We start from the raw sequence: 1076826 nt of genomic DNA, 5'->3' as shown, positions 1-1076826 counted from the left end.
TGTCACTTTGCCTCCACGTCCCCCCGATTGCGCGCGAGCTTCTCCTCCTGTCCATACGGTAATTCTCTACTGTGAGACAGAGAGTCGCGTGGTTATGACGCAATCGTTAGCCTATTTTTACAAAAATTGCTTCTACGGGGCCATAATGTAAGCTACAAGGTAATGGAGCCTTTTATACATTTTCGTGTTTCTTTAGAAATAAATAATGGACAAATGGAGTCTTTAAACACCTCAGTTGTTAAGTTATTCACTGTCAAAGTGACGCCAAAATGAATGGGAGTCAATGGGATGCTAACAGCAGGAAGGGGTCCGCTAGCCAATGGCGGCGCCCGGGGCTACTTCAAAATAATATAAAACCCTGCCCCCCTGATCGGGACACTGGCGGCTTCAGTTCTCATCAATGGAAGAGAGCGAAGGGGCTTCGTCCATCTTTTTTTACAGTTTATGCTTCGGATGCCACGATGCCATCAAGCGGTATCTCTGGTCGTAATCAGTCCTTCACTGACCAATCAGCGTTCACCAGCGTGTTATTGGCAACAACAACTCAACCTGTAAGAAATCGAAAGGACATAAGTACTCGTTCATTCAACTTTCGACCTATAACCCATGTTGAACTTGCAAAACCTTCAATCAAATCTGAGATTTCTCAACGGCAATCTGGTGAAAGAGACAAATTTAGCCGTCTAGCCCATAGACTCCCATTCATTTTGCACTCATGGGCGATCGTCCTACCTACAAATGTTTTAATTTTCTGGTCTCTGGAACTTGTTCTGAACGGTTGTGGACCATAGAGGGCAGTATTAGCCTTCTTCCGTTCCTTGTCTGCCCAGCTTCTTACACACACACACACACACACACACACACACACACACACACACACACACACACACACACACACACACACACACACACACACACACACACACACACACACACACACACACACACACTATAAGGTTGAAGCGAGGGTAAAAACACCTCAAATTTTATTTAAAGACCCAAACTGGGTCCAAACAACCCAAAAATATGCAATTGTTGCTGATATTTTTAAGGCCAAAAAGTTGCAATTCTGATGGTTGGCAATGTAAATCAATGAGCCAGAACACTAACATAAAATGCAAATAAATATCACCTTATTCTGATAATAGGCTATGTAAGATGATATTCAAATGCATAGTTTTATGATCAGAGCTCTGTAGTTTTTATTTTGGGGGACAAAACAGATACTGTACAAATAAACCTTCCTCAAAAAGCTCAAAGTGATATGTTATGTTTGGTAGGCCTACTTGACTTGACTAAAAAATAATGCATGGTATGGCTCAACTAAATCTACATAGGTTCAGTCCAGTCCAGCCCAGTAAGTGTTCATCTTGAAAACAAAAGCTATATTATAAAATGTACCACAACCTGAAGGCGTACTAAAAGGCTTTGTACCTGTTAAAAATGATAAACTGTCAATCCGACGTCAGAAGCTAACAACTTTTTCAGAAATGTTTTGATCATGTTGATCATTTAGAGACCTTAATTTGTGTATCAAATAAGACAGTAGGCTTTATAGGATCAAAACCTTATGAGCTAGGTGTTTGAAACCAATTTCAAAACCAAAGCTCAAGAAAACATTTGTGTAATGAGATTTTTGACCCAAAGCCTAATCATTAGTCATTTAAATAAATTGTACATATCTGCAGCAGCAAATATCAGAATCAAATGACTATAATGTACTGGTATGAAATGAAAGATCTAATGAACTGGTTTTTAAATTGTTGGTTCAATTTATCCTACACCACAGCTTTATCCTACACAGATGGCCTCCAATGAGTTGAACACATCCTCTATCTGTGCTAGAAAGAATCACCACAGTTCTCAGTCTTCAAACAGCCAGTTAATTGAAAAGAAAGCTGAAAAAAAAGGCGGTTGAATGCTATAATCGGGTTTATAGCATGTGTGGCTTGTATCACTTCCATCTGTGGTCTCGGTGGGTGGCAGACTGCACAGGAGTACTGAAGGGGCTCCACAGACACACACACAGAGTGTGTTTTAGATCCCTGTGGCCCTGAGAGAGCAAACAGCACTGCAGACATCAGTGCTGGCAGGGTGCCTGGAGAGCCCGCACTTCTGATGTGGATCAACCATTTGTTACTTTGTCATTGTGTTGCATTATGCCAGCATTTTTCACACTGGTAATACTGGTAATGGTAAAATACTGGTGGATTTTGAGAGTAGCCTTTCGAAAAATGGACATTTATGTACATTATTTTATGTTTTCATCCTGAAATAACAGGAACTTTTACAAACCTTTTCCGACAGACAACATCTTAAGGCCCAAGTAATGTTGTAGCAGACCTCCGGTATAATATCTTATGGTGACCCATTTGCAAATGATTGGATAAGTCAATGGATTTCTAAGATCTGTATTGAAGAACAAGATCCTTGAGATTTCTCTGCAATCTTAATCCTATGGATTTTCGTTACCTTACTCTTTGACCCCCTAATCCCTGCCTAAGAACATACTGACAGAAATGACAACATGCAAAAAAGCCTCTATCTATCTATCTATCTATCTATCTATCTATCTATCTATCTATCTATCTATCTATCTATCTATCTATCTATCTATCTATCTATCTATCTATCTATCTATCTATCTATCTATCTATCTATCTATCTATCTATCTACCAACCAGAGAGCAAGGGCTGTACTTTTAAAAGAAACTTTCCCCACACTTGTGTTACTCCCTAAAAAGGTAACTATTTGTGTTGCTTAGTTACTTTTTATGGAAAGTAATACATTATGTTACTTTTGCATCACTCTTTCTCAACTGGGCTGGGCTTGCTTGTTTATTTTTACAGTAATAACAAAAAAGTAATATTTTTGGCAAATGTAAGTGCAAATGCGAAAGGAAATGCAAATTCACGCTTGTACAGTAGCTAAAGCAAACCTTCTGGATTGCCGAGGAATGGGATGCAGAAAAAGAAAGTTCAACAGTCTTAATAAAAAAATGAAAAAAAATGAAACAAATGTTTATCTAAAGTTATATCTGCTTATTGGTACTGTTACAGTAAATTGGATCAGCAGCAAAGAATTGGTTAATAAAGTGAGATTAAATACATAAAGTATATTTGTGTAATTTAACATATTTAATTATTGCAGGGTTGTGTAATACTCTGAGTTTGCATTTCATGTTTTTATTCATTTTGAGGAATACTTCATCTGTTTTTGTGTGAGATGAGTAAATGTATGCTCACATTTAGTCTATAGAACTACAATAACCATCACAGTGCACAACGCCTCTGCATTATTCACGATTTCTCAACAGGAGGACAGGAGAGCTGTCAGTCAATAAACTGGAAAACAAAGTAACTTGAGGTACTTTTTTGAAAAAGTAACTCAGAATTGTTTTTGCCATTACTTTATTAGTTACTTTACTAAGTAATCTGATTACGTAACTTACTTTACTTGTAATGTGTTACCCCAAACACTGGATGTGACGACACGGTTGATTATTTACATATGCTGCATATGTATTTATGTTGTCAAATTACAATTCTACATTGTGTTTGCCACTCCAATTTAAATCCAGTTCAAATTCGGTAATTCTCATTTCAACTCTGAATGGCACACAACCCCGCTCATCACTCAAATAACAACTTGGATCTTCTAACTGAAAACAGATTTCAAGGGGGGGAAAGCAGATAGCCCCGGGGAGATGAGTTTCCATTTGCTGGATGTGTCTAGTTAAAAGCAAATGGAAAAATAGAGTAATCAAAAACATGAGCCCTGAGTCTCTAACTGATCTATTGTTGATGGTTCTTCAGATAAATGGATGACAGGTATTTGTTTGGTAGTGCCAAAAAGTTCTCCACAGTGTTAGTGCTTAGCATAAGTTAGTCCAGATGTGAAGATTCATTCATAATCCAAACCTAAATGAACATCGACGCATGCATTTTATTCAAAGAAACAAGCAAGAGTTTTTTCAAACTCATCTTTGTATTTTTTTAATAGAATTTGCAACTTGCAAGTACACATGATAATGAACAGCGAACATCGACTTGTTTTAATTGTCTTTAAAGAGGTGTTTGAGAACATGATTTCCCTTTTTAGGTCAGTTTGTCTTGAAGGATTCTGGCTAGTGTACCACCTGAATGAATGATCAGTTCAAAGCATCAGCAAATGTGCGATAAAAATACAATAAATACTGTACAACACATGCCAACACAGAAATAGGCTACTATTCTTGCCATTAATGTAACAATGACCAGGAAGCAATCTCTTCACAACAGCAACACCAGAAACATGTATAACATCACGCAAATATACATTTCAATAAATGTTAAATAAAGTGCCAGCCGTAGCATGTGCATATTCAGTCTGCATACTCTTAATAATAATATTTCAGGAAGTATTAAGTAGTTCCCCTGCAATAGTTTCCAAAAACAACAGCAACACGTTACATAAGCATCATATTAAAAGTATCACATTATAATATTCTCTTTACATTTGCCGGCTCATTCCCTTTTCTGAAATTCTGACACTATTAAAGAACTAAATGAACACTGATTGTTATGGAAAGATTTCCCCTGAGTTGGCAGTGAAATTGTGCCCATTCACCCATAAGTCTAGAGCAGAGGTTCTTAACTCATTTTGCTTCAGGACCCAGATTTTACATTGGATGGCACTTTTATCGACGTAAAAACAGTGGGGTCCAAAGGTCTGAGGCCACACTGAATATATGGGATTCAAAATCTATTAGGATTATATGTTCATGTTAAAACAAATAATAATTTTACATATGAATTAGGATGAATAATTGGATTCTATACTATTTCTAGGGTAACCAAATAACCAAATGACATTGACCACATGAGCAACTCTTTTGTACAAAGGGTCAGACTGAAGCACATAAGATGCTCTTTGGAACGTTCTCAAATCATGCCGGATCACATGATCATCAGGTTTTGCACAAATGTGGATCTCATGTCAGCTTAAGTTCTGCTGTCGTTCAAACAAAAGGGACACACCAAAATACTAATAAATTCTGAAATTCATGGAATTGTTCTGATAATATAATTCGTAATAAAGCTGTATTAAATTATAAAAAAATACCACAAAAAAAAATCTTTTTCACTAGCATTGTCAGACGTTTGTACCCCACTGTATGTGATTGCAGCAGCAACAACAACTGTTGTACAACAAAAAATGCTGTATTAATCATTCCATTCATTTTCAACAATATTCCAAACATAAGAAAAGCTAGAGGCTTTGCGAACACAGTTACGGCAATTCGTTCCACAACACAAGACTGGCTCTATACTGCACACTTATGCGGCTAGCCGGGGTTTTTATTAATTAATTTATTTTAATAGGGTTAAGCACCACAGCAGGACGGTGAGTCAGAGGACAGATAGTAATTTGGTGATTTAATATTCTCTGGCCTCCTCCAATTCATTCATGAAAATGTCCTGTTGGGGGTTCTCCGTGCAATGCAGGCCATTATTGGGTGGGCGGACTGCATGAAACCTGCTCCAGTCTCCTTTGCACAGTATCCAAGGCATTACATCCACCTTGAAATACAGCTCTGGAGAGAACTCTGTGCTTATTAGGTTGGGGGTTCCTGCCCCCTTGCCCCTTGTAATTAGATGCTTGTTATCATCATAGCAACAATGCTGGGCAGCCAGAGTGGTGCCATCTTTAGATAGGCTGGAACGCAGGCAGGACTGTGCCGAGGGCTTGTAGATGTCCAATCGTTCTTGTGGGCCGCTAGCATCCCTCCATTGGAAGGTTCGGTCGTGCTCTGCATCCAGCAGACTGACTATATTGTTGGAGGCTTCTGAAGGATAGGTGCACGGGCAGCTGGGTAATTCAGTCAATACCTGCTGCAGGTAACGCTGAAGAAACTCACTCTTGCAATTTAACCACTTCTCACAGCTGTCAACATCTGCAAAACAGCCAAACCCAAAAAGATTACACATTAGTCAAATCATCTATAGCATAGTGCCATTTGTCTAACAGTATTTCATGCCCTTTCCAGCTATGGGCATGAATGATGAAGTATTATTTAATGTGATGCAATAGTTTTTTTTAGTTTTTTATTCTCGGTTATATAATGTAACATTTTTGATGTTATATAATGTACAACTTTTGATGTAACTTTTGTATATGATGATGTGGAGTTAATGATGTATTCAGTCATTGAGTGTGATTGGTAATTAAGGGATCTTCGCAGTGATTGGTCATGATTATATAATTTTAAATGTGATTGAGCTTGAACAGTATGTTGTATATGCCTGATGAAGGTATAAATTTAAAGCATTTACCAGTGCCAAAGGGTTCTGTACCATTCTCCATCTCGAATGGAAAGACATGAGCCACACTGTTCCAATCATCTGAAAAACAAATCAGCATTAACATTAAATTACATAAAAATGGGTTTAAATTAAAAAAATTAAAACAGACACATTTTTGATTGCTGAAGTAACCTGGGCATGGGACAAGGTCACAGCTCCGGGACTCAGAGGATGTGCAGAAATCTCCACATGAGCGTGACCGGGTCTGATTGCCATGGCCACAAGTGACACTACAGGGACTCCATGCGCTCCACTCTTCCTCTGCTTCTTCTAAGAGGAAAAGACTAATGAGTTTAAACATTTATGTGTGGTTACTAAGACAAGCATCCCTATTGCTTATAAAGGTTCTGAACAAACCCCTAACCTTAAGTACTGTTCAGTGATCAATTCATAACAATTACCATTACAATTTCCACCTGGCATTAACATGCATTTCCGATGCAATGCCTGTGAGCACTTGTGTTGTCAAGACAACCCTGCTTATTTAGTTTCTGACTACCTCCATATGGGGCTTCAGTGATCCGATCAACAAAAAACTGATGCTAATGCAATGTTTAAATGTAGTCAAATAGATCACTTAGCAGTTAGAAGTGGCCTAGCAATCACTCCAGCAATGTCTTATCAATAATCCCAGCAAATGCATAGCAACACACTGATTAAATTCAGCACTGTATAGTGCTTTTTACAATACATATAATTTCAAAGCAGCTTTACAGAAAATGTATGTGTCTACATTACAATTTAGAGTAAATTAATATCAGACGTGACTGTGTCCAAGTAAGTCTATATGTCAGAAATGTCCAGTTCTACGATAATACAAAACAACCACTCAAAGAACCACCTTTGAGCTTAAAGATACCACCCCAAGAACACCTTAGCACAGGAGCACCCTGGTAAACACCAACAACAAAACTCGAACACCATGATGCCAACTTTTCCATGGACAAACACCGGTAAGCGGAGTAAGTAAGCCTAATATAGCCTCCAAAAAAAAAAGGAAAACAGGCCTAAAATAGTTGATTCGCTTTTAGCTTTGGGGGAGATCTCAAAACTCTCTTTACCAAAAGCAGACTGCAGATAATGAATTAAACAAGGACAACAGATGTATTCTTCCTTCTTCTGTAATAAAGAGTATAGATTAGAGACTAGCTTGTTTAAATATTTAACTTGAATTTGGGTGGGGTGCCAATGATATTGCACACACAGTGATGGCACCCTGATTACAGACAGACTAGGGAATGATGAAAAGGAGGCGTAGGCTCAGTGACTATTCTAGCTGGCTTTGTAGAAGTGCCAAACTGCGAAACCCACAACAGCTACAGGGTTAGTCTTATATCAGAGGTTAATCAAAGCAGAAACAGCCACTACATCCAGAGGGTCAAGATTAGGATGGTTAGCATTAGCAGTTACCCCTGCTGGAGCGAAGAACATTTTGAACAGGCTATTATATCTGTATATCTCAGTCTGTTTAGGACCCCAAAGTGATTCCTTTGGCAGAAATCATTTTTAAAGGGTCCACTATTCAGTTCTTGAGTAGACAAATATATTTTGTCCATGTTCTTCTAGCTCAGTTGTAGCAGCTAAGCAACTTCTAACAGATAGCTTTCTCCTGTTATATTAGACTAGAAATGTTCCTTCTTATCCGTGAATATCATTTCTGCCTCATCACACTGATCTGAATGTTTTATGAGAATCTGGTCTAGATTGAGGCCATCCTTAATCTCAATCATAATGTCTTTCCTTGACCCCTCAAATTAAATCCCTGTCCCATTTCATCCTTGTCTCCAATGAAACAAGACTGCACAGCTACAGCGCAAAGTGCACAATTCCCACCACGAAACAGACATGTCCTAGAGAGAAAAACAAAAAAGCAACAGAGGCGTGATGTTATGCATGGCCTTGAAAAGCCTAGGATTCTTGAACAGGCTTAAAAGACCCAGCCGCTCTGGACTGGACGGGGGTGGAGGGGGTGGAGGGGGTGCAGGGTCTGGGGCCCAACCCGCGGGACATAAAAAGTAAACAGATGACCCCTCTCACTCTGTGTTCCCGATCTGCGCTCTAATTGAACAAAAGCATGGAGTTATTTGTCCAAGAGAACGTACTCACGCTGCCATTAGTGAGCGGATCGGGCTCGTCTTCAAACAGCGGTCTTCTCCACAGTGTGGGACCAGTGTCTACTTCAAAGGTCCGACACTCACAAATACCCCGTCACTGGCTGAAAGTTTAGTCCGAATTAATGCTGTGAAACACTCCTTACCAGCTTGCTCTACCCTCCCTCCCCAATCTCTACATCTCTACCTCTCTCTTTCCCTTCAACTACTCTTCAAATCACCTTTATCTGACTGCTGGCAATCCAGCTTTCTTAAATTCTTCTGTTCCTCCATCTTTATCAGCTTAAAGTTCTGATTGTGCAAAATCTGGTCTTGCTTAAAAACAGCTGTTTTTTTTTTTCATTCCAGTTTTATACTCTTTTATACTCCAGAAAAACTCTTTTCACAAGTTTGTTTGTCCATATAATTTTTAAGCTTTAATAAACATATTTGGCTTGCTGTCCGCAGTAGAGGGGCTCGAGGAAGCAGCTTCAACTCAAGCTTAAGCCACATCCACACGAAGCCAGAGTTTTCCCTATCCGATTTTTTTTTCCCCGTAAAAAAAAAAAAATTCCGTAAACACGGCGTCGTCTCAAGAAATATCTGCGTACACACGAAACCACTGAAACCGACTCAAAACGATGTAGTATACATGCCAGACCAGTATGTGGCACTGTAATTCTGCCACAGACATACACTAAAAACGGAGAAGAAGACTTAAAGCATGCGCATAAACCTTGCGCGCTGTATACTATGGCTGTATACAACAATAATATTAGGCACAGTAGCTTCTTTTTTTCTTTTCTTTTTTCTTTTTTAATCAAGAACTTTGTTGAACAATATGAAAAACCATAAATGTAGTTGCTGTGACTTAACGGTGTCTGACTAGTTGACCCTTGGTGTGATGACATCATCGTTTCACAAAATGTACGGATTGGCCGTACACACGAAAACGCAAGGGTGGCGTTTTCAGATTTATCCACCTTGGGACCCGGTTTAAAAAAATAGCGGTTTCAGTCTCCGAAAACGCCGGATCCGTGTGGACGAAACGCCAATACGATAAAAAATTTATACGTATACAGGGAAACGCGTCTCCGTGTGGACGGGCCCTTAGATATACCCCCCAGTGGGACTACTAATGCTTGGAAGATGAGTCTGGTTGCAAGATGTCTAAATTATCTTGGTGGAGTTTGGGGAGGTGGAGGGATGCCAAAACAGCTGATGCCAGAGCAAGGTGAGCGCCTGCTTATATGTTCCGGCAGTTAATTGAAAGATTAGATGGGTTCACTCCTCCCGAAATTACATTTAGGAACTTCACTTAGTTCAAACGGTCTTACTTCTAAAGGCTCAAGAACTGTGTGTAGAAACAGCTAATATACAAGAGAGCACTCACCATAATGGCTTTGAGTCCATGGGCTTTCCCAATTGCCATCTGTCTTGCCCAGACCACTAGGGAGGGGTTCCCCGCTGTCATACTCCAGAGCATAGTCGTCCTCTTCCTCCACTGCTTGGCCAGTACCATCGTCCCCTGAATCTGCATCCGTGTAGCCCCAAAATAAAGGCCAGAAAAGCTTCTTTCCACCAAGCCATTCTACAGTAGAGGAGGGAGAAGATGTGGGCCAGTCATTGCTCCATTCTTTAACCAGATCCCTCTCCACTTCCATAGGGGGGTCATCCAACACCTCGATGGTCACCTACAACCAAAGATGCAAAGTATGCAGGGATTCAAAGCACTGAATCAAAATTTTTATGAAAATTGGCTGTTATTTTAAGAACTTAAACACACAGCTACTAAAGGCAACAAAGACAAATCATTCTGCATGAGGAATGCCTTGCTTCTAGTCTGGAGAACAGTCAGTGGCAGTTAGTTTCAGCAGTGACTCACCGATCGAGTCTCTTGATTTGAGCTCAGGCTCAATATCAAATCAAGCAGAATTACTTCCTCCTCATCTCAAGATGAGATTTTATTTTAGATTTTATTACACTTAATTACATCCTATGAGGAGGGATGACTCACAATGGATGCTGATGAATCCACTTTGGATTAGACAGGATTAGACATTAGCCTCAGAGAGGAGAAACCCTGTAATGGATTATTATATCCGGCCCTGCATTTTTGACTTGCCCTTCTCAGTCACCAAAAGTTTTGGAAGAGGGACTCACTAACATAAAGCATTTCACAGAGATGACTACTAACTTGAGATGTGTTCTCTTGCATGCTCTCACCTGAATGTTGGGGTTTTGGGAGCCAATGTCAGCATTTGCCAGGTCTGGAAAGTTTTTGAGGTCTAGAACAAAGCGTTTTGATTCTTCCTCAGGCTCAGGCTGTGGCAGGACACCTGTAGAGCGATGCTGGAGCCACCTGTGTTGGTGGGGATGTGAGTCTGCCAAATCACTCTGGACCTGGTTCTGCTGGTGCAGGAGATTATGGTCGTTGCTAATGTCTCTCAAAGATGTCTGTGGATGTGTCTGATGAAAAACAAACATAACATGCAACAATAAGTGTTAACTGCAGCTGCATTTCAGCATTTCGGAACATCTTAAGTGACCTTCACTTGAAAAATACATTTTAGTCACTATTAAGATATTTCCTCAGAGAAGTCTTGCATATGGTGAATTGACAATGACTTTGCATTAGACTTTGCAACTTTCCATTAGAGGTATAACTCTCAAGCAAAACGGATCACATTCCCTAATAAAAAGCTATAATGCTATGAGTCAACTTGTACCCAATTATCACTGTGATGGTGCTGATGCTCTTGGCCGGTTCTCGTTGGGGGAACTGTAAACCTTTCTCAGAACCAGTGTCTACTGATTAGAGAGCCTAACAATGAAGTAACTGCTGATATATACCTTTCACTTCCTTTTACTTTATTACAAGAACCAGGTGTCCCTTAACTGTCTGTTATGAAGTGCCATCAAGCTCATGCTCTGCTCACGGATGGGAGTTAGAGAGGTGCTGATTTGGTTTTAAAGGTTCATTATCAGTGAGCAATGTTCTAATATATTGGGGTTTTTGGACGCCTGTAGGAAGCTGTTACGATCACTGTGTGATTGCGTCTTTGCCCTTTGTGGTGAATCTCACGCTATTTGAAATAATTTAATTTACAATTACATTTAGGCCTATTCCATGCTATGCTAAATGCTGCCATGTTTTTTAAGTGGTTGAGCGTTTTAACCAACTGGTAACATATCGGTTCTGAGCATGAATGTAATACAGTTTTTCTCAGTCGCTTTGGTGCATTTCTCACATCACTATTTACATTTGCACAACAGTTAGTTCAACCTCCACAACATTTAGTCATTTGTGCACATCATAGTAGCAGTTTCTCATTCCTTTCAACAAATTGCAAATGCTTTTGGACATGCATCAATTGCTTTCATACAACTCTCTGCTGTTTTATAACATTATCATTTGCTTATGTCATGTCAGTCAAAATTAACTATACTTGTGAATGCTGAATAGTCATTCCATATAAAACTAATAGTCCTCATTTCATTGCTTGAGTCATTACATACAAAAATGTTGAACTAGTTGTCAAAATCTGTCAAGCAAAAAAAAAAAAAAAAAAAAATTGTATCTTTTTATTTTTTTATGTCTCCTAAATTGAAAAATTTCTCTCAGGTGAATTTCAGCTTTCAGACAGAGAGGAACGTCTGGATGTGCATGAATGATTACAGTACTATGTATGTTGTGTGTTCAGTTCCAATATGTACTGCAATATTGTTTCCAGTTGTGCACAGCTCTACCCAAAGGGAGTTTATGTTTGTTGTAAATAAGGGTGTATTTTTTCTTTTGCACAATGCTGTGAACAAATTAGAATTGCAAAGAGCATATGCAGTAAAAATGTGAAACATACATATTCAGTGTCTTGTTCTCAGTTACCTCACTAAATACAGTAATGTGTAACTTTACTGTATTTTTCAAATGGCTGTGCAAATAGTATATAGTGCTGTCTTGAGCATTTTCAGGTAGTGTCACCAAGATCTGACTTTTTTGCATTGGAAAACATTTACAGAGTAAACTGTCATAATGAAAACATGACAAAGCCATTTGACTATCTTGTTCATAAACAATGGTGTCAGGACTTTTCATCTTGATGACACTGACACTTTCATTGACATGAAGACTTGCTTTTGAGGAATGAGATATCCATTTTGAGCAAGTGACATGCTTTTGCAGGTTATCAACTATGTTTTGCAGTTTGTACTAATTGTTTTGAGAACTGCATTAACTGTTGTGCAAATGTAAATAGTGATGTGAGAAATGCACCAAAGTGACTGAGAAAAACTGTAGTGAATCAGAGGTGTCTAAAGTCAAATTTTTGGATACTCAGTGGTATTTGATCTTCTATGCAAGACTTATTCTCAATGTTATCTGGTCTTTTCTTCCTGGAAGTCTCAACAAGAGGGGCCAGGTGAAAGAGTAGTCGCTGTTACTCAGCGTTTAATTTCCTAAGTGTTCAGAATGGAAACCAAATCTCTCCTTACATCCTTAGTCTGCCTGGGGCCATCTCTTGTCTTTCTCTGTATTGTTAATTCATTGTAAAGTCGACGGTGGAATGTGGCCTGTGCTGCCAGTGGGCTTTCTCACCATCACGAACATATGGCATGAATTCCAGACCCCGAAACAAAGCCTTATGCGCTAGCAAAAGACCATGCAATACACACACAGCCTCTATTGAGTTCTATGGTGAGACACATGGACACGATCAGCTCACACACTTTATGTTGGGGCATTGGGAAAGCAGTCGACAGTGCAGCATAGATTTATGTGACCTCCAATATCAAAGTCCCAGGACCACGCCATTTCCAAACCAGTGAAGAAAAACAATAAACTAAGACCCCCCATTCCCTTTCCCTTTGACGACCCCTGCCCCACATGTAAAAACAAAAGAGACATTTAGTAATACAAAACTGAGTAGCAGGACCTTTCTTGGAGAGGTTAGACATGGCCCCCGTGTGCACACACACAAGATCAAGGAGACCAGAATGCAGGAAATTCCACATTAACACAGAAGAGGGGCTAAAAAAAAAACAATTTAGGAGCTGAACTATGACCCTGTGTGAGAGTGAAACTTGTTTTTTAAACAGTATTATGTAAGGCCTCACTATTGTACTGCTCTATGGGACCTCTTTCTATTCTGGCCCCCTTTGCATGGTGACATAATAAATAAAAAAGGGTGGTGTTGAATATATTGGTCTATAAGCAGAAAAAAAACAAAAACATGTTGCACTGCTCTTGATGAGTAAGAAACTAATTTTGTTTTTGCCAGACCTCTAGATATAGTCACTTAAGATTTTGTATTAGTGGGACAAGATGCAACTCTCACCTGTGGGGTGGTTAAGAGTCAAGACAATTCCTCCAACCAAGATATTCAAGATATCTGCCACATTTACACAATGACCCATGGCAAATGATCACTCAGTAATATAAACAGATTATTAAAAAGGGCACATGGTGATCATTTTAAATGGACAACCATTTTACCATGTTGTGGTAGAGTAAAAAAAATGTGTACTGAAAACTGGGTTCATGTAGAGATATCAGCATGAAAATCTTTTTTTTTTTGTTCCACTATCACTACTATTAGCAGTATTAACTGTAATACTGTTGTACTTTTTCTGAAGATGAACACAGTGCATTAGTATACATTATTAATGCTTGAAGTAGGCATGTAACGGAAGTTGCCGTAGTCTTTTCTTCCCTCATGTGAAATATATATATCTGAGTGAAACAGCTTCTCGAACTGGAAAATATGTAGTGCGGGACTTGATTTTGTCCACTGGGAAATTATTGGATAGTTGGATCGTCGTTTGCTGTTGGTACATCTTATATGAGAGACATGTCCCATCATCAGAGATGAGATGCAATTGCAAGAGGGAGGGGAAGTTATTTTGATTAAAGATTATTATGAGGGCACAGGAATTTTAATAAACAATGATTTATTACATTTATATAATAAATATCGCAATATTCAATTAAACAAAAAACTGAATTGACCATTTGGTGACTTGAAATTAATATAACTTGCACTCATTTGGGTTTAAAAATGACTTTATGTTTCATGGTGCATAACAGTTTCTTCAACTATAGGCGTTTTGTCTCAGTGTAACTCTCTTAAAACACACTTTTCACAATCATTAGATCATTTATCTGCTAACAATGTCCAACTGTGGATGTACATGGATCATAGGACAATTCTTTATTTGTTTTTTGTTTTTGTTTTTTCTGAATCAATAAATGTTCGTAAATGAGAAGTTTGTAAATGAGTAGTTGGAATAAAATGGCTAGACTTATTTGTCATGCTATGGTTAATTTGGTAACACTTTACAATAAGGTTTCATTCGTTAACATGAACTAAGAATTAACAATACTTCTACAGCATTTATTAATCTTGGTTAATGTTAGTTACAATTTTTACCAATACATTATTAAAATCAAATGTTGTATTTGTGAACATTATTTAATGCACTGTGAACTATCATGAACAGCTGGCATTAACAAGCATTAACAAAGATTAATAAATACTGCAACAAATATATTGCTCATTGTTAGTTCATGTTAGGTAATATACGTTAACTAATGTTAACAAATGAGAAATTTTTGCAATAGCTATATTCTTATCAAATACAAACACACAAAAATAAAATTTTCACACATTCTGAAAGTAGCCTACAGCTTGTTTGGAAATGATGCACAAAAACAATATTCTATTAACAAGTGATAGATATTTCTTTTTCGTCACACATCACGTCTAATTTTTCATTTCCTATGCTCTTTACTAAAATTATTGTCTCTCTGATAACCAAGGGCACGTTTCAGTCTTTGTTTAGTTTATTTTAAACAGATTTTCTAATGGATTTAATCTGGAGATTTTGTAAGACTGAAATCGAAGTCTTACACACGGTAAAACAATAAAATGTACAAATACATTTTAAAACGGCAAAGATAAAAGATAAAGGCTCGATTTTTGTTGTTGTTGTTGTTGTTGTTAAAATCAACCCCTGTGACATTGAAGAAGAATCCTAAAACGAGATTAGTGCTTTTAGCTCCACTTGTACTCACCTCTCCGGAGCCGCCGTGTCTGGATCTCTGGTGTCTCACAGGGAAGCTGCTCGCTCCTTCTATCCAGACAGCCAGAAGCACACTTAAAAGCACCCAGAAACTTTTACGCACTCTTAGCATTTTGCACAGTTGCGTATCTGTCCACTAAATACCGTTAAAATAAAGTCTTAAACGTGCAGTCGTTGCTTAGGAAGCTCTGCGCGTTTCCCTCCTGGCAAAGATCTTCTTCAATGCGCTGTTCGTCATCTTCATCCAAACTTCATTAAAACGCGCACAGGTATGCACATTTTATATACTCAGACAGATAACCCTCGCCTGTTCATTCCTTCAAAAATACATTAATGTGACTCGAAACGTCTTGTTGCACTGTTGTCTGCCCATATAGACTGATCGTCTCTCAGTTTAAGTAGCGACTGCAGGTCTCCCTCTCTTCAGTCCGCACCACCAGTGCATCCTTATTCAACTATTACACAACTTTGTCTTCTCTTATTCTACAAGATGTCAGAGTCATTGCTGACACATTACTACGTTAAATGGTATCAAGTGCCAAAAGAGAAGGGTATTGAGTTGAGCTGTAAAGCTGAGTGCGCACGCAGCAGTGGCACAGTCGCAGGACGGTCCGATGATCTCCAGAGGGGTCAGCAATCTCAGCATGGGAGGAGAATCGTTTCCTCGCATGTGACAGAACCAGTGATGCTCATGTATCTGCAAGGTGTGTGCGAGTATGAAGATTGATTTCCCTTCAGGATAGTTCACCCAAAAATTCAGCTATGAATTTCTTTCTTCTGCTGAACACAAAATATATTTTGAAGAATGTTCAAACAGTTGATGGGCCCTCCAAAAATACCATGGAAGTCAATAATTCGTTACATTTATATAGCTCTTTTTCTGAGACCTCAAAGCGCTTTACATAGAAGGGGGGAATGGGGTCCATCAACTGTTTGGTTACCCATATTCTTAAAGAAATATCTTATTTTGTGTTCAGCTGCAGCCGAACAAAGAAACTCATATAGGTTTGGAACGACTTGAGGGTGAGTAAATGATGACAGAATTTTCATTTTCGGGTGAACTAAACCTTTAAGAATGCCTTTTAAATTCCTATTAATTTCCTAAGTTTGAACTCAATTTAAATCGAGGCGGCAAACAGGATGTAGAATGCATAGCTCGTAGCCATTGGCTTTTAATCTAAGAAAGTAGAATTTGAATGAAATTAAATTTAAAGAAATGTAAAAAAAAAGAAAAAAAAAGTTTCACTTTAAGAAGAATAAAAACCTTTGATGACTAAAACAGTAAATAATAATAATAAATAACAAGTAGAATACCAATAAACAGTAGTGCAGCCACACCGCATAGTGTTTTAAAGTGAGGTAGTGCAAGAGTACTTTAAAACAAAATCAGTTTGACATGTATGTTCGTAATTTTTTAACAATGTTCAGAGTAAAACAGTATAAACAGTATATTATGACGGTAAACAGTATAAACATTGATGCAGCAGCAGTATATTTTTATAAAGTGATATAGTGCAAAGGCAGTACCTTAGCAATACAGTATTGCACATACGTATGTTCATAAATTGTAAATAATGTTCACTGTCATGTGCCATAATCTGTATGTAAACATTAGCAGAAAATGCGGGTGATTAGTTACATTGTATGTTCTTCTCAGATTGATTTAGAGAAATATGCCTACTTGTGCAGTGGCATTTGTGGTCCAGGTAAGGTCCTCTGTAATGTAAACACCCAGGAAACGGATGCTAATTCCCGTCCTGGGATCTCCGAAAGTCAGTAATGAGCTCCTTGGTCTTTCCAATGTTCGGAGATTGTTCTTCAAACACCAATCTGCCAAATTCTGTGCCTCCTCTCTAAGCTGTTTAGTCATTATCCGTGATCAGCCCCACTACAGTTGTATACCGCAAAGTTCACTATGGTATTGGTGTCGAGGGAGTACAGGATGGAACTCAGCACGTACCCCTGTGGTGTGCCAGTGCTAGTGGAGGATTAATAGTGCCCCAGTCTCACTACCTGTCTGCGCTCTGTCAGGAAATCTTGAATCTTAATGCAGGACAGGGCTCAGGACTAGCGGGTGGAGTTTTATGGTCAGTTTGCAGGGATTGACAGTATTAAACGCCGAGCTATAGCCTGCGAACAGCATCCTTACATACGTGTTGTGTCTCTCTGAATGATTCAGAGCCGAGAGCCTGGGATATAGCGTCCTCTGTGGACCTGTTCGCTTTAAATGCAAACTGATCTGAGTCAAGTGTGGCAGGTATGTGTCTCTGATGTGCGAGAGTACAAGTCTCTCAAAACACTTCATCACTACTGGAGTGAGAGCCACTGGTCGATAGTCGTTCAGAGAGGCGATTGTCTTGTGGAGGAGAGCAGGTGCACTCTTGTAATCTGCAAGAGCTCTTATTCTTTGCCACACAGAACTATTGAAGTGGGCCTCGACACGTTGTCTATAGCTGGCTTTTGCTTTTTAATGCCCTTTTATAGGGTCACCCAATTTAAACACGTCATTGCGTACTCATAGAGGGTTTTTTTTTACCTCTGTTCATCCACTGTTTCTGATAAGCATACCTCTTTATCGTCTTCTCCACTGTTACATTTCCTACACAGCTGTTAATGTGGCTGTGTGTTCCTCCAGGCTGGCTCTGTTCCTTGGGTTGCTGCTTCTCCAAACAGCTCACAGTTTGTGCGATCAAAACAGTCCTGTCGTTGTGCCGTGGCATCTTCTGGCCAGGTCTTAACATTTTCATGGTGGATCTCGTGTGATGTGATCAGACTGTCGGAGAGGGTCTATTAGGGAAAGCTCTGTGTGAGTCTTTAATGTTGATGTATGGTCTAAAATATTGGAGTCTCTGGTGGGACACTGCACAGGCTGATCTAAGGAAAGTGCTCCACAAATTCTATCAGTATGATTAAAATCTCCTGCTATTATGAAGGCTCTGTTCGGGTGATCCTCCTGACGCTTACTAATGACTGAATATAGCGCTGCTAGCGCCTGCTTAGCATAGGCTTGTGGTGGAATGTAAACAGCTACAATGACGACAACAGAGAACTCCAGCGGTAGATAAAACGCTCTGCATTTCAACATGAGATACTCCAGATCTGGTGAGCAGTAGCTCTCGAGTGCAGTGCGGTTGATACACCAGTAATTTAGACCGTCAACTAACTATAAGTAACTTTGTCTTTGCAACTACACGTTATTGTCAACTAACTGTCTTTAGAGTATTAGTAGACTGTCTGCTGAATATCTGCTAACTCTTTATTTTTATGCTCCACCAACAGACGTTCTACTGACTATAAGTAACTTTCCAGGAATATGTCAACTTATTCTACTCTGAGTTAGCTGACATATAGTTGCAAAGATACTTACAGTTAGTATTGTCTAAAGTGGACCATCAAAATAAAGTGTAACTGCCATAAATATGAAAAATGTGTATTACGTTACATATTTATGGTTGATTCATTGTTCCACCAGACAGTTGGCAGTAACCATTGACTTCCATAGTAGAACCCCCCCCCCCCCCCCCCATCCCCCCATACAATAGAAGTTAATGGTCACTGTTAATTAACTGCTAATTCTGAGATCTGATAATTACTCTGGATAAAAAAAAAAAAAAAAAACACTATATACATACACTATATATATATATGTTTTTTTTTTTATTATCTTCAGAAACAAATAGACAGTCACTTTCAACAAATGCCAGTTTTTTTTACACGGACGAGTCTGACAATGATAGCATGTATATTTGATAAATATTGGAAAAATTCCAACTCAGAATGGATAAGAAACAAACAAACAAACAGGGAAAAAACTGTGGAATGCCCTTTGATTTCACAGTCGAATGCAATTCAGTGGCATTACTTTCATTTATAGAGGCTGCTTATAGCGCATGCCAACGTCATATCTGCATCTCTTAACAGTCATCAGTAGCTCTGAGGTCATAGAGTCCCACTTACATACATCTGCAGTCAGACATATTTAGAGCTGCCTTTCCGATTAAGAACAAAACTTCAGAACACAAAAAGGGAATAGGAAAAAAAACAATGTGTGTAAAAAAAAAAGAAAGAAAAAAAAGTACATCCGACAGGCGTTCATAAGCCAAATCATCATACATACATTACAGACTTTACAGTGCTCTTCATATATCAGTGACCCGTATTTAGAACTTTTGTTAGAACACAAGACAGGTTTAAATAATAGATTATATAAAATAGATTATCTTAACTCTTAATGTTAAAATAGCAACATGAACATCTTTTCACTGCTGTCTGTTAACAGCAGACATAATGAAATGTTGAATGAACAATGTCAGCCTAATTCTGTTGACTCAAAGAAGATTTCTTTTTTGAAATGCCCTGGCTAAGATATCAAAGCGGTAATCGCAAGAAATGCAAACCGTAACAGATCTTCAAGACAGACATAAAGGCACTTTCCACAAATAGAGTACAAATAGTGGCCTGAAACTCTAAAAACAATATATAAAAATGTGCAAAGGAAAAAAACTTTTTACAGATGGCGAGTGAAAGGCAGTTTGCAGTTGTTAAGCCTATTACCAAAATGTGGAACATGTCTAAATACAGTTTAATATCCCAATTTGTGTGATTGCTATTTTCTAGCTATATACACACACATTTACGAATTAACAATTCGTTACTAATACGTCAGCACATTTTCATTCCCAGTAAATCATGCACACAATAGATTTACTCATTGTCTGGATTTACTAAATCGTGTGCACAATATAATAATTTGTTCCCTCGTTTCACAAAATCGTGTCCATGTTGTAATATTTTGTTCCCCTATTTTGGTTAAATCAAAACTAGCGAGCAAATAAGGAGGAGGATATAGATGAGGGACACCAAACTGTACCTTATTTGTAGAAAGTACCACAATTCAAATTAAGATAAAACATCATAGTTTTCCATAATAGAAAGCTTTGATTAAACTAAACAGAGAATGTTAGTATTCCTCTATATAAGTTCATTAAGACATCGCTAACTCAATGCAATGAAATGTGCATTTTGAAAAAGATTAAGATTTGGAGACCTAAAAGACCAAAGCTAGTATGTTAAATGCAGATACACTGCAATGTATTAATAAATGTGTTAATATATTTATGGATATATTTATATGGATATGAAAAGTCATATTCTTATTTACTTAAGCTATAAATTTAGCTATAATAAATTATCTCCTTCAGAAGTGTATATATCAAGCTTATTTCTCATTAAAAGATTTATGTGGGAGTGTGTGGGTCATTGTTTTTCTGTACACTGGAAAAATCATTTTCATAATCAGGATTTCTGTCTTGTTTTCTTGCTAAATCAAAATCTCATAATAGTTAAATTTCCCTTTCCTTAAAGACCAATTTAAAGTAACATTTATCAAATTGTTCCCCATTGGCATATTGTTTTTTTCTTGTTTAAAGCACAATTTTGTTTATTTTCTTAATAAATATTAAGTAAAAGATTTATTTGCAAATGGAGTAAAAAAAAAAAAAAAGCATTATTTGCAAATGGAGTAAAAAAAAAAAAAAATCTAACTCTGAGTAAATTCATCTTGTTTTAGATATTTTAAATGGAAAACAAGACAAAAACTATAAAATAAAATATAAATAAACTATTAAATATCAGAAAATGATTTTGTGTACTCATGTGTGTTTTTATACAATGTAGAAGGTTGAACAACATGCTAATGCACATTCCCTTTTATCCTGGGTCATTTCTTATGCTGAACACAGAGACGTGAAGTCTCTATTAAGTTGATATTGCACGTTGAAATGAATATTGGTTACTGAACCCAGGTAAGACTTGAAATTTGGTCAAGTAGTGGGCTTCAATGAGTATCCACTGAAATTAATCAACATGAAAATGCCAAATAAGTTAAGACACGAAACAGACAAACAGGAAAAACATGTGGCTCTGGGGTGGAAGAAAGACCATTGTGAGAAAGTGCTAGTCCTGGTGGCTCTCCAGATACGAAAAACAGTCAGATCCTTCACTTCCGGGCCTGTTTTTTCTTGAGTATTTCAGCTGGAGAAGATCCCCAACTTCACTGATGGCATTTAAAGCCTGAAAGAGTAAAGAAGAGACACTGGAGTTATTAACACTTGAATAAATGTTTGGTAGGGTGGGTTTGCTAAATGGTGACAATGTTTATTTCTGGGGTGAATTATTCCTTTAATGTTTATGTACTCTGGTGGACTGTGAGGTGAGTCAGAGTTTCATAGATGAATGATTTGCGGTCTCTGCCGCTTCGTGTGCTTTGAAAACATTAGCAGTGGGGTTGAGTAAGGACAGATCTAACATAAAAGGTGTTGATTTCGTTGACGGATGATTTCCATCATAGTTTTCGTCAACGTAATTTTTTCCCTGACGATTTTTCCCGAGACGATAACTAAATAAAAACCAGTTTTTGATGACAAAAATAAATAAAAATCTATTGAGTTTTTCGTCAATGAATAGGAACAAAACGGAATTTGGGAAGAGATTCAATCACAATGAATCTCTTTGTGTGGTAGGGAGGTTAGATGCGCACATTTGAATGGTGACTGATCTACCCGTCGGGGTAAACATACCTGCATGTCTTAGAAAATGTTTAAAAATGTCAACATCTGTGAGAAAGAGAAACAGACATATGGATACATTTTCACATTTGATTTCAAGGAAAACAAGACCATTTGTAAACCGTGAGGAGCGGAAATCTCTGGGAAAAGTTACAAAACAATACAGGGCTCGACAATAAAGAACTGTAGGATGGCCCAGGACATTTGAAGGAATTGATAAAAAGTTTACTTGCTTTTTAAAAAAAGTAAGATAAAAAGCATGCATTTTGCCAATTTAAAAATGAAAGCAATTGTAAACTACTCAAGCGCAAGAAGACGTGAAAGAACTCAATTCGAGATGGTTTTCAGTGCGTGCCTTGAACTTGACGCACAACGTTCTGACGAATGCGGTTGCCCAGCCCTGTTTGTTTGAACCGCGAGAGGCGTCAATTGCCATCATTACGTTGTGAGTCAAGGTCAAGGGTTACTCTTTTGGCGTAAATCGCTAGTTATTTTAGTTGATAAAGTTTTAAATATGGTTATTTTTCTTACACGAACGCATCGCTTCACTTCAGATGACCTTTATTAACCCCCCAGAGCTGCGTGGATTACTTTAATCATGGATAGATGTGCTTTGACTTCCAAAGACATACAGCCTTTCACTGCCATTATGAAACTTGGAAGAGCCAGGACATTTTTTTTATATAACTCTGATTGTATTCATCTGAAAGAAGAATGTCAAATACACCTAGGATGACTTCAGGGTGAGCAACTCATAGGCTGATTTTCATTTTTGGGTGAACTATCCCTTTAAAGTGACAGTAGCCTAATAAACCTGTTGCTGTATGAGCCCTTAATGTTATGACAAACAAAAAAAGAAAAAAAAAGAAGAGAAAATCACTCACTGATCTTGACTGAGTAACTTTAGTAGCTTTAATAAGGATGATAAATACAATGAAGAATATGCTCTGTTATTTTACATTTGATCACTTCATTTAATTTCCATAGGTGTTATTTCTTACCTGAATACTGCTGACAGACTTTCTTGACAAACTTAAAGCACTGTTTATTTCATTTGTATCTTTGTTCTATTGTATTTAATTGTTCTTATTTTTGTTTCTCTTTTACTGACTTAGATTTTAGTCGACAAAATCTTTAGATTTTTTGTCTTTTTGACTAAAACCAAAACAATTCAGATGACTGAAATATGACAAACTAAATGGCATTTTAGTCAAACTAAAACTGAATCAAAATTTGCTATCAAAATTAACAGTTTATGAGAGCCAATAGGTAAAGTTAAGAACTAGTTTGTAAGTTAAAAAGAAAGCCAACAAGACTAGGTATTTTTATTCATCATTTGCATGTTTTCTTCTCTCCATATGCCTAATACATAAACAGATTGATGCATGAATCTAATAAAACCTATCAAGAACATCTCGGGACACCATTTTATCCTGAAATCAAAATGGAAAAACAAAAATACTTTTTTTGTCATTACTTTTGCAATTATTATTTCATTAGTGTTCATGTGATACTCACTGTGTCAAGCATTTCTCTCGTGTGGGCGGCAGAAACACAGAAACGTGCACGGGATTCAATGATGGGTGTGGCGGGAAACCCAACCACCACTGTCCCAATGTTCCTCTTCAGCATCTCACGCCCAAATGCTCTAAACAGCAAACACACAAAATGTATTCATTAACCCTCTGATGGTCTATATTTATGTCTACACTCGTGTTTTTTGGGGTCTCCAGAGACCCCAGACAATAACATTTAATTTTGTAACAAGATAATAGTTTTTTTTTTTTACAAATGTAATTTTATTCTGTTTGTTAATGTTTTTACTCAACATTTGTGCAGTTTTTGGAGAATTTATGATATCTTTTAAATTTCTATAAATAAATAAATAAATATTTATTTAAATAAGCTTTTTACAAAAAAACAGCATTTGATGTAAAATTCACTTTATAAAAGACCCAGATTTCTAACTTTCATTCATGGGGATAACATGGATCATTTTAAATGGTTTAATGTAACATTTATGCCCATTTTTTGGAAAATGCAGTTTTAAAATAAAAAAAATATCACTTTAACCACTAGATGGCCATAGAGCTCCACTATATGCTATTTGCTATTTGACTACCTGAAAGATATCTTTTCACAAGTTGGATTCAGTTGGATTCATATCTAAATATTATAAAATCACAATTATAACAAAAATAAAATATTTTTGTCAAAGTTTAGCATTTTTTTGTACTGAACCCCCCCCCTCAAAAAGACCCCGTAAACCATCAGAGGGCTAACCCTAAACCTACCCATCACAAAAACTTTCTGCATTTGTACATAAAAAAAAATTCCCACAAGGTCAAAAATAACTGGTATTACTATTCTTTTGGAGACATTTGGTCCTTAAAACGTAGGGAATACCAGGTACACACACACACACACACACACACACATCCACACAAAACATACAATTGCTTCCTGCAAAGATGGAATCAAGCAGAAATTATTCTTTAAAAATCATTAAAAATAATCTGTTTAATCCTCTAGCTAGCATCTTATCAAATACAATAGCCATGATTCAGTTGAACAAAAAGTGACACTGACCCGATTTTAGCTGGCATGTAAAGCATCAAGGGTACAACAGGGGAGTCATTGTTCCCATAGATGATAAAACCCATCTCATGTAATCTCCTGCGAAAGTAGGTTGTGTTTTCTGACAGCTGACAGAGTCTTTCCTGACCTGCATAAAAGAGAAAATAAAATTCATTATCATCACTGAAAACCAGCTTCTGACCCTTTCCAAGACATTGTGTTCTTGCTTTTTATTGTAATTAATGGTGCTTGCTTGGTTTAGTACTATTGCTCATAATTCATATCATAAGTATTAAATTGCAGCGTGTAAACTCATCCCACACTTTTTGTAGCATGAACATGAATTAAAGCTCAAATTGTACGGGTTGTTAAGGGAGAGAGAGGGGTGTGTGGTTACATTTGTAAGTGCTCAGACTGACAACTTTCACGTGGTGAAAAAAAAATGTATCAAAGCAGGGTTTTTGTAATTTGTATTGCGTCGTTCATACATTATTCATATCCAACAACAGGAATGAAGAAAAGCTAAATTGCAAACATGCTACCTCCCCCCCCCCACCCCCCAAGTTCCATACCAGCACATGGCAAATGAAAATGGGGAGGCCGTTTTATCTGAAGCCAAAGGAATTCAAATCCACTTTGAGCACTGCAGAATGATCCTCTGGGGAGAGGTAGAGATATACTCTCCTGTATTAGTTTTCACTTGTTTGACATTCCATTCATAGTGAGGGGCTCCTGAGAAAGGAAAGCTCTCTCACAATATTCAGGATTGAGAATATTGGTAGAGGCTTGAAGAGAAAATTGAAAAACTCAACCCACAGCAACTACGAGGAAATGACTGAACGTGATGATTTCACCAAGTGCAACATGTTTCTGGATCAACATCTTTGTTGATCTGTCTTACAACCAGGGTTAGGTGCTTCTACATCAGTGTTGTTCACCTATCATTTCACTCTGATTTTAGGGATAAGTTATGGGTAGAGTTAGGTTTAGGGTTAGCGATAAGGTTAGAACTTCAGACAGGAATGTTGTTCCAGGATCAACAAAATATGCTGATCCAGGGTTTTACTGTTGCTCGTAAAGTTTAGAAATAAATACTTATTCTTGCTCTAAAACCGCAATGGAACAACTGTTGTATTCAACAGGTATTTTATTAGTAAATTAATTAAGTGCCATTCTTCCAGTAGAAGATCAAAAAGTACAGACTTCGGTTCCAAGTCAATACTGAAATTTAAAAATGTGACAATACCAGCAATGGCCAATCATAGACATATATGTTGAGCACGTGAACACAATGGCCAATCAGAGGTGTTTAAAAATCCGTTCAACAATGCTCAAAATGCTAGATGGAAATGCTGGTAACATTTCCTTTTTTTATGGAATATTGCAGTATTTATTATATATAAAATGACACTATTATTACAAAAAACAAACAAAACATGTCGTTGTAATCTTTAATCAAAAAGTTAATATGCTCCGCAACAACATCTCTTCTCGGCACGAGTGCTGGGTAATAGAGAGCGGCAAGAATAATGTCAGAACCCGGAAGACTAAAGGCCTATTTATACTTCTGCGTCGAACTGCCGCCGTAGCTACGTCGTAGGCTGTGTGTAGCGCGCGTAACCTTCGGCGTACCCTGACGTGCACCTCTACAAAAATGTAACAACGCGTCAATTCTACGCGGACGCAAGCGCTGTGATTGGTCTGCCAGAACCGCTTCCTCGGGGTTTCACATGCTCCCTAGGTGCGCGTCAACGCTGACAACAACTAATAGTATAAATTAAAACCAACACGTTGCCTACGGCGTATAGGCTCCGGCGTAGGTCCGACGAAGAAGTATAATGAGGCCTTAATTCACCACTGGTTCCTTCGAGATTTTCCTATGGGGATTTTATTATGGGGGTTTTCGATTCATGTGTAACATAAAGCCTGTGGTAAACATAACTTGACGATATTTTTGATGTTTTGCTCTACAATGTAAATTACACACACCCACAGCGAAACACAAATTTTTAAACAGTTGTTCATTTTTGAAAACGTATGTTTTTAATAAGTAACTAGACAAGACAGGTTGAGGTGTGAGTGTGTGCAGTGTACATTGTAGAACAAAACGCCAAAGTATCGTCAAGTTATGTTTACCACAGGCTTTATTTTACTCATAAATAGAAAAACCCCATTATAAAATCCCATAGGAAAACCTTGAAGGAATAAGATGCGATTTAGACTTGCGGTCTCTGATGTCATCCCTGCACCACTCAACACTACGGTTGTCCAATAACCAGAGCAGTTTACACTTACAGTTTCAATCCAAACAGCAACCTGTCACTCATATGAAACGATCACAGCAAATAGAAAGTGACAACTGAATCAATTTCTAATAGAAAAAATTAAGTCCTACATTAAGTCCTAAGCCCTCCATTTCATCTCGTTCGAGAAGGTTTTACTCTGACATACTGTACATGCAGACTTTAAAAGATGTCCTCTATGGGTGCGGGGTGATATGATGAACAGGTTTGCCATGTCTGATGGTTATACATTTTGTATTTTAGCATAACAGGAACTAGGACTGCACAATTAATCGGAAAAATTCCCAATCTCAAATCTCGATTACCTAAGCATGAAAAGTGTTGATCACAGCATAATATTAATTTTTACCCCGGTGCATCAAAGGACATAACTTACAATGCGTTTTTGAAGTGTTGAAAATTGTAGTCAATCACAGACATGCCTGTTGAGCGCATGAACGCAATGGTCAACCAGAAGTGCTTAAATGAGTCACTGCGCAGAAGAAATCCGCTTAAAACGGCATAGATTTGTTCAGCGCGAGTTCTACACTTTCTCTCGACACCGCTCAGTATAACCAACAAAGTGTAGAAATGTTGTAAATAAGAAATTAATTATGCAGTTTCATAAGCTTCATTAATAACAGGAGTTTTCACATGAGTGCACACGCTGAACTGAAATGATTGACAGCTTCAGTGATATAAAGTTAGCGTTCTTTGCTCACTTTCTATGAGCGATCAATGTATTAGGCAGTCGTAGCCTAATGGTTCGAGAATCAGACTGGTAACTCAAAGGTTGTGGGTTCGATTCTCAATACCGGCAGGAAATGACTGAAGCAGGAAATTGAACGAGGCACCAAACCCCCAATCGCTCCCTGGGCGCCACAGCGAAATGGCTGCCCACTGCTCTGGGTGTGTGTGTGTGTCCACAGTTTGTAGTGTGTGTGAGTTCAATACTCACTACTCCTAATGTGTGTCAAACTGTACATTTTATCAGTATGTGTAATATAACCCATGACTTTGGTGTTCCTAGTGCTGTGCTCTACAAGTTGAGCAACAGAAATCAGCTGGAGATGAGGTTTCTTCAAGGTTCTTTGCTGAGAACCTCAGAAATCCTTCTCTTCACATACATATACCATAAGTCCTCTCCAACACATTCAAGAACTATACTGCCCTAGCGCTGAAGGAACTCACTAAGTCTTCAAGGTCCATCAGCATCCATTATCCCACGAAGAGGAAAGCTCGCCCCTCTTTCTCTCACGTTAAAGCCTCAAAAGGGCTTGAGTTTCCAGACAAATTGTGAGTGTGTGGGGGTGTGTTTGGGGTATAGATGTGGTTTTCCAAACGAACGCCCTGCTGAATCAATCAGGGGTGAAACTGAGTTTGCTGCCTCAAACTATCAGCAGAGATGAAGTTAGCATGTGTAACCAATCGCTGAGTCATCGAGTTTACTTTTCCTAAACAAACTCAAAAAGATTGAGTGACTGCAGATAATTAGCACTTTTCAACACTGGAAATTTTCATGAAGTTCTAGGAATTCAAGTAAATTGACGCAAATAATTCCTGCTAATAGCTATACAAGCTTGATTTCAGATGCCACTGACTCTATTTTTAATTTTGAATATCATATACGATTGTTCAATCTTGTTTTTATTAGTTAAAGGTGCTCTAAGTGATGTGACGCGTTTTTTAGGCCAAAACATTTTTTTGTCACATACAGCAAACATCTCCTCACTATCCGCTAGCTGCCTGTCCCCTGAACACACTGTAAAAAAACGCGGTCTCTGTAGACACCACAGGCTCTACAAACGGCAACAAAAACAAACTGGGCTCACCCGCACCACGAAACACAACAAACAGTGCTCCAGCCAATCACCGACAAGAACTATTTGAGGGGTGTGGTTTGGGGGTTAGTGTGCGTGGACATGAAGGGGGTGTGGAGGAGAGACGAGAGAGAAGCATGCTGGAAGTTTGAATTATGGCCGACACACGACTAAAGAGACGACGTTCCGATGAACAAATTGTAAAGAAGAGGGACAAGGATAAGGGACGCGCGAAGTCCCGAATTTACATCGGAAAAACCTTTTGAAGGTGGCGAGAACTCCGCCGGCAGAAGGGTTTCCAATCCGACATTCAGTTGCTCTGTTTTTGCAGAACAGGTAAATCCATTTTTCTTTCTAAATTGACGTTCATGTTCGCCAAACCAACACAAGGATGTAATTAGCTAGAACTATGCAATGCAGTCAGCGTTAGCTTTGGTGAATACAACATATATGTTTCTAGCAGCTAGCGATCAATCTCTATTGTAAATGATCAAGCAAATTCACAGTAGGGCGACAATTTGTGTGAATGATTGTTTTCACCCACTGTTTGTTATGGATTTGAATGTTCATTTATAGGCTATTGACAACTTTGACTAAATTTGTTTACGCCGCCGCCGTTGTTTATGCTCACTGGGAAACGCGAAGCTAACGTTATCTTGCTATTATTGCATCCTTGTATGGGAGCTAACGTTATAGTTATAACCTCAGGTGGCGAAACAATTTTAAGATAATGTTTCTCTTTTTCTGCATTCTGTTCTGCAATTTATAAAAGCATTTATCTAACTTGGTGACATTACACATTGAATGAAGTATCAGAAAACTTAACTTTGTTTTTAGTGATTACTTTGACTTTCCTTTATGCCGGAAGGGAGGGGAGGAGGGAGGAGACGGGATGAGGAGGAGGGAGGGTCTAGCTAGCCTCCGTTTTGTTTGACAATTCGAATGTCAACACTCCCAGCATCACTTAGAGCACCTTTAAGAAATATTTCCAAGTTGAGACAGATTTAAAAATTTAAAGACACAGAAATGCTTAGTCATGCTTTTATTTAATCTCGCCTGGATTATTGTAATGCCCTGTTTTCTTCTTTAAATCAAAGTATTTTATCACGGCTTCAAATGGGACAAAATGCTGCTGCCAGATTACTGACTCGAACTAGATCTTTAAATCATATCAGTCCAGTTTTAGCTTCACTACATTGGCTGCTAATTCATTTTAGGATCGTTTTAAAAGATAATATTATTGACATATAAAGCGCTTCATGGTTTGGCACCTAAGTATTTAGCAGAACTTTTTAGACCTCATGAAACAGTCAGGTGTCTCAGATCTTCACATATGGATTGTTGGCTATTCCAAGACCTAGATATAAAACAAAAGGTGATAGAGCTTTTGCGGTGAAGGCACCAATGTTATAGCCTGGAAATCCAGACCTAAATCTGAAAGATTATTGGTCTTGCATCGACTAATGAAAATCGGCCAGCTCGAGGGGCGGCACCAAGCATGCATTTGAAAATCGTGCACGCTATTGGATAACACTACGACCAATCACAACAAGCCCCATACGCTTAGCTACCAGCGGAGATAACTGGTAGATTAGACTCTTGCCGTATCCGGTCGGCAAAACAGCAAAAACGCCCTTCTTGCAAAGGAACGATTCGTGCGACGTCTTCTGTTTCTCTTTTAGATAAAAAGCCAAGTCTAACTCGTTCATTTTAGCGGCCAAAGCAGTTTCAAACAACTGGTGTTCATCCATAGCCATCTTGCAATGTTTACTAATGACTTCGACGTCACAGCGCTGTCGACATCTGTTTAGCTCGCCTCTGGCCCGCCTATGTCAGATAACCCGATGTGACTGGTGCAGTTCGGACACAAGGGCATATTTAATGAGCATCATTACTCGACGCCAGAGTAAACTCGCTGAGCAAATTCAACTTGTGCTCTCGCGAGAACTCTGGATTTCCAGGGTACCAATGTTATGGAATAGCTTGCCAATGGAGATTCGATCTACTGGGTCTTTATCTTTTTTTAAGTCTCTTTTAAAAATGTATTTGTATAAATGTGCTTTTACTACTTTGTGAAGTATTTAGATTCTTGTGGGTTTTTTATTTTATTTTTATGTATTATGTTCTTGGTTTTATATTTTGTTATGCTCTTCCTGTCTTTTTGCCTTTTGTGAAACGCTTAAAAGTACTATATAAATAAAGGTATTATTATTATAACAAACATCGTTGCATGATGTACTTTGGCTCAAATGCTGTTCACCTCTGTACTTTCTTGTGTGTTTTTGTGTATATTACAAAACAAACCATCTTCTGTGATCCTAAACAATGGACAATAAAGATAGTAGGTATATCTTTGTTTTTAATTGTGGGTCACATGAGGGGCTAAAGGGACATGGTAATGGGAGAAAAAAATATGAGATGAGAGGAAAAATTCATTTTAAAGCTTTTGCACTCTCTCAAGAAATGTTGCATTCACTCTCAATACGTTTGTTCTTTGCCAATGAGTGCAAAGTTTCTTGGAAGAATGCAAAACTTTTTGCCAAAAAATGCAAAAGCATTCAAATATATATTTTTCCCCATCACCATGTCCCTTTAGTGCCTCTGTAGGGGTCTGACTGTTCATAGAAATTTGAAAAGGAGGGAGATGTTTGTTGGTTTCTGTTGTTTTCTTTCTCTTCAAATAAAACACTTATAGTTCTTTACATAGCTAGCAGCCTACATTGTGTAATGTAACCATATTTAGAGCACGGGTAAATCCAGATTTGGTAATCTGAAAAAGTGGTGATCTAGTCCTATTTTGCTTTGAAAAAACAGTACAAAAGTAAGATGGATTTGATTGCAAAACATGGGATTTCCACATCTAGATTATTCTGATCCAAATTAAACTTTTTGAACTGGGCCTTGGTTACATAATTGGATTGAATTTTTCAACAGTATTCTGAGTTAATGCTGCCATCTACTGGCTCTTTTTGACATTACAGACTTTAAATGTACAATTACACTATTACTACTATATTAGGTATTACCTTACAAATAATATTTAGAATAAAACCCACACAAAGATTATTCCACCCAGGTAATATTTATTAGAACGGATCTTAAATAAAATTCTAAACTCACCTAATGTGGTGCCATCCTCTCCCATAATGCACTTCATAGAAGTGATAATCTGCTGGGTGACTGGTGGGGACATTGAGGTAGCATAAACTGCACTGTGAGAGTGTAACCGGAGGTAATCGATCAGCTCCTATAAACAAACAAATAAAAAGAGAGAATTATTCACTACGCCATTTATAAACTCTGGAATTTGGACTGACAGCTAAACTGTCGACAAACCTTCTTTCCTCCGATGTATCCTCCAGCAGCACCAAAGCTCTTGGTGAAAGTGCCCATCATGATGTCAACGTCAGATGGATCCAGGCCAAAGTAGTCCACCACACCTCTGCCTCTTGGTCCTAGTGCCCCGATACTGTGCGCCTCATCCAGGTACAGGTAAGCTTTGTACTTTTTCTTTAGGGCAATGACCTCAGGAAGTCGTACTATTGAGCCCTCCATGCTAAAAAAAAAGAGGAACGCAGGTGTAACATTAATGCATGGCCATAGAGGACTAGATATTGCAATTTGTGAAAATAGAGTCTTTATGATGTTGTGCTTTTGAACTGTTTGATAGCCAGGAAGTAAACAATATTTTTCAACAACAAGATTATATAAAACAGTAACTTAAATTTACATTTCAGCTTTATTTTAACATTGTTCCATCCTATCCTCCTCTGGCATTACAATGAATGTACATGTGGTAAATATGATATCATTATTATTATTGCTTGCCTCTAGCAATTCCTAGACAAAAATTATGAAATGGCCTTCCTCTAAACCAGAAAAAGTATGCAAACCAGCCTTCCTTTGCATATGTTTTTGCACAAATCACATCAGGTTACTGCTCAAGTCTGAAAAGACGGGTGGAAAAGATGTCTACTGTACCTGTAAATTCCCTCAACGAGGATGAGGATCTTCTTCCAGGGCCGGTGGGTTCGAGGTTGGCCGTGCACGATAGCATCCCGAAGCAACTTCTCCAGACTTTGCATATCTGAAAATAATGGTTACATTTTTTTATTTATGACCAGGCTTCTCAACTTTCAGATGCTGTTCTTAGCGAGCAGCTTACAAAACAAAGCAAGGCATAATTTTATTGCATTATTTTCATTTACACTGGCAAAATGCCTATTCACCTGTACATTTATCACCTATGATTAATTTATTCCGAAAACAAAAGTGTTCAGTAATGAGGGAGTAGCACAGCCGACTGTGAACTCACATTGGTCCACAATCCTGTATAACATCAAATATAATCCAATTTGGCTCTGATTGTTTTGCTTTTACTTTCAGTGTGGGCAAAAAATTTGCATGAACTTACTGTTGTGTTTGAATACACGGATGGTAGAGCCAGAGAGTCGGGCACCCAGAACCAGAGACGTATGATTGAGCTCATCACTTAAGACCAGACAGCCCTAACACACACACACATTAATTTGAATGAAAAGCAAGAATGCACATTAAATTACACTAAAATGGTTGGCTGAAGTCCCCAGTGCTGAGTTGAGGAGATAAATAAAAATGTTTCACCCTTTTTTTACTCAAATGATCAGTGAACTGGGATTCTTCAGAAAGGTTATGCAGAGTTGCAGGTGCTACACATAACCAGTAACAGCACAAGGTTTGACAACTTAAAAGGTGCACTATGCAACTTTTTTTGTTCAAAATTTAAATAACGAATCAATAATCATCAATCCTTCTTCCAAAATGTGTTTTTAAATTACCCTGATTCACTATGGTATGCCTATTAAAAGTGTTTATATTTTAGACTGGGAGGGATGGATTTCTTGGGAAATTGCGTACATGCGTCACTCGCCCGTGAACGTTATTACTCAACAGGTGAGCAAGGTATTTTATTGAACAGATCAATTTTCATATGTTACTCTCTAACAGAGTTCACAGTTAAGCAATATCTAGCGTGAAGGGTCATTTCATTATTGTTGTTGTAAAGCTGTGCTGGAATTTATTTTGAAGGAAGTAATATGTCTATAAATGGGTATAGCTGCAGTAAAGTCAGCTTGAGATATTTTTCATCAAACTGGTTATACCTCTTAACCCTAGTAGTGAATGTTTTATGAGCAGTAGGATAATCTCTCTCTTTTTTAATTATGAGAAAGAACCATATTCATCTGCAGAGTCATGCAGAGCCGAAGCACAACCAAAACAATGTTCTTACGCAAAATGCATGCAGTTTTGTTTTTTAACAGCTAAAGGGCCAAAAGTTGTACCTTTAATTGTATTCTGGTGTTTAGGAATAATGGTACCTGTGCTTCCTCATTACTTTACAATGACAAAATGAGTCAAGTTTCTGAACACAGATTAAACGTCATTGACATGGAAAGTCATGTGTCAATGTACTCAGGTTTATAACAAGAAATTGCAAACTTTCAGAAAGAATTTTGCAACTCAGTTACAATAAATGTCCCTTATGGAAGTTTTGAGTTCTGAAAATAACAACGTTTTCAAGTTCATCAAGCTCTTGTTTATATTGCCTTACATTTAGTCCAAATGGGAATTTATTTAACATCATAATGATTTTGTTTTTTTCTTTATACTACATTTTGTATCCTACATTCAAAATCAATGAGTACTTTTGAAGCCCACTGAAGTAGTTCTTTTCCTGATTTAACAGGATTTCCAGGTGGGGGAAAAATGTTGTTTAATTTTGTATTTGGCAGGACAAGTTGGAATGTTATCAAATCTTTTGTGAATGAAACCAGGAATGTGTGTATACATTCTAAAGCATAAAGGCTTTCAAGAACATGTTACGTGACAAAATACCAGTGTGAGCCAAAGAAATCTGTCAAGGAACAGATATGGCCTTTGGGAGTATTTAAATAAAAGAACAAAAACAGAACGGCCAAACCCCAATGATCCTTCCCACCCTGCTTTGTTTTGAAGTGAAAAGGAAATTCGTAGCATTCCATTTGATTTAATGTTTGAGCTTATAGTAATACCCTTACTTTTCCCGTCAGCGCAGGAATATTCATGGAGTTTGTAGCAAAGCCCATTCCAAACACCATGGATGACTCCACCCCTAAAAACCTGGCCACCAGCTTCTCCAGCTCCTCGTGCTTGTCAAGATTTCCTACAAGATATAACAAATATCTCAATGATGCAACACAAATAAACTACTATAGATCCATTGTGCAGGCATCATACTCCAATATTTACAACTCAAAACTCCCCAGTTCACAGGCCATATATATGATACATGTAAAACTTTTCATAAATGTTTCATAAACTTGTTCATGAATTAGCACAGTTTTGACTACGAATGAGCATTTCGAGTAATTGTGTAGTTAAAGAGATTGTTCACCCAAAAATGAACCAAACAGTTTATGGGCTCCATGGACTTCAATAGTATGGGAAAAATACACTATGGAAGTCAATGGCTACAGTCAACTGTTAGTTTACCATCATTCTTCAAAATATATTGTTTTGTGTTCAGCAGAAGAAAGAAACTCATACAAGTTTGGAACAACTTGAGGGTGAGTATATAATCGTAAATGAACAGAATTTTCATTTTTGGGTGAACTATCCCTTTAAGTATTTGTTAAATGTTTTTTTAAGTCTCCACTGAGCAACACGTTTAAAAAAAGGAATGAAAATCAGCTTCTTAGCACTCTACCTCCAAACATGTTGCAAGGACACAATGATAAAGGTCTGATAAGAAATAGGAGTCTTTCATAGTGCTGCACATTTCTTATCCACCATTTCACCATAAAAGCAAATCCTCATTCCGTGGGATAAATGTGTCTAACAGAAACTGAATATATGAATAAGTATTCTAAGGGTCAGTGAGAGGGTAGAAAATTATCAAGACAACATAAAATTTAGAACAAAGTCTTGATTAATATTATAAGAGGACCAAGTATATGGTAATTTAAAACCTACCCCAAAAGTGTCAGACCATTATTTGTCCCCTATTAAACCAGAGAAGTAACGGCTGTAAAGATAGAGAGAGATTTATTACCCATCTCCTGCCTGGTGCTGCTCACCCCCGCGCCATATTTCACAGTGCACTCAGAGGCAGCGTCAGCGCATGTGCCGGAGTTCTCAGCAAAGCCCAGGTAGTTATACGAGCCCATATTAATAACATCCTTCAGAACCTTCCCTGTGTGTCTGCAGGAAAGAACATGGAATAATCTGAGCATCTGAAAAATACTAATTAATACTAATAATAATGACAGACGCAAGCAAGCGATTTCTGAGAAACACTGTTGATATTTGAAACCAACCCAATCAAACACACCCCTCCCTTCATTGCTCCGCCCCCAAATGTGGATGTCTAATAATCATAGCTGAAGCGAAGCAAAATAATGCTTTGTGAAAAATAAAGCGAAGATGACAAACATATCCATTCCTGCTGTTTTGTCTTTTAAGCTTTATTACTGTCCACATATATATACTCATTTGAATCATTTTATATAATTTTCTATTACTGTTCCAGTAATCTTATGTTGTGCTCTGAGGTTCCTTCAAAAGTAATAAGCGAAAGGTCTCCATCTCAAGTATCCCAAATATTTACTTGCTCTGCCAAAATTGGCCCCATCACAAAAAAAAGTAATACATAATTAAATTAAATAAAGTAGGCCTAGTTATTGTTTTAGTTGTTTTTGATCCATGTAATCTTAATAAATAAGGTTATGACACCAAAAACTACTAGCTTAAATATACATTTTAAATATTGTTAAAGACAGTCAGTAATAAAATAAGAACATTATGAGCAATAGCACAAATAAATATAACAGAACAAACATAATACAAATGAGATAAACAGTTCTTTTCAGGTTTTTAATGTAGGTCTAAACTAGATTTTCAGGTACAGAAATAGTAATCAACTATAAAATATCACTGCATAAATATAGATAAACCCTTATCACAGTTATTCAGTCAAGAGCAGTGAGTGCTTTTTTTCTGTCTTTTGTTTGATTAACATATAATAACAGTCAGCAGCAGGAATATTAGGCTGCTGTCACTTTAAGAGCTGCATGGATACAATATGTTGATACACATGCATCTTATCTCATATGTTTAAGTTCACCTAAGACATAATCGACTATGTTTACGATGATACTCGACAAGACGGCAATTTTACAATTTTGTGTGTATATGTCCGTGCAAGCTCAGAAAGATGTGAAAGAGTATTTGCACGCTCTGGATGCGTGTTGCTGTGTACACAAAACTTATGACAAGCCCACGAGAACTAAACTGAGAGACGCGGGTACTTTCGGTTCTACGTTCGCTTGAATATTTAAATGCGCAAAGCTTAAAAATTAGCAAATAATCAACTTCTGTGAAGATCCAGCACTAGCCCGATCGGGCAAGTTCCGTCAACTGGCCCGTGTGTCTTTCACGCTGGCCCCGGGCCATCGGGCAGTCCTTATTGTCGAGCCCTGTCAAGGTTTTAACGTCACAGCATGATGTTGTGAAGCAGTCATTTTCCATTGTCTTTGGTTTGCTAAAATAACCCTTGTCACATTTATAGTGGTCGCAACTAAGATCCTTCAATAAATTCTGCTTATATTTACCATCACTTCGTGCTGACAAGTTTGGAAATCACAAACTTGTGTTTAACTGGTTTAGCATATCAGACAAAACCCTGTTGATAAGTTTTAGATTTCAACCAAACAGATGTCTTCTGACGGGATCTGGTAGACTGGATCACTTCCTGGCGTAAGCACAATTTAACACTCACTCAAAGGTCCAGTTGTAGTCAGGTGTGACCTGCTCCACCAGGTCCATCTTGGCTCCAGGGACGCTGCATATGGGCCTGTTCCAGTTATCTCTGATCCTCATGTACAGATTCCTGGTGTAGAAGTTCTCAAAGTCCTGGTACAGTGGAACAAAATCCTGGGAACACAACATCAAAAGAAAAATATAACAAGAGCCAGGGTTGTAAACATTTGAACATGGTAATTGAGGTAAATGTTCTTATTTTGACCACAAGTTCTTATTTTTTGTTTAGCAGTGCTCTTCATAAGCTACATAAGATAGCTGCATGTTTCCCAAAAGATAAATGCCTTCTTGAACATCAATATTTACAGCTTTTGTAATAGAGTCCCTCAATTGTCCTCAGTAGGGCTGCACGATATTGGAAAAAAAATTACATTGCGATATTCTTTTCCCGACGATATATATTGCGATATTGCGAGCCATCAATCCAGGCTAAAGTCAATAATTACCATTCCATGATATTAATAATTTCACTAATAAGCAAGCTTCATTACAAGTGACAAAAAGGTCACTTAATATTTTATTCCAAAATTAGAACATATTTCTGTCAGAATTCGGTGAACGTTCTACGCAATCCAACGTGGCGGCGCTCTTAACAGATGTTTGTTGGTTCATTAGGCTATAATTCCACAAAATAAGTAAAAAAAATCGTATTTCTCTAATCTTAAAATCTCTCTCTCTCTCTCTATGTTTTCGGTGCTGATGCAGTGACGCGTTCATGTAAACGGCACCTAAAAGCTGTCACAAAGAACCAGCAAAAGTAATGATTATGAATAAGTAAAATATTGCAATGAGAGACATTTTAATTGTTTATTAATAAACAAGTGTTTTCTGTGTCGGCTGCAAAGATGAAGTTGAAGATACTGAGTGACTCCCGATCTTCGCAGTCGTGAACGCGCCGGAGAGAAATGCATATTTCATACAGATTACATCGTTTTATTTTGTTTTGAATGGTTCTGTTTAAAAGTAGAGATTTCTGTAGATAATAGATATGTCTTTTTTTTTTTTTTTTTTGTGTGTGAGGCGAGTAGGCTACCTTATACGCTGAGTTTCGGTTCATGGATGATAGCTTAAGCTCCAGTTCAGGCGCTGGCGCCTCCGTGTCGTGATTATCTATTGTCTGCTATATTTACTTTTTATTTATTAAATCCAGGAAATTGGATAATGAAACACTGATTAAAATTAAGATACAATTAATGCAAAACGAAATTCGCTTTAAAGAAAGGCTTTGTGCTTTCTGTTTGAGGTCTCTGTGAAAGTCTTTTAGTGCCGCTTTCAGAGCGGTCGCGTCCGTAATGGAGAACTGTCATGTAACATTGTTTTTTCCTCATAAATGCGAACATGAAAAATAAAAGACAAAAGACTTTTTAAAAAAGACAACCATCCACAACTTTATAACACTCCAGGCAAAGTGTCTATTTTTGGTCAACAACATCCTCCTTTTTGTAGCCGAAATACCTACTACCCTTCACATCGCATGTTCCGGCGATGTGACTATCGCTCATGCGCACATCGCGATGTCGATGTTAAAACAGAATATCGTTCAGCCCTAGTCCTCAGTGTGAAAAGACTGATCTCATAATAATTCAATCACTGCTGGAAATTGGTGCTGAAAAACAGACAAATGTGCAGGACCTGGAGGATTTTTCTGAAGAACAGTGGACAGTTTAACTGATCTGGACAAACAAGGGACTCATGAACAGCTATCACAAAACATAAAAACAGTCGTTGAACATCCAGGTGACAGAAATCATGTAAACTTTTGAACAGGGAATTTTGTGTAATTTCAGTTGTTATTTTGTCTTGACTTAATTTAACATCTGTTATGTGAAATGGCTAATTAAGCGCAAAACTAAATACATTTTTGGTAATAAGGAAAGCACCACAAACAAATCATGATCTTTTAACTCTACCTTCTGCTGTTCTCTCTCTCTGGCCAGATGACACTTCTCAAACTTCCAGTCCCTCAGGAAATCTCGCAGATAGCCAAAAATGGTAAGGATGCCGTAGCCCACGTAAGTGAGGACGGCCACCAGTAGTGGCGTCTCCTCAAACGACTCTGCAAACGGCTTGTTGTAAAGCGGTGAAGCATGATGGTTCTGTTGGGAGAAAAAAAAAAGGATATCTAAACATACAACAACTAATTACAAAGTGTTCCACATAATTAAAACCAAAGCACACAATCAACAGCATAAAAAAATTAATGTACAGCTAATCTGATCAAAAAAGAAGATTATTTTGTCCGCTGTAATCTTGTCCGCAGTAGCGCTGTGTGCAAATTCATTTAAAAATGTGAACTCAACAGGTATGAAATATGATCAGTAAGAGAAAAACACTGTTAATGAGAAGACGAGCACTGGACTGCTGCAGGTTAGTGGGGAAATATATTTATTTATTATTCAGAATGCACAGTTGGAAGAAAAATATATATTTATAGGAACATTTCAGAAGGATCAAGTCAAGATAATTCATGTTAACGCAGTGAACATGATTAATTGTTTTAATAAATTGACAGTCATAAATAAACGCAGTAATCTGTGTTCTCATATATGTAGGTGTGCTGAACACTGTTACCGGAAACTCTGAGATGTAACAAGTAGAACGCAGAAGTAGTTGCATAACTAAATAACAGTTGAATCACTCACTCACATTCTCTATGGAAAATGTGAAATCCAGTTTGGACTGAAACTGCTCACAGCATGTGATCAAGTCACGGCCACCCTACTCTAAAACCTGTCCTTCCGGTAAAGAATGGCTTGATCCCAATGTTCCAGATCCTGAATCAGCCTTCTTGCGTAAAGCTGAAGCACGTCACAGGGTCAACACAGTTTGTGGAAGCGCTGAGCGTGAAAGTCTTTGTGGGGAAAACCTACATTGCTAAATATGGGGAAGTCTTATATTTACCCAGCCAGTCAGTCAGTTATCAAAACTGTTCCTCCCTGAAACAAGGCAGACAAAGCCATTCTTTAAATATGGGTAAGTAATGTTACCTCAAACTACTGAAACTACTTATAGTAGGGCTGGACGATATATTTTATGATATTTATTACATTTATCCGTATATTTATGGATTTTTTATTTATTTTTTAACAACTGTTTATATAGTTTTCTTTTTTAAAGTCAAGAAACACAAAAATACAGAGCAAAAAGCAACTATACAAATCTGGAACCCATCCCACCCCTGGTAGACTTCAAGAATATACAAATAAAATGTAAAACACAATGTAGACAAAAACAAAACAAAAAGCAAAAAATATATTTTAAAAAATTAGAGATGTTAAAAAAAGTTTACACAATATAAAAAGCAGCATGCCATAAATTCACAGTCTTGACATTGGATCCATGCATACAAGAGTTCCATCGATATAATGTCCAACAGAGACACTATGCATATTCGTCTGTCCATTGTGTGAGGAGGATTCTAGCGGTTAGCTAAAATGTTTTTGTTAATGTGATGTTGGGCAACGCTGTGGTCGCGCCAGCACGACTGCTAATAAAAAAATGGTCGCACCGTCAGGAAAAATGGTCCAACGAATCATTCTACTTCTTAATTTGTTTTTAGACTTGCCAGTGTGTTTATAGTTTGTAGTTTTGTTTTTGGATTTGTGTATTGTGTTTTCATGATTGTGATTTGTTTTGCACCTCTCGGCCACCGTATCGTTCGGTTCGTAATGCGTACCGAACCGAAAGCCTCGTACCTAACGGTTCAATACGAATACGTGTATCAGTACACCCCTAATATATATGTAGACCTGTGATGCAAAAGCCTCTAAAAGCCACCTCTGTCAAAAATGAGAGTGAATGCTCTCTGCACATAGTATACGTTCATCAAATACTTTCACTTCAAACTCACTAAATCCCAGCCTCAGCCCATTCAGAAATGCCGGTACTTGGGTAGAAACCTTTTGCATCTGAAGTCTAAAAGGCTTTTGCATCTGAAGTCTTCATATTTATATATATGTGTGTGTGTGTAAAGAGTATATCAGTCTGGCGAGTAAACAAAAAAATTGACTAGCCAATGGCAATTCTATTGCCAAGGTGTGCGTAGAGGGTTGTATATAGATCACTGGTGTGTGCGCTTTTGGTGTGAGTGCGAAACCTGTGGGAATGACTAAAATAATGTGCAATACAAGCACTATTCAACTGGAGCGAATGAGACGAGTGAGTGAGAGGAGGCGGGTGTGTGTCAATGTGCTGTCGGAGAGAAGAGGGAGTGAGAAAATGCAGCTGGTATCAGTGCATCAGTACTGCAGAAAAGGAGTATTGGAACCGTTTAAGATATTTCAGTATCAATACATATCGAAATATCCATATTTTGACAACATAAAACAGACAGATTGACAGACAGATAGGATGTCCTGAGTAGTTGTTAAATTTCCGTTTAAACGCTAATGAAGTTCGAATAAAATTAATTAAAATCGAATTAAAAATGATCAATAATAAAGGCATGTTTACAACACTATTTTTACTAAATGGAACACAAAGATTATTATTTAGCTAACAATTTTTATTTCTGTACACCAATACAACAATATATGATAATTAAAAGCAATATTTACCTATATACTGTATATTATGTTTTACTAAAACATTTTAATACATGGAAAAAATGCCACATAGAGACTGTCATGACATTTTTGAACAATGAAACAAATTGTTCAGAATCGCTTTTTAATCAGTTCACTGTAACGGACAGTTTGGCCTAGAGCCGGTTGCATAAACTGCTAAGACTGGTCTTATAAGTTAGTCATCACATTCTTTTTCTTTAAGACTGTTCAAAATTGTTTTAATGGGATAGTTCACCCACAAATTTAAATTCTGTCATTAATTACTCACCCTCATGTCGTTCCAAACCCATAAGACTTTCGTTCATCTTCATAACACAAATTAAAATCTTTTTGATGAAATCTGAGAGATTTCTGTCCCTCCAATAGACAGCTAAGCAAATACCACTTTGACGCTTCAAAAAGTTCATAAAGAGATTGTAAAACTAATCCATATGAATCGAGTGGTTTAGTCCAACATTTCTGAAGACACTCGATCGCTTTATATCATAAACAGATTGAATTTAGGCTTTTATTCACATAAATCATTCATCAACGCACACATCAATTGAGGTAAACAGAAGCTCAAGCATGTTCGCTTGACGTGTGAGAACCAATGAGGTTAATTCTCGTGTTACACAGCACATTTGAGCTTCTGCGAGAACCAATGAGGTCCATTCTCGTGTTACGCAGCACATTTGAGCTTCAGCAAGAACCAATGAGGTTCATTCTTGTGTTACGCAGCACGCTTGAGCTTCAGCAAGAACCAATGAGGTTCATTCTCATGTTACGCAGCACGTTTGACCTTCAGCAAGAGGTTTGTTCTCGCGCGTCAAGGAGGTTCGGTTGAGCTTCTGTTTATGTTCACTGATCAATGTGTAAATAAAAGCCTAAATTCAATCTGTTCATCATATAAAGTGACTGAGTCTCTTCAGAAAATTTGGACTAAACCACTCAATTCATATGGATTAGTAAAAGATGTCAATAGAGTGACAGAAATCTCTCAGATTTGATCAAAAAGATCTTCATTTGTGTTCATAAGATGAATAAAATTCTTAGGCTACAGGTTTGGAACGACATGAGGGTGAGTAATAAACTACAGTATTTTCATTTTTGGGTGAACTGTCCCTAAGTCAGTTACATAAAAACTTAGATTGGTAAGCTACAATTTGATACTAAAAAGTAAGTCTGACTGCTAGTTGGTCATACTAGTACTTAAGACACAGTCTGAACATAATGGCTATGTTTATACAACTGATTCACAGAAAGGAATCTAACATTAACATAATTTTTGGAACTGAAATTTTTCAATTCAATTTATTAAATATTATATATATATATATATTAATAATCAATATACTGACCAGACCTACTTGTGCGTGTGCATTTGCGTTTAGCTTTAAAAAAACAAAACAATGCTTCACAGCACACCTGACCCAAAGGTCCATTTCAATGACCCAACAAGAGAAAAACTAGCTTGACAACACGCTCATTTTCATGGAAAAATTGTTGCTCCCATGTACTCTGGGCAAACATCCTCAGGTTGCAAAGAACAAAGCGCTGCTCGCTCCAGTTACATGACAAAACACTACACTGTTATTTTCCAAGCTTGTGTCAATGCAAAACAGAGACAAGCAAACGCTAGAGAACACTAACCCCAAACAACTCAATCTATCCATCTCTTAACCACTCAACACAATTTAATGGGCTGCTTTAATGGGCTTTAAAATAACATTAATGGGCTTTTCATGCTGAGCATTAAAAGTAGGCAGTATATAATAACTTCATAATAACCAAGTCATTAACAAACCTTATATAATATTTAGTTCATGTAGCCTATATTTAAATGTGAAATACTTGAAGATATATTAAAGCCAAGTTTCAGTACACGTTCAACTACTTTAATGCACATTAACTAACAATTTATTTGATAAAACGGGCAGTTCTGGATGCTGACTGGTTAATATGGAGCTCAGACTGCGTTAAAATTCACAATAAAGTAGCAGCTATGACAAGAAACAGCAGTTTAACATATTATGTGCTCAAGACCAATAGAGAACAACCACTAATCTCAGTTTACAGGTCAGGGAAAGGACAGTTTATTCTAGCAGAAGAATGGCACTTAAACATTTTGCTTACAAATATTAATATTTTTTATGATTTAGTATCCTAGCTGTTAAGAAAAAGCAATAAGGCACTTTAGGTTATATAAGAAATTTGCTATACTGAGTAAATTTCAAAAGGATGCACGATCGGTATTGGCCGATAAAAACAATTATTTTCACTCATTGGCTGATTGGCTGACAGCCAATGATCAGAGCTGATTATATCCTGTCAATTAAAAGGAGGTGGAAAACGTGTCAGACTGAAAATGTTGAATTTAGGGCTGTCTATGTGACAATAACACATTAACAGTTAATAAATAACAATGTTAAAGCAGGCTCTATTTGACCCTATGATTCACTTGTGGTTCAAGCCAGGGTTGCCAGATCTGTGGTTTTCCCTACACCAAACATTATTTGTAGTGCGCTGCGCCTCCCATCCAATAAACACAAGGAGCTTTGTGCTTTGTTACTTGTGATAAGAAACGTCTCAGCTTTCAAATTCTGTCCATTTTATCACAAAAGTCAAACAATAAAGGGTGTTTTGATGCTCTTAATGTGACGTAACATCGATTCCACTTTAATACAAGTTGTTATGGCATGAATGAACATCAGAAGGTATGTTAAAAGATACAGTACAACATACTGAAATGTGTCATGTCTCATATAATCGCACAATCAGTGTTTCAACTGCGGAAAGACATCAATAAAACAGCTGTATGTTTGAATAAATTTGTCATGAAGTCAAGCGTTTAGGAAAACTACCTTATGTACAACTGAGTTGTGTGCAAACAGTAAAAAAAAAATTTTTTTGTGTAATTATTATATCAGAAAATGAATAGCAGAATGTAACAGTTTGGCCACTGTTGTTAATTTTAACCTCTAATATTATAGTTGTACCACATGAGAAGGATCCCTGTATAGTTTATAGCATTAATTGGGGGATTTGTGGGGGAAATTTGTATCGGTGCATCTCTAAAATGTAGTAACTTTTCAAACATTAAATTTTTTTAATGAGACCTGGGCATGTTGTCACAAATTCAGGGTATGTTATAATAACTATAATTCTTGAGTCAAAATTGATTGCAAACAAGACATAGCTATCTTAAATTATGATATTTTTGTGAATAATGATCTCTGAACTGAAATTGCAATGTCATCATATTCATATTTTTATTATCATATTTTGGTAACACTTTATAACAAGGTTCATTAGTTAACATTAGTTAATGTATTATTAACTAACATGAACTAACAATGAGCAATACATTTGTTACAGTATTTTTTAACCTTTGTTAGTGGTAGTTAATAAAAATACAGCTGTTCATGTTAGTTCACAGTGCAATAACTAATGTTAACAAATACAAACTTTGATTTTAATAATGTATTAGTAAATGTTGAAATTAATATTAACTAAGATTAATGAATGCCGAATAAGTATTGTTCATTCTTAGTTCATGTAAACTAAGGTTAACTAATGGACCTTATTGTAAAGTGTTACCCATATTTCAATAGCTGTTGATTAAAAAAACAAACAAAAAATCTGATGCCATTAAATAACATTTAAAACGCATATATTGTGGAAGATGTGTGTATATATAAATATATTCATATACACACATGAAATCTGTATTTTAAACGTATTAAATGTTATTATTACTTTCAGTTAATTATAAGCATTATAATTAAAATTATAATTTCCGACCAGGTATTTATTAAAAATAAAATGTACTAACTTAATAGCTACTAAAATATGATAAAATATATGAATAAAATTATGATTTTGGAATTTTAGTTTGTATATTTACACACACACACACACATACATATATATATATATATATATATATATATATATACATAAATGATATGTGTGTGTGTGTGTGTGTGTGTATAAATATAAATATTTTATATATATTATATATAGGCGTCTAAAGAAGATTCTAGTTATTTCCATTTCGGCTGGTTAACTGTTTGAACTGAAGAAAACTCCTGAAACAATGATAGACTTTAATGAGATCACACACCCAAACACCCACACCCGCACCCGCACCCAAACGAAAATAAACACGATCAACGTTCCATTCCTATAACAAACCCGTAACTCACTATAATTTCTATATGAAACAGAATATATTTATTTACTGTAACCATAGTAAACAGCAGTAGCAGCTGCTATGTGTGTACACTGGAGCGTGTTTCCGGGTGTGTGTAACGTTATGGCAGGAGGCGGCCTCACCTTCTCCGCCGGGCGGCGGTATCTCTTCTGCTGCTGCTGGAACACGCAATGGCTCTTCACGAACCCATTTCCGCTCGCTTTCTTGTCTTGTTTCGTCCGGTGAACAGTATCTCCATTTAGAAGCTTACTAGCGGAGTTTTGCGTCATGGCAGGCCGGGGATGTGTGCGTGGTCTCCTGCTTCACTTGTTTAATCTCTCACTGGAGTTCCCGTATCCTCCAAACCGTCGAATGACAAAGACACGCCCACTTCTAGATTACTGGAAAGACCTCGCCCTCCACACACACTCACAGCCAACGGGGTTGAGGGACATTTTGTGGGCGTGGTGGTTTGTTAATGAATATTTATTATCCGACAGTCATTGGGGGCGTGAAACAACCAACCTTCTGTCTTACGTCACACATTACGCGTTTTTTATTGGATACGAGATAAGCTCTAGAGAGTAATGGAAACTCTGACATAATTGGCTTAACGTTACGTTAAATATCTAACTGGGTGTAAGCATTATTGAGATCTGTTTTGTGAAAAAGACCATGAAACTTACAATTTATTGTATATGATTAAAATAAGCTCATGTCTTAAAAAAAAAAAATTGCATGAAAGATGCACTGTAAACCGTAATGCTCAAAATAATTAATTGATATGAGTAGGGTAAACTTAAATTAAACAAATTAGTTCAATCAGATGAACTTTTATGAGTATACAGAAATTTATTTTTCGTTTGAGTTCACAAAACACATTTTAAGTAATCAGAATTGTTTTATTGTTTTGAGTTTTATGATACTTAAAATTAAGTAAAACTGGTCTGGTATTTTTATTTCCCAGCATAACACTCCAAAGGGAGAGAACATTTTAAAATGTCACTTTTTTTTTCCAAGAAATGGGCAGTTAAGTAGTGTTTAATGTTTAGCTAATAGAAGAGTTTCTGTTCTGTTGGGTTTTTGGGGGGTATCACCATGGTGACAAGAGCATGAGCTTGGTTTGAGAACAGGTAAGCTATATGTTAACTCATTCAGAAATGTCTATGGTATGCTAATGATATCAAAGCATTGTGGTATCATTTAGCAAGTTAGCATTTACTGAATTATATAGTTAAAGCTAACTTGTTTCACTATTTAAAATATTTAAGTTTTGTGAATGAACTGTGTGAGTTAGCTTAGTTTACTCTAATATTTCAAGTTAAGAGAAATTAAAGTGTATGAGTACAAAATAAAAACCTAACAGTTCTGCTTACTTAAACTTTCTTACCTTAGAAATTTTGATGAAACTGATTGCCTTAATAATTTTTTTGAGTTTTGCCAATTTATCAGGGTTTACAGTAAAAAAAAAAAAAAGATAACGTCTATTTTCTTTTTCAAAATGAGTGCTTTTATTTACCCTTAGCACAATTTGAGGCATTCTGATTGTCTTTGCTATATATTCAACAAACCTTAACAAAACAGATAATAAAATAATAATTATATGAAATAAAATAAAATAAAAAAACATTAATCAAATTTAAAATCAATCAATCTCAGGTCAAAGGCTTGCAGATTCAAGAGTGCACTCATTTCCATCATTATGTACTTAATATAATATACAATTAGATGATATTTGACATTTTATTTGACATGCAGTGGGTTTTCCTCATGGGGGCTGCAATGTAAAGATCACATGTCCAGCTGAATATTACTCTCTTTATTTTGGTATCCCATTATTACTTTCGCTCAGAGAATGTATTAATTATGGCTCACTGCAAATTTGCCATTTCTACAATGGCATGCAGAAGAGAAAACTATTGCATGATTCTGCATCCACACAAGGTATCAGTATAAATCCAAGATGACTGCCAATAATAGCCAGCACAACATAAACAAGAATGTATATAAAAAAATGCCATGCTGTAACTCAGTAGCTCTTGGTTTGCATTGCCCTTTTAGCCCCTACTGGTGGAGGCCATAACTACACTCTCTGTGTTTTTTTTATTTTTATTTATTTTTTATTTCAAGCAAAGTAATAGAGCTCATAGTTGAAGGTGAAGGACTTGAGACTTTGCACATTCTCATGATTCCATCAACCAATCATCATTGCTATGACACAATTTCCCGTGGCTCTAGACTGATGAGTCATAATCACATTTACACCTCAGATAAGAACATGGCTTATAAACATCTCTGTCTTTAGTGCCGGATTTCAAATCACATACTTACGCCACACACTGCCATTGAAGATGAATGGCAAAGCTAACAGCTTTCTCCATGTATTATAGATCTCCTCGAATTAGCTTTTGGCACCAAATGTTGGTTTAGATAGCCAGTTTCACAGACAAGGCTTAAGCCTATAGTCCCAGACTAAAATGCAATAAAGATTATGAACTATAAAATCACATCTTAGTAAGATATATAATTCAACATTTGAACCACTTTAACGTAATAAGTTCTAATTTAAAAGCTAGGTAATAAAGAGAAGGAAATGCTCTGAGGAACATCATGCTAGTATTTACTTGAGCCGAGGAAAACAAGTATCCTCTGCGTTGGTTCTCTTACGAGAGGTCTCTCGTACTGCGTAAGTATCTTACGCTAGGGGAAAATCCCTTTTCCACGAGATATTGAAGCCAAGAAATTATCCTTAATTTTGTATTAATGTAAATCGCGAAACGGGCGTGGCTTAGGCCTATAAATAAAGCTCGGGGGCAGCTAGTATCTGATTTTTCATCTCTTCAGCGAAGCTCTCGCATCGCTGGATCCGGAGAGAGAAGCCACGCCGTCTGAAAAAGCCTTCCAGCGGGACGAGCCACTGCATCTGAAGTCGCTGGCCGCGCCGCCTTCAGTCGCCGCTCCTGCTGTGCTATCCGGCACCTATATCCTTTACTCTCTTATCTGTGTGTGTGTTCGCCACCGCGACACACACTCTCTCTAAAAGAGCCAGGCGTCTTTATCAAGATGCCTTCTTTCTGTGGCTCGTGCAGAGCCCCACTCAGCAACGGGGACCGCCATGTGATTTGCGTTTCCTGCCTGGGTGAGGATCACGCAGCTCTCGCGCTCGCTGACGGCGGCTGCCCTCACTGCGAGCTACTGCCGATGGTGACTCTGAGGACTCGCCTGGCATCCTTCTCCGAGACTGCACATCCGCCCGCTGCGGTACCGCGCCGTAAAAAGCGCCGTGCTGCAGCGTGCTAACCCCCCCCCAACCCGCCAAAGCTCGCCGGTTCGCCCGCCTGCTTCACCTGCTTCGCTAGCGTCACTTCCTGACGGACAGCGGCCGCCGTCTGCCGCCGCTTCCGTCGAGGACGCTGATGAGGAAGCCGCGTCTGGGGAGGATGATGCCTGCTCTTTCCTGGCGTCGGGCAGTGAGGATTGGGCGAGCTCTGTGGATCTCGCGCCCGCTGTTCGTGAGCCGTCGGGCAAAAGAGCCAGCATCGAGGCAGAGCTGATGCGTGTACTCGCACAGGCCGCGGCGAGCCTCGGCCTCGAGTGGTCAACGCCTGAGCAGCCTGCTCACAACCGGCTGGATGGATTCTTCCTTCCGGGGGATCGCGCTTCGCCTGCGTCCAGACCTACGTCCAGACCTGCGCCTTTTCTTCCTGAGTTACACGAAGAAGTCGCCAAGTCATGGAACGCCCCCCTCTCTGCTAGAATGCGCTCGTCTGTCTCGCTGGCATTCTCCGCTGTTGACGGTGCCCAGGACAGAGGATCCCATTCGCTCCCGCCGGTCGAAGAAGCGATACCGGCTCATCTTTTCCCGCCCTCCGCTGGACGGCGCGCTAAGTTGACGCTACCTTCCAAAGCTTGCCGCACGACGTCAACCATGCTCGGCCGCGCTTACACCGCCGCTGGGCAGGCTGCGTCAGCGCTACATACAATGGCCACCCTGCAAATTTTCCAGGCCGATCTCCTCCGAAAGCTGGACGAGAAAGGACCGGAAGCGATTTGCGTGCCAGACTTGAGAAGTGCCACGGACCTCGCTCTCCGCGCTACTAAGGCCACTTAGTTGCGTGGCCGCGCTACTGCTGCTCAGGCCATAGGACGGAGCATGGCCTCTCTCACCGTAGCTGAGAGACATCTATGGTTGACGCTCTCGGAGATGTCTGAGTCAGAGCGCTCTGCGTTCCTCGACGCCCCGCTTTCTTCTGCCGGCCTCTTCGGATCTTCTGTCAAAGATTTCAGAAAGCGTCACAGGCCATGAAGCACTTCTTACCGAAGCGCTCCAGTTCCGCAGCAGGCCGTGCGAAACCGTCTGCTCGGAGCTCACAGCCACAACCTCCGCCCACCGGCGCCACTTCGCAGCGCCGACAGGCCCAAAGCTCGAGACCGCGCTCTCGCTCTACCGGCCGTCGCCCCCCTCCGCGTGGGCCACGGCCTAGGATTGCAGTAAAGCCCGAGGTCCCGAAGTCGTCCTAGTACGCCTAGGGAAACGACGGTGTTCAGGTCTCGCTGCGGCCAGACTTCCACCAAAACTCATCGCTCGTTCAGTTCCAGGAAATGTGACTGTTCCAGTGTATTCTGCAGTAAACAAGCCGGAACCACTGCCCGCTTGCCTGCACACAAATGCCGTTTTCACGGCTACCCAGATAAATCCCATAAAGAGTGTATTTTCTGGTATTCTGGCCATGGCCGATGGTGTTATGAGTGTAGAATAAATGCCCACAACCCAGTGTTCATTCCTACACACAAGCAAAGCCCGTCACACAGGGCTCGCGCACATGAAATCGACTCACATCGATTGCGCATTAAACGTAGTAAATGTGCCCACGACCCAGTGCCCACAAACACTACGCTCTGCATGTCTCACGGTTTCTGTAAAAACGAAACCAACACGCATTCAGTCTGTTCAGGCAGACAATGCACTCAGTATAGTAAATGTGCCTGCTGTTCTGCGCCCACATTCACTCACAGACATGACAAGTCCTACGGGACTCGCCCAGCCCTCCCCCTCCCGGTTGACCGCCGCAGAGGAGTTGAATGCGGGCAGTCTGCCCGCTGTGATCAGCGCGCCCCCTGCCTCAAATGTCGTAAGCACGGCGTTTATGTTACAGCACACCGCAGCTCTTCTGTCGCCAAGCGACCAGAGTGCGCTTCGCATTCAACCCCTAGCCATTCATGCAGATGCATGGGCAGTGCTTCCCGGGGTTTCGAAGTGGGTGCTAAACATTATAAAGAGAGGCTATTCGCTACAGTTCTGTCGACGCCCCCGCCGTGGTGCGGCGCGCATCGAAACTACGGTGAAAACAGAAGTAGCACACCTACTTCGAGCCGAAATTTCAAAACTGTTGAGCAAAGGGGCCATAGAGCCTTTAACTCAAGCTCAGAGCGAAGGGGGGCTGTACAGCAGATACTTCCTGGTACCGAAGAAAGACGGGGGTCTCAGACCCATACTAGATCTAAGACAGCTGAACAGAGTGCTTGCGAAACGCCAGTTCAGAATGCTCACAACCAGAAAAATCCTCGCGTATTTTCAAATACAGATAGCGTCACGTCACAGGCGATATTTGAGATTCGCCTTCGAGGGCCAGGCATGTCAGTACACAGTCCTGCCGTTCGGCTTGTCCCTAGCACCCCGTACGTTTAAGATGTGCATGGACGCAGCGCTCGCACCCCTCAGACTCTGGGGCATGCGAGTATTGAACTACTTGGACGATTGGCTGATTCTAGCTCAATCACGCTCGGAGCTCATAGAGCACAGGACCATTTTACTCGAACACCTCGAGAATTTGGGTCTCAGAGTCAACTGGGCGAAGAGTTCTCTGTCTCCCAGTCAGATAATATCTTTTCTGGGCACAGAACTGGACTCGCTGTCTATGACAGCGCTACTGTCCCGCTCAGAAAATTTCAGAAGATGCTGGGTCTCATGGCCTCAGCATCATCAGTACTTCAGCTGGGTCTGCTTCGCATGCGCCCGCTACAGTTCTGGCTGAAAGCGCGAGTACCGCGCCGAGCATGGACCTCCGGTCTGCTTCGCCTCAAGGTCAATCAGAAATGCATCACAGCTCTGAAACCTTGGAAAGCATCCGACTGGTACCGATCAGGTGTAAGCCTGGGGACTTCCTCGAGTGTGAAGGTGGTGTCTATGGACGCATCCACCTCGGGATGGGGAGCGCTGCTCGAGAGCAGACCGTTCTTCGGCCAGTGGTCAGAACGGGAGAAGCTTCTGCATATAAACTGCCTGGAAATGCTGGCGGTGGACAAAACGTTAACGCGCTTTTGTCCCCGGATAAGAGGGCATCACGTCTTGGTCCGTTCGGACAACATGTCAGTGGTGTCCTACATAAATCGCCAGGGGGGTGTCCGGTCCCGAAACCTTTACAGGCTAATGGAACACCTCCTGGTATGGGCTCAGCACAACCTGCGCTTGCTGAGAGCGGCGCACGTGCCAGGGCTTCTAAATATGGGACCAGACAGGCTGTCCAGGAACAACGTTCCGACAGGCGAATGGTCTCTACACCCACAGACAGTCCAACTGCTGTGGAAAAAGTTTGGCAGAGCGAAGGTAGACCTATTTGCGTCTCAGGAAAACGCTCACTGTCCGGAGTTTTTCTCCAAGAGCAGGAACTCGCTGGCTCACGTTTGGCCCCGCTGCCCGCTCTACGCCTTTCCCCCTGTCTCTCTCCTGCCTCAGGTGTTAGAACGGATCAGGGAAAAGGGATGCTCAGTGCTGCTCGTAGCTCCGCTCTGGAAAAACCAGGCCTGATTCCCAGTTCTGATGCAGCTAACAAGCACCGCCCCATGGCCAGTACCGGTGAGGAAGGACCTCCTCTCTCAGGCCAAGGGCTAGATTTGGCATCCTTGCCCAGAGCTGTGGTCCCTTCATGTATGGGCTATCAACGGGTACCCGCTGACCTCCCAGAAGGAGTGTTAAACACGATCACGCAGGCTAGGGCCCTGTCTACTAGACGGCTCTATTCCTCGAAATGGCCATAGCAGCGTTTACTAAACCAATGCTTGGTCAGTCAATAGGAAGGAACGATTTAGTCACCCGCTTCCTTAGGGGAGCTAAGAGGCTGAATCCTCCCAGGCCTCCCTCAGTCCCTGTGTGGGACCTTTCTATGGTGTTGGAAGCCATGAAAGGTGCCCCATTCGAGCCTATCCAAACAATTGATGGGAAACACTTGTCTTTCAAGACAGTGTTTCTTCTGGCTCTCGCTTCAGTAAAGCGCATAGGGGATTTACAAGCGCTCTCAGTGAGCGCGACGTGTATGGAGTTTGGGCCAAATGACTCGAGAGTTATACTCAAACCTAAGCACGGTTACGTTCCGAAATCCCTCAACACACCATTCAGGGCGCAGGTCATTTCCCTGTCAGCCCTGCCGGTCTCTAAAGAGGAGAGGGACGCAAGCTTCCTTTGCCCAGTCAGGGCACTAAGGGCTTATGTGTCTCGCTCGTCTGCTTTCAGACAGACGGAGCAGCTCTTTGTTTCATTCAGCGGGCGTTCTAAGGGACTAGCCGTATCGAAACAGAGCCTATCCAGATGGATAGTTGATGCTATAGCGCTGGCTTACACTTCCAAGGGCCTGCAGTGCCCGTTGGGTGTCAGAGCGCACTCCACGAGAGGCATGGCCTCGTCGTGGGCCTGGTCCAGTGGGATTGCCTTGCAAGATATATGTATGGCGGCAGGCTGGGCCTCCCCGTCTACATTTATAAGGTTTTATAACCTAGAGATTCCCGCCTTACAGGCTAGGCTGTTGTCGGTCTGATGAATCAGTACTGTCTGTTCTGATGCTATCGGTTCAGAATAATGAAACCACTGAGCGCTGCTCGCTGATCGACCATGAATTACTTATGGGCAATATGTAGTAAGACCCACAATTTTTTCATCAGTTCAGGCCGAGTTTTTTCGCCCTGTCTGTATGGAATATTATTAAGTAATTTGCGCCTGTGGGACGCTACTGTATGGGAAAAAGTGCTGTTCTGCCCCTCTTTTCCCGGACTCTCTGTGAGTTCCCTTGGGGATTATGCACCATATGAGCCCCGGGCACCTGCCCGGGACTTTGGTGTTGGATCCCAGCACGCACGGCGTTTTACATTGGGTCCCCTAGCGTAAGATACTTACGCAGTATGAGAGACCTCTCGTAAGAGAACGTACTCGCTTACTAACGTAACCTCGGTTCTCTCTAGAAGAGAGAACGAATACTGCGTATCTTGCCGTGCATGCAACACGCTCTGGTTCGCTTCGGCGATGAAAAACCAGATACTAGCTGCCCCCGAGCTTTATTTATAGGCCTAAGCCACGCCCGTTTCGGTGGGACGTGACGCAGTGGGCGCGAAGCACCCTCATTGGGTCTGACGTCACGAATGGCCTCGCTCGATAGGCTGCTGCAGTTGCCGCAGGTCAGCCAATAGGCACTTGAGCTGTCTTGCCTATGTCTGCATGCTGCCACAACGCGTTTTACATTAATACAAAATTAAGGATAATTTCTTGGCTTCAATATCTCGTGGAAAAGGGATTTTCCCCTAGCGTAAGATACTTACGCAGTACTCGTTCCCTCTTCTAGAGAGAACCGAGGCTACGTTAGTAACCGAGTACGTTTTCATCACGAAGAATTTGACGTTGATGTCTCATTACGTAGGCCTATAATTATTTCATTTTTGTACTATATACAATAGTTAATCCTTATAATAAACCTCAACTTTTGACTCTTGCATGCAACTTGAGCATGCTCTGTCTGTTCTTCTGAGTTATTCAGCATTTACAGTATTTTTATTATTATGTAATGTAATCATTGTTGTTTACACATTTAACAGAAATTGACCTAAATGACTGACTTATGATCATTGTTACTGCAGATTAAGCTAGGATGGGGAAGTATTTCACATAAAAAAATTTTATGGTTCACTTTAATAGTCTTTATTAGTACATCAGAGTTTTTCACAGGCATAATAAGTCAACATTAAGGATGTAATTATCTAATTTTGTCTAAAACTTTTGTGTGATGGTGTTCAATTTCTTTAAATAATTCCAATTAAACCTCCTGTGTAGCCTGGCTAATAATCCAAACTCAAAAATTGATAGAGACATAAAAAATTTTTTTTTTTTAAATGCCCTTCCCTGCCTTCTGACGAACACATCTTTTTAAACTAATTTTCTTCTAACTGTGATGAGATGTGATTTCTCCACTTTCACTCTCAATATAAAATTCAGTTAGCTTCATCCTATTATCTAGATCTTCCTCTTTTTATGTTTGCTATACCCGCCCATTTGCTGAATTAAAAATATATGAAATCATCTTAGTCAACCAGACTGCACATCCACCCCCTTTGTATGTCTGTTATTTAATATCCCTCTTGATTAACAGATATATTTGCCTTCAGCACTGCTCTGACAACTACTACTTCACCCCAATCATCAAAAAACCCTATCCATATACTGTATACAAATCTACATCCTATACTCTAATATATAGCATTGCCCCTTAGCTACAGTTATATGTACTTTCAAGTACAGATTAGCCTTAAAGGTACAATATGTAAGAATTTTGCATTAAAATATCCCCAAATCTCAAGGCCAGTGTTATATATTTTGTTAAGTTGATTACTTACAATATCCCAAATGTTTCCAACTATTTTTAAATCGTGAGAAAATTGCGATTTTAACCAAGGAAACGGGGCGTTAGAACAGGGGTGAGCTGGGAGTCGCCAGTCAATTGCGTCATATCCGCGTTACCCTCGGTTTCCGCTCGTACTGCGTGGAGTCCTGGACAAATGCGGAAGTTGTAGTTGTAGCGTCTATCAAGCTACAAACTTTAGCTTGTTTCTTGCAGTCGTTATTGTACACAATTATTCTTTACCGATTGCAGCTGGTTCTGTCGACAAAGCATGCTTAATTTGATATTTTCCAAATGTAGCATTCGGTAATAGTTATGTTTATGTAAGGAAAGTATTACTGCTTTAGATTTGTGTTTAGTTTATTGACATTGTTTATCACGTCTGGTGTTTATGGCCATGTAAATAAACATAGCATGTGTTATACATAAAGATTAATCAGTATTTTGCCAAATGATGTGGGTATGTTCGAATGTACTTTTACAACAATTGTTTAGAACACGTAAAACTGCGCTGCGTTATCACAACAATGAATTCAACAAATACAGTAACATCTATGATAACCAATGTAGTATTAAACCTTACTTTTCTTGCTGTTAATTCATTTTAATGAAATAAAAGTGTGATGAGGTTCAAGAGTCAGGAAGGAAGAAGACAGGGATCGGCGTGACTGGGACTCGTACTTTATTAAAATAAAGCAAAACAAACAAAAGCCGTTTTTCTTTCTCTGCGTCCAATTTTCTCTCCAGTCTCTCTCTCGTTCCAGCGCGGCTTATAAGCGGTCTCTCCACGCCAATAATACTGCAATAAGACACAGGTGTTCGTCATTTGCACTTGACCTACTTGCGTCCCGCTCGTCTCTTCTCTCTCCCATCACAGACCGCGCTGAGCCACGCCCCCCTCGCCACAAAAAGCATGTCATTAAACGCAACATTTATAAAAATAGAACTAAGCCTCATCCATGAACATGATTTTTCGATTCCCGTCTGACTGATTTACATCCATGGTGGAGTTTAAAACGACAGTTCCCATCATTCCACGCTCCTTCACATCGTCATCAAGTTACGCCGTTGTTGTTGTTTGGAATGTAGCGCCCTCTAGCGGCAAAAAAATTCTTGCATATTGTACCTTTAAGTCTGCATTTAGTCCTTTGTATAGTTTGTACTTGTATAGCATTTCCTTTTTTTAAAGATTCATGGGCCCGTAATGTCTTCTCATCAACTCTCATTCGATCTGAATGACAGACGGATAAAGGGTTTGTTTATTTTCAAAGGCACAAATCCTCAAATCGACCTCTAAATTGGGGTGTTCCCCAGGGATCAATTTTAAGCCCGCTACTGTTTTTAATCTACACAATTCCCCATGTACATTTTTAAAAATGTGTATGTGACAATTTAATTTTATGGAGTGATAAATTAATATAATATTTATCTTCTATCCATATCATCAATTTCCAGAAAAATTTTGACAAATAGTAGACTAAATATTGTGTGTTGAATTAGGAGTAAGGGTGCTCCGATCAGGATTTATGGGGCTGATTACGATCACTGGAAGCAGTTTTGGCCGATACGATCACCAAAATAAATAATACTATTCTAAACAACAATGTATTAAACAAATTAAGCAATGAGAAAGTATCATCAATTGACAACTCTTCATTTATTGACAAGCAACATATGCCATTTCCTCTCTTAGAGATAACAGCTTAGATTTTAACAGATATAGCATTCCTGTGAAATAATTATAATACAGAACAAAAAGACAGAATTCTTTATCAACAGAAAGTAATCAAATGTAAAACAACACTGCATAGTCTTCATTGTATACTATAGAGTAATGAGTGGTTTTCTCTTTGTCTTTTCTTGTTTGATTAACATTAATGGCAGACGGAATATTAGGGTGCTGTCACTTTAAGACAGATTGCATGGATCCAATATATTGATACACATGCAACTATTTCCCAAATGTTTATGCTCACTTGAGAAAAGACGTTGCAAATTTATTGTCCTTTTCGGACACCTGGTAGAACTGCCAGATTTGTGAATGTAATGAAGCAATTTTAGCTGTGCATAGAAAAATTGTCTCGCAAGTTTTGCGTCATCTGATCGGCTCTTCTGATCGGCATTTATAGAGACCACTGATCAAACTATTCAAAGCTATTATCGGCCGATAACGATCGGTGCCCGATTAATTGGAGCACCCTTAGTTAGGAGGTTTTAAATAAGTTGCATATGTAATTGTTTCCTTGTTTTTGCAAGAGCTCCTAATGAGAATATTTGGGCAACCCACATCCTACTTTCGAGGAAAGAGCTCTGTGTACATCAATTTCTGTGAAAGCATGTTTTCATACAGCATTACATTCATCATGGCTGAAACCCCCACACACAGATAGACAACAGCATGAAAAATGATGCAATAAGCGAACAATAAAAGCAGGTCTGCCACCTGATCTTGTTCATATCAGTCCATTTGCAGACTGGATTTCCTTCTTTATCAATGCAAAGATTAATGGTTCCATCTTTCCCAGTGTTTTTGCAAGACAAAACGAGAACAGGCTCTGATTTACAGCTAAGATTGAAATAAAATATACTGCAATAATTCTTTGTGGTACATTAATTTCTACAAGTGTCCATGTTTTGTTTTGTTTTTATCTGAGAGAGAGGGATATGGTACTGAATAAAACCACTTAAACAATATTGTGACAAATGTTACACTGTCCTTCATTCTGAATTTGCTACAATATTGCTGGTAGCCATCAATATGTCATTTTTGCAGATTTATGCTGTTTATTCTATATAATGTCACAAACAATGCTCGCATACAAGGGTGTCACATCTACTTTGAGCACTTTTATGTTCCAATCAGGTGATTCAACAGATTTTGTTTTCTTTATATAATGGTCATTAAAACTTTCACCTTGCCTTAATCATTTATTTTTGCTATTTTTCAGATGTCTTTTTATGTATTTGTTTGACCTTTCTGCTAAAACCATAAAATAATTGTTATAACATGATTATTATTACATTATAATAACCTAAACAAAGAGTGAATTTTTTTTCTTATTTAATATTTATTATGAAAATTATATCAATCTTTACATCAAAGTCCCTGAGTTGTGACGTAATTTCCACCACAGCCCCCAGAATATTTTTATTGTCATTTCAAATCAAGCTGTAATTTTGTCAAATTATGCAAAAAGTGTGTGATTATAATTAACTGTATAAAATACTACGTTTCAAATTAGCCATTGTAAGATTTTGCCTCAAATGATATTTACACAGCAGGTATTTCCACAAAATGATTGGGGATTTAAGGGCTCAAGCGCTATTCAGGATGGACGTTGTTTCAAAGTAGCTTTACAGTAAAATTATTTCTCAAATTTTGAAAGGTCATCTTTTAACGGTCCAATTATCGGATGGATTTGAATGTTTTTCCAGGGCCAAAAGTGCACATAGAATCACCAATAAACAGTCAGTAAAGTCTTATTAATAAACATATAGTACATGGCTATTTACTGGTTAATATAAAAGAGGCATCTGTTTGACTGACACAACCATTAGTTTCTTTTCTGAAGCGCTCTGGAGCTTCAGACGAGCAGCTGAACGCTATTTAAAAGTTGTTTTTGTCTCTGCTCCAAAAGAACAAAAAGCTTTTTCCCCAATCGACTGAAACAACCAGCCTGGAATATTGCTGGTTGTTCCTCCGTGGACAGCAGATAAGAACCTATCAATCTTAGCTTTTGTTCGCTTGCCAAAGTTTCCATTATGACACAAAACAATGTGCTGGTTGTTTGTTCTTCAAACCATACAAAAGCTCGCAAAAGAACCAATTTCCTTAGGCTGTCATCAATGAGAAACTCATTTTTCTTGCTCCATGCATTTAGAAATGCAAACAACAGAAAAGAGAGGACTCATTATTTGCCTGTCCTGAAGAATTAAATACACCTGAACACTTGGACAATACTGGAATCGAAATGAGAAACAAAATGAGAAAGGATATTAAAAAAGACGTATAGATACTACACTGATGCATAAAGAATGCATCTGTTTTTCACTGGATCCTAATGAGCAATAAAAAGAATTACAGCAGAAATAAAACACACAAGGAAAATTAAGCAAAGTAAAATATTTCATGCTAAATTGGGTTAAACTGCTCTCAATAACTGATAATGCTTTATACATCACATGCTTAAGTGTTCTTACATGTTTAGGCCTGATCATTCCATCCACCCCAACTTCCATAGACATTCAAAATTATATGCAATAAAACTGTAAATTAGCTAAACTGTGGATCTGGTGGCTGCTAAGTTTCCAGTGATACATTAATAGTAATCAAAGATGATAAATGGGACTAACATTGCTTTAAGTAGGCCTAACACATAAATCCCTAAACCGGTTTTTTTTGGAGCAGAGATTTTGTTGTTATTTATTGGCCCTTTAAATTATTGAGGACATTTAATCATTATGTAAATTGGGTGCATTTTTCAAGAAATAAAATGTAGGAACAAAATACATCATACAACTCCAAATTACTCAAGCGTAGAATGTTTCAATTTGGAAACCTAAATCACTTTACAAACTATTGGACAGCAATATGGCCAGAGAAATTATGATTTTTTTTAGAAAGACATATTTGAGTTAGCTTGGCTATATCAGTTCTTCAACCCTGGCATTTTATCACCTTTATGGCAGATAATTACAGCCTATAAGGAAATCATGCGGTATCATAAATCTAAATAATGCAGTTTCAGATGTAATAGGGGCTCTTTTTACTAATTCAAATTCTTGTTAAAACACTTATCACATGCATAGGTGGAGTCTGAGCTATGAATTAAAAAAATATTTTATATTTTCTAATTTTATTTGTCTTATCTTGTCATTTTAGTATAGAATAAACAAAGCTGTGAAATTTTGCAGTTTTGAATTGAAAATATGTGATCATGATTCATGTAATTCATAAATGAATGTGACGAGACAAGAAACATTTGCGTTTTTTCAACATATCAGACATACGAATGAATAAGAGTGAATGTGTGCACATTTTTAAATTAAATATTACAAACAAATAGTTTGAATTGATTACTTCATAACTACAATTATACCTAGAACCTCTTTTACCACTCTTATTCCCTTTTAATCCTTAAATTTACTTCCTTTATTATTTATAAATGAATACGTCTTAGAATAAAATAAAAAAAAACTTCAATCATCATGTTGGTTTTGATATAAAATGCAATGAAATTTCGAAATATTTGGAGAAAAGATAAGTATTTCTAACTATAAGAGTCGATTAACCTCACTATCACATGAAGCTACTCTATGATTATCTGCTCTACTCTATGATTACTCCATGAGCCATCTGCTCTTTTTTTCCTAAATGTTATGCGCGATGGTAAGTAACAGAATGGAACAATGAATATTTGCTTTAAAATGCTACTGATACTGACATTATTTTTAAATATTAAGTCCAAGTCTGAAACATTTACTCTTTCCTTAAAATCAGGAAAAGCATTATATCCTTTAAAACATTAAGCATTTTCTCCATTTAAAACAATCCTAGGGAAAATGCCATTATTTAAAGAATTATTCAACCCATTATTAATAGAGGATCAACTTACAGATTACTTTTGCATAAAATGTAAGCTATGCATTCTTTATAAAGCTCTCGAACTAACTAAACAATACTAATCTTCCCCCTTAAACTCAAGGAGAGCTCATGTTTGTTTCAGCAGATACACTGGATCTATAAGAGTAATGGAGAGAGTCATTTAAAATTCATTTCATCTGGCATCCAAGTAGTTGGAGCACTGTTCAGAGATTACTTTAGACAAATTTCACAAAAAAAAAATCTTTCACATTCAATGAAATCCTCTACAAGACATTTATTAGAATGGCTTTGCAGTACAACAGTTTTAAAGTTCACACTTTTGAGCTCAAGAAACATGACTGGAGAAAACATATAGATGCTAAAAAAATAAAATAAAAAATAAAAGATGAAACACCATATTACTAATAGTTCATCATTCACTTTACAGCTGTAAAAATAGGGAGGGGAGGATTTGACCCTGCATCTGTGGACAGAGGAAGCGTCTCACTCCTTCCTGCGTTTCTTCTCGTGGTCGTAGTCCTTTGAGCGGCCACTAGTGGACGCCCTCTTGGAGCCTCCGTGCTGCTTGGCTTCCTCCAAGAACTTATCCAGACCGAAAGGATCCTCCTCAAACTGCACCGGCCCGTCGCGGCGGGGGCCGTGGTCCGCACCTGAGAACTCCCGATCAGGAACAAACCTGGAGAGAGAAGGGGAATCATTCAAGTGCATGAGCCAGGAGGCTATAATACAATAAACAAACATGTCAAAAAGACCAATGCGCATCTGTTGTGATTCTAACCATATTCAGCAGGGCCTAAAGAAAGTTGATTATAAAGTTGTAATGATCACCTTTGTATTTTAATTTAGTTTATAAAAAAAACAAATCAGATGTGTTTGAGTTTCCAGGGTCTCCATACCTGCTGCTCTGCATGAGTGTGTCCAGGTCGTCTCCATACACGTCCTTATCCGCATTCTTACCGGGCCTGTAGATATTCTGTGCCATGTCTCTGCCACTTCTGAAGGGCTGATCATACACATTATACATCTCATCTTCTCCACCGGCAAAACCACTGTCCATCCCCTGAAAAACACAAGCAAACAGTGAGTCATAATATATTAAACTAACAAAAAGAATTATGCACAAGAGATTGCCAGTAATTTCCCACGTTCTGGAAAAATCACGATTTGATTACCAATGACCACGATTTGAATTCCCCTTTTTGACCATTGAGAGCATTCGTTTGCATGAAGCTGTATTTCTGTGCGAAACCAAAAAATAATACTTGGTGTGGAATGATGTAGAGACAATATTAGATTGGATGATGTAAAACAGGCTTTGATATTACATTTAGATTTAATTATTTAGCAGACACTTATCCAAAACGACTTACAAATGATAATAATAAAAAAAAGAATAATAGAAGCAATCAAACCAACAATAAGCAAGTGCTGTGACCAGTCGCCCAGTTAGTCTAGCACAGTACATGTAGAAAGGATTTCTTTTTTAAAGAGATATATAGAATACTAAGTGTTAGTATTAATGGGTCAAGTGTTGACAAAAACGATGAGTCTTCAGTCGTTTCTTATTAACATGTATAATATTTACATATTAACATGTTCCCTGCCAAACAAGGTCTACGATTCATCAACAGAAAATCACAGAGGCAGAAAAAGGAGCTCAAGGATTATGGATTGTCTGTCTTAAACGCTTGATTTCATGTGTTTAATTGCGCACCTTACCATCACACTGATGAACTAAAATCAGCACGGTGACCAATTTGAGATCAGCAAAGCCTGAGGGTTGATTACCTTGCTCTGATTGAAGAGTCTCTGGTCATACTGAGCCTCACTGGAGGTACGGGGGTTCGGTTGTCCCAGGGCAATGAGCTCACTGATGTCCCTGTCCTGATCTCTTTGTAGCTTCGACCTGGACAGACCAAAATTACACTGACATCAGCTAAACCCACATTCACACCTCATACAAAGAGCCATCAGGGTCATCACGCTAGATTACACGCGTCTCAAACTGGGAGTTCAGGGAATTCTCACACGAACATCTTTTGAGGAAAAAGCATGAATAATTCAAGCTATTACAACTACAGATTAAATCCATTTTAACAAGTACAACAAAATCAGTCTGAATATGGGATGAGTCAAGTTTGTTTCACTAAAAGGTGTCTGATGTAAAAACAAACACCGGTGGGACTTGTGTGAGATCAGAGGACAGAAAATAACGCAAAACCACGTACATTACAATGGGATGTGTGCATCAGTTCTACCGGCCCATGAATGATTCAGGGCAAGTGTGTAAAAAAAATGCATGTACCTCTTATCAGGGGCGGCTCTGGAGATGTTCCTGTCGTGCTGCCTTTCTTTCCTCCTCTCGTGACGGATCTCTTCACGCTCCCTGACTTCTGTGTCTTCACCACCTGAGAGAAAACCAAAGACATAGATGGTGATCTCACCAATAGCGACAGCACTCTGATGACCGAAACCAGGGCCGAGACCAAATCGGTTTTCTGTTAGAACGGTGTCGTGTTAGCGGCCCCTAAGTTAAAAACTAATGATCTTTGCAACGGAAGTGAATCAATCAAAACTAACTTTAGCTGGACAATAACTTTATTCTAGAGCTGCTGTAAAGCCAAAACCATCTCCGTTTCTTTAATTTCCTAGTTTCACTGAAAAGCTGCTTTGAAACAATCCATATTGTTAAAAACACTATATTAATGATGGTGTGTGTCCGTCTCTTTGTACCTTTGTCACCGTGGGCTTTGATTCCAGCTCTCCTGTCTCTGGCCATCTTAGCCAACTCTCTCAGCTTCTCTTCTTTCTTTTCTTTTTCTTTCTGGGCCATCTTCTTTTCCACTTGAGCTCTCATCTCCACAGCCTCTCTGGCCTGTACACATCACACAATCAACAACATCAGCATAAAAAGAAGTCAAAATATTTACCAGCCCTAGAAAGAACTTCATTTTATAGGGATTTGTTTGCATTGTAAAAAGCGAGCATTCCCAACCAAAATAAAGCTAGATCTATACATGCTCTCCAAATTGATCAGAGCAGCCAAGGTTTTTTTTCCCTTCAGATGTCATTATCAGATAGTTACTCCCAGATAGTGCTTCACACATCATGTTGGTCTGAGAAACTGCCTTGTAATGTTGATATAGTGCTGAAGGTTTCTTTACTTCTTAAAAGTCAGAAAACTTAGCAATGTGGGATTCAGAGTGTTAAGGGATGCAGGAATAAGCAGTCTACCTTTCTGTCTGCAATGTACAAAGCCTCAGCCAGCTTGGCAAAGTTCTCATTGATGTGGACGGTCTGCAGGCCTCGTCCGTCAGCAGCCAAACGCTTGTCCAGAGGAATGGTGTAACCCTGGGAAGCAACACGGTTGTATCCAGTCAATATTTTAAAACAATAAACAGCTGAATAATTGATAGAGGCTCTACATTACCTTTGCGTTCTTCCAGTTGGAAATACAGGGTGGAATCTTCCACTCCTGCTGTTCTTTCACAGTCATCTACAAAAAAAGAGGAAAAAACAGAGATGCTTTGAGTTTAGTTGAGATGTTCTCAGAAATGTTTCCTCCAGACAGGTTTCTGTGGATTCTGAGTGTAAACAAAGCCGATGACTAACAATGTTGGGCTCGATTGTTGGCGGAAACCAGACTCCTACCTTTCTGCTTGGAGAGTGCATGACTGGAGCAGGAGGGGATGGAGGTCCACGAGGAATTTTCTTATTGATTCTGTAAGAAAACACAAAGATTGAGATTCTTGTGCTTTTCCCACACACCACACTCAATTTCACTTAAATCTCAGATTAAGGTCACACACTTGAATCGCGGTGGTTCCATTGGATCTTTCTGCATTTCCACCATACGGATGACCCTCTGTTTCGCTCCAGAGTTAAACGCGAGTCCTTGCTGGGAGGGTGTGTACCTTTAAGAAATATATGAACAATTTATGGAACTTTTCTGAACTCAAACTCAATTACAGAATGCTGTCAAGCTTGCAGTGCAAACACAATCGCACAGAAACTCTCAGACTGACGTTAAAGGATTTTTTCAGGTTCAATCCAAACTCTGTCGAGAGTATCTGTGGCATAACGTCAATTACAAAAGAAGTGTTTTTAAAGCAAAAATCGTTCCAGTAATGCAGTTAAAATAGAAGCACAAAGAGGCAACTACTCACACCTCATAACGGATGATTTAGTTTTAGATTTAGATTTAGCTTTAATGCTTAAACAATATAGGTTTTTACTGAATAATTCATGCTTGTGCTAGAACAAAAATTCAAGCTGCACATTACACCTTTCAACACTGGCTTGCTTTACTTGATTTTAATCAAGGCACAAGTTTAAATAATTTTCTGGTCATCTTCAACATCCTACTGTCGATATAGCTCAACTTGTAGCGAACCCAGAACATTTATTTAAACTCTAGGTTTAAGAGCATTTGTCAGTGGAACTTGTCTTACCGAATATACTGTGCTGGGGCCTGTTTGTCTGCAGCACGTACAGGCATGGCCGCTGCAATTTTCTGCGAGACCTGTTTATCCAGAGCTGCTCGGGTCTTTTCTGTAATCTACAGGAGGAGGAAACTGGAAAGTTAATTCATGCTGGCTTGGCTTCATAATTATTCAAAGTCATGAGGATTATTGTTTGATTAAAAACAACAACAGTACCAACATTGTTCATGTCATTTTAACACCAGTCAACAAAAACCCACTCAAAGTTAGTGATTATGGACCAGCATCTATGCATTACACATTGCTGTGTAAATTAAGCTTAATAAACCTGCTTCTGTCGTCCTTTTACTTAAAAAAAACCTTACCTTATTTAAAAAATACATGTAGAACTTAATTAGTATTAATATGATGTTGATAATTTAAACAAAGGAATGCATACAGCAAGCATCAGAATTCCTTTTTTCGCTGGGATAGTGAAACTGATATTAACGATTATAAAATTCAGCTGGTATTGGTATTAACTACTGAAACGCTGTTATTGTCAAAACCCCATTTTGAATATTCGTCGAAATAAAAAAAATCCACATTGGTCATTCAAAAATTGTCATTCTAAACAATGCAGAAATAGAACAGCTCAATTCAAAGAATTGCTGCTCATCAAAACCGCAACCAAGAACACATTTTCTGCACTGCTTTTCCATTGAGCGCTAGACAGACATCTTTGACAACTGCACTCGTGTCTTGCACTTCAACTTTTAAAAACCTTTTTTTTCCCCGTTCCACTGAATCTCATGATTTAAAAGCAAAAGTACTTCGGATCTTTCTATTTCAACTATGCATAAATGCTGCTTTGTTCATAATTTCTTATGCAGTTTGGGAAATTCTATTTGATTTTTCAGACAGTCATGCTATTTGATTGCTTTGAAAAATAAAATTTGGTGCATTACAATTTTTCTCATTAAGTCCTCGTGGCCACAGGAAACAAGCCGAAAGCTTTTCCCTCTAATTGAAAAAATGCCTTTAAAAATTCAAATATAATTCGATAATATATTTAAGTAAAAGATTCAAATGTAGTTTATCAGCCATTTTGACAGCCCTATTTCAGCCTGTAGTAAATATCTACATTTAAACCTGTTCTCAGTCAAACGAGGCTGTTATATCTCACCTCTTTCACAGCCTCTTCATCGGGTTTCTGCAGCTCAGGATGATCTTCGTTTAGTACTTCCTTGGGAAGCATGTCTGTGTATTTGCTGAACACGACCTGAAACAAGCAAATCAAATTATGAAAACGTCCTCTCCAGGTGTGATTCACCGAATATACATGAACAATTCAACAACACAAGAAGATGAGGCACCTTGTCTTTGTTTTGACCTTGCCTAGCAATGGCATCATATTTGATCTTGCCCTCTGCATCCACCTGCACTGCCAGAGCATTGGACGTCCTTTTCTTCCTACCCATTTCCAGAGGATACTGGGCCACGTGGACCTCTGGAAAAGCTCCTCCATCTCCAAAATCCTGTAATATAATATCATAAGATTACCAAAGCAATTTACAGTATGATTTAATCAGTGTAGGAAACTAACACCCAAAGCAAAGACAGTTATTTTGGCTCATTAGATCTAGCATAATCTAGTGAGGTTAGAGTGAATAACATGCAACGTGCAGCATCTCTCTGGTAATAGCAAAGCAGCAAATTTAAATACTTAAAATGTATTATATAATTATAGGGCCTATGCCAATACCCACACTCACGGTCTTGCTAACTTGAGTGTCTAGGTGACAGGAAGTGCGTTGCATAGGGACCACTGAACAGACATTTAGAAGTCGATTTTAAAGTACAAAGTATTGGAAATCAAAATGTGTAAATAAAACTGTAAAAACTAGGGATGCACCGATATGAAAATTACCACTTAATTTAGAACCCCCACCCATATACATTTTATATATATATATATATATATATATATATATATATATATATACATATAAAATCATAAATAATATTTTATTGCAGTACCTCTAGTACTCGGGGCACCCATGATTTCCTGCATCCGTAGGGAGGAGGTTCTCTGCGAGTGGAGACCAAAGCAGTGGATTGTGACCTCTGAACACGAGACCTCTCCTCCGCCTCCAACTGGTCCTGGGACAGTTGGGTGGGTGCAGGGAGAAAACTACAGGATGGAGAAAAAAAATGTCAAGTGAGGTTGACAGACTATTAAATCACCAGGTGATCCCTATTAATAGGATGTCAATTACAGCTGTATATGGATGCAAGTTTACATCTTATTAACAGGAATCACCTGGTGATGTAATAGTATGTGGGTGTATGATGTAGAAACTGTGAACACTAAGTCAAACAGAGATACATTGGATTTAAAAGGCGACAACATATGTTTCCTTAACATAGACAAATTGTATGTCAAATTAAACTACAAATTAAAGTTCAACAGCACAAAGTACAAGAGGTAATTATAACTTAAAAAATGGAGATGTGACGAATGCATTTATTTAGAGCCTTATATATATATATATATATATATATATATATATATATATATATATATATATATATATATATCAAAAAAAAAACAACATAGCCTATTAATCGCGAATTTTATATTTATTTATGTTAGAAATGTTTTTTTTTTGTGTGCTTTTGCTGTGGTCGTAGCATTAGCTTTTTAGCACTCACTGTGATACAAAGAGTACAACACCGCAGGCCTCAGCGCGTCAAATAACACAATTCAGTTAATAAAGAACGCAAATTATGAACAAACATCACACGTGGGCACATAAAAAAACACGTAGACCTCTTTAACTCGAGTTTTCATGTAAAAGTGGAAACAAAAACCCTTAAAAACAGCTCCAGTGCTACTTACCTTGCCAGCGACATCTTGTCCGCTTCTGTGCTCACGTTCTGACGTCACGCCACTGAGATAACGTCTCGCGATGTTTGGAGACGAAAGAGAAGGGTAGGCTGCTACTTCATTGAAAAACTGTATTTAAAGAGTAGCATCCTTAACGTCATTGTAACATATTTAGATATATGTTAACATATGTATTAGGAGGCCATCTTAAGAGGGCAAGAAGCCCCCCTGGTAAACATTTACAGAATTATAAATGACTGTTATAATAGATAGACCTATAATTCTTCTTAATATTTATATATATTTAAAGTATCATTATTAGGCTATAAAATACTAAATAATAGTTTATAAGTTAATAATTGAATAACGATGACAGTCAAGGCGAATTTCCAGTAAAAGAGATTCATCTGAAAGATATTTACTCATATAAAAGTGAAATGTGAATATATAATATTATTTAATTGCCCATATTTTAATTGAAGATACATTGTAATAGCAACACGATAAATTCAAATGGAATTATTTCATTAAATTAGCTTTTTAAATAAATAGCAAAGATGTTGAACTCATAGAATTATTGAATATTAATAACACGATTTACAATAAATATTAGATAAATTAACCTCAAAACGGTTTAATCTGACTAAATCTCACAAATATGATATCAGAATCAGAAAGAGCTTTATTACCAGGTATGTTTGCTCACACAAGGAATTTTTGGTGACAGAAGCTTCCAGTACAGAGACAACAACAGTACACATGTAGTCAAATAAAAAAATAAAGATAAATGTTTATAAGACACACATAGGCCTATGTGTATATATAAATAAAAAATAGACAAATTTGTATGTACATGTGTGCTATATATAAATAGAATTGAATAGAATTAACAGGGAATGGAATAGGAAGAGGTATGGTATTGTTAAATAAATATAAGTTATATTGCACATAGTTATCCTTGCACAGTGGAGAACATTTAACTGTTCAAGAGGGAGATTGCCTGGGGGAATAAACTTTTCTGGTGCTCTGTGATCTGTAGCGCCAGCCAGACAGCAAAAGTTCAAAGAGAAGTGGGCTTGGATGTGAGGGTGATTTTTATTCTTCTCTGTATGGATACAGTTCCTGGAGGTTGGGCAGGAAAGCAGTGATCCTCTCAGCAGTCCAAACCGTCCTCTGTATTCTTCTGATGTTCGATTTTGTAGCTGAGTCAAACCAGACAGTTGTTGAAGTGCAGAGGACAGCCGGCCACGGTTCGCCTGTAAGGCCCCATAACAAAATAATAATAAAAAAATTAAATAGAGACTTCAAGTCTTTTAAATAAATGATTCTCTCTTCTTTTGGTATATTGTGTATATATAAATAAAAAATAGACAAATTTGTATGTACATGTGTGCTATATATAAATAGAATTGAATAGAATTAACAGGGAATGGAATAGGAAGAGGTATGGTATTGTTAAATAAATATAAGTTATATTGCACATAGTTATCCTTGCACAGTGGAGAACATTTAACTGTTCAAGAGGGAGATTGCCTGGGGGAATAAACTTTTCTGGTGCTCTGTGATCTGTAGCGCCAGCCAGACAGCAAAAGTTCAAAGAGAAGTGGGCTTGGATGTGAGGGTGATTTTTATTCTTCTCTGTATGGATACAGTTCCTGGAGGTTGGGCAGGAAAGCAGTGATCCTCTCAGCAGTCCAAACCGTCCTCTGTATTCTTCTGATGTTCGATTTTGTAGCTGAGTCAAACCAGACAGTTGTTGAAGTGCAGAGGACAGCCGGCCACGGTTCGCCTGTAAGGCCCCATAACAAAATAATAATAAAAAAATTAAATAAAAAGAATAATAATATAGACTATATTAACTGAATCAATAATAAATTGTAAATGTGTTTAGCATTCTGCAAATAATATTTTTCGTATTTTCTAGACTACTTTAAGTCGTAAAGTGAGCAGGGTATTTAAAAATTTAAAGCATGGCTTCGGGAGGCATGTTACTCCCCAGTTCTACCGTGCCCCACGGTTTTACTCACAGTTTTACCTCACGTAAACCTCGCTCCAGACCAAGACGATATCAGTCCGCTTCAGTTTTGTGCATGTCTGCATCAGGTCAGTAACTAGTTGGCATGTTTTTTCTCTGGAGTAGCATATCAAATTAATGAAAGTATAAATCCTTTAGTTTAAATGACTGTGCTAATGTGAATAGCCTTATAGCCTAGTTCTCTTGTGTTTGTTTTATGTTTATTCTGAGAATAGAAATGAGTTTCTTTTCCTCACCGGAATTTATCAACAACTTTCTAACATTCTAAAACAACATTCAGAGGCAATAAATACTACATTAAAGTCCCCATGAAATCAAAATGGAAGTTTTTTGGCTTTTAGTATGAATATGTTAGCCTTACTGTTATCTATTCATTCGATTCACATGACGTCACTGTAGCTTTGCGCCGCCATCTTTGCGACCGCCGGTCTCAGTAATGCCTGCAATATGTTGTGCAGTTCGCTGCAACAACAGCCGAAAGAGGAACCCTGAACTGGTATTTTATTCTATACCAAAAGAAGAGAGAATCATTTATTTAAAAGACTTGAAGTCTCATGTTGGTTTGTGGTTAATTTTATTTCAGTGGCCAGCATTATACAGACAGATATCGACAGATAATGTTTTGTCTTCATTTTATTGTTGGATCTGTTTAAATGCACTTTATCATGGTAAGTTAGTAAGATTTGGGGTTGTTTTGAATATAACTGTTTGTCTGTCTGTTAGTTAATACCTACCTAAATCTAATAAATAGTTTTCTGAAGTTCATAAAGATATTGTCTTCATCACATGCGCTTTAGATGTTATTTTGTGTAAGTAGCGTTAACATTATCTCTGCAGACGATGCATAATCTCAGCCTTGAAATGCATATTAAAGGACTAGTTCTTCCAAAAATGATAATTCTGCCGTCATTTACTCACCTTCATGTGCAAATCCTTAAGTTTACTTTCTGTGGAAGACAAAGGGACATTTTTGAATATGTAGCCTAATGGAGACTCTTCTTGTCGATGTAATGAAAGTGAATGAGTAACATTAGCCTACTGGGGGCTGTCACGCAAAAAAATAATAATAATAAAAGACAAAAAAACATCACAAAAGTATCATAAAAGTGATCTAATACGACTCGTCCGTTATATTAATATCGTTATTTATTCATATGATAGCTTTATGTGACGAACAAACTGCAATTTAAGTCGTTATATTATTATCACTGATGAGCTTACCTCTTGATATAGCTTTTAATCGCAGCCGAATCGTGAGGGAATCATTCAAAAAGATTCGACTCGAAAGATTCTTTCATTTCGATATTTGTGTGTATTTAACCTTATCTCTGTAATTAGGGATGTCCCGATACCACTTTTTGCAGAACGAGTCCGATACCGATACTGTAATTTTTGGTACTCGCCGATACCGATACCGTAACCGATACCTGAATTTTCACTGCATTTGTCATTTTTAAATGTATTAGTAGATAAACCAAAAGATTATAAATCATATTAGTTGGCTTAATTTGTTCATCAAATATATATATTTCTTTCAGTTATTTTCATGCTTAATTAAGCCTGCTAAAATGCATTGTATGAGCTTCTGTAAGCCTACTGTCACTGTTCATTCTATTGCTCTATCATATTTTATCTTTCATTTAATAGCACAGCACATATTTAGAGCTGCTTCAGCAGGGCTCAGTGCTGAGGACTGGGTCAGCGGTTCAAATGTTTGTCAAAACCAGTGAAATATCAATTATTTAATCCAATTTTGATACTACAACAAAAACTAGCAGCCTAATTAATGTGAATTTAAAACAAGTAAGCAGTCAGTAACAAAATAAAAACAAACAATCGAATTACAAATAGGACAAATATATACAATATAGAACAAAGAAAGGCTACAAATGAAATAAACAGTGTTTTTAGAGTTTTTCGGGTATCTAACAGTACAGAAATTTGAATAAAGTAATCAAATGTGAAAAAAGCATATTCATTACTGTATGAATTATATAGATGGATATTTTCTAAAGTTGAAAAGGGTAGCCTATTTAGTCAAGAGCAGTGAGTATTTATTTCTCCTTTGTTTGATTAGCATTAAAACACAGAAGCAGGTTTATCAAACTGCTGCCCCTTTAAGACCGAACGCACAGACCGCACTTGAACATGCTACGTTCATTTGAGATATAACCGACTTTGTTTACTATAGGATACTCACCAAGACGGGCGTTATTACATTGTGTGTGAATTCGTCCGTACAAGCGCAAGACGTGAAAGACAATTTAATTCAGTATTCGCGCTGAGACGCTGGTTTGTGGGGCGCGCGCTTCGGATGTTTGCGTTCATGAAACTTCTTAACCTGCACACGTCCTGTAATAACGTAGGGAACCACTCGTTATACTTCAGTCAGGTAACAGTTCATGTTTTACTTTACTTAGGCTACATATACGATTTAGTTTTCATCCAAATAACATGTGCTGAGTGAACGATCAGCAATCAAGAGCATTCAACAGAAGTGCGCTCGCTCTCTCGCTCTCTCTCTGTCTCTCTCTCTCTCGTCAGTAAACGTTAATAATAAGCTAAAGCTACATGCCTCGTTTAATTTCGTTGCCATTGACATCCGACTGAACAAACTTTCCACTGATGTCTCGTCTGTTTAAACTAAGGCATGTGCTCGACCAGCTCGCGCGTCTATGCCTCAGTTCACCTCGACAAAGCACTCGCGGCGGCCAGTTTCGTTTCGCAAAATGGACGTGGTATCGGTGCGTGGTATCGGCGAATTTTTATGAGTACGAGTATTTGAGGACAGTATCGGCCCGATCCCCGATGCCAGTATCGGTATCGGGCCATCCCTATCTGTAATTGAACATCTGTTCTTTCGGACAGATATGGCAGTCTTTTATGATATTCGGCTGATGTCTCTGGCTGTGCTGATGGACGGATTAGATAGATTCATTCATGCCAGCTGAACAGCTGCAGATTCATAGATTCATTCATGACATCGCCTCGACTCTCATGAACGCGCGCCATGAAGCTCTATGACTTAAGTATTTCTATATCATGAAAGGCCAATTGGGGCAAGTCTGGGGCAGATAATAATGTACTAAAGAAAACGTACTTGGTTACCTAACGTAACCTCTGTTCTCTCTAGAGAGGGAACGAGTATTGCGTAAGTTTAGCTTACGCTACGGGTAAAGTCATCTTTTCTCGAGATATGAAGCAAAAAATTATCCTTAATTTTTATATCTTGTCAACGCAGTGCGGCAGCAAGCAGACCTAGAGCAGGCAATCTAGCGTGCTCATAGGCTGCTCTGCGGCAACTGCAGCAGCCTATCACTGAGCCCTTGGCGTGACGTCACGCCAAATGAGCGCGAGCAGCGCGCCTACGCGTCACGGCCCGAGGCGGGGCGTGGCAGAGGGTATAAATATGGGCTGAGAGGCTGCTTTCACTGGTTTTTGTCGCAGAAGCGAGTGAGCTCGTGGCGCGAGCACGGCGGGTTACGCAATACTCGTTCCCTCTCTAGAGAGAACAGAGGTTACGTTAGGTAACCGAGTACGTTCTCTTACGAGAGGTTCTCTCGTATTGCGTAAGTTTAGCTTACGCTACGGGAACTCCCTTGTCAACGTCGTGCGCGCCCGGCATCCACTGAATGAGTCCCAGGGAAGCCCGGGGAACACGAGAGTGTGAGCCAGGCGGCCAATGATATGGCTAGCGCAAGTACATAAGCACATAGTAGGGGGAACAGAACGGCGCGGCCGGTCTGACTAACCAACCCTTATATTGTACAGCTCAACCAGGAGGGCTAAATCAAACAGCAGTAGCCCGCGCACAGAAGTGGGCCGGCCTACGCGAGATTTAGACTGATAAAAGTTTAGCCTGCAGGGCGGGAACTTCTAGATTGTAAAATCTAACAAATGTAGACGGGGAGGCCCAGCCCGCCGCCGTACAAATGTCATGAATAGAAATTCCGCTAGTCCAAGCCCATGACGAGGCCATGCCTCTAGTAGAGTGGGCTCTGATGCCCAAAGGGCATTGCAGGTCTTTAGACGCATAAGCAGCTGCAATAGCGTCCACTATCCATCTGGACAGAGTGTGTTTCGAGGCGGCGAGACCCTTGGTGCGCCCACCAAACGAAACGAAAAGCTGCTCCGAGCGCCTCATGGCGGCGGAGCGCGTAATGTAATTTCTCAGCGCTCTGACAGGGCAAAGGAGATTACTGTCAACTTCGCTGCCGGTAGCCGGCAAAGCTGAGAGAGAAATGACCTGTGCTCTGAAGGGTGTGCCCAACACTTTGGGGACATAACCGTGTCTCGGTTTGAGAATGACTTTAGAGTCATTAGGTCCGAACTCGAGACATGCCGCGTTAACTGATAACGCATGCAAGTCACCCACACGTTTGACTGAAGATAGGGCTATCAGAAAAACGGTTTTGAGCGTGAGGTATTTCATATCCACAGTTTCCATGGGTTCAAAGGGATGCGCTTTCATGGCCTCTAAGACCAGGGAAAGATCCCAATTAGGAACCGAGGGGGGTCGCGGGGGGTTCATCCTCCTAGCTCCTCTAAGGAAGCGGATAATGAACTCATTCCTCCCTAATGCGCGGCCCAGCGCCGAGTCGGAAAAAGCTGATATGGCCGCAACATATACTTTGAGCGTGGAGGGGGACCTGCCCATGTCCAACAGCTCTTGGAGGAAACAAAGCACACGCGACACCTCACATGTTTGTGGATCCAGCCCTTGGGCGGTGCACCATTTATTAAACACAGACCATTTAGATGTGTAGAGCCGTCTCGTAGAGGGAGCTCTAGACTGTGTGATCGTGTTCACAACCCCTGTTGGCAAGTCAACGGGTATCCGTTGACTATCCATACATGCAGAGACAACGCTCTGGATGAGGATGCCAGATCGAGCCGCGGGCTTGAGAGAGAAGGTCTCTTCTCACCGGTATCGGCCAGGGGGGTGTGTCCGCCAGCCGTATTAGATCTGGGAACCACGTTTGATTCTCCCAATACGGGGCTATGAGGAGCACCGTGTGGCGCGCTTCCCTGATTCTCCCGATGACTTGTGGCAGCAGAGAGACGGGGAAAAGCGTAAAGCGGGCCGCTGGTCCAGGTTTGGGCCAGCGCGTCCTCGCTCTTGGAAAAGAACCGTGGGCAGTGCGCGTTGTCTTTTGACGCAAAGAGGTCGACTTCCGCTCTGCCGAAACGGCGCCACAGTGACTGGACTGTTTGGGGATGCAAGACCACTCCCCCAGGGGAACATTGTCCCTGGACAGTCTGTCTGGACCCTCGTTCAGGAGACCCGGCACATGCGCGGCTCTCAGCGAGCGCAGTGAGTGCTGAGCCCACACAAGGAGGCGTTCCGCCAGGGCGCAGAGTGTTTTGGATCTGACACCGCCCTGACGGTTCACATAGGCTACCACTGACATGTTGTCCGTGCGGACTAGTACATGGTGGCCCTGTAGGTATGGGAGGAAGTGCTTGAGCGCTTTCTCGACCGCCAGCATCTCTAGACAGTTTATATGAAGGTGACTCTCCTGGTCTGACCAAGGGCCATAGACCGGTCTGCCCTCTAATAGCGCTCCACAACCTAGGTTGGACGCATCTGTCGAGACAACTTTCCGGTGCGAGACAACTCCCATCGTCACTCCCGTGCGATACCATTCGGCTGCTAGCCAGGGCTGCAGGGCTGAAACACAGCCATGATCCACTCTGACTCGTAAGCGGCCGGCCGTCCAGGCTCGGTGAGGCACTCGCGCTTTCAGCCAGCGTTGAAGCGGGCGCATGCGCAGTAAGCCCAGCTGGAGCACTGCTGCAGCTGAGGCCATATGCCCCAGGACTCGCTGGAATGTCCTCAGCGGAACCTGACTGCCCGTCTGGAAAGACGCGGCGAGATGTCGAATGCGGCGCGCGCGCTGCTCTGACAATCTGGCCGTCATAGCCACCGAGTCCAGTTCTATTCCGAGAAAGGAAGTCGACTGGCGGGGCAGTAATGAGCTCTTGGTCCAGTTGACCGAGAGACCCAAGCATTCCAGATGGCTGAGAAGCGCTGTTCTGTGAGACAAAAGCTCTGCCTCTGACTGCGCGAGGACTAGCCAGTCGTCCAGATAATTCAGTATCCGCATTCCTTGTCTCCTCAGGGGAGAGAGAGCCGCGTCCATGCACTTCGTAATGTACGGGGTGCTAAAGATAGACCGAACGGCAGGACGGTGTACTGATATACCCGACCGTCGAAGGCGAATCTCAAGAATGGCCTGTGACGGGGTATTATCTGAATCTGAAAATATGTGTCCTTTAGATCGAGAGAGATGAACCAGTCTCCCGGGCGAATTTGCGCGAGGATTTGTCTGGTTGTGATCATTTTGAACGGCCGTCTCATGAGAGCTTTGTTCAAATGTCTCAGATCTAAAATAGGTCTCAGCGCTCCGTCCTTCTTGGGTACGAGGAAGTAACGGCTGTAAAGCCCGACTCGCTCAGAGAAGGATAAACCTGTTCTATAGCCCCATTGCGCAGCAGCTTCGCTATTTCTGCTTGAAGCAGGTGCGCTGCTTCTAAAGTCACTTTTGTCTCCGTCTGCGCTAGAAAGCGCGGGGGGCGACGAGCGAATTGAAGCGAATAGCCGTGTTATATAGTATTCAGCACCCATTCTGACGCGCCCTGAATAGCTTCCCATGCTTTTGCACGCATAGCTAGGGGTCGAATGGTCTCTGGGTTCAGATCGCCGCGCTGAGCGGGATGGGGAACCTGTATCAGAGAGGATGGGGCGGCGACGCGCCGCCAGTGCTCGAACACGGGGGCTGGAAAACAGTGCTGACTGGCTGTACAGCATATGATGGCTCGATTGCTACGGATGGAGCGAGTTTTGCTGCTAAACACCCCTGGCGCGAGAGCGGCGTGGGGGTTGTCATGTCTGAAAGTGGGTGCGCGTGCTCGTGAGCGGGCGCAGAGTTTACACTTATAACACGGCCAGTGTTTGGGAGCTTTGTAACCCGAGGTAACTGAGTGGCAGAGCAAGCAGCGGGTAGTTGTGAGCACAGGGTTGTGGGCACATTTACTACACTTGGTACTCGAGCGTGTGTCCGCTTTATGAGAGTGCGCTCTGAGCGTGTTACCATGGGGATAGTGTTTGTGTGTAGTGGTGAGCACATTTTCTACACTTATGACACCTTCGGCCAGAGCCGGAATGTTTGTGAGCTTTGGAGGATCTGCAACCCGGTGTAACTGTGTAACAGAGCGGGCAGTGGGTAGGTGTGGGCACAGAATTGTGGGCACATTCTCTACGCTTAGCACTCGAGCGGCGCATGCCCGCTATGAGAGTGCGCTCTGTGAGCGTTACCGGGGAGACCGTGTTTGTGTGTAGCAGTGAGCACGTGGGAGTGGGCACATATTCTACACTTATAACACCATTGGCGTTATAGGAAACTGATAGAGCGAATGCTTTGATGGCTCATATGTTTAGACGCTCATAAATACTCAAGCACCATCCTGTGAGCGGGAGGGTGCGAGATGCGGGTTCACTTTCTGTATGTAAGAAAGCTGCCGCGAGCTCGGAGAAGCCAGCAGAAAAAATATATTTATCTGCCGCCAGAGTCGGATTCGAACTCGGGTCTCCAGCACGGAAGCCTAGTGTTCTGCCACTGAGCCACAGGGGCACACATAAGCTCTCAGTTAGCGCGAGCATATCACAGAGCGTCGTGTTTCGTTTCGGCGTTTGTTTGCAGGCGCGCGTGTATTAAACAGGCTCGTTTACTGCAGTATTAGTATTTCCAGCCGCCTGAACTTTAGAGGGGACTGAGAAATATGTCAGGAACGGAGTTTAGTCCGACCTGGGTGGGACTTCCTCTTTTCGCCGGTGCTCGTGACGTCCGCTCTGATATCCTTTGAGAACGGCGCGGTTGCGCGGCTCGGACAAAGGGAGAGAGAGCGGGAAGATGTCATCATGTGCTGTGACATCGTTAGTTTGCAGACGTGCGTGTATGAAAACAGGCTCGTTTACTGCAACATAGATATTTCTAGTCGCCTGTAGCTTAGGAGGGGACTGAGAAATGGAGGTGGCCGGTAGGTGACGCGCACGACCGAGACGCGGGGTAGCTTTCTTATAACGTAAAGGAAGCCAGCCCGTGACCGCCTACTTCTGACATCCCTTGTGAGCGGCGCGTTTGCGCGGCTCGAACAGAGGGGAAGAGCGCAGGAAGGGCGAGCGTCGTCATGTTTTGCGTAGCGTTAGTTTGCAGGCGTGCGTGCATAAAAACAGGCTCGTTACTGCAATATATGTATTTCCAGTCGCCTGAGCTTAGGAGGGGACTGAGAAATATGTCAGGAATGGAGGTTAGTCCGCTAACACTCTACTCTCCTTTAGCCAGTGACGGGGGGGTGGCTTTCTTGTAACGTAAAGGAAGCTATAGCCCGAGACCGTCCGTTTCTGACATCCCTTGTGAGCGGCGCCGTTTGCGCGGCTTGACAGAGGGGTCTGACGTCATCTGCTTCGTCCCCTGAGGCGACGGCAGTGCGGGCAATGGCCGGCCGCTGCGCGTCGGTGAAGTGCGGGGGAGAAGGAGAGAGCGAGGCTCGCGGGAGGGGCTCCGGCGAGCGCTCAGCTGTCATACCCGGCTCGCTGTACGCAGCCGCCCGGGTAGAAGGCCAGGCAGAGAGCGCAATCACAAGGCGGTCTCCGTCGCTGAGCGTGGCTCTGCACGAGCCACAGGATGAGCGAGGCATTTGAAACAACGCCTCGCGCTCTTTTAGATGCAAAGTGTGTCGCGGGGCGAGCACACAACACACACACATAGAGCAAATAAAGGATATATTCGCCGGATAGCGAAGCAGGCAGGGATAGCTGAAGGCGGCGAAGGCGGCCGGCTTCCTCAGGCAGAATCCTCGGCTTGCAAGGCGCTGGTTTCAACGGCGGCTTCCTCAGAGATCAGCGATGCCTAGAGCTTCGCTGAAGAGACAAAAATCAGTGAAAGCAGCCTCTCAGCCCATATTTATACCCTCTGCCACGCCCTGCCTCGGGCCGTGACGCGTAGGCGCGCTGCTCGCGCTCATTTGGCGTGACGTCACGCCAAGGGCTCAGTGATAGGCTGCTGCAGTTGCCGCAGAGCAGCCTATGAGCACGCTAGATTGCCTGCTCTAGGTCTGCTTGCTGCCGCACTGCGTTGACAAGATATAAAAATTAAGGATAATTTTTTGCTTCATATCTCGAGAAAAGATGACTTTACCCGTAGCGTAAGCTAAACTTACGCAATACGAGAGAACCTCTCGTAAGAGAACTGGGGGTAACAAATAAGGATCGGAGCCTTAAAATATAATTTTTCTCCAGGTATCTCTGTCTCTCTCTCTCATTCAAATGGGCAGTTTGGGCGGCCATACCGGGCGAGTCGGTCGCAAATATGGCGGCGTTCTATTTGTAGTGACGTAGGTGGCATCTATGAATAAGCTAGTGTGCTCCAAAACAATGACAAAATTCGCATTTAGAAGATATAAACATTCAAAACTTACAGTCTCTTACTTCCGACAATATGGATCAATGATTTTGATGACATCACTCTACACGCTGTAACCGCGGCTAACCGGTAATTTGTTCGCACATTAACTATATTTGATTTCTATCGCACTATATAGGGGATAGGGAACAATTCAGATAGTGAAAATGCTTTTCATTAGGGCGAATGAAGTCTGGTTTTCGTTAGTGTCACGTGAACCACCACAGCCACACAGTCTGCTCCGGTCCAGAGACACGAGAGCACAGAGCGGATCATATGTGCTAGTCGGCGCATACCAGAAAACATATTGGACCCATTTGAATTCTACACATTTGAATTCTATTTTAAAGCAATATGGAGGAGAAATGGTTAGATATTAGGAGAAACTGCAGCTTTACCGAGCTCAACGGCTCTGGCCGAGCTGTGATATAAACAAAACGCTATTGGCTATTTTAAAAAGGGGAGGAGCTGTTCGATATGTCCTGCCTTGTCTTCCTGTTTCAGTGGAAATTACGTCAACACATTGAATAATGCTGTGCGTTTCAAGGCACTTCAGTTGGCCTTTAAGGCAATTCTTAAGTGGCTGTTAAATGTAAAACGTAAAACTTTTTATGCGTTTCGGCCGTTCATTTACACTACAACGGCGTTTTGGGTGCCTAAAAATGCAAACTTTTGAAAACGGGTTTCAAAGTGCACGTTTTTGAAGATGAAGATGATCATGCACATGTGTATTACGTGTTCAGTCTAGTGTTTCATCGCCATCTAATGGCCTGGCTGCAGAATTAGTAGTTTTTTTGCGGATCCGTGTGAATGGGGATCGTTATGACAATGGTGTCGTCTGTACACGGAAAAACGTCTCTTTTTTAAGCATATCGTTATGCTATTGTTCTTAAGCATAAGAAGATAATAGCCATTTATTATACCAAACAACTTTGCTCAGTACAGCCCTTTACACCACCCCAACTTTCTCCTAAATGACGTTATCTTCTAACAAAGAGTATGATGTAAGATACAACTGAGAGAACAGATTTTCATAACATCAGCACACCATCAACTTCAACAATCACATCTGTCACATCATGTTCGTCTTCCTGTCAGTCATCCCTTTCTGTGAAATCAATGTGATATCTTATTATGGGGACACTGTCATTGAGAATTCATGAAAAAAAAAAGTAAAGAAGTAAGAAGACCAAGGTGATCCAATTATTCAGGCAAATAATTTAAAGACTATTGATCAATCCAGTCTAAACAATTTGCTTAAGCTCAGGGCAGTGATTACTTTCCATTTAAAACAGCATCAGCGTGTATTTCTCATTTGTTACTTCTAACTGAATGTAATGGTTCTCAGCTGGTGGGTTACGGCGTACATGTGAAAATAAAATGTAACTCTGTTATCATGAATAGCTAAATATATTGATTTATCCATTTTAAAAGGAAGGAGAAAACTCTCCCCATTTGAATAGCTAAATATATTGATTTATCCATTTTAAAAGGAAGGAGAAAACTCTCCCATATTTTTTTTAAACTGATGTCAAAGGTGGATTCATGACATTTTGATAATAACCCCTCTTATATTCCACACAGGTAAAAGTCATTCAAGTGAGGGTGGGTAAATTATTTTTAGTTTGAAGAAAATGATCCATGTGACTAGAATAGACCAAATTAGATATACAAGTGTTCAGAAATGATCTTGATATTTATATTATACCAGAAGTTGCATTGAAAAAACACTTGGCAAAAAAACAACAAAAAAACCCGAGGGGCACATGGCCTGATAGGACACTTCTGCATTGAATCAAACTCTAATCCATGTTTATCCTTGTTGCATGTGAACCTGCCTTGCATGTGTAAGTCTTTTACCTTCCATAATTTTGTTCATAGTTTTTGATGAAGGCATTTGATGCAAACTGCTTATGCTAGTAACCGCCAATATTGGATAGATTCAAAATACCATAGAGTAGGGTTGTGCAGCAGAGCCAATATTTGTATCTGTAGCAATCTCAAAATTATTTGTTTCTGTATTCGGATGAAACTGGAAATGGACAGTGCGTAAACCAGAAGTCAAATCAAATCAAATCAAATTACACGAGAAGCCCATTTTAAATGTAATTCTGTTCCCTCCATAGTTTTCATTTAACAAATATGCCTTGTATGTATAACTGATATTGTACTGAACACATTGTTGTGTTTTTCTCCGTTTAAAATCTGGGTACCCTTACGAAAAAGAAATTTATTCAAGTGTGCTATTAGTATACTTATTTTAAACTAAAAAATAAGAAAGTATACTTTCAGTCTACTTTTTATTTACTTCTCAGAAATATACTTTATGTACTTATATATACTTCAAATTCCACTTAAGTATACTTGACTTATACTGACAGAAAAGTCTAAGTATATTTGCCCTATACTTGTTGATTGTGATATACTTAAAAGTATAATTAAGTATTCTAAGTATTCTTGGCTTGTACTTTTTTTTAAAACATAATATTATACACAGTCTTATAAACTAACATGTTCAAGTTTATATAGTAACAAGCTTTCGGGTGGAATAGCTTATAGAGTACATAAAATAAGCATGGAACTGAACCTGATCTTGTGCACAACGATAATAATTCCCTTACAAAAAACAAGTTTATTCAAGTGTTCTATTAGTATACATCTTTTCAACTAAAAAGAAGAAAGCATAATTTCAGTCTACATTTTATATACTTCTCAAAAATATACTTTATGTACTTCTCAGAAATATACTTAATTACACTTAAGTGTACTTGACTTATACTGAGAGAAAAGTCCAAGTATATTTGGTCTATACTTGTACTCAATCTTTTGATCGAGATATACTTAAAGCAACACTATGTAACATTTTTTACCTTAAAATAATGTTTCCAAAATCGTTTCAGTGGTTCATCAAGTCGTAACAGGGTGAAAGGCACTTATGCCTCCGCTTCCAGGTACTTTTTTTCGTACCACCTCCGGCGAGGTTCTGAGCGAGCTGAGGCGATACTAAAATGTGAGTGAAAACACGGCAGACTGCTGATTGGTCAGAGAGAATCGTCACTATTCATTGCGTCATCATTGCACGCGCCAGACGGAGTATCCTGAATAAAAAACAGCAAAAACAAAAACATCCAAAAACAGCATTTCCTCCATTGTCCTGTGTGTGTGTGTAGCGGGTGTGTGTCGCGTAGAAGATTAAGTCACGGCAGTTTCCTGCGGCATCGCTATGACGACCAGGTACTATTGTGGAGGTACTATCTGCAATGGAAAACGGAGCGAAAAGCGAGCCGAGCCGAGACGAGACGAGGCGAGGCGAGTCGAGTTGAGTTGAGCTGGTACTGGTAATGGAAAAGCGCCATATGTAAGATTGCCAGATCGGGTCGCGTTTCTGTAGTTCTAATGAGACATAAGAAAACTACAAATTTGACTTGCTTTACGGCAAGCGTTACAATAGTCATTATTTTGTTTTTCTTCGTTTCTGATGTCGCAATACATCATACTTTCATGAAATCATGCATCATACTTTACCTTGTCTGTGGGCATCGTTCATTCCAAAGCCGGTGCTGGATAAACAGCGAGCATGTGTGCAACGGTAGGCTAAATGATTTACGACAGCGGTAATGGACAATTCCACTTCCAAACTGTAGGGGGACCGCAGAGGAAAAGTTCCATAGTGTTTCTTTGAAAGTACAATTAACTATTCAAAGTATACTTGGCTTGTAGTTGTGTTAACTCTTTTGATCGAGTAGCCTATTAAATATACTTTTTTTTACATAGTTTTTCATGTAGGCCTACAGTCTTATGAAACTTACATTGTTTGAAAATATTGATTCAAATATTGATATAAAACAGATATGTTTCTAAATCTGCATATCTGAATTTTTGGGTTGGCTAGTCCACTGGTAGTGCACATAAAAATTTACTTTAATTCTACTTTACTCTTTCCCCACCATTGACTGAATTTTCCAGCTATCCATGTTTTGACTGTTATACATTAGGGGGCGCTATGACACATCTTCTAGTACAGGAAAATAAAAGCTGTATTTATAAATAAAAATAAAATACAGGAGAAAAAGAAGCTGAAACAAGTGATAGAAGATTGCTCACTCAAATGTAAAATAATGTGATCATCAAACATTAAACAGCTTGTAAATCAAAACTGCTTAATGTTTCCAAATGAAACGAAGCGTAACCCATGAAGAGAAAACGACTGCGAAGCTGTGGGGTTGTTGGACTCGATCTCCTCCATCTGTGTTTTGATCATCGTTCTGAATCTGATCAAGACGTAGTCTTTGACAAAAATTTGATTTTCTCATCTTTTTTTGTTTAAAATGTTGCCTTTCTTTATGAAACTTACCAACATTCAAGTGTTGATAAAAAAGAATGCATGAAGCTAATAAAATGTTTTTAAAATTAAAGTACAGTTAAAGGTATTTTTCAAGTATAAAAAATAACATTTGAACATAGTAGTATAGGCCTACTGCAAGTGTAAAAATTAAATAGTAAACTATAAGTATAATGTTAAGTTCACTTGAAGAAAACTTGTAGTATAAAACTACTAACCTAGTAGTTTACTGAGAGTATACTTCAAAGTTGCTACAAGTATTAAAATAGTAAACTACTAGTATACCCATAAGTTCACTAGCAGTACAAATGAGAAACGTAATTATGAACTAGTTGTGCACTTAAAGTTTACTACTGTTACACTTATAGTACACTTAAACATATACTTTTATATACTAAAAGTGGGCCAATTTAGTCCCAAGTGGTATTAAAATAGTACACTTACAAGTTTACTACTAGTACATATTGACATTAGTATACTTACTACATAATGTATAGCCTACTTAAACATATACTTGAACATTACTTAAGTATACTTCATAAAATGAACTTGAAGTATACTTCTTTTTCATAAGGGTAGGCCTACTGATAACTGGCTTGTTTAGAAGAGGTTTTATCCAAAGGAGCATATAATATGCTAATTGCAGGATAGCTCAGTTTGAGGAAAATGGGGTGAAAAGCTAAAAGTGTCTTGCTAAAAGTCCCTACCATGTCTCTCTAACAGGTTATCTGTGTCTGACCAGCACTTAAAATGCTGTCTACCGCCACCCTACATTATACTAAAATCTGGTCTTGGCGACAGCATGGCAGCATGTTATTGCTAAATGCATTTATGGTTCATGAAAGGTTGTATTTTGTTTCACCTATAGGAACAGCTACGAATATAAAGCAGTTTAGAGACATAAGCAGTGTTGTGGTAATACATCACTTCCTCAGCTAATATCTCTTTCCCATCCATCTGCATTAGTCTTCCCGGATATTCCACTGGTTGCAGATGACAGATTGAGCGTTAATTCACAGGGCTGCCGAGCTGTGTGAAGCCTTAGCATACTGATGTGTTGGACTCCTACACCCTGCGTTAGCATTGAGCAATGGGGCAGTTTAACCAAAGAAGACAGTTACCATTGTCTCAGCAAAATGGCCACAAGGGACTCCTCCAGCCATGCCAAATGTCAGTTTCCATTTAAAACTATCCACATATTCTGCCCTCAGTACAAAGCCCTGTTCTTCAGTTAGACAGATAGCTTCCTTCTTCCAACAATTTGCCTCATTTGAAAATGTTGCCTTTATTGCATACCATAGACAGTGTATTGGAACAGACCGCAACTGTACTTAACAGAATATAGTAAAGATAAATATTATAAATTCAATCCCTCTGTTCATCATTCAGCATTGTCCCAGTTCCATGGATATACGTAGATCCAACAGTAAAGCCTGACAGGTGGGCAGACAAAATTAAACTAGCCTGAACCTGATAAGTATGGTCATTGAGAGAGAGTAAAGACGTTTTTTTTTTATGTACTAATTGCTAAAGCTTCTCACCCTGTCCCTTATTTCAGAACCCACTAAACTGAAATGTGTCATCAGTAATTCCAGTCTAACTTCATCCGCAAACCTAAGTAGGTTAACAAATTTGTATAATGCCATCCGATGGTCTTCACTGGCTGCCAGCGAACAATGTCTACTTTGGTCCTCAAACACTATTGTTGTAGCTGAGGCCTGGAAGAGTTTGGTTTGTGTTGTCAACATGCTGAGAAGACGCTGTTTTCTGAACCGCAAAGGAAATCAACTTTACATGCACTTCCAAATTATGAGGATGCCGTTGTTACTGTTCATGTGCTGAGGAAGCATCCGGAACTGAAGTTCAGATATGGCAATGGCCGTTTTGTTTCGGACACGCTGTAGACCAATTACAACAGACTGGGTCATCTGACCAATCAGTGCAGAGCAGGTTTAGAGAGACTGAATCATTGATAGAACAGTTTCAGACTCTGTATTAAAAGAGGTGATGTTGCAATGTATATTAAGAGAAAATAAAAGTGTTATTTATTTATTTTTTACCTTGAAATGCATGTAAACCTATTGTAAGAGATCTTGAGGGACCTGCATACTCCACATGTCCTAACACTGTTAGGAGTTATGGTGCATGTCCAGTATGCTTTTGATTATCCACATAGAGTCTGGTCCAGTTTGCAGTTTATTCTGGCCAAGAACCAGCCACTGAGACAAAAATTTCTGTCTGACTGAATAAAGGCCTGTTCACATCAAGAACATAAGATAACTATAAATTGATAACTATATTAGCGCCCAAACCAGCAGATGATAATATCCTGTTTATCACAAGCACATGGTAGTTATGTCATCTGCCTATTTAAATACTTGAGCTCTTTAAAGTCTGGTGGATTCTGGTTGGCTGTCACTGTTTTATTGTTCATCAGCTGGAAATATCTGAAAGTGATTCCAACGATAGGCAATTTTTTTTCTCTGTGCCGTCATAATGACAGTTATTGTGTGGACCCTGCTATTCTTTTATTTTTAGAATGATTTTAGAACCTTATCTTTATTGTTTTTTTGTTTTTGTCTTTTAAGTATATCACAATCAACAAGTATAGGGCAAATATACTTAGACTTTTCTGTCAGTATAAGTCAAGTATACTTAAGTATCTTTATTGTAGTTATCGTCCTTGGTGTGAACGGCCCTTAATGGCTTCTTATACCAAAATTCAGGTGGATAATTTTGCCTTTCTTTGCTTTAATGGTGTTTGTGGAGCACATAACATTTATGTAAGATGCTTTCATTTACAGCAAAAAGCTACTTTGCTACTATAAATATATGATGTCAATAACCTGGTACACTTCATCAAGATCCAGTTATTAGTTCTTCATCAAAAGTGCTTTGTAAACATAACTTTGTTTCTAAGTGGACTGGAGGTAGGTGACATCAAAAAGTTCCTCAAGGTGAGAAGAAAGACCCTGATGCTTCTTGCCACAGAGACAATGATCAAACATCTTCTTCTTTTTTTTTTTAACAAGTATCAGTTTTGGACAAGCTACATAACTACTTGGAACAATTCTGCATTAGAAATAGGAAGTTCTGTCAATCAGGTCATCTCCCATCTCAGTATTTCAAGATCAGAGATGGGAATCTTGTGGCAACCAGGCATGATGAAAGCAAGTCTGATTAGAGGCATTTATTTGTGTAGGAAGCAACACTGCATTCACTCTGGAATCTCTTCTAAACATTGATCATTGATAAGGTAGGATGAGACACAGATCAACCTGCTAAAAGCCCAGAACACCATGTTCACTCTGCTAAGTAGGCTTGTGGGTTTAGGGCTACGTTCACACTGCAGGGCTTAATGCTCAATTCCGATTTTTTGAAAAAAATCTATTTTTTTGCAAGGCCGTTCACATTTCCAATTAAATGCGACCTTTTGTGATCTCCTGTGTGAACGTGAAATGACCCAGAAGTGACCCGCATGCGCAGAAGAGTACTCAACGGTCAACGACGTCACTTGTTGTTTGCGGAAGTAGCTAAATTTTAACTGTGATTCTCTCTCACACACACACACACACACACACGAGCGCGCGCAGCGACCGTTACACAAGAGCCAGACAGCAGCCGCTGACCTATCTAATATCAGATTCAGCACAAATAAGTTAACATAACGTATATACTGTATAATGGCCGTGGGCTTTTATTATTATTTTTTTAATTAACGGGCTCGTCGAGGTCGACCCGTTCGGCAGATTTACCTCAGCTCGACGAATATGCAGTCCGTTTTCAAACCGACGACTACTTCAACGCAGAATGATGATGACGTTTTTCGCGTATCAATGACGTGCGGGTCGGATACATGCGACCTGGCCGTTCAGACTGAAGTCGCATTTCAAAAGATCGGATATGTATCGGATTTGGGACCACATACCCAAGTGGCCTGGGTCGCATTTGAAAAGATCGGATCTGTGTCGTTCAGACTGCCATGAAAAGATCAGATACAGGTCGCATAGGGGCAAAAAAATCGGAATTGGGTCGTTTCAGCCTGCAGTGTGAACGTAGCCTTTGTCTTCCTGGTAGGGGCAGTTCACTGATAAAAATGTGGGATCCATATTTTCCTTCCTGAGGAAGGATTAAGCCAATCCTGTAGATGTAGTGTACACTAAGTGCCAACTATTGTGTTTTTTTAGGTGGTTTATGTGGGGTTTCAGATTGGCTGTAATAAACAGAACGGCACGCAGTCCATAACTTTTTTGTGCTCACAATTAACAAAATGTATATGATAAGCGAGTACATCATGAATCCATTTTCCAAACCGTGTTTTTGTCTTATTCTGAATCACCACGATACACGTGTAATAAGTGTTTAAATTCGGACAATTTTAGCCTGGTACGGGTCGTACCGCTGTGGAGTAGCCCAATACCTGCATGACTCGTCAAAGACATAAACAGAGAGAAGTTGCTCTGACTGCAATGTTCTTCTGCAAGATGCGTGCCATTCTGTTTATTAACCGCTAGAGCGCCAAAAGTTATAGACTGCAGCTTTAAATAAACCAAACTGAAAAGTTTTGGGTTTCCCAGATATTATAGATGCTGTGTATAGAAGTTTCCCTCTATAGCCTGCTATATTTCAGACCTGACCGAGAAAGGACAGCTTAGGAAAGACATACGGACGAAATGCAAGAAAAAGCTACCATGGCATCCCTGTGATGCACTGGCTATCTGTCCAGGGTGTTTTCATGTCTAGGACCAAAACGCAGGTATAGGCTCCAGCATCCCCCAGGGTCCCTGCATAGGACATACGGTTTGAAAAATGGATGGATTGATTTACCGGGAGTGGGCCATTGAAAACTATTACAAATCTGATTGTCAAGAAATCGAATGTACACAAGGAGGGGACCACATTTACATTTAAATGTATATTAATGTAGATTAATTTAGAAAATGGAATGCAGTGCCCATCAACTGCTTAATTGTTGAGATTCACTCAGACCTAGTAAATAGATAATGCTGTCTATGTGCCTGTCACTGCATGTGGAACTTGCATCAAGCCCCACTTTTCAAACAATGGGTGAATAGCTCACTTCACTATTTTATGTTTCTGTATTAAAGCCTATTGCAATAGACTGTGTTGATAAATCCGTTTACAGCACATTTTCAGTGTGTGCTAGGCTACTGCTCTGTGAAACCACACTTACGCATGCAGTGTGAATGCTGTTAAACTGAAAACTGTTCAAATGGGTGCAAAATAAATATGTACCAATTTTGTTCTCCTTATGTATGTGGCATGAAATAGTCCTCAAAGACAAGAACTGGACAAATCAATTATCAGGGTGTCCTATAGCAGACAAGTCAGCAAAACGCCACCCTTAGGGATACATGAGCCTAAACCAATCAACAGGAGTAAAAACACATCTATTTAAAGTTATCTGGTGCAGTTTAGCCAACAACATGAATAAAATATGAATTCTTACTGCTCAGTGTTCAATAGATCACCCACCATAGTGTTTCTGTTGAATGAGGAAGGAAAATTGCATGCTCTGCTGTGTTTAGCGACACTTGGGGTCTTGATTTGTGATGAGCGAGCGCTCTAACCTTGAGCATCCTGCAGCGTGTTCTCCCAGGACTGAGCAGTCTGTCATTCTCATGAGAGACACCAAGTTATTAATGTGACAGTGGGTAAAAGGACGTGTCAGCTGAGATCAATCACACAGCCTCGGCAGGGATAAGCACACTTTTAATAGACCCAATCATCTCCAGACCACATCCTCAGCAGCAAGGCCACACTCACATAGTTTCTCCTCAATGGGAATGGTCTTTCAGAATTTACAAGACTACCTGGTGCTTATTGGATTTAGGTAATTTAATCTTTATGGAATGTATGACATGTCATGATCAAAACAAAATGCAAAAGTCTAAAGATGAACCTGGACTGGTATAAATGTAATCCAACATGCTGCACAGTAGCAATGTGGGTGATTCAAGTTTGCAACGGGGACATTTTAAGGAACATAAAGTAAGGAACATTTACTAAAAATGTCTTGGTTAAATCTGACCTTTGGACCTTTCCGACCTATTTTTATTTATTTTTTTAATGAAATGATACTCTAAATAAGAAACTAAAACTGCCAGTAGGTGGCAGTAAATGTCTAAATGAGTAAGTCATTGGGCCCTATCATACACCTGGCGCAATGCAGCACCAGGCGCGACGCAAGTGTTTTTTGCTAGTTTCAGCCTGAAATACTGTATGAGACAAACTCATACAAGTACATTTTTGCCCTCATATCTTGAAATTTAGGGTCATTTAACTGCATTCTATGGGCTCTATCACGCAGTGAGATGTTGCCCTGCATTATGTTCGTCACCAATTAACTATGAAATGTAAGACGACCTGTGTAAGTCTGTGGAGGGGCGAGTGCGTTAAATCATTTTAACACATTATTTCCCCATAATTGAATTAACGCGTTATATTGACAGCCCTACTTCATATGTAAAGTGTGGTTCTAGAAAACACTTTACATACATATAAGCCTACCTACTATTTGTCAGGAAACAGACTCATATATATATATACAGTCAACACAAATGTGGTTTATTGATTAACAAACGTGCACATGGTGGGTAAAGGCAACAGAGCAGAGGAGGATATTGCAAACAGTCTAGGTAAGTTACACCACACACACACACACACTTTGAGATGAATGTCGTTGAATAGTTTAAATGACAGTCTTACACTTTCCTTTACAGGTCTTTGGAGATTACCACTGAAAGAACTGGAAAAAGGAGATAATACCTGGAGGTAGCTGAGACGAAGAAATAACACACAAACGTTAGGTTACTTGCGTAACCCCGGTTCTCTAAGAACAGGTATCTCACTATGGGAATGTCTCCAGGCGTGATTATGGAAGCACCAATACACCATTCTTTCTGAAGGACGGACCAATCACAGCTCATGACAATTTCAAATTTTGGTCTGTTCATCACATATCTATTATATGGCTATCATAAGCTGTCTGAGTAGGCTATTTTATTTTTAGTTCCTTGTTAGTGTGATACACATAAAGTATGTACACAATTGTGTTTTCTTTTCCCTTTTCTGAATATGTATATGTATAAAATGATTGCATTATTTTCTTATGTTGTGTTGAAATACTAATTAACCAATGTATATTTACATTTGTATGGAGAGAAATGAAGGACTCTTATTTTGACATTCTGGCTCGAGAGTCGCGAACGGAGCAGTGAACTGCGCATGCTTCCTCATATCTGCAGAGGAGCTGTATCAGAGCAGACGCGACTCTCTTGTCTCTTTCTTTGAATCCTGTTTTGCAGGTAAAAATATTGATATACAAAAGAGAAACCCTTGAAATATACCACAGCAATTGCACTATTACCATGTTTGGTAAACGCATGGAGAATGTAAAATGTTAAATGTGTTTATATGATGACGTTTTGTTCGTCTTGATGTATGCTCTCTATAACGTGAAGAAAAGAAGTTAAGTTATGCTCCAGTGGTCATTATAATCGAACTAGTATTGTATTAATAGTTGTTTGATCATAAAAAGTTTGTTTGCCCGTGTTAATGAGTGAATAGGTAGAGTTAAGTGTATATTTGAAGCTCACTCTGTGATCACATTTGCCGCGCTTGCCAGTCACGTGACCAGGCACTGAGGGTAGCATGGAAAGTTACGGAATCTCTCTGTATTCATTATAATCCATTCCTGTAAAGGTAAAGGAGTGAATTGTGTTTCACGACTGTTTTAAAAAGCAAGTGCCTTTTGGAAAACAGTCTTTCCCAGTATATATGAAGTAAATTCATATTAAAAATCATTGTGTTAATGAATATTTCTATTACTGTTTATAAAATATAATACATATATAAGTTAAATGTTAACTAAAGATGGTAAAGTGAAGAAATGAGACTTCTGATTCTGAAAGTGATTTATTTTGATGTTGGTGACAAAAGTGATGTGATGAGACAGACAAAAGAATGTGAATTAATACTTTAAAAGCAACTGTTGTGCTAAAATTGACTTATTGTGTATAAAATAAAAATATCTGCAGAGGAGCTGTATCAGAGCAGACGCGACTCTCTTGTCTCTTTCTTTGAATCCTGTTTTGCAGATATCACAGTAATCTGTCAGCTGGGTCTCCTGAGCCGGGGCCTGCAACAGATTCTTGGGGGCTCGTCCGGGATCCACTCCAGGTGACGCTAGGAGGCGGATCCAGAGATTCCAGGACCGTGGGACCAGGTGGCACTGGGGCTAGAGGCCGGTGGCTGCTGCACCAACGGTGACGACGAGGCGCACACAGAGGGCTGGACACACGGCTGTCTTCATCCTGAGGTTAAGACAGTTCCGAGAAGGACAACCATGGCAGATCGTACAAGGAAACGTTTGGTGTGGGACATCAGAAAAGACCTGATCACACTGCCTGCTGATGAACTGTTTCGCATCACCAAGGTAATCGGGCCTGTACGAGGTAAAGACCCATTTGAACTTGACATGGAAGACAGTGAGGGTTGTTTCGAGTACATCGATGCCTTCATGTCAAGTGAATCTTTGCTCGAGACTGAGGACCAAGGTATGAGTGAACTGTTGTCATTGCAAGAGACTGTACAATCAGCAAAACAGATTTGCACTGCTGTATGTACATCTGATGTTGATACAGACACTCACCTTACACATGTGTTACATCCACCCACCACTGATAACACTTATCTGACATCACATGTTGCACCTGACTCTGGGAGTGTTAAGGGGGCTGTACCTGAAACGGACAAAGACATTCGTAGAATGCTTGCAGAGTACGAAGAAATTGGCAGAAAAATTCGCCAGTACATGACACCTACTCAGAACACTAACTTGACTCACACTGTAGCACAGGGAGGTGCCACTGCAGCACACATGTACCAGACTGAGCTGCCCAAAAATGTAGCTCATGACTTTGCGTTCCCTATGGGGGGGTTTAAGTATATCCAGCCCCGTGAGTTTAAAATACATGGAGGCCAGATTGGAGATAACTCATCAGACATCACGTTCAACAATGTCTGCAGGCAAATAGACAGTGGCGTAAAAGAGAACTTCAGCGATGCCGACGTTGTTAGAGGGGTGCTGCGAATTATCAAGCCAGGTATCTTTAAAGATATGCTGATGAACAAAGACGACATGACTGTAGCGGAGCTAAAGGGGTTCTTACAATCACACTTGGGGGATCGAAATAGCACAGAACTGTTCCAGGAACTGATGTGCACCAAGCAGAGTGAACACGAAACCCCTCAGCAGTTCCTTTACCGAGTCATGGGGTTAAAACAAAAAATACTCTATGCAGCTAAACAGGCTGATTCAGACAGGAAGTATAGTGCAGCTACGGTGCAGGACGTGTTCTTACACACTGTTTACCAGGGTCTAAGCCACCGATGTAAAGATATTCGCAGCGAGCTGAAACCCTTGCTAGCCGATAGTGATGTAACTGACGATGCTATCCTCAGGCACGTTATGAAAATCACAAGTGACGAGAATGAGAGGCTGCGCCGACTGGGCCCACCAACCAGAGCTAAACCATCCATGGCTAATAGTGCCCAAGTTAGCGATGAAGCTGGCGGAGATGTGAAAGCTGCAAAAGGGGTTGCTGCACAAAAGGGACAGGACGATCAGATTAAGCTTCTTACTGCCAGAATTGATACTCTAACCAGCATGGTAGACGCTATACAACACTCCATGACAGTACGAACTGAGGGTGGCTGCCAATGCTCCTCCAGCCAACCATTCTCCCGCCGGGTGAGCCGCTGGCGTTGCTGTCCACGGTGTGCGGACGAAGGGCGACAGGACTGTACACACTGTTTCATCTGTGGTGAGGAGGGACACCAGGCAGTGGGGTGCCTACAACGACCTCAGCGACAGGGAAACGGGAGCCGGCCACTGCAAAGGGGCAACCAGTGACCGCACAGCAAATGCCCCAACCAGACGTTTCTCCTCCAAAGCCTAAAAAGAGAGAAGTGCTAGGACAAGAAAACAAGCACCAGATACAAACAAACAAATCTATAAATGAAGTGAGGTCCAGGAGTCAAGGAGCAGGTGTTCTGGGCCCCTGTAAGACCAAAAACGACAACATAATCAAATTAATCGGAAGCAAGGCACTGACCCAGTGCAACTTGAATGGCTTGACAGTGAGGGCATTACTCGACACAGGTGCCCAAGTCAGCATGGTGGACCGTGAGTGGAAAGAGAAATATCTGCCAAGTGTTGAGGTGAGGCCGCTTCGGGAACTTCTTGGGTGTCAAGATGATCTGAAAGTCTACGCTGTAAATGGAGACCTTATCCCATTTGACGGCTGGGCAGTCATCACCGTCAACCTCCTAGGAAATGAGGACCCAAGTCTATCCATTAATGTCCCATTCCTGGTGAGTAAGATGCCAATTGAGAGACCACTCCTGGGTTTCAACTTAGTAGAAGAACTGATTCAGGGGCAGTCTGAGCAGTTGATGCCAACACTTACCTCACTACTGGCCGGAGCCATTGATATCCCTCACGAAAAGGCGCAAACTTTAGTCAATGTGATCCAAGCTGCTGAAGAAGATAACGGAGACGGACACTTAAAGATTGGTCCAAGAGGAGTAGTTATCCGGGCAGGACAAGTGACTTGGGTGAAGTGCAGAATCCCTTTGAAGATGGCACAGTCTGACATGGTGGCTTTGTTTGAGCCTCATGAAAATAGTGATCACTTAAGATTCTTGGACATTGGAGAGGGGCTCTTAGAAATAAAACCCCAAAGTGACCCTTGTGTTTCCATACCCATTGGAAATAGCACAGTGGGTGATGTGACCCTGTCACGTGGTACAGTGATTGGAACATTACAGCGGATTGAGAGGATATTAGCGGAGCCTGGAAAAACAAGTGAGCCAAGGCAGACAATGATCCAAGCTGCGACCACTCTAGAGGATGAAGTGAGAACATCATTGTGGCATCCACCCGTCAACCTGGACCACCTTGAAGAGGGCCAACGAGAGGTTGTTCAAAGAATGTTGTATGAGGAGTCAAGTGATGCCAGAGATGACAATGACATTGGTTGCATACCCAGCTTGCAGATGCCAATCACACTTAGAGACGACATCCCGGTTCAGAGGGCGTACTCATCAGTGCCAAAACCCTTGTTTAACGAGGTGAAGAGCTACATACAGGATCTCCTAGCGAAAGGATGGATCGTCAAATCAAAGTCACCATACGCCGCTCCAGTAGTCTGTGTCCGCAAGAAGGATGGCAAACTGAGGCTCTGTGTTGATTACCGTCTCCTGAACAGGAAAACCATCCCTGACCATCACCCATTGCCTAGGATACAGGATCTGATCGACACCCTTGGGGGATACTCCTGGTTTAGCATTCTCGACCAAGGCAAAGCGTACCACCAGGGGTACATCGCAGAGGGATCCAGACACATGACAGCATTCATCACACCCTGGGGGCTGTATGAGTGGGTCCGGATTCCCTTTGGTTTGTCCAATGCGCCTGCTGCCTTCCAACGCAGTATGGAAGAAATGCTGGACTCTCTCAGGGATGAGTGCTGCATCCCGTATCTAGATGATGTCTTATGTTATGCAAAGTCCTTTGAGGAGCATGTGGAGAGTATTCGTAGAGTGTTGAGGGCCCTCCAGTATCACGGTGTAAAGCTGAAACCTGAAAAGTGTGAAATGTTCCGGAGTGAAGTCAGGTACGTCGGACGGCTAGTGTCAGCAGAAGGAGTGCGGATAGATCCTAAGGATCTGGAGGCTGTCCGACCTTTAACCACCAGGACTCCTGAGACAGTGGGTGATGTGAGGAGATTACTTGGGTTCCTCAGCTACTACCATGCCTTCATTCAAGACTTTTCCAGGACAGCCAAACCCTTGTATGAATTACTGCAGGCAAAGCCTGGAACAATACGGGATACTCACAGTAAGAAGAAAGCGAAAGGCCCACAAGTTCCCTCCAGAACTCCAGTAGAATGGACCAGGGACCACCAGCAGATCCTGGAGGAACTAATTGGTATGTTAGCAACCCCACCTATACTGGCATATCCGGACTTCAACTTACCCTTCACGCTGCACACTGATGCATCTGAAAGGGGTCTAGGGGCCATCCTCTACCAGCGTCAAGACGGAAGGTTGAGAGTTATAGGATATGGATCCAGAACATTGACGACAACAGAGAGGAACTACAGATTACACAGTGGTAAACTTGAGTTCCTGGCATTGAAGTGGGCGGTGTGTGAGAAGTTCCGGGACTACCTGTTCTACGCCCCACACTTCACAGTGTACACCGACAACAATCCCCTGACATACGTGATGAGTACGGCAAAGCTCAACGCAGTAGGCCATCGGTGGGTCGGGGAGCTGTCTGATTTCCGGTTCGATGTCAAGTATCGGCCAGGGAAGGTCAACATCGACGCGGACACCTTGTCTCGTCTCCCTCTGGACATTGAAGTATACACATCAGAGTGCACGGAAGGGCTACCCACGGGGGCAATACAAGCAGCATGGGAGGGCAGTCATGTGTCGAAGATGAAGGACGTGGCCTGGGTTGCTGCCCTGTATATGTCCACGGGGGAGCCACCTGGTCAACCCACAATAGGACAGGATGAACTGATTCAAGCCCAGAAAGAAGATTCTGTAATCTCTCAAGTGAGACAATGGAAGGAGGAGGGTGTCACCCTCACAGACGAGATGAGAGGAGTTTTGACAGGAACCAACAGAAAGCTGATGTATGAGTGGAATAAGCTACAGCTTGAGGGAGGACTCCTATATCGAAGAACGAGGGAGAGAAAACAGCTTGTCTTACCGAGCAAGTACAAAAAGCTGGCACTTGAACACCTCCATGACAAGATGGGACACGTGGGTACAGAGCGAGTACTGAGCCTGGTGAGGGAACGGTTCTACTGGCCATACATGAAAGCTGAAGTGGAAGAATATGTGACCAGGAAGTGCCCGTGTATAAAACAGAAGAAACCGACTGTACATGTTCGAGCGCCCATGGGTTGCATCACAACACACTCACCTATGGAGCCGTTCTGCATTGACTACCTGCACCTGGAACCGAGCCGTGGAGGATATGAATATATCCTGGTCGTCATGGACCATTTCACAAGGTTCGCCCAAGCCTACCCAACCAAGAACAAGTCAGGGCGGACTGCAGATGAACGCTTGTTCCAAGATTACATTCCGCGCTTTGGATACCCGGCCAAGTTACATAACGACCAGGGCCGTGAGTTTGAGAATGAGCTTTTTCGCACTCTCCAACAGTTCGCTGGATCGGCCACTCTCGGACGTCGCCATACCATCCCCAAGGAAACCCAGTCGAGAGGTTCAATCGGACCCTACTACAGATGTTGAGGACACTGGCAGACAAAGAAAAAGAAAAGTGGAAAGAGCACTTACCTCAAATCGTGCATGCCTACAACTGTACACGGCACGAGTCCACTGGATAATTCTCCCTTTTACCTTTTGTACGGACGGCATCCTCACCTTCCAGTAGACCTGATCTTCGGCCTGGTGGAGCCAATGGATGGAGTCACTCCAAAAGGATATGCAAATCAGTGGGCGGCACGGATGGCTGAGGCATACAAGATTGCTGAAGGAAACAGTCGCCAAGCAAGTGCGAGAGGGAAGGCTCAATATGACCGAAAGGCGAGATGAGTGGCACTGAAAGTGGGAGACCGAGTGCTTGTCAGAAACCTTGGAGAACGAGGAGGTCCAGGGAAGTTACGGTCCTACTGGGAAAAGATGGTCTACGTGGTGAAGGGGCAGGTGTCTGATAACCCAGTTTATGTAGTCTCCCCTGAAAATGGGGACAAGAAGAAAACTAGGACACTGCACCGGAATCTACTACTACTGGTGATTGACTTACCTGTGGAGGCTCCCGCGACGGCATTCCAATCGACAAAACCTGAAAGACAGAGAAAGACAAAAGGTCAGTCACCCAACAGAGAAAACAACAGAGACCAAGACAGTGACGTGACAGACTGATGAGGAAAGTAGTGGAGGAGGATACTGGCTGAGAAACCCAGTTGGCTGGACAGAACCAATGAATAGCCACCCACCTGAGCAAGCATCTGTAAGAGAAGAGTTCAATCAAACACAAAGAAAGGAAGTATCAAGAATACTGGAAAAGTCACCAGAAAGAGAAGTGAATACTTACCTGGTACCACCTGTGGAGGATGATGTGGATGAGGAGAGGGAAACAGCTGCTTGTGTTGAGCCAGAGGGAGTAGCAAGAGAGGCTGAAAGTCCAAGTGTGGGGGATGAAACTGCAGTTAGAAGGTCTACAAGAGAGAAAAGGCCACGACAGATCTACACTTATGACACTTTAGGTCAGCCTGTGCTAAAGCAATACTCAACACTCAATGCAGTGACAGCATGTCCGATCACACATGTACCTGTCTGTGGTATAAATAGTTACTTACCACAAATTAGTTATACCAATCCATACACTCCCCACACATACATGCCTTACAATTTTACTGTCCCTGTGTGTTGATTGCACATATAGGAGGTAAGAGGTAGACCATTGCAGCTTTTCTTATTTTGTCAGGGAGAGTGTGATACACACAAAGTATGTACACAATTGTGTTTTCTTTTCCCTTTTCTGAATATGTACATGTATAAAATGATTGCATTATTTTCTTATGTTGTGTTGAAATACTAATTAACCAATGTATATTTACATTTGTATGGAGAGAAATGAAGGACTCTTATTTTGACATTCTGGCTCGAGAGTCGCGAACGGAGCAGTGATCTGCGCATGCTTCCTCATATCTGTAGAGGAGCTGTATCAGAGCAGACGCGACTCTCTTGTCTCTTTCTTTGAATCCTGTTTTGCAGGTAAAAATATTGATATACAAAAGAGAAACCCTTGAAATATACCACAGCAATTGCACTATTACCATGTTTGGTAAACGCATGGAGAATGTAAAATGTTAAATGTGTTTATATGATGACGTTTTGTTCGTCTTGATCAGGGCCGTGCAGAGACCTCTGGAGGGGCAGGTGCTCAAAGTATAAAAGGGGGCACATGGAACAAGGCTTTAAATAGGGCTGTGCTCAAAATATCAATACAGCAATATATCAATATGGATGATTCTGTATCGATACGGCAGCAAATGCATTGATGCAGTTTTGAAAAAGAAACAGAACAGAAAAGACTAATTTTAAGTTTAAGAGTAAAAATGTATGTGCACCTATTAATAACTCTGGGATTAGAAACTGAAGTATCTTAAATTGTCCCAACCTGATGGATTTTTCTTCTCTGTTAAACAGAATAATAAAGAACAGCTGTAATAGTAAACTGTGTAGGACAAAATCAACGTGGCCCATGTTTCGTTCAGTACAGTACAGTTTTATTTAATGCCATGTCAGCATCTGTGGCTACTTTCATGGCATAAACTGATTTACAAAAATACAAGAGTTACATTTATACAATGAAAATAAAAACAAAGCAAACAGAAAAAATACAGCAATTAATACTTTACAAGATTTTTAACATTAATGTGGTACCTGTTCTGGTAAATTCTTACTAAAGTCCTTAAGTGAGTTTGCTGCCTTTTCTGTTGCTGTTGCTGCTGCTGCTGATGATGATGATACTGCTGGAGTTGATCTGAGACTGTAGACATTAAAACAAACATATAGGAGATATATTAGCTGATTAAACAATTTTTATGTGACCATGACAAGATGTAAAGATTACTGACAGTGTATAGAACTGGCTAGCTCACTGACCTGCTGTAAAGCTGCAGACTCTGCCCAGGCTGTTAGGGGAGATGTTCACAGAGGCTGCTGCACACAAAACATAAGATACTGGTAAGCCTTACCAGTGTTGAGATAATAATTTTTAAGGCACTCTACGTTTTTTTTTTTATTAATACTGTAGAAATAATAACAATAGTTTAAAGTATAAATAATAGTTTTTAGTCAAATAACATAAAAAGACCAGACCCTCTGAAACTTGTCTCTCTCAAACAGCAAGCTAACGTTACTTCTACAGCCTACACACAGCAATATAAACAACATCTCTGTCTGCATGCTCTCTTCACGTCGTTCTTGTAAAATAATAATAATAAGTAAACAAACATCAAAAGCACTTCGCTGAGAATGAAACACCACTTACCAGCAGCCGCAGAGTTGAAGATATCCTCTGGTAGTGCGCGTAGCCGCGCGAAATTAAAAAATGCGCGTGCAGCGTGAGGAATCGTCCCGGATGAGTTCGTAAGGTGAAAGGTCGTCATTTTATTTACGGCTAAATTATTATTCATTAATTTTACTAATAGTTAGATTGGGCAGGCATCCACAAAAGGGCCTTTAATTAAAAAAAAAGGAGAGGAAATTTTGCCTTGACAAAAGGGCACTTTGGGCACCAAGGGGCAAAAGGGCAGGTGCTGGAGCACCCAACGCCCCCCCCTCTGCACGTGCCTGGTCTTGATGTATGCTCTCTATAACGTTAAGAAAAGAAGTTAAGTTATGCTCCAGTGGTCATTATAATCGAACTAGTATTGTATTAATAGTTGTTTGATCATAAAAAGTTTGTTTGCCTGTGTTAATGAGTGAATAGGTAGAGTTAAGTGTATATTTGAAGCTCACTCTGTGATCACATTTGCCGCGCTTGCCAGTCACGTGACCAGGCATTGAGGGAAGCATGGAAAGTTACTGAATCTCTCTGTATTCATTATAATCCATTCCTGTAAAGGTAAAAGAGTGAATTGTGTTTCACGACTGTTTTAAAAAGCAAGTGCCTTTTGGAAAACAGTCTTTCCCAGTATATATGAAGTAAATTCATATTAAATATCATTGTGTTAATGAATATTTCTATTACTGTTTATAAAATATAATACATATATAAGTTAAATGTTAACTAAAGATGGTAAAGTGAAGAAATGAGACTTCTGATTCTGAAAGTGATTTATTTTGATGTTGGTGACAAAAGTGATGTGATGAGACAGACAAAAGAATGTGAATTAATACTTTAAAAGCAACTGTTGTGCTAAAATTGACTTATTGTGTATAAAATAAATATATCTGCAGAGGAGCTGTATCAGAGCAGACGCGACTCTCTTGTCTCTTTCTTTGAATCCTGTTTTGCAGATATCACAGTAATCTTGTCAGCTGGGTCTCCTGAGCCGGGGCCTGCAACATTAGTAAAAACTAACTTCTGCGATTAGATCCTGATTTTAATTTTTTTTAATCTACAACCTTAATAACTGACACAGAATTAAGAAAGTCCTAAAGTTAATAATATAATTTTATTTTTTTGGCTACTCATTGCTTTCCTGTTGGTTTCCTATGTCAGAAAAAAGATTATGTGTTTTATTCATAGCAATCAAAGTAGAGTAAAGGAAAAAATTACTTTATGAGTAAAGGAAAAAATACTATGCTATAGGTTTTTTTAAATTTTTTTTTTTTTTTTTTTTTTTACTGATGTTCCTTAACTCAACCTCAGTGCACGTGTCTTTCCGGGTTTTTTTTTGTTTGTTTGTTTTTTTGCCTTTAGTCTAAAAGTTTGTAAGCACATTTTGTACAGGCTGCTTGTATGTCAGCTCTGATTAATTTCTCATTGATTCACAGGTAAATGCTCCCAGGCTTTAGATTGCAAAGAGATGAATGAAGAACGAAGCCTTAGGACAAAAGTGGGTCATACCTGCTGTCTAGGGACAATTTTACTCAGTCCTGTGCTCAGAGTTTTCCAGCAAAGCTGCACCCAATGGGAAGACTACTTAAACTGAAGAAACAGGTAAGGCTCCTTAGCCAATAATGTTGCCTCATTATCAACATGATAAACCTATACAGCTAACATCTTCACTTCAAAACCACATGAAAAGCCTATTTAAAAAACATTTTTTCCCCTTCAAGGTTTCAATTTAACAGATAACCCTTGCAAAATTCTTAAAAATATATTATTTCTTATCATTTTAACATTAATTTTGTAAAATTTTTTACTAAATAATACATGAAAAGCCCCTTTTTACATTATAGTTGTTACTATTTAGCAAACTTACAATGTCTTTTTTATTAAACACTTTGTAAAATAAAGCTAATGTATATAAAATAAATGTTAATTCAAGTGGTGGGGAGTGGGGGCCTGAGCTTGAGACACAGAAACATGGTATCCTATTGCTCAGAAGATTTTAAACAGTAACAGACATTTAAAAAAATGTAAAACAACAGCAACAACAACAAAACATCTATGATGTTGTATAAGTCACATTTGGTTGTGGTTTCAGTTTCTGTTCCTTGTACTCTTAGTTGGTATGTTCTTGTTTTCCTGTTACTTATGTTCCCATTGCTAGTTTGTTACCATGATTTCACATCATTATCACTTGTGTCTTGTTTAGTTCCTCATTATCTTGTGTATTTATTGCTCTCAGTTCAGGGTCCACTATTGCCTTTATGTTTGCATGTAAAACAGTTGCATTCTCCTTCTCCCGTGTTCCTTTTTTCTTTTTTTGTTACCATCACTGTTATTTTTGTAAGCAAAAGTTAAGCTGCAATTAGATCTGCATCTCCTCTTTCCTTGCCTGACTCTGCCACGACAGAATACTGGACCAAAATGGATCTAGCAGCCTGTCTCCACCTCACCCAGGATGATCGCTCCCTTGAGGACCACACCAGTGAGTTTTTGGACCTCGCTCATCAGACACAAGACTATTTGTTGAATTATTATTATTATTACATTTTTGGTTACACTTTATTTCAATTGTCCACTTTAGACATTCTACTAACTATAATTAACTTTGCAACTACAGTACATGCCATCTAACTCTCATAAGAGTATTAGTAGACTGTACTATAATGTTAGGTGTTAGGATTTGGTTTAGTAGAATGAGTTTGTTGACATGTAGTTGCAGAATTACAGAATTAGTTTATAGAATGTCTGTTGGGGAGAATCAAAATAAAGTGTAAGCAGATATTAAGAAGACAGTCTACTAACTCTGACTGGTAGTAGGCATGTAAAGGTACGTATAGTTAGTAGAATGTCTAAAGTGGACAATCGAAATAAAGTCTTACCTTTTTTTTTATACAGGACTGAATGAACATTTAATGAGTCAGATTCTGTTTTCAGTTGATGATCCTCGTGGGAGATTTATTAATTTTGTCGAGCTGGTGCTCGTTATGAGTGGTTCCTCTTTACCATGGGTGAGGTGGAGAAGGACTTTAACTGCCACTCGCCCACCACGGACTAAGAGCCAGAGCTGGCAGTGGAGATGTTCATCCTGGAGCTAGAACCGGCAGCCATATTCATCCTAGAGTTCAAGCCTGTCACCATGTCTTTCCCATCCCGGCATTACTTCCCACCGGTATTATTGGACTCGCTGGTTTCCACCTGTTGCCCTTCTTCCTCCACTGGTTCTGTCCAGCCTCCAAGCTCCTTCATCTCCACTGGTTCCACCAGTTCCCTTAATCCGCCTCTTCCGTCAGTTCCACACGGCTTCCTGACTCTGCCTCCACCACTGACTCTGTCCGGTTCCCTGGATCAACCCAGTTTTCTGGCTCCGCCTCATTCTCCTGATCCACTTGCTCTCCTTGGTCCCTCCCTGAGTATATTAGTTTAATGCTGTTCTAACACATCTTAAGATTTCTAAGATGCGGACAAGAAAATGAAACAACTTGGGATTTGAACTTCAGATCACACCATCAATTAATGAAGTTTCTTCAAATTGTCCACACAGATTCACCATTGCTCTGTAAATTTGATCATTGACTAAAATATAATTTTATCCTTGTGCTTGTCTAATGGTCTAACCAATATTTTTTCTTATTTTCTTCTTATTTATTCATTATTTATTTATTTATTTGAAAGTCAACATTCATGCCTTTCCGTATAAGGTATTTGGCTTTGGGTACATTGGCTACGGACATGAGTGATACTGTACATCAAGTAATGTGGCTTGTTAAGGAGAGGTGTGCTATGCATAAGTAATTCAACTTAGACTAGATGATTTTCAACTGGCAGAGGATAAAACAGGCTAAAAATTCTATATACTTACATTGAAGGAGGGACCCAATCCATATGGTCTGACCAGAATATCATAAAGACTAAAGAATGGGGTCTTTTAACTTTAACAAGTAAGCAACCACCCAGGAACACCTTAGAACCTATATAGCAATGCCTTCACAACCACCCACAACACACTAGCACCATTGCTGCGAGTACTACTCATGGTTTCTTCACAAATGTAAACATCTAGATTCATATTGATTTATCTTTTTGTGTACTTTTTTTATATTTTACGTAAGTGTGGCCACAGCCATTTGTAACTTGAATGTGCAAGTTATTTTAACTGTACAAAAACAGGTTGTTATGCTGCTTTATAGCAAACCATTCTTGGGACGGCCCTGCATAGCAGCTAATGAATCAGAAGTCTCGCACATTCTCGGACCGTTTTTTTAGATGTCAGTGAATGATAGTCCACAAAACTAAAAAGTGTTCTTTTTTTGGTACTGTTTTATGTTTAGCTCTGCCTACATTCAAGTGTGCCTTTGATGCCTTGTCTTTGCTTTTACATCCACATCCATTGGTATTCTAGTGGTGTCTGCTTCTCCGATATGATCTAGTTTAAACACACGTCGGGGAGTCTGCCGAGAGCTAACAGCACAGCCCTTGCACTTCATAAATCTAAAGGACAGACGAGGAGGAGAACTATACACACAGTAATACAGCAGAAACACTCTCTCCCTGAGCCAGGGGCGGAGCTTTGGTGTTTCGCTCTCATTCTGGATCAGAGCTGTCAGATGTCTGCTTGGTGTGGGTCTGCTAAGGTAAAGTCCCATAAGAAAAGAGAAAAAAACTTTTTTTCTGAAGGAGGAGAAGGTACTGGGTCAAAGCTAACAGCCTCTATCGTTTTAGCTTCAGGCTGATGAAAAAGACTAGAAATATCCAAGAAAACTGATTAGACCTATGAAATATAAGACACCATGAAATGGCTTGACTGTTGAAACAAGAAGTTGATGTGGGACATATTAAAGAGATAAAAAATTAAATAAAAAATTATGCCAGAGGTGCAAATCATGGTTTTCTATGTGCTACTTGCTAGTTGGTTGCAGGTGGTATTACTAAAGGCACTTTTCAGTATCTCTGACAATCGACAGACTAGAACTATTTTATTTCCAATAGAGAATAGTATGCAAGCTGCATGGAGTACCGACCATATGGGTGCATTGAAATATTTGCACAAACACCAGCACACAAACACCAGCACTAACTCTTAAGACTAGAACGTATGCGACTGCCTGACTGGATGTGATGTATTCTAGTCAAAAGTGTTAGGTGAGAATTGCCAATAGTTTTTGTTAATCTTTAAACAGTATTTCTGTAAAATTGGCGGTTATGAATTATTGTCTGAAATAATTATTTTATGAATAAATAATTGTTTTATAAATATTTATGTTGAATAGCCCTAGAAAGCCTAAATATTTTCTTTCAAACATATTGGTCATTTGTTTTGCGTGCAGATACATTCATTATTCATTCATTCATTGGTTATGTCACATCCATCAGCTGGAGTGCCCTTGATCTCCACCAGAGGGCACTCCTACCAAGTCCATTGCCACCACTTCATGGACTACACTTCCCAGAACTCACTGCCCGGTCACATCATCCCTGATTGTTCTCAACTGTTTCTCATTACATTGTCAGTCCCTGCCAGTCACTCTTTGCAAAGTCTTGTATGTGTTTGGACTCGGAGATAAATCTTACAGGAACAGACTCTGGACTGTGCTCAGGGGCTGATGCGGACTCTGGATGTGAGGACTGAGGAATGGAGAACTTCCTAAGAGCTGCTCTAACAGAAATGATGGAGGGGTTCGCTAACTTTGTCGCCAGGTCCGTGCTGTTTGAAACAGCTTTCCTAGACTTGGGAAAGGACATTTTGATGCGGACTTCATTGCAGGAAGGGACTCTCGACTCTCGTGCTCGCGTGAGGAGTGAAGATGGCTAAGGACTTGGGAGAGCTCTGTGGTGTGTATTGGCGCGACTGGAAAAAACCTCTGGCGCCAGGATGGTTGAAGTGGACTGGAGAGAAAGCGACTGAGTGGAACTGCCATCTTTTTCGACCTCACCAACAGTGAGGGAAGAACCACTTAGCCACAGCACATGTTCAATATAACTCTCAAGAGAACAAGTGGTAGCTGACGCTGGTATCTGGTGATAAAAATGGTTGTCTAATCAGCTCCAAAACCTGATATTCATGGTACCATCATTCCATGGAACCAGGCTAGAGAGCTCAAAAAATTATTTTACGTAATCTTCAATTGAACGACCATCCTGAAAAATGGATATGAACTGATTCGCAGGATTGCTAAGAGTGAGGAAAAGGCTCATAGTGTTGTTTTTTGTTGTGGTCTGGTCTTCTGTCATGCAACAGTAGAGAAGACACGGAGGTAAACATCTTTATTAAAGGTTTGGTGGTGATCTGGAAGATCTTCACACAGGTGAGTAAATAGCATAAGCAGTTCAAATGGCAGTCACACTTAACTGACGAGTCTTTCTACTTGCAGGGTTGAAGACAAGCACGATGAAGATAACAGGTCAGATGAAACGAGTCTCTGGAAGAGGATGTTTTTTTGTTTTTTTGGTTAGCATGTTGTGCTTAGGTTGTGTTCCTCAAAATCATGCTTGTGCATTTTAATCAAGTTAAACTGTTGCAATGTCTCTTATTATGATTGGAATTGATTCGATTGGAATTAATAATTTTTTTTTGGATGCGCAATCAATGGATTTGGCAATTTGGATGTACATCTGAGTGCAAGATCATTCATCTGTGTTTTAAGTATGAAAGCTTTAGCGTAAGTTCTGCCAGGACGACTCAATTGTTACGTCATTTATTACCTTCTCATCTAACCAATCGTGTTCTAATACTCGTAGTATAAAAGATCGGTACTTACACACGTCTGAGTTTGCAGATGCTGATGCCAACATTCACCTCCATCCTCCCCACCACCAGGATGGTCCCTTCCCATACATCCCCGGGGGTCGGCTGCGCCCCTGCCTTCGTCTTCAGGCAGGAAATGCAGATTCCGTTACTTCCGTTACCAAAGAACTTTATAACACAGTACTTGCTGGGCTGTTAATAAATTTATGCCATGATACGTTATTTTGCCTCTGAGTCTTTCTGGTAGAACTGTTTTCTTAGATGAAGGCATTTTAAATGTGCATATTTGCTAAATCTTATTACTACTTTGAATTCCTTGTTACATCCCAGAGAAACAGTTCAAATTATTCTTTTTTGAATGTGGCATTTATATTATTGATTTTGTTTTGTATTTAACCCTCTTAATTAATCTGTTTAAATTAATCTAATTAAATGAAAACCATTAATTTGTGCTCTGTGATTAAGACTGTATCTGGCATCAGTTCAAACTATTCAAATGGCCGCTGCTGAGAATGCTGATAAATGGAGTAAACAAGGAGACTGTAACCTGGCCAGTGAGAGTGTACCTGGCTCTGAAGGGACCTCCAGGCTAAAAAAAAAGATCTGACCGTGTGTTTTCCACCATGAAAGGAAGGAGGTCAATTCAGTCAATCCTGTGAACACCCACCTTATCCAAATAACTGCTAGGCTCGTAAGAGAGGAAAGCAAGGTCAGGAGAGACTTCTAAGCTTACAAGGGTATATAAACTGGCCAGAGCTGGCCTTTAAAGCCATGCAGAGAAACACAGCAGGAATAGGTCTCAAAAATGTTACACACAGATGATTAGGGCCGTGTTTGCCAGTCCTTGTTGTTTGTCTCTTTTGTATTAAGAGTCTCGATTACAAGTTTCAGGATTTTAGTTTTCATTTTTGGTTGTCTAGATTAAGGGTGCGTCTCAATGAACTCCTTAGCTTCCTAGGTTGTGAATCAGTATTTGAATCAGTATGTGAATCAGACTCTATTTCGCGTACACTAATTCGGGCACTGGTAAGGACAGTGAGGACCCGGGCTCAGACATTGGAACAATGATGACTCTATTTCCGGCGACATGAAAATGTCCTCATTGTGCAACATATTTAAAGCATTTATGAACAACAACAGAACTAATATCTTTATTATATAATTTTTTGATGTTATTTAAAGTACATTATGATAAGTACTTTGCTTGTTACATAGACGTGCAACATTTCAACCGTAAAAAATTTAAATTAAAATAAGAGCTAGATTATGTTCATTACCTGTCTAGCGATGTATGTTTATGCTGAAATATAATTAAATAATGGTTTGAATTTTAAAAACAAATATATTGAGTATCATTATGTGTAGGGAACATGATGGTGCATTTCATGGTGCATTGTGGGACTTTTTAGAGAGTGAACATTTCAGTGCACTGGTAGGATTTTGCGATGGAGGTAGTCCTTAAAATGGCCCAAAGTGCATTGGGTTGAAGTGAGCTAACAGTTAGTAAGATACTGTTCTTCTGTATCAGCTATTTTTGGTAGGACTGTGAAGCAGGGCTGGTTATCTTTATCCCTAAACATTAATGATTGGATTTGTAAATTTACTGGCATTTCTTTTGTAATATATGCATCTGTATTATTTATGTCCTTTTTGTAATTGTCTTATATGATCTTAAATGTATTTGCTTAGAAATAAACTGAATGTGTTAAAGTGTTCAATACAAAAATAAAATCATGAGATTCCATTAATTATTTTAACCTTCAAAACAAATGCAAAATAATTTCTGTTTTGTAAAACAAAAAAGTAAAAGATATATATATATATATAGTAAATATAGTAAAATATTTAGTATAGTAAAATGTCTTTTGGGAGCATCACGATAAAGAGTTAGCAGAAATTAAGCAGACAGTCTAATACTCTAATGACTGCTAGTTGACATGTAGTTTTAAAGTTACTTGTTGTTATTGTAGAATGTCTAAAGTGGACTATGGAAATAAAGTGTTACCAGATGTTTCATATGTGCTATGACCTTGAAAAAATGTAAAAACAACTAAAAAGCTTGAAGCAATTCCTGACTTACTAAAGTGCTCAGCATATGAATAATTGCTTACAATACATGATAAATATATTTATTTGCCAGTCACCTATTATGCTATGGAGAAATTCATTTGCAACAATGATTAGCATATAGACTAGCAAATGTTTTCATCAATCTTATGACAATGTTTACACACCAGCAGATGGCAGCACTGACTGAAGTCTGATGCCCTACTTGGGTCAAATGACAGCTTCCATTCCCTCCCATTGTCTCTCTGTCAGCAGTAAACATCTGGGAGGCATTTTGTAGGTATCTCATCACACAGCAATTTCTTAAAGGATGGAAGCCCAAGAATCCCAATCTTATCAAAGCCAAAAATGGAATTACAGGCAGCAGGATGGAGGAGCGCCAGAGTGGTAGAGACAGCGAGGAATAAAAATAATGCAGGGGGCTGTAAGTGTTTTACTCTGAGACCATTTCCCTTTTTTCACTAATCTCTAAACTCCTACACAAAGCAAGCACTTCACAAAACAAGCCCTCCAAGAACCTGCTACCAATGAGACGAATGCTTACCCCTTGTAGGGAGAAATTACTCATTTCCTAATTGACTCAAAATTGCTTCATCACTCCACGAGTGCTCATTTGGATGCAGTGAGACGGCTAATTAAAATGCTCTCAGCAAACATCGACAGGCTTTTCCTTCAATTACTTGGAGGCAGATCACACTCAAATAAACAAGTGTACAGCTGCTGCCAATGAAAGTCCATTTGGTTCATGTCTCTGTATTAGAACTGAGCTGTGAGCTGAGAAGGGCATCTTGACCTTGGGGGTTCTTGCATGACCCTCATTTAATGTGCTCGAAGCACCCGCTAAAGCTAATCTCCGCCTCATGGTCACGAACTGCCCACAGACCATCCGATGCATATTGCACACAAAAATGGCTTTTGCTATCTCAAAACAGCAATAAATAATCTGAATGTCTGGCAATTTTCAGTCAGTACAGGTTTTTAGCCGAACAAACTTGTGTTTACAAGTTGCTACTGAGCGCTCCAAGAAGAGGGTTTCATGGCATCAAATGTTTTAAAAAAATCTGTGGCATCATTTATAAAGATGTGTGTTGAATGAATCTAAATGTGAATGTACGACGGTTTCCGAAATGTTCCTATAAACGATTTATAAAACAAACACGGACATTTTGTCCCCATAATGTAGGGAATACCTGAATACAAACGCACGCACACACACACACACACACACACACACACACACACACACACACACACACACACACACACACACACACACACACACACACACACACACACACACACACACACACACACACACTTTTTCCAGGAATTCATAAACATAATGTGACATAAAATATCACAAAGCAGTTGCATTACTCATTTGCACATGTAATATTATCATCTCATTCTGGACATGATTCTCTATTTATATTTACATTTGAATAAACAATGTTGGATTATTTTAATTGGTATGGGCACAAAAAGTTTGTATGCACGTTCTTCAGTTGACATAAATATAAGAAAAAAATTTATGTCAATTTTTACCTTTAAAAATCCAGATTTTACCCTCATTTTTGCCGTAGGATGAATGGAATTCCATGGAATATAGGATCAAATCCAATTGCATGCGCATTTTATAAATGAGAAGTCTGTTTTGTTTTTGTTTTTAAGATAATTATTAGCAATTGAATTAGACATCCTTGAGGACACCTTAAGGTGAGTCCCAATGTGCATACTTATGCACTACTCTATGTTGTTTTATAGTATAAATAGCGCAGGTAGTGTTCCCTTTTGACGGTCAAATCCTGATTGGTGCTACGTCGCTCCGTGTGACGGTGTAATACGGAAGCTACAAAGGGAGACAACAGCATCAGCTTTCTGATTTCAGCAAGTTCTATGTGTGTGAGTCCTATGGTGTTTGTTTGTCCCATAGGCCATACAAAATAACAAAAAATGGCAAGTGAGTAGCAGCAGTTTAAAAAGTGTGTTCCTCCCTGTCCACGTTACATCAGGGGCGGGGATACACATAAGTTTTGTGAAATCTGCTTGGGAGCGGTGCTCTCGAGAGGACTGACTGTGCGCACTGTGAACAGCCTCCTTTGAGGACGCTCCGCTCCCGCCTGGCTTTGTTTGATAAGAGTGGTCAGGTTTGCACGCCATCTGTGAAGCCACTGGGCTGCCTCGGGTGGAATCAGAAGAGTGGAGGTGTGGAGATCCTGGAAAAAGCCATACTCTTTTCCACTATCGAGCCCCACGGTCTCTGTTCCCCGGAGCTCTAGAAAGAGTTTGCCAGGACGAGGTCCATCTTCTACTTGTGCCCCCATTCTGGCCAGCCCAAGTATGGTTTTCGGACATGGTAGGCCTCCTAGACTATCTCCCGTGGGAGATCCCGGGCAGGAGGGACCTGCTCACACAGGCTGTATGCACGATATATCACACAAATTAAAATATTTTTTATGAAATCTGAGAGCTGGCTCAATCCTTCATAGGCTGCTATGTAATTTCATCTGCCGGCCCAGAAAAGTTAGTAAAGACACTGTAAAATAGTCCAAGTGACTACAGTGGCTCAACCGTAAGTTTATCAAGCGACGAGAATACTTTTTGTGCGCAAAAAAAAAACTGTGTTGCCAGCTCCCTTTGTAGCTTCCACGTTATGATGTCACATGTCACGGAACCAGGGAACCATGGTTACATACGTAACCTAAGATGTTTTCTCACAGAAAATTCCAAATAAAAAAATTACACTTTAAACATCTGATGATGCATTTATTTCACCGAAACTGTCACACCTTTAATCACATAGAGGAGGGGGAGGGGCTATCAGACTCTGATGTTGAATGACAAAATTACCTGCACGATTGAGTACATAGTGCATAACTACATATGTGTATAAGTGCATAGTGTATAGTGGATCATTTGGGACCCACCCACCCCTATATGTAATGTGAAAAATAAACTAATACGTGGTTTACATGAGAGTCAGATGGTTTCTTCCTTTTTAAAAGTTTATAGTTCTTGTCCAGAACTAGCTTCAGTGTAGACACTTGTCAAATGTCTTGCTATGCGATACTCCAGGGAAGCAGACAGCACTCTCACTGCAAATGTGATCAAGTAATGGATCTTGAAAAAAGCAAAATTTTGTGAGTGGCGAACCACCTGAATGCCAGATGACAGTATCTGCAGCTCATGTTCTTTCAGTGCATTGAGTTGAATAGGTTAGAAAAGACGCAGCAGTTGGCAAAGCAAGCAGTCAGCAGTTCCCGAGTGCCTGGACCCTGATGTCTCATTACAATGGAGAAATACATTTCATGTTTTCTCTCCTTAAAAAAGGAATCCAGCAAAATGACTTGTTAAAATGAGATGCATCATTATGACATACTGTTTACGAATAAATAAAAGTTGCATTGCAAGACAATAATATGTTTTTTAGAGGAAACTGTAGTAAAAAACCATAAAAAAAAACCAGTATGTTGAGGATTGACCTGGTTGAGCTGTTAGTTTTTTATTGATTCACAGCCCTATTATAATCATAATTACTGGACATTTTTAGCAGGTTAATGAGGTTGTTAGAGGAATTTTTTTTCTTCAACTTAGCAAAGCTAAGAACTAAGCGCTTCTTGTCTTTTAATGATCTTCAAAAAGTGACTCATGCTTTTATCTCTTTATCAAGCATTGCCTGGAACCTTCATCCCACCCTTATTTTGCAGAATTCCCATAAGGTTTCCCCCTTCAGTAGATACCCATTGTGTTCCTGGAAGCCCACTACCCTGGAATTCCATCAAAGTTATTCTAGTGTAGCTTAAAAGGACTTATGAAGGAGTAGCATGCTCTTCGGATCAAAGAAACTATACATTGTACAACTTTTGAAAAGCTACAGTGTGAGCATGAATAATCATTCAAAGCACAATTAGTTTAGTACAATTACAGAAATCATAACTACAATGGATGTAGTCATTAGCAAGCAAGAGCCTGTTTCCATAGTTACAGCACTGTAACAGCACCAGAAACTGGTGTTCACTGAATATTTTAAACTAATATTTAATATAGTTATGCATTGGATAATTAAAGTTCACTGACAATATTTTTATACACTTTGTTACACTCACAGTGAAATCCTAAAAAATAATTTGTTCAGTTCTCAAACTAACCAAAATGTTTTAGAGGAAAACAGGATCTCTCAAGCAAATGCCACATTTCCTTCTCCAGTGAATTCAACACGTTTTTAAACAGTATTTGGGCTCTAATTGGAGCTCAGGTGACTGTTTTCAACAGAATACACTACGGATTATGTTTTTACACACAAAACATGTTTGTTCAGTAGGGAAATACAAAATAACGTTTGTTTTTTTTCCCATCTTTTTACGTCAAAATTGATGTTGACTAGTCTGTCATCGCATCATACTGCTGTCTTTGCTATTTTATGTAATTTCAATGGACTTTGCCCTTAACCTTATGCAAACAGGTACTCATGGTGCCTAAACATGCTACCCTAAGGCTGGCCTGTACTTGCAATACAGTTTTTGCTGCCAAACCTGAAACATGGCCAAACTCTTGACAGCAGCCTGACAGATCTGTTGTAGCATGTCCTGTAACTGCTTTTGACGAGGATGATGAGGAGTACCAGTGGTGTTCTTCTCGTATAGCTTGTTAAAACAGTACTTTACAGTAGTAAGTAGAGTTCAAACAGTAGGCCAGCCAATCAAACTTGCAATCTGTTTCGTCTTACAGTTATACTAGAGAGAGCGAGAGACATCCACTAGCATTCCCATTCATCTCAATGGAAGTTGCATGTCTGGTGCAGGATGAACGGACGCTGTCATCTTTGTTCATTAACACTCAAAGGCAGGGTAGACTATTTGTTCCAGATTATTTGTATTTTTTTGTTATGCTGTTTGAAAGTCTCTTCACATCCTGATAGCAATCACTAAGTTAAGTGGTCTAAATGTATTTATATGTTTTGTCTGTGGAAGGAGTAGTACCATGAAATGTTCGCCTAATTATTGCATTCGATCCAACTGCAAACTAGCATATCTAACTAGTCTGTGCCTGAGTGTAAGGTATTAACTGTCTATATCAGCAGGTACCAATACTATATTTGCCATTCAAAAGAAGAAACCTAAATATACGAGATATACGCAGATCTACGAAACGTAAAACAAAGCAGCGCTTGCTTACTATTTTGAATATCAGTTATGTTGATAACTTTCTTCATTTTAAGTGGTTCATGTTATGAAAATATTTGCATTTTGGATTGCTTGGGTAGCATAACATTAGATGAGCCTTCAGTCTGTGCCGTCTTGACTTGCTCTCTTTCATCACTGATTCGTTTGCTAAACTGAACATCCAATGAGAGTTCCCACTCTCAACGACTGCCCCGACTGCGATTCAACATGCTGAATCGGGCAAACTGGCCCGACGTAAGCCCAATGTAAGCCCAACGTAAGCCCAACGAGAGCCGGAGTGTGGAACACACCGCAAAAACGAACCCGACAGATGATCAGACAGATGTTTGCTGATGGCCGACCGTGGGCTTGGTGTGTCCCGGCATTTAGACAGTCGTCAGTCACCGAGCTGGACCGGCCTGGAAAATACTGTTTCTGATGCAGGTGGCTGTCATTTACTAACTGTGAAGGTCAGAAAACAATTAAAGGTATTTCTCAGGGATGTATTTATTTGAGATCAGCTGTTTGTAATGAAAAACAAAACAAAAACAAGGTCCAGTCAATCAAGTCTTTGATTTTACTAATGAAATATGCATTTTCTAATCAGAATGCATTTTAGATATGCAGATGGTGGCAGGGTGCTAGGTATTGACCGAAGCCGCAAACCTCATCTCTTATTCCGTTAATGGAAAAAAGCCCAGTAAGGTGTTAATTAATTCAAGAAAAGTGCAGATTGGTACATTTATATATGCATTTACGCTTGGCTGTGCTATCAAACTCACATTGAAGTGTCAGTCAACAGCAACCCAATCGTTTGGGGCCAGCTGGCCTCTCTTCCTCGTGGCCGTGTGTTTAAATGCCGGCTGTTTTAAATGGAAGCTTCCCTGCTGATGTGCTAGTCAGACCAGACTCTCTGAGAAACACCACCAGAGGCTCGCAGACGGAGTATTTCAACACGTCGGCAGAACATGACAGAAATTAGCCAGGCGTGACGGGAAAATACAGGGGCGTGAAATTAACCGCAGCTCTCTCGCCGCTCATCTTCCCCCACACATTGTGTCGTTACTCGCTGATGTATTCATTTGTATGTGTTTTCCTCCTAATAAACACGGGGGTACAATTTCATAAATAATATTGTGCATTTCTTTGAAGGTTGTTGATGATGTTGCTGGCCAGCCAAAATGAGCGCGCACACACACAAAATCCCTCAAGCTAGTTTTGTATTAAAAGACTTCCAAATTAATTAGCATTATGCATGAGATATTTGGTCAGTGATTGTCAGGTTCATATTCAGGTCAAATTTAAACAGTACAGTTGGATTCAGAACTCTGATTGAGACACAGGTTAGAAAAGTGCAAACCTGCTGAAGGAATGCCATAAGCATGCATAAGGTATGTTTTGCATGCTGGGACCAGCATGAGATGCTGGATGCTGGTTTGTACTATACCAGCACTAACCAGTATAAACCAGCCTGACCAACATGGAATTCATGCTGGTTTGTGCTGATTTTTTTTTTTTTGTCGAGTCGTCTCTTCACGGGCGTTGAGTCGTCTCTTCACGGGCGTCGAGTCGTCTCTTCACAGGCGTCAAATAATAATACAATAATAAGCAGTTTATAAATACAGCTATTAATGCTTTATTCTTGATTTATAGACATATCTATAATGTGTTTAATAATTGTATTTTCATACTTTATTAATTATCAATTTATCATTTCTAAATGAAGAATAGCAATTTACAAACCAGTTACATTATTTACCATTATTTACAAACTAGGTGTTGTCATTGATTAATAAGATCCCTTAGAAAGTGTAAGTAAATGTGGTAAATTCAGGTAGTTATAAAGCATTTAGTAGTGGTCAGTTAACTATTTTGTGAGCTCATCTAAAGTGAGGACTATTTATGCTTTGTAAAGCATTTACAAAGGAGATTTAAAGGCTCACTGATATTCTAAACAGAAAAACGAAACAAACACAACACAGCGATACAGGACATAAAACTATTTAACAGCCTTTAAATCTCCTTTGTAAATGTTTTACAAGGCATGAATAGTCCTCACTTTAGATGAGCTCACAAAAATAGTTAACTGACCACTACTAAATGCTTTATAACTACCTGAATTAACCATGAATTACAGTAGAAATACATGTTAATAAAGCATTTATTAACACATTAAGCAACTATTACTATGTCTGAATAATAATATGTAATTAAACAGTTTATTAATCATTTACTTACACTTTCTAAGTGATCTTATGAACCACTGACAAAACCTAAATAACCGGTTTGTAAATAATGCATTAATTAATTTAGAAATGATAAATTGATAAAGTATGAAAATACAATTATTAAACACATTATAGATATGCTTATAAATCAAGAACAAAGCATTTATAACTGTATTTATAAACTGCTTATTAATGTCTATTAATGCTTTATAAACGACGAATTAACTATTTACTAATGCTTAAAGGGGTCATATAATGCCATTTTTGTACAAGCTAATATGATTCTTTAGGGTCTAAATTAAAAGTTTGTAATATACTTTAATTAAAAATTTTCATTAATATTGTAAGAAAACACTCATTTTACCTGGTCAAAAACAGCTCTGTTTTCAGCACGCCGTTTCAGTGCATGTGTCTTTAATTGATAATGAGCTTTTCTCACCCCGCCCCTCTGTTCTGTGCGTACACCGTTTAAAATAATAATACAAAAACCATAACGCGTTGTTCATTATAAACGTGGGATTACGAATTATATTGAGAACGTCGTACATAGAAAACATGCCATAATGTACCATGAGTGTAAAAATAGCCACATTCATCGTGAAGCGTGCAAGCTATTTGCAAAGATTAATATAAAGATTAAAGGAGAACTCCGGTGAATTTTTAAGTTAATCTTGATCGTTTTACCTTTGTGAGTACTGTCTATAGAAAAAAAAAACGAACCGGATCGGTGCTTGCAACGCGGAGCTGTTACAGTTAATGCCCAGAGCTCCCATTCAGCTAAAACGGCAGTTTTGGGGGCATAAACCTAAAGAGTGTCTTTGTGCCTCTTAACAGACACAAAATGCAATTAAAATGTCTGTCCAACATGAACAGGGCCCTTACATGACAACAAGATGCGTTTAGCAACTTAGCCATTGTTTAAACTCACCTAAATAGTGTTTTAGACGGCTAGCTGTAGTCTCGCGCTGAAGTCCCGTGGGAACTCAGTTGTAGCCGGAAAAAGTGCGCATGATTTTTTTTCCCCAAACCACTTCAGCGGAAATCCCGCCCTGCAGCTGATTCTAAGGTTTTCATTGGTCATGTCAATCGTCACTGTAACCTAAACCAATTAAATCAGCTGCAGGGCGGGATTTCCGCTGAAGTGGTTTGGGGGAAAAAATCGCACACATAGTGCAGGTGGGAGGAGCGTCGTGTTCCGGCTACTACTGAGTTCCCACGGGACTTCAGCGCGAGACTACAGCTAGCCGTCTAAAACACTATTTAGGTGAGTTTAAACAATGGCTAAGTTGCTAAACGCATCTTGTCATGTAAGGGCCCTGTTCATGTTGGACAGACATTTTAATTGCATTTTGTGTCTGTTAAGAGGCACAAAGACACTCTTTAGGTTTATGCCCCCAAAACTGCCGTTTTAGCTGAATGGGAGCTCTGGGCATTAACTGTAACAGCTCCGCGTTGCAAGCACCGATCCGGTTCGTTTTTTTTTTATATAAAGGTCAATAAAACGTTACACTCACTTGTTCTTCTGGAGGTTCAGCAGGAACACGAATAATTGGTACTGATCCTTTTTTCTGGAGCAGCTTCTTAGCAAAAACAGCTTTATACTGACCCTCGTTTGTAAAGCAGTCTCGAATCTGGTGAAATGATTTGCGCAAACATGAAAGCATTGGCGTTGATCGTGGGGAATATTCCCTTCGAAAACAAACTCAGCCATTACATAAACTTCAGCGGTACGGATTTAGAAACATCATCAATATGACTGCTGTGTTCCTTATTACACCCAAGAACAGAACACCACAATCGTTAGACGCCATTCTACTCAGTGCTCCAGCTATCAACAATGAACGCGCGTCGGCGCGTGCTATGATTGACAGCTCGCTCACGAGGGCGCGAGGGCGGGTCTGTGTTTGAAACGCTGCTGTCAATCACCCATCGTGGGAGGGGCGTCGATATTGTGACGTCACAATATCGAACAGCTTGATTTGAGACAGGAGGAAACATATAAGAAGATTTAAAAAAAAACACTGGATGGATTTTTATCATTTTATGATGGTTGTGTACAGGCACTGCCAACACACATTTCAGTACAATCAACTTGTAAAAGTGCATGTACCATTATATGACCCCTTTAACTAATGATTAATAGTGTGCAGTTATTATAAAGTGTTACCGAAACATGTCCCTTTGCCTTGCGATTTTCCCGCTGATTTCCAGCTCACTTCTTACATTTGCACATCTTGGAGTGATTGAGCAGCGGTGCTGCCTCTCCAACTACAATTTCCAGCAAAATGTCAGAATAATCAAAAACTGGTTCATACCTGGTGAAACTGATTGTAGAGGAATAACGCCTCGGTGACGACTGTAACCTCGGTTCCCTGAAGAGGGAACGAGCGTTGCGTCGAAATTGACGCTATGGGGAACGCTTTGCGTGATGACGTCTTGAAGCACATGTAAAATCAGTCCAATGGTGTGGCGGAACGTCAGAGGCGGGTGACGTCACGTACCAGGAAGCTATAAAAGCCAGCCCGAAACAGAACACGAAAGCTTCGTATAGTCTGAAGTCGTGCTGACAGGCATGAAGGAGATATGGCAAGGCGACACAACGCTCATTCCCTCTTCAGGGAACCGAGGTTACAGTCGTAACCGAGGCGTTCCCTTTCAAGGGAACTCGCGTTGCGTCGAAATTGACGCTATGGGGAACGTCTATACCAACGCCACCATAGCTACAAATGTCTGTCCTGTGTGAAATCAAGTGAGCAGCACTAGGAAGACAAAACCTGAGACCCTGGAGTAGAGTCTAGGTCTAAAGAGTAGCACCTGACGAAGGTGTGCGGTGAGGACCAGCCTGCCGCATCACAAACGTCCTGCAAAGACACTCCTGATATAAGGGCCTTAGAGGCCGCCATACTCCTAGTAGAGTGCGACCGGACAGCCCAAGGAGAAGGCTGCCCAGCCGCCTCATAAGCAAGTGAGATAGCCTCAACCACCCACTTGCTCATCCTTTGCTTAGACACTGGACCTCCCTTGTTAGGGGACCCAAAGCATACAAACAATTGATCACTTTTACGCCACAGGGCAGCTCTGTGGACATACGCGTCTAACGCCCGAACAGGGCAAAGCAAATTATTCGCCTCCTGGTCCGCTTTTCGAAAGGGAGGAGGACAGAAGGCCTCCAAGTGCCACGAGGGAAACGAGATACCAAAGGGTCTTTCCCCACAGACATTCCACCCAAAGGAATGTGGTAAGCACCTATGGCCGCCACATAAACCTTTAAAGTGGACGGGGTCAGACCTGCAGTGAACCGGTCCTGCAGGAACTCCAGAACTGTACCAATTGGGCAGTTGACTGGATCCAACCGACGGTTACTACACAAAGAAGTGAATACTCTCCAGTTCAGGGCATAAAGTTTCCTCGTGGAGGGAGCTCTGGACTGTAGAATGGTCTCAACAACCTCAGTTGAGAGACCTGACTCTATGAGCTGGGCCCCCTCAGAGGCCAAGCCCACAGGTTCCACAGTTCCGGTCGGGGGTGAAAAATTGAGCCCCCTGCTTGGGACAGAAGGTCCCTCCTGACGGGTAGCTCCAGAGGAGGCCCGTCGAGGAGGGACACAAGATCGGGAAACCATACTCTGCCCGGCCAGCGCGGGGCTATAAGAAGCAGGCAAACCCGGTCCCTGCGAACTCTCTCCAGAACTCCCGGTAGCAGAGCAACTGGGGGAAAGGCGTACAGACGTAGCCTCGGCCACGTCTGTACCATAGCATCCAGTCCCAGAAGAGCTGGATGCGTGAGGGAGAACCAAAGTGGACAGTGAGACGTCTCTCGAGACGCAAACAGATCCACTTATGCTTGGCCAAACTCCCTCCATATCAGCTCCACCACCTCGGGGGTGGAGCCTCCATTCCCCGGGCCTCGGCCCCTGTCTCGACAGAGTGTCTGCTCCTATATTCTGGACCCCGGGGATGTAGGCTGCCCTGAGTGACAGCAACTTCCCCTGGGACCACAAGAGGATATGGCGTGCCAGATTGGATAATGGGCGCGAGCGCAAACCCCCTTGGTGGTTGATATAGGCGACTACCGACGTGTTGTCCGTATGCACTAACACATGGTGTCCCCTGAGACCTGTGATAAAGCTCCTCAGAGCCCGGAAGACAGCTAACATCTCTAGGCGATAGATATGCCAGGAACGATGATGGTCTTCCCACAGACCTTGAGATGAGCGACCCTCTAGGATCGCTCCCCAACCCGTGAGGGAAGCATCCGTCGTTAGCAGTTTGCGACGACAAGGAGCTCCCAGCACTGGGCCCTGGGACAGGAACCAAGGTTTCTTCCACATAACCAAGGCACGTAGGCATCATCGCGTGACCTTGATTGTGCGAAATGGGTTGCCCTTCGTGGAAACCCCCTGGTCCTGAGCCACCACTGCAGGGGCCTCATGTGCAGCAGTCCAAAAGGTATCACGTTGGAAGCTGCTGCCATGAGACCCAACAGTCTCTGGAACTGTTTGACAGTGGGTAGCTGGCCTAGCTTTACACTTTTCACAGCTGCCAGGATGGAATCTATGCGTGGTGGTGACAGGCGCGCCTGCATCGACACTCAATCCCAAACCACGCCTAAAAAAGTGGTCCTCTAAAATGGAGAAAGCACACTCTTCTTGGCGTTCAGCCGTAACCCCAACTCTTTCATATGGGCGAGAACAACATCTCGATGTTGAACCGCCAACTGATGCGACTGAGCTAAAATCAACCAATCGTCGATGTAGTTCGTGATGCGAATACCCTGGAGGCGCAGAGGCGCCAGAGCTGCATTCACGCATTTGGTGAAAGTGCGGGGTGATAAAGCCAGGCCGAATGGAAGAACTCGACATTGGTATGCTTTGCCCCCGAAAGCAAACCTCAGGAACTTCCAATGACACGGACGGATGGAAATATGCGTCCTTGAGGTCTATCGTGACAAACCAGTCCTCGGACCTGATCTGAGGCACGATTGTCTCAATGTTAACATTTTGAACTTGAGCTGCATGACTGACTCATTCAGAACTCGAAGATCTAAAATGGGACGCAATCCCCCGTCCTTCTTTGGAACTATGAAGTACCGGCTGTAAAACCCGGTTTCCCTGTTGGAGGGAGGTACATATTCTATGGCCCCTTTCTCTAACAGAGTGTTTACTTCCTGTTCCATAACCAAAACCTGCTCGGGGCCCACCACTGTGGGCAGGACCCCCATAAACCGAGGTGGGCGTTTCTAGAATTGTATCTGATACCCTTTTTCCACGGTCTGCAGGACCCAAAGAGAAACATTTGACAGTAGCTTCCACGCTGTCAAAGATTCTACTAGAGGTACCAGCCTCTCGAGACTGGTTTCTGGATTGTGTTGCTGTTGAGTAGTCGGTTCGTCGCCCTGTAATGGCGCACCGGCAGGGAACGACTGAACAGACTGCTCTAACACCCTCCTCAGAGGGGGCGGGCATCCCGAGGCCACTACGTTTCCGGGTGGTCCTTGAGATATGTGCTCGCCGGAGACCGCTGCGCCCTGAAACACCGGAGGCGGCAGGGTTGGCAGACCGGTCCCCTGAGGGCACCGAAGAGAGACGGGCACCGTAAAAAGAGGTGTTGGCCGCTCTACTTCGGGGGGGACTACCCTCATTTGTCCTGAGCCCTCAGACATCAGGACTTTTTCCCAGCAGCCTTCTTGGCGGTAATAACGGTCCGCAGATCCGTTTTACCCCTCGAAGACTGCTGGGTTTGAGAGCGCCCTCCGTGTCCCTGAGATTTTTGTGGGGGAGCACGGGAGGAAACGCTCTGTTTCTGAGTGGCACGGTGCTCAGCGCTCTTTTTAGATGAGTGAGGCTGCTCCCGCTCAGCAGCCTCAATGAAAGAACGGCGGGGGAGAAGTTTCTGAAGTGCAGCTGCCTGTTTTGAAGCTTCTTGAGATTTAGCTCAACAGCAGTGCAACATATGAAAAGACAATGCAGAAAAGCAGAGCGCATGTGGCGGAAGACAAAACTTGTAGTCCATTATAACATCTACAAAGACAGCCTGCATGCTTTCAATATGGAACTAGGCAAAGCTAGACAGACTTTCTTCTCAAATATTATAAACAGCAATTTAAACAACACACGCACTCTTTTTGCTACTGTAGAGAGACTGACAAACCCCCCAAGCCAGATTCCTAGTGAAATGCTCTCAAACAGCAAGTGCAGTGAGTTTGCTTCTTTCTTCTCTGAGAAAATCAATAATATCAGAAAGGTGATCAGCACATCCTTGAGTTGCACTGGGGTCAGACAGATCAGACCACCTGAGAAAGTAGTTACTATGTCTGACTTCAAAGAAATTGATGGCAAAATTTTGGAAGAAACCGTACAACACCTTAAAACATCAACATGCGCCCTTGACACACTTCCCACATCTTTCTTCAAAATTGTGCTAAACAGTTTAGAAGCAGATCTTCTAGAAGTGGTAAATGCCTCACTTCTCTCTGGGAGTTTTCCAAACTCCCTGAAAACTGCAGTTGTCAAGCCCCTCCTGAAAAAGAGCAATCTGGATAAGACCATATTAAGCAACTATAGACCGATCTCAAATCTTCCTTTCATAGGCAAGATCATTGAAAAAGTTGTCTTCAATCAGCTGAACAAATTCTTAAGCTCGAATGGATACTTTGACAATTTTCAATCTGGTTTCCGACCGCACCACAGCACAGAGACAGCGCTCATAAAGATAATAAACGATATTCGCTTAAATACTGATTCAGGAAAATGATCAGTGCTGGTACTACTCGACCTCAGTGCTGCATTTGACACTGTCGATCATAACATACTTCTTGACAGGCTGGAAAACTGGGTGGGGCTTTCTGGGATAGTCCTAAAATGGTTCAGGTCATACTTAGATGGGAGAGGTTATTATGTGAGTATAGGAGACCATAAGTCTGAGTGGACATCCATGACATGCGGAGTCCCTCAAGGCTCAATTCTTGCGCCACTCCTGTTCAACCTGTATATGCTCCCAATGAGCCAAATAATGAGAAATAACCAAATTGCTTACCACAGCTATGCAGACGACACACAGCTGTACTTAGCCCTATCGCCTAACGATTACAGCCCCATTGACTCCCTGTGCCGATGCATTGACGAAGTCAACAGTTGGATGTGTCAAAACTTTCTTCAATTAAACAAAGACAAAACTGAAGTTATTGCGTTTGGAAACAAAGATGAAGTTCTCAAGGTGAACGCATACCTTCACTCTAGGGGTAAAACAACTAAACATCAAGTCAGGAATCTTGGTGTGACACTAGAGTCAGACCTTAGTTTCAGTAGTCATGTCAAAGCAATAACTAAATCAGCATACTATCATCTGAAAAATATTGCAAGAATTAGATGCTTTGTTTCCAGACAAGACTTAGAGAAACTTGTGCATGCTTTCATCACCAGCAGGGTGGATTATTGTAATGGACTCCTCACTGGCCTTCCCAAAAAGACCATAAGACAGTTGCAGCTCATACAGAACGCTGCCGCCAGGATTCTGAGCAGAACCAGAAAATATGAACATATCACACCAGTCCTCAGGTCTTTACACTGGCTCCCAGTTAGATTTAGGATTGATTTTAAAGTATTATTACTGGTATATAAATCATTCAATGGCCTAGGACCTCAATACATTGCAGATATGCTCACTGAATATAAACCCAACAGATCACTCAGATCATTAGGATCATATCAGCTAGAAATACCAAGGGTTCATTCTAAACATGGTGAGTCTGCTTTTAGCTATTATGCCAGCCACAGCTGGAACCAGCTTCCAGAAGAGATCAGAGGTGCTCCTACAGTGGTCACATTCAAATCCAGACTCAAAACACTTCTGTTTAGCTGTGCATTTACTGAATGAGCACTGTGCCGCTGTTCGTCCGACTGTTTGTACTGTACTGTATTTTACTCTATTTTTCTAAACTGTTTTAATTATTCTTATTTCTTTTAATTATTTTAATTTCTCCTATGTCAGCAGGGCATTTAGCCCGAAACTGTAAATGCCCACTCAGAAGGTGATAATGTGAAAGTGATTAATGTGGGTTTGAAAGTAGAACAGTATTTAAATGACGATATTAAAGTTTTCGTCTGAGAAAGAATGTGAACGCAGTGCTAAAGTGCTAAAGAAAGTGAAAACAACGTGTGAGTAAATGAGGGAGAAAAGAAAGTTAAAGAAAAGTTGATAGATGGAAGTCGTAAGAAGATTGAAGGTTAAAAGAAGGTTGAAAGATTTAAGTCTTAAGGGAATCCTTTGAAAGAAAGATCTATAATAAATATTCTTTTTTATTTTTTAAAAGTACTGTATTTTATTTTATTTTTCTAAACTGTTTTAATTATTCTTATTTCTTTTCATTATTTTAATTTCTTCTATGTAAAGCACTTTGAATTGCCATTGTGTATGAAATGTGCTATATAAATAAACTTGCCTTGCCTTGCCTTACAGCACTATTAACTGCATCTCCAAATAAACCTTCAGTGGAAACCGGTGCATCTAAAAGAACATGTTTCTCTTTGTCCTTTATATCACTTAAATTGAGCCACAGATGCCTCTCAGTGGCCACCAGGGCTGCCATAGAACGGCCGATGGATTTAGCCGTCTCCTTGGTGGCCCTGAGAGACAAATCTGTGGCTCTACGCAATTCAGACACAGTTTCGGAACCAATACCCCCGCCCTCTTCAGAATCACCCAATAATTCAGCCTGGTACGCTTGCATTAGTGACATTGTGTGTAAACACGCTGCAGCTTGGCCGGCGGCGGCATAAGCCTTATGAACCAGGGAAGATGTGAATTTTACTGGCTTGGATGGTAGTGCAGGAGCCTTCAGAGAAGATGCCGTTGCTGGAGAGAGATAGCTCGCGAGCGTCTCTTCCACCTTCGGCATCTCCCCATAACCATGCTCTTTATAATTGTGAATGTAAGAATAGTGTGATGTTTGTGCAGTATACACTCTATATGACACTGGTTTCCCCCACGATCTCGACACCTCGGTGTGGAGATCGGGGAAAAACGGAAGGCTTCTGCGCTGAGGCTGTGCACGAGATGGCAGGAAACGCTCGTCGAGTTTGCTTTTCGAACGAGCGCCCTGCCGATCCTCTGGCCACTCAACAGATAATCGCTCGACAGCTCTCGTAACAACATCGAGCAATTCTTCAAACGCATGAGACTGAGGTGGCGAATCCTCAGACTCAGCGTCAATACTAACAACGTCCAACTCCTCAGAGCTGGACAATTGCAGTATTGGTGCCTCTATCGGGGGGGAAGAAACCGCAACGCGTGCTTCCACACCCTGATGAGAGGCACTGGATCTATCAGAAAGAGGCTGAGATAAGGCAGAGCCCGTCTCAACATCCACTGATAGATCCATTTACGAACCCCAGGTCTGTGATCGACGCCGTGCCTCGGCAGCGGCGGGACCAGAGCCCTGGGGAACGCGATCCTGGTTAAATAAAGCCAGGCGGGATCTGAGCGTACGCATAGGAAGCGCATCGCAATGCTCACACCCAAACAGACAACACAAAGAGTGTGAGTGTCCCCACTCGTTAAATAACGCGGGCAGGGGTGAACACACACTCTAAACTGCTGCTGCTTACTCGCCATACTGAATATATAAATATAATAATATAATATAGACAGACAACACTAAATAACAGGGACAGATTTCACACAGAGCGCAACTGAAGACTCAGAAAGCTTTCGTGTTCTGTTTCGGGCTGGCTTTTATAGCTTCCTGGTACGTGACGTCACCCGCCTCTGACGTTCCGCCACACCATTGGACTGATTTTACATGTGCTTCAAGACGTCATCACGCAAAGCATTCCCCATAGCGTCAATTTCGACGCAACGCGAGTTCCCTTGAAAGGGAACTAAAGACAGGACAAACTAACAAAAACAGTAAAACCACTGTGGAGCTCCTCACTGAGGTGGCCATCTTGAAATAAAGGCATAAGATAAAGAGTGAATGTGTGTATATTTTAGTGCCACTTGAAAATAGTTCAAATGGATCTTTTACCGACACTCAATAAGTGCCATAATCAACTTTCACTTAAGAACAGGGTGTCAAATTGTCTTTATTACACTATTTTAGCAATTTATAACTGTAAAACCAGCACTGATTAAACATAGTTACTAGCTTCATATTGTTCAGTTTAATCTATGGTGAATCACTGAAATATAACTAAGTACATTACTACACAAAAATAATATATAGTTTGCTAAGTTGTAAATAATGGCTTCCGACACGCGCTGTAAGTGGTAGATCAATTACAACAGACCGGGCCATCTGGCCAATCAGCAGTGTAAGCTCACGGAAAGGAGGTATTTAGAGAGACTGATTCAACGAGTCGTTTGAGAATCATTGAACAATGTGGTGATGTGCAATGTATATTATGAGAAAATGAAAGTGTTTTTTCGACCTTTGATACATGTAAACCTGTTGTAGGAGACCTCCAAAACAAAATTAAGAGACTTTAAAATAGCATAATATGGGCACTTTAATCATTAATTACTAGGTTATTTTTTCTTATTTATCGCATGAATGTGGATCCTTCAATGGCTAATATATTCTGATAATATTTTAAGTTAATCATTAATTACAACTGTGTTCGTGCTTAACTAATGCATAATTGTAAAGAAGTTAATCATTAATTACTAGTGTATTTATGGTTAACTAATGCATTTTTATTCATCCCTTTAAATATTTTAATCATTTAATTCCTTTAAATAAAAAGGACATTACATTAAAAACAAAACAAAGCAAACAAACAAATTGGTTTTCTCCCCCACAGTATTCAAGATATGGTTGCAGCCTTAGTTATGAATGAACTGTTCTTTGGTGACTAAACAGAACCGCTACGTTGCTTGTACAATGACATAACTTGGTGCTTAACCACCAACATAATATGATACATCATTGGAGAAACTAACTAGCTAGTCATAGAACTGTGCTTTGAGGCTCTTCACAAACTAAAAGATGTAGAATGGAATTTTGTATATATTTGTAATGAAAGATATAGCATGTTGCTTGCTTATTTTGCTCAAGAACATGATCTATGTAAGTCCACACTAACAAGAAACTGTTTTTAACCATAGGTTGAGAGCTGTTGTTCCAACCACACAACTTTGCAATGCTGTTTTTAAATTTTCAATAGAACAACCAGCTGGATGTCAACCAATCTGGCTTCAAGAAAGGACATTCAACTGAGACTGCATTACTGTCAGTCACAGAAGCCCTACGGATCGCAAAAGCTGCTTCCAAATCTTCAGTCCTCATTCTCGTGGATCTGTCTGCTGCCTTCGACACGGTGAATCATCAGATCCTTCTGTCCACCCTCTCATCACTGGGCATCACAGGAACTTCACTCCACTGGTTTGAGTCCTATCTCACAGGTAGGTCCTTCAAGGTCGCATGGAGAGGTGAGGTATCCAGAGCACATCAGCTGACCACAGGGGTTCCCCAGGGTTCAGTTCTTGGTCCCCTCCTCTTCTCCATCTACACCACATCACTGGGACACATCATACAGGCACACGGTTTTTCCTACCACTGCTATGCTGATGACAATATGAACATATCACACCAGTCCTCAGGTCTTTACACTGGCTCCCAGTTAGATTTAGGATTGATTTTAAAGTATTATTACTGGTATATAAATCATTCAATGGCCTAGGACCTCAATACATTGCAGATATGCTCACTGAATATAAACCCAACAGATCACTCAGATCATTAGGATCATATCAGCTAGAAATACCAAGGGTTCATTCTAAACATGGTGAGTCTGCTTTTAGCTATTATGCCAGCCACAGCTGGAACCAGCTTCCAGAAGAGATCAGAGGTGCTCCTACAGTGGTCACATTCAAATCCAGACTCAAAACACTTCTGTTTAGCTGTGCATTTACTGAATGAGCACTGTGCCGCTGTTCGTCCGACTGTTTGTACTGTACTGTATTTTACTCTATTTTTCTAAACTGTTTTAATTATTCTTATTTCTTTTAATTATTTTAATTTCTCCTATGTCAGCAGGGCATTTAGCCCGAAACTGTAAATGCCCACTCAGAAGGTGATAATGTGAAAGTGATTAATGTGGGTTTGAAAGTAGAACAGTATTTAAATGACGATATTAAAGTTTTCGTCTGAGAAAGAATGTGAACGCAGTGCTAAAGTGCTAAAGAAAGTGAAAACAACGTGTGAGTAAATGAGGGAGAAAAGAAAGTTAAAGAAAAGTTGATAGATGGAAGTCGTAAGAAGATTGAAGGTTAAAAGAAGGTTGAAAGATTTAAGTCTTAAGGGAATCCTTTGAAAGAAAGATCTATAATAAATATTCTTTTTTATTTTTTAAAAGTACTGTATTTTATTTTATTTTTCTAAACTGTTTTAATTATTCTTATTTCTTTTCATTATTTTAATTTCTTCTATGTAAAGCACTTTGAATTGCCATTGTGTATGAAATGTGCTATATAAATAAACTTGCCTTGCCTTGCCTTACAGCACTATTAACTGCATCTCCAAATAAACCTTCAGTGGAAACCGGTGCATCTAAAAGAACATGTTTCTCTTTGTCCTTTATATCACTTAAATTGAGCCACAGATGCCTCTCAGTGGCCACCAGGGCTGCCATAGAACGGCCGATGGATTTAGCCGTCTCCTTGGTGGCCCTGAGAGACAAATCTGTGGCTCTACGCAATTCAGACACAGTTTCGGAACCAATACCCCCGCCCTCTTCAGAATCACCCAATAATTCAGCCTGGTACGCTTGCATTAGTGACATTGTGTGTAAACACGCTGCAGCTTGGCCGGCGGCGGCATAAGCCTTATGAACCAGGGAAGATGTGAATTTTACTGGCTTGGATGGTAGTGCAGGAGCCTTCAGAGAAGATGCCGTTGCTGGAGAGAGATAGCTCGCGAGCGTCTCTTCCACCTTCGGCATCTCCCCATAACCATGCTCTTTATAATTGTGAATGTAAGAATAGTGTGATGTTTGTGCAGTATACACTCTATATGACACTGGTTTCCCCCACGATCTCGACACCTCGGTGTGGAGATCGGGGAAAAACGGAAGGCTTCTGCGCTGAGGCTGTGCACGAGATGGCAGGAAACGCTCGTCGAGTTTGCTTTTCGAACGAGCGCCCTGCCGATCCTCTGGCCACTCAACAGATAATCGCTCGACAGCTCTCGTAACAACATCGAGCAATTCTTCAAACGCATGAGACTGAGGTGGCGAATCCTCAGACTCAGCGTCAATACTAACAACGTCCAACTCCTCAGAGCTGGACAATTGCAGTATTGGTGCCTCTATCGGGGGGGAAGAAACCGCAACGCGTGCTTCCACACCCTGATGAGAGGCACTGGATCTATCAGAAAGAGGCTGAGATAAGGCAGAGCCCGTCTCAACATCCACTGATAGATCCATTTACGAACCCCAGGTCTGTGATCGACGCCGTGCCTCGGCAGCGGCGGGACCAGAGCCCTGGGGAACGCGATCCTGGTTAAATAAAGCCAGGCGGGATCTGAGCGTACGCATAGGAAGCGCATCGCAATGCTCACACCCAAACAGACAACACAAAGAGTGTGAGTGTCCCCACTCGTTAAATAACGCGGGCAGGGGTGAACACACACTCTAAACTGCTGCTGCTTACTCGCCATACTGAATATATAAATATAATAATATAATATAGACAGACAACACTAAATAACAGGGACAGATTTCACACAGAGCGCAACTGAAGACTCAGAAAGCTTTCGTGTTCTGTTTCGGGCTGGCTTTTATAGCTTCCTGGTACGTGACGTCACCCGCCTCTGACGTTCCGCCACACCATTGGACTGATTTTACATGTGCTTCAAGACGTCATCACGCAAAGCATTCCCCATAGCGTCAATTTCGACGCAACGCGAGTTCCCTTGAAAGGGAACTAAAGACAGGACAAACTAACAAAAACAGTAAAACCACTGTGGAGCTCCTCACTGAGGTGGCCATCTTGAAATAAAGGCATAAGATAAAGAGTGAATGTGTGTATATTTTAGTGCCACTTGAAAATAGTTCAAATGGATCTTTTACCGACACTCAATAAGTGCCATAATCAACTTTCACTTAAGAACAGGGTGTCAAATTGTCTTTATTACACTATTTTAGCAATTTATAACTGTAAAACCAGCACTGATTAAACATAGTTACTAGCTTCATATTGTTCAGTTTAATCTATGGTGAATCACTGAAATATAACTAAGTACATTACTACACAAAAATAATATATAGTTTGCTAAGTTGTAAATAATGGCTTCCGACACGCGCTGTAAGTGGTAGATCAATTACAACAGACCGGGCCATCTGGCCAATCAGCAGTGTAAGCTCACGGAAAGGAGGTATTTAGAGAGACTGATTCAACGAGTCGTTTGAGAATCATTGAACAATGTGGTGATGTGCAATGTATATTATGAGAAAATGAAAGTGTTTTTTCGACCTTTGATACATGTAAACCTGTTGTAGGAGACCTCCAAAACAAAATTAAGAGACTTTAAAATAGCATAATATGGGCACTTTAATCATTAATTACTAGGTTATTTTTTCTTATTTATCGCATGAATGTGGATCCTTCAATGGCTAATATATTCTGATAATATTTTAAGTTAATCATTAATTACAACTGTGTTCGTGCTTAACTAATGCATAATTGTAAAGAAGTTAATCATTAATTACTAGTGTATTTATGGTTAACTAATGCATTTTTATTCATCCCTTTAAATATTTTAATCATTTAATTCCTTTAAATAAAAAGGACATTACATTAAAAACAAAACAAAGCAAACAAACAAATTGGTTTTCTCCCCCACAGTATTCAAGATATGGTTGCAGCCTTAGTTATGAATGAACTGTTCTTTGGTGACTAAACAGAACCGCTACGTTGCTTGTACAATGACATAACTTGGTGCTTAACCACCAACATAATATGATACATCATTGGAGAAACTAACTAGCTAGTCATAGAACTGTGCTTTGAGGCTCTTCACAAACTAAAAGATGTAGAATGGAATTTTGTATATATTTGTAATGAAAGATATAGCATGTTGCTTGCTTATTTTGCTCAAGAACATGATCTATGTAAGTCCACACTAACAAGAAACTGTTTTTAACCATAGGTTGAGAGCTGTTGTTCCAACCACACAACTTTGCAATGCTGTTTTTAAATTTTCAATAGAACAACCAGCTGGATGTCAACCAATCTGGCTTCAAGAAAGGACATTCAACTGAGACTGCATTACTGTCAGTCACAGAAGCCCTACGGATCGCAAAAGCTGCTTCCAAATCTTCAGTCCTCATTCTCGTGGATCTGTCTGCTGCCTTCGACACGGTGAATCATCAGATCCTTCTGTCCACCCTCTCATCACTGGGCATCACAGGAACTTCACTCCACTGGTTTGAGTCCTATCTCACAGGTAGGTCCTTCAAGGTCGCATGGAGAGGTGAGGTATCCAGAGCACATCAGCTGACCACAGGGGTTCCCCAGGGTTCAGTTCTTGGTCCCCTCCTCTTCTCCATCTACACCACATCACTGGGACACATCATACAGGCACACGGTTTTTCCTACCACTGCTATGCTGATGACACACAGCTCTTCCTCTCCTTTCAACCAGATGATCCCACAGTAGCTGCACGGGTCTCAAGCTGTCTGGCGGACATCTCCACATGGATGAAGGAACATCACCTACAGCTCAACCTGGCAAAGACTGAGCTTCTCGTCCTCCCTGCCAATCCATCTCTACAGCACGACTTCACCATCCAGCTAGAGTCATCATTAATCACCCCATCAAGATCGGTCAGAAATCTTGGAGTAACGTTTGATGACCAGCTGACCTTCACAGATCACATTTCAAAGACAGCTCGATCATGCAGGTTTGCACTGCACAACATCAGGAAGATCAGGCCTTTCCTAACTGAGCATGCAACACAACTTATCGTCCAGGCCCTGGTCATCTCTAGGCTTGACTACTGCAATGCCCTTCTGGCTGGACTCCCAGCATGTGCAACCAAACCCCTACAGATGATCCAGAATGCTGCAGCTCGTCTTGTCTTCAACGAGCCCAAGAGGGCCCACGTCACTCCTCTGTTCATCTCTCTGCACTGGCTACCTCTAGCTGCTCGCATCAAGTTCAAGGCACTGACGCTTGCTTACAGAACTATCACAGGCTCAGCTCCCTCCTACTTTCACTCACTCCTACGAGTCTACATCCCTACCAGACACCTACGATCGGTCAACGAGCGACGTCTCGTGGTTCCATCACAGAAAGCCACAAAATCACTTTCCAGAACATTCTCATTCACAGTTCCATGCTGGTGGAACGCTCTCCCCACCCTCATCCGGAATGCAGAATCCCTGAAAACATTCAAAAAACAGCTGAAAACCAATCTCTTCCGTGAGCACTTAACCTTATAGAAAAAAAAATAAAAAAAATAATCCTTTCCCTTTGAAACATCACTTATCAGGCTTATGCTACTCTGAATAATACCTGAACTTCGTATTTTGAGCACTTCCTGCGTTGTTGTTGCTTTTGCCTCTTTATGATGACTCGCTGAATTTAGTCCTAATTTGTAAGTCGCTTTGGATAAAGGCGTCTGCTAAATGACTAAATGTAAATGTAAATGTAAATGTAAACTATGCTGGTAACGATGGAACTTAAAATTCTACTGAATCTATCTCTTTCTGCCATTCACACACATGAACACACACTTCTGTAATTATTTCATAAGTAAACCAAAGAAAATCTTATATTTGATGCTAATCTTCAAACAGACTTTCTAGCCTTTCACCCCTGTTCAAAACTACAGCACCCAGGATCCCTTCACATTATGACCTTTTGACCTCCTCAGGCCTTTAATCAGGATAAATCTTCCCTAAAGACAATGGGGCAAACAGTCATTAACCTCTGCAGAAGTGGCGCACTGGTGTCTGACAGGAATAATGATCAGGCAGGACTTGATTTAATGGAGTATTGGCATCAGTCTGAACATCCTTTAACAACATCACAAGGGACACACATACACCTCAGCTCTGTTCTGGTGCCAAACAACAGTCAACAAACAAGTCTGCTATCCTGCTTTTGTCCCTTGTAAACCTTTATACAAATGTAGGAGCAGCAGCAGCCCCCTGCAAAATGCTTCTTGCTGTGCCAGTGTAGATTTGGTCGACAAAACACTGAAGCAATAAAGTTGATTATAGGCATAGGCCTGTCTGTCATTGCAGCAAACTGTTTTCAAATTATTATCTTTTACTGTCAGTTTCTAGATCATAAAGAGCAAAAAATGCTAAGACATTATTTTACACAAATAATGCAATGAATAGGAAAAAACTGAAAAGTCAGGAGAGGTGTGTGGTTAGTAAATCAGCTTTAGAGAACACACACCTGTGTCCTGTGCACTCACACACACTTTCTGTCACTGTTAAACTAAAGAAAATTACATGTAAACCATGATTTAATTTCAGATAAGCAAATTAAAAGAGAGGAAGGTGGTAACATTGAATTAGGCTTTGAAGATATAGGGCTGGCTGTCATCAGCATAACATTGAAAGTTTATACTGAATTTGCAGAAAAATTGTCCTAAAGGCAATAGATAAATAATAAACAGAATAGGGCCCAAAACTGAGCCCTGAGGCACGCCACTAGTAATCTGGGATGTCCGTGATTTTTATTTTAACAAACTGAGTCCGACCCAATAAATATGATCTAAATCAATCAAGAGGATTCCAATTGAAATGAAACTCTCCAATACAATTATATGTGAAATGGTGTCAAAAGCAACACTTAAATCAAGAAGAATGAGTATTGATTAAAGTCCAGAATCTGCAGCCATCAACAAATCATTAGTGACTTTAATAAGTGCAGTCTCTGTGATATAATATGAACAATGCAGACTGAAATTGCTCAAACAATTTATTCTCTATTAGATAAGCATGTATCTGTCGAGCAACTATTTTTTTTCCAATAATTTCCCCTAATAATAAATTGGATGATGGATCATCATTCTCTACATGCTAAACTGTATAAATATGTATGTATATGACTTTCTTGGCAGAGGTTTCTACTTGGTCATAAAGTCTAATTGGCACCGAGGGTGGTGCATTGCTTCTGATATATGAAGAGCTGTTGTGCTTGGGGGGTGCTGGGTTTGAGTCCAGCCTGGGTCATTTTCCAGTCACATTCCCACTTAAATAAACAGTCATGACAAATATCATGCTAAACATTCACACTATTACATAAAGGCATACCTAACATAAAATAGTGATAATGTTACAACAGATCTACAGCTACGAAGAAGCTTCATTATCAGACAGCAATAGAGATTTCAAGTTACTGTATTAACATCTCCAAACCTTGAAATATAAACCACAACAGTGGTCTTATATCAGTGAGGGAGCAATACCTACCAAGAGGGCGACTGAAATTGTTTTCATTACAATATGTACCATTTGCCAGTCAGATTGTGTTCTGTTACTCAACACATATTCCATGAAGACTCTTTCAAGCTCCTACTCTTCATTGGGATTCAACATTCATATTGCTCTGAGGTGAACAGGGCCCAGGCGTACATGTGATGAAATGATTCACCATCAGTGTGCTAGTTTCCCCAAGAGCAGAGCGAAGGATAGAGTAAAACTTCTGTTATCTGAGGAGATGAACATTAGAGTGGGTGTAATTTTATGTACACGTAACACAAACAGACCTCTGGCAATGATCACTCATTCTTTTCTTCTGTATTTCTGACTAAGGGTATACACTTTGAAGAACACAGAGCAAGGTGTTCTGTATAAAACCAACAACTTTAGCGTTGATGCTTCTAGAGTGAACATGGCCTATCGGGGCCGTTTTGAAATTTTAACTGAACGTTCTCCACAAGCTCTAGGTGACTGCAGAAATGCAGTCAAGTGTAGCAGTCGTGTCTTTGATGCCTGGGTTTGCCAGCTTGCAAGTCACTCCAGGTTGTTGTGATTCCTGAAGGGAGGGAATATGGGGATTGCTGTGACTGCACCCACAATGCATGATGCCCTCATATTCTCTTAGGATGGCACTGTACACTAATGAAGACAGATGGTGGCATACCTTCTCTCTCCTTCCACTGGTTTGCATGAGCATTTCTAAAACTTAACTTGACTGTCAATTTCTGAAGGGTAACTTTTCCATTGTCTGGTTGATTTTTCAGGTTTGGTCTTTAGTCCGATATGTGTAATCTGTCCTTTACATCTAAACTGGATTAGCAGAGATTTTCGATTTCCAGCATAAAGTCTGGTCAACTCTGCAGTTTATTTTGGCCAAGAACCACCCACTTATGCATCTGACAGACATGTAAAGCGAGCAATCACAGTTCATTATGAAAACGATGATAGCAGGATAATTAAAAAGTAGTATCAAATAACAGCCTCTGTGAACGGTTGTTAAAACTGAAGAAATTAGGAAATGCATGTGGACTTCATAATCCTGTCTTTCCAAAAGTAATAAATTATTATTATTTCACAGATGTAACTCAGAAAACAAAGCCTACAATAAAGTTCTCATGGATATCTTTTTGCTACTATGTTTCTCAAACAAAACTAAATATCTTTCAAATAATACCACCGGTCACATCCACACATGACTTTTCCTGGCGGAATAATAAGAACCTGAAGTTGCATAGCAATTATACTAGAGCTGGTGATTTCAGTCAGCTTATGCACATTTTGTGTGAAACAAGCATTAGACTACCTGGGTTTCAGACCATCATTATTATTAAAGGGATACTTCACCTCTGGAAAGATGAATGTGTATTTAAAATGGGTCATTTATGTTGTAGAAATGTGAAATTATTTTTGTATTTGGAGCCTTCTAGACTGAGAAAAGCCAGAAAATGTATTTTTGGCTCATGTGGATGAAAGACAACAACTCCCAGAATGCACTTGCTTCGCTGCCCTATGAGGCCACTCCCAAGCCACGCCTACCGGTAAGAGAGCGCAGATAAACAACTAGGCTAGGCTACTAGTAGACTCGAAACTTAAAAGACGCCGTTTTATCATGAGTCTCCGTGACGAGTCTGCCCGGGATTTCGAAATCGCCCAAAATGTCCGGGATTCGGCTTTTGCGTTCTACAGTCGCCATTCATTATGTTTACTGTTACGAGCAGGACGAGGCTGAGGGGCGCGGGAGAACGGCACAAGGCCGGTGGCGTGATTACTGATGAGCAATATCTGCATGTAAACAATGAATGGCGACTGTAGAAAGCAAAAGCCGAATCCCGGACATTTTGGACGAACTCGACGGCCGAAAGTGGATGGTAACCCCTAATCAGCTTTCTCCTCAGAGCAAGAGCCTGTTAGCTTAGCTTCCAAAAAAATATGGCTGACACTATTTGTACATTCTGTGAGTGAGATCCCACCCCCTATGGGCGGGTTGAAAACATGGGGAACTAGCTCCTACTACTGGCTGTAGTATAGACGAATCCGGCGAAACTACCGGAAGTAAGCGGGCGCCATTACTGAGCTGTTGCTGGGTAGCGTTGCGCCATTGCCTCCTATTGGTTTGGTTGCGTCCACTGGAATAAACAGCCCGCGATTTACGACTGTCACTAACGTTACATCTACAACTTTCCTATTCTTCCTCTGCCGAGTTATTTGTACAGTATGAGTGTTGTTAATGGTCTGTGAAAATCGGACAGGTCCTTTTAGAACTATGTGTTTATCATCTGGTAGAGTGTGCATTATTTAGCTAACCAAACCATCCGGAGCTCAGATCATTTTGACCCTCTATCAGTGACCTGTAGTTGGCATTTTGTTGATCATCGGATGCCAGGCGAAGGAGAAAATACTCTTGAATACCTTTAAAACAACCGAAGGGGCGCGATGGGGAAGTAGTAACATTACTTATGTCTGTTGTTAATGTTTGGTTTGCTCGACTGTGACTCTCACTCTGAGAACCAACAACGCTAGCAGTTAGCTGTACCACCCTTTCCTTTTGAAATGTGAAAATGAGATCAATAATGGTCACAAATGAAAAACATGAATTCGTTTATTTGATATTCATTTATTTATTGTTGTCAAATGGACAGATCTTTTTATAGTTTCCTCGTTAGCTAGCCTAGCTAGCATAGTTATTGCCAAGCTATTTTCATAAATAATCTGTAAGATCGTTTGTACCTTCATCTGTGACTGGAGCCCACTGTCTAACATCATCAACCCAACAAGTCATTCTGCCTGGCTGTAGCTGTCATCGACTGTGCGTTATCACGGAGGTTTGTTTATACTAGTAACAGCTCAGTAATGGCGTCGCCACAAGATGGCAGCCTACACAGAACGCTCGTCGGATTCGTCTATAGCCTCTGGCCAAAAAATCCTCTGATGACGCAAAATGACGATTTTTGCGTCATCTGAGGATTTTTTCCAGACAAAAAATACATAAATCTCTTGTCTCAGGGGGATATGAGGGAGGGAAGCACGGTAATTTGAAAATACAACCGGGTTTCTACTGATACAAAGCTAAATGCTAAATGCTGAAGTATCCCATTAAAAAACGTTTGAGAGCAATTGAACTCCACAGAAACTCTTGGCAGCTAATAATGGTTCAACAGATCATATTATGGTTTATGAGTCACGGATCAGATAATTTTTCGGATCAGCAAGAAAAAAAAATATTTTTGGGATGTGGAGGTAACTTTCTATTTATTACTTAAAGCACACTTTAAGTACTCTGATACCACAACAAAAACTACTTGCCTAAAGTTCAAACATTATTAAAGGTAAATGAAAAGTCAGTATAAAATAAGAACAAGTACATTAATTAGAAGCATACTGTAGATAAATGCAATATAACAAAGTTACAAATAAAGTAATGTCTAACTGTAGAATTCATTTCAGGTAAATAAATGTAATAGTTCAATGTAAAATAACACTATAGTGTAACGATATTAGCTCAAAGGGGAAATATTAATAATAATCCATAATTACTAATTATGATTAATTATTAATATTTGGGTCAATTAGATTAACTTTGAGGTAAGCCAATTAATATTACAATCAATTAATCAGTTCCAACGAACTCTTTGATTATTCATTTATTCTAAGAAAAGTGTATCTTTCATGGTCACTGAAAAATAATTATTCCTTAGCATGTACAGTGCTTAGAGCATGTAACAAGATCAAGATCGTAAAAGGGACTTTGTATGCAAGCAGAGACACTTAGAAACCACATCCATATTGTGCACAAGTTTTATTAACTAACTCACAAACATAACTAACACTAAACAAACATACATACATTCATACATACATACATGCATAGGTAAAGGGGTGAATGATGTGGAACCAGAAGCAGGAAATAGAACTATGGAAAAGATCAATTTAACATTGAAAAGAACCATAAGCTTATCATTTTCAGAGCACCTTATTAAATTGATACTTGCATGGTCAATTCTTGAAGTGGTTGAAGATTGGGTTCGTTGATGAGTGTCAAATGTCACTGTATAAGTTGCAATCGTTTCTTCTCCGCTGGATGGAGAAGATATGCTGGACTTTCGTGGTTAGTTCGACACTGTTCTCATGGCTGAAGTGCAGATTGTGGCCTGCCAGCCCTGGGCAGGAGAGGACACGCAGAGCAAATGGTGGGAGTTGTGATAGACTTCTTCTGCATTGAATGAAGATGTTGAACTCCTGAGGTTGTCCTTGACGCTGTTGTGGTGGAGAGAGAGAGAGAGAGTCCTCTCTCTCCGGATGAGCACATGGCTGTTGTGAGTCGGTTCCCCCCGACTCACTGTTACTGGGGGTCCCAGTTACTGGGGGTTACTCTGCTGGGGGTAGAGTAGAGTTCAGAAACAGAATAGTCGGCACGGCCTGATCTTTAAGCAAAAGTTTTCTGGCAAAGCCAAAGGCTAATTTTCGAATTTTCATCCGTAGTCAGATGTTACATATCTTGTTGTACTTACATATCTTAACAAGTACTCACTATAGTAATGAGAGTAAATTTCACATAATTACAAGTAACTAACCTTAAGCCAAACCCTTCACATAATTAGATAGGGTAACACTTTATTTTAATGTGTCCTTGTTACATGTTACATGTAGTTACTGGTAACACTTTACAATAAGGTTCCTTTATTAAACATTAGTTAATGTATTAACTAACATGAACTAACAATGAGCAATACATTTATTACTGTTTTTGTTCATCTTTGTTAATGTTAGTTAATAAAAATAAAGCTGTTCATTGTTTGTTAGTTCACAGTGCATTAACTAATGTTAACAAGATTTTAATAAAGTATTAGTAAATGTTGAAATTAACATTAACAAAGATGAACAAATGCTGTATAAGTGCAGATCATTATTACGGCACATTTATTTTATTTGGCATCTCTCGAGCTCGCCTTCCCACCTTTGTTTGTTTTTGTTTAGTATTGTTATTTGTCTTGTTGTTCTCCTCATTGTTTGCAAATATTGTAAATATTATTTTATCTTCATTCTTTCACTTTTGGGTACTGTAAAAATAAATACTTTTGCGCTGAGTTTTTGAGTTGATCTTTTTCCTTTTATTGCCCGGTCCTTCATATTAAGTTATACGCACATCTTTATTTAAATGTTATACTCCCTTACCCCTATCTAAATCAAAAAGGGACGTAACAGTAACCTTATAGGCCTATAGTAAGTACATTTCATTTTAGTACATTTTAAACAGTTATTAGTAATTAGTATTACTCAGTCAGTACTAATTACACTGTTGTATGAGAAAAATGTGTGTGCCACTAGTATCACCAAATAGACTTATACAAAAATAATGAAAAATTTTCAAACCAACCTTCTGCCAATGGTAAGGTAAACAAGTAAGTCTGCACCACTGTCATGCCATGGTTGACCCAGTGTCGATATGTTGGTGCTCAAACAAACAGATTGAAATTAGTTTTGGTTCCACTTGTGGTACAGAAATTACCCACTTCAACTTTAGACCACTGACCTGGGGGCTTTTAAAAGCTGTTGTAACCTCACAGTCAACAGATTCATTAGACCCTTAAAGGCTGTAATTAACAGACCAGGATGGTAAAACGCTTTCTCTCTGAAGGGTTCCTCCATAGACCGTAAGTGGAGAGCCTAGCTTTGAAAAACACAGGCTTTTGCTCTTTTAATCCTGACTCTTACCAGCTTTAATAACTCAGTGTGCTCTCAAAGACACAAATGTCACTGCCGCACACCCTCCGCTCTTATCTACCTCTGCACACGACGGGAAATAAATGATTAATCACTCAGGCTCGTCATGGCGACGCCTCATCAAGCCACGGTGTGATAAATGCTCCTTTCAAATATTAGTGGAATAAACTATAGTGCTCCATTCACATGGAAATAAATGACGGCAATGATGGGCGATGATGACGATGCTGGAAAAACGTCCTTACCGATAAGACTGACTAACTGAGAGCTGGTGCTGGAAGATGAAGTGGAACTGCATGGATAATGACTCACATTATAGCTGTGATGAATCGAGCCAAATATCACGCATACTCTCAGGGTAATCCTCACCGGTGGCCTGAAGGATATTTCACACAACCGTGCGTGTTTCATTATTCATTTAATTTTATCGTAGATATACTGGACAGTATATTTGTATGCTGTAGGCCTATGCCAAGTAGTTTAGTCAAATACTGGAGTATGCGCTTTCCCATCTGGCAGATATCCGATGACAAGATTGTGTAAAACTTACGGATCAATGCTGGCTTGATTTAATATTAATACATATTAATAACCAAAAAATTCAGCACACTTCAACTTGTAACTTTATTTATTAAAGACATAAATAGAATCAAAGTGGCTCTATTCATTATTAGAACCTATGAAAGATTATTCACAGTCGACATATACCCATTCAAATTATCTGAACAAAACGATGAAAACAATGCATTAGAATATTAAACTTGACACACATTAACGTCAACAATAATACAATGAGCTTTTAATAATCACCACATGACAAAAAACTAAAAAACATCAGCATAAGTAAAATCAGCATGCAGAAGTTTATGTAGGGTTATGGTTAGTAGAATAAGTTGACATGTACTTGCAAAGTTACTAAGTTACTTATAATCAGTAGAATGTCTATTGGGGAGCTTCAAAATAAAGTGTTAGCAGATATTAAGAAGACAGTCTACTAATGCTTTACTAATAGCTAATAAGAGGTAGTTGACATGTACTGTAGGTGCAAAGTTACTTATAGTCAACACAATGTCTAAAGGGAACCATCAAAATAAAGTGTTACCAAAAAGGGTGTAATTACTCAAATTAATGAAGTAGAGATGTGGGGAAAAAAAACAGTCAAAGGGACGAGTCATGAGACATGTTTAATGAAATAATTTTTAACAGTGTAGCAGATGGTTGATGTTATTGCTTGGCGAGCTGTTGAGTCCTTCACAGACAGATGTTCAAAAGAAAGCTTTGAAAATTTTGCGTTTGAAAAATGTCTCAATTGTTGTGATTTCCATAGGAAAATCAATAGAAGAACTGAGAGGTTTGCTGCAGATGCTAATCAGCAAAATCATAAAAGGGGGAAACATGGTAGATGTTCAATTTAACCGCACGCTAATGAGATTGACTTCTCACATCAAAGGCCTAATTTCTGTGCATGACTCAATGGCCTATACTAACCTAAAGTAGTTCATTTTGCTGTCATTCTGTAGTGAATACATTCAGTGGCAATTCCCATTCATAACCTAACTGATGATTAAATTATTGAAGCGGTCGACACCTCCATAGAATGCTTTGAAACTTGTTCTCAATCAGCATAGTATTGATGATGAATAAATTCATTTACTAGATTTTTTGTTTTCTGAAACTCATCACTGTTACACTAAATTCCACAGAAGACAAAGATGATTATAACAGAACATTCAGAACACTCAGAATGTCAAGCCAACATGTGAGACAGCGTGCTATACACGAACAACAACCAACAATGAACAGAGAATAAATAGGAACTTACGTACACAAACAAGATTAATCACACACAGCTGGACCAAACAAACTCATAATGACGGTGATGTGGTAACAAAGGAGGAGCGGGAAAATTAACAAAGGAAAACAGGAACTGATGAAATACAAACTATAGGGGTACGTTTGCACGGCAACAATATGCTTAAAACAGAGACGTTTTTCCTTTGAGTTTTCCGTGTACAGACGACACCATCATCAAAACCATCCCTATTCACACATATCCGCGAAAACCCTGTATTCTGCTGCCAGGCCATTAGATGGCGATGAAACACTATAGACTGAACACATAATACGCATGTGCATGACATCATCTTCAGAGATTTGCGTTTTGTTGTTTACACGGAGACTGTTTTCAAAAACTTTCACTTTGAAACCCGTTTTCAAAAGTATGCGTTTTCAAGCACCCAAAACGCTGTTGTCGTGTAAATGAACGGCCAAAATTCATAAAAAGTTCATAAAAAACTTTTTCAGTTGAAAACAGCGTTGTGTAAACAGGCCCAATATAAAGTGATTGAGTCAACATTTGGAATAACCACTCAATTCATATGGATTAGTTTTACAATCTCTTTATGAACTTTTTGAAGCGTCAATTTGGTAGTTGCGTAGCTGTCAATGGAGGATCAAATCAAAGAGAATCGAAGATCAAAAAGATCTTCATTTGTGTTCCAAAGATGAACAAAAGTATTACGGTTTGGAATTACATGAATTTTCATTTTTGGGTGTGTTAGAAGGTCACACATTCCCTTTTATTCTGCAGGTGCTTGCATTCTTTAGGGTTTTTAAAAGCCACACTGATGTCCGTAAGATTTCTGACAGAGCCTGCAGTGCATTGATCAATTGTGCATTCATTTAAGAATGAGGTTATAAAACCGGGATTAGAGCTCATTGACTATCACTCTTGAGCAAACTCTGTCTATGAATAGTGAATCAATAAACGCTGTAGGCCTAGTTCGCTTATTGACGATTTATTGAATAGCACAATGTTGAAAACACAGCTGGCTTCCCATTCAGGCGAACAGCATGATCTCCTCTGCTGAAGAGAAATCTTAAACTCTCGTTGCCGGAGATTTTCTGTTTTATTGGTAAAAGCTTTCAAGCAAATCAAACATAATCAGGGGACATTTGTCCAACTACCGAATCAAAGGTACTGCTCAACAGTATTCATGCATGGTCAATAACTTTTAACCACAGAGAGAACCATAACATACATGTAAATCAATGGATTTGTGCAACTGAAAGAAGAACAATACAATATTTACCAGGGCAATTGATTAAATGAATCATAATTAATCACATAATTGTTCCAATAAAAATAAATAGGCCTACTAAATGCAAACACAGAAGTCAATGTAAATGTGCAATATTTCCATTTTAAAACAACCAATGAAACATCAGGAATTTGTGTTATAAATTATCTGTAATGATCTAAAATTCCTTTAAAATTCTTCAGAGTATAAAAAATAACAACAAAGCACTACATAAAAGCATGTTCCATATGAAGGTTATATTTATTTATCATCATGTAACATTTCATTTGCACTATACTGTCTGAAAAAAAAAAAAAGAAGCAAACTGTTAGGGTACAACTGCTTGTCAATGGGCAGTACCCTTAAAAGTACAACTTTGTACCTTATCAAACCCTAAAAGGTGCATTTTAGTACCTTAGAGTAGTGATATACCCATAAGGTACTACTTTGAACTTTTATGGGTAAATAAAGTACAAAGATGCCTTAATGACAAGCTATTGTACCAGTAGTCTCAGCCTCAGACGTCACGTCCACGGACCGTTGGCTGAATGTCTGATGCATAAGGCACACAAAATGGGAAGCACTTTAGGAGTTTCAAAGTCGGCATCTGATTGGTTGAGTTCTCGAGGATTTCCAGGAGACGTGTGTGTCACATTCTTTAACGTTCCGCCTGGAAAAAAAGACGTTGTGACACCAAACCTGTTTATGAAAGAAGAAAGGCACCATGTTTACAACTGTAACGATGAACAATCAGGATCAACAAAACACTGTATTTTCAAAAGTATGTGCAGTTCGACTGGCCATTGTTGCAGTAAACTTGCACAACACTCTTGAATGAATAAGTTATTAGATGTGCGCCGCTCTGTTATCGTAGAAACATTGGCTTTACATTTTCACGCCCCTAAACATGTGACTGGTTGTTTCATATGTCAGTCAGACGTCCTCTTGGGCGATCCTTGAACAATGAAAGCTGCCATGGAGTCCAGGCCTTCTGCCGTCAGTCTGAAGGTCTACGCTACACGATATTGTACCCCTAAAGGTACACATTTGCACATTTTCTCTATATTTAGTGTATACCAGACTGACAGCAATTTAATTTGTCTTATTATGCCAGTGGCACTAATATCCATTTGCTACTACTGGATTCTGATCATGATATATAGAGCCATCTTTCATGGAACCCATAAATAGCAATTTTCTTAAAAGTGTTAATAAATGTGTATATATTTGTATGAATATAAAAATATCTAACAACTGAGACATAAACTGAACAAATTTCACAGACATTTGATGAACAGAAATGGAATAATCTGTCCCTAAACAAAGTTTTTTTTTTTTTTGGTGTTGTTTTTTTTTTACTATAATTTACCAAATTATCTTTAAAATAGAGTATCTTGAAAAGGGGATGTTTCTCTTTTTTTGATGAGTTTATTTCATAACTACCACTACTTGTCATACAAATCTTTCACTCATGACACATTACAACTCTCCTCTTTAAAACGTTGATGATGTTTCCTAAATAAATCTGTTAAACCTGTTGTCTAATATCTATTTTTGGTAACACTTTAGTTTAGGGTCCAATTTTCACTATTAACTAGTTGCTTATTAGCATGCATATTACTAAAATATTGGCTGTATATTAGTACTTATCAAACACATATTAATGCTTTATTCTGCATGACCATCTTCTACATCCCTTAATCCTACCCAATACTTAAATTTAACAACTACCTTGTTAGCAGTAATTATGAGCTTATTAAGGGAAAAGTTGTAGTTATTAGTTAATTAATAAGGAAAACTGGACCCTCAACAACAGTGTGACTCTATTTTATTTAATGGGAAAGTGATGTGTTACTCAGAGAAAGTCCAGCATTATTGAAGAGCTCACATCATAATAAATATATGGTAAATAATTCTAGTCGAATAAGGTAAGGTTACATCCATTAACCTATAGTATAAAGTATAAATATAATTTAGTATAAAGTATAAGTATAATATATATATATTAACAGTATAAAGAGAAAGGGACTCATAACTTAGAAAAATTATTGGGACACATTGTATTGCTCAATGTTTCATATGAGATGTTTGTTTACTCTAGTAAACAAAGTAAGCACATGAAGCACATGTGCTTTTAGAGTAAATCATTCTACTCTAAAATGATTGGGAATTACATGGAAGCTATGAGCTGGATAATGACATGCACTAACTTTGTATCTTCAACAGTGTTATTGACATGCAAATAAATAAATAATAATTGAGTTACAGCAATGTAAAAACATATGTTGTAATCATGTAATCATGTTGTGATCATACAATTTTTTAGTGTAATCAATAATGGATTATGTTACTGAGACAAATGTTTTGTGTTTCTAGAATTCCAATTTAGATTGTTTTTTTTGTGTTTAACTGTCACTGTAGATATCCTCATCACACCATAAGCTTGTCCACCTTCAATATATCATCCTGTACTCTAAAAAGAGATGTGTTAAAAAAAAAAAAAACACACAACATGTGTACATATTTTGACACGTTATAGGTATATAGGTATATACAAAATATAGGTATATTGTGTATGGTATCCCATAAAAAGCTCTAAAATAAATAAAACAATACATTAAAATAAATACATAAAATCTTAATTCATAAAAACTCAAAGATTAACGGGTGTTTTTTGGCAGCCAATCACATCATGCATCTTTTTCAATGTCTTTTTCAAATGCTGCTTTCACCGCGCTCTTCACTTGTTATTACTACCCAGATTGACTTTATTTCTGTCAGACGCTACAGAAGCTCTTATTGAGAATTAACAGGTTTAGGTGTTGATGTTTCATTGAATGTTTCACTTGAAGTCACTAGAATCGTGATTAGTGTCAGCTTTAGTTGGGCTCTTGACCCTTGACTCTTTAACATTAGTTTTTCTCTGTTTGCTGTAGTGTGTTTATTTTGCACTTTTAAAACAGAAGGAATAACCATAAGAAAAATATGATCAGATGATAATATTATCATCATGTAGTTTTATTAAGCTCAACAAGAGTTTAATATCTGAAAGATGTCTTTTAAAAAGGTTTAGCAAGATTAGCATGTTGCAATTAGCTTAATTTTTTTTTTTAAATACACAGTGCATACAGGATCTTACAGTCTACGGTATCAAACAGACTCAAGAATCAACACATGAATCTCAACAATGGTGACAAACGAAAAGCTTTATGTCGCAATGCATGCTGGGTGCCACCATAGTACAAAAATCAACATGCATTGCGGCATGAAGCTTTTCGTTTGTCACCATTGTTGAGATTCATGTGCTGATTCTTGATGTCTGTGTTTGACTAGTTTCTGCTGCAGCTCAAAACTTTCTGAAAACATTATTTATTTTATTTTTTTTAAGAATTCATTCTGCACTGCTGGATAGCATGATGTAGTTTCACAAGACCGATATAACTAACAGCACATACATAAAATAAACGCACACCATCCATATACTCTAAAACTTGATCAGAAATGGCTGCTTTTGACATCATCAAGACACATCTGATCATATTTTCTCTCGCCATAACAAATGTATTTTATTAAAGTTACAGTTACAGCAGCCAGAAAAAAACTAGAAGAAAAGTAAAGGGTCAAGAGCCCAAATAAAGGTGTCATTAATCACGATTCTGATGACTTCAAATAAAACATTCAATGAAACATCAAACCTCTGTTAATTCTCAATAAGAGCTTGTCTATGTAGATTCATTATGTCTAAAACATCCAGGTAATAAAATGTTCAAACAAACTCTTTATTAAACATCACTGGACTACATAAAAACAAGTTAACAATACGTTTTAGTGTTCATCCAAACACTCAGTTGTAAAAACACAGGAAGTAACTCTGGCATATATCTGACACAAGTTGTGTAACTATAACACACCAGTGTGTAAAAGGTTTCAACACACCTCTGTGTAAGAGTAATAACACAGTAGTTGTGTTAAAGGTAACACAAAATGTGTAGTCCTTATATAAACAAGAGATGTGTTAAGGTTGTGTGTTAAATTTGACACAACATGTGTTGTCCCTGAGCACACACACTATGTGTTAAAATCTACACAACATGTGTTGTCCCTGAGCACACACACTACATGTGTTAAAATCTACACAACATGTGTTGTCCCTGAGCACACACACTACATGTGTTAAAATCTACACAACATGTGTTGTGCCTGAGCACACACACTACATGTGTTAAAATCTACACAACATGTGTTGTGCCTGAGCACACACACTACATGTGTTAAAACCTACACAACATGTGTTGTCCCTGAGCACACTCACTACATGTGTTAAAATCTACACAACATGTGTTGTCCCTGAACATCTCTTTATAGGTTGTGTTTTCAACTCATCATTTTATAAGAGCGCCCCAACACTCACCATCAATGTGCATTGTATGCAGTGTTTGCTATGTTCTCAAACAAACAGGCCAGTGTAAATAAAAGTTATTTATATACAATATTTTGTCAGTTGCTATATTTACATTTACATTTATTCATTTAGCTGACGCTTTTATACAAAGCGACTTACAATTGCTATATATGTCAGAGGTCGCACGCCTCTGGAGCAACTAGGGGTTAAGTGTCTTGCTCAGGGACACATTGGTGTCTCACAGTGGATTCGAACCCGGGTCTCTCACACCAAAGGCATGTGTCTTATCCATTGCGCCACCACCACCCCCTATACCACCCCCTATATTTTAATTTAATTCAAAGTGCAAACTCGGTTAACTGTTATCTCTTCATGAACTTTTCTCAAAAGCAGCATTATCAATAAGGGGGTTGAAGCGTGAATAATTGAATAATATGCAGTACAGTAGTGCTGTAATCTCCCAGTCGATTAGTCGATTAATTGGTCGATACGTTCTGGCTCGACCAAAATTCTGATTGGTCGATTTTTTGCCACGTTCATTTCATCAGTTTTGCCGCCTTCATTTTCATCAGGTGGAAAGCACTATTTGCTAATGGGGGTGTTTTCAGATCACCCCTGTTTCACAGGTAACAGTCTGTCATCAGAACACCCCCTTGCTTTCACTTCTTTTGGATTAGCCCAACCGACTGGAGAAGAGAGACAGATTGAAGAAAGTAGGCTACTAGAAGGTTTGCTGAATATTATTTATTTAATTGTGAGAGCGTTTGATTCATAGTCAGTCCTCTTCTACCATGTCAACAAAGACATCGACAGCGTGGCAGCATTTTTTTTAAATAGAAAACGGGAAAAAAAGTCGAATGCAAATTTGCGCTGTGCTGTTTGTATTCGTTTTGAGCCTATGGTTTATTTTTCAGTTATGCACTTTATTTCGTTTCTGCTCTTGATCTGGTTTGTTTAATAAATATAATTTTTTTATTAAAGTGGACGTGCCTTTTGTGTTTAAGAGAAAAGCTTTAAGTTAATAGTCTATTCGTGTCTCAGCCACGAAGCTGAGCTCCTACATGCGAGCTGCACAGAGCGGCTGAAATGATAGTGTCTGTCAGTTATTATAATACATTTGACAAAAACAATTGTCTAAATTATGTTGTATATTCCTCAAAAGTTATTGTGATGATATCACTAGTTGACAACAGTACTATTTTCGGAAATCATAGGCTATGATATTGCGCAGGTGCACGTGATGCAACGCTGTCAGAGCCGACAGACTCGTGTGTCAGACTCATTTCAGTGCAAAATAATTCGGTCAAAAACTATTTAATATACTGCAAATAGCCTACTTGTTTTTTATGTTTATTTATATTTCATTTAGGCGGACAACAAGGCTATACTGCGCACAGTGCGCAGCTAATTCATTTAACGTTTTTTTTCCTAACGTCATTTTTAGTCGATTTTTAGTCGATTTTTAGTCGATAATTTCAGGATTTCAGTCGACCAAGATTTTCTTGGTTGATTACAGCCCTACAGTACAGTGAGTCTGTCCAGTCATTGAGCTTGAAACATTGTCTTGTACTTAGTGTGCACATGCATTCTGTACTCGACTATTGATTAAATGGTTAATATTTTTACATCTGCCCCTTTTGCTTTATTTTTAAAATTACATCTGAGTATGTAATTACCTGACACAATTTGTGTGTTAAAATGACTTACACATTTATTGTGTTAAATTTGACACAACATGTGTTGTCCCTGAGCACACTCACTACATGTGTTAAAACTGACACAACATGTGTAATTTTTAACAGATTTCTTTTTAGAGTGTGGAGTCCAGTGTCATCAATAATGGATGTGTTTCTAGAATTTTTTTGTGTGTGTTTAACTGTCACTGTAGATACCCTCATCACACCATAATATTGTCCACCTTCTATATATCATCCTGGAGTCCAGAGGGCTCCCATGATTGATGTGCCCCTCTGTTGTCTGAAGATCTGGCATTGTACTCCATGTAGTGACATTCGGTGTAGGAAGATACTGGTGAGTCCTTAAAGGATTTAAATCAGATCCACACAGGTTTAAATCACAAAGGTCATATAGCAAAATATTTTAAGAAAAATGTTGGCCTTTCCAGCAAAGTAGTCTATCACATGTACAAGTATGAAGAAAGTATTCCAGAAATTCATATCTTCTTTTGACCTCTTGTACACTTCTGAAGAGCAATACGTCTCATTTCTCTCTCTCTCTCTCTCTCTCTCTCTCTCTCTCTCTCTCTCTCTCTCTCTCTCTCTCTCTCTCTCTCTCTCTCTCTCTCTCTCACTTTAGCATTGTGCTATCTCTGAAGTGACATGCCACAAGACTTATTTTGACAGGTTTCTAAAGATGTTTCCACCTGATACCTGTAAGCTGTTTTCTTCAAAGTAAATTGGATGACTTAAGGTCCTTGTTGGGAATGCCAAAAGTGACGTGTCTGGCAATGCTGATGATGAGTTGATCTAAAGCTTCAATGTAGAGGTTGCCGAACACATATTTATGAATTGATTTATGCACTGTGAAATTGCTTTTGAATGAATATAAAAGGCTATACAAAGACACAGTCATTGATTAGCAGACCAACATTTGATTGAAATACAATCTGTGTGATCACTCATGGAACCAATTAACCTTTCTGTAGAACCTGTAGAACAAAATTGTGCTTCAGTGAAATTCATTAGAATGGACACAATTAGGAAGGTATTCTGTCATAAATCATCATCCTTCATACTACGTGACAAACATGTAATTTGGTTTGAGAGCTGCAGTGACATTTTTTTAACACCTTAGATTTAGGTTTAATCATCACAAATGGCTACAGTGGCTTGTTGTTTGTAGAGGAATTGGAAGTTATTTTCATCTTATTTAATGATCATTGAGCTCTTGTCTTTCCAAATAGATACATTTCCTCACCAATGAACAGATTGTTAGACTAGGAAGCCAGTGCTCCTCCACTCTTATTCTGAATATTGGAGTACCACAAGATTCTGTTCTAAGCCCTTTCCCGTAGTTACTCTTCAGTCATGTCTTTTGCCTATAACTCCATCATCATATGTGCAAATGACACAACTGTGGTTGGGCTGGAACAGGCTGAAAGTAACCTGACCCTCAACAGAAAGACGTTTGTGGACTGTTGACTGCTTGAGGACTTCTGCAAGTCCACAGTTGAGAGCATCCTTACATACTACATTACAGTCTTGTATGACAGCTGCACATCATTGGACTGAAAAGCCCTAAAGAAGGTAGTCAAAACTGCACAACTTCATCAAGCTACTGGCCAGTGAAGACCTGAATAACATGCACTGTCAGGAGCTACATGTCTTCTGGAAGGTGTTATAGACTCATCTATGCACACACCAACAGGCTCAGAAAGAACTTCTTTCCCAGAGCTGTCCCCCCCCCCCCCCCCCCCCCCCCCCCACATCCTTACAATAGAACACCACCTATGAAATCTTACTCAACATTACTGACTAAGACATTAGCTCATATTCCATCACTTGTGATGCTGTCTCTTTATTGCCAACATTTTGCACAGCCTCAGCATCTGTGTCTCGCACACATAATCCAGAGATGCATCTGTCTTGATATCTATATATTCAAATTAATTCAAGTTAATTCAAATTATTGCCAAATTGAGCAGACATATATTGTTGGCAAGGGTCATATAAAGAAATTATGAACACATGGAAAGACTAAAGAGAATGTCTCAGATTACGCATGTAACCATGGTTACCTGAGAATAGGCAGCCTATGATGTAACTACAGGTGAGACTGAGAGTATGAAAGGGGACCTGTGAAATACGTCATCCACTTCTTGTCTGAAGGAGACATGTGCAGGAATGCCGGAAGCATGGCAAAGGGACGCAGTGTCTCATTCCCTGTTCTCAGAGAACCATGGTTACATGCGTAGAGACGCTGTCTTTCGAAATGGTACTCACGCTGCGTCCCCTAGGGGTCGCTATGGGTAATGGAATAAACGTGGCTCAAGAGAGCCTAACACCCAGAACCTCTATAGGCAGCCCTGAAGAGTGGAGGCCTCAACAAGAGGCCTACGACACTAACTCCAGGGCAGTACAGAGAAAGCTCAGAAAGGAGCTAAACTCTGGCCTGTGAAGCTCCGCAGAGTGGAGGCCTCAATACGATGACTCTCATAACAAGAGGAGGCCTAGCAACACTCACTGAGGTCAGTAGCTTAGGTCAGTGATCATGAACAACCTAGCATACTACCTTACCGCCTAGCCACGCTCTAGGAACGGAGGCCTCAGTAATGATTACTCTCAAATACAAGAGGAGGCCTGCAACACCCAATGCTCAAGACATATTGCAAGGGGGCTCACAGAGGCCTACCACTCACAATGCTATCCTAGCAGAGCTCTGAAGAGCGGAGGCCTCAGTAAATAACTCTCTCAGCGAGAGGATGCCTAACTATGTCCTACACCCAGGACAGCTACCAAGGAGGGTCAAAGAGATCCTAACTACTTGATATCGCTATCCAGGCGGAGCTCTGAGGAACAGAGGCCTCTATAACTCGACTCTCTATAGCGAGAGGAAGCCTGACAACGCTCCATCTAAAAGCAGTAGCCAGGGAGGCTCTACTGCCTGGCACTGAGAACGAAGGCCACAGCATAACGACACTCTGAAGTGAGAGGAGGTTTAACTACGTCCTACACCAGGAACTCTGAGGAACGGAGGCCTCTGTAAAGACACTCTCTAATGGCGCTTTTCCATTACCAGTACCAGCTCAACTCGACTCAACTCGACTCGGCTCGGCTAGCTTTTCGCTCCGTTTTCCATTGCAGATAGTACCTCCACAATAGTACCTGGTCGTCATAGCGACGCCGCAGGAAACTGCCGTGACTTAATCTTTTACGCGAGACGCGCGAGACACACGCGCTACCCACACACACAGGACAATGGAGGAAATCGAGTGTATGCTGTTTTTGGATGTTTTTGTTTTTGCTGTTTTTTATTCAGGATACTCCGTCTGGCGCATGCAATGATGACGCAGTGAATAGTGACGATTCTCTCTGACCAATCAGCAGTCTGCCGTGTTTTCACGTCACATTTTAGTATCGCCTCAGCTCGCTAAGAACCTCGCCGGAGGTGGTACGAAAAAAAGTACCTGGAAGCAGGTACAGGTACAACTTTTACACAGTGGAAAACCAAACAGAGCCGAGTCGAGTCGAGTCGAGCCGAGGCAAGCTGGTACTGTGTAGTGGAAAAGCGCCATAAGCGAGATGAGGCCTGACAACACTCCCTAATGAAGGCAGTAACCAAGGAGGCTCAGAGAGAGCCTAACTACTCAGTCCTAGTGCCTGGTCGAGTTCTGAGGACGGAGGCCTGCACTCTCAGGTCTCTCAAGGTCTGCATGACGACTCCCATAATTGAGAGGAAGACTAACTATGTCCTACACTTATGACAACTTACAAGGAGGCTCACAGAGCCTACTACCTGATATCGATATCCCGGTGGAGCTATGAGAAGTGGAGGCCTCTATAACTCGACTCTCTATAGCAGCGAGAGGAGGCCTGGCAACGCTCCACGTAAAGGCAGTAACCAAGGAGGCTCAGAGAGAGCATAATGACTCAGTACTCCTGCCTGGTCGAGCCCTGAGGACGGGGACCTCAGCATAATGACTCTCCGAAGTAAGAGGAGGCCTAACTGTGTCCTACACTCAGGACAGCTATCAAGAAGACACATGTTCACACTTAGACAGCGCCAAGGAGGCTCACAAAGGAGGCTGTTGGGTCAATGTAACTCAGTTAAGTTGAAACAGCATCCCCTTGTTTTATGTTACATAAAACTGATTGAAGTCGGTTACTACAACAAAATTAGAATATGTAAGTAGAATCAGGTAGAAATGCCTCCTTAAAGCAAAAACTGCACGTTCATTTTTTACAGTGAAGACAGTATATTCAGTATAAATACTATATATATATCAGCTGGACTGTATTATTCTGCTTAGTTGTGTTATATCTGTGAAATAATGCTTATTAATTATGGAGAGAGAAATTGAAATTAACAATAGAATGAACAGTCACTAGTCACTTAGCATGTCTGTCAGACTTTCTTTTCCTGTTTGTAAGGCCGGTTCTTGGGCATAATAACTCATAATGAGGACACGTCTTTTGACTAGTACTTTAGTAGTTCCCCGACCTTGAGGTTTTTCCCCCCTGATGAACTGGCATGTTAACAAACACAGAAAGACTCCAAGGTGACACCATTTTAGCAGGAATCCCAATAAAACCATCCAGTGTCTCTGAGGTTAATGCGTTTTATTTAACAGCTTTGTGGTGCCCTTATTGTGATTGTTATCCCTAATGCAACACATTCACTGCCTGTAATTTTCTCTCTCTTCTCTGGGCCGGGAGGCAGGAGAGGCAAAGATTACAAAAGCAGGCATTACATAATTCATTATCCAGACCGGTCTGGTTTGGTTCAGGGGAAGGGGGAGGGAGAGGGGACACCTTCAGATGGTGGTTCTAACAGAGGAATAGAGCCCAAAAATGGTTGTGCAATGCCTCATTGGTTTCGGTGAGAAAGGAAGAAAGAATAAGGGAGGGAGGGAGAGAGAGAGAGAGAGAGAGAGAGAGAGAGAGAGAGAGAGAGAGAGAGAGAGAGAGAGAGAGAGAGAGAGCGCGACTGGGCAGAGAGAATACAGCACAGTGTTCAGTGAACAAGAAGTATCATAGCTAAGAGAACACTTTTTTAACAGCTGATTAATTTTAGCTCATTATTCTATTATTGATCATTATAAGTGGTGTTTGCTAAGGTAAGCGTCACTATTACAATTAGGACGTCCAATCATATTTTCATTAATACTTTGATAATCGCTTACTCTCACTTTGAACAAAACGAACCAACATTTAAATGTATTAATAGCACAACAACACCGTCCAATATTAAATCGCTTAATTGCCTTTGGATGCTCTGATGAGTCACTGCAGCACTGATATAGCCTATGTGCTAAGAAACACTATAATTACAATACAGCTTGATCTAAAGTCTGGAGGATCGTCATTTTATGTTGTCATATTATCCTGCTCTATGGTAAAGCACTAAGACATTACAGACATAACAGCATGCCTTTCTGTAAAACTGCCTTGAATCAATGATGTGTTGATACATACCATTTTGAATGTATGTATGTGTATGACCTTGTATACGTGACTTGACAAAAAGTAATGTGTGACTAATGTATGACCGAGACAGAGGGCCTCCACTCCAAGGGTAGCATATGATAAACAAGTCCAACAATGTGTTAGTTATGGCTGAGACATATCTTCATTTAGCCTCGAGAAATAACCTTGGGGGAGCCAGGACTATAAAGAAAGAAGGATGCCCTCTTCTCGTTGTCAAACTCTGAAACCACTCTGTATGACTGTATAGCCCCTTTCACACAGAGATTCCGGAAAAAACACGGATAAAGTGACCTGAGATTTGACCCGGGTTCGTTTGATTTTGGTTCATTCACACTGCCAGTGATATTCCGGAATCAGAGAGTGCGTTCACACACAACCCGTAAAAATCCCGTTAAGACACGTGACATCGATGTGACTTGTAATGTCTCAGCAGCGTCTTAAGTTTGCTTATAACAGTCCCTCCAGAAAAACGCGATTATGCGATCGCATGATTCAATGCATAATCAGCCAAAGTCCGCATATTTATGCGGGGGACGCATTTTTTCAAATACGCCGCACTTTCGCCGCATAAATTGCAGATTTCCGAGCGCAAAATATGCGGGCTTGCATGATTTCATAATCCCCACATTTTCGTTGCAAAAAGTCATATATCTTAGCAGAAAGTTGAAAAATGTTGCGTTTACTTCACACAAGCTCAGCCATTTCCCCTGTTGCCATGGGAACGTTATGAAGTGACGTAATTACGTACATCATTGAAAAGCTGCAAACCCCGCGATGCCGATGAAACCATGATGATTTGTAAGTTTGAGCCATGTGTTTATTAAGGTCTAAAATAAAACAAGTTGAGAACTTAAATATTCCCAGCACTTTATGTGATGTAGTATGCTTGCTTATCATAGGAAGTAATAAGAAATGACTCTTTACATTAAAGTAGTAGCCTAGTGAATAGGGTGTTGGGGGAATCACTTTTTTTTTTTCATCAAACCGCAGTTTTTGCAAGGTCCCGCAATTTTTGCAAGGTCCCGCAATTTTTGCAAGTTCCCGCAATTTCATCGCATAAAATTGCATATTCCCGCATATTCCATCGCATTTTTTAAGAAAACGTGCCGCATAATCAAGGATTTTTGCCCGCAACAATCACAAAAAAACCACGCTTGTGCATTTTTTTTTCTCTGATTCGATGATAGACTTGGGACATTACACATTGAATGAAGTATCAGTAAAACTTAACTTTGTTTGTAGTGACTATTTTGACTTTCCTTTTTGCCGGAAGGGAGGGGAGGAGGGAGGAGACGGGATGAGGAGGAGGGAGGGTCTAGCTAGCCTCCGTTTTGTTTGACAACAATTCGAATGTCAACAAGAAGTTACGACTCCCGGGATCGCTTAGAGCACCTTTAAAGGGATAGTTCACTTTGAAATAAAATTTTGGTATGTTTTAGCTTACCTCAAGGGCATCCAAGATGTAGGTGTCTTTTTTTCCACAGTAGTTTCAATTTTTATATTTTTAGGTCAAACCGTTCTTGTCTGTCAGTCATATAATGCAGGTCGATGGTCACTGTCTCAAAGAGCATGCACAGAGTCCAAACTGGGAAACGCGAAGCTAACGTTATCTTGCTATTATTGCGTCCTTGTATGGGAGCTATAGTTATAACCTCAGGTGGCGAAACGATTAAGATAAGACCATCGACTCTACCTGCGCGACTCCACCGAGCAAGGACACCAGAAAGGCACTTAAGTATCTCCTCTTCCCTTTCCCTTCCCACTTTTTATCTTATTTTTCACCTTACTCAACATGTGCTTTCAATACATTCCTGTTATCATTCGGCACCGCCCTTACAACACACGCAAAAGGCAGCTCAATACTGCTAATCTGCGTCCAATTCTCTCATCCTCACACACACCTCTCTCTCTTTCCGTGGGTCTATGGAATTGTCAGTCAGCTGTCAATAAAGCTGACTTTATTCCAGCCTTTGCATCTCTCTCTACTCTTAGTATCATGGGCTTGACTGAGACCTGGATTCGTCCAGAAGACTCAGCAACCCCCGCTGCTCTCTCTAGCAATTTCTCCTTCTCTCACTCCCCTCGCCAGTCTGGGAGGGGTGGGGGTACAGGGCTTCTCCTTTCTAACAATTGGAAATACTCAACGCTCTCTTCCCTATGCAACAACAACTCATTTGCATATCATGCTATCACACTTACAACTCCCAATAAGATCCATATTGTAGTCATTTATCGCCCCCCAGGTCAGCTGGGTACTTTCGTAGAGGAGCTGGATGTGCTGCTGTCCTCTTTTCCTGAGGATGGCACCCCACTTCTAGTCTTTGGTGACTTCAACATTCATCTCGAAAAGCCGCATGCAACAGACTTCATCTCTCTCCTAGCCTCTTTCGATCTCAAACGACTCATCACCACAGGTACTCACAAATCAGGCAACCAACTGGACCTGGTTTACACACGCAACTGCATCACAGACAACATTTTGGTGACACCTCTCCATGTTTCAGATCATTTCCTCATTACTTTCAGTCTACAACTCTCTATCCCCGCACCACCAACCCCACCACCAGTCACTTTCAGGCGAAACCTGCGCTCACTTTCTCCCTCCCATCTTTCCTCTGCCGTGTTATCTTCTCTTCCCCTACCCTCACAATTCTCATCTCTGGATGCAAATACCGCAACGGATACCTTATGCTCCATCTTAACTTCTTCTCTAGACAATATCTGCCCTCTCTCCTCCAGGCCAGCACGCGCTACTCCCTCCAACCCCTGGTTATCTGAGGTTCTTCGTGAACACCGGACTGAACTCAGGGCAGCGGAGAGGAAATGGCGCAAATCAAAAGACACATCTGACCTGAGTATGTATAAATCTCTCCTCTCTTCCTTTTCTGTTGATATTCATGCTGCAAAATCTTCATACTTCCACAACAAGATCAACAGCTCCTCCAACATACGATCACTCTTCAAGACATTCAACTCTCTCCTCTGTCCACCTCCACCATCACCCACCTCCTCCTTAACTGCTGACGATTTTGCAAACTTCTTCACCAACAAAACAACAACTATCAGCAGTCAGTTCTCAGTTCCACACACACAGGAACCCAGACTGACCACTTCCACAGCCAATGTCCCTCTGTCCTCCTTTTCTCTGCTATCCGAGGAAGAAGTATCTACACTTCTCCTCTCCAGTCATCCTACCACCTGCCCTCTAGACCCCATCCCCTCACACCTTCTACAAGCCATCTCTCCCACACTTCTACCAGCACTCACACACATCATCAACTCATCCCTACATCCTGGCACTTTCCCTACAGCATTCAAACAGGCTCGGGTTACTCCACTGCTTAAAAAACCAACCCTAAACACATCATCTGTAGAGAATTACAGACCTATCTCTCTCCTACCATTCATTGCGAAAACACTCGAGAGAGCTGTGTTCAACCAAGAAACATCCTTCTTGTCTCAAAACAACCAGCTGGATGTCAACCAATCTGGCTTCAAGAAAGGCCATTCAACTGAGACTGCATTACTGTCGGTCACTGAAGCCCTACGGATCGCAAAAGCTGCTTCCAAATCTTCAGTCCTCATTCTCCTGGATCTGTCTGCTGCCTTCGACACTGTGAATCATCAGATCCTTATGTCCAGCCTCTCATCACTGGGCATCACAGGAACTTCCCTCCGCTGGTTCGAGGGCTATCTCACAGGTAGGTCCTTCAGGGTCGCATGGAGAGGCAAGGTATCCAAAGCACATCAAATGACCACAGGGGTTCCCCAGGGTTCAGTTCTTGGTCCCCTCCTCTTCTCCATCTACACCACATCACTGGGACACATCATACAGGCACATGGTTTCTCATACCACTGCTATGCTGATGACACACAGCTCTTCCTCTCATTTCAACCAGATGATCCCACAGTAGCTGCACGGATCTCAAGCTGTCTGGCGGACATCTCGACATGGATGAAGGAACATCACCTGCAGCTCAACCTGGCAAAGACTGAGCTTCTCGTCCTCCCTGCCAATCCGTCTCTACAGCACGACTTCACTATCCAGCTAGAATCATCATCAATCACCCCATCAAGGTCGGTCAGAAATCTTGGAGTAACGTTTGATGACCAGCTGACCTTCACAGATCACATTTCAAAGACAGCTCGATCATGCAGGTTTGCACTGCACAACATCAGGAAGATCAGGCCTTTCCTAACTGAGCATGCAACACAACTTCTCGTCCAGGCCCTGGTCATTTCTAGGCTTGACTACTGCAATGCTCTTCTGGCCGGACTTCCATCATGTGCAACCAAACCTCTACAAATGATTCAGAATGCTGCAGCTCGTCTTATCTTCAACGAGCCCAAGAGGGCCCACGTCACTCCTCTGTTCATCCCTCTGCACTGGCTACCTCTCGCTGCTCGCATCAAGTTCAAGGCATTGACGCTTGCTTACAGATCTATCACAGGCTCAGCTCCTTCTTACTTTCACTCAATCCTACGGGTCTACATCCCTACCAGAAGCCTACGATCGGTCAAAGAGCGACGTCTCGTGGTTCCATCACAGAAAGCCACAAAATCACTTTCCAGAACATTCTCATTCACAGTTCCATGCTGGTGGAACGCTCTCCCCACCCTCATCCGGAATGCAGAATCCCTGACAACATTCAAAAAACAGCTGAAAACCCATCTCTTCCGTGAGCACTTAACCTTATAAAAAAAATAAAAATAAAAAAAAATTAAAAATAAATAAAAAATCATTCCCCTTCCCTTTAAAACCTCACTTGTCGGGTTTATGCTACTCTGAATAATGCCTGAACTTTGTTTTTTGAGCAGTACTTGCGTTGTTTTTGCCTCTTCATGATGACTCGCTTAATTTTGTCCTAATCTGTAAGTCGCTTTGGATAAAAGCGTCTGCTAAATGACTAAATGTAAATGTAAATGTAAAGTTAGATAAATGCTTTTATATATTGCAGAACAGAATGCAGAAAAAGAGAAACATTATCTTAATCGTTTCGCCACCTGAGGTTATAACTATAGCTCCCATACAAGGACGCAATAATAGCAAGATAACGTTAGCTTCGCGTTTCCCAGTGAGCATAAACAACGGCGGCGGCGTAAACAAATTTAGTCAAAGTTGTCAATAGCCTATAAATGGATATTCAAATTCATAACAAACAGTGGGTGAAAATCATCAATTGTCATTCACACAAATTGTCGCCCTACTGTGAATTTGCTTGATCATTTACAATAGAGATTGATCGCTGCTAGAAACATACATGTTGTATTCACCAAAGTTAACGCTGACTGCATAGTTTTAGCTAATTACATCCTTGTGTTGGTTTGGCGAACATGAACGTCAGTTTAGAAAGAAAAATGGATTTACCTGTTCTGCAAAAACAGGGCAACTATGTCGGATTGGAAGCCCTTCTGCCGGCGGAGTTCTCGCCACCTTTCGAAGGTTTTTCCGATGTAAATTCGGGACTTCACGCGTTCCTTATCCTTGTCCCTCTTCTTTGCAATTTGTTCATCGAAACGTCGTCTCTTTGGTCGTGTGTCGACCATAATTCAAACTTCCCTCTTCATGCTTCTCTCTCCTCCACACCCACACCATGTGTACGCGCACTAACCCCCCAAACCCCACCCTCAAATACTTCTTGTCGGTCATTGGCTGGAGCACTGTTTGTTATGTTTCGTGGTGCGGGTGAGCCCAGTTTGTTTTTGTTGCCATTTGTAGAGCCTGTGGTGTCTAGAGAGACCGCGTTTTTTTACAGTGTGTTCGGGGGACAGGCAGCTAGCGGATAGTGAGGAGATGTTTGCTGTATGTGACAAAAAATGTTTGGGCCTAAAAAACGCGTCGCATCACTTAGAGCACCTTTAAACTGAAGGAGAAACTTGGCCTTCGGCCAGTTAGCAACCACTTAGAATTTCCTAGCAATGCTCTAGGAACAACCCAGAGCTCCCTAACAACCATCAAGCAACACACTGACTATCACCCAAAGCACGGCAGAAAAAGGCTAGCAATGCCCTAGCAACCACCCTGAACATGCATGCAACTAACTATCTCATTTTAAAGGTGGCACATTCCCTTCGGAGGGAAGGTCGCATTTGTCGGCCACATACATCATTTAAGATGTATAATTTCAGAAAAGTAACCATCATAAAATTGACTGCTGTTTCCTCTGAAACATAAAATATTGCAATTTCTTTCTTTTCAGAAATGAGGCTGTCCCAATGACGTATGTGGCCGTCAAATGCGACATCCAGCGGGCGCCAAAATTGTAAAAAAAAATATATATATATTTATAAGGCACAGCAAATAACAACATTCGGCCCTAGTGAAAAATAAATATACAAAAATGTATTTGAAATACGTTTATTTTATGCTAAGTATACTGCAAAACATTTACATATTTATGTACTTAAATAGATACTCTGCAACTGTACTTTTGGTATACTAAACTGATTTACTTAAAGTCTGCTTAACTGGATCTTCTAATTTTGTACTTAATGCACTTTAGATATCCAGAAATAGTGACGATGTCCAACTAAAGATATACTTAAGTATATTTGATTGTTCTAAAGTGGAACTATTGCAAGTATACTTTAGGTACACTCTACATATCTTGCATTTAAAGACTAATATTATACAGTGATCAACTATATTTAGAACTATCCTTAATAATAGTGTTGTAGTAATAACACATGTTAGGCTTAATATTAAAGGTCCCATGACATGAAATTTTCACTTTCTGAGGTTTTTTAACATTAATATGAGTTCCCCTAGCCTATATATGGTCCCCAAGTTTCTAGAATTTTTAATCGGTGTAAATCGAGCTTTTGCTATCTTTCTCTGTCTTTGAGAAAATGGAAGCTCAAACGGACTGATCTTGAATCTCCTCCTTATGACGTTATAAGGAGAAATGTTACCTCCCCTTTCTCTGCTTTGCCCACCCAGAGAATATTTCCCGCCCATGAGAAAATGAGCTAGGAAGTAGGAACGCGTGCGCGCGATTTTAGTTTGTCCACGAGAGATATCATGGCTTTTGAGCGAGCGAAGGATAAAGCCCCGTACACACTACACGCGACAAAGCGACACGATACCATTCATTTCAATGGGGAGCGGGCGACTTCCGGCGACACGCGCGGTCGCAACTGGCGACTGGATGGGGCGTGTCTGGTGACACGACAAAGTTGAGAAATGTTTAACTTTATGCAAATGAAGAGCGACTTTCGCGAGCGACAACCAATAGGAGTGGAGCCTGGAGCGCGCGTCATCATCCTTCTCCGCTCAGCCCCTCGCCCCATCGACAGAAAGATGGAGGAGTATTTTTTTTTATCTAAAATACTACTGTTATTGTGTCATGAAATGTAGTTATAAGAGTTTTTCAGTCGAAAATGTAGTTGTTTAAAGCTCAAATATGTGGTTTGTTTATACAGATAGCGCCTATTTTCAATTTTGATCTGATATTTTCGGAGTTGTGAGACCCAGGTACTCGTTCATTTAACTTACATGCTTTACGAGTCTAAATATTTAATATTTTCCCTCCAGAATGTTTGTTTTTAGCGGCAAGAAAACTGATTCGCTGTCTTTGGATGTTATTCATAAACATTACAAGGCAACCAGTAGTGGGAACGCCCACTAGCGACCTCATCGCCAGCCACCGGCGACATGCAGCGACAAAGTCGCTTGTAGTGTGAACGCAGCTTAATAATGCAAGCGCGCTCATAATGTAAGAGCGCGACCACCACATTGCCCAACATCAAATGGCAAACGTAATGCAAGCGGAACGAAACTGCTCGTTTGTCACAGTGTCTGGTTTATGTTCCTTGGGTCACCACTAGATGTCCTCCTTCCCCACGGTCTCCATCACACTCTTGAACTACATCCCCCATGATCCTTGTCTTTTCATTGCACTCAGCTGTCCCTTATCACTGATCATTGCACTCAGCCTGTTCCCCATTAGCATTGTCATTTCCCTGTGTATATAACCCTGTCCTTGTATTTATCACGCCACTTCTGTTTCTTCTGTGTTCCTGTTTATGTTCTTGTTTTGGATGGATTATGATATCGACTATTGCCTGGACTGGATTTTGAGTAACGGATTTCCCTAATTAAACATACTTTCTGCAATTGGATCTTCTCCTGTGTTTCCTGGTGTGGATCGTGACATCGTTATTGTGTGGTTGAAGGACCGTTTATCAATTTGGACCAGTGCAGCGCGAGCCGATTATGATCATGCGACACTGTTACTACACAGCGCTAATAAGAGATCCAGTAAAGAAAGCATTTGAATTCGCCACAGAAGTAAAAACATCGCTGCGAGATCTAGTGAGAAACATTCACATTTCTCCGTTATTAACGGATCAAACAGCGCTGACGTGGAAACCTGGAAGAAACATTGTGCCATGAATGAACTATCCAGTGTCCACAGATCAGCAACATTCACCATGGATTTACTGTAACGTTAGTAACACTAACTGCAACCATGGAAGTTTGGCAGGAATAGTAGGCTATAATGCCTTCAAGTAACATTACGTCGGTTTTATTTTGACATTATGAATACAATAGGGGTTACACTGCAAAAAATGCTGTTCTTACTTAGTATTTTTGTGTTGTTTCCAGTCCAAAAATCTAAAAATTCTTAAATCAAGAAGTATTTACTAGAGAAGTAAAACTACATAAGAAATTATTTTTTGTTTTCAGATAAACAGTAAGTAACTTAAGTAATTTTTGCTTAAAACAAGCTAAATTATCTGCCAGTGCAGTAAGAAAAAAAAACTTAATTCAAAAAAACTTAATAAAAACATAATCTTAAAACAAGATTATTTTCCTTACTGCACTGGCAGATAATTTAGCTTGTTTTAAGCAAAAATCACTTAAGATACTTTCTGTTTATCTGAAAACAAAATAGAATTTCTTATGTAGTTTTACTTCATTAGTAAATGCTTCTTGATTTAAGAATTTTTAGATTTTTGGACTGGAAACAACACAAAAATACTAAGTAAGAACAGCATTTTTTGCAGTGTACGCGCAACATACTTCCGGGTTCTACAAAACAGATATAACTACTTCCGGTCGTCAGCTACTGAGGTAAACACAGCGTAGGAATGGCGACCTTTTATAGCCTGTGTTTACAGGAGCTACCCATTCTATTCATTTCAGATGTACATCGTATTGCCAAACGGACTTCCAGAGCCCCGAGTACTCCGTTAGATAAAGGATTTAAGTTTTTACGCCTCCTCATTTATTCATGATTATGAAGGTATGTAAGTTAGTATATGTAGCTTTTGCTAATGGCACCCGATGTAGAGTTAGCTAACTATCAGTAAGTTAGTTTAGACTTGTATGCCATCATAGTAGTTTAACCTTTTATATTTGCTTGCAGACGATTAAAACAATCAAATGAAGACTGCATTTTATTTTTTCATAAAAAAAAAAAATTCTGATACTTAAGCATTCGTGACATTTTAATTAAAACAGAAATAAGAATTGTATTCTAAAAAGATACGCTGCAGATGCGTACGGTAGTGCAAACCGGAAATGCTTATACCTGTTTTCCGGTTCGAACGTTGGGCGTTCCGCATAACCCCTATTTCTGCCCTCAAATGTTAATCTGAACTAAAATAAACCTTTGTTTATAACTACTACAATATTACATTTCATTTTTTTCCAAGGAGCTGTTTGGTTTTATATGTGTTACGACAGAAACGAGGAAACAATGTGCAAGTAAAAGCTCTTTTATTTAGAATGAAGTAGTGATGATGATGATGATGATGAAAGTCCAAGATGATGCAGGCTGTGGCGCAGGGACTTCGATGGCCAGACGCGGTGAAGACAGAAGTGCAGAGTGCTCTGAAGTGCCGACAAAATCCTGACATCAAACGAATCCACAAGACGGAGACCGGAACACAGGAACTCAGGACGGAGACGATGAACAGGAACGGGAACAACATCAGACACAACACAAGGACTTCATACAACGATCTGACAGGGGAGATGAGAAAGTGGTGAGTTTATATATTGTGATGAGATGGGCTGCAGCTGATGATGAGTGATTGCAGCTGGATCGCTGATCAGTGATAACAAGCCGGACACACCCACTCACGCGCTCACACACATGTAAACAAACAAAGCACGAGACGAGAGAGAGACATTGGATCTATGAACCGTGACAGTACCCCCCTCCCTAGGAACACCTCCTGGTGTTCCCAGGCCCCCTTACCTGCCGATTATAATCATCGATAAGGGAGTGATCCAGAATGTCTCTGGCAGGTACCCAACTTCTCTCCTCTGGACCGTAACCTTCCCAGTCCACCAAGTACTGAAATCCGCGTCCCCTTCGCCTTGAGTCCAGTACACGATTGACCGAATAAGTGGGTTCCCCATCTACGAGTCGCGGCGGGGGAGGAACCGGGACTGGCGGATTAATACGAGAATGAAATACGGGTTTAATTTTGGATACATGAAAGACGGGGTGAATCCTCCTGTACGCTGGAGGTAGGTTGAGGCGGACTGCCACCGGACTAATGATCTTGGTGACAGTAAACGGGCCAATGAATTTGGGAGCAAGTTTATTAGACACGGAACGGAGAGGAATGTTCTTGGTAGAAAGCCACACTTTTTGACCAGCGACGTATACGGGAGGCCTAGACCGGTGGCGATCGGCTTTGGCCTTGGTGCGCAACCCCACCTGGAGTAGAGTCTCACGGGCTCTAGTCCACTTGCGGTGACACCTCTGGACGAAGGCGTGAGCGGAGGGGACCGCGACTTCGGATTCCAGACTAGGAAAAATTGGTGGCTGGTACCCTACGCTACACTCAAACGGAGATAGGCCCGTAGATGACACTGGCAACGTGTTGTGGGCGTACTCCACCATAGAAAGTTGTTGACTCCACGAGGAAGGATTCTTGGAAACCAAACATCGTAACGTTCTTTCCAAATCCTGGTTGGCTCTCTCAGTTTGGCCATTGCTCTGGGGGTGGAACCCTGAGGACAAACTGACAGTCGCCCCCAAAAGCTTACAAAATTCTCGCCAAAATTTGGACACAAACTGGGGTCCCCTGTCAGAAACCACGTCTATCGGGAGGCCATGTAACCGAAAGACGTGGTCAACGACAATCACCGCTGTCTCCTTGGCTGAAGGTAATTTGGGCAAGGGAATGAAATGGGCCGCCTTCGAGAACCGGTCCACCACAGTCAAAACTACCGTGTGACCCTGAGAGGGTGGGAGGGCGGTAACAAAATCTAGAGCGATATGGGACCAGGGTCTCGAAGGGACCGGCAGCGGTTGGAGTAACCCATCTGGAGGTCGATTGGAAGTTTTACCAGTGGCACAAACTGAGCAAGCCAAAACAAAATTGTGAATGTCACGAGCCATGAGAGGCCACCAGAATCGTTGCTTGACTAAAAATCTAGTGCGACTGACTCCTGGATGACAAGCCACATTGGAAGAATGCCCCCACTGAATGACGCTGGACCTCAGACCCTCAGGCACAAATAAACGATTCGGTGGGCAACCGACCGGAGGCGTTACCCCTTCTAAGGCCTTCTTGACCTTCGATTCGACCTCCCATACGAGTGTGGAGATGAATAGAGTCTCCGGTAAAATGCACTCGGGAGTAGACGGGCGTTCGGAACGATCAAAAATGCGCGATAAAGAATCAGGTTTGATGTTTTTAGAACCTGGGCGGTACGAGAGAGTAAAATCAAAACGACCGAAAAAAAGTGCCCACCGAGCCTGCCTGGAGTTCAATCTTTTAGCAGTCCGAATGTATTCTAAGTTCTTGTGATCAGTCCAAACGATAAAAGGTACCCCCGACCCTTCTAACCAGTGCCGCCACTCTTCCAATGCTAACTTGACTGCCAACAACTCTCTGTTCCCAATGTCATAATTGCGTTCGGCAGGAGATAGACGATGAGACAAAAACGCGCAAGGATGCATCTTGTCGTCTGAAAGAGAGCGCTGGGATAAAACTGCTCCTACCCCCACCTCTGACGCATCGACCTCCACCACGAACTGACGTGATGGATCAGGGGTTGTCAGAATAGGGGCTGAAACGAAGCAACCCTTCAGTTTGGCGAACGCAGCCTCGGCTGCGTCTGACCACCTGAACGTCGTTCTGGGAGAGGTCAAGGCGGTCAGAGGTGCGGCTAGTTGGCTGAAGTTGCGAATAAAACGCCGGTAGAAATTGGCGAACCCCAGAAATCTCAGTAGGGCCTTACGAGACTCTGGACTTGGCCATTCCACCACAGCCTTGATCTTCTCAGGATCCATGCGCATTCCCTCAACCGACACGATGTACCCTAGGAATGGAACAGACTGTGCATGAAAATCGCATTTCTCCGCCTTGACAAAAAGCCCATTCTCTAGCAACCTCTGAAGCACTCGTCGGACGTGCTGCACGTGTTCCTGGAGAGAAGAAGAAAAAATCAGTATGTCGTCCAGGTAGACATATATGAACTGATCTATCATATCTCGCAGCACGTCATTGACGAGTGCCTGGAAGACCGCTGGGCTGTTGGAAAGGCCAAAAGGCATAACCAAATATTCAAAGTGCCCTCTGGGGGTGTTAAAAGCGGTCTTCCACTCATCCCCCTCCCTGATGCGGACCAAATGATAAGCATTACGTAAATCCAATTTTGTGAAGATGGACGCTCCCTGCAACCTCTCGAAGGCTGAAGACATCAACGGCAAAGGATAGGTATTCTTTACCGTGATGTTGTTCAACCCCCGGTAGTCAATACAAGGTCGCAGGGATCCGTCCTTCTTCCCCACAAAAAAGAACCCCGCCCCCGCTGGTGAAGAGGAAGGACGGATGAACCCCGTTGCTAGAGAATCAGAAATATATTTCTCCATAGCCTCCCTCTCAGGTGTCGAGAGTGAATATAACTTGCCTTTAGGCGGAGCCGTACCTGGTAATAAGTCTATAGCACAGTCATAGGGACGATGTGGAGGAAGAGAAGCAGCCCGAGACTTACTGAACACCTCCTTCAGGTCCAGGTACTCCGCGGGCACGTTAGACAGATCCATTGCCTCCTCCTGGAACACGGGGACAGAAACAGACGGACAAGCAGACACTAGACAAGACTCATGACATCGACTGCTCCACGCTGACACAGACTTGAGCTGCCAGTCCACTTTGGGGTTGTGACGGATGAGCCAGGGGTGACCAAGTACTATGGGTGCAAGGGGAGTGTCCAGGATGTAGAATGAGATGGTCTCAGTGTGGTTGCCTGATGTGATGAGGGTGATGTCTTCAGTAGCAAAAGTGATGGTAGGAAGTTCTTGTCCGTTGAGTGCATGTACAGCGATCTGATGTGTGAGGGGTTTGAGGGGAATCTGAAACTGACGTGCAAATGAATGGTCCATAAAATTACCCTCAGCCCCGGAGTCCAAGAGTGCTCGACAATCGTGAATGCGTGCTGACCATCTCAGTCTTACCGGAAGGAGGGTAGATGTTGATGAGGTCTTCTCGGCGGAGATCCCACCCGATAGTAGCCTCATACTTACTATCGGGCTTGGCCTTTTTACCGGGCAGTTGTAAGCGTAGTGCCCGGCTCCTCCACAGTACAGACAAAGGCCCTGGGACCTCCGCCTTTCCCTCTCCTCCCGGGAAAGCCGAGCTCGACCCACCTGCATGGGCTCGTGATCGTAGACGGGGCTGACCGCGTCCCCGCCTCCAAAACGTGGACCCTCGACTCCTGCCAGAGGGCGACTGCTCGTTGCGCGACTTCCGACTCTTGATAGCCGTGCGTCGACTCGTAGCGCCAGAGCGATGAGGTCATTGAGTGACTGAGGTAAGTCCAAGGCGTAGATTTCCCTTTGGACGCGGTCAGCCAGCCCATGCAGGAACATGTCCCACTGCGCCTCCTCGTTCCACTGGCTCTCCGCCGCTAAGGTTCGAAACTCGATCGAAAACTCTGATACAGATCTTTCTCCTTGACGTAAATCGGCCAGCATCCTTGCGGCTTCTCTCCCGGCGACAGCGCGGTCGAACACTCTCTTCATTTCGGCGGAGAGCTCCTGGAACGAGGAACAACACGGGTCTTGATTTTCCCACACCGCCGTTCCCCATAATGCCGCTCTCCCAGTCAGGAGAGTGAGGACAAAGGCGACCTTGGAACGTTCATTATTGAAGGTCTTGGGCTGGAGGGAGAAATGCATGGAACACCGGGTTAGAAAAGCCCTGCAAAAATTAGGTTCACCTGAGTAGGGTTCTGGAACTGGTAGGCGGGGCTCTGACTGGGATGGGCCTTCCGATGGTGTGGGGGGAACGGCTGGTGTGGGCGGCGCAGTGGGAGCTCGCATCTGTTGGATCTGCCGGGTGAGCTCGGACACCTGCGCCACTAAAGCCTGAACAGCGCGACCAGTATCATTGAGGTCTTTCTCTTGAAGATCCATACGCGCCATGCTGTTATTGATGTAATCCTCAATCGATGGTGCTGTACTACTCGCTGTTTCCATGTTGGGTCAGATCGTTCTGTTACGACAGAAACGAGGAAACAATGTGCAAGTAAAAGCTCTTTTATTTAGAATGAAGTAGTGATGATGATGATGATGATGAAAGTCCAAGATGATGCAGGCTGTGGCGCAGGGACTTCGATGGCCAGACGCGGTGAAGACAGAAGTGCAGAGTGCTCTGAAGTGCCGACAAAATCCTGACATCAAACGAATCCACAAGACGGAGACCGGAACACAGGAACTCAGGACGGAGACGATGAACAGGAACGGGAACAACATCAGACACAACACAAGGACTTCATACAACGATCTGACAGGGGAGATGAGAAAGTGGTGAGTTTATATATTGTGATGAGATGGGCTGCAGCTGATGATGAGTGATTGCAGCTGGATCGCTGATCAGTGATAACAAGCCGGACACACCCACTCACGCGCTCACACACATGTAAACAAACAAAGCACGAGACGAGAGAGAGACATTGGATCTATGAACCGTGACAATATGCTCCTAAGAAGAGTCAATTATAGCTCTAGAATTGCTCAAAGTAAAAAAATATCATACTTTATGATGTTAGTTTTAATTAAAAAAAAGAATAAAAAAAATTTAATCAAGGAAATTTCTCTGGCATTTCTTTCTTTTTGCTGTATCAAAAACGTACCGAACCGTGACACAAGTGTATCGACACATGTGTAACATGACTTCAATACATGAGGACATGGAGAACTTTGTCATTAAAAAATAAGCCACATTACAGTCTTCTCTAAACTAGAAATATTACTGATATAGATGCTGATACAGCTTTAAAACAATAGCAAATCAGAGCAACATGAAAAGGCAACAGTAGGTTAGCGTTAGCTACATGATAATAACTGTAAACCATCCGAATAAAGTACCTTATCCAGACATAATATTTTAAACTAACCATTCGGAAACGTCCTGCTGGAGACGCTGAGTTGCAACTTCTTCATCCATTGCTTCTCCATCTGGATCAGATTCTGGGTCAAACTGAAATGCTTGAAGGACTGCATGCAATATATCCAACATAAACATGCATGGTACTGTTGCCGCAAGATGGTCGGGGCCACACCCACCCTCAACCTTGCTCCGCCTTTCTCCTCCTCTCATTCTGGGACTGGCTTGTAGTGACTATAATTCTGCACCGAGGCTGAATTTTTGGAAAATGATTTCAGATACAGTACTAGGGATCACTTAGGCCTATATTAAAGCCTACAAAAAGTAGCATATCATGGGACATTTAAGAAATGTGCATTGTGCAATAAAGTTATAAAAAAATATAATATTTATATTAGTAAGTGTCAAGCAATATGTCAGTGTTGCTAAACCGACCGTCTGGAAGCAGACAGACTGGCTAAACCGACCGTCTGCTAGCTGTCTCACGTCACCAAGGTCAGATAAATCCCATCACATAGAGCCTCTTTCACCTAGCTATCATCACATAGAGACTGTGTCTGTTCCCCGAATTTGGAAATCCCAAAAAATGTTCAACCCATCTAAGGTTAAAAATTTAATTGATGTTCAACAAATAAAAAACAGCTATAATACAGATGAGCAAATGATAAAGCTTGGGTTGCTGAATATTCGATCCCTTACTTCAGAAGCACTTATTGTTAATGATATGATTACTGACTATAAACTAGATGTGCTGTGTTTGACAGAAACCTGGCTAAAACCAAACGATTATATTACTTTAAATTAGTCCACCCCGCAAGATTACTGTTATAAACATGAACCTCGTCTGAAAGGCAAAGGGGGAGGTGTTGCTGTAATTTATAGTAATATTTTCAAAATCACTAAGAAATCTAGTTTTAAATATACTTCTTTTGAAGTGTTGGTGCTTAATGTAAAAATATATAGTGTAAATGACAAATCACGTTTGAGATTTGTGCTGGCTACTGGACCTACTCATTGTCGTAATCATACTCTAGATCTAATATTATCAAACAGAATAAATGTTGATGCCGTTGAAATTCTGCAGCAGAGCGATGACATCTCAGATCATTATCTAGTCTCGTGTAAATTACATTTAGCCAAGGCTGCAAAGCAGACTCCATGTTACAAATATGTGAGACCTATCACTTCTGCCACTAAAGATTGCTTTATTAATAATCTTCCTAATCAGTTTCATCATCTCAGCATCCCGAATAGCTTAGAAGAACTCGATATTGCAACAGAAACTTTTAACTCTCTCTTTTTCAGCACTTTAGACACAGTTGCTCCGTTGCACTTAATATATTAAGTATATCAAGTAAGCTTGCTTACTGCTCCGCGCTTTGCTCTATCGCTTTTATATTTTATCTTCTATACTTTTATAATTTTAGCTCCTTTTATCACCTAACTTTAACTTCAAATCAGCACAGTGCTCAAACGACAAAGTCTGGATTACTACAAAAACGCAGAATTCTTCTACCCGACCAGCTTACATTCCGGGGAAAGGAAAACACAACTGCCTACAAGGTTAAGAGAGAAAATGCCTCTTCTGGAATCTACTTGCTGCACTAACTGCCACAGACTTTTACAAAGGATTGCAGTTCTTGAAACAAAGTTATTTACGGGACCACCAAACCAGACGGAACACACAACAGAGCTTCGTCAGGGACACCCTCAGCATATAGCCGGTGAGTCCCATGAAACTAGTGCTCCTCGACAGGTAGAGAAACAAGCCGATCGACTTACAAATCGATGGCACAAACAGGGAGCGAGACCCAAAGGCACTCGAGACATCAGATTGTCACGAGCCTCACATATTACCGCAGTAGCATCCTCTACCCCAGATACAGCTCTGACAAAGATTGCAAAGATTGGTCTCCTACCAACACCTATACATCTTGAGAACAGATTTGAAGTACTAATGAATGTAAATGAGGAACCCCCAAACGTGATGAATGTGATCGAACACAGACTGTATCAGCCAGTAGCTAACACTGATGCTAACTGGCGCTCAAGGTCGAGCAGACAGCGGCACTCAGCTCAGAACACAGCCGAGCCCAGGACTCTGATAGTGGGGGACTCCATAATCAGAAACATTAGCAGCAGGGATACAACTACATGCTGCCTTCCACAAGCAACAACTTCTGATATAAACAGGGAACTTCAGAACATTCTAATGAAACATAAGACTGCAAATCGACTCATCATTCATGTGGGGAAGAATGACATTCATAAAGAGCAGTCAGAACTCCATAAGAAGGATTTCAATGAACTTTTTGAAACACTTAAAAAACTGAAAGTTCAGACATTCATCAGTGGACCACTCCCAGCAAGAGGGACAAACAGGTTTTCACGGTTGCTTGGGATTAATACATGGATGCAAAAAACCTGCAATATAAAAGGAGTAAACTTCATTGACAACTTCAATCTCTTCTGGAGTCAGAGACAACTATTTCATCGGGATGGCCATCACCCAAACAAACTTGGTTCAAGAGTGTTAAAGGACAATATCTACTTCTCCCTCAATCATCCTTCTGCAGTGTGTGCCAATCCACTCAATCAGAATGGCACACACACACCTGGACACAGTATGAATGACCACAGGACTTCACTTCAGAATGGACATGATGTTGACATATCACACAAGGACAATGATAACACCACTGAGCCACAACAACCTCTGCTCACGGACACAATCTCAGCTGAGCCCTGCCCACAGAGCTCACCACAGACAGACATATTAGAACTGCTCCAAGATTCAGCACCCAAGGACGACTTCCTGGAAAACAGCCAGGGAAGCCAGGACAGCATATCACAGCCTCCTATAACACCAGAGCAACAGCCCCTTTCACCAGACACCTTCTCCCTCTCGCCACCAACTCCACTTCTGTGCTTCTCACAGAAAATGGAAGAACTAGTGCATGCTGGAACCAGACTATCACACTCTTTTGCTGCAAGCCCCCAGATATCAACCAAAAAACGTCGGGCACCGCTACCACCAAAGCCTGCAGGCCCAGCTCGCCCTCTACCTCCTTCTGTGAGAGCTCTTCGGCCTCTGCCACAACGCCAGGGCCCACACCCTCCTCCATCTGCTCGAGGTCAACCAAAAACAACTGATACCAGCTCTCAGTGATGTATGTCGGGTCCCCGCTTTGATAACAGTAACTTTCTCAAATGTTTACAGAACAAGCGGGAACCCAGTGTGCCTGTATCTTTCTCTATTGCTGTTCTATTACAAGATAGAAAGTCTAAGGCCTTCAATAGCCGTACAGCAAACTCAACTAATCTGATGCCTATTGCACGTCTAACTAAGATTGGTGTAGGAAAAAAAAGTAAGACTGTTAAGTTTGCAATTTTAAACATCCGCTCACTTAAAAATAAATCACTTCTAGTCAATGACTTAATAACCACAAACAACCTGGATTTTATGCTTCTAAATGAAACCTGGCTAGAAGACAGCTGCAGTGCAACAATCCTCAATGAAACATCCCCTCCTAACTTTACTTTTATGAGTGTCTGCAGAGCTGTTAAGAGAGGTGGGGGTCTAGCTGCTCTTTTTAAAGATATTTATCAATGTAAGCAAATATCATTTGGGAACTACTCGTCTTTCGAATATCTAGGTATTGTATTAAAAGGTGCTCCACGCATTTTACTCATCATTATTTACAGGCCTCCAAAATATTCTCCAGCCTTTGCTGAGGAATTTACAGAACTGTTATCAACAATTACCTCAGAGCTTGACTGTTTTGCCATTGCTGGAGATTTTAACATTCACATAGATAATGCAGAAAACAATATGGCAAAAGAAATCAAAACTGTTTTAAAAACTTTTGATCTGACTCAGCATGTACATGGACCCACACACAATCATGGACACACTCTAGATTTACTTATCAGTAAGGGTCTAAACATTTCATCGATTGTTATTAAGGATGTAGCACTGTCAGATCATTTCTGTATTTTCTTTGATATATTGATCTCTCCTGCCACTGAAGCTAGATCTGTGTCTGTCAAGAAGAGATGCTTAAATGAGAACACTAGTGTACTATTTATGAAGGCTATATCCTTAACACCAAGCATATCTGCTGACTCTGTTGATTTTCTCCTTGATTCTTTTAACTCAAAAGTTAAAAGTGCAATTGATGATATTGCTCCTGTGAAAGTCAGGAAGAAGAGTGGCAGACAAAAAGCACCTTGGAGAAACTCAACAGCAGTGCAAAATATGAAAAGACAATGCAGAAAAGCAGAGCGCATGTGGCGGAAGACAAAGCTTGTAGTCCATTATAACATCTACAAAGACAGCCTTCATGCTTTCAATATGGAACTAGGCAAAGCTAGACAGACTTTCTTCTCAAATATTATAAACTGCAATTTAAACAACACACGCACTCTTTTTGCTACTGTAGATAGACTGACAAACCCCCCAAGCCAGATTCCCAGTGAAATGCTCTCAAACAGCAAGTGCAGTGAGTTTGCTTCCTTCTTCTCTGACAAAATCAATAATATCAGAAAGGTGATCAGCACATCATTGAGTTGCGCTGGGGTCAGACAGATCAGACCACCTGAAAAAGTAGTAACTTTGTCTGATTTCAATAAAATTGATGGCAAAATTTTGGTAGAAACCGTACAGCACCTTAAAACATCAACATGCGCTCTTGACACACTTCCCACATCTTTTTTTAAAAGTGTGCTAAACAGTTTAGAAGCAGATCTTCTAGAAGTGGTAAATGCCTCACTTCTCTCTGGGAGTTTTCCAAACTCCCTGAAAACTGCAGTTGTCAAGCCCCTCCTGAAAAAGAACAATCTGGATAAGACCATATTTAGCAACTATAGACCGATCTCAAATCTTCCTTTCATAGGCAAGATCATAGAAAAAGTTGTCTTCAATCAGCTGAACAAATTCTTAAGCTCGAATGGATACTTTGATAATTTTCAATCTGGTTTCCGACCGCATCACAGCACAGAGACAGTGCTCATAAAGATAATAAACGATATTCGCTTAAATACTGATTCAGGCAAATTATCAGTGCTGGTACTACTCGACCTCAGTGCTGCATTTGACACTGTCGATCATAACATACTTCTTGACAGGCTGGAAAACTGGGTGGGGCTTTCTGGGATAGTCCTAAAATGGTTCAGGTCATACTTAGATGAGAGAGGTTATTATGTGAGTATAGGAGACCATAAGTCTGAGTGGACATCCATGACATGCGGAGTCCCTCAAGGCTCAATTCTTGCGCCACTCCTGTTCAACCTGTATATGCTCCCAATGAGCCAAATAATGAGAAAGAACCAAATTGCTTACCACAGCTATACAGACGATACACAGCTGTACTTAGCCCTATCGCCTAACGATTACAGCCCAATTGACTCCCTGTGCCAATGCATTGATGAAGTCAACAGTTGGATGTGCCAAAACTTTCTTCAGTTAAACAAAGATAAAACTGAAGTCATTGCATTTGGAAACAAAGATGAAGTTCTCAAGGTGAACGCATACCTTCACTCCAGGGGTCAAACAACTAAAAATCAAGTCAGGAATCTTGGTGTGACACTAGAGTCAGACCTTAGTTTCAGTAGTCATGTCAAAGCAATAACTAAATCAGCATACTATCATCTAAAACATATTGCAAGAATTAGATGCTTTGTTTCCAGACAAGACTTAGAGAAACTTGTGCATGCTTTCATCACCAGCAGGGTAGATTATTGTAATGGTCTCCTCACTGGCCTTTCCAAAAATACCATAAGACAGTTGCAGCTCATACAGAACGCTGCCACTAGGATTCTGAGCAGAACCAGAAGATATGAACATATCACACCAGTCCTCAGGTCTCTACACTGGCTCCCAGTTAGATTTAGGATTGATTTTAAAGTATTATTACTGGTATATAAATCATTCAATGGCCTAGGACCTCAATACATTGCAGATATGCTCACTGAATATAAACCCAACAGATCACTCAGATCATTAGGATCATATCAGCTAGAAATACCAAGGGTTCACTCTAAACATGGCGAGTCTGCTTTTAGCTATTATGCCAGCCGCAGCTGGAACCAGCTTCCAGAAGAGATCAGATGTGCTCCTACAGTGGTCACATTCAAATCCAGACTCAAAACACTTTTGTTTAGCTATGCATTTACTGAATGAGCACTGTGCCGCTGTTCGTCCGACTGTACTGTACTGTATTTCATTTTATTTTTCTAAACTGTTTTAATTATTCTTATTTCTTTTTATTATTTTAATTTCTTCTATGTAAAGCACTTTGAATTGCCATTGTGTATGAAATGTGCTATATAAATAAACTTGCCTTGCCTTGCCTTGCCTTAAAGAAGATTAAAGAAAATAGTCCAACGGCGTGGTACAACGAGCTCACTCAGGCACTTAAGAGAGCAGCCAGAAAAATGGAGCGCAACTGGAAGAAAACAAAACTAGAGGTATTTCGCATTTCATGGAAAGAGAGTTTGATTGCATACAGAGAGGCCTTAAAAGCTGCTAGATCTGCTTTTTTTTCAACCCTATTAGAAGAAAATAAACAAAACCCTAGGTATTTATTTGAAACAGTGGCTAAACTAACGAAAAAGAAAGTTTCAAGCCCAGAAATTTCCAAGCAACACAGCAGTAATGACTTTATGAACTTCTTCACTTATAAGATTGATAATATCAGGGACAAAATTATAACTATGCAACCGTCTACTACAGTATCGCATCAGGGAGTGCATTGTAGTCTCCCTAAGGAAAAATTCGATTAATTTATTGCTATAGGAGAGGAAGAATTCTTTAAACTCATTAAATCATCTAAACCGACAACATGTATGTTAGACCCTATACCGACTAAGCTACTGAAAGAGATGCTTCCAGAGGTCATAGATGTCGCATTGGCTACTGCGAAACCGTAGCCAATGCGACATCTAGTGTATATATCTATACCCGCCCGCGCTCTCAGATCATTTGGACGCAGCTGTGTTCAAGAGGTAAAAACGATATAAATACTGTTCGTTTTCTCACACAAACCACTCGTTTCGTGTCTTGGGCCATCAATGTGTACTTACGATGGGGAATTGTTTAATTTGGACGATGGGGAATTGTTTTAATTTGGACTCTGTGCATGCTCTTTGAGACAGTGACCATCGACCTGCATTATATGACTGACAGACAAGAACGGTTTGACCTAAAAATATCAAAATTGAAACTACTGCGGAAAAAAAGACACCTACATCTTGGATGCCCTTGAGGTAAGCTAAAACATACCAAAATTTTATTTCAAAGTGAACTATCCCTTTAAGAGCACTCTCTACGTGCAAGGTTACGAACGCTCGCAGCAATTCCACGAGCGTTTCCCAAAAATGCACTTAAAATTAACGCGCGAGAGCGAGTTTTACGTGCTACTTAAGAGTCGCTGTCCATCCGCGAAGTGCTGAAATATAACCTTATATGGAATCGTATTCTGAACATTTAGCCTTAATTATTAGATTTAACCTAATAATCGTCATCTGTGGATTAGCAATCAAGACAAGTCTAAAGTCTACATTCAGGCGGAGATAGCCTACTGACAAAATGTATGAACAAAAAAACAAACAAGAAAAGATACCTTTCAAAAAAGATTAAATTAATGTAGGCCTAATTTTAGAGGAGATAGAGCGAAACAAAGATGTTATTTTTAACAGATTTAAAGGACACCATACAAATAAGGAAAAACAAAACATCTGGGTAGACATTGCAAACTAACTGCATCCCGGGGTGTTCAAAGATCAGGGAAGGTGGTCTGCAAGAAATGCCCAATACATGGCTGGTATTTTGCCCAGTCTTTGAATCATATTTCCCACATTACTTCGTTCTTTTATGATTTTTTTTGTATTTTTTTCTTCCCTTTTTTATTATTTAATTTATACATTCATTTAAACAAAAAACAAGTACAATAAAGTGTACAATAAAAAAGTACAATCAAAATCTTATATTTGTACTCACTTTGCAGTGTAATCTGTTAAATCTAGATAAAAGTGTAATCTGCAGTTTGTCCTGCAGGTGACCTCATAAATCTGTCTTCTTACGATGCACTTGGGGATTTACGATTACTCCAGAGCACTCGTAGATCTACGATGATTTTTAAGTGCTACTTAAGTTACGATGCTTTTGGGAAACAGACCGTAATATTAAGATCAGTCGTACGATCGTTTTTACGAACTACTTAGGCTTACGATGCTTTTGGGAAACGCAGCCCTGACCGTTATCAGTTTGTAGCAGTAAATGAAGAGATGTCTTATCGATCACAAGTTCAGTATGGCGTACCACAAGGCTCAGTACTAGGACCACTGCTGTTCACTCTGTACATTAGGAGATATCATTAGGAAGCATGGATTTAGCTTTCACTGTTATGCCGATGATACTCAGCTCTATATTTCTTCACAACCTAACGAAAACTACCAATTCACAAAATTAACGGAATGCATAGCTGATATAAAAAATTGGATGACTAGTAATTTCCTTCGACTAAATTCTGAAAAAACAGAGATTCTAATTATTGGACAAAAAACGTCCTCACGTAATAACCTAGAATACTGTCTAACACTTGATGACTGCGTTGTCGGTTAGCAACCTGGGTGTGCTCTTTGATACCAATCTTTCATTTGAAAGTCACGTGTCTAGTATCTGTAAAACCGCATTTTTCTATCTTAAAAATATCTCTAAATTATGCCATATGCTCTCATTGAAAAATGCGGAACAATTAGTTAATGCGTTCATGACCTCAAGGCTAGATTATTGTAATGCTCTACTGGGTGGTTGCCCTGCACGCTTAATAAACAAACTACAGCTGGTCCAAAATGCAGCAGCTTGAGTTCTTACCAGAACCAGGAAGTATGATCATTTTAGCCCTGTTCTGTCAACACTGCATTGGCTCCCTATTAAACATCGTATACATTTTAAAATATTGCTGATTGCTTACAAAGCACTAAATGGTTTAGCTCCGCAGTACTTGAGCGAGCTCTTAACACATTATAGTCCTTCACGTCTATTACGATCTCAAAATTCCGGCCAGTTGATAATACCGAGGATATCAAAATCAACTGCTGGCGGTCGATCCTTCTCCTATTTAGCACCAAAACTTTGGAACAGTCTTCCTACCATTGTCCGGGAAGCAGACACACTCTGTCAGTTCAAAGCTAGACTAAAAACACATCTCTTTGACCTAGCACACACATAACTAATTATAGACTTCTATAATTCAATGTTAGGCTGCATAGATTAGGTCAGCCGGAACCGGGAACACTTCCCATAAATCCTGATGTACTCGTTACATCATAAGAAGAATGGCATCTACGCTAATTTGAGTGTTTTTGTTTATCCCGAGGTTTTACCGCAGCCTGCCGGATCCAGGCTGTATCCAGATCTGATGATGGACCTGCGCCTGGACCCGATGTCATAGCGGGGTGCTAAAGTGCCAACTAGTTTCTCCTTATGGAGGATCCCTTTACCACTCTACAGATAAAGCGTTGTCGGGAAAATTTGGTTCGCGTATCTACCCTAAGTGATACAATTCTGTATCAAAATGTTAAGGCCAGACAAGTAGTTTTTTTAAGGCTTGGTTTGTAGGGAATTACAAACCTGCCCACATATATTCAAACGCACATACCAATAGACTGAACTCGTAATACGCATGTGCACGCCATCAGCGTTCTCACAGGTTTCACTTTTAAAGTCTGTGTAGAGTTTCCTGTTAAAACGGTGTCGTGTTAGTTAATAACTAATGCTCGTTGCGACCTAAGTGAATCAATCAAATTAACTTTAGCTGGAAAATAACTTTATTCAAGAACTGCTATAAAGCCAAAACAATCTGTACTTGTTAATTTAAACTATCCTTGTATCTCTGTAAAGCCGCTTTGGAACAATCTACATTGTTAAAAGCACTATAAATGAAGATGACTTGACAATGGATTTGTAGTATACTTAGTATGAAATAAATGTATTTTACATACATTTTAGTATAGGTTTTTTCACTAGGGCACCCAGATAGCCTATGTTCTACAATGATAAGGTCTGGCATTCTTAATGATCAAAAACTAAACTGATGTTATGTGTGATGGCAGTTTATGTACTGTGTATTGCTGCATGCTGATACCAGCTGTAAAGCAGCTTGAGTGCTTTTATTGCTTGAAGAGATATTCATGTCCTCGAATGTTTCCTGGGCTGTTAAGCTGAAAGGAGTCAGTTTCATTGTTTTCTAGTCTGACCTTGCGGCATCACTGTGATGCTGTACACAGGAACCATCCAAAATAAACAGACATTCATTAAGCCCGATTTTGAGTAAATTGGGGGTTGATTCTGTAAATTCCCAAAAGTTGGTGCAATTGCCACTTCTAATAAATATATGCTTTTCTTCATTTAAATTCTTTAGCACATAAATAAGTGTCCTGTTCTTTGGCAATGCCATGTGTGCTTTTATTATTTTAATCATTTGAATAAGTTACGGATAAACTCTGAAGAAATTATATTTTCCCACCTCAGTACTACAGTTGTAAAAACCATGCAGACACACAGGGAACCGCCATAGGGCCATTAGTCTTTTCAAGTGATCATTCACTATTCCCCCCAGTCCTAAATATGCAGTTATAGGCTTGTAAAGTACCAATATTTATATAGTTAGTTATTGTGCATAATAGTTACTGTTCGTAACAGTATCCGTTTATTGGTTGTAATAATAAGCCTACACTAGTAAAAAATAAATATACTAAAATGTACTTGAAATACATTTATTTTATTCTAAGTATATGTTTTTTTTCTTTCTCCATTCTGTCACCTGATGGAGTTTGGGTTCCTTGCCACTGTTGCCTTGGCTTTTGGCTTGCTTAGTTGGGGACATTTAATATTCAACAATATTATTGATCTGCCATACTTAATGTGGATGATGACGCAATTTTCTTCTAGAAACATCATGTTATCACTGTGAAGCTGCTTTGATGCAATCTGTATTGTAAAAAGCGCTATATAAATAAAGGTGACTTGACTAAGTATACTACAAATAGATTTACATATTTATGTACATAAAATAAATACCCTGCAATTATAATCACTATAATCACTGGCTTCCAGTAATGGCCGTACACAAGTCAAGTTCCTTGCCGAAGAGTGACTCGACACATGACCCGCCGCATGATGTATTGATGAACGCAGAAGTGCAGAGGATAGAGCGAAACAAAATTCCACTCATGAATTAGAAGTCTAAAATGAGAATTTTTAAAGAGAAATGTTGGGGGATTTCAATACAAGAGAAGAGGAGCTTGAGTTTGTTGCCCAGCTCTATTTGTTTGAACCGTAACAGTGTCTTGAATCCCTGTGTGTCACCAAAGCTTACAATACTCCTACATCATACGTCATGCGTCGGGTCAGAGGTCACTCTTCCACTGGAACTAGACTCACATACAGCCGTTACCGGAAGCCAGTGATTATAGTTCGTAAAGTTATGATTATGGATATTTTTCTTACAAAAACACATCACTTCACTTCAGAAGGCCTTTATTAACCCCCTGGAGTCGTATGGATCACTTTGCATGGATGCGCTTTTTTGGGCTTTAAGCTCTATGGTACCATTCACTCCCATTATAAAGCTTTGAAGAGCCAGGACATTTTTTAATATAACTCAGATTGTGTTTGGCTGAAAGAAGAAAGTCATATTTATCTGGGATAGCTTGAGGGTGAGTAAATTATAGGGTAATGTTCATTTCTGGGTGAACTAACCCTTTAAATTATCAGTTCCCTTTGTTCAGTTGTCTGTTCTCCGTCGTGTTTAAGTGGTTGTTCTGAGTATTTTGGGTTCTGTTAATAAACAATTAGACTGCTGCATTTATAAACCTAACCCATCTCATATTTATATTGCAACCCAAGCTTTATTTTGCACCTGTCAGCCCTGTTACATTAAAAAGGTTTCTGAGTTGTCATTGTGAAAACTGATGTAATAACTGATAAATTAATTAATTTGTGATAATGACCTTAGCAAATATCATCTTATGACGCCACATTATTCACAGTCAGTAGTTTTGTGCACTGTGCCAAAAATCTTGAATCGTTTGAATTAAATATGTCAAAGTGTAATGGGGTTGAACAAGAAACTACATGAAGTGCAAATACTGCATTTTCTCAGAAAATACATTTAGCGTTTTAGTAAAGTGAATGCACAATTTAATTAAAAAAAGGAAATGTAGGTAAAACGACATAACCCAAATTACTATATTGAAACAATAAACAAATATTTAACAATATACATTTTTTTACTTCTTGCATTACCTAGTCATGAAATGGCAGTTGCCTAGAATGAACCTATAATTATCTGCACATTTCAGATTCAGGCTCTGTTAATTGTAATAGTTTCTTTCCTCATATTCATGTTATTTTCACATCATCAGATGATTAAACTGCATCACATTAAAGGTGTCAAATTATTAATATTACACCATGACAAAGAATGAATCAGATAATCACCTCATTTTCTGATCTAAAGGTAGATCATCAAATGAACAATCAAAAAAAAAAAAAAAAGAAATCTCAATTATATCCTTTTCCTTTTTCCTTTTTAAAAAAAAAATTTCAATAGAATTCTGTCTTACTACTATGTGCTAGTCCTGGAGTGCGGATGTGGAGTATCTGCATCTGGCACATGTGAGTGTGTACTAAGTCACATGCTCGTCTTCTGCCCCTGTCTTGGCACCAGCCTCTCTTTCTTTTCACGAGGAGATGTGTGCAGTGACAGTCTACAAGTTTCATTAAGCATGGAAGCTTAGCATGTGAACACATCTGAATGTCAAGTCAAGTCAAGTCATCTTCATTTATATAGCGCTTTTAACAATGTAGATTGTTTCAAAGCAGCTTTACAGAGATAAACGTATAATTTAAGGTAACAGAGATTGTTTTTGCTTTATAGCGGTTCTTTAATAAATTTATTTTCCAGCTAAAGTTAGTTTTGATTGATTCGCTTCCGTCGCAACGATCATTTGTTATTAAATTAGGGGCCGCTAAGACGACACCATTCTCTCTACACAGACTTTAAACGCGAACCAAACGCTGATGGCGTTCACATGCGCATTAAGAATTGGTTCTATAGTTATGTGCGTTTGAATATATGTGCGCAGGTTTGTAATTCCCTACAAACCAAGCCTAAACAAAGTACTGGTCTTTCCTTATAAATTTTGATACAGAATTTTATTTAATTTTTTCACTTCGGGGTAGGTATGCGAAACGAATTTTCTCGACAACGTTTTATCTGTAGGGTGGTAAAGGGATCCTCCATAGGGAGAGACTAGTTGGCACTTCAGCACTGCGTTGTCATCGGGTCCAGGCGAAGGTCCTTCGTCAGATCTGGATACGGCCTGGATATGGCAGGCTGCGGAAAAACCTCGAACCTAAACAAAAACACTAAAATTAGCGTAGATGCCATTCTTCTTATGATGTAACGAGTACATCAGGATTTATGGGAAGTGTTCCCAGTTCCGGCTGACCTAATCTATGCAGCCTAACATTGAATTATAGAAGTTTATAATGTATTATGTGTATGCTAGGTCAAAGAGATGTGTCTTTAATCTAGCTTTGAACTGACAGAGTGTGTCTGCTTCCCGGACAATGGTAGGAAGACTGTTCCAAAGTTTTGGTGCTAAAAAGGAAAAGGATCTACCGCCGATTCGATTTTGATATTCTAGGTATTATTAACTGGCCGGAATTTTGAGATTGCAATAGACGTGACGGACTATAATGCGTTAAGAGCTCGCTCAAGTACTGCGGAGTACAGCAATATTTTAAAATGTATGCGATGTTTAATAGGCAGCCAATGCAGTGTTGACAGAACCGGGCTAATATGGTCATACTTCCTGGTTCTGGTAAGAACTCGAGCTGCTGCGTTTTGAACCAGCTGTAGTTTGTTTATTAAGCGTGCAGGGCAACCACCCATAATAGCATTACAATAATCTAGCCTTGAGGTCATGAACGCATGAACTAATTGTTCCGCATTTGTCAATGAGAGCATATGGTGTAATTTAGATATATTTTTAAGATGGAAAAATGCGGTTTTACAGATACTAGACACGTGACTTTCAAATGAAGGACTGGTATCAAAGAGCACACCCAGGTTCCTAACCGACGACGAAGACTTAACAGAGCAGTCATCAAGTGTTAGACAGTATTCTAGGTTATTACGTGAGGACGTTTTTTGTCCAATAATTAGAATCTCTGTTTTTTCAGAATTTAGAAGTAGGAAATTACTAGTCATCCAATTTTTTATATCAGCTATGCATTCCGTTAATTTTGTGAATTGGTAAGTTTCGTTAGGTTTTAAAGAAAAATACAGCTGAGTATCGTCAGCATAACAGTGAAAACTAATGCCATGCTTTCTAATGATATCTCCTAATGGTAGCATGTACAGAGTGAACAGCAGTGGTCCTAGTACTGAGCCTTGTGGTACGCCATACTGAACTTGTGATCGATAAGACATCTCTTCATTTACTGCTACAAACTGATAACGGTCAGATAAGTATGATTTAAACCATGCTAGTGCAATTCCACTAATGCCAACATGGTTCCCTTTCAAGGGAACTTCGAGCTGCGTCGAGACGCGGTGGGAACGCCCTGCGTGATTGCGTCGTGAAGCACGTGTATAATCAGTCCAATGGAAAGACGAGACGTCATAGGCAGGTGACGTCATCGACCAGGAAGCTATAAAGCACCCCTGCGACAGACCGCGGCAGCTTCTGTGCCTTCAGCAAGCGATCTGTGTATTCTGTCCTTGTCATATTTATTGTTGTCTGTCAAGTTGCAATATATATATATTTATTATGGCAAAAGAGAGCAAGCAAGCGTTGTGTTGTTCCCTCCCCACGTTATATCACGGTTGGGGACACACACTTCAGCTTTGTGTTGCTTGTTTGGGAGTGGAGCATGCCAACAGTCAGTTCTCGAGGGGGCTGACTGTGAGCATTGCGAGAAGCTGTCCGTGAGGACGCTCCGCTCCCGCCGGCCGTTCTTCGAGGAGGACGGTTCGGTGCGCGCGCCCCGAGGCGCGGGTCCCGCTGCTGCCGAGGCATGGCGTCGACGCGCATCTTGGGGATCGCAAATGGTTCTAACAAACACCTGTTCGATCCACGTGCCTTATCTCGGGGAGAAGCACGCTCTGCGGTTTCTCCTCCCCGGGATGAGGCACTCATGCTGCGATTTCCAGTTCCGAGGAATTGGTATCGTTAGTGTTTTTCTTTTAAAAATAAATAAATAAAAGAAAAAAATATCAGATGTTTATGAGTTTTCAATAAATAAATAAATAAATAAGTCAGCTCATAACTCTGTTGAATAAAGAGGAGCTTATAAAAGGAGGTTTTATATAATGCTGTTGCTAAGTTAAATATTACTGGCCAGCCGAACATATAAGAGAGTGAAAGTATAAGGAAACTCTATATCTCAGCCTCCTCGTCGGGTGGGTGACTGAGGTGTCGAGATCGTGGAATAAACCGGTTTCTGTTTATGTGTTTTATCCCTAAACTTCTACTATAGTAATGTTATGGGTATTAAGTATCATGGTATGACAGTGCCTCGGGTTAAAGAGACGCTTGCGAGCTATCTCTCTCCCGTGTTGGTGTCATCATAACCCCGACGTTACCCACCAGCCACCATAAATAATAGATAAATATTATTAGGCAGGACTGGTAGGTAAAATATATAAGCATGGATGAATGTGAGGATGTAACAGCACTGACGCTATTCGAGAATTGCGGGACGAGAAATCGTTTCTCCTCGGCGTCCTCTGGGTGGCGACTCTCTGAGGAGGGTTGCAGCGCTGCCAGTTCGGTTGTTTCCTGCTGGTGGTCACGGAGTGTTATATATATATATATATATATATATATATATATATATAGTTTTTCTGATGTAAAGAAAAATTAAGATAAAATATGTCTTGTAAACGTAAATGCCTCTGGGTTAATGCGAATTAGCTCAAGAATATAGGGAATTTTGGCAATATTAATATTTATAACGCATGGTCATAATTCATAAATCGCATATGCATTTACTTTATCAATTATAGGAAATGCCTCGTTCTGTACTGTCTGATCATTACAGTTAAGAAGAAGTATTCCTGTTTACAAAACTCCAAGAAAGTTTGTCTTCTGGCCACGAAGACAAAACCTCTTTGGGTTTATTAATAAAAACTATTCAAAGTAGTTTTATAATATAGAGCCTGTAGCTTTATAGATCTTTTGTTTCATTGACTTTATAAAAAGTGGGTTTTCAAACACAGAGCCAGTTAAAAGTATAAATGGGTTTATTAATAAAATGGCACACACTAGAGATTATATAAACTACAAACATAAACGTACGTAAAAATGCAAACAAACGAATAAACATTTAACCGAACAAAAACATAAACATAGCGTGATCAGAATGAAAATGGAATGAAAGAAAGAAAGATATAGAGGGAAGATAGAGGGTAACTTAAATCACAGACCTAAGACCTAGACACCTGGAACAGCTTTTATAGGAATCAATATACTTGCGAGATGTGGTACTCTTTCAGTGTGATGCTGAAAAGGGGACGCGCGTGCGCGTGTCCGGCTGGTTTGCGTCTAGCTTCTTCTTCTGGGTCGTTTCGAAAAACGATGTAAAGGCTCACTTGAATTTAACGTTACCGGAAAAGTTCAGATTCGTCTCCCGGGATGGGAGAGGCTGGAAATCTTAGTTGCAAAGACCGGCAGCTACGACTCGAACATGGGTTCGTTCGATGGAGAAGGCCAGGGCCTCCTTCAGATGTTCCTTGGAGAAACGCTGCGCCGGGGAGAGGATCAAGAGAAGTTGGATGAGTTGGAAGCGGAAGGATGAGAGAGAGATGAGAGAAGGTTTTGGACTTTTATCAGTGTCCCAGGTGCCGTCCCCTCCTTCGTGTAGGACGAATCAGCTGTCGAGATTTTTCGAGCGGGAAGATTCCTTTGTCCGGTTAGACACGCCCACTCGAATGAGTCATGATTGACTTTAACTGGAGAGGATTTTCTCCAGACATATGAACTTATAAAACAATGCGCATCACTGAATTCTGTTATTGGAATTCAACTCCGTTAGCTGGAGAGGATTACAGAGATATCAAAAATAGAATCTAGGCGTTGTAGCCATGCAACGATACATTATTATGCATTTGTATAGGCAATAGCAGTTCTATTAATGTCACAAATAGGACATATGCTTTCCTATGGTTTACACACACCTCTTAACCCACAAATTTATATATTTAGTACCTTTAAGAGTGACTTTATGGGTAAAAGTCCTTTTCTGTAGGGGGTTTCTGTTTCACAGTCCAGAGTGTGTTTGTATGTGTGTGTGTTGGAATGTTGCGACCCTGTTATCTCATGCATAGGGCTGGATAGCTCTGTGGTCAAATTTTATGACCTGCCAATGAGCTCGGGTTACGGAATGCGATTCTACTGGGAGAACATCCTTCAAAAATACATTTCAGATCCAAACACTCGAAGATCAGAACTATATGATCAAAACAACCTTAATCACACATACGTTCAGATACCAGTCTGAGTTACACACATTTTAAGTTAAACACAAAAGGATGTTGGTGTGTGTGTGTGTGTGTGTGTGTACGTGTGTGTGTGTTCTGGAATGTCACGAGTCTGTGAGGTTGTAAAAGTCACAGGGAGTCCAGAGCTGAAATGGGGGTTTTAGAGGGGATTCTAAGAAAACAGGGTTTCCTTATGTGACTCAAATGTCCCTCGGGGGAGCCACAAAGATGCAATTTTGACCGTTCAAGCAGACTTGGAGATCAGGATTTACTAATTTGAACAGCATGTGACCGCATGTCATAGTCATTGTCGTTACAGTCTTTTCTTCTGGACGCTCCGCTTTCAAAAAGACGAAGAAATAAACTCTTCAGCGGCGTTCCAAAGGTTTCTTCCTCACCGATCTAACGTTCCTGAGACTGCTGGGCGGGAGCAGTCTCAGCATACTTAAGCTCCTCGCAGCATAGAGTGCGGCAAAACAAAGATTCGCCATTCGGGCTCATCCACAATCGATGGGGACCTGGGTGGCGGTCACAGTCTAGCCAGTTAGAGATATGCAAGATCTGAGGACTGTTTTATCTCTAAAATAGCAAAAAATGGAAGAGGCCCTGACGCCGAGGCGGCAGGCTTCTGAGGGTGGTCCCCTCCGGGGTAGGGACGGTTTTGAGAAATCGTTTCTCCTCGGCGCCCTCTGGGGTGCGACTCTCTGAGGAGGGTCGCAACGCTGGCTGTTCGGTTTTCCTGCCGGTTCGCCGTTTCAGGACACCGAGGTGTCAGCGTCCCCAAACGATCCTCCGAGGAGGGTCGTAGAGCAGTCATTTCGGTTTCCCTGCCGGTTCGCCGTTTCAGGGCACCGAGGTGCCTGCTTTTTTCCAGCGATCCTCCGAGGAGGGTCGTAGGAACAAAGCTAGTTAGAGGTAACTGTCGTTATCTCTATTAAAACTTAGACAAGAAGTCCTGACGCTGAGGCTATCAGGCTTCTGAAGGTTCCCCCGTTGCAGGGACGGTTTTGAGAAATCGTTTCTCCTCGGCACCCTCTGGGGTGCGACTCTCTGAGGAGGGTCGCAGTGCTGCCAGTTCGGTTGTTCCCTGCCGGTTCTCCGTTCAGGGCACCGAGGTTTCAGCGTCCCCATACGATCCTCCGAGGAGGGGCGTAGAACGGTCAGTTTGGTTGTTCCCTGCCGGTTCGCCGCTTCAGGGCACCAAAGTGACTGTTCAACCAAATCCAGAGGCCAGTCTCGAGAGACTGGTTCTCCTAGTAGAATTTCTGGCAGCGTGGAAACTACTGCCATATATTTCTCAGTGGGTCCTGCACACTTTAGAAAAGGGTTTCAGAATTCAGTTCGGTTCTCGTCCGCACAGATTTATAGAGGTCCTCCCCACAGTGGTGGACCCCGAGCAGGCTCTGGTTATGGAGCAGGAAGTACTGACACTTCTGCAAAAGGAGCTATAGAAGGGGTTTCTCCTCCCAGCAGACAGTCAGGGTTTTACAGCCGTTACTTCATTGTTCCGAAAGAGGATGAGGGGTTGCATCCTATTCTAGACCTGCATCAATTAAACAGCAGGTTTCAGAATCTCAAGTTCAAAGTATGCTATACGCTAAAATGATTGTCACAGATTCAGTCCGAGGACTGGTTTGTCACAATAGACTTGAAGGACGCTTACTTATCTATCCATCCTCATCACAGGAGGTTCCTGAGGTTTGCTTTCGGGGGCGAAGCATACCAGTATTGGGTTCTTCCCTTTGGCCTAGGTTTATCACCCCACATCTTTACAAAATGCGTGGATGCAGCTCTGGCTCCTCTGAGACTCCAGGGCATTCGCTTATTATACTTTATCGACGATTGGTTGATTTTAGCTCAGTCCGAGCAGTTGGCAGTTCGGCATCGAGATGTCGTTCTGTCTCACATAAAGAGGTTGGGTTGTGGCTCAACGCCAAGAAGAGTGTGCTCCTCCCAGCTCAGAGGACCACTTTTCTGGGTGTTTTATGGGATTCGACAATAATGCAAGCACGTCTGTCTCCTGCACGTATTTCTGCGATTCTCACAGCCGTAAAGGGGGTAAAACTAGGCCAGTCACTCACTGTGAAACAGTTTCAGAGACTGTTGGGGCTCATGGCAGCTGCGTCCAACGTAATCACTTTTGGCCTTTTGTACATGAGACCTTTGCAGTGGTGGCTCAGGATCAAGGGGTTTTCTCCGAGGGGAAATCCATTTCGCACGATCAAGGTCACGCGGCGATGCCTTCGTGCCTTGGTCATGTGGAAGAAACCTTGGTTCCTCACCCAGGGCCCAGTGCTGGGGGCTTCTTGTCGACGCGTAAAGCTTTCGACGGATGCTTCCCTCACGGGATGGGGGGGGGGGGGGCGGTCTTGAGTGGCCGCTCGGCGAAAGGTCTTTTGCAGGACCATCAACGTTCTTGGCACATAAATCGGCTAGAAATGATGGCGGTATTTCGAGCTCTCAAATACTTCCTGCCAGACCTGAGAGGTCACCATGTGCTTGTCCTTCCGGACAACACACTGATGATCTCGTATATCAGAGCAGATATCCTGTTGAGGCAGGGGCTGAGGCCCGGGGAATGGGGACTTCACCCCAAGGTGGTGGAGCTCCTTTAGGACAACTTCGGTCAAAACTCAAGTCTACCTTTCGCATCGTTTATACAACGCATTGCCCCATGTGGTTCTCCCTGATGCATCCAGCTCTGCTTGAACGGGATGCAACGTATTAGGTGTGGTTGAGGCTACACCTGTACCCATTTCCCGATATCTTTGCTCCCGGGAGTTACTCTCATCTAGAGTTATGGATACTGTGGGCTCGGTCTCTGAGGGGGCCCAGCTCATAGATTCAGGTCTCTCGACTGAGGTCGTGGAGACCATACTCCAGTCTAGAGCTCCCTCCACGAGAAGACTGAATATGCATTGAAATGGAAACTGCTCTCTGCCTGGTGCGGAGAATGCCTTCTGAAATCTTGCTATCTGCCCTATGGTACAGTACTTGATTTCTGCAATGAATGTTTCTTTGCTGGGTTATCTCTGACGAGAGATCCTTATTTCATCTTCTCCGTGGTACTTGAGGCTGAGGCCTGCACGTACTTGGATTTGCACCTGGTATGGTGATAGTCTTTCCTCACCCCTTGCCGGGTTGTATTCCTACTAAATTTGTGGGTCATTTGTGCTGCAGGCCTTCTGTCCTCCACCTTAATACAAGCCAGATCAGGAAGAACTTAATCTGTTTTGCCTTGTCCGGGCTCTTGGATGCTTATGTCCACAGAGCTGCCCTGTGGCATATATATAAGAGCAGTTATTTGTCTGCTTCAGGTTACCTAAGATAGGTTGCCCTGCATCTAAACAGATAATGAGCAAGTGAGTAGTTGAGGCTATCTCACTTGCTTATGAAGCGGCCGGACAGCCTTCACCTTTGGCTGTCCCGGCCCATTCTGCCAGGAGTATGGCTGCCTCTAAGGCTTTATTATCCGGAGTTTCACTCTGACATCTGTAATGCGGCAGGCAGGTCCTCACCGCATACATTTGTTAGATTTTATGACTTGGACCTAGGCTCCACTCCAGGGTCTAGGGTGCTTGTTTCCTAGTATGCGCATGGTCTTCATACAGAACAGGCATTTGTCATATGGCGTCGTGGGTATAGGGTTCCCACCGCGTCTCGACGCAGCTCGAAGTTCAAGGGAACGTCTCAGGTTACGTATGTAACCCTGGTTCCCTGAGAGGGAACGAGACGCTGCGTCGCCTTGCCATACTCCCTGCATGCCTGTGATCGACTTGCTTCGGCTTTCAGAAGCTGCCGCGGTCTGTCGCAGGGGTACTTAATAGCTTCCTGGTCGATGACGTCACCCGCCTATGACGTCTCGTCTTTCCATTGGACTGATTATACATGTGCTTCACGACGCAATCACGCAGGGCGTTCCCACCGCGTCTCGACGCAGCGTCTCGTTCCCTCTCAGGGAACCAGGGTTACATACGTAACCTGAGACGTTTTTTTGTCTATTTAAAAGAATGTTGTGGTCAATGGTGTCAAATGCAGCACTAAGATCAAGTAACACTAATAGCGAGATACAACCACGATCGGATGATAAGAGCAAATCATTTGTGACTCTAACGAGAGCTGTCTCGGTACTATGGTACGGTCTAAATCCGGACTGAAAATCCTCGCAGATATCATTTCTTTCAAGAAAGGAACACAGTTGTGAGGATACTGCTTTTTCTAATATCTTTGACAGAAAAGGCAGATTCGAGATCGGCCTGTAATTGACTAATTCTGTAGGATCAAGTTGCGTTTTCTTTTCAAGTTTTTTTTTTTTTTTTTTTTGGTCATGTGGAATGATTTGTGGAATGTGTTGCCATGTGGTCTAGAAGATGTTGCGGAAAATATCTCAAAACATTTAATTGTTCACTTTTAATCAGTTACTTGATTAACATAACGTTTTCTAATGTTTCATAAAGTTTGATAAAAATATAAATAAAACATCAAATTAAATAGTTACCAGAGAAAGTTTTAAATCAATTCACCTTTATTTATATAGTGCTTTATACAATACAGATTGTTTCAAAGCAGCTTTACAGTGATCAACAGGAAAATAATGTAAAAATGTAGATCTAAAAGTAGGTATCAGCTATTCATATTTCTTTCTTTTTTTTTTACACAAAAATATGGCACGGTGGGGTCAAGCAATATAGAGGAGATAAATATCTATCTGCAGCTTATCACTTTATTTAACACAACACCACAAAACACAATGTGACAACTTGATAGATTACGCAAAGACAATACCAGTTTCTAAACTGAGGGCATAAATACACAGGTAAATGAGGAAGAAAAACAAAACACATACATGATCATAATGAGTAACCAAGGAAACAAACTAGCAGTGGGAAACAGGAAGGGTACTTTAACACGACAGTGATGTACTTTTTTGCATTTTTGAAAAGTTTCACGTACAGACCACATTGTTTTCAAAATGATCCCCGTTCATTTGCGAAAATGACAAAAAAATGCTGTATTATTCATGCCAGGCCAGTAGATGGCGATGTCACTTTGTAAAGAAACAATACTCGCCTAAAGACTGAACATTTAATACACGTCACTGTTTTCACAAATTCACGTTTTTGTAGTATTAGGCCCCGTTTACACTAGTGCGTTTTCATTTTAAAACGAAACACTTTGGCTTACGGTTGCGCCTGGGGTCTACACAACTCTGGAATTTTCAACCCTCGAAAAACGGTGTTGTGTAAACGGCCCCTAAAAAATATTATTTAAATATTTAAATAATTAAATATAATCTATAAAACACAGAAAAAGCCAACCATATAAAAAGAAATCAGGGCCTAAAAATAAAAGATTAATGCCAAATGAATTACATTTTAAATCAAGGCTGTTCTTTCCTTGAGGTCTCTCTGATCAACTTTCAGTTTAACTGTTCTTTTTCAACACAATTAATTTACTTTCATTGCCAACATTTCACTCTGACCTTGTTTCATTTCAGTTTAGCCTTTCAGAAGACTGTTGCATTTAATCTTTTGCCCAAGTTAATATTTGTTTTTCTTCTCAGAATTAAATAAGTGAGCTTTTAATGGGCAACAACAGCCGATTTTTAAAGGAGAACTTGGTAACTTTTTTAACTTAACAAAACTGTCTAGAAATCATTTGGATGGTTAAACAATCTATTCTGGTGATATTGGTGACTTTCCCAGCTCCCCCCAGCGTTCCCAGGCGGAAAACCAACCTTGCAACTTGGGACTACCGTCCCGGCAAGATAGAAATTGGAAGTCTCGTGAGAAGCGAGAACTAGAACGAGAACGAGCGCGAAACACGAATTGCTTTACGGCAATTCGACATAAACACACACGCATGTATGATGTATCACCAGATTACCCACCTTGGTAGACATAGCTCCACGCGATACAGTTGGCTTGCTCCGATCAAAATAAAAAGCACATGAGAAGCGGTAGAGAGGGGGAGGAGGCTGCCGCAAGTGAGTTTTTACGACCTTGTTGTGAAATATACGCCCCCCCCCACAGCTGTAGGGGGAGCTCGTGGGGAAAACATGCGACAACAAAAGGGAAAATCAGCGAAGAAGTGACTAGAGTTCGCTAGAGTTGCCGAGTTCTGCTTTAAACACTGCTGATTGAGGAGCAGATGTGAGGTGCTGTTTTACATCCTCACTGTCCATTTTGTGTTGGTTTCAAAAGAGTTAGCTTTTCTACAGACTGATATAAAATGCATTATGTGAATGAAAAAATACAATCTACACCATGACATCCATGACACAGAGCAACTAATTTTAATTACAGGAACAGGAATAAAGGGAATACTTTTCTTCAATTTTAATTGCAAATTGATATTTGCTTATAATGTGAGCATGTTGCTATATACTGATGGTGTTTTTATATACAAAGGTGTCACGGTGTGGGTTTTGTGTCTTGTTCCTTGTTAGTGTCTGTCATATTATTTCCTGCTTGTCATGTGATCCTGCCATGTGTCTTGTCATGTTCAGTTGTTCCCCGTTATGTTGAATAGTCTTCACAGGTGTTTCGGAGCCACCGAACTCTGGACCACTGGCACTGTGTTAGTTCATGTGACGGAGTCCTTCTGTCACGATCCACACTCGGGAAGAAGGGAAAGATCCAAGGGTGCAGTATGAAATGTTTAATAGGGAAATCCTTACTCACAAACAGTCCAGGCAGGGGTCAAAACCAAAGAAGCAGTCCAAAACATAAAACAAATACAAAACCGGCAACAAGGCAGAATACAGAAGTGGTGTGATAATAGACAAGGACTCCGTGACACATACTAAAACAGACAGGGTATATATACACAGGGAACACAAGCTAAACAAGATAACAAGGGGGGCGTGGTAAACTGAAACACCTGTGAAGACTAATCAACATAACGGGGAACAACTGAACATGACAAGACACATGGCAGGATCACATGACAAGCAGGAAATAATATGACAGACACTAACAAGGAACAAGACACAAAACCCACACCGTGACAAAAGGGGGCTACCATACCATGGTGAACATGATTTCACAAGTGCAGCATGTTCCTGGATCAACATTTTTTAACATTTCAATCAACCAATCAGATTTGAGGGACAAGTTTAGAGTTTATGTCAAGTTTAGGCTTACAGCAATGGAGGGCAATCATTTCCCTCTGATTTTAGGGATAAGTTATGGTGTTAGGTTTAGGGGTAGGGACAGGGTTAGGACTACGTTTTCGGACAAAATATGTTGATCCAGGAACATGTCTTGGCAAAATTACACTGACCATACATCAATACACCTCTCCAAATCAACCAGATTATGGGTGCAGTCATTTCACCATGTTTATTTTATTTATTTGTTTTACTGACAGGTGGAACTAATTATGCACAGATTCATGTAGAATATGATTACCAACAGTTCTGTGTGGACACACATGATCAAAGCATATTACTCATAATTCAGCTGTATGTCACACACTGTCATGTCTGACAAGGTTACCCCCTCTTCAACACACTCTGTCGAACTAATTCAATGATTGGCGTCGTGACTGCATTAAAAAGCGCTATTATTTCCCATGAAAACTTGCTTGCGTCAACTACAGTGTGCTGAATCAGTCTGTGCAGTCTCTCAAAGAGCCTCAGTATTGCCCTTTGCGTACATATGACTTCAGTAAAAATATTTCAGAGAGCATAATTGAGCCATCTTTCTTCATCTTTAGGTAAGTGCAATATATTTACACAGCACTGCTCTCAGCGGGATGAGTGGCAACATTCAGCGTACCGTTCTTTGAAATAGGCTTCCCTCTTAAATGTCTCAGAAATGAATCCCACCACATGTGAGAACATGTGATTTCAGTCTGATCGCCCTGGCTGACTATTAGTCGTGGGAAGTACTTTTTCTGAGCCTCTGTTCTTTGGCAGCTTGCCTAGAGGGGAGCCCTTTTGTCTCTGGCAACATTTAGTGACTTCTTTGAGGAGGAGGCGTAGGATGGCGAGATTTATTCTCAGCTCGCTTTAGAAGAAAGGATATCTTCATGTGACTTTGAACTCTCTATTTCCACTGGTGCGTGATGGAGTTCTGTTTAGCATGTTATTATGCTGAAGTGATAACGATCTGTTAGATAATTCCTACTGATTAAAATCAAAATAAACACTTTTCACAACTACATTTTCTTCTGTTATCGGACATATTTCTGAATGACAGGATATTCAAGGGTTAGTTCTACCAGAAAGACTCGGGAGAAGATATTGTAACAATCATCCATTTATTAATGACCCAGCAAGCAATTATGCAATAAACTATTTGGCGTAGGCCCTGTCCGTAACTCGCAATCCGAGGGTACGGATTCAGCATTTCCTGCCTGAAGATGAAGGCAGGGGCGCAGCCGACCCCCTGTGATGTATTGGAAGGGACCATCCTGGTGGTGGTGGGGTGGTTGGAGGGGAAGGAACATCCTGCGGTGATAAAGATGGAGAGAAGAAGCCTTCTTATTAGTGGAGGAAACCATCTTGGTGGTGGTGGGGTGGATGGTGGTGAGTGAAGCGTTCAGCATCTGCGAACTCAGACAAGTGTAAGTACGGGTCCTTTATACTTCTATTATTAGAACGTGATTGGATAAATGAGAATGTAATAAGTGACGCAAACAATTGAGTCTTCCCAGCAGAACTTATGCTAAAGCTTTCATTTCACCCAAAAATAAAAATTCTGTCAGTAATTACTCACCCTCATGTTGTTCCAACCCGTAAGACCTTCGTTCATCTTCGGAACACAAATTAAGATATTTTTTATTAAATCTGAGTGCTGGATCACTCCTCCATAGGCTTCTAAGACACTATAACTTGCTGGCCCAGAAAATGTATTAAAGACATCATTAATATAGTCCAAGTGACTCCAGTGGCTCAATCTTAAGTGTCTGTGTTGCACGTCACCACGTATCACACACATGACCAGCGTCGCCCAATAGTAAGCCTACGTGGTGACGTGCAACACAGACGCGTTACGCTTAAACACTACGTGAAAAGACTCAAGGCCCAGAGAGAAGGAAATGAAAAGTGGAATAAAGTCGTTATTTTTGTTTATTTTTGACCACAAAAAGTATTCTCGTCGCTTTATAAACTTAAGATTGAGCCACTGGAGTCACTTGGACTATATTAACGATGTCTTTAATACATTTTCTGGGCCAGCAAGTTATAGTGCCTTAGAAGCCTATGGATGAGTGAGCCAGCTCTCAGATTTAATAAAAAATATCTTAATTTGTGTTCCGAAGATGAACGAAGGTTTTACGGGGTTGGAACAACATGAGGGTGAGTAATTACTGACATAATTTTCATTTTTGGGTGAACTAACCCTTTCAGTGAGATAAATTGTATTGTGGGACCAAAGTTTGGCTGTTTTGTTTTGGCAGTCTTCCTCTGCTGGTAGATGGTGTAAATATAGGTAAAAAGCTTATTTCTCCATTGACAAAGTATTCAAAATACTCTTTCAAAAGTATCTGTGTATTCTGACAAAATACCTTTTGTTTTTTTCAAACAACATATCAATTACAAATATTTATATAATATAACATATTTGACCAGTATCCACTTTTTGGAGGGATTCACCAGCTGAGTCTTATCTTCATATCCACAAGATTTATTTGGCACAGACACATTTGGCTTGCTCACTGGGGGATTTGTTATTCACTAGTCTCTGTAAAGCTGGATTAGATCAATATGTATTTTCAAAAGCACCACACGACTAAACTGAAAAAGAAAAATTTAATCTGACATGGCATTTAATCTGAACTAATCTGAAGCATCTGAAAAATGATGTCATGACATTGCTGACTGGCTGATGGCTCTTTTTTATTTTAAAGATAAAACACTTTAGCAAACCTATGGATTTAAAACCTACAGTCGTTGTCTTTTGGGAGAAAGGACCATGACTCATTTGAAAGTCACATTTCTAGCATCTGTAAAACCACCCTTTTCCATATTAAAAATATATCTAAATGACAACATATGCTATCAATGACAAATGCAGAAAAGTTAGTTCATGTGTTCATGACCTCAAGGCTAGATTATTGTAATTCTCTACTGGCTCTACTCTACTTAAAAAAATAAATAAATAAACGAACTCCAGTTGGTCCAAAACGCAGCAGCTAGAGTTCTTACTAGAACCAGGAAGTATTAAATTAAATTAAATTCAAATCAAAACTTTATTGTCTATCCCCCCAGGGGTAGAAAATTGTCTTTAGACAAAGGCTCAATAAACAATACAACAACACATAACATACATTTTCAATACCAACTACCAAACCTACACAATTCTTATAAAGAACATAAGATTCGTCTTAAGATTCCATTTAAAATACCAATAGCAGTTGGAATAAAAGTCTTCTTATATTTTGCCTTTTTTTTACCAAAGGTACTTTATACCGTCTGCCAGAAGGAAGTAACTGAAATGCGCTATGCAGGAGATGAGAAGAATCTGTCACAATAACAGAGGCTTTCCTTTTTACTGCCACCATGTAAAGATCCGTTGTCACAAACTTGCCGTGGAAGGAAGACGAATGATGTAGGATCCAAATAACATAAAAATTTACTGGTGAGTAACACATACAGCGTGACCACATACTTCTGCAAATAAACCAGTTGATTACTTTACCTGTGTGAATCCTTCTGTTTCGTGACAGAAGACCAGACCAACATGCAAAGTACTACCGATCCCAGCGATGCAAGCACTCCTCCACCGGATCCCTTTTCCGATCTCGTTCAAGCTCTTCGACGTGCCCTTCACTCACCAGTCATCAGTCCACTCAACAGTAACATCCATCAACAGATGGCTATCTATGATGACGTCATAGGCCTAGAGAACTTCATTCAACGTGCCATCAGGATATTCCAACAGCTCACAGCCTGTGCCTTGGATCAACCCGTGCTGCATCCTCCGCCCACTTCAACATCTGTGACCCCTCCAGCACCAGAGCCCATGCAACTTAACTCCACTCACCTGTCTAATGCTGAGCGTCAACGTCGCATTGTAAATCGTCTCTGCTTATACTGTGGAGCGGAAGGACATATTCTGCCCATCTGACCAGTGCGACCTCCACGTCCAGCGGTGAGTGCCCTCCAATTACCACCTCACATTTCTTCGCTAAAAAGTACTGATGTTATGTTAATCTCCCATCAACGATCTCTTTCAGCGAAAGCCCTCATAGACTCAGGTGCTGCTGGTAACTTCATTCGCTTCCTTAAAAAATTTCATCTCCATCAGAAACCCTTTTCTCAAGATCTTCATGTGCATTTGATCCTGGGAAAACCGCTGGGCCATGGGCACATTCAGCACTGTACCTCATCACTGACTCTGCACATCGGATGTCTCCATTAGGAGAAGTTATTGTTTTTGGTGCTGGAGGGCTCAACAGCTGACATCATCCTGGGACGCCCGTGGTTACAACAATATTCACCTCTCGTCAGCTGGAGCACTGGTGAGATCCAACAGTCGGGTGAAAACAACAGTTGGATGTTTGCAATCAATTAAGAAAGTCACATACCAGCGCTCTACCTGCCATCAACCTTCATCTTCACCCAAAGTGAATCTTTGTTCCACTTCCATCAAGAGTCCGACCACCATAACACAGCACGGAATCCCCCTTGCATACCGGGCGTTCCAGGATGTCTTCAGCAAGCAGTTGGCGACCATACTACCACCTCATCGGCCATGGGACTGTGCGATCGCCCTACCTCACCCTACCATGAGGTAAGATCTATCTGTCCATCCATCCCAGAACAGAAGGCTATGGAGAGAACATCGAGGAGGCTCTTCAGCAGGAGTTCATCCGTCCATCTACTTCCCCTGCCGCTTCGAGTTTCTTCTTTGTGGGTAAAAAGGACGGAGGCTTGCGCCCCTGCATCGATTATCGTTTATCGTGCTCAACTCTCAAACCGTCAAATTTCGCTACCCTCTTCCTCTGGTTCCAGCTGCCCCAGAGCAGTTATGTGGTGCTTGTATTTTCACAAAGTTGGACCTGCGGAGCACATATAACCTTGTTCGAATCCGCAAAGGTGACGAGTGGAAGACTGCATTCGAGTACAGGGTTATGCTGTATGGGCTTTCCAACGCACCTTCTGCCTTCCAAGGGTTCATGAACGAGGTGTTCCGAGAATTCCTTCACCACTTTGTCATCGTGTATATACACAATATTCTCATCTGTTCCCGGAACCTGGCCGACCACCGCCACCACGTAACGCGGGTCCTACAGAAGCTTCGAAAGTTCCAGCTCTTCTTGAAACTCGAAAAATGTGAGTTCCACCGTGACACAGTCCACTTCCTCAGGTACGTCATCGGTCAACACGGCATAAAAATGGACCAGAGGAAGGTAGAGACTAGGGTTCTGTACCGAAACCGGGCACCGATATGGAACCGGTACCTAAGTAACCAGTGTGTAACCGGACCGAATCAAAACGCAGATTTCGGTGCTTCATTTCGGTGCCACTTAAATGCCTAATTGAGTGATTGATTTTCAGCCCTCTGGTTCCCTAAAACGGACGTAAGAAGCATCATCACCGCATGTGATCACTAGTTAACCCTTTGACGCGTACCATCGTTCACACTGGTGTGCTTAATGTTCAGATCACGTGATCATCAACTTCTAAAATCAAATTTGCATTCGCGCGTTGGCTGGCGCTGAGCCAGAGACAGACTCTCTCAGTGCTGTCATATTAAATCACAACTATTCAGTGTTTTCAACCACACAAGCTTTATTTTAGGTTTCAGACGTTTAAATACACATAAGTACTAGCAAAACAACATTTATAGTTTGTAAAATACACACTGATGTCTATGGAAGCGGCAATAACAATCATTTCAATTATAAATTGATGACGTGTTTAGATACACATTTTGTAGGTAACTTTAAAAAAAGGTAAATTTAATCTATTCTTCTCACACTTCACCAGCCACTTACTTTAACCCCCTGAGGTCGGCTGTATCGCCGGCGATACCAGCTCGCTTTTTTTTTATCAGTGTAAAAGAAACTCATAAATACTCTGTTGACTTTGATTTTCCATAGGAGTTTCATACATCAATCGATTCTGTTAAATGTGTATTATTTTTGTGTATACTCACAATAAAAACAAAGTGTTGTGCTTTTTGCCAAATAAAGAAAAATAAACACGAAGCGAGTTCTGCCTTCTCTCTGCCAGTGAAGTCCATTCTGAAACGCGTCCGAAAATGAACAATAACTGAGCGAATACTCAGTCAAACAGACATACAGACACACAGGCATGAAGCTTGAATTCTCTTCTTTTAAATGAAGTAATTTATATAAAAAACAAATATTCTCATCTTGTGAAATCTGTATTAAAAGAGAGCGATTCCAGTCGACCTCATTACTGCTAATTCAGATGTAATGTGACACGCCCACAGAGAGCGCGCGCTATTCAAACGCAAATGGCTGAGGCAATCCTGTGAACGCCCCCATCAGCTCGAGAAAACACACAAGTTTATTTAGATCATTACTTGTTTACACCGTCTTGCAGCGCTGTGAGGAATAATACTAATGGAAAATGTCCCTCAGAAGTGCGGGTATATCGAGGAGCGAGCTGAGGAATACTAGTAAGTTTTTTCCTTCTCACGTGAATTTCTTCACGTGGGTTTCTGTTTATGAATGAATAAACGGCAGAGATGCGCGCTGTTTACCACAGCTGGCAAAGACAGTTTAAATTTAAATCGCGTGTGTGAATGAATGATGATGTTTTAGCAAACTGTATTGCTATACTGAGATGAGTAAAAATCGACTGAATGTTGAAATAAAATGTAGGCTATTTGTATAAGCAACGTATTAAACTGCAAATTAACAATATGCCCTAATATTTCATGAAAACAACGTTACAGTCAGACGAAATATGAAAGACAACATTTTGTTTAGTAGATTTGGGTACAGTTTTTACTGTAGAATATACTGCCACATCCAATAAGCTTTTGTTTAGCAATTTCTATATATAAAATACTATTTTTGTCAAAAATAAAGTCATCAACTAAGATGTTAGCTGTTCCAATGTTGGCTATATTCAAACTAATGAATACATAGATAAAATGTAGGCCTATAATCATTTTTTTTTACAAAGAAAGAGTACACTTGAAATATTGTTGAAATTGTAATTATTGTTGTAATTGTAACCGTTTTAATAAAATAGCAAAACATATTTACAAGATAGATGTAAGCAAAATCTTAAATGGTCAATATAAGTCTTCTTCTAAATATATCTTTTGTCCTTGCATTGTGGCTCAGTCAGTGTCACACCTGAATGAATGGCTAATTATGCAGAGTGGGTGGGACATTGTATTCTAAGGTGTAAACCACTCCTCGTTCACGCCCCCCTCGCATATTGGCTTTCCAAGCAAAACCTGTTTTACATCAATTTAAATCAATGTATGGTTTTATGTGAACGATAAAGCAAGACTATTTTCACATAATTTTGAAGAAAAAACTATAGGCGACGACATCCATTAGTCAAAAGTCTTATTGCCACATATTTAGTATGTGTTTTGTGGCCTTATTTCAAAAACTTTAATTTTTAGTTTTTTCGATAACCACGCATAAACATTATTCTCTCAAAAATGAAAACATGTACATACATGTGGCTCACATATTATTGTAGTCCTGTTTGTGCTATATAGAGTGAATTTACACCTTTCAGCAACTGAAAAAAGCACAAATGTCAGAGCATGTCAGAACACCCCCAGGGCCCAAAAAAACGCTCAGACTCCAGAGGGTTAACCCTCTGAGGTCTGAGCTGTTCTCTTACGAGAGGTCTCTCGTACTGCGTAAGATATCTTACGCTAGGGGAAAATCCTTTTCCGCGAGATATTGAAGCCAAAAATTATCCTTAATTTTGTAATAATGCAAAACGCGTTGCAGCAGCAATGCAGACATAGGCGAGACAGCTCGCGCGCCTATTGGCTGCTCTGCGGCAACTGCAGCAGCCTATCGAGCGAGGCCTGGCGTGACGTCAGACCCAATCAGGGCACTTCGCGCCCGCTGCGTCACGTCCCGCCGAAATGGGCGTGGTCTAGGCCTATAAATATCGCTCGCAGGCAGCTATTATCTGATTTTTCATCCTTCAAGCGAAGCACACGCATCGCTGGAGCTGGATTAGAAGCCGCGCCGTCGAGAGAGAGCACCTTCAGCGGGACGAGTCACTGAAGTCGCTGGCCGCGCCGCCTTCCTGCCTTCCTGCTGCGCTTTCCGGCGCTTATATCCTTCTCTTTTATTACACTGTATTTCTGTGTGTGTGTGTCGCCGCCGCGACACACATTCTAAAAGAGCTAGCGTCTTTTTAAAGATGCCTTCCTGCGGCTCGTGCAGAGCCACACTCAGCGACGGGGACCGCCACGTGATCTGCGTTTCCTGCCTGGGTGAGGAACATGCAGCTCTCGCGCTCGCTGACGGCGGATGCCCTCACTGCGAGCTGATGGCAATGGCGACTCTGAGGACTCGCCTAGCCGTCTTCACCGAGACTGCTCCCCCGCCCGCCGCGGCGTCGCGCCGTAAAAAGCGCCGTGCCCAGCGGGCCCCGGAACCCTCCCTCAGCCGCCAAAGCTCGCCGGTTCGCCCGCTTGCTTCCCCGGCTTCTTCTGTTTCGCTTCCTGACGGACAGCAGCCGCCGTCTGCCGCCGCTTCCGTTGATATCGCGGATGAGGAAGCCCTGCTGGGAGAGGATGATTCCTTCTCTATCCTGGCATCAGGCAGTGAGGATTGGGCGGGCTCTGAGGACCCCGCACCCCCTGCCCGCACGTCGTCAGGCAAGAGAGCTTCCATTGAGACGGAACTCATGCGAGTACTCGCACAGGCCGCGGCGAGCCTCGGCCTCGAGTGGTCTTCGCCTGAGCAGCCCGCTCACAACCGGCTGGATGGATTTTTCCTGCCTGGGGAGCGCGCTTCGCCTGCGCCCAGACCAGCGCCTTTTCTTCCTGAGTTACACGAAGAAGTCGCCAAGTCCTGGAGCGCCCCCTATTCTGCTAGAGTGCGTCCTGCTGTTTCTTTGGCATTCTCCGCCGTTGACGATGCCAAGAACAAAGGATACCTCTCACTGCCGCCGGTTGAAGAGCTGTCCTCCCGAAGCGCTCCAGCTCTGCAGCAGGCCGTGCGAAACCGTCTGCTCAGAGCTCACAGCCACAGCCACCGTCCACTGCCTCCACTTCACAGCGCCGCCAGGCCAGAAGCGCGAGACCGCGCTCCCGCTCATCCGGTCGCCGCCCCGCAGGACGTGGCTCGCGACCTAGGATCACGGTGAAGCCCGAGGCCCCGAAGTCGTCCTAGCACAGCTAGGAAAACGACGGTGTTCCAGTCCCGCTGCGGCCGGACTCACACCAAAGCTATTCGCTCGTCCAGTTCCAGAAAATGTGACTGTTCCAGTGTTTTCTGCAGCCAACAAGTCGGTTCTGTCACCCGCTTGCCTGCACACAAATGCCGTTTTCACGGCTACCCAGATAAATCCCCAAAAGAGTGTATTTTCTGGTGTCCCGGCCACGGCCGATGGTGTTTTATGTGTAGTAAGAATGCCCACTGCCCAGTGCCCATCCCTACACACAAGCACAGCCTGTCACACAGGGCTCGCGCACATAAAACCGACTCAGATCGGTTGCGCTTCAAACATGGTGAACGTGCCCACTACCCAGTGCCCACTAACACCACGTTATGCATGTCTCACGGTTTCTGTAAAAACGAAACCAACGTGCACTCGCTTCACGCAAGCGAACGATGCTTTCGGTGTGATAAATGTGCCCGCTGTCCCGCGCCCACATCCACTCATAGACATGACAGTTCCCACGGGAACCGCCCAGCCCTCCCCCTCGCGGTTAACCACCGCAGAGGAGTCGAGCGCGGGCAATCTGCCCGCTGTCATCAGCGCGCCCCATGCCTCAAACGTCACGAGCGCCACGCTTGTGTTACAGCACACCGAAGCTTCTCCATCGCTGAGCGAGCGGAGCGCGCTTCGTATTCAACCCCTAGCTATCCATGCAGACGCATGGGCAAAGCTACCCGGGGTTTCGAAGTGGGTGCTGAACATTATAGAAAGAGGCTATTCGCTGCAGTTTCGCCGACGCCCTCGCCGCTATGTGGCACGCATCGAGACCACGGTAAAAACAGAAGTAGCACATCTACTTCGAGCCGAAGTGACGAAACTATTGAGCAAAGGGGCCATAGAGCCTCTTTCTCAAGATCAGAGCGAAGGAGGGCTATACAGCAGATACTTCCTGGTACCGAAAAAAGACGGGGGTCTCAGACCCATACTAGATCTAAGGCAACTGAACAAAGTGCTTGTGAAGCGACAGTTCAGGATGCTCACGACCAGGCAAATCCTTGTGCAGATTCGCCAAGGAGATTGGTTTGTGTCAATAGATCTGAAAGACGCGTATTTTCAAATACAGATAGCGTCACGTCACAGGCGATATTTGAGATTCGCCTTCGAGGGCCAGGCATATCAGTACACAGTCCTGCCGTTCGGTTTGTCCCTAGCACCCCGTACATTTACGAAGTGCATGGATGCGGCGCTCGCACCCCTCAGAATGAGAGGCATGCGAGTGCTGAACTATTTGGACGATTGGCTGATTCTAGCGCAATCTCGCGCAGTGCTCATAGAACACACGACCATTTTACTCGATCACCTCGAGGATTTGGGTCTGAGTGTCAACTGGGCGAAGAGCTCCCTGTCACCCAGTCAGAAAATATCTTTCCTGGGCACAGAACTGGACTCACTATCCATGATAGCGCGACTATCACAACAGCGCGCGGTAGACATTCGACGCACAGCGAACTCTTTTCGCTGCGGCGCGTCTGTCCCGCTCAAGAGATTTCAGAAGATGCTAGGTCTCATGGCCTCAGCATCGTCAGTGCTCCAGCTGGGTCTGCTCCGCATGCGCCCGCTGCAGTTTTGGCTGAAAGCGCGAGTCCCACGCGAAGCGTGGGCACCCGGTTTGCTTCGCCTCAGGGTCAATCAGAAATGCCTCGAAATGCTGGCAGTAGACAACGCGCTGACGCGTTTTTGTCCCCAAATAAAAGGTCACCACGTCTTGGTCCGTTCGGACAACATGTCTGTGGTGTCCTACATAAATCGCCAGGGCGGCATCAGATCCGAGAAACTGTACAGGCTGGCAGAACGCCTCCTGGTATGGGCTCAGTGCAACCTGCGCTCGCTCAGAGCAGCGCACGTGCCAGGGATCTTGAATATAGGACCGGACAGACTGTCCAGGAACAATGTTCCGGCAGGCGAGTGGTCTCTACACCCACAGACAGTCCATCTGCTGTGGAAGAAATTCGGCAGAGCGGAAGTGGACCTGTTTGCGTCTCAAGAAAACGCTCACTGTCAAGAATTTTTCTCCAAGAGCAGGAGCGCGCTGGCCCATGTGTGGCCCCGCCGCCCGCTCTATGCTTTTCCCCCCGTCTCTCTCCTGCCTCAGGTGATAGAACGGATCAGGGAAGAAGGATGCTCAGTACTGCTGGTAGCACCGTTCTGGAAAAACCAACCTTGGTTCCCACCCGTGATGCAGTTAGCAAGTACTGCCCCGTGGCCAGTACCAATGAGGAGAGATCTCCTCTCACAGGCCCGCGGCTCGATCTGGCATCCTCACCCGGAACTATGGTCCCTTCATGTCTGGGCCATCAACGGGTACATGTTGGACTCCCTAAAGGAGTATTAAACACGATCACGCAGGCTAGAGCTCCGTCTACAAGACGACTCTATTCTTCGAAATGGTCGGTGTTTTCGGGCTGGTGCACAGCCCGTGGTGTGTCACCCACAAACTGTGGTGTGACGGAGGTGCTTTCCTTCCTACAAGAGCTGTTGGATGGGGGCAGGACCCCCTCCACGCTCAAAGTTTATGTGGCGGCTATAGCAGCGTTCTCAGAAACAACGCTTGGTCAGTCAATAGGAAGGAACGATTTAGTCATCCGCTTCCTTAGAGGGGCTAAGAGACTGAATCCTCCCAGACCTCCCTCAGTCCCCGTATGGGACCTTTCTACGGTTCTGGAAGCCATGAAAGGTGCGCCATTTGAGCCTTTACAGTCAATCGATTTGAAACACCTGTCTTTCAAGACGGTGTTTTTGCTGGCTCTCGCTTCAGTGAAGCGCATAGGGGATCTGCACGTGCTCTCTGTGAGCGTGGCGTGCATGGAGTTTGGGCCCAATGACTCAAAAGTTATACTCAAACCTAAGCACGGTTATGTTCCAAAATCCCTCAACACACCGTTTAGGGCACAGGTTATCTCCCTGTCAGCCCTACCGGTCCCTGATGAGGAAAGAGACGCGAGCCTCCTTTGCCCAGTCAGGGCATTACGAGCTTATGTGTCTCGCTCGTCTGTTTTCAGACAGACGGAGCAGCTTTTTGTTTCGTTTAGCGGACGTTCTAAGGGACTAGCCGCGTCGAAACAGAGCCTATCCAGATGGATAGTTGATGCTATAGCGCTGGCATACGCCTCCAAGGGCATGCAGTGCCCATTGGGTGTCAGAGCGCACTCCACGAGAGGCACGGCCTCTTCGTGGGCCTGGTCAAGTGGGATTGCCTTGCAAGATATTTGTATGGCGGCAGGCTGGGCCTCCCCGTCTACATTTATAAGGTTTTATAACCTAGAGGTTCCCGCCCTGCAGGCCAGGCTGCTGTCGGTCTAAATTACCAGTATTATCTGACCTGATGCGATCAGCTCAGAATGCTGCGTCTGCTGAGCACAGCTCAATGTTCGACAGTATAAAGCTGGGCAAACTGTGTAAGACCCACATTTTCCCCATCAGTTCAGGCCGTACCCCGCCCTGTCTGTATGACGAAATTCGCGTCCCATCGACGCTACTATATGTGGAAAAGTGAGGCTGCACCCCTCCCTCTTCCCGGACTCCCTGTGAGTTCCCTGAGTGATTGTGCACTATATGTACCCCGGGCTTTCGCCCTTGGGTCTTTGGTGTCAGATCTCAGCATGCACGGCATTTTACATTGGGTCCCCTAGCGTAAGATATCTTACGCAGTACGAGAGACCTCTCGTAAGAGAACGTACTCGGTTACTAACGTAACCTCGGTTCTCTCTAGAAGAGGGAACGAGTACTGCGTATCTTGCCGTGCATGCACACGCTCTGGTTGCTTCGATGATGAAAAACCAGATAATAGCTGCCTGCGAGCGATATTTATAGGCCTAGACCACGGCCATTTCGGCGGGACGTGACGCAGCGGGCGCGAAGTGCCCTGATTGGGTCTGACGTCACGCCAGGCCTCGCTCGATAGGCTGCTGCAGTTGCCGCAGAGCAGCCAATAGGCGCGCGAGCTGTCTCGCCTATGTCTGCATTGCTGCTGCAACGCGTTTTGCATTATTACAAAATTAAGGATAATTTTTGGCTTCAATATCTCGCGGAAAAGGATTTTCCCCTAGCGTAAGATATCTTACGCAGTACTCGTTCCCTCTTCTAGAGAGAACCGAGGTTACGTTAGTAACCGAGTACGTTTTCTGGGCCCTTGAGGTGGTCTGACATGCTCTGACATTGACATGTCTATGTGTTTTTTTCTGTTACTAGTGACATTTTCATGGCTAAAGTCTAATTACACTGTATTCAGCACAAACTCTGCTACAATAATATATCAGCAGCATGTATGTAAAAGTTTGTAGTTTTGAGATAATGACATTTATGCGTGGTTTGTGAAAATACAAAAAAAATTCTCACTGAAATAAGGCCATGAAACCCATACTGATTATTTCTTCACAAGACTTTTGAAAATTGTATGACATAGCCTAGAATATTTGCTCCAAAACTATGTGAAAATCACCCTGACTGCTCATTCAGATAAGACAATATATTGATTTAAAATTTCTAAGACGTGTTTTGTGTGACAAAGCCATATGCGAAGAGGCGTGATCATCTCATGAATATGTAAGCTTTTCACACCTGAGAAAGACAAAGACACTCCCCTAACTGCCCTATTAGGAGCGATCAGGCCCTGTCATTCAGAGCAACCTTGCACAAAGAATGAGGAGATTTAAAAAAGAATGGCTTTTAGATTGTTTGGATTTATTTACAACACAACACAATCCAAAAATACAAATGACAAAAGAGCACATTGAAAACAATGATCCAAAGACAGAGACCTTTGTGCCATTCCTAAAAACATTGTACATACCTTTCATTTCCAAGGTGTTTGATTTTCACTTTACCATGTTCATGTACAGAGACTCATGTGAATGTTGAAGTCAGCAGGACTCAGTTGCATCTGGTCCCTGAAAGAAAAAAAAAAAAAAAAAAAACTGTGAACATACTGGTATCAAGAGAAACTATAGGGCTGCACGATTTTGGGAATAGATTTTAGATTTTTCTGGTTAAAATTTATTTTAAAAATTCACAGAATACACACACACACACACGTTTCCAACAATATATAATGAACACCAGGTTTGTTGTGCCTTGTAGGCATAGGCTACGCAATGCTGCCTAAAATAATAATAACAATAAATTAAATCTTCCAAAAGATTTCAAGTACAACTACGCTAGAGAAAAATATATTGATTATCATATGTTACTTCAAATGTTTCCATTCGTTATGATGATATGAAATGAGATAATAGTAAAAACATAAAGCCTATTGTTTGGTGCATTTTTCCTTTCAAACGCAATCGCGCTCCAAAATATGATACATTAAAACCCACAGCACGCTCCAAAATATGATACATTCAAACGCCATCGCGCTCCAAAATATTAAACATTATGGTTATACATATGTATGTTTGAGCAGATATCCACAAACAGTATTTAACAGGAAATACGGGTCTAAATAGTATAATATTCACCATATATCTAGCAACAGTTCAACTGCAATGTGAAGTTTATGCAACAATACCATAAACTAATAAGTAAGAATTTCTTACCTTACATCTTTCTTGTCTTCAAATCGCGTTCTTCTTCTTCTGGGGGTAAATCCAATGTAAGCTCAGACGTGTCTTCCAAACTCGACGAAAAGCAGAGACTTGTGAAGTTTTTTGGTGTTTTGTGTTTGAGGTAACGAGGGCATTTGCGTTCCATGTGGAGATTTGCATGTGAATCTCTTTTGCGCGAGTGGGCGTGTCGAATTAAAAAGTAATTAGCAAGCGTTTGAGATACTGGACATCCTGTTGGTTTTATACAAATTACTTAAACAGAGAATATTTGTTTTCAGTTTGAATCCGATCATTTAAAAGTACACACTTAAATGTGTATAAAGGTATATGGCTCATAAATGTGTGAGAAGTATTCGCTGAGTTTTTTTCAGTTTATAGACGTGCTCAAGAAAAAAAAGTTCACCGCGACGGAGACGCAGAACGCACACCCTGTTTATTTTCTTTATTTTACAAAAGCACAATGTTTTGATTTGATTGTAAGTGGACACATACAAAAGTAGAAATATCACAGATTATTTTTTTATATTTCTTTTTTCTGTATAACCATAAATGACGGAGTAATTTAAGTTTATGTTGCTGCTATGTGAAAAAAATCCAGCAAAACGCGTCGGCGCGTTTCTCGACCTCAGAGGGTTAATGTAGGGTATTTCGGGAGAAGTGGATGAATTGACGTGTTGTAGCCTGTTTCAATTAAGTGGCAAGACCACTTTACTTTGAACTTTAAACTCAAACGTTCTATGGCTTGCACATAGATCCTGATAACTGAATGGAATGCTGCAGATCAGTTGCTTAACGCCTCGGTTACGACTGTAACCTCGGTTCCCTGAAGAGGGAACGAGCGTTGTGTCGAATTGACGCTATGGGGAACGCTTTGCGTGATGACGTCTTGAAGCACATGTAAAATCAGTCCAATGGTGTGGCGGAACGTCAGAGGCGGGTGACGTCACGTACCAGGAAGCTATAAAAGCCGGCCCGAAACAGAAAACGAAAGCTTCGTAGAGTCTGAAGTCGTGCTGACAGGCATGAAGGAGATATGGCAAGGTGACGCAACGCTCGTTCCCTCTTCAGGGAACCGAGGTTACAGTCGTAACCGAGGCGTTCCCTTTCAAGGGAACTCGCGTTGCGTCGAATTGACGCTATGGGGAACGTCTATACCAACGCCACCATAGCTACAAATGTCTGTCCTGTGTGAAATCAATTGCGCAGCACTAGGAAGACAAAACCTGAGACCCTGGAGTAGAGTCTAGGTCTAAAGAGTAGAACCTGACGAAGGTGTGCGGTAAGGACCAGCCTGCCGCATCACAAACGTCCTGTAAAGATACTCCTGATATAAGGGCCTTAGTGGCCGCCATACTCCTAGTAGAGTGCGACCGGACAGCCCAAGGAGAAGGCTACCCAGCCGCCTCATAAGCAAGTGAGATAGTCTCAACCACCCACTTGCTCATCCTTTGCTTAGACACTGGACCTCCCTTGTTAGGGGAGCAATTAATCACTTTTCCGCCACAGGGCAGCTCTGTGGACATATGCGTCTAACGCCCGAACAGGGCAAAGCAAATTATTCGCCTCCTGGTCCGATTTCGAAAGGGAGGAGGACCTCCAAGTGCCACGAGGGAAACGAGATACCAAAGGGTCTTTCCCCACAGACATTCCACCCAAAGGACTGTGGTAAGAACCTACGGCCGCCACATAAACCTTTAAAGTGGACGGGGTCAGACCTGCAGTGAACCGGTCCTGCAGGAACAATTGTACCAATTGGGCAGTTGACTGGATCCAACCGACGGTCACTACACAAAGAAGTGAATACTCTCCACTTCCGGGCATAAAGTTTCCTCGTGGAGGGAGCTCTGGACTGTAGAACGGTCTCAACAACCTCAGTTGAGAGACCTGACTCTATGAGCTGGGCCCCCTCAGAGGCCAAGCCCACAGGTTCCACCGTTCTGGCGGGGGTGAAATATTGAGCCCCCTGCTTGGGACAGAAGGTCCCTCCTGACAGGAAGCTCCAGAGGATGCCCGTCGAGGAGGGACACAAGATCGGGAAACCATACTCTGCCCGGCCAGCGCGGGGCTAAAAGAAGCAGGCAAACCCGGTCCCTGCGAACTCTCTCCAGAACTCCCGGGAGCAGAGCCACTGGGGGAAAAGCGTACAGACGTAGCCTCGGCCACGTCTGTACCATAGCATCCAGTCCAGAGGAGCTGGATGCGTGAGGGAGACCAAAGTCCCTCCATATCAGCTCCACCACCTCAGGGTGGAGCCTCCATTCCCCGGGCCTCGGCCCCTGTCTCGACAGAGTGTCTGCTCCTATATTCTGAACCCCGGGGAGGTAGGCTGCCCTGAGTGACAGCAACTTCCCCTGGGACCACAAGAGGATATGGCGTGCCAGATCGAATAATGGGCGCGAGCGCAAACCCCCTTGATGGTTGATATAGGCGACTACCGACGTGTTGTCCGTATGTACTAACACATGGTGTCCCCTGAGACCCGTGATAAAGCTCCTCAGAGCCCGGAAGACAGCTAACATCTCTAGGCTATAGAATGCCAGGAACGATGATGGTCTTCCCACAGACCTTGAGATGAGCGACCCTCAGGATCGCTCCCCAACCCGTGAGGGAAGCATCCGTCGTTAGCAGTTTGCGACGACAAGGAGCTCCCAGCACTGGGCCCTGGGACAGGAACCAAGGTTTCTTCCACATAACCAAGGCACGTAAGCATCGCCGCGTGACCTTGATTGTGCGAAATGGGTTGCCCCTCGGGGAAAAACCCTCTGGTCCTGAGCCACCACTGCAGGGGTCTCATGTGCAGTAGTCCAAAAGGTATCACGTTGGAAGCTGCTGCCATGAGACCCAACAGTCTCTGGAACTGTTTGACAGTGAGTAGCTGGCCTAGCTTTACACTTTTCACAGCTGCAAGGATGGAATCTATGCGTGGCGGTGACAGGCACGCCTGCATCGACACTGAATCCCAAACCACGCCTAAAAAAGTGGTCCTCTGAAATGGAGAAAGCACACTCTTCTCGGCGTTCAGCCGTAACCCCAACTCTTTCATATGGGTGAGAACAACATCTCGATGTTGAACCGCCATCTGATGCGACTGAGCTAAAATCAACCAATCGTCGATGTAGTTCATGATGCGAACACCCTGGAGGCGCAGAGGCGCCAGAGCTGCATCCACGCATTTGGTGAAAGTGCGGGGTGATAAAGCCAGGCCGAATGGAAGAACTCGATATTGGTATGCTTTTGCCCCCGAAAGCAAACCTCAGGAACTTCCAATGACACGGACGGATGGAAATATGCGTCCTTGAGGTCTATCGTGACAAACCAGTCCTCGGACTAATCTGTGGCAGAACTCGAAGATCTAAAATGGGACGCAATCCCCCGTCCTACTTTGGAACTATGAAGTACCGGCTGTAAAACCCGGTTTCCCTGTTGGAGGGAGGTACATATTCTATGGCCCCTTTCTCTAACAGAGTGTTTACTTCCTGTTCCATAACCAGAACCTGCTCGGGGCCCACCACTGTGGGCAGGACCCCCATAAACCGCGGTGGGCGTTACTAGAATTGTATCTAATACCCTTTTTCCACGGTCTGCAGGACCCAACGAGAAACATTTGACAGTAGCTTCCACGCTGTCAAAGATTCTACTAGAGGTACCAGTCTCTCGAGACTGGTTTCTGGATTTTGTTGCTGTTGAGTAGTCGGTTCGTCGCCCTGTAACGGCGCACCGGCAGGGAACGACCAAACAGACTGCTCTAGCACCCTCCTCAGAGGGGGCGGGCATCCCGAGGCCACTACGTTTCCGAGTGGACCTTGAGATATGTGCTCGCCGGAGACCGCTGCGCCCTGTAACACCGGAGGCGGCAGGGTTGGCAGAACGGTCCCCTGAGGGCACCGAAGAGAGACGGCACCGTATTTTTCTCCTGCTGTTGAGTAGTCGGTTCGTCGCCCTGTAACGGCGCACCGGCAGGGAACGACCAAACAGACTGCTCTAGCACCCTCCTCAGAGGGGGCGGCCATCCCGAGGCCACTACGTTTCCGGGTGGACCTTGAGATATGTGCTCGCCGGAGACCGCTGCGCCCTGTAACACCGGAGGCGGCAGGGTTGGCAGAACGGTCCCCTGAGGGCACCGAAGAGAGACGGGCACCGTGAAAAGAGGTGTTAACCGCTCTGCTTCGGGGGGACTACCCTCATTTGTCCTGAGCCCTCAGACATCAGGACTTTTTCCCAGCAGCCTTCTTGGCGGTAATAACGGTCCGCAGATCCGTTTTACCCCTCGAAGACTGCTGGGTTTGAGAGCGCCCTCCGTGTCCCCGAGATTTTTGTGGGGGAGCACGGGAGGAAACGCTCTGTTTCTGAGTGGCGCGGTGCTCAGCGCTCTTTTTAGAGGAGTGAGGCTGCTCCCGCTCAGCAGCCTCATAGAAAGAACGGCGGGGGAGAAGTTTCTGAAGTGCAGCTGCCTGTTTTGAAGCTTCTTGTGACTTCGCTACAGCACTATTAACTGCGTCTCCAAATAACCCTTGCGTGGATACTGGTGCATCTAAAAGAACATGTTTTTCTTTGTCCTTTATGTCACTTAAGTTGAGCCACAGATGCCTCTCAGTGGCCACCAGGGCTGCCATAGAGCGGCCGATGGATTTAGCCGTCTCCTTGGTGGCCCTGAGAGACAAATCTGTGGCTCTACACAGTTCAGACACCGTATCAGCACTAATACCCCCGCCCTCCTCATAATCACCCAATAACTCAGCCTGGTAAGCCTGCATTATGGACATTGTATGTAAACACGCTGCAGCTTGACCGGCGGCGGCATAAGCTTTATGAACCAGGGAAGATGTAACTTTTACTGGCTTGGATGGAAGTGCAGGAGCCTTCAGAGAAGATGCCGTTGCTGGAGAGAGATAGCTCGCGAGCGTCTCTTCCACCTTCGGCATCTCCCCATAACCATGCTCTTTACAATTGTGAATGGATGAATAGTGTGATGTTTGTGCAGTATACACTCGATATGACACTGGTTTCCCCCACGATCTCGACACCTCGGTGTGGAGATCGGGGAAAAACGGAAGGCTTCTGCACTGAGGCTGTGCACGAGATGGCAGGAAACGTTCGTCGAGCTTGCTTTTCGAACGAGCGCCCTGCCTATCTTCTGGCCACTCAATAGATAATCGCTCGACAGCTCTAGTGATAACATCAAGCAATTCTTCAAACGCATGAGACTGAGGTGGCGAATCCTCAGACTCAGCGTCAATACTAACAACGTCCAACTCCTCAGAGCTGGACAATTGCAGTATTGGTGCCTCCATCGGGGGGGAAGAAACCGCAACGCGTGCTTCCACACCCTGATGAGAGGCACTGGATCTATCAGAAGGAGGCTGAGATAAGGCAGAGCCCGTCTCAACATCCACTGATAGATCCATTTGCGAACCCCAGGTCTGTGATTGCCGCCGTGCCTCGGCAGCGGCGGGACCAGAGCCCTGGGGAACGCGATCGGGATTGAACCGAGCCAAGCGGGATCGGAGCGTACGCAATGGAAGCGCGTCGCAATGCACACAGTCACCACCCTCGAGTGCTGACTGGGCATGCTCCTCACCCAAACAAACAACACAAAGAGTGTGAGTATCACCTCCCGTTAAATAACGCGGGCAGGGATGGACACACACTCTAAACTGCTGCTTGCTCGCCATACTGAATATATATATATATGATATAGACAGACAACACCAAATATACAGACAGATTTCACGCAACTGAAGACTCAGAAAGCTTTCGTTTTCTGTTTCGGGCCGGCTTTTATAGCTTCCTGGTACGTGACGTCACCCGCCTCTGACGTTCCGCCACACCATTGGACTGATTTTACATGTGCTTCAAGACGTCATCACGCAAAGCGTTCCCCATAGCGTCAATTCGACGCAACGCGAGTTCCCTTGAAAGGGAACCTAACATGTTTAACCTCTGAACAAAACAGATGTCCTGTATCTGACTAATCGGACTCATCTCCAGAGTCACAATTCTGGCAGGGCAGGGTTGGGGCTGGGGCCTGGCAGGGCAGGGTTGGGGGTTGGGGCTTGGGGCTTGGGGCTGGGGCCTGGCAGGGCAGGGTTGGGGCTGGGGCCTGGCAAATCAGAGTTGGTGCTGGAGCCTGGCAGTGCAGGGTTCTGAATGGGGCGATCTGTGACATAGGATGGTGCAAACTCGGTTTCCATAAATACATATCTGTTGTAAGGTTGAACCCCAGCCACCCTAAAGCCAGCCTGAATGTTTGAGGGGGTTGCAGCCAGAGGATAGGCAATTGCCACAATCCCAGGAATGTAATTTCGAACCATCTTCCTTCCTTCCTTTCTTTCCTTCCTTAATTCCTGACTTTACTTCCTTCAAACACCTTATTGCAATTAGAAATAAATTACAATATCACAATTTATCATGTTTTTTTAGCATGTTCTATGTGTTTATTTGTACAGGGGCAAGTTGTCACATGTGACGACTTGCCCCAAAGTCATTGAGACAACTTTCCCCATACTGACATATGTGCTAATGTTGGCTAAATCTCAAGTTTAGCTCAACATATCACTTTAGCTAAAGTATCAAAAGACACGTTACTGTCTCCTCTATTTTGTGCAAAATAATCATTTAAAAAATTCACACCTAACAAAGTTGTATTGTGTCACAGGTCAGGGTGGAGCGCCAGCGGGCCGCCCACCCCTTTGCTTGCGTGCCGCCCCTGAGGAGCCGGCCGTGGACACGAAGGAATTGGCAGACACAGAATTCAAAATAAATATACTCTTTATTAAATAATAAAAACAATGTTAAAAGTCTCTTCAGTTCAGGTTATCTCTTCATGTATCTCTTCGCATTTCTCAGCACCTTCGGACAGAGAGAGGAATGGACATAATCCACAGCTTCCGCATTCTCTTCGCGTTTCTCAGCACCTTCGGACAGAGAGAGGAATGGACATAATCCACAGCTTCCGCATTCTCTTCGCGTTTCTCAGCACCTTCGGACAGAGAGAGGAATGGACATAATCCACAGCTTCCGCATTCTCTTCAGCGTTCTCTTCGCGTTTCTCAGCACCTTCGGACAGAGAGAGGAATGGACCTAATCCACAGCTTCCGCATTCTCTTCGCGTTTCTCAGCACCTTCGGACAGAGAGAGGAATGGACATAATCCACAGCTTCCGCATTCTCTTCAGCGTTCTCTTCGCGTTTCTCAGCACCTTCGGACAGAGAGAGGAATGGACCTAATCCACAGCTTCCGCATTCTCTTCGCGTTTCTCAGCACCTTCGGACAGAGAGATGAATGGACATAATCCACAGCTTCCGCATTCTCTTCGCGTTTCTCAGCACCTTCGGACAGAGAGAGGAATGGACATAATCCACAGCTTCCGCATTCTCTTCAGCGTTCTCTTCGCGTTTCTCGGCACAGCATTAGCAGGCTCTTCGCTGGACTCAGACAGAGGGAGGAATAGACACGTGTAACTCACAGCATTAGCAGGCTCTTCCAGCATTAGCAGGCTCTTCACTGGACTCAGACAGAGGGAGGAATAGACACGTGTAACTCACAGCATTAGCAGGCTCTTCAAGCATTAGCAGGCTCTTCACTGGACTCAGACAGAGGGAGGAACAGACACGTGTAACTCACAGCATTAGCAGGCTCTTCACTGGACTCAGACAGAGGGAGGAACAGACAGCTGTGATTGCGAGTGAACAGCAGAAACAATTCCCACACTCACATTTCCACCACACACTGTAAGGTTTCACTCGTGCTCATTTCCACAATAAAACTGCAACTCAACAGACCCACAGTGTACCAAGGCCTCCGCCCGCATTCCAGCCGAAGTTCTCTCTGGCTCTCTCATCTGTCTCTCTCGTCTGTCTCTCTCGTCTGTCTCTCTCGTCTGTCTCTCTCGTCTGTCTCTCTCGTCTGTCTCTCTCGTCTGTCTCTCTCGTCTGTCTCTCTCCCGCGGCCTCCCGCCGCGACCGCGGCCACGGCCGCTCACGTGCTGCGCGCCCCACCTCCCATCCTCCTTGTGTGTTTTATCCTCTCAAAAAGCGGGAGTGGCCTCAATCAGACGCTCAGAGTGAAGTCCCTACACCTGTCGCCAATCTGCCGTTTAGTTGTCATGACGACAAACACTCATACAGATCTGGAGCTGTTTGTCACCCCGTGACAATTGCATAAAATGTAAAGTGCAATTTTTTTACTTTTTAAGCAGAAAATAAGAAAATTGTGCTAACCTCAGATTACAGTGATCTTGACCACATGTGAACAGGAAGTTGACTATGGAAGAAGAAGTCACATAAAGTGGCTATTTGATTTTTGAGATAGAGCCTCTAGTGTTGGAGTTATGAACAGTGTGACAACTTACCCGTGTGACATCTTACCCCGCTCTCCCCTATTTAAGGTGAGACACTACAGGTGAATAGGGTAAAATTTTACAATAATAGATATTTCCATGAAACTTCCTCAGTTGATTACTCACACAAGTATATATAAAAAAATGTATTACAAGTTTTAGAAATTTGTATGTTTAATTATGCAAATTAGGCATTATCTCCTTAAATATGCACGATTTTGCATATATTTTCGGTAGATAGATCTGAACATATGATAAAGCCAGGTACAAAATTATTTTTTTCATTTTGTTTACACACAAGATACATTTTTTTTTTTTTTATTAAAAAAATTTCAGTGGGATTTCAGGATATATTCTTTCATTACCTAGGAAATCAAAATACACTGTCCATAGCCTTAAAAAATCGATTTTTGCCATATTTTTTTTATTTAAATGTCACATAAATCAGGCCAGTAATGATTTATTAACAAATCCCTCTGAAAAATGTCTTCGGAATACTGCTAAGTGTATAACTGGAAAGTTTGGTGTACATAGGTGCTACATAGGCTGAGATGTTTGTACTGGAGAATGACAAAAAACTAATTTTGAAAAAACGGCAGTTAAAGATTTAAATAGCTCTAAATGAGATTTTCTCATTAGCTTTAAATCCCCCTTTGGACATTCACGATTGGTTACTGATAGAAAGGAAATGCCCATATTTGGGTTACATAGCGTTGTGCAGGAGACTCAGAGCTTTACATCGATACCGGTCATGACAGACTTCAGTAAACAGACAGAACTCGGCATGTCGCGTTGGAATGCTAACTTCTTGGTAAATTCGGGAGAAACTTACTGCCGCAAGTAAACAAAATGTGATAAAATAAACATCTTAATGTATATTTTCAACGTTTTCTTTATAGCAGCTTGAAAGAACACATATTGAAGGAGTAAACTAGCCCAAAATCTCAAAACTGACCACTGCATGAAAAATCTATGTTTTTGCCTGCCGTGTCTCGCCTTAAGAATAAAAATATCAGCCAAGGACTGACTGACATAAGACAACCAATCACAGTTCGTTATTTGTTCCGCGTCATGTTTAGTGTGAAAATGTAAAGTCGATGTCCGTTCAGACCGGCGTACATCTAATAAATTATTCATTCAAGAATATTGTGCAAGTTTACTGCAACAATAGAGCCGCGAACCTCACATACTTTTGAAATCCAGCATTCAGTTGATCCTGATGAGCGCTCATTGCCACAGTTGTAAACATGACAGTGTTCTTCTTCCACGAGGGGTTTCGCGTCACGGCATTTAAGGTGATGCGTTCTAAAATAACGCTCTCCTTGTGCAGGACATGCAATAAGTCAGGAGAGGTGTCGCATTTGGCCAGAGAAGGCAAAAAATGTGAAAAGGATCGCTGAAATTTAAAGCTGGTTTGTAACATACCAAGACAGACTACTTTGCTGTTATTAGTACTGAAGTGTTATTTAGTGTTAAACTATTGTATTTAGGTTAGGTGGCTTAGGTTTTATTGTGAATTTGTTATGTAAATTTGTTGTGTTTTGTATTTAGACTACTTATAAACGTCATTCACCATCGTTTTGAGGCTCTCTTTTTTTTAAAGTATTGGTTCAGGCACCGGTACTGTTTTAAAAGTATCGTTTTGGCACCGGTATAAAAAAAAATAAAAAAATAAAAACGATACCCAACCCTAGTAGAGACGGTGGAGAACTGGCCACAACCCACTTCCATCAAGGAACTCCAACGCTTCCTGGGGTTCGCCAACTTATACCGTCGATTCATCAATGGCTTCAGAAAACTCAGCTCATCATTCACCTCCTTACTGAGCAATGGGGCCAAGTCTCTGTCCTGGAACTCCGAAGCTAACTCCGCCTTCAACCAACTTAAGCTCCTACCCTCGTTCTTCCTAATCCGTATCTCCCCTTCATCGTTGAGGTGGACGCCTCCACCAATGGGGTAGGAGCTGTGCTATCTCAACAGCAGGGTGAGCCTCCCAAACTCCATCCATGCGCCTTCTATTCTAAAAAACTGTCCCTGGCAGAGCAAAACTATAATATTGGTAACCGGGAGCTACTGGCGATCAAACTGGCTCTTGGAAGAGTGGCGACATTGGCTGGAGGGAGCTCAACACCCCTTCGAAGTCATCACTGACCACCGCAATCTTGAATACCTTCGCGACGCCAAAAGATTGAACACCCACCAGGCACGCTGGTCCCTATTCTTCACCAGATTTAACTTCACCGTGACATACCGACATGGTAACAAGAACCAGAGAGCAGATGCACCCGGTTATATCATCTTGAATCCATCACCGCACCTCCTGAACCCATTCTCCCTCCAGCCATCATCGTTTGCTCGATCCAGTGGTCCCTCGACAACCAAATCGCCGAAGTCACACAGTCAGAGCCTGATCCGCCGGGTGATCCTGAGGGATGGACCTATGTGCCCACTAGTCTCCGTCTGTCCCTCATGGACTCAGTCCACATATTACCGTGCTCTGGACACCCAGGCAGCCAGCAAACCCTCTCGCTCATCAGCAATCGCTACTGGTGGCCCAATATGACCCAGGAAGTCTCCCGATATGTTCAGGTATGCTCAGTCTGCGCCATATCCAAAGTTCCCCGTCGCCTTCCGGAAGGCAAACTAGTCCCTCTCCCCATTCCTAACCGACCCTGGTCGCATATTGGAGTGGACTTCATCACCAACCTCCCATCTTCTAATTCTCACACCTGCATCCTCGTCATAGTGGATCGCTTCTCCAAAGCCTGTAAATGAATCCCGCTGCAGGGACTACCCACTGCCTTCGAGACGGCTGAAACTCTCTTCCAGCAACTCTTTCAACACTTTGGAATTCCCGAAGACATCGTCTCAGACCGTGGCCCTCAGTTTATCTCCCGAATATGGTAAGCCATACACAATTTATTTAATTTACAGTTTAAATCTAGACTAAAAACACATCTCTGTGACTGGTTAACTGGCATACACATAAGATTTGATCACATTTCTATAATTCACATCCGTTTAAGGATTGTTAGGGTGCATAAATTAGGCCATGCGGAACCGGAAACACTTCCCATATCAAACAATGAACTTGTTACATTGTTAAAAGAATGGCATCTACGCTAACATTAGTCTCTCTGTTTATCCTCAAGTTAACGTATTCAGCCTGATCTGGGCCGTATCCAGATTAGATGGAGGACCTGCGCCTAGATACGACCACAACGCATCCCTGAATGTCAGCAGAAATCCTGTCAACTAGACTTTCCCCTGTGAAGGCCTCATTGACATGACAGCCATCAGCACTGATCCTTAGCAAAGACCACAAGATCCAGACAAGTCCTCTGCACAGACCTACAGTATGACTAGCTTCATCCCCATACAGTGAGGAATCCGATCTTCAAGCAAAAGGAACTGGATGAAATATTTGAATGCTACCGATCCACAATCTGATTTCTGACTTGTGACTTGTGATGTTTTTTTCTCCATTCTGTCACCTGATGGAGTTTGGGTTCCTTGTCACTGTCACCTCTTAGTTGGGGGACACTTAATATTCAACAATATTATTGATTTGACTGCACTGACACTATTGGATGAGAACTGAACTGAACTGAGCTGGACGACGACATAACTTTTTCTGCAAAACTGCTTAATAGATGAAATGAACTAATTTAATAATTGATGATCTTTACAACTCTGAACTGACTCCAGCTGAACAATAACACTTTTCTTTTAGAGCTGCTGTACAGCCGAAATGAGATGTTGTAAAGAAATAAAGATGTTGTTGTGATTTCCTGTCATCACTGTAAAGCTGCTTTGAAACAATCTGTGTTGTATAAAGCGCTATATAATTAAAGGTGGTCACTTATTTTGCACTTCACAGATTTTTGCCAAAAACAAATACTGACTAAAGGCCATTGCACACTGAGTCCGAAATTCGCATCCGAAATTTTCGTACGTTCAAAAAAAAATTCGACCTCACGTTATGTCAATCACGCTTGCACACTGTCTACGAAACTTTCGTCCGTAATAAAAAAATTCGGATCGGGTTCGATTTTCTGCGTTTTTCGCATCCACAGCCAGTATTTTGAGAGGTTTTTTCACAATTCAGAGCCACCGTACAACTAAAAGCGAACGACAAGATCCACAATGGATTTAGCAGCCAATTCGATCACTAATCATGTATTATTTGGGTATAAAATATAACCTGTATACAGCTGTTCTGTCTGCCCAGCGCTTCCGCCGCCCGCTTGCGTGTGTGTGTGTGTGTGTGTGTGTGTGTGTGTGTGTGTGTGTGCCCATACCTTAGACACACTGCCAGTCTCTGTTCAGGATCGATTGGTTCACGGAAATTGGTGGTCTTGTTTTTAATATGTGGCTCCAGTATCGCTAGCAAAGCATCAAACTGTTCCACTGACATTCTGAGGTAAATTTTGAATCGCGCGGGATAATTTCGCAACTCCTTGATAAGGAGTTGAAACTCTCCTTCCTCTCGGCGCAATCTCAGTATTGGGTGGACCCAATATTTCCTCTTTCTTTTTCTCTTTTTAAGAAGAAAGAGGGCAACAAAATCATCCCCACTGCTACCCTTGACGAATACATTTTGTATTTTTTTTGCGTTTTTTTCCGCAAAGGTTTAATAAATACGCATCGGACTCAGTGTGCAAGGTTTCTGTGCGTGACGAATTTTAAGGCTGACGAACACGAAAAAACGGATACGAAAATTTCGGACTCGGTGTGCAATGGCCTTAAGATGAGAATGTCTCTCCCCTAATACCAACTGTGATAAAACCAAAGGCTAATGGCAAAAAAAGAAAACCCTATAAAATGTCCCAAAACAATCCCAAAGTTAACAGAAAATACAGAGAATACACCTCCCTTCATGCATTTCAAGTAGGTATGCCTGAAATAACACGATTTTCTCAGAAGAATGATGGCTAGTCAATAGGCTTCAGAATTAGCTGTTAGCTGACTAGAACATTAACTGATGTTCTTGTCAACAGCTATAATCACTGTGATTTAACCAAATAAACGCTACCTCCAAAGCACAATCCTTCTTCTTCAAGCAGCCTAGCTTAGCCCACCACATGTCACGCTTTCATTTATGCTATTTATAGAAGTCATCATCATCGGCTTTTAGAGTGCTTTCATCTTTTTTCTCCTTTTCTTTTTTTTGTATTAACCGCACCAATGGCTCTCTTTTCCTAAAGTGCTTTCCTGCAGCTAGCTGTGTGTCCTCTGACGTGTCCTTGAGGAGGTCAAGCACAGCATTGTTCTTGACTCTTTTTTCCTCAGTGGTCAAACTAAATCTCTCTTTATGCCATTCCATGTTAAAGACAGTTTATGGATATTTCCACGTAGTGGGACAGGCACAGGGTGGCACTGGTCCACCTGACCAGGGATGGGCAATTCCGGTTCTAGAGGCCAACTGTCCTGCAGAGTTTACCTCCATCCTTAATAATTGATCTAAACTCTGCAGGACAGTGGGCCTCCTGCTGATCCACTTAATGAATGATGTCTTAATATTCTAATGAACTGGAAATTGCCAAGAAGATTTTGTCACACACAAAATATTTCAAAATCTGTGCTCCCAAGGGTACTCTAATAGCTAATTAAATTGAATGTAAAAATTAAAATGAATAAAAGTGGGCTTCTGAGTTAATCAGAATAAAATAGAAATCGTGATATAGCTTAGTGCAATTATCAAATCAAAGGCTGTGCTTTAATTAAAGGGGTCCTTTTATGCCTTTTTATAAAGTCTTGATTTTTTTTTGGGTGTACTAGAGAATATGCTTTCATACTTGATTGTTCAAAAAAACATTATTTTTCACATATTTTATGTTATTACAGCTCCTCTCTCCCCAGTCAGTCTCGAAGGTGTTGTTTAGTTCCGGTTTCGATTAAGCCCCTCCTTCTGAAATACGGAATGTGCTGTGATTGGTTAGCTGGCCCAGTGTGTTGTGGTTGCGATTGGCAGCGCTCAGTGAAATGTCCCGCCCCCCCATAACCGTGAGTTCTGTTCTAGTGTAAATATAAAGGATGGCGGCAATTTCAAACCCGATTCAGATCCTGACAATGTTAACAAACAAGAGCATCATCCAGAACGGATTTCAAACACAGACTTTGCAAGCATGGATTTCACAGGAAGTTTCAGAGTGGTATGTTTTTCTAGTACATTATTGGTACTATGTTATCCACCCAGTGCCGGCCCGAGACTTTTGGGGGCCCTAAGCAGAATTTGATTTGGGGGCCCCCTCCCACCACGCGGAGTCACCTGTTTGACGATTATTGACACAAATGTTACACTATAAATTAATACAATGAGGTTATGTATTAATACAAAATAAATTCTTAATAAAAAATAGATACTTAAATAAAAAGTTTTAACTTTTTCTTTACTCTTTTACTAACTCTTTGAAACTTCTGAAAACAAACTGTCACAAAACATATTAAATAAATGATATCCTCCAACATTTTGCAACACTTTGCAGTTTGAATGATGTCTTGAATGAACATGACGTAGTATGTTTTTATGTTTCCAATGTTCGATCGCGCCTGCGCCTCACACACACACACACACACACACACACACACACACACACACACACACACATTCCAGCATTGTAATCTTGACATCGCAGCCTGTTCATTATAGCCGTAATAAAATATAATAATAAAATAGTCAACCTAACATAAAAATTACACTGCTCTGTTTAAATAGTCAGTAATACAATTTGTACCATTCAGCCTAAGCACCGCTCCACTGTGATGTTTCCAAGCACATTTTTGCGCGTGTGAAGAGGATGATTTTTTTCCGTCGATATTGGAACGTGAGTGAAGTACAAAGCCTATAATAAAGAATAGTTTACCATCCAAATACATTGCAAATGTTGAAACATTTTGATTCTAAAGAGAGAGATACGTGAGCCCAACGCCACTTACTTTCACTTTCACTTTAAATTATTTCGTTTTAGCTTGTTTATAGTTATTTTTTAATTCTTGTTCTGTGCTGAATATTATTAAATTGAAAGGATAAATCATTGATTTAAAATGTCAATCATCAATCATTGATCAAATCAAATTTTTGTGACATGGTACAAATCCACAAACAACATTACCGTGAATTTGCCATAGACAGTAAAAGAAATGGACACAGCGACCCCATTGGATTCAACGGAGAAAAGTGAAGTCAATTAGAAGCTCTCACTTCCTGATGGCTGAGCGTACTGCGCAGACTCAAACTGAGCTTGACGACGTAGATGTAACGTGAGCAACCTGTCTGTCTTCTAGTAGCTGTGCCAAGAGAAATCTTAATCTTGCAGAGACGGAGAGCGTGAGTAGGAGGTGTCCATGAGCTAGGAGCAGGAGCACTTTTGCTAAGTATTCTGATTATTTGTTTTGTCATTTTGCCTCCACGTCCCCCCGATTGCCCGCGAGCTTCTCCTCCTGTCCATACGGTAATTTCTCTACTGTGCGACAGAGAGTCGCGTGGTTATGACGCAATCGTTGGCCTATTTTTACAAAAACTGCTTCTACGGGGCCATAACGTAAGATACAAGGTAATGGAGACTTTTATACATTTTCGTGTTTCTTTAGAAATAAATAATGGACAAATGGAGTCTTTAAACGCCTCAGATGTAAAGTTATTCGCTGTCAAAGTGACGCCAAAATGAATGGTAGTCAATGGAACGCTAACAACAGGTGATGGTCTGCTAATCAATGGCGGCCCCCGGGGAAGCTTCAGTTTCCGGCTGAAAGATTACCCCCTTGGACTTTGCGCACGAATTGTCTATGCACGCGAGGTTATGCGCATTTGTTGCAGCAGTTGTTGGCAGGTATATTGATCATGAAATCAGAATTTTCTGTTCTTGAATTAGTCATTTATTCATTCATTTATGTCACTTGTTTAAGTTAGTTAATATGTAAAATTCGCTTATGCCTCGGGCCGGCTCTGTATCCACCATTTAATCATGATATTTGTCGGAAAAACATGGTTAATTTACCTAAGGGACGGTGAACAGCCTTACAAAAGCGAGAGCTTACAAAATAGTAAACAACTCTATATCAACACTAATGTTGGCTAGCAGGTGAGCGTAGCAACAACATAAAACTTATAATTAGAACTGTTAATAGAAAACGCAACTACAAATAATAAGACATACTTACAAGTTGTCATCAACAAACAACAGATTGTTCCAACAAAGTGGAAACTGCTCCATTTCAGGAGAAGCTTTTGTGCCTGCATCGTGATTCTGGAAGCTGTTCTCCATAAAATGTGCAGCGCACAGATAAACATCGGGATTGTAATGTTCAAGAACAGTGTTTAAAATATATTTCACCCATTCTAAGCCTTAAGCCTTATTGTCAGCCTTAAAGGGATAGTTCACTTTGAAATAAATTTTTGGTATGTTTTAGCTTACCTCAAGGGCATCCAAGATGTAGGTGTCTTTTTTTCCGCAGTAGTTTCAATTTTGATATTTTTAGGTCAAACCGTTCTTGTCTGTCAGTCATATAATGCAGGTCGATGGTCACTGTCTCAAAGAGCATGCACAGAGTCCAAATTAAAACAATTCCCCGTTGTCCAAATTAAACAATTCCCCATCGTAAGTACACATTGATGGCCTAAGACACGAAACGAGCGGTTTGTGTGAGAAAACGAACAGTATTTATATCGTTTTTACCTCTTATACACAGCCATGTCCAAGTGATCTGATCTGACGTGTGCGCAGACTGGTGCATAGATATATACACTAGATGTCGCCTTGTCTACGGCAGTTCATTGGAACGAATGTCTTTAAGGCGACTTCTAGTGTATATATCTATGCACCAGTCTGCGCACACGTTCAAAGTGAACTATCCCTTTAAGAAGGTCAAACAAATGAGCTGTGGAAAAAACTGCGTCTCTTTGACATAGCAGCAGCACTGTCTTCTCTAATGCAGCTCAACCAGGCCTTGTCCGCTTTTCTGCGTATTCCGTATACGGGGATTATTCAAATGAGGAACATTATGACTTCATAAAGCCCGGAAAAATCGTGTTGTAGTTCAAATGAGCCGTTCGTTGTAGTTCTTGGAAAGTGGATTCTGTTAAATAAAATATCTCCCTTTGGGGTGGACTTTGAGCTTTGTAACCTTGCAGATCTATTTAATGCTCAAACAGCAACACTAACTAAAGTTGAAAAAGTATAAAAGGACCCCTTTAAATATGTAGGCTACATATGGAGCTTTAATGCAGTGATTCAGTGTATCAAAGCTGCTCAGTTTACAGAAAATGCTGCTTCTCTTGTACTCCAATTACTGTATAACTGTAAGTTCAATGTGCAGTTTGAACCCTCACATTATGTTTCTACTGACATTGAGGCAGGTTCATTCTGTTTTGTGATTTATAAAAAAAACTGATTGGAATCTTGAAAGCTGATTAGAGCTAAAGGTGTTTCTCACACACACTCATGCTCATGCACACTTGTTCATCACTCAAACACACACACACACACACACACACACACACACACACACGCACGCACGCACGCACACACACACACACAGTGTCTCTAGTGGTGTATAGGCCTACATATATTTTTGCAGTTTTGATGCAGTTTGAGAAATGTGGAATCTATATATATTGGTGATTGTTATTTCTAGTAGGTCACATATTTATGGTCATGTGCTTTAAAGGAACACTCCACCGTTTTTTGAAATAGGGCTTATTCACCTTCTTTCCTACATTTAGATAGGTGGGCAAATGCATTTTTGTCTCAGTGCATGCATTGTTTTAGTTTGACAGGGTTGGCGCGAGCTTAGCTTAATGAATGGAATCCTTTGTTGCCAGCTATCATGTCCTGAGTAAAAGTGATACAAAAATATATAAAAAAACCATCTAATTACTTCTTGTGGCCTGCGTATTCACAACGAGTACAAATAGCGATGCACATTAACACTAGGATCCTAGGCAGATATTGACTTGGGACTATATTAGGGTGAAGCACAGGCGAAGCACTGCTACTTGGGCGCTGAGATATCACGCAACACATGAAATCCCACGACTTCCGTCAACATACCGGCGTGAATAGTAGCTGGCTATTTTTCCTATAGTACATGAATGGCGATGAACATGGCTGATTTTGTGAGAGACGAAGAGGGTGACTTCTCAGACAGTCAAGATCCAAACCATACCTCTATGAACCAGAGTTTTCAGAAGATGAGCTGCGTGCTTTGGAAATAGAATGACAGGAGGAGGAGGTTGCGATGAGCCTGAGGACGTGAGGATTTCATGTGTTGCGCGATATCTCTACGCCCAAGTAGCAGTGCTTCCCCCTAATATAGTCCCAAGTCAATATCTGCCTAGGAAATCGCCTAATGTTAATCTGCCTCGCTATATGTACTCGTTACAAGAAGTAATTAGGTGGTTTTTGAAAAAAATGTATTATCACTTTTACTCAGGACATGCTAGCTGGCAACAAAGGATTCCATTCATTAAGCTAAACTAAGCTTGCACCGACCGTCATACTAAAACAATGCATGCACTGAGACAAAAATGCATTTGCCCACCTATCTAAATGTAGGAAAGAAGGTGAATAAGCCCTATTTCAAAAAATGGTGGAGTGTTCCTTTAAGGGAACACCACATGTCAGAACTTAAAGGGACAAAAACACAACAGCAGTGCAACAGTAAAACAAATTGATGACAGTAAAGTAGATTAATGTCATGTTGCACGCTGGGAACCAGAGACCCATTGTGTAAAATGAGTAAATCCTAAACGGGTACACATACACTTCTATATATTCACATTGAAATTGAATAGTAGACACAGAATAGCAGTCCACCCTATTTCTACAGTGTTCACTTGGAGATTTCTGGCCTCACCAATACTATAGTGAATTCAGATATCATCCCCTGCTGACTATCCGTGGGCTCATTATAGAGAGAATGACCCCATTATATCACAGGGAAACTGCTATGCTCCCTTGATGACCCTCAAGCTTTGATATGATTGATCTTTAAGGACCCAATTTAATTTGATGCCCTATGTGGCCAGACCACTGTCAACAACCTGTGCTCTATAATTTCAATCACACAAAGAGGCAAAAAGCCTACACTGCATTTGTGTGTGCCAGTGTTGACGACAGTGTTTGATTGCTGATGCTACTCATCCATCTGGTTTTATAACACACTGAGCTAGCAGTAATGTACCTCATTGTAACAGAGCTCTGCAATACAAATGTTCATTGCGAATAGCGCTCTGTGTATGTTTTTTTTGTGTGTGTAAAACACATTCTCCTGTATCAGCTAAATGGTCAGAAACAATTACAGCAAGTCATTTGAAGGTTGATTTCTGAAGAATGTAAACGCTGTGGCGCATTCAAAACAGTGTTCTGCTTGTTTGAGTGGCTTTATGTCAATATCTTGCTCAACCAATGGCATCAGTTTCGGGCTGGACCAACCTTTGTAAAACAAAATGGTATTTTGCTTTTGGTGCCTCTAGAGGTGGAGAAATTACAAACATTTTAGGATTCCTTTTCAGATCTGGTCCTATCCTTTAGCTGTTCACTAAAAACTCAGAATATTCTATGAGATCATCAACCTCTAAGTCTGAAAGAAATTATTTGAAACTGAACTACAAGTACAGGGTTCCCACTCTAAATCACATGTCAAATTCCCTGACTTTTCCCTGACTTTCACTGACTAAAAAGATGAATTTCCATGACCTATAATGAACGGAAAAACAGGCTGCTGTTTTGCGGAGCACCGAGCTGTTTTGTTTTGTAGAAAGCCTTTCTTTAAAGTGAATTTCATTTTGTATAAATTGTATCTTAATTTTAATAAATTTTTCATCAACCAATTGCCTGTATTTAATAAATGAGAAGCAAATATATAGCAGACAATATAATCATGGAGGCGCCGGCGCGGTCACTTGCATTGCACGTGAAATGGAGCGCATCTCATCATAAATTAACCGAAACTCGGTGTATGCCTCACATACATGAGAAATACATCTGAAGATAGCTTGGAATGTCTTTAAACGAAACAATTCAAAACGAAAAGAAATAGGCTACTCTCTGATTATGTAATCCATGATGTGGGACCTGATATTCATTTATGTGATATTCATGCTTTTTTTCTTACAGTAAAGCACAGTCCACAAACAACCTCCCTATAATAAGACAAATCTCTGGAGGCATGCTCCAAGCACACTCTCATCTCATCCCTTTTCCCACATTTGTAGTAATGACACTATAACCAAACCGGAAATTGTAACGCTTGCGCACGCGAAACTTTCTCGTGCGCACACAATAGTTTCGTGCGCACGTGAAAGTCCGTATTATTTTTTTTTTGCAAAGGTCCCCTCAGGGTCTCCGTAAAAAGATGCGTGAAACAGCGCGATAAAAAAATCGGTATAGAAAAATTACATTTTGATAAATGGAAACTAAAATTTAAAGCAACAAACTAAATTCCCTGATATTCCATGACTTGGACAAAAAAGATATAAAATTCCCTGACTTTCAATGTCTGGAATAGACCTTTTAAAATTCCATGACATTCCAGAAATTCCATGACCCGTGGGAACCCTGCAAGTAATGTTGACTGCATTCATCAAACGCAGTCATTTAACTCTGTTACCATTACCAACTTATTGGCAGAAAATAATTTCAAACACTTATTTTTTATTTTATATATCAGAAATAAAAGTTTATCAGTAATAACAAAACAACATTTGGTTTCAAGCTAGCTCCTACTAAGTGACTCCTACTTAATTTGTTCTAAATTTACAGCCCTGTTAAGTAAAATCCTGCTACCCATTCTGGTGTGGCTTTTTTTCTTTCTTTCTTTTTTTAATTAAAAAAATTATAATATTATTTACCTTATGTAGCAACGCAGAAGTAAGCTATTTTCTGTGATTGTGTGGACACTTCAGATTCCTTAGTTCCCTTTCAAGGGAACTCGCGTTGCGTCGAAATTGACGCTATGGGGAACGCTTTGAGTGATGACGTCTTGAAGCACATGTAAAATCAGTCCAATGGTGTGGCGGAACGTCAGAGGCGGGTGACGTCACATACCAGGAAGCTATAAAAGCCAGCCTGAAACAGAAAATGAAAGCTTTCTGAGTCTTCAATTGCGCTCTGTGTGAAATCTGTCCCTGTTATTTGGTGTTGTCTGTCTATATTATATTATTATATTTATATATTCAGTATGGCGAGTAAGCAGCAGCAGTTTAGAGTGTGTGTTCACCCCTGCCCGCGTTATTTAATGAGTGGGGACACTCACACTCTTTGTGTTGTCTGTTTGGGTGAAGAGCATGCCCAGTCAGCACTCGAGGGTGCTGGCTGTGAGCATTGCGATGCGCTTCCTATGCGTACGCTCAGATCCCGCCTGGCTTTATTTAACCAGGATCGCGTTCCCCAGGGCTCTGGTCCCGCCGCTGCCGAGGCACGGCGTCGATCACAGACCTGGGGTTCGCAAATGGATCTATCAGTGGATGTTGAGACGGGCTCTGCCTTATCTCAGCCTCTTTCTGATAGATCCAGTGCCTCTCATCAGGGTGTGGAAGCACGCGTTGCGGTTTCTTCCCCCCCGATGGAGGCACCAATACTGCAATTGTCCAGCTCTGAGGAGTTGGACGTTGTTAGTATTGACGCTGAGTCTGAGGATTCGCCACCTCAGTCTCATGCGTTTGAAGAATTGCTCGATGTTGTTACGAGAGCTGTCGAGCGATTATCTGTTGAGTGGCCAGAGGATCGGCAGGGCGCTCGTTCGAAAAGCAAACTCGACGAGCGTTTCCTGCCATCTCGTGCACAGCCTCAGCGCAGAAGCCTTCCGTTTTTCCCCGATCTCCACACCGAGGTGTCGAGATCGTGGGGGAAACCAGTGTCATATAGAGTGTATACTGCACAAACATCACACTATTCTTCCATTCACAATTATAAAGAGCATGGTTATGGGGAGATGCCGAGGGTGGAAGAGACGCCCGCGAGCTATCTCTCTCCAGCAACGGCATCTTCTCTGAAGGCTCCTGCACTTCCATCCAAGCCAGTAAAATTCACATCTTCCCTGGTTCATAAGGCTTATGCCGCCGCTGGCCAAGCTGCAGCGTGTTTACACCCAATGTAACTAATGCAAGCGTACCAGGCTGAATTATTGGGTGATTCTAAAGAGGGCGGGGGTATTGGTTCCGAATCTGTGTCTGAATTGCGTAGAGCCACAGATTTGTCTCTCAGGGCCACCAAGGAGACGGCTAAATCCATCGGCCGTTCTATGGCAGCCCTGGTGGCCACTGAGAGGCATCTGTGGCTCAATTTAAGTGATATAAAGGACAAAGAGAAACATGTTCTTTTAGATGCACCGGTTTCCACTGAAGGTTTATTTGGAGATGCAGTTAATAGTGCTGTAGCTAAAGCTCAAGAAGCTTCAAAACAGGCAGCTGCAATTCAGAAACTTCTCCCCCGCCGTTCTTTCATTGAGGCTGCTGAGCGGGAGCAGCCTCACTCATCTAAAAAGAGCGCTGAGCACCGTGCCACTCAGAAACAGAGCGTTTCCTCCCGTGCTCCCCCACAAAAATCTCGGGGACACGGAGGGCGCTCTCAAACCCAGCAGTCTTCGAGGGGTAAAACGGATCTGCGGACCGTTATTACCGCCAAGAAGGCTGCTGGGAAAAAGTCCTGATGTCTGAGGGCTCAGGACAAATGAGGGTAGTCCCCCCCGAAGTAGAGCGGCCAACACCTCTTTTTACGGTGCCCGTCTCTCTTCGGTGCCCTCAGGGGACCGGTCTGCCAACCCTGCCGCCTCCGGTGCTTCAGGGCGCAGCGGTCCCGGCGAGCACATATCTCAAGGACCACCCGGAAACGTAGTGGCCTCGGGGTGCCCGCCCCCTCTGAGGAGGGTATTAGAGCAGTCTGTTCAGTCGTTCCCTGCCGGTGCGCCGTTACAGGGCGACGAACCGACTACTCAACAGCAGGAGAAAAATACGGTGCCGTCTCTCTTCGGTGCCCTCAGGGGACCGGTCTGCCAACCCTGCCGCCTCCGGTGTTTCAGGGCGCAGCGGTCTCCGGCGAGCACATATCTCAAGGACCACCCGGAAACGTAGTGGCCTCAGGATGCCCGCCCCCTCTGAGGAGGGTGTTAGAGCAGTCTGTTCAGTCGTTCCCTGCCGGTGCGCCGTTACAGGGCGACGAACCGACTACTCAACAGCAACACAATCCAGAAACCAGTCTCGAGAGGCTGGTACCTCTAGTAGAATCTTTGACAGCGTGGAAGCTACTGTCAAATGTTTCTCGTTGGGTCCTGCAGACCGTGGAAAAAGGGTATCAGATACAATTCTAGAAACGCCCACCTCGGTTTATGGGGGTCCTGCCCACAGTGGTGGGCCCCGAGCAGGTTCTGGTTATGGAACAGGAAGTAAACACTCTGTTAGAGAAAGGGGCATAGATTATGTACCTCCCTCCAACAGGGAAACCGGGTTTTACAGCCGGTACTTCATAGTTCCAAAGAAGGACAGGGGACTGCGTCCCATTTTAGATCTTCGAGTTCTGAATGAGTCAGTCATGCAGCTCAAGTTCAAAATGTTAACATTGAGACAATCGTGCCACAGATCAGGTCCGAGGACTGGTTTGTCACGATAGACCTCAAGGACGCATATTTCCATCCGTCCGTGTCATTGGAAGTTCCTGAGGTGTGCTTTCGGGGGCAAAGCATACCAATGTTGAGTTCTTCCATTCGGCCTGGCTTTATCACCCCGCACTTTCACCAAATGCGTGGATGCAGCTCTGGCGCCTCTGCGCCTCCAGGGTATTCGCATCACGAACTACATCGACGATTGGTTGATTTTAGCTCAGTCGCATCAGTTGGCGGTTCAACATCGAGATGTTGTTCTCGCCCATATGAAAGAGTTGGGGTTACGGCTGAACGCCAAGAAGAGTGTGCTTTCTCCATTTTAGAGGACCACTTTTTTAGGCGTGGTTTGGGATTCAGTGTCGATGCAGGCGCGCCTGTCACCGCCACACATAGATTCCATCCTGGCAGCTGTGAAAAGCTAGGCCAGCTACTCACTGTCAAACAGTTCCAGAGACTGTTGGGTCTCATGGCAGCAGCTTCCAACGTTATACCTTTTGGACTGCTGCACATGAGGCCCCTGCAGTGGTGGCTCAGGACCAGGGGGTTTTCCCCGAGGGGCAACCCATTTCGCACAATCAAGGTCACGCGGCGATGCTTACGTGCCCTGGTTATGTGGAAGAAGCCTTGGTTCCTGTCCCAGGGCCCAGTGTTGGGAGCTCCTTGTCGTCGCAAACTGCTAACGACGGATGCTTCCCTCACGGGTTGGGGAGCGATCCTGGAGGGTCGCTCATCTCAAGGTCTGTGGGAAGACCATCATCGTTCCTGGCATATCAATCGCCTAGAGATGTTAGCTGTCTTCCGGGCTCTGAGGAGCTTTATCACAGATCTCAGGGGACACCATGTGTTAGTGCATACGGACAACACGTCGGTAGTCGCCTATATCAACCACCAAGGGGGTTTGCGCTCGCGCCCATTATGCTATCTGGCATGCCATATCCTCTTGTGGTCCCAGGGGAAGTTGCTGTCTCTCAGGGCAGCTTACATCCCCGGGGTCCAGAATGTAGGAGCAGACACTCTGTCGAGACAGGGGCTGAGGCCCGGGGAATGGAGGCTCCACCCCGAGGTGGTGGAGCTGATATGGAGGGAGTTTGGCCAAGCGCAAGTGGATCTGTTTGCGTCTCGAGAGACGTCTCACTGTCCACTTTGGTTCTCCCTCACGCATCCAGCTCCTCTGGGACTGGATGCTATGGTGCAGACGTGGCCGAGGCTACGTCTGTACGCTTTTCCCCCAGTTGCTCTGCTCCCAGGAGTTCTGGAGAGAGTTCGCAGGGACCGGGTTTGCCTGCTTCTTATAGCCCCGCGCTGGCCGGGCAGAGTATGGTTTCCCGATCTTGTGTCGCTCCTCGACGGGCCTCCTCTGGAGCTACCCGTCAGGAGGGACCTTCTGTCCCAGGCAGAGGGCTCGATATTTCACCCTCGGCCAGAACTGTGGAACCTGTGGGCTTGGCCTCTGAGGGGGCCCAGCTCATAGAGTCAGGTCTCTCAACTGAGGTTGTTGAGACCATTCTACAGTCCAGAGCTCCCTCCACGAGGAAACTTTATGCACTGAACTGGAGAGTATTCACTTCTTTGCGTAGTGACCGTCGGTTGGATCCAGTCAACTGCCCAATTGGTACAGTTCTGGAGTTCCTGCAGGACCGGCTCACTGCAGGTCTGACCCCGTCCACTTTAAAGGTTTATGTGGCGGCCGTAGGTGCTTACCACAGTCCTTTGGGTGGAATGTCTGTGGGGAAAGACCCTTTGGTATCTCGTTTCCCTCGTGACACTTGGAGGCCTTCTGTCCTCCTACCTTTCGAAAAGCGGACCAGGAGGCGAATAATTTGCTTTGCCCTGTTCGGGCGTTAGACGCGTATGTCCACAGAGCTGCCCTGTGGCGTAAAAGTGATCAATTGTTTGTATGCTTTGGGTCCCCTAACAAGGGAGGTCCAGTGTCTAAGCAAAGGATGAGCAAGTGGGTGGTTGAGGCTATCTCACTTGCTTATGAGGCGGCTGGGCGGCCTTCTCCTTGGGCTGTCCGGTCGCACTCTACTAGGAGTATGGCGGCCTCTAAGGCCCTTACATCAGGAGTATCTTTGCAGGACGTTTGTGATGCGGCAGGCTGGTCCTCACCGCACACCTTCGTCAGGTGCTACTCTTTAGACCTAGACTCTACTCCAGGGTCTCAGGTTTTGTCTTCCTAGTGCTGCTCACTTGATTTCACACAGGACAGACATTTGTAGCTATGGTGGCGTTGGTATAGACGTTCCCCATAGTGTCAATTTCGACACAACGCGAGTTCCCTTGAAAGGGAACGCCTCGGTTACGACTGTAACCTCGGTTCCCTGAAGAGGGAACGAGCGTTGCGTCGCCTTGCCATATCTCCTTCATGCCTGTCAGCACGACTTCAGACTCTACGAAGCTTTCGTTTTCTGTTTCGGGCTGGCTTTTATAGCTTCCTGGTACGTGACGTCACCCGCCTCTGACGTTCCGCCACACCATTGGACTGATTTTACATGTGCTTCAAGACGTCATCACGCAAAGCGTTCCCCATAGCGTCAATTTCGACGCAACGCTCGTTCCCTCTTCAGGGAACCGAGGTTACAGTCGTAACCGAGGCGTTTCCAGATTCCAGATTCCCCGCTATAGTAAATAACTGGAAGAATAACAAAATGCAAGTAAATTGTCAAACAATTTGTGCTTCAAACCAGTGTGTTTATGATTTTGATAATACATTAAAATAATGACAACAAATATCAGTTTTGCAAAATAACTAAAATAACTGGAAGCAGATAAGACCGGAAGCCTCGACACAATCAAGTTATATTGACTGTGCTTGCTCTTAAGAATAAGGTGAAGAGACTGTATTACAAAGATATACAGGATCACATAATTGATAATAACATGTTATTGGCCACTGGTCTCAGGGTTGCACCAAAACATGGAAGATAAAAAAATATATATATATTTTTAAGTTTAAGACCTTACTTTATAAAATATTAAAAGAAAGGGCAATATGACCTCTTTAAAAGATTCCACCAATATTTTAAAATGGGACACCACAACCACTTCAACACAATGTTTTCCCAATATCACACTGATGTCCTAATTTAGAGCCAAGCTGTTCATTTTCATCTGCTTATTAGAGCCAAACAGATGTGTTTGAAGTAATTTATCAAAGAATCAATACTGCAATGAAGTTTCTAATCTAATTGCTGTCACGCCACTAAAAGCTGTAGCAGCACTTTGCATTGGACAGACACAGCAGGGTCCCTGCAAGAAATTATGGTTTATTTCTCTTGAACCCATTGTTAACCCTTTAATGCTGCATTTTTAGAGAGCATAAGGTAGGAAACTGTATGAGATGGTTCTTTTAAATATTAATTAATTTTGTGTTGTGAAGAAATGTTTAACTGTCGACATGATGTTCCTTCAAAATAATTTTCTCCTAAAAGAACATCATCTTTGTTGATCTCAGTGTGTGGGGTTGTCCATCAATCATCAAGCCAATCCCAAGGCACATTAGCAGCCAATCAAACATTGCTGCTGCCTCAAAGCACTCTGGGAGCTGGTTTTGACGGCTGACCACATTAAGATGTATGGGGGAACGTGGCATTAGGGACCTGTTCTAAATATAACCCGTTCATAAATGCCACACTTGTGCTAGATTTGTTTGCAAGGTCATTATTATAATGCATATGCATTCTAGCACATATTCGGGGTGTTTTAAACAAATCAGTATGTGGTTTGCTTATGCATGCAAAGCACCCTGTCTTCACTTTCATGTAGCCTAATTCCAAATGTAGCCATCTTGCCAGTTAAGGTTTACGATACAAAACATTTCTAAGACTATTCAGTGAACCTCCAAAATAAAGCACATGTCATGATCTCATGAAATAATAATGCAACTTACAGAACGTATCAGAATCAATAGGTAAACAAATCTTTTTCATGATCGGATTCAAAAGATTGGGTTCATTAGGATGAATCAACGTACACATTTTGCCCATTGAGACTGTTTGAAAAGACTAAGACCAATTCTATACAGTGGTGTTTTGCCTGTAAAGAGGGGCAGCATAAATGTTATGAGTTTATTATTGATTAGAATGTAGCGCTGCAGGATGTTTTGGTATTCATGGAGTTCTCTCTCCCTTTCTGTCTCTCCTACCATCCGTGATGAGATGCACACGTGGGAACCATTGCCTCCACGCTGATGTGTCGCGAATCAAGTGTGTTCTGTCTGCCTCTTTGCTTCTCACCTGCCTTTGGGGTCAACAGCTCCCTGCTTGATCTTGTGCCACTCCAGTACTATGGCACACATCCACACACTCAACTTATGCAGAGGACACGCTTTACTCCATCCAAACCACATCTTACTGCTGCATCAGATACATTTCCATGATAGTTTTGAACAGTGGCTCTCAACTGGTGGGTTGTGTCCCAAAAATGAGTCACAGGTCTGTTCTAATTGGATCACTAACAGCAGGGGAAATATGCTTAACACAAACATGGACAGGTTAGGTGACATGCCCTCGAAAATCATGAACAAGACTATGCAATGTAAAAGAGGAAAAAATCTAGAATACATTAAATACACTTTCACTTGAAACAAGGATAAATGTGGTTCATGGTATGTATTATCCACTGATAGAAATGAAGGAATTTTCCTGTTCTGATTCCAAAAACATTTCATTTAGTGGAGATTTACATTTAGATTTTAAATTAGATTCACAAAATGGAGATTTTAATAAGAAATCTATCTACCTGTAGCCTTTTCTGTTTTAGAATAGAACACAACCTTTGCGTCCGAATATGCCTTATGCCATCTTACCCACTTACTAATATGCCTACTTCATAGCATGCGAAAAACAGTATGCCGTAATGTCAGGGGTGCGTGAAGGGATGAGGCGAGGACACAAGATGCAGAAACAATGGGCTTTTTATTTTAATAATAAAATTAAACAAAAACAATCAAAAACTACCTCATAGGGAAAAACACTGGCAGGCAGGACTGGGCAGCAAACGGCAGACCAAGGATTTGGAGGGACGGAAGAGCATATGGGCTGAGTGAACTCGAAAACCACACGCTCACACAAGACAGACTCTCTGTGAGAATGAGTGAATGCTCATCCTGTGCATTCACAGCAAAAGACAAATACACAAAGCATGAATGTTCGAACCCCAACAAAGAACCAAAACCAAAATAGACAGAAGAGCCGGGATCCAAACACCACACACAAAACAACTCATGTGGACAGAAGAGTGTACGGGCCGAGCGAACTCGGAAACGCACGCTCACCAAGACAAGACAAGAGGAGTGTCAGAGCTGTCACCAAACCAAGAATATGCAAACCGAAGTGACAGAAACCTGACATGAAAAAAGTAGTATGTATAGACTACTATGGTATTAGAAAAACAGCTGAAAAGTACCTGTATGGCCTACTATTTCTGCTGAGATTCTGGAGATGCATTCAATAGACACTTTACAATCCACAGGAAAACAGTTGAGAATAGCAGTGAAGTCACACAACTGATGCTGGTAGGTCACAGTGTAACACTTTCCTTTTTAAATTAAATTTATGCTGGGGTGCCAGACAGTTATATTGATCCACTGAGGCGAGTTGAAGTGAGAACCTGTACAGCTTTATTGAACTAAATCCAGAATGTGAACAAAACACGATAACTAAACTTGACGATTAACACAACCATGAACATGAAGCTCACAAACAGTGGTAACAGGGAACCATACAAGACACATGAGGTCAATAAATACACAAAGACTAAAGACAAGACACACCTGTGAACAGGATTAAACAATGAACCAATGACGACATGGGACACATGCAGGGGAGCACATGACAAAACCAGGAAAATGACAATTGGAAAACTTAAAGGACATGGAAATAAAGGACATGAAACAAATCTCAAAACTAGACATGACATACTCTGTATATACTCTGTACATCTCCGTGATGCAAGTATGCTATAAGGGTAGTACTTACTACACAGTATGATTTCAGAGGAACTAAAGTGTGTGACAAATTTTTTCTTCTTCTTCTCCCACATAGCAACATTTTGACGATCCGGCACACATCTGGCACGTGTGGAAAGATGATCTGGCCCACATGCAGCGTGGAATGACGGCCCTTGGGTGGCTCACTCCTGTTTGCCTGATCTGGGCCGCAAGCAGGCCATAGCAATGTCACATGTCCAGTGAAGGGAATAACGGCGTTATAAATAAACGGCGTTACTAACGGCGTTATTTTTTTCAGTAACGAGTAATCTAACTAATTACTGCTTCCTCCATTACAACGCCGTTACCGTTACTGTCAATAAAAATGCGGCGTTACTTTAATTGAGCTCACTGAAGCGGTTTTCATCCGAGTAGGCTCTCTCTCAGCCATAGGAGCTGCAAAGTTTTTTCTCTGGTGTGTGAGTGTTTATGAGGCGCGGGACTCGACAAAAGCGAGGCGAATGCCGCGAGCGTGCTCGACAGTGCACGAGAGAGACCGAGTGTGTCCGAGAACGCGCTCGACAGTGCGCGAGAGAGACCGAGTGTGTCCGAGAACGCGCTCGACAGTGCGCGACAGAGACCGAATGTGTCCGAGCATAAATACTTTATTTAAATTACACATATCAGCATTTGAATAATCTCTGTAGCATATTGGCATCATATGCAATGTTTTAATTAGTTTATATAACATAAACTCCAAAATAACCTGCAGGGAACGTTCAAACATATTTGTTTGACGGTTGTGAGCACGTGCGGCAAACACGACTAGAATTTGGCTAAAATAACCTCTGATGATGACGTTCTCTGTAGGTTATAAAAATAACCCCCCAAAAGATTATATTGTATTATTATTATTTATGTTGATACATTGTTCAGTATTATATTGAAAGCACTTTTTGTTAAACTTACTATTGTGAGGAAGAAAATACTTCAAGTAGGCTATACAGAGTGTCTACCAGTTGTAAAGGTGTGTGAGTTTTATCGTTTTATCATTTCTTAAGAAGCATAATTTATTTTTAGACTTATTTGTTGGCCAGTTGTGGTCTGTGCAATAAATATTAAAAGTTCTAAACCATCTATTGTGTTTTATTGTTGCACTATAGTAATGATAATATTTTAATATTTAAGTTAATAGGTGTCTCTCACATTGTCCCACAGCAACATTAAAATAGTGTAGATTAGTGTACAATGTTTTATAATAATAAGATGTTCTATTTAGTGTCAATTTCATTCATTTAACATTTCATATTGGGTATCCAAGAAATTTCTTATATTTAAACTTTTTTTTTTTTTTTTTAAATAACGCAATAGTTACTTTCCCTGGTAATTAGTTACTTTTGTAATGATGTAATTCAGTTACTAACGCAGTTACTTTTTGTGAGAAGTAACTATAACTAATTACTTTTTTTAAGTAACTTGCCCAACACTGCACATGTCAGCCAAGAGCAAATAAATAAACCAGAACTGGACCTTATCTGAGCCACAAAATCTGTGTATATTAAATATTGAGTCATCTCAGCCTTAATAAGCCTGTTAACAAGCAGAATCACTGAAGGAAAGAGAACAGAAAAAGAGACGAGCAGAAACACAAGAACTACAACTGACTTCCAGCCTCAGCCTTAGATTAAATCAACTGAAGAGAAAAAAGAAGAGATTAAATCTCTCAAGTTCTAAGTAGTGGAGGATTAAACAACTTCATAAACAGCATGACCAGCTTCACTTATTACTAACCAGACTGACTTTATTTCTGTCAGATGTCTACACAAGGTTTTATTGAGAATTAACAGGGGTTTAACTCTTTAACTCACCATAACAGTGATTAGTCTTTCCATTAGTTGGGCTCTTAACTCTTATTATATCTTTTGTCTTTTTTGGCTGCTGTGACAGTGTGTTTTTCAAACACATTTGCAGCAGCAAAGAAAGCTAAAGTGAAACGAGAGCAGGTGATGATGGTGTAAGATTATTTTAGTGATTCTGACAGGTCAATTTAGCTCAAAAGGAATTATTAAATTAGGGAATTCGAAAGAATCACTTATTACAACCGAGCAAATGACTCGTCCATTTGAATCGGCTGTAGCTATCAGCTCTGCAGCGGATATAAATATCCAAACTATAGTTAAATACTATTTGTTAGCAAGGTAACTTAGATCAGCAGTTTAAGACATTAAATTCGTAAGCACATAACACAAGTAACACTTCTCTTTAAAATACAAACTAGACTTTATTGATTATTCTAACACATAAAACTAATATCTAACACAAACACACGCACACACATTCATACGAGTTGCAGAAAAAAAGAGAGAGTGAGGAAAGAATGAGTTTTAAGAGTGAGATGATGAAATCCCAAGTTTCTATATGCACTTATAAAACATAACCTGAACGAACCATCAAGCATTAATTTAACCCTTCGTTTCTTAGGTGGGTTATTAAATCTATCAAATACACCAGTTCAGTTTAAGAGTCTGGAGTTTACTTGCATGTCTATGCTTTTGGGATTCCCTTTGTCTGCGTAAAAGGGGTTTCCCGAGTTCGTTGGCTGATCTCCTCGTGCCTGGGTCTGGGGCGGCCAATCACGTGGTGTGCTGGCGGATGGATGGAAAGTCTTTGTTGAAGCTGGCTTTGCAGAAGAAAAGTGGACCGAAATCTTGCCGCAAAACTTAACTTAGAACCGAGACTCACAACGGAAAAGAAAGGAAACTAAGAAAAGAAAGGAAATTGAGACGAGAGTAGATGATGTTTTGAATTAAGCTGTTGAACCCGTTCTTCTGATCTTGATTTGGGTTCTTTCGTCTCTGCGCGTCTACATGGTTACTGGTCTGTCTAGTCACTCCGTCATGGCTTCTCCATGATGGTTTTCGAATCTACTTTTTCATTTTCTCTTCTGCTCAAAGCTTTGTTCTGGTCTAAGATTTTAAACTCAAAATGTTTGTCCAACCTCCTGGGTCAGTTCTGACCAATTAGACACTGGCTTATTTAGGAGGTGGCGTTCTCTTCACTTCTTATCATAAATCAAGCTTATCTGTGCTCTCCTTACTCTCTAAGCTCTAGCAGAGAGGAAAGAGGCCACAGTTTAGACATTATTACTATTATAAGAATACGAAACATTTTACACAGATTTCAATCAGGCCATCTTTTGATTTAAGAACATACGATCATGCTGACAGGAAGCACGACACACTTTCATTCACACACCTAATTATTTTATTTATTATTATTTTGGCTCCTGCGATGGGTAGGGAGGCGTCCCATCCCTGTGCGTAGAGCCGACCAGATGAACCAGTTGTTTCCAGTGCTGACGGTCTTGTGCCAGCTGCTCTGCATCCTCCACAGCAACTCCATGTTGTTGGAGGTCGCCCGCAAGGACGTCAAGCCATCGGGTCCGGGGTCTACCTCGTGGTCGTCTCCAGCCTGCGGCCCTCGGATCAAACTGGAGAATGGCTCTCGTCGGATGGTCAGGAGGGAGCCGGAGGACATGGCCGAACCAGCGGGTGCGACGTTGCGCAGCCAGGCAGGATGCTCTGGGCTGGCACGTGCGGGCTCTAAGCACTTGATTGGAAACCCGCTGGGGCCACCTGATGTTCTCGATGGTTCTGAGAGCCCTGCTATCGAAGCCATCTAATCTTGCAGCCAGTGTCTTATTTAAGGGCCAAGTCTCCGAGCCATAAAGCAGGATGGAGAGTACTGCTGAGTTGTAAATCCGGAGCTTCGTCTTGCGTGAGATGGTCTGGTGCCGCCAGAGTGGTTTCCAGAGGGACTGCAGGGCTGACACAGCCAGGGCTCTTCTGCTGGTAATCTCTGGTTCCCTTTCAGTCGCTCACGTTCGACGTAACGTCGACGTGACGACGTAATTGGGATCACTTCAGGGAGCCCTATCAACTTCGAGTGTCTACAGAACGAGCCAATGAAAGTTGGCGTGCGTGAATCGCGTCATGCGCCCCCGCCCCGCCGCGCGGGTATAAACAGGAAGCGGGCGCACGCACACATTGTCTTTCACTTCGGAGCCGAGCTTTCGTGAGACTTCTGTCTACAAAGAGATTCAGCCCTTGAAGACTCAAAGGAGATCTACTCTCTGCCTACAGTGTTGGTGTGACGGCGCGATCAGCGGTGGCCGCGAGCATTGCAGCTCACAAACTGCTGTTTTCACAGCACTATTGTTCTGTGTTTGTGTGTGTGTGTGTCGGTTCGGTGGGCGTTTCCTTGTGTGTTAAATCACACCGCGGCTACCCCTGGGTGCCTCAGCACTGAGAGAGTATTTCTTTTTTTTTCAACCTTTTTTTTTGTTTCACTAAAAGAGCAACACAAGCGTGACCCTGCGTCTTTTTCAAGATGTCATTCCGCTTGTGCGTTTCTGGATGCCGTCGTTCCCTGGCGCCAGCAGATGGCCACAGCAACACGCTGAGGCAGCTTTTGTGGATAGTTCATGTTCCCATTGCGGGAATATGACTATCGCAGCGCTTAGATCGAGACTCGCTTACCTCAAGGGAGGTGCAGTCCCCTCGCCTATGCCCCGATCTAGTGTCTATTCTGCCTCGCAGGCTACCGTTCAAGATGCTTACGCAGAAACGCATTTTCAAATGCATCCGTCCCCAAGATTGGTTTGCAGCGATCGACCTGAAGGACGCGTACTTTCATGTCTCGATTCTCCCTCGACACAGACCGTTTCTCCGCTTTGCGTTCGAGGGACGGGCATATCAGTACAAGGTCTTACCCTTCGGGCTGGCCCTGTCGCCCCGCGTCTTCACGAAAGTCGCGGAGGCGGCCATTGCTCCCATGTGCGAGCGTGGTGTTCGCATCCTCAACTACCTCGACGACTGGCTTATTCTGGCCCAGTCGAGAGAGCAGTTGTGCGAACACAGGGACATGGTGCTCAGTCACCTCAGCCACCTAGGGCTTCGGGTCAACTGGGAAAAGAGCAAACTCACCCCCGGGCAGAGGATCTCTTTTCTCGGTATGGAGTTGGACTCGATCAGCATGACAGCGCGCCTCACCGAGGCCCGTGTCCAGTCAGTGTTGAACTGCGTGAGCACGCTCAAACGCAGAACAGCGGCACCACTGAAACTGTTTCAGAGGCTCCTGGGGCATATGGCATCTGCAGCCGCGGTTACGCCGCTCGGATTGCTTCATATGAGGCCGCTCCAACACTGGCTCCACGATCGAGTCCCGAGATGGGCGTGGCAGAGCGGCTCGTGCCGGGTCCAAGTAACTCCGCACTGTCGCCAAACTCTCAGCTTGTGGTCGGACCCTTCGTTCCTGCGGGCAGGTGTTCCCCTGGAACAAGTGTCCAGGCACTCTGTGGTCTCCACGGATGCCTCTACCACCGGCTGGGGGGCCACGTACAACGGGCATGCAGCTTCAGGTCTGTGGACGGGGCCTCAACTGCATTGGCACATCAACTGCCTCGAGTTGTTAGCAGTACGTCTTGCATTGAGCCGTTTCAAAACGCTGCTACTAGGCAAGCATGTACTGGTCCGTACGGACAGCACTGCGACCGTTGCGTACATCAACCGCCAAGGTGGTCTACGCTCCCGCCGCATGTCACAACTCGCCCGCCATCTCCTCCTCTGGAGTCAGAAGCGTCTGAGGTCGCTTCGTGCCGTTTACATTCCGGGCCTGCTCAACCGTGCAGCCGATGAGCTCTCACGGCAGCAGGTGCTACCGGGAGAATGGCGACTCCATCCCCAGGTGGTCCAGCTGATTTTCAGGCGCTTCGGGACCGCTCAGGTAGATCTGTTTGCCGCCCCGGACACGTCTCATTGCCAGTTGTTCTATTCTCTGACCGAGGGGACCCTCGGCACGGATGCTCTGGCACACAGCTGGCCCCGGGGCCTTCGCAAGTATGCGTTTCCCCCAGTGAGCCTTCTTGCACAGACCTTGTGCAAAGTCAGGGAGGACGAGGAGCAGGTCTTGTTAGTTGCGCCGTATTGGCCCAATCGGACCTGGTTCCCGGAACTAGTGCTCCTCGCGACAGCCCCTCCCTGGCCCATTCCTCTGAGAGAGGACCTGCTCTCTCAGAGACGGGGCACCCTATGGCACCCGCGTCCAGACCTCTGGAAACTCCATGTCTGGTCCCTGGACGGGACGCGGAGGTTCTAAGTGACCTACCCCCTGCGGTAGTTGACACCATCACTTCCGCTAGAGCCCCCTCTACGAGGCGCCTCTATGCATTGAAGTGGAACCTGTTCGTTGACTGGTGCTCCTCTCATGAGGAGAACCCCCGATCTTGCTCGATCAGAGCCGTGCTTTCCTTCCTGCAAGAAGGGCTGGAGCGAAGGCTGTAAAGTGTATGTTGCCGCTATTGCCGCACATCACGATGCTGTTGATGGTAAGTCTTTGGGAAAGCATGACCTGATCGTCAGGTTCCTGAGGGGAGCGAGGAGACTGAATCCTCCTCGCCCACTCTCTATACCCTCTTGGGACTTGTCTCTGGTCCTTTCGGCACTTCAGAGACCACCCTTTGAGCCTCTGCAATCAGCTGAGTTAAAAATTCTGTCCTGTAAGACAGTACTCCTGGTTGCATTGGCCTCTATCAAGAGGGTAGGGGACCTGCATGCATTTTCGGTCGACGAATCGTGCCTAGAATTCGGCCCGGATAACTCTCACGTCATCCTGAGACCCCGGCCCGGATACGTGCCCAAGGTTCCTACCACTCCCTTCCGGGACCAGGTAGTGAACCTGCAAGCGCTGCCTTCGGAGGAGGCAGACCCAGCCCTGGCTTTTCTCTGTCCCGTTCGCGCTCTGCGTCTGTACGTGGACAGAACGCAAAGCCTCAGGACCTCAGATCAGCTCTTCGTCTGTTACGGAGGCCAGCAGAAAGGGAAGGCTGTCTCCAAGCAGAGGATGGCCCACTGGATAGTGGATGCCATCGCCTTGGCTTACGAAGCCCAAGGCGTGCCCTGCCCGCCTGGGTTGAAAGCCCACTCCACTAGGAGTGTCGCTTCTTCCTGGGCGCTGGCTCACGGCGCCTCACTGACAGACATCTGTAGAGCTGCGGGCTGGGCGACACCTAACACGTTCGCTAGGTTTTATAACTTACGTGTTGAGCCGGTTTCTTCCTGTGTGCTCGCTTCTACTAGCCGGTAACACCGAAGTTCCCGCTCTAGTGTCGGCTTGCTGCGCCACTCCCTTCCTAGGAACGGATACGTGCGCTTTTTACTCCAGTCAAGTTCCCCATTGGCGAACCCTGTGAGTTCCTCCGCACCCCTTCGGCAGTCGGACGTTGCGGAGCGTCCGACGCCAGGCCTAGTGCTCGTATGCTTGTGTAACTTGTGCTAGGCTGGGTTCCATATGTGGTGATCCCTGCGGCGATCCCATATGTGTATTCTTCCACGACCAGCTCCCTGCGGTGAGCCCGTGTCTTCCCTTGGCAGAGTCTGCTCTGCCGTCACTGTACGGTGTGTCTCCCCCTTCGGATGGAGCCACCCCAGTGACATTCCATATGTCGCACTGCCCCTTCGGCCAGTCCATATGTGTATTCTCCACATGTTACCTCCCTTCGGGCAGGATGTGGCTCCCCAGCGTCCTTTCCCCTGGAAAGGTACGCTTTCCCAGTGTTATCCAAGAGTTTCACTGTGTGAGGTAGAATGGAACAGCAGTTGAACTCCCTCTACGCAGGTCTTCCGCCCCAGCAGTTGGGGGTCTGAGAGTCTTGCGTAGGGCGCTGGATGTGGCAGCAACCGTGGCGTTTTCCATGGGATCCCAATTACGTCGTCACGTCGACGTTACGTCGAACGTGAGCGACTGAAAGGGAACGTCTCGGTTACTGATGTAACCCTCGTTCCCTGAAGGAGGGAACGGGAGACGTAACGTCCCGTCGCCACCGTTGCTGACCATCGCTGCATGGCCGTCACAAATCTCGGCTCCTCAGCGAAAAACAATGTGTGCGTGCGCCCGCTTCCTGTTTATACCCGCGCGGCGGGGCGGGGGCGCGTGACGCGATTCACGCACGCCAACTTTCATTGGCTCGTTCTGTAGACACTCGAAGTTGATAGGGCTCCCTGAAGTGATCCAGGGGTCACTTCAGGGGGTGACCCCTGGATCACCCCCTGAAGTGGGGTGATCCAGGGGTCCAGGGGGATCCAGTTCTCAGGGGTGTCCAGCTGCTCAGGGGTGTCCAGCTGATGAGGGACTTGCGGAGGGCCTTTGGGATGGCAAGTGCCACGCCATAAAGGCCTGTCCGTCTCTCGGGGCCACTCCAGAAATAGCAATGGTCGCCTGCTGTTGTTTCGCCATTGCCGTGCCATCGAACTTCATAGAGCCCTGCCAAGGAGATGTTATAGCGGCAGAGCTCTCGGGACAGCAGGGTGGCAGCTCCGGGGCGAAGGAGTGTCTGGACATTCCATGTGGCGACTCGGGTCCTGCGACGAAGGTTGATCTGTACTCGTTGGTCGGGGGCAGGCTGGGGTCCGTTACCGTGTTGGGCAGTCCGGCTACATATAGTAATAGTTATAACAATTACATTAATGATATGGCATCTAAGCATATTAGACACACACATATATTGTAGAAACAACATAGAATTATGTAGTTGCATGATGTTTGATTATAAGTCCATCGAAAATTGTTCTGGGATGATTTTATGTATTGTTATAGGTAAAATCTCAGTTCTGTGGCTTGAGGAGATTTTACACCCTGGGTCATTCAGAGGTCCTTAAGAAGAAGGGTGTCTGTTTAGTATATCTGTTGTGGGGGTCCAGCAACTTCTGCTGTTATCTTGATCGAGCATCAAGCTGTGCCATCTCTGAACCAATCAGTCTTTCCAAACTATCAGACGCTGACAACGTTCTTCCTTTAGTTGGGCTCATCTCTTTGAAGCTTGCATGGCCATAAAGTTCTTAGCTGGGGGTTTTCGTTGGTTAGCGGAGACTGGCTGGAGCCTGATTTTATGGCCCTGGACTGGTGATTTGGGGTCTGGAATGTTGAGTTCTGTGTGGAATTATGTTTGAACAAATCACCTGGAAGATTCATTTGTGTTTGTTTCGCCCTCAAATCCTACAATGGTTACCTGTTGACCTTAACCTAACTTTAAATTCCTACCTCTTACTCAAACCCTAAACAAAACCTTTTCACATGTTATGATTTTTTATGTATTATTATGAGTTGCCATTAGAGTGTGCTGTATTATTGGCTGTGTCTATTAGGCCTGTGTAATTTTATATATTGTTTTGAGACTCTATTCCATAACACACAGGCGTTTATGTGAAAATATTGTTAATGTGATTGTAAATACTCATTCAATCAATTGGTCGCATTATTTGAGATGGTGTGCAATTTTGTCTTATTTCCCAAAAAATGTCAGCAAAAAACAAAACCTTGATGGGGGAAAAAGTAGTATCAGCTAATTAGGATCTGTAAATCCCAGGACAATCAAATTGATCAACACACTGTTTATGTTAAATTTTTGTGTAAAGCATTGCAAATACAATTGTTCTTCTGCTTCTTCCTGCTTTTTCTCTGCTTCTTCTACAGATAATAGAATCTTCTTCCTATTATATTTTTCCCAGTAAAATACTATTTTGTTATGTTTGTAATACGAATGCTATAGAAAGAAATGCTAATAAATAACTACTGAATGCATCATAAGGACATGAAAACAGTTAATGAGTTGATTAAATTACTTTCTAAAAGGACTTAAAATACAGTTCAGTAATTGGCAAAAAGGGACACAGGAGGAATGGAATGTGCATATCTTAGTTTGGGTCCAAAAACTATGGAGTAGATAAATGTTTTATTTTTTATTTTTATGGACTTTAATTGGTAAAAGATGTAAAAATTGGCCAATGCCTCTAGCTTATGGTCCTATTGTAACACTACGGTCTTAGCATAAACCAGTTTCTAATGTCTTGGACCAGATCAGAAAACGTCTCGGGTTACGACTGTAACCCTTGTTCCCCGAGAAGGGAACGAGACACTGCGTCGTCGTCGTGACGACACTTTGGGGAACGCCCTCAGCGTAACGCATCTGAAGCATGAATGAAATCTGTCCAATCCTGATTGGTGCTGCGTCATGACGTAGTAGATGACGGCATAACCGGAAGATACAAAGGGACGCTGGCACAAACACACATCAGCTTTTTGCTCTTCAGCAAGCGCTCTGCCCGTGATAGGTGTGGCGACGAGACGCAGTGTCTCGTTCCCTTCTCGGGGAACAAGGGTTACAGTCGTAACCCGAGACGTTCCCCTTCGAGGGAACTCGCACTGCGTCGTCGTCGTGACGACACTTTGGGGAACGTAATACCCACTATGCCACACCGTAATCACGCCCGCCCTAGTGTGAAGCTGGGAGACCAGGCACACTTAGGACGCGAGCACTCTGGCGCCAGGCGTCACAGGGAGTTGCAGACTGTAGAAACGTATGAAGGTGTGCGGGGTGGCCCACCCGGCCGCCTTGCAGATCTCCTGAAGCGAGACGCCAGAAAGGAGGGCCACCGAGGAGGCCATGCCCCTGGTGGAATGTGCCCTCACGGCCATAGGTGAAGGCAAATTGCGCACCTGTCTGCTTAGATGCAGGCAGCCCTTTCTTAGGTGAACCAAAGCACACCAACAACTGGTCTGACTTCCTCCATTGAGAAGACTTCTCCAAATAAACCCTAAGGGCTCTGACTGGGCAGAGCAGGTGAAGTCTCCCCTCTTCCGCCGTCACGTGACGTGGAGGATGGAAGGCCTGAAGAACCACTGACCGTGCCACATTAGATGGCACCTTGGGCACATAGCCCGGTCTAGGATGTAAGATGGCCTTAACTCCGCCAGGGGCAAACTCCAGGCAAGTTGGCGATATCGCCAAGGCCTGGAGATCCCCCACTCTCCTCAGAGAAGTGATAGCAAGGAGAAAGGCCACCTTAAGGGTCAGGTTCTTTGCCTCGGCCGACTCCAGTGGCTCGAAGGGGGCCTCAGCCAACCCTTCAAGTACCACCGCCAGGTCCCAAGTTGGGACTCTGGAGTGAGCCGCAGGCCTCATCCTCCGAGCCCCACGGAGGAAACGTACAACCAGATGGTGCCTCCCCAAGGGCCCATCACCTACAGGCGAGTGGAAAGCCGTAATGGCAGCCACATACACCTTAAGTGTGGACGGGGTAAGACCGGCGGAGAAGCGATCTTGGAGGAACTCCAGCACTGAAGCCACTGGGCAGTTAACTGGGTCCACCTCACGCTCTCTACACCAAGTGGAAAACACATTCCACTTCAGGCTGTACAGTCTCCTGGTAGAAGGAGCCCTGGAGCTGAGTAGGGTCTCGACAACATCTGCTGACAGGCCAGCCTCTAGGTACCGAGCCCCCTCAGGGGCCAGACCCAGAGGTTCCACAGCTCTGGCCGGGGGTGAAATATTGTGCCCCCTGCCTGCGACAGCAGATCCCTCCTCAGAGGGACCTGCCACGGAAGGCCGTCCAGCAGTGCTACAATGTCCGAGAACCATACTCGGGTCGGCCAGCGGAGTGCTACTAAAAGTAGACTGATCCCCTCCCGGCGGACCCGCTCCAGGACTCCCGGGAGCAGAGCGATCGGGGGAAATGCGTACAGACGCAGCCTCGGCCACGTCTGCATCATGGCGTCCAGCCCCAGCGGAGCTGGATGCCTGAGAGAGAACCAGAGTGGACAGTGGGACGTCTCTTTGAGACGCGAACAGATCCACTTCCACTGGGCCGAATCTCACGCACCTGGCTTCCACCACCTCTGGGTGGAGTCGCCACTCCCCGGGCCTCAGCCCCTGCCTCGACAGGATGTCTGCTCCCTGATTTTGGTCCCCGGGGACGTACATCGCTCTGAGAGACGACAGTTTCCCCTGGGACCACAGAAGGATCTGGTGTGCCAGTCTGCATAGAGGGCGCGACCTCAGACCCCCCTGATGATTCAGATACGCGACTACAGAAGTGTTGTCCGAGCGTATCAGGACATGGTGGCCGCGGAGGTCTGGGAAAAAGCTCCTCAGAGCTTTGTAGACCGCCAGCATTTCCAGGCAGTTGATGTGCCAGGAAGAATGCCGGGTCTCCCACAGACCTCTCGCAAAGCGGCCGTCCATGACCGCGCCCCAACCAGTGAGGGAGGCATCTGTTGAAACGGTTTTCCGGCAACATGATGCTCCCAGCACCGGTCCCTGGGACAGGAACCAAGGTTTCCTCCATATGACGAGAGAACGAAGGCATTTGCGCGTTACCCTGATCATACGGAACGGATTTCCCCTCGGGGAAAACCCCTTGGCTCTCAACCACCACTGTAGGGGTCTCATGTGTAGCAGGCCAAAAGGTATGACGTTGGACGCTGCTGCCATGAGCCCCAGCAGTCTCTGAAACTGCTTCACAGTGAGGTTGTGGCCTAGCTTCACTCTGGAGACCATCGCCCGTATGAATTCCACCCGTGCAGGAGACATTTGTGCCCGCATCGTCGTGGAGTCCCATACCACTCCCAGGAACATAGTCCTCTGGGAGGGCGTCAACACGCTTTTCTTTGTGTTGAGTCTCAGCCCCAAGCACCTGATATGGGCTAGAACGACATCTCGATGCCGAACTGCCATATCGTACGACTTGGCTAATATTAGCCAGTCGTCGATGTAATTGAGTACACGAATGCCCTGGAGTCTCAGCGGAGCCAGCGCTGCATCCATGCACTTGGTGAAGGTGCAAGGGGAAAGAGCTAGGCCAAAGGGAAGAACCCGATATTGGTACGCTTCGCCCCCGAAAGCGAACCTCAGGAACTTCCTGTGACATAGAAGGATGGAAATATGGAAGTATGCGTCCTTCAGATCTATCGTGACGAACCAGTCCTCGAACTGGATCTGACTCACGATGGCTGGAATTGTGAGCATCTTGAACCTGAATCTCCTCAGAGAACGATTCAAGTGCCTGAGATCTATTATTGGACGCAACCCCCCATCCTTCTTGGGAACTATGAAGTACCGGCTGTAGAACCCGGACTCCCTGTCTGGCAGAGGAACACGTTCTATGGCCTCCTTGACCAACAGGGATTGAACTTCCTGTTCCATAACCCGAACCTGCTCTGAGCCGACCACAGTCCAGACCACCCCGTTGAACTTCGGGGGAGGGGAGCTGAACTGCAGTCTGTAACCCAGCTCTACAGTACGCAGGGCCCACGCAGATATATTCGGAAGCATGACCATGCACCGAGATAATCTACTAAGGGAACCAGCCTCTCAAGGCTGGCCCCGGGTGTCAACCGAGCCTCATTCCCGACCCCCTGAAGCGGCTGACCGGCAGGGAGCAGTCGAGAATGATTTTCGGTGTGCGGACGCGTTCGCTGCCCAGCCGCAGGTCTTTCTAGAGGCGGCTGGAGCGGCGTGCGTGCGCGGGAAATCAGTGTGGCCCGAAGCGTACTGGACGGCAGGAACACAGCACTGATTTCCTGAGAGCTCCGGGGGGAGGCGACCTCGATCGCTCCACCCCGGGGGGGACAGCTCTGAGTGGTCCGGCCGCAGCTAGGACCACCTGGCAGAAGCCTTCTTTGCCTAAAGGGCGGTCCTCAGATCGACCTTAGGCTCAGAAGGCTTGCCGCAAGAGCGCCGTCTCCTTTGCCAGGCTCCCTCGGGAGGGGCGCGGGAGGCGACACTCTTTTTGCACCTGTCGGTGCGAGGCTCAACATTTTAATTCCTCAAAATTAAATGCAGCCAAAAACACTAGATAAGTGAAACGGTGGTAGGCTGAATTAAAATATCTAACTTCTCAAAGTCAGATAATATTCCATCATTTTAATTCCATTAAGAATTAAATGCAGCCATAATCAGCAGACAATACTGTTTGTTTAGTTTAATATTTATTTAAACGGTTTCGTAATCTACGCGCTGCCTCGGCAAACGCGAGATTCGAGCCGTCGGTCACAATATATCGGCTTTCATCCCTCGAGAAGAAAGTCAACAATTGCGAGGTTGAAACATCCGACAGCGCACGGCTTTTTTTTTTCCTATGCACGCGCGCCGAGATATTTCTCAATGAACACTGCCAGCCCCCTCAGGAGCTGACTGTGAATGCCTCGCACCCAAACAGTATTATTTCACAGATCGTGTGTGTCCCTTTTATAGCAGACTCGTAATCTACGCACTGCCTCGGCAAACGCGAGATTCGAGTCGTTCACAATATATTTGGCTTTCATCTCTCGAGAAGAAAGCCAACGGGCGCGAGGCTGAAACACCCGGAACGCACGGCTGTGTGCGTCAAGATATTTCTCAATGAACACACAGCCAGCACCCTCAGGAGCTGACTGTGCATGCCTCGCACCCACGCAGAATCTTTAATGCAGAGTAGCCCCGTAATCTACGCGCTGCCTCGGCAAGCGCGAGACCCGAGCTATAGATTCTGTATTGCAATGCAGACATAATCTACGCGCTGCCTCGGCAAACGCGAGATCAGTCACAGAATCTTTATTGCAGAGTAGCCGTAATCTACGCGCAGCCTCAGCAAACGCAAGATCCGAGCCACTATAGATTCTGTATTGCAATGCAGACCTTTAAACTACGCGCTGCCTCGGCAACGCGAGTTACAGAATCTTTATTGCACAGTAGACCCGCAACCTACGCGCTGCCTCGGCAAACGCGAGATCCGAGCCACTAGATTCTATATTGCAATGCACTTATAGGACAAACAACACCAAATAGGACAAACAGTTTCACACAGAGCGCTTGCTGAAGAGCAAAAAGCTGATGTGTGTTTGTGCCAGCGTCCCTTTGTATCTTCCGGTTATGCCGTCATCTACTACGTCATGACGCAGCACCAATCAGGATTGGACAGATTTCATTCATGCTTCAGATGCGTTACGCTGAGGGCGTTCCCCAAAGTGTCGTCACGACGACGACGCAGTGCGAGTTCCCTCGAAGGGGAACTACGTTCGCTCTTGAGCCAGTGTTGCAGCAAGACAAGGGAAATAATCACAGAAGACAGATATAGTTGAAAGAGGTAAGTATTTGTATTGTATAATATTAACTTGTTTAGATTGAGAAAAAAAAAAAAAGTCAATAGCTTCAATGAAACAATTCACAAACAATTAAATGACCCTTTTTTCCAAATAAACCAATTTAAATTAGATGACCTTGTGCTCAATAGCTCTGTAGTTAACTGTGTTTAGTTACCTTATTTATTTACTCTTTCATTTCCCCTGTTTCTTTCCTTTTCAAGAAAGCAATATACCCAACTCACTCTCAAAAACTCTCAAAATTCAAATTACAATTATGTAACTCAACCCTTGTATTCACTCTTTTTAAGAGAATCTCAATAAAGATGGAAAAAATAAAACAACCTCTGTATCACTCTTTTTTCCAAGAAAATCTCAATAAAGGATGAAAAATAAAATAATAAAATAATGTAGACAATACATTTTCTGGTGAAATGTCCAATGACATCGAATCAGAGGCAGGATCAGAAATGACTCCGGAAATTGGCTCAGTTCAATTGTCCTGTGCACTTGTTTCAGTGTTCAGTTATAAAAAAAAAACTGATACGCAACTCCGAGATGAATGAGTGAGAAGAAAAAAACTTCTTGTTCAAAGATGCAAATGTCCAAGGAAGAAAAAAAAATGAATACATGTGGTCCTACCCAACGCTATCTCACGACCAATTCGTACGAATTCGTACGAATGATAAAAAGTTGGCTAATTTGTACTAATTCGTACGACCTCACTCGTACGAATTTGTACGATTTGTCTAAACCCACGTGATGGGTAGGTTTAGGGGCGGGGCCAGGGGTAGGCCATTCGTATGAATTCATACGAATATGCAAATTCGTAAAATATATACGATTTTGCAAAAATCTTACTAATTCGTACGAGTCAGGTCGTATGAATTCGTACGAATAAGCCACCTCGTAGAATTTGTACGTTTTCCCGTGAGATCGGGCTGTCCTACCACGTCGATGAAACATGAAATGTTTCCAAGTTCAGGAAAAACCAGGTTGGCCCGCCAGTTTCCACCAATGTTGAGCACTCCTCGTTAATGGCAGAAACAGTTCAAACTCAGAACTCCTCGTTCACCGAGAATAAGTGCTAATGATTCTAAATGATCTTGGATGAAACAGGAAAATCAGTTCAACGCGGATTTCGACGGACAAATCAGCTCAACTTCTCATTCAATACTGTTATCAACTTTTCAACTGCGATTGACGCGAGTCACTGCTCCAGCGGCCATTTCACATCTTTCTCTGTGACAAGTGACTCTCACTCTAACCTGCGCTAGTGATGATGCAACCAACGGAGGGCGGAGCTTATCTGAACTGATCAAATTACTTATTTTTCTAGTTTGTTACATTAACATATTTCATTAATATTGAATTTCTTAAACACTAAAACAAAAGTAAAAGTATTTAAATTTTACTTTCGTTTCTTTCTTTTTTTCCTAGGTTTATCTGCACGAGGGTCATTCCTGGTATGCGGTGACTTTCCTGTCCCAATGATTTATTTACTCATATTTTCTCTAAAATTAGTCACATATTTATAATAAATGGCTTAAATTGTAGATTTAAATATTCTTTACCATTTAAACAGAGATAATAGACATTAAAAATACTATTTTGTATTTTACACAATTTTAATTGATGTATGCATTCAATTTTATCATGTCCTCAGTGCACAGTAATCAACTTCTGCAAGAAATATAAACCATGAAATGACAAAAACCTCAAAATATTTTTTAATTATGTTATTGACAGGCTAAACTGCCTCTAATCATACGTATAAATCATTTGAAAATATAGGTCTTTTTCTTTAAATTTTCTTCAATTACTGCGTCCCTGAAGTCATCTTCCACCCTGTTAGTATGTACTTTTCTGCCTTCCAAATCCGACTGCAATTTCATTGAGACCATTTTCAAGAAGTGACATCATTTCTTTTTCCAGCTGGAAGTCAACTGTACAAACTGAGATAAGCTTCAACTCTCACTCCTAACTTTTTTTTATAGTTTTTGAAATGTTATCCTGCTTGTCCCACCCTTAAAGTTCCACCCTGTTAGGCTATGTTATTGAGAATGTTTGTCCTATCAAAAAAAAATGTAAAAACAAATCTGACAGTTCTGTTCATCTGTAGAAGGTTAGCTAGCTAAATGTTGATCACTCAAAGAGCTATGACTAACTTAGCTCAGAATTTTCCACCCTGTTAGATTCCACCCTGTTAGGTCTATAAACCTAACAGGGTGGAATGTGAAACTAACAGGGTGGAAATTCTAATAGAATTTTGTATACGTTTCTTAATCTAGTTAATTCAAATGAATTATAGTATCTTTATTTTTAATCAAATATAAATACATAAAAATTTAATTTATTATGTCTGTCTTCTCTAATTTGTAAATATTTCTCTAGCCATCTGAAGAGAGAATTGTTTTGCCACCATGATTGATTGTGATAAGGAACCACATAGCTATTTTTTGTGTCCCTCCCCCAAAGGAAATTTGAATTTTTTTTTTTTAATTGTTTTGAAACAGTATTATATAGGTGCAGTTCCACACATTACTGATGGCAAACCATGCAGGACAATGACAAAAAGCTCATCCACTGAACCTTTAAACACTGGTGTTCCACCCTGTTATATTCCGTTCCACCCTGTTGTGCTCCTTTCCACCCTGTTAGACAAGTCATTTTAAATAATAATTTGACAGCAACGTTAAATGTTTGGTATACTTTTGTCTTATTTTGTGAGGTGAGGAGCACGAACAGCATAGGCTATATATGTTTTTGAGCAATTTTTTTTAAAATTATTTATACTATTTGCAAAAATGGGCACAAAAAGTACCTGTTTTTAATAATCAAGACATATACTATTCATCAAAAATTGTTTTGCTTGTTTCAAGAAGAAAAAAAAATCTAAGATGGCATAAGGGACATATACTACCCAAGAAAAGTTCATTATTGTTTAACATTTACATTATTAACATGTTGTGATAACTATGTATATGTCCCTATACAGGGTGGAATATTTTCATGGACAGTGTTTGAACAATCTACCCATAATAATTATTTTTTGTGTCCCTGAGCTTGACCAATATGTATTCCTTATAGTTAAACATGTCACTATTTTGGTAGAATGCTAAAAACATGAAAATCATGTACTTTTTTTCCCAACACTTATGAAGCCAAAATGTCACCGCATACCAGGAATGACCCACGAGTTAGTAACCTTGGTTACACTATTGATGAAGGCGACGTCAGTCCAACACGTCCTTTGAATTCTCCAACGTTAAGCCTTGCAGTCGGGTCGGTGCACAGCTGTTGAAATAAACTGACACGAATGAAGAGATTTCAAAATATTGCATCCGCCGGGCTGTAGCTGTGGCTTTGGTATCTTTCTCACGTATCCCAGGTTGAGTGTTCTCTCATAAAGCGTCTGCTCCGCTCTGCTCTATGTAGTGTGACCTGGGGGCATGAAATGATTAGAAATTAAGTTTTTCTGCTCTCAGACCGGTTTAATACCTATAGGCAAACTCTTGCAGCAAAAAGAAAATAACAAGACAATGTTCTTTTCATTTCTCTTTGAAGTTTAATTAAACCAAAAGCTTATGTCAGCTACTGTAGTTTAGCACTGCAAAAGAAAACAAGCTATTTGCTATGCATCTGGAGTATCATATTGTAAAGTCTGTATTGTAATGTTTGAAGAAATTTGTCTGTGCAGTTGCATAGTGAAACCTTGGGTTGGCAGTTTATGGTTTTTAGTTATTGTGCACATCAGCTTATGTTAGCTACTGTTACATCCAGAAAGCAGGAGACAAAGTGATGGTAAAAGGAAGAGTATAGTTCAATGAATAATTTTAGTTGCATCTGTTTTTATGCATAGTAAGACTTGATCTGCTTCGTCTAACTTCATCCCACTCCATCTGGACTTTGTCTGAACAGTAAAAGTTCAACCAGGTTGATTATACAAAAGCACAAGCTATGGAAAATGGTGAACAAACCTAGTCAGGGGTGTGTTTCCCGAACAACGACGTAACTCGCTGCTTAACTACCATTGTACGATGCATCGTTGAAGAAATCAACTAGCTAGTCACAACTGTTTCCCGAAACAAAGTGTCGCAAAGTGGTCGTTCAACCACGTTGGTTAATGACGTCACACACGTGGTAGAGTAATAACTTCTTTTAATGGAACTGTTTGAGATCGAATTAACACTAGATGTTTTGCTATAAATTACAGACATGACATCTGAGGACTATTTCTCATTTTTCTCAGTTATTTCGCTTTATTTCCAGATTCAATCATAGGCTCGTTCTTACAGAGTAAAGGAAGTTAGAACGATAGTTTCGGGAAACACTGACTCGTTGAACTACGCTGATAATGATGGAACTTGCGAACATAGTTGGCTAACAATGCTTTTGGGAAACGCACCCCAGTTCAGATATTTCATGTGTTGTAGTTCAAGCACACCTGGTGTAATTAATGAAGGCCCTGACAAAACACCTGTTTTGCAGATTTGTGCTGTTGTGAGTGATTATATTCAGGGGGTTGAATAATTTTGAAACTGCAGAAGTCATTAAAAGTTGCATTTTCAGTTGAACTTGGGGAAACCACTTGAAACATTTGTTGTGTTGAGCTATTTCAATAATTTTTGTTTATTGCAAACAGCTGAAATCTGTATATTTTGTCAATAAACCTGATTTGCAATGGGGTTGAATAATTTTGATTACAACTGTGCATACGCAGCTATACTTTGATCCTTCTTACATTAGTTCTATGAAGATATATAATAGCTGGCATAACAGCTGGCAGCGCTAGCAACATAAATGGAAATGTCATTGTATTGGTCTTAATGAGGTGTAAAAGTGTAGAAAAGTGTCCGTATTTGTCAATTTCCCCTAAAATGAGCTAAATAAGGTGAGTTGGATAAGTTAGCCAAAAACAGTGAAGGTGTCATCATGCAGATTCCTCGAGGAACACATAACTCATAAATTATTATTAAAAGCACCTCATCTACAATGAGAATGAGTGTACAGAAAATGAACAGCACTCCATTCGTCCCTGTCACTATAATATAAAAGAATTTGTAGAATCTAAAGCCGGGTGCACACTATGCGATTTATAATAGTCATTTATGATTGTTCCTTGTCAGACTGTACGAACATGATCCTCGCTGTAAGCCAAGTCACACTGTAAGATCTCAGTTGTCATTAATGTCAGACTGTATGACAGTAAAAGACACGTTAATAATGGACGCACGCAAGAAAACTCATCCGGAGTTTTACATCATCAACACGTTCAGTGACAGTGAGCAGCGTTACACGCGGGATTAAAATAGTGGCTACAAAGAAATCTCTAACGTTACATTTGGTCATGGCTTTTCTTGAAAAACTAAGACAATTTGATGGTCATCGTAGGAGAATTCAAACTGCAGGACTGAAGCCGCCTTTCCATTGTCATTCATTTCCAATGGAGAGTCGTACGGGAGCTGCGTGGAGTTCCGATCAAATGCGTATAGCCGCCTTTCCACTGCACACGACATTCGCATACGATTGTCGCGTTTCACCCCGTAGTGTCAGTCGCACGGAACTTTGAACTGGTCATGAAGCAACCGTTACCCTTGGCTATTCACAATGGTCAAATTAATGATTTAAATGAATTTGATGCATGTAAGAATATATCCACACAAAATAAATTACCCTCAATACATCTAAAATAAAAACATAGTAGATTTTATAGAGCTAATCAATATAAATATTGTAATTATAAATAATTCTAAAATATTTTTTTCTGCCATAATTATTAATAACCGCCATTTTGCAGAAATAGCATTTACAGAATGGCGTTAAAGTGTTAAAATATTGGTAATTCTAGCTTCGCGCTCATAGTTTTGATTAGAATACATCACATCCGGTCGACCGGTCGCATACGGTCTAGCCGCAGAAGTTCAGATATTTCAACGCATCCGAAGCTCAAATCGGATCCGAAATTTACGCATATAATCGGAACTCCACGCAGCTCCCGTACTACTGTCCATTGGAAATGAATGACTTCCGGTCCGACGTCTGTCGTTTGACGTGGGCAGTGGAAAGGCGGCTTATGAGATAATTTCGGATCCGATTTGAGCTTTGGATGCGTTGAAATATCTGAACATCTGCGGCTAGACCGTATGCCGGTCGACCGGATGTGGTGTATTCTAATCAAAACTATGAGCGTGAAGATAGAATTACCAATATTTTAACACTTAAACATCATTATGTAAACGCTATTTATGTAAAATGTCGATTATTAATAATTATGTCAGAAAAAAAGATTTTATAATAATTAAAGGGGTGGTAAAACACGATTTCACTTTTCTAACTTTAGTTAGTGTGTAATGTTGCTGTTTGAGCATAAACAACATCTGCAAAGTTACAACTTTCAAAGTTTAAAGCAAAGGGAGATATTTGCTTTTAAAGAAATCAATTTCTAAGAACTACAAAAAACGGCCAGTAGAGACTACACGACATTCCTGCGGGCTTGCTGACATCACTAAGCCCAATATTTACATAAACCCCTCCTCCGATGAAGGATTCGCACAACGGCTAGTCCTGAAAGATGGAGCAGTTCCAACTTTAAAAACAGAAACTGTTTACGGGCCACAACCTGTAAGTATGATTTATTTTTCGTCGTTGAGTTTTCCTGTAATAGTTCGTATTGTTAATTGTACGTTGTAGCAAGGAAGTAAATGAAGGACAACGCTGTTTGGCTCCACAAACCAGTTTGTTAAATGCTAACGTTAATTCATACTTATCCGACAAACATATCACCAGCGCAGCGAACTTGGAATGTTCGTGGTTGTTGTCGTTTATGTGATCAGTGTAAATTATTCTTTGATTATAGCTTTTATGTATTGTTTATCTACATGCTTGTTTATCTACAGGCATGCTAAACATGGTTTTGTGTTTGATTTGGCTAATGTTGTAAAGCCAATGTTTAGTGTTCGTATTGGATTAATAGTTCTGGCGACAGATATTTAGCTACAATCGTTCTAAATATACAAAAGTAACAGTGTCATATAGCGATCTGCAGTCTTAAAAAACATACCTTTCTGAAACGTCCTTTAACAGCCGTTCTTGAACAGGTTCTGCTCGATCCTCTCCACTAACATTCTCTGGGTCTGATTCGGGCTCAAACTGGTATGGCAATATTGACGCCGTTGTTTACTGAAGCACAAACTACCGGTAAAGATAAGGGGGGGTGACGTTTCCGAACAACGTGCACTTGGCGGTTAGCGAATCACAACACACTGGGCCAGCTAACCAATCTGAGCCCATTGCGTATTTTGAAGGGGGGGGGCTTCATAGAACGCGGAAATCATCCGACCGTTTTTACAAGGAGGGACAGAGCAGTGTAGAATAATGGTTAAATATGTGAAAAATAATGCAAATTTTTAAAAACGAAGCATGAACACATGTTACAGTGCACCCCACAAACACAATCAAGCCTTCGAAAAAAGGCGTTTTACCACCCCTTTAAATCAATATTTATATTGATTAGCTCTATAAAATCTACTATGTTTTTATTTTAGATGTATTGTGGGTAATTTGTTTTTTGTGGATATATTCATGCATGCATTACATTCATTAAAATCATTAATTTTACCATTGTGAATAGCCGAGGGTAACGGTTGCGTCATGACCGATTTCAAAGTTCCGTGTGACTGACACCAGGGGGCGAAATGCGACAATGGTATGCGAATGTCGTGTGCAGTGGAAAGGCGGCTTGAGAGTCAAATCTTCTGACACTGCCAGAATTTCGTCTGAGGGAAAATATGATCACAACGGCATTGTAAAACTAACGATCAAAGACTTCAGATTTTAGCCTTGAATCAGAGGATTCTTTTAGGATTTGCAAATTTTGTCTCAGACAATTATGGCCAAAATCGTACAGTGTGCACCCGGCTTAAGAGACACCTGGCTTAAAGGGTTTGTTCACTCAAAAAGGAAAATTCATCATTTATTCCCCCTCATGTAATTCCAAACAAATAAGACTTTCATTCATCTTTGAACACAAATGAAGATATCTTCTGGCCATCCATTGAAAGTCCTTGTATCCAAAACTTTTGCACATCAGAAAGTATAAAAAATACTTTGTAATATTAATCAATATGAATTAAGCAGTTTAATCTCTTAAGATCTTACATGATAAATGCCATCACATAGAGAATCTTTCACCTAGATATCATATAGAGACTGTGTCTGTTCCCGAATTAGGACATACAAAAAACTCCTAAACACATTCAAGGGTAACATTTTTCTTGATGTTCAACAAATAAAAAACAGATATAATACAGATGAACAAATGATAAAGCTCGGGTTGCTGAATATTCGATCCCTTACTTCAAAAGCACTCATTGTTAATGATATGATTACAGATTATAACCTAGATGTGCTGTGTTTGACAGAAACCTGGCCAAAACCAGACAATTATATTACTTTAAATGAGTCCACCCCGCAAGATTACTGTTATAAAAATGAACCTCGTCTGAAAGGCAAAGGGGGAGGTGTTGCTGTAATTTATAGTAATATCTTCAGAATTACTGAGAAGTCTTGTTTTAAATATAATTATTTTGAAGTGTTGTTGCTAAATGTAACACTATCTAGTGTAAATGATAAATCACGTTTAACATTTGTGCTGGCTACTGTATACAGGCCACCAGGGCACCATAAAGACTTTATCAAAGAATTTGCTGATTTTCTATCAGAGTTAGTACTGGCTGCAGATAAAGTCCTAATTGTTGGTGATTTTAATATAAATGTAAATAACGAAAAAGATGCATTGGGATTGGCATTTAAAGACATTCTTAACTCTATTGGAGTTAGACAACACGTGTCAGGACCTACTCATTCTCGTAATCATACTCTAGATCTAATATTATCACATGGAATCAATGTTGATGCCGTTGAAATTCTGCAGCAGAGCGATGACATCTCAGATCATTATTTAGTCTCGTGTAAACTTAATTTAGCCAAGGCTGCAAAGTCGACTCCGTGTTACAAATATGTTAGACCTATCACTTCTGCCCCTAAAGATTGCTTTATTAATGATCTTCTTGATCAGTTTCATCATCTCAGCTTCCCAGATAGCTTAGAAGAACTAGAGGTATTTCGCATTTCATGGAAAGAGAGCTCGATTGCATACAGAGAGGCCTTAATAGCTGCTAGATCTGCTTATTTTTCAAACCTATTAGAAGAAAATAAACAAAACCCTAGGTATTTATTTGAAATAGTGGCTAAACTAACTGTAATGGGAGATTTTTGATTTTCATTACTTACTTTGATTTTCATTAACATACACTAGATTGACTTCTATGTGTGCTGCTGACTATGTGATGTAATGATTGATGTGGAACTTCTGTGAGGCAGGAGAAGAGGGGGAGACTCTGAGGCCCAGACCCCTAAGATCAAAGGGTGTCCAATTTAGGACTTGCAGACTGTAAGTTAAGCTAAACTAAAGTTCAGTGTATAATAGGATCACTGGTGGAGTGTCTTATCCATCTATGGAGTGTTTAGAGAACCTTGAAGATAACAGTATAAAGACTGGCCTGCCTCTCTCTCCTGGTCGCACTTGTTCCACAGACTGTACTTGTGACTTCTGTGTGGCAACTGGGCCTTCTTGCAAGAATAAATTACTTTTTAATGATCATTTGATTCCAGACTATCTCTTACGCCAAAGATGATTGTTTAGGTGAAAAACTGCCACAACACTAACGAAAAATAAATCTTCAACCCCAGACGTTTCCAAGCAGCACAGCAGTAATGACTTTATGAACTTCTTTACTAACAAGATTGAAAATATCAGGGAGAAAATTATAACTATGCAACCGTCTACTACAGTATCACATCAGGCAGTGCATTGTAGTCTCCTTGAAGAAAAATTTGATTCATTCATTGCTATAGGAGAGGAAGAATTTACTAAACTAGATAAATCATCTAAATCGACAACATGTACTGTATGTTAGACCCTATACCGACTAAGCTACTGAAAGAGATGCTTCCAGAGGTCATAGATCCTCTTCTTAATATCATTAATTCATCTTTGTCACTAGGATATGTACCGAAAACTTTTAAGCTGGCTATGATTAAACCGCTTGTCAAAAAAACGCAACTTGATCCTACAGAATTAGTCAATTACAGGCCGATCTCGAATCTACCTTTTCTGTCAAAGATACTAGAAAAGGCAGTATCCTCACAACTATGTTCCTTTTTAGAAAGAAATGATATCTGCGAGGATTTCCAGTCAGGATTTAGTCACAAATTATTTGCTCCTATCATCCGATCGTGGTTGTATCTCGCTATTAGTGTTACTCGATCTTAGTGCTACATTTGACACTATCGACCACAACATTCTTATAAATAGACTCGAAAATTATGTTGGCATTAGTGGAATTGCATTAGCATGGTTTAAATCATACTTATCTGACCGTTATCAGCTTGTAGCAGTAAATGAAGAGATGTCTTATCGATCACAAGTTCAGTATGGCGTACCACAAGGCTTAGTTCTAGGACCATTGCTGTTCACTCTGTACATGCTACCCTTGGGAGATATCATTAGGAAGCATGGCATTAGTTTCCACTGTTATGCTGATGATACTCAGCTCTATATTTCTTCACGCCCAGACGAAACTTACCAATTCACAAAATTAACGGAATGCATAGCTGCTATAAAAAAATAACCTAGAATACTGTCTAACACTTGATGACTGCTCTGTTAAGTCTTCATTGTTGGTTAGGAACCTGGGTGTGCTCTTTGATACCAATCTTTCATTTGAAAGACACGTGTCTAGTATCTGTAAAACCGCATTTTTCCATCTTAAAAATATATCTAAATTACGTCATATGCTCTCATTGACAAATGCGGAACAATTAGTTCATGCGTTCATGACATCAAGGCTAGATTATTGTAATGCTCTAATGGGTGGTTGCCCTGCACGCTTAATAAACAAATTACAGCTGGTCCAAAATGCAGCAGCTCAAGTTCTTGCCAGAACCAGGAAGAATGACCATATTAGCCCTGTTCTGTCAACACTGCATTGGCTCCCTATTAAACATCGTATATATTTTAAAATGTTGCTGATTACTTACAAAGCACTAAATGGTTTAGCTCCACAGTACTTGAGCGAGCTCTTAACGCATTATAGTCCTTCACGTCTATTGCAATCTCAAAATTCCGGCCAGTTGATAATACCCAGAATATCAAAATCGACTGCTGGCGGTAGATCCTTCTCCTATATAGCACCAAAACTTTGGAACAGTCTTCCTACCCTGTCCGGGAAGCAGACACACTCTGTCAGTTCAAAGCTAGACTAAAAACACATCTCTTTGACCTTGCATACACATAACACATTATAGACTTCTATAATTCCATATTAGGCTGCATAGATTAGGCCAGCCGGAACCGGGAACACTTCCCATAAATCCTAATGTACTCATTACATCATAAGAAGAATGGCGTCTACGCTAATATTAGTCTCTCTGTTTATACCGAGGTTTACCGCAGTCCGTCGGATCCAGGCCGTATCCAGATCTGAAGAAGGACCAGCGCCTGGACGTGACGACAATGCAGTCCTGAAGTGTCAACAAGACTCTCCGTTTCCAGAAGTGAGGTGGACCTCGGCCGTATCCAGATCAGATGGTGGATCTGCATCTGGACCTAACCATGATGCATCCTGAAGTGCCAGCCTCATCAGCCCTGTGAAGGCCTCATCGACATGACCAATTTGACTTCTGACCTGTAACGCTGCCTGGATCATAATCATACACTGTTCGCTCGTTGGCCAGAGGAGAACTGGCCCCCGACTGAGCCTGAGTTCTCCCAAGGTTTTTTTCTCCATTCTGTCACCTGATGGGAGTTTTGGTTCCTTGCCACTGTTGCCTTGGCTTTTGGCTTGCTTAGTTGGGGACATTTAATATTCAACAATATTATTGATCTGCCTTATTATGGGTGGACGATGATGCAATTTTCTTCTAGAAACAAACTTTGTTGTATTATTTTCATGTTATCAATGTGAAGCTGCTTTGATACAATCTGTATTGTAAAAAGCGCTATATAAATAAAGGTGACTTGACTTGACTATTATTAATTTTAAGGCCAGACAAGTAGTATGTTAAGGGTTGATTTGTAGGGAAGGACTACACGCCTGCGCACATATATTGAAACGCACATACCTATAGACTGAACTCGTAATACGCATGTGCACGCCATCGGCGTTCTCACTAGTTCACGTTTTTGAAGTTTGCGCAGAAAGAACTTAAGAGTTTTCTGTTAAAATGGTGTCGTGTTAGTGGCCCCTAAGTTAATAACTAATGATCGTTGCGACGGAAGTGAATCAATCAAACTTACTTTAGCCGGACAATAACTTTATTCTAGAGCTGCTATAAAGCCAAAACACTTTACTTTAATTTCCTATTATCAATGTAAAGCTGCTTTGGAACAATCTACATTGTTAAAAGCGCTATATAAATGAAGATGACTTGACCTGACTTGACTTCCTCCAAAATCATTTATAATGGTCAAGAACTTTGTCCTTCGAACGTTCCATAAAAAAAAAAAAAAAAACATTTTGTAGTTTGAGTGACAGATACAATACGAATATAATACAATCAGCAATGGCAAGCAAGTTTCTGAAGTATTGAAATTAGGGTGGTAAGCACCAAGCCACTTTCTTTATCCCCAAGGTTGTTTTCCTGCACTGATACCATCAGCATGCTGGGCCAGTCTCAAGACAGATTAATGTGTCATTGGACAGGAACAGTCTTTTATCAGACGTCTACAATACCTGTCTGGACCAACCAAAATATCGTCAATGAACACCCACACTGCACACGACAAATCTCAAATTCGCTTAGTCTTTCTCTCTTTCTTGGGCAGACTAGCTCTCTAGCAATTCTAAATGCAAGGCCGTTTGCACTGTAGATCCTTGAAACATAATGTGTGTGTAAAAACCACAGAAGGAACAAAGTGACCCTGGCTGCTTAAGGCCCATCTTGTGTAATGGAACTGAAGCATATGAGGAAAAATATTAGGATTTTCCATTTAGTCAGAATGAAAATTTCAGTGCCTGGTGAGGATCCTATTGTGAGATTAAGTAAATAGTGGTATTATATTTGTTTTTCCATTGGACCATACTTTGATAGCAATTACTATTGAGGTGAAGGAGAAGGCTAACAGATAGCTCTCTTCAGGTACATTAGAACTTTTTGAGTCAGTGCAAAACAGACTGGCTGCACTAGTGGTGCATCCGATTGATAGAGATGTATAAAGGCAATTAAAGGTAGGGTAGGCAATTTGTTTTATAAACACCTTTTTGTTATGCTGGTTGAAACTCTCTTCACATCCTGACAGCAATCAATAATATAAGTGGTCTAAATATTAAAACATGTACACATATATTTTGTGGAAGTCTCAGGACCAAAAATGTTCTTCAAATGTTCTACCTACCGGTCAGCATATGTATTTTCATACCTTCATGCACCTGCCCGTGCAGACATCACACATCCTCACCACATTCAATGAGGCTACGCAGAGTTAAACAGATTGCTAACCAAAACAACAAGCTTATGCTTTCACACCATGTCATAACCATAATTACAAGACTTTTGGAGGAGGCGTGGCTATGGAGACACTCTTGTGCTTTCTCTGTAGCCCCTCTGACATTGCCTACCCTACCTTTAAGAGATCCTGGTTACATTTCTCAAAAGCATTGTAGATCATTGAACTAAGTAGATCATTGAACCATTGGCACCAATGGTCTCTATGATCAACTTTGCTCATGATGCTTTTGAGGAATGCAGCCCTGGCCTTTTATGAACAGTTTCCTTCCAACTCTACAAAGGAATTGAAAGCAGATTGAAAGCATTTAAAGCATCTTGTTTAACAATAAAAACGTGGAATTAGATTTTTTTTTAACTCAAAATATTAGTTTAAAGTTTAATTTAAAAAAGCAACATTTTGAGCAAAAAGCTGAGAAAATCTAATTTTTGTCAAAGACTACATTCATAACGGATTCAGAGCGATGATCAAAACACAGATGGAGTAGTTCGAGTCCATTAACACCCCTAATGCTTAACAGTCCTATAGCTCATCCTGGGTCGACATTTTATTCAGTAACATTAGGCAGTTTTGATTTATATGTGGTTTAATGTTGATGATTGCATTATTTCACATATGCATCTGCTTACATAAGCTATGGCTTGTTTCTGCTTCTTCTTTGCCTGTTTTTTGATCTTCAGATTCAGTACTTTTTCAGAAGATGTGTAATAGGGCCTACTGTATAACAGTGAAAACACGGAAAGCCTGAAATTTCCAGCAATGGCGGGGAAGCGTTGTCTCACAAATTATTGAAATTATTGAAATTTCTGTTAATTGCGGGGAAAGAGTTAAATTGTCTGCTTGTATTTATTTATGTTTGACCTTACATCAGAGAAAACATTCATGAAACATTTTTCTTGAGTTGTTTCTGTGGAATAAGTCATGTTCTTCTTACATCAGGAAAGAGGGTGGAGGAGGGATAGTGCACAAATGTAATCTGATCATCCCAGCATGTCGCCTCCGGCTGCCTTTAGGGGGGAGGACGGTTAGTATTTTGATCAGGATGCTGAAATCTCTACTTTGACACTTAACCTGGAAGCACAAAAGATCAATGGGCCTCCTGACACCACTTCTTAAGGAACACTGACCCAATTCTCACCCTGTTCGTTTTATCTGCATCAAAGGGTTGGAGCCTAGTGTGAATGAGAGCATTTTACAACAAATTAAAGCTCTCATTGTGATATTTTCCAGGACAAAAAGAAACAACTGAAACGATTAGGCAAAATATAATCCATAAAATAGCCACAAGAATAAAAAGTGAAAGACCTAATGGTAAATTATGGTGCCAAAATGATGTAAGTGCACTCGAATGCATCAAACAATTTAGCAATTTAACATTTGGCCCTTAAAATGACCATTACTCCTTTGTATTCCTCCTAGACCAGGAATACTGGTGCCTGATATATGTTTGGGCCATGTAATATTCTAATTAACATATTTGCATGATAGATAAGTGATTACAAGTACAATTATATATTAAAGCATGTAACCGGCAGAGTAGTCGCTGTCTGGTTGAAGTTTGTCCCTCTGCAGCTACGGTAGCCCCCTGACGTCACCCAGCTAGCCGTGAGTGGCTAAACAACTCATTTGCGTCTAGGCAGTTTCTATAAAACAGTCTGCACTGTCCAGATATATTTTCAGTCTTGTTACTGCTTGGGTATGTGGTTCTCCTGTGCAACGAAGGTATGGTAAATGTTTATATGATGTAGCAGGCTAAGCATTTATATTGTATCTAATACTGGGCTATTGGAAAATAGGTGTTTGACTGATTGCCAGACGCTTCCGGGTAATCGTGCTGTGTATTACTGAAGGTATTATTTGTGCATTTTACTGTTAATCACAATGTGGGTGTCATTGTTGGGACATATGCATTTTAATGAGCACATTTGCGCACAGGTCTTGGGCAAAGCACCCGCCGGGTAGCTGTACCGCAATTAAGCAGCAACATCAAGAAGGTAAATGTTTATTGTTTATTGTGTTGCGAGTAGATCCAGTGTGTTAGGATTAAAAGCTTTGAACACATGTAAAATGAGTCTGATTGTGTTGCCCTGACGTAATGCATGGCTGTGTTTTATTGTCAACTCTTACAGTAATATAAATGTATTTAATGAATATGCTGTGTGTAACAACTGTTATGTAGGATTGTGAAGACTGCCGCAAAGGGCTGTTTCTCCACTGTGTCAGTTCGTATGTCAACATTGAGGTAAAAGAAAATAATGTTTTTATGAAATGTTTGCGATGCTACGTGACTATTTGTGCATGTGTATATCAAGCACTAATTTTAATGATTTTGTGCCTGCAGGCAGATTGCTCCTGCTGTTTTGCCTTGCCTAAATTAAGTTTTATATATATCTTTTCTTTTCTTTATTGTGGTTATTTTGCCGTAGCCTCCGTCTAATGCTCTGTTTGACTGATGTGGTATTGGCTGTTCTAGTAGTGTATAGTTTTACATTCTCTATCCACTCTGCTAGTGATAACTTTCTTGTCCTTTTCTTCCTTTTTCTAGAGTACTAGAGTAGCTGCTCACAAGAGAGGTTCCTGGTTCCGTCCTCGCGCACTGCACCACGTATTGTAGTGAGAAACTGCACTTCACAATATTGATTGAATCATTGGCTTGTAGTGGTTTGTGTGTGTGTGTGTGTGTGTGTGTGTGTGTGTGTGTGTGTGTGTGTGTGTGTGTGTGTGTGTGTGTGTGTGTGTGTGTGTGTGTGTGTGTGTGTGTGTGTGTGTGTGTGTGTGTGAATGCATGTGATCGTGGGCACCAGATTCCAGAACACGGGCGGTGAACGTCACGCGTATCCCGGACAGGTAACCTGCCTTGACAGTGAATCAGTATTTTCCAGTTAAATTGTTAATTGTATTGTCCCTTGTAACAGCCAATACCAGGTCTGGCCTCTCACTTTAGTACTGTGCCTCTAGTATGACGGTGTGGCTCTTTTAATTATACCATTGTACAATAAAGTTTTGTTATTATTTTTCTACTGAAAGCACGTCTCTGTCTAGTTCATCTTTAGTGTATTTCTACGAACCTGCTTGCCTTAAGATTAGGTATTTAGCAGTTAAGGAGCAAAGTATATCCTGGTGTGAGAGGCACCAGGTGGCGTAGTCAAGAACCTTTAAACCCAGATCTGGTCAAAATTCCATAAGGTCACAAAAGCAATTGGTTACAAGCATATTTATGTGAAAAATAAGTAAAATTTCCCTTAAGGCGAGACACTACAGGTGAATAGGGTAACATTTTTAACTAGCAGATATCACCATGAAACTTTCCCAGTTGATTGTCTACATTAAGATGAGAAAAAAAATGTATTACAAGTTTTCTGTAATTTAATGTTTAAATATGCAAATTAGGCATTATCTAATTAAATATGTGCTTATTTGCATATATATATATATAAAAATAAAAATAAACAAAATCTGAGTATTGGATAAAGCCAGGTTCAAAATAATTAGTTCATTGTGTTCACATATTAGATGGGAAAACAATTACGGTGTATGTGATGACAGGGTGCAGGGTGCTCCAGCAATCGCGGAGCAGCGGGATGATTTAGAACGCCAACTTTTGTTGAATTTATGAGAAATCTACAGACACAAAACAAAGTGTAGTAAAATAAAGACCTAAATGTGTATTTCAGACTCTTTTTCCCCACAAGTCTGAAAGAAGACATGTTATTGAAGACAAATATCCCCAAATCTGAAAAAAAACCCAATGCTTTTGCCTGCCGTGTCTCGCCTTAAGTAATTACATATTTCTCCTTTCTCATATCGTTTTGTCCAGTGTTGGTGGTTTCTGTGGTTCATAACCATTCTTTTGATTCCAATAAAGAATAAATTCATTAGAAATGTGTGGTACTGTCAAATTAGTCAAAACAGGGCTGCCACGTGAAGGCACGTGCTGATTGTCTGAACCCGTATAGAATCACACCAATTCATTGGCTGATGGCGCGGGCGCCTCCTCAGTGGTGCAACTTGAGAGCGGAATGACGTGGACAAAACTTTGGTGACATAACCAGGTCTAGGCCATAGAAACACCTTCACAAGACCTGGGGAAAACTCCATACAAGTCTCACTCACAGAAAGAGCCTGCAGATCCCCCATGCGCTTGAGAGAGGCCAACACTAACAAAAGTGCCACCTTGAGCGTAAGAATCCGGTCCGGAGCTGACTCCAAGGGTTCAAAGGAAGGCTCTAATAGCCCCTCCAGAACAACTGATAAATCCCAGGTGGGGACACTAATAGGACGTGCAGGCCTCAAGTGTCTAACCCGAATGGCAGCGATAGCTGACATAAACTCTCAAGGTAGTTGCAGCCACTCCAGCCACACATTTATCCTGCAGGAATTCCAGCAATGAACCGACCGGGCAGCTGACAGGGTCCACTGCATGAGCCGAACACCAAGACTCAAAAACCTTGCACTTAGAGAAATACAGCAGTCTAGTAGAAGGCGCACGAGCGTTATCAATGGTCTCACAAACATCAGCGGGAAGACCAGACGCCACTGTCGCTAGCGATTGCCTCTTATCGCCCACAGCCTCCATATCTCGGGTCAAGGATGCCAATTCCTGCCCTGGAGCTGAGACAGCAGATCTCTCCTGATAGGAATCTGCCAAGGGGACTCCTCCACCAGGGAGCTCAGTTCCGAGAACCACGTCTGGGATGGCCAGAATGGGGCTACCAGAAGGAGGCGGATCCCACACTCCCTCACTCTGCAAAGGACTGCAGGGATTCGCTTGACCGGAGGGAATACATACAGTCTCAACTCCAGCCACGGATGAGCGAGGGCATCTATCCACAGAGGTGTCGGATGAGCTGAGACAGGGAAAACCATAGGGGGTACTGTGTCGAGCTCTGCGACGCAAAGAGGTCCGCCTCGCCAAACATGCTCCAAATTAGAGCCACTGTTTAGCAGTACAACATCCATTCCCCCGACTTGAGCTTCTGTCTCGACAGAAAGTCTGCTGCGATGGTCAGGTCCCCTGGAACGTGAACTGCTCTCAGCGAAAGAAACCTGTCTTGAGCCCAAAAGAGGAGGCGGTGCGCATGCCTGTTGAGGGTGCGCGACCACGAGCCCCCCTGGCGATTTACATGGGACACCATTGCCATGTTGTCCGTCCTGACAATGACATGAGTCCATCAGGGCCGGGAGAAATTGATCCAGGGCCAGAGAGATAGTTTGCAACTTGAGGCAATTTATGTGCCACGAGAGAAGCTCGCCCGTCCAAACATCGTACGCTGGTCTGCCCTCGAAGACCGCACCCTAACAAGTCAAAGAGACGTCCGTCGTGACAACCTGCCAACGGCAAACTACACCCATCTTGACCCCCTGAAGTAAAAAGGGGGAGTCTTTCCACCTCCAAAGAGCGTGAAGGCAACTGCGCGACACTCTCAGCAGGCGGAAGGCAGACCAAGAAGGGCGGATGCCCCTGAGTTTCAACCAGCACAGGAATGGTCTCATATGAGGGAGACCCAAGGGCAGCACAGGAGAGGCTGCTGCCATGAGGCCCAGAAGCCTGCGACATATGCCCACAGCTACATGATGGCCGAGCCTGAAACGGGCCAGGCACGCACGGAGACTGGAAACTCGAGCAGGGGCCAGACGGGCCTGCGTCGAGAGAGAATCGAGTTGGACACCCAGGAAAGTGGTCTGCTGAGAAGGAGTTAAGACATTCTTCTGAGCATTCAACCTGAGACCAAGAGACCGGAGGTGGTGGAGAATGACGTCCCTGTGACGAAACACCAACTCTCTGGAATGAGCCAGAATGAGCTAGTCGTCTAGATAATTTAGTACACGGATGCCCTGGAGCCTCAAGGGGGCCAGAGCTGCATCCATGCACTTGGAGAATGTCCGCGGAGCCAAAGCTGGACCAAATGAAAGGACCCGATACTGATACGCCTTTCCCCCAAAGGCGTATCTAACCTGAGGTTTAGCATAATGCCACCTTTATACTCAAAAACATCTATAGAGGATGTATTACATATGTATTACCTTATTCAAATTGAAATGAGTGACCATTTTAGAGGGTTCACACACAGGCCTCTGTTTGGGCTAATTCAGAGTTGTTTATGATCAAAGTTATACAACTCCAATTTAAGTTACTTTTGGGTGCAATCATTTTTACATTGAATGTCAAGTCTGTGTTTTAGCAAAAAAAAAAGGGTATGTGTCCAAAAACACGTACTGAGTAGTTACATGACATAGGCTAAATCATTTACATCTCTGGTTCACCCAAAACAAAGATAAAACCTTACAGTTATCTCACAAAATCATGTAAGTATGTAATCATGTCAGTGCAATTTAGACAAGTCCAATGGATTTATAGACCCAGAAAACATGGGGTTAGACACCAAGATTACAAGGCTAGGTCAAATAATGAAGGAGTTAGGATATTTTAAGGGCTTCCTGCCCATCTTGGACGCCATCTTGAAAATTACACCTTTCTAGTGGTCAAACTTTGGTAAACTTTTAGTATGTTATTAAGGACACCTAATGCTAAAAAAACAGCTGCGAAACCTTTTGTTAGAATTTTTTTAGGGTTAGGTGTTTTTTTTTTTTCATATATGCAGCCGCCTAATAAGTAACTTGGCAACTACAAGTCAACTTATTCTACTAACCTGAACCCTAAAACCTAACCATAACCTACCAGTCTACTGACAGTCTACTGACAGTCTACTAATGCTCTAATGAGAGTTAGTTGACATGTAGTTGCGAAGTTACTTATAGTAAGTAGAATGTCTAAAGTGGAGCAATAAAGTGGAACCAGGTATGGTCAGGATTATGTTTAGTCTTTTCATTCATTTGTCTATGTTTCTCAGCAAAAACAGTTTTCAACATAATAATAATAAATGTTTTTTTGAGCAGCAAATCATCATATTAGAATTAGACACATAATACTGGAGCAATTTTGCTGAAAAATCAGCTTTGTCATCACAAGAATAAATTACATATTTTAAAATGTATTTAATTAGAACAAAATTATTGTGTAAAATAAATGAAATTGTAAGTTGAATATTACTACTGTATTTTGATTAAATAAATGCAGCATTGGTGAGCATAAGAGACTTCTGACAAAAAAATAGTTTTTAATGTTTCCAAACTTTTGACATGTTGGATTACAATCCACATTCTGACAGAATAACCGACCCTCAAAAACGAGATTTTTTTTTAATAATGGACTGTTACCTACAGAACGTCTGCTCACTGGATGAATTTATGAGAACTTCTTAAACAGCTCTTCTGTAGGGGAATGGACGACATTCTTGGACAGATGCTGCTGTTGATGGAGGATCACTGTCCCTTCGTCAAGTTCATTGATTACGCCTTGTGGGTGTGTGGATTCTCCCTCACCCACCATCTCTCTACCCGCTCCAGACAGGACTCATCATCCCAGCCCGGGATGATCCAGAGATCCTCTGCCGTGGACCCAGTGACAAAGTCCGAGCCTGGCACAGAACAAGAGCCCAAGCTATAGCGCCTGCCACAGACCACAAGGCATCGAAAACACTTTTAATAATTAATTAACAATATCTCCATGCACGCTATAACAACTAATATTGCCCAACAACTAATCTTCCCTTTGGAGAAGAACTTGGTTCATAACTACAAACACAATTAAAAAGTAAATTGAGTGATTAATAATCAATATCTAACCTAATGAAAAATAACAGTTGTAATTGAGTTTCTGAAATAGGTAAACCTCAGTATGTGCAAACCACGTGTATGACTGTGAGTGTGTATCAACATTGTTATGAAATATTTCATCTCTGTGTGGAGCTTTTTGTTATTACTTCCACTAATGGAGGCCTGTGGGTGCTAGCAATGAGAAAACATCCCGCTCGAGTTCCTGCCCGGGAAAACCCACAGCTGTCTGCATCAGTCTTTCTCTTGCCTCCCTCCCTTCCTTCATTTATTTATTTTTTGCTGTGGGTGGGTGGTTCTACAGTTGAAATTAAACATAGTTATTTTCTGAAAGAGAGAGGTGTGTGTGAGGGGGTCAGGTAAGGGTGTGTGTAGCGAGAAAGGTGTTATACATACTTTTGCTGGCTTGACACAGGATTTAAGTGCTGCTCCATGAGTTTTTAAACAGGTGGGACTTCATAAATGGTTTAGTATATCTGACATAAGGTACTGTTCTCAGAATACACTTATAATCAGTTATTCTAAGAACAAAAAGGGCTGATATATTTTGACCTGTACTGAAATTTGCTCCAAACACCCCCAAAACACAAAAAACACACAAACAACAACAACAACACAATGACATTTAAAGGGGTCAAATCATGGAGAATAGGATATTTCTTGCTCTTTCGAAATAAAAGAGTTTCATGTACTATGTAGTCATAGGGCCCTATTTTAACGATCTGAAATGCAAGTGTCAAGCGCAAAGCGCAAGTAACTTTGTGGGCGGGTCTCGGCGCTGTTGCTATTTTCCCGGCGGGATAAATGACTCTTGCGCCAGGCGCAAATCTAAAATGGGTTGGTCTGAAATAGCTTCATTATTCATAGGTGTGGTTTGGGCGTAACGTGAAATAAACCAATCAGAGCGTCATCTCACATTCCCTTTAAGAGCTGACGCGATTTTTCCATAGCGGATTGCTATTGTAACGGCGGATTTGCCAGGCGCGCGCCAGGAGCGGTTCACAGCCAAGGAGAGCAACGCTCTCGTCACGGCCGTAAAAGAGAGAAGTTACATTGAAATGGAGAAACCCACCCAAATTAACTTCGGTTAAACAGGCGTATGATAATTTGTGTAAATGTGTAAACTAGATGTATGCTTTTATAATAAATTGTATCTATCTATCTATCTATCTATCTATCTATCTATCTATCTATCTATCCATCTATCCATCTATCCATCTATCCATCTATCGTAATAATGTATGATTTGCAAAAATGAAAACTGCTGCTTCTGTGTAGATGAGAGAATCAAAGTGTATGCGCGTTGTGCACACGCTACATTGATTATGGCCAAGCATGCGCCCTTAAAATAGCATATGAATAACATGCGCAACGCGCCACTGACTTTAACCCTCTGAGGTCTGAGCTGTTTTCTGGGCCCTGGAGGTGGTCTGACATGCTCTGACATTTGTGTTTTTTTCTGTTACTAGTGACATTTTCATGGCTAAAGTCTAATTACACTGTATTTAGCACAAACTCTGCTACAATAATATATCAGCAGCATGTATGTAAAAGTTTGTAGTTTTGAGATAATGACATTTATGCGTGGTTTGTGAAAATACAAAAAATAATTCTCACTGAAATAAGGCCATGAAACCCATACTGATTATTTCTTCACAAGACTTTTGAAAATTGTATGACATAGCCTAGAATATTTGCTCCAAAACTATGTGAAAATCACCCTGACTGCTCATTCAGATAAGACAATATATTGATTTAAAATTTCTAAGACGTGTTTTGTGTGACAAAGCCATATGCGAAGGGGCGTGATCATCTCATGAATATGTAAGCTTTTACACCTGAGAAAGACAAAGAAACTCCCCTAACTGCCCTATTAGGAGCGATCAGGCCCTGTCATTCAGAGCAACCTTGCACAAAGAATGAGGAGATTTAAAAAAGAATGGCTTTTAGATTGTTTGGATTTATTTACAACACAACACAATCCAAAAATACAAATGACAAAAGAGCACATTGAAAACAATGATCCAAAGACAGAGACCTTTGTGCCATTCCTAAAAACATACCTTTCATTTCCAAGGTGTTTGATTTTCACTTTACCATGTTCATGTACAGAGGCTCATGTGAATGTTGAAGTCAGCAGGACTCAGTTGCATCTGGTCCCTGAAAGAAAGAAAAAAAGAAAAAAACTGTGAACATACTGATATCAAGAGAAACTATAGGGCTGCACGATTTTGGGAATAGATTTTAGATTTTTCTGGTTAAAATTTCTTTTTAAAATTCACAGAATACACACACACACACACGTTTCCAACAATATATAATGAACATGAATATAGGCCTTGTAGGCATAGGCTACGCAGTGCTGCATAAAATAATAATAACAATAAATTAAATCTTCCAAAAGATTTCAAGAACAACTACGCTAGAGAAAAATATATTGATTATCATATGTTACTTCAAATGTTTCCATTCGTTATGATGATATGAAATGAGATAATAGTAAAAACATAAAGCCTAATGTTTGGTGCATTTTTCCTTTCAAACGCAATCGCGCTCCAAAATATGATACATTCCAGCCCACAGCGCGCTCCAAAATATGATACTCAAACCCACAGCGCGCTCCAAAATATGATAGCCTACATTCAAACGCGATCGCGCTCCAAAATATTAAACATTATGGTTATCTATGTTTGAGCAGATATCCACAAACAGTATTTAACAGGAAACACGGTTCTAAATAGTATAATATTCACCATATATCTAGCAACAGTTCAACTGCAATGTGAAGTTTATGCAACAATACCATAAACTAATAAGTAAGAATTTCTTACCTTACATCTTTCTTGTCTTCAAATCGCGTTCTTCTTCTTCTGATGTAAATCCAATGTAAGCTCAGACGTGTCTTCCAAACTCGACGAAAAGCAGAGACTTGTGAAGTGTTTTGGTGTTTTGTGTTTGAGGTAACGAGGGCGTTCGCGTCCCATGTGGAGATTTGCATGTGAATCTCTTTTGCGCGAGTGGGCGTGTCGAATTAAAAAATAATAAGCAAGCGTTTGAGATACTGGACATCCTGTTGGTTTTATACAAATTACTTAAACAGAGAATATTTGTTTTCAGTTTGAATCCGATCATTTAAAAGTACACACTTAAATGTGTATAAAGGTGTATGGCTCATAAATGTGTGAGAAGGATTCGCTGAGTTATGTTTCAGTTTATAGACGTGCTCAAGAAAAAAAAGTTCACCGCGACGGAGAGGCAGAACGCACACCCTGTTTATTTTCTTTATTTTACAAAAGCACAATGTTTTGATTTGATTGTAAGTGGACACATACAAAAGTAGAAATATCACAGATTCTTTTTTTATATTTCTTCTGTATAACCATAAATGACGGAGTAATTTAAGTTTATGTTGCTGCTATGTGAAAAAAATGTGCGCCAGATGTGGTTGCATTAAACACATACATTTTAACATTAGACATTACATTTTGATGTTAAATACACTTAACATTACACAATGTTTTATATAAAAATGTTCTATCCAGTATTTAATGCAATTACATCAGAAGTAGCCATATCCAAATTACTTAAACAATAATGGCTTTCCACTGAGCAGTATGGTACGGTACAGTATGGTACGCACTTATTTCCGTTTCCACTGTCAAAAGTTGTGAATGGTACCAAAATGCCGAACCGTACCGTACCACTTTTTGGGTACCCTTTCTTTTGGGGTACCTAGCACAGTGGTACGGTACTAAAGGGTGGACCTAGACTCACTGCAGGACGTTGATTGGTTGACAGAGAATCGTCACTTGCGCGTGCTACAAGGGGAATGACAACATAAGAAGCGCCATTTTTTTATATACAGTTAAAATATAATACTACTGTTACTATGTCACGAAATGTAATTTTAAGAGTTTTTCAGGCGAGAATGTTGTTGTTTAAAGCTCAAATCTGTGATTTATTTATAAAGATTTATGTAAATTTGATCCAGGTTGTGAGATCCAGGCAATCACCGGGCGCTCGGCGCTCATGTACCCCGCCTGGAACAGCCTTTCCTCGGCTAGTCCTTCTGACGTTTGCCGCTGACTCTGACGTCTCTGTAGTGGTTAAACATGAGATATAATTCGTCTTGTGTAAACCTAACGGGCGATCTTTGGTCTTGTGAATCTATAATTTGTACCCTGGCCAAACTGAGGGCTAAGTGAAATTTCATAACTTTATATTTAGTCTATTTAACTTTTCATTTACCGGTTATTTGTGTGGCTATAATATTTAAGATTTCTTTAAATGAAAAAGTAAAGAGGCAGTGTGGTGTTTTATAACATATTTCATTTTATTGTTTCATAAAATGTACATACAGAGATAACCGGAGTAGCAGAGCGAGCTGACGCTTTGAAGAACGCGCTGTTTCCATTACCGGACTCGCGTCCTCGGGAGTCATTCTCCTGAGCTGGACTTGGCAAGTCCGAACTTTGCGTACTTGCTATTGAGAAACGCCTAATGTCGGCGCTTGGCTTCTTGTTCTTGTGACAAACATGCCGAGAAGCAAGAACAAGATCTGCTGTATGTCATCCATTGTTGTTTATGTCGCTTTCTTCTTCGCGCGAAAAGGACGTCGATCGCTTCTTTCCGGCATAGGCTACACCACGCCTATCAAGTAAGGGTACTGTTGGTAGTGGAAACACTAGCCGATTCATTGTTTACCGACCCGAACCGTACCGTATTGTACTGTACCGTACCGTACCGCTCAGTGGAAACGAGCCATAAGAGTACTCCCTTACTTTACTTTTTCAAGGGAATACTAATTAAAGCCCAGTTATGTGAAAAGGATCCATGTTTTATAATTCATACATGCTAAATATAGCATTTTCGCTTTGAGCAATATAGATTAAAGTTAACCGCACAAAATACTCAAGCTCTATCAGGTATAAACACATCTACCAATAATGTGTTTAGTTGTGAGATGTCTGAGAAAACAAAGCAAAATTTGGAACTTTTAGTTAATTTTTGAATGATTAACATAAGTTTCATCTACTTCGTACAATATCTTCCTATACCCATTCTGCTAATTGCTGCTCACATATACAGTATACTGTATTGTTTTCACAATCTTTCTTGGTGGAGTTTAATTTGTGTTTTATCCAATGTGCACATTTCTGTGAACTCTTTCTTAAAAATGTAAAAATTCACCATGACTTCAGACATTCTAGCTTTCTAAAAACATTCTAAATGGTTTAGAACTTTAGAAGGTTCATACATATTTTCCTTGGTCTAAGAAATAACTAAACTCCACATAATTAAGAAGATCTATGCATGCTAAGAAACACAGACAAGTCAGTTCACTCAGCAGCCATCTTTGGAATGAAAAGGAGCTATTTTCAATCATGCAGTCTATCTGATTGCATAGGGAAATACTAAAATCTCCAAAACTGCACAACACACCAACCACTTTACAGCTATTTCTATGGAGCTTCTGACAGCAGTTGCTGTGATGCTTTAAACAAACTGCACAAACTGTCATGAAGACCAAGTGATGACTTTGAAGATTGGCGATTGGCTCTATATTTGGAAGGTGGGACTTCCTTTACTAGAGTCATTATATCCACCAATCTCTCCCATTCACTGTATATAACCTGTCTTAGCTATATACTTTATCATCTAATACTATAAACTATTCTGATTCCACCTGAAACAACTCCTGAAACTAGTACTATTTCACTGCTATTTCTGTGTCATTACTGAAGCCTCTCCTATGTGTAGGAGAAAACCTTCAGGACACTAACAGCCGATGCAGAGGAAATTCAATTAGTCTTGAAAGCCCACTGCTGTACACAAGTGTCTTTAGACATTTTATTAATCATAAGTAACTTTGCAACTACATTTCATCTAACTCTCATTAGCGTATTAGTAGAGACTGTCTTCTTAATATCTTCAAACACTTTATTTTTGATTCTCCCCAACAGACATTCTACTGACTATAGTGGACATCCCATGAGGCCACAACAAGATCTGTTTTCATTGTTATTGTTAGTTTGCAGCTGAAGGTAATGTCGATTAACTTACTGTTATAAATATGCTGTAAGTACATGGACGAAAACTGTAATCCTCATGTTAATCATTCAGTGGTCAGTGTTGTTACGCTTAGTTTCATTGAAGTTTTCACAGTTTTTATTAGCACCAGTGCTCTAATTGTGTCAGATTCACAATTGAATATAATTTCATAAATGAACAAATATTTGTAAATTTACTGTTATAATATGAAGATGAGAATCCACAGTCCTACTGTGTAAACTCCTCACAAAAGCTAAGAAAATACTGAATGCCAAAGCGATAGTGTTAACTAAAATGCTAAGATCAATGAAGGACAAGAACATAACTGCTATGAGAATGAATTTGTTTATATCCACAAAATCCCATATAAAGGGCTCATTTATAGGTGGGGGTGGAATACAGTTGTTCAACTCTCTGGCTTTTGGCTGCTGTTGATAGGAGATGCTGGCAGAGTAAAGGCAAACATATGATTTCAGGAATAAAAAGATCAATAGCATCTTTACTAAATCTCCCCCTCAAGACACTCATTACAGTAATCCAAAGTCATCTTTCTCTGCCAAATCAGAAATTGTGGAGACAAAGACAATATTAGCTTTACTGGCTGTGGCCAGCACATGCGGCTATTTGGGATTTACTAAAAGCAACTGGGAAATGAGAAGTAGTGATTTACTACATTTTAATTACTGCATCACAGTGTACTCAGATGTATGCAGATGTGTTAACATGTAAATGAGGAATTGTCTCAGGTTACCATGGTTTCCTGAGATTAGGGAACGAGACGCTGCGTCACTTTGGGGTCACTATGGGGAATGACTCTGGCATGACTTGTGTCTGAAGCATGAGTCTAAACACGACAATGAACTTGACATTGGCAGGCGGCAGCCTATGACGTCACCACAGGTGAGACCATGCAAAAGGGCACCTGTGAAATACGTCATCCACTTCTTGTCTGAAGGAGATGTGTACAGGAATACCGGAAGCATGGCAAAAGGACGCAGCGTCTCGTTCCCTATTCTCAGGGAACCATGGTTGCATGCGTAACATGAGACGTTCCCTTCCGAAAGGCAACTCGAGCTGCGTCTCCTAGGGGTCTCTATGGGTAATGAAATACCCACGCTGCCATGCTGAAATTGATGAGTGCCCTATTGGCTGAGCTAAGTCAAAGGACTCGAGAGTCAAGCGCACTAGTTCACGTGTTAGATTCTATCACTCTGAAAAGAATCATATGAGAACAGACACGAATGCATTGCTATGAGTTCCTTAAACTCCCTCAAGAGCTGAATGTGCTTTTGCAAACACTAAATACCATTTCTCAGGAGGGAGCAGAAAGGAGTAGTCAGTCTCATGAATCCATCATAGAGAAGACAGCATTCCACCTAATCCCACATCCCTCGAGCATAGGTACGGCACAAACTGAACAATCTTTTTCATTGAGAAATATAACAAGAGGAGACCCACAGAATGTATGCATTCAGCTCCCTCAGTAGCTAAACGCACGTGTTCCTCACTCATGTGCAAAAAAACAACAAAAAAACTGTCTCCTGAAGACAAGAAAGAGGATGACGTATTTCACAGGTGCCCTTTTATACTCACGGTCATACCAGTGGTGACGTCATAGGCTAGCGCTTGCCAATGTCAAGTTCATTGTAGTGCTTAGACTCATGCTTCAGACAGCAGTCATGCCGGAGTCATTCCCCATAGCGACCCCTAGGGGACACAAACAAACAAAGTTTGTTTTTAGAAGAAAATTGCTTCATCGTCCACCTTAAGTATAGCCTGACGTCGTCATACTCAGATTCTAGTCAGAATATGAGTCTGATACTGCTCCATTGGGCTGTGATTAAGGGGTGTGTTTAAACCGAACCAGAAAAAAAAAAATGCCTCTGCACTCAATTGGATAGACCTACAGAGCAACGGAGTAAGTGACGTATGTTCTTCATTCATCTTTCCGATCGACAAATGCCTTGATCGCAGTTCTCTGTTACTTTTTTTAAATTATTGCGCTGTCGATATCTTCTATAACAGACGTGATGGCGGAATCCACACATGATGTTTCATAAGCAAAGTTCGGGGGGAGCACGTTCAAATAATCAATCCAATCAACTTGTCATCAAACAATTACCATGTCTACCCTATCAGCATGAGAGGAAGCATATATTTTTTCACTCTGTCAACTCACCTAACAGTTTTCAGCATCCCTCCACTCACTCTTGGCTTGTTCTTCCACAGCCAGGAATACGGGGGGAGTACTTTGGGTTCGGGCCGAATACCGAGCCCGGAGCCCTCTCCTTGGACAGCACGCCAAATATGCATTTATTCTATCTGACTAAATTTGTAAGTGTGAACTCGTGAAATCTCAATTCTCCAGCAGCAGTCTTCTTTGTTGTAAACGAATTCAACCCAAGCGCTCTTTGATGACGTGGATGATTCCGTTACTGTAGATCATCTGCCCATCATCGTATAAAGCCCGCCCTGACAATTTGATTGGTCCGAACAGCTCTGGTTCGAGCATAATTGCTCCACAACGGATCAAGTCCCGACCGAACTTCCCGACCTAAAAATGTTGTGGGCGGGGCTAAGTTCGGCTGGCATCCAGGCTACCTTAAGTAAGGCAGATCAATAAAATTGTTGAATATTAAATGTCCCCAACTAAGCAAGCCAAAAGCCAAGGCAACAGTGGCAAGGAACCAAAACTTCATCAGGTGGCATGATGGAGAAAAATACCATGGGAGAACCAAGGCTCAGTCGGGGGCAAGTTCTCCTCTGGCCAACGAACGAACAGTGTATGATTATGATTCAGGCAGCATTACAGGTCAGAAGTCAGATTGGATCGGAACATTCAGAATATTTATGATATATTGATAATATCAATACATTGATTTTGATATTCTAGGTTTTAGCAACTGGCCAGAATTTTGCGACCTCTGACATATATAGCAATTGTAAGTCGCTTTGGATAAAAGCGTCAGCTAAATGAATAAATGTAAATGTAAAAAGCCAAAGAAAGGCATAAAACTCCAAAACTCTTGCTATGTTTCAATTTTGGGATATCGCATAAAAAAACACTGGATGGAAACACCAAGATGCGCAAAATTTCTAAACATGCCCATGAAATACTTATGAGCCTATGTTCCTGAGCCAAGTCTGTTTATTGTGTTTCGTATGTGTGCTCTGAGGCACAATTAATTTATAATGTACAAAAAAGAGTCACACTGGTTGCAGCAACTTCCAGATAATTTTATTATCTGTATTATCAATTTCCCAAGAAGTGACTATTTTTTTTTTTTCTCTTGAACACATGGGATGGAAACAGTGCTTTATTCTTATATATTCTTATAAAATACTTATTAGACTTATCCTTTTATTTATTTATTTTGTAGTAACTAGGGTAGACCAAGTCAAGTCAAGTCACCTTTATTTATATAGCGCTTTTTACAATACAGATTGTATCAAAGAAGCTTCACATTGATAACATGAAAATAATACAACAAAGTTTGTTTCTAGAAGAAAATTGCATCATCGTCCACCCTAAGTAAGGCAGATCAATAAATCACTGCATTGTGCACCTGCATGGTGCACAATGCAGACATTACACACATTTTATTATTATTATTATTAGGGCAAAAATAACAACATCCGCTCAAAGTACAGTAGGCTAATACTGATATAATGTGCTTTGTTCAATAGGCTTGAGAAATCTAATGACACTATATCTCTTCATCTAGAAGAGTGCACTTATGAAGAGTGCACTTAGTCACGAAAAGGACACTGTTTTTCCAGAAGTGGAAATGGACAGTTTTATATTACCCTAACAGCACTATACTAGATCTTACTTTGGCCCTGGTCATGTGACTCAAAGTGGAGCTGAAAGCAGGGTTGCATGGAAATGCTGCTGTCATTCATAGGTCCCCTATACCTAGCACTATAGCGGAAAAGCAATGTATCAGAGATAATGATACTTTATTATAGCACTTATGAGCGTATAATGGTAGGTACTTCAAAGAATACTATGGTATTACCATGTCAAAATGACCATGGTTATAGTGTAACACGATTCTTTTTTGTATGTCCCTGCTGCTAGAAAAAGAAGAAGGTCACAGGTAAAGGAATGTATTAGCAGAGAGTCCATACATTTGGGCAGTACAGCAGGCACAAGACATGGATACATGGACCCTAGAGTAAAGAATACATACTGGGCCAATGCAGCCAGTGCCCCTGGACATTGGACAATCAGAGGCTTCCCGCTGAGAGGTGTGCAGTTCCCACACATTAAGAAATAAACCACTGCAGATGAGAAATTGACATAGACAAAAAGGCTTGAATGTGTCAGTGACTATTGATTTCGAGTGGAGAATCCTTATATTTTAGAACATATATCACTCCCTATATCAGTGAATTGTATGTTTATAAAGCCACAAATAGTCAAAATAGCAACAACAAATATACAACTGGTAGCATTTATCGGGGTTCAAGCGGGCCTTTAAGCACATGCGTAAAAAGATATTATGTTTTATTTAGCAAGCATGTAAACTTAGGAAACCAAAAGTAATTTATAAAAGATCATCTAAGAGATTCAGTCAAGAATACTTTTGTACAGACGTAAATAATGTATGTTGGAGTGATGTTTATAAGGAAGTTCATCCAGATAATGCATTGTCAGCATTTTAAAGATTATTTTACTTTTTTGTGGACAAACATGCACCTATAAAAAATGTACAGTGAAGAATGTTAGGGCACCATGGATTGCTAATGAGTTGAAAAACATTATGTTTGAGAGAGATGTGGCAAAGGGTACAGCAAAGAGAACTGGGAACAAGGAGGATTGGGACGTCTATTGCAAATTAAGAAATCAAGTAACTAATATTAATAGGAAAAAGAAAAGAATGTTTTACAAAATTAAAATAAGTGAATGTAAATATGGAAAAATGTGGAGTACACTCAATGAAATAATGAATAGGAAATCAAATAAAATTCCTTCTTTTATTGATACAGGTGACTCATTTTTAACTATTTTTAAATCATATGAAATTGGAAATTATTTTAATGATTTTTTTTTCATAAATAAAGTTGATAAATTAAGAATAGAAATGTTGTTTGGCAGAACCAGTTTGCCACATATTTAATATCAGTATTGAAAAAAATATTTTTCCTTTAGCTTGGAAAGATGCAAAGGTTATTCATCTACAGAAAAATGCAGCACTGGGTTCCCTTTCAAGGGAACTCGCGTTGCGTCGAAATTGACGCTATGGGGAACGCTTTGTGTGATGACGTCTTGAAGCACATGTAAAATCAGTCCAATGGTGTGGCGGAACGTCAGAGGCGGGTGACGTCACGTACCAGGAAGCTGTAAAAGCCAGCCCGAAACAGAAAACGAAAGCTTTCTGAGTCTTCAGTTGCGCTATATATATATATATATTCAGAACTATGGCGAGTAAGCAGCAGCAGTTTAGAGTGTGTGTTCACCCCTGCCCGCATTATTTAACGGGTGGGGACACTCACACTCTTTGTGTTGTCTGTTTGGGTGAAGAGCATGCCCAGTCAGCACTCGAGGGTGCTGGCTGTGAGCATTGCGACGTGCTTCCTATGCGTACGCTCAGATCCCGCCTGGCTTTATTTTACCAGGATCGCGTTCCCCAGGGCTCGGGTCCCGCCGCTGCCGAGGCACGGCGTCGATCTCAGACCTGGGGTTCGCAAATGGATCTATCAGTGGATGTTGAGACGGGCTCTGCCTTATCTCAGCCTCTTTCTGATAGATCCAGTGCCTCTCATCAGGGTGTGGAAGCACGCGCTGCGGTTTCTTCCCCCCCCCCGATAGAGGCACCAATACTGCAATTGTCCAGCTCTGAGGAGTTGGACGTTGTTAGTATTGATGCTGAGTCTGAGGATTCGCCACCTCAGTCTCATGCGTTTGAGGAATTGCTTGATGTTGTTACAAGAGCTGTCGAGCGATTATCTGTTGAGTGGCCAGAAGATAGGCAGGGCGTTCGTTCGAAAAGCAAGCTCGACGAACGTTTCCTGCCATCTCGTGCACAGCCTCAGTGCAGAAGCCTTCCGTTTTTCCCCGATCTCCACACCGAGGTGTTGAGATCGTGGGGGAAACCAGTGTCATACAGAGTATATACTGCACAAACATCCCACTACTCTTCTATACACAATTATAAAGAGCATGGTTATGGGGAGATGCCGAAGGTGGAAGAGACGCTTGCGAGCTATCTCTCTCCAGCGACGGCATCTTCTCTGAAGGCTCCTGCATTACCATCCAAACCAGTAAAATTCACTTCTTCCCTGGTTCATAAAGCTTATGCCGCCGCCGGCCAAGCTGCAGCATGTTTGCACACTATGTCATTAATGCAAGCATACCAGGCAGAATTATTGGGTGATTGTGAGGAGGGCGGGGGTATTGGTCCCGATACTGTGTCCAAACTGCGTAGAGCCAAAGATTTATCTCTCAGGGCCACCAAGGAGACGGCTAAATCCATCGGCCGCTCTATGGCAGCCCTGGTGGCCACTGAGAGGCATCTGTGGCTCAATCTAAGTGATATAAAGGACAAAGAAAAACATGTTCTTTTGGATGCGCCGGTTTCCACTGAAGGTTTATTTGGAGACGCAGTTAATAGTGATGTAGCGAAGTCACAAGAAGCTTCAAAACAGGCAGCTGCACTTCAGAAACTTCTCCCCCGCCGTTCTTTCTATGAGGCTGCTGAGCGGGAGCAGCCTCACTCCTCTAAAAAGAGCGCTGAGCACCGTGCCACTCAGAAACAGAGCGTTTCCTCCTGTGCTCCCCCACAAAAATCTCGGGGACACGGAGGGCGCTCTCAAACCCAGCAGTCTTCGAGGGGTAAAACGGATCTGCGGACCGTTATTACCGCCAAGAAGGCTGCTGGGAAAAAGTCCTGATGTCTGAGGGCTCAGGACAAATGAGGGTAGTCCCCCCCGAAGTAGAGCGGCCAACACCTCTTTTTACGGTCTCCGGCGGTCTCCGGCGAGCACATATTTCAAGGACCACCCGGAAACGTAGTGGCCTCGGGATGCCCGCCCCCTCTGAGGAGGGTGTTAGAGCAGTCTGTTCAGTCGTTCCCTGCCGGTGCGCCGTTACAGGGCGACGAACCGACTACTCAACAGCAGGAGAAAAAAACGGTGCCCGTCTCTCTTCGGTGCCCTCAGGGGACCGGTCTGCCAACCCTGCCGCCTCCGGTGTTTCAGGGTGCAGCGGTCTCCGGCGAGCACATATCTCAAGGACCACCCGGAAACGTAGTGGCCTCGGGATGCCCGCCCTCTCTGAGGAGGGTGTTAGAGCAGTCTTACGCCGTTACAGGGCGACGAACCGACTACTCAACAGCAACACAATCCAGAAACCAGTCTCGAGAGGCTGGTACCTCTAGTAGAATCTTTGACAGCGTGGAAGCTACTGTCAAATGTTTCTCGTTGGGTCCTGCAGACCGTGGAAAAGGGGTATCTCGGTTTATGGGGGTCCTGCCCACAGTGGTGGGCCCCGAGCAGGTTCTGGTTATGGAACAGGAAGTAAACACTCTGTTAGAGAAAGGGGCCATAGAATATGTACCTCCCTCCAACAGGGAAACCGGGTTTTACAGCCGGTACTTCATAGTTCCAAAGAAGGACGGGGGATTGCGTCCCATTTTAGATCTTCGAGTTCTGAATGAGTCAGTCATGCAGCTCAAGTTCAAAATGTTAACATTGAGACAATCGGCCCACAGATCAGGTCCGAGGACTGGTTTGTCACGATAGACCTCAAGGACGCATATTTCCATCCGTCCGTGTCATTGGAAGTTCGTGAGGTTTGCTTTCGGGGGCAAAGCATACCAATATCGAGTTCTTCCATTCGGCCTGGCTTTATCACCCCGCACTTTCACCAAATGCGTGGATGCAGCTCTGGCGCCTCTGCGCCTCCAGGGTATTCGCATCACGAACTACATCGACGATTGGTTGATTTTAGCTCAGTCGCATCAGATGGCGGTTCAACATCGAGATGTTGTTCTCGCCCATATGAAAGAGTTGGGGTTACGGCTGAACGCCAAGAAGAGTGTGCTTTCTCCATTTTAGAGGACCACTTTTTTAGGCGTGGTTTGGGATTCAGTGTCGATGCAGGCGCGCCTGTCACCGCCACGCATAGATTCCATCCTGGCAGCTGTGAAAAGTGTAAAGCTAGGCCAGCTACTCACTGTCAAACAGTTCCAGAGACTGTTGGGTCTCATGGCAGCAGCTTCCAACGTGATACCTTTTGGACTGCTGCACATGAGGCCCCTGCAGTGGTGGCTCAGGACCAGGGGGTTACCCCGAGGGGCAACCCATTTCGCACAATCAAGGTCACGCGGCAATGCCTACGTGCCTTGGTTATGTGGAAGAAACCTTGGTTCCTGTCCCAGGGCCCAGTGCTGGGAGCTCCTTGTCGTCGCAAACTGCTAACGACGGATGCTTCCCTCACGGATTGGGGAGCGATCCTAGAGGGTCGCTCATCTCAAGGTCTGTGGGAAGACCATCATCGTTCCTGGCATATCTATCGCCTAGAGATGTTAGCTGTCTTCCGGGCTCTGATGAGCTTTATCACAGGTCTCAGGGGACACCATGTGTTAGTGCATACGGACAACACGTCGGTAGTCGCCTATATCAACCACCAAGGGGGTTTGCGCTCGCGCCCATTATCCAATCTGGCAAGCCATATCCTCTTGTGGTCCCAGGGGAAGTTGCTGTCACTCAGGGCAGCCTACATCCCCGGGGTCCAGAATATAGGAGCAGACACTCTGTCGAGACAGGGGCCAAGGCCCGGGGAATGGAGGCTCCACCCCCGAGGTGGTGGAGCTGATATGGAGGGAGTTTGGCCAAGCATAAGTGGATCTGTTTGCGTCTTGAGAGACGTCTCACTGTCCACTTTGGTTCTCCCTCACGCATCCAGCTCCTCTGGGACTGGATGCTATGGTACAGACGTGGCCGAGGCTACGTCTGTACGCCTTTCCCCCAGTTGCTCTGCTACCGGGAGTTCTGGAGAGAGTTCGCAGGGACCGGGTTTGCCTGCTTCTTATAGCCCCGCGCTGGCCGGGCAGAGTATGGTTTCCCGATCTTGTGTCCCTCCTCGACGGGCCTCCTCTGGAGCTACCCGTCAGGAGGGACCTTCTGTCCCAAGCAGGGGGCTCGATTTTTCACCCCCGACCGGAACTGTGGAACCTGTGGGCTTGGCCTCTGAGGGGGCCCAGCTCATAGAGTCAGGTCTCTCAACTGAGGTTGTTGAGACCATTCTACAGTCCAGAGCTCCCTCCACGAGGAAACTTTATGCCCTGAACTGGAGAGTATTCACTTCTTTGTGTAGTGACCGTCGGTTGGATCCAGTCAACTGCCCAATTGGTACAGTTCTGGAGTTCCTGCAGGACCGGTTCACTGCAGGTCTGACCCCGTCCACTTTAAAGGTTTATGTGGCGGCCATAGGTGCTTACCACATTCCTTTGGGTGGAATGTCTGTGGGGAAAGACCCTTTGGTATCTCGTTTCCCTCGTGGCACTTGGAGGCCTTCTGTCCTCCTCCCTTTCGAAAAGCGGACCAGGAGGCGAATAATTTGCTTTCCCCTGTTCGGGCGTTAGACGCGTATGTCCACAGAGCTGCCCTGTGGCGTAAAAGTGATCAATTGTTTGTATGCTTTGGGTCCCCTAACAAGGGAGGTCCAGTGTCTAAGCAAAGGATGAGCAAGTGGGTGGTTGAGGCTATCTCACTTGCTTATGAGGCGGCTGGGCAGCCTTCTCCTTGGGCTGTCCGGTCGCACTCTACTAGGAGTATGGCGGCCTCTAAGGCCCTTATATCAGGAGTATCTTTGCAGGACGTTTGTGATGCGGCAGGCTGGTCCTCACCGCACACCTTCGTCAGGTGCTACTCTTTAGACCTAGACTCTACTCCAGGGTCTCAGGTTTTGTCTTCCTAGTGCTGCTCACTTGATTTCAAACAGGACGGACATTTGTAGCTATGGTGGCGTTGGTATAGACGTTCCCCATAGCGCCAATTTCGACGCAACGCGAGTTCCCTTGAAAGGGAACGCCTCGGTAACGACTGTAACCTCGGTTCCCTGAAGAGGGAACGAGCGTTGCGTCGCCTTGCCATATATCCTTCATGCCTGTCAGCACGACGTCAGACTCTACGAAGCTTTCGTTTTCTGTTTCGGGCTGGCTTTTATAGCTTCCTGGTACGGGACGTCACCCGCCTCTGACGTTCCGCCACACCATTGGACTGATTTTACATGTGCTTCAAGACGTCATCACGCAAAGCGTTCCCCATAGCGTCAATTTTGACGCAACGCTCGTTCCCTCTTCAGGGAACCGAGGTTACAGTCGTAACCGAGGCGTTTTAATGGTCATAATAGTCGATCAAAAAGTTTTCTACCAGTTCTTAGCAAGTATTGAAAATGATCATTTGTGAGCAAATTCAATTATTCTTTAAGGAGAATAATTTGCTCTCTAATTTTCAGCATTTATATTTAGAGAGCACAGATTGATGACAATAACTTAGTAGGAGCAGCATTGTTAGATTTTAGTTCAGCTTTTGATGTACTCGATCATAAATTATTGCCGGATAAACTGTAATGTTACAAATTTACTTCTCATTCTGTACATTGGTTTAACAATTAACTGTCTAATGGGACAATGTGTATTTTATAATGGACGTTATTCAGATGTGAAAGAGTTGCAATATGGTGTGCCTCAAGGAAGTTGTTTAAGACCAATGATCTTCCTCTTGTTTTAAAGTGTGCATGGACAGTCATGAATGCAGATGATAAAACATTGTATTTACCTGCAACATCAATTAAGCAGTTGTCTACTGCTTTGGATGAGGAAATACAATTGGTCATAAAGTAGGTACGGAATAATAAGTTGGTTCTAAACTTGATAAAAACCAAAAGCATTGTGTTTGCATCAAATTGCATAAAAAGTTGATTGCATCAGAAGTTAAATTTGTCTGTAAAGAGTGTGCCTATTGAACAGGTAGAGGAAATAAGACTTCTTGGAGTTATATTCGACAATAGGCTGAAGTGTTCAAAACTATTTGACCTGGTTTTCCAGCTATCTTAATAACTTTTGTGTAAACTTTTTGCCACAACTCTATATTTCTAAAATTGTGCAAACAATGGTTCTTGAAGGGCTAATATAATAAGAATGCACTGGTGAAGGATTATCTCTCTGCTTTGTTTTTTAAGAAATATTTCTGTCTAGAGTTCCTAATGTCCTGTACTCTCAATTTTTGTATAGTAGTACCAGTCATAATTTTAACACCAGGCATGCATAAAAGGGATGTTGATGGTGATATTTGGAATGAATGTTGGGTTAGAATGTTTCATTGACTTGACTTTTTATTGTTTTTGATTAAATGTAGTTTTGTATTTTTTACTTTTTGGGACCCCAGGAACAGCTAATGAGGATCCAAATAAACAAATACACTTAGATCATAGATGGAAAAGACCATTTACAGCCAATACAGGCAATTTACTAAGGAAAAAAATGGGTTTTAAAGTTAACAGTTATAGCACCATGTCTTGCCTGATCTCCACCACTTTTATTTGGCGTCACGATTTTTTTCATGTCACCTCATGACATGATTGAGCTCATAAACGTGTCCCGAGTTTCGCGAAAATATCTCTTTCCGTTCGCAAGTTATAGCCATATTAGTAAAAGTGGCCTTGGTCACATCGAACATTTTGGTTCCTCTTAGCGATTTCCATTTGTTTTTTATGATTATTGATAGTCACTCTCCAGAGAATATTTCTGCAGGTTCCGATCAGGCCAAAAAACTAGGAGTAGTTTGCAAAAGTAGGTTTTTCAAAAAACCTTGATATACTCGAAAATGGCACCTGAAGGGCGAGCAAATCAGAGGCATGTATTCTGTCCGCCTTGAGCCAAGGATTCCAACGATATCATACACTTGATCCTACGCCTAACGGTTTAGGAGTTATGAGCCATTTCATACTTTTGACCGCTGTAGCTCCCCCGTCAGGCCGATTGGGGCGGGCCTTGGTGACGTTGTAGGTGGTGTGAGTACTACCAGCCCTCAAAGTTTCAAGTCTCTACAACTTACAGTTCAGTCTGCCCAATCAGTTTTAGATGGAGAATGCTGCATCATGGGAAAATTAACAATAACAATGGGGTTTCAGCGCTATGCACTTGAACCCCTAATAAAAAGGGCCTAAAAAATGCTTATATAAAAAAATAAAACTATAGGGTCTCAGCACTTGACGCTTGAGCTGCTGGTTACAAAATCTTTATCAAGCCTTTAAACATGTACCTCAGAGAAGAAAAATGTTGCTTTTTGCATTTTTAGCTCATTTATCATGGAATTGTGGTGTGTTTTTTTTTTTTGGTGTATGTTATTTATTTATTTTTACCTTTTAAACTGTAATTCCTCTACTAATGGTCCGATCTCCGTAAAAGTTTGCACACGTCTTTAGAATAATATGGTGCACATGATCAGCTAATTTGGTGAAGTTCTGCGCAGAGCAGACCATTTTTAGTCATTTAAATGTCATTTTGCATAGGATAATATAGAGCATTTTTCATCATTATAACAATTAAAGCATCACCAATGGCCCGACGTCCATAAAAGTTTCCAGGCTTCTTTAGGATCACGTGCCGCATGCGCACACCCGATTTTGTGAGGTTGTATGCAAATCAGGCAGGAAGAGGGCAGCTTAAAGCCATTTCATGGGATTTGCCATAGAAATACATTATTTTGACACCTTTTTAACAGTTATAGCGCCACCAAGTGGCCAGTCGCATGTCCTTTTTCACACGACCACAGAATGAGCCGAAATTTCCACTTTTTTTAATATCTATTGTCAGTCAGACTCCAGAGAATCTTGCTGCACTGGTTTAGTTCAGGTCGGGCCAAAAACCTAGGATTTCAGTAGGTTTTTGGAAAAACCCTTGACACTATAAGACACTTGAGCCTACGCCTAACGGTTTAGAAGTTATGAGCCATTTCATACTTTTTCATACGCTGTAGCTCCCCCGTCAGGCCGATTGGGGCGGGCCTTGGTGACGTTGTAGGTGGTGTGAGTACTACCAGCCCTCAAAGTTTCAAGTCTCTACGACTTACGGTTCGGTTTGCCTGATCAGTTTTAGATGGAGAATGCTGCATCATGGGAAAAATTAACAATAACAATAGGGTTTCAGCGCTACGCGCTTGAACCCCTAAAAAGCTGACACACTATTGCTTCAAAACATATTTTCCAATTTTAATCTCACTGCAAGTGTGGGGTTTCAATCTGAATGTTCATTGTTATTTTATTCAAGCTCTTAAATACTTTTTTTTTTTGTGTACACCTCCTTCTAATTAATGGGTTTGGCAATACTAGTAAGTCTAGGAAAAAATAAATCTCAATACTACAGCACACAATCACATTCTAGAGAACGCCTCGGTTACGACTGTAACCTCGGTTCCCTGAAGAGGGAAACGTTGAGTCGAAAACTGACGCTATGGGAACGCTTTGCGTGATGATGTCTTGAAGCACATGTAAAATCAGTCCAATGGTGTGGCGGAACGTCAGAGGCGGGTGACGTCACGTACCAGGAAGCTATAAAAGCCGGCCCGAAACAGAAAACGAAAGCTTCGTAAAGTCTGAAGTCGCGCTGACAGGCATGAAGGAGATATGGCAAGGCGACGCAACGCTCGTTCCCTCTTCAGGGAACCGAGGTTACAGTCGTAACCGATGCGTTCCCTTTCAAGGGAACTCCCGTTGCGTCGAAAACTGACGCTATGGGAACGTCTATACCAACGCCTCCATAGCTACAAATGTCTGTCCTGTGTGTAATCATGTGAGCAGCACTAAGAAGACAAAACATGAGACCCTGGAGTAGAGTCTAAATCCAGAGAGTAGAACCTGACGAAGGTGTGCGGTGAGGACCAGCCTGCCGCATCACAGACGTCCTGTAACGATACTCCTGATATAAGGGCCTTAGAGGCCGCCATACTCCTAGTAGAGAGCGACCGGACAGCCAAAGGAGAAGGCTGTCCAGCCGCCTCATAAGCCAGTGAGATAGTCTCAACCACCCACTTGCTCATCCTTTGCTTAGACACTGGACCTCCCTTGTTAGGGGAGCAAAAGTCACTTTTACGCCACAGGGCAGCTCTGTGGACATACGCGTCTAACGCCCGAACAGGGCAAAGCAAATTATTCGCCTCCTGGTCCGATTTCGAAAGGGAGGAGGACCTCCAAGTGCCACGAAGGAAACGAGATACCAAGGGGTCTTTCCCCACAGACATTCCACCCAAAGGACTGTGGTAAGCACCTATGGCCGCCACATAGACCTTTAAAGTGGACGGGGTCAGACCTGCAGTGAACCGTTCCCGCAGGAACTCCAGCACTGTACCAATTGGGCAGTGGACTGGGTCCAACCGACGGTCACTACACCAAGAAGTGAATACTCTCCACTTCAGGGCATAAAGTTTCCTCGTGGAGGGAGCTCTGGACTGTAGAACGGTCTCAACAACCTCGGTTGAGAGACCTGACTCTATGAGCTGGGCCCCCTCAGAGGCCAAGCCCACAGGTTCCACAGTTCTGGCCGAGGGTGAAATATCGAGCCCTCTGCCTGGGACAGAAGGTCCCTCCTGACGGGTAACTCCAGAGGATGCCCGTCGAGGAGGGACACAATATCGGGAAACCATACTCTGCCCGGCCAGAGCGGGGCTATAAGAAGTAGATGGACCCGGTCCCTGCGAACTCTTTCCAGAACTCCCGGGAGCAGAGCAACTGGGGGAAAGGCGTACAGACGTAGCCTCGGCCACGTCTGTACCATAGCATCCAGTCCCAGAGGAGCTGGATGCGTGAGGGAGAACCAAAGTGGACAGTGAGACGTCTCTCGAGACGCAAACAGATCCACTTATAATTTCCATATCAGCTCCACCACCTCGGGGGTGGAGCCACCATTCCCCGGGCCTCGGCCCCTGTCTCGACAGAGTGTCTGCTCCTATATTCTGGACCCCGGGGATGTAGGCTGCCTTGAGTGACAGCAACTTCCCCTGGGACCACAAGAGGATATGGCATGCCAGCGCAAACCCCCTTGATATAGGCGACTACCGACGTGTTGTCCGTATGTACTACACATGGTGTCCCCTGAGACCTGTGATAAAGCTCCTCAGAGCCCGGAAGACAGCTAACATCTCTAGGCTATAGAATGCCAGGAACGATGATGGTCTTCCCACAGACCTTGAGATGAGCGACCCTCAGGATCGCTCCCCAACCCGTGAGGGAAGCATCCGTCGTTAGCAGTTTGCGACGACAAGGAGCTCCCAGCACTGGGCCCTGGGACAGGAACCAAGGTTTCTTCCACATAACCAAGGCACGTAGGCATCACCGCGTGACCTTGATTGTGCGAAATGGGTTGCCCCTCGGGGAAAAACCCTCTGGTCCTGAGCCACCACTGCAGGGGCCTCATGTGCAGCAGTCCAAAAGGTATCCCGTTGGAAGCTGCTGCCATGAGACCCAACTGTCTCTGGAACTGTTTGACAGTGAGTAGCTGGCCTAGCTTTACACTTCTCACAGCTGCCAGGATGGAATCGAAGCGTGGCGATGACAGGCGCGCCTGCATCGACACTGAATCCCAAACCACGCCTAAAAAAGTGGTCCTCTAAAATGGAGAAAGCACACTCTTCTTGGCGTTCAGCCGTAACCCCAACTCTTTCATATGGGCGAGAACAACATCTCGATGTTGAACCGCCATCTAATGCAACTGAGCTAAAATCAACCAATCGTCGATGTAGTTCGTGATGCGAATACCCTGGAGGCGCAGAGGCGCCAGAGCTGCATCCACGCATTTGGTGAAAGTGCGGGGTGATAAAGCCAGGCCGAATGGAAGAACTCGATATTGGTATGCTTTGCCCCCGAAAGCAAACCTCAGGAACTTCCAATGACACGGACGGATGGAAATATGCGTCCTTGAGGTCTATCGTGACAAACCAGTCCTCGGACCTGATCTGTGGCACGATTTGTCTCAAGGTTAACATTTTGAACTTGAGCTGCATGTACTCGTACAGAACTCGAAGATCTAAAATGGGACGCAATCCCCCGTCCTTTTTTGGAACTATGAAGTACCGGTTGTAAAACCCGGTTTCCCTGTTGGAGGGGGGTACATATTCTATGGCCCCTTTCTCTAACAGAGTGTTTACTTCCTGTTCCATAACCAGAACCTGCTCGGGGCCCACCACTGTGGGCAGGACCCCCATAAACCGCGGTGGGCGTTAATAGAATTGTATCTAATACCCTTTTTCCACGGTCTGCAGGACCCAACGAGAAACATTTGACAGTAGCTTCCACGCTGTCAAAGATTCTACTAGAGGTACCAGTCTCTCGAGACTGGTTTCTGGATTTTGTTGCTGTTGAGTAGTCGGTTCGTCGCCCTGTAACGGCGCACCGGCAGGGAACGACCAAACAGACTGCTCCAGCACCCTCCTCAGAGGGGGCGGGCATCCCGAGGCCACTACGTTTCCGGGTGGACCTTGAGATATGTGCTCGCCGGAGACCGCTGCGCCCTGTAACACCGGAGGCGGCAGGGTTGGCAGAACGGTCCCCTGAGGGCACCGAAGAGAGACGGCACCGTATTTTTCTCCTGCTGTTGAGTAGTCGGTTCGTCGCCCTGTAACGGTGCACCGGCAGGGAACGACCAAACAGACTGCTCTAGCACCCTCCTCAGAGGGGGCGGGCATCCCGAGGCCACTACGTTTCCGGGTGGACCTTGAGATATGTGCTCGCCGGAGACCGCTGCGCCCTGTAACACCAGAGGTGGCAGGGTTGGCAGAACGGTCCCCTGAGGGCACCGAAGAGAGACGGGCACCGTGAAAAGAGGTGTTAACCGCTCTGCTTCGGGGGGACTACCCTCATTTGTCCTGAGCCCTCAGACATCAGGACTTTTTCCCAGCAGCCTTCTTGGCGGTAATAACGGTCCGCAGATCCGTTTTACCCCTCGAAGACTGCTGGGTTTGAGAGCGCCCTCCGTGTCCCCGAGATTTTTGTGGGGGAGCACGAGAGGACACACTCTGTTTTTGAGTGGCACGATGTTCAGCGCTCTTTTTAGAGGAGTGAGGCTGCTCCCGCTCAGCAGCCTCAATGAAAGAACGGCGGGGGAGAAGTTTTTGTAATGCAGCTGCCTGTTTAGCAGCTTCCTGAGATTTAGCTACCGCACTGTTTACTGCATCACCAAATAAACCAACAGTGGAAACCGGAGCATCTAAGAGAACGTGCTTTTCTTTCTCTTTTATATCGCTCAAATTGAGCCACAGATGCCTCTCAGTGGCCACCAGGGCTGCCATAGACCGCCCGATTGATTTAGCGGTCTCCTTGGTGGCCCTGAGAGACAGATCTGTGGCTCTGCGTAGTTCAGCCACTGTGTCAGGACCAATTCCCCCGCCCTCCTCTAAATCCCCCAATAATTCTGCCTGATAGGCTTGCATAATAGACATCGTATGCAGACACGCTGCAGCTTGACCAGCGGCTGCATACGATTTATGAACCAGAGATGATGTGAATTTTACTGGCTTAGAGGGAAGTGAAGGAGCTTTCAGGGAAGATGCCGTTGCTGGAGAGAGATAGCTCGCAAGCGTCTCCTCCACCTTCGGCATCTCCCCATAACCATATTCTTTATATTTGTGAATGGAAGAATAGTGGGATGTTTGTGGTGCATACACTCTGTATGAAACCGGTTTTCCCCACGATTTCGACACCTCGGTGTGGAGATCGGGGAAAAACGGAAGGCTTCTTCGCTGAGGCTGTGTACGAGATGGCAGGAAGCGTTCGTCGAGCTTACTTTTCGAACGAACGTTCTGCCTATCCTCTGGCCACTCAATAGATAATCTGTGAACTGCTCTCGTGACAACATCGAGCAATTCCTCAAAAGCGTGAGACTGAGGTGGCGAATCCTCAGACTCAGCTTCAATACTAACAACGTCCAACTCCTCAGAGCTGGACAATTGCAGTATTGGTGCCTCCATCGGGGGGGAAGAAACCGCAGCGCGTGCTTCCACACCCTGATGAGAGGCACTGGATCTATCAGAAGGATGTTGAGATAAGGCAGAGCCCGTCTCAACATCCACTGATAGATCCATTTGCGAACCCCAGGTCTGTGATTGCCGCCGTGCCTCGGCAGCGGCGGGACCCGAGCCCTGGGGAACGCGATCGGGATTGAACCGAGCCAAGCGGGATCGGAGCGTGCGCAATGGAAGCGCGTCGCAATGCACACAGTCACCACCCTCGAGTGCTGACTGGGCATGCTCCTCACCCAAACAAACAACACAAAGAGTGTGAGTATCACCTCCCGTTAAATAACGCGGGCAGGGATGGACACACACTCTAAACTGCTGCTTGCTCGCCATACTGAATATATATATATATAATATAGACAGACAACACCAAATAACAAGGACAGATTCAACACAGAGCGCAACTGAAGACTCAGAAAGCTTTCGTTTTCTGTTTCGGGCCGGCTTTTATAGCTTCCTGGTACGTGACGTCACCCGCCTCTGACGTTCCGCCACACCATTGGACTGATTTTACATGTGCTTCAAGACGTCATCACGCAAAGCGTTCCCATAGCGTCAGTTTTCGACGCAACGGGAGTTCCCTTGAAAGGGAACTACCGTATGTGCTACCAGTTCTAAAATGTCAATACCCCTGTGCACAAAGCAAGATCCAAATCAAAAACAGTGAAGAAATAGCTAGCAAGGAAGCATCTCCCAGCATGAGTGCTTGACCTCTCTGATGCTCTTGTGTCTTGTTGAACATTTATTTTTAAAACGCATAGCAACAAGCATTAATCCCTCCTTTTGCAGCTACAACAGCTTACACTCTTCTTGGAAAGCTTTCCACTAGATGTTGGAACATGGATGCAGGGATTTGCTTCCATTCAGACACAAGATCACCATTGAAGTCAGGCACTGACAATAACTGCTCCTATTTATCCCAGATGTGTTCATGGAGTTCATGCCTGGGCTTGCAGGCCAGTCAAGTTCTTCCACACCACAGTGAGTAAACTATTTATTTGTGGACTTCACTTTGTGTGCAGGAGGAGTATCATTCCTGGAATTGAAGAGGACCCTCCCCAAATTTGGGCAAAAAAGAGATAGAAGGGGAAGTCAAACATGTCAAACATAATGTCCAAGATGCGGAAAAAATGAGGAAACAATGGGGAAAACAAATCTATATTCATAAGGTTTTGAGAAAAAAAAACTAATCCTAATCCTAACTGTAAACTCACTCCTAAATCTACCCATACATCAGACTCGTTTGCAATAAATGTGATTTTATTTTTTAATTACATGTAGTTACACAGTGAAAACATAGGGCCCTATTTTAACGATCTAACCGCATTGTCTAAAGCGCACGGCTCAATTGCACTTAGGGCATGTCCGAATCCACTTTTGCTAGTTTAACAATGGGAAAAATGGTCAGTGCATGGTCTAAAAGGGTTGTCCCTATTCTTTTAATGAGGAATGGGTGTTTTTTGGGTGTAACGTGCAATAAACCAATCAGAGTCTCATTTGCCATTCCCTTTTAAAAGCCAGTTGCGCTCGCGCCATTGCCGGTTCACTATTTACATGGTGGAATTTTCAAGCGGAAAAACTGAACACCAGAGAGCAAACGGATCTGCTCATGCACGAGGTTAAAGCGTGCGAGCAGACCATCGACGGGACAAGTCAGATTCCACCATATCTTTTTGTACACATTATTAATCTTATACATTGTAATCCTTTTATTTTTAATATTTGGCATGTTTGTGCATCCCTGTATGTGTAATAAGCAATGTGTACGCGCGTTGTGGACCCGCCTATAGGCACACATTACTAACGCGCTCTTTAAATAACAAAAAAATTAAAATAAAATATTGCGCCATTGACTTTAGACCAGGTTTCAGTTGGTCAATGGCACAGTCTATTTCAGTTGTCTCAAAATAGCAATGCACCAACAATGCATCTAAACGCACCTCGTTTTCAGACCAGCACGCCCACGGGCGAACAGATGGGTGCAAATGCATTTGCTATTTAAACAATAAATATATTTGTATTAAATAACAATATTTCACGTTCGCAGGACGTGAAAAGGATAACTGTGCCTGACGCTGCATTAGGCCGGGTGTATGATAGGGCCCATAATCTTGATTGTATTTTATTTAAGCACATACTAAGGCCACCTATTATAAAGTGTGACCCTTTTTTAATGGCAAAATGGCCTGTCCATAATTATACTCTTCCAGGATGCAACCATATTTAAGTATGTGACTCTTGGAGGGCCTAGATCCTCATTTGTATCTGTTGATTTGTATCTCTCTTTGTTCCATTTTATACCATGGGAATAAATTTGGGGATAAAAGCATGCAAGTTACTAAACATTACTGATGTATAGCTTTGAAATACTATCTTCATCGTATCCAATGACCCTAACTTATTCATTCTGTTAGTCTGGACAAAAATATTTCAAACATGGAATACTTTGTCCATTTAATGTCATTGCTGTTTCCATGTTTATTAATGTTTGTTCATGTAATCCAGGGAATACCAATCTTTTTTGTCAGACTTTGACCTAAAATATTTAGGTAAAACTGTTGAATAAATGAAAGTATTGTATTCTAAATTATTATATCACAGTATTATAGTATATCACAGTATTATTAACTTAAATGAAGTAGATTTTAAGTTAATAGTTAAATAATTTAACAACACAATTGCTCACGATTGTTCACGGTTCTCTGATATCTGTTAATGGTCACATGTGGACACAGTGTTTTGTTTTAATTGTTTTAAAATGATTAATTGCCCATTTATATTACTTAATTAATTGTCTTTTTTTTTTATTCACTTCATGTTGTTGATAACAAAGAATATAATATATTTGCATTATCTTTGTATTTTTATATCAATGTGTTAGAAAATAAATCTACTCAAACCTATGTGATAAAAAAACATTTATATATGCAATGATATCATTTTGTAGAAATGTCACCACAGATATGTTTTTCCAACGAGCCTAGTTTGTATAAAAACAAATAAAATAATTCAAGGCAAGGCAAGGCAAGTTTATTTATATAGCACATTTCATACACAATGGCAATTCAAATTGCTTTACATAGAATAAATTAAAATAATAAAAAGAAATAAGAATAATTAAAACAGTTTAGAAAAATAAAATACAGTACAGTACAGTACAGTACAGTACAAACAGGCAAATTCAGGCGAAAACATTCATTTTATTGTTGTATTAAAATCATTATCTGTATAAATTGTATAATGCAAAATTGTTTTGAATTATTCAATTAAACACCCTAACACCCAAAACATTAGCATCATATTATTGATCCCAGTTAAACAGGTTTTTTCCTCCATATGATGTTTTATTAACAAAGTTCGGGAGGAGCACGTTCAGATAATTAAACCTAATTAAACACCTGTGGAGCACATTCAGATAATCAAAGTTAATTAAACATAAGTGGAGCAGATTCAGTTTATCAACCCAATCAACGAGTTAAGAGGTATACAGCAGACTTAACTCTGTTCGTTGACAGTTTAACAGCATCCCTCCACTACCCCATCTCCTCACTTCTAGTCCTAACTACTCTTACAACAACCGGGGGGAGTACTCTGGGTTTGGGCAAAAATTCAGAGCTCGGAGCCCTCCCCCGGACAGCACGCCAAATACACATAATCTTTACTCTGTTTAATTTGATGTAAGTGTGAAATCGTGAAATCATTGTTTTTCTTTTAAATCATCATCTGCTCAGTGGCACAGTTAGGAAACATATGGACACTTGCCTCATATCCAATGATGAGTTGGGACATAATTTGCTATGACAGGAAAGGTTTAAAGTATTGTTGTGTAAGCCCAAATTGGAGGAGTTGCACTACTAATACAGTTGTTACAATCCATATACCTAGTATCTGGAGCTGAAAATAGTAATATACAAGTTTTCTGGGTCAACCTGTACATTTGTTAGCATTAGTATGTAGCTAGAGGCTGTGAACATAGAGGAGTCCTCCCACACCACCATGCTGGCCTCAGGCAGAACGGACCAAACCCGGAGACGTAGGCAGCATGGGTGGAGGTGTCCAGGGCTTATTCATCACTGCTAGCAAAACAAGGACAAGTACATGTCTTACCTCAGAAAAAGAAGCAGAGGACAGCTATAGTTGCCAAGCACTGCCGAAACAGTCTTCTCCAAGGGAATCTCATCAAACAGAATTATTGATTCTGTCCCTTAAATGCAAGACAGCCTGTGGCCAGTGGAGACCAGAGCGACCGAAGAGTTTTATTGACACATTGGTCATCTTCCTCATGTCATAGAATTTTTTTTTTATATATAGTTTCATCTTGCGGTCGCAACAAATGTGGCATTTGGTTTCCATTAGTATTCCATGTGCATGATGTCTAGCTAATGGGATCCACAGACATTGATTAGTGGGGAAAACCTTATCTGCTCGACAACTCAAAGACGTTTAGCCTGGCATGTGGTAACAGATGGTGCGTGTGGATTTGTTTGGCTGAGCAGCTGGACATTGTGTCGAATTAGTTATAAAGTGTGGAGGTTGCCAAGTCCAACCTTTCACATAAAGCAATGAACTGCCATATGCAATGTCCTAACCAATAATGCTTTGTAAACATGCGAGTCAAACAGACACTAGGGGAGCGCGGGGCACAACCTAACGCGGGGCTAGTTGTCACGCGCTTGTTTTAAATACTTCCGCACATGCTTGGATGACGAAACTCTGTGTATTTACTAGTTGCCATATCAACACTATATAGAAAAAAAAAATTCCGCCAAAATTGTTTTTTTTTTGGAAGATATACTATAGCAAAAGTAAATTTCTTACTTAAGTTAATTTTTCATCTCTATTTTTTGTGTTTATTTAAAATAAGACAAATCTGATATTATTTTAATCTCCAAGATGTTATTTAACAGTTGAGATAGTTATTCAATGCTTCGCTAACTAGCAGAAGACACTAGCAGGGTTTAAACCCCAGTTGTGCAGGCGGGGGCATATTGTAACACTGCGTTACAATGTGCCCCTATTAGAAATATGCTATTATATTCTATACTTTTATTAATTTTATTGGGAAAACGTGAGAAAAAGGTGAATAAAGACTGAGAGTCAATGTTCAGAAATGACTAATTATTTATTTGTTTTGAACTATGTTGTATAGCTGTGTTTTCATGTGTTCGTAGTCAAAACTCAAAAAATTGTTTATATTTAATTATTAAAAATTGCCATTATTTTATATGAAAAAGTTTTTTAATTGTATTTTATTTAGAAAATATTTTAGTTTGTTTTGTATATATTTTTTATTAGATCAGTTAACATTTTAAGCTGTCATATGTTATGTTACAATGTGCCCCACACATGTTACAATGTACCCCACCTATGGGGCATGTTGTCACATTTCACTTCCATTCTTTCGGGGTATGTCAAGAAAAAAGTATATACTGTATTAATAAAACAAAACCACATAATTGTACTAGACATGTGGGAAATTAATGTGGGAAAAAATAAATACTCTGAACCATAAGTAGATTTACACAAACTGAAAAAGTCAAAAAGCGTTAGGTTGTGCCCCGCTCTCCCCTACTGTCAAAACCGCACAGATGTTTATTCTACTGTATATTTTGCCTGGCTCACGTCACAAGGAATCTTGTAGAATGTGCATTACACGTGTCCAAGACACATTTATACTCGGTATCAACATCCATCTCATCTCAGCCACATTAAGGTTGAGATGCTTGTGACCAGGTCACATTTGAGTCTTGATACATCCTGAACCATTTTCTCACATAACATGCATTATCATGCATTCCCTGTGCTAAAACAAGGGAAGGTGACCCTCCAAGGGCAGGACACACCTGTCCTTAAAAAAAGCAACCATGCAATTGAAAACCTCATACATATACATCAGTGGTTCTCAACCTCTCCTGCAGGGACCCCCTGACAGGCCATGTTTTTGTTTTAACCCTGAAATGGCACACCTGATTCAATTAATGAGTAGTTATTAGAGTAGGAAGAGTAGGAATTAGTCAATTAATCAATTAGTCAACTACTCATTCACCCTTTAATTAATTGAATCAGGTGTGCCGCCATTTCAGGGTTAAAACAGAAACATGGCCTGTCAGGGGGTCCCTGCAGGAGAGGTTGAGAACCACTGATATACATGGACAAAACGTCACTTAACATCTTTTGTATGAGTTTGCCTGTGTTATAAACAGGGTACACATCCTGATATACCTTATACCTTGTACCTTGGCGTCTCCCAAATGATTAAATGTAGTGCCTGATATCAAAACGCAATAACACAGATCATGTGAAGCACAGCCGTAATTACTGTAGGTTCATTTAGGTGCTTGACTAAAATAACAATGAGCATTCTGCTTGAAAAATCACATTTGTGGTGAGATTAAAACAAGTATTTTTGAGTAGAAACAGTGTGCCAACCTTTTACTTTATCAACATGCATTATCAAACTGATTTAGTCGTGAATTCAGAGACACCCTGAAACGGATGTGTTCATATGTTTCCCCAACACAATTTCAAACTCTGGCGAATTGTAACTATGTTACATTTTGGCGAATTGGAGGTAAATTCATATAAATTTGTACAGTCCCATTTGTAAATTGTTTAATGATTCACATCCACCTCGTAAAACTGTTACATTTTCCTGTGAGATTGGGTTGGTTTTACCTCTAAGACATGGATTCCTCCAAGGTTATTGTGTAACCAAACATTTTTTTTTACTGGGGACCTCCTACACTTAAATGACTAATAAGACAGAAGAGTGTGTGTTTAGCTTTTTTATCTAAAGCTGCATATGAACATATTACACCCACAGAGACAAACACAATTGCACGGATTCACAGAGTAAACTTCATGAATCACATTCCAATTCTGCCTATAACATTTGTTTTTGCATTATTATAAGAATTGTTTGTCCAATGCCTCTGTTATTTCAACAAACCTGTTGACTTACTGTCAAAATGGGGTATTGGAATAAATTATGGCGGCTGACATACAAATATCAGAGGCAGTTGTTTAGTCTGTCATCTGTCTTACATTCTCAATCAGTGAGTGTGACAGAACTCAGAGAGGAAGATGATAAGAATTCTGTCAAAATGTCGACAGTTGTGGCTCCCACAACCAAGATCAAGTAAGCCAGTGGGACAACACTTTAGGCCCTATTCTCACCTGGTATTAAAACACCTTTTGTTGATCAGATCACAAGATGATGCTAAATAGTGTAAATGGGGTCTAAGAAGTTTTGTGCTTGTCCACTTTCAACCACTTCCAGAGGTAGTCGAAAATGTATTTAACCGGATTGCATTTGTAGTGTAGATGCTTATGTGGTCGAATGCGATCGAACAGCTACAAAAGACCACCTACTTGCTGCCCACTGACCTAACATGAGTGTTATCACTTATATGACGTGTTGAGAAACCACACCAAAACAATCGATTCCAACTTTGCTATATTTTGCCAAAACACACAGATTATGATCAAAATCACTGATACTCTTTGAATCCTTTCCATTCGCTTGCTTTCCAGCTATAGGCAGCAAAATGGATTCATTCAATTAATCATATTTGTGTGCCATACTAGGCACTCTTGTAAAAGTCATGTACAGGATGTAATGTGTCTTGGCTGACCACTTGTGATCAGATCATTGAAAACACATCTTTTAATACCAGATGGAAACTAATATCATGGAAAAATGTGGGCACTGTCCTTTCCATTTGTTAGTATTCTCCATCTCCATCTTTTTCTTCTAGTAAATGCCAGAGCACAGTGGGTAGTGATTTCAGTCGAGTGTTCTCTTGTGCTAGTATGTGGATGTGAAGAGCTCCCAACAGAGTCAGTGTGTGGATGACCAGAGTCTGTGATATCCAGTATGGTAATCAAGACTTTAAATGTGTGTAATTCTGCATATCTCCTGTATCTTTGCATTGCTACAACCTTCATGTGATGCGTTTGATGTCTTTGTAATTCTCTTAATCTAACGGAGTTGAATTCCGATAGCAGAATTCAGTGATGCGCATTGTTTTATAAGTTTATATGTCTGGAGAAAATCCTCTCAAGTTAAAGTCAATCATGACTCATTCGAGTGGGCGTGTCTAACCGGACAAAGGAATCTTCCCGCTCGAAAATTCTCGACAGCTGATTCGTCCTACACGAAGGAGGGGACGGCACATGGGACACTGATAAAAGTCCAAACCTTCAGTTTCCTCGTCCTCTTATCTCTCTTCCAGCTCTCATCCAACTTCTCTTGACCCTCTTCCTCGGCGCAGCGCTTCTCCAAAGGAACATCTGGAGGAGGCCCTGGCCTTCTCCATCGAGCGAGCACATGTTCGAGTCGTAGCTCGTAGTCCCTTGCAACTAAGATTTCCAGCCTCTCCCATCCCGGGAGACGAATCTGAACTTTCTCGGTAACGTTAAATTCCAGTGAGCCTTTACATCGTCTTGCTAAACGACCCAGAAGACGAAGCTAGACGCAAACCAGCCGGACACGCGCACGCGCGCCCCCTCTTCAGCCCCACACTGAAAGAGCACAGAATCTTGCACGTAACGTAACTCTCTCTAAACGCTGATTTCAGGTGTCCAGGTCTTAGGTCTGTGAACTAAGTTACCCTCTATCTTCCCTCTATATCTTTCTTTCTTTCATTTCATTTTCACTCTGATCACGCTATGTTTATGTTTTTGTTCGGTTAAATGTTTGTTTGTTTGTTTGCATTTTTACGTACGTTTATGTTTGTAGTTTATATAATCTCTAGTGTGTGCCATTTTATTAATAAACCCATTTATACTTTTAATTGTCTCTGTGTTTGAAAAACCACCTTATAAAGTCAATGAAACTAAAAAGATCTAAGCTACAAGCTCGATATTGACTACCTTGAGTAGTTTTAATTCATAAACTCAGAAAGTTTGATATTCGTGGCCAGAAGATAAAACTTTCTTGGAGTTTGAAAAGGGATACCCCCTTCTTAACTGTAATGATCAGACAGTTACAGAACAAGGGAATCTCGATAATTGATAAAATAAATGTACATGCGACTTATGAATTATGACCATGAGTCATAATTATTAATATTCCCAAGATTCCCCATATTCTTGAGCTAATTCACATTTACCCAGAGTCGTTATTGTTACAACTGTAAGAAAGAAAGTTGGGTCATTTACTCCTGTTACTTGATGTAGAGAAGTAGGAAAAATACAACTAGCTGCCCAAGAGCCAATTCTGTCCCCTCAATAATTTGATATGCCCCTCTGATTGATTTTGATAACAACTGCCTGGTACATGACAGCGTTTTTTTGCAATGGTCATGTTTGAACCGGAGATATTTGATCATAAATTTGAACACTTATCTTGGTCATATTTTAGCTACCCTTCTTTATCAAGCATAGGCCACAGATTTTTAGGCATGCATATTATGCTGTGGTCTGTAGCCTCCTTTTTAACACACTTGCCTCCCATGCCAGTTGATGCTAGTTCAAAACCCACTCAGAGTTGTGCAAGTAGAACTTTTACATGAGCAATGATGCAATGACTACCATCAGGAGTGCAGACAGACAGTGATATGCTGCCTGATATGGTTGGATACTGCTGTACAAACCTAACACAAACCTGTAGACGCTGTGACTTTCAAGGTTTTAATCACTTCCAGAGTAAATTTGGCTTTACAATGACAGTACTAAGATCTGATGATTCCTATTGCCCCTTTCAAATTTTCATTTGGGTAATATGGCCCTGCACACACTGGCATTCTAGATATCTAAATGTAAGTATTATTATTATTATTTAAAAATGACACTGACATCTGCTAACATTAGACCACATTTGGCAAATTTACATTTAATATCACATTGTATTTTTTTTAAAGACTTTTTTATTATTTTTTATCTTCTCTCTTAATTTCCCTCTTAATCCTAATTTAGAAGTAATAGGCTATTTTCACGCCTGTGTTGACCCTCTCTTTGAAACATTCTGTTTTGATAGGTGTGTTGCATTGAAGACTTGGAAGTAAACACCCACTGCTATGATTGGGTAATAGTTTTGCATATTAGGTCATTTAATTTGTCTTAATTTTCATCTGATAAATGAACACTGAGTAAGAGTACAGTAAAATGTTGATTTTTTTGGTATAAAACAGAAAAGCCTTATGTCTAATTTGAAAATCTTGAATTCAGCAAACATTGTGATGAATTATCAGTGTAGTAGCTACGTGAAGTGATCAGAAAGCACTCATCCATTGATTTCCATTTGTTTACGAAGTTGGTAAAACAAACCATATTTATTCAGTCTATTTAAATTAATTCCTTTTAACTTCTTGGCTTCTGTGTGTCTATTACACTTTCTCATCTACCACCAGAGACCTGCTTATGACTTTCTTTCACTTTCATGAAGAGATTCTCCCTTTCAAGAAGAACAAAAGTTGACAGCCAAACAGAGAAGATGCCCTGTGCTTTTGAAGAGCCCTATGAAAGATATGTTTAAGAGGAGGCAGCATGGAGAGCCTAGACTCAAATCTCCACTAGAATATATGCTTAGAATAATAAGGTTCTATCTGACGATTGAAAGTACACATGCTTGACTGTTTATCCAGAGTTACTTTTTTTCTTCAAAAATTAGTAGCATTAATATTCAAAAACACCAGAAGAACTAACAGTAATATTTGTCATGGTTTGTTAAACCTTGTTCTGTTCAAGTCAATAGGGTTTTTCACACTGCACTTAACCCTGGGTTATTATTGTTTTAAACCCAAAGTTGTTTCACACTAATTTAGAAGTGGAGTTAGCACCACTTTTATGGAAGATGCATTTTTAATGTGATCTTAATGATTGTGATGAAACAAGTTTCCCGCCACTCATCAGTTTCCATGTGTTCTGTCATGTTTATATTCTGTTAGTTTCATTTTAATGGACTTTTAGCTTGTTTGTCTTCAGTCACATGTTTCCTTCATGTTCATGTTCAAGTTTTCCCACCACTCATCAATTTCCATGGACACTAATCAATCATCACAGTTGGTTGTCATGTTCATCATCATTGTGTTAAGTTCCTCACCTAGTCTCCCTCATTGTCCAGTATTGTTTGTATGTTATTGTTTTGCATACATTAAGCTTATGTTTTGCCTCTTGGATTGATAAAGAACTTGTATATTGGAATGACCTAATCTAGTCAAGCCACATTCATTAATATAGCGCTTTTAACAATATAGATTGTTTCAAAGCAGCTTTACAGTGATAATAAGAAATTAAAGTAACAGAGATTGTTTTGGCTTTACAGCAGCTCTAGAATAAAGTAACTGTCCAGCTAAAGTTAGAGTTAGTTCTGAAAAAGTTAGAGTTAGTTATTTGTATTTAGCATTGTTTTCCCATGTTGTCAGCAATCCATTTATTGTACTCAATCAGATAAAATGTAGAACCAAAAACTGATTGAATTGGATTATAAGGGCTTATCTGCATTTTTGATAGATGTCTTATGAAACTATAAAGATGGATTATAGCAGGGTTCCTCAATTGTTTTTTACCAAGGGCCAAATTCGGCCGACAATACAAAGCCAAGGGCCACCGACCAACATGTTATGACCTTAATGTTTGCTCTTCTGCTATTATTGTTGTTGTTGTTTTGTTAAAAGAGTCACAAATCACAATATAATTATTCTGATTTTATTCTGATTTTATTTATTATTTTATTTTTCTCATTAGTCTGTTTTATTCAAGCAATTATGAGCATTTTTGTATTCAGATAAAGAAAACTAAAGAACTTTGCATGGTGGATATTAAAAACAAATGAACAAACAACAACTCTGGATCTCCATGTCTGCATGGGAGTCGACTGATCCTGCTCATCACCACACTGGATCTCTTCTCATCAATTTCCCTAAGCAGATTCAATTATTAGACCTATCAGCATTAATATTTTATTGTTCTTGGATCAAACTAAAAGTATTAACTGTCATGTACTCACCATTCGATTTATGAATAATACAGTGAAATGCTACGAGTTTTGGATTGACAGCAGCTAGCCTGATGTCCGACCATTGACGGAGCCCCGTCAGTGACAACTGACACAACTTTGCTTAAATCTAATCCATTCTTTTCAAAGAATTGCATCAGTTCGGTAAAAATAATTTCTCCGGTTGTACGTGCCTGTATTGGCAGCAAACAAAGCAGCTCTTCGCGGAAAACCTTCCCATCAAAAAATCTGACGAACACTGACAGTGTCACGGTTCATAAATCATATGCCTCTTTCTTGTCTCGTGTTTCTGTTGTTGGGTGTGTGTGTGTGCTGATTGTGTGGGCGTGCCGGCTGATTAACGCTCATCAGCGATCAAGCTCATCACTCCCGTCACCAGCTGCAGCTCATCTCATCACCTATATATACTCACTCATTTCTCATCTCCTTTGTCAGATCGTTGTTTGTGAGTTCCGGTTGTGTTGATCTCGTCTACGTCCAGTCTTGTGCCTTCTTCGTTTCCTGTTCGTGTTCCCGTGGATGTTCTCTGGATTTATCACGTCACATCATCACTTCTCATCACGGCACTCATCTGACCATCGAAGTCCCTGCGCCACTAACCTGTTTCTCTCTGGACTGTGTCTATCATCATTTCTGTTACTCAATAAAGAGAGAGAGTTTACTTGCAAACTGCTTCCGTGTTTCCATCATGACAGAACGATCTGACCCATCAATGGAAGCAGCGAGTAGCTCCACCAGATCGCTGGAAGAATTTGTGAACAGCAGCATACTTCGAATGGACTCCCAGGAGAAGAACCTCAATGATACAGCTCGCGCTGTTCAGGCTCTAGTGGCGCAGGTGTCCGAGCTCACCCAACAGCTTCAACATCTGCGAGCTCCCACTGCGCCCCCCCACACCGCCGGTTCCCTCACCACCACCAGAGAACCCCTCCCGGTCGGAGCCCCGCCTACCAGTTCCCGAGTCATATGCAGGTGAACCCAACTTCTGTCGAGCTTTCTTAACACGATGCTCTATGCTTTTTTCTCTTCAACACAGAACATTCAATAATGAGCGAGCCAAGGTCGCCTTTGTGTTGACGCTACTGACTGGGAGAGCGGCACTCTGGGGAACAGCGGTGTGGGAGAATCAAGATCCATGCTGTGCCTCGTTCCAGGATCTCTCCGCCGAAATGAAACGGGTTTTCGATCGGGCCGTCTCTGGACGAGAGGCAGCAAGGATGCTGGCCGATTTGCGACAGGGAGAGAGGTCCGTTTCTGACTTTTCAATCGAGTTTCAGACCCTAGCGACGGAGAGTCAATGGAACGAGGAGGCGCAGTGGGACATGTTCCTGCATGGGCTGGCTGACCGCGTCCAGAAGGAGATCTATGCCATGGACCTTCCCACTTCGCTCAACGACCTGATCGCTTTGGCATTAAGAGTGGACGCACGGTTATCACGTATGGATCGTCGCACTCTGCCCAGTCGTTCCACAGGAGGATTCGAGGGCCAACGGTTTGGAGGCAGGGACGCAGTCAGCCCTGTCTACGATCACGAGCCCATGCAGGTGGGGCGAGCTCGGCTTTCCCGGGAGGAGAAGGAAAGGCGGAGGTCCCAGGGCCTCTGCATGTACTGTGGAGGAGCGGGTCACTTTACCTATAACTGTCCGTTAAAAGGGCCCAGCCCGATAGTAAGTATGAGGCTACTATCGGGTGGGATCTCCACCGAGAAGTCCTCATCCACATCTACTCTCCTTCCGGTAAGACTGAGATGGTCAACTCACCTTCACGACTGTCAAGCACTTCTGGATTCTGGGGCAGAAGGTAGTTTCATGGATCACTCATTTGCACGTAAACTCCAAGTTCCCCTCAGACCTCTCACACACAAGATCTCAGTACACGCTCTCAACGGCCAGGAACTTCCCACCATCTCATTCATCACGGAAGACATCACCCTCATCACATCAGGAAATCACACGGAAACTATCTCCTTTTACATCCTGGACACTCCCCTCGCACCCATCGTCCTTGGTCACCCCTGGCTCACCCGTCACAATCCTAGAGTGGACTGGCAATTGAAGTCTGTCGGCGTGGAGCAGTTTTTGTCATAAGTCTTGTCTAGTGTCTGCCTGTCCGTCTGTTTCTGTCCCTGTGTTTCAGGAGGAGGCAGTGGATTTATCTAACGTGCCCGCGGAGTACCTGGACCTGAAGGAGGTGTTCAGTAAGTCTCGGGCTGCTTCTCTTCCCCCGCATCGTCCCTATGACTGTGCCATAGAGTTACTGCCAGGTACGTCTCCGCCTAAAGGCAAGTTATATTCACTCTCTGCTCCAGAGAGGGAGGCTATGGAGAAATATATTTCTGATTCTCTAGCAACAGGGTTCATCCGTCCTTCCTCTTCTCCAGCGGGGGCGGGGTTCTTTTTTGTGGGGAAGAAGGACGGGTCCCTGCGACCTTGTATTGACTACCGGGGGTTGAACAGCATCACGGTAAAGAATACTTATCCTTTGCCGTTGATGTCTTCAGCCTTCGAGAGGTTGCAGGGAGCCTCTATCTTCACAAAATTGGATTTACGTAATGCTTATCATTTGGTCCGCATCAGGGAGGGGGATGAATGGAAGACCGCTTTTAACACCACCAGGGGGCACTTTGAATACTTGGTCATGCCCTTCGGGCTGTCCAACTCCCCAGCGGTCTTCCAAGCACTTGTCAACGACGTGTTGCGAGACATGGTCGATCAGTTCATATATGTCTACCTGGACGACATATTAATTTTTTTCTTCGTCTCTCCAGGAACATGTGCAGCACGTCCGACAAGTGCTCCAGAGGTTGCTAGAGAATGGGCTTTTTGTCAAGGCGGAGAAATGCGATTTTCATGCACAGTCTGTTCCTTTTTTAGGTTACATCGTGTCGGTTGAAGGAATGCGTATGGATCCTGAGAGTTCGTCAGTTCGTGGTGGAGGTCGATGCGTCAGAGGTGGGGGTAGGTGCAGTGCTATCCCAGCGTTCTCCTTCAGACGATAAGATGCATCCTTGCGCGTTTTTATCTCATCGTTTATCCCCTGCTGAGCGCAATTATGACATTGGCAACAGAGAGTTGTTGGCAGTCAAGTTAGCATTGGAGGAATGGCGCCACTGGTTAGAAGGGTCGGGGGTACCTTTTATCGTCTGGACCGATCACAAGAACTTGGAATATATTCGGACGGCTAAAAGACTAAACTCCAGGCAGGCTCGGTGGGCTCTTTTTTTCGGTCGTTTTGATTTTACTCTCTCGTACCGCCCGGGTTCCAAAAACATCAAACCCGACTCTTTATCGCGTATTTTTGACCGTTCCGAACGCCCGTCTACTCCCGAGTGCATTTTACAAGAGACTCTATTCATCTCTACACTCACATGGGAGATCGAATCGAAGGTCAAGAAGGCCTTAGAAGGGGTAACGCCTCCGGCCCGTTGTCCACCGAATCGTTTATTTGTGCCTGAGAGTTTACGGTCCAGCGTTATTCAGTGGGGACATTGTTCCAATGTGGCTTGCCATCCAGGAGTCAATCGCACTAAATTTTTGGTCAAGCAACGATTCTGGTGGCCTCTCATGGCTCGTGACGTTCACAATTTTGTCTTGGCTTGCTCAGTTTGTGCCACGGGTAAGACTTCCAATCGTCCTCCAGATGGGTTACTTCAACCGCTGCCGGTGCCTTCGAGACCCTGGTCCCATATCGCTCTAGATTTTATCACCGCCCTCCCACCCTCCCAGGGTCACACGGTAGTTTTGACCGTGGTGGACCGGTTCTCGAAGGCGGCCCATTTCGTTCCCTTGCCCAAATTACCTTCAGCCAAGGAGACAGCGCTGATAGTCGTTAACCACGTCTTTCGGCTACATGGCCTCCCGACGGACGTGGTTTCTGACAGGGGACCCCAATTTGTGTCCACATTTTTGTGAGTTTTGTAAATGCCTGGGTGCGACTGTCAGTCTGTCCTCTGGGTTTCATCCCCAGAGCAATGGTCAAACTGAGCGAGCCAACCAGGATTTGGAGAGAACGTTGCGATGTTTATTGTCCAAGAATCCTTCCTCTTGGAGTCAGCAACTGTCTATGGTGGAGTACGCCCACAACACGTTGCCAGTGTCATCCACAGGCCTATCACCGTTTGAGTGTAGTGTAGGGTACCAGCCACCAATTTTTCCTAGTCTGGAATCCGAAGTCGCGGTCCCCTCCGCCCACGCCTTCGTCCAGAGGTGTCGCCGCACTTGGACTAGAGCCCGTGAGACTCTACTCCAAGTGGGGGCGCGCACCAAGGCCAAAGCCGATCGCCACCGGCGTAGGCCTCCCGTATACTGTCACGGTTCATAAATCCTATGCCTCTTTCTTGTCTCGTGTTTCTGTTGTTGGGTGTGTGTGTATGCTGATTGTGTGGGCGTGCCGGCTGATTAACGCTCATCAGCGATCAAGCTCATCACTCCCGTCACCAGCTGCAGCTCATCTCATCACCTGTATATACTCACTCATTTCTCATCTCCTTTGTCAGATCGTTGTTTGTGAGTTCCGGTTGTGTTGATCTCGTCTACGTCCAGTCTTGTGCCTTCTTCGTTTCCTGTTCGTGTTCCCGTGGATGTTCTCTGGATTTATCACGTCACATCATCACTTCTCATCACGGCACTCATCTGACCATCGAAGTCCCTGCGCCACTAACCTGTTTCTCTCTGGACTGTGTCTATCATCATTTCTGTTACTCAATAAAGAGAGAGAGTTTACTTGCAAACTGCTTCCGTGTTTCCATCATGACAGACAGCTGTTCAATGTCGGTTCGGTCGCAAGACGAGTCTATTGCAAGTGACATAACTTCAGCTTTCTTTATGTCGGATAAAAGATTGGACAGACACTCACCCGCCAATGCCTCTACTCTTCTTGTTGCCGTGCAATCAGATAATGGCACCTTCTGTAATAGCTCCACAACCATTTTTTTCGTTTTCTCATCGTGATTTAAAACTTCATCCACCATGTCAATCGCACAGGTTTTAATTAATTCGGCATCCGTGAACGGCTTTTTGGCCTTTGCCAGGTTCCAAGCCACACGTAATGCTGCGGTGGCATTCTCCTGTATGGATGTGGTTTTAGGAATAACAGCAACTGATTGCTTGTAAGCTGCTACCAATTGTGTTACCTTCTGTTTGCGACTCTCAGAATGTTCAGGAAAATTGCTGTTAAAATTGCAGTGCAATGAGTTGAAATGGCGTTTGATATTATCAGCCTTACAGACAGCCACGGTCTGCGTGCATATCAAACACGTTGGCTTTGCGTTGTTGTGGTCAGGCAAAATAAAACAAAATTGTTCAGTCCATTCAGATTTAAATCGTCTATTTTCTGTGTCCACTTTTCTTTTCTTAACACTTGCCATTTTCGATGTGCGCGAATGCTGTCAGATAGGCTACTGCGTTTGAATTTTTACGCCAGTGACGTGCTTACTCTGATGTTACCATGACAACCTTGAAACGCGGGCCGCCTATTGAGGAACCCTGGATTATAGTGTATAACAGGTGTGTGGGCCAGGACTTAATTTATTTACTCTCATTATATATATTTAAAAAATCTGGCCACTGATACCTTAAGCTAAGTATGACTGAAATGGACTTCTCGAGATGCAACAATGATATACTGTTACGTGGCACAGACAAAAGTATTTGTTTACCGGATTTTGTCATATTTTATTTATTGCTAGATTATTTTTCTATTGCTCTTTGTATTAAACGTAAACTGTCATTGTTTGACCGGCTTCATTGTCAAAAATGTTAACCAAACGACGTGACAGGATTTGCTTTATCAGAGCTCAACCACTCTCCACTGAGGTGTTGTGCTTCACTGAAATTATTTGTAAGCAACAACAAAATGTCAGTTTGTCTCAAAGTAGTTGGACTCATTCAAGCCTAAAATAAAAGGCAGAAAAATATATGCCAGCCATATGTTCAAAGAGTGGTCACTGTACATGTTTGCTCATTTCAGGGATACAAGTGAGTTTTAGAACTGGCAGGTTGCCACAGTGAATGCATCCAGTAATGAGAGCAATTTGGAAGCTGTTTCTCATGTACACCCCTCTTCAATGTTTTAATTCCCACCCTGAGGCAACAGAGATAAGGAACTTGTTTTTATTCTTTACACACACACGCACACACACACACTCTCTCTCTCTCTCTCTCTCTCTCACTCTCTCTCTCTCTCTCTCTCTCTCTCTCTCTCTCTCTCTCTCTCTCTCTCTCTCTCTCTCTCTCTCTCTCTTCAAAGTAAATTTTAATATACTTAGTATGGAGAAGGTATGAAAGAACTTCATGTGAACCTTTGCAGACTGAATTGATTTAGCACACTGTTTATTTTATCTGTGCTCATATGTGTGAAAATACATGTGTGGATTTGTTATAACACCCCATCATTTATTGATTGTGGTGAGATAGAAGCACATACACAGGTTGTTGTTTCCCCCTCGGGTAAGTCAATCTGTTTTATTCACTTTGAAAAAAATAACTGCACCTGTTTCTGAATATTGATTGATTGATGAATAATAGAGGTGGTCGCAGTATGGGAACACAAGCACGAAACTTGTAAATAAAATAATTTTATATATACAATTTAATAACATATTTTTATAGATGCATGTTGTGAACTGAAGGCATGCCATCTGAATTTCCAGTGTTGACAGCCTACTGGAAGCGCTGTAGTTTTGCTGTACTATACTAAAATATGAAACATATGTAACCAGTGGTTGAATGAAACAGCACAGGATACAAAAATTACTCTTGGGGCTTTATTCTGGTTGCTGCTCTATGAAGGACAGCGATCGAAAGGACCAAATATTTTGAAAAAATAAAATAAAATTAAATGACAACATCTTTCTGATTTATTCGGTGTACTTATTTGGCATGAATGACAATTGGTAAAACAAATTGAATGAAGTCAAATGAAATGAAATACATTGGAAGAATGAAATGCTCCAATTGAGTATAGTACAAATACGGCAATGAAATACGGTAGAGGCCAGTCTTTGCACATGTCCCACGCGTGATCAAACCTGATCCAGCTCACACATACACTCACAGGCGTCCTTAAAAGACGATTACGATCACTTCGGACTCTACCTACGTTCAGTGAAGCGAACGTAGTCGGCAACTTCAACTCAAAGAAAAAGTATATTTACTCTGTGTGAATCATAGTTATGTATTCATTAGTTCAACTATTAAATTCCATATATTCCTGATTGTCTCTGTTTTAAATGCTCATATAACCAAGTCAATGAGATGTTTCGATCTTAAGCTACATGCTTTATCTTGTTACGATTTCAGTAACCTAAATTTTATAAGGACAGGAGAGTTGTTTCAATGGCCAGAAACTATTCTTCCTGAAATTATAAGAAGTGATAACTTTATCGAGAAGTTGATAAGTTAATCTTACGGCCGTTTTGCTGGACAAACAACTGTTTGATAATTATGTTAATTTCCATTTAGGGTTATCTCACATAAATCGATCTGAAATAAGACTATTGATATATGAATGAGGAATTATAATTCGTTGTAACTGATTATTCATATATACAATCGGATCTGTTTTCAACTTCGATAATTTAATGTAACTGTAATATGCAATATATTAATCATATTCATGATTAATTATTAAAATTCCCTATAGATCATTTGAGCTATTGTTAATGTACTACCCAGTGCGGTTACACCGTGTTCCACAGATACCTATCCTCACCTCTACAGTATTTCAAACCCCCCCAAAAAAAAAAACAAAAAAAAAACTCTAAGCTCCCAACAGCCAGATACCCCACTCCTGGTACCAAATTATGTAACCAGTAGTTGAATGAAACAGCACAGGATACAAAAATGACTCTTGGGGCTTTATTCTGGCTGCTGCCTCTATGAATGACAATGATCGAAAGGAGCAAATATTTAGAAAAAATTTAATTAAATTAAATGACAACATCTTTCTGATTTCTTCTGTGTACTTATTTGGTATGAAAGACAATTGGTAAAACAAATTGAATGAAGTCAAATTAAATGAAATACATTGGAAGAATGAAATACTCCAATTGAGTATAGTACAAATGCGGCAATGAAATACGGTAGAGGCCAGTCTTTGCACGTGTCTCACGCGTGATCAAACCTGATCCAGCTCACACATACACTCACAGGCGTCCTTAAAAGACGATCTCACCAAACCTTAAATAGCTGTATATGACCAAAACCAGGAGCTTTCGCGTGCAATCACTGCTCTCTCTTTGCTGAAACTAGCGCATACACATTACACGAGGCAATGCCGTAAAGCGAGCGTCGCAACACCGTCTCTTCAAGGACCCACGACCAATTTATGCCTAGTGTCATATTTTGTTATACTCATCCCACTTGGCTACAAACAATACACATATAACATTTTAATTTACTTCTGTTTCTAAACAAATAAAGCAGTAATTGATGTCATAAATACACAAACCTGATTTTTGTTTTATAATTGTCAGAATCTATCGTACATGACTGTAAGCCCACGCTCAATCGGCCCAATGTAGGCATCCAACCAGCAGGGAAGGTCTCTGCGTCTTACTCTGCATTTTCTCATATGTATTTTCTCGTTATTTCAACTGACTCCATAAATGAAAATGTGTTAATGATATCTGTGCATCATTAAATGTGAGCGAATGTTTGACTATTCTTTTTAACTTTTTACTGAAAATAATGTCAGAGTCATTTGAGTAAAATCAAATGTTTACAATTTATTATGTCAGGTAAATGTATCATGCCAATTATATGATAAATTCAAAGATAATCAATACAAAACATCAAATGCTCTGGAATAAAGAGAAGAGATGTGAACCTGACATTAGGAAATACATGATGCTGAGAGTCCCAGAGGCTCACAGCATTCACGGGCTGATCTGAGGTACAGAATCGCCGATCCTCTAGTTGCATTTCATAATATAGAAAGAAACTTTTTTCACATGGAAACTTCCTTTGTGTGCCAGTTATCTCTAAACTCTTAAAAACCTTATTACCTTTTGTTTTTCTTATTTGGGAATGAGACCTTTGTACCAGTCGCACTGAGACATTTCAAATGATACCAAACATGTATAATACTCACATTAATTATATGATAATAATTCACATTAAACCATATGGATTTTTGGGTGATTTTCATGTGATCTCAGCATGAGAGAGGGGGAGTGGGGGAAGAGGGGAAGAGATGTATTCTGAGGTGAGACTTTGCATCTCAAATGGTGATGCTAACTTCACAAGAGTGAGTTCAAATGTTAATTTCCAGAAAGGTCCTTTGTCTTCTCGAGGAGTGGTCGTCTCTCAACCAGTTCTTCCAGTTTGTCCAGCTTACATGACGAATAAAACAAAATCACAAACATGCATGCTTAGCTTACCTAATTTATAATTTCTTGAATAAATATTTCAATACTTGTACATATATAGCTGTCACAGACCCAGCCAAGACCACAACACCAAAACCCATCACTCCGCCCAAACAATCTCCATCGCCGGAATTCTAATCACACACACCTGCAGGTGCTTATCATGGACTCCATAAAAAGCAGCACTTCTCTAACATTCACTGTCTGGTCTTGTCTATGACATGTTGCATACCTGACTTCTCACTTTTTGAGCCCTATTCGGATGGGACTAGTTTAACATGGAGAGGTGGGGTAAAGTAATAATTACCAGAGCTTCTCTGTGATTTTAGTCCCGTCCGAATGTGCCATCTCAGTAATCTTTACGAACAATGTCAGTAAAGATTACGGCGACTTTTATCTTCAGTAAAAAAGGTCTGGAAAAATTACCTCAGGTAATACTAATCCTGTACGAATAGACCCGCTGTAAATATTTCATAATTCCCTGTTTAAAGGTAGTTTTCCGCAGTTTTTCAAGTATGGAGATACTTGAAAAATCATCCAGTTGCGTTCTAGATGCTGGGACAAGTCTGTGGCAAAATTCAAGTGTTTTCCACATACCATTCAGATCAGAAAGAAGATCGAAAGCACTTGTTAGAGGCACGGAACTTCTTTTAGCGTTAGGTAAGTGCCTATTACCAACACAATCCAATATTTAATTAATTAATACATCTTTCGACCGGACATAACTGTTTTATAAATATAGGTTATTGTGTTTGCGCACGTGATATCAGGAAGCAATGTAATACGCACATGATGACATGAGGGTGACGGCAATGCGCAAATCGAGTTACCCCTCCCACTTCTGCTAGTTTTACTGAGATATCTTATCCCGTTCGAATTGGCCATTAATATTACAGACGTCCTGTGGTCAAATTACAGTACTCCATCTACACTTGTATCTTTATCGTCTCCTGTGGCTCGCTCAACCAGCAAGACACCTGCACAAGAATCCCATACAAGCTTCTATTCGAGAAGCTATGTCTCTTACCTGTTGCTGATTCTGCATTCCTGGCAATAAACCATTTGAACCGTATTCTCTGAGTCTCCTCTTCTGTGGTGTGACAATAACCTACACACTGTCTCGTTTCCGGTTTCATCTGTGGATTACTTGAGTTTGGTTTATATTCAATACCTTTGTTTTGTAACCTTATGAATCCTCCTCTTTAAACCACTCTCTGCAAGCAACAAATCAAACGCTCACTGCTTGTGTGGATGCAGTCAGGTTTGACCGCAAAAGATTAAGTAATTTGAATGGATGTTATGTATTTACAGCATTTTATCATCTAGAAATACATGCTGAGTCTTAATGTTATTTTAACCCTCTGGGGACCAAAAACGCGCCTGCGCGTTTTGCTCGTTTTTTTTTTTAGCAATGAAAAATAAACACAAAATGCTCTGTTAATTTTGATCTTTCATTTTCGTGTAATACATCAATCGATCCTGTTCAGTTTCTGTATACTCACAATACAAATAAAGTGTTTTGCTTTTTGACAAATAAAGAAAAACTAACATGATGCTATTTCTGCCTTCTCTCTGTCAGTAAACTCCCATTTGAAACGCGTTCGAAAATTATCTATAACTCCGCGAAAATTCAGTCAAACAGGCAAACAGACCCACGGGCATAAAGCTTGAGATCGCAGCTTTTAAATGAAGTAATTTATATAAAAAACAAATATTATCAGCTTCTGTAATCTGTATAAAAAGAGAGCGACTCCAGTCGAGCTCATTAGGAGCCATTCAAAAGTAATTTGACCACGCCCCGGAGAGCGCGTGCTATTCAAACGCAAATTCTGAGAACCATTTCAGTCTGTGAAACGCCCCCACATCAGCTGTAAACAAAGAGGCATAATATAGCCTACCTTATGGAGAAAATTTTCCGTGCTGATATGAGGAGCAGATCCCGCTGAGGAGTGAGGTAGGCTAAGTTATCCTTTCTCAAGTGTTAATGTGGAATAACGTTATGGAATAACGTTGTAGGCTTATGTAAACAAAAAGATGAATCGCGTTTCTATAATATGAATAGCGTTTCTGTGAGATGAATGAAGGGTACATATTTGTAAAGACTGTTTAGCCTAAATATGAATCGCGCGTCTGTGTGTGAAAGAATAAACTGCTTTTACAGTTACAGTTACTGCGTTACAGTCAGGCGAAGTATGAAAGACAACATTTTGTTGACTAGATTTGGGTACAGTTTTTACTGTAGAATATACTGTCACATCAAATAAGCTTTTCTGCTCATATATATAAAATACTATTTTGTCAAAAATAAAGTCATAGACTAAGATGTTCCAATGTTGGCTATATTCAAACTAATGAATACATATGATAAAATGTAGGCCTATAATCTTTTTTTTTTTTTTTTACAAAGAAAGAGTACTTTTTTTGCAGAAATATTGCTGAAATTGTAATTATTGTTGTAATTGTAACCTTTTTAATAAAATAGCAAAACATATTTACAAGATAGATGTAAGCAAAATCTTAAATGGTCAATATAAGTCTTCTTCTAAATATATAGGCTATTTTGTCCTTGCATTGTGGCTCAGTCAGTGTCACACCTGAATGAATGGCTAATTATGCAGAGTCATTATGCAGAGTGGGTGGGACTGGGTAATCTAAGGTGTAAACTACTCCTCCCCCTCGCATATTGGCTTTCCAAGCAAAACCTGTTTTACACCATTTAAATCAATGTATTTTTTTTTTGTGAACGATAAAGCAAGACTATTTTCACATAATTTTGAAGCTAGAACTCCAAGAGAAAACATCCATTAGTCAAAAGTCTTGTGGGCACATATTTTGTATGAGTTTTGTGGTCTTATTTCAGCAACTTTCATTTTAATTTTTTTAAATAACCACGCATAAACATTATTCTCTTAAAAATACAAACATCTACATACATGTTGCTCGCATATTATGGTAGGCCTGTTTGTGCTATATAGAGTGAATTTACACCTTTGCCATTAACATGTTTATAAATAACTGAAAAAAGCACAAATGTCAGAGCATGTCAGAACATCTCAAGGGCCCCAAAAACAGCTTGGTGCCCAGAGGGTTAAACATTGAGTTACTTACTGCTCAGCTACTGTTCGGACGCTCTTGCTTACTGCTCCGCGTTTTGCTCTATCGCTTTTACATTTTATCTCCTATTTTTTCTATATTTTATTTCCTTTATTTTATTTCCTTTTATCACCTAATTTTAACTTCAGCAAATCAGCACAGTGCTCATACGACAAAGTTTGGATTACTACAAAAACTGAGAATTCTTTTACCCGACCAGCTTACATACCGGGAAAGGAAAACACAACTGCCTACAAGGATAAGAGAAAATGCCTCTTCTGGAATCTACTTGCTGCACCAACTGCCACAGACTTTTACAAAGGATTGCAGTTCTAGAAACAAAGTTACTTACGGGACCACCAAACCAGACGGAGCACACAACAGAGCTTCGTCATGGACACCCTCAGCATACCGGTGAGTCCCATGAAACTAGTACTCCTCGACAGGTAGAGAAACAAGCCGATCGACTTACTAATCGATGGCACAAACAGGGAGCTAAACCCAAAGGCACTCGAGACATCAGATTGTCACGAGCATCACATATTACCGCAGTAGCATCCTCTACCCCAGATACAGCTCTGACAAGGATTGCAAACACTGGTCTGCTACCACTGCCTATACATCTTGAGAACAGATTTGAAGTACTAATGAATGTAAATGAGGAATCCCCAAACGTGATGAATGTGATCGAACACAGACTGAATAGGCCAGTAGCTAACACTGATGCTAACTGGCGCTCAAGGTCGAGCAGACAGCGGCACTCAGCTCAGAGCGCAGCTGAGCCCAGGACTCTGATAGTGGGGGACTCCATAATCAGAAACATTAGCACCAGGGATACAACTACGTGCTGCCTTCCACAAGCAACAACTTCTGATATAAACAGGGAACTTCAGAACATTCTGATGAAACATAAGACTGCTAATCGACTCATCATACATGTGGGGAAGAATGATATTCATAAAGAGCAGTCAGAACTCCTTAAGAAGGATTTCAATAAACTTTTTGAAACACTTAAAAGACTGAAAGTTCAAACATTCATCAGTGGACCACTACCAGCAAGAGGAACAAACAGGTTTTCACGGTTGCTTGGGCTAAATACATGGCTGCAAAAAACCTGCAATATAAAAGCAGTGAACTTCATTGACAATTTCAATCTTTTCTGGAGTCAACGACAACTGTTTCATCGGGATGGCCATCACCCAAACAAACTTGGTTCAAGAGTGTTAAAGGACAATATCTACTTCTCCCTAAATCATCCTTCTGCGGTTTGTGCCAATCCACTCAATCTGAACGGCACACACACACCTGGACACAGTATGAATGACCACGGGACTTCACTTCAGCAGCAAAATGGACATGATAACACCACTGCGCCACAACAACCTCTGCTCACGGACACAATCTCAGCTGAGCCCTGCACACAGAGCTCACCACAGATAGCCATATCAGAACTGCTTGAAGATTCAGCACCCAAGGACGACTTCCTGGAAAAATGCCAGGGAAGCCAGGGCAGCATATTACAGCCTCCTATAACACCAGAGCAACAGCCCCTTTCACCAGACACTTTCTCCCTCTCCCCTGCAACGCCATTACTGTGCTTCTCACAGAAAATGGAAGAACTGGTGCATGCTGGAACTAGACTATCCCACTCTTTTGCTGCAAGCCCCCAGATACCAACTAAAAAAAGACAGGCACCACTACCACCAAAGCCTGCGGGCCCAGCTCGCCCTCCCCCTCCTCCTGTGAGAGCTCTTCGGCCTCTGCCACAACGCCAGGGCCCACACCCTCCTCCTTCTGCTCGAGGTGAACCAAAAACAACTGATACCAGCTCTCAGTGATATGTGTCGGGTCCCCGTTTTGATAACAGTAACTTTCTCAAATGTTTACAAAACAAGCGGGAACCCAGTGTGCCTGTATCTTTCTCTATTGCTGTTCTATTACATGATAGAAAGTCTAAGGCCTTCAATAGCCGTACAGCAAACCCAACTAATCTGGTGCCTATTACACGTCAAACTAATATTGCTGTGGGGAAAAGTAAGTCTGTTAAGTTAGCTCTTTTAAACATTCGCTCACTTAAAAATAAATCACTTCTAGTCAACGACTTAATAACCACAAACAACCTGGATTTTATGCTTCTAAATGAAACCTGGCTAGAAGACAGCTTCAGTGCAACAATCCTCAATGAAGCAGCCCCTCCTAACTTTACTTTTATGAGTGTCTGCAGAGCTGTTAAGAGAGGTGGGGGTCTAGCTGCTCTTTTTAAAGATATCTATCAATGTAAGCAAATATCATTTGGGAATTACTTGTCTTTCGAATATCTGGGTATTGTGTTAAAAGGTGCTCCACGCATTTTACTTTTCATTATTTACAGGCCTCCAAAATACTCTCCAGCCTTTGCTGAGGACTTTACAGAACTGTTATCAACAATTACCTCAGAGTTTGACTGTTTTGCCATTGCTGGAGATTTTAACATCCATATAGATAATGCAGAAAACAATATGGCAAAAGAAATCAAAACTGTTTTAAAAACATTTGATCTGACTCAGCATGTACATGGACCCACACACAATCGTGGACACACTTTAGATTTACTTATCAGTAAGGGTCTAAACATTTCATCGATTGTTATTAAGGATGTAGCACTGTCTGATCATTTCTGTATTTTCTTTGATATATTGATCTCTCCTGCCACTGAAGCTAGATCTGTGTCTGTCAAGAAGAGATGCTTAAATGAGAACACTAGTGTCCTATTTATGAAGGCTATATCTTTAACACCAAGCATATCTGCAGACTCTGTTGATTTTCTCCTTGATTCTTTTAACTCAAAAGTTAAAGGTGTAATTGATGATATTGCTCCTGTGAAAGTCAGGAAGAAGAGTGGCAGACAAAAGGCACCTTGGAGAAACTCAACAGCAGTGCAAAATATGAAAAGACAATGCAGAAAAGCAGAGCGCATGTGGCGGAAGACAAAACTTGTAGTCCATTATAACATCTACAAAGACAGCCTTCATGCTTTCAATATGGAACTAGGCAAAGCTAGACAGACTTTCTTCTCAAATATTATAAACAGTAATTTAAACAACACACGCACTCTTTTTGCTACTGTAGAGAGACTGACAAACCCCCCGAGCCAGATTCCCAGTGAAATGCTCTCAGACAGCAAGTGCCGTGAGTTTGCTTCTTTCTTCTCTGAGAAAATCAATAATATCAGAAAGGTGATCAGCACATCCTTGACTTGCGCTGGGGTCAGACAGATCAAACCACCTGAGAAAGTAGTTACTATGTCTGATTTCAAAGAAATTGATGGCAAAATTTTGGAAGAAACCGTACAGCACCTTAAAACATCAACCTGCGCTCTTGACACACTTCCCACATCGTTTTTCAAAAGTGTGTTAAACAGTTTAGAAGCAGATCTTCTAGAAGTGGTAAATGCTTCACTTCTCTCTGGGAGTTTTCCAAACTCCCTAAAAACTGCAGTTGTCAAGCCCCTCCTGAAAAAGAGCAATCTGGATAAGACCATATTAAGCAACTATAGACCAATCTCAAATCTTCCTTTCATAGGTAAGATCATTGAAAAAGTTGTCTTCAATCAGCTGAACAAATTCTTATGCTCGAATGGATACTTTGACAATTTTCAATCTGGTTTCCGACCGCACCACAGCACAGAGACAGCGCTCATAAAGATAATAAACGATATTCGCTTAAATACTGACTCAGGCAAATTATCAGTGCTGGTACTACTCGACCTCAGTGCTGCATTTGACACTGTCGATCACAACATACTTCTGGACAGGCTGGAAAACTGGGTGGGGCTTTCTGGGATAGTCCTAAAATGGTTCAGGTCATACTTAGATGGGAGAGGTTATTATGTGAGTATAGGAGACCATAAGTCTGAGTGGACATCCATGACATGCGGAGTCCCTCAAGGCTCAATTCTTGCGCCACTCCTGTTCAACCTGTATATGCTCCCAATGAGCCAAATAATGAGAAAGAACCAAATCTCTTACCACAGCTATGCAGACGACACACAGCTCTACTTAGCCCTATCGCCCAACGATTACAGCCCCATTGACTCCCTGTGCCAATGCATTTATGAAGTCAACAGTTGGATGTGTCAAAACTTTCTTCAGTTAAACAAAGACAAAACTGAAGTCATTGCGTTTGGAAACAAAGATGAAGTTCTCAAGGTGAACGCATACCTTCACTCTAGGGGTCAAACAACCAAAAATCAAGTCAGGAATCTTGGTGTGACACTAGAGTCAGAGCTTAGTTTCAGTAGTCATGTCAAAGCAATAACTAAATCAGCATACTATCATCTGAAAAATATTGCAAGAATTAGATGCTTTGTTTCCAGACAAGACTTAGAGAAACTTGTGCATGCTTTCATCACCAGCAGGGTGGATTATTGTAATGGACTCCTCACTGGCCTTCCCAAAAAGACCATAAGACAGTTGCAGCTCATACAGAACGCTGCCGCCAGGATTCTGAGCAGAACCAGAAAATATGAACATATCACACCAGTCCTCAGGTCTTTACACTGGCTCCCAGTTAAACTTAGGATTGATTTTAAAGTATTATTACTGGTATATAAATCATTCAATGGCCTAGGACCTCAATACATTGCAGATATGCTCACTGAATATAAACCCAACAGATCACTCAGATCATTAGGATCATATCAGCTTGAAATACCAAGGGTTCACTCTAAGCATGGCGAGTCTGCTTTTAGCTATTATGCCAGCCGCAGCTGGAACCAGCTTCCAGAGGAGATCAGATGTGCTCCTACTGTAGTCACATTCAAATCCAGACTCAAAACACATCTGTTTAACTATGCATTTACTGAATGAGCACTGTGCCAATGTTCGTCCGACTGCTTGTACTGTATTTTATTTTTTATTTTTCTAAACTGTTTTAATTATTCTTATTTCTTTTTATTATTTTAATTTATTCTATGTAAAGCACTTTGAATTGCCATTGTGTATGAAATGTGCTATATAAATAAACTTGCCTTGCCTTGCCTTGCCTTAAAGCGACACTATGTAACTTTTCAACCTTCATAATATATTTCCAAGATCCTTGTGATGGTACATCGACTTACAATAGGTTGAATGACACGTCTGCCAGAGCCTGACAGGGTCTGTATCGCTTTTACTGGCACTATGTAACTTCGGGGTTCGGGTAGTAACAAGAGCACAAAAAGAACTACAAAATTCGACTGCTTTACGGCATACGTCACTTCCCCCACCATTTCGTCAAATTTGGACGTGAGAGGCCAACCAGCGTTTGTTTTCGGCTTTCGTGCGTATGTTTTTGTCATGGGGGTTGTTTACACCTGGCCACTTTATGCGTTTTCTCAGATCGGATAGCTATCCGATCGTGAAAAGTCCAGGTTTAAATGCCCTCCGAAACGCATTTGAGACGGATTTGAATCCGATCCCTCAAACCACTTCAGGAGGAGATCTGAGACGCATTCCAGACGAAACTGGACAAGTGTAAATGCATATGGTTTTTGAAACCACATATGTAAATTGTACTCCTCCCAAAAATGCTAAAAAAAAATTTTTTAAAACGTGTGAGAGCGTTGTATAGGCTATTATGTTATATCCAGATATGACGACGCGCTGGAACACGCATCACCGCAGATGAGCAACTGCATCAAGCCAACGTGCAAACTATAGCAAATCAAAGTGAAAGTAAGTCGCAGACGCTTAACACACAATCTTCATCATTAAAAGTAAAGAAACGAAATGATCTTACCAGGGCTGTTACTGCTCTCTCTTATTGCGGTCTTTGATTTTGAAATTTTAGCTGATGATCTATAAAATGCAGCTCATATCTGTTGCTTTCGTGACGACGTTGTTGACGTTGATTCCTGCGATTATCATGAGAACAGCTTTCAATATCTCACATAATTATCATAAATAAGCCTAACGTAGAGGTTGTAAATAGTGTAAACGAGCACAATTTGCAAACTATTATGATAAATTGCAATAATCATGTCTAATGACATCATAACGGCCAATGTTATGAAATAATGCGACGTACATTTAACTTAATTGATGTTATCTGGCATTTTGTAATGTTTACATTCCAATAAAAACAACACAAATTAAATTATACAGTAGGCCTAGACTATAGACTATTTACTTGTTGTTTAGCTGCAATCATGTAAAAATTTTATAATATAATTTACGACAGTGCAAGTATTCCACAGCGACTCTAGGGGTCGCTGTTTGACAAAAACACAATTTCTACATAGTGTGGCTTTAAGGTGGGGTAGAATTAAATGAACAGAAAAACTCAGCATTTTGTTCGCGTACCCCCTGTCATCTTGCGTACCCCAACTGCTGTAGACCATTTAAAAATGTTACACGCATAATGTTTAGGTTACAATAATGTTAGGGTTGAGGGACCAAGGTGGCCTGATTCAGCTTGATTTCTCATCATCCTGGTTCCACAGCGGACTTTCGGGCCTCCGGCTGCTCCTCAGCCCTCCATCCCTTCGGCTCCAGCAAGTTCCTCCGGCTCCGCCTTGGTCCCCCCTAATAAAATTAGTTCTGTCTCTTTGTGTTGCTTTTTTTCTGCATTTTAATGACGGATAACATTAGAGAATGACAAACCATAGGGAGTTTTTGTGGCTATATATATATATATATATATATATATATATATATATATATATATATATATATATATATATATTGTCTTGGGTGATAATTAAGTTCAGAGTGCTGTATTCCCCAAACTACATGTGATGTGGTAATTAACCCTGGGAATTAGAGACAGCTTGTACTTTCATGGAGAGGGTGGTCGAACATTATGGCAATAATGAATACGTTCATAAACAATGCTATGGTTTGCATGTGTTCTGATAGATGCATAATAAAACTAATAACAAATCTAAAAGCAGACTCATCTAGCTTGTGGATTTATAAGGTTTGATCTCTGAGCTGCTTGAGAAATGTGTTAAACTCAATGGAGTCAAATTGGTTTTTAAATGCTATTTTTAAAAAAGGATGTTTGTCTAAAATGCTGTGGTAGAAATCACTTATTCACAGAAGAGTAAAATGTATTAAAGCACACACTTTTGTAGGTTTTTAATGCATAATTTTTAAAGATACATGAAGCGGTAGGTATCACACTGAAAAAAATGGAAGGAAGGATTTACTTTGAAACAAATTTCACAAATAATTACAAACAAACAGCAAGTAACCAAGTTGAAATTTGCGGGGGGGGGTTTTTAAAGCAGGAAGACTGACACTGTTTATTGTCAGATTTCAGGCTGTTTGGTTTGTGTAAATGCTGTTTGCTTGTGTGGCTTCACCAAACACCTCATCTTCAGCATGTCATAAAGACAGAGCTGAGGTGCGATGAAAGGACAGGACTAATGAAAGACAACAGAGAGAAGAGAAAGGCTTCATCGTTTTATCAGTGTAGATTTAAAAATCTTGTTTTCCCCTGTTGTTTGATTTCATGGAAACAGACACCAGTGATTTTGCCAAGAGATCTCTTATTTATTTTATATAAGACATAGGAAGAAGAGACAATGGATAAAACGAAGGTCTTGATTCAGCAGCCTTTCCATCTCTTCCTGATTTTCGAACAGAAGGGCTTGGTTTTTATACCATTAGCATCTCTCTGCCGTAGACAAAGACTATCAGTTATTGTATATGTTGACCAGAAAACTGCATTATCAGAAAAACACATGATGTGAAACACATGATTATAATGTGACTAAAACAGTACATCACCAGAGAAACATGTGGTTTCCATTAACATATGAATGTATCTCCTTATACTATGCTCGGTGAAAACACTGCACATACATTTCAGTCTAACTTCAACACGCACTCACCCAAAGTCTCTTCTCCATGATTCACAAAACACAATGATTACAAATGATTATAAATGTATATAAAAATTATAACACAGATACATAATACTACTGATTATGAATATTAATAAAGAGTAATAATAATACTAAAAACAATATTAGATCAAAATCTTCTTAGATAAAAATTTGAGTCTTCAGTCCCTCCACTGGAACTACGGCCGTCAGTTCCACACCATCATTCCCAGGTTGCGACCCTATTGAAATTGACAGTGAGGAGAAATAGCAGACTAAAAGAATAGACATAAAGGACAGAAGAATAGAACAGAAAAGAAGAGGAAAACAAAACAAAGAACAAAATAACAAAGAACCCCAAACCATGTTATGTCCCCGCATACTATGTGTATTTTAGCGTCTATGTGTATGCATTTAAAATGGCCCCCAATCATCTAAGAAAAGAAAAACTAATAATTCTTCTGCCAGTGCCTCGACTCGTTAATTACTTAACTCCTCAAGTTCCTGGCCAAAACAACAAACTAAAATAAACGTTGATGTTAAAGGATCCTGTCCCTTGGGGTAGAAAATCAGTAAGTGGGTGTTCATTGTTTGTGAGGTTGTGTTTTGTATGTAGTGTGGAATGTGTAAAATCTCCTATTTCACTCCGTATGTCCCATTCTTGGTTTTATCAATATGTCTCGTATTGAGAATAACTTACAACCATCTCTAATCAATGTCAGTGAACTTGATTCCTGAAATGGAAGCAGAGAAATAATTAAACATCACTTCTTTGTTCCCAATCTTTAAAGCTAATGGATGAACAGTGCTCAATATCAGGCCATAAGCCGTCATTATCATTTTGTTCATTCACTAAGCAAGGTTTAACTTGTGACCAATGATACCATCTGTCTGTTCCTACCCCCTTCCCTTTAAGGCAAACACTTGTATCGGTTGTTAAGAGTATCTCATATGGTCCCTCCCATCTAGGTTCTAAACCTTTCCTAGCAATACGTTTGACCATAACAAAACTGCCTAACTCAGGAATGTGTGGAATATCAGTAGTGGTATGTTTTTCATCCCATTGCTGTTGAGCTTCTCGCACTTTCTTATTATTGTCTTTGGTAGCTTTGTCCAGCATTGTGAGATAGCGTCGTAACTTCTCTTGGAACAAAGTAGAATCTCCTCCTGTTCCCGCAGGTGGCGGAGCATCAGGAGGTAGAACCATTGCTCTTCCAGTCATCAGTTCAAAAGGAGTTAGTCCTGTTACTCTGTTTGGAGTTGCTCTCAAGTTCCACAGAATAGCAGGTAATAACTTATGCCAACCTTGGCCAGTTTGCAGAATGGCTTTGGTAAGAGCGGTTTTCAATGATCTGTTCATTCGTTCTACCATACCAGAGCTTTCCGGATGGTACGGAATGTGAAATTTTTGTTTGATCCCCATCAATTTCATTGCTTCCTTCATCAGTTTTCCAGTGAAGTGAGTTCCATTGTCAGAATCAATTTCATATGGAAGACCCCAGCGAGGAAAAACTTCTTCCACCATTACTCGTGCTGCCGCTTCAGCAGTGCAAGTTCTTGTAGGGAATGCTTCCACCCACCTAGTAAATCTGTCCATGATTACTAGAATGTATTGGTACCCTCCAATGGGTGATAAAGGTCCTGTGAAATCAATTTGGAGGTGTGTCCATGGACCTGTTGGTCTGGGTGCATGTGACATTCGCACCTTTACAGATTTTCCCACATTTGCTTTCATGCAAATTAAGCATCTTCTACAGTAATCATCAATGTCTCTCATCATTCGTGGCCACCACCACGTCTCACTGATTTGAGCTTTCATTGCTTTTGCTCCAGCATGCACTTTCCCATGATACAGCTGCATTAGTTCTCTTCTTGTTCCAATAGGCATCACCACTTGTCCTGTTGGAATTCTCCAGATACCTTGATCATCCTCTTTCGCTCCCGCTTTTATCCATTGTTCTTTCTCTTCATCTGTCTCTGTTTGATATGACAGAAGATGGCGCTCAGGATTATCTTTGCTGTTTTCCTGTACCACGGTAACAGGAGTAAGAGGTAGTAAAGCTGCTTCTCTAGCTGCTGCATCTGCTGCCACGTTTCCTTGACTTTCTTTGGACTTGTCAGATTGATGTGATTTTACTTTAATCACGGCTGCTTCTCTGGGTAAGTGACATGCTGCAATCAAGCGACGAATTATGGAAGCGTGTTGTATTTCGCTCCCACTGCTAGTAATAAGTCCACGTCTTTTCCACAGAGCAAGATAGTCATGGACCACGCCAAAAGCATAACGACTATCTGTGTAGATGTTGACTCGATCTCCTTCTGATAGTTCAAAAGCTTCTGTAAGTGCCGTGAGCTCAGCTACTTGTGCTGAAAATTGCCCTGGAAGAGCTCCTTCCTTCACAACAGTTCCATCAGCTTCCACTACAGCCCATCCAGTATGTCGTTTTCCATCAACGTAATAACTGGATCCATCAACCCATAACTCCTTATCTGGATTTTCAAGAGGGATTGGATTAACAGGACCATGGCTTTCCTCTTCTACTTGTTTTTCACATTCATGTGGTGTTCCCTCATGTGGTTCTAGCATCATTGTTGCAGGGTTAAGGGATGTGTCTCTGATTATTTCCACTCTCAAATCCTTGTTCAACAAAGTTGCTTCCCATTTTGCTCTTCTTGCGTCAGTTATGGTCTTGATGTTTGTGTTGTTCAACAACGTCACTATACTGTGTGGAGTGTGCAGTATGATAGTTTGTGCTCCTATCAAATTTTCCACAGCATCCACTGCCCATGTGGCACCATCGAGAGCTTGTATACATCGTGGTTGACCAATCATTGTGACAGGAATCTTTGTGGAAAAGTATCCAACTGGTCTGTATCGATCACCAGGTTTTTGACACAGTACTGCTGAGTAGGTCTCATTTCCCACCCTGGTCCACAAATGAAATGGTAATCGTCCATCAGGGAGTCCCAAGGCTGGGGCTGATGTCAGTTTCTCTTTCATAGACGTAAATGCTTCCTCAGCTTCTGGTGTCCAATTTATCTGTTCCACTCCAGGCTTTCCTCCCTTGTACAAGTCGATGAGGGGGCTAGTGATGCTGGCAAAATCAGGTATATACTGGCGACAATAGTTAAAAAGTCCCATCACCTTCCGTATTCCTGTAACTGTTAGAGGTTTTGGAAGTTGTCGTAGTGCCTCTACACGCTCTGTTGTCATTCTCCTTCCCTCGACAGATATTTCTTGGCCCAAGTAGATAACCTTGGTTTTGGCCAACTGTGCTTTGTCGGGGTTGACTTTGAATCCTCCTTTCCTAAGGGCTTGTAGGACAACATTCAGAGCAAATATGTGGCTGTTTTCATCTGGGCTTGCAATCAACAAGTCATCCACGTATTGGAGGCAAACACTTCCTGAACTCTCAATTTCAGCTTTTCGCTCCGTTAAGAACTGATCCAAAGTTCTATGAAATACCACAGGAGATAAATTTAGCCCTTGTGGGAGTCGGTTCCAGGCAAACTGTTTTGCCCCCACTGTAAAGGCCAATTTCTCTTGAGATCTTTCGTCAATAGGTATAGACCAGAAAGCCGACAGTACATCTAGTACCGTGAAAATTCTTGCATTTCCTGGAATATCATTCAGAATGGTGGCAGGATTGGCCACAATAGGATGCGGTTTTGGTGTTACACTGTTAAGTCTTGTATAGTCAATGGTTAATCTCCATGAGTTATCCGATTTCTTGACAGGCCAGACAGGACTATTAGTGGTTGATGAAGTTTGTCTGATGATTCCTTCAGCTTCCAAGTCTGCCACTATCTCTTCCACGGCTTGTCTCGCTTCAGGTCGGATAGGGTATTGTTTATGAGGGGCATGTATCGGTCCCTCAATAACAACGGGATCAATGTTGGCTTTACCGCAATCCAATTTGTGTTTAGCCCAAACATCTGGATATAAACTGCACAGAAGTCCCCACACACCGTCTTTTCCCCAATCTCTGATAATTGGTTTTGCTGTACCAACAGACGTTAAATTACATGTGCGATCTTCGTGTGGTATTATCCCAGCTGTTGTAGCGATTTGACGACTGTCAGTAAATATGATCATGTTCAACAATGGAAGAATGTCCATGCCAATAAGGCTTCCTTGTGAATTCGGACCCACCCAGAAAGATGTCCATAAGACTTCATCTTCATGTATTTGCAAAGGAACTTGTATACTTTTGCGAAATTTAGTGATACCTCCTCCAACTCCTTCAACTTCCATAGTTTCATCTGTTGTAGGTAGGTTCAAATCTGTTATTGAAATCGCCGCTCCTGTGTCGACCAAAATGTCACATGGGTGGCCCCCTATTAATGCATTAACGAAAAGGCGATTGTCTCTTTTCTTACTAATACAGGGGGCCGCTGATTCCTATTGCGGATGCATAATTCCCTCTATGAGCTGACGGACTTGTGCTTCAGTCCACGTCTTCCCTTGAGAGGTTTCATCATTTTTTTTCGCACTGACTTGTTTAAATGATGGACCTTGACCTTCTGCTCCACCTCCTTTAGCCCAACAATCTTTTATTGAGTGGCCACGCTTTCCACAGTTGGTGCAGAAAATCATCCTCTTCTTTGTGTCCATGTTGTATTGAGCTGTTGCCACTCCTCTTCGATTTGGCTTGTTTCCTTCTTCCTTGTTTGATCTCATAGCCATCTCTAAGCGCCCAGCCCATTGTAAAATCTGATCATATGTCTCACCTGGATTGACTCCAAGTGATAAGGCTTGTTGGTATTTTGTACTAAGTCCATCCACAAGTGTGTCAGTGAACTGTACATCATCTCTGTCAGGTTGTTTCTTAGCACAGAGAGCCCATCTCTCGTAAGCATTCCACTTACGCAGAGCATATTCATCTGGAGATTCATCATCCTTTTGCTTAATCAATGTCACTAATGTGAAAGGAATTTTTCCGCTGCCCAAGATTTCTTGGATTTCTTTTCGAAACACGTCTAATGCTTGCCAAAGACCCAGGGGTCGTCCCTGGTCATCAATCCACAGATTTATCCATTGGGCTGTTGTTATGGAAGCTGGCAAGCGTTCCCATCTGTCTCTTGGGATTTTAGCTTTCACAATGGTGTGTATGTCTTTTAATGTCATTTGATGTGCTTCAACCAGAGAGTCTAATTCTCTCCAAAACTCTGTGTTTGGATCTTGTCTCTTCAAAGGAGGCAAGGCTGTGAGAATAGCTTGACGTTCTCCTGGTGTGAATGGTCTCTCTTCTGTCATCATTTCAGATTGTAAGTCTTCCTTTTTAACAACAGGTGAAGAAAATTCAGGACCAATCTTGTCAACTGTGATCATGTCGTCATCTCTTGTCTCATCACCCCAGTCGGATTCATAATTACGAGCTGGTGTACATCGCAGCATGTCTCGGTTTGGCTGGGCTGATTTAGATCTTGTTATTATTGGAGCTGCTTGTGCAGATGCAATGTACATTTTGTCAACTGGACCTCCATTTGATCCTAAAGCTTGAGGCTGTGTCAGAGGTTTAGATGAACTCGTATATTGTTCAGGCAAAGCTGGATAGATTGGGTTGTAAGGAGGAGGCGTTACTGTGGTTGCGGATTTCACTGGTAGTTGTGAATATTTTCTTTCCGCTTCAGTAATTATATTTGTCCAATCTGGATCAAACGAATCATCATTGGTTGTATTTTCTCCATCTGAACATTTAATAGACATGATTTTGTTCAACTTATTAAATGCTTCAATTTGAGGCTTCATTGCTTCAGCAAGTGGAACTGGACCGCCATTTATATCACAACAAATTCCACCTTGCTTTACAATCCAATGAGCTGCCAGTATTGGAAATGCTTGTGATTTTATCTTGTCTTTTTGAGACTCGAACCAGTGTAACTGTGCATCCATATTTGCATTTATGTCAAGTCCTTTTTTCAAAAGCTTAGCTTGTTTCTTGTTCTTTCTTTCAAGGTACCAAGCCGAAATTGTTCTGCTGTTACAGTCACTTTCTGCCATCTTGCAAAGTTACTTTGTGCTACTCAGAACAGCAGGGATGTGTGTGTCTGTGAGTGTGTTTCTCTAAGGGTGGGGCTATGGTACTCTGCTTCTCTCTCGCTCTCTCTGTATATTATGTGTGTGCGCTCAGAACTGCAAGCCTATGTATGTGTGTGTATGCATATGTGCATGTATGTATGTGTGTGTGTGTCAGAGGCTACCCTTCTTCTCTCTCTCTCTCCCTCCCTTCTCCAAACTACAGTATGTGTGTGCATGAAGGTATGGAGAAAATTCTGAAGGGAGGGGCTGCCTCACTCTTTCTCCCTTTACAGAACAAAAGAAAATTTTATAGAAAAGTTAACTTCAATGTTTTTCAGTATTTTGTTTAGGTTCCAGTTAACTCAAAACAATTTTTTTTTTTTTTTTTTTTTTTTTTGTGGATTTTCTCTCAGATTAATTTCTTGTTTTCTTTTTCCTTTTTTTTCTTTCTTCAAGCTTACTCTGATCAGTATCCTCAAAATATTTGAACAGCTTTACGGTCAAAATTGGAATGCACGCGATCCTAACTATTTTAACTCGTATTACTCCAGTGTATTAACGTGCTTTAGAGTTTTACCTGCCATCGTTTTAAACAGACTCGCCACACTTTAACCACTCATGTCAATCGAGCTTTGCTTGTGTTTCACCTCCTCGCCTCGAGTACGAATCTTCCGTGTGTTGGATATATTTTAGAGATTACTCTGCCATCGTTTTAAACAGTCTCGCCATATTATCCAACCACCAATCAGTGACAACCAGCAAATAATAGTTTTACCGTCTTACAGCTAATTCTCCCAAATTTTTGACTAGATGGTCTTTTTTCTAAAAAAGATCCTTCTCAATCCCAGCATATCAAATAACTTTAGAGGTTTACTTTTCAGAGAACTTAAATAAGCCAAATTAAATTGAATTATTTTTACTTTTTTTATTTTTTTTATTACTATGTCTTATATTCATTGGCAAAATACTGGTACATGAAATCACACAGTTCTTTTAAGCAGTTTCAGTCACTGTCTCTAATCATCAGGCAGACTTAGAACTATTTTATAAGAATAAAAAAAAAGTCTTACCTGCAAGCAATGATTGAGACAGTGCATATGCAAATCCTGTTCGTGACGCCAAATTGTAGATTTAAAAATCTTGTTTTCCCCTGTTGTTTGATTTCATGGAAACAGACACCAGTGATTTTGCCAAGAGATCTCTTATTTATTTTATATAAGACATAGGAAGAAGAGACAATGGATAAAACGAAGGTCTTGATTCAGCAGCCTTTCCATCTCTTCCTGATTTTCGAACAGAAGGGCTTGGTTTTTATACCATTAGCATCTCTCTGCCGTAGACAAAGACTATCAGTTATTGTATATGTTGACCAGAAAACTGCATTATCAGAAAAACACATGATGTGAAACACATGATTATAATGTGACTAAAACAGTACATCACCAGAGAAACATGTGGTTTCCATTAACATATGAATGTATCTCCTTATACTATGCTCGGTGAAAACACTGCACATACATTTCAGTCTAACTTCAACACGCACTCACCCAAAGTCTCTTCTCCATGATTCACAAAACACAATGATTACAAATGATTATAAATGTATATAAAAATTATAACACAGATACATAATACTACTGATTATGAATATTAATAAAGAGTAATAATAATACTAAAAACAATATTAGATCAAAATCTTCTTAGATAAAAATTTGAGTCTTCAATCAGTACTTCTTCATGCCTTCTCAAATCACTCTGCTCTCTTGTTCACACTATACCTCCACCTAAGTCTGTCCATCACACACCCTCCATCAGAAGAGTTTAAATTAGCGCTGACCTTCAAATGACAACCGGTAGAAGCAATCCTTGTCCCTGCTAGTGATGGCAGCTTTCTTCATTAATTCCTTTGTGCCAATTACCTAGCAGTACTGAATAAAGGTCTTGCTCAGAAAGGGGCAGGTGAGCTTCAATAATAATAACAAGAAGTAAACCTCACAGTTACTCAGCTTCTTCCATTTCAGGTGTTTTTATTTAGTGGTTTGGAGTTCATGAAGATATATGCTGTCTTATGCAGTTTGTGTAGAATGGGGAATCAAGAGTTCAACAAAGTTGGTATAAAAGCTTTTAAAGTAATACATGTATATCAGGTGATTTACCTAATGTTCATGTGTTGCATAGCATAATTACCACAGACAGACATCTGAGCATTTAAAGAACCGTAAAAACCTGCTGTAAAAATACACTTAAAATGAAAGTTTTGCACAACAGCAGGAAGCACAAGTAAACATTTAAAACCAACTGACTGTGTCAGAGGACACAGACTTGGAGAGATTGGTAAGTATAAACAATCAAACTATATATTGAACAATAAGGTGAAGTTGGCAGACAGAAAAGCAATGGCAGCAATGACTGTGAATGTAGACGGGAACAATCAGGTGAGGATCCACGCACACACACACGTTAACAGTTATGTTACGTTAACACGAGATTGTGACACTATGATTCAGATTTGACTAAAACTGATTATTGTACATAAAAAAATATATATATAAAAAAAATATATATATATATAATATAAATGTAAATGTATTATAGGCAAATGAAACATTTTAACATTACATAGCTAAATAAAAACAGTATTTTATACATTTTGTAGTTTTGTTCATGTTTTTCGAGGATGTGAAGTTTATGAGCAAATTCCTTTTCCATCTTTACTGTCATGATTAAATAGTTGAAAAACACATTTTAGGCTATTAATTGCATTTATCATTGCTTACAAACAGCCATTTTGAGGTGATGAATTGAGAACTAGCAACCCTACCAAATTTACATAATTATTTTTAACACATTTATCACAATGTTTTGGAAACAAAACCACTATATGTTAACATGAGACTGGTAAGATAGAATAGCTTAAAAAGCTCTGTTTGTTCAAAGTTATATCTTTCAACTCATTTTATGACCAGCAAAAAAAAAAAAAAAAAAAAACGTTAAGCTGGTTAGTTTTTCTTGATATTTGCACGCAAATACCAGGGGACATGTGTTTTTTTTTTGCATCTGCCAAATTCATAAGTAAAAAAAAAAAAAAAAAAAAAAAAAAACCTGATTCATTCAGGTCACTATGTATTTTAGTCATTTAGGCGGGTAAACTTCATGATCACACAGAGAGGGCAGAGAGTGATTTAGGAATAGCATGTGTAAAAACGCAGCCACTGTGGCCTATTTTTTTTTTAAATGTGTGATTTAAATTGGGGGTCACTGGAGCAGCTGTTATATCAAGGAGTATCATGATATGGTGTATATGGGTTTGAGAAGAAAAATCAGAGTGTGTGACCCACTTACACTTGATGGGGCAATGGGTATCTCTCTCTCTCTCTCTCTCTCTCTCTCTCTCTCTCTCACACACATACACACAATCTCAGAACACTGCGATTAAGCTGCCGATCAATGCTGATCCTGTCCTGATCCTTTTTTATGCCCAGTGGCGATTAAGTATTGGCCGGTGTTTGCTGACACGTCTCTCAGACTCAAAAGTTCCCCCACCTCACACTAAGTCAATATTAACATCCACTCACCTGAACTCATAGGATGAACCATCTGCAAACAATAAAAGAACATGGTGAAATTCAGCAGCTCATGTCTTTCAATTAAGAGAGCAATTCACCTCATTGGTAAAGGTACTGCTTTGCTTTTTAACTCTAGAACATTGTACTTGAGCTGGACCATACAGAAAATGTCTATGCTTAAAGTTTATATGGTAATACTTTAGAATACTGTTGTTGAATGAATACTGTCATTGATTAATAACTACACAGGAACAAATGATTAATGCAATATTAATAGTCTAGTAATTACTATTAACTAACAAGAAACTCTAATTAATGAATTAGTAGCCTAAGTAATAGCATTCAGTTAAATGAGGGTCACTATTAGATAATTGGTAACTACAAATTTTTTCGGTAACATTTTAGGGTCCAATTCTCACTATTAACTAACTGTTAACTAAGACTTTTGCCTCAATAAACTCCTAGTTACTGCTTACTAGTAGTTAGTAAGGTAGTTGTTAAGTTTAGGTATTGGGTTGGATTTAGGGATGTACTGTAGAACATGGTCATACAGAATAGTTAATATGTGCTTCAAAGTACTAATACCATGGTAAACAACCAACAACCGGGTTCGGAGATCTTAAAGAGATCTTTAACTTCCACCTCCGGCAGAGCTTCGACCGGATCCCGAGGGAGACTGGAGATATGGAGTCTGAGTGGACCATGTTCTCCAATAACAACCAATACCATGGTAAATGCATTTAATAAGCAACTAGTTAATAGTGAGAATTTGACCCTAAACTAAAGTGTTACCAATTTTCCAACCTTGTTTTATTTAATACTTTTCTTCAAAGTATTTATAATCAACATTTCAAGTTATTTGCAATGTCCTATCTATGGATCCACGCATTGCTGCCTAATATTATGGCCAAAACAACATATTTTATATTAGGGCAGACAGTTGCAACACTTTTTGCATTTCTCTCAGTTACTCAGAGACTATTTGGACTAGACCAACCAAATTTGTATATATTAAACTTGCATCTGTCTGCTAATTACCCATACCATTTAAAGATGATTACATATGACATATCCTTCACAGTATTTATTTGAATGGAAGAAGCCAGATGTTGCAACTGACCCCAAGCCAGGGGACAGTTGCAACACAACCCAGGGACGGTTGCAACATGTTAAAAATACCGTAAATTTCACTAATTAACTTGAGCTTTTTGTCTCAATGAGCATAGAATTCTGAAAATATTAACTGTTTTAGGCCTACTATAATATTATAGTATTATTTATTTATACAATAATATTATTGTAACCTATTATTTATTTATTTAGTCATATTTATCAAATAACAGTTATTGAGTTTTGTTTGTTTATGTGTAGAACATAGGCCTACATAGATTCAGTGTGCAGGTGTTACAGATGCTATTCAATCTCTCCATATTTCATTGTCAGACAGGAAGAATTGAACAATTTGCAATGCAACAAACTTTTATTAAACATGCAATTTATAACTTGTTGCAACCGTCCCCAATCCTATCAGCCATGACAGAACATCATATGCCAGCTAGACACACTGACTTTGACACATGCTAACTATGTCACTTAGAAGTCAACAAAACAATAATTCAAAATAAGTAAATTTTGATTAATTCATACAAAATGTCAGGACAGTATGACAAAAATACATCTCATGAAAAAATTTACTTTCATACCTCCAAAACAAGTTTTGTTCAATAAATGCACCAGCAGATGTTGAATATGTCTTCTGTCTTCTTGGTGGGGGGAGGGTCTAACTGTGCATGTGCAGTGTGAGTGTCATCACTCTAGAATGTTTCTGATTGGAGGAATAAGACTTGTTGCAACTGTCCCCTGGTCTCCCTTATTTTAAGCATATTTTGGTAACACTTTACAATAAGGTCTTACTAACTAACATGAACTAACCACAAGCAATACATTTGTTACTGTATTTGTGAATCTTTTTTAACGCTAGTTAATGTAAAACCAGCTGTTCATTGTTTGTTCATGTTAGTTCACAGTACATTAACTAATGTTAACAAATACAACTTTTGATTTAAAAAAAATTATTAGTAAAGCCCCTCCTTGAACTGCCACCTTACCGTGGTGGAGGGGTTTGAGTACCCGAAGGACCCTAAGAGCTATGTTATTCTGGGGCTATATGCCCCTGGTAGGGTCTCCCAAGGCAAACAGGTCCTAGGTGACGGGTCAGACTAAGAGCGGTTCAGAAACCCCTTATGATGAAGATAAATCCAAGGGCCGTGACATCGCCCAGCATGGCGCAGCCGGGGCCCCACCCTGGAGCCAGGCCCAGGTTGGGGCTCGTATGTGAGCCCCATGGGGTCCGGCCGGGCTCAGCCCGAAAGAGCGACGTGGGGCCGCCCTCCCGCGGGCTCACCACCTACAGGAGGGACCGTAAGGGGCCGGTGCGTAGTGGATCGGGCGGCAGTCGAAGGCAGGGGCCTCGACAACTGGATCCCTGGACACGGAAACTAGCTCTAGGAACGTGGAACGTCACCTCTCTGGCGGGGAAGGAGCCTGAGATTGTGCGGGAGGTTGGAGGTACCGACTAGAAATAGTCGGGATCACCTCCACGCACGGCTTGGGCTCTGGAACCACACTCCTTGAGAGAGGATGGACTCTTTACCTCTCTGGAGTTGCCCATGGTGAGAGGCGGCGGGCTGGTGTGGGTTTGCTTATAGCCCCCCATCTCAGCCGCCATGTGTTGGAGTTCACCCCGGTGAATGAGAGGGTCGCTTCCCTGCGCCTTCGGGTCGGGGATAGGTCTCTCACTGTCGTGTGCTCCTATGGGACAAACGGCAGTTTAGAGTACCCGGCCTTCTTGGGGTCTCTGGGAGGGGTGCTGGAAAGTGCTCCGACCGGGGACTCCGTCGTTCTACTGGGGGACTTCAACGCCCATGTGGGCAGCGACAGTGACACCTGGAGGGGCGTGACTGGGAAGAACAGCCCCCCTGATCTGAACCCGAATGGTGTTCTGTTATTGGACTTCTGTGCTAGTTACAGCTTGTCCATAACGAACACCATGTTCAAGCATAAGGGTGTCCATCAGTGCACATGGCACCAGGACACCCTAGGTTGGAGGTCAATGATCGACTTTGTGGTCGTTTCATCTGACCTCCGGCCGTATGTCTTGGACACTCGGGTGAAGAGAGGGGCGGAGCTGTCAACTGATCACCACCTGGTGGTGAGTTGCATCCGATGGCGGGGGAGGAAGCTGGACAGACTCGGCAGACCCAAACGTACTGTGAGGGTCTGTTGGGAACGATTGGCCGAATCCCCTGTCAGAGAGATCTTTAACCCCCTGGGGTCGGCGGTATCGCTGGCGATACCAGCTCACTTTTGTTCTTATTGACTCAAATAACTCCGTCGATTTTTGTCATAAATGCAAGAGTTATACATATTTAAAAACTGTTAAATGTCTTCTTTTATTTGTGTACACTCATAATAAAAACAAAATGTTGTGTTTTTCGTAAAATAAAGAAAATAAACATGATGCGCGTTCTGCCGTCTCTCTCAATGAGAAACTCATTCTGAAACGCAACAGAAAATGACCTGTAACTCAGCGAATGTTTGCCACACAGACTTGAAACACATGTCTATACAACGCTTGGAGTCTCTATTTTTAAAGTATGTGAAATATATAAAAAAACAAATATTCTCTGTTTAAGTAATCCGTAAGAAAGCAGCGGCATGTACAGTTTCTCAAACACGTCCTAATTAACTATAATGTGACCACACCCACGCGCGCACGAGCGATTGACATGCAAATGATCCACGCAGCAGAACGCAGACCTGTAAACGCCCTCATCACCTCAAAACAAAGAACCAGAGACTTCGGGAACTTACTCCTCTCTGCTTTTCATCGAGTTTGGAAGACAGTTTGTGCTGTGCTGTGCTGTGCTGTGCACCTTGGATTTACCTCAGAAGAATTAGAAGAACGTGATTTGAAGATGAGACGATTTTAAGGTAAGATAAAAACTGGTGGTGCCAGATTAAAATGTATGTTATGAAATGAGTTTGGAGTAAAAACATGAACTAAGCCTAATGTCATATATGTACATGTATATATAGACAGAAACATTTAATGTGAAATGTGAACTAGAATGCTTGTTTTGAGTGCTTGTATACATGTTCGACACGAGGATGTTTTTATATTCTATAATAAAACACAGCATGGTAAAAGTAGGCTAGTATATATATATATATATATATATATATATATATATATATATATATGTGTGTGTGTGTGTGTGTGTGTGTGTGTATTCTGTACATTTTAAAAAGCAATTTTAACCTGAAAAATCTAAAATGTATTCCCCAAATTGTGCAGCATAGTTTCTCTTGATATCAGCATGTTCACAGCTGTTTTGTTGTTGTTGTTGTTGTTTTTAGAGGAACAAGATGCCACTGGTGAGTCCTGCTGACTTCAACATTCACATAAATCTCCATACATGAACATGCTAAAGTGAAAAATCAAACACCATGGAAATGAAAGGTATGTACTATGTTTCAGGAATGGCACAAAGGTGTGTGACAGTTCTCTGTCTTTAGTTCAGTTTGTTAAATAATGTGTGTTTTTTTGTCATTTGTTGTGTATATTTGGATTATGTTGTGTTGTAAATAAATCCAAACAATCAAAAAGCCATTCTTTTTTAAATCTCCTCATTCTTTGTACAAGGTTGCTCAGAATGATAGGGCCTGATGGCTCCTAATAGGGCAATTATGGGAGGCAGAGTCCTGCACGGGTCCGATTTTGTAAACCCGCACCCGCCCGTACCCGCAGTGCTTCAAACCGCATCCGACCCGTTATCCGTCAACAGCACTAATTAAAATCCGCACCCGACCCGACCCGCTTAAAATAGAACCGACACCCGACCCGCACCCGAAATAAAATCAGTTTAGCCAATCACATTATAGACACAATTACAAAAATGTTTATTGCCAGGTCATACAGAAGTTATAACGACAATTAACATAAGGACAACTTCAGCCGAAACTGTCAAAAGGCCGGCACATGATGGCTAACGTTACCACAAAACTGAGTAGCCTAACAGACGCGGCTACAACACTATATCTGCCACGCAATTTCGTCTAGCCTACATCTAACAATTTTGGGTTCAAACACGCCCTGCACACCACACATACTGAACAGTGTTAAATTTGAAAAATACTGTTCGATAGAACTGCTTGGTTTGTTACCACAGTTATCTGCGTGCTTCCTCGGCGATGAAGTTCCACATGTGCGGCTATCCAACACGAAAATGCATGTAGCAAAGCCTTTCACAATATTTTCTTCAGATAACTCCAAATTTCTCCCACACACTGGACTTGATTTTTGATGACGTGTTGTCGACAACTTTACAATCTCCACTAGCTATTATTTTCTTCAACTCCTCAGCATCCATCTCGACGACTGCAAGCAGATCGCGCGCGCGCGGTTATGATGAATTTTTAAAAGTGAAAGTAGCCTAGGTAACGTTATAGATCCTGGGAGGGCGTGGCGCGTGGGCACAAATAAACTGGTGTGGATTTTAAATTATTTTATCAACTTGAAATACAGGAATATTTTTGTAGATGTGTTCCTAAAAATATGCATATATTTTTACGTTTGCATGTGATTGTTTTAAACCCGTGTTTAGACCCGTGTTTCCCCCGTGTCCGACCCGACCCGTACCCGTATCCGACACAGTTGGATATTTTTCACCCGTTTGAGCAAAATTTGCGGGTCACCCGTCGGGTACCCGCGGGTACCCGAACCCGTGCAGGACTCTAATGGGAGGGTCTTTGTCTTTCTCAGGTGTAAAAAGCATACATATTAATGAGATGTTCACGCCTCTTGCATAAAGCTTACTTACACAAAACACGTCTTACAATTTTTAAATCAATATATTGTCTAATCTGAATGAGCAGTCAGGATGATTTTCACATAGTTTTGAAGCAAATATTCTAGGCTACGTCATACAATTTTCAAAAGTCTTATGAAGAAATAATCAGTATGGGTTTCATGGCCTTATTTCAGTGACAATATTTTTTAGTTTTTTCACAAACCACGCATAAATGTCATTATCTCAAAACGACAAACTTTTACATACTTGCTGCTGACATATTATTGTAGCAGAGTTTGTGCTGAATACAGTGTAATCAGACTTTAGCCATGAAAATGTCACAAGTAACAGAAATAAGCACAAATGTCAGAGCATGTCAGAACACCTTCAGGGACCAGAAAACCCCTCAGACTCCAGAGGGTTAACTTCCACCTCCGGCAGAGCTTCGACCGGATCCCGAGGGAGACTGGAGATATGGAGTCCGAGTGGACCATGTTCTCCGCCTCCATTGTCGACGCGGCCACTCGGAGCTGTGGCCGTAATGTCTCCGGTGCCTGTCGAGGCGTCAATCCCTGAACCCGGTGGTGGACACCGTAAAGGGATGCCGTAAAGCTGAAGAAGGAGTCCTATCAGGCCTGGCTGGCTTGTGGGACTCCTGAGGCAGCTGACGGGTACCGGCAGGCCAAGCGGACTGCAGCCCAGGTGGTTGTGGAGGCAAAAAATCGGGCCTGGGAGGAGTTCAGAGAGGCCATGGAGAAGGACTACCGGTCGGCCTCGAAGAGATTCTGGCAAACCGTCTGGCGCCTCAGGAGAGGGACGCAGTGCCCTACCAATGCTGTTTTCAGTGGAGGTGGGCAGCTGTTGACCTCGACTGGGGATGTCATCGGACGGTGGAAGGAATACTTCGAGGATCTCCTCAATCCCACCGTCACGTCTTCCATTGAGGAAGCAGAGGCTTAGGGCTCGGAGGTGGACTCGTCCATCACCCAAGCTGAAGTCACAGAGATAGTCAAGAAACTCCTCGGTGGCAAGGCACCGGGGGTGGATGAGATCCGCCCGAGTACCTCAAGTCTCTGGATGTTGTGGGGCTGTCTTGGCTGACACACCTCTGCAACATCGCGTGGTGGTCGGGGGCAGTGCCTTTGGACTGGCAGACCGGGGTGGTGGTCCCTTTTTTTAAGAAGGGGGACCGGAGGGTGTGCTCCAACTATAGGGGGATCACACTTCTCAGCCTCCCCGGGAAAGTCTATGCCAGGGTACTGGAGAGGAGAACACGACGATAGTAAAACCTCGGATCCAGGAGGAACAGTGCGGTTTTCATCCCGGTCGTGGAACACTGGACCAGCTCTATACCCTCTCCAGGGTGCTGGGGGGTTCATGGGAGTTTGCCCAACCAATCCACATGTGCTTTGTGGATTTGGAGAAGGCATTCGACTGTGTCCCTCTCGGCATCCTGTGGAGAGTGCTCTGGGAGTATGGGGTCCGGGGCCCTTTGCTAAGGGCTATCCGGTCCTTGTACGACCGGAGGAGGAGCTTGGTTCGCATTGCCGGCAGTAAGTCAGACTTGTTCCCGGTGCATGTTGGACTCCGGCAGGGCTGCCCTTTGTCGCCGGTTCTGTTCATAATTTTTATGGACATAATTTCTAGGCGCAGCCAGGGGCCGGAGGGTGTCAGGTTTGGGGACCACATGATCTCATCTCTGCTCTTTGCGGATGATGTTGTCATGGTGGCCCCATCAGACCAGGACCTTCAGCATGCACTGGGACGGTTTGCAGCCGAGTGTGAAGCGGCTGGGATGAGAATCAGCACCTCCAAATCCGAGGCCATGGTTCTCAGTCGGAAAAGGGTGGCTTGCCCACTTCAGGTTGGTGGAGAGTTCCTGCCTCAAGTGGAGGAGTTCAAGTATCTTGGGGTCTTGTTCACGAGTGAGGGAAGGATGGAACGGGAGATTGACAGACGGATCGGTGCAGCTTCTGCAGTAATGCAGTCGATGTACCGGTCTGTCGTGGTGAAGAAAGAGCTGAGCTGCAAGGCAAAGCTTTTGATTTACCGGTCAATCTACGTTCCTACTCTCACCTATGGTCATGAGCTGTGGGTCATGACCGAAAGGACAAGATCCTGGATACAGGCGGCCGAAATGAGCTTTCTCCGCTAAGTGGCTGGGCAATCCCTTAGAGATAGGGTGAGAAGCTCGGTCACTCGGGAGGAGCTCAGAGTAGAGCCGCTGCTCCTCCACATCGAGAGGGGCCAGCTGAGGTGGCTCGGGCATCTTTTCCGGATGCCTCCTGGTCGCCTTCCTGGGAAGCTGTTCCGGGCATGTCCCACCGGGAGGAGACCCCGGGAAGACCTAGGACACGCTGGAGGGACTATGTCTCCCGGCTGGCCTGGGAACGCCTCGGTGTCCCCCCGGAAGAGCTGGAGGAAGTGTCCAGGGAGAGGGAGGTCTGGGCATCCCTGCTTAGACAGCTGCCCCCGCGACCCGGCCCCGGATAAGCGGAAGAAGATGGATGGATGGATGGATATTAGTAAAGTTTGAAGATTAATAAATGCTGTAGAACTGAAGTTCATTATTAATTCATGTTAACTAATGTAGTTACCTAAAGTTAACTAATGAAACCTTATTGTAAAGTGTTACCTATATTTTTTTATAAAGCGGCATGTTTTTAAAAAATATATATATTTTTGCCTACATTACATTTGAGATGCCTATGATGCCTAAAAAATATTGCCAAGATGGCAGCTTTCTAGGTTTTGGAGCAGAGCTACAGTTTAAAGGATGTAAAAGTGAAATCATTTCAATTTGCCAGTAATATTGAGTCAGCTTTGTAATCTCCGCTTAACTGACTTTAATGCTGCTGGTTTTATTGGTGGAGTATTTCTGGTATCAGGCAAGAGGGAGAGCTCTTGATTAGGTTTACTCACTGTGGTCTCTCTATTTCTTTTGCAGTGATGAGATAGATAATTCACAGTGTGCCCTGAGGCAGCAGAGAGAGCACTTTTACTAACAGAACCATTTTCCTTTTTTCTCTCCTCAAAATGCAAAGGCTGTCTAATTTCTTAGACAAAACTTCTTACAGTACGTGCATTTACAGTGTACTTAGCTAAGAAAGTACTGATTAATTTAAGGTTACTACATGGGTGTGGTGGTCAAGGCCAAGATCAGGCAGGACAGGTAATGAACAGATAATATTTATTTCTTGATTTTCTTCCAACCAAAAAGGACCAAAATAATATACATGGGCAGAAATAACAAAAGTCATCTTCAAACAAAGTTCATACAAAAAGATGGAAGTTATCTGAAACTAACAAAATTAAACATGCCTAAAATAAATAAGTCTCCCCTGTTAACAAAGTAACAACAAAACATAAACACTAAGGTCAGCCACTCAAATGTTACTGTGGCTGGACCGCTCTGACTAACTCAGTTCTTCTTTTTTTTTCTTCTTTTTTGGGCTTTTTTTTTTTCTTCAAACAGCTTTTAGGTGCATTACCGTCATCTTTTGAATAGGAGTGTGGGTCTGAAGTCCACATTGCTAAATTCTATGGAATAATCCTGTTGTTTTCAAATAACAAAAAATACATCTAAAACATTGTTCCCCAGAATTTCTTTGCAATATATCAGTAACATTCAATTTTATCTTTACTTCCGCTAACTGTTCAATAAGTGTTTGTCGTTCCTGATTGTATTTAGGACAATGTTCTATAACACATTCTATGGTTTCTTGATTGCCACACTCACAGTTACCATCAGCATGTTTTCTCATTAGAACTAATGTGTTGTTCAATCCTGTATGTCCATACCTCATTCTTGAGACAGTATCCTCCTCCTGCTTGCTTCTGCTGGTATTCCTGCTCCATCCAACATTCTTTTGAATTTTATATAAATGTCTGTCTGTGCTTTCATTGTCCCATAAATATTTCCATATACCCTTATTGGCTTTAATCATGCTTTTAATTTCTGCTTTGCTATATTGTACTTGAATATTAATGCTGTCTTGATTTGTTGCCTGTTTACCATATTTATTTGCAACTTCATTCTCCATTACTCCTACATGGTCTGGGACCCAAACCAACACGATGTTGACTCCTGACTTTATCAATCTATTCACTAAATGCATTATATCATACACAATATCTTGCCTGGATTCGGAGTGCAGATTCTTTATACTTGGTAAAGCTGAACTTGAATAAGGCCATATCACTACACCTTTCAATCCATACTGCTCCACCCATAATAAAGCCAACCATATAGCAATTAACTCAGCTGTATACACAGCAAGATCACTAATTCTATTTGCCTTAATCAGTTTTAATTCAGGGATTGCATATGCCACCTGTCACATCCATAATAAGGCAGACAAGGTTAGAGTGAAAAAACAAGCTTTTATTTACAGTGCAGAGTGAGCAATGCCGGAAGAGATGATCGATGACAGAGAATGCTGATAATGGTGAACACTTAGCTGAACTTGGAATAATGTCTTTGCTAGGGATGGCTGACGCGAAACAGTCGTTCCGAAGCTTTGCGAGATCCCGAAGCGCAGATGTTTCGAAACACTGATCCGAAGCGTGATTCAAAACACCCATGTCACGTGACTATGGCCAAACGAAGCCTCGAAGTGTTTCAAAGTGTTTCATCAGGTGTGGTCCGCCGAATCAGCGTTTGATTGACACGGTCGGGAACAGACCACACAATCGTGCACATCTGTATAAAAGTGAAATCAACGCATATTGACCTCGTGGGTTTTTGTGAGAGGAGTTTGATTTTGAGATAGCGGATTTTTGGTGATATAGTGACATAGTGCGATTTGATTAGTTATAGGCTATTTAGGCTTACATTTAAATTTACACAACACATTGACTGATAGGCTAGAGACAGACAGAGTATACATATAGTGACACATTAATAGATACATAGATATAAATAGATATAGCAAGCTAGATTAATAGATAGATACATATATAGATAGATTATAGATACATATATAAATACATAGATAGATTATATCTAGATACATAGATAGATTATAGATATATATCTAGATACATAGATAGATTCATATAGATAGATACATAGATAGATAGATTTGGATAGATAGATAAAATGGAGGCTCCCCAGAAGAGATGCCGTACATCTGTGGTGTGGGGGCATTTCCGTTTGGAAACCCCAAATAAAGTGAGATGTGTGTATTGTGATCGGCTGCTAGCCTACTGCAACAATACATCATCCATGATGCGCCATTTGAGGAGAATTTAAAATTTGCGTATTTGCCCAGAACTCATGATCCACTAACTTACTGGAAAGAGAGAGCAGTAATCTTTCCTCATTTGTATGTCCTAGCTAAAAAATATCTTTGCATGCCAGCAACAAGTGTCCCTTGTGAGAGGATTTTTTCAAAGGCTGGAGAAATTATCTGTAAAAAAAGAAGTAGGCTAAGTCCTTCCACAGCAGAGAAATTTATATTTTTTAATAAAAATCTCTAAAAAAGTGAGACATTGTGGCTTGATTTCTTTTATTAATATTCATTTTGCAGGACCAAAATAACATTATGCACAGTGAGGAGCCTATAGGTTACAAGCTTCGCAAATTAGAAAAATACAATAATAAAAATAAAAATAAAAATTTTAATGGCTCGTCAAGGTTGTTTCAGATCAACACCTGCAAGTGACCACTAGGTGTCACCGTTGAGACGGGTGTCGGATTGTTTCGAAGCCTCGAAACAATATGGACCATTTGGTTCAACTGTTTCATTGCTTCACGAAGCCTCGATCTGCCCACCACTAGTCTTTGCAGAGATGACGATGACGAGGAGGATAAGGACGACGCAGAACAGAGACGATGGGGAAACAACAGGACTTCAGGTAAGTAGACTGGGAACAGGTTTCACAAGGGTGAGTAGTCAGTGTCATAGTAGAGACAAAGGGAACGGTTGCTGATATAGTGTGAGTAATCATGATGTGCAGGTGCAGGTGATCAGAACTCAGGTGACTGTGATCGGGTGGGCGGAGTACAGAGATCAGGTGCAGAGTGCGGAAGTGATGGCTCGGTTGACTCCGTGACACCACCCCTACTCTCTTATTTATTTTTGATGCGTCTGTATATACCTGAATAGTATTTCCATATTTTCCTCCCACATCCATTTCAAATCTCCCCTCCCACATTCGACAGGCTGACACAGTCAATTCATTTTTAAAAAAATGTTAAAGACCTACCTTTTTAAGAAAGCTTTTAATCTTTAAATCTTCATAGTAGTACATTGCCATAGTAGCCCTCCTGACACTTTTTTACTGCTCTTCTGATGTTTTTAGCACTTTTCAGATTTGTCTATTTTGTAAAATGCATCACCATGAAGTTAAATGTATTTTAATGTATTTTCTCCTTGTATGTCCTCCGAAACATGTAAGATGTCCTTGTGTATCTAGAAAGGCGTCCGCTAAATGAAATGTATTATTATTATTATTCAAATGTACAGTTATCTATGGTAATCCCATTCTCTCTTTCTTCCAGTAGTGTTAGATCTACTGCTACCTCTTCAAACATCCAAGGAGGAACTCTCAAATATGCTACCGTTGGACTTACACTTAACGTAGTAACTTCCTTTTCTCTAGCAATATACTCTAATGTCCAACCAAAAATTGAGCTCTGTTTTTCCCCTTTCTCTAGATAGGGCATTAGAACCTTCTAACTAGGATGATCCTCTTTATGACCCTTCAAATTTGCCCAATAAACTAGGGCCAACTGTTCTCTTCTTAATTTAAGAGGCATCTCTCCCATCTCTACCTGGATTGCAGCCACAGATCTTATATGTCCCACTACATAATCTCAAAGCCCGATACTGTATCAAATCCAGTCTATTTAACTGAGTTGCAGAAGCAGACCCACATACTATACATCCATAATCAAACACTGATCTTATTAATCCTATATAAATAGTTTTCATAGCTGGTCTACTTTGCACCCCACTCCACTCCCCTCAAACATCTCATAACATTTAAGACACTCTTACACTTATCCACTACTTTTTGGACATGACTTGCCTATGTAAGCATCTTATCAAACCATAGACCTAAATATTTAAAAGTGTCTACTCTTTCTAATTCTTTCCCATACATTCTAAGCTTTAACTCTGGGCATATTTTCTTCCTCGTAAAAAGCATGGTCTTTGATTTATCCACTTAGAATCTAAATCCCCATTCAAATGCCCACTTTTCAATGTTATTTATTGCTTGCTACATTTTCTTAACAACATATTCCACATCCCTACTCTTCTTCCACATAGCTCCATCATCTGCAAACAGGGCTACATCAACTGAGCATCCCACATCTTTAAACATCATTTATCATTAATGAAAATAACAAAGAACTAATGATATTCCCTTGAGGCGTACCATTCTCTACTTTATAGTATCTACTCAATACTCCATTCATTTTAACTGTTATTTTCCTTTATGTTAAGAAATCCTTACACCAGTTAAAACCTCTTCCTTTTATTCCCACTAGTTTCAACTTGATAAGCAAACCTTTCTTCCACATCATGTCATAGGCCTTTTCTATATAAAAAAATATAACCAGTACTGTTTCTTTATTTATCTGCGCCCTCCTTATGTCATACCCACATGGAAAGAACCTATATGAGGATATATGCGCATATATGAAACCTATATGCAGTTTATATGCACATATATGCTGCATATATACAGCATATATGCACATATATGATAATATATATGCTGCATATATGCGTATATATGCCACATATAGGCAAAATTGAGGTGCATATATGTGCATATACAGGCCATATAGGTCTCCTGTATTGCTTCTTTATATATACATATAAGCCCTATATGTACATACAAGATATGTCTCCTATAGCTCATGGCAGGATGGTCATTTTGTAGCTCATATCTCACTTTGGCAACTGTCATACATGATGCCTAGCTCTGATAGGCACATCTATCAATTCGAAGCTCACGGAGCTGAGAAGATCAAAAAAAAAAAAAAAAAAAAATGTTGTTCTTGTACTATTTGATTGTTCTTAAGTAAATAAATAATGTAAATTTCTACATTTTGGGGTTTTATTTATGTTGCCTACACTGTAAAAAAAAGTGTAATTTTTTTTTACAGAATTTTACTGTTTTGTCATTATAGTGAATGCCTGTTATTTTACAGATATTTGCTGTAATTTAAAGGTCCACTATTAAATTTACAGGTAATTGCTTGTATTTTGGTTTTACATCAATTTTACGTTTTTTAAGGAACTTGTCTGTATTTTTACAAAGTAATATTTTACAGATTTTTTTCTGTGAAATTAGAAAACAAAGAAAAGAAGGTATAACTGCAGAAATCTGCATCTATTCAATATGTTGTCCTTACAGATTATTAAGCATGTGGGGGTTAAAGTGAGTTTTTTTTAAGGTTAAATAATAGTATTTGTACATACAGCCTACCCTACATAGGCTACAGTAGACCTGTATTGAATTCTTTTTAGGCTATAGCCTAGTCTTTTAATCATGTCTTGCAAATAGAGGATCATTTTGATCATTATTTCATTGTCTTATTCTCCCATAATTTCATGTATATTTTATTAATATTTTTCCAAATCTCCGTTGCTGCACATTCAGGGCTTGTGTGTGTGTGTGTGTGTGTGTGTGTGTGTGTGTGTGTGTGTGTGTGTGTGTGTGTGTGTGTGTGTGTGTGTGTGTGTGTGTGTGTGTGTGTGTGTGTGTGTGTGTGTGTGTGTGTGCGCGCGATGACGCAGATTCAAATTCGCCGCCATCCCGCCCACAACGGTCAGCTGATCAGTCGACTTTGGATCTGTATCAAGTGCAAGTGGGAGATTTGAATTCAGTCTACTCTCCTGAAGTGGATTGTGAGATTAACAGGGGTTCAATATGACACCTCATAATTCAAAGCAATCGTGTTCGTCGAGAGCAGCCGTGAGCAGGAGCCCTAGGAAAATGACGTTTTCTACTACGTAATTACGCGCATGCGTGTACGGATCGTGCAGGTGGAACGGATCGTGTACCGACAAGCACCCTTTTCAGTGAGCCTGGTTCGTCACAGCCAGAGCCGGATTAACGCAAAGGCAAACTAGGCACGTGCCTAGGGCCCGATTGGCGGGATGGGGCCCAGACAAAAAAAATAAATAAAATACAAATGTCCTATCTACAATTTATTTCAATATTTATTAATTAACTAAAAATAGTGACGATGTTTATCTTAACCATAGACTGTTACATTACTGCAGTTAAACCAATGAATGTGTCCGTTACAAAGCGGGTGCCGGCTTCTGAAAGTATGTGTAACGAACGCATCCATCAGGTGCTGCGAGGCAAAAGCACAGCTCATAATGCAGGTGTGTGAGTTGTCATCTATTTTGGAGTGATTGCAATGTATTCTAAATATAAACTTGTACTGTAGATCAGCGTCATTTCTGGAAAAATCATTCACCGCTTTATTACGAGTTTAAAAGAGCTCGAGCGTTAACGTGCCCAGACGCGACGCTTTGAATTTGCGCGTACAATGAATAACATCGCGTCCGGAGCTGACTAGTAAAAAAGCTACAAAATTAAAAGACAAGATGTCTGTATTCTAAGTTAAAAAGCCAACACACTACAACATTTTTAAATGTTTCTAATAAAGGATCTCATATCTATGGGTCTATCTTCTATATTCTGCTGATGATTAGATTATACCCTGACATTACGCCAATAATATCAGTTTATATATTTTTTTCTGCTTTTTCTGCTCAGTAGCGATCGTGTCTTTCTCTGTTTTGTGTATGTGTGTGTGTTCGCCGCCGCGACACACACTCTCATTGCACGTCTTTTTCAAGACGCCCCTTTCCCCCCCCAACCCGCAAAGCTCGCCGGTGCGCCCGCTTGCCTTGCCTGCTTGGAGGATGATACCTGCTCTCCCTCTGTTCGAGCCGCGCAAACCGCGCCGTTCACAGGGGATGTCAGGAGCGGACGGTCACGGGGCTAGCTTTCTCTCTCCCTCTGTTCGAGCCGCGCAAAATGCGCCGTTCACAGGGGAGGCTGGAAGCGGACGGTCGGGGTTAGTTTTTCTTTACGTACAAGAAAGCTACCCTGCCTCTGCGCCCCATTCACGCGTCAATCACCAGCGAAAGGAGAAAATTGTGTTTTAGTCCCGCCGAGGCTGGACTGACCTGAATCTTCTCACACATTTCTCAGTTCCCTGATCAGGCGACTGGAAATATAAATATTGCAACGCCGAAGAAAACATGTTGACGCTCTTATATGCTCGTGCATCTGAAAGCCTTTGTGTTCCCCCCTGTGGCTCAGTGGTGGAATCTTTGTTTTTTCACACGAGAGACCGGTGTTCGAATCTCGGTCTAACGGCAGATTAATTATGCCTCCAATGCTTCGCTCTGTCAGTTCCCTGAAAGGCGACTGCAGATGTGCATTTTGCAGCCAATGAGCGCGTTGTACAACCCGCTCGCCTGCACCCAAACACCGTTTCTATGGTTCCCGTGCGCCACTGGCGAAAGGAGAAAAGAGTATTAATGTCCCGCTGCGGCCGGGCCGAATTCTATTTCTCATTCCCCTCTGAAGTTCGGGCGACTGGAAATGTCATACTGCAGTGAGCGAGCCTGTTGTAATGCACGCACGCCTGCAAACAAAAGCCAGCATGTTGACGCTCTCTGTTTCTATGGCAACTTCTCGCTCGTTCAGTTCCAGTAAATGAGACTGTTCCAGTGTATTCCGCAGTAAACAAGTCGGCGACACAGCCCGCTTGCCTGCACACAAACGCCGCTTTACGGCTACCCAGATAAATCCCATAGAGTGTATTTTCTGGTGTCCCGGCCACGGCCGATGGTGTTATAAGTGTAGACAAAATGCCCACTGCCTGCCCAGTGCTCATTCCTACACAGAAACACAGCCCATCGCACAGGGCTCGCGCACATGAAATCGACCCAGATCGATTGCGCATTAAATGTGGTAAATGTGCCCACTGCCCAGTACCCACAAACACTACGTTCTGCATGTCTCAAGGTTTCTGTAAAACGAAACCAACATGCATTCGCTCTGCTCAGGCAGACAATGCTCTCAGTGTTGTAAATGTGCCCGCTATCTTGCGCCCACATTCACACATAGACATGACAGGTCTTACGGGACTCGCCCAGCCCTCCCCCTCTCGGTTGACCACCGCAGAGGAGTCGAGCGCGGGCAATCTGCCCGCTGTTATTGTTGTGGTTAATTCTTTCTTTTCAGGGAAATGACTTCAGAGATTTTCGATACCAGAAATATTAGACTTTATTAACAAACAAAGCCGAGAGACCCTCTGCAGAAAGAGCCCCTGCAGAAAGATTGTCCAGCAAACGTATATACCTTCTCCTTCTCCCAAATATGGTAATACATTCTATAGGTATTTTGAGAAATAGTTTGTACCATGTGACATTACTGAAATAGAATTCTCTGCTGTAACCACACAGCTCTTAGGTTCCAAAGTCACCCAAAGACATACACAGACAGAAAGGAAATAATAGTGTACAAAAAACAGTTAAATTACTTATTTTCTAAATAATAAAATCTTCAACATTCCCTCCTCTGGGGCTTATCTAAGCCCCACATTCACTATCGTTTTCCAGAGTGTAGTTTCAAAATCCAGTCCCCTCCGTTATACTACCTTAGTGACTAAATTAAATCACTCATTCTTATTTTCAATGACTGAAATTATGCCACCACACTCCTGGAGGAGCAATCGAGCCAAACATCTTTCTCCATACATTTTTTTTTCTTTCAGTTGTTTTTCTTTCTTTCAATGGAGAAAGTAAAAGACTCGAATCCTCCCTAATCAAACATCAAACATTGTTACAAGTGTGTTGATGAAATTGGTTCAGCATTGTCTGTTATTGTCACAGTTATAATATGTCAAACATAAAAATCCCTTATGCAATTAAAAGTTCTTGCATTGTAGATATCCTCTTTGACACATACACCCAGGATCCTGCTTATTCATTTTCTTCTTCATTCTCAATCGAGGTACTTCCATCAATGTCCATTGATTGTAAATCTCAATTTGGTTTATAAGCCCAGTCTTAATAATATATGATTTATTTGCCCTCTAAAATTAGTTTTCATTATCTTCTTGATATGGGAAGTACACAACAGAATAATAACCCCCTTTCAATATTGCAACTTCAAAAAAACATTCCTAATTCTTTAAATCAAGTTTTCCTTAACTTCTTGACTCAATCGTATTTGCTAATTTTTCTCCAAACATAAGTCATTCTACTTTTTTCATGTAATTGTTTTCATTATAATAAAGGCAAATCATTATAATAAATCTCTGCTGATTATAGTAGAATCATTGGTTTAGTTTGCTTTTTAATTTTGCATAATCCATATCAACTTTGATTTAAAATAGGGCTGGGGAAAAATTACTTCCTCTCATTTTTATTCGCTTCTTATTTTTATGAAGGAATATCAATTCTTAAATGTGAAGAATCAATCTTTTAGTCAGTCATTTTTAGTTGATTAAACAAACATAACATTGTAGTGCACCTTCTATCCATTAAATCGCAATATGCTTCGTTATAACGTTTTACATTTCAAATTCTGTCTACTTTATTACCAAATTTAAACAATAAATAAAATGTTTAATCTCACGTGTTGCAGCTTCTTCTCATTTTAGCTCCTCAGTTCAAGCATACCTTAACTGAATACCTTTTCTTCCTTTCTACTAATTTCTAAATGAACTATCATGAATAAACTTAATTATGTCACATGTAATCACTCAAACTAAGAAAGCTTTAAGAGCAATGTTACATTTACTTCATACAAGTCATTCAATAAACTCATTAGACAATTAGAAAAAATAACTCTCAAAAATAACTTTTTATACTATCTTACATATTCATTGTACGTACATTTATTTTTCTGTATATCTAATTTTAATCTTAATCATTTCAAACATAAAGCATTATAACTTAAAACTTCCTTTCTATAATTTAAGTTTCTGCACACAAATAATTTTAATCTTCAATTTCTCTGGAATGACTGCTGTCCCATTATCTAAACTTATTTCTGATAGAATTTAAAATCTAAGGAATGCTTCTCTGGGAATATTTAATTACTTCTCCTGACCCTCCTCTGCTGATTTCATTGCCTTTACCTTTCTCTATCTTGCTCATATAATCCATTACCAGGTGTTTTATTAGTCCTTCTGGTACTGATATATGGCCTATTTGTGTCACTGTTCCCTTTTTTACCTTTATTTTTGGCACAAATTTCATATGTGTACAGTCAGAAATTGCCAGAAATGCCTTTTATTTAATTTTCCTTTAATTCTTAATTTAGCCTTTTAATTCTTTCCTTATTCTTAATCCCTCCTTACTCCCCCCTTGCGCACTTTGGTGAAAACCATGCGCATCTGGATTGAGAATATTCAAAAGTATGTTTTTGTGCAATAACCTGTCATTCTTACCCCCCTCTGGTACCATATAAATTGTTCATAATGCCTGTTTGTTATTGAATTTGAACAACTTACAACTGAGGTGGTCATTCTATTAGCACCATTTAAAATACATTTAATTCGTCAATAGCATATTGAATCAAATCATAATCTTATAACTTAAATTGAAATCAAATATTTGTTAATAGCCAGTGTTAGTCTTTTCTTTAATTTTCAACTGTAGCTTTAAATTAATTACTTATACTCCTGTATTGACAAATTATATTCGAGTAGGCCTACCATTTATGATTATTTTTTTAATGTCATTTAGTTCTAGTTGTATTTTCCTTCATGACTTGTCTTAATTCTCACTATGCTATGACAATTACTTGAATTAGTCGCTTATTCATTATTTTGTTTCTTTTTAAATCATTTATAATTTCTTTTCTACGTTGTTTTTGATATATTCTTTAATTCAATATTTTTCCTTCTGGTGGGGTTATTATTAAGTTGCTACTAGTATATTCAAGGGCTTTAACATTACCTTAAAATAAAGTTTGGTTGATGTTGACTTTGAACTTGTACTCATCTCTGTTGATTCTCTCTTCTTTGCACAACTTTTTGTGAGCTTTCCACATTCTGCAAATTTTCATTTAAAGTTCTTCTTGTCGTTTGTCTTCTTTTTCCATTCATGTTGATCATTCAGTTTCACCAGGGTGACTCTTTACGAGCCGTTGCAATCGATGGCGAGGGAGGCTGTTACTAGCACAAGCCCTTGATCCCTCACTTCCTGTTGTGCAGGGTTGAGGCTTGTTGGTGTATTTTAAGTTGAGAGGCATGGACTCAAATGTCAGTTTGCTGATCAATGCACAAGCCTTTTCTGAGATGACAAAGCAGTCACTGGTTCTTTTTGTTTGAATTGTCCCAGAAACCTTCCTGGAACTGAACTGTTCTCATCTGTAAATGAAACCTTCATTATTTCTGTTAGTTCAGTTAGTGACAACAACATATTAAATCATCTGCTCATCTGCTCCATTGTCCTTCTTGCTGTCACCTGTTAAATGATCATGTGGGCTGAGTGGTGTTCTGTCCCCTTCTGGGGGTCTTAACCCCCTATATAACTTTTTACAATTAGTCAATTCAGCTCAGTTATCTCATTGTTTTGAGTCCCACTGTTAGCACACTATTTATCAGGCATCTTAGACAACACTCAACCCACTTTACTAAAAGACAAAAGTTACTCAACAATATTTCATACTTTTGACAAAACGTAAGCTCCTTCATGATATGCTGAAAAGAAAATCAGATGTGTTATTCTCCATCATGATATTCTGAAAGGAAAGTCAGATGTGTTAGGCGCTGCGCAATTGTGGTACTGTTTTTTCTTTTCTTTTCTATTGTCACTACAGTTTCGACCAGGAAATTAACCAAATCCATCCATGGTCATTATTGGGCAGAATATGCCCTGTGGGCCCACATATCAAATTTAGATACAGCTGTAGGCAAAATAATGGATTTGCCTTGGTGTACACCATCTCTCACTCATTCATACTCAGTCACTCATTGGCCATCACACATTCTTCTTCCTCAGGTTGTGCTCTATATGCGGAACTTGTAAATTTAGCTGTGGAATTCCAAAGGTCTGACGGACACCGTCACACACAGCTACGCAAACACTATTCAGAAGTGTCAGTGATCTTAATGTTTAGTTTAACACCGTTGTTATAAACCCTTTTTTCTTTTTCTTTTTTCAAACTCTAATAGATTAAATATTTCAGAATAATAGGCCTTAGTATGGTGCAGTTGAGAGTAAGACAGCCAATTGTAATTTCTCAAATGCATTTTGTCATTTGTTTGGTCTACTTTTTCATATTCTTTTTATTTTTTGCTCATGAGCTGCTTTAAGAAGAAAATTGGAGATCTCTACCTAATCTTGGATCCATGGCCAACAACATTTCCATCTCATTATCCCAGTTTCGACAGCATTTTTGATTTCATAATTTTTTCTTCTCCAATCTATCTTTAGAAAATTATTAAAACAAGATGGAGTGACCAGTATCATGGTTTTGTAAACAAAAATAATAATCATTCTTTGACATTTTGTGTCTATCTTTTTCTTTGCCCTATATGTCTAATATAATAGCCCTCACTATACCAAATCCAGCCTCAGTTTTAACTATTTGGTGAGTTGAGTACCCACTTCTCTGTATTTTCTTTTCTTATAGAGCTGGACTTGTACCTACTGAAAAAGCAGAGAGGGTTAGTTTAGCAGAGAATATAAAGAATTGCTATGAGACCAGTGAATAATCAGCGTGAATAACGTTAATATAATAATTAACCAAATTTGAAGCAGTCTCTAGAGTGTTCATAAGTTTTGTCACACCTGTCGTGTCGTAAGGGTCTGTTCTTCTGTTTTTAGCTTGGCTGTCGCTCTGCATGTTTTGCCAGCCTAGCTGTCACTCAAAGGCCATTGCAGAGTGGAGAATAGGCTCTGTTGTTTCTCTGCCTCTTCTTAGTTTGGGCTTTTTATCGATCCTGCCAGTTTTGCATCTCAGTATTTCTCTTTGTCCTCAGGAAAAGTCTCAAGTGAAAGTTTCACCTTTTCCAGTCTTTGCATTAATTCAGTCTTTCTGAGTCTTTTTGATTGGTCAACTTCAGGAGGGGAGCTGAGAACCCCTCACCCACTCTCTGTTCTTCTCTCTGTATTTGCGTCTTTGCCCTTTGCCCTCTTGTTGCTTCCACAGGACACTGAAGCCATCTGCAATTTGAACACTCAGAGATCTGCATGAATCAAATTGAACTTTCACATATAAGCTATTAGTTCTTTATCACATTCCACTTTTTAACCTGCATCTTTTCACTATTCCTTTTTATATAAAAAATCTCACTGGTTGACAATAGCATTTCCCCAATTCTATTAGTAAAGCAGTTCTTCATTGCAGGAAAAAGCAAGCTAGTTCTGTTTTTCTATATCATCAATAACTCTGATGATCTAAGAATAATACAATTGAATAATGTTCCCTATCATAAAATTAGACTTCAATCTTTCTTCTATATTTGCATGCAGTGTTCACAATAATCTAGTATGTTTCTCAACAAACATCAAGGAATTCCTCTTATTATTTACTCTCATCAACTTCTGAAGTATTCATGACTTTTGAAACTTGGTCACTCAATCTTGTTAACCTTCAGCACTGCACCAGTTATTTTTCTCTTAACACAAACTTATTAATCTGCAATGGAATACTTTTTTCCACTCTCTCTTCAGGGATAATGAGATACAAATTTTAGACGTCTTCAGATATAATATATAATATACTAAGCACGTGCAATCTTATTTATATTCATCTATTAATATATCATTACATTTATTGATTAAACATAAATCTTATTATTTTAACTTATTTTATACAATATTCTTTATAGTTAATATCTTGGAACAATTGTTTTCCCTTACTTTTCTTTCTTTTTTTTTCTAATACACACCATTTCAGTCCCCTTCATTCACTGGTCATTCACACGTTCTCTGTCCCTTCAAGCAGCCAGGGTCAGAGGTCACTTATTTTCAACCACAGTCACACAGGATCCTACAGGCACACCAACATGATTTCACACACTTTTTTTTTCTACTCTGTCAGATCTGAACAATACATTACAAATGTCTGCAGATCAACCATCTATATAAGCTAAACTACACCTGTATCAATCAATGCCCACTTACAGGTATAAAACATCAATAACTGATATCCTTATATCAGTACACTTGTCATCCATCAAGGCCCACTTAACAAGTGTAAAACTGAACTTATTCCATAAACCTCTGTGATTCACTTCCTCAACACAACAGAGTGAAATAAGACCTAACTTATTCTGTGTTCATGCTATTCTTGTATCCATCAAGGCCCACTTACAAGAACCCACAGTCTAATAATTGATATCCTTATCAATAAATTCAAACCCTCTGTGTGCATGCTTTTTGCTCATCATCCTTCAAGGCCCACTTGATTGAACAAACACAGAACTTTACGTACGTACGTCAAAACTCTTAGCGCTAAATCAGCATCCCCAGTAATTATAGAATCCACTCAGGATTAAACAAGTACTGGCAAACACTATCGGGAGCTCCCCCACTACTTGACATTTACAAAGACAATGCATGCAATTATTTCTGATATCAAAAATCACTTTTTAAGTTCTTTAAATTTGGAGAAGCTTTTTCTTACCACATCCGGGCCACTGGTGACTAACACATACCTTATTCAAAAGCAAAACTGCTCACCTCAAAGTACAGCGGCCACTGTTGTCTGTGTCAGTCACCAGCGAGCCCTTCGTGGCTTCTTCAGCTCCTAAGCCACGTCCTTCGGGGTCGCCATTTGTTGTGGTTAATTCTTTCTTTTCAGGGAAATGACTTCAGAGATTTTCGATACCAGAAATATTAGACTTTATTAACAAACAAAGCCGAGAGACCCTCTGCAGAAAGAGCCCCTGCAGAAAGATTGTCCAGCAAACGTATATACCTTCTCCTTCTCCCAAATATGGTAATACATTCTATAGGTATTTTGAGAAATAGTTTGTACCATGTGACATTACTGAAATAGAATTCTCTGCTGTAACCACACAGCTCTTAGGTTCCAAAGTCACCCAAAGACATACACAGACAGAAAGGAAATAATAGTGTACAAAAAACAGTTAAATTACTTATTTTCTAAATAATAAAATCTTCAACATTATCAGCGCGCCCCCTGCCTCAAATGTCATAAGCGCGACGCTTATGTTGCAGCACACTGAAGCCCCTCTGTCGCTGAGCGACCAGAGCGCGCTTCGCATTCAACCCCTAGCCATTCGTGCAAACGCATGGGCAAGGCTACCCGGGGTTTCGAAGTGGGTGCTAGACATTATAGAAAGAGGCTATTCGCTACAGTTCGGTCGACGCCCGCAACGCAAAGCGGCGCGAATCGATACTACGGTGAAAAAGGAAGTAGCACACCTACTTCGGGCCGAAATAGCGAAGTTACTGAGCAAAGGGGCTATAGAACCCCTATCACAAGCTCAGAGCGAAGGGGGCATGTACAGCAGATATTTTCTGGTACCAAAAAAAAAAAAAAAAAAAAAAAAAAAAGACGGGGGTCTCAGACCCTTTTTAGATCTAAGACGACTAAACAAAGCACTTCTGAAACGACGGTTCAGAATGCTCACGACCAAGAAAATCCTCTCGCAAATTTGCCAAGGGGACTGGTTCATGTCGATAGATCTGAAAGACGCTTATAGCGTCACGTCACAGGCGATTTTTGAGATTCGCCTTTCGAGGGCCAGGCATATCAGTACACAGTCCTGCCATTTGGCCTATCCCTGGCACCTCGTGTATTCACGATGTGCACGGATGCAGCGCTCGCACCCCTCAGGCTCCGAGGCATACGAGTGCTGAATTATTTGGACGATTGGCTGGTTCTAGCTCGATCACAGTCGGAGCTCATAGAACACAGGACCATATTACTCGATCACCTCGAGAATTTAGGTCTCACAGTCAATTGGGCAAAGAGTTCACTGTCTCCCAGTCAGAAAATATCTTTTCTGGGCACAGATCTGGACTCGCTGTCTATGACAGCACAGCTGTCGCCGCAGCGCAGACTAGGTATTCAGTGCATGACAGAGATTTTTCGCCACGGCGCTTTAGTCCCGCTCAAAAAGTTTCAAAGGATGCTGGGTCTCATGGCTTCAGCATCCTCAGTGCTTCAGCTGGGTCTGCTTCGCATGCGCCCGCTGCAGTATTGGTTGAAAGCGCGCGCCGCGCAGAGCTTGGACCTCCGGTCTCGCGCGCCTCAAGGTCGATCAGAAATGCGTCGCAGCTCTGAAACCTTGGACAGTGACCGACTTTTACCGGTCAGGTGTAAGCCTGGGGACTTCCTCGAGTGTGAAGGTGGTGTCTACGGACGCCTCAACCTCGGGATGGGGAGCGCTGCTCGAGGGCAGACCGTTATTCGGCCAGTGGTCGGAACGGGAAAAGCTTCTGCATATAAACTGCCTGGAAATTATGGCAGTCGACAACGCGCTGAGGCGTTTTTGTCCCCAGATAAAAAGACACCACGTCTTGGTCCGTTCGGACAACATGTCAGTGGTGGCTTATATAAATCACCAAGGAGGTATCAAATCCAGAATCCTTCACAGGCTGACGGAACGCCTCCTGGTCTGGGCTCAGCACAATCTGCGCTCGCTCAGGGCAGCGCATGTGCCCGGCCATCTGAATGTGGGACCAGACAGACTGTCCAGAAACAATCTGCCGACAGGAGAATGGTCTTTACATCCACAGACAGTCAAAATGCTATGGAGGACATTTGGTAGAGCGGAAATAGACGTATTTGCGTCTCAAGAGAACGCTCATTGTCAGGAATTCTTCTCCAAGAGCAGGGATGCGCTGGCTCACGTCTGGCCCCGCTGCCCGCTCTATGCGTTTCCCCCTGTCACGCTCCTACCCCAGGTGTTAGAGCGAATCAGGGAGAGTGGATGCCCAGTGCTACTCGTCGCCCCATTTTGGACAAACCAAGTCTGGTTTCCAGTCCTGATGCAGCTGACGAGTACCGCCCCGTGGCCGATACCGGTGAGGAGGGATCTCCTCTCACAGGCGAACGGCTCGATCTGGCATCCTCGCCCGGAGCTTTGGTCCCTACATGTGTGGGCCATCAACGGGTGCCCATTAACCTCCCAGCGGGAGTGTTAAACACGATCACGCAGGCTAGAGCTCCATCTACGAGGCGGCTCTATTCCTCAAAATGGTCTGTGTTCACTAGCTGGTGTACAGCGAGTGGCACTTCACCCTCACGCTGTGGGGTGCCGGAGGTTCTCTCCTTTTTACAAGAGCTTCTGGATAAGGGCAGAACCCCATCCACGCTCAAAGTTTATATGGCGGCCATAGCAGCGTTCGCTGAACCACCGCTTGGCCAGTCATTAGGAAGGAACGATCTGGTCATTCGCTTCCTTAGAGGAGCTAAGAGGCTGAACCCTCCCAGACCACCCTCAGTTCCCGTTTGGGACCTTTCCACGGTTCTGGAAGCCATGAAAGGTGCCCCATTCGAGCCAATACAGTCAATAGACCTGAAACTCTTGTCTTTCAAAACAGTGTTTCTTCTGGCTCTCGCTTCAGTGAAGCGCATAGGGGATTTGCAAGCGCTCTCAGTGAGCGCGACGTGTATGGAGTTTGGGCCTAATGACTCGAGAGTCATACTCAAACCAAAGCACGGATATGTTCCTAAATCCCTCAACACACCGTTTAGGGCACAGGTTATCTCCCTGTCGGCCCTGCCAGTATCTGAAGAGGAAGGGGACGCAGGCTTCCTTTGCCCGGTCAGGGCGTTAAGAGCCTATGTGTCTCGCGCATCTGTTTTCAGACAGACGGAGCAGCTCTTTGTTTTGTTCAGCGGACGTTCTAAGGGACTAGCTGCGTCAAAACAGAGTCTATCCAGATGGATAGTTGATGCTATAGCGCTAGCTTACACATCCAAGGGCCTGCAATGCCCGATAGGTGTCAAAGCGCACTCCACAAGAGGCATGGCCTCGTCGTGGGCTTGGTCCAGTGGGATTGCCTTGCAAGATATCTGTATGGCGGCAGGCTGGGCCTCCCCGTCTACATTTATAAGGTTTTATAACCTCGAGGTTCCCGCTTTGCAAGCTAGGTTGCTCTCGGTTTAATTTTTCAGTATTGCCCGCCCGATGCTATCGGCTCGGGATGCTGAAACTGCTAGAGCGTCGATCACGGATCGTCTGTATACTTCTGTGGGCAGTGCGTAAGTCCCCCATATTTACCAGTCCAGGCCGAGTTCGCCCTGGCTGTGTGGAACACTTGATATAACATGCTCTTATCAGAGCTCCATATTACAGGAATGATGCTATTCTAGCCCCTCTTCCCGGATTCTCTGTGAGTCCCTTGTGATTAGGCACTGTATGAGCCCCGGGCACCTGCCCTTGGGACTTTAGTGTTATGTCTCAAGCACGCACAGCGTTTTACATTGTGTTCCCCTAGCGTAAGATATCTTACGCAAGTACGAGAGACCTCTCGTAAGAGAACGTACTCGGTTACTAACGTAACCTCGGTTCTCTCTAGAAGAGGGAACGAGTACTTGCGTATCTTGCCGTGCATGCGTCATGTTCTGATTCGCTTCAGCGATGAAAAACTGACCAAACCAGCCTCTCTGGGCCGTATTTATAGCCCTGGCCCCACATGATTTCGGCGGGACATGACGTAATGGGCGCGAAGCGCCCTCATTGGTTCTGACGTCATGAGGAGCCTCTATCGATAGGCTGGTGCAGTTGCCGCAGAGCAGCCAATGGGCGCGCGAGCTGTCTCGCCCATGCCTGCATGCTGCTGCAATGCGTTTTACATTATTGCAAAATTAAGGATAATTTTTGGCTTCAATATCTCGAGGAAAAGAGGTTTTCCCCTAGCGTAAGATATCTTACGCAAGTACTCGTTCCCTCTTCTAGAGAGAACCGAGGTTACGTTAGTAACCGAGTACGTTTTCCTATCACTTATAATGACATATATCTCTACCTTTCATTCCAGCCAGAGGATCTGACGGTTGCTGCTCGCATCTCAGCCTACCTGATGGAAAATTCTTGCTGGATGAATGACCTTCACCTTCAATTCAACCTTGCCAAGACAAAACTGCTTATGGTTTCACTTTCAGCCAAACCATGCGATCCTGCTGATTTGCCTTATACAACACCAGAAAGATTCGGCCCTTCCTGTCGGAGCCACACAACTCCTTGTCCAAGCTCTTGTTCTATCCAGACTGGACTATTGCAGGCCTTCCAGCATCAGTCAAACCTCTGCAACTGATCCAGATGCTGCAGCAAGACCTAAACTCACTGCTTCAGATCTAGGCTATGTGTCTCCAGAAGCTTGTGTTCTGCAAGTGAACGGCGCCTTGTGGTGCCATCATCCCAAAGAGACACAAAACCACTTTCACTGACCTTTACCTGGACTGTTCCCTGCTGGTGGGATGACCTGCCCAACTCAACACATTTTCAAGAAACTGCTAAAGATCCATCTTTTCATAAACACTTGACCCAATAATACTAAATCTTTGTTTTAATAATAAATAAATAAACTTGTGTACTGTGCTACACTAACTGGGACTTGTCACTGCACTTGATGCTTCTATTGTTCTCTTAATTTTTAAGTCACTTTGGATAAAATGTAATTGTAAATGTGAAAAATAAGTTATATTAGAGTATAAAGGCATACAGCAATTGCCTTTTAATGTAGATATTTTTACATGTTCTAAATTATATACTAAGATTGTATTTCCTATCATTCACATATCTTGATGTTCAGTGTTTGTTTAATGAGTAATACTGTAAATGTTCAGGTATTTTGTACTTATACGTTTAATTAATTTAACAGAAATTGACTGTACATTTGCTATTATTAAGTACTTAATTAGAGATTGGTCAAAGTTGTGAAATTGGAAATGCCTTAAAACTGTAAATATACAAACTTTGTATTTGAATTTATGTATTTAATGCATTTTTATACATAACTTCATAGTTATTATACACAGAAAAACTATATATTAAAAGATAATTACTGTAGATAGACAGCATTATTATAAAATAACTTTATAAAACCCTAAATTTACAGTTTAACTTGAAAGTTAAATGTTTTTTTTAAATGTAATTTGACATCATTTATCCGTTTTTCCACGGTTTAATAAGCCATTATCAACAGTAATGTACTGTAATTTAATACATTTTGACTGTAAAGTCAATTCTGTATTTTCACGGTTTTTGCCTGTAATTTTGTGAAAAGGTTATTTGCTGTAATTTAACGGAATCCGTCTGGAAACTTTGCTGCCAGAGATTTACCGTTTGTATACGGGATTTATTTTTTATTTTTTTACAGTGTAGGCCTAGTAGCTATGGATTTTAATAATTTTACTAATATATAGTAGGTAAACATATAGGTGCATATATAGGTGAACATATATGTGCATATATGCGAACATATAGGTGAACATATAGGTGAGCATATATAGGTGAACATAGGTGCATATATGTGCATATATGTACATATAATATAGGAAAACGGCCAATTTTATATATGTCACATATATTAAAAACCTATATCAAAACCTATATTAAAACATATATGTTTATATAGGTTCTTTCCATGTGGGTAGGATATATTGTTCCCCTTCCTCTTCTAAACCCACTCTGATCTTTTTTTTTATTTTTTTTATCAAACCTCTGATCTCCAGCTAATATACCATCCTATCATTGACCATTCTTTCCATTATTTTTCCCATCTGAGAGGTCAGGGCAATTGGTCTATAGCTTTCAGGTAGTGTTGGATCTTTCCCTGGTTTCCTTATAGGAATGATAATAGATTCTTTACAACTTCTTGGAATAGTGTCATCTTGCCATACCTTCTTATACAAATTTAACACCACTTATTTCCCTTTGTCACTAAGTTGTTTCAGCATAGCATGTATTATCCCTTCCTGGAGTTGACTTACCCAGTTTCCTAAGAGTGTTCTTAAGCTCAGCTATTGTAAATAAACTATTTATTACATTACCATCCTCACCATCATCTTCTTGAATGAAATTCCTATATCTTGCACTAGTGCACTTCCCTTCCTCTTCTTTCCTCTTGATTAAGGTTTTCAGAACTATGTACTTTTACTAGTGTCTTTGTTATTAGTTCTGCTTTATCTTCACTTTAGTAACAATATTTTGGCCTTCCTTCATTGCTGGGTAACCATATTCTTTCCCACATCCTCTCATTCTCTTTATTGTTCCCCATACTTTCTCCACAGGTGTTGTCCTCCCTATTGAGTCACAGAATCTTTTCCAATATAATTTTTTACTTCTCCTAACTGCCTCACTATTGCCTGTAATCTCTTATACTCAATTAGATTTTGAAAATGATGCATCTTTTTCAAATCTTTAAAACTCTATTTCCTTTCCTTATTGCCTCACCACACCATTGTCCACCATGATACAATTGTATTTAACTTACAAGGTTTGGATTTTGGAATGGCCTCTGCTGCTGCCTGTATTATGTTACTTATCTCTATACTTAATTCCTCAACATTCTGATCATTTCTAACCCGCATCAACCAGTTCTCACTGATTTCTCTAAACTTCTCCCAGTCAGCTTCTTCCAACTTCCATCTCCCCTCCCTGATGACCTTTTCTACAATCAATTCCATCTCTGTATGAATTATTATAGGAGAATGATCACTGCCCATAGTACTTTCTTTCCTTACTTTCCACCTGCATTTCTTAGCTATTGCTACTATAGACTGTAAAAAAGTGTAACTATGATTTACAAAAAAAATTTGGTGAAACATTTTTACACTCAAAAAAAAATTTGACTAAATTTTAAAGCTGTGAAATCAATTAAATATACTGTATGAATTGAGTAAATGCAAGTAAAAAAAACAAAAAAAAAACACATAAAATTGAATAGAAATAATTTAACATTTAAACACCTATGAGTAATATTAACTTTTTATTTATGAGTAATATAAAAAATATATATTTCCTCTAAACCTTTGTAAAATAGTATTCCATACAACCACCAGTATACATGACATTGGCCTTTATTGTCAATGAGTACAGCAATACAGCATATTTTACACTGTTTTAACATGTACCAGGGGTCGGCAATAGGCCAAAACTGGCCCGCCAGCAATATTTTCTGGCCCGCCGGATTATTTTGGAAGTCCATTTTTTGGGGTTTTTTTTTTTTGCCTATTTTTATTTTACAATAACGGTTTCGTTCAATCGTTTTTTTTCAAATTAAAAGAAAAAAAAAGAAAAAGAAAAATGACTTGTTTTTCCATTATTTATTTCCTGAACTAAAATGAAACTTGAGAAAAGCCGTAGCCGCGCGACGATTTCACCGCCGCATACTGTGTGAAACGCCCATAAGGAATCATGCGGCGCGGGATTCAAGTTTAAAGTATAAAGACGGTAGCGGTCGGAACTCTGGTGTACCTATACTTTGGACGGAGCGGGTGGTCTGAATGACAATAGCCCACTCCCGACATCTTTTGACAGCGTATCCGCACTTCATTCTGACCACTGTACACCTAGCTCTGAGGAGCTGTTTGGTACTGAAACCATTGTCAGTCAACAACATTCTTTTTTTGCAAGGATGTTTGAAATAGTTTGGCAGAAAATAGCCTACTTCATTTGTCAGTAGGGCAATATGGTTTTCGTTTATGTTGCTTAGAAATTTGAGTGATAGGCTTTGTCCTATTTCATTAATTTTATTTATATTTCATTAATTTTTTCTGTGACATTTTTTTTCTCTGCTGACAGTAGGCTACAATGTTAAAATAATATTTATATTGACACGAACACAATTTTTGTAGAGCATTTATAATTATAATATAATAAAGTCATAGGCTACTTAATCTCTCTCTTTCCGTTAGAAACATTTGAATGTGAGATCCTGGAAACGAGATCTAAATTTTGCGGACCCGTCAGGTCGGGAAATAAAGCGGGTGAACGCAGAATGTATTTTAAGCGGTTGCTGAATAGAACCTTGTGGGAGCGGGACGAAAAAAAAAAAACAGTCCCGCGCATACCTCCTTAAGCCTTAGGTGCGTATGTGTGTGTCCCGATCCCGAATAAATAATAATAAAAAAAAGGAATAAAGTTCAAAAGTCGGACTGTAAGCGAATGAGGCATGATTGCTATTCACACCTTTATTAAAATGGCTGTAATCTGTTTTTAATTAGTTATATTTACTATTTAGTAGTTAGTAGTTAAATAGAGTATTTAATTTGTATCCATAGGCCTACTCCGTGTAGCTGGCCCGCCATCTACTGGCTAAAAAACATATTGGCCCGCGGCCAAAGTTACTTGCCGACCCCTGGCCTATACAATATTGCCTAGATTTAAACTCATTTAACAAACATTTTAGAAGTAAAAATGAAACATTTAAACATTCAGGTAGACTAATTCAAGTTTAATCAACCAGTCTGTTATCCAATTTCCACCGGATCAGCTCTGGTTCTCGTGCCGGAGACGGACTCGTGCTCTGCGGGTGAACTTCTAACTTCATACTGCCGTCCTGCGTTTCACTCATAGCCGAAAGATACTGCAAGCGACTGACTCCATAACCTGCCAATAAACAAACAGTGCACAGTTCTGAGGACATTTTATCATCCAAATTAATTATATTCATTATCATTAGGAATAAAGTCGTGTGTTTTACGCAAGGCGATTCAATCACGCGAAAAGACAGGCGTGACTCTCGTTTAGGTGTCACATTACGCCTCTTTATGTTATTTTGCATTAAATAAAATGATTTAAAGCACAGTAATAATGATTTTATAGATCAAATAAAACAAACACAAACGTGAATTTCACATAAGAAATGCACCAATTCTGCAACACAGAGAAGAGAGAACTGTTCTGGACGGGAGAAAATTCAAACAGCCCACGCTCACTCAATCGTTGAGTTGTGAAATTTCACAAATATATTAAGTGTATTATAAATAAATAATTGGTTAGTTAAATACTAAATTCTTTTAGTGAAAAAAAACTTAAATATAACTGTACATTTTTTATAAAATTTACTGTTGGATTTTTTGTCAATTATTTTGGTATGTTTAACTCAAACAATCAAGTAAACGATATTCAGAGATTTTATTAAGTTAATAAAGTTAAATATTACTGTAATATTTACTAAGCCACAGAATTATTTTTTAGAGTGCAACTGCCAACAAGGATTGTAGGAGTTAACTATTTTCACACTTCCCTCACTTGTCCATATATGCACTACAATAAATTCCCACTCATTTCCTTTCCTTAATTCCCTATATTGCAACCCTTCCTTTACAAAAATAACACACCCTCCACCATTTCCCTCTGCTCTATCTGTTCTTAAGCTAATGTATCCCTTTATAACAAAATCTAAAACAGGCTTAAGCAAAGTCTCCTGAATGCACACAATGTCTGGTTTGTCACTTAAATCTTAAATAAAACCTTTAAATTATTTGCCGTTTGCAATAAGACTCCTAGCATTCCACTGCAAAACTAACAGGGTGGATCTAAGCCTGGTTTTGTTATCTCACACATATCATTCTGAAATAAACCTGCCTGTATTTTTTCAAAAACGTACCTGCTTCTTTCATTATCTTTATTTTTCCAGTTTTTGTTTTCGCTTGTTCAGAACAATTAATCACATATGCAATGAACAGTAACAACTTTTCTGCATTAAGTTCTACCGCATCTTTATCCCTTTCCTAAATATGTCTCACTACAGGGCTTTCTTTCTTTTCCCTGTTGATCACTTGAACTGCCTCTGCATACGTAAGATTACACTCTGCCCGTACCTGTTGCACTTCTACTGCCTTTTTCCTTACTGGACAGCCCCCGTACGCTGCTGTGTGATCCCCACCACAATTACAGCATTTCCTCACTTCATTATCCCCACATTGTCCATATTCATGGTCTCAACCACACTTTCCACATCTTCGCTTTCCCTTACACACTTTTGCAATATGTCCATATGTCTGACACTTGCATCTTACTGGAGGAGGAATGAACTCTCTTACACTGAAACTCATAAATCCAATCATCACTCTGGAGGGCATAGCCTCTTCCTGAAACTCCAGGAGAACTGAGGTACTATCAACTTTTTCACCATTCTTCATCATCTTAAGTCGTTTAACTTCTACTACTTTTCCTCCCTTTATATTCTTTTTAAGATCCTCTTATTTATAAAAAATGGTGCCAATTCTAAAATGGGATAGAAATTGAAATGAAATGTGGATTGTGTAGATTTGTTAAAAGTTCAAGCTGTTCAAATAAGGAAAACACGGAATGAATTAATAAGGAAACCAATAGCACTTTGCTTTAACAAACACAAATCCTTTAACTCTCTGGTGTTCTTCGTTCACTTTTGACCGCGAAGATAACAAGTGTGACTCCCAGAGGGTTAAAGAATTTGTCCAAAAATGTAATTCTCATGATTCTTTTACCTTGATACAATCCCAGATGTGCACAACTGCCTTTATTCAGCAGAACACAAACATTTTTAGAAAGAAATTCAAAATCTTTAGATGCATACCATGAAAATGAAAGACTATCATTTGGAAAGTCCAAAAGTAATGCATGAACCTGATCAATTAATATCTTATGTAGCAAAACAATGGGTGTAAACAAAACAAATAAAGATTTAACAAAAACGCTCTTCCTGTCTGCACTAAATTCATTGCGTAGCTGTGCAACGCAAGCTCATGTGAGTAAAATACTCAAATACTCATGTGAGTAAAACGATGCTTTGATTGCAAACAGAAGAATGAACTTCATATGAAAATTCTGATATTTCAAACGGTATCAGAGCCCTGGTCAGAAGCACTAGTTTAAAGTAGAGAATGTTTTACTTATTGATTTGTTTCTTACATTAATCACAATGCTGGAACCCATTTTCTTGCATTGTATGCATCCTACAGAGCTTGAATTTCCTCCAGATTAAATATATGCATTTCTGTTCTGATGAAGAAAGTCATATAAACCTTGGAAGGCATCTGGGTAAATAAATAATGAGAATCTTTATTTTTGAAATGATGCTGCATTATATTTTTAAACATTATGATAACAGTTTTAAGAGGATAAAACAATGTCTAAGAGAAAAGTGTAAATTTCCCAGCCCAATGAGAGGATCTAGTGAGTGAATTAACCTTAAGAGACCAAAAAAAAACCAACAAAAAAAAAAACAACCTTACACCCACTTTGGATAGATCTGGCAAGACGTCTGTCGAAACTGGTCAACACACCCAGGTCTGAGAAGAAAAAAAAAAAATGTTAGTGATTATATATAGCACATGGCAAACGATACTTATAAATAACATTGCACACACTTTTAAATTAAACATAAAATTAACTGTTTAGTAAGTAGATGAACGCAATTAGAAACTTAAAGGGATAGTTCACCCAAAAATGAAAATTCTGTCATTAATTACTCACCCTCATGTCGGTCCAAACCCGTAAGACCTTTGTTCATCTTCGTAACACAAATTCAAATATTTTTGATTAAATGAAATTAACAGCTATTTAATAAACACTTTGAGGGCCCAGAATGGTAAGACATCGTTAAAATAGTCCATGTGACCACAGTGGTTCAACCTTAATTTTATGAAGCGACGAGAATACTTTTTGTGCGCAACAAAAACAAAATAACGACTTTATTCAACAATTTCTTCTCTTTTGTATCAGTCTCCGACCCACGTTCACGAGAGCACACACGGCACATGCATGACCTTGTAGTCACGTGGACTATTTTAATGATGTCTTTCCTACATTTCTGGGCCTTCAAAGTGTTAATTAAATAGCTGTCAATGCCAATGGAGCCCCCGCCCTGAGTTATCGGATTTCATCAAAAATATCTTAATTTGGGTTCCGAAGATGAACGAAGGTCGTACTGGTTTGGAATGACATGAGGTTGAGTAATTAATGACAGAATTTTCATTTTTGAGTGAACTATCCCTTCAAGTAAATAAATGAGGGGGTAGGTTTGTTACCGTAGAGAAAACAACTAAATATCATCTTAACAGAAACGGGGGCCAAGATATGACAGTTTAGCTGTGTGTAAAAGGAATTGATTTTCCAGTTAGCCAGAGAGGATTGAATAATTAGATGATTAAGTGTGAGTCTGTAAACTATGGGTGTATTCTGTATGCTACTGGAAACATGCATGTGAATTTGCATGTGCCTCACAAATGCATAAATGGTACTGCATGTTGTGCACAAATTTTGTACAGGACTCTGATCATACAAAATCGGAAATACATCCTATAAAAGAAAACCAAACCACTTGCAATATTACCTCTTTATAATATTGTTCCAGCTGTTCCAGGCAGGTCCAAGTAGTTCCAGGCATCTTGAGGATTTGACCGCATTACAGTTCCATATCATGCCGCCAAACGATTTCAGTTATCTCAAAGGTCCTTAGGGCCTAGAACAGAAAAATACCCAAAACCCACAAAAAATGTATCAAGCAAATAGATATAACTAACAACAGGATAAACATTACAAACCTTTTTCATGTTTTATCATCTATGGAACGCATACTCTCTTTACCCCACTCTTTATCCCATACAAACGCACAAAGATATAGTGCAAGCACACACTCGCACTGTCGCACATAGACCGTAAATGGTACATTTATTAATAAAATAGTTTTAAAATTAAAAAGCGTACCATTTCTTAGTTACATAGTAATGTCGCTTTTCTTGAATCACTTCTCTGTTAGCTCTAATAACATTTTGAACTGAGGCTTGGTGTAGTATCCTGATATTTATGTATACTTACCTGCAGTCCCACTCCACACCACAGAAGGTGCAGTTGACCTCCAGGACCATGTGGGTTCTGGGAGTCGATGTAAACAGATAGAGGAAGTGATAACTCGTGGGATGAATGCTCTGTTATGTGATGAGCCAAGCAATAAAATAATCAGTACGGTCATCTTGAGTGATTTAGTCTTTATAATACTTAAGTTACCACATATTGGCGACGAGGATATTGGAGGGATGAAATAAGAGTCGTTTTGAAGACGGATGACACTGGATGAGTTTAGAGAGCTGACGGTGAGAGAGTGAGAGGCTAGCATTGGACCGGAGGATTCACGGAGACAAACGCAAAGATGATGACAATGATAGGCACTCTGTCTGCGTTTGATGTTAAGGAGCAGACATGGGAAGAATATTGTGAGATACTAGAGCAGTTTTTTGAAGCTAACGGAATTGATGATGGAGAAAAACAGAGAGCTATCCTCATCAGCGTGGTGGGACCAGCCACATACAAGCTCATAAGGAACCTGGTGAGTCCAGATAAGCCCAGCTCGAAAACATACGGTCAGTTGAAAACGTCTCAGGTTACGTATGTAACCCTGGTTCCCTGATAGGGAACGAGACGCTGCGTTTGAGACGCGGTGGGAACGCCCTGCATGATTGCGTCGTGAAGCACGTGTATAATCAGTACAATGGAAAGACGAGACGTCATAGGCGACGTCATCGACCAGGAAACTATAAGGCAGCCCCGCTGACACAGATCGCGTTAGCTTCTGAAAAGCCTGAAGCAAGTCGGTCAGGGCATGCAGGAAGTATGGCAGGCGAACGCAGCGTCTCGTTCCCTATCAGGGAACCAGGTTTACATACGTAACCTGATACGTTCCCTTTCAAGGGAACTCGAGCTGCGTTTGAGACGCGGTGGGAACCCCATACCCACTACGCCATAATGCCAAATGCTCGTTCTGTGTGAAGTCCTTGCGCACACTAAGAAGCAAGCAACCTGGCCCCAGGAGTGGAGAGGTCTAGATCATAAAATTTGACAAACGTATGTGGTGAGGACCAGCCCGCCGCATTACAAATATCTTGAAGAGAAACTCCTGAAATTAAAGCCTTAGAGGCAGCCATACTCCTCGTGGAATGAGCCCGAACAGCCAAAGGTGAAAGCTGTCCGGCCGCTTCATAAGCCAGTGAAATAGCCTCAACTACCCACTTGCTCATCACCTGTTTAGATGCAGGGCAACCTTTCCTAGTTGACCCAAAGCAGACAAACAATTGTTCCGATTTACGCCACAGGGCAGCTCTGTGGACGTAAGCATCCAAAGCCCGCACAGGGCATAACAGATTAAGATTTTCCTGATCTGGGGTATTAAATGGTGGAGGATAAAAGGCCTGCAGCACTATTGGCCCCGCAACATTAGTAGGGACCTTAGGGATGTAACCCGGTCTAGGGTGAAGAAATGCCTTCACCATACCAGGTGCAAACTCCAGACATGAAGGAGCAACCGACAAGGCTTGCAAATCTCCAATTCTCTTAATAGAAGAAATAGCGAGAAGAAATAAAGTTTTTAGAGTGAGGAAATTTTCTGAAACCTCTTCAATGGGCTCGAAGGGAGCCAAGGCCAGACCCTCAAGTACAATGGCCAAATCCCAAGCCGGTGCTCTAGAGTGCAATGCAGGTCTCAACCTCAATGTACTACGGAGAAAACGAATAATTAGAGGATCTCTCCCAAGAGAAGTGCCCCCCAGAGGGGTGTGGTAGGCCGATATAGCCGCCACATATACTTTCAAGGTAGAAGGTGATAATCCAGCAGAGAAACGGTCTTGCAAAAAATCAAGAACTGAACCAACAGGGCAGTTAACAGGATCTAGGTGACGTACACCACACCAGGTAGAGAATAATTTCCATTTCAGTGCATAAAGTTTTCTCGTGGAAGGTGCTCTGGAATGGAGAATGGTCTCAACGACCTCAGTCGAGAGACCGGATTCTATAAGCCGGGCCCCCTCAGAGGCCAGGCCCACAGTTTCCACAACTCCGGATTGGGGTGAAATATTGTGCCCCCTGCTTGGGACAGCAGGTCCCTCCTGACAGGAATCTCCAGGGGAGAGCCGTCCAGAAGAGACACTAAGTCCGAGAACCACACTCGAGACGGCCAGTGAGGGGCTACCAGTAACAGACGGACCCCTTCCCGGCGAACCCTCTCCAGAACACCCGGAAGCATTGATATCGGGGGAAATGCATACAGGTGTAGCCTCGGCCACACCTGCACCATCGCATCCAGTCCGAGAGGAGCTGGGTGCGTTAGGGAGAACCACATGGGCCAATGTGACGTCTCTGATGATGCAAACAGATCGACTTGAGCTTGACCAAACTTCTCCCAAAGGAGCTCCACCACCTCGGGGTGAAGTCTCCACTCCCCGGGCCTCAGCCCCTGCCTCGACAGGATATCCGCTCCCAGATTCTGATGCCCCGGAATATATACTGCCCTCAGTGACAGCAATTTCCCCTGGGCCCATAGGAGGATCTGATGGGCCTGCCTGCATAAATGACGTGACTTTAGACCCCCTTGATGGTTGATATAAGAGACCACCGATGTGTTGTCTGTGCGGACAAGCACATGGCGACCTCTCAGGTCTGGCAGGAAGTATTTGAGAGCTCTGAATACCGCCATCATTTCTAGCCGATTTATGTGCCAAGAATGTTGATGGTCCTGCCAAAGACCTTTCGCCGAGCGGCCACTCATGACCGCCCCCCATCTCGTGAGGGAAGCATCTGTCGAAAGCATTACGCGTCGACAAGAAGCCCCCAGCACTGGGCCCTGGGCGAGGAACCAAGGTTTCTTCCACATGACCAAGGCACGAAGGCATCGCCGCGTGACCTTGATCGTGCGAAATGGATTTCCCCTCGGAGAAAACCCCTTGGTCCTGAGCCACCACTGCAGAGGTCTCATGTACAGAAGGCCAAAAGTTGGATGCAGCTGCCATGAGCCCCAACAGTCTCTGAAACTGTTTCACAGTGAGTGACTGGCCTAGTTTTACCCCCTTTACGGCTGTGAGAATCGCAGAAATACGTGCAGGAGACAGACGTGCTTGCATTGTTGTCGAATCCCAAATTACACCTAAAAAAGTGGTCCTCTGAGCTGGGAGGAGCACACTCTTCTTGGCGTTGAGCCGCAACCCCAACCTCTAAGGCAGCGATGCCGAACTGCCATCTGCTCTGACTGAGCTAGAATCAACCAATCGTCTAGATAGTTCAATATGCGAATGCCCTGGAGTCTCAGAGGAGCCAGAGCTGCATCCACGCATTTTGTAAAGGTGCGGGGTGATAAACCTAGGCCGAAGGGAAGAACCCAATACTGGTATGCTTCACCCCCGAAAGCAAACCTCAGGAACTTCCTGTAATGAGGATGGATAGATACATGGAACAAACCAGTCCTCGGACTGAATCTGTGACACAATCTGCTTGAGCGTAAGCATTCTGAACTTGAGTTTCTGAACTCTGCTGTTTAATTGACGCAGATCTAGAATAGGACGCAACCCCCCATCCTTTTTTGGAACAATGAAATAACGGCTGTAAAACCCTGACTCTCTGCTGGGAGGAGAAACCCTTTCTATAGCCCCTTTTTTTAGAAGCGTCAGTACTTCTTGTTCCATAACAAGAGCCTGCTCGGAGTTCACCACTGTGGCAAGTACCCCTTGAAATCTGGGCGGACGAGAACCGAACTGAATTCTGTAACCCTTTTCTATTACATTCAGGACCCACTGCAAAATATTTGGTAGAAGTTTCCACGCTACCAGAAATTCCGCTAAGGGAACCAGTCTCTCGAGACTGGCCTATGGATTTGGTTGAACAGTCATTTCGGTGCCCTGAAATGGCGAACCGGCAGGGAACAACCGAACTGACCGTTCTACGACCCTCCTCGGAGGATCGTATGGGGACGCTGACACATCGGTGCCCTGAAACGGCGAACCGGCAGGGAACAACCGAAGTGGCAGCGCTGCAACTCTCCTCGGAGAATTGCCCCCCAGAGGGCGCAGAGGAGGAACGGTTCCTCGAAACCGTCTCTCCCCGGATGGGACCACCCTCAGAAGCCTGACAGCCTCGGCGTCAGGACTTCTTCTTAGTCCAAGCTCTCTTAGAGACGACGGTCCTCAGATCCTGTCTACCCCTAACAGGCTTGGACTGCGACCACCACCCAGACTCCCCAGGTTGTGGAGGAGCCCGAGCGGCGACGCTCTGCTTTTGTTGCACTCTGTGCTGCTGTGAGGAGCTCGTAGACGGCCGAGACTGCTCAGATTTAACAATACGAACAGCAGTCTCGGGGACATTGGACCGGCGAGGAAGAAACCTCTGGAGCGCCGCAGATTGTTTTTTCGTTTCTTGAAACCTATCGACGACACAATTTATAGTGTCGCCGAACAGACTTGTAGGCGCAATCGGCGCATCCAGAAGAACAGATCTATCTTTATCCTTTATATCTGAAAGATTTAACCATAAATGACGTTCCGTGCCATAGATCGACCCACAGATTTGCCCATCTCCTTGGTGGCCCGGAGAGATAGATCTGTTGCGCGACGCAATTCTCGAATTGCGTCAGCGCTGACTTCCTCACAATTGTCCATGTCTTTCAGCAGGTCAGCCTGGTATGCTTGTAAAATAGACATATAGTATGTAAGCATGCCGCGGCTTGACCTGCTGCCGAATATGCTTTACCCACCATCATAGATGTAGCTTTTAATGTCTTGGTGGGTAACGTCGGGGCTTTCAGAGATGATGCTGTCTCTGGGGAGAGATGGCTCGCGAGCGTCTCTTCCGCCGGAGGCATAGTCAAATAAGCATAGTTAGAAATATCTTTTATTTTACTATAGTTAGCTGTCTGTGGATTATGTACTCTGAATGACACTGGTTTATTCCACGATCTCGACACCTCGGTGTGGAGATCGGGAAAAAACGGAAGCTCCCGACGAGGAGGTCGTGATTTAGATGGTAAATATCTTTCATCTAACAAACTCTTTTTATTTGAATCACTCTCAACTTCATCTGCTGGCCAGTCAATATTTAACTTAGCAACAGCACTCATCAACATGGGAATAAGCTGGCGAGGACTCATATTCCCTTTCTGTATCAACACTGACGACATCCAATTCCTCAGAACTGGATAGCCGCAGCATTGGTGCCTCAACCTGGGAAGGAGAAGCCGCAGAGCGGGCTCCTTCCTGGGCAGAGGCACTGGATTCAGCAGGTAAGGGCTGAGAAAGGGCGGGGCCCGTCTCAAACCCCGCTACTAAATCCATATGCGAACCCCAAGATGAAAGCCTACGCTGTGCCTCGGCAGCAGCCGGACCCGCACCTCGGGGAGCGCGAACCGAACCGTCCTCCTCAAAGAACGCCCGGCGAGAGCGGAGCGTCCGCAAGGACAGCTTAACGCAATGCTCACAGTCAGCTCCCTCGAGAACTGACTGGGCATGCTCCACTCCCAAACAAGCAACACAAAGCTGATGTGTGTCACCACCCGTGATGTAACGAGGGCAGGGAACAACACATCGCTTAAAATCTTGCTTGCTCGCCATTATATATATATATATATGTGTTTGTGCTTGAACTCTGACAGACAACAGTAAATAGACAAGGACAGATATACAGAGAGCGCTTGCTGAAGGCACAGAAGCTAACGCGATCTGTGTCAGCGGGGCTGCCTTATAGTTTCCTGGTCGATGACGTCGCCTATGACGTCTCGTCTTTCCATTGGACTGATTATACATGTGCTTCACGACGCAATCACGCAGGGCGTTCCCACCGCGTCTCAAACGCAGCTCGAGTTCCCTTGAAAGGGAACTTTAATGAAAGAGCACTTCAACCCAAAACCGAGCGAAATAGTGCAGAGATACAAATTTGACTCACGCTCCCACCAGCCTACTGAGACGGTCAGTGCATACGTAGCAGAACTGAGACGATTAGCACAGGATTGTAACTATGGTGTTACGCTGGAACAGATGTTAAGAGACCGACTTGTGTGCGGTATTAACGATGACAGAATTCAAAGACGCTTGCTATCTGAAACAGACTTGACTTTTGAGAGAGCATTCAAAATTGCAGTAGCTGCAGAAGCTGCTAATAAAAATGTTCAAGACCTCCATAAAGCACCGTTAGTAGCATGCAACAGCATGAGGACGGAGGGAACACTAAAAAAGGAGGAAGAATGGAAAAAGAGAGATAAAGAATGCTACCGATGTCATGGAAAGCAACACAGCGCAGCCGAGTGTAAATTTAAGGACGCAAAGTGTCACTGCTGCGGGAAAGTAGGACATATAGCTAAAGCTTGCCGAAATAGAAATAAAGAAGGTGCACGTCCCAGTGAAAAGAGAGCATACAGAGCAGAGCGGCGTTCACGTCCACATCGATCACATAACGTAGACTGTGAAAAGCAGGATGGTGATAGATCCGAAGCATTCACATTAAACTGCATGGAAACAGACAATTCAGAGACAATTCAGAGAATAAAACCGTTTGAAGTGACGATGGAAGTGAATAAGAAGGCAGTACCTTTTGAGATTGATACAGGATGCAGTGTAAGCATAATGAATGAGATGAAGTTCAATGAGATGTGGAACGAAAAGCAACGTCCGCAAATAAGACAAACTAAACTTCTACTGAAGTCGTACACAGGGGAGAAAATCAAAGTAGTGGGGGTAGCCAAAGTAGAAATCAACTACGAGCAGCAAGTAAAGACGTTGCCCCTTGTGGTGGTTAAAGGTACAGGACCTAGCTTGTTAGGAAGAGGATGGTTAGAGGCTCTAAAGTTGAAGTGGGAAGAAATCAAAAATGTGAGAACAGAGGCACAGAGTCTACCGGAAGTGCTCATGAGAAATGAGGATGTTTTCAAGCAGGAGTTAGGCATGTTGAAAGGCATGAAAGCAACAATTCGAGTATCTGCTGAAGCACATCCTAAATTCTATCGGCCCCGCTCAGTCCCTTATGCCATGAGGGCAAAAGTAGAAGAGGAGATAGACAGGCTGCTGAAGGAGGACATCATAGCTCCTGTTAAATACGCTGAATGGGCCGCGCCCATAGTTCCTGTCTTGAAGCCAAATGGGTCGGTCAGAATATGCGGAGATTACAAACTAACCGTTAACAGTGCCTCCTCACTAGAACAATACCCTATTCCCCGTGTCGAAGACCTGTTCAACACTCTGTCGGGAGGAAAACAGTTCTCCAAGCTCGATCTAAGCCATGCCTACCAACAGTTCGTAATGGATGATGCCTCAAAGAAATACCTCACAATAAACACACACCGAGGCCTGTTCACCTACAATAGGCTACCTTTCGGAGTCTCGTCAGCTCTCGCCATCTTCCAGCGAACGATGGAAAACCTGCTACAAGGCCTCCCAAGAGTAGCTGTGTACTTAGACGACATTATTCTGACGGGGAGAGATGAAGTCGAACATCTGAGCAGGCTGGATGAGGTACTTAGGCGACTGAAAGACGCTGGCCTACGACTTCACAGAAGCAAATGTGCGTTTCTACAAAGTGAGGTGGAATATCTAGGGCATGTAGTTAATGCTGAAGGCTTACATCCCGTACAGAGCAAGGTGAGAGCCATTAGAGGAAGCTCCATCGCCCACCACAGTAACTGAGCTAAAGGCCTATTTAGGTCTTTTGAATTACTATAACAAGTTTCTCCCTAGTCTAGCTACACATTTAGCCTCGTTACACAAGCTACTGAGGAAAGATGTTTCGTGGGCCTGGAACAAGGAGCAGGAAGAAGCTTTCCAGAACTCAAATCAGTTGCTGAAATCAGCTAAAGTCCTGGGTCCCTATTCAGCGGATAAAGACTTAGTGCTTGCGTGTGATGCCTCTCCATACGGAGTAGGTGCCGTACTGTCACATGTCATGGAAGACGGTAGTGAAAAACCTTTAGGCTTCATGTCACGCACGCTAACACCAGCAGAGAAGCGCTACTCACAGCTCGATAAGGAGGGGTTAGCAATCATTTTCGGGATCAAGAGGTTTCACAAATACATCTACGGACGAACATTCACAATCACCACTGACCAGAAACCACTGATATCACTTTTTCACGAGAAAAAGCCAGTGCCACAGATGGGGTCACCAAGAGTACAGAGGTGGGCGACACTCCTCAGAGCTTATGAGTATAAGATCATATACAAACCTGGGCAAGAACATGCAAATGCAGATGCACTGAGCAGGTTACCACTGCCACAAACAGAGGAAGAGGACGAGACAGACCAGGTCCTCATGTTGGAGGTCATGGAGGATCCACCAATCACGACAAAACCGGTTAGACAGTGGACAGCTAAGGACAAAATACTCCCCCAAGTGCTAGCCTGGTGTCTGAAAGGATGGCCAAGGGAGGTGGATGCAGTGTACAAACCCTACAGTCAGAGAAAACTGGAGCTGAGTGTGAAAGATGGGTGTGTGCTCTGGGGGGCAAGAGTGGTCGTTCCGCAGAGGAGTAGGAAAGCCATTTTAAAACAGTTACACCACACACACCCAGGAATATCGAGAATGAAGGGCTTAGCACGTTCATACGTTTGGTGGCCGGGGATGGACTCCGAAATTGAAAAGGAAGTGCAGTCCTGCCATACATGTCAGGAAAGCAGGAATCCTCCAGCAGGAGCACCGCTACATCCATGGGAATGGCCGGAGACACCCTGGAGCAGGCTGCATGTGGATTACGCCGGCCCTTTTCTAGAAAAAATGTTCCTTGTCATTGTAGACGCACACTCCAAATGGATTGACGTGTTCCCAGCAAGTACAGCAACAAGTCAAGTGACCATTGAAAAGCTCAGACAGTGCTTTAGCATACATGGCCTGCCCCAGACCTTAGTATCAGATAATGGAACTTGCTTCACAAGCCAAGAGTTTCAAGCATTCCTAAAACAGAATGGCATACAGCACATAACATCCGCTCCATTCCACCCGGCATCGAACGGCCTAGCGGAAAGAGCTGTACAGTCGTTCAAACAAGGAATAAAGAAAATAAAAGGAGACACTCTGGAAACAAGAATAGCTAGATTTCTGTTTAATTACAGAATCACACCGCAAACCACGACCATATTGTCACCAGCTGAAATGCTCATGTCCAGGAGATTGCGCTCAACACTGGATCTTCTACTGCCTGATGTGAAGTCAAAGATACGTAAGAAACAACTCAAGCAGAAGGAACAACATGACGCACACAGTAAGTGGAGGAGTTTTTCTCCTGGGGATGATGTGTACACCCGAAACTACAGTCATGGACCCCGTTGGGTACCAGCGGTCGTTGAAGAGAACACCGGACCTGTATCCTATACAGTACAAACAGGAGACGGACGAGTCATGAGACGTCATGTCGATCAAATAAAAAAACGGCATACCATAGTGACTGGTGAAACGCCTATGCCCGAGAGAACAGAGGAGCCTACCAGTCTTCAGGTCTCTGATACAGTATTGGAGGCCCTGCCTGCAGACTCTGCCGTCACCACTTCGTTCAGAGAGAGAATGACTGCTTCTGAGACAGCCCAAGCACACCCCTCAGTTGTTGAACAGACAGAAACAGAAGTAGATCCACTACCTGTGCTGTGCCGCTCCGAGCGCACAAGACGTACTCCTACTTATCTGAAAGACTTTGTGAAATAGTAGTGAGATACCTCAAGTCAGAGCAAGAATGCGCTCTGGGACTCACTGGAAGGATGGCAGTCTACCCACCTTCCTAGTTCGTTTATTTGTTTTAACTCTGTTCAAAGAGTTTAAAAAAAAAAAAAAAAAAAAAAAGAGAAAAGAAATGTCTGTTAATTGCAATAATGTGATCAGACTATCTAGAAGTGTTTACTGTTGATTTGGGTTTGTTTCTGTGGGTTAACAGGAATGTATAATGTCACCCTTACAGTACTTTGGGAGTAGTTTGGGGGAACATAGGATGTTTTCATCACTGGAGTAGTTTTTCTCTTAAGGGGGGAGGGATGTAGTATCCTGATATTTATGTATACTTACCTGCAGTCCCACTCCACACCACAGAAGGTGCAGTTGACCTCCAGGACCATGTGGATTCTGGGAGTCGATGTAAACAGATAGAGGAAGTGATAACTCGTGGGATGAATGCTCTGTTATGTGATGAGCCAAGCAATAAAATAATCAGTACGGTCATCTTGAGTGATTTAGTCTTTATAATACTTAAGTTACCACACTTGGTATCTGATAATAAGAAATACCTTGAGGTGTGGTCACCGAGGAGGAATAACTGACGACGAGCCGTTGAATTGCACTTCGAGTCGTGGCTGCCTGCATTACAACCTCGGATGTGCATTATTTTTTCAAATAATTCAGCAGCCCTTCATCAATTATTCCCAAACCTAGAGTTATAATCTGATGGAGAACACTGACTAGTGAAATGCCTCACCCAAGAAAGATCTATCTGGCTGCAAACACGCGATTCGCCGCCAATTAACTTAACGTTGGTACAGTCACACAAAAAAAAGGCGAAGTTGAGTGCAACATATTAAAATAACAACAAAGAAAAAACTTACCTTGAACAATTGCCGTCTTTAGTAGACACAGATCGGTAAGAGTTTTGAAGAGATGCCGTTGACCGCTTTCTGCAGACGAGACGAGAGAGCTCGTGCCTCGTGTGGTGTTGAAGTAGCCCCGCCCCCATGTGCTGCTTTTTTACAGCGCTCGACCGTTTTTCACAGAAACAAACCGGTTTACTGTTAAATGCTGTAAATTTACTGCAAGTGCTTAATTTAACAACCATTAGCTGTAAATTTACACAATTTAGCTGTTAATTGAAATAACAGTATTTTACTGTTGGAAATTGTCTGTATTTTTTCAGCAATTTTTAACAGTGTAGGGCAGGCATGTAAAATGTATTTTGTTTAAATAAATTGTAAATTAAACATATCGGTGACATATGTGGTCATAACATACAATATTATATACATAATAATATACATCATATTGATATATGTCAATATACTCATTTAATATGGAAAATTTATATATGTTATAAACTTATATCAACATATATCTAGAGATATGTATATATGTGATAGCAATATATTGTCTTATATTTAGCATATATGACGGCATCACCTGCGATATGGGGACATATATGTCATATATTACATTTCGCTATAAGTAATGTTGCACCTACATGTCTACTAACTCTCGAGTGTTAGTTGAGTATTATAGACTGATAGCGTTAGGTTTAGAATAAGTTGACATGTAGATGCAATGTTACATATAGTCAGTAGAATGTCTTTTGGGGAGCATCACATTAAAGAGTTAGCAGATATTAAGCAGACAGTCTACTAATACTTAGTTAGTAGAGTTAGTAGAGTTAGTTGACACATTGGTGCAACATTACTTATAGTCAACAAGCACGTTCAAAAGAGACCCTCAAAATAAAGTGTTACCAAAACATCTGTATATAGAGCTAACTAAGTTAAAATGTTCTAACAGTAGACCGTTATTGCTCCTTAAAAAGTTATCTTTTATCAGCCTTCTAATGATTGTAGTATTGCCATCTCTTTCTTGTTACTCCTGAAAGCCAACAAAGCCAGTGATTAGGATAAAAGATCATTAGAACTCAACAGATTTTACACAGGAGAAAAACTGACAGCCTTGTCCATAATTCATGGCCTAAGTTTTAAAGCTCTTGATTCTACTTTGCACTTGTCGTAATGAAAGGTTTCCGTTGTACTTATGTGTGTAGTTTAACTAAGGTCTGTAGTTAGTTTATTAAAGTCTATTACCATTAGTTGGCTAATTATCATTCTAAAGCACAAGTGCTTTTAAAACAGAGCATCTGTCTGAATTCTGGCCGTAACCAACTGATCTAAATCCTAACACACCTGTATTGAGACCAAATACAACTGGTCTTTTCACAGTTTATCCCCCACTGTCATTGGTGAAGAGAGTGCAGATGTAACCATTAAGGGTGCAGTCTTTTGAGGCAGGGACTTGACTGAGAGGCGGACATAAGGTGACTTAACAAGCTCTTTCTGACAGATTGAGAAGAACAGCCAGTGCTTAGTAGGGAGACCAAGCCCGTCTGACTCTTGGCTGCATTATTTTGGTTTCCGTGGGTTTCACAGTTGAGTGACAGGAAGGTGACAGGTCGAAAGGAATGTGCCGGAGCCAGGTGCAGTGCAGGCGAGCATCAATCAGCCGAATGGAAGCAAGAGCAAATTAGTCATGACAGGTGAATGGCTGTATTTAAAAAAATAAAAAAATAAAAAATCACAACTGCTCATATTGACAAACTATTTTTAGGCACCTTCATATTATATTTTCTCAGAAGATGTAAGTCAAGTTAGTGCTGGTCCAATGAGAAACCAAATTTGGCCAAGTCAGTGGTAAGTAAATAAGTAAATAAGTGTGCAAGAATATCTATAAATCTGGAAGAATTCTAAACCCCCAGCACTGCAGGTAACCGATGACATATTCTCCTTCCAAGTAGAGTTGTTGTTTTGTGATACAAAGAGTGAAAATTAGGCAATGGAACACACTTCTGTAGCGACTGAGACAAATCAGACTCACAATTAGTTGTTATATTTAATAAAATAATCTTTAAAACCCAACAAACAAACTGTATAAGAATTGCATGGGACGACCCAAGAATGGCAATATACACTGAGCTGGAGGACCAGGACCACTCAACACTAACAGCTCTTGTGTTTCATTTGGGAAATTTTGCCGTAATATTGAGAAACATTATCAATTTTACTGCACTGACACCGATAAGAACAACATTTTTACTAAATTCAGCCAAATAATGACACTTGTCTTATGTAAACCATTTTTGCAACTTAATAATATATGTAGCAAATTAGCTCAAAAGATATATATAATTAATTTTAACGGATTATACTTAATTATAAATATTTGAATTATTTTTAGAATTGACTGTAGCAGAATAATAGTACAATTATTTAATCAGTTCATCCAATGAACAGAAAGCATAATCAATTATTAATTCTAGGAAATAAATTATCTTCCTGGCCAAGAAAGAATAACCTTTTCCAACTAAAGTAAATAAAGTACTAGCAGGGTTATAGCATAGGTCGCTAGATCAAGATGTTTAAGTGACCTAGATATTTTTGTGGCAAACACAGAGACAATAAAGCGTGGATATAATGGTTTAATAAACAAAACTACTGTAGGTGTCAAGGTTAACCCTCTGAGGTCTGAGCTGTTTTCTGGGCTCTGGAGGTGGTCGGACATGCTCTGACATTTGTGTTTTTTTCTGTTACTAGAGAAACATGGCTAAAGTCTAATTACACTGTATTCAGCACAAACTCTGCTACAATAATATATCAGCAGCATGTATGTAAAAGTTTGTAGTTTTGAGATAATGACATTTATGCGTGGTTTGTGAAAATACAAAAAAAAATTCTCACTGAAATAAGGCCATGAAACCCACTGTAACTGTTACATGTTCTGTGTTTCTGAGTTCTGTTTCTGTGATCCGTTTTCCCCTGTTCTCTGTTGATTTTGGTCTAGTCCTTGTTTCCATGGTTTCTGTCATCATTTCATTTGTACCACCTGGTTCCTCGTTAATCTTGTCAGCTGTGTCTTGTTCCCTTTTCAGTTCTCCTGTGTATTTAAGCCCTGTGTTCTCCTTCTGTGTTGGTCGGTTCTACTTTGTTACTACGTTTATTTCCCGTGTGAGTTCTACCCGTTGTTCCTGTGTTTTTGGGTTCTCTGTGAATAAAACTCTTGGATTGAAGTGCTCTGTCATCCTCGCCTCCTTCTACCCACACACAACCGTAACAGTAACCCTTTACTGTAAATTTACAGCAAATTTCCTACAGAATTGTACTGTATTTCCATATTACAGAATTATGCTGTATCTTTTACAGAACAGCTGTAAATATACAGCACATTTCTGTTTTCATCCCGCTAAATTTGTAATACAGTATCATACTGTAAAAGCATTGCATTATGGGATTGATTTTTTTTCGCGGTCAATTCAGATCAGACGTGACGCGAAAAGACATTACAGGCAAACTTGACTTGTCAGCGGGTTTGTGAAGAATAATTATTCCTTTAATCAATATAAACAGTTTCTTTGAATTTGTGATTAATCTTTTAACTTTTGTGAGCTTTGGTTCGTGTGAGCTTCGGTTGGTGTTAGCTTCTGTGAGCATCTTTCAAACACGAGTTGCCTAGACACAGGCGAAAATGTTAACGTCACATGAAGACCGGAGGAATCTGTCATCAAACTTGCGTCTGTGACCAAAAGTGGATTTTAGAGCTTGAGACGATTGTTCAACTGATTGATACGGTAAGCCAATCTATTATTTGCTTTCAGATTTCTACATTGTTTACACAAATAGTTTGATTTTGGTTTGTTACCGCGAAAAAAAAAATCACTCGTTCCATCTCATTGCCAAGTAAGTTAACGTTAACTTAACTTCAATATTTCATATAGGCAGCATACCATGTCATATGCATGACCTGCTTATATATATGTCTATGCGTTTCATTTCTATATTATTTACGCGAATGGTTTGATTTTTCAAACGTGGTTTGTTACCGCGAAAAAAAAAAAAATCACTCGTTCCACCTCTTTACCAATTAACTTCAGATATTTCACGTAGGCAACATTTACCATGTCATTTGGTTGATCTGCTTTTTATATGTATTTTGTTTTCGTTTCAGGTTTTTTAATCTGATGACAATCCAGTGCTAAAGAAAGTTCTTTAGTAGTGTTACAGTACACGTGTTAACAAAAATGCCTTGGTGTCAGTTCTGTGATTGTGCTGTTGAATCTTTGTCAGCATTTTGCCAGCACATGAAAATACATAGTCATGTTCCAAATACTGTTTTCAAATGTGGTATTCCTGATTGCTCCAGAACATTTAAAAAGTTCACTGCTTTCAAGACTCACACATTCAGGGATCACAAAGACAGGCCCTCAAAGACATCTGTTGAGCAGTTAGGAATTGATGCTTTAGTCTGTGACATTGGTACATGTCAAGAAAAGTGCAGTGATTTGAAAAACTTTGTTTTACACTTGAAACTTCATATCAAAGAAGGCACCAGAGTGCCATGTCCATTTACATGTAATAAAAGCTTTTCTGTAGCATCTACATTGACTTCACATTTATCCAGGAATCATCGAAACTCTTCAGCAGAAAGGTTGCGTCATAGTATAATGCAGTCAAATGTTTCAGAACAGAGGCCGCATGGTGAGGTATCTAACATGGCTGAACACTCACATCCACAGTCTGAATTATATGATTGTGGTGATGGCATAGAGCAGTTGGAGAATGCACTATTGCCAGATAATGCAGATTAATCTCTTTTTTTGAAAAACGTGGCTTTATTTTATCTCAAGTTACAGGCAAAGCATATTCTCCCCTCATCTGTGATTCAGTCAGTAATTGATGGGATGCAAGACATCCATGATATTAGCCAGTCTCATTTGCTACTCAAGCTTAGGGAAAAATTGACTGCGCTTGGTATTTCTGAAAATGACATAAAAAGCGTTGTTGATGTCTTGCAAACTGATGATCTTTTTCGGAGGGCTAATATTAATGCACTTAGCACTGATAAGAGGAGAAAGTCTTTTTATAAAGACAATTTTAAGTTGGTGGATCCTGTCCCAATCTGTCTTGGTCAAAATGAATCTGGCAAGGAAAGCTTTGCTCAATATATTCCTATTAAGAAAAGCTTAGAAGCACTGTTCTGCTGTAAATCAGTGATAGAACAACATAAGAATTCACGATCTGAAGTCAGAGCAAAAGATATCCTCTCTGATGTATGGGACGGCAACAATATTGATGAAAATATGCTGTTTAAACCTGATAAAGATTCATTAGCTTTAATCTTGTATGAAGATGCTTTTGAAGTTGCCAATCCACTTGGGTCTGGTAAGAAAAAGCACAAAATTCTTGCTGTTTACATGACACTTGCAAACCTGTTGCCTCACTGTAGGTCTGGCATTGACCCTTTGCAGCTAGTTCTGCTGTGTAGGGAACAAGATTTTAGATTTTTTGGACAAGATTTGGTCTTTGCCACTCTGGTAAAAGACCTTAAAGACCTTGAGGTAAATGGTGTTGAATTAGCTGATGGAAAGGTGCACAAAGGTACATTGTGTGCCATAGCTGGAGATAACCTTGGATCGCATTACATTGGTGGCTTTGTTGAAAATTTCAGTAAAAGTAAAAACTTTTGCAGATATTGTGAAATAGACCACCAGACATTTAACTCAGCTCCCCTAACAAAGGCATTAACAAGAACTGTGGAGTCGTATGAGCAAAATCTTAAGGATTTGGATGCTGATCAAACTGAAATTGCAATTGGTGTCAAATATAATTCTCCCTTTAATGACCTGAAATATTTTCACGTGTGCCAGCCAGGATTACCTCCCTGTCTTGGACACGATCTTTTTGAAGGTGTTGTGTCATTTGACCATGCTTTGTATATTGATCATCTTGTGAATCAGGAGAAACAGTTCACATACACTGAACTAAATCGTCGCATTAGCCAGTTAAAGTATCTTGGGAATGATGCACGTGATAAACCAGTTGAGGTGACTCCTGATACTGGGAAATTAAGCGGACATGCAGTTCAGAATTGGTGCCTTCTCCGGCTTTTACCTCTTTTGGTTGGGGAAAAGATTGTCAGTCCAACTGAAAATGAGGCATGGCAGTTAGTACTTCAACTCAGAGAGATAGCAGAGCTCATCTGTGCTCCTTCCATTAATATTGGTCAGATTGCATATTTATCAGTGCTAATAGAGGAGTATATTGAGACTCGAAAGGTGTTTTTTCCAAATCATCCACTTAAGCCAAAGCACCACTACCTGTGTCATTATCCTGAGCTCATTGATCGTTTTGGTCCACTTATTCGCCTATGGACGCTACGCTTTGAAAGTAAGCACTCATACTTTAAACAGTGTGCGAGAAAATTGCACAATTTCAAGAACCTGAGTGCTACATTGGCAGAAAGACATCAACTTCTGCAGGCTTACCTAAATGCAGGAAGCCCTTTCCCTGAAAATGTTGTGGCAGAGAAGGGAATAGAGTTTCATGTTAATGACTACAATGATGACATTCGAGGATCTGTTGCCTGTCTTAACTTTCAGCCAGGGAATACAGTAGCATCTAATGAAGTGACTGTAAAGGGAACACTTTACAAAAAAAACATGCATGTTGTTTTGCAGAAGAATGATGAGGGAATTGTATTTGGGAACATTCAGTTAATTCTTGTACATGACAATTGCAATGTGTATTTTGTCACAAAGAAAAGTCAGTCTTTTTGTCTTATAGACCAGGGAGTTCATTGCTTGACATCACAAGATCAAGGCTACCTTTGCATAAATCAAGACAGCCTACTGGATTACTATCCTCTGCCTGAATACTCATTGTGTGGCTTGTCAGTAATTGTTCTCCATCATTCCTTCCCAATTCTAGAATAATGTCTGAAATGAAAGAAGTCCTGAAAGATGCTGTATTGTCGGTGTTGCCAAGCCTATCTCCAGATGTAACCAACCAGCTGGTTGAGAAGCTCATGGACCAAGGTGTCGAAGGCTTGGATGATTTGGTTTATGTAAAAGAAGATGACATTTTGGAGTTTATACGACCTATCCAATGCAGAAAACTTCTTAGTTCCTGGAAAAGTCAAGGTAAAGATAATGTTGATTTAAAAAAAAAATATATATATATAGTATATGATCATTTAAAGGGTTAATTCACCCAAAAATGAAAACTTTGTCATTAATTACTCACCCTCATATCGTTCCACACAAGCAAGACAATCTTCAGTACACAAATAAAGATATTTTTGATGAATTTGAAGAAATTCTGTCACTCCATAGACATTAAAGTAATGGATGTTACACCAGTGGTGTAACCTTTATTTTATGAAGCAACATGAGTGTGTTGTTTGCACCCCCCCCCCAAAAAAAAATCTTTATTTGCACAATATTAATCTACAAGGTATGTTCACTAAAGCACCATGATGCATGCCATGCTGTGTTGACATGAGAGCAGACATTGTTGTGTGAACGCACATTGGAGATTATTATTTTGTAAATAAAGTGGTACATTGTTTTTTTGTTTTTGGGGGTAAACAAAGCACTTGCAACGCCTCATAAAATTAAGGTTAAACCACTCGAGTCATATGGATTACAATACTGAAAGTGCAAGTTGCGTATACTGTCTGTTGAGGGACGGAAGTCTCTCGGATTATATCAAAAAGATCTTCATTTGTGTACCAAAGTGAACAAAAGTCTTACTGGTTTGGAATGACGTGAGGGTGAGTAATTAATGACAGAATGTACATTTTTGGGTGAACGTACTCGGTTACTAACGTAACCTCGGTTCTCTCTAGAAGAGGGAACGAGTACTGCGTAAGATATCTTACGCTAGGGGAAAATCCTTTTCCGCGAGATATTGAAGCCAAAAATTATCCTTAATTTTGTAATAATGCAAAACGCGTTGCAGCAGCAATGCAGACATAGGCGAGACAGCTCGCGCGCCTATTGGCTGCTCTGCGGCAACTGCAGCAGCCTATCGAGCGAGGCCTGGCGTGACGTCAGACCCAATCAGGGCACTTCGCGCCCGCTGCGTCACGTCCCGCCGAAATGGGCGTGGTCTAGGCCTATAAATATCGCTCGCAGGCAGCTATTATCTGGTTTTTCATCATCGAAGCAACCAGAGCGTGTGCATGCACGGCAAGATACGCAGTACTCGTTCCCTCTTCTAGAGAGAACCGAGGTTACGTTAGTAACCGAGTACGTTCTCTTACGAGAGGTCTCTCGTACTGCGTAAGATATCTTACGCTAGGGGACCCAGTGTAAAACGCCGTGCATGCTGAGATCTGACACCAAAGACCCAAGGGCGAAAGCCCGGGGTACATATAGTGCACAATCACTCAGTGAACTCACAGAGAGTCCGGGAAGAAGGAGGGGTGCAGCCTCACTTTTCCACATAAAGTAGCGTCGAAGGGACGCAAATTTCATCATACAGACAGGGCGGGGTACGGCCTGAACTGATGGGAAAAAATGTGGGTCTTACACAGTTTGCCCAGCTTTAAACTGTCGAAAATTGAGCTGTGCTCAGTAAACGCAGCATTCTGAGCTGAACGCATCAGGTCAGATAATACTGGTAGTTTAGACCGACAGCAGCCTGGCCTGCAGGGCGGGAACCTCTAGGTTATAAAACCTTATAAATGTAGACGGGGAGGCCCAGTCTGCCGCCATACAAATATCTTGCAAGGCAATCCCACTTGACCAGGCCCACGAAGAGGCCATGCCTCTCGTGGAATGCGCTCTGACACCCAAAGGGCACTGCATGCCCTTGGAGGCGTATGCCAGCGCTATAGCATCAACTATCCATCTGGATAGGCTCTGTTTCGACGCGGCTAGTCCCTTAGAACGTCCGCTAAACGAAACAAAGAGCTGTTCCGTCTGTCTGAAAACAGACGAGCGAGACACATAAGCTCGTAATGCCCTGACTGGGCAAAGGAGGCTCGCGTCTCTTTCCTCATCAGGGACCGGTAGGGCTGACAGAGAGATAATCTGCGCCCTAAACGGTGTGTTGAGGGATTTTGGAACATAACCGTGCTTAGGTTTGAGTATAACTTTTGAGTCATTGGGCCCAAACTCCATGCACGCCGCGCTCACAGAGAGCGCGTGCAGATCCCCTATGCGCTTCACTGAAGCGAGAGCCAGCAAAAACACCGTTTTGAAAGACAGGTGTTTCAAATCGATTGACTGTAAAGGCTCAAATGGCGCACCTTTCATGGCTTCCAGAACCGTAGAAAGGTCCCATACGGGGACTGAGGGAGGTCTGGGAGGATTCAGTCTCTTAGCTCCTCTAAGGAAGCGGATGACTAAATCGTTCCTTCCTATTGACTGACCAAGCGTTGTTTCTGAGAACGCTGCTATAGCCGCCACATAAACTTTGAGCGTGGAGGGGGCCCTGCCCCCATCCAACAGCTCTTGTAGGAAGGAAAGCACCTCCGTCACATCACAGTTTGTGGGTGACACACCACGGGCTGTGCACCAGCCCGAAAACACTGACCATGTCGAAGAATAGAGTCGTCTTGTAGACGGAGCTCTAGCCTGCGTGATCGTGTTTAATACTCCTTTAGGGAGTCCAACATGTACCCGTTGATGGCCCAGACATGAAGGGACCATAGTTCCGGGTGAGGATGCCAGATCGAGCCGCGGGCCTGTGAGAGGAGATCTCTCCTCACTGGTACTGGCCACGGGGCAGTACTTGCTAACTGCATCACGGCTGGGAACCAAGGTTGGTTTTTCCAGAACGGTGCTACCAGCAGTACTGAGCATCCTTCTTCCCTGATCCGTTCTATCACCTGAGGCAGGAGAGAGACGGGGGGAAAAGCATAGAGCGGGCGGCGGGGCCACACATGGGCCAGCGCGCTCCTGCTCTTGGAGAAAAATTCTTGACAGTGAGCGTTTTCTTGAGACGCAAACAGGTCCACTTCCGCTCTGCCGAATTTCTTCCACAGCAGTTGGACTGTCTGTGGGTGTAGAGACCATTCGCCTGCCGGAACATTGTTCCTGGACAGTCTGTCTGGTCCTATATTCATGATCCCTGGCACGTGCGCTGCTCTGAGCGAGCGCAGGTTGCACTGAGCCCATACCAGGAGGCGTTCTGCCAGCCTGTACAGTTTCTCGGATCTGATGCCGCCCTGGCGATTTATGTAGGACACCACAGACATGTTGTCCGAACGGACCAAGACGTGGTGACCTTTTATTTGGGGACAAAAACGCGTCAGTGCGTTGTCTACTGCCAGCATTTCGAGGCAGTTTATGTGCAGGAGCTTCTCCCGTTCTGACCACTGGCCGAAGAACGGTCTGCCCTCGAGCAGCGCTCCCCATCCCGAGGTGGACGCGTCCGTGGACACCACTTTCACCCTCGAGGAAGTCCCCAGGCTTACACCTGATTGGTACCAGTCGTTCGCTTTCCAGGGTTTCAGAGCTGTAACGCATTTCTGATTGACCCTGAGGCGAAGCAAACCGGGTGCCCACGCTTCGCGTGGGACTCGCGCTTTCAGCCAAAACTGCAGCGGGCGCATGCGGAGCAGACCCAGCTGGAGCACTGACGATGCTGAGGCCATGAGACCTAGCATCTTCTGAAATCTCTTGAGCGGGACAGACGCGCCGCAGCGAAAAGAGTGTTGTGATAGTCGCGCTATCATGGATAGTGAGTCCAGTTCTGTGCCCAGGAAAGATATTTTCTGACTGGGTGACAGGGAGCTCTTCGCCCAATTGACACTCAGACCCAAATCCTCGAGGTGATCGAGTAAAATGGTCGTGTGTTCTATGAGCACTGCGCGAGATTGCGCTATAATCAGCCAATCGTCCAAATAGTTCAGCACTCGCATGCCTCTCATTCTGAGGGGTGCGAGCGCCGCATCCATGCACTTCGTAAATGTACGGGGTGCTAGGGACAAACCGAACGGCAGGACTGTGTACTGATATGCCTGGCCCTCGAAGGCGAATCTCAAATATCGCCTGTGACGTGACGCTATCTGTATTTGAAAACACGCGTCTTTCAGATCTATTGACACAAACCAATCTCCTTGGCGAATCTGCACAAGGATTTGCCTGGTCGTGAGCATCCTGAACTGTCGCTTCACAAGCACTTTGTTCAGTTGCCTTAGATCTAGTATGGGTCTGAGACCCCCGTCTTTTTTCGGTACCAGGAAGTATCTGCTGTATAGCCCTCCCTCGCTCTGATCTTGAGAGAGAGGTTCTATGGCCCCTTTGCTCAATAGTTTCGTCACCTCGGCTCGAAGTAGATGTGCTACTTCTGTTTTTACCGTGGTCTCGACGCGCGCCACATAGCGGCGAGGGCGTCGGCGAAACTGCAGCGAATAGCCTCTTTCTATAATGTTCAGCACCCACTTCGAAACCCCGGGTAGCTTTGCCCATGCGTCTGCATGGATAGCTAGGGGTCGAATACGAAGCGCGCTCCGCTCGCTCAGCGATGGAGAAGCTTCGGTGTGCTGTAACACAAGCGTGTCGCTCGTGACATTTGAGGCATGGGGCGCGCTGATGACAGCGGGCAGATTGCCCGCGCTCGACTCCTCTGCGGTGGTTAACCGCGAGGGGGAGGGCTGGGCGGTTCCCGTGGGAACTGTCATGTCTATGTGTGGATGTGGGCGCGGGACAGCGGGCACATTTATCACACCGAAAGCATCGTTCGCTTGCGTGAAGCGAGTGCACGTTGGTTTCGTTTTTACAGAAACCGTGAGACATGCATAACGTGGTGTTAGTGGGCACATTCACCATGTTTGAAGCGCAATCGGTCTGAGCCGATTCATGTGCGCGAGCCCTGTGTGACGGGCTGTGCTTGTGTGTAGAGATGGGCACTGGGCAGTGGGCATTCTTCTTACACATAAAGCACCATCGGCCGTGGCCGGGACACCAGAAAAAATTCACACTTATGGGATTTATCTGGGTAGCCGTAAAAACGGCGTTTGTGTGCAGGCAAGCGGGTGACAGAACCGACTTGTTTACTGCAGGATACACTGGAACAGTCACATTTACTGGAACTGAACGAGCGAGAAGTTGCCATAGAAACAGAGAGCGTCAACATGCTGGCGTTTATTGCAGGCCTGCGTGCATTACAACAGGCTTGTTCACTGCAATATTGACATTTCCAGTCGCCTGAATTCCAGAGGGGAATGGGAAATGTATAGGAAAAAGGAGGTTGGTCCGTCCGCAGCGGGACCAGAAAAACTCCCTTTTTTCCTTACGCCAGTGACGCACGGAACACCATAGAAACGGTGTTTGGGTGCAGGCGAGCGGGTTGTACAACGCGCTCGTTGGCTGCAAAATACACATCTGCAGTCGCCTTTTCAGGGAACTGACAGAGCGAGCATTGACGGCATAATTTTATCTGCCGGTAGACCCGGGGATCGAACGCGGGTCTCTCGCGTGCAAAAACCTGAGAGTCTGCCACTGGGCCACAGGGGGAGACACATTGTAACTCAGTTAGCGCGAGTATTATAAGAGAGCGTCAACGTGCTGGCGTTTGTTTGCAGGCATGCGTGTATTACAACAGGCTTGCTCACTGCAATACAGACATTTCCAGTCGCCCGAACTTCAGAGGGGAATGAGAAATGTACGAGAAAGAGGAGGTCGGTCCATCCGCGGGGGGACCAGAAAACGCTCTTTTCTCCTTTCGCCAGTGACGCACGGAAACCATAGAAACGGTGTTTGGGTGCAGGCGAGCGGGTTGTGCAACGCGCTCGTTGGCTGCAAAATGCACGTCTGCAGTCGCTTTTCAGGGAACTGACAGAGCGAAGCATTGGCGGCATAATTTTAACTGCCGCTAGACCGGGATTCGAACTCCGGTCTCTCGTGAGAAAAACCAATGATTCCGCCACTGAGCCACAGGGGGGGAACGCAAAGGTTTTCGGCTGCACGAGCATATAAGAGCGTCACATGCTTTCTTCGGCGTATGCTTGCAGGCGCGCTTGTATTAAAACAGGCTCGCCTGCTGCAATATTGATATTTCCAGTCGCATGATCAGGGAACTGGGAATATGTATGAGAAATTGAAGGTCAGTCCATCCTCGGAGGGACTAAAAAACACATCTTTCTCCTTTCGCCGGTGAGTGACGCATGAATGGGGCGCAGAAGGCAGGGTAGCTTTCTTATAACGTAAAGAAAAACTAACCCCGACCGTCCGCTTCCAGCCTCCCTTGTGAGCGGCGCAGTTTGCGCGGCTTGAACAGAGGGAGAGAGAAAGCTAGCCCCGTGACCGCCCGCTCCTGACATCCTCTGTGAGCGGCGCGGTGTGCGCGGCTCGAACAGAGGGAGAACAGGTATCGTCCCCCAAGCAGGCAAGGCAAGCGGGCGAACCGGCAAGCTTTGCGGGTTGGGGGGGGGGGCGGAGGAGCAGCCTCGGAGAAGGATGCCAGGTGAGTCCTCAGAGTCACCATAGGCAGTACCTAACTCGCAGTGAGGGCAGTCGCCGTCAGCGAGTGCGAGAGCTGCGTGATCAGGAAAAGGGGCGTCTTGAAAAAGACGCCCAGCTCTTTTAGTGCAATGGGAGTGTGTGTCGCGGCGGCGAGCACACACACATACATAAACACAGTAGCAGAGAAAGGATATAATGCCGGAAAGCGCAGCAGGAAGGCAAGGAAGGCGGCGCGGCCAGCGACTTCAGTGACTCGTCCCGCTGAAGGTGCTCTCTCTCGACGGCGCGGCTTCTAATCCAGCTCCAGCGATGCGTGTGCTTCGCTTGAAGGATGAAAAATCAGATAATAGCTGCCTGCGAGCGATATTTATAGGCCTAGACCACGCCCATTTCGGCGGGACGTGACGCAGCGGGCGCGAAGTGCCCTGATTGGGTCTGACGTCACGCCAGGCCTCGCTCGATAGGCTGCTGCAGTTGCCGCAGAGCAGCCAATAGGCGCGCGAGCTGTCTCGCCTATGTCTGCATTGCTGCTGCAACGCGTTTTGCATTATTACAAAATTAAGGATAATTTTTGGCTTCAATATCTCGCGGAAAAGGATTTTCCCCTAGCGTAAGATATCTTACGCAGTACGAGAGACCTCTCGTAAGAGAACCATCCCTTTTAACTGTTACAATGCATTCCAGTACTGTTTATGGTGTAATTCTTGAGGCAATAACTGATTATTTATATATATATATATATATATATATATATACACAGAACATCAAAACTGCACAGTGGTACTGCCACCTGCTGAGGTTCTCCCCTCGGTTCCCCGCGAAACAAACACTACTCTTGGTTCACCTCCATCAAGCTCCTTAAGGCCAACATCAAGCAGTCTAGCATCAACCAGTGCGTCACATTCATGGACTGAAAATTTCCAAGTTCCCTGGAACTTAATGCAAGCTGGTATAAAGAGTGCTGTTGAGAATGGACAGAGACCTTCGCCTTCTGACCGAAGACAAATGATTAGAATCCTTGCTGACGAAATGAGAAAACATGACACAAACCCCACCAGATCACAGTGTCTTACTGTTACTCGCAAAATAGTGAGCCAGTATCCAAAGTCTTTTGCTGACATGTTGGGTGACAAGCAGGTTGGGGGTGGATATGAATCTGTTCTTTCACAGCTGAAAGTACGCATAGAGCATCTGAATCGAACATGTACACTAAGTCATCATAGGATTCAAGGAAGTGACACTGAATCTACTAGAAAACGAAGTTCCACTGACTCGTATGGTTGTACAAGATGGCAGCCTGCTCTTCCACCTGGTGAAAGTTATGACAGTCTTGAAGTGAAACGTCAGAAGATGGAGGAGATACATCTTCATGAAGGAATCTCTGGAACAGAGAGAGGAGACGTTTGCAAGCTCATGGAGGGAACCTATTGGCTTCAGCGTCACATGATCAATGCAACCCCATCCCCTACAATTGCAGATATAAAAACCAAATGGCCATATCTCTTCACACAGAGGCATATTTATGGCCATTTTGAACAGCTTACTGACAAAAAAGTGCTCAGATGTTTGGAATTGTCTATTCAGGAGTGTGGACAAATCATAATTGAGTTTTTCAAAAGCAATGATGACATTCGAAGCATACTCTCCAAAGGTGGAAATGATGTGGATGCCATGGTCCTACAACTACTCCTTTCACACTTCAAAGAGAAGTTAGATGGCGTTTTCCTTCAAGCAGATGTAAGTAGAGACAAATTTCATTTATCTGTAATCTCTTTTATGTTTTGGTTCTGTTGATCATGGTTGTGCTGTCTTTTTAAAAATTTGTTTCAGGAATTTGCGACTCCATCTGATGTCCAGCAATCTCTTCATTTGCCAGAGAGTCCACGCCTAATATTTCTTGGTATGTAAACATTAAAGGAGTAGTTTTACCCTAAAATGAAAAGCAAGTCATCATTTACTTGCCCCATTGCAAAAAAATATTTTACTTAACTAGTATTTATTGTCTTTTTTCCAATCCAGATATCTAAAAATTCTTACATGAAGAAGAATTTACTAGACAAGTAAAAATTGTCTTGTTTTCTGAAATGTTTTAAAAAAAAATGTTTAAGCTAACCATTTTTAGAAAACAAGACAATAAATGTTACTTATTTTGGCTGGAAACAAGACAAAAGACTAACTAAGTAAAGCATTTTTTGCAGTGGTGGGTTTTACCAATATCATACGACTTTTTCAGGTAGAGAGTGGTGATGGTATAAGAAATATAAAACAGATTTTAATTAGCAACATATGTATGGAAGAATCAACTGTGTTCAGCAAAATTGTGTTGTTGTGAAGTCCAGCTAACTAACTAACACTACTTTCCTTTCACCAGCTCATTGCTATAAATTAAATTATAGTATTACTGTATTGATGAACCCTACCCAAAACCCCTACTGAGACAGAATGAAATGGTGAATCCTGTGAATGGTGTTTCAGAGTTATTTTAAGTTATGTAGAACTATGAATAGACAACTACATAGAACCACAGTGGAACCCACAATAGTTATTTTAATTATTATTATTTATTCATTCTGTTTTTTTTATTTTTATTACAGGTCAGTCTTTAAGCAACCAGCGCTGGATGTTAAGTTTGGAGGGACAAGTTGTGTGTGAAGGAGCACAGCCCAACTTCATTACTGGCCTGGCAGCGCTGTTTGCCTCCTTCTATAATTTCAACTTGCAGTACCAGGAAGAGGCAGCATGCACTCTTGAGTTTGTTCAGAGGTTAGTCATTAGCATATTTTAGACTGAATTGTCACTAACCTTGTCTTGACAGTATTTATTAAGGACTTTTCTTTTTTTTTCACAAACGTGTTGTACAGCTGGGAATAACAATATGGCCCTGGTTTCACACACTACAAAAAAATGCTTTTCTTACGTATCTTGATTTAAGAATTTTTAGATATTTGGACTGGAAATCAGACAAAAATACTAAGTAAGAAAAGCATTTTTTGCAGTGACAGACAGGGCTTAGCTTAAAGGGTTAGTTCACCCAAAAATGAAAATTCTGTCAGTAATTACTCACCCTCATGTTGTTCCAACCCCGTAAGACCTTCGTTCATCTTCGGAACATAAATTAAGATATTTTTGATTAAATCTGAGTGCTGGATCACTTCTCAATAGGCTGCTAGGTGACCGAAACTTGCTGGCCCAGAAAAGTTATTAAAGAGATTGTTAATATAGTCCAATTGACTACAGTGGCTCGATCTTAAGTATATCAAGCGACGAGAATACTTTTTGTGCGCAAAAACAAACAAAAATAACGACTTTATTCCACTATTCATTTCCTTCTCTCTGGGCCTCTAGTTGGTTCACGTAGTGTTTTTGCGTAGCGCGTCTGTGTTACACGTCACCACGTAGGCTCACAATTGGCCGAAGCTGGTCATGTGTGTGATGTGTGTTGACGTGCAACACAGAGGCGCAGCGCAAAAACACTACGAGGCCCAGAGAGAAGGAAATGAATAGTGGAATAAAGTCGTTATTAGGGGTTCAAGCATGAAATGCTGAAACCCTATTGTAATTGTGCTGATTTTTATTAGGGGTTCAAGCACGAAGTGCTGAACACCTATTGTATTTGTAAAGATTTTTATTATTAGGGGCCAAGCACCGAAGGTGCGTAGGCACCTATTGTATCTGTTCCCGTTCCTATTATTATTATTATTCTTCATTTTTCCGACTGGGAGTCTATGGCAGCCCATAGAACCACTTGCGGGAAAGTTTTCAAATTTGGCACACTGATAGAGGAGAGTCTGAACTATCAGCATAGCAAATTTGGAGTCTCCAATTCATTCCCTCTAGCGCCACCAGCTGTCCAAAGTTGCACTCATGTTTATGCTAATAACATTTGAACCACAAGGGCTAGAAACAAAATTCTTTTTTCCTCTGATTCCTTAGTTCAAGACGATTCGAATGCACCATATGACGTCATTTTCCGTCATAATAATTTTTCCGCCATTTTGAATTTTCCGAAAAACCTACTTTTTCGAACTCCTCCTAGGCCGTTGCTCCAATTTCCACAAAAATTGAATCAGATCATCTTCAGACCATGACGACAAAAAGTTATGGAATTCGTATTGATTCGTCAAACCGTTCTCGAATACAGCGCAAACAAATTATACGTAGCGCTTGCGAAAACAGACACAAGCCTCTATCTGCTCAACACTTTATCATATTCAGACCAAACTTGGTACATATCATCACAAGCATGACCTGAGGCTACATGCTGCGTTTCGGCGCAGTGCCACCTACTGGTCCGGAGATATGAAAAATGGCTGTTTTTGCTTATAACTTCTGAATGGTTTGTCCAAAAATCATAAAAGTGGTCTCGTTAGATTCAGGGCATCATGCCGAATCGACTGATATCCAATCTTCCCAGATCAGTCATTTTGGCTGTCGGCCATTTTTAATTATGTGCTAAAATGCTGTATTTTATGAACGCATGTACGGATTGTTACGAAACTCGGTATGGGTCATCAGCACGATGTCCTGAAAGAGCCTGGGAAGTTTCGAAACAGCGCCACCTAGTGGTAAATTTTTTTCCCCAAATGCTTATAACTTTGGGTGTGGTCAACTTATTTTCACAAAAGTCATCTCTTTAGACTCCTGAGTCGTTGCCGAGTCCAACGATACCAAACATGCTAGGTTTTGCCTTACGGTTTGTGTAGCGTTGAGATTTAGCGCTTAAAAAGCATTTGGCTATATCTTCGAAACCGCTAGTCCGATCGAGACGAAACCACCGTCAGAAGTTTGGAAACATAGGTCGATAGCTATACGCCAATGCCCAAATGCGAAAATATTGATAGTAAGGGGTAGTAAAATCCAATCAAAGTCATGTGTCAGTCATTTTTAACGTGTTGTTTCATATAAATGTCTATAACTCCGAAGCAAATTGAGATATTTTCACCAAAATTGACACACATTTGTATGGGCTCACTCTGAGGACACACAAAAAAAATGGTGGGACTGAGCCTCTTGGTGGCGCTATAATAGAACAAAACATGAAATTCCCATTGACTTCAATACAGTTTTGTGAAATAAAATGCTTTACTAAACAAATGCATTGGTGTGATATTACGAAACTCAGAATGTGCCATCAACACCATCCCCTGAAGGTACCCAAAAAATTTCGAGACAGCGCCACCTAGTGGTCAAAAATTATAAAAACATTTCCAAAAAGGATAATAACATTTGATTAAATCTGGCTATTGAAATGCCACTGGTCTTAATAGATTCCTTGGGTCAAGCCGAGAACAAAGATACCAAGTTTTTCTTATTTGGCCGAACTTCCTGTCCGCCATCTTGATTTTCATTCAAAACCTACTTTTTCGAACTCCTCCTAGGCTGTTGCTCCAATCTTCACCAAAATTGAATCGTATCATCTCCAGACCGTGTCGACTAAAAGTTATGGTTTTCGTGTCGATAGACGAAACCGTTTTCGTATAGCGCAGCAGCAAAGTTGAGGCATGATGGTAAAAGCACTATTCAGGCTTTATCTCTGCAATGCCTTGACATATTGACACCAAACTTTGTATGTGTCATTGTCACTTCACTCTGACCACATCACATCAGTTTTGTAACAGCGCCACCTATTGGTCGAAAGTGATAATCCATTAAATCATATTTTGAATGACTTTTTATATGATTTTTCAGCCATTTCGCTTAAAATCCTCTTTAAATGTATTTAATTGCTCATTGTTGCAGTTGGTCTGACACCTTCAGCCATGTTGGCATATCCTGTCATCTGCTTGCGCTTGGCCCCGATAATTGCTGCTTGCAGCTATATTTATTATTATTATTCTTCTCCGCTAAAACGCATCGTGCAGCCCAAACCGTAAGGGCTAGAGCATTGAAACTTTGCCAGATGGTAGTACAAAAATCGAGGAGAGGTTCAGAGATTATGAACCCGATTGGCCCATAGGTGGCGCTATAGCGACCAAAAGCGCGAAACAGCTCATAACTCCTAGACCGTAAGTCGTAGACTCAAGTGTCTTATATCATTGGAAAGCTGGACGGCTGACGAACAAAACGTATATCTCCGATTTCATTTCCGCCATGAAAGATTTTCCGCCATTTTGAATTTTGTCAAAAACCTACTTTTGCGAACTAGTCTGTGGTTTTTCGCCCGATCGGAACCAAACCAGTGCAGAAATGTTCTCTGGAGTCTGAAGATCAATAATTATCGAAAAAAAGTTGAAATTTCGATTCAAGGTCGCTAAGGGGCGCCAAAATGTATGTTGTGGGAGGAGCCTATTTTACTAAAACGGCTATAACTCCAGAAGTAAATGAGGTATATTTACCAAACTCGGTTCACTTGTGTAAGAGGTCAATCTGAGGTCACAGTAAAAAAATCGCGGTGATTGGCCACATGGTGGCGCTATAATATGAAAAAAACATAAAACAGGCTATAACCACCTGACCGTTAGTCCGATTGACTTGAAAATTGGTATGCAGTGTCTTGGTCCAAGGTGCCATGTATGTCTATGAGGACATTGGTGTATCTCAAAAAACATGGCCGCCATCGGCCAATGAAGTTTGAGCACCTATTAGACAAGGTTAACGGAGGCCGATCGGAACAAAACTCGATGGGCATGTTCAACTCATGGCCCTAGAGGTCTGTAAGAATTTTGAAAGAAATCGGCCACTAGTTGGCGCTAACGAGTTTTATGGCTCTGTAATCACGTGGTGTTAAACTTATTGTCACATTATGCCTATCATTTGATAGATCTGCTCATGCTGAACAACTTTGCCTCAAGAACCACTACTGTCAATCAAACCATTCATTAAATATTCGCAAACATGTTAAAAACCTACTTTTGCGAACTAGTCCCTGGTTTTTGGCCCGATCGGAACCAGACCAGTCTAGGGCAATTCTCTGGACTCTCTAGATCAATAATTATCGAAAAAAAGTTGAACTTTTGCATTTGGATGGCTGTAATAGGGTCATTTAGAAAATGGGCGTGGCAAAATACACTAAAAAGCCTATAAATCCTAAATGAAAACTCAGAACTTCACAAAAATTTATGAGCATATGTGACATAACATGCTAAAGAAGCATGGAAATTTTTATGAAGATCGGACCATAGTTGGCACTATAACTGTTAAAAAGCTTTAAAACCATATATTTCCTATGGTAAATTGCCTGTATTGGCTGTAAATTGTGTTTTCCATCCTATGATCATATAATGTTTATAAAATAATGTTAAAAACCAGTGCAATACAATTCTCTGGACTCACTAGATCAATAATTGTCAGAAAAAGTTGAACTACTTCATTTGGATAGCTATAATAGGGTCATTTCAATATGTAGCCTTAAAATGAATACCATATTAAGCCAATAAGTGGTATTTTACTGCCCCCTGCTGTCATTTCATCATACTACTCCCTAATATTGTTATATAATTCATATTTAGACTTTTATAAAGTCTAAATATGAATTATATAACAATATTAGGGAATAGACTTTATAAAATCATTATTTTAACATTTAACATGAAAACGAAAGTAAAACGGCATTTAAGCCACGCCCCCGAATACAAATTCATTCATAACTCGAAAACGGAAAGTCGTTGCGCGCTCAAATTTTGATGGTAAGGTCCTCTCCGGGCTCTTGATCGAAACGTGTCGTCGCGGGCCTCGGGAGCGCGCCCCCCACGAATCGCAAATTCGTGGGACCCCCGATTTTGAACGGCCGAAACTCCCGACCCAGACCACCCCGAACCTTGTGTGAGAGCTCGTTGGAAAGGGCCCGTTCTAGGCTAGCTTCGATTCAAATGTGGTGTAATTTGCCCTGGGCATTCCAGAGATAAAAGCCCCAATAGATATGCCTTTGAACGGTCATAATTCCGGGCTCCAATCGCCCAAAAACACCGCGATGGTCTCATTCAACAGGGCTCCTCAAGAACTATCTATGCTCTGAATTTCAGAATTTTTCGCCTTCTGGTTCCCGAGATATAAGTGAAAAACCCAATTCCTATTCATTCATTCAAACACTTCAACTGTAAGATGGAGGCTGTAATTCCACTGTTGTCAACTAGAGGGAGCAGCAGTATTACACATAGTATTAATCTTTTTATCAGCTTTCAGCTTTGGCCAACAAACAAATGGTTAAAGCAATTTTTTTAAAATTATTATTGGACTGATAATATAGATCACAATGAAATATATGAAATGGTTAGACCATTAAAATATTTTTTCACAATAACACATCCTAAAGACATTGAAAACATATTTGTATTTGTGTGTGTGTGTGTGTGTGAGTGTGTGTGTGTGTGTGTGTGTGTGTGTGTGTGTGTAAGCATGCATTATTGAGTTAACATGGAAAACACTTATATTACAATAACTATTATAACACAATCATATTTTGTCAGTGTTTATCACTTCATTTGCACTGACACTTCACATAATTGCTAGTAATGTGGTAAATCACGCTAGAAACATGGTAAATCATAGTAAATCATTGATGGTCTCATTCAACAGGGCTCCTCAAGCACTATCTATGCTCTGAGTTTCAGAATTTTTCGCCTTCTGGTTCCCGAGATATAAGTGAAAAACCAAGCACTTCAACTGTAAGATGGAAGCTGTAATACCACTGTCCACTAGAGGGAGCAGCAGTATTGCATATTATCTTTTCATTAGTTTTTAGTATTGGGAAACAAACAAATGCTTTAAAAAGCAATCTTTTTTTCTTTTTTTTCTTTTCTTTTTTATATTATTAGATCACAAAGGAATTCTAATAGACCAATAAATATATTTTCTCAATAACATATTCCAAAACATTAAAAACATATTTGTATTTGTGTATGTTTATTTCTCTGTGTGTGTGTGTGTGTGTGTGTGTGTGTGTGTGTGTGTGTGTGTGTGTGTGTGTGTGTGTGTGTGTGTGTGTGTGTGTGTGTAAGCATGCATTATAGAGTTAACATGGAAAAACTGGTTTGCTTTAGTCCAGAAAACAGGTGAAAATCATGAAGTTTAAAGTGAAAGTGAGCCAATAATAGTCTTCTTCTGCCCTCTGCTGGCCATTCTACTAAAATCACTCTAAAAATCACTTATATAACAATAACTATTATAACACAATCAGATTTTGTCAGTGTTTATCACTTCATTTGCACTGACACTTCACATAATTGCTAGAAACATGGTAAATCATAGTAAATAATACTATAATGTGGTGTATCAAGGTAAACCATGCTAGAATCCTGGCAAATCATTCTAGAACGTGGTAAATCATGGTAAACTATGCTAGAACAGGGTAAATCATGGTAAACCATGATAAACTATGGTAAATCATGTTAGAATGTGGTATATCATGGTAAATCATGCTAGAACAGGGTAAATCATGGTAAACTATGATAAATCATGATAAACTATGGTAAACCATGCTAGAATCACAGTAAACAATGGTAAATCATACTAGAATGTAGTATATCATGGTAAATCATGCTAGAATATGGTAAATCAAGGTAAACTAAGATAAAATCATGGTAAACTATGTCAATCATGCTAGAATCATAGTAAATAATACTAGAATGTGGTAAATTATTGTGGGAGGAGCCTATTTTACTAAAATGGCTATAACTCAAGAAGTAAATGAGATATCTTCACCAAACTCAGTACACATGTGTATGGGTTCAATTTGAGGTCACAGTAAACAATTTTATGGAGATCGGTCCATAGATGGCACTATAACTGCTATAAAAAGCTTTAAAACCATATATTTCCTATGGTACATTGCCTGTATTGGCTGTAAATGGTCCTTTCCATCTATTATGTCAGTGCTTACATGCTTGCTAAATAAAACTTAATCACTTTTGATGCTTTTCTACTTAAATGCCTTAAATGCTTGAACCCCGATAAATGCTGCTTGCAGCTTTAATTAGGGGTTCAAGCATGAAATGCTGAAACCCTATTGTAATTGTGCTGATTTTTAGGGGTTCAAGCACGAAGTGCTGAACACCTATTGTTATTGTAAGGATTTTTATTATTATTATTTTCCCCTAAAACGCATCGTGCAGCCCAAACCGTAAATGCTGGAGACTTGAAACTCAGCCAAATGGTAGTCCTCAATTTGGGGAGAACCTATCAAAGTATGACAACGATTGGCCAATAGGTGGCGCTACAGCAAGCAAAAGTATGAAATCAGCCATAACTCCTAGACCGTTTGTCATAGACTCAAGTATCTTATATCACTGTAATCCTTGGCTCAAGACGGACAAAATGTATATCTCCGATTTCATTTCCGCCTGGAAAAATTTTCCGCCATTTTGAATTTTGTCCAAAACCTACTTTTGCGAACTAGTCCCTGGTTTTTTGCCTGATCGGAACCAAAAAAGTGCATACATGTTCTCTGGAGTCTGGTTATCAATAATTATCGAAAAAAAGTTGAAATTTCGATCCACGGTTGCTAAGGGGCGTCAAAACGTTTGCAGGAGGCGGAGCTCATTTTACTAAAATGGCTATAACTCGTGAACGAAATGAGATATTTTCACCAAACTCGGTACACATGTGTAAGAGGTCAATCTGAGGTCACAGTAAAAAAATAGCGGCGATTGGTCACATGGTGGCGCTATAACATGAAAAAAACATAAAACAGGCTATAACCACCTGACCGTTAGTCCGATTGACTTGAAAATTGGTATGCAGTGTCTTGGTCCAAGGTGTCATGTATGTCTATGAGGACATTGGTGTATCTCAAAAAACATGGCCGCCATCGGCCAATGAAGTTTGAGCACCTATTAGACAAGGTTAACGGTGGCTGATTGAAACAAAACTCAGTGGGCATGTTCGACTCATGGCCCTAGAGGTCTGTAAGAATTTTGAAAGAAATCGACCACTAGTTGGCGCTAACAAGGTTTACGCCCTCTGTAATCACGTGGTGTTGCACACATCAACACAATATGCATATCATTTGATAGATCTGCTCATGCTGAACAACTTTGCCTCAAGAGCCACTGCTGTCAATCAAACCGTTCATTAAATATTCACAAACATGTTAAAAACCTACTTTTGCGAACTAGTCCCTGGTTTTTCGCCCGATCAGAACCAGACCAGTCTAGGGCAATTCTCTGGACTCTCTAGATCAATAATTATCGAAAAAAAGTTGAACTTTTGCATTTGAATGGCTGTAATAGGGTCATTTAGAAAATGGGCGTGGCAAAATACACTAAAAAGCCTATAAATCCTTAATAAAAACTCAGAACTTCACAAAAATTGATGAGCATATGTGACATAATATGCTAAAGAAGCATGGACATTTTTATGGAGATCGGACCATAGGTGGCGCTATAACTGTTAAAAAGCTTTAAAACCATATATTTCCCATGGTAAACTACCTGTATTGGCTGTAAATGGTCTTTTCCGTCTATTATGTCATGCTTGCTAAATAAAACGTAATAACTTTTGATGCTTTTGTGCTTAAAGGCCTTGATTGCTTGAACCCCGCTAAATGCTGCTTGCAGCTTTAATTATTATTATTATTATTCTTCTGCCGTAAAACGCATCGTGCAGCCCAAACCGTAAGTGCTAGAGACTTGAAACTTGGCCAGAAGGTAGTACAAAAATCGAGGAGAGGTTCAGAGAGTATGACCCCGATTGGCCCATAGGTGGCGCTATAGTGCCAAAAACCAAAAACAATCACGGTTTTGCTTAAATCTCCTTAACCCTTTGTCACAGACTCAAGTGTCTTATATCACTGTAATCCTTGTCTCAAGACGGACAAAATGTATATCTTCAATTTCATTTCCGGTATGCAAATTTTTCCGCCATTTTGAATTTTGTCTAAAACCTACTTTTGCAAACTAGTAGAGGGTTTTTTTGGCCAATCGGAACCAAACCAGTGCAGAAATGTTCTCTGAAGTCTGATTATCAATAATTATCGAAAAAAAGTTGAAATTTCGATCCACGGTTGCTAAGGGGCGTCAAAACGTTCGCAGGAGGCGGAGCCAGTTTACTAAAATGGTTATAACTCATGAACGAAATTAGATATTTTCACCAAACTCGGAACACATGTGTATGAGTTCAATCTGGGGTCACAGTAAAAAAATCGCGACGATTGAACACTAGGTGGCGTTATAACATGAAAAAAACATGAAAAGGGCTATAACCACCTGACCGTTAGTCCAATTGACTTGAAAATTGGTATGCAGTCTCATGGTCCAGGGTGCCATGTATATCTATGAGGACATTGACGTGTCTCGAAAAACATGGCCGCCATCGGCCAATGAAATTGAGCACCTATTAGACAAGGTTAACGGAGGCCGATCGGAACAAAACTCGATGGGCATGTTCAACTCAAGCCCCTAGAGGTCTGTAAGAATTTGTAAAGAAATCGGCCACTAGTTGGCGCTAACAAGGTTTACGCCCTCTGTAATCATGTGGTGTTGCACACATCAACACAATATGCATATCATTTGATAGATCTGCTCATGCTGAACAACTTTGCCTCAAGAGCCACTGCTGTCAATCAAACCGTTCATTAAATATTCGCAAACATGTTAAAAACCTACTTTTGCGAACTAGTCCCTGGTTTTTCGCCCGATCAGAACCAGACCAGTCTAGGGCAATTCTCTGGACTCTCTAGATCAATAATTATCGAAAAAAAGTTGAACTTTTGCATTTGAATGGCTGTAATAGGGTCATTTAGAAAATGGGCGTGGCAAAATACACTAAAAAGCCTATAAATCCTTAATAAAAACTCAGAACTTCACAAAAATTGATGAGCATATGTGACATAACATGCTAAAGAAGCATGGAAATTTTTATGGAGATCGGACCATAGGTGGCGCTATAACTGTTAAAAAGCTTTAAAACCATATATTTCCCATGGTAAACTACCTGTATTGGCTGTAAATGGTCTTTTCCGTCTATTATGTCATGCTTGCTAAATAAAACGTAATAACTTTTGATGCTTTTGTGCTTAAAGGCCTTAATTGCTTGAACCCCGCTAAATGCTGCTTGCAGCTTTAATTAGGGGTTCAAGCATGAAATGCTGAAACCCTATTGTAATTGTGCTGATTTTTATTATTATTATTATTCTTCTGCCGTAAAACGCATCGTGCAGCCCAAACCGTAAGTGCTAGAGACTTGAAACTTGGCCAGAAGGTAGTACAAAAATCGAGGAGAGGTTCAGAGAGTATGACCTCGATTGGCCCATAGGTGGCGCTATAGTGCAAAAAACCAAAAAAAATCACGGTTTTGCTTAAATCTCCTTAACCCTTTGTCACAGACTCAAGTGTCTTATATCACTGTAATCCTTGTCTCAAGACGGACAAAATGTATATCTTCAATTTCATTTCCGGTATGCAAATTTTTCGGCCATTTTGAATTTTGTCCAAAACCTACTTTTGCGAACTAGTAGAGGTTTTTTTTGGCCAATCGGAACCAAACCAGTGCAGAAATGTTCTCTGGAGTCTGATTATCAATAATTATCGAAAAAAAGTTGAAATTTTGATCCATGGTTGCTAAGGGGCGTCAAAACGTTCGCAGGAGGCGGAGCCAGTTTACTAAAATGGTTATAACTCATGAACGAAATTAGATATTTTCACCAAACTCGGTACACATGTGTATGAGTTCAATCTGGGGTCACAGTAAAAAAATCGCGACGATTGATCACTAGGTGGCGTTATAACATGAAAAAAACATGAAAAGGGCTATAACCACCTGACCGTTAGTCCAATTGACTTGAAAATTGGCATGCAGTCTCTTGGTCCAGGGTGCCATGTATATCTATGAGGACATTGGCGTATCTCAAAAAACATGGCCGCCATCGGCCAATGAAGTTGAGCACCTATTAGACAAGGTTAACGGAGGCCGATCGGAACTAAACTCGATGGGCATGTTCAACTCATGGCCCTAGAGGTCTGTAAGAATTTTGAAAGAAATCGGCCACTAGTTGGCGCTAACGAGGTTTACGCCCTCTTTAATCACGTGGTGTTGCACACATCAACACAATATGCATATCATTTGATAGATCTGCTCATGTTGAACAACTTTGCCTCAAGAACCACTACTGTCAATCAAACCGTTCATTAAATATTCGCAAACATGTTAAAAACCTACTTTTGCGAACTAGTCCCTGGTTTTTTGCCCAATCAGAACCAGACCAGTCTAGGACAATTCTCTGGACTCTCTAGATCAATAATTATCAAAAAAAAGTTGAAATTTTGCATTTGGATGGCTGTAATAGGGTCATTTAGAAAATGGGCGTGGCAAAATACACTAAAAAGCCTATAAATCCTTAATAAAAACTCAGAACTTCACAAAAATTGATGAGCAAATGTGACATAACATGCTAAAGAAGCATGGAAATTTTTATGGAGATCGGACCATAGGTGGCGCTATAACTGTTAAAAAGCTTTAAAACCATATATTTCCCATGGTAAACTACCTGTATTGGCTGTAAATGGTCTTTTCCGTCTATTATGTCATGCTTGCTAAATAAAACGTAATAACTTTTGATGCTTTTGTGCTTAAAGGCCTTAATTGCTTGAACCCCGCTAAATGCTGCTTGCAGCTTTAATTATTATTATTATTCTTCTGCCGTAAAACGCATCGTGCAGCCCAAACCGTAAGTGCTAGAGACTTGAAACTTTGCCAGAAGGTAGTACAAAAATCGAGGAGAGGTTCAGAGAGTATGATCCCGATTGGCCCATAGGTGGCGCTATAGTGCAAAAAACAAAAAAAAATCACGTTTTTGCTTAAATCTCCTTAACCCTTTGTCACAGACTCAAGTGTCTTATATCACTGTAATCCTTGTCTCAAGACGGACAAAATGTATATCTTCAATTTCATTTCCGGTATGCAAATTTTTCCGCCATTTTGAATTTTGTCCAAAACCTACTTTTGCGAACTAGTAGAGGGTTTTTTTGGCCAATCGGAACCAAACCAGTGCAGAAATGTTCTCTGGAGTCTGATTATCAATAATTATCGAAAAAAAGTTGAAATTTCGATCCACGGTTGCTAAGGGGCGTCAAAACGTTCGCAGGAGGCGGAGCCAGTTTACTAAAATGGTTATAATTCATGAACGAAATTAGATATTTTCACCAAACTCGGAACACATGTGTATGAGTTCAATCTGGGGTCACAGTAAAAAAATCGCGACGATTGAACACTAGGTGGCGTTATAACATGAAAAATACATGAAAAGGGCTATAACCACCTGACCGTTAGTCCAATTGACTTGAAAATTGTCATGCAGTCTCTTGGTCCAGGGTGCCATGTATATCTATGAGGACATTGGCGTATCTAAAAAAACATGGCCGCCATCGGCCAATGAAGTTGAGCACCTATTAGACAAGGTTAACGGAGGCCGATCGGAACAAAACTCGATGGGCATGTTCAACTCATGGCCCTAGAGGTCTGTAAGAATTTTGAAAGAAATCGGCCACTAGTTGGCGCTAACGAGTTTTATGGCTCTGTAATCACGTGGTGTTAAACTTATTGTCACATTATGCCTATCATTTGATAGATCTGCTCATGCTGAACAACTTTGCCTCAAGAACCACTACTGTCAATCAAACCGTTCATTAAATATTCGCAAACATGTTAAAAACCTACTTTTGCGAACTAGTCCCTGGTTTTTCGCCCAATCAGAACCAGACCAGTCTAGGACAATTCCCTGGACTCTCTAGATCAATAATTATCGAAAAAAAGTTGAAATTTTGCATTTGGATGGCTGTAATGGGGTCATTTAGAAAATGGGCGTGGCAGAATACACTAAAAAGCCTATAAATCCTAAATGAAAACTCAGAACTTCACAAAAATTGATGAGCATATGTGATATAACAAGCTAAAGAAGCATGGAAATTTTTATGGAGATCGGACCATAGGTGGCGCTATAACTGTCAAAAAGCTTTAAAACCATATATTTCCTATAACCTATATATATATCATATAATGTTTATAAAATAATGTTAAAAACCAGTGCAGTACAAATCTCTGGACTCTATAGATCAATAATTATCAGAAAAAGTATAAAAAATAACAGTTAAAAAAGAAAATGAATAACATTGGCATATTAAGCCAATAAGTGGTATTTTACTGCCCCCTGCTGCCATTTCATCATACTACTCCCTAATATTGTTATATCATTCATATTTAGACTTTATAAAATCATTATTTTAACATTTACAATCACATTTTGTCAAAACTCATCTATTGGAGTATTATTATTGACAATTGTGTCACACTGTCTGTCTGAGATATGGAAATTGAAAACGAAAGTAAAACGGCATTTAGGCCACGCCCCCCCAGTACAAATTCATTCATAACTCGAAAACGGAAAGTCGTTGCGCGCTCAAATTTTGATGGTAAGGTCCTCTCCGGGCTCTTGATCGAAACGTGTCATCGCGGGCCTCGGGAGCGCGCCCCCCACGAATCGCAAATTCGTGGGACCCCCGATTTTGAACGGCCGAAACTCCCGACCCAGACCACCCCGAACCTTGTGTGAGAGCTCGTTGGAAAGGGCCAGTTCTTGGCTAGCTTCGATTCAAATGTGGTGTAATTTGCCCTGGGCATTCCAGAGATAAAAGCCCCAATAGATATGCCTTTGAACGGTCATATTTCCGGGCTCCAATCGCCCAAAAACACCGCGATGGTCTCATTCAACAGGGCTCCTCAAGCACTATCTATGCTCTGAATTTCAGAATTTTTCGCCTTCTGGTTCCCGAGATATAAGTGAAAAACCCAATTCCCATTCATTCATTCAAACACTTCAACTGTAAGATAGAGGCTGTAATTCCACTGTTGTCAACTAGAGGGAGCAGCAGTATTAGACATAGTATTAATCTTTTTATCAGCTTTCAGCTTTGGCCAACAAACAAATGGTTAAAGCAATTTTTTTTATTATTATTATTGGACTGATAATATAGATCACAATGAAATATATGAAATGGTTAGACCATTAAAATATTTTTTCACAATAACACATCCTAAAGACATTGAAAACATATTTGTATGTGTGTGTGTGTGTGTGTGTGTGTGTGTGTGTGTGTAAGCATGCATTGTTGAGTTAACATGGAAAATACTTATATTACAATAACTATTATAACACAATCCTATTTTGTCAGTGTTTATCACTTCATTTGCACTGACACTTCACATAATTGCTAGTAATGTGGTAAATCACGCTAGAAACATGGTAAATCATAGTAAATAATTGATGGTCTCATTCAACAGGGCTCCTCAAGCACTATCTATGCTCTGAGTTTCAGAATTTTTCGCCTTCTGGTTCCCGAGATATAAGTGAAAAACCAAATTCCCATTCATTAATTCATTCAATCACTTCAACTGTAAGATGGAAGCTGTAATACCACTGTCCACTAGAGGGAGCAGCAGTATTGCATATGATCTTTTCATTAGTTTTCAGTATTGGGAAACAAACAAATGCTTTAAAAAGCAATCTTTTTTTCTTTTTTTTTTCTTTTCTTTTTTATATTATTAGATCACAAAGGAATTCTAATAGACCAATAAATATATTTTCTCAATAACATATTCTAAAACATTAAAAACATATTTGTATTTGTGTATGTTTATTTCTCTCTCTGTGTGTGTGTGTGTGTGTGTGTGTGTGTGTGTGTGTGTGTGTGTGTGTGTGTGTGTGTGTGTGTGTGTAAGCATGCATTATTGAGTTAACATGGAAAAACTGATTTGCTTTAGTCCAGAAAACAGGTGAAAATCATGAAGTTTAAAGTGAAAGTGAGCCAATAAGTGGTCTTCTACTGCCCTCTGCTGGCCATTCTACTTATTAATGAAGTCTTTTCAAATGTGCTCACATTCATATTTAGACTCTAAAAATCACTTATATAACAATAACTATTATAACACAATCAGATTTTGTCAGTGTTTATCACTTCATTTGCACTGACACTTCACATAATTGCTAGAACCATGGTAAATCATAGTAAATAATACTATAATGTGGTGTATCAAGGTAAACCATGGTAAACTATGGTAAATCATGTTAGAATGTGGTATATCATGGTAAATCATGCTAGAACAGGGTAAATCATGGTAAACTATGATAAATCATGATAAACTATGGTAAACCATGCTAGAATCACAGTAAACAATGGTAAATCATACTAGAATGTAGTATATCATGGTAAATCATGCTAGAATATGGTAAATCAAGGTAAACTAAGATAAAATCATGGTAAACTATGTAAATCATGCTAGAATCATAGTAAATAATACTAGAATGTGGTAAATTATTGTGGGAGGAGCCTATTTTACTAAAATGGCTATAACTCAAGAAGTAAATTATATATCTTCACCAAACTCAGTACACATGTGTATGGGTTCAATTTGAGGTCACAGTAAACAATTGTATGGAGATCGGTCCATAGATGGCACTATAACTGCTATAAAAAGCTTTAAAACCATATATTTCCTATGGTACATTGCCTGTATTTGCTGTAAATGGTCTTTTCCATCTATTATGTCAGTGGTTACATGCTTGCTAAATAAAACTTAATAACTTTTGATGCTTTTGTGCTTAAAGGCCTTAAATGCTTGAACCCCGCTAAATGCTGCTTGCAGCTTTAATTTTTGTTTGTTTTTGCGCACAAAAAATTATTCTCGTCGCTTGATATACTTAAGATTAAGCCACTGTAGTCACTTGGACTATATTAACAATCTATTTAATAACTTTTCTGGGCCAGCAAGTTTCGGTCACCTAGCAGCCTATGGAGGAGTGATCCAGCTCTCAGATTTAATCAAAAATATCTTAATTTGTGTTCCGAAGATGAACGAAGGTCTTACGCGGTTGGAACAACATGAGGGTGAGTAATCACTGACAGAATTTTCATTTTTGGGTGAACTAACCCTTTAAGCCAGGTCTAGGCCTTAGTAAAATTAGGGTATTTATGGTTCGGAGTAATTTCTACATAGGGTCCTTTGCACCATGACCTTAGAGCTAAACACCTTTTTTTCCTATTATTAAAGTTGGAGCTTGTTTAGAGATATCAGCTGAATGGCTTAGTGCAGGCGCTAATGGATCCAAGGCTGTATCTCGTAAAATATCCCACTAATAATGCCCAGAATGGCACCAAACTTCTACAGTAGTACAAATAGGTTCTGTGGAAACATGCTTTGTTTTTTTCAAATCATTGAAGTGACGTCGACGTCCGGGTTAGCGGTAGCATGAGCCGTCGGGCAAGTTTTATTTAAATAAACTCCTGATGTACATTGCCTCGTTTTATGAGTACAGAACCTATTTGTACTACTGTAGAAGTTTGGTACCATTCTGGGCATTATAAATTAGTGCGGTAATTTACGAGATACAAACTTGGATCCATGAGCGCCTGCACTAAACCATATGGCTGATATCTCTAAATAAGCTCTAACTTTAATCATGTTCGACCAAGGGGAAAAAAGTTTCTGGGGGAGTGTTTAGCTCGAGGTCATGGTGCAAAGGACACTAGGTTGCAATTACTCCGAACCTACCCTTTAAATGAGTAGTTCACTTTAAAATGAAAATTAGCTATTATATTATAAAGTTATATATAAAAATGCTGCTATTATAAAAATGTCCTATAAAAAAAACATTGGTGTGCATCTTGAGACAAAACAATGGCACTCACATATTTGAAGGTATGCCAGTGCAAGTTGTTTTCAGTTAAAACAGCTCAAACATGCATTTTAGCCTGGTAAATGTCATGTTTAACATTATCATGTAGTCATGTATGCATTAAACATATTGCAAGGCTTATACACACAATCTATAATATTTCGTTGTGTTTTTTCTTTTCTTTTCTGCCTTTTAGACGCTTTCTTGACATCAATCCTGAGCGTGGATCAAAAGCAAAGAGGGGAAAAGTGACTTCGAAGAAAAATGGCCAAGTTGTGCAAAAGAAGAACACCACTGTAAGCCCACAGGTTTCCTCACTTCTGAGAAAACTTGCAGACTTTGAATGGAATTTTGTTTAGATCCTGTCAGCAAGTGCATTATAACTAAATATGATTACTGCATTGTTAATTCCATTTATAAAAATACAACTGGCATTTCAGCCAATTTGGTGTTTTCTTTTATTTTAATTTTTTGACTCTTTCTAGGTCAGTTTAAATTTCTGAAAAAATTCTATTTGTTAAAGGTTAACAAGATTACTGCATTATTAAGCGCTAGTGTTGTTCAAATAACATTTTACATGTTTAAAAAACAAATACAGCTGGTATTTCAGCCAAATATGTTCAGATAAGACAAAGCATTCAATTTGTTAAAGGTTAACAAGATTACTGCATTATTAAGTGCTAGTGTTGTTCAAATAACATTTTACATGTTTAAAAAACAAATACAGCTGGTACTTCAGCCAAATATGTTCAGATAAGACAAAACTTTCAATTTGTTAAAGATTAACAAGATTACTGCATTATTAAGTGCTGATGTTCAAATAACATTTTACATGTTTAAAAAAGACAAAATGCTTTTAAAATAAATGTTTTAAAACCCAGATAATGTTGTTGGTTTCTATTTTCTTGTGTGACTACTCTTATGAAAGTTCAAAGTATAATATTTTTAATTTTGTAATAATTAAAGCAGTTTTCCCTGTAAAAATACAATTTATTGCTGTAGACAACAGTATAATACTGTAAAATGATGTGGTATGTACTGTATTTTGTAATTACAGTGCAGTACTGTAAATGTTGTTTACAGTACTAGGTCTGTAAAAATACAGTATGCGGCTGGAAACCCAGCTGCCAGTATTGTACTGTAAATTTACAGTACATTGTTTTACAGTATTGTACTGTAAATGTTGTTTACAGTACTAGGTCTGTAAAAAATACAGTATGTGGCTGGAAACCCAGCTGCCAGTATTTTACTGTAAATTTACAGTGAAAAGTTTTACAGTGTACTGATTATTTCTTCACAAGACTTTTGAAAATGAGCAGTCAGGGTGTATGACATAGCCTAGAATATTTGCTCCAAAACTATGTGAAAATCACCCTGACTGCTCATTCAGATAAGACAATATATTGATTTAAAATTTCTAAGACGTGTTTTGTGTGACAAAGCCATATGCGAAGAGGCGTGATCATCTCATGAATATGTAAGGCTTTAACACCTGAGAAAGACAAAGACACTCCCCTAACTGCCCTATTAGGAGCGATCAGGCCCTGTCATTCAGAGCAACCTTGCACAAAGAATGAGGAGATTTAAAAAAGAATGTCTTTTAGATTGTTTGGATTTATTTACAACACAACACAATCCAAAAATACAAATGACAAAAGAGCACATTGAAAACAATGATCCAAAGACAGAGACCTTTGTGCCATTCCTAAAAACATTGTACATACCTTTAATTTCCAAGGTGTTTGATTTTCACTTTACCATGTTCATGTACAGAGACTCATGTGAATGTTGAAGTCAGCAGGACTCAGTTGCATCTGGTCCCTGAAAGAAAAAAAAAAAGAAAAAACTGTGAACATACTGATATCAAGAGAAACTATAGGGCTGCACGATTTTGGGAATAGATTTTAGATTTTTCTGGTTAAAATTTCTTTTTAAAATTCACAGAATACACACACACACACACACACGTTTCCAACAATATATAATGAACACCAGGTTTGTTGTGCCTTGTAGGCATAGGCTACGCAGTGCTGCATAAAATAATAATAACAATAAATTAAATCTTCCAAAAGATTTCAAGAACAACTACGCTAGAGAAAAATATATTGATTATCATATGTTACTTCAAATGTTTCCATTCGTTATGATGATATGAAATGAGATAATAGTAAAAACATAAAGCCTAATGTTTGGTGCATTTTTCCTTTCAAACGCAATCGCGCTCCAAAATATGCTACATTAAAACCCACAGCGCGCTCCAAAATATGATACTCAAACCCACAGCGCACTCCAAAATATGATACATTCAAACGCCATCGCGCTCCAAAATATTAAACATTATGGTTATACATATCTATGTTTGAGCAGATATCCACAAACAGTATTTAACAGGAAACACGGGTCTAAATAGTATAATATTCACCATATATCTAGCAACAGTTCAACTGCAATGTGAAGTTTATGCAACACTACCATAAACTAATAAGTAAGAATTTCTTACCTTACATCTTTCTTGTCTTCAAATCGCGTTCTTCTTCTTCTGGAGGTAAATCCAATGTAAGCTCAGACGTGTCTTCCAAACTCGACGAAAAGCAGAGACTTGTGAAGTGTTTTGGTGTTTTGTGTTTGAGGTAACGAGGGCGTTCGCGTCCCATGTGGAGATTTGCATGTGAATCTCTTATGCGCGAGTGGGCGTGTCGAATTAAAAAGTAATTAGCAAGCGTTTGAGATACTGGACATCCTGTTGGTTTTATACAAATTACTTAAACAGAGAATATTTGTTTTCAGTTTGAATCCGATCATTTAAAAGTACACACTTAAATGTGTATAAAGGTATATGGCTCATAAATGTGTGAGAAGTATTCGCTGAGTTTTGTTTCAGTTTATAGACGTGCTCAAGAAAAAAAAGTTCACCGCGACGGAGAGGCAGAACGCACACCCTGTTTATTGTCTTTATTTTACAAAAGCACAATGTTTTGATTTGATTGTAAGTGGACACATACAAAAGTAGAAATATCACAGATTATTTTTTTATATTTCTTTTTTCTGTATAACCATAAATGACGGAGTAATTTAAGTTTATGTTGCTGCTATGTGAAAAAAATCCAGCAAAACGCGTCGGCGCGTTTCTCGACCTCAGAGGGTTAAGATCCAATGAAGATGATGAATATAGAAAAGTAACAAAGAACTCAGAATACACCATTAGGTTAGACAGCGTGCAAGGCACAAACAATAACCAACAATGACACAGGACATGAAGGGAACTTAAATACACAGATGAACGATGATGACAACAGCTGAAGACAATGATTGATGATGACAAGATGACTGGCAGGTGTGTGTAATGGTGAAGGACGTGCAGGTGTGGGCCAAGGAGGATGCTGGGAACTGTAGTGCATACAATGACGAAGACAGTGACGATGACAGTGACAGTGATGTAGGGCTCATGAGACCACCTTTGTCAAGTCCAAGACAAGTCCAAGACCACGACTAGTCGAGTCCAAGTCAAGACCAAGTTCAAAGAGGTTAGAGTCCAAGACAAGACCGAGTCCAAAAAGGTTCGAGTCCGAGTCAAGACCGAGTCCAGGACAGGGAAAAAAAGTATTATGCATGACATTATCAAGACAACAACGAACATTTTCTACTTTTCCTCACTGAGAAGCACTACTGCTCAAACCTCATAGTTACAACGCGGACTGTTGAGCAGACGCGTCTCAAGCCTTTAGTGATCCAACTCCGGATACTCTTATAGGTTACTCCAGTGGATCACGGCTGAACGCGTCTTCTCCACACTCACTTACAAACTAAAAATTTTTCGCCTATCGTGCGTCTACTCTACACCCTTACCACTAAAAAGACGGATTATATCCAAGACTTCAGTCATAAATCAGTATTAATATTGATAGCATCACTGGTAGTTTCGTTGCTAACTCACTGTCCATCTGTTAAAATGGCGAATATATCAGATGTAAGTAGTCTACCTTTTGGTGCAGGTGAGGACACATTTGAGCTGCACGCACTGCAGTCTGAGCTGGAAGCTGTTGAGAAACAGATCCACGACCTTTTATTGAGACAGGCCGAGCTGAGAGACCGGTGTTTAGCTCTTGAAACATCACGTGCCGATGCACACAAATCAGTGTTTAACGTTACTAACCCGCTGACTCCGACCGCGTCTACTGCGTGCGTTCCTCAGCATCGGTCGCGATCAGCCATGGTCTCGTTCACTCCGGCTCCAACACGCCACCACGAAGCCTGGGTGGTTCCTCAGTGGAAGACGCGAGTCAGGTCTAGACCAAGACTCTCTCCGACCCTCCCGGTTTTCGAGTTATCCACACAAAACCGATTCTCCCCTCTTCGCGAAACAGAACGCGATGCTGTGATCATCGGCGATTCCATCGTTCGGCACGTACACGCTACGTTAGGTAAAAGTAAGGTGCACAGTCACTGTTTTCCTGGTGCTCGTGTTTCTGAAATCGCTCCTCGCGTTCCCGAGATCCTGAACGGTGACGAGCGCGTCGGAACTGTGGTCCTGCACACGGGAGTGAACGACATCAGGCTGCGGCAGACGGAGGTTCTGAAGAAAGACTTCAGGAATCTGATCGATACGGTACGCAGCACATCGCCTGAAACAACGATCATTGTGTCAGGACCGCTTCCCACGTACCGACTAGGGCATGAAAAGTTCAGCAGATTATTTGCGCTAAATGAATGGTTAATGTCATGGTGCAATGAGCAGAAACTGCTCTTTGTAAATAATTGGAATCTGTTTTGGGAGCGTCCTAGGCTTTTCCGTGCTGATGGCTTACACCCAAGCAGATTCGGAGCAGATCTTCTGTCGGATAACATCTCCAAAATGTTAAATACCCTTTGACTAGTAACCAAAAGTCCAAATCATAGTCTCTGCTGCACCAATTTAACTGATATAAATACTAGTGTAGAACATTGCATAGAAACCGTGTCTATTCCTCGTTTAGTGAGATCAAATAATAAATCTACTGCAGGATCTAGGAAAAATCTAATTGTTATTAAAACAGAAAATGTTGCTATTAGTAAACAAAAACAATTTCTAAAGCTAGGTCTTCTAAACATTAGATCACTCACACCTAAGGCAGTTATTGTAAATGAAATAGTCACAGATAATAGCTTCAATGTACTTTGCCTTACTGAAACCTGGCTTAAACCAAATGATTATTTCGGTCTAAATGAGTCTACTCCATCTGGATACTGTTATAAGCATGAGCCCCGTCTGATTGGTCGTGGCGGCGGTGTTGCAACAATCTATAGAGATATTCTCAATGTTACTCAGAAAACGGGTTATACGTTTATTTCGTTTGAAGTACTTGTACTAAATGTTACGCTCTTAGATGTTAGCATCTAGCCTTGGCTACCGTATATAGACCGCCAGGGCCTTACGCTGATTTCCTAAAAGAGTTTGCAGATTTTCTCTCAGACCTATTAGTCAATGTCGATAAAGCATTAATTGTTGGAGATTTTAACATACACGTAGATAATCCAAATGATGCGTTAGGGGCTACGTTTACAGATTTATTAAATTCATTTGGGGTCAAGCAAAACGTCACTGGACCAACTCATCTTCTTAATCATACACTCGATTTAATTATCACATGGAACCGATCCGACCGATATAGATATCATTCCACAAAGTGATGATGTCACTGATCATTACATGGTAACTTGCATATTACGTACTGCTGTAATATGTCATGCGGCGCCGCGTTATCAACCAGGCAGAACAATCCTTGCATCCACCATAGATAATTTCTCAAATTGCTTATCTAATCTGTCTCAGCTGCTGCCTGAACCCAAACAAACAGATGAACTAGAAGAACTAACCAGCACTATGAGCACCATTCTCTCTAGAACATTGGATATGGTTGCACCTATTAAATTAAAAAAGGTCAGAGAGAAAATTTAAGCACCATGGTACAACAATACTACGCATGTTCTAAAGAGAGAAACCCGTATTTTAGAGCGTAAATGGAAACAAACTAATTTAGAGGTCTTTAGAATCGCGTGGAAAGACAGTATGTCACGTTATAAAAAGGCCCTAAAAGCGGCCAGGGCTGAGCACCTCCGCAAACTAATAGAAAATAACCAAAACAATCCAAGGTTTTTATTTAACACCGTGGCTAGACTAACAAATAAACAGACGTCACCCGAACAAAATATCCCGTTACAGTTCAGTAGTAATGATTTCATGAACTTCTTCACTGAGAAAATAGAAAGCATCAGAACCACAATTGTAAACGTTCAATCTTCAATTGCGCCTTATAATTCAGCTTCAATTATCACCCCACAAGAACAATTACAGTGCTTTACAACTATAGAACAAAAAGAGTTAAATAAACGTATCACTTCATCTAAAACAACAACATGTTTATTAGATCCTATACCAACTTGTTGTGGCAGTTTAATTCACTAAACAATCATCTTTGGCGTAAGAGACAGTCTGGAATCGAATGATCATTAAAAAGTAATTTATTCTTGCAAGAAGGCCCAGTTGCCACACAGAAGTCACAAGTACAGTCTGTGGAACAAGTGCGACCAGGAGAGAGGGGCAGGCCAGTCTTTTTACTCTGTTATTGTTATCTTCCAAGGTTCTTTAAACTCCATAGATGGATAAGACACCACCAGTGATCCTATTATACACTGAACTTTAGTTTAGCTTACTTACAGCCTGCAAGTCCTAAATTGGACACCCTCTGACCTTAGGGGTCAGGGCTTCAGCCTTCAAAGCTCTCCCCCTCTTTCTCCTGCTTCGCAGGCGTTTCACATCAATCATTATATCACATAGTCAGCAGCACACATAGAAGTCAATCTAGTGTATGTTAATGAAAATCAAAGTAAGTAATGAAAATCAAAAATCTCCCTTTTTATCATTCATTGATAATTGTTTCATCAAAACACTCACACAGTATAAATAATAATGAAACGTACCAAGTTTAAGTCTTACATCACCCTAATAGTTCTCATTTCTGAATTTCATATAACTGATCATACCCTTAAACTTAGTAGTCAAAAAGATTAAAATGAAAACTAGTTGGAAAAAAGATTAAAATGAAATAAGCTCAGGCTATTTTCCCAAGGATAGGCCCTTAATTTTACAGCAAGCAGATAAAGGTTTATTCTGAAACCGGGCTAGATGAACAAGCTCTGTCATTGCATCCCCAACACTATAGGTCGGACCCTCAGTCATTACAGTATAAACAAGAAAAAGTTGGATTAATATTTAGTAGGAAAACAAAACATGCTATAAAACGTACTCGGTTACTAACGTAACCTCGGTTCTCTCTAGAAGAGGGAACGAGTACTGCGTAAGATATCTTACGCTAGGGGAAAATCCTTTTCCGCGAGATATTGAAGCCAAAAATTATCCTTAATTTTGTAATAATGCAAAACGCGTTGCAGCAGCAATGCAGACATAGGCGAGACAGCTCGCGCGCCTATTGGCTGCTCTGCGGCAACTGCAGCAGCCTATCGAGCGAGGCCTGGCGTGACGCCAGACCCAATCAGGGCACTTCGCGCCCGCTGCGTCACGTCCCGCCGAAATGGGCGTGGTCTAGGCCTATAAATATCGCTCGCAGGCAGCTATTATCTGGTTTTTCATCATCGAAGCAACCAGAGCGTGTGCATGCACGGCAAGATACGCAGTACTCGTTCCCTCTTCTAGAGAGAACCGAGGTTACGTTAGTAACCGAGTACGTTCTCTTACGAGAGGTCTCTCGTACTGCGTAAGATATCTTACGCTAGGGGACCCAATGTAAAACGCCGTGCATGCTGAGATCTGACACCAAAGACCCAAGGGCGAAAGCCCGGGGTGCATATAGTGCACAATCACTCAGTGAACTCACAGAGAGTCCGGGAAGAAGGAGGGGTGCAGCCTCACTTTTCCACATAAAGTAGCGTCGAAGGGACGCGAATTTCATCATACAGACAGGGCGGGGTACGGCCTGAACTGATGGGAAAAAATGTGGGTCTTACACAGTTTGCCCAGCTTTAAACTGTCGAACATCGAGCTGTGCTCAGCAAACGCAGCATTCTGAGCTGAACGCATCAGGTCAGATAATACTGGTAGTTTAGACCGACAGCAGCCTGGCCTGCAGGGCGGGAACCTCTAGGTTATAAAACCTTATAAATGTAGACGGGGAGGCCCAGCCTGCCGCCATACAAATATCTTGCAAGGCAATCCCACTTGACCAGGCCCACGAAGAGGCCATGCCTCTCGTGGAATGCGCTCTGACACCCAAAGGGCACTGCATGCCCTTGGAGGCGTATGCCAGCGCTATAGCATCAACTATCCATCTGGATAGGCTCTGTTTCGACGCGGCTAGTCCCTTAGAACGTCCGCTAAACGAAACAAAGAGCTGTTCCGTCTGTCTGAAAACAGACGAGCGAGACACATAAGCTCGTAATGCCCTGACTGGGCAAAGGAGGCTCGCGTCTCTTTCCTCATCAGGGACCGGTAGGGCTGACAGAGAGATAATCTGCGCCCTAAACGGTGTGTTGAGGGATTTTGGAACATAACCGTGCTTAGGTTTGAGTATAACTTTTGAGTCATTGGGCCCAAACTCCATGCACGCCGCGCTCACAGAGAGCGCGTGCAGATCCCCTATGCGCTTCACTGAAGCGAGAGCCAGCAAAAACACTGTTTTGAAAGACAGGTGTTTTAAATCGATTGACTGCAAAGGCTCAAATGGCGCACCTTTCATGGCTTCCAGAACCGTAGAAAGGTCCCATACGGGGACTGAGGGAGGTCTGGGAGGATTCAGTCTCTTAGCTCCTCTAAGGAAGCGGATGACTAAATCGTTCCTTCCTATTGACTGACCAAGCGTTGTTTCTGAGAACGCTGCTATAGCCGCCACATAAACTTTGAGCGTGGAGGGGGCCCTGCCCCCATCCAACAGCTCTTGTAGGAAGGAAAGCACCTCCGTCACATCACAGTTTGTGGGTGACACACCACGGGCTGTGCACCAGCCCGAAAACACTGACCATTTCGAAGAATAGAGTCGTCTTGTAGACGGAGCTCTAGCCTGCGTGATCGTGTTTAATACTCCTTTAGGGAGTCCAACATGTACCCGTTGATGGCCCAGACATGAAGGGACCATAGTTCCGGGTGAGGATGCCAGATCGAGCCGCGGGCCTGTGAGAGGAGATCTCTCCTCACTGGTACCGGCCACGGGGCAGTACTTGCTAACTGCATCACGGCTGGGAACCAAGGTTGGTTTTTCCAGAACGGTGCTACCAGCAGTACTGAGCATCCTTCTTCCCTGATCCGTTCTATCACCTGAGGCAGGAGAGAGACGGGGGGAAAAGCATAGAGCGGGCGGCGGGGCCACACATGGGACAGCGCGCTCCTGCTCTTGGAGAAAAATTCTTGACAGTGAGCGTTTTCTTGAGACGCAAACAGGTCCACTTTCGCTCTGCCGAATTTCTTCCACAGCAGTTGGACTGTCTGTGGGTGTAGGGACCATTCGCCTGCCGGAACATTGTTCCTGGACAGTCTGTCTGGTCCTATATTCATGATCCCTGGCACGTGCGCTGCTCTGAGCGAGCGCAGGTTGCACTGAGCCCATACTAGGAGGCGTTCTGCCAGCCTGTACAGTTTCTCGGATCTGATGCCGCCCTGGCGATTTATGTAGGACACCACAGACATGTTGTCCGAACGGACCAAGACGTGGTGACCTTTTATTTGGGGACAAAAACGCGTCAGCGCGTTGTCTACTGCCAGCATTTCGAGGCAGTTCATGTGCAGGAGCTTCTCCCGTTCTGACCACTGGCCGAAGAACGGTCTGCCCTCGAGCAGCGCTCCCCATCCCGAGGTGGACGCGTCCGTGGACACCACTTTCACCCTCGAGGAAGTCCCCAGGCTTACACCTGATTGGTACCAGTCGTTCGCTTTCCAGGGTTTCAGAGCTGTAACGCATTTCTGATTGACCCTGAGGCGAAGCAAACCGGGTGCCCACGCTTCGCGTGGGACTCGCGCTTTCAGCCAAAACTGCAGCGGGCGCATGCGTAGCAGACCCAGCTGGAGCACTGACGATGCTGAGGCCATGAGACCTAGCATCTTCTGAAATCTTTTGAGCGGGACAGACGCGCCGCAGCGAAAAGAGTTCGCTGTGCGTCGAATGTCTACCGCGCGCTGTTGTGATAGTCGCGCTATCATGGATAGTGAGTCCAGTTCTGTGCCCAGGAAAGATATTTTCTGACTGGGTGACAGGGAGCTCTTCGCCCAATTGACACTCAGACCCAAATCCTCGAGGTGATCGAGTAAAATGGTCGTGTGTTCTATGAGCACTGCGCGAGATTGCGCTAGAATCAGCCAATCGTCCAAATAGTTCAGCACTCGCATGCCTCTCATTCTGAGGGGTGCGAGCGCCGCGTCCATGCACTTCGTAAATGTACGGGGTGCTAGGGACAAACCGAACGGCAGGACTGTGTACTGATATGCCTGGCCCTCGAAGGCGAATCTCAAATATCGCCTGTGACGTGACGCTATCTGTATTTGAAAATACGCGTCTTTCAGATCTATTGACACAAACCAATCTCCTTGGCGAATCTGCACAAGGATTTGCCTGGTCGTGAGCATCCTGAACTGTCGCTTCACAAGCACTTTGTTCAGCTGCCTTAGATCTAGTATGGGTCTGAGACCCCCGTCTTTTTTCGGTACCAGGAAGTATCTGCTGTATAGCCCTCCCTCGCTCTGATCTTGAGAGAGAGGTTCTATGGCCCCTTTGCTCAATAGTTTCGTCACTTCGGCTCGAAGTAGATGTGCTACTTCTGTTTTTACCGTGGTCTCGACGCGCGCCACATAGCGGCGAGGGCGTCGGCGAAACTGCAGCGAATAGCCTCTTTCTATAATGTTCAGCACCCACTTCGAAACCCCGGGTAGCTTTGCCCATGCGTCTGCATGGATAGCTAGGGGTCGAATACGAAGCGCGCTCCGCTCGCTCAGCGATGGAGAAGCTTCGGTGTGCTGTAACACAAGCGTGTCGCTCGTGACATTTGAGGCATGGGGCGCGCTGATGACAGCGGGCAGATTGCCCGCGCTCGACTCCTCTACGGTGGTTAACCGCGAGGGGGAGGGCTGGGCGGTTCCCGTGGGAACTGTCATGTCTATGTGTGGATGTGGGCGCGGGACAGCGGGCACATTTATCACACTGAAAGCATCGTTCGCTTGCGTGAAGCGAGTGCACGTTGGTTTCGTTTTTACAGAAACCGTGAGACATGCATAACGTGGTGTTAGTGGGCACTGGGTAGTGGGCACGTTCACCATGTTTGAAGCGCAACCGATCTGAGTCGGTTTTATGTGCGCGAGCCCTGTGTGACAGGCTGTGCTTATGTGTAGGGATGGGCACTGGGCAGTGGGCATTCTTACTACACACGAAACACCATCGGCCGTGGCCGGGACACCAGAAAATACACTCTTTTGGGGATTTATCTGGGTAGCCGTGAAAACGGCATTTGTGTGCAGGCAAGCGGGTGACAGAACCGACTTGTTGGCTGCAGAAAACACTGGAACAGTCACATTTTCTGGAACTGGACGAGCGAATAGCTTTGGTGTGAGTCCGGCCGCAGCGGGACTGGAACACCGTCGTTTTCCTAGCTGTGCTAGGACGACTTCGGGGCCTCGGGCTTCACCGTGATCCTAGGTCGCGAGCCGCGTCCTGCGGGGCGGCGACCGGATGAGCGGGAGCGCGGTCTCGCGCTTCTGGCCTGGCGGCGCTGTGAAGTGGAGGCAGTGGACGGTGGCTGTGGCTGTGAGCTCTGAGCAGACGGTTTCGCACGGCCTGCTGCAGAGCTGGAGCGCTTCGGGAGGAAGTGCTTCATGGCCTGAGACGCTTTCTGTACCTCTGCGAATCTCTCCGCGAAATCTTTGACGGAGGATCCAAAGAGGCCTGTGGCGGAAAGCGGGGCGTCGAGGAACGCGGTGCGTTCAGACTCGGCCATTTCCGAGAGCGTCAGCCAGAGATGTCTCTCAGACACGGTGAGAGAAGCCATAGTCCGTCCAATGGCTTGCGCTGCGGACTTAGTAGCACGAAGAGCGAGGTCCGTGGCACTCCTTAAGTCCGGCACACAGATCGCGTCAGGTCCTTCCTCATCCAGCTTACGGAGGAGATCGGCCTGGAAGATCTGGAGCGTTGCCATGGTGTGCAACGCTGACGCAGCTTGCCCGGCGGCGGAGAAAGCGCGGTGGAGCAAGCTCGACGTCGTGCGGCAAGCTTTAGAGGGCAGGGCCGGCTTAGCGCGCCGTCCAGCGGAGGGCGGGCATAAGTGGGCCGCTATCGCCTCTTCAACCGGCGGCAGCGAGAGGTATCCTCTGTTCTTGGCATCGTCAACGGCGGAGAATGCCAAAGAAACAGCAGGACGCACTCTAGCAGAATAGGGGGCGCTCCAGGACTTGGCGACTTCTTCGTGTAACTCAGGAAGAAAAGGCGCCGGTCTGGACACAGGCGAAGCGCGCTCCCCAGGCAGGAAAAATCCATCCAGCCGGTTGTGAGCGGGCTGCTCAGGCGAAGACCACTCGAGGCCGAGGCTCGCCGCGGCCTGTGCGAGTACTCGCATGAGTTCCGTCTCAATAGAAGCTCTCTTGCCTGACGAAGTGCGGGCAGGGGGTGCGGGGTCCTCAGAGCCCGCCCAATCCTCACTGCCTGACGCCAGGATAGAGCAGGAATCATCCTCTCCCAGCAGGGCTTCCTCATCCGCGATATCAACGGAAGCGGCGGCAGACGGCGGCCGCTGTCCGTCAGGAAGCGAAACAGAAGAAGCCGGGGAAGCAAGCGGGCGAACCGGCGAGCTTTGGCGGCTGAGGGAGGGTTCCGGGGCCCGCTGGGCACGGCGCTTTTTACGGCGCGACGCCGCGGCGGGCGGGGGAGCAGTCTCGGTGAAGACGGCTAGGCGAGTCCTCAGAGTCGCCATTGCCATCAGCTCGCAGTGAGGGCATCCGCCGTCAGCGAGCGCGAGAGCTGCATGTTCCTCACCCAGGCAGGAAACGCAGATAACGTGGCGGTCCCCGTCGCTGAGTGTGGCTCTGCACGAGCCGCAGGAAGGCATCTTTAAAAAGACGCTAGCTCTTTTAGAAATGTGTGTCGCGGCGGCGACACACACACACAGAAATACAGTGCAAATAAAAGAGAAGGATATAAGCGCCGGAAAGCGCAGCAGGAAGGCAGGAAGGCGGCGCGGCCAGCGACTTCAGTGACTCGTCCCGCTGAAGGTGCTCTCTCTCGACGGCGCGGCTTCTAATCCAGCTCCAGCGATGCGTGTGCTTCGCTTGAAGGATGAAAAATCAGATAATAGCTGCCTGCGAGCGATATTTATAGGCCTAGACCACGCCCATTTCGGCGGGACGTGACGCAGCGGGCGCGAAGTGCCCTGATTGGGTCTGGCGTCACGCCAGGCCTCGCTCGATAGGCTGCTGCAGTTGCCGCAGAGCAGCCAATAGGCGCGCGAGCTGTCTCGCCTATGTCTGCATTGCTGCTGCAACGCGTTTTGCATTATTACAAAATTAAGGATAATTTTTGGCTTCAATATCTCGCGGAAAAGGATTTTCCCCTAGCGTAAGATATCTTACGCAGTACGAGAGACCTCTCGTAAGAGAAACACAGATAAAGTAGATAGGAAAACTCCTCATATTCAAACCCTGTCCTTGTATGCCATCTCGTAACACGGATGGCTACTGCTTTTAACCCTCTTTACATATCATCATCGTTCCAAAAAATTAAAACATCAGAAAAATTCAACAAAAATCAAATAAGAAAAATAAAAACAGAAACAGAAAACATAAAGAAAACATTCATTTACCACATGTTACTATAGCTTCCGCTATCAGTATCAAAGTCACATTTTGTTCACCAGTTTCATCATCAGAATGGACTGTCATTTTCTCCAATTGAACATTCATTCCCGCACTCATATTCAACCATGAATAATAAAATTATCAGAATAACACATACAATCATAACCTATACATTCAGCCTTTTCCATTAATCCACGCCCATCCACATATTTCCTAACCATTTTTTGTTAACTTTTAATTCAATCGGGCAATGGTTTTACCTAGTAAGCTCTATTTAATACCCTATTTAATAATATCTAACCATAAGAGTCATCATTGAATAGATTTTCTATTTTCCCTGAAAACATTTGCACCAATCAAATCATGAGATATCAATAAATCATCAAAATCGTCACAAAACAAATTATTCTGCTAAACTTAAACCATTAGTTGGTCCACATCCTCCTCCAGGTGTGTTGATCATCTCGTTAGCCCCATGGACATTCCGTCTTCACCAATATGACACTTTGTGTGACGTTGCAATGGGCTTTCCCTCGCTGGCAAAGGAGGTACGTTACTAGCACGTCCTTGATCCCTCACTGCCCTCCGCGTCGGCGCGTGGGGTTGCTGAGGTTGGTTGGTGTAGTCTAAGGTGAGAGGCGTGGATCCAGGTGTCACCCTCTCCAACCACTTTCTGATCATTACAAGATTTTCCTTCAGATCCCGACCGCACCTCCACTGGAATGAACCATTTCCTGCCTGCTGTCACCTGTGAATGCAGACCCTAGCTATTTTATTATTGACCGCTTGTCTAGCCGGTCATCCCTTTTGGTGTGACTTGTGGAATCAACCGCCTGAAACACATTGTCACCCGATAATTTTGCTCACTGAATAGCACTGACAAACCTGAGAAAACACTCAACCCACTTTGCTCATGTTAACAAAACAATATTTCTACATTTGGAACAGAATCAGTTCTGTTCGACACAATCCATCCTGACATTCTGCCCTGTATCAAAAGTCTGCATGCTCTGTAAAGAAAAACAAATGTCGAGGTTACTGTCAGATAGTAAAGTACGTAGTTTCTTTTGTCTGCGGTGCTGCCGCGGCCTTCGCTGCCGCATCTGCCCTGGCGTTCCCTGTTGAAACAGTCCCTGTTATTAGCACACACATACAACACTTTTGTTAGGGAGAAGAATGACTTCTTGCAGGGTTTTTTCCCCAGTTAAACCCAGTGTCCTCCCAACATTTACTGTCCCACCTGTGCGATTGCATTCAGCAAATGTGAACCCCTTGGTATGGCAATTGTTACCATCCCCCTTTTGATGCATGATCTCGTGCATCAATTTAACATAATGGTGTTTGGGTAAACACTAACCCAAACGTTGTCCTTCAGCCAAATTTCCCCCCAGACATCTTTCTCTGCCTCTGAAACAAAACATTACATTCTTCACTCCAAGCCACAATCTCATCTTCTTATCAAAGTATCTGAAGGACAGCGACCCTCAGTTTCACCGCATATCCTGCCTTTCAGGCCTGTTGTTTGGTCTCTTAACCCTCTGAGGTCTGAGCTGTTTTCTGGGCCTGGAGGTGTTCTGACATGCTCTGACATTTGTGTTTTTTTCTGTTACTAGTGACATTTTCATGGCTAAAGTCTAATTACACTGTATTCAGCACAAACTCTGCTACAATAATATATCAGCAGCATGTATGTAAAAGTTTGTAGTTTTGAGATAATGACATTTATGCGTGGTTTGTGAAAATACAAAAACAATTTGTCACTGAAATAAGGCCATGAAACCCATACTGATTATTTCTTCACAAGACTTTTGAAAATTGTATGACGTAGCCTAGAATATTTGCTCCAAAACTATGTGAAAATCACCCTGACTGCTCATTCAGATAAGACAATATATTGATTAAAAATTTCTAAGACGTGTTTTGTGTGACAAAGCCATATTCGAAGAGGCGTGATCATCTCATGAATATGTAAGCTTTTAACACCTGAGAAAGACAAAGACACTCCCCTAACTGCCCTATTAGGAGCGATCAGGCCCTGTCATTCAGAGCAACCTTGCACAAAGAATGAGGAGATTTAAAAAATAATGGCTTTTAGATTGTTTGGATTTATTTACAACACAACATAATCCAAAAATACACAACAAATGACAAAAGAGCACATTGAAAACAATGATCCAAAGACAGAGACCTTTGTGCCATTCCTAAAAACATTGTACATACCATTTCCAAGGTGTTTGATTTTCACTTTACCATGTTCATGTACAGAGACTCATGTGAATGTTGAAGTCAGCAGGACTCAGTTGCATCTGGTCCCTGAAAGAAAAGAAAAAAGTGAACATACTGGTATCAAGAGAAACTAGGCCTGCACGATTTTGGGAATACATTTGAGATTTTTCTGGTTAAAATTGCTTTTTAAAATTCACAGAATACACACACACACACACACACACACACACACACAAATGTTTCCAACAATATATAATATAAAGAACACCATATTTGTTGTGCCTTGTAGGCATAAGCTATGTGCAGTACTGCATAAAATAATTTTATTTTACAAAGCAGCCTATAAATCTTCCAAAAGATTTCAGTAACAATGCTAGAGAAAAATATATTGATTATCATATGTTACTTCAAATGTTTCCATTCGTTATGATGATATGAAATGAGATAATAGTAAAAACATAAAGCCTAATGTTTGGTGCATTTTTCCTTTCAAACGCAATCGCGCTCCAAAATATGATACATTCAAACCCACAGCGCGCTCCAAAATATGATACATTCAAACACCATCGCGCTCCAAAATATTAAACATTATGGTTATACATATCTATGTTTGAGCAGATATCCACAAACAGTATTTAACAGTAAACACGGGTCTAAATAGTAAGTATAATATTCACCATATATCTAGCAACAGTTCAACTGCAATGTGAAGTTTATGCAACAATACCATAAACTAATAAGTAAGAATTTCTTACCTTACATCTTTCTTGTCTTCAAATCGCGTTCTTCTTCTTCTGATGTAAATCCAATGTAAGCTCACAGCGCGTCTTCCAAACTCGACGAAAAGCAGAGACTTGTGAAGTGTTTTGGTGTTTTGTGTTTGAGGTAACGAGGGCGTTCGCGTCCCATGTGGAGATTTGCATGTGAATCTCTTTTGCGCGGGTGGGCGTGTCGAATTAAAAAGTAATTAGCAAGCGTTTGAGATACTGGACATCCTGTTGGTTTTATACAAATTACTTAAACACAGAATATTTGTTTTCAGTTTGAATCCGATCATTTAAAAGTACACACTTAAATGTGTATAAAGGTATATGGCTCATAAATGTGTGAGAAGGATTCGCTGAGTTTTGTTTCAGTTTATAGACGTGCTCAAGAAAAAAAAGTTCACCGCGACGGAGAGGCAGAACGCACACCCTGTTTATTTTCTTTATTTTACAAAAGCACAATGTTTTGATTTGATTGTAAGTGGACACATACAAAAGTAGAAATATCACAGATTATTTTTTTATATTTCTTTTTTCTGTATAACCATAAATGACGGAGTAATTTAAGTTTATTGTACTACAATGTGAAGAAAATCCAGCAAAACGCGGGGGCGCGTTTTCCGACCTCAGAGGGTTAAGTCAGTCATCAACAAACATTTTCCAATGTCAAAGTCATCAATTGTTTCTATCAGGTCAGGTCGTGGTGTACAGACTTGGTCAGTATCAGTCAAACAACATTCTCCTCCTTTGTTCAGTTCACAATATTCATAAATGTGAGGGGCTCTCTGGATAAGTTGATATTGCCTTCGCCAATGTGTCACTTTTGTTGTTGCCATCAAATCTGTACCATTTTCAACTCATAATGGATGACGATCTGCAACTTCACAATTCAGATTTACATAAATACTTAAACTGATCCAGAAAGTAATTCAAATCAACACCATCAATGTCAAAAATAATTACTGCCAGACAGAGCTTGATGACTAATCACCTTAAAGCTTGCCCCGTGTTCTGTATTGTCTTTTCATCAGATTTTTGGCTTCTTTAAAATTTGTCATTTGCCTTAACCCATCTGTTATGATAAAACTCATTCCAGATGTTAATGACACCATATACACACTATTCAGACGGAATAGCTCCCCTAAACAAACACATACCAAACATGAATTAACACTCATAAAACATACAATGCTGTCACCGCCAAACAAACACACACGCATACCTGACTATGAACCGCTCATATTTTCATTTTCTCTTTCTCTTAGAAAAGTCAGCTGGGTTGTTTTTGTTCATTGTCATTATTTTGCTTCAGCTTGCTTTATCAGGCCGATAACAGAAAGACAGACAGAGTACCCTTCCTCCACTCAGCAGTCTCTCTCACTATAAACAAATAATCTTTTCAACAGCCCCCTAAGACTGTAACTAAATAAATCATAGTCTAGAACCCTTAATAGTTCACAAATTTTAAAATACAAATGTTTAACTCAAATTAGTACAATCTAAAATACATTATGCTATGAGCATTTCTAAGGTTATCTTTAGTTTAAATACTCAATTCACCTAACCTTTGTTATCCATAAATTTCTCTTAACTCATCACAAGCTGTCTTCATCTTTAGCCACCAACATGTCTAATGACCTTCAGGAGTCAAAACTATCTTACAGACATATTATTTCAATATCAACACTTCTATAGTTATTTCCCTTGCCCATAAGGCAACCAGCATCATGTTCCTGACATAAATTAAGTTTTGTTACTGTCTCCACAACAAATAATGACAGTCCCCTCATGTTCTCAGCTGGCTCTTGAAAGCCCATTCCCATTAGCTCTTAATCTATAATTTTCTTCTCTTCAGGGTGTTGTCCCCTGGCATAGTTGCAGACACTTGTCATAATGAAAAACAAGCCATACAATGAATGCGGTTTTCTGGTGAGTGGTATTAGAGGGACTCACATTTTCTGGGTCAGACTGCCGTAACCTCACAGCTCATCTGGCCTCTCAATGATCTGCTGATGCTGGTGGCCACTCAGTCAATCAGCGCCACTCTCATTCCCATCTTCACATAAAACATCTCCATCAGGAGATGCCCAGTGTTTGTGGCGTGACTTCCCCTGTCTTAGGTTGACCTTTGGCCAAAGGATCTTACCCGTCTTTGGGGTAATCACTTCGTACACACTTGGTTACCGCTCTTTCCCATCACAAAATCAGTTTTCCCCAACAGACTCAGTTGTTTTCTGGAGCTTAGGAAAGGCACATTCAAGAGTCACCAGAGCACTCTGGACTGCCTAATAGTGTTAACACAGGGAGACAGGTTAATAACAACAGTATTTAATCACAAAAATCTGTTAAATCTGTCCAAATCAGCAAAATCTCAGTCAATTTTAATCACATCCGTCTATTCAGTGTACTGTTACATCTGTAGCCGGAGCCATCAGCCCCGTTTCATGGTGGAGGCTAAAATCAGACAAAGAAGTTACTGGTCCTGAATTAAACTAGTCAAAAACGTCCCTTCTATCGTTTAAGACTTCTTTAAAGTCATTCAGTTTTACTTTTAAAACATTTACAAACTTCCCTTCAAATGTATGAAAGGCCTGTAGCATGATTTCTTTTAACATCTCCATATCTGTGGTTTTCAACTAAAACACTGTGCCTTACTATAAATAGCTTATTATCATTTATGACACAGGCTCAGATAACAGCTTTTAGCTGACACTGAATTAGAGAGAGACTCTGAAGCATTTAGGACTGGTACACTGCACTCTCATAAACTTCTAAAATCAAACTTTATCTACCATCTTTTAACTCTAGCCCAGCGTAAGGCATCTTTGCCAGAAATGACATGCATTTTCCAACAACCATATTTTATATTTGTCTTTTGCCCACATCAGGGAATTTAGACATTACAAATTTTCACTCAGATCGTGTCTCTGTCGCACTGGCCGTTTCCGCCACAGCACACACCAGATTCAGATAAGCAAACTGTTTCAGCCAATCACAAGCTTATCTTCTTAAAGCAAAACATCGGCTCCTAGTTCTTTCATGGTCAACACTATTCCATCCACGTTCAAAACACTAACAAGCTGTTTGTTTAATCAGATGCATTTCTACACATTTTACATTTAGCAACTCATATTTTGTCATTATCTGTAATTTTACATCATCCTGTATAATACACGTCACTTTCACATTATCACTTTTCCTTTAACTTTCTGAGTGTCCATTTACAATTACGGGCTAAATGGCCCCGCTGACCACAATTAAAACACTCTCTTTGCCTAGTTTGATCATTGAGCTTTCAAACGGCTCCAACTTACTGCACACCCTTGAAGCAGTGTGTCCCGATCAGGAATGTAAACAGAGCCACTGATAAGCAGTTCTCTGTATACTTTTACAGTCCACCAGTGGCGGATTCAATCGCAATAGCCAAATCATAATCTTCATCATTATTATTGGCCGCACTTTAATTTCATAAGTTGCAAAGAAAATCACTCAACATTTCCTTGCTTTTTTTTAATCATCGGAAGCAATACAAGGCTAAAAATGAACAATTTTCAGTTTCTTTCTTTGTTTAGCCAGTCAAGTTGTTTAAATTTCCAAACACAATCAAAACCCTGACTACCATTTACTTAATAATTTCTTCACATTTCTTTGAAGTGAGCTTCAGAGCACAGCTGCTTACAGCGTTTGCTCTCTTCTGTCCTCTATCAAATGGTTAGTCTGCATATTCAACTTAATGTTATCATTATTTTCTCAGTCCCACTTATCTCTGCTGTTTCACAAAAAAACAAAATATCATCATATTACTCATATCTCAATCCCTAAAATGCACAGACAGCCATTATAGCTGCCTCCTCCTTCAGCTCTTGTTACGAAAATTCTCTAGACATCATTATTTTACCAATAAAATATATAATTGTTCCCCATTCTGCTTAATAAAACCTTTGTTCATTCCTCATCTTTATATCACTTAATGTGACTTGCATGCATTTTGCCCATAATGTTTCTTCATTGCACAGTATACCGGTGTGCAGTATTTACTATTAGATGTCCCCATAATGGCTGTTATTCTCCTTCCTTCACTATTGCCTGTGGATTTTACTTCAGCGCGCTTACTCTGACTTTCACCGGAAATCAGGAAAGGTTTGGAATTATTTTTTCTGCATACTCTCAATTGACTCCCTGGAAGTGTTCCAGTGATCAATTATTTCAGCTCCTATTAATCTCACAATAACGAGTACTCGGCTTCGGTCTGGACAATCTCTTGACCTACCCTAGGTCTCAATTTCCGTTCCCTTTTTAAAAGCCTTCTTTTCCTCGTACCACAGCTCTAGTTTCAGTTCTCAAATACAGCCACTATGGTTCATCCAAAAAATGTTCTTTTCAAAATCCCCAAATGAAAAATAAATTTGCTGTCTCTTACCCAAGATTTTCTGTTGCCACCTGGATTCTTTCTGATTCCAGTGGAGTTCCTCCTGGCCCTGATAGCAGTTGGCTCTTCTCTCTCAATTCTGCGAGGTAAGACTAAAGCCTGGTGCTTCAGGATGATCAGTCGTCAATCCGCTTTACTCAGGGCCAGAAGAAACTGCCATGGAATCCCAACTTCTGACACCAATTGTTGTGGCACTTTAATTCACTAAACAATCATCTTTGGCGTAAGAGACAGTCTGGAATCGAATGATCATTAACCCCCTGAGGTCTACGGTATCGCCGGCGATACCAGCTCGCTTTTTTTTTATCAATGTAAAAGAAACTCATAAATACTCTGTTGACTTTGATTTTCCATAGGAGTTTCATACATCAATCGATTCTGTTAAATGTGTATTATTTTTGTGTATACTCACAATAAAAACAAAGTGTTGAGCTTTTTGCCAAATAAAGAAAAATAAACACGAAGCGAGTTCTGCCTTCTCTCTGCCAGTGAAGTCCATTCTGAAACGCGTCCGAAAATGAACAATAACTGAGCGAATACTCAGTCAAACAGGCATACAAAGACACAGGCATGAAGCTTGAATTCTCGTCTTTTAAATGAAGTAATTTATATAAAAAACAAATATCTTCATCTTGTGAAATCTGTATTAAAAGAGAGCGATTCCAGTCGAGCTCATCTCATCTCATTACGTTATAATCGGCCCCGCCCACGGAGAGCGCGCGCTATTCAAACGCAAATGACTGAGACGATCCCATACAAACTGTGAACGCCCACATATCAGCTCGAGAAAACACATCAAGTTTATTCAGATAAGTGTAGTCGTCTACACTGTCTCGCAGCGCTGTGAGGAATAATAATAATGGAAAACTTACCTCAGAAGTGCTGGTATTTCGAGGAGCAACGGATGGAATAATGTAGTAAGTTTTTTTTTTCATTCTCAAGTAAATCGCATTTCTGTGTGAATGAATGAACGCAGAGATGCGCTGTTTAAATTTGAATTGCGTTTCTGTGTGTGAATAAATGATCTGCTTTTAGCAAACTATTTTGCTATACTGAGTAAAATCGATTGAAATATGTTGAAATAAAATGTATTTGTATAAGCAACGTATTAAACTGCAAATTAACATTTATATTCCTTATAATAAAAACGAAAGACCTATGTTACAGACATATGAAAGACAACATTTCGTTGATTAGTTTTGGATAGATTACACATTTTTACTGTAAAATATCTGCCACCTCAAATAAGCTTTTGTTTGCCAATTTTTGCTAATATGTTAAATATAGTATGTTTTGTCAATGTAGGCTATATTCGAAGTTTGAAATATGTATGATAAAATGTATACTTTAGTTTTTACAAAGAAAGATTACACTTCAATTGTTGTTGTAATTGTAACCTTTTTAATAAAAAAATATATATTTACAAGGTAGATGTAAACAAATTTTAAAAGGTAAATATAAGCATTTTCTTTAAATAATTTTTATTGTGTTTTATTATTGACAAATTTGGGGAGAGGATACATATTCCAAAACTGAAAATACAGTATGAGAATTAACTGCACAATTAATAGACATGTTTTCCTTGGATATTATACAATTTGCAAGCAAAATTTGTGAAAAAAAAAAAAATTGACATGCTTCCAACTGTGAACCAATTTGGTAGAATATATATATATATATACTGTATATATATTGCTCTTGCATTCTTTCTTGTGGCTATAGGTGACACACCTGAATGAATGGCTCATTAGGTATGCGGGCCCCATTGTCTCCTGAGGTGTGAACCACTACATATGCATGATGCTGTTGAATGGTTGACGCCCCTTGCGCATATTGCCTTTACAAACAAAAAGTGTTTTACAAGATTTAAATCAATGTATTGTGTTATGTGAATGATAAGGGCAGGATGATTTTCACATCATTTTGAAGAAAAAACGGTAGGCAAAGACATCAATTAGTCAAAAGTCTTATTGACACATATTTAGTATGTGTTTTGTGGCCTTATTTCAGAAACTTTAGTTTTTAGTTTTTTCAATAACCATGCATAAACATTATTCTCTCAAAAATACAAACATGTACATGCATGTTGCTCACATATTATGGTAGCCCTGTTTGTGCTAAATAGAGTGTAATTATACCTTTGCCATTAATATGTTTATAAGCAACTGAAAAAAGCACAAATGTCAGGGCATGTCAGAACATCTCAAGGACCCCAAAAACCCCTCAGACCTCAGAGGGTTAACCCTCTGAGGTCGAGAAACGCGCCGACGCGTTTTGCTGGATTTTTTTCACATAGCAGCAACATAAACTTAAATTACTCCGTCATTTATGGTTATACAGAAAAAAGAAATATAAAAAAATTATCTGTGATATTTCTACTTTTGTATGCGTCCACTTACAATCAAATCAAAACATTGTGCTTTTGTAAAATAAAGAAAATAAACAGGGTGTGCGTTCTGCCTCTCCGTCGCGGTGAACTTTTTTTTCTTGAGCACGTCTATAAACTGAAACAAAACTCAGCGAATACTTCTCACACATTTATGAGCCATATACCTTTATACACATTTAAGTGTGTACTTTTAAATGATCGGATTCAAACTGAAAACAAATATTCTCTGTTTAACATGGACGCCGAAAAAAATATGCGCTGTTCACGCGCCGCTGATGCTTGCGGTGTGAAACCGGCGTTACTGTTTATAATCTCAGAAGATGAGTTGAGTTAATCTTGTGTGTAGGATACTGTGGAAAGAGGAAACATTATCTGAGAAAGAATACAGTATAAATATATTTTTGCCATTAAATATATTAGTTTAGGATAATATAGATAATCAGTCTTACCTGGTTTGTGCATGATGTTGAAGTGGATTCATAGAGCGGTGCAGTGTTTTTGTCTGTGTTGCTGTGTTAGAAACGGCTCCTCAAGAAGTGTGAACGACCTGGTTGATTTTTTACAACGATCCCGGACATGACAGACTTCAGTGAACAGACGGAGCTCGGCATGTCGCATTGGAATACTAACTTCCTGGTAAATTCGGGACAAACTTACTGCCGCAAGTAAACAAAATGTAATAAAATAAACATCGTAATGTATATTTTCAGCGTTTTCTTTATAGCAGCTTGAAAGAATACATATTGAAGGAGTAAACTCGGCCAAAATCTCAAAACTGACCACTGCATGAAAAATCAATGTTTTTGCCTGCCGTGTCTCGCCTTAATGAGCTGGAAACAGACATACTGCCTGGTTAGGGGACTTATAGTTCAACTCTTGAAAGGGCAAATAATCCAAAAGGCTATCACACTCTGCTGAGAAGTCAGAGGTATCATAACGGGCATAAAAATGATTAAGATTACTTGCAAAGGTGGTGGGATCTGATACACAAATAGTCAGTTTAAAGGCTTGTCCAGTAAGAGTCCTAATACGTTGGAATGCCTGCTTGGTGTTCATGTTTGCAAAGTCCTGCTCCAATTTGTTCTTATAATTCTTTTTCGCCATAAAGATTTCATTTTTGATGTCCTGATTTATATTTTTGAGACCAGCAGAGTCCTTTCGCCTAAAGGCAAGATTCCTCTTCTGGAAAAGATATTTTATCTGTGAATTAATCCATGGTTTTGAGTTTGTGTATGTTCTGATAGAGTCTTTACCGGTATCAAGAAATCCAGACAGAATTTTATGTAATCAGTAATAACTGAAACCTGCTCATCCAGCTCTCCCTCAAAGACTTCCCAGTCTGTACACGCAAAGCAGCCTTGAAGGCATGCAATAGCATCTTCCGAACATTGGGGGACGCTGCGTATTACTGGCCCTCTTTTTTTCAGTCGTTGTTTGTAAACAGGAAGTAAATGAATAACATTGTGATCCGCTAATCCTAGCGGTGGGAGAGCCCTAGCTTTAAAGGCTTCCAAGATATTACTGTAACACAAATCTATAGTTTTATTGAATCTTGTTGGTAGATCCACATGTTGATTGAAGGCTGGCAAAGAGTAGTTAAGCCGACAGCTGTTTAAGTCAACAAGAAGTAGCACTGGAGCATCCGGATATTTGCTGAGCATACCCTGTGTATTATGTGCTTTCTGCTCAGCCGCTGCCTTGACATTAGTGCTTGGTGGAACATACACACAGTTAAGCACAACAATCTGGAATTCCCTCGGGAGATAGAAAGCATGGGCGGACAGGGTGAGCAGCTCCAGGTCCGGATTACAAATCTTCTCGTGTACCTTGATGTTAGTGCACCAGCACGAGTTGATGTACATACACACTCTACCTCCACGCTCTTTCCCAGAGTTACTGGTTCTGTCTGCCCGAAAGATCTCAACTAGGTGGCTCACTTGTTTTGTAAATTGTCCATTGTACGTCAAGCAGTGACCCAACACAGTACAAAAAGGGTTTATTTTACAAGAGTTGTAGCGTTTGGGCTAACAAATTCTGACTCTGTGTTTCCGAACACATTCTTTCATTCCGGACTATATCTTGATAACATTTGCTCTCTCTCTCAGAAGAGCTTTTAACCTGTGACCCATCCAATGTAACTCACAGCTTTGGGTGCCGCTGGGTCTGCACCCCCAACTGTTTATGACACCTTTAGGGGATCCTCGAGACACTCCAGGACCTAAAACCAGCATTCTTTCTCCCCCTGTGGTGAGCTTCAGAGAGATCCACAGGAGAGATATGGACGTTCTCCGTGACTCAGACCTTCCACACACACACACACAGACATTCCAATACACACACACTAGAGACCTGCGCGGGACACAATTTTCAGTCCCGCTCCCGCCCGCTCCCGCAGTGTTCAGCATCTGTGATATTATGTCCCGCTCCCGCCCGCAAATGCCCGCAAGACGGCAGGCAGGATGTGTTCACTTTCTGTCTCACGAAAGGTCTTGGAAAAAAATTTGATTTGTGTCCGTTGTATGTTAACACCTTTTGGCATTTATCGCAGCAGGCAAAAGGTAGTTGATTCCCCTCTCCATCATGCACAACCGAAAAAGACTGCCAAATGTCTGATTTGAGGTTTCGTGATATTTTTTTTGTAGTAAATGGGCCTTTCTTTAGAGAAGTGCTTACATCTGAAGCGCTTAGGCCTATATCTGAAGCACTAGAGGTGCTCTTTTCCTCGTCCATGCTGTCTATTTTGAACTTGAAGCTTTCGAATTCGAACACGGAGCAGCGGGAAGGAATTGTCTCTAAACAAGTGTGCGTGAGATTAGGCCCCGCCCTACCCCAAACGACAACATCCAAGTTTAGGCTGCTTAAAACGTTTTTATTGCTGCCAAACAGAATCTCCCTCACAACTACAAATTATGTACGCTACTTTAATCATTTATATATTTTACTTTACACTCATATTTAATTTGCGGGAGTGCAGCGTATCATCCCCCCCGCCCGCACCCGCACCCGCAAGTGCACCTTCATCATTCCGCCCGCTCCCGCAATGACCTTTCAAAATTTGTCCCGCGCCGCTCTGTTTTGCGTCGGGCCGCGGGAGTGCAGAACTCTACCTTGAGACTCATACCTTTCTGACAATATGTGTTTTGTCAAGATTAGAAAAGGTTTTGATCATAAATTATGAAACATGACGCCGCCCAAAAGGGGAGGAGCCCGATAAAAAAAATTAGAGTACCGTTTCTATGGTAACGCAACGCCCAAATGGTTTTCACAGGATGAATTCTGAGTTTGTAAGCTTTCGAATTATACCTAATTTATGATAACTACTGTAACAATATTAGCTCAAAGGGGAAATATGAATAATAATCCATAATTACCAATTATGATTAATTATTCATATTTGGGTCAGTTAATTAGATTAACTTTGAGGTAAGCTAAATTAATATTACAATCAATTAATCAGTTCTAACGAACTCTTGATCATTCATTTATTCTAAGAAAAGTGTATTTTTCATGGTCACTGAAAAATAATTATTCCTTAACAGCACTTAGACTAGAGCATGTAACAAGATCAAGATCGTAAAAGGGACTTTGTATGCAAACAGAGAATCAGAAACCAGATCCATATTGTGCACAAGTTGTATTAACTAACTCACAAACATAACTAACACCAAACAAACATACATACATTCATACATACATACATACATACATGCATACATGCATAGTTAAAGGGTGAGTGATGTGGAACCGGAAGCAGGAAATAGAACTATGGAAAAGATCTATTGAACTATGAAAAGAACCATAAGCTTATCATTTTCAGAGCACCTCATTAAATTGATATTTGCATGGTTGGTCAGTGGATACAATTCTTGAAGTGGTAGAAAATTGAGTTTGTTGATGGGTCTGTGAGTCTCAAAAGTAGGGATGTCCCGATCAGGTTTTTTTGCCCTCGAGTCCGTCATTTGATTTTGAGTATCTACCGATACCGAGTCCCGATCCGATACTTCTATAATACACAAAAAAAGAATAAAGAAGAGCGAAAAAACAGATCCAGGATGTTCCTTATTTTTTATTTAATTCACCTTATTTTAACATTCAACAACTCTGTTAACGATGTGTCCCGTAGCGCCATTGGCGGCGGGATACTGACACCAGTTTCCTGAGGGCCCGACGAGAGAGGGGACCTCGATCGCTCTCTCTCGTGGGGGGCGGCCCTCAGAGGTCCCATAGCAATTAGGACCTCTTCCCTTTGCCTTCCTGGCCTGAAGGACGGTTCTTACCTACCGGCGGCAGCCTTCCTGGACCTCGAGCGGAGAGGGATATATTGCCTGAAAGCTGCGCTCTGTTTCTTTGCTTCCTGGAACCTGTCGACGACCGTATTAACCGCGTCACTGAACAGGCCACTCGTAGAAACAGGGGCATCAAGAAGGAAGGCCCTATCTTTCTCTTTAATGCCAGAAAGATTGAGCCACAGATGCATTTCCGTGGTTACCAGCACTGCCATGGAGCGGCCAATGGCACGGGCCATCTCCTTGTTAACCCGATGAGACATCTGTGGCTCTGCGCAGTTCGGCAATATCATCTGGGGTTGGACCCTCGCCTTCATCGAGGTCCCTAAACAGGTTGGTCTGGTACACCTGTAAAATAGCCATGGTCTGCATGCGCGCACCAGCCCGACCCGCCACCATATATGCTCTGCCCAGTAAGCCAGATGTCATGCGACAGGGCTTAGAAGGCAGCGCCGGGGCTTTAAGAGATGATGCCGCATCAGGGGCTAAATAGCTGGTCAAAGGTTCTTCGACAAGCGGCATCATCCCATACCCGTTCTCCTTAAACCCCACAATGTTACTATAATCTAACACCGGTGGATTAGACAGGCGTGCTGAAAATGGCCTGTTCCATGACTTACACAACTCATTGTGTAAGTCTGGAAAGAACGGTAAAGCCCGGCGTGGAGGCAGTGATCTGTGCTGCAGAAAGCGCTCATCAAGCTTACTTGATGCGCTTCTTGTCTCTCTTGCGGCCAGCTAATATTCAACTTGGCCACAGCACGCGCCACAACCTCCAGCTGCTCCTCATATTTTACAGGTGCAGACTGAGATGGCACAATATGTGGTAACTGTTCATTAAATTCCCTTCTACGACGCTGAGCACGTCTAATTCCTCAGAATCAGAGAGCTGCAGCACGGGATCCTCGACCCGAGCGGAAGAAGCCGCGGGATGGGCTTCCGCACAGGGAAGGAGGTGATCCGAGCTATCAGACGAGGATCGAGAAAGTGCCGAAGCAGTCTCGATCGCGTCTGCTAGCTCTCTCTGCGAGCCCCACGGTCCCCCAAAGTGTCATATCGACGCCCTCAAAAGGGAACCAAAGTTTCAATTATTAAAAGTGTGTGCGTCGTCTTTTTGTGACAAAGGCCAGAACTCCTGTTATGGTGTAGATTTTTTGAGGACAACTTTTGTCATAAATTAATCTATTTTTGTTCTTACATAATTTGTAACAAAAAACAGTGGTAAAATATCTATTTAGGAGTCTTAAACCTTTCCAACGATATATAGTTTGTCATGATTAGATTATGATTTAATATAGTAATATAGTGCAGTAAACTTAGGTGTCCCAGTACCGGGACGGTGACAGTTAAGGGGATATACATATACAGTGAGGAAAATAAGTATTTGAAGACCCTGCTATTTTGCAAGTTCTCCCACTTAGAAATCATGGAGGGGTCTGAAATTGTCATCGTAGGTGCATGTCCACTGTGAGAGACATAATCTAAAAAATAAAAAAAATCCAGAAATCACAATATATGATTTTTTAACAATTTATTTGTATGATACAGCTGCAAATAAGTATTTGAACACCTGTCTATCAGCTAGAATTCTGACCCTCAAAGACCTGTTAGTCTGCCTTTAAAATGTCCATCTCCACTCCATTTATTATCCTAAATTAGATGCATCTGTTTGAGGTCGTTAGCTGCATAAAGACACCTGTCCACCCCATACAATCAGTAAGAATCCAACTACTAACATGGCCAAGACCAAAGAGCTGTCCAAAGACACTAGAGACAAAATTGTACACCTCCACAAGGCTGGAAAGGGCTACGGGGAAATTGCCAAGCAGCTTGGTGAAAAAAGGTCCACTGTTGGAGCAATCATTAGAAAATGGAAGAAGCTAAACATGACTGTCAATCTCCCTCGGACTGGGGCTCCATGCAAGATCTCACCTCGTGGGGTCTCAATGATCCTAAGAAAGGTGAGAAATCAGCCCAGAACTACACGGGAGGAGCTGGTCAATGACCTGAAAAGAGCTGGGACCACCGTTTCCAAGGTTACTGTTGGTAATGCACTAAGACGTCATGGTTTGAAATCATGCATGGCACGGAAGGTTCCCCTGCTTAACCCTCTGGGGACCAAAAACGCGCCCGCGCGTTTTGCTCGTTTTTTTTTTTTAGCAATGAAAATAAACACTAAATGCTCTGTTAATTTTGATCTTTCATTTTCGTGTAATACATCAATCGATCCTGTTCAGTTTCTATTTTTTTTCTGTATACTCACAATAAAAATAAAGTGTTTTGCTTTTTGACAAATAAAGAAAAATTAACATGATGCGATTTCTGCCTTCTCTCTGTCAGTAAACTCCCGTTTGAAACGCGTTCGAAAATTATCTATAACTCCGCGAAAATTCAGTCAAACAGGCAAACAGACCCACGGGCATAAAGCTTGAGATCGCAGCTTTTAAATGAAGTCATTTATATAAAAAACAAATATTCTTAGTTTCTGTAATCTGTATACAAAGAGAGCGACTCCAGTCGACCTCATTACGAGATGATTCACAGTAATGTGACCACTCCCCGGAGAGCGCGTGCTTTTCAAATGCAAATTCCGAGAACCATTTCAGATCTGTGAAACGCCCACATCAGCTGTAAACAAAGCGCGTCGCGAGTGAGACATTATAGCCTTTATGGAGAAAAGTTTCCACAGTGCTGATGAGGAGAAATATCTCCTGATATGAGCAGCAGATCGCGCTGAGGAGTGAGGTAGGCTGTTTTCTTTTCTCAAGTGTGGAATAACGTTATGGAATAACGTTAGTGTAGGCCTATGTAAACCGCAAAAAGATGAATCGCATTTCTATAATATGACTCGCGTTTCTGTGAGATGAATGAAGGGTACATATTTGTAAAGAGTGTTTAGCCTAAATATGAATTGCGCGTCTGTGTGTGAAAGAATAAACTGCTTTGCTATAGCCTACTGAGATGAGTAAAATCGACTGGAATATGTTGAAATAAAATGTATTTGTATAAGCAACGTAAATTAACATTTATATGCCCTGATATTTCAATAAAACAACGTTAGTCAGGCGTTAGTCACACTATTTTTGTCAAAAATAAAGTCATAGACTAAGATGTTAGATGTTCCATTGTTGGCTATATTCAAACTAATGAATACATATGATAAAATGTAGGCCTATAATCTTTTTTTTCTTTCTTTTTTTTTTTTTACAAAGAAAGAGTACACTTGAAATATTGTTGAAATTGTAATTATTGTTGTAATTGTAACATTTTTAATAAAATAGCTAAACATATTTACAAGATAGATGTAAGCGAAATCTTAAATGGTCAATATAAGTATTCTTCTAAATACATTGTCCTTGCATTGTGGCTCAGTCAGTGTCACACCTTGAATGAATGGCTATTCAGAGTCATTATGCAGAGTGGGTGGGACATCCCAGGTGTAAACTACTCCTTCACGCCCCCCTCGCATATTGGCTTTCCAAGCAAAACCTGTTTTACACCATTTAAATCAATGTATTTTTTTTTGTGAACGATAAAGCAAGACTATTTTCACATAATTTTGAAGCCAGTACTCAAAGGTACAACATCAATTAGACAAAAGTCTTGTGGACACATATTTAATATGTGTTTTGTGGTCTTAATTCAGCCACTTTCATTTTTATTTTTTCCAATAACCACGCATAAACATTATTCTCTTAAAAATACAAACATCTACATACACATTGCTCGCATATTTTGGTAGCCCTGTTTGTGCTATATAGAGTGATTTTACACCTTTGCCATTAACATGTTTATAAATAACTGAAAAAAGCACAAATTTCAAGGCATGTCAGAACATCTCAAGGGCTCCAAAAACACCTTGGTCCCCAGAGGGTTAAACCAGCACATGTCAAGGCCCGTCTTAAGTTTGCCAATGACCATTTGGATGATCCAGAGGAGTCATGGGAGAAAGTCATGTGGTCAGATGAGACCAAAATAGAACTTTTTGGTCATAATTCCACTAAACATGTTTGGAGGAAGAAGAATGATGAGTACCATCCCAAGAACACCATCCCTACTGTGAAGCATGGGGGTGGTAGCATCATGCTTTGGGGGTGTTTTTCTGCACATGGGACAGGGCGACTGCACTGTATTAAGGAGAGGATGACCGGGGCCATGTATTGTGAGATTTTGGGGAACAACCTCCTTCCCTCAGTTAGAGCATTGAAGATGGGTCGAGGCTGGGTCTTCCAACATGACAATGACCCGAAGCACACAGCCAGGATAACCAAGGAGTGGCTCTGTAAGAAGCATATCAAGGTTCTGGCGTGGCCTAGCCAGTCTCCAGACCTAAACCCAATAGAGAATCTTTGGAGGGAGCTCAAACTCCGTGTTTCTCAGCGACAGCCCAGAAACCTGACTGATCTAGAGAAGATCTGTGTGGAGGAGTGGGCCTCAGGGGCTATCTTTCTCTTTAATGCCAGAAAGATTGAGCCACAGATGCATTTCCGTGGTTACCAGCACTGCCATGGAGCGGCCAATCCCTCCTGCAGTGTGTGCAAACCTGGTGAAAAACTACAGGAAACGTTTGACCTCTGTAATTGCAAACAAAGGCTACTGTACCAAATATTAACATTGATTTTCTCAGGTGTTCAAATACTTATTTGCAGCTGTATCATACAAATAAATAGTTAAAAAATCATACATTGTGATTTCTGGATTTTTTTTTTTTAGATTATGTCTCTCACAGTGGACATGCACCTACGATGACAATTTCAGACCCCTCCATGATTTCTAAGTGGGAGAACTTGCAAAATAGCAGGGTGTTCAAATACTTATTTTCCTCACTGTATATTACACACGCACGCACGCACGCACGCACACACGCACACGCACACGCACACGCACACACACACACAGATGCTCTTCTGAGACACTCAGCCTGTAAGTCTTCACAGTCGCCCAGTTCACATTTTACCACAACCTCGTTTATAAGCTGAAGAGACCCTCAATAACATGGCCGGCGAGCAGCTGCTGTTGCAGACAGTGAGGGAGTTAATCAATTAAACGCTGCCCTGCCATGCAGCAATGTCTAGTGTTTATCACATTAGTTCTCAAGCAACCCACAATGCTGGGCCTAAATTTGTTTGGTTTATTCTGCAAAGTGAATTTGCTGTGCTCTTCATGAAGAGAACATTTGCTGTACATACCAATAGGGAGAGCAAGAAAGAACTTGCCAACTTCTGAGTACTACAGGGGACAGAAACAAATTACACTATTTCGATTGTCCACTTAGACATTCTACTAACTATAAGTAACTTTGTTCTAACTAGAGTTAGTTGACATGCAGATGCAATGTGCAAAGTTCACATTCATAAAATATACATGTAAATAATCCATTCTCATTCCGAAGACATCAAAAACTCAAGTGTGTCACTATTACAGTTTTTTTTCGATTGCTAAACGACAGTGGGCACAACTGGAGTCACATGTGCAAAACTCTAACTACAGTCTGCACAGCAGCAGTTCATGTGGACCAAACTCTAGTTCGTTTTTCATTGCTTGAACACAGTTTTCAAAACTCTACACACTTATCCCATGACTTTAACCACAACCTGCACAACACTGTGGATTTACAGCACTTTGTTCAAACGCTAACACACTGCTGTCAAAACTGTGAACCACACATTCAAAACAGAATAGATTTCAGCCTTGTGCCTTTCAAACACTGCTGATTGCAATTTCAGCTGAAAGGCTCCCATACACAAAATAAATATATTTGAAATATATTTTTGGAATATATTCAAATATTTGAAATTGGCCCAATAAATATATTTTAGTTAAATATATGTAAATATATTTCACACTTACTGTAACATCATATATTTTTGTTATATTTCAGAATATATTTCAAAATGATAAATATAAGTGACCAACAATGCAAATATATTTCAATGTATTTGGAATATATGCCACATATATTTTCGACACTTTACGTAAAATATATTTCAATATTTTTTTTTTCTGTATGGGACTTCACAAGTCTCTGCTTTTCGTCGAGTTTGGAAGACACGTCTGAGCTTATATTGGATTTACCTCAGAAGAAGAAGAACGCGATTTGAAGACAAGAAAGATGTAAGGTAAGAAATTCTATGTAGCCTATTGTTGCATAAACTTCACATTGCAGTTGAACTGTTGCTAGATACTGTATATGGTGAATATTATACTATTTAGACCCGTGTTTCCTGTTAAATACTGTTTGTGGATATCTGCTCAAACATAGATGTGTATAACCATAATGTTTAATATTTTGGAGCGCGATGGGGTTTGAATGTATCATATTTTGGAGCGCGCTGTGGGTTTGAGTATCATATTTTGGAGCGCGCTGTGCGTTTGAATGTATCATATTTTGGAGCGCGCTGTGGGTTTGAGTATCATATTTTGGAGCGCGCTGTGGGTTTGAATGTATCATATTTTGGAGCGTGATTGCGTTTGAAAGGAAAAATGCACCAAACATTAGGCTTTATGTTTTTACTATTATCTCATTTCATATCATCATAACGAATGGAAACATTTGAAGTAACATATGATAATCAATATATTTTTCTCTAGCGTAGTTGTTCTTGAAATCTTTTGGAAGATTTAATTTATTGTTATTATTATTTTATGCAGCACTGCATAGCCTATGCCTACAAGGCACAACAAACCTGGTGTTCATTATATATTGTTGGAAACGTGTGTGTGTGTGTGTATTCTGTGAATTTTAAAAAGAAATTTTAACCAGAAAAATCTAAAATCTATTCCCAAAATCGTGCAGCCCTATAGTTTCTCTTGATATCTGTATGTTCACAGTTTTTTCTTTTTTTTTTCTTTCAGGGACCAGATGCAACTGAGTCCTGCTGACTTCAACATTCACATGAGTCTCTGTACATGAACATGGTAAAGTGAAAATCAAACACCTTGGAAATTAACACTAGAAGTCCCAGAGTTTTTTAACCCTCCTTTAGCCAAGTGGATGCTAACTGGCCAGTCTTTTGGCTATCATTAGCATCAATTCATGTGTAAATGTGGTCATTACCTGAGCAATCTGCAGGGGGGTTGGGGGGGGGGGGGGGGGGGGTGAATGGTTGCTGGTGGCTTGTTTGTATGTGTGGGGGAGGGAGGGCTGCTAAAAGCAGAGAACTTGACTCGCTGCTGTTTCCTGCAGTATATTGCAACTAAACCTGACAAGTTTGGGATCAAGTTTTGGGTGGCTTGCGACCTAAAATCCAAGTACATTTGTAATGTCCTCCCATATCTTGGCAAGGACCCTAGTCGTCCCAGTGGAGAGAGACTGTCTGAAAATGTAGTGATGAGGCTGATGGAACCATTCCTAGACAAGGGCAGAAATGTTACCACGGACAATTTCTTCACATCGCTGTCACTTGCGCATAAACTTCTTAGCCGGAAAACCACCATCCTCGGCACACTCAACAAGATTCGCCGGGAAATCCCTCAATCCGCTAGACACACAGATCGCAATGAATTCACCACTCAGGTATGTTGCAGGTCTTTTGTGGTTCTATGTTTATGTGTTTCTAATTTTTAGAATCAACACCGCCAAGTGTGTCATTGTGTCATTGTGTGTAAAAGTGCTATGAAAATAACAATTTATCTTATTTATTAGGTGTTTTCAACCACTGCTGCTACGCTGACGGCGTATGCGGCCAAACGGAAGAAGACCGTCTACTTTCTTAGCAGCATGCACAGCGTGATTCAGACTGAAAATACCACCAAAAGGAAGCCAAACACTATCACCCTTCACAACACCACAAAGTGCGGCGTGGATGTGATGGACCAGATGGTGCGGGAGTACACTGTCCGCACAGGGACACGGCGCTGGCCAGTTGCCGTGTTCTATAACATGATTGACATGGCAGCACTGAATGCACATGTGCTGTATCAAGCATGCACCGGAAGGCAGGAAAGACGGGTGGACTTCCTGCTGGAGCTTGCAAGAGAGTTGGCTAACTCTCATAGTGCCAGGATTGTGAGTGATTGCTGGAATGTACTCACTCACTTTTTTATATTATTTGTAAATATGTGTACAAATGGTTGGTTTCTTTTTTATTTTATTTTGTACTGTTTTTATCAATAAATCTCAGCAACAAAGGAAAAAAAAAACATGTGTGTTGATTTCTCCCTAAGATGGCACAGTGAAACACAAGTTTCCTTGAAGTGGCTCAGCATGGCCCCACATTGTTTGCATAACAAAAGCAACTGTTCACAGCTGATTAAGGATATTAGCCTAAAGCCTTCCAGCCCATCGGCTGTCCTGCGGGTTTTATAGGTAGAAAAGCCAAATTTTAGGAATGGCACAAAGGTCTCTGTCTTTGGATCATTGTTTTCAATGTGCTCTTTTGTCATTTGTATTTTTGGATTGTGTTGTGTTGTAAATAAATCCAAACAATCTAAAAGCCATTCTTTTTTAAATCTCCTCATTCTTTGTGCAAGGTTGCTCTGAATGACAGGGCCTGATCGCTCCTAATAGGGCAGTTAGGGGAGTGTCTTTGTCTTTCTCAGGTGTAAAAAGCTTACATGTGCATGAGATGATCACGCCTCTTCGCATATGGCTTTGTCACACAAAACACGTCTTAGAAATTTTAAATCAATATATTGTCTTATCTGAATGAGCAGTCAGGGTGATTTTCACATAGTTTTGGAGCAAATATTCTAGGCTATGTCATACAATTTTCAAAAGTCTTTTGAAGAAATAATCAGTATGGGTTTCATGGCCTTATTTCAGTGAGAATTTTTTTTGGTATTTTCACAAACCACGCATAAATGTCATTATCTCAAAACTACAAACTTTTATACATGCTGCTGATATATTATTGTAGCAGAGTTTGTGCTGAATACAGTGTAATTCAGAGGTGGAAAGAGTACTGAAAATTTGTACTCAAGTACAAGTACCGTTACATTGCTGAAATAATACTCAATTACAAGTAAAAGTACTGGTGTCAAAAAAGTAATTAAGTAAAAGTACAAATTACTCTTCTCAAAAACTACTCGGAGTACTAGTTACTAATTACTTTTTAGCTGGCGATAGTTAATGCATTACCAATAAAAATATACAACCAAATCATAGATTTATGTAGAAAATAGCTACTTTTAACACATTTTTACCTTATTGTCGAAGGACATTAATTAGTGGATACTGGAATTTCTAACTTCAATATGACACCTTGAAATATGTCAATATTCAGTAGGCCTAGCCTATAATTTTTAATACCATCGGGAAAACTACTACATACTAAATATTTTAATATCTACATTTTTGTCCATCCATTTTGTCAAGGCAATCATTATTTTCAAGCATTGAAAAGCACAACACTCATTGTAACAGTAATCTATTTGAATGGAAAAGTTTAATTCAAGTCTTCTGAAGAGACACGTCCACTTTATAAGGAGAGATTTTAATTCAGGCTTTTGTTTACATATTTAAACATTGATCAATAACCATTACAATAATCTAATATTTACTCACTCAGTGTATTTGTCTTTACAATAGGCGGATCTTTTGTGACGTCATTGTTTATGTTTTGTCGCGTTGCATCATGGGAATCGTGTGGCAGGAAACACTGCTAGATACCTCTAGATACCTGTAATTTGATTGTTTTGCACGTTTGGAGGAGGATTTAGAGAAGAGGATGGTTCACTCTTGCTGTGTGGTCGAGTACGGCTCGTTGGGGGCCTGATAAAAAGTTTTTTCGAATTCCCTCCGAAAAGGATCGCGAAAAACGAAAGAAATGGTTGCGTGCAATTAGGCGATTGAACCTGGACGCTCCGAAGAAAGCCTGGATTCCTGCAGCTAACGTTACTGATCGAGTTTGTGAGGCTCATTTTGTTCATGGTAGGCCTAAGTCTTAGTGACTATGTATTTATAGAAGATTGAATAAAAAAATTAATAAAACTGAGTCAAATCAACCGAGTCATGTTTTCGCGTTCTGATTCAGGTGTCCCAAACCGCGATCCACAGCACCCAGACTATGTTCCTCACATCAAAATGGGCTATTCTGGATCGCAAAACTTAAAAGCAAAAGAAAAGGCTGTTCTAACCTCTGCTTTTAGCACGATCACTGCTTTCTGTTTGGCAGAAAAGATCGGCCCAACTTTTCGAAAAAACAAAATAATCATAGGCCTCCAGACTTTTGAAAGCCTTTAATCTTTCATGAGTGAAGGGTCCAGGGGTTTCTATTAAATAAGAATAAATGTCTCCCCAGCAGATTGGTGGCCAAGACACGGGCAAGTCGGACCAACGTTTTTTGTCATCCCAGATCTCATATGGGCTTTGAATAACTTCGATTTTGTCACCAATACAAATTTTGAGCTTCTCTCCAAACCTCCTCCGGTCTTCAGATGTTAAAGTGCTTATATATTGTGGATTTCGCCCGCTAACTCTCTTGAAAATGCTCGTCGCGTCTTTACTGCCCGCAATACTGTTTGTTTTGTTGCCACACAACCACTCGCGCATGCGTACAAAGATGTCAACAAAGATCCTCCTATAGGGTAACGTGAACTGTTGCAATAGCTCACACACAGCACGAGGAAGCTTGATTTCAATTCAAACTGAATTTAATTTGCAAAAAGACTAGATTTTTCATAACTTTTGACAGCGTTTAATTCAAGAGCATGGAGAGATTGGAGCTGGACGTCATTTGAGTCTGCAGTGAGAACCACTTGGAGAGATTCGCGATTACACATGATATGACACACAGTCCGAGAGCGCACACTCAATATCCGAGTCCAGTTCATTCGTAGCCTACATTTGAGAGCTCGCGTCCAGTTTTCTGCGATTACATGAATGTGCCCTCGCGTTATAATATTGTTCGTGACATTTGCCATTAAAATATGCCATAGAAACTTGCAGGTATTAATAAAATTATGCGTAATAGGCCTACCTGCAATCCCGCGCTGAGGGGAGGCGGGTGTGTCAAACTCGCTGTCGTTGAGATGAGAGAATGAGAACACGCAGCTGGTATCGTATTGGTGTATAGGCCAAAATGAGTATTGACAGATATTTCAGTATTGATATGTATCAAAATATAGATATTTTGACAGTACTACTATGTAGTTTGTTGTTCCAAACTTTCAGTCCAGCCATTAATCACTCTGAGCTCCTCGCCTCCTTCATGATCAGCTCTTCAAAACCTGCTGCGACTGCGGCGGCTTTCATTCAGGCCAAATATCAGGGGTTTTATTGGTCCGTTTACGATCGAATATTTTTATTGGCTACCGAAATGCCATTCAAAGATTTGAATATCAATTCAAATTGTACTCAGTAACGAAATGTGATTTTACAAGTAGCGAAGTAGATTACTTAGCTTAATATGTACTTGAGTACAAGTAAAATTACAGATTTAAAAATATACTCAAAAAAGTACAAGTACCCAAAAAAACGACTTAATTACAGTAACGTGAGTAGTTGTAATTCGTTACTTCCACCTCTGGTGTAATTAGACTTTAGCCATGAAAATATCACTAGTAACAGAAAAAACACAAATGTCAGAGCATGTCAGAACACCTCCAGCGCCCAGAAAACAGCTCAGACCTCAGAGGGTTAAAAGAGGGAGATGTTCTATGGGAACTATGTGTAAGGGGACTGTTGTTGTACGGGCATATAAGTGGGGACACAGTGTTATGATGTTAGTTCCTGAGTAAAGAGTTATTCTGAGTATCACAAGCCTACGTGGTTTGTTATTGTGAATATAACACAACAGTGTGCGTGTGCCCTATGCTCCACTCAAAACTGGACTTTAGTCAGTAACTAACCTGATGCAGATTTGCGGTAACAATGCGGTTAATAATTTCAGAGTAAGTCAGAATAAAATCAAATGTAACAATTTATTATTAGTCAGGTAAATGGATCATGCCAATAACATAATCAATTCAGAGAAAATCAATACAACAACATCAAATGCTCAGAAATGAGTAAAAGATGCATACCTGATATTAGAAAAATACACTCACCATTATGTGCTGGTCTGACTACAAATCGCACACTTAGCCTCTTGCAACATTTTTTTAAATACTCAGACCAAGACAGAAACCTCCTTCAAATGGAAACATGCGCTAACAATGGGAATTTATATGAATCAAGGTCCCAAGCTTGGGTAGTTTATGAGGACAGAAGGTAATTTGCATAAAAGACCCTGGGAGAGGGCACACCCACCACAGTAAGCAAAATATCTCTAAATTCTTAAAACCTTTTGGTTTATTTCTGTGGGAATGAGACCTTTGTAACAGTCGCACTGAGACATTTCAAATGATACAAAACATGTATAGCGTTGTGTGATAATTTTTCACATTAAATCATAGATTTTTTGGGGTGAATTTCAGGTGATCTTTGCATGTGGAGCGAAGAGATGGGGGAAGAGAGAGTGAAGGGAGGGAAATGTAGATTAAGACGATTCTGAAGTGAGATCGACTGAATGTGATTGCGTCTCGGGTGAGGATGCTAATGTTGAAGAGAGAGTTCAAATGCTAATTTCCAGAAAAGTCCTTTGTTTTCTCAGAGAGTAGAGCCCTTCTCTAAGCCAGACGGCTCGGCTCCAGTCTTACACTGTCTAAATCCGGTGGCAATAAAATTAGACCCATGAACACCCTCTTATCTTCCACCTTGCAAAACCTCAATTCACAATGAAATTAATTTCTCTTCCAGTTCAGTGTTTAATGGTGATGGTGTTATTTAATGGTGATGTGTTATCGAAAGGCATTATCTGGAATTAGATTTTCCCTAGTGATGGTGGCCAACAAATGTCGGACAAAGTTTGATTGGTCTAGGTTAGAAACAGAAACATTTTAATAGGGCACTCACAGATTATTATAGGATGTTTGAGTAATAATGTTAATAATGTATTAATGTAGCTGTTTCTCATAATACTATATAGTTGCCTTGACACCCATTCTCATAATATAGGATCATCCTGTATTGAAAGATGAAATGCTTTGTCTCTTTGTAGGAGATAATGTAGTCCCCCACATAAGTAGGAGAGATGACTGAAAAGCCGTACTAACAATTGTAAACGTCCATGGGGCCTATATTTGTTTACAGTGTTGGGAATAGTTACTTATAAAATTAACACGTTACAATATTGCGTTACTTAGTTCGTTTTAGTTTGTTACTTTTTATGAAAAGAAATGTCTTGTTGCTTTTACGCAAAAGTAAACTTTTTCTTAAGTTGACAAAAAAATTAAAAAAAATTAAGTTCTATTTTTGGCAAATTACTTTTCATACCAAAATTGAGATCCTTTGATGATCCAGCACGAACAAAGCCTATGCATATACTCCCAATTTCTCTCAACATGTGGACTGAAGAGCTGTCAGTCAATAAATGGGAAAACAAAGTTACTTGCGTTACTTATTTAAAAAGGTAACAATTATTTTGTTGTAAATTTAAAAGAAATGCATTACTTTACTAGTTACTTGAAAAAAGTAATTGATTACATGACTCATGTTACTTGTAATACGTTACCCCCTACACTAGCTATGTTTCCATTCAAATGTGCGAATATTACTTGTGCAAAATTGGAATATTGCATAAAACATTTGTGAATAAAGCACCTTTCCGCTTAGTTGAACAAAATCTGCACTTTCTGATAAACTAGTGCTTAATACCACTACAAAAAGTTGGAGAAGCCACTGTATATAATAATTTTTATATTTTTATTTAGAGGCAGACGCTGCTGTTTGGGAACGCAGTCGTGTATGAGAGTTCTGGGAGGGAATTATACCAAACAACTTTGACAACAGACTTTGCTCGGCCATTTCAGAACAACCAAAACAGCATTTCAGATGCTGTGCAATGAGATCGGTCCGCTGGTTAGTCCGGTTATGCCGTTCCATATTAAAGTCACAGGTTTTGCGGGCGGCCATGGTGGATCAGCCTTCGTGGCCTTTCCGTGGGAGCCTGTGGGAGCCCGTGGCCTTTCCGTATAGTCTCTGGCTCGGCAGGCGTGACGTGAATGACGTGAACAGTCTCTGGCTCGGCAGGCGTGACGTGAACAGTCTCTGGCTCGGCAGGCGTGACGTGAACAGTCTCTGGCTCGGCAGGCGTGACGTGAACAGTCTCTGGCTCGGCAGGCCTGACGTGAAGAAGCTCAGTCTCGGCAGGACTGACGTGAAGAAGCTCAGGCTCGGCAGGACTGACGTGAAGAAGCTCAGGCTCTGCAGGACTGACGTGAAGAAGCTCAGGCTCGGCAGGACTGACGTGAAGAAGCTCAGGCTTGGTGGGACTGATGGATAATTCCGGGCAGACAGATTGAACATGTGGAGGAAGACAGGGTACATCGGTGTCGAAGTCAATTAAGTCTTTTTCCTTTTGACTCTGGACGAGGACAGGAACAGGAGACTCTGGACCGGGGATCTCGACGAAACGAGACTCTGGAAGGGTCGCGGCCATGACGTAACAAGGTTCTGGAAGGGCAGTGGGGACGGAATGAAATGCAGGTGGTGTGACGGGGAAGATGGCTGGTGATGGTGGTTGAGTGGAGATGTCATCTTCAGCCTCACTCACGGTGAAGGCTGAACCACTCAACAACAGTATCCGATCCAGGTATTGTGCAAATAGGTTTTGCGGCTGAATCTGGCTGGTGCAGAGATAGTCCAGTCCAAGCCCGAACACGTTCAATAGGACATCATCTGTCCAGTTGACCTGGTGTGCAAGCTTTAGGAAATCTTTCACATATTCCTCGATCGGACAGCCATCCTGGAAACAGGTCAGTAGACGATCAGTTGACGTTAGATGGGTGCGGGAAATACCCATATTTAGTTGTGTGGTCGGTTATATATAAGAGGATTTATTTTGAACACGATTACTAGACAACATACAGTACAATACAGTGTGCCCTTAACACAAACAATAACCAACAATGAACACTTAACAGAGAGGAACTTAAATACACAGATGAATTAGGGAAGACAAGGTGACAACAGCTGAACACGGTGAGTGAGGACGATGATGATCGCTGGCAGGTTCGGGTAATGGTGGAATGAGTGCAGGTGTGAGCCGGAGAGGATGATGGGACTTGTAGTGCAGACGGTGACTAACTGATGACTGTGACAGCATCAAAGTTTTACAATTGACATCCACATAACTGCACAATTAATTTGTAAGTAATGAGTCTAAGGACCTGTAATGCCTGTAATAAAAAATAAAAATAAAACTTTATTAACTTAAATTTCCCCACCCATTTCTCACCTAGGAATAATGCTATGCCTAGAGTCTTCAGAAGTCAAGTCTTTCCCTGAAGCTTGAGGATTCCTCCATGATGTATATGTGACAGAATTAAGGAAGTAAGTGGTGGTGATTGACACTTGTGATCACCTATCAGTGAAGAGTGCCTCCTATTTAATTACTACAATGCTACTTGATTAATCTTGAGCCAATTTGGTTTCAAGAAATCACTGTGTATGAATTCAAGTCCCCTCACAGAAGAAGCATTATGCCTGAAAAAAAGGTTCCTGTTTCAAAGGAAATGAAAGGAAATCTTCATTCTGTTAGTTGACCTGTCATTGCATCATGCATTAATAAGGCCTCTGCCACATATTGATTCAGGTGAGTCAGTTCTGAGTTAGCCAGACCTGCCCATATAATTATCTTTTGTGCATAATAAACAGCTAAACTCTAAGATCTTGCCTAATCAAAACTATCTTCGGTCTCTGAGTGTGTCTGTCAAGCTCTGTGAGGTAATGTACCTCCATTACAGAACAACTCTTGATCTAGAAATGAGAGCTGCTCATTGCTCTCCACGGGGTGGCCCCAGGGCCGTTCTTACAGTGTTTGGAGCTGCAGGGAGACACTGGGTGCCAATAAAAACAAGTAAGTGGCATATAGAGCCGTGAGAATAATAAGTGGTGTCATAAATATGTCATTATGTCTGCTTAGCAGGAGTTGTTCTCTGTGGTTTGGTAAGCCATTATTCCACCGCTTGCTGCCTTAGTGTGTCTCTTAACTATCCTTTTTTTAAAATACAAAGACCCACACTATTGATGACAAGACAGGAAAAAGAAAGTCTTTGTGGACTTTATAGTCTTACATAATTTAACGTGTTAACTATGTATTTTAGTTCACAGAAATGAAAAATCTGTCATTTTTTTACTCGCCCTCATGTCGTTCCACACTCTGTTGCCACTGATTTTTTTATTTGATTTTTTTGAGGAAAATGGGGTGTCATTCATTCCTTTTTTGTGATGCATTGTTATTTTTCCTAAAATGTAATCATTATTTTAGAGAAAACAGTTTTCCCCCTAAACATCTTCTTGTGAATGAAATGATAGTGCTTCTTTTTTATTTCTGTTCCGCTTTTTTAGTTTCTGACCTTTAATGAAACAAATATTAACCATTCGATTGATGGTTGTTTTTATGTGTTATATTAGAGGATTATTTTTTTTTTTTTAGCTTCTGCTCTCCCTTAAATGTAATAAAGACAAACAACAAGATGGTTTCCTGCTTACACTATATGACACTCATGGTGTGTTGCATATCATATCAGAGTTGTACATGATTCAGTATTGTATTGTTACATTTTTAATCTGATATGAAAAAAAAAAAAGAGTCAAGAGTCTGAATGTTTTACTCCGTGATCTACAGAGACGATGACTAAATGCCACCCCTGATCTTGTCAGCAGAACAAAAACAGGCCAGGTGACATTATTGAACTGAGTAAACCAAGTATTAAGGAAGAGTACAGTTGAAAAGTGATGAAGGTTCTGGACTCACAACATAAAAGTAATTTGTCTCATGAGCTAAACAGTTACTTAAATCCTCCATCAATGTGTCCTTGAATTTGCCCCAGGAAGACTCTTCCTTTTGCTTTGGATAAGTGGCGGCAGCCTAATGGTTACAGATATTGGCTATTAACACAAAGGTTGCAGGTTCTGTTTCAGGTAGGGCTAAAAGAGGACTGTTTAGACTGATCACCATTGAACTCTCACATAAGACATAATCCCATGCAGGTTGCACCAGGAGGACTGACTGTCCACTAGTTTACTGGAGAAGTGTTCATCAGTAAGTAGCCATGATTTAGTATTCTTTCAGTTCATGAGTACAAACACTGTAATGTATAGTTCACCTTTGCATGCACACCAACATATATACCTTAGTTCCCCCTGACGTCACCATTTTCACAAATTCACGTTTTTGTAATTTACACAGAGATGATAATGGTATCGGTTTAAAAAATGTACACCCCCAAAACAGTAAATGAACGGCCAAAACGCATACGTTTTTGTTTTTTACTTGTGTAAATAGCCCTTTAATCTAAATCATCTTAAAGTTCACCCAGAAAATGTAAATTGTGACATCATTAACTCATGTCATTCCAAACCTGATCAAAATATCTGTGTGCTAACAGGTGTAGAAGAACGTGTCAATTGGCCTCCGGGGACCCGTTCTGCGTATCTGCACATGCTGTAAATGAAAACAAATGCATTCTCAACTCTTCCGGATGTACGACAAAAGATGTATGAAAGCGCTGAGGGGTGACAAGAGAGAAATGATAACCATGAAATATCCATGCATCCCATTTTATCTAATATCACAGGACAATTAGCAGGCTCTCTGCCCACATTGATTTCCTTCAGAACAGAGAGGAAAAAAACAAGTCTTAAAAAGTCCAGTCATCAGCACAGGAAATGACTCTCTATTATGGCCAAAATGGGTGATAGCAAACAAAGATACAGTAAACAACATCCGGCGTGAAACATTATAAGGCCCATTTCCCAGACAACACTTCAGTTATCCATCGAAAGTTATTGAATTTCAATGTGTTGACAAAAGACAGAACCTCCATGTTGTCTGCAAGTTTGTGCCCATATGAATGTAAATTAATGTCTCTTTTTGTTTTTAATGATGAAAACAATGACATTATCAAGTCTTTTAAATTAGGATTGAATAATGAAAAAAATTAATGCTATTCTTAAAAGTACAGTATTTTTTGTGTACATTTATGTGTGTAAAGTAATGCAAGGTATGTCGTTTAACATTTCTGGCGTAATGATGACACACATAAACAGCTGATCTTAGAGGAATGGTTTCTGTGCTCTGGGTTAGTAAAAGACCTTTCTCTGTACTCCACCCTCTTCACGAATTCTCTTCATGGCTTTGATGTGGATCCTCAAAGAGGGACTTCAAAGCCTCTTCTAGAAGGAAAGGGAAGAATGTTTATGTGAAGAAAATGTCAATACATGGAGTCTATCAGCATAGTCAAATAACTTATCACAGCTAATAAGCTTGTGGAGAAAGCAGCGCCAGCATTTCATCAACAAGATGATATGATCTTTGTTTGCACTCAAGAGCTGATCAGGAATGTTGTTTGCCACGGATCAGGTCTAAGCCGTGAGATGTGCTTGAGTGTTCCAGGGAGGCAAAGGTATAAGAAACGGAGAGAGAGAGATATAGCACAGAGAGATTGTGTTGTTTATACTTTTTATTGACCAGCACCTACCCAAGGATGTAGTAAATTAACCAGTACTCATACAACCCAGTAAAATAATAAAACTACTAACCCAAACTGAATCCCGAAACCTGCTCTTTTACACTGCACATTAGAAAAAAAAAAAAACATTTAAATGACATAATGTTATGTATGAAGACGTATTTTGGTTTGTGTCTCTCTCTTCTTTCGCGCTCTTAATTGGACACACAAAGGTGCACCTGCTGATTTGCCACCTAAAGACTGCCGTCCTTTGAAATACACCCGGACGCTGGAGAGGGCATTGTATCATTGTATTATGATCTGGTGTAGAGTGACTTGCTGTTATATTTCTTGATCAATTATTTCTTTACTTACTTGTGTTCAATCATTGTTTTGCACTACCAGCCTATTTACTGAGTGTGTCACATTGATTTTGCCAAGTAAGACATGTTCATGGATCAACATATTTTTTTAATCCTGGAACAACATTCCTGCCCTAACCCTATCCATACCCCTAAACCTAAACCTACACATAATTTATCCCTAAAATCAGAGTGATATCAAATCAAATGATATGTTAATAACACTGATGTAGAAGCACCTAACCCTGGTTGTAAGACATAAATTTACATAAACTGTAAACTTGTCCCTCAAATCTCATTTGATCGGAATGTTGTTCCAGGATCAACAAAGATGTTGATCCAGGAACATGCTGTACTTAGTAAAATCACGTTAACCAAACTGAGTGCATAGACAAAAATAAAATAAAAAGAAGAACCAATAGGAATTTTCCAATCTAAAGGAATTATCCATTGAATTATCTGACTGCACAGTATGTTTTCAGAATGGGAAATGGCTGTGATATGGTTTGCCTGCAAAAGGGTCGGATTCAAGTCACATTCATTTATATTGTTCACATTAATAAACAGGAAAATAGCTGTTGAAGTTGAAAAAATGATCACTTATATGTAACGAATGGACTTAATCAAAATGCTCTAGACATCATAAAACCTTCCCCCTCTCCCCTGTTGTCATCGGCCCTCAAACCAGTTCTCTTCAAAGACCTCTGTTCTCCTGAACGATCTCAGCAAGAGACTGTGTCTGCAACCCTCAAAGACAGCACAGGAGACCAGACAGCACTATCCATTTGGTCAAATACTATAGAGATAAACTTCCAATACACAAGGACATTAACTCCATTCTTACCCACAAACTTTCCCAAATGTTTATAGTATTTCTAGAACCCAAACGAACGCTTCAGCGCAATCCTGGCAAAATCATCAAGAATCTCAAGAATCTCCTGCATCTGGACTTATTCAGCAACCAAAGTCAATGCAAGTACCCGTTCACAGCCTTTAGATGCGTTTCTAAGTTATTGTGCCCCTTTAAACTGACCCTGATTCTTTGATGTTTCTCGTAGGTTGTAGTGAACTGATTGTAATCTTGCCATTCTCTTTTCTTCTCTCTCTCTCTCTCTCTCTCTCTCTCTCTCTCTCTCTTTCTTCACTTTTCTTTACTTTCTTGATTCTGTATACAATCTTTGCTTAGTTTAGTTGTGTGTGTAGCCTACTGTCATCGTCACTCTCATTGTAATTATCACTGTAGGGCTGTAGTACTCGAGACCGTTTTTTTATGGTCTCGGACTTGTCTCGGACTCGCTGGTATTCGGACTCGGACTTGTCTCAGTCTCGGCCACTGGTTTTGCCAAATATGGCTTTTGGTCTCGACCGAGTCCAGGTGTCTTTATTATGTTCCCAGTAAGCACACATACGTCACCGCTTGATGAAACTTTTTTCATTTGATTGGTTCAACCGCCACCTGCCCGAATTTAATTAAAATATTATTTTTCGTCACGTCAGCCGCCCGATCCGCGGTTTATCCGCATCTCTAGTGTGTGTGTGTGTGTGTGTGTGTGTGTGTGTGTTTGCTCGGCCCTCCCTCATGCAGTTTAATTGGTTGACATCGCGTGTATGATTGACAGGAACAGAATGTGAGGCTGATCAGACAGTCGAAACGAATGTGTGTGCCCCTTTAGGCCTATATCATTATTTTTTTGTTGTTCTTTGAATTAGTCAATTATTTTGAATAAAATTAAAATCATTCATTATTTCATTATTACATAATGATTTAATTTCTATAGGCTATATCTTTAAAAATAGAGTCGGCTTTTCAGATATGTGGCCAGCTCCCGATGTTCACCTACAAGAGCCGGCTCTTAGATCCGGCTCATTCGCGAACGACCCATCACTACTAATAACCAATCACACACTAGATTATCTTCGGACAAATGCTTGTACTGTTAAGTATACTGTGAAAAACGGTTCTTATGAATTTCTTAAACAACTTCCTGATGAATTTATTTAAAAATTCTGCAGTTTGTTCTCAAATAAAAAGAACATGTTAAATTACACTGTGTTCATTGTTGTTTAACCAAACTTTAATGTTTTCTGAAAATACATGTCTTTCCTATTAGCCCACGTCCAAATAACAATATAATACAATACAATATTTTTTTTCAGGGAAGGCATAAACCAACCATAGGGGTACACTGTAATACTGGTCACTTCTTTTCTACACTACTGTACATCTGGAGTGAAGCTATATTGTCATTTAGTTGCTCAAATGCTCAATACTAGTACCTAGCAGTGGTAATAGTAGTGGGTTGGTGTTTGTATATCAGTTCTAACACAGCTATTATGAGGTATCACTATATGTCATCATTCTGTTTTCTTTAGATTAGAAGATGATATGATATCAAGGGGAATGTCTATACTTAAAAATCCTGGGTGTTGTGACACTGTTTTCGCTTTTAGATCAACAAATAATAACCCAAAATGATTGTCAAGTCAAGTCAAGTCAAGTCAAGTATATTTGTATAGTGCTTTTCACAATACAGATTGTATCAAAGCAGCTTCACAGTATTAAATTAAAATAATACAACAAGGTTTGTTTCAATTGGAATTTATTGATTGATAAAATTAAATTAAATATCCCCAAAATATCCCCAACTGAGCAAGCCAAAGGCAACAGTGGCAAGGAACCGAAAAACTCCATCAAGTGACCTAATGGTGTCATAAAACTCCATCAGGTGACCTAATGGAGAAAAAAAAAAACCTTGGGAGAACCCAGGCTCAGTCATTTATGAGCTAGAGGCCAGATTGTAGTTTGAACTGTAAGATTAAAAATATTATATGAATGCCTGGCTGAAGAGATGCGACTTTAATCTAGTTTTAAACTGGGAGAGCGAGTCTGAGCAACGAACAGTATCAGGAAGACTATTCCAGAGATTTGGAGTCAAATGTGAAAATGCTCTCCCTCCTTTGGTGGTTCTGGATATCCTAGGTATGACCAAAAGCCTTGAATTTAGTGATCCTAAAAAGCGCGATGGATTATAGGGCGATAGAAGATATGTTAAATTGACAATTATATGATCATATTTTCTTGATCTAGTAAGAACTCTAGCGGCGGCATTTTGGACTAACTGTAGCTTGTTTATTGAGGATGCAGGACAACCAGCTAATAAAGCATTACAGTAATCTAGTCTCGAGGTCATGAATGCATGAACTAACTTTTCTGCATCAGAAACTGATAGCATATTACGTAGCTTAGCAATGTTTCTAAGGTGGAAAAAGGCTGTTTTTGTAACATATGAAATATGATTTTCAAAAGACAGGTTGCAATCGAGTATAACACCCAGGTCTTTTACTGTAGAGGATAAAGTAACAGGACATCCTATGATGTTAAAGTTGTATTGTGCGAGGTTTTGTGGGCTGTTTTTTGAACCGATAAGTATTACCTCTGTCTTGTCTGGATTTAATAAAAGAAAATTACGCGTCATCCAATCTTTTATATCTTTAACACACTCTGTCAATTTGGAAAATTTAGCATTTTCATCCGGCCGTGATGAAATATATATTTGAGTGTCGTCAGCATAACAATGGAAACTAATTCCATGTTTCCTTATAATATTTCCAAGTGGCATCATATATATTGAGAATAACAGAGGGCCTAACACAGATCCCTGCGGCACTCCATAGTTTACTGGAGTTATGATCGATTTTTCTCCATTTAAATAGACAAAATGGTAGCGTCAGATAGGTATGATTTGAACCAGCTTAATGCTTGTCCTTGAACACCAGTATAATTTTGTAGTCGATCTAAGAGTATTGTGTGATCTATAGTATCGAACGCAGCACTAAGATCAAGTAAAACTAGTATTGAGATACAGCCTTGGTCAGAAGCTAAAAGTAAATCATTTGTGATTTTAACGAGCGCCGTTTCAGTGCTATGGTGCGGTCTGAATCCAGACTGAAACTTTTCATAGATATCATTTTGTTGCAAGAAAGAGCCCAGTTGAGCGGACACCACTTTTTCTAATATTTTAGACATAAATGGAAGATTTGAAATGGGTCTATAATTTGCTAGGTTATTATGATCTAATTGTGGTTTCTTAATGAGAGGTTTTATAACTGCCAGTTTAAATGTTCTTGGAACATGACCTAAAGATAAAGATGAGTTAATAATATTGAGGAGAGGCTCTTCCACTACGGCTAACACTTCTTTCAGTAGTTTAGTTTGTAATGGGAGATTTTTGATTTTCATTACTTACTTTGATTTTCATTAACATACACTAGATTGACTTCTATGTGTGCTGCTGACTATGTGATATAATGATTGATGTGAAACGCCTGCGAAGCAGGAGAAAGAGGGGTAGAGCTTTGAAGGCTGAAGCCCTGACCCCTAAGGTCAGAGGGTGTCCAATTTAGGACTTGCAGGCTGTAAGTAAGCTAAACTAAAGTTCAGTGTATAATAGGATCACTGGTGGTGTCTTATCCATCTATGGAGTTTAAAGAACCTTGGAAGATAACAATAACAGAGTATAAAGACTGGCCTGCCCCTCTCTCCTGGTCGCACTTGTTCCACAGACTGTACTTGTGACTTCTGTGTGGCAACTGGGCCTTCTTGCAAGAATAAATTACTTTTTAACCCTCTGAGGTCTGAGCTGTTTTCTGGGCCCTGGAGGTGGTCTGACATGCTCTGACATTTGTGTTTTTTTCTGTTACTAGTGACATTTTCATGGCTAAAGTCTAATTACACTGTATTCAGCACAAACTCTGCTACAATAATATATCAGCAGCATGTATGTAAAAGTTTGTAGTTTTGAGATAATGACATTTATGCGTGGTTTGTGAAAATACAAAAAAAAAATCTCACTGAAATAAGGCCATGAAACCCATACTGATTATTTCTTCACAAGACTTTTGAAAATTGTATGACATAGCCTAGAATATTTGCTCCAAAACTATGTGCAAATCACCCTGACTGCTCATTCAGATAAGACAATATATTGATTTAAAATTTCTAAGACGTGTTTTGTGTGACAAAGCCATATGCGAAGAGGCGTGATCATCTCATGAATGTGTAAGCTTTTCACACCTGAGAAAGACAAAGACACTCCCCTAACTGCCCTATTAGGAGCGATCAGGCCCTGTCATTCAGAGCAACCTTGCACAAAGAATGAGGAGATTTAAAAAAGAATGGCTTTTAGATTGTTTGGATTTATTTACAACACAACACAATCCAAAAATACAAATGACAAAAGAGCAAACAATGAAAACAATGATCCAAAGACAGAGACCTTTGTGCCATTCCTAAAAACATTGTACATACCTTTCATTTCCAAGGTGTTTGATTTTCACTTTACCATGTTCATGTACAGAGACTCATGTGAATGTTGAAGTCAGCAGGACTCAGTTGCATCTGGTCCCTGAAAGAAAAAAAAAAAGAAACAACTGTGAACATACTGATATCAAGAGAAACTATAGGGCTGCACGATTTTGGGAATAGATTTTAGATTTTTCTGGTTAATTTCTTTTTAAAATTCACCGAATACACACACACACACACACACACACACACACACACGTTTCCAACAATATATAATGAACACCAGGTTTGTTGTGCCTTGTAGGCATAGGCTACGCAGTGCTGCATAAAATAATAATAACAATAAATTAAATCTTCCAAAAGATTTCAAGAACAACTACGCTAGAGAAAAATATATTGATTATCATATGTTACTTCAAATGTTTCCATTCGTTATGATGATATGAAATGAGATAATAGTAAAAACAAAGCCTAATGTTTGGTGCATTTTTCCTTTCAAACGCAATCGCGCTCCAAAATATGATACATTAAAACCCACAGCGCGCTCCAAAATATGATACTCAAACCCACAGCGCGCTCCAAAATATTAAACATTATGGTTATACATATCTATGTTTGAGCAGATATCCACAAACAGTATTTAACAGGAAACACGGGTCTAAATAGTATAATATTCACCATATATCTAGCAACAGTTCAACTGCAATGTGAAGTTTATGCAACAATACCATAAACTAACAAGTAAGAATTTCTTACCTTACATCTTTCTTGTCTTCAAATCGTGTTCTTCTTCTTAGGTAAATCCAATGTAAGCTCAGACGTGTCTTCCAAACTCGACGAAAAGCAGAGACTTGTGAAGTTTTTTTGGTGTTTTGTGTTTGAGGTAACGAGGGCGTTCGCGTTCCATGTGGAGATTTGCATGTGAATCTCTTTTGCGCGAGTGGGCGTGTCGAATTAAAAAGTAATTAGCAAGCGTTTGAGATACTGGACATCCTGTTGGTTTTATACAAATTACTTAACCAAAAAGTGCATTGATGATATCGTACTCTGTTACTAACGTAACCTCGGTTCTCTCTAGAAGAGGGAACGAGTACTGCGCAAGATATCTTACGCTAGGGGAAAATCCTTTTTCCGCGAGATATTGAAGCCAAAAATTATCCTTAATTTTGTAATAATGCAAAACGCGTTGCGGCAGCATGCAGACATAGGCGAGGCAGCTCGCGCGCCTATTGACTGCTCTGCGGCAACTGCAGCAGCCTATCGAGCGAGGCCTGGCGTGACGCCAGACCCAATGAGGGTGCTTCGCACCCGCTGCGTCACGTCCCGCCGAAATGGGCGTGGTCTAGGCCTATAAATACCGCTCGCAGGCAGCTATTATCTGTTTTTTCATTATCGAAGCAACCAGAGCGTGCGCATGCACGGCAAGATACGCAGTACTCGTTCCCTCTTCTAGAGAGAACCGAGGTTACGTTAGTAACCGAGTACGTTCTCTTACGAGAGGTCTCTCGTACTGCGTAAGATATCTTACACTAGGGGACCCAATGCAAAACGCCGTGTATGCTGAGATCTGACACCAAAGACCCAAGGGCGAAAGCCCGGGGTTCATATAGTGCACAATCACCCAGGGAACTCACAGGGAGTCCGGGAAGAGGGAGGGGCGAAGCCGCACTCTTCCACATATGGCAGCGTCGCTTAGACGCGAATTTTCATCATACAAACAGGGCGGGGTACGGCCTGAACTGATGGGGAAATGTGGGTCTTACACAGTTTGCCCAGGCACATCTTGTGCTACTGCTTTTCACTGTCGATCATCGAGCTGTGCTCAGTAGACGCAGCATTCTGGAAGGGGTCCTGCCCTTATCCAACAGCTCTTGTAGGAAGGAAAGCACCTCCGTCACTCCACAGTCTGTGGGTGACACGCCACGGGCTGTGCACCAGCCCGAAAACACTGACCATTTCGAGGAGTAGAGCCGTCTCGTAGACGGAGCTCTAGCCTGCGTGATCGTGTTTAATACTCCCTTAGGGAGTTCAACATGTACCCGTTGATGGCCCAGACATGAAGGGACCACAATTCCGGGTGAGGATGCCAGATCGAGCCGTGGGCCTGAGAGAGGAGGTCTCTCCTCACTGGCACTGGCCACGGGGCAGTGCTCGCTAACTGCATCACAACTGGGAACCAAGGTTGGTTTTCCCAGAACGGTGCTACAAGCAGTACTGAGCATCCTTCTTCCCTGATCCGCTCTATCACCTGAGGCAGGAGAGAGACGGGGGGAAAAGCATAGAGCGGGTGGCGGGGCCATACATGAGCCAGCGCGTCCCTGCTCTTGGAGAAAAATTCCGGACAGTGAGCGTTTTCTTGAGACGCGAACAGGTCTACTTCCGCTCTGCCGAATTTCTTCCACAGCAGTTGGACTGCTGTGGGTGTAGAGACCATTCGCCTGCCGGAACATTGTTCCTGGACAGTCTGTCTGGTCCTATATTTAGGAGCCCTGGCACGTGCGCTGCTCTGAGCGAGCGCAGGTTGCGCTGAGCCCATACCAGGAGGCGTTCTGCTAGCCTGTACAGGCTCCTGGACCTGAGGCCGCCCTGGCGATTTATGTAGGACACCACAGACATGTTGTCCGAGCGGACCAGGACGTGGCGTCCTTTTATTTGGGGACAAAAACGCGTCAGCGCGTTGTCTACTGCCAGCATTTCGAGGCAGTTTATGTGCAGGAGCTTCTCCCGTTCTGACCACTGGCCGAAGAATGGTCTGCCCTCGAGCAGCGCTCCCCATCCCGAGGTGGATGCATCCGTGGACACCACTCTCACCCTCGAGGAAGTCCCCAGGCTTACACCTGATTGGTACCAGTCGTCCGCTCTCCAAGGTTTCAGAGCTGTGACGCACTTCTGATTGACCTTGAGGCGAAGCAGACCGGATGCTTGGCGTGGCGTGGCTCTGCACGAGCCGCAGGAAGGCATCTTGAAAAAGACGCTAGCTCTTTTAGCCGCCGCGACACACACACACACACACACACAGAGTACAGAGTAATCAAAGGATATAAGCGCCGGAAAGCGCAGCAGGAAGGCAAGGAAGGCGGCGCGGCCAGCGACTTCAGTGACTCGTCCCGCTGAAGGTGCTCTCTCTCAGACGGCGCGGCTTCTTCTCCAGCTCCAGCGATGCGTGTGCTTCGCTTGAAGGATGAAAAATCAGATAATAGCTGCCTGCGAGCGGTATTTATAGGCCTAGACCACGCCCGTTTCGGCGGGACGTGACGCAGCGGGCGCGAAGCACCCTCATTGGGTCTGGCGTCACGCCAGGCCTCGCTCGATAGGCTGCTGCAGTTGCCGCAGAGCAGCCAATAGGCGCGCGAGCTGCCTCGCCTATGTCTGCATGCTGCCGCAACGCGTTTTGCATTATTACAAAATTAAGGATAATTTTTGGCTTCAATATCTCGCGGAAAAAGGATTTTCCCCTAGCGTAACATATCTTACGCAGTACGAGAGACCTCTCGTAAGAGAACTATTGTGTTTTAAACAGTCAATCAAATTACCAACAGCAATTTAAAAAGAAAACAAATGTCCAAAAACAAACTTGTTGCCAGAACAATAAAAACAAAGATGAACCAAAAGATATATAAATGACATTTTTAATAAAATAAGCTTCTTGACAAGTCTTTTCTCTCAGGGGTGATGAACTGAGAAATCAAAATTTCCTTGAGCTTTTGACATATAAGAGATCATCATACTATAATAATATCCTGTAAGTTTCAGAACTGAAAACTACCTTGTTAGTCCAATAAAAGCTTTTATAGACATCAGGCTCAGCAAACGACTCGTTTTTCAAAGTGGGGAACTATGACGTCAAAGAGGATAAAACACCGCCTCCACAAAAGAAGATCAACACCTACTTCAACACGGTTTAGCCCCGCCCACCGATTCGCCCAAACATGCTAAATAACATAGGACGATATGATAATTGCTAAACCGGATCGAACTACTTCCAAGCAATAAACATGCTGTTTACTAAATATTGTGCAGTGCCTGTTTGTGGAAGAAGACAGTCTGCATAAGCTTCCTTCGGATTCCAGCATGGTTAAACTTTATTAAATCAGTCAATCACAATTTCCCGGCACGGATCTGCCAGCAACATGTAAGTAACCATGTGTATTCTAATGCCTGATCTGCGATCAGTGATTTCTGTGTAATTATTAAAGTTCAGATATTTCTCTTAAAATCGTTCAATACTGTTTATGCATCAGTGACTAAACGATCAACTTCACATAATTTCTCGTAGTATTATGAAAATAATCTTTTTAAAACTGTTATTAAATTATATACAGAAAGCGATCAAAGAACGATCCCTTTCCAATCGCCCAAGCTGTCAATCAAACAGCACAGCGCGAGCGCTTATCTGGACACTTACCAAACTCGTGATGAAATAATGACACTGTTACACTACACAACGAAGCTCTTACTGTGTATTCACATCGTGTTTGCATTGTGATTTGGTGTAAGCATTTGTGAGAGTGCAAAAATTGCGTTGCAATGATAAGATCTTTATTCACGCGATCAACAGACTGTCTGTCATCTGCTCAGTCAGTGCTCATCATGCTGCAACCTTTCATGTGATGAAATAGATTTAAATATAATGCTTTAAACGATACTTTTCACGATTTGTTCATCTCGATAGCTGTAATAGTAAAAACGTAGTAAAAGTTTTCGAGAGAGTTCATGTAATACTAGCTATTTCATATGCAAGCATGTCAGCCAATCACAACAGTGGGCGTTTGCACTGTGGTCTCACAGCAGACACGCCCCTTAAAACAGAGCATTCAAATCTGAGGCTGAAATCATACTAACATTATAAGGGCACCCCAGGCAACATTATAAAATAATTAATCCAGTTCATGACCCCTTTAAATGTATTTGAAAACGAAATAAAGCAATGCCAACTTATCCATTATAGAGTACTCTGTCTGTCCACACGCCGCGGTTCAGCCGCGCGTGACAAACGCTGCTAGTGTGAAATAGTGATGGGAAGTCCGGTTCTTTTCCGCGAACCGGTTCTTTCGGACAGTTCGTTTCAATGAACCGGTTCAAAAAAACGGTTCACCAGTTCTTTTACGTCATCACGTAATGACGTCAATTCTATCATCCCGGCGGATAAAAATACATTCAAATAAAGGCATTTGTAATCATAACTTTAGTTAAATAATAGTACTCATCGTCATAATCATCTTGGATAGGTTTCTTACATTTACGTTTTGAAAATGAACCCTGTAGTAATAATAATAATAATAATATATTTTATTTGTAAAGCACTTTTCATAGTTAAAAACAATCCCAAAGTGCTACAGAGTATAAACAAAGTTAAAAACCGGGAAGAGTACAATAAAGTAAAAAGTTAGCAAAGAGTAGAAAATGCTTGCTTAAAAAGGTAGGTTTTTAGTCCTTTCTTAAAAGAGTCTATGGCTTGAGGAGCCCTTAGGTTTTCTGGAAGGGAATTCCAAAGATGCGGTGCGGCTGAGCAGAAGGCTCGATCCCCCATAGTGCGGAGCTTAGTTCTAGGTGGTTGAAGAAGGGCTTTGTTTCCAGAGCGGAGGTTGCGTGAAGAGTTTTGTTTTGTGAGTAGTTCCTTTAAATACGGGGGTGCGTTGCCGTGAATGCATTGATGGGTAAGTAGGATGATTTTATAGTTAATCCGGTATGAAACAGGAAGCCAGTGGAGTGAGTGAAGGATGGGAGTGATATGGTCATATTTCCTTATCCTCATTAGGATCCTTGCAGCATTGTTCTGAATGTTTTGTAGTTTTTGAAGGCTTTTTCCCGGAATCCCAAAGAGGAGAGCGTTGCTGTAGTCCAGCCTCGAGGATACAAAAGCATGTACAAGTTTTTCAGCATCTGACAGACCAAGTGTGGGACGGAGTTTAGCAATGTTCCTTAGGTGATAGAAGGAGGTCTTACACAGAAGTTTTATATGGGCGTCGAATGTGAGTTGAGCATCAAATCTTACGCCCAGGTTGGTGACTGTCGATGATAGTGGTATGTTTTGACCAGAGAAAGAGATGTGGGTTATGGGTGATGACTGGACCTGGTGTGATGTACCAACTAAAATAGCTTCCGTTTTGGAGCCATTAAGCTGTAGGAAGTTTGCCTTCATCCATGCCTCAATCTCCTCAAGGCAGGAGCTCAATGATGACAGAGTGGCTGAAGATGGGATGAGGTTGGTTTTTATATACAGCTGAGTGTCATCGGCATAGCAGTGAAATGATATTCCATGTCTGTTGATTATGTGGCCAAGGGGAAGAGTATAGATGATGAATAGAATCGGGCCAAGAACCGACCCTTGAGGGACACCGCATGTGACTGTATGCGTCTGAGACTTTACACCTCCCAGAGAGACATACTCTGATCTTCCAGACAGGTAGGACTGGAACCAACTCAAAGAAGTGTCAGAGAGTCGAATAGTATGATGGAGGCGCTGAAGGAGGATATTGTGATCAACCGTATCAAAAGCTGCAGATAGATCCAGTAGGATGAGGAGTGATGGTGTGCCAGAGTCAGCCGCCATCAACAGGTCATTTGTGACCCTGATCAGGGCTGTTTCGGAACTGTGAGCGGAACGGAAACCGGACTGAAATTTTTCAAAAAGGGAATTTGAATTTAGATGATCCTGAAGATGGGCAGCAACAACTTTTTCTAGAACTTTGGACAAGAATGGAAGGTTAGAAATAGGCCTGTAGTTTGCAAGAACTTCAGGGTCGGAAGTGGGTTTTTTTTAGAATGGGTTTGATAACAGCAGTTTTAAGAGCAGATGGAACATGACCAGTGCGTAGAGAAAGGTTGATAACTTTGGTTATTAGGGGACTAAGAGAACTGATGTGTGTTTTCACCAGGACTGTGGGAAAAGGGTCCAGCGTACAGGTGGTAGCTTTCATCCTGCCGATGATGTCCTCAACTTGTTGCTTAGAGACTTCAGAAAAACAACAGAGAGGCTGGAAAGTCCCAAGCTGTGGGTCGGCAGTAGGGACAGATAGAGCAGGGGTGCTGGAGAGGACAGAGCGGATGGTCTCAACTTTTTTCCTGAAGAAAGTGATGAAACTGTTGCATTTCTCTTCTGATGTGTCATTGTGTGAAATAATTTGTGGCTTGGTGAGATGGTTTATGGTAAAGAAGAGCTGCTTAGAGTTTCCCTGATTTTTACTGATGATGTTTGAGTAGAACTGTGTCCTTGCTTTTTTTAGTGACATTGAGTAGGCCTTTTGATGTTCTTGATAGGCTATTTTGTGCACAGTAAGTCCAGTTTTTGAAACACGCCGCTCAAGTACACGCCCTGCTGTTTTCATTCTCCGTAGTTCTGGGGTGAACCAGGGAGATGTACATGAAAAAGTAACTGTTCGTGTTTTTACAGGTGCGTGGAGGTCCAAAACACTGCTCAGGGTGCTGTTATAAAAATCCACTGATTCATTTACTGATGTAAAAGTAGCTGATGGGATTTTCAGGAGGTCCAAAGCCAAAGTGTCTGGATTTATATTTTTTATGTTTCTGAAATGGATTTGGCGTTTTGGTTTGATGTAATGAGAAAAGTTTGCCTCCATTGAGATGATTTTGTGATCGGACACTCCGAGATCGTATACCAGCAGATTTTCAATGGGAGCAGAGTCAGTAATGACCAGATCAAGTGTATGTCCTCTGTTGTGTGTTGGGACGTCAACATGCTGTTTGAGATTTAGAACGTCCAATAGCTGTAAGAAATCAACTGCTGGATGACAGAAGGGGGTGTCAACATGAATGTTAAAATCTCCAAGTATAACGATGTTTGCAGATGTGGTACAGAGTGAAGTGAGAAATTCATTTATCTCTGAGATAAAGGCTGGATTTTGCTTCGGAGGCCGGTAAATGAGAAGGATAGTCATAGTGAAAGGTGGTTTACATCTGAAAGCAAGGCATTCAAAACTGTACAGTTCAGGCAGAGACAGCGGGGTGAGTTTTAAGTCACTGCGGTGTAGTATTGCTAGGCCACCACCGCGACCGGAGTGGCGGGCTTTCTCCAAGTATTGATAACCAGGAGGACATGCTTCATTTAATGCAAAAAATCCCTCTGGCTGATGCCAGGTCTCAGTAAGACACATGATATCAATATTCCTGTCCAATATGTGGCTGTGTATAAGACAAGATTTATTTGTGAGGGACTGTGTGTTAAACAGTTCTATTTTGATGTTAGATGGAGTGGTGTACTGTAGAGAACGAAGTACACTGAAATCCACTCCACGTTTTATGTTCCGCTCCATGGTGACGGGTCTTATGCAAGTAGACTTCCCAACGCTATTTATTCCAAGTAGAGAGGCGTTCTGATGACGTAGATGACGTGCGACAATGCGCTCGGTTGACCAGAGAGATGGAATGGAGTCACTTGACTGGGAGAAAACAATTTTCTATGGCAGCTTCTATGGATGTAGCGGGGTCGGCTTTGAAGTTTAAGTTGTTTAATGGCTGAGATATATGTTGGACTGCTGTTATGCCTTAAATTAAGCAGTTGCGGGATGGAGTACTTTAGCATCATGTCGCTACAGAGTGGATCCGAAGATTATCCAGCCGGCTGGCAAGTGGCTGCTCGCTAAGCCGGGGAGATGTTACCTTGTCCGGCGATGGCTAACTTGGCAGTGAAGTGTTGTCCGTTTTAGACGATCGTCCGTTTAGACAATCTTGATGCTGGTGTCGATGAGTGATATCAAGACCACAAGGCCAGTAAAACAGTAGTAAAATCTCTGATGCAACAGCTCAGGAACTGGCCGGCATTTTACAAAGGAGATTGCCAGCAACAACAGGTATGATAAAAATAAATAAAATTATACACAAAAGACGTTTTCTTAAGGGAGAAGCGGCAACAGACAGTGCCAGCGTCCTCTCGCCTCCTACAACTCCAGTTGTAGTAGTAGGCCTAAGGCGATGCGCAAACGCGGATGTTTTACATGTCTTGAAGTGAATAAACTGGTCTTCATCATTTTTATTTTATTTGTAATTAAATAAACTTACATTTCGCCGAATTCGGCCCCTCATTCAAGTCCTTGGTTCACCCGTGCTCATGTGTAACCGGGTGGTCAGGAAAAAGAAACACACACGCAACAGATTAACTTATTTGTATAGGGGTTCTCTTACGAGAGGTCTCTCGTACTGCGTAAGATATCTTACGCTAGGGGAAAATCCTTTTCCGCGAGATATTGAAGCCAAAAATTATCCTTAATTTTGTAATAATGCAAAACGCGTTGCAGCAGCAATGCAGACATAGGCGAGACAGCTCGCGCGCCTATTGGCTGCTCTGCGGCAACTGCAGCAGCCTATCGAGCGAGGCCTGGCGTGACGCCAGACCCAATCAGGGCACTTCGCGCCCGCTGCGTCACGTCCCGCCGAAATGGGCGTGGTCTAGGCCTATAAATATCGCTCGCAGGCAGCTATTATCTGATTTTTCATCCTTCAAGCGAAGCACACGCATCGCTGGAGCTGGATTAGAAGCCGCGCCGTCGAGAGAGAGCACCTTCAGCGGGACGAGTCACTGAAGTCGCTGGCCGCGCCGCCTTCCTGCCTTCCTGCTGCGCTTTCCGGCGCTTATATCCTTCTCTTTTATTTGCACTGTATTTCTGTGTGTGTGTGTCGCCGCCGCGACACACATTTCTAAAAGAGCTAGCGTCTTTTTAAAGATGCCTTCCTGCGGCTCGTGCAGAGCCACACTCAGCGACGGGGACCGCCACGTGATCTGCGTTTCCTGCCTGGGTGAGGAACATGCAGCTCTCGCGCTCGCTGACGGCGGATGCCCTCACTGCGAGCTGATGGCAATGGCGACTCTGAGGACTCGCCTAGCCGTCTTCACCGAGACTGCTCCCCCGCCCGCCGCGGCGTCGCGCCGTAAAAAGCGCCGTGCCCAGCGGGCCCCGGAACCCTCCCTCAGCCGCCAAAGCTCGCCGGTTCGCCCGCTTGCTTCCCCGGCTTCTTCTGTTTCGCTTCCTGACGGACAGCGGCCGCCGTCTGCCGCCGCTTCCGTTGATATCGCGGATGAGGAAGCCCTGCTGGGAGAGGATGATTCCTGCTCTATCCTGGCGTCAGGCAGTGAGGATTGGGCGGGCTCTGAGGACCCCGCGCCCCCTGCCCGCACTTCGTCAGGCAAGAGAGCTTCTATTGAGACGGAACTCATGCGAGTACTCGCACAGGCCGCGGCGAGCCTCGGCCTCGAGTGGTCTTCGCCTGAGCAGCCCGCTCACAACCGGCTGGATGGATTTTTCCTGCCTGGGGAGCACGCTTCGCCTGTGTCCAGACCGGCGCCTTTTCTTCCTGAGTTACACGAAGAAGTCGCCAAGTCCTGGAGCGCCCCCTATTCTGCTAGAGTGCGTCCTGCTGTTTCTTTGGCATTCTCCGCCGTTGACGATGCCAAGAACAGAGGATACCTCTCGCTGCCGCCGGTTGAAGAGGCGATAGCGGCCCACTTATGCCCGCCCTCCGCTGGACGGCGCGCTAAGCCGGCCCTACCCTCTAAAGCTTGCCGCACGACGTCGAGCTTGCTCCACCGCGCTTTCTCCGCCGCCGGGCAAGCTGCGTCAGCGTTGCACACCATGGCAACGCTCCAGATCTTCCAGGCCGATCTCCTCCGTAAGCTGGATGAGGAAGGACCTGACGCGATCTGTGTGCCGGACTTAAGGAGTGCCACGGACCTCGCTCTTCGTGCTACTAAGTCCGCAGCGCAAGCCATTGGACGGACTATGGCTTCTCTCACCGTATCTGAGAGACATCTCTGGCTGACGCTCTCGGAAATGGCCGAGTCTGAACGCACCGCGTTCCTCGACGCCCCGCTTTCCGGCACAGGCCTCTTTGGATCCTCCGTCAAAGATTTCGCGGAGAGATTCGCAGAGGTACAGAAAGCGTCTCAGGCCATGAAGCACTTCCTCCCGAAGCGCTCCAGCTCTGCAGCAGGCCGTGCGAAACCGTCTGCTCAGAGCTCACAGCCACAGTCCACTGCCTCCACTTCACAACGCCGCCAGGCCAGAAGCGCGAGACCGCGCTCCCGCTCATCCGGTCGCCGCCCCGCAGGACGCGGCTCGCGACCTAGGATCACGGTGAAGCCCGAGGCCCCGAAGTCGTCCTAGCATAGCTAGGAAAACGACGGTGTTCCAGTCCCGCTGCGGCCGGACTCACACCAAAGCTATTCGCTCGTCCAGTTCCAGAAAATGTGACTGTTCCAGTGTTTTCTGCAGCCAACAAGTCGGTTCTGTCACCCGCTTGCCTGCACACAAATGCCGTTTTCACGGCTACCCAGATAAATCCCCAAAAGAGTGTATTTTCTGGTGTCCCGGCCACGGCCGATGGTGTTTCGTGTGTAGTAAGAATGCCCACTGCCCAGTGCCCATCCCTACACATAAGCACAGCCCGTCACACAGGGCTCGCGCACATAAAACCGACTCAGATCGGTTGCGCTTCAAACATGGTGAACGTGCCCACTACCCAGTGCCCACTAACACCACGTTATGCATGTCTCACGGTTTCTGTAAAAACGAAACCAACGTGCACTCGCTTCACGCAAGCGAACGATGCTTCCGGTGTGATAAATGTGCCCGCTGTCCCGCGCCCACATCCACACATAGACATGACAGTTCCCACGGGAACCGCCCAGCCCTCCCCCTCGCGGTTAACCACCGTAGAGGAGTCGAGCGCGGGCAATCTGCCCGCTGTCATCAGCGCGCCCCATGCCTCAAATGTCACGAGCGACACGCTTGTGTTACAGCACACCGAAGCTTCTCCATCGCTGAGCGAGCGGAGCGCGCTTCGTATTCGACCCCTAGCTATCCATGCAGACGCATGGGCAAAGCTACCCGGGGTTTCGAAGTGGGTGCTGAACATTATAGAAAGAGGCTATTCGCTGCAGTTTCGCCGACGCCCTCGCCGCTATGTGGCGCGCGTCGAGACCACGGTAAAAACAGAAGTAGCACATCTACTTCGAGCCGAAGTGACGAAACTATTGAGCAAAGGGGCCATAGAACCTCTCTCTCAAGATCAGAGCGAGGGAGGGCTATACAGCAGATACTTCCTGGTACCGAAAAAAGACGGGGGTCTCAGACCCATACTAGATCTAAGGCAGCTGAACAAAGTGCTTGTGAAGCGACAGTTCAGGATGCTCACGACCAGGCAAATCCTTGTGCAGATTCGCCAAGGAGATTGGTTTGTGTCAATAGATCTGAAAGACGCGTATTTTCAAATACAGATAGCGTCACGTCACAGGCGATATTTGAGATTCGCCTTCGAGGGCCAGGCATATCAGTACACAGTCCTGCCGTTCGGTTTGTCCCTAGCACCCCGTACATTTACGAAGTGCATGGACGCGGCGCTCGCACCCCTCAGAATGAGAGGCATGCGAGTGCTGAACTATTTGGACGATTGGCTGATTCTAGCGCAATCTCGCGCAGTGCTCATAGAACACACGACCATTTTACTCGATCACCTCGAGGATTTGGGTCTGAGTGTCAATTGGGCGAAGAGCTCCCTGTCACCCAGCCAGAAAATATCTTTCCTGGGCACAGAACTGGACTCACTATCCATGATAGCGCGACTATCACAACAGCGCGCGGTAGACATTCGACGCACAGCGAACTCTTTTCGCTGCGGCGCGTCTGTCCCGCTCAAAAGATTTCAGAAGATGCTAGGTCTCATGGCCTCAGCATCGTCAGTGCTCCAGCTGGGTCTGCTACGCATGCGCCCGCTGCAGTTTTGGCTGAAAGCGCGAGTCCCACGCGAAGCGTGGGCACCCGGTTTGCTTCGCCTCAGGGTCAATCAGAAATGCGTTACAGCTCTGAAACCCTGGAAAGCGAACGACTGGTACCAATCAGGTGTAAGCCTGGGGACTTCCTCGAGGGTGAAAGTGGTGTCCACGGACGCGTCCACCTCGGGATGGGGAGCGCTGCTCGAGGGCAGACCGTTCTTCGGCCAGTGGTCAGAACGGGAGAAGCTCCTGCACATAAACTGCCTCGAAATGCTGGCAGTAGACAACGCGCTGACGCGTTTTTGTCCCCAAATAAAAGGTCACCACGTCTTGGTCCGTTCGGACAACATGTCTGTGGTGTCCTACATAAATCGCCAGGGCGGCATCAGATCCGAGAAACTGTACAGGCTGGCAGAACGCCTCCTGGTATGGGCTCAGTGCAACCTGCGCTCGCTCAGAGCAGCGCACGTGCCAGGGATCATGAATATAGGACCAGACAGACTGTCCAGGAACAATGTTCCGGCAGGCGAATGGTCCCTACACCCACAGACAGTCCAACTGCTGTGGAAGAAATTCGGCAGAGCGAAAGTGGACCTGTTTGCGTCTCAAGAAAACGCTCACTGTCAAGAATTTTTCTCCAAGAGCAGGAGCGCGCTGTCCCATGTGTGGCCCCGCCGCCCGCTCTATGCTTTTCCCCCCGTCTCTCTCCTGCCTCAGGTTATAGAGCGGATCAGGGAAGAAGGATGCTCAGTACTGCTGGTAGCACCGTTCTGGAAAAACCAACCTTGGTTCCCAGCCGTGATGCAGTTAGCAAGTACTGCCCCGTGGCCAGTACCAGTGAGGAGAGATCTCCTCTCACAGGCCCGCGGCTCGATCTGGCATCCTCACCCGGAACTATGGTCCCTTCATGTCTGGGCCATCAACGGGTACATGTTGGACTCCCTAAAGGAGTATTAAACACGATCACGCAGGCTAGAGCTCCGTCTACAAGACGACTCTATTCTTCGAAATGGTCAGTGTTTTCGGGCTGGTGCACAGCCCGTGGTGTGTCACCCACAAACTGTGATGTGACGGAGGTGCTTTCCTTCCTACAAGAGCTGTTGGATGGGGGCAAGGCCCCCTCCACGCTCAAAGTTTATGTGGCGGCTATAGCAGCGTTCTCAGAAACAACGCTTGGTCAGTCAATAGGAAGGAACGATTTAGTCATCCGCTTCCTTAGAGGAGCTAAGAGACTGAATCCTCCCAGACCTCCCTCAGTCCCCGTATGGGACCTTTCTACGGTTCTGGAAGCCATGAAAGGTGCGCCATTTGAGCCTTTGCAGTCAATCGATTTGAAACACCTGTCTTTCAAAACTGTGTTTTTGCTGGCTCTCGCTTCAGTGAAGCGCATAGGGGATCTGCACGCGCTCTCTGTGAGCGCGGCGTGCATGGAGTTTGGGCCCAATGACTCAAAAGTTATACTCAAACCTAAGCACGGTTATGTTCCAAAATCCCTCAACACACCGTTTAGGGCGCAGATTATCTCTCTGTCAGCCCTACCGGTCCCTGATGAGGAAAGAGACGCGAGCCTCCTTTGCCCAGTCAGGGCATTACGAGCTTATGTGTCTCGCTCGTCTGTTTTCAGACAGACGGAACAGCTCTTTGTTTCGTTTAGCGGACGTTCTAAGGGACTAGCCGCGTCGAAACAGAGCCTATCCAGATGGATAGTTGATGCTATAGCGCTGGCATACGCCTCCAAGGGCATGCAGTGCCCTTTGGGTGTCAGAGCGCATTCCACGAGAGGCATGGCCTCTTCGTGGGCCTGGTCAAGTGGGATTGCCTTGCAAGATATTTGTATGGCGGCAGGCTGGGCCTCCCCGTCTACATTTATAAGGTTTTATAACCTAGAGGTTCCCGCCCTGCAGGCCAGGCTGCTGTCGGTCTAAACCACCAGTATTATCTGACCTGATGCGTTCAGCTCAGAATGCTGCGTTTGCTGAGCACAGCTCAATGTTCGACAGTTTAAAGCTGGGCAAACTGTGTAAGACCCACATTTTTTCCCATCAGTTCAGGCCGTACCCCGCCCTGTCTGTATGATGAAATTCGCGTCCCTTCGACGCTACTTTATGTGGAAAAGTGAGGCTGCACCCCTCCTTCTTCCCGGACTCTCTGTGAGTTCACTGAGTGATTGTGCACTATATGTACCCCGGGCTTTCGCCCTTGGGTCTTTGGTGTCAGATCTCAGCATGCACGGCGTTTTACATTGGGTCCCCTAGCGTAAGATATCTTACGCAGTACGAGAGACCTCTCGTAAGAGAACGTACTCGGTTACTAACGTAACCTCGGTTCTCTCTAGAAGAGGGAACGAGTACTGCGTATCTTGCCGTGCATGCACACGCTCTGGTTGCTTCGATGATGAAAAACCAGATAATAGCTGCCTGCGAGCGATATTTATAGGCCTAGACCACGCCCATTTCGGCGGGACGTGACGCAGCGGGCGCGAAGTGCCCTGATTGGGTCTGGCGTCACGCCAGGCCTCGCTCGATAGGCTGCTGCAGTTGCCGCAGAGCAGCCAATAGGCGCGCGAGCTGTCTCGCCTATGTCTGCATTGCTGCTGCAACGCGTTTTGCATTATTACAAAATTAAGGATAATTTTTGGCTTCAATATCTCGCGGAAAAGGATTTTCCCCTAGCGTAAGATATCTTACGCAGTACTCGTTCCCTCTTCTAGAGAGAACCGAGGTTACGTTAGTAACCGAGTACGTTTTATCTGACTGCTGTTTATTTCCTTTAAAGAAGTTACAGCGGTCGGCGGAAACACAGCTGAGCAAAAATAAATAAATGTCAAGAAAATAAGAAAAATTACTAAATACGAATTATTACTCAAAGAGTCGCACAGTGAAATGACACTGTAGACTTACAGAAAAAAATAATAATAATATGATGTTTCACCGGTTCCAATGTAACAAAAAAAACAAAAACAAAAAAACTTAGATTACCAACAGATGAACACTGGTTGGAAACCAGTACGGAACAAACACTCCCAAATAATTTACTTTGGAGTGAACACGAACAAAAATATATCCTGCTTGTTCAGGCTGTAGACAGTCCAAAAGAAAACTTAAATAAATCTCTTACACTTCACCAAAATCCCGAATCCTTATACAAAAATGGTCAAAAAAATGAGGTAATGACACAGTAAAGAATACGGTAGTGCTATGGTACAAAGAAGAGATAAAAGAAACACATTAATAAAGTCATCTCATCTTTGCTCTCACAATAACCACTTTTCTCACATGAACTCACATTGTTAAACATTAAAACAAGAGTTTTAGCAGCACTGATAACATTTGTACCATTCCAGATACTAACACAAGAATAGAAAAATACTGAACTTACACTGGAAATTTCCACTATCATCTGACACGAGGTTCACGTGAATCACACACGATCCGATCTCATCTACAAAGAATTCAAAAGTTTACACAAACAGGTCTCTGGTTCCCTCGGATATCAAAGAAAGGTTTTACAGTAATATTTACCCAGACAGACAGCATCACTTCATAATAAATCTTCCCGATGCCAACACAACGACATTGCACTCGGCTGCTACATCAGATTATCACGAAATGGCTGTTCCATTCAGTGTTGCCAACTATTTTCAAAGGAAAGTAGCTAACGCCTCCCCTAAAAGTCGCTAAATGTCGTTAGATGACGTCATACGTCAATTAGCATATTCATGACGTCATCGCGGCGTTTTGCGTTCTGCCTGCCTAATGTTTTTTCTCGTTAAAATCATGCTCACATACTGTGTTTTTATATAACATACTATAATATAATATAACATAATATAATATAGCCGAATTGCCAATAAAGCTGTTCTCATTTACTATATATTTTTTTGTCAGACAATAGAACGTAGCTGTTGAATGACTATTTTTTTATATGTGTAAAATAATCTGAATTGAGAGAGTTCGGGAACTGGGTGAACTAAAGCATTGTGATAATGAGTATTACAAGTGATAAGCACAAGTAATAAAATAAAATGGTCAAACTAAATTCTTTAAATATAAAACAAAAGATAAGTGATAAGTCCGTCCGTGGAAACAACACTGCTCATTCACGTCTGTTCCGTGCTGCTGCTCCTCTCTCAGCCATTCACTGAACAGGGTAGACGCAGAGAGAGGTGTGTGGTGGCAAAGAGAACGCAAACCTCGCGCTCGCAGGACTGTGCTGGCAACATTTGGAGGTTACTGAGGTTTGTCCAAAAAGTAGCTAGATTTGTCGCTAGTCGCTTTTTTGAAAAAATGTCGCTAAAGGGGTCTGAAAAGTCGCTAAAAATAGCGACAAAGGCGCTAAGTTGGCAACACTGGTTCCATTCACGCACATGCAAACAGGAAATCTCGCGAGCAGAGATCGGTGACCTCTTAAAGCAGCCATACCCTGTTTTAACACACATTAACCCTCTGAGGTCTGAGCTGTTTTCTGGGCTCTGGAGGTGTTCTGACATGCTCTGACATTTGTGTTTTTTTCTGTTACTAGTGACATTTTCATGGCTAAAGTCTAATTACACTGTATTCAGCACAAACTCTGCTACAATAATATATCAGCAGCATGTATGTAAAAGTTTGTAGTTTTGAGATAATGACATTTATGCGTGGTTTGTGAAAATACAAAAAAAAATTCTCACTGAAATAAGGCCATGAAACCCATACTGATTATTTCTTCACAAGACTTTTGAAAATTGTATGACATAGCCTAGAATATTTGCTCCAAAACTATGTGAAAATCACCCTGACTGCTCATTCAGATAAGACAATATATTGATTTAAAATTTTTAAGACGTGTTTTGTGTGACAAAGCCATATGCGAAGAGGCGTGATCATCTCATGAATATGTAAGGCTTTAACACCTGAGAAAGACAAAGACACTCCCCCTAACTGCCCTATTAGGAGCGATCAGGCCCTGTCATTCAGAGCAACCTTGCACAAAGAATGAGGAGATTTAAAAAAGAATGGCTTTTAGATTGTTTGGATTTATTTACAACACAACACAATCCAAAAATACAAATGACAAAAGAGCACATTGAAAACAATGATCCAAAGACAGAGACCTTTGTGCCATTCCTAAAAACATTGTACATACCTTTCATTTCCAAGGTGTTTGATTTTCACTTTACCATGTTCATGTACAGAGACTCATGTGAATGTTGAAGTCAGCAGGACTTGCATCTGGTCCCTGAAAGAAAAAAAAAAAAAGAAAAAACTGTGAACATACTGATATCAAGAGAAACTATAGGGCTGCACGATTTTGGGAATAGATTTTAGATTTTTCTGGTTAAAATTTCTTTTTAAAATTCACAGAATACACACACACACACGTTTCCAACAATATATAATGAACACCAGGTTTGTTGTGCCTTGTAGGCATAGGCTACGCAGTGCTGCATAAAATAATAATAACAATAAATTAAATCTTCCAAAAGATTTCAAGAACAACTACGCTAGAGAAAAATATATTGATTATCATATGTTACTTCAAATGTTTCCATTCGTTATGATGATATGAAATGAGATAATAGTAAAAACATAAAGCCTAATGTTTGGTGCATTTTTCCTTTCAAACGCAATCGCGCTCCAAAATATGATACATTAAAACCCACAGCGCGCTCCAAAATATGATACATTCAAACGCCATCGCGCTCCAAAATATTAAACATTATGGTTATACATATCTATGTTTGAGCAGATATCAGAATCAGATCAGAATCAGAAAGAGCTTTATTGCCAAGTGTGCTTGCACCCACAAGGAATTTTTCTTGGTACTGAAGCTTCCAGTGCACATATACAAATACAAATACAACAAGAAACATAGTAATACAAATTCTAAGAATAAAATATATTAAAAAAAATAAAAATAGTATAAAAAGTAAAAAAAGGGGTCACAGTTGGGTTTAGTCTGAATAAACATTTACAGATTATGAACATATTTACAGTATGTTGAGTAGTATGAATTATAATATAAATATAAATATCACCTGAGTTAGAGAATATTACACTAGACAGTGGGAGTCTAGTGCATGTTACAGATTATGAACATATTTACAGTATTTTGAGTAGTATGAATAATATAAATATAAATATCACCTGACTTAGAGAATATTGCACTAGACAGTGGGAGTATTGCACTTACAGGCATATGCATTGGGGGGCATGTTAAGTGTTCAGAAGGGAAATGGCCTGTGGAAAGAAACTGTTCCTGTGCCTGGATGTTCTTGTGGCCAGTGATCTGTGTCGCCGTCCTGACGGTAACAGTTCAAACAGGGGGTGACCAGGGTGAGTGGAGTCTGTGATGATTTTACCTGCTCTCTTCCTCACTCTGGAAGAGTACAGGTCCTGGAGGGTTGGCAAGGGGGCACCAATAATCCTCTCTGCAGTCCGGACTGTCCGTTGTAGTCTCCTGATGTCCGATTTGGTAGCTGAACCAAACCAGACAGTGATGGAAGTGCTTAAAACAGACTCAATGACAGCTGAGTAGAACTGGATCAGCAGCTCCTGTGGCAGATTGAACTTCTTCAGCTGGCGAAGGAAGTACAGTCTCTGCTGGGCCTTTTTCACAATGGAGTCAATGTGATTTGCCCACTTCAGGTCCTGAGAGATGGTAGAGCCCAGGAACCTGAATGACTCCACTGCTTCCACAGTGCTGTTCATGATGGTAAGAGGGGGGAGTGCTGGGGATTTTCTCCTGAAGTCCACAATCATCTCCACTGTTTTGAGCGTGTTCAGCTCAAGGTTGTTATAGCTGCACCAGACAGCCAGCTGTTCAACCCCCAGTCTGTAAGCAGACTCGTCACCATTTTGGATGAGACCGATGACGGTGGTGTCGTCTGCAAATTTCAGGAGCTTGACAGAGGGGTCTTTAGAAGTGCAGTCATTAGTGTACAGGGAGAAGAGCAGTGGGGAGAGAACGCACCCTTGGGGGGCGCCAGTGCTGATGGTGAGGGTCCTGGATGTGAGCTTCCCCAGTCTCACTCGCTGCTGCCGGTCCGTCAGGAAGCTGGAGATCCACTGACAGATTGAGGATGGCATGGAGAGCTGAGTCAGTTTGGCTGTGAGAAGATCAGGGATGATGGTATTGAAGGCCGAACTGAAGTCCACAAATAAGATCCGTGCATAAGTCCCAGGTCTGTCAAGATGTTGCAGGATATAGTGCAGTCCCATGTTGACTGCATCATCCACAGACCTGTTTGCTCTGTAAGCAAACTGAAAGGGATCCAGCAGGGGTCCAGTGATGTCCTTCAGATAGGCCAACACCAGTCTTTCAAACGACTTCATGACCACAGACGTGAGAGCGACAGGTCTGTAGTCATTAAGTCCAGTGATTTTAGTTTTTTTGGGAACCGGAATGATAGTGGAGCGTTTGAAGCAGCAGGGAACTTCACACTGCTCCAATGATCTGTTGAAGATCTGCGTGAAGACTGGGTGACTGGGGGATGGTGATTTGTAGTTGGTGATGTTCCTCAGGCCTCTCCAGACTGATGCCGGGTCGTTGGCTGAAAACTGGGTTTTCAGCTTTTCAGAGTAGCTTCTTTTAGCAACTCTGATCTCCTTTGTCAGTCTGTTTCTGGCCTGGTTATACAAGATTTTATCCCCACTTCTGTAAGCATCCTCTTTGGCATGACGAAGCTGTTTGAGTTTCCCAGTAAACCATGGTTTATCATTAGTGAATGATAAGAATGTCCTGGTAGGAATGCATGTATCCTCACAGAAACTGATATATGATGTTACAGTATCTGTGAGCTCATCCAGATCGGTGGCTGCAGCTTCAAAAACAGTCCAATCAGTGCAATCGAAGCAGGCCTGTAGATCCTGCTCTGCTTCGTTGGTCCATCTTTTTACAGTCCTTATTACAGGTTTAGCTGATTTCAGTTTCTGCCTGTAGGTCGGTATAAGATGAACCAAACAGTGATCAGAGAGCCCCAAAGCTGCCCGTGGGACGGAGTGATACGCATTCTTTATCGTGGTGTAACAGTGGTCCAATATATTACTGTCTCTGGTAGGACATGTAACATGCTGTCTGTATTTTGGCAGTTCACGGGAGAGATTTGCTTTGTTAAAATCCCCAAGAATGATTAAAAGAGAGTCTGGGTACCTTTGTTCCATTTCAGCTATATGTTCAGCCAGCTGTTGTATCGCCGCGCTCACACACGCGTCTGGAGGAATGTAAACATTCGCGAGAATGAATGAGGAAAACTCCCGTGGCGAGTAGAAAGGTTTACAGTTCATGAAATGCACCTCTAAGTTAGGAGAGCACATCTTCTTCAGTGTTGTTACATCTGAACACCAACTTTCGTTAATGTAGAAACACAATCCACCACCTCTCGTTTTCCCCGTTAGTTCCGCGATGCGATCCGCTCGGAACAGCTGAAAGCCCGGCAGATGTAGTGCGTTGTCCGGTATGGCTTCACTCAGCCAGGTTTCAGTGAAGCACAGAGCAGCGGAGTTTAAAAAATCCTTGTTAGTGCGGGTGAGGAGAAGTTCTTCGTCCATTTTGTTAGGAAGAGATCGGAGATTTGCAAGATGAATACTGGGGAGTGCAGTGCGGAGGCCGCGCTCGCGGAGTTTCACCAGCGCGCCAGCGCGCTTCCCGCGTTTGCGTCTGACCGCGCGTTTGAACAACACCGCTGCCCCTCCGACGAGAATGTCCAGTAAAACGTCTCAGTAATCAAAATCTGTAGAAAAGTTGTCTGGTGTGTGTTTCCTAATGTCCAGTAGTTCGTCTTTGGTGAAACTGATAGGAAAAGAATGACTAAACGCAGAACAAACCAACAAAAACAACACAATAACTGGAGAGCTCCACACCGAGGCAGCCATCCGCGGCGCCATCTTGTTCGTTTCCACAAACAGTATTTAACAGGAAACACGGGTCTAAATAGTATAATATTCACCATATATCTAGCAACAGTTCAACTGCAATGTGAAGTTTATGCAACAATACCATAAACTAACAAGTAAGAATTTCTTACCTTACATCTTTCTTGTCTTCAAATCGTGTTCTTCTTCTTAGGTAAATCCAATGTAAGCTCAGACGTGTCTTCCAAACTCGACGAAAAGCAGAGACTTGTGAAGTTTTTGGTGTTTTGTGTTTGAGGTAACGAGGGCGTTCGCGTTCCATGTGGAGATTTGCATGTGAATCTCTTTTGCGCGAGTGGGCATGTCGAATTAAAAAGTAATTAGCAAGCGTTTGAGATACTGGACATCCTGTTGGTTTTAGACAAATTACTTAAACAGAGAATATTTGTTTTCAGTTTGAATCCGATCATTTAAAAGTACACACTTAAATGTGTATAAAGGTATATGGCTCATAAATGTGTGAGAAGTATTCGCTGAGTTTTGTTTCAGTTTATAGACGTGCTCAAGAAAAAAAAGTTCACCGCGACGGAGAGGCAGAACGCACACCCTGTTTATTTTCTTTATTTTACAAAAGCACAATGTTTTGATTTGATTGTAAGTGGACACATACAAAAGTAGAAATATCACAGATAATTTTTTTATATTTCTTTTTTCTGTATAACCATAAATGACGGAGTAATTTAAGTTTATGTTGCTGCTATGTGAAAAAAATCCAGCAAAACGCGTCGGCGCGTTTCCCGACCTCAGAGGGTTAAAAACATGCTGTATTTATACCTCTGGCCACATTCTCCCCTGCTGAAACCCATCATTGTCCTCAATGACATTCAGTGCTGGTTCCTCACCTCATTTACTGCTTCCCTAAAAAAAACATTACCAAGGCTGGTCAAAACCTGGGAAAAGACTTCAGGGCTGATCGAGACAGAATTACAAACCGACCTGGGTTCATTAAATGGGTTTGGATGCACACCAGCATTGACACGGCTACTCCTTCTTGGTGCAGGGACCGGTTTCCTTGGCACAGGTCTATCTGCAACAAGAACAATACCCTCTTCCCCCGTGTGCTCTAACTCCGAGGGTAGCTGCCCCTCATTCTCCAAAACACAATCAGGTCCCACTGCTAACGTTTCCTCTGCTGACCCCGAGGCTTCCATTTCCACATCTCTCGTCTCTTCAATGTGAGGCAAAGTAACCTCTTCCAGTATTACACACTCTGGATCAACAGGTTCAGCTTCCACTGAATCAGAGGGAAACTTAGCTACTGGAGCTGTCACTCTACTCCATGCCTCCGCTGTTTCAACCACGGGTCTCTCGCACGGTCGCAAATCAACTCTGTGGACCCGTTTTTGAGGACCTCCCTCTACAGGCTCAACCGTATATGTGGTACCTTGTACCTCTACTACCCGGTACACAACTGGAGCCCAGGAATCCTGTATCTTGTGTCTACCTACAGGGCGGTGACGCAAGTACACCGTCTGCCCAACACCAACAGATGGACAGTAAACCTTGTCATTAAATGGAGCCAATCTCTCTGCCGCTTTCTGCTCTGCAAATGCTCTCGCCTTTTCATGAGCTTCCCTGAGTCGGCTCTGGTGAATTACCAACCAATCTTGCCCTCTACTTACAGGATGTTCCTCACCCAGGAGAGCATCTACTGGAAGGCGTGGTTCTACACCAAATAACAAGAAATAAGGTGAATACCCAGTTGTAGCATGTGGGGTTACATTATATGCATAGATCAGCTCAGGAAGGTGTTCTGGCCATCGCCTTTTCTTTTCTGGAGAAAGCGTTCTTAACAACTCGTGGAGCGTTCTGTTAAACCGCTCGCACTGAGCGTTGCCTTGCGGATGGTAAGGGGTTGTACGCGTTTTCTTTATTCCATACAAGCGACACAGCTCAGCCACCACCTCACTCTCGAAATTCCTTCCCTGATCAGAATGCAACCGCTCTGGTACCCCGTATTTCATGAACCACTCCTTCAGCAGTATCTTCGCTGTAGTATCAGCTCTCTGGTCTCTGGTGGGGAACGCCTGTGTAAATTTCGTAAATACATCGGTGACAATCAACACATTTTCACGACCATCCGTGGCAGGTTCAAGCACAGTATAATCCACGGCCACCACCTCCAGCGGTCTGGATGCTAAAAATGGCTTCATAGGCGGATGGATTCGCGGCTGTGGCATTTTGGTTAAAATGCACCTGTGACACCTTTTAATCCACCTCTCGACATCCTTGTACATGCCGACCCAGAAACAACGTTGTCTCAACAGGTCGAGTGTACGCTCAATGCCTTGATGTCCCATCTTATCATGGACACTGCTCAGGACTTGTTCTTTTAAACAGGCTGGCAGAAGCAACTGTTTGCACTCACCCAAACGAAGGTCATTCACTACCCTGTAATACAGCCCATTCATCACTTGGATATATTTCCACTGTTTCAGCAGTGACAACACAGGCCTAGGTAGGCTGCTTCTCTCTAGATTCGTGGGTTTTCTCTAACTACCCCAAAACTCATTGAAGGAGCCCAAAACAGGGTCACTTAGCTGAAATTCTTTCAACTGAGCCTTGGTGTAACCTGGAAGAGCAAACATACATTCCTGGATGTCACTTTTCCCGGGACTACCCTCCTGTGCACGGATCTGTCTAACCTTACAGCACTGGTCACCCACAATCAACAATTCAGGGTCTAAAGGTGTACCCTTGTTGACTACGTTACAAATGGCAACACAGTCATCCAACTCTTCAGAACTGTCAGGCTCCCCTGCTAACGGGTGCCTCGAGAGGGCGTCTGCTGCGACATTATGCCGTCCAGGACGGTACTTGACCTCAAAATCGAAAACAGCTAATTGAGCCACCCATCTTTGCTCGATGGCACACAACTTCGCTGTCTTCAGATGACACAACGGGTTGTTGTCCGTGACGACCACAAATTTCGCACCCAACAGGTACCCCCTACAATTTTCTGAGACAGCCCACTTGAGAGCTAGCAGTTCAAGCTTCATACTACTATAATGCCTGTCATTTTTCTCCGCATTACGTAGCCGACGACTTGCATAGGCGATCACTCTCCTAGAGTCACCCTGCTGTTGGTAAAGGACAGCACCTAAACCGTCCTTGCTAGCATCCGTCTCAACTACGAATGGAAGAGAGAAATCTGCAAAACCTAAGACTGGGACCGTAGTAAGATTCTCCTTTAACAGTTTGAAGGCTGTGCAACACTCCTCTGTCCAAAGTGATCAAAACTCAGGTCTCTTCACCATACTCTGTTGTCTCAGACAAAAGTTCACCAGGTCATGAAGAGGACCTGCAATTTTAGAAAACCCTTCAATACATTTCCTGTAATAACTACAGAATCCTAAAAAGTACCTTAGTTCTTTCACTGTACTTGGCGTCTTCAATTTCCTCACAGCCTCTACCTTTCCTGGATCAGTTCCAATCCCCTGAGCAGAGATCTGATGACCCAGGAACTTGACCTGTTCTTGGAGAAAACTACACATATCAGGCTTAACTTTGAGTCCAGCCTCCCTTAACCTACTGAAAACCACTTCCAGCCTCTTTAGATGTTCCTGGAAAGTAGATGCATAAACCAGAATATCGTCCAAATAGACCAGTATAGTTTGAAATATCAAATCTCCCATTACGGATTGCATGAGGCGTTGGAATGTGGACGGTCCGTTACAGACCCCAAAGGGCATACGGGAGTATTCGAATATGCCAAACGGGGTGGTGAACGCAGTTTTTTGTTGGTCTTGCTCCCTCACGGCTATCTGATGGTATCCGCTAGCCAAATCAATGGTTGAAAAGAATTTCGCACCTTGCAACGCATCAAAACTCTCATCGATGCGAGGCAAGGGGAAAGCATCTCGCTTTGTCTTCGCGTTTAAGCGCCTGTAGTCCACGCACAATCTCAAGTTCCCATCAGTTTTCCATACAAGTACTATGGGTGACGCATAAGCACTACTACTAGGCTTAATTACCTCCTTCTGGAGCAGCTTAGTAATATGCTCCCTGACTTCACTATACTGGGTTGGTGGAATGCGACGGTAGGGCTGTGTTATCGGTACATCATCTACCAAATGGATCTCGTGTTGTACTTTGTCAGAAAACCCTAATTCCTCATCACTTAATGCAAACACATCCACATACCTCAGTAACAAAGCTTTAAGCTCAGCCTGCTGCTCGGCAGTTCCACCCAAACACAACCTATTAAGGAAGTCTGGTAAGCCCTCTGTCACCACTTGCCTCTCTTCTGAGCTTACTGTAATCTCCTCCACCCCAGCCTCAACCCGCTGGAACTTTACTTCACAACCCTCTCCAGAACGTAAGGATTCAACAGAAGAGAGAATACCTAGCCTGGTACGAGGCTGCAGCCATATATCCTCTGTGGAGAGATTCACAACTCGTATTGGAAATAACGATGTTGTAGTGGAAACAAGGGAGGGTACCACTATCAAACCCTGAGGGAGGGGAAACTTCCCTGGTTCCAACAACAGGTTGGAATAGCCCCCTGGACCACTATTCCCCCTTCCTTTGACTATCAAGGTCGACATTGACCAAGCATGAATATGCACTGTCTCCTTTCCAGCTATATGTGCAACAATCTGTTTCTTAGCTCGACTGACACTTTGCATCTGCTGGAAAACTTCTCTCCAGTCAGACTCTAACTCCCCACCTAAAGTAGTATCAAACTCAGCATGCACTAACTGCCTACACCTACTTATAATATTCATGCCGATGAGTGCCGGCACCGCAGAAGAATTTCGTCCATCTCTAACCACCAGGAATCCACACTCAGGCAGGTTAATACCCATAGTTTCCACTGGTAGTTCAAGATAACCCAAATACGGGATGTCCAATCCATTAGCGGCAGTAATTCTTAACCAACCGGATGTGGGAAGCATATCCTTATCTTCACCTGCCAAGTGCTCTTTAAAGAAGTGCTCAGTAATTGTACTGACTTGGCTCCCCGTGTCAAGTAGACATGACACATTCACACTTCCAATTTTCAGGTCAACTACTGGACACCTTCCCACAGCATGTCGGAGTAATCGATCACGATTTGAGTCGAGGTAAGTTGAGCCAATAGCTTGCCCTCGCATCGCCTGGCTCATAGCGACCGAGGGTGAGCATTTCCCTGCTGTAAGGAGGATGACTCATCGTCCTTGACAGCTGGTTTGTTTTTTCTCACACAATTTCTCGCTATGTGCCCGACACCATTACACTTAAAGCAAATAGGTTGGCCGTCATCAGAAAATCTAGGCTGCATTGTAGATTTAGGACGATTTAAAAATTCTGGCTTAGGACAGTGTAGAGTCAGCCTCTGAACAGCTTGAGTTAACTCCCCTATGGCTTTGCCCTGCTCTGCTACTACTTTCAGAACATCATCAAGAGTAACAGGGCTTGCTACAGGCATCACCATAGCCACACACTGAGCTTCTGTAGTCTCAGAGCTTACACTAGAATTACTGGCTACCTTACTAGCACGTAATTTGGTATCTTCAAGAGACCACATTAATGCTTCATCCCTGACTTCAATCAAAGTGCACTGTGGCTTGTCCCTTACCAACTTACGAAGTTCCCTTCGGAGTGCTACATCCCTGACTCCCTCAATGAACTGGTCTCTTAGAGCAACATTAGCATTGGCAATGGCATTAGGAGACTGCTTTAAAACAGTATTCAATATCTGTGAAAGTGCATGAGAGTATGTACGGAGGTCTTCACCCTCCAGCTGTTTGCGAGTATAGAATGTCTGTAATAGCTGGGCCGGACTACGTTTTTCTCTAAAGGCCGCTCTCAAATACAAGATGATGTCCTCTGTTCGTGGAGGCTGCCCTCCTTGCCTTAACCTAACCTCTTCCACAGCAGCACCTTTAAGCAGGGAAAGAACAAAATAAGCTTGATCTTCAGGTGTCTGGTTTCTTACAAGCAGTACTCTTTCCACCTCTTCAATAAACTCATCCACATTTCTACCATCTTTGCCTAGTTCGCCACTAAAAGGCTGAATATGACGTTCTCTGGGCACATACACATAGGACCTGGTTGGTTCTCTACTCAGGTTGGCAATAGCTGCCATAGCTTCAGCATGTTTTCTACTGAGCTCTTGTATCTGTTCTTGCACACTAGCCACTCCCCCTGCACTAGCCACACCATGTACTCCCGCAGCCTCTTCCTCTGGCTGTAACATGTTGATGAAATTTTAAAAGTCTTTTCACAGTCCTTTCCCCAGCACAAGTCCTTGTTAAATGCTCTTTGTTTCTCAGTTCAAAGGATATGCTGTCCGTAATGTGTATTTAACACTTTCTTCCTCTTCTGCAGAAGACCCGTCACTGGCTCCCGATCCGCAGCCACACTTATAGTTCAGCAGCAGACAGCGATGTCTCCTCTTCCTCCAGCTACCCGTCCCTTGGCCTCAAAACCCTCGGCCGACGTCTCCAGCAGCTGGATGAACACTGCACAGTTGACCACTCTGACTGCGAGTCCTGCACTCAAGTACCAGCCACTACCGTATTCAAAAAAACAAAAATATGCTCGACTCTATATTGCTCCCGACCGTCAGATGACCCCACTCCTGGTACCAAAAATGTAACCGGGTGGTCAGGAAAAAGAAACACACACGGCAACAGATTAACTTATTTGTATAGGGGTTTTATCTGACTGCTGTTTATTTCCTTTAAAGAAGTTACAGCGGTCGGCGGAAACACAGCTGAGCAAAAATAAATAAATGTCAAGAAAATAAGAAAAATTACTAAATACGAATTATTACTCAAAGAGTCGCACAGTGAAATGACACTGTAGACTTACAGAAAAAAATAATAATAATATGATGTTTCACCGGTTCCAATGTAACAAAAAAAACAAAAACAAAAAAACTTAGATTACCAACAGATGAACACTGGTTGGAAACCAGTACGGAACAAACACTCCCAAATAATTTACTTTGGAGTGAACACGAACAAAAATATCTCCTGCTTGTTCAGGCTGTATAGACAGTCCAAAAGAAAACTTAAATAATTCTCTTACACTTCCCCAAAATCCCGAATCCTTATACAAAAATGGTCAAAAAAATGAGGTAATGACACATAAAGAATACGGTAGTGCTATGGTACAAAGAAGAGATAAAAGAAACACATTAATAAAGTCATCTCATCTTTGCTCTCACAATAACCACTTTTCTCACATGAACTCACATTGTTAAACATTAAAACAAGAGTTTTAGCAGCACTGATGACATTTGTACCATTCCAGATACTAACACAAGAATAGAAAAATACTGAACTTACACTGGAAATTTCCACTATCATCTGACACGAGGTTCACGTGAATCACACACGATCCGATCTCATCTACAAAGAATTACACATCAAAAGTTTACACAAACAGGTCTCTGGTTCCCTCGGATATCAAAGAAAGGTTTTACAGTAATATTTACCCAGACAGACAGCATCACTTCATAATAAATCTTCCCGATGCCAACACAACGACATTGCACTCGGCTGCTACATCAGATTATCACGAAATGGCTGTTCCGTTCAGTGTTGCCAACTATTTTCAAAGAAAAGTAGCTAACGCCTCCCCTAAAAGTCGCTAAATGTCGCTAGATGACGTCATACGTCAATTAGCATATTCATGACGTCATCGCGGCGTACTTGCGTTCTGCCTGCCTAATGTTTTTTCTCGTTAAAATCATACTCACATACTGTGTTTTTATATAACATACTATACTATAATATAATATAACATTTATAATATAGCCGAATGTCCAATAAAGCTGTTCTCATTTACTATATTTTTTTGTCAGACAATAGAACGAGTAGCTGTTGAATGACTATTTTTGTGTAAAATTATCTGAATTGAGAGAGTTCGGGAACTGGGTGAACTAAAGCATTGTGATAGTGAGTATTACAAGTGATAAGCACAAGTAATAAAATAAAATGGTCAAACTAAATTCTTTAAATATAAAACAAAAGATAAGTGATAAGTCCGTCCGTGGAAACAACACTGCTCATTCACGTCTGCCGTGCTGCTGCTGCTCCTCTCTCAGCCATTCACTGAACAGGGTAGACGCAGAGAGAGGTGACGGCAAGGAGAACGCAAACCTCGCGCTCGCAGGGCTGTGCTGGCAACATTTGGAGGTTACTGAGGTTTGTCCAAAAAGTAGCTAGATTTGTCGCTAGTCGCTTTTTTGAAATAATGTCGCTAAAGGGGTCTGAAAAGTCGCTAAAAATAGCGACAAAGGCGCTAAGTTGGCAACACTGGTTCCGTTCATGCACATGCAAACAGGAAATCTCGCGAGCAGAGATCGGTGATCTCTTAAAGGGGCCATACCCTGTTTTAACACACATTAAAAACATGCTGTATTTATACCTCTGGCCACCAGCACAGCGCATAGACAGTATAAACACAGCATCAGTTGGCCAAAAGAAAGTTCGGTTCAGAGACGCATGCGCAGTCTCTCCAGCTCGTCAGTTCTGTATCGAACGCGTCCGAAAGAAACAGTTCTCGGTTCTGTACTGGTGATCCGAGAACTGCTGCAACAACCAGTTCTTGACTCGAGAACCGTAGCATATGCCTGTGTGTGAGCTGAGAACTACTGAAACCTTACTAGGATATAGCCTTCAGTCGACAAAACTAAAAAGTCGATGCATGTCTTCAGTATGTTTAATACGTTATGTTTTGATTAACACATTATAAACATTTACTTTGCACCCTTTAAAACCTTGGCAAGAGTTTACGTAAAAAATGTATATCAACTTACTTAGAAATTAAATGATCTGTTCCAGAAAATAATGTTTTAGTAGGCTATAATAATAAATGTTTAGTTTTACAATCCATTCATTGTGTTTCCAATCTTTAAAATAATACAGTGAAAAGGCAGTAGCCTATGTGATAAACATGTTTCTAACATGTTTTATTTTGTTACACTTATTGATGTTCAATTTCGTCCCTCTGAAAGAATTGCACGCATGCTCAGCTCATCAGCTCATCGGTTCTCCGTATCGAACGTGTCCGAAAGAAACAGTTCTCGGTTCTGTACTGGTGGTTCGAGAACCGCTGTACCTGTACGTTCGGTAGTGCGCGCATGCTCAGTATCAACTACTCGTGGTCATCACTTCTCTCAGCACAACATGTCTCAGTTCAGTGAACTGTTGGATTTACTGGAGTAACATATATGCCTACTCCGGGATATTGGTTTATTTTGAGTCGAAGGGCTGTCAGGACTCAGGCATGTCCGAAAGTGAGTAACTTTAGTAACTTGTTGTGGATCAGTGCTGACGCAAGACGCGAACTGTTTCGAACGATTCAGTCCGATTTAGTGTACTGGTTCGACCAGTTCACTAAAAAGAACCGGTTCAAAAGAACGATTCGTTCACGAACCGGACATCACTAGTGTGAAAGTGTAGCAGTGGCAGTAATGTGAATCGACTACGCCACCCCGAGATCTAACCCGGGGAAATTAAAGTAACCACCAAAGATTTTATAGAATCACGCAATCAGGTTCGAGCACTGAACAAACAGAGAAATGCTTCCATATAAAAAAATACAATTTTATTAATCAAATTCACAGCAAAAATAGTAAACACTCCGAAGCTGACGTCAGCATATTCTTAAAACACTACAATCAGTACCACATCATCACACGTCTAAATTCACAGCATTCCACATCATCAATAAAACACAAAAATAAATAATACACAAGAATGTGTTAACTCTGTGTACTAACATGGACTAACACACACACACACACACACAAAACCGAGCTTGAGGCTTACTGGTGGGCGTCCAGCGACTTGGGCTTGAGTACCCGAATAATTCCCCCCCAACACACATGCACAGCCACAAAACCAGCACGGCAACAGTCACACTGTGAAGGTACCCACACTACACACCAAAGAGGGCCCACCACCTCGAGCACGCCGTCCCCACCGTCAGCACTCAGCTCCTCATATAACAAAGACAGCATAAACAGAATTAATGATAAGTCATAAATTCACACAATAGATCAGACTATCCACACAATGACATGAATAGACAAAATTAGCTTTAACAACAATAGTACTGATCAATTAAATAAAGAAAATGAAATGCTACAATAAACAAACAAGGAAAATGAAATAACGTTGCAAAATGACAAAACTGCTAGTAAATGAAAATAACAAAAGTAAATGAAATAGCTTTGCAAAACAATGCTAATACATGAAATAAACAAAATGAAAGAAATGACAATAAGTCAGGTAGATAAAGTAAAATTAACAAAAGGCAAAGGAAATAAATAACTTTACAAAACGACAATAAATGTGTTCAATTAAATAAACAAAAAGCAAAGGAAATAAATAACTTTGCAAAACGACAGTGAGTCTGATAAATTAAATAAACAAAAAAACAAAAGAAATAAATAACTTTGCAAAACGTCAATGAGCCTGGTAGATGAAATAAAATGAAATTAACAAAAGGCAAAGGAAATAAATAACTTTGCAAAACAATAATATTGCTAGTAAATGAAATAAACTACAAAGAAATGACTTTGAAGGACGCACAACCCACTCGAACGATCACAAACGAACCACATAAACACATTCATTCAGGAATGTTACACGTCTGAGGGCAGATATTCAGCCGGCCACGCAAGGGGCCTATGAGGTAGTTTCGTCAGCAGAAATGAGCTCCGAGTCCATCGGTTAACTTTATCTCGGCGAAAAGCTCAAAATAAGGGAAATGTGCATTAACAGCGCTGGAGCAAAGCAGCAATCGCCCCAAGGCAGGCCGCAAACGCTTCCTTGTTATGGCAGCTATCCCTGAACAACAGCACGCTGACACACAAATCTCGCAGGCAATGCGCGAGTAAACAAAGTAACGTTAACTCTCCGTTAAATCCAATGACAATTGGGGTAGCCACAACACAGCAAGGAGTTCTGCGACACCACCAAAAACTGGGTGAACCCAAACACAAGCTTCCAGCGTCACCTACTGCCCCAAGGGGTACGTTCGAGCTATGACATCCTCCTCATGACATGATTGGACACTGAGAATACACCACGAGCCAATTGTAACCAAATGGGGAGGAGGGACTGATTTCAACAGTTCATCCTGCCACAAAAGCAACACACGCGTGTCCTGCTCCTGCTCACCATACGCGCTCCTCCTGCGCTGCTTACGCTCTGCTAATGCATGCAGTGTGAAACCGGCGTAACGGAAGTTCAGAAGAATCTTTTAATGTCTATTTTTGCCGATCCATTTAAATATTTTCTGTTACAAAACATATGTCATGCCTTTCAGGTATCCTACAAGATTTATAATGAGACAAAGTATTCAGTTTCATTCCAGAAAGACCCAGCTGAGACACTCAATCAAGGTTTACATTTATGCATTTGTCAGAAAGGTTGTTAAAAAAGGCAAAGAGAGACAAAAGTAAGTTTAAAAGTTGCCATGTAACACTTTTTAAATAAGTTGTTGTGAGTATTTGTCAGTGGTTCTAATCTTTTGATCAGGGGCCTGTTTCAATAAAGAGGTTCAACCAACTCTGAGTTAAATCTTGAACTCAGAGTTGATTTACCCTGAGATGGGAAACTGAGTTTTCGGTGTCAGAACAGCTGAATTGAGTTAGAGTCAACCTACTCGGAGTAGATTAAACTGAGTTAAGTGCGTGCACCATGACTATGAAAAGCCATGATCAATGAAGCTCCAAAATTACGATTGACCATGGCAACAGCACCCGACAAAAAGACGTCTGCATACTTCCGAGTCAATACAAAAGTATAATTCTCAATCACTGTTATATTATCAGGTGAAAACTGACAGAAAGGTAAGTTATTGAACTAATAATTTTCATGGTATCCCACAGACAAAAATAAATAAAAATGTGACAGCAACTAAAAATGAACATTAAAACCATAATTCAATCAGTTAAATCTTTAAGCATAAAATGTTCATGGCTATAGGCTACATGACTTTACAAACATTTGACATATTAAATAAATATAATTCAGTGTCTATTTCAATGTGCCGCACATGTTTCCATGTTGTATAATGCTCTTTTCACAATTAAATGTTCTCTAATCCAACCTGTTAATTAGGCTAATGAAACTAACATTTGACTTCTACTCCACCAACAGAGGCTGGACCTGCACCACCACTGATGGATGAAGAGGAGATACACAATACTGGAAGAATATAAAAAAATAAAAATAAAAATAAAATAATATATCAGGAAAAATAATTACCGTTGCTTTTGTATTTGAAGGGAAAAAAAGATGACCAAATAAATTGTGAATAATTTGAGTATTTAACAGCTGTGGTGGTTACAGCATATATCTCTACCCTTCCATCTGGCATCCTCCCATTTCATACAGTAATCTGGTTCATTCTCGGAAGGTGCGATGATAGGATTATGTGTGTCATCAATACATCCAACACTGGAAATCCTAAAGGAAATTCTAATTATTAGGTTACTTCCAGTGGTCACAGCAAGATGTTATCAAGTGAATGTCATTTATCAGATTATTAGGGGTGTGCATTGGCACTGCCCTCACAATTCGATTCGATTACGATTCACCAGGTAACGATTCGATTCAATGATGCATTAAAATTCTACTGCACACAACAAGGCACATTTTTCATCAGTCATGAGGCAATACAAGCAGTCAGATATTGAACAACAGATTTGATTGGCTGCTATGTGTGTATTATCACTCTCCTGTATCTTTGACATAAATACAGGGTATTGGATATGGCATTTTCAAACCTGAAAAAGAAAACACAAATCACTGCTTTCAGTGCTTTGAATGAGAAATGTTTCTCTTCTCTCTGCTTTAGAACCATTTTAAATTAAATTTCAACTTTATTGTCCAACTCAAGGCCAGACAACAGGGGTGTAACGGTTCACAAAATTCACGGTTCAGTTCAATACGATACACTTGTGTCACGGTTCGGTACGTTTTCGAATCCAGCAAAAAGAAAGAAATGCCAGAGAAATTTCCTTTTTTTATTTTTTTTTTATTATTAAAACTAACGTCATAAAGTATATTTTTTTTCTTTGAGCAATGATGGAGCTATAATTGACTCTTATTACATTTACATTTACATTTATTCATTTAGCTGACGCTTTTATACAAAGCGACTTACAATTGCTATATATGTCAGAGGTCGCACGCCTCTGGAGCAACTAGGGGTTAAGTGTCTTGCTCAGGGACACATTGGTGTCTCACAGTGGATTCGAACCCGGGTCTCTCACACCAAAGGCATGTGTCTTATCCATTGCGCCACCACCACCCTATATGCTTTTATTAGGAGCATATAAAACAAAACAGTTCAGAGTTCACTATTTTAGTTCAGATTAACATTTGAGGGCAGCAATGTTATTCATAATGTTGAAATAAATCCGACATAACGTTACTTGAAAGAATTGTAGCCTACTATTCCTGCCAAACTTCCAAAGTTGCAGTTAGTGTTACTACAGTAAATCCATGGTGAATGTTGCTTATCTGTGGACACTGGATAGTTCATTCATGGCACAATGTTTCTTCCTGGTTTCCACGTCAGCACTGTTTGATCCGTTAATAACGGAGAAATGTGAATGTTTCTCACTAGATCTCGCAGCGATGTTATTACTTGAGTGGCGAATTCAAATGCTTTCTTTACTGGATCTCTTAGCCCTGTGTAGTATAAGATCGGCTCGCGCTGCTTTGGTCCAAACTGATAAACGGTCCGTCACGAGCTCAGTTTCGTTCCGCTTACATTGCGTTTGCCATTTGATGTTGTGGTCGCGCCAGCGTCTCTACATTATGAGCGTGCTTGCGACGCGCTTAAATTTGAAATAACCGTTCGGTTTGAAAATGCGTACCTAACACCGAACCGAAAGCCTTGTACCGAACGGTTCAATACGAATACGCGTACCGTTACACCCCTAAAACAGTGACATAAATCGATTATGGCACTTTGCCGCATCGATGCTGAATCGTGCATGCCCCGCATTGCGATACATCGCCGAATCGATTATTGTTGACACCACTACAGATTATCCTCATTTAAACCAATTTCTCCACCACTGACCTGCAATCCTGTGAAAATCCTCTTTGATGGATCTCACGGGTTTGTGTCGAGGAAACAAAAACTAACAGAAAGTGTGTGAGAGCAAGGCACACTTTCCTTCCCGCTCTGATACAGTGGCCTTACTAATGTGCTCTTCATCTTGTTAAATAAAAATGCGCAATGAATGAATGTACTGCACTGCAAAAAAAAGCTTTTCTTACTTAGCCTTTTTTGCCTTGTTTCCAGTCAAAATATAAAAAAAATCTTAAATCAATATGCATTTACTACATAAGAAAAACTCTGGGTTTGCCGAAGAAAACCTGCTCCTGACTAGGTTAGGTTCACAGAGTAAGTTACCATGGTAATGTCACGGTTCTAGTGCCGGGAACACCCAGCACTCCGGAGGAGCTACACCAAAGTACACCAAGAGGACAGACAACGACGTGATATAAAAGCTTATTTCTTTTTATTGAATGTAAAAACAACTTTAAAGGAACTTCACTGACACAGGACTCCTCGTAGGGGCTGCTCGTTGAAACAGGTCAAAGGAGTCCTCGATAGAGGAAGACTCAGGCCAGCCGCCAGTTGGCCATCTGCTTGTACGGAATAGCAGTGAGGGGGTACGGAGGACGTGAGCTTTCAGGTAAGTAACAGCAGATGACTGGGTCTCTCTGCTCGTAGGACCACAGTGAAGGGGAAGGGAGGGGAATTGGACAAAGGGCCAGGACCTTCTGATGACGAACAGCAGACGACAATCTGCACTGGGCAGAGGACAATGACCGTCGAATAGGGTGCAGCAGACCACAGTGGGTGGTGAGCAAGGCCCAAGGGGCTACAGGTAGGTAGCAACTGACAGTGGACTTTCTCTTCTCACAGGGCAGCGTCAAATGACTGAATGTCACCTTCCTTTCACAGGACAGCGAGATTGGACAAAGGACTAGGACCTTCCAACAATAAGTAGCGACGACAGAATGTGGTGGGCAGAGGGCAGTGACCGTCAAATAAAGTCCAGCAGACAACAGTAGGTGGTAAGCAGGACACAAGGGACTGCAGGTAGATAACAGCAGACAGTGGGCTTTCTCTTTTCACAGGACAGCATCAGATAACTGAGTGTCACCTTTCTTTCACAGGTCAGTGGGGATCAGACGGAGGACCAGGGCCTTCCAATGATGAGCAACAAACAACAGTGTGCGGTGGGCAGGGGGCAATGACCGTCAGATGAGGTGCAGCAGCTGACAGTAGGGGGCGGGCAGGACACAAGGGACTACAGATAGATAGCAGCAGACGGCGGGCTTTCTCTTTTCACAGGACAGCATCAGATAACTGAGTGTCACCTTTCTTCCACAGGGCAGCAGCAGTCGGAAAGCAGCGGCAGATAACAGGATCTCTCTGTTCGCAGAACAGCAATGGTGAGTACAGAATCCAACAGTTAATAACTGAGTCTTCTCTTACCCCAGTCCAACAATAGCAAAATGCAGTGGCGGATGACGGGATCTCTCTGTTCACAGAACAGTAATGGTGAGTACAAAATCCAGCAGTTAATAACTCAGTCGTCTCTTCCACCGGACAGCAATGGCGGAATGCAGCGGCGGGTAACGGGATCTCTCGGTTCACAGAACAGCAATGGTGAGTACAGAATCCAACAGTTAATAACTGAGTCTTCTCTTACCACAGGACAGCAATGACAGAATGCAGCTCTTCACAACGACACACAGGGCAGAATTTCTCCTTTCTTTACCACAGCGACATGAACTGGGACACCTGTACAGAGCTTTACCCACAGCAGTTCGAATTATTTCCTGACGCCTCTCCGGGCTAAACGATCCCCAACAAAGCTTTCAGAGTGCCGGTAGCATTTAATTTTCCCATACTCGTGCATGCATCAAACCACTTTAAATCTTCAGACGTGCTCACTTCAATCGTCAAACACTGCAATGACACACCACTTCACAGTGAAAAGTGTACCTTCACTTCAGCTCGTTGGGGCCGGCGAATCCACTGTTGTGATCTTCAATGGGGGATATCAGTTTTGACGAACGATCCGCAATTCAAGCCCACTCGTTTCTCTCACAATAGCAACCGTCTTTGCTTCCGCCGCTGTCCCACCGCTCTTGCCTCTCTTGCCTCTCTTGCCTCTCTTGCCTCTCTTGCCTCTCTTGCCTCTCACACTTTAATTGCAACCACTCTACTTGCCTCTGCTCTCCGTGTCTCTTCAAACTGCCGCTTTTAAATCCCCCGTTGGAGACACACGCTCCAATGGCTGCTTGATTAGCCGCTGCAGCTGCCGCTTGTCAATACGGGCGGCCATGACAGGCCGCCGGAACCGGCCTGGTGTCACACCGGAAGTCTCCCCCAGGGGAACTCGTTCCACTCCTCAAAGTTCCCATTCGTCACCCGGTGACAGTTACTTACTCTAAGTTACCTCTCTTTCAGAAACGGGCTTGACTACTGCTTTCTCGGGTTTAACATACTGTACCTCCCATTCTGAAACAGAAAACCCAGAGTTTCCCTCATTGTGCTGAAACTGTGCTGGATGCTTTGTGGTCAGGTCTAGGTGCAGGTCCTCCATCAGGTCTGGATATGCTCTGGATATGGCCTGGATCCGGCTGACTACATGCATTGTAGTCGTGTCTAGGCACTGGTCCTCCATCTGGTCGGGATACGGCCTGGACCCAAATGATTACAGTAAACCTCGGAATAAGCAGAGAGACTAACATTAGCGTAGATGCCATTCTTCTTATGATGTAAGCTTATGACCTAGCTTGTAAATCAATGCTCTTTTTAGTTTAAGTACTTTTTAGTTTTAGTTTAATGCAAATGCAATCGTGCACCAGTTCCTAGTCAGTGAAATTTTGCACTTGCAACAATTGGCACACTGAAAAGTTGAGGAAAATGAACTCTAAGGAATTTGAAACCACTAGTAAATAGATTTAAAAGTCATCAGAAAACAAAACACTAATATAGGACTTGACACTTCTCACCATTCACAATACATCAGTTAGCAATCACAATGGGGCCGATGGTTGCTTTCCCTTCTGATACCAGGCCTGAAAAAGGAAGACTAGATGAGAAATTGAAAGTCCTTCCACAAGAGCAATACCAAGACTTAAGTTACCTGAATCAGGTAGTCAAGTCAAGTCAAGTCAAGTCAAGTCAACCTTTATTTATATAGCACATTTAAAAACAACAGAGGTTGACCCAAAGTGCTTTACAGATAAGAAAATAAAATGAACATTTGATTGACATCATAACATTCGTCAATTAAATCATTCTATCAATATCAAAATACACAATTCATGATCTATTTAAAAGCTAAAGAGAACAGATATGTTTTTAAAGACGACTTAAAAATGGCTAAAGATGAAGAAGACCTCACATGAAGGGGAAGACTGTTCCACAATTTCGGGCCCCTCACCGAAAAAGCACGGTCACCCTTAGTTTTATAGCGGCAGGAAGGAACTGTCAGTAATAATTTGTCGGAGGATCTCAGTGTTCTAGTTGGAGAATAAAGATTAATCAGGTCACTGATGTATTTAGGAGCAATACCAGCTATAGCTTTGTAAACAAGCATCAGAATTTTGAAATCCACCCTGAATTTGACAGGGAGCCAGTGTAGAGTTTTCAATGCTGCTGAAATATGATCCTTTTTCCGTAATCCCATTAATAGCCTGGCTGCAGCATTCTGAACAAGTTGTAGGCGAGATAATGCATTTTGGGGCAGTCCACTGTACAGTGAATTACAATAGTCTAACCGAGATGTAATAAAAGAGTGGATCACAATTTCCAAGTTAGACGGAGTAAGAAGAGATTTTATTTTAGCAATTTGTCTCAGCTGGTAAAAACTACTTTTTACAACAGCACTGATCTGCTTATTGAAAAGTAAAGATGAGTCCAAAATAACTCCAAGGTTCCTCACATGGTCTTTAACGTTAGATGCTAACGGGCCTAGTTCGACGGCTAGGCCAGGTAAGCGGGATAAGGAAGAGCCAAGAACCAAGACTTCCGTTTTGCTCTCATTTAATTGTAAAAAGTTATTAGCCAGCCAATGTTTGATATCCTTAAAACAATTCAGAGCATTGTCAGAGTTGCAATTTTTGTCTATACTCACAGGGAAATAGAATTGAGAATCATCGGCGTAGCAGTGATATGATGCACTATATTTCTGAAAGATCGAACTCAGGGGAAGCATGTACAATGAGAATAACAAGGGTCCCAAGATTGACCCCTGAGGGACACCACATACTAGCGGAGAAGAGGCAGAAGAAAATTGGGCCAAGTTCACAGAAAAAGTCCTTTCTTTTAAATAGGAAGAAAACCACTGCAGGGTTTTCCCCTGGATGCCCACCATATATACTAGGAACAACACCACTTGCTAGAGAGCTGTTGACTATCGCGGTTACATTGACACTAAGAGTCATAAAAACCTCTTTAAAAAGACGTGGAGTAAGGGAATCCAGCTTATAACTAGAGCACTTCAGCTTGGATACTATATCCGCTATTTGTTCTGATGTAACTGGTTCAAAATTTGTCAAAGAGCTGGATACTGGAGTAGTTTGTGTTTGATCGATCTGAACAGGTACGATTTCTCGTTTAATTAACTTAATTTTGTGAATAAAAGAGTGTAAAAATAATTCACAATTCTCTGGTGTGGCATCTAGAGCAGTATTTTCCTTTGGATTTAAGACTGAATTTATTGTCTTAAACAAAACTTTTGGTCTATTTGCATTTTCAGTGATCACTGTAGAAAAATAATTGGCTTTTGCATCCTTCACAACTCTCTGATAATTTGTTAAACAATCCTTTAGGATACCATAAGAGACTTGAAGCTTGTCTCGTTTCCATTTTCGCTCAGCTTTTCTGCACTCTTGCCTGAGAGCGCGAGTTTCATCATTTAACCAAGGCTGAGAAACAATCTTGGCCCTCCTAAGCTTAAGTGGAGCGACATTGTCAAGTGTGAATGTACAGGACGCATTAAAAGCTTCGACCAAGGATTCTGTGTCAAGCCCAGTAGATACATCATTTGAACAATGCATTAAATAAAATTCTGAAAAAAGATTGGCAGTAGACGAGTGAATGGACCTAGATTTACATAGAGGCTGAGCATATGTAGGGCGGGAGCTCGTGGACACAGACTCAAATATTATTGAATAATGGTCAGAGATACCAGTGTCAATAATCTCTAAGTTTAACACAGAGAAACCATACGATAATACCAGATCTAAAGTGTGACCCTTATTATGAGTAGGATAAGTGACATATTGCACAAAATTTAGTGACTCAGTAAGCAAAATGAATTCATTTACCAGAGGTTTTGATGGGCAACATACATGAATGTTAAAATCCCCAAGAATGAGGAATCTGTCGCCACGAGACACAAGTCCAGCAAGGAAGTCCGAAAATTGTTGCATAAAGTCCTTGTTAAATTTTGGAGGTCTGTAGACGAGTGCAGGACGAGGTAGTGCTCGTCCTTTTCTGCTGGAACCACATGTGGAGTCACAGCACATGCACATCTGGTCATTGTCATCTGCAGAAAGCCATCTATAAAAAAGGGGCAAAGAAAAGGTTACCCATTCTTATCACATCTTATCTGGTAAGCACTTATTCTGTTAGGACGTACCCATTAGCAAAGGTGCAAGCCTTGTTCTCTGCACTTATGGGGGTTGAAGCCATAACTGCCCTCAAAGAACATGTGACGTATAACTACAAAAGGATTTTAAACTTGTATACATGGGCTAAACATTCATCTCTTACAGAAAGACAGCACCATTTTATACAAAACCACTATTCGCTTGCTGGAATCTGAAAGACTCCAAGCGAAAGTGTAGTTTGTCGTTCTGAACTCTGTGCATAAAACCGGAAGTAGATCCTGTAAGCTTTGCATCAATCAGGCACCTGAAGCAAAAGACACTTAGGCTGTGGTCACATATGAGAGTTCAAGAAGCTAATCCGTACTTACCCATGGTTCGCAATAAAGGAATATCTTGGAGCCGCATTCACATCAGGGACTGCAGTAGCAACACAACCATCTACAAAGAGATTCAAAATTCAGGAATTGCCCCAAGAAGAACTGATTGGATGGCCTCTTGAACATCCAGTCATCTGCAAGGGACACAGAGAGAGAACAAAAGTCAGTATCATGTGTATATAAAAAAATAAATAAAAATAAATTATATTATATATATATATATATATAATAAATAAATAAAAACTCTACTTACCAGCCATGAGCTTTAGGGAAAACACCAGAAATTCCTCTGCAATCTTTGTAGCAGCAAAAGGAACCCAATTGGGCATCAAAACATTACTGCTAACACTGTGCAACCTAAACCGAGGAATAAAACAATGGTTCTGTAACCTGAATTGAAACTGCTTAATTTATATAAAGATAAATAAACACTTTACTACCTTGAATAGTGGCACTCAATTCCAACAGCTGCTACATCAGTTCTTACAATGGGAGTTCCTACTAAAGCCTCAGAAGTGTAGAAGAGGGTGAATTTATACACCAGCTCATCTGAAAACAGATCAAGAATCAGTCCATGCATTAACCTAGCTTTTACCCTCAATTACTATAGTTAGCAAGACTCATAAGCAGCCACTCACCATCAGAGAGCTGCCACATGCCTGGAGCTCATACTCAAAGATAAGGACTTGAGTTGTTGGATCCTCCGCTATAGCTGCACAACCTCCTAAAGAGAGGAATGAGGGATTCACCATCTGACCAGTACCAAATAAGTCCTTCTTAACCTCCACATGCACAAATCTCTCCTTGCAATGAACCACTGCTTCGGAGCTTGTATCATTACGTCACTAGTCACGTGAAAATGACTTCTGAAGCAAACACACTGGTTCACTCCTGTAGTGAACCACCTGACTGCTTTGACAGCCCAATCCAGTGTTGACAGGTTTGAAACCTGGCGGCTGTATTTCTTTTCTTTTCTTTTTTTTTTAATTAGAGAACATATGAATATTGTTACATAAAATCATGCATCAAAGACAGAAACTTCAAAAACCCTCTGCTACATAATACAAGTACAACCAGTTACACAAGCACATCCTTTTCAACATACAAAATATCAGTCCCACTAGTTAACACGTTATAGAGTTCTGCTTCCCACAGCTAAACAAGATAAAGCTTTCACACATGATACTGCCCTGCTAAAAAAAACGATAGAAACCATTGCAGAAATTCTATTGGATTTAATGGTTTTCATGGGAATTTTATTGGTTGTAATGGGAATTATAGTGGTCCCAATTATATGTGGGGTCTCTACTGATATGTGTTGGGTTCTATTGGTGGGGGCATTAAATCCTAATGGAATATGTCCCAAACACACTACAAAAAATAATTCTGTAGTGGTTTAAATGGTAAAAGCCAATGGTTCCTATTGGTATTTTAATAGAAACCATTAGAATTTCTGTGATGGTTTCCAACTTTTTTTAAGCTGGTCTGATCTTCTGTCCTTGTCTAAAGAAATAATTACACACACACATCATGCTTAATGTTTTATCATCAAGGTGAACACATGAAATTCATCAGTATCTGTAAAATTCACCTACATAAATGAGTTTCACAGCACTAACACTGTTTCAGCTTTGATCGCCTCGGTAAACACGTAATAAACGGGCCGTTAACATATAAGCCTACTTGCATTTTATGGTTGTCAGCTTTGTTGCATTACATTTACTTCACCGGGAGATGGTGCTGCAATTTCGATCTGAATGAAGCTTCGAGTAATGAACCATTTTCGACACAATTGTATCAGAAAGCAATAATGCTTCGAAACGCTTAATTTGGCCATCACTATTCCTGACTACTGTGCCAAAGACGAGCCAACTGCAACAAGCAGCAACAATCCAACACAACTGAAAACCACCAGCCCCATTCTTGAAAAACTCTGAAACCTCCAGAATACTTGTTGGTCTTCTGCTGTGCCTTTTTCAAGAGCAGGAAATTAAAGAGACTCCACCCCTTTTGACAAGCTTAATGATTTTCCAGACTTGTTTCATTAAAAGCATTGAATACACCAACAAGAGTACAACCTAGATCCAGGGGTGTATTCCAGAAAGCAAGGTTAACTTACCCTCACATATACCCTGAACTCTCGGTTGATTAGCCCAAACCTTGCTTACTCAAAGTGTGCTGGTTCCAAAAATGTGTCCAGGGGCCCGTTCTTCGTACGTCGCTAACTCAGTTAGCTGGATTTGATTGTTGACGATTTGGCATGATCTTGGATTGTTTGGTTCTTCGACGCTCATCCTGGACTTGCTGTCATAGCAACAGGTGCGCAAACTTGAACCTGCTCGGGAGCAGGCTTATTTCATGTAAACAGGATTAGACTGCGGCTTCATAAGCGGAGCTGATATGGGAAGTCCATGGGGAAGTCCAGCGCAGCGCGATAGTGCACTTTCTGAGATGTATATTTTTTTTCGTGACTCGTGAGATTGTCGTTTACATTATAAAATTGTTGGAAACGCACATTTATTTTCGACTTTTATTTTTTGGGCTATCATAATTTTTTATGAAGATCATGCCATCATGACCATGCCGATTACAGTATATGTCACTCAGGCTTCACTAACGTGATTGGTACCATAGACTATAGGCTAGCATAGACTGCCATCAAGGCCTCAATGAAGGGGATTATGTGAACAGAAAGGGGGTTCACAATGTAAATGTGCAGCCCAGTTACTATTGGGATTCTTAATATTCCAGATTAATAATATTATATCAAATAAAAAAAAGGCAGTTGACTAAAATCTTCCATATCACAAATGTGAAAGCAAAATGGCCAGGATCTGTGTATGACTTAAGAATTTTCAGAGATTCACATTTATGCACATTATTTGAAAGTGGTAAGAAAAGTTCCACAATTAAATATCAAGCTCACTGTATTACACACACTTATGCTGATCCTAACAGAACTGCATTTTCTCATAGGTGATTATGACATGTTCCTGCCTGCAGAAAGGTGTTTTATGACCCCATTCCCTCACCCAAACCAGTTACAATGCAGCTCTAGCCAGGACAAGGGCACACAATGAAATTAACTTTGGCTAACTAAAGGGAAGATTTCAGTGTCTGATAAGTCTGAGGGTTGCACACCTGACAGGGCCTGTGACATTGTTGCATGTGCCATATTACACAACATTGCCAAAAAAAAAAAAAAAAACTTTTCATTAAATGTTTAATAAAAGACAAATATACTTAGTTCCTTGAGTTTTATTTCAATTGTTCTTTGTAAAGAAAAGCCAGTGGTCAAGTGCCTGCAACAAGAGATATTAGACACATGCCTCATGCAACAAATAAAAAGGAAAAGTTGGCTATCCACTGCCCACCTGTAGGCCTATGTCTCCTCTGTCTGTGCAGACTCTTCTGTAGGCCTTTCTGTAGATGTGGAATCCTGCAACTTATATTGCAGCCATAAAGCATACAAGTATAAATTAAGTAAAGTTATTTATGCACTTGCAGGTAGGCTAGTTCCTCCATATGACAGTTATCTGAGAGGGTTTATTCACTGTCTTATACTTTCTTTCCTTTGGAAAGTTAGAAAATGTCCACTTACGGCACATATTTCAGCCACTTTCTTGGGAACAGATACAAGTGTTGTTGTATTATGTAAAAGTGCACAAAAGAGAAAAACACAATGTCATTACAATGAACTACACTCATGAAAAATGTGATCAATAACTCATGGCAAAATATTTTTACATTAACATAAGTTTATCAGTTTTAACTTTCACATGTCAAAGCAATTCATCATTACTCAAGATTTAACAGTTGAAATGACTATACGGCCTTAATTTAATGCAGCAAAAATTATTTTACAGTGTAGGCTACTAAGATCTTTTTCTTGGTTGCTTTTATAAACAGACAACCATTTATTTAACAGCACATTTTATAAAAGAGACTATAATATAACTAAAAATTACCATTATGTAGAATATTTTTGTACTTCACTTTTATTTGTTCCCATGTAGTGTGGTGACTCTGACATTACAATGAAGTAATTATGCAACTATTAAAATACAAAAATCTAGGCTATTAAGTGATAAAAAACATCTAACATGGCCACTTCTTACGGATTTAAATTGTCTGCTACTTTTTGCCAGCCCTCTCTCCTGGCTTTTGCAGACTTTGAGGTGTTTGATTAAACATAAAAATTCCGAATAAACTTCGACTGTTCTTGCTCTGCTGAGGAGAAAAACTGAGCGCGCTCTTTGGCCACGCTGAACAGCCAATAGCAGCGTTGCTGATCACTGTTTCTACTATCAATACATATCCCCTTTTAACCCAGCGCATGAACGCGCAATTATCTCAGATAACTCAATCCAGCTATACTAATCATATCCGGCAAGTGTGTTCGAAGAACCGAGTTAGCCAGATCATGATTAGCACGATGATATCATCTTGGATGTGCCATTTGATCTCGGATGTAATAAGCAACGTACGAAGAACGAGCCCCAGGTGTAAGTTCATCCAATCCAACAAGTATGTTCATGGTTAACACACCAAACATTCTCAACAGAGCGACGCTAAGAAAAAGCGCAGGATACTACTACTTTCTTCTTCTTTTGTTAAATGCTGTTTTACATACTTGGTGCATATCGCCTCCTATTTGGTGGTTGTGCTATCATTTGTCAATCTTTTCATTTAATAATCTTTAATCACTGTGAATAAGAACTATATTGTTTGTTTGATGCTAATTATATAATAAAAAGAAAGACTGATTAAACTAAATAACAGTCTGTGCTTGCAAAGATAGCATGGCTGTATAAGTTTATTTTTTGTTTAGTCATTTTATTTCCACATTGCTTGAAAGGTAAGATACATCAAATCATATATGTCTTTTATTAAGGAAATACATTATAGCATAGAAAAACGTCGTTGCAAAAATAAAAACATGTCTGAATGCAGATCAACGATGTGTGAGATGAGAATTATATAGCTATATTTTATAATAAAATTAACATTACCTTGTTTTAAAGCACTTTATATATCGATATAACTATATATATATAATATTGTGCGCAATCTGTCACGCCCACTGGAGCATCATCAATAGGGCACGCATGCACTGAACCTCTGCAGTAAACTAACCTTGAAACAGAACCTGCTCCGGAGCAGTTCATGTTCAGAGAGTAGGTTGCTAAGGCTACTTACATACCCTGAAAGTTACCTCCATTTTTGGAACCGAAAGTTGAGGTTATCAGCTTACTTACCCTTAAACATACCCGGGAATGTCACATAACCTGCTTTCTGGAATACCCCCCAGGCTTGCTTAGTTGGAGACACTTAATTTTCAACAATATTATTGATCCGACTGTACTGACGCTGTTGCATGAGAACTGAACTGGACGATGACATCATTTATTGCAGAACTGCTTTATAAATGAAATGAACAACTGATGATCCTTAGATTTCTTACAATGGAACTGAATCAACACTGAACTGACTTCAGCTGAACAGCAGCCAAAATGCATTATTTTCCTCTTATCACTGTAAAGCTGCTTTAAAACTATTTGTATTGTATAAAGCACTATATAAATAAAGGTGACTTGACTTTTATTACTATTACATTGAAATGCAATGTTCCAGTAATATGCAAAAGTGTTTGGTTTCTAAATATCTCTTGAATTTTGCTGGTTTCATTATTTGGCAGCCAGTAATTCACTGCACAAAACACATTGTGAATGGTACACACTGAGACTCTCTGCCTCAACTTGTGTCCCAAATCCCTATTACTGTGTGATTAAATAAACACACTTTTTAGTCTGATGTAAATACATTTGATATGCCACCTTGTCACGTTCATTTGTCTTTGCATATAAAAAACAGCATTTAGCCATTTTTTATTCATAAATCATTTAGCCCCAGTCAACACGTGAGATCATGATCCCAGTGACATCACTCCATTTTTATACTGTGATACTCACAGTGAGTATGTGAGTTCATTGTGAATTCAAAATGTTGAGTTGGTTGAGAGGAGGCAGTTCAAATGTTGGTCACCGGGAGGACATTATACTTCCTGTTTCTCAACACTGGAAAAACGTGGATACTGCAGGATTTGTTAAGACTGTACGGTTGTGTTCTGGACTCAGCATTGTATCATTACACTGGAGAAATGGCGACTGGTCTCTTTAATTGCTATTCACATACGCTCATATAATATTATAATGCCAATATGCACTGTGGCCTGGCCCTGTGTTGGCAGAGTGCTGGCACAAGGTACATGTGAACCAGTCATTTAGCCATTTCAGGTGAGGAATCACCTGGCTACAGTAATCACACCAGTAATCAAACTGATTGCATTGACATATTGCTCTCTGTGTTTCAGGATGTGTCAAGTCTTTTCAAGGTGAAAAAGAAATGGATGTTAAGAAGTGAAAATATCCCATATTCCAGGATGCTCTACCATTTCCAGGGGACATTCAAAGTGCTGATCATCTTGCAGTGTGGAGGAGAATTTTCTATACTTTGGTTCTGCAATACAAACACAAATGCTAAGAACTAAAAACATGGAGAAGTGCATGAGACAGACAGTTATTAATCACATTAACTTTAAACTTATCACATAAGGTTGTGCTTGAATTTAAAAAAAAAACTAAAAAAAAACTTTATTCGTGTTCATAGTCAGACAAAGACAATACAATTGATGTAATGGAATCAGCGACAAGTCTTTTCTTGCATATTGTAAGTACATCCGAATGAAACCAACTGAAAAAAAAAAATGAAAAAAGTAGGACAGAATCTTGGTTCAATCCATCAGTTGTCATTCGTCAGATATGAATGCTAGTTTGCAGTCCATTGTAAGAAAGGTGCGAGGTTAAGTGGACTAAATTATTGGACACGGCCAGCATAAGTCTAACTATCAGATCGAATTATAAATATAATTAAACTGGACAATTCTTAAATTCATGAAAACAGTCACAATAAGGAAAAAAATGCTTTCATACATCATGCAAAAACATGAGCAGAGTTCAGTAGGAAGAATTCAGTTGTGTAAACAAAGTACAGTGTCAATTGTGAAAGGATGTACAACTTCTCAACAACTGTATAGCTCATTCAACTTTCATTAGACAAATTTTGTAACACTAGTTTAACTGAATCAAAAGTGAACTGTTTAAATGTCTTGGTCATGTAATTAAGAAATCATGGCAGCAAACGGAACAATTCCAGTGTCAGTTCATTTAATTTAAGGCCGAAATATTCACATCACTACGTACCAGTGCAGGTACAAGATCAAGTCAAGTCAAGTCACCTTCTTTTATATAGCGCTTTTAACAACATGGATTGTTTCAAAGCAGCTTTACAGTGATAATAGTAAATTAGCGTAACAGATTGTTTTGTCTTTACAACAGCTCTAGGATAAAGTTATTGTCCAGCTAAAGTTAGTTTTGATTGATTGGTTCACTTCCGTTGCAAAGATCATTAGGTATTAACTTAGGGGCCGCTAACACGACACCTTTCTAACAGAAAACCCGTAACGCACTCCGGCCGCCCATCCGCACAAAACAGTGCCTGGTGTCTCGAGAACAGACAGTTAGGAAATGTCCTAAATTTCCCTGAAATAGGTTCGGGGTGCAAAGGTGCAAACAATTACCCGTTATCTCAGCATAAACCTCAAAAACGCAAACCCGCAAAAACACAGATGTCGTGCACATGCGCATTGTGTTCAGTCCAAAGGTATGTGCGAAACGGAAATATCCCGACAACATTTTATCTGTACTGAGATGGAGGAAAGGGAAGGAGGCCTTCACAGGGGAGGGACTGGTTGACACTTCAGGACTACATTGTCATCGTGTCCAGGCGCAGATCCTTCATCAGATCTGGAAACAGCAGACTGCGGTAACCTCAGATAAACAGACTAATATTGGCATAGATGCCACCCTTCTTATGTAACAAGTACATCAGGATTTACGGGGAGTGTTCCCAGTTGACCTAATCTATGCAGTCTAACATTGAATTATAGAAGTCTATGTGTTGTGTATTCTAGGTCAAAGAGATGTGTTTTTAGTCTAGTTTTGAACTGATAGAGTGTGTCTGCTTCCCAGACAATGTTAGGAAGACTGTTCCAGAGGTTTGGTGCTAAATAGGAAAAGGATCTACCACCAGCAGTAGATTTTGATATTTTAGGTATTATCAACTGGCCATAATTTTGAGATCGCAATAGACGCGAAGGACTATAATGCGTTAAGAGTGTTTATTAAGTGTGCATGGCAACTACCCATTATAGCATTACACTAATCTAGCCTTTGATGTCATGATCTAATTGTTCTGCATTTTCATTGAGAGCATATGACATAATTTAGATTTTTTTTATATGAAAGAACACATTTTACAGCTAGACATAACTTTCAAATGAAAGATCAAGTATCAGTCATAAGCATGCACTTGAAAGCATGAAACCAACACTATCCTCTAGAAAAGACAAGACACGGTGTTCATTCCAGGTCTTTATTAGACACTTGAAATTGAGGTTCAGTGACTACAATGGGGCCAACTGTTGCTTTCCCTTCTGAAACAAGGCCTTAGAGAGAAAAAAAAGAAAAAAATTAAGGCATTCATGGTTGCTCTGCATACAGCAAAATACAGATACTAGTACACATCTTTACCGGAATCAGGTAGTGCTCGCCCTTTCCTGCTGAAGCCACATGTGGAGTCACAGCACATGCACATCTGGTCATTGTCATCTGCAGAAAGCCATCTATAAAAAAGGGCAAAGAAAAGGTTACCCATTCTGATCACATCTTATCTGGCAAGCACTTATTCTGTTAGGACATACCCATTAGCAAAGGAGCAAGCCTTATTCTCTGCACTTATGGGGGTTGAAGCCATAACTGCCCTTAAAGAACATGTGACGTATACCTACAAAAGGATTTTAAACTTGTATACATGGGACAAACATTCATCTCTTGCAGAAAGACAGCACCATTACATACCAAACCACTATTTGCTTGCTGGAATCTGAAAGACTCCAAGCGAAAGTGAAGTTTGTCATTCTGAACTCTGTGCATAAAACCGGAAGTAGATCCCGTAAGCTTTGCATCAACCAGGCACCTGAAGCAAAAGATAACACTTAGGCTCTGGTCAAATATGACACTTCAAGAAGCTAATCCTTACTTACCCATGGTTCTCAATAAAGGAATATCTTGGAGCTGCATTCACATCAGGGACTGCAGTAGCAACACAACCATCTACAAAGAGTCGCAGGGGAACATGGTTGAACTGCTTCACAGAAGCTTCAAAATTCAGGAATTGTCCCAAGAAAAACTGATTGGATGGCCTCTCGAACATCCAGTCATCTGCAAGGGACACAGAAATAGAACGAAAATCAGTGTCACTTCAGAGTTACTTTTACAAAGGGTGTATAAAAACTTGCCAGTCATGAGCTTTAGAGAAAACACCAGAACTTCCTCTGCAATCTTTGTGGCAGCAAAAGGAACCCAATTGGGCATCAAAACATTACTGCTAACATTGTGCAACCTAAACAGAGGAATAAAACATGGTTCATCAACCTGAATTGATACTGCTCAATTTATATAAAAATAAATAAAAACACTTTTCTACCTTGAATAGTGGCACTCAATTCCAACAGCTGCTGCATCAGTTCTTACAATGGGAGTTCCCACTAAAGCCTCAGGAGTGTAGAAGAGGGTGAATTTATACACCAGCTCATCACCAGTCATCTGAAAACAGATCGAGAATGAGTCCATGCAGTAACCTAGCTTTTACCCTCAATTACTATAGTTAGCAAGACTCATAAGCAGCCACTCACCATCAGAGAGCTGCCACATGCCTGGAGCTCATACTCAAAGATAAGGACTTGAGTTGTTGGATCTTCCCCTACAGCTGCACAACCTCCTAAAGTGAGGAATGAGGGATTCACCAGCTGACCAGTACCAAAGAAGTCCTTCTTAACCTCCACATGGACAAATTTCTCTCCACATTGTGCTGCAATACTCTGAGAAGGGGTAGGTACATGCAACTCAAAAGGCACATCGGGCTGTTGGGGTTCTTCAGGCACAACAGGAAAATGCCAGGTCAAAGGTGCCAAAGTAGCCTCCATTAGCTGTTTAGACTGACTACTTCCAGGATCTTGAAACTTCCATTGATTTGCCACACCAGGGTTAGTCACAGGTCTCAGAGAAGCTGATAATTGTGATTCTTGGAGAGCTTGCTGAGAAACTAAAACTGGTGACTGTTGTTGTAGGAATCTTAATGGATCCTGGCCTTGTTGAAATCCTGACCACTGTGCCAAAGACGAGCCAACTGCAACAAGCAGCAACAATCCAACACAACTGAAAACCACCAGCCCCATTCTTGAAAAACTCTGAAACCTCCAGAATACTTGTTGGTCTTCTGCTGTGCCTTTTTCAAGAGCAGGAAATTAAAGAGACTCCACCCCTTTTGACAAGCTTAATGATTTTCCAGACTTGTTTCATTAAAAGCATTGAATACACCAACAAGAGTACAACCTTGATTCAGGGGTGTATTCCAGAAAGCAAGGTTAACTTATGCTGGGAATTCGTAAGCTCAAGTTAAAGATGAGGTATTTTATAAGCATAAAGGGACACTCGGACAGTCACCCAGTCAAAATGGTGTTGGAGGATTGTTGGGAATATGGACATAAAAAATTATCAAGTTTTGGATGGAAGGCCAGTGAGGAAGCCCGGAGAATGGGATTAAGTGACTTCAATGTTGCTCCTACTGTGGCTAGGTCAGCAATTCCTCCTTGGCTTTTCCCAATGCCTTTGATTGATATTCAATTGCTTAAAGAAAAGCATAACAATACAAATGGATTAGGAAATTTAAATATACAGCAATACATTGATCAAACTTATTATAGTGCAGTTCAAATATACACTGATGGTTCAAAAGACCCAGAATTTGGGAAAACAGCAGTAGCGGTATATATTCCACTTTTTAACATTAGAATGGCAAAAAGAGTATCAGATTATGTTTCGGTATTCACTGCAGAAATTATTGCAATATGTCTAGCACTTCAGTGGATAGAAGATATCCAACCAACAAGGGTAGTGATATGTACAGATTCTTTATCTGCTCTAAATAGCTTGGAAAGTGGAACATCATCAGCAAGGCAAGACATGATAAATGAAGTAATGCAGAGTCTTTACAGAACAAGACAGTATGGACTTCTGGTAAATCTTGTATGGGTTCCATCGCATATGGGTGTGAAAGGAAATGAGGAGGCTGATAATCTGGCTAAACAGGCATTAAATCATTCACAAATTGACATTGAAGTGGCATTAAGTAAAACAGAAATTAAAGTGATAATAGCGAAACAAATACAGGAAATTTGGCAGAAAGAATGGAATGAAGGAATAAAAGGTAGACATTTTTACTGCATTCAAGGAAAAGTTGGGTCAGAGAGAAGAAGATTCGGAAACAGGAAAGAGGATGTTTTAATAACAAGAATGCGTATTGGACATTGTTTATTAAATCAAAGCTTACAAAGAATTGGTAAACATGAGAATGGAAATTGTGACAAATGTGGGTTAGTTGAAACTATAGAGCATGTCCTTTTAGAATGCGAAGCTTATGAAAGAGAGCGGTCCCAGTTAAGACATGCTTTAAGAAGTGTAGAAATCAATGAGTTGACACTTCAGGTTCTCCTAGGACAAGGTGCTAAACAATCAAGAGCTTATCATGAGTTATTTATATTTTTAAAGGAAACAGGATTATTTAATAGGATTTAAAACTCCATTATGTGTCAATTTTATAAGTATATATATATGTCTTTTTTTTTTATTTTTTTTTTTTTTTTTAAAGAGTAGATCTAGTTTAAACTTCCTTTCCAAATATGCGCTTCACACTCCATTTCAGTAGGTGGCGGGAATGCACCTTTTAAGTTGGTTTGCCAACCGCCATTAAATCCTAGAAGAAGAAGAAGAAGAAGAAGAACTTATGCTGGGTACACACCAAAAGATAATCGGGCTGATTTTGGGCCGATTTCTCCCCTTCCGACAATCCTAGCTATGTCCCGATTATCTTGATGGTTTAACAGATTATTTTATCAGATTTTCCCTTGGTGTGAGGTGTGTTAAGAGTGTCCGAACCTGCTCGGAAGAACGTCGGAGCCGCTCCGATCGCGAATCGTAAATATTAAACATGTTTAATATTTACGATCAGAAATCCTGATGTGTGGGGGGAACTCCGAGGACAAACACGCGCACGCTCTGGAGATTATCACGTGAAACGAAACAATATCCAATCAGAAAGCGAGATGATGGAAGACACGGTCTTTCTCACACACACACACACACACACTTGCAGGAAGCTTAATGTTAAGATTTAGTATTCATAAGTGTAAATTTCGAGGAAACAAGCCTTTGTTTTTCATTTTAAGAGCAGAAATTTTACAATACCTAAACACAATATTGGGTTTGAAAAATAAGAAAGCTGCAAAGTGCGTTTCAATCTGTAAACATTTTCAAATTTTTGTTTAACTTTTAAGTTTGTCACTGTTTATGTATATGTCTTTTTATGTTTGTTTATCGGCTTTACTCTTTGTACCCCCCTGACTGTAATTGTATAATTCTTAAAATCAATAAAAAAAAAGAAAAAAAAAAAGAAAAAAAAAAGCTGAGTGTTAAGGGTTCAGTGAGGTTCTATAGACTAGAGGGATTAAATAACTTTTTCTAAAGAGACAATAAATCCAATAAAGAATAAATAAAGACAATAAAGAATGAATATATTTCTGTATAAAAGGTTATATATAAGGAAATACATAGGTACAATGGTTTTTTCACGTGAATTTTCTGTGAAAATCATTCCAAACACTATCGCAATTTCTTCCTGCATATCGTCCGTCATGCTTATTCTGAAGTCTCACGATATTTTGCGAGATTTCCTGTGTTCAGACTCTGGTTGAAAATCTGTTTGTGTGTGGTGTGCTGTCTTTGTCACATCATGGCACACCACACACTATAGGAGCAAAACGCTTAAATCTAGGATTTTTTGTCCTCATGTTTGTGGTCTGTCACATTTTGAAAATCTTTTGGTGTGTACCCAGCATTACCCTCACATATACCCTGAACTCTCGGTTGATTAGCCCAAACCTTGCTTACTCAAAGTGTGCTGGTTCCAAAAATGTGTCCAGGTGTAAGTTCATCCAATCCAACAAGTATGTTCATGGTTAACACACCAAACATTCTCAACAGAGCGACGGTAAGAAAAAGCGCAGGATACTACTACTTTCTTCTTCTTTTGTTAAATGCTGTTTTACATACTTGGTGCATATCGCCTCCTATTTGGTGGTTGTGCTATCATTTGTCAATCGTTTCATTTAATAATCTTTAATCACTGTGAATAAGAACTATATTGTTTGTTTGATGCTAATTATATAATAAAAAGAAAGACTGATTAAACTAAATAACAGTCTGTGCTTGCAAAGATAGCATGGCTGTATAAGTTTATTTTTTGTTTAGTCATTTTATTTCCACATTGCTTGAAAGGTAAGATACATCAAATCATATATGTCTTTTATTAAGGAAATACATTATAGCATAGAAAAACGTCGTTGCAAAAATAAAAACATGTCTGAATGCAGATCAACGATGTGTGAGATGAGAATTATATAGCTATATTTTATAATAAAATTAACATTATCTTGTTTTAATAGCACTTTATATATCGATATAACTATATATATATAATATCGTGCGCAATCTGTCACGCCCACTGGAGCATCATCAATAGGGCACGCATGCACTGAACCTCTGCAGTAAACTAACCTTGAAACAGAACCTGCTCCGGAGCAGTTCATGTTCAGAGAGGTTGCTAAGGCTACTTACATACCCTGAAAGTTACCTCCATTTTTGGAACCGAAAGTTGAGGTTATCAGCTTACTTACCCTTAAACATACCCGGGAATGTCACATAACCTGCTTTCTGGAATACCCCCCAGGCTTGCTTAGTTGGAGACACTTAATTTTCAACAATATTATTGATCCGACTGTACTGACGCTGTTGCATGAGAACTGAACTGGACGATGACATCATTTATTGCAGAACTGCTTTATAAATGAAATGAACAACTGATGATCCTTAGATTTCTTACAATGGAACTGAATCAACACTGAACTGACTTCAGCTGAACAGCAGCCAAAATGCATTATTTTCCTCTTATCACTGTAAAGCTGCTTTAAAACAATTTGTATTGTATAAAGCACTATATAAATAAAGGTGACTTGACTTTTATTACTATTACATTGAAATGCAATGTTCCAGTAATATGCAAAAGTGTTTGGTTTCTAAATATCTCTTGAATTTTGCTGGTTTCATTATTTGGCAGCCAGTAATTCACTGCACAAAACACATTGTGAATGGTACACACTGAGACTCTCTGCCTCAACTTGTGTCCCAAATCCCTATTACTGTGTGATTAAATGAACACACTTTTTAGTCTGATGTAAATACATTTGATATGCCACCTTGTCACGTTCATTTGTCTTTGCATATAAAAAACAGCATTTAGCCATTTTTTATTCATAAATCATTTAGCCCCAGTCAACACGTGAGATCATGATCCCAGTGACATCACTCCATTTTTATACTGTGATACTCACAGTGAGTATGTGAGCTCATTGTGAATTCAAAATGTTGAGTTGGTTGAGAGGAGGCAGTTCAAATGTTGGTCACCGGGAGGACATTATACTTCCTGTTTCTCAACACTGGAAAAACGTGGATACTGCAGGATTTGTTAAGACTGTACGGTTGTGTTCTGGACTCAGCATTGTATCATTACACTGGAGAAATGGCGACTGGTCTCTTTAATTGCTATTCACATACGCTCATATAATATTATAATGCCAATATGCACTGTGGCCTGGCCCTGTGTTGGCAGAGTGCTGGCACAAGGTACATGTGAACCAGTCATTTAGCCATTTCAGGTGAGGAATCACCTGGCTACAGTAATCACACCAGTAATCAAACTGATTGCATTGACATATTGTTCTCTGTGTTTCAGGATGTGTCAAGTCTTTTCAAGGTGAAAAAGAAATGGATGTTAAGAAGTGAAAATATCCCATATTCCAGGATGCTCTACCATTTCCAGGGGACATTCAAAGTGCTGATCATCTTGCAGTGTGGAGGAGAATTTTCTATACTTTGGTTCTGCAATACAAACACAAATGCTAAGAACTAAAAACATTGAGAAGTGCATGAGACAGACAGTGATTCATCACATTAACTTTAAACTTATCACATACGGTTGTGCTTGAATAAAAAATAAAAATAAAAAATAAACTTTATTCGTGTTCATAGTCAGACAAAGACAATAAAATTGATGTAATGGAATCAGCGACAAGTCTTTTCTTGCATATTGTAAGTACATCCGAATGAAACCAACTAAAAAAAGAAATAAAAAAAAAGTAGGACAGAATCTTGGTTCAATCCATCAGTTGTCATTCGTCAGATATGAATGCTAGTTTGCAGTCCATTGTAAGAAAGGTGCGAGGTTAAGTGGACTAAATTATTGGACACGGCCAGCATAAGTCTAACTATCAGATCGAATTATAAATATAATTAAACTGGACAATTCTTAAATTCATGAAAACAGTCACAATAAGGAAAAAAATGCTTTCATACATCATGCAAAAACATGAGCAGAGTTCTCCTCACAAAATAATGATACTTTTCTTTCCAATACAGTAGGAAGAATTAAGTTGTGTAAACAAAGTACAGTGTCAATTGTGAAAGGATGTACAACTTCTCAACAACTGTATAGCTCATTCAACTTTCATTAGACAAATTTTGTAACACTAGTTTAACTGAATCAAAAGTGAACTGTTTAAATGTCTTGGTCATGTAATTAAGAAATCATGGCAGCAAACGGAACAATTCCAGTGTCAGTTCATTTAACTTAAGGCCGAAATATTCACATCACTACGTACCAGTGCAGGTACAAGATCAAGTCAAGTCAAGTCACCTTCTTTTATATAGCGCTTTTAACAACATGGATTGTTTCAAAGCAGCTTTACAGTGATAATAGTAAATTAGCGTAACAGATTGTTTTGTCTTTACAACAGCTCTAGGATAAAGTTATTGTCCAGCTAAAGTTAGTTTTGATTGATTGATTCACTTCTGTTGCAAAGATCATTAGGTATTAACTTAGGGGCCGCTAACACGACACCTTTCTAACAGAAAACCCATAACGCACTCCAGCCGCCCATCCGCACAAAACAGTGCCTGGTGTCTCGAGAACAGACAGTTAGGAAATGTCCTAAATTTCCCTGAAATAGGTTCGGGGTGCAAAGGTGCAAACAATTACCCGTTATCTCAGCATAAACCTCAAAAACGCAAACCCGCAAAAACACAGATGTCGTGCACATGCGCATTATGTGTTCAGTCCAAAGGTATGTGCGAAATGGAATTATCCCGACAACATTTTATCTGTACTGAGATAGAGGGAATGGAAGAAGGCCTTCACGGGGAGGGACTGGTTAACACTTCAGGACTGCATTGCAGAGATGGGGACTCGAGTTTGAGACTCGGACTCGAGTGCGACTTAAGTTGCACACAGCGTGACTTCAGACTCGACTTGAGACTCGTCCTCGAAAGACTTCAGACTCGACTCGGACTCGAGCTGCGGGACTCGTGAACAATGTTTATTAGGAAACGTCTGACGAGCTCGCTGTTATTCCCCTCCCTCCCTCCGTTACCTATAACCTGCCTACGTTACTGCGGTGCGCGGCCACACATGAGAGGACAACAAACATTTCGACTGCACCGGCCGCTGGCTGCTGAGCCATTCATCGTAAGCTTTGGGTTTAAAAACTTCAACAGAACCGTGAGACTCACGCGATTGACACTTTTCACACGCTCTCACGACACACATCCATTTTCTCACGCACAGAAAAATCGCAAAGCAAAGAGGACACGGAGACCGACAGACTAGACAGAGCAGGTACTTATGATATAAAAAAATCTCAGCTCTCAAATTCTGTCAATTCTATTACGAAATTCAAACAATAAATACCGTTTTGGCGCTTGTAAATGTGACGTGACAGATCCAAGATCCCTAACGGCACGTGAACCGACCCTTTCTATTAGCTAATAGTAAATAAACACGACGCTGTTGAAAGATGCAGTACAACTTACCGAAATATATATTCCTCATACATGATAGCGATCAATCAGAGTTTTTCAGTGTTTTTCATCCACGGAAAGGGGTCAATAAAAGTATATTTTTATAATAGTATATTTCACATCATTTGGTTCGTTGCAATTGTGTTTTGCATTTAGCTACAATGTGATGTTTTGCAGTTTTGCACTAAATAGGAGTATGTCAATTTTAGTACTGTAAGTGTAAGGTATAACATTTTTATATATTTGGTCTTATAGCCCCAGAGCCAGCACAATAGGAGCCAAGGCCTTTCATTATAATTCAGCGACAGACAAGGGAGTCCTTTTTCTTCAGAAACTCAAATTTTGTACTGTATGTTCATGCTACAAGGCAAAATACAGATATTAACTTAAAAGTAAAGCATTCTTTGTGTTTTTGTCATGTTGCAATAGCCTGTTTACATTGAGTATATACCAAAATCAAAGCTGATACTGTAATAAATAAAGGAGTCATAATAACATAGTACATGCTTTGAATTCCTTATATATAGCTATGCAGTGTTCTAAGTAGCCTGGATGGGTCGCTGTATGTGATGCAACACTTATAACCACAATAGACTTGAGACTTGACCTCTAGCTCAAAGACTTGAGACTTGACTTGGACTCTAGCTCAGAGACTTGTGAGCATCTCTGCTACATTGTCATCGTGTCCAGGCGCAGATCCTTCATCAGATCTGGAAATAGCAGACTGCGGTAAACCTCAGATAAACAGAGACTAATATTAGCGTAGATGCCACCCTTCTTATGTAACAAGTACATCAGGATTTACGGGGAGTGTTCCCAGTTGACCTAATCTATGCAGTCTAACATTGAATTATAGAAGTCTATAATGTGTTGTGTATTCTAGGTCAAAGATGTGTTTTTAGTCTAGTTTTGAACTGATAGAGTGTGTCTGCTTCCCAGACAATGTTAGGAAGACTGTTCCAGAGGTTTGGTGCTAAATAGGAAAAGGATCTACCACCAGCAGTAGATTGATATTTTAGGTATTATCAACTGGCCATAATTTTGAGATCACAATAGACGCGAACGACTATAATGCGTTAAGAGTGTTTATTAAGTGTGCATGGCAACTACCCATTATAGCATTACACTAATCTAGCCTTTGATGTCATGATCTAATTGTTCTGCATTTTCATTGAGCATATGACATAATTTAGATTTGTTTTATATGAAAGAACGCATTTTACAGCTAGACATAACTTTCAAATGAAAGATCAAGTATCAGTCATAAGCATGCACTTGAAAGCATGAAACCAACACTATCCTCTAGAAAAGACAAGACACGGTGTTCATTCCAGGTCTTTATTAGACACTTGAAATTGAGGTTCAGTGACTACAATGGGGCCAACTGTTGCTTTCCCTTCTGAAACAAGGCCTTAGAGAGAAAAAAAAAAAAAAAAATTAAGGCATTCATGGTTGCTCTGTATAAAGCAAAATACAGATCCTAGTACACATCTTTACCTGAATCAGGTAGTGCTCGCCCTTTCCTGCTGAAGCCACATGTGGAGTCACAGCACATACACATCTGGTCATTGTCATCTGCAGAAAGCCATCTATAAAAAAGGGCAAAGAAAAGGTTACCCATTCTGATCACATCTTATCTGGTAAGCACTTATTCTGTTAGAACATACCCATTGGCAAAGGAGCAAGCCTTGTTCTCTGCACTTATGGGGGTTGAAGCCATAACTGCCCTTAAAGAACATGTGACGTATACCTACAAAAGGATTTTAAACTTGTATACATGGGACAAACATTCATCTCTTGCAGAAAGACAGCACCATTACATACCAAACCACTATTTGCTTGCTGGAATCTGAAAGACTCCAAGCGAAAGAGAAGTTTGTCATTCTGAACTCTGTGCATAAAACCGGAAGTAGATCCCGTAAGCTTTGCATCAACCAGGCACCTGAAGCAAAAGATAACACTTAGGCTCTGGTCAAATATGACACTTCAAGAAGCTAATCCTTACTTACCCATGGTTCTCAATAAAGGAATATCTTGGAGCTGTATTCACATCAGGGACTGCAGTAGCAACACAACCATCTACAAAGAGTCGCAGGGGAACATGGTTGAACTGCTTCACAGAAGCTTCAAAATTCAGGAATTGTCCCAAGAAAAACTGATTGGATGGCCTCTCGAACATCCAGTCATCTGCAAGGGACACAGAAATAGAACGAAAATCAGTGTCACTTCAGAGTTACTCTTACAAAGTGTGTATAAAAACTTGCCAGTCATGAGCTTTAGAGAAAACACCACAACTTCCTCTGCAATCTTTGTGGCAGCAAAAGGAACCCAATTGGGCATCAAAACATTACTGCTAACATTGTGCAACCTAAACAGAGGAATAAAACATGGTTCGTCAACCTGAATTGATACTGCTCAATTTATATAAAAATAAATAAAAACACTTTACTACCTTGAATAGTGGCACTCAATTCCAACAGCTGCTGCATCAGTTCTTACAATGGGAGTTCCCACTAAAGCCTCAGGAGTGTAGAAGAGGGTGAATTTATACACCAGCTCATCACCAGTCATCTGAAAACAGATCGAGAATGAGTCCATGCAGTAACCTAGCTTTTACCCTCAATTACTATAGTTAGCAAGACTCATAAGCAGCCACTCACCATCAGAGAGCTGCCACATGCCTGGAGCTCATACTCAAAGATAAGGACTTGAGTTGTTGGATCTTCCCCTACAGCTGCACAACCTCCTAAAGTGAGGAATGAGGGATTCACCAGCTGACCAGTACCAAAGAAGTCCTTCTTAACCTCCACATGGACAAATTTCTCTCCACATTGTGCTGCAATACTCTGAGAAGGGGTAGGTACATGCAACTCAAAAGGCACATCGGGCTGTTGGGGTTCTTCAGGCACAACAGGAAAATGCCAGGTCAAAGGTGTCAAAGGAGCCTCCATTAGGTGTTTAGACTGACTACTTCCAGGATCTTGAAGCTTCCATTGATTTGCCCCACCAGGGTTCGTCGCAGGTCTCAAAGAAGCTGATAACTGTGATTCTTGAAGAGCTTGCTGAGAAGCTAAAACTGGTGACTGTTGTTGTAGGAATCTTAATGGATCCTGGCCTTGTTGAAATCCTGACCACTGTGCCAAAGACGAGCCAACTGCAACAAGCAGCAACAATCCAACACTGATGAATTCCATTATTATTAAACCCAGAGAACCAGAGAATGTTTGTTGTGGTCCTGCTGTGGCTTTTTCTAGAGCAGGAAATTGCAGTGGCTCCACCCACTTTTGACAAGCTTAATGATTTTCCAGACTTGTTGCATTACTTTTCCTGACACAAAGGGAGACCTCTATGAAAAAAAAAAAAAAAAAAAAAAATGGCTGTAGTCAGTTTTATTTGCAGACTTTTTTCTTACAGTGATTTCTTTCTATTTTGATTTAATGCCTGCTACAGACTCTGCAATTTCGGCAATCCTATAAGATTATTACAAATTACACTGCATGACATACAGTCAAACCAAAAAAATTTCAGACAACAGATATAATTTTTTATATATATATTTTTTTTACTAGTGGGTGCAGGACACTATAGTTCATTAATGTAACTGAGGATAGCAAAATCAAGTAAACTGAGACATATTACACCCAAAAAAGTTATTATTTTTTTTATTAAATTGCTAATGCGACCTTTTTATACCACATACTGAACAAAATTAAGCATTGCTTGGTTATTGGTTGACCTAAATTGGTATTATCTAATTGTGTACTTAAATTTAACAGCTGACAGCTATTCATTTGTGAGACAGACTAATGCTGGGTACACACCAAAAGATTTTTTACATCTTATAAGATTTTCAAAATGTGATAGACCACAAACATGAGGACAAAAAATCCTAGATTTAAGCATTTTGCTCCTACAGTGTGTGGTGTGCCATGATGTGACAAAGACAGATTTTCAACCAGAGTCTCGACTGTGAACACAGGAAATCTCGCGAGACTTCAGAATAAGCATGGCGGATGATATGCAGGAAGAAATTGCGATGATAGTGTTTGGAATAATTTTCACAGAAAATTCATGTGAAAAAAACCATTGTACCCACCATTATATAACCTTTTATACAGAAATATACAGTATTCATTCTATATTGTCTTTATTTATTCTTTATTGGATTTATTGTCTCTTTAGATAAAGTTATTTAATCCCTCTATAGAACCTCACTGAACCCTTAACACTTAGCTTCATGCAAGTGTGTGTGTGTGTGTGAGAATGACCGTGTCTTCCATCATCTTGCTTTCTGATTGGATATTGTTTTGTTTCACGTGATAATCTCCAGAACGTGCGCGGGTTTGTCCCAAGCCCCCAATGTTTCGGAAAACATTGAAGCTTCCCCGGGCGCCGCCATTGATTAGCGGACCCCCACCTACTGTTAGCATTCCATTGACTCCCATTCATTTTGGCTTCACTTTGACAGCGAATAACTTTACATCTGAGGCGTTTAAAGACTCCATTTGTCCATTATTTATTTCTAAAGAAACACGAAAATGTATAAAAGGCTCCATTACCTTGTATCTTACGTTATGGCCCCGTAGAAGCCGTTTTTGTAAAAATAGGCTAACGATTAGGTCATAACCACGCGACTCTCTGTCGCAAAGTAGAGAGATTACCGTATGGACAGGAGGAGAAGCTCGCGGGCAATCGGGGGGACGTGGAGGCAAAATAATTAATCAGAATACTTAGCAAAAGTTTCTCCTTCTCCTAGCTCATGGACACCTCCTACTCACACTCTCCTTCTCTGCAAGTTTCGGAAGGGAATGATTCAGATTTCTCTTGGCACAGCTACTAGAAGACAGACGGGTTGCTAACGTCACATCTACGTCGTCAAGCTCAGTTTGAGTCTGCGCAGTACGCTCAGCCACCAGGAAGTGAGTGCTTCTAATTGACTTCACTTTTCTCCGTTGAATCCAATGGGGTCGCTGTGTCCATTTCTTTTACTGTCTATGGTTTGTCCTCGGAGTTCCCCCCACACACCAGGATTTCTGATCGTAAATATTAAACGTGTTGAATATTTACGATTCGCGATAGGGGCGGCTCCGAAGTTCTTCCGAGCAGGCTCGGACACACTTAACACACCTCACACCAAGGGAAAATCTGATAAGATAATCTGTTGAACCATCAAGATAATCGGGACATAGCTAGGATTGTCGGAAGGGGGGAAATCGGCCCAAAATCAGCCCGGTTATCTTTTGGTGTGTACCCAGCATAACAGAAGAACGGCCAAAACTAGTGAAATATCCACTGATTTGAGTTCTTGTCATATTTTATTACCATTTTCTAAACTATAGTGAATAAACTGTGATAATGTGAGAAATGTTAAAGGTGTTTGAATAAATTTTGGTTTGACTGTGTATGTAGATATTTATGTATATATGTGTATATATATGTGTGTGTGTATATATATTCACACACACACACACACACACACTCCAACAATGTTTATTTCTCATCACACAGTAAAGCCTCTCAATGATAATCCACTGCCATATGAGCTCCTGTGCTGTTGTGTTCTTACAGACTCTGCCAACTGCCAAACAAAAAACACTCTTACAACCTCTACACTTGAAACAGCTTGAAAAAACATCCACAGCTCGCTTTTAAAGGTCCCTGAGTTGCAGCCTTTAATATCCCATCGCTGTGGCGAAAATGAATTAGGGAAGTTAATGTGATTTTTGCATTAGCAGATTAGAAATGTCTTTCATGCTCTCATTCCCATATTAGGCCACAGCTAAGCCCGAATAGCTTTCTCTTTGTGCTTAACCTCATAATGTCAAGAGGACCAAACTCACTTTGAGTGTGGTGGGACATGTCTTTTTCAAATAAAAAAAAGTTTGGAAATGAGATGAGGAGGAACATCTCATTCTGGTTTGATGTCACATTGTTGTGTGTGTTTGAGTGCTCAAGTTCAGCAATGTCCACATAAACTCCGTCATCATTTTTTGGATGGTGAATTTTGCTTGAACCTTTCAATAATGTATGAAGTAGGCTATGTTTCGCATTGATTCTAGAAAATTCCACATGGATGGAACGCAAAGCCTCACTGTGGAAAATTGCTCTTGCTTAATTAAAATAATAGTATTCTACCATGTAAACAGTGGCTGAGACCTAATTGGTAAAGATATAATAATCACTAATCTGCTAGCGATAGGAAAGTACACACTTTTTAGTCTGATATAAATACCTTTGATATGCCCCCTTGTCACATGTTAATTTGTCTTTGCATATAAAAACTAGTTTTTAGCCATTTTTATTCATAAATCATTTAAACCCAGTCAACACGTGAGATCATGATCCCAGTGACATCACACCATTTTTATTCTGTGATACTCACAGTGAGTATGTGAGCTCATTGTGAATTCAAAATGTTGAGCAGGTTGAGAGGAGGCAGTTCAAATGTTGGTCACCGGGAGGACATTATACTTCCTGTTTCTCAACACTGGAAAAACATGGATACTGCAGGATTTGTTAGGACTGTTTGTGCTGTACAGTTATGTTCTGGACTCAGCATTGTATTGTTACACTGGAGAAATGGAGTGGTCTCTTTAATTGCTATTCACATACGCTCATATGATATTATAATGCCAATATGCACTGTGGCCTGGCCCTGTGTTGGCAGAGTACTGGCACAAGGTACATGTGAACCAGTCATCTTGCCATTTCAGGTGAGGAATCACCTGGCTACAGTATTCACACCAGTAATCAAACTGATTGCATTGACATATTGCTCTCTGTGTTTCAGGATGTGTCAAGTCTTTTCAAGGGGAAAAAGAAATAGAGGTTAAGAAGTGAAAACAAGTCACCAAAACAACACCAGAATCTGAATGCATCTGTCAAATATGAATATTTGTGTCAAATGACACAAAGTATCAATGTCTCAAAAAACATCAGGCTGAAAAGAATACAAAATAGTAAACTGAATACTTTGTTGATTTAAATAAAATATGAACTGCTACATGATGTTTGTGATATAAATGACCAATATTAAAGAAATTAGTATTTGAGTGTGAGTTTAACACAATGATATCATAGTGGTCTTACATTATGACCATAGCATGAGTATCCTGGGAGCTCACGGTGAGATCACTGTGAGATCAAATTCTTGACTGGGGCAGCATTATTACTCTTTTAAACTTTTTAAAGGTACCACAACAGTCTTTTGATGCAAGAACCATTGACTAACATTATAAGTGGACTTCACAGAAGAACAAAAACATGTTTTTGATTGAATGACACCTACAGTAGCAGCCAACAAAAACATACTAAAATTGCCTAATAACCAGTCAAAAGTTAGAAGAATCACTGGGAACTCCTAGTAACTGGTCAAAATACTCTAGTATTGAACCAGAACAGCACATCTAACTAGGCCTTAACTAGGTTTAAGATGTGTCTGATGAGGTCTAATGGGATAAGCTCTGATCTAATGGAGTCTGATCAGTTCTAATGATGCCTGAAGTGGTAAAAAAAAGGGTTTGATGAGGTCTAGACTAGCCTGATAAGGTCTAATGGGGTCTCATGTGGTCTCATCAAGCCTGATACAGCAACACCGGCTCAACCAGTGACATTATTTTGGGGCATGACAATTACTATTTTTTGCTGAGGTTAGTGGCAAATCTGTACAGTATATATCATCACTACTATGCAGCTGTAGCTGCAGGGAAACATAATCTGCTTTCTTTTCCATTTTCACATGTTGTTGTTTTTTTCAGGTACTCATTCTGTCCCAGAGGAGGTCACTGGGCAGCTGGGCTGATTATTGGTCTGTCCAAACACAGGCCAAGTGAGATGAAGCTGAATGCAGCAAGTCAACAACTGATTTTGCTCCTGCAAACCAGCCCCTGACCCCTGAGCCAATGCAACTCCCAAAGGGGAACTCTTTAATCATGGCTTTCTTTCTATACTCAGTTCAACAGAGATTAGATGACCAAATCAATTAGGAGCTAAACAAGAATGTGATGGGCAGGAAGAGAGAACATCAGAAAGAATCCTGGTGAATCACACAGCAGATCAAATGGCGCTGCCCTCTCACATAGATCTGATGATTGTGTGACAGAGGAGAAAGAAAATGTAACTAATAAAAATGTTCTCCCAAGTGAACCCTAGACAGAGAATAGGAGACCATGGCAAGAAAGGAGAGAAACCAGGGTATTTGTTGAACTAAAGATTTTTGCACAAACTATCCTTTAACAAACACCTTAATTTCTGAAAAGCCATATTGCACTTGATAAAAATCCATGGACTCCAACCTCCACGGTCTACTCCAAGAGAGGCTTGCTTATATTTTTTTAACATTGCCCTCTCTGAAACTGCAATTACAGACCTGTGACAAAAAGCCATCTCTCCATGCTTTTCATTAGCTTCACTCTCGCCCTCAGTCCCTGCAACTCTAATACACTTACTCGTGGAGACAGGCTTAAGGAAAGCTCCATCTTAGCCTTTGACTGCCGTCCCCTACCCAGCATTGATTGATCTGTCTTTGGGCGAGCCACGCTAGCTGTACATCCAAATCTAAAAGCAAACATTAACAGCTGTCCTCACCGCCTGGCCCCTTTTCAGTGTTGTCCGGTGAGATCATTTGTCACCGGAACAGAGTAATAATGCGTTTGCCAGCACAGGGCAAGGTTGCTTCTGCATACTGCATTATAACAGAGTGAGATTGTTCCCCAGAGACAAGCAGGAGAATATAAATGATCAGATCCTGATGATGGTGATGGCTCGGTTCATGATTTCCCTCCTGGGTTTCTCAGGACACAATCGTGCTGGACATTTGCTCCATTCTATCGAGACGTTTCTTCAAAAGAGGGTGCTTTATTTTTGTTGCATTATATAGACTCGAAAGAACCATCTTGGCTTTTGTGGAGATGTTAGCCTGAGGCATTTCACTACGGTGGCCGAGAGAGCTCAACGCGCTGCAACTGAAGAAAACACATGCAAATAGAAAAAACACCCGCAAATTAAGAAAACATCTTCATCAGTTTCACAACACATGTTTGCTCCAAATACTCACAACACAACCAAATACAGAAACGCGCTGCAAAAGTTCACAACACAAACAAATACAGAAACGCGCTGCAAATAGGACAGAACACAACGGAAATGTTTCCGGGGAACCCAATAAGTGACGGACGGACGGCTGGGACGTGCTTATTGCTCGTGAGCTTTACCTATGCCCTACTCTCTTAAAAGGGCAGACGGCAGAGCCCGTGAATTGGGCACTTTGGAGGGAGCGGGGCACTTGTGTGCCATTATGTTGATGAAGGGAGCAACGAAAGACAACGTAATTTCCTCATTATTTTCACCTGGGATGTTCCCATGACAACGCAGCGCGTGTCCATCAGCTGAATAGCTGTTCTTACCAGAAATATAGTATTATTGCTGTTAACATAACTGTTGCAAATAAATATACATTTTATACAACAAATTTTTTAAAATATGCGTTATACCTGTGTGTGAGTGTCTCCACTTTAAAACTTGCCGTCTCATATTTGGACCCTAGCTGTATTCTAACATTTCTTATGAAACTTATTTTAACATAACATGACAAAATGTGTACAATGTAACTGATGTATAGATTAATGTCTTTCCCTCTTTCTCTCTATCTTTTTTTATTTATTTATTTATTTTCGTCTTCAGCTCATTGTTCTTTTTAGTATTCGTATGACATTGAACCGTCTATGCATTGAACATATTGTAAATACATTTTGTATATTGTATACAAAGTTGTATGTCATAAACGTGTCATCTCTGTATGTTTTGCAAAAAAAATTAATAATAATAAAAGTAAACAGCTGTAAGCACGTCCGTCCGTCACTTATTGGGTTCCCCGGAAACATTTCCGTTGTGTTCTGTCCTATTTGCAGCGCGTTTCTGTATTTGTTTGTGTTGTGAACTTTTGCAGCGCGTTTCTGTATTTGGTTGTGTTGTGAGTATATGGAGCACACATGTGTTGTGAAACTGATGAAGATGTTTTCTTAATTTGCAGGTGTTTTTCTATTTGCATGTGTTTTCTTCAGTTGCAGCGCGTTGAGCTCTCTCGGCCACCGTATTTCACAGTTCAGAAGATCTTTCAGCCTTCTAACATCCATTGACATGATTTTTGGAATGACTTATCGCAAGAGGAAAAAAAATAGTTTTAGTCGCATAACATCAGTTAATGGAAGTGCCGTCGTTTCGCAATAGTTTTTATCAACATTTAGAAACTATTGCAAAAGTTTTGCGCAAATCTGTAATGGAAACCCGGCTAGTGACTGGATCTAGAAACTTCAGATGACACACAGATCATATCCCTCGCTGTAAGTAACAGAAACAGGGTCAAATGCAAACCAAAACTCCAAATAACAAAACACACAAAACACAAATTTGGGGAATACATAACAACACTAAACTGTCAATAATGTAAGCCACTGGGAGACCACAAAGGGTTGTCATTTGCTATATTGCATTAATAGAAAGCCAGTTAATATGAAGATTTTTAATACAAAGTATTTTCCAAAATGAAGTTTTAATATTATTTTCGTTGTGACAGTGGGGGTGGAAACGTGTGACATAGCCATTTACTAGACCGTCTCATTCTAGAATTGAATGCTGAGGAGAACACTAACATACAAGCCTCTGAAGGACTGGACAAGGAAGCACACAGCCTCACAAGGATGCAGCTTTTATGGGTAGATGGGTAGTATTTTAACATTTTCTCTTATCAGTGTTTGGCATATGCAAGGCATATGGCGTCGTATACGGACATTCTTTTCAGATTTGCTGGTGCTAAACACACATAACTTTCCAGGAACTTCTTCAGTTTATTGGTGTTGTTGTGGCAGTCAACAACAGCACAGCTTACCAGTGCTCATATTCATTTTTAGTTATGTTCAAAAAGTTTCTGTTTAATTAACTTTTTTTTACCCCGTTTTAACAATGGGTTCCTATGGAGACCGGAACAGGACACCATCCAAACAGAAGTTTTACAACACATGGAGTGCGATGAAGCACAGCCACACCAAACAGATGCGGAGAATGATGTAGAAAATTTAAGTGCCACCACTTTGAATAAATACTTAAATTTAGCTCTTAAAGCTACAATATGTAAGATGTTTGTAATAAAATATCCCAAAATCACTTGCACAGTGTGATATATTTCCTGCAGTTGTGTACTTACATTATCCCAAAAGTTCCCAAAGATGTTTAATTTCAGAGAAATTCCCATTTTAAATAATGGCTCGTCCCTGTCGACCTGTCCCACTTGTCGCCTGTCAATGACGTAATATCCGCGTTATCCCTGGTTTCCGCACGTACTGCCATAGTAACCATGGCAACAGACGTGGACAACTGCGTTACATCTAGCGGCACACTCACGCTGTTGTTGTTCAACAGAGATTAGATGACCAAATCAATTAGGAGCTGAACAAGAATGTGATGGGCAGGAAGAGAGAACATCAGAAAGAATCCTGGTGAATCACACAGCAGATCAAATGGCGCTGCCCTCTCACATAGATCTGATGATTGTGTGACAGAGGAGAGAGAAAATGTAACTAATTAACATTTTCTCCCAAGTGAACCATTATGGACCATGGCAAGCAGACTTTGGGACAAAAGGAGAACTAAAACGAGGATCAATATCAGCGTGGCGTTTTCGAGATGCCGAGAGCTCCACGTCCTCGACTAACTTCTACTTGACAGAGCCGCGCAAATGTAGAGGTGAGCAAATGTACATAAAACTAATCAATGTTATATAGCTCAACATGATGAAATGTTAGAATATGATCAGTATGTTATTCTAATGTTGATCTAGCTCACTGCTAGTCTCATAAAGATAAACTAACACATAGAAAAACATTATAACTTTCAACACACTGAAATGCAGTTTAGTGTGATAGTGTAGACCAAGTGAAACAGCGCTGCATTACCTTACAAGTTTCATTTGTCTAATAAAATGACCTGTGTGAGTATTATTCAGCACTTGCGGGTAAGTTAGTTCGGTAGAATGAAATGTCCTTATACCTTTATATCCGCGGGACTCGCGGTGTGGCGCTGATATCTGTCTCTCATTAGCAATCGCGCCCTGCTTCATACCACAGTCCTGTTCAAAACATCAATGTATTAACTCGTCTATAAACATTATTAGATCCTTCGGCATGACGACAACTCCCATCATTCCGCTTATCACTGCATCATCAACCTACGCCTTTGTTATTGTAAGAGGTTAGCGACCCCTAGCGGTGAAAAAAATTACACATTGTAGCTTTAATTAGCACTTTGTAGTCTCACCAATAATTCACCAAGACAGTTCAAACATTTTCATGACATTTAATTGGTATAAAGGCTTTGATTCCTGAACTGGTTCGTACTAGGCTTGGCTATCACTGTTACCTTAAAAATGGCATGGGCCATTCCAGAAGCCAAAAACCTTGAAGTGCGAAATTGGCTAATCCATAATGGCGGCGTTCATCATTTGCTCAGGAAAAAGGTGGATATGAACTGTGCGATTTTAGACAAGGGCTGCATCCGAAATCAAATACTCTCTTGATTAGGTACTTATTTTGAATAATTACTTCACGACTGCTACATATAGTATGAGTGTTTGTAGTATGAATGTAAATTTGACTTACTACATTTGCCATGTTGTCATTATCACGTGACATACCAGCATCAGTTGCGTCGCTTCACTCCCATTCATAAATCCTCACACGTGGCCTTATGGGATAGCAAAGTGTCTATCGTATGTACACTTCAGAACATTGACAGATAAAGTACTCTTTTATGAGTGTTGTGAATTCAGACATACTTCTTTTGTCACATACAGCTTTTTGCCTACTATATAATGTACATTTTATTTATATAGCACCATTAAACACAACCAGGGTTGAGCAGGGTTGAATGTGCTGCACAATAAAACAGAACACTTAGACAATACGATATCATTACTAAAATACAGTGCAATAGGCATATTGCACAGGGAAGTGCAATAGGCAAAAAACAGGGAAGTATGTGATTTTGGATGCAGCCAAGGCCTGTATCTCTATGGTTTCTGTGACACTAGCCTCACCTAGCGGAGCTACAAAAATAAAGCATATTTTCAAACAACCGCACCACTTCGCGCGTCGTGTCTCCCCCAACTCAAACATCACAAATACACTTCATACGGGTGCTTGTGAAAGCATATCTCAACAGGTAGGCTAATTTCAATAAAAGTACATATTTGGAATACTTTTAGCTGTGTTGCTATGTGTCATAAATAGGCAATTGAATATGCTACCAGCTACCACTCTGTCCAGAGAGAACGCTAACTTGTATAAAGGCTTTGATTCCTGAACTGGTTCTTACTAGGCTCGGCTATCACTGTTACCGGAAAAAACGTTTACGTCTTGCTAGCATGGGCGTCTTGCTAGCTTCTCGCTTATAATAAACCCATCTAACACACTGGTCTGGTCACATTTATGATAGAACTGTTTGAGGCTGTCACATCAAAGTAAACTTTATAAACTTGTACATTTTACTTTCTGACCAGGTACATGATGATGGTGTATGGTATTGAAGTGTACATTGTATCGCGTTCATGAACTGTTTAATCTTTGAAGGTATAATCGGAGCGAAACTAGTCAGGTCAGGTTAGACGCCGTATTCAATTTAACACGGATGAAAACATTCTGGCAAGGATCTCTCAAAGTTATGAACAAACAGACTTCCAGTAATGTTAATAGAATGTTTGTTCAAAGTTATCTTGTCTTTAATAATGTTCTTAAAAGGTTAGCACAAAAACTTTATTTATACATTATCAGAACATAAAAAAAACGAAAAAAACTTCTACAAACAATGTTGGGAGCAAACATTCTTAAAAACAACATTCTTGGAACATCTTTTAAATATTAGAATGACATCTAACTGTTTTACATACACCTTTTAACTTTTTAAAGTAAAAGTTACTTTACATAATTTTACAATTTATTTTACATTATTTTACTATTTATTCCTGTGATGTCAAAACTAAATTTTCAGCATCATTACTCCAGTCTTCAGTGTCACATGATCCTTCAGAAATCATTCTAATATGCTGATTTGCTGCTCAAGAAACTTTATTGTTATTATTAATTCTGAAAACGGTTATGTACAATTTTCAGGATTATTTGATGAATCGAAAGTTCAAAAGAACTACATTTATCTAAAATAAAAAGCGTTTGTATTATAATTGTCTTTAATGTCACTTTTGATCAATTTAATGCATCCTTGTTGAACAAAACATTTAAAATTTACTTAAAAAGAAAATTACTGACCCCAAATGTTTGAAAGGTAGTGTATAATGTTACAAAAGCTTTTTATTTCAGATAAATGCTGTTCTTTTGGTGTGGTATCAAAATCTGATTCCCCATGAGATTATGAATCCCGGCATCTTCAAGATATGTCTAATTGCAGAGCTGCTGTGCCATTTTGTGACAGCTGCTTCAGGACAGCGGCTCCAGGCCAGCAGTTTCAGACCGGATATAGGGCAGAGCTGAAACTTCACTTCAACTCTAAACTCCATCATGGCAAATGTCACGTTTTGAGTCTGTGTTTCTTAGGGGCTGTTTACACAACACTGTTTTCAACTAAAAACTTAAAACTTTTATGCGTTTTTGCTGTTCGTTTACACGACAACAGCGTTTTGGGTGCCTGAAAACGCAAACTTTTGAAAACGGGTTTCAGAGTGCAAGTTTTTAAAAATGGTCAAAAACGCAAATCTCTGAAGACGATGACATCATGCACAATTGCACATGCGTATTACTTGTTCAGTCTATAGTGTTTCATCACCATCTAATGGCCTGGCAGCAGAATACAGGGTTTTCGCGGATATGTGTGAATAGGGATGGTTTTGACAATGGTGCCGTCTGTACACAGATAACTCAAAGGAAAAACGTCTCGGTTTTAAGCATATCGTTGTCGTGTAAACGTACCCTTATGCCTTGTCCAAATACCCACACTTGCGGTCTCGGCCACTTGAGAGCGCGTGCACTTGACAGGAAGTAAGTGCGCAAGTCCCATGCATGTCCAATGTCTTAAAAAAGCCAAAGTGCAGTGCCCTTAATGCACACTAAACCAAGCATATCCCATCATACATTATGTTCGGGAACTCATGTGCCCCGAAAACGCAAGATTTCGGGGAAAACATTCCACTGTAATTTAAATTAATTAGATGCATATAATTTGGTAGTAAAAACATAAAGTGTTGCACATTTTATTGGTGCAAAGATGAGTATGGTATAGGCATAGGCCTATTTTGTACAACATTTGCAACTGTTTTTATCACTTAAAAACATAAGAAGAGTACCACGATTTTAAATTTGTGTCTTCTGTTAGTTAAATAGCGATTACTGAACAGACATGTAGAAAGTTTATTTTAAAATGCGAAGGATTGAAAATATAATTAATAAAAGCTCTGTAAACACTTACATTTTTTTGCAAGACTATAAGTGTGTCCCATCGAGTAATCAAAAGTTCTACACACTTGCAATCTTTACGCCTACTTGAACACTTGGGCCAAATAGAGGAAATACATCATGCAAGTAGACAAGTGGTCAAGTGCAAAGACGGCAAGTGTTTTGTTTTTTTTTGTTTTTTTTTGGACAAAGGCATTACTTAGCTTTCTACACTGTAAAAATAAAAGGTGCCTGGAGGAACCTTTTGGGGTTCTTCACTTTGCCACACCGGCGGAACCGTCTGTAGATCCTCTAGGCACCCTTTAAAAAGGGGCGGTTCTCTGAGGAACCACACAGGTTTCCTGATGAACTCTTATATAAGGCACTGTGTGGAACCACTGTGGGTGCCTCCAGGAACCAAATTTCAATTTTATTTTATTTGTATTAAATTAATTTCATGTTGTTACTATGGTTACCACCATTAACTTCTATTATAATAAACAAACTGAACCAAATACAAAATAAGAATTGTTTATTACATATTTTAGATCCATTTTAATACATACACTTCCATGCACTTGAAAAAAAAAGCTAGTAATAGATTAATATCAATGAATACACACACACACAAAAAATAGTATAATACATAAGTAACATGAATAATCAACCATGTGTATACAATAGGCTACACAAGAAAAGACATCTCAACAAAATGCATGGAAAACACATGTTCCATGTAATAAATCAATGTAAAAAATTACAATTTTGACTAATTAAAAATGTCCATCTTCACTTAATTTTAAAACATGTGTTTCAGTCCGCTTGTTAAGTCTGACGTCACTGTTTCCAAGTCCAAAAGCTCTATCAGATGCCAAAAACAAACAACAAACAGTGCTAATATACACTCATTGTGCTGTAATATTCCTGAAAATTAGGATCCTAACCTTTATCTCTATTCCGAAATCTCAGATGGTTAGTTATTCAGCTATTTTGAATCATAAAATGTTGAAGTCTGGGATGCCGTGAGACTGGAGACTGAAATGTACACTATGCCTTTTGAAAAGCTTAAATGTGTGACTTGAATCAACAGTTCCCATAAATGGTTGTCGAGTATTCTCAATATCTAGAAACAAGATAGAGAAAGTAGAAGTAGAGGCTTCGACCCGGAAACAGTATTCCTTATGTCACAGCAAGCAGAAAACATTTTCCATTTTAACAGAGTTAAGGTGCAGTAAAATGATCTGTTGTTCTGTGAATGTTCACTGGTGAATTCAGTCATTTCAATAAGAATCCACACGATCAGCAATTTTGTCTTTTTGCCTGTGTAATTTCACGAAATTCACAAATGTGACTGCACCTTTACTTGCTGCAACATAAAATGCAATCAATTATAAAATCTTCACAAGGGACACGTGAGGTACTTAACGAGTTAGAAAAGTGAAAAGGTGCATCAGCTTCATTTTCTGTTTGCTTTTCCTCTTTTCTGGTGGATGGTCCAGGCACTTCAGTGATTTTCAGGTCTACAGGAGGATTTTTATTCTTGATCAAACTTGTATTTCAGCTTACCGAGATCCCTGCAAAGTACAAAATTTACTGTTAGTAAGGTTATTAAAGTTATTAAATAATTTCCTCAGCCTTGTGACGTTCCAAACCTGTTTGACTTTCTGTCTGTGGAACCCGAAAGCAGATCTCAGGCATAATGCAACCCGTCACCATTCAATATCACTGCATGAAACACAAGCATAAATTTTTTTTGTAATTCATTCAAACTATTCTTATGTACACTTGTCTAGTTCAATTCAATGCAACAATTTATGTAAAAAATAGTTAAGCTCCAAAAATGTCCCAGAAAAGATCCTAAAAATAGTCAATGAGTTCACAACTCATGTGTTATGGGTTGTGTTGTAAGTCTTCTGAAGTCATATAATAGCTTTTTCCTTTTTTTTGTCGAAAAAGACTAAACTTTAAGTTATAATTCAGGGTTCAAATGTCTTATATTCAAATGCATATGATTAAGGTATAGCCTATAAAAAATGCATAGCATTATTAGCTCCAAACCTGTGATATAATTTTTCTGAGTAACATGAATGAGATTTGAGAGCATGAGGGAAGATTTTCAGAGAATAACTTATTAAAAAAGTACACAGTCAAACAGTACAATTTCACACAGAGAAAGTTCATAGTAATAAAGTACTTGCATGTGGTGTATAGGTAACTTACTGTAATTCAATGTTGCCTCTGAAATGTTCAGATTATTTTAGAAATGTACTGGTTGTTCTGGGGAAACAAAAGAACAAAGCTGATTATTCACAACATAATATTTATTGACCAGTAAATGGCTTTAAAATGGTATTTGAGAGAATGAGGGCACATGTAGTAAGTAAAGTTAGGCTAAACAAAAACAGACCAAACTATATTAACCTGCTTTTGTTATTCATAACAAACGCCAATGACGACAGCAGGAATCAGCTACATTAGTTAGGCTATCTCAGCAATTTGAAGACACAGTTTTACAGAATATTTTGAATTGAATGACTAAATCAATCTAAGACAATAAGTCAATAATTTCCATTTGTTCATTAACTTAACGTTACGTTAGATCAACGTAGTTAGCATCGCGGCTAAAACCTTCATAACAGATACTGTGCAATAAACGAGTGGTAAACACTGTAAAAAAGTAGTTATGTATAATCAATTTAGTTTATATATATGTGTGTTTGAATATATTATATAGTGAGTAGACTCTGTATTTATATTTATTTGGCGAGTTTACAAACCTTGTAACGGAGAGCCGATCAAACGGCGGAAGCTTTGATGAGAGGACGGAGCCGTTACCCGATGACGTCGATCAGCTGAGCTTTGTTGCGCGCGAGCAGCGCGAGCATCACTGAAGCGACGACAGCAGAGGAATAGCAGCAGTTTCGTGACAGAATAAAACTTTTCTCCTCCTAGTTCTTCTTCTTCAAATAATAATTTATGAAGAAGTAGGTAAAAATTTTTATTTTATTACTATTATTTATTCAATAATAATTAATGAATTCTTCTTATTAATATTATTATAATTTAGTGTTGTTGTTTAAGGTTTAAATTAATCAACAAAATAGGCCTATAGATACTAAATAAATGTAAGCTACCCAGGTGAAAAAGACGTAGGCTACTGTTAAATGTATTAAAAATGCATTAAAGTATATTTGTATTGTAGGCCTACTAAAACACACTCAAGTACATTTTTAATAGTACGTCTTTTTTCACCTGGGTATGTAGGCTATACTGAATCAAACTTAAGTAGCCTATAATAATAATAGGATAATAATATTCTCATTCTGGCCTCACAGTGTCATGAATCGGGCTCTTTCCTCTCTCTCTTGCTCCCTCTCCTGGTCTTTTTCCTCCTTACACCACTTCCCCGTTTCTTTTCTCTCGTTCAGCTGTTCTCTATCTCATCATCTCGTTAACGCTCACACCTGTTCTCTCTTCCTACTGATTTCTTTCCCTATTTCTTCTCCCTCTTTTCCTTTGTTCCCTGCCAGAGTATTACCTGAAATGTGTTACGTACCTGATGTTTCTCTATCGTTACCAGTCTTGTCGTGTCCAGTGTGGTATATGCTGTCTCCTGATTATTACTGCTGATCATCTTCTGCTTGCCTGCCTCTGGCTGTCGGTTCCTACTATTGTTTGAAGCTACTCATCCGCTACCCGGACCCTTCTCCGCATCTTGTGGGAATTCCCTGTACTTAGCCTGCGGACTCTCTTCAGTTGCCTTTTTCCCTTAAAGAGACTCTCTGTTTGAACTGTTTTTGCCTGTCGGCACCTGTGTTCTGATTTTGCCTATCAGCGCTTCTGAGTTTATTAAAGAGATATTTGATCTGCCTTTGCGTTTGGGTTCTCTCTCTCTCCCACTCTCCTCATGACAGAATACTCTGGCCAGTTCATGGACCCAGCAAAGGAGAGTCATTTCCAGTCCGCCCTTGAGCTTCAGGGAACCATGCTGGGCCGTCACGAGGATGAACTCGCTGCCTCTCGTCATGCTGTGGAGTCTCTCGTCGCCCAGGTGAACGACCTAACCCAACAGATTTTGCATCTTCGTGTTGAGACGCCCGTTTCCAGCTCCCACGCACCACCGGAGCCCAGGGTCAACAATCCGCCCAGTTATGCTGGTGAGCCGGCCGAGTGCCGTTCATTCCTGACACAGTGTGAGGTTGTCTTTTCCTTGCAGTCAACCACTTATGCCAGGGATCGCTCCCGAATCGCCTTTGTCATCTCCCTTCTCTCGGGGCGAGCACGGGAATGGGGGACCGCTGTCTGGAGCGCTGGGTCTGAATGTCTCAACAGTTATGACTATTTCAAGGAAGAGATGTTACGCGTCTTCGACCGCTCTGTCCATGGTGCTGAAGCCTCTCGACTCCTCTCCTCACTTCGTCAAGGCAAGAGGTCTGTAGCCGATTTTTCTGTTGAATTTCGTACATTGTCGACTTCCTGTGAGTGGAATGAACCTGCTTTAGTGGCCCGTTTCCTAGAGGGATTGAATGCCGATTTAAAAGACGAGATCCTCGCCCGTGATTCTCCCTCGCGCCTTGATCCCCTTATTGATCTTGCCATCCGCACAGAGAAACGCTTCGAATTACGCCGCCGGGCTCGCGGCTTGGAGAGATCACTCCTTCCTGCACCTGTCTCTTCTTCTCCTTCTGCCCACACTGATGCGGAGCCCATGCAGTTGGGAGGATTACGGATTTCCGCGGCTGAACGCCAACGCCGAATAACCGAACGCCTCTGTATGTACTGTGGGTCTGCTTCTCACTTTCAGTCCTTGTGTCCAGTAAAAGCCAGAGCTCACCAGTGAGAAGAGGGCTACTGGTGAGCGCTTCAACTTTAGTCCCTCCGCCATGCAGCCGCACTACCTTCCAAGTACATCTCCGCTGGCCGGGCTCGTCCGTCACCTGCTCTGCGCTCATTGACTCGGGGTCCGAGGGAAGTTTTGTCGACGAGACGTGGGCTTGCACTCAGGGGATTCCCCTTATCGATTTAGAGGATTCCACTCCTGTTCACGCTCTCGATGGCAGTATCCTCGCCAGGGTACGCCGTTCCACGGTCCCGGTGAGTCTCACTGTTTCGGGTAATCATCGTGAGAGCCTTTCCTTTTTAGTTTTTCACTCCCCTTATACCCCCGTAGTTTTGGGACACCCCTGGCTAGTCAAGCATAATCCACAGATTAATTGGGCCAGAGGGTCCGTTCTTTCTTGGAATTTATCTTGTCATGTAAATTGTTTAGTGTCTGCCTCTCCTCCTGTGTCTTCTGTTTCTGTGTTTCAGGAGGAGCCCGGTGATTTGTCCGGAGTCCCGGAGGAGTACCATGATCTGCGGGCGGTTTTCAGTCGTTCCCGGGCCACTTCTCTCCCTCCCCATCGTCCGTACGATTGCAGCATCAATCTTCTGCCGGGGACCGCCCCTCCCCGGGGAAGATTATATTCCTTGTCGGCGCCCGAACGTGAAGCCCTCGAGAAGTATTTATCTGATTCGCTCGAAGCTGGTACCATAGTTCCTTCATCCTCTCCTGCGGGGGCCGGTTTCTTCTTCGTTAAGAAGAGAGATGGTACGTTGCGACCCTGCATCGATTATCGTGGGTTGAATGACATCACAGTCAAGAATCGTTATCCCTTGCCTCTGATGTCATCCGCCTTCGAGATCCTGCAGGGGGCTAAGATCTTCACAACGCTAGATCTACGTAATGCCTATCATCTCGTCCGCATAAAGGAGGGGGATGAATGGAAAACAGCTTTCAATACGCCCTTAGGGCACTTTGAATATCGCGTTCTTCCGTTCGGGTTGGTCAACGGCCCTGCCGTGTTTCAGGCTCTTGTCAACGATGTCCTTAGAGACATGTTAAACATTTTTGTTTTCGTTTACCTCGACGACATTTTAATTTTTTCTCCCTCTCTCCAGATACATACTCAGCACGTTCGTCAGGTTCTCCAGCGCCTTCTTGAAAATCGCTTGTTTGTCAAGGCTGAGAAATGCACGTTTCACGCTACGTCCGTCACGTTCCTTGGTTCGGTCATCTCCTCCGAGGGGATTGTTATGGACCCCACCAAGGTTCGCGCCGTCACGGAATGGCCTGTTCCGGATTCCCGTGTTGCGCTCCAGCGGTTCCTGGGGTTCGCTAATTTAAATGTTAAATTAAGGTGAACCACTTAAATGTTAAAAGATCTTCCAATAACCCTTTTATCGCATTCAAGTTCCTCTATTTTCCCCCAAAGCACTTCAAGGTCTCATGGTAATGAAAAGGTGACTCCAGAACCTCTGAACTAAATACAAAGTGCTTAAAGGATCCCATAAGTTCCAGCAAGAACCTCAAAGAATGTCAATGCTCCTCCAGTAACCCTACTATAGGAGAAAGAGCTTTGAGGCACTTAAATTACATTTTGAAGTTCCTTGAGTATCCGACAGGATATTTGAGGCTCCTTTAGTTTTTACAGTGTAGTTTACTGATTAGTTCTGTCCTTTGCCTGTTTGTTTTCATGGTAACTGATTTGATTTGAGTTTCAGTTCAGGTGTATTGTTAATTAGTCTCATTAGTTTCACTGTTTGATCTGTGTATTTAAGCCCAGTGTTTCAGGCTGTCCTTTGTCTGTTATTGTTTACCTTGATGTTCTGTTCAGTGTTTCTGAAGCCTGAGTTCTTTTGTAATTAAAACCTGAAAACTGCTGCATTTAGATACTGTTTTCAGCATCTACGTTGAGACTCTAACAAGGCTATAATCTCCACCCTAGTTTCTGGAAGGAGACAGCTGGTCTGACACTGCTCTGTGCTATATATATATGTTTCACACCCCAGTATTTTTATTATCGTTGAGCTATAACAACTTAATTGCTAAATGTTTCAATTTATTCCCCTTCATTCTGTAAATGCTAAATGAATCTCTAAATATGTTACATATGCCCACTGTTCTCTTAGAACAGTGTTGGTTAAATTGGTTGGCTTTAAGATTAAAGTTTTTATTCACATTAAGCCATCAAAACATGTGTATCATTATAGGTAAAGCTATCATGTGAGTAATATAATAACCTGCACTGTTTGCCAATGTTAATTTTAATCATTGCATATTTTCCAATGGGTAACATTTTTTTAAATGCCCTTTTGCTGTAACAGAGTGGAAAAAGGGTCTACTATTGTAGCAGAGAGAGTCTGTTCTGCCTTGAAGACATTCTCTTGAAGTGTCAGGACTGTGGCGTCTTACAGGGTCTCCCAGGGGGCTCCTTCACCTGCCTCGGCAGAAGGATGTTCCTCCTAATTATGACAGAGGTGTCTCAGGCCGCGGGGCAGAGAGCATTAGCTTCACACACTGTGGGGGGAAAAAAGAGTCAAGAAACAGTTGTGGAAGGATGTTCTTCTTTAAATTTGTGTGGTTGGATGGAGGCAGGAGAAATGTCAGAAAAGAAGAGGATTGTGGTGGATTTAGGTGAGAGGTTGGTGTGGGACTTTCTCTGATTTGTAGAGAGCTACCTTTGGACATTTCTAAGTAATACAAGTAAATTTAGTTCTTGACTCACAGCATGTTTTTATGTGTTTCTGTTTGGGTCTTCTAAAAGCAATGTAGCTCTGTGGGATAATGAATTGTAGCAGATGGTGTCCTGGAAAATGTACAGGTGTCTTTGGAGAGGTGTTGTTGAAGAAAGATGAACGGTCCTGTCCCTGTACCACCGGGAAAGAAGATCCCCATCCGCAGAAGCCTTAAAAAGGACAACGAAAGATGTTTCCTCTGCTGACACTCACTCACAGTTGCCAAGTGTCTGCTGGTGAGGTGAGAGGCACTTGTATGGCAGTTTGTTAAAGCATTAGGAAAGAACTTGTAAATGTAAATTATATTGCTTGGGGATGGCTAACCATTCATAAAATTTTGCCTTCAGAGTATACAGTACATGCACACTGGGGATGTCATGAAGATGCTTCATCTTCATTTGTTTTGTTTGTAAAAGCTTTCCAAAAAGAGGATGCCATGTATTGCCCTATTTATTTTTTAAGCATTGGTACTAATCCGATATTTTTAATCGAAAATATTATTAAAATAGTATGAAATATAGAAAACATTTATGGAAAAATTATATCGTTAACCGCAAACCAATTTTTTTTTCAAAACTAGCTATCCTCTAATGAGTCTCGTTCATTTACATGACAACAATGTAGGCTACTAAAAGTAGAAAAAAGTTTTTCCTTTGCGTTTTTGAAAAGTTCCGCGTACAACAACGTTGTCAAAACGTTCTACGTTCACGTGAATCCGCGGGAAATGATTACGCTGTGTTATGCATGCGAGGCCAGTAGTTGGCGATGCCACTTTGTAAAGAAACTCTACGCGCCTATGGACTGAACATATATTACATATGCGCATGAAGTCACAGTTTTTACCAATTAAAATGTTTGCAGTTTATACGGAGACGATAACGGTCTCGTTTTCAAAAACTTGCGCTTTGAAACCCGTAAATGAACGGCCAAAACGCATAAAGTTTTCTGTTTTTAGTTGATAACGGTATTGTGTTAAGGATAGTGTGATCAGTAATTAAGGATACATTTGCAAGCCTGTTACTTAATTCTGACTTATTTATATTATACTTGATTCTCTGATACTTATTTTAATCATATTAATAATGTGTATTCTGATGTGCATTGATGAGGATTTTCTAGTCTTTGGTTAATACTTGCACAGAGCTATGAACAATGTTCTATGCTGATCAGAAAAAAAGAGTGAAATAAAACAAAAAACAAAAAATTAACAAAACTATTCACACAGATGTATGTGTGGTTTCACACGATAAAACACCATGTAAAAAGTAGGATATTAGGGCATTTTCAGTTGTCAAATGTTGTCAAATTTGATGACCTCGAGAGGACAACTGATTTTATATATTTAGCCTACAAAAAATCACTTTAGGACAAGTGTTGTGGGTCCTGCTTTGGCCCATCTATTAATGCTAAAGGTGTCATCTGGTTTTAAATGTTTTTGGATTTGCCTGGGCTGTAGAGTGCTGAAGATCCTTACTATTAGCCTACTGTAGCCTACTCTGGAGCAAGGCACTTAAAGTTTCCCAGCACTGCAAACAATTTTGGTTAAAGGCTCTGATAAATAAAATATTTAATAATCATTTGATTTTATTTAATATGCCCACATTAACTCCCGGTTACACTTTATTTCGATAGTCCACTTTAGACATTCTACTAACGATAAGTAACTTTTCAACTTCATGTCAACTTACTCTCATTAGAGTATTAGTAGACTGTAGTAGACTGTCAGTAGACTGGTGGGTTATGGTTAGGTGTTAGGATTCAGGTTAGTAGAATAAGTTGACTTGTAGTTGCCAAGTTACTTATAGTCAGTATACTGTCAGTTGGGGGACCAACAAAATAAAGTGTTAGCAAATATTAAAGGTGCATTAAGCAACTTTTCATGTTAAAAATACCCGTTTTCTAACCCATACATGCTTAAACAATTGCCTGATGGGCTGAATGAGCCCTTCTCTGATCACTGAGATTGTCTCTATAATCCTGTAAAGTAAAATAAATAAGAGGGATTCGGGCCGGAATTTTAGACTGGGCGTGACGTCATGCGCGTTCACGGCACGCTCACCTGGCTGTCTGACAGGTTTGTGTATTCGCCGCTATTCTCCGTAGAAGATGGATTCTAAGAGACCGGCTTGTAGTTCATTTCAAACACCAACGCAAACTCCACGTAAGATAAAAAAAAGAAAACTTTTGTCCGTGAGCGTGCACACTTCTGGCTGCAGTTTCGCTTGCCGCCAGAGGGGGCATAGTTCTGCAAAAACTCAGAGACTTGCGCAATGCACCTTTAAGCTATGGAATGATATTCCGGACATTATTCAAAAGGAATTGCAAATTGAATTTGCAATTGCGTTTTCAATTTGTGGACGCATAAAATGTGACATAATCCAAACGCAAATGCAAATCGCGCATTACCCGTTTGCATTTTCGTTTAAGCGAACGCACAGTGACGGCCGAATTTAAAATGGAAATGCAAAGTCTGTTTGCAACTGTGTTTCCCATATCTTACGAGTCTTGACCCTGTCATATTTAAATAGCAATTTCAATTACCACGTCTGCTTTTTCACTTTCTCAGCGAGAACCAGCCAAAACTCAAATGGAATCGCAATTCCCTTAGTATTTCCATTTCCGATGCCTTACACGGAAACCTGTCAATCCGTGTCAAGGGTGGGATTATGCTATGGGGCGTGTTCGTGTTGGGACGTGACGTCACTCACAGTCGACCGTCAAGAGGTGATGCCCTGAACAGACAGACGCCGATTTATTGTAAACAATGGAGGTAGTTAGTTGGTGAAATTGTGGAGGACCTTATGATGCTCGTGCAGCAAGTTGATGACAGTACATCCTCTACAGATGTCCTCTTACTCAGAAGCATTTTAGTTTTAGATAAGTTAAATGAGTTCGTGGCCTTGACCAACAGCAACATCAGTAACGCTGTCTTCGCCAACCTCATTGAAGTAGCTAACAGGCTTTTTGTGAAGGACAGGACAACTAAAGGACCTGGACGTCCTTTACTGGACATACCACAAGAGATGAGTGTCGGTGCTAGGTCTCACCCCTTCAAATAAGTGTTCTCAATTTGCGAAATTCAATAAAAATTCTGTCTGTTGCAGTTAAACCTGTGGATGTGTGTGTGTGAGAATGTTTGTTCCACTTTACATTTGTGGTAGTATCAGGCTTTCATTTGTCAATTTGTTTAGATTTATGTGGGATTTAATCATTTTATTGAAAAATGAATCTCAACTGTGAAATGGACAAAAACAAAATTATACATAGGCTACTTTCAGAACAATATTCAAACCCAGGTTTTTTTTGTGTGTTTAGACAAATAATGTAACAAAAGTCACAAAATTCCATGACACTGAGATAAAGGGAGCAATTTTTTTATTTTTTAATGGGGGGAAATATCAAATGAGGTCCAAACAGAACCCAAAGACAATAATTGTAATGCAGTGGGATTTTAGGCTATGTTCACACTCAGCGTCTTTTTTGACAAGAAAAAGTTGACAACGGCGTTTTTTTAGCAAAAAAAAACGCTGGCAGCGTTCGGTTACAAATAGCAGCCGAGCGCGTCTTTTGTGGCTGGCGCATATACTGACGCGTCTTGACCATGCGTCAACATACGACGAAAAGGGTACCCCCATAACGTCCATATGTGACGATTCGGGTTATGGGTAGGTTTAGGTATGCGTTAGGGTACCGCTAGGAGGCGCTGCTGGTGCGCTTCTGTCTGCGTCTCATATTGACGTTAAAGGGGTACCCTTTTCGTCGTATGTTGACGCATGGTCAAGACGCGTAAGTATATGACGTTTTGGGGTGAGACCGGGCTGCTATAACAAGAGCTGCAACAGTAGCCTAGTGCTGTGTGATGCAAAAAATGTCGAGAAAGAGAAAGTTGGCTCTTGCGTTGGCTTTTGAAGTTACCGGGGAGGAGAATGTCGGTTCACAAAGACGTTTGTGGGTGCACGACAGACAGTTGTTTTTGTTGTTATGGAAACGACAGGTCTCGCTACTCGCTTGTCATTGGTCAGCTGTCAAAAAGGCGCTTGACGTAGGGCGTTCTTTTCAGAAAAGTTGAACTTTTTTCAACTTAAAAAGACGCTCTGAGCTGCAGAAAAAGACGCCGGCGGTGGCGTCTAAAAAAGCGCTCAGGACTTTTTTGAAAAAACGGTTTACTCCATAGGGTTATAATGTAGAACAGACGCTGGCAGTTTGAAAAAAGACGCTAAGTGTGAACATAGCCTTAAGTGTCATTACGAAGAATTCAGCGCTGATCTAAATGCAGCTGTGTCCAGCAACAGCTTTGGTTTTGGTTTAGTTTAAAATGAATATTTCTTAAACCCTCATGTTGTCTTTGGGTTCTGTTTGGACCTCATTTGATATTCCCCCCCCCCCCCCCCCATTAAAAATGCTTCTGAGTAAGAGGACATCTGTAGAGGATGTACTGTCATCAACTTGCTGCACGAGCATCATAAGGTCCTCCACAATTTCACCAACTAACTACCTCCATTGTTTACAATAAATCGGCGTCTGTCTGTTCAGGGCATCACCTCTTGACGGTCGAGTGTGAGTGACGTCACGTCCCAACACGAACACGCCCCATAGCATAATCCCACCCTTGACACGGATTGACAGGTTTCCGTGTAAGGCATCGGAAATGGAAATACTAAGGGAATTGCGATTCCATTTGAGTTTTGGCTGGTTCTCGCTGAGAAAGTGAAAAAGCAGACGTGGTAATTGAAATTGCTATTTAAATATGACAGGGTCAAGACTCGTAAGATATGGGAAACACAGTTGCAAACAGACTTTGCATTTCCATTTTAAATTTGGCCGTCACTGTGCGTTCGCTTAAACGAAAATGCAAACGGTAATGCGCGATTTGCATTTGCTTTTGGATTATGTCACATTTTATGCGTCCACAAATTGAAAACGCAATTGCAAATACAATTTGCAATTCCTTTTGAATAATGTCTGGAATATCATTCCATATTAAGCAGACAGTCTACTAATCCTCTAATGACAGTTAGTTGACATGTTAGTTGCAAAGTTACTTATAGTCAGGGTTGGGGAGTAACGGAATACATGTAACGGCGTTATGTAATCAGGATACAAAAATCCAGTAAAAAAGGGGGAATACTTTCAGGATAACAATGGTTTCATTTAAAACTAAATAAAGAAGTATTTTGGCATAATAACACTATATTAAGCGCTGCTTGCTAATACAGTAGTTCCTGGTTCTGTTGCCAGTAATGACTCACGTGTGCCACGCGCTGGTGCATGTGCAAATAACAGCTGTCTACGATCTCCTCAGACGCTGAATGAATCACTGCTGCTAGTAGAAACGATGCTGCCTGCGGGTAAAATCGCTTTTAATTCATGGAAATTCCGCTGCTATTTTGTAGAAATTAGGAGAGTAGCTTTTTTAGTACCCAAAATGTCCTTTCTTATCTTTTCTCACGTAACGGGATGTTCGCTGTCTAGTAACGTAGGGGAACCCCCACTGCCAACGCCCCACGTCCAGTCAGGCAAATTAAGAAAGATCACGGCTTTAGTCAACATGTAGGCCTATTTTAAAATGAACTAATATGTAGATTGTGTAAAAAAAATTTTTTTGTTAAAAATAAAACAAAATAATCTGTAATACCATACATTAGCCACTAGATGTCTGTATAGCCCTTTACATAAATATATATTCAGGCATGTTTGTATATTTAGCAAATATTGTACACTGTGACTGGACCAAATTCTTAATAAATAAATGTAAAAAAAATGTTTTATAATATTTCTTCTTGCTTGACTTTATTTATATACGTGACCTTGAAGTAATCCCAAAGTAATCAGTTACATTACTTTCATATTATAGTACTTGGATTACGTTACTGAATACTTTTTTTATGAAGTAATTTGTAACTGTAACGGAATACATTTTTAAAGTAACCCTCCCAAGCCTGCTTATAGTTAGTAGAATGTCTAAAGTGGACTTTCGAAATAAAGTGTTTACCCAACTCCCTATGCTTTTACATTGGTATTACAAACGTTTCATGTTTACCGCGTGCGTGTTTATTTGCATTATCTTTGTGTTCCCACTGGACTCTCACACTGCTTCAGTAAGCCGCATCAGTGATCTTTTCATTAACTTTTCTGTTTAATTAGGCCGCAAGAACTACCTCATATGTCACTCCACTAGACTAGGGCTGCGTTCCAGTCCAAAATTGTCATGCCCTTCACTCGCTAACTTCCTCTGTCTCGTTCACTCAGATGTACGTCATTGCTTATGTTGCATGAGTGCCCACTACTGGCGGAACCTTTGCAATAGGCTGAATTGGAACGTGCTAAGCCCTTGATCACTTAGAACCCACTATGGGGTTGATTTATTATTATTATTATTTTCCTTACAAAATTGTTTAATGCAGCATTCTATATGTATATAGGTGTGTTTGAGTTGTTTAAAAAAAATATATATATATAATAATTTATATATCATAGAGGTGGGGTAAATTAAACGCAATATGCGTTGACGTCACAATCGTGTTGCATTGTGGTATGGAGCTGCCTGAAGTGCTCATATGAAGTAGACTCGTTCGCAAGTGCGAAGTAGGGAAGTTCGCAAGTGCGTGTCTAAAAGTGGAGTGGAACGCAGCCTAGCTTTGATCAGGGATGTGTTTCCAGTCCACTTTTAGGCATGCACTTGCGGACTTCCCTAAGCACTTCCCCTCTGGGAATCCCTGCCGCCATTGTGTTCTGTGAAGTGGACGAGGGAAGTTTATATCGACAGTTCCTCGTTCCCTCGATTTTGACCGAGGGAGTGAGTCTACTTCATATGTACACTTCAATACATGTCCTACAATGCAGTACGATTGTGACGTCACCACAGATCTCGTCTAATCATCACCACAACAAACAACTCTATGATATATTACATTTACATTTACATTTACATTTACATTTATTCATTTAGCTGACGCTTTTATCCAAAGCGACTTACAATTGCTATATATGTCAGAGGTCGCATGCCTCTGGAGCAACTAGGGGTTAAGTGTCTTGCTCAGGGACACATTGGTTATATATATTAATTATATATTTTTTTTATTTAAAACAACCCAAACACACCTATATACGTTTGGACGCTACATAAAACAAATTCTTAAAGGGACATTTAAAAAAAAAAAAAAAAATCAACTCCATTGCTGATTCCAAGTGATCAAGAGCTTAGGACGTTCCAATGGGCTTTATGCACAGCTACACTACTTCCTGAACTTCAGCCAGCTCTTTGTTTCCTGTCTGTCATTATTGGACAAACTGATTAATCCAGGTGTGCCTGACCTCAGTAACAATAATCAGACACACCTGGATTAATCAGTTTGTCCAATAATAACAGACAGGAAACAAAGAGCTGGCTGAAGTTCAGGAAGTAGTGTAGCTGTGCATAAAGCCCATTCAGCCCATTGCAGTTTCCGCCAGTAGTGGGCACTCGTGCAACGTAAGCAATGACGTACATTCGAGTGAACGAGACGGAGGGAAGTAAGCAAGTGAAGGGCATGATGATTTTGGACTGGAACGCAGCCCTGAACGTCAACAGACAAGAGGGAGTAGATTTCTGAAGCAGTGCGCATGCGCGTGACAGTAATATATGTGTCAATTAAGGGTCGATCAGGACTTCAAGGTGTGTTCCCCCTTTAAATTAATCCCTTTAAATGTAAATGTAAAATATTTTTTGGGGAACTGTCATTACGTGTGCGTTTAGTATCTGGGCAGTTCAAGAACTATGTCTATTCAGCACCATGGAGACTTCCCCAAATGCTTCCAGTCTTCCAGAAAACTCATGCTTGTTCCACAGTCGTTCACATCCGGGGCTTTCGTCATTTCGTGTGTGTGTAGACGATAGATGTTCTGGGGAAGTATGGTGTGAAATTCAGGATTAAAAATGGATATTCACCCATGTAAAAATACCTGAAGGGGATTCCTGACAGAAACCGCTGTATTTGTCTCGATACGTCTTTAAATGGCGTGTTTAATATAAGTAGTAGGCGGAGCCGCGAGCTCGCTAGCTCAGGACAGGCTCGAGCAACTCAGTCGTGCGGAGGAGAGCGAGCATTATCCCTGTTATCCCACTACTCTGGGTTTGACCTCAACATTACTCCATCCGCGCTCCATCACTTGCAATGTGGATTTAACGCTTTTTTCGAGAACATTTTTTTAAATAAATCGGATTCTCTATCGGTGGAGTACAATCTTCATCATATAAGGTAAAGCAGAACTACTTTAAGAGATATAGAGAGTTTCAAAAATGCGTTTAGACGTTAACTAACATCACATTATGTTATGTTATCATATTTCTGACAATTGTGTATTCATAAATGCATTTATTTTTCGTGTGTTTGCTCTGGGATAGCGATATTCTTCTAATGCAAATTTGAAAATCCATTTTTTTACAGCATGAAATAGATTGCCACTTCCTATTTATTTTATCCTATAATTCCCATGACCTAAACATTTATGAAATAATTAATGTGTGTTTGAGATCTGCTGTCATTGCTCAGAGAGGAGACTGAAGGATGCGTGCAGCAGCCTGATCAACCCCCCATCTCTCTCTCTCTCTCTCTCTCTCTCTCTCTCTCTCTCTCTCTCTCTCTCTCTCTCTCTCTCTCTCTCTCTCTCTCTCTCTCTCCCCTTGGTTAATAGTGCAAAACTTTCATGGCCTTTATGATTGGTAATGTAGTATATCAAGACTCTGGCTTAACCCTTTGATAAGCAGGAATATGAAAATACCTCAGACAAATTAATTTACTGAGGCACAATAATACAATTTCTTTTTCTGTCCTCAATATATTCCTCAATATATTTCTTATATTTCCAATTTCACAGATTTTATCCCCCATTTTAATAACATGTGAAAAAGATCTGAACATCAGGGTCAAGGTCAGCACAGCCTTCAGATGATATTTTGCTATGTAACTTTTAGAAAAAAGATGGCAAGGTTTTATTATTATTATAGTCATTTGACCTGAAAATTGTATATGTTTGCCAGAATGTCTGAGCTTCGCTATTGGAGACCATGACCTGTCAAAATAAAATTAAAATAAACTGTAAAGCATCATAAATGTAGTCCATAATACCTATACATAGTGCATTGCAGTTTTTTGGCCATATGTTAGCTGCTTGGCAGTCATTTTTCATTCTATGGAAAAGACCAGCATCAACATTTTGCAATAAATAACTGCCTGGTGTTCCACAAAAGAAAGAAAGTCAGGTTTTGAAAGACAAGAGGGTGAGTAAATGAAGACAGAATAAGGTTTTGGGGAAAACTATTCCTTTAATTGGGAATCCCATCTGAAACAGTGTGTGTTTCAGCGCCTGTGCAGCTGCACATTACTGTTACACTGCAGGTTTCTACGGCTTGCTCATCTGTTGTTCTTTGTGAATGCATGTCAGGAGGTATTGGATGACTTTTTGGTATTGTCAAATTGCCTTTTCGATAAGAGAAATTCAGATTCTGAGAATTGTAGAGACATTTGCAGGAGAAACCCAGCTGAGATTGACACAACATTGGAGACATAATCAGCATATTTATTTGTTGTTTTCTGTATCCAGCGTCTTGGCCTTGCTCACATAAAACATACTGGAAATGACTCTAAATCATTCAAGGCAGACTTTTCCTCTGATATGTGTAAGCTTTTCATGTTCTTTTGCCTTTTGGGAACCAAACGCAACACTTATTCTGTTTGAGTGAATTTTCTATGGATTATACGGAACATATTAAATAGGACGTATGCTTTTTCTCAAAAATCCTGTCCAAATGTCTTTTGAACAATAATCCTCTTAGACTCCTGTTTCGGAGAGCTCTGATCAGATCTATATCATTTGTAACACAATAGTCTGCATTATGTTTGTAATAAATCCTCCGTGCCAGACCAATGGCAGTCGTCATGTGCCATGCGTGAGGATCGGGTTTCGGACGGCCCGTTCGCAGTATAGCAGACTTAACAGGAAGTCCTTCTGAAAACCTGTTCTCCATGATGCCTTGCCTATTAGTGTGGCATGCATGGGTAAATGTCTTGACCCTGGCCACTCGGCTCACCCTTTTCACCTTTCTTTCTCAAATATTGTGGAGCGCTCATTCTCTATTGAAACACAGACAAGACCTACTATCACTCAAGGGACGGTCCACGCATCGGTGTTGGTATCAGTTGCCTTAATTCAATACCTGGCTGCCAGGGAGAGATGAACTATTCAGGGCAGGTAGTTAAAGGGGCTATTGTGTTGCACTGCGGTGGAACAGCTACGATTGGGGAGGCCTTTGTCTCTGGGGGCTTCATGTCAAAAGCAACAGCCAGGGCAGGGAGGGATGGAATTCGACACACACGTACAGTATCTCTCCGACAGACATCTGTCAACCGATCGCGTGTGTTGTAAATACTCAGGTGTTGTAAACAGCAAATATTTGACCCTGGATTTTGTGACTACTTGTATTTGCCTAAATGCAAATGCAGTTTTAAATATGAAATACTGTACTTGTGATTGCTTAATTTTTGTTTTAAAATAGTTAAAATTTTTTAGTAAAAGGGTTTACTACTATTGGCCTTGTTCAAAAATATCTGTTCAACACACTAACAATAATACTTTTTTACTGTTAAGGCCTATTTATACTATGTGTGAAAACAAATAAGCATCATGTTATAAAGATGACATTTTTAACAAAGCAATATGCAAATTGTTTTGTGCCATTGTCAGTAGAATAAATTAATCATGATTAAACAACTCACAGAACTGAACGAACAGTTGGTGTAAGGGAATACAAAGGTGCTCACTGTATGTAGTATATTTGTCTGTATATTTAATGTACATAATGACCCTAAAGATGTTTGTCTCTTTTTTTTTGTCCCTTCACAGATCAGGCAAAAAAGTCCCAATGTGGCCACTAACATGTGGCGATATAATAGAATCAGAACCAATATGGAGCATCTCTGTTTTAATCCAGGAAGTCGACTCAAGGGAGCATCATCTGTAAAGCCTCTCTTATAGATAAGTGTATCTGAGCGGTCCAGTTCTAATCTCAAGGCTGTTCGGTCTGGTACCCCTAAACAGGATTTAGGATAGCATGTGTCAAGAGCCTCAGTGGCTTCACCTTCTTCGCCCATATGGTTATCACCTAAAGGATTTGATGTTTCTTCAATTACCTCCACGTAATTTGCCATAAAATATTATTGAGGAGTTTTATTTTGTTCATTGCTAGAGGATCCCTTGAAGCATAATCACTGGTTACCATGCCTCCCCTTTGCCGGCCCAGTTGTGTACTATTGCTGCTCAGCACCTTCCTGAGTCTCGGTTTGGGCCTGGAGTTCACAGGCTTAGAGGGTCAATGGGCACGTTATCTTCGCTGGGACGCCAGCACCAGAAGTGACCTCAGCTTTCAATTCAAAACAGCTATATCAGACGCTCTGGTTCTCTACTTTGACGATGGAGGATATTGTGACTTCCTGCTCTTGAGCATTGAGGAAGGCAAGCTAAAGTTGCATTTTAGCGTGGACTGTGCAGAAACCACTATAACCTCTGGCAAGATGGTAAACGACAGTCGCTGGCACTTTGCAACCATCAGCAGGCACAACTTGCGAACGGTGTTGGTACTGGATGGAGAATCCAAGATGGACGAGGTGAAACCGCAAAGGCAGTTCATGAAGATTGTCAGTGACTTGTATCTCGGAGGAGTGCCTCAAGACATTCGGACAACTGCCCTAACACTACCAGCGGCGAAGGAGATGCCACCGTTCAAGGGGATTATTACAGACCTGGGTTACGGGAATCAGGTTCCAACACGCCTGGGAAGCCAAAAGGTCCGGTTGGAGATGGAAGGCTTGTGTACGGAGAACCCCTGTGAAAATGGAGGCATTTGCAGCATGGCTGACGGTGAAGCTTACTGTGACTGCTCCAAAACAGGATATGTTGGTCGTTACTGCAATGAAGGTAAGAACATTTACCTTTGATTTTCAGCACGAGTGGGCAATAGTTGGATGTAATTTATTACAATGATTTATTTACAAGAGAACATAAGCAAATGATTTAAAAAAATCTCAAAGTCAGCACATGACAAGACATGCTTTACTCTGAAATGAATTTTCTTGTTCGCTGATGTCACTTACTGTATGCCATATAGTTTAATTTTAGCCTAATTTTCCTGTTAAAATATATTTAATAAATATTTGTAAAAATGTAAAAAATTTAAACAAAGAGACATGTACTTGAGAAGCAACACTTTCAGAGAATATATCTCTAATACTAGTCTATTTTGTCTTGGCAGATTGACACTGGCAGTTTTTTTCACTTGTTTTAAATAAAAGCAAGTTAAACAACATGCTAGTGCAGTAAGATAAAACACACTTATTTTCAAGATTCATCAAATCAGGTCTTAATATCGAATTCAGTGTTACCTTTCAAGTACATTTATCTTGATATTTTTGCTGAAAAACAAATGTAAAAAAAAAATCATTAAGTTGTAATTTTTGCAGTTCAACAGTCCCCCCCCCCCCCCCCCCCCCCCCCCCCCCCCCCTTTGATCGAACATTTAGTTTCACTGGAAATACATTGCATTATGGAAGTAAAATGGGTCTTGAATTTAATATTGCCTGTTTGAAATCCTGTTTAATATAGAATTTCATTCACCCACCTCCAATCACACTTGGAGTACTGATTGTACAAAAGCATGTAAAAAAGCATGCTAAGTATGACATTTTCACATAATGATGACATGCAGTAGACCCAAAGAGTATTTAGACACTTGTCATACTTAAAACTGAAGTCATTACATGAATAAAACATGCAATTTTTTAAAGATAGTATAGCCACACTTTCAAGTGAAACATAAAAAAAAAAATGTTTAACAAAAAATTTATAAATTAATAAAATAATAAAAAAATGTTCCTGGGACACCTGTTTGAAGTTGAGGGGAACTGACTTTATACATTCACTAAAGTAGTTTGCAATTTTCAAAAATAGTTATACAATTATAAAAAAAAGTTAGTAGAATATGCCATTTGTTCTAATGCAATGAAATGCATCCATTTTAAAGTGTGGTTTAAGTGTCCAGGATAGTCTTTGGGGTCAGTAATGCAATTAAAGGTGTCTACTTGGAAGACATATCAGTTTTTTGACTACATTTAATAAAAATGATAATGTTTTAATTTTCAGTAATTATTTTGCTCATTGTATCATTTAAGGAGTACGACTGAGTGACAGTTTATGTCAGAAATGATTGCAATGATGTTACATATATATTGTGTTTCACAGGGGATATTTTCAGGGATATCCATCTTTGGTTTTTATTGTTTTATATGGTCATTGTTATAGATAAAATTATACTTTTTCCCATTAAATATCCAGATCCTGCACATGTTACAGGACAATGGAAGGTACACCACAATTTCAAGAGTTGAACCTTTTTGAACTGCAATTAGGATGTCTATTACCTTATAATAGTACATTTCTTGATTTTAAACAGTCAAGTTTCTTTTTCCAACTGCACTAGTGTTGAGACCTATTTGGGATTACTCTCACTGAAGACTCACCAGCAGGTATTAAAATATAAGTCTCAAAACTGATTATACTTTCCGAATGCACACTGAATTGCCAAGAGACTTTGGTGCTGTGGTTATGAGAGATTACTCTTTTCTTGTTGTGCCCTGTGTATAGTCTATAATTCCACAAGCATCTCAATTTATTCAGGGCATCCAGTCAGGCAGGGAATCAGTAGACCCAAAACTGAATGCCTGACTTATTGCATTTCGTGATCAAACCCAAGCCCTTTAGACTGATCACACCAGCCCTGTGCCTCAGTGCTCCTTTATAAAGATTAAGAGATAGTCCTCAGCGGCAGCGACAAGAGATTAGGCTGTGTGATCAGATCACCTTTGGATCTGTAGGGGCGCTCAGGGCTGGAGGGCCAGTGAAGGATGTTTCTTGCATCTCTGGCCTTCCGGCGACCAGCAGGCCTAAAAAAGTGGCCTTAATGAGGAGCCAGTCAGCAGTTGCTCAAGGGAAAACTGGTGTGATAAATGTAGAGCTAGTGGACCTCTAATCTCAGAGCAAAGGTTTAGCTCGGGCCGTCCTATGCTTTGACCGCAGGCGTGGCTGTCAGGGCCTGTCTTGGCTTCATCAGGCCCCAGTCGTGTCCACAGATTAATGGACGTGTCTGATAACGGATTGCACTGCTGAGCTGTGGGAGCGCTCTGTAATTAGGGGTGGAACGAAAGAGAAATGGCTAATTCGCTGGTGGGCGATGGGGGCAAATGATGGGCTTAAACTTGGACTGACACGCTCTCAGGATCGCACAGTGTTGGCTGTGTTTAGGGTGAATTCACTATTTGGGGGAATTCACTAAGAATACATTTATAATGTTTGTTTGTGCCTGCTATCTGGGTTTTTTTAGCACTCGATTCACTAAAGAAATTATGCAAATCATGAAAATGTGCCAACATGGGCAAAAAGCTGTGCTGAATGTAATATGAACTCCACAATTCCCTAGTTTGCAAGCCATTTCTTCTAAGTGCTAAATTGTGGAGGATGTAGCAGACTATACCCGTTCTCTGAAATGTGCTTGACTTTTTATTTTTTATTACAGTATATGAAAGATCAGATTCAAACTTTTTACATGCCATCATCTTTTTGTTTTGCTACTTTTCAAATTCGTTTTTATGTATTATTGTTTTACCCTAGTCCCAGTGCCAGACCTTCAATTCACATTTATTTGTATAGTGCTTTTCACAATGCACTATACAAGTTTCAAAGTCGCTTTACAAAAAGTCCACATTACAATTTAGAGTGATCTGTTATCAGAGGTAACTGTCTAAGTTATGTTTTTCAGAAATGTACATATAAAAAACACAGTTAGCTAAAAATTTATTAATTTAAACAATATAATAATTTAAGGCAGAAAAAATTATCTCATTGAAGTAATTAATACTTGACCTTCATTTGTAGAATATGAAAATCCATTATAAAAATCATTTAAAACGTATAATAGTTTTCAACAAAGACTCAAGTAAGCATAAACCATTTATGAAAATATATTTTGCAAAAATGATGACAGGTCCACCACACTGAACGGTTTTGCCCTTGATGAAGTGTACTAAGGAGACAAGATACTGATCAAGGTACTGTAAATATCACAGAATATTATATTGTGTGCTATTTTCCAAATCAAACTGTAATTAATAATATATAAAATAATAATTTGACCAATTATGCAAAAAGTGTGAAAATACTGAATGTTTTAAAATATACATTAAATGGTGCAGTTGCATGAAATTATCCTTAGTAGGATGAAAGAGGCAAATGATTTGATCATCATTTCCACCATTTTTTTTTATTTACTCCACAGAATGCATCTTTTGAGATGTGGTGGCATTTTCAGGGGTTTCGGAAATAATAGGTAAAAAATAAATAAATAAACAAACTATTGTGAGAGTGGATTAAAAACTGCCCTTAGCAGTTAAAGGGGTCATATAATGCCATTTTTGTACAAGCTAATATGATTCTTTAGGGTCTAAATTAAAAGTTTGTAACATACTTTAATTAAAAATTCTCATTAGTATTGTAAGAAAACACTCATTTTACCTGGTCAAAAACAGCTCTGTTTTCAGCACGCCGTTTAAGTTTATAAATGGTAATGAGCTTTGCTCACCCCGCCCCTCTGTTCTGTGCGTACACCGTTTGTAACACAATAACACAATAACCATAACGCGTTGTTCATTATAAACGTGGGATTAGGAATTATATTGAGAACGTTGTACATAGAAAAAATGCTGTAATGTACCCTGAGTGTAAACCTTAGCCGCATTCATCGTGAAGCGTGCTAGCGATTTGCAAAGATTAATATAAAGATTAATTTAAAGGTTAATAAAACGTTACACTCACTTCTTCTGGAGGTTCAGCAGGAACACGAATAGTTGGTAGCAAAACCAGCTTTATACTGACCCTCGTTTATAAAGCAGTCTGGTGTGTGAAATGATTCGCGCAAACATGAAAGCATTGACGTTGATCGTGGGGAATATTCCCTTCGAAAACAAAACTCAGCCACTGCGTCTTCAGCGGTTCGGATTTAGGAACATCAAAATGACTGCTGTGTTCCTTATTGCACCCAAGAACAGAACACCACAATCGCTTAGACGCCATTCTGCTCCAGCGTATCAACAATGACCGCGCGTACTATGATTGACAGGGCGGGTCTGTGTTGAAACGCTGCTGTCAATCAACAATCGTGGGAGGGGCGTCGATTTTGTGACATCACAAAAATCGAACGGCTTGATTTGAGACAGGGGAAAACATATAAGAAGATTTAAAAAAAAAAAACTGGATGGATTTTTTATCATTTTATGATGGTTGTGTACAGGCACTGCCAACACACATTTCAGTACAATCAACTTGTAAAAGTGCATGTACCATTATATGACCCCTTTAAAAAACATCATAAGGCATGTCTACTAATATTATATTATAACTTAATATTAGATCATCAAGATGCAATGTTTAATCATGTTTGAAACTGGACTGCCTATCTATTTAGTGAATTCGTCTTTTAGTGCTGGTGCATTTTAACAGTCAAAACACAGTATGTATGAAAGTAACAAATGTGAGCTTATAAATAATTTAATAAGTTTAATGTTTGCCCTTGGTAATGAGCGATATAGGCAATCTGTCCAACCTGCACTTGTTTTACATGCAAACAGACATGGCAACAGGGTAGCAAAGACCCTCGGAGCATGCAGATGGCTCAGGAAAGCCGACCGCATACCTCAGTGTGTATGAAAGCACTAGACGGGCCACACCACCCCAGCTAGAGCGCAACCACCAGTATTATAATGTAGAAATCTGTCTTAAACTGCAGGCAGATTAAAACAATATGCGTTTAGCCGTAAAACACATGTTCAGTCTGGCCTGGCGATGTGGATCAGAGGTTATCATTGGCAAACTGTGCCACAGCATTTAGTTATTGAGATCACAGAGACCACATAACACACATACACAAACACTTTACTGTGAATTCCAGCAAGAAAATATTAAACCCTGTGATGTTTCTGTGTTTGTCGCATTTTAGACGCACCCATTAGCTTTCCATCTGTTTAATCTCGGTTATTTGCAAGACACTGCATTACAAAGAAGTGTTGTAACTCAGTAATGATGTTTTAACCATTAAGAGACTCAATGAAAAAGAACCATTTTCCTGTGATTAGCTGCACCTTATTTTCTTCACTTACGAGCTACACATTTTTAACCTAGCCTTTGACAAGATAAGTAGCAATTAATGCTGAACAGCATGCAAAAAAATAAAAAAATAAAAACAATCGCTGTGGGCTTAGCTGTGAGGATTAAAACATATACATGGAAATATGACAGTTACTATAATCTTACTACAAAAGTAGGTCAATAAAAAAAAAAGTGGAAAAGGACTAGCATCCTGATTCAGGCGCACAGGGCATTTGTGTCTCTTGACCCAATGCGGACAAATGTTGGGATGAAATGTTTGGGGATGAAAAATAGAGCAAAGGATTAAAGCTGAGCAGCATGTCATCAAGAGGGATATGGTCACGTGAAGGCGATAAACCCTCTTTCTCTCTCTCTCAACGCTTCAAGTAACCAGCCAAAGTGACACTGTCTGGAAATCCGGTTCTGCACTCGTCTGTGTTTTTATTTAACAGTGGAGGCAGGGGGTATTGTTCTAAGAAGCAGCCATTTTATTGATAAAGGAGGAAGTGTTGTTGTCGAGACCAGTTTATTCAAGTCAGAGTCCAGACCGAGACCTGAGTAGGTTGAGTCCAAGTCAAGACCATAGCAGAAAAGGGTTGAGTGGGTTTAGTCAAGATGGGTCGAAACGATTCAGACAATGAATGCAAATGATGAATGAAGCCTAGTTTTGCGTCAATGTCATGCAAACCTCCACAGCTCACACATTGTCCAGAGAAACAATAGCGCAGAGCAGATCGAGCAGCACGAGTCGGCACAGACCACAAAAAGACCATGAAAATATGGTCCTGTACTCAGATTTGAGTACTACAATACTGAAAAGAAGAAAGATAAGCTAGTTAAGAAGTCTGGTGGGGACACCAGCACCATCATCCTTAACACAGCATATGGAGGTTGATTCAACTTTGCAATTAAACTTAGACGTGAAACATCAGACTTGTCTCTGTTGATTACATTTACCAAAAGTGCTGTAAGCCAAGAAACCCAGCGAATCCTGAAAGCTTGACAAGTGTGCCCTAAAAGCCTGTTGTAAATGTAATAAGCCAGGCAGACCAGCTATTATTGAACAAATAAACTGATCATCCTCTGGTTCCAACCCTGAAAGGACGACAGGAAAGAGACAAAAAAGCTCAGGAAAACAGACTCAAGATAACAGATGGAGATGACTGATTTTGCATGGCCTTCAGAAAATCCATATGATTTTTTTCCCAGACAGAAATAAAGGAGGCTTATGGGAATACTAACTAGGGTGCGCATTGTACAGTTTTTGCCTTCTGAGATGGCAAATTTTGGGAATCATAAAAGATTTCTTTCCTCATTTGGTAAAATGATCAGTCTTTGATTGCTTAGTGTGACATGCTCAACAATGGCCGATTAATTGCATTTCTGAAGAATTCCCTCTGATGAAGCAGGGACAGGCATAATATTAAAAATGTTTGTTCTAACTTGTCTATATGAAATGCAACATTTAGCTCAGCTGGTAGCGCATTCTGCTCGCAACACCAAAATCATGTATTTAATTCCCAGGGAATGTTACCAGAGAACTCGTAAAAAAAAAAAAAAAAAAAAAAAAAAATTGTGTATTCTTTGAATACAGTGCAAGTCGCTTTGGATAAATCACCTGGCTAATGCATCAAATGTTAAATTGGTAGGTTGTTGACTTTATTCCCAGGAAACACATAAACTTTTCAACGGCGTCAGTGTTTGAAAAATTCATAAATGTTTCGTACAATCCTGCAAGAAAAAAAAGCACAGTGTATAGTTGATCTTAGTCTAAAGTTTCTCAGTCCATCAGCATGCTTTGGTTTTATCTGCAGCTTTTTAAAATATTATTCAGCCTTGAGATTTAAGTTATTTCTTTGGTTTAAATTGGTTTGTCAGATTTAATTTAATACCGGGGATTTACAATCTCAAATGTCTGGTTTAAGGTTTTACAGTTTGTAATTATTTGGTTGAACTGTGCTGTTCTCCTCATGCAATCAGTGTGCATTCATTTAAACTGGTTTATTCAGAAACATAAAACAACTTTGGATGATTTACTTGGATAGCTATTCACACATGAGTCTTCAGTGAGAGTAATTCTTTGTGTCCACAAAATGTCCTGAAATCCACAAACCTCACAACCTCGTAAATCCACATGGTCCACATCGGACAGCTGGTTTAGTAACCTGCTTGGATTTATGGCCTCATCCAGTGTATGTGAGGAACGCTGTGGCATTCTGGACACTATACAATATCTCTGCAGCGATATTCTCAATGTGATGGAGTGATTTGAAACAATAATGTCAATCTGTTTCTCAGAAAATGGAACAGATATTATGGACTTTTTCTTCCACAGGATTGTTTTGAAATAGGCATGCAAGGGACAGTCCTGATCCCTTGCATGACAAACTGTTTAAAGCTAAAAAATGAAAGTTTTGCATGACAGCCTCCATGCAAAGTCAAAAGTGTGTCTAACAGTTGAACTTTCTCTGTCTTCCTTCCCCTTTGTGCCATCTTCTCAAAAGCTGTCAACAAAACTCCTGGTAAGTGAGTCTTAGGCTATGAAAACACATCACATACTGTATAAACTTAGCTAAAAGTCAGATAAAGAGAATTAAAATAATGTTCTATTCACTTAATAGACACTTTCACACATGAGCCATAAAATCGCATAAAACAGGACTCCAAATACCTTGTGCACGCACCCCACATACCCTAGTATACAGTTAATTTAAATATTTTCCTCTATTAAGGTTTCAGTAAGCTGTTTCCATGCATTTTTAAATTACACCGAATTAAAACTTGCTTGTGTGTACAGTGTTTAACATACTATTACACTGGTCATTTCCTCCCGGCTTGCAGTTCTCCTGACAGACGATCATAGTGTTTGTTGTCATGTTGTACTTCAGCACTCTATCACAGTGCTGGCAGTGAACATAATCCTTGTTTGTAGTGAAATACTCCCACACCTCATTAAGTTGAGCTCTTTCCATTTTTACAAGCCAAGGCTGTGTGTCGTGGAGGTGACGACGTTTAGCATAAACTATGCCTGCTTTCTAGGAATCAAGTATTTAAAACAATTTATACATTTTCTATTAATAATCATCAACACCCCTATTTCTACTAGAAAGATGGGAGTGCACAATTTATTTGGAGTTGAATGCTGCAAGTTTGCAGAATTGTATGGCTAAATTAATTGACATGATAAAAGTAAATAACTTTTTCAACAGAAATTTGTGATTGAAAAGTCGGAAAACCCTCAAAGCTGGCAAAATACTTAAATATAAATTAATATTTAAACATTTCAATTTCTGACAAAGGCTGTATGTGTGAAAGCGTAAAATTACACAATCTGCATAAATATTACAATAACGTATTACTATTAGGGCTGCCAATTATATAAAATAATAATCAAATTGATTACATTATGTTGATTAATTAATCAACAACAACAACAAAAAAAAACACATACACAGCTGTTAAAAAGTTTGGGGTTAGTAGGGTTTTTTATTTAATTAAATTAAAAGTGACAGTAAAGCCCTTTAAATTTATAACAAAAAAGTCAAAGAATCCTAAAAAATTTATCATAGTTTCCACATTAATTTGAAGCAGCACAACTGTTTTCAACATTGATAATAAGAAATGTTACAAGCTCACCAATCAACATATTAGATTGATTATGACTATATTAGAATGATCATGTGACACTGAGGACTGGAGTGATGGCCGCTAAGAATTCAGCTTTGTCATCACAGGACTAAATTACATTTTAAAATATATAATACAGCTGTTTTACATTATTTTGTAATAATATTTCGCAGTAATTATTTATATGTATTTTTGATCAAATAAGTTTCGCAGACTTGTACACACATGCAATTGTACTAAATTAATTGACAGCCCTAATTATTAGCACATTTGTTCTGGATTAGGGAGTTAGAAATGTTATTGTCAATTTATTTTCTGAATGAAGCTTTTTTTTAATTGCAGAAAGCTTCAGCTTTAGTGTGATAGCCATGGTTTGTCAGTCAGCAAACTATGAGTGATCTCAATACCTGAACAGTATTGGTATTGGTGTTCTCAAGTTTTCTCTCTTTCTCTGTCTATCATGCTCATTGTTTTCCCCAAGGGTTCGCGCATATGGTGAAGTCTCCACAAGGTATGCTCTGTCTTAATTCTCTCATTGCACATTTTCCAACGTGTTTACATTTTTGTTGCGACTTCTCTTGCACGTGCTTGCTGCTTTATGATTGGCTCTGCCCTCGTGACACTGCATGATTATTGTCCTCTTGCCGAATTATGTAATTTCTCTCTGTGATACTGCGGTGCGGTGAACTGACAGGTTACAAGTGAGGTTTTCTCAGGTTTGACTCCCCCTATGATGTTACAGAAAGTTACATTCTCTCTCTTACGTTTGACTACTGCTGTGCCAACTAACCCATAATGTACAATCACTGATCTGCCCTCCGTATTACTAAGATATCATTCATAGACTGGCCGAATTACTATGCAGCTATAAATAATATATTTCTGAGTTAAACAGAACAGCTCTTCTCTGAATGAACAGTGCTGAAAGGAAGCAAAGCAGGGAATATTATTAGAATGACACCTTTTAAATAGTTTGAAAGATTTTTCTTTTTAAATTTGTGGTATATGAATGATCGGCCGTGATGGTTTTGCCCCGAACTTTTATATAGTGAAAGAAGGTTCCGAAAATGTTGGTTGTCAACTTGTCAACATGTGAAGGTCAAACTCAATATATTATAGTTTGTATAAACATTATATTATTATTTTATATAAAATGTTATATTATAATTTTATATAATATTGTTTAACATAAATTAAAAGTATTTTGTGCCTTTTTTTTGTCCCAAAATGTTTTATGTTAAAATGGATAGAGTTAAAGTACAATTAAATGCATATTTCTAGTATAATAAAGTAAAACCTAAATAGGAAAATATTAGTATACTTAAAGTGCAAAAATAATATATAAATAGTAAACTAAAAGTATAATTTTATGTTCACATAAAGAAAACTTACAAGTATACTTGCATTCTAAAACCACATTAACCTAGTTGTTTACTGAGAGTACACTTCAAAATGTACTTTCTTAAACTAAAAAAAATTACTACAAGTATTAAAATAGTAAACTACTAGTATACTTTTAAGTTCACTTGTTGTACAGATGCAGTGCAAATGAGAAACGTAGTTGTAGTAGTGAACAAGTTGTGCACTTAAAGTTTACTACTGTTACTCTTATTGTACATATACTTATATAAACATATACTTTTAAAAAGTGGGCCAATTTAGTCCCAAGTAGTATTGAAATAGTACTTACAAGTTCACTACTAGTACATTGATATTAGTATAAAGTATACTTAAAAATATACTTGAACTCAAGTATACTTAAAATGAACTTCAAATATACTTCTTTTTCGTAAGGGTATTCAAACTAATTTAGGTCACTTGGCACAGAAATGTACAATTCTCTGGGGTGCATCTTGCCTGTGGTGGAGATGGATAGCCACACAGACATGAATCTGTTATATATCCTTCATTCAAGCACTCGTGTCCTGACATCAAAGCCTTTGAACTGGACATAGAATAGGTTAGTCCTTATGGAGAAAGATACAGCTGAATATATGAATCAACATATGCCTGTCTTCCAGACCAGAATTACAAAATACTCTTGTCACTGAGCATCTGTTAGTTTGAGTAACACTAACGATTTGTTTTTTTCCACCTCAGTTCAAGTTATTTGGGTGGGGTAACAATTATGTCTATATTAAAGGGATAGTTCACCCAAAAATGAAAATTCTGTCATCATTTACTCACCCTCAAGTTGTTTCAAATCTGTATGAATTTCTTTTTTCTGCTGAACACAAAAGAAGATATTTTGAAAAATGTCGGTAACCAAACAGTTGATGGACCCCAATGACTTCCATAGTAGGAAAAAAAAATACTATGGAAGTCAATGGGGTCCATCAACTGTTTGGTTACAGACATTTTTCAAAATATCTTCTTTTGTGTTCAGCAGAAAAAATTAATTCATACAGGTTTGAAACAACTTGAGGGTGAGTAAATGATGACAGAATTTTCATTTTTGGGTGAACTATCCCTTTAACCCTCTGGGGACCAAGCTGTTTTTGGGGCCCTTGAGATGTTCTGACATGCTCTGACATTTGTGCTTTTTTCAGTTATTTATAAACATGTTAATGGCAAAGGTGTAAATTCACTCTATATAGCACAAACAGGCCTACCATAATATGCGAGCAACATGTATGTAGATGTTTGTATTTTTAAGAGAATAATGTTTATGCGTGGTTATTTAAAAAAATAAAAATGAAAGTTGCTGAAATAAGACCACAAAACTCATACAAAATATGTGCCCACAAGACTTTTGACTAATGGATGTTTTCTCTTGGAGTTCTAGCTTCAAAATTATGTGAAAATAGTCTTGCTTTATCGTTCACAAAAAAAAAATACATTGATTTAAATGGTGTAAAACAGGTTTTGCTTGGAAAGCCAATATGCGAGGGGGAGGAGTAGTTTACACCTTAGATTACCCAGTCCCACCCACTCTGCATAATGACTCTGCATAATTAGCCATTCATTCAGGTGTGACACTGACTGAGCCACAATGCAAGGACAAAATAGCCTATATATTTAGAAGAAGACTTATATTGACCATTTAAGATTTTGCTTACATCTATCTTGTAAATATGTTTTGCTATTTTATTAAAAAGGTTACAATTACAACAATAATTACAATTTCAGCAATATTTCTGCAAAAAAAGTACTCTTTCTTTGTAAAAAAAAAAAAAAAAGATTATAGGCCTACATTTTATCATATGTATTCATTAGTTTGAATATAGCCAACATTGGAACATCTTAGTCTATGACTTTATTTTTGACAAAATAGTATTTTATATATATGAGCAGAAAAGCTTATTTGATGTGACAGTATATTCTACAGTAAAAACTGTACCCAAATCTAGTCAACAAAATGTTGTCTTTCATACTTCGCCTGACTGTAACGCAGTAACTGTAACTGTAAAAGCAGTTTATTCTTTCACACACAGACGCGCGATTCATATTTAGGCTAAACAGTCTTTACAAATATGTACCCTTCATTCATCTCACAGAAACGCTATTCATATTATAGAAACGCGATTCATCTTTTTGTTTACATAAGCCTACAACGTTATTCCATAACGTTATTCCACATTAACACTTGAGAAAGGATAACTTAGCCTACCTCACTCCTCAGCGGGATCTGCTCCTCATATCAGCACGGAAAATTTTCTCCATAAGGTAGGCTATATTATGCCTCTTTGTTTACAGCTGATGTGGGGGCGTTTCACAGACTGAAATGGTTCTCAGAATTTGCGTTTGAATAGCACGCGCTCTCCGGGGCGTGGTCAAATTACTTTTGAATGGCTCCTAATGAGCTCGACTGGAGTCGCTCTCTTTTTATACAGATTACAGAAGCTGATAATATTTGTTTTTTATATAAATTACTTCATTTAAAAGCTGCGATCTCAAGCTTTATGCCCGTGGGTCTGTTTGCCTGTTTGACTGAATTTTCGCGGAGTTATAGATAATTTTCGAACGCGTTTCAAATGGGAGTTTACTGACAGAGAGAAGGCAGAAATAGCATCATGTTAGTTTTTCTTTATTTGTCAAAAAGCAAAACACTTTATTTGTATTGTGAGTATACAGAAAAAAAATAGAAACTGAACAGGATCGATTGATGTATTACACGAAAATGAAAGATCAAAATTAACAGAGCATTTTGTGTTTATTTTTCATTGCTAAAAAAAAAAACGAGCAAAACGCGCGGGCGCGTTTTTGGTCCCCAGAGGGTTAATTCTGTAGTACAGAAAATTCAAGTCAGAAACTGCAGTTTGCATGCTCACATTATTCTAAAGTGCATGTGAATCTGTCCTGAATATGTATGTGTGTAGAACTGTCATCCTCCAATTTACTGTCCCTGTCTCTCTCTTTCACACTGTCGTTCTTGTTGACATCTCCCTTCCTGTTTGTCTCTGTGGAACCTCTTCAACCAACCCCTATGTAGGCAGAAACAAAGGTATTGCATGCGTTCCTTATTATATCAGTAGGCTTTATTATTAGCTACCGCTGATAAGCATTACCTTCTGCAGATTTGAATAGTTAAGTTTGTGAGCCTTTAGGATCTGGGATCTTCTTGTCCAGACAGCCCAGCCATCAGTGCTGATTATGAAACCATTTTTTGTGGTCAAAACAGATTAATCGTATATTTCACAATGATATGGAGATGTATTGGTGGTGTCTGTCTTCTGATTTAAATAAGACTTCCATTTCTGAGGCGTATAATGTAGCAGTGTCTCGTGTTTCTGAGATTGTCGTGTTGCTGAGTGCATGAACAGGCTGGATTTTGAAGATGTTCGGTCTATCATTCAGAGAGGGCTTGTGTTTTGGCTGAGTCATTGACTCCAGGGACAGGTCGAGTGTATTTCAACACCACCGCATATTTATCCTTTAAAACCAGAGATGCTGAGACATAATCTTTCATATAAACCGACCTGTTGGATCTCTTTGCTGTTGTTGACCTTGTGATTAGAGCAAATTCTTGTAGCATCGTGTTGTGTCTGCACAATACAAAACAAGACTACAATTTCCCCTTTAAAATCGACAGATTTCTACACTTTTCTACCCTATCTCCATGTGAAAACTGAAATAAGGATTTAACATGATGCGATTAGAAAAACATACAAAATCATTTAATCAATCAATATTGTTTTTTTTGTTTTGTTTTTTTAATCTATAGCAACTTTTCGAAATTGTGCTTTTAATTTAGCCAAAAAACTAGAAGATGCTAGAAGTTCTGATGCCCTAAATTTACACAGTTATCAATATTAAGATTATTTGTGAAATTATTTTCCTGTTCTAATAGTTTGGATTGCTGTTGAAAATAAAGTAGGGTTGCCTTTTCAAAGATTTTATTTTACATTTTAAGTACAGTACGAGCTTACATCTGATTGGCTAGTCAACATTCTGAGATGACACACGGCTTTGACACGTCAAGTGTAGACAAACCTGAAGTTATTCTGACACTAGACATTTCATGTCCTCTCTATACACTTACTTTTAGTAAAAATTATAAATAGGCCTAAACATTTACATAAATGAACAAATTATACTCTGCTAGCAACCCTACACATAGCGGATAATGGAAGAGACAGCTAATCATAACAGTTTTCTTTCATGTACTGGAGGGAAATGAAATCAGCACTTCACCAACCCTCTACTTATGTTTTAGTGAGATGAGAAGAAGTTATTAACTTAGGCTAATGGCTGAGGATCAGTGTGCTGGTGCTGGGGATGATGAAATTACTGGTGGCTGAAGGTCATCCAAACGGCTTCTGCTCAGAGCTAATCTAGAGCCTGCACAAGACTGGACTAAAGTCTGAAGTGACTGGGGCTGGGTGGGTTAGCTGGCTACTGCAGCGTGAGAGATATGCTATGCGACTAGCCGTCTTTGAGGAGTGATTAGAAGAGTCAGGAGAAGTTCAGCTCTGGTTTAGATAATCTCTGCTTGGAGCTTTAGAGTTTCACTCTTCGGCCCCAGTCCTCAGCGCTCACTCATACTAATTATCCCCTGAAAATTCTGCCTCTGAACAAAGACTTTCTCATTTTCTCTCTCTCTTCGTCTCTGTACATTTCAGTGCTGTAGATTTCTGGGTGGATTCATCCGAAAATCCCAATCTCTTAGGACTGTGATACATTAGATGCATGCACATGCACACACTTCAAACCCGTATGTCCCAAAAGACAACAGACCCTCTGAATCACCTTGTAACAACATGATATACCATAGTATATAGTGTGCAGTTTACAGTACTACTATAGTACTGCATAAATAGTACATAGTGTACAGTATGTAGTATACCATGTACTGTATAGTAAACACAATACAGTTTAGTATACTGGGCTGCAATGATTATTTTGATAATCAATTAAACTGACAATTATTTCTTTGATAAGCCTATTTTTTATTTTCTGTATTTTATTTAATATAAAATAAAATGTTATTCCATCCTGCCCAATGTTTTCTTCCAATCAGTGTAAACTGGCGGACATTTTCTAAACACCTCACACAATTAATTGATAATCAAATTAATTTTCAATTATTTTGATTATCGTTTATTATCGATTAGTTGTTGTAGCCCTTTTATGCAGTGTATAGTAAACAGCGCTGTGTATACAGTGTATAATATATAGTAGGGTTGAATACAAAAAAAATACCAAAAAAAACACTGATTCTATTTATACAAATAATATCAAATTAAATAAAGAACAGTGCCATGTATTTCAGGAATTTCAACCTCTGAACTCTCTTCTTTTCTATATTTTTTAATTTGCTGAACTTTTAGTTTTGCTGTAATAATTCCTAAATCAAATTTTGATTTCAGTTAATATTCAGTAATAAAATAAAGAAAAAATACAATAATTAGAAACATGAGGCACAAGAATAAAGATACAAATTTGTTTAACGTTTATTAGGTATCTAACAAAAGTATCAAATATTCAAGTAAAGGTTCAGAATTGCAGATTTCATAATTACTTTTACAGGATTTAACTGAAACCAGGGCTCTACGGTAACTTTTTTTTATTAGGAGCACAGTCCAAAATTTAGGAGCACTGACAATTGATTATTAATTTTATTTTTTATTAATAAAAGTTATTTTTTTCCTTAAACGACACAATATTGCTGTGCGGCTGTGCCACATATAACATGTAACAAGTATGGAAAGCATGAGAAAAGAGAATTCGGAAACATAGCGTGTGACAGAAGTTTACCTAATAAACATTTAATATTTTCAGAAAAACAATTACACCGGCTGTCCTCAGAAAACACAAAAAATGCACAAATACTTTTTTCATATGCACAAATACACAATGCACAAATTCATATGCAAATTCATATTAAATTCATATGCACAAATACACAATGCATAGGCGCTGAAGTGTAGTTCTCAAATGTATTTAAAAGGATAGTCACCAACAAATAAAGATTCTGCCATTTACCAACCCAAATGTCGTTATACACCCATAATATAAAAAATACCTTCAAGCGTGTTCTGAAGATTAAAGAATGATAAAAAATTTATAATATATTAAATGATAACAGAATTTTCATTTTTGGGTGAACTGTCCTTATAAAAGCTCTAAATTGACATCTGCACTCACTGCTGAACACAATTAATGTTTCTGCCACACAAAGTACAGCAATCAGATGGCCCAAATTGCGTGAATGGGATATTTTCTTTCGCTATCATGTATGCAGTGTTGAATTTAAATATTTCGTTGTCGGAGAGCTTCTGCGTCTGTAAGGCTAATTTGCCTGTTAGCGGCTACCTGAATTGTACGGGGATTATTAGGTTGCGACCTGTTAATGAATATGTCCCTGCAGCGTAAATGCCGTGCTTCACTAGCGATTCTTGCTTGAAGTGTGAATGTCCGCACACAAACATTGTTGGCCCTGCTAATTCAGCACCAGCTTCTTTGCAGTATTTGCACAGCATAACATCTTTATCTTGCTCGTATTGTAGCCACGGAAAAGCGTCTAGCCATTCTTTTTGGAACCTGTACTGTTTAACGTTACCTGTCACTGATGTTTTCTGCTTCTTACAAGGAACAACAGCACCAAGATGGCATTTGGGAGTTGACGTTTTTAGCTTCGAACGGGACAGTCGCACAAGTCCGCCTAAATATCTTTTCATGGTCGCACACATCATTTTTTTGTCGTAAATGCGACTGAAATGGTCGCACTGTAGAGCCCTGACTCGAACAGCAGATGGCTTGAATTCAGTGACTGCACTTAGTTATAGAACAGATTCGGTTTTACTGATTCTGTAAAGTGACTGGTATTGGTTTCTTTCTCTCTTTTTTTTAAATACCGACCTATGACTGAATCAAGTTGTGACATCCCTAGTAAAGTATAGTGTGTACTGTATGTATATGTATGTAACCTCACCTTCATAATCAGAGAATAGTCTCTGGTAAAGATCAGCGGATCAGCCACTAGATGTTGATAAGGCCAACATCAATACACAACTATCATCATCATCTGATCATATTTTTACTTGGCTTTTATTGCCATAACAAATTTGTCTTATAAATACATGGTTATAGCAGCCAGAGAAAAGCTAATGTTAAATAAATCAAGAGTCAAGAGCCCAACTAAAGTAAACACTGATCACGATCATGGTGACATCAAATGAAATATTTTCAATAAATCATCAACATCTAAACTTCTGTTATTTCTCAATAAGTCTGATTATGACAGAAATAAAGTAAATCTGGTTAGAAATAAGTGAATCTGGTAATGCTGTTTGTGGACTGTTTAATCCTCTGCTGAGATCTTGAGATATTTAATGTCTTTTATCTTCAGTTGATTTCATCTAAGGCTGTGGAAGTCAGTTGTTTACAGTAAAATCTCACAGTTAAATTTACTAAACAAAAAAGTAAAATTCTGTGAATTTATGTGATTTTATGTGTTTTTGCACATAATGATATCGTGGAGATCTATTATTGTTTAATGTTATGTTGGGATTTAAAGCGTTTCTGTTGAGTTTTGTGGGTCACCATCGTGCTGAAGAGTAGAGCCTGTGCTTCAGTCCAGAATGAGCAGAGAAACACTGATGGTATGCTGCATGTTGCTTTATTTAAAGGCAGTGACTGTGTAGTTGCTGATGCATTGATGATTTTTTTGTTAAGTTCTTCAACTCATTCATGTGTGCTGTTGTTAACTAGTAGGATTTAGTTAAATTTATGTTTCTAGTTTGTTTAAGACTTTAAGTCTTTTTCTTAGTGGACTCAAATGAAATAAGCTCACAGTATAAATATTTAATGGCAATTGACCAATCAATTTCCTCAAATGAAATGAGTTATTTCAGTTATCTGTTATATGAGTTATCTGTAAATATTACATTAAAGAACTGTAAATTCACAGCTGCTCATGTTTTGCTGCTTTTACAGGTGTGTGGTATAATTTGACAATATAATTGTATTTTATGATTTAAAGTACTCTTGTAAATTTACAGGCTTACTGGCAACCAAAATTGCCAGTAAAGTGCTGTAAATTTTACAGCAATTTGTTACAGTATATTTCATAGTATGTAGCATGTTTTATCAGTGTTCTCATATGGGGTGTAGTAAGCCATTATGTTTTTCCATATGTTAATTATTTCAGCAATGACATTTGGCCCTGAGGACATGAACTAAACTCATCTCTGTCTCATTGGTCTAGTGTGCATCAGTGCTTATGTAACATGGCTAGCACTCAGACACACAATATGCCTTTAGCAACCTGTAACATTACAGACACTCATAAACCACAAAAAAAATTGTAGTTGTACATTATTCACATATTGAATATTTAATTGCACTATTTTATCTCATCCTCATTTGATGGGGTTGTTTGAGTTTAGTTTGTGTTGAATTTCTAGTTGAGTGTAGCATCAAGTCACATGGCAACACATCAAGCACATCAAACTGAAGTAGTTTCCCATCATAGACACTGGTCAGAATGGATCAGATGGAGTGGTGTCAGATGTGATCCTCAACGTGATGGCTCATTTCAGTGGGTTTCTGATGCACAAATCCAGAGCACATGATACTGTAACACCGACATCCAGACAAATAACACTCTCATCAGTAAAAACTACAAAGATCCCAGTCCTATCCAAATCAGTGCATGAAACCACAGATGTTCTCTGGTAATAATTGTAACAAAGACATCATTTAGAAAACCAATTCTCTCTTAATAGTTATTCTGGCATCAGCTCCTCCTACTTCACTTTTGGTCTCTCTGGCACTCATTTTTCAGTCTCACTCCTCTCTTGTTCCTCATCTCATCCCCATTCTCTGCTCAGTCACTGTCTTGTCCAGCACTGGGATTTCTCCAGTTATTGATTTCTCATTCACTCAGCTAATGCACTTCCTCCCTCTCATGAACATCTCTTTAACATCAGTCAACTATCAATTCGAATGTTACTTTTCATCCTTTTCCACTTTTCTCCCTCAGTATTTTTCTTCCTGGTGCATTTGTTTTCTCTCAGTGACTTAATTAGATAAAATTCAAAGTTTGCCTTCGACTAGCAAGTAAAAAATCATGGTTTGGTGGTTTGCCTTAACCCTCTGGGGTCTGAGTGGTTTTTGGGGTCCTTGAGATGTTCTGACATGCCCTGACATTTGTGCTTTTTTCAGTTGCTTATAAACATATTAATGGCAAAGGTATAATTACACTCTATTTAGCACAAACAGGGCTACCATAATATGTGAGCAACATGCATGTACATGTTTGTATTTTTGAGAGAATAATGTTTATGCACGGTTATTGAAAAAACTAAAAACTAAAGTTTCTGAAATAAGGCCACAAAACACATACTAAATATGTGACAATAAGACTTTTGACTAATGGATGTCGTTGCCTAGAGTTTTTTCTTCAAAATGATGTGAAAATCATCCTGCCCTTATCATTCACATACCACAATACATTGATTTAAATCTTGTAAAACACTTTTTGTTTGTAAAGGCAATATGCGCAAGGGGCGTCAACCATTCAACAGCATCATGCATATTTAGTGATTCACACCTGAGGAGACAATGGGGCCCGCATACTTAATGAGCCATTCATTCAGGTGTGTCACCTATAGCCACAAGAAAGAATGCAAGAGAAATATATATATATATATATATATTCTACCAAATTGGTTCACAGTTGGAAGCATGTCAATTTATTTTTTTATATTTTTTTTCACAAATTTTGCTTGCAAATTGTATAATATCCAAGGAAAACATGTCTAGTAATTGTGCAGTTAATTCTCATACTGTATTTTCAGTTTTGGAATATGTATCCTCTCCCCAAATTTGTCAATAATAAAACACAATAAAAATTATTTAAAGAAAAGGCTTATATTTACCTTTTAAAATTAGTTTACATCTACCTTGTAAATATATATTTTTTTATTAAAAAGGTTACAATTACAACAACAATTGAAGTGTAATCTTTCTTTGTAAAAACTAAAGTATACATTTTATCATACATATTTCAAAGTTAAGGATTCATTACTTCGAATATAGCCTACATTGACAAAACATACTATATTTAACATATTAGCAAAAATTGGCAAACAAAAGCTTATTTGAGGTGGCAGATATTTTACAGTAAAAATGTGTAATCTATCCAAAACTAATCAACGAAATGTTGTCTTTCATTTGTCTGTAACATAGGTCTTTCGTTTTTATTATAAGGAATATAAATGTTAATTTTCAGTTTAATACGTTGCTTATACAAATACATTTTATTTCAACATATTTCAGTTGATTTTTACTCAGTATAGCAAAATAATTTGCTAAAAGCAGATCATTCATTCATTCACACACACACGCGATTTAAATTTAAACTGTCTTTTTGCGAGCTGTGGTAAACAGCGCGCATCTCTGCCGTTCATTCATTCATAAACAGAAACCCGATTCACGTGAGAAGGAAAAAAACTTACTACAGTATTCCTCAGCTCGCTCCTCGATATACCCGCACTTCTGAGGTACATTTTCCATTATTATTATTCCTCACAGCGCTGCGAGACAGTGTAAACAAGTAATGATCTGAATAAACTTGTGTTTTCTCGAGCTGATATGGGGGCGTTCACAGGTTTGCGTGGATTGCCTCAATAATTTGCGTTTGAATAGCGCGCGCTCTCCGTGGGCGGGGTCACATTACATTTGAATGAGCTGTAATGAGCTCGACTGGAATCGCTCTCTTTTAATACAGATTTCACAAGATGAGAATATTTGTTTTTTATATAAATTACTTCATTTAAAAGAAGAGAATTCAAGCTTCATGCCTGTGTGTCTGTATGCCTGTTTGACTGAGTATTCGCTGAGTTATTGTTCATTTTCGGACACGTTTCAGAATGGACTTCACTGGCAGAGAGAAGGCAGAACTCGCTTCGTGTTTATTTTTCTTTATTTGGCAAAAAGCACAACACTTTGTTTTTATTGTGAGTATACACAAAAATAATACACATTTAACAGAATCGATTGATGTATGAAACTCCTATGGAAAATCAAAGTCAACAGAGTATTTATGAGTTTCTTTTACACTGATAAAAAAAAAAGTGAGCTGGTATCGCCGGCGATACCGCCGACCTCAGGGAGTTAAAGTCTCCCTGTGGTGAAAATCAAGTTTTTTATGTTGTTTATATGTCTATGTTGTGTTTTTAATGTGCTTTAAGACAAACCATGTGAAAATTCGTAGTGAACCAATGATCCAAAGACAGTCTCAAAAAACGCGCTTTGAAATTGCTGGTGTTTCTGACGTTACAAACTTCCTTGTAACCAATCGGATCAACGCGTGATCGCCAACGAGTGGATCTCTGAGCTGGTGTGAGTGAGTGGAGGCGGGACTTATTAGTATATTCATAGAACCCCATATACCTAATGAGGCAAGAGTGTAGAGTTATATTCAAGCTATTTTAAGGTATGAATAGTTTGTTTTCATGTAAAAAAAACTTTTAAATGTAATTTTGGTGATCAAAGATTTAAAGGTGATAAATTGTAAATGTGTAATTTTGTTTTTACAAAAATGTTCTGTCCTGTGTATTCCCCCGAAACGTGTGAAAACGTACTCGGTTACTAACGTAACCTCGGTTCTCTCTAGAGAGGGAACGAGTACTGCGTAAGTCTTACGCTAGGGGAAAATCTCTTTTCCGCGAGATACTGAAGCCAAAAAATTATCCTTAATTTTGAAATAATGTAAAACACGTTGCGGCAGCATGCAGACACAGGCGAGACGGCTCGCGCGCCTATTGGCTGCCCTGCGGCAACTGCAGCAGCCTATCGATAAGGCCCACTCGTGACGTCAGGTCCAATGGGGGCGCTTCGCGCCCAATACGTCACGTCCCGCCGAAACGGGCGTGGCCTTGGGCTATAAATATAGCTTCGAGAGGCTAGCTAACTGGTTTTTCATCGCCGGAGCGAACCAGAGCATGTGCAGGCACGGCAAGATACGCAGTACTCGTTCCCTCTCTAGAGAGAACCGAGGTTATGTTAGTAACCGAGTACGTTCTCTTACTAGAGGTTCTCTCGTACTGCGTAAGTCTTACGCTAGGGGAACACAGTGTAAAACGCCGTGCATGCTAAGATCCAGCACCAAAGTCCCATGGGCGAGTGCCCGGGCTCATACAGTACTTGATCATAAGGGACTCACAGAGAGTCCAGGAAAGAGTGGCTAGAATAGCATCATTCCTGTAATAAATAGCATCCTATAAGGAGCAATTATATTGATAGTGTTTCACACAGCCAGGGCGAAACTTGGCCTGGTCTGATGAATATAGTGGGTCTTACACACTGCCCCTAGAGCTGCGCGATCGATCAGCGAGCGTTTGCTCAAGCAGTTTCAGTACTCTGGGCCGAAAGCATCGGGGCAGACAGTACCGAATTATTAGACCGAAAGCAGCTTAGCCTGTAAAGCGGGAACCTCTAGGTTATAAAACCTTATAAATGTAGACGGGGAGGCCCAGCCTGCCGCCATACAGATATCTTGCAAGGCAATCCCACTAGACCAAGCCCACGACGAGGCCATACCTCTCGTGGAGTGCGCTCTGACACCTAATGGGCACTGCAAGCCCTTAGAGGTGTAAGCTAGCGCTATAGCATCAACTATCCATCTGGATAGGCTCTGATTCGACACGGCAAGGCCTTTAGCGCGCCCGTAGAATGAAACAAAGAGCTGCTCTGTCTGTCTGAAAACAGACGTGCGAGACACATAAGCCCTTAATGCCCTGACAGGGCAAAGGAAGCTGGCGTCCTCTTCCTCGTTAGAGACCGGCAGGGCGGACAGGGAAATCACCTGAGCCCTGAACGTACCCATGCCTCGGTTTGAGTATGACTTTCGAGTCATTTGGCCCAAACTCCATACATGTTGCGCTCACTGAGAGCGCTTGTAAGTCCCCTATACGCTTCACTGAAGCGAGAGCCAGAAGAAACACTGTCTTGAAAGACAGGTGTTTGATATCTATTGATTGGATCGGCTCAAATGGGGCACCTTTCATGGCCTCCAAGACCGTAGAAAGGTCCCATATGGGAACTGAGGGAGGTTTGGGAGGATTTAACCTCTTAGCTCCTCTAAGGAAGCGAATGACCAGATCATTCCTTCCAAGTGACTGGCCAAGCGTTGGTTTAGAAAAAGCTGCTATAACCGCCACATAAACCTTGAGCGTGGATGGGGCTCTTCCCTCATCCAGTAGCTCTTGTAGGAAGGAGAGAACCTCCGTCACTCCACAGTCTCGGGGTGAAAAGCCGTGTGCTGTGCACCAGCTAGAGAACACAGACCATTTCGAGGAATGCAGCATGCATGATCGTGTTTAACACTTCCCGTGGGAGATCAGTGGGTACCCGTTGATGGCCCACGCATGTAGGGACCAAAGCTCCGGGCGAGGATGCCAGATGCCAGATCGAGCCCCTGGCCTGAGAGAGGAGGTCCCTCCTCACTGGTATTGGCCATGGGGCAGCGCTCGTCAGCTGCATCAGAACTGGGAACCAAGCCTGGTTCTTCCAGAACGGAGCCACTAGTAGCACTGAGCATCCGCTTTCCCTGATCCGCTCTAACACCTGAGGCAGGAGCGCGACGGGGGGAAAGGCATAGAGCGGGCAGCGGGGCCAGACGTGGGCCAGTGCATCCCTGCTCTTGGAGAAAAACTCCGGGCAGTGAGCGTTTTCTTGAGACGCAAACAGGTCTATTTTCGCTCTGCCGAACGTCTCCCACAGCAGTTGGACTGTCTGCGGGTGTAGAGATCATTCCCCTGCTGGAACATTGTAAAGGTTTCGAAAGGTCGAAACCTGTAAAGGTTTCGAGATGTGATGCCTCCCTGGCGATTTATGTAGGCCACCACTGACATGTTGTCCGAGCGGACCAAGACGTGGTGTCCTGATATCTGGGGACGAAAGCGCTTCAGCGCGTTGTCGACTGCCAACATTTCCAGGCAGTTTATGTGGAGAAGCTTTTCCCGTTCTGACCACTGGCCGAAGAACGGTCTGCCCTCGAGCAGCGCTCCCCATCCCGAGGTGGAGGCGTCCGTAGACACCACCTTCACACTCGAGGAAGTCCCCAGGCTTACACCTGACTGGTACCAGTCGGTCGCTCTCCAAGGTTTCAGTGCTGAGATGCATTTCTGATCGACCTTGAGGCAAAAAAGACCAGAAGTCCACGCTCGGCGCGGTACTCGCGCTTTTAGCCAGAACTGCAGCGGGCGCATGCAAAGCAGACCCAGCTGAAGAACTGCTGATGCTGCGGCCATGAGACCCAGCATCCTCTGAAACTGTTTGAGCGGGACTATAGCACCGCGGCGGAAGGTTTCCGTCATGCGCTGAATAACCAGTCTGCGCTGCGGCGATAGCTGAGCCGTCATAGACAGCGAGTCCAGTTCTGTGCCCAGAAAAGATATTCTCTGACTGGGAGACTTTTCGCCCAATTGACTTCGAGACCCAGATTCTCGAGATGCTCGAGTAAAATGGTCCTGTGTTCTATGAGCTCTGAGTGTGACTGAGCTAGAACCAGCCAATCGTCCAAGTAGTTCAGAACTCGCATTCCCCGAAGCTTCAGGGGAGCGAGGGCTGCGTCCATGCACATTGTGAAAGTACGGGGTGCTAGGGACAGGCCAAACGGTAGGACTGTGTATTGATATGCCTGGCCCTCGAAGGCGAATCTCAAAAATCGCCTGTGACGTGACGCTATTTGTATTTGGAAATACGCGTCCTTCAGATCTATTGACACAAACCAGTCCCCCTGGCGAATTTGCAAGAGGATTTTCTTGGTCGTGAGCATTCTGAACCGCCGTTTTGAAAGCGCTTTGTTCAGCTGTCTTAGATCCAGAATGGGTCTGAGACCCCCGTCTTTTTTGGGTACCAGAAAATATCTGCTGTATAGCCCCCCTTCGCTCTGAGCTTGAGATAAAGGCTCTATGGCCCCTTTGCTCAACAGTTTCGCAATTTCGGCACGAAGTAGATGTGCTACTTCCTTTTCTGCCGTGGTCTCGATTCGCGCCACGTAACGGCGGGGACGTCGAGCGAACTGTAGCGAATAGCCTCTTTCTATAATGTTCAGCACCCATTCTGATACCCCGGGAAGCTTCGCCCACGCATATGCATGGATAGCTAGGGGTTGAATGAGATCTGGGCTCTGGTCGCGACATAGTGGCGGCCGGAGCGCTTCGGTCTGCTGTAATATAGACACCACATTTGCAGCGTTCGAGGCGGGGGGCGTGCTGATAACAGCGGGCGGTCCGCCCGCGCTCGATTCTCTCGCAATGGGTAGCTGAGAGATAGCGAGCGGGGGGTAACCCGTGGGATTCGTCATGTCTGTGAGTGAATGTGGGCGCGGGACAGCGAGCACATTTGCACTGAAAACACAGTCGGCCTGAGCTGACTGTATGTGTGTTGGTTTCGTTTTTACAGAAACCGAGAGACATGCAGTGTGTAGTGTTTGTGGGCACTGGGACGTGGGCACGTTCACTACATTTTGTGCGCAACCGACACGAGTCGATTTTATGTGCGCGAGTCCTGTGGGGCGGGCTGTGTCTGCGTGTAGGAATGGGCACTGGACAGTGGGCATTTTTACTACACTCATAACACCATCGGCCGTGGCCGGAACACCAGAAAATACACTCTTTATGGGATTTATCTGGGTCGCCGTAAAAACGGCGTTTGTGTGCAGGCAAGCGGGCAGTGTAACCGACTTGTTTACTGCAGAATACACTGGAACAGTCGCATTTTCTGGAACTGAACGAGCGAGAAGTTTGGGTGGAAGTCTGGCCGCAGCGGGACTTGGAAACCGTCGCTTTCCTAGGCGGGCTAGGAAGACTTTGAAGCCTCGGGCTTTATCTCAATCTTCGGCCGGGGCCCACGCGGAGGGGGGCGGCGGCCGGTAGAGCGAGAGCGCGGTCTCGGGTCCCGGGCTTGTCGACGCTGTGAGGCGGCGGCGGGGGGCGGAGGCTGCGGTTGCGAGCTTCGAGCAGACGGCTGTTTAGAGTGGCCTGCTGCGGAGCTAGAGCGCTTCGGTAGAAAGTGCTTCATGGCCTGCGACGTCTTTTGTACCTCGGTGAATCTGTCCGCGAAATCCTTGACAGACGATCCAAAGAGGCCAGCAGAAGAGATGGGGGCGTCGAGGAACGCAGCGCGCTCCGAGTCCGGCATCTCAGAGAGCGTCAACCAAAGGTGTCTCTCAGCAACAGTGAGAGAGGCCATGTTCCGCCCTATGGCCTGTGCAGCGGATTTTGTAGCGCGGAGTGCGAGATCAGTAGCACTCCTCAGATCCGGCACGCTGATAGCTTCCACGCCTTCCTCGTCCAGTTTTCGGAGAAGGTCGGCCTGGAAGATCTGGAGGGTGGCCATAGTGTGCAACGCTGATGCAGCCTGTCCAGCGGCGGTATAAGCGCGACTGTGCAGGGCTGACGTCGTGCGGCAGGCTTTAGATGGCCGCGCCGTCCAGCAGAGGGCGGGCAAAGATGGGCTGCTACTGCTTCTTCCACCAGAGGAAGAGAAAAGTATCCTCTGCCTTTAGCACCGTCCACCACGGAGAATGCTGCTGAGGCAGAAGTACGCATCCTGGCCGAGAAGGGAGCGCTCCAAGACTTTGCGAGTTCTTCGTGAAGCTCAGGAAGAAACGGGGCGGGTCTTGAAGGCGTCGAAACGCGGTCCCCCTGCAGGAAGCAACCGTCCAGCCATGCAGGCTCGTCGGGCGCTGACCACTCGAGGCCGAGGCTCTCTGTGGCCTGTGTGAGCAGACGCGTCAGCTCAGCTTCAATATTGGCCCGTTTTCCTGACGGCTCGCGGGCAGAAGAAGGGGCGAGGTCCGCAGAGCTCGACCAATCCTCACTGCCTGACGCCAGGATAGAGCAGCTGTCCTCCTCGATAACTGCCTCTGCTTCTTCTTCGTCGTCACCAGCGGAAGCGGCGGCCACTGTTCGGGGGTGAGCGATTCGGGCGAAGCCGGCGGCGAAGCTGGCGGGTGAACCGGCGAGCTTTTTTCGGTGGGAGGAGGCTCAGGGACCCGCTGAGCACGGCGCTTTTTACGGCGCGGCATCACAGCGGGGAGTGCAGTCTCGTGGAAACATGCCAGGCAAGTCCTCAGAGTCGCCATAGGCAGTAGCTCGCAGTGAGGGCATCCGCCGTCGGTGAGCGCGAGAGCTCACCCAGGCAGGAAACGCAAACGACATGGCGGTCCCCGTCGCTGAGTGGGGCTCGGCACGAGCCACAGAAGGATCGAGGCATCTTGAAAAAGACGCTCTGCTCTTTTTGTGAAGGAGTGTGAGTCGCGGCGGCGAACACACACTATGCAAGAAAAGGATATAACGCCGGATAGCGTAGCAGGAACGGCGGCTGAAGGCGGCGCAGCCATCGGCTCCAGATGCAAGCTCGTCCCGCTGAAAGGCTTTCTCTGATGGCGCGGCTTCTTCTCTCTGGATCCAGCGATGCGTATGCTCCGCTGAAGAGATGAAAAATCAGTTAGCTAGCCTCTCGAAGCTATATTTATAGCCCAAGGCCACGCCCGTTTCTGCGGGACGTGACGTATTGGGCGTGAAGCGCCCCCATTGGACCTGACGTCACGAGTGGGCCTTATCGATAGGCTGCTGCAGTTGCCGCAGGGCAGCCAATAGGCGCGTGAGCCGTCTCGCCTGTGTCTGCATGCTGCCGCAACGCGTTTTACATTATTTCAAAATTAAGGATAATTTTTTGGCTTCAGTATCTCGCGGAAAAGAGATTTTCCCCTAGCGTAAGACTTACGAAGTACGAGAGAACCTCTCGTAAGAGAACTTCTTTGGTTACTCGAGACATTGCCTCATTAGCAGATGCTAAGGGAAACACGTTTCTACTAGAATTGATGCAACCCTATTGAGTCACGGCAGTGAATTTCTCTAGCCAATAGCACTTAAGCATGCTACTTTGGGTGTGGGTCCATGGCCTATATAGAGATTGGGCCTTTGAGAGCTTTCATCACTACAGCCAGATCCCCCGTAGACAGAGTAGAAGAACGCGGAGGATGTAATCTTCTAGCATCCCTTAGATCAGTGGTTCCCAAAGTGGGTGCCGCGGCACCCTGGGGTGCCGTGACAACTGGCTAGGGGTGCCGCAGAATCGCAGCTTTATTTTCCAATTTAAACAGCCTAAAATAACTATCGTACCATATAATAACCTTTTACAGCCACGGTTATAATCGTTAACGAAAACGAACGAAAAAACGAAAACTAGGTGGGAAAAAACGCTATTTAAAACACGCAGCGTATTCGTTCAGCTGCATTTCCTTTCCCTGCTCTCTCTGTCACTCATGCGTCTCTCACATGCGCACGCACACACACACACACACACACACACACACACACACACACACACACACACACACACACACACACACACACACACACACACACACAGCTCCTCCCCTCCGTGCACACCGAGTGTTCGTTCGACGTTGAAAGCAAGTTCGCGAAAGGTTGGTCTCTCTATCTCGTGAACACCTTTACACAATCACACATTAAAAAGTGGTATAAAAATATTTTAAATTCTGAATATAAATTTGTCAGTGTGTTATTGTCGACCCGAGAAGCGATTGCGCCTTCTTTAGAAAGTTAACTAGTCGCAAGTTTGAGGAAAAATGCACTTTTTGGTTGTGGTTGTCGATGTCAAAACACTATATAAGCTGTGATTCAAATATTAAATAATGTTATGTCATTATGTCTTTTTGAATCTTGCCCCTGACAAATAACCCAAATACAACAAAAAAAAGACTAAAACTAACACTAAAACTAATAAAAACTAAACGAAAACTAAGCATTTTCAAAAAAAAATTAAAAATAAACTACACTAGCAAACCCACTTTAAAAACTAATTAAAACTAAACTGAATTTGAAAACAAAAAGTCAAAACGAAATAAAAATTAAAACTAATGAAAAAATGCAAAACTATAATAGGCTAACCCTGTTTACAGCATATTTTAAAATCATATCAAAACACCAACATATGCAAAAATATTTGGAGTTGTTTATTATTATTTAAAGAGTTAAGTATCTTTAAATCTGTTTTATTCCAATGATTCTCACATACAGTAGCCTTATTGGTTAAAATCAGTCTGTTGACGTGTGTCCAGACTGATGATTCATCTGAAGGGGTTGTTTCGCCTCATATTATGTCTGTTGTAATGCATTCATAATAAATTCATGCTGCTGTTTATGCTTCATTGGTTGTTTGCTCATCTGGATATAATTGTATATATGTATGCACATATGTTCGTTTAGTTTAATTGGGTTAGGGTGCCGTGGAAAAAAAAACACTACAAAGGGGTGCCATGCTTTCAAAAAGTTTGGGAACCACTGCCTTAGGCCACATCCACACGAAGCCAGAGCTTTCCCTATCCGATTTTTTTTTTTCCCGTTCAAAAAAAAAATTCCGTAAACACGGCGTCGTCTCAAGAAATATCTGCGTACACACGAAACCACTGAAACCGACACAAAACGATGTAGTATACAGTACATGCCAGACCAGTATGTGGCGCTGTAATTCTGCCACAGACATACACTAAAAACGGAGAAGAAGACTTAAAGCATGAGCATAAACCTTGCGCGCTGTATACTATGGCTGTATACAACAATAATATTAGGCACAGTAGCTTCTTTTTTTCTTTTCTTTTTTCTTTTTTAAACAATAACTTTGTTGAACAATATGAAAAACCATAAATGTAGTTGCTGTGACTTAACGGTGTCTGACTAGTTGACACTTGGTGTGATGACATCATCGTTTCACAAAATGTACGGATTGGCCGTACACACGAAAACGCAAGGGCGGCGTTTTCAGATTTATCCACCTTGGGACCCGGTTTAAAAAAATAGCGGTTTCAGTCTCCGAAAACTCCGGATCCGTGTGGACGAAACGCCAATACGATAGAAAATGTATACGTATACAGCGAAACGCGTCTCCGTGTGGACAGGCCCTTAGATACTTCATTCTTTCTAAAAGAGCAGCCAGCTATTAGAGCATGAGTATGGTTTATCTGACCTCACCGAAGGAAACCCATATTTGCATGCTGCCAGCACTTGTGTGCCAACCTCAGGGGGGCTTGTGTCTTTGCATAGCTAACATTTAGCTGTGAGAATTCTCCATGAACAGGTGCACCTCTGCTTGCTCAAAAATGTACCAAATCATTTGTTCCATCTAGGGATGCGGCTCCCATTCCCCCGGTACTAGCGAACAAGGCCTGACACCCCATGGCCATTTATGTATGCTACAACCGCCGTGTTGTCCGTATGCACAAAAGCATGGTGGTTTTGGTAGAAACGCTTTGAGCACCAAGTGCACTACTAACCCATACTGGACGCATCTGTCGGACAAACCAGGCCCATCTCCACGTCCCTCTGATAAAATGCTATTGACCACAGTGATTGGCAAATTGTGACCATCTGACCACAGTTGATGGACACAGGTGGGTGACAGCAGCTTCCTCTACGGAAGGGATCTTTTCATACCCCCAGTGGTCAGCACTGACCAGTGTAGTAAAAGTCTTTCCATTTCACTCTGAATGGGACTCCACCATGGCATGGACCAGTCTTCACCTTTGGAGGCTGCCAAAAACATGGCATCATCCACATCATCCAAACCACTGAATGTGACCAAACTGTGTTCTCCAGCAGAGGGGTGGAACGTGTTGAGGATGTGGGAGAGTGAACCGGTATGAGCTCATCACTATGGACCTTATACTCGGCTCCACTGCTACTTTGTACATGGTTCCTGAGAACGTAATGAATAATGGGGTGGGGGACCATATGGGTTCAACCTTCAGCTTCCCGAGACTATGAGGGCTTCCCGAGACTCATGCCCTCATAGTAAGGGCAGTCTGTCTCCTTAAGAGCAGGCTCTGCATGATCCTTTTTTTTTTTTTTTTTTTTTTTTTTTATGTTTCGTCAGCTGAACAATCGGTATGTTATTAAAAAACACTATTATCCATTGAACACTGTAATTCTATCCCCCATAGCCTCCTTTTTCATTCCAGTCAAAAAATTAAACGTGGTGCTACACTTAGTTTGGCCTATTGGATGACTGGATGGGACCTTGCATAAAAACACTCACAGAGAGACATTTTGAAACAAACACATCTTCATGAGTGAATTTCCTCTTTTAGTTATTGAAATAGCTCTTTTCTTTTCAGCAAAACATTAATGGTGAGCGGCAGGGCCGTTGTGTATTCCGCTTCGGCGGCGACCACTGTGGGTCTGTCTCGACGGCAAGATTCTCTTGTATTATTCTGTGGGCTTCTTCTTCAGGCTGAGTGAGTCCACGACTGAGGAGAAAGATTATATAGATATGGCATTTGTGCTGCTTAATATATACAGTAGTGGCCAAAAGTGATGTCTGGCCTAGGAAAATTGTAAAAAAAAAAAAAAAAAAATCATGTTGTGCTTGGAGTCAATTGTTTTTGTTTGTGATACCACAATGAAAGATGGCTAATTGTGCAGACATAATTTTTGTCCAGGCTGTCAGACAAAAGTCTATTATACAAAGAAATTATGAAGACATGCAAAAACAAGAGATACAACAAAATATGAATAACTGATTGTCGTAGTTAGTGAAACCTCTTTCAAATAAAGATATTAAACATTTACTTGTAAACAGGATATTTACTATTTTTGAAAATAACTCTTCGAGTTCCTGAGAAGTCGAGAAGTGTTTATACACTTGAGAAATTATATATAAGCCTACATTTGCTCAACAATTTGTAGCATGTGAGATGTGCACTATATCAGTAGGTACGCCTAAGAGGAGGGCTGAACTGTAGAGCATGCAAATGCACTTGCACTGGCTCAGATATTATGTAGATGAGATGCTAATGAAGGCACTGGCCCACAGTGTGCTGCTGCTCAGGGAACATAATCAAATACTGATCAGCACACAGCAGAACTCTCATTGGACCCCAATCACCACCTGTGCTGCTCTACAATGTTACATTCCCCTCTCTGCCATAACCTTTAACACACATGAACAACTCAAGACAAAGGACACATGTATATGTATGAGGAACAGGATTTGTTTGTTTCATGGAGATTGGACAAAAAGTTGGATGCTTATCCCACCCCCTCTTTTATCTGATTGGTCAGTTGTTTTTAAATTGACATTGACCCACTGTGGTCCACATTAAAAGAGGAACAATATTTAACTTGGCACTGCTTTTTTTAAACAAGGTGCACAGGATATGAGATGCTGAAGAAACAGTCAAACGTGTTGTAAACGGCATACTTATTTGAAAATTAAAAATGTAGCACAAGAATCGCAAGATCATGAAAGCGCACAAGCAGACCATCTACGGCACAAGCCGGATTCCACCATATCTTTATGTACACAATTATAATCTTTTACATTGTTGTAATCCTTTTATTTTTAATATTTGGCTAGTTGTGTGCTGCTGCTGTATTGAATACTGAACCCTGTGTGTGTAATAAGCAGAGTGCAAGCGCGTTGTGGACCCGCCTATAGGCGCACATTACTAACACGCTTTAAATAACAAAAAAATATTGTGCCATTGACTTTAGACCAGGTTCTTGTTAGTCAATGGCGCAGTCTATTTCAGTTGCTTCAAAATAGCAACACGCCAACATACCTCGTTTTCAGACCAGCGTGCCCATGGGCTCACAAATGGGCGCTAGGGGTGTGCCATGATATCATACCGTCCACGATAATACCGGTATAAATTTTTACATGACAAAAAAGTGTAATATCGCGATATCACTGATATAGCGACGCAATGATGTATGGCGCATTACGTTCCCTAGCACGCACAATAACAACACCTGTCTGAGCGTGAGAGCAGCAAGTCAGCCTCCAATGATGATTTAGTACCTAAAAAGGAGCTACTTCAATAGTATTTTAATAATTCCCGCAGGTCTACCACTTATAATGCGGGAAATTCCCCCGCAAACATTGATTTTTACCAACCGCGTGAGTGTTCAGCGGTGCCGCGTCTTCTCTCTCTCGCTCTCAAAATGGGTTGCACAAGTCAAGCGTCAATACCACACTCTTGTGTTTAGCAGTCAGGACATGACGGAATTGTCTTTTGTCTCTTGCATCGTAACTAAAGTTGATCATTTTCACTTCTTTTTAAGTCTTATCAGTTTAAACATTTGCGATTTTAAACTATTCAGTACTTTTGCGCGCTCTCTGAGAGATGTTTTACATACAGTAAAGCCGTCTCACAAACAGCTCGCGAGTAACAAAAGTTCTTTTTCGCGGATTATATCGCTTTAACGAGGGGAAAAACACGCAAAATAGTGTAAAAATTCCGGTTATGGTCAGTATATTCGTAAACAGTCGGTTATGTCTGAAATAACCATAAAACGCGCGTGACAGTGTGACAGACAGTATAACAGTAATGGATCCGGGCACTAGCTCTAAAAGTGACAGCAGCCATATGTGTCTGTCATTAATGTTGTCGTCAAAACAACAAAAGATAGCTTTCATTGTAGGAATCAGAATTAATAGCCTATGTATTTAATTTAGTCAGGACTCAGGACTAGTGTTATTTTACATTTGATTACCTTATTCAGTTTCTGTAGTATTTCTGAATAGTGTTAGACCTACCCAAAAACTTTTCTCTTTATTTGTATCTTCATTATTTTGTATATATTTTTAGCTACTTTTTTCAATTTAATTCAAAGACTGAAATCAAGCTTCCTTGTGTTGTGTAAACTCTTAAAAACAACATTACCCAATTGTAAAAACACAATGAGTGAGCAAACATTTGAGATAAATGTCATTTAAAAAATTGTCTACATTTGTTTTTATATCGTCATAAATGTCATTATCGCAAATATTCTTGAAATATCGTGATATAATTTTGAGGCTATATCGCCCACCCCATTGGGCGCAAATGCATTTTCTATTTAAACAACGTGGCGCAGGACGTGAAAATGATAACTGTGTTAGGCTGAAACTAGCAAAAAACACTTGCATCGCACCTGGTACTGCATTGCACCGAGTGTATGATAGGGCCCATGGACTTATTTTAGTTGTATCTGTCAGGTATAGGGGCATTTTTGCTCTTAAAGCAACCTTTAGCAATATCCTACAAGGTATTCAGTACATCAGCATGACTTCAAGAGTGCTATTGCATTCATACAGCAGTTCTTTAAGAAATATCAATTACAACACATTTCAGCAAGAATTTGGCTAGATCTTATGACTATTTTTGCTCCGTCAGCAAAATAGTTTGTTTACAGTGCAGTGCAGGGACACAAAGGAATTCCTATGTCATGATCCTTTTTCTTCTCCTTGTTATTTGTGTGTGTTTGAACATCTCATGCCTGCATAATTGTCCTGCTGTCCTCAGAGGATCAAAGAAACCTGATCATAGCAGTCATGTCATTAGAGCCTGTCATTGTTAACCAAACTGTTCCTCCTTGTGGGAGTCCTGACGAAAATGCAAAGCTTCATAATTAGTTTTTTGAATGAGAGCGGCAGTGGTGTGGAAATTTGCTGAGTTAATCACCCTGTCTAATTCTGCACAATAAAGTGCAGTTCTCTTACGAGAGGTTCTCTCGTACTTGCGTAATATCTTACGCTAGGGGAAAACCTCTTTTCCTCGAGATATTGAAGCCAAAAATTATCCTTAATTTTGTAATAATGTAAAACGCGTTGCAGCAGCATGCAGACATGGGCGAGACAGCTCGCGCGCCCATTGGCTGCTCTGCGGCAACTGCACCAGCCTATCGATAGAGGCCCCTCATGACGTCATAACCAATGAGGGTGCTTCGCGCCCTCTACGTCATGTCCCGCCGAAAGCGGGTGGGGCTGGGGCTATAAATACGGCCCGAGAGGCTGGTTTGGTCAGTTTTTCATCTCTTCAGCGAGCCTACGCATCGCTGGATCCTGAGAGGAAGCCGCGCCGTCTGATTCAAGCACTCAGCGGGATTAGTTCTGCATCTGAAGCTGCCGGTCGACAACTCGCCGCCTTCAGTCGCCGTTCCTGCTCACGCTTTCCGGCGTATATATCCTTTTATTGCTGTGTGTGTGTTCGCCGCTGCGACACGCACATTTTTCCTCTAAAAGAGCACGAAGCGTCTTTTTCAAGATGCCTCGTTCTTCCTGCGGCTCATGCCGAGCCCCACTCAGCGACGGGGACCACCATGTCATCTGTGTTTCCTGCCTGGGTGAAGATCACGCAGCTCTCGCGCTCGCTGAAGGCGGCTGCCCTCACTGCGAGTTAATGCCTATGGTGACTCTGCGGACTCACCGGGCATTTTTCCTCGAAGCTGCGCCTTCGCCCGCCGAGCTGCCGCGCCGTAAAAAGCGCCGCGCTCAGTGGGTCCCGGAACCTCCTCCATCCCGCGAAAGCTCGCCGGTGCGCCCGCCAGCTTCGCCGCCTGCTTCACCCGAGTCTCTCACCGCCGGTCAGCGGCCGCCGTCTGCCGCCGCTTCCGCCATAGAGGATTACGAGGAAGCTGTACGGGTGGAGGACGACAGTTGCTCTGCGGACCTCGCACCGTCTTCTCACCGGCCCTCGGGAAAAAGAGCCAGCATTGAGGCGGAGCTTATGCGTATGCTCGAGCAGACCGTCGAGAGCCTCGGCCTTGAGTGGTCGACGCCGCAGCAGCCTGCACTCAACCGCCTGGAAGGCTGTTTCCTGAAAAAGGACCGTACTTCACAGCCTTCAAGACCAGCTCCCTTCCTTCCTGAGCTTCATGAAGAGGTCGCTAAGTCTTGGAGCGCTCCTTTTTCAGCTAGAGTGCGTGCTCCCGTGTCCGCAGCATTCTCCGTAGTCGACAGTGCTAAGGACAAAGGGTACCACTCTCTTCCTCCCGTCGAGGAAGCGGTAGCCGCCCATCTTTGCCCGCCCTCTGCTGGACGGCGTGCTAAGACGGCGCTGCCATCGAAAGTCTGCCGCACTACCTCGGCTCTGCACGGTCGCGCTTACACCGCCGCCGGGCAGGCTGTCTCGGCGCTTCATTCTATGGCCATACTCCAGATCTTCCAGGCCAACCTTCTCCACAAAATGGACGAGGAAGGACCGGAAGCTGTGAGCCTACCGGATTTAAGGAGCGCGACGGATCTCGCCCTTCACGCCACTAAATCCGCCGCGTAGGCCATAGGGCGGAACATGGCCTCTCTCACCGTGGCTGAGAGACATCTCTGGTTAACGCTCTCGGAGATGTCGTATTCGGAGCGCTCTGCGTTTCTCGACGCCCCCGTCTCCCCGCTGGCCTCTTCGGATCTTCTGTCAAGGATTTCGCAGACAGATTCGCGGAGGTTCAGAAGACATCGCAGGCCATGAAACATTTCCTGCCCAAGCGCTCAAGCTCCGCAGCAGGTCGCTCAAAGCAGCCGTCTGCTCGCAGCTCCCAGCCGCAATCCTCAGCTGCCGCCGCCCCACAGCGCCGTCAGCCCAAGGATCAGAGACCGCGCTCTCGCTCCACCGGCCGCCGCCCCCCTGCCGCGTGGGCCACGGCCGAAGATCGAGTTAAAGCCCGAGGCCTCTAAGTCTTCCTAGCCAGTCTAAGGAAGCGACGGTGTTCAAGTCCCGCTGCGGCCGGACTTCCACCAAAAATTTTCGCTCGCTCAGTTCCAGTAATTGCGACTGTTCCAGCGTATTCTGCAGTAAACAAGTCGACAACACAGCCCGCTTGCCTGCACACAAACGCCGTTTTTACGGCGACCCAGATAAATCCCATAAAGAGTGTATTTTCTGGTATTCCGGCCACGGCCGATGGTGTTATGAGTGTAGTAAAAATGCCCGCTGCCCAGTGCCCATTCCTACACACAGACACGGCCCGCCACACACGGCCCGCACAAATAAAATCGACTCATGTCGGTTGTGCACCAAATGTAGTGATTGTGCCCACGTCCCAGTGCCCGCAAACACTACACGCTACATGTCTCACGGTTTCTGTGAAAACAAAACCAACACACATACAGTCTGCACAAACAGACGGTGTTCTCAGCGTTATGAATGGGCCCATTGTCCCGCGCCCTCATTCGCTCACAGACATAGTAAACCCCACGGGGCTCACCTTGCTCTCGCTCTCTCAGCACACCGCTGCAGGAGAGCTGAACGCGGGCAGGTTGCCCGCCGTGATCAGCGCGCCCCCAGTCTCACACGCTGCAAACACGGCGCTCATGTTACAGCACACCGTTGCTCTCCACTCGCCACTAGGTCGCGACCAGAGCCCAGATATCATTCTACCCCTAGCCACTCACTCGAAAGCGTGGGCAGAGCTTCCCGGGGTATCACGGTGGGTGCTGAACATTATAGAAAGAGGCTATTCGCTACAGTTCGGTCGACGCCCGCAACGCCAAGCGGCGCGAATCGAAACTACGGTGGAAAAGGAAGTAGCACACCTACTTTGAGCCGAAATAGCGAAGTTACTGAGCAAAGGGGCTATAGAACCCTTATGACAGGCTCAGAGTGAAGGGGGCATGTACAGCAGATATTTTCTGGTACCCAAAAAGGCGGGGGTCTCAGACCCATTCTAGATCTAAGACGACTAAACAAAGCACTTCTGAAACGACGGTTCAGAATGCTCACGACCAAGAAAATCCTCTCGCAAATTTGCCACGGGGACTGGTTCATGTCGATAGATCTGAAAGACGCTTATTTTCAAATACAAATAGCGTCACATCACAGGCGATTTTTGAGATTCGCCTTCGAGGGTCAGGCATATCAGTTCACAGTCCTGCCGTTTGGCCTATCCCTGGCACCTCGCACATTCACAATGTGCATGAATGCAGCGCTCGCACCCCTCAAGCTCCGGGGCATACGAGTGCTGAATTATTTGGACGATTGGCTGGTTCTAGCTCGATCACAGTCGGAGCTCATAGAACACAGGACCATATTACTCGATCACCTCGAGAATCTAGGTCTCACAGTCAATTGGGCGAAGAGTTCGCTATCTCCCAGTCAGAAAATATCTTTTCTGGGCACAGATCTGGACTCGTTGTCTATGACAGCACATCTGTCGCCGCAGCGCAGACTAAGTATTCAGCGCATAACAGAGATTTTTCGCCACGGCACTTTGGTCCCGCTCAAGAAGTTTCAGAGGATGCTAGGTCTCATGGCTTCAGCATCTTCAGTGCTTCAGCTGGGTCTGCTTCGAATGCGCCCACTGCAGTACTGATTGAAAGCGCGCGCGCTCGCCGCGCAGGGCTTGGACCTCCGGTCTCGCGCGCCTCAAGGTCGATCAGGAATGCGTCGCAGCTCTGAAACCTTGGACAGTGACCGACTGGTACCGGTCAGGTGTAAGCCTGGGGACTTCCTCGAGTGTGAAGGTGGTGTCTACGGACGCCTCAACATCGGGATGGGGAGCGCTGCTCGAGGGCAGACCGTTATTCGGCCAGTGGTCAGAATGGGAGAAGCTCCTGCATTTAAACTGCCTGGAAATGATGGCAGTAGACAACGCGCTGAGGCGCTTTTGTCCCCAGATAATAGGACACCACGTCTTGGTCCGTTCGGACAACATGTCAGTGGTGGCTTATATAAATCACCAAGGAGGTATCAGATCCAGAGTCCTTCACAGGCTGACGTAACGCCTCCTGGTCTGGGCTCAGCACAATCTGCGCTCACTCAGGGCAGCGCATGTGCCTGGCCACCTGAATGTGGGACCGGACAGACTGTCCAGAAACAATCTTCCGGCGGGAGAATGGTCTTTACACCCACAGACAGTCAAACTGCTATGGAGGACATTTGGCAGAGCGGAAATAGACCTATTTGCGTCTCGAGAGAACGCTCATTGTCAAAAAAAATTCTCCAAGAGCAGGGATGCGCTGGCTCACGTCTGGCCCCGCTGCCCACTCTATGCGTTTCCCCCTGTCACGCTCCTACCCCAAGTGTTAGAACGAATCAGGGAGAGCGGATGCCCAGTGCTACTTGTCGCCCCATTATGGGCAAACCAAGCCTGGTTTCCAGTCCTGATGCAGCTGACGAGTACCGCCCCGTGGCCGATACCGGTGAGGAGGGATCTCCTCTCGCAGGCAAACGGCTCGATCTGGCATCCTTGCCCGGAGCTTTGGTCCCTGCATGTGTGGACCATCAACGGGTACCCGTTAACCTCCCAGCGGGGGTATTAAACACGATCACGCAGGCTAGAGCTCCATCTACGAGGTGGCTCTATTCCTCAATATGGTCCGTGTTCACTAGCTGGTGTACAGCGCGTGGCACTTCACCCTCATGCTGTGGGGTGCCGGAGGTTCTTTCCTTTTTACAAGAGCTTCTGGATAAGGGCAGAACCCCATCCACGCTCAAAGTTTATGTGGCGGCCATAGCAGCGTTCGCTGAACCACCGCTCGGCCAGTCATTTGGAAGAAACGATCTGGTCATTCGCTTCCTCAGAGGAGCTAAGAGGCTGAATCCTCCCAGACCTCCCTCGGTTCCCGTTTGGGACCTTTCCACGGTTTTGGAAGCCATGAAAGGTGCCCCATTCGAACAAATACAGTCAATAGACCTGAAACTCTTGTCTTTCAAAACAGTGTTTCTTCTGGCTCTTGCTTCAGTGAAGCGCATAGGGGACTTGCAAGCGCTCTCAGTGAGCGCGGCGTGTATGGAGTTTGGGCCTAATGACTCGAGAGTCATACTCAAACCAAAGCACGGATACGTTCCTAAATCCCTCAATACACCGTTTAGGGCACAGGTGATCTCCCTGTCAGCCCTGCCGGTATCTGAAGAGGAAGGGGACGCGGGCTTCCTTTGCCCGGTCAGGGCGTTAAGAGCCTATGTGTCTCGCTCATCTGTTTTCAGACAGACGGAGCAGCTCTTTGTTTTGTTCAGCGGACGTTCTAAGGGACTAGCTGCGTCAAAACAGACTTTATCCAGATGGATAGTTGATGCTATAGCGCTAGCTTACACATCCAAGGGCCTGCAATGCCCGATAGGTGTCAAAGCGAGATATCTGTATGGCGGCAGGCTGGGCCTCTCCGTCTACATTTATAAGGTTTTATAACCTCGAGGTTCCCGCTTTACAAGCTAGATTGCTCTCGGTCTAAATTTTCAGTATTGCCTGCCCGATGCGATCGGCTCAGGATGCTGAAACTGCTAGAGCGTCGATCACTGATCGCCTATATACTTCTGTGGGCAGTACGTAAGTCCCCCATATTTATCAGTCCAGGCCGAATCCGCCCTGGCAGTGTGGAACACCTGATATAATCTGCTCTTATTAGAGCTCTATATTACAGGAATGATGCTATTCTAGCCCCTCTTCCCGGATTCTCTGTGAGTCCCCTTGTGATTGGGCACTGTATGAGCCCCGGGCACCTGCCCTTGGGACTTAAGTGTTATATCTCAAGCACACACGGCGTTTTACACAGTGTTCCCCTAGCGTAAGATATTACGCAAGTACGAGAGAACCTCTCGTAAGAGAACGTACTCGGTTACTAACGTAACCTCGGTTCTCTCTAGAGAGGGAACGAGTACTTGCGTATCTTGTCGTGCATGCGTCACGTTCTGATTCGCTTCAGCGATGAAAAAACTGACCAAACCAGCCTCTCGGGCCGTATTTATAGCCCCAGCCCCACCCGCTTTCGGCGGGACATGACGTAGAGGGCGCGAAGCACCCTCATTGGTTATGACGTCATGAGGGGCCTCTATCGATAGGCTGGTGCAGTTGCCGCAGAGCAGCCAATGGGCGCGCGAGCTGTCTCGCCCATGTCTGCATGCTGCTATAACGCGTTTTACATTATTACAAAATTAAGGATAATTTTTGGCTTCAATATCTCGAGGAAAAGAGGTTTTCCCCTAGCATAAGATATTTACGCAAGTACTCGTTCCCTCTCTAGAGAGAACTGAGGTTACGTTAGTAACCGAGTACGTTTTACTCTAAGCTATAGGGAAGGTTTCTTTGTCCTCTTGTCCTGAAGGTCGTTCAAGAATTTTTGTAAAAGTAAAAAAAGAAGCAAATAAGTATTTTTGTCACGCTGGTAGTTGTAGTAACGACCAAGAAGAAGAAGATGAGGATGAAGGCAATCAGATAACATTTAATAAATCCAGTTGGTACAGGAACAGAGCAACATACAACACATCCACACACTGAAAATCTGTAGTGTCCCTGACAACAAATGAGTGATTAATGCAGACGATGATGAAACAAAAAGAGTCCAAACAAACGTGACTGTGACAATTTTGATGTTTGTGAGAACGGCAGCCGTTGCTTATACGCTGCATTTACATAAGTGGTCAAAACAGCTCACCAGCAGAGTGCAATGAATTATGGAAAATTGTGCACAACAATTTCAAGGAGTGCATTCCAAATGGCATACATAATGCCAACGCAGAACAATCATGCATGGCAACCATGTTTTTTTTTTTTGTTTTTTTTTTTGACTAGTGTTGTTTTTCTGAACATTTATTTCATCTGTTATTCAACTGAATAAGGTTTTAATTCGTTATCCCACAAATGTGCATTCTGAGCATGAACAAATACCTCACAAAATGAATTTCTTGCTATTTTCCAACACATTTCCATTAAATGGACAGAATTTGAAAGCTGAGACATTTCTTATCACAAGTAACAAATCCCAAAGCTGATTATTGAATGGTAAGCGCTACAAATAATGTTTAGTGTAGGGAAAACCACAGACCTGGCAACCCTGGCTTGAACTACGGGTGATTCATAGGGTAAAATAGAGCCTGCTTTAACTTTGCTATTTTAACTGTTAGGGCCCTATTTTAATCTGGGCCCTATACTATCTGAAACGCAAGTATCAAACGTGAAACACAAGTAACTTTGTGGGCGGATCTGTTGCTATTATCCTGGCGGGATAAATTACTCTTGGGTTCTAAAAATCTAAAATGGGTTGGTCTGAAGTAGCTACATTACTCATAGGTGTGGTTTGGGCGTAACGGGCAATAAACCAATCAGAGCGTCATCTCACATTCCCTTTAAGAGCAGGCGCGCTTGTTCCATGGTGGATGGTTATTATAACGGCGGATTTGCCTGGCGCACGCCAGGAGCGGTTCACAGCCAAGGAGCTGTAATTGGTAAATGTGTAATCTAGATTTATGCCTATTTTTTCACATCTTCATGGACAACACAATTATTTCCCTCGTATGGAATACTTTTCCTTGTAATTATGTATGGTTTGCAAAAATGTCAACTGCTGCATCTGTGTAGAGGAGAGAAGCAAAGTGTATGCGTGTTGTGCACACGCTACATTATGGCCAAGCATGCGCCCTTAAAATAGCATCTGAACGCGCCACTGAAAACGCGCCACTGACTTTAGACTAGGTTTTTCCTGGTCTGTGGCGGAATTGTTTTCTGGAACTGGAAAATAGCACCAGGGAACGTTTGCGCCGGAACACGCCTCCTCTTTTCGCTGAACCGCCCCCGGGAGCGCAAGTTCATTCCCTAATTTACCGACGTGCGTCTTTCGAGGGAAAAGTCCGCTGTGAGTCGGGTGCAAAATAGGAATGAAACATGTGTTATTGTCCTGCTAACTTGCCCTAAATTCAAAACAAGAGAGATTTTCTACACACAGTGTAAAGGGTCATACATACAGACACACAACACTAAAATAATACAAAATAAAAAGATAAAAATGATTAAATAAACATTAAATAAAATGTAACACAAAACACACTAATGTACATTACTGATAAAAAATAACAAGAAACAAAATTGTTTATAAAAAAAAATATTTTGTGATGTGTAAGGCGGGGACTTCTGGAAATGTCGTTTTACAGTTTTTTTTCTTACTGTAAATTATATGGCAATTCATAGTTTTTACTTACAAAAACAATCAATTTGACAGCATTTGACAGTAAAATTACATATAATGTGATATTAAACCATTTACAGTTTTTCACTGTATGGTAAGGTAATTTACAGTTAACCAATTAACATGTTTTTACCATTTTAAACTCCTACACCCTTCAACCGTCTGATGCTCTTGCTGTGGATAGCCTTTGAAGGGAATATGCCATTGACACTCATGTTTCCATGCACCCATGTTCATTTCTAAAAGTGACCTGTATTGAATTTATTTGAAAGAATTTCCTTCAGAAATATGCTACTTTGATCATAGCCATGTGGTGTGTGTATGTGTGTGTGTGTCTGTGAACATCTGTTCTTTAACCTAATCAATATTCTGCTCAAGCATGACGATGCTTCCATGGCAACTCCAGGCGTAGTGGCCCTTGGGCCATGACTAGGAAGTGACATTTCAGCAACTCGCACACAGACTCTTTACACGGCTAACTGTACATTTATCACACGCTGTGTGTGCCTATGTGTGTGTTACCGTGTCTGTGTGTGATTGTGTGACTCTGATTTCACAGATCAGCAGTGAGATCCCAGCACTCCCAATGTTGTGGCCTTCATGAGTAATTGGCACACTTCATCATGGCCGTAAGTCAGGAGGCATTAGCATCATATTAGACCTCCTCCCCTTGTGGAGTTATGATGTTCATTAGCAAACCCCAGGCTCCGCACAAATCCAATACTGTGTTTATCCACTATATCATGTTACACACTCCTGCATGCTAACAAATTTTTAATACCAACTAATGCCACGATTTTGATTTGTATAAATCCATTTCTCATGACATAGAGCAAATACCTCCTGACATTGATAGGCATCCATCTCCTTGTCGGATTACAAAATACTGCTAACTTGACATTGCTAACGATGAAAGTACTTAAGTATCACATTTGTTGTTACGAACACAATTACAATCTACATTATCTTAATTTACTTGCTTTGCACTCGGCTTAACAAGCTTAAAGGTTCTACAGACTATTTCCATCATTTTGCTAACTTCAGCCACACACTCTCTCCAAACAACACATAGCCAGCCCAATTTTGGCAAACCTAAACATATCGAGTTAAAAACAGTCAAGCTTTTAAAAATTCCCCTTAAAACCTCTGCATGCTGTTTGATTATTGTTTAATTTGGCTCTTTTTGGATGAAAGAACATAAATTATGTGAACAGCTCCTAAGTCACTTTTGTGAGGTTTTAGCACTAGCAGTAAACATCGAGTCTACTATGCCAACGGAACAATGAATCTGAGGAAATGTTGGGGAACATGTCCCGAGGCTACAGCAGAATGAGGCAGAGAGAGTTACGTCAGAGTTAGTCGGAGCTCAAGGACGTTGCCTCTCTGGAAACTGCTGTTTAAGGTTATCAAAAGGGGCCGTGACTCAGCGGCTCCTAAGGAATCATTTCCATCTGAATTGTTGTTAGCCAAGCATGCTGCGGAGAGCAAATGAATTGTTGACATAAAATATCAAGCATTTTCTGCAGTGTATTGCTGTGTGATATGCTGTAATTCATCTGAATTAGAGCAAATGCTGAGTCGGCATGGTGTACATGGCTGTTATTTTTCTTTCTTTTTTCAGATTATTTAAAGGCACACTATGTAACTTTTGGCCACTCTAGTGCTTAAAAAAACATACATAATAAAATATTGATGATTGATAGAAATGTTCATGGACATGTTGTGCGTCAACTACACCAATACAGTCACACTAGAGGAGTGAGGGGCCTCACAATGTATCTCATTAATGCAAAATAAATGTTAGCAACTACATCAGATAAAACTACTTGACCTTTAAGTTACGTTAAGGCCAATTCAAATGTTGTTTTCAGTCTTGCTAAGTCAGCGTTTGTCAGGTCTTGTAAAGTAACCTGGTGACTGTCTGTGTTGATCGACATCTGTTGGTGCAGTTTAAATTTGCCTTTAGATGTTAGTTTAGCCAGATGCTGATATGCTAGTACAACATACCATATACACCGTCTGTCCCAAGAAATAATTCAGTAGATTATGTTCTCGTGTCTGTTCTTGCTTTAAGAGAAGTTTCAGAGGTCCTGTGATATTGAGCTCAAATGCTAGACCCAGGCGCCTGAGCTACAGCCCAGCCTGATGACCTTTTTTAGCTTGATGTCTGACTGATAATTATACAGCCTTTGTTTTTGTGAGAAAGTAACACTGTTTTGCTGTCATTTTACAGCAGTATTTCAGACTAATTTCATCATTAGATTTTCTGTAATGGTCAATAATGGATATGATGCCAAGTATTAAAATCTGTACTTTAGGGAACTACTCTAATTTCACATTTGTGTTTACAGTAGTAGTAGATAAGATATGGACATTTTAACCAATATTGATAACCGATATACATACATATTAACGTTATGGACAATAATTGATATGATACCCAAGTTTTTAAAAAAATTGATACTTTTGAGAGTTACAATAAATTGATTAGTACTTTTTTTAGCGGATACCGATAACTGATAATTGCTTTTATACTATGAACAACTGTACTTAACAACTGTCATTTCAAATGAGTTTTTGTGTGTGTATATTTGGTCAATACTGCTAGCTGCAACTAATTGCTGATAACAGATATGATGGCCAATGCTAAATAAGTTGTTTAACCAAAAATCTAAACCTGTATGACCTTTTCTTCTTTGGATATTTTTTTTTAAAAACTGTTAATACGTTTTAAGCTTGGCAAAGAAATTGAATTTACAATTATCAGAACAGTTTTGGCTGAAATGTTAGTAATTAAGTCAATTTAATTATTACTTATTTACTTGTTGTTGGTTTTTTTTGTGTGTTTTTTCAGTTTGCATATATTAATCAGATATTTTGAGTCTACAGTTTAAGGCGAGACACGGCAGGCAAAAACATCGTTTTTTTTTTTTACCGGTCAATTTAGAGATTTTGGGATATTTGTCTTCAATAACATGTCTTCTTTCAGACTTGTGGTGAAAAAAAGTCCGAAATACACATTTAGGTCTTTATTTTATTACACTTTGTCTGTTTGCGTCTGTAGATTTCTCATAAATTCAACAAAAGTTGGCGTTCTTAATCCTCCCGCTGCTCCGCGATCGCTGCCGGCAGCCTGTCATCACAAGCACCGTTAGGAAGCTCTCTCTCTCCTGTACAATCCTGTCGGATCCAAATAGGGTAATTTCCTTTTTATCAGCAACCAATCGTGAAAGTAAAAGGATCAATGCGCAATCTCATTGGCTGATGATAAATCTTTAAAGCCCGTTTTCTCAAAATGACTTTTCTCTCATACTCCAAGTCCAAAATCTCCACTTCAGTAACACCTATATACACCGAACTTTCCAGTCTTGTACCTAGTTATATTATGAAGACATTTACAGAGGGATTTGTAAATATATTATTCCTAGCCTGATTTATAAAACATTTTATTCCAAAAAACATGGCAAAAATCTTTTTTTTAAGGCTATTGACAGTATTTTCTGATTTACAGGATAACAAAAGTAGATATCCATAAATCCCTCTGTAATTTTTTTCCCATCTAATATGTGAACACAATGAAAAAATTTTTTTTAACCTGGCTTTATCCAATACTCAGATTTAGTTCTCTTACGAGAGGTCTCTCGTACTGCGTAAGATATCTTACGCTAGGGGAAAATCCTTTTTCCGCGAGATATTGAAGCCAAAAATTATCCTTAATTTTGTAATAATGCAAAACGCGTTGCAGCAGCAATGCAGACATAGGCGAGACAGCTCGCGCGCCTATTGGCTGCTCTGCGGCAACTGCAGCAGCCTATCGAGCGAGGCCTGGCGTGACGTCAGACCCAATCAGGGCACTTCGCGCCCGCTGCGTCACGTCCCGCCGAAATGGGCGTGGTCTAGGCCTATAAATATCGCTCGCAGGCAGCTATTATCTGATTTTTCATCCTTCAAGCGAAGCACACGCATCGCTGGAGCTGGATTAGGAGCCGCGCCGTCGAGAGAGAGCACCTTCAGCGGGACGAGTCACTGAAGTCGCTGGCCGCGCCGCCTTCCTGCCTTCCTGCTGCGCTTTCCGGCGCTTATATCCTTCTCTTTATTACACTGTATTTCTGTGTGTGTGTGTCGCCGCTGCGACACACATTTCTAAAAGAGCTAGCGTCTTTTTAAAGATGCCTTCCTGCGGCTCGTGCAGAGCCACACTCAGCGACGGGGACCGCCACGTGATCTGCGTTTCCTGCCTGGGTGAGGAACATGCAGCTCTCGCACTCGCTGACGGCGGATGCCCTCACTGCGAGCTGATGGCAATGGCGACTCTGAGGACTCGCCTAGCCGTCTTCACCGAGACTGCTCCCCCGCCCGCCGCGGCGTCGCGCCGTAAAAAGCGCCGTGCCCAGCGGGCCCCGGAACCCTCCCTCAGCCGCCAAAGCTCGCCGGTTCGCCCGCTTGCTTCCCCGGCTTCTTCTGTTTCGCTTCCTGACGGACAGCGGCCGCCGTCTGCCGCCGCTTCCGTTGATATCGCGGATGAGGAAGCCCTGCTGGGAGAGGATGATTCCTGCTCTATCCTGGCGTCAGGCAGTGAGGATTGGGCGGGCTCTGAGGACCCCGCGCCCCCTGCCCGCACTTCGTCAGGCAAGAGAGCTTCCATCGAGACGGAACTCATGCGAGTACTCGCACAGGCCGCGGCGAGCCTCGGCCTCGAGTGGTCTTCGCCTGAGCAGCCCGCTCACAACCGGCTGGATGGATTTTTCCTGCCTGGGGAGCGCGCTTCACCTGTGTCCAGACCGGCGCCTTTTCTTCCTGAGTTACACGAAGAAGTCGCCAAGTCCTGGAGCGCCCCCTATTCTGCTAGAGTGCGTCCTGCTGTTTCTTTGGCATTCTCCGCCGTTGACGATGCCAAGAACAAAGGATACCTCTCGCTGCCGCCGGTTGAAGAGGCGATAGCGGCCCACTTATGCCCGCCCTCCGCTGGACGGCGCGCTAAGCCGGCCCTACCCTCTAAAGCTTGCCGCACGACGTCGAGCTTGCTCCACCGCGCTTTCTCCGCCGCCGGGCAAGCTGCGTCAGCGTTGCATACCATGGCAACGCTCCAGATCTTCCAGGCCGATCTCCTCCGTAAGCTGGATGAGGAAGGACCTGACGCGATCTGCGTGCCGGACTTAAGGAGTGCCACGGACCTCGCCCTTCGTGCTACTAAGTCCGCAGCGCAAGCCATTGGACGGACTATGGCTTCTCTCACCGTGTCTGAGAGACATCTATGGCTGACGCTCTCGGAAATGGCCGAGTCTGAGCGCACCGCGTTCCTCGACGCCCCGCTTTCCGCCGCAGGCCTCTTCGGATCCTCCGTCAAAGATTTCGCGGAGAGATTCGCAGAGGTACAGAAAGCGTCTCAGGCTATGAAGCACTTCCTCCCGAAGCGCTCCAGCTCTGCAGCAGGCCGTGCGAAACCGTCTGCTCAGAGCTCACAGCCACAGCCACCGTCCACTGCCTCCACTTCACAGCGCCGCCAGGCCAGAAGCGCGAGACCGCGCTCCCGCTCATCCGGTCGCCGCCCCGCAGGACGCGGCCCGCGACCTAAGGTTACGGTGAAGCCCGAGGCCCCGAAGTCGTCCTAGCACAGCTAGGAAAACGACGGTGTTCCAGTCCCGCTGCGGCCGGACTCACACCAAAGCTATTCGCTCGTCCAGTTCCAGAAAATGTGACTGTTCCAGTGTTTTCTGCAGCCAACAAGTCGGTTCTGTCACCCGCTTGCCTGCACACAAATGCCGTTTTCACGGCTACCCAGATAAATCCCCAAAAGAGCGTATTTTCTGGTGTCCCGGCCACGGCCGATGGTGTTTCGTGTGTAGTAAGAATGCCCACTGCCCAGTGCCCATCCCTACACATAAGCACAGCCTGTCACACAGGGCTCGCGCACATAAAACCGACTCAGGTCGGTTGCGCTTCAAACATGGTGAATGTGCCCACTACCCAGTGCCCACTAACACCACGTTACGCATGTCTCACGGTTTCTGTAAAAACGAAACCAACGTGCACTCGCTTCACGCAAGCGAACGATGTTTTCGGTGTGATAAATGTGCCCGCTGTCCCGCGCCCACATCCACACATAGACATGACAGTTCCCACGGGAACCGCCCAGCCCTCCCCCTCGCGGTTAACCACCGTAGAGGAGTCGAGCGCGGGCAATCTGCCCGCTGTCATCAGCGCGCCCCATGCCTCAAATGTCACGAGCGACACGCTTGTGTTACAGCACACAGAAGCTTCTCCATCGCTGAGCGAGCGGAGCGCGCTTCGTATTCGACCCCTAGCTATCCATGCAGACGCATGGGCAAAGCTGCCCGGGGTTTCGAAGTGGGTGCTGAACATTATAAAAAGAGGCTATTCGCTGCAGTTTCGCCGACGCCCTCGCCGCTATGTGGCGCGCGTCGAGACCACGGTAAAAACAGAAGTAGCACATCTACTTCGAGCCGAAGTGACGAAACTATTGAGAAAAGGGGCCATAGAACCCCTCTCTCAAGATCAGAGCGAAGGAGGGCTATACAGCAGATACTTCCTGGTACCGAAAAAAGACGGGGGTCTCAGACCCATACTAGATCTAAGGCAACTGAACAAAGTGCTTGTGAAGCGACAGTTCAGGATGCTCACGACCAGGCAAATCCTTGTGCAGATTCGCCAAGGAGATTGGTTTGTGTCAATAGATCTGAAAGACGCGTATTTTCAAATACAGATAGCGTCACGTCACAGGCGATTTTTGAGATTCGCCTTCGAGGGCCAGGCATATCAGTACACAGTCCTGCCGTTCGGTTTGTCCCTAGCACCCCGTACATTTACGAAGTGCATGGACGCGGCGCTCGCACCCCTCAGAATGAGAGGCATGCGAGTGCTGAATTATTTGGACGATTGGCTGATTCTAGCGCAATCTCGCGCAGTGCTCATAGAACACACAACCATTTTACTCGATCACCTCGAGGATTTGGGTCTGAGTGTCAATTGGGCGAAGAGCTCCCTGTCACCCAGTCAGAAAATATCTTTCCTGGGCACAGAACTGGACTCACTATCCATGATAGCGCGACTATCACAACAGCGCGCGGTAGACATTCGACGCACAGCGAACTCTTTTCGCTGCGGCGCGTCTGTCCCGCTCAAAAGATTTCAGAAGATGCTAGGTCTCATGGCCTCAGCATCGTCAGTACTCCAGCTGGGTCTGCTCCGCATGCGCCCGCTGCAGTTTTGGCTGAAAGCGCGAGTCCCACGCAAAGCGTGGGCACCCGGTTTGCTTCGCCTCAGGGTCAATCAGAAATGCATTACAGCGCTGAAACCCTGGAAAGCGAACGACTGGTACCAATCAGGTGTAAGCCTGGGGACTTCCTCGAGGGTGAAAGTGGTGTCCACGGACGCGTCCACCTCGGGATGGGGAGCGCTGCTCGAGGGCAGACCGTTCTTCGGCCAGTGGTCAGAACGGGAGAAGCTCCTGCACATAAACTGCCTCGAAATGCTGGCAGTAGACAACGCGCTGACGCATTTTTGTCCCCAAATAAAAGGTCACCACGTCTTGGTCCGCTCGGACAACATGTCTGTGGTATCCTACATAAATCGCCAGGGCGGCATCAGATCCGAGAAACTGTACAGGCTGGCAGAACGCCTCCTGGTATGGGCTCAGTGCAACCTGCGCTCGCTCAGAGCAGCGCACGTGCCAGGGATCATGAATATAGGACCAGACAGACTGTCCAGGAACAATGTTCCGGCAGGCGAATGGTCCCTACACCCACAGACAGTCCAACTGCTGTGGAAGAAATTCGGCAGAGCGGAAGTGGACCTGTTTGCGTCTCAAGAAAACGCTCACTGTCAAGAATTTTTCTCCAAGAGCAGGAGCGCGCTGGCCCATGTGTGGCCCCGCCGCCCGCTCTATGCTTTACCCCCCGTCTCTCTCCTGCCTCAGGTGATAGAACGGATCAGGGAAGAAGGATGCTCAGTACTGCTGGTAGCACCGTTCTGGAAAAACCAACCTTGGTTCCCAGCCGTGATGCAGTTAGCAAGTACTGCCCCGTGGCCAGTACCAGTGAGGAGAGATCTCCTCTCACAGGCCCGCGGCTCGATCTGGCATCCTCACCCGGATCTATGGTCCCTTCATGTCTGGGCCATCAACGGGTACATGTTGGACTCCCTAAAGGAGTATTAAACACGATCACGCAGGCTAGAGCTCCGTCTACAAGACGACTCTATTCTTCGAAATGGTCAGTGTTTTCGGGCTGGTGCACAGCCCGTGGTGTGTCACCCACAAATTGTGATGTGACGGAGGTGCTTTCCTTCCTACAAGAGCTGTTGGATGGGGGCAGGGCCCCCTCCACGCTCAAAGTTTATGTGGCGGCTATAGCAGCGTTCTCAGAAACAACGCTTGGTCAGTCAATAGGAAGGAACGATTTAGTCATCCGCTTCCTTAAAGGAGCTAGGAGACTGAATCCTCCCAGACCTCCCTCAGTCCCCGTATGGGACCTTTCTACGGTTCTGGAAGCCATGAAAGGTGCGCCATTTGAGCCTTTACAGTCAATCGATTTGAAACACCTGTCTTTCAAAACGGTGTTTTTGCTGGCTCTCGCTTCGGTGAAGCGCATAGGGGATCTGCACGCGCTCTCTGTGAGCGCGGCGTGCATGGAGTTTGGGCCCAATGACTCAAAAGTTATACTCAAACCTAAGCACGGTTATGTTCCAAAATCCCTCAACACACCGTTTAGGGCGCAGATTATCTCTCTGTCAGCCCTACCGGTCCCTGATGAGGAAAGAGACGCGAGCCTCCTTTGCCCAGTCAGGGCATTACGAGCTTATGTGTCTCGCTCGTCTGTTTTCAGACAGACGGAACAGCTCTTTGTTTCGTTTAGCGAACGTTCTAAGGGACTAGCCGCGTCGAAACAGAGCCTATCCAGATGGATAGTTGATGCTATAGCGCTGGCATACGCCTCCAAGGGCATGCAGTGCCCTTTGGGTGTCAGAGCGCATTCCACAAGAGGCATGGCCTCTTCGTGGGCTTGGTCGAGTGGGATTGCCTTGCAAGATATTTGTATGGCGGCAGGCTGGGCCTCCCCGTCTACATTTATAAGGTTTTATAACCTAGAGGTTCCCGCCCTGCAGGCCAGGCTGCTGTCGGTCTAGACTACCAGTATTATCTGACCTGATGCGTTCAGCTCAGAATGCTGCGTTTACTGAGCACAGCTCAATTTTCGACAGTTTAAAGCTGGGCAAACTGTGTAAGACCCACATTTTTTCCATCAGTTCAAGCCGTACCCCGCCCTGTCTGTATGATGAAATTTGCGTCCCTTCGACGCTACTTTATGTGGAAAAGTGAGGCTGCACCCCTCCTTCTTCCCGGACTCTCTGTGAGTTCACTGAGTGATTGTGCACTATATGTACCCCGGGCTTTCGCCCTTGGGTCTTTGGTGTCAGATCTCAGCACGCACGGCGTTTTACACTGGGTCCCCTAGCGTAAGATATCTTACGCAGTACGAGAGACCTCTCGTAAGAGAACGTACTCGGTTACTAACGTAACCTCGGTTCTCTCTAGAAGAGGGAACGAGTACTGCGTATCTTGCCGTGCATGCACACGCTCTGGTTGCTTCGATGATGAAAAACCAGATAATAGCTGCCTGCGAGCGATATTTATAGGCCTAGACCACGCCCATTTCGGCGGGACGTGACGCAGCGGGCGCGAAGTGCCCTGATTGGGTCTGACGTCACGCCAGGCCTCGCTCGATAGGCTGCTGCAGTTGCCGCAGAGCAGCCAATAGGCGCGCGAGCTGTCTCGCCTATGTCTGCATTGCTGCTGCAACGCGTTTTGCATTATTACAAAATTAAGGATAATTTTTGGCTTCAATATCTCGCGGAAAAAGGATTTTCCCCTAGCGTAAGATATCTTACGCAGTACTCTTTCCCTCTTCTAGAGAGAACCGAGGTTACGTTAGTAACCGAGTACGTTTTTTAAAATATATGCAAATTAGTGCATATTTAATTAGATATTGCCCAATTTGCATATTTAAACATTAAATTACAGAAAACTTGTAATACATTTTTTTCTCTCATCTTAATGTAGGTAATCAACTGGGAAAGTTTCATGGTGATATCTGCTAGTTAAAAATTGTACCCTATTCACCTGTAGTGTCTCGCCTTAATGTTTGTTTGACAGGGTTTAATTTTAGTTTCTCTGTGTTAAATCGCTGTTGGGTATGTGTGCCAAGAGCAACCCTGTGATTTTCTGTCTGACATGATTTTTTGATATCAGTCTTTGAAATTCTTATGAGGCCGTTCTGTACCTGTGTGAAAAAATGAATCTATGTAAACAGTATAATTTCAGCACAAGCTCCTAATAATTGTAGAGACCCCTTTAATAGCTCAAAAAACATATTAAAAGTCCTCAGTCAAGTTAACTCGAGCGTCACGTTTTTAGAATGCCGTGCCATGCGCAAGACGTTTGTCTAGTGTGTGTTTACATTAACAAAGCGCTGTGGAATGGAAAAACATAATATTGGATCCATGCATTAGGTCTTAAAGTGGCATCAGCCTAATATTCCTGCTGATGCCTCTGTTTTTAATGTCGATCAAAAAACAAGACAAAGAAAAAAATCGCTCACAGCTCTTGACTGAATAGCTTTTCAGAACTTTAATAGCAATCAATCTATATTTAATTTATACAGTGAAGACTGTGCAGTGTTATTTTACATTTGATTACTCAATTTCTGTACCTGAAAACTACTGTTAGAACAACCTGAAAAGCACTGCTTATTGTTATTATGTTTATTACTGCTTATTTTTATTACTGCTTATTGTTATTATGTTTTTTCTATTGTATTTATTTTTGCTTTTGCTCATAATTTGATTATTCATTCTTATTTTATTACTGACAGTTTGCTTGTTTTAAAAAAAATATTTGAAATTTTAGGCTAATAGTTCCCTTTCGAAGTGAAACTTCGACGTGGCATCTGTAGTTGACAATATTGGGAACGCCCTAGGCATGACTGGTGTCTGAACGCATAACAAACACGACAATTGATTGGCTGATGTCAGTCTATGATGTCATGAGCAGAGCGCTCACAAGTATAAAAGGGCGCCTACATAATATGTCATCGGCTTTGTCTTCAGGAGCCGTTTGTTTTGAATGGGTGGAGCAATAAATTGGCGAGCGGATCAAAGAGTTTCAGGCAGTGTGTTCCTCTGAGTATGCGCTTTCTCACACATGAGGACTCACATGAGCTCTGCATTATTTGCCTCTGCCCATTTGTTTCTCTTTTCAAGGAGGAAGGGACAATCCCCTGCAATAGAGCAATGCTGAAGCTGTAGCTTTCTCTTGCTGTAGAGGAATTAAGTTTAGGGGGTAGCTCCACTAAACAGTGCATGACTTGCGATTTTGCGCCTGGGGGTTGGCGCGTCTTGACTCTTACCCTTTATTTTGGAGAGTCAGGTTATTTATGCCCACTATGGTACTTTTTTGTGGTGGGGCCAGTGAAAATGTTGACAGGGCAAGTAAAAATGTGGCCTGACCGGGCCAGTAGAAAAAATCCTTAGCGTCGAGCCCTGATGTGTTTCGTTTGTGTGTTTTTTCATAACACTGTTGCCATATAATTTATTATGTGGACATACTGACTTATGTAAACCAACACTACAGAGCAGGAGAAACATAAAACCATCTGATGGCTAGAGAATGAATGGACTTAGAAGCGTAAAATGACTGTATTGCTTAGACCTATGCATTTGTATTTATGATTGCTATAGTTCCTCTTTATTACAGTGCCAGGGTCATTCCTACTGTGCAGTTCATTTTTTATGTCCCTGTCATATATGTGGTTATATATTAGACGAAAGAAAGAAAATAATGAAAAAGAAAGTGAATTTTACAATTTCCTGCAGTGCTACTATTTTTTATATAATGTTGATATGAATAAATATTGCATGATGTAATGAGCTGACATTTGATTGACTTGTGTGATGCTGCTTGTTACATAGTGGGGAAATCCTAAGAGACAGATGCACCAGGTCTTGCCCTCAGGCTCAAAGACCTAAAGACCTAAAGACCCCCCACCCACCACCACCACACACACACACACACACACACACACACACACACACACACACACACACACACACACACACACACACACACACACACACACACACACACACACCAAAAGATCTGAACAGATGGAATCGTTCAGCAGAATATTATATATTCCAGAGGGACTGTTTTGGAGGTGACACACAGATAAATGACTCCATTAGCATGTTCGGTAGAGGTAATAGCTGTGACCTTTTAGAATCACCTTATCATATTTTTAAAAAGGAGCCTGCTTGAATGACTTTGATACCTTTGACTTTCATCTCAAAATTTCATGAGCTCATGCAGCTTAAGAGATCCACTGTATACATGTACACAGCAGGGTTTCCTGTTAAGCATGTGTTTACATGTATTTGTGCATTAATAAAGTGCTCTACTTGTTAATATGTTGAACTCTTAGTAAACATTTATTGTGTGTGTTGCATTACCAAACGGCATGACTGCTAATTGGTAATGCAACACACACAGCTGTGAGTTGTGGCTGATTACTGCGTATCTGGAGAGTTGCAGATCTTGCATTTCTCATGTTCATCTGTAATTGAGTAATTCTTTTTGAGCGCTCGTGTCTCGCTCCGGCAGACAGCTGACTGAAGGTGACCCTGTGCTAATGGTGGCCAGTATCCATGCCTGCGTCTACTTCCCTCAACAATGCATCATTGCAAATTGTCAGAGGCAAGCTTGAATGAAAGGAGAACATGGGTTCTCTTTTTTCACCAGAAAAAAAAAAGTGAGATTTCTCGGCTTGTGGATTTGTCAGTAGGATATTCCAGTAAAAGTGGGTTTGAGAAAACTAAATGGAATTAGAAGTAAACATCTAATTAATCAACATTAAACAATTTTAACACTATTCAAAATATTCAATAGCTCATGATGCAGTCTTTGTTATGGGATACAATTGTTTGTTCAATGAGTCCACGGTTTGAACGTCCTTATTTATGTTCAAGATTTGAGGTAAAATTATCCATTGCCGCTTTCAAGTCAAGTCACCTTTATCTGTGTTGCGCGCTTTACAGTGATAAACAGGAAAACATATTCAGTCAGTTGATTCAGATCCATTGTAAAGATCATTATTAAATTAGTTAATTTCATCTATAAAGCAGCTCTGCAAAAAACTGTCATTGTCCATCTCAGTTCAGTTCTCATACAATAGTGTCAGTACAGTCAGATCAATAATATTGTTGAATATTAAGTGTCCCCAACTAAGCAAGCCAGAGGCGACAGTGGCAATGAACCCAAACTCCATCAGGTGACAGAATGGAGAAGAAAGAAAAAAAACCTTTGGAGAAACTTGGCTCAGTCGGGGTGCCATTTCTCCTCTGGCCAAAGAATGAACATGTTGTCATTATGATTCATCACGCCAGTATGGAGCCGAAGCTGGCCATAGGGTCTGTGCAGAGGACCTGTCTGGTTCCTGTGGTCTCTGCTGAGGATCTGTGCCGGTGACTGTCATGTAATGAGGCCTTCACAGGGAATCGTCTAGTAGACACGGTCTCTGCTGACGTTCCGGGCTTAGTTGAGGTCGTATCTAGATTCTTATGATGTAACAAGTACATTGGGTATTATAGGAAGTGTTCCTAGTTCCGGTTGACCTACCGTAATTTAAGAAGACTAACAATCATTTAACTGATTTGAATAATAGAAATTGATAATATGTTATGTTTATGCCAGGTTAAAGAGTGTTTTTAGTCTAGATTTAAACTGGCAGAGTGTGTCTGCTTCCCAAATAAGGCTAGTAAGACTATTCCAGAGTTTGGCTGCTAAACAGGAAAATGATCTACCGCCAGCAGTTGATTTTGATATTCTAGGTATTATTAACTGTCCAAACTTTTGAGATCGCAATAGGCGTGAAGGACAATAATGCGTTAAGAGCTTGTTCAAGTACTGAGGAGCTAAACCATTTAGTGCTTTGTAAGTAATTATCAAGATTTTAAAATGTATACAGTTTTTAATAGGGAGCCAATGCAGTGTTGACAGAACCGGGCTAATATGGTCACACTTCCTGTTTCTGGTAAGAACTCTAGCTGCTGCATTTTTGACCCGCTGGAGTTCATGAACACATGAACTAATTGTTTTGCATTTGTCATTGAGAGCATTTTTTTGTCATTTAGATATATTTTTAAGGTGGAAAAATTAGAAGTATCATTATGATTTGAACCATGCCAATGCAATTCCACTAATGCCAATGTAATTTTCGAGTCTATTCAAGGGAATGTTGTGGTCTATATTATCAAATGCAGCTTTCACTATCAAAGTAATGCAGAAATGATATTCAAACTCAAATAAAAAAAAAGTGATATTGCAAAAAAACACAAGTACCCGAGATAATCATTGAGCTGTCAGCCGCGATGTCGCAAAAATAGAAACCATTTCAAAAATAGAATCCCCTTGTTGCTCATCGGGTAGCACTTTCGCAGCTGGTTAGGACAAAAGGCTCTGATTAACATGGAAAAGATACCTTTTATTGTGGGTTCCATCTGATTATGACAAGGTGTGATTATTATTGTGATATTTGTTTCAGAAATGGCCATCCCTAAATATCAGTTGACTGTGATTGGTATTTTTAACATGTGACACTGATGGTTGGTGCCACATCTCCCGTGTTGACATTGTCATTTGACCTCTGATGCCAGCTCTGTAGCTGTTACTGTACTGTGACCTCATGGGATAGTAAAGTGTCAGTAGGTCATTAGCCTTCTTAACTTCTCTCTCCTCTTAACTAAAAAATCTGTCATCATTTACTCACCCTCATGCTGTTTCAAAATTGCTCTTTCTTTCTTCTGTAGATATTTTGAGAAATGTCTGTCTTTTGTCCATAAAATGGAAGTCAGTTGTCCTTCAAAATCTTCTTTTGTGTTCCACAGAAGAAAGAAAGACAATTTTGAAACAACGTGACAGAATTTTCATTTTTTAGTGAACTACCTAGCAACCAAGTGCTGGTTCAACAGCTAGACAGGCACTAACCTTTCTGGGCCAGCAGGGAAATTCATACTGGCATAAACTGGTCTTTTTGGCATGGTTAAATACATGCAATACATCTCTTTTGTTCCAAAAATAGTGAGTTCACTGTGCATGGGGCGGTTTCTTGTAGAATGTTCAAGAAAACATGGGTTCGGGCTCCTTTATGTGAATAATGAGGCGTTACATTTTTGTGTTTGGAATGTTGCCAGTTATCCATGCTGGCTTGTTCATTCCCACTGGGGTTATACGGGTCAGTGTTAGACCTGCTTTAGGCTAGCAATGACATCACTGTGTTTTCCGCAGGGAGAACTAGATCTACTGCACAGATAGGTCAACACAGATGCAGCTCCACTCCCAGTCCATATTCCTCTCTGAATGAGCAAAAGCTTGTCAACCCTGTTTCAGTTCCTTTTGTCCATTTTTTTTGTGCTCATACTCCATGATCTTTACAATACACACCACGAGTGAGAATGCGTATTTGAGGCGGTCTGACTTTGACCTTTGCCCTCTCTGTCAGTTAGGCAGTCATACAATCGTTGAATTACTGATGTCGTTCGCCTCCTCACCTCCCGTCATACCTCTCTGTCACTATGCCAGAATTCTCTATGGGTCTGTTAGATGGTTAGGTTGTGGATTTCCTAGTATCAGTCTCAGACAACATACCAGCAGATTGTCAGATGCAAGAGTTTTCTCAAAATGTCAAGATCCAATCTGATTGGCTGACTTTACGCAGTTATCGGCAGTCAGGGTGTACAGTTATTATTATTATTGTTATCAGTTCTGTCATGACAAGTCTTGGAATGTTTGGCATTGGTAATGGATATGACAATGTTAATACATTTGATCTTGGTGGAATAGATCTGCTACGCTGATGCTCTTATTGCTGCTGCTGCATAGCAAGTACGGGACTTGCTTCTGCCAATACAAATGTGACATGTTGCTGTGAGCATGCAAGACATGCTGCTGCTGTACAATAGCATACATGATTTACCTGTTGCAGATCTATACAGGTGGAGCTGGTGAAGGTGGAGGGTTTCTGAAAGTGCTCAAATGCTGACCAAGTATTTAAAAGATGAGCAGCGAGTTCATTGGCATCTGATGCAGCAGGAACCAATCAGCTGTGCCCTATAGAGAATGATGCGATTGGAAGCAGATTAAGGACCTATCAGCCTACGCCACCTAGAGTTTCATGACGTAACTTTGCATTTGCATTCCACGCTCTAGCTTGTTTCCTAACCAATCTTTCTACTAAACGTGGAATGACATTTAGCATCTGGTTAGCTAATGTTGTTGTGCTGGGCTGGTCGGGAGGCTCAAACAAACACTGCAAATACTGTTTTGAAAGCACCACAGAGCTACAGTGTTCACATGAAAAGAAACTTAATCTCTGCATATTATTATCATCTATTTAAATATATATATATAATATATATATATATATATATATATATATATATATATATATATTTTATTATTATCTTTTTAAATAACACACTTCCCCTTTAAGTAGCCTTTTCTTTTTTTTTTTTTCAGAATAATCTGCAACTTGGACTTTTATTTCTTAAAGTTTGAATGTGCAAGACTACGGTTTGTCTAATCCAAACAAAAGGGTTAAAGTGTGCATAAAGGTGGAACTGCCACATTAGCCTAGACTACAGCCTCAAATTAGCTAATGCTTAACTAACGAGTACACACTTTTGTCTAAGAAGAATTGGGCAGATTATAAGTGAACAATAGATTCACATTCATACATTTTCTGTTTGGTTTCTGGCTTGTGTCTCTTGTTCGGCAAAGCACACAAAGGATTTTGTCGATTTGAAACATTCCGTCCTTTCTGGTGACATTAAGAAGAAGCTACTCGCTAACTTTTTTCTTTCTTTTTTTTTTCATTTGGCTCATGACTGATTTGGCTCATTAAAGAAAGAGTGGGAATTAATTTATGTCATTAAATGAAGCGTGCTGAACCCTCCACGAGCTGTGAAGTGAAGTGTGGAAGAGGAGAGCGAGGGATGGAAAAAAAATAAAGAAACTGATGAGTAGATAATTATTTCCATAATTATTATCATTATTATTAGCATGATCCCGGCTATGACATTTCTGGCTGAAACAATGTTTTAAAGGTGCATTGCGCATCTTTTCATGTTAAAAATACCCGTTTTCTAACCCATACATGCTTAAACAATTGCCTGATGGGCTGAATGAGCCCTTCTCTGATCACTGCGATTGTCTCTATAATCCTGTACAGTAAAATAAATAAGAGGGATTCGGGTCGGAATTTGAGACTGGGCGTGACATCATGCGCGTTCACGGCACGCTCACCTGGCTATGTCTGGCAGGTTTGTGTATTCGCCGCCATTCTCCGTAGAAGATGGATTCTAAGAGACCGGCTTGTAGTTCATTTCAAACACCAACGCAAACTCCACGTAAGATAAAAAAAAGAAAACTTTTGTCTAGTGCAAAAGACAACCTCTGGTTGCAGTTTCGCTTGCCGCCAGAGGGGGCATAGTTCTGCAAAAAAGTCAGAGACTTGCGCAATGCACCTTTAATGTTACAAAATCACTGTATTATATAAAATGGATAGAGTACTGTATTTTGGGAAATCTACACTGAAACAAAGGTTTCTCACTGTGTAGGTGTGTGTAAAGATTAGAAGTTAAAGGTCATTTATCTTTCTTTTCTCTGAACATCTCTCTCTTATACTCTTACAGTCTAAAAAGCAAAAAGACAGCATTTATTCAACAACTAATTTGTCTGTCTACAGCGGAAGCAAAACAACAATGTGACAGAAAACAATTACAGCCAATAAGAACATATTTGACTTTTAAAGTTATGTGGAGTGAAATGGCCACGTCAAACTGGTAGGTGCAAACCCGATGCGATGCAGAAGCAAAAAAAAAAAAAAACCCATCGCTTGAACAGGAATGCTAATGGATAGCTTTCTACGGGTATTATGTATTTGTACCATGCATTATTTCCCATCAGCTATTTTCTTTCATTTAATTTCACTAATAATGTGAGCAAAGTATTACTGTGAACTTATTTCATTTGAGACCACTAAAAAAATATTGTAAATAAAGAGATTTCCTCTGGACTAGCAACTACACAGTCACCACCTGTTAAATAAAGCAACTTGCAGCATATTATCAATGTTTATAGATCTTCTCCTGGACTGAAGCACAGGCTCTACTCTTCTGCATAATGGTGACCCCAAAAAACTAAATTTTACAGTAAACTACTTGCAACAGTGTTATATACCTGTTTTATAACTTACAGTTTATTACTGTTAAAATACATTTCGTGGGTGTGTCTTTTTATCTTACACTGTTAACCCTTTCAATCCCACAGGAAAATCCACACTACAAAGAGTAAAAAGTAACATTGACGCAGTGTTGCAGTGAGATAATTAAGTGAATATGTTAGTGATTGTTGAGCATTAGTGATGAACACCTGCTGTTAACAAGTAGAATCACTGAAGAACTATAACTGATTTCCAGCCATTACACATTATTACACTTTTTATTAACCAGTATTCCTTTATTTCTGTCACACATCTACATAATATATTATTGAGATGTTTAATTGAAAATGTTTGGTTTGAAGTTACCATTATGGAGATCAGTGTTTGCTTTAGTTGTGATCCTGACCCTTGACTTTTTAACATTAGTTTGTTTCTTGCTGCTTGCACTGTTTTTGCAAGCCACACTTGTGCACACACACATGGTTTGTGAATGCAGTTTATTATATTGATTATGATGACAAAATCATCATATAGCTTGTTCATTCACTAATCTCATTCAGAGTTTAATCCTGTATCAAAAGTGTTACATTACCACCACTGTGAAACTACAGCAATGAGTTACAATGACCAATTTCTTTTAACACATCATTCACAACCAAAGAAACAGAGCTACACTGTTTTGAAAAAGCACAGAGATATCAGAAATCAGCATGTCTCTCAACAATGGTGGCAATCATTTTTTTAATTTTTTAATTAATGCAGCAGTGCATGCTGGGAGTTTTATACTAGAACACAGCATGCATTGCTACATGAAACTTTTGATTGTCACCATTGTTTAGATTCATGTGCTGATTGTTGATGTCTGTGTGTGTGTCTAAGTTAAGAAGGAGATCAAAATGTTTTAATGCACTATATTATTTTAATATCCTTCAGAATTACTGATTACAGAAACATTGCTGGATTTCATGTTGTTGATTCACAGATATATGATAAATATTAAATACCCATAAATTCAAAGCTTATATACAGGATGAGATCAGAGAATCAGACATGTCCAGGATGATTATGGCATCATCACAACAGCCAAAAACACCTGATCAACTTCCTCTTGACTTTTTTTTTGCCATAACAAATGTGCTTTATAAACTCACAGTTACAGCAGCCAGAGAGAAACTAAAGGTAAAAAGTCAAGTGTCAAGAGACCAGCTAAAGCAAATACTGATCCCCATCATGGTGACTACAAACTTTCTTATATTCAATAAAACATCAACAACTAAATATCTGTTAATTCTCAAAAATAACTTTTGTACATGTATGAAAGAAAACATTCTTAACTGGTTTGTAAACTGTTTTCATACTCTGGATGTTAGTTGTAGTTCTTGTGTTTCTCTTTTTGTTGTTCTTGTTTCTTTGTCCTTCAGTGATTCTGCTTATCAGGTGTTCAGTGTCTGAATTCACTCACTACTTTTCATTCAAGTGGACTATATTAGAGAACTAATGTAGGGAATAGTGAATGATGGTATAGGGTGTGATTTGAAAAAAAATGATTTCAAATTTTGAATGTATGAACTGAGCGCTGTTAACTTACAGCAGGGAACGGCAACTGGCGGCCCGCGGGCCAAAACTGGCCCGCCAGCAATATTTTCTGGCCCGCCGGATTATTTTGGAAGTCCTAAATGCTGCACAAAACTCTTCCACTACTTGAGAAAAGCCGTAGTCGCGCGGCGATTTCACCGTGAAACACCCATAGGGAAATGCGGCGCGGGATTACATTTTAAAGTATAACTGTGCGTTCACACCGGACGCGAATAGCGCGTCAAATTCGCGCCTGCCGCGTCTAGTTATACGCTTGACCACTTTGTGTCCATTCGCGCGTCAAAAGACGTTGGCGGTCAGAACTCTGTTGTACTTTGGACGGAGCGGGCGGTCTGACTGACAGCTGTTTGGTACTGAAACCATTGTCAGTCAACAACATTCTTTTTTTGCAAGGATGTTTGAAATAGTTCGGCAGAAAATAGCCTACTTCATTTCGTCAGTAGGGCAATATGATTTTCGTTTATGTTGCTTAGAAATTTGAGTGATAGGCTTTGTCCTATTTAATTTATGTTATTTATATTTCTTTTCTTTTTTTTCTGTGGCATTTTTTTTCTCTGCTGACAGTACAATGTTAAAATAGCCTACTATTTATATTGACACGAACACAATTTTTGTATAGCATTTATAATTATTATAGGCTACTTAATCTCCTTCTTTCCGTTAGAGACATTTGAATATGAGATTATGGAAACGAGATCTAAATTTTGCGGACCCGTCAGGTCGGGAAATAAAGCGGGTGAACACCGAGTATATTTTAAGCGGTTGCTGAATAGAACCTTGTGGGAGCGGGACGGGAAAAAAAAACAGTCCCGCGCAGACCTCCTTAACCCTTAGGTGTGTATGTGTGTGTCCCCGAATAAATAATAATAAAAAAAAAAGGAATAAAGTTCAAAAGTCGGACTGTACGGAATGAGGCATGATTGCTATTCACACCTTTATTAAAATGGCTGTAATCTGTTACCACAATAGTACTTGATCTGTTTAAAATGATTTCCTTGATATATGCATAAGGTGTTAAATTAAAAATTAAAAAAATAATAAAATAATTTGTCTAATCCAGTAATTAATTTTTTCTATTTTTGATCTGAGCACAATCAGAAAATCAGAAAATTCGTTTTTTCATTTCAGTTCAGGAAATAAATAATGGAAAACCAAGTCGTTTTTCATCTTTTTATTTTTATAAACTAAAAAGAGTATATATAAGAGTATTTAATTTGTATCCATAGGCTGGCCCGCCATCTACTGGCTAAAAAAAATATTGGCCCGCGGCCAAAGTTACTTGCCGACCCCTGACTTACAGTATATTCCTGTTGGCTATTTTCCCAAAAACGACAAATATAAACCAGAATGCATTGTTTTCTACGCTGTATTACTGTTTTAATGGAAAATGGTATGATACTGTCAAAATTTTGCCTTTTTTACAGCAAGGGTTAACAGTGTACTGTTTCAGATTTAAAAGTAGAACTCATGACATTTTTATATTGAATAGGTGAGATTCTGTGCCAAAGCGAAGATTAAGAAAGAAAGAAAGAGAGAGAAAGAAAGAAAGAAAGAAAGAAAGAAAGAAAGAAAGAAAGAAAGAAAGAAAGAAAGAAAGAAAGAAAGAAAGAAAAAAAAGCTGAAGAGAAAGCACTCTGACTTGCGCCTGAGGGCAAAGTCACTCACGAACATCCCCAGCAATTCAGCTGACCTGCTTTCTCGCCGTGCTTTTTTCTCCTTACCCGGAGTGGCATTTCATTTAGGCTTCATCATTCTTTTCTTTTTTGGTCTTATCCAGGAAGAACTGGGTTTCTCTTCCCCCTTCCGTCCTCTTTCTCTCTTTCCCTCCCTCTATCCTTCTCTCTCCCTCCCTCCCTGCCTCTCTCCCTCTATCCCTCTATCCCTCTCTCTCCCTCCCTCCCTGCCTCTCTCTCTCTCTCTCTCTCTCTCTCTCTCTCTCTCTCTCTCTCTCTCTCTCTCTCTCTCATCTGTTTATCCACTAAATTTCTCCAGCTCCCTAATCATTAAACCTCTCAGGGAAAATCCACTAAGAATGAATTGCGCCTGCTGATAGCGTCATTTATTTGCACACACTGTCTGCATTGTTATTGCACGCGATTCATTAAATGAATTATGCAAATCAGGTAACGGTACAAAAATACCAAAAAATATGCGCTGGATGTAATATGCACACAAAATTCTCCATCTTACAGACTGGTTTTAGACTCTGGTATCTACTTTCTACCTCAGAGTTCAAATTAAAACAGAGTAATAGAGAGTTCTCCCCTTCGACATTTTTGTGGCAATGCGGTAGAAACTCTTCTTCCTTTTTTTAATTTTAAGAATTTTCTTGAAAGAATTTTCAACGTCTCCAAGATGCTTGAAGAAACCTACCTGCAAAGCTACCTGAACTTAAACGTGGCTGGGGCATCTATTATTTTACTCAAACTCCTGTTAAAAAACTCTTTTTCTTAGGCTATTTAACTTATGTACCACGTTTCACGTTCATGCGTTGACCGCTGCCTCAAGGAGCTATGAAGTAGCGACGCTGGGAACAGGGAAATCTATTTAGAGCGTCTTATTTTATTAATTAAAATATCGATATTTGGTATTGCACCAAAATATCGATATTTTATATCGCACATTTGGCGCCAGCATATCGATTATCGTATCGCGCAGAGAAGGACAACGATATATTGCCCTATCGATATTTTGTTCCACCACTATCGATGATGGTGAGATCAGATCTCCGTATGGAGCATACCGGCTGTTGTCAGATTCCTTGTGCATATAAAAATCTCACTGGATTACTACAATTAATTGCAAAATGAATGTTTGGAAATTGATATTTCCTACTGACATACTGCAGCAAAAGATATAAATAACTGGCTTAAAAAAAAAAAAAAAATGTGTGTGAAAATGCTAACGTGCCTAAGACTTTTGCACAGTACTGTATTCTCATTGTTACTGCTTATTTTTACTGCTTACTGCTGTTACTGCTGCCATGATCAATAGAAAACAGAAATCCTTTTAAGTAAAACTCTGTTAACACAAGCTTTTTGTGACCAGTAACAGAACCAAGTTAATTGCGCAAAGCAAAGATTACTGAATTTTCTATCTTTATCAGCCTCATTTGCATAGAATGAAGGTGTGTTTGGGCCTTAATATTGAATAAATACAGCAAATGTTTAGCAAATTTTTCTCTCTCTTTACTGCTATTTTGCTACCCCCTCCATCTGTCTTTCCCTCTCTCTGTCCCCTTTTTCGTCTTCCTCTGAGTGATGGGTCAGCTTGTGTTCTGTATCCTCACAGGGCTCTTCAGTGACTCACTCAGAATTTGCAGTCGGCTGTTGATAGCTGTGGTTTGCAAAGAAATGCAAAGCTTTAAATAAATATGGAGACATGAGATGCGTTAGACAAATAAAACAAATCTCCACTCACGGAAAAAGGTGGTTATCTGCTTTCAACCAGTTGTGTCTTTGATTAATCACTGTGTTTAACCTCGGCTGTCCTATCTGTCTTCCCAAGATGCACCACAGCCTGTTTCCATCGGCTCTGCATGATTCATCCCTTATCTCGGAGAAGCGAAGGGAAAGCATGTGGAATTGTTTGATTCCTTGCTTCTAGAAGGCCTGGTTCTTTTTAAAAGTAGACACAAATTTAGTCCATTTCCATTGTAGTGACTCAAAAAACATTAAACCCACCCCCCAAGAAACAGTATGCAACATGAAAACAGCCATAATACACAAGTGAGCTCTCTGTCTGTCTCAGAAAGGCCACGTTAGGATGTGTGTTAATACATGAGCAGAGATTATGAGATAAGAGCTTAGAAAACTGGTTTATCCATTGCGCTAAGAACTGGCAAACATTTGATATGACAAACCTATTCGTGAGATGAATAATGAGGGAAATTGCCATGTTACTACACTATTTTCCCAGATTACATTTCTTATTCACTGTATTTTTTTGTAGGTTTTACGTCTTAAGAATATACACGGATGAGATAAAACATTATAACAAATTGATTTAAAGGGGACAAATAGTGTCCTTAATGAAAAAGGTGTGATTGTAGTCTAAGTGGAAGAGGATGTTAAAAAGTTTGAGAACCACTGATTTAACCACTGATGATTTAAGTATTGAAATATATAACGTAAAATTCATAACAACAATCAATTCACATATATGATATTTCATATAAAATCAGTTTATTATAGACAGACAGGGAAAATAAAGTGGCTGGAGTAGCTGTGCAGTGAGACAAAAATAGGAATCGAGTGGCTGTCAACGTAAACCTTGTAAAGCTCCATAACATGCTGCATCGGTCACTAATTTAGACAGCTTCATTGATTATAAATAAGTTGGTTTGGTGTGATCTATTTTTGTTTTGCATTATTCTAGCAGACTGTAACTTTACGCAGTGAGGACATTACCCCATCCCACAGTTTAAGGGTACAGGTACAGAGCCAAATCTTCTGGCCCAGAACTGCATTTTCTTTGGGAGAAATGCACATAACAGAGCCAGATTGGCCACTGGCTCTGGCTCTGGCTCTGGCACTAGTACCGATCCTGTGGAAAAGGGGCATCTGGTAGTGTGCATAAGACATGAATGACAAACAGAAGCTGCATATTTAACTTTGATATGTTTAATATACATATAAAGAATAATGGTTGGCATGTAGCCAGAAGTATGTAAGCTAAGCCAATGATGTTAGCCAGTGAAAAGTCCTTGTCAAATGACAAATTCATTTGACACTCAGTTTGCTAAAAGGAACAAAAAATGTGTTTACAGTAATGCATTTACTGCACCTAGCAGTCAGGTGTATGGCACCGTGAAGAGACATTTTAAATCATCTGTCACCTGCTGTGTTACCATAAGACTTAACAACTAGCCTATTAGGGCATGAAAGTTGGTCTGATAAAACACTTACCAACTTTGTCTGTGCATAGTTAAATCAAATTACTTGTATCATAACTAGTTAAAAAAAAGCTCGTGATTTTTGTTTGGTACTTGCTTTGATTTTTGTTCAGGGCTGAGTTGCCCTACATGAATTAGGTTTGTATAAGCTACCTTACAGCAACTAGAAGTTATTCTGCTTAGAATAGTAGTAACACCTAAATAAGACAATGTAGACAATTTGTATTTGCTTTAAAGTCATCATGAAATCAAAATGGACAACCTCCCCCAACCCCCTTGTAACAACATCTCTGATGACGTGTTTACTGGCATCCTAATTTTTTTCTTGTTTGAGAAGGCGTTTCACTTGTATATATGTCACATTAGGGAAGAAAAGACTATTGTTTCATGCCGACATTAATAAAAATAAAATTATTAACTTTTCTGCTTTTAAACCCTTTAGAATGCTTGTCTGCTTCATACGTGAATAGATCTTAAATTGTATTTAACATAATATAATTTTTTTCCCCTTTATTTGTTACCTTATTTGTTAATGATTATGTGCCTAAAGTCATGCAATTTTGAATTTCAGTAGTTCTTCTGTTTTTATACTCTTGTTTGTTGTTTCCTACTGGTTGACCTTCACATATGTTGGCATGTCAAATACCAGAATTATTGTTCTCTGATCCAAAGAGCACACTATGGGAACTGAACTCTCCAAAAACACCCTCACGCTTTGATCTCAGTTCCCTCACACCTCTGCTGACGCTTGATTCCTGTGGAGTTTACAATCTTTCTCTCTCTGACAGTTAAGGTGTGTTTAATCACAATATATTCCGCCCTAGAGATATTTTGAGAGCACATATGCTGTGTTAAGGTATGTACATTTTGAAAAAAAAAAAAAGACCTCATATGGCCTATATAGCTTACACCATTATAATAAAATCATAAGGAATTCAAATTTCCTTGACCATTTGAGATAAAAGATTTAATTGTACTATGCATACTATAACTTCCTCTCCAGTCCAAACTAAGCTGCACCAATTCTGAAATCTTTTACAACCCCACAACATCAACACATTTCCACCCACATTAAACATCAACAATACATTTTCAATATTCAGTAACGATGAGGTTGAACATATGACAAATGCTGTTCTTTTTTTTAACTAAAAACTATATTTTACATATTTAAAAACTACAGCTTGTAGCATTTTGTGTTTCCTGAAGGCTCAAGAGCACACACACACACAAAAAACGAAATTATGAACATTTACTAATATAAATGGTCCTCAGAAAGAAAATGATGTATAATATGACCCATTAATCATGTATATTTAACACATCCCCAGTACAATTTGTGACATAAATATGAGGCAATATTGGGTACCTTTTGGGTATTGGGTACAATTGCTATTCAAAGTGCTTTATGTAAGGGATAATACATCCAGCCAGCATTGTTGTCCTAGAATAAATCCCTTCAGGGTGATGCAAGACCCCTCCGCTTCATGTTGGGGTCCTGATCACCCTGTTGGGGTTTATTCTACATTATCCCGCTTATTACATGGCTACTTTCCACATAAATATTAATTAGACATAAAATATTGATCTGAGTCGAAATATTTTATTATCTCTTTAAATGCAAAGCTTCCTCAGAGAAAGCAATCGCTAGCAAGCGGCAAGTTCAAACTAGATTGACCTTTAAGGGATACGGTATACAGTCATACCACTTATTACACAGTATTTCACCACATAAATAATTTTGGGGATAAGAGATATTGATTTGAGATGAAACTGTTTTGAAATCGTTCCTGTTTGTTATCTTATAACCCATTACAGTGTACAAAACAATCGTTGCAAAATGACAGCAGCTGAGCTTGTATGAAATGAGAGAGTGTCCATGATACCCAGATGACATAATTAAATAATTGTACATAAAATATTGATTTGAGTTTTAATATTTTATTAGCTCACCAAACGCAAAACTTAGACGAGGAAAATACATTCCTAGCAAGCGTAAAGCGCTGACCAGTTACCCGGATGATCCTGTGTTATCAGTTTTTACCAGTTGTTATCAGTGAATAACATACTGCTGGATGGTGCGGTTGACCAATCAGAATCATGTATTCCACAGAGCCGTGTAATAAATAGAAACAAATAAATAAAAAATGATGTATAAAGGCAAGTAAAAAAATCATACAAAAATTGTACAACAAAATATTGCCATATTTGCATAGCTTTGCTTTACCAACAGAATACTATTGAAATGTAAATCATGTTAAAATGATGCTTTATTTAATGCATTCTTGGAGTAAAACGGCATGTTTTGATGATTGCTGGACATCAAAAGTCAAACTCTTTCTCTTGTAGTGGTCTCTGCGTGAAACTCCTACATTGTGATGTTGTCAGGTAGCAGGTGGGGGGGATGTGTTTGCCAGCTGAACTCAGCAGCAGGGCTTTGAACAACACAGTGGGCTCTGTCACAAACATCGCCACTAGTTGGGAGGGAAGATCCATTGTTGTGTTTTATTTTCCTTGTCAGAGTTGTGACAGGTGTGTTTACGTATCTGAGGCCGGAGCAATGCGTTCTGACAGACAAACGGGGGTGTTATCTGCTGTTGTCACACCTGATGGTCGGGACCAAGGCAGAGCCGGTGGGTTTCGTTATAAAATATATATTTTCAATCGGCTGTCACGATGGGAGTCTCAGAGAGGGAAGGTTGTAGGATCTAAGTGTAGCTTTAGTTGTTGAAATCAAAATACAAGAATCCAAAGCTTGACAACAGCTCACACACACACACACACACACACACACACACACACACAAACACAATAAAGCAGGAACCGCAAACTTAGACTTAGTGTAGGTGGTACGTAATTTTCAAACGCGATTTACCTTTTTGGTCCACTCTCTGCACATTTAATTTCCGAAACATTTCCGTACGACAATCAATGTAATAAAAAACAGTTTGTTTGCAAGTTTATTAGAGATTTTGGGATGTAGGGTTATATTGTTATAGAGTTATACCACATACTGTATATTGTTTAGTGTATGTTTGTGTGCTCATTGTGTGTGCATCAAAATATGCTGTTAAAAAAATATATTTACAGAACAGTATTGATGAAAGTATGAAAGCTTGTGTCTGCCACACGGAATAAAAAAATTTAAAAGATAATTGTGACTTTTTAACTGACAATTCTGTCTTTTTTTCTCTCAATTGTGTCATCTCTCAATTCTGTCTTTTTTTTTCTCTCTCAATTGTGTCATCTCTCAATTCTGTCTTTTTTTCCTTCAATTGTGTCATCTCTCAATTCTGACTTTTTTTTCCTCTCAATTGTGTCATCTCTCAATTCTTTATTTTTTTTCTCTCAATTGTGTCATCTCTCAATTCTGACTTTTTCTTCTCAAAATTATTGCATGATATATACTCACAATTGCAGGAATGTAGATATAAGAGATATAAACTCGCAATTCGGACTTCTTTTCTCAGAATTGTGAGATATAAAGTCCAATTTTGAGGAAAAGTTAAAAGTTTTTTTTATTTTTTATTGCAAGTTTATATCACGTAATTTGGAGGGAAAAAAAGTAAGAATTGCGAGATGTAAACTCACAATTATATATATATTTTTGTATTCAGTGGTTGAAACAAGCTTCCATATATAAGTCATGAAAATATATAATAATAAAAAAATGCTTGTCTTAGAAAATTAAGCCTATTTTAGGACCAGCATTTTTTAAAATGATATATTTTATGACTTATATATGGAAGCTTGTTACGCCTACACACACACACACACACACACACACACACACACACACACACACACACACACACAAACACAAACACACACACACACACACACACACACACACACACACACACACACACACACACACACACACACACACACACACACACACATAGAGAGACTCCCAGCTAACGTAAACGAAGTGTGATTTTATCTGATGGCACCTGAAGTGGCCAGTGTCAAGTCTAATCAGCAAGGAGAATTTATTCCCCCCTCTCAACACTATAAATTTAGACAAAAGGAAATGCCGCCCTTATTCTGACAAAGGCATAATTCATGTCAGATTGCCTGGACTAAATTACATTCCACATATTTTAACATACTGCCTGCTGACTGTCTAAGGAAGTGGATTGCCCAATAAAACCTTGATTGTTTTTAAGTTGGTTTCAAATTGTGCATATATCATCTATGCAAAATAGGACATTCATTTGCCTTGAAGTGTGTTTCACTGAATTGAATTGAAATAAGTGCAGAATGCATCGGTAGATTTAGTTTGAACCCCAGGTCATATTTGGGTAACCAATACCAGTTTTTTTTGTGACCATTTAAGAAAATGAAGCTAACATTTCAGCATTAGTGTTGAACATCACTGCAGAATTAAGTGGTTTTTAATGAATATAGAATTAAGTTTAAGTAATTTGTGCTTTTGAAAACTACTAAGTGCAAATTAAATATTAAACAAATATTAGTTTGGAAAAAATATAAATCGTTTGGGTGCCTTTTTTTCTACCTGCCGTCTACATCATGTTTTTTGCGGGTGTTTTTCCGTACAGGCATAAAGCATTGAGGGCATGATACATCAAAATAAGCATTCCATTATTTTTCATCTTTCCAAAGAGATAAATAATTGAATATCTAAGGATGGATGGATGGAGAGTTCAGAGAGAAGAAACACTCAGTGAAAATCATTATCATGATCATGACATCATCAGACTCTTTTCAGTCTCAATGTGGTAGCACACTGGCTCTCTAGCTTAGCATGCAATCATAAATTGATGATTTTGCTGTCAGCAGGGATGTGACGCCATGCCCAGTCAAACCTTCATCAATGGATCTGGCTGCATGACGAGGGGAGTTTCATTGCTCCAAACCCCAAGCAATGCTTCAGTGCCAGAACACATTAGCACTCTGTCATTCATCTTCTGTACCAGCACTGCGCCCATGTCAGAGAGGCAATGCTTTCTGCAACACTCGTCTGTATGCACCAGTTCAGTTTGATGATCAAACATGAAGCAATGATTTATCTTAAGAATCTTATCTGACATGCACACAGAGGCGCACTGTTTAGATTAGGTTTGTGTTGAAGAGCTGATTAGTTTTTTTTTTTGCAAAAAGTTATCTTAAAAAAAAAAAAAACTTAAATATCATCATATATGTCCAAAATATTACAGTTTGTTGAGTAAATCATGAGCTTATTGATGCAAATTCAATCAATCTGCTGTTTTATTTCAAAGGTTACTCCTGGTCAGAGGTTTTTGTAAAAAAAATGTGTTTTTTGGACAGTTAAGTTTAACCTTTAATGGTACAAGTTACAACACAGAAATATTTGGTAGTGCGTAAGATTTAACCTAGTGCGTCTTTGTCACAACCAGGCTTAGCTGGTGCAGTGAATTTTGATCTTGACACATTGTAGCCATGTCCTTTATATGGTTGACACAGATTTGAATCGGTGTCCTCTTTTCGTTTTTTTCTGCTTTCTCTCCAATCATTTTCTCTTCTGCATCTTTCCAATAAAGAAAGAAAAGCCATAAAAATGTTATGCCTTGTGGTGAGATAAGTGCAGTTTAGTGTGTCTATAAAGCATCTGATGTCATGTTTTGGAAGTGTTCCTGACATGGAGGAAAAAGCCTTTCTCTCAGCCTCTCTCTCTCTCTCTCGCTCGCTCTCGCTCATTCACTTTCTGTCTAAATGGAAAGCTGTGTCGTTTTCATTAGGAACCTCCTACAACAGATGGATTAAATGCTTTCCCTCCATTTCGCTGCATCACAGCTGGGAAGGCTTTCCAGAGCACTCACTAATTATCTGATGACACTGAGTCGCTTCCACACTGGCATGCCATCAAAGGCAGTCATGTAGGTAGACCATGCTAAGTAAAGCACTTCAAAAATGTTTTATAACATTAAACATCATAAAAACTCAGTATTGGGTTATGAGGAAACCAATGCATATTTAAAACCTATGTTTAGAGCTCTTCAGTATTGACTTAAATGCATATATGAGTTCAATGTCGCTGTCCTTGGTGCTAAATTAAAGAGCTCTGGAGATTCTGTACCGTTGTACCAGAGCCATAGAGAGAGAGAGTTGCGACACTCTTTGATGTCGCCGCTATGGCTGTCACGTGGTTCATGTAAGCCCCAATAGTTCCAAAACGTACGCTGGCTGTCATGTTCTTCTATGGGACAGACAGCAGCGATTGCATTATTGAAAGGTAAATATAAAATAAAACACACACCCAAGTACTTTTTCAGCTGTTATTGCATTATTGCATTTTGTTAATGTCAGTTTTGCATTTGGAGATAAGTTTTAGGCTATAGTTTTGGAGGGAAAAGCTTAGTGTTCATGTTCGCATGGGTAGTAGCACTGGCTTTAGCGGCTCTAACTTAACTTTTCCATATCATTCATCTGATGATGGACGTCTCATGATATTTATTTTAGCACAACTGGGCTGTATTAGGCTATTGATTCCCGTGATTTTGCTTATAAATTTTGATTCAGCCATTAGCCTACCTTCGTGATCACGCAAAGAGGTCTGCCGTGGCGGTCCGTTCAGAATTCGCTTAGAAGCTAGCTCACTTCTTCTGATGAAAGTGGCCACCCCCAGGACCACAACGTGAAACATAATCATGTTAAGACTAAGAATATTATTTTAAGATTAAGGCCATACACATTATCAAAACTATAACAGATTAAAAACGAATTTAAGCATGGCTGATACAAATGAAGGTTTTCAAATAAAATATTTTTTATTAAACAATGACAGACAACAAAAATGTGTGCTTGTGTGTGTGAACAAGAAAAACAAAAACCAGGGGCAGGTGATCCATGAAACAGACAGGACTGGTGATGGCCATAACAATCCTAAAGGTCCAGCATTGTTCTCACAAGCCGCTTCACTCAAGACAATAATAACATAATGAAAAGTTAGTATATCCCCAAAAATTAAATAAAATAAAAGTTGCTATAAAGGTGGTAGCGATTCATTACCGAACTCTTAGCTGACGAAGTCGCGCTAGCTAACTAACGTTAGCTAGCAGGCAGTGCTTGAAAATTGGTTGAAACAACCAACATAAAATATAAATAATTACGCTGTGCATGTACAAATGAAGACCAGTATAAGCATCGCAAAGGGCCTCTGATACAATATAGACAGTTGACAATTCAAAAGAGGTCGATATTTCGGCAACTTAACTCTGGAACAACTCGACGCGCAGCAATGTAAGTGAATGGTGTCCAACGCCCAAATGACAGTGTTTGGAACTATTCCGATCTTCATATCCCGGAAGTAGGCGGTTAAAAGCGCCGCCATTATTTACAACGGAGGTCTATGGGAGTGTCGCAACTCTCTCTCTCTATGGCTCTGCGTTGTACCATTTTAGTGCACAGTAACTCATCCAGATGTGTGGTGTAATCAAGTGCATTTGTTTAAATTCAGGTGCCTGGATTGCACATACGGAGGGATGCTCTAAGTAAAGCATGCCAAATTGAGGAATTCTTAAGTATCCTACAAAAGCTAGCCTTCAGAACTGGCCTGCAAGATGGAGATTTATGCAGTTTGAACTTAGGAACTGCAAAACTACATAATTTCAAAACCTATGGTGGATTGCCTGAATAACTTGTTGATTGATCTGTCCCATGGAAGCCATCTATAATTACACAGATTTTGGGTTCCTAGGACTGCACTTGAATGTTTCTTTTAGGAGATGTTTACTTAAGACTTGTGTTTTAAAAACAGCTAAACGGAGTGCTTGTCTGAGCTGGTTTTACTTGGCTTTAGCTGCATTCAGCTTTGCATTATATCTCTATGTAGCCTCTCTCACTCACAGGAGGAAGATGGACTTCCTCTAATGGCTGCACTGGCCTAAATAAGATCCCTCCTCCTCCCGCAGCAGTGGTGCTCCAGATGAATATGGGGTGTGGATGTACTTTCTAGTGACTGCAGTTTGATTCTGTGTCCAATGATGGTTTGACGTGGTGTAATCCTCTTTTCTTGATCTTTCCTCTCCATCTGCTTGATCCCCACACCCAACCCCCACCCCCCTCTCACCCCATCCGATTACACCGTGAATCCCATCCCATTGCCCATCAGTGCGGTACACAGTAATCTCTCGACCACAGTCCTAACACATCCTCCACTTCCCTGTCCACCAGCCAACGTTCATAGTCTGTTTGTGTGTGTGTTTTTTGGGGTGCGCATTAAAATACTTTGGACAAGTAGAGGTCTGGGCCACTCGTGTTCTTAATCCTATGAAGATTGTTATTACTATGTTAATCCCACTGCAGCTCGGCTGGATGACCTCCTTCCTAACAAACATAAGCTACAGCCAAACTCCCCTATTTTGAGAGCATGTACTAAATTCAATAATGAGCATACTTCTTCACTGTTTATAAAGTACATTCTTTTGATATGCAGTATAAATACATTCCCAGATATTCTATACCCACAAGAGTTCTCTCATACATAATCTCAGCCTTAAAGGTATTATTCGCCTAGTGTATATTTAATACTGAGAATTCAGACATCCTACTCATTTGACATACTGCTTTTTCCATTCTGTGCAACAAGGAAGCAGTGTTGTAGTACTTGAAATTGGAATCTGTCTTGAGTCTGAGTCAAAGACCATATTTTCTTGGTCTTGTCCTTGTCATGGACTTGGGAGTATTTAGTTTTGACTCAGACTCTAAGGTTTTTTTTCGGACTTAACAATCTTCTGGTCTCTGCTTTGACTCAGACTCAATCGGCCTGGGCTCAAATTAACTGTTCTGGACTGCAACACTGCATATTCACGCAACAATAGTTTTTTTTTTATAAGACTATGGGAAATGGGATGTGGACTGGAATAAAAGTGGTCACAATAGTCTATTCTCATTATGTCCTCCTGTACTACCTGTATCTGGCATGCTAGCATGGTGTCAGTTACAAGCGTTTGGATTTTTTCATCTGTAAATCTGTATGCATTTTGTAGCTTTAATTATGCATGTGCTGGAGGAAACAACATCGCATACATCAGTTTTGTAAAATTGGAAATGAAAGGGACGGGGGTGTTACGCAGGCCCGGAGGCAAATGGTTCCTTCCGTTAATACTCTGGCAGCTTGCCAACAGAGTAAACACCAGTGCAGTACGCAGTGATAACCACAGTGCCTGGGACACAGGAAAGGTGGCGTTTTACATAAAACACATGCCTTGCCTTAAGCAGCACCGCTGAATCCAGGTCAGTTCTCAGCTTGCTTCTCACCTGGAAACATTTGCTAAATGATCAACAGCTGTGCTGTCAATGCTGTTTTTTGCAAGATGCCCGGCCGACATGCGGACGTGTACAAATAACGCATTACTCCACACATTACATCACTTATATTGCTAAAGCACATTAGTAGAGGGACAAAAAAAAAAAAAAACCTGTTAGGCTGTTCCATGGAGACATCCGCCTCCCTCGTCCCCTGGCTGATGCTGTGGGAGCACTAAGCGGGATTAGAGATGATTGAAATGCTGACGTGAGATTCATCCTCCAAGAAAACAATGGAGAAGAAGAAAGTTTAAAACAGTGGTTCTCAACTGCTGCAACCCAGAAACTAACCAAAAAATAGGCTTAACAGCTTTTAAAGGGAGGAGATAGCAATTTCTATGACTTTTGTTGTTGATTTTAAGAGTCAGCTGGTCATCCAATCAAACTCTTTGTCATTTTGGAGCAAATACATTGGTCACTTGGGAGAAGCTTTGCAGATTAGGAACTGTAGATGCTTATGTGGACATGTTATGAAAGAAAGTAAACATGAACGAAACATGTTAGACAGTCCGATTTTAGACTGTGGTAGATAGTCAGTTTTTTTTTTTTTTCAAAGTAATAAATAATACAAGATTTTTGGAGTAAGTTTTACATAAAAATACAATTTCAGTCTTTCTACTTCAAAATTTCATGTTTATCTCAATGTGTTACTTGCCATTTCTTTGTAATTGTGAAATTTGCTTGTAATTTCTGAGTGAAAATAGTTTCTGGATTTTTTTTTTCAGTGTACAATTGAAACAGGTATACATAATGCATGGTTATTGTCAACCACAAAATAAATGTATGACTCAAAATATAAAGACAAACCTGTGTTAATTACAAAAACTAAAATTACATCTTAGTCCTGAGAAGCAACGGTTTAAAGCAGTTTTAATTCTAGATTTAATTCCCCTTTACTCTCCTTATTGCTTCCTTAAACATTTTTAAGCCACAACTTCTAAAATATAAACAATATATCTTTTGATAATTGTTTTGCAAGATTATTATGGAGAAAGTATTTGTCTAGATAATTTTCTTCAAACTAAAATGTATCATCATCTCCCCACCCTCATGTCATGATAACCTTTTCCTTGTGAAACACGATAGAAATGGATGTTAAAACTGCTCTTTTTCCTTACAATGAAAATGTAAACCACATCTTTTGTACACATTTACTGTATATTGGTCTGTGAGATTATTCAATAGCATTGTTTTCTATGGTTATTTCTTATTCGTCAGTGGATCCAAGTGAGCCAGAACTGCCACCCAAACAAACAAATACAAATAGGTACATGACTCTTTTATTTATTTTTAATCAGATTTAGTCTAAAACTAAACTTTTTTTTGCAACATTATGACTGTTTCTGGTGTCTAGAGGTCCTCCCTGACATTCTACAGTCATCTTTATGATCCCAAGCACACATAACTGCATAGTGTATCATTATAGACCATAGTTCGCACATTTAGTACCGCACAACATGTCGGAGATTTATTGCCATATTGCTCAAATCCTCATCATTATAACTCACCTCCTAGTCCCAGTGCTGCAATTTCCCCCCTTGCAGAGCAAAGAGATAAAACAGAATAGGTTTCTGGGTATGCTCAAAACTGCATATTGTGCATTTACTCCGTTCTGTTTTCTCCTGGTTTTTGAAGCTAGAGTAGAGAATGAACCAGAGAGAGAGAGTGATTCAGAGGAAGAGAAAAAGGCAGCGGGCCTCTGGGGCTGATGGGAATATTCATCTGCATGTTTCAAGTTTGCTGATTAACAAATATTAGATTTTTTTCCCTCTTTGTCTCTCCTCCTTTGAGGCATTTGCTCAGTCTGTTTGTTCAGGCAAACACTCAGATTAAGACCATGATGGAAATGAACAGGCTCTGGAATATCTTGAATTGACTCTGTGTGCCACAGGGACGGAGATTAAGTCCAAACTAGTTTTTACAAAGGACACTCCATATCCAAAATACAACATCGTGAAACCTTCCGAGGAAGTTTTCATATCAGAACTTTAGAAAGAAAGGTTTTCTCTAGACAGTTTGTTAAAAGCTTTTATGGTGCATGATCCACTGGATCTATATTCTCTCCCTGGTTTATCAATAAAATATAGTGTGAGGGGCCCTGATGAAATCAATGGATGTCAATAGCACTCTTCGCGGAGAACGTACTCGGTTACTAACGTAACCTCGGTTCTCTCTAGAGAGGAAACGAGTACTGCGTAAATCTTACGCTAGGGGAAAATCTCTTTTCCGCGAGATACTGAAGCCAAAAAATTATCCTTAATTTTGAAATAATGTAAAACGCGTTGCGGCAGCATGCAGACACAGGCGAGACGGCTTGTGCGCCTATTGGCTGCCCTGCGGCAACTGCAGCAGCCTATCGATAAGGCCCACTCGTGACGTCAGCTCCAATGGGGGCGCTTCGCGCCCAATACGTCACGTCCCGCCAGAATGGGCGTGGTCTAGGGCTATAAACATAGCTTCGAGAGGCTAGCTCACTGGTTTTTCATCGCCGAAGCGAACCAGAGCGTGTGCAGGCACGGCAAGATACGCAGTACTCGTTTCCTCTCTAGAGAGAACCGAGGTTACGTTAGTAACCGAGTACGTTCTCTTACGAGAGGTACTCTCGTACTGCGTAAATCTTACGCTAGGGGAAACAGTGTAAAACGCCGTGCATGCTAAGATCCAGCACCAAAGTCCCAAGGGCAAGTGCCCGGTCTCATATAGTACATGATCATAATGGACTCACAGAGAGCCCAGGAAAGAGTGGCTAGAATAGCATCATTCCTGTAATAATATAACATCTTATAAGGAGCAGTTATACTGATGATGTGTCGTACAGTCAGGGCGACCCCCGGCCTGGACTGACGAATATAGTGGGTCTTACACACTGCCCATAGAGCTGCGCGATCCAACAGCGAGCATTTGCTCAAGCAGTTTCAGTATTCTGGCCCGAACACATCAGGGCAGACAGTACCGATTTTAGACCGAAAGCAGCTTAGCCTGCAAGGCGGGAACCTCTAGGTTATAAAACCTTATAAATGTAGACGGGGAGGCCCAGCCTGCCGCCATACAGATATCTTGCAAGGCAATCCCACTAGACCAAGCCCACGACGAGGCCACGCCTCTCGTGGAGTGTGCTCTGACTCCAAATGGGCACTGTAAGCCCTTAGAGGTATAAGCCAGCGCTATAGCATCAACTATCCAACTGGATAGGCTCTGTTTCGACACGGCAAGTCCCTTAGAACGTCCGTAGAGTGAAAACAAAGAGCTGCTCTGTCTGTCTGAAAACAGACGTGCGAGACACATAAGCTCTTAATGCTCTGACTGGGCAAAGGAAGCTTGCGTCTCCTTCCTCGTCAGAGACCGGTAAGGCTGACAGGGAATGACCTGCGCCCTAAACGGTGTGTTGAGGGATTTTGGAACATAACCGTGCTTAGGTTTGAGTATAACTCTTGAGTCATTAGGCCCAAACTCCATACACGTCGCGCTTACTGAGAGCGCGTGTAAGTCCCCTGTGCGCTTCACTGAAGCGAGAGCCAGAAGAAACACTGTCTTGAAAGACAGGTGTTTAAGATCAATCGTCTGTAAAGGCTCGAATGGGTCACCTTTCATGGCTTCCAGCACTGTAGAAAGGTTCCATACAGGGACTGAGGGAGGCCTGGGAGGATTCAGTCTCTTAGCTCCTCTAAGGAAGACGATGACTAAATCGTTCCTTCCTACTGACTGACCCAGCGTTGTTTTTGAGAACGCTGCTATGGCCGCCACATACACTTTGAGCGTGGAAGGGGTCCTGCCCTTGTCCAACAGCTCTTGTAGGAAGGAGAGAACCTCCGTCACCCCACAGTCTAGGGGCGACACGCCACGAGCTGTGCATCAGCTGGAGAACACTGACCATTTCGAGGAATAGAGACGTCGCATAGACGGAGCTCTAGCCTGCGTGATCGTGTTTAACACTCCGCTTGGGGAGGTCAGCGGGTACCCGTTGATGGCCCAAACATGAAGGGACCACAGCTCTGGGCGCGGATGCCAAAACGAGCCCTTGGCCTGAGAGAGGAGGTCCCTCCTCACTGGCACTGGCCATGGGGCAGTGCTTGCTAGCTGCATCAGAACTGGGAACCAGGGTTGGTTTTTCCAGAACGGCGCTACGAGTAGCACTGAGCATCCTTCTCTGATCCGTTCTATCACCTGAGGCAGGAGAAAGACGGGAGGAAAAGGCATAGAGCGGGCGGCGGGGCCATACGTGAGCCAGCGCGTCCCTGCTCTTGGAGAAAAATTCCAGACAGTGAGCGTTTTCTTGAGACGCGAACAGGTCTACTTCCGCTCTGCCGAATTTCTTCCACAGCAGCTGGACTGTCTGTGGGTGTAGAGGCCATTCGCCTGTCGGAACATTGTTTCTGGACAGTCTGTCCGGTCCTACGTTCAGGAGCCCTGGCACATGCGCTGCTCTCGGCGAGAGCAGGTTGCGCTGAGCCCACACCAGGAGGCGTTCTGTCAGCCTGTGCAGGTTTCGGGACCTGAGGCCGCCCTGGCGATTTATGTAGGACACCACTGACATGTTGTCCGAGCGGACCAGGACGTGGTGTCCTCGTGTTTAGGGACAAAAACGCGTCAGTGCGTTGTCTACTGCCAACATTTCGAGGCAGTTTATGTGTAGAAGCTTCTCCCGTTCTGACCATTGGCCGAAGAACGGTCTGCCCTTGAGCAGTGCTCCCCATCCCAAGGTGGAGGCGTCCGTAGACACTACCTTCACACTCGAGGAAGTCCCCAGGCTAACACCTGATTGGTACAAGTCGTTTGCTTTCCCAGGTTTCAGAGCTGCGATGCATTTCTGATTGACCTTGAGACGAAGCAGACCGGAAGCCCACGCTCGGCGCGGTACTCGCGCTTTCAGCCAGAACTGTAGCGGGTGCATGCGAAGCAAGCCCAACTGAAGTACTGATGATGCTGAGGCCATGAGACCTAGCATCCTCTGAAATTTCTTGAGCGGGACAGATGCGCCGCAGCGGAAAGAGCTCGCTGCGCGCTGAATGTCTAGTACGCGCTCTGGTGACAGTCGCGCTATCATAGACAGCGAGTCCAGTTCTGTGCCCAGAAAAGATATGATCTGTCTGGGAGACAGAGAACTCTTCGCCCAATTGACCCAGATTCTCGAGGTGATCGAGCAAAATGGTCCTGTGCTCTATGAGCACCGAGTGAGATTGAGCTAGAATCAGCCAATCGTCCAAGTAGTTCAATACTCGCATGCCCTGTAGTCTGAGGGGTGCGAGCGGCTAGAGACAAGCCGAACGGTAGGACTGAGCACTGATATGCCTGGCCCTCGAAGGCGAATCTCAAACGTCGCCTGTGACGTGACGCTATTTGTATTTGAAAATATGCGTCTTTCAGATCTATTGACACAAACCAATCTCCTCGGCGAATGTGCGTGAGGGTTTTTCTGGTCGTGAGCATTCCGAACTGTTGCTTCGCAAGCACTCTGTTCAGTTGCCTTAGATCTAGTATGGGTCTGAGACCCCCGTCTTTTTTCAGTACCAGGAAGTATCTGCTGTATAGCCCTCCTTCACTCTGAGCTTGAGATAAAGGCTCTATGGCCCCTTTGCTCAACAGTTTCAAAATTTCGGCTCGAAGTAGGTGGTGCTACTTCTGTTTTTACCGTAGCTTCGACGCGCGTCACATAGCGGCGAGGGCGTCGGCGAAACTGTAGCGAATAGCCTCTTTCTATAATGTCTAGCACCCACTTCAAAACCCCCGGGTAGCCTTGCCCATGCTTCTGCACGAATGGCTAGCGGCTGAATGCGGAGCGCGCTCTGGTCGCTCAGCGACAGAGGGGCTTCGGTGTGCTGTAACATAAGCGTCGCGCTTCGAGGCAGGGGGCGCGCTGATAACAGCGGGCAGATTGCCCGCGCTCGACTCCTTTGCGGTGGTCAACCGAGAGGGGAGGGCTGGGCGAGTCCCGTAGGACCTGTCATGTCTATGTGTGAATGTGGGCGCGGGATAGCGGGCACATTTACAACACTGAGAGCATTGTCCGCCTGAGCAGAGCGAATGCACGTTGGTTTTGTTTTTACAGAAACCTTGAGATATGCGGAACGTAGTGTTTGTGGGCACTGGGCAGTGGGCACATTTACCACGTTTAATGCGCAATCGACCTGGGTCGATTTCATGTGCGCGAGCCCTGTGTGACGGGCTGTGTTTGTGTGTAGGAATTTCGTCTACATTCGTAACACCATCGGCCGTGGCCGGGACACCAGAAAATACACTCTTATGGGATTTATCTGGGTAGCCGTAAAAGCGGCGTTTGTGTGCAGGCAAGCGGGCTATTTCGCCGACTTGTTTACTGCAGAATACACTGGAACAGTCGCATTTACTGGAACTGAACGAGCGAGAAGTTGCCATAGAAACAGAAAGCGTCAACATGCTGGCGTTTGTTTGCAGGCGTGCGTGTATTACAGCAGGCTTGTTCACTGCAATATTGACATTTCTAGTCGTCTGAACTTCAGAGGCGGAAACCATAGAAACAGAGTTTGGGTGCAGGCGAACGGGTTGTACCATGCGCTCGTTGGCTGCAAAATACACATCTGCAGTCGCCTTTTCAGGGAACTGCCAGAGCGAGAATTGACGGCAAAAAGTGTGTTTTTGCCGGTAGACCCGGGATTCGATCGCGGGTCTCTCGCGTGAAAATCTGACGATCTACCACTGGACCACAGAGGAAAACACATAGACATTCAGTAGCGCGAGTATTATCAAAGAGCGTCAACATGCTGGCGTTTGTTTGCAGGCGTGCGTGCAAAACAACAGGCTCGCTCACTGCAATATTGACATTTCCAGTCACCTGAACTTAAGAGGGGAATGAGAAATGTGTCAGGAGTGGAGGTCGGCCCGGCCGCAGCGGGGCTAAAAACACCCTTTTCTCCTTTCGCCAGTGACGCACGGGAACCATAGAAACGGTGTTTGGGTGCAGGCGAGCGGGTTGTACAGCGCGCTCGTTGGCTGCAAAATGCACATCTGCAGTCGCCTTTCAGGGAACTGACAGAGCGAAGCATTGGCGGCATAATATATCTGCCGTTAGACCGGGATTCGAACCCCGGTCCCTCGTGCGAAAAACCTAAGATTCCGCCACTGAGCCACAGGGGGGGAACACAAAGGTGTATAGATGCATGAGCATATAAGAGAGCGTCAACATGTTTTCTTCGGCGTTTGCTTGCAAGCGTGCGTGTTACAACAGGCTCGTTTGCTGCAATATTGATATTTCCAGTCGCCTAATCAGGGAACTGAGTTGTCTTTTCGCCGGTGAGTGACGCGTGAATGGGGCGCAAGGGCAGGGTAGCTTTCTTGTAACGTAAAGAAAAACTAACCCCGATCGTCCATTTCCAGCCTCCCTTGTGAACGGCGCAGTTTGCGCGGCTCGAACAGAGGGAGAGAGAAAGCTAGCCCCGTGACCGTCCGCTCCTGACATCCCCTGTGAACGGCGCGGTTTGCGCGGCTCGAACAGAGGGAGAGCAGGTATCATCCCCCAAGCAGGCAAGGCAAGCGGGCGCACCGGCGAGCTTTGCGGGTTGGGGGGGGCGGAGGAGCAGTCTCGGAGAAGGATGCCAGGTGAGTCCTCAGAGTCACCAGGCAGTAACTGGCTCGCAGTGAGGGCGGTCGCCGTCAGCGAGCGCGAGCGCGAGAGCTGCGTGATCCTCAGGAAAGGGGCGTCTTGAAAAAGACGCCCGGCTCTTTTAGTGCAATGAGAGTGTGTGTCGCGGCGGCGAGCACACACACATACACAAAACACAGTAGCAGAGAAAGGATATAACGCCGGATAGCGCAGCAGGAAGGCGACTGAAGGCGGCGCGGCCAGCGGCTTCAGAGTGTCGACTCGTCCCGCTGAAAGGCTTTTTCAGACGGCGCGGCTTCTCTCCGGATCCAGCGATGCGAGAGCTTCGCTGAAGAGATGAAAAACCAGTGAGCTAGCCTCTCGAAGCTATGTTTATAGCCCTAGACCACGCCCATTCTGGCGGGACGTGACGTATTGGGCGCGAAGCGCCCCCATTGGAGCTGACGTCACGAGTGGGCCTTATCGATAGGCTGCTGCAGTTGCCGCAGGGCAGCCAATAGGCGCACAAGCCGTCTCGCCTGTGTCTGCATGCTGCCGCAACGCGTTTTACATTATTTCAAAATTAAGGATAATTTTTTGGCTTCAGTATCTCGCGGAAAAGAGATTTTCCCCTAGCGTAAGATTTACGCAGTACGAGAGTACCTCTCGTAAGAGAACTGTTGGCTTTCTCTTGATCTTTCTCTGAGAAGGAACTTGGCCAATCTGAGCATGTGTCATAGTAGACGATTATGTTAAAGGAAAACCAAAATTGCAGCCATTCTCAGACTCACTAGGAATAGAAACCAGTGGACAAAGCTACTTTTGGCCTTAGAATGTGCCTGGACCTACAGTTCACAATTCATTAGCGTAATTAGCACACAATCGTACACGTTAATTGTACATTAATGTACTCTAAAATGTAGACAATTCACCACCATAAAAAAATAAATAAAATAAATAAATATATATATATATATATATATATATATATATATATATATATATATATATATATATATATATGTATAATTAAAATGAGCTGTAAATGCCTAGATCTCTTTTAGCTACAGACCGGGAAAAATGTAAGTCCTTTTCACTCTTTTAAGAGCCTCAAAAATTGGTCACTGGTGAAACATCTACTGTCAAATAATGCTATAATGTGGAATTTGTTGTGAATGTCATTTCATATTGTCTTTAAATCTGCCAAATGTCAGCGACTTTATAACTCAGTCTCCATTTTTAGCTTCTACGTAAAGCATGTAATGATATTTAATAGGACATAAACGAGATGGTTGACCATAAAATGTGACCTTAGCAGCGTGCAGTGGCTCTAAATCACTCAATGGTTCTCTGCGTCCAAAGATGGATTTTGAATGGAAAATGTGCTGTGGAATAATGAGCTGTTCACTTCCTCTGTGCTCTGCTGCTGTACTGTAACTGGAAGTGGCATTTTCTCAAACTCCTGTCTATATGTTAACTCTGCTGTCAGAAGGACTTACCCTGTGAGCTACCAACAGCTGTTGGCACTGTCTGTGTTTGTGTGGAAGTTTTCTTGAGGTTAGATCCTTAGCTTTGAGGTCACATACTACTACTCTTTTGCTGGACATTATTATCTTTCAGTGTGTCTCAGTGCACAGTTCTCCAGAGCTCTCTCTTTCTTTGTGTTTAATGGGTGTATGTGTTGGTTGAGAGAAGTGTTGAAGCTATATTTCCTCTTTCTTCTGAACTTCTGAACTTGTGTCATCATTTACTCACCCTCATGTCATTCCGTTGAATACATGAGAACTCAGAGAATGCTCCTGAAAGCAACCATTATATTCTAAAGAAAGAAAGGAATTAGTTATTTACACCTCATTAGAAATAGATAGCATGCTTTCTATACTGTATGCTTTTAAAAATGACACACTGCCTTTTCTCTAGTCAACTAAAAGTCATGTACTTATTTCCAATAAAGTTGTTCTGTTTGTTTGAGCATCTAGAACACCCCGGCACAACAATGGCCAGTGGCATGTGTTTGAGGCGGATGTGTTTTATCTGACCAGATGGGAGAGTGTTTGGGAAACCTTTCTGAAAACAGTTATTACTTTTGGTGATTCTAGCAATGGAGAAATTACACAATTCACCTTTTACATACATATATTGTAATGTATTGGGTCCAAGCATGACAAATGTAGATAATAATCAAAATTCAGTTTATTAAAGGAATACTTCACCTCTGGAAAGATGAATTTGTATTTAAAATAGGTCATTTATGTAGAAGAAATGTGAAATTATTTTTTAATTTGGAGCTTTCTAGACTGAGAAAAGCCAGAAAATGTATTTTTGGCTTATGTGGATGAAAGACAACAACTCCCAGAATGCACTTGCTTCACTGCCCTAGGAGGCCACTCCCAAGCCACGCCTACCGGTAAGAGAGCGCAGTTGAAAACAAGGCTAGGCTACTAGTGAGTCTCCGTGACGAGTTTGCTCGGGATTTCGCCCAAAATACGGTCTCGTATCTCTCATGGAGGAGCGGGAATTTTCTTAGCAATGTTAAAACGCACATCGACCGATCACTTGTTTAGCGTTCATGTAAACACTACATTCAGATTCACCAATCGGAATGAATTCAGTTTGATTGAAACAAAAGGTGTGCATGTAAACAATGAATGGCGACTGCAGAAAGCAAAAGCCGAATCCCGGACATTTTGGACGATCTCGACGGCCGTCCGGGAAAAAGAGTATGGTAACCCCTACTACTCAGCTTTCTCCTACAACTCAGCTTTCTCCACAGAACAAGAGCCTGCTAGCTTAGCTTCCAAAGAAAGACGGCTGATACTATGTGTACATTCTGTGAGTGAGATCCCACCTCCTATGGGCGGGTTGAAAACATGCGGGACAGCCCCTCCTACTGGCTGTAGTCTTTAGCCTCTGGCCACAAAATCCTCTGATGACGCAAAATGACGATTTTTGCATCATCTGAGGATTTTTTCCAGACAAAAAATACATAAATCTCTCATCTCAGGGGGATATGAGGGTGGAAAGCACAGTAATTCGAAAATACTACAGGTTTTCTACTAATACAAAGCTTAATGCTAAATCCTGAAGTATCCCTTTAAACAAAGTAAATTAAGATAATCCAAAAGTGGCAAAGTCAAGTCAAGTCACCTTTATTTATATAGCGCTTTTTACAATACAGATTGTATCAAAGCAGCTTCACATTGATAACATGAAAATAATACAACAAAGTTTGTTTCTAGAAGAAAATTGCATCATCGTCCACCCATAATAAGGCAGATCAATAATATTGTTGAATATTAAATGTCCCCAACTAAGCAAGCCAAAAGCCAAGGCAACAGTGGCAAGGAACCAAAACTCCATCAGGTGACAGAATGGAGAAAAAAACCTTGGGAGAACCCAGGCTCAGTCGGGGGCCAGTTCTCCTCTGGCCAACGAGCGAACAGTGTATGATTATGATCCAGGCAGCGTTACAGGTCAGAAGTCAGATTGGTCGTGTCGATGAGGCCTTCACAGGGTTGATGAGGCTGGCACTTCAGGATGCGTCATGGTTAGGTCCAGGTGCAGATCCACCATCTGATCTGGATACGGCCGAGGTCCACCTCACTTCAGGAAACGGAGAGTCTTGTTGACACTTCAGGACTGCATTGTTGTCGCGTCCAGGCGCTGGTCCTTCTTCAGATCTGGATACGGCCTGGATCCGACGGACTGCGGCAAACCTCGGTATAAACAGAGAGACTATTACTAGCGTAGATGCCATTCTTCTTATGATGTAATGAGTACATCAGGATTTATGGGAAGTGTTCCCGGTTCCGGCTGGCCTAATCTATGCTGCCTAATATGGAATTATAGAAGTCTATAATGTGTTATGTGTATGCTAGGTCAAAAAGATGTGTTTTTAGTCTAGCTTTGAACTGACAGAGTGTGTCTGCTTCCCGGACAATGTTAGGAAGATTGTTCCAAAGTTTTGGTGCTAAATAGGAAAAAGATCTACCGCCAGCAGTCGATTTTGATATTCTAGGTATTATTAACTGGCCGGAATTTTGAGATCGCAATAGACGTGAAGGACTATAATGCGTTAAGAGCTCGCTCAAGTACTGCGGAGCTAAACCATTTAGTGCTTTGTAAGTAATCAGCAATATTTTAAAATTTATACGATGTTTAATAGGGAGCCAGTGCAGTGTTGACAGAACTGGGCTAATATGGTCATACTTCTTAGTTCTGGTAAGAACTCGAGCTGCTGCGTTTTGGACCAGCTGTAGTTTATTTATTAAGCGTGCAGGGCAACCACCCAGTAGAGCATTACAATAATCTAGCCTTGAGGTCATGAACGCATGAACTGTTCCGTATTTGTCAATGAGAGCATATGACGTAATTTAGATATATTTTTACGATGGAAAAATTTGGTTTTACAGATACTAGACACGTGACTTTCAAATGAAAGATTGGTATCAAAGAGCACACCCAGGTTCCTAACCGACGACGAAGACTTAACAGAGCAGCCATCAAGTGTTAGACAGTATTCTAGGTTATTACGTGAGGACGTTTTTTGTCCAATAATTAGAATCTCTGTTTTTTCAGAATTAAGTAGTAAGAAATTACTAGTCATCCAATTTTTTATACCAGCTATGCATTCCATTAATTTTGTGAATTGGTAAGTTTCATCTGGGCGTGAAGAAATATAGAGCTGAGTATCATCAGCATAACAGTGAAAACTAATGCCATGCTTCCTAATGATATCTCCTAAGGGTAGCATACAGAGTGAACAGCAACGGTCCTAGTACTGAGCCTTGTGGTACGCCATACTGAACTTGTGAACGATAAGATAATGTAAGGCAAAGGCAATGTAACGTAATATAACACACATAAACAATACTGGACAATGTTCTGTATTGTTACTCGTTGTCTCCCCCTAGTGGTATACTAAAAGAAATTGCAGTCACGTTTGTTCTGCGGCTTCCTTTAATGATGTCATCAGGAAGCGCTCAGGAATGTCTCCAGACAACATTGTCTTGTATTCATGAATCAATCTAAGGCCTTCTGGTCACGTTCAAGCTATAAACGAGCATCGTCTGTATGTAAATGTTTTTTAACATGTCATCTATCTATGCAGAGGAATACTTTCATGTAAGATGAGATGTAATGTTATTAAAATTGTTGTATAAATTTCCGGGTGTTCACTTAAGCCGGCTGTGGTATAGTCTGAGCTAAGTTATGACTAAAAACCTTTAAATAGCTATTTCATTGTGTAAAATAACAAGTTATTTGTACGAGTATTGTTTAAACACGTGAACAGACTCAATGTGAAGATTTAGTACTTATTTATGTGTATCTTCGTTTTCAGTTTTACCCTACTTTTGGTCATTGTTACGATGCAGAGCAGGAAGCAAGAAGCAGGATCCAAGTGCAACGGTGTTTTTATTAAATTAACTAGAACTTTGACATAAACTCAGACTTCAGAACAGAACAAAGAACATGCAACCTCACAACATCAATAACTCACCAAGACTGAACTAAAACACAGGGCTTAAATACACAGACAACCAAGCTAAACAAGATAACAAGGGGGTGTGGTAAATAAGAAACACCTGGGAAGACTAATCAACATAACAGGAGACAGCTAAACATGCAAAGACGGGGGAACACATGACAGACAAGAACAAGACACAAAACCCACACCGTGACATAGCCCCCCCTCTATGGGCGGCTCCCGACGCCCATAAAAAACGTTCAGGAGGGCGGTGAAGCGGAGGCGGTCTTGGGGGAGGGCCGGAGGGCCAGGCCCGCACTGGGAACCGGATATGGGCCGTGGAGCGTGGGCGACAAGGATGGAGCAGGACATGCAGACGGCCAGGGCGGTGAAGACCCTTCGGGCGGCCAGGGCGGTGAAGACCCTTCGGGCGGCCACGGCGGTGAAGACCCTTCGGGCGGCCCCGGCGGTGAAGACCCTTCGGGCGGCCACGGCGGTGAAGACCCTTCGTGCGGCCACGGCGGTGAAGACCCTTCGTGCGGCCACGGCGGGGCGGCCCTCATGGTCCCATCGCGGGACCTACTGCCCCCCCCCCCCCCAAAAATCTTCTTGGGGGCAGCTACGGGGTCATAGGCTGGAGCAGACACCGGCTCAGGAACAGACACAGGAACAGATACCGGCTCAGGAACAGACACAGGAACAGGAACCGACACAGACTCGGCGGCGGCCATCTTGTCAGGGGACACAGGCTCGGCGGCGGCCATCTTGTCAGGGGACACAGGCTCTGCGGCGGCCATCTTGTCAGGGGACACAGGCTCGGCGGCGGCCATCTTGTCAGGGGACACAGGCTCGGCGGCGGCTATCTGGTTTGGAAACGCTGGCTCGGTAGACGTGACCTGAACAGTCTCTGCATCGGCAAACGTGACGTGCACAGGCTCTGGATCGGCAGACGTGACGTGAAGCTCAGGCTCGGCAGGCGTGACGTGAAGCTCTGGCTCGGCAGGACTGGACGGGATCAGTGGCGAAGGCTCTGTGCTGGACGGAACCTGGAACAGGGACAGGCTGGGCAGGAGACTCTTCTTGGCAACACGCGCTGACATCAGCTGGGAATCGGCCACGCTGGAAACCAGTCCCAGACGGCTATAGGCCGATCTGGTGACTGGCTTGATGATTGGCGTGACGTGAAGAACAGGCTGAAGGGACACTGCGGGTCCACGAAGCGTCTCCTCCACACCCACAGCAAACAACGAATTACTCAGGAAAAGGGCCAGGTCGATATACCTTTCTAGCGTCCAGCCGGTATAGTCCTCTGTCATCATTTGAGCGATATCCTCGTCCAGACCGCTCCAGAACAGATCCATGAGCTGAACGTCATCTAGTGACGCTAAATGGCAGCAAGCCCAGAAGTCCTTCACATACCTTTCAATGGGCTGGCCATCTTGAAATAAAGTAGCAAGGAAACTCCTTAGGGCCTGGCTGCTCACAGTTGCTGGATCCATTTGTGGTGAGTTATTCTGTTACGATGCAGAGCAGGAAGCAAGAAGCAGGATCCAAGTGCAACGGTGTTTTTATTAAATTAACTAGAACTTTGACATAAACTCAGACTTCAGAACAGAACAAAGAACATGCAACCTCACAACATCAATAACTCACCAAGACTGAACTAAAACACAGGGCTTAAATACACAGACAACCAAGCTAAACAAGATAACAAGGGGGTGTGGTAAATAAGAAACACCTGGGAAGACTAATCAACATAACAGGAGACAGCTAAACATGCAAAGACGGGGGAACACATGACAGACAAGAACAAGACACAAAACCCACACCGTGACAGTCATCATTAAAGAAGTAAACGATTCACCTTCGTCCAGTGTGGTGACTAGAGGAGGAGTTAAACTGTCTGTCAATTTACAAGAAGGGTTGTAACAAGGACGGAACAGACAAAGACAGAGAACTAAAGAGGACCTTAAATACACAGGATAATAATGAGACAACTAAAAACAACTGTGATGAATAATGAATGTCCATGGCAACAGATTAGTGGTGGGACATAAAACAAAGGGAAACATGTGACTGAAGATAAATAAACTGAGGCCCCGTCCACACTACTGCATTTTCGTTTAAAAACGGAGACCTTTTGCTACGTTTGCACCTCCCGTCCACACTAAAACGGCAAAAACGGAGACCCAAAACGGAGAAGTTTAGAAACGCTGCCGACCCGTTTTATGTTTTGAATCTCCGGAGGGCGTTTTAGTCTGGACGGGTCAAAACGGAGGACTTTAGAAACGATGACGTAGTAGAGGCTCACGCTCGGCTCTATGATTGGGTGTCATCAGTCATGGCGTATATCTTTGCTAGCAGCTGTTGTGCAAGTAAATTCTGCATTTTACAATGCTATAACTGCCTACATGCGCCGGAGGCAAGCTATTATTCGAGCGATCTGTGACAATTCCCGTGTGCAGCGGCGGTATCGACCGTACATGGAGCGTCGGTTTTGGGTTAACCCGGGAAGAACCAGCGCATGGTGGGATAATTTTATCAATGAAGTTGTGTTTACACCGGCACGCGCATGCCCAGTGTTGGTGAATGGTCACGTGATCCGCGTTTTCAGTCGTTTTAATGTGGATGGAGATCAATTCTAATACGCAACTAAAACGCTGGTGTGGACGGAGATCGTATTCGTTTTAATTATCTGTTTCTAAACGAAAACGCAGTAGTGTGGACGGGGCCTAAAAGTCCAGAGTGGTCTCGCGCCGTAAAATGGCTGAGGAGATATTACAGGGGGCAGACGAAGGGCAGGAACCAGGCAGGATTGTAGGCAGAAGGACCCAGAGTGGAGTAGATGGAGGGAGGAACCATGGTGGACCGAGACCGAGAGCAGATGGGACCAAACGACTCCGATGGCACTGGAGACCTAGGCAGAGCCGTGGTGACGAGTGTCCGAGGTGGAGACAGAGTGCATGAGGACTGTGGTGGAGCCGGTGTGACTGAGGACCCAGGCGGAGACGGGAGAAGGCAGAGCCCGCTGAAGGTGGTGCCGACGGGCCAAGGGGGAGTGATGAGATCAGCGGCTGGATCCACTTTCCTTGTGGAAGCTAGAGACCGTAAGACTCAAGGCTTTTCGACACAGCAATGTGTCAGGGTAAAAGACGAGGGGCTAAAGGGAACCAACGAAGATGGGGCTGAATGACTAGCTGGATGTTGAAGAATAGGGGAGAGAGAGAGATTGAGCATGATCGGTGACAACAACACAATCTCCATATAAGGCGATGACATAGGCTTTGTGCTAAGCAGGACCAGCGGCGACAAACATACACCTTTAACGGAAGGAACTGGGAGTAAAGAGAGGTCCGTGGGTGGGCAGGGTGGGAAGCACTACCTCCTTTTCGCAGTCAATCAGACACTTATCAATGTCCAGCTCCACCAATACTCCCACTGGCACAGATGTTATGGGCGGCTCACACACCTGTTCAGCCGAATCCTCAGACTTCTCCTCCGGGACGAATGTGGCTTCTGGCTTTGGCTCGTGGTGGGCATCAGCTGCGTCTCTCAGTCCGTGGTGGGCTCAGGATCCATAACTGCTGTGTGTGTGGGCGCTGTGTCTGGCTCTGGGTTTGGCTGCGTGGCGGATAGTTCCAGGTGGGAGTAGATGCTCACCTGACATTTGAGGACGGCCTCCCTCCATTTGTCCCCTTTAACCCCCTGAGGTCTACGGTATCGCCGGCGATACCAGCTCGCTTTTTTTTTATTAGTGTAAAAGAAACTCATAAATACTCTGTTGACTTTGATTTTCCATAGGAGTTTCATACATCAATCGATTCTGTTAAATGTGTATTATTTTTGTGTATACTCACAATAAAAACAAAGTGTTGTGCTTTTTGCCAAATAAAGAAAAATAAACACGAAGCGAGTTCTGCCTTCTCTCTGCCAGTGAAGTCCATTCTGAAACGCGTCCGAAAATTAACAATAACTCAGCGAATACTCAGTCAAACAGACATACAGACAGACAGGCATGAAGCTTGAATTCTCTTCTTTTAAATGAAGTCATTTATATAAAAAAACAATTATTCTCATCTTGTGAAATCTGTATTAAAAGAGAGCGATTCCAGTCGAGCTCATCTCATCTCATTACGTTATAATCGGCCCCGCCCACGGAGAGCGCGCGCTATTCAAACGCAAATGGCTGAGGCAATCCTGTGAACGCCCCCATCAGCTCGAGAAAACACACACGTTTATTTAGATCATTGTTTACACCGTCTTGCAGCGCTGTGAGGAATAATACTAATCGAAAATGTCCCTCAGAAGTGCGGGTATATCGAGGAGCGAGCTGAGGAATACAAGTAAGTTTTTTCCTTCTCACGTGAATTTCTTCACGTGGGTTTCTGTTTATGAATGAATAAACGGCATGAATGCGCGCTGTTTACCACAGCTGGCAAAGACAGTTTAAATTTAAATCGCGTGTGTGAATGAATGATGATGTTTTAGCAAACTGTATTGCTATACTGAGATAAGTAAACATCGACTGAATGTTGAAATAAAATGTAGGCTATTTGTATAAGCAACGTATTAAACTGCAAATTAACAATATGCCCTAATATTTCATGAAAACAACGTTACAGTCAGACGAAATATGAAAGACAACATTTTGTTGACCAGATTTGGGTACAGTTTTTACTGTAGAATATACTGCCACATCAAATAAGCTTTTGTTTAGCCATTTCTATATATAAAATACTATTTTTGTCAAAAATAAAGTCATCAACTAAGATGTTAGCTGTTCCAATGTTGGTTATATTCAAACTAATGAATACATAGATAAAATGTAGGGCCTATAATCATTTTTTTTTACAAAGAAAGAGTACACTTGAAATATTGTTGAAATTGTAATTATTGTTGTAATTGTAACCATTTTAATAAAATAGCAAAACATATTTACAAGATAGATGTAAGCAAAATCTTAAATGGTCAATATAAGTCTTCTTCTAAATATATCTTTTGTCAGTCAGTGTCACACCTGAGTGAATGGCTCATCATTATGCAGAGTGGGTGTATTCTAAGGTGTAAACCACTCCTCGTTCACGCCCCCTCGCATATTGGCTTTCCAAGCAAAACCTGTTTTACATCAATTTAAATCAATGTATGGTTTTATGTGAACGATAAAGCAAGACTATTTTCACATAATTTTGAAGAAAAAACTATAGGCGACGACATCCATAAGTCAAAAGTCTTATTGCCACATATTTAGTATGTGTTTTGTGGTCTTATTTCAAAAATTTTAATTTTTAGTTTTTTCGATAACCACGCATAAACATTATTCTCTCAAAAATGAAAACATGTACATACATGTGGCTCACATATTATTGTAGTCCTGTTTGTGCTATATAGAGTGAATTTACACCTTTGCCATTAATATGTTTATAAGCAACTGAAAAAAGCACAAATGTCAGGGCATGTCAGAACACCCCCAGGGCCCAAAAAAACGCTCAGACTCCAGAGGGTTAATGTCTGGGAGGTCTAATGGGTGTGGTAATTTTACCCTATCCAATATAGAGACTTTAGAGTCTCATCATTGAAGGTAGTCCACTGGGCGAGCTGGCAAAATTTAAAAGAATATTCCATAAAAGGAAGCCCTTCATGGGCGAGGGCAGAAAATACCACAGCATATTCCATCTTTTCTTTAGGTCCAGTATTCTGTAATTTACAGGGATGACGAAGGTAGATAATAATCAAAGTTCAGTTAAAGGTATAGCGGAGGATCTTTCCAAATTTTAGATAAGACCCGCCCTCTCCACTTTTTGAAAAGTTTGATTGATTCACCAGAATGATTGACAATTAGGAGGACCAATAGTTTAGACTACCCACCAGGAAGTAAAACATCCTCCGCTATACCTTTAATTAAACAAAGTAAATAGGATAATCCATAAGTGGCAAAGGCAACATAACAGGGTGTGTAACGCACACACGAACAATACTGGACAGCTGTGATGATTAATGAATGTCCATGGTAGAAGATTAGTGGTGGGAAATGGAAGATAGGGAAACATGTGACTGAACATAAACAAACTAAAATTCCATGAAAACAAAACTAAATGCACAGATTGTGACATACATATGACAAGAACAAATCAATCACTACTTTTGGTGATTCTAGCAGCACAGAAATTACACAATTCACCTTTTATTATGCATGCATACATACATATAAATGACACGACACAAAAAAATCAATCATATGGCAAAAAAATGACATTGCTTTTCGTGATTCTAGCGGTGCAGAAATTACGTATTTACACATTTTATTATACTTGCATACATGCATATATATGAAAAAAAATAAAATAATCAAAGCTCTAGGATAAAGCACGAGTAACATGAGGGCCAAGACTTGTAGGATCCTCTATAAATCTGAATCTGCTGCACACTATTCTTCATTTCTGTATACTCCTAAATTTAGAAACCTGGCTGAGAGAGAGTCAAGCCACAATGCAGGGCTCTTCTGCCTTTCTAGAGCCCGGAGGTCACTGCGCCCTTTTCAGAAACATGGGGGCAGATACAGCCTACCCCTCATTTGCCATTTGCCCCATGGAAACAAGAGGGCAGAGTCACGTGTGAACAGCGTGCCAGTCCTCCAGTTCTGTCTGCTGGCAGAAATCACATACTGCACTTTGACTCTGCACTTTGTACAATACAAGCCATAAAAATAACAAAGAACAGAGATGTACTCGGCTTGTGCTATAGTTTGCAGTATAGTAAATTGCAGTGCAATACAATATTGGTATTATGTTTTATTTTTATTATTAAAAGCAGTTTAATATGCTGTCTGGAATACTTGATTCTGAATGATCATACATTTCTAAATAATGACTGTTACTCCTATGGCAACGTTGTAATAACTTACCACTTATACATGTTTACTACTTATGTTTTATCTCTCCCTGCAGTCTCTACAAGTAATCTAATAATATATAATAATATGATATATATAATATAATAATACTAATAATAATAATAAATGCAATAATGCAGAGTCAGTTGGTCAAAATTAGTCATTTGAACAGGTCATTTATACAGTAATAAAGTATGTACACTATAATGGGGGTTATGTGCAACTAATTTCCATATTCTGTAAAACTGGTCGCATCACTTCCAGTTTGGCTCTTTTGTATGTTTGTTAAATATATATATACATCTTGTTTACTCAGGGTAGAGCAAAGATGAGCATAACCAGTGTCCATTGCATATGCAGATTAATATCTAGTCTCACTAATATTTAAATTGAATAAAACGGCAACAATAAAAATGGCTATCTAGGTTTGCTGATTACCTTAAAAGCCCATAGATATCGCCGTCAGTTCGTACTGCCATTAACACTTTCATTTAATTAATTTAAATACTAATAATATCAGAGCACTACTATTGTTTGAGTTTAAATCATACCTTAAAATGTATCTGTTATGGCTTTTAACCAGTGACTGGTTATGTGATTAATTATAGTATGTATGTTAGTATCTTTTTTTTTAAATGTATTTTTATGTAGGTTATGTAAAGTACAGTGGTCAACATGTGTTCTTTTAAATGTCCTATATAAATAAAGTGATGTTGGCATTCAATTTGACAATAATACTAATACATTAAAATGCATTTAAAAAGCCTAATGCATTTTTTTAACCATTACTGATGGATAGGGTGGCCCGATGATTAACCTCAGTTAAAGTGCCCAGGTTCTCTGAGCAGCGATGAATTATGACCAAATTAAAGGTCACCTCTTGTGTGGGACTGAAAACCTGAACTTTCAGTCAGCAGCTGAAATCTTTAAAGGGATAGTTCACCCAAACAATTATTTATTTGTATTTATTTTTACATGTGAATGGGCGTCACACAATAAGATTTCAGCTAGAATGTATCATGCCACACAATAATCATATTTCCTGGATGGGATTTTAAAACAAAAAGCTAAAAAGCTTTTCAGTTATTTTTCTTTCAAGCACCACTGTCATCTTACCACATCTGCATTAGCACACACACATAGAGAGAGAGAGAGAGAGAGAGAGAGAGAGAGAGAGAGAGAGAGAGAGAGAGAGAGAGAGAGAGAGACAGTGTTGTGGCCATTGGCGACAACTAGTTCCAGCTGGATTCAAAGCTGCAGTGATTTGCCTTACAATACAGAGTACAATTCCTCTCTTTAACATTCTTCAACATTCCGGCGTTACTGTTTCCATTTCCCTGTCACTAATTCTCAGACCCTCAGCTATAATAAAATAGAGTCTGAAGTGAGCATGAAAGAGTCTGCTGAGTCTGTTGGCATTTGTTGTTTTCTCTGCTCACCCATGTGTGTGGGTTTGTTACAACATGAATTTGGACACAGTTTTGAATCAACAGCAAACCTGTTTCTAGCCTGCAATTATATGCTGTTAAACTGAGCCTTTTGCATCATCTGGCATGCATGTTACATAACACCCTTTCTGCTTTTGTAATAATTTGTGGTGTTAGCTAAGACAATCATCAATATCATTGTAGCTCATACTTAGGTTTGGGTGCTTTGAAAAAAGCGTTTTTCCCGGCAGATAAAAAGCTAAACACTGCAATCTTGATATGTCTCTTTGTTTTTGATGTACATATGTTTTAATGCCTTGCAAACCTAAGCATGGTTTTGCTATGATGTATGAAATTGCTGTTGATATTGCTGATAGTTTATATTTTTTTGTTATGTTGTCTGTCAGGTCAAGTAAGATTCTAAACACCATAGCAACTGCATTAAAACATGCTAAGAACTGCTTAGAATACCTTAGTAACAACCCACCTAGTTTTTGCATAGACAAATCGCAATGTCTGATACCAAATTAAATATTTAATATTTACTATTACACCAGTATGAAATGAGCTTGCTTTAAGGTGATAAATATTCAACTGATTGTGGTCAAGCATGTCTGTGTTTCAGAACACGTACAGTATAGACAGGGAAGAGGGTGAGCTGTACATAGTCCATGAATCTCCTCACTAGAGAAGCTACTGGAAACCAAGGACCTTGAAAGGGTCTGTATCAATGAACATAGAACATGTTTTTGCATTGCTTTTCTATGTAAGCGTGCGAAACGTATGCGTTTGACGGTTGCGCTCGTGGTTCGCATCTTTTACATTGTCTCATACAGGAAGCGGCGTTCTAAAAGTGTAAAGAATAGGAGAAAGAAATGCATGGTCCCTCTAGTGTGTTTACATAGAAAATAATGGAAAAGCAGCACAGTGGAATGCAAAAAAGCATTTTGTGGAAATAATCAGGTAACAAGATGGGGTTAAGAGTAAGACAATAAACAGGAGAGCACATGGCACAAGGAAACATACATGACAAGCCATGTGCTCACACTAAACAAGACACGAACACACTGCTAATGAGAATGCTCATAAGCCGTGTTCACACTCAAAAAAAGCATGCGGCTGAAGAAAACATGAACCGTGTGCTACACAGAACACAACACACGTGGACAGAGGGGCATACAGTGAAAACCGCACGCTCACACAAGACAGAGCGCACAGAGACAAGCACACAGAGCATGTGCATTTATTCATGATCATAATCAATTATATGTGGGGTATTTTGAGCTGAAACTTCACCGACACATTCACGGGACACCTGAGACTATATTACATTTTGTAAAAAGGGTCATAATAGATCCCCTTTAAATTAGTTTGTCAATGATTGTTTTAATGATTTTCATATAGTTTTACTAAAAGTATTGTAAAATTATGCTGGTGCAACTTCACAGAACCAGCAAGGTACTGTACATGAAAATAAAATTACAAAAATACCAGTATGAAGGCTTGTGCACCAAACTGAGTTGGCAAATAAAAGGCAGATTGTGTTATCTAGCTCCAATAATTTTTTAGTTCTTCATTCTGAGTGTTGCTGGTTTTGTGTTCAATAGATATTTTTACTGGAAATAACACAAACATACTGCACACAGCTTACACATGGTCAAATTTTGTTAGTAGTATAAGAGACTGTGATGGATGAACACTGCAAGTTAGCAATAATATGGGGCTTTTGTCGCAGATTTAAAACATGAAAGGGCCACGAGCTTCAGCATTTGGCTTAGCCGCGTCCTTGTCAGTGGATGGAAGTGTTTGGATGGAAGGAGACAGGACAAAAACAAAGGGGCTGCTGGGATAGACACCGCTCACGTCTCTGCCTCGTGCTGACAGCAGAGATAATGGCCAATAAGGCAGTGCACAGTTCTAGATGAGTGATTGGCTCTCAGCACTGTCAGTCATGCTCCAGGGAGCTCTGCTTCACCCTCAAGGCCATGAGTGGGAGGGGTGGGGGTTTGGTGGGGGGTGTCTGAGGAGAGAGAGAGAGAGAGAGAGAGAGAGAGAGAGAGAGAGAGAGAGAGAGAGAGAGAGAGAGAGAGAGAGAGAGAGAGAGAGAGAGAGATGGAAGCTGCTGGGAATGTTTGGTCTGATGCAGTGGCATGTGATGGACTTCTGAAATTAGTAAGACAAGTTGCCTCTCTTCATAAACCAATGTAAATACATGTTTCATTTGTTGTTTACATGGTTTCCAGTATATTGAACAGCCTTCAACATGATAAACAATTAATACATGTCTTTGACCAAATATAGTAATTAGAGATTTTCTTAACATCTGAGCATTTCAAGCTTGTATTTGCAAGTCAGCCAGTTCTACTACTTCTACCAATGCGCCAAATGTCACCTACCGGCACTGAATGAGTTGAAAGGAGCTGTTCACACAAGATGAATTCTTGCATTAACCCTCTGAGGTCTGAGCTGTTTTCTGGGCCCTGGAGGTGTTCTGACATGCTCTGACATTTGTGTTTTTTTCTGTTACTAGTGACATTGTCATGGCTAAAGTCTAATTACACTGTATTCAGCACAAACTCTGCTACAATAATATATCAGCAGCATGTATGTAAAAGTTTGTAGTTTTGAGATAATGACATTTATGCGTGGTTTGTGAAAATACAAAAAAAAATTCTCACTGAAATAAGGCCATGAAACCCATACTGATTATTTCTTCACAAGACTTTTGAAAATTGTATGACACTAGAATATTTGCTCCAAAACTATGTGAAAATCACCCTGACTGCTCATTCAGATAAGACAATATATTGATTTAAAATTTCTAAGACGTGTTTTGTGTGACAAACCCATATGCTTAGAGGCGTGATCATCTCATGAATATGTAAGCCTTCAACACCTGAGAAAGACAAAGACACTCCCCTAACTGCCCTATTAGGAGCGATCAGGCCCTGTCATTCAGAGCAGCCTTGCACAAAGAATGAGGAGATTTAAAAAAGAATGGCTTTTAGATTGTTTGGATTTATTTACAACACAACACAATCCAAAAATACAAATGACAAAAGAGCACATTGAAAACAATGATCCAAAGACAGAGACCTTTGTGCCATTCCTAAAAACATTGTACATACCTTTCATTTCCAAGGTGTTTGATTTTCACTTTACCATGTTCATGTACAGAGACTCATGTGAATGTTGAAGTCAGCAGGACTCAGTTGCATCTGGTCCCTGAAAGAAAAAAAAAGAAGAAAAAACTGTGAACATACTGATATCAAGAGAAACTATAGGGCTGCACGATTTTGGGAATAGATTTTAGATTTTTCTGGTTAAAATTTCTTTTTAAAATTCACAGAATACACACACACACACACACACACACACACACACACACGTTTCCAACAATATATAATCTACACCAGGTTTGTTGTGCCTTGTAGGCATAGGCTACGCAGTGCTGCATAAAATAATAATAACAATAAATTAAATCTTCCAAAAGATTTCAAGAACAACTACGCTAGAGAAACATATATTGATTATCATATGTTACTTCAAATGTTTCCATTCGTTATGATGATATGAAATGAGATAATAGTAAAAACATAAAGCCTAATGTTTGGTGCATTTTTCCTTTCAAACGCAATCGCGCTCCAAAATATGATACATTAAAACCCACAGCGCGCTCCAAAATATGATACATTCAAACGCCATCGCGCTCCAAAATATTAAACATTATGGTTATACATTTCTATGTTTGAGCAGATATCCACAAACAGTATTTAACAGGAAACACGGGTCTAAATAGTATAATATTCACCATATATCTAGCAACAGTTCAACTGCAATGTGAAGTTTATGCAACAATACCATAAACTAATAAGTAAGAATTTCTTACCTTACATCTTTCTTGTCTTCAAATCGCGTTCTTCTTCTTCTTAGGTAAATCCAATGTAAGCTCAGACGTGTCTTCCAAACTCGACGAAAAGCAGAGACTTGTGAAGTTTTTTGGTGTTTTGTGTTTGAGGTAATGAGGGCGTTCGCGTCCCATGTGGAGATTTGCATGTGAATCTCTTTTGCGCGAGTGGGCGTGTCGAATTAAAAAGTAATTAGCAAGCGTTTGAGATACTGAACATCCTGTTGGTTTTATACAAATTACATAAACAGAGAATATTTGTTTTCAGTTTGAATCCGATCATTTAAAAGTACACACTTAAATGTGTATAAAGGTATATGGCTCATAAATGTGTGAGAAGTATTCGCTGAGTTTTGTTTCAGTTTATAGACGTGCTCAAGAAAAAAAAGTTCACCGCGACGGAGAGGCAGAATGCACACCCTGTTTATTTTCTTTATTTTACAAAAGCACAATGTTTTGATTTGATTGTAAGTGGACACATACAAAAGTAGAAATATCACAGATTATTTTTTTATATTTCTTTTTTCTGTATAACCATAAATGACGGAGTAATTTAAGTTTATGTTGCTGCTATGTGAAAAAAATCCAGCAAAACGCGTCGGCGCGTTTCTCGACCTCAGAGGGTTAAACAACAGCTAGAGGAAATGGAACAAAGTATGTGTTGGGATGTGTTTTTAACTCTTTTTTTTTTTTTTCAGTTTGAGTATAAAAAGGCTCAACTGTAGATTGTGTGCACTAATATTTCTAACAGTAATGCTGTATTCGAAGTTCAGAGCGATGATCATCCTCATGAATATCATTCTCTCCTAAGCTTTTCTTATCAAGATATATAACGGGTTATTTATTTATTTGAGGAAATAAATGCCACTGGTCTGATGTTGGAGAGTTGAATTTAGGGGCCCTATTTTAAGGATCTAAGCGCATGGTCTAAAGCGCACTTAGGGCGTGTCCTAATCCACTTTTGCTAGTTTAACGACGGGAAAAATGGTCTGCGCGCCAGGCGCATGGTCTAAAAGGGTTGTCCCTCTTCTCATAGTGAGTAATGGGTGTGTTTTGGGCGTAATGTGCTATAAACCAATCAGAGTCTCATCTCCCATTCCCTTTAAGCGGAATTTGCAAGCGGAAAAACTGAACACTTCTCCAGAGAGGAAACGGATCTGCTTGTGCGCTCGCGGTTAAAGCGCAAGTAGACCATCTACAGGAAAAAGTGTTTGAGCGTTGTGGACCCGCCTATAGGCGCACTTTACTAATGCGCTCTTTAAATAAATAAAATATATATATACTGCGCCATTGACTTTATACCAGGTTTCAGTTTGTCAATGGCACAGTCTATTTCAGTTACCTCAAAATAGCAACGCGCCAACAATGCGCCTGAACACTCCTCGTTTTCAGACCAGCACGCCCATGGGTGAATTTTTTTTTTAAATGTTATATTTTTTGGTGAAAATGATAACTGCGTCGGGTGTATGATAGGGCCCAAGGAGTATTGGCAGTAGGCAGGGACTTCTTTTGCAGCCTGAAATACAGTAGCATTGCATTGGTTGCAGACTCTCGTTCTGGTAGAAATTTAATTCAACTTCACAGAATGTGCTAGCATCATCAGCCCACTTGACCTAAAGTAATATTTTACAGTGACACTAAGTGGGCAGACTATGGTTTGGACTGAATATGAATATGTTTAAATTATGTAACAGTGTCTACTGATTTATCTTTCGCATGAATTGCTTCTACAACACGTTCATGTTTCAATGCTTTACTACCGTAGACTATCCTGTTCGTGGTTTGGTCATCACTGAGTGTGTTAACAGCCTGAAATCGGTAATCTCTTTGCTATCAGTCTTACAGCGTGCTTGACCGTCCCTGCATGACTCCCAGTTCTCTGGATCGCTGCCCCTTTCGATAGGATTAGACTCCAGGGACCCTTGCGCACCCCCACCCTTCCCCTGTCAGACGCACGTTCATCATTCACCCTGCAAACCACCACCCCCCACACCTGTCGAATGGCTGAGCTCAGCGTGACAGGTGGGCCACCTGCCTCTAACCAACCAAATGACAGTGAGGTGATGAGCTATCAGACCAGAATGCTGCACTGAAGGAAGCACTGCTGTAATATGACATCAGAGTAAATCAGAGCTCATTACCATAAAGAGCATCTCTCTGACATTGTGTCTGCTTAAATTGAGTCTGCATTTTTCTTCAATGTTAAACGATCATTTCACCCAAAAGTGAAAAATCACTGACTTGCCCTGATGTCGATATAAGCTGGTTTGGCTTTCTTTTAATTTTATCCATGGAACACAAAAATAAGAACATTTTTAGATTAGATTAGATTAGATTAGATTCAACTTTATTGTCATTACACAAGTACAGGTACAAGGCAACGAAATGCAGTTTAGGTCTAACCAGAAGTGCAATAGCAGCAAGTGCAGGATATACAGTGGTTCCATAAGTGCAGAACATGGATATGTACTGAATAAATATAGAGTTGAATACTATTATAAACAAAAATTTACAGAGAGATTTGTCCTATGAATATAATATACAGATAACTATTACTGTGAACAGAATTTACAGCTAGATATGTACTGAATATAATATACAGATGGCTATTACTATAAACAGAATTTTTACAGATAGATATGTACTGAATATAATATACAGATGACTGTTACTATAAACAGAATTTTACAGATAGATATGTACTATGAATATATATACAGATGGGTGTTACTATAAACAGAATGTGAGCATAATATACAGATGGCTATTACTATAAACAGAATTTTACAAATAGATATATGTATAAGTTAGGCTAAAATGAGCAGTATAACAATGGATTTAAAGTAGTGCAAATAAAGTTTGGACAGAAGCTATCCGAGTGAAAGTGCAGTGGAAGTAATTGCATATTACAGTTAAAGTACGGTATTGCAAATGTATATGTAAACAGTCGGTACTGTAAATAAACAGTTGGCAGTGCAAATTGAGCATATTCCAGTCAAGGTAGTAGTGCAAGATGCATATGTAAACAGTTGTTTCTGTAATAACAGTCAGCAGTGCAAATGAACATTATAGTATTGCAAATAACAAAATAGAGGCAGGTGTGAGGAGGGAGAGGAGAGTCAATCAGTATATGAGGGGAGTGGGATGAATGAGGGTTAGAGTTTAATAAAGAGACAGCTCTGGGGAAAAAACTGTTATTTAGTCTGCTGGTCCTGGTCCGGAGGCACCTGAAACGCCTGCCGGAGGGCAGGAGAGAAAACAGTCTGTGGGCTGGGTGAGAGGAGTCCTTAAGGATGCTGCGAGCTCGATGCAGACAGCGTTTCCTCTGGATGTGCTCGATGGCAGGTAGTGGAGTCCCAGTGATGCGCTGGGCGGTTTTCACCACCCGCTGCAGTGGGTTTTAGATTGTGCTTGTTGCTCTTTTCTATGGAAGTTTGTTTCCGCCACAGAATAAAACATTTTATAAGATAATTTGCGACTTTTTATCCCAGAATTGTGTGTTATAAAGTCGCAATTGCACGTTATAATGTCAGAATTGCAAGAAATAAACTCGCAATTCTGACTTTTTTTTGCGATTGCGAGTTTATATCTCGCAATTCTGACTGTATATCTTGCAATTGTGACTTTATAACACGCAATTGTGACTTTATGACTCGGAATTCTGACTTTATAACATGCAATTGCGACTTTATATCATGCTATTCTGTCTTGATATCTCTCAAATGCATGTTATAAAGTCAGAATTGCGAGATGTAAGTTTATTTCTCGCAATTCCGACTTTATATCACACAATTCTGACTATACTTTTCCAATAATAAATAGGCAGTTTGGGCACTGAAGAAAAATAGAGAAGGACCATTAAAGTATCATAAAAGTGATATGACTTGTGCACAAAGTCTTCTGAAGCCACGTGATAGTTTTTTTTTTGTGAGAAACAGACTGAAATATCAATATTTTGGTCCTTCTATGCAACCATGCATTCCTGTACCTCAAACAGTATAGCATGTTTTGATTCCCAGAGAATGCATAAACTGATAAAATGTATACCTTGAATGTAATGTACGTTTATTTGGATACAATTCTGATTATTAAGTAGATTTAAAACTAGATTTAAAACTAAACCCTATGCTTCCTACACTTTGGCACCAATCACTGTTTGGGTAAAGTTATATTTTGATTTGAAGTTAATATGAACTAATGATGAATTGTTGAATTTTTATTAATGTAAAAAAAAGATTCCTTGCTCAATGAAAATGCATTGCTCATTGTTAGGAATTATTAACTAATGGTACCTTATTATAAAGTGAAACCAAACATTGATTTATAATTTTGGTAACACTTTACAATATGGTTCGTTAGTTAACATTAGTTAACTAATAATGAACTGCACTGATACTGCATTTATTAATCTTTGTTAATATTAATTTCAACATTTACTAATACTTTATTAAAATCTTGTTAACATTAGTTAATGCACTGTGAACTAACATGAACAAACACTGAACATGGATTAATATATGGATTAATAAAAACAGTAACAAATGTATTGCTCATGGTTAGTTCATGTTCGCTAATACATTAATGTTAAAGGTGCTCTTAGCGATGCTGGGTGATGTCACTTCTTGTTGACGTTCGAAGTATTGTCAAACAAAACGGAGGCTAGCTCGACCCTCCCTCCTCCTCATCCCGTCCCCTCCCCCTCCCTTCCGTGCTTCCTGAAACAGTCATGAACCATTTAGAAAAAAACAAACTGGATTTACCCACCTGTCCAGCAAAAACAGAGCCACCTGAATGTCGGATTGGAAGCCCTTCTGCCGGCGGAGTTCTTGCCACCTTCTGAACGCTTTTCCGATGTAAATTCGGGACTTCGTGTTCCTTCTCCTTTTCCCTATTCTTTGTTATTTGTTCATCGGAACGTCGTCTCTTTAGTCGTGTGTCGGCCATATCAAAATTCTCAAGAATATATAATTTTATCTTCATGCTTCTCTCTCCTCCACTCCCCACACACCCCCTTTCATTTGTACGCGCACTAACCCCCAACCCCCCACCCCCAAATCATTCTTGTCAGTTATTGGCTGGAACACTAGCCGCGTTTCCACTGTCGGGCCAGGGCCGGGCCAGGGCTTTAAACGGGCCGTGCCGGGCTGATAGCCTCGGGCTAATAGCACCAGGCCTGCGTTTCCACTGTCGTGCCAGAAGCTCCACAGCGCTTCACTAAAACACGCCCGTAACACGCCTCTCTGGAACAACGTCACACTAACCCATTCACCAACAAATGGAAGTTTTATCAGAAAACTAATCAGAAATCACTGGAAACAGCGTGAAAACAAACATGATAAAAGCGGCCGTTTGCTGGCATTTTTGTTGTTTACTTGAATATTTAAAACCCAAGCATCGATGTTTTACCACAGGTTTACAATAAAAAGTGATACATTGATCATAATGAATTAATTTATGTCAAAATTGCACATTAGTCACTCAGAAATAAATTACCGTTAGGTCTATTTCACAAAAGAAAGAGGACACACTTACTTCTTCAGTCGCGTCTGTTACTTTTTATCTGGTAGTTACAGGACATATTTACATCACATTTAGAAAGAATGATAATTTCTACAAATATATGCCACCAAAAATACGACCTGAGGAGCTTTAGCACTCTCTCGACTCCCATACAGATATTTTCAGTCAGAGAAACAGAGGAAGCTCCCGAAAAAAAAGTTGCTTTATTTTATGATAGTCCGGTATAAAGAGACGAGACGTAGGCTACTGACAGATAAAATAAAAACATGACTGTGATAGCCTTTATGATTGGTCTGATTTCTTCAAGCGTATGTTTTTTTACTATGCGTATCTTCAAGCATGAACGCGAGTTAAATTATTTTAAAAGTCTTTAATGCTGACAGAATCATCCGGCGCTGCCGTCTCCCGACTCAGGTGAACTCCGCCTCTGTTCGTAACCACTCCTCTAGCCCGAGCTGGCCCGCTCTGGCCCAAGGTATTCGACGGGCCAGAAATCCTGGCCGCTGGCCCCGAGTAAGCCCCGATCAAGCCCCGGAAGTGACAGTGGAAACGCGACTGGCCCTGGCACGCACTAGCACGGCCCGGCCCTGGCCCGACAGTGGAAACGCGGCTACTGTTTGTTATGTTTCGTGGCCAAGGCGGGGCCAGTTTGTTTTTATTGTCGTTTGTGGAGCCTGGGCTATCTACAGAGACCGCGTTTTTTTACAGTGTGTTCAGGGGACAGGCAGCTAGCGGATAGTGAGGAGATGTTTGCTGGATGTGACAAAAAAAATGTTGGCCTAAAAAACGTGTGACATCGCGTAGAGCACCTTTAACTAATGAAACTTATTGTAAAGTGTTACCATAATTTTTTCTAGCTACAGAACATCAGCCCGCTTTAATAGAGTATGTTATTTTAAATGCAGACCCCAAATGCCTCATATTCTTACACGAGCGAAACCCTCCACACAACACCAGAGATGTTACCAGTTTGTTTACGGTTGAATTTGACACAACAAATCACAGCCGGCATAATTTCTTCCTGCCTCTACACATCTTGTTTCCTATTAAGGCTGCATTAGCTGGCAGGTTGGTGTAGCGTCACCCTTGAGACCTGCCCACTCTCATTCACAGCACACCATTTCTGCCCATGAATGATTCTAAGCTCACTTTTCCGCTCCTGATTCATCAGCATGTAGGAGGCTTCCAGAATCGCTTCCCACTCTTAAGTTGTGCTCTGGCATTGTCGTGCAGAAATTAGCCTTCTATTTTTAGACTGATATCTGCAGTGTTTGCGTTGGAGGATGCTGGATGCAGTTTGGAGGCACGGTGGGGCACATTACACCGCTGGCTGCTGCCACTGCGGATTCTTCACGCCACATTACCCAAGCCAGTAGCAGGCCTGCTTCCTAGATGACTAAATCTGAAGCAGCATTACAGGTGTGAAAATAAACCTCTGACAGACTCAAAACGCATCCAGACAAAGAGCGCATGTAGCGTCTAGCTTCAAACGGTGACCCCTTTTTGGACGGAATGTGCATTTTGTACAGATTGCAAATAGATGTGTCTGTTGAAGCCACAAGATTTCAACTCGTGTTTAATAGCTGATTAACTACACTAACCATAATTCTAGTTGATGTTACCATGGAAACACAAGTGACAAACTCTCCCTACAGTCTCAAACTACTCACATACAGTGTTTGTATATACAGTATCTGTATATTTTGCAGTAAATGCATAACTGGTTCAAAAGTTTGGAATCGTTATGATTTTATGCTCACTAAGGCTGCCTTTTTAAAATCAAATATACATTTTAAAACATTACAATTTAAAATGTTTTCCATTTTAATATATTTTACATTTTAATTTATTCCTGTTTAAGGTTGTCACGGTACCAACATTTCTGTAGTTGGTGCCGATTCCAGTAAAATGTAGCGGTTCTCTGTACCAATTTCGGTACCTGATCAAAAACAGTTGAATTAAGTTCTTTGTATTTTTGGATATCACAGTCAACCATTGCAGTTTCTGATGTATTTGCACATTTAAGTGCGTTTGTCAATTCAGAAAATTTGCAGTGTACTTAGCAGCATGAAAAACTAAACTTTAGGCCTGTGACAAATACGAAAAGAAATCGGCCACCAGGGGGGCGTAAAGGATTGTATATCACACATACCCACAACATCATACCATATGGTAGAACTCCTCATTCTGAGCAACTTTGCCTCTAGGACCACTGCTGTCAATTGAATCGTCCGTAAAATTTTGATGATTATTTAAAAAGCCTACTTTTGTGAACTAGTCCTAGCTCAACCTGGATTTTAACTGTTAAAAATCGTTAAAATGCATATATTTCCTTAGTAAATTGGCTTTTTTTGCTGTAACTGGTATTTTCCATCTAGGTGGTTACAGGCTTGCTTAATAAAACATAAAATCTTTTAACACATGTGCTTAAAGGCCTTAAAGCGCTTGAACCCCGATAATTGCTCCTTGTTGCTATATTTTCATAAAGTTTTTGTTGCTTATTATTTTTTTGTGAAATACCTCCAGAGTCTGGAACCAAGGACGTTAAAAATGTAGTCACTGTTGCATTTTTGTGGAGATGTCAGAGGAACTCAATCACCTTATTTTTGGACTGGAATTTTTGACACTTTTTGTTAAGACAAAGGTGAGATTACTGCAAGAAGGAAGAACGGGAAATGTTGCAGGCCTCATTCAAACTTTCATGAGTCACTTAAGCTTCACAGCTTAAAAGCATGTGTGCTTTCCACTAGGCCGCAAATCAAATACTCAAGCAATTAATCTGGCCTCAATGTTTGAGGTTTATCAGGGTGAATGAGCTCTCCCTGGTGGTAGCAGGGTCATCCCTGTGCAAGGAATGGCTTTAGTGCTTCCAAGCCAAATGTCAGAGCTGACGCGGATCAGGGACATGTAAATGAGGTAGCTAATTGTCTCCATTGGATTTTAAAATCAAAGCTCGGTACACTGAGCTGCAAACGGAGCAATGGAGAAAATTAAACTTTCCCAGCGAGTGACAATCAATGTAAAATGAACAGAATGCAAAGCAAGCACTGTTTCTTTCTCTTCCACTTTAGCAGATCATTATTCTATTTCAAATGTTGTGGGAATGTGTTGTTCTGACCAGTGAGGAAATTCATCATTGATTTACTGCATCAATAAGCCGATTGCATTCATTAATTTCAACAGGTAATAAAGCTACTATTTGCTTTTCCACTCTGTACTGTAATATATTACCATGATTTTACAACAATTAACAGAATTTACTGAAAAAAGTGCTTTTATGTAAAATAATAGTGTTTATATTTTCGTTTGACGTCACTGTTGTAGTGATTAGTGTTCGTTTTTGCTGTGAACTAATTTACTTTTCATTTATTCCCAGCCAATGTTACAGAACACAATCTATTATTTAAAACATTTTCGATACATTATTCTGTTACAATTTGTTCTTTATATAAGGAACTGAGTTATTTGCAAATGAATGCATGAACGCACCAATGAGAAAAAGTCCAGTTACAGATTTCAGTACATTATTATATTGTCTTAAATTGCTTATCAATTTCAATGGTAAGCCATGATTCCCATGCAGTCTTAATGCACTCACCAGCACTTCAGCTGCATGTGGACGTGTCTCAATGGAAATAACTTGTGTAAGAGCTCTCAGAGTGAGTGACATCGGATCAGGCCCTCTGAAGATGACCCTGATAAGGCTGAGTTGAGATGTAACTGTGATACAGCATTGCTGGAGAGACTCTGTCCCTCCAAAAGACCCTGTGAGATCACATGAGATCAGACGTTAATAGAGACCGCTGTGGAAAAACAGAAAGTTACTGATACCTGTGTTGAGCCATCAAAGCTGTGGGAAATCTAACATCACCTTATGAGAATATTCAGAGTATTTAATTTAGCATCTCTGAGTGCAGTCTGAGCAAATATGAGATAATTAATTTCCCTTAAAGGTGGGGTATGTGATTTGCAAAACGGCCGGCAGATTTTGAAAATACACAACTCAGATGGTCCTACCTTCTTTCCTTTGACTCCACCCATTCAAAGAACATGGACATGGATGGGGGAGGGGGGGATGGTACGACCGTTTGATTGACGCACTTACTGTCCAATGATTCTAGGTGGTCTTGGAAATGATTGGCTGGAGTTTTTCGAGTCCTGCCCGTTCCACAGATGATTAAATTGCTTAATTTTTATTTCAGTGCTTCTAACTCAGTGGCTGTAAGTGGGTTAGGAATAGGATTTTAAGTGATTTTGAAAAAATGGCCAAAAAAGAGAATTACATACCCCACCTTTAACACCTCTGAATCAATATGTTATTGCTTTTAATATTTATTCTTTGCAACTTTGCATCTCCTGCATGCAGCAATAATTTAGTAAAAGTAATAATACCCTTTTTCCAAAATATTGGGAAAAAGAGAACCCAATTCAATAAGAACCTATGTATGCGCACACATCAGCAGACACATGTAATTGTAAATTGGATCCGTGCAGCTCTTAAAGTGACAGCAGTCTAATAAACGGCTGCTGTCTTTGTTTTAATGTTAATCAAATAATAATTGCCAAAGAAAAAAATCACTCACTGCTCTTGACTGATGACTCTTCTCTCAGATGCATGAGGAAAACGCATTGTCCCGATTCAGTATCTGCGGTCAGATGAGATGTTGTAAGATGTTGTCAATGAAATTATCGTAACTTATTATGAAATAAAAAGTCTCTCACCTAAAAAAAAAAATTACTTTCCTGTCCTGTCAGATGTTATTCTGTATTCGTAGCGCTCACTCTTCAATTGCATGCTCAAATGCGGCGGTATATCACTTCACTAAATAAACTAAGAGCATGCAACGTCGTAGTTACGTTGTAAATTAGTAAGTCATGAAATAAAAGTAAAGTACCAATACATCACATAACTGGTACGCCGTGTGTTAGCTGGGCCTGGGAAGGATTTGCATGAAGGTATGACGTTCATTCTATTCAGACACAGTTTCCATGTATAATTAACAGTTCATGTTAGTATAGTGGATTTATCATAGTAACCGTTGTTTCCATATCCCCAAAATGGCATGATTTTTTCACTTTGTTTTATTTTGTATATTAAATTACTGTGGTGGCTACCAACTAATTAACTAGCCTACTAATTTACACTAATTATGCAGCTGTCTATTTAATGTCATAAGTACTTATAAGTGTTAACTTTAAGTATCCCTTGTGAAACAATTGAATTTATAATGCACATTTTTCAGCATTACAAATAATCTTCATACTGCATTCATGTCACGGAAACCTAGGTTTTGCGATACATTGATTTTAACTAAGGTATACAGGTTTTCTTAGGCACAATACACATTTGTGGTGACATCCAATCTGAATTTAAAATGTATGATTTAATTGCTCCTTGAGGGTGATTTGTTAGGCGTTCATTGTATCATGGCTAAAAACCTCCTTCATAATAACCTTCTCTTGCCCTCTCCATCTCAGTTTTATCTTAAGCTTTCCATTTCTTTTTCCTTTTTCTCTCTCTGTCACTCCCACAACCCTCTCTTACTCCTCTGCTTTCTTCCCATCCTGTTTTCACTTGTTCTCTCTCCTCCTTTTCCTCTCTGTCCCTGCAATTTGCTCAGAGGGGAGCTGACAGTGAGTTCTGATACATCCTTTGGCAAGCTGAAATTCTAGGGGAAGAGAACAGTTAGCATGAAAGAAACAAGCCCTCGCAGATTTATGAAGACATTCGCCATTGTTCTTCCTTTACTGCATTGTAATTTGCAAATAGCAATGTCACGATACGGAAATAAGCCTCCTCTACCAAGAGGCACTAGGACTCGAATCATGAAAAAGCACTTGAGGACCCATCAGCAGGACATTTGGAGAACAGAATGTAGGGAATGTGATGTCTCTTAAAGGGTTACATCAAACACATCAATGCAGCACTCTGATTCCTTAATTCAGACAAGATGTGAGGTGAAAGCGAAGGGTTTTTGGTAGGGTTCGTCAACGCCAACGTTCATGGTCTGCTGCTTCACTTTAGCACTCTGACAAAGCTCCCACAATCCCACTCTACCTCAGAAAGACACTTCACGGAAATCTTGGTTTAACTCTGATAGAACTTTCTCAGAATTACCAATTGTAATGTTTAATACTACTGTAATCATTATTGTTTATTAGGAATTCACGATATACAGTATGTTATCAAGGTTGTCGTTATCGGCCTGATAAGAAAATTTGGCCGATATATTAAAGCCGATAAATAATGGATTATTTCCTTCAGCTGAGACACTTCAGATGCGCACTGTTCTCCATGATGGTTTTGAATTGCTTGAAATATGATTGGAATCACTTCAATAAAGGAAAATACAGTTAAGTGCAGCATGTGCAGCGCAAGTCTGTCATATAGGCTACATAAAATTATAATGAGAACATTATAATTGTGTGCTTGGGTCATGGCTGTTAATGATGAGACTTTTGTTTTTTAATCAGGCTCTCAAAAATTATATAAAAAATTTTATTTAGATTTATCGGCCAATATATCAGTTATCGACTTTCAAATATAAAGAATTATCGGTTATCGGCCAAAATGTTCATATCGGTGCATCCCTATTGTATATTATCGCATCTTTTAAGATAGTTTAGGTTTTTCTGAAAGACTAATTCGATGACCGTTCCACCTCCCGAAAAGACCAACATCCCTGTTAATTTGTTATGTGCCCAATCAACATTGAATTTTTAAAAACAAATAAATGTGTTATGTCTCTCTTGTTTTCAGCTCGGGAGGAGAATGTGGCGACGTTCCGCGGTTCGGAATACTTCTGCTATGACTTGTCTCAGAATCCCATCCAGAGTAGCAGTGATGAGATCACTCTGTCCTTCAAAACTTGGCAGCGCAATGGTCTCATCCTCCACACGGGCAAGTCGGCGGACTACGTGAACCTAGCGCTGAAGGACGGCGCCGTTTCGCTGGTCATCAACCTGGGCTCCGGGGCCTTCGAAGCGATCGTTGAGCCTGTCAACGGAAAGTTCAATGACAATGCCTGGCATGACATCAAAGTGACACGCAACCTGAGACAGGTAATCACGAGACCACGGCCGCTCTTGAGACTACTCACAGATAGCTGGAGAACTAGTTCATGATTTAGCTCACATCTATTTATGTAGCATTTGCTTTGAAATCGAATAATACTATTGAAACTACTCAATTAAGACATTGCATTGTAATTTATTAACTTGCTTTCTAATAATGGATGGGTATGTTCTTATTTTCTTCCTATGATTTCAAATCTTGAAGTCTTTTATCTCTGTTACTTGACGTGGTTTACCCTTAAGGGCTTCTGAAAATTCTAAACTTGACTTCAAATCCTTTCAGTCTATGCTCCGAAGCTCTACAAGTGTCAGCAAACCTTCAAACCTTTAGCTTAGATACTGTATCACCTTGAAACTCTGTAGGCAGTGGTCGACAGTTATTTTCAATACATTTACATATGGTACGCAGCTATAAATAGCTTTGCAGTGAATCCTTAATGCATTTATTCACTCAAGAGACTATGGGCCTCATTTATAAAGATGCACCTAATCATTTTAAATGTGAACATACAATAATTTAAATTTGAAATCAACTTTCAAAAAATAGCTTTTAGTTTTAGTTGCTTCATCCACCTGGTTAGGACAAAATTGTATACATGCTCATTCTCTTTATGCTATTCCCTTCTGCTAAATATTTGTCGTAATATTAGACAAAAATCGAATCTAAGCAGAATCAGAATACACATTGCATGTTAACATTATGACTAATGAAAAAATTGTAATTAAGGTATTAAATGTGCAAATATTAATCCCCAGAGGTCGCAGAGGTGTAAACCGGAAAAATTACGTCATTGACGGAATTGTATTAGCAGTGACGGAAAAATCTGAAAGCTGTCCATCATTTTGACAGATTACACTGAGGCTGATGTATTGTAACTTGTAACTGTAATTCTCACCCCTGTACACTTGGTGGCGAGTGCACTCTTGCTGGCTATAAAGTTAATGGTAAACAAATGAGTTACATTACATTGTTTACAAGCTGTTTTATTGAAGTCTTTCTGTGGTTGAAACCAGAGCCGATCAGCCCTATACGCACACTACGCAAAGTGCGTAGGGCCCCGCAAATTACTCAAGGCCCCGCCTCCCCCTCGTGTCAAAGCGCGTCAATCAATGTTTACTATATCGATGAGAAAATGAAGCGGAACTATCCTTCTGGTCACGAAAAGAGAGAGAAAAAAACACCATAAGAGTTCATTGCAGGAACAGTTATCAGGTAGACTTGTGTGCTCTCCTCTCAAAGTTTGATGTCAGCAAAGAACAGTAGGCTAAAGTTAAGTTGATGTGAGTTGATTTATTATGTTTAATAAACGACAAAGGACAACGGTGTTTGTTTATAAACTGCAGCTCGGAAAAGATAACCGCGTCGCGCGTTAACATGCGATCATATCATATGCACGTGCATGAAATGAAACGCACACTTTCCAGCAGAAACATCTGTTGTGAGTTGGGACCAGTACAATATGGGCGTGATGGCACTATTATAGTTTTAAAACAAGACGATGATTATCTAGTCGCTCAGTCAAGGTTTAGTTACAACTCTGCCCAAATGCAATATGGAAAGCAATGTATTGACATTGACTATTGATAGGCTCCATTGAATTTAAAATGTTGATTGGCTGGAGATTCTGGTCAATATGGATGCACATCCCTCAGTAAATAATAACCATCAAGAATCAAGAGTATCAAGAATTACTTTTATCATTTAAAACACAGTGACATGCTATGGCGCCATTTTAGCTTTTATTCATTCACAGGATAATTATGCATTTTTGATATCAATAATTAAATTTGTACTATTTAAAATGTGAATTCTTGATATTAAGAATTAACTTTTTACTTGTAACAATGTCTTCTGATATCAGGAATTACATTTTCACTATAGTTAAAGGAGGGATTGTAGTGGGAACACTGGGGTGTCAGGTGTGACTGTGTGGCAATGGCAAATGGTACATGGCTCACGGGTCAGGTATGAGGGCCCCTAAACAGAATTTTGCTTAGGGCCCCAGGGAGGTCAGGATCGGCTCTGGTTGAAACAGTGATTGAGCGATTACATGAGAGACATGATACGGATTTCGGTAAGTTGAACTGTATCTTTGAAAAAAAAATTCTGATGTTCATTTATGTTTATTTCATTCTGTAACGTAGCAGTAAAGAGGAAGGAATTGGTCGCGTTCACTCGCGTTCCTCTTTGCTTGAACTCTGCGCCACATTAAAGAGCGTCAAACCGGTATTTATTGTTTGAATTTTGTGATAAAATGGACACAGTTTGAAAGCTGAGACTTTTTTTCATATCAAAAGTAACAAAGCACAAAGCTTATTAGGATTTATTGGACAAACATTCATGATGAAACCTGAAAAGTGATGCACGGTCTGTACATAAATAAATAAATGCATAATCTTGCCTATATGCTTGTCCTGTAAGTTTGTGAATAAAAATGAAAATGTGAACAAAAACAAAGCCTATTAAATGGCTTATTATCATTAAAATTTGAAAGTTAAAATGACAGGTAATAACAGATTACGACGGAATTTGTACAATGTGGGACTCTAACGCGACCTCTGATAATACTAGAATTATTGTGTTAACATTTTATATTTTTAATAACTAAACATTGTTAATTTCCCTTTTTAAAATAAATAGCCTTTCTAACTCAGATTTGTTTCTGTATTGAAATCCATGGAATTTTCAATGGAATTGGATAGTATGTGGGTTTTATAAATGAAGCCCCTAGTGTTTCTCTTGTACATGAAGCCTTTGATAAATCAGCATCAGTAAGAGTGTTTGTATCTGCTGGCCAGCCGTATGTTCATGGATTCAGTGCGAGTCTTCAGTGAGATCATGCTTGATTTGTTTGGCTGACCTTAAACTTCACTGGCAGGTGAGGCAGATTTATATGGAGTGAAAATATGATGAGGGCTTGACAAGTAAGTGCTTTTTTTCATGTCACTACTTTGTTCAGACTGGTAAAAGATATAGTACATCCCTCATGTGATGTTTTCAGATGAGCGTATGAGCTGACAGACTGAAGGAGCTCTCTCTCTGTCTATATATATATTTCTCTCTCTCTCTCTCTCTCCTTCATGAGCGTCGCTGTTTTAAAGAATGGTGGGGACAGTTGAGGGGGGATGTACAGACATTCTGGGTTTATGTCTCAAAATTGTGCAGACTTAGGTCATGAATGATATTTAGATTATAGACTAATAATTTAATTAGGGGTTAAAAAGTTTCTGTCAGGGATACTCTTAGACTAAACCTTTAGAAAATACAGCTTGCTGGGGCTAGTAAATAAATGTACTTGATAATAGATTTTCATATCAGTATTCATAAAAAAGTGTCTATTTTTAAAATACCTTATTAAGAACCCAATCAATTGTACAAATTCATTTAAATATGTAAATATAAATATTCTATACTTATTATTCATAAAAACGAATTCACTATAACTATCTGTGAAATTCAAGAAATGTGCTGATACTACCACTGATTAAATTGGGCAGTTTATGAATCAGTCCATGTTAGGGGTGTAACAATATATCATGTCACAATATATCGCTATAAAAAAAATAGCAACAATATGTATCGTGGATAGTGACAATATTCCTGATAATGGAATCAGGGGGTTCTGATAATGCCAAATGTCTTATGTTACCAGTAAAAAGTGGCTTACATACAGTGCAAGCATATTCGTCTAAAATAGTTCTGGATTTTCAGCCATCATGAATATTTTTATTCTGGTGTCACTATTGTCCTGTGCATTGGGTTTCCAGCACCAAGTCCAAAGCCTATTCATTTACATACACAATGTAATATCAAATTTAGCATTTTAATCAACAGTTAATTTTTTGTTAACCTTTTATCATATGTCTTGGAGAATCGCAATAATATTGTATCGTGAGTTCAGTATTGTCATATGTATCGAATTGTGACATGAGGGTATCGTTACACCTCTAGTCCATGTTGTGTTAAGTATCTGTTTTCATTGTGTTTTTTTTTGTGTGAATTAATTTAGTAAATTAATTACAATTGGAAAAAGGTAATGTAACTACCTATTTCACAAAGTAAAGTAGACAAATAGACAAATAGAAAATTAAATATTAACAATAACATGATTAGAATTGTTTTTCACACAATCTCAATACCACACAGAGTTGCTGTGTTTTGAAGTTTGAGGGAGCAATCATTTTCCCAGATCACTTTGAGGACTACAGAATATTTATTTTGATAAAATGTATTTCTACTTCAGCTAGAGATTTTCATTTGTTTTCATTTTGTGTTGCGATTTCACTAGAAAGTACAGTGAGCCACAAAAAAAATTATCTTTTCTAAATCTACTAGCCGCTGATGAGATTTTTAAGGGCCGCTCACATCAGACAAATTCTTTTGTTCAGAGTTGCATTTTCAAAAGTTAAACTATTTGTAACATACCAACTTGAAAAGGTAACAATCATGATGTAATGCTCAAAAACCCTATGGCGCAATGGCGTGCAAGACTGTAGAGAGTCTTTTATCATGCTAAACGCATAACAGCTAAAGGAGCGCAAACCACCAGCATGCTTAAAGCTCTGCCACTGAAATATAGTCTATAATCTACCTAAATAATTGTCTAGTCGGTCCTTTGACGACTAGTCATATTGTCAACCATCGGGACCCATGTCTATTGGTCTATTGGTCACATGTCCCCACTATAAATAACACAAATAACAGCTCTCATTATACTCCTCCTCTTTTCTATCTTTCCCTTCCTGTTTCTCACATGTTGGGAAGAGAGTTTTTGAGACTAACAATATTCATTCATGGGATCATTTTTTATTACTAACCTGTTTCTAACCAAACTAATGTACTAACACCTTGAATCTTCATCATTAATTTATTTCTCTTTTAATTTCGTCCATTTATTAACAACCGTTTTGTTCACTATTGTTTTGATTTCCTTTCTTCCCCCTTCTTCCTGAAAGCACTCAGGCATTGGACACGCTATGGTAAACAAACTACATTGTCTGGTAGATATCATTCTTATTGTCCTTTTTTTGGTTTGCCGTGTGTCCCTCTCCCTTTCTTTCTTTTTTCTTTGAGTTTCATTCTAGACACTCTTTTCAAAAAATGAGGAAATGGGTTTGTATTACCAGGACTTTTCACATTTCCCCCCTTTACCCCCTCTCAAACTTCCCTCCCTTCTTTTACAGTTTTGTTGTTTTTGTTTGTTTTATTTATCAGGCTGGCTTTTACGTCCTCACGTTAACGTTACGTAGAGATTCACATCCTCACTGGGACTCTCACAGGAACTAGTAAAGTGTTTTTTTTCTCCACACACCAAGCCTCCACATTTTTTGCGAGGACTGTCGGCAATAACTGACAGAGGATTTCCATGAATGTCCAGAAGGGAAATTTCCACCCTGCAGAGCCTCCCAAAAATAAACGAACACTCAAGAGAAACCTAAGAACTCTGGGAACTCTGGCAGTTGATACGTCCAACACCAGTCATGGCATGTCCTCATCTCCACCGTCTCATTCAGCCTCATGTATCACCACAACTAACACTACATTCAGTTTATCACTCCACTTCCACCCAAGTCCCCTGCGTGTGTATTCTGCACGTTGTTTTCTGTGCAGTGTGTCTTGTTGCCTGGCTTTCCTGCTGCTTTTTTATTTAAAGTTCTGCATGGGTGCTTGCTAATTGGCTGTTGTAGCTTAGCTCCTCCCCCTTTCCACTGAACCAATGAATCATTTTTCATGTTTATTCAGTATGACCTCTTGAAAAAGGATAAAACATTTGATTTTCCCAGTGGTTAATGCCTTCCTTTAATGCATGCATTTTCAAGTTTCAATATGTGTCTGAATGTCTGTTTATGTGTATGATTGAACTTGTAATATAAAGTAGTTTACCCCCTCCTAAAAGTAAAACAAGTACAAATAATTTGTCCTTGGTTTTAACATTTACTAACCCTAATTAGTAATATTCCAAACCAGATAATAATTCATTTTCTTAACCCATCAAAAGATGAAGAAAATATTCATCAGCAATATTTTCTTTACCTGTCCCGTGAACCTATACTAAACTATCACCAATAAAGCTTAACCAGACCAATGGACCAGAGTGTTAGCAGTAAGCAGCCCGTAATGAGGGCAAATCCGAAAAAAAAAAAAGAAAGGTTATCGCTCAGGTTAAAAGGACATCTTCAAATTAGTTTCTAATTTGCTGTCTGTCTATATTGTCATCGTTTCACAGGTTACTATATCAGTGGATGGTATACTGACCACCACAGGATACACTCAGGAGGATTACACTATGCTGGGCTCAGATGATTTCTTCTATGTGGGGGGAAGCCCAAGTACCGCCGACCTGCCTGGATCTCCCGTCAGCAATAATTTCATGGGTTGCCTGAAAGAGGTGGGTCCTATAAGATGTGCATAATTGTGAGTGCACGCAGGAACACACACATGCACACTGTATAATTGGCATCACGAAAAAGCCTTTGGGAGGTTATTGCCCTTTAATTTGATTCAGAGACCCTAAAAAGTTTTTGAACACACAAGTAATGCTTACAAATGTTTGAAATAGATAAGAAAATATCAAAAATGGCATCTGCATGCAAATTATACTTTAGCAGAACTGACCTCACTTTTAAGCAACTGGTCTCAATGTGGTTTTAGTGAATGTCAGTTTTTGTCAAGTTCAAAAAGATGTCCTAACAGTGTAACCACAGGTAGTTCAACATATTAAAGTGGTCATATAATGCTATTTTAAAAGTTCATTATTTTTGTTATCAGGTGTAATAGAATAAAATATTATAGTGCTCTGATTGGCCATCTGACCCAGTGCATTGTGATTGGCCTAAAACCTCAAGCGTGTGTCAGAAATGTAACCCTTTCCATAATCGCAAGCTTCAGCTTCCAAAGCTTCTAAAGCAATTGTAAACACAGGTAATAATGTCGTCAGTATTACCGACGTATCAGTTCGAGCCGTAGTCAGATTCTGAAAGACAACTCTCTTATCTTTCAGATACTGTATATGTTATTGCGGTTTGTCTTCTTCACTGTTACAACTTTGTATCATGAAGTGGCAACTGTAAAATACAGTTTAAAAACATACTGAAGTGTATATTTCTAATTTATTTAGGTGTTTATTGCTGACGTTGTACTCTCCCAGGATCAGGAAGCTGTCCTCCATAAAATGTGCTGTACACAAGCTAACTTTTAGGTTTAACTGCTCAGGAACAATGTTATAAATGAATCTTAAAGGTGCAGTATGCGATTTTTCACCTTTTAATTTATTTATATAGCGCTTTTTACAATACAGCTCTAAACTGAGCTGGATGATGACATCACTGTTTTCTCCAGAGCGGCTGTATAGATTAACAAAATTACTAACTTTTTTACAACAAAAATGAACAATCACTGAACTTATTTAAGCTGGACTATGGCACTATTTTCTTCTAGATCTGCTGTAGGCAAGTCACATTTATTTATATTGCGCTTTTTACAATAGAGATTGTTTCAAAGCAGCTTTACAGAGATAACAGGAAAATAATGCAACAACGTTTGTTTCCAGAAGAAAATAGCATCACAGTCCAAAGTTTGTTCAGTGATGTCTCATTTTTGTTGTAAAGAAGTTATTATTTTAGTTAATTTATATATATATAGGCAGTTCTCCTCTGGCCAACGAACGAACAGTTTATGATTATGATTCAGGCAGCATTATAGGTCAGAAGTCAGATTGGATCGGAACAATCAGAATATTATCCAGTTCCATCTGGATTAAGATCGGAGTCATCCTGTCGGTATGGAGACGGGTTTGTTGAGGATCAGTGCTGATGGCTGTTGTGTCGATGAGAATAGGGGAGAGTCTAGTTGACACAATCTCTGCTGCCTGACACTTCAGCCGAAACATACTTTGTTGGGTGATTTTTCAAAATCATTGTTGAACACTGTTGATATTTGAAATCAACCCCCCAAAAAATTACTTTTCGATGCACTTTCATCAGCGTTTCTCAAAAAAACGCTTACTACACCTTTAACCACTGTCTCCTAATTTCATCCAATTTTGAAGGCCAAACAAATGGGTTTTGCTTTTACATCCACACACACAGCTTCTCCACGACATGGCAACAACACTACAATTTACTGAAGCCTCACCTTCTTTATTTGCGTATGCCTTTGGGCGGGCACTAGGCTAATATTACTAGCACGTGACGTAGACATCTCAGGAAGTAATATCGGAACTTCAATCGAGGTGTTTTCAGCAGGAGCCAGTGTTCTTTGTTAGACTGAATAAATCCCTCTGCAGATCTTATACATGCACAAACAGATGCATTTCACACTAAAGAGAAATGTTAAAAAGCACCATATGACCCCTTTAACTATGAACATGTTTCACTAACATTTGAGAACAAGAAAGTGTCCAAATACACAAGCTGTAATGTTTATGAAGAAAAATATGCCTATTTTGCCTATTGAACACTAGTGATTTTCAATATAACTGTGATGGAGTGAAGACGGACACAGTGGGTTCTGTAACAGAGTCAAGCGATCTATTATATATAAAAATTGAATATGAAAATGATATAGGTGATATGAGATATAGATGATATAGCAGATAATGATATTTTTAAATGTTTTTAACCCTTTTCAACTGCTAAATTGGCATGTGATCGTAAGAATGGTGCTCGGTGATGCTCAAACTGTGAGATACAATGCAGCAGACCACAGCTAGCTGTCTTACACATGTGTACATTGATCAAAATGAACAAATATCACAGATGGAATACAAGAACACTACCCTGGTAAACCAGAGTTCTCGCGAGAGCACAAGTTGAATTTGCTCAGCGAGTTACTCTGGTGTCGAGCCATGGAGCTCATTAAATATGCCCCTCGATCTGAGCTGCACCAATCACATCGGGTTATCTGATATAGGCGGGCCAGACGCGAGCTAAACAGATGACGACAGCGTGTGACGTCGAAGTCATCAGTAAACATTGCAAGATGCCTATGGATAAATAGCAGTGGTTTGAAACGGCTTTGGCCGCTACAATGAACGAGTTAGACTTGGCTTTTTCCCAAAAGAGGAACAAAAGACGGCGCTCGAATAGTTCCTTTGCAAGTAGGGTGTTTTTGCTGTTTTGCCGACCGGAAGAGTCTAATCTACCAGTTAGCTCCCCTGGTAGCTAAGCGTATGGGGTTTATTGTTGTGATTGGTCGTAGTGTTATCCAATTGCGTGCTGTGAGATTTTCAAATGCATGCTTGGTGCCGCCCCTCGAGCTGGCCGATTTTCATTGATCGACACCAGACCATTAATCTTTTAGATTTAGGTCTGGATTTCCAGGCTACAAGAACACTGGAATACACAAGAAAGGCTGGAATACACTACATGACGAGATGCATGACAAATGGAAACAAACAGTAGTTAATGCAGTGTCTCCTTGTTAGCTGCGAAAAAATAAGACACATTTGGATGCACCCTTGGGTCAGTAGATGCAGTGAGTAAGGTCTGTACAGAATACAACTGGAGGTTATTGGCATTACATTTGTGAACTAGAAGCAAAACATTCAGAGACTGTTCCCATCATACACTACACAGTTTTCTGTGAAATCTTTCAACTCTGACTGCTCAAACTCTGCCTTTCGGCAGTGCCAAGTTGACCAAGACTGCATATGGGTAAAGGGTAAAAATCTGGGTAAAGATCATGTAATGTATTACAGCATTAATAAGTCAACAGACTCACAAACTTGACATAAAAACGATTTCTTTCGACTGCAGGCAGGTTATTAAAACAAACTCATAACATTATTTAATGCAGTTGTAATTATCCAGTGTAAATTATTTAATTTGATTGGTAACAGCCTTATAGTTGTCACGGGTAGGTGGCTGTAATAAAGCGCACGATGAAGGAGAAACTCAAGGAGACTTTTAATATCTACACACCAAACAAGAGAAAATCTAAGATAATGTACTACCACATAACTCATAGCACTTAATGCAGGACCGGGAACAAGCTGAGACATATATGTATATATATATATATATATATATATATATATATATATACTGTATATATATCCCAAATGATATATATATATATCCCAAATGATATATATATATATCATCCCAAAGTCTTTTAAATCCATTCACTGATATGTCTTAATTTGGTTATTATATATTTATAAATCTCATCCAAAAGTATTTTAATATATATATTAAAATACTTTGGGGTGAGATTTATAAATATATAAAATATATATTATATATCTATATTTCAATTGATCTACTACATAGACTGATTCTCATTAGTTTGGATGTGCATACTTTATGCCATTGTTTGATGCTGTATATAGACTCACGTTATGTATTTACTGTGGTGTCTTTTTTGTTGCAATTGCCAGTGGCTGTTTTCATTTATTGACTTTCACCGTTGGCTCCATCATTAGATGTAATTATGAAACCAAATAGCTGTTTCATGCAGTAAACACCCTACCTTTTCTAAAGGGTCATTCATGGCTGCGTTCATTGAGTTTTCCACCTCCAGAGGTAGATTCCATTAGGAGCTAGCACATACAAATGCACACACATATGTAGAGACACACACAAACATACACTCACAGCTCGCAGTACCCGACACACACGGGTGGTCTATAATAACCATCATAATGAAAGGTCACCTTGTCTCTGCTGTTTAATCTGCCACTGGTTTCTCCTCTGCTCTCTCTCTCTCTCTCTTTATCCCCAGTCCAGCTATTAATATCAGTTGCGTAGCTGTGGATGCCCGTGTGCCTGTCCCTGCCACATTCTGAGACACAGTCTGTGCCAACAGTGATGAAAGACTTGCAGAGTTAGAATTACCCAAGGAGTACTAAAAAGGGCAGGCACTTTATTTCAGTTAAAGCTAGGGCGAGTGTAGCAAAGCGTCCTCTGAGATAGAGATTGTTCCTCATTTACACACTCCATTTTATGACAACGTTGATGAAGGGTCCAAACTTTTTGGCTGAATGTCAAATGTACCACAAAACATTATGTGATTTTCTGCAAGGCCCGTAATACAGAAAAATCTCAGCTATAGTATTGTATCTTATTTGTTTAGTAACAATGTTTAGTAACCATTTCTGTTAGGATCTTAATAGGATCATACATTACTGGCCACTTTATTAGGTAAAACTTGCTGGTACCGGCTGGGTTGGACCCCATTTTGCCTTCAGAACTGCTCTAATTCTTCATGGCATAGATTCAACAAGGTACTGGAAACATTCCTCAGAGATTTTGTTCCATATTGACATAATAGCATCACACAGCCGCTGCAGATAAGTTGGCTGCACATCTATGATGTGAATCTCCCATCCTTTACATCCCAAAGCAGCTCTATTTGATTGAGATCTGGTGACTGTGAAGGCCATATGAACTCACTGTCATGTTCAAAAACCAGTTTGAGAGTATTCGAGCTTTGTGACATGGAGTAGACATCAGGTTGTACACTGTGGTCATAAAGGGATGGAAATGGTCAGCAAAAATACTCAAGTAGACTGTGGTGTTTAAACGATGATCAGTTGGTACTGAGAGACTCAAAGTGTGGCAAGACAATCTCCTCCACATCATTACACCACCAGCAGCCTGGACCGCTGATAGAAGGCACGATGGATCCATGCGTTCATGCTGTTTACGTCGAACTCTGACCCGATCATCTGAATATCACAGCAGAAATCGAGACTCATCAGACCAGGCAATGTTTTTTCAAACTTTTATTGTCCAGTTTTGGGGAGCCTGTGTGACTTGTAGCCTCAGGTTCCTGTTCTTATCTGAAAGGAGTGTCACCGATGTGTGTCTTCTGCTGCTGTAGCTCTTCTGCTTCAATGTGCTGTGCGTTAAGAGATGCTGGCAGAGGGAAAAAAAAAATATTGCTCAGTGGTTGCTTTTCCGAAGCTTAGGAGAGTTAGTTGTGATTCTCAGATATCTCTTATTTTAGTATCAACAGCATTTCAGATGTTTCTCCTAAAATTCCTTAGGAGAAATAAAAGTATACACAAATGAGACATGAGAGATATTTGAGGGGAAAATAGTCAAAACTTAGAATGTGGTAGAAGAAACAGAACATTTGTTTTATTATCTTGCTGCGATCTCTTTCGAGTCTCCATTAAACAAAATATTGTATTGCTCAGAGGTTGCTCTTTTTAAGCTTAGGAGACTTCAGTGTAATTCTCAAATATCTCTCATTTTAGTATCAACAGTGTCTCTGATATTTCTCCTAAAATTCCTTAGGTGAAATAAAAGTATACACTTTATTTTAAAAACAATTATGCCATTGGGGTTTTTCACCTTTAACCCTCTGGGGTCTGATGTGTTTTTGGGGCCCTTGGGATGTTTTGACATGCCCTGACATTTGTTCTTTTTTCAGTTATTTATAAACATGTTAATGGCAAAGGTGTAAATTCACTCTATATAGCACAAACAGGGCTAGCATAATATGTGAGGAACATGTATGTAGATGTTTGTATTTTTAAGAGAATAATGTTTATGCATGGTTATTGAAAAAAATAAAAATGAAAGATGCGTCAATAAGACTTTTGACTAATGGATGTTGTCGCTTCGAGTTCTGGCTTCAAAATGATGTGAAAATAGTCTTGCTTTATCGTTCACAATAAAACAATACATTGATTTAAATTGTGTAAAACAGGTTTTGCTTGGAAAGCCAATATGCGAGTGGGGCGTGAAGGAGGAGTGGTTTACACCTGAGAATACAATGTCCCACCCATTATGCGTAATGACTCTGCATAATTAGCCATTCATTCAGGTGTGACACTGACTGAGCCAAGAATGAATGCAAGGACAAAATATATATTTAGAAGACTTATATTGACCATTTAAGATTTTGCTTACATCTATCTTGTAAATATGTTTTGCTATTTTATTAAAAAGGTTACAATTACAACAATAATTACAATTTCAACAATATTTCAAGTGTACTCTTTCTTTGTAAAAAAAAAGATTATAGCCCTACATTTTATCATATGTATTCATTAGTTTGAATATAGCCAACATTGGAACAGCTAACATCTCAGTTGATGACTTTATTTTTGACAAAAATAGTATTATATATATATATAAACTACTGGTCAAAAGTTTTAGATCGGTAAGATTTTTTATGTTTTTAAAAGAAGTCTCTTCTGCTCACCAAGGCTGCATTTATTTGATAAAAAACAATAAAACAAAACAGTATTATTGTGAAATATTATGACAATTTAAAATGACTGTTTTCTATTTTAATATATTTTAAAGTGTAATTTATTCCTGTGATCAAAGCTGAATTTTCAGCATCATTACTCCAGTCTTCAGTGTCACATGATCCTTCAGAAATCATTCTGATATGATGATTTGATGCTCAAAAAACATTCATTATTATTTTCAATGTTGAAAACAGTTGTGTACAATTTTTTTTCAAAATTCTTTGATGAATAGAAAGTTCAAAAGAACAGCATTTATTTAAAATAGAATATTTTCTAACATTATAAATGTCTTTACTGTAACTTTTGATCAGTTTAACTCATCCTTGATGAATAAAAGTATTGATTTATTTTATTTATTTCCCCCCAAAATAAAATTAAAATTCTTACTGTCTCCAAACTTTTGAATGGTAGTGTTTAATGTTTAATGTAAAGCTTTCTATTTCAGATAAATGCTGCTCTTTTGAACTTTCTATTCATCATAGCATCATGAAATAAAATTGTAAAAAACTGTTTTCAACACTGATAATAATCATAAATGTTTCTTGATCCTCAAATCATCATATTAGAGTGATTTCTGAAGGATCATGTGACACTGAAGACTGGAGTAATGATGCTGAAAATTCAGCTTTGATCACAGGAATAAATTACATTTTACTATATATCCACACAGAAAACAGCTGATTTAAATTGTAATAATATTTCACAATATGACTGTTTTTGTTTGTATTTTTAATCAAATAAATGCAGCCTTGGTGAGCAGAAGAGACTTCTTTTAAAAACATAAAAAATCTTGTATATATATAGAACATATGAGCAGAAATTGCTAAACAAAAGCTTATTTGATGTGGCAGTATATTCTACAGTAAAAACTGTACCCAAATCTAGTCAACAAAATGTTGTCTTTCATATTTCGCCTGACTGTAACGTTGTTTTTATGAAATATTAGGGCATATAAATATTAATTTGCAGTTTAATACGTTGCTTATACAAAGACATTTTATTTCAACATATTTCAGTCGGTTTTTACTCATCTCAGTAGGCTATAGCAAAGCATTTTAGTTTATTAAAGCGGTTTATTCTTTCACACACAGACACGCGATTCATATTATAGAAACGCGATTCATCTTTTTGCGGTTTACATAGGCCTACACTAACGTTATTCCATAACGTTATTTATTCCACATTAACACTTGAGAAAAGATAACTTAGCCTACCTCACTCCTCAGCGGGATCTATTGCTCCTCATATCAGCACTGTTCTGAGGAAACTTTTCTCCAGGATTATTAGGTAGGCTATATTATGCCTCACTCGCGGCGCGCTGTGTTTACAGCTGATGTGGGCGTTTCACAGGTCTGAAATGGTTCTCAGAATTTGCGTTTGAATAGCGCGCGCTCTCCGGGGCGTGGTCACATTACATTTGAATGAGCGCTAATGAGCTTGACTGGAATCGCTCTCTTTTAATACAGATTTCACAAGCTGAGAATATTTGTTTTTTATATAAATTACTCCATTTAAAAGAAGATAATTCAAGCTTCATGCCTGTGTGTCTGTATGCCTGTTTGACTGAGTATTCGCTGAGTTACAGTTAATTTCCGGACGCGTTTCAGAATGGACTGACAGAGAGAAGGCAGAACTCGCATCATGTTTATTTTTCTTTATTTGGCAAAAAGCACAACACTTTGTTTTTATTGTGAGTATACACAAAAATAATACACATTTAACAGAATCGATTGATGTATGAAACTTGTTTGTAATATCAAAGTCAACAGAGCAAAATTAATCTCTTTTGAACTGATAAAAAAAAAAGCGAGCTGGTATCGCCGGCGATACAGCCGACCCCAGGGGGTTAAAGGGTCATATAACCCCCCTCTTTCAGCTCAAGTCTAGCTCACAATCTTTTTGAAAAATGCAACTTAAATGGGCGTGGTGGCTGTGAGAAGAAGGGAGGAGAGTGGGTGTGGTATGGCACGGCAGGGGAGAGGGGAGGGGAGTGGAGGGGAGGGGGGGAAACTGTCATCGCCAGTGGCTCATGCATATCGACTGTCACTAAAAATCAGTGGTAAAACGTGAGGAAATGCTAGATTTTTTTTATAGCTGGCAAAGTTAAAGTCTAATGAAATACACGGACACCTTATTTTTGTCCTTTCAAAAGTAACTGAATGCCCTGCTACATATATTAGCCTACAGTAATCATAATTGTATTTAAAAACATATAAATTGTTTCTATACACACTATAAATAGCCTGGAAATCCAGACCTAAATCTAAAAGATTAATGGTCTGGTGTCGGTCAATGAAAATCGGCCAGCTCGAGGGGCGGCACCAAGCATGCATTTGAAAATCTCACAGCATGCAATTGGATAACACTACGACCAATCACAACAATAAACCCCATACGCTTAGCTACCAGCGGAGCTAACTGGTAGATTAGACTCTTCCGGTCGGCAAAACAGCAAAAACACCCTTCTTGCAAAGGAACGATTCAAGCGCCGTCTTCTGTTCCTCTTTTGGGAAAAAGCCATAGCCATCTTGCAATGTTTACTAATGACTTCGACGTCACAGCGCTGTCGTCATCTGTTTAGCTCGCCTCTGGCCGCCTATATCAGATAACCCGATGTGATTGGTGCAGCTCAGATCGAGGGGCATTTTTAATGAGCTCCATTGCTCGACACCAGAGTAACTCGCTCAGCAAATTCAACGTGTGCTCTCGCGAGAACTCTGGTTTACCAGGGTACTCTATAAATGCATATATTTGAAAATAATAAATTTTTCGCTTAAAAAAACAAAAAACGTTCTGTACATAGCCTAGATCTAAGCGCCCCCTAAACCCACATAATAAAGATGGACAGTGACATAGACATTTTCACAAATTAAAGGTTGTATCAGCGATTTCAGGCCCAAACATAAATGATCACATTCATCTAATCTTCCCTAACGATCCTCTAGCTGCCCGCCCCATAAGCAGGCCGTCAAAAAACGCGTCAAAAAAAGGCTATGGCTCTGACAGAGTTTCTCTAAGCTCAGGGTAATATGGTGATTCTTATATTTTCTCTTATATTTCTCATTTAGTTATCAGTTTTGTCTTCAGATGTCTTAAATTTTGTTTTGGGAGAAACATGCAATATTTTTTTGTATATTCTTAATATTGTAAATACTGAAACTATTTAAATACCATTAAACATTTAAGAATATTAAGGGTTACTAGTTTAAATTTATCTTCAATGCCCAGCATATTTTCAAAACACACTAGAAAGGGATTAGATAAGTGTAAGATATTTAGTATAAGAGATTCTTTTAATACTTTTAATACTTTTTAGAGATACTTTCTTTTAATCAAAAGTAACACTAGTGTACCAGTGCTTCATGGTTGTTGCATAACCTTTTTTGTTGTTGTTTGGCATTGACAATTTTGTCTTGTACAGCCCATTTTGCATGCATGGGTCATGATTTCCTCTATTAAATCATTGTGCAACAAGACACTGTCTATGTCACGGTATGCAGAGAGAGAGTGAATCCAAAAGGCGAAAAGCAGGTGCAATAGTTCTTTAATAGAAATAAGGCAAAGCCGCTGTGGCCGATCAAACAAAGGAAGTTCACAATAGAAATGTTCAGGTAGAGACTGTGAGAAAACTCAAACGGCAACTGAAGCGGCAGGTCCGGAAGCCTTGTATATAGCGAGGCCAGGGAAGCTGGTGAGGCGTCGGACCCTCTGCTACTCTCCACGGCAGGTAACTGGGCAAAGCACAAACCAGGTAACACACGGCAGATAAAGACCAGACAAGACTGGACTAATCTTCTGTAGGTAGAACACAATTGTAAGAACATACGTGACGGGCAAAAATAATCCGACAGAGAAAAGGAGAAAGATAGTGCTAGAAATAGAGAGACTAATGACAGGAGATAGAGAGCAGGTGTGAGGATGAGAGAACGAGGAGCAGCTGAAGGAGATGAGTGAGTGATAACGGGTGAGAGAGAGAGAACGGAGAAACAGGAACAGAGAGAAGTCAGCAGATGGAGACAGAGAGAAAAGAGAAAAGAACCAGGATCATGACAGTCTACACTAAACACTTAACATGTGACAATGCATGTATTGTGTTTGATTGAAATGGTGTGGATGAATGAGATTAAAGCTACCCTGAGTGAATAAAAAAAATTGAAAAATGGGATCTCTCTCAGACATCCATAGTATAGAAAGAAAAAAATACAATGGAAGTCAACGGGAACCCTAAACTATTTGGTTACCAACATACGTTTTGTGTTCATTTTTAGGTGAACTATCCTTTTAATTTGACAAAATCATATCAACTTAAATTCCTGAATTCAGTATGTGATTGACTGCCTGTGTCTGGTAGATGCTCCTGAAGTCTGACCACACTGACTCTGACTAGCCTCAGGTAGGGAGCTGCTCTACCAGTGGTGAATGCAAGGGCTGGGGTCTGTTTGCACCTTATCTGCCTGTTTGTGCTTCTTTAAAAATAACTCTGTCTCTCCCTTTCTTTTCATGTTTAATTGATCCTTTGCAAAAATTTGACAGCCTATGGTTTGTATCATAACTCTTTACTGCCAGCATAAAATAAAAAAAATGATCAGCCACCGCCAGAGTTTTTGGTCATTTTCACAATCATGGCACCCCGAAATATTTATGTTCAGATATTCATACAACAAAAGTTTTGTTGTATGAATATCTGAACATGCAATATATCAAAAGAAAGAACAGACCATCTGCTTTATAAAAAAAAAAAAAAAATATATATATATATATATTCTAGCTTCGTGCATCCTTTTTTATCAACACTTTAATGTTGCTAAGTTTCATAAAAAAAAAAGCAACATGAGCAAAAAACTGAGAATTTTTTTATCAAAGACTTTTTCAAAGAATTTTTTACATCCAGATCAGATTCAGAATGATGATCAAAGCACAGATGAGTAGATAGAGTTCATCAAAACTTCACAGTCCTATTGTGATCGCATTATGATATCGCTTGTTTCTGCTTCTTTGCCTGCGTTTTGATCTGGAGTTACTCGTTCAGGAGATGCGTAATACTACCCAATACCTTATAACACAGAAAGCCATAAACTCGTCAATGGCAGGGAGAGAGTAATTTAAATTACATTCATAACTGTACATTAAAATCAACTACCAGTCTAAGTTACCAATTTGATAGTAGCCTAACTGAGCAACCTAATCGATTTCAAACTGCCAAATGTTAACTCGCTGAACACTTACAGCTGTAGCCTACTTCCCCACATTAGCTAAAAGTGTATACTGTAACGTACACACGCCATGATATGTGCGTGTATTACTAGCACAGGTGTAAGTGTATGAATTGTTATGCTAAATTGTGAACCGATTTTTTTAGTCTGATTAACTAGTAGCCTATTGCAGCCTTATTAACTCACACAGCGTTTCATAAAATGTATTCAGAGCAAACCACCCTGACGTTAAACCTTACAAACTTACTTCAAATATGATGTTTTCTTATTCTTCGGTATCTTGTAACCAAATTCTCTTGTCCTCTGCTCGCAGTGTTGCCAACTATTTTCAAAGGAAAGTCTCCTTTCCTAAAAGTCGCTAAATGTCGCTAGATGACGTCATACGTCAATTAGCATATTCATGACGTCATCGTGTCGTACTTGCATTCTGCCTGCCTAATGTGTTTTCTCTCTAAATGAATGCTCATATACTGTATATTATATTATATTATATTATATTATATTAAATAGCCAATTGTCAAATAAAGCTCTTCTCATTTCCTATATATACTTTCTTTTTTTTTTTGTCAGACAATAGATTTTGTATTTGAGTAGCTATGATATAGTGAATGACTACATTTTTTATAGGCCTATGTGGAAAATGTTCTGAATTGAGAGAGTTCGGGAACTGGATGAACTAAAGCTCTGTGATAGTGAGTATTACAAGTATTAAGCACAAGAGAAGAAAGGAAATTAAAATGTTCAAACTAAATTCTATAAATATAAAACAAAACAAAAGCAGATAAGTGATAAGTCCGTGGAAAAACACTGCTAATTCACGTCTGTCAGCAGCCGTGCGCTCAACAGATGAATGTGCTGCTGCCCCTCTCAGCCATTCACTGAACAGGGTAGACGCAGAGAGAGTGACGGCAGGGAGAAAGCAAGAGCTTGCGCTCGCAGGACAGTACTGGCAGCATTTGGAGGTTACTGAGGTTTGTCCAAAAAGTCGCTCGATTTGTCGCTAGTTGCTTTTGCTTTTTTTTTTATTATTAGCTAAAGGGGTCTGAAAAGCCCAACGATGAAATCCAACGGTGTGGGCGAAGGTATAATGCGTGTATGTCTTTTCAGCGCTCCAGTGAATTTAGTTTCAATATTACTTTAGCTCTATGCTTAATCTGACTCCAATTTCAAATGATAATCAAATTTAGATGTGTTTCTTATTAGAAAATAATCATAAATATTGATTATGACTTAATTTAGATCTTTGATTATTCTGAGTATCTCATACTTTCAATTATTTATTCAATAAAGGACCCAGTATCACTTTGAGACGTCACGTCGCAAATGTGCGCTCACAATCACAAACTTAGCCAGTTCTGAAATAGTCAGAGTAAGCAGTGCTTACTCATAACAAAAGGTGTAATTTTTTTAATAGTCGCAAGATGCAACGTGCTAAGTCAGTGATAGTCAGAAATCGGAAGGTCTCCTTAATGGCGTGCTCCATTCATTAGTGCCTTCAGTGTGATCTATCTTGGAAGAGATTTGCGGAAACACCAGACTACACATTAATCTACTAGAAATAATGATTTCATAATAATGCAGAATAATTAAAATATAACATTTTATTTGTCAGGTAAAAATGTATCATGCCAATTACACAAGTAAATGATTAAAAGCCAATTCAGAAATAATAAATACATGACATCAATTACTCAAAGATGACTAAGAGTAAACAATGCATTCCTGACAGAGACACGCAGTGGTGTGTGAGTTTGTTCCGACTGTAAGCCTCGGGAAGACACTGACACAACACTGCATGGGGTTTTTCCTGGTTACAGGTTCCCAAAGACTGCTCTGCCACTTACCCTTAAATACTCAGACCAAAACTAAAGGCTTGTATAAATATTTTTTTTAGTTGTTTTGGGTCAATTCATGTACCCCAGGGGGTAACACCTGGTTTCGGGGGAGAGGGGAGAATTATCAGATATCTTGAAGAGACACCACCCAAAGAGGAGGACAGAATTCTCCTAAGTTTTCAATCTTTCTCATAATACCAATGACTGCAATGAAATTATGACCATTTTACCAATCGCACTGAGACATTTAAAATGATACCAAACATGAAAAGGAAAAACAATAGATTCACAAGATACATCATAATGTGATATATAGACAATCTCAGTGAACTTTTAGTGATTTGAATCAGGGGGAAAGGAAGGAAGGAGGGAGAGGGTGATGCAGAGATAAGGAAGGAGAAAAGTTTGAATAAGACAATGTCCTGTGCTCTTTCTTTGAGATCTTCTGTCCAGGGTGTGTTTTATTGCTTTATTGTAGGGTGAGTTTTATCTCAGCTTTTATCTTCAAATCAATTCTTACAAATGTTTAATTGTTTTAAAAAAGTACTTATAAATACATATGTAATTATAAAAAAAGGATTAAGTTTTATTAACAAGATTAAATAATAAGAATAAAATGTAGATCAAGAATCGTAATGGATCTTGAGGTCCCTAAAGATTCCCAGCCCTACTAAATTATGATGTATTGGTTGTCTTTGTTGAATAATACAGAAGATAAATAGCTTTTTTTTTAAATCGCATATTAAATCACAATCACAATATTGGTAAAAAAAAAAAAAATCGCAATTAGATTATTTTCCAAAATCGTTCAGCTCTAGTCTCCTGCTTCTGCAGACTTCAATTGTAATGGTTGAGTTGTTACTGTTGCATTTCACCTCAAACCAATCTGGCCATTCTCCTCTGACCTCTGGCATCAACAAGGCATTTTCGCCCACATAACTGATGCACATGGCTTTTTTCAGACCATTCTCTGTAAACCCTAGAGATGGTTGTGCGTGAAAATCCCAGTAGATCAGCAGTTTCTGAAATACTCAGACCAGCCCGACTGGCTGTAACAATAGTGACACGTTCAAAGTCACTTAAATCACCATTGTTCAACTTCAACAGATCGTATTGATGTCTACATGCCTAAATGCATTGCGTTGCTGCCATGTGATTGGCTGATTACATATTTGCATTAACAAACAGAGTATCTGGTGTACAGCACCTAATAAAGTGGTCGGTGAGTGTATGGTCAACAGAATCTCAACCATACTTTCTTGACATGTTCAAACAAACCTCTCGATTTTGAGCTTATGCTTTTGAGTTTGGAATGACAGGAGGGCAAATGAATGATCACAGAATACATTTTTTTAGTGAACTATCCCTTTAAGATAGTAAGTTTCAGTAACCCCTGGAGTAATTAAGTCATGTGTGTGGTTTGCCATTATTCTGCCAGCGCTTATAAAATTGTGCACAATTTAAGAGTTGCATGAGATTGATAACTATGTTAATTTTAATAATCCCCTTAGCCAATCACAACAGATTTAATTTACATATAGTTTTGCAAGGTCAGATTTTTAAGAAACTACTTAAAGCCTTGTCCAGTTTCCTGTTTATTCGGGCCAAGAATGTTCTCACTTACTTTGGATAGGTAACTCTTACTCTGTTTAACTGACAGCGACCAATCACACGAAGCAGTTAGGGGCAGGTTTTCCAAAATAGCTGATATATCTGAAATATCCAAAGCACAAGTCAACATTTATTTATAAAATGCTTTATACAGTACAGATTGTTTTAAAGAAGCTTTGCAGTAATAAAAAGAAGAAGAAGAAAAAAAAAGAAAAAAAACTGTCAAAGCTGACAAATTCTTCTGTTACAAAACAAATAAAATTTCAGCTTTAAAGCAGATCTACAGAATATAGTCATGATTAATTATTAATAAATATTATTCATGAATAAGTCATTATTCAGATCAAGTTCAGTAAAAGAGTATCAATATTACAAAGAAAAAAACAACAAATAAACTGTAAAGCAGCTCTACAGGAGACAGCTCAAGTTCAATAACAGTGCAAAGTTCATCAATTATGTAACAAGTTCAGTTATTATAAGTAGCTCTACAGAAGACAATAGTGTCATTATTCAGCTTAAGTCAATGTTCAATGTTGATTCATTTCAGTTCATTAACATTGTCAATGTTGCATAACTCATCCCACACTGTTGTGTTTGCACTATAGACACGTAGACGTTCGGCATTGTTCTTTCTGGTGCTTATAATCTTCTGTGCTGTCTGTTGATTTTTCTAAATTAAGTTTAGAACCCCCAGCCAATCATAACATAACAGAGGTTATTTACATAAAGTCTTATGCATGACTTCTGTATTCAGTCTTGTCCACTTTGTATCTTATTCTGGTTTTATTTGAGTTACATGAAAGTGACATTTCATAGTTCATTTTGTTTTTATAGGTTTGTAAGATTATTTGAGTGATTCTGACAGGTCAATTTAGCTCAAAGGAATTATTAATTATTTTATAGGGAATTTGAAAGAATCACTTATTATAACCGAGCAAATGACTCGTCCATTTGAATCGGCTGTAGCTATCAGCTCTAGCCTGACGTCGTCATACTCAGATTCTAGTCAGAATGTGAGTCTGATACTGCTCCATTGAGCTTCCATTATGGGGCGTGTTTCAACCGAACCAGGAAGGAAAATGCCTCTGCACTCAATTGGATAGACCTATAACCAATCAGAGCAACGGAGCAAGTTAACGTATGTTTTTCATTCATGTTTCCGATCGACAAATGCCTTGATCGTGGTTCTCTGTTCCTCTTTTAAAATTAATGCGCTGTCGATATCTTCTATAACAGACGCGATGGCGGAATCTACACATAATGTTTTATAAACAGTTCGAGAGGAGCACGTTCAAATAATCAATCCAATCAACTTGTCATCAAACAATGACCGTCTGGTCTACACTATCAGCATGAGAGGAAGCATATATTTATTCACTTTGTCAACTCACCTAACATTCCTTGACAGTTTTCAGCATCCCTCCACTCACTCTCGGCTTGTTCTTCCACAGCCAGGAATACGGGGGGAGTAGCCTACTTTGGGTTCGGGCCGAATACTGAGCCCTGAGCCTCTCCTCGGACAGCATACCAAATATGCATTTATTCTATCTGACTTATTTGTAAGTGTGAACTCGTGAAATAACAATTCTCCAGCGGCAGTCATCTTTGTTGTAAACGAATTCAACCCAAGCGCTCGTTGGTGACGTGGATGATTACGTTACGTTGCTCATCTGTCCATCATCGTATAAAGCCCGCCCTGACAATTTGATTGGTCCGAACAATTTTTGTTCGGGCATAATAGCTCCTCAACGGAGCGAGTCCAGACCGAACTTCCCGACCTAAACATTTTGTGGGCGGGGCTAAGTTCGGCTGGCATCCAGGCTATATCAGCTCTGCAATGGATACAAATATCCAAACTATAGTTGAATACTATTTGTTAGCAAGGTAACTTAGATCAGCAGTTTAAGACATTAAATTCGTAAGCACATAACACAAGTAACACTTCTCTTTAAAATACAAACTAGACTTTATTGATTATTCTAACACATAAAACTAATATCTAACACAAACACACGCACACACATTCATACGAATTGCAGAAAGAAAGAGAGAGTGAGGAAAGAATGAGTTTTAAGAGTGAGATGATGAAATCCCAAGTTTCTATATGCACTTATAAGACATGACCTGAACGAACCATCAATTTAACCCTTCTATCGTTTCTTAGGTGGGTTATTAAATCTATATCAAATACACAAGTTCAGCTTAAGAGTCTCTGGAGGCTATTTGCTTGTCTTTGTGTTCCTTTTCGGGATTCCCTTCGTTGCGTAAAAGGGGTTTTCCAGGTTCGTGGCTGGCGTCTTCCTCGTGCTTGGATAGATGTCTGGGGCAATTGGCTATTGGAAACTCCATGTCTGGTCCCTGGACGGGACGCGGAGGTTCTAGGTGATCTACCACAGTCAGTCGTAGACACCATCACTTCTGCGAGAGCACCCTCTACGAGGCATGCTTACGCCCTAAAGTGGAACCTGTTTGTTGAGTGGTGTTCTTCTCACCGAGAAGACCCCCAAAGATGTTCGGCCAGTTCAGTGCTTTCTCTCCTGCAAGATGGGTTGGAGCGAAGGCTGTCCCCCTCCACCCTCAAAGTGTATGTTGCCGCTATTGGCGCACATCACAATGCAGTTGAGGGTAAGTCATTGGGAAAGCACGATCTGATCGTCAGGTTCCTGAGGGGAGCGAGGAGATTAAATCCACCTCGCCCCCCCTCTATACCCTCTTGGGACTTGTCTCTGGTGCTAACTGCACTGCAGAGGCCTCCCTTTGAGCCGCTGCAGGCAGCAGAGTTAAAAATTCTGTCTCAAAAGACAGTCCTCCTGCTTGCTTTGGCCTCCATCAAGAGGGTGGAGGCCAAAGCAAGCAGGAGGACTGTCTTTTGGAGTTTCCAATAGTCTGGACGCGGGTGCCATATGGTGCCCCGTCCCTGAGAGAGAAGGTCCTCCCTCAGAGGAATGGGCCAGGGAGAGGCTGTCGAGAGGAGCACTAGTTCGGGGAACCAGGTCCAGTTGGGCCAATAAGGGGGAACTAGCAAGACCTGCTCCTCTTCCTCCCTGACTTTGCACAGCAGCTGTGCAATAAGGCTCACTGGGGGAAACGCATACTTGCGGAAGCCCCAGGGCCAGCTGTGGGCCAGTGCATCCGTGCCGAGGGTCCCCTCGGTCCGGGAATAAAATAACTGGGCAATGGGACGAGTCCAGAGAGGCAGATCTATCTGCCCTGATGTGATCCCATATCAGCTGGACCACCTGAGGATGGAGTCGCCATTCTCCCGAGGCCACAATCTGTAGTGAGAGCACGTCGGCAGCACGATTGAGCAGGCCGGGAATGTGAGACCTGCACGCATTTTCGGTCGACGAATCGTGCCTGGAATTCGGGCCGGCCAACTCTCACGTTATCCTGAGACCCCGGCCTGGATATGTGCCCAAGGTTCCTACCACTCCCTTTCGGGACCAGGTGGTGAACCTGCAAGTGCTGCCCCCGGAGGAGGCAGACCCAGCCCTGGCTTTTCTCTGTCCCGTCCGCGCTCTGCACCTGTACGTGGACAGAACGCAAAGCCTCAGGACCTCAGATCAACTCTTTATCTGTTACGGAGGTCAGCAGAAGGGAAAGGCTGTCTCCAAGCAGAGGTTGGCCTACTGGATAGTGGATGCCATCATCTTGGCGTATGAATCCCAAGGTTAACCCTGTTATCCAAGTCTAAGCTAAGGTCTTGTGGAACAGCGGTGACTTCCTGGCCTAAGCCCTGTCCTATCTCCGCCGAAGATGTCGGGAGGATCAGGAGGCTTTTGTCTAGGCACTAGAAGTTGGCAGCTTTTGTGGCATTTTCAATGGGGGATCCCATTCAGTCGAAGTCGACGTCGACTACGTCTGGCGTTCTCGACTGAAAGGGAACGTCCTGGTTGCGTAATCATCCTGAAGGAAGGAACGGAGAACGTAGTCCCTTCGCCATTATTGCTGGACCACCGCTGACTCCGGGCTCTGCTCGGCTCCTCAGCGAAAAGCAAGTGGTGCGTGCATCTACTTCCGTATTTATACCCGTGCCGCGAGGCAGAGTGTGAGATGCAGATCTCACACGCCAATGTGTATTGGCTCGTTCTGAAGATACTCGAAGACAACTGGCTCCCTAGCGTGATCCCATTCAGTCGACGTCGACTACGTCCTCCGTTCTCACGCAACCAGGACGTTTCTGATGCTGTTCATATTTTCTAGTTGTTTCTGCTCTGAGCGAGATACACTCATGGCCTTTGTGTGGTCATGTGTCTCAGTGGTCATGTGACAGCAGACAGGTTAGAACAGGAAGTCTGGGGTGATGATTATTGGCTCGAGTTTCAGTGACTGCTGATGTTGTCTGCACATTTGACAGCAGGAGATGAACAAACTCTACCATGACACCAAATATGACGTTTGTTTTTGCGCAGATAATTGTAGTGCTTCTCTGGAGGCAATGGCATTGTGTACTCCATCTCATAATACATATAGGAAATTCAATCTTCAATTTGCTATTGCTACATATGTCTTTTCTTACAGAAGTTAAAGGCATACAGAGGCCCTTCCAATATTTCTTTATTAGAGAATGAATTACAGGAAGAAAAAAGAAAAAAGGCTTTTCAGGTTTGACCTCCAAATCAAGTTTTTGTACATAATTCAGCATCCACAGACCCATTGAGACTAGGAAAATCATTATAAAAAATAACTTTGGTCAAATTAATCTTTGTTTGAATGAAAATGAAAAATGAAAATGAAACAACGAATGAGCAAAATGTGACTTTTAAACAGCATCCTGATAACAGCCTAAACCATTCTACGCTTACAGATGAATACAAATGAATGAGTTTTACATTATGTGAGCGCACAGAACTCATGATTAAAGTGTCAGTCACACCAAGAATGATAGCCATAATGATAACTATATTAGGAAGATAACTATATTAGGACTGTTGATACCAACAGTCTCTTTACTCCAACTTGCTTCATTCATGTTCTGTGAACATAAGTGGAGTGCACACTTTAAAATAGCAAGGATTTTAATTGACTACAAATGTTTTTAACTAAAAATTCTCTGAAAGTGATTCCGAAGATATTGTAATAGTTGTGGTGTTGACTTGGATATTCTAGATCAGTGTTTAAAAGTGTGTCATTCTTGGGGTAAATGAATGGGCCTTAAAAGGAAAGTCCACCCCAAAAAATATACATTTTGTCATCAGTCACTCACCTTCGTTCATTCCAAACCTGTATGACTTTCTTTCTTCTGCAAAACACAAAAGGAGACATTTTGAAGAATGTTGGTAACAGGCAGTTTCGGTTTCCATTGACTTCCATTGTAATTTTTGTCTTCAGCTGTTGTTTTGACTCATTGGAATTAATTACTAAAAGTTAGGTAACACTGGCATTGACATAACGATTGCTAGATATATTACTTGTTGATCAAGAAAAGGGACATTTCTGGGTTGTTTTTAAATAATTTAAGTCTCAGAGTTGACGCCATCTTTGAAAAGACAGTCCAATTGTTATGAATTGGAAGACTCAGTAGGATCCATTTGCAGCTTTTAATCAAGGAACGTCAAAACAGGCAAGGGTCAGGCAACAGCAAAACAGGGTGATCAGAGAACAAACACAGAGAGTAGTCAGGTCACAGGCAGAAGTTCAGGGCAGGCAGCAAGAGACAATAATCCAGGAGCAATCCAAGTCGAGACAGGCAGCAAACAGGCAGAAACGAGATAACAATCCAAGGTCAATAAACAGATCAGTAGAATAGGGGAAAACACTCAGTGATTACAGGCCGTGGCAATGCAATACTTCGCAGTGAACTGAAGAGTGACAGAGGTTTATATGGGTGTATGTGAATGAGCTGCAGGTGTATGAGATGAGTGTGGATGAGCTGCAGGTGTATGTGCAATCAGTCCCAGGTAAGCGGCATGATGGGAAGTTGAGTTTGTGATGTGATCAGTCTGGTGTGGAGTGCCCTCTGGTGACTCTCAGAGGCACTCCAGCTGGTGATCGTTACACCAATGATGATACGAGTTGTATTACGGGCTTTGCCTGTCACTTCCTTGACTTCTCTGAACAAAATTTCTTTGTTGTGCCATCAGATCCTCAGATGGTTTCCTTTTTGATTGATTCATTATGTTAATGTTCATTAGTTATGGCTCCGACGCTTCATGCATGCTCTGTAATAGCTAGACCTTCTCCTCTTTGTTTACAGATGTGATATAACCACACAAAGGCAAATGACGTAAAACTGACACTTCCCACAATATCCAATCTTACAGCTCAATTTGTGAAGTCAAGTAGATAGTTTTTATTACTTATTTTTTGCTTGCTCAATAATTGATATTTGCTCACTAAGATCTGTGATGTACTGATTAAAAGGATAGGACTAGTTAACGATAACAGTTAATTGTGTAATTTAGTTTATTGTATTCTAAAATGTATTCAGTGTTACATTGTAACAACTCCTTTTTTTCTACTCTGAAATATAGATTTTCTCCATTGACCTGTCTCTCCACTGTGTCAGTGTCCGCTTATTCTTACGTGTCTACATGTTTCTTCTTGTACCACTTCTCAATAATACCAGGCCTAATACAGCAGCTAGATGTCCTATAACATGCTAAGAATACTGAGCCCAGATAGATTTGGGTCTACTCGCCACTCCCAGATCCTGATCGATACTCTGCAGCCCCTGCTCACAGAGGGAGAGAGTCAAAACAGAGAGCCTATAGAGTCGTAAAGGCCAACTTTGATTATAAATGGCACTCTGGGGAAAGAGGATGGCCCCAAGATAAGGTGATAAAGCAAAGGTGTAGCTTTAGATAATGTATCTGAGTCTGTGGACTACCCTACCCACACCATCTCTCTACACATTATTTTCCATTATACTGCCATCGATCGGCTAGAGGAAATGGCCACTGGAATCATAACCCGAGGCATAACTACATTCCAGAGCAGGAAAAGTTGATTGGAGGAAAGTAACAGAAGCGCTGAGGAAACGTTTCTTGGTTTCTGCTTTGAAGAGGGTTTGCGCTTTTGTTTCACCAGGGACTGTAGAAAGAAGATTTTTCCCCTACATTGTAGTGGTTTAAAATTGGCATTGTGGTGTCAGGATGTTAGTCTGGCCTTTATAGACGGGCTTTATTAAGAACACGCATACCATGCAAAGTTGTCATTTCATTTCTGAAAGTAACCCTAGTATTCTTGAAGACCCAGTGCAATGCCTTGGCCAGTGCAGTTTTCCTTTTTTTGTCGATATATTTCCTATTGAGACAGGAAGTTTAGGAGGCAGTGACCTTTATTTTGCCATAATCTTGGAGCTCATTGTAGGGTCTGCCCTGAAAGGTACTATATACTGTATATCAACACGCTAAAATCTCTCAATTGGGAAAATCAATATAATTGTTTACTTCATGGAAACCTCCTGCTCTATTGGCACATATCTGCAACACAGATGATTAGGAAGCGTATGATAATTGGAGTTGTGCTGGTGCCAGATAAGAGGTAGAGAAAATAAATGTGATAATGTTAGTGTCGCTGAAGTAAAGATATCCTCCCAGAGTTCTCTCTCTCTCTCTCTCTCTCTCTCTCTCTCTCTCTCTCTCTCTCTCTCTCTCTCTCTCTCTCTCTCTCTCTCTCTCTCTCTCTCTCTGAGTTGCTGTAGTTAGTAACGCAGGGCACCTGTGTTGATTTACTGTCAAATCTTCCAGGATTATCTGTAATCCTGGAGCTTCAAATATCTGTTTGCTGACAGCTGTGTTCTCTAACAGAACTGCTGTTTGCTGTGCACATAGTGTCCTATATAGCAGTTAGAGCTCTTTCTTTGAGGAAAAGAAGGAAAAAGCCTTTTAATTTTCTGCTTGAGTGAATTTCAATTTACAGTTCTTCTCGGTTTGTATTGTGTTGTATTTGGCTATAATGCATAGCTGACTCTATATATGAGTCTTTGCCTTGGTAATTAGGCACAATATCACAGCACATCCTTTGAATGTCTTTTAATGTATTCTAGCGTATTGGGGGATTTTGCTCTTCAATAACTGTTATTTTTACCAATAGGTTCAGGGCATATACTGTAATTTAAAAACAGGACTTAGAAGATATCCTATTTATTCATCTTTTAATGCAAAATTATACCTTTTTTTTTCCTTAAGCATTTTACATAAACATTTACAATGTTACAATTTTGTTTTCCCCAACATTTTTAATTAACATAAATTAATAAAAAATATTATTCCCCCCCAAAAAAGTATTAAGTTCTCAAATAATAAAATTATGTATTTATTTATTTTTACTACAGTGTATATATATATTTTTTTTGATAAGCTTGGATAATTATTAACTTTACATATATCAGTGGCTCCTTATGTCTTACATAATGCATAAAATGCATTGTATTACAAACAAAATATCAAAGCAAATCAGCAAAAAAAAAAAGAGTAAATACATATTCATGCTAAGCCATTTTCTCTAGTGAGCTAACTTGGGGGGGGGGGGGGGGGGGGGGTAACTCTGGACATTTGACATCCAGAAAACATCTCAGTACTACCACCTGTTAAATATTTAGCTTGATAAATGTGTATCTTTCTTTAAAATAAATACCACTCTACTCTAAATACTGCTCTAGTTTTCCAAAATCCAATCGCATTTGCCAATAATGTTTTTCTCGAACTCTAGGTGGTCTACAAAAACAACGACATACGACTGGAACTCTCTCGTCTGGCCCGCATTGCAGACCCCAAGATGAAGCTACAAGGGGATGTGGTGTTTAAATGTGAGAATGTCCCCACCTTAGACCCCATCTCCTTTGAGACGCCAGAATCCTTCCTCGGCCTGCCCAAGTGGAACACCAAGCGTGTGGGCTCTATTTCCTTTGACTTTCGCACCTCAGAGCCCAATGGACTAATCCTCTTTACACAAGGTAAACCCCAGGACAAGAAGGATCCTCGTAACCAGAGGAGCAACAAAGTGGACTTCTTCGCTGTGGAACTTCTAGATGGAAATCTTTATCTTCTGCTGGACATGGGATCAGGAACGATTAAAGTCAAAGCCACACAGAGTAAGGTCAATGACGGAGCCTGGCACCACGTGGACATTCAGAGAGATGGAAGATCAGGTGAGTAGATTCAATTTCTCCAGAACTTTAAATTCTTAAAAATAAAGGGTTCTTCTGCACAAATAAATTGGGTCCTCAGATCTGCATGATGCTTAATGAATTTGCTTACTAAAATATTGTTTTAATGATTTATTTTGATTATTATTCTGTAATTGTTTTCTAAAAGCAATAATATTTTATTTATTTATTTTCCTGTGTCATGCCTAAACTCAGAAAATAGTTTGTTCAATGAACTTAATTAAATTAAGGAAAGCTTTTCTACACATTTAGTTTAGGTCGGTACAAAAAGAACGAAACAAGTTCATTTAAACAAATAAAGTTTTGTTGAGGCAACTTAACAAATTGAATGCAGGATTGCTGGTTAGTATGACACAGACATCACAAAATTCAAAAGCATTTGAGAAACTGAACATTAAACACTAGCATGTCTTTCCCTGAAAAACACATACAATAACTTACATGCAGATTAACTGCCCAGTTAGTTGTCAACAAAAATGAGTTTAGGTGGATTGAACACACACACACACACACACACACAAAAAAGTTGTGACAAGCATTATATCAAAACAACAGTCTACAAAAACAAACAGCATATGACTGGAACTCTCTTCGAGCGCCTACAGCACAAACCCCAAGATAAAGCTACAAGGGGACGTGGTGTAAACTGAACAAGAGGCTTTTTTTTTTTCTCACATCCTTTAGACATTGACATATATATATATTTTTTTTTTTTTAGCTTAAAAAGTAACTGTAAAAAGAGTGTAACTTATGCAAAGTTTTAAAAATCTAAATTGGCAACAAATTCTCAGTAAAAAGAAGTCGGTAATGTAGCACTTTTATCCACAAAAGTAATCTATTCTAAATTGTATCTTCATTGTAAACTTCTCTGTATTAAGAGCTGTTATTAGGCTTGATTCCAAATCCTTTTCACAGCAGATGAAAATGTGTCCTCTCAAAGACTTCAATAAAAAGTCATCTAGCAGCATAAATGTGTGGATGTTTTTATTATTACTTAGGAGAATCTGTTCAGTAGAATTTTGCAGTGCAGAATTGTTATTATTTTGTCACAAACTTAATATTGGATAACGGACACTTTCACATTAAAGTCACAAGAGGGTGGCTCTTTTTTTTTTTGCCTCTGGTCATGTTATACTCTGTAGTCTAAAGGTCTGAGACAACACTGGAAATCTGATATTTATTTCAGTTAAACCTGGAAATGAACAGAAAGCTTTCAGGTCCTGAAACTTTTAGATCAACTAAAAGTTATGTTGTAGAATGATGATATAATATTTTAGACTCTGCACTTGAATCACTTTTCTTCCCAGACCCTACTGTATATCTATTCAGAAATGGCAGTTTGGCTCCTTGTCTGATTAATAGCAGTCATGGAAGTCCCTAGAAACTTGTATTTCTCAGCAGCAAAGGGCTGAGACAGATATATAGACATGTGGGTGTTGAGAGACCAAGAATACTTGCATAATACAGACCAGTGGAAGAACTCAGAATGCCCCCTCAATCTGACACTGCCTCCACACTGGACTATATTGATGTTTCTATTCTGAACCTCCTGCCTGCCTGTATCCTTTAGTACATAATTGTGTCAGAACACTTTAACTCACATACATACACACAAATGTACGTATCTATATCTATAACTGTATTTATTACTTATTACTTGATTTTGTATGGTTAGCAGCATTCTGTGGTCAAATGTCAATTTTTATAATGCGCACCAAATGTCTCCGCTGTATCATCATATATATATATATATATTAGTGGTGGGCCGTTAACGGCGTTATCGTGCTGCGTTAACGCGAGACTCTTATCGGGCGATAAAAAAAATATCGCCGTTAACCGCGAGGTACACCCGGCTGCAACACATCATATTCGTCGTCATCTTAAGTAAACACGGCTGAAAGTGAAAGCTGGTGAAAAAGATCGGATTTAAGCCGTCCGACGAGCAGCAGCAAACTATATACAGAGTGTGTGGGGTAACAGTTCGGTAGGTTAACACACGACTAATCCGTTCTACCATCTCAAATTCAAAACGAAACACAGGGCTTGAATTTCGGCGCGGGATTGCGGGTATTGCGCATAATTTTATTCATTCCTGCAGGTCTCCCACTTATAATGCGGGAAATTCCCACATTGATTCCCTTTAGCATGTAGGTTGTATTAGTAAATGAATCCACACAGATTATAAAATCAAATTTTAAAACTGTCTGCGAGACGCAATTTCTCAAACAGCTTGAGTGATTCTGCGGTGCCGCGTCTTCTATCTCTCGTCTCTCAAAATGGGTTGAACAGCACAAGGCAATCGTTAAGCGCTGCAGGAGGCGATAATACACTCTCGCGTCTCGGGAGTCGGGATAGACGGAATTGTCACTTGCATAATCGGGCCAGCATTGCATCATGAGTAACTAAAGTTTACCATTTGCACGTCTTTTTAAGTCTTATCAGTTTAAGCATTCACGCGATGTTAAACATCTCTTGTCTGAGAGATGTTTTTTTCTCTCTGCACACATACATAGAGTAAAGCCGCCTCACACACAGCTCGCGGGTAACAAAAGTTATTTTTCGTGGATTATATCGCTTTAACAGTCAAAAACATGCGAAAATGATGTCAATTTCAGTCTTGGTGAGTATCCTCTAAACACAGTCGGTTATAAATAAGCATAAATCGCACGTGACGGTATAATGAACACAGGATCCGTGCACTAGCTCTTAAAGGGACAGCAGCCATATGTGTCTGTCTGTCATTAATTTTGGTTGTCAAAACAACAAAACATAGCTTTCATTTTAAGGAATCAGGATTAATAGCCTATGTATTTAATTTAGTCAGGACTAAAATACTACCCAGTGTTATTTTTCATTTGATTACTTTATTCAGTCTCTGTAGTATTTCTGAATACTAGTGTTAGACCTAAGCAAAAACTTTTCTCTTTATTTCTCTTTATTGGGATCTCTATTCTATTGTATTTATTTGTGCTACTTTTTTCAATTTAATTCAAATATTGAGGAATCAAGCTTCCTTGTGTTGTGTAAATTCTTAAGAACAAAATTACCCCATTGTAAAAATGCAATGAGTGAGCATACATTTAGGCGAGATACATGTAATAAAAAAAATAAAAAGTCTAAACTCCCCCCTCAAATTAAAAATTCCCCCCCATAAGAGTCACCTAAGGGGGGATTTCCCCCCCATTTTCCAAAACAAAATTCAGGCCCTGAAACATATCACTGAATACCAGCGCGCGCGTATTATTCCCAATATATCTTAGTGGTGTAGCACATAATCTCTGTCTGCGCCCGATTTTAAGAATCGTTGTTGTGTTTCTTTTTAACTGAAAAGACATCAGTTAGACAATATTCTAATTTTAAATTTGGGGTTTCATAAGCTCCAAGCCATAATAAACATTAGACCTACTTAAGTCTCTGCAGCTAGCGTACTTAAATTTTATTTATCTGCAAAATTATGTTGTATACTTACAGTTTTGCACAATATATGTTCTCAAAACTACATACACCCTTTAAAAAAAACAAAAACAAACAAAAAAACATTTAGCAGTTGTTTAGCAGGGTCTGTGTAACCTGTTCTGAAATGGTTTTATTATAATATATATCGTTATCGCAAGAGGCTGCAATGTATATCACAATATTGATTTTAGGCCATATCGCCCATCCCTAATTGATAGCCTATAGTAGTTGATAATAACATAGGCCTACCTAATGTTGTCTACGGACGGTAACAGTAGTAACCTTTTACAGTCTATGAGTAGAACAGCTTTCTCAAGCAGTTTGTGATGCATTTTGGAAACAGGAGATGAGCCCCTGGTCTAATGCGCCACCTGGCTTGAGAAACCCGTTCTCAAAGACTTACTTTTATAGTCATTATTTGGGTAGCACACATATTCTGAATGCCTTCGGCAGAATTCAAATGAGCCATTTTAATCTAGATTAATCTAGATTAATTTCAAAATTAATCTAGATTAATCTAGATTAAAAAAATTAATCTATGCCCACCTCTAATATATATATATATATATATATATATATATATATATATTACAGTCAGCCGCCTTCTTTTGGCTGAGCTTATTTTGTCAAACTTGATAGCCTGTTTTTGTTTTGAACAGGTATCATCTCTGTGAACAGCCGTCGGACTCCATTCACCGCCAGCGGAGAGAATGAGATTCTGGACCTTGAGGGTGACCTATATCTCGGAGGACTCCCGGACAACCGCGCTGGCCTGATTCTCCCCACCGAACTGTGGACCGCCATGCTGAACTATGGCTTTGTGGGCTGCATCCGTGATCTCTTCATAGATGGACGCAGTAAAGACATTCGTCAGATTGCCGAGGCCCAGAACGGAGTCGGAATCAAGTCGTCCTGCAGCAAAGTAACAGGCAAACAGTGCGACAGCAACCCCTGCAAAAACAACGGCATCTGCAAAGAGGGCTGGAATCGCTTCATCTGTGACTGCACCGGGACGGGATACTGGGAGCGAACCTGTGAGAGAGGTGAGTCATGCCATTGTTCGAGAGCAGGGTAGTCTTGCGTAGCCTGACTTCTTGCCTGCCATTTGGCTTTAGGTGGCCCATGGGCTCACCCTCAGAGGCTGAGACTAAGAGTAGGGTTACACAATTGAAATAGTCTGGTTCAGTGTTCGCTGTAAGCTGATCCTGCAACACACTCTCAAAGTTCCTCTGAAACCCTCCACCTCCTCCAGCTCCACCTGCCTAGATCTGTTATTGGATTTATGTGTGACTATTCATGAAGCAGCATATCTCGCATGCTCACAGCAATGTGTCTGTGTATTTATTGGATCTATTCCACCCAGACCAAACAAATTAACATACATTAACATTGACATGCTAAAATGATTCAGATAAATATTATGTCATTTATACATAATATTAATTGAGCATGCTATAGGGGCTTCCACTTTTGTGTAGTTTGTGCTTGTTGTGTTAATAAAATTAACTTGAAGTATACTTATTTTTTTATTAAGTATACTTAAGTGAAGTTTAAGTATATTTTTAAGTATACTTTATGTATTAAGTATACAAATATCAATGTACTAGAAGTATACTTGTAAGTTCCCTTTCAAGGGAACGAGCGTTGCGTCGAGATTGACGCTATGGGAACGCATTGCGTGATTGCATCATGAAGCACTTGTAAAATCAGTCCAATGGCGTATAGGCGGGTGACGTCATGGCAGGAAGCTATAAAGCGCACCCAGACCAAACATTGTCAGCTTCTGTGTCTTCAGCAATCGCTCTCTGTGAAATCTGTCTCTGTCTATTTATTGTTGTTTGTCCTCAAGCATATTATATATCTAGACAGGAATATAATGGCGAGCAAACAGCATTTTGGATCGTGTGTTCCTCCCCGCCCTCGCTTCATTACGAGTGGGGATACACGCGATTTATGTGTTGTTTGTTTGGGAGTAGAGCATGCACGGTCAGCTCTAGTAAAATGGGGCTGACAGTGTTCATTCATAATTCCTGACATGTAACATATGCACTTCAAGAGTTTTAGCTCTGCTCCTGTTGGCTTTCTTCTCGAGGGAAGAAAGTCGAGAAAGATTCTTTGGCTTGGATCTCGCGTTTGCCGAGGCAGCGCGTAGATTAAGGCTACGGGTCTGCAATAAAGACTCTGTGACTCGATCTCGGATCTCACGTGTGCTGAGGCAGCGCGTAGATTACCGGGCTGCAATAAGAATCTAATGGCTCAGATCGCGCGTTTGCCGAGGCAGCGCTTAGATTATGAGTCTGCATCTCTGCAATAAGAATCTAGTGGCTCAGATGCCGAGGCAACGTGTAGATTAATAGGTCTGATATATTTATACACACAGGGAACTGAGCAGACGGGAATTTCCTTTTCTCTCTTTCTCTATTATGATTGTTTGCAAACTAATCATGTGTTTGTAGACTATTATTGTGGTTCTTTTTGTTTGAGAATATAATATGAATTTAATTCGGAGAATTTAAATATTTGTCTGGCTTTGAAAGAAGATGTATGAAAATAATATATTCTATTTTTCATCCAGACCAAGTTCTATATCTGAGCTATTTCTGTCAGCATTTAATTGTGATTAAATTAAATGTTAAATGCTCATCTGAGTTGATGTCTGTATTAATACACTAAAGTCAGCCTTTCACCTAGACTGTTTCTACTTGACATTTGGCTGCATTTAATTTTTGAGAAAATTAAATATGTACTTATCTGATCTCTGAGGAGTTAGATGTCTATATTAATGTAGTATTCAGCCTTTCATCCAGACCGTGTTTACTTGTCTGGTTGATATTGGCTGCATTTAATTTTTGAGATAATTAAATATGTACTCATCTGATCTCTGAGGAGTTATGTCTATATTAATATAGTATTCAGCCTTTCATCCAGACCGTTTCTACTTGTCTGGTTGACATTTGGCTGCATTTAATTTTTGAGAAAATTAAATATGTACTTATCTGATCTCTGAGGAGTTAGATTTCGGTATTAATATACTATTCAGCCTTTCATCCAGACCGTGTTGACTTGTCTGGTTGATCTTTGGCTGCATTTAATTCTGAGGAAATAAATGGTGAAATTCCTGGGGGGAAATTAATAACACCTCATTATACGGTGCCCATCTCCCTTCGGTGCTCTCAGGGGCCATTCTGCCAACCCCATCATCTCGTGTGCTTCGGGGCGCAGCGGTCTCCAGTGAATTCTAGTCTCAGACGAGCCTTTATCTCACTGTCCGCCCGGAAATGTAGCGGCGCTGGGATTCTTGCCCCCTCCGAGGAGGGTCTCAGAGCAATTATTTTCGCTGTTCCCTGCCGGTGCGCCGCTTCAGGGCAACGAATTGGTCGCTTGAGTAATACCAGAGACCAGTCTCGAGAGGCTGGTTCTCTTAATTTCTGGTGGGAAGTGGTTAACACCTCACTATACGGAAACCATTTCCCTTCGATGTCTTTGGGGGGCCGTTCTGCCAACCCCGCCACCTCGTGTGCGTCGGGGCGCAACGGTCTCTGACGAGCCTACATCTCCGTGTCTGCCCGGAAACGTAGCGGCACTGGGATGTTTGCCCCCTCTGATGAGGGTCTCAGAGCAGTCAGTTCGGTTGTTCCCTGCCGGTTCGCCGTACAGGGCACCGAATTGGTCGCTTGAGTAACACCTAGAACAGTCTGGAGAGTCTGGTTCTCTTAGTAGATTTTTTGGCAGTGTGGGAACTTCTGCCAAACATATCTCAACAGAAACAGAGTGTTTGCTCCTGATCCCCCAATAAAAGACTGGGGTTGAGTTGGCACTCTCAACTGCAGCCTTCAAGGGGTAAGGCGGATCTGAGGACCGTTATTATTTCCAAGAAGGCTGTGGAGAAAAGTAAAGTAAAATCTCCCCCGAAGTAAAGCGGTTAACACCTCATTATACGGTGTCCGCTGCCCTTCGGTGCCCTCAGGGGACCATTATGCTAACCCCGCCACCTTGTGTGTTTCGGGGCGCAGTGGTCTCCGGTGAGCACATATCTCAGGGTCCACCCGGAAACGTAGTGGTCCTGGGATGCTTGCCCCCTCCGAGGAGGGTCCCAGAGCAGTCAGTTCAGTCGTTCCCTGCCGGTTCGCGTTACAGGACGACGGACTGACTGTTCAACAACAACTAAATCCAGAAGCCGGTCTCGAGAGGCTGGTACCTCTGCTAGAAATTTTTGACAGCGTGGAAGATGCTGCCAAATATTTCTTGTTGGGTCCTGCAGACCATAGAAAAGGGTTATCATCGGGTCTCGCCCGCCCAGGTTTATGGGGGTCCTATCCGCCGTGGTGGGCCCCAAGCAGGTTCTGGTAATGGAACAAGAAGTGAAAACCCTGTTGGAGAAAGGGGCCATAGAACATGTACCTCCCTCCAGCAGGGACACCAGTTTTTACAGTTGGTATTTCATCGTTCCAAAGAAGGATGGGGGGTTGCGTCCCATTTTGGATCTGAGTGTTCTGAATGAGTCAGTCATTCAGCTAAAGTTCAAAATGTTAACACTGAGACAAATCATGCCACAGATCAGATCCGAGGACAGGTTTGTCACGATAGATCTCAAGGACGCATACTTCCACATTTCCATCCTTCCATATCACAGGAAGTTCCTGAGGTTTACTTTTGGGGGCAAAGCATACCAATATCGAGTTCTTCGTTCGGCCTAGCACTATCACCCCAAACTTTCACGATCAGTGTCATCAGTTGGCAGTTCGGCATCGAGATGTCGATCTCGCACACAGGAAAGAGTTGCGGTTACGGCTAAACGCCAAAAATAGTGTGCTTTCTCCACTACAGAGGACCACTTTTTCTAGGCGTGGTTGGGACTGCAGCGTTTATACGCCCATGTATAAATATAATTAATTATTATTCATAACGGATTATGATCAATAATTAATATTTTAATTATTTTTTATTATTTTCAGAATTTACCGTAGCAGAATCAATAGTATGATCATTTTATCAGTTCATCCAATGAACAGAAAGCATAAACAAGTATTAACTCTAGGAAATATAATATCTTCCTGGCCAAGAAAGAATTAATCCCCAGCTAACAATAAATTAAGAAATAATCACGGGTAAAAGCATCGGTAGCTTAGATCTGTTACGGCGTCCAGTGACATGCCTGTTATTCAGTCTCGAGCGCCGTCCCCTGAATACTGAGTATGCATACTTGGCCTAGTTTGGCCATTTGTGCGCTGATGATCGATGCACCTGTTCGCAATGAGCGCTGGGCTCTAGCGTATATCTGGCTCATCAGCTCAGTGTTCCTTGCGAAGTATTGTTCCACTACTGTGTTGCATATCTGAGCATTCTTTGATAATCTATATAACCTATCTCTGATTTCTGGAACCCCTGCTTGTCCTAACGACTCTGATTCTGTGCAGCCTGCCAAGTGAACCTCTGCCTGTGACCCGACTTCGATTCACGCCGCCTGCCCTGAACTAAGCCTGCCTGACCATTGAGAACGGACTGTACCAGCTACCTTGCCCTCTTTTCCCCTTAACCCTTTACCTTCACTCTAACCATTAATAAAACGTTGCACATGGATCCGTCTCAGTCTCCTGCTTCAAAACAGAATACTTCGCCACCACAGGATCCAGCAACAGTGTCCATTCTATCTACTGCATTTAAAGCCCAAGCATCTCAACTCGCTACTCACCATCGTCAGTTGACCCATCTAACCTCGTTGACAGAGGAACTTGTGAAGGCAGTGCAGAGTTTACAGAAGCCCACGGAGGAAACCCCTGTGCCAGTCGCGCCAGTTCCAACGCCAGCCGCTGACTCTGCATCCTCCAGCACTCGTATTTCTCTTCCTGAAAAATATGAAGGGGATCCAGGTAAATGCAAGGGTTTCATGCTTCAGTGTTCCATGTATTTCGCCCGGCAGCCCGCTCAGTACGCTACGGACATGGACAAGATTACGTTTATCTGTTCTCTATTCACGGGGCGGGCTTTGGAGTGGATCACCGCAGTCTGGAGGCCGGATGGAACCGCTTTCGCCTCTTATGCCGACTTTCTTGAGCGCTTCAAGGCCGTTTTCGAGCATTCTGTGGAGGGGAAGGGATCGGAAGACCGCCTACTGGAGCTCACCCAGGGGAAGTGTACCGCTGCTGATTACGCGCTCAAGTTCCGCACTTACGCAGCGCAGACGGACTGGACTGATAGCGCCTTAAAGGTGGTGTATCGACGGGGACTCAACTACGACCTCCAAGCTGAGCTGGCCTGTCGCGATGAGGGGAGGAACCTGGATCAGTTCATTTACTTGTCCATTCAGATTGACAACCTCATACGATCACGCCGTTGCGGCATCCGCTCCTCGACTTATGCACACCATATCCCCAGTCCGCACTCTCCGGGTCCCCTGGCATCGGAGGCTGGAGAGCCTATGCAAATTAACGCCACACGGTTGACGGAGGAGGAGCGTGAACGCCGGAGGATGTTAAAGCTGTGCATGTACTGTGGAGGAGATGGACACTTCCGTTTGCACTGTCCCCAGCTATCCACACGCAAAGAAAAGACAACGGTGAGTCTAACTCTTGACAGTCTAAATCCTCTCTCCTGTGTTTCTGTGCCCCTTGAATTTACAAAGATTAATCAAATATTTTTTACTTCTGCACTGATCGATTCTGGGGCGGCGGGGAATTTTATGTCTCAAGAGTTTGCTCATAAGCACAAGATATCTCTAATTCCCTCCACGTCTCCTCTCACAGTCGAAGCCGTTGACGGACGGCCCCTTGGCACGGGGCGCATCACTCATATGACGCAGGAACTGCAAATGCGCACCGGACTGCTGCACTGTGAAAAAATTCAGTTTTACGTTCTTCAAGCCTCACATACTCCTGTCATACTGGGTCTTCCCTGGCTAAGGAAACATAATCCTCACCTGCAATGGTCCACGGGTCAGATCGTTCGCTGGGGTGAAGATTGCTTTTTCAAATGTTTAAGCCAAGTAAAACCATTGTCCGTTCGAAACATCTCAGCACTCAGTGAAAGCGCCGCTCTTTCCAGTCTCCCAGCGGAGTACAGCGATTTGCAGGAAGCATTCAGCAAAGTTAAAGCCACCCAGTTACCTCCACATCGAGAGTACGACTGTGCCATTGAACTCATGCCCGGATCCGCGCCTCCCAGGGGACGCATTTTCCCCCTTTCACAGCCCGAGACGGAAGCCATGGAGAATTACATCCAGGAAGAGTTGGCCAAGGGTTTCATTCGTTCTTCCACCTCTCCTGTATCAGCTGGATTTTTCTTCGTTAAGAAAAAGGATGGAGGTCTACGTCCATGTATAGATTACAGAGCCCTTAATGACTGCACTGTGAAATTCCGCTATCCTCTGCCGTTAGTTCCCGCGGCACTTGAGCTCCTCCGCACAGCAAAGTATTTCACGAAACTGGATCTGCGCTCAGCTTATAACTTGGTTCGTATCCGTGAGGGGGATGAATGGAAGACAGCGTTCTCCACAAGCACCGGCCACTACGAATATTTGGTGATGCCGTTCGGCCTTTCCAACTGTCCAGCTGTTTTCCAGTCATTCATGAATGACGTATTCCGAGACATGCTTCAGCGCTATGTAATTGTCTACATCGACGACATACTTGTGTACTCAGACACTTTGTCGGACCATGTTCAGCACGTACGGGCCGTGCTTCAAAGACTCATACAAAATCAACTGTATGCCAAGTTTGAAAAGTGCGAGTTCCACCAGACATCCACTTCATTCCTGGGTTACATCATCAGTCCTGAGGGCGTGGCAATGGATGATGGTAAGGTCAGAGCGGTGCTGGATTGGCCCCAACCTACCACTCTCAAAGAGTTACAGCGCTTCCTGGGCTTCGCAAACTTTTATCGGCGGTTCATCCGAGGTTTCAGTTCGGTGGCGGCTCCGCTGACTGCGCTGGTGCGTAAAGGTACCACTCGCCTTCCCTGGACTGAGAGCGCCACTCAAGCTTTCAATCAGCTCAAATTCTGCTTCACTACTGCCCCGATCTTGCGTCACCCCAATCCAGAGTGGCCCTTCATCGTAGAAGTTGATGCTTCCAGTACAGGCCTGGGCGCCGTTCTCTCTCAGCGCCAAGGAAATCCCGCTAAATTGCATCCGTGCGCATTCTACTCCAGAAAACTGAACCCTGCAGAACGAAATTACGACGTCGGAGACCGTGAGTTACTGGCCATGAAATCTGCATTTGAAGAGTGGCGGCACTGGCTCGAGGGGTCCTCTCATCCATTTACTGTGTTTACCGACCATAAAAATCTTGAATATCTGCGAACTGCCAAGAGATTGAACCCACGCCAAGCCCGGTGGTCTTTGTTCTTTTCTCGTTTCCAGTTTACTGTGACGTATCGCCCTGGATCAAAGAACACGAAAGCTGACTCCCTGTCTCGTCAGTACGACTCTGAACTCACCAGTCAGACTCCCGAAAACATTCTCCGTCCTGACCTGGTCATCGGTCCCATCCAGTGGGATATTGAGACTGAATTAGAACAAGTTAACACTAACTCCGAACCTCCGCCTGACTGTCCTCCAGGAAAAATGTTCGTGCCCGAAGCGCTCCGGGAGAAGGTGCTTAAACACGTCCATGCACTGCCTAGCTCTGGTCACCCTGGCATCACTACTACGATTCATATTCTCCGGAACCGTTACTGGTGGCCCACACTGCCTCAAGACACGACCAACTTCGTTCAGCAATGCCAGAACTGCAATACCCAGAAATCTTCACGGCTCCTACCTGCAGGTCTTCTACAGCCTCTACCGGTACCCCAACGCCCATGGTCACACATAGCCGTTGATTTCATTACTGACCTCCCTCCTTCTGACGGACATACAACAATCCTTACTGTTGTCGATCGCTTCTCAAAAGCATGTCGTCTTATTCCCCTGCCTAAACTGCCCACAGCCCTGCAAACTGCTGAGCACCTCTGTAATCTGGTCTTCCGTTTCTATGGCTTACCTGATGACATTGTCTCTGATCGCGGACCACAGTTTACCTCTCGTGTCTGGGCAGCCTTTTTCCGGATGCTCCAAGTGAATGTCAGCCTCACATCTGGGTACCACCCTCAGTCTAACGGGCAGGCTGAACGTCTCAATCAGGAGATTATCCGTTTCTTAAGATCCTACTGTCATTTCCACCAGGAGGATTGGAGTCGGTATCTCGTGTGGGCTGAATACGCTCAGAATTCCATTTGTAAGCACTCCACGGGTCAAACGCCTTTCAAGTGCATACTTGGTTATCAGCCACCTCTGTTCCCCTGGTCCGGCGAGCCCTCTACTGTACCGGCTGTGGATGACTGGATGAAGCGCAGTGAGGAGACGTGGAATCTAGCTCACACCCATCTTTTACGTGCCGTCAATCGCACTAAGAGACAAGCTGATCGTCACCGCCGTGCTGGTCCCGTCTATCAGCCCGGTCAGTGGGTGTGGTTATCCACCCGGGATTTCCGACTCAATCTGCCCAGCAAGAAACTCAGCCCTAAATTCATGGGTCCCTACAGGATTATACGGCAAATTACCCCAGTGTCTTTCCGCCTTGCCCTGCCCCGTCAGCTCCGCATTGCTCCCACATTTCATGTTTCTCTATTGAAGCCAGCCACTGCACCTTCCACAGTCAGAAATGTAGAGTCTGAGGATCCCCGTTCCCAGCCCATCCTGATAGAGGGCGAAGAGGCGTACCGTGTGCGCCATCTGCTGGATTCTAGACGTCGGGGCGGGCGTTTACAGTATCTTGTAGAATGGGAGGGCTTTGGTCCTGAAGAACGCTCCTGGGTGGACTCAAAAGACATTCTGGATCCTTTGCTCGTTCAAGTATTTCATCATGATCACCCAAACAAACCCGCTCCTCGTCCCCGCGGCAGACCTCGCCGCCGTCAGGGTTTTCGCGCCAGGAGTCGCTCCCAGGGAGGGGGCTCTGTTACGGCGTCCAGTGACATGCCTGTTATTCAGTCTCGAGCGCCGTCCCCTGAATACTGAGTATGCATACTTGGCCTAGTTTGGCCATTTGTGCGCTGATGATCGATGCACCTGTTCGCAATGAGCGCTGGGCTCTAGCGTATATCTGGCTCATCAGCTCAGTGTTCCTTGCGAAGTATTGTTCCACTACTGTGTTGCATATCTGAGCATTCTTTGATAATCTATATAACCTATCTCTGATTTCTGGAACCCCTGCTTGTCCTAACGACTCTGATTCTGTGCAGCCTGCCAAGTGAACCTCTGCCTGTGACCCGACTTCGATTCACGCCGCCTGCCCTGAACTAAGCCTGCCTGACCATTGAGAACGGACTGTACCAGCTACCTTGCCCTCTTTTCCCCTTAACCCTTTACCTTCACTCTAACCATTAATAAAACGTTGCACATGGATCCGTCTCAGTCTCCTGCTTCAAAACAAGATCGAAGTTTAAGACAATAAGATGTATAAGCAGATTAACACAAGTAATCTCTGTTAAAATACGAACAATACTTTATTGATTATATACTAACACATAAAAACTAATATCTAACACAAACACACACACACATTCATACGAGTTGCAGAAGGAAAAAGAGTAAGGAAAGATTAAGTTTCAAGAGTGAGTTTAAGAGTGAGATGATGAAATCTCAAGTTTATGCACTTATAAGACATGACCTGGACGTACGAACCATCAATCATTAATTTAACCCTTCTATCGTTTCTTAGACAGGTTATTAACTGTATATTAATACACCAGTTCAGCTCTTAGTCTGGAGGTAGCCTACTTGCTTGTCTTTGCTTTTGGGTATTCCCTTTTGTTGCGTGAAAAGGGGTTTTCCCGGTCCGTTCGTTGGCTGGTGTCCTCGTGCCTGATGTCTGGGGCGGCCAGTCACGTGGTGTGCTGGCGGAATGAAAGTCTTTGGCTTTGCAGGAGAAACGTGGCTCGAAATCTTGTCGCAAAACTTAACTTAGAACCGAGACTCACAACGGAAAATAAAGGAAAACTTAGAAAAGAAAAGACAACTTAGACGAGAGTAGTAAGATGGCTTGAATAAAGCTGTTGAACCCGTTCTTCTGATCTTAATTTGGGTTCTTTGTCTCTGCGTTTACATGGTTACTCGTCTGATTGAGATCTTCATCCTTCTTCTGCCCATCTCTCTTGAGAGTGGTAGCAGAGCGTTTCTTGGGGGTGAACCCAGAGAGCTAGAGTTAGAGAGCCGAGAGAGTTAAGAGAGTTACAGCGTGCTTTGTTTTTTGGTCTAAGATTTTAAACTCAAAGTTTGTCCCCCCTCCTGAAGAGAGCGGACCAATTAGACACTGGCTTTGTTTGCAAAGTCATAAATCATGTCTTCCCTGGGGGTTCTCTATTTAAAAACCAGATGCAACAGTTTAGGCATGATTTCTAATTATCAGAATATGAAACATTTTACACAGATTTAATTCCAGTCATCTTGCTAGTTGTGTTCGTAAGATAGCATTGATATGAAACAGTACACACTTTCATTCATACTTCTAATAGTTATAACACTTACATGAATTATATGGGATCAAAACATATTATCTTATTAAAATATGCATATAAGTGGTGGAAACCACACAGGATTAGGTAGTTGCATGATTGTTTGATCCTGAATCCATTGAAAATTGTTCTTGAATGATTTTATGTATAGTTATTGGTAAGAATCAGTTCTCTGGATTGACGAGAAAAAGAACTCTGTTTGTTCGTTCAGAGGTCCCAACGGGGAAGGGGTCAGGAATGTTGTGGGGGTTCGGTAACATCTGCTGGTATCGATCCGTCTTGCAAACTATCAAAGTTGACCAATAAAAGTCGTTGGTCCGCAGACTTCCTGGAGACTGTGAATGATTCATGACTCGGTTGGGTAATTTGAATCTGGAATGTGAAGACACTTGTGTGATGCCTTGGTCTCTGTCTTTCTCTTAACCAATCAGTAATTTGGCAACAAAGCTAGCCTTGACCAGTTATGTGTTAGTGCTGGGGGCTCTTGTAATTAGCCAGACCGGTCGGCGCCTGGATCCCGTGACAAGATGGATGAGGATACGAAGTCCTGACCAAATCTTCCTCTTTGTTCACAGAGAGTTTGAATTAATATTCTGGACGAAGATTAGTCTGTGTTTGGTTCATACCCATTGTCGCTACAGGACTTAATGTTGATGCAGGCATACCTCTCACCTGCACGCATAGAGTACATCCTGTCAGCTGTGAAAAGAATAAAGCTAGGCCAGTCACTCACTGTGAAACAGTTTCAGAGACTGTGGGGTCTGATGGCAGCAGTGTCCAACGTGATACCTTTTGGCCTGTTGTACATGAGACCCCTGCAGTGGTGGCTCAGGACCAAAGAGTTTCCCCGAGGGGCAACCCCTTTCACATGATCAGGGTCACGCGGCAATGCTTACGTGCCCTAGTTATGTGGAATAAGCCTTGGTTCTTGTCCCCAGGATCCTGTGCTGGGAGCTCATTGTCGTCGCTTAACGCTTACGACGGATGCTTCCCTCACGGGCTGGGGTGCGATCATGGATGGTCGCTCGGTGCCCGTGGACGGGTCACCATCTCACCTGGCACTTAATCACCTGGTGATGATGGCTGAGGCTCTTCATCCCTGGGCACCAGATTCAGGAAGCAGACATCCTGTCGAGGCAGGGGCTGAGGCCCAGGGGAGGGAGACTCCACCCCGAGGTGGTGGAGCTCATATGGACTTGCAGACGTGGCAGTTCAGCATCTGTACATGGTTTCCCTGATTGTTCTACTTCCGGGAGTTCTGGAGAACAGAGTTATGGGAGTATGGGTTTGGCCCCTGAGGGGGCCCAACTCATAGACTCGGGTCTCTCAACTGAGGTTGTTGAGGCCACGATCTCTCTAGAGCTCCCTGCACAGGAAACAAACTGGTTTCCTCCATGGTGCGTTGAAGCAGGAGCAGTATGGCGGCTTTGTAGCCTTGTATTAGGGGTATCCCTACAAGAGGTGCTAGATGCGGCGGGCGGTTCCTTTCCGCACACACTCATCGGGTTTAAAACCTATTTTTGGGCTTCACTCCTGGGTCCCAGGTTATTCTGTCTTTGTTGTGCTTGCCTGATTTCACACAAGACAGGCACTGGTCACTATGGTGGTGTTGGTATAGACGTTCCCATAGCGTCAATCTCGACGCAACACGAGTTCCCTTGAAAGGGAACGCCTCGGTTACGACTGTAACCTCGGTTCCCTGAAGAGGGAACGAGCATTGCGTCACCTTGCCATACTTCCAGCGTGCCTGTGATCGACTTGCTTCGACCTATCAGAAGTTGACAATGTTTGGTCTGGGTGCGCTTTATAGCTTCCTGCCATGACGTCACCCGCCTATACGCCATTGGACTGATTTTACAAGTGCTTCATGATGCAATCACGCAATGCGTTCCCATAGCGTCAATCTCGACGCAACGCTCGTTCCCTCTTCAGGGAACCGAGGTTACAGTCGTAACCGAGGCGTTCCCTTTCAAGGGAACTCGCGTTGCGTCGAAACTGACGCTATGGGGAACGCTTTGCGTGATGACGTCTTGAAGCACATGTAAAATCAGTCCAATGGTGTGGCGGAACGTCAGAGGCGGGTGACGTCACGTACCAGGAAGCTATAAAAGCCGGCCCGAAACAGAAAACGAAAGCTTTCTGAGTCTTCAGTTGCGCTCTGTGTTGAATCTGTCCTTGTTATTTGGTGTTGTCTGTCTATATTATATATATATATATATTCAGTATGGCGAGCAAGCAGCAGTTTAGAGTGTGTGTCCATCCCTGCCCGCGTTATTTAACGGGAGGTGATACTCACACTCTTTGTGTTGTTTGTTTGGGTGAGGAGCATGCCCAGTCAGCACTCGAGGGTGTGGTGACTGTGTGCATTGCGAGGCGCTTCCATTGCGTACGCTCCGATCCCGCTTGGCTCGGTTCAATCCCGATCACGTTCCCCAGGGCTTGGGTCCCGCCGCTGCCGAGGCACGGCGTCGATCTCAGACCTGGGGTTCACAAATGGATTTATCAGTGGATGTTGAGACGGGCTCTGCCTTATCTCAGCCTCCTTCTGATAGATCCAGTGCCTCTCATCAGGGTGTGGAAGCACGCGCTGCGGTTTCTTCCCCCCCGATGGAGGCACCAATACTGCAATTGTCCAGCTCTGAGGAGTTGGACGTTGTTAGAATTGAAGCTGATTCTGAGGATTCGCCACCTCAGTCTCACGCTTTTGAGGAATTGCTCGATGTTGTCACGAGAGCAGTTCAGAAATTATCTATTGAGTGGCCAGAGGATAGGCAGGACGTTTGTTCGAAAAGTAAGCTAGACGAACGCTTCCTGCCATCTCGTACACAGCCTCAGCGCAGGAGCCTTCCGTTTTTCCCCGATCTCCACACCGAGGTGTCGAGATCGTGGGGAAAACCAGTGTCTTACAGAGTGTACACACCACAAACATCTCACTATTCTTCCATTTATAAATATAAAGAATATGGTTATGGGGAGATGCCGAAGGTGGAGGAGACGCTTGCGAGCTATCTCTCTCCAGCAACGGCATCTTCCTTGAAGGCTCCTTCACTTCCCTCTAAGCCAGTTAAATTCACATCAGCACTGGTTCATAAATCGTATGCAGCCGCTGGTCAAGCTGCAGCGTGTCTGCATACGATGTCCCTTATGCAAGCTTATCAAGCAGAATTATTGGGAGATTTAAAGGAGGGCGGGGGAATTGGTCCTGACACGGTGGCCGAACTACGCAGAGCCACAGATCTGTCTCTCAGGGCCACCAAGGAGACCGCTAAATCAATCGGGCGGTCTATGGCAGCCCTGGTGGCCACTGAGAGGCATCTGTGGCTCAATCTGAGCGATATTAAAGATAAAGAGAAACACGTTCTCTTAGATGCTCCGGTCTCCACTGTTGGTCTTTTTGGTGATGCAGTTAACAGTGCTGTAGCTAAATCTCAAGAAGCTTCTAAACAGGCAGCTGCACTGCAAAAAACTTCTCCCCCGCCGTTCTTTCATTGAGGCTGCTGAGCGGGAGCAGCCTCACTCCTCTAAAAAGAGCGCTGAACATCGTGCCACTCAAAAACAGAGTGTGTCCTCCCGTGCTCCCCCACAAAAATCTCGGGGACACGGAGGGCGCTCTCAAACCCAGCAGCCTTCGAGGGGTAAAACGGATCTGCGGACCGTTATTACCGCCAAGAAGGCTGCTGGGAAAAAGTCCTGACGTCCGAGGGCTCAGGACAAATGAGGGTAGTTCCCCCCGAAGCAGAGCGGTTAACACCTCTTTTCACGGTGCCCGTCTCTCTTCGGTGCCCTCAGGGGACCGTTCTGCCAACCCTGCCGCCTCCGGTGTTACAGGGCGCAGCGGTCTCCGGCGAGCACATATCTCAAGGTCCACCCGGAAACGTAGTGGCCTCGGGATGCCCGCCCCCTCTGAGGAGGGTGCTAGAGCAGTCTGTTCGGTCGTTCCCTGCCGGTGCGCCGTTACAGGGCGACGAACCGACTACTCAACAGCAACAAAATCCAGAAACCAGTCTCGAGAGGCTGGTACCTCTAGTAGAATCTTTGACAGCGTGGAAGCTACTGTCAAATGTTTCTCGTTGGGTCCTGCAGACCGTGGAAAAAGGGTATCAGATACAATTCAAGAAACGCCCACCTCGGTTTATGGGGGTCCTGCCCACAGTGGTGGGCCCCGAGCAGGTTCTGGTTATGGAACAGGAAGTAAACACTCTGTTAGAGAAAGGGGCCATAGAATATGTACCTCCCTCCAACAGGGAAACCGGGTTTTACAGCCGGTACTTCATAGTTCCAAAAAAGGACGGGGGATTGCGTCCCATTTTAGATCTTCGAGTTCTGAACGAGTCAGTCATGCAGCTCAAGTTCAAAATGTTAACTTTGAGACAAATCGTGCCACAGATCAGGTCCGAGGACTGGTTTGTCACGATAGATCTCAAGGACGCATATTTCCATATTTCCATCCGTCCGTGTCATTGGAAGTTCCTGAGGTTTGCTTTCGGGGGCAAAGCATACCAATATCGAGTTCTTCCATTCGGCCTGGCTTTATCACCCCGCACTTTCAACAAATGCGTGGATGCAGCTCTGGCGCCTCTGCGCCTCCAGGGTATTCGCATCATGAACTACATCGACGATTGGTTGATTTTAGCTCAGTCGCATCAGTTGGCGGTTCAACATCGAGATGTTGTTCTCGCCCACATGAAAGAGCTGGGGTTACGGCTGAACGCCAAGAAGAGTGTGCTTTCTCCACTTCAGAGGACCACTTTTTTAGGCGTGGTTTGGGATTCAGTGTCGATGCAGGCGCGCCTGTCACCGCCACGTGTAGATTCCATCCTTGCAGCTGTGAAAAGTGTAAAGCTAGGCCAGCTACTCACTGTCAAACAGTTCCAGAGACTGTTGGGTCTCATGGCAGCAGCTTCCAACGTGATACCTTTTGGACTACTGCACATGAGGCCCCTGCAGTGGTGGCTCAGGACCAGAGGGTTTTCCCCGAGGGGCAACCCATTTCGCACAATCAAGGTCACGCGGAGATGCCTACGTGCCTTGGTTATGTGGAAGAAACCCTGGTTCCTGTCCCAGGGCCCAGTGTTGGGAGCTCCTTGTCGTCGCAAACTGCTAACGACGGATGCTTCCCTCACGGGCTGGGGAGCGATCCTAGAGGGTCGTTCATCTCAAGGTCTGTGGGAAGACCATCATTGTTCCTGGCATATCAATCGCCTAGAGATGTTAGCTGTCTTCCGGGCTCTGAGGAGCTTTATCACAGATCTCAGGGGACACCATGTGTTAGTGCATACGGACAACACGTCGGTAGTCGCCTATATCAACCACCAAGGGGGTTTGCGCTCGCGCCCATTATCTAATCTGGCACGCCATATCCTCTTGTGGTCCCAGGGGAAGTTGCTGTCACTCAGGGCAGCCTACATCCCCGGGGTACAGAATATAGGAGCAGACACTCTGTCGAGACAGGCGCCGAGGCCCGGGGAATGGAGGCTCCACCCCGAGGTGGTGTAGCTGATATGGAGGGAGTTTGGCCAAGCACAAGTGGATCTGTTTGCGTCTCGAGAGACGTCTCACTGTCCACTTTGGTTCTCCCTCACGCATCCAGCTCCTCTGGGACTGGATGCTATGGTACAGACGTGGCCGAGGCTACGTCTGTACGCCTTTCCCCCAGTTGCTCTGCTCCCGGGAGTTCTGGAGAGAGTTCGCAGGGACCGGGTTTGCCTGCTTCTTATAGCCCCGCGCTGGCCGGGCAGAGTATGGTTTCCCGATCTTGTGTCCCTCCTCGACAGGCATCCTCTGGAGCTTCCTGTCAGGAGGGACCTTCTGTCCCAAGCAGGGGGCTCAATATTTCACCCCCGCCCAGAACTGTGGAACCTGTGGGCTTGGCCTCTGTGGGGGCCCAGCTCATAGAGTCAGGTCTCTCAACTGAGGTTGTTGAGACCATTCTACAGTCCAGAGCTCCCTCCACGAGGAAACTTTATGCCCTGAAGTGGAGAGTATTCACTTCTTGGTGTAGTGACCGTCGGTTGGATCCAGTCAACTGCCCAATTGGTACAGTTCTGGAGTTCCTGCAGGACCGGTTCACTGCAGGTCTGACCCCGTCCACCTTAACCCTCTGGGGACCAAGCTGTTTTTGGGGCCCTTGAGATGTTCTGACATGCTCTGACATTTGTGCTTTTTTCAGTTATTTATAAACATGTTAATGGCAAAGGTGTAAATTCACTCTATATAGCACAAACAGGCCTACCATAATATGCGAGCAACATGTATGTAGATGTTTGTATTTTTAAGAGAATAATGTTTATGCGTGGTTATTTAAAAAAATAAAAATGAAAGTTGCTGAAATAAGACCACAAAACTCATACAAAATATGTGCCCACAAGACTTTTGACTAATGGATGTTTTCTCTTGGAGTTCTAGCTTCAAAATTATGTGAAAATAGTCTTGCTTTATCGTTCACAAAAAAAAAAATACATTGATTTAAATGGTGTAAAACAGGTTTTGCTTGGAAAGCCAATATGCGAGGGGGAGGAGTAGTTTACACCTTAGATTACCCAGTCCCACCCACTCTGCATAATGACTCTGCATAATTAGCCATTCATTCAGGTGTGACACTGACTGAGCCACAATGCAAGGACAAAATAGCCTATATATTTAGAAGAAGACTTATATTGACCATTTAAGATTTTGCTTACATCTATCTTGTAAATATGTTTTGCTATTTTATTAAAAAGGTTACAATTACAACAATAATTACAATTTCAGCAATATTTCTGCAAAAAAAGTACTCTTTCTTTGTAAAAAAAAAAAAAAAAGATTATAGGCCTACATTTTATCATATGTATTCATTAGTTTGAATATAGCCAACATTGGAACATCTTAGTCTATGACTTTATTTTTGACAAAATAGAATTTTATATATATGAGCAGAAAAGCTTATTTGATGTGACAGTATATTCTACAGTAAAAACTGTACCCAAATCTAGTCAACAAAATGTTGTCTTTCATACTTCGCCTGACTGTAACGCAGTAACTGTAACTGTAAAAGCAGTTTATTCTTTCACACACAGACGCGCGATTCATATTTAGGCTAAACAGTCTTTACAAATATGTACCCTTCATTCATCTCACAGAAACGCTATTCATATTATAGAAACGCGATTCATCTTTTTGTTTACATAAGCCTACAACGTTATTCCATAACGTTATTCCACATTAACACTTGAGAAAGGATAACTTAGCCTACCTCACTCCTCAGCGGGATCTGCTCCTCATATCAGCACGGAAAATTTTCTCCATAAGGTAGGCTATATTATGCCTCTTTGTTTACAGCTGATGTGGGGGCGTTTCACAGACTGAAATGGTTCTCAGAATTTGCGTTTGAATAGCACGCGCTCTCCGGGGCGTGGTCAAATTACTTTTGAATGGCTCCTAATGAGCTCGACTGGAGTCGCTCTCTTTTTATACAGATTACAGAAGCTGATAATATTTGTTTTTTATATAAATTACTTCATTTAAAAGCTGCGATCTCAAGCTTTATGCCCGTGGGTCTGTTTGCCTGTTTGACTGAATTTTCGCGGAGTTATAGATAATTTTCGAACGCGTTTCAAATGGGAGTTTACTGACAGAGAGAAGGCAGAAATAGCATCATGTTAGTTTTTCTTTATTTGTCAAAAAGCAAAACACTTTATTTGTATTGTGAGTATACAGAAAAAAAATAGAAACTGAACAGGATCGATTGATGTATTACACGAAAATGAAAGATCAAAATTAACAGAGCATTTTGTGTTTATTTTTCATTGCTAAAAAAAAAAACGAGCAAAACGCGCGGGCGCGTTTTTGGTCCCCAGAGGGTTAAAGGTTTATGTGGCGGCCATAGGTGCTTACCACATTCCTTTGGGTGGAATGTCTGTGGGGAAAGACCCTTTGGTATCTCGTTTCCTTCGTGGCACTTGGAGGCTGAGGCCTGCAGTTCGCTCTAGGGTGCCACCATGGGATTTGTCCGTTGCGCTGCAAGGCCTTTCCCTGGCCCCCTTTGAGCCCATTGAGGAGGTTCCTGAGAAGTTTCTAACTCTGAAAGCTCTGTTTCTTCTCGCCATCTCTTCTCTGAAGAGAATAGGGGATCTCCAGGCATTGTCGGTTGCTCCGTCATGCTTGGAGTTTGCTCCGGGTATGGTCAAAGCGTTTCTTCACCCTAGACCGGGCTATATCCCCAAGGTCCCCACTAATGTGGCTAGACCTATTGTTCTGCAGGCCTTTTGTCCTCCTCCTTTTTTCAAAATGCGGACCAGGAGGTTAATAATTTGCTTTGCCCAGTTCGGGCGTTAGACGCTTATGTCCACAGAGCTGCCCTGTGGCGTAAAAGTGATCAATTATTTGTGTGTTTTGGGTCTCCTAACAAGGGAGGTCCGGTGTCTAAGCAAAGAATGAGCAAGTGGGTGGTTGAGCCTATCTCACTTGCTTATGAGGCGGCGGGACAGCCTTCTCCTTTGGCTGTCCGGTCGCACTCTCCTAGGAGTATGGCGGCCTCTAAGGCCCTTATATCAGGAGTGTCTTTACAGGACGTTTGTGATGCGGCAGGCTGGTCCTCACCGCACACCTTCGTCAGGTTCTACTCTCTGGATTTAGACTCTGCTCCAGGGTCTCATGTTTTGTCTTCTTAGTGCTGCTTACTTGATTACACACAGGACAGACATTTGTAGCTATGGAGGCGTTGGTATAGACGTTCCCCATAGCGTCAGTTTCGACGCAACGCGAGTTCCCTTGAAAGGGAACGCCTCGGTTACGACTGTAACCTCGGTTCCCTGAAGAGGGAACGAGCGTTGCGTCGCCTTGCCATATCTCCTTCATGCCTGTCAGCACGACTTCAGACTTTACGAAGCTTTCGTTTTCTGTTTCGGGCCGGCTTTTATAGCTTCCTGGTACGTGACGTCACCCGCCTCTGACGTTCCGCCACACCATTGGACTGATTTTACATGTGCTTCAAGACGTCATCACGGAAAGCGTTCCCCATAGCGTCAGTTTCGACGCAACGCTCATTCCCTCTTCAGGGAACCGAGGTTACAGTCGTAACCGAGGCGTTTTCTAGTCAAATACTCTAGGCACATTTTTTAGTTTATGAAAGTACACTTTGAAGTGTACTCCCGGTAAACTCCTAGTTTTGTAGTTTTATACTGCCAAGTATACTTGTAGTAAACATAACATCATACTTATAGTTTATTGTTTATATATTATTTTTGCACATTAATTATACTAATATGTTCCTATTTAGGTTTTAATTTTATACTTGAAATATACCTTTAACTGTACTTTTATCTCTTTCCATTTTAAAAACATTTTATAGCTTCATGCATCCTTTTTTATCAACACTTACACTGAGAAAATTACATTTTTGTCACAGATGGAGTAGATCCATCAACTCACGTTGATGGGCGTCCATCAACACCCCCAAAGCTTCACAATCTTTTAACACTTCCTGGGGTGACATTTCATTCGGTAACATTAGGCAGTTTTGATTTATATGCTGTTTAATGTTCGCGTTATTTTACATTTACAATCTTCTATCACTTGTTTCAGCTTCTTCTTCACCTGTGTTTTGATCCAGAGATTCTGTACTATTTCAAGATGTGTAATAGCGCCCTCTACCGTATAACAGTGAAAACATGGATAGCCGGAAAATTCAGTGAATGGCGGGGAAAGAGTAAAGTAGATTTGAAGTAAATTCCTAAGTACACTACTAGTGGACTAGCCTGCAAAAATTCAGATACTCATATCTGACATATCTGTTTTCTTACAAAGTTTGTAAGACAGTATATAAAACTATGTGAAAAAAAGTATTTCATTGGTTACTCAATCAAAAGAGTAAAAACAACTACAAGCCAAGTATACTTAGAATACTTAATTATACTTTTAAGTATATCTTGATCAAAATATGGAGTTCAAACATAGGCCAAATATACTTAGACTTTTGTGTCAGTATAAGTCAAGTATACTTAAACCCAATTTTAAGTATATTTCTGAGAAGTACTTAAAGTATATTTCTGAGAAGTACATAAAAATTTGACTGAAAATATACTTTCTCATTTTTTAGTTTAAAAGATGTATACTAATAGCACACTTGAATAAACTTTTTTGTAAGAGAATAAAACAAACAAAAAAGCTGACAGTGTGCATTTGTATCGTGCTTGTGTAAACCATAATTAAACAATTTAATTTAAAAAGAAAATGACACAGGAACTTACTGTAGACCTGTATGATTGCTCTGTGAATGCCATCTTCTGGCGAGACACAGGAATTCATTCAGTGTAACCCTCACAGTGCATTACAGAGATTCTTTAGCCATTGAGTGTACACTGGTTGTACACCCATTATCGCGATGCATCATGGGGTTGAAGGAATGCACTCGATAATGTCCACATTGGTTGTGGACACTACTACAAATGGCTCTCTCCTCAAATAGTGCACTATATAAGGGTATGGGGGGCGATTTCGGACACAGCCTCTGATTAATGATCTAGTTTTTGGTGGTTATGTTTGAACTTGGAAATATTTGTTATTTATTTTATATGTAAAAAAAAAAAAAAAGTCTTAGTAACAAAATTTAAAAGCAAGTGGCATTTATTTTAAAGAATATAGCACAAGATCACTTTTCAAGCTAAATATTTTTTAGAAAGATTATCGCTCACTCAAAAAGTACAAAAACAATATGCTTTCTCAATAAAAACGGTCACAAAGGACAGAACTCTTTTTATTTATTTTATTTTATTTTATCTGAAATATGCCTTAATTTTGGTAATTTAAAGAGATTTTATGCAAAATCCAACTTGTGTGCATATAAAATAGAAGCAGCATTCTAGTTATTTAAAATGTAAAATAATAATAATAATTCACAAGTATCATAGTTAACTGGACACTTTTGTTAACTATTGCACACATTGTTAGCTCATGCACTTGACCACTCAGTCAGTCTCCTCTGGCACATGGAAGGTTGAATTAATATTTTAAATATATATATATATATATATATATATATATATATATATATATATATATATATAAACAACCTATGGCAAACAATTCATTATCATCTGTGGACACAGTCACACAGTAGGGTCATAACAAATATGTTATTCAGGAGTTGGCTGTACAGGGTAACATAGTTGACATTTTCTCTATTTTGAATAAATTTCAATGTCAGGCTTTGTCTGGCCAACCAAATGTTATTATTTCTTAATCAGGATTTGAATGTACAGTTGAATTGAAATCATAGAAATATTGCTTACCATAACAATGTACCCAACAAATTACACTCATTGACAATAGGTTAATGTTGAAAAATATTGAAATAAATGAGAAGACTTTAAAAATCATGTCTACAAAATGTCTAACATAACATCACATGATTCTGGCCTCATGGTGTTGTGATAAACCATTTTTAGATGCAATGGGTTGTTCGTTTATTATAGTTGACATAACCTTTGCAGACATAAGAAAAATAAAATATAAAACCTCTGTTTACTTGAAAGGAACTAAATTCATGCAATCAGTAAAAATCGGACGAAACAAATCTCTAAAATTATTTTGTCTTTAATGCAGTGTTAAGGGTGACATAAGAGCACAAATGCCTTTAGGATACATTTTGTTTTTAAGACTGCAGCCCAACCTTTCTTTTACTATTATTTGTATTTATTTAAGCCCAGTCAGACACCCCAAAACACCTGTAATTCATAAACCTTGCTTGCCAGTATACTGTCTCATTTTTCAAGAACATAGTTGCCTAAATACAAAGCACAGAGTTAAACCTAAGTTCTTTAGAACAAATGAGGGTTAAGGCTCAGTCTCACTGAGTTCAGCTTCTTCTACACAACAAGCTTTTGGATTTTATATCAGAAATGACAGCTGAGAGAATCCATGAGCCTTCGGCTGTACTGACACTGAGTGGACAGCAGTTTCTGCTTTACAGCTGAGGAGATTTTATAGTTTTTGTGTAACATTTCTCTGGAGGTTTAATAGGATTTCTCTTTCACTTCTACAGACTGTCTTTCTGTGCTCTTCGCTCAGGAGCATCCGAAAGTTAAATTGAACAAGGCTTGGAGCAAGAAAATGTTCCCATGGTGTTCAGAATTAGGAGCAAACTCACATTAAGTTTTTATGACAGTTTGTAGATAGCTGCTCCTCAGGCTATTTGGGGATGCAATCTTTACACAGCATGGGTGGATTGCCTCTTTTTTATTATTCTACAAATAATTTTCAAGTGTTAGCAGATGGTTCTGGCTCAGTTGTGGAAACCACAGAAACCACACACACACACAAAATATATATATATAATTCAGGCAATGTAGTAAATATGATGTAATATAATTTAATATATAATTTAATCATATAAATATATAAACATATATTTTTTTATATAATAATTTTATAAAATATATTTTTTTGTTGTTGTTGTTTTCACCTATGGGCACTTTTGGTTCATTGGATGTTTAGAAAATAAACACATGTATACATTTTTACACCCACACAATAGTTTCATTTGTTCACTGATAATGATACTGTACATCACCGAAGAATTCTGTAATTGTCGTTTTTCTAAACCACAATGAGTACCACATCTTCTTTGTCCTGCATATACTATTTTCATAGCTAGCATTTTATTTATCCTAAATACATAAAACTAAATAATAATAATAACAATAAGTGTAACGGTTACGGTTGCGGTTGCGGTTGCTGCAATGAGCACATAGCCTAGAATATTTCCTTAAAAAATATGTGAAAATCATCCTGTGTACTCATTCAGATAAAACAATATATTGATTTAAAATTTGTAAGACATGTTTTGTGTAAGAAAGCTATATGTGAGGAGGCCTGAATCATCATGAATATTGATGTGTTTCAATAAAAAGAAAAAGACAAACACCTGAAAAAGACAAAGACCCTCCCATAATGGCCCTATCTGGTGGTACTGTGAGAGAACTATAAACAAATAATGAGTAGATATTTTAAAAAGAATGGCTTTTTGATTGTTTGGATTTATTTACAAAACAACATAATCCAAAGATACACAACAAAGGACAAAAAAGCACATTTTTGAACACACTGATGTAAAGACAGAGACTTGAACAGTCACATAACTTTGTGCCATTCCTGAAACATAGTAAATACCTGTCATTTCCAAGGTGTTTGATTTTTCATTTGACCATGTTCATGTACATGTACATGTACAGAGACTGTGAATGTTGAAGTCAGCAGGACTTATCAGTGGCATCTGGTCCCTGTAAAAGAAAAAAAACATGAACATGCTGATATCAAGAGAAACTATAGGGCTGCATGATTTTGGGAATACATTTTAGATTTTTCTGGTTAAAATTGTGATTTAAAAATGACTATATATCAAACAGGTGCATCTAATTTAGAATAATAAATGGAGTGGAGGTGGACATTTTAAAGGCAGACTAACAGGTCTTTGAGGGTCAGAATTCTAGCTGATAGACAGGTGTTCAAATACTTATTTGCAGCTGTATCATACAAATAAATAGTTAGAAAATCATACATTGTGATTTCTGGATTTTTTTTTTTTAGATTATGTCTCTCACAGTGGACATGTACCCACGATGACAATTTCAGACCCCTCCATGATTTCTAAGTGGGAGAACTTGCAAAATAGCAGGTTGTTCAAATACTTATTTTCCTCACTGTATGTATATATATATATATATATATATATATATATTAGGGGTGTGCAAAGCAGCCGGTATTTGTATCTGTATTTGTATTTGTTGAGAGAGGAAAAGTATTTGTATTTGTATTTGTATTCGAGTAAATTTCAAAATAGGTGTAAAAATCCATTTTTTTGCGTTACACTTCTAATTTACGTTATAGTGTAAGTATTCTTTAATTATATATCAATTATAATAATTATGGATATGCAATATTGGTTGATGTTTTTCCATAAATCCAGCAATGAACATGTAACAAGGAACGTCATTGAAAAGAAAATAACATAACAGCCATTACCTACGTTAATGTTACTCTGTCAACAGCATATTGTCTAAATTACCAAGCTAACAGAGCTACTAGTGTTGTCACGGTGCCAAAATTTCAGTATTCGGTACCAATACCTGTGAACATCCACGGTTCTCGGTAACAATTTCGGTAAAGCTTAATTTAGATTAAATTTACATATATTAAAGTTTATATCACGGTTACAAAGATGGAAACTGTAGTATTAAAAACACTACATTAATATTACATTTGTTAGATAACAATAGATAAAATGACCTAACAATAAACAATAGTTAGGCTATATACTGTCGCAATTATTCTCCTTGGGGTTCATTTAAAAATACATTTTTAAAATCAAAAGTTAACATTATTTATGTTAACATTATTTAATGCACAATGAATGAAGTGAACAAACATGACCAATCAAGTGTTTGTATTAAATAACATTCACAAACATTAATGTTGTAAAAATATATTGTTCACTCAATGTGTTGATGTTAGATGCGCATTAAGTAATGTTAATGAATGGTATCTTATTGTAGTGTTACCAAACAGGAGATAAAACATGTTTTATTTGACTTGACTGTACTTATATTTAATCCAAAACTGCATTCATATTTAATTTTAAAAGAGCTTTTTAAACCTGCTAAGAGTTATCCAGCCAAGAATAAGCCTAGAACTGCTTTTCTGACGGACTGATATTAATGACAAAATGACGGCTTTTTTATTTCATTTCTCATCTCCATAAATATATCTAAAGCTAATGCAAGGGCTAGAAATCAATTAATTCTTTGCTGATACTTCGTAATCATGAAGAGCGCAGTTCGCACGCTTTCTCCTTTCCACAAGCGCTTGCCCTCCCGTGGCGTCTGTCGTTGCTATGCAGCGCGCTTGCCGCGCGCCTACATTTGAAATCTGCACGCGCAAAAAACGCGCTATGTGAACTACCCCTTATGACAACGTGACATTAGCCTAATCCAAAATATTTCAGCCACCACATCAGCAGCACCGCCGGTCGCCATGTCTCATGAGGAAACGTAGCTTTTTGATATAAAGTTTTTCTTGTTCCCGAATACAAATATTTTTAAAAGTATTTGTTCGAAATAAGTATTCGTAAAAAACACATTATTTGTGCTTTCCGAATACCGTATTCGGGTTCGGCTCCACCCCTAATATATATATATATATATATATATATATATATATTAGGGCTGTCAAAAGATTAATCGCGATTAATCGCATCCAAAATAAAAGTTTGTGTTTAAATAATATATGTGTGTGTACTGTGTATAATTAAATTTGTATATATAAATACACACACATGCATGTATATATTTAAGAATTTTTTTTTTATTTATATATAAAAAAATTATATTTATATAGAATATAAATTATATATAAATATATACAGTATATGTATGTAAATATTTCTTAAATATATACATGCATGTGTGTATATTTCTATATACAAAATAATTATACACAGTACACACACATATATTATGTAAACAGAAACTTTATTTTGGATGCGATTAATCGCAATTAATCTTTTGACAGCCCTAATATATATATATATATATATATATATATATATATATATATATATATATATATATATATATATATATATATATATATATATATATATATATATACACACACACATACACACACATTTTATATATATTTATATATATATATATATATATATATATATACACACACACACACACATATATATTATATATATTATATATTTGTTTTTGAGGTAATGGGCGTTTACAGGTCTGCGTTCCTCCACGTGGACCATTTGCATGTCAATCACTCATGCGTGCGTTGGTGTGGTCACATTAGAGCTAATGAGCTCGGGCTGGAGAAACTGTAAATGTCGTTGCTTTCATACGGATTACTTAAACAGAGAATATTTGTTTTTGATATGATTTACATCATTTAAAAATACAGACTCCAAGCTTTGTCAAGACATACGTCTCAAGTCTGTGTGACAAACATTCGCTGAAGTTACAGATCAGTTTCTGTCGCGTTTCAGAATGAACTTCACATTGAGAGAGACAGCAGAACGCGCATCATGTTTATTTTCTTTATTTTACGAAAAACACAACATTTTGTTTTTATTATTAGTGTACACAAATAAAAGAAGGCATTTAACAGTTTTGAATGATGTATAACACTTGCCTGTATGACAAAAATCATATTTATTTGAGTTATTTGAGTCTCTTTTGCACTGATAAGAAAAAATGGAGACATTCGCGCCGGCGCGACAGCCGACCCCAGAGGGTTAACGTAACTTAGGAACACATGCAAACTCAATGAATAACCATGGAAACAAAGGGGACACAGGCAAAACAGGAACAAAGCACAGAAAACAAAAACAAAACAGAACCACACATGACTTTACACGCCAACTGAGGAGGGAGGTTGGGGAGCAGGAGGAGCCAGGCGGGGACCCAGAGAGCTGCCAGGAAGATAGTCCACAGTGTAGTCTATGTATATAGGAGCCGTGGTGGAGAATTGGCTGATGACACCTGGGAGATGACTGATGGAGATGAGGCTGATGGAGGTAGAGCCCTATGCAGAGGTGGAGAGCAGATAAGACCAGGTGACACCGATGGTCATGGAGGCAGAGGTGGAGCCGCAGTGATGAGCGTCCGAGGGGGAGCCAGGGTACCTGAGGACTGAGGTAGAACCGGTGGGACTGAGGGCCGAGGTGCTGCCGGAGGGAAGGCGGAGCCAGACGGAGCCGATGGGGTGGAGACATGGAGCACAGCGGATGGCTTGTAAGTCCATGGCGCAGGCCGGGTGACGTCTGACCCAGGGCGAAGCCGGAGGTACGAGGAAGCCCAGTGGAGCCGTAAGGACGATGGTATCTGGTGGAGCCGATGAAGGGGCTGGGTGGGGCTAGAGGTGGGGGTCGAGCCAGCGAACAGGACAGAGCTAGTGGAGGGGGCAGAGCCAGGGAGCTGGACAGAACCAGCTGAAATGAAGGAGCCAAGATGCTGGGCTGAACCATTGGAGATGAAGCCAGGGAATTGGACAGAACCAGCAGAGGAGGAAGGGCCAGGGTGGCTCAGGAGAGCAGGAACAAAGGTGAAGCAAACCATAAGCAAAACAGCAAGAATGGACAACCAATGACTAAAACACAGGGCTATAAATACACTGTGGGTAAAACAAGGAACAGGTGTGACTTAATTAAACCAATGTGTACCCAGGGTAACAAGTGACCAGGTAAAAAAAAAAAATATATATATATAAAAAAAAAAAAAAAATATATATATATATATATATATATATATATATATATATATATATATATCAAGAGCTAATCTAAACGTGACAATACTGGGTTGGTTATAGGGGTGAGCAAATAATGGCACAATTTCCATTTTTAGCGGAACTATTCTTTAACAAGGCCCTTTAAAAAAAAAAAAATTCTCACAACTGTTGACACAAGAAAGGCACTAACTTAAGAAAGGCTAAATGTATTTAGAATTTTTTTAAGGCTTTTACTGAAATCCACAGCACTCTGAAAGCAGTGAAGAAGGGTGGTGCATTCAAAATGCATTGCAATAATGAAGCACAGAAGCAAATGTAAAGAGAAATCTCTCGGGCAGTGGTTTGCTGCAGAGGGAGAGCATGCTGTCTCATCCTGTTAACCTTGCCTGAGTCCTGAAGAGCACTCTATTTTTGAAGCACTCGGAGGCCTCTTTCTCTCTCTCTCTCTCTCTCTCTCTCTCTCTCTCTCTCTCTCTCTCTCTCTCTCTCTCTCTTTCTCTCTCTCTCTCTTTCTCTCTCTCTCTCTCTCTCTCTCTCTGTGTGTGTGTGTATGTAGATGTGTTAACATGCCTCTTGCGCTGCTGTCTCCGCCATTCCACCTGCAGTCAAGAACACGCAGTCACATGTTAATGCCAAACCCCCACCCGTCTCCTCTCCTGACTACTGCAGCCTCTCTTGTTTAAGGGCCCTGCAGGGATTGTTCTGGGGCTGCTTTCTGAGTCTGTGGCCTGGGGCCGACAGATGTGAGCTGGAAGTGTCACACTTGTGTTTCCAAGTTCATTTGCAGTGGGCTTATATTGCGTTTTGCTATAGTATGGTGATAGTATGGCTTTATGAAGGTTCTTAATGTTAAGGTACTCATACTCTTATTTTCACTGCCACAAAAGCCGACTGAATTAATTCATCTCATTAAATCAAAATTAGACTTTTTTGTGGCTTATCTGTCAAGTGTAAAGTCTTGACAGTCTTAAGAGCCTCAACATTATATGTTAGTGTACTCTTAAAAGTTGACAACATAAGCTTTTAGAAAGTTTTACAAAGAGAAAAAATACCATTCACTCATCATGGGTATGTCTTAGATTCTTATCCTGTAACATTTTCTCTATAATGAGCAATAGCAAGTAACAAATCATTGCTCACAGCTATGATGTAAATGAAATTCTTGTTGCAATAGTAAATAGTCAAGTGAAGTCACCTTTATTTATATAGCGCTTTTTACAATACAGATTGTATCAAAGCAGCTTCACAGTGATAACATGAAAATAAAACAACAAAGTTTGTTTCTATAAGAAAAATTGCGTCATCATCCACCTTAAATAAGGCAGATCAATACTATTGTTTAATATTGTCCCCAACTAAGCAAGCCAAAAGCCAAGGCAACAGTGGCAAGGAACCAAAACTCCATCAGGTGACAGAATGGAGAAAAAAAAACCTTGGGAGAACCCAGGCTCAGTCGGGGGCCAGTTGTCCTCTGGCCAATGAGCGAACAGTGTATGATTATGATCCAGGCAGCATTACAGGTCAGAAGTCAGATTGGATCAGAACATTCAGAATATTTATCCAGTTCCATCTGGTTGGAAGTCGGAGTCATCACACCGGTATGGAGACGAGTTTGTTGAGGATCAGTGCGGATTTCTGTCGTGTCGATGAGGCCTTCACAGGGCTGATGAGGCTGGCACTTCAGGGATGCACCATGGATGGGTCCAGGTGCAGGTCCACCATCTGATCTGTATACGGCCGGGATCCGGCTGACTTCAGTAAACAGGGGAGGGACTGGTTGACACTTCAGGACTGCATTGTCATCGTGTCCAGGCGCAGGTCCTTCATCAGATCTGGATACGGCCTGGATCCGGCGGACTTCGGTAAACCTCGGATAAACAGAGAGACTAATATTAGTGTAGACGCTAATATTAGCGTAGACGCTTCTTATGATGTAACAAGTACATCAGGATTTATGGGGAGTGTTCCCGGTTCCGGCTGATCTAAACTATGCAGCCTAAATAGACTAAATAGATCAACACAGGGCAGAAAACTATTTCACACACACTCTTGTACAGACATTCTCTCCTGATTATTCATTCTACCCCAAAGCTGAATTCATAAAATAGTCACGGTGGGATCAGGGTATGCTTGGTCTGAAAAGAGTTGACAAGTTGCGTAACATTCAATTGAAAATATGCAGAAATATGCATTTAAATGTGCATTTTATTTATGTAAATTCATAGAATGAAGTCTGTGTGCAAAATTCTGTTTTATCCTATACTGTTGTAGTATGCAGTCTGGTTTTGTGTGTCAGTGTGTGAAAAAAAGTGGTTAACGTATTGTCTCTCAAGGCCAATTTATACTTCTGCGTCAGGTGCGCGTAGAAGGTAGGGATGGGCATGATTAATCGACGATCGATAATTGATCGTTAAGAATTTCGTCGATCACGTTTATTTGTTATCGATTAAACTAATGCAGTTTGCGTTGCGTAGTGTGAGTCTTGAAGCAATGGAATTAATTTTAGCGCGGAGGTACCTGCGCATCCCGGCAACGTCAGTCCCCTCAGAGCGGGTGTTTTCGGCGGCTGGACTGGCTGTCACCAGGTTGCGGTCGCGTCTGATCCCAGATCATGTCAACATGCTTATCTTTCTCAACAGAAATCAGTAGACTGGTGCAGAAGTTCTATGGGAACTTTATGCGTTTTCTCAGATCGGATAGCTATCTGATTTATCAAAACGATTCCATTTACACCTGGTCACATAAATGTGTTTTTGCAAAACGGATATAAATCCGATCTTGAATTCCCGCGCTATATGCATATTTAAATTGTTGCACGTCATCGAAAGCAAATTATATGAGCTGCATTTTATTGATCATCAGCGAAAATTTCTAAATCAAAGACTGCAGCAAGATATTGCGGCAACAGCCCTGGTAAGATCATTTCGGTTCTTTACTTTTAATGAAGATGATTGTGTGTTGATGAATGACTTTAACTTTGATTTGCGATAGTTTGCACGTTGGCTTGATGAATAGATGCTCATCTGTGGTGATGCGTGTTGAAGTAGCGTCGTCATATCTGGATATAACATGACATATAGCCTATAACACGCTCTCACACGTTTATTTCTTATCATTTTTGGGATAAGTCAAATTTACATATGTGGTTTCAACAACCAGATGCATTTACTCTTGTCCAGTTTCGTCTGGAATGCGTCTCAGATCTCCTCCTGAAGTGGTTTGAGCGATCGGATTTAAATCCGTCTCGAATGCGTTTCGGAGGGCATTTAGATTTGGTCTTTTCACGACCGGATAGCTATCCGATCACAGAAAACGGATGAAGTGGCCATGGGTCTCTGTTTAAGAACGCCGGCTCGCAGCTGCAGGTTCCGCTGGTTTAGAGCACCGCAGGAATCTTCAAGTCTACCGAACATCCAGTTTCACTGCCACAAGTTGATCTTCTTGTAATAAAGATCTCATCGAGGACAAACAAACTGTATTTTTGTATTTTCATTGCATTTTTAATTTATAAAAAGTTAAAGAAATAATGAATTTCAATATAAAAATATTCATGATTAATCGATAGTCGATTGTTAATTCTCCCGACGATCGACTAAGAAAATTTAATCGAATGCCCATCCCTAGTAGAAGGTACGGCGTAGCATACGCATTGACGTGTACCATACGTCGTACCCTTCGCCGTACCCTGACGCGCACCTCCTCAAAAATGTAACTACGCGTCGCGGCGACGCGGACCGCAAGATCTGTGATTGGTCGGCTGGATAGCATCGCGTTTCCTCCTACGCTTTTCCGGAATGATCTTCTGCACTCTGCACCACCCGCCCGCCATTTTTAAATTCCGAAGATCAGTGAAGAGCCATGGAAATAGACCAAGTGACCGAGAGATTGCTTAAAGAAGTGCGGAAATACAGCCATCTGTATGACTCCTTCAGTCGCCATTGCTCGTAGAAACCTATACTCAAAACAGCCGCGAGGAATGTAAACACAGTGGAACATTAAAACCCACCCGTGCCAACTAGCGTTTCGGCGGTGTAACTGCAGAGCAACACAGACATTCGCAGAAGTATAAATGCTCACGACGGCGTCGCCTACGTGCGTAGCCTACGACGTACACTACGGCGTACACTCGATGCAGAAGTATAAATTGGCCTTTAGTCCAGCAGTTAGAACACACTGAGCAGTGGTGCTCATGAGGGTAATGCAAGTTTGAATCTTAGGCCAGATTATAAATGCATTTCTTCTTAAAGGGGTACTTTACCGCTGGCAGAGTGGGCTTTCCATAAAACTTGTCTGCCTATATTGTAGAAAGTCTGGAAAAAAAACTGAGCTACCTGACCAGAGAAAACCTTTTTGCTTTTTTTTGCTTTTTTTGCTTCTTCCTTTTTGACAAATAGGTAGGAAAACTTAAACACCCATGATGCCCTGGGCATGTTGCTGTCCAAGACTACCAGTCTGGAGTCTGCTATGGATACGCTAAACCAGAGTCAAATCTGCCTTGCTTTAGGGGCTGTTTACACCTCATGCGTTCATGCGTTTTCTCAGATCGGATAGCTATCCGATCGTGAAAAGACCAGGTGTAAATGCCCTCCGAAACGCATTCGAGACGGATTTGAATCCGATCGCTCAAACCACTTCAGGAGGTGGTCTGGGCCGCATTCCAGACGAAACTGGACAAGTGTAAATGCATCTGGTTGTAAATTGTACTCCTCCCAAAAAGGCAAAAAAATAAACATGTGAGAGCGTGTTATTGGCTATATGTAATGTTATAGCCAGATATGACGACGCTACTGGAACACGCATCACCGCAGATGAGAAGCTGAGCATCTATTCATTAAGCTAACGTGCAAACTATCGCAAATCAAAGTGAAAGTAAGTCGCAGATGCTTAACACACAATCCTCCTCGATGTGCCCAGATCTAGGCTAAAAAACAAAGGTGACAGAGCGTTTGCAGTGGCTGCTCCTAATATCTGGAATAGTCTACCGATTTATGTAAGGAAAGCTCAGACTATTGAAATATTCAAGTCCTTGCTTAAGACACATTATTATGCTTTGGCTTTCAATTCTAGTTGAGCTTTGATATCTTGACCTGTTGGTTATTTTGTTTGTAGGCCTACTTTGTGTGATATTGTCTGTATAATAATTTGTTTTTGTTTCTTTGTTGGATTTTGTGAAGCACTTTGGTCAATTATGGTTGTTTTTAATGTGCTATTTAAATAAAATTGAACTGAACTGAACAATCATCATCATTAAAAGTAAAGAAACGAAATGATCTTACCAGGGTTGTTGCCGCTCTCTCTTATTGCGGTCTTTGATTTAGAAATTTTAGCTGATGATCAATAAAATGCAGCTCATATCTGTTGCTTTCGGTGACGTGAGCTCCATTAAATCTGCATATAGCGTGGGAATTGAAGATCAGATTTAAATCCGTTTCGCAAAAACACATTTATGTGACCAGGTGTAAATGGAATCGTTTTGATAAATCAGATAGCTATCCGATCTGAGAAAACACATGAAGTGGCCAGGTGTAAACAGCCCCTTAGTAGGAAATACATCTTAGCAAACGTTTAAGCCGGGGACACATTTAATGACCGATTAAGGCTGATTATGAATGTAATTTGATACTTACGACTGATCATGCCCAAACGTGCCAGAGACAGTTGCGTTCAGTCGCTGTTCACAGTTGGTGTTTAAAATCTGCTCCAGTCAAAGAGTAAACAAGAGTAAACAAAAACGGGAGTGAGTTACTTTCGGTTTTCAGTGAAGGATCCAGCGCATTGTAAGCAGTGAGGTTTTGCTGAATTCAAAAATCAGTAAGTCTACAAAAACAAGTAAAATAGGGAATTTTCGGCAGCATTCAGCTCATATGAGACCACCTGTCTTCAATCTAGCAACACACAAACACACACACACACACGCACACGCACACGCACACACACACACACACACACACACACACACACACACACACACACACACACACACACACACACACACACACACACACACACACACACACACACACACACACACACACACTCAAACACACAGAAACAGGACGCAATCACTCCAGACAGCGCAAGAAAGATGGAGCACGAATGAAAGTGACTGCTTCATCTTGAGACATGCTCTTAAAAATAACTATTTAAAATACATAGCCCAATGAAAAATGTGACGTTAAGTGCAGAACTCCCATCAAACCAGCTGCATTAAAAATATTGCACGAGTATTACCATAATCTGAAGGATTTGAAGTAATTTTCTTCTTAAGAAAAATAGTAAGGAAATTTGAGAACTTTTTAAGAATTTTTCACTAATTGCACTTCGGAACAATCTTACAAACTTTGAATTTATCTTACGAATTTCTTAACTTCTCTCTTTTTTGTAAATCTGGCCGCTGACTCATAACATCTCCTGATAAGTCCAAATGTGTACAGAAATACTTCCGATTTTGTACCTAGAGTCCAATTTTTCATATATGAAACGCGCTAGTCTCTGTCTCTCTGCAAAACTGTTCCCTTCACAAAAATGGGAAGATACCTTATGATTGTGTTACCCATATTTCCATTTTTAGTGTCACCACAGAGTTGTGACATGTGAGTGACAGTATAATATTCAGACTAATTGAGCGACAAATTTCTACTAAACAGCCTCACTACCATAATAAAATAATGGGAAGAAAAGAAAAAAACTTAACCTACTGCATTTGAGCATTGCAGAGGCGACTTGGCAAGCACCATTGTAGCTTTCATAGTGATGCTTGCCTTTGCAATGTGCTCAGTTTGTAAAAATGCTGTCGATAGTACTTATGTTGTATTTAACCTGGAACATTCCTTTAATTGATTTAAGATGACAAATATATTCATGTCATTGACTAATCACAGCAGCATCCTGGGAAATTGCTTTCCCCAGGTAATATAGATATATCTCTGTACTATCAGATTAGATTTGTGTTTCTTTATTAATTTGCTCTGATAGCAAATAAGGGCGTCCAATGACTAATATTAATGAACAGCAAACACTGAACACTACAGCCTCTTAAATTATGAATTTAATCAGCCGATTAGGCCATAGAAATATGCAAATACCAGCCGTAACTGCTTTTTTTTATCATTGAGAATTCATTGCAAATGTATTATTGGATATTAGAAGAAGTTGCTTTTGGAATAGCTGGAAGAGGGAACTTAAGGTAAACCATGAACAATGGTTCACATTTTCTCAGTAAAAATAGCCCTAGTCTCTGTCTCTCTCTCTCTCTCTCTCTCTCTCTCTCTCTCTCTCTCTCTCTCTCTCTCTCTCTCTCTCTCTCTCTCTCTCTCTCTCTCCCTCCCACACACACACACACATACACATACACTCTCCTGTCTAAGGAGAGGTGTGAGCATTCATCTTCTCCTCGGGCTGACAAACACCTTCATTGTGACACTGATCTTAGCAGACATCCACACTGACACTGCAAAGTTTCATCTCTTCCTCTCTCTCTTTTGCTCCTTTCTTTGCAATCCCTCTTATTATTCGGTTTTATTATTCAGCTGTAGCACACAATCATTTGAAAACAATGCGTGCTGTTGTTTAAAGGAGTCAGTTTTTAATAACTATACCTTAAACTTCATTACCTCTATAGTTTACCTTAAAGTGGCTATCATTCACTAAGATTGGGTTGCACCTGTTGGTTTTATGTGTTTTAGTGCGTGATTCACTATACCAATTATGCAAATCAGGTGCTGAATGCAGTTTGCAGGGTGCAATTCTTGCAGGGCTGTTCTGAGTTCTAGGTTGTGAGGGATGAAACAGACTACCACGATCTGCCATACTTTATTAAAACTGTCCAGCATCACTCCACCACTGCAATCTAGAATCCTGAATAGGCCTTAAAAGACTGATTAGGCTTAAAAGTCCAAAAGACAACACTGTGCATTTTAAAATATGATCAGACAAGAATCCATTGCAGACATTGTAGAATCTAGTTAAACTGGTTTGCAAGTGGTTAGTGAATAAAGCCGCTTTTCCACCATCTGGCCGAACGATTCTAAGAACAATAAGGAATGGTTCCAGTTATATTCCCATTTGAGCTTGGTTCAGGATGGCACGATTACAAACCGCTCTCAGCCCAGAATTCTTGGCACAGTTGGCTAACACGGTGCTGAACCGTGCTGTAGAATACGTGTAGTGACGTCGCCACTCGGGATTGGCCACTTGTCTTTTGCCTGGCTAAAGTTTCTCTGAAGCTGGCCAAGTGTGCTATTTGAGCAAATTAAACACAAGTATTACATTGTATTGTATTGCTATATATAAAGGGGTGGTAGAATGCCCTTTTCACAAGATGTAAAATAAGTCTTTGATGTCCCCAGAGTGTGTATGTGAAGTTTTAGCTCAAAATACCCCACAGATATTTTTTTATAGCATGTTAAAATTGTAACTTTTTGAGGTTGAGCTAAAAAACGCACTGTTTTTGCATCTGTCCCTTTAAATGAGCTGCTGCTCCTGGCAAAGGGGCGAGGCTTCAAGAGCTCCTGTCATTTTACCTCACACAGACATGCACTGAACATTTCAAAAGCTTTTAGCATTTTATGTTCAGACCGGAGTCAGACAATGATGGAGAGACTCAAGAAGAAGTGACAACATGTAGAATGCAACAGGACATTTCTGAATGGTTAGTTGATGAATTTATGTAGCTGATTTAGAGTTGTGGAAGAGTAGTTATCTTCTAGTCATTAGCATATTCTGTCATGATAATCTATAAATTGCATTCCCGGGGGCGGGGTTTATGTAAATTTTAGGGTTTGTGATTTCACTAACCCGGAGGAATGTCGTGTAGTCCCTACCAGCCATTTGTTGTAGTCCTTAAAACGCAATTTCTTTAAAATAAAATATCTCCCCTTGCTTTGAACTTTGAGCGTTGTAACTTTGCAGATGTTGTTTATGCTCAAAATGCAACATGACACACTAACTAAAGTTAAAAAAGTGAAATCATCAAGTGGTAGGCCAATATATAGATTTTTTATTTTATAATTTTGTTTCTGCTTGGCTGATGAGATTAGAAGTATTCTACATAAAAGCTCCATGCGAAGAATCCAAGCTGTGTGAATTGTATGAGAGAGAGAGAGAAATTACTGATTTTTTTTACTATTTTTTACACTTGTGACTACAGACCCAAACAGTAACTTTTTGGCACCTACTGGTGTAATGATGTAACCAACAGTGGCACTGGACTGAATAAAAGCACTCTTGGAACACTGCTCTAATAATCAGATTTGAGAATTGGAATTAACAATTATATTAGCAAATATATAAGCAAATCCATCATATGTTAGGGACCTTTAGATGTTTTATTGGAGAACAAGACAAAAAAAAAAAAAATTGGCTGGGTGGACAAGAGAAGGAGCTTTGCATTGTGACCAGGCCCGTTGCGACAAGGCAGGCAAACCAAGCAATTGCTTGGGGCCCCGAGCTGGCCTGGGGCCCCAAGACAACGACTGGTTAAGAATAAAATGCAACGACAAACTGTGTGAGCGCCCCTTTGATAGTCAATGCAGTAAAGTGCAATGACACTTGTAGCGTGTCACACGTGTCTAGCGTAACATTCAATATGGGCCGATTGATCAGAAGGTAGATTCGACTACAGTTTGATGGCTCAAAACACAGTTCAACAGAGAAACGATTCCGTGGGTGGCTCGCCATATACAATCTGCACCTCGTGCGTCCAGCACGAATCAAGGAACTCATCACAGAAGAACTTGAATCTTACAAAAAACCCAGCCAAGGCGATGAATTTATATGTTTTAACAAGGAAGTTCATTTGTGGCACATTGATGTTCCGTGTATATCTGCATCGATCCGTTTCACAAGCCTCCGTCTCATCCGCTTCTTACTCTGGCATCAGCTCCTTCATATTATAGCATCAGATCAGAAATCCTGTTTTTCTGTCGCATTTGATCACTTTTTCTGAATTAATCACTTATATGGAGGGGTTTTGAAGATCGCTCCGTGTAACTGCGTCATCTCACTCTCTCTATCGGTAGCAGATAGGCGGGGCTTGGCTCACTGCTGCTACTAACTCTTAAAGAGCCCATCACCTCATTTAATCAGTGATTTCTTTCTGTTTCTTTCTTCCTTATTTTTTACTTTCATCTTGTTTTATTAGTAACCTGGGTTACATTCTCCCCGCCTTGAAGGTATGCAGGTCCCACTGCATCTTCCAGGCTGTGAAATCACAGCAGAGGGGGATCCAGTTTCCATTTCCGGAGAGGCTTCCCAAAGGCAGTCAGACTCCTCCAGTGATGCAGTGAACGCTGTACTGAGTCCCTGCAGTAAGGACTGTATGACCAAGGAAAGAGGATTCCCTAATTGAGGGTACTGTAGCCTTTTCGGTGGCTCATGGCACCTTTGTGAACGCCTCAGGACACCTTCTCCAAACTGGTCAACCACTGTCTGGTCACTCTGAGGGTTTCTCTGATCAACAACACTGTTTTGCGGCAGGACATCAGTCCTATCATCCTCACTAGAGATCTTAGATGCCGGTTCATCCGATTCCTCTCTCTGCTCCACTAGTCCTGGGTCATCTCCAACAGGTAAGTCACTCAACACATCTGCTCTTACGAGATCCATCACCCACTCATCCTCTCTCTCAGGCTCATCCTCTCTCTCAGGCTCATCCTCTCTCTCAGGCTCATCCAGTGGAATTCCCTCCCCAGCGTCAGGTAGGTTAGGTAAGCTCACTTGCAACTTCACTGGAGTAGGTTGCTCAGGGTCTGTATTAATCACAGTTCTCATTTCAGGAGAAACTTCTGCTGTCACTCCGCCACCTGACTGCTTTTGAGGTCTGGAATTGGAGAGAATTCTGTTTTCAACACTTGGCAAGTACCTGGGTGTGTAATAATCCATACAATCATTTTCTGATTCAGAATCCTCAGTCACACTTTTGGGATCTTCTGTACCAGGGTTTGCTCGAGTTCTAGGCTTCCGAGGTGTCTTTGGTCTTACTGGTTCCTCAGGTGTGTTTTCTCGCAAGTATCCACAGGGCAGTAGCAAGTCTCGGTGCAACGTGCGAAGCGGCCCATCCTTGCCCTCTGGTTGAACGGTATAGACTGGTAAGTCAACAGCTTTCTTGATCACAACGTATACCTCTTTCTCCCACTTGTCTGCCAACTTATGTTTTCCCCTCAGCTTGACGTTCCTTACCAGGACCCGATCTCCGATTTCAAGGGATGAAGCGACCACTCGCTCGTCGAATCTCTTTTTATTACGTCTTGCCACCTTTGAGGCGTTCTCACTCGCCACTCTGTAGCTCTCCTGCAGGCGATCTTTCAAATTTCTGACATAACTTGAATGAGATGGGAACGACTTAGCAGGTAAACTGAAGGCCAGATCGACTGGTAGCCGAGGCTGCCTCCCGAACATTAACTCGTAAGGCGAGAATCCTGTCGAGTCATTGCGGGTGCAATTATACGCATGGACTAATGGTTTCACATAGTCCTTCCAGCAGGTCTTTCCCTTCTCATCCAGGGTCCCTAGCATCTGAAGCAGCGTCCTGTTAAAGCGCTCAACAGGGTTGCCCCGGGGATGATAAGGTGTCGTCCTCACTTTACGAATTCCTGCTATACCACATAGCTCCTTTATCAACTTTGACTCAAAGTCGGGTCCCTGATCGCTCAGGAGTTTCTCAGGAAATCCGTAGTGGATGAAGAAGTTATCCCACAAGCATTTGGCCACAGTTTGAGCCTTCTGGTTCCTGGTGGGTATTGCCACAGAATACCTAGTGAAGTGATCGGTGATCACTAGAATATCTTTAATATTGCTCCGATCGGGCTCCAGCGACAAGTAGTCCATACAGACTAACTCGAGGGGTCTGCTGGTCACTATGTTCACCAGGGGTGCGGCACGCTCGGGAGGGGTCTTCCGTCTCAAACAACGCTCACAGGCCTTTACCTTCTCCTCTACAGTCACCGCCAACTTTGGCCAGTAAAACCGGGACCTAGCCAGATCCAGGGTCCTCTCAATTCCAAGATGGCCCATGTCGTTGTGCAGGCTTGTCAAGACCATCTCCCGCAGATCCACAGGTAATGCTAACTGATACAGCACACCTCCTTGATCCTGTCTCCTTCTAAATAACACTCCATTCTTGAATTCCAGTCTGTTCCATTCTCTCAGCCATAAGGCTACTTCTACCGGCTCTAATTTTCCTTCAGGTTTCTGTCCACATTCAAGATACTTAATGACTTCTTTGAGTTCTGGATCAGCTCGTTGGCGTTCCCTCAGCTCTTCTTCAGACATGTGGGGAAGGATCGGAAGGCCATGGGCATCCTCCTGCTGGAACTCCAGGGGTACTGCACTAGTATTAATGCACAGTGACTCAAACACAGTGGGTTGGAAGCATGACGGGTCAGAATCATCACAGCTCTGATACACTTGGTGCCTCTCACAGAGGGCTTTCACTGCTGCTGGGAGAATTGTTGGTTGCTCTGATTCTGCCAGATGGTGAAGAGTGAATTGTTTGATTCGTTCACGCTCTTTTTGGGAAGCAAGGTCATCCACGGGCCTGCCATGAGGACGTCTGGAGAGTCCATCAGCGTCTAGGTTTCGTTTGCCTGCACGATATTGGATCTTGAAATTGAAGGTTGACAGGCTGGACAGCCACCTATAACTGGTTGCGTCAAGCTTCGCAGATGTTAAGATGTAGGTGAGTGGGTTGCTGTCTGTTATTACAATGAACTCTCCTCCATACAGATAATCACTGAATTTTGAAGTGACCGCCCACTTGAGTGCAAGGAACTCCAATTTGTGCGCGGGATACTTTGTTTCGCTTTTGGTTAGACCCCTGCTCGCGAAGGCAATAACTCTCATTCTACCCTCCTGCTCTTGATAAAGGGCAGCCCCAAGTCCTGTTATGCTTGCGTCCGTGGTCAACACGTAGGGAAGTCTGGGATCAGCAAATCCAAGGACTGGAGCTGAAGTCAGCTTCTCTATAATGCTATCAAACGCCCACTGGCATTCATGGGTCCACCGGTCCCCAAACTGCTCCTTAGGATCCCGGTACTGTGCAACTTTCTTTGGGTCTCGCCTTTGGTTTTTCTGCAGAGGGGGATATCCAATGGTGAGGTCGTTAAGAGGTCTTGTGATCTTAGAGAAGTCTTTGACGAACCTCCTGTAATATCCCGCAAATCCAAGAAAACATTTGAGTTCTTTGAGATTTCTGGGCCTTGGCCAGGTCTTCAGAGCTTCAATCTTGGTCGGATCCGTCTCAACTCCATTCTGAGATACTATGTGGCCTAGATATCGGACCGACGTCTGGAAGAACTTGCATTTCGTGGGCGAAAGTTTCAGTCCATACTCTCTCAAACGCTTTAAGACTTGCAAGAGTCTGGCTTCGTGCTCCTCTAAAGTTTTAGAGAAGACTATGAGGTCGTCAACGAAGACCAATACTTCCCTCCTGTTGAGATCGCCCATGCACCGCTCCATAAGCCTTTGAAACGAACTCGGCGCATTTGTGACCCCTTGTGGCATTCTGTTGAATTCATAGAAGCCTAAAGGACAGACGAATGCAGTTTTCTGTTTATCAGCCTCTTCCATTTCAATCTGATAGAAGCCTGATTTTAAGTCGAGGACTGAAAACCATTTAGAGCCAGATAGAACTGAGAAGGCTTCTTCCAAATTTGGGAGAGCATACGCGTCTTTAATGGTCTGTGAATTCAATTTCCTAAAGTCAATGCAGAGACGTACATCATTGTTCTTTTTCTTTACCACTACTATCGGAGAGGCAAAGGGTGATTCCGATTCTCTAATGACACCTGCATCGAGGAGTTCTTTGAGATGCCTCCTTACTGCATCGACATCTTGGGGATGGATAGGCCTAGGCCTTTGCTTAAAGGGCGTGTTGTCACTGAGATTGATGTGGTGCTTTACCTTATCAGTCCGACCGTAATCCAAATCGTGTAGTGCGAATACATCTGACATGGAGCTCACTAGATCAGTTATTCTTTCCCTCCATTCACTTGATAAGGGAGAGTCACCGAAGTCAGGGACAATCTTTGCTTGTGCAGGTCTCTCAACTTTGCGCACAGGAGCACTCACAGGGTTTCTGCCCTCAATCACACTTTGGACAGTGTGTAATTCAGCCAACACTGCTCTAGGAGGGATTGCTAAATCAACTTGGGTCTCATTCTTCAACACTACCGGTATCTGGATGTTGCGCTTCGGAGGCAGGGAATGCAAACAGCTAGCCACTAACAGTCCGCCAGGCAAAGATGATGATGCTGATGGCTCTACGGTCACCCAGGTCTTTGACAGTGGCCCGATGATGTTGACACAGCCGTTCAGAACAACTGTGCTTCCAGCCGCTACTACTTCAGGCATTTCTCCTTTCACTTTTACTTGGCCCAAGACACTCGCACCAGCTCGTCGCTGTCTTGCCTCTAGGACTCTTATCACAGCCCGATATCCATGATAGCATGACTTGGCTTTGAGTGTGGATCCTTGCGTGTAATCAGCGTACAAGACATCCAGAGTGTTAGTGCCAATGAGGATCTGGGGCACATGTGTCAGGTCTGGGACTACTAGGGCCAACGTTGGAACTTCAGCTTCTGCTCCTAAAAACTCCTGAGGAAACCTCAGAGCCAATTCAACATATCCCAGGTAAGGAACAGCCTGGCCATTTGCCCCTTCAACTTCCAACAGGCGATTCAATGGCTGCAGGGGATGGTGCGACAGGTGACTGTTGTAGAAGGACAGAGGGATTGTCGTGACTTGAGATCCTGTATCTAACAGGCAGCTTACCTCCTTCCCTTCGACTCCGACTTGCGCCGTGCATCTCATTCCTATTAATCTATCTGGTAGCTTCGAAGGAGTTCCAGCACCGACATGCTCATTAAACACTTGTTGCTGCTTAGGGCTTTGTTTCTTATTTCCAGTCCCCATCCGCCCTGCGACAGAGACTGCTTTTAATTTAAAGGCACCGCTGTAGCTCCATTTTGAAGATCCCACTCAGCTTGTCTCTCCTTCAACTTCCGCTTCTTTTCCTCAACTCTAGATGGATTGGGTGCATTCTCACAATTAGCGGCCAGGTGGCCATCGTCTCCACAGCGAAAGCAGTACCATGGCCGAGGACGATTGGATCTCATCTCAGTGTACTTTGGTCCTTCGTTCTCCTTTCTGCTGACTTCATTGAAATTTGATCTGCTCAGATTGCTTCTGAGATGAGGGGATCTTGCAGGTTGGTTTCTCTGTGCACCAGAAGCAGCAACTTGAACTTTAAGCTCCTTTATCTGGCTTTTCAACTCCTCAAACTCATTTGTCTCAGTACACACCCCTTCTTTCTTCCTGGTGTCTGCTTTCATGGCGGCGATTTGCCTTTGAAGGCCAGCAATTTCCTTCCTTAAAATGCCTACTTCTGACATGTCAGGACACTGGACCTTGGCTTTCTGCTTAGGTGCCTTCTGCTCTGCATTTCCAGGGTCTGGGGTCTCTGCAACATCCTCTTCAATTGTGCTGAATGGGTAAACAGACTGTTGGTGCGATGCCGTCCTCAGTTTGAGGGGAACTGATGGGTACTTGTTCACACCCAAATGCTTCCGCATTCTCTCCTCCTTAGAGGCCTGCTTATCCTCAGTTGTGCGAATGAGCGTCGCCAATTCAGCAAAAGGAGGTGGGTCTACTTTCCTCTTTTCAAGCTGCAGGTCAGCTATCAAGGTGTTGTCCCAACAGCCACGGCAGAACTGCTTTAACAGACAACGATCTCGTTCACCCTCCGCAACACCTTCACGTCTAATGGTAGCACTCAGGATCACGTGCAATCTGTGGAGGTAGGCAGATGATTTTTCACCGGGATTCTGCAGGGTGCTGATGAACTTAGCCAATAATTCGTCTCCATCCTCCACTGAACCATAGACAGACTCTAGTAGTTTAAGGCACTCTGACGATGGAGCGACTGGACTCACATGTTTAATAATATCTGAGGCAGGCGGCAACAGGCTATCTAGAATTCTTCGTGTCTTGTGTGACTCAGGAAGGGATGGATCATTCAACAGGTAGTCAACACTTGCTCGCCAGGTGTCAAAATCAGGCTCATTGATTGGACGGGGGGTCCTTCCAGAAAAAGCTCTTAGGCGAAACGGGGTATTGTGTGAGGACAAGGAGTCATTTGTTCTTATAATGTGTTCCATCACCACCTTCTGGATGCCTGGAGGGTGTACAGCAGTCATAGGCAATTTCAATGATACTGTCTCAGTAGAGCTGTCATCGAGGTCCCTTGAGCAATGCGGTGATGCAGCGCCCATGGCTTCCTTGACTGGGTTTTTGAGTTCATCGTTCTTCGAAGGGTGAGTCAATGTCTCTGCAGCAAATTCCGTTCTCTGTAGAGGTAGTGATTTACACACTGGATGCTGAGGAGTGCTAGTGGCATGTGTCAGAAAACTTGATTTACAAGGATGGTGCTCTATTTCAGGCTCTGTTCTGGACGGCGCATCAACTGAAGTTCTAATCTCACTTATCTTATTCAACTCTCGTTGGAGCACATCCTGAAGGGATTCTCCACTGGCATCCGCTATTGCCTGTAATTTCTCCAAATACCCTGAGGTGGCGCTACTAGCGGTAGGAGTGTATACGCTACTCAAGGTGCGCACGTGAAACACTGTATCCGCATCAGTGGGACTTATGATGGTTGCAGGTAGCTGAGGCTTGAGGTTGGACATGGCAGAATTGCATGAGAACTCTATTACTGCATTATGATGAAACTCAGACCGTGGGTCATCAATTAGTAAGTTTTGTCGAATAGAGCCAAACTTCTGCAGATAAGCCTCAGGAGCTTCATCTAGTTCAGTTAGTGTTATGCCACTGACAATCACTGCATTTTGCACATTGACATTTTCTCGTTCCACAACATCCATTTTTGTCTGATTCACTGTATGTGCTATTTTAATTAATTATTCACCTCAGCAGCTGCTGCGTCCTCTCTCCTGGCTGGCTCGCCAAAGTGTAGCGTGTCACACGTGTCTAGCGTAACATTCAATATGGGCCGATTGATCAGAAGGTAGATTCGACTACAGTTTGATGGCTCAAAACACAGTTCAACAGAGAAACGATTCCGTGGGTGGCTCGCCATATACAATCTGCACCTCGTGCGTCCAGCACGAATCAAGGAACTCATCACAGAAGAACTTGAATCTTACAAAAAACCCAGCCAAGGCGATGAATTTATATGTTTTAACAAGGAAGTTCATTTGTGGCACATTGATGTTCCGTGTATATCTGCATCGATCCGTTTCACAAGCCTCCGTCTCATCCGCTTCTTACTCTGGCATCAGCTCCTTCATATTATAGCATCAGATCAGAAATCCTGTTTTTCTGTCGCATTTGATCACTTTTTCTGAATTAATCACTTACATGGAGGGGTTTTGAAGATCGCTCCGTGTAACTGCGTCATCTCACTCTCTCTATCGGTAGCAGATAGGCGGGGCTTGGCTCACTGCTGCTACTAACTCTTAAAGAGCCCATCACCTCATTTAATCAGTGATTTCTTTCTGTTTCTTTCTTCCTTATTTTTTACTTTCATCTTGTTTTATTAGTAACCTGGGTTACACACTGTTATCGGGATCCCCCTCAAGGGGGCCCCTCTCAGTAGTCGCTGACAGCAGCCAGCCAACCACGGTTCGTTGGATCATTTTTCCTGCCGACCAAAATTTTGTTATTTCAAATGTAGGCGCGTTGCGCGTGGCAAGCGCGCTCATAATGTAGAGACGCCGGCGCGACCACAACATTGCCCAACATCAAATGGCAAACGTAATGTAAGCGGAACGAAACTGAGCTACTCGTTATTGTGTGGTTGACGGACCGTTGTTTATCAGTTTGGACCAGTGCAGCGCGAGCCGATAGTGATCATGCGACACTGTTACTACACAGCGCTAATAAGAGATCCAGTAAAGAAAGCATTTGAATTCGCCACAGAAATAATAACATCGCTGAGAGATCTAGTGAGAAACATTCACATAGTTTGGCAGGAATAGTAGGCTATAATGCCTTCAAGTAACATTACGTCGGTTTTATTTTGACATTATGAATACAATGCAAATGTTAATCTTAACTAAAATCCAAGGAGCTGTTTTGTTTTATATGCTCCTAAATAGAGCCAATTATAGCTCCAGAATTGCTCAAAGTAAAAAGAAATCATATTTTATGATAAAAAAAGAAAGAAAAATAAATAAATCAAGGAAATTGGCATTTCTTTCTTTTTGCTGTATCGAAAACATACCAAACCGTAACACATGTGTATCGTATTGAACCGAACCGTGAATTTTGTTACACCCCTAGTGGTAAGTGATAAATTACACTGGATAAAATAGCTCCACTTGTCTTGTACAAATGGTGTAATTTTGCAGCAGGTAGGCTAGAAAAAATATGTTTATGTTAGCTACCTGCCTGATGGCAAATGCTGCTTGTAACAAACAGTTAGTGCAACTTTTTTTTCGAACGGACGGAATATGGTTCCATATTATAATATGTTTTTTATTGGGGGGGGGCCTCCATGTCCATTTTGCTTGGGGCCCCCAAATTCCTTCAAACGGCCCTGATTGTGACCATTATGTCTGCATATAAAGTATTTCAATATATTTTACTTCAGAAGAGCAAGACAAAAACTGTTTTCCCTGATATGACCCCTTTAAGTCATCGTATTTCATAAAAGAAAAATACAAAATTCTAGACCACTAGTCTAGAATAATGATGAAATCTAGCTAACAGTTCAATATTTGGATGGTCATTTATCTTCTATCCACTGTTCAGGTAGAGCACATGAATAATAGTTTAAAGGACGACCCTTTATGCTAGGGTGAGGAATGTGGTAAGCTCAGCGCGACAGAGGCGGAGCTGTAAAGCAGAGCTTCTTATTTTAATCAAGGGCAGAGATGCAGTTATCTAGGAGGAAAAATGCAAAGGCCAGCACATTTGCAAACAAAAAGCCTCATGTTCATTCACCGCCATTTGGCTTTTGTTCCACATGTCATCTACTCTATCTTTCTCTATCTAACTTACTCTATCTTTCTCTGTCTACTCTATCTAACCCTAATCTTTTTATTTCTTCTTTTACATTAGTTGTCTTCTAATTGTTTGTAGTGTTGGAATACAAACCAGTGTCAGCACAGTCAGAACAATAATATTTTTAAATATTAAGTGTCACCAACTAAGCAAGCCAGAGAACATTGGCAATGAACCCAAACTCCATCAGGTGGCAGAATGAAAAACAAACAAACAAAAATTTTATTTTGGTACTGTGACATCCCTACTACGTATAAACATTGAGACCAGGCTGACAGATCTGTATTACACTGGTACGGGTGGGATTGGTGTCCATTATTACAGTCGTTTGAGGTAGGAGATGGTAACTGATGTGGGCTGCTCCAGAAGCTTCGAGATTTAGCCACTGCACACTGATAGTAACCGGTTCTAGCCAGTAAGCGGATGTGACGGACTGAAACACATATCATCAGATTGGGTTTGTTGCATATATGTACACAGGAATATCAGAGCTTTGCGTTATTTGTTTGATGCTTAGATGAAGTGGATGTTGAAGTGTAGCTCTCTAATCCATGTGTGTAAAGTCGAGTCTTAAAATAAGCACATGCTATCACCAGATGCACTGAAAGGAAGAAGAGGAGGACAAAGATGATGATGATTGAATTCCTCATATCTACTGGCTTTAGAAAGTGCCTCAGCGTGTAACATCAAGGTTCAATGTTTACATGGATACCATTTGTTTCAGTCGCAAACAGGTGTCTTTAGTAAATCCTGACAGTAGTCCATGGATGGAAGTCTGAAGCAAAGACTGATGAGGAGAATTTTAGAATGACATTGCAGTCACTTATGACACTTTATTTAACAATAAAGACAGATCTTGCGTCATTACGCCATTTCTACGTCATTGTACACAGAACTTTCCAGATTCAATTTTCAATCGATCAAGTGTTTACATATTCTGCTGAATGGATTAGAAAAGGTTTAAACAACCACTTAAAATCTGAATGAAATTTTAATCGGATTTGGCCAATTCATTCCGATTGACATGGTTACATGTGACTTTTCTATTCCGACTATGACATTTGACACATATTCAGTGAACAAATGTGAATAAAAAAAAAAATGGGACAAACCATCATCATCAGACCATGAGACATCATTTAGTCCTTTACAGTGTAGATCCCCGGACTGTGGATTTTTTCAGGTTTGACTGTTGACTGAGTACTAGCTGATCCTGACACACACATTTGTATTTCTATTAGAGGAGAGGACTTTCCATTTTTGTTCTTGTATTGAGCTTATCAAATCTATCCCCTAACATAACCCTCTCATGAATCTTTATGTATTTTTACAATTTAATTTAGTATGTTTATTATGCTATTATCCCCATGGCCCAATTGACTCCTCCCCACAATGTTGGTGATGGCGGGTTTACTATGATTGTAAGGACAGCCGGTCAAAACCTGACCCACACACAAACACGTGTTCCTTCACATGGCCGAGGAAATGTGGCTTTCAGAAAGCGGTCATGTGAGAAATTGACAAAGCTCCAGAGCAGAATGTAAAGAGAGAGAGAGAGCGAAAGAGAGACAGAGATATGCATGGCAGGGTTATGGTAACAGACCTTGTATTGAGATTTCTTTCATACCTACACAAACACACTCATGCGTGCACACACTCGGACACAAATATCTGCCCTCAGTCAATCTCCTGATCTCTCTCTCTCTCTCTCTCTCTCTCTCTCTCTCTCTCTCTCTCTCTCTCTCTCTCTCTCTCTCTCTCTCTCTCTCTCTCTCTCTCTCTCTCTCTCTCTCGTTCATTTTTGAGCAGCGCTGAAAGCATCCAAATCCTCCGGGCAGTCTTCTTCTGCCCTCTACTGTTCACAGGCCAAACAGCCAGGTTTTTTTTTTTTTTTCTTTTTTTTTTTTTTTCGGGACGACATTTTAAAATCACTGTCCTTTATAGTGTTAGGGCAAATTCCAGTTGACTGGTTGTCCCTCTTAAAGTGGACTTTACTGAGTATTTCTCCATCCTTTTCACAATTTAACCATCCTAATTCAGACATATAACCCTCCATGGAACTAATTATGAAATCACAGCTAGAAAAAAGAAATGACTTTATATTTGACATATTTAAGGCTAAAATCATTTTACAAAATTTGTTTTCTACATAAGACCTTTGACCTTTTTTTTAGGGTCCAGTCATATAAAACTGACTGTTCTATTAGGGTAAATTATTGTTGGCAAATTGTCTGAAATTTCACATTTAAATGCATTTTCAATATCTGGAAAGCAGTGAAAGGGTCTTAGTCTTAAAAAAAAAAAAACGTAAAAAAAAAAAAAAAAACGTAAAAAAGCTTTGTTAACATTCCATTTCATCTTGAGCTACTATATTTCATTTAAAACTTGCGAAGATGTCAAAAACTTGACACAAATTCAGATGCCACTTCACTGCCTGTAAAGTAGTGAAACCATGTCTTAGTATTTAAAAAAAAAAAAACATTTAAAAAAAAAATCCTGGAATTCCAAATCAATGATTGGAGCACAAGTGAAAATCAACAAGACTCTTCTTTTATACAGTGTAGCCCCACACTTTCCATATAACTTTAGTCATCATATTGTAATTTGCTATTCATCGGTTATTGAAATTCTCCAATCACGGAAGAGACCGTCTTTGTGTAACCTGTAAACACAGATTGTTCTCTAGTCTATACAGTGGAGTGTCGTAGCACTCATGCTAATAACCTCCCCCTCCCGTTGTCACTGGCAATTTGGTTGGTAATTATGTAAAGTGCTGCTGACTTTCATTTCCAGCAAGCCCCTTTGGAAACGCACATCTCCTCATTACCAGTCAAAATGAGCTTTGGAGCTGTTGATATCTCCCCAAAACATCCAGCTGTGCTGTGCAATATTTGTGTGTGTGTGTGTTTTTGAGTAGCACAATCACACACACACACACACACACACACACACACACACACACACACACACACACACACACACACACACACACACACACACACACACACACACACACACACACACACACACACACACACACACACACACACACACACACACTTCGATATGGTGTGGAAGACATAGCATCCTGTCGATAGTGTCTGCTCAGTTTGCTTTGAGAAAGGCTAGTGGTTAAATACAGGTGGTTAATACGCTCTACATTAACCCTCAAACCGTATTCACATTACAGCCCTTAATTCCGTAATTGTGGACAAATGTGGGCACGGAGGTCTCAGGTGTGATCCAACAATTTTTTTAAAATAAATGTTATATCACTATCTTCGATAAAATAAAAACTATCCATTTATGGTGGTTTTTTTTATTTTTGGGGTATTTTTGAATTTATTTAAATTAATAATACCATATTTTCTATTTAAAATATGCTTATTTTTATGTTATATTTAATATTTCTTTAACTTCAGTCAAAAACATCATTTCATTCAATTCAGATAGCTAAAACTTAAAAAATGTGGTGACTTTGGTGACATCTGGTGTCTTATGTTGGTATAAAATTTACAAAAAAAGCAATAATATCAATTATTTCAATAGTAAATATGGCTTTAGTACTCAATGGCTGCATATAGGCTGAACTCTATAAAACTGTTATAATAAATGTAAGTTTTTGACTTTATCACAAGTTAAAACTGTAATTTAAAAAAAATATATATATCTGTGTTAGGTGAGACAATACAAAAATGCAAAATATGCTTAGACAAATATGACCAAATATGACAAATAAGTAGTAGATCATTTATTGTTTATTTTAAACAAAAAACATCAAATTTAAAAATATAAAAAAAATGTATTGGTACAAAACTGAAAAGAATAAATTACTTTGGTGACATCTGGTGTCTTATGTTGGTATAAAATTAACAAAAAATTAATTAAAAATAAATAATATCAATAGCCACTAGATGGCTCTACTAAAGGGCTGCATGTAGGCTCTATAACTCTATAAAACACTGTTATTATGAATTTAACCACCAAGTTTTTGACTTTATCACAAGTTAAAATTGTAATAATATATATAATATATATCTTTGTTAGGTGAGACTGTACAAAGATACCAAAATATGCTTAGACAAATATGACCCATCAAATATGATGCTATAAGGAAAATAAAAAAAGTAGTTGATCATTTATCATTTATTTTACACAAAAACATCAAATTTCAATAACTCAAAAAACTAATTGGTACCAAACAGGTAAGAATTAACAACAATAACTCAAAAAAGTAAGTGTTAAGTAAGAATAAACAGGTAAGAACAAACAATAATCATAGTTATAATGTGTTCATGCACTTGTGCGCATGTGTGTGCGTGTGCACAGGTGATTTTAGAAAATAAAATACAAATTCAGTCATTGGCTCATTCAATTCTTTGTTTTTATATGTGTGAGTGACTTTTTATAAAAAAAAACAAAAAAAAACGGCTCTGTTATTGGCTCATTGAATGCTTTCTTTGTGTGTGTGTCTGTGTGTTTGTGTGTGTTTTTGTGTGTGTGTGTGTGAGTGTGAGTGTTTGCCACAATGAGATTGTTGTACAGGATCACCCCTTCATTTGAGTGTATGTATGATATGCATTGTGTTGGATCTATTGATTTTTTTTTGACCAAAAAAAAAAAAAACGCTCTGAATTACAGTTTTTCCCATTCATTCCTATGGGTGCCCATTTTTGTCCACAAAAGCGAGATTAAGGAGTTTTTTTTTTTCACCCACTTAACATTCTTGAATCGAGTCAAAATTTTTTTTGTGTGTTCAGGTGGCAAACTTAGGAAAAGTTGCCAAGTCTTGTACCGCTCAGATTAAGGAAAGTATTTTAAAAAAATTAATACAAATTATTTTGCCCACATTTGTCCAGATTACACACACACACACACACACACACACACACACACACACACACACACACACACACACACACACACACACACACACACACACACACACACACTTCGATATGGTGTGGAAGACATAGCATCCTGTCGATAGTGTCTGCTCAGTTTGCTTTGAGAAAGGCTAGTGGTTAAATACAGGTGGTTAATACGCTCTACATTAATGCTTAAGAGCTCCCTCGACACTCAGCAGGTGTGTAACAGTGTCAGCAGGGAAGCTAGTTTTCTAATGTATGATGAATTGATTGTTATTTATGAATTAATACATGCTAGTTGCTTGAACGCAACCCTGTTGTTCTCAGAGTGCATCAACATGAACAAAGACAAATTAATTATATGCAAAGGATACTGATTTTTCCTTATCTGTAAAAAAAAAAAAAAACTTTTCACCCAAAAAAAAAAAAAGTCAGAACTACCTTAATAAAAAGATAGTAGTTCAAACAAGCATATATATATATATATATATATATATATATATATATATATATATATATATATATATATATATATATATATATATATATATGTATATATACACACACATACATACATACATATATATATATATATATATATATATATATATATATATATATATATATATGTATGTATGTATGTGTGTGTATATATACATATATATATATATATATATTAATACAATTAATATTTAATACAATTTGCCACGGCTCATAACTGCAAAATAACGAAACAAATTGAGCCTAAAGTAATGATGTTTTAATATTTGTCACTTTAATTATGTCACGTTCCTCTCCTTGTTGCGCCCCCAGCCTGACGGATTTGTTTAATGTGTCCTATCACATATTACATGACAGCTGTACATGCGTGTAATGCACATTATTTTCCGCACAATGACTCGTGCGTTAAATGCAGACTCCTCCATCATTACACAAAGGCAGTCAGCTCCTCTTTCAGCCAAAGGCCATTTCTTCTTTCTTCACCTCTAAAACTCCAGGCAGGTATTTCACGGCTGGTTGCCTTTTTAAATCCATTTCCCCTGAATCTCCTCTCAGCTCTGTGCTGTAGCGTTTTGTCCAGTTATGTGAATGGAAATGGGAGACTTTGTTAGAAATGTTCTTTGTGTTTGTGAGGAGCACCTCTGTGGTCAGAGAAGGAACTGATAGATAGAGCAGATGGCACAAAAACAAACAACTGTGGATTGTGGATTAGAGGTGACAGTGTTGCATTAAGAGATCTTTATCGTGTTATCATTAGTTTTTATACTATAGGAAGGTGGGAATATGAAGAAAAGAGGGCATTATGCAGTATATTTATTACACTACAGCACTAGTAAATGTAGATTGGTGGGGTTGTTGTGTGTGTATGTGTGTGTTAAGGTGGTTGAAAGGATTTGCATGAATTACAAGGATAAGAATCAAGACATAAGAATAAAAATAATTTTTACTTGTCACTCAAATAATTTATGCATATGTAAGAGAATTTACAAAAACATATATTTCAATATGTTGTTTCATTGAATAAAAAATAAAATAAAAAATAAAGAAATATAGCTGCAAATCATTGGACCAGTGTTCTTTGCTTAACACGAAGCGCCAGGCAGAGGACACATATTTAACTTGATAGCAAGGAGTGCTTCCAGTGTGACAATGCACTCACAAAAGCATTAGTCTGCACGTTAGCCGATTAGAATGTGAAGCCAACGTAGCTGCCGCTAATGCTCACTGTTAGCCTGATTAGTAGAAGAGCCACATTAGCAAGAATGACAAATGTTTAGCTTGCTGACCGATTAGCATGCTAAGCTAAAATAGCATAAGACAACAAACACAAACCTGATTGATTACAGAAAGGTTTTTCTCTGTAATGCGAGCAAATATCAAAAATCTGTAATGTAATTTGGACAAAATTGTACAACATTTGTAGGAGGAGTAGTAAAAAAGCTGTCATATACTTCAAAATGGTGGACAAGCAAAATTGTGAAAAAAAAAAAGAAAAAAAAAAAGATATTGTTGGAATCCGCATACACCAAAGAACACAACGACACCAACAAAATAATGTCAAAATGCTGGTCTTGGCGAGTATTCACGTAAACACAGTCAGTTATGTTTTAAGTTAACTTAAACAGTTGAAAAAGAAATGCATGTGTAACAGTATAATGGATTTGTGTGTGAGGTCTTAAAGTGAAAGCAGCCTGCTGCCAAATTATGAGCTAATACTAAAAAAATCTATAAGCATTTTTTCCCCATGGTATCAATGCCAAAATTATGGTCAGTGAAAATGCTGAGTGGCTAATAACTTTGGAAAACCACTAGCCACAGAAAAAAAAAAAAAGAAAAGCCATGAAATCTGAAAAATGGTATAACCTGTAGGTGGCGCTGTCACAAGAATTGCCAGGGTAAAAAAAAAAATATATATATATATATATATATATTCAGCACTTTAATACTTTAAAGTCATTTATGTTAAGTCATTTAATGTCATTATTTATTTATTTTTTCATGAAAATGTTCCACCCACTTTTGATCCTTAAAATGGAAAAAAAAAATATTGTGTTATATGACTTTTACAATCTATTGCTGAAATTTACTCTGGCACATTTTCATTACAAACAAAATTACAAAAAAATAATTTGAATGGGCACTAAATGTGCCACCATTTATAAATTATATCACTTGTTACAAAAATGTGTAAAGGCATATCAAAACTTTTGTACACCAATTTGGTGTGAACAACGAATTATTTTTGATTTTGATCAAGTTTGATATTTTGAACTCAAGTGTGAAAGACTTCATAGAAATGCATTGTTTTGTTTAAATCACTGAACACTTTTGAATTGACTTGGTGTGAATGAAGTCCAGTTAAAGGACTCTTTGCAAGATCTTTGATCTTTTGATCTTTATTTATTTTGTGTGTCTGTTTTCTCCACAGAGGCGTCTATTCTAAGCTATGATGGCAGTATGTATATGAAGGTGGTGATGCCGACGGTAATACACACAGAAGCAGAGGATGTGTCTCTGCGGTTTATGTCCCAGCGTGCCTTTGGCCTGTTGATGGCTGCCACATCACGTGAGTCCGCAGACACACTGCGACTAGAGCTGGACAGCGGCCGTGTCAGACTGACCGTCAATTTAGGTATTGTATTCTGCTATATTTGACATTCTCTCTCTCTCTCTCTACCATTCTCTCTTCCTCGATCGTCCGTTATTTATTATATTTGCAAGTTACTGGATGTTATCATCTCTCTTACACTACAACTAAACTGTTGTTGTTTTGTTGATCTGCATGGATTGCTCCAGTTTGTTTTTCGTTCTCTTGCTTTGTCTGCGGGTGATGTGGACTGACGCGTTCTCTCATCATTGTCTCACGTAACCTCTGACCTCATGATCGAAGCAACACATCTGCGCCAGTCATTCTCATACACATGCTCATTGATTTACTCGCATTGGAGAAACAATGGTTTAAAAATCTGAGTAATTTGATTATTTAAAATCTTATGAAATGAAAGCAGCATTTATATTAGGGCTGGGCGATATAGCTAAATCTATCTATCTATCTATCTATCTATCTATCTATCTATCTATCTATCTATCTATCTATCTATCTATCTGTCTGTCTGTCTGTCTGTCTGTCTGTCTGTCTGTCTGTCTATCTATCTATCTATCTATCTATATATATATATATATATATATATATATATATATATATATAAATATATGTGTCTATCTGTCTATGTGTCTGTCTGTCTGTCTTCGGTGAAAAAAGTTTGTGAAAATCTTTTTTTTTATAATAAAGTTGTTTTTCGTGTTTCAAATTGTTTTTACAAAATGAAAACAAGAAAGATGTCTAACCACTTTAATTTAAAGACTTCAATATGACAATACATAGTAATAAACAACAAAATATGCCTATATGCATGATGTCCAAAAGTCTGAGAAATTATTCTATTTTGCATTTTTCTATTTTAATAAAAAAATTGTCCACCCTACAAATGATAAACAATATTTATCAAAAAGTTCCTTGTAAACTTTTTGACACAAGGAATGGGTGTGAAACTGGCCTACTGGCACAGACAAGAAACTAAATGGCCAAAAAAAGAGAAAAATATATACACATAATATCAAAAAAGATATACACATATATACATATAAAATATATCACCCAGCCCTAAATTATATGCTGTGGACAGGACTGTCTCTTGTGATACTTTTTCAGTATTTGTGTCTGCTGTTTTTCTTATGGTAAGCTGGTTTTAACAGTCAGGTGCACATCTGCACAACAATTTTTGTCACGTTATCAGGAAAATATGTATCCATCCCCATCCCTCGCTCTTAACGGCATTTATCATGCCTTGTTTAAAGATGGTACTCACCCCTTCAACGGCCTTTAGCCTGCGGCCCTGTAAGCAAACAGCCCAAGACCAGAGCATCCAGCACACCTGCAGCTCGTGGCCACAACACACACACACACACACACACACACACACACACACACACACACACACACACACACACACACACACACACACACACACACACACACACACACACAACACACACACACACACACACACAAACACACACACACACACACACACACACACACACACACACACACACACACACACACACACACACACACACACACACACACACACACACACACACACAGAGAGACAGTCATTTCTACTAACATTCACCCATATGCACACCATGTCCAGATGGAAGAAAGAGCCAGATCATCCATATCTTAAATATATTGCAACATCAAAATTAAAAGCAATTTCAGTAAATTGAATAGTCAATTCAATTAGTTTCAGTGCTAAAATGTGTCATTTTCCATTCATACACTTAGTGTAAATAACAACCAGAACATTCAGTATCCATTGCACTAGGTCAGTATATTGTCTTAATTGAGATGACTGTCTGTTTTTTTTGTTTTTGTTTTATATATATATATATATATATATATATGAAGAACATGCTACAAGTTTGTGTGGTGCTGGTGCTTTTTGGACCGAGGCTGTTTGCTCCCACTTTTCTGTTGCGGTTGACGGCACATGATAAAAATGGCCATATGGATTCCAGCCCAGATAACAGTTCCAATTATCATAAAAATCTGCAGTTCTCTGTCTAATTCCTCTTACAGTTGGTGACCAGTAATTTGGAAGATAATTAACAAAGAAAGACAAAGAATACCCAGGTTGATGAATCCATTTGGCTTAAAGCAGGCAGCCATTTTAAATGGATTATTACTATATACATTAAAATCTGGCTAGTCTGGATGCTCAAAATGAGAGACAAAAAGAACAATATTTAGATACAGCCAAAATGTTTTGAAATTTGTATAAATCTTCCTTAAGAATGGTTTACTTATAATTGTCTCTGCATGTTAAGCTACATGTTAATAATAACACAAATATACACATTTAACATAGATACGTTGGATCAAATTGGCAAAACTTGTTACAGTATATCAGAAAATATTGTCCAGAATGCTCAAACAGCTGTTGGAAAAGAGTCCAGAATGGCCGCCGCTTCATGTGCTCGTCCCCAGAAGGTGGTGTTTCTGTTGTTGGATGTCTGCAGCTGTATCCTTGAAGGATGCGATTTCATCTGTCACTTGTTCTTCCCCATCTAGACTGTGGCAGGATAAACTGTAACACCAGTAAGTCTTATTCAGTTTGTTCTACTCATTTCTTAACCTGTTGGATTTTTTTTTAGATGAATGCTATAAGAAACTCAGTCCTTAGCTAATGAAATTATGTGTTATTTATTTCCCATATACAGTCAAAGTATTAGCAAATGTTTTAAACAGTGTTGCTAACCTACACTAGCAGTTAAAAGTTTGGACTCAATCGTATGCATTCTTTATTATAATCTGGCCATATTTTAGATTAATAGTAAAGTCATCAAAGCTATGATTTAACACAAATAGAAGTATGGCATAGTGTTACATAAATGAAAATCTCAAAATATCTTATTTGAATTTCTCCAAATTTAACACTCTTTGCCCAGAATAGCTTCATGAGGTGTATCATGGGATGCTTTTAAACAGCCCTAAATAACTTCTCTCGTGTGCTCAACATTTTTCATTCACTGCTCCACAGCTCAAACTTTCTTGAAATGTTACATTTCAGTTTTAGTGTCCGAAACCGCTCCCTATCCACTATATATAGTGCACTACATAAAATATAGAGAGACAATATTATATAGGTTATATAAATAAGTACAAATTTTGTTTTATATTATTTATTATTATTAAAAGTTTAATGCGTTTGACTAACAGTAATAGTTTGCAGATTTGCAGATTTTTAATAGTATGTAATGGTTATGAACACAAATTAAGCATGACAAATGGCCTAAACCTTTAAATCAAAGGGTTTTTAAGTATATGAGAAAGCTAAATTAATAAAGTCCAAACTTCTGATTGGTAGTGTACATCCTTGTCCATGTTTTATATGCTGTAAAAATTTTTTTTTTTTTTATGCTCTTCTGGAAAATTATAACTGCTCTTACTCAGTCTCCCGTTCCTCATCCCATTTTTTAGCAGAGATTTGTGATGTTAATCCTCCTATTTATTTATTTTTCCTGTGGAGCACAAATGTCTGGTCTCAGAAGTAAAATCCCATTCATTTTCTCGAGAAAGAAATTGATTTTAATCTAATTAATACCTGCCTACCATAAGTTCTGAGGTTCTCTTACGAGAGTCCTCTCGTACTGCGTTTTTATCAAAACGCTACGGGAAAAGTCTCTTTTCACGAAATACTGAAGCAAAAAATTATCCTTAATTTTCATACATGTAAAGCGCGTTGCAGCAGTAGTCAGCTATGGCGAGACGGCTTGCTCGCTCATTGGCTGCTCTGCGGCAACTGCATAAGCCTATCGAGCGAGGCCTGAGGTGACGTCAGGCCAATGAGGGCGCTTCGCGCCCTCCTTGCCATTTCCCGCCGAGACGGGTGTGGCTAACCTCTATAAAAGGAGCTCGAAAAGGCTGATTCACTTGATTTTCATCTCTTCAGCGAAGCTCACGCATCGCTGGATCACGAGGAAGCACGCGTCGTCTGATGCAAGCACTTCAGCAGGACGAGCCCTCGAAGCAGCTGGCCAACGCCGCCTTCTACCGCCGTACCTGCTGCGCTTTCCGACGCCATATCCTTTACATTCTTGTTCTTGTGTGTGTGTGTGTGTGTTCGCTTTGCAACACTCACCCCTAAAAGAGCTGCGTCTTTTTCAAGATGCCTTCAAATGCAGCGCTCGCGCTCGCTGACGGCGAAACGCCTTCACTCCGAGCCAATTGCCTACGGTGACTCTGAGGACTCGCCGGGCATCCTTTCCGAGGCTGCCCTTCCTGGAAGCGGATGGCGGGATTAGTTTTTCTTTACGTTACAAGAAAAGCTACCCTGCCTCTACACGCGTCATTCACCGGCGAAGGAGAAAAGAGCGTTCTTAGTCCCACCGTTGGTCGGTCTGACCTCTTTTCTCTCACATTTCTCAGTTCCCTGTTCGGCGACTGGAAATATTATTGCAGCAAGTGAGTCTATTATAACACGCTTGCCTGCCAGCAAACGCCGAAGAATACATGTTGACGCCGCTTTCAAAAGCCTGTATCCCCCTGTGGCTCAGTGGTGGAATTATAGGTTTTCCACATGGGAGACCGGAGTTCGAATCCCGGTCTAGCAGCATACATATTTATGCCGCCAATGCTTTGCTCTGTCAGTCCCCTGAAGGCGACTGCAGAGATGCATTTTGCAGCCAGCGAGCGCGTAGTACCCGCTTGCCTGCAACCGAACACCGTTTCTACGGTTCCCGTGCGTCACTGGCGAAAGGAGAATGGAGTGTTTTCAGCCCCGCTGAAGCTGGGCGATATCCACTCTTCTCACATTCTGGCATTTTGCAGGCGTCTGAAAATGCAAATCACTCTGTTTGTTCCCCGAGAGGCAACTGCAGACGTGTTTTTTGCTGCCCACGAGCACGTGGTACATTCCTGCAAGCAAACGCCAGTGTGGATAATACTCGCGCTGACTTTGTCTATGTATCTTCACTGTGGTCCAGTGGTAGATTCTTAGGCTTTCGCGCGGGGGATCCGAGTTCGAATCCCGGGTCTACCGGCAGAAAATATTTATGCCGCCGAATGCAAATCACTCTGATTGTTCCCCGAGAGGCAACTGCAGACGTGTTTTTTGCTGCCCACGAGCACGTGGTACATGCCTGCAAGCAAACGCCAGTGTGGATATGCTCGCGCTGACTTTGTCTATGTATTGTCACTGTGGTCCAGTGGTAGATTCTTAGGCGGGGGGATCCGAGTTCGAATCCCAGGTCTGCCGGCAGAAAATATTTATGCCGCCGAATGCAAATCACTCTGTTTGTTCCCCGAGAGGCAACTGCAGACGTGTTTTTTGCAGCCCACGAGCACCTGGTACATGGCCAGACTTCTACCGAAGTCCCGGCCACGGCCGATGATGCTATATGTGTAGAGAAGATGCCCACTGCCTAGTGCCCATCCCTACACACTAGCACAGCCCTTCACACAGAGCCCGCGCTCATATATTCGACTCGGGTCGATCACGCACACAACATAGTGAACGTGCCCACTGCCTAGTGCCCACAAACACTATGTTCTGCATGCCTTGTGGTTTCTGTAAAGACGAAACCTGTGTGCATTCACTCTGCTCAGGCAGACAGTGCACTCGTTGCAGTAACTGTGCCCGCTCTCCCGCGCCCACACTTACTCACGGCCATTATATGTCCTACGGGACTCACCCAGCCCTCCTTTGCTCGGTTAAACACCACAGCGGGGTCGAGCGCAGGCATTCTGTCCACTGTGATCAGCGCGCTTCCCCCTAGGGCTCGCGCACATAAAATCGACTCAGGTCGATTGCGCTTCCAACATAGTAAAAGTGCCCACTTCCCAGTGCCCACGAACACTATGTCTCACAGATCACAGGCTCTCTGTAAAAACGGGACCTGTGCGCGCTCGCTCTGCTCAGGCAGGCAGCGCGTCCAAAGCAGTGAATGTGCCCGTTTCCCGCCCACATTTACTCGCAGACAGCATGAGTCCCACGAGACTTTCTCAGCCCTCCCTCACTCAGTTAAGCACTGTAGTAGGGTCGAGGACAAGCGTTCTGCCCGCTGTAATAAGCGCGCTCCCCGCCTCGAATGTCACAGGCGTAACGCCTATGTTATTGCGCCCCGAAGCACCTCTGTTGCAGAACAGAGCGTGCTTCGCATCCAACCCTTTGCCAGCCATGCAGAGGCATGGGCAGCGCTTCCAGGGGTTTCGGACTGGGTGCTAGACATTATAAACAGAGGCTTCTCGCTACAGTTTTGTCGACGCCCTCCCCGCTTCACAGCGCGCGTCGAAACTACGGTGACTTTAGGAGTAGCACACCTACTTCGCGCCGAAATATCAAAACTGATGAGCAAAGGGGCGATAGAGCATGTATCCCAAGCTCAAAGCGAAGGGGGGCTATACAGCAGATACTTTCTTGTTCCCAAAAAGGACGGTGGTATCAGACCCATACTGGATCTAAGACGGCTGAACAGAGCATTAGTGAAACGCAGTTTCAAAATGCTCACGACCAGCAAAATTCTCGCGCATGTTCGCTGAGAAGACTGGTTCATGTCGATAGATCTGAAGGACGCGTTTTTTCAAATACAGATAGCGTCATATCACAGGCGATACTTGAGATTCGCCTTCGAGGGTCAGACATACCAGTATACAGTCCTGCCCTTCGGCTTGTCCCTGGCACCTCGTACATTTACGAAATGCATGGACGCAGCGCTCGCTCCTCTCAGACTCAGAGGCATGCGAGTGCTGAACTATTTGGACGACTGGTTGATCCTAGCTCAATCACGATCTCAGCTCGTGGAGCACAGAACCATTTTACTCGATCACCTCGAGAATCTTGGTATCACGGTCAATTGGGCGAAGAGTTCACTGAACCCCAGTCAAACGATTTCGTTTCTGGGTATCGTTCTGGACTCGCAGTCTATGAAGGCGCGGCTGTCGCCACAGCGCGTGCTGCACATTCAGCGCGCGGCGAGGTCTTTCCGCCGCGGCGTTTTCACCCCGCTCAGGAAGTTTCAAAGGATGCTGGGTCTCATGGCCTCAGCATCATCAGTTCTCCAGCTGGGCTTGCTCCGCATGCGTCCGCTGCAGTTCTGGTTGAAAGCGCGAGTACCGCGCGGAGCGTGGGTGTCCGGCCGGTTACGCCTCAAGGTCAATCAAAGCTGTGTGACAGCCCTGATACCTTGGTTGGCGGACGGCTGGTACCAATCAGGTGTAAGCCTGGGGACTTCCTCGAGAGTGAGGATGGTGTCGACAGACGGGAGGGCAGTGCATGTGCCTGGGCTCCAGAATGTGGGCCCAGACAGACTGTCCAGGAACAACATTCCCCTGGGCGAATGGTCTCTACACCCACAAACAGTCCGGCTGTTGTGGGAGAGATTCGGCAGAGCGGAGGTGGACCTATTCGCGTCCCGCGAAAACGCTCATTGCCCCGTGTTCTTTTCCAAGAACGACAGCGCGCTGTCCTAGATGTGGCCGCGCTGCCCGCTATACGCTTTCCCCCCCGTCTCCCTCCTGCCACAGGTGTTAGAGCGGGTCAGGGAAACAGAATGCCCAGTGCTGCTTGTAGCACCGTTCTGGAGGAACCAAGCATGGTTTCCAGTCCTGATGCAGCTAGCAGACTTCGCTCCATGGCCAGTGCCATTGAGGAGAGATCTCCTCTCGCAGGCCGGGGGCTCGATTTGGCACCCACACCCGGAGCTGTGGTCCCTTCATGCGTGGGCGCTCAACGGATATCCGTTGACCTCGCAGAGGGAGTGATAAATACCATCACTCAGGCCAGAGCGCCGTCGACTCGGCGGCTTTATGCCTCAAAGTGGTCGGTTTTCTCCGGCTGGTGTACAGCTCGGAGCCTATCACCTCTCGATTGTGAGGTGACGGAGGTTCTCTCCTTCCTACAGGAGCTGTTGGATAAGGGCAGATCCCCTTCCACGCTCAAAGTTTACGAGGCGGCTATTACAGCGTTCTCCGGAACAACGCTGGGTCAGTCACTAGGAAGGAACGATTTAGTCATCCGCTTCCTCAGGGGAGCTAGGAGGCTGAATTCACCCAGACCTCCTTCAGTTCCTATGTGGGACCTTTCTACAGTCTTGGCGGCCGTGAAAGGTGCCCCTTTCGAGCCTATCCAATCTATTAGCCTCAAACATTTGTCTTTCAAAACAGTGTTTTTGATGGCTCTCGCTTCGGTGAAGCGCATAGGCGACCTGCACGCGCTCTCCGTGAGCCCAGCGTGCTTAGAGTTTGGACCTAATGACTCTAAAGTCATACTCAAACCTAAGCATGGCTATGTGCCAAAGTCCCTCAACACGCCGTTTCGGGCTCAGGTTATCTCCCTGTCTGCCCTGCCGGGGTCAAGTGAGGAAGGGGACTCAAGTTTTCTTTGCCCTGTTAGGGCTTTAAGAGCTTACGTGTCCCGCTCCACTGTCTTCAGACAGACTGAGCAGCTCTTTGTCTCGTTCAGTGGACGTTCCAAGGGAATGGCTGTTTCGAAACAGAGCTTATCCAGATGGATAGTTGACGCCATAGCGCTGGCTTATACTGTCAAGGGCATTCAGTGCCCGTTGGGAGTCAGAGCGCACTCCACGAGGGGCGTTGCCTCCTCGTGGGCTTGGTCCAGCGGGATTTCCTTACAGGATATATGTACGGCGGCAGGCTGGGCCTCGCCGTCTACATTTATCAGGTTTTACAACCTAGAAGTTCCCGCCTTGCAGGCTAAGCTACTAGTCGATTCAGCTGTAGTCGATTCAGCTGTCTAACTAGAACACTGAAATCGCATGCGCAACGCGCTACCGACTGTCTTATGGGCAGAATTGTGTAAGACCCACATTTCCCACATTCAGTTCAGGTTCCCCACCCTGTCTATGTGATGTCATATTCGCGTCTGCTGGCGCGACCATATAAGGACGGAGGGAATCCCCTCTTGTCTCTAGACTCTCTCTGTGAGGTCATGTTTACGTCTGCGGACATTACAGTTTAGGGAATTAAGGTCCCCCATCCCTTATTCCCGGATTCTTTGTGAGTCTATCTGGTGATTATGCACTGTACATCTGGCTTAGCTTCCAGTGATCGGTGTTTTTTATCCCAGCACGCACGGCGTTTTACAAGGGGTTCCCGTAGCATTTTGATAAAAACGCAGTACGAGAGGACTCTCGTAAGAGAACGTACTCGGTTACTAACGTAACCTCGGTTCTCTCTAGAAGAGGAACGAGTACTGCGTTCTCTGCCGTGCGTACGGTTCACTCTGGTTCGCTTCGGCGATGAAAATCAAGTGAATCAGCCTTTTCGAGCTCCTTTTATAGAGGTTAGCCACACCCGTCTCGGCGGGAAATGGCAAGGAGGGCGCGAAGCGCCCTCATTGGCCTTACGTCACCTCAGGCCTCGCTCGATAGGCTTATGCAGTTGCCGCAGAGCAGCCAATGAGCGAGCAAGCCGTCTCGCCATAGCTGACTACTGCTGCAACGCGCTTTACATGTATGAAAATTAAGGATAATTTTTTGCTTCAGTATTTCGTGAAAAGAGACTTTTCCCGTAGCGTTTTGATAAAAACGCAGTACTCGTTCCCTCTTCTAGAGAGAACCGAGGTTACGTTAGTAACCGAGTACGTTTTGTAGAAAGTTGTTTTGATTTTATCTTCAACAACCCAGCAATCAGATTGTTGTTAACATTGAAAATGTTAACAAAATAAATTGGGCTCAGCTGTGATGGTTTACTTCCGTAAAGCATTGCAAAATACATAATCAAGTTACTATTTCTACGCACTTAATCAAACATTGATATTGTCAATAAAAGTGATTACATTTAAGTAAACTTACATTGGTAACACTACAATAAGGTTTCATTAGTTAACATTATTACACGGCTCTGTGAATACTTGATTCTGATTGGTCAATTGCGCCACCCAGCGGTAATGTTATTCCCAGATAACAACCATTGAAAACAGAAACACAGGCTCATCCGGGTTACTGAAGTCAGCAGCGCTATACGCTTGCTAGGAAAGTTTTTTCTTCGTGGAAATTTTGCATTTGGTGAACTAATAAAATATTAAAACTCAGTCGAATCAATATTTTGTATACGGTTATTTTATTATGCCATCCAGTATCGTGGACTTGCTCTCTCGTTTCATATAAGCGCAGCTGCTGCCATTTTGTGACTATTGTTTTGTATTGATTATGAGATACAAACAGGTATGATTTTAAAACAGTTTAATCTGAAATCACGTTCAGTGATTCACGTTTAAAGTGCTAATAAAATTCTTAGACTCAGATCAATATTTTGTGTCTAATTATTTACTTGTGTGGCAAGTAGCCGTGTAACAAGCGGGAGAATGTACATCCAGCCGGTTGCTGATGGAATCCCCCAGCCCCCTCATCACCCTGTCGGGGGTTTATTTTGAGAGAACAACCAGCTGGATGTACATTATCCCTTACTTAGTTAACATAAGTTAACAAACTGCACTTCTGCAACATTTATTAATCTTTGTGGATGTTAATTTCAGTATTTACTAATGCATTATTAAAGTCAAAAGTTGTATTTGTTAACATAAGTTAATGCACTGTGAAGTAACATGAACAAACAATGAACAACTGTATTTATATTATCTAACATTAACAAAGATTATACAGTACAAATACAGTAACAAATGTATTGCTCATGGTTAGATCATGTTAGTTAATACATTAACTAATGAACCTTATTGTAGGGTGTTACCACATTTTTTTTAAAACATTTTTTATTGTATTTATTTATTTATTTATTTTGCTCTAATCAAATGTTGTAACATTATTCCGTTTTTAAAGCTGTTTTGCTTGGTTTATGACATGACACTACAGATGTTTTATTTTATTTTTAAATCTATAGAGAACATGTGAAAAATACGTATAGAATCAAGGCAGACTATCTTAGTCTGCAGTCATTGTAACACTCCACTGAGTAACAGTTCGATAGTGTTCTGTGTGAATCAAAACAGTCTTCCTAGTCTTCCTTCGCTTGTGGCGTCAGAGCACCAAATCATCCATTGAGTCATATTCAAATCTGAGGAGGTCTCATTGAAGACATTTGTTCACTATTAAGTATAATTGTTATAATGAAGGGAAAAGACTTTGTGTGTCTCTATAAATGACAGAGAAAAACAAATGTATTGCTAAATTAAAGTAATTTGCTATAAAGTAATCTTAATGTGGTGTAATTTAATTACCGTCATTGCTCAAGTGTTACGTCACCATCAACCTTAAACTAACTTAACTAATTATAAAAACTCTAAACTTGTGTAGATGTGTATAAACACACAGGGCAGGTCGTTTAGAGAGTCGTCTTTGTAGAGCTTGTTTCAATTAAAGGTTGTTGTTTATTAAGCTAATTCTCCAATTAAAAGCACAATGGCTGTAAAGAAAGAGGTAATACAGTAACCATTTTAATTCTACAGTGCATTTAGAGGGGCACTTTGCCTCATGCTCGATAATTTGAAGTCTGAAAAATCTATATACTTGAGCAGCTTATGTTAATGGTGCCAAATAAATATGTACAACAATCAGTGCTTTGGACTAAATGTTTATTAGTATATTTGTATGAGTACACTCTTAAAAAATAAATGCCTACTTCTATGTTTGGAGTGAATTACTAGCATATAGCACATATAGGGCACAGATTACTAGTATACTTAAAGGGTTAGTTCACCCAAAAATTAAAAGTACCCCATAATTTACTCACCCTCAAGCCATCCTAGGTGTATATGACTTTCTTCTTTCAGATTGGAAGAGCCAGGATATTTTTTAATATAACTCCGATTGTGTTTGGCTGACTTGAGGGTGAGTAAATTATAGGATAATAAATAAAAAAATTGGGTCAACTAACCCTTTAACATTTCTGCAGAATGGATATGCTGTTCCACACATACCTCAGCCATACATTGGTTTTGTTTCATGTTTTCACCTTTTTCTGAGTAACAGCAGTTTAAATAGTTGATTTGATACTTGACTGACTTATCACTGAATTATTGACTTTCTCAATGTACCTCACTTAAAATATTTTGTGGTCTATCATCTTTATGACAGAAGTTTGAAAATGCATACCAAAAGTGTTTTTGTTTTTTTTCTCACATACGAGTGTGTGACCTTTATACATGGTATGATTTATTTAAATGACGAGAAGCCAGACATTTGATTTACAATGCTAGTGTGTGTAAACACTAACTGACACACATCATTCTCAGGTAAAGGCCCAGAGACATTGTATGCTGGCCAGAAAGTGAATGACAATGATTGGCACTCAGTCAGAGTGATGCGGCGAGGTAAAAACCTCAAACTCATGGTGGATGATGATGTGGCAGAAGGTACGAATGCAGTATAAACTTAACAGACCATAAGCATCTGCCCCCTATATAATGCATTAGTCCATCACTTACTAATCACTTTACCAAGACCTCCTACTCTTCTTTCACAGGTCAGATGAATGGTGACCACACTCGGCTGGAGTTCAGTAACATTGAGACCGGGATTCTGACAGAACGGCGCTTTGCCTCCACGGCTCCATCCAACTTCATTGGTCACCTGCAAGGCCTGAAGTTCAACGGCCTTTTCTACATCGACATGTGCAAGAATGGGGACATCGACTTCTGTGAGCTAAATGCTCGTTTCGGCATGCGCTCCATTGTGGCCGATCCTGTTACCTTCAAGACCAAAGGAAGCTATCTGGGTCTTGCTACGCTCCAGGCATATAGCACCATGCACCTGTTCTTTCAGTTCAAAACCACCTCAGGTGACGGATTCATTCTCTTCAACAGTGGAGACGGGAATGATTTTATTGCCGTGGAGCTTGTCAAAGGGTGAGTGGAAGAAGAGGGTTCAAAGTACCAATTTCCAGTTTTTATATGGCTATTTTATTGAGGTTGACAGGTAAGGCTGGGAATCTATCCCATAAAGAATCCATTCTGAGGAGTTGGGAGGAACATGGCTAAAAGTGTGCTCATTTTATAGAATCCAGGGGCCTTGTTCACAAAACATCTTAAGGCTAAAAGTAGCTCCTAACTTGCTGATTTAGGAGACACTCTTAAAAATGATGGGCTTGTGAGTCCTAATTTTTTGGACTCCTAAATTTTTGCTCTAAGAGTATTTCACAAACCATTTTAGCGCTAAATCTGTGAAAAGTTAGAGGTAGATAAGAGGACTCTTAAGTCACTAAATCACAAACAATCCTAAAATGGCTGTTGCTGGCAATCCGCCTTAGCAATCTGCCCAAAGACACTGTACACCATTGAGGCAATATGCTATAGGCCTTGGGTGCTGAGGCTTTTCTTAATAATAATAATAATAATAATGTTAATAATGCATTTTTATAATGCACTTTTCTTAAGCCGGGGACACACTTAACGACTGTAAAGGCCAATTATGAATGTAATTTGATACTTACGACTGATCATGCCAAAACGCGCCAGAGACAGTTGCGTTCAGTCAGTGTTCACAGTCGGTGTTTAAAATCTGCTGCAGTCGTTGGAAACGGTCTGTAAGTGTTCAGTTCAGTCTTAGAATGTTTCAGCTAGTCGTTAAGTGTGTCCCCGGCACTAAACCCAAAGCAGTAAAATAAAACAAAAAGCAACAATAAGAAGAATACAAAAGTAAATTAAATACAACCTTAAATAACTGTGTCTTAACCAACTTTTTAAAGTGTCCCAAAGTTGATGCATTTCTGATGGTGAGAGGGAGCTCATTCCATAACCTGGAGGCTTTAAATGAAAAAGCTCTTTCCCCCACGATCTTAAGTTAACATGAAGGCTGATGAAGTAAAAGAGAGTTGGCAGAACGGAGATGAAAAAGGAGTGTATAAACTAATAAGATTGCAAAGATACGCTGATGCGGTCTCATGTAGTGCTTTATAAACTAGAATTTTGATATCAATCCTACCATTAATAGCACATGAGCAGCAGAATTTTGAATATACTGTAGCTTGCTTAGAGATTTAGCTGGAAGGCCAGAGAACAAGGCATTACAAAAATCTAACCTAAACGTAATGAAGGCATTTCTGCATCAGCGAAAGAGAGAAAAGTTCTAAGTCGTGTAATGTTCCTGTCAGGGTTTGAAATTAACACCCGCCAACCCACCAAAAATCCAAATTTTATATACTGTATATATATATATATATATATATATATATATATTTATTTATTTATTTATTTATTTTTGGCTAGTAGAAGTTCTGAATGGCCGGTAACTAGCCAAAGTGGCCAGTGAGTGAAAAAGTGAATTTCAAACCCTGGTTCCTGTATAGTAAAAGGCGTTTTTTAAAATGTGTTTTATATGTGCATCAAATGTTTACTGAGGATTAAAAAAAATTACGCACCATTCTAGAATCAACAACCAAACTAATGTGATTGGCCTTGCGAGTAGCCGCCACTGTACCAATAAGCATCAGTTTAGTTTTGGAGCTGTTCAATTCCAGGAAGTTATTCTGCATCCAGATTCTAATCTCTACTAGATTAAATGCATTAAATATTTTGATTTATAGATTTTAATCTGCGATGACATAACATAAATGTTCATTTATGTACAGGCAAAATGCATTGAATGATGAAGAATAAAACATCAAGTTTGGCCCGATAGCCTTGTGGGTAGCTCTGGTGACCCGAGTTTGAGTTCCAGCTCGTGGACCTTTCCCAATCCCATCCCCCCTTTCTCTCTCCCACTTCGCTTCCTGTCTACTCACTGTCTTGTCATAATAAAAAGGTAAAAGCGCCAAAAATAAATCTTTAATAAATATATAAGAAAATAATGTCATATTACCTGTGGCAGTTCACACTTAAAAATGATTGAACAGTAAAGGAGTAAAATAAGCATATTTAGCATGCTCTCAGATGGGATCGAGGGCTCCGAGCTCTGAAAGCCCAAAACCAGAGTTTTCCCCGTTTCCCCGGCTGGGAATAGGAATTCTTAGTGGTAAGATAAAATGTTCTGTGAACACGGCCCCAGATTATCAAACTACTACACAGCCCAGAAGACCAGAAGATAGCTGATGTTGGGGAAATTGATTCATCCCAATGATGCATATCTTTTGAATATGTTCACTGAAATGATTTGTTCATGTTCACTGACTGATTCATTCATTGAGTCTTTCTGTAATATACGTCATTACATAAGTAGGAGGAAAAGCTAGGAGTGGGTATTTTGTTTCAGCTTAGTGACACAAATCTTTTAAATCTGTTCTCCAAACAGATTTGCTCTCATCAGCAAGTGGCGACCAGTGAGTGAGAGAAATGATAATACTGATGACCAAAACACCATATCAGCACTGAGTTAAAACAGATTTAAAAACGATTGATCAACATGAAACGAGAGTTAAGTGAACAAAAGACCACCATGCAAATGTTATATTACAGAGGATTTCACCTTAGCTTCCAGAGGGATTTCAGACTTGTAATAAGATGTTTTAAAAAAAGTCTAAAATTGACTTGATTAATATGGATGAAAAAACTGAAAACAGAATCGATTCCAAAAGTTCTGGAATCAGCCAACCCTATTAAGCTGTACTTTCAGCATACATGTTGGTCTCTCTCTGTTACTAATACCAAATAGGCTTAAAAGGTATCTTTAAAATATAATTCATTAGACCAAGTTGTAATGTGGAAAGAGTCATCAAAAAGTAAAACTTGCATAAATAGTCTTCATAAAATCTAAATGTTTTAGTTTACTATCTATCATATTGTGCAAACATTCTGAAGAAAAATTACTTTGATTTGTTTTGACAATCTTTCTTCAAAGTACTGAATTGTTATGCTTCGGAAACATTTTTTAAATGTATTTTTATGTAACCAAGACTGTGCGGGCAGAGGAAAAATAATGTTGACCCAACAAAACCAAAACTTCTTTTTTAATAAAATCAAGGTTGGATAAAATCGAGTCCCACTGTAATGGTGACTGTTTTAGTAAAAACAGGACGCTGGATCCAAATGCAGCAGATGGTTTATTAAAACATGATAACAGAAGTAAATCGCCTCGGTTACGACTGTAACCTCGGTTCCCTGAAGAGGGAACGAGCGTTGCGTCGAGAAATGACGCTGTGGGAACGCTTTGCGTGATGACGTCTTGAAGCACATGTAAAATCAGTCCAATGGTGTGGCGGAACGTCAGAGGCGGGTGACGTCACGTACCAGGAAGCTATAAAAGCCGGCCCGAAACAGAAAACGAAAGCTTCGTAAAAGTCTGAAGTCGAGCTGACAGGCATGAAGGAGATATGGCAGGGCGACGCAACGCTCGTTCCCTCTTCAGGGAACCGAGGTTACAGTCGTAACCGAGGCGTTCCCTTTCAAGGGAACTCCCGTTGCGTCGAGAAATGACGCTGTGGGAACGTCTATACCAACGCCTCCATAGCTACAAATGTCTGTCCTGTGTGAAATCCGTAGAGCAGCACTAGGAAGACAAAACATGAGACCCTGGAGCAGAGTCTAGATCCAGAGAGTAAAACCTGACGAAAGTGTGCGGTGAGGACCAGCCTGCCGCATCACAGACGTCCTGTAAAGAAACTCCTGAAATAAGGGCCTTAGAGGCCGCCATACTCCTCGTCGAGTGCGACCGGACAGCCAAAGGAGAAGGCTGCCCAGCCGCCTCATAAGCAAGTGAGATAGCCTCGACCACCCACTTGCTCATCCTTTGCTTAGACACCGGGCCCCCTTTGTTAGGGGACCCAAAGCACACAAATAATTGATCACTTTTACGCCACAGGGCAGCTCTGTGGACGTAAGCGTCTAACGCCCGCACAGGGCAAAGCAAATTATTAGCCTCCTGGTCAGCATTTTGAAAGGGAGGAGGACAGAAGGCCTGCAGAACAATAGGTCTAGCCACATTAGTGGGGACCTTGGGGATATAACCCGGTCTCGGATGAAGGAACGCTTTAACCATACCCGGAGCAAACTCTAAGCATGACGGAGCCACCGACAATGCTTGAAGATCCCCTATTCTCTTAAGAGAAGAAATAGCCAGAAGGAAAAGAGCTTTCAGAGTAAGAAACTTCTCAGGAACCTCCTCAATAGGCTCAAAGGGGGCCTGGGATAAGCCTTGTAGCACAAAGGACAAATCCCAAGGTGGCACCCTAGAGCGAACTGCAGGCCTCAGCCTCCAAGTGCCACGAAGGAAACGAGATACCAGAGGGTCTTTCCCCACAGACATTCCACCCAAAGGAATGTGGTAAGCACCTATGGCCGCCACATAAACCTTTAAAGTGGACGGGGTCAGACCTGCAGTGAACCGGTCCTGCAGGAACTCCAGCACTGTACCAATTGGGCAGTGGACTGGGTCCAACCGACGGTCACTACACCAGGAAGTGAAAACTCTCCACTTCAGGGCATAAAGTTTCCTCGTGGAGGGAGCTCTGGACTGTAGAATGGTCTCAACAACCTCGGTTGAGAGACCTGACTCTATGAGCTGGGCCCCCTCAGAGGCCAAGCCCACAGGTTCCACAGTTCTGGCCGAGGGTGAAATATCGAGCCCTCTGCCTGGGACAGAAGGTCCCTCCTGACGGGTAACTCCAGAGGATGCCCGTCGAGGAGGGACACAAGATCGGGAAACCATACTCTGCCCGGCCAGCGCGGGGCTATAAGAAGTAGATGGACCCGGTCCCTGCGAACTCTTTCCAGAACTCCCGGGAGCAGAGCAACTGGGGGAAAGGCGTACAGACGTAGCCTCGGCCACGTCTGTACCATAGCATCCAGTCCCAGAGGAGCTGGATGCGTGAGGGAGAACCAAAGTGGACAGTGAGACGTCTCTCGAGACGCAAACAGATCCACTTGTGCTTGGCCAAACTCCCTCCATATCAGCTCCACCACCTCGGGGTGGAGCCTCCATTCCCCGGGCCTCGGCCCCTGCCTCGACAGAGTGTCTGCTCCTATATTCTGTACCCCGGGGATGTAAGCTGCCCTGAGTGACAGTAACTTCCCCTGGGACCACAAGAGGATATGGCGTGCCAAGTTGGATAACGGGCGCGAGCGCAAACCCCCTTGGTGGTTGATATAGGCGACTACCGATGTGTTGTCCGTATGTACTAGCACATGGTGCCCCCTGAGATCTGTGATAAAGCTCCTCAGAGCCCGGAAGACAGCTAACATCTCTAGGCGATTGATATGCCAGGAACGATGATGGTCTTCCCACAGACCTTGAGCCGAGCGACCCTCCAGGATCGCTCCCCAGCCCGTGAGGGAAGCATCCGTCGTTAGCAATTTGCGACGACAAGGAGCTCCCAACACTGGGCCCTGGGACAGGAACCAAGGCTTCTTCCACATAACCAAGGCACGTAGGCATCGCCGCGTGACCTTGATTGTGCGAAATGGGTTGCCCCTCGGGGAAAACCCCCTGGTCCTGAGCCACCACTGCAGGGGCCTCATGTGTAGCAGTCCAAAAGGTATCACGTTGGAAGCTGCTGCCATGAGACCCAACAGTCTCTGGAACTGTTTGACAGTGAGTAGCTGACCTAGCTTTACACTTTTCACAGCTGCAAGGATGGAATCTATCCGTGGCGGTGACAGGCGCGCCTGCATCGACACAGAATCCCAAACCACGCCTAGAAAAGTGGTCCTCTGTAGTGGAGAAAGCACACTCTTCTTGGCGTTCAGCCGTAACCCCAACTCTTTCATGTGGGCGAGAACAACATCTCGATGTTGAACCGCCATCTGATGCGAATGAGCTAAAATCAACCAATCGTCGATGTAGTTCATAATGCGAATACCCTGGAGGCGCAGTGGCGCCAGAGCTGCATCCATGCATTTGGTGAAAGTGCGGGGTGATAAAGCAAGGCCGAATGGAAGAACTCGATATTGGTATGCTTTGCCCCCGAAAGCAAACCTCAGGAACTTCCAATGACACGGACGGATGGATATATGGAAATATGCGTCCTTGAGGTCTATCGTGACAAACCAGTCCTCGGACCTGATCTGTGGCACGATCTGCCTCAATGTTAACATTTTGAACTTGAGCTGCATGACTGACTCGTTCAGAACTCGAAGATCTAAAATGGGACGCAATCCCCCGTCCTTTTTTGGAACTATGAAGTACCGGCTGTAAAACCCGGTTTCCCTGCTGGAGGGAGGTACATATTCTATGGCCCCTTTCTCTAACAGAGTGTTTACTTCCTGTTCCATAACCAGAACCTGCTCGGGGCCCACCACTGTGGGCAGGACCCCCATAAACCGAGGTGGGCGTTTCTTGAATTGTATCTGATACCCTTTTTCCACGGTCTGCAGGACCCAACGAGAAACATTTGACAGTAGCTTCCACGCTGTCAAAGATTCTACTAGAGGTACCAGCCTCTCGAGACTGGTTTCTGGATTTTGTTGCTGTTGAGTAGCCTGTTCGACGCCCTGTAACGGCGAACCGGCAGGGAACGACCGAACAGACTGCTCTAGCACCCTCCTCAGAGGGGGCGGGCATCCCGAGGCCACTACGTTTCCGGGTGGACCTTGAGATATGTGCTCGCCGGAGACCGCTGCGCCCTGTAACACCGGAGGCGGCAGGGTTGGCAGAACGGTCCCCTGAGGGTACCGAAGAGAGACGGGCACCGTAAAATGAGGTGTTAACCGCTCTGCTTCGGGGGGGACTACCCTCATTTGTCCTGGGTCCTCGGACGTCAGGACTTTTTCCCAGCAGCCTTCTTGGCGGTAAGAACGGTCCGCAGATCCGTTCTACCCCTCGAAGACTGCTGGGTTTGAGCGCGCCCTCCGTGTCCCCGAGGTTTTTGTGGGGGAGCACGGGAGGAAACGCTCTGTTTCTGAGTGGCACGGTGCTCAGCGCTCTTTTTAGAGGAGTGAGGCTGCTCCCGCTCAGCAGCCTCATAGAAAGAACGGCGGGGGAGAAGTCTTTGGAGAGCAGCTGCTTGTTTGGCAGCTTCCTGTGATTTTGCTACTGCACTATTAACTGCATCGCCAAATAGACCAACCGTGGAGACCGGAGCATCTAAGAGAACATTTTTTTCTTTATCTTTAATGTCGCTCAGATTGAGCCACAGATGCCTCTCAGTGGCCACCAGGGCTGCCATAGACCGCCCAATTGATCTGGCGGTCTCCTTGGTGGCCCTGAGAGACAAATCTGTGGCTCTGCGTAGTTCAGCCACAGTGTCGGGACCAATACCCCCGCCCTCCTCTAAATCACCCAGCAGTTCAGCCTGATAGGCTTGCATAATAGACATCGTATGCAGACACGCTGCTGCCTGACCAGCGGCTGCATACGATTTATGAACCAGGGAAGATGTTATTTTTACTGGCTTAGATGGAAGTGTAGGAGTCTTCAGGGAAGATGCCGTTGCTGGAGAGAGATAGCTCGCAAGCGTCTCTTCCACCTTCGGCATCTCCCCATAACCATGCTCTTTATATTTATAAATGGAAGAGTAGTGGGATGTGTGTGGTGAAAATACTCTGTACGACACTGGTTTTTCCCACGATCTCGACACCTCGGTGTGGAGATCGGGGAAAAACGGAAGACTCCTGCGCTGGGGCTGCGCACGAGATGGCAGGAAGCGTTCGTCAAGCTTGCTTTTTGAGCGAACGTCCTGCCTATCCTCTGGCCACTCAATGGAAAGTCTGTCAACTGCTCTAGTAATAACATCGAGCAGTTCCTCAAACGCGTGAGACTGAGGTGGCGAATCCTCAGACTCAGCTTCAACACTCACAACATCCAACTCCTCAGAGCTGGACAATTGCAGCATTGGTGCCTCTATCAGGGGGGAAGAAACCGCAGCGCGTGCTTCCGCACCCTGATGAGAGGCACTGGATCTGTCAGATTGATGCTGAGATAAGGCAGAGCCCGTCTCAACATCCACTGACAGATCCATTTGCGAACCCCAGGTCTGAGATCGCCGCCGAGCCTCAGCCGCGGCGGGACCCGAGCCCTGGGGAACGTGGTCGGGATTGAACCGAGCCAAACGGGATCGGAGCGTACGCAATGGAAGCGCACAGCAATGCTCACAGTCACCACCCTCGAGTGCTGACTGGGCATGCTCCTCTCCCAAACAAACAACACAAAGAGTGTGTGTGTCACCTCCCGTTAAATAACGCGGGCAGGGATGGACACACACTCGATACTGCTGCTTGCTCGCCATAACTGAATCAATATATATATATAGAGACAGACAACACCAAATAACAAGGACAGATTTCAACACAGAGCGCAACTGAAGACTCAGAAAGCTTTCGTTTTCTGTTTCGGGCCGGCTTTTATAGCTTCCTGGTACGTGACGTCACCCGCCTCTGACGTTCCGCCACACCATTGGACTGATTTTACATGTGCTTCAAGACGTCATCACGCAAAGCGTTCCCACAGCGTCATTTCTCGACGCAACGGGAGTTCCCTTGAAAGGGAACCAGGCCGGAACAAGATAAATCAAAACAACAGGAACTAAAACAAACACCGTACATCCACATAAGGACAAAACCAGTGGCCCGTTGCATGAAGCCGCTTTCAGTTGCTCCCCAGGCAAGTTTGAGATTAGTTTGAGCAAACTTAGTTTTTTCGGGCTCAAGAAGGTGTATTGGGTTTTAGCGGGTTTTATTCTGGGTTTGAGACCAATTAGTACAGTGAACTGGACCTTCAGTGTACAGTGACATGTATCTGATGCAATAAAGCAGCTCCCCCTGTATCTCTCGCTTCAAATTAAAGCAGTTTAGAGTGAAAGAATTTTAGAGACAAATTTCTCCATGTGAATTTACCCATTGCTGCATGTCACACTTTTAGGTCCTCACACTTATTTAAACCAGGTTGAATTTACATGGATTTGGCAACTCCAAACCTACTCTGAAATTCAGTTTGTTCAGCTTGCTGCAGACAAAGCGGGTATAGCGGGTTGCTAAAGTGCCAACTAGTTTCTCCTTATGGAGGATCCCTTTACCACTCTACAGATAAAGCGTTGTCGGGAAAATTCGGTTCGCGAATCTACCCCGAAGTGATAGAATTCTGTATCAAAATGTTAAGGCCAGACAAGTAGTTTTTTAACACATATATTCAAACGCGCATACCAATAGACTGAACTCGTATTACGCATGTGCACGCCATCAGCATTCTCACAGGTTTTGCGTTTAAAGTCTGTGTAGAGTTTCCTGTTAAAACGGTGTCGTGTTAGCGGCCCCTAAGTTAATAATAACTAATGATCGTTGCGACGGAAGTGAATCAATCAAATTAACTTTATTCAAGAACTGCTATAAAGCCAAAACAATCTCTGTTACTTTAAACTATCCTTGTATCTCTGTAAAGCCGCTTTGGGACAATCTACATTGTTATAAGCGCTATATAAATGAAGATGACTTGACTTGACTTGACAAAGAACACAAGAAACACTGGGGTAGTATTTATACACAAGATAACAAGGGGCTGATGAGGGAAACAAGACTGAGCCTGGTTTCTCCCAAGGTTTTTTTCTTCATCCTGTCACCTGATGGAGTTTGGGTTCCTTGCCACTGTCTTCTCTGGCTTGCTTAGTTGGAGACACTTAATTATAAAATATAATAATAATGAATATAATTAAAAAATAATAACTAATCAACAAGAAAAACTACAAAGGACTGCAATACATGGTGCAGAACAGGAAATAACATAAAAGTCCACACAAGACAGGGAAACACAGGCTGGGATCGTGACATGAATGGTTAGCCTTGTCCATCTAAATGCTTGATCCTCTTGGTCTGTGGCCTGTCCTCTAACAGAATATAAAACCTCTACCTCTTTAAAACGAGTGTCCTCTCTTATGGCCATCTGATAGAGAAGCCTCTCAGTTGATCATCTGAGTTTGCTTCAGTGTGTACTTAGGCTGAGTGTTCTTCAGTGAAGTGCACTTGGATGGATTTGGGACTTGGAGCTCAGTGTGTGTGTGTGTGTGTGTGTGTGTGTGTGTGTGTGTGTGTGTGTGTGTGTGTGTGTGTGTGTGTGTGTGTGTGTGTGTGTGTGTGTGTGTGTGTGTGTGTGTTTGTCAGGTATATCCACTATGTGTTTGACCTGGGAAACGGACCGAGTCTTCTGAAGGGAAACAGCGACAGTCCTCTTAACGACAACCAGTGGCACAATGTGGTGATCACTCGAGATGCCAGCAACACACACACGTTAAAGGTGGACGCCAAGTCTGTCAGCCAGGTGGTCAACGGAGCCAAAAATCTGGACCTGAAAGGTCAGCTTGACTTTTTATGACATTTTTGATTGTACGTTTGACATTTTATATATCAAAACATGTATTGGAGTTGTCTTGTTCCACTCTTTGCAGGTGATCTGTTTGTGGCCGGTCTGGGGCCCAACATGTACCAGATCCTGCCGAAGCTGGTGGTGTCTCGCGAGGGTTTCCAGGGCTGCTTAGCATCCATGGATCTCAACGGTCGTCTGCCAGACCTCATCAATGACGCTCTGTTCCGCAGTGGGCAGATTGAACGGGGCTGTGAAGGTATATGTGATTCATCACACCTCATTGTGACACATTAGTGTTTAAACCATTCAATTCAAATCTGATTTAACCTCTACACATGTTGTTTTTGTCTTTCTAAATCTTTATATTTTAACTGTATTTTAATCAGATTTTTGCAATGTATTGATTGTTTTATTGAACTTCTGTTTTGCTGATATGCTGAGAGCCTCTGTAACCACTAGATGGCACCTTAACCAAAGGCTTGTTAACAGTAGTTACCAGTAATGTCTGATGTATCCACAATCTTTTTATTAAAGATTTGAATGAAGTACATTTGTTTAACTGTAGAAACTAATTTAAATAATCTTATCATTATTCCCGCCTTACTAAAATTATTACCCCTGTTACTCTCTCTTTATCCTTCATAAATTTTTCCTCTCTCTCTCGGCTGACCTTCCTCCACTAACCAACCCTTTTTTATTATCCAATTCTTTCGGAAATTTCCTGCTAACAAAGTTGGTTTCACCAAAGCTGACCTGCAAGGTAGAGGGTTTGACCTTTTCACCTCATTCACACGCACCTGGCTGAAAGTTGCACTGAGCTTTAACATTAATGTTTCTCCACAAAACAAATACGAAAACACGATCGAACGCTATCTATCTATCTATCTATCTATCTATCTATCTATCTATCTATCTATCTATCTATCTATCTATCTATCTATCTGTCTGTCTGTCTGACTATCTATAATGCATCTATCTGTCTGTCTGTCTATCTACAGTATTTATCTATCATCTATCTGTCTGTCTATCTACTCTGTCTATCTATCTGTCTGTCTATCTATCTATATCTGTCTGTCTATCTATCTATCTATCTATCTATCTATCATTTATCTATCTATCTATCTATCTATCTATCTATCTATCATCTATATGTCTGTCTGTCTATATATTGTATCTTTCATCTATCTATCCACTGTGTCTGTCTGTCTATCTATAGTCTATATATCTGTCTGTCTCTCTGTCTGTTTGTCGCATTAAAATTATAGAAAGTTGCAGCATTTCTACATTTATTTAATCGCTGACCCGTGCAGTAGCTGAGGGAGACTAAGAATAAATCCAAACCCTATAAATATCCTCCTTAAGAACCTTCCAGCTCAAAGCTTTCCACTGAAGGCACATTAAAATCAAGACATTGTCTAGTGTCCCACTGTTCTAAAGCAATTGGCCACAATTCTCTCCCTTACTGAAGCATTTTAATGGATGTTTTGGCAATTACTCATTTATATTGTGTTGAGTGCATCCAAGAGTGGTTCAGTAGGGGAATCATTAGAGGCGGAAACCAGCAAGAGAAAAGAAAGAATTCTTCCATTACTTCCCCGACTCAATAAAAGCACTTTCAGCCAGAGGACACTTTCATACATCCGTACTCAGGCCTTCGCTCTTTGTTTTGAATGCATGTTTTTCTGTTTGGTTTCTTTTGTTGGTGATCTGAGCTGCTGGAATTGACTTGTCAGTATGGCTTGAATGAATTTGGATAGAGCGTACACAGAATTGTTTGCATTCCTTCAGTAATTGTCTATAATTAAGTGTGGAATGTGAACACATTTTGAAAAGTGAAATGTGAGTAGATAGTGTATTCACATCACATATCACTTTTTTTTTTTCTTCTTCTTCTTTTTTTTATCTAGCAGTGTTCAGTATTTCTTTTTTTTCTTTTTGTATTGAAATTGATTTGACCATTCGATATATATGAGATATTCATCACTGCTAAAAAAAAAAAAAAAAAAAAAAAAATTATAATCAGTATAATATACTTATATATTTTTTTTCTTGTTTTCCAGTGAATATATACATAATCATAAAACAGTATACTTGCTTAAGATATGAATTCATGCTTCCGGTTAAAATATTTTGAGTTAAGTTTATTTTTCTTACTCTATTTAAAATTTAGTTGTTGGTATAAACCTTATCATAAGCATTACTGGGGGAAGTGTGGGAACAGTTGGAATGTCACATAAATGGCAAAGGATTAGCTCATAAATATTGAGTAGATTATGCACAGTCAGAGAAAAAAAAAACTTTGCAGGAACCTCATTTTTTGTTATGTCATTCTCAAACTTGAAACTTTGAGTCAATTGCAGTTCTAGGTTGCTCTGGCTCATGTATCATTTTAGATTAAGGTACAATTCTCACTATTAACTAACTATTAGTTATGACTTTTGCCTCATTAAACTCCTAATTACTCCTCATTAATAGTTAGTAAAGTAGTTGTTATGAATGAATGAATGAATGAATGAATGAATGAATGAATGAGGCATTTATATAGCGCTTTCCTATGTACTACTGTACACCCAAAGCGCTTTACAATCATATCAGGGGATCTCTCCTCAACCACCACCACGTTATGTTTAGGTATTGGCTAGGATTAAGAGATGTACTGTAGAATATGGTCATGCAGAATAAGACAACTTCAGCTAGTCACGTTTTTATGCTTATGTTAAATCTGATAATTACACTGTAAAATAAAACACCTTAAAATAAAGTGTAATCGATTTATTGTATCAAACAAGACTTGTCAATGATGCAAGAAAAAAAGTCCAAATCCCTCTGCTGCCTAAATTAATTTATCTGGTTTTAAGGAAATTTAAATATTTTTACTGGAGAAACAAGACCAACATACTGATTTTTATTTATTTATTTTTTTTATGTTGTTTTGTTTGTTTGCTTGTCTGAATGTTCCACCACTACTACAGTGTGGTTCAGTATTCAGGACGGATACGCCACCATGAATCTGTTTACCCAGCGTTGATGCTGACCCGTGAATGACCTTGCATGCATGCTGGTCTTGCTGTGCTGCCTGTGACAGAGATGCCTGTTGAAATGTGTCATTACTATTGACTCACGCTGTTCCTGTCTCCTCCACGCCAGGGCCCAGCACTACATGCCAGGAGGATTCGTGCGCCAACATGGGTGTGTGCATCCAGCAGTGGGAGAACTTCACCTGCGACTGCTCCATGACCTCGTACTCCGGCACCCAGTGCAATGACCGTGAGTGACCCTACACTTTCCTACAGCTGGTTGTAGCATCAAATGCATAAAGATAAACAGTTTCTGGGGTAAGGAGATTTGAACACGATCGGATCAGATTTTCACTACACGATTATCGCGGGCCAGTCAGCAGTAGGGGGCGTGTCCATTTGAAGAAAGGCTGTAGAAAGAGAGATGGCTGAGAGACATTACAAAAGAGAAAGGTCAGAGGAATATCATTGGAAAAATAAGTTATGATCAGACAATAACTTTAGGACCTGTGTTAATATTAGAAAAGCTTTCCAGCGCTGGAGAGACTGAAGTGGGAAGGCCTGAAAACGGTTGAGATTGAGTTGTTTCTCCTCCATACGTGAGTAACATTGGCTTTGCTGTGTTTCACAGAACCAAGATATGCTCTTGTTGTAATATTAGCTGTAGTAACTAGACAGTTTTGAGTGTCATGGTTTGACTGGAGCTGCCGTGCTTCTGGAGACTAACAACCAACTCATGTTTTTATATACGTACTCTTGTAGATTGTATGTTCATTTTTTGTTCTTCCTTGTTTTTTGCTCATCATCTTCATTTTATTTTTCACTAAGCATTATTTTGATTCACTTCAACTATGATAAAGAGACATCCACTCTTGCATTGCGTGTTCATTCATTTTGGGGGCGGAGCAATGAAGGGAGGGGTGTGTTTGTTTGGGTTGATTTCAGATATCAACAGTGTTTCTCAGAAAGTGCAAGTGCACGTTTAAGTGCAAGTATTGCAGCGCCAAACTTTCACATACATAACATTATAATGAGAACACTATTGTAATGGCATGTTCTTTGTGCTTCAGTTACTTATGTTAATGGGAATTATGCATCTGACTAGCACAGTCAAGTTAACTTTTTGATCTGTTTTTGTTTTGTTGGCCAAAATTCTGTGATTGGTTGAACAAATAAAAAAAAGTGGTTGAATGTAATAGGGTCTGAACCATTAAAAATACCCATTTTACAAGTGCTTTGTGTTGATTTCATAGTGAAACAGGAAAATTTGAATATATTCTCGGATGCACCAATAGTATAGTATCAGTGTGGCGTTTTCAGGTTTTTGATTTTGTGTGCTATTAATGATTTTGAAGTTTCTGTGCTTTTTAGTGTTGTTAAATGTATAAAGAATATCTTAATGAGATTTAAACAAGTAGAATTGGTTAGTGGCTTTACATCCTTCGTGGTTCCTGGAACAACATGCAAACGAATGGATGCCCTCTAATTTAAAAGGGGCAGGGTTAAGGGACAAAGTCCTACTTTTGTAAAAGTGTTTTTGAGTGAGTGAGAGATAGTGGAATGACAGTGAGGAATGTGTGGTCCATCTATCCAGTCATCAGATTAATAGGCTGTGAGCAGTTGTAATGAGGTGCAGTAAATGTTCAAATGTCAAATTAGCCCAGCAGCCTCTCAAACATGGCAAAGCATACGCAGAAATCCTTCTCCTCTAGCTCTGTCTCTCTTTTCATTTCTCCCTCTCTTTTTCTGTCTCCATTAATGAAGAATAAGTTGGCTTCTGTTTCTTTAATGATGTCTCCCATGTTTAACCTCCGGCAGTTATACGCCGTTTCATCACTCTGACATTTCTAATCATAGAGGCAAATTCAATTTCACCCCTCAAATGGGCTCTTGAGCTTGCGAGACAATTCTATGTAGGGTCACGGCAGTTACAGCGAGTGCCACAGCCTTGTAGACTCATCATTTTAAAGCCAAGATCATTCATAAGTGAAAAGTTTGTGTTCTTGGAATAACACATTAATAAGAAATTAAATATACATTTTCTTGCCAGGTGGCAATTGCCGGTTTTGGAGTGTATTTGTATGTGCATATTTTTTGTATCCATAATTAAGCTTGACTAATTAATATTTTAATTATCCATACTTAATGAAGCATAATCAAGCTCTATTGTTCTGGAACAATGGAGAAGTATTTTATTTTATTTTATTTTTGATGAAATTCTGCGCTTCAAAAATCTTCCTCACTGTTTCTTCACTAAATCTCACAATTGTTTTGTTTTAATTTTAAAGATAAAATGCCAAGTGTAGTAAAAAAAAAAAAAAAAAAATCTTATATATTAATCTTATAAAATTCTTTTTTTTATCTTTTTTTTTTATGGAAAACAAGGCACAAAAATGGGGGGAAAAAGATTTTGCAATGTGCCCAGAGGCATTTGAGCGACGTCCGTTGGTGAAGCGCAGCAACTTTTAAATGCATATTAAAATTGCAAACACATGAGGACAGTCTCCATGAAAGACCCACTGGCAGATGAACGTGCTACTACATTTCTCTCTGAAAAAGGTTGGAAATGAAATTAGATTTAATAGAGGATTTTAACTGTGACAAGATGATTGACAGGGCAGTTTACGTGACAGGATGCACGCGACAGGTCCGTCCGATAAAGATGACGAAGTAGTATGTCCCAAAGCTTGCCTACTTTTTTGCTACACATTCAAAAGTAAATACCTTTTCTTCACAAAAAGAGTACATACTTTTATGGCGTAGTGTAACTTAGGCGAATTGGGACGCAGCATAAGGCTTTACACGATGACAATCGCTCTGATTGGCTTTAGGTCCATCCAATTGTGCCCAGAGGCATTTGAGCGACGTCCGATGGTGACGCCCCTTTGGAAATGAGTTATTAATGAAGCTTTGCCAGACCATAACTCAGTTAGTACTGAGAATGGTCTGGTTTTAACAACGCATTCTCATCCTTGGGCGTCATAATACTGACGCTTTTGACATTTCGTCTACATCGAACGCACATGGCACCCTTTAGCGTCAATATGAGACGCACAGAGCTTTGTTCGGTAATGGGTAGGTTTAGGTGTAGTGTAGGAATAGGGTTAGACCGCTAGGAGGCGCCTTCTGGCCCATTTCTATCTGCGTCTCATATTGACGCTAAAGGGTGCCATGTGCGTTCGATGTAGACGAAATGTCAAAAGCGTCAATATATGACGCCCTAGGATGAGAACGGGCTGGGTTTTAACCAGGCTAGCTCCATTCAGAATGTAATACTAGAATACTACTTTCTTAACAGTATACACTGTATACTACATACTATTTTACACACACTTATTCCACAATTTACATTTCAAACTAAATTTTCATAAAATTTTGTGTAAAAATGAACTTAAATTCCAGACATTTTAAGAAATCTAGACACGCAATGAGAAAACTGAAATTATTAATGGCTCATTTGTCACATGGGAGATAGAAGGTCAAGTTGAGCACATTACATTGAGAGTCTGTGCAGTGTGCTTTTTGGGATACTGCACAGTGTGCATTGTGGCAAATGTAGCACGTCATCTGTATTTTATGTATACAGTATCTTATGCCTACTTTACATACTTAAAATTTACAACTGGTATAGCACTATTCCAAACATATCATCTAGATGGCAGCAATGCGCCTGTCAAGCCGACACTAGCATGCAGTTCAGGATCAAACTGGAACACGATCCCTAGACCATGCAATCAGTTCTGTTTGTATTTGCATCACTGTCTTCATCTTTTCCCAAACACATGTTCACAGACACATGCACAAACACATGCGCACACACACACACACCACGCGTCAAAAGCTCCTCCTCCTCTCTTTCGACATAAATAGTCCAAATTGTAAGTGGGCAATTGATGTCTTTACTCTGTTTGGGATCCAGAAACACAACGGCACACCATACGATGCCAAAGACCGGCACACTCCACAGCAGAACAGGGGCCAGTGGTGTTTGTGGCCAGAGAAAGAACAACCCTGCGTGAGGGTGATTCTAATTAGCGGGTGTCGCTGCCCCTGCATGCTTGTGGGAGGAAGAGCAGCCTTTAATAACTCAAATCCGACTCAGTCCAACAGACAGACAGCCTAGATTAATCAGGTAGACAGACAGGCAGAGAGAGCGAGAGAGAGCGAAAATGAGAACATTGTGTGTGTGGTTAAAAATGGTGGATGCAGTCAGTAACCTAGATTTCAGCTGGAGGTTTTAAAGCGTTTTGTTTGAGCCAGAAGCTTTCTGCAGTTTTTTTTTTTTTTTTTTTTTTTTGTCCGTGTTCATAAATCCTTCTATTGTGTTATGCTGAAGTCGTAGAGAATAGAAGGTGAATACGGCAGCGTATTCATCACGCTAGCCGAGCAACACAACAGAAGCGCTCAGCTAAGCTCCAGCAGACACCTCAGCCTCCAGGGCACCGTCTTCAGCCAACTCAACACCTATTTATGAAGACCACAATACTCCTGCGACACCATGGCATTGCTTAGCCACAGTGTGTGTGTGCGTGCTAATAAACTATATTTGCTAACAGCATGATTCATTCCAAGAGAAATGCTAGATTCATTGTTTTGTTCTACAGTGAACTCCTCCCCCTTCCATCTTTATCATTATCCCAGCTTTTAATTTATCCCAAGGACGTTTGAGCTATAGGCTCAATCCACAACACTGACCGAGGCAATTACTCAACTTGCGTAATTGAATTAGCACATTCTATCCGTTATTTGCCCGCCTCCTCTCGCAAAGGTCGTGGTTTATTGTTTATGAGGAGTTTGAGAGGCATTGTGCATACACACACTCACACGCACAACAAATCATGGAAACATAGGAAGAGTGAATCAGTTTAAGTTGGCATTGTAATCGTTCAGAGCAATTGAATGCAATGAATCTCATTGTCCGGCTGTAATCCTGCTGACAGTCCAAATGTGCCTGATCGATTTAGTGTTTGCTTTAGTGCTGGTTATTACACAAAATCAAATTCCACAATAATAAACTCTCAGCTTAAGAGAACAGATGAAAAAAAAAATGATAATGAAAAAAAAATTACTTCAGTAATGTCCTCAAGCATGTGTTTACCTGCTTTGTCTCTATATTAACAAATTTGAAACAAAATGGGAACCCTCCCAACAGTCCATTAACCACATTTAAGGGATATTAACTAAACCTAAGTTTTATTAGTTGAATTTAAAAACATGTTCTAATAATAATCAGTAAAAAACATTTATTTTTTAAATTTTTTATCATACTTAGGGACTCATAATAGAGTAGGAGAGCTGGTTCAGTGTAATGTTAACAACAAGTCAAGTCACCTTTATTTATATAGCGCTTTTAACAATACAGATTGTTTCAAAGCAGCTTTACAGTGATAATTGGAAATTAATGGAACAGAGATTGTTTTGGCTTTACAGCAGTTCTAGAATAAAGTTATTGTCCAGCTAAAGTACGTTTTTTGATTGATTCACTTAGGGTCCGCTTACACGATACCGTTTTAACTGAAAACAGAAATTTTTTGTGTTCTGGCCGTTTTGTGGCTCGAGAACGCAAACTTTGAAATATGAACACGGTATAATCTCTGTGTAAACTTCAAAAACGTGAATCTGTGAAAATGGTGATGGCGTGCACATGCATATCACGTGTTTAGTCTATAGGTGTGCGCGGTTGAATATATATGTGCACAGGTCTTTCTTTACAAATTAAAATCGGCAAATTACTTGGCTGGCCTTAAAATTTTAAAACAGAATTTTTTTGTTGTTTCTGCAGATCCATGCGAACTGGAATCAATTTGATAACGTTTTATCCGTACAGAGGTAAAGGGAAGGGAAGGAGGCCTTTACAGGGTAGAGACTAGTTGACACTTCAGGGCTGTGTTGGATTGGATATGAGAGGGATGCTCCCCCCAAAAAATATGTGTTCAGGTGCAAAACAATAGGCGTGTCATGAGTTCACACTAGACGTAAACCTTAGTACATTGTGAAGCGTGCCTTAGGCGCATTGTAAAACTTGTTCGTGAAATTATATATGCAGAAGCACAGAGGACCGTCAAGTCTCACGATGGTTGGTTTGTGATGATGGTTTGTAGTTTAAAAGGGCCACCTGAATCATATGTGATCATGAGTCAAGTCAAGTCACCTTTATTTATATAGCGCTTTTTACAATACAGATTGCATCAAAGCAGCTTCACAGTGAGAACATGAAAATAATACAACAAAATTTGTTTCTAGAAGAAAATTGTGTCATTGTCCACTTTAAGTAAGGCAGATCAATAATATTGTTGAATATTAAATGTCCCCAACTAAGCAAGCCAGAAGCCAAGGCAACAATGAAACAACAATGGAAGTTCAGGGGCCCCAGTTTTCTTCTGTTGGCACACTGTGATTGGAACTCTTCATTACAAATTGGGGTCTAGTACATTCAGATATGACAAACAGGACGGGGAGTGTCTTGCCATTTGGGTTCCATGTAAGTCTAGGGCCCCGGAGCCCAGTCGGTAATCTTGCCCTGCCAGTAAGCTTTAATAATGTGATGTATTTCACATTATATATTCGTGTAGATGCTGTGATGGTTTGAGCTATGCTCCCCAGACTCATTTAAGTTTAGACTCAGCATCTGCTGTTGCGCTGAGGTGTGATGGAGATGTCCAACACCTCATTATTCACTATTGAGCTGTGGCTGAGAAACGCCCCTGAAAGAGCTACCCAAGGCCCTCTCTCTCTTCTGCGTCTCAAGTGAAATAAGGGCAACACATTTTTACGGCTGGACATTTATAACCCTCAGCATATGTACCTGGGAGTCCCGCCTCTCCTTCCAGCACATGAATAATGCATCAGGCTCCTACATAAAACATGCTGGGTGAAGGCAAACAGGTGTTCATGTGCCCCTGTTCTCTGGGATCCTGTTCTGGTTCAGTGTCAGTCACAGATGGGAAGGAAACCATGCCAGCTAGCTTCAATCAAGAGATTTAGCTTTTCTATGGCTGTTTCTGGAAGAGATCCTTCTCACCACATCGTCATGGAAAACAGGGCTTCATCCAGCCACAAGGAAATGTAATATTATGTCTGAGAGGCAGTGCTTTCATGGTGCAAGCAGAAGCTCTTGTGCTTTGATGCTAAATGACAGTTAGCGCATCACTTTGCGCCGAGTGAGGCTTCTTGTTGGGGCTCTAGGGAGAGCAGCGTTACCCCGTCAAACAGATGCTATTACGCCCACGCGCAAGCTTGCAAGAACCTAGATGTCTCTATTAAAACGAAATCTTTCAGACGTGATGCGTAACAAAGTGCAGACTCACCGTCTATTGTTGAATGCTCTTCCCTGTAATGCTGTTACATGTTCATATGTTATTCATTTTCTAGCACCATGATGATATGGTAAGGATTTAAGAATCAGCCAAAAATGAGCATTCTTTCATTATTTACTCACAGTTGAAACCCATATGCTTTTATTTTTTTCAGTGAAACTTAAAAGCAGAACATTTTAAATAATCTTCTCAGAGCCTTTCCTATGCAACATTCATAGTGAACATGCCTGTAAAGAGGACAAAAATACCATACACCAGGGTGGGAATTATACCGCGGCCATGGCCGCCGTTGCCCTACACTTTGGCCTTCATGCCCCGTGAAAAAAAAACCATCGTACGGCCACAGTGGCCTGTGTGCCCTGGCCCTGTCCAAGTTCCATGTATAAAGCGCCAGTGCGGCATAGTGGGCTTGCTTTGAATTACAGCGAGCCACCCAAGTAGTCTCTGAACTCCAATTAGTTCGTGGATTCGCGCAGGTGCAGTGTAGGGCTGGGCGATATATCGATATAAAAAAAAATTGCGCTGTGATCCTTGCTCCCCGCGCCTCCTTTTCCACTCTGCGTGCGTGTTTAGAGCATATGTTATGAGAGGCGAATCATGACTACTTCAGAAAACCCAGCACAATAGGAACTACCAGGCAGTGACATAAGTGTACGCTGAGATAAAGTTTTTCACCTCAGAAAAACTGACTTTCTTGTCCTGTCAGCCGTTATCCTGTACTCGTAGCGCACACTCTTCAATTGCACGCGCAAATGCGACGGCGCGCGCGCTGTATCGCCTCAAGCCTTGTTTATACTTTCGCCTGGCTCCGCAGCACGAGTCTCCGCAGACTGCGCGCGCACCTCCGCAAACGGACGAGGCGTTTATACTTGACGCGCTCGCCGTTGTACTATTCCGTGAAACGATAGGGGGCGACTCGAGTAATTGTCCTCTAAACCATCAGGAATCAGCGGTGAGAAGAAGAAAGCTACACACGTGACAATGTTTATTTTAGTATACCACCACCAATACCACACTACAAAAAGAATCGTGTAAAACCCAGTAAACCCTGAGATTATTACTCGTGACAATAAAACAAAATGTATGGATATGAGAATGTGTATACAATATAACTAAATTAACAATCTTTAACATATTTTCTAATTTCACTAAACATTGCATTAAGTTTCGTGAAAATTTTTATTAAACATGGACCTTTATGTTCATTAAAAATACTTTTTATGCTATTGAATGCTCATTTTTTAAATGTAAGCAACTAATTTAGACGTGCAAACTGGGTGCCGGTGTGGTGAGAAGTTCGAGCTCGGCCAGATTCAGCTCGAAGTCGTTCATCTTCGGATGCGGCGCCGCGCGCGTTGTTACAAAACGACCGCCCACACCGCGATGACGTCATTTTTGCCGCGCGCACCTTCGCGCTCGTGCGGACGCGTCGAGTATAAACCAGGCTTCACTGATCAAGTGCAAAAGAAACTACGAGCATGCAACGCCGTTACGTTGTAAATTACACAAAATAAAAGTAATGCAGACCATGATTTTCATTCTATTCTATTCACCAGGAGCAGTTTCCATGTTTCATTAACAGTTATTGTTAATATTGTGTATTCACCATGGTAACTGTCCTTTCCATATTAACCCCAAAATGCCACTATTTTTTCTTTGTGTTATTTTTTATATTTTGAAATGACTGTAGTGGCTCATACCAACATTGTATTAACAAAAACTAGTTTGGGACTGCTATTTAATAACTTTAGCATAGGCCTAATGTTTATTTATTAGTACTAGTCTTTACTATTAGTCATATTCTTACAATTTATGTTATATATATATATATATATATATATATATATATATATATATATATATATATATATATATATATATATATATGTATATGTATGTATGTATATATGTAGGCAAATTATAACATGTTTACACAAAATTTGTTTATAGCCTATATTGAATGTAAACTTTGATAATCATAATTAATAACTCACATTCTCACATGATATAGAGGACTGAATGAATATTTTGAATGCTTTTATTGGCATTTGTGTTGTTTCTGAATGCTTTTATTGGCATTTGTGGTGTTTCTGAGTGCTTTTATTGGCATTTATGTTGTTTCTATTGTTGTGTGAGGGTGTATACCTTCTGGATGTAATGGCGCTCTCTCTCTCTCTCTCTCTCTCTCTCTCTCTCTCTCTCTCTCTCTCTCTCTCTCTCTCTCATTAAATTTTTTTTTTTTTTATTAAAAAAAGTCATAATCCATGTCTTATTCCAAATTAGGATGTTATGGTATCAATCTGAATGGGAAAACCATCGAATTGTACTCAATGGCCTTTGTGCCTTGTCATATGGCCTTGGTGCCCTCCCAAAAAAAGAAAAGGTGGAGGCCAAAATATGGCCTTGCCCCTAAAATTACATAATTCCCACCCTGCCATACACTGCAAAAAATACAGACATTATTTTTTTATTTCCCCCTTACTCAAAGCTACTCCATGGATTCAGAAGATTTTTAAATCAGCATGCTACTTTTATAATATTTTTTCAGTGTTTAGAACCTGTCAGATGTGGTCAGTAACTGTAATACAGTATACGTGTATATGGAATGATGTTTTTTCAAAAAGTTGTACTTCTACTGAAAACAAAAAAAACAAAAAACAAATGGGTTTGTAACGACGTGGAATGATGGCAGAATTTTTTGTTTCGTGGATTTCTTTAGGTGAAGCTCTAGAGGGCTTTCACATTACAGCCTTCGTGGAGGAGTGGGAGAGCACTGCTGATATTCTTGTTTGAAGATTATTTTCTCATTCCTCATATACCGGAAGCCTGACCTCAGCTTTACCTACATTTAGAACAGAGATAATGCTTACAGACGCTCACCTCTAAACCAGCAGCCTCAGTGAAAGAGACGTTTGCGGCTGCGTGTAGAGATAAGAGCAGATCTGCCACGGAAAGTCTGCAGAGGCTTGAGAAGAAGGAACATGATTGAATCAGTCACATTACGAAAACGGAAGGAGCGCAGATTTTCTAGAGCCTCGTGACCTTGAAGCAATGAGGAGGGGTTTGTTCTTTTGCTCTGGTGTTTTCTGACAAACATACAGGCATCCATCAATACAGGTTCCTGCTTTGCAGGGTTTGGCAGAATCTAGAATTGAAGAACTATCTTCCTTTCGCTGTCGTGCAAATCTGAATCAATTTGGGCATGTTGAATTTGAATTGGAGTGACAAAAAAAATACTGATTTGCAATTCAAAAACATTCACAGTCACACAACAGTCACAGACACACAAACATTCACAGTCACACAAACAAGTTTTATAAAACATCTAATTATCATTAATTTTGATTAACTATACGCATTTATTCCATATGCACAATACACTTTTCTCAACTGATTTGATGGCAACAATTGTAACAATTTACAATAGTTAGTTTACATGAACGTTAGCATTAATTAAGGAATAATTGGCGATGGGCCGTTGAATTACTAGTAAAAAATAATGCACATCCGAGGTTGTAATCCTGCCATGATGCGAAGTGACAAAAGCTCAGAGTTATTTATGCTAGCACCAAATCAGCATATTACAATGATTTCTGAAGGATCATGTGATACTGAAGACTGGAATAATGATGCTAAAAATACAGCATTGCCATCACAGGAATAAATTACATTTTAAAATATTTAAGTAAAAACTGTTATTTTAAATTGTAATAATATTTCACAATATTACTGTTTTTACTGTATAAATGCAGCCTTAGTGAGCATATGATCCTTCTTTCAAAAAAAACATTAAAAAAATCGTAATTATTCCAAACTGTATTGCGTAGCCTATATATAGAAAATTAATTCTGAAACATGTTAAAAAATACACATGCAAAAAGTGTTTGAATTTCATTCCATTTTAATTCTGCTTTCTTAAATTAAAATTCTGTATCATCTATGTCAGTGGTTCTCAAACTTTTTACTAGGGCTGAAACGATTCATCGAGTTACTCGATTAACTCGATTACAAAAATTCCTCGAGGCAAAAACTCTGCCTCGAAGCCTCGTTAAATTCCTATGACACGCGCAGGGATCTGATTGTTTCATACGGACCGTTGTTCAATGTTCAGGAAGCACACCATAGCGCGTGATACATTTTGAATTTAGTTGGCGCGATGGCGGAGAGTAAAGATAAACGCAACTTTTAAATACATAATTACATTTTTTAAAATAAAATTATAGGCTTAAGTGCAGGGTCCGAAAGTTGGTTGTTGTGTCGCTATGGTTACACACACACACCGTTGGCAGTGCGCTCAAAGTCATCTGTCAGTTGTGCAGTTACCCAAAATCTCCTGAATGAAGTTAAAACCCATCATGTCACTGAAATGTGTTTTTTAAATCAAGTGATCAAAGTGCTCGTTGCCGCTGCGATCAGTGGCGCGGATACAGTGTTTTCTCGTGTGGCTCGCGCACACCGCTCTATCTTTCACTCGGACGCGCACTTCAATCCGTTGCGGTAATGCATCACATGCTTAAACTTTTATGTAGCCACGCAACAATAATTTCAGCATGCGTTCACTGTATACACCGGGACGTGATGGAGGAACAAATATTGGTAACACTTTATTTTGATAGTCCGTTTGTTGAGACTATACTAGTTATTAGTAGCCATTCAGTAGCTTGTCAACAGTGCATCAGTTGACATTCAACAACACTGTTTCAACAGACAAGTAACATACATTCAACTGACTGCCTATAGACTATAAGGTACAATTCAAGTGTTAATCTACAGATTTTACGAAAAAGTGCCTGTTGACTGTCAATGTTATTTTGCAACAGGTTATTAACCAATTGGCGACTAACTTTCAATTGTCAACGAACTTTCTGTAGATTGAGTACCAACAACTCAAGATCAATCTGTCAGTTAAATGTCAACAGTCATGTCAGCATATGAAGTATATGATACTGTATATCCTACTCAAGGGGTCTCATATGCATCAAATTAATAATTATTTTAGCTGATTTAAAAATGTTTTTTAAAAATTGTTAACCATTTGTAGATAATCTGTTGATTGTCAACTAAAGATTAGATCTGTTGCTTGTCAACAAATAAATTATTTATGATCAGTAGACTATTAATAGACATTATCCACTAAGTGTTAGTAGATACATTTTAGGACTATCTAATTAAAGTGAAAGACAGTTGATATCAGTAGAAAGTCTATAACCTATCAACAGATTGCATACCTGACCTGACTGAAGTAGAACAAACACTATGGGCCAGCACATCAGAGAGAAAAAAAAAATCACTTTTATTAAATAAAAAATAATACAACCCATTATTTACTAGGATATCACAATCACATCTGAACCATCTGATTATGTGAAAAAAAAATATATTGAGCATTCCAAATGAGAAAACTCTCAATAGTCTACATCATTTCAAATGCCCGAGGCCAAGATCAAAAGTTATAAACAACAAATAACAATAATTATTAATTAATACATTTAGCCTTTCATGACAGTAAGTTTACAGAAAATCGCATTTATTAAATGCAGTTTAACGTTATAACAGTTACTCATTTAAAGGTAGGGTAGGTAATCATTTTTCTAAAAAAAAAACATTCCAAATTTGTTTAAACTGTCTTTATATACCAATACATAATTAAAATGTAAGTACTCTGAAAAAGAAAATATAAAAATCGAGTGACTGTAGACCTTTTAATCTGCAATAAACACAGCTCATTATTTCCATTCACTCCACCCCCTCCCTTCTGAGCTCCTTCCAAAGCCACGCCCCCAAAACACATGAACGCGCGACGCCAAACGCTCAGGCTGGAACAAGACGCATTTATTACCTGAGACGAGTGGAGAGGAAGGAGCGCAGTACATACAGTGACATCATGTCAGAATCACATGTAATAAAATACCTAACTTTATCACTATGAATATAAACAAATAAGATTTATTTTAGTACTCACTATCAAGCTAGCATATCGATAATGGTAAAGTTTCATTCGGTAACGAGCTATATTTATAAGGCAAAACTAAAAACAGGTTGCATTGATACATGTTTTTCCATTACCATCAGTTACACTGTGATGAAGGTGAATTTCGTGTAAGATTCATAACATACGGTGTTTTGCATGTAAGAGTTTCCATGATGAAAACATTGTTGACTCTAATGAAGACTAACGTACACTCCGAGTCCGGAGACAAGTACCGCATCGTCGGTTCGAGGACAGGTCCGGGGTTGAGGGCGAAGCAGAGGAGGTCGTTCAAGAGTGCGGGCAGGGTCCGAGGAAGTAGTTTTTGCCTTGTTTGCCTTCGCTGACTGCATATGCAGGTGCTTTGAGCTGAATATTTCCGGGAACGGTGACATGTGATGAGTGCACGCAGGGCAGCGCACGCAGTGGGGCTCGGGGCGGGCACGAGACATGAAGGCATCTGATTGGTTCTTTACATTCGCACCGAATGGCAGTGATTGGTCAGAGTTTTTACTGTCCTGCAGCTGCTACAGAGGTCTGATTTTTTTCATTCCTTTTTCTAAACACATAATGTATTTACTACTATCAGGATGGAAGGACCATTTCACCCAGTATAAAAAAAAGTGTTTCTGAACAGGATTACCTACCCTACCTTTAAGAAATAATCTCTGTTCCTGCTGCAAACTCGCTTCGGAGGATTAACAGACAAGACTATAGTTTAAACCCTTAACAATACCTTCTTTAATCGTTTAACCATTTTGTAACATTTAGTTTATTTAACGTTACGGTGAGACACAAAAGGCGTTTTCTCCTATAGAACCATAATACACCAAAACACAATATAAATTAACAAAATACATCATTTTTATTAGCTAACGTAACGTTAGATGTAATCCAAATCTTTATAATCCATACGCAAGCAAGAAACAGATCCAAATTCAGCCCTTCATCCACATCCAGCGATCTCCATCTCCATTCTCAGCAGCGACCGTAAATGTCAAATCCCACGCTCGTGATGAATTTAAATTCAAAAATTGCGCCCTCAAGAAGCGTTACGACATGTTTTACGGCAGTGATATCAAACGCTCATTGGCTCTCGCCTGCTTCGTCACAGATTGCAGCATGCCGTGTTTCAGTTGAAACAACATTGAAATGCAGAAGCGCGCGCGCGCGCTCCGTCTTCACGCAGAGGGAAGCTGGGTTAACATTTTCATGGATTAATAACTTAAATTCTGCTCTGTCCCTTATACAAAACTATTATATAATGTCAGAGAGGACTGCAACACATCGTCATTAGAGCGACTTTTGGTACCGATTTACATTTTCGCAATAAATTATTATGATTACACATCTGTTGTTTTTCTTCATAATTTTAGCCTGCATAGTTTTAAGAAATGGTTATGGGTAGGTTTAGGGGCAGGAGTAGGATTAATGTTAGTGACTCAAAATATATTTTAATGCTATTAATAAAACTGGCATTTCCCTACACATATCTGTCCATAAAGTTTTTTATTCTGTATAAAATGAGTAATTTATATTTAGGTTTGGGAGGAGGGTTAAGGGAACTTACATTTATCTATAAAACAGTATAAGGGAAATTATACAGATATCTTTTATGATTCGTAAACGTTTTGTAGCTGTGAATTCGTAATAATTCTACGTTGCAGACATGTCTGTATCATACGTTTCAGCATCTATCCAAACGTACAAAAAAGTATGTTTTCAATCTGTTGATAGGTTATAGACTTTCTACTGATATAAACTGTTTTTCACTTTAATTAGATAGTCCTAAAATGTATCTACTAACACTTAGTGGATAATGTCTATTAATAGTCTACTGATCATAAACAATTTATTTGTTGACAAGCAACAGATCTAATCTTTAGTTGACAATCAACAGATTATCTACAAATGGTTAACAATTTTTTTAAAACATTTTTAAATCAGCTAAAATAATCATTAATTTGATGCATATGAGACCCCTTGAGTAGGATATACAGTATCATATACTTCATATGCTGACATGACTGTTGACATTTAACTGACAGATTGATCTTGAGTTGTTGGTACTCAATCTACAGAAAGTTAGTTGACAATTGAAAGTTAGTCGCCAATTGGTTAATAACCTGTTGCAAAATAACATTGACAGTCAACAGGCACTTTTTCGTAAAATCTGTAGATTAACACTTGAATTGTACCTTATAGTCCATAGGCAGTCAGTTGAATGTATGTTACTTGTCTGTTGAAACAGTGTTGTTGAATGTCAACTGATGCACGGTTGACAAGCTACTGAATGGCTACTAATAACTAGTATAGTCTCAACAAACGGACTATCAAAATAAAGTGTTACCCAAATATTGTATTGCAGTCTTTGCGAGACCTTGTTTGTATGTCACGTCTGCCAAATAGTTACAGACAACAACAAAAAATGAAAATCCCCAGCCTGCTTCTCCAAATCCACTCGTACTTTTGGGGAAGACATTATAATCGGCTACCAAAGTAATTGAGCATAGAACATGCTAATATACTTAGCCTAAGTGAAAAACAAAATGCTGTTCTTTTTCTATTTAACAAAATGCATATTTGCAATAAAACATTCCCCTTTTCAAAGCTACACTATGTGTAGGTGTCTCCAATGCATGCAATTTGAAGTTAAATTTATTATATATAGTTTTTTAATGTTGTATTAAGAAGACAAAACTAAGGCCAAATGGCCTTTACTATTTAAGTTTGTATTCATAGTTTTACATGTTATACATGTTTTACAGTAAGTTGACTTAACTGTATTGTTATATAATTGTTGGCACTGGCACTTATAAACACTAAATGGGTAAAAATTGCAATAAATAGGCTTAGTTTTGGTGCCAAATGTTGGAGTTGGAATAAATGCCTCTGTTTTTGTTTGTTTTTTAAATAAAAGCCAAATGCTTGATCATTTTACAGCCACATAATTTTCGTTATGCATTATTTGTTTTGATTGTTTAAAAACACAAAAAAAAATGTTTTATCCGATTAATCGATCGATTAAGTGCTAGATTAATCGATTACAAAAAGAATCGATAGCTGCAGCCCTACTTTTTACACCAAGTACCACCTCAGAAAATATGTGGGTCTCCAAGTACCACCATAATAACCAATATGAAAATACAGTAGCGTAGTAGGCCTAACTATTCAGCTACAGTTATGCACAGCTCAAAAATTAGGCAGTTTTATTTCTAATAAGAATATTTATTATTGCCAGCCACTTTAAACATTGTAAAAACACAGTTTGAATATTAACACTGTGCTGTGCTGCTTACATACAGGTAAATAAAAAACTTAAATAATTATTAAATTAAAATGTATTGTACCTAAAAGTGAAATAAAAACTGTAGCCTACTTAAAGATTATATTATGAAAATGTATTGTACTTAAAAGTTTAATAAAAACTGTACTGTACTTAAAATATTAAGTTCTGTAAATAAAAAGTACTGTAATTAATACAAAAAATTAACACAGGCTGTGTATTCATATTTAACCTTTTTACACGCACATTTAAAATATTCTGGCTGACCCCCGTGAGTTTTTCAAGGCGACCGTTATTTAGAACTGATCACTTTATTGTTTCCATGGTGACACGTCATTGCTTGTCACATGACACACCGCAGCCACTATAGCGATGAATGACTGATGTTCTGCTTTTATAAAAAATTTTATTCAAAATCTTCACAAATTTGTTAGCTATAGCATGAAATATCTGATATTCCGATGTGCACGTGTTTTGTTGTTTAAACACCTTTATAACAATTGCATTAGTTGAGCTATATGTGCAATGGGCGGCGTCATGTTAGTTTGTGCCGCAGACGCAGTTCAGAGAATCGGATCTGTTGGATTCACAACACGTGAATTCATCCACTTCTCCTGAAATACATGAAAGTGGCCGGTGAACTGGGAGAAGAATAGAGTAAACTTTAAAGTTACTTACACAACAATGTGTATCTGATATGAATAAAACGTGTTGTCTAATTATAATGGAAAGGATTATTATTGCCGCTTCCATAGACAGCAGTGTGTATTTTACAAACTCTGAATGTATTGTTTTTTTAGTACTGATGTGAATTTAAATGTCTGAAACCTAAAATAAACATTATGTGGTTGAAAACACTGAATAGTGATATATGACAGCGCTGAGCTGGCTCTGGCTCAGTGCCAGTCAACGGCGAAAGCACATTTGAATTTAGCAGTTGATGATCACGTGAGGCACTGACCGTTCTACTCACACCGGTGTGATCGTACACTCCAGGGACCAGCCAAGACTGGTCACATCTGTTTGATCGTATGTGCGAAATTCAGTGATTCCTCTGCGTACCACTAGAGGGAGCCTGCGTACCACTAGTGGCACTCGTACCACACTTTGAGAATCAGTGAGCTATGTTATCTCATTTCAGGAATCGAAGGCAATCATTTCAATTCTGAATGGCACACAACCCTGCTGTTTGACTAATAAATCTAACTCTGCCTATGTTCTTTTGTTATTTCCAGACTACCTGAAAGTTCTGGAATCTGTTGTAAGTCTCTAAAGATAGTTGAAGAAGTTGTGAAGGTATTGCATGAAGATCACGTCACACGCTTTGGATTGATTCTATTGATCGTGGCCGCTGTCCAGTGACGATGTACTTTATTTATGTATGTCTACCAGTTTTGAATCTCTCACAAGGAGACTCAAAATATAATTGGCTTGCACATATAAAGTAACTTTTGCCACAATGGTTTTACACGAATGTCCCCTCAAGTATAACAAGTTGCTGTTGGTTTGAAATCAATAGGCATCATTTTGTTTGCTCAAGGCCTTTTTTGTCCTTAATTGATGTACTTCAAATGCATGGAACTGGGGTGTGAGCAGAGGAGGAAAGCAAAGTGTTTGTCATTGAAGACAGCATTTTAAATGCCGCTCAATTTCTCAAACTATTTAATGCATTCCTTCTTTTCCTCTAGTGCCAAGATTTATATACAGGTATCAGAAAGTTGAATAGGTTTTGTTGTCCTGTTCTGCTGAGATTTCTGCCTACCTGCTCTGTAATAAGCTGGTAAACTACTCAACCAAAAATGCTTGGTTACACATAATCCTTAAGACTGTGTGCAGAATGTATTGCTTTTACCATTTGAAAATATAGAAATGTCGTTTGTCAAGGACTTATGACGTTAAGTGGAAAGGTGAGCTAAATTAATTTTAATAATTTAGTTTTTTGTGACTTAATGTTCTTTCCAGGTTTGATGCACCACTTCTTTGGAGTTTAAGGAGGTGCACTCACAGGACACATTCATGCACATGTGTTGGGCTGTGGCATCATGTTTCCTTTTTTTCAGCATCTGGCATCATGAGCATTACATGTTTTAAAGTCAATGGCAGACTTGGCAGTATTAAATTAAAGCTGCCGTCGGCAAATTTTTTTGATCATATTCAGTGAAATTGACACTATAATCCGACAGAACAACATAAATAAGATGGTTTTAGAAAAAAACCCGAGCTTCTAACTCCACCTGGAGCGAGTTATTTGTTTTGCAAAAATCCACCGATCATCGGGTCCAATCAGCGCAGGGGGGTGTGAGATCTGACTGTCAATCACAGGTCGTGCACACGCCACAGATCCCCCCTCACTCGCGCACATTAATATCACATGCACACGCCACGCCTGAAGTTCGACTGGAGATTGCATGAAGCGTGATGGCGGAGAGAAAATCTACTAACAAGCTTCCAATTCCTCGGTTATTGCTATCTATGGATAGATTAGCCAGGGCAGCCTATCTCCGAGTCCATGGTGTTGATAGATGCTGAAGAGACGGACGCGTTCACAGAAAATCAGGTACACACGCACAGTGACACATTGACGAGCACGACCTCGATGGGAGGGTGCTCGCTGGTAGTGGGGAGGGGCATGAGAGTTGTAAACATTCAAAATTTTGGCTAATCGACCCAATCTGCCAGACTTGCCGACTGCAGCTTTAAAAGACCAATCAGATTAAACTGGAGTTGAGACCAGAATCATATGTGTTGGGGAGCTTATTAAAAACCAATTGGCCGTGGAATGTCTGAGAAGTGACATACTATAAACTGGTGATTGGTCGGTGTCTGTCGGTGCAGTGTGAATTGGCCTTAAGATCGTGCCTATGACAAATGATTTTATAGCTTGATGTGATTTCATCAACCTTATCAGAGCACACTGTGTCTGCAGCAGGTCCAGCTGTGAGAATATTTGATCATTGTTACTAAGCTTGAAGTTTGGTTCTTTTCTTTGTTTTTTCTTTTTTGCTCCACAAGTCATTGTTAAATTGAATCAGTTTCTATTCAACTGCAGATCATTTATCATGGAAGAATACCTAGAATGAAAGTTTGTTTGAAGTATTCTTGTTCTTAGGAAGTTTGAGTTAAGATTGGGTCATGACATTTATCAGCTCTGTTCAGTGTCAGATTGAACCCTGGGATTTACAAGAAACTGCTTGAGGCATTTCTGAGTTCCTTAAGATACACATGTCTGAGAGAATGCATATGTATTATGGCTGGGTTGATAATATATATTCATCTTTCTGATGAACCAATATCGATTCTTAACTTCCAAGTCAATATTTGAATCTGTTCTGTTTTTCTGCAAATAAACATGATTTGTAGTGTGCATATTCCATCCAATGATCACATTAAGCTATGTACATTGTTACTTTTCATTTAAACAAAGTCTAATTTTCCAAATTCTGTACATTTTATCATGGATTTCCAACAATAAATACAATTGTTACGCTCTTTGTCTTGCATGTGATCAGGGCATCTCTTTCTCTTTACTACTAGTTATAGCACAAAATGAGCATGCATGAGCATCAAGGTATGCTGAAAGAAACAGTACAACATATTAAAACCTATTATGTCTATTGTAATCGCTTAATCAGTGTTTTCACCTGTCAATAAATGTCATGTAACCTGTCATGTAAATGTCATGTAACCGGGATATACAAAAGAAGAAAGAAACTAGTAATTAAACTGCAGCTGTAACATCATTTGCAAATTGTTCCCTTCTGTGATCATTGATAGTGGTTTAATTTCATATGGCAATTTTTTTCCACGTTTTCTGAGCTTATCGACTCTTCCTGGATGAAATGCCTCTAATAGACTGCAACTCTGTCGTAACCTTTCCGAGGAATATAACACTCAGGAAGCAAACTAGGACACCGATGTCATTTAGATTAAGGCTGAGCCCAAGAATGTTGTTATTGCATTCAATGGGTGACAAGGGACCCAATTACCAGACAGGACTGATGCCTCCAGGGTCTGCCTTTTGAAATTGTTTCACATGTACGTGAGACGGATGGAGAGCTTTTGACTGGGATAAATATGGGGGTCAAAAATGGGAGGACGCAGTAGAGAAATTGTCCAATTTGATCAAATGTGAGCCACTTTGTGACATACCTTGATCATAGAATTTTAAATGGTATTGGATGAAAGGATTGAGTGCTTGGCCCTACAAGTAAGGCGTGTGTGTGTGTGTGTGTGTGTGTGTGTGTGTGTGTGTGTGTGTGTGTGTGTGTGTGTGTGTGTGTGTGTGTGTGTGTGTGTGTGTGTGTGTGTGTGTGTGTGTGTGTGTGTGTGTGTGTGTGTGTGTGTGTGTGTGTGTGTTGAAAATATTGAATGCAGTTTGCATACAGTAGTAGTCAGTTGTCAGGTTATTTTATTTAATCTTATTTTTTATTTAATTATATAGGTGTTAGTAATTAAAGATTAGTTCACCCAAAAATGTACATGCTGTTATCATTTACTCATGCCTCATGAACACAAAAGGAAACTGTTTAGTAGACTGTTTTCCATTTGTTAAAAGCATCCAGATTACTGGCTGTCAAGCTCCTTAAAGGACCAAAATGCACCATAAAAGTTCATGTAACTTTATTCCCAGTCATCTGAAGCCATACTGTAGCTTTTTGTTTGGAACAGACTGAGATTAAAGCTGTTATTTGCTGATAATCTTCAGTTCAGTTACAGTACTAAAATCTCATTCACATTTTCATACTGTACAGTATATACAAATATGCACAGCAGATATTACACCATTGATATCGAATGGTATTGGTTCTTGCGTGTCATGTGACCGATCATGACATGGCAAGTTTGAATATGTGGAAGTGCAAAGAGAAATGAGAGCTAAAGTATGGCGGAGGGGAAGATGTTCAGTGAATAACTACTTCAATTCAGGTCTGAACTGAAAAACTTCATTTGTGTAAATCAAATAGAATTATTTTATTCCTGCAGAGATCAAGTTTCTAAATGGATGATTGTAACATATTTATTGTTTGTGTTATGTTGCTGCACATGCTGTCTATGAAACAAATTGTCTTTAGGGACAATGAAGTAAAAGTAAAAAATAAAGGTGTTTTCTTCTTCTGAAAGTTGTATTACTTCAGAAAACTTCAGAATGATTCACATGAACTTATTTTATGGTGCTTTTTCTTCTTTTTGGAGCTTGACAGCCCCTGCTTTTATTCAAAATTCTGCAGTCAAGTGTATCAAAAGCTTAGTTTTTACCATCAGCATCAATCGACAATCAGACCCTCAGGTAATAAACACAGAAAACTTCTCAAGCCGTTCCACAAAGCAGCATGTTTCCCTTTCTTTTGTTTCCAGTAAACCTGTTCGTCCCATTGACGTCACCATTCTTTAGAATATTTTGTACAGTTCTTTGCAGTGAAACAAATCTCATCTCTGTCCCAAGGCGCTTGCTCTATGTGGATGTTCTGAATGGCTTTGTCTCTGATCTTTCCCAGCCAATTACACAGATGCTGCATCCTCTCACCAGGGTCCTGGCACCAGCCTCCCTCCCCGTCCTGATCATGCTTGCTGATTGGTTTGTCTGTGATTCGATAGCGTTGTGTACTCCCTGCACTTCAACTCTGTGCTGTTGTAATCATATATGGTGATGAAAGACTGAGATGTGTACTGGCTGGATGGAAGGGGAGGCGGAGGGTCTTACGAACATGCCAGGTTGGTGCCACAGCATCTGTCCTGCTGTTGGCTGTCTGTGTTTGGCAGTGGTGTGGTCCCTCATTCCTGACATCGGGCCCTTCCCACTGCAGCAGCTCGACGGGTTTTAGTGGTGTCCTCGACTGCCCCTCACTCAGCCTGCGAGGGCAGAAATCCAAGTGATTTATTGGAGGGTTCATTGTCTGATGGATGCACTCTGTGAAGACAGTATTGGCTAATGAGTCTTTTAAAATTAGCTGAGCCTCACAAGAGATGAAGAAAGAGATGTGTGTTAGGTTTTGTGTTATTTTGAGACAGATTTTTCACCCTCACCTTCAAAAGATGACACGATAAATAAAGGAAATGTCTTGTTTGGCTCAGTCTCCATTTGGCATCACACCAACGCCGTTGTTCAGGTGAAACGAGTGGACATCGATGCATCGGTTTAATATTATTATTTTAGTTATGGAGTTAAAAGCTGTGCGCTTTCTGTTGTCTTTTATGATTGCTGCTTGTCAGATTGTGTGATTCATTTTAAGGTGTACTGAATCAGTTTTTGTGCAAGTGAGATGTAAATGCATTCTCACATTTAGGGCCCTATCATACACCCGGTATAAGTTTTTTGCTAGTTTCAGCCCGACGCAGTTATCATTTTCAAGTCCTGCGCCATGTTGTTTAATAGCAAATGCATTTGCACCCATCTGTTTTCCGATGGGCTGGTCTGAAAACGAGGAGTGTTCAGGCGCACTGATGCACTGAAATAGACTGCACCATTGACCAAATCAAACTTGGTCTAAAGTCAATGGTGCAGTATTTTTTTGTTATTTAAAGAGCGCGTTAGTAATATGCGCCTATAGGCAGGTCGACAACGCGCATACACTTTGTCCCGTAGATGGTCTGCTTGCGCACTTTAACCTTGCACACGAGCAGATCTGTTTCCTCGCTAGAGAAGTGTTCGGTTTTTTCGCTTGCAAATTCCGCCATGTTAATAGCGAATTCGCCAAGGCGATGATACTCTGATTGGTTTATTGCACGTTACGCCCAAAACACATTACTCCATTACTCATTAAGAGAATAGGGACAACCCTAGGGACGACCATTTTTCCCGTCGTTAAATTCGAACTCATTAAGGCGTGTTCGAATTTAAAGACGGGAAAAATGGTTGGCGCATTCGGTGCATGGTCTAAAAGGTTTGTCCCTATTCTCCTAATGCGCACTTGCGCCATGCACTTTAGACCATGCGCTTAAATCGATAAAATAGGGCCCTTAGTCTAGACCTACAATAACTAGAGATGCAACGATGTATCGGCCAACTATCGGTATCGGCCGATAAAAGCAATTATTTTCACTATCGGCCACTCACACTGTGTGTGAAGAAAATCTCTTGTGTTGAGTTAGTGCAAGTTAATGCGACAATAACGCATTAACAGCTAAAAACAGTGACATAAAAGCAGGCTCTATTTGACCCTATGAATCACCTGTAGTTCAAGCCAGGGTTGCCAGATCTGCAGTTTTTCCCTATACTAAACATTATTTGTAGTGCGCATCTCATCCAATAATCACAAATAGCTCTGTGCTTTGTTACTTCTAATCATGTTTACACACAACGCCTCTGCACCTTTACTCCCGATTTCTCTCAACATGGGGACAGGAGAGCTGTCAGTCAATAAATGGGAAAAGAAAGTAACTTGAGTTACTTATTTTAAAAAGATATTTTGTTGTAAATTTACAAGTAATGAGTTACTTAGTTACTTGGAAAAAGTAACTCATGCTGCTTGTAATGCCTTACTCCTAACACTGGGTGCTAGTGGAGTTTCGGTTCCATTGTGGTACCGGTACTTAAAGTATACTAAGAACAGCAATGCTAATGCACTCCTACATTTAAACAATATGTGAAGTATAAAAATAAACAAGTGTACCAGTTAGTAGAGCATTCTGACATCATTTACTGGCGAATATGACATTATTGATTTTCACTCTATAATATTTACTGTAAAAAAACAAACAAACTGAACAGAAACAAACAGACAGAACAGAAATTGCAAACAGAATGTGGTATTATGGCATGCCTGTATGTTTTACAACTTAAAACTGTATATGCAACAAAACAATAGCTAAAAATAACAGAAAATGCAACATAAAACACCTTTATGTACAATAAAAAAAATTACAAATTAAAATTTTTTAAAAAACTACAAAATATATAGAGATGATTCATTATAAATTGTATGGTTTTTACTTCCTAAAATCGTACATTTGATAGTATTTTACATTAAAATGACATATAATGTAACTTTAAACCATTTACACGTTATATGGTAAGGTACTATTATATATAACAAATTAACTACAAACCACTTTGATGTCATAGCTGTCATAGCTGACACTGTCAGAATTCAGTCTGAAGTAGTGCAACCACAGTCTACACACAGTTTAAGTCTGCCAATTTTGCTTTACAATGAAAAAATATTTTATAATCTGAAAATGTATGGCAAAAATCCTATGGTGTGCATTTGGCTCGAGTCTGTTTTCACTTTACCAGGATCCTTCCTATTGTGAGCTCATTGCAAGTGAGTTCTAAAAGATGTAAAGGCGAACAGCCGTCTTCAGCTCATAATGATGATTATTTCACGAGCTTTAGGTTTCAATTATCCATTATCATTTCTGCAGAAGGAACATTCTGAGTAATAGAGCTATGTTTAGCCATGCAATGGTTGGTATAATTCTTATGGGATCTTAAATTAAAGTGCATAAACTCCCTTTTGGACATTTTTAATTTAAAGGGGAGATACGAAAGCTAAGCTGTGAGCGTTTATGTGTTTTGCTTTGGGGGCCCTCCTCAATTTTTTGGGGGAAACGCATCATCGTCAAAGCGTCTGTGTGTTGTGATAATGTTTTCATTTTTAAATGGATTTGTATTTCCTAACAGCCATTTTGATGTGCTGTGTCTATATCCTTTCTGCTTGACACATGGGCTCTTCCAGGATGTAAGGCGCCCGTACACGAACATGTGAAGGGACTCTCTATCTAGTGGATGGCTTGTGATTGAAGACCATCACTGATAGGCGATATTTGATCTACGATGGCAACAGGACCATATTAGGCCGCTGTCGGTAGCCTAAAAGAGGCCTAGAAATAGGGTTTCGTTCCGACAAACGGGGCACTAATTTTTCTTTTGCTCAATATGTTCAACGTTAATAAAAGGTATCCAAGCAAAAAGTTCTCCACGCATTATCCTGCAGTTAATGAGAAATTGTAATTTATTGGCGCACTATATTGACTGCGTATTGAGACATGTAAAACTGTTGAGCTAGATTTTCAACCAATCAGCATCGAAAATGTAAGTAGGTCACAGCCAAAATCAAGCCAATATCACTACGCACATGTAAACATGGAGGAGGACGTAAGCAGCGCATCTTCATATGATAGCGGCGATCAAGCTCGATTAACACCCGTAAAGTGTATTCTTCATGTCGGAAAAGATGGTGGGAAAGGTCCGCAGCCCTTTACTGAAGTCCGATGGGAAAAAATCAAGCATAGGAATGGCTCAAAACGTCGGACACTACGGAGCTAACGTTAGCTATTGCTAATAAACATGTTGCCCTCCTGGACAAACCGGTCTCTGATGTCCCAACAACTACGGGTTTCACCCAGCCTGCTATCGGCGTTTTATAGACAAAAAAACGCTTGACTTGTGTGTATGTGTGTGATGGGTAGGTTTAGGGGTCGGGTTAGTGTGTGTGTGTGTGTGTGTGTGTGAGAGAGAGAGAGAGGTGGGTAGGTAAATAAATAAATCAAAATTTAATCTTGTTTACAATAATCATTCCTGTGAATATGTACATGTAGTGCAGTTACCGCTCATGTATGCAAATTAACAATTCACCATTAAATGTGTTATTTTTAAAAGTTTTTTTTTGTTTTTGTATACTTTTGAGTTTAACTTGGAGTGAGATTTTGGGTGGGGGGGTTGACAAATGATTGTCAAAACATTTTAGTAACTAAACTGAATTGTATTAGGTTTAGTGACAACATGTTACAATGTTTATATGGTACAATTTCTGGTAAGCTAGGGTTTTTTTATTATTATTATTTCTTTTTTTTTACAAATTTCTTGAAACAAATTTCACGATTTCAATTCAATTCTTGTGATTTGATTTAATATTGACTCATTTGAATAAATATTAGGTACACAAGATAGGCGTTAATTTTTCTCAAAAAAACCAAAAAAAAACATAGGCTACATACAGACAGCCCTATCAGCTGGTAGTATTATTTAAGGTAAAAAATAACTCCGATTAAATATAATGCGTTTTTTTATTATAATAACAACTTTATTTAATGATATAAGTACAAATATAATAAATATGTAATATAGTACACATATTTAGCAAAATACTTTTTCTAGCCAACTAACGTGCCTATATTATGGTCATTAAATGGCTTTCCTGAGGTAAATGTTATGTGACATAATTGTTCTCCAGCTGTTTTATTGACCCCTTTGTTTGATTGATTGATCGATATTATGTATGAAGAATATACATTTCGGTAAGCTGTACTGTTTCTTTCAACATTGTTCATTCGTGTTTATTTACTATTAGCTAGTAGAGATGATCGGGTCACGTGCCGCTAGGGATCAATTACAAACACCAAAACGGTATTTATTGTTTGAATTTCGTAATAAAATTGAGAGAATCTGAGAGCTGAGATTTTTTTTATATCATAACTAACCTGCTCTGTCAAGTCTGTCGGTCTCCGTGTCCTCTTTGCTTCGCGATTTTTCTGTGCGTGAGAAAATGGATGTGTGGCGTGAGAGCGTGTGAAAAGTGTCAATTGTGTGAGTCTCACGGTGAATGCGTGAGAGTTGGCAGCTCTGTTATTATATTTTGACTTAATTCTATTTGTTATTCAGATTTTACCTCAAATATTACCTTTGAATTGGAACATGAGAAGTAATTGGGATGTTAATGCTACTGTAGAAGTTTTCTTGATAATCTTATCATGTTTACTGTCCCTAGATAGCAACTTCAGGTATCACACATTTCAAACTGGTTTATTTTGTACTTCAAGTGGTAATTCTGCATTTTTGGGTTTATATGATAAACAGGTTTGAAAGTGCAAAATTCCCTATGTTTTCCCCTTTTTTTTTTAAATGGGCACCTTTAGCATCATTTTTATCAAAAACTGCAAGGTTGTGTGTGGAGAACTTTTTCCTAAAGAATCTCTATATATTTCTGATGTTAAAAAAGTAGGTAGTGCCCCACTTGGTGGGACGAAACCCTATTTCTAGGCCTCTTTTAGGCTACCGACAGCGGGCTATCTCTCTCTCTCTCTCTCACACACACACACACACTAACCCAACCCCTAACCTACCCATCACACACATACACACAAGTCAAGCGTTTTTTGTCTATAAAACGCCGATAGCAGGCCGGGTGAAACCCGTAGTTGTTGGGACATCAGAGACCGGTTTGTCCAGGAGGGCAACATGTTTATTAGCAATAGCTAACGTTAGCTCCGTAGTGTCCGACGTTTTGAGCCATTCCTATGCTTGATTTTTTCCCATCGGACTTCAGTAAAGGGCTGCGGACCTTTCCCACCATCTTTTCCGACATGAAGAATACACTTTACGGGTGTTAATCGAGCTTGATCGCCGCTATCAGATGAAGATGCGCTGCTTACGTCCTCCTCCATGTTTACATGTGCGTAGTGATATTGGCTTGATTTCGGCTGTGACCTACTTACATTTCCGATGCTGATTGGTTAAAAATCTAGCTCAACAGTTTTACGTCTCAATACGCAGTCAATATAGTGCGCCAATAAATTACAATTTCTCATTAACTGCAGGATAATGCGTGGAGAACTTTTTGCTTGGATACCTTGGGGCGGCAGTGGCTCAGTGGTTCATGTAGATTGTCTACAAACCGAAAGGTTGGTGGTTCAATCCCCGGTTCCACCTGACCAAGTGTCGAGGTGTCCATGAGCAAGACACCTAACCCCAGCTGCTCCCGACGAGCTGGATGGCGCCTTGCATGGCTGACACCGCCGTCGGTGTGTGAATGAGTGAGTGAATGAGTGAGTGAATGGGTGAATGTGAGGCTATGTAAAGCGCTTTGGTGGCCATAGGTCTGTGAAAGCGCTATATAAATGCAGTCCATTTACCATTTACCTTTTATTAACGTTGAACATATTGAGCAAAAGAAAAATTAGTGCCCCGTTTGTCGGAACGAAACTGAACGATACAGCTCACGTACAGCGGCCTATATCTTATGAGCCTGATGGGAAGGTGTTGAGCACCTCTCAGGATAGGACTGCAGATTGATGGTGCTGAGGCAGATGAATCATATCAGAAGGGAGCATGAGTCCTAGTCAGTTTAGCCAGGAGACCAAAACCAGTACATGTCCCCTCAGAACAGATGATTGCAAAGTCCAATACATTCGTCTAGTGAGATGTTGTTTAAGTCTAGGTGTAGTGTTATATATATGGAAGCTTATTTCCGCCACAGAATTAAAAAAAAAATGGTAAGATAATTGCGACTTTTTATCTCTCAATTCTGACGTTTTTTGTGTGTTTTTTTCTCACAATTCTGACTTCTTTTCTTTTCTTTTTAAAGAATTTGTTTTTTAGTTTTTTTGCCGCAATTACCTTTTTAATATGTATTCTGTGTTGGAAAAATCTTCCATAGTTATAGATGAATTTGTGGTAAAAGTAAAACAAGTGCACACCATACTGCTGTAATCTGACTACACGTGCTCAATATATACAGTGGTTGCTATATAATTTGACGACAAATTATTATCAATGCTGATGAAGTTATAGGCCCATCATTGTTGTATTATTAGAATTACAAATTAGTATTATATATGTATTTAGTATACTTACTATTAGGGCTGCACGATATATTGTTTTAGCATCGATATTGCGATGTGTGATATCAAGTATAGGGATAGCCTAGTAGTTGATCGGTTCCGGTTCGGAACGCATGTGATTTGTGGATTAATTGCAAAGTTTAATCATCATAGACTGAAAGTTTATCTTTTGCATGTGTTTTGAAGTCCTGTCAGTTTAAAGGTGCTCTAAGCGATGTTGGGTGACGTCACTTCTTGTTGACGTTCGAAGTATTGTCAAACAAAACGGAGGCTAGCTCGACCCTCCCTCCTCCTCATCCCATCCCCTCCCCCTCCCTTCCGTACTTTCTGAAACAGTCATGAGGCTTTTCCGATGTAAATTCGGGACTTTGCGCGTTCCTTCTCCTTTCCTCTCTTCTTTGCTATTTGTTCATCGGAATGTCGTCTCTTTGGTCATGTGTATCAAAATTCAAGAGAATATAATTCTAACCTCAGTCGTTGTCATTGTCTAGGACATCTCTCCTCTAGCTAACTTCCCTCTTCATGCTTATCTCTCCTTTACTCCCCACACCCCCCTTCATGTGCACGCGCACTAACCCCCCAACCCCCATCCCCAAATCATTATTGTCGGTTATTGGCTGGAATAGCCACTGTTTGTTATGTTTCGTGGTCCAGGCTGGGCCAGTTTGTTTTTGTTGCCGTTTGTGGAGCTTGGGCCATCTACAGAGACCATATTTTTTACAGTGTGTTCAGGGGACAGGCAGCTAGCGGATAGTGAGGAGATGTTTGCTGTATGTGACAAAAAATGTTTCAGCCTAAAAAACGCGTGACATTGCTTAGAGCACCTTTAAAAATCAAGCACAAGAAGACTGGAACTAGCATGCTGTTTTCTGTGTGCGCGTACAGAACTGCGCTGACAGCACGTGAACACCGAATTCAGGCCTTTTTCTCTTCTTTTGAGCTTCAATGGACACGTGCATGCAAAAATAAGTCAAAATGCCCGTCTCTGTGAGTATCCACGTAAACCGAGACAGTTATGTGTTGTAAACAATCGAGAAAGAAAACGGATGCGTATCATTATATTGGATCTGTGCATTTGTCTTAAAGTGACAGCAGCCTAATATTCCCGCTGCAGTCTGTGTCACATCCAATGATAATCAAACAACAAAAGAGAAAACCACGTATGTAGCTTTAAAGGCCCCCTGAAATCAAAATGTAATTTTTTTTAGCTTTTAGTATGAATATGTTAGCCTAAAGTTTTTGAATTATCATACGGTTATCAACATATCATCAGCGCTCGGATTCGCTTCCATGGTGTTGTCCAGTACGAATTGCAGTCTGTGAGGTAAACTAAACGCTATTGGCTATTTGAAAAGGGGGAGGGGTAATTCAATATGTCCCGCCTTAGCTTCCTGTTTCATTGGAAATCACGTCAACGCATCATGCAAAGCTGCGCGTTCCAAGGCACTTCAATGGGCCTTTAACAAAGATAAATTGTATTATTAATTATATTTATTATATTTAATTTATATAGTGAAGACTATGTGTTATTTTACATTTGATTGTTCAATGTCTGTACCTGAATACAGTTAGATTTACCTGAAAATATATAAAGCACTATACTTATTTCATTTGTATATTTGTTCTTTTGTATTTATCTATGCTTGTAATTTGTTTATTATTTTAAATGCAGATTCACTCCCCTACAAACTGCACATACTTCATCAATGGTTGGGAAATATGATTTTCATCAAATTCAGTACATATTCTGAAGGCAAGCCATTGGTTATAGGTTATTGTTATGGACCCAAAAATTCTCTACATCTTGTTTAACCACTGACACTATTGGATGAGAACAACATTTGAACTGAATTGAGCTGGATAATGACACTAACTTTGCAACATCGACGCTGATATTGAATTGAATTTAAATGAAATTGAACTAAATTGAGCTGAATAATGACACTATTATCTTCCCTAGCGCTGCTGCTGCTGCTGTTTTCTTTTTCTTGTTTATAAAGCTACTTTGAAACAATCTGTATTGTACATTTACATTTATTACATTTGGCAGACGTTGTTATCTAAAACAGCATATGTTGCATTCAAGGTACACATTTGATCAATTCTTGCTTTCCCTGGGAATTTAACCCAGGACTAGCATTGCTAGCACCATTCTCTACTGTTTTTGAGGTACAGGAAGGCATTGTATAAAGTGCTATATAAATTAATATGACTTGACCAGACAGCACTAGTTGACTATGACAGGTTTGTACCGTTTTCTTTTTTTTTTCTTTTTTTTTTCTTCTTTTTTTGTGATATGACAGCTAGAGTATACCACTAGTTGATTTCCGCAATATTAAAAATAAATGGTTAGTCCACTTCAGAGTTTTTGTGCTATTGTCTTTCAGTGTTTACAGAGACTGTTGGCTGTCTGGATTTACTATACAAAATGTGTTCAGGTCTTCAGCAATCCTAAAATAATATATATATATATAATATATATATATATATATATAATTATTTTTATATATATATATATATAATGCTGTCACATTTATGTCAATATACTCAAATATTATTGCTGCGCTGAGGTCAGGGATAGACGAACCGTGTCTACATTTGATTGGTGGCGGATTTGTTTGCTGTGGTTTGGTCTGCATTTGTTGGCTTGTGTCCTCAGGGCAGAGGAGAATGTTCTTGGTATTATGCAGACTGTGGTTTTGATTTAATTCACAGCAAGACTGTCAGACTGATGTGTCGGGCACTGGGTTTGGTGGTGGGGGTGTGCTGCTCTGGGTTGTGTCTACATACATGCTTCAATACGAGCAGATTCACTTTCATTCTTCACCCTGTATCCTAAGAGAATGGTTGACGGGTTTTTGTGCAGTTGAGATGTTGCATTAAAGCTCTTGGAGGGCAATATGTGTATTTTGATTGAAGTCACTGTCCTTCTGTTATATGAAATTGCCACTTGGATCAACAAACCACACTTTTCCTGAGCTGTTGTGGTGATTGAGAGAATCACTCAGGTTTGTTTTGAGATCTGACTTGGACTTTCAAAAAGAAGAAGATGCCAGTATAAGTGCCAGTGTCCCCTAAATTCAGTCCTAAACTACATAAACAATAGCATACTACTTCTGAAACATAGTTTAACATTCAATTAAAATACCATAAATCATTTAGTAGACACAACTATCCCTCTAAAACTGAATTCTTAAAGTTTGTAATACAGTACTTAACTTGACATTCGTAATTTTAGGCATTGACAAATTTCACATAAAACCACGTAGTGAATGATGGGAACAGATGTCGATAAAAAAAAGTGAGATATAAACTAGATATAATGGCGAGATATAATGGCTTTTTTTCTTGCAATTGCGAGTTTATATCTCACAATTATGACTTTTCTCAAAATTGCAAGATATTAACACAATTGCAAGTTAAAAGTTAGAATTGTGAGATATAAACTTGTAATTGTGAGTTATAAAGTTACTTTTTTTCTTCAAATTTGACTTTTTAACTCGCAATTGCGAGTTTATATTTCACAATTCAGATAAAAAAGGCAGAATTGCAGGATATAAACTCGCCATTGCGGAAAAAAGTCTGCAATAAAAAGTCACAATTACCTTTTGTTTTTGTTTGTTATACCGAGGCAGAAACAAGCCTCCATAGTTTAGAGAATTTTCCTTTTTGTGTAAATCTTGCATGCAGTAAAACAGGCGTTGTCATATATCTTCACACCAGTTTACTGCTGGTGTTGCAAAGTATTTGTGGTGGTCTGGTCTGTATTTTTCAAGCTGAATGCATTTTGTGGTTGTATCTGCTTTTCAGATCCCGGAAAAGGAAAGAAAATGGCTTTGACTCCAGTGTGAACTTTTGCAGTAATGGCCGCTTCTGTGCAGCAGTGAAGCAGGTTTAAATTGTAGTAACTTTAATGGGATGGTCACGGCAGACCAGGCTGTTATACAGCGTCATTTCCACTAAAGCCTCAGGCAGGTGTGTGTGTGTGAGCAAGGTCTAATTGCGAACAGGGGGCAAAGCCAACAACTACCTGTCCATTTCTTATCACAATAATGATTAGGGATGACATGACCTCGAGTATAAAACTGCTTGGTTAGTGAATTTTGCAGTGTTTTTTTTTTTTAAACAGATAACTAGTCTGACACGAAACAACCTGTTAAAATGGTTCCAAAAAATAAGAACTTGAGAGGGAAAAAAAACATGTATTGTCTGTTCTATATGATTTAACCGTTTAACAGGTGCATTTAAATGAAAATGACAAGAACTACTTGTATATGCCAGGTTTTGGTTGAAGGGATTGTGAGGACTCAACGTGAGCTCAATGGGATTTATTATAATTCAAAAATACATTTAAACAAAAAACTAAAATACGTTTCCGAAGGGGAAAACATATGATCCACAGACACAACAAGGCAGAGATGGGCTGGATACAGCTGGGAACACTAAAACATGTGGGGACATTAGATGACAATCTGGCACAAGACAGAGAACGCAGGGAGAATAAATAGGGAAGCAAACAAGGAGGATAACGAGGGAGGACAGGTGGGGTAAATTAACTAATAATCAGAACAAGAAGGCTGGGGTCAAGACAAATAGATAGGGGGACACATAGCACATAGGTTAAGTTTACACGACAACGATGTCCTAAAAACTGAAATGTTTTTTTCTTTTCTTTTTCTGTGCATGCCTATAGACTGAACATGTAATACGCGATTCTTATGTAATTATGATTCTTAATTTATCCAGAATCGTGCAGCTCTAGTGCGGATTGTGAGCCGTTCATTTGCCACTCTGATTGTGTTCACTATGTGCGATTACACTGCAGGCTCAGTCTCGCTCGTATCCAAGGTCATCACCACTGTCATCTCTACAACTAATGGCATCATCATCGGCTAAAACGCATGTGCGGGTTACTTTCCTTCCTGAACCTTTACTACCTGAGTTGGTATTAGTATGTAACATGTACAGGTGCGTTTTAATGTAGTACACTCAAAACCAGCAATTATCTAGCCTGATCAATTTTTGTATTACTTATGTGGTCAAATATGTCTTTAAGCAATATACTGTAGATGCATTTGACTTATCTTGCTGGGTACTTTTACTTAAATTTTTACTTTTTTATATTTTCATTTGATATGCGTTAGACATTTGAAGATGTGTAACAAACCAATTCAAATACTATATTCATTTAATTAATCTTCCTGTCATCATAATGTTACCGAACATATGCCTGGTGACTTTAAACTAGCATGCATTAATAAACAAAGGAGCCTGTATAATCTACATATACATTACTGAGTGATTCAATATGAGCAGATTCACTTTCATCCTTCTCTTTTCATCCTGTATCCTAAGAGAACGGTTGACTGGTTTTTATGCAGTTGAGATGTTGCATTAAAGCTCTTGAAGGGCAATCTGTGTATTTTGATTGAAGTCACTGTCCTTCTGTTATATGAAATTGCCACTTGGATCAACAAACCACACTTTTCCTGAGCTGTTGTGGTGATTGAGAGAATCACTCAGGTTTGTTTGGAGATCTGACTTGGACTTTCAAAAAGAAAAAGATATAAACTCACCATTCTGCCTTTTTTTTTTATTAAAAAAAATATATATTTTTAATTGATTTGGTTTTTGGACAAATTCACCAATGGTTCACAAACCAGTTTCTGTATTGTAGTACAAGTACTGTATTCCAACTGGTGGGACAGTTATTTGAAATTAATTTATTCTAAAGACCAATCCACTCCCAAATCAAACATCACTATAAATTGCTAGCAAGTTTTACAAAAATGTATTCAGTTCAGACATGAATTACTTTTAAGATTGTATCGATTTCCATGACTTTTCCAGACCTGCAAAACACCGGGTAAAAATGAACTGATATTTTCAGGTTCCTGTGAGTTGAATAAAAATTTACTTGGAAAATTTTTTTATATAGAAATGTAGCCATTTCTGAGCAAGTAAAATAAAGCAAATAAATGTATAGAGATAGTCTCTGTCTGAATACTGCGAAAAGAATAACTGAAAAGATGTCTCGGTTCCCATGTCTCAACACAATAATAATTATGTAGGCCATGACCTCAAGTTTAAAACCACCATTTTTGTAACTAGTCTGCTGTGCAACTTCCTGTTTAAAAAGATAAATAAAATGTGCACGTCACGGAGACAGAACCATGTTAGCGAAAATTAATATCCGCTGTGTGGATCTGCCGTATTTAATAGGACCTCTTGTTTTGCACAGTGGCCGCTGACATAGATGATTGCATGGGCGGCAATGCGGTTTCCCTCATAATTGCTTTTTGTGAATTACTCTTGTCCATTGTCAACTTCAATGAGACATGGACACTTTGAGTTCTTAGTGTGTTTGGGTGGATGTGGATATGTGTGAAAAATCATATGCATTGAGAAGCGAGATGTGACAGATAATCCCTGCTCTCGGTGGCTCATTTTCTGTGTGAAGATCAGATGGACTGTCCACACATGAATAACATATGCTGGGCTCAAGTGCTCATGATTGACACATTGAAGTGGTTTCTCTCTATGGTGCTTATGTATCGGATGTACAGTAATAGACATGGCTAGAAGCCCCATATTATTATATTATAGCAGCCTCTGAACATACTGTCTACTTATACAGTGACAGCTCATTTCTACAAGCTACTCATAATATTGTAATATTGCAATACTTTAAGTGTTTGACTGGCCATGTATTTTTAATTTTATTTCATTAATTAAAGCGGGGAGATATATAGCAATGTTTTTTGTTGGTGATATTAAGTTCTGCAACATTCTGAATATTACAATAATTTAAATGCACGTTTATGTGGTTATGTGGCAATAGTTTTGCAGTGCTTTTTTTGTCTCAGGACCTGCAAGCAAGAGAAAATGGTGCAAGTTTGATTAATTTCTGTGAATGAGTTCAAACTATCATTCTTCCTTGTATTAATGTTTTGAAAAATCACTGTGAGAAACAAGCTTTGTTTAACTAGATTTTTACCGTATTTTACTTCTTGCGATAAACATCTTAAATCCAGTAGGCTGCAGCAAGTATTCATTTGAAATAATGATTATTTTGCTTTAAGTAATTTCATCATAAATACAAATACACATATTGATACATTATAGTAAACATCAATTTAAAATGCTACTGAAAACACAGTGATAAACAATAGCAGTAAATGCTTTATACACATTTTTATACATAAAAAAAAAAAATTGTGTGACTTCTGAACAACATTTTGAACATTTTAATAACTGGTTTATTTTCGACAAACTGATTTGCTGAAATAATCCACTTTCCAATGCCAGTTAAGAACTGCTCAACATGTTTTACTTATATCTCAATTTGTTCATCTGGGTCTTGTGTCATACTCAAGGGTGAAGTACAGAGAGGATGTGCACTGCAGAACGGTAAGCTGCAAACCTACTTTAATTGAGCACATTGATTGATTGAGAAGGCTTATAGTGCTGTAATTTTCTGCCTTGGTTAAACAGATATATCATAATGAAGTAATGTGATGGACTCCCAGTGGCACATCAGTGAAAGCGCTGCTAATCTCTGAAAGATGGCAAGAAGAAAGCGTTGCACACTAAAAATAAGCATGTGGGACACCCTCTTTGCTAGCTCTGGGAAATTGAGCTTAGCTCCGTTTTAGTGCTGGAAGGGCAAAGAAATTACCTAATGCTGTCTGAAAAACTAAATACTTTACATATCCAACTTGCTCAAACATACTTTATTCAATCTAATTGAATATAAAAATATATGAATATATAAAAATGAACTCAGCTTCTCTTAGGTTATATGACATGTGACCAATGCCACGTGTTCACTAGAACCACACAGCAATCTCACTTCAATCAAACTAGACCGTTCCTAGTCCACTTCACATGCGCCACTTTCCAAGGTGAACATGTCCTCATTCACAATGACAGATGGAGCAAAGGTACAATCTAAAAGACAAATGATGCCTTCATTAAAGTATGAGTGCTGCCCTAAAGCCCAGTGAAAAATGCAGAGCTCTCAAGACCTGAAATCAGGCTCTGCAAAAAATCTGTGGTTTGTATTTTAAGAAAAGCTGAATCCAAAAGACACTGTTAATCTAGTATGTGATTGTGGAATGATTGTGTTTTTGTTTTTGTTTTTAAGAAATAGTTCAGCAAGACTTATATATACACTACTGTCACATGATCCTTCAGAATTCATATAAGCTGATCAAATATGCTATCAATGTTGGAAACCGTTGTGCTGCTTAAAAATCTGTGATACTTTTTTCAGGATTCACTGATGAATAAAAAGTTTAAAAGAGCAGCATTTGTTTAAAATATAAATATTTTCTAACAATATAAGTCTTTACTATCACTAAAAAAAAAAAAAGAATTTAACACATACTTCCTTAAGAATAGTATTTTTTTCTTTAAAAAAAAACAATAAAAAAAACAAATATTGACCTCAAACTTTTGAACGGTAGTGTATATTGTTCAAAGGATTTCTGTTTTAATTAAATGCTGTTCTTTTTTTAACTTTTTATTCATAAAATAATTCTGAAAAAGTATCACAGGTTATAAAAAAATATTAAGCAGCACAACTGTTTCCAACATGGATAATAACTGAGTATCAAATCAGCATATTAGAATGATTTCTGAAGGATAGTGTGACACTGGATTAGACTGGAGGAATGATGCTGAAAACTCAGCTTTACATCACATAAACAAATTATATTTTAAAGAAATAGAAAACCATTATTTTAAATTGTAACAATATGTCACAATATTACTGTTTTTTTCTATATTGTTGATCAAATAAATGCAGGCTTGTGAGATATATATAGACTTATTTCAAAAACATTAAAAATAGTAATGTTTCCAAACTTTTGGAACCGGTACTAGACAGCCCATTCACTTGGCCTAATGGAAAAGGCATTTGGTCTCCAGATTTGTGGATTTCTATAAGTATTGTGCTTGAAGTCCTTAGGTTGGTACAGCAAAATATTTTAGGATAATTAGTTCAAAGCAAAAACAAATATAGTAATGACTACTGGAGTGATGTGAAGCAGCAGATTCTTTAGACTGCCAGTTATCTGTGTAGCGCCTGGTAGAGAACGGGAACAACAACTCTGAGGTCATGATTCATCTCACACACAAATATTATCACAAACAAGTGCTGTTTAGCTACTGTATGACACGATCAAACTGACTGTATCAGTAAGTATTATGAGAGTAAAACTGTTCAAGCCCAAGGCTTTCTCTTTGTTCTCTATTTCATTTGTATCAGGTCTTACTCTGCAGGTTTATCGCAAATTCAGCATGAAGCAGAATCATGTTTTATTAAATAAAGATTTGTTTTCCCTACGGTTAGAGGACGGCTCATAATAAGAGCAAAAGTACTCCACCAGCTATGAATAATGCCATGATGGCACAGTCCTGAAATAACATATACCTCACCTCGCACCCAATATCTATTACAGATTCCATTTAGGAAAGCTCTCAGGCCTGGCCTCTTGACTAATTTCCCTCATTAAAATCCTTGTGTTTCAGAGAATTCATGAAAGGATGTAAAATCTTGCTAGTCTTTAAATGTTACCCCCCTGCAGCTCAGAAGGGGAAATATCCCCTTTGAAGTAAGGGAAAGAGGCAGATCCCACAATTTCTATTTAATTATTTTATTTGTTATCTTTCTTCGTTTTGTGGTTTCCCTCGCCTTCAGCAATATTAACATGTCAGGGGGGGTTTTCAACATCTGTTGCTGTTCATCTGTATTTGATCTTACAAAATTAAGTTAATGACATTTAATTATAATGAGTTGCTCGTTAATCAGAAACGTTGTTTAGCTACAGTGTGTGATTGATATCAATACTCACATCAACTTGCATGCGTGTGTGTGTGTGTGTGTTTATTTATTTTTAAAATATTACCTTTATATTTGGTTTTGTACTCTCGGCAGACACACAAAAATTTTTTAAATAAAAGTCCTGCATTTAGTTGCTCCATTTTCTTTTTACCCTGCATAGTTTTCCTCAGGATTTTGAGATTGAGGGCATGATATGCAACCTGTCCATGTTGGCATAATATATAATTTGGTTAGTTTCTACCAGCTGACAGGTGAATTTATGCCAAAATACAGAAAAACTGACTAGATGTGTTATGTGGGTGTGTGGAGATGAACCCAATTGCAGACAGTAGTCACAGCAACACAGTTTATTGTACAAATAACAGGAAAAACAAAGACCACGAGGGGGCAAAACAAGACAAGACAGGATTACAGGTGACTAAACTAGACTATGACTCTGACAATTAACTACACTATAAACTAACAGCAAAAACAGAACTTTCTTTAGACAATATTCTTGACAGGATACTCACAAGGTTTCACAATGAATAACACGCAAAGTTAGACAATGTACCGACACAGGACAGAAAACATGAGGGGATTAAATAGAGAGAAACTAATGACAAGCAACAGGTGATAATGGGGAAACAATAATGACTAAACAAGGATAACAAGGAGGGCGGGGCTAGATGACGAGACAACACAAGCACATGGCCTAGCAAAAGGCCATGTGTGTGCACATAAAACATGGGCCTGTCATGATCCTGCCTCAAGACCAGGGAAAATCAAAGACTAGAAGGCAGAATCATGACAAGATGCACGACCTTCAGCAAAAGATATGTGAAGCATTTCCTCCACCTTTTTTAAAGGTTAATAAACCTATTTTCCTATCCTAACAATGATGATTATAAATAAAATATAGCAATCAGAACAAATGGACTTCTCATTTATGAACCATTTCAACTTTTGAGTAAACGAACCCTTTAAAAAAAAAAAAAAAGTGCTCTCTTCCTCACACAAATCTGACATAATGACCCGAGTCATATGAACCACTTTTATAGAAATGTTTTGTCCATTTTTTTTAAGCTAGACAACCCCTGTTCCCATTCACTTGGCCTAATGGATAAGGCATTTTGTCTCCAGTTCTTGGGATAAACCCATTTTCCTATCCTAACATGGATGATTAAATGGTTAGTTGCATTGTATTATGTGCATCCAGCGTAATTTTTACCCTGCAGTCCATGACCCTATCAGAACAGATCTCATGGGTGTAGCAGCTGAACACCACTTCAAATCCCACACGGATTACCCATCGTCATGAGCTCGGGTCTGGTAGCGTGCATCAAGCTGTGACATGTCCCAGTCATCCCTTTGTAAGCAGTGGCCTTGGGAAGAGCCTGTAGGACAAAAGAAGTTTCTGCTGGTGGGCATCAGTGTTCCTGGCACAGGTCTCTCTGGGTGACTGCAAGCCTATTTTCCACATGGCTGAATGAGGTTACAATCCTGCAGAGCTCTCGCACAAATGATTGATTTCTCTAAACTCTGCAGTAGAATTGTAATTGTCATGCACGCTTCTTAGCTTGAATATTATCCTCGTGTCTGCATAACAAACTCAACCTTGTCGATCAGCATGTTGGGTGCAGAAAGAACATTATCACTGGAACGCAGACATAACTGATGTGAGCATGCAAAGATGTTTAATACAAATGCATTGAAGAAGAAAAAAGCATTTTTCATAAAAGAACTATCATATTTGTAGGTCAATTTCATTTAACCACTGTTCTACATTGGTTTATCATTTTAAATTCTTTTTTCTTTTTTTTTACGGTGTTCAGATCATTCAGTTATCCCATTGAGTTGGACTTGTATTTGTGTGCCATTGATTTTGCATGCAGCCGTACTGCTCCTATTATATTTAATTCCATTTCCCATGATGCCACATTGTTAACCTTGGAAAAGCTCCCAAACTTTATGTACCGCTACCTACTGTCTAGTTAATTAGGGAGCTTGCGTCCCTGTAGTGTTGTGGATGCTTTTGAGCTGTGGCTCTTTATCAGTGGGAAGCAGCCTCTATCAACACATTGCCCTTGCTGTTTATGTAAGGCTATCGCCGTGTGCAGGAATACATCAGCACTCCAGAGTTGAAGAGTTCATATATAGACTTGGGAATTACCTCCATTTGGTTACTGAGAATGATCCAACTGCACAATCGGCTAAATTCAACCCGCTTTGCTGGCTTTTCAGTTGAAGCTACATGTATATGGGGGAAAGCAGTCCAAGTATAGGGGTTGGCTTTTAGAACAGGAATGTGAAATATGCCTCATGCAGTTCAGTTGCATAAATCAGTATGAGGAGACAGTATAGAAATACAGAGGTTATCCTGAGCTAATAAAGCAGTAATACATGTGAATTTAATAGTTATTTTTAGAGTGAGAAAAATGTCTGAATTTATTTTATAACATTACATATATGTGTGTAATTTTCAATCTTAAAAACATTAAACATGAAAAACAAATCTGAATTTATTGTATCAATGCATGTTCCATGAAAGAACAAACTTGCTATGTTGTTGTTGTTGATCACATACATATACACACATACTGTACATAATGATTTTCAGCTCCGTTTTCATGGAGAGTCCAAACACTGGAATTTTTCAGTTTAAAAATGATTGGATGCTCGCAAAAGCTGCCTTTCCACTGCACACGACAAACGACAGCCGATGGACCGGAGAGTCACACAGGGGCTGTGTGGGGTGCCGACCATCTGCGGATACGGAATTTTCGGATCCGATTTGAGCTATATGGATGCGTAAAAACTTGAGAAACTACACCGTATGTGATACGCCGTCCAGATGTTATCTATTCCAATGTATTCCAATCAGATCAGTGTGATCAGTACTTTTTTAATACAAGGGCTCTTGCTTTTGCATTCCTTTAGACGCAAAAAGAAATATTGCAAGTCGGTGTGGGAAAAACACTACCTTGATCGAGAATTACCATTTAGTTATGTGCCTTAACTGCGCAAGATCATAATAAAAGTTCATTATGACTGTCACTAGGGGGCGAATTCCGACAGTCGTGTACAAATGTCGTGTGCAGTGGAAAGGCGGCTTAAGGGCATGTTGGTATTGGCAGTGAAATTGCAGAGACAATAGCAAAGAGAGAAGTGTGTTTTAATGAACTCTGAAGAACCCACTGTTCCCTTTCCCATCATTTGTTTTCATTTGACAAAGGTCCTCTGTTTGTGTTTGTGTATGCGTGTTTGCTTTCTCAGTGTGCTCTTGCTGAACCTTCGATCACTCCTGTAGAACAGAAGACAAACATTCTTTATTTCCCCAAAGTCCATTTGTTTGAGAGCAGCTCACTGCAGTGCCATGTGCTTCCCCTTCACTGCCATCATATGCATTAGACCTATGGATGGGCCATTCACCAGATCTTGTGATACTTCCATGTCTATTTGTATGGCTTCGCTCATAAATTATTGAAAGAATACACAAGAACCAACATACATGTTTTTATGAATGTCTATTACGTTGGAATATATCCGCGAGGATGATGGCTGTAAAAGGTCAGGTCGTTCCATCTCTCTAAATTAACAGCTGCCACATGGATCCTGATTCTGACTCCGGGCTGTGGAAGTACAGTGTGTCCTAGCAGAACCTTTGGACTTGTGTCGGTTCTTCTTGAGGGATGGCTCCGTTTACACCATTTGACTGTAATTTGGGATGCGTGCGTTCCTTGACTGTAATGGCGCACTCGCCCTTATTTATGTGACATAGATCTGGTGTGAGTCCTAACAAATGAGGGTGTTGACAATAATGCCATCACTGTCAGCATTATCGTCTCGACTGCCCATAATTCCTCCTGCCACAATGTGCCTCTGTGAGATCCACATGAGCGACTTTATTGACATGGCAAGAGCTTGTTCATTTCATGGACGGGAAATCTTTAATTTGACTTCTATTTCCTGTCTTGGCTATTTATCCCTTCTGTCTGTCTGGACACACTTTGCAGCCTCCATCTCCAGATCGATAGCTGATCAGCGGTCGACCCTCTTTCCTTGCAGGTCTTTTCTAGGACTCCTACTTTGTGACCGCATCTCAAAAACATTTCCCAACCTAGAAAATAATTCTGCATTTGGCGCACATTTTAATTCAAAGATCTCACTGGGCTCTTATTGTGCAATCTGACAAGCAACATTTGTAATAGTCAGAAAAACTGCAGTGTGCACCAGGCTTTACAGAACAGTACAAATGAAAGAGATAGTTCACCCAAAAATGAACATTTTGTCATCAATTACTCACCCATATGTCATTCCAATCCCGTTCATTTGAACAAATACCACAAATGAAGAAATTTTTTTAATGAAACCTGAGAGATTTGAAAGTCCATTACACCTAAACATTCATAAACGCATTCATGTCAAAGTAATTGTATAAAAGTAAATATATATATTAGGGGTGGAACGGTACACAGAAGTCACGGTTCGGTTCATACCTCGGTTCAGACATCACGGTTCGGTACGAGTTCGGTACAATGGAGGGAAAAGCAAAACAAAAATGCAGAAGGCAATTTTTTTTATTGTGCATGTCTCAGGCTGTACCACCTAGTGTCATACAGTCTCTCCCCTGAGCTAGCTGCAAAGTAAGATGTAAACAAAATCAGACAATCAGCTATAAAACTGAAAATAAAGCATCTCTTATTTATGTGCGGACGCACGAGCGCGAGGATGCGCGCGGCAAAAATGTCATCATTGCGGTGTGGGCGGTCTTGCGCGTTGGGTGCGCAAGGTCACATTTCGCGTGGCAGTGTGCAGTGCACGGTTTTTTAGCGCGCACAACTTTAGAGCTGAATCTGGCCGAGCATGTACATCTCACAGCACCGGCACCCAGTTCTTGCGTCTAAATTTAGTTGCTTAACGTACATTAACAAAATGAGCCTACAATAGCAGACATAAGCCCTTTAAATAAAAATAAATGGCCATGTTTTATAAAAAGGTTCACAAAACTAAATACAAATGTTTAGAAATTATGTAAGAAAACGTTAATTTAGTTGTAGGTTATGTTCTCATATCCATTTTTTTTTCTAATGTCACAAGGAATAATCTGGTTTCCTAACTCGATTCTTTTGTAGTGTGGTTTTGGTGTACTAAAGTGTTGTTGTAGGCTACTAAAATAAACATTCACGAGTGTACCTTACTTCTCACCGCTGATTCCTGATGGACAGTTATACCGAGTCGCACCCTGTCGTTTCAAAGAATAGTACACCGGCGAACGCGAAGTATAAATGCCTCGTCCATTTGGGGAGGCGCGCGCTGCAGAGGCAGGCGAAAGTATAAACAAACCTAGCTTAAGGCGGGGCTACAGATTAGGTGTCCCTAAAGAACCCGCGTATCTAACAGTAGTTCCGCATTACATTAATTAATTTGCATGTGAGTTTTATTTATTTTTATACCGTGTATTCTCCGTGTAAATTCATGCACCGAACCGTGACACCCGTACCGATTCGGTTCGATACGAATACATGTACCGTTCCACCCCTAATATATATATATATATATATATATATATATAGTGGGTACGGAAAGTATTCAGACCCCTTAAATTTTTCACTCTTTGTTATATTGCAGCCATTTGCTAAAATCATTTAAGTTAATTTTTTTTTCCTCATTATTGTACACACAGCACCCCATATTGACAGAAAAACACAGAATTGTTGACATTTTTGCACATTTATTAAAAAAGAAAAACTGAAATACCACATGGTCCTAAGTATTCAGACCCTTTGCTCAGTATTTAGTAGAAGCACCCTTTTGATCTAATACAGCCATGAGTCTTTTTGGGAAAGATGCAACAAGTTTTTCACACCTGGATTTGGGTATCCTCTGCCATTCCTCCTTGCAGATCCTCTCCAGTTCTGTCAGGTTGGATGGTAAACGTTGGTGGACAGCCATTTTCAGGTCTCTCCAGAGATGCTCAATTGGGTTTAAGTCAGGGCTCTGGCTGGGCCATTCAAGAACAGTCACGGAGTTGTTGTGAAGCCACTCCTTCGTTATTTTAGCTGTGTGCTTAGGGTCATTGTCTTGTTGGAAGGTGAACCTTCGGCCCAGTCTGAGGTCCAGAGCACTCTGGAGAAGGTTTTCGTCCAGGATATCCCTATACTTGGCCGCATTCATCTTTCCCTCGATTGCAACCAGTCGTCCTGTCCCTGCAGCTGAAAAACACCCCCACAGCATGATGCTGCCACCACCATGCTTCACTGTTGAGACTGTTGAGACAGGTGATGAGCAGTGCCTGGTTTTCTCCACACATACAGCTTAGAATTATACCAGCGACAAGCATACTAGAGGCACAGCTAGAACGCGCAAGTGTTTTTGCCAGAATACTGTTCACCCTGTTATTTCATTGTTGTTTTTTAGTCAAGGTAAGCCTATCTTCGATCCTTTTGTTACTTTGTATTTTTAACTTCACATAATTCTGTATTTTAGAGAGACGCGTTGGCACAATTAACAACAGCCGCGAGTGAAAATTAAAATTATTGTTACATTTGCACTTAAGCCTTTGCTCCTAGCAGGTTGGAATTGCCACATTTTCGCGTTATTTACACTTAATTGCCCGACCGAAACAGCATCTGTAAGAATAGCTTTAAATAGAGACATTTCAGATCATTCCAGCAGGACCAGCGACAAGCATACTAGAGGCACAGCTAGAACGCGCAAGTGTTTTTGCCAGAATACTGTTCACCCTGTTATTTCATTGTTGTTTTTTAGTCAAGGTAAGCCTATCTTCGATCCTTTTGTTACTTTGTATTTTTAACTTCACATAATTCTGTATTTTAGAGAGACGCGTTGGCACAATTAACAACAGCCGCGAGTGAAAATTAAAATTATTGTTACATTTGCACTTAAGCCTTTGCTCCTAGCAGGTTGGAATTGCCACATTTTCGCGTTATTTACACTTAATTGCCCGACCGAAACAGCTGTACTCACTCAAGCGGTGAAAGCATTATCTGTATATCTGTGTAATTTGCGCGCTGTCGCGGAAGCGTCAGCGGAAGCGTTCAGCCTCCTCGTGTGAAGACCGACTCGGGAAAAGACCAGCGACTCTACCTGCGCGACTCCACCGAGCAAGGACACCAGAAAGGCACTTAAGTATCTCCTCTTCCCCTTCTCTTCCCTCTACTTACCTTATTGTTCACCTTAATCAACATGTGCTTTCAATACATTCCTGTTATCTCTCGGCACCGTCCTTTCATCACGCGCAATAGGCAGCGCAATACTGCCAATCTGCGTCCCATCCTCACATCCTCACATACTCCTCTCTCTCTTTCCGTGGGTCTATGGAATTGTCAGTCAGCAGTCAATAAAGCTGACTTCATTCCAGCCTTTGCATCTCATTCTACTCTTAGTATCTTGGGGCTGACTGAGACCTGGATTCGTCCAGAAGACTCAGCAACCCCTGCTGCTCTCTCTAGCAATTTCTCCTTCTCCCACTCCCCTCGCCAGTCTGGGAGAGGTGGGGGTACAGGGCTTCTCGTTTCTAACAATTGCAAATACTCCACGCTCTCTTCTCTATGCAACAACAACTCATTTGAATATCATGCTATTACACTTACAACCCCCATTAAAATCCATATTGTAGTCATTTATCGCCCCCCAGGTCAGCTGGGTAACTTTGTAGATGAGCTGGATGTGCTGCTGTCCACTTTCCCTGAGGACGGCACCCCACTTCTAGTCTTCGGTGACTTCAACATTCATCTCGAAAAGCCACATGCAACAGACTTCACCTCTCTCCTAGCCTCTTTCGATCTCAAACGACTCATCACCACAGCTACTCACAAATCAGGCAACCAACTGGACCTGGTTTACACACGCAACTGCACCACAGAAAACATCCTGGTGACACCTCTCCACGTTTCAGATCATTTCCTCATTACTTTCAGTCTACAACTCTCTACCCCTGCACCCCCACCCCCACCACCAGTCACTTTCAGACGAAACCTGCGCTCACTTTCCCCCTCCCATCTCTCCTCTGCCGTGTCATCCTCTCTTCCCCCACCCTCACAATTCTCATCTCTGGATGTGAATACCGCAACGGACACCTTATGCTCCACTCTAATCTCTTCTCTAGACATTATCTGCCCTCTCTCCTCCAGGCCAGCACGCACTACTCCCTCTAACCCCTGGTTATCTGAGGTTCTTCGGGAACACCGGACCAAACTCAGGGCAGCGGAGAGGAAATGGCACAAATCAAAAGACGCATCTGACCTGAGTATGTATCAATCTCTCCTCTCCTCCTTTTCTGTTGATGTTCATGCTGCAAAATCTTCATACTTCCACAACAAGATCAACAGCTCCTCCAACACACGATTACTCTTCAAGACATTCAACTCTCTCCTCTGTCCACCTCCACCACCTCCCGCCTCCTCCTTAACTGCTGACGATTTTGCGACCTTCTTCACCAACAAAACAACAGCTATCAGCAGTCAGTTCTCAGCTCCACACACACAGGAACCCAGACCGACCCCTTCCACAGCCAATACCCCTCTGTCCTCCTTTTCTTCGCTAACCGAGGAAGAAGTATCTACACTTCTCCTCTCCAGTCACCCTACCACCTGCACGCTTGACCCCATCCCCTCACACCTTCTACAAGCCATCTCTCCCACACTTCTACCATCACTCACACACATCATCAACTCATCCCTCCACACTGGCACCTTCCCTACAGCATTCAAGCAGGCTCGGGTTACTCCACTGCTCAAAAAACCAACGCTAAACACATCATTGGTAGAGAATTACAGACCTATCTCTCTCCTACCATTCATTGCGAAGACACTTGAAAGAGCTGTCTTCAACCAACTAACATCCTTCTTGTCTCTAAACAACCAGCTGGATGTCAACCAATCTGGCTTCAAGAAAGGACATTCAACTGAGACTGCATTACTGTCAGTCACAGAAGCCCTACGGATCGCAAAAGCTGCTTCCAAATCTTCAGTCCTCATTCTCCTGGATCTGTCTGCTGCCTTCGACACGGTGAATCATCAGATCCTTCTGTCCACCCTCTCATCACTGGGCATCACAGGAACTTCACTCCACTGGTTTGAGTCCTATCTCACAGGTAGGTCCTTCAAGGTCGCATGGAGAGGCGAGATATCCAGAGCACATCAGCTGACCACAGGGGTTCCCCAGGGTTCAGTTCTTGGTCCCCTCCTCTTCTCCATCTACACCACATCACTGGGACACATCATACAGGCACACGGTTTTTCCTACCACTGCTATGCTGATGACACACAGCTCTTCCTCTCCTTTCAACCAGATGATCCCACAGTAGCTGCACGGGTCTCAAGCTGTCTGGCGGACATCTCCACATGGATGAAGGAACACCACCTGCAGCTCAACCTGGCAAAGACTGAGCTTCTCGTCCTCCCTGCCAATCCGTCTCTACAGCACGACTTCACCATCCAGCTAGAGTCATCATTAATCACCCCATCAAGATCGGTCAGAAATCTTGGAGTAACGTTTGATGACCAGCTGACCTTCACAGATCACATTTCAAAGACAGCTCGATCATGCAGGTTTGCACTGCACAACATCAGGAAGATCAGGCCTTTCCTAACTGAGCATGCAACACAACTTATCGTCCAGGCCCTGGTCATCTCTAGGCTTGACTACTGCAATGCCCTTCTGGCTGGACTCCCAGCATGTGCGACCAAACCCCTACAGATGATCCAGAATGCTGCAGCTCGTCTTGTCTTCAACGAGCCCAAGAGGGCCCACGTCACTCCTCTGTTCATCTCTCTGCACTGGCTACCTCTAGCTGCTCGCATCAAGTTCAAGGCACTGACGCTTGCTTACAGAACTATCACAGGCTCAGCTCCCTCCTACTTTCACTCACTCCTACGAGTCTACATCCCTACCAGACACCTACGATCGGTCAACGAGCGACGTCTCGTGGTTCCATCACAGAAAGCCACAAAATCACTTTCCAGAACATTCTCATTTACAGTTCCATGCTGGTGGAACACTCTCCCCACCCTCATCCGGAATGCAGAATCCCTGACAACATTCAAAAAACAGCTGAAAACCAATCTCTTCCGCAAGCACTTAACCTTATAGAAAAAAAAAAAAAAAAATCCTTTCCCTTTGAAACATCACTTATCAGGCTTATGCTACTCTGAATAATACCTGAACTTCGTATTTTGAGCACTTCCTGCGTTGTTGTTGCTTTTGCCTCTTTATGATGACTCGCTGAACTTAGTCCTAATTTGTAAGTCGCTTTGGATAAGGGCGTCTGCTAAATGACTAAATGTAAATGTAAATGTAGAATTAAGGCCAAAAAGTTCTATCTTGGTCTCATCAGACCAGAGAATCTTATTTATCACCATCTTGGAGTCCTTCGGGTGTTTTTTAGCAAACTCCATGCGGGCTTTCATGCGTCGGGCCACTCTGCCATAAAGCCCCGACTGGTGGATGGATGCAGTGATGGTTGACTTACTACAACTTTCTCCCATGTCCCGACTGCATCTCTGGAGCTCAGCCACATTTATCTTTGGGTTCTTCTTTACCTCTCTCACCAAGGCTCTTCTCCCCCGATAGCTCAGTTTGGCCGGACGGCCAGCTCTAGGAAGGGTTCTGGTCATCCCAAACGTCTTCCATTTAAGGATTATGGAGGCCACTGTGCTCTTAGGAACCTTAAGTGCAGCAGAATTTTTTTTGTAACCTTGGCCAGATCTGTGTCTTGCCACAATTCTGTCTCTGAGCTCTTCAGGCAGTTCCTTTGACCTCATGATTCTCATTTGCTCTGACATGCACTGTGAGCTGTAAGGTCTTATATAGACAGGTATGTGGCTTTCCTAATCAAGTCCAATCAGTATAATCAAACACAGCTGGACTCAAATGAAGGTGTAGAACCATCTCAATGATGATCAGAAGAAATGGACAGCATCTGAATTAAATATATGAGTGTCACAGCAAAGGGTCTGAATACTTAGGACCATGTGATATTTCAGTTTTTCTTTTCTAATAAATGTGCAAAAATGTCAACAATTCTGTGTTTTTCTGTCAATATGGGGTGCTGTGTGTACAATAATGAGAGAAAAAAAAAGAACTTAAATGAGTTTAGCAAATGGCTGCAATATAACAAAGAGTAAAACATTTAAGGGGGTCTGAATACTTTCCGTACCCACTGTATATATATATATACTGTATATCAAGCAGCCTAATCCAAGTCTTCTGAAGAGATTTAATTCATGTATTAGTCCCAAACCGTCACAGTTCGGTGCATGCAATCAGACGTCGAATACAGTCAGTCACGGGCGATCCACGCTCCAATCCAGAATGGGGCGCGCGGTAATACAACACTGTTTGCTAACCGCCACAACAGGAAAAAGAGCAGAAGAAGAACGACTTGAGCGCTTGAAAACAAAATTCACTTGATAGTGTGCACATGTCGAATGCATCTTTCTGTGCTCATGGACAAAGGAGTATACTTTGAAAGGCTTGTGCACTCAACTGTGCGCGAAACGGCGCGGAACGCAGAAAATGAAGTATAGGAAGGTAGGGCTTATTATGCTTTGAATGTTTAAATATAGTTTAAGTGGAGCAAACTGTAACACTTTTAATTTCCATTATTCTATTTATTTTGTACTTTTAAAACACAAGATGCTTTTCAGTTTTGTAGCTGATTGACAAAATACCTTTTTTTTTATAATAAATAAAATAAATAAAAAGCCAAAGCTATAACACTTCTGTTTTCTTTGTAACAAAACAGACTGTTGAAAAACAAACAAAACAAAACTAAATGAACAAGTAAAAAAATTTTTTATATATATTTGGTTGGGATGACACTGAGTATATTTGATTATAGAATATCGAATAGTATGGAGCTTATAATATGACAAAATGATTTGAATTTGAATTGTGTAAATTTGAATTATTTGCAAGTGTAATCTAACAAAATTGAATTTTAGGTGGTAGTTTAAATAGTTCTGAATTTGATTTTTTTTTACGAATATTGAACGTTTGAAATTTAACAAATTGAAATGTTTTTATGGCTGAATTTTATAGACATGTATTTTCAAACAGCTAGTTTTTTTGTTCTGAATTCGTATAGTGCAAATATTCAGTTTAAAAAAATACAGATTCAAGTTTTCAAGATGAAGAAATTCGGATCTTCAAATTCAGTTTTCTAAAATTCAAGTAAAAAAATTCAAGTTAAAAAATTCAAGTTAAAAAATTCAAGTTAAAAAATTCAGATCTTACAGAAAGTAGGTCACAGGTCATCCTCAGGGAAGAGTAAAGGATCTCAGATAAGTCGAACAGAGCATTTTGACTGCACTGCAGTAGTTTTCTGCTGCAAACGCGGTGGTGGTTCAAGAGAATCCGTGTATCTTTCGTTCAGTCGTTTTTTTATTTAATATTAAGAGTAGAAAAATGAGAAAACAGCTTGAGTATTAGATTGCTTCTAATATTCTAGTAATAATAGTCCGCTGCAGCAGTTGCACGGAGCTTACAAAACGCGTGTATTGCAACTATAGGCTACATTTAATTTTCTCATCAAACTAGACTAACGAATGGCTCGGCACAACAGAAGAGCTTAGACAGGGCTTTCTCTCTGTGTAGACCAGCAGTTGGTCTGAATTTGCTATAACCTATAGCCTATTTTCTCGACTGTATAGGCTAAGTCACGTTTTATCATGAAACACGCTGTGATTTATTCCAAAGTGACTCAGGCATATATAATGCATTTAACGTTAAATAATCTAAATGTTGACTTTCAAAAGTAGGCGCGCCAAGAAGGCTATTCTCTGTATTTTGGTTCATTTTTGGTGAGCGCCAGAAAGATCTAAAGAGACCGAGACGCGCTAAAGCAGCGCATCATGTTGTTTTATTTATTTTTCAATGACATGATATTTTGTAGTCATTTTTAATGTACACAAATAAAAATATACATTTTACTGTTTCGGATGATGTCATATTATCTGTATGACTAAATAACAAAGTATTAAGTTATTTCCCAGCAGTGGAACAAATCCAAGTGATGGCGCTCGCGCATCGCGCTCTCACACAACATAGTAGGCTATCAGTTCTGGCGTTGCTTCATATCGCAGACTGTTCATTATCAAAATGAAACACAGTCAACCAAACATATAAAAAGTTATTCTGCATAATTTAATTGGTCTGTTGTACAATATGAAGGGCAAGCTGTGCCGCACACAGTCCTACTTGTTATTCCAAACATTTCCCTTGCTGTAAAGACGCTGATTTAGCCTATTCGTGTATTTTGGGACTCGACTGAAGTATGAAGCCTTTTTTATTTGTATTATAATATAATATATTAAAATACATAATCTTCTGAGTTTTATGATGTAGATGTGTTTATGATGTATGTGTGTTTTATTAAAATGTATTATAATTTACATCTCAAAAGGATGCGCTTTGTGCATTCTCTGACATTATATTTATTTATTTAATTAATATTGAGTATCAATTGATGTTAAACAAAACGGTGTGTTATTTTCTCTGGCAACTAAACTTATATGTTTTTTTTGTTTATTTGTTTTTTTTGCCCAAATGGTCTCCACTCTATGCATTTTGTAATAATACAGCAACATTTTTTAACTGACCGTATTTGCCAGAAAATAAGTCACATGCACATGAGTGCAAGTCACACCGGATCATGTTGAGAGAGAAAGGCGTCATAATTATTTGTATTTTTTTTATATCAGCCTATTCAGCAATAGTGTAAAAGACCTGTAAATAAAATACAGCATTTACATGATAAACACTATTAACATGTAGGCTATGTGTTGCCTATTTTACTTTCCCTTATGACAAATGAATGCAAAAAACAACAAGAATGAAAAATAAGTATGTAGGCTAGGCTATAATAAAATAATATATAGGCTACAGACTATAAAAATAGCCTATATTGTGCCCTTTATAAACGCCAAGCCTAAACAAATTTATTTAAATCGAAACGGTCGCGCATCTCTCATTCAGTCAAAAGTTTTCATTGCAATGTAACATGTGGATGCTAACTATTAATATAAAGAAGGCTTCATACTTCAGTCGAGTCCCAAAATACACGTAGGCCTATAGGCTAAATCAGCGTCTTCACAGCAAGGGAAATGTTTGGAGTAGGACTGTGTGTGGCACAGCTTGCCCTTTATATCGTACAACAGACCAATTAAATTATGCAGAATAACTTTTTATATGTTTGGTTGACTGTGTTTCATTTTGATAATGAACAGTCTGCGATATGAAGCAAAGCCAGAACTGATATCCTACTATGTTGTGTGAGAGCGCGATGCGCGAGCGCCATCACTTGGATTTGTTCCACTGCTGGGAAATAACTTAATACTTTGTTATTTAGTCATACAGATAATATGACATCATCCGAAACAGTAAAATGTATATTTTTATTTTTGTACATTAAAAATGACTACAAAATATCATGTCATTGAAAAATAAATAAAACAACATGATGCGCTGCTTTAGCGCGTCTCGGTCTCTTTAGATCTTTCTGGCGCACACCAAAAATGAACCAAAATACAGAGAATAGCCTTCTTGGCGCGCCTACTTTTGAAAGTCAACATTTAGATTATTTAACGTTAAATGCATTATATATGCCTGAGTCACTTTGGAATAAATCACAGCGTGTTTCATGATAAAACGTGACTTAGCCTATACAGTCGAGAAAATAGGCTATAGGTTATAGCAAATTCAGACCAACTGCTGGTCTACACAGAGAGAAAGCCCTGTCTAAGCTCTTCTGTTGTGCCGAGCCATTCGTTAGTCTAGTTGTTTGATGAGAAAATTAAATGTAGCCTATAGTTGCAATAGGCCTACACGCGTTTTGTAAGCTCCGTGCAACTGCTGCAGCGGACTATTATTACTAGAATATTAGAAGAAATCTAATACTCAAGCTCTTTTCTCATTTTTCTACTCTTAATATTAAATAAAAAAACGACTGAACGAAAGATAGGCTACACGGATTCTCTTGAACCACCACCGCGTTTGCGGCAGAAAACTACTGCAGTGCAGCCAAAATGCTCTGTTCGACTTATCTGAGATCCTTTACTCTTCCCTGAGGATGACCTGTGACCTACTTTCTGTAAGATCTGAATTTTTGAACTTGAATTTTTGAACTTGAAAAGTTCAAAACTGAATTTGAAGTTCCGAATTTCTTCATCTTGAAAACTTGAATCTGTATTTTTTTAAACTGAATATTTGCACTATACGAATTCAGAACAAAAAAACTAGCTGTTTGAAAATACATGTCTATAAAATTCAGCCATAAAAACATTTCAATTTGTTAAATTTCAAACGTTCAATATTCGTTTAAAAAAAACAAATTCAGAACTATTTAAACTACCACCTAAAATTCAATTTAGTTAGATTACACTTGCAAATAATTCAAATTTACACAATTCAAATTCAAATCATTTTGTCATATTATAAGCTCCATAGAATAGGTTGTGCGATTATTGTCTAAAAAAATCTCCATGTTTTCGGTGCTGATTAACATTGATTAAAATGAACATACAATTAATACAAAACGAAATTCACTTTAAAAAAAGGCTTTGTGCTTTCTGTTTGAGGTCTCTGTGAAAGTTTTAAAGCAGTCTTTTAGTGCCGCTTTCAGAGCAGTCACGCCCGTAACCGGGAACTGACACGTCCGTAACATTGTTTTTTCCTCATAAATGTGAACACGAAAAATAAAATATTATGTTCTTTGGAGAGCCAACCCTTCTTCATCCGGTGGGTAGTATTACTTTTGGTTTGCGCAGTGTAATTCACAGAATTACCAAAAAATATTTTGCCACCTAAAAGATAACGTTTTTTTGTGTCACGTCCGTAACGCATGTGTAGTTCCCTCATATTAAATATACAATGCATGTGTAGACTTATATTTTTCTAATGTCTGGACTCCTTTATTAAGGGATTATGATATATAAACAGAAGTTTCAATATATTGGTATTAAATGCATTTTCTGAGAATTTATATTTCAAGTTTTGACTGCAAATGTCACGTCCATAATGCTGGAATTGGCCAATTTTAAATAATTTAGCCTCAACTAGTTTTGTGGTGTAGGCCTACGTATTTTATAATGTTAACTTCAAATAATACTAATAGTAATTTGAAGATTTGGTAGCATTAGATCTGGACGGGAAGGATAACTCTGGGAGTTGGAAGGGGTGTGTCGCGATTCTGCCTTCTCATACCGCGACACAGGTTCGCGATTTCGGTTTTATATCACGTATCGTTACAGCTCTAATTGTGAATGTGTTCCTTTGTTTAGGGTTCAATTCTTACTATTAACTAGTTGCTTATTAGCATGCATATTACTAGTATGTTGGCTGTTTATTGCCACTGATATTAGTGCCTTATTCTGCATGAATATTTTCTACATGACTTAATCCAACCCAATACCTAAACTTAACAACTACCTTACTAACTATTAATAAGCAGTAATTAGGGGTTTATTGAGGCAAAAGTAATAGTTAATAGTTCTAAAGTATGTACTAGAGTACTAGAATCGTACTAAACCGTGACTCAAAAACCAAGGTACATACCGAATCGTAACATCTGTGTACCGTTACACCCCTAATACATAAACCTTATATAGAGGAAGTAAACAGCAATAAAATAGCAACACCTGATCAGCCCCCAGCTGTGAGGCAATTCTACTGGAATCAAGAACATAATTTGCCATTTTTAGTTATTCTGTGCCCTGCTTTTATCGCACTTATAAAGCCCCTTTGTGTCATGTGGCTTATTTTGCTGCTTATATCAATCTACCAGACACTGTAGTTTGTAGCAATGATGAAATTTGGTCTGATACCAGTATTACCAATATCTGCTGCTTTGTGTAGGAAAAAATAGTACAAGTCTTTTACATGCTATAAGTGCATTTAGATGTTATGTAATGGATAATATACAGTCAGTTGGTTAATGTAAAAAACAAAACAAAAAACAGACAGAGTGATCAGGATTCATCTCAAATGAGTTAAAGAGTATGTTTTGTGATAATGGCCATGTGCACACTGCAGCTAAATCCGGTTATCAGTTCACCTTTTAGTGCTTAATCATGTCATTTACGGGAGTGACAACCGTATTCTACAACTAAATTAACTCCTGAAAAGGCATGTAGTGACAACAGCATTTACAGAAATTCTACACAGTGTGTACGGAACCAAACTGAACATCTAGTTGTAAATGAGGTTTTTAAATGTGTGTATGTGTGGTGAAAAAAATTACAGGGAATGAGGTGACTCATTAGTGTTGCCAGATCTCCCTAGAAAAAAAAAGAAAAGAAAAAAAAAATCTGCAAATAAGGACAAGCCCATAATAAACTTACATCCAAACACTTTATCTCAGAAAAAGCACTTGTCTACTTTATTATCTCCATAATCTTGATCACTTTATGAGCCAAGCCCAAGCAACAAGCTAAAAGGCACTTGCTTATAATAAGTGGACATGGCAACAATGCAATAGTGCACCCTGGGAAGCAGCCTTCCAAACATAAACAGACACAACGTCTCTGTCAACGGTGGTTGAGTTAAAATCGCAGAATATAGCTAATCTTTGGTTGCTGAAATATTACTTTGGTCAAAAATAGCAGATGCCAAATGCACGAGATGCCAGATCATGCATCATCTCAATTTCAAGGTTATGTTCTGTTCTGTACACACAAAATGGCTCAAGGATTCGCTCCCATATTTTTAAATGCGGTTGTCACTCCTGAAACTTTAAAGTGTGTATGTGGCCAATGAGCAGCTGCTTATTTTGTTTATTGCACACCCTTTTACCAAATAAATAAGTAAAGTGAGTTATTTTATGAGACAAGAAAGAGTAATATGACATTGCACTAGCAGAGTGTATGATATTGCTTGTCAGGGACTGTTGTCATAGTTTAGCTGTCATAAAAATATATTTGACCACATAATACAGCGACCAATCAAAATAAAGTATTCTGGAGCACTGCAAAATAAAACATTATAGCATATTTTATTTTTTTAAATGTGCTATAGAAACAGTTATACAGAAGGTAAATATAAAGTATTAAATATAAATTAATGCACAAACTATTACAACCTGACCTAAAAAGTATATTACACATTTAAAGGTAATAATACTGTGTGAACTTGTTTTAAATGATGAACTTAAACTAATTTTTCAACATGAATGTGTATAGCTCTTGTTCTGCTATAACTCTAACAAGTGTTTTTAATAAGAAAGTGCTCTTCAAGTGTGTCCTATGGATAGTTCTCTTTAATAGGTTAATGATTGGAGTTATTGGTGTTGTAATACACTTGGAGAAAGATAGATTTTAACATTGACCGTTTTTTGTGACCTCCTGAGTTTTCCTCACAGGCGTTTGATGTTATGAAATGGATTTCAGTCGTAAACCCTCTGATCTTTTTTAAGCATCAGCAGAAAACATTATTATTGTCAGAATTGCCTCATGCTGTTCAGGATGATGGCCGTTATGTCAGTGAGCAGCAGTCATGTCAGGCTGAATTTTGATTCTCTGCAGGTCTCGAGACCCCTGGCCTTTATCTGGGCGTGCGGGTGGGCGGAGAGTGACCTCGCTCAATACGCTATTGATTTCCTCGTTTAGGTTCATAGCTGGAGTCTAACAATGGAGCAGAATGGCTCAAGGCTTCATCTTAATACACAGCCAAAAGACAGAAAAGGATATGGAAGTTTGAATGCTGTCAGGGCTCGTGGAGTGGTTATAGTCTGCCGTAAGCCCTTGTTTGCAGCACAAATGGTGTGTTCAGTCAGGGGACATCAGTCAAAAGACTTTCAGAAGTTTTGAACAAGAGCTGTCAGTGAATGTTAAGCATACTGTTCTACAGACACACAAAAATCTTTATTTATTGGAAATACATTACATTGTTAAAAGTTGGTGTCACATACCAGAATGGAGTCATGAAAAAGAAATGGCTAGAAAAAGAGCTAAGTGGTTAACATTATCCAATAATCTTTGCAGCCTACTTAGCCGAAAAAGAAAGTCATTTCAGAGGAAGATGGCACAATGGCTCAGTATTTCAACGTGTGCTGAATGCTACATCACCAGCAGTTTCAGAGTGAAGCCAGTGGGTTGACATGTGAATTGCCTTATTAGATGTGTCATACTGCTTTCCATAACGTTCCATAACACATTTATGATGTATATGAAGGTATAATACAGTTCATGTGAAACCTGATCATCATATACTTGATGGAGGATCATGTCACTGATGTGTTGTTTGTTTTATGTATGGTGTAGGTGTTATTTTGGTTCAAGCTTACGTCTGGTGACTAAAAGGTTGCTTATTTGTGTCCTTTGGCAGTGATTTTCAATCAGGAGTTAATATTCCCTGGGCTGTACTTAAAGCAGCAGTATTTAATATTGACTGCTAGTGGTTGAAATAGGTTGTCCAAATTAAAAATATTGGAGAGGGTTGTTTCTCCCGCCCCCTCCTCCTCAGATTCGACGCTCGCGCGGGTTGCCAGATTGAGGGCACGCAACAGGAGTGATCACAATTGACACTGTAATCAATGAGTTGATTTGTCCGCGTTTTAATGTTGCTCCAAATCGCGTCAAGAGGATTACATTTTAGTTTGGAGCATTTGACTGCAAACCATTTATTTTTCATTACATTTCACCTGCATGCAAGTAAAAATTGGATTTGGTGGGTAAATGCAATTAATAAAAATTATTCAAGCAAACCAAAAAAAAAACCGTCATGTAGTAACACATATGCGTAATTTCACACATTAAGCCACCAAAACAAATATATTAGCAGCCATCAAAATCACAATGCACATTGATATACTGTATGTATATATCATTTCTGTGAGATGATTCATACCACCTAGCACAATAGAACTTAGGCAGTGAAATGTGAGTGGCTCCAGGCATCATTCCAGCGCAGAGCAGAGATTTGAATCGATTGTGCCACCATCCACAGGCTGTAGAGCGACTGTGAATGCACAGCTGTCCTCATTCAGGGCCATTACATCACAAACAGCTCTCTGGAAAATAACCAGCCCCACAAGGGCCATAGTGGGGTCTCAAATGGGTTCGCATTTATTTTGCCTATTGTGTAAATGTAGCACATACGTGTCTCCACTGGACCGGTAATGACTCCATAGTCATGGAGGGATAGCTTTAAACAGGCAAGAGCTGTGAACAACAGTCAGCCGATGTGGAGAATGGAGGAACTGTGCTTCAGTACGCCTGCAGCGCTAACACTGCATCATAGCTGTTGCACGTCCCACTACACACCCATTAGCCATTCTCTCTGTAGATCACGACACGTGACCTTTTTATTAACTGATTGCGTAATTGTTGAGGAGTGATTTCCAGATGAGTTTGCATTTGCTTGCTGATCATTTGTTTACATTTTTTTTTTTGCCTTATTTTCTGAAATAGGGGCTTAATGGCTAAATGTAATCTTGTTTTGATATTGTTTTCCAGTAAAAAATTCTGAAAACAAAATAAATGTACTTTTAAGACTTTAACCCTCTGAGCCCGAAGAACGTGCCCGCATTTTTCCTCATGACTGCGTAAACAACCTAAAATACAAATTTTTCAAGTCATTTTTGGTCATACATATAAGTCATTATACATATTTATCTTTATCTTATACATATCTACTTTTATTTGTGTACACTCACAATAACAACAAATCGCCTCGGTTACGACTGTAACCTCGGTTCCCTGAAGAGGGAACGAGCGTTGCGTCGAAAAACTGACGCTATGGGAACGCTTTGCGTGATGACGTCTTGAAGCACATGTAAAATCAGTCCAATGGTGTGGCGGAACGTCAGAGGCGGGTGACGTCACGTACCAGGAAACTATAAAAGCCGGCCCAAAACAGAAAACGAAAGCTTCGTAAAAGTCTGAAGTCGAGCTGACAGGCATGAAGGAGATATGGCAGGGCGACGCAACGCTCGTTCCCTCTTCAGGGAACCGAGGTTACAGTCGTAACCGAGGTGTTCCCTTTCAAGGGAACTCCCGTTGCGTCGAAAAACTGACGCTATGGGAACGTCTATACCAATGCCTCCATAGCTACAAATGTCTGTCCTGTGTGTAATCATGTGAGCAGCACTAAGAAGACAAAACATGAGACCCTGGAGTAGAGTCTAAATCCAGAGAGTAGAACCTGACGAAGGTGTGCGGTGAGGACCAGCCTGCCGCATCACAGACGTCCTGTAACGATACTCCTGATATAAGGGCCTTAGAGGCCGCCATACTCCTAGTAGAGAGCGACCGGACAGCCAAAGGAGAAGGCTGTCCAGCCGCCTCATAAGCCAGTGAGATAGTCTCAACCACCCACTTGCTCATCCTTTGCTTAGACACTGGACCTCCCTTGTTAGGGGAGCAAAAGTCACTTTTACGCCACAGGGCAGCTCTGTGGACATACGCGTCTAACGCCCGAACAGGGCAAAGCAAATTATTCGCCTCCTGGTCCGATTTCGAAAGGGAGGAGGACCTCCAAGTGCCACGAGGGAAACGAGATACCAAAGGGTCTTTCCCCACAGACATTCCACCCAAAGGACTGTGGTAAGCACCTACGGCCGCCACATAAACCTTTAAAGTGGACGGGGTCAGACCTGCAGTGAACCGGTCCTGCAGGAACTCCAGAACTGTACCAATTGGGCAGTTGACTGGATCCAACCGACGGTCACTACACAAAGAGGTGAATACTCTTCAGTTCAGGGCATAAAGTTTCCTCGTGGAGGGAGCTTGGACTGTAGAATGGTCTCAACAACCTCAGTTGAGAGACCTGACTCTATGAGCTGGGCCCCCTCAGAGGCCAAGCCCACAGGTTCCACAGTTCTGGGCGGGGGTGAAATATTGAGCCCCCTGCTTGGGACAGAAGGTCCCTCCTGACGGGTAGCTCCAGAGGATGCCCGTCGAGGAGGGACACAAGATCGGGAAACCATACTCTGCCCGGCCAGCGCGGGGCTATAAAAAGCAGGCAAACCCGGTCCCTGCGAACTCTTTCCAGAACTCCCGGGAGCAGAGCAACTGGGGGAAAGGCGTACAGACGTAGCCTCGGCCACGTCTGTACCATAGCATCCAGTCCCAGAGGAGCTGGATGCGTGAAGGAGAACCAAAGTGGACAGTGAGACGTCTCTCGAGACGCAAACAGATCCACTTATAATTTCCATATCAGCTCCACCACCTCGGGGGTGGAGCCACCATTCCCCGGGCCTCGGCCCCTGTCTCGACAGAGTGTCTGCTCCTATATTCTGGACCCCGGGGATGTAGGCTGCCTTGAGTGACAGCAACTTCCCCTGGGACCACAAGAGGATATGGCATGCCAGCGCAAACCCCCTTGATATAGGCGACTACCGACGTGTTGTCCGTATGTACTACACATGGTGTCCCCTGAGACCTGTGATAAAGCTCCTCAGAGCCCGGAAGACAGCTAACATCTCTAGGCTATAGAATGCCAGGAACGATGATGGTCTTCCCACAGACCTTGAGATGAGCGACCCTCAGGATCGCTCCCCAACCCGTGAGGGATGCATCCGTCGTTAGCAGTTTGCGACGACAAGGAGCTCCCAGCACTGGGCCCTGGGACAGGAACCAAGGTTTCTTCCACATAACCAAGGCACGTAGGCATCACCGCGTGACCTTGATTGTGCGAAATGGGTTGCCCCTCGGGGAAAAACCCTCTGGTCCTGAGCCACCACTGCAGGGGCCTCATGTGCAGCAGTCCAAAAGGTATCCCGTTGGAAGCTGCTGCCATGAAACCCAACAGTCTCTGGAACTGTTTGACAGTGAGTAGCTGGCCTAGCTTTACACTTCTCACAGCTGCCAGGATGGAATCGAAGCGTGGCGATGACAGGCGCGCCTGCATCGACACTGAATCCCAAACCACGCCTAAAAAAGTGGTCCTCTAAAATGGAGAAAGCACACTCTTCTTGGCGTTCAGCCGTAACCCCAACTCTTTCATATGGGCGAGAACAACATCTCGATGTTGAACCGCCATCTAATGCGACTGAGCTAAAATCAACCAATCGTCGATGTAGTTCGTGATGCGAATACCCCGGAGGCGCAGAGGCGCCAGAGCTGCATCCACGCATTTGGTGAAAGTGCGGGGTGATAAAGCCAGGCCGAATGGAAGAACTCGATATTGGTATGCTTTGCCCCCGAAAGCAAACCTCAGGAACTTCCAATGACACGGACGTATGGAATATGCGTCCTTGAGGTCTATCGTGACAAACCAGTCCTCGGACCTGATCTGTGACACGATTTGTCTCAAGGTTAACATTTTGAACTTGAGCTGCATGGCTGACTCGTACAGAACTCGAAGATCTAAAATGGGACGCAGTCCCCCGTCCTTTTTTGGAACTATGAAGTACCGGCTGTAAAACCCGGTTTCCCTGTTGGAGGGGGGTACATATTCTATGGCCCCTTTCTCTAACAGAGTGTTTACTTCATGTTCCACAACCAGAACCTGCTCGGGGCCCACCACTGTGGGCAGGACCCCCATAAACCGCGGTGGGCGTTAATAGAATTGTATCTAATACCCTTTTTCCACGGTCTGCAGGACCCAACGAGAAACATTTGACAGTAGCTTCCACGCTGTCAAATATTCTACTAGAGGTACCAGTCTCTCGAGACTGGTTTCTGGATTTTGTTGCTGTTGAGTAGTCGGTTCGTCGCCCTGTAACGGCGCACCGGCAGGGAACGACCAAACAGACTGCTCCAGCACCCTCCTCAGAGGGGGCGGGCATCCCGAGGCCACTACGTTTCCGGGTGGACCTTGAGATATGTGCTCGCCGGAGACCGCTGCGCCCTGTAACACCGGAGGCGGCAGGGTTGGCAGAACGGTCCCCTGAGGGCACCGAAGAGAGACGGGCACCGTGAAAAGAGGTGTTAACCGCTCTGCTTCGGGGGGACTACCCTCATTTGTCCTGAGCCCTCAGACATCAGGACTTTTCCCCAGCAGCCTTCTTGGCGGTAATAACAGTCCGCAGATCCGTTTTACCCCTCGAAGACTGCTGGGTTTGAGAGCGCCCTCCGTGTCCCCGAGATTTTTGTGGGGGAGCACGGGAGGAAACGCTCTGTTTCTGAGTGGCGCGGTGCTCAGCGCTCTTTTTAGACTGCTCCCGCTCAGCAGCCTCATAGAAAGAACGGCGGGGGAGAAGATTCTGAAGTGCAGCTGCCTGTTTTGAAGCTTCTTGTGACTTCGCTACAGCACTATTAACTGCGTCTCCAAATAACCCTTGCGTGGATACTGGTGCATCTAAAAGAACATGTTTTTCTTTGTCCTTTATGTCACTTAAGTTGAGCCACAGATGCCTCTCAGTGGCCACCAGGGCTGCCATAGAGCGGCCGATGGATTTAGCCGTCTCCTTGGTGGCCCTGAGAGACAAAACTGTGGCTCTACGCAGTTCAGACACTGTATCAGCACTAATACCCCCGCCATCCTCAGAATCACCCAATAACTCAGCCTGGTAAGCCTGCATTATGGACATTGTATGTAAACACGCTGCAGCTTGACCGGCGGCGGCATAAGCTTTATGAACCAGGGAAGATGTAACTTTTACTGGCTTGGATGGAAGTGCAGGAGCCTTCAGAGAAGATGCCGTTGCTGGAGAGAGATAGCTCGCGAGCGTCTCTTCCACCCTCGGCATCTCCCCATAACCATGCTCTTTATAATTGTGAATGGATGAATAGTGTGATGTTTGTGCAGTATACACTCGATATGACACTGGTTTCCCCCACGATCTCGACACCTCAGTGTGGAGATCGGGGAAAAACGGAAGGCTTCTGCACTGAGGCTGTGCACGAGATGGCAGGAAACGTTCGTCGAGCTTGCTTTTCGAACGAGCGCCCTGCCTATCTTCTGGCCACTCAATAGATAATCGCTCGACAGCTCTAGTGATAACATCAAGCAATTCTTCAAACGCATGATACTGAGGTGGCGAATCCTCAGACTCAGCGTCAATACTAACAACGTCCAACTCCTCAGAGCTGGACAATTGCAGTATTGGTGCCTCCATCGGGGGGGAAGAAACCGCAACGCGTGCTTCCACACCCTGATGAGAGGCACTGGAACTATCAGAAGGAGGCTGAGATAAGGCAGAGCCCGTCTCAACATCCACTGATAGATCCATTTGCGAACCCCAGGTCTGTGATTGCCGCCGTGCCTCGCGCTTCCATTGCGTTCGCTCCGATCCCGCTTGGCTCGGTTCACGATCGCGATCCCGATTGCGAGCCCTGGGGAACGCGATCGGGATCGGATCACGATCGCGGGATCGCGATCGTGAACCGAGCCAAGCGGGATCGGAGCGAACGCAATGGAAGCGCGTCGCAATGCACACAGTCACCACCCTCGAGTGCTGACTGGGTATGCTCCTCACCCAAACAAACAACACAAAGAGTGTGAGTATCACCTCCCGTTAAATAACGCGGGCAGGGATGGACACACACTCTAAACTGCTGCTTGCTCGCCATACTGAATATATATATATATGTGATATAGACAGACAACACCAAATATACAGACAGATTTCACACAGAGCGCAACTGAAGACTCAGAAAGCTTTCGTTTTCTGTTTTGGGCCGGCTTTTATAGTTTCCTGGTACGTGACGTCACCCGCCTCTGACGTTCCGCCACACCATTGGACTGATTTTACATGTGCTTCAAGACGTCATCACGCAAAGCGTTCCCATAGCGTCAGTTTTTCGACGCAACGGGAGTTCCCTTGAAAGGGAACCTTGTGTTTTTATAAAATAAAGAAAATAAACAAGGTGCACTTTCAGCTGTCGCTGTCTCCGCGAGAAACTTTCTGAAAGACGTCTAAATAATGAACTGAAACTCAGCGAATACTTATCACACAAACATAAAATGTACGTCTAAAGAAAGCTTGAAATGTCTACTTTTAAATAAAACAACTTACATTTAAAACAAATATTCTCTTGCAATGTAATCTGTATGAAACTAAAGAGATGTACAGTTTCTCCTGGTTCAGCTAATTATCATTAATGTGGTCACACCCACGCGCAGAGCGCTCTATTCATAAGATAATGTGTTGAGGCGATCTATGCAAAATGGTAAACACCCCCAACAATCCCTTAAAAATAATTAAGTTTCATCATATGTGTCATCACTTTCCTGCGTGTTTGGAAGATGGCACACTAAACAGGTAAGGAAGCTCTTCATCTCGTCCTGGATATTGACGAAGGGATCGCATTTTCCTCAGAAGAAGAGCGGGACTCTGACAACGAACGTTTGCATTTTAAATAGCGACTTGATCCAGCCGTGGATACAATTTCGGAAATTTTTTATATTCGTTGGATTATTTCCAGACTTCTATTTGGATATATTTTTATAATGCTATTTATTCTTGTGAAGTAAATCATTACTCCAGTCTTCAGTTTCACACGATCCTTCAGAAATCACTTTAATATGCTCATCTGATGCTCAAGAAACATTAATTATTATTATGAATTTTGAAAACAGTTGTGTAAAAAAAAAAAAAATCAGGATTTTTTGATGAATAGAAAGTTTAAAAGAACAGCATTTATCTGAAAGAGAAATCTATTGTAACATTATTCACTACCATTCAAAAGTTTGGGCTCAGTAATAGTTTAGTTGTTTGTTTGTTGTTGTTTTATTTAAAAAATACCAGTTGAAATTAATACTTTTAGTCAACGAGGATGGATGCCTTATATTTTTTTTTTTTTTTTTTTTTTTTTTTTTATACTATTTTTATTTTATTTTTTTTAAATATATTTTATTCTTAGAATTTGTATTACTATGTTTCTTGTTGTATTTGTATTTGTATTTGTATATGTGCACTGGAAGCTTCAGTACCAAGAAAAATTCCTTGTGGGTGCAAGCACACTTGGCAATAAAGCTCTTTCTGATTCTGATTCTGATTCTGATATTGATCAAAAGTGAGAGTAAAGAAGACATTTATAATGTTACAAAATCTTTCTATTTCAGATAAATGTTGTTCTTTTAAAAAATTCCAACATTGTTTTTCAACAATGTTGGAATTTTTTAAAAGAACAACATTGATAATAATCAGAAATGTTTCTTGAGCAGCAAATCATATTAGAATGTCTCTGAAGGATCATGTGACAAATTCATCTTTGATCACAGGAATAAATTGCATTTTAAAATATATTTAAATAGGAAACATTTCACACAATATCACAGTTTTTGCTGTATTTTGGATAAAAAAAATAAAATAAAATTAACGTACAGACCTAAAACTTTTGAACGGTAGTGTAGGTCTAAAGTTGTTAAGTAAAGTCTTTGTGTAAAGAAAATGTATAGTCAGATTATTTATTTAAACTTGATTTTGTGAATAAGCCAAAACAATCCATTCAATCACATTCTTCTCACATGCATTCTCTATACTGTAGTTCCCTCTGTCACATTCCTCATTGATATTTCCAGGGGAGTGTCTTTTGTCTCTTCAGGTGTGAATCACAGCATTATTCATGATGGTTCACGCCCTCCCTGCATACAGCCATTCTGACAATTAGTTAAATGACTATATTGTTTTGTATGAAGGAGTGATCAGGATGGTTTTCACATTGTTTTGAAGAAAAAAACTCTAGAAATAAAGATCCAGTTTTGAAAAGCCTTGTGAAGAAATGTTTACTATGTGTTATATGGCCTTATTTCAGTGACTTAAAATGTTTTTTTGTTTTTTTGCAGCTTACCTTATTGCATTATGTATTTGTAGGAGTTTTCCTTTCAGACACAAAATTTATGGGAGGAGAGTATTTAAATGAATGATGCAAGGTGATTTACTAAGGTTTGCGCTCGTCAATTCAATGGTATTTGCGCCATTATTTACTGCCCAAAAAAAGCATGTCTTAAACCTTAATTTGCGCTGCTCTTGGTAGATTGTGTTGGTCATTACGGAAATGATCCAGCTTCGTCTGTGTACTTAATTTTCACTTCTTCAGTAGATCACACACAGTTCCACTCCCATCGGTGCTTTTTTGGAATCACACTCTCGGGCTAATTTGTCATGTTTAGCAAATCTAACTTTTTAAAGAGAATAAATCTTCGATTCTATTCATTTTTCTTACTCCATTTTGTTCTTATTTTAAGTATAAATCTAACAATTTAAATTGAAGTTTATGCTTAGAACAACAAAAAATTATTTGCACATTCATAATATGTTCTCTTCATATTTTATCGTTTCAATTTTGCTTCTTAAAATTGTTATCTTGCTTTAATTTATAAATATATATATATTTTTTTTATGCAGCATACACTTATTTTTGTTCAAAAGCTTTAGTAGAAGATTACAGGTCCCACGCTTCAAATCAGGATTAAGCTAGTATATAATTAATAAGCAAATGCTTGTTAAAATGAGAGCACACGGTTCGTGTTCATCAAAATGGTTAATGCTGTATTTACATTTGAAGTTGCCGCTGAATGTCCCCTCTGGTTTTAATATAGAACTATTTACAAAGTATATATAATCCCAAAATGCTTTTATATTCTAAAGAAGGATGTAATTATCTGAATTTCAATCAGACATCTTGACGTGAATAAGAACCAAAGCATGTCCAAATCAAATCAAGCTCGAAATAGAGCCTTTTATGAACACCCACATTAATTCAGTCAAACCCCAATCAGCACATGAGACAGACGTCCATACTGCAGGAAACCCCCTGCTAGGTTTTGTCTCTCGTAATCTCACCCCCCATGTCCAGAGGTTTCCATTCCCAACAGAATCCTGCTGTTGACACCTCTTTCTCAATCAGACTGCTGTGATTTATGGATTGTGCGTGCTGTATAGACTACAGTTCTCAAGGATGAACGTTTCTGTGGCTCATTTGCACCTGGTCCCTGATATGGAGCTCCACAGGTGAATGGGAAAGAGAGCTGTTGATGAGACAAGGATATAACCACCGGCTGTGCTTGGTCTTGACACGCAGCAGGCTGACAGTCATCGCCTTTGTTCGAACCTTTAATTGAGCTCTCTGAATCATGTGCAACTGCTTTCACCTGTGACTACTGTAACAATCAAAGTCATCAACATGCAAGATGCTAGAATACCTATTAATAACCTGTCAACATTGTTTTACTTGAGGTCAGGTTTTTCTGGTTACATTACATTTAGCTATTTTTGTCCAACTGTCCCAAACCTGTGAAAAATCATTCAGGATGACGAAACTATCACTAGAGTTGGGCAATATATTAAATATTCACAATATATTAAGTATATTTTTTGAAGTGATATTGTAAATACTCAAAAATCTTGAAAAGTCCATGCATAGAATTTAACAATCATTGTATGTGTTTGTAAAAATATATGTCAGTAAATACTGCTGTTATGTATTTTCATATTGTTTCATATACACTCACCTAAAGGATTATTAGGAACACCTGTTCAATTTCTCATTAATGCAATTATCTAATCAACCAATCACATGGCAGTTGCTTCAATGCATTTAGGGGTGTGGTCCTGGTCAAGACAATCTCCTGAACTCCAAACTGAATGTCAGAATGGGAAAGAAAGGTGATTTAAGCAATTTTGAGCGTGGCATGGTTGTTGGTGCCAGACGGGCCGGTCTGAGTATTTCACAATCTGCTCAGTTACTGGGATTTTCACGCACAACTATTTCTAGGGTTTACAAAGAATGGTGTGAAAAGGGAAAACATCCAGTATGTGGCAGTACTGTGGGCAAAAATGCCTTGTTGATGCTAGAGGTCAGAGGAGAATGGGCCGACTGATTCAAGCTGATAGAAGAGCAACTTTGACTGAAATAACCACTCGTTACAACCGAGGTATGCAGCAAAGCATTTGTGAAGCCACAACACGCAAGCGGATGGGCTACAACAGCAGAAGACCCCACCGGGTACCACTCATCTCCACTACAAATAGGAAAAAGAGGCTACAATTTGCACGAGCTCACCAAAATTGGACAGTTGAAGACTGGAAAAATGTTGCCTGGTCTGATGAGTTTCGATTTCTGTTGAGACATTCAGATGGTAGAGTCAGAATTTGACATAAACAGAATGAGAACATGGATCCATCATGCCTTGTTACCACTGTGCAGGCTGGTGGTGGTGGTGTAATGGTGTGGGGGATGTTTTCTTGGCACACTTTAGGCCCCTTAGTGCCAATTGGGCATCGTTTAAATGCCACGGCCTACCTGAGCATTGTTTCTGACCATGTCCATCCCTTTATGACCACCATGTACCCATCCTCTGATGGCTACTTCCAGCAGGATAATGCACCATGTCACAAAGCTCGAATCATTTCAAATTGGTTTCTTGAACATGACAATGAGTTCACTGTACTAAAATGGCCCCCACAGTCACCAGATCTCAACCCAATAGAGCATCTTTGGGATGTGGTGGAACGGGAGCTTCGTGCCCTGGATGTGCATCCCACAAATCTCCATCAACTGCAAGATGCTATCCTATCAATATGGGCCGACATTTCTAAAGAATGCTTTCAGCACCTTGTTGAATCAATGCCACATAGAATTAAGGCAGTTCTGAAGGCGAAAGGGGGTCAAACACAGTATTAGTATGGTGTTCCTAATAATCCTTTAGGTGAGTGTAGTTGAAAACATTACTTATGATTATTTTCATTAAGATTTTTGAAGTAAAGACAAAACAAAACACAGCAATTAGAGCAAATTCACTCTGAAATATGTAGTGCGTCAGACTATATATTTATGTAATTAAATCACATCCTTTAAGATTTAAAAATTGCACCATTTGGAGATTAAAAACAATTCGTATGCCAACCCATGCAGAATTATACCCGCATTTGGCACTTGGTGAGTTTTTATTTTGGACCCTTGCTGAGATGCTAAGGATGTCCTGCACACAGCTGCTAGAAAAATATATTTGAAAAAGCAGCATTTTGTCATGTCAAGTCAAGTCACCTTTATTTATTTAGCGCTTTTTACAATACAGATTGTTTCAAAGCAGCTTTACAGTGATAACAGGAAAATAATGCAACAAAGATTGTTTTGGCTTTACAGCAGATCTAGAAGAAAGTCATTGTCCAGTTTAAGTAAGTTCAGAGTTGATTCACTTCTGTTGAAAAAATCATTAGTTATTAATTTAGTGTACTCAACACCGTTTTCAACTTTAAAATGGGTTTCAAAGTGCAAGTTTTTGAAAATGAGTTTTGAAAACGATACCGTTATCATCTCCATGTAAACTTCAGAAATGTGAATTTGTGAAAACGGTGATGGACATGCGTATTACATGTTCAGTCTATAGGCATGCGCATTTGAATGCGTAGTCTTTCTTTACAAAGTGACATTACCAATTACTTGTCTGGCATGCATAATACAGCTTTTTTTTTTTGTCATTTTCGTGGATCTGTGTGAAAAGGAATCATTTTGATAAGTTGTCATCTGTACAGAGAAAAAAAAAAAAAAGTTTCCGTTTTCAGTACATCCTTTTAGTACATCACATTTTACAATAGCCAATTTTATAGTTTGTTTAGTAATTGTTAATTTAGTAAATGGCCATGTTGCGATTCATCTATATGTGCGTGTATACATGTCACCCAGTGCTTCACAATACAGTCTCAGTTCCATGTCACACTTTACTACAGACAATTTTTGAGCTTTAATAATTGGTGATATAATGGCATTCCGAAGCCCTAATCTGTAAGTTGCAGAGAAGGATCAGGCTGAGAATGCAGCAGCTGGACACAGAATCACCGGCCAAAGCTTGAGTATGGTAATTGCCCACATTTACTTCCCTGCTGCACACAAACTTGGAGCTGGGTCAAGTCTGACTGGCACTTCACTGGAGGAAAATTACCTCTCTTTAGTCTGTAAATTGCTCAATGTTAGATCTTAGTGTTTGTTCAGACTGTGCTGGTTTGAGGAGAGAGTGCCAGCTTTACTTTTCAAAGCTTTCTTCAGATGTAGAAGAGATGCAGAGCCAATACAACTACCGACCACCTTCAGAGATACAACAATATATTGCGTGAAAGATATCCATTTTTGAAAAATAAAGGCATCCGACAATATTACCACACTTGTTTAAAGTTGAATGGCTTGTCGAACGTCTCTGTATTGTATCCCGCATTTATGACAAAAACTAATCTTAGTTAAGATCCCCTCTGTGTTGCTATGTTTAACATCAATGGCTGATGCTATCAGGGAGGGACTGGTTTGGAAGACACCAGCTCAGTGGGGCAGCTGGCACTTCCCGCAGGCAACTCATCCTCATTCTCATGCAATATTACGGCATGTCGTTGGTACAGATGAAGTGCAAATTGAAAAGGCACCGTTTGCTTTCAGTGATTCGCAGGTTTCTTTTGATTACCTCAACCAGAGATGATTTTGGTAGTGAGAGATGAGAACTGTCACAGTTGAGAATGTTTAGTGACTTACTGTAGTGCCGAGTGAATCACAGTTATTAGTCCTCAGACTCATTATCATTTGTCATTTGTGCATAAAAAAATAAATAAATCTTCGTTTTTTGTCTGTTCCAGGAAAAATGCTCTTAGCCCTCTTAAATTGTTTGAGAGTAATGAGCAATGACTCTAAAAGCGCAGGTCACTGATTATGTTGCATGCTGTAAATGAACAAGTCACTCCCTTCTTTACCCTTTTGTATTCAATTCCCAATGGCACCTTAAGCACGTCATCTTCTGACAGCAGTTTTGAATGCTTACCTGTGCTGTCTCGGTTTGCAGCAGTAGGTGGATGGTGGGGTGGTGTGGGGGACCCTGCATCGCTGACATTTTGCATGCAGATGCCTCATGCATATGGAAAGAAGAGTAATTATGGGCTTTTATCGACCTACGTGGGCGATGCTTTCAGCCTCTCTCCTTTGGTTAGGGAAAGGAAGGTGACAACTAACACTGGCTAATGCAAATATTAAACAGATCTCCATGGTCTGCTCACAAAAAACAAAAACAAAAAAACAATCACCTGCCCGCCCTCTTTCGTGTCAGGTGGCTTCCATCAAGCATTTGATGCCTTTGAAAGCGGAAAGCCATTCCTCATCCCTGGAAATCCTGTGGAATAAGCCCATCACAAAAGACCCACCAGAAATAGAGATAAAATAAACAAAGCTCACATTTTGTGATATGTGGTTGATGGCGGGGATGAAGGGTCATTGTACACCATCATCATCCAGGCTTTCTGCATACTCCAAAACTATTACTGGAGAATGGGTGTATATGGGAGTATACAGGGTGGTCAATAATTGAACAGAGTTTAGTGAAGTGAACAGAGAAGTGAAGAGACTTGCAGGGCTGAGTACATTCCCTGGTGGTGCCCATCCACAGAATCAAGCTCAGGCTGGAACATCCGCCAAAGACCCTTTCACATTTTATGAGCTTACGACAGAGCTGGGCTTTTAAAACAACACCGGCACCATTTTACCTGAGACGAAGGCCTGTTTGACTGCATGAAGAAGTCCGTCGCACTGACAGATCAAGAGAGAAACTGAAATTAGTAAGGAGCACAAGAAGAAAATGAATGCTGATTCGTGTAGAATATTGTTATAAGAGGTGCCTCCTCAGACCTCAAATACACTCAGCTCATAAAAGAATGAAAATCCTCTGAAGTTAATGACAAATGTAGCAAGTAAAGAAGCATAGCTTATTGCCCAAAGCTAACAAGGTCTGACCTGAGAACTGGAAAAAGGCTTGAGAAAAAATAATGGATGTGAATGTGTCTGCACTCGTGCCATGACATGAGCTCAGAATATATGAAAGCATGTGCCTCACAACAGGTGGTTTATTCTCAGTTCGAACAGCAGACTTGGGCCTATGAAAGGTGTTATTATACTTCTGCACTTATAATGACGAGAACTCTTTTGAAATCTACAGAATGCTTTCAACTTTGTCTTTTGACTTAGTCTTTTCATTGGCAGTCAAGGCAGGTGCAGTAAAGCAACTTTGTGACCCATGCATTAGTTTGGATAAATACAAGGATGTGGTGATTTGTAGACTCCTGCATGCAGTCATTTAGCAGATGCTTTTTATCCAAAGTGGCCTCCAGTACTGAGGTTCAGCTAGCCTGGAGTAAGCTGAGGTTAGGTGTCTTGCTCAAGGGTTTAGCGATGTTTCATGGCTGATGGCACACTCCTTAGTGCAGCCTTTTTGTCTTGTACCCATCAGTGAGTCTCAAATACCACTTTTCTCCCAAAAAAAATTGCATATGATTGCAGATTGTTAGGAAACATGCTAAGTTCACATACTTGTTTCTCCAAAAAACAATGTTACAGCCAGTTATTCTACTTTGAAATGTGCACTCTTTGTCAGAATGTCTGTTTTGTGTTGGTCTGTGTGATCCTGCCCACTGCCAATTTATCCAATAGTATTTCGACACCCGGAAAAAACTGTGTATTGCAGCCATAGAAGCCAGAAAACAAACTGGGTCAGAGATCGCAGATTCTACCCGACTTGAAAAGCCTCGGCATCCATCTTAAAAGCTCTATGACCAGAGGCATATTAAAGAGATAGTTCACTCCAAAATGTTTTAAAGTCCATAAAAGCACACCTATCCATCATAAAAGTGCTCCACACATCTCCGGGGGTTGAATAAAGGCCTTCTGAAGCGAAGCGATGAGTTTGTGTAAGAAAAATATTCATATTCAACACGTTACAAAGTAAAATTCTAGCTTCCGGCCAAACTGCCATATGCAGTCTATTTACGCCTAAAACGCAACTTGCAAAACTTATGACGTCAGAAGTTGCGTAGTGTGTCATGGTGTAGCTTAAATATCAGCAGTATGTCGCATTACTCGCATAAGTTTTGCTTTATACTTAAAGGGATGGTTCGGAGTAATTTCAACCTAAGGTCCTTTGCACCATGACCCAAAGTTTATGAGGAAGTTTTAAACTATGAAACTTGCAGGATATTTTAATGGTACAAAGACCATAATATGTCAAAAGCTCATATTGTAATCATAATCTTTGTTGTCATATTTATATTGTTTTCCACATGATCTACTCTACAGTATATTTTTGGCATTTGATTTTGAGTTCATTCATATCCAACTTACAGTATCACAAATGTTTTTGTTTCCCCTCAAACAGTTTAATTTTATGAAAACAGTGTGGTACTGTACAGTATTATTGTTGTGTTCTGCATACTCAAGAAGTTAGATTACACTAGTGTTATGCTGTTGTTTCGAAAGAAAGAAAAAGCTCATTCATTGAAGTGATTGATATGTGGTTTTGTTGAGTGTTCAGTGTGTATTTGATGGTTTTATTAGTCATTTTTATTAGTCAGTTGAAGTCAAAGTCTGAATTAGATTATATATGATACAGTGTTGAGTTGAATGTTTGATTTTCCCTTGAAAGTTTGAGGTTTGTACAATTGGAAAATGTGCTATAGGTTAAGTGGAAATGTGTTTTAGCAATCGAGCAAAAAAAATCTAGCACTTTAAGACATACATTTTCCTTTAGGCTAAAATCCTTAGTGAAAAATGAAGATTGAGAGTTTTAAATTCCCTGTTTTTCATTAAGTTGTGTATTAACAGTATTGGCTACTAACATCTAGTGAAATCCCATATAAAATAATGTGTTACTGGAAATGCAAAACCCGGATATATAGCCTCTATGTGTGCGCACAAGCAGTTGAGTGTGTCGTCACACCTTTATGATGTCCACATCTGTCTTCTCTTGTCTCTTGTTGTAATCTTTTTTTGAAAGGTGGGAGTGCGAGCATTCATCCATAAGTGATGCCTGTGATGCATTTTTAATCCTCCAAACACACATTCCTCTTTCAATTGCTTCTGTCAGTTTTGATTTTATGAATCATTCATATTTAATGCTGTTAGCCAAGCTGTGGTATCAGACAGTGGCCACCCTCCTTCACAACCCATACAACATTAGATCAGTCTATTACAAACACAACATGAGACTACGGTAAAAATGCTGCCAGTAAACACAGCAGTGGTGGTCGCTGTCCGTGGTTCTGAATACTGAGACGGTCAAACATACAGAGATGAGACGTGTGTAGTTAAATCATATTACTTCTTGAATATAAAGCCAGTGTACGTTTAGCTTTTAATAAATGATTTCATTTTTCATGATATTTTACTCACTTATATAAGTATACACATCATATGGAAACCTTGATAACAGTGGTCGACCGATATATTGCAGAGGCCGATATTTGGCATGTTTTAATGATCAGCATTGGCTTATTTTGACAGGGCTGAAAACGTCAGCACCTGAGCGCAGATCCACCAGAGCTTCTGAGGAACAGATTAAAAAGTGTCACAAATCCGTAAACAGATCCGTAAATGTCAAATCCTCCATTCTGTCTAAATAAAAAAAGTACCACCTCAAGAAGGTTTACGACACGTCTTACGTTCATTGGATCTCGCCTGCTTCCTCACATATGTACGCGACATGCCATGTTTTGGGTGATGTGTGTTTGAATGAGAAATGTGCGCCTTCTTGGAGGGGATCGGGTTAAGATTTTCAGCAATTTTTATAACTTAAATTCTGCTCTGTGCCGTATAAAAAACTATTATTTTCCGCCAGAGAGAACTGCGACTGCAACACATCGTCATTTGGACTACTTTTGGTACCACTTTTGACATTTTTGCAATAAATGAATTATTGTGATGATACTTGTCTGTCTGTTTTTCTTTTTAAACTGTGCATATTTTTTAGTAAATGGTTATGGCTAGGTTTAGAGGTAGGTGTATTAATGGCTCAAAATACCTTTTTAATGCGATATTGTTACTAAAATGTTAATTTTCCTATACATTTCTGTCCATTACATTTACGTTTTAGCTATGTTTGGGTTTGAGGGTAGAGTTAAGGGTCTAAAATGTATTTATATAATGGTAAAAGGGTGATTATACAAATATCTTTATGATATAAAGATTTGTGAATATTTTGTTTCTTTAGCTGTAAATACGTAATAATGTTTGTTTAAATATTGTCAATAATCCAAATTGTACATTTCAGCATCTATCCAAATGTACAAAAGTGCAAGTTTTTTAAATGTTACATATTAATACCTACGTATGAACAATGAAACCAGGATGACTTGTCATTCCAATTCAAATATCAGTTCACCATTCCTGTACTGGCAGTTAAATTCAAATGCACACTTGTGAAAAAAAAAAAAAAAAAAAAATGCATTTTTTATTTTGCCCAACCATGCACACACACACACACACATACACACAGAAACATGATTACAGTATGGATTCTGCCAGAATCACTTTCATCTTTTCTTAGTGTCAATTCTAATATATCAGCAAACTGATTCTTACACTATTGTTCTCGCTCGATTTATCATACAGGGAGCTTTTTATCAAACCCCATTGCTCTGCCGTGTTCCTTCTCTCTCTCTCTAAGGTTTATCAGGCCACTCTCTCTCTCTCTCTCTCTCTCTCTCTCTCTCTCTCTGCAGCTGTCATTTTCCCAGTTAAAAGGGCTGTGTTAGTAAAGCTAAAATGCTGTGAGCCGCACCGTAAGGATTAGCAGTGCGGATGTAAAGTGGGATGTGTACAGCGCTTGTGGCCGCTGCAGATAGTTTCCTTGAAGCCAACTTAAAAGAACCCTTCAAGTGATGTTTACATTGCTCCTGTCTGTACTACTGTTTTCACAGAGGACACATTAGGAGTTTTATTTTACCTTTTACCCTACTTTAGGGCTTAAAAATTTGGCAGCGTTTTGGTGCTTATTTATCAGCATGGACAATTTCCTGACTGAGGTTTTGTTATTTTTCTTTTTTTTCTTTCTCATAATTCTATTGAAATGTGATGCTAACGGTAAAGCATTAAAAAAAGACAATTATGACTGCTAAATCTGCAGTTTGCTTTGTTAATGTACTTTGTAAATATTAAAGTCAACACGGATGTGAAGCATGACCAGCTCAAAGAGAAATCTCTCTGCCAGCTATTCCAGATCACTGATCAGCATGCCAGGTGATTTTAGAGCAATTTTAATAGTTCATTTGATGTTTGTTTGTTTACAATTTGATTGAGTCTTTTCACCCACTTTGTTGATTAGGTTCATTCAGGCATTTCAGAATTAGGCAGGATTGTTAGCTGAAACATAACAATGATCTTAAACTACTATTTAAACTGGCTTAGCAGTGTTGTTTTGATGTTATTCTTCACTACACGATTATGTTCTGTTGAACTTTTGAGGTGTCTGCTGGATACTTTCCCATGGTTAAATGACATAATTTGGTTGCAATTGAATTGTCAAACTAATTTTGTACACTTATAACAAAATATTTATTTGATTTTCTGAAATTGTTGAGAGGAGTAGGTACTTATACAACAGACTGTCCCAATCTTTCATTCCATAATGCTAAATTCACTGTTAAATTGAACAATCTAGTTAAACAAACCACGGTAGCTGTGTTGTGGTTAAGGGGAGCTGTTTAGTTTGGTTAAGGGGAGGGGTGTTCAAACCTGCTCCTGTTCTGCAGAGTTTAACTCCTCCAACCATTATTTAACACACCTGAACACACACACACACACACACACACACACACACACACACACACACACACACACACACACCAGCTAATCAATGCCTTCAGACTAGAAATTTCCAGGCATGTGTGTTGGACCTAAAATCTGTAAGATGTTGGCTCTCCAGCAGCAGGAACAGGTTTAGGGTGTTTATATAATAAGATTTGGACAAGACTTTGGACATGGAGAAATCAGAAAACATCGGTGTCACCTTAGATAGATATAATCCATGAGACGCTACACATTTCCCTCACAAAAATGAACAACGCCTCACATGCTGACAGTCATTTAGAGTGCATGAATGCAAACTGAGTGTTGAGAGACTTTTCAGCTGGGAGTCAAAATGAATCGGCAGGCTATGGGTTTTCTCTGAGACTCTTCTGAGATTGATTTTTATTTAACACCAGTCCTTAAAGCGGCCCTTGGAGCCAGATGAAGAGGGACCCTCACTGCCACCGGTGAAATACACTAATGGCACACTATCTTCAGAGTCAGGAATCAGCTGCGGATTGAGATTTTGTTTGTTCGCAAGAAGACCTAATGAGCCATCTGGAGAAAATGAGCCTTGTTTACAAATGTCATTACAAATATTGTGACTTCTGCCAAAAAAAAAAGAAAAAAAAAGACATCTGCAAACTCTATGTGAGTGCAATGAAATCTTATAAGTGCACGGAAAGGCAGCAATGGGAGATGTAACCTTCTATTTCATGGCTGTGTGTTTTTTTTTACTCTACTAAATAAAGCCAAATGGATTAGATAGCAGATACATACAGTATTCAGAAAGGCATTTACACACAGATGAATAGACTGCAAACTTATTTTTACATTTACATTTACATTTATTCATTTAGCTGACGCTTTTTATCCAAAGCGACTTACAATTGCTATATATGTCAGAGGTCGCACGCCTCTGGAGCAACTAGGGGTTAAGTGTCTTGCTCAGGGACACATTGGTGTCTCACAGTGGATTCGAACCCGGGTCTCTCACACCAAAGGCATGTGTCTTATCCATTGCGCCACACCACACCAAACTTATTTTTACACCATCAACAGACTAAAATTCAAGAATGTCTTCAATTGACATATTGGTAAGCCACATCCCCCTTAGTTACTGTTGCTAACTCGGACAAATAAATAGAGTTGCTAACTGTCTTATAATGACAGCTGTCAGTTTGAAAACCTTGTCCCAAGATATTTTTGATAAATGTTGGACACAGAACAACCTCTGGTCGAGGACCATTCAAGTGGGACTTAAAAATGCCATGGAGGGATATATAAAAGATTTGAAAATAAATGTGGTGGGTAACAAGATTAATTGGAAAGCGAGGGTTTACAGATCACAGTGCAAGCGGGAGAAGCCTCATGTTACGGTCGACACAATCGCAGATGACAACGTCCAGGATCAACACTGTTCATGTACCACAGGGTAACATTCAATTAATTTACATTTAACGAGTTTAATATGGAGAGGCACTGAAACCTAAAGTTGTCCGAGTTCAACTGAAACTGCCATTGGCTCATCTGCGTTCGAGGGGAGGGGCTTACCGATAGGTCAATTGTGTGAAGAGAGAGGAGATGAGAAGAGAGATGAGGATATGGGAAGCATGAAAAGAGGAGAGAAAATGAGAGACATGAGGAGAAAATAAGAGGAGAGACATAAGGGGGATTAGGGGAGATGAGATATGAGGACATGACGAGAGATATGAGGGGAGAAGAAGAGAGAGGAGAGATATGATTACATGAGATGTGTGGAGAGGAGACAAGAGACATGATGTGAAGAGAAGAGAGGGTTAGGGGGAGAGAATGAGTGGAGGGGAGGGGAGATGAGTAGAGAATGAGAGGAGAAACATCAGGAGAGGAGATAGAAGTGATGTGCGGGTAAGAGAGAAAAGGAGAAAATAAGATCTAATGTATATATCATGTAATGCTGTGTTGGTCTGAAGTACCTGTGAAACAGTAGTGAAACAGGCCTGCAGCAAACCTGGAGTGTCAGTCTCATTAAGGCAGACCACATCCTTCCCTCCTGTGAACAAAATGAATTTCTCATTACCAGACTGCTGAAGGTGAATTATGAAGAAGGTTTGGGAGCACGAGGACCATTTAAATGGTTGGGCAGTGAGTAACCATGTGCTTCAGATGTTTTTAATCAATTATTGAAAACCTGACAGTGTTTGCAGGTGTTTTATGGAATTTGGGTTCAAATTCATTTTAAAATCAGAGTTTAACAGACCAAAGACGTTCCATTTAATAAGTGATAATTATGAATAAATTAGTTCAAGTAATTTAAATCAAGGTTATATTGAGAGGTCTATCCGTTTGCATGCCAACAATATGCCATGATTGTTGTGTAGAGCTTTGGCTCAATTTCACATGAGCAAAATAAGAAAGAGAATAAAGATGAGATTTGGTTAAAGACACACTTGTTTTTTTGTGTTGTTGCTTTTGAGAAACGGGTCACTGTGACCTCATCTGGACTCTCCGTGGAGCTCTGGGCTGCATTCACTTTCTCTCCGGTTCTTTTGCTCATGTTACATGAGCAAAATGAGTAAACAAGACTAATCTCCGCCACACACACACCAAAAAGATGCCCAGATCTCTTGTTACGAGCAGCCAAACAGAAGATGTTTATCCATGTTTAGAGCGTGAGAGGTGACAGACTGAAATTATGAGTTAGATTTGTTTTCGGTTTACAAATTTTACACAATTTGTTTTAGTAAAATCCACATTCAAATATTTTCCCATAGAAATTCTGTTTTAGAGAATGGTTTGTCTGTGCCCATGGAAGGTGTGCTGTTAGGAAGTAACAAATTAATGAACTGGAAGTAATTATTGTTCAACACATCATGTTCATATTTAGATATATCAGAGATACACCGATGTATCAGCTGCCGGTATTTATTGGATCAATCTTTTATTTATTTTTTGGTTTTGATTAATTAACTGTGTGAAGGCACTAGATGTGTAACGATGTTCTCATGTCACGATTCAATACTTATCACAATACTGAACTCACAATACAATATTATTGCGATACTCCAAGACATATGATAAAAGGTTAACAAAAAATTAACTGTTGATTAAAATGCTAAATTTGGTATTACATTGTGGTTGTGAATGAATAGGCTTGGACTTGGTGCTGGAAACCCAATGCCCAGGACAATAGTGACACCAGAATAAAAATATTCATGATTCCGAAGCTGAAAATACAGAATTATTTGTAGATGAAAATGTTTGCACTCTGTCACTATCTAGATATATTTAAAATAATGTAGGCCACTTTTTACTGGTAACATAAGACATTTGGCATTATCAGGACCCACAAATATTCCCCCACTGCATTATCATATTTTACATTATATTCAAAATTATATACAGTAGTTTAATGTAGTACTGACACTAAAACTCTGAAAACTTTTTTTTTTTCTCACACAGTAATTTTTATTTTGGGTTAACTAGACACAATACATGTTGTCATTATCCAAGATAGTTATTGTTGCATTTTTGTATTGCGATATATTGTGACACGATATATTGTTACAGCCTTAGAAGGCATTGAGTTGTATAATGTCTGTTACATAATCCAACGTTTTTCTAACCATTTAGAAACGTCCATGTGCGTCTAAAAGTTGCAACCTCTTCTTGAGTCTCTCCGTAAGGCTGCACTCCGCTACTGGCTATTTCTAGCGTTGAGTGTTTTCTGTTAGAACGGTGTCGTGTTAGCGGCTAGCGGTTAGCGTGTTAGTTATTAACCCTAAGTTAATAACTAATGATCTTTGCAACGGAAGTGAATCAATCAAAACTTACTTTAGCTGGACAATAACTTTATTCTGGAGGTGCTGTAAAGCCAAAACAATCTCTGTTACTTTAATGTTCTATTATCACTGTAAAGCTGCTTTGGAACAATCTATATTGTTAAAAGCGCTATATAAATGAAGGTGACTTGACTTGACTTCTGAGATTTTGGATGAGTTTTTAGATTTTAGATGAGATCATTTGCGAAAAGGGGCAAATTTGACAAGCTATAATAAATGATCTGGGGGGTATTTTGAGCTGAAATTTCACAGACACATTCTGGGGACACCATAGATTTATATTACATCTTGTGAAAAGGGGCATAATATGTCACAGTAAGGAGCAGGAAGGCCTGAAAACGAATTCCAAAGTTGTTTTATTTGATACGTGAGTATCTTTGTTTTTTATCGTGTTTCACAGAACTAAGATATGTTGTCTTTTGCTTGAATATTGTCATATGTCATCTTCGCTTTTGTTTTGTTTTTTCATTTTCATTATTGTTATTATGAGCCTGGAAAGTCTAAACCTCCTTCACCACCTATTTCAAGCATCGGCTCTCAAAGTGTGTCAGAAAAGTGAGATAACATACTCCTAATATATGTTTTTTCTTCTGGTTAACTTTTTAGTGATCGCTACTCCTTAATCTTGTCACATTTTTTTTATGTATTAGTTACTTGGACTATCGTGTTATGTAGAGAGCTGTTCATGAAAACAGTGTTTGTTTTTTGGGGTGGAAGGGATGACTTTATCATCACAGGAGTAGAGGAGCTAGATAACAGTTAGACATTCGACCTGAATTATCATAGTAACACAAATTGCTTTCACTTATTGATGACATCATCATTTCAAAATAAAAAGACATGCTATTTGACTGTTGTTTGACTGATTTGTTGACACAGTGAAAACATAATTTGCTTTTGAAAGTTTGTAATGTTTATGTTTCTATCTAATTGAATTGTGCTTTGGTGCCTTGGAAAATCTGAGCACTCATTTTAATAAGAAACCGTTTTCTTTCTTAAGTTTTAACAGTTATGGGGGAAATCATCCTTAAACTTTGATTCTATATATAACAGCAAAGTTATTTCTTGATCAAATCTACATGGGATTTAATGCAAATGATGTAAATCTCTATATGCTGTCATTTTAATTCCATAAAAGATCGGCAAGTATAAAATATTACCCACAAATGAATCCACTGTCATTTTACTAGTTTTAATGAAAATGTATGATTGGCAGGTAGCAGACTTAAAGGTTTTATATAGCAACATCAAGATCTTTCCAAATACCCCTTTTGAACCTTTTTAAATACCCATACGGCCACACAAAATGAGTGATTGGGAATCACTGGTCTGGGAGAAATGATACTTTAATAAATAGATTTTTGCACACACAAAAAAAATACTGAAACCATTTATAAGGATGTTTTTTGTGTCTTGATGTTTCTTTTGCAGGCTCATTCTGCATTTAAGTCTCCCTTTGAAGTTATACTTATGATACGGTGTGTTCAAATGATTTTTGTCATATAAATTGATGTATTGGGCAAATTCATATTTCTTTATTTTCTCAGTTTTTCTCTTTTCCCCTTACTGACATTCACAGCATTTTCACGGTACTGCAAGAAAAGCAAAACATGCACTTTAGGTGTGGATTAAAGCTTTATTTGTGTATTTTTATCATGTTTTATCATTCTTGTCACAAACAATGATGTGATGAAATGTAATGGAAATGTAGTTTGGTCGTACAAGACTGTCAGCTCCTAAACCCACTAAATGAGTTGTATTTTTGGGGAAGTTTTACATCTATTATTTATCAACAGTACACAAAATACCTACAAGCTGAATTATAATCAACATTCAAAAAAACTTATGTTTAATATCAAGAAGCTTGAAAATTCAAGCTTAAAGAAAATCCATTGTTTCCCATTGATAATTGCAACTTTATGCTGGCATTCAAGTGTTCTCTACTAATACTAAATAATGATACCTATATGACCTGAAAGAAGCATCGGCAAAGAATCTGTATCTGTTTGTATAAGCTCAAGATTGGTGAAACATTATATGTATGATGAATCTATCTCACCATCACCGACACATGGAGCAGATCTCTCAGCTCAGTTGACATCCTTATCACCAACCTGCGAGAAATCTGATTCTATCGATCTCGCTTTCACCTGGGTTCTCTCACTTTCCTCGCTCTCACACTCTTCTGGCTCCCTCTCTCTGGTGCGTTCTCTCCTCCTCGTGACTGGAAGGCAGCTCACTCCTCTGCAGAGGCAGCCAGCCCTCCTGATTTGCTCGGTGCCGTGGAGCGATTTGCATAGGGCTGGCCCACATCTGAGCAACTCCCGCCTCCTCTTTCACATCCATCCCATCGTCTCCGCTTACTTTCACCTGAGTCGAGCCTCCCTCATCCATCCCCCTTTCTCTCTCCTCTCTGCCAGCTTCTGTCTCCATCCTCTCTGCTGGAGAGTCTCTGCTCTGTCTCTCTGTCTTGCTCAGTGAGTGTTGGAGGGGGGGCTCGGATCTCAGGCAAGACTTTTGGTTCATTAGCTGTGTGAGCGGACGCAGCGCTGGAGAGAGTCAGTGAGCGCCTCTTTGCTTCTGTTGAGAAGGAAGAGTGTGTGGTCGTGAGACAGCTGTTTGAAAGCAGTGGCGCAGGTTTGCCGGTCGCCACCCGTTGACTCCCTGCCTCGCTCTTTCTCCTCCAGAGGTGAGCCAGGTCAACCGGGGATACTGATTTTGCCTCTCAGAGGAGCAGCTGATGAATAACATCTGCTGGAACTGAGGAATAACTATTTTTGCCAACTCTCTCAGGGCCACCGATTATTCGGCAGCAGGAAAAAGAGGATTTTGCTTTGGATTTTCATCAAAGAGAGCGCATGCGTTCCCTACCATGGGATCTTAACGGACGTCGGGTCCCGCTCACCTGTTTCTCGTTCCATTTCGCCTGCTGAAAGCTGTCCTGCAGCGAGGAGGGGGCGATAACCATGCGCCCCCACTCTGAGACCCGATGCTCCCTGTGGCTTGCCCGCGTGCTGCCCCTGGCTGTAGGGTGCGTGTTTGGCACCGCATGGGGCTCAAACCCTGATAACACCATCGTCCTCTCATCCTCCACGTTCTCACATTCTGAGACCCAGCACCACCGTTACCCACCAGGAGTCCGGCATCACCCTCCACCCGTCGCCATCTACCGCTCCCCCGCACCCCTGCGAGGTGGACACGGTGAGTTCTTCCCTTTGACCACCTGCTTAGAGAGGTGTTTCAGACAGCTGACCAAAGTCCCAGAAACTAAAAACTGAGACAATTGCTGCTTTCAGTCACTGCAGAAATTTCAAGTCTGCATAATCCTCAACAATTAACTTTGCTGGCTGATCCGTTTACTTGGTAAAGAACTTCAAGGTTTTTGCGTTTGCGTATCATACTCGCAAATGTTTTTAGAGTGTTAATGTGTCCAGATGTTTGTATGCGCATACATTTGTAATTGAAGTGCAAATGGTACTGGTTATTGAGCTTGACTCCGTTTACGTAGTTCAGAGAGTTTTTTTTTCTTCTTCTTCACTCCTATCGGCAGTGCTACAGCAGATGGGGGTGACAGGAGGAGAGAGTGTGTGCATCACTAATCTGATTCTGTCAGGTCGTCACCACTCACACTTTCCAGACCTAATGAGATTCTACCCCTCTGTCCCTGTCCTTCTCCCTCCATCTGTGTGTGTGTGTGGATTCTGATTTCCTTCGCCCAAACAAATACAACATTATCTCTGCATAATTTTACGTGTTTTGGGGAAGTGTTTCTAAGTCGCCTTGATCTGGGTGTCTTGTGGACTTCTTTTTGGCACAAGGGGCATTACATTACTTCTTAGTTTTAGAAGTTTTTAAACATGTCCCTCCACCTTTTCACTTAATGAGCCCCCCTCATACATTCCAATGGTCCCCGGCAGCCACACTTGAAAGCCAACAGAAGAATCTGTGACACTATCAGAAATCCTATCAGAAATGTGTCTTGTGTCAGGATGCCACTGGACATCTGCTCATGTGCAGACATGATTTAAGGGTGATAAGGGGAAGTACACATTGCACATCATTAGGTTATCATTGGAAACTAAAATAATTAATAAGTTAATGCAAAAAAAAATAAAAATAGAAGAAAACAAGCAGTGGTTGAAAAACATCCTAAAGGAAAATAAACATGTTTGTAATTGATGTGTACTTTTTGCTTTTGGATTTCAATATTTGTTCTTATTCCAGAGGCAATTTTCCAAATTTTGTTAGCATTCTGGTGCTATAATTATTTTTTTTATATAGTTATTCGCTTTGACTTGTGTATCTACAAGTGACTCTGCATATTAAGCTGGAATACGATAAAAGTATTGTGTCATAAAAACTATGCTGCTGAACAGATATAACTATGAATATAGTACTATAAAAACAAAATAGAGTTGTGTACATAAACTAAACACTAACTGACAAAACCCTTTCTGATATTAACTAAAACCAGAAAACTGAAATTTAAAATTCATTTGAAAAGGTTTAGTACTGGTATACAAAACTCTAGACTTTGGTCTGAGCGAGGATAGCCTTGTGTATGTGTGTTTTGAAGAATGGGGGCTTAGACTGCTCAGCTGTGTTGGAGTTAACTGAAATTCAGTGAAGCAACAGTGATTGGGATTGAGAAAAGGAAACGGCTCTTTCTCTCTCTCTCTCTCTCTCTCTCTCTCTCTCTCTCTCTCTCTCTCTCTCTCTCTCTCTCTTTCACTTCCCTGTTTGAAGACCTCCTCTGTCCTCTGGGATGGGATGTGAGCTCTGCCAGGGTTGAAAATGAAAAAGAGACTGTCAGGAGACAGACCTACTACACATAAACACACACACACACACACACACACACACACACACACACACACACACACACACACACACACACACACACACACACACACACACACACACACACACACACACACACACACACACACACACACACAAAGAGAGAGAGTAAGAGCGAGTCACTGGCCGTTTTGTCACTACCTTTGGAAAGATGCTAGGCATTCTGCTCTAAAGAGCACAGCTTTTATGTAGACAGGGAAAAAAATACATAAATAAAAATTCTTAGTCAATGTCTCTGTTTTTCAGTAAAGAAATATAAACATCCCTGTTAAAGATAAATTAACTTAGCAGTGAAGTTGCATCAGACGTTAAGATTTTCAGAGAATATATCTTGAGTTGTCTATTTTTCTCAAAAATCCCAATTAAAAAGTTTTCTTTTCTTTTCTGGGTTGATGTATTTCCTATTGAAACAGGAAGTCTAGCTGGGGCATATCAAACGGATTGTTCTTTTTTTATCATACCTTCAGCCAATAGACTTTACATGCAGGTGTTATTAGAGGGAGGGACAATCTGATTCTATAGAGAATTTGAGTGCACAAAAAAACTTAAGTGCAATGTTTTTTATTTGTTTTCCCAGAAGAGAAAGAACTTTAAATGTGTATTTCTGCTAAAGGTAAATTTTGTCATCCCTTTTTTTATTTGATTTTTTTGCTGCCTCTTTAAGGATGCTTGGTACCCTGGAAATCCAGAGTTCTCGCGAGAGAACAATTTGAATTTGCTCAGCGAGTTACTCTGCCATTGAGTAATGATGCTCATTATCTATGCCCTTGTAGCCGAGCTGCACCAATCACATCGGTGTATCTGATATAGGCGGGCCAGAGGCGAGCTAAACGGATGACGACAGCGCTAGTGACAGCGCAATCACGACATTGGTCGTAGTGTTATCCAATTGCGTGCAGTGAGATTTTCATGCTTGGTACCGCCCCTCGAGTTGGGCGATTTTCATTACTCAGTGCCAGACCCTTTATCTTTCGGATTTGGGTCTGGATTTCTAGGCTAGATGCTTGGGTATTTTTTTGAGAAAAATGCAAAAATATTAATAAATAGAAGTGTTTTGAACTAGAAAGTGCAGTTAAATGCAAACAAACTCCATGATTTGTATTTTTTATTGGGAGACAGAGCACACACACACACACGTTGTGTTTTCATGTTTTAATGGGGATTTTCCATCAGAGGTGGGGGACACGGTGATCACGCTAAATACTGAGGGTAGAAGAAAATCTCTCAACATTGTTTCTTTTTGGATATAAATGCTTCGAAATTAATCATATTTATAAATGGAAATTTGCTGTATGCATCATAACTGTCTCCATAATAGCCGCATTTCCACTGTCGGGCCAAAAGCGGGTGTGCTAGTGCGTGCCAGGGCCAGGGCCAGTAGCATTTCCACTGTCACTTCCGGGGCTTGATCGGGCCTCGTCAGGGCTTCCTGGGTTTTTTACCAGGGTTTTTTGGCCCGCCGAATACCTCGGTCCAAAGCAGGCCAACTCTGGCTTGAGGAGGGGTGTTGAATAGAGGGTGGAGTTTACCTGTGTTTGGAGACGGCAGAAATTTGGATGATTTCATATACCAGAGCATCAGCATTAAAGACTTTAAAAGCATTTTAGCTCAAAACTCACTTTCAGACAGCAGCGAGTGTTTGAAATAACTTCTATTTGTGATCGGATGTGGATTCTGATCACCGTATTAAGGCAGAAATATTTATATGCTATGCAAAAAACTATGTGCGCTAACCATTACCATAGTAAACATGGTAAATATAACCGCTTGAAGAAATCAGACAAATCATATAGGCTATCACAATCGTGTTTTTATTTTATCTGTCATTATGTCTTGTCTTTTTATACTGGACTGTCTGATATCCATATAGCTCCGCATGTCATAAAATAAAGCAACTCCGGTTTTCCGAGGGCTTCCTCTGTTTCTCTAACTGAAAATATAAGCACCTCAGGCCGTATTTTTGGTGGAATATTTGTAGAAATTATTCTTTCTAAATGTGATTTTTGTAAAATAACGGTAAACCACTTTATTGCTGTATGACTGTGCAATCTTGAGACTAATTAATTCATTATGATCAATGTGTCACTTTTTATTGTACACCTGTGGTAAAACATCAATTGTTTGGGTTTTAAATATTTAAATAAACAACAAAAAGGCAAACAAACGGCCACTTTTGCGATCGCGCTAGTTTCCAGTGATTTCTTTCTTAATCGTTTTCTTATAAAACTTCCATTTGTTGGTGAAATTATGGGTTTGTGTGAAGTTTTTCCAGAGAGGTGTGTTACGGGCATGTTTTAGTGAAGCGCTGCAGAGCTTCTGGCCTGATGCTGGAAACTCAGACCCCCCGGCCAGACTGGTTTTGGGCTCGGTGCTACAAGTTGAAGGCTATTAGCCCAGCACGGCTCATTTAAAGTCCTGGCTCGCACTGTCCCGACAGTGGAAAAGCAGCTAATGTAAGGTTTATCAGGCCACACTCTCACTCTCTCTCTCTCTCTCTCTCTCTCTCTCTCTCTCTCTCTCTCTATTGCTATGCCCTCCATTTTGGCCTTAGACAGCAAATCAATGGCTGCCTTTGTTTTTGCTGCTTAATTATGGAGGTTATTTTAGTTTTTTGCTGTCGTCCTCTCTCCCTGATTCAGTCTTTATCTCAGGACAGACAGACCTGAGCGCAGCTGCCCGCCTGCATGATGAGAAAGCTGTTAATGAAGAAACACAAGTCAAACAAGGGCTTCCATTTCCTGTCTGTTCATCTCTCTCTCTCTCTCTCTCTCTCTCTCTCTCTCTCTCTCTCTCTCTATCATTCAGACCACTATCATTGGGTAATTCTTGTTTTTGCAGATAGCAGTTTTTTCAGATAGCAGTTTGGCAGTCACTCATTTCCTTGGACATCAGAGTCATCGCTAACTAACTGTCGTTACAATCCCATGTAATTATGCAGATGAAGCTGAGAAGAGAATAGTCGAAAACGTCTCATAATTATCTGAAAAGTGATGTTTATTCATTAGAACACACCCCTGCTGATCACTGCCCCGTCCGTGATGCAAATTCTGTCTTGGATGTTGAAAAATCCCTTACACCCTGCAGAAATACGTCCTGCTTCTTACTTTATCCATGCAACTGATCAAATGCCTTCACATGGAGCGCTTTTATGGAGAACTATTTAAGGCTCAACAAAGAAACTGAGACCTTGATCAGACTAGAGAGCTTTCAAAAACATTTCTTCTTCAGTTGTGACCTTGACAGGAACTCATGCGCTTTATTCATGCTAACACTCTCCATTTTCATTGCATCGGTTCAGATGGCACGTGTTGTGACATCAAAAGCACTGCATCCCCAAATGCAGTGTTTGTATAGTATTAGATGACATGCCTATAAATCACGGGTCAAGTGTATCAGAGAGAAATGATACTCATGTTTGTTTTTAGGATCACCTAAGGGACTATATGTTATCATTTAAAACTGACCCATGTCTGAGTAAGGCCATGTAAATTTCTGCAGGATGTGGCTTACTGTCTTAGGTTAGTAAGAGATTTGAAGTCAAAGAAACCATCATGAGCAGCAAAAAAAAAAAAAAAAAAAACGGTTCAGATTACAGTGTGTGTAGTTCTTGTTACACAAATCCATCTACTTCAAAAGACGCAAGATGACTCTCCACTTCTTCATGAATGGAGGTGTGTGTCGTCTCACATAGCCAGACTTTCGAACATCGGTCTGTTCCAAAGAGTCTGTTCCACATCTTGTCTGCAAATTATTCTGGCCAAGAACCACCCACTTCAACAGGAAGATCTAAGTGACATGTTCAACAAGGATGTAAAGGCAGCAATGAGTGTTTTGTTGACTTTTTTGTCTCTTTGTCGGAATAATTATTTCCTGGACATAGAAATGTATCCATTGTGGCCCAGTTTAACAATCACACATTTTACAACCAAGAATTGACATGTATTGGCACAATTCTACAGTATTGGTACTCGAAACTGGGCAGTGTTTCTGTTGACTAAATCTGCCACATTTGCTTTGAGGATGTTGACAGGAGGAAGATGGGCATCAGTTACTGTGTAATTGAAAAGCAGTTTCATATGCACTGAGAAACATGACCATATAATTCACCTCACAACTTAGCAGATGTTTGTATGCAAACACTGTTTGAATATGTCTGAAAATATCAACATGCTATTTAACTCTTACGATGAGTTAAAAACCCTGTAACACCTTTAATGTTCCCAATCAAAAATTACCAGCCAAGTTTTTGTTCCACAAAATGGAACAAAGTCACACTTCCTGGTGTTCCTGGTCAAAAATGGCTTATAAACCTCTCATTATGCTATATTATCACCAATTATTGGATTCAATCTCAAAACGATTGATTGTAGACAATCCTCTCTGGGTCAAAATGTCCCGAACACAAATGTTTTATATATTTTATATTCAGTTTTTGTTAATATAGTACATCAAGTTAAGTTAAGCTAAATGAAAATGAGAAACGGTTCCTTCCTTTTTTTCAGTTAACATTTATTTTATTTCAAGTAAAAAAAATGTTTTTTAAAAAGTATGGTTTTTGATTACTTACCTATAATAACCTTGGTTGAAATCGATTTTCATTGCAGGTTTAATTTCTCTAACAGTTGTGGAGCCGTGTGGCCTATAGACCAGTAGTTTGAGACCCCTGTTTTAATGATTTGATGCTACAAACCTTGGCAAATTCAGTAACTAGTTCTTCCTTTGAATGTTGTAAATACAACCTAGTTTTGCATCAGACGATCAATGAACACTCTGTGGGAATGTTTTCCAAGACTGAGGCTAAAAAGGGTTATAAACTCAAAATGTGATCTGACCTATCTGATATAACCACAAGTAATTTGCCATGTTTAGTTGATGGTGTTTCTGTTGGTGCCAATTTGGTTGCTAGGTCTGTCAAGTGCATTTAGGTGTTAATTTGTCTTTTGTTACTGATTATTATGATTGAGTTTTTTTTTTTTTTTTTTTTACTAATTGGCTGCCTGTGCTTTGCTTTGTTGTGATGTCTGAGATATTAAAAACATCATAACTGCATTAATGATTACTTGTAACTCTTCACTATGTACTGAATCAATACACTGGTGAAGTGCAGCACCTTTAAAATCAGAGTGTGGAGTTTCGCCTCTGAGCTTGTTTTTCTCAGCTCAGGTGGCTGCTATCTATAGAGTAAAAGATTGATTTAGTTCCTTGATAGCTGTCAATAGAAAACAATATGGTTGTCGATGTGTAGCTAATTAGCAAGGGTACGCTAGGTGAGTGTGACCATTCTCTGCTCATTAGCTGCCCTGATCGTTAGCTGCTCATTAGAAAAATACAGATCCTCATCAGTTTTCTTGAAAGGTGTATTTAAGGTTTACTTCTCTTGCTGAGTTAATTCCTAGACCTTTATTGTGTTTTCTTGTTCAATATTAAGATGTATTAGGGTTTTGTGGTTAAGCCAGGTTCACATGTGACTTCATTACTGGTTTCACTTTATCATGTCCCTCAGCAAGTATTTCCTTCCATCGGACTGTTGGTAATTCTCTCACGTCTACTTCAGGCCTAGCCGAAATGGCTAATAGGGTTGCTAAAATATAGTGTGAAGATATTGAGGTGGGATTTGGCGGGGTCCCACAGGAAACATGAGGCGGGCATCTAAGAGGGGTGCAAAGCTGCTGTAAAGATAATAAAAATAATGTTGCAACCTTAGAAAGTAAAATTTTCTAAACCAGTTAACCACTTCTTGGTTGCCATAGCAATGGAGGTTTTACCTTTATTGTCCGTTGAGGTTTGTAGCCAGGCTTGTGCAAAACTGAGTAAGTATATTGTGTATGTGGCTTGTAGTCATGTCTTCCAGGGACGTTGCTAGCGGGGCGTTAGTTGGTGACTATTCTTGGTGCCCCCGGCCCTGTGCTGTGCCCCGAATACCCCAGCTACGGCACTGATGTATTGAATGATGCCATTATCTACTTTGGATAAGAAAGCGCTGATTAAAACTGTAAAATTGAATCATTCAACTCTTATATAGACTTTAATCAGGTGTGATTTTATGGAAGTGGGTCTTTAATCCTATAAGAGTTGATTTAATTCTGATTACTCAACAGTATGGAATTTGATTAAATGACTGCATGCAGAGAACCTGCGAGGATGGATCATAACAAGCTTTAGGATGCCTTCAGCATATAGTTGAATCAAACCCTTCACCAGCACCGAGTCCTGCCTGGGATTGTCAGAGTTAACACACTTTTTGAATGCGTTAGATGAACATTACCCCTGCCACAGAATACTGATTGCAATAACGGCCCCAATTAATACATGTCACAGAAGCATTCCTTGTAATTATAGATTGTCATCATGATGGTGGTCTAAATTTAGAGCCAGTGGTGCGGGGAACTAGCTGGACTCAGGGAATCGTGCCCAGCGTGCATTATTAGCCGTTCACAAATGTTCAAAGGAGAGCGACAAGGAAGGTTAAAGGCCATAGATGAAGATCCCTATTGAGATTGTTCCTCTCTTGACCTTTGCCTATCCCCTCCAGTGCAACTCAACTGCAGAGGATAAATGTTTTTTTCTCAAATTATTCCTCTGCGCTCTACTTGTCGTCCAGGAAAACCTGACCTTATTCATTCCTCTTTCATGGAGCCTAATATTCCACAGTGATTTTCTACCTCTGGATGCATTCCTTTCGGAAGCACTGAAATGTAGCTAATGGCTTATGTTGTACTACACAAACAAGAAGAAAAAGACGAACACAAAATGAAAGTTTGTTTCATGGGTTGTTAGACATCTGTGTTATTTATTCCACTAGATTGAAATTTGAAGATTTGTAATAAAAACTACAACCCTAAACAGCCAAGGCTTTTGCAACCTCTTCCATGAACACCATCAATCCTGTCCCCAGTATTGTCTCACTGTCTTTTACTTTCTTCTATAATCCAGCTTGTACTTTTCTAAGCAGTTTTAGAACTTTGGGTTGCAGCATCTCTCATGTTAAAGATAAATGGCTTTAGCTGTATTCCTCCTTTGTAAGTCACTTGGAATGAAATCTTCTGCTATATGAATACATGTGAATTCGTTTTTGAAATTTTGAAATTGTCCAATCTCTATGCCAATTCAACATCATGATGTCTGTCAGCCATCACGATGGACAATGGCATCGTCTATCGGCCCGACCCAAATGTGAATGTATCAAGTAGCAAATCTCACTTGCAGTTTTGATGCTAACATCAACATTTGTGCTTTGCAATGTTTCGTTCTCTTTTAAGAATCTCCTCTGTCCATTCTTGTGTTCCATAAATCACATGGTGATTAATTCTGAGACGTTCTTTGAGAAGATTGTGGTAGCAATAGCATGACAGTCATGCTAGGGAAGCTGGAGGTTCAGGACACTGTTGAGGTCAGTTTGGTCCGGCTCTGTCTCCTCGATGAGCTCAGCCCAGTGAAGAGGAAACGATTCCAGAGATGGTTCTGGGGTAGGATGTGAGTCACACACTCAAACCGCTGTCTTGTCCGTTTAGCTCTGTGAGCTGGATAATATTATCGGTGACTGACCTCCTCACTAACCATCCCCATCCTTCCATCCATGTCTTCATCCCTTCTTTCTTATGCTGTTTGGATCATAGTAATGGTGCACTTAGGTGATTTTATTGTAGCTGCAAAACTCCTTGTGATCTCTTTTGAGCAGACACATGCAAACAATTCACACAAATGCCTGAATATATATTAAACAGCCAGACTTGCACACATTAAAATATTAATATCATCAAATTAATGTTAAAAGTGTATTAATATGAGTAAAAATAAATGGTAACCATTATTAATAAATGCAGGGCTGCATAAAGCTATCACACTGCCTTTTGTTACTCACACTAGGCAATCTGAACCATGTCCAAGCATGTTTGATGATGTCCTCAGACCTCAAACCATGTCCTCAAAGTCTGGTTTGTTTGACTAGTGTGATCGCATCGTACCGTGCCCTGACCCACTTGAAGCGGTGGACTTGGGTACGGTTCTATTGGACTCGGGCACGGTACGCATCTGGAGCACGAAACAGCTACTACTACGAGTGCGCTACTGTCATCATTACGACAACAGACATCTTCTATTACTACTTGGATAGGACACTGTTCAAACCATTGAATTAATTTGAGTATATTTAGGTTTATATCGGGTCTGGTTCACAGATTTTTGATGAACAGGAATTGTAGTTTGCGAGTAAAGCTGCAAATTCCTCCATCAACGTCAGCTGCCTAATAGTAATCACAGTGCAATTAAAGTCCCTATGAAATCAAAATTGAAGACTTTTAGAATGAATATGTTAGCCTTACTTGACGTAATATCCACTGAAAACAGAAGACAGGGCGGGACATATCGAACAGCTCCTCCTCTTTTAAAAATAGCCAATAGCGTTTCGTTTATATCACAGCTCAGCCAGAGCCGTTGAGCTCGGTTTGAGCGCCTCCTAATCTCCTCCATATCACTTTAAAATATCACTCTGTGTAGAATTCAAATGGGTCCGATACGTTTTCTCGTCTGTGCCAATTCGCACATATGATCAGCTCTTATAATGTAGGGGGCGGGACTTTTTAGATTCTAGAGAGCATTTGATTGGACAGAAAACTATTTTTGAAAGAGTTCTGGCCAACTCCAACTAAATAAAATATAAAACAACATGAAATGAGATCATTGACAGTCTTATAGCCTATATTAAGAATATATTAAACCAAAAACTTTCATATTTTTAGAAAGGATGTGAATTAAAACAACCACAGCAGGCAACAAGTTGATAAATTCTGTTAAATTGAAATTGACCGAATTATCCATTTGTTTTCTGACAGGGAACACATGGAACGAATCACTGCTCCACATTTTGATTGACAGCCGTCACAACCTACTAGTGACCGTGTTTACTCCTTTCCTTTCAGCCATTGGATAGGATTTAAATTGTTGTATTTGTACTTCTGACAAAGCACTGTTAAATATAGGTGAAAAACTACGCCGCAAAAAGAATAAATAAAATGCTTTCTTAAAAAGGCAAAAGAACGTATGCACATTTTCTTAATATGATAATTAAAAACCTACAGACTGATGAAAATGCGGGACATTTTCTCAATATGCGACGGGCGGGACAAGGGGTGAAAATGCTGTGCGGTACAACGCACGACAGGTTCTTGTTATGTGCAGTTAATGTTTTTTTTAAGACATGAACGTTGAGTAATCTGTCCTCAGACTGAAAGAATTAGTGTTAGGACCTTCGGAAGACATGGCGTCACTCCCTGCATTTTCCATATCACCAAACACAGTGTCGGAGGGACCATGGCTCTGTGTGCACCCACACAAATCCATAATGATATTTAAATCCAATATTTTGCACACACTTGCATAAACACAATCAGGATCCTTACTGGAACAGAAGCAGCTTTAGTGTATGACAGCCATTCATGTTTAAGAGATGCTCTTGTCTCGCATCTCTTGTGCATCAACGCGTAGCAGAGCGTCTCCGAGTTCTTCAGAATTCTTACAGCTGTAAAGGGACACAAAAAGAGTCCTTTCTTGACTGCTGAGCAAAAGATTGCGGATTCTCTGAAAAATGAATGGTGAGACTTATAAGTACAATGTTTAAAGAGCCAATGTTAGACTACAGAGCTCTCGGAGGAGAATGAAGCATTCAAGGCCTGATCGATGGGTTGGATCAATGACGAGAAGCAAGTATTCTGGAGATCATAGATTATTCAGAGGCATATTGATCTGGCAGTGGTGAGGAGATCACATTCAGACTCGCATGAATACAGGTGCGCTCACACATACTCCTGAGTGATGGTGGCGATGGCATAGCAGCAGATACAAAAACGTACAAAGTCTTATGAAAAGCAGACCTGTTGTAAATGCTGGGATTAATGTAGCTTAGAGCTAGACGAAAAGTTGTATGGACAATGTGCCTAGTTTCAGTAAATAATGATATTTAAACTGCTTTTTAGTAGTAATATATATAGATTTTTTGCTTATAGTTTCTTATAGACAATATAATATATATTTATAATATTATTATTTTTTTATTTTATTATTATTATTATTTTACTTTTAAATACATTACATTGCTGTCGGGTGGAAACCTGAAATCTCCAAAAACGCTACTTTTCAGGAAATGGGGATTTCACTCTTGTGCAAATTTGTCCGGTTTACTAAACCTGGCCCAAAGTCAGTTATAATGTTAAGTGCATGTAATATTTACCAGTACTAAAGAACTGGGCTGAAAGAAAATGCTCTGAATGTCACGAAAAGCATGACACACACAACGGTCATTATGCTAAAAATGGTACAATGCTTGTGCACCTAAATATACCCATATTTATTTGTGCTTGGGGAAAGGGGAGGTTTTATTTTTCTGTTAATAAATTGCATTACTCATTATCTGATTATGTAGCGTGTTACCCCGAACACCATGTATATGTGTGTGTTTTCGTTTTCTGCAATGATGAAAGGGATTTGGATGGGTTTTCTGTGAGTAAACGTGATGCAGTCTGCTTCTGTTTGTCCCACTCTAAGAGCCAACGGGCACTGTCTCTCACAACAGAAGGCTCTCTGAACGTCTATATGGCTTCAAGCACAAACTGGATGCATGCAGAACATGTGCGTGCAAATACGCACATGCAGATGCTCATGCATTGTATGTGTGCACTGTTACACTCAAACCCCCCCCCCCCACACACACACACACACACACACACACAGCTAATAGGAAGAGTGATGCATTGCCCCTGACAGATCATTCCACGCTGTACCAGAATAGCTCCAAACATCTCTGAGCATCTATTCCAATGTTTTCCCTACACGTGATTTGAATATCATATCGAAAAGCACTCTGTCTCTCTCACGCGGATTTGTATTGGACGAGTGGCTCTTTATGCTCGTTGAATTCAAATTTGATACTGAATTCAGTCTGCCATGCTAATAGCCACTCAAAACAGGGAGGGTTTATTCTGACTTGGTTATATATCAGTGAAATCCGCCTCAGCTCAATGCTGTCAAGTCTTTTATTATAGAAAACAGAAAGCAGTGACACCAAAGTTTAATGTAGTAGTAGATTCAAACTCGGTTGCTAATTTGCTAATGCCACAGGTCTGCCGTTGTGGATCATAGTGTTGTTGTAAATGACTGAGCTTGCATACGATTTCCAGATGGCCTGTCGCGTTGATGCTATGCCGGTTTGAAATGCGTGGGCGAGAGAGTGTGAGAGGAAGGGACAGCGAAAGGGGAGATGGTTCGTTCAGAACACATGGGCCAATCAGAGCTCAGCGCTTGGCTCTCTCTAACCCCGCCAGCGGGGGGGAATCGTGCCTAAACAGTGACTATGATCTCAACTTTGATGTGATGGTTTTCAGCGGGGCAGAAGGCGAACGGGACTGCCTGTCACCCACCACACAACTCACAGAAAGCCCACACAACCTCCTGTGTTGAACATTCTCAGCTAAATCTTAGGATTTGGATGAAGTTGATGGTTGGATACACACTTATCTGCTTACCTAATTAATTGTTTAAAGGTGCAGTAAGCGATTTTTATGAAATTTGAAATCAACCCAAACAAACACACCCCTCCCTTCATTGCTCCGCCTCCCAAAATGCACAAACACACAATGCAAGAGAGGATGTCTCTTTATCATATTTGAAGTGAAGCAAAATAATGCTTCACGAAAAATAAAGCGAAGATGATGAAAGGCGACAAGGAAGAACAAACAATGAAATACAGTCCACTAGAGTACGTATATAAAAACATGAGTTGGTTGTTAGTCTCCAGAAGCACACCAGCTCCAGACAAACCATGACACTCAAAACTGTCCTGTTTCTAGAGCTAATATTACAACAACAGCACATCTTTTTTTTTTTTTTTTTACATAGCAGAGCCAATGTTACTCACATATGGAGAAGAAATAACGCAACCTCTGCGTCCTCAGTGTCTCTCCTCCCCCATCATGAGTCACACTATTGCTGATTGGCTACAAGTGTGTTGTGCTGCTCTGTCCAATCCACTATCAAGAACGTTTCTCAGAAATCGCTTACTCCACTTTTAAATACTTGAAGGTGACACCATGATCTAGAATTGGTTCATCCCCCAAATGCTTTTTTTTCTCAACTTTGAGAATCTCAGTTGCATAATGTCTGGTAGTGTTTGCAATCTCCTCTGGGCCTTGATATTTGTGGTACAACTTGACAATCTTTTATTTATTTTTTTGCAATTTATATTTACATGTGCCAGATTAAAAATATTATATATGTCATGTTCTTTGCAGAAGTTCTTTGCAAAAAAAATAAAAATAATAATATATATATGCTTAAATGTACATCATGACATCTATGTTCATAAACGCACCCTTCTATCTGATGCATCTGAGACAATCATGGCAATGCAACAAAGGCCTGATAGGGCAGGGGACATTTCATTCAGTTGGTCCGGAACTCTCTTACGCTGATCCATGAGAGTTGGTTTGAAAGCTTCTGTAGTTTTTGCATGCACACCTCAAATTGGTTTCCAGTCAGCACAGTTTAGTCAGCTTATTAACGCTGAAGCACAAAATGAATCCAAAACCACTGCAGAAGAATTGTTGGAGCGGCCATAAATTAATTCATTAACTTACAAATTATGTGATTACTCTCTATTATCCTACCACAACATTATTTTCCCTACCAAACCAGTGCCCACATCCAAAACAAGCATGTACACGCTAATGATGAAAACTCGCAAAAACCTTTTGTTTTTTGGAGGGTGCTGTTAATGGAGTTTGGTGCATGGGTAACATTAAAACATGTTTCCATTTTCATAAATGAAGTCGAATTAGTATTTGTCTTGTTCCCAATATTTTTTTATTTTTTTTTTAAATCTAAGATGCTTAATGTAATTCGACTTTTTATCACTAAATATGTATTGAATTAATTTTAATTTTTTAATTGTTTTGCCTGTGTATTCTGCTTTGTTTGTAGAGCTGTGTCCACTGAAATTACTTATCACTTTGCTTCCGGGATGTTAAGATAAATAAATAAAAATACTGATTTAGAAAATCAAAATGTTTAAGTTCTCAATACATAGTCTGCTCAGCAGCCCTTGCTAAAGATCAGTAAATGGATTTTTCTCTATGACTATATCCTTGATGTCCTCTCATCTCTGTTCTTGAGTTTCTCATTCACTCACTTTTGGGTTTTGGAGAGCAGGGACAGACAGAGGACATATAGCAATGTCCTCTTAGTTATCCTGCTCCTCACCCCATAGGAAGGATCTTTCACGGCTCAAGACGCCACACTGTCTCTCCCAATGACACTGTCGCTCTCTTTCAGTGCTGTCTGCCAACTCAGAAACTCAAACCTTCAACATTCAGACAGGCCAGGGCAGACCACATCTTAATATTTCCTCACTCTAGACAACTCAATTTCAGAAGAATTGTCTTAAAGCCTAAAGGAACATTACAGATAGCTTCCAGTACAGTATATATAGATTGTACATGACAACTATAACACATGTAATTGTCTATCTAACATGATATGTTCCTGGATCAACTCCTGTGGTTTAAACCTCTGCTTTCCCTCTGAATTTTGGATTAGGGGGTGTTATGGTTTGGCCAATGATTATTTAGTAGTCCCGTCCCCGTCTTGGTTTTTCCCAGGCTTTCATGAATGTACAGTGTGGTTTATGGAGAGAGGGCTGTTGAAGAGAGGTGATCTGTCTTCATTCTGAGCACAGCAGTAGGGACTCGCAGCAAATGATGGGACCTAATGAGTTCTAATGTAACGGTATTCCTTAATCAGAGGGTTATTGGATGATGCGTCGGTGTGCAGGAGAGGGAACCAGTCAAGCCATAATTTTCACACTTGTAAATTATCTTGAAGTGATTTAACTTTCATCTGTTTGTTTTGGTATTTCTATCCACTTTCCTTCCTTCCTTTCCTCCTTCTTTCCTTTCTTCATTCCTTCTGCAATTGATTGACAGCCAATTGAACATATATTTTGCACAAAATGTACTGACTGAATTTTACTGAAAAAAATTATTGACAATCATATAAATATATAAACAGAGACAAGGACTAAGATTTCTGTTAATTTGCCATTGGTTTCAAAAAGCCAAGAAGTCAGACGATATGACGGTCTGTCATTAGTTTTTTCAGTCGCTCTCTACAGTACATATACCCTTGTTCTCAACCCAACAGGTACTCCCTAATGACACCAGTGAGCCTGCAGGACGTTGTAGGACATTAGAGGAGAATACTGAATAAGGGCTGCTAAGGGCTGTGTGCTTAAACTGACATGCTCTTTGGGGAATGGCCTCTTAATGGTGACCACTTAAATGAGGGAACAGGTCCAAAGACACATATGGCACATTGGACCCTTGTAGCAGGTCGAATATAACTGTTGCCAGGCCTGAAGGGCACTTGGGAAATACACCAGTGAAAAAGAGAGAGAGAGAGAGAGAGAGAGAGAGAGAGAGAGAGAGAGAGAGAGAGAGAGAGAGAGGGAGAGGGGAGAGGGGGCTTCATCATGATCCTCGATTGATCTCATCTTAACAGAAACTAGGCACAAATGTGAAATATTAAAATATGAATAATTGTCCTTATGCATCCATAAAACCCTTTTTTTGCAGTCTTCACTGTCAAAATCTGTACATTTTTAAGTATTGTCACACTCATTAATTTAATTTGCACTCTGAATGTCTGTCACTGTTGTCGTCTCCTGCTGTTGTTTCCTTTTCTTGTCTTCTCACCTCTCAGCTCTTCATTAATTCTTAAAATGTTATATTCCATACAGTAGTATTATACAATACCAGTACTATTCAAGTAGGCAAAACATTTGGTCACTGACCATCCATGTTTTTGGATCATTCATGTGTTATTCAGTAGTTTTTAAGCTCTGTAACATAAAAAAAAATAAAAAAAAATAAATGCTTATACTAATTAAAATATTTTCTTTACCTATATATGCTATCATTAAGTTACTTTCAGAAATATCCTCTGGTCAAGTTCACTGAAACATTAGTGATTGTAATGAGTATTTACTCAACTGAAAGAAAATTAACAGGATCATACTGATTTCTATATTTGATGAAACTGGGCTCTTGATGTTGTTTGATATCACTTCCTTGTCATTAAGGAACTGGCCATTGTTAGTTGAGTTTTTTTTTTTTTTTTTTTTTTGCAACGTTCACAGTGATTTTATAAATACCCCCCCCCCCCCCCCCCCCCCCCCCTATGTCTTCTTAATTGTGGCAATTTTATAAAAGGCCCACTAATTAAAATTACTTTCATCGTTGAAAAGTCTAAGTTTATAATGGTGATAAATAATGGGAAGATGAAAATATACCGCATAAGAGGAATGACCCTTTTACATTTTTTAATAGACTGTTTTTTAGCTAATCATGAGTGTGTGCCTGCTTGTCCACGAGAGGGGAGTCGTACTGATAGCTTTAGGGGACAATTTGCATTGGTTATAGCAGTTAACTGTGGCATTTGAATCCATACGCACAGTCTTTGACTCCTGGATCTCAGGTGTGTGTTTCCGTATCGCTGTTCAAAACTACAGGCATATGGCAAGCCGTTTTAACATTTAATCATTTAAACCGACTAGTCTCTATTTTCATGCTACTAGTACTTATTTTTTAGATACTAGTATCTATTCCATTAAGTACTAGTACTTATTCATTAGCTACTAGTGTTTATTCTTTAGGTACTAGTGCCTATTCTTTAGATACTAGTGCTTATTCTTTAGGTACTAGTACTTATTCAATAGATACTAGTACTTATTCATTAGATACTAGTACTTATTCATTAGATACTAGTACCTATTAAATAGATACTAGTACTTATTCATTAGATACTAGTACTTATTCATTAGATACTAGTTCTTATTTATTAGATACTAGTACTTATTCATTAGTTACTAGTACTTATTATTAGATACTAGTACTTATTCATTAGATACTAGTACCTATTAAATAGATACTAGTACTTATTCATTAGATACTAGTACTTATTCCAATAGTGACTAGTAACTATTCTTTTGTTACTAGTAACAAATATTTTTTTTTGCCATTGACTTCTATGGGGATCTGTCATTCAGATATCAACTATTCAGTTCTGACTAGTATGTATTCCAATTGTGACTAGTACATATATATTAGATACTAGTAGTTATTTATTAGGTACTAGTACTTATTTTTTAGATACTAGTAACTATTACTAGATACTAGTATGTATTCAATAAACACTAGTACTAAGTCATTAGATACTAGTACCTATTAAATAGATACTAGTACCTATTAAATAGATACTAGTACCTATTAAATAGATACTAGCACTTATTCATTAGATACTAGTACTTATTCAAAAGATACTAGTACTTATTCATTAGATACTAGTACTTATTCATTAGATACTAGTACCTATTAATTAGATACTAGTACTTATAAACTAGCTACTAGTACTTATTCAATAGATACTAGTACCTATTTATTAGATACTAGTATTTATTCAGAATGTTACTAGTAAGATTTTTTATTTTACTAGTCACAACTGCTTTTTTACTCGTCTTATGTTATGACTAGTCAGAACGGCCACTGGATAGTTCAATTAAAAATCTTACTAGTAAATAAAAAATCTTACTAGTAACATTCTGAATAAATACTAGTATCTAATAAATAGTTACTAGTATCTATTGAATAAGTACTAGTAGCTAATTTATAAGTACTAGTATCTAATTAATAGGTACTAGTATCTAATGAATAAGTACTAGTATCTAATGAATAAGTACTAGTATCTATTGAATAAGTACTAGTATCTAATGAATAAGTACTAATATCTAATGAATAAGTACTAATATCTATTTAATAGGTACTAGTATCTAATGATTTAGTACTAGTATTTATTGAATACATATTAGTATCTAGTAATAGGTACTAGTATCTAAAAAATAAGTACTAGTACCTAATAAATAACTACTAGTATCTAATATATATGTACTAGTCACAATTGGAATACATACTAGTCAGAACTGAATAGTTGATATCTGAATGACAGATCCCCATAGAAGTCAATGGCAAAAAAAATTTTATTTGTTACTAGTAACAAAATAATAGTTACTAGTCACTGTTGGAATAAGTACTAGTATCTAATGAATAAGTACTAGTATCTATTTAATAGGTACTAGTATCTAATGAATAAGTACTAGTATCTATTTAATAGGTACTAGTATCTAATGAATAAGTACTAGTATCTAATGAATAAGTACTAGTATCTATTTAATAGGTACTAGTACTTATTCATTAGATACTAGTACTTATTCATTAGATACTAGTACTTATTCATTAGATACTAGTACCTATTAAAAACGGCTTGCCATAATAGGCAGACCTCAAACACTTTATATCACTCAGATAGTGTGGTACAACAGTTAGTGTGTGTGTGTGTGTGTGTGTGTGTGTGTGTGTGTGTGTGTGTGTGTGTGTGTGTGTGTGTGTGTGTGTGTGTGTGTGTGTGTGTGTGTGTGTGTGTGTGTGTGTGTGTGTGTGTGTGTGTGTGTGTGTGTGTGTGTGTGTGTGTGTGTGTGTGTGTGTTCATGTTCATGTTTTTCTATCCCGGTGGGGACTTCAACCTGAATGCACACAGACTCATGGGGACTTGTGTCACAGTGGGGACCTAAAATGAGGTCCCCATGGGTAAACAAGCTTATAAATCATACAGAATTACTTTTTTTGGAAATGCAAAAATGCAGAAAGTTGTGTGTGATGGGTAGGTTTAGGGGTAGGGTTAGTGTAAGGAGATAGAATATACCATTTGTACAGTATAAAAACCATTAAGTCTATGGAGAGTTGTGTGTGTGTGTGTGTGCGTGTGTGTGCGTGCGTGTGTGTGGCAAAATATCCTCATAAAGACGGCAATATCCGAAATCCTTGTCCTTGTGGGGACTTTTTTTTTTTTTTTTTTTTGTGAGGGAAAACAGCTCATGAATAATACTAAGTGATGTTTTTTTTTTTTAAATGCAGAGAGTTTTGTGTGATAGGTAGGTTTAGAGGTAGGGTTAGTGTAAGGGGATAGAATATACAGTTTGTACAGTATAAAAATCATTGTGTCTATGTCCCCATAAAACAGTGGTTCCCAATCCTGGTCCTGGGGACCCACAGCTCTGCACAGTTTGCATGTCTCCCTCATTTAACACACCTGATTCAGATCATCATCTCGTTAGGAAAGAGCTCTGAACTGAACTGGGTGTGTCAGATAAAGGAGACATACAAACTGTGCAGAGCTGTGGGTCCCCAGGACCAGGATTGGGAACCACTGCCATAAAACATGAAAACACAACGTGCGTGCGTGCGTGCGTGAGTGTGAGTGATTCATTTTATGGATTTTCTACCCATGGGTTAGGAAGAGTTGTCAAATGCCTTTCATCAGAGACAATTAACTTCTTCAAATGGAGGTAAATTGCACCCTTGGGAGGTTTGTACGGTGGCCGAGAGAGCTCAACGCGCTGCAACTGAAGAAAACACATGCAAATAGAAAAACACCTGCAAATTAAAGGGGTGGTTCGGGATTTTTGACATCGGACCTCATTTTTAAGTCAGCCTGGTTGTTATTCATCAGTGGAGACATCTTTTATTTTTTTATTATCCAGTCCTTATATTTGGATAGTTAGCCGATGCTAGGCTAGCGCGAGTCAATGGTATATGTGTTAGCCAGCCATTAAAAAACGTTTTACCCACTCCACAGTGCACCAAACGCAAATCAATTATAACACTAGACTATCGATGTATATGTCCGTTGAGAGAATAATGTTAGAAATCAAACTTACCTTTCATCACATTGCATTAGTTATAATTTGTTCCCTGTAATCATAAGCCTTGTCTACAGCAGCAGCGGAGTGATATTGATTACCTAGGCAACCGAGTGAGCCGGTACACACATGACGCAAGTGTATTTACCTGCCGCTGGTACACTGATTACAGTGCGCTTCTGTTCTGTGTTTACTTTTTGCCGCATTACTAACCGGAGCAAAGTAAAATTCCGCAGCTGCTGAGAAACTAGTTCCTTTGGGATCATTGAGATGAAAGGTAAGTTTGATTTCTAACATTATTCTCTCAACGGACATATACATCGATAGTCTAGTGTTATAATTGATTTGCGTTTGGTGCACTGTGGAGTGGGTAAAACGGTTTTTAATGGCTGGCTAACACATATACCATTGACTCGCGCTAGCCTAGCATCGGCTAACTATCCAAATATAAGGACTGGATAATAAAAAATAAAAAATGTCTCCACTGATGAATAACAACCAGGCTGACTTAAAAATGAGGTCCGATGTCAAAAATCCCGAACCACCCCTTTAAGAAAACATCTTCATCGGTTTCACAACACATGTGTGCTCCAAATACTCACAACACAACCAAATACAGAAACGTGCTGCAAAAGTTCACAACACAACAGGGCCGGCGCGTCCATATAGGCGAACTAGGCAATTGCCTAGAGCGGCACTTTTGTAAGGGCGGCAAAATGTGTGCCAATCGGGAATGAACAATTCACAAAATAGGCTATATGATTTGCTGAGCTGCCGCTGCGCCGCCCCGCGCCGCCCCGCCCCCTGCTCTCACGAGTCATGACTCATGACTGAGTGATGGGAAGTTTGGATAATTTTACTGACTCTCTTGTTCGATCTCGTTCATAAAAATGAACGAATCTTTATTTGAGTCATTTCGTTAATTTAAGTGGCTTTAAATGTTACACAGCCAAAATCCCCGATCACATCCACCTACGCATATAGTATATGTATATATTTGCTTCCTCTTGGCCTAAAGTGTTCCTGCAACGGGAGTGTTCTCTGGCTAGAGCGCAGAACAGCGGAGTTTGTATGGACAGAAGTGCATGCCTGAGCTTGTGTTTTGGGTTAAGCTGCGTTGCTTTGACATTGTGGAAAATATAACAATAGAAACAAAATATAGGCTATTAGCCTTTTTACCCATTATTATCAATCTAAATTAATCTCGATTTTAATTTAACTTAATTTCGTTTTTCTTTACAGTATGTAAATTTCGTTTTTCTTTATTTAAATTTCATTTTACTTTATTTAAATTTTGTTTTTTCTTTATTTAAATTTAACATTTTGTTTTTTCTTTATTTAAATGTTTTTTTTTTCTTTATTTAAATTTAGTTTTTTCTTTATTTAAAAAAAAAAAAAATTCTTTATTTAAATTTTGTTTTTCTTTATTGAAATTTTGTTTTTCTTAATTTAAATCTACCCTTTACTGTGTCAGAAATTTGTTAGTCAGAAAAATATAGACTACCTTAAAGTATTGCTTAATTTAACAGACGTGTGTGTGCGTTTTATATTGCTAGTGCAGCGTGCGTCAAGTATATAGGGGAGCGCGGGGCACAACCTAACGCGGGGCTAGTTGTAACACGCTTGTTTTAAATACTTCCGCACATGCTTGGATGACGAAACTTTGTGTATTTACTAGTTGCCATATCAACACTATATAGAAAAAAAAATTCCGCCAAAATTTTTTTTTTTTGGGAAGATATCCATAGACATGTATTAAACCATAGCAAAAGTAAATTTCTTACTTAAGTTAATTTTTCATCTCTATTTTTTGTGTTTATTTAAAATAAGACAAATCTGATATTATTTTAATCTCCAAGATGTTATTTAACAGTTGAGATAGTTCTTTAATGCTTCGCTAACTAGCAGAAGACACTAGCCGGGTTTAAATCCCAGTTGTGCAGGCGGGGGCATGTTGTAACACTGCGTTACAATGTGCCCCTATTAGACAAATGCTATTATATTCTATACTTTTATTAATTTTATTGCGAAAACGTGAGAAAAAGGTGAATAAAGACTGAGAGTCAATGTTCAGAAATGACTAATTATTCATTTGTTTTGAACTATGTTGTATAGCTGTGTTTTCATGTGTTCGTAGTCAAAACTCAAAAATGAGTTTATATTTAATTATAAAAAATTGCCATTATTTTATATGAAAAAGTTTTTTAATTGTATTTTATTTAGAAAATATTTTAGTTTGTTTTGTATATATTTGTTATTAGATCAGATCACATTTTAAGCTGTCATATGTTATGTTACAATGTGCCCCACACATGTTACAATGTACCCTACCTATGGGGCATGTTGTCACATTTCACTTCCATTCTTTCGGGGTATATCAAGAAAAAAGTATATACTGTATTAATAAAACAAAAACACATAATTATACTAGACATGTGGGAAATTAATGTGGGAAAAAATAAATACTCTGAACCATAAGTAGATTTACACAAACTGAGAAAGTCAAAAAGCGTTACTTTGTGCCCCGCTCTCCCCTAAGCCCTGCCCGCTTGAGGTGCGCCGCTTCCCGCTCGCGGTGTTCTGTAGTTTACTAAAAGTTTATTAATTCTGAACGTGTCGTGTCTCGCGTGTCCATCTATGTTGCACCACCAAATGCTACACTGCACTCCCTTGTGAAGTCGATTGGATGAACGGTTCTCGAAATAATCAAAATGCAAACGGACATATAGACACATAGAGATTCCTGCCTTTATTAGAGAGAAGAATATGTTCAGCACCCTCTCGAAGCTTTGAATATTCGATGTTCATTACTACCGCAGCTTCGAAGCTCAAAAAATGGTATTCGGACCAGCCCTAGGGGCAGCACAAATGTTTTTCGCCTAGAGCGGCAGAAGTGCACGCGCCGGCCCTGCAACACAACCAAATACAGAAACGCGCTGCAAAAGTTCACAACACAAACAAATCAGAAACGCGCTGCAAATAGGACAGAACACAACGGAAATGTTTCCGGGGAAGCCAATAAGTGATGGACCCGGCTGGGACGTGCTTACAGCTGTCTACTTTAATTTAATTTATTATTTTATTTTTGTTGCAAAACATACAGAGATTACACGTTTCTGACATACAACTTTGTATAGCCTACAATATACAAAATGTATTTATAATATGTTCAATGTCATAAGAATACTAATCAGAAAATAACAAGCTGAAGACTAAAATAAATTAAAGAAAAAAAGATAGAGAAAAAGAACATGAGGGAAAGATATTAATATATACATCAGTTACATTGTACACATTCATGTTATGTTAAAATAAGTTTCATAAGAAATGTTAGAATGAAGGGTCCAAATCATAGACAGCTAGGCTATATAAGAGGTCCAAATATGAGACGGCGCTGCGTTGTCATGGGAACATCCCAGGTGAAAATAATGAGGAAATTACATTGGCTTTCGTTGCTCCCTTCATCAAGTCCGTTCCAAACGGCTACATAATGGCACACAAGTGCCCCGCTCCCTCCAAAGTGCCCACTTCAAGAGCTCTGCCGTCTGCCCTTTTAAGGGAGTAACGTTAGGGCATAGCAATAACATAGCATAGCTCATGAGCAATAAAAAACGTCCCAGCCGGGTCCGTCACTTATTGGGTTCCCCGGAAACATTTCCGTTGTGTTCTGTCCTATTTGCAGCGCGTTTCTGTATTTGGTTGTGTTCTGAACTTTTGCAGCGCGTTTCTGTATTTGGTTGTGTTTTGAGTATTTGGAGCACACATGTGTTGTGAAACTGATGAAGATGTTTTCTTAATTTGCAGGTGTTTTTCTATTTGCATGTGTTTTCTTCAGTTGCAGCGCATTGAGCTCTCTCGGCCACCGCAGGTTTGAGACGGTGTTTGAGACATTAGATCAGCTGTGTGTATTTTATTTTATTTTTAAATCAGTACTTTTGTGTTTTCCAGTTCCCTTTCAAGGGAACTCCCGTTGCGTCGAAAAGCTGACGCTATGGGAACGCTTTGCGTGATGACGTCTTGAAGCACATGTAAAATCAGTCCAATGGTGTGGCGGAACGTCAGAGGCGGGTGACGTCACGTACCAGGAAGCTATAAAAGCCGGCCCGAAACAGAAAACGAAAGCTTTCTGAGTCTTCAGTTGCGCTCTGTGTTGAATCTGTCCTTGTTATTTGGTGTTGTCTGTCTATATTATATATATATATTCAGTATGGCGAGCAAGCAGCAGTTTAGAGTGTGTGTCCATCCCTGCCCGCGTTATTTAACGGGAGGTGATACTCACACTCTTTGTGTTGTTTGTTTGGGTGAGGAGCATGCCCAGTCAGCACTCGAGGGTGGTGACTGTGTGCATTGCGACGCGCTTCCATTGCGCACGCTCCGATCCCGCTTGGCTCGGTTCAATCCCGATCGCGTTCCCCAGGGCTCGGGTCCCGCCGCGGCTGAGGCTCGGCGGCGATCTCAGACCTGGGGTTCGCAAATGGATCTGTCAGTGGATGTTGAGACGGGCTCTGCCTTATCTCAGCATCAATCTGACAGATCCAGTGCCTCTCATCAGGGTGTGGAAGCACGCATTGCGGTTTCTTCCCCCCCGATAGAGGCACCAATACTGCAACTGTCCAGCTCTGAGGAGTTGGATGTTGTGAGTATTGAAGCTGAGTCTGAGGATTCGCCACCTCAGTCTCATGCGTTTGAGGAACTGCTCGATGTTATTACTAGAGCAGTTGACAGACTATCTATTGAGTGGCCAGAGGATAGGCAGGACGTTCGTTCGAAAAGTAAGCTCGACGAACGCTTCCTGCCATCTCGTACACAGCCTCAGCGAAGAAGCCTTCCGTTTTTCCCCGATCTCCACACCGAGGTGTCGAAATCGTGGGGAAAACCGGTTTCATACAGAGTGTATGCACCACAAACATCCCACTATTCTTCCATTCACAAATATAAAGAATATGGTTATGGGGAGATGCCGAAGGTGGAGGAGACGCTTGCGAGCTATCTCTCTCCAGCAACGGCATCTTCCCTGAAAGCTCCTTCACTTCCCTCTAAGCGAGTTCTTCCATTCGGCCTAGCTTTATCACCCCGCACTTTCACCAAATGCGTGGATGCAGCTCTGGCGCCTCTGCGCCTCCGGGGTATTCGCATCACGAACTACATCGACGATTGGTTGATTTTAGCTCAGTCGCATTAGATGGCGGTTCAACATCGAGATGTTGTTCTCGCCCATATGAAAGAGTTGGGGTTACGGCTGAACGCCAAGAAGAGTGTGCTTTCTCCATTTTAGAGGACCACTTTTTTAGGCGTGGTTTGGGATTCAGTGTCGATGCAGGCGCGCCTGTCATCGCCACGCTTCGATTCCATCCTGGCAGCTGTGAGAAGTGTAAAGCTAGGCCAGCTACTCACTGTCAAACAGTTCCAGAGACTGTTGGGTCTCATGGCAGCAGCTTCCAACGGGATACCTTTTGGACTGCTGCACATGAGGCCCCTGCAGTGGTGACTCAGGACCAGAGGGTTTTTCCCCGAGGGGCAACCCATTTCGCACAATCAAGGTCACGCGGTGATGCCTACGTGCCTTGGTTATGTGGAAGAAACCTTGGTTCCTGTCCCAGGGCCCAGTGCTGGGAGCTCCTTGTCGTCGCAAACTGCTAACGACGGATGCTTCCCTCACGGGTTGGGGAGCGATCCTGAGGGTCGCTCATCTCAAGGTCTGTGGGAAGACCATCATCGTTCCTGGCATTCTATAGCCTAGAGATGTTAGCTGTCTTCCGGGCTCTGAGGAGCTTTATCACAGGTCTCAGGGGACACCATGTGTAGTACATACGGACAACACGTCGGTAGTCGCCTATATCAAGGGGGTTTGCGCTGGCATGCCATATCCTCTTGTGGTCCCAGGGGAAGTTGCTGTCACTCAAGGCAGCCTACATCCCCGGGGTCCAGAATATAGGAGCAGACACTCTGTCGAGACAGGGGCCGAGGCCCGGGGAATGGTGGCTCCACCCCCGAGGTGGTGGAGCTGATATGGAAATTATAAGTGGATCTGTTTGCGTCTCGAGAGACGTCTCACTGTCCACTTTGGTTCTCCTTCACGCATCCAGCTCCTCTGGGACTGGATGCTATGGTACAGACGTGGCCGAGGCTACGTCTGTACGCCTTTCCCCCAGTTGCTCTGCTCCCGGGAGTTCTGGAAAGAGTTCGCAGGGACCGGGTTTGCCTGCTTTTTATAGCCCCGCGCTGGCCGGGCAGAGTATGGTTTCCCGATCTTGTGTCCCTCCTCGACGGGCATCCTCTGGAGTTACCCGTCAGGAGGGACCTTCTGTCCCAGGCAGAGGGCTCGATATTTCACCCTCGGCCAGAACTGTGGAACCTGTGGGCTTGGCCTCTGAGGGGGCCCAGCTCATAGAGTCAGGTCTCTCAACCGAGGTTGTTGAGACCATTCTACAGTCCAGAGCTCCCTCCACGAGGAAACTTTATGCCCTGAAGTGGAGAGTATTCACTTCTTGGTGTAGTGACCGTCGGTTGGACCCAGTCCACTGCCCAATTGGTACAGTGCTGGAGTTCCTGCAGGAACGGTTCACTGCAGGTCTGACCCCGTCCACTTTAAAGGTCTATGTGGCGGCCATAGGTGCTTACCACAGTCCTTTGGGTGGAATGTCTGTGGGGAAAGACCCCTTGGTATCTCGTTTCCTTCGTGGCACTTGGAGGTCCTCCTCCCTTTCGAAATCGGACCAGGAGGCGAATAATTTGCTTTGCCCTGTTCGGGCGTTAGACGCGTATGTCCACAGAGCTGCCCTGTGGCGTAAAAGTGACTTTTGCTCCCCTAACAAGGGAGGTCCAGTGTCTAAGCAAAGGATGAGCAAGTGGGTGGTTGAGACTATCTCACTGGCTTATGAGGCGGCTGGACAGCCTTCTCCTTTGGCTGTCCGGTCGCTCTCTACTAGGAGTATGGCGGCCTCTAAGGCCCTTATATCAGGAGTATCGTTACAGGACGTCTGTGATGCGGCAGGCTGGTCCTCACCGCACACCTTCGTCAGGTTCTACTCTCTGGATTTAGACTCTACTCTAGGGTCTCATGTTTTGTCTTCTTAGTGCTGCTCACATGATTACACACAGGACAGACATTTGTAGCTATGGAGGCGTTGGTATAGACGTTCCCATAGCGTCAGCTTTTCGACGCAACGGGAGTTCCCTTGAAAGGGAACGCCTCGGTTACGACTGTAACCTCGGTTCCCTGAAGAGGGAACGAGCGTTGCGTCGCCTTGCCATATCTCCTTCATGCCTGTCAGCGCGACTTCAGACTTTACGAAGCTTTCGTTTTCTGTTTCGGGCCGGCTTTTATAGCTTCCTGGTACGTGACGTCACCCGCCTCTGACGTTCCGCCACACCATTGGACTGATTTTACATGTGCTTCAAGACGTCATCACGCAAAGCGTTCCCATAGCGTCAGCTTTTCGACGCAACGCTCGTTCCCTCTTCAGGGAACCGAGGTTACAGTCGTAACCGAGGCGTTTTATATAGTAATATACAGCAAATATTATATACCATTTACGTCCGGCTATGATTTCAACATGTATTTTCCTTATCCAGTCCTATGCAAAGCATGTTTGATACAAGAAATCCACTATCCAATTTCTAATATTTAATTTTTATTTATCAAGACAATTTCATTAAGTTACTACAACTTATTTAAAAAAAAAAAAAAAATTGTTTAAAGTACACACAATATTACTGTAAGTTAATGTAATGATGAACATTGTTATATCAATAAAACTCAACAAAATAACATTTGCAACTTAAAAGGTTTAATCAAATCAATAAATTAGAACTTTTACCTTGCAACCATGCATTTTTTTTAAAGTTGTGGTAACATTATTACTTTATTACTTTTTAGCTCTGGTATCCCTGGAGGGGTTGTTTGTTTGTTTGTTTTTGTTTTTTTGGAGGGGGGGTTACACAATATAACAGTGTCATGCCACCATTACTTACACTTTCATATGACCCAAGAGTGTGCCATATAAATGTGTCAGAGGCCTCTCAGCGTGGTTTCAGCGATTTGCAAAAAGACCATAACATTTTTAATAAGCGAGTCCCTCATGCAAAACTTAAAAGCATGGACCCACTTGCATCTTAACCCTCCCACAAGAGTGCACTCCAAGAAAGCTTTTTAGCAAACTGCCTCGCTTTCTGTCCTCCAGTACACGGTTGAATGACACATTCCTAAATAAAGCCTAATTTGTATACACAGTTTGAGCGTGTCCTCTTGAGTGCACTGCCACTCAGAGCTCCATTCAGAATCCACAATCCTGATTAAAGCACTGTAGTCTGCAGATACTAGCGCTCATGCTAATCCCCAGCCTCGCCCTGTCAATCAAGATAGCGGCCATCCATGTACGCCTAATGATTTATTGATTTTTTTTTCAAGAAGCCAAAATTATCCTTTTATACCTTGTCGTCAGTAGAAACATGGGGTTTTATGCTGTTCGGAGTGCCTGAAGAAAGAGGAAGAAGAGGTGTTTTGTTAGGTTTCGGTCTGTTCTATTGTTGTGCCCGAGGAGATTAAATGCAATGTCAAAGTTAATGTAGCGTAAAGTATTTTGTAGGAGAGAATAGAGTTTGACAAGCACAAAGTAGAAATGAATTAAAGGACGATCTCAGCCTATTCTATTGGCTCTCTTAATTGTTTTTGTTATCAAATTCTTGACAATTTGCCACCTGTCATATTCTCAGTAGAACTAGAAAATTAATTTGCACCTTCAAAACCCATCCATTAGCCGGCAGTGACAGCCATCTTATGGCGAGATGAGCAAACTCTTTTATTTCTCAAAAGCTAAACAAGTTGGGTTTTTTTTTTAACCTTAATATGAGCACACCCTTCTCTAGCAGACATAGTTCTGAGAAGAGGTTAATTGCTTAGTGATATATTATAGTGGCAACTGTTTAATTAAAAAAGCCACATGTGAGGGTTTGTCGATGCATATTACAAGTAAGATAAAACAGTTTGGTTCTAGAAAAATAAATTATATGTGCTGTACTTATTTTATATATTACGACTGAATCATGAACCATGAATCATGAATCTGAACCTGAATACACATGAATTTGTAGTGTTGTGAATCATGAATCTGAATCATGAATCATGACTCTGAACCTGAATACACATGAATTTGTAGTGTTGTGCCACAACAAACTGCTGTTTGTCGGGAAAAGTAGCATTGGTTTGAAAAAATACTAACTTTAGTTAGTTACACCCCCACACAGCTGTGCACATCTGCAGACGTAATCATCTAAAGCTAGCGTGGTTCTCTTTGTTCCTGTTTGAAGGCTGCTTAAATAATCATTCAAAAGTCTTTATTATTTGTCATTTACACTTTCATTTGCTTTTGAGATTACTCTCATTGAAATAATAATAAAAAAAATGGTCAAAACTTGATCAAGGTAATGCACCATGTAGCAGAAAACAATATAAATGTTGACATATTGTTATGTTTTGTGCAGTTTTTAATTCATCTTTGAAACAAATGAAAAAAATGAACTCTTTATTGCCTTGCTTTTGCAAGAAACACTTGACAGACCTCTGAAAAACTTTGTGTAGCTGTCAACTATGCATTCTAAGCAAGTTTCAGTGTATTTTAATTCCATAATTTAACTTTTTACTGAGTATAACAAAAACAACAACAACAAAAGGGTCAAACTTATTTTATTGATAATTGATTGGATTCTGAAAAGGTGTTGCATACACAACTGGAATCAGATGGGTTCCAATAAAAGTAAGTGGTTTTGTTAATGAAAAGGAAAGTTTTTTCACAATTTCAGCAGCAGAGCAAGTTATGACATACATAATGATCATAATGAAAGCAGCTTTACAGTGATAACAGGAAAATGATGCATTTCGGCTGTTGTTCAGTTGAAGTCAGTTCAGTGTTGATTCAGTTCCATTGTATGGATCATCAATTATTACATCTAATTAATTTCATCTATAAAGTAGTTCTGCAATAAATTATGTCATCGTCCAGCTATTCTCCTCTGGGGGGCTATATGTAAGAAATTCCATGTATTAATCTTTTTTTTTATTTTTTTTTTATTATTATTATTTTTTTATGTGTGTACTAGCTGTTCACACATTGGCAATAAAAAAAGCAATTAATACATGAAAATTCTTAGAACAGCAATTAAAAAAAACAAGACCTTCCCAACTTTCTATGTTGTCTATGAAAGCCTGTAGACTGATTTTTATGTGAAGGACTCGGGTCGGTTTTGCAGAGAAAATCAAAACACCGAGATCCTCTCTTCTGTTCAATTACACATGAAACGAATGCTTACACAATGTTCAGGATAATGCAGACAGAGCTATTCTGTACTGTCATGTAACTGTGTCATGCAAAGAAAGGGATTGATTCAAACTATAGTCTCACAGACCAAGATCTATATAGTCTATTTTCTCAAATATACTTTATAATCAAACTATCATAACTGTGTAATTTGAATCATCTCATCTGTCAACATGATGCCGGTGGATTGCAAGGCTTGTGCAAACATCCACATGTCTGTGATCAGATGATTTTTTAACCACCACTTTCTTACCGCTTTCATTTTTGTTGTGTTTATTTTATTATTGAGAGGAAACCATGCAGCACATATTTACATATTCATCTAAATGTCGCTCTTATCAGCGTGGACAACATCAGGATGTTCGTTAACAGTATATCGCTGTAAAGATATTTCTAACTTTTTACATCATGAGTATATCGTGGCCCTGAAGCACGAGCAGCAAAGTTGCTGACTGCAGTTCACTTTATTTCTCCCAGTATCGCTAATAACAAGGGTTTCTGAATTCTACATATAGCTTCTTTAATGATAACATTTCCAAGGTACCATGCCCTAAGAAAAACAGTAATCCCATAGTACATGTTCTTGTGGTGTTTCTATTTAGAGGCTTAAAACACTCCATCCTTGACTCAAAATCGCTCAAGAGGCGCAATTCAGTACTAACACCTATTATCATCGCCTCCTATAGATTTGTTCAAGCATTAGTAAAGTGATCCATCTTCTTGTCAGAGGCTGTTAGTCTCTCTTGCTGAGGACTGTCATAAAATCAGCCCTTCTGCTTCACTCTTCCACCAATTTGACTTGTGAGAAAACACTGTGATGTTGACACACTTTGACATGACAATTTGAAATGCAAATTTGAACTTCCCTCAAAGGTATACTTTGGTGTCCTGTTGCCCGAAGTTGTTTGTCTAAAGTATAAACGTTTGTTTACTTGTTTATTCCGTTAAGTTTGTTAATCAACCGCTCTTACAGTTACATTAGTGTCTTTTTGAAAGAATGCTTTCTTTCTAAAATTGTGCCTTTAGGCTTTCTTATTCTGTTTTTAATAGCTTATTGGTGTTTATAGATAAATATGTGCCGTTGAAAGGTGTTAGATTTGCACCTAGCTGTTTAAAAAAATCCCAAGACTCTATTGTAGAATAATAAATAATTCATTCATACTAATGTGGCTATTTCAGCCTGTCTCTTCATTGTAGTCCGTGACCGACTGATGTATAAAGATTAGCTGTTGCAAGTTTAATCTCAATAATAGCAAATCCCATTTGGCCTGTCATATTTTCAGACTTGGTTCGAAGGAATGGAGGTATTCCCAAACGGCTAGAGAAACATTTGACTTAAAAAAAGAGTTTGTGCTTCTGAATAAATTTTAAATTTCTAACTGGTTAGGTGTTATGGGTACACCTTTCCTTTGTATTCTTTGAACAGCTCATTGGCATGTATGTGCTGTAGGCAATAAGGTGTACTGGCTGAATCTGAGGGATTGTGGTACTTTGCATGGCAGGCGTTTGCTTGTGGCATCGCTCTCCTTGTGTTTCGCTAACACATAATGCCAGTTCTTCCACTGCCTTTCATGCAGCTCCTGAAAGCCTCTGTTCTCTCCCTGAAATTTCTCATCAGTTCAGCTAAGCACATCTTCAAAGAAAGTGTAGAGAGAGAGAGAGTGAGAGAAAAACGAATCTGGATGTGAATGAGCAAGCAAACAGCAAGGTATCTATACAAAATGCAGACTTCTAGCTTCACAATAAACATGCAACATCCAAACCTACATTCCCACACATTTAAAAGACATCACTGTTTAGCTGTTTTGTTAGGAACAGATAGAGCACTCGTCCCAAGGCAAGGTAACAATGCTATCAGGACACTACAGACAGCCATGGGTGGGATATCCTATAGGCGTCCAAATACAAATAGTCCCAAATTCTTTCTAAATACAGTCATCAAACATGAGCAACCTGGCTGGTCACCCAAATATGAAAATCGGGTAACTCTTTAGATTAGGGAACACTATTCACTTGTTGCTTATTAGCATGCATATTACTAACATATTGGCTGTTTTTTGGTACGTACGGTATAAAGAACATTTCTGTCAGGACCACTATCGTCATATATGATTGACAATTAGCATACAATTTGGATTGGCGGTATGGTTCCGTTCTGGGCGAGAACTCCCTGCGCATCCATGCAGCCTAGCATGGATAAGAGCAGGGAGAGCAGCAATAACCCCCCTTGGGGTAAACAGAACAGAACCAACATGAATGTATTGCAGATATCATTAATTCAAGATTTTAAAGTACGACATAATTCGAGAATTTATTCTGATTCGAAGGGAATCAGAATGCCAAATCCTGACTGACGAGAGGAGCTGGGGATGGAGGGGGGTAATTCGCTCCTGAGAAATGCGATAGTTGCTGATAATACTGAAGCAGCTTATATATGTATACGGTGATAGGCGTCGTATTCCTATAGGTAGATGTGGATCAGCTGATAGTCAGCTGATGCGAGCTTGACTAAGGTGACCTGCCAGAACTAACGCTACGCTTGATTTCTGTCAGGACCACTATCGTCATATATGATTGACAATTAGCATACAATTTGGATTGGCGGTATGGTTCCGTTCAGGGCGAGAACTCCCTGCGCATCCATGCCGCCTAGCATGGATAAGAGCAGGGAGAGCAGCAATAACCCCCCAAAACACAACCATATGCCAATATCCCCCAAAACCAACTGACAGCGCAATCTGGATGCTTTATAGGTACGTGAGTGAGCCAGGGCAACAAGCATGTTGCCAATACCTGAAAAGCTTGAGCAACAGCATGTTACCAACAATACCGGAAAGCCTTAAGCAACAAGTATGTTGCCCTTACCTGGATGACCTAAACGAGTATGTTGCCAATACCCGCATAAGCCATAGCAACAAGCATGTTGTCAATACCCGAAATGCTTAGCAGTAAACATGCATATTGCAATGAATGACATACCACCTGAAATGAAAAAGTGAAAATTGTGATATCAAAAATGTATCAGCTGTATCTTGTTGTATATCCGCAGTCCAGTTCCAGTTTCGTTGAGTGACGACTGTAAATGACATCATGACCTTGTTATACTTGGATGTAGTTTACTTCTGTAGAAAACAAGAAAAAAAAATTGTTTTTGTTATTTGATTTTTAACATCTCCCCACACTGGAGCAAGCAAGACGCATTGCAACAAGCGTGTTGCTGTAGCCAATTTAACCATTGTACGGAATCTATTGGGGGAAGCTTACACCCCTAGCAGCAGCAACAACTGATACAACAAGCATATTGTGTAAATCGCAGAACCATTGCTAAAACTGGTGTAATTTGGCAGGGGAAGCATACACCCTACAGCAATAGCTCTGACTAGCAGCAACAACTGGTACAAAAAGCATGTTGTATAATCACAGAACCATTGCTAACACTAGTGTAGTTTGGCAGGGGAAGCATACACCCTACAGCAATAGCTCAGACTAGCAGCAACAACTGGTACAAAAAGCATGTTGTATAATCACAGAACCATTGCTAACACTAGTGTAGTTTGGCAGGGGAAGCATACACCCTACAGCAATAGCTCAGACTAGCAGCAACCAAACTGATACAACTAGCATGTTGTATAACCATAGGACTAGTATTAAACCTAGTGTAGTCCGATCGGAGAAGCATACATCCTCTAGCTCGAGTCATATGCAGTGCGCAGCTAAGCTATGAATACAGTGTGCTTCCTCATTCATGAACATGATTCCTGCTCCCGTCCTACGGATTCCATCGGCTGTGGAGGTGAAGATGACGACTCCCATGATTTCACACTCCTTTACAGCAGTGGTTCCCAACCTTTTTTTGTTTGAGACCCCCTTTTTCCCAAGAAAATATTTTAGGGCCCCCCTTCACATTTAATGATATTTTCGCTCTTGTAAGCTTGCAGCAAGGATGACAAAATATGTTATTTTCAAACAAACGGTATGTTTACTATAAACAGATGTTTATGCACAAATAATAGCCTATAATATTGAAAATACAATAACAAAAACATTAGTAGGCCCTTTGTAATTTAAAAATGTAAGCCTAGGAGTAGCCTATAAATTTGCCCTATTTTAAATGCAATAACAAAAATATCAGTATTCACACTTGTGTGTAGGTAAAAAAAAAAAAAATGAATATAGGCTATTAGCCTACTAAATGACTTCTGTCTGGGGCCTCAATATTTGCATGTTATTTGTGAGGCTTTATCAATGTGAGGCTTTATTTTTGACGCTTTTGGCGCTATAGCGAGCGATAATAAACTTGCGTTTATTAACAGAATAATGCGTCTTTCGGAAGAACATTGTAGCCGGAACTACTTCTCTCTCTGTGTACGTCTATGACGAGTCACGCAGGTACTGGGCTACTCCGCAGCGGCAGCGATCTGAACCAGGGTAAAATAGTCCCAATGTAATCACTTATTATAGGTGTACCATTGTGATTCAGGATAAGACAAAAACACGGTTTGGAAAATGGATTCATGATGAACTCGCTCATTATATACATTTTGAACAGAAAAAAGTGAAGGACTTTTATTTAATGCAAATTGCTCAAAACTTTTCAAAATATGACGCGACCCCCCACAGAGCTCGCTGAGGCCCCCTTGTGGGCCGCGACCCCCCTGTTGGGAACCGATGCTTTACAGGACCATCAAACTATGGTGTTGTTAGTGTTAAATACCAGACCCCTGCGGTGAATGTACTGTGTACCAAGTATGTTACTGATATCTAGATAGCTTTAGCCACAAGCATGTGGTAACTTTAAAGCAGCACGTTGCAATAATCGAATAGAATAAAGAACGAGCATTTTCCAATACAACCAGATAAGCATAAAACAACGCTTGAGCACTACGGCATGCGCTGAGGACAGTATGCGCTATAGCAGTGTTGCTGAAAAGACAGCATATTGCTGATACCTGATAAGCTTAGCACAGCATGTGACACAATGACACCAGATATAAGCCTAAAACACGCCATGTTCCAAATAACGACTGGGCTAAATAACCTTAAAAGTTCAACAACCATGTTCCCAATAGCAACTAACAGCTTTTAATGCAAGCCGTTTTCAAATAGCCACTAGATAGGCCTAGCCTTAGAACAAGCAGTGTTTCAATAACTTTTATTTATTTTTTTATTTTTTTATTTTTTTATTTTTTACTTAATATAAGTTACACAGCTTAAATATAGAACCATGTTGAATGTCAGCCTATAAAAATGCAAGCTCTTAAAAATAAAAAAAAATATATAAGAATGCATTCAAATGCAAGCACGGTATACAATACACTGTAGTTTTAAGAACGACGTGTTTCCAAGAACTAGATAGACCAAGCATGTCCGAAGTGACTCAACTGAATTGTGACTGTTTACTGTCTTTTTTAAAGCTGTGCCACAGCAGAATATTTCCGTTTGCACCATGAATTGTTAATTCATATCAAGCAGCTGCTTGAATCTGTGCTGCATAGCGCTAAAAGCACAGCGTGTGCAACGCGATCAGTTGCCAATGACAACACATAGTAACGCACATAGCCAATATGATCACATAAGCCTAGAAAGAGCATTTTAATGAAAACGACTAAGTTAGATTAGCCCAAGCCACACGTATAGCATTAGCAACAAGCATGTTGCCAAAACCCTGATAGATTTTAGCAATGAGCAAAAAAGGACTTAGCTTAGCTTTGTGAAGACTTTCAGAGATGAATGGAGAATGAATCACGTCGAGTCCTTTGTCAATAATGCAGCGATGCGAGCAGGCAACTTCCAAATCAGGCAACTTATGATCAATGCGGCAAATCTTGTGTTCAAGTTTAAGATGAATCTGAGGTGAAATCCTTGGGGGAATGAATTCCTCTTGCTAAATTCCCGATTGCACGATTCCTTGTGAGATGATGTTGTTTGCCTGCCGAATTTCGCCATTTAATTCGCTCCTGAGAAACGCGATAGTTGCTGATAATACTGAAGCAGCTTATATATGTATACGGTGATAGGCGTCGTATTCCTATAGGTAGATGTGGATCAGCTGATAGTCAGCTGATGCGAGCTTGACTAACGTGACCTGCCAGAACTAACGCTACGCTTGATATTAATGGCTTATTCTGCATTACCATATTCTACATCCCTTAAAATGTTAGTTCGCATGAAAATTCAGTCTTTACTCACCCTCATGTCGAGAATGAACCTCATTGGTTCTTGCAGAAGCTCAAACGTGTTGCGTAACACGAGAATGAACCTCATTGGTTCTCGCACGTCATGCGAACATGTTTGAGCTTCTGTTTACCAGAACTGATGTGTGCGTTGATTTATGTTTATATGTGAATAAAAGCCTAAATTCAATCTGTTCATCATACAAAGCGATAGAGCCTCTTCAGAAATGTTGGACTAAACCACTTTTCAGGGGTCTTAGTCCCCTTGTTTAGTGCGCACCAAAGTTCAGATGGACGCTTTCACACTTAATAAAATGAACCACACTAACAGAGCAAAGTTTGTTTTAATCGAAACAAACCTGCCAAGTGTGAACACACCCTAAGATTGATTTTATTGTATGGAAAAGATGCTTCCAAGATACTTCCTTTGGAGCAATTTGAGTAAATGATGGCAAAATATTTGGGTGAACTAACCATTTAACCAGCCAGAATACCTTGGTCAACCAGCTTCACCAGAAAGACTGTGATTTTATTTATTTTTTTGGGTGAATATCAGCACTAACCAACCTGTACTAGCATGAAAAGGATCTAGCCAGGGTGTATCTGTCAATTCTAAACATCTTTCCCTTCCTCACTTTTATCATCACTGTCACGCTCCCTATCAATCTATCAGATGCTTTTAGGTATTCTGTAATGATATCTGTTCAGTAGAGACCGCCCATCGATTCCACTCCACCTCTGATCTGTTTTGGAGACGGGGAGCAGGTCAGCCTCTCAGAAGGGCATTCGTGGGACTCGTTAAGCATTTCTCTCTTGTTAATAAGGATTGAAAACAGATAGCAGACAGGCTTTTGCAGGACAGTTCATTGGCTTACAAAGGAGATGAATCACCTGTCCTCCCAGTGGCTTCTCACTTCTCTCTTTTTGTTTACACCCCAGAGTGTCCCAGGAGAGAGTCGAGACAGACAATGACATCTCAAGGAGGAGACACTGGGATAAGGTTGGATAGCTGTAGCCTGGGGTGAAAATAATGTATGCAGTTAAGGTCGTTTTAACAATTAGCATATTAGCATGACATCAAGGTGACGGACTAACTAACTAGTGACACATGGCAGTTGCTCAACTCCTAGTGGTTAGCACACCCGACAAACTATAGTAGAATACAATTTTGGACACCTATTTGCTTGGTTTCCATTTGTGCAGCATTAAAAAGAGAATATTGTAATATTGGTCAAATCCTAATTCTCATAAGTATACATTTAAGCAATAACTATATATTTTTTTCTTGGCATGATTGTCCCACATCGCACGGCCATTTCACATTTTGGTGTGGACAGACAACAGACCAGTTTTTGAAAACTTGGTTAGGACACAGTTTAAGGTAATTTCTGTGTTCATCTGTGTATGTATACATGTATGCATGTTGGTGTGTGAGGTCCACTGTGTCCCCTGTGACATGTGAGCTGATGATTGTGTTTATTCAGGACACACACCAGCCATAAATCATTCACTGAGGGTTGAATAGAGGTAGAGGCCACATTCTCGACGTATCCTCCCGCCGCAGATCAGAGTTCGTGGAAATTCACTCACTCTCACCCTGCTACAAATTCATCATCTCCCTGAGTGCCTTTGGATAAATAGAGGACGCTCAAGTCCCTCTAGGTGTGTTAAATTGCACATGTTCAGCAAGAAGGCATCAAAGCGTGTGGACAGAACAGGACTTATGGAGATCATACAGAGAGAGCACAAGCTGCAGTTTCACAGCCTCATAGAGAGCATTAATACAGCCTGCTTTTAACCAGAGTAATAATTCTTGTTCTTGACACGTCTTCCTGAAAGAATAGATGGGCTTATGGGTACATTTTTCATAAAAATAAGTTCCCCCCTTAAGTCGCAATATGGCTGCTGTCGCATCATCCAGGTGGTGTTGCACATTGGTGGTGGTTGAGGAGATTCCCCCTTCCATGTAAAGCGCTTTGAGTACCCAGAAAAAACGCTGTATAAATGTAACAAATTATTATTATTATTATTTATATTTTGTATATATGAATATTTTCTGAGAAATTCTCCCCAAATGATTTGTGTGTGTTTAAAAAACAACAACATTGAAATAGACATGACAAAAGTGGCTATTTATGTCCATACCATATCCTATAACTGGCCTAAAATCCTCAGCAATTAATTTTACAAACGGGTTTGTCAAAAAAGAAAAAAAGTTAACCTTTTTTGATCAAGAAAATTATTTTCTGCTGTGAATACAGCCTTGGTATTGAAATGCCACTAAGGTTTGTTTGCTAAACCTCAGGTTTTCTCACCACACAATATGTTTACAATGTTTTATTAGCTGTAAATATCCTGACAGCATCAACACGGCTAAGCAAACAGTGTCTTAGCATGACAGACAGTGCTGACAGAGCCACGCACTTATGTAAAATCGAAAAGGTCACCTCTCTCCTGTGAAGGAAAAATTTGAGAAATCAATGTGAAAAGAGCTATATATTTATTACACTGTGATTGTACTTAATGTAGAGATGCAGGTCTGGAGCTAGAGGCAAGTGTCATGTCAAGCGTCTTTTCTGGTTCAGAGTGGATTCATTGATGGCAGATTTCCATGACAATGGTGAACAATTTCTCTATTTGATGCATCCTGCAGTTTATGACATATTATAAGCAGTGCTCAATGAGATACTCCACTAAAGGTAGGTACACACCAAACCAACGCCAAAGAACTAGCGCTGATGAAAGACGATTGTGTTGTCGCCTTGTGTCGCCTGCGTCATCTGCGCAAAGGAGCAACTATGTCTAAATTGCTGGAATAGAGAGAGTCAGTAGTTTCTGTTGCAACATTGAGTTCTTTTAAGCTATCTGGGGTGCTGAGAGGATGAAACTGATCAGGAATATTATTAATAAAGCAATCTTTAGTGGCAGAAGTGATAGTTCTACCATATTTGTAACACAGAGTCGGCTTTGCAACCTTGGTTAAATGGAGTATACACGAGACTAGATAATGATCTGAGATGTCATCGCTCTGCTGCAGAATTTCAACGGCATCAACAGTGATTCCATGTGCAAATATTAGATCTAAAGTATGATTACAACAATGAGTAGACGTGTTGTCTAACTCCAATAGAGTTTAGTATGTCTCTAAATGCCAATCCCAATGCATATTTTCCGTTATCTACATATATATTAAAATCACCAACAATTAGGACTTTATCTGCAGCCAGTACTAACTCTGATAGAAAATCAGCAAATTCTTTGATAAAGTCTGTATGGTGGCCTGTATACAGTAGCCAGCACAAATGTGAAATGGGATTCATAATTTACACTAGATAGGGTTACATTAACTACCGACACTTCAAAAGAATTATATTTGAAACAAGACTTCTCAGTAATTCTGAAGATATTACTATAAATTACAGCAACACCTTCCCCTTTTGCCTTTCAGACGAGGCTCATGTTTATAACAATAATCTTGGCGGGTGGACTAATTTAAAGTAATATAATCGTTTGGTCTTAGCCAGGTTGTGTTAGCCAGGTTTGTGTGTTGTGTGTGTATATTTGCAGTAATGACGATGACCAAAAATCGAAGCACCTCTTGATGGAAAAAAAATGTTGTGATGTTGTTTCCATCAAGAGGTGCATCAATTTTGTATATATATACAGTAGTCAACATTTGAAGTGGATCAAAAACAAGTTAATCAAAGACAAGAACAGGTATTGTTCAATTTCTGCAAATGTATACAATATATTCATGTATAACTTTGATGAAAGGTTTTGATCCACTTCAAATGTTGACTCCTGTAGTTATCATCCTTGGTGTGAGTGAACTGGCCTTAATTCAAATGTAACTCTTGTGCTAAACGCAGTTTACAACGATAGATATGTTTACAACGGTATGCGTGATGTTCCGCTATTATCTTGAAAATAAAGATGAAATGGAGGTCAGTGGAGGTTGACAAATGGCTCAATTGGCAGCCTGGCAACGGATTGTGGGATACAGTGAGCTTCAGCTGTGTTTTGTGTAGTTTCATTTGACTTTTTCATTTCATTTTTACAAATGTTGCTTTCACAAGTATTACTTATATACAGAAAATTATCATACTGCCCATAGTTCTCTTACGAGAGGTCTCTCGTACTTGCGTAAGAAATCTTACGCTAGGGGAAAACCTCTTTTCCTCGAGATATTGAAGCCAAAAATTATCCTTAATTTTGCAATGATGTAAAACGCATTGCAGCAGCATGCAGACATGGGCGAGACAGCTCGCGCGCCCATTGGCTGCTCTGCGGCAACTGCACCAGCCTATCGATAGAGGCTCCTCATGACGTCAGAACCAATGAGGGCGCTTCGCGCCCATTACGTCATGTCCCGCCGAAATCGGGTGGGGCCAGGGCTATAAATACGTCCCAGAGAGGCTGGTTTGGTCAGTTTTTCATCTCTTCAGTGGACTTCGCATCGCTGGATCCCGAGAGGAAGCCACGCCGTCTGAGCCAAGCACCCAGCGGGATTAGTGCATCTGAAGCAGCTGGTCGACATCTCGCCGCCTTCAGTCGCCGTTTCTGCTGACGCTTTCCGGCGTACTATATCCTTTTATTGCTGTGTGTGTGTTCGCCGCTGCGACACGCACATTCTCTCCTTCTAAAAGAGCACGAAGCGTCTTTTTCAAGATGCCTCGTTCTTCCTGCGGCTCTTGCCGAGCTCCACTCAGCGACGGGGACCACCACGTCATCTGTGTTTCCTGCCTGGGTGAGGATCACGCAGCTATCGCGCTCGCCGAGGGCGGCTGCCCTCACTGCGAATGAATGCCTATGGTGACTCTGCGGACTCGACGAGCATTTTTCCTCGAAGCTGCGCCCGCGCCTTCGCCCGCCGAGCTGCCGCACCGTAAAAAGCGCCGCGCTCAGCGGGTCCCTGAACCTCCTCCATCCCGCGAAAGCTCGCCGGTGCGCCCGCTAGCTTCGCCGCCTGCTTCACCCGAGTCTCTCACCGCCGGTCAGCGGCCGCTGTCTGCCGCCGCGTCCGCCATTGAGGACTATGAGGAAGCTGTACGAGTGGAGGACGACAGTTGCTCTATCCTAGCGTCGGGCAGTGAGGACTGGTCGAGCTCCGCGGACCTCGCACCATCTTCTCACCGGCCCTCTGGGAAAAGAGCTAGCATCGAGGCGGAGCTGATGCGTCTGCTCGAGCAGGCCGTCGAAAGCCTCGGCCTTGAGTGGTCGACGCCCCAGCAGCCTGCACTCAACCGCCTGGACGGCTGTTTTCTACAAAGGGAACGTGCTTCACATCCTTCAAGACCAGCTCCCTTCCTTCCTGAGCTTCACGAAGAGGTAGCTAAATCTTGGAGCGCCCCCTTTTCAGCCAGAGTGCGTGCTCCCGGGTCCGCAGCATTCTCCGTAGTCTCCGTAGTCGACGGTGCTAAGGACAAAGGGTACCACTCTCTTCCTCCCGTCGAGGAAGCGGTAGCCGCCCATCTTTGCCCGCCCTCTGCTGGACGGCGTGCTAAGACCGGCGCTGCCATCTAAACCCTGCCGTACCACCTCAGCCCTGCACGGTCGCGCTTACACCGCCGGATTGCAGGCTGTCTCGGCGCTTCATTCTATGGCCGTGCTCCAGATCTTCCAAGCCAACCTTCTCCGCAAAATGGATGAGGAAGGACCGGAAGCTGTGAATCTCACGGATTTGAGGAGCGCTACGGATCTCGCCCTTCGCGCCACCGTTGCTGAGAGACACCTCTAGTTAACGCTCTCGGAGATGTCGGATTCAGAGCGCTCTGCGTTTCTCGACGCCCCCGTCTCCCCCGCTGGCCTCTTCGGATCTTCTGTCAAGGATTTCGCAGACAGATTCGCCGAGGTTCAAAAGACATCGCAGGCCATGAAACATTTCCTGCCCAAGCGCTCAAGCTCCGCAGCAGGTCGCTCAAAACAGCTGTCTGCTCGCAGCTCTCAGCCGCAACCCTCAGCTGCCGCCGCCCCACAGCACCGACAGACCAAGGATCAGAGACCGCGCTCTCGCTCCGCCGGCCGCCGCCCCCCGCCGCGTGGGCCACGGCCGAGGATTGAGGTAAAGCCCGAGGCCTCTAAGTCTTCCTAGCCAGCCTACGGAAGCGACGGTGTTCAAGTCCCGCTGCGGCCGGACTTCCACCAAAAATTTTCGCTCGCTCAGGTCCAGTAATTGCGACTGTTCCAGCGTATTTCGCAGTAAACAAGTCGGCAGTACAGCCCGCTTGCCTGCACACAAACGCCGTTTTTACGGCGACCCAGATAAATCCCAAAAAGAGTGTATTTTCTGGTATTCCGGCCACGGCCGATGGTGTTATGAGTGTAGTAAACATGCCCACTGCCCAGTGCCCATTCCTACACACAGACACGGCCCGCCACACACGGCCCGCACAAATAAAACCGACTCATGTCGGTTGTGCACCAAATGTAGTGATTGTGCCCACGCTGTGGGGTGACGGAGATCCTCTCTTTCTTACAAGAACTTCTGGATAAAGGCAGAACCCCATCCACGCTCAAAGTTTATGTGGCGGCCATAGCAGCGTTCGCTGAACCACCGCTCGGCCAGTCACTAGGAAAGAACGATCTGGTCATTCGCTTCCTTAGAGGAGCTAAGAGGCTGAACCCTCCCAGACCTCCCTCAGTTCCCGTTTGGGACCTTTCCACGGTTCTGGAAGCCATGAAAGGTGCCCCATTCGAGCCAATACAGTCAATAGACCTGAAACTCTTGTCTTTCAAAACAGTGTTTCTTCTGGCTCTCGCTTCAGTGAAGCGCATAGGGGATCTGCAAGCGCTCTCAGTGAGCGCGACGTGTATGGAGTTTGGGCCTAATGACTCGAGAGTCATACTCAAACCAAAGCACGGATACGTTCCTAAATCCCTCAATACACCGTTTAGGGCACAGGTTATCTCCCTGTCGGCCCTGCCGGTATCTGAAGAGGAAGGGGACGCAGGCTTCCTTTGCCCGGTCAGGGCGTTAAGGGCATATGTGTCTCGCTCATCTGTTTTCAGACAGACGGAGCAGCTCTTTGTTTTGTTCAGCGGACGTTCTAAGGGACTAGCTGCGTCAAAACAGAGTCTATCCAGATGGATAGTGGATGCTATTGCGCTAGCTTACACATCCAGGGGCCTGCAATGCCCGATAGGTGTCAAAGTGCACTCCACAAGAGGCATGGCCTCGTCGTGGGCTTGGTCCAGTGGGATTGCCTTGCAAGATATCTGTATGGCGGCAGGCTGGGCCTCCCCGTCTACATTTATAAGGTTTTATAACCTCGAGGTTCCCGCTTTACAAGCTAAGTTGCTCTCGGTTTAATTTTTCAGTACTGCCCGCCCGATGCTATCGGCTCGGGATGCTGAAACTGCTAGAGCGTTGATCACTGATCGCCTGTATACTTCTGTGGGCAGTGCGTAAGTCCCCCTTATTTATCAGTCCAGGCCGAGTTCGCCCTGGCTGTGTGGAACACTTGATATAATATGCTCTTATCAGAGCTTTATATTACAGGAATGATGCTATTCTAGCCCCTCTTCCCGGATTCTCTGTGAGTCCCTTGTGATTAGGCACTATATGAGCCCCGGGCACCTGCCCTTGGGACTTTAGTGTTATGTCTCAAGCACGCACGGCGTTTTACATTGTGTTCCCCTAGCGTAAGAAAGTACGAGAGACCTCTCGTAAGAGAACGTACTCGGTTACTAATGTAACCTCGGTTCTCTCTAGAAGAGGGAACGAGTACTTGCGTATCTTGCCGTGCATGCGTCATGTTCTGATTCGCTTCAGCGATGAAAAACTGACCAAACCAGCCTCTCTGGGCCGTATTTATAGCCCTGGCCCCACCCGATTTCGGCGGGACATGACGTAATGGGCGCGAAGCGCCCTCATTGGTTCTGACGTCATGAGGAGCCTCTATCGATAGGCTGGTGCAGTTGCCGCAGAGCAGCCAATGGGCGCGCGAGCTGTCTCGCCCATGTCTGCATGCTGCTGCAATGCGTTTTACATTATTGCAAAATTAAGGATAATTTTTGGCTTCAATATCTCGAGGAAAAGAGGTTTTCCCCTAGCGTAAGATTTCTTACGCAAGTACTCGTTCCCTCTTCTAGAGAGAACCGAGGTTACGTTAGTAACCGAGTACGTTTTCATACTGCATACTGCTTTTCATAAATCGTATATAGTATGCCATTGTGATCATAAAGTTTCAACGATCAAGTTTCATATGTGAACAAATCTTGTGCCACTTTTAATTGATTGATTTTCACATATCTTTTTTACCATTACCTGTATTTATCATAGCATACATTGCATAGTATTTTTTCTAGATTACATATTCAAATGGCATATACATAATGAAGTTAGTTCTTTATACCAGCCTGCTATACCTGGTTTTCTCAAGCACTCAGTGTATTCAGTGCTGGAAGGCATCGGAATGCCAAGCAGGCAGCAGTGTCTCCCCCGAGAGGACTGAATTATGAATGAGACTTCACTTGCAGCCATCTTTGGATGGGTTATTCTTTCTAATGGTGCGTCCTCTGTCTCCGAGGGTCACCACATATCCTGATGCACCAACACACCTCTACTGCAATGTTTTAAGCAGGGCTTAAATAAATTATAAATTAAAAAAAAAAAAAAAAAATCGGTTTGCTCTGAGCAGAATCAGTATTTTAACGTTTCTGTTCATGCATTCCTTCTGTAACATTTTAATTTGATTTGGTTTGATAAAAAAACTTGAACTTGAGACCATCTCTGCTTGTTTGCACTGCAAGGGTAAATAAAAACTGGTTCTTTGAATAAGTACAGCATTTTCTTTATTCAAAACATGATGTGTGTAAAGGCTAATGTTTTATGTATTTGAGGAGCGGAGAAGAGTGTCAGTCTGGTATTTGCCGTCTAATCAATACAGCTTGTGCGTAAGACTTTGTCTTTTATAGCTCAAGCGTTTTGCCAGATATATTAAAAGACTGAGCGCCTGAGTTTATGTTCCTGTTAAAATTTTGTTTGTTTCTTTTGTTTGTGTTCCTTAAAACGGTTCGGAGCCATGGTTTTAAGGTTCATGGTACCTTATGAATGTGTGTTTGGGGTGAAGTGAGGATGTTTCTGATAGAGCTAAAGAGTAACTTTAGATTTATATGGAATTTCTAAATATTCAAATATTTTCAAATTTCTAAGGTTTCTAAAACCTTTGTATTTAGCTTGTATCTATTCTTTCTATGTAACTCTGTTCACATGGTTCCAAAAGGATAACTAATGAAAACTGAAATAAAGAAGAGGCAACAGCAGCTCTCCATCCATCTGTGCACCAACAACAAAAAGTGTATTAGAGCTGTGGTCGAGGGGGAATTATATAGTGTGTGTGTGTGTGTGTGTGTGTGTGTGTGTGTGTGTGTGTGTGTGTGTGTGTGTGTGTGTGTGTGTGTGTGTGTGTGTGTGTGTGTGTGTACGTGTACGCGCGTGTTTGTTTGTGCGTGTGTGTCTGCGTCTGCATGTGCGTGTGTGAATTAGGGTGCACTTTGGCTTGTCTGACTTTAAAGAAGTATTTGAGCAAACATGTTCCTGCAGATTTGATGCTGGCAAGCAGTCAGCCTTCATGGAGCTCTTACTCTCTTGTTCACTCACACACACACACACACACAGCAAATCAAGCTGTTCTTGAAATGCTCTGAGTTTCCCTCTCCTTTGATTGAACTAGTTGGGGGTTAACTGTGAATAACTCTGTTTCAAAACCTAGTAAGCTGCTTTCCTGTCTGTTGCTTTCTGTGGCAGCATCTTAACTGAAATCAAATGGAACCTTATAAGTGATTAATTTACAGGACTTGTTGGTATTGAATAAAATAAATGATTAAATAAGTAATAATGAATTATTGTAAATATTGGTGCACACAGTCCTCCATGTTTATATCTTTGCTATAGCACCTATTACAAATGTTCTGTTTTTGGAACATAAGAGTCTCCATAGACTCCATAGCCACTGAGGACACAGTGGATGAATTTAATGTATGAAGGAAATGCGCTGAAGAAATTTGGCAAAGCCTTATATGTTTGTGCAAATCATTTTACATCGGGCTACTTCGCACACGAGGGTCAGTTCAATGCTGGATTTGCCTAAAAGTTGATTCTGAAAGATGGGTCGATACCGAACATCCTACCACACTTCCCACTTGAGCACCTGTAAAACAATGTTTTACAACATAAGTTGAATAAAGTTAACTCCACAACAACTACATAAATTCAGCAACTAACCATTCAGAAACGTCCTTTTGCGTTCTAAAAGTTGTAGCTTCTTTGTGAGTCTCCATCAGTGTCCGACTCCAGTTCGAACACATAGATTCTCCAGTTTTATTTTTGCCAGAGCATCCGAAGCATGAGATGTAAATGATCCTCCCTTTTCTGGAAAGGGGAGCAGCAGTTTATTTGCATTTAACGGTACAACCACGATAATGTTGTGTTCCCTTTCGTAAAGGGAACTCCCGCTGCATCGATACTCGATACTTTGGGGAATGCCTTCGGCATGAAGCGTCTGAAGTCAACTATGGAACTATTCCAATCTTGATTGGTGCAACGTCACCCGTGACGTCGCATGTGACGGTGATCCGGAAGCTACAAAAGGGTCACAGGAACCAGGAAATGTTAGCTTCTGGTCTTCAGCAAGCGCTCTATGTCATCTTGTCTGTTCTATTTGGTGTTGTCTGTCCCGTGAAAAGAGTATTATTTATGGTGAATAAAAGATAAGCTATTCAGGCAGTGTGCGTCCCCTTGCCCACGTTATTTAAGCGAGGGTGACACACACTCGCTTTGTGTAGTTTGTTTGGGAGTGGAGCATGCACGGGCGGTGCTCGAGGGCGCTGTCTGTGCAAACTGTTTTCAATGAAAAAGCTCCGCTCCCGTTTGAGCTTGTTCGATCAATTAGATCAGGCTCGCGTTTCCAGTGCATCAGGTCCCGCGTCTGTTGAGGCAGCGCGCCGCTTGTATGCATGGGATTCGCACGTGGGGCTGGCATATGATACTGAGACGGTTGCGACCCTTTCTCAGTGTTTATTAACCAGCTCCACTGGTCTCGCGCACGGTTCGGAAGCCCGCGCTGCGGCTTTTTCCGACCGTGTTAAAGACAGTGCGTTTGATTCGATCAAATAGATCAGGCTCGCGTTTCCAGTGCATCAGGTCCCGCGTCTGTTGAGGCAGCGCGCTACTTGTATGCATGGGATTCGCACGTGGGGCTGGCATATAATACTGAGACGGTTGCGACCCTTTCTCAGTGTTTATTAACCAGCTCCACTGGTCTCGCGCACGGTTCGGAAGCCCGCGCTGCGGCTTCTTCCGACCGTGTTAAAGACACAGCGTTTGATTTATCTGGCTCCGAGGAGTTAGATATTATTTATCAACACTGAATCACGTGGATATGGGGATTCGCCACCCCATATTCCCGTTAGTGAGGAGTTGCTGGAGGTTGTAATCTGGGCAGTGGTTAAATTAAATGTTAAATGGCCATATAATAAGCAGGAAGCGACTAAGAAAAATAAAATGAATGAGCGCTTCCTGCAGACCCAGTCACAATCTTCGTGTCAGAGCCTTCCCTTTTTTCACTGATCTCCATACTGAGGTATCGAGATCGTGGAAAAATCCATTTTCATCTCAATTATTTCCCCCCCATGTATATATTTACTCATCCATTAGGGAATCTAATGAAAATGGTTATGAGGTGATGGCTCAGGTTGAGGAATATTTTGCGAAATATTTTCTCCCCGACATTGCGTCACCCCTGATAGCTCAGACACTTCCCTCCAAATCTCGTACATCGAATTTGTTAGGGAAAGCATATATGGCGGTGGGTCGAGCCGGTGCATGCCCACACACAATGGGGTTATTACAGGCATATCTGGCTGACCTCCTCAAGCAGGTGGATGATAACTGGGAGGTCTCACTCAATGGTATTACTGAATTTCATAGAGTAGCTGACTTATCTCTCTGTATTATTAAAGAGACGGTCCGTGCTATTGGCCGTTCTATGGCAGCACTAGTCGTCTCAGAGAGACATTTATGGCTTAATCGCTTGTGGATCGGGGAGAAAGACAGGGCTTTCCTTCTCGATGCTCCCCTTTCACCTTCCGGCCTCTTTGGCGACGCGGCAAGATCCGTTGTCGAGAGGCTTCAGGAGGCAGAGCGACAATCAGCTATCCCCAGTTGTCAGTCCAGGTCTCATGGGGTTGCTGCCAGGGGGCAGCCTCATGGGACAGCCGCCAGCTCCTCATATTTTGAGAAGGTTTCCTCTCGTGGCCCCCCCGTATAAGGCTTGGGGCCAGAAGAAACATTCTCGCACGAAGCACTCCATACCGAAGACAGGTCTGAGGACTGTCTCTCGGGCTAAGATGGCTTCAACTAAGAGGTCTTGTCGTAACACGCAGACCCTTATGGGCATTCCCCCAGGAGAGCGAGTACAGGAGTCTCGCCCCCTTATGCAGCCCTTAGGAAATCGATGTTTGCTTCCCGCCGCCGATGGCGCTTCGGGACACATCGGCTTCCAGCGGACACAAATCGCAGTATCTGCCCGATGACGTTGCGGCCCTGTCGAGTTCGCCGCCTCTCAGGAGGTCTGTAGAGAGCATATTTCGGTTAGTTCCTGCCAGTTAGCTGCTTCAGGTCACCGAAGCCATTTGGAAATTTATAGCCGAGGCCAGTCTCGAGGGACTGGTCCCCATAATGGCATATTTAGACACCCCGAGGGGTCTTCAAAATATATCCTAGGGGGTCCTGCTTACAGTGGAGCTAATATACAAATATTATCTACTAAGGGGGCCAGCCCCGAGCAGGGTCGGTTCTTGGAACAGGAAGTCTAGTCCCTCTTAACACAGGAAACCTCAAAGTGGGCTCTTCCTTGGTTACGGGAGCCTGGGTTCTACAGCTGGCACTTCATAGTTCCTATGAGGGGGGGAGTTAGGCCTTATTTTGGATCTCATGGTACTGGATCAACCTCCGAGGGGGTTCAGATTCAAGTTACCGACTGTCAGTCAGACCAGCTCCGAGGACTGGTCTGTCTTGATAGATCCACAAGCTCCTTAACTCCTCTTTCCCTTCTAACCCTATCACAGGAAGTTTCCGAGATCCGCTTTTGGGGGGAAAAGCGCATCAGTTCTGGACTCTTCCAGTCGGCCTAGCCTTATCCCCTCGCACCTTCACTAAATGTATGGACACGGCCCTTGCTCCTTTGAGACTTCAGGGGGTCCGTATCTTATAGATGACTGGCTCATTTTGGCTCAGTCGAAAAGAACTAGCAATTCAACATCGAGATGTTGTTTTGCGTCATCTGAGGTGTGTGGGGTTGAGACTCAATGTGAAGGAAAGTTCCTTAACTCCTCTTCAGAAGACTACGTCCCTGGGAGTAGAGTGGGACTTAGTCACGATGCGGGCACAATTGTCTCCTGCTCGTATAAATACTATCTTAAACACATTGAAGAGTATTAGGTTAGGCCAGGCTATCACTGTCAAACACTTTCAAGGAGTTTTGGGTCTTATGGCTGCAGCTTCCACGGTAGTACCCTTTGGTCTGCTCCATATGAGGGCCTTGCAGTGGTGGCTCAGGAACAAGGGTTTTTGTCCGCTGGGAAACCCTTTTTGTACGATCAGAGTTACGCGCAGATGCCTTCGTTCTCTTGTCGTATGGAATAAACCATGGTTCCTGTCTCAGGGCCCGGTTTTGGGAGCACCATGTGAGAGAAAAACTCTGACCACGGATGCGTCCCTAACGGGCTGGGGTACGGTTATGGAGGGCCGTTACACCCGAGGTACTTGGAAAGACCATCATCTCACATTGCATATTAATCGCTTGGAGATGTTGGCCGTATTTTTGCCCTGAGGCACTTCCTTGTAGACCTCAGAGGCCATCATGTTCTTGTTAGGACAGACAATATGTCGGTGGTCTCTTATATCAACTGCCAAGGGAGGATTGAGATCTCGCCCTCTTTGTAGACTGGCGCATCAAATTCTTCTTTGGTCCCAGGACAAATTTCTCTCCATCAGATCTATTTATATTCCTGGGGTTGATAATATGGGAGCAGACATCCTGTCGAGGCAGGGGCTGAGGCCCGGGGAATGGCGGCTCCACCCTGAAGTGGTTGAGCTTATATGGAGAGAGTTTGGCTGGGCGGAGGTTGACCTGTTTCGCTTATCATGAGAACTCTCATTGCCCGCTCTGGTACTCTCTCTCACATCCAGCTCCTTTGGGCTTGGATGCCATGGTACAGATGTGGCCGAGGTCACATCTGTACACTTTTCCCCCGATCGCTCTGCTCCCTGGGGTTCTAGAAAGGGTCAGGAGGTACGGAGTGAGACTACTCCTTGTAGCTCCGTACTGGCAGGCCCGAATTTGGTTTTCGGACCTTATTAGTCTCTTGGAGAGTTCTCCATGGAAAATCCCTATTAGGAGAGATCTTCTGTCTCAGGCTGATGGTACATTATTTCATCCCCGACCAGAGTAATGGAGACTATGGGTCTGGCCCCTGAGGGGGTCCCACCCATAATTAGGTTGCCCTTTCCACCGAGGTGGTCAGGACATCCATACTAGAACCCCACTCTACTAGGAACTAAACAATTAAGTTAGGGAGGGCATTGAACCCAGTTTATTACTGCCCACTGGCTTCAGTACTGGTGTTCCATCCCGCTCTCTAACGGGATCTCCTGTTCATGCTTAGGGCCTCTGTGGCGGCCTCAGTGCCCTCCGCAAGCCTCTAAGGGTGTTCTCGAAAGGACGTTCCCACTGAAACTCCATGTTCCTGTAGATTGGAGGATGAATCCTTTTCATCCAGCCTATTGGCATCAGGCTGATGGGTTATCCCTGGCACCCATCATGTCCTGTGGGTGAGGTATACGAATATATATTTGAGATATATAAGTATATATAGGAGAATCTATTGAGTCTGCTTCCTGCTCGTCTTACTCCCTGGAAGAGTGGTGGTGCTGCCCCCTCTTACTTGCTAGCGTGGGAGCCACTCAACGTTATTTTTGCCCGGTACTGAGGTACCTGTAGGCAATGTTAAGATTCTTCGGGTATTCCATCCTCCATCGCATGTGTCGGATGGTCAAGGTCGTAGCCTTTGAGGTTCCTACATTAGGCCTTAGGCTGAGAGGAGTCAGTCCATCTAGTTATGCATCAAGGGTTAGGAGCTATTCCCTTTATTAAGAGTACAGTTGGTTATCTAAAACCACTTATATTTGAAGTACAAGGTGCGCTTTTGCCTTCACCTCTCATCTAATATTTTCTACGGTCTGGGGCTCCCATCCATGAGGTCAGTCGAGCCTCCGGCTCCAGACCTCCCCTTCTTGCACCAAATCTTATGACAAGCTAGTTTGGATCTGCCCTCTACTCATTCTATCGTCCGTGAGTGTGCCAGATGCTTTACACCAGGGCGTTTTCTCTCAGTGTGGCGGCGTGGGTATTCGTTCCCCAAAGTATCGAGTATCGATGCAGCGGGAGTTCCCTTTACGAAAGGGAACGTCTCGGGTTACGTATGTAACCCTCGTTCCCTGAGTAGGGAACGAGACGCTGCATCCCTCGGCCACACTTTTCGCGCCCCTGAGAACGACTTGCTTTGACCAATTAGAAGCTAACATTTCCTGGTTCCTGTGACCCTTTTGTAGCTTCCGGATCACCGTCACATGCGACGTCACGGGTGACGTTGCACCAATCAAGATTGGAATAGTTCCATAGTTGACTTCAGACGCTTCATGCCGAAGGCATTCCCCAAAGTATCGAGTATCGATGCAGCGTCTCGTTCCCTACTCAGGGAACGAGGGTTACATACGTAACCCGAGACGTTTTGCTCACACCCTCACAAATATAGGCAAATTGGACATTCTATAATAAATGATTCAGACACGTTCTGGGGACTTATATTACATCACAGACACCAGAGACTCATATCACATCTTGTAAAAAGGGGCATAATAGGCCCCCTTTAAAATAAACGATTCCTTTCTCTATATAGAATGATAGTCAAGTCAAGTCAAGTCACCTTTATTTATATAGCACTTTATACAATACAGATTGTATCAAAGCAGCTTCACAGTGTTAACATGAAAATAATACAACAAAGTTTGTTTGGTAACACTTTACAATAAGGTTCATTAGTTAACTACATTAGTTAACATTAACTAATAATGAACTGCACTTATATAGCATTTGTTCATCTTTGTTAATGTTAATTTCAACATTTACTAATACTTTATTAAAATCTTGTTAACATTAGTTAATGCACTGTGAACTAACATGAACAAACAATTAACAGCTTTATTTGTATTAACTAACATTAACAAAGATTAACAAAAACAGTAATAAATGTATTGCTCATTGTTAGTTCTGTCACGAAATAGTTAACATGAGACGAGGATACAAATGCAGAGGAAATTTATTAGTGACATGCAGACAAGGTACAAAACTCAGGAACTCCAGGAACGAGAAACTCGGACAAACGAACCAGCACAGGACTACAAACACAGGGAGGCTAAATAGGGGAACAAACAAGAAGGGTAACGAGGCAGACAGGTGGGACAAATAAACCAATAATCAGATAACAAGATGGGAGGGGCTAGACAATAGACAGGAGCACATGGCCCAAAACAACAAAACACCCATGTGCAGCACAAGACAGGACAGGCATGTGACATTACCCCCTCCCTACGGAGTGGCTACCAGACGCTCCATAAGACCGGGGCGGGACGGGAGGGACAGACCGGGGCGGGACGGGAGGGACAGACCGGGGCGGGACGGGAGGGACAGACCGGGGCGGGACGGGACGGGAGGGACAGACCGGGACGGGAGGGACAGACCGGGACGGGACGGGACGGGAGGGACAGACCGGGACGGGAGGGACAGACCAGGGTGGAATAGGAAGGACAGACCAGGGTGGAATAGGAAGGACAGACCAGGGTGGGGCAGGGGAAATGGACAGTTCGGGAGGCCAGGGCGGAAATGTCAGTCCATCTGGCGGCCAGGGCGGAGACTTTCCCTCGGGCGACCAGGGCGGAGACTTTCCCTCGGGCGGCCAGGGCGGAGACGACCCTTCGGGCGGCCAGGGCGGAGACGACCCCTCGGGCGGCCACGGCGCTGGAACAGACACCCCCGGCTCAGGAACTGGAACAGACACCACCGGCTCAGGAACTGGAACAGACACCACCGGCTCAGGAACTGGAACAGACACCACCGGCTCAGGAACTGGAACAGACACCACCGGCTCAGGAACAGGAACAGACACCACCGGCTCAGGAACAGACACCAACAGACACCACCGGCTCAGGAACAGACACCACCGGCTCAGGAACAGGAACTGGCACCACCGGCTCAGGAACTGACACCACCGGCTCAGGAACTGGCACCACCGACTCAGGAACAGGAACTGGCACCACCGACTCAGGAACAGGAACTGGCACCACCGACTCAGGAACAGGAACTGGCACCACCGGAACTGGCACCACCGGAACTGGCACCACCGGAACTGGCACCACCGGAACTGGCACCACCGGAACTGGCACCACCGGAACTGGCACCACCGGAACTGGCACCACCGACTCAGGAACAGGAACTGGCACCACCGGCTCAGGCACTGGAACTGGCACCACCGGCTCAGGCACTGGAACTGGCACCACCGGAACTGGCACTGGAACTGGCACCAACGGCTCAGGGACTGGAACTGGCCCCACCAGCTCAGGCACTGGAACTGGCACCACCGGCTCAGGCACTGGAACTGGCCCCACCAGCTCAGGCACTGGAACTGGCACCAACGGCTCAGGCACTGGAACTGGCACCAACGGCTCAGGAACAGACACCACCGGCTCAGGCTCAGGAACAGACACCACCGGCTCAGGCTCAGGAACAGACACAGGCTCGACGGCGACCATCTTGTCCGAAGACACAGGCTCGGCAGGCGTGACGTGAACAGGCTCGGCGGCGGCCATCTTGTCCGAAGACACAGGCTCGGCAGGCGTGACGTGAACAGGCTCGGCGGCGGCCATCTTGTCCGAAGACCCAGGCTCGGCAGGCATGACGTGAACAGGCTCGGCGGCGGCAGCCATCTTGTCCGAAGACATAGGCTCAGGAACAGTCTCTGGATCGGCAGACGTGACGTGAACAGTCTCTGGCTGGGCAGACGTGACGTGAACAGTCTCTGGCTGGGCAGATGTGAAGTGAACAGTCTTGGGCTGGGCCATCTTGTCCGAAGACACAGGCTCGGCAGACGTGCTGTGTCTCCTCCATGCATGCAGTACCACTATAGCATGGCCCTCCTGGCCATGGCAGGACTGATGATAGGGACCACCGGAACTCGGACCACCGGAACTGGGACCACCGGAACTGGGATCACCGGACTCGGGACCACCGGAACAGGCATGGAGGAAGTCTTCCTTCTCCTCCTCCGTTTTGGGACCACCGGAACTGGGACCACCGGAACTGGGACCACCGGAACTGGGACCACCAGACTCGGGATCACCGGAACTGGGACCACCGGACTCGGAACCACCGGACTCGGGACCACCGGAACAGGCATGGAGGAAGTCTTCCTTCTCCTCCTCCGTTTCGGGACCACCGGAACTGGGACCACCGGAACTGGGACCACCGGAACTGGGACCACCAGACTCGGGATCACCGGAACTGGGACCACCGGACTCGGAACCACCGGACTCGGGACCACCGGAACAGGCATGGAGGAAGTCTTCCTTCTCCTCCTCCGTTTCGGGACCACCGGAACTGGGACCACCGGAACTGTCACGGAGGGGTTCTTCCCTCTCCTCCGTTTCGGGATCAGCGGTGAAGGCTCTCCTTTCAGCTGACTGTCGTCAGCCGTGGTCCTCTCCTCCTCCAAAGTCCTTTGAGCGCACCTGGCGAAGTATTCCAACAAGGAAATAGAAGATCCCTTATCCTCTCCCTGAGGAAAAATCTCACTCCGCTGTATCCACATTTCCTGGCTGGTTCGTTCCGTCACGAAATAGTTAACATGAGACGAGGATACAAATGCAGAGGAAATTTATTAGTGACATGCAGACAAGGTACAAAACTCAAAACTCAGGAACTCCAGGAACGAGAAACTCGGACAAACGAACCAGCACAGGACTACAAACACAGGGAGGCTAAATAGGGGAACAAACAAGGAGGGTAACGAGGCAGACAGGTGGGACAAATAAACCAATATCAGATAACAAGATGGGAGGGGCTAGACAATAGACAGGAGCACATGGCCCAAAACAACAAAACACCCATGTGCAGCACAAGACAGGACAGGCATGTGACAAGTTCATGTTAGTTAATACATTAACTAATGTTTAATAAAGGAACCTTATTGTAAAGTGTTACCGTTTGTTTCTAGAAGAAAATTGTGTCATCGTCCACCTTAAGTATGGCAGATCAATAATATTGTTGAATATTGAATGTCCCCAACTAAGCAAGTCAAAAGCCAAGGCAACAGTGGCAAGGAACCAAAACTCCATCAGTGACAGAATGGAGAAAAAAACCTTGGGAGAAACCAGGCTCAGTCGGGGGCTAGTTCCTAGAATAGTGCACTATATACAGTAAATGTTGCTCTGATTTCTTTATAACTGTCTGTAATAGTACAGTAGCAGACAAACACCTTTGTTCAGTCTGCATAATAATGGGAAAACACTTCCATTTCTCCCATTGGCCGAAATTTCTGTGCTTCCCTTGGTGATGCTCTTTTCAACTGTATGGCAGTACTTCCTTTCCTATAGCCACCATATTGAGTGTTGTGATTTATTCTATTCAGTTTCTACAATTGTCCTGTCTCTGCCTCCTCTTTATAATGTTTCTGCAAAACACCAGCATCCACCAGTCCTTCTTACAGAGACATATCCAAAAAAGAGACGGCACACATGAGTGAGGAGGCAAAGAACATAAAGAACATCTGTGCCTGCCAGTATCAAGTGTTTACAGAAGATCTGTTTCGAAAGGCCTGCCTATTAGTGATGTTAGCCAAACAGCATGTAACCATGATTGGGATGCACAATATATCAACACCAAGTCATTATTTAAAGGATAGTAGTATAGTTACTGGTATAAATAGTAATAAAAAAATAGTTACTGGTATAAATGTTTAATTACGCATAAACCTGATGTCTCATGGTTTTAATTTTAATTAAATTTAACATAACAGTATATATGGTATATTAAAAATATAAACATTGTATCAGGGTGTCTTTGGAATTACCTCCAAACTGCTCATATGCAGAACCAGGTCTCTGGTTGTCATATATAGCAGCAAATACACATCTTGAAGATGAGACTGTTTTATGAGAGAATTGTATATGTTCTTAGTTACTCAAGGAGACATGCAAACCATGTTTTGCATCTAAACGTCGCAGTTTTAATCTTCTAAATCTGTATTATATTCAAAGTCCCTTTAAGACAAGTAATTTCACTCGGCGGCCATCCTTGAAACGCCTTGTAACTGTAATTATGAGATGGCAACCTGTGACGTTCTACTCTGAGCTATTCGTGATTTTAATGTTTGTGTCAACACAACGGCAAAATGAATCTGCAGCAGTCAGGTGGTACAAGTAAGAGCTCTGTAAGTTGTTTACGTACATTTTTGTAATGTTATGTGCTTTGAGATGTGTTCATGTGTTTTGAAGGAGGTGTAACTTTGGAGGCGCTCTGAAGGAAGGGTGAGATCTTATGCTTTCTAATACGCAATAATTCTTGTACGCAATTATTTCCGTTTTTCACTGTCAAAAGTTGTGAAAAGTAGCAAAATGCCGAACCGTACCGTACCACTTTTTGGCACCCTTCCGTTGGGGTACCTAGCACAGTGGTATGGTACAGTGGTATGTTAAAGGGTGGAGCTAGCACAGTGGTATGTTAAAGGGTGGAGCTAGACTCACTGCAGAACCTTGACTGGTTGACAGAGAATCGTCACTTGCGCGTGCTACAAGGGGAATAACAACATAAGAAGCGCCATTTTTTTATATACAGTTGAAATATAATACTACTGTTATTGTGTCATGAAATGTAGTTTTAAGAGTTTTTCAGGCGAGAATGTAGTTGTTTAAAGCTCAAATCTGTGGTTTATTTATAAAGATTTATGAAAATTTGATCCAGGTTGTGAGATCCAGGCGATCACCGGGCGCTCTCACTTATGTACCCCGCCTGGAACAGCCTTTCCTCGGCTAGTCCTTCTGACGTTTGCCGCTGACTCTTATGTCTATGTAGTGGTTAAACATGAGATATAATTCGTCTTGTGTAGACCTAACGGGCGATCTTTGGTCTCGTGAATCTATCATTTGTTCCCTGGCCAATCGTTTTGGCTGAGGGCTAAGTGAAGTTTCATAACTTTATATATTTAATTTTACCGTTGTAAGGTTAGACTAGAGCGCTGACTTTGTATGTTTGACTGAATTGCTTTATTTCTTATTGTATAGCTTCTTGTACCTTTTACTTATACTTTTATAATGGCTAATATTGATAAAACTGAAATTTAACAAAAAGAGACTGGGTTCAGTTTTGTCATTTTTAATTTATTACAGTAAAGATGGTCATTTTGTTTACTGCAACATTTGTTGTTTAGTACAAATGCACATATTGCCTGGACCATATTAATATGTAAAATTTAAACGAAAAGAGGCAGGGTTGAGTTTTATATTTCGTTTTGTTATGAATAGGCTAACGTTATTGCCATGCAGTGAATGAAAACGAAAAGAGGCAGAGTGGTGTTTTATAACATAGTGTAGCGACAATGGGTATGAACCAAACGCAGACTAATCTTCTTCCAGAAGATTAATTCAAACTTTCCACTTCCTGCCGAACAAAGAGGAAGATTTGGTCAGGACTTTTGCATCCTCATCCATCTTGTCACAGGATCCAGGCGCCAACCAGTCGGGCTATTTAAAAGAGCCCCCAGCACTAACACATAACTGGTCAAATGCTAGCTTTGTTGCCAAATTACTGATTGGTTAAGAGCTATAAATCACCCAGGCTCCAGAGAGTCTGTAACCAAAGACTTTTATTGGTTAACTGAAGGCAGAACTGGTCAACTTCGATAGTTTGCAAGACGGATCGATACCAGCAGATGTTGTTTTCCCCCACAACATTCCTGACCCCTTCCCCCTTAAGACCTCTGAACGAACAAACAGAGTTCTTTTTCTCGTCAATCCAGAGAACTGATTCTTACCAATAACTATACATAAAATCATTCAAGAACAATTTTCAATGGACTCAGAATCAAACATCATGCAACTACATAACTCTATTTTGTGTCTGCAACTTATATGTGTGTTTAATATGCTTAGATACCATATAACTCATGTAATGTTATAACTGTTAGATGTGTGAATGAAAGTGTGTTGTGTTTCATATCAGTATGATCCTATGCTCTTGATTCAAAAGATGGCTTGATTGAAATCTGTGTAAAATGTTTCGTATTCTTATAATACTGATCATGTCTAAACTGTTGCATCTGGTTTTAAATAGAGAACCCCCCAGGGAAGACATGATTTATGACTTTGCAAACAAAGCCAGTGTCTAATTGGTCCACTCTCTTCAGGAGGGGGGACAAACTTTGAGTTTAAAATCTTAGACCAAAAAACAAAGCATTCTTAGCTCTAACTCTCTAACTCTCTCTAGACGCTCTCTCGGCTTCTCTCTTCTCTCTGCTCTCTAGCTCAGAGTTCGTTCAAAATGTTCTGATACAGAAGACCTCTCAACAAGTACAGAACAAAGACGGAGACGGCAGACGATGGTTATAGTAATCATGTAACGTTAACAGACGAGCAGATCAACCCAAATTAAGATCAGATGGGTTAGATTCATTTCCAGTCATCTAGCTCCTTTCCGTATCTCATTTTATTTCTTTCTTTTGTGTTATTCTTCTTTTCCGATTGAAAGTCTCGGTTTTAAGTTAAGTTTTGCTGCAAAGTTTTGGTCCACGATTCCTGGCTGCAACGCACGCTTTCAACTTCAAAGACTATTCAACCATCCGACATCAACGCCACAGACATTTATCCAAGCACGAGGAGGCCAGCCAACGAACGGACCGGGAAAACCCCTTTTCAGGAAACAAAGGGAATCCCCAAAAGCAAAGACCAGCAAGTATACCTCCAGACTAAAACTGAACTGGTGTAGGCTACTGATATAAATTTAATAACCTGTCTAAGAAACGATAGAAGGGTTAAATTAATGATTTAAGGTTCGTTCCAGGTCATGCCTTATAAGTGCAGAAACTTGTGATTTCATCATCTCACTCTTAAACTCACTCTTAAAACTTAATCTTTCCTTACTCTTTTTCCTTCTGCAACTCGTATGAATGTGTGTGTGTGTGTTTGTGTTAGATATTAGCTTTTATGTTAGTATATAATCAATAAAGTATTGTTTGTATTTGAACAAAGAGATTACTTGTGTAAATTTGCTTAATACATTTTATTGTCTTGAACTTCGATCTAAGCTACCGATGCTTTTACCCGTGATTATTTCTTAGTTTATTGTTAGCTGGGGATTAATTCTTTCTTGGCCAGGAAGATATTATATTTCCTAGAGTTAATAACTGTTTATGCTTTCTGTTCATGGGATGAACTGATGGACTAATCATACAATTGATTCTGCTACAGTAAATTCTGAAAATAATTTAAAATAATTAAAATATTAATTATTGATCATAATCCGTTATGAATAATAATTAATTATATTTATACGTGGGCGTATAAACGCAGTTTGTTTTATTGTTGCCTAAAATGTACATACAGAGATAACCGGAGTAGCAGAGCGAGCTGAGTGACGCTTTTAAGAACGCTGCTGTTCCATTTGCAGAATTACCGGACTCGCGTCCGACTCCTCAGGAGTCATTCTCCTGAGTCGGACTTGGCAAGTCCGAACTTTGCGTACTTGGTATTGAGAAACGCTTAAGGTCGGCGCTTGTCTTCTTGTGACAAACAGCCACATGCCGAGAAGCAAGAACAAGATCTGCTGTATTTCATACATTGTTGTTTACTATGTCGCTTTCTTCTTCGCGCGAAAATAATGTCGATCGCTTCTTTCCAGCATAGGCTACACCACGCCTATCAAGTAAGGGTACTCTTGGCGGTGGAAACGCAAGCCGGATCAGGGTTTATCGTCCCGAATCGTACTGTACTGTATTGTACCGTACCGTACCGCTCAGTGGAAACGAGCCATAAGCTAGCTTGCTTATTGCTAGCCTCTCCGAAATTGCCTACCCTACCTTTAACAACCAATCAAATTTAATGTGCAAAGCACCATGCTGACATACAGTTAAAGTCAGAAAACTTCTGATTGACTCGCTTACCTCCTGAGGGTGTGAGATCCTTACGGTTTGAAGATCACTGTCTAATAATGCAAAGTATAGAATTTGAATTTCTGGTGTGAATATGCTGAGCTAGATGTCCTCAATTGACCCCCTAAGTTTTTGCCAGGCTGTGGTCTGCGCTCTGCATTAAATCTCTCTCTCTCTCTCTCTCTCTCTCTCTCTCTCTCTCTCTCTCTCTCTCTCTCTCTCTCTCTCTATATATATATATATATAAATTAGATACATTCCATATATATATATATATATATATATATATATATATATATATATATATATATATACTAATACTGTATATATATATATATATATATATATAGATAGATAGATAGATAGATATATACACTTTTGACAAAAGTGTGTTAAAATCAAGAAACTGGTGGTTCATTCACGCTGTTGATCTACTGAATTTCAAATACTGAATTTAGTAAATAATGTCCTAAATCAGTTAATTAATTCTTATATTCATAATTGATCATAATTAAAGGTGCAGTTTGCACTTGCCACTTGCAAAAGTACACTGAATGAAGTGAAACATGCTTTCCTGGTATCACTAAAGACCACTGTGTTCTTTTTGTCTGAATTCAGTTGCAGGTATGGCTTAGTTATTAATTGGCCTCACAATTGCAAGAACTGTGTTTACAAGATTACAAAGAGTGATTACAAACAGCAGTCTCTGAAAGACCTACACATTTTTAATTGGAAAACTTTTCTCTTGAACTGTTCTCCTGCAGCACCTTGGCTCCAGATTACAGCATTTGTGCCCAGAGCCTGCTGAGCAGGTCAGCCATTGTCTGGATATACTTTATACTGGACAAGGTGGAAAAACATCAGTGCTTTGGAGAAAGAGTGTGCTTGCTCTGTTTTTCTTGTACTCTTGTGTTTTCATGTTTGTGGTTTTGTGTTGTACTTTGTGGAACAGATTTTCTGCACCTCTGACATACTGCATGTTTGAAAGCCCATGAGACACCACTTTAGGATCTAAATCACAGATAGCACCAATTATGTGTGCATGTGTGTGGGCAAGTGTGTGTAAGGCACCAGAAATTATCAATGTGGATCTTGGGTAATTGGGCGAGTATTGCAGGGACAGCCACCAAATCCAAACATGTAGCCAATGTGTGTGCTAATGAATATGTGCTTCCATGTGTTGTTTACACGTGTGCCTTCATAAAGAGATGGATGTTTTTCTGCCTCCAGAGATTCACAGAGATTCACCTCTTCACAGAGATTAAACTGTGTTGCTAGTTGGGCATGCTGGGATATGAGCCAAGAGGCTGCTCCACCAACTACACTGGCAGAAGTGCAATTTCTTCCTGAAGCAAGACATGTTAGGCTTGCTTTGTTACACATCTACACTCTTAACCTTGGTGGCATTGTGCAGAACCACACTTTGATTCATAGAGAGGTCAGAACGCAATCTGATGGAATGATCGGTGAATGAAAGGAGAAGCTCAGGATTACAATTGCATGTTTAGTGGGATAAAGCCAGTTGTATTTTTGTCTTTTACTTTTGTATGTCTTTTACAATTATTTATTCATTTATTGTCATATTATACAATATGACCCCAGCGAAGTCTTGAGTAAAATCCACTCAGGCCCCGTTTACACGAAGGGATATATTTGTTTCTCTAAATACCTGGCTATGTGTAAATGTGGCCTCAGACTGTGCAACACCTGATCTTAACTTTTGGTCATGACTGACAGCGTTGACTAGGCCAATTTTATGCCATCAGTCCATCACATACTGACAAATAAAAGCAAACCGTCCTGTAATGCTGGCTGGTGCTAACAAATTAGTTGGTTGTAGTTTGTACACTGATCAAGGCCTTGTCCCAAATGGCATTGTCAGCCCAATGTGGTCCTCCACCAGGACTGCTCTCTGCAACATGGACTGTTGGGTAATAGTTCACTATATAGTCTGCACCAGTACTGTCTAGGTGAAATGGTACATTTCCACATAAGGGCCACTAAGAGAGTGCTTGTAATGCCACAAGACAATATCAAGTGCATAATTTTGAGACTGAGTCGAGTAAAGACATTTACTATAGCCCTTTTCGCACAGAGATTCCAGGAAATACACTGATTATTTGTCCTGTGATCGTTTGATTTTGATTCATTCACACTGCCAGTGATTTTCCGGAATCTGTTCGCGAAGTCTTGAGTAAACGTTTACACACATCCCGTGAAGAGATGTGACGTGTAATGTCTCTACAGTGTCTTAAGTTTGCTTATGATCTGCGATTTCTCTCTCGAGAAACCACGCTCGTGCATTTTTTTCTGATTCGATCATAAGCATCGATTACGACGTTCCGGGACTGATCCTGGCAATGTTACTAGGTCCCCATTCAATTCAATTCAATTCAATTCAAATTTATTTGTATAGCGCTTTTCACAATACATATTGTCTCAAAGCAGCTTTACAGAAAGTGCATTTCAAAAAATGTACATAGAAAAATACAGTTAGTTAATCATGCATTAATTTAGGGCATAACATATCGCCGGCGTCGAGTCGTCTCCTCACGGGCTTCGAGTCGTCTCTGCATGGGTGTTGGGGCATCTGAAGTTTCCATGAGAGGCTGGATACAAACTGGAGCTGACGTACTCTATTTACCTCGGGACTAGCGTCCCGAGATAACAACAGAAAAGCAGATGGGAAATAATTAGCGTAGCTGCTGTTCCTAATATTAATGCATTCAATCTGATTCAACTGTAGTATAAAAGGTAAGTATTATGTGAATGCATGGCTAAAGAGATGCGTCTTTAATCTAGTTTTAAACTGGGACAGCGAATCTGAGCCTCGAACAATATCCGGAAGGCAATTCCAGAGTTTAGGAGCTAAATGTGAAAATGCCCTCCCTCCTTTAGTGGTCTTAGATATCCTAGGAATGACCAGAAGCCTCGAATTTAGTGATCTTAAAGAGCGTGATGGATTGTAGGGCGATAGAAGTTCCGTTAAATACCCAGGAGCTAAACCATTTAGGGCTTTATAGGTCATTAGTAATACTTTGTAATTGATACGGAACTTAATAGGTAACCAGTGTAGAGATGATAGAATTGGTGTTATATGATCATATTTTCTTGACCTAGTAAGAACTCTAGCAGCTGCATTTTGGACTAACTGTAGCTTGTTTATTGAGGATGCAGGACAACCAGCTAATAAAGCATTACAGTAATCTAGTCTCGAGGTCATGAATGCATGAACTAACTTTTCAGCATCAGAGACAGATAGCATATTACGTAGCTTAGTAATGTTTCTAAGGTGGAAAAAGGCTGTTCTTGTAACATATGAAATATGATTTTCGAAAGACAAGTTGCGATCTAGTATAACCCCCAGGTCTTTTACTGTAGTGGATAAAGTAACAGGACATCCTTCTAAATTGAAGTTGCATTGTAAGAGGTTTTGTGGGCAGTTTTTTGGACCCATAAGTAATACCTCCGTTTTATTTGAGTTTAATAGCAGAAAATTACACGTCATCCAGTATTTTATATCTTTAACACACTCTGTCAATTTAGATAATTTATTGTTTTCATCCGGTCGTGATGAAATATATAATTGAGTGTCATCAGCATAACAGTGGAAATTAATTCCATGTTTTCTTATAATATTACCAAGCGGCAGCATGTATATTGAGAATAGCAGAGGGCCTAACACAGATCCCTGCGGCACTCCATAGTTTACTGACGTTATCTTCGATTTTTCCCCATTTAAACAGACAAAATGGTAGCGGTCTGATAAGTACGATCTAAACCAGCTTAATGCCTGTCCATGAACACCAGTGTAGTTTTGTAGTCGATCTAAGAGTATTTTGTGATCTATAGTATCGAACGCAGCACTAAGATCAAGTAAAACTAGTATTGAGATACAGCCTTGGTCAGAAGCTAAAAGTAAATCATTTGTAATTTTAACGAGCGCAGTTTCAGTGCTATGATGCGGTCTGAATCCTGACTGAAATTTTTCATAGATATCATTTTCTTGCAAGAAAGAGCACAATTGAGCGGACACCACTTTTTCTAATATTTTAGACATAAATGGAAGATTTGAAATGGGTCTATAATTTGCTAGATTATTATGATCTAATTGTGGTTTCTTAATGAGAGGTTTTATAACTGCCAGTTTAAATGTTCTTGGAACATGACCTAAAGATAAAGACGAGTTAATAATATTGAGAAGAGGCTCTTCCACTACAGATAACACTTCTTTCAGTAGTTTAGTGGGTATTGGGTCTAATAAACATGTTGTTGGTTTAGATGCAATGATAAGTTTATTTAGCTCTTCCTGTCCTATAGTTGTAAAGCACTGTAATTGTTCTTGAGGGGCGATAATTGAGGCTGAATCATAAGACACCATTAAAGATTGTACATTTACAATTGTGTTTCTGATGCTTTCTATTTTCTCAGTGAAGAAGTTCATGAAATCTTTACTACTGAACTGTAACGGTATATTTTGTTCGGGTGACGTCTGTTTATTTGTTAGTCTAGCCACGGTGTTAAATAAAAACCTTGGATTACTTTGGTTATTTTCTATTAGTTTGTGGAGATGCTCAGCCCTGGCCGCTTTTAGGGCCTTTTTATAACGTGACATACTGTCTTTCCACGCGATTCTAAAGACCTCTAAATTAGTTTGTTTCCATTTACGCTCTAAATTACGAGTTTCTCTCTTGATAACATGCGTAGCACTGTTATACCATGGCGCTTTAGTTTTCTCTCTAACCTTTTTTAATCTAATTGGTGCAACGATGTCTAATGTACTAGAGAAAATGGTGCTCATAGTGCTAGTCATTTCCTCTAGTTCATCCGTTTGTTTGGGTTCACTGAGCAGCTGAGATAGATCAGGTAAGCTATTTGAGAATCTATCTATGGTGGATGGGAGGATTGTTTCCTGGATCGATCCTGGAATCTATCCCGGGACGTGTTTGCGTTCACACAGAAGTCACTCTGGCAATTTTATGGCAATTTTCCGGGATCAACGGGCTGTGTGAAGGGCTGGTTCTTCACTCGCATTTTGTTGAAATTCAAGAAGTGTCTGTTTCGCTATACAATAAATGAAATCGTTCGCAATGTACTAACTTTGTATCAGATGACGAAAAAAATCCTATTTGATTAAGAATCCTCTTAACTGAATCATGGAATTGGAAATGCTAAATGCAGCAAGCAGTGAAAGCAATATTTAGTCCAGCATGTTTGTTAACAGCATGTTCTTAGTTACCTTAATGTGTCAAACACGCACACGCTTTATTTTTGTGTGTTAGTATATTGAATTGAAAATGTTTGCCACGCATCACCCTTTATCAGCGCATTTCCGTAATGAAGTTTTTTAATGAAGTTTTCACCAGCCTGGAATTCCATTAAGGAGACAGTAACTGTGGTACATATTGCTCCAGAAGATGCAATTTGCCCATAATTAATTCATACGTAAAACACCAAACTTTCAAAAGCTTTCAGTGTTCATTAAAAACAGTCAATTTGTGGCGTAATTGTAATCTCTCTACTTTTAGCCTTTTTCTTAACACCAATGCCTAAATGCAAAACACTCCCTCACTCTATCAACGCTGCAAGTAACTCTCAGCCTACCTGTCAATTCGGCAGCATTTAAATGGACGTGTGCAATCGCTTAAAGCCCTGACACGATTACATTTGGTAAATAGCTTTTTTTGTTTGTCAGGCATTTGCTAAGCCTACTCGTGCAGGGTCCATTAGAAACGTGGTGTTGTAAGGACTGAATGGTGTCTCTTGTTACTTAGCAAATCCACTGAGTGGGATAATTGGCTCCCTAGGGTGCAGTGTGGATGCAGTATTTCATGGCCTCCCACAGCACTGAGAAGACATGGTATAGGAGGACAACTCCCTGAAGACTGAGCTCAGATCTGTGTCCATCCTCACGAGAACTACGACTGGAGACACTGAAGAATTCTGAGTGAGATCCTGCGGTTGGTCAGGATTTGACTCTATCCCTAAAGCATGTAATTTATCTAATAAAATAGAGCAGGGGTTTTCAAAATAGGCAGCAATCAAGTTTTGGTTCATTTTTGTCACATGCTTCAGAAATAAATTCACTGAGATGGCCAGCTCATTTTGTTTGTTTAATTGTTACACATATAAAAATAGACCCTTTACCATTTTGAAATATGCCTTACTATTATCTGACGGAGTATTTTAAGTTGTTTCCACTAATCTAAGCGCACAACGTATCACAACACTACATATCAGTTCTTCTCACATTGCTAACTTGACATTGCAGCCTCTTGTAAGACAACTAAACATAGAAAAGGTATTCGATTACTCAATTTTATTTGTCTGGTTGTACAATGTAGGCTGTGTACAGCATGAGCAGTGGTGTTATTCCTAACAGTTTTTTTCCGTATTTGAAGGATACTATTTTGAGTGGATATTGGGACACGAGAGAAGAACAAAAGCCTTCTTTACATAATAAATAATAGTTTAGCAACCAAATGATACATTGCGACTAACAATTCATTCATGGAAACGATTCATGCTGAATAAGTGAGCCCACTTCAGTTTCAGTTTCGCTCTAAATAAGTTTGTTAAAGAAAATACGTTTATTATATAATAAAAATAAATGATAGTGCCATTCATTACAAATAACCTTTATTTTAAATGTTGTTTATAATGAATGGCACTATAATTCATTTATTTTTATTTTCTGAACAGGCCTACCATTAAATTTAAAGGATTTAGAGTGAGGGGAAGTAAAATACATGTTTACAGTGTTTAGAGTTTGGTAACGGTTAGTTTCATTTACCAGTATTTTACATGATTTCTGAATCTAATAATACAATGGGACTTGTACACCTATGCAACTTTTATGTTGTTGTTTTGTTTTGTTTTTTTCTCAACAATGCAAGTTTGATCTGGTTCGACTTATGTGTGAGACTTATTTTCTGGAAAATACGGTAAATAATAAAATTGAACTGTAGCCTATTATTAAAAAGTAGCCTACATTTACAATGGGGACCGTTTGCACCAATAAAACAAGCATATTATGTTCATTACTCTCACCCACATTAACTTTGGGATTAATCACTGTTATAATTATAAGGGGGTCTTTGGAAAATGTTCTTCCCTATAAGGGGTCCTTGACTCCATAAAGTTTGAAAGCCCCTGAAATAGAGTGTTGACCTAGCATAGACATATTAGTTGGGGACAAGGTAGGCTGACCCAGCGCAAGTCTTATATGAATGTGATGCATTCTCTTTCATCTCACTCCCATATGTCTCTCTGTCTCCTGGGACTCAACCCCATCCGCTCGGCATGATGTCTCTTCCCCTTAAGGAATATCAACCAGCTGGGCCCTCAGGCCCAGATGTGCAAATGAGATGTTACAGTCATAATAACAAACGAATGGTGGTGAGAACGTCAACGATGGCAATAAAACTCTCAGTGCACCTGCGGTCTTGTTCCTTCTGCACAGGGCCCAAAAACTGCACAAACATGTTCATTCCTCAGTTACTTCTTTGATCTCAATTGCTTTGTTCAAAAACCTATTGAGCTGCCTACAGAGGCAGCATTTTAGGACTGTTTCAAAAGGAAGACATTTGTATGAATGGATTTCTGAATGGAACTGACTCTCTTCAGAAAAGTTTTGATGGCATTTTCTTTTTCGTCCTACCCGTGTGCTAATGCCTATACAGCCTGCAGTGGTATATATAAGCGCAGCGCTGCTTTGTGTACCACTGTATTCATTCTTTTCCATAAGCGCCACCTAAGCGAGTTAAGATACGAGGTTTCTGTCCAATATTTAAAATTGTGTTAATTTAGATGGTAATTAGTTTTACTATTAGAGTAACATAATTATAATAATTAAGAAAATATATTATTTCTCCTCATTGTAATTGGGCCTCCCTGGACGTGCAAGCATTGGCACGTGCCTGGAATGCTTATGCATAAATCCGGCCCTGCCTATAATAGATCACAAAGATTCTGATGTTTTAATAGTTTTAGACCTCAAGAGTCCTGGATGCAATTGATTACATGTTTTTTCCAGACATTAGTAAATGGTTCTGATTTGAGAGGGGTAATTACTGTGATTCAAAGTAACTTTCTGGAGTTTTGTCACTCGTTTTATATTTTGCTATGGGTGTGATGTGAAAGCATAATGATCCTTCTTCTTGAAGAGCCAACGTCCAGCTTATTTTCTTTGCCCTTTTGTGTTTGTCAAATTACACTTGGAAGAGATTGTTTGATTTTATATCTTTGCCTGCTTTTGTTCTCTAGTTGCAGTTTCATGTATAATGGATGAGGATTGTAAGTCTTTTTTTCTTTTTCTTTTTTTGGCAGCTTCAAGCTTTTCCCTGTATAGAGTCCCATTTCAGAGGCTTGAGGGCCAAGCATTGATCCCAGTGCTCAGCTCAAGCTCTAGACACACAGCCAAGGTCTAAGAGTCACCATGAAAATTAGGTCACTAAAACTTGCATAAAAATATGCTTGTTGGAGGTTTCACAGGTATCTCAGACCAACTTCTAAAAAATTCTGCATGAACCACTATGATAAAACAAGAGCCTGATCGTAGAACAGCGTACCATCTGAATCGTCACTATAGGGTTCTTAAAATCCACCATATTTTCTGTAGAGCTGAGGATTTACCTGTGTGTTTTTTAAAGCAATCAAAATACTTATTCAGACGGTAATCGTTTCCCATGTGGGTGTCTGTAAAAATAAATTAGTATGGCACCTCAGTGATAAAACTCATGCATTCGGATGGCGATTTATTCCTGGTGGAGGAGCGAGTTTTCTGTCATGTATTTGTAAGCCTGTTTATCGCTCTAATAGCGGTTTTCCAATAATACAGGTGAAGGTCTTTGCACGTTACTGTCTTTCCTTTTACGCAACACAACAAGATTAAATTAAATACATTTTCTCATATGTATTACCTCGTTATTTCATCTGACTAAATAAAAAAGGTTTTAATGATATCTGAGCATCATTAAAAGTGAGCGAATGTTTGATTATTCTTTTTAACTCTTTAATTATATTTTACCTGCTCAGATTAGGAAACGATGTTGCTTTTGAGGTCCTCACGCCTTCTGTTTTATGCTGGTCTCATGATCACACACTCGCCAGCTTCGGTCACTAAACAGAGGTAATTGGCTATATACCTGAGACGGTCGCATTCACGCTTACAGAATCAAAGATACTTTTGTATAGCCCCCATGGTTTTTGCATACACTTGAATTTAAAGTAACGTTTACTTCAGTAGAGGTATGGCCATCACTACAGATATAAGTCAACCAACTTTACTTCTTTATAATAGCTTTGGATTGGCCATGCCGTGATTGCTCACGTACACTTATCTAAAGTAACATTAAATTAAAACAGGTGAGACACACCCAGATTTAGGTTGGTCAAGCAGCATTTGCTGCCCTAAACTGAAATTCCCTTCTTGTCTTTGCAAAACCAAGTACACTTGAATTAGCGCCAAATATTATCTGACGCAGATTTGAGGTAACATACAAATCCATTTAATCTACTTGGGAAAACAATTTCAGAGCAAGTCAGAATAAAATCATTTTTAAAAATCAAAATTTATTGTTACATTAATTTTAATCAATGTTTCATCAACCTATTGCCTGGATTTAATAAATAAGAAGTAAATTTAGTAGAAAATAGATAATCACGACACGGAGGCGCCGGCGCATGAACTGGAGCTCGTCTCATAAATGAACCGAAACTCAGCGTATACGGTAGCCTACTTGCCTCACAGACCTGAGACATATATAGAAAGCTTGAAATGTCTACTTTTAAACAATTCAAAACGAAAGAAAACTGACTGTTCTCTGCTTATGTAATCCGTATGAAATGTGCATTTCTCTCTGGCGCGTTCACTACTGCGAAGATCGCGAGTCAGCATCGTCAACTTAATCTTTGCAGCCGACAGCCTGACACTGACACAGAAAGCACTTGTTTATTAGTAAACAATTAAAATGTCTCCTATATTTGACATATTCATAATCATTACTTTTGCCGGTTCTTTGTGACAGCTTTTAGGTGCTTTATTGGCAGCGCCACCCTTACATGTTACATGAACGCGTCACCACCGCATCAGCACCAAAAACATGGAGATTTTTTTTCTTTTTGGGGGCATTTTGTTTGTGTTCAGGCTTTCTCAGTTGTCTTTAGTTAACGTTTCAGTTAACAGTTTTTCAGTTGTTTTCAGTTAATTTCATCAGGGGTATAGGCTACAGGAGCAGCATCTGTACTCTCGCGGCTGTAGACGGTAATGTTTTCTCTTGGTTCATGTCAGTCAGTATGAATTCATTTTGATATTTAAGTCACACCTGACTATAAGTCGCAGGACCAGCCAAACTATGAAAAAACGGTATGTTAATTAAATTCTGGTTGACTGTTGTGGGTCTATTTGCACTTTTTATAAGCTGCTCTTTGTTGTTATTACAAGTTTTCCGGGCTGTGTGATTTAATTTAATTGATTTGTGTGTGCGAAAACTGTTCTGGATGTTTATGTTAATTTAATTCTGTTTGACTGTTGTATTTGCACTTTTTTATAAGCTGCTATTTGTTGCTAATAAAAGTTGTTAATATTGTGCATGTTATGTTGTTATTGTTTCAGTATTATTGTTTGGTATTCAGTTTCTGAACGGTTTAGGCACAAGCCAACAGTTTGGTGACGCCGTCTGAGCCTTACGTCATAATTTTAATTAGTCACGGTAATAACGTATACCGCGGTAAAATAGGGAGGAGGTTTGACGGTATCAAAATTTGGATACCGCCCAACTCTAATACCAATTTCATAATCAGTTCAAAGATAATAAATACAAAACATCAAATGCTCTGCAAACCTGACATCAGAAAATACATGATGCTGAGAGTCTCGGCCACTCTCAGGCCATTTGCCTGGAGACCCACCCTACTCTGTGTGCGAGTTATCTCTAAATATAAATACCTTATTACCTTTTGTTTTACTTCTTTGGAAATGAGACCTTTGTACCAGTTGCACTGAGACATTTCAAATGATACCAAACATGTGTAATACTGTATGATAATTATTCACATTAAACCATATAGATTCTAGGGTGAATTTTGGTGATCTCAGCAGGAGAGAGAAGGAATGGGGGAAGAGGGAAAGAGATGTAGATTAGGATGATTCTGAGGTGAGACTTGCGTCTCGAATGGTGCACAAGAGTGAGTTCAAATGTTAATGTCCTTTGTTCTCTCAGAGAGTTGCCCTCTCTTCCAGTTTTTCCAGTCTTACATATTTTATCTCAAAATGATGGATGTAATTTAGACCATTTTGAAATTAACGGTTATAAGTTAATACAGCCTCATATTTACATGAGGTAAACATAAAGCTGCTTGGTTAAAAAAAAAAAATAATTAATATTTTTAATGTATATAATTGCTGCCATAATAACGGCCCATTTCAAATGTTAACCTGCTTTTCTTTTCTTTCTCCTTTGAGCGGTGATATGAAATAATATTGTTCTTTCAGAATTTCAGTTATAAAAGTGTAGGCTAGATCTTTAAAATGCATCCAAAGTGCAGCAGAAGAAAAAAACCTGACATTCTGGATTCGGATGGCAGTAAAATCACAGACTAGTCCCTGTAAATGTTAAAAATACCTTACAACCCCATGAGAAACAATTAGTGTCCGAATAGGGCTATAGTCCTGGAATACTGATATTCAGCATTCAGATTTGCCTAATTACTTAAACACTACATGGGTTTACAGTAATCTAGCAAATTGCAAGAAATAAGACAAATAAAACCTAAAGAACAAAGCATAAAACAGTGAACAATCAGTATAAAACATTACATTTGTATAGAAATAAAGTATTAATGTGAAATAAAATGTGAAATAAAAAACAAATATTCTCAAATTTTATAGTATTAGCTATAATGCATTGATATTGGATTCACTGTTATTGGTGACTGACTAAAAAGCTTGTTATTCAAATCTGCTGCATTTTTTTTTTCTAAGCCTTACTTTGTCTTCATGTTCAGTTGTATTAAAGCTACTAAAATTATCCAGTCAAGAGCAATGAGTGGTTTTCTTTTCCTTGTCAATAATGTTTTTCGATAAATATTAACAGCATAATAGCCTTTTAGAGTGCATTTACACTGTAAGATCTAGTGCACAGATCTGATATTGTGACACATTCAATTGTATGTCCCATCTGTTTACATTTGCTGAAGACAAACAGACTGTATTTACATTCATACTTTGCCAAGACAGGCATTTTGACTGCTCAAGCTTATGTAGCTGCATCATCGTAAGCTCTTCGTAAGCTTTTTGCTGTCTGCTGCCTTTTGGTACTGAATAGAGTTGGAATTCTGTACTAACAATACTGATATTGGTACTTTTGACATCCTACTAGCTGGATGTTGCATTGTAAAAGAATCAGCTGATCCCTCACATTATCTTGCTCTATTCCTCCCTGCAGCTGGAGCGACGTACATCTTTGGAAAGGGTGGAGGTCTTATCACGTACACATGGCCCAATAACGAGAGGCCCAGCACTCGGACCGATAGATTGGCGGTGGGCTTCAGCACTACTATCAAGGACGGGATTCTGGTCCGCATTGACAGCGCCCCCCGACTAGGAGACTACATCATGCTTCATATCGTAAGTCCTGCCTCGCATAATGTTTAGCACTTATAATGGGTGTCAGAGTGGCCATTATACTATAGTGCTGACTATCACAACCACCGCACTACATTATACACACTGTGAAACATGGGTTCTGAGTAAATTGAAATGCATCATCATATCATAATTTGATCACTACATAAACTATGCCAAACATTATTTATTATAAAGTGTATAAATGAAGTATATTCTAGGGCTGTAAATCTATTAACATGTTTAATGACAAGCCAATTCATTCATTTAATTAATCGCACATACCAATATTTTTTTTCAGATTAAGGAGGTATTTCAAAGATACTATATTCTTGTGGCAGATGAATACACTTAATAAATCTGACGAAGTGTGTCATTAGAAGTCTTGTCCACATGTCCACATTAAAAGTGTATATACAGTATACCTGTATGTATATATATATATATATATATATATAGGTAACACTTTACAATTGTCACGAATAGGTGGCTGTAATCAAGTACCAGACGACGGAGACGATAAAGAAGATTTTATTCCAAGGATTCTCATGAAAACATACAACCACATGTCACATAGAACTCTAAATATTACAAGACAAGGAACAGACAGAAACAGTGGGTTTAAATACATAGCAAACAAGAGGAACTAACGAGACTAATTAACACAACACACCTGAAACGAGGAGCCTAATTAATTAGTAACCAAGGAGACAAACAGGTAGGGAACAGAGGAGAACTGATAAAGACGGGGTGCGTTTCCCAAAAGCATCGTTAGCCAACTATGTTCGCAAGTTCTGTCGTTATCAGCACAGTTCAACGAGTCAGTGTGTCCCGAAACCATCGTTCTAACGAACATTCGCAAACAGCATCGCAAAATTGTGTAGTTGGAACGACAGCTCTCAACCTGTGGTTAGAAGCATAGTTTCTAGTTTGCATGACATGGGGACTTAATAAATCCTTATCTTGAGCAAAATAAGCAAGCTGACATTCAGTACAACCTGTGTCTTTTATTTAGAATACATACAAATGTCATTTACGTCTTTTAGTTTGTCAAGAGATTTAAAGCACCGTTTTTGAAGAGTGCGCATGTGCGTACATGCTCTAGTGTGTAAGAATGAGCCTATGATTGAATCTGGAAATAAAGCTAAATAACTGAGAAAAATGTGAAATAGTCTTAGATGTCATGTCTGTAATTTATAGCAAAACATCTAGCGTTAATTCGAGCTCAAACAGATTCATTAAAAGAAGGTATTACTCCACCACGTGCGTGACGTCATAAACCAACGTGGTTGAACGACCACTTTGCGACAATACGGTTTAGGGAAACAGTCGTGACTAGCTAGTTGATATCTTCAACGATGCATCGTACTATGGTAGTTAAGCAGCGAGTTACGTCGTTGTTCGGGAAATGCACCCCAGACTAGAAGTTTAACAAACTAAGGTTCATTAGTTAACATTTGTAATGTATTAATTAACATGAACTAACCATGAGCAATACATTTGTTACACTATTTATTAATCTTTGTTTAAGTTAGTTTTAAAAAATGCAGCTGTTTATTGTTTGTTCATGTTAGTTCACAGTGCAATAACTACTGTTAACAAATACGACCTTTGATTTTAATAACGTATTAGTAAATGTTGAAATCAATATTAACTAAGATTAATAAATGCTGAAGAAGTATTGTTCATTCTTAGTTCATGTTAACTATAGTAGTTAAGTAAATATAATGTAATATAATGATATAATGTACAATCCAGTTTATCCATTTAAATGTACAGACCAAATTGACATGAATGCTGTCTGTTGTCTTGTTCACTGTTGAGGTGAATTATAATTAGATACATTCTTTATAGTCTTGCTTGTGGTTTATCATTGTGACCTAAAAGGCAACAAAGTCAGGCGGTAATGTCATATTGCTGGAATCCTCAGAAGTGTGTGCAGGGGATTCTGCTGATGCTAGAAAATGGTGATAATGTCTGAAAGAAAGCCAGACTTCAACAGATTGAAAGTCTTTTTCTCCTTAACGTCTCTGTGGAGAGGTAATGTGCTCACACACCATCTGTTCCATGAAATAGCAACCAAGGCATCTCAGTTTTGAGAGGAAGTGAGAGAGAATGTAAGTCACTGAGATAAGAGACGTGTTTTTGACCCCCCGTGAATGGAAGGCCCTCATGGTGTGATTCGAGTCGACATGCTGCTGTTGAATTAGTAAGACATCTGCTAAAGCAGTGGTTCTCAACTGGTTTGAGAACTGAACGTCAAATGACTCCCCTGCACTGTACTAAAACATATACTTTATTTAAAATAGTTTGCCTTGAAATCTTTTCTCGTACCAATTTTCTTTTTTCTTTTAAAAGTTACTACGCCTATTTATTTTATTGGGTATTGATATTGATTATTGGGTAATGCATTTAACCAATTAAAAGGAAAAGTAGTAAAGCTACTAACTTAACTGTATTTTTTTTAATAATGTGACAGTTTATCTGTTAAAAAAAATGTGTGGAACTTGTATCTTTTTGAAGTGAAATATTTAGTTAAATTCAGCTGTTTATTACTTTGTTTTTGATTCAGTTAAGAATAGGGTGTTTCTCGTTTTATTACTTTATTTAGGGAAAATGTATCTTTTTTAATTTTATTGAGTAACCCTATAACCCTAATTGTGATCCGTACTGATTTTGTACCAGATAAATACTCATTTACAAATTGCCCCAATGTATATATCTACTTTAACTTGGAAAGTTGCTAATAAAGTTACAAAGTAGCTTTTCCAACACTGGCACTTATCATTGGTGTTTACCTGTTGTCCACAACTCCATACGAACGGATCTACGACTGTCTTACCCACCACTGTGCTGAAGGATAGCGTGATCCTCTACATCTGCTTGTTTGTGAAGTGTATGTTGTTTTGAGTCTTGAGATCGATTCTAAGTTCATCCAAGTGGAAATTATAATCGGGTTATCGTAGCTCATACTGTTTTCCAACCCAAATGTTGAAGAACTGCCTAATAACATCTTCAAATCCCACTCAACAACGCACAGCAGGAAAGACAACACTCAATATCCCATCAATTCAGTCAGAAGGGATTGTGATTGGACCAGAACTATGAGCCTATGTGCACCATGAGACTATACACACATACTACACAAACACACTCTAAAGATTAACATCCCACTGTGAGGCTTCAGTGCAAATTAACTTACTGGCTTTAGACTGAGAAGAAGTGAGACATCATGGGAATCAACACAGTGAGCTTTCTTTGTCAGCTAATTCCTCTAACCAAACACCACCTTTGGTATCTCCGTCAAATGATCAGTGGAGCACTGAAATGAACCTTTCACCTGTTGAATTCACACCCTGAATATCACACTGATGATCCAAATAAGTTTTTTCTTTCTTTCTTTTTGTACTTTAGCCAAGAACAAACTGCAAAGTTTTGGGAGTTGAGGCTGCATTTATTTGCAGGACTGAATCCTCATTTCATGCGTGTATGGATTTAATCAGGTTTTTTATATATATATATATATATATTTGTACCGTTTTTCAGTAATATAGCTAAACATTTCAGAACAAGATAAAAAAAATAATTATCAAGGCTTGTTTTCAGAGAATATATCTTGAATTAAGTTCAATATATATAAAAAATGTTATACAATCATTATAACATTTTGGTGTCTTGTAGCTTTAAATAAATAATGTGGATGGGCAATGTTTATTTTACACCAAACTAACTTTAGCAACCAGTAATGTAGTATTATGCAGCGATCAGTTATATAGTAAAATACCGTGAGTTTTGTTTATGCTTCTTGTAAACAACATGCACATAGTTGATCAAAATGTGTGGGTTGCCCCGTGACGGCAGTGCTGGTGGGAACAACTATAGTGAAGCGAGACAGATGCTACCGCAGATATGTGAATTTGGTTGTCTGAACCTTTTTTGGGGTGGTGAAGAAATTAATTTGTGAAATATGATAAATAACTTAACACTCTACGTACAGAAATAAGACTGAAGAAGAATGACAGGCATATTTAGCTGCAGTTAATTTGTGACCTTCATACCCCCCCCCCCCCCCCCCCCCCCCCCCCCCCCCCCCATTTTGTGTTTCCCATATTTTTCTGTGTAATTACTCAATCAATATTCTTCCTAAACAAAGCGAGGGTGGTGTTGCTTATTGTTAGAGAATTTTAATTTACTCACATTCCCTCCTTTTTCATTGCCAGATCCCAGAGGAAAATCAAGTCTTAATGAGTTGTTCCATTGCGGGGCTAATGAGGCGTTGAAAGAGTTTAAATTCCAAGTCAATTTAACAGTTTCTGTAAACAGGAATATTATCAGATGTCTGATTTCAATCTGATTTATTTTAGAATAGAGCGGTTTTGACGCCACACTAGCTGCCTTTACTGTGGGGTACAAGGCCCAGTTCTTTCGAGAGTATAGCAGAAGAGTAGGCAAGCTTTGGGACATATTACTTCGTCATAATTGTGTTTTTAACGGACAGCTCTTTCGCTAAGTCACCGTTTAAACTGCCCTGTTAATCATCTTGTCACAGTTAAAATCCTTCACATTCAATTTAATTTCCTACCGTTTCGGAGAGAAATGTAGAAGCACGTTTATCTACCAGTCGTTGGTCTTTCATGCTGAGACTCTCCTCAAGTGTTTGCAATTTGCATAATGATGCATTTAAAAGTTAATGACTAAACATATCTTTACAAATGTTCACAATGCTGTAGCAGATTAAATATAATGTGGATAACATTGAATAAATATATTTTATTTATTACTGTCAGGTTAGATACTTAATCACTCAAACCCCTTTATCTAAACCTCTCTACCTAACCGTCGGACTCGCACATCCTCCATGTTTGTAGTTTTTCAACACTTTGTATTCGGATTCTAACCGGAAAAAGTAGAGCATCCGGATATCTTTGGAATAGTCATCCCAACGTACTACGATTTGGGACACACTAATTCTAATTTTGAATACTATTTAGGACGGATAGTATGCGAATTGTAACGCAGCATCTGATAGCTATCCAATCAGAAAAAACGCATGACGTGCAGGTGTAAACAGGCCCTAAGAGATTCATTGTGCAGTGTAGACAAATTCATTGATTATAATGGAACTTTGTGAGATTGCGATGAACTGAGTGACAGCATTTTAGTGGTCTTTGTGCTCTTTCTAGGCTATATAATTCATTCAGAATTTAGATAAAAGTTTTATTTTTTGCTGCTAAGAGGACCGATGGCCAATTACACACTGGAGAGTTTCGGAAGTGACATCAACATAAATGCATGATTCACTCTTGAAATTGTGGAAACTGATTTGTAATTCATCTTAAATGTCTCACTGTACATTGCTATTCTTGTTATGGTGGAGCTTTACTAGAGCACCCTCACTAATTTGTCCAAAAAAGAAAAGAAAAAAATTGGTGGCAGGGTTTCTAAATAATCTAACCATTGTCTCTCCACTGACAGTTAAAGCCTTTGTTATGTAACATTCTTTGAATATTATTCAACATCTCCCAGCAGGGACTGACTGTCCATGCTGACCAGCCAAACCCTGAACTCTTGGTTCCAGATAATAGTGAATGTTTTCCTGGAGAGGTTAATGGACATTAATCACAACCCTTTTACCAGTGAGATGCCATGCTTTTACAGCACGAGTAATCAGCATATGTACAGAGAAACACTGAGCTTTTAACATATCTCAGAGGCACATTGAACCTTTTTAAACTGTCTGATCTTTTCCACTTTAATTCAAAGTTTAGATGTGAACAAAACAAATATACTGAACAGAGAGCAGCTGAAGAAGTGATTTCAAACAGGGCACTCCATCTAAATCTATCACCTTCAAGAACAGTGATATTCTCTCTCACTCTCACCTACCAGTGTATTTCAGTATTTGATGCTTTTTGCTGTGAAAAACTACTTTTCTGTGTGTTTAAGAAGAAAGCATTCTCTGTTTGTTTCACACATTCATTGGTTGAAGAGAATAAAAGATTGGATAATATTGTTGTCTTGTGAAATACCTCTGTATTGTGGTCCTGATGGCCATATTTCATCATTTAAGGGGCAATTCCAGCGAGACTGCTAGCATATAAGCTGTTTAAACAAATCAGCTATTTTTTGTTCCTCATGTTTCATATGTGCCGCCCTGTCAAATAGGAAATTCATCAACCTAAAGCATCAGCATTCAAAGACCGAATTATTTCTAAACGTAGCAGCCATAAAACGCCTTTCAAATAAGATGGTTATCTTGGCAGAATGTTAAGTTACAAAACAAATGAGCTGTTCCTGAAATTTTGGTGATTACACAAAAAAATCCAGACAGAAATCAGAATCCGGCTTAAGTCGCAGTTTTCTTGCCTTTCCTGATTGTCGCTCGTGTGGATTGATATTAAGGTCTGTTTGCACTTTCTAATGGTAGAAAATAACTGAATTTCTGAACCGAATGATACAAGAATGAGCAGGTGAAATTAAACCCAGAGACGATTGAAATCAATGCTAACTTTCTATTTTTGTTGCGCAAAATAATAAAACAAATGGTCAATAAAATCATTAATTTCAGTATTTCTTATGTCATAAATAGAAATTTGAGTACTATATCTCGAAACCCTTGGTATAATCTGTCATTTACAGCAATAAACACAAATTACCTTTTTTTGTCATTTTTATGGCTATAACTTTTTGACGCTCTTAATCTCGTAATTCGATTTTGCAACTTTAGCTGGGGTTTCACAGGCAGGGTCACAAATGAGCTTGTGTTGGAAAGATTGATATGTTTATTTATTTAATTAATTCATTTATTTATTTGGTAACTCTTTGGTTTAGGGTCCATTTCTCTCTATTAACTAGTTGCTTATTAGCATATTACTATGATATTGGCTGTTTATTAGTACTTATAAGGCACATATTAATGCCTTATTCTGCATGACCATATTCTACATCCCATAATCCTACCCAATACCTAAACTTAACATCTAACTAACTAACTAGCTATTAATAAGTAGCAGTTAGGAGTTTATTGAGGCAAAAGTCACTGTTAATAGGTTAGTTAATAGTGAGAATTGGACCTAAACTAAAGTGTGACCTTTTTTTTTTTTCAATATCGACTTGCATAAGTTAATTCAGAAAAACTGGTGGATGCCATATTAATGTAAAATGATTTTTCACTAGTAACTGTAGCAACTATGGGAACACTGTCAGAAATATTCTGTTAAAAGTAAAACTGGCAGCCTTGGTTGCCAGAAATTCACTGCAAAAAAATACACTGACAAGACAGGATCTCATTACTGGATGTGATGTTGATGCCTGTATATTTCATTAAGCGATATAATGGTAGTATACCACTAAAATCTTCATTTTACCTTACAATGTACTGATAACCACTATGGTAAAACTACAAGCCATGTGATGAATCATAGTTCATTGCATGTGGCCTGTCCATAAAACAAGGCCAATAATTGAATATAGATAGTGCACAGCATCATACACACAACACTAAAATAATGCAATAAACTAACTAAATAACATAAAATGTAACACAAAACACCCTAATGTACATTGATGATTACAAAAATAAGAAGCAAAGTTATTTAAATAAAATATAATCATATGTGATGTCACACACAGGCTTTTCTGAGAATGTCCTTTTACTGTTTTTCAAATATTTAAGTATTTGTCAGTAAAGTTACATATAATGCAATGTTAAACCGCTTACAATTTACACATTTTTGAATGTATGGTATGGTAACTTACTGTTAACCGAAAAACAGTGTTTTACTGTAGCATTTTTACAGTAATTTTTTCTGTAAAAATGACAAAAAAAAATTGTGTATTATTGTGGAAACTATGGTTTGTGTTGCTATTTTATATGGGAAAATATTGTAATTATGTGATAATTACTGAAACAGTTTACCATAACCTTAAATATGTCCAAATATCTTTTAAAAGCTTGATAACATTGATCTTGAGCTAAGCAACAGCTATGAAATGTACATAAACAAGAGACGTTTGAGACCTAAAGGTCTTTACAAGTGTGTCATGGGAATTCCAGAACCCACAATCTGACACTCCAAACATCATGTGCGAGTGGTGAGGAGAGATGTGGCCTGTCAATCATATGCTGGAGCCCTGTCGGCTGCTGAAATCAATGCAAACACTCGGAACGAACAGAGTAGAGTGAGAAAGGAGAGAAAGAAACGTCAGATGAAGACAGAAAATTGGTGGCATTTCATCGTCTGTTTTTCCGTGGCTCTGGCCACAGCTTTCCTCCTTGATGTATATTTCATGGATTGAGTTAAAAAAGGAAACACAACAGTCTTGTTTTCAGTCTTTGACATCTTTTCTATCTGGGATCAGCTTGTTTTTCCTCGGCTTGTTTCTTGTTCAGCTTGTAGCTTAGTGTGAGATCGTATACTGTGACTGTGTTTGCAGATGTGTATGCATGTGTGTTAGTGTGTATGTGAGAGCAAAAGTCAAAAACGGAGTCAGATAGTTTATGCAGAGAGGGAAAAAAAGATTAATCTTGAAGAATTTGAAGAAATTCAGCACTACTTCTTTTTATTTATTTTTCTTTCATCCATCTTTCCAAAACAAGATGAATGGCTTTTATTAAGTCAAATCAAATCAGCTTATTTCCCTTATTTTATTACATTATATTATATTTTCAGCTGATGAACGATGAAAACATTGACAGCCAATCAGAATCCATTCTGCTTTAAAGAGCTTGAGTATTAAAGCGACAGATGACAAAACTCGTGCTTAGAATAAACAGAACAATATCATCTGCTGGTGTGGACGCTAATTTAGTTATTGTCATAGTTATCTGAATATATCATTCTGGGTGTCAACGGGCCTTTAACTTTAACTAAAATATAATTAGATTACAGTAAATTATTACTTTGCGATCCGTTACACCCACCCAACAATTCTCAACCATCACAAAGAAATTGTCAAATAGCCAGTTCATGTGATAAACCTAAACAGTGAAGAATAAATCTTTTGGAAGAAGAGAAAAGAAGCCATATTGTCAGCAGGGAGAGAGATGGACTCCCACTGAATGTATTCATTTAGGATTAAGCACCTGCTGTTTAGAACAGCAAGAAGTTTCTTTCTTTCCAACAAAACGAAGCAGAGAAAACTGGCAAAGCAAATTCTTTGGAATTCAGTTGAAAACATTATCATAAAGTTTGTCGTATTAATTTTGTCCTTATCCTCTAGACGAATCTCACCTATTATAAATCGTAACAGACTTTCTCGGGTGTAAAATTCTCGGGTGTGATCTTGGTGGCAAGAACTTTTCTGAACCATAGTACACTGTGAATTGTACATTTTTATCATTTAAATCTTAATATCTTAAGCAGACGATCAATGTGTAAGTCAGACAATTTTGTTTGTTTGGTCTCTCTGGACTGTGAAATCATATTTTAAATAATTGGTTTCTAGTTTCCAAACACTCCATATCAAATTAGTAACACAGAGAAGCTTTTCAAATCTGGACATTGAAGAGAAAGGGTCAGAAATAAGGAAATTACTGGTAAACATACCCAGAGCAAGACTGTAACAGTCTCTTTACCATAGATCACAGAGGAAAACTAAGAAAGGGTATTAATGGCAATGCTTTGAATAGAACAGCTGTACTGTTCAATACCAAGTGTGTGGGAGAGGAGAAACGAAAGCTTATGCATTAGTTCTGGCGTTACGTATCATCCATTAATTTATTCATATCCAATCATAGCGCAGCTTGTATTTAAAGATCACTGAACTGAAGGATGTGGCCATTTGTGTCATTGTTTCATTGTACTTCGAAATGTACATGACAATTCAGTGAGAAGAATGTCTGCATATATTCGTAAAACTGCCACAGTTAACTTCTGAGAATGAATATATTACTAATTATGATGATTATATAACATTATTCAATTCAATTAACACTCAGATGGTGTTAAGGTGCGTTTTGGTCGATCGGATCCCAAGTGGACGATGTTAAATACAGTTGTAAACAGGGTCTAAAATGTTTTGAGCTTGTCCACTTTCGACCACTTCCAGAGGTAGTTGAAAACACATTCGACCGGATTGCTTTCGTAGTTTATAATGTGTTCAAACAGCCACAAAAGAACGTCAGCTCTCCGTCTACTGACCTAATGTGTAAAACATTATGGGAAACACTCTAGCCAGACGGGATTTAAACTTTGTCGGCTGGAGACTCGAGTTTGGTTCGAAGATGAAAAATATAGCATAGCACAATGTTCTCTCACCATTCCTGATTTCTAACACACATTCACCGCATTTGGCTGGTCTTGTGGCTCTCAGAGCAGAAACCAAAGCTGATGCTCTCTGGATGTATGACAGTATAGACTATTACAAGCTAGCAGAGATAGGTTTGCAAGGTTGCAAACTTTCAAAGCTTACATGCCATGACTTGTATTTATTTGCATGCTATCCTGAGACTTGTCATTGTCATTTTCACTTTCAAGGTCATGTTTTCTCTTTTTAGATTCCTCCTTCAACATTCTCTTGTCTTAGCTTCTGCCTGATTACCATACTGATAATACTCCTTTGCTAAAGCTACGTTGGTGTGATGTATTGTGTGACGAAGTACTGTAAAGCAATCCAGCCTTTTCGTGGAGTTTCGTACTCGTGTGGGAAAGAAACAGAAGCCATTATTAGAAGCGCCTTATTAGAAGTCAGTGTAACAGCAGAATGATATTGAATCTTATATTTCAAGGTAAAAAAAAAATATAATAATCATACAGCTGATTTAATATATTGCAACATTTAACTTCAAGTAGGGCTGCACAATATGTAAAAAAAAAAATAGATCGGTAATCGCCCGAGTGGTACACAACCAATGTGTCCTCTTTCATTCAGCCACCGTTCTGTACAGTACAGTTCTGGAGTTCTCTCATACACAGATCTCCTCACTGATTCTGACAGTTAAGTGCAGTGCCAAGAAATAATCTTGACATCTTAGAGCATCATTCAACTAAATTCCCTGTGCAATGCATTCTGGGCCCAGCGGTAGCTGTCAGTCACTCCACACGAGTTCGCACATACCTGACATACGTGCCTGAGAGCTTCTCTTACAACTCGCTGGAGTAGCCATCAACATCGGACTCATTAAGGTCCGCAGTCCACTCCGAGCTTTCAGTAGCTTCATGACTTGTTGAAGAAGTGCCTGTCAGTTCTCTTCTGCAGGGTTGTGTTTGCCTTGAAGGGGCTTTTGTGTATTGTAGGCTGACATAAGCCCTGTGGATGTTGCCTTTGAGATGCTACAAACAGACGATATGCCAGGGGCTGGAGGAGGTTAATGTTGATCAGAACAGGTTTGTGTGTGTGTGTGTGAGTGTGTGTGTGTGTGTGTGTGTGTGTGTGTGTGTGTGCGTGCGTGCGTGCGTGCGTGCGTGCGTGCGTGCGTGCGTGCGTGCGTGCGTGCGTGCGTGCGTGCGTGCGTGCGTGGGTGCGTGCGTGCGTGCGCGTGCGTGCGTGTGTTTTGTGAGGGGGTTTCTGAGTCCCTAAGGGACAAACTTGACCTAAGTGACTGTATCATCTTGGAACAATACAGATCCTCTTTGGGAAAAAAACAATGTTTCTGTCATCTTTATTAACACATTTTTCAAATCAGCCATGTAGCAATAAGCCTCATGCTTTTTCTTTTTTTTTATAGTGTATAGGTGTGAGATCAAGATATCACAACTCTGCATGTGTGATCGCTCCTTTTTTCCTATTTTTAACTGCATTAGAAAGAATATTCTATATTGTCTGAAATATCCCCAGTTATAAAGCATTTCTTTATATAGCAAGAAATGATCATACTAAAGGCACATACTCTGGATTTTTTGCATTTAAATATGATCTAAATCTACTAGTTTGGTACCTTTAAAAAAATTATTATTAAATAGCCATTTAAGTGCAAAGTTTGATCAGAAAAAAAATAAGATACATTTCCGAATGTATTACTATTTGGTGCGACTAATAAAAAATTAAAAAAATTGTATCCTCAACCTTTCTGTTGATTTCTAGGTTTCAAATAAACTTCCAGTGATATAAGTGTGCGCTGATTGGCCAAATGTATGTGAAACACCAGCAAACACCATTAAAAAAATTTAAATTTTTTTTTTTTTTACAAAAATTGTACACACTCAGATTATAGCCTTTATATTTACTTCACAAACTAACTCTGCTAACATGGAAAACAGTGATAGATAGCCCTCTCAACCTTTACGCTAAGGAGAGAATCCAACGCAACTTTGAGGGGACCAAGTGAAACATAATTATGTATTTATGCTCAGCTAGCGACACTTACATCAACCACACGACAAACGCTAATACTTTTTAATACAGTGTCTAATTTATATGTATAACAGTTCTATCTAACTGTATAATACGTTCTATCTACGTATTAGACAGCACTGTTAAACATATGAGGCTTCTTTGTTCTCAGCACGGTCAAAATAAATGTCCACCGCACCGTCAGATTAAAAGTCGCAACAACAAATGCGGCTCACGTCACTTCCGAGTTCCTACTGGCGGTGTGAATGCAACCAGGAAATGGCCCTAGAGCAGGGGTGGGGAACGTCCGGCCCCCGGGCCGTAACCGGCCCGCAAAACAGTTTGATGCGGCCCGCGAGTCAATCTTGCATCATTAAGCCAGTAGGTGGTGACAAGTGACTGTCTTTATGAGTGAACAATTTAAATTTAATTGAACTGATTTAATAGTGCCAAAAACATTGATTAACTCAAGAAAGAAACAAGTTGCTGAAACCAATATTTAATGCTAATAATTTTACATCTATGCAAAATAATCCTTGAAAGATTTCTCATTTAAGGCCATTCCTGTTTGGAATATGTGATTGTGTATTGTCAACAATAAGCAGAAACATTTTGCATTTCCATTTTGTAGTGTGGATCATTCATTTCAACATTTATCCTCATTCTCATGTTTAAGAATCTGTTATCTTGACAAATAATTTATGCTACTGCCCACTGACATGCTTTTAAAGCTATTGTTATCAAAAAATGTTGGCCTTCAAACACCTTAAAATGCACATATGTAGGTCCGAGAAATCAACATTTTCTCGGGGGAGCTTGCCCCCGAACCCCTCTAACTACCTCACATTTGAATGTGTGTGTCTGTGTGGTAATATGGGCTGGTGTGGCTACAGTGCCAGGACTGAATTTTTTAACCAGTCTGCCCCCTGCATATAGGCCTAAAATATACATTATTCTCTGTATCGAATCATGTTATCTTGTTACCCACCCCCAGCCCCTGATGTTTTGGGCTCAGCCCCTGATGTTTTTAAAACCTAGAAACGCCCCTGCTCATTACAATGGCCCTTAAAGAATGTTAAAAAATTGTAAATGGCCCTTTATAGGAAAAAGGTTCCCCACCCCTGCCCTAGAGGAACATTTATTTATCGGGGAACCACCCTGGTGGCTAGTTCTTAGAACTAAGTTCAAATGAAATTATGTTTTATTAACAAAGTTCGGGAGGAGCACGTTCAAATAATCTATCCAAACAAATCGTCATCAGCAATTACCACGTCTATCCTATCAGCATTAGAAGAAGCATATATGTATGTATCTGCGTTTATGCCATGTTGATATTACCATAATTTCGAGATGACAACACGTGACATTCTATTCGGAGCTGTTCACATCCTCAGTCTGTGTTTCTGTGGCAACACTATTAAATAAAAGTGATGCGGTCAGGTGGTACAGCGTTCACATGGTACAAGTAGGAGCTCTCAGAAAATTCCCAGCTTACAAATTGTAATTACGAGCTCTACGAGGACGTGAAAGCAGTTGAAATCTCGTAATTACTGTAATTATGACATGGCATGAAATCACATGATTTGCATTTGCTGCTACAACAGTTACAGTTTTATGTTAGGTTAGGGTTATGGGTCATTGCAGGAATCCAAATAAACACAGTGTGTGAATATTTCATGACATATTGATCAAGGGGGATTGATCATAAAAAAAGTGTTCTCTCACTGAATTTGTTTTAAAAACGTGTTCGGGTCTATTAAGGGGATTACGAAGAGGAATGACAATAAGCTCTCACATGCACAAAAGGTGCTTTTAACTGTGTCGGCCTACAGTAGAACAGTTGACAGTCATTTCCATTGGGTGGCTCTTTGATGCTCTCTGATCTTCTGGCTTCATGGTCATTGGATGGCTGGAGGTATGTGCGTGCTCCTAATTTGCAAGTCAAGTTTCTAAGACAGCTTGCTTTTGAAATGTCCAGCGCCACAAAGAACTAGGACACTCACAATGATCATGCCGTAATGCTATTCCAACCAGGAGACAGGCGACCTAGATTTGATTCGCTATTTATCCCGCCATTTTACCCAGTTTTGTTCTCCCTCTTTTCTATCGGAGAGATCCTTCTAAATCCATCTCAAGGAGAGAACATATGGCTGGTTGGCCACATGTCACGTCCTGTCTCCTCTGATGCAGTGCCGGGGGTGTTTTTTTTTAGGGTGGACTGCATTAAAAATTGTTCTAGGCTGTTTCACAGCATGGGGTCTTTCCACATTACAAATAGTCAACCGTTTTTTGGGGGGAGGAGGAGGGGGGTTCAGATGGTTTCTGTCTGTAACCTTGGATTTTAATCATTGCTTCATTTAGAATTAATTTTCATCTTTTGCCATTGATCATTGCTTAAAACTGGACAAGGATTCATTGATTAGTGTGAGACATATTGGCAATGCTCATCAACGCAGTAGGAGGCTGGTTACACGCAGAGCAAGATGAGGTCTTCATATGGTAATGGTCTCTTACTGCGAGAACTTTTTTGATGTGGGCATGCTCTAGAGACTCTGATATGAGAAATAAATGTGCATTAGTGTGCTATGACCCGAGACAAAGAGACCATCACAAATCACAGGAGGACTTCTCCATGAAAGATTTTCTCATCTTGTTTAGACAGCAAGGAGCCATTTATCTCGAAGACTGGTTTTCACAGCACTTTCACCATTACATTACTGCCCTTCTCTAAGATTTGTTTATTTCGCTGGAGTTTAATTCAGATTAGTGCTGGCCAGACAGCTGCCTGTGTCTGCAGTCTTTTGATGCTTTGGCAAGCAAATCTTGGACTGTTAGGGAGCGTGAAAAGGCTTCGTTTTGTGCCTCATCAGCACAAGTGTGTAACTTTGGTTTGAGAAGTGGGGGGGACACAAAATGGGTGAAAATGTTTTCGATTTGAATCCCATTTCCTGCATTTACATACATTTAGGGACTATGGTGATACAAAATCCAGGAAATATTTTGATTATAATGATCAATTCTGCCAAAAAGAATAGTAGGCTACTAAACTATGTATAAGAAAAAGATGTCTTACTTTCTTTATTGTTTAATAGGGGTCGATCGCCAAGACTTGAGAGAATCATTTTATAAAGTCAAAAATGTTAGCCATTAATGTTTTGTGTGTAAATAAAATGTAAATAATGTGAGACTCAATTTCCACTGTAATGTAGAAACAACATAAGGACAGTATATTTAAAATAATTGTTTAATGGCTTCTTTTTATGAATGAAGGCCAGTATCACTGATATTAATATAGCTACTGATGTCTCGATGAAAATGATTTTCCCCCAAATTTTAAACATTTATTAGGCTTTAAAAAATATAACAACTTTTAATTTAAGTGAACTTAGAACAATCCTCACATAAACCCATAATAAATGTCTTATTTACCTGTGCCTTTCCTGTCTAACAGGTATGAAATATACAGAAATTGAATAAGGTTATAAAACAGTCCGCACTGCATAAATTATAAATTAAATATAGATTAATCCTTATTAAAGCTACAAGCGTTCTTTAGTCAAGAGCAGTTAGTAATTTTCTCTGTTCCCCTTTGTTCTTTGGTTAACTTTAATGACAGAGAGAATTAGTGACTGCTGTTATGTCCCCCTGTCCCCATAGGAAATTACGCCGTGAGCACGCCTGACGTCTTAGTAAGACTCCATAGCTGGAAAACATTCTTACAATGCAACGGCAGGTTTCAGGTACTCTCCTGCCAAGGATCTGCCTAATTTTTGGACTGAAATTTTGCTATGCTCTGCTGAACAGGCTTTTTAAGACCGAATGAATTTCCATGCTGGGTCAAGATGGTTTGACGCTGGTCTTGATGGCTTACCTGCTAGACAAGCACCAGACCCACACTAACCAGCTTATGTTGCTCTATGCTTTCTGAAAGAACATCAGATACTCTGATCTCCTGAGATACAAACAATCCAAACACAATGTATGAAATAAAATACAGGCATCTGTCTCTACACCCCGCAGAGTGAAGATGCAGGGAAGCTTCTTTCTCTCCTCTCCTTACTTCACATTTGTTCCTTCCACTCCACTTCCTTCCCTTCCACTTCCTTCCCTTTACTCAGTTCACTCAAAATGGTTATGTGCAAAATTCAATGTTGCGTGTGCATGCAAGTGATTTTCAGATGTTTGGTATCAGTTGATTTGTCTCCATGTGACTGGAACAATGGTCTCATCCACATAGAAGTAGACTAAATAAAGATTTAAGAGTTTAGGGATATTCCCAGAGGAAAGAAAAATCTAAAATGAGATCTCTTTAACATCTCAAATGTTTTCCTAAACAAAAATGAGGTTACTTTAACATCACATGGAGACTTTGGTTTGAGTCTCTGACTTCTCGCACTTGTCTCCTGAGACAAAAACTTTAACACTCTCACAATGGTCTCTTTTAAAGTTTTAGATCTCATTATTATCACACACTATGCTCATATTTTTCTCCTCAGCTAGAGAAACTGGAGCTTTTAAAGTTTAGAAGAGATCGAAACAACATCACACACTGTGCTCGGATTGTTCTTCTTACCTGAGTAGAAGTATCGGGTAGGACTATCAGTGTTCTCATATTTTCATAGGAATAAAGTTTAGTATTTATAATGCAATGTTAATCAACATAGCCTTATCACGACATAGATTATAGAATACTATATAATAATATATATTTTCGTTCTGTGATAAGAAGCCATATGGGATCACAGAAGCTATTTCAAACGCTCGAGTAACATTATGAATTATGAGTTACAAAAACGTCTCAGGTTATGTATGTAACCCTGGTTCCCTGATAGGTAATGAGATGCTGCGTTTGAGACGCTGTGGGAACGCCCTGCGTGAAGCACGTGTGTAATCAGTCCAATAGAAAGACGAGACGTCATAGTCGGGTGACGTCATCGACCAGGAAACTATAAAGCACCCCTGAAACCAGACCGCGCTAGCCTCTGGTAAGCCTGAAGCAGGTCGATCAGGGCATGCAGGAAGTATGGCAGGCGAACGCAGCGTCACGTTCCCTTTCAAGGGAACTCGAGCTGCGTTTGAGACGCTGTGGGAACCCCATACCCACTACGCCATAATGGTTGTATGCTCGTTCTATGTGAAGTCCTTGCGCACACTAAGAAGCAAGCAACCTAGCCCCAGGAGTGGAGAGGTCTAGATCATAAATTCTGACAAATGTATGTGGTGAGGACCAGCCCGCCGCATTACAAATATTCTGAAGAGAAACTCCCGAAATTAAAGCCTTAGAGGCAGCCATACTCCTCGTAGAATGGGCCCGAACAGCCAAGGGTGAAGGCTGTCCGGCCACTTCATAAGCAAGTGAGACAGCCTCAACTACCCACTTGCTCATTACCTGTTTAGATGCAGGGCAACCTTTCTTAGGTGACCCGAAGCAGACAAATAATTGCTCTGATTTACGCCACAGGGCAGCTCTGTGAACGTAAGCATCCACAGCCTGAACGGGACATAACAGATTAAGTTTTTCCTGATCTTGGGTATTAAATGGTGGAGGATAAAAGGCCTGCAGCACTATTGGGCCCGCAACATTAGTAGGGACCTTAGGGATGTAACCCGGTCTAGGGTGAAGAAATGCCTTCACCATACCAGGTGCAAATTCCAAACATGAAGGAGCAACCGACAAGGCTTGCAAATCTCCAATTCTCTTGATAGAAGAAATAGCGAGAAGAAATAACGTTTTTAGAGTGAGGAACTTTTCTGAAACCTCTTCAATGGGCTCGAAGGGAGCCAAAGCCAGACCCTCAAGTACAATGGCCAAATCCCAAGCCGGTGCTCTAGAGTGCAATGCAGGTCTCAACCTCAATGTACCAAGGAGAAAACGAATAATAAGAGGATCTCTCCCAAGAGAAGTGCCCCCCAGAGGGGTGTGGTAGGCCGATATAGCCGCCACATATACCTTTAAGGTAGAAGGAGATAATCCAGCAGAGAAACGGTCTTGCAAGAAATCAAGAACTGTACCAACAGGGCAGTTAACAGGATCTAGGTGACGTTCACCACACCAGGCAGAGAATAATTTCCATTTCAGTGCATAAAGTTTTCTCATAGAAGGTGCTCTGGAATGGAGAATGGTCTCAACGACCTCAGTCGAGAGACCGGATTCTATAAGCCGGGCCCCCTCAGAGGCCAGGCCCACAGTTTGCACAACTCCGGATGAGAGTGAAATATTGTGCCCCCTGCTTGGGACAGCAGGTCCCTCCTGACCGGACTCTCCATGGGAGAGCTGTCTAGAAGGGACACTAGGTCCGAGAACCACACTCGGGCCGGCCAGTGAGGGGCTACTAATAGCAGACGGGCCCCTTCCCGGCGAACCCTCTCCAGAACACCCGGAAGCATGGATATCGGGGGAAATGCGTACAGGTGTAGCCTCGGCCACACCTGCACCATTGCATCCAGTCCGAGAGGAGCTGGGCGCGTAAGGGAGAACCACATGGGACAATGGGTTGTCTCTGATGATGCGAACTGGTCGACCTGAGCTTGACCAAATTTCTCCCAAAGGAGCTCCACCACCTCGGGGTGAAGTCTCCACTCCCCGGGCCTCAGCCCCTGCCTCAACAGGATATCCGCTCCCAGATTCTGATGCCCCGGAATATATACTGCCCTGAGTGACAGCAATTTCCCCTGGACCCATAGGAGGATCTGATGGGCCTGCTTGCATAGGTGACGTGACCTCAGACCCCCCTGATGGTTGATATAGGAGACCACCGATGTGTTGTCCGTGCGGACAAGCACATGGTGACCTCTCAGGTCTGGCAGGAAATATTTGAGTGCTCGAAATACCGCCATAATTTCTAGCCGATTTATGTGCCAAGAACATTGATGGTCCTGCCAAAGACCTTTTGCCGAGCGGCCACTCATGACCGCCCCCCATCCTGTGAGGGAAGCATCCGTCGATAGCGTTACACGTCATCAAGAAGCCCCCAGCACTGGGCCCTAGGTGAGGAACCAAGGTTCCTTCCACATGACCAAGGCACGTAGGAATTGCCGCCACTGCCATCTGCTCGGACTGAGTAGAATCAACCAATCGTCGATATAATTTAATACGCGAATGCCCTGGAGTCTCAGAGGAGCCAGAGCTGCATCCACGCATTTTGTAAAGGTGCGGGGTGATAAACCTAGGCCGAAGGGAAGAACCCGATACTGGTATGCTTCGCCCCCAAAAGCGAACCTCAGGAACTTCCTGTGCTGAGGATGGATGGATACATGGAAGTACGCGTCCTTCAAGTCTATCTCTCTCGAGACTGGCCTCTGGATTTGGTTGAACAGTCTTTCGGTGCCCTGAAGCGGGAAACCCGCAGGGGACTACCGAACTGACCATTCTACGACCCTCCTCTGAGGATCGTATGGGGACGTTGACACTTCGGTGCCCTGAAACGGCAAACCGGCAGGGATCAACCGAAGTGGCAGCGCTGTGACTCTCCTCAGAGAATCGCCCCCCAGAGGGCGCCGAGGAGGAATGATTTCTTGAAACCGTCCCTCCCCGGAGGGGACCACCCTCAGAAGCCTGACAACCTTGGCGTCAGGACTTCTTCTTAGTCCAAGCTCTCTTTGAGATGACAGTCCTCAGATCCTGTCTACCCCTAACAGGCTTAGACTGCGACCGCCACCCAGGTTCCCCAGATTGTGGAGGAGCCCGAGCGGCGATGCTCTGTTTCTGCTGCACTCTGTGCTGTTGTGAGGAGCTCGTAGACGGACGAGACTGCTCAGATTTTATATTTGCAGTCTCTGGGACATTGGACCGGCAGGAAGAAACCTCTGGAACGCCGCAGATTGTTTTTTCGTTTCTTGAAACCCATTGACGACACAATTTATAGCGTCGCCGATCAGACTTGTAGGTGAAAGCGGCGCGTCCAGAAGAACAGATTTTTAATATCTTCTATCTTTAATGTCTGACAGATTTAACCAAAGATGAAGTTCCGTGGCCACCAGGGCTGCCATAGAACAGCCCACAGATTTGGCCGTCTCCTTGGTGGCCCGGAGAGATAGATCTGTTGCGCGACGCAATTCTCGAAAGTCAGCGCTAACTTCCTCACAATCGTCTATGTCCCTCAGCAGGTCAGCCTAGTATGCTTGAAGAATAGACATGGTGTGTAAGCATGCTGCGGCTTGACCTGCTGCCGAATACGCTTTACCAACCAGCGAAGATGTAGATTTTAAAGGCTTGATGGGTAACATCGGGGCTTTCAATGATGACGCTGACTCAGGGGAGAGATGACTCGCAAGCGTCTCTTCCGCCCGATGCATTGTCAAATAACCATGGTGAGAAATACCCTTAACATTACTATAATTGTTTGTGTTGTGATACTATAGTGATGTTTGTGGATTATGCACTCTGAAAGATACTGGTTTATTCCACGATCTCGACACCTTGGTGTGGAGATCGGGAAAAAACGGGAGTTCCCGACGAGGAGGTCGTGATCTAGATGGCAAAAATCAATAATCTAAAAGACTCTTTTTTGATACGATTTCAACATCATCGGCTGGCAAGTCAATATTTAATTTATCTACAGCACGAGTCAAGACCTTCATTAGCTCCTCATCAACAGAGGTATGAGCTGGCGAAGACTCATAATCCCCTGTGTCAACACTAACGACATCCAGTTCCTCAGAACTGGATAGCCGCAGCATTGGTGCCTCAACCTGGGAAGGAGAAGCCGCAGAGCAGGCTCCTTCCTGGGCAGAGGCGCTGGATTCAGCAGGTAAGGGCTGAGAAAGGGCGGGGCACGTCTCAAACCCCGCTACTAAATCCATATGCGAACCCCAAGATGAAAGCCACCGCTGTGCCTCGGCAGTAGCGGGACCCGCACCTCGGGGAGCGCGAACCGAACCATCCTCCTCGAAGAATGCCCGGCGGGAGCGGAGCGTCCTCACGGACAGCTTCTCGCAATGCTCACAGTCAGCCCCCTCGAGGACTGACTGGGCATGCTCCACTCCCAAACAAGCAACGCAAAGCTGATTTGTGTCCCCACCCGTGATGTAACGGGGGCAGGGAACAACACAACGCTTGAAGTCTTGCTTGCTCGTCACTATAGTGATATATATACAGTATATATATATATATATATATTAGGGGTGTAACGGTTCACAAAATTCACGGTTCGGTTCGATACGATACACTTGTGTCACGGTTCGGTACGGTTCGGTTCGGTACGTTTTCCATAGGCTACAGCAAAAATAAATAAATGGCAGAGAAAATTCCTTGAATTACATTTTTTTATTATTATTATTTTATTTAATGAAACTAACATCATAAAGTATGATTTTTTTTTAATTTTTTACTGAGCAATAATGGAGCTACTTGACTCTTCTTATGAGCATATAAAACAAAACAGCTCCTTGGACAAAATTAAATGTAATATTGTAGTAGTTATAAACAAAGGTTTATTTTAGTTCAGATTAACATTTGAGGGCAGCAATTGTATTCATAATGTCAAAATAAAACAGACGTAATGTTACTTGAAAGCATTTTATAGCCCACTATTCCTGACAAACTTCCATACCTTGCAGTTAGTGTTACTACAGCAAATCCATTCCATGGTGAATGTTGCTGATCTGTGGACACCGTCCAGTTCATTCATGGCACGATGTTTCTTCCTGGTTTCCACGTCAGCGCTGTCTGATCCGTTAATAACAGAGAAATGTGCATGTTTCTCACTAGATCTCGCAGCGATGTTATTACTTCAGTGGCGAATTCAAAAAGCATTTGAAATTCAAATGCTTTCTTTACTGGTCTGGATCTCTTAGCGCTGTGTGGTGTTGCTTGATCAGGCTCGCGCATAGGGCTTGCGAGTCCCGCTTCACAGGTCAAAACTGATAAACGGTCCACACAAACACAATAAGAGTAGCTCAGTTTCGTTCCTTACATTGCATTTGCCAGTTGATGTTGTGGTCGCGCCAGCCTCTATGAGCGCGCTTGCCACCCGCGACGTGCCTTCATTTGAAATAACGAAATTTTGGTCGGCAGAAAAAATGGTCCAACGAACCGTTCGGTACGTAATGCGTACCGAAAACCGAACCGAAAGCCTCGTACCGAATGGTTCGATACGAAAACGCGTATCGTTACACCCCTAATATATATATATATATATATATATATATATATATTGAACTTGACAGACAACAATAAATATGACAAGGCCAGATATACAGAGAGCGCTTGCTGAAGGCACAGAAGCTAGCACGGTCTGGTTTCAGGGGTGCTTTATAGTTTCCTAGTCGATGACATCACCCGCCTATGACGTCTCGTCTTTCCATTGGACTGATTATACACGTGCTTCACGACGCAATCACGCAGGGCGTTCCCACAGCGTCTCAAACGCAGCTCGAGTTCCTTTGAAAGGGAATTTGGTTTTAATTATCTAAATTTTCTTTAATCTAAATTGTCAACCTGCTACCAGAAGCAATAATGTTTTATAACTAAGTGTGAAAAGTAAAGATCATTGGAATGTTTCTTTTGTAAGACAGGCAATTGATACAATGTCAAAGAAGGTGAAATGAGAAGTTTGATCAAAGAAATGAGGGATTAAAACTGTGAATAGAAAGGTGTGAGTAAATATATTAAATACAAAAGAATAATATCCCAGCAGAAGAGGTGTGAATGTGTAGCCTAGAAATCTAATGTGTGTAGGGAGGACTGAAACTGAATGGGGCAGTTAGCACCACAATACAATTGAGACAATAAACAGAATGGGAACAATAAACTCCAAAGGAAAAGACTATTCATAATCTTCCTTAATATATATATAGTTCATATGTATGTTCATATTTATTTGTTTTTTGGAAAATTACATTAAGGGTTCATTAATTAATTCATTGAAACAGATAGTTTGATCTGATTCATGGAAATTAAGCTTACTTGTTACTCTTTTACTGATATATAGGACATTTGAGGTGAGATGAAAAGTAGTGTTCTTGGGTCATTGTATTGAAGTGAAGGAATTGCTTGAAGTCTAACGACCATCTATCTTTCCTTTCTTTCTGTTTTGCCTGTCACCGCCTCTATATATCACCTCTTTTCTGTCGCTGTAGAAAGTTGCTGCTGAAAGTCTAAAAAAACTGCAGATTTACTCTTAATACTTATGTGATATTGCTCATTTAAGTTTCGAGATCAGGTAGTAAATCTGTTTTGGTAGTAAAATATTTGAGTAAATCTGGCAAAATGTAGAGCTCTAAAATCTGTTACTATGGCAACTCAAAGCTATCTATCCATCATCCAAGCTTGCTGAACTTTACACAGCATTTGCTGCTAGCTGTAGGTTAGGTTTAGGGTGGGTTATGCATCCACATTGTTTATATACTTGTCTCTGGCTTGAAAATTAGTGTGCCGCACACTTCCTAGAGCAAAAAATGGCTGCAGTATAGGTCATAAACTCCACCCCCTCCATATAATAGAAATTGGACATGAGCCAAACGAGAAAATTAAATTACACTTTTTTTTTTTTCTGAAGGTTTTTGTCATTTTAGGTAGTTCTCATCATGCTGACATATGTTCAAGTGTTCACTTTTCCAATAAGTTTGTGTATAAAAACAGGCTGTGCTAGCGATTGAGGGAGCGGGAGTGTGAACGGGACCTTCACGGCTGCCAAAGACTGTAGACCTAGACCAGAGAAACAAGCGCGCAGTCATAGAATGCTGTTGCCGAGTGAAATATGGCCGCCAGACTTGACTTGACAGGGACTTTGACTTCTGTGCAGACTCTGCTTAATTTTTCTACAGTGGAAGGAAGTGGAGACGCGTCGTTCATCTTTTTTTACAGTCTATGCTTGAAAAAAGCTGGTCTGCATGGTCATGTCTGTTCTGGTTAGCTGGTTTTAGTGAGGTTTTGGGCACTTGTCAGCTGGTCAGACTAGCTTGCCTCCGCTTAATCAGCTGACACCAGTTAAAAGCCTAGACTGTTTTTTTCAAGCATGAATATCTGCCACTTCCATATTATTGTGAGACTTTCAGTTGTTTGAGGCTTACAGTAGTATGCTTTCAAAAATCCATTCTAACTGCAATTCATTGCAAGTTTCTGCTTTAAAATAAACACTTTACTGGTATGTTTACCCCTCATTTAAAAAAAAAAATAAAAAAAAAAAAAAGAAACAAGAATTGATTTTTGTCTGATCAGTTTATTTAGTACAGTTTTCACTCTAGACCAGATTGAAATTACTTTAATTGGCAAGCACATTTAAATTAAATATTTACAGCAAGGATTCCAATTCGATTATGAAGCTGTTTCAATTTCATTAACTAAATCCCTAATAGACTTTCACAGCACTGTATTACTCCGTGAATTTCCCATTTACATTTTCTTTTCTTTTTTTACGAAAGCCATCAGAGCAGGACTTTTTTCTTGTTTAAACATTAATCTAACAAACTGTAATAAGGGTTTATGCTTAAAACAATTCAATATGTTGAGAAAAAAATCTTTATTATAATATTTTCTTATCAAACACATTTGATCTATAGTAGTGTATCCTGTTTAGATATATTTACTGGAAAACAAGTATGTTTTTCCCATTAAGCAGCCTTGTATTTCAGACAAAATCCAGTTGCTCTTAGAAACTGTTCCAAAAATGACACTCAGTTTCCAGCCACATTAAAGATTATAACCTCTTGCCATATTAATTTTTCATGTAACAGTTATCTTTTTTTCATTATCCTCTAGTCAGCATGCAATAGAATATGAAGTGCCTACAATGCTGTCAGCTTTGAAAGTGACCGGGTTGTTGACATTACAGTGATTGATTTGTATTGAGAGAGACAGAGACAAAGACCATGTCAACTAAAACCTTGCCGAAGGTCATGACTGCTCCACTGCTGTGGCCCTCTTCTCAGTAGGAAGCCAAATCATTGCCTATTCACACTTAAGTGTGTTACAGGCAGCTCATAAATCATTGCTGCATACATGGCTTGATTTGTTTGAGAGAGTAATTGAAATTACTGCTATGTCCCTAGAGAAAGCAGAGGGCATCAGTGTGTTAGTTGTACTGCAGAGAAGCTGTAATACAGAATCTAGTGGTTCCTTATCAACCATGGAGGTGCTGGTGACATTAGTATACACCAGTGATTACTTCCCAGGAGGTCTGGACAGAGCTATCTGTTAGCATTAGATGCAAATTCTGGAAATTTCTGTGGATAGTTTTTTATAAGCCAATCATTTGAATGATAAGTTTATAATTTATTAAGATACTTTTTGAAATCTATGGGCACTATTTTAAGGATCTAAGCACATTGTCTAAAGCGCACGGCACAAGTGCACTTAGAGCGTGTCCGAATCCACTTTTGCTAGTTTAACGACGGTGAAAATGGTCGATCTCCCAGAATCTCCCATTCCCTTTAAAAGCCAGTTGCGTTCACGCTATGGCGGATTCACTATTAACAAGGTGGAATTTGCAACCGGAAAAACTGAACGCTTCTCTAGCTAGGAAACGGATCTGCTCGTGTGTGAGGTTAAAGTCTTAGATCTACTGGACAAGCCGGATTCCACCATATCTTTATGGATACAATATTAATCTTTTACATTGTAATCCTTTTATTTTTTATATTTGGCATGTTTGTGTGCTGCCCTGTGTGTGTAATAAGCAGAGTCTATGCACGCTGTGGACCCGCCTAAAGGCGCACATTACTAACACGCTCTTTAAATAAAAAAATAAAAAAACGATTTCATCTATTTCAGTTGTCTCAAAATTGCAACGTGTCAACAATGCGCCTGAACCTCGTTTTCAGACCAGCACGCCCATGGGCGCACAAATGGGCGCAAATGCATTTGCTAATTAAACAACGTGGCGCAGGACGTGAAAATGATAACTGCGTTAGGCTGAAACTAGCAAAAAACACTTGTGTCGCACCTGGCTCTGCATTGCGCAGAGTGTATGATAGGGCCTTATGTATGACAGACTTGATAGTTAACTCATTGATTTTTGTTTATGTTGTATTGTCCTGTATATTTCCTGTTTCAATAAGAAATATGTTGCCGCAGGAAAGAGTCTGCAGTCATCATCTTATAGTGTCTTTAAGCAAGAAAAAGATGAAAGCAATACCCTGGTTAGATTTGCAGCATGCTAAAAATAAGAAACATTTCCAGAAGTCTTCCTGTTTGCATGCAGAAGGAACAACAGGCAGTGCAAGGTAAATATTTAATAACTCTGACCCAAAGAAAAAGAGAAAAAAGATCAAAGTGAAGATTGGATGTTTGACTTTGAGCAAAGAGTGAGTCTAAGCTGTTACTCTCCATAATCAGTTTGCATCTGCTCCTCTTTTCCTCATGCAAAGAGATGGGGGCTACTTTTGTAAGGCATGTAATTTATATATACTATATATATATATATATATATATATATATATATATATATATATATATATATCCTATAAATTACATTTATTTAAGAAAGGTTGTTTTCACACTGAAGTGAAAGTGCCTTTAAATCCCATTTTTGTAGAGTCTCTATTATGATAAGGAATGAAGGGTTGCTGTCGACATTCAGACAGACTCTGCAGAAATCTTTCTATGCGTGTCTCCACTCGTTTTGGGTTTGGTTTAACGAAGGCCTTGTATGAATATGTATTGACTTTTTGTTCTGCTTAGCATGACTCAGAGTATATGGTATGGGGAATCTGCCTTGCAGCACTTCTCCTGAAATTAGTAGTACAGAGATCACACAGACTGTTGGAGGATGAGGAAGTTTGAGGAAGTGTATAATGAATGGAGAGGAAAGTAGTTTCACATAATTGTATTACTTAATTAGCTTATTGCTAGGTTATATTTAAAAAGACATGCATTGGTATTCTTTACTACAAACTTAAACATAACTTTACAAAATGAATCTGCTAAGAAACATTGTTTTGAAAGTTATCTTTTATCTTTGAATTGTAACAGGTAAAAATGTAGATTTTTCTCCCTCAAAATATTTTTTTAATTGTGTAAATCCTTTATATTTGTACACAGAAATGTCCAACTTCTATGGTCACCTCAGAAGGATGATGGTCATGTACAGTATGATAGGTATTTCATCTCAGTACCTAATTTATGTATTTAAAATGACAGTGTCAACCCATGTTACAATACCCCTGTCTCGCCTATTTCTTCTTTGTTTTATAAGAATAAAATGGCATTCAAAAATATATTGAAATCCATTTTTGCCTCTGCTGTGAGACACATTTATACTCATTATCGACGTTTATGCAAAAGTCTCTGCTTTAAATATGCAGGCATGTTGCTATTCCATTCACTCTGTAATATTCATGGGATAGTTCCCCCAAAAATGAAAATTCTGTCATTAATTACTCACCCTCATGTCGTTCCAAACCCGTAAGACTTAATTAATTAATGACATAATTTTCATTTTCGGGTGAACTATCACTTTAATGTTGGAATTAAGTGTGCAGGAGGGTCTTGACAGGGTCATCACTTTCCCTAATGATGGGGACCCTCTAGACTTCCAAATAAATGCTACAAATGTTCCTGCCACCCTTCAAATATCACAAAATCACTCTAGTGTTTCACGGCCGACTGGCGGAAAGGGCCCTCAGTTCTTTGGCCCTGACTCAAACGAGAGGCCATTAATCTCATTCAATCGATTCATCTCCTGCATGTGCAGTGATATCGTTTTGATGAGCTCTAACCTCATGCTAAATTTACCCCTTAGGTCATGTAGATAGCCTATGTAAATCTATACACAAGGATTAGTTATGTATTTGATACTGGATGCCCTCATCAAAGGTTGCATGGTTGTTTCCCTTACGCAAAGAAAATATATTTCCTTCAGCCCAGGCTCATTGGAAAAACGTACATGTGGCATAATTTTGCAAGACGCAAAATGCGTTGTGTCATGCACGTTTCGCGACAGTTTCAAAGTGAAATATCCAGTGAGTGGCGCTAAAAGCGTTTAGTTTTTTTTCCGGAACGAATGAACGTGATTATGGTAACGTTTTATTACGTTAGAGTTTGTACGATTGTCTATGACCGAATCACAGTCGTACTGATATAGATTCATATCACATGACTGCAAGTGTGATATTGCTTATATACAACAGTTCGATGGCACAAGTAGGCCGAAATAATTGCAGAGTGTCTTAAAAACCCTCTTGTTGAGAGTCAAACAGATCGGCCCAAGCCTCTGTTACGAATTCTAAAACATCACTTTAGAACTAGCAACAATGGCTTAGGCTGCTCCAGTGAAGTTATTAGTGTTAGTATTATTGAGTAGAGGATTGTGAGAGAGAATGTGTGCTTTCAATGTGCAACCTGCCTTTGTTAGAGCTTTCATTCTCTAGGTCAAGTCATAAATTCATGAAAGTATTGACTTTGCCATGTCTGTGTCTGCAGATGAAATAGCATCCTTTCAATGGTGGATTTCACATGATGGGTGTCAGCACTGGCCAATGCATTGATCTCTATGCAGTGAAACGTCTGATTCAGTTTTACCCCGGTGCCGGGTTGTTTGTCGGTTAAGCCTCGTAAAGGTGGTGTGCAAAGTTAAAATAATCTCCTTGTTTAAAACCTTGTTTTGTTCCTGAATGATAAAGACAGTCCACTAACACTGTTTCTCAATGCCAGGTATTTATATAAAATTGTATTTATTGAACAATAATATTTAATGAACAATAATAGCCATTATACAAGTATAAAAAGTTTGTACAGTAGGACATAGACTAGCAAACTCTTGGACATCATTAAAGTTAAATAAAAATATGAAGTTATAAAACGTAACTTTGCCCTCAGTTATAACGATTTGCTAGTTCGTTTGACAACAAGGTTGTCAAAACAATCCCCTTCACACAGGTCCGTGAAAATGACTAAAAACGTTGTATTATGCATACCAGGCCAGTAGTTGGCGATGTCACTTTGTAAAGAAACTCTACATGTTTTTGTAGTTTACATAGAGACAATAATGGTATTGTTTTCTAAAACGTGCACTTTCAATCCCGTTTCCAAAAGTTTGAGTTTTTTAGGCCCCCAAAACGCTGTTGACGTGGAAATGAATGACCAAAACGGATAAAAAGTTTTCAGTTTTTAGTTGACAAAGATGTCGTGTAAACAACCCCTAACCCCCAGTGCTGATATACTAGGACTGTCCCCTAGTGGTCGACTGAATGACGATCTCAGAAAAGTTCATGCAATGTTTGCCGGTGTCGCTGAGGCACGCTTGAGCACTTCATTTATATTTTAAATGCTCATTATTACGGTTTAGTATTTCTCCCCCATCTAATCGACTAATGGCTTAAATGAACGACCAACAGTCGACTTCGGAAAATCTTTAATCGGGGCAGCCCTGGCTGATACTGGTGAAATATCAGCACTCCCAGAAGGCTTCTCAGCCAGTCAGATTCAAAGACTGGAACTAACTGGTGTATATATGTATTATTTTTTTGTAGGTGTGGTTTTGGTTGTTCCAAAAAAAAACATTTAAACGTTTGTACGCAGATCTCACATGCAAATTATGTATGTTTAGTGAAGGACACCATTTGGCCTTATGTGAGATTGGTCTGGTATCCCATATTATTTCAAAGTACCTATGATCATTCTGGAATAGAACATTCTGCTTTCAGACAACAATTTTTGCTCCAGTCTGTTTGACATCGGAGTTTGGTTGGAGTGAATGCTATTTTTTTTTTTTTTTCAGGTGCACACCAAGAAAGGTTGTATTACTTTCATTACAGAATTACTTGCTGAAATGAAAATGTATTGATTACAGTTAATTTGCCTATTACAGCATAATGCATTGCTCATTGGTGCTTGTCTCTGCAGAAATTACCTTTGGCGAGCTTTGCATTCTTTGTACCTTTGGCAGACAGACATAAGTGCTGATCTGTGTATGTCAAGACCTTGTAATAAAATTATTTTATTACAAAAAAAGGAGAAACAAACTTGTGAAACTGGCATCTATTCCTGAGTTGTTATCTAGCTACAGTGGTCAACAGCTGGCACAAAACTGCACTAGAACGTTGATGTTGCAAACGTCCCACAGTTCTGAGCAAAATGATTCAATGTGAATGCAGAACTGCAGGGGGAATCGTGGATTCGGACAGAGCAATTGAAAGATTCCTAATTATAACATAAACATTTGCTGTATAAAGTTTGAACGCTATTGTTTGCCCTCTGTTTTCTTTACACTGATGATGGTGGTTGCATATGGTTCAGTCCCTTGCCAAGAGATCAAGGTACTTCGCTCCTGTCTGCAGGCTGCCACAGCGATAGAGGCTTTCTGGGAGAGATTTGATGCCTGGGGCTGACTTTTTGTTGGAGCCATTGATCGGAGAGACAGAATTGGATTGTGTAGCTTATTACTGGTGTCAGTGAACATTACATGGGGGAGAGATAGAGCCCTTCTTTATCAGTGCAGGCTCCTGCTGCAACTCAAATTACTTTTATCACTCTTGGCTACCCTGGTACCACCCACGGCGGAGAAACACCAGACATTATGCTCTCGGTCGCAGTGAAATTCTGCAATAACCTTCTAAATGTTTGCCGCCATCTGTGAGACATCAGGTATTATATCAGAGAAAGTGCAAAAATCAACAAGCATCAGTCTTGTGTGCTGGTCCCTTTCGAATGAAAAAAGCAATATAGTGTGTACTGTCTTACCATGATGTGTTAATGCTGCTCAATAGCTTGAATATGGAAATTGAAATTGACTATAGTAGTGTGTAACAATATCCAGTCATTGTTATCATCATTGTGAATGGTTTTATTTTCGTTAGAATAAAATTTACCTTTACCATCCAATTCTTTGAAAAGACAATGAAATGTTGTGGGCCATTGCAGTGTAATTGGAAATGTCAATCACGCCAGTCTGGAAATGCAAGTAGGGAACCAAAACTTAGTGAGCTGCCTACTGTGACTGAGTGACTGATTTGGAGCACTTCAACTAATGCAGAAACTCCACTTGCCAAATAGCTCTGGTAGACTCAACTTGCAGTTAGCACGCACTCAAAAAAATCTATAATTTAACACCTTTTGTATCAGGTTTCTGTTTCAAATGTGATTACATCATATTAAATTGATTTGAAACAGTTACTCTTTGACTTAACTTGATGTTTTCATTTTGAAATAACATGTTTCAATCAAGTAACCCAATCAAACAGGACTTTCACTTCCCATCATGCTTTGCAAAGGGGCTGAATTGTAAGAGTAAATGTTACAGTTTATGTAAAGAGTAAAAGTTTGATAATGTTTTTTTTAATATATATTTTATTATTATTTTTATATTTATTTTTTTATATAGCAAGATAAGAAAATGGAGAGACTTGTTAATGTTTAATGTTCTATTATGTTGGTATTTAAAAGTTTCTGTTATGTTAGTGTTTTGGGGGGTTACCATGTGGTGAAGTGTAGAGCATGTGCTTGGGTTGAGGACCTGCTTAGAATTCAAATTACTTTAATAATAATGCAAACACTATGGTAGTGCTTTGGATGAAACCTGTATCATATGTTTATTCATTCACTTATTTACATTTGTGTAGTCTTACCCATAGATACCAATACATTGATGATTCATCAGTGGCTGTTTCAATGGGTTTTAAAAGCTATATGAAAGCTGTCCGCCATATTGGAACAATCAAAGCCGGTCCGTGAATACTCGAGAACAAGTTGACTGAGTGTTTGCAACCGTAGTTACACTCATGTATAAATATCTGCAATACACTTCAGCTGATGATTTTGCTAAACTAACACAATACAACCGGACCAAGGTGTCAGCTAACATGACATTAAAAAGTAAAAGTAAAACCATTAAAAAGTACCATAGTACCAAACCTGTAATATTGAGATAATAAATATAAATATAGGTCTTACCTGCCATCTTGGATTTTTCTTTCTTTTTTTTTCATAGAAATCACCACAATGAATTTCTTCGCAAAGGATGTAATATAGGCTGCCTTAGAATTTGCCAATACCAGGTTTCTAAGGAGGCAGCATTATTACATTTCTTTCATTTTCGTCTAGAGTGTGCTTATGCCTGGTAGTCAGCTCTCTAGGTTTTTTAAACTGAGCAAATGTTGCTTGCGGTTGAGACAGAATCGGTGAGCTAGAAAGAGATGCCTGTCTTCAGAGAAATCTGTAGTGAAGCCTCCTGACTCACTTCCATTTGTTATCATTTCAGCCCTCACAACAGAAACTGTCTGAACTAGGATATCTAATAATCAGATGGTCCTGCCCATCCAGCTGTTACTCTATGAGAATGTGCAGAATTTGTGCCAGGCATAGTGCATCTGCAATCAGAGAGCTTAAACAGACTCTTAGATCAGGTTGCTGTGTACTGCACTGCTTTTCTTGGCTCTAATGGAGAGCGCATATTAATGAATCATTCTTCGGCTTTTGGTCTGGATTCACTAAATTAACACTCATGGTACACCTCTCATTAAAATCATTCATGCACCTCAATGTTAATTGTCCATTGAGCCCTCGTCAGCAGGTCTTAGGTTACATTCGTTGAAAGTGGAGCATGCTGGGAGTCTTGAGGCGCTCAGAAAACATTGGGGAACAGTGAATGCTGAAGCGTGTTGGTGGCAGATTAATTTATCACACACTTCAGTACAGCACATCCATGTATTTATTTACCTTTGTTTTTGTTTGAAAAATGGCTTCCTCTGTGCCAAGCCTTGAGGACAGGTAATTACACCTTCAAGAGTCCTGGTGGGGATTAAAACAAATGACATAAGAAAGGAAATGCACTCCATCTTGTCTGGCATGCCTTGAAACCCTTTTGTGATGGCTATGTGAACATGAATTCGGAACAGTGAAACTGACTTTGCAGATAGTACCAGTAAACTGCAAAAGACAATGGGGAAAGGTTGTCTTAGTTGTCCATCGGGGAGTTATGAAGAGTCCCCAAACAAGAACCATGTGGGATACATATGAGAAAGGTGGAAGAGCATATGTTTGTGAATTTGCAGTAGGTCGGTACGAAGTGCATTAGTCATCGTTACGTGCATGCCCCACATTCCTCTTGGCAGCTCATTCTTATCTACTGGATTTAAGAAAAAATACAGCAGCCTTGGCATCCAAATCCATTTGTGTGCTCTCTTGGCAGCATCTTTGAGGAGGTTTCTAAAAGTGGATCACTTTAACATGCAAATATTTCCTGTTAATTAAGCACCTTCATCCTTTTTAGGGATGCTTGATATAATTTTTTTTTTTTGTGTGTGTGTGTGTGTGTGTGTGTGTGTGTGTGTGTGTGTGTGTGTGTGTGTGTGTGTGTGTGTGTGTGTGTGTGTGTGTGTGTGTGTGTGTGTGTGTGTGTGTGTGTGTGTGTGTGTGTGTGTGTGTGTGTGTGTGATACCGATATCGCAGTCTTGAGTATCTGCAGATACAGAGGACCGTCCAAAATCAGTACTGTTTTTCTTGATTATTTTAAAAGTGCTGTACCTCACTAACTACTAGGGGTATAACAATATATCGTGTCACAATATATCGCAATACAAAAATGCAACAATATGTATCGTGGATAGTGACAATATGTATTGTGTATAGTTCACCCAAAATAAAAGTTACTGTGTGAGGAAAAAAATCTAGTTTTCAGAGTTTTAGTGTCAGTACTACATTAAACTAAAATATATAATGTTGAATATAATGTATAATAATGCAATGGGAGAATATTGTGGGTCCTGATAATGGCAAATGTTTTATGTTACCAGTAAAAAGTGGCCTACATCATTTTAAATATATCTAGTCAGTGACACAGTGCAAGCATATTTGTCTAAAACTAATTCTGTATTTTCCGCTTCAGAATAATGAATATTTTTATTCTGGTGTCACTAGTGTCCTGTGCATTGGGTTTCCAGCACCAAGTCCAAGCCAATCATTTACACCCACAATGTAATATCAAATTTAGCATTTTAATCAACAGTTAATTTTTTGTTAACCTTTTATCATATGTCTTGGAGTATCGCAATTATATCGTATCGTGAGTTCAGTATCGTGATATGTATCAAATCGTGACATGAGAGTATCGTTACACCCCTACTAACTACACAATAATTCATTATAAAAAATAAGAAATACACACAAACACAGATTCTCAAATACAGACGGGCACAAAAGCGCATATTTGAATCCCAGTACCATGATTATGCACTTAAAGCAAGCAACATAGATTTACTGAGCCTTTTTCATCAGAGTTTTAAATTCCATTTGCTCTATAAATCACAAGTTGTATTAAGTCCTATACGTCAGTGGTCTAATCTAACAGACACTTGGTATCAAGTACCACAACTCCAGCAAAATACAGTCATTTTAAACATTTATGTTCAGATTATGTATAATAATTGGAACATTGGACAGTGTTTTATAAATGTAAATGAATGTGACATGCTGTTTGAAGATGCTGAATGGAAAAGAGTTTCCGTGAACTTAAATTTAACAGCTTAATATGTTGTCTGTTCCTCAAATAAACTGATTTAATGGCTTCAGAAGATTTGAAATATAATATACTAAACCATCTGAGTAGCTTTTTGTTTTTAGAGTAACAACTATGGCTAACACACAGTATCTGATTTTGGATCAGTTCTATCTAACTGATACCTGATCTATCAAAAAGGTCCGTATCAGACAAATATCGAGACTCGGTATCGGATCAATGTACTGTATCCCTAATCCCTTTGCGCTAAGTTAAATTAGCCGTTTGGTATTGCTAGTCTGACAAGATTGTGTTGTTTCTGTTCCAGGAAGAAGGAAAGGTGGGCGTAACGTTCAACATCGGCACAGTGGACATCAGCGTCAAAGAGTTGACTGCAGATGTCAATGACGGGAAATATCATGTGGTGCGCTTCACAAGGAATGGGGGAAACGCCACATTACAGGTGGACAACTGGCCGATCAACGAGCACTTTCCATCAGGTAACACCTGCTTACTAACCAAAGTGAAGTTTCTTCAAGAGAAATTAGTTTTTACTGTTAAACCCACTGGATATCATGTGCTCTCGAGGAAATCAAGGCGTGTAAGGCAAAGGACAACATATTTTCATGCCCATTTAATTTATAATCTGCATGTTTCAAGGCATGCAAATTTTCAGAAATGGGAACAGGTGTTCATAATTATAACACTGATCTCCATTCTGCTGAGAGAAAGGCATAGAAAAGAAAGGACACTGCAAAGAATAAAGCAAATGCCACTTAACTTGATCGACTTGGCTTGCGTTTCTTTCTTAATTGTCCTCGGAAATATCCATATGTGGAAGCAATCAAGCCTGGGCACCTGGCCTGTGCACAATGGCAGGCCAAGCCGTTCCCTTTGTCCCTACGATTAGCGCCATGACATCTGGCCAGCTGCTTTTGAGAGGTTTTGAAAGGCAGAGGGAAGAGTAGGGCGCAGGTTTAAGGCAGTATTGTGGCAGATACAGCAGCTGTGGGAGAATGATCCCCAGACCTCTGTGTATCTGTGACTCTCAGACTTAGGAAGCAAGCAATGATGGATGAATACAAATGAGTTCATCAAATACAGCAGAGGTTTGTTATAGAAGTTCAAGCTACATGGAGAAATAGGGCATGCTGTAATACTGCCCTCAAACGCTATCAAAAAAAAAAACTCTCGAAAACCCTTCACACTCAATTAATTTGGGTTCTGTGTCCTCCACTTTGATGTCTCTGTTGCTTCGGCACCCTCCGTGGGATATCTGGCCCCTGCACTTCTCGTCCAATTAGAGAGCAGCTCTCGTCAGGGTTACTCAAGCTGTATTCAATGGCAGGTCTTTCTAAAGAGAGATAGCCTTAAAATGGCCAACATACAGGCGGAGGGGGCAGGAAAAAGGACACAGGCTAAGTCTGCTACAGCATTAGCTCACTATTCAAGCTGGATCTGTTATGGACACTGACAAAGAGCCAGAGATAGGATGCCATTTTCCTAACAGACTATTAGCCACACTTAAAGCTAAATATAATGCCTGAAATGTCCTAAATGGTCAAACTCAATGCATGTGGTTTGTGTACATGGATAAATAAACCTTAACAGCGTATGGAGGTGTGTAGTGGCTTCTGTTGAAGCTCTTGCATCATTCAGTCTCAAATTAGCCTCAGAGACATGGTGTAATGATATAATGATGTAGTCTATGTGAAACATTCATTCAGTAGACATTCCTCGTGGCATCTAGCAGTATTTGAAATGATTAGATATTTTTACACAGGATCTCTACAGAATCGCTTTGAGAACTGGTGTTTACTTAGCGTAGTGTAAACCACACATTTTTCATAACCTTGCTGAAATAAGAATGTTCTGTGAACCATGTATCAAATAAGAAATTAATCAGGATAGACTGCCATATTAACATGACTCGTCAAACAGAAAAAAGAGTTAAAGAGTAGAATCTGAACAATTTGTCTTTTTAATTCATCTGTCTGTTTGTGTTTGTGTTCCTTCCACCCATAATACATCTATACTTCTAGTAAGCTATCTAGTATGCTACATTGTTGACATCACTATGATGTATGTCTAATTCAGCCTGCATGTATTATCCAGTAGCTCAGTTTATCTTGGTACCATACCAAAAAAAGATTATTCTTAAATTATTTTTAGTCCAGGAAAGTCATTGTTAAAATGGACCATCAATTTGAGTGCACTGTATTGCTGGATATATTATTCCATGCATTTTTGTTGAGTTATATAAGGTTTCACATGTATGTGCTCATTCAGTTATTCCATAAATCCAAGTTCTTTCTTTATTTCTTTAATCCATTATTTCTTTATCTTTGTGTAGAATTAACCACATGTTATGTGCAGTGGAATTCTGGTTAAAAAAAAGCAGTACAGTGCAGCTAAGTTACGCTGATCATCAAGACCTATTGCTCCCCTGAATTAAATCAATGATGTTACATATTGGCCTCGATTAAACCCCACAGCTTTGAATCAGACAAGTACTCGATATTAAAAGGCCAATGCATTTTTCTCCAAATTTCAGTAAAGCTTTGCCTCTGATGACATTTAACTCCTTGACTCCCTCCATCCATCATTCAGTTGCAGATTTGGTAATTCACTGTCTCTTTTGTATACGCATTCACACACTGAAACACTGGTATTATGCAGGACATTCAATGTTTTTAATTTGACAATTATTGATTTCAATTCTTCTGTTAAAGGCTGTGCCATCTCTTGAGTAATTACGGTCTAGGATTCAGACTCATCGACTAAATAGCACTTGAAATCCTTCACGTCAGTGATGCTCTGCGTTCTTGTCTCGCTCAATAAACTGTTACCAGATCCTCACAGCTGTGTTGCCATGGCATGGTGTGAGAATATCCAGGGTACCCGTAATCTCTGAGCTTATTCATATGTTTTAACCAAGCATGATGGGCAAAGCATTTTTCAATGCAGAAGAAATTTAACTCTTTCCCCACCAGTTAAATGTTAATCATTTTCAAAAAACTTTCATAGCCCCCAAAATATTTTGTTCTATGGATATACTACCTGATCTAACAGGAAAATGTAACTATTTTAGGAATTATTATGAATTTGAATCGTACAAAAACGTAAAATTTTTTAAAGAAACTCTAACCCCGCCCCTATACTTACCCATCACTGGGGTTTAATCAGATAGTACGAAATATACAATAAAATAGTTACGAATTGCTGTGAGATTGTGTTGGAATATCAGAACATACAATATATCAAAAGAAAGAACAGAACCTCTGCTTTAAAAAAAAAAACATTTTAGTCTAGCTTCTTTTTTTTATTTTGAACAGAAAGCTACAAAAACCCAATTTTTGTCAAAGACTCAGAATGATGATCAAAACATAGATGGAGTAAATCCATTCCATCAATATCCCGAAAGCTTGCACAGTCCTATACCTCTTCCTGGGTCGACATTTCATTCAGTAACATCAGGCAGTTTTGATTTACATGCGTTTGAATGTTTGATGATTGCGTTAGCTTACATATGCATAAGCAATGCTTCTATAGAGACAGAGCGCAACGCGTCATAATCTGAAGACCACGCCCACCAAGGGGGAAAACAAAGCAACTGTCTCCATTGACTTTGCATTGCGAGAGGCTGCCTCCTTGTCATTTCTTGCTTCTAAGAAAAGACAGAATAATGCCTAAAAGCTGCTATGTGACAAGGTGTACAGCAAACAAGCTAAGAAACCCAGAAATAAGTTTTCATAAGCTGTCGACCCCAAAAAACGAGCGTTTGAGGACATAAAAGTGGATACAGGCTGGAACGAATGGGTAAATTGTGGGATCCTGACACTCAGTATGCACTAAAAATACACCACGTGTGCAGTAAGTTAAACATTTGGTCACTGGTGAGCCAAATATCCAAATGTCAGTTTTATATATTATATTTCTGTAAGATAAACTATCCTGTGTTGCCGATTACGGTCTCCTCCAGCGGACGTACGTTAGTTCTCAGAGTAATGAGACACGTGACGCTCTGTCTCAACTGCCTGTATCCACTTTTATGTCCTAAACACTCGTTTTTTGGGGTCGAGAGCTAATAAAAACTTATTTCTGGGTTTTTTAGCTTCTTTGCTGTACACCTTGTCACACAGCAGTTTTTAGGCATTTTTCTGTCTTTTGTTAGAAGCAAGAAATGACAAGGAGGCAGCCTCTCGCAATGCAAAGTCAATGGAGACAGTTGGTTTGTTTTCCCCCTGGGTGTGGGCGTGGCCTAAATACGCTCTGTCTCTATTGCTTGTTTCTGCTTTTTCATTCACAATTTTGTCAGAATACAGACTACAGCCGTTAATGAAGAATGATAATTTTGCCCCTACTATACGCTGATTTCACGCAGCCGCCATTTTGAAATCGAAAGTGAGGCTCCGGTGGGAAGAACCCCGGAAGTAAAGATAAACAACAATGCCTTGGATTACCAACCTGAAGCTGCTGCCGCGATTTACACTATTGGATGTTAATATCCAATATAGGATATGTATAATAGTTCATTCCTGCTTCGTTTTTTACATTCTGAATTATATATAAAAAATTTATTTTATTTATAAATGAATTTCACTGTATATAGTCTAAAGTATGAAAGAAATGTTTGTACATTTTTAGAATTGACACAACATCATTAAACACAACAATACGCTATCACATTCACGACTCTCCTGTGATTAAAGGCGACACTTCCGGTTCCCTTTCAAGGGAACTCGCGTTGCGTCGAAATGACGCTATGGGAACGCTTTGCGTGATGACGTCTTGAAGCACATGTAAAATCAGTCCAATGGTGTGGCGGAACGTCAGAGGCGGGTGACGTCACGTACCAGGAAGCTATAAAAGCCGGCCCGAAACAGAAAACGAAAGCTTTCTGAGTCTTCAGTTGCGCTCTGTGTTGAATCTGTCCTTGTTATTTGGTGTTGTCTGTCTATATTATATATATATATATTCAGTATGGCGAGCAAGCAGCAGTTTAGAGTGTGTGTCCATCCCTGCCCGCGTTATTTAACGGGAGGTGATACTCACACTCTTTGTGTTGTTTGTTTGGGTGAGGAGCATGCCCAGTCAGCACTCGAGGGTGGTGACTGTGTGCATTGCGAGGCGCTTCCATTGCGTACGCTCCGATCCCGCTTGGCTCGGTTCAATCCCGATCACGTTCCCCAGGGCTTGGGTCCCGCCGCTGCCGAGGCACGGCGTCGATCTCAGACCTGGGGTTCACAAATGGATTTATCAGTGGATGTTGAGACGGGCTCTGCCTTATCTCAACATCCTTCTGATAGATCCAGTGCCTCTCATCAGGGTGTGGAAGCACGCGCTGCGGTTTCTTCCCCCCCGATGGAGGCACCAATACTGCAATTGTCCAGCTCTGAGGAGTTGGACGTTGTTAGTATTGAAGCTGAGTCTGAGGATTCGCCACCTCAGTCTCACGCTTTTGAGGAATTGCTCGATGTTGTCACGAGAGCAGTTCACAGATTATCTATTGAGTGGCCAGAGGATAGGCAGGACGTTCGTTCGAAAAGTAAGCTCGACGAACGCTTCCTGCCATCTCGTACACAGCCTCAGCGAAGAAGCCTTCCGTTTTTCCCCGATCTCCACACCGAGGTGTCGAAATCGTGGGGAAAACCGGTTTCATACAGAGTGTATGCACCACAAACATCCCACTATTCTTCCATTCAGAAATATAAAGAATATGGTTATGGGGAGATGCCGAAGGTGGAGGAGACGCTTGCGAGCTATCTCTCTCCAGCAACGGCATCTTCCCTGAAAGCTCCTTCACTTCCCTCTAAGCCAGTAAAATTCACATCATCTCTGGTTCATAAATCGTATGCAGCCGCTGGTCAAGCTGCAGCGTGTCTGCATACGATGTCTATTATGCAAGCCTATCAGGCAGAATTATTGGGGGATTTAGAGGAGGGCGGGGGAATTGGTCCTGACACAGTGGCTGAACTACGCAGAGCCACAGATCTGTCTCTCAGGGCCACCAAGGAGACCGCTAAATCAATCGGGCGGTCTATGGCAGCCCTGGTGGCCACTGAGAGGCATCTGTGGCTCAATTTGAGAGATATAAAAGAGAAAGAAAAGCACGTTCTCTTAGATGCTCCGGTTTCCACTGTTGGTTTATTTGGTGATGCAGTAAACAGTGCGGTAGCTAAATCTCAGGAAGCTGCTAAACAGGCAGCTGCATTACAAAAACTTCTCCCCCGCCGTTCTTTCATTGAGGCTGCTGAGCGGGAGCAGCCTCACTCCTCTAAAAAGAGCGCTGAACATCGTGCCACTCAGAAACAGAGTGTGTCCTCTCGTGCTCCCCCACAAAAATCTCGGGGACACGGAGGGCGCTCTCAAACCCAGCAGTCTTCGAGGGGTAAAACGGATCTGCGGACCGTTATTACCGCCAAGAAGGCTGCTGGGAAAAAGTCCTGATGTCTGAGGGCTCAGGACAAATGAGGGTAGTCCCCCCGAAGCAGAGCGGTTAACACCTCTTTTCACGGTGCCCGTCTCTCTTCGGTGCCCTCAGGGGACCGTTCTGCCAACCCTGCCACCTCTGGTGTTACAGGGCGCAGCGGTCTCCGGCGAGCACATATCTCAAGGTCCACCCGGAAACGTAGTGGCCTCGGGATGCCCGCCCCCTCTGAGGAGGGTGCTAGAGCAGTCTGTTTGGTCGTTCCCTGCCGGTGCGCCGTTACAGGGCGACGAACCGACTACTCAACAGCAGGAGAAAAATACAGTGCCGTCTCTCTTCGGTGCCCTCAGGGGACCGTTCTGCCAACCCTGCCGCCTCCGGTGTTACAGGGCGCAGCGGTCTCCGGCGAGCACATATCTCAAGGTCCACCCGGAAACGTAGTGGCCTCGGGATGCCCGCCCCCTCTGAGGAGGGTGCTGGAGCAGTCTGTTTGGTCGTTCCCTGCCGGTGCGCCGTTACAGGGCGACGAACCGACTACTCAACAGCAACAAAATCCAGAAACCAGTCTCGAGAGACTGGTACCTCTAGTAGAATATTTGACAGCGTGGAAGCTACTGTCAAATGTTTCTCGTTGGGTCCTGCAGACCGTGGAAAAAGGGTATTAGATACAATTCTATTAACGCCCACCGCGGTTTATGGGGGTCCTGCCCACAGTGGTGGGCCCCGAGCAGGTTCTGGTTATGGAACAGGAAGTAAACACTATGTTAGAGAAAGGGGCCATAGAATATGTACCCCCCTCCAACAGGGAAACCGGGTTTTACAGCCGGTACTTCATAGTTCCAAAAAAGGACGGGGGATTGCGTCCCATTTTAGATCTTCGAGTTCTGTACGAGTCAGCCATGCAGCTCAAGTTCAAAATGTTAACCTTGAGACAAATCGTGCCACAGATCAGGTCCGAGGACTGGTTTGTCACGATAGACCTCAAGGACGCATATTTCCATCCGTCCGTGTCATTGGAAGTTCCTGAGGTTTGCTTTCGGGGGCAAAGCATACCAATATCGAGTTCTTCCATTCGGCCTGGCTTTATCACCCCGCACTTTCACCAAATGCGTGGATGCAGCTCTGGCGCCTCTGCGCCTCCGGGGTATTCGCATCACGAACTACATCGACGATTGGTTGATTTTAGCTCAGTCGCATTAGATGGCGGTTCAACATCGAGATGTTGTTCTCGCCCATATGAAAGAGTTGGGGTTACGGCTGAACGCCAAGAAGAGTGTGCTTTCTCCATTTTAGAGGACCACTTTTTTAGGCGTGGTTTGGGATTCAGTGTCGATGCAGGCGCGCCTGTCATCGCCACGCTTCGATTCCATCCTGGCAGCTGTGAGAAGTGTAAAGCTAGGCCAGCTACTCACTGTCAAACAGTTCCAGAGACTGTTGGGTCTCATGGCAGCAGCTTCCAACGGGATACCTTTTGGACTGCTGCACATGAGGCCCCTGCAGTGGTGGCTCAGGACCAGAGGGTTTTTCCCCGAGGGGCAACCCATTTCGCACAATCAAGGTCACGCGGTGATGCCTACGTGCCTTGGTTATGTGGAAGAAACCTTGGTTCCTGTCCCAGGGCCCAGTGCTGGGAGCTCCTTGTCGTCGCAAACTGCTAACGACGGATGCTTCCCTCACGGGTTGGGGAGCGATCCTGAGGGTCGCTCATCTCAAGGTCTGTGGGAAGACCATCATCGTTCCTGGCATTCTATAGCCTAGAGATGTTAGCTGTCTTCCGGGCTCTGAGGAGCTTTATCACAGGTCTCAGGGGACACCATGTGTAGTACATACGGACAACACGTCGGTAGTCGCCTATATCAAGGGGGTTTGCGCTGGCATGCCATATCCTCTTGTGGTCCCAGGGGAAGTTGCTGTCACTCAAGGCAGCCTACATCCCCGGGGTCCAGAATATAGGAGCAGACACTCTGTCGAGACAGGGGCCGAGGCCCGGGGAATGGTGGCTCCACCCCCGAGGTGGTGGAGCTGATATGGAAATTATAAGTGGATCTGTTTGCGTCTCGAGAGACGTCTCACTGTCCACTTTGGTTCTCCTTCACGCATCCAGCTCCTCTGGGACTGGATGCTATGGTACAGACGTGGCCGAGGCTACGTCTGTACGCCTTTCCCCCAGTTGCTCTGCTCCCGGGAGTTCTGGAAAGAGTTCGCAGGGACCGGGTTTGCCTGCTTTTTATAGCCCCGCGCTGGCCGGGCAGAGTATGGTTTCCCGATCTTGTGTCCCTCCTCGACGGGCATCCTCTGGAGCTACCCGTCAGGAGGGACCTTCTGTCCCAAGCAGGGGGCTCAATATTTCACCCCCGCCCAGAACTGTGGAACCTGTGGGCTTGGCCTCTGAGGGGGCCCAGCTCATAGAGTCAGGTCTCTCAACTGAGGTTGTTGAGACCATTCTACAGTCCAAGCTCCCTCCACGAGGAAACTTTATGCCCTGAACTGAAGAGTATTCACCTCTTTGTGTAGTGACCGTCGGTTGGATCCAGTCAACTGCCCAATTGGTACAGTTCTGGAGTTCCTGCAGGACCGGTTCACTGCAGGTCTGACCCCGTCCACTTTAAAGGTTTATGTGGCGGCCGTAGGTGCTTACCACAGTCCTTTGGGTGGAATGTCTGTGGGGAAAGACCCTTTGGTATCTCGTTTCCCTCGTGGCACTTGGAGGTCCTCCTCCCTTTCGAAATCGGACCAGGAGGCGAATAATTTGCTTTGCCCTGTTCGGGCGTTAGACGCGTATGTCCACAGAGCTGCCCTGTGGCGTAAAAGTGACTTTTTCTCCCCTAACAAGGGAGGTCCAGCGTCTAAGCAAAGGATGAGCAAGTGGGTGGTTGAGACTATCTCACTGGCTTATGAGGCGGCTGGACAGCCTTCTCCTTTGGCTGTCCGGTCGCTCTCTACTAGGAGTATGGCGGCCTCTAAGGCCCTTATATCAGGAGTATCGTTACAGGACGTCTGTGATGCGGCAGGCTGGTCCTCACCGCACACCTTCGTCAGGTTCTACTCTCTGGATTTAGACTCTACTCCAGGGTCTCATGTTTTGTCTTCTTAGTGCTGCTCACATGATTACACACAGGACAGACATTTGTAGCTATGGAGGCGTTGGTATAGACGTTCCCATAGCGTCATTTCGACGCAACGCGAGTTCCCTTGAAAGGGAACGCCTCGGTTACGACTGTAACCTCGGTTCCCTGAAGAGGGAACGAGCGTTGCGTCGCCTTGCCATATCTCCTTCATGCCTGTCAGCGCGACTTCAGACTTTACGAAGCTTTCGTTTTCTGTTTCGGGCCGGCTTTTATAGCTTCCTGGTACGTGACGTCACCCGCCTCTGACGTTCCGCCACACCATTGGACTGATTTTACATGTGCTTCAAGACGACACCACGCAAAGCGTTCCCATAGCGTCATTTCGACGCAACGCTCGTTCCCTCTTCAGGGAACCGAGGTTACAGTCGTAACCGAGGCGTTTTCTTCCCACCGGAGCCTCGCTTTCGATTTCAAAATAACGGCTGCGTGAAATCAGCGTATAGTCTAGTTAAGGCATCGACCAACAGGGACTAACTGCCTGTGATAACCAGTCAAACCTTAAACCTTTCCATGGTAAGTTTGATTTAAACCTTCATTCACAATAATCACAATCAGTGGTTAACCATATCCCAAAAAATAAATAAATAAATAAAATTAACAGTATTTTACCAGGTTTTGTAGGCTGATACATGAGATCAGTACAACAACAGTGTTTACTTAAAAGATAGGTGTAATTTTACAAGTCAGTCGTACTCACTGCAGAGTGTATTTGAGTGAGATTAGCATTTTCCATTCATGTGATTTCAGAATAACATTCTTTAGCTGCTGGCATTGCAGGGTGGAAAACATGGTTTCAGTTGATGGACTATGGTGTGTGTTTACTTGGAAGAAACAGATGGCAGAAGAGATAATTGAAGGGCAGCAACAGGCTCAAGCTCTCCTGGGAGAAGTTGGGAACTTTTTCCCTTCTTCAATAACTCCATTACCTTCCCATCATGGCAGACTATCAGTAATTCCTTGGCGGTAGATTTAAAAGGTGATGCTACAATCGATAAAGTACACTCTGCTTTACTACTTTTCTGTGTTTTACAAATTTAACCTTACGACATGAAGTGACTTCGTCACACTAAAGACAATATTTATACAGCCCTTGACTTTTACTTTGTATTTGCTCATTAAATTTCACCATTGTTCTTACATTTGTAAATCATGGTAACCACAAGAAAAACCACACATGAATTTGACTGAAAAAAAACCCCCATTATGGTTTAGTTATAAAAGTAGGTTATTTTTTATGAAAATCAGTGGCCTAAACAAACTAAGTATAGATATAAATGAAAAGAGAACTTCCTTTAGCCATTCAATGGAGACAGAGGTGCGTCACTTCCCAGCAGAACACACATTATTCTAACATGTGTTCAGCGAGACCTTCATAGCCAAGGTTCGACTGCGTTCCAATGAAGAACAGACTCTTCTCACTTCTTCACCAGTGCGGGTCATGAGGAGCTGGCAACAGAATTCATTCGCACATGTTTGTATGCTTACAGCATCTGCTGACGGCCCCCTACCGCAAATCTCTGGCACTGAAAGGGGATGTTCTGACACAACGCCAGCATTTGTTTTGACTAAAGCGCTTCCATCTGAAGGGAGTGATTCAGATATTGTTCTAGCGGGAAACCTACACAAATGTGCTGATGGAGGGGAGGAAACAGAGACATCTCTCACAGATATGAGCTCTTCTTTTGCTCTGAGCTCTTATGGAAGAGGAAATGTGACACTCCAGGATTGTGTTGTAAAGTTATATAAACGCTTATACTGGAATATACTGTTAGCAGAGAATGTCTAATAGGAAGAGAATTGGCACTCTCTGGTTACTTCCGGTTTCTGGACTGGCTGCAGTAACACGTCTCTGTCCATGCGGGGGCGCTCGCAGGCGAGTGCAGAATGAATGGAGGTCTATGACGCTAAACCATCAAAATCCACTTTTCTCAGGATATAATTTTTTGTCTAGTAATTTGAATGTTGTATTCGAAAGGAGATGCAAAGAAATTACACATTGCTGGGTGTTAGATTTTTTAGAGTCACTTATTTGCTTTAAAAAGTATTTTAAAATGTCAATGACGTCATACGGCAATCCTTCAGTCGCTTTGGTGCTTTCACGCTCGGCACTTTCTTTTCTCTCGAGGCATCGACAACACAGCTGACACAGGTAAATACACGTGCTAGAAGAGTTTTTGTTTTGTTTGTTTCTGGTCCCGCTTCGGATGCCATGATGCCATCAAGCGGTATCTCTGGTCGTAATCAGTCCTCCACTGACCAATCAGCGTTCATTAGCAGAATGCTAGCGTGTTATGGGCAACAACAACTCAACCTGTAAGAAATCGAAAGGACATAAGTACTCGTTCATTCAATTTTCGACCTATAACCCATGTTGAACTTGCAAAACCTACAATAAAATCTGAGATTTCTCAACGGCAATCGGGTGAAAGAGACAAATTTAGCCGTCTAGCCCCATAGGCTCCCATTCAGTCTGCACTCGCCCGCGATCACCTCCAGTGGAACTCTAATGGAACTGCAACCAAGATCGATAAAATGGGGCTAATAGGAAGTGCCAAGGCTCTCCGTAGACGGGCTCTGCTGTTAGTGAACATCCTGACGCCGCTCACACTGCTGAGAGCGTTGTTTATATTAATATGTAAATATGTGCTGCACGCTTTCCTCTCTTTAACAAAATAAACACAACAAAAATTACAGCGGTGAGAAAACATTTGTTAAGAAAGCATCTGATCACAGCGATGTGGATATGTTTGCACCAGCTGTGTAATTTGGCACTCCAGTAAAGTCACGTCACATTTATTTATTTAGCACACAGATTGTTTGAATCTTTTCCCACTTTTCACAGAAAATTCCCTAATTTGTGAGAAAACGCTTTCCCGCCGTTGACAGAAACTTCCGGCTTTCCGTGTTTTCTCTGTTGAAAGGTAGGGGGCGCTGTTAAACAACTTCTAAAAGAGTACTGAATCTCCTAATCAAAACACAGGCGAAGAAGACGCAGAAACAAGCGATATCATATGTAAGCATAAGCATATGCAAAACAACGTGATCATCATCAATATTAAACAGCATATAAATCAAACTGCCTAATGTTACTGAATGAAATGTCGACCCAGGACGAGCTACAGGACTGTGAAGCTTTGGGGGTGTAGATGCACTCTAACTATTCCATCTATGCTTAGATTATCATTCTTAATCTGATCCAGACATAGTCTTTGACCAAAACACCCTTTTTTCAGCTTTTTGCTCAAAATGTTGCTTTTTTTATGAAACTTTCCCATATTCAAGTGTTGATAAAAAAAATTCATGAAGCTAGAATAAAACGTTTTTGTTGTTGTTTAAAAGCAGAGGATCTGTTCTTTCTTTTCATATATTGCATGTTCAGATATTCATACTACGAAATATTCTGGGGACCATGAAACTTTGGTGAAAATTATCAAAAATGTTGGCGGTGACTGGCAACTTTTTTCAAAAACGCTAAACGCTTTTTTCCCAAAACTTCAATTTCTGCTATAAAGCAGCTCTCCAGTATGTTCATGTTTTTACTTATGGAATTCTGACTTCAACGGACTTAACAGAAGAAATAAACCGGGGAAGATTTCCACGTCAGAGAAGGTGGAGCCTCAGAGCCACATCTACCTATTCCTATTATGAAATCTCCACGGACCAGTGGTAGTTCAAAGGTGTTTACCTTTTCCAGAAAGTTCGCTTTGGCAAGCTGTTTCGAGCACCAAACGCCAATTCGCTTGAAGTATATCAGGTGGTGTCGAGTATAGACAGAGTATAGCGATTTTCATTGAACATTGTTTGGGGGTTAGAAAGCGCTGCAGAGATCATCATATGTATTCACATTAACATGAGAGATAGCAAGTTCTGGCAGAGCGTCTGTTTTCTGAAATGAATGTCCAAACCCTCAAGCTCTTCTAGATCTCTCCAGCATGCAGGCCTCCATCCAGGAAAGCCACTCCAGCCCCGGGCTCGCATGAGCTGCCCGTCTGGATCAAAGGCATCGGCAGCCCTGGAAGCTACTTATTACCCCCCACCCTCACCCCTTTACCTCGCCCACATCCCCCCTGCTCTGCCAGCAGTCACCAGCTCACTTTGAAGACCCTTTTTTGCCTATTTTAAAAGGAGAGCACAAGAAAAGCAGGGCTTTAAATCGCTACCGGCCACATCCATTTCTCATCCCTGTCACTGTAGAACCTTTGTGTCTCTGAATAGCACTCCTATTCTATGCACCTTTTTCTCTTTGTGAAGTTCTAAGAAGGTACGCTGTGACTCAGCGCTCAGTAGCTTTAGCTAAGTGAGATGTGTTGAGTAACTTTGCTCTTTTCAAATCCTTTTTGCATTTTTTTTTCCTTAGGCTGTGGTGTTTTTTCTTTCTTTCTTTCTTTCTTTCTTTCTTTCTTTCTTTCTTTCTTTCTTTCTTTCCTACTTTCTTTCTTTCTTTCTTTCTTTCTTTCTTTCTTTCTTTCTTTCTTTCTTTCTTTCTTTCTTTCTTTCTTTCTTTCTTTCTTTCTTTCTTTCTTTCTTTCTTTTCTCCCATTACAACATCTCCAGAGAATTGCTGTAAAGTATATTTTTTTCTTATGTTAGATGTATGAGAAAAAAAATGAAGATTTCAAAAATGAAAATTCTATCATATATTACTGTTTTTGAAGAATGTTCATGCAGCTTTTTTCATACAATGTGAGTAAGTGGGTACAGATGCTGTTGAGTTTTCAAAATGACAAAAAAGCACCAAAAAACATAAAAATGGTCCATATGACTTGTCCACCGTATTATTGTACTATAGTTTAAAGTATAAAGGGGGGATTTTCCTGTAATGATATTCCCTGTTATATTAAAATGTCAAAGGCAAATCACAGAAGAAGTGTATTTGTAAAACAAATGTACAAATCTTTACAAGTGTACAAATCTTTATTTCTATGGTCCACTTTAGGCATTCTTCTAACTATAAGTAACTTTTCAACTACATGTCAACTAACTCTCACTAGAGTATTAGTAGACTGTCTGCTTAATATCTCCTAACACTTTATTTTGATGCTCCACCAACAGACATTCTACTGACTATAAGTAACTTTGCAACTACGTCAACTTATTCTACTAACCCTAACCCTTACAGATAACCCTAACCTAACAGTCTTCTACAGTCTACTAATACGTGAGAGTTAGTTGACATGAGAAAACACTTCTCTGCCATTAACAAGATTTGACGGTTTTTCGTTTTTGACGAGTACAGTCTCTCCAGATCAAAACACAGGCAAAGAAGAAGCAGAAACTAGGGATCTCATAAGCAGATGCATATGAAAAATAATGTGATTATCAACAATAAACAGCATATAAATCAAAACAGCCTAATGTTACCGATTGAAATGGGTAACCAGGAAATGGGTCAACCCCAAAGGGGTGTTGATGGATTCGATCTACTCCATCAATGTTTTGATCATCGTACTGAATCTGATCCAGATGTAGTCTTTGACAAAAACTTTTCTTTCTTTTTTTTCAAAATTGATCATGTTTATGAAAATTACTCACAATCAAGTGTTGATAAAAAAAAAGATTTCATTAAGCTAGAATAAAAAAATATATTCTTTTTTTTTCTTTTTTTTTATAAAGCAGAAGGTCTGTTCTTTCTTTTGATACATTGCATGTTCAGATATTCACACAACAAAATATTCTGGGGGCCATTACAATTTCACTAAACCTTCTTTAGTGAAAAAAGTTGGCTGGCAACTTGTGAACCATTGAAGTGGACTAATTAAATAAAGTGTAATCGGTGGATTTATTATTTTATTTTGAAGAAAACTTCAAAGATGAGAATCTTTTTTATATACTTTAGTTTGAAAGAAAAGCATGCCATTTTATTCATTATGACCAACTTTTATTTAACAAATGCTTGAAATATTAAAGCTCCTATGTTTATTTGACATTTGATGAACTGGTTGACATTTCTCCAACATTTGATGAGCTGGTTGCAGCATGTGTTTGGAGCAGCTGGGCATGACGTAAGCACAACCAAGATGGCAGATGTTAGATTCCCTCTTACAGCACTAATGCTTCACTCATTTTAGAGAAAGAAATATAACAAAGTCCAATGGCAGAATATTCAAGCTCCTCTGAGGGCTTCCAGGGACCCCGCAGCAGCAGGCCTCACACCACGCTGTAATGATCTCATCTGTATGCACTGTCTTCCTCAAATCTGTGTCATCACAAGCCTTATTTCCCAGCAGGTTTAGAGCTTCTACACATTATCTCTCTCTCTCTCTTTCTCATTCACTCTTTCCCTTACAAATAGTTTGTAAAGTGTTCCTTGGCCCCTTGAAATGTAAGAGCATATGATGTCCAGTGGGAAAAGAGTTACACCTCATTTTAAGGATTGCTGAGCAGGAGATGGGAATACTGTTTGAAATGAATTGTTAGTATGTGTCTCGCTTTCACAGTTGTCTGTATGTTGCCATAAAGTCTAAATGTGATGCGTGATTCTTGTTCCAAATAATTATGTGTTAAACTGTTTATGAGTTGGTTATTTGATAAAAATGCTTTATAATCTTAAAACTGAATTTAACCTTTCAATGAAACCTAAACAAGAACTAAATAATTTTAAACACGGCTAAACCTTCTTAAACAGTGTATAAATGTGCAATGTGCTAAGATGTCTTTTAAACTTTCAAACTTTAAAGGCAACAGCGACATTGAGCGTTATCAAATGGCTAATAAGAAAATCCCGTTCAAATATACCCGGCCGGTCGAAGATTGGCTACATGAGAAAGGTAACCTTCACAAGACCCTCAGTGTTTTCTTTTGTTTTCGTTGATTTTAATTTGCGTTCATATGCTCCTTGTCATGCCGTTTCGTTATATTTTTGTCCAACCAGTTCTGATCAGCCTTTTGCCACTAATTAACCTAAAATGTTCATAATTTACTTCCCTTCCCATTACGTAAAATTTTCGTATTATTATTTTTTTTTTTTATGTGGATTGTGATCCTCTTTTGTTATTTCCATCAGATCATTGACCAGTTAAAGGGACTGGTAACCAAGAATAACACTGCAGAAGTACATAGCTCCTAGTCTCCAACTTTAAATCTAAACCAGAACTCAACACAAGTCATTATACTTGTTTTTTACTTTTCATTGGAATGATCTTCCATAGCGCTAGTGTTAGTGGTTGAATAGGCCATAAACCCAACCCGTAATGCAGCACGTTTCTAAAGAAAACAAATTGGCGCTGAAATATTAGTGAAACGCCACTTTGCTGACTCAATTGCTGACGCAGTTTTGTGTTTGTAGCCGTTGATGAAATCGACTGACACCTCTTCACAGTTTCATTCAAAAAAAGGATGAAAGGGCGGTGACCATTCATCAAATTTACCATTAAAGTCCTTTGGATTATTAAATGCGTTTAAAGGTCATTGCCTAAACTACATAAGATGATTATAAAGTCCCTTTAACACTGTCTAAAGCCACTTTGAAATCCCATTAGTGGTTCTACATGCATGAATCAACATGATGTTCCTTTGAAATGTATTAGATGAGCTTTCTTCCTTTGCCCACTTTAATATAGAATTGTAAATGTGTAATAGCTTTAATCGGCCTGCATTTCTATTTCTAACCATATGAAAAGTCATTTGGAATTTGCCTCAAAACATTTGCATGAGAAGCACCTCACAGTAAAGTCAATAAAGAACATTAATTTTAATGCTATATGCTTGGATTTTAAAAGCTCAAGCGTTAATGATAAAGTTAATCAATTAGCTAAATTAAAAAAAAGTGACATAAACCATTCTAACTGTTTCCTTCTTCACTGGTCTTTCCCTCAGGTCGTCAGCTGACCATTTTTAACACCCAAGCCACCATCTCAATAGGCGGTAATGACCGCAAACGACCATATCAAGGCCAGCTCTCTGGTCTCTATTACAATGGCCTGAAGGTTCTCAACATGGCAGCTGAAGGTCATGTTAATATCAAGATAAATGGCAGTGTGAGACTGGTGGGAGATGTACCTACTAGCAGAAGCCCCTCACGCACCACCACTTCCATGCCCCCGGAGATGTCCACCACCTTCATCGAGACCACCACCACACTGTCAACCACCACTACCCGCAAGCAGCGCTCACCACCAACCATTCAGGTAGGAATCAGGATCCTTAGATCTTCTCAATTTAGTCTCCTTGAACTAGGGCTATAGCTTGAATTCACAGAGCCTGGGGGAAAAAATCTTAAAACTAGCCAAGTATGCATTTATTGTGCATTTATGTTTTTGTCTAAAAAAATCATCCACTTGATGCCATATGCCACAACTTGCTACCATAAATTAGAACAAATTTAAACTTTAGAAATGAAGAGACCTCAGATCTCATGTCTAAAGCTTTAACTACTATCCTCTTAGTATTAAAGTGGAAGTATGTAAGATTTTTTGTTTTATTGTTAACCCAGATTATTGTTCATTGACTGCTATTAGTATGCCATTCATGGGTTTATCTCTCCGAAAAGTGTAAACATTGAACCATCTAAATTTTGAGAGTGGTCCGCTCAGATCTTTCTCTTTCCAACGCAACCTATAGCAAGAGTTTGGGTCGTGGCTACTGTAGCAGGCCAAGCCAGCTTCTGTAGCTGTAGTGTAGCTGATGCTTTACAAGGGAAAAGAAATTCAGCTTTGGGTACAGGAGTGCAAGCCAAATTTTGCTTCATTTAGACCTTCAAAGATTAAACAGGTCTTGAACGCAAAGTGAATGGGGCATTGCAATACAATGCTTTAATACAACATCATCATGCACCCATTTAGAAAGGCAAATTTTCCAGGTTGTAATGTTTACTTTGTGTCCAGTGTAGAAAGCTTCAAAAAGTAGAAAAATGTCAAAAAAAATAAAAAATTATCCTGGTGCAAGATATTTTGGATGAGTTTATTATAAGCGAGATTATTGCGTGTGCTCTAGAGACAGTGTGTTAGCCTACTCAATTGCCTACTCATGACACAGCTAAAAGTATTTCTAAAATGTTGGACATTTCATTAAAAGTATCCTACTTTTACCTGATGAAACATGTCTTCACAAGACCTATAAGAGCTTTATTTATGATGTTCGAGCTGGGGGAGGCGTGACTCGTGGAGCTTGCAAAATATGTATTTTTTAAATTCCGCTAGGTGCCACTGGTGTCGCAGAAACTACATACTTTACATTCAAGGCTATTAAAATGTTCAAATAGTGAGTGTCAATATCCAGCATTCAAACCTTTTCCTCAAATGTGTAAAACGTTTAAAGTAAGGTGTAAAAAAGTGGGGAGAAATTATATAGGACTTCCCTTCCTCAAAAAAAGGAAAACAAAAGCCATCAAAGACATCAGACCTCATGTGACTAGTGTGTTCAAAGGTTTTGAACACAAATGACCATTTGGTAAAAATGAAAACAAGTAGGTAAAAAAGTGAAACTCCACACAAGTGAGCATTTGTGCAGTACAGGGAAGATTATCAGTAAATATCTTAAATTTTTTATTGTTCCTCACACAAAAGCTATCATTTTGTTTTAGGAAATATTGAATATACTTTTGATTAATTTATGCAACTTTCTTGTCCATTTTGGAGCTTGGCATTATAAATCACTCCAGTGTTAGAAAAGAGTTCAGTTCTGCCTAATATCTCATTTTGTGCTTCTTAGAAGAAGAAAAAATAAAGGGTCGGAACGATATAATGGTGAGTAACTGATGACATTCTTCCCTGGGGGTGATCATAGCATTTCTGTCTGTATGTGCTGTTTAGATGCCTTGTGCCGTCTGTCGACTTCCAGAATGCTTTCTTTAACACATTCTGACGTGAGGCCAATGAATGTCTGATTGTGCTGACCATTTTATTGATGCTAGAGGAAAAATTGAAGCAGCAGTCTTCGTATTAAAGCCATAACTCGCCCTAGGGCACTGCTCAGCGACAGGCAAAGAAGACTTATTCTCTCCTCACCCTTAAACAGATCAACCAGCAAAATAATAACCTCTCATGTCAGCGAGAACCTTCTGCGACGTGACTTCATCAGTACGGTGGAAACCCACTCATTGATAAGAGCCTTCAAACAGACCATTTCAGAGCATGAAGGTTTTTTTTACCTATTGACCTTTTTGCCATCTATATTTGCAATAGAAACAGGAGCTGGATGTGAACTCTTATCAGGTAAGCACCATGACTTAACTTGTTAACTGCTAGGCCACAGCCCTGAACGAATGCTATTTATCGTGTTATCATATTAGCGCTGTTGCCTCACAGCAAGAAGGTTCTCAGTTGAGCCATGTGTCAGCTTAGTCAGGTGTCCATTTTTTTACGGATTCTGCATGTTCTCCCCCATATTCCAAAGACCCTCATATAGACAATCCTACAGGTTAGGTGAACTAGAGACTGCAGTAGGTATGAGTGACAGTGAGATGTCTGACACAGTGAGTGTGTCTGTCTGTGTATGTTAGCTCTGCAATGGGCTGACCACTTGTCCAGGCTGTTTTTCTGCTTTCAGTCAGAGATGCTGGGATAGAATCTAGCACTCCCGCGACCCTACATAGCAGAAGCAATATATTGAATCGATGAATGGATGGATATTAATACATGGTTACAGTCTGTGCTTCCACCATGTAAGGCATGTTACTCGATTAACGTCCTTGTTACTCCTGGAATGGGGTTTAGGACTAGGGTTGAGGTTTAGATTGAGGGCTGGGTTTTGGGACTGTAACAACATTCTTTAACAACATTGCGTTTTGATTTTAGTATTAGTTGGGGTTAGATTAAGGTTAGTAGAATATTTGTCAGGAATGTTGCTATATAATGGTACTTTGCTATATTATTGTAAATTAAAGCACTATAATGCACTTATGAAAAAGGATTCATCTGTAATGCATTCTATTAGCATAAACTCAATGAAACAAATCACACATTTTATGAGAGCTTTATTTTTCTGCTTTAAACTATGAATTCTGTAAGACACTCTTACAGAATTAACGGCAAAATTAGAGATCCAGGTCTCAGCCACAACATCTTTAAGTATGTTCATTCTCTGACAAGATCTCCATTGTTTTTTGTTTTTTGGGGGGGGGTTTATTTTTAGAATAGCTCTCCCAGATCAATTTCAGGATCTCAGGCAGTCTGATTCATGCTGTGCCCACAAATTAATTTTCCATAAGTCTCACGTTTAGTGCTCCCTTGCTGCCTGTCAGCATAGACAGCAAAAGAAGTACCTGCAGAAGTTGACAGATTTCCATTCCCTGTGGGTCCCAGGCTGTGACCGATGTTGGGTTGTTCTGAGTGGTTTGGGGTCCAGCACCTGCACTATATTGGCACAGCCCTCTGACTCCCCACTCTTGCAGGCCACCCCAGGGTCTGAGAAGTGAGAGGAGTGCGATCATATTTTATCCATAGATGGAGTGAGCTGATCCAGGCAGGGGTGGTAGAGCAATATCACGCTTAATTAATGATGGGACTCCTGGGAGAGGTTTCGCCTCACACTTGATCTCTGGTAGAGGAGGGCGACTCTAGTGAGGGTGTGCATCCATTCGTCTCCAGCGAGGGCTGTTCACTGTGCCCCGGGCTGCTGTCTGCTCAATGATGCTTCTATACACTAGGGAACAACAGAAGCAAGAGGCATTGTAGCAGTACTGACATAACTGAAGACCACACTGAGCATGGGAACAGAGACACACATAACCACACATTGTCTATTAGTGGTAGCTGTTTTTTCAGAGAAGGTGCAATCAGCGCCCTTGACGGAGCAATAATGAGAGCATCAATACTAATAGCTGCAAGCAGTTGTATAGCATACTCTGTTTTTGTAGAAGTAGTTAGGCTGTAATAATTTTTCTCAACCTGGGTGTCTCAGGGACACACTTGTCTGAAGGTAGAGGGCACATTCCCTCTGTTAGCTCTCCTTCATCGCGGTGCTTGTCCTGCAATTGTAGTGCAGTAGCTCACTTGTGACACATGACCCCTTGTCAAGTGTGAACATGAATGCTGCTTCGGTACTGAGATGTTAGGGCACATACTGAACTGACTAGAGAAAGCTCTAATGGAGCATTTGATGGATATGAAAGAGCAAGATGCATCTTGAGGGTGTGGAAATGGGGAAAAAAGTTAATTGGATTGCCGAAATCTCAACTAAACCCGCTTCTCTGAGATCAATGGATGTCTATGTATGAGTTTGTTAAAGCGAAAGTTGCAAACATCAGAATGCCACACCTTGTGTTTTGTTATCTTTGTAGTGCACCGTCCTTATTGAAATCAATGGATTTGTGGGATTCTCTGACGCAGCATAATCTCTGGCGTGTAGGCACCCGTAATCATTGCAGTCGGACACTTGCAGACAGTTATGAAACACATGATGGTCTTTATCTGGTGTTGCATTATGCCAGATTCCAGCTCTAATGCTGGGTACACACCAAAAGATAATCGGGCTGATTTTGGGCCGATTTCTCCCCTTCCGACAATCCTAGCTATGTCCCGATTATCTTGATTGTTTAACAGATTATTTTATCAGATTTTCCCTTGGTGTGAGGTGTGTTAAGAGTGTCCGAACCTGCTCGGAAGAACGTCGGAGCCGCTCCGATCGCGAATCGTAAATATTAAACATGTTTAATATTTACGATCAGAAATCCTGATGTGTGGGGGGAACTCCGAGGACAAACACGCGCACGCTCTGGAGATTATCACGTGAAACGAAACAATATCCAATCAGAAAGCGAGATGATGGAAGACACGGTCATTCTCACACACACACACACACACACACACACACACACACACACACACACACACACACACACACACACACACACACACACACACACACACACACACACACACACTTGCAGGAAGCTTAATGTTAAGATTTAGTATTCATAAGTGTAAATTTCGAGGAAACAAGCCTTTGTTTTTCATTTTAAGAGCAGAAATTTTACAATACCTAAACACAATATTGGGTTTGAAAAATAAGAAAGCTGCAAAGTGCGTTTCAATCTGTAAACATTTTCAAATTTTTGTTTAACTTTTAAGTTTGTCACTGTTTATGTATATGTCTTTTTATGTTTGTTTATCGGCTTTACTCTTTGTACCCCCCTGACTGTAAATGTATAATTCTTAAAATCAATAAAAAAAGCTGAGTGTTAAGGGTTCAGTGAGGTTCTATAGACTAGAGGGATTAAATAACTTTTTCTAAAGAGACAATAAATCCAATAAAGAATAAAGACAATAAAGAATGAATATATTTCTGTATAAAAGGTTATATATAATGGTAGGTACAATGGTTTTTTCACGTGAATTTTCTGTGAAAATCATTCCAAACACTATCGCAATTTCTTCCTGCATATCGTCCGTCATGCTTATTCTGAAGTCTCACGATATTTTGCGAGATTTCCTGTGTTCATAGTCGAGACTGGTTGAAAATCTGTTTGTGTGTGGTGTGCTGTCTTTGTCACATCATGGCACACCACACACTATAGGAGCAAAACGCTTAAATCTAGGATTTTTTGTCCTCATGTTTGTGGTCTGTCACATTTTGAAAATCTTATAAGATGTAAAAAATCTTTTGGTGTGTACCCAGCATTAGCGTTCAATTTGTTTAGCTTTTTACGTCACCTCTCATCATCCGCCTCCAAACTGAATGACTAATTCTAGTGATTTCAGCCACATGCTGTTTTAACGATGTGTGAGTCATGGCTAAAGCTGCAAGCCTCACCAGCATTACATGCGCTACACGAGTACTCCATCACCACTGCATCCAATACATGCCTGTTGAGGATGTAGTCCAGGTTTCCTCAAATTTTGCTCTGGAGGTCAAATCCCCGGCAGAGTTTAGCTTCAACCCTGATCAAACACACCTGAGCTAGCTAATCAAGGTATTCAGGATCACTAGAAAATCTCAGGTAGGTGATTTTGATCATGGTTTGAACTAAACTCGATTGGAACCGGATCGGATTTGAGAAACTCTGATGTAGTCATTATCTGATTGTTAAGTCTTGCACTTACAGGAGAGTAGCAGTAGGGAATCCGCATTTCCATCAAACAGAATGGAAGACTGCGGCTTACACTCAATTACTGTAGTTAATGTAGCCGACAGCATACAGCTTGGTTGTTTGCTGTTGAAGTGTGGGGAAGAAAAGGCCAGAAAGGACAAAAGCAAAAGAGAGGCAATTTGTTGAGTATATAGTGATAAAGGAAAGGAAAAAATAGGGAAAGTAATGTGAAAATGGAAACACAACACACTCACACACTCTCTTACAGGTGTATTTTGGGGTTTCAGTGTCATGACAGTGGCTCAGCTGTTTTCTAGATACTGTAACTTTTCCTGTAAAAAGCTTTCTTCCAGCTTTGCAGAGAGCTAAATCAAACATGCTTGTCTAAACAATCCATTCTGTACTTTTTTTAAGTAGCGAATCTATTTAAATTCTAGTGCATCAATTGAGACGGTTCTCATATTTAATTGAATGTAATAATATTGTTGGATAGTTATGTATTTTAAAAGATAAGTAAGTAACTTAAGTGTAGTTATCTACTTTTTTAGTAGCTAGTAGCTGTCATGATCTCAGCCTGATTCCTAAAGGAATTTTATGTAGAAGTGTTTTCTGTCCCCCCTGTTCCTGTTTTCATTTCCTGTTTGCCTTCTGTCTTGCTTGTTTCCATAGTACCCTGATTAGTCGATTGTTTCCCAGGTGTGTCTTGTTTGCCCATCACCCTTTGTGTATTTATACCCCAGTGTTTCTCTTGTTCTTTGTCTAGCGTTGCCTATACATGGTTGTATCGTGTGCGTTTGTTGTAGCTTCATGTTCATGTGCCTGGGTATATCTTGTTCCTTGTCTACAGTTATTTCAGTTGTCCTGTTTCAATAAAAAAAATTCTGCACTTGGATCCAACACCTCTTGTCTGCAGCAGCTATATGATACAGTATAGTGAAGCTATGTACTTTTTAAAATAGTTGTCTACTGTTGTTTAATTATAAATCTGTAGTTTAAGAGAAACTCTGACTTGACTTAACACATTTTAGAAAGTATTGTCAGATTATTATTATTTTTCTTTGAATAAGGATTGACTCTCATCATCAAATTGAACTTGACCACATTCCCCACAAGATGCTGAATTTGAATTTGAATAGGAATGATAGGATTGTTGAATTCCATTTTTTTTTTTTTTTTTTTTTTTGACAAAGCATAAATAATTATATCAGCATTAAAGTGTAACTTTAATGACTTAATTAAAGTGTAACTGCTGATTTTCAACCCGCTTTGTATTGTTACAATGTTGGTAGTGTCTCCATGTTACCTGTAGGCTACCGATAATATTTGTCAGCAAGTCTTTTGACAGCTCCAGGGCTCTTGTCAAAACTACAGATTATACAGATTATATTCTAGATTATTGTATCCTCATAATGTAATAACTGCACATAATGCAAAAACTGCACATCATTTAATAAGTATTACATTATGATTGTAATAAAATGTTCATAATGTAATAATTTTCTGGATTAAGACTGGATTTAGATTTTTGAAATGTACTGTAAACGAAAACCAACGCTTTGTTTAATAAAAATATAATAATAATAATAATAATAATAATAATAATTGGATGAATATTTAAATCTGTTGCGTTTAACATGTAGTTTAAGACTGGATTTAATTAATTAATTAATTACATTTATATAGCGCTTTTCTCAGCACTCAAAGCGCTTTACATAGAAGGGGGGAATCTCCTCAACCACCACCAATGTGCAGCATCCACTTGGATGATGCGACGGCAGCCATATTGCGCCAGAACGCCCACCACACACCAGCTTACTGGTGGAGAGGAGACAGTGATGAAACGAATCAGTATATGGGGATGATTAGGAGGCCATGATGGACAGAGGCCAAGGGGCAAATTTGGCCAGGATGCCGGGGTTACACCCCTACTCTTTCGAAAGACATCCTGGGATTTTTAATGACCACAGAGAGTCAGGACCTCGGTTTTACGTCTCATCCAAAGGACGGTGCTCTTTGACAGTATAGTGTCCCCATCACTATACTGGGGCGTTAGGACCCACACAGACCACAGGGTGAGCGCCCCCTGCTGGCCTCACTAACACCTCTTCCAGCAGCAACCTGGTTTTCTCAGGAGTCTCCCATCCAGGTACTAACCAGGCTCAGCCCTGCTTAGCTTCAGTGGGCAACTGGTCTTGGGCTACAGGGTGACATGGCTGCTGACAAGCTAATCTAAAAATGTAGATTTTTAATAATGTACTGTAAAGGAATACTTTCACTTCAGAACATTCTCAGTCCTCGTGCCATTTTATGATGGTTCACTCCCACCACAAATCCTGTTTGTTGTCCCTAAAGCTCACTGCTCTATGGTTCACAGCGGCTGCCTGCAGATGGGCTCAGAGCGCCTGTACATTAGTACCATGTAAAGGTCAGCAGCAACGAGGTACTTGTTTGCGGGGTAATTTCTCTTCACTCTCTTTTCCTCATGCTGCACACAAAGAGATAGATGCTGGCTTGGTGGTCCAAATTATGTGAAGGTGGCAGATTGATGGGGTGAAGGGCTCATTAGAAACAAGCATACAGGGGATGAAAACGAACATGTGGTCTAGTGAAGCTCCAATCCCCTGCTCTGCATGAGTTTATACAATCGCAATATCGCATCAATCTGTCTCATCTACCCTGACACTGACAAGGTAATGAAAGGTGTAAAAAAAAAAAAAAAAAAGTTTGTGTGTAAAGTATTGGGGAAGCTACTTTGATAATTGATTAATTGAAGTTGTTCACTTTCAACCCTACAACCCTTTTACAATTATCTAAACTAGAATCTACTAATAAAAAGTATCCAACTGCTTTGAAGCCATTTGGCGTCCCTAAAAAGTATTATATTGATACACCGCTAGCATTTTTGACCATTTTCAAACTTTTCATGGCCCCCAGAGTATTTTATTGTATAAATATCTGAATATGCAATATATCTAAAGAAAGAACTCTTTTATACAACTCTTGTATTCTTTTTTATCAGCACTTGCATGTGGGGAAGTTTCATTTATAAAAAAAATTTAAAAAGCAACATTTTGAGCAAAAAGCTGAGAAAATTGCGTTTTTGTCAAAGATGACATCTGAATCCGATTCAGAACGGTGATCAAAATATAGATGGAGTACATCAACACCCACAAAGATTCACAGTCTTATAGCTCGTCTTGGGTTGACATTTCATTCAGTAACGTTTTTCAGTTTTGATCTATAAGTGTTTTAATAATGATGATTGCGTTATTTTACATATGCATATGCTTACATGTGATATTGCTTGTTTCTGCTTCTTCTTCACCTGTGTTTTGATCAGGAGATTCAGTACTCTTTCAGAAGATGTGTAATAGTGCCTTCTACTGTGTAACAGTGAAAACATGGACATTTCCGTCAATGGTGGGGAAAAGGTTAAAATGAAACAACGTTGCTGGATCAGTGTTTTTGAGTCAGTGACTGTCAGACTAACAGTTTGCCTGGAACATGAAACACAGACAAACGGTGAAAAGTCCCTGTGGCGTTGGACTGTATATGAACACTTTTGGAATGCCACTCAGCCAATCAAATTTGAGGACAGGAACTAATTGTTGTACAGTTATTAGAAGTATATTACAAATTATTACAGTAATTATATAACGTTTTCCTTTCCCTTTAGTGTACGATGTATTTGTTTGTGCGAGTATACAATCTGCAAAGTTACAAAGCTCATAGCCTCCCACAAAGCAATTTATTCTATCTAAAAGAGAGCACTGATCCATACCTACCTAAAATGCCTCGATTGAAGTCCAGATGTTACTTCCTCAAACATCTACGTCACAATATGAAATATTAGCATAATGCCTGCCCAAAGGCATATACGCAAAGAAAGAAGGCAAGGTTTCAGTGAAGTGTGTTTGGATACAAAAGCAAACCCGCTTTTGCTTTCAGAGGTTAATCAGATTTATTTATAAAGCTGTGCTTGAGCACAGTACAACCCAAAAGTTTGCGTGTGCTCAGCGCATTTTACAGAGGACAGCTTTTCGTTTTGCTAGATTGGACGATTTACAATTGGCACGATCATCCATATCTTCAGTTCACAAATGTTTAGAAGACTTGGAAGCTGAAGCTTGTGATTATGGAAAGGGATGTTACATTTCCGACACACGCTTGAGGTTTTAGGCCAATCACAACACACTGGGTCAGCTGACCAATCTCTGAGTATTTCGGAAGGAGAGGCTTTGTAGAAATCAGTGCGTTTCAGACAGACTAGGAATTGAGGAGCAGCAATAATTTTCAGTATGTGAAAAAATATTGTGTTTTTTGAACATTAAAGCATGTTAACCTATTCTATAACAACCAATAATTAAAATAATTCACTTAAAATCGCATTATACGACCTCTTTAACAACAAAAATGGTGTATTATTAATATTGACAATGTCCTTCAGTTTCAGTATGGGCTTTTTTGTGGGTCAGTTGGGAGTAGATGTGATTGTCAGCCGTAGAAAGCTGAATCTCACTTTGTGCTCTATAAAAGCCTCTTTGAGCTCAGACTCCCTGCAAGATCAGTATTCAAATCAGCACTGCTCACATTTAGCCACTCTAGCCAGTGAGAGGATGACAGCAAGTATATAAGCAAAGGGTAAACACACTGCCGTCTCTTTCTGATGCTGTAATGAAACATCTCAAGGGTGATTTATTATCTTAACACGGCTGCTGTCTGGACAATGGTTCGGAATCTCGCGGATGTCAGCTTCTTTCTGCTAATCAAAGAGACGCTTTTTTCAACTAAAAGAGCATTTGCGTTCATGTTCGGATTTACATGGTGTTTGTCTCAATTAAGGAAGATTAGATTTTGTTTAAAAAATTATGGCTCTAAAAACAAGATGACTAGCATTGTCTACTTTTATGGTTTGAAAATTGAAAGCTCATTTCATTGATTGTAAAAGAGCATTTCAGACACTCTGCATTTTCTTGTCTTTTGTGTCCCTCAAAAGAAAGTAATATGGGTTTGGAATATATGAGTAAATAGTAAACTATTAATTTAAAGTAATCTGTACAATGACATTAGCAGTTGATTTCCTCTGAGTGTTTCACAGTCAAATGATCATCTGCTCATCCTTCTATTTTGTGTCTCAAATCTCAAATTGATCACCCAGAGTTCAGCATTAGCAAAGAAATCGGTCAAATCTCTTCTTCTGGGATTACAGACTTCACTATAATCCTTGTGGATCCCAATCCTCTGTGTCCTCTGGTCCTCTCGGTCCTCTCTCTGTCATGTGGGTCTCCGTCCAGACTTCCCTTTGCGTCTCCATTACACACAGAGCCACACACAGTAACTGGATGCTTCATTTTTTCCCGTCCTGATCTCGGGATGTAATTGAAACATCCTGTTTGGCTTGTGTCGCTCTCTAATTTTAGTCAGTGAGTCTCAGCGCAACGAGGGCAGTTCTGTAGGACTGTTTGTCACCACTTCTCTGATGACCTTGCACACTGCAGCAGGGGAGTGATTAAAGATCAAGGCCAAAGACCATTTCCTTTGCCCTGGAAGATAAATGGCCCTGTTTGAAACTGCCCGCAACGGCTTGGAACAATTAGAGGGGAGTCGCAGGCGTGTACTGTGAATGGTGAATGAAAAAAGGTGCACAGATACACTTCACGTCCCTAGAAATCAAATCTTTTTTTTTACTTTCTATTTTGCTCTCTATTACCTAGGTGAAATTAATGATACCCTGACCATATAATTAAACAATGAACATGAGTGCACAGGCATTGCACAACACAGTCTCATTACAATTACATTTTGGCAAATTCATATGAATTCGTATACCCTCATTTGCACTTTTTCGTATGACCTGAGGTTTCGGTTTAGAGGTGGGGTTAGGGGAGCAGTAGTTTCAGTCACGTTCATGGACCATTGACTGAACGTCTGATGCACAAGGCAAACAAAATGAGAAACACTTCGTCATTTGATTGGTTGAATTTGAATTTGAATTGATTTCCAGGAGACTTTTGCATTACACGCCCCTAAACATGACGCGAAACAAAACGAACTGTGATTGGTTGCTTTACATGTTACTCTTGGCCGATCCTTGACCAATGGAAAGCTACCACTGAGTGCCGTCAGTCGGATGGTCTGGCTATGCGAGACTAGGGGAGCATCTTCATGCTTTTTATTCTAAATGGTACATTTTCCGGCACTGAACATATTAGTTTGTTAAAGGACAAGTTTGGTATTTTACACTTAAAGCCCTGTTTTCAGATTGTTTCTGATGAAATAGAATGGTTAAGATTGAAATTTGGACACATGCTGCTGGCCCGAGAATTTTCCGTTTCTGTGGTAGCACCCCCACCTCCACAATGGCTGCATAGGTGCACTGGAACAATCCTTCCTAAAACGCATTAAACTTTCGTTTAAAAAGACGTGAAACTCACCGAGTTGTCAGGGGTGTTCACTGATATGCTCACACAAAAATCGCTGCAAAAGATGCTTTCCAACAGGTTTTATCGTAGTTTTTGTCCAACTCCATTGACTTGTATTGGATGTGCTGTGAGGTACGGTATTACTCCGCCGCCGGGCTGGAGTGTCTATTATTCAAGCTCTCAACAGAAGAATGTACGGATGTGAGGCGTTTGGAAAAATAGGTCCACAGTTTTACAACGAATGGTAAAACACCTGTTGGAAAGCATCTTTTGCAGCAATTTTTGTATGAGCATATCAGTGAACACCCCTGACCACTCGGTGAGTTTCATGTCTTTGTAAACGAAAGTTTAATGCGTTTTAGGAAGGATTGTTCCAGTGCACCTATGCAGCCATTGTGGAGGTGGGGGGGTGCTACCACAGAAACCGAAAATTCTCGGGCCAGCAGCATGTGTCCAAATTTCAATCTTAACCGTTCTATTTCATCAGAAACGATCTGAAAACAGGGCTTTAAGTGTAAAATACCGAACTTGTCCTTTAATTTAAATGATTCAAATGAGAAAAAAATCTATTTCCCTAAGGCAGTGGGGGAAAAAAACAGCCGTTGCAATGGCATTCAAGTGCGTAAACGAATAGCAGTTGGCGCTCTGCCTTTATACAGCGGCACCGAACGCCGATTCCACTGAATCGTTCTTCTTCAGACCGTTGACTTGTCACCGTCTGAACAAGCCCAACATAGAAGTTGCTCAACATAGAAAAGCCTCTTCAGTGGACGGAATCACACGCTGCTATTGTGAACACTGAAAACTGACTTCTGAGGTGCTGTCAAAAGAGCTCACTGTAGCCACTAATTATGTATTGTTCATCCAAAGCATCGTTGAAATGTTAAAAAATATATATATTTATTTAGATTAAAAGTTAAGTTCTGATCTACTATTATTCTCTCTTACTGTTATATTTCTCAATGATTCAGTGACATTACAAAGTGAAACTATTGCAGGGGTTTTTCATTGCACGGTTTTCCATTTAAAAAAAATATTTCCGTTTTTATCTTTTTTTTGTGAAATGAGGTGTGTGGAGTCAGATGTTTTTTAAATGTTCAAAGGGGGCATGACCAAAAAGGTTTGAGAACCACTGGCCACTTTTCTTCTGTTAAGAAGAAAAGCTTACTTTAATATATATTTTCTGAAAAACAAGTCATAATATCTTTTGCTGTTTTGTTTCTGATGTTGTTGTTTTTTATGAATGAAAAAATCTTGATATAGCAGATTGTATCTGATTGGTTTGGAGTTGGAATTTCATGAACGCCTTCACCTGGAAATTGCAGGTATTATTTTTCTCTGGCTCTTCCATCCAGAAAGCAGAAAATAATGCTGACTTTTAGAAGACAAATGCATCATGACCAAACTCCACAAATATCAATATTAGATCTTATCCAGGCAAAATATGTTTAGGGTTGAAGAATGAAGAATGAATTCTGCAATGCAGCTGATTTATTTTCATTTATTTTCTTTTATCAAGTAGACAGTGTTTCGTTGGAACCAGGGAACATTGCTTAGACTCCTAAAGGATACGATACAACGCTTCATCACGTCTACCATACAGTGTTCAAACTCCTGTTGGACACTCAGTGAAGGTGACATTAGCCAGACAACAATGCATATCATTCTGATCTTGCTATTTTTTCTGAATGTCCCAGAAGAGACGTTTGAGCAGAAAGACGTGTGGCAGGCCTTTGACAGGGATACAGCCTGACACCATCGATTCTTTGTAATACAAGCTTTTCTTGTGTCCCTCTGTCAAAGCCAAGATCTGACACGATAATGCAGATCAGAAGTGACCCGATCGAAAAAAGTGCTTCCGGCGCTGAGATTGCTATCTTGTTGGAAATGACAGAGCAGTTGAGTGAGAATGGATATTTGTTTCTGGAAGTTTTTCAGATTGTAGAGTTAAAAGTGAACATTTGAAACAGACTGAATGAATTGAGGAAACGAGGCACAAGAGTGTCTGGCTTTTCACATTGCTATATCCTCCACCCACTCATCATCCTGGGCTTCGGCTTCTAGTAGACACTGGCGTTAAAGAAATAGCTGAATATTTTTGACACACTGATGACACTGTACTCGCCAGGGTCCCCCTATTACAGGCCTTTACAGCTATTAGAAATGACATGACCTCTTAGCCGTGGCGTTGCGTAAACTCCATCACTCCAGCAAGCTCAGAACGTTCTAGAACACCTCGAGTCTAGTCCCTCATGACTTCCTCAGTTCTGCGAGAGAATGGGGAAATGCATGGATTTCCGCCATTTCCACACAAGAAAGGGAATATTCTGCTCCCAAAATAAGTTTTTGTATGGCATGGAGATTTTGTGACAAAATTGGATTTAGCCAGCTGTGAAATCGTTTTTTGTAAAATACGCCAGCTAGGGACTGTAGATTTGATGTCACTGCGAAAACAGACTCATCATTGTCAAACATGCTGTAAATTCAGTGTTATTCCCCGACACCTTCCCCATTTCATTTTGGAAGAATTGTGTTGTAAATGTGAGCACTGCAGATGTTCTCAGGAGGTAGTCTGAATTAAGTTTGCTTGATGTCCACGAAGCATTCCCTTTACTTTTGAGTTCAAATCTTTGCAGGTTTACTTTCTTTTGACATTGTCTTATTATTCCAAATGTATGTTAGGGTATGTAATGACATTGGGACGATCTGTTTATCTTATGTTATTAGCGGTGCTTTTCAAAGCAACACTATTGTTATTGCTCATACTTATTAGTGGTGCTTTTTCAAAGCAACACTATTGTTATTGCTCATACTTATTCCACACAAAGTTTGGCGCGTAACTCGCCCCGCACCGTTTGTCACAGACCCCTGAGTGAGGTGTCAAATCGACCGGCTCATTGAGGAGAGGTGTGCTATGACTTTTCTAAGCGATCGGGTGTACGATGTTCGCACAGCGGACGAAAAAGCGGCCAAAAAAGTCCCATTGACTTAACATTGGGCATTCTAAAAAATTCATATCCAAACCGACGTTTTCACACACACAGACACAAAGGGCCTGACACCCCTGCGTCTCTCCCTCTCTCTCTCCCTCAGAGGATTTATATTATCAAGCAACCAATAAGTAATGGCCTAAAATCTTCATAGCCACACCCTAGCAACCAGTTACAGCACCCTAGCAACCACTAAGAGCTCCCTAGCAACCACCCTAAACCAATAAATTAAATTTTTTTTTTTTTTTTTTTACTTTTTAAAGCAATATCACACTCGTAGCCTTGCGATATCGCTCCATGCTTGTGCCTATTCGGCCATCTACTGAAGGCACTCGTTATTACAGATTTTAAAAACTCTATAAAAACTCCATAGTAACCATCTTTGACAACTACCAACCACCTAGTAACACCATAGCAACTATCAAAAATACCTAGCAACCACCCTGAACACCCTAGCAACGTCTAGAAACGCTCTAGTAACCACCCAGAACACCATAGCAACTGCCTAGCAACCACCCATAACACCCTAGCAACCACCCAGAACACCCTAGCAACTGCCTAGCAATGCCCTAGCAACCACCCAGAATACCATAGCAACTGCCTAGCAACCACCCATAACACCCTAGCAACTGCCTAGCAACGCCCTAGCAACCACCCATAATACCATAGCAACTGCCTAGCAACCACCCAGAACACCTTAGCAACTGCCTAGCAACACCATAGCAACCACCCAGAACACCCTAGCAACCACCTAGCAATGCCCTAGCAACCACCAAGAATTCCCTAGCAACCGCCTAGCAACCACCCAGAACACCCTACCAACTGCCTAGCAATGCCCTAGCAACCACCCAGAATACCATAGCAACTGCCTAGCAACCACTCATAACACCCTAGCAACCACCTGGCAACAGCATCTTGCTAGCATCATGCTACCAACATGCTAATCATGCTAACAACATGCTAATAAAGCTAGCATCATGCTAGCAACATGCTAATCAAGCTAGCAAAATGCTAATAATGCTAGCCTCATGCTAATCATGTTAGCATCATGTTACCAACATGCTAATCAAGCTAGCATCATGCTAGCATCATGCTAGCAACATGCTAATCATGTTAGCATTATGCTAGCAAAATGCTAATCAAGCTAGCATAATGCTAGTAACATGCTAATCATTTTAGCATCTAGCTAAAAACATGCTAGCAAAATGCTAATCATGTTAACATCTTGTTAAAAGCATGCTAGCAGCATGCTAATCATGTTAGCTTCATGCTACCAACATGCTAATCATGCTAACAACATGCAAATCTTGCTAGCATCATTCTAACAACATGTTAATCATAGTAAATCATGCTGGAATGTGGTATATCATGGTATCACAACATTTTAATTGTGTTAGCATCTGTCCAGTGGTGAGTTTTGCCACTGCAAGCACCACTTCACATTTTCTTCAGGAAATGTACATTCTAGTTCTATAGTATTATTTTATTTATATATGAAGTATTGCATATACTATTTGAATAGCAAAATTTGCATTTTACATGGATTCAGTAATCGGTAACATCTGTAATATTAAAATGCATTATATATAAAGGCTTTAAGTATAATGCCTTGTAATGCACCTCAAGCTGCATTGTATGGCCTCATGAATAATTGTAACCATAATTATAATACATTATAGTACATATCTATTCATAGTTATGCCTTTAGAAAGGAAAATGTATTAAAACACATGACAAACAACTAATTTTAGATGTAAGAAGGAATCTGCAAATATTAAAATTCTATTTAACTTTGGTTACAATTATTTATGAATAGATAGAACGCACTATAATGTACATTATCAATACCTTTAAAGGCTTTAACCCTCTGGGGTCTGAGGGGTTTTTGGGGTCCTTGAGATGTTCTGACATGCCCTGACATTTGTGCTTTTTTCAGTTGCTTATAAGCATATTAAAGGGTTAGTTCACCCAAAAATGAAAATTTTGTCAGTAATTACCTTCATGTTGTTCCAACCATGTAAGACTTTCGTTCATCTTCGGATCACAAATTAAGATATTTTTTATTAAATCTGAGAGCTATCTCACTCCTCCATAGGCTTCCAGAGGGACCGAAACTCGCCGGCCCAGAAAGTCGGTGAAGAAAATGTTGAAATAGTCCAAGTGACTACAGTGGCTCTACATTAAGTTTATCATGCGACGACAATACTTTATGTGCGAAAAAACAACAGAAATAACGACTTTATTCAACTATTAGTGTTCTTCAATGTGGGCCTCTGACGAGAGTTCACGGGAGCGCCACGACGCATGCGCGAGAACTGAGATTATGGCGTTCTTCTTCTACTACTACTTGTTACTGGCTGCTCACTCCTTAGGAGTATTATCGCCATCTACTGTACAAGATGACGTCCCGACATTGCCGGGAGCGCAAAACGGTCTGTTTACAAGCAGGTCTGTTTTTTTTTTGGTTTTTTTTGGCTGTTACGGCAAACCAAAATATTTTTAAGGATGGCCTCAGTAGGCATCGCTTGGCACTGATTACATTTACACCATCAGCTGTCCAATGCTCTCAGAAGCATCTTCCATCTCTTGTAGTTCAATGTCTGTGTATTCTGGTTCGAATAAGTATGGTTGGTTAAAAAAATTCAAATCTTCATCTACATCGAAATCTGCGGATATATTTACGAATACAGTTTTACATACAGCGCGCGTCTTCATCTGCTTGTAAACAGACCGTTTTGCGCTCCCGGCAATGTCGGGACGTCATCTTGTACAGTAGATGGCGATAATACTCCTAAGGAGTGAGCAGCCAGTAACAAGTAGTAGTAGAAGAAGAACGCCATAATCTCAGTTCTCGCGCATGCGTCGTGGCGCTCCCGTGAACTCTCGTCAGAGGCCCACATTGAAGAACACTAATAGTTGAATAAAGTCGTTATTTTTGTTGTTTTTTGCACAAAAAGTATTGTCGTCGCATGATAAACTTAATGTAGAGCCACTATAGTCACTTGGACTATTTCAACATTTTCTTCACTGACTTTCTGGGCCGGCGAGTTTCGGTCCCTCTGGAAGCCTATGGAGGAGTGAGATAGCTCTCAGATTTAATAAAAAATATCTTAATTTGTGATCCGAAGATGAACGAAAGTCTTACATGATTGGAACAACATGAGGGTGAGTAATTACTGACAGAATTTTCATTTTTGGGTGAACTAACCCTTTAATGGCAAAGGTATAATTACACTCTATTTAGCACAAACAGGGCTACCATAATATGTGAGCAACATGCATGTACATGTTTGTATTTTTGAGAGAATAATGTTTATGCATGGTTATTGAAAAAACTAAAAACTAAAGTTTCTGAAATAAGGCCACAAAACACATACTAAATATGTGACAATAAGACTTTTGACTAATGGATGTCGTTGCCTAGAGTTTTTTCTTCAAAATGATGTGAAAATCACCCTGCCCTTATCATTCACATAACACAATACATTGATTTAAATCTTGTAAAACACAAGTTTGTAAAGGGATTATGCGCAAGGGGCGTCAACAATTCAACACCATCATGCATATTTAGTGATTCACACCTGAGGAGACAATGGGGCCCGCATACTTAATGAGCCATTCATTCAGGTGTGTCACCTATAGCCACAAGAAAGAATGCAAGAGCAATATATAGGCTATATATATATATATATATATTCTACCAAATTGGTTCACAGTTGGAAGCATGTCAATTTTTTTTTTTTTTTTACAAATTTTGCTTGCAAATTGTATAATATCCAAGGAAAACATGTCTAGTAATTGTGCAGTTAATTCTCATACTGTATTTTCAGTTTTGGAATATGTATCCTCTCCCCAAATTTGTCAATAATAAAACACAATAAAAATTATTTAAAGAAAAGGCTTATGTTTACCTTTTAAAATGTGTTTACATCTACCTTGTAAATATATTTTTTTTATTAAAAAGGTTACAATTACAACAACAATTGAAGTGTAATCTTTCTTTGTAAAAACTAAAGTATACATTTTATCATACATATTTCAAAGTTAAGGATTCATTACTTCGAATATAGCCTACATTGACAAAACATACTATATTTAACATATTAGCAAAAATTGGCAAACAAAAGCTTATTTGAGGTGGCAGATATTTTACAGTAAAAATGTGTAATCTATCCAAAACTAATCAACGAAATGTTGTCTTTCATTTGTCTGTAACATAGGTCTTTCGTTTTTTATTATAAGGAATATAAATGTTAATTTGCAGTTTAATACGTTGCTTATACAAATACATTTAATTTCAACATATTTCAGTCGATTTTTACTCAGTATAGCAAAATAGTTTGCTAAAAGCAGATCATTCATTCACACACAGAAACGCAATTCAAATTTAAACCGTCTTTTTGCGAGTTTTGGTAAATAGCGCATCTCTGCCGTTCATTCATTCACACAGAAACGCGATTTACTTGAGAATGAAAAAAAACTTACTACAGTATTCCATCCGTTGCTCCTCGAAATACCAGCACTTCTGAGGTACATTTTCCATTATTATTATTCCTCACAGCGCTGCGAGACAGTGTAAACAAGTACAATGATCTGATTAAACTTGATGTGTTTTGGGCGTTCACAGTTTGTATGGGATCGTCTCAGTCATTTGCGTTTGAATAGCGCGCGCTCTCCGTGGGCGGGGCAGATTAAAACGTAATGAGCTGAGATGAGAACGACTGACATCTCTCTCTTTTCATAAAGATTACATAAACAGAGAATATTTTTTTTATATATAAATTACTTCATTTAAAAGAAGAGAATTCAAGCTTCATGCCTGTGTGTCTGTATGCCTGTTTGACTGAGTATTCGCTGAGTTATTGTTCATTTTCGGACGCGTTTCAGAATGGACTTCACTGACAGAGAGAAGGCAGAACTCGCTTCGTGTTTATTTTTCTTTATTTGGCGAAAAGCACAACACTTTGTTTTTATTGTGAGTATACACAAAAATAATACACATTTAACAGAATCGATTGATGTATGAAACTTGTTTTTAATATCAAAGTCAACAGAGCAAAATGAATCTCTTTTGAACTGATAAAAAAAAAAGCGAGCTGGTATCGCCGGCGATACAGCCGACCCCAGGAGGTTAAGTACCATGGTACTGTTTATTTTGAAAAAGTATAGCGCGTATGGACCACCTCTCACATATGGGGCCCTATTTTAACGATCTGAAACGCAAGTATCAAGTGCAAAACGCAAGTAACTTTGTGGGCGGGTCTTGGGCGCTGTTGCTATTATACCGGCGGGATAAATGACTCTTGCGCCCGACGCAAATCTAAAATGGGTTGGTCTGAAGTAGCTTCATTATTCAAAGGTGTGGTTTGGGTGTAACGTGAAATAAACCAATCAGAGCGTCATCTCACATTCCCTTTAAGAGCAGGCGGGCTTGTTCTATAGCGGATTCCTATTAAAACGGCGGATTTGCCAGGCGCGTGCCAGGAGCGGTTCACAGCCGAGGAGACCGACGTTCTCGTCAGGGACGTTGGGGATGTAGGCCGCTGTACGTGAGCTGTATCGTTCAGTTTCGTTCCGACAAACGGGGCACTAATTTTTCTTTTGCTCAATATGTTCAACGTTAATAAAAGGTATCCAAGCAAAAAGTTCTCCACGCATTACCCTGCAGTTAATGAGAAATTGTAATTTATTGGCACACTATATTGACTGCGTATTGAGACATGTAAAACGGTTGAGCTAGATTTTCAACCAATCAGCATCGAAAATGTAAGTAGGTCACAGCCGAAATCAAGCCAATATCACTACGCACATGTAAACATGGAGGAGGACGTAAGCAGCGCATCTTCATCTGATAGCGGCGATCAAGCTCGATTAACACCCGTAAAGTGTATTCTTCATGTCGGAAAAGATGGTGGGAAAGGTCCGCAGCCCTTTACTGAAGTCCGATGGGAAAAAATCAAGCATAGGAATGGCTCAAAACGTCGGACGCTACGGAGCTAACGTTAGCTATTGCTAATAAACATGTTGCCCTCCTGGACAAACCGGTCTCTGATGTCCCAACAACTACGGGTTTCACCCGGCCTGCTATCGGCGTTTTATAGACAAAAAACGCTTGACTTGTGTGTATGTGTGTGATGGGTAGGTTTAGGGGTCGGGTTAGTGTGTGTGTGTGTGTGTGTGTGTGTGTGTGTGTGTGTGTGTGTGTGTGTGTGTGAGAGAGAGAGAGAGAGGTGGGTAGGTAAATAAATAAATAAAAATTACATCTTGTTTACAATAATCATTCCTGTGAATATGTACATGTAGTGCAGTTACTGCTCGTGTATGCAAATGAACAATCCACCATTATATGTGTTATTTTTAAAAGTGTTTTTTTTTTTGTATACTTTTGAGTTTAACTTGGAGTGAGATTTTGGGGGGGGGGGGGGGGGGGGGGTTGTAAAAAAACTTGCATCACAATAAGTGTATTGTGATTGTCAAAACATTTTAGTAACTAAACTGAATTGTATTAGATTTGGATAGTTTTTCTTCTAAAAAGACAAAAAAGTTCAGGTGGAGAAAACACCTTTTTTCTTTACCTTATGGGAATAAGAAAAAGGTTTTTTCTCCACCTGAACTTTTTTTGTCTTTTTAGAAGAAAAACTATCCAAATTTAATCATTAAGAAGACATTATGAAAATTTTTGAACTATGAATTGTATTAGGTTTAGTGACAACATGTTACAATGTTTATATGGTACAATTTCTGGTAAGCTAGGTTTTTTTTTTTTTTTTTTTTTTTCTTGAAACAAATTTCACGATTTCAATTCAATTCTTGTGATTTGATTTAATATTGACTCATTTGGATAAATATTAGGTACACAAGATAGGCGTTAATTTTTCTCAAGAAAAAAAAAATACATAGGCTACAGACAGACAGCCCTATCAGCTGGTAGTATTATTTAAGGTAAAAAATAACTCAGATCAAATATAATGCGTTTTTTATTATAATAACAACTTTATTTAATGATATAAGTACAAATATAATAAATATGTAATATAGTACACATATTTAGCAAAATGCTTTTTCTAGCCAACTAACGTGCCTATATTATGGTCATTAAATGGCTTTCCTGAGGTAAATGTTATGTGACATAATTGTTCTCCAGCTGTTTTATTGACCCCTTTGTTTGATTGATTGATCGATATTATGTATGAAGAATATACATTTCGGTAAGCTGTACTGTTTCTTTCAACATTGTTCATTCGTGTTTATTTACTATTAGCTAGTAGAGATGATCGGGTCACGTGCCGCTAGGGATCAATTACAAACACCAAAACGGTATTTATTGTTTGAATTTCGTAATAAAATTTACAGAATCTGAGAGCTGAGATTTTTTTCATATCATAACTAACCTGCTCTGTCAAGTCTGTCGGTCTCCGTGTCCTCTTTGCTTCGCGATTTTTCTGTGCGTGAGAAAATGGATGTGTGGCGTGAGAATGCGTGAGAGTTGGCAGCTCTGTTATTATATTTTGACTTAATTCTATATTTGTTATTCAGATTTTACCTAAAATATTACCTATAATTGGAATATGAGAAGTAATTGGGATGTTAATGCTACAGTATAAGTTTTCTTGATAATCTTATCATGTTAACTGTCCCTAGATAGCAACTTCAGGTATATCACACATTTCAAACTGGTTTATTTTGTACTTCAAGTGGTAATTCGGCTCTTTTAGGCTACCGACAGCGGCCTATCTCTCTCTCTCTCTCTCTCTCTCACATACACACACACACACACACACACACACACACACACACTAACCCGACCCCTAAACCTACCCATCACACACATACACACAAGTCAAGCGTCTATAAAACGCAGATAGCAGGCCGGGTGAAACCCGTAGTTGTTGGGACATCAGAGACCGGTTTGTCCAGGAGGGCAACATGTTTATTAGCAATAGCTAACGTTAGCTCCGTAGTGTCCAACGTTTTGAGCCATTCCTATGCTTGCTTTTTTCCCATCGGACTTCAGTAAAGGGCTGCGGACCTTTCCCACCATCTTTTCCGACATGAAGAATACAATTTACGGGTGTTAATCGAGCTTGATCGCCGCTATCAGATGAAGATGCGCTGCTTACGTCCTCCTCCATGTTTACATGTGCGTAGTGATATTGGCTTGATTTCGGCTGTGACCTACTTACATTTTCGATGCTGATTGGTTGAAAATCTAGCTCAACCGTTTTACATGTCTCAATACGCAGTCAATATAGTGCGCCAATAAATTACAATTTCTCATTAACTGCAGGATAATGCGTGGAGAACTTTTTGCTTGGATACCTTTTATTAACGTTGAACATATTGAGCAAAAGAAAAATTAGTGCCTCGTTTGTCGGAACGAAACCCTATTTCTAGGCCTCTTTTAGGCTACCGACAGCGGCCTAATGGAGAAACACACCCAAATTAACTTCGGTTAAACAGGCGTATGATAATTTGGGTAAATGTGTAAGCTAAATCGCTTTTATAATAAACTGTATATCTATCTATCTATCGTAATAATGTATGATTTGCAAAAATGATAACTGCTGCGTCTGTGTGTAGATGAGAGAATAAAAGTATATGCGCGTTGTGCACACGCATCCACTGACTTTAAACTGTTTTTTTTTCGGTCATTGGCGGAATTGTTTTCTAAACCTGCAAAATAGCATGAGGGAACGTTTGCGCCGGAACACGCCTCCTCTTTGCGCTGAACCGCCCCGGGGAGCGCAAGTGTATTTCTTAGTTAACCGACATGCGTCTGTGGAGGGAAAAGTCCGCTTTGCGCGGGTGCAAAATAGGAATGATACATGCATCGGTGTACAAAGTCAATTGCGCTGGGTGCAAGAAAGGGCCCAATGTCATAAAAGGGAAAAAACACCCTATAGTGATGCATGTTTCATTAACTTCACCATCTTCATAATCTTGCTTGCACTGAAGCAAGATACTTTTCATTGGATACTTTTTTACTCTAACTCAAGTAATTATTAGCATTTTTACTTTTACGTTTACTTGAGGAATTATTTCTATACAGTAAGTATGTGTACTTTTATGATGATGTTTCAGATCAATCACTTATTATGTTACCATGTCAGTTAGGATGCAGACGTCTGTTCTGCTAAACTGTAGACTTAAACATTAACACAAAATTGTTTTTAATAAATTATTGTTAAGTATACACTTTACTTTCAATAGGATTTGTTGTGCTACAGCAGAGTAGTTCTCTGTAGTCACAGACAGTAGATGGGACATTAGTGGCATCTCTATGGTGCTCTGTGCTGGCAGAAAACCATTTCTGAGCTGTTATGGTCTGGACTAGCCTGTCCTCTGACACCACTTCTGCAGCTGGTCATGCACAAACACATCTGTCAAGTCTCTTCTGTGATTTCACACTCCGGGAAACTGTAGTGAACAGCATTGAGGAAATGTAGGGGGTGAGAACCCTCTGGTCTTGAGGAGCTCCATCAATGCCACATCTGCTCACATCTGTATTACAGTAACTGTCGCTTGGCTGGATCGGTCTGCTGTTATCCAGCACCATTATGACACCACCATGAACGTTTATTTTAGGATGAATTTCAATGCTTGTCATGGCTGATCTTTTGCCCTTAGCTTGTGAATCTCACTGATCAGCACAATCATCTGCTGGAAAAAAGTATTTTCAAACAATTACTGGTCAAACACTAGCCCTAACATCAGACAGAAATCAATTATTATTGACGCAAAAGATGCCACCTTAAATTCTAGCCTTAAGCGCTTGAACACACTGCAAAAACTACAACTGACTGCCAACTACCACATGCATTCTGCACCTGTGTGAACAGCAACGGTCCTAGTACTGAGCCTTGTGGTACACCATACTGAACTTTTGATTGATAAGACATCTCTTCATTTACTGCTACAAACTGATAACGGTCAGATAAGTATGATTTGAACCATGCTAATGCAATTCAACTAATGTCAACATCATTTTCGAGTCTATTTAAAAGAATGTTGTGGTCAATAGTATCAAATGCAGCACTAAGATCGAGTAACACTAATAGAGAGATACAACCACGATCGGATGATAAGAGCAAATCATTTGTAACTCTAATGAGAGCTGTCTCAGTACTATGGTACGGTCTAAATCCTGACTGTAAATCCTCGCAGATATCATTTCTTTCTAAAAAGCAACATAGTTGTGAGGATACTGCCTTTTCTAGTATCTTTGACAGAAAAGGTAGATTCGAGATTGGCCTGTAATTGACTAATTATGTACGATCAAGTTGTGTTTTTTAACAAGCGGTTTAATCATAGCCAGCTTAAACGTTTTTGGTACGTATCCTAATGACAAAGATGAATTAATGATATTAAGAAGAGGATCTATGACCTCTGGAAGCATCTCTTTCAGTAGCTTAGTCGGTATAGGGTCTAACATACATGTTGTCGATTTAGATGATTTAACGAGTTTAGCAAATTCTTCCTCTCCTATAGCAATGAATGAATCGTATTTTGCCTTAGGGAGACTACAATGCACTCCCTGATGCGATACTGTAGTAGACGGTTGCATAGTTATAATTTTCTCCCTGATATTATCAATTTTAAAAGTGAAGAAGTTCATAAAGTCATTACTGCTGTGCTGCTTGGAAACTTCTGGACTTGAAGCTTTATTATTCATTAGTTTAGTCACCGTTTCAAATAAACACCTAGGATTTTGTTTATTTTCTTCTAATAGGGTTGAAAAATAAGCAGATCTAGCAGCTTTTAAGGTCTCTCTGTATGCAATCGAGCTCTCCTTCCATGAAATGCGAAATACCTCTAGTTTTGTTTTCTTCCAGTTGCGCTCCATTTTTATGGCTGCTCTCTTAAGGGCCTGAGTGTGCTCGTTGTACCACAGCAATGGACTATTTTCTTTAATCTTCTTTAAGCGCAACAGAGCAACGGTGTCTAAAGTGCTGGAAAAGAGAGAGTTAAAATTTTCTGTCACAATATTGAATTCTTCTAAGCTATCTGGGATGCTGAGATGATGAAATTGATCAGGAAGATTATTAATAAAGCAATCTTTAGTGGCAGAAGTGATAGGTCTAACATATTTGTAATATGGAGTCGGCTTTGCAGCCTTGGCTAAATTAAGTTTACACGAGAATAGATAATGATCTTTTCGTTATCTACATGTATATTAAAATCACCAACAATTAGGACTTTATCTGCTGCCAGTACTAACTCTGATAGAAAGTCAGTAAATTCTTTGATAAAGTCTGTATGGTGCCCTGGTGGCCTGTATACAGTAGCCAGCACAAATCTCAAACGTGATTTATCATTTACACTATATATTGTTACATTAAGCACCAACACTTCAAAATAATTATATTTGAAACTAGACTTCTAAGTAATTTTGAAAATATTACTATAAATTACAGCAACAGGGGGAGAACCTTTGCCTTTCAGACGAGGTTCATGTTTATAACAGTAATCTTGCGGGGTGTACTCATTTAAAGTAATGTAATCGTCTGGTTTTAGCCAGGTTTCTGTCAAACACAGCACATCTAGGTTATAGTCTGTAATCATATCATTAACAATAAGTGCTTTTGAAGTAAGGGATCGAATATTCAGCAACCCAAGCTTTATCATTTGCTCATTTGTATTATATCTGTTTTTTATTTGTTGAACATCAATTACATTTTTAACCTTAGATGGGTTTGGAAGTTTTTTGTATTTCCTAATTCGGGGAACAGACACAGTCTCTATATGATGATATAGGTGAAAGAGGCTCTATGTGATGGGATTTATCTGAACTTGGTGACGTGAGACGGCTAGCAGCCGGTCGGTTTTGCCAGTCTGTCTGCTTCCTGACCTGAGCCCCAACACTGTAAAAAATTTGTAACCCTCCCAAATCAAAAATTTCAAGGGACCGATAACATCTACATTTTTCAATTAGCCCAAGTGAAATTCTTGTTGCAATAGTCTGTTAACATTGGCTCAATGAGAAATAATACGTCAGACTAATTGAAAAATTTAGATGTTATCGGTCACTTGAAACTTTTGACTTGGGGATGTATTTTTTTTTTACAGTGAATTCATTTTTGAGCTCTAAGACCATGTGCCATATTACAAAGAGTCAGCTATGCTTGCTTTCATCATGTTGGCTTTTATTCTCGTGTGTTAGACTCATTCACTAAATGAACAGCCAATCAGAGTGACCTCTCTCACCGACGGGCCTGACGATGATTCAACATGCTGAATCGGGCGAACTCCCATCGACGTGAGTCTGACTAGAGCTGACGTGTGGAACACGAGTATGACAGACGCTCACGGACAGCCAACCGTCAGCTTGGTGTGTCATGGCACTAAAACAACCCAAGCCTAATCCTAACCCTCATCTTTACACATAATCTCACCCGACCTCCGACCCTAAATTCGAACCCCTACCCTAAATAGTATTTCTAGTCCGAACTGCCAATCTCAATGATCCTGAGACCGGATTCATGAGCTATATTCTTCTTGTTTTCTAATTTAAGAGTAAAGTTAAGAATATTTTGATTTCCCAAAAACATTTCCTAAGAATGTTCTTATCTTTTTTTCTTAAGATTGTCCTAAAGACAAAACCTTTGAATTCCTGAAATCAATGTTCTTAAAAATAATCACAAATAATCTCTTAAAGATAGGATAACCTCCAACAATCCCCAATAGGCCGCTGTACGTGAGCTGTATCGTTCAGTTTCGTTCCGACAAACGGGGCACTAATTTTTCTTTTGCTCAATATGTTCAACGTTAATAAAAGGTATCCAAGCAAAAAGTTCTCCACGCATGATCCTGCAGTTAATGAGAAATTGTAATTTATTGGCGCACTATATTGACTGCGTATTGAGACATGTAAAACTGTTGAGCTAGATTTTCAACCAATCAGCATCGAAAATGTAAGTAGGTCACAGCCGAAATCAAGCCAATATCACTACGCACATGTAAACATGTAGGAGGACGTAAGCAGCGCATCTTCATCTGATAGCGGCGATCAAGCTCGATTAACACCCGTAAAGTGTATTCTTCATGTCGGAAAAGATGGTGGGAAAGGTCCGCAGCCCTTTACTGAAGTCCGATGGGAAAATATCAAGCATAGGAATGGCTCAAAACGTCGGACACTACGGAGCTAACGTTAGCCATTGCTAATAAACATGTTGCCCTCCTGGACAAACCGGTCTCTGATGTCCCAACAACTACGGGTTTCACCCGGCCTGCTATCGGCGTTTTATAGACGCTTGACTTGTGTGTATGTGTGTGATGGGTAGGTTTAGGGGTCGGGTTAGTGTGTGTGTGTGTGTGTGTGTGTGTGTGTGTGTGTGTGTGTGTGAGAGAGAGAGAAATAGGCCGCTGTCGGTAGCCTAAAAGAGGCCTAGAAATAGGGTTTCGTCCCACCAAGTGGGGCACTACCTACTTTTTTAACATCAGAAATATATAGAGATTCCTTAGGAAAAAGTTCTCCACACACAACCTTGCAGTTTTTGATAAAAATTATGCTAAAGGTGCCCATTTAAAAAAAAAGGGAAAACATAGGGAATTTTGCACTTTCAAACCTGTTTATCATATAAACCCAAAAATGCAGAATTACCACTTGAAGTACAAAATAAACCAGTTTGAAATGTGTGATACCTGAAGTTGCTATCTAGGGACAGTAAACATAAGATTATCAAGAAAACTTCTACAGTAGCATTAACATCCCAATTACTTCTCATGTTCCAATTCAAAGGTAATATTTGAGGTAAAATCTGAATAACAAATAGAATTAAGTCAAAATATAATACCAGAGCTGCCAACTCTCACGCATTCACCGTGAGACTCACGCAATTGACACTTTTCACACGCTCTCACGTCACACACCCATTTTCTCACGCACAGAAAAATCGCGAAGCAAAGAGGACACGGAGACCGACAGACTTGACAGAGCAGGTTAGTTATGATATGAAAAAAATCTCAGCTCTCAGATTCTGTCAATTTTATTATGAAATTCAAACAATAAATACCGTTTTGGTGTTTGTAATTGATCCCTAGCGGCACGTGACCCGATCATCTCTACTAGCTAATAGTAAATAAACACGAATGAACAATGTTGAAAGAAACAGTACAGCTTACCGAAATGTATATTCTTCATACATAATATCGATCAATCAATCAAACAAAGGGGTCAATAAAACAGCTGGAGAACAATTATGTCACATAACATTTACCTCAGGAAAGCCATTTAATTACCATAATATAGGCACGTTAGTTGGCTAGAAAAAGTATTTTGCTAAATATGTGTACTATATTACATATTTATTATATTTGTACTTATATCATTAAATAAAGTTGTTATTATAATAAAAAACGCATTATATTTAATCTGAGTTATTTTTTACCTTAAATAATACTACCAGCTGATAGTGTTGTCTGTATGTAGCCTATGTATTTTTTTTTTCTTGAGAAAAATTTACGCCTATCTTGTGTACCTAATATTTATTCAAATGAGTCAATATTAAATCAAATCACAAGAATTGAATTGAAATCGTGAAATTTGTTTCAAGAAATTTGTATAAAAAAAATTAAAAAAAACCCTAGCTTACCAGAAATTGTACCATATAAACATTGTAACATGTTGTCACTAAACCTAATACAATTCGGTTTAGTTACTAAAATGTTTTGACAATCACAATACACTTATTGTGATGCAAGTTTTTTTTTGCAACCGGGTGAAACCCCTAGTTGTTGGGACATCAGAGACCGGTTTGTCCAGGAGGGCAACATGTTTATTAGCAATAGCTAACATTAGCTCCGTAGTGTCCGACGTTTTGAGCCATTCCTATGCTTGATTTTTTTCCCATCGGACTTCAGTAAAGGGCTGCGGACCTTTCCCACCATCTTTTCCGACATGAAGAATACACTTTACGGGTGTTAATCGAGCTTGATCGCCGCTATCAGATGAAGATGCGCTTGCTTACGTCCTCCTCCATGTTTACATGTGCGTAGTGATATTGGCTTGATTTCGGCTGTGACCTACTTACATTTTCGATGCTGATTGGTTGAAAATCTAGCTCAACAGTTTTACATGTCTCAATACGCAGTCAATATAGTGCGCCAATAAATTAGAATTTCTCATTAACTGCAGGATAATGCGTGGAGAACTTTTTGCTTGGATACCTTTTATTAACGTTGAACATATTGAGCAAAAGAAAAATTAGTGCCCCGTTTGTCGGAACAAAACCCTATTTCTAGGCCTCTTTTAGGCTACCGACAGCGGCCTACAAAGGTTTGTTTAATGAATTTATTGGATTATTTATTCTAATATTTTACAAATATGAGCACATGAGTAAACTGAAGTGACACCAATGACCGATAATGTGAACAATGATCGGCCATGAATATGCGTGATGTGAGTTTTTGCTGAATTCTACAAAAATGAGTCAAATAGGGATGTCAGTTATTATTTTACAATGATGACTCAATTTTCAGAAGCATTCAACATATGAAAGCGTTCATACAAAGATGGAGAGCAAATTAATTCAACAGAACACACAGATAAAAACACGACAGAGTGCCAGACTCCCTTGACGGTCTCAACGGAAAGTGTGCATGCTTATTGTATATGATTATGACTGTTATCTGTAGTCAGCACAAAACACTGTCTTTGAGCTGTTTTTCATTGAGAATAACCGTCATCAATCAGTTAATAGCAAAGCCTGTTGTTTTCTTGTTAAGAAGTTCTTAAGAATTTCTGACAAATTGCACTTAAGAGCATTCTTACAACCTTTTTAGAATTTATCTTAAGAAATTTCTTAAGTTCTTAAGAAATGTTTTGTGAATCCAGACCCAGATCATAGAGCAGCTCAGCTCCAGTTGAGATTGCACCTCCCAGAATTTTTTTGATGTCTCCATACCAAGCTAATGAGTTGCTTTAAGTTGATTGTTGACTCATACATTTTCAACTTTTGTTGACTTTTGTTTTAAGTTGACTTGATCAGTTGTTTTAATTAGAGGGACATCTAAAACATTCTGAGAGGTGGAAAATCACACACGGTGCCAGTTCTTTGATTAGAATGCAAAGTTCAGAAACTTAAACCTAATTATTACCCTGAAATATGATTCATTGGTAGTAATGTGATACCACATGGATAAATTACGTTAAGATAATAAGATTGCAGGGACACTAGCATACCAGCATCCCAAACAATATATTCTGGTTGCCTATTTTTAGCAGCCTGGCTCACTGCCATACTTATTTAAATAATTGTATACTCTTAACACAAGATCAATGAAGAGTGTCTGAGATAATAATCTGTGCTAATCCCGTTGAAAGTGTATCTCACTCAAACTATGAGCACATTAGTACAAATGTCCTTCTCCATAGAGCATCCTCTCCACCCTAGTACGCCTAGTAGCCACTTTTCCTGGCTTCAGCCGAACTCTGTTTCATTAGCCTGTCAAACTCAATAATAGTTAAAGCTCGTCCTCTCACCAGGCACTGCAAACTCAATCAGTGCTATGATTTCATAACCCTTGCTTTGTGACAGGGCTTATTTTATCGCGGCACCGATCCACTCTGATTAACAGTGCATGTGGGGTGAAATACAACACCGTCAGAGCGCCTGGGCTGGGGGGGAGAGCAAGAAGGCGGGAACAAGTGTGTTCATAAATCAGGATTGTGGGATAGAGGAAGGTGCTGATGGGCCAGCAGAAGGAAGCATCCAGAGACAGTGATTATCTGTGACAGCCCTCCAGAAGCTGGAGATGGTAGACGAAGTATGAAGAGTCAGCCACCATAAATAAACCCAAAGAGAAAAACAAACCTGACATTTCAGTCCCCATCCAGTCTGCTGCCCTTGAGAAATAGGGGAGAGAAGTAGAATATAATGCTTGCTCCATGATCCTTTTTGTGTTGGTAGATTTGGCATCACTTAAATGTTTGTTCTGTTTGTTTTGTCTCCACACGCCTCTTGCTGATCCAGCAGACGACGGATGACATTGTGTCCTCCGCAGAATGTTCCAGCGACGACGAGGATCTGGAGGAGTGTGACGGGGGACACACAGGTGGGATGGGTGTGTTATGGTTGTGCTTGCTTAAACTTGGTCTCTCACTCTCTTATATTTGAGTTCTCCCTCTCAAAGCATCAGCCCCATAAGAACCCAGTGTAACTTCAAAAGTGTCACTAAAAGTCTTTTTTTTTTAAAGTAAGCTCAAAAGCAATCAAAAGCATATATCTATAGTGATATTCAGTGGTCCCAAAATGTATTTGGACACTTAAGTCATATTAAATGTCTGTATGCTGAATTGGTTTGAATATAAAATAACAAAGCAAATGGCATCTGCAAACAAATTATGCTAGATCTTTTCTTAGGAGAAACTTTTTGTGATAACCTTTAAGACACTTTTAATTTTTAAGTCACTTGACTCCAAAACATCAACTGTGGACATGTTCTACTAATGTCTGACTTTCAGAAAGTGTCTGTTAATTAATTATACTTGAGGCTATCATTATTTCAATAGTTGGTATGATACATAAAATGCTGATTAATTTATCAAATAAATCACTATGAATTGCATTGATACTGTAAATATTTGACTCTGATATATGTATATAGATTTGCTTTCAAGTTAAGATTTTAAGAGAAATTTGACAGAGAACAAAATGTAATTGAACACAAGAATGCATTCTGTGCATCTACGTTTTAAAAATTTTGAACAGTATATCTATTGAATAATTTTTAACAACATTATTGTTTGCCTGAAAAGTGTTGGTCTTTAAATAAATGTCACTTGCTTTGATATTTTGTAATCTATTTTGCTGTGATATTCATACATTTTAAGGTGTGAATTAAGTGTCCAAACACTTTTTGGGACCACTGTTGTACTGAATCCAAATAGCTTGTGGACTGATTTGTCTAAATCGGTTCACATGCAGATGATATTGTAATGGAATTAAAAGAGTCAGTAAGCATTGGCCTGTTTCAGAGTTGCACTTTATTATGGGGCCGGACGTCACTAACATGGTTCTGTGTTTATACTAATTTTGTCCTCTCAGCAATCAATAGAGAGCCAAACTTTATTCCAAAAGTACAAAATTAGTATCAAACTCCATGTAGTTCACTCTGATGCTTCAAAATGTATCAATCCTGTACACAATGGATTTCTTGCAGTGTGTGTGTGTGTGTGTGTGTGTGTGTGTGCGTCTTTGACAGATGATACATTTTGAGATGTTTACAAATCAAAAAGAATAATGCTTTCAGCATAGAGATTTCTGATGTGTATCGGACTAACTGCAACAGAAACAACTCCTCCTTCCTGTTTGTTCCTTTGTTTCCTCACATTGAAGGCTTGCCTTTAAACATCTAATAGAGAACAGATATCTTCGAATTTCTGTGCTCACCTTTCTCCACATTTAGCTTCTGTTTCCTCAAGGTTAAACAAATGTTTTGCGCAGTATGAGTATGACGTATTAATTTGTACGGTTTTGAAAGAACTTGGGATTCATCAAACTCCTGCCGTCAGCCATTACAGTACATCAAAACCCTGCTGTTGATTTTTGTGCATACAAGGCCATTATGGATGCTAGGGTTATTTAGTTAATGAAAGTTCAGTGGTCTGCCTGCAGCCTTGTGGTCACCATGATTTTGCCAAGTAAGAAATGTTCCTGGATCAACATATTTTGTTGATCCTGGAACCACATTCCTGTCCGAATTCCTGCCCTAACCCCATCCATAACCTAAACCTACCTATAACTTATCCCTAAAATCAGAGGGAAATGATAGGTGAATAACACTGATGCAGAAGCACATAACCCTGGTTGTAAACCTAAACTTCACTGGATTGCAGTGTTGTTCCAGGATTAATTCACTTCAGAATAAAAATTTCCTGATAATTTACTTTTTTTAATTTACGGTTTTTGAGGAAGACATTCCAGGAGTTTTCTTCATAGTGGACTTCAACAGTTATCAACGGGTTAAAGGTCCAAATTACAGTTTCAATGCAGCTTCAAAGGGAAATAAGGGTCTTATCTAGCCAAACGATCGTTCATTAAAAAAATAAAAAAATAATACATTTATATATTTATTGGGATCCTGTAGAGTCATTTGAAGCTGCACTGAAACTGCAATTTGGACCTTCAACCCGTTGATAACTGTTGAAGTCCACTATATCGAGAAAAATCCCTTTTTTCTATATCGAGAATGTTCTCCTCAAAAACCTTAATTTCTTTTCAACTGAAGAAAGAAAGACATGAACATCTTGGATGACGTGGGGCTGAGTAAATTATCGGGAAATTTTAATTCTGAAGTGAACTAATCCTTTAACAAAGATGCTGATCCAGGAACATGCTGTACTTGGTGAACTCACGTTCACATTCATGTATTGGTACCTCTCAACTGAAGGTGAATGTGATTTTACCTAGTACAGCGTGTTTCTGAATAGGAGTAGGGATAAGGTTAGGACCAAGTTTTCGGACAGGAATGTTGTTCCAGGATCAACACATTTGTTGATCCAGGAACATGTCTTACTTGGAAAAATCACAGTGACCCTCAACTGAAGGGCCTTTAATTGCTCCAAAATGCCTTCGGAAAAAACTAATCAAGGCCCCTTAAATTTACCTCGAACTACACCCTGCATTATACAAAGCATATGCCCTGCTTTGACCAGTGTTTTTTTTTTTGTTTTGTTTTTTACCCAATTCCAAATACACCAATTAAAACAGGTTTTGTTTGTTTGTTCTTGCACTGGTCAGTCATAAAAACAACTTCTAGCAAAAGCAATGTTTTGTTATCATCGTTTTTAAAGTGTGTCATACCTGTTTACCTGGCAGGCTAGAATCCATATGGTTCCGTCATTACCTTTGACTTTACAGATGGCCCCTATTTATTTGTTTGTTAATTTTACAGCCTATTTCTCTCAAACTTACAAGGTCACTCTGCTCATTATACAAAGATTTACTCTCTGCAAGTTTTTAAACCTGATGGCAGCGCTTCAGATAAATTCTCCCTAACTGCATCAAATCTAATACCAGCCCCAAGTCCTCTCAAATTCAGTGGCAACAGGAAGTATGCTTAGGGACGGTTCCAGTGTTAACTTTCATCTTTTCTCATCTGACATTCGATGCGAGTACACTTAGCCACAAACCACCACACTCATACGATTTCATGTTGACACAGAAATTCACATCATCAGTCTGACCTTCGCTTCAGATTTCGTGGACAGTTTGCATGATACTTTTCTGTTCTGTTTCTGTTTTGGTTAAACCTTTTTTTCATGTAGAAAAACATATCCCTTCTGTTTCCACTCTTTGACATCCCATTTATGTGATTTTGGTTAATTTGCCGTATTTCCCAGCATTTTTTCTTTTTTTCCCCCCTTTTGGGGGGCTTTTTCGTTGATGTCCTCATCCTTCCATTTTCCAGGATTAAAGATGATCCTCTTGTTTCATCTCATCTTGTGCCGCATGGAATTTTGGTGGTTGAAAAAAAAAAAAAAACGTAATAATTATCTTCCTCATTTTTGTTATGTTTTGTGCCATTTGGCTTAAAATTAAACATACCCACATTCTATACAACAGGAAATAAAAGGCAACAAAATCTTTTCTTGCCATCATATATTTTATTTATAATTTTTGCCTTGTTCAGGCAACCCCATTCTGTCTCAAGAAAGTTGTGTGTGAAAGAATGACCCCCCCACCCCTCCATCCCTGATCTCATCTTTATTTCAGTGCCTTTCTGCATAGACATGTCTGTTTGAATGCAGATGGCATAAAAAGAATTTTATTGCCACAAAAGTATATCTGTTTTTCTATTCTATTTGTTGCTACTGATCTGATCAGTCGCGTTTGTGGCATGCATTGATTGCAAGCTAACCTATCCCCAGTGGGAGATATCCATCATGACTCTTGCATGGAAGTTATCGGCTCCATCTTGTGTGCTTCTCCACCCATATGCGTTTGCTAACGGGCTGACCGTTTGTGCTGACGTGCTTATCATCTGTCTATGTGCTGATGTCTTTGTCTTTGACTGTTCTATCTGTCTGATGTCCTGCTGATGTCGTTTCTTGTATTTTTGCACTGTGTTCTGTGAAACTCTTGAACACTTTTGAACTGATGGGAATTCCACAAAAGGGCAAATAAAACATTATATAATGAACAGGGGTTACATTTGAATTACAGGGGGAAACTCTAAAATCTTGTGGTGATTCTAATTTTCTAAATAGGCAAGGCTTGGCATGATGATATAAATTATCAGTTTTTCAAAATAGGTATAATGGTTAGGGGCTTGTCAGGGTGTTTTTACAAAAACACAGTGTATAGAAATCAATAATTTAGTAACAATAAATATTTTATTACATAATATGATTAATATCATAATTTTTTTATATGATGGTTTCATTATAAATATGGTGGGTATCTCTAAGACCCAACTTAATATATGATATTTACCATCTGAATCTAACCATGTCCTGTCAACAAATGGAACAGTCAGCAAGCTGGTTATCATGTTAATTATTGTGCCTTCAGCCTTTTACCCCAAATACCTTATGTTTAAAAAAAAAAAATCCATTGTTGAAAAAGCGGATGTTTTGGAAAGTGCTGTGGCAAATTTTTGTGCCATCTAAGTTGTTAAGAAAAAAAAAAGAAAAAAAACCCTATACGAAACAAATTACTGTAAACGTACATTGGTTGTTGTACGTATCGTGGCAGTTTGAAAAATTAAATGTCCGCTGAGTGGCGCTACAAGGTTAATGACACTAAACCTAACTGACCCTAAACCCTAAACTTACCCGACAGTTTTAACAAAAGCAAACGTGAGGTTCAAACACATTTACTAAAGAAACCATCGTAACTTGTGTTTCACAGGACTCGCACTCAAGTGCTCTGCATTGCAAGTGCAATGTTGTACTAGGTGATCAACCCAACAAGTAGCCTGGCAAGCAAGACCTACATCAAGATGTTTAGTCTGGCAACTCACCATAGACACGCTCACTCCGAGGGGCGGGATAAACGGCTGTCTTTCAAATTCCCTCTGCACGCAATAGGACATCGCTTCAATCAACCAGAGCGTTTTCCCAACAGCGGAGCTAGTTGATAGATTCAACTTTTGCCATATCTGGCCGGCAAAACCACGAACACATCTTCCTTTTTTAAAGAATGACTTAAGTGCTCTTTTCTCAAAGAAAAACTTAACTCCAAGACCTCCAGAGTCGCGGACAAAGCCGATTCGAAAGATTGTTCTCCAGCAGCCGTCATTCTTTGTTTTCAAGTAGCAGCCAGGTAACCGTCACAACTCTGTCGTCATATGTTAAGCCCGCCCCGCCTACTCTACAAGCGACGTGATTGGCCTGACCCAATTTAGGTTTTTGCACTTCGAAAGTCTATGGAGAGTTGCTAGACTGCCCTGGCTGCAAAATACATTTTGCTGCCGCTAGGGTGCGTCTAGATTTCTAGGCTACCCAACAAGTATACTTTGCCAGAAAAGCTTTATATACAGTATATAGCTGATTATGTGATGCAAATGTCAAAATGAGTAGAGGCACATTTTTCCAGTGAGCCTACTGTATGTTGATGACTAGTTTATAGGAGTGAACTTTGCCTAAAGACTAAAAATAAACTCAAACTCATGCACAAAACAACTGACATTGGGGGTGGGTAGTGTAGTTCAAGAAGGAAGAGTCTTTTAACCCTTTATGACCTACCATAGAACAGTTCTGCCAGAGTATATCTTTGTATTTTTACATGCTGTGCTGTCATTCTTTTGAGCATTTTCATATGCCATACATCAAAATAATCCTTACTTTCCCAATTTGAAGGCTATATTTGTAATAAATCAATAGTAACTAGATAAATATCTCAAAAGTGCAATAAAAAATAAAAATAAAAAAAATCATATTTTTTTTCTACATGTTTTATTCAATACAGAAATTTGATAAATGCCAACCTCAAACTTGTCAATGTGAAAAACGTGCATAAAACGATTTTAAACTATACAGAATTGATTTGAACTGTTTACATAAATTAGTTTCTAAGATACACTCATTTTTAGGTCTGTACAAATTGCGTAATATGCGTTTACAAATACAAAAGAAAAACAAACAAACAAACAAAAAACACAAAAATGCATTGCACATCATTTCTTTCTTTGGCTGCATACCTGGCTTTCTTCCTGATAAAACAATTTAAAACTATACAGAATTTATTTGAACTGTTTACATAAATTAGTTTCTAAGATACACTCATTTGAGTCTGTACAAATTGCGTAATATGCGTTTACAAAAACAAAAGAAAAACAAAGAAAAAAAGAAAAAAAACACAAAAATGCACTGCACGTCATTTCTTTCTTTGGCTGCACACCTGGCTTTCTTCCTGGGACGGATCTATTCCTTCAAGAAAGTCGGCTTCGTCCTTGAAACGGAATCTGGAGCCGATGAGCAGACGGAGAGTTCATCTTCATCGGACGCAATTAGTATTGCCAAAACATCCGCGTCCATGTACTTTCGTTTAGACTATGTTACGTGCGCGCGCGTGTGTGTGTGTGTGTGTGAATGTGCTTGCATTTGTAAAAGTGTATTTGTGAGTGTGTAAAGGAGAAATAAATGATAAAAAGACAATAACGAAAAGAAAGAAACATACCAGTACAGCAAATGGGAGTCAAACGCATGGTCAAATGACGCAGCGTGTGACGTCACAACATGTGACAACCTTTGGGGTCATAGTGCACAGAACGTGATACGTCAATGAGCATCGGAAGATGTAACTATCAATCGCAGATCTACAGAACATGTGTGCAAAGACGTGCAATGCATTTTTGTGTGGTTTTTTTTTGTAAACGCATATTACGCAATTTGTACAGACTCATTAGAGGGTGAAAACAACGCAACAGGAGCATGTTGGAGGCTTGATCTGAACATGTTACATCTCTGGTTTTGTATGCAAAAAGAGTTATTGAGCTAGCGATTTGGTTTCAGTTTCTATAGGCTCTTAAACAGACACACGCAAACGGGAGCGCCGGCGCTCCCGTCGGTCTTAAAGGGTTAAAGTAAAACTGATGCTGGGTCTGTAGTGTCCCTAAGGTTTCATCGTGCTGTCATCGGCGCGGTTTATTGAGATGGAAAAACAGTCTTCAAAGCAAGACATCAGTCAGGAGGAGAGGTGCACAGAGAGCATGGGACCCTAAGGAATGGGTCACTGAACCAATGGCAGTTTGGTCACTGGTCACTGAAGTTTGGTGTAGTCAGGCCCCGTTGGGCCGGCTATCACTTTGAAGCAGGTCTCAATTAAAGGTTAACTGTTTAAAGCTTAATGGCCATACAACACATTGTGCAGCAGACAGTGGTCGCATGCCTCTGGCTTAGGATACCAGAATAAAAATTACTGTGTGAGAAAAAATTCAAGTTTTAGTGTCAGTACTACATTAAACTGCTATAATGTTGAATATAATGTATAATAATGCAATGGGGGAATATTTGTGGGTCCTGATAATGCCAAATGTTTTATGTTACCTACATCATTTTAAATATATCTAGACAGTGACAGAGTGCAAACATATTCGTCTAAAATAATTCTGTATTTTCAATCATCAAGAATCATCAATATTTTTATTCTGGTGTCACTATTGTCCTGTGCATTGGGTTTCCAGCACCAAGTCCAAGCCTATTCATTTACACACACAATGTAATACCAAATTTAGCAATTTTTTAAACCTTTTATCATATGTCTTGGAGTATCGCAATAATATTGTATCATGAGTTCAGTATCGTGATAATGAATCGTGACTTGTGGGTATTTATAGTACCTATAGTATTTATTAAAAGTACGACAGAAAAAAAAAAACACAGCATTTATTTTTTATTTAATTTTTTGCTCCTAAGTAATTGAATGTTAACATTCATGTATTTACAGATTAATGAAGTAAAAGTAAAAAGCTCATAGTACAATGTTGAATTCACTGATAAAGTTTTAAATAACTCTTTATTAAATAATTATTAAATAACTGTCAATTTATGAGCACAATTTACTGAAAAATAGCCATGTTTGAGATCTCAATTCATACAGGATTAACTTTAACCAAGGAGGGCGGAGCTTAGCGCTGGCTCATTTGCCCAATTCCAGTGCAATCTGATACTATGAGGAAGTGTCATAAAGGTAGGGTTGGGTATTGGTTGGGTTTTATCCGATACCAGTACCTACTCGGTATTTTTCAAACGGTTCCGGTGCTTAAACGGTTCTTAAACCGAAAAAGATTTTCTGATTTCTGATTAAATTAAAAATTGTGCCGTTTAAAAGGCTACTGATGTAGCCAAAAACACTTAAGTTAAGATCAAAATTTTGTCTTCTCATATTATTTATATATATTATGTATATATATATATATATATATATATATATATATATATTATATTAAATATTATATATTATAGACTTTTACAAAACAGAGAAATATCTGACACTGAGCAGAAATATTTAACACACATAGTATAGCCTCATATAAATATACTTGATATACTTCATACTTGATATGCAAGATTTGCAGTTGCCATTAAAATACTAGACTTACCCGAAGAGGAACACTGCAGCTGAACTTGAACTTTAGTCAAGAGTGTCAGAGGTTTTGGGTTCTAATCCACATTCGTTTTTTTTTTGTTTTTTTTTTTTGTTTTTTTACCGATTATGCTCATCAGTGGTTGTATATCAAGCAGGGACACTTTGTGTGTGCATTATATTTTGTGAATTCACCAGAACGAATAGATATGAGGCGCCGTCTAGGGCTTAAATCGAACTTCATTCACGCACACATAAAACGCTTGCATACACATATACTAAGTAGTCACACATACATGTATACTGCTGAATGCTCCAACTATATTGTTTTATTAGAATCCCCATTAGCGGCCCATTTAATGGCAGCTAATCTTCCTGGGGTCCTCTTTAAAATATTCACAACATAAAATTACACAAAGCAATAACAACACAAATTACAATCAAAAGAATTCAAACATTGCAATTACATTCAAAATATTACCAAGTGTAATGAAACTATATGAAATGCACAACGTCACATCTAAAGTCGCTCACGCACACACACGCAAACTCTACACACACGAGACGCGCGGAACTCTCTGCGCACATAGGCCTACTCATCTGAGACGCGAGCACACACACACACACACACACACACACACACAAACTCGCGCACACACTCATCTGAGACGCGAGCACGCACACACAAACTCTCCGCGCACATACTCATATATAGACGGCACCTCATAAATAGATCGATCTCTGCAAAGTATTGAAGCGCGCGTCCGAGTGAAGAAAGTGCGGTGTGCGCGAGCCACAAGAGAAAACCAGCGCCACTGATCGCAGCGGCAACGAGCACTTTGATCATTTAAAAAACACAGTTCAGCGCTAGATTGTCTCCTATTTAACAAACAAACTAAATGAATGCTCTGCTGGTTAACTGGAGATGTTTTGTTATTGGATCATTCGTGCCGCGAGATGTTTTATAGGGGGCGGTGAAAAAAGTCAGGCACCGAAATCAGGCACCGAAAGTTTCGTTCTTATTCGGTCTGGTTACTACCGTTTACGTCGGAACCGGTTCCCTATTGGAACCGGGTTTCGGTACCCAACCCTACATAAAGGTCAGTTTTTGTATCTATAAAAACAGCCCCTCAGCAGTTACGCGGCCTTCTCATTTCCCAGGGTTTTCAGTTCTCATACTGCTGATGAGTTATCAGAGGAAAAACGCAATAGTCGCAGACTGGGCACAATGCATGGTTGACACAAAAGGATTTGACTGAACCACAGGGGCCAGCTCACACATACTCCTCTTTTAGGGGATCAGGCAGGTTTAGCCCCACACACCTGCGGCATCCATTGCTGTTTGGCTCGACTCAGCGAAAACAAGATGGTCACGGAGTTTAGGCACGGATATCTGGACCAAGGGCACTTGGATTTGGTTGGTGCCGCAAGAGAGAGACCACTACTGTGAATGTCAGCTGTTATGGTTAATTTCTTTCGTTTCGCATCCTCTAAACGTGGACTTTTGTGCCGGAGACATTTTTAGAGAGCATTAACAGCTGAGAAAGAGGGTGGCCCTTCACATTTGTTTACAAGAATAAACTCCTGTAAGCAAATGCAGAGAACGCTGCAATCTAGCTGAGCTGGAGGCTTAATGCAGTGTGGAAGTGTTTACTATGTAATGGAGCTTAGCCCAAAGAACATTTCCTCCTATCTCCTCTCTGCAAAACAAATACAGTCCCCTAAGACAAGCACACAATGTTTGAGCTGAATTAAAACACTGTGAAAATGATCATAGCTAATGTGCGATTAAAGTATTTACTGAGACATGTCAGGGTCCTCTGTGGCGCTGTCTATGTGCCTGTGGTTTTAGTAGATGCCTTCATCTTGATCAAATCATCTGAAGCCAATAATTTCACCCATTTAGCTCAGGACGAACTAGGGAATCAGTGAAATGTGATAAAAAAAGCTAAATTTGTTTCAATTGTTAAACTAATTTATACAAGGTTTTTGTAGGTTTAGTAAAAATCGTCCACTTGTTTTGAGTCATTAAATTGCTCTGCTCACCAGATAATCAGTAACAGTATCAACCACTGAAAAACCCCATACTGATTAACTGCATAATACAATAATCTCTCTCATGTCCTACATGCATACAAATTTAAATGCACTCTTTTTTGATGGATCTGTTAGAGACATCTCACAGATATGTTTTCTGTCTTGTAAGGATGCTACTTTGTGGAATTCCCAGTCTTTACTGTCATTTATGTTGAGCGAACGGCTGTTGGTTAATGCAATGATTTCTACGGAATATTTCTGTTCTAAATTGGCCGAATGCATTCAGGATTAGCATTATGTTCAAGTGGTCATAAGATCAACGAGGTCTTTATCTCTGTATTGAGATTGAGGTTTGGTTGATTCAAGTTGATATCCCACAGCCTTTAGCCCATGGATTTCTCAATATCCTGTAACCCTGTTCTCAGCCCTCCTGATCCAAGCTTGCAGTGCTGTGATTCTACTTTCCCTAAATGCAACTTGTTAAAAACCATGATTTCACCTTGCAGTGAAAATCAAAAAAAAAAAAAAAAACTTTTCCTGAAATACACCCTCCCCTGCTTTGTGCTGTCAAACTACTAACAATAGATTTACAAAAGAAAACTAATAATGGTGTTATTAGTTGTGAAGGTGGTGACGGTACAGTGTCCCTCCTCTGTTTGGCTTCACTATGTGTTTTCTGATTATTTCAATCTTGATAGTGTGAGAGAATTTTTTTCAGTTATTCATTTGTATTGCTTATACATGTATACATGTGTATACCATGTATATTGTCTGGTTTGTCTATATTTATATATGTATTTATATGTGTATATTTATATATGTTCTATATTGATTCCTGTTTAGTTTTAGTTTTTTTTCTTGATTAGCTTGATCAAAATTTGATATCTTTGATAGCTTTATATACAAGTATTTATTTATACAGATCATTTTTATTAAGAAAAAAAATGCAAACTTTTATTCACCACTATCTACTCCCAACATTCAAAATCAGTTAAAATTGTTGTCATTATTTTTCCCAGTGTAAATCTGACTCCTAAATTGTTTAAATCTAAATCTGACATTAAAACTGCATGGGACAGAAGTTGCAGCTTAGGGTCAGTATGAGTGTCAGTCTTGAGTTCTATATGATCTGGTAGATGGGCATGTATATGCTCATTGTTTGTATATCCCAATCCCTTCCTTACAGCCCAAAGCTCTATTGCCGCCCGACCGCTTCGTACCGCCCTTACATGGACATGGCAACTGACGTACACGTTCACTTCCATCTATGTCATTTCCTACCTAGTCTGTTCATAGGCCCCTCCCTTGCTCTCTCTCTCTCTCTCTCTCTCTCTCTCTCTCTCTCTCTATCTATCTTTCGACCCTCCCTTTCTCCTCTTATAGCAACAGTACAGTATGTACAGTCATTCTATTGTTTAAGAATTCATGTTAAAAAAAGAAAATATGTACTGTATCTGTAGATACTTCCAAGCTAAATTATCAAAAAAAATGTACAGTTTTCTTTTGTAGAGAAAATGATTTATTTATCAAAAGAAAGAACAAATGAGCAGAATGGTGAAGTTATTTTTCATGTCATGGTGTGAATGTATGTGTCGTTGCCTCCCTGTATCATCTTGTCTAAGAAAAAATATTATATATAAAATTAGAGGATAAATTGATTGCCTAATTAAATTTTTAAAGATTAACCATACTTATTCCCAAGCATTCTTACACAACTTTCTTTTGTAAATTTTTTTCTTCCTGCCAAAATCATGCGGGCAATTTGTTGATGTAAGTCACAGAACTGTTAGTATGCTTCCACCTTTTGATGAATTGTTTAATAGGCTTATTATTTTTTAGAATCATTTTATTTTTTATGTGCTTACTACTCTCTTTTTGACTGTGCATTTGGTTTGCGAATGTTTCTAGTTATTTGCTCTAACCATTAACCAGTTGTTTGCATTGCTTTTCATTTTTCTTTCCTTTCCTTTTGTTTCTTTTGGTCTGTTGTTTGAGACCTGTGTTGCCTTATAGTGCCCTATGTTTGTAATCAGCGAAGCCACCTTGGCGTAAGTTTGAGCAGATTCAATCAACATCTGGATGTATCCCTTGTAACAATTAAAAAAGGAAAAAATCTTCAAGAAATGTACAATAGAAAAACGTGTCTTCATGAAAAACAACCAGGTTTTATTTGTAAAAACATTGGGCCTTATTGTAAATTGTTAAAAAATCCATTAACCATGTGAGCTGAATGTGTCAGTTTACTTAGGAATGGTTTTACGTTTTAACTTAAATTAAATTTTTTTTTTTTTTTATTGCATGAAGCCCAATGTGTGTATGTAATGTTTTCAACAATTAAAATATCACCCTCAATGTGAATCGTGTGAATCAAACCTATAGTATTACATTAAGTGTTCACATATGAGACGAAACATTCAGGTGTTGTTGAACTGTCTTGCGACTTGTGCCATTGTGGCAATTTCATAAGAACTGTCAAAAGGCAATTGGCTTTCATCTCAAGTGTGACAGACTTGAAAGAGAAAAGTAATAAAGTGATTTCCTCTACAGTCTTGATAAGCCGCTCAGAAAATTAGAAATCTCAATACAATAATGGTATTCTTTGGGAGTGTTCCATATATTACGCTCTTCATTGGTCTTACGTTTGTTGATCCAACATGATGCTTACACGTAATTTTCCTAAATGAATTCACGTGAGCAGTCAGATCAGCTCAGTTTTTTACTTTCACCTCTACACTTCTCAAGATGTAGCAAAATTAAAGACTATGTCCATTAGTTTAACTTGTTTCGGACGCTCCAAGTGGCAGGGGCACAGTAATTGTGAGTAATAGGTGTTATGTAGAGGTCCGTTAAATATGCCAAAAAGAAAGCTCAAGACCCTGCATGTCCCTACAAGCCTTTTGATAAATGTACCTGGCATTTTCACATTTCCGTTCTTTTTTTTTTCTGTTCTTTCTTGGTTTGTTTTGGCCAAGAGTGTTTTTTGTCATATTCCTTTCCAAATATTCTTGCTTTGCTTTAATTGGTCATGTACAGTTGCCTGTTTAGCAAGCAGCCCAACCTTGAATGGACACTAATTTCCTTTCTTCTTTTTCTGCTTCCCAGGAGGGGAGTTAGTCATCCCCGTTCTAGTCGAGGATCCCATAGACATTCCCCCTGTTTCCACTCGAGCCCCTTTCATCCCCCTTCCCCCGACCCTTCACCCTGTCCTCACCATTATTAAGACCACAAAAGAGTCCCTGTCAATTGCCACCGAGGCGGGGGTACCTTGCTTGTCGCACCAAGGCAGCGATGATTGTGATGATGATGATGGTGATGATGATGATGGTGATGGCTTGGTGATTTCGGGGTTTGGCTCTGGGGAGGCCTTCGACTCTAGCCTCCCCCCTACTGACGATGAAGATTTTTACACCACCTTCTCCCTGGTAACAGATAAGATCTTGACCACGTCGACTTACGAAGGTGGCTACAAAGCTCTCGCACCCAAGTGGGAAGTAAAGGACTTTAAACCTAGCAAGGCCTCTGAGGCGGGCAGGACTACGGCCATCCCCCCTCTGCCTGACCTCAGGAGCTCGTCCCCCGTCATGCCCGAGGCCGCTCCTAAAATCCCCGCCGGGAAAATGAACAACCGTGAGATCAAACCCCAACCGGACATAGTGCTGCTCCCACTCCCCACATCTTTGGACATGGACGGCACCAAACCGAAGGGGCCGTACATCACGCAGCCCATGTTGCGTACCATCCCCAGCGCCCTGCCCACCGAGCCGGGTATCAGGAGAGTGCCCCCTGGTGCCTCAGAGGTAATACGCGAGTCCAGCAGCACTACGGGCATGGTGGTTGGGATCATCTCTGCTGCCGCCTTGTGCATCCTCATCCTTCTCTATGCCATGTACAAATACAGGAACAGGGACGAGGGCTCCTATCAGGTAGATGAAACACGGAACTACATTAGCAATTCGGCACAGAATAACGGCACGGTAGTGAAAGACAAACAGCCCAGCACTAAGAGTGCCAGCAACAAGAGACCCAAAGACAAGGACAAGGAATACTATGTATAAAACGAAATCCAAATGACAAAATACATAGAAAAAAAAAACTTGAACAGGAAACCGTGATTTTACACACAAAAAAGTCCTTTAAAAACTCAAACTCATTGAGTCAAAATGAACCCATTTCCAAGCTCTGTGATCTGAAGCACACTTAAGCGTACGGTAAGCGTATAGAGAGAAGGCAAATAGGACTCTGGGGACCTTGATACCTTATTTTCTGTCTGGTTGTGGGACAATGCCAGTGTAAAATATCTCATTGTTACATTGTTATCCCTCAAGTGACTTTCTAAGGTACAAAATACTTGGTGTAAAAAAAAAAAAGACAAAAGGAGAAAAAAAAAGCAACCCTTGTCCATTGTAATCCTGTACAAATCAACGCAGATCATGGGTAATGGTCATGATTTTGGGCATGCATGTGATGTGTGTGATGTAGTACTGATATCTTTGCAAAGAGGAGATCTAGAGGATGTTGTTTTGAAGATGCAAAGTGGGAAAATTTGCCATAAAACAGTACTTTTCTAACCCAAGCAGGAGAAGAAATGTTCCATTAAACACTTTTTTTTTTCTCTTTTTTTTTTAGCATACTCATTTTTCCTTTGTTTCTGCTTTTATTTCTCATCCTTTTCTCTTCCAGTGTCCATCAAGTACTAACTTGCTTTAATATTTTTTTAAATTCTGATTGAGCTCTGCCATGTATAAACAGATTCAACTGAAAAAAATCCATCTATTACAAATGGAAAACAAGACATTCTACATTAAATTTGTGATTCTCCTTTCAGTTTTGACTGCTTAAGTCATTTGCTACACACGTCTCAAATATGGAGCAACTGTGAGCGAAGCAATCTGTTGTCTGAAGGTGGGCTGAAATATGATTTGCAGAAGATGAATTCAATGTGAATGAGTGTATATTTCATGTTGTCACAGTCAACTGTGTCAAACAATAAATATGTTTACATATTTTATTACATCATAGATGTGGTACTTTGTAGCTCATTATTGTACATAACATTTGATTTTGAAATTTTCATATTCTATCTGTACCAACTGAACAAACATCTAGTTTATTGTAGCTCATACAGTAAAGTCCAAAAGTCTGAGCCCACATTGAAAATCTGGAAAACATTCAAACCGTTATATAAGCCTGGAAATGAGCAGAAGTACATGTACTGTAACAAAGTAATGGTGTGATGTACAGTGAAGAAGAAATAGGTTGCTAATCAATAAGCTAATTTGTCCAACTCCAAATCTGACAATGGATCTGATTGCTTCCATTGATGTGCACAAATTGCGCTGGATAACATGGATCAGCTGGTCAAACTTGTGGAGTCCAGGCTGCTATGGGGTAAATCAAAAGGGGGACATACCAAAAACAAAGACAATTAAAAACTCTTGACTAATTCCTACTTTTTACTCAAATTCCTTGTGTATTTTATTATGACAAAAACAGATGCAAAACAGACACATTTTAACTCTGTGGTCTCAGACGTTTGGACCCCACTCTATATGCATAGTGTTATGAAAGATGCTATTCTGTCTCAATGGTGTTACTGAGTCAGATGTGCGAGAAGACATCAACTGGTTGAAAACACCCTCCACATTAACAATGCTTCATGTTACTGGTTATTTTACTACTGATCTTGTTTTTTATTTAAACAAGCTTACAAGAGCTCATAATAAAGGTGGATGATGGATTGGATTCATACTGCCACCACATTTCTGGAGTCCATGATTATTTGTTTTTTGTCTGTGTCTCATTCTGTGTATTTATGATTTTCACCATGTTGCGCTGTTGAGTTCTGTAGGTTTGTTGCATTATGACCATTTGTGTCGGCAATAGTGGAATTCCTCATCTTTTTTGCTCATGTATATTTATTCTTTTTTTTTTTCAACACATCACAGCACACAGATTTGTCTGCAGTCATTTTAATTTTGTGTTATTGTTTTCATTTCATCAGTTATTGTTTTCACTCTTGACAGCTATGTCCAGCAATAAAATGTTCCCAATTGTTTTCAACGCTAGTGTGACATTTTCTGTTTCTTATCCCAAGTTTCTGACATACCACTGGTTAATGACATCGCAAATTACTTAACTACAAGAGTAGAGTTTAAAAGTAAATATTTAGCAGCCTTGTCATGAGCCATCAGAAATTAAGAGATTATGTCAATTTGAGTCCAAGTTTTTTATATATATATATATATAATTCCTGGAGAGATATCCTACCCAAAATCCTGAGAAGAGATCTACCAATCAATTGTTGTTACCATGAAAATGGGAATCACATCAAAAGAGTTCAGCAGTGACCACCAACTCTCATAAAACATTGCCAATGACACAGCAGTGTTGAGAATGTGTATGTCTGTCTTTGAAAAATTTTCAATAAACCTTAAATATGTTGTACTTTATCAAAAGTCAAGTCAAGTCACCTTTATTTATATAGCGCTATATCCGATACAAATAAAAAGCAGCTTTACAGTGATAAACAGGAAAATAATTCAATGATGCAAACAGTTCGTTTCAGATGTACAGCAGCTCTAAAAGAAAATAGTGTTCAGTTCAGCTGGGTTCAGTTCAGTGTTGATTCAGTTTCGTTGTGAAGATCGCCAATTATTATTATTTTTTATTTAATCTATAAAGCAGTTCTGCAGAAAAAGTTATTTCATCATCCAGTTCAGTTCTCATCCAATAGTGTAAGTGCAGTCAAGTCAATAATACTGTTGAATATTAAGGGTCAGATTTAATAAACGGCAAATTAGCGTGAGAGTGCAATTCCACAAAAGCACCGATGGAGAGGAAAGTTCAGTGCGTGATCTACTGACGCAAATTAAAGAACACAGACACAGCCGGATTATTTCCATAATGACCAACACAATCTACCAAGAGCAGCGCAACTTGACGTCTGGTTTAAAACATGCTTCTTTTGGGCGATAAATAATGGCGCAAATACCAGTCAATTGACTAGCGCAAACCTTAGTAAATTACCTTGTGTGATTCATTTAAATATTCTCCTCCCATAAATTTTGCATCTGAAAAGGAATCTGCATGTATGCAATAAGGTCAGCCAAAATAACTGTGTCCACACCTTTTCAGCTTTAATTTTTCACTGTAGGCGCGTTTCCATTAAAGATTTGCGCAAAACTTTTGGCGATTTTTTTCTAACAAAAAACGACAAAAAACGATTGCGAAATAACGGCTTTCCATTAACCGATGTTATGCAACTAAAACTTCATTTTTTCCTCTCGCGATAAGTAAAATCATTCCAAAAACCATGGCAACGGACGTTGGTAGGTTTATGTACTATATCCCAGCCACTGCACTAGCCATTATTATTAATCGAAGGAGATGTATGTGTGTTTTCCAAGCATTAATGGTAAGGAAAGACCCTTATTATACCTGTGAGCAGCACATATGAGGTGTTTCTGTGTGTTTCTCCTTCATATCTGCTTCGAGGTCTTGATTGTGGCATTTATTTGAGGTTTAGAATCCATTATTCCTGTAATTCTTTTGTCTTATATGAATTTAATAAAAAACTCTGTTTCGTATTCTGTCCAAACATACCTACTTCAGGTGACCTGTAAATGCGCAAAAACTGTTTTCATTGCAGTTTTGCAATATATTTCTTTTTCGAATTGCCTGATAAACCACCTCATGCGAGCGTAAAAAACAAATTTGCAATAAATGGGAGTTTTCGCGAAATTGACGTGTTTCCATTGGGCGTATTTTTTTTTGTAAGTTTTTTAACACCCAAAGAGGGTTTGCGCTGGCGCAAGCTGTTAGTAAATCCGGCCCTAAGTGTCCCCAACTAAGCAAGCCATAGGCGACAGTGACAGAATTGAGAAAAAAACTTTGGGAGAAACCAGGCTCAGTCGTAGGTCCAGTTCTCCTCTGGCCTATGAATGAACACGGTGTTAGGATTCAGGCTGCATCACAAGTCAGAAATCAGATTGCATGTTTTGTATGTATAAGAAAATATTTCAAACAGTTCGTTTTGCTTGGAGATCGGATTCATCACTGTATGGGGATGAAGCTGGTCATACTGTATGTAGGTCTGTGCTGAGGACCTGTCTGGATCCTGTGGTCTTTGCTGAGGAATGGATGTGTCGTGTGAGGCCTTCACAGGTAGTTGACAGGATTTCTGCTGACATTCAGGGATGCGTTGTGGCCGTGTATAGGCGCAGGTCCTCCATCTGATCTGGATACGGCCCGGATCCATTTGACTACGGTAACTTCAGGGTAAAAGGCTAACTAATGTTAGCGAAGATGCCATTCTTTTAACAATGTAACAAGTTCATTGGGTGTTACAGGAAGTGTTTGCGGTTCCGGTTGACCTAATTTATGAATTGTTATGGTTGGATGAATTGCTAAAGAATTTCTGTATATAAAAAAAATAAATAAAAAAATGCTTTGGAGAAACGGCATGGAAAATAAGGCGGCTAAAAAGTGGATAGTGTTTCCTGTAAATGCTGAGTATACTATTATTATAAAACGGATTCTAGTTATTGGTGATCTCTCTGTATTGACTGGTTAAGTAACTTTGACAACATTACTCACACCATACGCCAGCCCAATAATCAATAGCCCAATCAGTGTCTATATTAAAGACTCAAGGTCTATTGTAAGCATAAGTGACTTTGAAAAACAGATTAATAGATCGCACACTGTCATTTAGAAGTCTAACACTTCCCAAGTGGAAACGTGGCATTGTGCAATTATATTCTTCCTCCTTTCATTATCTCCTGATTTATTTGACAGTCCCTCAGCATTATTAAATGATACATGGCTGGTGCATCATATTAACTCAGTTATATCTGATCAGTGTTGTGGTTAATGTTGATGAATGAAATGAGAGCATGCAATCATCTCTCCTCATCATACTGCAGCTGGAGCCCAAATGGGGCATTTGATGAGCTCTCATCGGCACTAATAAACGTCCGTTTCACAAGCTCTGGCCAAAATTGGGGAAGGCTGCAATTATGAGCACTAAGCAATGACATTTCAGACTGAGTTTAACTGGAGAAATAGTTCAGCCCAGAATGAAATTTCTGTTATTATTTAATTACCCTCATGTTGTTGCAAACCTAAAGGCTGCTATTTTTCATGTAACACAAAAGTTCTTTTGACTTTTCAGCAATTGACATATACACTATAGTGCACAAGACATATGATAGTAGGGCATTTTTTGGCAAATCTTTTTTTTTTCCATTTGGGTTTATTAAACCCTTTTTCCAAAACATCATTAATGTTTTGCATCACAAAAGGATGCCAGTGGACAAGTGAACTTGAACATAGTCAGAGTGTGTAACTCCAGTTTTGGACGTGCTTGAGCAAATAAAGAAAAAACTAGCAACAAAAAAAAAAGTAACTGGCGCACAAAGAATTTACAACATTAGTTTCCAGGGTTCCTACGCAGTTTGGAAAAGTGTGGAATTTGATTTGAGTCATTTCCAGGTCTGAATAAGTATGGGGAAAAGACAACAGAGTATGGAAAATATGTTTCAAGACTATTGCCCCTATTCAGTTTGAAGAATAAAGTTCTAAAAATGAATTTGTCATGAATTTTTCATGGAAAAAGTTTAGTGATTGTTTAGTTATTGTTCACGACTGAATGAATTCAAGGTTATTTTCATTACGCAAAACTGTTTGTCATTATCATAAGCGAGTCTCTTTTGAACCTCACTTAACTAATGTGTGTGTGTGTGTGTGTGTGTGTGTGTGTGTGTGTGTGTGTGTGTGTGTGTGTGTGTGCGCCACTCAAACCAGCAACAGATAAAGGAGCAAACGATCTAAATCATATATATATGTGCAGGTTATAAAGTGTTTTAGGTTCTTTTCATAATGTAAGCGCATGTTATCACTTTGTGAAAACCGATGGGGAAAAAAAGAGAATAAAAGTACAGATGACTGTACGGATACAGATGTACTATATGCTAAATGTAATGCAGAAAATAATGTTGTGTGAACCATTTTATGTTAAATATGATCTGAAAAATCTACAGATAGGTTTGGAAATTTAAGAATGGAGAAGTATGGAATTTTGAAATAGAAAATGTGTAGGGACTAGGAACCCTGGGATTCACTTTATTTTGATGGTCCCCTTAGACATTCTTTAGATATGCTGATTATAAGTAACGTTGCATCTACATGTCAACTAACTCTCATAAGAGTATTAGTTATGAATTAGTAGACTGTTCTGTGTAGGAGTTGGGATATTAGAAGTTGACATGTAGTTGCAAAGTAAATTATAGTCAATAGAATGTCTGTTTGGAGCATCGAAATAAAGTGTTAGCAGAAATTAAGCAGACAGTCTACTATTCATTTAATGAGATTAAAAAAATGTGGTCTTATGTTTGACAGCCATAATCACTTAGATGGGCACAGATGGACAGTCCATCACAGGGATAACACACATTCACATTATTATTATTATTATTTGTAGTAGTATCCCTTTAATCCCTTAGCATTTTTCCAAATAATTGAAAAACATGTCTGTGCAGATAACTGAAAAATGTAATGGTCTCAGACTTTACACCCAGACAATGATTTTTATTCAGAATTAGAAATGACAGAACAAAGCTTCACTGTTATCTGCCAGTAAAGAGATTGTTCAAGGTTTTGGCTCCAATTGTACTAAACGTTTTCTCTCTTTCAAACTGGCCCCAAAATAGCCACTGTTGCCTCCAAGAACAATTTTGTCTGGTCTAGAAAAAAAAAAAAAAAAAAGAAAAAAAACTTGTAATTGCAATTATGTAATTAAGTATGCATTAATTTACTCACTCTGAGGCTGTTCCAAACTCATATGGCTTTTTGCTTGTGTAGAACATAAAATGGGATATTTAGCAGAATATATATTTTTTCCCATAGAAAGAAAGTGGATGGGAGCAGAAATAGCTGTGGTCATTATTCACTTACATCCGGAGAAAAATGGCTGCTTGTCATTCTGCTAGATAGTATTTTTCCACAAAAAAAAGAAAAGAAAGTCATACAGGTTTGGAACGATGTGAAGGTGATAGAATTTTAATTTTACTGAAAAACAAATTAAATTAACTAAAATGCGATGCTTTGTCTGTTATGAAAAATATCACACTGAGCCTTGTGAAACGTACATGTCTACAACATAAATATGCCATACATTAGCAAATGACTTTATCCTCCTTCGCTCTATTGCTGGTAGACTGGAGACGCAGTGCCGCTCTAAGTTGCTTGTCAAATTGCAACCTATTGCTCTGATTCAAAATCAGAATGAAAATAGTAAAACAGAGTAAACTATTCACATTGAACAATTAATCAGAGATGGAAAATGCAGATTTGTTTATACAATTCCTAAAGTCTGAGATTATATTGTGCATTTGCGTAATTTAATACAAAACAAAATGTACACAAATTAGTTTACCAGCTATGTTCAGTGTCACACTCTTGTTTATTTTATTAGTGACTTATTTTCTTTATTAGTGATTTATTATTTTCATTATTTTCTTCCCCCCAGGATTTTGAATTCCAATTTTTCTGATTGTACTGTTTTAATGCATTAGATTGTCGTAAAAATATAGAATAAATTTGCATTTGGGCATCATCCCTTTTGCTCTCATGAAACAATAAAAAGAGTGAAAGGGATGTGGGGAAGATGGAGAAAAATATAGCAATTTAAGGACTTGCCACTGCATAGCTCTGGAACTGACAGTGATGTATTTTGTCCGGGAGGCTGGGGTTTTGCATTCTGTAGTGTGATTGGATCCAATGAGAATCCCAATGAAGCTGCGAGTGTTGCAGCTGAACACTCCCCAGGCACTGAAATCAGTCCCTGTTGATTTCGTCTCAGGCGATGGAAATGTGTTATCACAGCAGGAGCCGCTGTAATAATGCGTCCACCAACCAGCCTTCATATACAGCTGCTTCCTATACAGCTTCAAGCACAGCACAGAACTCTGTTTCAATCCAGCTATTTTACATGAACAATAGTGGTGATCTTTCAAAATAGAAATAAGGATAAGGACAGTTTATTTGTTTGAGTCTTTGAGTATGCGTGTTTGTGTACGAAAGAAAATCAGACTGATGTGTTCAGGATAGTTGAGAGAGCCAAAACCGACAACTGGAACGACCTAAATACATTGAGCAAATCTACAGACACAGTGAGAGGCTGTTTTATCATTCATGCTTCAGTGATTTGAATATGACTCCACTGTATGTCACTGAATCGTATTTGAATGCATTTGGTTAAACTTTCTTTTTAACCAGCATCACTCAGTGTTGTAATTCTTCCACAGAATGAAGGATGGGGACAATAAGTTAGCCCTGGCCCAATTGCAGAAATGAACTCTTAACTCGAACTCTGACCCATCTGATGACGCATCATTTCTTTCCACCGATCCTCAGCCGCCCGTGGGATCATCCCCTATCCGCCGTCGAAGTCGTTTGATTCGAACTGGCACTCACATCCACCAGCAAGACATCAACCTTTCCTCCCCAGGATCCTCCTACAATAGAAAAATGGACAGTTTAATTTGACTAATTCAGATATTCAGTTCTCAGCATAGTTATATTACCTGTACAGCCAACCCTTCCCCTGGATCCACTTCAGGCTCCAGGCCAACTAATCAAGCGAGAAAAAATGACAAATGGGACACCCTACTGCAAGTGGCCTGAATCCGGCCCGTCAGCATTCATTTTGTGGCCTGTGTCATGCTAAAGATTAATGCAGTTTTAGTATAATTTGAGCTCAAAAGTAGCGTGAATATTAGGCAAAATGCGACTGACATTCCTGATACTTTGCAGTGTATAAGTGGCCGATGGTGCTCTTAATAGCATGAAAAACAAAGCTTGTATTCAAATTGTCAATGGGTTATTAACAGAAAGCAAGCACTCCCATTACAATGACGAGTTGTCATCACGTCAATGAGTTCAAGGTACTCTTACAAAACCTCCTGTTATAACTGGCAGTTTAGTTCAGGAAGTAAAGTAACCTGCGCATGTGCTACCATTGCTCTTCAGTGACGGAGGAGGGAAGGATAGTGATGAAAACAGATTTCAACCCTGCATTGGCAAATGGATTTCGCCTTTGCGGAAAAGGCATATGCATTTTTTTGTCAAAAAACAATTGCTGTATTAAAGCAAGCTAACTTGCAACGCCACCATGAGCGACTTCATCCCGATTTCAGTGTTGCCTATCCACATAGCAGCGATCTCAGGAGTCAGAAGGTACAGACATTGCTGGGTTTCACGGCCAGCGGTCCATGTTCTACAGCAATGTTAAAAGCCCTGACAATATTACCGAGGCCTCATTCAGAATCGCTTGGAATATTGCAAAAGCAAAGAGGCTGCTACAGAGGGAGAATTTCTCAAAAATAGATTTTTGGACTGTGCAGAATCGCTGTTTTCGGATTTTAAGAACATGGACGACATCATCAGGTAAATCTCTAACCTACAGTTGTCTGATTGAACAGTGATCATGGCAGACGAGTACATTTACATTTATGCATTTGGCAGACGCTTTTATCCAAAGCAACTTACATTGCATTTCAAGGTGCACATTTACATTCTTACCAGTTCTTGCTTTCCCTGGGAATCAAACCCATGACCTTGGCGTTGCAAGCGCCAACGCTCTACTGTTTGAGCTACAGGAAGCTTTCTGATGATCTCTTTTCACAGTTGCTAAGCGGAGATATTTGTCGAGGAAATGTTGACCTTGGTCCCATTGAAGGGCCAAACCCGTGGAGAGGTCATTCACTCTGCACTGATGAGATTTTTTCATGGACCAGGCAAAAACATACATTTAAAAAAGCTTGTTTCTGTGACTGATGGTGCCACATCAATGGTTGGAAAGGGAAATGGATTAATTGCTTTACTTAGATCCTGAAATACCTGCCTTCTTCTCAGACCACTGCATTCTGCATCAGGAGCAACTGTGCAGAAAGCTTAAATGTGGAGAGCTCAAAATGACAATGGACACTGTGACACAAACAGTCATTTTTTTTCTTGCACACACTCTGAAACACAGACAGTTCTGTACCTTGGTCGCAGAGTTACCCTGGCTTGGCAATGCAGAGGTCAGATGGCTTAGTGGCGGAAATATCCTTGATCACTACATGGAATTACTTTCAGTTGTGCGCATATTTTTTAAAGAGAAAGCCTGATTCACTGGCACCCCTCTAAGACACATTCATGCACAATGCAGCTTTTCTGACTGATGTTACGTGACATTTAAATGTACTCAATTGTATGCTTCAAGGGAAACAAAAGATTCTTCCGATGATGCTGAATGATGTGGCTGCATTTGAAGCGAAACCTGTTCTCGCAGCAACTTCAGGAAAGAAATTTCACAGAACCAGGCTCATTTTCACCCAGCACTCACCGTTCATATCTCAGGGAACTAAAAGACCAGTTTTGCTGACGTTAAAACCCTCAGACCTGGACTGGCATTCAAAGAGAATCCATTTGCGTGTCACACAGCTTCGTCTGTCGCAGTTACATCAGAACACTTCAGTGTGGAAACAACTCTTTGAGGAGCAACTCATAGAGCTGCAGCACAACAACATCCTACAGAAGAGAGCATTGACACATTCTGGACCAAGTGACCAAGAAAAAACCTGCTTTGGATCTATGTATGTGTGTGAAATTGCTTTCTCTGCAATGGGAATATTAAAGTCAAAGCAACGTTCTTGTCTAACTGACAGACACTTGACAGACTGTCTTAGAGCAGATACCAGTGAGCAACAGCCAGACCTGGAATTGCTAAATTGTTTTTCTTTATACATTTTGAGTTTTTTTATTTTATTTCAATTTAAAAGTTTAAAGTTCAAGTTAAGTTCAATTTAATATTAAAAGTTTCCATTTAATATTGCAACAAAACTGTTAATCCACTTTTTTTGTTCCAGATTTGTTATATCATGTTCAGTATTACTTTAAATAGGACAAAGCCTAGCAAGACTTATCCATAGCCAAAGCCTAGCAAGACTTATCCATAGCCAAATAGGTAATAAATTGCATTTATAAATAAGTAAAAACGTACTCGGTTACTAACGTAACCTCGGTTCTCTCTAGAAGAGGGAACGAGTACTGCGTAAGATATCTTACGCTAGGGGAAAATCATTTTTCCGCGAGATATTGAAGCCAAAAATTATCCTTAATTTTGTAATAATGCAAAACGCGTTGCGGCAGCATGCAGACATAGGCGAGGCAGCTCGCGTGGCGCCTATTGGCTGCTCTGCGGCAACTGCAGCAGCCTATCGAGCGAGGCCTGGCGTGACGCCAGACCCAATCAGGGCACTTCGCGCCCGCTGCGTCACGTCCCGCCGAAATGGGCGTGGTCTAGGCCTATAAATACCGCTCGCAAGCAGCTATTATCTGGTTTTTCATCATCGAAGCAACCAGAGCGTGTGCATGCACGGCAAGATACGCAGTACTCGTTCCCTCTTCTAGAGAGAACCGAGGTTACGTTAGTAACCGAGTACGTTCTCTTACGAGAGGTCTCTCGTACTGCGTAAGATATCTTACGCTAGGGGACCCAATGCAAAACGCCGTGCATGCTGAGATCTGACACCAAAGACCCAAGGGCGAAAGCCCGGGGTACATATAGTGCACAATCACTCAGGGAACTCACAGGGAGTCCGGAAAGAGGGAGGGGCGGAGCCGCACTCTTCCACATATGGCAGCGTCGCTTAGACGCGAATTTCATCATACGACAGGGCGGGGTACGGCCTGAACTGATGGGGAAATGTGGGTCTTACACAGTTTGCCCAGGCACATCTCGTGCTGCTGCTTTTCACTGTCGATCATCGAGCTGTGCTCAGTAGACGCAGCATTCTGAGCTGATAGCATCAGGTCAGATAATACTGGTTAACTTAGACCGACAGCAGCCTGGCCTGCAGGGCGGGAACCTCTAGGTTGTAGAACCTTATAAATGTAGACGGGAAGGCCCAGCCTGCCGCCGTACAAATATCTTGCAAGGCAATCCCACTTGATCAGGCCCACGAAGAGGCTTCGTGGATCAGGCCCACGAAGAGCCGTAGATTTGGCTCTTCTCCATCTACACCACATCACTGGGACACATCATACAGGCACATGGCTTCTCATACCACTGCTATGCTGATGACACACAGCTCTTCCTCTCATTTCAACCAGATGATCCCACAGTAGCTGCACGGATCTCAAGCTGTCTGGCGGACATCTCGACATGGATGAAGGAACATCACCTGCAGCTTAACCTGGCAAAGACTGAGCTTCTCGTCCTCCCTGCCAATCCGTCTCTACAGCACGACTTCACTATCCAGCTAGAATCATCATCAATCACCCCATCAAGGTCGGTCAGAAATCTTGGAGTAACGTTTGATGACCAGCTGACCTTCACAGATCACATTTCAAAGACAGCACGATCATGCCGGTTTGCACTGCACAACATCAGGAAGATCAGGCCTTTCCTAACTGAGCATGCAACACAACTTCTCGTCCAGGCCCTAGTAATTTCTAGGCTTGACTACTGCAATGCTCTTCTGGCCGGACTTCCATCATGTGCAACCAAATCTCTACAAATGATTCAGAATGCTGCAGCTCGTCTTATCTTCAACGAGCCCAAGAGGGCCCACGTCACTCCTCTGTTCATCTCTCTGCACTGGCTACCTCTCGCTGCTCGCATCAAGTTCAAGGCATTGACGCTTGCTTACAGATCTATCACAGGCTCAGCTCCTTCCTACTTTCACTCAATCCTACGGGTCTACATCCCTACCAGAAGCGTACGATCGGTCAAAGAGCGACGTCTTGTGGTTCCATCACAGAAAGCCACAAAATCACTTTCCAGAACATTCTCATTCACAGTTCCATGCTGGTGGAACGCTCTCCCCAACCTCATCCGGAATGCAGAATCCCTGACAACATTCAAAAAACAGCTGAAAACCCATCTCTTCCGTGAGCACTTAGCCTTATAAAAAAAATAAAATAAAAAAAATAAAAAATTCCTTCCCCTTCCCTTTAAAACCTCACTTGTCGGGTTTATGCTACTCTGAATAATGCCTGAACTTTGTTTTTTGAGCACTACTTGCGTTGTTTTTGCCTCTTCATGATGACTCGCTTAATTTTGTCCTAATCTGTAAGTCGCTTTGGATAAAAGCGTCTGCTAAATGACTAAATGTAAATGTAAATGTAAATGCCACTCGTGGAGTACGCTCTGACACCCAACGGGCACTGCATGCCCTTGGAAGCGTATGTCAGCGCTATAGCATCAACTATCCATCTGGATAGGCTCTGTTTCGACGCGGCTAGTCCCTTAGGACGCCCGCTAAACGAAACAAAGAGCTGCTCCGTCTGTCTGAAAACAGACGAGCGAGACACATAAGCTCGTAATGCCCTGACTGGGCAAAGGAGGCCTGCGTCTCTTTCCTCATCAGGGACCGGTAGAGCTGACAGGGAGATAACCTGCGCCCTAAACGGTGTGTTGAGGGATTTTGGAACATAACCGTGCTTAGGTTTGAGTATAACTTTCGAGTCATTAGGCCCAAACTCCATGCACGTCGCGCTCACAGAGAGCGCGTGTAAGTCCCCTATGCGCTTCACTGAAGCGAGAGCCATCAGAAACACAGTCTTGAAAGACAGATGTTTCAAATCAATTGACTGTAAAGGCTCGAATGGCGCACCTTTCATGGCATCCAGAACCGTAGAAAGGTCCCATACGGGGACTGCGGGAGGTCTGGGAGGATTCAGTCTCTTAGCCCCTCTAAGGAAGCGGATGACTAAATCGTTCCTTCCTATTGACTGGCCAAGCGTTGTTCCTGAGAACGCTGCTATAGCCGCCACATAAACTTTGAGCGTGGAGGGGGCCCTGCCCTTGTCCAACAGCTCTTGTAGGAAGGAAAACACCTCCGTCACTCCACAGTCTGTGGGTGACACGCCACGGGCTGTGCACCAGCCCGAAAACACTGACCATTTCGAGGAGTAGAGCCGTCTCGTAGACGGAGCTCTAGCCTGTGTGATCGTGTCTAATACTCCTTTAGGGAGTCCAACATGTACCCGTTGATGGCCCAGACATGAAGGGACCATAATTCCGGGTGAGGATGCCAGATCGAGCCGTGGGCCTGTGAGAGGAGGTCTCTCCTCACTGGTACTGGCCACGGGGCAGTACTTGCTAACTGCAACACGACTGGGAACCAAGGTTGGTTTTCCCAGAACGGTGCTACCAGCAATACTGAGCATCCTTCTTCCCTGATCCGCTCTATCACCTGAGGCAGGAGAGAGACGGGGGAAAAACATATAGCGGGCGGCGGGGCCACACATCGTCCCTGCTCTTGGAGAAAAATTCCGGACAGTGAGCGTTTTCTTGAGACGCAAACAGGTCTACTTCCGCTCTGCCGAATTTCTTCCACAGCAGTTGGACTGTCTGTGGGTGTAGAGACCATTCGCCTGCCGGAACATTGTTCCTGGACAGTCTGTCTGGTCCTATATTCAGGAGCCCTGGCACGTGCGCTGCTCTGAGCGAGCGCAGGTTGCGCTGAGCCCACACCAGGAGGCGTTCTGCTAGTCTGTACAGGTTCCTGGACCTGAGGCCGCCCTGGCGATTTATGTAGGACACCACAGACACGTTGTCCGAACGGACCAGGACGTGGCGTCCTTTTATTTGGGGACAAAAACGCGTCAGCGCGTTGTTTACTGCCAGCATTTCGAGGCAGTTTATGTGCAGGAGCTTCTCCTGTTCCGACCACTGGCCGAAGAACGGTCTGCCCTCGAGCAGCGCTCCCCATCCCGAGGTGGACGCGTCCGTGGACACCACTTTCACCCTCGAGGAAGTCCCCAGGCTTACACCTGACTGGTACCAGTCGTTCGCTCTCCAAGGTTTCAGAGCTGTGACGCACTTCTGATTGACCCTGAGGCGAAGCAAACCGGATGCCCACGCTCGGCGTGGGACTCGCGCTTTCAGCCAAACTGCAGCGGGCGCATGCGGAGCAGGTCCAGCTGGAGCACTGATGATGATGCTGAGGCCATGAGACCCAGCATCTTCTGAAACTTCTTGAGCGGGACAGACGCGCCGCAGCGGAACGAGTTCGCTGTGCGTTGAATGTCTACCGCGCGCTGTGGTGATAGTCGCGCTATCATGGACAGCGAGTCCAATTCTGTGCCCAGGAAAGATATCTTCTGACTGGGTGACAGAGAGCTCTTCGCCCAATTGACACTGAGACCCCAATTCTCGAGGTGATCGAGTAAAACGGTCGTCTGTTCTATGAGCACTCAGCGAGATTGCGCTAGAATCAGCCAATCGTCCAAATAGTTCAGTACTCGCATGCCTCTCATTCTGAGGGGTGCGAGTGCCGCATCCATGCACTTCGTAAACGTACGGGGTGCCAGGGACAAACCGAACGGGAGGACTGTGTACTGATATGCCTGGCCCTCGAAGGCGAATCTCAAATATCGCCTGTGACGTGACGCTATCTGTATTTGAAAATACGCGTCTTTCAGATCTATTGACACAAACCAATCTCCTTGGCGAATCTGCACGAGGATTTGTCTGGTCGTGAGCATCCTGAACTGTCGCTTCACAAGCACTCTGTTCAGTTGCCTCAGATCTAGTATGGGTCTGAGACCCCCGTCATTTTTGGGTACCAGGAAGTATCTGCTGTATTGCCCTCCTTCGCTCTGAACTTGAGAGAGAGAGAGAGAGGCTCTATGGCCCCTTAGTTCAATAGTTTCGCCACCTTGGCTCGAAGTAAATGTGCTACTTCTGCTTTTACCGTGGTCTCGACGCGCGCCGCATAGCGGCGAGGGCGTCGGCGAAACTGTAGCGAATAGCCTCTTTTTATAATGTCCAGCACCCACTTCGAAACCCCGGGCAGCTTTGCCCATGCGTCTGCATGAATAGCTAGGGGTTGAATACGAAGCGCGCTCCGCTCGCTCAGCGATGGAGAGGCTTCGGCGTGCTGTAACACAAGCGTCGCGCTCGTGACATTTGAGGCATGGGGCGCGCTGATAACAGCGGGCAGATTGCCCGCGCTCGACTCCTCTGCGGTGGTCAACCGCGAGGGGGAGGGCTGGGCGGTTCCCGTAGGAACTGTCATGTCTATGTGTGGATGTGGGCGCGGGACAGCGGGCACATTTATCATACTGAAAGCATCGTTCGCTTGAGTGAAGCGAATGCACGTTGGTTTCGTTTTTACAGAAACCGTGAGACATGCATAACGTGGTGTTAGTGGGCACATTCACCATGTTTGAAGCGCAATCGATCTGAGTCGATTCATGTGCGCGAGCCCTGTGTGATGGGCTGTGCTTGTGTGTAGAGATGGGCACTGGGCAGTGGGCATTCTTTCTACACATAAAGCACCATCGGCCGTGGCCGGGACACCAGAAAATTCACACTTATGGGATTTATCTGGGTAGCCGTAAAAACGGCGTTTGTGTGCAGGCAAGCGTGCTGCGTCGCCGACTTGTTTACTGCAGAATACACTGGAACAGTCACATTTACTGGAACTGAACGAGCGAGAAGTTGCCATAGAAACAGAGAGCGTCAACATGCTGGCGTTTATTGCAGGCCTGCGTGCATTACAACAGGCTCGTTCACTGCAATATTGACATTTCCAGTCGCCTGAATTCCAGAGGGGAATGGGAAATGTATAGGAAAAGGAGGTTGGTCCGTCCGCAGCGGGACCAGAAAAACTCCCTTTTTTCCTTACGCCAGTGACGCACGGAACACCATAGAAACGGTGTTTGGGTGCAGGCGAGCGGGTTGTACAACGCGCTCGTTGGCTGCAAAATACACATCTGCAGTCGCCTTTTCAGGGAACTGACAGAGCGAGCATTGACGGCATAATTTTATCTGCCGGTAGACCCGGGGATCGAACGCGGGTCTCTCGCGTGCAAAAACCTGAGAGTCTGCCACTGGGCCACAGGGGGAGACACATTGTAACTCAGTTAACGCGAGTATTATAAGAGAGCGTCAACGTGCTGGCGTTTGTTTGCAGGCATGCGTGTATTACAACAGGCTTGCTCACTGCAATACTGACATTTCCAGTCGCCCGAACTTCAGAGGGGAATGAGAAATGTACGAGAAAGAGGAGGTCGGTCCGTCCGCGGGGGGACCAGAAACACTCTTTTCTCCTTTTGCCAGTGACGCACGGAAACCATAGAAACGGTGTTTGGGTGCGGCGAGCACACACACATACATAAACACAGTAGCAGAGAAAGGATATAACGCCGGATAGCGCAGCAGGAAGGCAAGGAAGGCGGCGCGGCCAGCGACTTCAGTGACTCGTCCCGCTGAAGGTGCTCTCTTTCAGACGGCGCGGCTTCTTCTCCAGCGATGCGTGTGCTTCGCTTGAAGGATGAAAAATCAGATAATAGCTGCCTGCGAGCGGTATTTATAGGCCTAGACCACGCCCATTTCGGCGGGACGTGACGCAGCGGGCGCGAAGTGCCCTGATTGGCCTATGTCTGCATGCTGCCGCAACGCGTTTTGCATTATTACAAAATTAAGGATAATTTTTGGCTTCAATATCTCGCGGAAAAAGGATTTTCCCCTAGCGTAAGATATCTTACGCAGTACGAGAGACCTCTCGTAAGAGAACTGTAAATATGTTTTTGATGTAGGGATGGCCCGATACCATTTTTTTTCAAACCGATACGAGTATTTACATTTGTGTACTTGCCGATACCGAGTACCGATACCGATATTTCTACTGCAAAAGTAACTACAGGCTCCCAGAAAAGAAGACAGAAGAAGACTATTTTAGAACACAGGTTAGAAGACTGTTTTTATTTTCTCTTCTTGTTTTAACAAGTCTAAAATAAATAATGAGTAAAATAATAAATGTAGGCAATTTCAAATAAAAAATTAATTATATATATTTCTGTGTAAACAAAAAGCCTCAATACTGGCACTGTCTTCACAACTGAAAAAATATAAATAAAACGTATTGTACAGTCAACACCGTCAACTCAACAATATATCAATGAAATATTTGACACCGTCTCCAGCTTTCAATTTAACTCAATTTCAATGTAACTGTTGTGTAGTCTCAATTAAACATTTACATATTTAAATTAAACAAAACAAAACATCAATGTAACTATTGCAAGTCACAATTAAACTACTGCATATTTCAATTAAACAACAATTAAACTATGTGGCACAGTGACAGTTCCCATGTTTCATTTAAACAAACATTTCAGTCAGCAATGTGATCTGAACTAGCTTAGGTACTTTTTGGGAGAATGAGAGGCAGGTTCTTTTTGATGAACAAAATCATCTCTGCATGATCAGCTGTGATTCTGTTTCTGCCGTCATTCACAATATGTGACACTGAGCTGAACAGCCTTTCACTGTCAACACTACTGCATGGTGCTGAGATGTATCTGGATGCCATTTTGGCCAGAGTAGGGAACCGCACTTTGTTAACTGCCCAGTATTGTAGTGGTTTGTCTTCTCGAGAAATTGTGGTCTCCCCTAGGTATTTCTCTAATTGTGCAGTAGAACCTACTTGAGCTCTGTTTAGAGAGACTGGTGCTTGCTCATCTGCTATTTCATCAAATATACTGTCCAGGCTGCTGCCTGCCTGGTCCCTGCGTGGTTTTCTGGCAGAAGGTTCGTGCAGGTCATGATTATCCTCTTCTCCAGACGACCTCAACAGCTCACGCATCAGCATCTCCTTGGCATTTGCAGCAGTGTTGGTGTTAGAGAAAAAAAGATTTTTATACCTATAACAGAGGGAGAAAAAAATGAGGCTATCTGACAACAGGTATTTATTAAAATAACATAGCCTAATCAAATAATTTATTAAATGAAAATGAAATACTAAAATGTACTTTTCAGCAAGACATAGGCAACTTCTCAACTCGCTATCTAGCACACACACACACACGCACGCACACAGACACAGATACACACACAGACACACACACACAGACGCACACAGATACAGACACAGACACACACGCACACAGACAGACACACACAGACACACACACAGACAGAACAGTTACAACCTTCTCCAGCAGTGCCCACTGGTGAGCCGTGAGATTATCAGGGAGTTCATGTTCGGACACAAAAACTCCTAGAGCCCGTTTCTGCTCAATCAGGGACTGGATCATGTAAAATGTACTGTTCCAGCGGGTCTGTACACCTGCTGTAGTCGTTTTGCAGGCTGGCCGATCTCTAACTGAATGTCTTCAAGGCAGGAGTAGGCTAGAGGAGAATGTTTAAAATGGCCAACGATTTTGCGTCCGATAGCCACTTCTCTGTGACAAAAGTCCTTCGTGGACCACCAGCTGGAGAGTGTGAGCGGCACAAGGTAAGCTGGGGAGTCCAGCATCATTCATGCCCTTAATCATATTTTTAGCGTTGTCTCGTAGCACAACGTGGACAGAGGTTTTCGGAATGCACCAGGTCTGAAGCATCCCATCGAACGCACCTGCTATGGCTTGGCTGGTGTGCGAGCCGCGGAACGGCTTTGCTTGTAAGGTGGCTTGGCGAAGAGTAAAGTTGTCATCAATCCACTGTACAGTTAAACTGAGCAGAGACATTGGGCAGACACTGCTTGACCAAATATCTGTTGTAAAACTGAGGGTCGAAACGTCACGCAACAGGCCACTGACGTGCTTTTTCACGTCATGAAACACTTTCGGTAGCATAGCGGTTGTAATGTAATGGCGACTCGGAATTTCGTATCGCGGCTCCAGTATGCCAAGATGATGTCGAAATCCTATATTTTCAACAGCCG

General features: G+C 41.1%; 11 protein-coding genes and 6 long non-coding RNA genes across 24 annotated transcripts; 7 read left to right on the top strand and 10 right to left on the bottom strand.

Annotated features, from left to right (window-relative positions):
• Positions 1–3969: 3969 nt before the first annotated feature.
• ism2b (isthmin 2b) lies at positions 3970–16120 on the bottom strand. Its single transcript, XM_082148361.1, has 6 exons — positions 15505–16120; positions 10662–10904; positions 9829–10129; positions 6478–6615; positions 6316–6384; positions 3970–5936 (listed from the first exon to the last, which is right to left on the bottom strand). Exons 1-6 carry the CDS (start codon positions 15622–15624, stop codon positions 5419–5421), a joined length of 1389 nt encoding a protein of 462 aa, XP_082004487.1. The 5' UTR covers positions 15625–16120; the 3' UTR covers positions 3970–5418.
• A 3026-nt stretch (positions 16121–19146) lies between these two features.
• Positions 19147–46707, bottom strand: sptlc2b (serine palmitoyltransferase, long chain base subunit 2b). Of its 2 annotated transcripts, none has more exons than XM_082148481.1 (12): positions 46475–46706; positions 39503–39688; positions 37552–37706; positions 35827–35975; positions 34814–34938; positions 33172–33265; positions 32739–32844; positions 32094–32313; positions 31878–32004; positions 24668–24803; positions 23597–23726; positions 19147–21584 (listed from the first exon to the last, which is right to left on the bottom strand). In XM_082148481.1, the coding sequence occupies exons 1-12, from the start codon at positions 46619–46621 to the stop codon at positions 21468–21470; spliced, it is 1692 nt and encodes a 563-aa protein (XP_082004607.1). In that variant the 5' UTR covers positions 46622–46706; the 3' UTR covers positions 19147–21467. The 2 variants fall into 2 exon arrangements, with proteins under 2 accessions (XP_082004607.1, XP_082004608.1); XM_082148482.1 differs by lacking the exon at positions 19147–21584 and adding an exon at positions 22966–23511 and having other exon boundaries at positions 46475–46707.
• A 15147-nt stretch (positions 46708–61854) lies between these two features.
• snw1 (SNW domain containing 1) lies at positions 61855–68986 on the bottom strand. The gene is made up of 14 exons (XM_082148114.1): positions 68919–68986; positions 68057–68210; positions 67393–67554; positions 67203–67298; positions 66047–66153; positions 65405–65509; positions 65247–65316; positions 65026–65091; positions 64830–64946; positions 64329–64470; positions 63901–64003; positions 63384–63501; positions 62492–62655; positions 61855–62271 (listed from the first exon to the last, which is right to left on the bottom strand). The coding sequence occupies exons 1-14, from the start codon at positions 68930–68932 to the stop codon at positions 62079–62081; spliced, it is 1611 nt and encodes a 536-aa protein (XP_082004240.1). The 5' UTR covers positions 68933–68986; the 3' UTR covers positions 61855–62078.
• A 29601-nt stretch (positions 68987–98587) lies between these two features.
• Positions 98588–107311, top strand: LOC309482287. The gene is made up of 4 exons (XR_014200281.1): positions 98588–99594; positions 102328–102493; positions 103296–103370; positions 103823–107311. It is a non-coding gene; the product is annotated as an uncharacterized lncRNA (long non-coding RNA).
• On the bottom strand, positions 99585–100983 carry LOC309482288. The gene is made up of 3 exons (XR_014200282.1): positions 100877–100983; positions 100489–100545; positions 99585–100372 (listed from the first exon to the last, which is right to left on the bottom strand). It is a non-coding gene; the product is annotated as an uncharacterized lncRNA (long non-coding RNA).
• Positions 107312–157581: 50270 nt separating the features above from the next.
• LOC309482357 (uncharacterized protein) lies at positions 157582–162099 on the top strand (the record flags this gene model as incomplete). The annotated part of the gene is made up of 3 exons (XM_082147707.1): positions 157582–158307; positions 158608–159221; positions 162094–162099. Exons 1-3 carry the CDS (start codon positions 157686–157688, stop codon positions 162097–162099), a joined length of 1242 nt encoding a protein of 413 aa, XP_082003833.1. The 5' UTR covers positions 157582–157685.
• Positions 162100–163614: 1515 nt separating this feature from the next.
• Positions 163615–165376, top strand: LOC309481972. Its single transcript, XR_014200158.1, has 3 exons — positions 163615–163677; positions 164069–164449; positions 164903–165376. It is a non-coding gene; the product is annotated as an uncharacterized lncRNA (long non-coding RNA).
• Positions 165377–207413: 42037 nt separating this feature from the next.
• Positions 207414–609546, top strand: LOC309482910 (uncharacterized protein). 2 transcript variants are annotated; one of them, XM_082148512.1, is made up of 3 exons: positions 207414–208332; positions 489312–490243; positions 609518–609546. In XM_082148512.1, exons 1-2 carry the CDS (start codon positions 207434–207436, stop codon positions 489424–489426), a joined length of 1014 nt encoding a protein of 337 aa, XP_082004638.1. In that variant the 5' UTR covers positions 207414–207433; the 3' UTR covers positions 489427–490243; positions 609518–609546. The 2 variants fall into 2 exon arrangements, with proteins under 2 accessions (XP_082004638.1, XP_082004637.1); XM_082148511.1 differs by lacking the exon at positions 207414–208332 and having other exon boundaries at positions 488304–490243.
• Positions 270799–272266, top strand: LOC309482441. The gene is made up of 3 exons (XR_014200285.1): positions 270799–270941; positions 271027–271085; positions 271271–272266. It is a non-coding gene; the product is annotated as an uncharacterized lncRNA (long non-coding RNA).
• LOC309482906 (uncharacterized protein) lies at positions 380211–381796 on the bottom strand. Its single transcript, XM_082148506.1, has 2 exons — positions 380573–381796; positions 380211–380421 (listed from the first exon to the last, which is right to left on the bottom strand). Exons 1-2 carry the CDS (start codon positions 381768–381770, stop codon positions 380360–380362), a joined length of 1260 nt encoding a protein of 419 aa, XP_082004632.1. The 5' UTR covers positions 381771–381796; the 3' UTR covers positions 380211–380359.
• LOC309482889 (uncharacterized protein) lies at positions 430271–631522 on the bottom strand. Its single transcript, XM_082148478.1, has 2 exons — positions 631379–631522; positions 430271–433505 (listed from the first exon to the last, which is right to left on the bottom strand). Exon 2 carries the CDS (start codon positions 432707–432709, stop codon positions 430862–430864), a length of 1848 nt encoding a protein of 615 aa, XP_082004604.1. The 5' UTR covers positions 432710–433505; positions 631379–631522; the 3' UTR covers positions 430271–430861.
• LOC309482435 lies at positions 491942–518749 on the top strand. The gene is made up of 2 exons (XR_014200283.1): positions 491942–492888; positions 518580–518749. It is a non-coding gene; the product is annotated as an uncharacterized lncRNA (long non-coding RNA).
• LOC309482418 (zona pellucida sperm-binding protein 3-like) lies at positions 524860–526748 on the bottom strand (the record flags this gene model as incomplete). The annotated part of the gene is made up of 8 exons (XM_082147764.1): positions 526194–526748; positions 525986–526104; positions 525798–525901; positions 525543–525720; positions 525358–525475; positions 525201–525283; positions 525031–525122; positions 524860–524945 (listed from the first exon to the last, which is right to left on the bottom strand). Exons 1-8 carry the CDS (start codon positions 526734–526736, stop codon positions 524860–524862), a joined length of 1323 nt encoding a protein of 440 aa, XP_082003890.1. The 5' UTR covers positions 526737–526748.
• Positions 534852–536729, bottom strand: LOC309482417 (zona pellucida sperm-binding protein 3-like; the record flags this gene model as incomplete). The annotated part of the gene is made up of 8 exons (XM_082147763.1): positions 536187–536729; positions 535979–536097; positions 535791–535894; positions 535536–535713; positions 535351–535468; positions 535194–535276; positions 535024–535115; positions 534852–534937 (listed from the first exon to the last, which is right to left on the bottom strand). The coding sequence occupies exons 1-8, from the start codon at positions 536718–536720 to the stop codon at positions 534852–534854; spliced, it is 1314 nt and encodes a 437-aa protein (XP_082003889.1). The 5' UTR covers positions 536721–536729.
• On the bottom strand, positions 549473–551994 carry LOC309481548. Of its 3 annotated transcripts, XR_014200049.1 has the most exons (4): positions 551735–551994; positions 551552–551624; positions 551178–551234; positions 549473–550682 (listed from the first exon to the last, which is right to left on the bottom strand). It is a non-coding gene; the product is annotated as an uncharacterized lncRNA (long non-coding RNA). The 3 variants fall into 3 exon arrangements; XR_014200050.1 differs by lacking the exon at positions 551552–551624; XR_014200051.1 differs by lacking the exons at positions 551552–551624; positions 551735–551994 and having other exon boundaries at positions 551178–551460.
• nrxn3b (neurexin 3b) lies at positions 564497–1059375 on the top strand. Of its 4 annotated transcripts, none has more exons than XM_082148443.1 (23): positions 564497–564751; positions 567396–568466; positions 576245–576262; positions 577849–577878; positions 683101–683402; positions 688371–688394; positions 689642–689803; positions 713937–714375; positions 718509–718892; positions 773434–773637; positions 776143–776169; positions 785780–785899; positions 786010–786391; positions 796502–796692; positions 796786–796959; positions 797437–797463; positions 799851–799970; positions 957777–957958; positions 992927–993098; positions 1008834–1008923; positions 1009972–1010282; positions 1042508–1042586; positions 1056203–1059375. In XM_082148443.1, exons 2-23 carry the CDS (start codon positions 567770–567772, stop codon positions 1057153–1057155), a joined length of 5088 nt encoding a protein of 1695 aa, XP_082004569.1. In that variant the 5' UTR covers positions 564497–564751; positions 567396–567769; the 3' UTR covers positions 1057156–1059375. The 4 variants fall into 4 exon arrangements, with proteins under 4 accessions (XP_082004569.1, XP_082004568.1, XP_082004571.1 ...); XM_082148442.1 differs by having other exon boundaries at positions 1042505–1042586; XM_082148445.1 differs by lacking the exon at positions 688371–688394 and having other exon boundaries at positions 564498–564751.
• Positions 792369–794846, bottom strand: LOC309482908 (uncharacterized protein). The gene is made up of 2 exons (XM_082148509.1): positions 794666–794846; positions 792369–794535 (listed from the first exon to the last, which is right to left on the bottom strand). The coding sequence occupies exon 2, from the start codon at positions 794368–794370 to the stop codon at positions 793171–793173; it is 1200 nt and encodes a 399-aa protein (XP_082004635.1). The 5' UTR covers positions 794371–794535; positions 794666–794846; the 3' UTR covers positions 792369–793170.
• Positions 1059376–1076826: the final 17451 nt, after the last annotated feature.

Source organism: Leuciscus leuciscus, assembly GCF_965113295.1.
Source record: "Leuciscus leuciscus genome assembly, chromosome: 19".
Classification (NCBI taxonomy): Eukaryota; Metazoa; Chordata; class Actinopteri; order Cypriniformes; family Leuciscidae; genus Leuciscus; species Leuciscus leuciscus.
The sequence above is the reverse complement of the archived record's forward strand: the minus strand, read 5'-3'. Positions and strand labels throughout refer to the sequence as shown.

What these genes read in the sequence shown, in the direction of transcription:
- ism2b (XM_082148361.1), bottom strand. Translation starts at nt 15,624, where the DNA reads ATGCTAAGAGTGCGTAAAAGTTTCTGGGTGCTTTTAAGTGTGCTTCTG. An exon ending in ATGGACTCAAAGCCATTATG is followed by an intron (nt 6,616 to 9,828) that starts GTGAGTGCTCTC and finishes TTTTCCTCTTAG; the next exon opens with AAGAAGCAGAGGAAGAGTGG. An exon ending in TGACCTTGTCCCATGCCCAG is followed by an intron (nt 6,385 to 6,477) that starts GTTACTTCAGCA and finishes TTTGTTTTTCAG; the next exon opens with ATGATTGGAACAGTGTGGCT.
- sptlc2b (XM_082148481.1), bottom strand. Translation starts at nt 46,621, where the DNA reads ATGACGCAAAACTCCGCTAGTAAGCTTCTAAATGGAGATACTGTTCAC. An exon ending in GACTACAACTGGACCTTTGA is followed by an intron (nt 35,976 to 37,551) that starts GTGAGTGTTAAA and finishes TCTTTCCTGCAG; the next exon opens with ACACACAGGGAAGGTTCTGA. An exon ending in CCGTGTATTCAAACACAACA is followed by an intron (nt 32,845 to 33,171) that starts GTAAGTTCATGC and finishes CATTATTTTCAG; the next exon opens with ATATGCAAAGTCTGGAGAAG.
- snw1 (XM_082148114.1), bottom strand. An exon ending in GCCCCAGCACAGTATATTCG is followed by an intron (nt 65,510 to 66,046) that starts GTAAGACAAGTT and finishes TATTTCTTAAAG; the next exon opens with GTACACACCCTCCCAGCAAG. An exon ending in CAAAGCCCACGGTGACAAAG is followed by an intron (nt 64,004 to 64,328) that starts GTACAAAGAGAC and finishes GTTTTCTCTCAG; the next exon opens with GTGGTGAAGACACAGAAGTC.
- LOC309482906 (XM_082148506.1), bottom strand. Translation starts at nt 381,770, where the DNA reads ATGGGCCCAGGGGAAATTGCTGTCACTGAGGGCAGTATATATTCCGGG. An exon ending in ATGCCCTGTGCGGGCTTTGG is followed by an intron (nt 380,422 to 380,572) that starts ATGCTTACGTCC and finishes AGCGGCCGGACA; the next exon opens with GCTTTCACCTTTGGCTGTTC.
- LOC309482889 (XM_082148478.1), bottom strand. Translation starts at nt 432,709, where the DNA reads ATGCGTTACAGCTCTGAAACCCTGGAAAGCGAACGACTGGTACCAATC.
- LOC309482910 (XM_082148511.1), top strand. Translation starts at nt 488,398, where the DNA reads ATGGTCCCTTCATGTCTGGGCCATCAACGGGTACATGTTGGACTCCCT.
- nrxn3b (XM_082148442.1), top strand. Translation starts at nt 567,770, where the DNA reads ATGCCTCCCCTTTGCCGGCCCAGTTGTGTACTATTGCTGCTCAGCACC. An exon ending in AGATTGGCTACATGAGAAAG is followed by an intron (nt 1,008,924 to 1,009,971) that starts GTAACCTTCACA and finishes TCTTTCCCTCAG; the next exon opens with GTCGTCAGCTGACCATTTTT. An exon ending in GCTCACCACCAACCATTCAG is followed by an intron (nt 1,010,283 to 1,042,504) that starts GTAGGAATCAGG and finishes TTGCTGATCCAG; the next exon opens with CAGACGACGGATGACATTGT.
- LOC309482908 (XM_082148509.1), bottom strand. Translation starts at nt 794,370, where the DNA reads ATGGATCTGTCAGTGGATGTTGAGACGGGCTCTGCCTTATCTCAGCAT.